The sequence below is a fragment of the Macaca thibetana genome, chromosome 5 (assembly GCF_024542745.1).
Source record: "Macaca thibetana thibetana isolate TM-01 chromosome 5, ASM2454274v1, whole genome shotgun sequence".
NCBI classification, from domain to species: Eukaryota; Metazoa; Chordata; class Mammalia; order Primates; family Cercopithecidae; genus Macaca; species Macaca thibetana.
In genome coordinates this window covers 84,478,933-85,605,393 of record NC_065582.1, presented here as the reverse complement: position 1 = coordinate 85,605,393, position 1,126,461 = coordinate 84,478,933, and the positions used below count along the sequence as shown (strand labels likewise).

The 1,126,461-nt window shown below is 35.7% G+C and overlaps 1 protein-coding gene, 1 long non-coding RNA gene, 2 other non-coding genes and 2 pseudogenes across 7 annotated transcripts; 5 read left to right on the top strand and 1 right to left on the bottom strand.

Moving 5' to 3' along the window:
• The first annotated feature begins 135,718 nt into the window (after positions 1 to 135,718).
• On the top strand, positions 135,719 to 163,625 carry LOC126954520 (uncharacterized). 3 transcript variants are annotated; one of them, XR_007725628.1, is made up of 3 exons: positions 135,719 to 136,341; positions 146,627 to 146,744; positions 163,422 to 163,625. It is a non-coding gene; the product is annotated as an uncharacterized LOC126954520 (long non-coding RNA). The 3 variants fall into 3 exon arrangements; XR_007725626.1 differs by lacking the exon at positions 163,422 to 163,625 and adding an exon at positions 149,106 to 150,171; XR_007725627.1 differs by lacking the exon at positions 163,422 to 163,625 and adding an exon at positions 147,222 to 148,252.
• Positions 163,626 to 196,982: 33,357 nt separating this feature from the next.
• Positions 196,983 to 197,050, top strand: LOC126955874 (small nucleolar RNA SNORD77). The gene has a single exon (XR_007726160.1). It is a non-coding gene; the product is annotated as a small nucleolar RNA SNORD77 (small nucleolar RNA).
• Positions 197,051 to 287,151: 90,101 nt separating this feature from the next.
• Positions 287,152 to 289,326, top strand: LOC126954411 (ATP-dependent RNA helicase DDX3X-like; annotated as a pseudogene).
• Positions 289,327 to 304,264: 14,938 nt separating this feature from the next.
• On the bottom strand, positions 304,265 to 409,616 carry TACR3 (tachykinin receptor 3). The gene is made up of 5 exons (XM_050791493.1): positions 408,859 to 409,616; positions 364,750 to 364,938; positions 362,766 to 362,916; positions 306,305 to 306,501; positions 304,265 to 304,808 (listed from the first exon to the last, which is right to left on the bottom strand). The coding sequence occupies exons 1-5, from the start codon at positions 409,404 to 409,406 to the stop codon at positions 304,502 to 304,504; spliced, it is 1,392 nt and encodes a 463-aa protein (XP_050647450.1). The 5' UTR covers positions 409,407 to 409,616; the 3' UTR covers positions 304,265 to 304,501.
• Positions 359,253 to 1,120,186, top strand: LOC126955192 (calponin-2-like; annotated as a pseudogene). Its single transcript, XR_007725830.1, has 2 exons — positions 359,253 to 360,436; positions 1,120,176 to 1,120,186. The product of XR_007725830.1 is annotated as a calponin-2-like (transcript).
• On the top strand, positions 634,690 to 634,796 carry LOC126955819 (U6 spliceosomal RNA). Its single transcript, XR_007726110.1, has one exon. It is a non-coding gene; the product is annotated as a U6 spliceosomal RNA (small nuclear RNA).
• Positions 1,120,187 to 1,126,461: the final 6,275 nt, after the last annotated feature.

Genomic DNA, 1,126,461 nt, shown 5'->3' with positions numbered 1-1,126,461 from the left:
TCTAAGACCAGTTAGAATGGCGATCATTAAAAAGTCAGGAAACAACAGATGCTGGAGAGGATGTGGAGAAATAGGAACGCTTTTACACAGTTAGTGGGAGTGTAAATTAGTTCAACCATTGTGGAAGACAGTGTGGTGATTCCTCAAGGATCCAGAACTAGAAATACCATTTGACCCAGCAATCCCATTACTGGGTATATACCCAAAGGATTATAAATCATGCCACTATAAAGACACAAGCACACATATGTTTATTGCAGCACTATTCACAATAGCAAAAACTTGGAACCGACCCAAATGTCCATCGATGATAGACTGAATTAAGAAAATGTGGCACATATAGATTACGGAATACTATAGAGCCATAAAAAAGGATGAGCCTATGTCCTTTGCAGGGACATGGATGCAGCTGGAAACCATCGTTCTCAGCAAACTGTCACAAGGACAGAAAACCAAACACCACATGTTTTCACTCATAGGTGGGAAATGAACAATGAGAACACTTGGACACAGGGCGGGGAACATCACACTCCAGGACCTGTCGTGGGGTGGAGGATGGGGGTGGGAAAACACTAGGAGAAATACCTAATGTAAATGATGAGTTAATGGGTGCAGCACACCAACATGGCACATGTATACCTATGTATCAAACCTGCACGTTGTGTACATCTACACTAGAACTTATAAGTATAATAAAAAATAAAATAAAATAGGAAAAAAAAAAAACCCGAAAACCAAAAAACAAACAAAAACCCTTTTAAGTTCAGGGGTACATATGTAGGTTTGTTACATAGGTAAACATGTCCCATGGGGGTTCGTTGTATAGATTATTTTGTCACAGAGGTATTAAGCCTAGTACCCATTAGTTATTTTCCCTGATCTTCTCCCTTCTCCCACCCTCCACCCACTTATGGGTCCTAGTGTGTGTTGTTCCCCTCTATGTATCTATGTGTTCTCATCATTTAGCTCCCACTTATAAGTGAGAACATGCGCTATTTGGTTTTATGTTCCTGCATTAGTTTGCTAAGGATAATGACCTCCAACTCCATCTATGTCCCTGTAAAGGACATAATCTCATTCTTTTTTATGGCTGCATAGTATTCCATGGTATATATGGACCTTGTTTTCTTTTCTTTTTGAAACGGAGTCTCGCTCTGTTGCCCAAGCTGGAGTGCAGTGGCACGATCTTGGCTCACTGCAAGCTCTGCCTCCTGGGTTCACATCATTCTCCTGCCTCAGCCTCCCGAGCAACTGGGACTACAGGCACCCACCACCACACCTGGCTAATTTTTTGTATTTTTAGTAGAGACGGGGTTTCACCGTGTTAGCCAGCATGGTCTGGATCTCCTGACCTTGTGATCCGGCCGCTTCAGCCTCCCAAAGTGCTGTGATTACAGGCGTGAGCCACCACCCCCGGCCTCGCACCACACTTTCTTTATCCAGTCTATCATTGATGGGCATTTAGGTTGATTCCATGTCTTTGCTATTGTGAATAGTGCTGCAGTGTGTCTTTATAATAGAATGATTTATATTCCTGTGGGTATATGCTCAGTAATGGGATTGCTGTTCAAATGGTATTTCTGTCTTTAGGTCTTTGAGGAATCACCACCCTGTCTTCCACAATAGTTGAACTAATTTACACTCCCACCAATAGTGTATAAGTGTTCCCGTTTCTCCACAACCTCGCTGGCATCTGTTATTTTTCGGTTTTAATAATAGCTGTTCTGATTGGTGTGAGGTGGTATCTCATTGTGGTTTTGATTTGCATTTCTCTAATGATCAGTGATGTTGAACTTTTTCCCACAGCTTGCATGTATATCCTCTTTTGAGGATTGCATGTTCATGTCCTTTGCCCCCTTTATTATCGGGTTGATTATTTTTTTCTTGTAAATTTATTTAAGTTCCTTATAGGTGTTGGATATGAGACCTTTGTCAGATGCATAGTTTGCAAGTTTTTTCACCATTTTGTAGGTTGTCTGTTTACTCTGTTGATAGTGTCTTCTGCTGTGCAGAAGCTCTTTAGTTTAATTAGATCCCATTTGTCAATTTTTGCTTTCATCGCAATAGCTTTTGGTGTTTTCTTCATGAAATATTTGACTGTGCATTTGTTTGTGTATGGTATAAAGAAGGGGTCCAGTTTCAATCTTCTGCATATGGCTAGCCGGTGATCACAGCACCATTTATTAAATAGGGAATCCTTTCCCCATTGCTTGTTTTTGCCCAGTTTGTCAAAGATCAGATAGTTGTAGGTGTGTGGTCTTATTTCTGGGTTCTCTATTCTGTTCCATTGGTCTATGTGTCTGCTTTTGTACCAGTACCATGCTGTTTTGATTACTGTAGCCCTATAGTGGAGTTTGAAGTCGGGTAGTGTGATGCCTCCAGCTTTGTTATTTTTGCTTATGATTGCCATGGCCATTGAGGCTCTTTTTTTGGTTCCATATGAATTTTAAAATAGTTTTCTCTAGTTCTTTGAAGAATGTCATTGGTAGTTTGGTAGGAATTGCTTTGAATCTGTAAACTGATTTGGGCAATATGGCCATTTTCATGAGTCTTCCTATCCATGAGCATGGAATGTTTTTCCATTTGTTTGTGTCCTCTCTCATTTCTTTGAGCAGTGGTTTGTGGTTCTCCTTATAAAGATCTTTCACATCCCTTGTTAGGTGTGATGCTAGGTATTTTATTCTTTTGTGGCAATTGTGAATGGGAATTCATATATAATTTGGCTCTCGGCTTGACTATTGTTGGTGTATAGGAATACTAGCAACTTTTGCACACTGACTTTGTATCCTGAGACTTTGCTGAAGTCACTTACCAGCTTAAGAAGCTTTTGAGCTGAGACAATGGGGTTTTCTACATATAGGATCATGTCACCTGCAGATGGGGATAGTTTGACTTCCTTTCTTCCTATTTGAATGTTCTTTATTTCTTTCTCTTGCCTGATTGCCCTGGCAAGAACTTGCAATATTGTGTTGAACAGAAGTGGTGAGAGATGGCATCCTTATCTTGTGCTGGTTTTCAAGGGGAATACTTCCAGCTTTTGCCCATTCAGTATGTTGGTAGTTGTGGGTTTGTCATAGATGGCTCTTATTATTTTGATGCACGTTCCTTCAATACTTAGATTATCGAGCATTTTTAACATGTAGGAATGTTGAATTTTCTTGGAAGCGTTTTCTACATCTGTTGAGAACATCATATGGTTTTTGTCTTTAGTTGACTGTTTATGTGATGAAACACATTTATTGATTTGTGTATATTGAACCAATCTTGCATCCTGGGGATGAAGCCTACTTGATCATGGTGGACAAGCTTTTTGATGTACAGCTCTTTCTTTTTACCTCCCTGAGGTTCTGGGCACAGATCTCAGCAGAACTGGAAAAAAACTGCATAAAGCACGTTTCTCAATTTGGCATTGTTGTATCTGAAGTTTGGGGTCTACAGATAGTGTTTAAGGTTTTCCTTAAAAAATGTTTATCTTTCTAACTTGGGTTTATTAGTATAGGCTATTACATATTGCATCTTGGTTTTTCTCTCAAACATCTGAATGATTTCTCCAAGTTCTATTCATCTGCACTTTTTAAGGCATATAGTAAATTTTTTTCATGCAAAATGTTGGTGAAAACATCAACATAATAATTTCTTGTGGTTAAATTTGATACATTAAGCAACACTCTCATTTCATGTAGGCATTAATTCACTCAGTTGTAAATTATCCAATTAATAAGTACATCATTAAAAACTTCAAATGCCTTGCTACAACCCAAATATAATCTTTATGTCAACCTGGCTATCAGAAAATAATATTAGGGCTGGGCATGGTGTCTCATGCTTGTAATCCCAGCACTTTAGCACTTTGGGAGACTGAGACAAGTGGATCATCTGAGGTCAGGAGTTTGAGACCAGCCTGGCCAACATGGTGAAACCCCGTCTCTGCTAAAATACAAAATTTAGCTGGGCATGGTGGCTCATGCCTCTAATCCCAGCTACTGAGGCAGAAGAATGACTTGAACTCGGGAGGCGGAGGTTGCAGTGAGCCAAGATCACGCCACTGCACTCCAGCCTGGCGACACAGCGAGACTCTGTCTCAAGAAAGATAAAATGATAATTAGGTTTTTGCATAATTTATTCTTTATAATGCAAGGTTGGCTGCTAGTGGTTAGTACTTATAAATGTTCACACACTCTGTTAATAATTTGTTCAAAATTTTTGCCAGTGATTGAAATATGCCTTGAAAGTCTGTAGTTTCTAGAATATACATTTGAAAAATGAAACGTGTCTGCTAATCTTCAGTCTTCTGCCAACTCCTTTATTCACTACAATGTCTTAAATACTGATATTTGTCCTGCATTATGCTTGAAAATCCTTTTAATATTAGGGATAAAATTTGTCGTGGTCCCAAGGAGTGGGTTTGTGCTTCTTTGTTTTGTTCTGACTATGTTGTTTATTACCCTTTCCCCAGAAACAAGCAAATTAACAAACAAACAAACAAACAAAAAACACAATAAACCAAGCCAAGATTAAAACCAAAAACCAAAACCTGACTGAAATAACTTCTTTTAATTGGAAGGTCTGGTCTTGGGTTGTGAAAGCCCAGAGAAGAGGATTGCTTCTAACCTGCCTTCTGAGGTTTCCATGGTGTTCAGCTATTCTTGTAGAGTTTACTTTGCTTTTTAAATATTTTTGCAGCTTTTAAATGTATTTAGATAACTTTTCAGTATACTACCACAATTTTTTTATGAGTTAGAAATGAAACAATAATTGCCAGAAGTGCCCAGAACTATAGAGATAATAGCAAGAATTCACAGACAGGTGTTCTCCTGAGTCTATTTGCCCAATATCAGTTTGATTTGATAATTTCACCACAGAATCTCTTACTCATCACAGTATTAGCTACTTCTTTTAAAACTTTACCCCCCAGCATTTGACTCTGTTTTTCTCCTCTCTGTTCAACACAACAAAATTCCAAGTCTTATTCATAAAGACTCTTCACTAGAACACTAGAACACTTGGTAGCTGTGGGTTTATATGCACACACGGGAAAAATGTATGCATATAAAGTTATTATTATGCTGTTTCATTTGTGTTGCTGTGGTGTATGTCTGTTCTAAGTATGGATCTTTGATCTGATAAATTGATTTTTGTGAGTAATTCCTTGTTATTATAAGCCAGTAGAGGTGTGCATTAATTCAAGATACTAAAACACAGTTGCTAAACAGAACTTGGTACTCCTTAAGGATTCTGCCTTGTGATATATACAATTATTATAAAGTACATTTTTCTTATCAAACTAAAGACAACTTAATAAAATTTTAACTATAAGAAAATCTTTTTGGTGAAGAATGATGTTTATTTATTGCTCATTTTTTGCTGAAGAAAGACAAAACGAACTGATATTGAACTGCACATAAGGGACTGAAATAAATTTTGAGAAAAATTTCCTAATAACAAGAATAAAATATTAGAAGAGAATTCTGTCTGCTTTTTGGGAAGTGAGGTGGGAAGAAAGAAGGTAGAAATGAGGCCACTGAGACATCATATTTGGGGTAGATGATTTTCAGATGGGCTTTCACAAGATGATAGATTAAAGAAAATTTAAATTAGAGTCTCTCTTGGCCAGGCACGGTGGCTCACGCCTATAATCCCAGAGCTTTGGGAGGCTGAGATGGGCAGATCATGAGGTCAGGAGATTGAGACCATCCTGCCTAATACATGAAACCCCTTCTCTACTAAAAATACAAATATTAGCCTGACGTGATGGTGCGCACCTCTAGTCCCAGCTACTCAGGAGGCTGAAGCAGGAGAATCACTTGAACCCGGGAAGTGGAGGTTGCAGTGAGCCGAGATCATGCCACTGCACTCCAGCCTGGGATACAGAGGGAGACTCCATCTCAAAAAACAAAACAAAACAAAAAAACAAAACAATCAGAGTCTCTCTGGAAGTACAAGGAGGATAATAGAGGGTGATTGTATAGCAAACAGTATTTTAAGATCTTGGTTAATATTATAGTTTTATGATTAGCCGTTTTTAACAATTCAGTTGCAAGTTTATTTTACATACATCACACTGTCTATAATTAAACCAAACAACACACATGTATTGAACATGGTCATATAGAGGGCTCTTCTAAGTTGGCTGCAATTTGTATTTTGCTAAGTGCAGGCATTAGTACTTAGGGGTAGAGATGCTTACTGTGAATACTCAGGTTGAGTTTAGATGATTCATGAAACTTCTACCCACCCAAACTCTCAAATTCCTATGGCTTCATTATTTTGTAGAAGTTTAAGGGTACTATGTGGGGGTGACTCTCCATGTATAGCGTATTTGGCAGTCTCATATGAGGCCAATGATGCATGTTGATCATGTATTATCTGAAATTCTCCAGGTCACACAGTAGCTACTAGGACCACCCTTAAATCCAGGTGAAGGAAGCCTCTTCCTCGGGTATTTTTATGAGCTGAATTGTGTCCTCCCCAAAGTTATATTGAAGTTCTAGCTCCCAGTACCTTAGAGACATGTTAAGACTTTTGACTGTAAGGCTAGGAATGGGGGCAGGAAGTAATCCAGAATTTACACCTGGGGAAGGAAGCATTGTTTACATATGCAGATCTCTGGGGTCAGATAATCTTTGGTGAATCATAACTTTAGCGTTTTTTGGACTGTGGCTGCATCAGTCCAGGTACTCTAGGAAGCAGATGCTAAGACAAAGTTAAAAGTGTAAGAAATTTATTGGGAGTATGCCCAGGGAAAGAAAAAAGGCAGGGCTAGCAGGAGCGAGCAGGGAAATCCTTCAGGAAATGCCGCTGTTCAGGGTTTCACTTTCTTCTTGTTTTAAACCTGAGAGGTTGTATGTTTTCAGGAACTTATCCATTTCTTCTAGGTTTTCTATTCTGTGTACCTGGAGGTGTTTGGATTATTCTCTGCGGGTTTTTTGTATTTCTTGTGGTCAGTGGTAATGTCCCCTTTGTCATTTCTGATTGTGTTTATTTGGATTTTCTCTCCTTTTCTTCTTTATTATTCTAGCTAATGGTGTCAATCTTATTCATCCTTAGAAAGAACCAAGTCCCACATTAGATCTTTCGTATGTTTTTTTGCATCTCAATTTCCTTCAGTTCAGTTCTGATTTTGGTTATTTCTTGTCTTCTGCTAGCTGTGAAGTCAGTTTGCCTTGTTTCTCTAGTTCCTTTAGGTGTGATGCTAGGTTGTTAATTTGATATCTTTCTAACTTTTTGATATGGACATATAGTGCTATAAATTCCTTCTTAATACTGCTTTAGATGTATCCCAGAGATTCTGGTATGTGGTATCTTTGTTATTAGTTTCAATAAATTTCTTAATTTCTGCCTTAATTTCACTGTTTACCTAAAAGTTGTTTAGGAGCAAGTTCTTTACTTTCCACATAATTGTATAGTTTTAAATGATTTTAAAGTATTTATATGTTTATTGCCTGTGGTCTAAGAGTGTGTTTGGTGTGATTTCAATGTTTTAAAAATTTGCTGAGGATTGTTTTATGGCCAATTGTGTGGTCAATTTTAGAGTATGTGCCATGTGCAAATGAGAAGGATGTGTATTCGGTTGCTTTTGGTTAGAGTGTTCTGTGGATGTCTTTAGGCCCATTTGGTTGTGTTGAGTTAGGTCCTGCATATCATATCTTTGTTAGTTTTCTGCCTCAATGATCTGTCTAATACTGTCAGTGGGGTGTTGAAATCTCTCACTACTATTGTGTGGTTGTCTAGGTGTCTTCATAGTTCTCTAAGAACTTGGTTTTTGGATCTGGGTGCCCCAGCCTTGAATGCATAAGCATTTAGGATAGTTAGTCTTCTTGTTGAATTGAATCCTTTACCATTATGTATTGGCCTTCTCTATCTTTTTTGATTGCTGTCAGTTTAAAGCAGGTCTGGTGGTAATGAATTCCTTTAGCATTTGCTTGTCTGAGAAGAGTAATTTTTTTTCTCCTTCACTTATGAAGCTTAGTTTGGCTGAATATGAAATTTTTGGTTGGATTTTCTTCTCTTTAAGAATGCTGAATAAAGGCCCTGAATCTCTTCTGCCTTGTAGGTTTCCTGCTGAAAGGTTCATGTTAGCCTGATGAGGTTCCTTTTGTAGGTGACCTGCCCCTTCTCTCTAGTTGCCTTTACTATGTTTTCTTTAACTTTGACCTTGGAGAATCTGAAGACTATGTCTCTTGGGGATAGTTATCTTGTATAGGATCTTGTAGAAGTTTTCTGCATCTCCTGAATTTGAATGTTGGCCACTCTAGCAAGGCTGGGGAAACTATTGTGAACAATTATCCACAAATATGACTTCCAAGTTGCTTGTTTTCTCTCCCTGTATTTCAAGGATACCAATGAGTCATAGATTTGCTCTCTTTACATAATTTCATATTTCTTGGAGGTTTTGTTCATTCTGTTTTATACTTTTTTATTTCTTTCTTTCTCAGTGAATTAGTTTGAATAACCAGCCTTGAGCTTTGAGATTCTTTCCTCAGCTTGGTCTATTCTGCTGTTAACAGCCTTACAGAATTTCCATCTAGTTCTTTCTTATTGTTTCAGTTTCGTTCTTCATATTCTCATTTTGTTCACACATCATTTTTGTGATCCTTTGGCTGCTTCTCTGTGTTTCTTGTAATTCATTGAGCTTCTTTAAGATGACTATTTCAAATTCTTTTTCAGTACTGATACATCTCTCTTTCTTTTAGAGTCATGCATTAGGTCTGCTTGGGATGCCTTAACTAAATATTACAGACTGGGTGGCTAAAACAACAAAAGTTTATTCCCTCACATTCTGGAGGCTGAGATATTTAATATTAAGGTGCCAGCCAATTTGGTTTCTACTGAGGTCCTCTTCCTGGCTTGTGAATATCCACCTCTTGCTGTGTCCTTACATGGGGTAGGGGAAAGAGAGAGAGAGAGAGAGAGAGAGCAAGAGAGAGAAGAAAGAAAGAAAAGAAGGAAAGGGAAAGAAAAAGAAAGAAAGAAAGAAAGAAAGAAAGAGAAAGAAAGAAAGAAGGAAGGAAGGAAGGAAGGAAGGAAAAGAAAGCAAAGAAAGAAAGAAAGAAAGAAAAAGAAAGAGAAAGAAAGAAAGACTCTCTGGTGTTTCTTCTTATAAGAACTCTAGTCCTATAGGAATAGGGTCCTATCCTTATGGACTCATTTAACTTTAATTTCCTTCTTATAGGCCCTATATCTGAGTACCATCACACTGGGTATTAGGGCTTCAACATATGAAGTTTGGGAAGACACAATTCAGTCTGTATCAGGTCAGTTTTTGGAGATGTACTTTGTTCCTTTGATTGGGCCATGATTATTTGTTTTTTTGTCTATCTTGTTATTTTAATGAATAATTGATTGATTGCTGGGAATTTTTTTTTTTTTTTTTTTTTTTTTTTTTTTTTTTTTTCATTTGAGAAGGAAGCCATCTCTGCAAATCTTTAAGGACTGGCTTTGTACAGGGAAAGGCCTTCACTGATCAGTCTGACTAGGATTCTGGGGTCCTTTCTTTCAAACCTTTTCTGGGTATATGTCTTCTTTGAGCTTGCACATATCATTTTTTTTTTTTTTTTTAAGGTGTTGAAAGGTCTCTCTATATATGAAACAGCCTTGGTTTGGTGCTATATCATTTATGAGACTGAAAATGAAATTATAGGACATAAAATACAAAAAACCTAATCCATATCATATAAGAAGGAAGCTTGGAAATTTAAAGGACTTCTGATGTGCTACACTTAACGCCACAAATATGGCATGTGGAGAGGAAATTAGAGTTCAAATTATGCTCAGGTCACCTTGTTCAAGGGTAACACTTCTTCCATCAGCTCAATTGTGAGGCCTGGCATCCAAGACAGGTATTGATTTCTGTGCCTTCCCCTGTTGCTCCTCCTTCTCCTTACTCTTTTTAATAGCAGGTAAGCTTACTGTAAAATGATCAGTTCTTTTATTATGTGAAACTTGTGAATGCTTTCTGATCTTAAACATGAGCAGTAAATTATTAAGAGACATTATGTCTGTGAAGACACGGAGGAGAAAATTTTGAGAGGTTTTCAGGAGTTTGTAATTTCTTGTTTCCTCTGGTGTCTGTCTTCAGTACTGCAGCTTCTCCAGTGCAGCAAATAACTGCCTGGCTCTCTTGCTCTCAGCGGTGTCAAGGCATTCAAGCTATGCTGGTTCCCTGCTAGTGCTTCAAGTTGAGCAAGACAAAAAATAGTCCCTCAGGTAGCCCCTGGGAAAGCTAAAACATTGCATGTATGTTTTACTTTTTTCTTTTCCTCTTTAGAAACAAGCCATAAGTTGGTCACTTTCTCCTGATTGAGCTGAGCTGTGCTAGCTTGGGGGAAGGGATATGGATGTTTTTGGCTTTGCACTCTTGCCTGTAGTACTGTAATTCCTTAACTTGTTTCTGAAGTTCTCTAAAGATTTTTAGACTCTATATTGTTAACTATGTCTGTTTTGGGGACTGAGATTTGTTGTTTCCTATTCTGCCATCTTACTGATATGACTCTTGATATGTACTTCTTTTAAGGATCCTTTTACAAAGCCCTACCCTACAACTTTTGCTTATATCCCATTTCCCAGGATACTGCCACATGATACCTACCTGCAATGGTGGCTACATAAAGTAATTTTTCAAAATCTGGGTTTGATAGTAATAGAAAAGTTAAGAACTTACATCTGGTAGTCTAGACTCCTTTGGCTACTCAATAAACATCCATATTCATTCTTCCTGCCTTACATGGAATACTCTCTCTCTTTAAGAGAGACAACTCCAAGGTCTCATTTGTTCACGTCATCAGCTAATTTAGTCTCATTTAGTCATTTCTTAAGCCATGGTATGCTGCCATGATTCTCAAGTCATGAGTATCAAATCCCTGAGGTATACATAGCAAACATTATCAGTCTACTAAGTTGTATTAATCAACTAATCAATTATGCTATAGTTAGTCCAAAAAGTCATACATATATGCACAAAAAATTAAATATAGGATGCTACAGTTGTGATAACTGAAATTTAAAAAAAATTTAAATGCAGTGGTGCAAGATTCTGATTAATGTAATGTCCTCTTCATTGGATCCTAATATGGCTTCTGTGGTTCAATATCCTATAAACCAAAAGGCAAGCTATCTGTCCCAAGCACCACATTCCGCACCATCCCCTAATTATATGAATGGAGAAAAAAGCCAAGATAATCACAGTAAAACCACTTATTATAGGGGAAAATTAGAAATGGCATAGTAGACATTGCCCATAATGATGCTTGAACGATGTTGGACAGGAACATCAAGGACTTACTGCCTTAGCTGAAGGTGAAAATTCTTGATTAGGTCACCTGGTAGACCATGATTCTGTTATCTGGGAGAAACTCTCGAGTATACTCTCCTCTCTTGTCCTCTGGTAGCTTTAAATCTTGTTTTTATTGAATTACATCATTACCAACAACATGTAATGAACATCATGTATCCTAATTAAAAATTATCAGATATTTGTCCTCTAATTTAGTTTATACCCAGTGATAGAATATTTTTGGAGTACCCCTTTTTAATATAAAGAACTTCATGGTTCCATATATTATGTAATTGTAGTTACAGTCCTTCTTGCTTAATATAATACATAATGACATCACTGCATTTAAAAATTTATAAATTTTAGTTATAACAGCAGCATCCTATATTTAATTTTTTGTGCATGTATATATAAGATGACTTTGTTGACTAATTATGACTTAATTGATTAATTATTACTAATATGACTTAGTAGGCTGATAATGCTTGGTATATATATACCTCAGGGATTTGATACTCATGACTTGGGAATCATGGAACTAGACCATGAGCTTATTTAGCTGCAGACTTATGCTTGGCCCTCTGCAGCATTTGGCACCAAGGTTTGCACATGGCTGGTCGTCTGGAAATGTTAGTTGGTTTGCATCCCTTTTTTGATCACTATCAATTGCCTAAAACTGGGGTTGCTTTCCTGTCAGATTCGCCATGGGAAAGAAATGTAGATTCTCACAATTCATCCTATCCTTTTGTTCCTAAAATGAGCCTTTTGGATGTTTTCTAAGGATCATTTTTGTTTTGATATCAACGACTATTGGGAAATAAGAAAATAAGAGAAAAATACCTTCACTTTTTGGCTGCCTCCAGTAATTGACATTAGGATTGGAAGTAGCATGGGTGAAAAAAAGCTAGGACAGGGATTGCTAATAGAGGAGTAATAGAAAGTGTTGAGAACTGAGTGGACTGTATGACAACTGCCATGTAAGAGTACAAGCCCATTTTTGCTACATCTTTCAGTTATTCAATAGCAGCCAGAAATGTAGACTTTATGGTGCATCCTATTACAATGATTAAAAATAAAGCATAGCACCCCCCCCCAAAAAAAATCAAGTCTCTAGGTTGTATTTGGTCAGTAACTTATAGGTTCATAACTTCTGTGCAAGGAAATCTTTATGCTTTGGCTTGTGTCTCATGCCTTTAAAGTTCTTGTTATTGTAAATAGCACACCAAATGTCAGGAACACTTTATAACAATATGATATCATATGAAGGCTTTTGCCTAGGGTGCAAAAGGGACTTCATTAGAGAAGCAGCCGAATGGTAGGCAATGCATTGTGAAAAAGCTTGCTAAGGCTTAGAGTTTAGTGAAACAAAAAGACTGTATTTTGACAATTTTTAGTAAATGTGTAGAGTTGTGTAGCCATCATCATAATCCAATTTTAAAACTTTTCTCATACTCCCCAAATATTCCTTGATCTCACTGGCAATTAATCCCAGTTCCACTCGCTTTACTCCTAGGCAACCATTGATCTCTTTTCTGTCTCTTTAAATTTGCTTTTTCTGGATATTTCATATATGGAATAATATAACATGTCATCTTTGGCTCTTTCACTTAGCATAATATTTTTGAGGTTCAGTAATTTTTATGAATAAACACTTCTTCGTTTGTTGGGTGCCTTTGTTGGATTTCCAGTGGGCTAAAATGATTGTGACAGTTTTGCTCAGCTTTATAGCTGTTTTTTGAGGACCGGGTTGCTGAGCTCTTCTATTGATGCTGGAAGTGAATCTCCTCTTTGGCAAGTCTTTTGATTTTATTGACAGAATTTTTTCCATCTCAAGAAATTTAACCTGAAAGTTTAAACAGAAAATTTCTGAAAGAAAATTCTGGCTGATTTCAGTCATTTGATGGTCTTTACCCCCTTATCCCTGTTTTTTTGAAATTTTCTATGCTCTTTATCATCCTCTAGTTCTTCTCATAGCCTGTAGCTGCATCCCTCAGGTCAGTTGGCTCTCCATGGCACGTTCGAACTGTTCTCAGTCATACAAGAACACATGTTCTTGCTTTCTAAGCCACAGCTTATGGGGATTCTTTGAGGTTTCCTCAATCTGCCTTTGTAGAAGCTTCATGTAGCCATCTCTAATACACTCTTGTATGGCCCTGTTTGTCTCACAGTGGAGACGCTCTAGAAATCTCATCCTTTCCCGGGTTCTACATTGAAGTAATGCACATATTTTTTTTCTGCCTTCAGAACCTTAGTTCTATTTAAGGGTTTGCTGTTACTCTTTACAAGTCTAAAATCATCCTTATGTGGGGTTGGGGTACAAGGCCCCTTCTAAGATAAACACTGTCTTACAAGGGACAAAGAGTTAAAGATTATTTTTTAGGTGATTTCTGATTTCTATATTCCCTCTATCCAAAGACTTTACCTACTTTGGCATGGAGTATTTTAACTATGTCTATTTTTTCCAAGTTTTTATATGTATTTCATGAATATTATGCCCTGAATCTGGTAGAATTTAGATTTTGATATTTGAAAGTTTCAATTTTGAACCTTGAAAGACTTTTTTTCTCAAAAGTGTTTTCTCTGCCATCAATTTTAGAAAGTTATGTTAAAACCCAAAAGCTATGAATTATTTTCCTTTTATTATTATCTGTGATTTAATCCCTTTCTTGAAGTAATAGGCATTCTGCTTGAGGCAGCGGAGAAACATGGGATAAAATGAATAAATGGGACTGAGAAATAAATTATTTGATATAGGTAAACATTATTTTACTACATACTACATATGTATTTTAAGAGTACAAAAAGTTTAGTGTTGAAAAATCTGGAGATTTTCTATTATTATGTAGTATATCTCATATTTTCAACTTCATTTTTATTCTTTCTTGTTTTCTATTTCCAAGGTATCAAAAATAAATAATTTATGGTAGTTAGACAATAAATATTGATAAGTAAAAGTGTGTGGAATGCCTACTATTACCAGATAATATTTACAGATTACAAAAATTTTTTGTATATAATGCTATACATAAAAAAGAGGATTTCATTGCATCTTTGGGAATAAGAGGATGTGGGGTGAGAGAAGGCAGAATAATAGCAGCCAGCAAAAAGTGTTTTGGTGCAGAGAGATTATCTTGTGATTTGCTCCACATTCTATCCCAACGTACTGCCTGACTCTTATTCTGCTGGCATAGGCCTACTTTATGCACACCTCTGAAGCCTCTTGTGTCTGTTATGACTAAATATACTTTTAAAATCCACATTTCAAAGATATCCCCTTTTATTTCTCTTTTCATTTATAAACTTCATTTAAAAGTTAATAAAATCCTCTCACCTTTTTCCTCACAATCAAACCTATCAATGGGAGAGATTGAAAACATTGTCAGCACAAAAACTATAATTCACATGTATAGAAACAGCTAATCTTTTGCAGGTGTATAATTCCTCTGTGGAAACACAAGCATACTCCAGAGATATTGTGGGTTCAGTTTCAGACTACTATAATAAAATGAATATCACAATAAAGCAAGTTGCCCAAAGTTTTCAGTTTCCGAGTGCAAGTAAAATTCATGTTTACATTATATTGTGGCCTATTAAGTGTGCAATGGCATTATGTTTAAGATACAATGTACTTAATTTAAAAATACCTTTTTGCTAAAAAATGCCAACAATCCCCTGAGCCTTCAACGAGTCATAATCTTTTTGCTGGTGGAAGGTGTTACCTCAATGTTGATGGCTGCTAACTGATCAGAGTGATGGTTGCTGAAGGTTGAGGTGGCTTTGTGTGGGAATTTCTTAAAATAAGACAACAACGAAGTTTATCACATTATTTGACTCTTCCTTTCAAGAATGATTTCTCTGTAGCATGTAATGTTGGTTGACAGCATTTTACCCAAGGTAGAACTTCTTTCCAAATTTGAGCAAATCCTCCCAAACCCTGCCATTGCTTTATCAAATAAGTTTATGTAATATTCTAACTCCTTTGTTGTCATTTTAACAATGTTTACAGAATCTTCACCAGGAGTAGATTCCATCTCAAGAAACCACTTTGTTCATTTGTTGAAGCAACTCCTCGTCTGTTCAAGTTTCGTCGTGAGCTTGTAGCAATTCAGTCACATCCTCAGTCTCCATTTTAAAATTCGAATTCTCTTGTTTTTGTTTTTTTTCCAACACATCCACAGTTACTTCCTCCACTGAAGTCTTGAACTCCTCAAAGTCACCCATCATGGTTGGAATCAACTTTCAAACTCTTTTTAATGTTGATATTTTGATCCCCTCCCCTGAATAATGACTGTTCTTAATGGTATCCAGAATGGTGAACACTTTCCGGAAGGCTTTCATTTTACTTTCCCTAGATCCATCAGAGGAGTCACTATCTGTGGCAGCTATAACCTTACAAAATGTATTTCTTGAATAATAAGACTCAAAAGTCAAAATTACTCTGGTCAATGAGATGCAGAATTGATGTTGTTAGCAGGTAGGAAAACACTGATCTCTTTGTATACCGTCATCAGAGCTCTTGGGTGACCAAATACATTGCCAGTGAGCAATAATATTTTGAAAAGAATCTTTTTTCTAGACAGTGGCTTAAACAGTGGGCTTAAAATATTCAGTTAACCATGCTGTAAACAGATGTGTTATCATCCAGGCTTTGTTCCATTTCTAGAGCACAGGCAGAGTAGATTTTGCATAATTTTCTAAAGGCCTTAGGATTTTCAGACTGGTAAATGAGCATTGGCTTCAAGTTAAAGTTATCATCTGCATTAGCTACTAATAAGATAGTCTGTCCTTTGAAGCTTTGAAGCTAGGCATTGACTTCTCTTCTGTAGCTATGTAAGTCCTAGATGGCATCTTCTTCTAATAGAAGGCTGTTTTTTCTACATTGAAAATCTCTTGTTTAGTGTAGCCATCTTCATCAATGATCTTAGTTAGATCTTCTGGATACCTTGCTGACGCTTATCCATCAACACTTGCTGTTTTATTTTGCACTTTTAGTTTCGGAAATGGTTTCTTTCATTAAACCCCATGTACCCACCTCTGCTAGATTCCAACTTTTGTTCTGCAGTTTCCTTCTCTCAGCCTTTGCGGAGTTAAAGAAAGTTAGGGCCTTGCTCTGGATTAGGCTTTGGCTGAAGGGAATGTTATGGTTGGTTGTGCCATCTATCCAGACCACTCAAACTTCCTTCATATCAGCAACAAGGTTGTTTTGCTTTCTTATCATTTGCATTTTCACTGGAGTAGTAGCACTTTTAATTTCCTTCATCTTCCTTTGTATTCAAAACTTGGCTGTTTGGTGCAAGAGGCCTGGAATTTGGCTTACCTTGACTTTCAACGTATCTTCCTTTCTAAGCTTAATAATTTCTAGCTTTTGATTAAAAGTGAGATACGTATGACTGTTTCACTTGAACACTTAGAGGCCATTGTGGCACTTTTAATTGGCCTAATTTCAATATTGTTGTGTCTCAGGGAATATGGGGACTCACAGAGAAGGGGAGATGTGAGAGAATGGCCAGTCAGTGGAGCAGTCCAAACGCATACATATTTATCAATTAAGTTCACCATCTTATGTGGGCATGGTTTGTGGTCCCCCAGAACAGTTATAATAGTAACATCAAAGATCACTAATCACAGATCATCATAACACATATAACAATAATGAAAAAGTTTGAAACATTTTAAGAATTACCAAAATGTGACACAGATACACAGAGTGAACATATGCAGTTGGAGAAATCGTGCCAATAGACTTGTTCAACTCAGAGTTCCCACAAACCTTTAATTTTTAAAAAACCCACAGTCTGTAAAGCATAATAAATCAAAGTACAATAAAATAAGCTTGCCTATAAATAGAATCTTCTATCAAGATTATCCATATTGTAGCACAAGAATGCAAAAAATGAAACTCCTCAAAATCTGAAGGAATGACTGGATTTAGAAAATATTTACATTTAGTATTTCAAAGAGAATTAGACCTATAAGAGATAACCTGTACTTTCTATCTCATTTACTACATTGTTGTATCTTCTCAGTAAGAGGTGGTACTTTAGATTCATTGAATGCATTCATTGTTTTGAATTTCCTGAGTACTAATGTAAAAATACATCTGACATATATATTATAAAATACAATGAATACTGTTATTTTCTAATTCACATAAATGGTAGAGCCTAGTTATTTTGCTTATGGTTTTACAAAGACTTCAACTTATTTAGAAATTGTCTTTCATAAAAAACTTGCAACTAAGTTTATTATCTTTCAGTGCAAAATATTCTCAAATAATTAAATAATTTATAATTTCAATGCTCTGTAAAAGATAATAGTGACTGCAAGGAAACAGTCTTGGCATAACAAAAATATGTAGAATTTTGGGGGGGGTATGGTCTTATTACTCCTTTCAGAATCAATTATATAACAATTTGGATAATTTAGATATTTTCAAACTTGATTTCTGAAACACTAGTTAATTGAAATAAAGTCATCTTTCTCATCAGTTTACCTTAACAGCTTTCGTTCTGTACCCAGGCTATGTCAGAGATACTTGTAATACTTATGTATACACAGAGTAGGTATTCAATAAATATTTGTTGAAGTGATGAATCAATACCTGTGCTTGCCAAATATTTATAGGGTAAAAATGATAAGTGAACACTAATGTCGCATTCCATTGCGTGAAATCAGCCCACACATCCTGTGGCCCAATGTTTGCTTTAAAAGGGAAGTCAAGGAAGTTAGAGTCCTATTAGTGCAACATTTGGAAGCTTAGCTTCACATGTGTTTTACTTTCTGGTGGGAGGCTTTGATCTACAGGGTGGTCCAGGGATGCAAGTACCCCTATTTTATTGCTTCATCAGCCCTGAAAGCAGTACTTCTCAAACTTCAAAGTGTGTACAGATACCCTGGAAATCTTGTTAAAATGCAAATTCTGTTATTTCTTAACATACTTTAGGCCTAATGCTATCTCTTTGCTTTGTTGGATACTTTATGTTTTGCTTTAATGCAGGATGAAAGCCTGCTGAAGTTTGTTAATTCAATTTATTTACTGAAAACATGAATAACCAATAAAGTACAAATAGCTACATTTATTCCTCCCAATGCATAGTTCAATCCTTGGGTTAATTATAAAGCATAAAATTGCCTTATTTGGATGCTGTGGGAATAATTGAATGCCATTAATGATTAGTGAATCTCGCTTGTTTGCTGTCCTTCTTCAAGGCTTGCTAAATAGACTTGTATACTATTTCAAATCCCCCTGTGTGATTTATTTATTAAACTGAATTGTTTTCTTACATAGCTCAAGGCATGGTATTTTGTGGGTATCTTTGAGTCCATAATAAACCTTTCATAGTCTGAGCTGACTGCTAAATTCATTGTTATTCCATATCCTCTGACGTAAACTGTTAGTGTATGCTAAATTTTGTATCTTCTCAGAGTAGAAAGAGAAGTTAAACATGAACCATAGTGCACTCGAACAAAATACATGCTACTGTCATAAATTGAGTGAATCAATACATACTGAAACATCTCCCAGTGTAGTCTATTAAGAGTCTTTGGTTTATTTGACTCCACATACTTTTGTTATGCCAACTCAGATTTTTTTAAAAAGGTAGAACTTCCACCATCAAAGGCATTTTTAACCAGATAAATATGTTGTAGTGGAAGAGTGACCACTGCACAGAGGTTTTAATAGCTGGCCATCTAGATGACAAGGTGACAATTGCCTTTAAGCAAATGATTGATTGTAATGCTATAGACTCATTTGTAAAGGTAAAAACTTGCAATTGGCTTCTATTGTAGGAACTCAATTATTGAATTTACAGAGATATCTTTTAGGCCTCTTTTACATTTCCTTATCTACAAAATGGGCTCCATGTGAGTTTATTACCTGAATATCCAGCTAGAATTAAAATGGGCCCTGGGGTGGTGGCCCATGCCTGTAATCTCGACACTTTGGGAGGCTGAGGCAGGTGGATTGCTTGAGCTCAGAGTTCAAAACCAGCCTGGGCAACATGGTGAAACCCTATCTCTGCCAAAAATACAAAGATTAGCTGGACATGGTAGTGTGTGCCTATAGTCCCAGCTACGCGGGAGGCTGAGGTGGGAGGGATGCTGTAACCAGGGAAGTTAAGGCTTCACTGAGTCATGATGGTGCCACTGCACTCCAGCCTGGGTGACAGAGTGAGACCCTGTCTCAAAAAATAAATAAAGAAGAATAAAAATAAAAATAGATTAAATACATACATAAATCAAATTAGACCATTATGTGAATATGATGAAATTCATGGAACTTCTTCAAGAAAAATGCACACATATAAATATGCTCAAGTTTTTTTTTTTTTTTTTTTTTTTTTTTGGCTGTATTTTATTTTAGGTTCTGGGGGTACATGTGCAGGTTTGATACATGGATATATTGTATAATGGTGACATTTTGCCTTCTAGTGTAACCATCACCCAAATAGTGAACATTGTTCCCAATAGGTAAGGTTTCAGTCTTCATTCTGCACCAGCCTCTCCCCTTTTCAAGATCCTTGTGTCTACTGTTTTGATCTTTATGTCCATGTGTACCCATTGTTCAGCTCCCAATTATGAGTGAGAACATGTGGTATTTGATTTTAAATTGATATTCTGATTCACTAGATCTGAGATGGAACCCAAGAATTTTTATATCTAAGAAGCTCTCAGATTATATTGGTGCTGCTGCTGTTCTCAGTACAAGCGGAGCAGCAAGATTCTAGAGTGGTATCTACTGACAAGTGAAAAAAAATTACCAATATATTCCTATATAGAAAAGACTATTCTAAAAGTTACATAAATTATCAACCATTTCTTTAAGATATATATAAAAGAAATATGTCATATTATATATTTACATATACAGGTATATAACATTTATATGCACAGTAAGTTGACACAAGCATAGTTTGTGTGCATGGCTGTCTCCTCAAATCTATTCTTCCTCTCCAACTTGGTTTTCATTTTGTATTCCTGATGCAGTTGAGAAATCTAAGAGCCTTGGAAGAAGTTGTCAATGCTCTTTCCTCTACTTTTTCTGGTTTGGTAAATATACATTTGAATCTGTCTTTTCCCTCTGGTAGGCAAGATCAATCAGGTTTTGGTCTGGATTGAAATTCAACTTCAGCAAACATTACAAAAGTGAAGGATATGCCTTAAAATACTGGCAGTGGCTGTGGTAAGGTGGTGTGGTTGGGAGTGTTTCCATTGAACTTGTATACACTTTTCCATTTTGGGGACAAAATATCACTTCTATAACATAAAATATCTTATTATCTCTGTATGAATATGGATTTTCTTATTGGAGGCAAATATTGCCTGATTTACTGAAAATTCTAAAAGTTGTGTAACCCTTGATTTGTTTCTGTATATGGTTACCTTTGTCTTTTCGTGTACTACCTTCCTCAATTAAAAACATGCCAAAAAATGATACTTTTCCCTCTAGTTAATAGCACCACATCAAATTTCCTCACTGTTAGGGGAGATGATGGACAACGGGGCCAGCTGGGTTACAGCTATGTACAGAATGAATGAGGGAATGATCACATCTTAGCTGATGGGTGGAGTACAGCTTGGCAGTCTGGAAGTGGGTGACACTTGAATATACAGGCTGGGAGACATTTGGTATCAAGAAGTAATTTGATACCATTGATTCTAATTTCTGGGCCAGAGGTCAGGATCAGAACTCTCATATGTGAGTAAGGCCCGAGAAAGAGTAAGTTTCAGGCTTCCTGTTTTGAAGATGTTATATTCTGGGTATTTTTGGAATTGGGGATTCCCATTCACTTACTATGTAGACCTTCCAAACAAGGTGAATCTTTTCAGTATCTAATTCCAGTGAAAATACTGTTATGAAGCAGTTACAGGGGCCAAAAAAGAAACAAGGGAATACTCTAGTAATTCAAAACTTCAGTTGTAAGATTGGGGCTGGACCGGAGTGAGGGTGATGGATACTGAGTCTTGAGTATTGGGTTGGTGTTTCTTAAGTTCCACCTGCTGGAGGTTGGATTTGGTTTTAGAATTTCCTGCTTGGGGTGAGGATGGTGGTGTGAGGTTTGTGTTTGCAGAAAGGAGGAAGTGTGAAGATACATGCAGGGACTGAAAATGAATTAGGTTTGTCTTTTTCAGTATAGTCCTAAAACCACCTTCATTTGAATCATTTTGATTGCTTACTAAAAATGCAGATTTTCAGACCCTCTAAGTGATTAAGTGTATGTCAAGGAATCTGCATGGTTGTGAAGTACTTCAACTGTGATAAGAACTACACATTTCACAGAGCAAAACCATGCCCTCAAGATGAGCCTCTGTCTCGAAATATCTTTTGCTTTCAAGTCTGCTGATACTCCCATCCTTTGTTATTCAGCTCAAATGCTATCCCTTTTGCAAAGCTATTCTCAGTCTTCCTAGATGAAATATATCAAGTAGTCATTGATGCTTTCATGGTACTTTACTGTGTTTTGAATAAGTAAATATGCTTAAAATACAGTTATTTTTATGTATGGCTCTACTTGTATTGGGGCAGTGCACTGTATCACAGTAGTCAGCCTGGATTTAAGGCTCAGATCCACCTTTCATCTACTGTATAATTTTCATCAGTTGCTTACTTTTAAAAAATGCTTTACTTTTTTAATCTGTAAAACAGAGGTAGTTATGAAAATTCAATGCATTAATGTAAGTAAAGCACTTAGTGTGTGGCACATTGTGTATTCTCAAGAAACTTTTGTTATTATTATCTTCTAGGGGAATATGACACATTATATTATTTTTTGTCAAGCACCCTGTGCAAAAGTAGGCACTTAAGAAAATTGGTTAAATTGAATGAAATTCATCTCACAAGACGTGTATAAGCCCAGAGAGGACAACATCCAAGGGGGAAAGACACACTTGTTTCTCTGGAAGAAATACGGGAAAATGCAAAATGTAATATTTATGGTTTTGAATTTGAGAGTGTGATGGTGAGGAGCTTTAATTTAAAGATACAAAGAGAAACCAGGGTGAGAGAATTGCCAGAGTTTTCAAAACACACCCTATAGTATATTTGATATGCTGCCATGTATATCTTATAGAAAATAATTGCTACTAGCTAAATGACCTATGCCCTTCCTGACTTTTTTAAAAGCAGAATGCTGGTTTAGAAGTGTACCATGAAAGTGAATTCAGAACTATCAGGCAATGTCTCACTTCCTATTTGGCTTTTAGGATTCTGGTACAGGGGAGCTCAATTTGCAAGTAACAGACATTTACTAATTAGTAATAAAAGTAGTAAAGAAAGTAAATATAGGCTATATGGGCTGTGTTTGATAATAAGATTTGTTAGTATATAAATTTGAGGAAAATTTTAATTATGTTTTCTACTTAATTACTTATATTTTTGCCTTTTTCCATAAAAGATTTATGGTCACTATTTAGTCATTTTGATAAAAAGCAGTTTTTTCCAATCTCTTAAAATTCAGAATCAAAAAAATTTCTATAAGTGGATTCGTTTATATCTTTCGTAATCCTACTACTCATAGCTTAGCAAAACTCCTTGCTTTAAAAAATTAGGTTTATTGCAACTTATCAAAGAGCTGAATATGAAATAAATCTCATATAATTTTATATTATATATCTAGACATATTTTTAGTAAAAAACAAAGGCTATTATTTTCTTTTTTTAAAACTTTTCAGTTCAAGGGTATATGTGCAGGTTTGTTATATAAGTAAACTTATGTAATGGGGGTTTGCTGCACAGATTATTTTATTACCCAGTTATTAAGCCTAGTACCCACTAGTTATTTTTACTGATCCTCTCCCTCCTCCCATCCTTCACCATCTGACAGGCCTAGTGTGTGTTGTTCCCCTCCATGTGTCCATGTGTTCTCATCATTTAGCTCCCACTTATAAGTGAGAATATGTGGTATTTGGTTTTCTGTGCCTGAGTTAGTTTGCTAAAGATAATGGCCTCCATCTCCATCCATGTCCCAGTGAGGAACATGATCTCATATTTTGATGGCTGCATAGTATTCCATGGTGTATATGTACCACATTTTCTTTATCCAGTCTATCTCGGATGGGCATTTATCATGGGTGGGCATTCCACATCTTTGCTATTGTGAATAGTGCTGCAATAAACATACTTGTGCATGTCTTTATAATAGAACAATTTATAGTCCTTTGTATATACTCATGGGATTGTTGGGTGGAATGGTATTTCTGTCTTTAGGTCTTGGAGGAATTGCCACACTATCTTCTACAATGGCTGAACTAATTTACACTTCCACCAACAGTGTATAAATGTTTCTCTTTCTCTACAACCTTGCCAGCATCTGTTATTTTTTAACATTTTAGTAATAGCCATTCTGACTGGTGTGAGATGGTATCTCATTGTGGTTTTGATTTGCATTTCTCTAATGATCAGTGATGTTGAGCTTTTTTTCATATGATTGTTGGCCGCATGTATGTCTTCTTTATTTTCAGTGATAAAAATACGTATGACTTTATTGATCAAGAGTCAGTGAACAGTTTCAAGGAACCATTGGATAATACTGCTTTGTTGGTGTGTAGTGTAAACTGGAGGAAATGATCATTTCAAAATTTGTACAAGATGTCTATGTTATTTAAAATATTCTTTTTGTGTCACTGCTGATACACTCTGTTTAACAAACGTTGAGAGTAAAAGCACTTGCATTCCTACAATAAAATATTATTTTCAGATTAAATGTTAAGACTTCAGGACACAAGTATAGTAAAATGGGCTAGTAAAACCATATTGAAGTTTGAGCCTATGCAGCAGTATGCAGGCACAGGTGGCCCTGGCTGGTAGCAGAGGCCCCACGTTGTATTTTCTCGGCCTGTTGCGTTTTCAGACAAATATCCCCAAAGGCAAAGGGTTTTCTTCAGCAAAATCTCAAAGCCATGTTTCAGTGTAAAACACTAGTATCTCTACTTCCAGTTTACAGTCATGATGGAGTAATAGGGACCAGGTTTACTCTCTTGCCTAAAACAATTTTAAAATAGACAAAAACAGAAGAACCATTTTCACCTTGGGCAGTTGGTAATGAAAGACTTATCTCTAATGGAAGGGAAACAAATAAGATGAGCTTTTGATTCTCCAGTTTACTGCCTGGAGAGAGTTTACAGGCTGCACAGCAGGAAAGGCAAGCTCATACTGAGCCTGGAGAGGTTTCTGAGTTGAGAAAACAGAGTTAAGAAGTTTCAGGATATAAAGGCAGCTAAAAGCCATGTGATGGAGTACTGGGGATGAGAGAGTTGCACAGAGGTATAATTCTAGCAATCTGCCAAAGATTCCTCCTTGAGTGTTCGGATGAGTACTGAACAGTGCTTATGCATGATGAAATTACCCATTACTGGAAAAGAATCACGGTGAAGAAGCCAGTAGAAGAATCCCTGATGGTTATAGAGTTGGGAATAGGTTGTATCTTATCAGCCACAGAAGAAAAATACATGGATATTAGTCATAATACTCAGAAGGGTGATGCTTCAGTAATGGGGCAAAATTAGCTCTACACCAGCGGCCAGAATCTTGACTAATAAAGCCTGAAAGAAAACCTCAAAGGTATGAAACATTCCAACTAATTTAACAATGTTATAGAACAAAACTCAAGAATATCAAAATATCCAGCACCCAAAAGGTAAAACTCATAATGTCTGACTTGCAAATAATCAGAAAAATAGGACTCATCACAAAGAGAAAAATCAAACAATTCAAAGAGATCTGTAAATGGCACAGATGATGGGACTAGTAGACAAGGACATTAAAACCCTATTACAACTCCACTCCATATGCTCAAGAAAGTAGAGGAAAGCATGAGTATGATGGTAAGGACATTAAAAGATGTGAAAAAAGACCCCAATAAATTTGTAGAGATGAAAAATACAAGGTTTGAAATGCATGCATTGAATTAACAGTTAATTAGATACTGCAGAAGAAAAGACTAATGAGTTTGAAGAAATTGCAATAGAAACAATGCAAAATGAAACATAGAAAAAGAGTGGGGAAAAAATGAAAAGAGTATCAGTAAGCCTTAGAAAAAAATTCAGGTGGCCTAATACATGGAAAATTAGAATCCTCAAAAGAGAGGTGAGAGGGACTAGGATGGAAAAAAATATTTGTAGAAATTATGGCTGAAAACTTCTTCAAAATTGATAAAAGCTAACCTACAGATCCAAGAAGCTTAATAAGTTCTACATGTAAGAAATATGAAGAATATTTACCCCAGGCACATCATAATCAAAATGCCTAATAGTAGTGATAAAGTAAAAATAGGAAAAATAGCTGGGTGGGACAGAATACATTACATATAGAGGAATAAAATAAAAAATAATAGTGACTTTTCTTCAGAAACAATGAAGGGAAGAAGATAATGAGTGTAGGGAATGACATATTTAAAGTACTGAAAGAAAAAATTTTTAAAAACCTGTCAACTTAAATATATAACCCAGCAAAAAATATTTTAAAAACAAGGTAAAAATAGAAACATTATTAGATGTATAAAAGCTGAAAAATTTTAACATCATCAGATTTACACTACATGAAATGTTGGAATGTTGCTTCACAGGCAAAAGGAAAAAAGTACCACAAGTAACTCTGAATCGACACAAAGAAACGAAGAGCTACTGAAATGGTAAATATGTGGGTAAATATAAAGGATAGAAGCAAAACTCTCAAATACTGCTATTGGAAATATAAAATAGTACAATAACTTTGGTAAAGAGTTTGGCAGTCATTTTGTTAAATTATACATCACTTACCATATATATAAACCATTCATTCTATTTCTGAGTGTTTACTCAATAGAAAAGAAGTAAGACTTTTAAATTGTTATAGTATTTTTATTCAAGATAACTGAAAACTAAAAATAACCCATACAACTATCAACAGGTAAAGGAAGAAACAAATTTTGTGATGTGTCCATATAATGAAATTAAATAATACTACAGTATAAGTATCAATATGTATCAAATAATACAACAATAATAAAAAGTAATGAAGTATTGATAAATACAATAAAATGGATGAATCTAAAAATTTGTTTTTGCCTAATATGGGCTAAATGGGATACATACTTTATGATCCTATTTATATAAAATTCTATAAAATGCGAACTAATCTATAATGACAAGAAGCAGATTAGTGTTTGAGGATTTGGAATTAAGAGAAAGGGCTGAATTACAACGGGATGAGAAGAAACTTTTGGGGTTGATATATGTATTGTATATATTCATTATCTTGATTGTGCAGATGGTTTAATAGTTATGTAAACATCAAAATTTGTTAAAGTGTACACTTTATAAGAAGTTTTATTGTGTAATAATCATACCTCAGAAAAGTTATAAAAATCTATATTAAATATATATCTACTTTTACCTTTTTCTGTCACACACAAGTTTATCAGTCACATAAGTACATGCTAGGATGACTAAAAGAGAGGTAATACCACTAACTATGATATGTGCAGTTCTGCTTCATCAAAGATCTCGGTATGCTTTTACATTCATTACTAAATGTAGTACATGCCTTAGCCAGAATGTGATTCAGATGTGTGGTGGCCACATTTGGCCAGTTGGCATGGTGGACCAATTATCATTGCATTCACATGAAGATTGAGAAGGATGTTGCAAAATTCGTCCTGAAGGAAGAAGGAACCAGACTTGATAAACTTGATTTAGCAAGAAAATCGTAACGAGTCTCTGAGAGTCAGGCACAATGAAGAAAACATATGCCAGGGTGTCTCATTCATGCCTGTATTATTCAGCACAGGCTGCTATAATAAAATATCAAATAATGTGTGGCTTAAACAACAGATATTTGTTTATTATGGTTTTGGAGGCTGGGAAGTTTAAGATCAAGGGGATAGCAAGGTAGATTTCATTCTGAAGCCTCTTCTCTTGGCTCGTAGGATACTGCCATCTCACTGTATGCTCACATGACCTTTTCTTTCTTTCTTTCTTTTTCTTTTTCGAGGTGAAGTCTCACTCTGTTGCTCAGGCTCGAGTGCAGTGGTGCGATCTCAGCTCACTGCAACCTCCGCTTCCTGCATTCAAGTGATCCTCCTGCCTCAGCCTCCTGAGTAGCTGGGACTACAGGCGCTTGCCACCATATTCAGCTAATTGTTTTGTATTAGTAGAAGACACAGGGTTTCACCATGTTGACCAGGCTGGTCTCGAACTCCTGACTCAAGTGATCTGCCCACCTCAGCCTCCCAAAGTGCGGGGATTACAGGCATAAGCCATTGCACCCAGTCTCACATGACCTTTTCTTTGTGTGTGTGGAAAGAAAGAGTGAGAGAGAGAGAGAGATCTCTAGTGTCTCTTCCTCTTCTTCTGAGGATATCAGTTCTATTGCATTGGGGCCCTACCCTACGACCTCATTTAATCTTAATGACCTCTTTGAAGGCCCTGTCTCCAAATACAGTTACATTGGGAGTTAGAGCTTCAACATATGAATTTGTGAAGGTCATGGGGGACACAGTGCAGTCCATAACACCTTCTGTAATTGGACTGCTACAGATAGAAGCAATTTGAATAGTATTCACATTCCTCCCTCCCTCCCTCCCTCCCTCCCTCCCTCCCTCCCTTCCTTCCTTCCTTCCTTCCTTCCTTCCTTCCTTCCTTCCTTCCTTCCTTCCTTCCTTCCGTTTTTCCTTCCCTCCTTCCCTCCCTCCCTCCCTCCCTCCCTTCTCCTTCCCTTCCTTCCTGCCCTCCTTCCTTTTCTTCTGACTTCATCATCACCATTGAAGGAATAATATATGTGAGAAACTCTTCCAAATGCTAAAGATAAAGAAGTAAATAACTTAAAGTCCTTGATCTCACTAAGCTTACAATGAGGGAGGACAAGAAAGAATATAAAAAAACCAACTGGGTGTGTAAAAGAAAGTCTTATAAGGATAAATGCCGGTAAGAAATGAAGCAGAGTGAAAGAATAGAGGGTGATGGGGCAGAACAGTATAGATATATAAGACTGGAATAATCAGTAAATGTCTCTTAGCTAATCTTTGAGGAGAACCCTCATAAAGGGAGGGAAGGAGTCAGGCCAAAGGGTGTGAGACTAATAGGTACTAAGGTCCTGAGGGTGTTTTATTGGTGTGTTTGAAGAACAACAAAGGGGCCAGTGAAGAGAGCAAATTGGAAAATAGTTGGAGAAACATGTGAAGACATGATAAGGTTCAGGTGATATAGAAATTATAAGAAATGTTAAGAATTTGGGATTTGTTTCCAATTATCATTAGAAATCATTAGCATTCTGCATAGAAAAAGGGCTCAAAGTGAGTCACATTTTAGAAAAATCATTCAGTCTTTTGTAGAGAACAAAGCAATGGCAGCAAAATTGGAAGTAATAAGACTAGTTAGAAGGCTATTAAAGTAATTTTAGACAAGACATAATGGCCAATTTTACTAGATGGGAGCCATGGGTATGGTGATAACTGAGATTTGGAATGTATTTTGATGGTAGAACCACCAGCCTTAATGATGGATACGATGTGTGTTATGAGGTAAAAATAATAGCAAAGGCAACTTTTAATTTTTGTTCTGAGCTACTGAGTGAATTGTGGTGTCATTTACTAAGGTGGGGGAACATTAAGAGAGAAACAAGCCTTACGAGAAAAACGAAGTCATGTTTGGAAGCTGTTAGGTTTTGGATATGTAATAGATATTAAAGCAGTCAGTTGGATATATGAGTCTGAAGCTCCGGAGTGATGAAGAAATTGGAGATATAAATTCGGGAGTTACAATGAAGAGATAGTATTTAATGTGATGAAACTTGATGGTATACAGTAAGGATCTAGTCAGGAAAACAGAAACAGGGTACTCAGCAGAGGATATTTAATTTAGGCAGCTGGTTGTACAAGTGTTAAAGGCTGAAAGAATAAAATGGGAACATCAAGGTACTCTATAGGTGATCACTGCAAGAAGCAGTTGCCAACTGATAGGAATGAGAGAAAAAAAGGGACAAATAGGGTTTTGGAGGAGAAACCCCTCAGAGATAATGTTCAAACCACCAAGAATGGAGTCCAGCCTGGCTGCTGTTACTACAACTAAAGGGCACAACAAGGCTAGTTGAGGGGATCCTGAAATAATCCGACACTCCAACATTTAAAGGTTGGGAAGAGGTAAATCTGCAAGATAATTAAGGATAAATAGCCTATGAGGTAGAAGGAAAGTAGGAGAGGGTAAAATCCTAGAAGCTAAGTGGGGGAAAAAAGACTTTCAAAAAGGAGGAATTATCGTGATGCCAGATACTGTTTAATGGTCACATAAAAGTTGGTCACATAAGTTGGAAACTGAAAATTCACTATTGGATTTGATAAAATGGAAGTTGTTGATTGCCTTGACAACAGTGGATGCATAAGGGTTATGGAGATAAAGTCTAGTTGAAGTGAATTCAAGTAAGAGTAGAAAATATGGCAGCATGTATGTGGAAATAAGTTTTTTCAGGGAATTTTGTAATAAGTTGGAGAAAGGAAGTAGGGCAATAGTAAAAAAAAGATGTGAGAGTAAGGTTTTTTGTTTTTCTTTTAATGTCAGATATGACAAATTCATTTGTTGTTGAAAAAATAATTGAGAGGGAAAAGGTTGATTACAAGAGAGAGAAAGGGGTAATTGCAAGAGCAAAATGCTTGAGTAAGTAAGAGATAAAGGATATAGTATACACGTTGAGGGACTGAGCATTCATTTACGTCAACAAGACAGAATTCAGGGACTATGGGTACAGACAATGGAGGGTAAGCTGATTTTGTGGTAGGATGATGAGGAAGTTCTTTTGATTATTTCTGTTTTCTCAGGGCATTACAATGTACTGCAGTCTTCTAAAAGTTAAGAAGAGGGGGTGAATGAGGTTTGAGAAGGGAGCAAAACTGTAAAATAGTAATTTTGAGATTGAGCTCACTTGAAGTTAGTAGTCCTATCTGTGGAAAAAGTTGAGATAGTGGAAGCTGTATCATTCTCGGTACAGAAAATTAGGCATAAACTGTATGTTAAAGTTTAAAAATAATAAACCAATTAAAACTTGGTCTGTTTTTTACTATCACTATGTGTAAGTATTCTAAACAATGTCAATGATAAAGTACTACTCCCTGAAAAGAATTTTTTATTGATCTAAATCCTAATATAAACAAGTGCTATGATTACTTTTGAGTTTTAATAGTACATATTTAAGTTCATTTTAGCACATGAAAATGTGCTGAATTGCTAGATGTATTTAATATTTAATAAATATTGTAGTTTATATGGAAGCTATTTTGGAAAACTCCTATTTTAAAAATTGGCCCCTGAGCTCCAACACAGGCAGACTTAGCTTCACTGGTTCCTTTAGTATTCTAAAATGGTACAGAATCATTCGAGCTTGCTTCAGGCAAGTTCACATCTATATGTATTCCTGTGTTTAGAAGATTGGAAATAAACAATAGCCTAGTGATTGTAAACACAACAGAACTTGAGTTATTTCAATTCTGTCACTCCCTGTGACCACTTGGAGTTTTTAGTAGTGCTTAAAATTTACAACAGTGGAACAGAGTTCAAATTGCAAGTTGTTTTAGTTTTGTTGAATAATTCAATTTTTAGTTCATCCATAAAATAGATTAATTCTCAGTCATAATTGTTACTGAACATAATTTTGTTATATGGAGGAAGAGAGTGTGGTAAAACGTGACCCATTCCTGGTGTCGATATGCCACGTGCAACATTGGTTGTCATGAATCTTAAGATCAACTAGCATATTTATATGTCTACTCTACTCCACAAAATGTTTAGCTGTGGAGTCATCCCACATCCTACCCACTACCATTCAGGGGCTTTGAGGTAGAGGACAACATGTAAAAGGCAGAGCGGAATATGAGAAATCAGTTCATAAACATATTTGAGACACTTTGAGGATTTAAAGGAAGTGGGGACCAAGATTCTATATAATGAATTTGGGAGAAGTGAGCAAATACGTTCCAAATTACTACTGTTAATTTGCTTTTGCTTGTACCCCCAGGCCAGTCAAGGTTGGAAAACTTGGGTTATATTTACTTGTGCCGTATACTATTTGTGCCATTATCCTATTTTTCTTTGAGGTGTACAATGGAGTAGGTAAAATGTTTAAATATATCTGATTAACAAATTTGATAAATGAGATTTTAACTCAGACTCACATATTTTCTATTTGGTGATTTATATATTAAAACAGGTCAAAATATATGGTATGCAGAAACTATGAAATAAACTTTTTTATTGTACTCAGTACTAATTAGATGCTCATTGCTATCGTCTGAATGTTCATATACTTCCAAAATTCATGTTGAAACTTAGTCTTCAATGTAATAGTGTTAAGAGTCATGGCCTTGAGAGGTGAGTTTAGTTATTTTTACCACAAAATTAAAACAACTATTAGTACCCAGGATTAGTTTCCTAAATTGATAAAAACGTTATTAAAGTTAGGTAGGAAACCCAAAGTTATACAGCAGTAGTAAAAAATAAAGGCAAAAATGGGATTCTATAGGTGAGCTAACAGACTTCAATAAGAATCAACTTTCCACTTTCGATGGGTTGGATGTGTAGACATTTTCTACTTTCTACTGTACTTCTAATCAAGGGCATTCATGGAGATAAGCCACGAGTTTGCCAGAGAGATCAGCCAGAAGCTACTCCAGGCAGCAACATGTAAGAAGATACCCTGTCAGAGATTAGTGAGACTGGTTCCACCTATAGGTTCTGATTGTAGCCAGCCATGTTGACTGACTTACCTTTTTGATTCTGCAGTAAAAATCTTATTTAAAATAATAGTCTTGCTTCTCCTATTCTCTAGGGAGACCTTGACAGAAAGTTCTATGTTTAGATTAGAGTGCTAATGGGAAGACAGTGACTGTTCCTCCTCCCTTCCAGCTGACCTCCCATTCTCCAGGAACACAGTCAAGGCAAGTTGGGTGGTAGTGCTAGTGGCCAGGGGAGCCCTATGAGCTGGTACTACAAGAAGTGACAAGCACAGGAAAATTCAGCAGGAAGACACCATACTGGGTCCTCTCTGAAGGATACTACACCATAGAGGAAATCTCCAAAGGGGTGTGAGTAGCTAGCTCTTAAGGAGATAGGGAAGTGATTACAAACATATAATTCCCCAAGCATATCTCAGACTAAAAGAAAATTGCAATGGTGGCATCATTTGGTTTGTGGGTGCAGCTATCATTTGCTAAATTGGAGACGTTTGACTCTGGCTCTTAAGAATTGTACTGCTGTTTTTAGAAACAAATCTTACATTTAAAAGTTAAAATAAAACAGATTGTGATCTTCTTTACATAATCCAATTTTCAGAAAACAGCAAATAACAACGTTTTTCCAATTTGAAATGTGAAGCATGTGTGTTGGTGAGCACCTGTTCTAGAAGCAGCATGTATCTACTTGACCTAATTTTATTCTGTATGTTGGCCTGCAATGCAATAGGAAGTCCATAGAGAAGATAAACAGAAAGCTTAGTGTGCAGTCTCCCTCTGCCACTAGGAAATAAATGACAAAAGAGTCAGTCAATCCTATAAGTTTCCACTGTTTTCCATTTTTTAGCTAGAAGGAAGGGGAGCAATGTAATCAAACAGAGACCAGATAACAAAAATAAAAAATAAAAAGAATGATCAAATACCTCAAATATCCAAAGCAATCTTGAGCACACACAACAAGACTAGAGGCAACACACTACCTATTCCTGAATATACTACAAAGCTGTAGTTATCAAAGCATCATGGTACTGGTGTTAAAAGCAGACACATAGACCAGTGTAACAGAATGAATGTGTAACAGAACCCAAAAATGAATGTGCACATTTATGGTCAATTGATTTTCTACAAAGATGCCAAGAATATAAAACAAGGAAAGGAAAGTCTCTTCAATTAATGATTCTGGGAAAACTGGATATCCATGTACATAAGAATAAAATTAGACCCTTATGCCACACAACATCATAAATCAGCTCAAAATGGATTAAAGGCTTAAACATAAGACCTGAAACTGTACTATTAGAAGAAAACATATGAGAGAAGTTTCATGAGATTGGTCTGGGCAATGATTTTTTGTTTAATATGACACCAAAAGCACAAGCAACAAAAGCAAAAATAAATGAACAGAATTACATCAAACTAAAAAGGTTCTGCACAGAAGAGGAAGCAATCAATAAAGTGACAACCTATGAAATGGGAGAAAATATTTGCGAGCCATATATCTGATAAAGGATTAATATCCAAAATATATAATAAATGCATACAACTAAACAGCAAGAAAACAACAACGAAAAAAAGTCACCAAGGATAGGGAGGAAAAATGGGTTACAAACAGAAAAAAATGAACATAACTGTATTTTGAATGAATAATATAACAACACCAAAGTGTTGGGATGATGGGAAGAAATAACCTAAACAACTTTTATACGCAGTATTTTGATTCTGTATCTTCAGGTGAGAGTAACAGCTATTGCACTCAAATTGGTAGATCTGTTCTTACCATGATATGGATTAGTAGTTTCTAAATTTGGGGAAGAAAATGTTTAGCAGCTGGTCTGTGATCAACTTATCTGTCATTACCAGGAAAGAAAGAAAGAAAGAAATAAGATCTAATCTCTTGGCAAACATGTTGATAACAGATGTATGGTTTATCTATGGAATCTCTGGAATGATTTAACAAGAAGTCCCAGTTAATGATTGCTTATGGGAAATAAATTTAGAATCTATAAATTTATGTGGCAGTGCTTCCTGAAAAATATTTAATCTATGTAAATATTTGAGTATAAAATGGCAATGTTTCATAACCAAAAATGCTCCCTGCTATGTAAGTTAGGAGACTATTCGTAGTTTCTAAATTATACTTTTTTCCAATAATGGATATTGAATTGATACATGTAATGGGAAAAATTCATTGGATTCTCAATGTAATTAAAACATTGGGTCATAAATAGATTCCTCGCCATGACCTATGCCAAAACTTGAGAAGCACTATTTTGCTGTCTTAAATTTAACAATGTTGATATGTTTTCTGTTTACCTTACAGCTGATTTTCTAGATAATATAACTTTGATATATAAGGCCCTGTAATTATAAAATTGTTAACTAAAAATGTAATGGTGTCTAAGATGTGAGTTGCCAGCTCACAGTTAAATATTCTACAGGAGAACTAAAGTCACAGATCTCCAACCTGTTACACATTAGAATTGCCTGAAACATTTTGGAAGCTATACTGATAACCAAAATTTCATATTATCTATTTCTGTATTAAAAATTATTCCAACACTTAGTGGTTTAAAACAATGCCAATTTATATCTTACAATTTTACAGGTACAGAATCAAGCAAAAATTGGCTAGGTGATTCTTCTGCTACACCTGGCTAGGCTTGGCCGAAGCTCAGGGACAGCTCCTCCCATGTGCCTGGTACCTTGAGGACATCTGGAAAACTGAATTCATCAAGGCCCCTTTCCCTCAGTATGTATTCTCAAACCTCTCTATAGTGTCTCTCTAGCAGGCTAATTTAAGCCTCTTAAATGGAGGTTCAGGGCTCCAAATGCTAGTGTTTCAAAAGTCCTAGAAAGTAGTAGAAGACTTTCTGTGACATAGCCACAGGTGTCCCAGATCATCACTCTGCCACCATCAAACAAATCACTAACGCTGGTCCAGATTCAAGGCGAGGACAGTTACATTCTATAGCACAAAAGGAGTAGCAAAGAATTTGCAACATCTTTCGTCTACTACATAGGCATCACCTGAGACCAATTAAATCAGAATCTCTAAGGATGGAATTTCGCATCAGTATCATTTTAAAGCTGCTTGATTCTAATGTGCACCTAAGGCTGAGAATTACTGAATTAAAGTAAATGGCACTAGTAATTTCCAAGTCATTATTCCATTTGTTAATTCTTTTTAAATGAACTTCTAAAAATAGTTTACTTCCTATTTTTGCAAAGCAGCCACCCTGATGAAAACGAATAATGTGTGCAACACTTGAGCTACATTAATTTTTATACACACAAAAAATGTTGCTAATCTATCCTCAGGAGACAGGACTATTTAAGATAATTTTTCACATTTATGAAAGATTTGTGTTGATTTATGCCGTCTTTGCTTTCCAGGTGTTTCTTATAAGGGATCTGACTCATTAGCAGTTTTCTAATCAGTTAAGATGTTTACAAATATATTAATCTCATCTGTAACCACCCTCCTTGAGGAACCAATCCATGTTGCCAAATTCTATAGCTTTTCAAAATCGCACCATTTACTTTTTCAATTCTATCCCCTTCGCTACTCGTTGAGCACTTTGCACTCCATTCACAATGAACTCTACACTATCTCTTTGCAAAGTTCAAATATCTCTATATATGCTTGATATATCCAATATTTGAATGCCCTCCACATCCAGCTTCTATAACCTCAACCTCTATACCAACCATCTTTTGATGCATGCTTTAAAAGCCAATTCCAGTGTTCTGTCCTTTGTGAATCCTTTCCAATCCCCCAGCCCTTCGCAAACTGGCAGGAAGAATTGTTTCTTATGTTCCCACAATTGAGTATGAAGAATTACTGTGTTGTAATACTTGTCTCATCATAGTCTAATAATCTTTCTTTTTACATGTCTTTTTTTTTTCATTCAGTGAACTCCAAAAGAGAAGAATTGAGCCACTAATTTCTATATTTTTATTACTTAGCAGAATGCATGATATATAACAGGTGCTCATTAAACATTTTGTTTCCTAGAACTTTAAAAAATATATAAAAATGTCAAAGAAGGCCGGGCGCGGTGGCTCAAGCCTGTAATCCCAGCACTTTGGGAGGCCGAGGCGGGCGGATCACGAGGTCAGGAGATCGAGACCATCCTGGCTAACACGGTGAAACCCCGTCTCTACTAAAAATACAAAAAGAAATTAGCTGGTGGCGGGCGCCTGTAACTCCGGAGGCTGAGGCAGGAGAATGGCGTGAACCCGGGAGGCGGAGCTTGCAGTGAGCCGAGATCGCGCCACTGCGCTCCAGTCTGGGCGACAGAGCGAGACTCCGTCTCAAAAAAAAAAAAAAAAAAAAAAAAAAAAAATGTCAAAGAACAGTGCAGTATAACTTGTAAACAATGATTAAATTTAATCAGTAGATACTGTGAAGGAAAGTTGACGGGATGTTTTAACTACCTGTGCCTATGGGTATCCCACTTAGTATTTTGTTTAGTCTAGTTTTTTCTGTGTTGTTCCAAAAAAGAATATAATACAGATATGATTTTGTACATATATATATATATATATTTTTTTTTTTTTTGAGGTGGGGTCTCACTCTGTCACCCAGACTGGAGTGCAGTGGCATGATCACAGCTTACTGAAGCCTCAACCTTACACACTCAAGTGATCCTCCCACCTGAGCCTCGTGAGTACCTTGGACTACAGGTGCATGCCACCACACCCAGCTAATTAAAACAATTTTTTTTTTTGTAGGAGATGAGGTCTCACTATGTTTTCCAAGTTAGTCTCAAACTTCTTGGCTCAAGAGATCCTCCCACTTCAGCCTCCCGAAGTGCTGGGATTACACCCATGAGCCACTGCACCCAGCCTGTATGATTTCATCTAATTCTTTAAACCACTGTAGCCAAACCCCTTACAATGCAGCGTGGTTTAGAAACAGTTGTCACTACTCCATGCTCTGAGCATATTGGTAACAGTTTCAGGCAGATGATCGTATGAAAGGCCTAGGGAGGTAGCCAGGTTATCAACTCTTACTTGCTTATTTTCCGATTCCGTAAGTGCCCAGTGATTCTCTTATCTGCCAAACCAGGACAGCAAGTTGGAACCAAACTTTGCCCTGTATTCCAGCAGCGCACCATATAGCAGAGTCTACTTTGTATATTATTTCTGTTAAGCCATGTATACATGGGGCTAGTCTCTGTGATCTAATTTGCCTGTTTTTCAGGTAGAATTTCTGAAATTATCTGGCATTAATTGATACAGATACTGTGTGCCATGTACTCAGCCAAGTTGAGATGCTCTTCCAGTCCCCATGCACCTGCCACTGTCTCTCCTCTCCTTACTCAACTGACAGTCTTTTAGAACTCAGTTGCCCGGCCCAACTTTTTCGTCTTCAGTCCCATTCTCTGATTTCTCTGTCCATGTTGCCCAGCCAATGAGCCCACTAGTTTACTGGTCATTGATTTCCTCCGAGCCCTGATTATACTCAATGGCATGACTAGAGCCAAGTAGGGCACAAATGAATCCCTAGTCGGGGTTAGGATATGGAACATAAAACTTAATTCATTCATCAAGGCATTGATCATTATTTTTTACGTAAAAGAGTGTGCCACAGGAAGATGAAAACTGTGGCAAACTGAAGTGGAATCCTAATACATAAAAATAAGACAAGAGAACCATTCTATTTCTTGCCATGTTAGATGGCTATTTTGCACACAAGATCCTCCCTCTATGCCCTATCCCTGGTTGACTCCTACTAGCCTTTTAATAGTTAAGAGTCATTTTTCCCTGGAAGCCTTCCCAGATTTGTACATTATTATACATACCCCCTTCTTTCTCATCTCACAAAGTATTCTAGGTGGCCCTCTCTAGAACCTTCATAGTATGAGGCACCCAGTGATGAGTTGCTTCTATCATTGGGTTGTAGCACTGTTTTATAGTGTTTATGAGTCCTGTACCCACTACTCACACATGACTGGGCATAAATCTAGTGTTAGTCATGCTTGTGTTGTCACTGTCATAATAGAGAGCCAAAAATATAATGTTTTCTTGACATATTTGATGAACAAATGAATATATTAATGAATGCACTATATGCATTGTTCTGTTATTTTCATTTAATGTCCTTGCATGAATTATTAATTTTAATTCCAGATATGGAATTGGAATGATTTAGTTCTGTCTCTCAAACAAATTTACCAGAATAATTCCAAAACATCTGTTGTCACTATATAACAAAAGAAATTAATTTCAAAATTAAGATCAACATATTTTAAATGTGTAATGCAAAATACTACACTGTCTTAGAAGAAACCAAATTAGTTTTTGAAGTCAGAGAATACTTCCTAAGTAATTGGTATTTAAGGTGAGTTCTGAGAGACAAGTGGTGATTTACCAGTCCTACAGAAAAAGAAGAAAAGTTTGACTATAACAGAGGCCAAAATATCAGCATCTTAAGACAAAAGTTTACTTCTCAGTCACATAGCAAACTAAGCATAAGCAATCCAAGACTGATCTGTTGGCTTCCTGAAACTTCATGAACACAGACTTCTTTTTGCTTGTTGCTGTGCTGTGTTCAACAAGTAGCTTTTATCTCATTGTCTATGATGACTCTTCCAGCCCCTAAGTCTTGTTTCAAGCCAGAGACAAGGAGAGAAGTCATACTCCTCTCTTTTTATGACTACCACCTGGAAATTGCACACCTCACTTCTACTTACATCCTATTGTCTAGAACCTAGTCACAAGGCCTTTTGTAATTCCCATACAAAAGATACTGGGAAATAAAGTATTTAGCTGGGAGGCCAGGTGCCCAGATAAAGCTCTAGAGTTCTATTTAATAAAGGGAGAAGCAGAGAGGGTCAACCAACAGAATGTGAAAAGTCTCTGACAAAAGAAAGAATATGGTGAATCATAGGAACTGAGAAAAATCCAGAAAGGGATCAATCACAGGGGTGATGACAATAGAGCAAGCAGCAACGGACAACAGAAGTCTCACAGAACTGATTCCAACTCTTGGTTTCTAACTTGTAAGTTTTCTGGTTTGAAATTTCAATTATCTTCCCGTCCTTAAGTCCAGGCTCGAATCCCAGTTACCTTCTCCAAGATAAATGTCCTGCCTCAATCCCAATCTGGCAAGTAAGCTTCATTTTATTGATAAATCACCAGTTATAACCCAATTGCGCCTCTAGCATCCCTGGACATCATTATTCTTACCTGGCCTCCCGATGCCACCTAATCCACCTGATTAGGAAAATTTTCGGAGAAGGAGCTGTGGCCTAGGAGAATATACTGAAAGTTGCCATCTACATATTACTCCGTTTGAGTTACATTGGTTATCCATAATTCAGGATAATGGATTTAGAGTTGTTAATAGACTAATTATCACCCACATTTTAATATCCCATTACATGAGATCAAGAATTAGCATAGAGAATTCCATCCCCCAGCTCATGCCTCTTTCCTAAAAATGTGCTGTAGGTGCTGCTTGACTTTTAGAACTAAAGATGGGTAATTCTAAGAAAACAATAATTACAGAAAGATCTTCCAGGTGATCAGATTGAAAGAATCATAAATAACATCCAGGTTTGGTTATATTTTGAAGAAAATTATCCATGATTCCTCAACATAGAAATAACCAGTATTTTGGTATATTTTCTTCTAACCTCTTTAGGTTAGAAGACATGCTTTTTTTACATAAGTAAAATCATGCCTCATGTATGTTTTTCTATACTGATTTTTTTCAAGCATTTTCTCATATCTTAAAAGATTCTGAGGGTATCTCTGAGGTGTACATAGTAATCATCTTTTTAATGTATTTTAACTTATTAGTCTGTTTCCTGGTTATTGGACACTGATGCAGTTTCAGTGCTTTTATTGAAATTCATACTCTAATAATCATTCATCTTTGGATATAAATCTGTATAAAACAATGTTCCTAATTGTTTGCTGGAATTGTTGGGTTTAATGAATAATAGATTTCATTTTTAAAGGTTTTATCAGTTTGTACCCATATGAAAAGTATATAAACTGAATTTTTCATTATGATTTCATCACTATTACTTTTGAAAATAATTTCTAAATAGATGGGTAAAAAATAAATATCCCATTGTCTTAATTTGCATAATTTATGTTGGTATTGAGATTAGGCTTTTGGGGGTTTTAATATATTTAAGGGTTATATGTGTGTTTGATCTATGAGCTGTATATTTGATACCCATCTTTTAGGCTGGACCTTGCAGGTGGTGGGGTTCTTTGAGAGCTATTTATTTTGTCATCTTTTGTTGCAAATATGTCTGAGTTTCTAATTTCCATTTGAATTGGGTTTGTGGGGCTTTTAATACTAAGAAATTGTTAACTACCGTATGTCCAAGCCTATGAATTTTGATCTTTGTGATTTTTTTTTCATTTCCTTTAGCAAATCTTTTTCCATTTGGAAATAAGTATTACTCATATATTATGTATAATTTAAAAAATTGTTTTCTTTTATTTTTAATTAATTTTTATTTATAATTGACACAAAATAATCGTACATATTTAGGGGGTATAGTGGGATGTTTCAATGCATGCATACATTGTATAATGATCAAATCAGGGTAATTACCATATCTATCATTTTAAACATTTATCATTTCTTCCTGGTAAAACAACATTCAAAATATTTTAGCTATATTGAAATAAATACTACACTGTTATTTGCTGTAGTCACCCTACTGTGTAATAGAACACCAGAACTTATTCTTCTTGTTTAATTGTGACTTTATACTCCTGTATACTCATTGACCAACCTCTCCCAGTCCCCTTTCCTCTCTACCTTCCCCAGTTTCTGGTAACCACCATTCTACTCTGTGCTTCTATGAAATCAACTTTTTTAGATTCCATATGACTGAGATCGTGTGATGTTTGTCTTTCTGTGCCTGGCTTATTTCACTTAACATAATGTCTTCCAGGTTAATCCATGTTGCCACAGATGAGAGAATTTCATTCTGTTTTATGGCTGAACAGTATTTGATTGTTTGTGTATACACACATCTACAGATAAATGGATAATGAAATGTTATGCACATACAACACACACACATATATAACATTTCTTTATCTGTAGATAGTCATTTAAGTTGATTTCATATCTTGGCTATTGTGAATAGCACTGCAGTAAACAGAGTGTGAATATCTCTTGGACATATGATTTCTTTTCCTTTGGACATATATCCAGTACTGAGATTGCCAGATCATATGATAGTTCTATTTTTAATTTTTTGAGGACCTTCCATGCTATTTTTCATTATGGCTGGAGTAATGTACAGTTTTACCAATAATGTATAAGAGTTCCCTTTTCTTCACATCCTCGCCAGTATTTGTTATTTTTTGTCTTTTTGATAATAAGCATTCTAATTTGGGTGACGTGGTATCTTATTGTGGTTTTGATTTGCATTTCGTTTTTAGCATTTAACTCTGATACAGCTGCAATTTACTTTTGGTGAATGTGGAAGTTGATTTTTTGCATCAATTCAGTTTTCAATTTCAACTTTCCCTTTGGCTAATGTAATTTTTAATGTACCCAAGCAGTAAGAAAATATTATTGCCTCAAAATTATAGAACTGATAAGGTAGACTTGGAAAACAATGACACAAGCTAAAGAAGAGTCAAAGACCTTGAAGATCTCTCAGGAAGGCTTAGCCATCACCAATAAAAAGTATTGGTTGGGGTTGTCGTTTGGGAAGTTTTAAAGTCCAGGCCTGGAGCATATTATGCTAAGTAGGATAAGCCAGACACAGAAGGATAACTACTGCAAGATCTCAATTATTTGTAGCATCTAAAAAGGTCAAATTCATAGAAGTCGAGAGTAGAATGGTAGTTACCAGGGCTGGGAGTGGAGGAAATGAGATGTTGATCAACGGTCACAAAGTTTTGTTATGTGGGATGAGTACGTTCAAGAGATCTAATGTACAGCATGGTTGACTATAGTTAATAATACCATGCTATATACTTGAAATTTGCTGAGACAGCAGATCTTTAGTATTCTTATCACACATACAAAAAGGTAACCAAGTAAGGAGATAGATATGTTAATTAGCTTGACTATAGTAATCATTACATCATGTTTATATATACCAAAACATCACATTGTATACTTTATATATACACAATTTTTATTTAAAAAAATAAAAATTAAATAAATGAATAAGTCCATCTATTTCCCAAGGGAATCACAAAACAGAGCTGCTTTATATGAAAACTACATGTTCTATTAATCTGAACTATTTTAGATATAGGAGTCTGAACTACATCACAAAGTTGCTTCAATTTTCTAATTCACTTAGTCTGTATAAATGCAGCTTCAGAACAGTCCCTGGCTATTAAGTGGCTTATGCTAGTGGCATGACAAGATAAAGATGATCTTTTATTGCTAGTACTTCCAGGCATGATTTCACAATAACAACTATGAAAGGAATAAAAATCAAACAGAAATAATTATTTCTCTCCCTATGCCCTATAAAAATTGTACCTATTGCAAAATGGATGCCTAAAATACATTCAGCGAAGAAACCACATGAATTATTCTTAACCCGGAAAGAAAGCTGTCCGTAAAGGGGAATATTCCCTTCTTTTTAACCTGTGTTACTTTGTGATAATAACCTCAAAATTCCAATTTTGTTTCTACTGGATTAAAAGATAAGTTTAAAAAAAGAGTCTCAAAAAGTATTCTTGTAAAAATAATTTATTGATGGAGGTCAAAAGGGGACTTCCTTAGCGGGCAGAAAAACTAAGCCAGGAGGTGGTCTCGGCTGGAGAGGAGCTTCAGTCTGATTCCACTGGGAGCTCAGGGGCGTGAATTTCACAACAGAACTGCTGCCACCTTGAGGTAAGGGAGTTAGTGATTGGCTGTGGGTTACGTAGCCCTTTAAACAGTCACCTACATGTGTAGGAGCCACAAAACGGGACTACAGCACCCCACTGCCACCACCACAGCCTCCTCGCCACACTCACTTTTCTCTGGGCCTGGAAAGTCCTCTCTTTCCTAACTCCCATGTTATCTACTAAGTGAAGTCTTTTCCAGCCTCCCACAAACATCCCCAACTCCCTTGCTCTCTTTGTGTGTGATCTCACTATCCTCTCTCCTTTCTTGTAATATTTATGACATCATATTGGAGCAATCTGTCTACATGTCTTTCCTTTCCTCCTGAGAATGCCCGAAAGAAAGCAATTATGACATTTATTTTCATGTGCCCAGTGCTCGGGAGAGTGCGGAATACATGACTGATGTTCAATAAATCTTGGTAATTCAAAACTTCTAAATACAAAACCAAAAGTTAAATTATAATGTGGCATCGCTGGGTATCCAATGATAAAATTTAGGCAGCAGCAAATGCAGCAGAATAGCCTTTGGGTGTCTTGAGTGCTTGAGTGTTAATGGTGGTCAGACTCCAGTACTTACCCTAGCTTAGTTCTTTCTCTGTTGTTAGATCCATAACTCAGTTATCTGTAAGAATTCTCAATCATCTCCTTAAAGCAATGGAGCAGCCACACTATATACCCCAAATAATATCTCTCACTGACAAACTAGAAAGTATTAGAAATACCTGCTGCTGCTCCATACCCCATGGCCCAATTCCCTATGCTCTTCATCTAAAAGTTTCGTGAGAAATTCAGGATACCAATTTATATCAGTTAGACATTACTGCAAAATAAATCATTTCAAGACTCAGTGGCTTAAAACAAAAATTAGTAATTCTCATGAACACATTTACAGATAAGCTAAAAGTCAGCTGATCTGGGCCAATTTTGGCTGAGAGTCTTTGCTTCCAGCTGCTGGTGTACCTATCTCAACTCCTTATTATGGGTCAATTTCATGTTCTTCTCCACTTGTGTTCCTTCTCATTTACTTTGTAAGTTGTTCAGCCCCCACCAACCCCCCCTCCAAACCTGTAAGTGTGATAAGGTCTACAAAGCAGTAGCATGTTCTAGAAAAATCTCTGCTAGTTATGGAGTCAGAAAATACTTTCCTAAGGAATTGGTATTTACGCTGAGGCCTGAGAGAAACTCCTAGCAAGACCAAAAATGAGGAAAGGGATTACTAGGCAAGAGAAATCTTATTTTAGTTGGGATATGGTTTAACCTCTGAAACAGAGACCAAAACAACAGTGGTTTACACAAGATTAAAGTTTATTTCTCAGTCAGGTAACCATCTGGGTAAAGCAGATCAAGGCTGTTAGGATCGCTCCATGGTGCCAGGAGTTTAAGCTTTTCCCATCTTTTTGCTCAGTCGTCTTCAACATGCAGCTTCATTCCATGGGCTAAGATGACGGCTTTGGTTGTGTCCATATTCCCACAAGGCTACACTTGTCCACATAAAGCTGGTAAATTCTGTGTCAGAACTGATATCATACTTACAGGAAATCCTTTATCTTATTGCTTCATGTTTAATATAATTTGAATATTTGTCCACCAAGTCTCATGTTGAATTGTAATTCCTAATGCTGGAGCTGGGGCCTGGTAGGACGTGTTTGAATCATGGGGGCAGATCCCTTATGGCTTGGTGCTGTCTTCCTAATAGTGAGTTCTCATGAGATCTGGTCATTTAAAAGTGTGTGGCACCTCCCCCGACACTCTCTCTTGCTTGCTCCTGCTTTCACCATGTGACGGGCCTTGTCTGCCTTCGCCTTCTGCTGTGAGTGAAAGCTTCCTTAGGTCTCCCTAGATTTCAAGGAGATACCAGCACCATGCTTCCTATAAAGCCTGTGGAACTGTGAGCCAATTAAACCTCTTTTCTCTATAAACTACCCAGTCTCAGGTATTTCTTTATAGCAATGCAAGAGTGGCCTAATACAGTGTTGCTCAATAATAAACTGCAAAGTACAAGTACAGAAACTTTCTGCTCCAACTACACAGACTTAATGCAGAAATCTATTGCATATTTCCTCTGCTTCTGCTATGTGTGCTCTTATTTATAATATCACAATGTGGAAAAGAGGGAATATTGAAAAAGTGTAGTTCCCCTGGAACATAAACATACTCCTAATTTCTAAATTCTATCATTCGAAATTCTTGGAGACTACATGGCTGCATATACCACATGTCATCTCTAGCCCAACTTATTGTAGTAGATATATCCTAAATAACTTCCTTTCCCCCAGGCAATCTTTATGCCATTATTCTGGTTCACTGCCTTCATTGCACTTATCACTATTTGAAACTATCATGTTTATTTACTGTATTCATTTGCTGCCGGAATATAATTTCCATAAAACACAAATTTTGCTTACCTTGTATCACTGTATATCAATTGCCTTGGATTATGCCAGGCATAAAATGCACATTTGACATTATTTGTTCAATGGATGGTATCCAGGGTTTATGCATATGGGGTATAATTGTCAGAGAATGAGTTATGAACTGGCAAGGTGCTCTAAAATTATTGTTAGTATAGTTGAGTTATACAAAGTAGATTTTCAAAATACAGAGCAATTGACTTAGAATTGTAAAGAGGATAAATAATGACCAACTACATCTTGTATCCAATCTCTTAATATAAAAATAATTAAAGTTTCATCTCTACCCCTGCATCTCTCTTCCAAAGATAAGTACTTGTTCCTTCCTAGCTTAGAACTAGAACTGACTGACTCAGAGGAAACAAGAAATAATTACAAAAAATAACTTCTCGGTGATCTATATTGGAAAATCAGAAATAACATTTAGGTTTTGAAAAAAACAGGAAATGTTCTATTTTCAATTTTTTTTTTTTTTGCTTCAGACATTCAAAATATTTACAGGCCTCTAAATCTAGAATAAAGCTTAGCTACCTTGACTCATGTAGCAGCACTTTCAATGTGGGCTTTTTCATTTTTTAAAATATATTTTCATTTTGATTAAAAATTATTATGTAAACTTTAAAAAACTCATTTAAATTTTCAAAATGTTTGTTTTGAGATTATTAAACACTGAAAAAGCAAATGAAATCATCCACAACCACCAAAAAAAGAGTTACCTGCTATTAACCTTAAGGCATATTTACTTCTAAGTCTTTCTCAAAATGTTACATAGAATCCTAACTTGATAGAATATTATTTACTAATTTTATAATTGTTCTCATGTCTTTAAATTATTTTAAGAATGACTTCAAAGTCTATGTAATATTTTATCACTTGAGTTTATCATAATTTACTGATTGTTGAATAATAACATTGTTTTGATGTTTTTGTATATAAATAACACTGCAACAATTACATTTGATATAAATTTCCCCCATATTGCTATAATTTTCTTTGTAGAAATGAATTATTAGGTAAATGATTATATAAATGGGTGTTTATATATTGATAAATAATTTTTCTTTAACAGTTCATTAATTGCTCAATTTTATATTGATACATAATGGTTTACATATTTATGGAGTACATACAATATGTATGTAATATGTAATGATCATATCAGGGTAATTGAGATATCTATTACCTCAAACATTTATTATTTCTTTGTGCTGGGAAAATCTCAAACCTTGTCTTCCAGTTATTTGGAAAAATACTATAAATTATTGTTAATTATAGTTGCCCTTATCAAAGGGCAATTATAGTTGTATTATCAAACACTAGAACTTATTCCTTCTAACTGTATTTTTGTACCCATTAACCAGCCTTTCCTTATCTCCCACTCTGCTTACCCTTCCCAGCCTCTGGTAACCATCATTCGACTCTCTACCTCCAGTACATCAACTTTTTTAGCTCCCACATGAGTGAGGATGTTTGATATTTGTCTTTCTGTGCCTGACTTACTTGACGTAAGTTCCTCCAGGTTTATCCATATTGCTGCAAATGACATGATTTCATTTTTTTAATGGCTGAATAATATTTCATTATGTGTATGTACCACATTTTCTTTCATCCATTAATGGGCACTTAGGTTGATTCCATATTTTGGCTATTGTGAGTAGTGCTGCAATAACCATTGGAGAGAAAACATCTCTTTGACTTATTAATTTCCTTTCTTTTAGATATATATCCAGTGGTGGGATTGTTGGATCATATGGTAGTTCCTTTTGTAGGTTTTTGAGGAATTTCCATATCGTTTTCCATAGTGGCTGGGCTAATTCGCATTCCCACAAACAACATATGAACGTTTCTCTTTCTCTGCACCCTTGCCAGTATCTATTTTCTGTCTTTTCAAACTTTTCATTTTTAATTATTATGTGTATATATTTAGAGGGTACATGTAATGATTTGATACAGGCATGCAATGTGTAATAATCACATCAGGGTAACTGGGGTATCCATCGCATCAAGCATTTCTCATTTCTCTGTGTTATATTCTGTCTTTTTTGTAATAGCCATTTTAACTGGAGAGATGATATCTTATTCTGGGTTTGATTTCCATTTCCCTGATGATTAGTGATGATGAACAGTTTTTCAGAAACCAGTAGTTATATGAGCAGTTTTCATATACTGGAATCAACAGGTATATGAAAAAGATGAAAAAAAGTGTTTCTTTTGAAAGAAAACATAGAAATATTTATTCAGATCTTTTGTCCTTTTAAAAATCAGATTATTTGTTTCACTTTTGAGATGTTACATTTCCTTATATATTCTTGTTATTAATCCCTTGTTGAATCAATAGTTTGCAAAAATTTTCTCCCATTCTGTAGGCTGTCTTTTCACTTTGTTGATTTAATTTCCCATTTTTTACCAGCAGTTTATGAGTATTTAATAGCAAACTAATTAGCATATTATTTTTCTTAAAATGTTTCCCAAACTGTTATGTGAAAATGACATTTCATTGTTTTAACTTGCAATGTTTACATAGATATTGAAGTTCAGTTTTTATATTTTTTTCACGTATTTGCTAACATTATTTTTCTGTGAGTGGTACACGTAGTGCTCATTTTAAGTTGTGTCTCAGAGGCTCTTTGTATTGCGTTTGTACATCTTTTTATTTAAAACTAAAATATAGATACACAAAAGAACCTACATGAAATGAAGGTAGAACTTAAATTATCATTGGGCAAAAACTCTTGCATAACTATGACCCAGGTGAAGAAACAGAACTCTCTAGTTCTTGTCACTCAGAAGTCACTCCGTGTCCTCCATCCCAGTCACAATCCCCTTCTGTCAAAAAGTGACCAATATCCTGTGCATGCCCAGGATCTAACTCTGCCATGCCTAACAGAAATTGCATGCTCCCAGGCTAAAAGATAAATGATTATATCAAAAGCTGTACCATGCTGGGAGATGTTGGAGCATCAGTCCAGCTAGTATGGAGAGACCACACCAAGTGTCTTGGACATTTAGTTGAGATGACAAAAAGGCCACAGTGTGAAAGTCAAAATTATGCCCTGGCATAAGAGTCATGTGTTAAGATTAAATAAAAAAGTACCCTCTCACCCTAACAAAGAAAAAATACCAAGCCTGACAAGACCCAGAATATGTGAAAATTTAACCACCAGAAATAAGGTGAATACCCTTTAAAAGAGAATGCATAATTCATACTCACAGCAATGTATCATATACAAAATGCACATTGTACAATCAGGAATTACTAGATATACCAAAAAAGATAAACACAGTGCATAAGAAAAACTGCCAGACAGTAAAGACATACCCCTTAAATTTACACAAATAAAGAAACAAAAGAGAAAGCACAAGTATGACCCAAATATTGAAATTATTGGTAAAATAAATTAAAGCACCTATTGCAAATATATTCTGATACCTAAAGGAAACTATGGTCATGCTGAAAACAGATAAATATTCTTAGCAAATAAAAGCAATTCATGAAAAAGAACTGAATGATAATTTTAGAACCAAGAGTATAATATCTGAAATAAAAATTTCACAGGATGGGTTTAAAAGATTTAATATAGTATATAAAAGGAACAGAAAATTTGAAGACAAATCAACAAAAAGCATCCAATCTAAAGAACAGATAGAAAAAAAGGAACAGAGCATCAGTGACTATTTAATCAATATCAAGCTCTCTAACAATTAAATTTTCAGAAGAAGAAAAGATGCAGAAAGGTCCATGTGGATAGCAACCAACAGCCAGTACAAACTTGCCTTCTATCTATGTGAGTGAGCCATCTTGAAAATGAATCCTCCAGTCCTAGTCAAGCCACATAAACAGACATGGTATGAGTAGAGACCGGCAGCCCCTGCTTGAGCTCTGCCAAAATTTCAGATTCTTAAGCAAAACAAATGATAGTTGTTGTGTAAAGCCAAAGAAGGAGGAGGAAGAGGAGGGAATGGAACAAAAAATGATAATTTTAAAGAAATAATGGCCAAAAAATTTCAAAATTTGTAAATAACATAGAGGCCAACATGTCAGCTAACCTTAAGCAGAATAAGTACAAAGAAAACAATGTCTAGCTATCATAGTCAAACTTTTGAAAATCAGACATTAAGAGAACATTTTGACAGAGGATAGTCACAGGTATATATGATTTAAATGATTACTGACTTCTAACTAGAAACAACAGGGACCAGAAGACAATGAGCCAACACTTTAAGGTAAGGAAAGAAAAAAAAGAGTCAACCCAGAATTCTATGTCCAAGGAAAATAGCCTTCATAAAATAATAATGAAATGAAGATATCTTCATATCAATTAAAACTCAGAATTTCTAGCAGAACTACACTACTTGACATGTAAAATAAAATTATTTATCCTGAAGAGAAATCTCCCTAGAGAGAAACTTAAATTTAGAGGAAAAAATAAATAGTTTCAGAAATAGTAAATCTGTGGTAAATATAAGGATTATGTAATTTTTTTACTTCTATTAATATCTTTAAAATACATATGACTGCTTAAAACACTAATTATAATACTGTACTTCAGGATGTATAACATGTATAGATGGGATGTAGATTAACATCATAGCCCAAAAGATAGAAAGCAAACAGAACTTTATTGTTGCAAGGTTTTTACTTTTAACACAAAATAGTAAAAGTTAATTCTAAATAGATGTGACAGGGTATGTATATTGTAATCCCTTGAGCAACTTATAAAAAATGCAAAGAAACCATAGATTAAACAGTCAACAAAAGAAAAAGAAACAAAAAAATATTTGACTAACCCAAAAGACATCAGGAAAGAAGGAACAGAGATTAAAACATATGGGATAAATACAAAACTAAAAGGAAATTGATACACTTAAATTTAAATAAACATATCAATAATTGTATTAAATTTTCACAGACTACACATAACAATTAAAAGACAGAGATTGCCAAACTGGGTAAATGAGCAAAATCCAACTATATGCAGTCTATAAGAGATGTTCTTTAAATATAAAGAAACCAATAAAGTAAAAGGATGAAAAATGATAGATCATGCATATAAGTTATATAAGCATAAAAAACTGAAATGAAGGCCGGGCGCGGTGGCTCAAGCCTGTAATCCCAGCACTTTGGGAGGCCGAGGCGGGCGGATCACAAGGTCAGGAGATCGAGACCACAGTGAAACCCCGTCTCTACTAAAAATACAAAAAATTAGCCGGGCGCGGTGGCGGGCGCCTGTAGTCCTAGCTACTCAGGAGGCTGAGGCAGGAGAATGGCGTGAACCCAGGAGGCGGAGCTTGCAGTGAGCCGAGATCGCGCCACTGCACTCCAGCCTGGGCAACAGCGTGAGACTCCGTCTCAAAAAAAAAAAAAAAAAAAAAAAAAAAAAAAAAAAAAAAAACTGAAATGAGGATATAAATAGCTGAAAAGATAGCCTTCAAGACAAGAAGTATTATCAGAAGTAAGGAGGAACCTTTCATTAACTTAAAAGAACCTACTCATCAAGGCAACAAAACAATCTTAAAACATGTAAACAACTAATAACAGAATTAGAAAATATAGGAAACAAAAATGACAGAACTAAATAGGGAAAATGTAAATATCCATAGCCATAATTGTAGTTTTTAATATTTTCTTACAGTAACTCATAGAATGACTAGACAAAAAATAAGAAGGGATATAGAAGATCTGAACATCACCGTCAACCTTACTGACTTGTCTTAGCCCATTTTGTGGTGGTGTAACGGAATGCCAGAACTCATTAAGAAAAGAAATTTATTTCTCACAGGTTTGGAGGGTGAGAAGTGCAATATCAAGCTGCTGGCCTCAGGTGAGGGCCTTTCTACTTCATCATCCCATGGCAGAAGATGAAAGGATCAGTGAGGGAGAGAAAGCAAGAGAGCAAGAGAGGGCAAAACTCACCCTCACAATAACAAACCCATTCCCTCAAAAGTGACATTAATCATTATAATCATGCCCTCATGGCCTAATCGCCTCTTAAAGATCCCACCTTTCAACACTATTGCATTGGGGACTGAGTTCCCAACACATGAACTTTGGGGAACATGTTCAATCCATAGCAGGACCCTGCCCTCCAAAAATACAGAGGTATTTTCAAGTGCACATAGAAAATGTATGGAGATAGACAACATGCTTCGCCATAAAACAGCAGCCTGTAGAAGCTGGGAAAGTCAAGAAAAAGGATTTTTCATTAGGACTCCTAGTATGAACACAGCCCTGCCAATGAGACCCATTATTGACTTCCAACCACCAGAACTGTAAATAATAAATTTGAGTTGTTTTAAGCTACTAAGGTTTGGTACTTCGTTTTAGCAACATAAAAAACACATGCTTAACCTCTAAAACTAGTATTAAATATAAAAATAGAGTTCTGGCTATAGCAGGGAGTGGGGAGGCAAAGTTTTCTGTCCAATCTCTGCAGTGGTTCGCTAAGAAACCTGGCAAAAGCTTAGAAAGGTTTTGTCAGTATGGTACATCTAGGCTCACAGTACCATAATCAGCCTTCCAGAAAGATTCCCCAAGCATTGCAACAAGTAAGCAGAAACATATGAAATAAAAATAGTCAAGCTAACAAAAAAAATGAGAGTATCCTTTTCTACATCTGAGTTTTTAAATTGAAATTCAGTAGATATTTCCTGATTTTATACCATCAATATTTTCTTATCATATAGTGGATACACACAGAAAAATTGCTGTAGATAATTCCTTACAGTATAAATCAGTTTTTGAAATAAAAATCACAATTTAAATGAATTAAAAAAAATTCCTTCACAAAATATCCCTAAATTGACTTTGGGATATAGACCACTAATTTTGCTTGAAGCAAGATGCAATCATGCTTCCAATGAGAAATCATTTTACAATGCTAGTTACATCTTAATTGTTTTCTCTAGATATTCCCAAATTCTGCACATCACACTAGCTGAGAAAATCAGAAATAAATGTTACTTTAATGAGTAATATATTTAATATTTAATGAGTGTCTTAGTCCATTTAGGCTGCTGTAACAACATACCTTTGACTGGTAATTTATAATCAGAATTTATTGCTTACACTTCAGGAGACTGGGAAGTCCAAGATCAAGGCACCAGCAGATGTGGTGTCCTGTAAGGGCCTGTTCCTTATAGATATCACTTTCTTTCTGCATCCTTACATGGCAGAAGAGGGGAAGCTCCCAAAGGCCTTTTTTATAAGACACTAATCCTGTTACCTGAATGGCTCCAGTATTGTAACTGATCATCTTTTCTCTCTTTCTGTCTCTAAAATAATAGACCCTTATTATTTTTATGGGTGTCAACAATATCGTTAAACATGGACTTTTTAAATTAAAACTTTAAACATAAGATTAAAATGTATTTTAATGTCTAATACTTAAATAAAACAAATTATGTTATTTTTAAACACCTTTATTTGAGGTACAACATATATACCAAAATATTTAACAATTTCAAGTGTACAATTTAGTGAATTTTAGTAATGCCACAGAGCTATGCAACTATCCTCACAATTTTAGGATATTTTAATTTCTCCAAAAGGATCCTCATGTCTGTTTTACTTGCCTGGGCATCCTTTTAGAAAATCACTTGAATGTAAATGTAAGGATTTATTTCTGAATTCCTGATTATAGTTCATTGATATATCTACCTTCAGGCAAATGCCACATGGTTTTACTTACAATAGCTTTGTAGTAAGCTTTGAAATCAGTGTGAGTTCTCCAACTTTATTCTTCATTTCAAGATTGTTTTAGCTATTTTGTGTCCCTTTGAAATTCCATGTGAATTTTCAGTTCAACTTGGCAATTTTTGCAAAAAAAAAAAAAAAAAAAAATGCAGCTGAGATTTTTGATGGGGATTGTATTGAATTTGTAGATCAATAGATCAATTTGGGAGTATCATCATCTTAACATTAAGTCTTCCAATTCATGAACTATAAATAATTGTTAATTCATTTAGATCTTACTCCAAATTCCAATTCTAAAAATTTCTGTTCCCTGTCCCTGCGCCCCAGTTGTGTCCTTACGAGTATTTCCTGGTAGACACAAGAAACTAATACTGGTTGTTGCTGCTAGGAAAACACCTAGGTGGCTTTGAGACAGATAGGGAAGAGGACTAATATAGTTTGAATTTGTGTCCCCACCCAAATCTCATGTCGAATTGTAATCCCCAATGGAGGAGGGGCCTGGTGGGAGGTGATTGAATCATGGGGGTGGACTTCCCCCTTGCTGTTCTCATAATAGTGAGTTCTCATGAGATCTCACTTAAAAGTTTAAAAGTGTGTGGCACATCCCTTTCCCTCCTCCTGCTCTGGCCATGTAAGATTTTCCTCCTTCCTCTTTGCCTTCTACCATAATTATAAGTTTCCTGAGGCCTCCCCAGCCAGGCTTCCTATAAAGCCTATAGAACGATGAGCCAATTATATCACTTTTCTTTATAAATTACTCAGTTTCAGGTTTTTCTTCACTGCAGTGTGACAATGGATTAATACAGAAAATTGGTACCAGGAGTAAGGTATCACTATAATGATACCTGAAAACATGGAAGCGGGTTTGCAACAGGGTAATAGGCAGAGGTTGGAACAGTTTGGAGGACTCAGAAAAAGACAGAAAGATGAAGGAAGTTTGGAACTTTCTAGAGACTTTTTGAATGGTTGTGACCAAAATTTAAAATTTAAAAGGGAAGCAGAGCATAAAAGTTTAGAAAATTGCAGCCTCTTCTTCAGGTGGAAGAAGAGAAAAATCCATTTTCTGGAGAGGAATTCAAACCAGTGGCAGAAATTTGCATAAGTAAAGAGGAGTGCAATGTTAATAGCCAAGACATTGGGGAAAACACATCAAAGGCATTTCAGAGACCTTCACAGCAGCCCCTCCCATTCACAGGCCTGGAGGCATAGGAGGAAAGAATGGTTTCATGGGCTGGGCCCAGGCCCCTGCTCCCCTGTGCAATCTCGGGACACTGATCTCTGCATCCCAGACATGTCAGCTCCAGCTGTGGCTAAAAGGGCCCCAGAAATGTCTCAGGCTGCTGCTTCAGATGGTGTAAGCCATAAACATTAGTGGCTTCCATGTGGTATTAAGCCTGTGTGTGCCCAGTGGGCAAGAGCTGAGGCTTTGGAACCTCTGCCTAAATTTCAGAGGATATGTGGAAATGCCTGGATATCCAGACAGAAGTCTGCTACAGGGGCAGAATGCTCATAGAGAACCTCTACTAAGGAAGCATGGAGGGGAAGTGTGGCATTGGAACCCCCACACAGAGTCTCCAGTGGGGCACTGCTTAGTGGAGCTGTGAGCAGAAGGCCACTGTCCTCCAGACCCCAGAATGGTAGATCCTCTGATGGCTTGCATAGTGCACCTGGAAAAGCCACAGGCACTCACTACCAGTTGTGAAAGCAGCTGCAGGGGCTGTGCTCTGCAGAGCCACAGGGGTGTAGTTGTCCAGGGTTTTGGAAGCCCACCCCTTGCATCAGTGTGGCCTGGATGTGAACATGAAGTCAAAGGAAATTATTTTGGACCTTTAAGATTTAATGACTGCCCTGCTGGGTTTTGGACTTGCATGGGGCCTGAAGCCCCTTTGTTTTGGCTAATTTTTCCCTTTTGGGACAGTAGTATTTAGCCAATGCCTGTACTCTCATTGTATCTTGGAAGTAACTAACTTGTTTTTTATTTTACAGGTTCATATGGAGAAGGGACTTGCCTTGTCTCAGATGAGACTTTGGATTGTGAACTTTTGAGTTAATGCTGGAATGAGTTAAGACTTAGGGGGTCACTGAGAAAGGTTGATTGTATTTTGCCATGTGAGAAGGACATGAGATTTGATAGGGGCCAGGGGCAGAATGATATGGTTTGAATCTGTGTGACTCCCCAAATCTCATGTCAAATTCTAATCCTCAGTGTTGGAGGAGGGGGCTGGTGGGAGGTTACTGGATCATGGGGGTGGACTTCCCCCTTGCTGTTCTTGTCATAGTGAGTTCTCATGAAATCTGGTTGTTTAAAAGTGTGTGGCACCTCCCCCGCCCTCTTTCTCCTGTTTCAGCCATGTAAGAGATGCCTCCTTCCTCTTCTGCCATGATCGTAACTTTCCTGAGGCCTCCCCAGCCACGTTTCCTGTACAGCCTGTGGAACCATGAGCCAATTAAACCTCTTTTCTTTATAAAATGCCCAGTTTCAGGTATTTCTTGATGGCAATGTGAGAATTGACTAATATAAGGACTTATATTTTACTTTCTACTCTTTTGCACCTTTTGGATTTTATACACTGTACATGTATAAGTTATTTAAAAATTAAATTTACTAAAATTTGCTCCCAGTTTTATGAGATGCAGTAAGATGCACAGACATGAATGTGTTAGATGGGTCATATTTGTGTAATTAATTCCTGTTCTGCCTTTAGACTTCTCTGAATATTGCCTCACGTTGTTAGTGAAAATCCCCAGTTCTTGTCAATTTGGGAGAAAGATTTCAGGCAAGAGATGATTTAAGGATAACAGAAAGCTTTATTGAAAGGAAATAGGGAGAAAAGAGCTTGTTGTGGGATGAAATAAGTATTCTCCCAGACAAGAGTGGGCTGATCCTGCAGGAAAACAGCTTCGAGGGTCCTGCTCTGTGAGTTTTAACACGTAGGGCTCCCTCTCAAGTTCCCACTTCTGTCTTAAGTAAGTCTCCGCTTTTTCCTTTGTCTACTTTTCCTTCTTCTGCTTTAAGTCTCCACTTTTTTTTCCCACCCATGCTGATGGGATTCTTCATTATGTTGGTTAATACCCATGCACAAGTTGGTGATCAATATAAATCTTGCTTAATGGCATTCCTGCTCATTACTGTCACTCCAGGAAGGTTGTATAGCAGTCAAATGTCTATCTGTTGCACCTGAATATTTCTTAGGAATGTCCTCCTTTGCTCTCATCTGTACTTGTGGCAGCAGTGTACCTCTTAGGAATGTCCCCTTTTGCCCTCTTTCTGTCCTTATCAGCATGTACCTAGTGACATTCTGACATTTTTACTGCAGAGTGAATGATTACTGGGGCATCTTAAAAGGAATTCTAGAGCATTTATTTCTGCCTAGGTACTTCATCTCCTTCTTGCCCACCCCCTCCAGCATTAGAGATGCTATTGCTATGAAAATTTTGGGTGGTCCTTTGGGTCTGAGACTTCCCAGACTTTTCTTTTCTCAAGTGGTCCCCCTCCTGCTCATGTCTGGCTATCTGCATACTCTAACAACATCAGGCTATCTCATATCTATTTCTTACCACCTCTCCAGTTTCTCTTCTTTATCCTGATGCACAATTTAATCTGTTTTTGGCTCTCATTCTTCTCCATATTTTAGTCAGCTATTGATCAGTTTGCTTTCTTCTGGATTAAACCAGGTAATTATAAGCAAGTATAGACTGCTCTCTCTTCCCTTTTCCTTTCCTGGCTACCTTCTACTTCCTGCTTCACCCTAATATAATCTATAGTACCACAATTTTATCTTACTTTTGTAGGGTAAGATTTTTTTTTTTACCTACTTTTGTAGGTATTTTACTTTTATCTTACTTTTGTACTCTTTCTTATCCTAGAAAGGCTGTATTTCAGATACTTTCTTACTCTCTTTGAACCATTAACTTAGATTTCCTAATTTCTTACCTATATGTCTTGAATCTTGTACTTATTTTTGCTAATATATATTTTTAAGTAGGTAGTCATACAATATACTCTCTGTAAAGTGGATTTTATTTCAAAACTTGTAAGTATTAAAACACAAAATAAAATAACCCATGTAGTAAATCAATATTTATTAACAAAATGATAGTGAGTTAAGATACAGTACCTATGAGAATAAAACACACAAAAATGCTTATTTTCAGTTATAAAGATAACTTTTTAAAACTTGAATAGATTTAGAGGTACGAGGGGCTTTTAGTTTCATGGATGGATTTGATAGCAGTGAAGTCTAGGCTTTTAGTGTACCCATCACCTGAATAGTGTACATTGTATCCAAATACGTAATTCAATTATAAAGATAATTTAAACAAAATATTTCAAGCAACATACCAAAGATAATTAAACAAACATTTAAAGAATGACTCTAATCATTCTTTTTAATAAAGTTATTATTTTTTATTACGATGTGATTTATATTTGTTGTGAACAAATCCTATCATTACAAAGCATATAAAAGTTAGTCCACTTGTTATCTCAATCTCTACAGGTCACTTTACATTTTTTTTCCTACAGATGTGTTAAAATGTATGTTAGAAGATGCTTCCTGCTGTAATTGAATATATGACTAATGGTGACTTAATGATTTAAAACCTTTTATTATTTCACATAATCAAGAAGCCTGAAGATCATTGATCCCAGGGTTGGTGGGATGGCTGAGAGCTGTAGGACCCAGCTCCCTTCCCCCTGCTACTCTTTAGCTGTTGGCTGTTTTCCCAGAAAGTTTCTTGTCTTGTGGTTATAAGATGGCTGCCACTTCCCCACGTGCCACATCCTCATACAAGGGTTTTGCAGGCAGTAGGAAGTGACTGCATAAAGAAAAGATACTTCCTTTCATCAAGGAGAAAAATGATTCCACAATCTTCTCTACCCCTCCATCAGACCTGACTCCTTTGGCAAATTTGTGCCAAGAAGGCTGAGAAAGTGAGTATGTGGCATATTGGAATGATGATGGAAATGACATGAATATAGTTGGCCAATTATGATTTTTTTCAGAGTTCTAGAGAAATTGTTTCTGCAAAATAATTGTGATTCTTTTTTATTATAAAACGAGGAGAAGGGATATTGAGTAGGCTGCTAGTAGCAACGGCCTACACACATTGTATCAGTGAATGTGTATAAAGACTTAGGTTTGCCTTTAAGTAATTCAGACCCACAATAGCACTCGTTTAAACAGAAAGATTGGCCTCTCCCCTGCAAAAGTTCAGAGCAGATAGGACAAAGAATCAGTTTCCTTCTAGATTTCCCCTTTGCCACCTAGAGAATGGGCTTTTTCTCCTTAATTCGAAACGGTGATCAGCACATGTAAATTCCAAGTGGTGGGATGAGAAAGGGACAAGGTCAAAAAGGGTCAAAAGGGCCTGCACTGGCTGTCATTTAAGTAAGGTTCCTTGAAGCTACTCTGAAACATTCTGCTTCTATTCCATTGTCTGATACTTAGTCATGTGGCCATGCCCAGCTGTGAGGGAGCTTGAGAAATGCTCCTTTTATGAACAATAGCTATGTGTTTAGGTAAAAATTAGTGCCTGTGAGAACAGGAGCCCTAAAGAATGAAAGTAAAATGGATTCCAGAGGATTGTTAGTAGTCTCTGCCATTTATGGGCATAAAGGATATTCAATGTTGCCATTATTGTAAAAAGATCATCATTCTGAAAGTATTTATTTGTATCTTCTTTTTATTTAAAGGAATATTTTTAGGTTAAGGCATGTGCAAGTTGTGGGGAGCCACACCTTTCAGTTGTTTGATTTATCCCTACATTTTTTCCAATCTAGTATTTTTATCAGGACTAAAGCAAACATTACTGAATGACACTGAATTTTCCTATTGTAGACATTTTGAAGAACATTTTTGGTAGATGTCTTTTTGGGCATGACTTGAAATCTTAAACATTTCCAAAAAGATATGAAGAACTGAAAGATTTCTCAAGGGTCTTAGTCAACACTATTCAGGTCTTTTATTCTATGTGTAAGATATTAAGCTGTGTAAGAAATCCCGTCACCACAGGGTAAACCATTAAATAGATGGTTCTTTTTCTTTTCTGAACTTTTCTTTCTGTATTTTTTCTGAATGTTTACCAGATACTAGATACTAGGATTTTATTGAACAGATTTGCGTGTGAAAAGAAAAGCCATAGTAATCTCTTTTATGTGTACTTTTTGAAATTGCTTCTGCACAGATTAAATCTTATATCCAAGCTTAGAAGTAAAAAGCAAGCTAGTCATATAATTGTTCTTCATCTGGCCTGGTTATAGCCTGCTGCAGGAATCTCATTCAAATATGGACACTTCAATATTTCTAGCACAAAATAAAAATCTATCCTTTTTGTTCACCTAAATAATACCATGTAAGTGTATTTTTATTAGTTCTGGCTTGTGAAATGAAGTTTCAAAATCTACTAAGTATTCTCTAATTCAAATAATTGCTCTAGTAGAAGGAAAGAAGACAACTGTTTTCTTACTCAAAGATCGTATAATCTGTTTTCAGTCTCTCTTTCATTGCTGCATTGGTGGAATGCTTGCGTTTAAGAGATAAAGGAATCCAATTTTATAACTTCTGTCTGCCAGTCATTCCTCACAGTGGTGCTGGTGACCAGCTGTCTGAGAATCTACTATTAAGGGTTGCATCCTGCATGCCACATGATGTCTTCTTCCTAATACCGTGTAGCTCTACAATATTCTTTATGAAGTCTCTTAATCACTCCATTATTCCATGTTGCTAAGCAGTCAAGCACCTGCTAGCTACTGAAAGGAGAATTTGCTTCACATATTTTGTACCACATTTAAGTAGGCTTAGATTTTTGTAATGTCACAGATGGTGTAGCATAAATAAGAAGGTTACAGGGACTGTGGTAATATTTGGTCTCTGCTTACAACTGAGATTTTTGGAGCTCTTCTGTGTGGCATTGTTTGATTTTGTTTGTTATTTTTTATTGAAGTTATTCTTCTATATTAGAATATTAATCATTTATATTTTATTATATACAGAACATTGTTCTGGGTGCTGTGAGAGATATAATACAATAAGATAGGATTTTTGCCCATTTATCCATGCAAACTCTTAAAGTAATTGTGTGGGGATATAGTAAACATTTCCCCTTTTTGCCTCACCCTAACCCCAATATTTGAAGCTTCTAGTAACTCAGGAGATTGCACCTACCTCTCACTAGAGAACCTCCCTTCTAAGCCTTCCTTGCGTCTGTATAGGCATGACCCTTGACTTAGCTCTGAAAAGCAGATGAAGCAGATTTATATCCTCAGATAAAGGAGGAACCATTCAAAATGCATTCTGGTGAAGCAAGGTGGTGGCCACTTCTGCATCCACTTTCCAGAAGCAACAGGCAACAGTAGTAAGGTGTGTAGCAGGAGCACCCAGTGGCTGGCATTGCAGCATTCGTGGAGGTTTTAAGGTGTCTGTATCCACAGGTGGTAGTCATGTTGTTTTCATGATACCAGTTTTGTGATACAAAGTTGGGCATTTCCCTGGTGGAGAAGTCTCTATGACTAATTGCTGGGCTTATCTGGAGATTCTATGAGTTACTTAAAGTTAATAGAATGAGAATTTTTACTGCTTGTAACTAAGCATACTGATTGATACAAGAAGCTAAAAGCTATTATACCATTAACAAGTAACAAGGAAAGGTAAAATAAAAATTTGGGGTTAGATATATTAATGTGATCTGATGGAGATAGATAAGGGCTCAAAAGATAGGAAAGAGTCACACAAGATGTGGATGTGGAGCTCTGTAGCCTTAATTGATTCAACAAATACTATGAGCTGCTAATGGACACCAGAAATGGTATTACATGCTTAAGATAAAAAAAAAAAAAATGAGCAAGAATGACACAGTCCTGCTTTCATGAAGCTTACAGTACAATGGGGAAGAAATGAACCAAGTTATTATAACAGTCCTGTCAATCACTCTGTTGGGAGAAGAAAGAGGATACAATGTAAACTTTTATCAGGGGTCCCTGTATCTAGAATAGTCAGGTGAGGCTTCCTTCCCAGAGTTACTTTAAGAAAAACTGACTATGCATGGATCATGCCTGTAATCCCAGCACTTTGGGAGACTGAGGCAGGAGGATCAGTTGGACCCCGCAGTTTAAGACCAGCTTGGGCAACATAGTGAGATCCTGTCTGTTAAAAAAAAAAAAAAAAAAGAAAGAAAAAGGAAAAGAAACATGAACAATGTGTAAATTAAAGGGAATTGAAGGAATGCGGTCACAGAATGTCCGAGGAAAGGCATCAGCATTTGAAAAAGACTTTGCAGTGAGAAAGAAAATGGCACATTTGAAAACTGAAAAATTTTCTATGTGGTTAAAATATAGAATGTGGAAATGGGGGGTGTCTAGGATGATCTGGAGAAGAGAACCAAATATATTTTCTTCTGTATTTAGTTGGTGATTAGTGAGAGTTTACTGAGTTAGTGTTTATGAAAGATAATGCCAATCCTGCAAATAATATGCAACGTTATGGTGATAGTATTATGATTTGTAAATAAAGATTGCTTTGCTGGTCCTTAAATGCACTTTATTAAGTCTTAATATCCTGCATAATCTTGAAATACAACTTGGCATGGGTTTACGCATGGGTAAAGAGTTGATATGATAATCTGAAGAAGACAAATCATTCTAAACAACTTTAATTGAGTCAAACTAGTACAGTGCTTGGCAATTATAGGATTTTTAATTCATGCTTTTAGAATTGATGGGAGGCTGTAACAAAATTCGGGAAATGTTGGTTTTCTTACTTTGTAATGGTTGAGTATCTCTACTTCATTGTGTGATAGTATACTGAATAGGAATAGGAATAGTAGCAATGTTCAAATGGATAAAGAGAGATAGACATATTTAAGGTATATCTAGGATATTTGGTCATTGACTAAAAGGATAAGTGAAATGAAGGAAGCAATGCAGTCAAAATGTTGATCCTTATTTGAAAGTCACAGACTTGTGGTTCCTAAGTGGTCTTTCTGTCTACCTGTGATTATTTAGTTAATATTAAATAAATCATGTAAAATTTATATTTATCCATCTTGTCATCTAATTTTGAAGGTGCAAATACCTTTAAAAAACATAATAGTAATGTCCCTAAATCTACTCCTCTTCTCCTTTGACTAGCAAGACTTTAGGTGGAAGATCCAGGATGTATCTATTTCACTCTAGTGGCTGAGGCAAAATTTGACATTTGCTTTAGATAATAATGAATTTGAATGACACTTAGGCATATATTCGAAGAGTTGTATATAATTTATTACATATAATTAATTATATAATTATAACAATAATAATTATTATGCAATAATTACAATTATGTGTTAAGTAAAATTATGCATATAATTATAACAAATAATAATTTTCCTTGACATAGCAAGTTGTATTTATTTTCAAACACATTTTCATTATTTTATTTTCTATTCACCAAAGCTCTGTGAAAGGCAAAATTATCCCTATTGTACATATGAGCACATACTAGCTTATAAAAATTTAATAGCTGTAAGTTTATCCAGACTGCAGGTAGCAGAACATGAACAGAAGCTTGGATTTTGAGCTCCTTGTTCAGAGATGTGAAAAGAGTTAAGCATTTTTTTTTTTTTTGAACACTGGGTGATTGTTTTCCAAAGGTCCAGGATGCATACTGCATTAAATGAAGACTTGAAGATTTATTAAAAATAGGAGATATATGAACTTCTAATTAGATAACCAATCACTTAATTATAATTTGGAGTGATGTGATTATGGTGCTTTTCCTTAATAAAAACACAAGCTATATTTATTCAATCAAAGTGAAATAGAGAGTTGATCAATTGTTTTTCAAACGTCACTCAGTAAAGAGCCATTAAATTCATCTAGTCATTATTTCATGTCTTATTCATTTGTGGGTTTTTTTTGTGTTTGTTTTATATTTTGGACTGCATTACTCCTTCAAGCTGGAATTAGTCCCTGTGCTCGAAAGTAAAGACATTATTTTCTCCTATTTGCACATTTTCCCCAAAATCTTGTGCAACCTCCAGTTAATTGCACTCAAAATTATTGATGCTTAGGAGCTCAAAAATGCCATTGCATTAAAAAAAGCCTTTCAAAACCCAGCTTGGCTTTAGAAGCTAACTTGCTGAAAAATGCCTATAGCAATGAAATATCATTATTCAGCTCTGTGAGGTGCTAGCTGGAAAGTTACAATGTCATTGTTTAAAGGGCTATATTTGTTTATCGATGGACAGTTACAAGTGACTCTGGGGGCTGAAGTTTTGTAAAATTATACACTTATGTAGGTCTCCTGTTGGCCCAGTTATATATCTACAAATAGGTTTTCTTGGCTTGAGGGCCACATAACTGACGATAAAATTGTGCCTGTTAAACAGGATATATAATTACCAATGACCATAGTCGGATTTGGTCAGGTTTTAATCGGTTTGCAGAATACATTAGTGGTGCTTGAAAATCTTATGAAATACAATTCCTTACACAAAGCCAATTAATTTATATTTTCTAAAGAACTAAATTAAATTAGAGTTTATCAAACATAGAATTTAAATATTATATATTAAAAACACAACCACACACACATACACGAACATACAGTGTACATCTGTGTATGTTTATTGTAAAGTTTCCAAATGATCTCTAAGGAGCCAAAGCCCTTCTGCATGTTACCAAGCTAAGAACCCTAACTTGACGGTATTCTATTAGTAAGTTTGAAAATGGCAGTGGAGGGCTGAAGGAGGTGGAAAGAAAATTGAAGTGCCAGACTTGGGCGTTAGTAGGGATAATTTGCTGTATTATTTCTTAATTGGATTAGAATGTTGAAGGCTTTGAGAGAGAATTTATTTAGAAGACAGTCTTATTTTCCTGAATAGGAAAGTTTAGAAACAGTGTTTGTTACCACTATGTTAATAGAAGTGTCATAGTAAGTACTATAGGATTTTTGCATCACTGAGATTCAAGGAAAAATTCCATAACTAGTGAATCAGAAGTCTTGGCTTTTACTGAAAAACGAGGAAAAAGATTGCCATCTAATTGGTTGTGTGGACTTATGTGGACATTATCTTGAAAGGCCATGATAGGAAACCTGAACTGCATGGTCAGACCTCAGAACTGTTTTGATCCCAAACTAATTTCCTCAAGTGAATAGTAAGAAATTGCTTTCTTATAACAATTTCAAAAGGAATGAAATAGGAGAAAGAAGTGGGTCATCAAATAAATGGCAAATGGTCTTATTAAAAAAAAAAGACCCACACACAAGACATTAGTCTCTCCAAACATGGTAAGAGAGGTTTGGGGAGGGGATAAGAAAGAGAAACACTTTAGTGATCCTCATTTTTGTCTTTCAATATTTATTTTTACATTGCTCCTGAAAAAGATGAATATCCACATCCATTTTTAAATGGAATAAATTGCTATATGGTGGAGGATGAGCTATTTTACAAAACATTGTAGAATAACCACCAAATGAAAACATAATTCAGTTTGGAGTCTTTTGTTTATTCATGAGGCATTTTTTCCTGATAAGCTTTGTTGCTTCACTCTAGAGGCTCTGATAAGATGCATCATCCAACCTAGGCTTAAAAAAATGCCTCAACTGAATATCTGATGAACAACATGAGATAACTCAAATAAGTTATAATGCCAGCATTCATTTACAATTGGTAGCCTTCATTACCATTTAGAGCATTTGTTGAGAAGATGAAGCTGTTATCCTTTGAGAGCAAATTGTCTGAGTATAAAGTGCCCTCTGAATATTCTGTAGGACATCCTGTTTCCTCCCTATTTCCTCACTTCATGTCCTGCAATGGTGACAGCTGTACCTACATTTAGTACCCAGGATTTTGACTTTTGTATCCAGCCTCTTCAATCATCTCTTAATTGCTGCTGTGCTTGAGTACTCTGCCAAAATACAGGAGGGCAGCGTTAGGCTGGGAGAGGACAGTTCCCCATGGATTCTGCTCAGCTTGCCCAGGCTCATGAACTCTCAGGGTTGCTGCTTTTGCAGCTGCTTTCCCAGTGAGGTTCCATTTAAAGCAGTTTTGAAAATATTGAGAGACACCAGAGTAACAATGAGATTTTCTTCCCTTTTTTTTTTTTTTACTTTAAGTTTTGGGATACAAGTGCAGAACTTGTAGATTTGTTATATACACCCTGTGCCATGGTGGTTTGCTGCACCTTTCAACCCACCATCTAGGTTTTAAGCCCCACATGCATTAGCTATTTGTCCTAATGCTCATAAAAATGATGTTTTCTGAAAACAGATACTACTAGTCTGTGTGGGATACTATTTCAGCATCTTATTAAAAGCAAAAGTTGTATAAGTCCCATTGCTTTTAATAGGTGGCACTTTTCTACTAAATCTGGGAGTATTGTAATCCAAAACTAAAAATTAACAGATTAGAATATTCTAAATATAGAAGATAAATATTTAAGATACTAGATGTGGAAGGTATTACTGATCTTACTCTGAATGCATTTCTTATTTCTGTTCTATACCCAGGTGCTGTCATCTCTCACCTGGTTTCTCTAATTCTTGTGTAAGTATTTTAGTGTGTGAATAGTTGTTCAAATGAATGATTCTGCAAGAGGATGTGCACTGGAAGGTTCTATTTCATGATCTTGACATTGTCACTGGAGCACCCTCCTGGATGCATTTCTGTAGTCTTCAAAAGACCTTGGTAAGGAATGCCGGTTAAAATGTTAATAAAGTCTCTGAGCAAAGTTGCCTATACATAAAATCCAAGCTACTTGAGAGGTTGATGCTGGAGGATCCTTGGAGCACAGGAGTTTGAGATTTCAGTGAGCTATGATCATGCCACTGCACTCCAACCTGGGTCACAAAGCGAGACTTCATCTCTAAAAAATAAATATAAAATGTCAATGAAATAATGATTAAATAATCTCTAATATGTGAATTTGAATGATGAGAAGGAACCAAGATGATATCCACATGCCAATGGGCTTTAGTTGCTGAATATTTAACAAACGTGGGGTGTCTGGAAATTATTATTCTTGGTGGTGTTAGAAACTTGGTAGATGTGTGCAGCAAGTCAATATGTCAAAATGCCAGGTTGCAGCAGAGAAAGAGGTGTAATCGTGGGGCCACTGAACAAAGAGAAAAGAAGAAACCTCAAATTCATTTCTCAATGGAGTTTGCGACTAAGGCTTTTAAGAGTTTCTGAGTGGACCTAAATGTGGAGATCATTGATTGGCTGAAGAGTGCAGGGTGAAGTCATGGGGCAGGGAGATGAAAAAACTATAGTCTTTTGCTGACTCAGGTCTATTGTGGGGGGTCTTTGAACTGGTTGGTGTCAGTTGTGCCACTGAAAGTCAGGATCTGCTTAAACAATTCTTAAACAAAGGTCTTATGATTGTAATATGGAGATCCTATCTATCTTAAACAAAAACCTTATGACTAATGTCAGAAATTTTATCTATAGGAACAATAGGGATGCAAATGGTCTGTATCTAGAGCTACATGACTTTCGGTTACATGGCAGTGAGTCAAAGTGCAGCCTGATTAATGCTTAAATATAACTCAATTTATGTCCACAATTCTTGTTAACCCTGGGAGGATGGCTTCTTCACGACCTGCTACCAGAATGCTTATTCTGGTCTCAGGCTACAAGGAAGCAGAGGACTTAGGGAATTTGGCCTGCATATGCTCAAGGAGATGGCTCCTTTTTCAGATAGACTTAAACACTCTTGCTCTGAAGAAGAAAGCCTCTGCTTTTATTCAGACGAGATACCCAAGTGAGGGCCTCAGTGAACATCTGACAAAAGCTTCTGTTAGCACAATTCATCTGGCTGACCCTGGCTGATACTTCCAAATTTGACTTAAACATATTTCACTGAGTCTAAGACACCAGTGGTTCTAAGACAGATCATTATTTACTATGTAAGAGAAAAAATGATGACATAAAGGTAAGATTCTAGTGTCTGTCATTCAGGGTTCTACAGAGAAACAGAACCAATAGGAGATAGAGAGATAGAAAGACAGAAGGATGAGAGGGGATTTATTAGGATAATTGGCTCACATGATTAGGGAGACCCAGAATTCCCACGACATGCCATTTGCAAGCTGGAGACCCTGGGACGCTGGTTGCATGGCTCATTCCAAGTCCAAAGGCCTTAGAACTAGGGGAGCTGATGGTGTCTTTGATAATCAGAGACTGAAGGTGTGACCACTCCAGGGGGCAGCTGGTATAAGTTCTTGATTCCAAAGGCTGGAGAGCCTGGAGTGCTGATGTCCAAGAGAAAGAGAAGAAGAGCATTCCAGCTGCAGGGGAGGAGGGGAGAGAGAGAGAGACAGAGAGAAAGAATTGCCTTTTCTCTGCCCTTTCTATTCTATTCGGGCCTCTAGTCAATTGGATGATGCTTGCCCACATCCATTCGTCTGGGGGCCCAGATAGAATAGAAGGGCAGATCTTTCCCACTCGGTCCACATACTCACACACCAATCTCCTCTGCCAACACCCTCCAAGACATACCCAGAAATAATGTTTTACCAGCTCTCTAGGTATTCCTTAATCCAGACAAGTTGACACCTGAAATTAATCATCACAGACTCTAAGATGCATCTCTAAAGTGTCTTAAGGGTCTGTGATGTGCGTATTAAGATGCACAGATTCTAAGATGCAGAGAAAACATGCATCTTAAAATAGAATAAATAATCTTCTCTCCACCTGAATCCAAGTCTTTCCTAGTTGGGGATGCCTAAACTTCAAAAACTTAAATAAGCCATCAGCTTATTCATTGTCTTGTGCTTTACACAGGGGTTTTATCTTTCTCTTTCCACTTTGCCCCAGCCCTCCGTCATATACTGTAGAAATTGCATAAAATCACGAGCTGTTACATTATGGGGGAGCCCCAGCTTTCTGTGTATCTGTGTATCATACTATCTGGCCTTGATAGTATGTGGATGTATGGGTGCAGATTATGACAATCTTTTTTTCTCCCTTGGATATTTTTGTCTGATAATAAAAATTGTTATGTTGGTAAGATGTAGTTAATCTTGGCAATTCTTCCCTTAGTGCCTCTTTAAGAGTTCTGTCTGGGAGAGAGTACCTACTTCTCTAGGTTTCCTGATTCAGTCTATGCTGAATGCTGAGTTGCAGTCCTCCCGGGTGACATCTTCTGCTTCTGAACAGTTAATAGAAAACTCCCTTCTTCCCTCCAGCCAATATCATTCATAACAATTGTGTTTTGAGCCCCTTCAATGTTTCAGGCACTATTATAGGCTCTATTGAATATAACATATTCGATAGCATTACTGATAGGAATGACAAGAGCCAACTGTATTTGAGCAAAGATATGAAGAATGTGAAGCAGTGGGCTATGTGGCTATCTAAAGGAAGAAAGTCCCTGGGAGGGAGTAGCAAAGGAACAGTTTCGTTGTGCATAGTAGAATGTGCATAGTGTGTTTAAGAAACAAGGCAACAAGGAATACGCCAGTGTGGCTGAAGTAGAATAGGACAGTAGTGGGAGAGATGAGCAGAGAGATGTTGAGGAGAGGGCAGACAAATGTAAAAGACTTTGATTTTTACTCTGAATGAGATGGGAAGGCACTGAAGGATTTTATACAAAGGATTTTATACTCTGACTTTATTTTAAATGCATATGTTAAGTCTATGTGAAGGGAGAACTTTAGCATGGAAGAGTGGAAACAATGAGACCAGACAGAAGGCTAGTACAATAATCAAAGATGCTAGCACCTGCAAGGGTTCCAGTTGAGGACTAAACTCTGATTTTTTTTATCTTGCCCAAATTCTTATCTAAGAAGGGATCTGGGGAGTCATGTCCTACAAATCATAAATTCTCATCAGATGCATTTTATTTAATCCTATATATCATGATTTACTTTCCAAACTGACTCTGGCATAACGTTATGAGACAAAGAAGAAAATCCAAATATTTTACACCAAAACATGTTTCTTTGCCATATTTTGAAATGATCCTGTAAAGCTATTCTTTGTGGGGGAAAATTTGCATCTGTGAAGAATCTCTATTAACATAGCTAGATCTTTTTCTTCCAGACCCTCCCAATCCTAAACAGATTAACTAAGATCTGAATAGGAAACATTTGTCACCTATAGCCTGTAAGGGCAGTCACTCTAAGACTTCAAAAGAATTTTGATCTCTACAATCTTTATCTTAACCTGAACATTCCATTGTTTCTATCTATCCCAGGTCTTTAGACAAACTCAGCCAATTGTCAACCACAAAATGTTTAAATTCACCTATAGCGTAGAAGCCCCCACTTTGAGTTGTTCCACCTTTCTGGACCAAACCAATGTGTTTCTTAAATGTATTTGATTGATGTCTCATGTCTCTCAAAATGTATAAAACCAAATTGTGTCTCGACCACCTTGGGCACACGTTCTGAGGACTTCCTGAGGGCTGTGTCATAGGCCATGGTCACTCATATTTGGCTTAGAATAAATCTCCTCAAATATTCACAGGGTTCGACTGTTTTCGTCGACACAGTGGTGGAGATGGTAGGAAGTATTCAGTTAGTCCTGGATATGTTTTGTATGGAAATCTGCCAGGTTAGATTGACTAAAGGGTAGGGAATGGAGTCCAGGATGACTCAGGGTGTTTGGCCTGAGTAGCCTGAACATTGAAGTTGCCATTGACTGAGATGGACAATCATGTGGGAAAAACGGTTTGAGGGGAAGAATTAGGAGATCAGTTTTGTGCATCGTGATGGTTAATACTGAATGTCAACTTGACTGGATTGAAGGATGCAAAGTATTGTGCCTGGGTGTGTCTGTGAGGGTGTTGCCAAAGGTGATTAACATTTGAGTCAGTTGGCCGGGCGCGGTGGCTCAAGCCTGTAATCCCAGCGCTTTGGGAGGCCAAGACGGGCGGATCACGAGGTCAGGAGATCGAGACCATTCTGGCTAACACGGTGAAACCTCGTCTCTACTAAAAAATACAAAAAAACTAGCCGGGCGAGGTTGCGGGCGCCTGTAGTCCCAGCTACTCGGGAGGCTGAGGCAGCAGAATGGCGTAAACCCGGGAGGCGGAGCTTGCAGTGAGCTGAGATCCGGCCACTGCACTCCAGCCTGGGCGACAGAGCGAGACTCCGTCTCAAAAAAAAAAAAACAAACAAAAAAAACCACATTTGAGTCAGTGGGCTGAGTGCCATGGCTGATGCCTGTTTTCCCAGGCTGAGGCGGGAGGATCACTTGAGGTCAGGAGTTCGAGACCAGCCTGACCAACATGGTGAAACCCCGTCTCTACTAAAAATACAAAAATTAGCCGGCCATGATGGCAGGTGCCTATAATCCCAGCTACTCAGGAGGCAGAGGCAGGAGAATCGCTTGAACTTGGGAGGCAGAGGTTATAGTGAGCCAAGACTGAGCCATTGCACTCCAGCCTGGACGACAAGAGCAAAACCCCATATCAAAAAACAAAACAAAACAACAACAAAAAAACATTTGAGTCAGTGCACTGAGAGAAGCAGATCCACCCTCAATGTGGGTGAGCACAGTCTAATCAGCTGCCAGCGTGGCTAGAATAAAGCAGGCAGAAAAATGTGGAAGAGGACTTGCTTAGTCTTCTGGCCTTCATCTTTCTCCCATACTAGACGCTTCCTGCTCTCAAACATCAGACTCCAAGTTCTCAGCTTTTGGACTCTTACACCAGTAATTGCCTGAGGCTCTCGGGCCTTCAGTCTCTGGCCACAGACGGAAAGCTGCACTGTTGACCTCCCTACTTTTGAGGTTTTGGAACTTGGACTGGCTTTCTTTCTTCTCAACTTGCAGATGGCCTATTGTGGGACTTCACCTTGTGATTGTGTGAGTCAGCTCTCTATAATAGCACCCCTTCATATATACATCTATCTTATTCTGTCCCTCTAGAGAACCCTGACTAATAAAGGCATGTTAAATTGGAGATGCCTGTTTAATATTCAAGTGGAGTTTTCTGCTGTTCAATACTATGTGAAGATTCTGCAGAATCACTAATATACAGAGTGAGGTTAATTACTCTTCTGTTTGTCATATGTCTTCCATTTGTCATATCTCCACATTTTTGGACTGCTCAAGAGGGCGAACATGATATTAGATACCTTCTATCGTGTACACAAGATTTAAGAGAGACTTCTCATGATGTCTTTGTGAACTGAAGTGAGTCATAAATACTGATTAGTTGTCTAACCTAACTATTAGTAATATGTATAATCTTGTCAATATGCTTTTCTGGTATTGTTATTCTTTCTATTTTTATCAACTATTCTAAATTATGATGATTGTTAGTTATTTAATTCTACTTAGATGTTTGTAAATCCCATTCATATTTAGCTATGTCAGTGCATATTAATAACTAATATGTTTTATATTACTTGAACTGCTTTATTTTTTAGAAAAGATAATGATTAATTGAATCATATGCTGTGATGTGTTCCTTTGTTACTCAGGCCTAAAGAGAGTCTTGGAACATTAAGTTGTCTCCTGAGAGCTTGCTTAGTGGGAGAATCTGACTTGCAGATAATGCCAAGGGGACAATACAAGTCTAGCCCAGACCTTTTAAGTAGAAGCAAATATTCTGCAGCAGACATAAAAATAATAAAATATTACTTTCATAATCAGGTAAAAATCTACATAAAAATGTTAGAGCTCATTCATATGTATAATTGCCACATACAAGAATAAGAAAGCAGAGAATATAATAATGATATAAAAATTCCTAAAGTCCTAATTATGAACCTGTAAACTTTTTAGGGTCACCTGTTAATCCTTAATTAAATTCTACTTTGACAACTGAGGTTACTTACTTCATTAGCATTCTTGAATTTGCATATAATTTGCATTTTAAAATTTGTTGTTTTCTCAAGATTCTCTTTACTAGTTCTATTTGTACTGAACGATGTCATTGCTGTTTATTTAATTCCCTTCTTAATATCTCTAACAATTCTCATTTGGTGAAGCAAAAATGTAAAAATTTAGGGAGCAAAATGACAAACATGAGTACTTTAAATGTGGAATATTAAATGGTACTAATAGTTCAGGCAGGTTTGGTCTTTGGCAATAAGGACTTTTTGTTGGAGTAGGAGTGGCAATTTCTTTTTTTTTTGAGATGGAGTCTGGCTCTGTCGCCCAAGCTGGAGTGCAGTGGCTCGATCTCGGCTCACTGCAAGCTCCGCCTCCGGGGTTCACGCCATTCTCCTGCCTCAGCCCCCACGCCTGGCTAATTTTTTTGTATTTTTAGTAGAGACAGAGTTTCACCGTGTTAGCCAGGATGGTCTTGGTCTCCTGACCTTGTGATCTGCCCGCCTCAGCCTCCCAAAGTGCTGGGATTACAGGCCTGAGCCACTGCGCCCGGCCGGCAATTTCTTTTTTTAAAGGACCAGATAGTAAATATTTCATACTTTCAGGGCATGTGGTTTCTGTGGCATATACTCAACTCTCCCTTTGTAGAACAAAAGAAGCCATAGAGAATCTGTAAACTAATGGGCTACATTTCAATAAAACTTTATTTACAAAAACAGGCATTGAAGTAGATTTGGCCATGGGTAGTAGTCTACAAACCCCTGTTGGAGCCCAGATGCTTCACTTTGACTTTCAAGTGTTTAGGATTCACTGAGAAAATCATCCTACTGTCAAATTTCCATCCATCTGCCTATTATCTATGCATTATTTATACTTTCTTCAAGTGACTTTTATTTTAATATGTATAACATCTTAGGGTAAAACATTCCATAATACATTCTTTCTGTGGAAGACTTTGGGACCTGTTTTTTTATTTTTTCTTTTTAAATTCACTTCAGATACCTATGGAGCATTTGAAATATGCCAGGCATGTAATACAAGCTAAATTATACAGCCATGAACATGCCAACCTGTGCCCTTATAGAGCCAACATTTTAGTGTTTCACACTAAAGTATTTACTGTCTAATGTAATGGTGTGATAATCGCCATGATGGAAGAAAAAGTGTTCAGGGATTAAATGAGGGTGTCAGGGAGGGCTTTCTAAGTGTTATCTAAGAGGGAAGTGATATCTAAGTGACATCTAAGCTAAGAGCCAAACGGTAGATAAGATTTATCTACATGAAGAAGTGTGGATAAATATTTTGCAGAAGGAGCAGTTAACAGTTTGTTTTTTAAACAAGAAAAAATAATATGAAAGCATACATTTTTAAAGCAGTGGAAGAAACAGTATCTAAAGTTATAATTTTATCTTAAAATTAAATGGATTAAAATATGCTCATGAAGAACATATAGGACATTTTAATTTATTTCAACTTTTATTTTAGATTCAGGGAGTACACGTGCAGTTTGTTACATGGGTAAATCATGTGTCACTGGGGTTTGGTGTACAAATGATCTCATCGCCCTGTTAGTGAGCATAGTACCTGAGAGCAATTCAACAAGCACAAACCAAACAAACCCATTTAAAAAATGGTCAAAAGACATGAACAGATACCTCTCAAAAGAAGACATATAGGTGGCCAACAAATATGTGAAAAATACTGAACAGCTTGCAGTTCTCTAAGTAAGAGGGAATATAGTGTTACCTGGGAGGTCCTTGCTCCCAGAGCTCCAAAGATGGTGGCAGGGCCCCTTCCAAAATGGCTACAGGCCACTTCCAAGATGGTGGCAAGACTCGTGTTCTCTGACACAGGGTTCTTGGCCTCACAGATTCCAAGGAATGGAATCTTGGGCCATGTGGTAAGTGTTATAGCTCTATTAGAAGCCATGGGTCACGGAAGAGAACTGTGGAACCCAGTGACTAGTGTTTAGCTCGATTAGGATGAACCCAGGCACTTAGCTATGCAGGAACAATGGCCAGCCTTTAGCCGGATAGGGAGTGGCAATGGGTGCCTTGCTGCATCCGGAGCACAGTGGACACCCTGCCAGATCCACAGGGATGGAAGTCAGCAGTGGGTCTGCCACAGCGGCAAACAGCAATGGTAGACTGCCAGCGAAAGCTCAGCTCCAGCCGTAACAAAACACGGACCAGAAGAGTGGGTTGCAAGATTTAATAGAGTGAAATAGAGTGAAAACAGAGCTCCTGTATTGCGGGGTGGGCGGGGAGGGGTGCTGTTGCCCTCTCCAATGCCTGGGTTTATATCCTGATCCTTGTCCCTTCTGCTGTGCTCTCAGGCAATAGATGATTGGCTATTTCTTTACCTCCTGTGTTTGCCTAATGAGCATTTTAGTGAGCTCTCTGACTGATCGGGTGTGGGCTAAGTTAGAAGTCCCGTGTTTAAAGGTGGATGCAGTCACCTTCCCAGCTACGCTTAGGGATTTTTAGTCGGCCTGGGAAATTCCAGCTAGTCGTGTCTTTCAGTAGGAGTTGACAGAATCGAAGGAAGCTTGTGCTTTATAGCAGTGCCTATTAACTGGAATGCTATGGCATACTGTGATATTCCAAACTCTTTGTAATTTTGATCTCTAAAGAAAAATTATTTTTTCAGAAAAATTATAGAAGTGAATTTAAGAGGAAAGACTGAACTCAACAAGCTATGGGTGTAAAGCAAGCCACAACTTGCTTTAAGAGTGAAATGTTAAGTGTAATATAAATGGAGTCAAGGAAAGATTTTGACTTAAAATAAGTGCTCAACATTATTAATCATCAGATAAATACAAATTAAAACCACAGTGAAACATCATCTTACACTAGTCAGAATGGATATCATTAAAAAGACAAAAAAGTAACGTATTGAGGAGGATGTGGAGAAAATGGAACTCCTAGAAACTGCTAGTGGGATTGTAACTTACTACAACCTCCATGGAAAACAATATGGGGATTTCTCAAAGACCTAAAAATAGAACTACCATTGACCCAGCAGTCCACTAATGTGTATCTATCCAAAGGAAAGAAATCATTACATTGAAAAGATACCTGTTTATCACAGCACTATTTGCAATAATAAAGATATGGAACCAACCTAAGTGTCCATCAATGGAAGACTAGATACAGAAAATGTAGTATATATACACAATGGAATACCGTTCAGCCATTAAAAAAGTGAAATCATGTCTGTTGCAACAACACAGATGACACTGGAGGCCATTAGATAAAAGAAGTCAAACACTGAAAGCCAAATATCGCATGCTGTCACTTATAAGTGGGAGCTAAATAATGTGTACACATGGACGTAGAGTGTGAGATAATAGACAATGGAGACTCAGAAGGATGAGGTGGGGGAGGGTGGTGGATGATGAGAGATTACTTAATGGGTACAATACATGTTATTTGGGTAATGGGTGCCTAAAAGCCCTGACTTACTGCAATGTAATCTATGCATGTAACAAAATTATACTTGTGCCTCATAAATCTATACAAATTTTTTAAAACATAAAAATAAAATGTTTGTACTTACTTATATTAAAATTATACATTCATAAAGTGTAAAGTGTCAAATAATTCTTTTTGTTGTTGTTGTTGTTGTTGAGACATAGTCTCGCTCTGTTGCCCAGGCTGGAGTGTAGTGGTGCAATCTCGGCTCACTGCCAGCTCTGCCTCCTGGGTTTATGCCATTCTCCCGCTTCAGCCTCCCGAGTATCTGGGACTACAGGTGCCCGCCACCACGCCCAGCTATTGTTTTTGTATTTTTGGTAGAGATGAGGTTTCACCATGTTAGCCAGGATGGTCTCCATCTCCTGACCTCGCGATCTGCCTTCCTTGGCCTCCCAAAGTGTTGGGATTACAGGCCTGAGCCACTGCGCCTGGCCTGAAGTGTCAAATAGTTCTATAAAACTTTTAACCAAACTGTAATTCTTGTTGCCCACTATTTTTAAATGTCTAAAATCAGTTAAACACTTTTAGCTGATATCTTTCATATTAATCATTGAACTTTTAAATAAAATGCTTATATGGCTACTATTTCATATTTTATTTTCATTTTTAAGCATTATCTATTATATTTTTATGGAAAATAAATATTTGGTCTCTCACCAACACACACACACACATACACAGCTCATGTTCTGCAGTCTCATATCTGAGCTTGAATTCTGCTTTGATATTTATTAATTATTATATTATGACTTGGCATTCAAGCTGGTTCTTGCATTCTTTCAACAAGTCCTGTTTACTTCATAAGCATTTCTTTACTTTGTGGCACACGGAATGGATGTTCCAGGCTCACCTTACACCTTCTGTGTCCTAGATATGAAATTGACCATTTCTCTGAGATCCAGTTTATTTTAGTTAGAAGTGGTATGTCAAAACCAAAATCTAGGCTGGGCATGGTGGCTCACACCTGTAATCCCAGCACTTTGGAAGGCTGAGGTGGCTGGATCGCTTGAGCTCAGGAGTTTGAGACCAGCCTGGGCAACATGACAAAACCCTGTCTCTACAAAAAATACAACAAAATTAGCCAGGTGTGGTGGTGCTCACCTGCTGCCCAAGCTACTAAGGAGGCTGAAGCAGGTGGATCGCTTGAACTTGGGTGGCGGAGGTTGCAAGGAGCTGAGATCATGACACGGCACTCCAGCTTGGATGACAGAGCAAGACCCTATCTCAAAAACAAAAACAAAACAAAAACAAGCCAAATTTGTGAGCACATTATTATGCTGTGCCATTCCAGTATCACAGCATTTTACTGTAGGTGCTGCAAGCTAGTTCTTATGTGTTTTAACATCTTCAAGGTCTACGTCCCTCTCATAATTCTTTCATTTTAGTGTTTTTCTAGATAATTTTACATGTACATTGCATTATTCCTATAAACTTTAGCATGAACATTCTAGCTACAAGAACTTTTTGTTATTTTTGCTGAGATTGAATTTAATTTATAAATTGTTTTAGAGAGAACTAACATTTTGATGATGTTTGTGGTTGTATGCAAGAATAAGAGATGTCCATTCATGTGTTTGTATTGCCCACTTTCGTGTCTTCCTGAAGGTTTTAGAGTGTTTTTTGTATAGGTATTAGTCAGTTTTCAAGTTTCTTCTCATTTTATGACTTTTGTTGTTACTTTATATTTTTACTTTCATTATATATTTTAACTGGTTATTATTGGTGTATAAGTAGTTCATTGATTTTGCATGTTAATTTCATATTTGGTTGCCTTACTAAATTATTTTTATCTTTTTTATGTTAGTTTTTCTAGTGTTTCCCAGGCAGAGTAACTGACAAAGCTACAGTTAGATAGGTGGAATATGTTCTGGTTGTCTATTGCATAGTAGAATGACTGCAGTTAATAATAATGTTTCATATATTTCAAAATAGAATAGAGGTTTTTGAATATTTTCATCACAAAGAAATGATAAATGTTAAAGGTGATGGGTATGGCAATTACCCTGATTTTATCAGTCACAAAATTTGTACATGTATCAAGATATCACATTGTACCCCATAAATATGTATAATTATTATGTTAATCATAATTAAAAATGTAAAAATATAAAAAAACAAAATTAGCCACCAAAATAAAAAAAAGAAATGAAAACATCAAATCATTGATCTAAGCTTCTATCTTGAAAACTGGAAAATAGATGATTAAAGCCAAAGCAAATATAAGAAAGAAAATAATAAAGGTAAGAGAAAATCAATGAGTTAAAAACAAATGATGAAACCAAAGAAATAAAAAGGAGGCTCTTGAAAAAGAGTAATAAAATCTATAAACCTCTAGCTAGACTGATTAAAAAATGGAGAGAAGAAACAGGCTACTTATATAAGGTATAAAGTAAGGGAGCTCACTACAGATCCTATAGATACTAAAAATAATAAGGGGATACTATAAACAACATTATCTTAATAAATTCAACAAAACAGATAAAACAGACAAATTCCTTTAAAGACATAAATTGATGAGATTCACCAAAAGAGAAGTAGAAAATGTAAATAGTCCTATTTTAAACAAACCAGAAATCTCATTTTAGATATTTACCGAAAAGAAAAACACATTGCCCACATAAAATCACTATGCATGAATGTACATAGCAACTTATTCATAATAATAAAAATCTAGATATTATACAAGTGTTTATCAACAGGTGAATGGACAAGCAAATGTCCATGCAATGGAATTCTACTCAACAATAAAAAGGAAGGATATACTGATACTTTCAACAATATTGATAAATATTGAAAGTATTATGCTGCGTGAAACAAGGCAGACACAATGAAAAACATTCTATATAATTCTAATCACATAAAATTCTAGGAAAGGCAAACTATCTATAGATTATTTTTTTCTTGACAGAGTCTCGCTCTGTCACCAGTGGCATGATCTCAGCTCACAGCAAGCTCCGCCTCCCGGGTTCACGCCATTCTCCTGCCTCAGCCTCCTGAGTAGCTGGGACTACAGGCACACACCACCACGCCCAGCTGATTTTTTTGTATTTTTAGTAGAGACGGGGTTTCACTGTGTTAGCCAGGATGGTCTTGATCCCCTGACCTCGTGATCCGCCCACCTCGGCCTCCCAAAGTGCTGGGATTACAGGCATATATTTATAGATTTTACATCAGTTGTTGCCTGGTATTGGAAGAGAAGATGTTGACTTCTAAAAGTTATGAGATATCTTTTTGTTATGATGGTTACATAGATATATAATTTTGTCAAAACACATCAAACAGTATGTTTATAAGGGCATTTTATTGCATGCAAATATAGTGAATGTAAATATATATTATGATATTAATTAAAAGGAAGCATGAAGGGAGAAGGCCAAGCAAGATGACCGAATAGAACCTTCCAGTGGTCATCCTCCAGTAAGAACATCAAATTAAAAAACAATTCACACAAGAAAGCACCTTCATAAGAACTAAAAATCAGGTGAGCCATCACAGTACCTGGTGTTAACATCACAGCAAGGAAAGAGCCACTGAAGAGGGCAGAAAATGACAGTCTTGGATTGCTGACACCACCCCTCCCACATTACCTGGCAGTGGTCACATGGTGCAGAGAGAGAATCTGTGTGCCTGGAGGAAGGAGAACACAGTGATTGTGGGACTTTGCATTGAAACTCAGTGCTGCCTGTCATAGCAGAAAGCAAAACAGGGCTGAATTTATCTGGTGCCCAAGTAGGCAGCTTTTAGATCAGCCCTTCCCAGAGGGGAATCACTCATCCCAGTGGTCACAATCTGAATTCCAGCTAACCCTCCGCCCCACCACAGGCTAAAGGGCTCTGGAGTTCTAAATAAACCTGAAAGGCAGTCTAGACCACAATGAATGAAATTCCTGGGCAAGTCCTAGTGCTACTGGGCTCACAGCCAATGAACTTGGGGTGCATGTGACCTAATGAGACACCAGCTGATGCAGATAAAGGAATGCTTGTGTCATCTCTCCCCTAACCCCAGCAAGCACAGCTTGAAGTTCCAGGAGACACTCCTACCTTCTGCTTGAGGAGAGGAGAGGAGAGAGTAAAGAGGACTTTGTCTTGCAACGTGGATGCTGGCTCAGTCACAGTAGAGTAGAGCACTGGGAAGAGTCCTGGGGCCCTGATTCCAGGCCCTACCTCCTGGTCAGCATTTCTAGACACACCCTGACCAAGAGGGGAAGCTTCTGCTTTGAAGGGAAGAACACAGTTCTGGCAGGATTCATTACCTGCTGACTCAAAAATGCTTGGGCCTTAAATAAACATCAGTGGTTTCCAGACAGTTCTCACAGCAGGCCTTAAGTGAGACCAAGGGATGTGTTGGTATCGAGTGTGACCCAGTGCATTCCCAGCTGTGCTGGCTATGGGGGGAGACTCCTGCTTGAAGAAAGAAGAGGGAAGAGTGAAGGAAACTTTGTCTTCTGGCTTGGGTACCAGCTCACCTTAGTGAGGTAGAGCACCAAGCAGGCGTCTAGGGTCCCCACTTCCAAGCCTTGGCTCGGGGATGGAATTTCTGGACTGCCTTGGGCCAGAGGAAAGCCCACTGCCCTGAATGGAGAGACCCAGGCCTTGCAGCATTTACCAAAAGTTGACTGATGAGCCCTTGGGCCTTGAGTGAACATTGACAGTAGCCACACAGTACTCACTATGGGCCTGCGGCAATGGTGGCCACAGGAAGAAACTCCTGCTTGAGGAAAGGAAAGTGAAGAGTGGGAAGGACTTTGTCTCATGGCTTGGTTACCAGCTCAGTTATGTGAAATAGAGCACCTAGGTAGATTTCTAATGTTTCTGCCTGGAGGCCCTGACTCCCAGATGGTGTTTCTGGACCTGTTGTAGGCCGGGGAGAGCTCACTATCTTGAAGGGAAGGACACAAGTCTTGTTGGATTGGTGGCTTGCTGACTGAAAAGCCCTTGGGCCTTGAGTTAACACATGGGCCTGGGTGAGACCAAGTGATGAGCTAGCTTCAGTTCTGACACAGCAGAGTCCCAGAGGTGGTGGCCACAGGGGTGCTCGTGCCACCCCTCTCCCAGCTCCAGGCAGCTTAGCAGAGAGAGAAAGACAACATTTGTTTGGGAGACAATAAGGGACAAGAACAAGAAACTCTGCTTGGTAATCCAGAGAATTATCTCAGATCTTAATCAAGACCAGCAAGGTGGTTCTGCAAGAGTTATATTATTACTGGGCTTGGGGTGCCTTCTATTGCAGATACAGCTGCAGGGACCAAAGACTTAGATCACAACACTCAATTCCCTTTTTAATACTTGGAAAGCCTTCTCAAGGAGGATGGGCATAAACAAGCCCAGACTGTGAAGACTACAATCAATGTCTAACTCTTCAATGCCCAGACATCAACAAACATCCACAAGCAGCAAAACCATCTAGGGAAACATGACCTCACCAAATAAACTAAATAATTCACCAGTGACCAATCCCAGAGTGACGGAGATATGTGACCTTTCAGACAGAGAATCCAAAATAGCTCTTTTGAGCAAGCTCAACAAAATTCGAGATAGCACAGTGAAGGAATTCAGACTCCTGTCACAGATTTGCAAGACAAAAAAAGAAAACAAAAAACATGAAAAGAAAAAAAATAAAACAAAGAAAGAAACAAACAGAATCCTATCAGATAAATTTAACAAAGACATTGAAACAATTTTTAAAAATCAAGCAGATGTTCTGGAGCTGAAAAATTCCATTGACATACTAAAAATGTATCACAGTATTTCAAAAGCAGAGTTGATCAAACGTAAGAAATAATTAGTGATCTTGAAGACACGTTTATTTGAAAATACACAGTCAGAAGAGACAAAATAAGAATAAAGCACACCTACAAGATAAAGGAAATAGACTCAAAAAGGCAAATCTAAGAGTCATTGGTCATATACAGGAGGTAGAAAGGGAGAGAGATTAGGGTAGAAAGTGTATCCGAGTGGCTAATAACAGAGAACTTTCCAAATCTAGAGAAATATTATCAATATTCACACATAAGAAGGTTATAGTACACAAAGCAGATTTAACCTAAGACTACATCAAGACATTTAATAATCAAACTTCCTAAGATCAAAGATAAATAAAGGATTTTAAAAGCAGCAAGAGAAAAAAACAAATTACATACATCTCAGTGGAAACCTTAAAGGCCGAGAGAGAGTGGCATAACATATTTAAAATGCTGAAGAGAAAACAATCCTTTTATCCTAATTTAGTAGACCAGACATGGTGGCTCATGCCTGAGATCTCAGCACTTTGGGAGGCCAAGGTGGGTGGATCATCTGAATTCAGGAGTTTGAGACCAGACTGGCCAACATGGTGAAACCCCATCTGTCCTAAAAATACAAAAAAATAGCCGAGTGTGGTGATGGGCACCTGTAATTCCAGCTACTCAGGAGACTGAGGCAGAAAATTGCTTGAACCCAGGAGGCAGAGGTTGCAGTAAGCCAAGACTGCACCACTGCACTGCAGTCTGGCTGACAGAGCGAGACCCTTTCAATGCTCCACCAAAAAAAGTACATCCAGCAAAAATATCCTTCAAACATGAAGGAGAAATAAAGCCTTACCCAGATAAACAAAAGCCGAGGGACTTCATCAACACCAGATCTCTCCTACAAGAAATGCTAAACAGAGTTCTTCAATCTGAAAGAAAAAACATGTTAATGAGCAATATGATATCTGAAGGTAAAAAGCCCACTGGTAATAGTACACATACACAAAGAATATTATAACACTATAACTGTAGTGTGTAATTACTCTTAAGTAGAAAGACTAAAAGATTAAGAGATGTATCAATAAAAAATAATAACTACAACAACTTTTCAAGACACAGAACAATAAAGATATAAATAGAAACAAGAAAAAGTTAAAAAGCAGGGAGGATAAAGTTAAAGTGTAGATTTTTATTAGTTTTCTCTTTGCTTGTTTGTTAGTTGATTTGTTTGTTTATGCAATAAGTGTTAAACTGTTATCAGTCTAACACAATTGATCATAAGATGTTAATTGTAAGCTTCATGATACTCTCAAGTCATAAATCCAAACACCTATAAGAGACACACACAAAATAAAAAGCAAGAAATTAAAACATACCACCTGAGAAAATCACCTTTACAAAAAGGAAGATAAGGAAGGAAAGAAGGAAGGAAACCACAAAACAACCAGGACACAACAAAATGGCAGTAGTAAGCCCTTACTTATCCATAACTACATTGAATGTAAATGGACTAAACTCTCCAATCAAAAGACAGTGGCTGAATGGATAAAAACAATAAGACTTAATGATCTGTTGCCTACAAGAAATACACTTCACCTATAAAGACATGCAAGACCAAAAATAAAAGGAAGGAAAAAGATATTCCATACAATGGAAACCAAAACCAGGCACGAGTAGCTATAGTTATGTCAGAAAAAATATATTTCAAGACAAAAACTATAAAAAGAGACAAAGGAGTAATACATGGTTAATTCAGCAAGAGGACATAACAATTGTAAATACATATACACCCAATGCTAGATCACCCTGACATATAAAGGAAATATTATTGAAGTAAGAGAGACAGAGACAGAGAAAGAGAAGGAGAGAGAGAGAGTTCATTCATTACTAGCTGGAGACTTCAACACCCCACTTTCAATATTGGACAGAAAATCAACAAAGAAACATCTGATTTAAGCTGAACTATAGACCAAATGGACTTAAGAGATATTTACAGTTCATTTCATGCAACAGCTGCAGAATACACATTCTTCTCCTCAATACATCAGTCATTCTCTAGGATGACCATATGTTAGGCCAAAATCAAGTATTAAAACATTCATAAAATTGAAATCATATTAAGTACCTTCTCTGACCACAATGAAAAAAAAAAACTGAAAATCAATAACAAGAGTAACTTTGGAAGTTTGAAACTTTAGGGATTTTGAAAATATATGAAAATTAAACAATATGCTTCTGAATGACTAGTGGGCCAATGAAGAAATTAAGAAAGAAATTAAAAAACTATTCTTGAAACAAATTAAAGTAGAAACATAATATACCAAAACCTATGGGATACAGCAAAAGCAATACTAAAAGCAATGTTTATAGCAATAAGCACCTACATCAAAGTAGAAAATCTTCAAATAAACAACCTAATGATGCATCTTAAAGAACTAGAAAAGCAAGAGCAAACTGAATTCAAAAATAGTAGAAGAAAAGAAATAAGAAATCAGAGCAGAAATACATAAGTTTGACACAAAAAAACAACACAAAAGTCAATGAAATGAAGAGCTGGTTATTTGAAATGGTAAACAAAATTGACAAACTTTTAGGCAGACTAAGAAGAAAACCAGAAGACTCAAAAAAAAAATTATAGAGGAATTCAAGACACAACTGATATTGCAAAAATTAAATGAATCATTAGAGATTACTAGGAGCAACTGTATGCCAATAAGCTTGAAAACCTAGAAAAAATGGATAAATTCCTAGACACATACAACTTACAAAGCTTGAACCATGAAGGAAATCTCAAACCTGAATAGACCACTAATAAGTAATGAGATCGAAGTCATGATAAAATGTCTCCAGGAAAGGAAAAACCTGGGACCCAATGGATTCACTGTTGAATTTTACCAGACACTTAAAGAAGAACTAGTGCCTATCACATTCAAACTATTCTGGAAAATAGAGGTGGAAGGAATACTTCCAAACTCATTCTACAAGGTCAATATTACCATGATACCAAAACCATATAAAGACACATTAAAAAAAGAAAACTATATGCCAATATCCTTGATGAAACTGATACAAAAATCCTCAACAAAATAGTAGCAAACTTAATTCAACAATACATTACAAAGATCATTCATCATGACCAAAGTGAGATATACCACAGAGATACCAGGATAGTTCAATTTACATGTATCAATCAACAAGATAGATCATACCAACAGAATGAAGGACAAAAACCATTGACCATATCAAATGATGCTGAAAAAGCATTTGATAAAATTCAACATCCCTTAATGATCAAAATCCTCAAGAAAGAGGGCATTGAAGGAACATACCTCAAAACAATAAAAGCTATATATGAAAGACCAACAACTAGTAGCATACTGAATAGGGAAAAAACTGAAAGTGTTTCCCAACAGTTCTGGAATGTAATAAGGATACCCACTTTTACCTCTATTATTTAACATAGTACTAGAAGTTCTGGCTAGAGTAATCAGACGAGAGAGAAATAAAGAATATCCAAATTAGAAAAGAAAGAGTCAAATTATCGTTGTTTGCAAATAATATGATCTTATATTTGGAGAAACCTAAAGGCTTCACAAAAAAGCTATTACAACTAATAAATGCAGTAAAGTTGCAGGATAAAAAAATTAACATACAAAAAAATCTTGGGAGGCTGAGGCAAGCAGATCATGAGGTCAGGAGATCAAGACCATTTGGGCTAAAATGGTGAAACCCCATCTTTACTCAAAATACACACGCGCGCACACACACACACACACACACACATAATTAGCCAGGCGAGGTGGCATGCGCCTGTAGTCCCAGCTACTCAGGATGCTGAGGCAGGAGAACTGCTTGAAACTGGGAGGTGAAGGTTAGCAAGCTGAGGTCATGCCACTGCACTCCAGCCTGGAAGACAGAGTGAGACTCTGTCACAAAAATAAAATAAAATAAAATAAAATAAAATAAAATAAAATAAAATAAAATAAAATTGGCAGCATTTATATATGCCAACAGCAAACAACCTGAAAAAGAAATCAAGAGATAGCTGGCAAGATGGCCGAATAGGAACAGCTCTGGTCTGTAGCTCCCAGTGAGATCAATGCAGAAGGTGGGTGATTTCTACATTTCCAACTGAGGTACCCCGTTCATCTCACTTGGACTGGTTAGACAGTGGGTGTAGCTCATGGAGGGTGAGCCGAAACAGGGTGTGGTGTTGCCTCACCCAGGAAGTGCAAGGGGTTGGGGAACTCCCTCCCCTAGTCGAGTGAAGCCTTGAGGGACTGTGCCATGAGGAATGACGCACTCAGGCCCAGATACTATACTTTTCCCATGTCTTTGCAACCTACCGACCAGGAGATTCCCTCCAGTGCCTACGCCACCCGGGCCCTGGGTTTCAAGCACAAAACTGGGTGGCAGTTTGGGCAGACATTGAGCTAGCTGCAGGAGTTTTTTTTTTTCATACCTCAGGGGTGCTTGGAATGCCAGTGAGACAGAACCGTTCACTCCCCTGGAAAAGGGGGCTGAAGCCAGGGAGCCAAGTGGTTTAGCTCAGAGGAGCCCATCCCCATGGAGCCCAGCAAGCTTAGATCTACTGGCTTGAAATTCTTTCTGCCAGCAAAGCAGTCTGAAGTCAACGTGGGATGCTAGAGTTTGGTGGGAAGAAGGACGTCCACTATTAATGAGACCTGAGTAGGTGGTTTTCACCTCACAGTGTAAACAAAGCTGCCAGGAAGTTCAAACTGGGTGGAGCCCACCACAGCTCAGCAAAGCTGCTGTAGCCAGACTGCCTTTCTAGTTTCCTCCTCTCTGGGTAGGGCATCTCTGAAAGAAAGTCAGCAGCCCCAGTCAGGGCCTTATAGATAAAGCCCCCGTCTCCCAAGAAGAGAGCACCTAGGGGAAGGGGCAGCTGTGGGCACAGCTTTAGCAGACATAAATATCCCTGCCTGATGGCTCTGAAGAAAGCAACGGCTCTCCCAGCACAATGTTCAAGCTCTGATAAGGGACAGACTGCCTCCTCAAGTGGGTCCCTGATCCCCATGTCTCCTGACTGGGAGACACCTCCAAGTAGGGACTGACAGACTCCACATACAGGAGAGCTCTTGCTGGCATCTGGTGGGTGCCTCTCTGGAACGAAGCTTCCAGAGGAAGGAACAGGCAGCAATCTTTGCTGTTCTGCAGCCTCTGCTGGTGATACCCAGGCAAACAGGGTTTGGAGTGGACCTCCAGCAAACTCCAGCAGACTCGCAGCAGAGGGTCCTGGCTGTTAGAAGGAAAACTAACAAACAGAAAGGAATAGCATCAACATCAACAAAAAGGATGTCCAGATACAGAAACCCAATCCGAAGGTCACCAACATCAAACACCAAAGGTAGATAAATCCATGAAGATGGGGAGAAACCAACACAAAAAGGCTGAAAATTCCAAAAACCAGAATGCCTCTTCTCCTCCAAAGGATTTCAACTCCTTGCCAGCAAGGGAACAAAACTGGAAGGAGAATGAGTTTCATGAATTAACAGAAGTAGGCTTTAGAAGGTGGGTAATAATGAACTCCTCCAATCTAAGGGAGCATGTTCTAACCCAATGAAAGGAAGCTAAGAACCTTGAAAAAGGGTTAGAGGAATTGCTGACTAGAATAACCAGTTTAGACAAGAACATAAATGACCTGATGGAGCTGAGAAACAAAGCACGAGAACTTCGTGAAGCATACACAAGTATCAACCACTGAATTGATCAAGCTGAAGAAAGGATATAAGAGATTAGAGATCTACTTAATGAAATAAAGTGTGAAGACAAGATTAGAGAAAAAAGAATGGAAAGGAACAAACAAAGTCTCCAAGAAATATGGGACTATGTGAAAAGACCAAATCTATGTTTGTCTGGTGTACCTGAAAGTGACAGGGAAAGTGGAACCATGTTGGAAAACACTCTTCAGGATATTACCCAGGAGAACTTCCCCAACCTAGCAAGACAGGCCAATATTCAAATTCAGGAAATACAGAGAATACCACAAAGATACTCCTTGAGAAGAGCAACCCCAAGACACATAGTCGTCAGATTCACCAAGGTTGAAATGAAGGAAAAAATGTTCAGGACAGCCAGAGAGAAAAGTCTTGTTACCCACAAAGGGAAACCCATCAGCATATCTCTCTGCAGAAACCCTTCAAGCCAGAAGAGAGTGGGGACCAATATTCAACATTCTTAAAAAAAAGAATTTTCAATCCAGAATTTCATATCCAGCCAAACTAAACTTCATAAGCAAAGGAGAAATAAAAACCTTTACAGACAAGCAAATGCTGAGAGATTTTGTCACCACCAGACCTGCCTTATAAGAGCTCCTGAAGGAAGCACTAAATATGGAAAGGAACAACTGGTACCAGCCACTGCAAAAACATACCGAACTGTAAAGACCATCGATGCGATGAAGAAACTGCGTCAACTAATGGGCAAAATAACCAGCTTGCATCATAATGACAGAATCAAATTCACATATAACAATATTAATTAACCCTTAATGTAAACAGGCTAAATGCCCCAATTAAAAGACACAGACTGGCAAATTGGATAAAGAGTAAAGACCATCGGTATGCTGTATTCAGGAGACCCATCTCATGTGCAGATACACACATAGGCTCAAAATAAAGGGATAGAGGAACATTTACCAAGCAAATAGAATGAAAGAAAAAAAAAAAAGCCTAGGTTGCAATCCTAGGCTCTGATAAAACAGAATTTAAGCCAACAAAGATCGAAAGGGACAAAGGAGGGCATTACATAATGGTAAAGGGATCAATGCAACAAGAAGAGCTAACTGTCCTAAATATATATGCACCCAACACAGAAGCACCCAGATTCATAAAGCAAATTCTTAGAGACCTACAGAGAGATTTAGACTCCCACACTACAATAGTGGGAGATTTTATATACCCCGCTGTCAATATTAGACAGATCAACAAGACAAAAAATTAACAAGGATATTCAGGACTTGAACTCAGGTCTGGACCAAGTGGACCTAATAGATGTCTACAGAACTCTCCATCCCAAATCAACAGAATATACATTCTTCTAAGCACCACATCGTGCTTATTCTAAAATTGACCACATAATTGGAAGTAAAACACTCCCCAACAAATGCAAAAGAACAGAAATCATAACAAACAGTCTCGGAACACAGTGCAATCAAATTAGAACTCAGGATTAAGAAACTCACTCAAATTTGCACAACTACATGGAAACTGAACAACCTGCTCCTGAATGACTACTGGGTAAATAAGGAAATTAAGGCAGAAATAAATAAGTGCTTTGAAACCAATGAGAACAAAGACACAACATACCAGAATCTCTGGAACACATTTAAAGCACTGTTTAGAGGGAAATTTATAGCACTAAATGCCCACAAGAGAAAGCAGGGAAGATCTAAAATTGACACTCTAACATAACAATTAAAAGAACTAGAGAAGCAAGAACAAACAAATGCAAAACTAGTACAAGGCAAGAAATAACTAAGATCAGACTGGAACTGAGCAAGATAGAGACTTGCCATTCTTCACAGAAACAGAAAAAGTAATCCTAAAATGTATATGAAAGCATAAAAGACCCAGAGTAGCCAAAGCCATCCTGAGCATAAAGAACAAAACTGGAGGAATCACATTACCTGATTTCAAATTGTACTACAGAGATATTGCTTCAAAAAATCAAAGAATCCAGGAGCTGTTTTTTGAAAAGATCAACAAAATAGGCTGCTAGCCAGACTAATAAAGAAGAAAAGAGAGAAGAATCAAATAGATGCAATAAAAAATGATAAAGGGGATATCACCACTGATCTCACAGAAATACAAACTACCATCAAAGAATACTATAAAATCCTCTATGCAAACAAACTAGAAAATCTAGAAGAAATGGATAAATTCCTGGACAGATAAACCCTCTCAAGTCTAAACCAGGAAGAAGTCGAATCCCTGATAGAACACTAACAAGTTCTAAAACTGATGGAGTAATTAATAGTTTACCAACCAAAAAAAGTCCAGAACCACACAAATTCACAGCCTAATTCTACCAGAGGTACAAAGAGGAGCTGATACCATTCCTTCTGAAACTATTCCAAGAAATAGAAAAAGAGGGAATCCTGCCTAACTCATTTTATGAGGCCAGCATCATTCTGATAAAAAAAAAAAAACCTGGCAGAGACACAAGAAAAAAAGAAAATTTGAGGCCAACATCCCTGACGAACATTGACACAAAAATCCTCAATAAAACACTGGCAAACCGAATGTAGCAGCACATCAAAAAGCTCATCCACCATGATCAGGTCATCTTCATCCCTGAGATGCAAGGCTGGTTCAACACATGCAAATCAATAAACATAATCCATCACATAAACAGAACCAATGACAAAAACCACATGATTTTCTCGATGCAGAAAAGGCCTTTGACAAAATTCAACATCACTTTATGCTAAAAACTCTCAATAGACTAGGTATTGATGGAACATATCTCAAAATAATAAGAGCTGTTTATGACAGACCCACAGCCAATATCATACTGAATGGGCAAAAACTGGAAACATTCCCTTTGAAAACCGGCACAAGACAAGGATGCCCTCTCACCACTCCTATTCAACATAGTATTGGAAGTTCTGGGAGGGCAATCAGGCAAGGGAAAGAAATAAAGGGTATTCAAATAGGAAGAGAGGAAGTCAAATTGTCTCTGTTTGCAGATGACATGATTGTGTATTTAGAAAACCCCATCGTCTCAGCCCAAAATCTCCTTAAGCTGATAAGCAACTTCAGCCAATTGTCAGGATACAAAATCAATGTGCAAAAATCACAAACATTCCTATACACCAATAATAGACAAACACAGAGCCAAATCATGAGCGAGCTCCCCTTCACAATTGCTACAAAGAGAACTAAATACCTAGAAATACAACTTACAAGGAATGTGAAGGACCTCTGCAAGGAGAACTACAAACCATTGCTCAAGGAAATAAGAGAGGACACAAGCAAATGGAAAAACATTCCATGCTCATGGATAGGAAGAAACAATATCATGAAAATGACCACACTGCCCAAATTATTTTATAGATTCAATGCTATCCCCATTAAGCTACCATTGACTTTCTTCACAGAATTGGAAAAAACTACTTTAAATTTCATATGGAACCAAAAAAGAGCTCACATAGCCAAGACAATCCTATGCAAAAAGAACAAAGCTGGAGACATCACACTACCTGACTTCAAACAATATTACAAGCCTACAGTAACCAAAACAGCATGGTACTGGTACCAAAATAGATATATAGACCAATGGAACAGAACAGAGGCCTTAGAAATAACACCACACATCTACAACCATCTGACCTTTGACAAACCTGACAAAAGCAAGCAATGGGGAAAGGATTCCCTATTTAATAAATGGTGTTGGGAAAATAGGCTAGTCCTATGCAGAAAACTGAAACTGGACCCTTTCCTTATACTTTATTCAAAAATTAACTCAAGGTGGATTAAAGACTTAGACATAAGACTTAAAACCATAAAAACCCTAGAAGAAAATCTAGGCAATTCAGGACATATGCATGGGCAAAGGCTTCATGACTAAAACACCAAAAGCAATGGCAACTAAAGCCAAAATTGATAAATAGGATCTGATTAAACCAAAGAGCTTCTCTACAGCTACAGAAACTATTGTCAGACTGAACAGGCAGCCTACAGAATGGGAGAAAATTTTTGCAATCTATCCATCTGACAAAGGGCTAATACCCAGAATCTACAAGGAAATTAAACCAATTTACAAGAAAGAAACAAACAACCCCATCAAAAAGTAGGTGAAGGATATGAACAGACACCTCTCAAAAGAAGACATTTATGTGGCTAACAAACATATGAAAAAAAGCTCATCATCACTGGTCATTAGAGAAATGCAAATCAAAACCACATGAGATACCATCTCATGCCAGTTAGAATGGCAATCATTAAAAAGTCAGGAAACAACAGATAGTGGAGAGGATGTGGAGAAATAGGAATGCTTTTACACTGTTAGTGGGAGTGTAAATTAGTTCAACCATTGTTTAAGACAGTGTAGCAATTCCTTAAGTATCTAGAACTAGAAATACCATTTGACCCAGCAATCCCATTACTGGGTATATACCCAAAGGATTATAAATCACTCTCCTATAAAGACACATGCACATGTATGTTTATTGCAGCACTGTTCACAATAGCAAAGACTTGGAACCAATCCAAATGCCCAACAATGATAGACTGGATAAAGAAAATGTGGAACATATACACCATGGAATACTATGCAGCCATAAGAAAGGATGAGTTCATGTCCTTTGCAGAGACTTGGATGAAGATGGAAACCATCCTTCTCAGCAAACTAACACAGGAACAGAAAACCAAACACTACGTGTTCTCACTCATAAGTGAAAGTTGAACAGTGAGAACATATGGACACAGGGAGGGGATCATCCCGTACCGGGGCCCGTCGGGGGGTGGGAGTCTAGGAGAGGGACAGCATTAGGAGAAATATCTAATGTAGATGTTGGGTTGATGGGTGCAGCAAACCACCATGGCACTTGTATACCTATGTAACAAGCCTGCACATTCTGCCATTATCCCAGAACTTAAAGTATTAAAAAAAAAAAAAAAAAGAAATCAAGAAGGTAACTGTATTTATAATTGCCTCAAATAATACACCTAGGAATAAACTTAACCAAAGAAATGAAAGATCTCTACAATGAAAACTATAAAACATTGATGCAAGAAATTAAGGAGGATACAAAAAAAGGGACTGTATTCCATGTTCATGGATTGTAAGAACCAATATTGTTAAACGTTCATAGTACCCAAAGCAATCTACAGAATCTATGCAATCCCTGTCAAAATACCAATGCCATTCTTCACAGAAATAGAAAAAATAATCCTAAAATTTTATGGAAGCGTAAAAGACCCAGAATAGCCAAAGCCATCCTGGGCGTAAAGAACAAAACTGGAGGAATCACATTACCTGATTTCAAATTGTACTACGGAGCTATTGCAATCAAAAAGCATAGTACTGGTTTGAAAACAAACATATAAACCAAGGGGACAGAATAGAGAATCCAGAAATCCATACATCTATAATAAATTCATTTAATATTTATAAAACTCAGCCTAGTATTTACATTGTTTAATTCATCCAAAACCGTAACAATTGAACTCATGGAGACAGAGAGTAGGATGGTTACTAGGGACTGGGAAGAGTAGTGGGGGTGGGGGGATAGGAGTGGGCATGGTTAATGGATACAAAAATATAGCTAGATAGAAAGAGTAAGATGTTGTATTTCGTAGCACAACAGTGTGATTCCAGTCAGCAATGACCGTTCCTTTAAAAAATAACTAAATGAGTATAATTGGATTGTTTATAACACAAAGAAAGGATAAATGCTTGAGGTGATGGATAACCCTCCTCTGAAAAAAGGAAGTATGAGAAAGACCTCACAATGAAAAGAGAAATTCATATATAATATAGAATATATAATATATATAATATATAAATCTAATATATAAGAAATTTAATATATAATATATAAATCTAATATATAAGATTCCCAAATTTCTAGTATGAATACTTCATCAATCTGATGTCTCTTCATTGAACCAGAGAGAAGTTGCTAGTACTTTTTGAGAACAGCAATAGAGCAACTGTCCTTCACATCTGAAAGTCCATATGATGGGCCGGGCGCGGTGGCTCAAACCTGTAATCCCAGCACTTTGGGAGGCCGAGACGGGCGGATCACGAGGTCAGGAGATCGAGACCATCCTGGCTAACACGGTGAAACCCCGTCTCTACTAAAAAATACAAAAAATTAGCCGGGCAATATTTGGCGGGCGCCTGTAGTCCCAGCTACTCGGGAGGCTGAGGCAGGAGAATGGCGTGAACCCGGGAGGCGGAGCTTGCAGTGAGCTGAGATCCGGCCACTGCACTCCAGCCTGGGCGGCAGAGCGAGACTCCGTCTCAAAAAAAAAAAAAAAAAAAAAAAATCCATATGATGGAGTTTATGCAAATTTATCTTCTTTTTGGAGATAACTAAATCTTTTAAATGTTTTATTTATTAGATCTTAGTTTTAAGGTAGAACCATGTGCAATTTACTAATTTTGTAATCCATTCATTGTGGGAACATATTTTTCACTATCCTTCAGTTTTCTCAACTGTGAAATGTAGATATTTATGTATATCTTATTCCATATTATTATATGCAAAGTAAGTGATTTAATATTTATAAACTCAGCCTAGCATTTACCTTAAATAATTCATCCAAAATTTTAGTAAGAAATATTGTCAATAAAGCTAGGAATAAGACAATTATTCCATCAGTATTATGATGTTCTAGTGAGCATAACTGTCTTCTTCCTATTAGAAACAAATGAAATTGGGAATCCTCACTTAACTAAGAGTAAAATAACAATACCACAATTACCTAGTTAATGAAATTGACCTAGAGAAAAAATGAGGAATAAAATGTGGAAATTAAGAAGGAAGGTAATTGTTATTTTTTAAATGCAGCATTTCCATCTTCAAATTTGTGTGCAGCATTTCCATCTTCAAATCAGCCCTTTTGCATCCATCCTGTGTCCTGCTTCAAATCTCTTGGACTTCCTCTTCTACTACCAGCTAGAGAAAACACTTTGCTTTTATAGGGCTCATGCAATTTGTTTAGGTCTATGCTCTCTCATCTCCATTTTGCCAGATTACTGTCAGACAACCAAAATAAGTGATTAAGTCATGTCTCAAATCATTGAGGTTTATTGAGACAGCTTGAGGGTGCAACTGGGAAAAAACTCCAGTCACAGAAGCATCTGTGGCCATTTTTTCTAAGGAGGTTCTCAGGAGATTTAGTATTTATACATTTCATTAAAGAGAGGCCAGGAAGGCCGGGGACGGTGGCTCAAGCCTGTAATCCCAGCACTTTGGGAGGCCGAGACGGGCGGATCACGAGGTCAGGAGATCGAGACCATCCTGGCTAACACGGTGAAACCCCGTCTCTACTAAAAAATACAAAAAAAAGGTTAGCCGGGAGAGGTGGCGGGCGCCTGTAGTCCCAGCTACTCGGGATTGAGGTTTATTGAGACAGGAGAATGGGTGCAACCCGGGAGGTGGAAAACTTGCAGTGAGCTGAGATCCGGCCACTGTACTCCAGCCTGGGCGACCGAGTGAGACTCTGCCTAAAAAAAAAAAAAAAAAAAAAAAGAGAGGCCAGGGGTGGCCGTGAGACAAATTGAGACAAATGATTATATACTTCTGAGACTTTAGTCAGTGCCCAGTAAATCTACATTTTATGTAAGATAAGGTGCATCTTGGGGATGGGTGAAGGAAGGATTAATTTTATTTTTGTTACCTACCTGGGAAGATAAGCTAGTGGTCTTTTGAAAGAACTGGTTTTTGTTTAGTCCTTAGGAAAGAAAACCTAATGACTCAGCTAGGAGGAGGGTATAATGAGGCGTGTCCAGTCTCCCATCCCATCATGGTCGTAAATTCAGCTTTCAAGGTTTCTCTGGGATTCCTTTGGCCAGGAGGGAGTCTGTTCAGTTAGTTGGGTGCTTGGAATTTTGGTTTTATTTTTCTGTTCCGATGTGGAATTTTGGGGAAGGAGCTAGAACTCCTGCACCCAGCATGGGGTGGGGTGTGAAATGGAATTCCCTATGGAAATGCAGAGCTAAGAATGTCAAGTAAAAGTCAAAGGTATTTACATTTAATTTTTATTTATTTATTTATTTATTTTGTGTGTGTGTGTGTTTTAATCACAATTAGCCTGCATACATTAGGCAAAAGCAGAAGGTAATAGGACTGTTGTGTTTATTTCTATCTACGTATGATGCTTTTTTACTCATTTGTTCTGTATTGGTTCTTCTGGTGTGCTAAGTTCCATCTGCTGTCTTGCCCTCTTGCTTGCTGCTCCAGTAGCAGCCTCTGCCTCTCTTGTACTAAAGCACCACTGACGACACCATGGAGACTCTAACTCCTTATATGACTTACAGACTCAGATGAAGCCCTGAATTCCAGAAACTCAGATCTGGCTTCCTCAGCAGCTGACTGGAGGCACTAGACAAGGATTAACATCCTTGGACAAGCTTTGATCAATGAGAGATACGAGACATGGGAAACCGGCAGATAAATTTCTTTTCCTTCTGTATTTGTCTGAGTTGTCCAGAGAAACAGAACCAATTAGGACCCCTCTCTCTATTTTTCATATCCTATAATAAGTATATATTTATTATGGGAATTGGCTCACACATTTATGAAAGTCAAGAAATTCTACGACATGCTGTCTGCAAAGTGGAGAACTGGGAAAGGCAAATTATTAATATGAGTTCAGTTTAAGTCCAAAGACCTAAGAACCAGGGGAGTGGATGGTGTAACTCCCAGTTTGAATCTGAAGACCTGGGAAGTCAGGGGTGGAGTATGGGGGTTTGGCAGATGGCGGTGAAGTCACAGGGTAGGCACTGGTGTGAGTCCCAGTGTTTGAAGTCCTGACAACCTGTAGCTTTGATGTCTAAGGGCAGGATAAGATGGATGTCCCAGCTGAAGAGACAGAGAACGAATTCTCCCTTCCTCTGCCTTTTTGTTTTATTCAAGTCTTAAATTAATTGGAGGATGCCCATCCCACCCACCTGGGAGAGGGCAAATCTTCTTTTCTCAGTCTATTGATCCAAATGCTAATCTCTTCAATTAACCCTCTCACAGACACACCCAGAAATAATGTTATACCAGCTGTCTGGGCTTAACCTAGTCATATTGACACAAAATTAACCATCACACGTTCTTTACCTGACAGACTCTTCCAAGGTACAGTGATTCTATGGAGGCAGTCTTGATTAGTCCTTCATGATAAGGAACAAATTTGTATTTTCTTTAAACCTATGGCCAGCTCAGTAATTGATACCTTGCGTTTATTTTCCACCTTTGTCTGTCTCACTTTTCTTTCTTCTACATTTTTAATGTCCTAGAATTGAATGATCCAATAAAATATTAGTGGATTAGCTTTGCCCAATTCTCTGTTTTCTGGGGAACTCAGGTAAGATTCCTTCATTTATTCAGCAACTATATTAAATAAATATTATTAAGTGAATATTATTGTTGGATGTCTACTCTGTACCACATAATGTTAAAGCGCTTGGGATGCATCAACGAACAAAGTAGACAAAAATCTTTGCTCTTTCTGAGTTACTTTCTAGGAGAGAGAAAGAGAGAGAGAGAGAATATTAAAAATAATGAACAAGTAGATTTTACAGTATATATGATAGAAAGTGATAAGAGAGCGCATAATCAGCTTCATTTTCCAGTTTTTCTTCTACCAATCTTCTTCTCTTCTCCTAAGTCCATCTCTCCCTTTTCTTTTCCTTTACACTCCAACAACATTGAGTTACTTATAGTTTCCTCTCCCTTTGAGGTCCCCCAATCCGCCATACTAGTTTCCATCTCCATGCCTTTGCTTTGCAGCTGCCATGGCTGGAATGACCTCCACATATTCCTTTTCTATCTAGCTATTCAGACTCACCTTAGGATCGTGTTTTCAGGAAATCTTACCTGATTTCGTTCTCTGCTTTCCCCAAGCTATTTTAGGGGTTAGCCTAGACTTCCATAATTCCCTTATAAATACCTTTATCATTATACACTCATGTTATTTTTAAAGCGTAATTATTTGTGTGTTTATGTCTTCTACTAATCTGGGATTTCACTGAGGACAGGGACTATGTCATATATACTGTTTTACTGCTAACACATAGGATGGTGTTCAGTAATATTATTTTAAATAAATGAGAAATGAGGTTCCAGAATTGTGAGCTATAGAAGTCTACTATTAAGGTCTCACTGGAAAGGTTAAAGAAGCAAGGCATTCGGAGACACAAAATAAGTCAAGTTAAAGAGAAGCAGCAGCAGATTTGGGGTTGGTTCGGTGCAGAGTGGGCTTCAATTTATGTGCTCTGAATTAAACTCTGTAGTAGACTAATTGCTCAAAACTACCACAATTCTCTCCCCCGATTATCCTATTGCAATGCTCGCATCTCTTCACTTCAAGGTGTAGAGTCTTTTTCCTTTATCTCTTAAATCTAGGCCGGACTTTTGACTTCCCTTTGTTAAAATAATTCATTGAAAATGTCTGTTTTGAACCTGGGCCTCAAGAGAAATTGCACTTTCACTTCCTTTGTAAACTCTTTCCTCTGTCATGAGAACAAACCTGGGCAGTCTGTTATCCTGGAACTAGGCTGAGTCATCCCAGCTGTGCTGGGTGCCAGCTGAACCACCAGCTGATGGAAGACACTTGAGCAAGTCCCATCAAGCTCAGCTAAATCTATTCAGATGAGCAGAACTACCCAGCTGACCCAGAGATTCATGAAGAAATCATAAATAGTTCCTGTTTAAAGCTACTAGATTTGGTGATGGTTTATTACACAACAATAACTATTAATTAAAGATATGGAACTTCAAGTGGAAAGTTTGTTCAGAGCACTCACTGTGGTACAAAGTGTTTTCTGATTTTTTAGAGAGTGACTTTATGGTGTTTGTAGAAATGATACATATTATAAAAAAGTTTAATCAATATAAGTATCACAAAAAAGTATAAAATTACACCATCTAGTTACATATTTACTTTATAGCTAAATATGCATATTTCAAACCATGTGAAATAATATATCTGTTTATAAATTTAAATGTTATTCTCTTACATTTTAAGAAATAACTTTACTCAAACCCTTTATTTGTATATTTGATATTAATAATTGTTTTTTATTATTAGAGCCACTTTTTGAGTTGTCTAACAGTTTTCCAGAGAATGTCATTTTGACTGCTAGGTCATTTGACATGTAGCATTATTTGAAGTCTATCTAATGCTGTCACTAAATGTTTTTTCTAAAGTGATAAGTATATGTTTCCATAATATAAGGGAAGTTGTTTCTTCATTTACCCTGTAGATGATCTCAAAAATGTTACTATTCACTATACTGATTTCAAATTTTTTTAAAGGCAAATATCAATTGAATAGTGAATAATTTTTATAAAAGATGTGTAATATGCTTAAAAGTTATGGTACAAAGAATACCTAGCTTCAGAAATAAAACATTATCATCCTCTTTTAACATTGTTCTGCTCTTCCTCCTCAGTCTTTTACCCCTTTCTTTGCCCTCAGAGATAACTATCATACTGAATTTAATTTTTTCCCCTTGCTGCTTCTTAAACTTATTTATTTACATCACGAGAACATTATGTTCCTGAGATTCACCATTGATATTGTGTATACCTATAATTCTTAACTCATGTGTATACACTGCTCTTTGGTATTCCAGTGTACATATAGTATGATCTATTTATTCATTTATGTTGGTTATGAAAGTAATGCTAAATTCTGTTACAATCTCAACATCACATTTGTTAAACATCATATCATATCATAGCTTTCATTTCACAGTCCAAAAGTGAATCAATTTTTGTGTAGGTGGGGTGGGGTGGAGGGTTCGTGGAGGGGTATGAGGAATGTTTCTGCTTCATGTAGTAATTCAGAAATCTAGATTCCTTTTATAATGAGGCTCCTCCGTATTCAATACATGGCTTTGAAGTTACACTGGCATCATACAGTTAGCAGAGAGAAAAGGATCATACAGAAGGCATGCTTAGATTTAACTGCTGTGCCCACTCTCTTTGATGCGAAATCGTTAAAGGCCTCATTTTGATGCAAGTGAGGATACTTGACAATATGGTTTATCGGTGTGCTCAAAGGATAATAAAATTGTTTGATGAATGCACAGCATTGTCATTTCTACAGTCTTCTAGTCACTAAATATCCATTTAACTTTTATTCTCATACTCACCTTCTTTCCAATACAGGCAATTGAAAGTCCAACCACAGCTAAAAATTCACATCCTTATTATGTCTTCACAAGGCTATATCTTAATGGACTTTGTTTCCTCAACAACTTTATGTCTTACTGTGTGGTTTCTAGCAGGGAATCAGATTTCCCATTCTTCGAGGCTCTACATTTCTTGCCCCTCTGATCCCTTTCAAATTCCATCCTGGCTTATTTATTTCCTAAAATAGTTATCTGCCCTCTAACCCTTCTACTCTCTGTAATCACCTTCCATTATGTACATGGCTTATTTTCCAACCTCTGATATCAGTTTCCTTGCCACCCAGCATCCGACTGCTCAGCTAATAACATCTATTTGAGGATCTGTTAAGCCAAATTATAAATTATTATGCTATTCAGAATAGACTAATTATTGCCAAAAATCAATATGAAAACCTCAGTGGCTTAATGTGTTATTTCTCACTCAAATCTCAGGCTTCTTAAATGGTTGGTGGGTGATCTTCCCTGTTGTAACTCAAAGGATCAGCATCTTACTTCTTAGGGCACTGCTATTTTCAACCTCTGGCACACGTAGAATGAGGAGAGAGTATGGGAGGTTGCATGTGGGCAATTTGTCATTTTTATAATTTCCAACCACAATGCCTATATTGTGCATTATAAAAAGTATAAAACAATATATATAAAGTGCTTCTGGGAGATGGCTTTATGAGTATTTAAAATTTTATTTCATGTTTGCTTCTTTGCTTGTTCCAGGATTCCTGGAGGAAACATTATATCCCTAAGTTAAAAATTATGATTGAATAACTTGCTTCAGAAATGAAGGTATGAATTTGACAACATGAGCTAAGCATTAAATACTAAACTAGTTAGACAGGTACATTTGGAAAAAGCTTTGAGTATTCAAATATTTCAGGGAACACTTGTTAATATAGTTTTTCACAATCAGAGATATTGATCTCTGATTTATCCCAGGCTTTGACTGATAGTTTGAAAAGGAAAACATTAGAAAATATTAATTATATTAATATCTTTTTATGGCTATTTTATGCCTTTGTAGATCAGACGCTTAACTATTTATTTGCTAGATGCGTTCTTGAAGGCTTTGTTTCTATGTTTCTTAGAGAAAAAGTTCAAACTTGATTCAAAAATGTCTTCATTTCAATTTAAAATATGACTTGCTGCCCATCATATGCTTATCACAGTGAGGTTAAAGTAGAAGCTTATGACATGTGTCTTCTCCTAAGTTCCTACCAAAAATGAACACTATTATGTTTGGGATGATGAGGAAGGAAAGAAACCAAGTATGAAAAATCATAATGGGCAAATTAGCATTTAGATGAAAAAATACAGGTGTGGAAGAATTCCCTCATTTTAGGATTTTAAAAAATGCGTCTTTATTTTCCTCTCTTAATTTGGCTTCTTGTCTTTCAAAAATTTTATTTTTATTAACATACTAGTGATTTTTGTACATTGATTTCGTATCCTGAAACTTTGTTGACAAAACTGTGTGACTCCACTCAGTTACATCGGAAGTCAGTTTATACTTTGGCAGGTACTGGGCAAATGTTGTTGTTCTTAGCATTGGTCAGAGGGGACACTGCCCCTATGGCTTGGTCCTCACTGCAGAGTGCAGCTGAAGCAGGAAATGGTCAGATGTATTTATTATGTTTTGTGTAAGAATATCGGAGGATGCAAGAGACCTTGGAAGTGTGATTAGAATATGCCCCCCGATTTCTTGTTTCATTTATTCTGAGGAAACTATTTGTCCTGTTATTTGGGTGAGACCTGGAGGGGACTGGACCCAAATCTAAACTCTGAATCAGAAAAGAAGATGCGGCTAAAAGAAAAAAGAAGTCCAGAATTGGTGGTTATATAATCCTTAATAAATAATTTTAGAGCTAATTCACACCTTTTAGAGCTAAGTCTAGTAGAAAATTTGCATATATTTATATGAATTTTGAGTAGAGATGAATGCTTACTTTAAAAATAATGTCATATCTGAATAAAAATAAGATCGAGACTAAGATAAACTGACAAACAGGAGACTAAAGAACAAGAAGTTCCATAATAAAGCATCTGACTATAAAATTAATTTAGCTATATGTTGGCCAAATCAGGCTTCTTGTATCTATAGTTATATGTAGTATAAATATCTCACCATAAGACTGGAAACATATGACAGGTAACTCTTATCTTGACAGCAGTTTCACGACAGGGTACCCATCTATTAACAAAATAATTCTACAGAGTATGACTACAATGCTGAGTTTTCAGCACACTCCATAGATATTTGTTTTACAGCTTTAGACTTTTTCATTTTTTTTTCTTTTTTTTTCCCCCCCTGAGACGGGGTCTGGCTCTGCTGCCCAGGCTCACTGCAACTTCCACCTCCTGGATTCAATTCAAGTGATTCTCCTGCCTCAGCCTTTCTAGTAGCTGGGATTACAGGCACCCGCCACCACTCGTGGCTAATTTTTGTATTTTTAATAGAGACAGGGTTTCAGCATGTTGGCCAGGCTGGTCTCAAACTCCTGATCTCTAGCAATGCACCAGTCTCGGCCTCCCAAAGTGCTGGGATTACAGGTTTAGGCCACCATGCCCAGCCTCACAGCTTTATAGTTTTTCATCAGCAATACAAAATGTTTTCAACACATACATTATATGTTTCTCTCTTTGATTTGTATTACTGAAGCCTATGAATATGTTTTTGGATCAAGAACCTTTTTGAAAATCTAGTGAAAGGCAATTCCTTCCCAGGAATAAGCATAGATTATTGTAGAAAATTTGTTGCAGACTCTACACCAAAAGTTCTTTTACAGACTCCAAGTTAGGAAACTCTACTCTCAATCACCATTTTTTTAAATGCCTTGGGAAGAAACTAGAAGTTAGCAGAGTCTCAATCCTGGTTTACCTTGTCGCTTTTTGGAAGGTCTGGGGAAATCTAAAGCCTTCAGTGTTGCCTAACTCTACTGAGGGCATTCCTCTTTGTGCCATCTATAGCAAACAATGTGATGATGGGAGAGAAGTACTGAATATGAGGCTGCATGTCTCTCTAGAGTAAGAATAGAACATTATTTATATATGCATCCATTAAACAAACATGTAATAGCCATTCATTATGTAGAAAGTGCTTTTGTAGGCACTGGGGGATAACTGATATATAAGATAATCAAACCACAAGAAGAAGCCCAGAAATGTTATTTATATTATTAGTTTATGTAAAAACTAGAGATTCTAAATATTAAAAAGATAGAATTATAGTATATTTATTTATATTGAATGGCATATTATATGCATAAATGCCTTGTAAATTGTAAAGTATCCTTTCAATGCTATTTTTATTTTTTACCTTGAGGTTGGGAAACTGAAACCAATGAAGATCACAGTGAGCAAAAGAGTCATGAGATTTTCATACAGAAAATAGAATTTAAAAACTCACAGAGACTCCAAAACAAACCTGATTTGAAGCAGAAAAAGAAATTGTTTATGGAACTGTTATCAACAAGACTTAACAGATACTTTCTGAATGGCAGTATAAATCGATATTTAGCAGACATCTTGTTTCAATATAGAGCTTGAAAAAGCCAGTTATAACAACATAGTTGAAAAATACAGTTTAGTAGCAGCATACAGGTGGGTCCATGGTCTCACAGGGTAATGATTTAATAAAAAATAATAATTCAGGAAAAAATAGGTCAAAACTCCCAGAAACTTTCACACATGGCAAAATGTATTATGGAAGATTTTCTAAGAATATTGTTAAAACCTGACCTCGATAACCACCAGGAAACCAACAGAAAGAACATTCAAATTAACTACAGGAAATATACATTTCTATATGTATTAGTTTCCTAGGGTTGTCATAACAAATTTCCACAAACTTGTTGGCTTAAAATGACAGAAATGTGTTCTCTCACAGTTCTGGAGGCTAGAAATCTGAAATCAAGGTGTTGGCAGGGCCGTGCTCCCTCTGAAGACTTGAGGGAAGAATCGTTCCTTGCTTCTTCCTGGATTCTGGTGGCTCCCTGCAGTTCTTGACAGTCCTTGGTTTGTAGCTGCATCACTCCAGTCTCTGCTTCTGTCTTCACATGACCTTCTTTCTGTCTCTGTCCTCTCTTTTTCTGTCTTTTATAAGTACACCTGTCACTGGGTGTAGGGTCCACCGTAATCCAGGATGATTTCATCTCTAGATCCTTACCTTAAAGCATCTGCAAAGACCCTTATTCCAAATAAGGTCACATTTTGAGGTGCTGTGTGAAAATACCTTTTGTGGGCCAGTATTCAACACACTCGACTATTCCACTGATTTAAAATAATTTTCCTAAACGTTGTATTATTTCACCTTTGGAAGAGAGGATATTTGTCTTACTATTACAAAACTCAGAAATTATTCCTATAAGCCACCAAATTCAAGGAGTATGTGAAAGTGAAATCACGTTTTTCTCTTGTAACATTTCAGAATCTTGTCATATAATAATTCATGCAGAAAGGCAAGGGATGCTTGCTAGATCTGACAGTGGCAAAATGTGTTTTATGATTACTGCAATAGAACCTTCCAGTTGAACACTACTATGCTGTAAAGAGATTATCTAATTTATATCATTAAGAACATCATATGACAATAGTGAATGAATCTTCAAAACAATCTTCAAGACTACAGTAAAAATGTGAATTCTGGTTTTGCTTAAGTGGGCTATATTGTATGATGAAGATATTGTTCTATTGCAAATGGCAGAAATGCAAATAAACCAGTTTTATAAAGGGAATTTATTGAATCAAGCACATAACTAAGAAGTCCAAGAGGATGGGAATGTCTTTAGAAATGCTATGGATTTAAAGAACGATGTTTTTTCTTGCTTTGTTTCTCCAGTTTATCTTTCCTCTTATATTTGGTTTCATTTCTACAGGTGTGTTTTCTTCCTATAACAGACAGGCTTTCTGTATGTAGTGAGGGAAATAGTAGCATAGCCACAGAAATATTCACCACTGTATCATCCCAGTTTTGTGATACATGCCTGAGAAAAGAAACAGTATTCATGAATACAATTTCACAGAATGGTTCTGGATTGGGTCAACTTCCAATTTGGGGGCCAACTATATAGTCAAGGGGTTGAGATGCTTTGTCAGAGTAGGCCTGCAGCATGTGCTACTGTGGTTGGGGTGTAGTGCGGGGTAGTCTGCCGTCATTGAACATAGTAAAGTTAATTTAGCCATGTTGGGATCAAACTCATGAAACTATTAACTATTAACTATTCACACTAAATAACACTAAACATTTTATATGTTGAATTTTTGTGGTTATTCTCAGAATATTGATAACAAACTTTCAAAATAGATGTCTAAATAACTATGCTACCTCTTTTTGAGGGACCCTGAAGTAAAATCATTATGCTTCCTCTAGCTTATGCATGACTTTTGGAGGTCTTCCTTCTAGCACTTTTAAAAGCATTGCTCTTAAGAGTAGATTAACTGTGACATTTGGAAATGTCAGAGGTAACTTTGGCCATGAGAGCACTGGCCAATGAATCTTACCTATACAAAATCCTATTTATTGAGGGCTTCGGTGTTCATGACATTGCTAGGCATCTTTTCTTTGTCTGTCCTGTTTCAGCAAATAGGTTTAGCAGGGAAGCAGTTCACTCCTTACAAAGCAATTATCATTAGAAAATGTCACTGCATAAATTGTAGGATAAAAAAGCAGAGATATCTGATTAGTGACTGATTTAGGAGAGAAGAGCTCATGCCAAGAGTAGTAGAGTACCAGGGATCAGGAACTCATACCCTGTTTTTCAAGTCTGTTGAGGTAACCTTATTAGAGGATTTCTTTAAATGATGGAATGGTTGGTAAGATTTTCCCCAATTCAAAAAATAGTAGGAAGAAAAACACTTATAATTTTTGTTTAAAAGTAGTCAATAGCTGGTATGTTTTTATGCAATTGATGCATTTCTGAACATAGATAAATTGAATTAATTAGTTAATCATATTTATTAACTACTTCAAGAAACCAAATTCTGTGCTGACACCTTTACAAATGTAGTATTATTAAAATCCTGTTAATAGCCCTATAATATATACAATACAATAATTCTAATTGTACAAATGTGAAACTCCGGGGCAACTTTTGTAAATTTTCCAAGGTCACCTTGCTGAAGTGAAAATGAGGTATGTAGCCAGATCTTTCTCAGTTTGTCATATATTAAGCAAGCTTGCTAAATTTTATACATCTCTATATGAGATTCTTTTGTAAGTCAGTCATGTTATCATTCATGTGCAGGTTTGATGGTCAATAAAATTAAATTGGACTGAAACTAATTGCTGATATAGGTCACATCTATAAATTTTGCCTCTGAATATAGTGCAAGATGTGTAATAGTAGCTGGACATCGGCTCATCCCTCTTTCTTCGAGCCTTACTCTTCTTTGACCCTAGCCTGCACATTTAAAAGAGAGGGCAGATGAGTTTTTAATGCTGCTCTGGAGATGTATTAAAATCCCATTTCGGTTAAGGTTGCAGATTTAGCAAATAAAAATTAGTTACATTCGAAATGTTGTTTATCTGAAATTTAAATTTAATTGGACATCTTTTATCTACAATATTAATTTGAGTTCCTCCAACTTGAATCTCTGTGAGGTTTGCTTTTGTTCCTCTTGAATTCTCTTTTCTATTACTGGTATTTTTTTTTTTTTCAGATCAGGTCTTCAATGAGATATTCCTTTTTATTTGAGGTTTCAAGCTTCAAAAGGTTGAGTTCATCATCAGCCAGCATCTCTTACCCTAATTTCTTATTTCAAGATTTATTCTCTGGCTCATACTATGACTTTAAGTTTCTCATGTAATGCATTTACTGTTTCACTGGACTTTGACAATCATCCACAATACGGAAATTAAAGCAGAAAAAGGGAAGGCAGAACAGGAAAGAGTAAGGCACATTGGCAGGAATTAAGTCTAGAGCTTCTTACAAGAGTAAAAGTTTTGTTGGATAAAATGGGATCAGATATTAGGACTAGCAAATAAAGGTCAGGCAGTTAAGAAACCTGGGAACACTGGAAAAACTGGGAGGTGGATGATGCAGAAGATAAGCCGGTCATGTAGAATGGCAGACGGATTCTCCTGGAGCAGAGGTTTGGATAATCAGAGATGGATCATGATTGGTCAGGACTTTCAGGAACTGCTTTGTCCAGAAACAGCCCCTCTTAGTCTTAAAGTTACAACATCCCCTAGAAAGACAAAGTGCTCTGCTAGAATACTGCACCGACAATTTAGAGAAGAGCTTTCCATTCCCACTCACAGATATGTATTTGGCTAAATATGGCTCTTGCTAATGAAGAGCCTGAAAACATATTTGAAGAAATATCTACTGAAATTGCATTATGATATGATATGTAGGCCATAATTTGGTTTGATGCACAAACACCTGCAAGCCCATCAAGAAAGAAAGAAGCTCCAGAGAAAGTTAATGTAGCATGGCCTCACCTGTAGGAGATGCCTTAAAATGAACATATGACCAGCACGATAGTGAGAATACAGGATTTGTATTCTCATTCTTACCTCTATGTCTTTGTGTGTTTTACACACACACACACGATCCACTTTTATCCATAAATACAAATCTTAAATACAAATTTAAATTTGAATTGTCCTGAATCTTCTCATTTACTGCTGACCAATTTCTATATTCATCTAGTTTCCAGTTTGGTAAATGACTTTGTCCTCACATTTGAATTCCCATTCTGGCTTTTCTGGATAGGCATATGCATCTGGTTTCTCTGATTTTAGATTCAGCTTCTTCCCCAAAGATTCCAAATACTGGATATTCATAAATCAAATTGTATAGAAAATTTAGGAGTATCATCTATAACAAGAAAGGTCATAAAATTAGAGTGTTGTAAGTCAAATTACCAGAGGATCAGCTACAATCCACCACTCCATAGGAACTCTGAGAATAAGAATTCCATAGTCGTCAGTGAATAAGATTATGATAACAACAAGGTATTATTTTCAAAAATCATGAAATCACCAAAATTCTATCTGCCAACCAAACACATTGCTGGTTCCATAATCTTTGTTGATAGGTCTCTAATTTTCGTACATGAGCATTCTGCAAAATGCTTTAAGAATAAGTAAACGTTATGCAATGTACTTTGGGAGTCAACCAGTAGCAAATTAAATAGAATTTAGTTTGACTAAGTCACTGTGACAGAATTTAATGCTTTAATTTTTTTTGTGAATTATGAGGAAATTTCATAGGGGGAAAGTGATGGAATACAAATACTCATAACCCTGTTAACTGCAGCTAGAACAGGTGGAATAGTGTCAAGTTGAGATCCCAGCGGTACAGAACAAATTGTAAATCATGGCTTCGTCCTATTAAACCTTGGATCTCCTTTAGGATAAAGTCCAAAATTCCTAACATGATCTTTAATGTCAGTCATAATGTGGTCCCATGTATTCTTTGTATCATCTCTCGCCACTTTCTCCGCAACCATGCTGATCTATTGATATACTTGCCATTTCCTGAATTTGAGGTATTCTTTCATCTTGGCTTTCATATAATCTATTTCTCTGATAAAACACCATTCCCCACTCTACTCAACACCTAGTTAACTTTCTGGATTCATTTTCTTTGTACTGCCTCTGTTCTTATCCCTGGATTAAGAATTATCTCACAATATGATGGTTGCTCTCTTACTTGCATATCTTCTATATTTATTTTTGAGTGTCTTTTGAAGAGAGTGCCTCTTTTGCTTCATTGTAAATCTAGGGCATAGGAAATTTCCCATTTGACAGCAGTCATTTAAAATATATTTTTTGAAATAATGAGGCAAGCAAACATGGACAGACTCAGCTGCTGCAGCTTGGAGGATGTCTAGTTGATAGAAAGACCATGAAATTCCAAGGGTACACAAATGTAATTCAAACATAATGGCTCCAATGGACAGCCTCTCATTTTTCTTTGTATAATCTTAAAAAAAGCTCCTAAGCAGCACTTTTATATTTTACACACACACACACACACACACACACACACACACACACACACACACACACCCCTCTCTTCTCTCTACATACAACCTTTTTGTCTCCTGCAAGTAGTTAGGGAGAGGAGATCACCTGACTGTGAAATAGGTGTAGGTGGAAATACAAATTTCTAATGGTCCCTCTGTAGGTATTTAGGGTCCGTTTTTCCACTCTGCTATTAACAGTTGCCTTTCATATCTCTGTTTTCCAGCTTACCAAATTTGGGTGACATATTTTTTCGGGTATGTGGTCCTCTCCCATTCTCTTTTTGCTTGTGGATTTAAAAAAAATAATTCCTTCATTATTTGTGGGAAACAATAGAAAAAATGTGATTTTATTTCACCAAGTTTAAATGGACCTTTTCTGCTTCAATATTTTCCTAATTTTTACTTTGACAAACATAGCTTTGCCCTCATACTTAAGAAGTTTTGAAATATGTGTGGCTGTCAATAAACTCTGCATCTGGTTGCCAGGGATGACCATATCATGTGTGGTATGCAGAAGCTAGCTTGCAAAAGCTGATTATAATTCAATTGTTAATTTTTCTCAAGCTTTGTGAGCCAGTTGTATACATAGCCATTATTAAAAATGTATATTACATAACCTTATTATTAAATGTATTTAAAGCAGAGTTAAGATATCCTTAAATCTCATCACTTCTTGTTTTACTATTTTCTATGTTTTTGAAATTATTTACATATATTACATCTATAAACTAAAAATACCAAATAATTGTGTATTATCATGTATTTCTGCAAAGTGTTATCATGTTGTTGGCTTATAAATTGGCCATAATGAGAGGATTAATGCCATACGAATCTGCAAATGCAAAAATGAAGCCATTTTTTAATTCGGTAGTCTCATTGTTAAACATTTCCCAGTATGCCATTGTTATGTATCCTCCAAAGTTGAGGAGTCAAAGCACTCCTCACCTGCACCCATCACCTTTTATTTAGATCTTTCCCATAGTCTTGAGGTTTTTGTCTCAATTTCCTTTATTTTCTTCCATTTCATTCCCTGTTTTCCTCAGTCCTACCTTTCTTCTGTCCTCCTGCTCTTCCTTTTCTTCCCTCCTTTCTTCAGAAGCTAACTCCATGTAATAGATTTAGCCAGTCATTGGCCAAGGTATGGCTACGTTTGAAATGCTTGTTCCCTGGCACCGTAAAGAAATAGCACTTGAACACAAATTTAATTTCCTCAGCAAGGCCATTTTTATACTTTCTGCAGAAAGGGTATATACTTGCCAGCAGTTTTGCCATGAGAGTAAACTGAACAAAGGAGACAGGTCATTTATAACCTGTCGCTTCCATACTACTGCTGTGTCCAGTTTCCATTGGCAGGAACAGGACCTCACATTCTGTATTTGTCCCGATTGGCTAGTAACTTAGAACTTTTTAAAAGAGTCAAAGGCAGAGGAGAACAAAGGAAGGAGGAAGTAACTTGTGGAACGCTGAGAAAGGTAAAAACACCTTCAAATAAGGTAGAGGAAGAGGCTATATGACTAATGCTTGCTTGAACCAGCATAAGCATGCCAGGGCAAATATTTAGGCTAAGTTTTGGGAGCTAAGAACATAAAGTGCATTGATTTCTTTATTATGGCTAGCAGATATTTAAGAATGTTAGCACAGGTGTTTGAATAAATTTTGCTTCTAAGAGATGTTACTATTTATTCCTAATTAGATGGGGAGGAAAGTCTTTGAAGAGGAACCTCTACTTTACTTTTTACAGCTAGAAATGGGCAGGTTTCTGGAACCAGAGAATCCCCAGGTCTTCCTCTACTGCTGCTTCCAACTTTTAGAACCAAGGAAGATCACCATAACCTTTGTACACTCTGCCTTGGATGTCATGGTTTTATTCTTCAAGGTTTCTCAGTGTGTTTGTGTCAGTTTTCATATACTCTGCATTCTCACCCTTCCTCACTGGCTTATGTTGCTTGGGTCTGAACCTTCTCCCATCAAAACCCAGAAAAAAATGAACGAGCATTTCATATATTCTTAGAAAAATTCTGCTTCAATTGCAGGACGGGATGGAAATAATGCTACATGTCTTTTAAAAGAGCTTTCCTCTGCAAAGTTGCACCTGATTAATTTACAACTTTCATTTAATAAAACAACTGGATTGTTGTTCCACGTGATTTGTCCCAAAGCTTGATCTATTATTGATGTAATTAATAATAATTTTGTCTGGGTAAAAACATTTTTCTCTTGTAAAGGGACACTGGTATAGGTGGATTACACCTTAGGCTTTACATTTAGATGAAGAGAAGTATCAATTATGCATTAGAGTTTGCAGAATTATAATTTTAAAGTATTTTTTTATTTCTAAAATACAAATCAATTCTGTAACATATATAGACTTTTAAATAATTCATAAACTAATAATAATAATATCAGTGAGATTAATGGGAATATAAACCCTGAAAGTTGGAAGGTACCTTAGTCATTGTTAGTTGTAGTAGACATTTTTGTCTTTTTTTTTTTTTTTTTTTTTTAGATGGAGTCTCGCTCTGTCACCCAGGCTGGAGTACAGTGGCGCGATCGCGGCTCCCTGCAAGCTCCGCCTCCCGTGTTCACGCCATTCTCCTGCCTCAGCCTCCTGAGTAGCTGGGACTACAGGTGCCCGCCACTATGCGCGGCTAATTTTTTTTTTTTTTTTTTTTTTTTTTGTATTTTTTAGTAGAGACGGGGTTTCACCGTGTTAGCCAGGATGGTCTCTATCTCCCGACCCAGTGATCCGCCCGCCTTGGCCTCCCAAAGCATTTTTGTCATTTCTTACTAGTTCTTTCCCCATTTCCCATTTCCAAATAGCATAGTGAATTTCTCAGCCAAGAGGATTTGCTGTAATTAACGCCATTGCCACTTGTTGGCACCTAAATGGTCTAAACCAATCAACTTAATCCTATCTTCCTTAATCATTAGGAAAAGATAAGCTCACATATCCTCTGGAAGTTAGGATATACAGATGTGATTCCTGAAAGTCCATGAAACCATTTTTTGGCCGTGACGGGGTGAAAGCTGACACAGAGAAGGCAGTACAAAGACAAGCGGAGCCACGTCTGTGATCAAATTACTCCTGAGGGCTGCCTCACATTTGGAATTTTCAGCTAAGGGAACAAATTCATTTCCATGTTTTAATTTAAATTTAAACCAGTTTTTTTTTTTTTTTTCAGTTTTACGTTACCTGAAGGTGAAAAAAAATCCTAAGAAATATCCTTTCCTAATGCTCTATTTTCCCAAATGAAAATTGATTCAGAACAATTTAGTATCTATTACTATCACATTCATGACTTCAACATTCTTTTGTTGAGCTCCTACTGTGTGCCAGATCCCGTGGCTGATTCTGTTTCTACAAAGATGCATAATATATTGCCCTAGAGGAACTTATATCTCATTAGGGGAACATACATTTATTAACTATATTATGGGGTGGAAAGTGCTTATAATAGACGCACAGGGTGATGTGGATGCAACAAGGACAAAAATAGCAGTTGTGTTTGAGGTAGTGGGAGGAGCAGAGATATCCTGAAGAAGGGATGGGACCTTCCAGGAAGAGACAGTTTGCTTAAAAAGAAGCTATAAAAATGCAGAGCATATGTGAGGGTTTTTTTTTTTTTTTTTTTTTTTTTGGTGTTTATATAGATCAAAATAAATCTGCTTGAAGGGAGTGAGCTGTTTTCTATGCAGATGAAGAATCAATGCCATTCTCTTTTTAGCAGCAAATTAAAAATACTTTTGAAGAAAAAATATAAAAAGAAAAAATTTTTAATTTTAGCTTGACAGTTAAGATCCTGCAAATAAAATAATGGTGCTAGTAGATTAATATTACAATGAAACAAGCATCAAACCCAAATTGTGCGTTCATTCCTTAGATCTGCTGTACAAACTTCAAAAGGTATTTATTCACTCTATATATTCGTTCCTTTATCTATAGAAATTGTCTTTTACTTTTGGAGATTCCCTTTGTTTCTGAAAAGGTGTTGTTTTAATCTCATGCATTTTTTGAAACATCAAATGTGGTTCCTGTTTACTTGATTTGGATTTTGCAAAAAAAAAAAAAAAAAATTTAACTTGCTCTTTGAATTATTTGTGTACTTGCTTAATTATAAATTATTAAGTAAGTGTTCAGGAAGGACTATGTATAGAGTAAAGAAAGATGACTGATATGGTTTGGCTGTGTCCTCACCCAAATCGCATCTTGAATTTCCATGTGTTGTGGGAGGGACCTGGTGGGAGGTAATTGAATCATGGGGCCAGGTCTTTCCTGTTCTGTTCGCATGATAGTGAATAAGTCTCATGAGATCCGATAGTTTTAAAAATGGCAATCTCCCTGTAAAAGCTTTCTTTGCCTGCTGCCATCCATGCAAGATGTCACTTGCTCCTCCTTGCCTTCCACGATGATTGTGAGGCCTCCTCACCCAGATGGAACTGTGAGTCCAATCAAACCTCTTTCTTTTGTAAATCGCCCAGTCTTAGATATGTCTTTATTAGCAGCATGAAAACGACTAGTACAGTAAACTGGCACCATTTGAGTGGGGCACTGCTGAAAAGATACCCGAAAATGTGAAAACAACTTTGGAACTGGGTAACAGGCAGAGGCTGGAACAGTTTGGAGGGCTCAGAAGAAGACAGGAAAATGTGGGAAAGTTTGGAACTTCCTAGAGAGTTGTTGAATGGCTTTAACAAAAATACTGAGAGTGATATGAACAATAAAGTCCAGGCTGAGGTGGTCTCAGATGGAGATGAGGAAATTGTTGGGAACTGGAGCAAAGGTGACCCTTATTATGTGTTAGCAAAGAGACTGGCGGCATTTTGCCCCTGCTCTAGAGATTTGTGGAGCTTTGAACTTGAGAGAGATGATTTAGGGTATCTGGCAGAAGAAATTTCTAAACGGCAAAGCATTCAAGAGGTGATTGGGTGCTGTTAAAGCCATTCAGTTTAAAGAGGAAAACAAAGCATAAAACTTTGGAAAATTTGCAGCCTGAAAATGCAATAGAAAAAAAAAATCACATTTTCTGAGGAGGAATTCAAGATGGCGGAATAAATTTGCATAAGCAAGGAGTCAAATGTTAATCACCAAGACAGAGGAAAATGTTGTCAGAGACCTTTGCTGGCAGCCCCTCCCATCACAGCCATGGAGGCCCCGGATGAAAAAGTGGTTTATGGGCTGGACCCAGGGTCCCCATGCTGTGTGCAGTCTAGGGACTTGGTGCCCTGCGTCCCACCAGCTTGAGTCATGGCTGAAAAAGGCCAATGTAGAACTTGGGATGTAGCTTCAGAGGGTGTGAGCCTCAAGCCTTGGCAGCTTCCACATGGTGTTGAGCCTGCAAGTGCACAGAAGTCAAGAATTGAGGTTTGGGAACTTCTGCCTAGATTTCAGAGGATGTATGGAAACACCTGGATGCTCAGGCAGAAGTTTGCTGTAGGGGTAGTGTCCTCAGGGGGAGACGCTCTGCTAGGGCAGTGCGGAAGGGAAATGTGGGGTCAGAGCCCCCAGACCCCAGAATGATAGATCCACTGACAGCTTGCACAATGCACCTGGAAAAGCTGCAGGCACTCAATGCCAGCTGGTGAAAGCAGCTGGGAGGGAGGCTGTACCCTGCAAAGCTGCAGGGGTGGAGCTGCCCAACACCATGAGAACTCCCCTCTTGCATTACCATGACCTGGGTGTGAGACATGGAGTTAAAGGAGATCATTTTGGAGCTTTAAGATTTGACTGCCCTGCTGGATTTCAGGCTTGCATGGAGCCTGTAGCCCCTTTGTTTTGGCCAATTTCTCCCATTTGGAATGACTGTATTTACCCAATGCCTGTACCACCATTGTATCTAGGAACTAACTAACTTATTTTGGATTTTACAGGCTCATAGGCGGAAGGGTCTTGCCTTGTGTTGGATGACATTTTGGACTGTGGACTTTTGGGTTAATGCTGCAAAGAGTTAAGACTTTGGGGGACTGTTGGGAAGGCATGATTGGTTTTGAAATGTGAGGACATGAGATTTGGGAGGGGCCGGGGGTGGAATAATATGGTTTGGCTGTGTCCCCACCCAAATCTCATCTTGAATTTCCATGTATTGTGGGAGGGACTTGGTGGGAGGTAATTGAATCATGGGGGCAGGTCTTTCCCATGCTGTTCTGATGATAGTCAATAAGTTTTATGAGATCTTGCTGGTGGAAGGGTTTATGGGGTGCCAGTTTAGTCAGTCATCCCTGTGGAGGACACCTATGGAACACCATAGGGGGCATCTGAGGAGAAACATCTCATTATTGCCATTGTGCCCCCAAGCCATGTGCCCCCCATGACCTACTCTGTGGCTTTACACAGAGTGATCTGGGCTGAAACACTCCCTTGAGGCATTGGAATGTGACCAGACATCCTGGCTCCTTGTAAAACCAACTCCCACCAACTGCAGCCTGATAAGTTAAAGATGATCATAGTAGTTAGACATACACTTTGAGCTTAAAGGAAATTCACCTAACCGCCACTGCTATACATCTTTTGAATGATGCACGCTCCCCCACCTTCACTGTTTCACCCCGTACCATCTGCCTCTTAGATCAAAAAGATTGTACTCAATAAATTGTCAGGAAATCAGTGCTCTGGGCCTTCTGCAGTCTTCACTCTAGCAGATGGCCTCCTGGACCTGCTTTTACTCTTAACTTGTCTTTTCTCATTCCGTTGTCACCACTGGACTTCGGGTACCCACAGCCGGGGGTTGGGACTGATCACCCCAACAGATCTGGTGGTTTTTTAAAACAGAAATATCCCCGCACAAGCTCTCTCTTTGCCTGCCATCATCCGTGTAAGATGTGACTTGCTTCTCCTTGCCTACCATCATGATTGTGAGGCCTTCCCAGCCATGTGGAACTGTGAGTCTAATTAAACCTCTTTCTTTTGTAATTGCCCAGTCTCGGGTATGTCTTTATCAGCAGCATGAAAACAGACTAATACAATGACTTAAGTATTAGTAGGCCCTTGATCTAGTGTTATTGTTAATATCCTTCCTTATACAAGAATGATGCTATTAACTTCTCAAAATAAGGCATATACTTTGACATATTGTAGTGTTTGGTTTAAACTGAGTGTTTCATTGGCCCCTATTTCTTTTACATGGCAGTAAAAGTCAGTGACCAGGGAACCAAATAAAAATAACGTATTGCTTTGCTCAGAATTGTTGTGGTGGAAAGACTTCTTCACTAGGGACACACTCAACATCCATTCTTCTCTTCTCTATCAAGAGACCTCTAATCCACTTTGGGAGACCAAGGCCGGTGGATCACGAGGTCAGGAGATCGAGACCATCCTGGTTAACATGGCGAAACCTCATCTCTACTTAAAAATACAAAAAATTAGCCGGGCATAGTGGCAGGTGCCTGTAGTCCCAGCTACTCAGGAGGCTGAGGCAGGAGAATGGCGTGAACCTGGGAGGTGGAGCTTGCAGTGAGCCGAGATCACGCCACTGCACTCCAGCCTGGGTGACAAAGTGAGACTCCATCTCAAAAAAAAAAAAAAAAAAAAAAAAAAAAAGAGCCCTTTAATCTTATTTGGAGCTACAATGAATTCAGTTAAAATTCAACATTTCCTAGGTTTGTTTTTTTTTCCCCAGCTAAATGTGGCCATATAATTAAATTTTAAACTCATAAAATATAAGTAGAAGTGATATATGGGATTTTCCCAAGTTTTCTTAAACAAGAGGTCACATACTTTTTCTTCTTTTTACCCTCCTGCTTGCTATGTGTAATGTGGTTCGACCTCGAACTACCATCTTAGATGAAGAGTAATGAGATAAGCATATCAAAGGTTCAATAGAAGAAATCTAGATTTCTGTACTACCTATCTCCAGACTTAAATGAAACAGAAATTAACTTCTATTTTGTTTAAGCCATTTTGGTTTTCTGTTAAATGAACCAGAATCGAAATCTTAAGAAACACTGTGGGAGATCAGTGCCAAATTCTCTCAGGTTTTTATCCTGTATTTCTTAAATCTGTCCTTTTCTCCCTGCTTTCCACTCTCATCCTTGTCATCATCACCACCACCATCATTACCTTTAGCCTGACACATTTACTGATCGCCTAGACTTTTGCAGTGGTTTTCTAACTGGTGTACACAATTCAGTCTAGACCTCTCCAATCTGTTTTCCACTTTGCTGTCTAACTAATGTTTTCAAAATGTAAATTTTGAAAACATTTTGAAGATCAGATTACTACCCACTCTTCTTCTAGGGTGAAACTTCAGATGTTTTCCAATTAGAATTAGGATAGAGGCTACAAGTTTTAACATGACTGTGTTGGTTAGCTAGGGTTGTCATAACAAACTACCACAGATTATGGCACAAAAACAGTAGACATTAATTTTCTTACAATTATGGAGACTGGACATCCAAGATCAAGGTGTCAGCAGGGTTGGTTTCTTTTGAGCCTCTCTGCTTGGTTTGTAGATCTTCATCTTTTCTATGTCTCTTTCCTTAGTTTGTATCTGTATCCTAATATCCTTGTCTAATAAGGACAGCAGTCATATTGGACTAAGACTCTCTCTAATTAACTCATTTCAACTTACTTATCTCTTTAATGAGTCCATCTCCAAATACAGTCATATTCTGAGGTACTAGGGGGTTAGAACTTCAACATACAAATTACGGGAAACACAGTTCAGCCATAACAATGGCCCATAATGTTTGATTCCTGATTCCATGAGTTTGTAAGCCTTTGAAGTTCCCATGCAACAGAACACTAGAAAAACTTGTTTATCCTATAAATTTCCTGGGCAAGGGAGAGCATCACCTTGGTAAAGTCTCAGTAGGAAGACTAAATTTTTCCTCAAAAGGGAGAAATTTGAAAAGAATACTTACAATGTGGTCTGGGCAGGAATTGGTTAACAAATTTATAAACTAGGCAAGTTGCTGGAGCAGTGTTTCTATTGTTGAAACATATGAATCCAGTGTGAGTTTGTGTTAAAAGTGTTAAAGTGACCTTATGTCTTCTGTGTTGTATACTGTGGTTAGTCTTGTAATGATGTTTAACTGTTTTGAGAGTCACAGTATAGTTTTACTGTTTCCTGTACTCTCCTGTTTATTTTCCAGTGTCCTTCCCTCCTTAGCCTAAGCTAAGGGAAAAGCCATTATCTCTGGATATGTGATTGAACTAGATGTATATTGGTATTCAATGGGTTGTGAGTCATTTTGATATCTAATAGTGTCAGGGCCGGGTTTCTTGGTCTTTTTGTTAGAATGCACATCTGTTATAATAGTGGTTGCACAACAGTGTTTAAGACATACTTGCATACTGCAACACCAAGATGAAGACAAGGATTACTATTAGAGTTTGCAAAGCAACTATGAAACCCTGATTGTAGACTTAGAATATCATAAAAACATGTTCCTAGTTTATTTGTATTTTTCTTATATAAGCAAGTAGCTTTCCCCTTAATTTAGATATTGATTTTTCAATTTTGTCAGTGTCTGAAGATTTAGTCCCAGATTTGGTTATTGTCAAGGAAAAGGGTCTTGGGAGTACCATGACTAAAGGTGGAGGTATCTATTAACAATTTAGAACCTTTAAGTAGCAGAGAGGAAAGAAGATAGCAAAGAGGATAAGCCTAGCTTTGTCCTTCACATGGATGTGTGCTAGGAAAATCACTGATTCTCTTTTATGGAGAAATGTCTGTTCTCACACTGCTATAAAGATACTACCTGGGGGCCAGTTGCAGTGGCTCATGCTTGTAATCCCAGCACTGTGGGAGGCTGAGGCAGGTGGATCACCCGAGGTCAGGTGTTTGAGACCAGCATGACCCATGTGGTGAAACCCCATCTCTACTAAATACAAAAAATTAGCCAGGAGTGATGGTGTGTGCCTGTAATCCCAGCTACTTGGGAGGCTGAGGCAGGAGAATTGCTTGAACCAAGGAAGTGGAGGTTGCAGTGAGCCAAGGCTGCACCATTGCACTCCAGCCTGGGTAACAAGAGCAAAACTCCATCTCAAAAAAAAAAAAAAAGAAAGAAAGATACTACCAGGGACTGGATAATTTATGAAGGAAGGGGTTTAATTAACTCACAGTTCTGCATGGATGAAGAGGCCTCAGGGAACTTACAATCATGGCAGAAGGGGAAGCAAGGCACATCTTACATGGCAGCAGGAGAGAAAGAGAGAGAGAAAGAGAGAGAGAGAGAGAGCAAGGATGGGGGAACTACCAAACTCTTTTAAACTATCAGAGCTTGTGAGAACTCACTATTCTGAAAACAGCATGGGGAAAACCACCCCCATAATCCAGTCACCTCCTGTAGGACCCTTCCTTAATATGTGGGGATTACAATTTGAAATGAGATTTGGCTGAGGACATAGAGCATAACCATATCATTCTACCACTGGCCCCTACCAAATCTCATGTTCCTTTCACATTTCAAAACCAATTATGCCTTCTGAACAGTTCCCCAAAGTCTTAACTCATTTCAGCATTAACTCAAAAGTGCAAGTCGAAAGTTTTATCTGAGACAAGGCAAGTCCCTTCTACCTATGAACCTGTAAAATAAAAAACAATTCAGTTACTTCCAAGATACAATGGCTGTATAGGCATTAGGTAAATGTTCCCATTCCAAATGGGAGAAATTGGCCAAAACAAAGGGGCCACCTGCCCCATGAAAGTCCAAATCCTGGCAAGGCACTCATTAAATCTATTTTTTTTTTTTTTTTTTTTTTTTTTTTGAGATGGAGTCTCACTCTGTCGCCTAGACTGGAGTGCAATGGTGTGATCTCGGCTCACTGCAACCTCCACCTCCTGGGGCAAAACAATTCTCCTGCCTCAGGCTCCTGAGTAGCCAGGATTACAGGCACCTGCCACCCTGCCCAGCTAATTTTTGCATTTTTAGTAGAGACAGGGTTTCACCATGTTGGCCAGGCTGGTCTTGAACTCCTGACTTCAGGTGATCCGCCTGCCTCAGCCTCCCAAAGTGCTGAGATGACAGGTGTGAGCCACTGCGCTGGGTCTCGTTAAATCTTAAAGCTCCAGAATCTCCTTTGACTCTATGTTTCACATCCAGGGCACACTGATGCAAGGGGTGGGCTCCCAAGGCCTTGGGCAGCTCCGTCCTTGTGGCTCTGCAGGGTTCAGCCCATACAGCTTCTTTCAAAGGCTGGCATTGAGTGTCTGCAGCTTTTCTAATTGCACAGTGCAAGTTGTCAGTGGATCTACCTTTTTGGGATCTGGAGGATGGTAGCCCTCTTCTTATAGCTCCACTAGGCAGTACTCCAGTGGAGACTCTGTGTGGGGGTCCCAACCCACATTTCCCCTCTGCATTGCCCTAGTAGAGGTTCTCCATGAGGGTTCCTCCCCTGAGGCAGATTTCTGCCTGGGAATCTGGGCATTTCCATACATCCTCTCAACTATAGGTGGAGGCTTCTAAAGCTCAACTTTTGTCTTTGGTGCACCTGCAGGCCCAACACCACATAGAAGCTGCCAAGGTTTGGGGCTTGCACCATCTGAAGCAACAGCCTGAGCTGTATCTTGGCCCCTTTTAGCCATGGCTGGAGCTGGAGTGGCTGGGATGCAGGGCACCAAGTTCTAAGGCTTCACAGAGTAACAGGGCCCTGGGTCCACAAAGCCATTTTTCCCTTCTAGGTCTCTGGGCCTGTGATGGGAGTGGCTGCTGTAAAAGTCTCTAACATGCCCTGGAGACATTTTTCCCATTGTCTTGACTATTAGCATTCAGCTCCTCATTGTTACCCCTCCGCGTGAAGAGACCACCGAACAGGCTTTGTGTGAGCAACAAGGCTGTTTGTTTCACCTGGGTGCAGGCGGACTGAGTCTGAAAAGAGTCAGTGAAGGGAGGTAGGGGTGGGGCCATTTTATAGGATTTGGGTAGGTAGTGGAAAATTACAGTCAAAGGAAGTTGTTCTCTAAAGGGCAGGGGTGGGGGGACACAAGGTACTCAGTGGGGGAGGTTTTGAACCAGGATGAGCCAGGAGAAGGAATTTCACAAGGTAATATCATCAGTTAAGGCAGGGACCGGCCATTTGCACTTCTTTGTTGGTGGAATGCCATCAGTTAAGGCAGGAACAGACCATTTAAATTTCACTTCTTTTGTGATTCTTCACTTACTTCAGGCCATCTGGATGTATGCATGCGGGTCACAGGGGATATGATGGCTTAGCTTGGGCTCAGAGGCCTGACATTCCTGTCTTCTTATATTAATAAGAAAAATAAAACAAAATAGTGTTGAAGTATTGGGGCAGTGAAAATTTTGGGGGGTGGTATGGAGAGATAATAGGCAATGTTTCTCAGGGCTGTTTCAAGTGGGATTTGGGTGGCATGGGAACCTAGAGTGAGAGAGATTAAGCTGAAGGAAGATTTTGTGGTAAGGGGTAATATTGTGGGGTTGTTAGAAGAAACACTTGTCATATAGAATTATTGGTGATGGCCTGGATACGGTTTTGTATGAATTGAAAAAAGAACAGAATAAGACAACGAGAAAAACAGGTATTAAAGGACTAAGAATTGGGAGGACCCAGGACATCCAATTAGAGAGTGCTTAAGGAGGTTCAGCATAGCCCTGCCAGCAAAGATTATTTACTTTAAGAGGGAGTTAAGTGTGGTGGTTTGGGGATAGCACCAGGAGATATCAGCTGGGATGGCTTGGAGAAACAGTGTAAACTGGTAGTATAAACAAGAGCAGGGCATTTATGAGTAGTTGAGAATGGTGAATAGCAGTATGACTAGACAGAAGATAGTAGGGATGACAAGTATTATGGGGCACAGTCCAGGTTGGTCTGGTGTCTGGAATGAGACTGGGGCCTAATAAAAAGGAACGTCTATACAGGAGCTTAAATGGTTGTACCCTGTAGCATTCTGAGGACAGGCCCGAATTCTGAGAAGGGCAAGTGGTAAAAGTATTGTCCAGTCCTTTTTAAGTTGGTGGCTGAGCTTGTGTTTTTAAAAGACCACTATTTCACTGAATACCAAGAGCCTGAGAAACTGCTTCGGTGATTTGACTAATAAAAGCTGGCCTATTATCAGACTGTATAGAGGTGGGAAGGCCAAACCGAGGAATTATATCTGACGGAAAGGAAGAAATGACCACGGTGGCCTTCTCAGACCCTGTGGGAAAGGCCTCTACCCATCCAGTGAAAGTGTCTACCTAGACCAAGAGATAGCTTAGTTTACTGACTCGAGGCATGTGAGTAAAGTCAATTTGCCAGTCCCGGGTGGGGGCAAATCCCCGAGCTGATGTGTAGGGAAGGGAGGGGGGCCTGAGAAATTCCTGAGGAGTAGTAGAACAGCAGATGGAACACTGAGAAGTGATTTCCTTGAGGATAGATTTCCATGATGGAAAGGAAATGAGAGGTTCTAAGAGGCAGACTAGTGGCTTGTAACCTACGTGGAAGAGGTTATGAAATGACTACAGAATAGAATAGGTCTGTGAGACTGGAAGGAGATATTTTCTTTGGTCTAAGAACCATTTGCCTTGTGTGGGAAGAGATAGGGGGAAGTTTCAATGAGGGAGTAGGTGGGAGTGGCCAGATGAGAAGGAGAGAGAAACTGCCATAAGGGATAGAAGTTGGAACCCTAGCTGCTTTTTCAGCTACCTTATCAGCATAAGCATTGTCCTGAGTGATGGGATCTGATGCCTTTTGATGGCCTTTGCAGTGAATGACTCCAGCTTCCTTTGGAAGTAAAGCGGCTCTGAGAAAAGTTTAAGAGGCATTAATAATAGAAGACCCTTGTGCAGTGAGGAAATTTCTTTCTGCCCATATAACAGCATGGTGGTGTAGGATATGGAGGGCATATTTAGAGTCAGTATAAATATTGATGTATAGTCCCTTTGCAAGAGTGTGGGCTTGAGTTAAGGCAATGAGTTCAGCTTGCTGAGAGGTAGTGGAGGTAGCAGAGTGGTAGCCTCAATGATAGGTGTGGAAGATACTATTGCATAGCATGCCTTTGCTGGTGAGTGGTGATTAGACCTGGTGGAACTGCCATCAATAAACCAAGTGTGTTCAGGGTGAGGAACAGGAAAGAAGGAAATATGGACTGAATGTCAGGTGGATCAGAGAGATACAGTCATGGGGGTCAGGTGTGGTATCAGGAATAATGTGGGAGGTCGGATTGAAGTCCGGGCCAGGAACAATGGTAATTGTGGGAGACTCAACAAAGAGTGAGTATAGCTGAAGGAGCTGGGGAGCAGAAAGTGTATGCATCAGGTGGGAGGAAGAAAACAGATGTTGGAAGTTATGAGAACTGTAGAGAGTGAGTTGAGCATAGTTTGTGATTTTGAGGGCCTCTGAAAGTATTAAAGTAGCGTCAGCTGCTGCACACAGACATGAGGGCTAGGCTAAAACAGTAAGGTCAAGTTGTTTGGACAGAAAGGCTACAGGGTATGGTCCTGGCTCTTGTGTAAGAATTCTGACCCCACTAATCATGCCTAGGAAGGAAAGGAGTTGTTGTTTCATAGAAGGGATTGGGGTTTGGGAGATTAGTCGGACATGATCAGCAGGCAGAGCACGTGTATTTTTATGAGAATTATGCTGAGATAGGTAACAGATGAGGAAGAAATTTGGGCTTGACTGAAGTAATGGGGACTGTCTGTGAAGCTTCATGGCAGTACAGCCCAGGTAATTTGCTGAGCCTGATGAGTGTTAGGGTCAGTCCAAGTGAAAGCAAAGAGAGGCTGGGATGAAGAATGCAAATGAATAGTAAAGAAAGCATGTTTGAGATCTAGAACAGAATAATGGGTTGTGGAGGGAGGTACTGAGGATAGGAGAGTATATGGGTTTGGCACCACGAGGTGCACAGGCAAAACAACTTGGTTGATAAGGTGCAGATCCTGAACTAACTTGTAAGACTTGTCTGGTTTCTGGACAGGTAAAATGGGGAAATTGTAAGGAGAGTTTATAGGTTTTAGAAACCCATGCTGTAGCAGGTGAGTGATAATAGGCTTTAATCCTTTTAAAGCGTGCTGTGTGATGGGATATTGGTGTTGAGTGGGGTAAGGGTGATTAGGTTTTAATGGGATGGTAAGGGCGTGTGATCGGTTGCCAGGGAGGGAGTAGAGGTATCCCATACTTGTGGGTTAAGGTGTAGGATATGAGAAGAAGATGCAAAGGCGGCTTTGGATTGGGAACAAGGGTGGCAACGAGATGTGGCTGTAGTCCAGGAATAACCAGGGAAGCAGATAATTTAGTTAGAATGCAGATAATTTGGTTAAAATGTCTCGGCCTAATAAGGGAGCTGGGCAGGTGGGGATAACTAAAAAAGAGTGCATAAAAGAATGTTGTCGGCCGGGCGCAGTGGCTCAAGCCTGTAATCCCAGCACTCGGGGAGGCTGAGGCGGGCGGATCACGAGGTCAGGAGATCGAGACCATCTGGCTAACACGGTGAAACCCTGTCTCTACTAAAAAAAATACAAAAAACTAGCCGGGCAAGGTGGCGGGCGCCTGTAGTCCCAGCTATTCGGGAGGCTGAGGCAGGAGAATGGCATAAACCCGGGAGGCGGAGCTTGCAGTGAGCTGAGATCCGGCCACTGCGCTCCAGCCCAGGCGACAGAGCGAGACTCTGTCTCAAAAAGAAAAAAAAAAGAATGTTGTTGTCCAAGTTGTCACCAGAGTGGGGGAGCTTTAAGGGGTTTTGAAGCTTGGCCGTCAATACCCACAACAGTTATGGAGGCAAGGGAAACAGGCTCTTGAAAAGAAGGTAATGTGGAGTGGGTAGCCTCCGTATTGATTAAGAAGCGGACAGACCTGCCCTCCACTGTAAGAGTTACCCAAAGCGTCTGTGATGGTCCTGTAGGTTTCCAAGGTGATCGGGCAGTGTCAGTCGTTAGCCACTAAGCCGAGAAGATCTGGGAAGGAGTCAGTCAGAGAGCCTTGGGCCAGAGTTCCAGGGGCTCTGGGAGTGGCTGCTGGGTGAGTTGAACAGTCCGATGTTCCGTGGGGTCCCGCACAGATGGGACACAGCTTAGGAGGAATCCTAGGCTGTGGACATTCCTTAGCCCAGTGGCCAGATTTCCAGCACTTGAAGCAAGTTCCTGGGGGAGATGGTCCTGGAGGAACGCCTGGCTGCTGCAGTTTAGGCGTTTGGAAGTTCTAGTGTACTGGAGGTGTGGCTGGGGTTTCTCTCACAGTGGAGGCAAGTAATTGTAACTTTTTCTGTTATTGTACACCTTGAAGGTGAGGTTAAATCCTGTTGTAGGGTTTGAGGGCCAGAATTTAATTTTTGGAGCTTTATTTAATGTCGGGAGTGGACTGGGTAATAAAATACATATTGAGAATAATAAGGCCTTCTGACCTTTCAGGGCGTAGGGCTGTAAAGCGTCTCAGGGTTGCTGCCAAACGAGCCATGAACTGGGCTGGGTTTTTCATATTTGATGAAAAAGAGCCTAAACGCTAACTAATTTGGAAAAGTGGGATAAAGAAAAAGGAGCATTAACCTTGATTATGCCTTTAGCTTCAGCCACCTTTTTAAGAGGAAATAGCTGGGCAGGTGGGGGAGGGCTAGTCACGGAATGAAACTGTAAGCCAGACCAGGTGTGAGGAGGGGAGGTTATAAAAGGATTATAGGATGGGGGAGCGGAGGCTGAGGAAAAATTGCGACCTAGCTCAGCCTGGGGAGGAGGGGAGAGGTCAGAGGGTCCGCAGATAAAGGAAGATTCAAAAGACTCAGACGCTTGGGGTTGGGACTGAAGGGACAAGTGGGAGGGAAAGAAGGAAGATTTGGGACAAGCTGCATTGGGAACAGAGACTAGGGAGGGACCAATGTGTAAAAGAATGCCTGGACATCAGGCACCTCAGATCGTTTGCCTATTTTACGGCAAGAATTATTTAGGTCTTGTAGGATGGAGAAATCAAAAGTGCCATTTTCTGGCCATTTGGAGCCATTATCAAGTTTGTATTGGGGTTAAGCGGCATTGCAGAAGAAAATAAGGCATTTACGTTTTAGGTCAGGTGTGAGTTGAAGAGGTTTTAAGTTCTTGAAAATATAGGCTAAGGGAGAAGGAGGAGGAATGGAGGGTGGAATGTTGCCTATAGTGAAGGAGGCAAGTCCAGAGAAAAGAGAGGGTAGAGACAGGGAGAGAAGGGGTCGAGGGTGCTTGCCCCCAGGAAAGTGGAGAAGGGTGGGTAGAGACATGGAGAGAAGGGGTTGGGGGGTGCTTGCCCCCCAGGAAAGTGGAGAGAAAAGAGTGGGTAGCGACACGGAGAGAAGGGGTTGGGTGAGCAGCCAAAGCAGGCATCCCTGCAATTGACTTGCCACCAAGGGAATGTGGGTGAATGACCAAGGGAGGCGTCCCCGCATGATCAGACACCTCTGAAATCGGGGTGAATAATCAGGCAGGCGTCCTCACTTGATTAAACACCAAGGGAAGACTGTTTTCCCGAGTCCGTGACTGGCGCAGGAGTTTTGGGTTCACGGATAAAATGCATCCCCTTTGTCTCTACCAGAAAAGGAAAGGAACTGAAATTAAGAGAAGGGAGAGAGAAAGATGGCACCAAGATTGAAAGGAGAAAGAGGTTGAGGGATAGTGAGAGAGGTTGGAGAAGAGAGTAAAAAACACCGCTTACCCAATTTAAAATTGTTGAAATGTTCCTTGGGCCAGTTGGTCTGAGGACCAGAGGTCGTAGGTGGGTCTCCTCACGGAGTGAGGGCGAGGACAGGGGACTGGTCTCCCGAAGGGTCCTCCTGTCCTGGGTCTTCAGCACCAATTGTCACGCGCGTCCGTGTGAAGAGACCACCAAACAGGCTTTGTGTGAGCAACAAGGCTGTTTGTTTCACCTGGGTGCAGGCGGACTGAGTCCGAAAAGAGTCAGTGAATGGAGGTAGGGGTGGGGCCGTTTTTATAGGGTTTGGGTAGGTAGTGGAAAATTACAGTCAAAGGGGGTTGTTCTCTGGTGGGCAGGGGTAGGGGACACAAGGTGCTCAGTGCGGAAGATTTGAACCAGGATGAGCCAGGAGAAGGAATTTCACAAGGTAATATCAGTTAAGGCAGGGACCATTTTCACTTCTTTGTTGGTGGAATGTCATCAGTTAAGGCAGGAACAGGCCATTTAAATTTCACTTCTTTTGTGATTCTTCACTTCAGGGCATCTGGATGTATAATGCAGGTCACAGGGGATATGATGGCTTAACTTGGGCTCAGAGGCCTGACACTCATTACTTATGCAAATTTCTGCAACTGGCTTGAATTCCTTCCCAGAAACTGGGTTTTTATTTTCTACTATGTGGTCAGGCTGCAAATTTTCCAAAACTTCATGCTCTCTTTCTCTTTTAAACATGAGTGTGTATGGTGGCCTGGCATTCAATCTGGGAGGTGAGAGTATGTTAGCAGGACCTCTTCTTTTTTCACTGAGAGTTTTTTAAAAAATAAATGCTGCTCTCCTCACTTTTCGATGTGTCTGCATACCTAATCTTTCCTGGTCACGGAACAAAGGCCTGATTTTAGCTGAACTAAGGAGCAAAAAATTCTGCATCAAAAGCTACCCCCAAGTAACTAAAAATTGACATAATTTCCCTAGGGTTTATCAAGGAGAAGAAAAATTGACATAATTTTCCTAGAGTTTATCAGGGTTTACCTTTCTCCGATAAACCATTTTGCACCTCTACCTCATTCAGCCCACAAGGCACATAAGAAAATGTCTGGAGGAGAAAGGGAGGATGCTGGAATATGGACTTCAGTAGGGAGTGCAGTGCTTGAGGTGATAGGTTGTTCCCATTCCTTTTGAGAGCAAAGAGAATGGGCTGTGGGTCCAAGAGAAATTGCTGATTGTAATTGGGAACGCATGTAAGAAAATCTGGTAGATAATCTGGCTGGATCTCATGCTTAGGGAATGGCCTGGTTGATCTGTTTTTGTAGCTATTGGATGAGGAAAAAGTATTAGAGAGAGAAGGGGGAAGGGACAAAGGCAGATTGGCAAAGATATATGAGATTCTTAGAAATTCCATGGATAGTGCAGATGGTAGTTAGGTGCAAGTTCACTTACCAGTACACCAAAGAGGGAAGACTGCCAGGGTATGGGTGGGTGGTGGGTGCAGAGCTGAGATAATGAAAGAAAATGATCTTTCACTTTAGGAAGCTCTGTAGTAGGAAGTCCCTGCAGGGAGGGCTCTTTTGAAGTACTCATACGCAACTCATGTGAGAGAGAGTGGAAACATGCCATACAGGAGGCACAAAAGCTGTCAGTGTCAGCCCAGAGCACTGATGAACTATAGGAAGAGTTACATGACCTCATGAAGCTAAGTACAAGATGTTTGAAATATTCCAGAATTCCTCTACCTACCCCAATAATGAGTCCATTCAAACCTAGAAATAAAAAAGAGAGTGAAGTGTTATACGAATAGGCTGCCCCTTCCTTTCTATATAGCACAGAAGGCCACAAGACCTATACTGGCAGAAGGAGAGAGGTAATTTGAATTTGGATATAAGTTTTAAGTTTTAAAATGTATTAGACTAAGTCTGGATGACCCAAAAGTACCTAGAGAGGTAGTTAATAGGAAATGTAGTTTAAAATCTAGTTAAAAATGAGGAAGAAAGGCTTGTCAAAGAATGTAAATCAGAAATTGGACAAAAGAAAATAATTTCATTGTGATATTTTAGAGTTTAAGGATCAATATATTAGCTGCATAAATCCCTTCTTGCTTTAGCTTGTGGAGTCAGCATGCCCTTCCTTAGCTCAACACTGCTCTGCAGGCCTGTCTCACAGCAAAAGTTGCAAACTATCCATCCAACAAGAGATTAATAACCAGAATATATAAGAAACTAAAATCAATAGCAAAAAATCAATCCATTTGTAAAATGGGTAGATAATCTGAATAGGCATTTCTCAAAAGAAGACACACAAATGGCCAAAAGGCATATGAAAAATGCTCAACATCACTAATCATTAGGGAAATACAACTCAAAACCACAATGACATCTCATCTCACCCCAGTAAAAATGGCTATTATCAAAAAGAGAAAAATAAATGCTGGCAAGGATGTAGAGAAAAGGGAACTTTGTACGAATGTAAATTAATATAGTCACTATGGAAAACAGTATTGGAGGTTCCTCAAAAAACTAAAAATAGAACTGTCATATGATCCAGCAATCCTGCTGCTGTGTATATATCCAAGAAAACTGAAATCACTATGTTGAAGAGTTATTTCTGTATCTATTGCAGCACTGTTCACAATAGCCAAGATATGGAACAAATTCATTAATGAATAAATGGATACAGCAAATGTGGTATAGATACACAATGGAATATTATTCCATTATAAAAAAATGAAATCCTATCACTTGCAGCAACATAGGTGGAACTGAAGGAAATTTTGTTAAGTGATATAAGCCAAGCACAGAGAGAAAAATATTGTTTGTTCGCACTCATATGTGGGGGCTAAAAAGTTGATCTCATGGAGGTTGGGATGGATAGGGGAAAGGGAGCATGTAGAGAGATTGGTTAATGGATATAAAAATATAGTTAGAATAAGTTCTAGCATTCAATAGCACAGTAGGGTGACTATAATTAACAATAATTATATATTTCAAAAGAGCTAGAAGAGAAGATTTGGAATTCTCTTAACACAAAAAATGATAAATATTTGATGCAATAGATATCTCATTACCCTGAGTTGATGATTATACATTATATGTGTCATGTGTGTCCGTGTGAAGAGACCACCAAACAGGCTTTGTGTGAGCAATAAAGCTTTTTAATCACCTGGGTGCAGGCGGGCTGAGTCCGAAAAGAGAGTCAGGGAAGGGAGATAAGGGTCGGGCCGTTTTATAGGATTTGAGTAGGTAAAGGAAAATTAGTCAAAGCGGGGGTTGTTCTCTGGCGGGCAGGAGTGGGGGTCACAAGGTGCTCAGTGGGGGAGTTTTTGAGCCAGGATGAGCCAAGAAAAGGAATCTCACACGGTAATGTCATCGCTTAAGGCAAGGACCGGCCATTTTCACTTCTTTTGTGGTGGAATGTTATCAGTTAAGGTGGGGCAGGGCACTTTCACTTCTTTTGTGATTCTTCACAGGGGTATACGTGCAAGTCACAGGGGATGCGGACATGCAAATCACGGGGGATGCGATAGCTTGGCTTAGGCCTAGAGGCCTAACATTTTGCATGTATTGAAATTTGACACCGGGCGCGGTGGCTCACGCCTGTAATCCCAGCATTTTGGGAGGCCGAGGCGGGCGGATCACAAGGTCAGGAGATCGAGACCACGGTGAAACCCCGTCTCTACTAAAAATACAAAAAATTAGCCAGGCGAGGTGGCGGGTGCCTGTAGTCCCAGCTACTCAGGAGGCTGAGGCAGGAGAATGGCGTGAACCCGGGAGGCAGAGCTTGCAGTGAGCCGAGATCGCGCCACTGCACTCCAGCCTGGGCGACAGAGCGAGACTCCGTCTCAAAAAAAAAAAAAAAAAAAAAAAAAAATTTGACTTATGCCCATAAAATGCATTATTAGTATAAATCCCCAGTTGACATGGGGTTGAAATGCCTTTTCACACTTAATGGTCACAAGCCATCATGTAGTTTCTATCTGTGTGTGTTCTGAGTTTAGGAAAAATGCTATAGCCCTATTCCACCTTACCTCTTTCAGGAACCCAGTTCACCACTATCTCTTTCAGAGGAATAATGAGAAAAACTGGCAGATGTATTTTATCTGACAACTGATTGATTTACCATTATGTTAGATTTTCCATTCAATGCTTGTTTTTGTCTTGGCATCACAATCAATCTATGCTCAATCTGTTTCTCTTCAGTTGTATATAAGGTATGCTACGTGACCAAAGAGCTAAGAGAGAGAAAGATTTCATGGTACTGTTTTCAATTTCTCTAAGTCCTGAACTGTAATTTGCCTAACCAGGATCCTAGCGCTTATTTTAGAGCGCTAAATGCTCTCTTGAATTTTTATTCTTGGCTTTGAGTTCTGCTTGCTAGTAGGTTTTATACTGTCAGTTTTGTGATCTTATTGACAGAGAAAAAAAGGATAAAGCTGAGATGATTTCCCACTGCCAACAAATGTCACGAGAGACCATTTGTTCTTAAAGCAGACCTATTCTTCCCTTGTTCTTTAGCCATTTCTAAGACTGTTAAAAAGCTTTGTTTTTGTGGTCTTGAGCTGTCTTCCCAATTAGCTCATAATGGATTTTACCTTCCTATCACCATTTTTGGAGCGTGATATTGTGCTTTAATATATCTTTGGTATAAGGACTTTTAAAAATCTAAATATATTAGAATTCTTCTTATGTAGCAACATTGTTTTTGTTTTTCTACTATGCCTAGCAAGCCAGTTTTTTGGTCAAGATTTTTTATTTATATGCCTGACCTTCTTGGACTGAATTCACCTTTAGAGTCTCAGACTTTCAAATTTGCCCTCTTTATCTGTTACGAACCTTAACAATGCCATTATTACTTTCTGACAAATTAGGATTTCTTATTGAAACAGGCTAGACTATGGGTTTTTAACAAACAAACATGCATAATGCAGTTTCACAAAATAGTTGGAACTCATCCAATTTATACAAATGTGTCACTGTCACCTTTTCCTGAGTCTTTTGGTCTTCATCTCCTATGCTCTGCTTCTCTTGGCTAAGAGGACACTCACACATACCCCTTTGGGTAGCATGGCTGCTACAAGCAAATCCATGCAGGAGACAAAAAAAGTTGTCAAAATTGAGGAATAGAGGGTAGACTACAGATACTTAAGCAGGAAAACAATATTATAAAAATTATATTTGAGGCAGTTTATATCAGCAGTTTGGAACATGATCAATTGTGAGTGGGAAGTGGAAAGACAATGGAGGCAGAGAAAGCAGCCACCTGGAAGAGGCCTTGGCAGCCAGAGCTGTGTGAGTTGAAGGAAGCTTGGCTGGAGACCTGGCAAGGACCCTTGGATTAAGGAAAAGGAGAGAGTGAGGCCATCTGAGACAGGGACAGAGCAGCAGACAGAAACAATTGTAGGAGACAAAGAGGAAAGAAAAGAAAATGCAATTACACAGTCTGGAAGGTCAGAAAGGTAAGGAAAATTGGGAAGGCATACTTATTTAAAGGGGATGATAAAGAGATAAGTAGAAATATTTAGTTTCACAGGCCAATAAGATATGCTTCTGATGTATCTGTTAGTATACATTTCACTGAAAGTCAAGAATTTTTATTCAATTCCTCTTCTTTAACTTACCCTGCTTTTGACTTCAGTAATACTAAATGTTAAAACATTTCATTCATTCTCCATCATGTGGAGAAAATTTTCTATTTTTTTAATTATGTGAAGTGCTTTACAATCATAACTAAATAGTTCACTTTAGACTCAATGATAAAAACTCATCAAATCACATAAAGTAAATGAAAAGGAAGAAGAGTAACTAAATAAAAGAAACAAAGACAAAATGATCTACCTATCATGCGCATCTCTGTGTGAAGAGACCACCAAACAGGCTTTGTGTGAGCAATAAAGCTTTTTAATCACCTGGGTGCAGGTGGGCTGAGTCCCAAAAGAGAGTCAGCGAAGGGAGATAAGGGTCGGGCCGTTTTATAGGATTTGAGTAGGTAAAGGAAAATTACAGTCAAAGGGGGGTTGTTCTCTAGCGGGCAGGAGTGGGGGTCACAAGGTGCTCAGTGGGGGAGCTTTTTGAGCCAGGATGAGCCAGGAAAAGGAATTTCACAAGGTAATATTGTTGCTTAAGGCAAGGACCAGCCATTTTCACTTCTTTTGTGGTGGAAAGTCATCAGTTAAGGCGGGGCAGGGCATTTTCACTTCTTTTGTGATTGTTCAGTTACTTCAGGCCATCTGGGCATATACGTGCAAGTCACAGGGGATGTGATGGCTTGGCTTGGACTCAGAGGCCTGACACTACCCTCAAAAATTCTACCACTTGGAAGACCGTTGAAGAAGATTGTGATCCAATGCTGTTATGGCAATTCTAATGTGAATTTTGAACTACAAACTTATCCGTGAAATAGTCTATATGCGAATGAATGCTAGAGAGACATGAATTAAATTATGATCTCGAATAGAAAGGATTAAAACATATTTTGCTCATGATAAAGTCAATTTAATATAACTAGCATTACAAACAAATATTGGTGAAGATCATAAATTTCAATAAGTATATAAGAATGTCGTAAAGTTTCTAAACTTTTTTATGACATTTATTATAGGTAACATCTTTCAAAAGTAGTAGGGTATGATAATAGAAACTCTGTGAAAACATCCTTACAGCAAAAAGAAACAAGCAAAAACTCTTTACACTTGATTATATACAGTCAACCCTTTATTTTTGGGTTCCACATCCATGAACTCAACCAACTGCAGATTGAAAACATTTAAAAAAATTTGCATATATACTGAACATGAACAGACTTCTTTTTTTTTATTATTCCTGAAACAATATTGTGTAACAGCTATTTACATAGTACTTACATTGTCCCAAGTATTACAAGTAATCTAGAGATGAGATAAAGTATATGAGAGGATGTGCATAGGCTATATGCAAATATTCAGCCATTTTATGTAAGAGACTTGAGTGCCTGTGAAATTTGGAATCCTCCAGAGGTCCTGGAGCCAATCCCCCATGGATACTGAGGGATGGCTGTACATCATATTTTCATTTATTTAAAATTATATGTATTAGGTTAGTGCAAAAGTAATTGCAGTGTTTGCCATTTTTTTTTAAGCTATGCAAAGACTGCAATTACTTTTGCACCAACCTAATATAAATCCTACATCACTTTTCATCAGCAATTGGTAAACCAAGAATCAGTGATCATCCTAGGCAAAGAGAACTGGAAAGATTGTTTTGCTCTTCAGAACAGTTGTTCAAATGATATATCCTGTTGATCTGATTCCATTATAATTTCTCAGGGTGCTTATTATATAAGCAGATTACTAGATTCTACCACAGACTCACTGAATCAGAATTTAGAGACTGAGGCGAGAAACCTGCATCCTTAATAAGTGCCTTCAATGACTCCTGTGGTTCCTGATGTTTTAGAACCTTTGTTCCGGAAATCCACACCATCTAACATGAGACAACGTAACATACATGAACAGGCCACAAAATAGCAAAATCATTTTACAGACTGTAAATCTTTTTTATTACATTTATGGCTTAGCCCAAGGATGAATGCATAGTAGATGCTTAATATTTGCAAGTAATAATGAGATAGTTTATATACTAGAACAACTGAATCATCATGGTGACCTAAGTATCTGGAATTTTTAACATGACATCTTCAGTTATTTTTGGTTTCAAAGAAAAGACCTACTCCTTTTTATTTTGAAAGGTGGCATAAACCTGTTTGATTTTCACAATTTTAAAATGATGGGGGAAAAAAATCGAAAGGCTTTGTGGGAGAAGAAGTACAAATAGGTCCATAAAATATGTCTAAGATTGACTTATTAAAAAATAGAGAATCCATAAGTGCCAAAAGTTTTTCTGTGCTTACTGACATATCTTTAATCTCACAAAATGCTCTACCCAGTGGAAAAAAGAGGGCAGCAGATATAATAATCTATTAATCATTTCTGTGAAACTCCGTTGATCCTAGAGTGACAAAATGAAATAAAGATTGATCCAATTTGTTAAGGACTATGCCTGTTAGGAATATATTCAGCTAGAAACAGAGGCTTAATAAAATGTAGTTTATTTTTTCTCACATAACAACTCTCTAGGCAGGTGAGGTGGGTGGTGTTAGCCTCCCTCTGGTGTCATCCAGAATCCATATCCTTGCTGTATGTCTGCTCCACCATCCTCATCTTGTAATTTTTAGTTTTAAGTTTATCATTTCATAGGCTTAAGGTGGCTGCTGCAATTCCTGGCTTTACGCACATGTTTAAGGCTGGAGGGAGCTAGGAAATGTGCCATTTTCTGGTTTTTTTTTTTTTTTTTTTTTTTTTTTGTCAAGAAATACATTTTTTCCTGGAAACTATAAACTGGTATTTGCTTTTCAACCTATGGCTCTAAGGTCAGAACTCTGTCACATGGCTACCCATGACTGTGAGTCTGGGAAAGTGAGTATCCAGCTTTCTGAATTCTAAAGTGGGCAGCAATGGATAAGGCAGTTGGAAAATGACTTCTGAGTTGGCTAAAGGACAATGTCTACCACAATATTCTCTCATTACCAATGACCTGGGGCTTGGACTCTAAGAACAGGAGAGCTGAGAGCTGAATTACTGAAAGGGGAGCTTGACTGCTATGTTAGGCTTGCTTCCTCACCTGAAAGTTCTTTCAGAATCTTGGTTGTGTGTTACCTGCTGTGCATTCTAGCCCTGCACATGATATTTGTCTCCTAGACTGACTGCCTCTTATTCTTTTTCCCTTTCTGGAAAGCAGTATAGTTTAGTGGTGGGGAGTACAGGCTCTGGAAGCAGAAAGCCTGGGTTTAAATCCTGGGTGGGTGGCTTATTAGCTGTGTGATCCTGAGCTAGTTATTTAACTTCTGTCAGTCTTTTTATCCTCATTTGTTAAGTATAAATAGCAGTGGTATCTATCCCGTAGATTTGTTATAAAAATGCAATGGCATCACCTCATAAAAGTATATCATGACCATGCTAAGCATGTTAAGTGTTTGGAAAATGTTAGTAATTATTAATTTTTTTCTTTTTCTTTCTTTTTTTTTTTTTTTTTTTTGAGATGGAGTCTCGCTCTGTCACCCAGGCTAGAGTGCAGTGGTATGATCTCGGCTCACTGCAACCTCTGCCTCCCGGGTTTAAGGGATTCTCTTGCCTCAGCCTCCCGAGTAGCTGGGACTACAGGTGCGTGCCACCACACCCGGCTAATTTTTTAGTTTTAGTAGAGACGGAGTTTCACCATCTTGGCCAGGCTGGTCTCCAACTCCTAATCTTGTGATCCACCGGCCTCGGCCTCCCAAAGTGCTGGGATTACAGGTGTGAGCCACCGCACCCGGCCAGTAATTATTAATTTCTTATTGTTTAGACTTATATCTAGATCTATTAATGTATGTAACCACAATGCTTGGCACATGGAACTCAGCTCCCTTTTTTGTGCGTAAAGATATGTAATTATGTAACTGTGTATGTGTGTGTTATGTTTGCATGATTTGTGAAGTTGTTATGCAGATATAATCCTTTTACAGAAATGCCCAAGGCCCCTGGATTTCTGCCTTTTTGAGAAAGATTACTCAAGTGGACTACATTTGCAAAAACAATTTTCTAAGAAACCAGATTTTTAAAAATAAATTTCTAAAATCCCCATGTTGTCTTTTATTAAAATTATATATTTCTCTTGACATTTAGTATACTGTACATAGACTATGTTATTTTGTTAGATTTACCCCAGTTATTTCTTTTTGGGGGAGCAGATATTGGTAAAAGATAAAATGGAACCCAATAATATTTTTCAAGAGCAAAATACATGGCTTAAGGAAAAGAATAACCTGTCTGAGGAATGGTAGGAAGGACATTTGGAAATGAGCATGCCTCAGTGGGGAGGAAGATGCTGACCAGAAAGGTGGAAGCAATCTGGAGACAAACTGTTGTTTTCTTTATAATTTTACTCCTGTTGAGTTCTGGTTTCATCTTTCCATTAATACATATTCACTTTATAATGTAGGGAGCACTCTTTCTTACCTTTGGGATTTAAGTAATTGAAGTTAATCTCTTTGAAAGAGATCTCAGTTGGATTGATCTAAGATAGAAAAAGTCATTAAGAGGAAATTAATAAAAGGGAACTCTTTAAGGTGGGTAACACAGGTATTATAGTCTTAGCCCCTGGAATATGACCCAGTAGGCAGAGTAAGCCCTGGCAAAGCAAGGCATACAGCCAAATGTTAGCTTTTCACATGCAAAAACAAGATTATGCAATAGTACAGACTTTGCTAGGCTATTATTTACAGAAGGAATTCAGCAACATTTGTTTACCTACTTCATTATTATACCAGCAATCCAGCCTGAAGGACGTAGCTCATAGATGTCTTCTGAAATGTGGAAGAAATACTTCTGTTTATCATAAAAGCTCAGCTGGAGATTGGAGTCTGGAAGAGGGAGGAGAGAAGAGGAGGACCTCAGGGAGGCAAGTTAAGCAGCCCAGCTTTTGCATCTTAATTTCTTTCTCTGTGCTTTTGTCTTTCAAGGAGTGGTGCTGGGCACAGGTATTTTAGATAAGTAAGTGGGATAGCAAGAGAAGGACCTTTTTACTGCTCACCCATTTATTGGGTGACAATCCAATGTGCTATCCAGAATGCAGCATTTTTGAGAGTAAAATCATACTGGGCCAGATCATAAAACCCAGCATTTTTTAGACAAACTGGTATAGTGTATATGGTTAACTTACTTTGTACCAAGAAGGTATAACAAACTCACTTTAGAGGACAGTGGTGTACAGTCTGATAGAGTGAGTACCCAGTTAACTCTCCGTATGTTGTGTCAGCTGGCTTTGTATCAGGAAGCTTCTGGTGAGTTTAGGTGACCCCATAGCAGAGGCAGGTGGAAAATTCCAGGCTAGGAGGCTGGATGGAGTAGATGGTAAACACTCAAGGGTCAGTGGTCAATGATGAGGACACAAGCCAAGAGCCAACCATGGGGATTCCAAGGGGAGCTTGGGTTATCAAAGGCCATTAGAGCTGCAGTGACCAGGACATTGCCCCAAGAAACTGTGTCTGCATGAAATAAGGGATATCCTTGCTTGTTTGTGACCCAAGGATATGTAAGTCATACATTTTTGCCTGTTAGAAACAGAAGAGAGGGTGGCTATATGGAATATTAAATATTTTTATTAATAAAAATATTAATAGAAATTGCATGACCTTTTAAGTTATGGTATGGGACTAAATTTAAACTACAAATGTAGTTGTTTCTGTTTTGTGGAGAGATTATTTATGAACAAAGTAAAGGAGTTACAACTCTTCATAAATAAGTCTATAAAATGTTGCGGCATTAGATAGTGAGATCTTTTCGCTCTGTATTTCTTTCCAAAAATCTTAACAATGTCACCATTTTATTAAATCATTTGATAGGATCAATACTTTATATGAGCTATCTAATCTGAGCAGCCCCAAGAAACCTGTAAAACAGGCATTATTGTCCTATTTTATAGATAAATTAGCCAAGGATAAGATAAATCAAAGGGCTTGATCAATTCATCTAGATAAGAAGTGGTAGAGCTTGGATTTAGAACCAAGCCAAAACACTCACATGGCTTACATATTACTTTTCATTCTAAGCTGCCTTATTTTATCACAAATAGATTGAGATCAATGCACTGAACCCTTGACATCTAGACCCTCTTCTATATGATTTTAAACTACTGTTTAAATTTAGTTAATTACTGAACATTTCATGTTCTTATATTTGTTCAACTAGATTCAAAATTCTTCAGTGCTTCCTTTTTTTCATCTCTGTGTTTATTGTATTATTGTTGTCTTCAGACATATTCATTGAAGAAGTATTTATTGAGTGCCTATTATTGCCAGGAACTGTCTCAAGTGTCTGATATATATATATTGATGTATATTCTATTGATGGAGGCAAAAATAAAATGAGTGAGTTAATTTTAAGATATAATAGAAGGTATTAAGTACAATGCACAAAAAAGTAAAGCAAAGTTAAGTGAAATTGAGAATAGGAATGGGTTACTATTTTAAGAAATATGATAAAGTAGGTCCATCGAGAAAATTCCATCCGAAAAATGCCCGAGGGAGTGTCTGTGCACATGTTCAGAGGAAGAGCAGTTTATGCAGAGGGAAACAGGCAGCGCAAGATGCTTTTGAGGTACATGTGGCCAGAATAGAATAAGTGAAATAAAGTCAGAGAAAGAACAATTTTGGGTGTTGTCTGAACAGACCTTATAGGAACTTAAAAGTCATTGCAAGAAATTTCGCAAGATTTCAATGAGATAAATAACTTCCTATTTCTTACTAATATCCAGTATAGCTATAAGAGTAGACGTTGCTATAAAAGTTTTTTAGTGACACATGTTGACATCCAGACATATTATGCTGACATTTTTATTGATGAACCACAGTCTGTCATAGATTATTAACACATTATTGGCTTATGTACTCAGACAGTGATTTTTATTTACCAGACCACTGGTAATCACAGAGTTTCTCCCTACCATCTTTGGTTAATTGATGTGTATCAACTGTTGTTGTTTTTTTTTTTTTTTCCATCACATACCTCAAGATCTGGTAACACCATGGGAAGACTGTATTTCAAGAGTTTTCTTTTTTTTCTTCCCTCTCTTAACATTATGCTAAGTAATCAGGAAGAAGGAGTTAAGGGAGCTTCTTTTCACGGACTAGACTCTAGGGAAAAAAGATTGATGATATTTGGTAGAAGGAAAAGCCTTATCTCTAAAATGCCCTCAGTATTATGTCAGGCTAAGCATTACCTATGGCAAACAAAACTAGGAAGACGAGCTTCAGGCTTGGAGAATGTCTCTTAAGCTATGAAATCCTCTGAGCCTCCCTTAGAGACCTCATCCCTTCTTAACACGAAGGGCATTCCAGACCCAACAAAGAAGGGCTTCAGGAGCCATTCTTGACATCCCAGTCCTTTCTCTGTTGTCTGATCCTTTTATTTGAAATTACTTAGTAGATTGTGATACTAGTTAAAGTCTCTGATTCATGTTAGTCTGATTTGACAATCTAATCCTGTGTTAGCCCAATGATAGAGGGAATCTTAAAATAATGTTACTTCTAAGAAAGGACCAAATTTGGCACAGATTCATAGACTGTTGTTTGTAAATTCAAGGGCTTAGACATCTTCTGAATAACAGTATTTTGGAAAAATTGTGCTCTAAATATTTGGAGTGGAGTCTGAAAATAAATGGTTCATCACTAAGAGGTAAGAAGATTAAATGTTAGCAGAGGAAAAAACCATACAGGTTGTCCCTTCAAACTTGATAATTGGGAAGTATTAACTCATTTAAGTGATTTTGCCATTGTTTGAAACTTCTGAAATTCCTCTTCTAAGATTTGTTTTGGAAACTGTATTTTAAACATGTCTTCCAATGTGGCATATCTTCACTCTTTGAAGGGGTATTTCATTTTTGAAACTACTTGGGAACTACTCCAAAAAAAAGGGTTATGATAACAGATATTTGAGAATAGCAGATAATTGAGGATTTTTTAAAAAATGTGTAAATATATAGTAATGTTACTTGTCGTCTTGAACATTTTGTAAACTAAATAATTCCCAAAGTGACATACAAAACTATCTCATCAAAAATTACTTCATCAGAATGACTTATACTTTCCCAAAATGACTGCTTTGAAGGACAACATGCATTTGACTACGTTTCTCCTGATCACCTACCCTGATCATCCTATTTAAAATATCTAGTTTGATCACTCTATTTAAAATAGCTGTTTCTAATCAAGATCTCTGTTCAGTGCATAATTCTCCTGTGTCATTTTTAATAATTGCTATTTATGAAGAACAGAACTGTCTTAATATTGTATATTTCAGTTTTCTCATAATAACAATGGCTATAGCTCAGAGCAAAAAGAATAATTTTCTCAGTGGGGACCTGTGGGAATAAATATATATTTTTTTATTATGAACCTAATGAAAATCTACTGCATCATATTTACCTACAAAAGTAAAAACAAAAACACAACAACAAAAACCTAAAAAATAGCTAGTGATTACAAGAAATAACACTCTGCAGACCTTCTTCTGTATAATGCAAGGTGTTTGCTTATTGTGTTTCCTTTATCCAGATCTGAACACTATGATCTAGTTTCCGTTGAGGTGACATAATTTCTTTCCCAATAAAAGCGTCATAAATTTAGGAGTAACTTACATAAAGGTTGAGATGAGTTAGATAGCCCTAAAAACCAAAAAGTACTCATTTTGCTTCACGCTCTACATGAGACTATGTGTAAATATGTATGTGTAAAAATATTATACACACATTTTTAACTCAAGTACTATAAGGTAAAATGTTAAATACTGGTGTGTGCATCAGTTGGGGTCCTTTGAAGGAGAAGATGCTGAGAGACAATTAGCAGTCCAAGAAGATTATTGGAGGTAATGCCCATGAAAGACAAAGGGAGGAGGAAGTCAATCTTACACCTGCAAAGGAAACCAGAGGAAGGGGAGCGAGATAGGGCAGGAAGAGCCTCAGGCTGTGATGCAGATGCGAGTCAGTATCTGACAAACCAACAGGGGGCTCTAGATCAAAGAGGCCTTCTGGGAGTCTGACATTGGGCAGAAATGAGTAGGTCCTGGTACCTGCAGCACACTCAATCACTGGCTGGGGGATGTGGGGGAAGAGCGTGGCCTCTGCTGGAAAGCTGAGGTAGACACTGAAGGCAGTAACATCTGGGAGCTGTATGTAACTGCATTTCTTGAAGCTGAAAAACAAGTTTTTTTCTTGAAGACAGATATGTGTAGCACATCTCCATGGCTGCCACAGTGTGTGTGTTTGTGTTTTGACACGACTATGATCAAAGTACAGTTGAAACAAAGTTCTCTATCATTGAAAGTCTACCCTCTTATAAGGTATTCTGACATTACAACACATATAAACAGATTACATAAGCTTGCCTGATTTTCTTTGATAAAACTATATGCAGTTGACTTGATTTGGGTAAATTTAAAGAGATTGACATTACTAAAATATTCCATACTCCTGACCAGTGGCAACAATCTTACCATTAGAATTAGGTAAACTTGGACAACCAGGACAGGTGAGAATGGGCACCCTGGAATCAAATCCTCAACACAGAGCAACTACAATTACCACTACCACATTCATTTTCCTCTTCATATTTGGGGATATGAAGAAGGGAAAATGAGATGGAGTTTGCAGAGGAACTCTAGAAAAGTTTATCTTTGTTTAGAAGTAGGAAAATAAAAATAAAACCTCTGAAAGAAGAACTGGATTAAGGTTTCCTTTGTTTCCCTGGTCGTTGACTTACCCACAAAGGTATGTCTAATATGTAAATGGAATCAGATATTAATCCTGGAAGACACATTGGTAGCATATATTACTAAATCTTATTAGTATTTTTATGTTAATTTTCTTAATATTTTGTGAAAAGTTTAGTATGTTAAAGACTCTGTTGTACCAATAATAGAATAAAGGATGGGTTAGAATAACAGAAAGGCTAGTAGGGAGTTTTGTAGGTCAGAAAAATGCTTTTAACTTCTTTTTAAACACCTCTGCTGATTTTTGCCTATGGAAAGAAAGTGAAAAAACATATGTAACACATTTTGATACGAAACACAGAAATATATTGGATTTACAGATTCTTTCCTTCATAAAATTTAGCATTTGTACCTTCTAGTTCTCATCAAAAGTATGTTGATATAATTTTGTACATCAGTTTTGAAATGTATAGCTAGTATATAGGTAAATAAATATTTCACATGGTTTATGGACCTACAATGTTTAGAACATCTTCTCAGTGATCAGATATTTATTTGGCACCTACAATATGACTCAAAATTTGGAATTGCATTGTGTGGCATACACAGGAAAAATAAGTCTTTAACAACTATGAATCTCTAATCTATTTGAAGAGGTGAGAAAAATGCACAAAATACAAAGATACAAAGAGGGACTGATATAAGGCAATATATACTTAAGGACTTAAATAAGAATAATAGTGACTTTGAGATGGGTGAGTTGATTGGACTGGTTCTAGAAAATTTGTGGAGAAAATTGGATTTAAGCTGGACATTGAAAATGAGTAGGTTTTGAATAGACAAAGAAGCAATAGCAGAAATCATGTAATTAAAATGAGAGCCATCAATTGGCATTAGTCTGGTGTACAGACATTACAAGAATGATTGGATTTGGTTGGATGACTTACGCTGAGAGAGGAGAGGGAAGTAATATAAAATAGTTGACCCTAGAGTCCTGATTATGGAGGCCTTGGGCTAGACAGGGCATAAGAGGCAATAACAATTGTCGTAATAATAAAATGTAGTTAGTGTAGGTTTTACTATTGTTAGCTCAAGCATAATTGTTTAGTATTTCTTTTCTATTCTACCCCTTCTCCAAGGACTCAACCCTTTGTTTTGGAAAGCTTATGAATGTTATAGACTGTTGAAAAATGTTAGTCTACACGGGAGAGTTTGGATGAAGCCCCGCAAATTCCTAGCTGTGGGAGGATATTTCGACCAACAGTTCTGTGGGAGACAGGCTGACTGCTGCTGATAGAAGGCCCCCACCAGGCAGCTACAAAGGCACAGCTAGCAGGGCTCCTTATCATAGGGATGGCTGGACAGTTGGCTTGCCTGGCTCCCTCCTGCCTAACCCTATTGCTGGTCTGACAATGCTTGGCAGGCTATAGCTGTGACTCCACTGCCCTCCCTGGAGTCCCCACGTCTTGTCTTTGCCATCTCATTCAAGCTCCACAGAAACCCTACAAATTCCTATTCCATTGAATTCTCCTTTCCCCTAAGTCCAGTTGATTCTCATATATCCTTGCCTGAGTAGGATAGTCAGGGTTTCTCTCCAGTCTTTTTAAAATCTATTTTTATGACATTGAACTCTGTGCTCTCATTCTTTCAAGATCTTCCTTTCTGATTCTCAGGAGTCTTTTCTTTCCTCAATAATCTTGGTTCCTGCACATTGAGAACATTGTTTTTGTTTTTTACGTGGGTTCAAGAATCTATTTTATAATTATAATTTTATTTTTTATTTTTGTAGAGATAGAGTCTAACTGTGTTGCCAGGGCTGGCCTAAAACTCCTGGGCACAAGTGATCCTCCTGCCTCGGCCTCTCAAAGTGCTGGGATTACAGACGTGAGCCACTGCACCTGGTCAAGAGTCTGTTTTGTTTTGGTTTTTTGAGATGGAGTCTGGCTCTGTTGCCCAGGCTGGAGTGCAGTGGCGCGATCTCGGCTCACTGCAAGCTCTGCCTCCCGGGTTCATGGCATTCTCCTGCCTCAGCCTCCCGAGTAGCTGGGACTACAGGCGCCCACCACCATGCCGGGCTAAGTTTTTGTATTTTTAGTAGAGACCGGGTTTCACCATGTTAGCCAGGATGGTCTTGATCGCCTGACCTCTTGATCGCCCGCCTCAGCGTCCCAAAGTGCTGGGATTACAGGCATGAGCCACCACGCACATGCGAGAGTTTATTTTAAGTCAAATAAACAGCAACGAGAACAATAATTGATCACTAGCAGTTTCTTTTAATTTTTATTCCTGCTTTATAATTCTGATTTCACGAAGGCAAAGCAGGTGCCTCTGACTGACTAGGGAATCACACATAAGGAATAAGAAAAAGAGCAACCTATTGTATCCCTACATAATAATAATAGCTTATATTTATTGACTACTTAGTCTGTGTCAGAACCTGGGGCAACACTCATAGATTATTTCATGTAATCAGCAGTGCAGTTTTAAGGGTTGTGCACCACTGCTCTTTGCGTTTTACAAGTGAAGAGAGTAGGAGTAGAACTCTGAGAGGTTAAATATCTTGCTATCCTTGTAGCACTAGCAAGTCAATGGTGAAACTAAGATTCAAACTCAGGAAATCTACCCCAAAGCCTGCACTCTTACTGGCTGTATTCTTAAATATTTTCTTTATCAAGGGATTAACATAATTATAGAAGTATTTTTGGAAGATTAGCCTGGCATCTGCAAGAGAGCCTAGAGAGAGGATTATTAGTTTGGAGGTTATTTTGGTCTTTCAAAATGCCAGGAGCTTCAGGCATAAACTACAGTTGAGGTCCTAGGTGTTCAGCCTAGTGAACCAGGGTAGTGTGAGAAACATGAAGAGGTAGAGAAATTAAAAATTAGCAATTTGAGAAATTAATAGAAAAATAGACAGTATACTCGAGAAGTATTTTTCAAACTTTTTTCATAATAAAATCACCCGGGACACTTGCTAAAAATATAGAATCCTGGTCCCAACCCAAGCAGCCTGTCAGGAGATTTTCTAAGGGAATCTCTATTTTAAATAAGAGTCCTAGGTGATTCTTGTGATCAGGTAAAGTACAGAAGTCATCCTAGAATGTATCTTTTAATTTTTCCTCTACAGAAGAATTGCTTAATTACAGTGGCTTTTCTTAACTCACAGACACAATTTTCTTGTTTACAATTAGGAGCTGATGTGTAGAGTGGTTAGCACATAAGGCCATGACTGTTAAAAGCTTTTAGTCTAACTAGTAAATCATCCAGGTAATTTGAGGTTTTATTGCCATTGCATTGTTTATGGCAGCAAATCATGTTGATTTGCTGCTACCAGACACAAGGTGTAAAGTCATACGCCATAATTAAACGATATGTGACTTCTGACCCAGATACCTTTTGAAGATCCCATTTTATCAGCCAAGTCAGCCAGTTTTAAAGCAGAGTGGGTTAATCACTGAGACCATTTTGTCAGCTGCTTCTGTGGAGAGTCAACCAAAATTTCTTATAGTTGGTGGGTTCAAGCTTCGTAAGTTTAGCTTTAGAATTCAATTGTAAAGCTGAGCTCAGATTTTAAACAATACATATTTTGGGCTGAAAATTCTCTTCAGTGTTTGTAATAGTCTGGGGAAATGAATGTAATAACCATTTTGACAGTAAATAGTAGCATATGCAATTTTTTTTTTACATACTAATTCCTTCATCAGTTTTGTATCTAATTACTAAGCACTTAGGAATAGAGGCTTCTAATTCAGAAATTGTCAAGTGAAGTATTAGGCATACTCAAGGCAGCTCACCAAAGGTGAGAAGTCCTCTTTTTTCACATATTTATAAAAAGGAAGTTAATTCTCTTTGTCTACTTCCCAGATACTCTTAGTAATATTTAAAGAATCTCAGAGAGGCTTGCAAGGATGTTCAAAGTCCAAAGTCCTTACCCTGAAAGAGCACACATTGCTCCTTAGGAGTCCAGTATTATCTCTAATGCAGCTCTATTCCAAACGACCAGTGTCCAATTTCACGAGCCTCTTGGTTGAGGAGTTCTCTGGCTTTAGCAGTATTTCATCTATCATTGAGAATGAGATGAGAATATCTCAATGATGGCAGGTAGGATTCTCCCTATTTTTCAGGTCTCTTGTAAAACAACATGAAGAAGCCAGAGGAGAGAAGAAATCCAGATTCTAGCATAGTTTGCATTTTAATTCTTGAATCAGGGCTGGGCTTTCTTCTTCTTAAGTTAAATTACGTACCGATCTCTTTATCCTAGAGGACAAATAGGTAGGGAAAATGGACCCGGGGTGATGTCAGAGACCATCCTTGAAAGTTTTAGAATCCATTAGTTTGCCCAGTTGTTGGTAATAGACTTTCATACCACTGATCCAATTCCAATCATTAGGGGACACCCAGGGATCTGTTTTTGCTCCAAATATACCAATTGAATTATATTTTCCTTATTTATTTACTCATTTATATGTATGACCATGGACACATGGATAAAATATTTTATACTTTGTAATATAATATTTTATTTTACATTATTTTACTGCTATAATTGCTTTAGCTTTAGCCACCGGATGTTCTTGCAGTATAGCTTCTTTGTCTTTTTCACATGTCCCCTCCTTTACTTTCTGGTACCCCAGGATGCTCTAGACTAATCTTGTATATTTTCTCAAAAATGGGAAGTCATCAGCAAGTAGAGGTTTGTTGAGGCTATCATACTATGAGAGTGTGTGGAAGTGCAGATTACAAAAAGAAGTGTGCTGAGAATGAAATCTAATGCCAAGATTTCATTTTCAGCACCCTCCTTTTTATAGTTCTTTAAAAAATGGTCACAGGAAAGATATTCTTAGAACAGATGGAGAAAAAAACTAGTAGAAAACAGAAATAATCAGAAGGAGATAGAAACAAATGTAGGATACTTCCAAAAGTAGGAGATAGAACTAATATGAATTAGTTATTTGTTGATTGCTGCAAGAAGGCTTCATGAAATTCTGGGAAATACATGAGTCAGTGACACATAGATAAGCTTATTGTAGGTGACGAATTGTGGGCTCTCAAAACTCTGTGGTTCCCCTCAGAGGGCTGTAAAAGTTAAAGCAATTTGATTGGTTTTATATTCAAGGAAAAATATTAAAGAGTTAACTAGTGAAAAATTAAGCCTGAAAAACAGAAAATAATGAATTTTCTACAAAATAAACAGTTGTATAAATCAATTTGTTGTATGATCAAAGGAGAGCATATCTGAGGGAAATGAACTGGGAAGAAGAATGTACTTGATGGGGTATAGAAGTGGGGGTGTGGGGTCCTGATAGCTGGATCATGAAGCATAGAACCTGAATCTATGACTTACCTTCTCTTGGGATTTCTCATTGATTACTCCCTAATTCTATCACTTTACTAACTACAAGGAGGTCTGTTTCTACTTTAAAATATGTTCAAATATAGGTAAATGTCACTTGGAATATCCCAGAACACAACCATACTGAGGAATACAGAGGATACTAGAGCTCTTAGTAATTTGGCTTTGAAGATGCTGCTACCTTTAGCTTCAAGTTCATAAGTTCTTGATTTCCCAGCCTCTCTCCCTAGGCCTGATGCCAATTTTAATACTCACTGCCCAAGACACTTCCCATATCCCTGTGTGCCAAGTGTCTAGAATAGTGCCTGAACTATATTAAGTAATCAAGAACTATTTGTTGAATGAATGAATGTGTGAATGAATTAATTATATCCTAAGTTACATTTCAATATTTTAGAAAGATGCCATCTTATAGCATCAGCATACTTGTCTTTGTTTACCATATTACAGCTCTTGGGGTTTTAGATGTTTGGTCTATTATTTTCCTGAACTTCACCCTCTCTCCTTTTTTCCTCCCTACTTACTTGTATATCTCTCCTACTCTTGATATTGCCCTAGATCTCCTTGTAAAATATTTTGCAAAATTGTTCAGGCTTCCTGCATAACTCTGACTTGAAACATTATGCTTTAAATTTTTTCATATTGCTTCTCAGTATCTTTTCTAAAATAGATCTGTGTGATAATTATTTTTGGAGGGGGTATGCTTTTCACCATAACAAGGAATAAGAAAATTTAAATGTGCTATAATTTTTTATCTCCACAGATTGTTTTGCTTATTGGTGTTGAATTTTAATTAAAAACCAAACAACTTTTCCTATTAACTTGATGCTACTTATTAATTCAAATGAAGAGACTGACTCTGGATATTGGGAAAATTTATCGTAAGTCTTTAATAATCTTTTCTCATGGTTTGTGAATTATTTACTGGAGAACATTTGTTACAGACTTGGGCTTCACATGGTTTTCCTTGAGTCTCACAAGTAGCTTCCTTTTGAATAGATTTAGATTCCCTAAACATTTGGTAAATGCCTAGCACATGCCAAACATGTAGGTAGATGTTAGGAACTTCATTTACTCAATGAGGAAACAGATGTAAAGTGACTCAGTGACTGTGATCCAGCAACTATCCAATAACGATGGTCCCATAGTCAGTGAGAGAGGTAGGGTTAAAGTCTACCTCTTGGGACTCAAGTCCAGTACCTTTTCCCATTATATACTTGGTAAAAGCTGATTTTTAAAGATATATATATATCTCTTTAAAATATATGAAATATATTGGAGAGTGTTCACTTTCTTCTGGGGTCCTCATAGCTTAAATGATACTTCATGGTTTTTATTTTGTGTTCCTTTTCTCTTAGTCTGGAATCGCAAATTGACCTCAAGATATATTTGATCAGGATGAATTCCAAACCTGAAATTAGTTGTTCTCTGAGCTCAGAGTTTTAGATTAAACATCTCTCTCTTGATATATATATCTAGGGTAAGTTATTTAAAATTATCCTTAATATCTGGAATAAGAGTTAAAATTAAGAAAAGTAAGTCCAATAATATTTGAAGTAAGCTTTAAATTGGACTTCGGTTATTTAGAAATGTTTTAATCACTAAACCACTGATTGAAATAAAGTATACGTGATGGACATAATATTAGACCATCAAAAGTCAGGGAACATGGCCTTGATGACAAACTTAAGAGAAGCATGGGAGGGTTTGCTGCTACTGAAGATTTTAAATTTTTAAAAAAGAAAATAGTGTGGTATTTGAGTGAATTCCTAAATATAAGAAGCTATAGTTTTTGTAAATATTTGAATTCCAGAAAATAAAATTCACGGCTATGTATGAGAAAGGACATTAAAAAAAATAAGATGTTTTTGACCAGTCGCAGTGGCTCAGGCCTGTAATCCCAGCACTTTGTGAGGCTGAGGTAGGAGGATGGCTTGAGCCCAGGAGATCAAGACTAGCCTGGGCAACATAGTGTGACCCCCTTCTCTACAAAAGATAAAAAAATTAGTCGGCACGGTGGCATGTGTCTATAGTCCCAGCTACCTAGGAGGCTGAGGTGGGAGGATTGCTTGAGCCAGAGAGGGAGATCAGAGCCTGAGAGACTGAGGCTGCAGTGAGCCATCATCACCCTGCTGCACTCCAGCATGGATGACAGAGTGAGACCCTGTCTCAAAAAAACGAAGAACAAAAACAACCAAATGTATTTGCTAACTTGCTACAAATATAAAATGATACTTCTTTTGTAGATTGTAAAAAATCAAGTGAAACTAAAACTTTGTGCTCTTTGATCATGATTTCCATTTTCCCTGTTCTTCCCACCTGCCTCCCCAGACCCTAGTAATCACCATTCCACTCTCTACTTCTATGAGTTTGACTAAGATTCCACATTTAAGTGACATCATATCATCATATGGTTTTATATATATATATATATATAAAATCACGTTTTCTTTTTCCATTCATCCATTGACACTTAGGTTTATTCCGTATCTTGACCTTCATAAATAATGCTACAATGACCATGGGAGTGCAGATATCTCTTCAACATACTGATTTCAATTCCTTTAGATGTACACCAAGAAGTAGGATTGCTGGGTTATATTAGATGATCCACTGCACAGCATGCAATAGTAATCTGCACAGCATGGTCACTACATAGTTAATAATAATGTATTATGTATTTCATATTATTAAAAGAGTAAATTTTAAATGTTCTCACCATAAAAAGTAAGTATGTGATGAATGTGGGATATGTTAATTACCGTGATTTAATCATTCCCCAATGTGTGCATGTATCAAAACATCACATTGTACCCCATAAATATATGTATATATAATTATTTTGTCAGTTAAAAATAAAATACAAATAAAATCACTTTAAAATAAAAAAATCAATTGAAAGCATTTCTAAGTATTTGAACATGTAATTGTTGATAAAACACACAATGATTTCACTAATTCCAGCTGAGCATTTTTCCACTGGGAGATAATATATTAAGGGAGTTTAGAAATATATTTTCAGAATTCTATATACCTACCTATCTCTATCTATCTGTATATCCATTTATCACGTTTTGAAATTTTTTTAAAGTAAAAAATAATAAAATGTCTCTTGTGTACCAAATCAGCAAATTAAATTGATATAAAATTCTCTCACATATGCTTGACTTAATGTAATAAATATCATAACATATAACTTAAAACTTATCTTTCATCCCTTTCCCTTTCCTCTTTCTCCACAGGTGACCATTATTCTGAGTTTTTTAAATGCTTTATTTTTTCTAATTGAAGAAATGAAAATAGCAGTCATTCAAAATCCTATCGTATTATCTTTTGATCATCATAATAACCAAATGCAAATAACTCTCCCTTGCTGAAACAATTAAATGATTTAAAAATATCAGTGTCAAAGCTGTTCCTTCTAAAATGTAAGGCAAATCTAATAGGTTCTAAATATAGATTACAAACTCAAACGCCCTCAGGTGCCAGGCAGGAGAGATTAGAGAGCCACCTGTCAGAATAGAGCCGTTAGATTTAGTTTATCCCCAATTTGTAAAAGATGGATGCTGGTTGTCTTTTCAGAATGGCAAGACATTGATAGACAATATTATCAAGTAGTCAGAATCTTGAAAGAAGGCAGAAATTTTAGCATCTTTATTTCTAATTTCTAAATGTTGACAAAGATTTAAAATTTAAAAAGTACTTTGTATTTTAAATTAACTCTGTTGGAAGTCCAGCATCAGCTGTTGGGACTGCTACTTTGCAATTACGGCAAAGTGGGACAGCTACAACCATCTTTCTGGTTGAGTGCACTGTCCTCTTTACCCTTGCGAATTCACTTATTTACTAAACTACATTTGCTGCTCAAGTTTGGGCTTCCTGGATGTGGTAAGTTCTCCATGACCTGGCATCACTCTGCCATCCTGCCTTCAACCCTGCTGCTCCCATCAAAGTGGCTTCCTTGCAGTCATCTGTCATATTCAACATTGTTTTTCCTCCACTGCTGAGCTCATGAAGTTGGTCTGTGAATGTATCATATAGTAGAAAGAAACTGGATTTGGACAAAATTCTATGCTGATAAAAAGGAGAATGAGGCCAATGCTGTGGATGTATTTATATATCTGCTGAATCTGTCATTTAGGAATTAGAAAATAGTTGCTGCATCCTTTGTTTTAAATACTGCATACTTGAAAAAAGATAAATATTTTTTCAACCTTTGGTTCTTCAATTGAAAAATTTCAGCTCACAGAATCTTTCCCAAGATAGAGAATTTCTAAACCTATAATTATTTTTGTAACTTGCCTGTAAACTCTCTTTATATTTTTTATTCTTTTTGTTTCAAGTCTATAATATTTCTCATTGTTCAGAATGAAGTTGATAATATTTTAATATAAAGTAGAGTTACTGCATTCATTGCTATGTTCTGATTCATTGTTTACAGTGATTGTTTTAACCGTTTCTGAATCTGAGTTTTTGATTTGCAATGATTTTGTGAATTATTGTGACACGTTGGCCACTGTATTATACCATCATATTGAAGAGATATTAAGTCATTATTAGTCCATATTCCCATTTAAAGTGTTAAAATAGTATAAATGGCATACACTCTTCTTAATATCCTGGAATACTGAAAATGCTTTCAACCAAACATATAAGAATTTTAGAAAGCTAGACTCTGACATGAGCAATAAAACACACTAGGTCATTCAGAATAGAGATTCACTTAGTTTAAAAGTAGTTTTTATTGCTACATAATATTGTGAAGCAAACTATTCATCAGTAGCCTTAAGCATGTACTACCTGCATGAAATACAGGGACATCTGAAAGACTGGAGGAATAGGTTGGATTTCTTAGCCTCTTGTGGTTTCCTTATACTTTTTTCTGATCTTCCCATTAATAATCCATAACACCTAGCACCGGCTATCAAATATACAGAAAAAGCTTGTTGAATAAATGAATCAGTGAAGAAATTCGTGATATCCTTTCAACAAATTCTTTATTTCTCTCTCCTATCTGTCGATTCCCATTGTATACATAATATCTACACATTACTAATGTATGGAATGTTATGTTCTTCCTTCAAATGAACACATGCCCTAATTCCTTAGTCTATTGAGATGCTTGACAGAATGTGACTTCTCTGGTCTAGACTTTTGTGGAAATATGTATTAGCTAGATGTGCAAAACATGACATGTTTTGAAGAGTGTGCTCAAAGTAAAGAAATGTTTCAAATTCCCAAAGCACAGCTTGAAGTATAGTTGTAATTGTGACTTGTTGGCAGAGGAAGGCAGAAGGAACAGTAGTTTGGCACCCAGAAAATAGAAATGCAGTGGACCATTTTCAGCTGGAAAGTCAAGGAAAGATTGGAAATCAAAGTGATCAAGTGGGTGAACTTAGAGCAAAATTTTAGGAGCATAAAGCTGGGAAGCAAAACATCTGATTTTGTATCTCTTTTATCACTTGCTATGGGAAAACTTCAGTTTTAAATTTTTAATCAATGTGGTAGTACTAATAGTACCTACTACTACCTAATAGTACCTAATAGCATGCTTTTTTTGAAGATTAAAGAGGCACATTATAAAATACATAATATAGTACCTGATACATACTAAGGATAATAATACTGTTTTTATTGTTAGAGAAGCTATAAATCAGAGAATTGTCACATTCTAAGATGTGTAAGTCTTTTCTGAGGAACTGACATATACAGAGCAAAATCATTAGAAGCATCTTTGTACATAATGCTGTCAAATGAATATGTTTTTCATTATAGCTTTCAAGATAACATAGCTATTAAGCCTTAGATAAATTATTGTTTTTTCCTCCCTTTACCTACCCCCTCCTTCATTTTCTCCCTTCTTACTTCCCTTCCTTCCTTCCTTCCCTCGCTCCTCCCCCCCCCCCTCCCCCCTCCCCCCTCCCTCCTTCCCTCTCCCCTTCCCCTCTTCCCCCTTCTCCCCTACCTACCTACCTACCTAACCTACCTACCTACCTACCTACCTACCAGTATTTACCACCTCACAACTATGTTCTAGAGTATCCTGGGCACTGGGAATACTATAAGCATATCTATTAATATATCTCTTTCTATATCTCTATATCTAAGTATCTATGTAGCTATCTGTATTATTTAACTACCTAGCTATGTATCTATCTACTTATCTCCAGCTTGGGCTTTATAACAAAATATCATTGACTAGATAGCTTAAAGAACAACAACAGCAACAAAAATTTCACTCAGTTCTAGAGGCTGGAAATCTAATATCAGGGTCCCAGCATGGTCAGGTTTTTATTGAGGGCCCTCTTCCCAGCTTGAAGTTGGCTACCTTCTTATACTGTATTCTCACATGACAGAGAGAGTAAGCTCTGATGTCTCCTCCTCATCTTATAAGAACACTAATCCCATTATTCAGGCCCTACCCTTATGACCTCATCTATACCTAATTACCTCCTAAAGACCCCGCTTCCTAATATACTGGGAGTTAGGGCTTCAACATGTGAATTTCAGGGGAACACAATTCAGTTCGCAATACTATGTCAATATATTTATGAAAAGGGAGTGGCTAATTCTAATTGAGTCATTGAAATTCTCATAAAAGAAAAATGTTTAAACTCAGCCTTGAGTATGTTCTCCAGGTGGTTGGATAGAATGGGGAGTAGAGAAAGAGAAAAAGGGTAGAAGATGTGGAATTACAAAACGGACAGAGATGAGAACTAACACAGTGGTATTTAGTGACATGGTTAGAAGAAAATAGCTTCACTAAAGATTCTGGACATTGCCGTGATGATCATTGTGTCTTCAGTGGGGGAGTGACACAATCAGGGTCACCGTCTGGCAGCAGCATGGAGAATGGATTAGAGATGGAATGAAGATTTTAGGAGACTACTCTGATAGTTCTAATGAAGTACACTGTGGGCAGAAGTAGTTCGGATGAAGAAGAGAGTAAATAAAAAATGACAAGATTTTATCTCCCATAAACCTACAATAATTATATATAGTCATATACTGCATATAATATATACATAATGTATAAAAATGTTTTGTTCAAAGACAGACTGCATGTGTGACAGTGGTACTGTAATATTATAGTGGAACTGAAAAATTCCTGTTGCCTAATGACATTGTAGCCTTGGTAACGTCCTAACACAAAGCATTACTCTTGTGTTTGTGATGATGCTGGTGTAAACAACCTACTGCACTGCCAGTTGTGTGAAAGTATAGCATATACAATTATGTACAGTACATAATATGTGATAATGATAATAAAAAACAAGTATGTTAATGATTTATTTACTAAACTGTAATTTTTAATTGTTATTTTATAGTGCACTTACTCCTACTTATTTTTTTAAAAAAGCTAACTTTAAAACGAACTCAGGCAGGCCAGGAGTGGTGGCTCACGCCTATCATCCCAGCACTTTGGGAAGCCGAGGCAAGTGGATCACCTGAGGTCAGGAGTTCGAGACCAGCCTGGCTAACATGGTGAAACCCTATCTCTAAAAATAAATAAAATAAAAATAAAAATAAAAAAAAACACACACAAAGCAGTCTCAGGGATGTACTTTAGGAGATACCCAGAAAAAGACATGGAAGAGGACAATGTTATCGCCCCTGAAGACCATCCAATGGGACAAGATATGGAGATGCAAGACAGTGATATTGATGATCCTGACCTTGAGTAGGCCTAGTCTTTTGTGTGTGCGTGTGTGTGTGTGTGTGTGTGTGTGTGTGTGTGTGTATGTGTATGTGTGCGTGTGTGTTTTGAGACAAGATCTTGTACTGTTGCGCAGGCTGGAGTGCAGTGGCATGATCTAGGCTCACTGCAACCTCCCTCTCCCGGGCTCAAGCAATCCTTCCATCTCAGCCTCCCATGTGGCTGGGGCTGCAGGCACATACCACCACTCCTGGCTAATTTTTTTTGTTTCTTTTAGAGATGGGTTTTGCATGTTGCCCAGGCTGGTCTTCAGCTCCTGGGCTCAAGCGATCTGCCCACCTCAACCTCCCAAAGTTCTGGGTTTACAGGCATGAACCACCATGCCTGGGCTAATGTCTGTGCTTATGTCTAGTTTTCAACAAGAAAGTTTAAAAAGTAAAAAAATACATAAATAAAAATCTTATAGGAGTACAAAGAAAGAGTAACTTTGTACAGCTGTACAATGTGTTTGCATTCTAAGTGTTATTACAAAAGAGTCAAAAAGTTAAAAAAATTAAAATGTTTATAAAGTACAAAAGTTATAGCAAGCTAAGCTTATTTTATTATGGAAGAAATAATTTTTTTAAAAAATGAATTCAGTGTAGCTTGCATGTACAGTGTTTATAAAGTCTATAGTAGTGTTACCAAGCAAAAGGGGCTTGCTGCCTGATACACTCGAAGCCAATAGTATGACACCGAGTTTTTTAGAAAAGAAAAGCTTTTTATTGCAAGACTGACACCAGAGTTTTTTAGAAAAGAAAAGCTTTTTATTGCAAGTTGACTGACAGAGACAGGAGTCCAGTTCAAATATGTCTCCGTGTGCTGACTTTAAGATAGTACTTTTATTAGAAAAGGTTTAAGGGATGAATTCTGGGATTGGTAGATTGGTGGAAAGAAAGGAGGTCTAAAACGTCCTAAGGAATGCAGTTATCTTTCATGCTACGTCATGGGTCACATGTGCAAATTCAGGGGGAGTTAGGATTAAACATGCAGTGGAAACTCAGGCTATAATGTTATCAAGCTTGTTCTGCGCAAACTCCTGTCAGCCATATTGGTTCCCATCCATTTCAGCTAGTTTTGTTATCTTCCAAGTGAAGGGAGTTTCAGGAGTTCAGCAAGTTGTTTCTTTTGTTATCTGCCATCTTTCAAACTCGAAGATTTCTGTTAGCTATTTAACTCCTTGGGGCACGATTTCAGTAGTAGATGATAATGTCCTAGGTAGTCACATTCTCTGACCGCTCACTCACCACAGAGCAATTTCCAGTCCTGCAAGCTCTATTCATGGTAAGTGCCCTGTACAGGTGTACCATTTTTTGTCTTTGATATTTTATTACTGTGCCTTTTCTATGTTGAGATATGCTGAGATACACAAATATTTACTGTTGTGTTACAATTACCTGCAGTACTCAGTACAGTAATATGCTGTATAGGATTGTAGCCTAGGAGCCATAGGGTATACCATATAGCCTAGCTGTCTTGTAGGTTATACCATCTAAGCTTGTGTAAGTATATTCCATGACTGCACAACAGCAAAATAACCTAATGACACTTTTCTCAGGATATATCCCCACTGTTAAGTGGCACGTGACTCTTGTTTTTCAGGCTGCATTTGCCAGTGGGATGCCAAGAGATTATTTCCGGGGGCATATGCTTGCCTATTTTTGGCTTGGAGGTTATTCATGATTTATGCCCTGCCGCCTCCACATGGTGCTGAGTACCTCCTTTCCACACTGTTGTTCCAATAAGTGTCACCAGTGCTGCTGGGATCTCATTTCTGGCTTTAGCTGCTCTTGCTCCTTCCCTTGGTTTCATTTTTGTGGCTATTTCTGCTGGTTCTAGTCCAACACCATCATCACAGTCATTGTTTTTGCTGGTTCCACTAACATCATGATCATGGGCAGACCCAAGACTTTTCAGGATTGCTATCTCTATTATGTTGGAAGGCTCCTGCCAGTCTGCAGCTGCTGTTGTAGCACGCTTTGCTCTTGTTTTACTATGAGCATGAAACATAGCTTGTGATGGTATGGCTTTCCAGCATTAAAGTTAAGATTTCATTCTTAACTCTGCCACTTACTAATTTTGTGACATTTTGGTTAAGTTACTCAAATTCTTTGAGTCTTAGTTTATTTATCCTTAACATTAGGATAATGCTACCTACCATAAAGTGTTGTTCTATGGATTCAATGACTTTGTATAATTAAAACACCTAACATGCTGATTCCACACCATGCAGCATAAAGTAACTACTTATTATTGTCACCTTAAACCCCATCATGAGCCCACCTGACTCCCATTGCCACTTTCACTCTCTTCTACTTCCCAAAGCTTACTGCTGTCTTGCATCTCAAAAACTCTTATGGATAACAGGTTAAAAATATCATTTACATAACCCCAAGTTAGAAGAATATATGGAACGTAATAGTTGCTTGATACATGCCAACTTATTTCCCATCCTTGTTCTTGGAAACTCCCATTGGGTTATTTTTCTTAGGGCCATTTCCCACAGTTTCCTTTCTTTTGTGCTGTAATCCATCTATGTGCATTCTTTTGTGGAAGCCTAAATCTTAGTGTACAAATTTACCTGGCCATGTAACTCAAATGACCAAATAGCCCAGGAGAGAGAGGGACAGAAGCCAGAAGAAGCAGAATTGGAGAAATTAAATGGGTTATATCTGCTGAACCTTGAAGCAATTAAAAAATTGTCCATTATACTATCCAAAGAGAGCAACAAGTTCAACTATGGTCTGGACATTTGTTTCAAGCAATAAAGTTAATATGCTGATTCTAGCCATAAGAAAAGTGCAGTAATGGCTGATGCTTTAAATAAAGCATTAAAGTTTTGAAGCAATATTATACTCACAGTAAAACTCTTAACTTGTGATAGCCAGCAAAGGAGCTTCATAGGGTATATTCCTCCCCATCTCAGGTGAGCGACACTTGTTCAGAGGAGATATGGCTTCTGACACCCAAATAGGCAAGAGTTCAGAGAAAAGTTCCATTTCTAATGGAGCATAGAGTAATGGTTAGAAGTATAGTCCCCCAGACCACATTCCCTGTCAGCTATACTGCTTACTAACTCTGTGACTTTGGGCAACTTATTTAACCTCTTGGTGCCTCATGTCCCCATCTGTAAGATGGGGGATGATAATGACATCAACTTCATAGGTTGTTGTGATAATTTAATAGGTAAAGAAATGTAAAATTCTACAAAAAATGCCTGGCATGTAGTTGACATTGAACAAATATTAGCTATGTTATTATTATTACCTTCATTGGATAGGGAAATCAAGACAAAACAGAGTTCCAAGAGTGGAGCTGATAGATTCATAGGTTGGAGGAAGAAGAAACTTCAGGGAAAATTTACATCCTGAAAACAACTACTGGGGACTTACGTCTGGCACAATGACATCAGGTTGTGACTGCACTTCTATTCCTGAATCAAGACTGGCTGAGGAATAGGGTGGATCTGATCCAGCAGACAAATCCTCAGTGATGCCCACTGGAGAGGCTGGAGGAGGCAGGAATTTAAACAGTGCAGAATTCTTGCTGTCATCTTGCTGGCCTCCTAGGGGACCGAGAGAGCACTTTTGTACCTCCATGCTACTGTGACTCCACGGCGCATCCTCCTGTAGGTGTACTCGAAGCTGTTCTGGATGATTAATCTGCTTGTATTGATTATTTCTAGCCTAAGTTTAAATGAAGAGCAAATATTTCTCTCAGGTTTATAGTGCTTTGTTTCTTAGGAATATTTTTGGACACTTGAACAACAAGTAAACGATATGCTCTACATAAAATGGTAATGGTAAATATGCTAAATTAGGTGATACTAAGTAAACTTCTTTAGTGTAGTCTCAATACAGAGATAATAGGTAAGTTCAAAAATTTTAAATTATTATGAGTACATTTGAGATTCTGGTGCTTCTGAACTACCAGTGATGATGTCATTAAGGTACAGAATTACTTTCTCAGGTGGTTTGACTATTAAAGTGTTTACATTAGATTGTAAGCTGGCAAATATTATCACACACATTGTTAAAATGTTTAATATTATCAAATGTCACAGAAGAACCTGGAACTGTGATGTCAAGCATTGTACCTTTTGGATTTAATTCTGTAGTTCTTCCTAACATTTACCTTGCTAACCTTTGGTGTTTATTTCATTTTTGAGGAGGGGGGTTGTTTTGCTCTACTCTGGGTAAAACTTTTAAAATTATTTTATTTTGTATAAAATTTATGTTTGTCTTTGAAGTGCAGAATTTCTATATTGGTTTCCCTATTTGACATGTGAATTAGATCACTGGGATTTTCAATCCTGAATTTATGAAGAATCATATCTGAAATAAATTCAATGGATTATGCTAGCTGATAGGGTTCGATGTTGTGATTTATATTTCTATATACATGTTACTATATTTTCAATTATCTTTTGAATATTTAAAAAAGGTGTCCAATAGACTATAAGAAAAATTTTAGTGTTTTTTGAAAAATAATTTTATATTTTTGCACTGTGTGCCCACTTTTTAACACAAGTTGTGTATGTTTTTTCGGAGAAATTTAAAAAATAAACTGAATATTTTGGGCTGTGGATTTTAACTTCCCTAGGAAGTGCTGTCCTCAAGGCATCTCTACTATTTTGAAATTACTATAATTTCTCTACTATTTTGAATGACTATATATTGGCTATAATTATGACTAAAATATTTAAACAGTAATAAATATTTTCAAATATAGATGTTGGCCATTGAAAAAATTATTGCATTATATATTTAATAAAATTTTCTCACTTTTAAAATTCATAATATTATTTTACATTTGTATATTACTCTATTTAGAGCCACAAGCCTAGCATAGAATTTGAACTCCACCACTGATGTAATCCATCTTGGAAATATTAACCTCTCGTGCCTCAGTTTCATATTGTAAGGTTAGGATAAAAACAGTACCTGCCTCACAATTTTGTTATGAGGATTATATGATTTAATATAGGTAAGGTGATTAAAACAGTGTTTGGATCCCAGTAAGGGATATAGAATTATTTACTTTGTTATTTTTAAAACTCATTTGGGGAATATAGGAAAACGTGATATAAATCATAAACCTGCAAAGGGGATTTTCTACACAGTAGTGTTATGATAATCTCCCCTTGAAAAAGGATACTAAGATTCTCACTGTCTATGCTTAGATTTAACATCAATACAATATGAATCAGAGAAAACTTTTTATTGATCAGCATAAGATGGTTAGAAGAATGCTTTAATATCCAAGTAATAGCCGTTATGTTGAACTCTGTTCTTTAAATAAGACAAAGTAGTTGAAACAGTTGTAATTCTCTGATACTCTCATCGGTAGGCGTAGGTAAAGTAAACCAATGAGAGCTAAGCTCCCGCTCTGCTGCAGCAGAGGGAGATGAACGGACTAGTAGGAAAGGGATTGCTCATGGAGGACATGGCTTGTGGTGTTAGAGAGCAAATAAGAAGTTGGGCTGTGGTCGGGGCTGGGACTGCTGCAGTACACAGTGCAATTGTGCTTTGAGACCTAACTTGCCCTTGATCACATCTATGAGAAATAGGCCCAGAAAGAGTTACTTATGGGCCAAAGGTAGCATTAACATTCTAAACACATCCAGTCATTTCCGTTCCAAGGAAGAATGCTCAGATAGATAGTTGTGAACATCTCTTATCTTGGGATCAATAATGGAAGAATAGAGGAGCCATTTGCTTCACTTCTCTTTTTTCTTTTTAAAATGCACTGTATCCAATGTGTCTGGCTTGAAGGCTATTAACTGGGTTGCATAATACTGGTGGGCTAGGGAGTTAGACAATACAGACTAGAAGTCATTGCTACAGGTTTTTTTTTCCTTTAATTTTATAAAGCATATGCTAATGTGATACACATTTATCTCAAACATGTATCCCAAAACCTACTCATTATTTTATCTCCCAAGATTATTTCCTTTGTTCTTGATTAATATTATCGCTATGCACTGCTTTTCAAGGTCATAAATCTCTGTATTCCATTCAACTTCATCCTTTTCTAACTCTTCACATAAAATTTATTAGTTTAGACTATTATGTGTCAGACACTATTCTGGGAACTAGTTGTATTTTAGTGAAAAGAAATCAACAATAAAAACATTATCTGTCCTCATGGTGTTGACAGGAGACAAGCTCACAAATAAACATATGATTTAGTGGAGGGTTATGATTTGTTATGTTTTGTCATTATTTTTATATCTTTTTATATAAAATGTGTTATATCATTTATATCATAAATAATTGTTTAGAAGTATCAGTAAAATATCTTGAATAGGAATGAAAAGATAACTTAAAATGAGTGGTATCATCAGAAAACATTATAGTGGACCAAGAAGGACCCAAAAAACCAAAAATATAATGTTGTTATTCATAGAAAATACCTTGAGCCTAGGAATATTTAATTAAGCAGACATTTTTCAGACATGCACTATGTATATTTTCATTAACTCCACAAATATTTCTTGCAAATCTTTTGGGCACTGGGACAAAATAGTAAACACCCTATATAAAGTCTTATGGAATGCCACACACCTACTTCCTAACTATTCTACTTCCTAGCTCTCCCAATCTGACCCCCATTCAATAAAACCTTTCTTACCAGTGCCCTGTTGTGGCCCTTTTCAACCACAGATTATTGTATCATCTGGTCTCCACTTCATCATCTGCATTGCCATAGTTATCCTTCTAAAGCATAGAGTTCATTGGAGCCCTCTGATACTAACCTTTTATGACTTCCTATCATCTTCCTTATGAGTTCATTTACATTCCAGCCCTGTGATTCTCCAATCCCATTTACTGCTTTATAACCTGAGCAATATATCCTCTTAGCTGCAATTTCAGCTTTTAGCTTAAGAATCGCTCGTACTTCATTGAGAAAATAGAAGCAACCACATAGGAGTGTTTTCATCTTCTTACCTCCATATTGTAACCCTATTTCCATAAAATAATATGTATCATATTCTTTTTTAGTCCTTTGCAGCCTGTCAATGGCAAATATTTCCACTTGTGCTTCCCTTAATTTTCAAGACCTTTGCACTTGAAGTAATTGTATCGTAAGTTTCTTCTTTTCTAGTGGGTTATTTCCACCTGTATACAATAAGCTCGTTCATTTAAAACATCTATTCCCTGATTTTCCATTATTTTCCATTTCCCTAAAAATATTACTCCATTTTTCATAATATTGTTGTCTTAACCTGCTCTCTCCATTCTTCACCTACTACTTACCAATCAACCCACTCTAATCTGGCTTCCATTTCTGCTATTCATGGAAACCTCAGTCCATCTTCTCTCTTTTCTTTTCTTCTCTCCTGCCTCACTTCCTTTCTTTGTTTTGCCAAAAGGATTATTGATGCCAAGGACATCAATAATAACCACATTACCAAATCTAATAAACCTTTCTGTACTCATCTTACCTCACTACTCAGGAGCATTCAGTATGAATCAGCCTGCATTCCTTGAAAACTTGACTGTCTAGACTACTTCTTCCTTTCCAGTCTCCTTGTTCTGGATGATCCTTCCCCTTTCACCTGAAATCATAATTATCCACACCCTCTCCCTGGGTGATTGCACTTAGTCACTGTGATTTAAATGTTAACAATTGAAAAACTAAAGAGCTCCAGACTTATACATCTACTGCTTATTGTAACTGTCCAGTTGAATGCCTAGTAGGCATTTTAAGCTTGAATTTTACAAACCAGAACTTTTGTTTTTTTTTTTTTTTTTTTTTTTTTTTTTTTTTTGAGACGGAGTCTCGCTCTGTCGCCCAGGCTGGAGTGCAGTGGAGTGATCTCGGCTCACTGCAAGCTCCGCCTCCCGGGTTCCCGCCATTCTCCTGCCTCAGCCTCCTGAGTATCTGGGACTACAGGCGCCCGCCACCGCGCCCGGCTAAGTATTTTTAGTAGAGACGGGGTTTCACTGTGGTCTCGATCTCCTGACCTTGTGATCCGCCCGCCTCGGCCTCCCAATGTGCTGGGATTACAGGCTTGAGCCACCGCGCCCGGCCACTTTTGTTTTTTTTTCCACTCCCTACTTGTTCTTCAAACAGTCTTCCCCATCCCAATAAGTGGTACCACCAAGCACCCAATTATGCAAACTCCAATACCTAGAAGTTATCCATGATTTCTTTATTTTTTCCCTCACCCTCCACCCCATAGCATCCATTAGCATGTTCGAAAAATATTTTGAATCTCTCTGCTTCTTTCCATTTATACTGTTACTACCTTGTTTTAAGTCACACTCATACCTTTCCTGGACAATTGTGGCAGCTTCTTAACTGCTATCTTTGCTTCCTCTCTTATTCACGCCCATATTGCAGCCAGAGTAATCTTTATTAAAATATGCATCAGATCCTGTCACCCCCTTACTTAAAACTCTTCAATGGTTTCCCATTTCGTTGAAAATAAAGTCCAGAAACTTTTCTGCCAAGGCCCTGCATGAGTTAGTTCCTGGATATCTCTTTGGAATTATTCCCTACTGTTCTTCCCTAACTGATTTCATTCTAGCCACACCATCCTCCTTTCTGTTCCTTGAATAAGTCAAACTCTTTTCTACTTCAGAACCTTTCAATCGATTCTCCTAACACTTGGAATCCTCTTTCTCTGGCTTTTTGCATAGGAGTTTTTCTTTGACTCTCAGCTCAAATGTCATTTCCTTAGAGAAGGTTTCTTTGCCTTTTATTCAAAACAGCGTATTGGTCTTGTGAGAATCTCTATAACAAAGGTTTTTTAGGGTCAAATACATTTTGATGGTTTTATATATATTATATTGCCTTTTTGGTATTCATATGCACAGTAGCACATTATAGCTTCATTAATTCATACATTCATTCATTTAGCTAACATTTATGAACACCTGCTATGTGCCCCAAATTATTCTAGGTGCTTGATATACATCAAATAGTAAAATAGACACAATTCTTAATTCATAAAGTTTACATTCTAGTGTATGAGACAAATAATAAACAATTAACATAATTCCAAACAAATTATGTAGTATAAAGAAGGTCATTCATACTACAGAAAAAGAGAGTTAGGTAAGTAGGATTGAGAGTGCCATGAGAGTTGGGGTATTCTGAGAATCATATTATGAAGAAACCAGCATCTGTCAAACTTATTAAACCATACAACACACATTATAACCTTGTGAAACTAATTTTGCAAGGAACACACTTTAGGAAATTATGATAAGCCTTCCTTTCATTCTCTCCTCCCCTATATTCATGTTATAAGTAGAAGCCTGAGTTCTAGAGAAGCCATCTAATTATCACTAAGTCACAAATCCTTTCTAGGAATTTAAGATATGATGTACGCTTTACAAAGTCGATTGTGAGGATTATGATAGAAACAATCAGTTGCATATCTAGCATATTTGGCACTTGAAGCAAATTGTCTATATGACAAAATTACTTCCAGTAATAGTCATGAAATAGGACAAAAAAAATAATGGTTAGAAAAATCAGCAGACTTTCAAATTTTTCTTCTATTGAATTTTGTGTGTGTAATAATACCAATAAGAAGAGTAAATAAATATTACAGTACAAAAATGAGAAAGGTAATGGGTTAATACTTTTAAGTTACAATAATATTTTCTTTTTAAAAACATGCCCAAATAGGTGGTCTGTTACATATAACAATTATTAGGGATTGAATGTGTCCCCATCTGCCTCCCAGCCCCCAATTCATATGCTGAAACTCTTAACTCCCATGTCACTATATTTAGAGTAAGAAAGTAATTAAGGTCAAATGAAGTCATAAGGATGGCGTTCTGATCTGATAGAATTTGTGTCTTTATAAGAAGAGACATCTTTTTTTTCCCTCTCTTTCCCCAAGGGCATATACAAAGGAAAGGCCATGTGGGGAAATAATGAGAGGACAGCCATCTGCAAGCCAAGAAGAGAATCATCACTAGAAACCAAATTGGTTGGAACCTTGATCTTGAACTTCTTGCTTCCAGAATTATGAGAAAATTGTTGTTTGAGCCACACAGTCTATTATATTTAGTTAGAGCAGTCTGAGGAGACTAATACATTGATAAACTGGTCTGTTACAATAATGAATATATTGTTTATACATTATATAAACAATTATAGTTTCTGTATCAGCCTTAGATTTCGCAAATTTGTCAATAGCTTTGTCAAAGTTGATTGTCTTTATATATTCCTATTTCATGGACTATATTAGCTAGATTTGTCAATCTATCCTACCCATAAAGACTGAAGAACACTTTTTAATTCAATTTAAAAGGTTTTTGTCACACAAAGCAACAAATATAAAACTAGAAAAAATTATAAATATGAATATAAATTTGAAGGAAATTACTAAAAATCCTGTTGTACTATATATTCCAGAAATTTTAAACACTGAGGAAAACTTCAACTTGCACCATGGAGTGAGAGAATCGAAGTAATTCAAGTGTTGTATTTCATCTTTTCCATCACTAGGTTGTCATTTATTTCAAGGTTTTTTTTTTTTTTTTTTTGTAATTTAACTTCTAAGTTCAGGGGTACATATGCAGGTTTGTTATATATGTAGACTTGTGTCATAGGGATTTGTTGTACAGATTACTTTATGACTCAGTTATTAAGTTCAATACCTATTAGTTATTTTTTTCTCATCCTCTCTTTCCTTGCACTCTCCACCTTCTGATAGGCCCAATTGTCTGTTGTTTCCCTCTGTGCTACTCATCATTTAGCACCCACTTGTAAGTGAGAACATACGATATTTGGTTTTCTGTTCCTGAATTGGTTTTCTAAGGATAATGGCCTCCAGCTCCATGATGCTTCTGCAAAGGGCATGATCTTATTCTTTCTTATGGCTACATAGTATTCCATGGTGTATATGTACCACATTTTTTTATTCAATCTATCATTGATGGGAATTTAGGTTGATTCCATGCCTTTGCATTGTGAATAGTACTGCAATGAACATACGCATGCATGTGTCTTTATGACAGAATGATTTATATTCCTTTGGGTATATCCCAAGTATTGGGATTGTGGGGTCTAATGATATTTCCATTTTTAGGTCTTTGAGGAATTGCCACACTGTTTTGCACAGTGGTTGAACTAATTTACATCCCCCAAAACAGTGCATAGGCATTCCTTTTTCTCTGTGACCTTGCTAGCACTTATTTATTCATTTTTGACTTTTTAATAATAGCTATTCTGAATGGTGAGAATCTTCTACTTAATTCAGGAATGTGTAGCTCCACAAGAGTAGTTCCCCAGCACCCAAAGAGAGCTTGAAGGATTCAAAACCATTATGAACTTCCTCTTAAAATAAACATATGTAGTTGTGTCTACATGCATCAGGGACTGACTAGATGACTGAGGATTCTTTGAATTAACTTTTATGAAAACTACAACATTTGTTAAAGAACAAATAATTCAAATGTGCTGATTTGTAACTTAAATAATATGTTATTGAAAAATAAATAGTAACCTGTGCAATTATTTAGAACTTAGACTAATAGAAGCCTTTAGAGACAGGACTATTAGTGACATTGCTTAGAATTACTGGAATACTTTGATAATAAAAAGGAGATTAATTTTAAATTAGTTTTATCATTGCTTTGAAATTTTCCACAGGCAATGCACCTCCTTATCCTATTGCTCTGCCCTAGGTAAGTCCCTGGAAATTGTAATAGTAGTTAATATTTGTTGAGTCATTCAGAGTTAATGCATGTTTAATCATTGTCATGAATAAATCAGCTAATCCCAAATGCCTTTCCAACATGTTTTATGGTGGCTTTTGTCCAAGGGTTTGTTTTTGTTTTTTTTTTTTTCTCTTGATTTAGAAGACTTGGGGTTGACTGTTCAATTCCATTGAAAATACTAGATCAAAGCGAAAAGAACAAAGCCAGAGGCATCACATTACCAGGCTTCAAACTATACTACAAAGCTACAGTAACCAAAACAGCATGGTGCAAAACAGACATTACAGACCAATGGAACAGAATAGATAACCCAGAAATAAAGCCACACACTTACAGTCATTTTATATTTGACTAAGTTGACAAAAATAAGCAATGGAGAAAGAACTCCCTATTCAATAAATGGTGCTGGGATAACTGGCTAGCCATGAGCATAATAAAGAAACTGAACACCTACCTTTTACTGTATACAAAAATTAACTCAAAATGGATTAAAGTTTCAAATGTAACGTCTCAAACTATAAGACTCTTAGGAGAAAATGTAGGAAACACAATTCTGGACAAAGACGTTGGGAAATAATTTAGGGCTAAGTCCTAAAAAGTAATTGCCACAAAAACAAAATTGACACGTGGAACCTAATTAAACTAAAGAACTTCTGCACAGCAAGAGAAACTAACAACAGAGTAGAAAGACAACCTAGAGAATGAGTAAAATATTCACAAACTTTGTATCTGACAAAGGTCTAATATGCAAAATCTATAAGGAAGTTAAGCAATTGAAAAAGTAAAATCAAATAACCTCATTAAAAAGTAGCCAAAGAATATGAACAGACAGTTCTCAAAAGAAGACATACAAGCAGCCAACAAGGAAATAATAAAATGCTCAACATTAGTAATCATCAGAAAAATGCAAATCAAAATCACAATGAGATACCATCTCACGCCATTCAGAATGGCTATTAATAAAAAGTCAAAAAACAGCCTGCTGGTGAGGCTGTGGAGAAAAGGGAATGTGTATACACTGTTGGTGGAAAAGTAAATTAGTTCAGTCACCGTGGAAAGCAGTCTGGAGATTTCTCAAAACATTTAAAACAAAAGTACCTTTTGACCCAACAATCTCATTACTAGGTATATATCCAAAGGAAAACAAATCTTTCTACCAAAAAGACACGCACACTCACATGTTCATTGCAGCACTATTCATAATATCAAAAACATGGAATCAACCTAGGTGCCCGTCAATGGTAGATTGGATAAAGACAATGTAGTACATGTAACACCAAGGAATACTACACAGCCATAAAAAGGAATAAAGTCATGTTCTTTGCAGCAACATGGATGCAGTTGGAGACCACAATCCTAAGTGAATTAATGCAGGGACAGAAAACCAACTACTTCATGTTCTTGCCTATAAGTGGGAGCTAAATGTGGGGTACTCATGGACATAAAGATGGCAACAAATGACAGTGGGGACTACTGGAAGGGAGGTTTTTCCCCTGGAGGGTGGCAAGAGTTGAAAAACTAACTGTTGAGTGCTATGCTCATTTCCTGGGTGATGGTTCAATCATACCCCAAACCTCAGCATCACATACTATACCCAGGTAACAAACTCGCGCATATACCCACCCTGAATCTAAAATAAAAGTTGAAATTATAAACTAACATAAAATATAAAAAAAAGTAGATCAACAAGTTGAGTTGGGATTGTATGTGATGGAAGGGAAGAACACATGGGGTAAAGGCAAGTCTTCCGGGCTTATTTCCTATTTCTCTGAGCATGGGTACTTGCAGCTCCATTCCACTCTCTTCATGATGGTTTCCTCCACTATTGAATGATAACATCAAAATATATAATATTGGTAAAGGCAATCACATTGTTTTCCTATATTCTTTACATTATCATTATGGAAATACACTTACCCCACATACTTTTTGTTTATTTACAGTCATTTGGGAGAATTTGTCTGCTGTGAAATAGAATGATAAAAATTGTTTTACTCTCAGTACAGATGCTAGAGGAAATTCTTTCACTTTTCTGGCCTTATTTTTATCATGAAAAGAGAAGATATTTAATCTTTTTTCTATATTTTATGTTATTTTAGTTGGTAAATATATAGATTTGGTAATTCAATTGTCCCTCATATCATATTACTGGAAGAAACCCTGACTGCAAGCATGCCAAAATGCCAATATCAGCCCATATTTTTCTAGCTTATTAACTGGTCTGTTCTACTCAGCTTCCTCTATCCTACAGGGCCCCATCTGCAGTTTTAACAGTATTGATGATTAATTTTACAAAGAGTAGTTTAAACTGCAAAGCAGAACCTGGAACTGAGCCCTAGAGGGCCCATATGCTCAGAGACTTCTCTAAAGCAGAGAAAGAAATGTTTTCTTGAAAATGTTTCTACTATCTTGGTGAAAGATAGTCTGGGAGCTCCTGCTCTAAGTGGTTTTGGAGGGCCATAGTAATAAGTCAGATGACTATAAACTTGCAATAAAAATGACCCAGTTTAGGCTCTCATAGTAACTGCATGTCAGATATCAGAAAAGTGGAGTGTTTCTCACACTCAAAAAGGGAGACCATTTTCCCTTCCATATAATTCCATATCATTTATATTTTTCATCTGGACCTCTTTTTTGTGCTGAATTTCTACTGTTACTGTATCACTATGCCTGGCAATAAGATATCTGCAATATCTTAGCAATATAGAAGAGCTCTGGATTTGAAATTTTTATTTATAACATTTATGAGTCATGATCTCAGAAATAGCTTATTTTTAGAAATTGTATTGTCTTCATTTGTAAAATCTGCCTTCTCAGGATGATTGTGAAGATGAAATAAGATGACATGTGTTAATGTATCTGGTGCAAAGCATCAAATCAATGTAGAATCAGAAAGCCAATGTTAGGTAACAAGCATTCCCTAAGTCTGTAGTGTATCTGTATTCATAGCTGCCTGACTTATCATTCTTGAATTATTTGATATTTAAAGGTCAAATGGGGAAAATGTACCTATATGAGATAAAAAAGAGGCATCCCAAGTGTAGATTAGCTTGTATAGTTTAAACTTTCAAACATATTTACTTACATTAGTTAAAAGAAGGTAATTATATTTTAGGTGTTTCTCAAATTAATATGGACAAAATTATTTAATGTTAAATTTATTAAACACATTTAGAAAGAATTTATGTCATTCTATTTGCCTAATTTGTCTATTATTTCTAATCAAATGCAACATAATTATTTTTAAGAATAGAAAAAAGTGAGATGAATTGATTATAGACAATAATTAAAAATAGGATATAATGTGAGCATTAGTGATTATATTCTCAATTCTCCCCCAAATAATTATCTCTTATTACTATTGTTTTTATTTATGACAACAGAGCATAAATAAAGAAGATATTACTACAAACTCCCACTGAATTCATTAATATGATTTTCATACTGTTTTAATTTAAAATATTTGTATATAAATTTGGAAGCAACCTAAGTGTCCATCAGCAGACAAATGGATAAAGGAAATATGGCACATATACGCAATGGAGTAATGTTCAGCGATGAAAAAGAAGAATATCCTGTCATGTGTAACAACATGGATAGAACTGGAGGTCATTATGTTAAGTAAAATAAACCAGGCACAGAAAAACAAACTTCACCTGTTGTCACTTATTTGTGGGAGCTAGAAATTAAAACAATTGAACTCATGGAGATAGAGAGTATAATGATGGTTACCGAAGGCTGTGAAGGATAGTGGTAATGGGGAAGGTGCATGATAAATGTGTACAAAAATATACAGAGTGAATGAGATCTAGTATTTGATAGCACAACAGGGTGACTACAGTCAACAATAATTTATTGTACATTTAAAAATAACTAAAACAGTATAATTGGTATGTTTGTAACACAAAGAAAGAATAAATGTTTGAGGTTATGGATATCCCATTTACCCTGATGTGGTTATTATGCATTGCATACCTGTATCAGAATATTTCATGTATCCCATAAACATATATATCTGCTATGTATCTGCAAAAATTAACAATAAAAAATAATTTTTTAAAATTACAAACTTATAACAATTACTGGTATTTGGTTATATTTAATAAACTATTTAATAAAACATTTTTAATTTCATGGTATTAAAACATTTTATTAGTTTCATGTTGGGAATAAAAAATTCGCCAATATTCTCAAACCCTTATCATTGAATCATGCAGTTTTATTTATCATTCCTTTTAGACATTTCACAACTCTAATCCCACTGCCACCATCATTGTCTGTCTGGTCTTCTCATTGGTATCTGACTGTGATAATTTAAATTGTAGTTTACCGTTTTCTCTTACTACAGTCTTTTCTGCTCCATTCCTTGCTCCACAATATAGTCAGTCATTTAAAAAAAAAAATGACATCATACTGATTCTCCCTTTAATACTGTTACATAGTTTTCTAGGGCCTAGAAGCAAAATCTAACACTTTTAATAATCACACCAACTTTTGTTGTTGACATGCCTCCAGCACCTAGTGCTTATTACAGATAAGACACTCATTATTAATAAATGAATAAATAAACCTCAGATTTCAGGCTTCTTCTCCTGCCTACCTGCCCTCTGCCCCATTTTCACACTCACATCTTGCTTTGTTTTGAACATGCTATACTATCTCTTTCTGTAGTGCCAAGTGCATTTAAGCCTGCAGAGATGACTTAAATAGAAGAGAGTAAAGAGATTTTTGTCTGTGAGACTCATAGGAAAGAGTTCAGGCTATAATCAAGAGTGGAAGATGGTTGACATAGTTACATATTACAAAACAAGGAACTCACATAGGCACCAATGAAAGTATTACAGTTTTTGTAACTAGAGCTTTATTTTAACCCTGTCCTTGTTGTTGATTAATTTTATGATTATAGAAGAGCAAACTTAGCAAATGAAGTAATACTGCTTCATAATGATGAACTTAAATTATACCTGTCGTAGGAGGAATTCCACAATGTTTTGGAAGCAATTATTTGGGGGAAAAGAGGAATGTAAAGGTATGGAGCAGTTTAAGAGGCAAGTGAGTTTTAGAAAAGCTGTAAGATCTGAGTAATACCGTATTACCTTCTGGGCAAGGTAATGGGATGGTATGAAATGTGGGAAGAGACCATTGAGAGTGAAAATGGAAAAGCATGCACAGCAAAGAGGAAAGAAGGGAGGATTAAGAACAAGAATAACCACTCAGGGCAGTCAACTGTGTGCCTGGCATTTTCTTGTGTAGTATATGTTATGGGGTCAAAGCAATTAAAGGCAATAAATGTAAAGGAAAGATGAGAATAATGACTGCACAGAGTATTTTGTTTTCCATTTCTACTCTAAGAAGGAGCTAGAATGGTTTTGTTCTCTGAACAATAGTCCAACAGTCAGTTGTTCCCTGACTATGAGACTACTAAAGATTAGTACCTCCTTTTTGTGTATCCCTCAGTATCTGTTGTATGATTCTAAAGAAAACTTTAACCAAAGCATCTCCATCTATTTTTTTCAGCACTTAAGAAATATTTATTAAGTAAATATTTTTTATTGTGGTAAGAACACAACATGAGATAGAGATTCTTAACAAAAATTTAAGGTACAATACAACACTCTTAACTATAAGTATAATGTTGCATAACAGATCTCTAGTACTTACTCATCTTGCAACTGAAATTTTCTATCTGTTGAACAGCAACTTCCCATTTCCTCCTCCCTTCAGCCCCTGAAAACCAGCATTCTACTTTCTGTTTCTGTAAATTTCTCTATTTTATATACTTCATATAAGTAGAATCATGAAGTACTTGAACTTCATGTTCAAGTACTATGAAGTTCACCACCTATGACCAGCTTATTTCACTCAGCATAATGTCCTCAAAGTTCATGCATGTTGTCATATATGTCAGGATTTCCTTCTTTTTTAAGGTTATTAATATTCCATTGTCTGTTCTATCTGTCAATCAACATTTAAATTTTTCCACATTTTGGATACTGTGAATAATGCTTTAATGAACAAAGCAATGCAAATAAGTCTTTGAGATCATGATTCCAATTCTTTTGGATAATCACTCAGAAATGAGATTGCTAGATGGTATGGTGGTTTTACTTTTAATTCTTTGAGAAACCTGCATACTTTCTCAGTAGCTGCACCATTTTACATTGTCACCAACAGTATTCAAGGGCTTCAATTTCTCAGTATCTTCATCAACACACTAATTTTTATGTTTTGAATAGAGCCATCCTAAACAGGTGTGAAGTGATATCGCCTTGTGTTTTGATTCACCTTTTTATGATTAGTAATGTCTAGTTTCATTTTACATATTAATACCCATTTGACCATAAGTAGGTCTTCTTAGGAGAAACATCTATTCAAGTCCTTTGTCTATTTTTAAAATCAATGTTTTTAAAAACTGAGTTGGAAGAATTCCTTATATACTATAGATATCAATCCCTTATTAGATACATAGCTTGTGAATATCATCTTCCATTCTGTAGATTGCCTTCCACTTTATTGAGATTTTTGCTGTTCAGAAACTTGTAAGTTTGATGTAATCACACTTGTCTATTTTTGCTCTTGTTGCCTATGATCTTGGTGTCATATTTAAGAAATTATTACCAAGAACAACACCATGAAGCTTTCATCCTGTGCTTTTTTAATATAAGGATTTTACAATTTCAAGTTTTACATTCAAGTCTTTAGTCAGAGATTCTGGGATCCTTTGTAGCCTAGACCACCATCTTTGTTCTCAGCAGCCCCTAGACATCTAATGTATGCCAGGTTCCATCAGTACTCTGAGATAGGTGGGATAGAAGGTAGTACCTCTGGCAGCTCGTGGAAAAGTTGCAATGTTAGGCATATGTCCCATCTTTCCCTCCCAGGGGAGAAGGTGGAGTCTGCATTTTTGCCCACTTGCTCTGCACACGGTGAGAGGCTATGGTGAGTGCTTATATGCTAGTTCCAACTACAATCTTTGTTCTCAGTGACCCCAAGCATCTAGAGTATGCTGCCTCCTATTAGTGCTTTGAGACAGAGGAGACAGAAGCCAGTCCCTTGGACAGCCCCGGGAAAAGTTGGAATGTTAGATGAATGGTCTAATTCTTTCCCTCCCCAGGGAGAGGCTGGCATCTGAAGGTTTCTTTTGAATCATAGGACCATGCATCGGACGAGGGTATTATGGTGAGGAGGTGTCTTGAATTCTTCTACTGGCTTTGATGTAGATGGTTTTGCACTTGCTTGGGGTGCAGAAGTCTCTCAAGTAATTTCTAGATTTTTCACAAGCAGAATTTGTTCTTATATTTTTGAATTGGTGGGTTTGCGGTGGGAAGGAGGGTGCCAGACTTTCTATTCCTTCATCTTACTGACATCACTCTTTGTATCTTCACCTATTTTAGTTTCCATCAGGTGATCCACATGTTTGAAAAGCATAGTGGATTGTATAGAATTATTGAGGTTAGAAATTGTCATCCGTTAATGTTATACCCTCTACTCAGTCATGAAACTAGGGGGTCTCACCAACCCACTACAAATGTCTTATTGAAATATGTTTCCAGCCACAAACAGATCCTTTCTAGGAATTCTGAAAGTTTTCTCCAAAAACTTTTTCTAATTATTTCAAAATGATTAAATCGGAAAGTCTTATTTTATAATAATGCAACAATAATTTTGAAGGAGACAACATATTAGGAAGGAAACTTAAAAAAAGTCTTAGAAAGTGATCTTAGTGTTGCCATTGTCGGAATTATATAAAGAATGAAGTAAAACAACACATGCAAGAGCTGATATAAGCTGCAAACCTCAATTTAATGTAGCACAGTGCTGAAATGACACAGGGGCCCATCTGGTAGGCACACATAGTTATGAGTGTTTCTGATTGTTAGAGATTGATTTGTCTAAAAACCACATGAAAGGTATACTATTTTATTTTTATTTTTGCTCAAATTGATATTTTAAAAAACATGTAAGAATTCCCTTAAAACTGAAAACTTAAGGGAGCTCAATTTTGGATTGAATTTCAACTAGTTAGTTTTATGTGATAAAGTGTTTAGAAATGGTCAGTTTTGATTATTTTTCACCTTCTCTGATATATTTAACGACTACAGAAGAATTAAAGTAGTTGTTAAAAATCTGATGTGTTTAGATAAATGCATCACTAATAACACATTTAGGGAAGCAAAATAATTAAAAATGTGCTTATGTGTCTTTGTTGTGATAAGCAGATCTTTCTGCTGGTGGAGGTTCTTGCCCAAGTTGATGACTGCTGACTGATCAGGGTTGTGGTTGCAGAAGGTTGGGGTGGCTGTTGCAATTTCTTAAAGTAGGAAAACAATGAAGTTTGCAGCACTGATTGACTCTTTCACAAAGGATTTCTATTTAGCATATGATATTGTTTGATAGCATTTTATTCACAGTAGAATTCCTTTCAAAACTGGAATCAATTTTCTCAACCCCTTGATGCTGCCTTATCACTAAGTTTATGTAACATTCCAAATTCCTTGTTGTCATTTCAACAATGTTCACAGCAACTTCACCAGGAATAGACTCTATCACAAGAAACTTTTGCTCATCCATAATAAACAACTCCTCAGATGTTCAAGTTTGAACATGAGATTGCAGCAATTAAGTCCCATGTTCAGGCTCCACTTTTCATTTTTTTTTTTTTTTTTTTGCTATTTGCAGTACATCTGAAGTTACTTCCTCCACGGAAGACTCGAACCCTCAAAGTCATCCATGAGGGCTGGAATTAACTTCTTCCAAACTTTTGTTAATATTGATATTTTGACCTCTTCTCATGAATCATGAATGTTCCTGATGGCATCTAGAATGGTGAGTCCTTTCTAGGGGTTTTCAGTTTACTTTTCCCAGATACATCAGAGGAATTACTATCTATGTCAGCTATAGCCTTATAAAACATATCTCTTAAATAATAAGACTTGAAAATTGAAATTAGGCTGAAAAATGCATGTTGTGTTAGCAGGCATAAAAACAACATGAACCTCCTTGTACATCTCTATCAGAGCTCTTGGGTGAGTAGGTGCATTGTCAATGAGCACTAATATTTGAAAAGGAATCTTATTTTCTGAGCAGTAGGTCTCAACAGTGGGCTTATATTATTCAGTAAACCAGTACTATTAGTAAACCAGTAAATGGATATGCTGTCGCCCAGCCTTTGTCATTCTCTTTATAGAACACAGACAGAAAAGACTTAGCATGATTCTTAAGGACCCTAGGATTCTCAGAATGGCAAATTATTGCTGGCTTCAATTTAAGTCACCAGCTGGATTAGCCCTAACAAGAGAGTCAACCTGTGCTTTGAAGCCAGGCATTCACTTCTCTCTAGCTATAAAAATCCTATATAGCATCTTCTAATATAAAGCTGTTTTGTATATTATATACATTAATGTAAATGTAATATATTAACAATAGATTGTTCAATGTAGTCACCTTCATTGATGATCTTAGATCTTTTGGATAAATTGCTACAGCTTCTCCATCAGCACTTGCTGTTTCATTTTATTCTGTTTTTTTGAAACCGTGTCTCACTCTGTTGCCCAGGCTGGAGTGCAATGGTGCGATCTTGGCTCACTGCAACTTCTGCCTCCCGGGTTCAAGTGATTCTTCTGCCTCAGCCTCCTGAGTAGCTGGAATTACAGGCATCTGCAATCATGCCTGGGTAATTTTTTGAATTTTTAGTAGAGACGGGGTTTTGCCATGTTGGCCAGGCTGGTCTTGAACTCCTGACCTCAGGTGATCCACCTGCCTCAGCCTCCCAAAGTACTGAGATTACAGACTTGAGCCACCGTGCCCGACCCACTTTATTCTTTTATGTTATGGAGATGGCCTCTTTCCTTAAATCTCATGAACCAACTTCTGCTAGTTTCCACTTTTTATTCTGAGGCTTCTTTACCTCCCTCAGCCTTCATAGAATTGAATACGGGGCTTTGTGCTGAATTAGCTTTTCACTTTAGGGAATGCTGTGGCTGCTTTGATCTTCTATTTAGATGACTCAAAATTTTTTTCATATCAGCAATGAGGCTGTTTTGCTTTCTTATCATTTGTGTGTTCACTGGAGTAGCACTTTTAATTTTCTCCAAAAAATTCCCCTTTGCATTCACTACTGGGTTGTTTGGTGCAAGAGACCTAGCTATCAACCTATCTTGACTTTCAACATGCCTTTTTCACTAAGCTTAATCATTTCTTGCTTTTGACTGAAAGTGAGAGATATGTGACTCTTACTTTTACTTGAATACTTAGAGGGCCTTGTAGGGTTATTAATTAGCCTAATTTCAATATCATTTATCTTAAGGAATAGGGAGGCTCAAAGAGAGGGAGGGAGATAGGGAAACAGTCAGTGGAGCAGTCAGAACACACACAACATTTATTAAGTTCATCGTATTATTTGGGCATGATTTATGGTGCCCCAAAACAATTATGATAGTAACATCAAAGATCACTGATCATAGATCACCATAACAAGTATAATCATAAAATGCCAGAGATATTGTAAGAATTACCAAAATGTTACACAAATACACAAAGTAAGCACATGCTGTTGGATAAGTGGTGCCAATAAGGCTTGTGTGATGCTGGGTTGCCAAAAACCTTCAATTTGTAAAAAACACACATTATCTATCAAGTACAATAAAATGAAGCAGAACAAAACAAAGTATGCCTGGATTGTTTTGCTCTATCTCTTTCTCTCCTTAGTTCACTGTCCTCACACCCCCTGCCTTTTTTTTTTTTTTTTTTTTTTTTTTTTTTTTTTTGAGTCAAGATGACTTGCCATCAAAGAAAGGGAAGGGTATAGAAAAAGACCAAATAATAGACCTTTTCCCTGGGTAAAATATCAAATTAAAGTGCTAAACATCTGAGACAGGATTAATCTTTAGGTAATATGGCATTCTATTTCTATTTAAAATCTTTAGAAGAATTGAGTGACTTATTTCTATAAAAATATGAAATTCCCTCTCTTCCCTTTTTAAAATATTTATCATGCAGTTCACTTTTTTTTTTTTTTTTTGATAAAATGTGTTTTCTGTCTCCTAGCTATTTTTTTGGTGCAATTTTCAGACAATTCTCCTGCATTTCCCTCTTGGAAAAGACATAACTAAATAACATTTTTAGGAGGTAGAGTTCTCAGAAAATGATATTCCTACAGATTGCACATCCACAGAGTTTGATATTAAAATTTTATTTAATAAGCATGATACAGCATTATTCTTTGACAACTTATCAAAGAATGTAATGACTTTAGTTTCAGACATTTTTTTTTCCTGAAATATATGAGCTTTCCCCAACAATCTAGTCTACTTTCCTACCTCAATATTCTACTTTTGCTCTTGGATTTGCTGATAGGGCACAGAGGACTTCCCATGGGGCTGTAAAGAGCTTATCCTTTCATGTGGGTTATGCACACCATGGGGCTGTCATTACTATTACCACCAGGAGACTCCTTAAACACTTAAGATATATGACAGTTTTCACTTGGTTCAAAAATCTGCCAGTTTCTCAGTAAGAGCTTTCTCACTATTAAGCTGTAACTCATGGATGGAATTCTAGTTTCTTTTGTCCATTAACTCTTCAGATGTTCTTGTTTCTACCTTGGCAGTGGAGTCCACTGAGATTACTTTTATGTTATGTACATGGCTGATAAGGGGGCTCTGGGTGCGGGGCTCTGGGTGCAGTTCTACATACCATTGTCACCTTTCCACCCTAAATATTTGCTCTGGGTGCAGTTGTAAATACCATTGCCACGTTTCCACCCTAAATATTTCATGAAGTAAACACATTGCATTTGTATTGATAGTATTACAATTTTCATTCATTTCCATTTTTAGACAATGTCTGAAATTACAAGATAGAAAATCAATCCTGAACCACAGGGCTTCTAGGAGATATTTAAAACAATATTTGCTTAGAGAAAAACTTACGACTTTCCTGAACTGCTTTTCAAGACAATGCATTCACTACTTTAACTAAAGTTTTGTCTTTTATGCTAGTTACTTAGAAAAAAACCCAGAGAACCTGAAGATATGTCTATTAGAAAATATGGTAGGTTTGGAAAATTGCTACATTTCCCTCAAAGAGCATCTACATCCACAGTCTTATGAACTAAGCATAAACATTAGTTGCTAATTATATCTGCTAATTAAACATGGACAATTTTTATTTTTTATGTGTACTGTCACTGCTTTCCAAATTTATTTCATCTTTGAATAAACATTTGAATTAGTGTCCATTTGTCAGTACTAGTAGCAAAATTACTCAGAGCCAGTACTGGACTAATAATGAGCTGGTAATTTAGAAGGCTAGCCATTTTTTAAAACTGAGATATAGCACATGTAAAGTACACATACCTCAGTGTACAGTTCAGTGAATTTTTAAAGAAAATATATAAAGAGAATATATATAAATTGACTAGGTCAATGAATTTTTAAAATATGTAATCATTAACCAAATCAAGATATGAAATATTTCTGATATCTTAGAGATCTCCTCATGCCACTTTTAAATCGATACAACTACTACAAAGAAACCACCTTTAGACTTTTCTTACTGTGGATCAGTTTTGCCAATCCTTGAATCTCAATTAAATGATGTCATACAGAATAAGCTCTTTCTGTCTGGTTTCTTTCACTAAACATGATTTACTCATGTTGCTACATGGAATGATATATTCATAATTTTTATTGCTCTATATTACAAATATACAATATTTATCCATGAGTGTACATTGTCCATCAAAAGACTTGTACAAGAATGTTGATAGCAGTTTTACTTAAGGAAGTATAGGCATATATTTAGTGTTATTTTAGTAGATTAAACTATTTAGCTTTAATAGACTGCCATAATTTTCAAGGTGGTTGTAAAAACTTACTGTACACAGTGTATCTCATCAGTGTATATGAGTGTTTCTGTTGCATTCTTGCCAACACTAAATATATTAGACATCTTAATTTTAGCAATTCTGTTGGCTTTGTGGTTGTATATCATTGTGGTTTTAATAAATATTTTTCTGATGACTAATGGTGTTGAGCATCATTTCACATGCATATTCGCCATGTAGATATCCTTATTTTAAAGTGTACAGGTCTATTCCCATTTTAATAGAGTCATTCTCCTATAATCTTCTACTGTATTCTTTCTATTGCATTTTGTCTTATTAATATATAAGAATTATTTATACATTCTAGAAACTACTTTTTTGTTTATTATGTATAGTCTTTTCTCAGTTTGTGGCTTCTTTTTTTCACTTTTATTATGCATCTTTTGAAAGCACTGAAATTTCACATTTAGTAAAATTGATTCAGTCTGCCTATTTTTGTGTTTTATATAAGAAATCTTGATCCCAAGTATATAAGGTAATAAGTGTGCAATTTCTTCCCTTTTCTTTTTTTAGTTTAGAGATAGGGTCTCACTCTTGCCCAGGCTGGAGTGCAGTGGTATGGTCATAGCTCACTGCAGCCTTGGTTTCCTGAGGTCAAGTGATCCTTGGCTTTTTTTTTTTTTTTTTTGGAAATAAGATCTTGCTATGTTGTCCAGACTGGTCTTGAACTCCTAGCCTCAAGAGATCCTTCCACCTCAGCCTCCCAAAGGGCTGGGATTATTGGCATGAGCTACTATGCCTTGCCTTAGTTCTACATTTTCTTTTAAACTTTTAAGTTTAGCTTTCATATTTAAGTCTTTAATTCACCTGAGACTCATTTTTATACATAGTATGAGGTAGAGACTAGCTAGACATTTTTTTTTTCACTAGAATACCAGTTGTTCCAGCATCATATATTGAATAAAGTATTCCTTATTCCTAGATATGCAATGCAAAGTCTATCAAATAACAGTTTTTAAAGAAAGGTTTCAGTATATCTCTAGGCTCTCTATTATCTTTTTTGCATCAAGATGAGGCTGGCTTAATAACTGCAGGTTCATTATAAGTCTTGGTATCTAGGGAAAAAGATCCTTGCTATTTTTCGCTCTTTGTTCTTCCTTATGAATTCTATAATCCATTTGTCAAGATCCATAAAATAATACAAATTTTGATTGGAATTATGTTGATTCTATTCCTAAATTTAAGAAAAATTGATGGTTCGTAATTTTTTGGTCTTCCAAACAATAAATTTATTATGTCTCTTTATGTATTTGGATGCCTTTAATGCCTTTCAATACAGTTTTATAATTTTTTATTAAGTTATTGTACATCTTTTATTAGATTTAATTTATTTATATTTTTGTTGCTATTTTTAATGAAAGACATTCCTGCATGGTTAAAGTTTGATATTTCATGTTCTAGTTAAAAGAATAGTTGGTAATCTTTTTTTCTTTCTAATCCATTGATTATTAATATATTAATGAAAGTTATCTGCAGGAACACCAATATGAGCAGCTATCCACATAAGAAAGTACCTTCATGAGAACCAAAATCCAGGTGAGCAATCACAGTACCTGGTTTTAACATCCTATTAAGGAAAGACACACTGAGGAGGGTAGGAAAGACAGTCTTGGATTGCTGACACTTCCCCCTTACCCTCCCATCCCCTGCAACAGCAACGTGGTGCAGAGTGAGAATCTGTATACTTGAGGGAAAAGAGAGTGCAGTGGCTGTAGGACTTCACATTGGAACTCAGGGCTGCTTATCAAAGTGGAAAGCAACAGAGGGAAGAAATTGTCTAGTGACCCTGCAGGGAGCATTTAGACCAGCACTAGCCAGAGCAAAATCACTCATCCCAGTGGTTGGAACCTGAGCTTCTGCAAGCCCCACCATCGCATGCTATTTAGGACTCCAGGCTATTTAGGACCCCAGAATGCTCTGTGGTTCTAAATCAATTTGAAAGTCTGTCTAAGCTACAAAGACAGCAATTCTTGGACAAGTTTTGGTGTTGTGCTGGGCTTGGAGTCAGTATACTTGGGGTACACATCACCTAGTGAGACACCAGCTGGGGCAGCCAAGGGAGTGGTCGTGCCACCCATTCTCCAACCCCAGCAGTGCAGCTTGCAGCTCCAGGAGAAATTTCTTCCTTCTGTTTGAGGAGAGGAGAGGGAAGAGTAGAGGATTTTGTCTTACAACTTGGATACCAGCTCAGCCATAGTAGGATAGGGCACTGGGCAGAGTCCTGAGGCCCCCATTTGAGGTCCTAACTCCCTGATGATATTTCAAGACACACCATGGGCCAGAAGGGAACCTGCTGCTTTGAAGGGAAGAACTCAGTTCTTGTAGGAGTCATCACTTCCTAACTAAAGAGCATTTGAGTTTTAATTAAACATCAGTGGTTGCCAGGCAGTTCTCACAGTGGGCCTTGGGTGAGACCCAGTGCTGTGCTGGCTTCAGGTGTGACACATTGCATTACAAGCTGTGGTAGCTATGGGGAGAGATTCCTTCTGCTTGAGGAAAGAAGAGGGAAGAGTAAAGGGAACTTTGGCTTTCAGCTTCGCCATGGTAGGGGAGAGCACCAAACAGTTTTCTGGGATCCCAGATTCCAGGCCTTGGCTGCTGGATAGCACTTTTGGACCCACTCTGGACCAGAGGTGCCCCACTTCCCTGAAGGGAGAGACCCAGCTGGTCTGCATTTACCACAAGTTGACTGAAGAGCTCTTGGACCTTGACTGAACAGCAGTGGGAGCCAGGCAGCATGAGCTGTGGGCCTGGCATGGTATGGCCACAGGGAGTAGTTCCTTCTGCTGAAGGAGAAGAGAGTGGAGAGCGGGAAGGATTTTGTCTTGTGGTTTGGCTGCCAGCTCAGCTGCAGTAGAATACAGCACCAAGTAGATTTCTGAGGTTCCCAACTCCAGGCCATGACCCTTGGATGGCGTTTCTGGATCCACCCTGAGGTGAAGGGGAGCTTTCTGCTGTGAAATGAAGGTCATAAGCCTGGCTAGATTAACCACCTGCCGACTGCAGAGCCCTTAGGCCTTGAGGGAACATTGGTGATAACCAGGGAGTGGTGATTGCAGGCCTTGGGGAGATCCAGTGCTGTGCTGGCTTCAGGGAAGACCTAGCAGAATCCCAGTGGTGGTGGCCACAGGGGTGCTTGTGTCACCCCTCCTCCAGCTCCAGCTAGGTCAGCATGGAGATAGAGAGACTATATTTGTGGGGGTAAAGTAAGGGAAGGCAACAAGAGTCTCTGCCTTGTAGTCCAGAGAATTCTCCCAGATCTTATCCAAGTCCACAAAGGTGGTATCTTTACAAGTCTAAAAGAGTCACCCCATTACTGCGCTTGGGGTAATGCAGATACAGCTGCTGTGAACTAAGACTTAATCCCCCTTGAATACTTGGAAAATCTTCCCAAGAAGGATTGGTACAAATAAGCCCATGTTATAGAAATCAATAGCAAGAGAAACTTTGGAAACTATACAAACATATGGAAATTAAACAGTATATTCCTGAATGACTAGTGGGTCAACAAAGAAATTAAGAAGGAAATGTTTAAAAATTCTTGAGACAAATGAAAATGAAAACACAACATACCAAAATTTGTGGGTTACAGCAAAAGCAATAGTAAGAGGAATGTTTATAGTAATAAGTACCTACATCAAAAAAGTAGAAAAACTTCAAATAAACAACCTGATTATGCATCTTAAAGAAATTTAAGAGCAAATCAAACCCAAAATTAATAGAAGAAAAAACAGAATCAGAGAAATAAATTAAATTGTCACAAATAATATAAAAAAGATTAACAAAACAAAAAGCGAGAGTTTTGAAATTACAAAAAATCCACAAAACCTTAGCCAGACTAAGAATAAAAGAGAGATCCAGATAAATAAAATCAGAAATAAAAAAGGAGACACTACAACTGATACTGTAAAAATTCAGATGTATTAGAGACTACTATAAGCAACTATATGCCAATAAATTGGAAAACCCAGACAAAAATGGATAAATTCCTAGACACATACAACCTACCAATAATGAACCATGAAAAAATCCAAAACCTTAATAGACGAATAAGTAATGCAATCAAAGCCATAATAGAAGTCTCCCAGCAAAGCAAAGCCCAGGGACCTGATGGGTTCACTGCTGAATTCTACCAAACATTAAGAAAACTAATAACAATGCTACTCAATACCAATCCTCTGTTTTAAAATATGGAGGGGAGGAAATACTTTCAAACTCAATTCTTGAGGCCAGTATTATCCTGATACCAAAATCAGAAGAAGATGCATCAAGTAAAGAAAACTACATGGCAATATCTCTGATGAACACAGATGCAAATATCCTCAATGAAAAACTAGTAAACCAAATTCAACAACATACTAAAAAGATCATTCATCATGGCCAAGTGGGACTTATCCCAGAAATGCAAGGATGGTTCAATATACACAAATCAATGTGATAAATATTAACAGAAAAAAAGATGAAAACCATATAATCCTTTCAATTGATGCTGAAAAAGCATTTGATAATTTAACCTCCCTTTATGATAATAACCATTAAAAAACTGGATGTAGGAGGAACATACCTCAACACAATAATGTATACAACAGAAGTCTAATTATTTTTGTTTGTGGATGATATGATATTTGGAAAACTGTAAAGACTCCACCAACAAACTTTTAGAATGGATAAACAAACTCAATATAGTTGCAAGATACAAAATAAATATACAAAATTCAGTGGCATTTGTATAGCCAACAGTGAACAGATTCAGAACAATCTGAAAAGGAAATCAAGAAAGTAACTCCGTTTACAATTGCTACAGATACAGTTAAATACATAGGATTAAACTTAACCAAAGAAGTGAAAGATCTCTACTATGAAATTATAAAACACTGATGCAAGAAATTGAAGAGGACACAAAAATGGAAAGATAGCTCATGTTCATGTTTATGGATTGTAAGAATCAATTTTGTCAAAATGTCCATACTATCTAAAGCAATTTACAGATCCAATGCAATCCTCATCAAAATGCTAAGAACATTCTTCACAGATATAGAAACAATAATCTAAAAATGAATACGAAACTACAAAAGACCCAGAATAGCCAATGCCATCCTGAGCAAAAGGAATAAAACTGGAAGAATTGTATTATCTAATTTACAATTGTACTACAGAGCTATTGTAACCAAAATAACATGTTACTGGCATAAATACACTCATATATATCTATGTAACTGAATCAAGAACCCAGAAACAAATCCATACATCTACAGTGAACTCATTGTTGACAAAGATGCTAAGAACATACACATCGGAGAAAGGACAGTCTCTTCAATAAATGGTGCTGGAAAAACTGGATACCCATATGAAGAATGAAACTAGACCACTATTTCTCATCATATACAAAACCCAAATGGATTAAAGACAGATCTAGACATAAAACTATGAAATAATAAAAAGACAACATTGGGGAAACTCTCTAGGACATTGCTTTGGGCAAAGATTTCTTGATTAATACCCCCCAAAACACAGTCAACCAAAGCAAAAATGGACAAATGAGATCACGTCAAGTTAAAAGGCTTCTGCACAGCAAAGGATATAATCAACAAAGTGAAGAGACAACCCACAGAATGGAAGAAAATATTTGCAAACTACCTATCTAACAAGGGATGAATAACACAAATATGTAAGGAACTCAAACAACTCAATGGGAAAAAACATCTAAGAATCTGATTAAAAAATGGACAAAACATGTGAATAGGCACTTTTGAAAAGAAGACATTCAAATGGCAAATAGGTGTACCAAAAGACCCTCAACATCATTAAGGAAATGCAAATCAATACTACATTTCATCCCACCCCAGTTAAAATCACTTTTATTCAAAAGTCATGGAATAATGAATGCTGGTGAGGACGTGGAGAAAAGGGAACCCTTGCACACCATTGGTGAGAAGGTAGATTGGCATAGTCACTCTGAAGAGGTGTGAAGTTTCCTCAGAAAACTAAAAATAGAACTACCATATGATCCAGCAACCCCACTGTGAGGTATATGTCCAAAAGAAAGGAGATCAGTATATTGTGGAGAAATCTGCACTCTCATGTTTGTTGCAGCACTATTCACAATGGCCAAGTTTGGAAGCAAGTGTTCATTAACAGATGAATGGATAAATAAAATGTCGTACATATACAAAATGGAGTACTATTCAGCCACAGAAAGAATGATATCGTGTCATTTGTAGCAACATGGATGAAACTAGAGGACATTATGTTAAGTGAAATAAGTCAGGAACAGAAAGAGAAACATCACATGTTCTCACTTACTTGTGGGAGCTGAAAATTAAAACAATTGGATTCATGGAGATAGAGAGTAGAATAATGGTTACCAGAGGCTGGGAAGGGTAGTGGTGGTGGGGAGGGGCGATGGTTACTGAGTACAAAGATATAGTTAGATAGAATGAATAAGCTATACTATTATATACGACAGAATGACTACAGTCAATGATAATTTCTTGTACATTTAAAAACAACTAAAATTTTAATTGGGATGTTTGTAACACAAAAAAATGATAAATGGGATATCTCATTTACCCTGATGTGATTATCATGCATGTATGCCTATATCAAATATCTCATGCACCCCATAAATATATATACCTACTATGTACCTATAAACATTAAAAATTAAAGTTAGAAAGCAGCCTACTGAAAGTTCAAAAATCTTTTGTTAAACTAAAATGTTACTAAAATAGATATTTATAATATTTAAAAAATCCTTAGATAAATTTTCATGACTCCAGTTAAAATCCTAAAAATAAACCTGGAAGTTAAGAGGTAAAACTTTTATTAAAATTTATTTCTTTATTATATAAGGTGTCAGAGGAAGTTACAGGTTTTCAGAGTTGTTTCAAAGTAATTTTCTTTTTACCTATTCCTTCCATTCCTCTTCATATTTTCAGAAATCCACATTTATTAAAAGGTACCCAACAAACTTAGAACTGGCCTTTTAACCTATGGACTAAGTATTAGTTGCATTGTTGATTTACTTTTATTTCTATTTCAATAGCACATTTAAAGAAGAGTTTGATTCTTTTATTTTTAGAATTCTATGTTCAACCTATCATTAGTTTTAGATTGATGTTTTTCTACTTCACATTAGCACAAAGATCTTGTCAGAAAGCAGTATGACCTTACATTATTATTTTCTTGCATTGTATTTCCAGATATCCATTTTATACTGAATTGGTCAAAGCCTGCTTTAAGTTTTCAACACTACAATTTCAGTTATAAACATTGTATGCATTGCTTCTCAGCCTTTTGATTAAGATCAGTTGGAGAATCACTGTACATTTTCTTTACCTAAGCCTAAATAATTCTTAGGGATAGAAACTAATGTTTCCAGATGAAGGATTTCAGCCATTCTGCAAGTGCTCTAGAATGCATATTATCAAGATCTGTTGATAGGAAAATACCTATCCTTTTAGCTATTCTGGCTTTGGTCTTAGGTTTCATAAAAATTCCATATTCTGATTATCTGATTGCAGTTGGCTTTTTATGAAAAACCCAAGATAAAATTACTTCTAAAGTCTATGACTTTTAGTGTTATTTATTATTAGCTCTTCCCTATGATTTTCTGGTACCATATACTAGAAATGATATTCAGTTTATTAAAAGAGAAAAATCAGAAATTGCTCCCAAAGAGTTTAGTGAGAGATGTTTATGAATGCAATGAGCAATAGCAGTTATTTTTCTTTGCCTATATTAAATTTTTAATAGTAATATATTTCCCCTGAAGAAATTAAAGCATTTTATTTTTAACATAATTCGATGTGCTATCAAAATTTACCCTTAGTAATAAACGGTATTTTAGTGAGCCAATGATATAGCTAGCAAGAAAGTCTTGTGTTAGTTGGACAATTTTAAATTAAAAATCATTCTGGAATAGATGTTGCATTAGAATCTAAACCATTATCAATTTTTAATATTCCACATTGCTATTCAAAACTAAAATAGCTAGAATGAATGAAAATTATTTCTTTTTAATTTTTATAATTGGCACATAATAATTATACATGCTTCTGGGTTATAGTGTGATGTTTCAGCATATATGTACATTGTATAATCAAATCAGGATAGTTAGCATTTCTATGACTATTTCTATGAAAATTTTATTACTTCTCTGTGGTAATAACTTTCAAGACCATTTTTTCTCTTTACCTTGAAATATATGTTATTATTAATTATAGTTACTGTATTATGTTATAGAACACCAGGACCAATTCTTCCTTTCTAACTATAATTTTGTACCCTGCAATCAACCTTTTCTCATCCATCACCCTGCTTCCCTCTCCTCCCCAGCTTCTAGTAACCATAATTCTAATTCTCTACTTCTGTGAGATCAACATTTTTAGATTCTACATATGTGTGAAATCATATGGTATTTGTTTTTCTGCGACTGGCTTATTTTACTTAACATAATGTGTTTTAGGCTCATTCAAATTTCCATAAGTAATAGGATTTCCTTTTTTATGGCTAAATAGTATCTCATAGTGTATATGTACCACATTTTCTTTATCCATTCATCTGTTGATGGACACGCAGGTTGATAACTACTCTTAACTATCGTGAATAGTGCTGCAATAACCATGGGGGTGCAGATACTGATTTTAATTTCTTCGAATATATATCCACTAGTGGAATTGATGGCTCATATGCTAGTTCTATCTTTAATTTTTTGAGGAATCTCCATACTGTTTTCCATAATGGCTGCACTAATTTACCTCCTCACTAATAGTGTTCAGGGTTCCTCTTTCTCTACATTCTCATCAATATGTTATCTGCTGTCTTTTTGGCAACATCATTTCCTTTTGTTATTAGATCTAAGACTCTTTATTATATCACATTGAATTTTCAAAAATACTTAAAACTTCTGCACATTCATAAGTTTAATACCACTAAATTAATTTAGTTAGTATAGGTGACAAGAGAACTCTCCATAATTAGTACTCAATGGTTTAGTAGAAAATTATCATAGTATATCCTGGGAGGGAGACCTATTTATAATTTTTAATTGACTATGGATCAGTGTTTTTGTAAAAGTGTATAGTCTTAGTTATGAAACTTTTGGTTCAGTTACAAGGATTTTGCCCCATCCTGCTCTGACTCATTAGCTAGGTCTATACTGCTAAAGAAAAATAAGTTATTTGACAAATTTTTATCAATCAACTGTATGCTGGAAACAACTTATAATGGAGCTGGTTTGCACATCTCTTGGCAACTCTGTATTTAGTGACATCGTATTGGTGACTTTGGATAAGCTATGATGGGAATATTTACACCCTAGAAATTGGTAAATGGTACAAATCATTTTTTTTAATTTCCAGAAAGCAGTTTGTTAAATATTTACTAGCACTCAAGTAATATTAATTCACATATTATCTAATTTCACTTTCACAACAGGCTAACAGTGGAGGTTGTCATCACCACTTTATAAATGAGAAAATTGGGATTTAGAGAGGATAAATACTTTTCTGAGGATTTCATACATAGTAGATTCAGGATTCAAAGCCAGGTTTACCTGATTTCTTGGTTAATTAACTTAAAATTCTATCCTGTTTTCTTGTTGACATAGGTTATTTAGAGCATATAGACTTTTTAATCCCACCTTGAAGTCCCACATTGAAGTAGTTACCAATTCCATATCATAGAACTGACTCTATACAGGATGTTGGGATGTTTAGAGTAGGCCTGGAGGGATGGGGAAACTAGAAGAGAAATACACTATAAAGTTTGTTTTGTAAATATATACAGAAAAAGATAGAGGAAGATATGAACAGGAAAGCATCGATCATATCTACAATATATTATAGAAACCTGATCGTTTGGACCACCATTACTGTTACTCTCAATATTTGGATAAATGATCTAGCAACCCCTAATTAAATAAGTTAGTATTAATATTTCACTACAACTACAATAAGTGCTGGCATCATTATCATTGCTATTACTACTTCTACCATGTTTTGTTATTATTATTATTGCTTTTATTATACTTTAAGTTCTGGGATATATGTGCAGAACATGCAGGTTTGTCACATAGTTATACACGTGCCATTATTTCTACCACGTTTTTAATGCTTACTATGGTTCAAGATTTGTGCAAAATGTCTTAAAGAGTAATATATTATTTGAATCAGTCATTCAGCATGTATTTAACAGCTGGCCTGTGCAAGGCATTGTTAAAATTGCAAAAACTTTACAAAGTAGGTATTGCTGTATAGTTGTAAAATGAGGATCCCTCCTAATATGTAAGAAAAACCAGCTTTAAAGAAGCTTCCTGATTTATGTAATATTGAAGTGCCCAAGCTTTCTTCTAATCTTATTTTGTTAATATATGATTTGCCAGACTTCGGGAATGTGCTGGCAATTTTCTCTAAGATAGTGTAACTGTACATGAATAATACGAAATATTGACTGAAAGTTCGGGAAGTGGTACCAGAGAGACAATCTTACCTACACTTAACTTTTGAGGGAAGAATTTTATGGTTTGTAAATGGCTGATCAAGGAGTGACATATAATAATGAAAAACCTACAACCTAGGTATATAAAGCCAAGATGTCAATAAAAATTTATATGGACAAAACCCACAGTTTTAAAATCTTAATTTATCCAGAGAATGGGGGACCAAAAGCACTTGCAGAAGAGGACCAGGAATTAACACAGAGGAAAAGATTAAACAGGTACTGATCACTTCTATTTCTAAAATATGTGATTAAAAATCAATAGCATACACATTGAGGAGAACAATAAGCATTTTCATTCCTAATTTTGATAGGATTTTGAATTGGACTCTTCCTTCCTCTGTCTAACACTTTAGAAAATGCATTTCATTCAGTGAAATTGCCCCCAATACTAGATTTTATTATTTTGATCTGATTTCTCATAATAGAATATCTGCATATATTTCAAAATGTCTGTTATAACCTTAGCCAATGCACTGTAAACTTGATATTTTTGAGCAATGTGGTGATGAAAAACAAGGCAATTTAATGGTCTGATGATTCAGACTTGAAGGAGTTGAGAGTGAACATTGTATGATACAATATTCTTAAACTAAAGACCATAATTAAATTGTCAATTGTAGATATATTTTCTTCCTCCAGATATATATCTCAGAAAAAATGTAACTTTGACTTTTATAGGAGATTTTATTGCTCTATATCTATCTGAAAGCATGAATTCTTTAGCATTACACAGCTCCATTGGAGATAAGGAAGAGCATGCAAGGCAGCAATTTGAGAAAAATAGACATAACCCAATAGGCTTGGTAGTACAATGTGCTTCAATTTGGATCATGAAAAGCATTGTAGAGATTATTGAGTTTAACCTCTACCTCCACCTTTTAAAGTTCTTTTCAATGTTTATAATAGATCTGCAGAAGCAAACTAGAATGATCAGAAAGAAAAAAACTGATAATTTTAACTCCCTTTTTGTTTCTTTGTAGTTAGTCAAAATATTAGGGCATATGAAACTGAAAATATACCTTGATAACGTCCCAGTTTTCAAATGTTACTTTTCTTCATGATTAATGATGGTAATCAGAATGATGCTTATTTTCCATATGCTTCTTTAAGCACACTATGTGAAGTTTCTGTTGTTATTAAGCAGAAAATGCCATAGATATTTCTGTAAGAATATTAATACTATGATCAAATCAGTAACATCTGAGTTGTTCCCACATACTAGATATTTTAAGTAAACATTTATTTATTCAACAAATACTGAGTCTCAGCTATGTAGCATGTGCTGTCTAAATTCTAGATAAATAAGAGAAACTAAATCTCTGTCCTCATGTCCATATATGCTTAAAGGTGTGGAAGGAAATAAGTATAGACTATAGTAGATAGCTATAAATGCTGTAACAGAAAATAAAATAGAATGAGAGGACAGTGAGTGATAGAAGATGTTATTTCAGATCAATTAATGAGGGAAGTTCTTTCTGAGATGCACCTTTTGAGTAGAGGTGTAAAGTAGAGAAGCAAGTCATGTGACTATTTGGGATAAAAGTATTCAGAGAAGAAGGCACAGCAGGTCCAAAGACTCAGAGATTGAAAAGTGCAAGGGAACCAGAATGGCAGGAGAGGTGTGGACAGGGAGACAGTGGTAGAAAATGAGGTCAGAGAGACAGCCAAGGGTCAACTGATCAAAGGCTTGTGGGTCAGGATCACAAGACACATACCGCTTAAACTGCCTTGGCCTCTTTTGTTTCTTGTTAACTTTTTAGAAAAGCACATTCTAGTTAAATTCAAATCTTTCCCTACTCAAAACCTGAACTGCGTTAACTTTAACTTGTAAGAAAATGGAAATATTATATTTACTAATCTCACTTTAAATTCATAACAAGTCCAGGTGAATGGAATGAAGAATTTTGTCATAGATCTGTAAATATGAGACACATTACAAATCCAGGTAAAGATGTAGAACTAGATAAAATGTAAGGAATGTGGGGTGGGAAATGTGGGCTGAAGGTAAGAATTAGGGATTCATTAATGTACAAATAGTATGTGAAGGAATAAGCATGGGTAGAAAGCAGTCCAAAAACTGAGCCATTGGGGATATCAACATTTACAGTGTGGACAGAAGGAAAGGATGCAGCAAAGGGGGCAAATAAAGAATGATGGGCGAGGTATGAAGAAAATCAGTGGGTCTGGGTATCCCAGAAGTCAAATGAAGACTTTTTCAAACAGAGTGCAGTGATTAACAATGCCAAATACTGCTAAGGGTTGAGTAAGAAGAGATTAATTATTACGTTCAGCAATGTGAAGGTGTTCAGTGGGGAAAGTCTAATTGGGATAGGTTCAAATAGATATGGGGAGTAAAAAGGTGAAGTTTGCAAATTTGAACAACTTTTTAAAGGAGTGTTATAAAAGTAATCAAAAATAGAGTGGTAGTTAGAATATATGGAATCTAGGGAGGTGTTATTTTTAACAGAAAATATTACAGCATGATTGTATCAGAATAGTAAAATCCAGTAGAGATTAAGGGAAAAAACTGATAATGAGAGAAAGGGTATAATTTCAAAAGTAAGTTCTTTGAGTAGGTAAGAGGAGGTGAAATTCAGCGCCCAAACTGAGAAGTTGGCAGTAGGTAGGCTCTCAAATAAGTTACCTTTACAATTGGAGAGAAAAATAGAATACAAATGAGTACAATGGGAGTAAGTAGAAAAGATAATAGAAGTTCATGGAAGTTCTGTTTGGATTGCTTCTCTTTTCTTTATGAAATATGTTGATGAAAAGAGTCAAACTCTGTAAAATATTTGAAGAGATTTATTCTGAGCCAAATATGAGTGACCAATGGCCAGTGACACAGTCCCAGGAGATCCTGTAAACATGTGCCCAATGTGGTTGGGTTCCAGATTGCTTTCATACATTTTAGGGAGACATAGGACATCAATTAATACACGTAAGATGTACATTAGTTTGGTCTGGTAATGGGGCACAACTGGAAACAGGGGCTTCCAGATCATAGGTGGATTCAAAGATTTTCTGATTGGCAATGGTTGAAAGAGTTATCATCTAAAGAACTGGAATCAGTAGAAAGGAATTTTGGGGTTAAGAAAAGGGCTTGCAGAGACCATGGTTTTACCATACAGATGAAGCCTCCAGGTAACAGGCTTCAGAGCCCTTATCAGACCAAAAGAGGTGCCAGGCTCTTAGTTAATTCTCTCCTGGACCAGGGAAAAGACCTGGAAAGGAATAGGTATTCTCTATATAATATAAATTTTTTTCTCCATAAAAGACAGTTTTGCAGAGCCATTTCAAAATATGTCAAAGAAATATATTTTAGGGTAAAATGCTTCAATGTCTTTCAGAGCTTTCTATCTGTCATGTAATGTTCTACTAGAGTCAGCCTGGAATTTGGTATCTTATTGCTACAGAAAGTCTGTTTTCTTCAGTCTTAATATCTCTGTTTTAATGTTTATGCTGATCAGCTGTGCCTGAATTCCAAAGAAAGGAGGATATAATGACGCATATCCTACCCCTGCTTCCATCATGACCTAAACTAGTTTTTTGGTTAATTTTGGAATGCCCTTGACTGAGGGGAGCATCCATCAGTTGGTTGGCGGGCTTAGAATTTTATTTTTGGTTTACAAATAAGAGAAAAGATGTTAAGTACCTGAGAGAAAGGAGAAAGGAAGGTATATTGGAGGTTTGAGCAGAAAGAAGGTATGAATAATCATCTGGCATCATGGGAAAATAAATGAAATAAGGAAATGCAGCATATTTGCCAGAGTTGTTTTGACTTATATTCATAACTTTAAAGTCAGAGTGTGAAAGGATTTGGAAGTGTGCATAATTAAGACATGAAATAGGAAGAATGATTCAACCAGATATTTGACAGCTGGTATTTTTTAGAAAAGCAAAATAAACAGTGGTCTACAAGTGGTGATATGGAGTAAGAAGGTAATCTACATCACCTCTAGGATCAGAGGCTTATGTGTTTTAGGAGACAAAATAGTCTACTTATGACAGGGCTGGAGAAGAACAAGTGAGAACATATTTTACAATTAAGATATAAATATCAGGCTATCACAAATGATGATATCCCACATTAGAACAAATTAAAAAATTGTATATGCATATCAAAATTTTTGCCTCATTAACCTAGAGTACAGGTGTCAAATGATAACAGAGTGTTTAGTTTTAATTTTTCATCCTGTTATTCTATCACTGACATTAAGATGGCAGCTTGATTTCCTATAATAGACATTTTTCTATCAAGAGATGAGACAGTGTTTTAATTTACTTGATCTTAAGGTTTTCTTATTGAATTCTTCCTCCCATCTCCTGGAGTGTTGAAATCAATATAATAGAGGTTTATTCAGGTGCCTAAATAGAACTCTCCAGCGATCGCCTTTTCTTCACCCTAGGAACACCAAATTGAACAACTCAACTGTCTATGCAAGAAAGCACCTTTGTAAGAACCCCAAAATCTACTTTTTCTTTCATTTTCGATGGTCAATGTAAGCTTCACAAATGTCAGAAACATATAGGGCATGCTCTTTTCTATAGTCTTTGCGTCTTCCAAAATGTTTGACTGATAGGAATTGCTATTATTTGCTAAATTAATGAATCAAGTTTGTATTATTCCCTATTACTTCATGTTCTTTCTTTAATGAGATTGTAAGGTTCTTAAGGAGACGGAGACGCTTTTATAATGTATATACATGTGTAAAATACATTACATATATGTGACTAAATAAATTAATGAGTTCTGTTGTCACTTCCCATGTCAAGTCATAAAAATCTTATCAAACAGAAGCACTAAGAATATTCCACAATTTTTGCTTGTTTTCCTTTAATCTGATATTACTAGTCACCCTTTCCTTTTAGGCATGACATATTTGTGCATGATGATGATGTTTTAAAAATAACAAACAAATAAAATATTTTATTGATCTGCTCTTTCCTTAAGTCATTACCGTAGTCTCTCTCCCTCTTCACTGACATTTTGAAAGAGCAAACTACATGACTGTCTCTAGTGTCTTAACTTCATCCTTCAATGTATAATAATCCACATCAATACTTACTGTTCTGAAATTGTTTTTGCTGAAAGCACTAATATCTCCTTAATTGCAAATCCAAAGTCCATTCTCAGTGTTATATATGTTTGCTTTCTCATCAGCCTTTCACACAGTAGAGCACTGCCTGTAGACTTCTTTCTTTCTAGACCAGGATTTTTCCTGGACCTCATTCGGCTTTAAAAACTTTCAAGCTGTTATTTCATCAAATTCTTCTCTATTTCTTTTAATTTGCTCATGTAATTCTAGGTGGTTTCCTTGATTAAATTAATCCACTTTCTTTTCAACTACCACCTTGCATTCTGAAGATTTATACCTATCACCTCCAGCTCCATATGTCCAAATATTGCTATTGAATAAGTGCATTAGACACACTACATGAACCTTCAGCTTGGCATGTCAGAATGAGAAGTTACTCTCACCACACAGATATCTATCTTGGCTGCTGGAGAGGGTATATATCTAGTTCCCCTATCTAGAAGCCTTCCCTCTCTCACACCCAACAATCAACATACTGTCAGGTGATGCTAATTTTACCTTAGAGGTATCTATAAATACAGGATTCCTTTTTCCACCTTTACTTCTGTTCTGTTGTCCACATCATCTCTTGCAATAATCTTCTAAATGATCTCCATCCCAGTAATTTCTGCCCACTCCAGTTCATCCTTTATTGTATCACCAGAATTACAATGCCAAAACCCAAGACAGAGTTGATTGCTTCCCTGAGTTAAACCTCTGTTCATCTCCATTATATAAGATATGAACTGATTCTGGAACACTAAGCCTTTTAATAGCATGTTTTCAAGCTATTCCTTTAGTCCTGTCTCTTGTTATTCTGGACTGACTTTCCAGTAGAACCCTATACTCCACTTGCATTGAATGTCTATTATATCCCAGACTTAGGCTCTTTTGAGAGTCTGAAATTGTTCATGCTTCCTTCTCCCCAAAGTAAGCATGTTATTTTCCTCATTTATTCATTGGTTGATTCAACACAAATATTATTGAATGACACTATGCAGTTATTATTCCTCGAAACGAATTTATGACATAGAAGGTGGGGGAGGAAGATATTGAACAATCACTGTAATGAATGCAAAATTTAAAACAGAGATAAGTACTTTGAAAGAAAATAATATGACACCATAAGAAAGTCTGTAAAAGGTTTTTGATCAATCCTGGGAGGAGGAGATGGTAGTCAGAAAGGATTAAAATAGGAGAAATAAATGGAAATTAACTAGGTAAGAAATGGAGGAATGGACATTCCTGAAAAAGGGAACAGAGGGAAAACTTGTGTGGATGGAACACAGAGATAAAGTGGGGAAGGTGGCGGGTACTGAAGTTGAACTTGTAGGCACAGGACAGGCATAGATACAGAGTACAGGTATCCAGGTTAAAAATACTGATATTAATCCTAACATCAGTGGATGCCCTCAAAGGGGATTAAGCACAGACGGGTACACATTACATAATCGGATTTGACTGTATTCTGGAGAATAGTTTAGAGAGGGATGAGTGAATTAATGCACTGAGAAACAGTAGTGTGCTGTTGCATTGGTCTGGTAGAGAGATAATGGTAACCTGAATGACAGTGGTCAGATTGGAGACGGTGAGAAGTGGAAGATTCCAAAAACGTGTAGGAGGTAAAAATCAAGGAGACTTCCTGATAGATTGGATATGAAAAATGAGGGAGAAGGAGAAAAATTCCTTCTTCCTTGTGTATCAAACTAGTTCTTATCTTTTAAGACTGTTCAGATATCACCTATGCAAGTTAGCATTTTCTAACTATCCCAGTAGCAATAAGAAGGGAGCTCATGTCTTTCAGGTTCCTTTGGCACAATATTCAGATCTCTGCACTTAAAGTAACTTCCCTGCTAAAATAACTGTCTGCTCAATGGAGAATGGGTTTCATGAAAGCAATGACCATGTTTCATTCTTTTTTTTAAATATTCCAATATCTGATATCATACCAGTCATATAATAGATGTTCAATGAAATTGTTTATTGACTGGCAGAATAAATTTAAATGCCATAGATAATTAAAGCCAGCATTCATAAAGAATGCACTATTTTCAATAAAATAAAATTTCAACAGAAAGTTAAGAGCTAATACAGATACACTTTTTTTGTAGACATATCAGTGGAGATAGGTTTACTCCATTCAAGGAACCATTAAATCTGAATTCTTAGAAAAACTATTTTTGTATCATGTGTGACTTTTGAAAATTAAGGAAGAGTCAGTACACTCTATTTAACATTGAAATTGTGAAGAGGCAGAAGGATTCGAAATCATATTAAGAAAAATTTTCACTCACAATTTTTAGTTTTTATTCATTATCTCATATTTTTTCCAGTTCTCTTCTAAGAGCTTTTTTGTTAATTGTGCAAATGATATATTAGCAATTATTCTAAAATAAATTAGAACTGTAACAGTATTCATTCCACTAAAAATGATACATTTAAAAGTATTTCAGGAATGCTTTTTGGAATACTATTAAAATATAAAAATGAAATAAATGAATGAAAGAATATTTTTAAGAGGCCTAATTTTTCAACAACGCTGCCTACTTCTTACAAGACAGTGCCCTCCTTTCCCAGCCATTCAAATTTTCTCATCCCTCAGTGAATCTCCAGGGGTGCTGCCTCTAACAGTCTTCATGTTCCTTTCCAAAATCAGGGAAGTGCTGGGATGCGTGTTGTTTTATTGAAATGAAAATTTCAGTTATATGTCACATAAGGATGTTTCAGCCAATAACCGACCATGTTTACCACAGCAGGTTCATGAGATTATAATACTGTATTTTTACTGAACCTTTTCTGTGTTTAGATATGTTTTGTTACACAGATACTACTCTATGTTACAATTTTGCCGATGGTATTCAGGACAGTAACATGCTGTACAGGTTTGTAGCCTAGGAGCAATAAGCTATACCGTATAGTCTAGGTGTGTAGTAGGCTATACTATCTAGGTTTGTTTAAGTACACAATGATGTTCACCCAATGATGAAATCACCTAACAACGCATTTCCAGAATACGTCCTCATTGATAAGCAATACATGACTGTATCCAGATACTGGCTGAAACAAATCAGGAATATGAATAGGAATGAAACATTTATGCAATAACTTTTATGCTTTCAACTATTTGAAATATAAATGCATATGGGCAAGGCCAAGATTATATCTGGGGAAAAAGGAAGTTGTTAAGTTAGAGATAATGTTTTTACTTTTCACAAATGATTTAATTTTTATTTTATTATTTTATTTATTTATTTTTTACAATAAAACAAACAATACTATGATGGTTGCATAGTTCAGCAGATTGAACCATGAAGAAATGTACCATGTGTCTTATGTATCTGGGGTGGCTGCAGTTTGCTGTTAGTAGTTAAGCAGTGTACCACCAATCTACCATTAAAATATTCTTAGTGACAATTTTGTATTAAAATTATAGAAAAAAACCAAGAATAGCTGAAAGATAAATAAGGAAACTAAAGTTTAAATAAATTCGTTTTTTAGAGAAAAAAATCACCTATATAAAATTCACTTGTATAAGTGAGAAGACAGAAAGGCAACTGAATATTTCTCAGTAAAATGTGATGCCTGTTTGTCATGAACTGTAAGAGCATAAATATGAAAAATCAAAAGGTTGTCTTAATACGTCATAGTTTCTTACAGGAATATTTAGAAAAATAAATATTTTGGAATGTATGCTTGTGAGTTCAATTTTATTTTGTAGTATTGTTTAGACTCAGAGTACATAGTATATAAATTTTGATTTCCAAAATGAGTTGCTATAGTAATATGTAAGAATCTTAAAAACAGTCTGTATGAGAGAAATACATTTGAGTTTTCTTTTAAAACATGTAAGCATTTTAATCAACAATGAATGAGAATTCTATCACTCTGCCTCTTCATCAGCAATGCGTACCACAGTCCCCCATTAAAGTCTTGAGGGATATGTTCCAAGGCCCCCAGTGGATGCTTGCAGCCTCAGATAGTATTGAACCCTTTTTATGTTTTTTCCTATACATACATACCTATGACAAAGTTTAATTTATAAATTGGGCACAGTAAGAGATTATAACAATAATACTAAAACAATTATATCAATATACTATAATTGAAGTTATGTGACTGCTGTCTCTCAAAATATCTTATTGTGCTGTAGCTCTTAGCAAATTCAGCACACAATATTTTTCCTTTGTTATTAAGCCCAAGTACTTAATGCTTTCATTTCAACAAAGCACATTATGGCTTCTCTTTGGCATATCTGAATTGCCAGTATCACTACTTTTGTGCCTTGGGGCCATTATTGAGTCAAATAAGGTTACTTGATCACATAAGCACTGTGATACTGTGACAGTCAATCTGAAAATCAAGATGGCAACTAAGTGATTAACAGGCAGATGGTTTACCCAGTGTGGATACAGTGGACAAAAGGATGATTAAGGTCACAGGAGGGCAGGTGCGAAATTTTATCATGCTACTCAGAATGGGATGCAATTTAAAACTTATAAATAGTTTATTTCGAGAATTTTTACCTTTAATATTTTCTGATCTCTGAAACAGTGAAAAGTGAAACCGTGGATAAGGAGGAACTACTGTATTGTCAATTTTTTCAATCATAGTTTTTCTTTGAGGTGTGCAGTGGTATCTCATTGTTTTAATTTGGATTGCCTACAGAAAAGTGATAGTGAGCATTTAAAAATCTGCTTATCTATCATATGCCTATCTTCTTGATGTCTCTGTTAAAATATTTTGCCTCTTTTTAAATTCAGTTGTTTCCTTATTGTTCAATTTTGTCTCTTTTTTGTATATTTTGGATATGAGAGTCATTTGTATATTTTGGATAGATGTCCTTTATTAGATACGTATTTTTAAAATATTTCCTCTCAGTCTGTTGTTTTATTATTCTCCTAAGTGTCTTCTGCAGAGCAGACTTTTTAAATTTAAAAGTCTAACATCAAGTTTTTCTTTCATGTTTTTGGTGTATGTAAAAACTCATCACCAAGCCTAAGGTCATGTGGGTTTTCTCTTATGTTTTCCTCTCAAAGCTCTACAGTTTTGCATTTTATATTTAAATCTGTTACCCATTTTGAGTTACTTTTTGTTTAAAGTGTAGACTTGTAAGTTTTTTACCTGAGTAACAACACAGAATAATAACATTTACTAAGATGGGAAAAAAAACGGTTTGGGGATTGGAGGTAGGAATACAGTTTAGATATGGACATGTTAATATTTGAAGATCCTACTTGACAAACACATGGTTAAGTAGGAAATTGGATACAAAGAGTTTAATTCTCATATTTCCACATACCAACACTATCAGAAGTCCAGGAGTCTGATTTATAACTTCACCAGCGCCTCGAACTCTCTATTTTCCCACCTCCCTTTCCTTCCCCTACAAGTTTTCAATCCCCATTTTATGTTTTCAGGAGTTTGTTATTACTTATAATACTTTTCAAAGTATGTGTAGGGTTGGAGTTCATCATGACTAAGTCCTATTTTGGTGCTTAGTCTGTGACAGAGATGCTTTGGCTGATGAAATTTGACCTTGGTGTGTCCTATTCAAAGTATAAAATAAGGCTGGACAGTAGTTCACATCTGTAATTCTAGCACGTTGGGAGGCCGAGGTGGGAGGATTGTTTGATGCCAGGAGTTGGAGGCTGCAGTGAGCTAAAATTGTACCACTGCACTTGCCAGGTGACTTGGAACTAAAATGTGTTCAACTCCAGTGAGACTTGCTGACATAAAAAGAGATAATATGCTTCAAGTACCTAGTGCTATGCATGGCACACAGTAGACACTCACTAAATGACTGGTTATTTCTCTTTCCCCATAGATGGGACACTGTGCACTAAACATCTGAAGACCAGTTGCTCAAGTGAAAAAGAATGACTTGATGTATTTCAGATCAATATTATGCATATAATAAAAACTATGAAATGCTAAAGCTTAGCTGCAAAGATAAAAGGCAAGAAGCTTGTTGGTGAGGTTGTGGTAGCAACTGAATATATGAGAATAGATTGGTACAATCACTGGATTCCTATAACTCAATTAAGAGTTGGAAGTAAAGTGTAATTCTGATGCTGTTCATGTTTTAAAGTAGAAGGATAATATGTTAAATTAATAAATTAATAATACATATTGGTATACTTATAGAAATGGATTGTCACAGTGTCTATCTTTGAGGGATTAATTGGAACAAAAAGGTATTTCATGAATTACGTAGCTCCAGAAATATCTATTAGTAGAAAAAGACTGAAAATGAAAACATAAATTTCTATTTACTACACAGTGAGATAAATGTTTTATGTTAAGAGCTCATCTCATGCATCCCCGTGACATCAGTTTTCTTCAGTATCTGCCACTCTCAGTTTTATTTCCAGCTGGAATCTCTTTTCTGAGTTCCACAACTAAATAACTGTACCAACTAGACATCTCTTTTTGAATTATTCACAGGCATCTTAAATTCAGTCTGTGTAAAACTGAACTGGTGAAATTGCTCTTTAGACCTGCTCCTCTAGTGTTTCCCATCTTAGCAAATTGCACAATCATTTCCATGCAATTGCTCCAGCTGGGAACATACAAGATATCACTGACTTTTCCCTCTTTTTTATTTCGATCAGTTACTTCAAATTCTTATTATGGTCTCCAAGGCTCTGCATAAAATTCCTCACTTTTACGATTACAGTAGACTGAACCATTATAACAAAGAAATCTCCCAAAAAGTAAGGGTTCAAATAGTAGAAAATTATTTCTTTATCTTATAAAAGTTTAGGGTAGATGTTTCAGATAAACAAGTACTTGGCTCCACACTGGGACACAAACTGATGAGATCTGCAATCGCTAATACTTAGTTTCCAAGGTCATTCTGAGCATGGCCCAACAATCATCCTGAAAGAGAAAGAGCATAAATAAGCACGCATGTGGATATGCTTCATGAGTGAAGCAAGGAAGTGGAACATATTTCTATTCTCACTACAATGGAAAGAACTTAGTTACAAGGCACACTTCATTGCAAGGAAGGCTGGGAAATGTAATGCATTTGGACAGCCATATTTCCAGCAACTATTAAGAGATGACAACCTGCTAGCCGCCCTCGCTCGCTCTTGGCGCCTCCTGGGCCTGGCAGTCCACTCTGGCCGTGCTTAAGGAGCCCTTCAGCCCACCGCTGCACTGTGGGAGCCCCTCCTTTGGCTGGCCAAGGCCAGAGCCGGGTCCCTCTGCTTGCGCGGAGCTGTGGAGAGGCACGAGCAGGAACAGGGGCTGCGCGTGGCGCTCACGGGCCAGCGGGAGTTCCAAGTGGGTGCAGGGTGTGCGGGGTCCGCGGGCCGCCACTTGGGAGCTACCAGCCAGCACTGCCGGCCCTGGGCAGTGAGGGACTGAGCACCTTGGCAGGGCTCAGGACCTGCAACCCGCTGCGCCCAAGGCCTGCCCCCCACAGCCCGCAGTGGGCTCCCACACAGTCCGAGCCTCCCCAACAGGCAGCACCCCCTGCTTCAGGGCGCCCCATCGCATCCACCACCCAAGGGCTGAGGAGTGTGGGTGCTGGCGTGGGACTGGCGGGCAGCTCTGCCCGCAGCCCCAGCGCTGGATCCACTAGGCAAAGGCAGCTGGGCTCCCAAGTAGGGTGGGGACTTAGAGAACTTTTATGTCTCACTGGTAGTGGATGCACCAATCAGCACTCTGAATCTAGCTAATCTAGTGGGGACTTGGAGAACTTTTATGTCTAGCTAAAGGATTGTAAATGCACCAATCAGTGCTCTGTGTCTAGTTCAAGGTTTGTAAATGCACCAATCAGCACCCTGTCAAAAAGGACCAATCAGCTCTCTGTAAAATGAACCAATCAGCTCTCTGTAAAATGGACCAATCAGCAGAATGTGGGTGGGGTCACATAAGGGAATAAAAGCAGGTTGCTGGAGCTAGTAGTGACAAGCTGCTGGGGTCCCCTTCCATGCTGTGAAAGGTTTGTTCTTTTGTGCAATAAATTTTGCTGGTGCTCTCTTTGTGTCCACACCGCTTTTATGAGTTGTAACACTGACAGCAAAGGTCTGCAGCTTCACTCCTGAAGCCAGTGAGACCACTAACCCACCAGAAGGAGTTTCCATGAACCCACCAGAAAGAAGAAACTCTGAACACATGGGAACTTAAGAAGGAACAAATTCTGGACACACCATCTTTAAGAACTGTTAACACTCACCGCGAGTGTCCGTGGCTTTATTCTTGAAGTCAGCAAGATCAAGAACCCACCAATTCTTGACATACTGTGGAAGATAAGGAAAAGAACTTTGGTGAATCGTTGGTAGTTTCAGCAACATTTGTCCTTTCCTTCTTTATTCTTTGTGATTCAGACACATTGGGTTTTAGTCTTTGATTGCTCATTACATCCCTAAGGACTTTGTACATGTCATTCTCTTGGTTCATATGCACTTCATCTCCTCCTTGATTCAGCTGACAATTATTATTCAGAATTAAAAATGTTTTATATTGCTGTGGAAAGTTGTTGTCTTCTTTGTAATACTTGGAAAAGCTGCAATAAATTATTCAATGACTGTTTGTTGTGCTAGATTGTAAGACTGAAGAGTAGAGGAACTCTCTGTTTTGTTCTTTATTATATTCCCAGTATCTGGCACATAGCAGGATGTTTAGTAAATATTTCTTGAACTCACAGAAGGATGGATGAATGGATGCCTGGATAAGTGCAAAAATAGATACGTTCATAGATGAATGGGAAATAAGCCGATGTAACCCCACTCTGAAGCCTTTAGTTTGTTAAATGATTATTTAATGATGCTTGTTAAGCACAATAAGGAAGTCTTTATTATAAACCATCATGGTAAGTATATGGACCTCTGAAATGGGATTTTGCAGTAGGGGAGGGAGATTGGGCTCAAGTCTTAATAAAGGATGGGCAAGTGGGAATTTATAGCCAAGTTGCAAGGTGGGGGTCTGTGAATAAAACATGACTAAGAGGAAGCATCAGGGGTACAGGGGGTTCTGGCTGAATCGACCTAGAAAGATTCTTGCTGGAGGTAGGCTATGGTGATCAAACATAACTTATGAGATGGTGGAGGATGAGGAACCCCAGTGGATACCAAGGATGAGCAGATATTGGGGGTAGGGGATTCTTGCTAAACATAGTTAGTGAGGTATTTGCTAAAACTGGATTTTACAAAGAAGTGCACAGATGAACCTAGGAGAAGGTTCAAGAGTCTGAATGAATTTTATCAATCAGATACTTTGTATCAGACTTTCTCCATGAAGGATTTGTGCAAAAGTAGGGTACGTGGTTGCAAAAAGAAAACTTGAGAAGATTGGTACAACTTTGAATAGCTATAAATAAAAACGATAAAGAGAGACAAATGAGAAAAAGAATAAGTATTGTTCAATAATGTGGAACACTCAATTGTGGTTGAAAACCACAGCTTTGTAGTGAAAACTAGCTATTATATTTTTCTCTTGCATTTAATTTCAGAGAAAATGCATTTTGGAAATAATAATGGTTGATAATGGATATAGCATAGCGATCCAGATATGAGCTTAGCATTTAAAATGCGGTTTTTCATGCATATTTTCATTTTTTAAAATTTTATAGATGAGAAAACTGAAGGTCAGAAAGTACAAATAAATGGCATAAGGAGTAAATGACATTACCAATCAGAGAAGCTGTGATTTGTACCCGTGTGTAATATCTCAAAAGATAGAGATTTATAAAGCAGGCCTTGAAGAAGTGTGAATAACAGGAAATTAGCCTGTGTTAATGTCCACAAAGGCTGGTTCCTAGGGTCAGTTTATTAAAGAATGTGTAATGTTCCATCAAGGTTTAGTGGGATGAGATAGTAGTAGACATGTAAAGAGAGAGGATTGTGCTGTGAGAATTATATTTTCAAATTTCGGGTGAGAAAATGAGTTTTGGAAGATGACAAGGCCTGGAATATAGACCTCAAAAGTGTTTTGTTCGAGGGGAGTGGGACAGAAGTTTCTCAGATGGCTGCCCACATGAACACTGTCTTTCAGAATAGTGACAGGAATTGGTCGAAGGAAAGATTACAATCCAGATACCAAAGCCCTCACTAAATGTGGCATAAAGGAGTAGAGGTGAGCTGACGACAGTGATGAAGATGAGCACAGAGTATAGTTCAGTTTTTAGGGACTTAAATATGGAGGACTTTTTGGATGAGTATCAAGTATAATGACAATGAAACTGCAGTGGGTAAACATGAGAAAGATGAACATACCTCCTCAAAAATACAGAGAATTAAAGCTTCTTTTGAGGGCTGTTTAAGCAAAATGGTATTATTAGAGGAGAAAAACGTAGTTAGCGTGAAGAAGTAAAGGGAAATAGTAAAGATGTTGCATATTATAAAGAAGTTTCTTTGAAATAGGATGGGTTTCTATGTAGTTACAGTAAAGAGGTAGAAGTAGAATTAGATACAGAATGATAAGTCTGAGAAGGGGAAGATATAAATTAGATGAAAGAGTTTGCAATCTGGGTTTTAGATCAAGGGCACTAGAAAGTCAAGGAATACAGAGAAAGATGGGAAGTACTTGAAAGAAACTAACTAGCCTCAGGGTTCCAGCTGGGGCTTTGATGGCAAGTTGTTTTGTTGCTGCTGCAAACTCAGACCAAAACATTCTGGGGAAACTTAAGAATAAGAGGTGAATTGCCAATTAATATCTAGGGCTGCAAGAGTGAGAAGAAATGACTAAAAATACAAATTGAAGCTCACATAAGTGGAACAAATTTTAAAGAGGAATGGGAATTTTGAGAAAAAAGTGAGGAAAATATATAACTCTTTATTTATAAATACATATTTTGTGTTATGCACTGGCTTTGTAGCAACCAAGACAGTCTTAACATGTCCCTTAGCTTGATTAAACTTCAGACAGTCTTCGTCTGGCCTTTAAGTTCTGATCTCCCTCTGACTCCCTACCCCTAAAGAATCTAGATGGCCAAATCACAGAGGTTCCTCTCCTCCCTTTTTAAAGAGTATTTATTTCAGATACCTTATAATTGCAAATTCTTCTTGTCTGCTACTTGAGATGTAAATTTTTAAGCATCTCTTATCAGTTTTACTACCCTCCAGGAGTATCTTTCCCAAGGACCTAGAGCCATTCCTTTGAAATGTTATCATTAGGGAAAATAGCGACCCTATCTCTCAGTCTCTGTGGGAGAGTGAGTGCTTCATTTCAATGGGCACCGGGCTCTAAGTTGTAAAACTGTCTCCTGTCATGAAGATAAGAGACATTTTGCTGTTTCTTTGTGAGGCCAATTAGCAGACACAGGTAGCCTATGTTCCCCCCTTTCACCTCAATGCTTAAAAATCCTCCCACCCTGTATTTCAGTAGAGTTGAGCACAGAGTGATTTCTGGCTCTCCCTCTTATTGCAATAGACTTGAGTAAAGTCTTCCTTACCTGTTTGACTTTGATGCAGCTTTTGCTTTGACAGTAGCTTATAACGAGTTTATTTTTCATTTCCCTGAAAACAAATGTTTCATCCTGACCTCCAGGGCACTACCTGGTGCTGGCTGATGGTGATGTGGCAGCTGGAGATGTAGCATAATGATACAAAATTGGGCCCTTTTAAAAAACCAAAAGCACATACTTCTAAAATAGAATCAATTACATATTTACTTATGTCTGCTTATTATACCCTAGATATAAACCCCAAGGAGGCAGCAGTATATCATGAATTAGAGCATAAGTTTTTCATCAAAGATCAAAACTGAGTTTTCATCTTTCTCTTGCTATTTATGCAACTTAGGTGGGTTATAGATCTCTTTAAGCTTCAGTTTACTCATTTGCAAAATATGAATATAATACACTATGATATTACATATAACACTTAACCTGATTATTGCACAAATTAAATAATATGTGTAAAGCACTTAGCACAGCATAACAGATAGTTGTCATAGTTTTTCTTTTTATAGGTAATATTGTTGTTATTACTATTATTTCTTTAAGGACAGGGTTCAAATCTGTCTAATAGTATCTACTCACATGCTCACAAATATTTAATGATTAAATTATTTTTCAAATAATACCTAGTACATATATACAATATCTAAATGGAAGCCAACATATGGGATGGAAATTAACGTCTGCTGTTGAAGATTGTCTTAGTAGCAGTTATGGTCTATAAAATATCTAAATCACAGCTTCAAGCATGTGTTCTGAGACAAAAATTCCAAGCAGAAGCTTCCTAATGACCACCTCTAGTCCCCACTGAGCACACCTTTAATATATTTTATAATATATGTTATGCCAACGTTTGCCTTTGTGAACACAGTAAAGACAGTCACAGTCAAGAATTGGCTAAAAGACTGATTTGTCATTTATGGAAAAATACAAAGGTAAGGGTGACTTTCAGAGGAAATAGGCATCATTAGTAGTGCCCTCTGGCAAATACAAGAGAATTTCTCAGAGACCCACTTGGAAGAAAGCTCAGTCATGGCATTAGATGACTCAGTGAAAGGTGGAAGGCCAATACTCGTAGTTCAAATGAAAACATCTACTGCTCTTAACTTTGTAAATATTCTGTTTCATTCTTAAAAGCCTAGGGAAATAATAATTCTATACCTACTTTTCCCGTTTTTCTGTGAAAATAGTTTCTATAAATTTTAATGGGCTTAGAAACTTTTCTCTGAATGATCAAATGTCCTAAGCTATTTCAAATCATTTTTACCCTGCCCTTCGACAGGCAACAGGTTACTTTGGAAAAATCGAGTCTTTAGGGAATTGACAGAAAAAACGTTTTTTCTTTTATGGGGGTAGATCCTGAGACTTCTGAGCATCTATAATTCCTTATGATAAATCTCCTATTATTTCTATTTCTCTAGAGAACTCAGACTGATACATATTCTAAGTATAAATCTTGGTTGATGATCTGTTCATTTCACTAGTCATGTATTTCTTTATTGCTCTGCTTGAAGCTGGCTTAAACAGCTAGTTTTTTCAAAAGTAATTTGTTATAATACATATTTACACAGAAAGAAAAGGTTTGAAAAATTATCAAGGGAGAGCTAAATCATTTCAGGAGCCACACTTATGATGACATGTGATATAATTACAGAAAATAAAATACTTGACTGAAGTACTTGATGTGGGGGTAGTATATTATCAACAATATCAAACTTTTCTTCACTTCTGATGAACATTAACCATATCTTGCTATATTTCTTGGTATTAGCTCTGAAATGAAAAGTCATTTGAAAAGGTATTGCAAATTCAAGTTAATGAAAAAGATATTGAAAATATAATTTATATGTGCATGAGCTGCTGATAATTAGATAAAATAACACCTTCTTACCAAACACATTCTTTTTTTCCCTTCTTACCAAACACATTCCTTTTTTTTCCACTAGCAGAAATTAAATCTAAAAATAAGTGCTTTCTTCTACTTTTATTTACTAAACTACTTCACAGTCTTCTGCCATGCTAATGTCACCTTGCCTGATGCTATTTCCCCTATATTATTACATTTGTCTTCTCCCAAGTGTGGCATCAGTACTGATTTGCTACCCAACAGCCACTCCGTGTCCTATTCTAATTGCTCATTTATATCAATATATTGAATATATTGCAGCCTCTTTTGAAGTTACCAGTGCTCAGGTGACCAGTTGGAGCCAAGGGATATAAGAAAAACTCTGCTATTGAACATCTGGCCAAGATTTTTTTTCTTCCTGATAAAGGAAAAGAAACAGAAACCAAGTTTTCTCTTTATACTTTGAGCTAACTCCATAATATAGCAACCAAAGGAGATGTGCCTAAGGATGAAAACCAACAGCTGCGGATAGAACCATAAAAAGAAAAAAGAAAAGAAACTGGACTCTTGATGACAATGTTGAACCTTCAAACCAACCTTAGGACCAGATACATATGGGTTTTCTTTATCTTGAAGCCGAATGCACTGAATCACAAGCACTTCTGTTTTTCCTTCCTGAGAGATCTGGGCATTATATAAAAATCTCTGACTCAAGAGATGCCTCTCTAGTGTTTGAAACATTGCTGTCCTCTCTGGATTCTCAGGACATGCTCTGATGAGGGCCAGCCATCCTCCTGACTCTGCACCCCAAGCATTTGGCAAGTGCTGCTCAGGAAGTACCCATGAATGATGGTTCAATGAAAGGATGTTCGAATGTTGACAACCAGCAGGATCCACTGGGCTCTTCCACCGGATGAAATAATAATAAATAACCCAAAGTGAGCAGCTCAGATGAGCTAGAACACTGCCTAAAATTATCCTAAAAACCCCTGAACTAGAAAGTGAAAACAAATTAGCTAGTGAAGAGAGCACGGGAGAGTCAAGTGAGCCCATGCACGTTGGGTCTGAGGACAAGGGGCGACAGAACAGCACACAGGGTGGAGAACACACACAGTCAAAAGACATGGGGAGGCTCTAAATTCTTAGGAAGCACGTTGCTTCTAAAGTCTCAGGGTGGCCAGTGGCTCTTGGTGATTTTAGTGTCCTGGTGACCATGACACCACAGCTCAGTGCTGTGTGGGAGTCGTGCCCTATGTGCCTAGTGTCTCCTTTATGCGATTGCATCCACACATCGGAGCTCCTCAGGGCTGAGGTGCTCCGTCTGACACCAAAATCACTGCCCAGAACAGCATCTGTTGTGGTAGTGAGAAGTGCATACTCGACAAATGGACAAAGATTTCTATTTGTTAAAAATTGCTCTTTGTTAAAAAAGATTTCTCTGGAATGAACGTGAGAAATTAACATTGGTGCTCATTTTCTTGGGCAGGGGAGGAAAACAGGGAACAGGGTTAAGGGCAGACCACGGTGCACCTTTTCAAACTGCAAAATTTTACAACATGAATACGATGCCCATTCAAAAGTAAGTGAGTTTGAAGTAACTGAAGTGGAAGCAACAGTGAGTGCCTGGGCAGGCAGTGCTGGTGTCTGGTGAGGAAGAAGGAGAGTACAGAGAGGTGAGCCCTCAGAGTCCCACGCAGTCTGGTGAGGAAGAAGGAGAGTACAGAGAGGTGAGCCCTCAGAATCCCATGCAGTCTGCTGTAGACCAAGCTCAGTAGCAGATCTGACCGGACCCACAGCTCACAGGGGAGCAGAATGGCCATGACCAACAACTGAGACTGGGGGAATACTCAGAATAAGCAAAAGGGAAAATGTGGAGGATGTGCCATGCCAGGTCCAAAACTGACATACAGAATGTTTTCAACTGTGAAATGAATTAATTCCAGAATATTTTGTTTCCTGATCACTCTCATTCTATTATTTGACTCACAATGAAACTTGGTAGTGCTTTAAACATAGATTTGTTAGTAACAATGAAAAAAGAGATAAGCAGCATGTGGTAATAAGAAAGATTATTTGGGTGTATCCAGACAATAGAGGAATTCAAAATAAACAACATAATCAGAGACTTCATCATTTCTAAGGAAACAAAGCTTTGATTTTTAAAATTATTTCTTTTGTTTAATCATTTGAATAGAAAAATATAGTGCTTGAAATTTCTAAAAATTTTAAATGTTCAATTAGTTACACTGAGGCAATATTTCTCTCATGCAATCTGTGAATGCTGCAAATCATCAAGCTAAAAAGCTTATAAATACTTATTCCTAAGAGGGCTTTGTATATTAATCCTCATCCTTGGAAAACAACCAGGGAAGGACCAGGCTCAGTAGAAAAGCAGGGGCCAGCACACCACCGCCCTCCTGCAGGGAGCACACAGAGAGAGCCTCCTGCAAGCTGGAGCTTGAGGTCTAGAGAGAGGCGGTGGCCAGCGTGACACACGCTGCCCACCATGGGGGCAGGGGCCATGCAAGCACTAAAGGTGGTGGGCCTGGAGCAGCTGAGTCCAACAGGGCACCTGGAGGCCTGTGGGAGGGTTCAGGCTTGCTCAGGTCATGAGATCAAGACCTTTTTCAATCCCTATGTCCTTCACTGGGAAGAGACCTGTGGAAGCATCTGGACCTGGCTGTACAGGGATGTGGGTGGCACAGTTAGGCTATCATACTAGCTCTAGCTCACAATTAGGCTATCATTCTAGTTCAAAAACACTAGAAACAAGTGAACCAGCACAGGCAGAGACGTGGCAGAAGACCACGCAGGGGACCTGGTCACCACTTCCTTTTTTTTTTTTTTTTTTTTTTTGAGACGGAGTCTCACTGTTGCCCAGCCTGGAGTGCAGTGGTGCGATCTCGGCTCACTGCAAGCTCTGCCTCCCGGGTTCATGCCATTCTCCTGCCTCAGCCTCCTGAGTAGCTGGGACTACAGGCGCCCACCACCACGCCTGGCTAATTTTTTTTGTATTTTTAGTAGAGATGGGATTTCACCGTGTTAGCCAGGATGGTCTCGATCTCCTGACCTCGTGATCTGCCTGCCTCGGCCTCCCAAAGTGCTGGGATTACAGGCGTGAACCACTTTCAAACTCTCCCAAGTGATCAAGAGATCACTTATTAGTACTTCACTGTTAAGAGTAAGAAGAGCTAATTTTATGAGAATAATTAGAAAAATCAGAAGTAAATAATGCTTAAACAGAACCTAAAACTGTAACAAGACCACTGGGCTTTTAGTGTGGCTTTTAGTCTTGACAAAAATTAAGGGAACGTTATTGCTTAGAGAACTCACGGGGGCCTCACTTGGCCTTCTGCAAGCAAATTCTTCTTGGAAAAAGTAGGCTTTTCCACAAATCTGTCTTTTAGTAATATTCTAACAAACTGCAGTAAAATTGCCTTGCACAAACTATCACAACTCCACAACAATGCAGCCTTACAATGGTCTGGCACTGCACATCAGTGCTTCAAAGATGTGTGTCCTTTTGATACGGCAATTATATCTAGGAATTTATCTGAGGAAGTAACCAGGGAAGCAAAAATATGCACGTTCACAGTGTCACTTTGAGGACCAAAGTGGAAACTGAAAACTGTAGGATAATTCAAGAGATGTTGCTTTAACGTCTCTACCTTACTTCTTCCCCTGGATTCCTTAAGAAACAGAAAAACAGCAATTTCTCATAAGAAAAATATATACACATACAAAAAACTTACTGATATGGGAAGATGCTCCCTTCATGTGAGGTGTGCACCGTAGTCTACCACAGTGTGCCATTATAGCTCCTTTTGTTATGAGCAAAATTAGTGTGGCTGGTCACAGTAAACATCTGGAAGAGCCCATACAGTTGGTGATGTGCTTATTATCTTTTGGTGGAAGGAAAACAAATCATCTTTATATTCTTTACATTTTCTACATTTTCAGAACTCATGCAAATAGTGTATATAACCCAGAAATGAATATAAACAAAATAAAACACAACAAGGTATGTATGTGCAAATGTGTTCTAAATGTTATGAGGTCCCAATTCCACTGATGAGGATTCCTAGCGTAAGAAAGCTCCTAGGGAGGGAGGGCTAGCAAGATGGCTGAATAGGAAGAGCTCCAGTCTGCAGCTCCCAGCGAGATCAATGCAGAATGTGGGTGATTTATACATTTCCAACTGAGGTACCCAGCTCATCTCACTGGGACTGGTTATAGAGTGGGTGCAGCCCACAGAGAGTGAGGCAAAGCAGGGTGGGGCATCACCTCACCCGGGAAGCACAAGGGGTTGGAGAACTCCTCCCCTAGCCAAGGGAAGCCATGAAGGACTGTGCAGTGAGGAATGGTGCATTCCGGCCCAGATACTATGCTTTTACCATGGTCTTTGCAACCCGTAGACCAGGAGATTCCCTGAGGTGCCTACACCACCAGGGCCCTGGCTTTCAAGTCTAAAACTAGGCGTCCATTTGAGCAGACACCAAACTAGCTGCAGGAGGTTTTTGTTTTGTTTTGTTTTTTAAATACCCCCATGGCTCCTAGAACACCAGTGAGACAGAACCGTTTTCTCCCCTGGAAAGGGGGCTTAAGCCAGGGAGCCAAGTGGTCTAGCTCAGTGGATCCCACCCTCATGGAGCCCAGCAAGCTAAGATCTACTGGCTGGAAATTCTCACTGCCAGCACAGCAGTCAGAAGTTGACCTGGGACGCTAGAGCTTGTTGACGGTGGTAGGGTGGGGGTGGGGGGGTGGTCTTCCACCATTACTGAGGCTTGAGTAGGCAGTTTTCCTCTCACAGTGTAAACAAAACCCCCGGGAAGTTTGAACTGGGGGGGAGCCCAACGCAGCTCGGCAAAGCTGCTATAGCCAGTCTTCCTCTCTAGAGTCCTCCTCTCTGGGCAGGGCATGTCTGAAAGAAAGGCAGCAGCCCCAGTCAGGGGCTTATAGATAAAACCCCCATCTCCCTGGACAGGGAACCTGGGGGAAGGGGCAGCTGTGGGCACAGCTTCAGCAGACTTAAACATTCCTGCCTGCCAGCTCTAAAGAGGGCAGCGGATCTCCCAGAACAGCACTCAAGCTCTGCTAAAAACAGACTGCCTCCTCAAGTAGGTCCCTGACCCGCGTGCTGCCTGACTGGGAGACATCTCCCAGCAGGGGTCGACAGACACCTCATACAGGAGAGCTCTGGCTGGCACATAGCAGGTGCCCCTCTGGGATGAAGCTTCCAGAGGAGGGAACAGGCAGCAATCCTTGCTGTTCTGCAGCTTCTGCTGGTGATACCCAGGAAAACAGGGTCTGGAGTGGACCTCCAGCAAACTCCAGCAGACCTGAAGCAGAGGGGAGTGACTGTTAGAACGAAAACTAACAAACAGAAAAGAATAGCATCAACATCAACAAAAACGACATCCACACAAAAAACCCATCTGAAGGTCACCAACATCAAAGAAGTTAGATAAATCCACGAAGATAAGGAAAAAACCAGCTCAAAAAGGCTGAAAATTCCAGAAACCAGAATGCCTCTTCTTCCCTCAAAGCATCACAACTCCTCATCAGTAACGGAACAAAACTGGACAAAGAATGAGTTTGATGAACTGATAGAAGTAGGCTTCAGAAGGTGGGTAATAACAAACTCCTTCGAGCTAAAGGAACATGTTCTAACCCAATGGAAGGAAGCTAAGAAACTTGAAAAAATTTAGAGGAATTGCTAACTAAAATAACCAGTTTGGAGAAGAACATAAATGACCTGATGGAGCTGAAAAACACAGCACGAGAACTTCATGAAGCATACACAAGTATCAATAGCCAAACTGATCAAGCAGAAGAAAGGATATCTGAAATTGAAGATCAACTTAATGAAATAAAGAGTGTAAACAAGATTAGAGAGCAAAAGAATGAAAAGGAACAAAAAAAATCTTCAAGAAATATGGGGCTATGTGAGAAGACCAAAGCTAGGTTTAACTGGTGTACCTGAAAGTGACAGGGAGAATGAAACCAAGTTGGAACACACTCTTCAGGATATCATCCAGGAAAACTTCCCCAACATAGCAAGACAGGCCAACATTCAAATTCAGGAAATACAGAGAACACCACAAAGATACTTCTCAAGAACAGCAACCCCAAAACATAATCATCAGATTCACCAAGGTTGAAATGAAGGAAAAAATGTTAAGGGCAGCCAGAGAGAAAGGTCGGGTTACTAACAAAGGGAAGTTCATCAGACTAACAGTGGATCTATCTGCAGAAACCCTACAAGTCAGAAGAGAGTGGAGGCCAATATTCAACATTCTTAAAGAAAGGAATTTTCAACCCAGAATTTCATAACCAGCCAAACTAATCTTCATAAGAGAAGGAGAAATAAAATCCTTTACAAACAAACAAATGCTGAGAGATTTTGTCACCACCAGGCCTGCCTTACAAGAGCACCTGAAGGAAATGCTAAATATGGAAAGGAAAAACGGGTAGCAGCCATGCACAAACATACCAAATTGTAAAGACTGCTGACACTATGAAGAAACTGCCTCAACTAATGGCAAAATAACCAGCTAGAGTCATAATGACAGGATCAAATTTACACATAACAATATTAACCTTAAATGTAAATGGGCTAAATGCCCCAATTAAAAGACACAGACTGGTAAATTGGATAAAGAGTCAAGACCATCAGTGTGCTTTATTCAAGAGACACATCTCATGTGCAGAGATACACATAGGCTCAATATAAAGGGATGGAGGAATATTTACCAAGTAAATAGAAAGAAAGAAAAAAAAAAAAAGCAGGGGTTGCAATCCTAGTCTCTGATAAAACAGACAACAAAGATCCAAAAAGACAAAGAAGGCCATTACATAATGGTAAAAGAATCAATGCAACAAGAACAGTTAACTATCCTAAATACATATGCACCCAATACAGGAGCACCCAGATTCATAAAGCAAGTTCTTAGAGACCTTCAAAGAGACTTAGACTCCCACACAATAATAGTAGGAGACTTGAACACCCCACTGTCAATATTAGATAGATCAATGAGACAGAAAATTAACAAGGATATTCAGGACTTGAACTCAGCTCTGGACCAAATGCACCTAATAAGACATCTACGGAACTCTCCATGCCAAATCAACAAAATATACATTCTTTTCAGCACCATATTACACTTATTTTTAAATTGACCACCTAATTGAAAGTGAAACACTGTTCAGCAATTGAGAAAGAATGGAAATCATAACAAACAGTCTCTCAGATCACAGTGCAATCAAATTAGAACTCAGGATTAAGACACTCACTCAAAACCGCATGATTATATGGAAACTGAACAATCTGCTCCTGAATAACTACTGGGTAAATAATGAAATGAAGACAGAAATAAATAAGTTATTTGAAGCCAATGAGAACAAAGACATAGTATACCAGAATCTCTGGGACATAGCTAAAGTGGTATTTAGAGGAAAATTTATAGCACTAAATGCCCACAGGAGAAAGAGGGAAAGATCTAAAATTGACACGCTAACATAACAATTAAAAGAACTAGAGAAGCAAGAGCAGATAAAATCAAAAGCTAGCAGAAAACAAGAAATAACTAAGATCAGAACAGAACTGAAGGAGATAGAGACATGAAAAACTCTTCAAAAAATCAATGAATCCAGGAACTGATTTTTTGAGAAGATTAACACAATATATAGACCACTAGCCATACTAATAAAGAAAAGAGAGAAGAATCAAATAGACACAATAAAAAATGTTAAAGGGGATACCACCTCTGATCTCACAGAAATACAAACTACCATCAGAGAATACTATAAACACCTCTATGCAAATAAACTAGAAAATCTAGAAGAAATGAATAAATTCCTGGACACATACACCCTCCCAAGACTAACCCAGGAAGAAGTCGAATCCCTGAATAGACCAATAACAAGTTCTGAAATGGAGGCGTTAATTAATAGCCTACCAACCAAAAAATGCCCAGCACCAGACGGATTCACAGCTGAATTCTACCAGAGGTACAAAGAGGGGCTGGTACAATTCCTTCTGAAACTATTCCAAACAATAGGAAAAGAGGGACTCCTCCCTAACTCATTTTATGAGGCCATCATCATCCTAATATCAAAACCTGGTGGAGACACAACAAAAAAAGAAAATTTCAGGCCAATATCCCTGATGAACATCAACGTGAAAATCCTTGATAAAATACTGGCAAACCAAATCCAACAGCACATCAAAAAGCTTATCCACCACGATCAAGTTGGCTTCATCCCTGGGATGCAAGGCTGGTTCAACATAGAAAAATCAATAAATGTAATTCATCACATAAACAGAACCAGTGACAAAAAACACATGATTATCTCAATAGATGCGGAAAAGGCCTTCGATAAAATTCAACATCCCTTCATGCTAAAAACTCTCAGTAAATTAGATATTGACGAAACGTATCTCAAAATAATAAAATAACATTTATGATGTTATTTATGACAAACCCATAGCCAGTATCATACTGAATGGGCAAAAGCTGGAAGCATTCCCTTTGAAAACCAGTACAAGACAAGGATGCCCTCTCTCACCACTCCTATTCAACACAGTATTGGAAGTTCTAGCCAGGGTAATCAGGCAAGAGAAAGAAATAAAAGGTATTCAAATAGGAAGTCAAATTATCTCTATTTGCAGACAACATGATTTTATATTTAGAAGACCCCATCGTCTCTGCCCAAAATCTCCTTAAACTGATAAGCAACTTCAGCAAAGTCTCAGGATACAAACTCAATGCACAAAAATCACAAGCATTCCTATATACCAATTATAGACAAACACAGAGCAAAATCATGAGTGAACTCCCACTCACAATTGCTACAAAGAGGATGAAATACCTAGGAATACAACTTACAAGGGATGAGAACGACCTCTTCAAGGAGAACTACAAACCACTGCTCAAGAAAATAAGAGAGGAGACAAACAGAAAAAAATTCCATGCTCATGGATAGGAAGAATCAATATCGTGAAAATAGCCATACTGCACAAGTAATTTATAGATTCAATGCTATCCCCATCAAGCTACCTTTGACTTTCTTTACCAAATTAGAAAAAACAATTTTAATTCATATGAAACCAAAAAGAGCCAATATAGCCAAGGCAATCCTAAGCAAAAGGAACAAAGCTGGAGGCATCATACTACCTGACTTCAAATTATACTACAAGGCTACACTAGCCAAAACAGCATGGCACTGGTACCAAAACAGATATATAGACCAATGGAACAGAACAGAGGCCTCAGAAATAGCACTACACATGTACAACCACCTGATCTTTGACAAAACTGACAAAAACAAGCAATGGAGAAAGGATTCTCTATTTAATAAATGGTATTGGGAAAACTGGCTGGCCATATGCAGGAAACAGAAGCTGGACCTTCTCCTTAGACCTTATAGAAAAATTAACTCAAGATGGATTAAAGACTTAAACGTAAGACCTAAAACCATAAAAAACCTAGAAGAAAACCTAGGCAATATCATTCAGGACATAGGCATGGGCAAAGACTTCATGACTAAAACACCAAAAGTGGTGGCAACAAAAGCCAAAAATGACAAATGAGATCTAGTTAAACTAAAGAGCTTCTGCACAGCAAAAGAAACTATCATCAGAGTTAACAGGCAACCTACAGAATGGAAGAAAATTTTTGCAACTATCTATCTGACGAAGGGCTAATATTGAGAATCTACAAGGAACTTATACAAATTTACAAGAATAAAACAAACAACCCCACCAAAAAGTGGGCAAGGGATATGAACAGACACTTCACAAAAGAAGATATTTATGTGGCCAACAAACATGTGAAAAAAAGCTCATCATCACTAGTAATTAGAGAAATGCAAATCAAAACCGCAATGGGATACCATCTCACACCAGTTAGAATGGCGATCATTAAAAAGTCAGGAAACAACAGATGCTGGATAGGATGTGGAGACATACGAATGCTTTTACACTGTTGGTGGGAATGTAAATTAGTTCAACTCTTGTGGAAGACACTGTAGTAATTGCTCAAGGATCTAGAACCAGAAATACCATGTGACTCAGCAATCCCATTACTGAGTACATACCCAAAGGGTTACACATTATTCTATAAAGACACATGCACATGTATGTTTATTGCGGCACTACTCACAACAGCAAAGACTTGGAACCAACCCAAATGTCCATCAGTGATAGACTGGATTAAGAAAATGTGGCACATATACACATGGAATACCATACAGCCATAAGAAAGGATGAGTTCTTGTCCTTTGCAGAGGCATGGATGAAGCTGGAATGTGTGACAAGAAGGGTGTGAAAGCACCTTCATAATCACCAGTTAGGCCACCTGTTACACAGAGCAAAGGCCAGCCAGCATGCCAGGCCGTGGAGGAAAGCAAGGTGCTTACATGAGGGCTCTGCAGTTTTCAGGTTTGGGCCTTGAGAGATCAGGTCTAGGTGCTTCCTAGGAAGTCTCTATCACACTGGCCTCAGCAGAGTTACAGGAACACAGGCTCTGCAATGCCCAGGAGCCTGTCACTGCACACTTGGGTCACACATGGGAGGCACTCTTAATGTCACCACATCTGATGTAGAACCAGCATGGAGAACTGATAAAAGTATGCTTTGGGCCAGGTGAAGTGACTCATGCCTATAATCCCAGCACTTTGGGAGGCCGAGGCGGGCAGATCATGAGGTCAGCAGATCGAGACCATCCTGGCTAACATGGTGAAACCTCGTCTTTACTGAAAATACAAAAAAATTCGCTGGGCGTGGTAGTGGGTGCCTGTAGTCCCAGCTACTCTGGAGGCTGAGGCAGGGGAATGGTGTGAACCTGGGAGGCAGAGCTTGCAGTGAACTGAGATTGTACCACTGCACTCCAGCCTGGGCGACAGAGTGAGACTCTGTCTCAAAAAAAAAAAAAAAGCAAAAAAACAAAAAAACAAAAGAAAAGTATGCTTTGGTGCAAAGATAACCATGGTGGGAACCTGTGTGACCAGTCACCAGCCATGGCCCAGAGGCCAAGAAGTAAAATTCTGTGCTGGGACCCATTAGTGTGTTCCACCTATGATAAGATCCAAGAGTTATTCATTACTAGAAGAGGATGCAAGACTCAAGCCAGTTGGGTAAGGCCAGGGTGGTAAGGCCAGGGAGGTGAGGCCTGATGGGTAAGGCCAGGGAAGATGAGGCCAGAAGGGTAAGGTGAGATGGATAAGGAATAGTGAGTAGGACCAAGTGAGTAAGGTCAGTTGGGTTAGGCCAAGAGGTTAGGTCATGTGGTCAAACGCAGGTGAATAAGGGCAGACAGATAAGGCTAGGTGGGTGAGGGAGGTGTGTAAAGCTAGGTGGGTGTGGCCATAAGGGCAATGCTGGGTGGAAGATAATGCCATCAGAATAAGGACAAAAGGAGAAGGCAAATAAGTTAACTACAATAAGTTAGGTTCAGTGAGGAAAGCCAGGAGGGAAAGGCCAGGAAGTTAGAGCTAGGTAGGTAAGGTGATTGAGTAATGCCAGGAGGCCCAGTTGGTAAAAGCAAGTGGTTAACATTAGATAGGTAAGACCAAGTGAATAAGCCAGGTATGTAAAGCCTCACAGATAGGACCAGGTTCCTGAATAAGGCCAGGAGATTACAGAAAGGAGGTGAAGGGCAGATGGTTAAGGTCAAGGGGAATTGCAAAGGGAGGTAAGGCCAGAGGGCAAAAAAAAAAAAAAAAAAAAAAAAAAGTGGGTAAGGGCAGCACCTAACAGCAATAAGTTAGCTTAAGCATACCCTGGGAATGACCCTGTGGTCTAAGAAGAATGTGTGTCCAGCGTTTCGAGCTAAGGAATCTGGGAGTGGCCAACCTGCAGATTCATTCCTTCTCTATGAGGAATATCGAAATCCCTGGCCTATTCCATGGAATGCAGGCCTTACAGAGGACTGAGGCCCTTTGTTCTGGGTTAAACGAAAGTTGCCAGAAAATGATATATAAACCATGTGCTTTTTACAAATGGTAATGGTTCTCCTGTTCAGCCCACCACAACTAGATTGTCCTGTATGTAAATCCTTTCAATAAACCCTATGTCTCATTCACTGGCTGCAGGTCTTTTCTTTGGCCTTTGAAACACCATGCCATTCCTTTTAAAGTCAATATGGGTCCAGCATGATGAGTGGGCAAACTCGTCTGCCAGGATAGGTGGGGAAAGTCTAGAGGTTAAGCCCAGGATGTGATATTTAGAAGTTAGAGGCATGAGATTACATACGACAGGGGATAAAAATCTCAGAGGTGAGGCCAGGTACTGGGACCCATGGAATATGGCCAGGAGTGTACAGTTAGGAAGCACAGTCTCCGAGGTAAGTCAGGTGGGAGGTTGAGGCTGGAAGGGCCAGACAGCTGAATGAAGCTAAGTGGTCAACACCAGGTGGATGAGGGCACATGATTAAGGTCATTAGGTAAGATCATGATTATGTCCTTCCAGCGTGGACATAATCTCATATAGGCCGGGTTGGTAAAGCTCAGGAGGTTAATTGCACATGGGTAAGACCAGTTGGGTAGGGCCATGTGGGTGAGGCCAGGAGGTGAAGTCTAGAGGGTTAAGACAAGGAGAGCAAGGCCAGCTGAATCAAGCAGGTGGTTTACATTAAGTAGTTTAGGCCAAAATGCTAGGTGGGTATGACCAGGTAGGTTACCCAGTGGCTAAGGATAGTGGCTAATGTTGGGAAGTTAAGGCCAGGTTGATAACACCATTAATTATGGTCATAAGTTTAAGGCCAGGTTTTTAATGGCTTGCAGTAAGAGCCAGGGGAATAACGCTGGGGTGGTACAACCAGAGACGTTAGGGCAAGATGAGTATGATCAAGGGGTTATGACAAGGTGGGGAGGGTTAGGGAGGAATGGCCAAGGGGATAAGGTCAGGTGATGAGTACAAGAGATTAAGGCCAGGAGTTTAGGACTATGTGGTCAAGGCTAGATGAATAAAGCTAAGTGGTCAAGACCAGTTTGGTAAAGCCAGGAGGCTAAATCTAGAAGGATATGGCCAGGTGGGTGATGCTGGAAGGTTAATATCATGTGGGTAAGGCCATGAGTTAAAGCATATGAAGTTAAGGCAATATGATTAAGTCCACATGGGTAAGGTTGGGGTGAGTTCAGGTGAATAAGTTCAGAAAGTGAAGCCCAGGTGGATAACCTGGAAAATAAGGCCAAGTGGGTAAACCAGGTGGGTAAGTACAGTTTGGTAAACCAGGTAATTAAGTTCAGAATGCCCAGACAAGTATTTAAAGTGAGGAATTTAGGGCTATAACTTTAAGGCCAGGTGTGTATGACCATGTGGATAAGACAGGTACAACTAAGCCCAAGAGTTTATGAGCAGTGGGTAAATGCTAGTCTACTAGCATTTGGCCTTACCCTGTATGCTTTAGCCATCTCAACTTAACCTTAAATGCTGGTCTAAGTCTACTGAAAGCTTAATGGTTAACATCAGATGGGTCAGGGGAGTAAACCAGGTGGGTAAGTACAAGAGGTTAACACTGGGAGGTTATGGCCAGGAGGTTGAGGTCAGGTGAATGAAGCTAGGTGATTAATACCAGATAGGTAAGAGCATGGCATTAAAGCCAGGTAGTAAGGTAAAGAAGTTAATTGTAGATAGTATTAAAGCTAGCTTAGTAAGGTAAAGATATTAATTGTAGATAGATAAGACCAGGTGAGTAAGGTCAGATGGGTGAGGTCAAGATGTTAAAGCGAGGAGGTCAAGGTTAGATGAATCAGGCTAGGTTGTTAACACCAGATTGGTAACAGCAGAAGTTAAAGCCAGGTAGGTAAGGCCAATTGCCTGAGGTCAGTTGGGTAAGAGCAGGAAGTTAAATTGGGTGTTTGAGGCCTGGTGGTTAATAAAACCATTAAATAAGCAGGATAGGTCCAGCAGTTAAGTGCCAGTTTGGTAAGACCAGCAGGGTAAGGATCAGTGTGTAAGGCCAGGTAGGTATTCCTAGTTGAATAAAGTTAGGTGGTTAACACCAAGTTAGTAAGTCCAAGAGGTTAAGGCCAGGATGGTGATATGTTATGGCTCTGTGTCCCCACCCAAATCTCACCTTGAATTGTAATAATCCCCACGTGCTGTGGGAGAAACACTGTGGGAGGTAATTGAATCATGGGGGTGGGTTTTTCCCATGCTGTTCTCCTGATGGTGAATAAGTCTCATGAGATCTGCTGATTATATAAAGGGGAGTTCCCCTGCACATACTCTCTTGCCTGCCGTCATGTAAGATGTGGCTTTGCTCTTCCTTCCCCTTCTGCCATAATTGTGAGGCATCCCCAGCCATGTGGAACTGGTTGAGTCTATTAAACCTCTTTCCTTTATAAATTACCCAGTCTTGAGTATGTCTTTATTAGCAGCATGAGAACAGACTAATACATATGGTAAGACCAAGTAGGTAACCTGGTGGGCAAATACAGGTTAAGGCCCATATGGCAAGACCAGTAGGTAACCTGGCATTAATATCATAGTCATAACCTTAGAGGGTAAGGATAGAATGTTCAGACTGGTGGTTATGACTGTAATAATGCCAGGTGGGTGACTTGGTATTTAAGGACAAGCAGGTAAGGCTAAGAGATTACAAAGAGAGATTATGGCCATAAGATTAAGACCAGGTGGGAAGGCCAGGTGGTGAGGTTTTGTGGGTAAAGCAAGGGGACTGGGATGAGGGGTATAAGGTCAAGGGGGCACATTCAGGAGTATAATCCTCATATATAAACCAAGTTGGTAAGGCTAGAAGGTTAATGGCAGATGTGTAAGGCCAGGTGGGTATAGCTGGGGTGAAGGCCTGGGGGTTACAGCTAGGAGCATAATGTCAGCATGGTATAGACAGGGGTATGTGCAATGGGAAGTATGATTAAAGGGGTACTTCCAGTGGGGTATGGCCAGGACAGAATGGTCAAGGGGGTGTCCTGGGCAAGGATGTATAGCCAGGTGGGTGGGTACAAGAGGTTAAGCCTAAGAGTTTAAAGCCTGGAAGTCCAGGCCAACTGAATAATGCTAGGTGGTTTACACCTGGTGGGAGAGGCCAGCAGGTTACATTCAGAAGGCTAAAGCTTACAGGGTAAGGACAAGTGGGTGAGACCAGAAGCTTAAGACTAAGTGAGAGAGGCCACAAGGTTAATAAGATCATGTGAATAAATCTAGGCTCCTACATCTAGATTAATGCCAGTTATGTAATGCTATTTGAGTTAGGACAGGTGGTTAAGGCCAAGTATGTGTGGCCAGGTGGGTAACGCCAGGAAGTTAAGACTGCGTGATATGGCCAGGTGGTTAATGTGGCCAAGTGGGTAAGGTAACGGTCTATCAAATAAAGCTATGGATTCATACAAGGTGGGCAGGGTCACATGGGTAGGGCCAGGAGATTGAGGCCAGGTGGGTAAAACCAGGTAAGTATGATTCCCAGGTTATGGCTGGGTAGGGGGGACCCAGAGGCTAAGTTTAGGAGGGTAGTACCAGGAAGTTAAGGTCAGATGGATAGACCTGGGGCTAAAGACCTTGGCCAGGTCCTGGCTGAGCCTAAGTCCCAGTTTTAGCAGTTACACCTGTGAGAATATAATGTTCCTCATTCGTCACTTTCTTCACAGGAAATGATAATAATCTTTGGGTTGTTGGTCTTGGGAAGCACTATGTGAAGTACAGGTGAAGCATGGCATATACCACTACTTCAAGTTAGTTCCCCTCTTGTGTCATCACCATCATGATTTAATGGACTAAATGAGACAAACTCATCCTCGCACTGGACAAACACCCACTGGAGGATGGCCACCTTCTCACTTGCTCATTTGCCCCATGTCAAGTCTATGCCAGCTCCTAGGGCCCCTGCAGATCATCCATGCACCATTCTTCCCTATGGCAAATCCTGTTTATTAACTTCATAGAAGGGTCACTCACAGAAGTTATTTTGCTACTGGCTTCCCTATTTATTAATCCTTCTTCACTACTACAACCAAGAAATGAAGAGATGTGTAAAATGTACAGGGTCAAGGACTGAAGGCAGGAGGTGGTGGCATTTGCTGCCTTTGGTAGGGAAATGGATTTCTGTTGATGGGTGCAGCCAGCTGGGACTGTTTCACTCCTGGCACCAGTAGAGCATATATAAGACACCACGAGAATGACATCTGTATACTGCCCACTGAGGAGTCTTGCCTTGATGGCAAGTCAGGCTCCATCATAAAGGGAAAACACCTGGGGATGAGGCACTCTCAAACACAGCCTACTGCAGCGATGGTGGTGATGCCAACTGTTGTGCTTGTGTTCATAAATCACATTATGCCTCTGCTCACAAAGATCAATTTCTAATATACACCAACACAGGCACTGCAAGGGAAATGCAAATCCCCTCCTGCCTGGTGGGAATCTCTGGCAGCAGAGCGGAGGCTGCAGCGTTTCCTCATCCCTAAAACTCATGCTTGTTCTGTCCAGCTACAGCCTCATCTGCGATGCCCACACCTACTGCAGCCTTTTCGTATCCTTAGTGCCTGTGGTAGCACTGTCCAGCTGTAGGGCCAGGTTGCCTCAGATGCAGCTCTGCCCCTACGTCTCAGTAGTCTGCCCCAACTATGACATGAACCCTGTAATCCCACAGCAATCCACTCCTAGGAAAACCAAAGTCCTAGAGAACAACCCCCACAACCCCCTCTCCCACCGCAAATCATTGTAGGAGGGGAGACATACAGATGTACTACTTGACTCACGGTGGTAGTACATGACTCATTTTGGGACACCAGGCTTGTTCCCAGGTACAGTCCCTTCTGAAAAGTGCTTCTTTCTCCTTATTTCAGCCATGTTGCTCTAGAGCAGCTGCTCTCTTGCGGCAGAGAGTTAGCTGGCCAAAAGTGGACCAGCAAGACCCTTACTAGAAGGGTAAGGTAAGACCATGACATTGAGGCCAGGTAGGTAAGTCAGTTTAGTAAGGCAAGGAAGTTATTAACAATTGTATTAAATAGATAAGGCCTACCTGAGATAGGATGAAGGGGTCAGGCTTTCTCCACAAGCCTCAAATTTATGACATAAAGCTAGAGTAACTGGAAGGTACAAAGACCAAGAAATAAGGGTAGCCAGTTCTGGTGGCAAGAGAAGAGACTGATGCCAACCCATAATGTGCCAGACTATTGACAGAAGTTTTAACATATATGGTTCTGGCTACATCTGCAAACAATCATTTTGTTACAGAAAAATGCTTAAAATAAATTGCTTTGTTTGTGCTCACTAAAATTGTAGAAGCTAAGAAAGAAAAGTTTCTGGCATTTTTAAAACCTACAGCCTTGATCTGCCAATTCCATTGACCATATGTCCAGCAGTCAGGTTAGTTACCTGATAAGCACTTGTACTTCATGTGCCCTCATCCTTCCTTTAGCTTTCTCCAGGGAGAACCAGCGAGGGAATGGGTGACAGAAGAGAGAGTAAAATCAACATCCAGAGCAGGCTCTCTGAGCTACAGCACTACTGACATTTGGGCCGGGATAACTCTTTGTTGGGGATCTTTCCTTCACTGCAGAGTGCTTAGCAGCATCCTTGGCCTCCACCCACTAGAGGCCAGTAGCACTCTCCAGTCCTGCAACCAACACCAACATTACAAAATCACCCTCAGTTGAGAAACACTGACTTAAATGCATGATATCTGGGGCTATGCTGACTCTAAAACAGATCTCTTCAAAGATGATACTTAAATAAGTGTACAGTTGGCTATATTTTCAACTCTAATTTTCAGTTAAAGGAGCATCACACCTAGAATACAGGAAATCTGACATAAAAGGAGCCAAGCAGTGGGTTTCTGTGGCTGCTTGTAAACACCCATCATGGCAGTACTAGTACTAGCTTACCCTGTAGTGAGTTTTACAAGCACAGAAACTTTTATAACACATTGTATGTCAAAATCTCAAAAGAAATGCAAGTTCTTTACTATAAAGGAAACTGGAAAACAAAAATACCACTTATAATTTTGTTCATCAATAATATGAAGAACAATAATACAAAATTTTCTATAAATCAATACTGGAGCTTGGTGACTTTCTGAGATATAACCTTGAATGGTAGACTTCTGTTATACCTGAACTGACACACACACACTTGATAGCTGAAAATGTGGCTGACAGGGTTGCCAGTCTCCAGGAGGGCAATTTGATGGTCTGAATGTTTTTGTGCCCCCCTCAAATTTACATGTTGAAATCCTAATCCCCAATATTATGGTATCAGGAAATGGGGCCTCAGGAGGTGTTTAGGGCCTGAGGGTAGAGCTCTCATAAATGAGTTTAGTGCCAGATAAAAGGAACCCCAGAGACCTTTTTGCCCCTTCCTCCACATAAGGGCACAGTAAGAAGGTGCTATCTATGATCCAGAAAGGAGGCCCTTACCAGATGCTGAATCTACAAGTGCTTTGATCTTGAACTTCCAGCCTCCAAAAATGGGAGAAATAAACTTCTGTTGTCTATAAGTCACCCAGTTTGTGTCATTTTTGTTATAGCAGCCCGAATGGGCTAAGACAGGGTGCCACCTTTTGATATTCGTGCCTATGTCATCCTCTTCTCACAGAATTTGCTTCTATAACCCATAGGAGATTGGAAATGACAGAATGTAACTTCTGAAGCTAGATGATTTCCTGTTCTCTTGGATCACTTGCTCTGGCGAAAGCTGGTGGCCATCTTGTGAGGATACTCAAGCAGCCCTCTGGAGAGTCCCTCTTGGTGATAAGCCAAAACCTCCTACCCATAGTTGTGAGGGTGAGACGTCTTGCAAGCAGTCTCTCTAGTCCCTGACAAGCCTTCCCATGGCTGTAGATAAGGGCAACATCTCAATTTCAACAATGTGAGAGACCTCAGAACAGAAGTGCCCAACCAAGCCACTTAAAAATTTCTGATCCACAGAAAGGGTGAGGGATAATTGTTCATTTCCATTTGAAGTCAATGAATTTGGGGGTTATTTGACAGCAATCAATACCTAATACAGTGGTGAAAGAGTTTTCTCTAGAACATAAAAAAATGTTTCTTTTCATCAACTGGGTAAGTCACTGAATATATTTTTGAAGGGATCTTGAACCCTCCATAAACTTAGTTCCATATGAAAAGGTCATTGGGATAGTCACCTACAAGAACTAGATTCCACCCTCCACACCCCAAACGGTGTAGCATAAGCCTTCTCATCACTGTGCTTGATTTCCTGAAACTCTGCGTCCTTTTTGGAAACTGGTCCTGAAGGAAAACTGAATAACCTAATAAAGACCTCGTTGACAATGGTGAAGTACAGCAAGAACCAACTAAGTATAGCATGGAATTATTTTAGTCTTCCTTGAAAAAGAAAATCACAGTGTTGCTGGTTCAATTTTAATTTGTGGTCAATGACAACACCACAATGAAGTTGCAAAGCTGAAATGCAGGTGATATTCAAGTGCAGAAGTAAGAAAACATGAAGTTAAAGGACCAAATAAAAGGATGAAAGAGTAGAGATTTAAAAATGACACAAAAACTTGAAAATGATGCCACAGAGCAAGAATGCTTACACCAATCTCACTTGTAGGTGTTTACAAGGCACACTGAAAGAGTCCACAATGACCAACTGGAGACAAAGCCACAAATATAATATCATGCGGAATCTGCATATATTATTGACTTCACTGCCTGATATGATTTGGCTGTGTCCTCATTCCAATCTCAATTTCAGTTGTGTCTCCCAGAATTCCCATGTATTGTGGGAGGGACCCAGGAGGAGGTAATCGAATCATGGGGTCTGGTCTTTTCATGCTATTCTCATGATAGTGAATAAGTCTCACAAGATCTGATGGGTTTATTAGCAATTTCCACTTTTGCTTCCTCCTCATTTTTCTTTTGCCACCATCATGTAAGAAGTGCCTTTCACCTCCCACCATGATTTGGAGGCCTCCCCAGCCATGTGGAACTGTAAGTCCAATTAAACCTCTTTTTCTTCCCAGTCTCAGGTATGTCTTTATCAGCAGCATGAAAACAGACTAGGAATCAGTAGAGTGGATTGTTGCTGAAAAGATACCTGAAAATGTGGAAGCAACTTTGGAACGGGCAGAGGTTGGAACAGCTTGGAGGGATCAGAAGAAGACAGGAAAATGTGGGAAAGTTGGAAACTTCCTAGAGATTTGTTGAATGGCCTTGCCCAAAATGCTGATAGCCACATGGACAATAAGATCCAGGCTGAGGTGGTCTCAGGTGGAGATGAGGGACTTGTTGGGAACTGGAGCAAAGCTGACTTTTGTTATGTTTTAGTAAAGAGACTGGTGGCATTTTACCCCTGCCCTGGAGATTTGTGGAACTTTGAACCTGAGAAAGATGACTTAGGTTATCTGGTGGAAGAAATTTCTAAGCAGTAAAGTATTCAAGAGGTGACGAGTACTGTTAAAAGCATTCAGGTTTAAAAGGGAAACAGAGCATAAGAATTCAGAAAATTTTCAGCCTGACAATGCAATAGAAAGAAAAACCAATTTTCGGGGGAGAAATTCAAGCCAGCTGCAGAAATTTGCATAAGTAGCAAGGAGCCTAATGTTAATCCCCAAGACCACATGGAAAATGTCTCCAGGGCATGTCAGAGATATTCACAGCAGCCCCTTCCATCACAGGCCCAGAGGCCCAGGAGAAAAAAGTGGTTTCGTGGGCCATGCCCTGGTCCCTGTGCTGTGTGCAGCCTAGGGACTTGGTGCCCTGTGTCTCAGCTGCTCCAGCCATGGCTGAAAGGGACCAATGTAGAGCTCGGGCTCTGGCTTCAGAGGGTGAAAGTCCAAAACCTTGGCAGCTTTAACCTGGTGTTGAGTCTGCGGGTGCACAGAAGTCAAGAATTGAGGTTTGGGAACCTCTGCCTAGATTTCCAAAGATGTATGGAAACACCTGGATGCCCAGGCAAAAGTTTGCTGCCAGGGTGGGGCTCTCATGGAGAACCTCTGCTAGGGCAGTGGAGAAGGGAAATGTGGCATCAGAGCCCCCATACAGAGTCCCTACTGGGGCACTGCCAAGTGGAGTTGTGAGAAGAGGGCCACCATCCTCCAGACCCCAGAATGGTAGATCCATCAACAGCTTGCACCATGTGCCTGGAAAAGCCACAGACACTCAACACCAGCCTGTGAAAGCCACTGGGAGGGAGGCTGTACCCTGCAAAGCCGCAGGGGCAGAGCTGCCCAAGACCATGGGAGCTCACCTCTTGGCATCAGCGTGACTTGGATGTGAGACCTGGAGTCAAAGGAGATCATTTTGGAGCTTTAAAATTTGACTGCCCTGCTGCATTTCATACTTGCATGGGCCCTGTAACCCCTTTGTTTTGGCCAATTTCTCCCATTTGGAACAGTTATATTTACCCAACACCTGTACTCCCATTGTATCTAGGAAGTAACTGGCTTGCTTTTGATTTCACAGACTCCTAAGCAGTAGGGACTTGCCTTATCTCAAATAAAACTTTGGACTGTGGACTTTTGGGTTAATGTTGAAATGAGTTTGGGGGACTGTTGGGAAGGCACGATTAGTTTTGAAATATGAGGACATGATATGTGGAGGCATCAGGGATGGAATGATATGGTTTGGCTATGTCCCCATTCAAATCTCATATTGAATTGTATCTCCCAGAATTCTCACGTGTTGTAGGAGGGACCCAGGGGGAGATAAATGAATCATGGAGGCTGATCTTTCCCGTGCTATTCTCCTGATAGTGAATAAGTCTCATGATATCTGGTGGGTTTATAAGGGGTTTTCACTTTTGCTTCCTCCTCATTTTTCTCTTACCGCTGCTTTCTGAGAAGTACCTTTCACCTCCTGCCGTGATTCTGAGGCCTCCGCAGTCATGTGAAACTGTAAATCCAATTAAACCTCTTTTTCTTCCCAGTCTCAGGTATGTCTTTATCAGCAGTGTGAAAACGGATGAATTCACTGCCTTAGGAACACACATAATGTGGTCAATGTCCATTTTGACTGAACAAAGTTTACACACGGTACACCTCAACTCCCCAGCCAGCATCGTGATTACTAGTTAAAGGTCAGAAGCACTCCTGTCTTATCCCACGTGTTTCCTGATGGTGCCTGCACCAATTAGAAAAGGTAAAAAATTATCGTTATTTGCCTTCATGAAAATCATTAAAAGAACTACTATTATAACAATAACTTTCCTTTATATTAGCAATAAACTCATAGAAAATATAAAAATTAAGCTTTTTTCACAGTAGCCATAAGAACTTAGAATACCCAGGAGCAATCAATATAAAAAGTATGCAGAACCAAAAAGAAAGCTACCTATCTTCCCTGAGGGATACAAATAATGATTGGAATAAATACATAACATGTTATAGGGCTGAAATATTAATATTACAAATCAAACTGCATGATGAACGCAATTTAAATAAAGAGCCCAAGTTTTGATCATGATCTTAAAGAGTTGCAAAACAGATTTTTGAAGAGGGCTGGAGAGGAGTCCAACCCTACAAACAGCCCCAATCAATGGGAACATGGTCCAAATGGCTTTATCATCTGGAACCCTAACCAGTTGGGAACCCATGGCCCTCCTGGCAACAGCCCTCAGATTCTGAGAATTCCCTGTCTACTTCATCAGGGCTTGTGGCTCCTGGGTACCCCTCTGTCAGACTCCAAAATGGACAAATACCATGGCTGAATGACACCTTTCTTTCACCTGGCCTTGGGATGAGCTCTAGACCCAGCCAGGTACAGCAAGACACACTTGGGGGATGAGCTTGTTCTGGATGCTGGACTGTGGAACTGCAGCCTGGAGTTGCCAATAGTCCTCTTGGCACTTGAAGGGAGAACATGCCTAGAAATGAATCCAATCCCTAGAGGTAAGGTAACCTCCAGGATGGCCTCAACCATCCTGCTTTTCAGAGTTAGACTTGTCTGATTACCCCCTCTTATGTGGCTGATCTGCTGACTTGCTTCTAACCCCCAGAATCAAAGGTGAGATTAAGTCTCAAGAGACTGTGACTTTCTTTCTCTTTCTTTCTCTTTCTCTCTCTCTCTCTAACTTGCTTTGAGGAAGCCAGCCATCATTACGTGAGTTGCCCCATACAGTGGTCTATGTGACAAGAAACTGAGAGCCACCTGCGGCCAATAGCCCTTGGGGGACTAGATCCCACCAGGAACCAGGCAAGTGAGCTCGAACTGGGTCCTGCCTAATAGCACTCAGGGCAACCACTCACTGTCCGACGTCATTTCTGTAGCCCCTCAGACTCTGGGCTTGGGACCTAGGCTCTTATCTGACAGAAACTGAGGTGATAAATGTTGTTTCAAGTCACTAAGTTGTGGGAGTAGAGAGATGTTAGGTGACCCCCTCAGCCTCTGCCCTTTTCAGCTGCGAAAGCCAACACAGCCCCCACTTTAGGGAAGACTTCACAGTGCTACTACAAAGCAATAGGATATGGCTGGAATATAAACAAATGAATTTATGCCAGGAGATTTGAGGTAGAGCTAAGGTTCATTGATAAATATATTCTAAGTAGATAAAAGAACAAAGTGGAAAAGATAAAGCTCACAGTGCTATATCTGAGAAAGGTAGAGTAGGGAGCTTCAGGTCAAGCCTGCTGCTGAAAACAATTACAAAATATTAATAAATTAAGAAATGTGTATGCATTTAAATCTGTGTGATAAAATCAGAGCACTTCCTTAGGCAGGGAGAAGTAAAGGGCCAGGATCCACACCCAGGAGGGAATGGAAACTCAGGGAAATGAGTCGACCACTTTTCCAGCCCTGGAGCACCCCTATCCCAGTCTGGCAACAGAGGGGCTGATGAACTGAAACTCATGGAGCTTGGAAACCCAACCTAGAGCTGAGGTCCCCCTACCCGCCGCCAAGATGAAGGGCTCCAGGCAAATATCTAACTCTGGGGCTGGGTGCCCCAACAGCCACACCTTGAGAAGAGAAACCTAGAAACTGGAAAGAAACTTGACTTTCACCGAGACCAAAGCCCAGACTCAGATCCCATGACCTCAGGATTCAGGAGTCTGACATCGCCACCATTCACAGACCAGCTGCTGAGAAAAGCAAAATATTCCCCTTTGAAGGAGGGCATCATTCATAGCCTCAGATTTTCTCTATAGCTTTTGATTAAAAAAAATGTCTAACAGACAATGAAAAAATGCCCAAACAGACAAGAAAGCAAGTCATGACCAAAAGACAGGATCACAGAATTAGGATAATGAAATCACCAGAAGTAAACTTTAAAACAACTGTGATTAATACATTGAAGAAATTAAAACTCAAAGAGTTAGAATTTCAGCACAGAACTAAAAACTATAAAAACGGAGTTCTAGAACTGAAAAATACAGTAAGTGTACATTAGCTACAACTAGACATAGCTCAAGCAATGCCCTATGATGCTGGAAAAAGCAGAGCCACCACCATACTTGAACCAACAATGCTAAACAGCTTGGTATCGTTTGACAAGTCAAAGAAATGAACCTCTACATGAATGATTCCTTATCCATTTATTTCCATCTTCCAAAATAAGATTTGGGCTTGTAGCTCCTCTGGGAGCTGCTTTTCCATTTGCTAAAGAAAGAAGAGGTTAAATCCATGTGAAGAAGTTGTCCCCAGTAGATCTTACTGCTGGTCTGAAAGAGATCTGCTAGTGCTGAAGTCTACAGACTAGGATTTCAAAGCTGTTTGGAGTTGCAAAACCCCATGAGATTGTTTAATTTTGTGACTTTCCTCCTATTCAAGCTTCCTGTGTGTTGGGAGAGAGGGTACGTTGGGTTATCACAAAATGAGGATGAAACTACCCCTGGTAATCTACAGCCACATCAACTTTTGGGCTACTTATTTGGACAATATTAAAGCAAACATTTTTATTTTATGTTGCATACTATTTCAAATAAGGTATCTAAATTAAAAAATGAAAGGTTTTCAAAAGAAGTTCTAAAATAATAACATCTAAGAATGAATAACTGGATTAATAAATATCTGGATTAATCTAAAAGTACACCAGACCAAAGATAGGTATGTCTTTATAACTGATCCCCAAACTCATCCGTGAAGACAAAGTTAGAGATTGACTTCACCATAACTATCTCCTTTTCATCCTTCTCCGCAAAATATGATTTAGGTTCTGTCGATAGAGATGTCATTAGATATTTTAATTCAAACCCTAATTTTTCTGAGAGGCAAAAGAAATAGCATAGTCTAAAAATAAGATCCATGCAAAGTACTCTAGTCATTAATTAACAAGGGAAGTAAACTATTATGCAATAGCTGAAAAGATCTGATGGGCTATTCCTTATGCTATGCTGTTATCATTTACCTGAGAAATTCCAAGAATATACAAACTACTGTTTTGAACTTAGGCCTCAGAGAATCTTGGTAATCGCAGTAAATAATGATGAACAAACACATACTAATGAATGAAATGAAGAAACACAATTTAACCTATCCAAAAATTCGCTTTATTTAATGTTAAAATTCAAGGTATGTTCTCTTAAGTGTATATTAAAATGAGCTTATATTTCCAACACTTGTTGAATCACAAAAGTTCACATTTTGCTATAAATGATGGACAAAGGTTTAATGTCTTTCATTGATAAAGGGTGGGTGCAAATCAACAGAAAAATACAGAAACATCTGAAAAGAAAAACGAGCACAGGATATGTTCATCTATTCACAAAGAAATATAATATTTTAAAATAAAAATATTCATTTCTAAATTAAAAATGCAAACTAAAAAATGCAATTTAAAATCTTACCCATCAAATTGAGCAAGTTTTGTGAGTTTTTAAATGTAAGAAGTGGGCTGCATTCCAGGCTATAACAAGCTGTAGGGGAGGCACTACTGTCACTGCATAAGGGTAGATTAGGTATCATGATGGACAGTCCCCTTGGCAAGAAAATTCTTGGCCAAGATGCCAATAGCAGGAGTTAATTATATTAAATTTCTAGAAGTAACCCAAAAAGCTGTTGCTAGGGGTTGCTTTAGGGTGTGATCAGACATGAGATTTCTATTACTTGGTCTGTATGCGCTTCTGTGTTGATTGACACTTGTTCTTTGCTTTCTGTCCACATAGTATATGAATAGAAGTGTTCCATTTGAATTTTTTTAACTTGATTATTTACCAATTTAATTCAAATAAATGAATTTTAAAGGTAAAAACCAAGCTCTGATTGCAGGGGCCAGGGACTGAATCTCTCCCATCTGTACTTTCCTGGCTAGGGCTGCACCAAAAGGGTTCTATAGGCTGCTTCAAGTTCTTTCTCCTCCTTTGTCTCTTCTTCCATCCCTTCCATCCATCTCCCCACTCAATCTGTGACACGAAGCACATTCCTAGTATCCTGCTAGAGTTTTAAATGTACTCTGACATGACTACAGCTAAAGAGAGAGAAGCATTTTTGAAATGAAATGTTAGCTGTTAATCACCAAGGAATTAACATATTTTCACACATTTCATACATGGCTGGAAAACATGTTGTTGTTGTTGTTGTTGTTTAAATAAAAGAGTTACAATGTCATATGAAATCAACCTAGGTGCCCATCAATGTTGGATTGGATACAAAAGTGTGGTACATATACACTATGGAATACTATACAGCCGTAAAAAAGTGTAATGTCTTGTGCACCAACATGGATGCAGTTGGAGGCTGTTATCCTAAGAAAATGAACATAGGAACAGAAAACCAAGTAACCCAAGTTCTCACCTATAAGTAGCAGGTAAACTCATGGACATAAAGATGACAACAATAGAAACTGGGGACTCTAGCAGGGAGGGGGAGGGGCAAGAATTGAAAAATTGACTACTAGGTACTATGCTCAGCGCTTGATTGACAGGATCAATCATACCTTAAACCTCAGCATCACACAATATACCCAGGTAATAAACCATCACATGTACCCCCTGAATCTAAAATAAAAGTTGAAATAAAAAAGAATTACAGTGTTTTGTGTAGATATCTTTTAAAAATACACAAATATTTAATTTATTTGTGTTTTAGAAACAAAAAAGGAAACATTGGATTTATGGTTGATGCCAGGGCTCACACACACTCCCACAGACATCAAGGCATCCTGAAAGCCAATTATCCCATAGTGATGATACTTATGGGTTTTTGAATAAACATGGAAATTGAAACTTCCAGGCTTAAAACTTGAAATTTACTTTTGTCTCATCTGAGTTCCACCTTCAGGAAACTTTCTCTCAGGCAAGGGATCGAAACTCACTAGATCATTGTATACAGACAATGAGATGTCAGACCATTCCTTCTGATTGCTTCTCAGATAGAAGATAAGAAGTCCCAGTATTTGTAGTTGGCAAGCTGGAGACCAGGAAAAACTGATGGTATAAATTCTAGCTCAGGTCTGAAGGCTAGTGACACAGGAGAGCTGATGGTGTAATTTCCAGTCTGAGTGTAAGTCCTAAGGAAAAGAAGACTGATGTCCCAGCTTGAAGACAGTCAAGCACAGAAAATGAATTCTCACTCCAGCATTTTTGTTCTATTCAGACCTTCAATGAAGTGGATAAGGCCCACTCATACTGGGGAGAACAATCTGCTTTGCTCAGTCTACTAATTCAAGCATTAATCTCATCTAGAAACACCCTCACAGATATATCCAAAATAATGCTTAACCAAATCTCTGGTCAAGCATTGGCCAGATCAAGTTAACGCACATCCACATTGCTGCTAAAGATATGGTTTTATTCCTTTTTATGGCTGCTTAGTATTCCCTGGTATATATGTGTCACATTTTCTTTATCCAGTCCACCACTTGTGGGTATTTAGGTTGACTTTATGTCTTTGCTATTGTGAATAGTGCTGCAATGAACATATATGGGCATGTACCTTTATGGTAGAAGGATTTATATTCCTTTGGGTATATACCCAGTAATGGGATTGCTGGGATGATTGGTAGACCTGTTTTAAGTTCTCCGAGAAATCTCAAAACTGCTTTCCACAGTGGCTGAACTAATTTACATTCCCACCAACGGTGTATAAACATAACCTTTCTCCATAACCTCACCAGCATCTTGTTATTTTTTGACAAAATAAGCAGACATTCTGACTGGAATGAGATAATATCTCATTGTGGTTCTGATTTGCATTTCTCTAGTGATGTTGAACATTTTTTTCATATGCTTGTTGGCTGTGTGTATGTCTTTTAAGACTGTCTGTTCATGTCCTTTGCCCACTTTTTAATAGAGTTGTTTTTTGCTTGTTAATTTATTTAAATTTCTTATAGGTTATGGATATTAGACATTTCCAGATGCATAGTTTGCAAATATTTTTTTCTCATTCTGTAGGGTATCTGTTTTCCCTGTTGATGGTTTCTTTTGCTGTGCATAAACTCTTTAGTTTGATTCAGTCCCATGTGTGAATTTTGTTTTTTTTTGCAATTGCTTTTGACACTATTGTCATGAAATCTTTGCCAGAGCCTGTGTCCAGAATGGTATTTCCTAAGGTATCTTCCAGAGTTCTTATACTTTTAGATTTTATATTTAAGTCTATAATCCATCTGCAGTTGATTTATGTGTATGGTGTAAGGAAGGGGTCTAGTTTCAATCTTCTTCATATGGCTAGCCAGTCATCTCAGCACCCTTTGTTGACTAGGGAATTCTTTCCTTATTGCTTGTTTTCATCCACTTTGTTGAAGATCAGACAGTTGTGGGTGAGCGGAATTATTTGTGGCCTTTCTATTTTGTTTCACTGTCTGTTTTTGTACCACTACCATGATGTTATGGTTACTGTAGCCTTATAGTGTAGTTCGAAGTTGCATAGTAGGATGCCTCTGACTTTGCTATTTTTGCTTAGGATTGCTTTGACTATTCCTCCTCTTTTTTGGTTCCATATGAATTTTAGAATAACTTTTTTAGTTCTGTAAAGAATGTCATTGGTATTTTGGTAGAAATAGCATTGAATCTGTAAATCGCTTTGGGCAGTATGGCCATTTTTACCATATTGATTCTTTCAATCCATGACTATGTAGTATTTTTGCCATTTATTGCGTCTCCATTAATTTCTTTCAGAAGTGTTTTGTTATTCTTATTGTAGAGACCTTTCACCTCTCTGATTAGCTGTACTCCTAGGTATTTTATAGTTTTTGGTTATTGTGAGTGGGATTGCATTCTCAATTTGGCTCTCAGCTTGGATGTTATTGGAGCATAGAAATGCTACTGATTTGTGTACATTGAATTTGTATCTTGAAAATTTACTGAAAGTATCAGTTCTAGGAGCCTTTGAACAGAGACTGTGAGGTTTCCTGGGTATATCATCTGCAAAGAGAGGTAGTTTGACTTCCTCTCTTCCTATTTGGGCGCCATTTATTTCTTTGTCTTTCTTAATTGCTCTGGCTAGGATTTCCAGTAATATGTTTAATAGGAGTGGTGAGAGTGGACATCCTTGTCTTGTTCCAGTTTTCAAGGGGAATGTTTTTGCCCACTCAGTATGTTGTTGACAGTGGTTTTGTAATAGATGGCTCTTAATATTTTGAGGTATGTTCCTTCAATGCCTAGTTCTTTGAGGGTTTTTAACATGAAGGGATGTTGAATTTTATTGAAAGCCCTTTCTGCCTCTTTGAGATGATCATGTAGTTTTTGTGTTTAGTTATGTTTATGTGATGGATCACTTTTATTGATTTGTGTACGTAAAGCCAATCTTGCATCCCAGGAATAAAGCCTACATGATCATGGTGGATTAGCTTTTTGATGTGATGCCGGATTCAATTTGCTAGAATTTTGTTGAGAATTTTTATGTCTATGTTCATCAATGATATTGGTCTGAATTTTTTGTTGTTGTTGTGTCTCTGCCAGATTTTGGAGATTTTGGTATCAGGATGATGCTGACCTCTTAGAATGAGTTGGAGAGGAGTTCCTCCTCTGCATTTTTTCTGGAATAGTGTCAGTAGCATTGGTACCAGCTCTTCTTTACACATCTAGTAGAGTTTGTCTGTAAATCACTCTGGTCCAGGGTTTATTCTGATTGGTAAGTATTTTTATTACTGATTCAATTTTGGAACTTGTTATTGGTCTGTTAAGGTGTTCGATTTCTTTCTGGTTTAATCTTGAGAGGTTGTAGGTTTCCAGGAATTTATACATTTCTTCTAGATTTTCCAGTTTGTATGCATAGAGATGTTCATAATAGTATATCAGGATTTTTTGTATTTGTTTGAAGTTAGATGTAAAGTCACCTTTGTCATTTCTGATTGTGTTTATTTGGATCTTCTGTCTTTTTTTCTTCATTAGTCTAGTTAGTGCTCTATCAATCTTATTAATTGCTTCTAGAAACAAACTTCTGGTTTCATTGATGTTTTGTGTGGATTTTCACTTATCAAATTCATTCAGCTCAGTTCTGATTTTTGTTATTTCTTTTCTCTCACTAGCCTTAAAGTTGTTTTGCTCTTCATTTTCTAGTTCCTTTGGATGGGATGTTTGATTGTTAATTTGAGATCTTTGTGACGTTTTTAGTACTATGGTTTTCTTCTTAACATTGCTTTAACAGTGTTCCAGAAATTTTGTTATATTGTATTTTTGTTTTTATTTGTTTCAAATAATTTATTGATTTCTTTCTTAATTTCTTCAGGAGCAGGTTGTTTAATTTCCATGTAATTGTGTGGTATTAAGAGATCTTCGTATTTGTTTCTACTTTTATTGTGCTGTGGTCTGGTTGGTATAATTTTTAAAAATTTGTTGAAAATTGCTTTATGGCCAAGCCTGGGGTTGATCACAGATTATGTGCTATGTGCAGATAAAAAAATTGCATATCCTGTTGTTTTTGGGTAGAGTATTCTGTAGATGTCTGTTACACATTTTGTTAGGTGTCAAATTTGAGTCCAAATCTTTGTTAGTTTGTGCCTCAGTGATCTAACACTGTCTGTGGGCTGTTGAAGTCTCCCACTATTATTATGTGTCATTTAAGTCTCTTTGTAGGTTTCAAATAACTTACTTTATGAATCTAGTGCTCCTGTGTTGGGTGAATTTATATTTAGGGTAGTTAAGTCTTGTTGAATTGAACACTTTATCATTATGTAATGCCCTTCTTTGTCCTTATTTACTATTATTGATTTAAAGTCTGTTTGGTTTGAAATTAGGATAGAGACCTCTGCTCTCTTTTGTTTTCCATTTGCTTTTTAGATCATTCTGCATGCCTTTACTTTGAGCCTATGGGTGCCTTTACATGTGAAATGGGTCTCTTGAAGACAGCATACATCACTCCTGTTTCTTTATTCAGATTTTCACTCTGTGCCTTTTAAGTGGGTGCATTTAGCCCCTTTACATTCAAGGTTAATATGGATATGTGCAGATTTCATACTGTCATCATATTGTTAGTTGGTTTCTAGGTAGACTTGATTATCTAGTTGTTTTATAGTGTCAGTAGGCTATGTACTTAAACAGGTTTTTTCATGGCAGGTAACAGACTTTTGTTTCCATGTTTAGTACTCCCTTATAGACCTTTTGTAAGGAAGGTCTGGTAGTAACAATCCCTTAGTATTTGCTTGTATGAGAAGCATTTCATTTCTCCTCCACTTATGAAGCTTAGTTTGACTGGATATGAAATTCTTAGTTGGAATTTCTTTTCTTTAAGGATGCTGAATATAGGCCCCCAATCCTCTTCTGGCATGTAGAGTTTCTGCTGAAAGTTCTGTTGTTAGCCTGATGGAGTTCCTTTTTATGTGATCTGCCCCTTCTCTCCACCTGCCTTTAACATTTTTTCTTTCATGTTGATCTTGGAGAATCTGATGCTATGTGTTTTGGGTATGTTCATCTCATATGGTATCTCACTAGGGATCACTGAAGTTCCTGAATTTGCATGTTCACCTCTCGTGAGCTTGAGGAAATTTTTCACGGAAAATATCTACAAATATGTTTTCTAGTTGCTTGCTCTCTTTTCCTCTCTGGGATACCAGTGAGTTGTAGGTTTGGTCTCTTTACATAATTTCATGTTTTTCAGTGGTTTTGTTCACTTTTTAAAATTCTCTTTTTATTTTTATTTTTGAGATGGAGTCTCACTCTGTCACCCAGGCTGGAGTGCAGTGGGATGATCTTGACTCACTGTAACCTCTACCTCCTGGGTTCAAGCAATTCTTCTCCCTCAGCTCCCAAGTAGCTAGGACTACAGGCATGCACCATCATGCCTGGGCAATTTTTTTTTTTTTTTTTTTGTATTTTCCGTAGAGACAGGGTTTCACTATGTTTGCCAGGCTGGTCTCGAACTTCTGACCTCTGGTGATCTGGCCACGTCAGCCTCCCAAACTGCTGGGATTACAGGCATGAGTCACCATGCCCAGCCTTCTTTATTCTTTTCTGACTGAGTTGATTCAAAGAACTGGTCTTCAAGCACTGAGAATCTCTCAGCTTGGTCTATTCTGGTGTTAATACTTCTGGTTATATTATGAAATTCTTGTAGTGAGTTTTTCAGCTCTAGAAGGTCAGTTTGGTTCTCAAAATGGCTATTTCATCTTTCAACTCTTGTATCATTTTGTTGGATTCTTTAGATTCCTTGTATTGGATTTCAACTTTCTGCTGAATCTTGATTATCTTTGTTGCTATCTGGATTCTTAGTTGTATATTTGTTATTTCAACCATTTTAGACCAATTAAGAACTGTTGGTGGGGAGCTAATGCAGTCATTTGGAGTTAAGAAGACTTCCTGGCTTTTAGAGTTGCTAGAGTGCTTGTGCTGGTTCTTTCTCATGTGTGTGGCCTGATGTTCTTTAAATCTTTAAAGTCTCTGTCCTTTGGATGGCGCTTTTTGCTTTCACATTCTTTGATGACCTTGAGGGGTTTGTTCACGTTATGAGTTGGGTTTTATTGATTGGATTCATTTCTGGATTATTTCAGGGGGCTTAGGTTCAGCTCAGCACTCCTGGGATTTGTGCTTTAACCCTGGGGGATGGGGGGCTGGGACCAGGCCCATGGCTTTTTTTTTCCTGGCCCCTTGAAATTAAGCACCTGCTGTACTAGAAGGGCAGAGGTGTTCCTGGTTAGCAGGCAACAAAATTCCAATAAGAAGTGCTAGCAAAATTGTTTCACCAGGGAGGTGGTGGGCTGCAGCGGTTCCCACATATGTGCTTGCACCAGTGGTGGTGGGCAGTTGTGAGTCCTGCATGTGCACATGAGCCATCAAAGCAGTGGAAGGAGGCTATGGGTGAGTGCAGACTGGAAGGGGAAGGCTGTGGGCGGGTGCATGCCCAAAGGGGCCTACATGCAGAAGCTCTCCAACTGTTAGGTAGGTTTTGCTGGCAAAAGACCTGTGGCATTAGTTGCTGGCAAACCCCGCAGCTAGGCAGCTGAGGCTGCACTGTAAGAGCTGGCAGCCAGGCTGGGATCCTGGGATAGGCCAGCAGGCACGGGGGACACCCAGATCATACTGTCCCTGACTCATGGGCAAGATAGCCCTACTCTGTCCTGGTCTGGCAGATAACAAAGGCTAAAGCCACCTAGAGGAGTACAGAGAACTTTGGGGCATGGGCACCCTTTACTCTGCCCTACTGCAGCCATTCCCATACCAAAATCTTTTGGATCCATGAAGGCTTAAATTCTGTCATTGCCAACTCTCTGGGACATTCCCCCTGCCAAGTCAAATGTCCATGATGGTCATGAGGTCTCCTGCAACTAGGATCCTGGAGGTCTGTTGTGAGAGTGGGCCACTCTATGCCTATTTCACTCATCCCTCTCCCAAGATCCCCTTGGGGCCAGGAATGAGTGCTGGTGCTAGGCAACCATGTGCATGGGGTCCCAGCTTTCTCCCTTTTCAGGCCAAGTTTGAATCTTCCCTTTGTCCACTCTTGGTGCCTTGTTTTCAAAAATCTGTTTGGACTATCCCAGACTACTTATGATCTGCCCTCTCTTGGTGGGAGAAGTTCTTCCTAGATAGTTGGCCACCTTGGCTCCAATAAATGCTTAACATTGTTTTTTTGATGGCGAATACCTGAAAGTTTTGGGAAGATTGGGACGATCTCAACTTCAGGAAAAGTAACATCATACTAATAGAATTTTGTCAAGTGGCCTTTGTTATCCAGATTAAAAAAACAAATCTGGATGATGGGATAGAAATATAATGCCAGGATATATAGTAATATATTGTTTCTGAAGACCTTATGGCAAAATGCTTAATTTTAATATTTCTCTGTATTATTTAATTTTATTTTAATCATTTTTCAAATATAGATTTCTCAAAAATAAGTATTACTGAGTAATTTCATTTGAAGTAAACTCTACACGATGAAGGAATATTCACTATAGTTTTTAAATTTTACTGTATGGATGCTATCATGACGTCTGTAACAATGAAAGAATACAATTTATGAAATAATCTTATTTCCAAATATTCTCTATACAAGATAAATTAATGTTTCTAAACAATGTGTTTGGTCATTTTGATCAAACTTGGTCAACTTGGCAACTTTTCCTACATCAGTAACTGAAATGATATCTCTGAGCATTAGTGTTTTCATTTTATGAATCTCTTTATTGAGTGGTACTTTCAGAAAGTGATGTATAAATATTTTTGCAGAAAAATCCTGCCACTAGATGGTACTATTTTCTTGAGAGGTCACTTGGATTAAGCAAGATATTAAAAATTTCAAGAAATTTGTCATCTCAGCCATTTGGCTAAGATTAAGTGAATAAATTTGTATATTATTTTATTTTGTAAAAGGAAGACATACTCTCTATTCAAATGTCAATGTGTTGTAAGCATCAACAGAATATAATAAAGCCAATGTAAAGAGAGACTTTTATATAATTTTCCCTTTAGAGGCTGGGTATGGTGGCTCACACCTCTAACCCCAGCACTTTGGAGAATAAACTTAACAGTTAGTTAGCCTAGAACAGTTATAAAAAATATGGACACTGCTGTCAAACAAACCTGGATTCTATTTGGTGCTTTTATTTACTTCCTGCCTTTACTTCAGCAAGGTATTCTAAACTATCACATACTCAGACATGCCATTATTCAGTAATGAAGGGCTACTATTGTAGCCCCTTCTTTCCCATTAATTTTTATGCCCTTTCCGTCCTCCCTCCTTAATTTTTTTTTTTTGATGAGGTTGATTTATTTCTACATGACATTTGGTGAATATATGTATATATGTGTATATCTTTATACCCACACACATATATGTACACTTAAACATACACACGCACACAAACAATATGCCCAGAATATGTAACAATGCCTGACACATAATATGTAATCAATAAATATTTGTTCAATCAATGCATTGTAAATTTAATTCACTCAAATTATCCCCATTCTATTTCATACCTTTCTACTACAATATATTTGATAAAGAATATTATAAATTATTGGCCACAATTCTGGTCCCAGAGGTTATGGGTAGCATCAACACCCACATATTGGGACCCTAGAGAAAGGATGGCCAAAGCAGGATCCCTACCAACAAAAATTATCTGACAAGTCCTCTCTCTAAGTATACCTTCACTATTCTTTTTCCCTATGCTTCTGCTTGATTATATGGTGTTTGTTTTTTAATAATTATTACAGAATGCTTATTATAGATCATTAGGAGATGTATAAGAATAAAATTAAACACACAAACAAAATCCCATCACTAGACACCTGCTTTTATAATTCAGTGTGGACCGTATTTCCTTCTAATTTTTTTTTTCTTTAAGATGGAGTCTCGCTCTGTCACCCAGGCTGGAGAGCAGTGGCGTGATCTCGGCTCACTGCAACCTCTGCCTCCTGGGTTCAAGCAATTCTTCTGCCTCAGCCACCCGAGTAGCTGGGATTGCAGCCACGTGCCACCACACCAGCTCATTTTTGCATTTTTAGTAGATACAGGGTTTTACTACATTGGCCAGAATGGTCTTGAACTCCCGACCTCAGGTGATCCATCCACCTCAGCCTCCCAAAGTTCTGGGATTACAGGTGTGAGCCACCATGCCCAGCCTCTTTCTAGTATTTTAAATACACATTTCCTGCCTCCCTCCCTTCCCCTTCCCTTTCCCCTTCTCCTTCCCCTTCCCCTTCTCCTTCTCTTTTCCCCTTCCCCTTCCCCTTCCCCTTTCCCTTTCCCTCCCCTCCGCTCCCCTCCCTTCCTCCACCTGACCTCCTTCCCTCCTCTCCTGCCTTCTCTGGTTTGGCTTCTTTATTGCTTTCCATAATTGATATCATGTTATACACTTTTATATTGTGTATGTGTACTTTTACCTTTAAAATAAATTTCCAGGAAAGTTTTCTCTTCTTTATTTCCATCAAAAGATTCCCATTTATCCAATCTCTATCTTACAGCAATATCACTTAAAAATGGTTGTTAATTCTTGCTAATGTGATAGATGGAAATAGAATGTTAATATTGTGTTACTCAAAAACATATTTAAGCATTTCAAAATTCTATGAAATTATTGTTTAGTTTTTATTTTTCTGTTTTTACAGTTTTAAAGTTTTTGCAGCTTTCTGCTGTAGATTCTTTAGAGTATTTTTTCTATGCACACCCATGACTTCTGCAAGTAATAATAATTACATTCTTTCTAATCTTTATAACTATTTGTGTCCTATTGCACTGACTAGGACCTTCAGAATAATGTCGAATTGAAGGTGACAAAGCAGATATTATTGGCTTAGTCCCACCATAGGGAGAAAGTGCTATCAACATCGAGCAGGATTCTAGCTGTAGGGTTTTATAGGTCACCTTATAATGTTGAAGAAGCTTCTTTCTATTTCTGCTTACTGAAAGTTGTTATTGTGAATGGTTGTTGAACTTTATAAAAACAATTAATGCTCCTATTAAAATTATCATATAGCTCTTTTTCTGTATTCTAATAATATAATAAAATGTGTTATTTGATATGTGGATGCTAACAATCTCCATTTCCAGGTAAACTGCACTTAGTCATTATGTATTATCCCTTATATATATTGTTGGGTTTGATTTGCTAAAATTCTTTTCAAGATTTTAGATCTATGTTTATGAGAGATACTTATCTGCAGTTCTCTGCTTTTATAATCTTTGTATGATTTTGATAGCAAGGTAATGCTGACCACATAAAATAAAATGGAATCTTCCTCTTCTATTTACTGAAAGGTTTTTGTATGAAATTCGTGGTATTTCTTCCTAAAATTTTTGATAGAATTTGAAGTGAAGCCATCTGGACCTGAAGTTTTCTTTGTTGGAAGATTTTAAGTGATAAAATTGATTTTTAAGGTTGATAAAAGATTATTCGTTCTTTTTTTCTTCTTGAATTAGTTTTGGTTCATCTATGTCTTTCAAGAAATATGTATATTTTATCCAGGTTGCAAAATTTATTTGCATTAAGTTGGTAAAAGTATTTCCTTATTATACTTTTTGTGTGTGAAGAGTCTGCAATTATGTCCCCTCCTTTGTTTCTAATATTATTAATTTGTATCTTCTCTTTTTTATTCATGATTATTCTGGGTAGAGACATATCAGTTTTATCAATATCTTCAATGAACCAGTTTTAGCTTTATTGATGTTTCACTGTTGCTCATTTGTATTTCATTGATTTTTATTCATGTCACTGTTTCCTTTATTTTAGTGAATATGGATTTATTTTGCCCTTCTCGACAACTTTCTTGGTGCTCAGATTATTGGTTTCATTTCTTAGCTTTTTTTTTTAGTGTTAGCATTTAGTGCTGTTAATTTCCCTCTAGGAACTGCTTTAGTTGCATTTTTAAAATTTTGGTATGTTAGATTTTATTATATTTAGTTAAAAATAATTTTTATTTTCATTGTGATTTCTTCTTTTATTTGTGAATTGTTTAAATATATGTTGTTTAATTTGCAAGTATTTGGTGGTTTCCTAATTGTCTTACTGCTATTGATTTCTAATTTAATTCCAATGTAGTTAAATCTTTTTAATTTTTTAATTCCTGTTTTATGTTTTATACTAGTAATGTACCATGTACATTTGAAAGAAATGTGAACTCTACTATCGTTGGGTATAATTTTTTGTAATTATCATCAGGATAGTTGATAATACTGTTCAATTTTTCTACATATTTGCTAATTTGTATATCTAGTTGTTCTAATCATTATTGAGAAAGAGGTGTCAGCATGCTCAACTATGACCGTTGAGTTATCCGTCTCTCGCTATAATTACGTCAATTTTTGGTCTGTTTTTAGATGCATACACATTATTGATTTTTATTCCTCATAAGTTGACATTTTATTATAATGAAATATTCCTCTTTCTGCTTATACATTTGCCTTATATTTTTTGTGATATAAATATAGCCACTTCAGCCTTTTTATGCTTATTGTTTGCATGTCATATTCTTTTTCATCCATTTACTTTTAGCATACCTGTGTCCTTAAAGTATACTTTTTTTTACAGCATGTAATTGTCTTTTCAAAAAATTTATTCCAACAATTTCACTCTTTTTTAGTTATTAATTTTGTTTGATTAGTCTATAGTATTTAACATAGTTATGTATACAACTGGATTTTGTCTATGTCTTAATTATTGTTTTTTCTACTTTCCTCTTCTGATTTTTTTTTTTCTGCTGGTTCTACATTCTTGACTTTTTTGGATTATTTAAGTGTGTTAAAATTTTTAAAAATTGTTTCGGTTATTTTAGATTGTATTTCATTTTAGTTAATTATTTTTTTAAAATGTTTGCTCAAGGGTTATAATAAACATTGTTAACATTTTATAGCCCAGTCAGTGTTAAACTTGTACAAATCCATGTAACATACAGGAATCTTACAAATGAACTGATTGTGTATATTATAGTTGTTACATGTACTACATGTCCATAATTTATATGGTAATATGGTTATTCAATGGTCATTTGGTCATTATTTCTTAAAATATTTTTTCTGTCTCATTCTTCCTCACCCTTCTTCTGAAATTGTCATTACCTATATGTTAGGCCATTTGATATCTAACAGATCCCCAAGGCTCTGTTTCCTTCTTTCAACATTCTTTAATCTGTATTTTAGTGTTGGATAATTTCTATTGAACCATCTTCATGTTTACCTACTTTTTTTATTGTGCTCTCTATAGGCTGTTCAAACCACAGCCACAGAAATTTTTAATGTCAGATCTAACATTTTATAGAACTACCTTTTTCTGTTCTAGAGTTTACATTTGTTCTTTTTTATTGGTTCTAGTCTGCTGAAATTTCCCATTTTCCATCTGTGAAAGCATATTGCATTTCCTGAGGATCATCACAATAGCCATTTAAAAATCCTTGCCTGTTAGTTTTAGTACTGACTTCAAATAATCCACAATAGCCGTTTAAAAATCCTTGCCTGTTAGTTTTAGTACTGACTTCATCTTATGTTTGGATTCAGTTGATTTTCTTTCTCTTAAGAAGTTGCTTATTTTCTTGATTCTTCATATATTAGATCATATTGGATTAAATTCTAGACAATATAAATATTAAATTGTAGAAATTCTGTATTCTTTTATTTTTGTACAGTGGGTGATGTTTTGTTTGTTTTAGAAAGTAATTATCTTGGCTGAGGTTGGATTACTAACTTTTTTGGGGGGATGGCATCTCCAGTCTAACTTTAGGCACTTTGTCTTAGTTGTTCTGAGTTTATTCAGGACATGCATGGCTCAGAAGTCAGCAAAATTGTAACTAATAGAATTTGTGGCACCCCATTCTAATTTTTTCTTTTCTTAATTCTTCCATTCTCTTTTGAAACTGTGGTTTCACTATCTAAAGAGACTGGATTTTTTTCTAGCATTGCTTTTGACACCAGTGTGCACTTAAAAAAATAAAAAAGGATAAAAGTTATGAAAATGGGGAAAGTATATTGTACAGCTCTCCTCCTCCTCTCTTTAAGCCTAAATTTTCACCAGAATCTGTTTGCTTTTCTTCACTCTCTAGTTCTTTCAGGGAGTTGCTTTTTGAATTCTTATTTTCCGTGATACAGTCGTCTAGAATGATCTTATTCTGTTGTAACTGAAATGGAAACAAATTGTATTATTTTAAAACTTCATTGTCTATTTATGTTTTTTTCTTTCCTGATACATACATGTAGAGAGAGAGATACAGAAAGTAGAATGGTGGTTGTTAGAGTGTGGGGCAGTTATATTTGTGTTACAAACATGCATATATATATATAAGTGTATATTGGTCTTTGTAAATCCTCTTATTGATTTCTATATATATCATTTCATTATACATATAATTTTCATTATATATATATTTCCTGAATATGTATACTGAAATTACACATATAAATGCATGTTGATCTTCGTAAATCCTCTTATTGATTTCGGGAGTTTTCCTGTAGTTTCTTTTGGAGTTTCTATTTTACACTATCTCTAATACAATGTCAACTAGAGTTGGTGATAGTGAGCATTCTTCATCTATTCTCAGTGTCAGAGCAAAAATATGCAATAACTGACCATTTAATATTTATTTTGAAATACTTTTTTATCCGATAAGGAGGTTTCTTTCTATTTATTGTTTGCAAAGTGTTTTATTATAAATAGATATTGAATTTTTATCATATTCCTTTCTGCATTTATTGAGGTGACTGAAAAATCATATAATTTTTCTTTTTTCTGTAAATATAATGAATTACACTGATTTTTAAAAAAAATTACATTTGTATTCTTAGATAAAGCCTAATGATTGCAATATACTATCCTTTTTATAAATTACTGCCTTCAAATTACTAACATTTTATTTAGGAGGTTTTCATCTATGTTCATAAGTTGGATAGGTATTTAATATTTTTCTTTTCATATTATCATCCAGTGTTAGAATCAAATTTATTTTTGTTCTCATAAAATAGGTGTTGAGAAATATTTTCCTTTCACTATTCTCTGAAAGTTGGCATAAGATTCATTTTATATAGATCTTAATAATTTAGAGTAATTTATTGGTTAAATCTCCTAGGCATTGAGTTTTTCTTACAGAATAGTTTAAATAATGAATCCAGTTAAAAATACATATAGGAGTATAATATTTAAATACTTCTTTTTTGTGGGGGGATAGTTTTTCCCCCATTTTAATCATTTGTAAATGTACAGTTCAGTGGCATTAAGTACATTTACATTGTCATTCAACTATCAACATCACACATACATGGAATGTTTTTCATTTGCAAAACTGAAACTTTGTATCTATTAAACAAACTCTCCTTTTCTGCTGTCCCATACTCTAACAACCACCATTCTACTTTCTGTCTATCAATTTGACTACTGCAAGGGTACCTCATGTAAACCTTATGTGGAATCAAACTATTTGTCCTTTGGGGACTGGCTTATTCACTTAGCATTATGACTTCAGATTCATTCATGTCACATGTCTGAATTATCTTCCTTTTTAAGGCTGAATAATATTTTGGTGTGTGTGTGTGTGTGTATATATATATATATGTTTTGTTCCTCCTCTTACCTGTCAATGAACACATAGGTTGGAATTCTTCCAACTTTTGGCAATTACAAATAACGTTGCTTTGAATATAGGTGCACAAAAATCTGTTCAAGTCCGTGCTTTCAATTCTTTTGGTATATACTCAGAAGTAGAATTACTTAATCACATGGTTATTCTAATTTTAGTTCCTTTTAGGAGTTGCCATACTTTTTCCCATGGTGGCTGCACCACTTTACCTTCCCACCAACAGTGTGTAAGAGTTACAGTTTCTCCACATCCTCAACAACACTTAATTTTCTTTCTTTCCTTCTTTTCTTTTCTTTTTCCTTTCCTCTCCTCTCCTTTCTTTCTCTTTCTTTCTTTCTTTTTCTTTTTTTTTCTTTCTTTCCTTCCTTCCTTCCTTGCTTCCTTCCTTCCTTCCTTCCCTTCCTTCCTCCCTCCCCTTCCTTCCTTCCTTCTCTCCTTCCTTCTTCCTTCCTTCCTTCCTTCCTTCCTGCCTTCCTTCCTTCCTGCCTTCCTGCCTTCCTGCCTTCCTGCCTTCCTGCCTTCCTGCCTTCCTGCCTTCCTGCCTTCCTGCCTTCCTGCCTGCCTTCCTTCCTTCCTTCCTTCCTTCCTTCCTTCCTTCCTTCCCTGACTTCCTGCCTTCCTTCCTTCCCTTCCTTCCTCCCTCCCTCCCCTTCCTTCCTTCCTTCCCTTCCTTCTTCCTTCCTTCCTTCCTTCCTTCCTTCCTTCCTTCCTTCCTTCCTTCCTTCCTTCCTTCCATCCGTCCATCCGTACTTCCTTCCGTCCTTCCTGTTGGTCTTGCTTTGATAGTTTTTCTCTCTCCCTTTTTCTTTTTCTTTCTTTTTAAATAGATATGATAATGGATGTGAGGTGGCATCTTACTGTGGTTTTGATTGTGCATTTAAGTGGTATCTTATTTTACATTTCCTTAATGACTAGTGATGTGGAGCATCCTTTTAGGTTCTCATTGGCATTTGCATATCTTCTCTGGAGATATGTCTATTCAAGTCTTTTGCCCATTTTAAAGTCAGGGTTTGTTGTTGTTGCTGAGCTATAGGAATTCTTTAATATTTTGAATATTAATTCCTATCAGATATGTGATTTGTAAATATTTTCTCTCATTTTATGAGTTGCCTTCTTATTCCATTGATAATGTCATTTGATGCACAAGTTTTTAATTTTGATGCAGTTCAATTTTTTTTACTTTTTCTGTTGTTGCCTGTGTCTTCAGTGTTTTAGCCAATAAATCATTGCCAATTCCAATCTTATGAAGCTTTTCCTTTATGTTTTTTTCTAAGAGTTTTGTAGTTTTAGCCCTTATGTGTAGATCTCTGATTCATTTTAAGTTACTTTTTGTATATGGTATAAGGGCATAATTTCATTCTTTTGCACAGATATCCAGTTTTCCTAACTTCATTTGTTGAAAAGATAAGTTTCTTTCCCATTAAGTGGTCTTTACACCCTTGCAAAAAATCATTTGTCCCTTTAAGTCAGAATTTATTTGCGGGCTATCTCTTTTATTCTACTGGTCTATCTGTTTATCCTTATGCCAGTACTACATTTTGACAAGTTGTGGTTCTAAGAATTTTCTATATTATGTAAATTGTCAACGTTAATGGCATAATATCCTATTATTTGTAAATGTCTAATGAATCTGTGATTATTCCCCATTTTTACTTTTTATTATTGATACTTTGAGTTTTTGCTGTTTTTCATTAGTCTTTTTGGAACTTATCAAGTTCATTAACTTTTGAAAAATCATCTTTTGGCTTTATTAAAGTTCACTTTTGTATGTTTGCTTTCTATTTCAGTGATTTCTATTTTTAATTGCTCTCATGTCTTCTCGATTCACTGTTACAAAATATTCTTCTATTTTACGTGGAAAGTTATTTTATAAGGTAACTACAGTTTTCAAATTTAATTATTTGTAATTTTGATCCTTGAATTTCTAAAATAAGTATGTAATTCTTAGAGAAACATGTGTGTTCATGAAAAATAAGTGTATAATAATTGACTTGAGTTGTGTAAATTATAAAGCAGTAAAGTATGTATTAATGACTAATACTAATTACACCAGGTCTATTTTCTACATATTTTTCATGCTTCAAATTTCTTCATAAGCACTCAGTGCAGAACCATCCTTTGTTTAGTGATTGCACATTCAGAGCTGTGACTGTGTTGAAAATATAAGAAAGAAAATTCAAAAAAGACCCATTAACCATAATCAAAGGCACATTTATGCCATACAATAGATTAGGTACTTAACTAGGTTAAATGTTGAATTTCAAAGGTGAGAAATGTCTTCTGCTTCTTACTATCTTTTTCAAAAAGGTGGCTAGGCCATTACACAGAAAGAGTAATTTCTTCTGAGATAGTGGAATTCTATTTACATTCTATTAAAATATAAATTTTACATCAGTCCAATGCTTGTATCCAGAAATTAAATTACTAGCCATTGTGCTCTGGGAAGTAATTAATTACTTGAAAATCTCATTAATTCTGAATTAATTTTTAATGCAGGTAGAATATTAAATGATCTATAAAGAGCAAAAAAATTCTCAAGACAGCCATAAACGGTCTTAGTATAGATACAAGACACTCTTTACTTTCTACAAAGTATTTGGGAGGGAAAAATAAATAACCCTGGCATTTATTTCATTATTTGATTTTATCAGTGACTCCAGGCATTCAACTCAGCTAAGATAAAATTCTAATCTAAAGATGTGTTTAGATTCTTTTCTCCTTGAAAGTCTGCTTAATAGGAACTAAAGAAGAATTTAGGCAAGTGAATGTCTTATAATTTGTCACCTTCTTAAAAAATGCATCTATTATGGAAAATGTATGATTTCAAACTTAGGATTACAAAAAAGGTAAAATCATTGATAGAAAATTCCAAAACCATTTATTTATTTATTTATTTATTTATTTATTTATTTATTTGATGGAGTCTCACTGTTGCCCAGGCTGGAGTGCAGTGGCATGATCTTGGCTCACTGCAAGTTCTGCCCCCCAGGTTCATGTCATTCTCCTGCCTCAGCCTCCCAAGCAGCTGGGACTACAGGTGCCTGCCACCACACCCGGATAATTTTTTTGTACTTTTAGTAGAGACAGGGTTTCACGGTGTTTGCCAGGATGGTCTCGATATCCTGACCTCGTGATCTGCCCACCTTGGCCTCCCAAAGTGCTGGGATTACAGGCGTGAGCCACCACACCCAGCCTCCAAAACTATTTAATTTTTAATGTATAATGTCAAGTTTAAGGAACTTCAGAAATGTATATCATGTCAGGGTGTATCAGTCCATTTGCATTATTAAGAAGGAGTACCTAAGACTGGGTAATTTATAAAGAAAAGAGGTTTATTTTGGCTCAAGGTTCTGCAGGCCATATTGGAAATGTGGTGCCAGCATTTGCTTCTGGTGCGGGCCTCAAGAAGCTTACAATCATGGCAGCTGGTATGGGGGAGAAGGCATATCACATAGCGAGAAAGAACAAGAGAAAGTGGGGAAGTGCCACACCTTTAAACAACCAGCTCTTGTTAACTGCCAGAATGAGAACTTACCATGGAGATGACATCAAGCCATTCATGAAGGATCTCACCCACGGTCCAAATATCTCTTACGAGACCCCGCCTTTGATATTGGGAATTATATTTCAACATGAGATTTGGAGGGGACACACATCCAAATTATATTACGGGCACTTTTGCCTTTTATTATTTTTTAATTTAGCAAATTCAGATTCATACTTTTTTGATGCTCATAATTTGATGGTCATAATTTTCCTTCAAAATGCTCAATCCTAATGTTTTCTGTTATGACTTTTAGTTGCAAACTTTCTAAAAATAACCCCATTCTTTCAAGTGGATTTACCCTGGTAACCAAATAATCCATACACTTTATCATTGCATGAGCATGCAGATGCATTGATAGGCAGATCCATATACTACTGTTAATGACAATCTTTTGTCTTGGTTGTCCAAAGTTGCCAAATTACTACTTGAGCAACGGTTTTGCTCTTAGCAAAGAATGTTACTCTTGGGAAAAAAAGAGTGAGGTTAAAATTTTTCCTACTGTTTCATTTAATATAACTTTTATGTAACATTTATCTTTCCTTGAACCTTTATTGGCCATTGACCTTTTCTTTGGGCTGATCTCTTCCTGAGTTGTTCAAGCTTCTACCTTAGTTCTCCACATATGCTTGTCTTTATCAAGGAAAACTGAGGTCCTCAATATTTCTGCTTTTCTAACCATGAAAATACTAACTTAAACTGTGTTCCATCATTTTAGATTCCTTTTGGGGACACTGATAATCTGTATTAACAGCTCTATTAAATTTATACTTCTCCAAAGGGGATACATTTTTAGTCCAAGTCTTAGATGTTTTTTAGTTCGTTCTAGGATCATTATTTCACCTCTTATTGAGGTGACCAATAGCACTTAATTTGAATACTACAAGTAATATTTAGATTTATGTATTGGGTCAAAAAGTGAGAAATATGAATCATCCATTTAAAATTAATATTGTGTGTTCATGTACATATATATAGACATACATAATACATATGCATGAATATATGTACATATATAACAATATGCATTGTTTGAATTTATATTTTCCAGTTATATTTTCTAGTTAGAACAAACACAGAAAATGTACTAATTTCAGTAATATTTTTAAAAAATCATAGTAAATTCATATTTTTATGGGATTTTGTACTTTTATGTGTCATATAAAAGTTTTTCACTTATTTGATGTAATGTGCTATGCAGCAATTCTGTAGAACCAGTCTGGTTGTGAGAGGGCTGGTGAGGAAACTTTAGTGTAAAAAAAAAGTTTTTTGGAAATCAAACATTTGTTTTGCATGGATTGCTGCACCATTTAGACAACATATTCTAGTTTCTGGTTTATATATAATCTGAGATTTTGTTCACTACAGTTAAGAAACTGAGGTGCGGACACAAAGAAATCAGCTGATTGACCTTTGGTTATTATAGTCATTTGTTTATTCATTTTAATGTTTTTAAACTAACAGTTACAATCTAATGGGAAAAATAATCTAGCAGCATACGCAACTGAAAGTCCTGTCATGAATTTGTACCCTAGCAAGAGCATGAAAACTAGTTTTTATTTTGAAGTACTTAAAATATTAGAGTAAATGAAAACATTTTAGCAACTACTTCTAATTCCTCAAAATATCAACATCTGTAAAGTTTTGCATCTAGCTTACTTAAATTCTTTATGCAAATTAGCATCCAATTATAATTATCAATATTCCAGTAATCGAATATAGTGATGGTATGCATAGCAGAACTAACATTTTAATCCTTTGTGTAGTTTCTTGAGTCTGTTGAACAGCACACATATAAAATGTCTTTATCCTACCTGGTGTTGAGCATACTGTGCTGCCCATAGCAGTTCATAGTAACCACAACCCCTGGCTTAAAAATATGGAGAAAACGCTCTTGACAGACCTCTGTTGTACTTTGTCAATGTAGTTTGTGATAGTCTGGGCTAATGCGTTACACCTTGATTTACTTCCTATCCTATTAAATTATTCATATCATGCCACATATGAACATGCCAATCCTTAATAAAATGAGCTGAAAATTAGCAGTTAGAGAAAAACAAGTTCAAGAATAAATACTCCCTGGAAACATAGTCTTGAAACAGTCAAATGACATCCATTACTTTCCTTTTCATTAAAGGTAAAATTGTGGGTTGTGGTTGTTCATATGATAATGCCCCTCACACACATATGAGATCTATGGATTTCTATACCACTAGGTTTCCTGGGAGGCCTACATTAGCCCTGAGGCAGCTGGCCAGCGTGAGCAGTACCTGCATTGTGAGAAGATGATCTTTATTATGTGTTTACAGTTGCCTGACTCAGTGTCTGTTCCTAAGCACACAGTGGACTGCCCACTTGTAGGCTCACCTAACTAAAGTTGTCTCTTACATATCTGGCTATGGAAAATTTAAATGATGATGTCCCTTACATGGCCTAAAGCATGTAAGATACCTAAAGAGTATATGATGTGTAGAAGATCTAAAGCACATGCCTGATATGCTTGGGTGAAAATCCTAGCTGTTACAACTTACTTAGAAAAGAGGTTTACTCATTTTTGTGATCAATTAAGCCAATCACAATAGGAATATTAAATACTTATTATATGCCGAACATGACAGTCATTGCTAGTATGAATTTAGCCAGTATTGACTTCTCTGATAATCTCAAAACAAGGTTAAAATATGTATAAACAACGATTTGTTCTCTTAGATGAAAAATATTTACAATAAGCAGAAAAAAGCACCATTCTTGTACTATGATTTGGTTAATTTGTTACCCATTATATGTAGTGTTTTTCTTTTTTAATAGAAGCACTTTAGCTCCATTGCTTGCAAGTAGTGCATATTGTTGCTTATACTTTTGTTGTTAACTTACAATTTTGAAATTAATTAAATTAATTTAATCACAGGGTGAAATTAAGATAAGATGACCTATAAATGTTCTAATTTTGACACATTATTGAAATTTTATTTGTGGTATTTTTATGATTGTTATGAATATTTAGAACTGAGAAGATGATATGGTTTATATTTGAAGGGTATACATTTTTACATATATATGAATTTATTTAACTCAGTCTCATTATTTAAAGTAATCTATGTCTTGTTAATTGGCCATTTCACATGTCACAGATAGATAGAGATATGGGAGCATTTCGTACTCTGATTGTTGCCATCAATTTCTTATTTTTTTTCTTTTTTTTCTGATTGTTGCCGCCCATCAATTTCTTATTTTTTTTGTATTTAAAAGACTTTGCTTATGTATGTGTGATTCGCCCCAAAGTTCATTTGATGAGCACAAAGTTAATACTTTGCTTATGTATGTGTTGGTATCAATTTTTATACCTACATTATGGACTAGAATTTTGAATTAACCCAATAATTGAGTCTATACTGATACTTTTTAAACATTAAAATTAAATTAAAATTAGGATGTTAACATTGCAAACTCATTTTTACCATCTTTCTTGCACAACTCACTCTAGAAGAAACTAACATTAACTTCACACTCACCCCTTACTCTATTCTCAATGCCCTCCTTGGACCCTATGACTCTTTCCCAAGGTCAGAACTGATTAAACACTAGTGCTACTGAGAGTTTTAGCTGAGAGATAGACTGATTTCTTATTTGCTATGTACTTTGAACAGAAAGGTGGTGCAAAGCTGGAGCTTAAGTGACTATGTTTGACTTTTGCGTGGGTGAAGCAAGAAAATATGGTGTTCAGAGAGAATGAAGATTGGAGTAGACACGCAGAGAGAAGCAGGGACCAAAGACCATACAATCCAGACAGCATGGAGGGCAGTGTTTCCCTGGTGCTAAAAATGGTTTGGTTGTTGGTTCCAGTCTTTGTAGATACTCAGCTGTTCTTTCTCCTCAGTTTATTTCCTATCAATTCCCTTGAGCATCTTAAGTAGCTTCTATTCTTTCAACTAAATGACTATTAGGATACTCATCCTCACTTTATTTGGTTAGCATTTGCCAAATGTGTCTACTCCTATTCTTTAACTTTTAATGCTTATCTCTCAAGATTTTGCTGGATTCTAAACAAACTTGTTTAGAGAATTTGTTAGGTGTTTCTGAGTAGGATGTGAGTTTCAATAGTCATACAAGATAAAGAATAACAAATTTGGTTAAAGTAGAAGAAAGTAAAAGACAGAAATTGTTATAGATTTTGCCCATACCTGATACAGTTTTAAAACATTAGATGAAGACATCATGAACCATTAACTAACAAGTGTGAAGTATTGAGCAGATAACCTACCATTTTTGAATCTCTCTCTCTCTCACTGTTTAATTTGTAATAGAGGAATCGCATTAGCTGTCTAAGCTATTTCACAGGGAACTTGTGAGGATCAAATGAAATAATATACGTGAATGTGTTTTTCAATGAATAAAGAAATGTTTACTGTTTTGTAATGCGAAAGGGTGTAAACCTACAGATACTTCCGATTCAAAAAGAACTAAGCACTTAAATATCTTTAGTCTATACAGATTTCAGATTTGTTGGCTGTGCCACTACTTCAGTATATCTGGATAATTCTGAGTAAGTTTCCTCCAGGCAGAAGTTAGGGTATGGGGTAAACTTTCTAAAACACTCAGCAACCTAAGCACTTGGTGTAATTTCATGCAGCAAATATCATGGAATGGGAAATTTTAAAGTGGAACAGATTCTTTTTGAATCATGAATTGCTCTAGAATCTCTAAAGTCACTTTAAAATACCAAGGTTTGGCGATAGAAGCATTTGGCTGCCCTAAACACGGTTGCCAGGCAAATAGCTATCCTGTGGGAATCCCCTGGGAAGTGAATTGCCCTTAAACCATGAGATTGGTGTACTTCTTCAGTGGCTCTTGCATTGTCAATGTACAGAGGAGTTGTGAAAAGTTGCCATTCCTTATCTGTAGCATCACACTGAATATTTTACAGGTTGCATAAACGTTAGTGGTGAGCAAACTACCTCTTTATTTGGACACACAAAATCTTATATTTGCACATAATTACATATAAAAATTATATCCAGTAAGGCCGGGCGCGGTGGCTCAGGCCTGTAATCCCAGCACTTTGGGAGGCCGAGGCGGGCGCATCACGAGGTTAGGAGATGGCGACCATCCTGGCTAACACGGTGAAACCCAGTCTCTACTGAAAATACAAAAAAATTAGCCAGGCATGGTGGTGGGCACCTGTAGTCCCAGCTACTCGGGAGGCTGAGGCAGGAGAATGGCGTGAACCCGGGAGGCGGAGCTTGCAGATCACACCACTGCACTCCAGCCTGGGCGACAGAGCGAGACTCTATCTCAAAAAAATAATAATAATAATAATAAAATAAATAAAATAAAATAAATAAATTATATCCAGCAAATTGCCAAAGGACATGCGATATAGTTTTGTAAGATACAAAAGCATAATAATGAAAAATGTAAGTTTTGCAGTTATACTACTTAGGTTCAAATTCTGGGTTTTTATTTAATTAACTGACTGCATGATTTGCTTACATTGGCCTTACTGAATCTCATTTCCCTCCTCTGTAAAATGATGTAGTAATAATACCATTATCATAGTGTATTTGTAAAGCTTAGAGAGAAAATACAGATAAAGCAAATATTGCAGTATTTGGACCCAGGTGCTCAGTAAATATTAGCTAATGCTATAATTTAATAACAAATACAATAAAATAAGACAAAATTTTGGTTTGAAATGGAAAGCAATGAGACTGCTGGTATTGCTATACCATCATTCACTAACATCACTGTTTTGTAATGAAAGGTGCAAAGTGTTAATCCAAGCATCCACATTTATTACAAATAAAATTATAATCTTAAAGCTATGTGAAAAGCTTCAATATAAACATTTTTCAACACTATCAGTCTCTTCCAATTTTGTGAAATGTTGACACTGGCACAAAGATTTTGATGGTTTTGTGATTCTTTACCATGACAAACATTTTTATCCATTTATAATGCACTTTAATTAGAAGTATAAAATCAGAGTTAAGCAGATTTTTGAAGAAATTAGTAGTTTCCTAAGCCCAACCGTATGAATAAGTTTCTAAGGGAAATCAAGGACAGGATTATTTTCAAGATTTTAGTCTTAAAAGAATGTGCAGAGAATTTCAATTCTAATTTATATAAGTCAGTCAGATAAATCAATTTATTTACCTGGATTTTAGCCTGTCATTTTCTATTTGAAAATGAAGAGAATTATTTTTTCATATTCTATGCATATTTATAAATCGGTATTTTTTTACATTTATTGTTACTACCTTACCATTTGTTATTACCAATTAAATAAGTCCAATCATTTTTTAAACTTTTTATTTTGAAATAATTTTATATGTATAGAAGACTTAGAAAGATAGCATAGAGCATTTTCATACACCCTTCAGCCAGCTTTTGTTAATGTTAACATCTTATGTTACTAGGCTACATTGATCACAATCAAGAAATTAATATTCATATAATACTATGAACTACAGACTTCATTTTAATTTCACCGGTTTTCATTCACTGTCTTTTGTTCTAGGAGCCAGTCCAAGATAGCACCAGTTATGTCTTCTTAGTTTCCTCTAGTCTGTGACAGTTTATCAGCTTTCCTTCTTTATCATGACCTTGACACTTTTGAAAAGTATTGACCAGGTATTTTGTATAATGTCCCTCAGTTTAGGTTGGTGTGATTTTTTTTTTCATGACCAGACTGAGATTATACATTTTGGGGAAGAATAACACAGAGGCAAAGTTCTCTCCTCATATCATATCAGTAATACATTTGTTCAATAGCTTCTTACTGATGATGTTAATCTTGATCACTTGGTTAAAGTTAATATTTTTCCTGTCATATAATCTATTTCTTAGAATCAAGTAACTAGACTCAGCCCATATTCAAGGGGTTTGGGAATGATTAAGCTCCATCTTCTGGAAGGGAGAGTATAAAAAGTTTGTGGGTGTAGACTAAAATCACCATAATAATTAATAAATATTTCAGGGAAGTATGAATACAGTAGTTAAACAATACTTTGGGAGAGATATATAAATATTAATTTTTCCTAAGAATTTCTTCCATTAATCTCAGCATTTGCCAGAGGATTTTGCTTGCAGCAATTATTGTGGTGTTCTAATGGTAACATTCCTTCATTTCTCCACATTTATTATTTGAAATTGCTTTGTAAAGTAGAGTTCTCCGTTTTTCCAGTTGTTTGCTTATTTATTTATGAAATTATTTATATATATCAGTATGGACTCATGAATGATTATTTCAATCTTTGGACTTAATTTATACTGTCATTATTTTGTTGCTCAGAGCGTTTCATCTTTGGCAATTGGGAGCTCTTTTAGGTTGGCTCCTGTATCTTTTCTGGAATGACAGTTCCTCCAGGCTCATCTTGAATTTTCCCTGCCCTCATCCGTACCATTAACCATTTCTCTGAGGGTACCTGGTTCACTTCATTAAAGCGTGGTATTTGGGAAAGAGAATCTGGGCACAGAGCATGCTCACTGCTATGGGAGTGTCACCGGCTCTAAAGCCTCTAATCCCGTCTGATAGGCCAATTTAGTCAGGAAATATTTGTATGTAAGAAGTCCATGTACATAGAAATATCTATATTTGTTTGTCTATTTATTAAAATGTTTGAGTATATACTGATATATCCAACTGAAAGCACCACAGAGTTTATTCTAGCCTTCTTTTTTTTTTAATTGTAATTTCTTTTTCTGACAGTAGGAACTCTGACTCCCATCATCTACAATTCATTTAATTAATGAATCGTTTATTTATTTATATGCATACCCTAGTATGCATCCAAAATGGTTTCTGAATAACTAAATTGTACTCTTGTGAGAATCAAATTTGCCATTGAGTACAGTGTTTGTGTACTATAATTTTAAAAAGAAAACTTTTGTCTTAAAATACCCAGTTAATACACTGTTTCCCAAAGTTACATAGATCAGATTATTTTCCCCCACCCTCTTCAGTGAAGTTTTACACAATACATTTGTAATACGATTAGATTCATTTTTTCATAGTCTGCTTTCAAAACTAGAAACAAATGGGTTTGGATCCCCCAAATCTAGTTAACTGTTAAAAGTTGGAATGTAGTAAAGTTTACTCTATGTGGTATACAATTCTTTGGGTTTTGACAGATGCATAAAGAAATGTATCCACCACCATAGTAACATGCAGAACAATTCCATCACCCTAAAATTTCCCTCATACAGTCTTTTTGTAGTAGGAATCTTCCCCCAAGTCATGACAATCACTAATCTGTTTCCCATTCCTATAGTTTTTGTGCCTTTTCCAAAATGTTATATAAATCGAATTGTATAATACATAAGGTTTGGGTATGGTTTCTTCTATTTGAAAGATGTATTTAAAATTTGTCCTTGTTGTTGCATGAATTCATAGTTCATTCTGTTTTATTGCTGAGAAGTGAATTCCATTGCACAGATGTATCACAGGGTTTTTACTCAGTCACCTGTTAAAAGGACATCTTGGTTATTTCCAGTTTGGGACAATTATGAATAAAACTGCTACAAATATTTACGTACAGGTTTTCGTGTCAATATAAATTTTCAATTCATTTGGGTAACTGTTTAGTAATGAAATTGTAAGTTGTGTGATAATGGTTTGTGTACCTCTCTAAGAAACTGTCAAATGGTTTTCCAGTGTGGTCAAATCAGTTTGCATTCCCATCAGGAATGAATGAGAATTCTTGTTGCTCCATATCTTTGTCAGCACTTGATATATTGGCCTTTAAGTGGTCCTAAATTTCTTTTATCTTAAAATGTCAACAGTCTCAAAATGACACTGAAGCGTAACTGGTATAATATTATTTGAAAATATTCTATTGCATGCTATTACATAACATATAGCAAGGTAAATTATCAGTATGTTTAAAGTTAAGGGAAAGGTAACTTTCATATTGTTGTATATCATTTACAGTTTTGCCCAGCTTTAAAATTTTTTTGGAGTGCATTCCTCACTTTTGAAGTCAATGAATGATTCATGAGAAAAAAATATAAGATCCTATTTGCAATTTTTTTACTTTTGTTGCAATTGCTTTAGGTGTTTTTGTCATGAAATCTTTGCCTTTGCCTACGTCCTGAATGGTATTGTCTAGATTTTCTTCTAGGGTTTTTATAGTTTTGGGTTTTACATTTAAGTCTTTAATACATCTTGAGTTAATTCTTATATGTGGTGTAAGGAAGGGGTCCAGTTTCAATTTTCTGCATATGGGTAGCCACTTCTCCCAGCACCATTTATTAAATAGGGAATCCATTCCTCATTGCTTCTTTTTGTCAGGTTTATGAAAGATCAGATGGTTCTAGGGGTGGGGTCTTACTTCTGAGTTCTCTATTCTGTTCCACTGATCTATGTGTCTGTTTTTGTACTAGTACCATGCTGTTTTGGTTACTGTAGCCTTATAGTATAGATTGAAGGTGGGTAGCATGATGTCTCCAGCTTTGTTCCTTTTGCTTAGGATTGTCTTGGATATACGGGCTCTTTTTTTGTTTCATATAAATTTTAAAATAGTTTTTTTCTAATTCTGTCAAGACTGTCAATGATAGTTTAATGGGAATAGCACTGAATCTATAAATTACTTTGGGTAGTATGGCCATTTTCACAATATTTATTCTTCATATCTATAAGCATGTAATGTTTTTCCATTTCTTTGTGTCCTTTCTGATTTCCTTGAGCAGCAGTTTGTAGTTCTCCTTGAAGAGGTCCTTCACTTCTCTTGTTAGCTGTATTCCTAGATATTTTATTCTTTTGTAGCAATTGTGAATGGGAGTTCATTCATGATTTGGCTCTCTATGTGCCTGTTGGTGTATAGGAAGGTTAGTGATTTTTGCACATTGATTTTTTTTTTTTTTTTTTTTTAATGCTGAGACTTTGCTGAAGTTGCTTATCAGCCTAAGAAGGTTTTGGGCTGAGATGATGGGGTTTTCTAGATATAAGATCAAGTCATCTGCAAACAAAGATAATTTGTCTTCCTATTTGAATACACTTTTTTCTTTCTCTTGCCTGATTGCCCTAGCCACAACTTCCAATACTATGTTGAATAGGAGTGGTGAGAGAGGGCATCATGGTCTTGGGCTTGTATTCAAGAGGAATGCTTCCAGCTTTTGCCCATTCAGTATGATATTGACTATGGGTTTGTCATAAATAGCTCCTATTATTTTGAGGTATGTTCCTTCAATACATGGTTTATTGAGAGTTTTTAATATGAAGGGATGTTGAATTTTACTGATGGTCTTTTCTGGATCTATTGAGATTATCATGCAGTTTTTGTCTTTAGTTCTGTTTATGTGATGAATTACATGTATTGATTTGCATATGTTGAACCAACCTTGCATCCTGGGGATGAACTGAACTTGATCGTGGTGGGCAAACTTTTTGATGTGCTTCCGGATTTGGTTTGCCAGTATTTTATGGACAATTTTCACATTTATTTTCTTCAGAGATATTGGCCTGAAGAGTTTTTAGTTGTTGTTGTATCAGAGTGAACAGAAAACCTACAGAATGGGAGAATATTTTTGCAATCTATCCATCTGACAAAGGTCTAATATCCAGTGTCTACAAGGAACTTAAACAAATTTACAAGAAAAAAACAAACAACCACATTAAAAAGTGGGCAAAGGACATGAACAGACACTTCTCAAAAGAAGACATTAATGCAGCCAACAAACATATGAAGAAAAGCTCAACATCACTGATCATTAGAGAAATGCCAGTCAAAACCACAATGAGATACTATCTCATACCAACCAGAATAGCAATTATTCTGAAACAACAGATGCTGGTGAGGTTGTGGAGAAACAGGAACACTTATACACTGTTGGTGTGAACATAAATTAGTTCAACCATTGTGGAAGAGTGTGGCAATTCCTCAAAATCTAGAAATATGGTTATAAGGTAGAAATACCTTAATACACAGTTGACATAAGATAAAATGTGGTTATAACATAGAAATACCATTTGACCCAACAATCCCATTACAGGGTATACATCATTCTATTATAAAGTTGCAGTACATGCATATGTGTGTTCAATGCAGTACTATTCACAATAGCAAAGAGATGGAATCAACCCATATGCCCATCAACGATAGACTGGATAAAGAAAATGTGGTACATATTCACCATGGAATACCATGCAGCCATAAAAAGAAATGAGATTATGTCCTTTGTGGGGACATGGATGAAGCTGGAAGCCATCGTCCTCAGCAAACTAACGCAGGAACAGAAAACCAAACGCTGCATGTTTTCACTTTTAAGTGGGAGCTGAATGATGAGAACACATGGGACACATGGCAGGGAACAACACATACTGTGGCCTGCAGGGGTGGGGTGGTGGTGAAGGAAGGGAGACCATCAGGAAGAATAGGTAATGAATGCTGGGCTTAACACCTAGGTGATGGGTTGATCCTTGTAGCAAATCACTATGGCACATGTTTACCTGTGTTAACAAACCTGCACATCCTGCACATGTACCCCAGAGCTTAAAATAAAATAGATGGAAAAAAATAAATATGCATTTTGAATTTTGGAATTACATATGTTAAAACACTAAGATAATAACAGCTCCATATAAAAATTAAAATATAGAAAACTTTCACCAAATTTACAAACATTTTTGAAAAACAAGATTGCTGCTTGTTTCTGTGTAGGCATAAAGAAATCACTGATATTTTAAAAATATGATTTATTGTATGACAATAAATTTATACAGATTATGGCAAATATAAGAAAAGGTACTTAGTAAAAACACAATAGAAGTACTGAGAAAAAATTGAGTTAATCTCTGAACATGCCCCCTTTTATACCCTAAACCTAAACCTCAGAAACTTCTAGAACATTACAGAATATACAATCATACTTTCCATTAGCTATCAGAGTGATAATATCATCACACATCATGTAACCTCTGGAAAACTACCAGACACTATTAGAGAATAAGAATGAAAAAGGCAAATAGTATTTTAGTTTATTTTAAAAATAGTCTTGTACCCACTGACAGAGTGTTGATGACCCCTAACACTGCAAGCACTGCTCTATTAGGCTGTGAGCAGGCACTGACAAACTGGATTGAAAGAGAAGTATAGGGAAACACAATGAAAGGTTCAGATACTTGGGAGTTTTAGTAATGGAACTTTACCAAAGTGAGGTATTTACTTGAGAGAGCATCTTAGTCTTTTAGTAAATAATTGAGAGGTAAGATCAAATCACCTTATATAACTTTAGTAATTTTTTGCTGATATAGTACATGAACATCTTGATAAATATTTAATATTAAAATATGGCTATAAGATAGAATCTTGTAATCAATGACCCAGAAAGCCATTTAATCCATCATCTAAAAAGGATCATATCAATAGTGAAAGGGCACTACTAATTATAATGCTGAGTCAATTGGTGTAACACAGGTTTGTCCCAGGGGATATAAGTTCACCCTATTTTGGAAATATATATTCTGAGAGCTCAGTAGATTTCTAAATTTGTGAATACTTTCATGGGTTATACATTTCTAACACAAGAGTCAGTAAAGTTTAGATTCCTGACAGTTACTAAAGGTTTGATGATAAATAGCAACAGTTGATGAGCTATGAATGCTGAAATTTTGGCTAGTTCACTCAGTAACTAAGTAACTCATTTCTGTATACCATCTTAAACATAATTAAATTTATTTTACACACAATGAAATTGAAAAGCATCATCTAGTCCTAAATTATGTATGGTTACTATGAATATGTTCTCCTGACTCTATATAGGTTTCACACCAATGGTCAAAGACATGAAAAACAGCTACACACCCTTTATAAAAACAAAAGTCTAATTGAGAATGAATCTTTAGCTCATCTCTTGTTATTCATGTTAGTTTCTTGCTTGTATGTATATGTGTTGTATTCAACACAAATATTGTGGATAGCTTTGTACTATGAAAAAATTTTAAGACTGTATCTGTGTAAAAATGTATTTGGTGACAGAGGTAGCCAAGGTAAAAAAAAAAAAAAAAAACTTGATAGTAAAAAAAACTTGATACTTTTTATCTCTTTTTTTACTAGTAGTCCAAGAACAATGCATATATCCTGAGTAGCGACAACAGAATAAAATATTTATGAGGAATTGAGCCTAAAGGATTGGCTTAGAAAAATCCTTGGAATGCAGATTTTTTTCCCCCAGCACTTTCATTTGGATTTCAGAATACTGAGTGATTGTTATTCATGATATTTGTTGCTTCTAAGAGGGCAGGAATCCTCACCATGCACACAAAAAGCTGGCAAATTAAAGAGCACAAAGCAGTAGTCTCAAACCTGCCACTGCCTTTTTATGGAACTGAGCTATCTCATTCACCTTTCCTTCAGGTCGCAAAGAATGGATTATGGGAATATTGAACTACTCCACAAAATCTACTGAAAGTAACAATCGATATAAATTATTACAAAGTAGTTTCTCTTTTATACGCTCCCCAGGTCTCCATTATCCAATTTCCAGGTTGTCCGGCATCTTCCCTTTGTCTTCTTTCTCATGCTGCTTATCTTTTTAGGAATTTCTCACTGAAATCACATTTTAAATGGAGAAAGAGAGAATTGGTTACCTCTTATTGCTTTTATTTTTCAGTCCTCTTAATAGCCAACATTTACTGAAAAATATTTAACTGTTTAAAAAAGACAATAGCCAGGCCGGGCGCGGTGGCTCAAGTCTGTAATCCCAGCACTTTGGGAGGCCGAGACGGGTGGATCACAAGGTCAGGAGATCGAGACCATCCTGGCTAACATGGTGAAACCCCGTCTCTACTGAAAAACATACAAAAAACTAGCCAGGCGAGGTGGCGGGCACCTGTAGCCCCAGCTACTCGGGAGGCTGAGGCAGGAGAATGGTGTAAACCCGGGAGGCGGAGCTTGCAGTGAGCTGAGATCCGGCCACTGCACTCCAGCCTGGGCGACAGAGCGAGACTCCGTCTCAAAAAAAAAAAAAAAAAAAAAAAAAAAGACAATAGCCCTTTTTTCTTATCTTCCTGAAAGACTGCATTTTCTAGCAATGCTCCTCCGAAGCTCCATTCACAAATCTACAACAACCCTCTGTAACACAGGTTTACCATATAACAAATCTGCACATGTACCCCAAACTTAAATAAAAGTCGTAAAAAAGGCAAAACAAAACAAAACAAAAACAAAAATGCACTTTGTTTAATTAAACTTTATATCAGGGAGTGCTGAGCTCAAACGGCACATTAAATCGTGATCTATCATATCTGAATTATTCTGAGTGTCACATTTAAAGTCTTTAAAAAAGGCTCTAGCTTTTTCTTTGTGTGATTGTAAAAAAGTAATAATCTGTCATAGATGATTATTTACATCAATATGTGGCCCTTAAATCTTTCCTGTAAAGTTTCATTAAGTTAGCTTAATCTCTACAGCTTGACTGATTCTTTGGAGCTTCAGTCTTTTTATGTACTGTTATTCCATTTGTTTTTCTTATTGCTTTTCCTCTAACCTTCTAAAGGTGTGATCTTTGGGAGACATTATCTTTACAATGAGGAAAAGTACCGTGATGGTTAGCATGTGAACTCTGGATCCAGACTGCCTATCTTCAAATAAAACCTTGTCAGGTTCTAACCTGAGCTGGGGTCTGAGAGGAGTTGGGGGATGGGTGGCAGGTAGCCAAAGGAACTCTTGAGAGATGGCAGGAAGCTGAGACATGGCTTTATTCTCTCTCTCCTACAGAGTCAGCAGTGCAGTTATATTATTCACAGGCAATGGTAGCTCAAAGCCAGGTAAGAGCTCACACAAATAGGTTACATTAAATGGCTACATAATGCATGGGGTTGTGCACCTGTGCTCCAAACCTGCTGTGTCATATTGTACTTTGTCTACTTCAGCCCACTCCTGACTGAAGCACAGCCATTTTTTTACACTCCATCCCTTAGGCTGAGAGAGTTCTTCTAGTGGGGAGACATGCCCATAGGGCAGAATCCTGGACCCAGAGGCCACAGCAGCAATACAGGAAGCAACACCCATGACTAATATTCCCGCTGTGCTGTTCATTATTATTAGGGTCCAGCATAGGCCGGAGCCCAGAGACACCCACCATGTCTGTAGGGATTCATGAGTAAGGCTCTCAACTGCCTTGATTTCCTGGGAAACTCCTTGGAAAGCTGCTGTTATGCTTTGTTGATTGTCAGGGATGAAGGTACAACACTGTGGTCCCAAAAGAGCAAAAGTGCCACCTTGGGCAAAAGTTAATATGTCTAGGGCCATACGGTTCTGCAGTACCACCTTCCTGGTTTGATCAACCTAATCTGTTAACAGAACGAGGGCAACTCAGGTGGTATTCAAGCAGTGTGCTCCGCAAGGGCCATAACTTACACTTCTACAGTTATGACACCCGCTTCAGGGATGGTTAATGCTAAGGGGTAGAACCACCAGGGGGCTCGTTGCATTGGCAAAAACCAGAAACATTTTGCCTTCCAGTTATGTGGGTGTCTAGGCAATGTGGGGATAACAGTGGCAGGCACATAATATCACTATGTAATGCATGGGGTTGTGCTCCTGGGCTCCAAACCTGCTGTGTCATACTGTACTGGATGTCTGCCTCGGCCTACTGACTGAAGCACAGCCATTTTCCTTACAGAACTCTTTCACAGGGAAATTATGAGTATTAAAAAAGTTAATTCAAGTAATTAATTAGTTCATGTAACTGCTTACAATTATGACGATATGAAAAAAAGATTTAATACTGTTAGTGGTGGCAGAGATCTAAGTTACCCCAAGTTACCAGTAGCAAATCTACATGCGTCTACAAGCAACTTTAACCCTTGCCCTCTCAGAAGAAAGAATTTGACTGAGGGACATGAAGCAGAAAACAAGACTGAGGCAAGTTTCAGAGCACGAGTGCAAGTTTATTTAAAACGGCCTTAGAACAGGAAAGAAAGGAAGGTGCACTTGAAAGACACCCAAGTGGACCCATGAAGGTTTAAGAGAGAAAGTCAAATGTCCCGTTCAACCATGATCCTTGGACTTTTATAGGTTCACCTCTTTCCCAAGATTCTTCCCTTATGATGGGCAGCCCACATGTGCAGAGCCCTCCATACCCTTGGGAAGTGAGCATGCGCAGTGTGTTTAGGAAGTGTACATAGGCCCATCTGAAGCTTTCTTCCTTTTTCCAGTTGAGGGTATGTGGAAGATCATACTTTGCCATTTTTATCTCTTAATGTGCATGCCTAGGAAGTTTCTTCTCTCTGGTGTCTGCCTTTAATAACACTTTAATGTTAACAAGTGTAGACCATAGAAGATTGTCTCTCCCCAGCTGCTGAATTATCATTTTTAGAGAGGCAGTGTGACAATTTTCGAAACATCACTGGACATTCCTAGTGGGTGGAGGGAGAGCCCTCTCCTGTCCCACTCATGCCTATCTATCTACCTATAACAATAAAATTTATTGAGGGCCTACCATAGTTTAGGGTCTGTGATAGACACTAGGTATATAGCTATAAAGATACTATATGCTTAAGAACTGAGTTTAGAAGGAGAAGTACACATTGAAACAAATATAGCTGTCCCTTGGTTTCCATGGGCAATTGGTTTCAGCACCCCTCATTGATACCAAAACCTGTGATGTTCAAGTGCTTTATATAAAAGGGCACAGTATTTGCATATAACCTACACACATCTTTCCATACACTTAAATCATCTTTAATTACTTATAATGCCAATATAATGTAAATACTATGTAAATAGTTGTTATACTGTATTGTTTAGGGAATAGTGACAAGAAAAAAGTCTACATGTTCAGTACAGACACAAACATTAATTTTTTCCCCAAATATTTTCATTTTACTCTGGGTCGAATCCATGTATGTGGAACCCACAGATAAGGAAGGCTGACTGTAAGTAAAATAGAACATAATATGCATTGTACTAATATTATACAGGTTATAGAGGTGGCATAAATCTGAAGGTTCTGCAAAGTCTTCCCAGAGGTGAAGTATTCAAGCTGATCTGGAACTCTGGCTGGATAATGGAGAAGAGCAATCTGGGCACTGTTGCCACTGGGCAGATGAGTTTCTGTAATGCTGTTCCTGGAGTCATTTCTCCAGGCCTGCCCAGGCACTAGTTCTCAAGGCATTTCAATAATTTGGAAAACCCAATTTATTAGATTACTTTTTGCTTAAACTATCTAGAGTAGTTTTATATCTTTGCACTGAAACCCTCTATTATCTTTCTTTCCCACAAGACTTACAAAAATCAGACCCTTGCTTGACAACTGTTTGCTTCTAATCTTAGAAAACTGTCCACCCCTACTATACATGTAAGACAGATACCATGCCTATATTTCTTAAATGCCAACTATTTTTCTGGGTCATATTTTTAAAAATGTATTTTAAATATTCAATACTATCCATTTGTACATTTGAAATAATTCAACCTTATGAACTCCAACTTGCTTAAATGTAAAATATGCAAATTAATATCTATGATAGATCATTGCTGTAAATAAACAAAATACTTTTTACAAAAATGTTTTGAAAACTATAATATACTACGTAAAGTTAGACACTAAAAGTTATTCTATGATCAAATCATAGGGACTTATTTTTCAATAAATGAAGTCCATAAGTGAGTGTTCTGAGGTCACATAATTAGCATTTAGAAACAGATGCAAATGCATGTGTATTAACCTGTGGTAAGGCTAACAAATGTCTGGTGACCTAAATAGGAATTAAATGTACATCTCTATTATAGTTTCATTTTTCTCTGTATGCTAATTTGAGAATGCATATTAAGAAAAGCATCATGGTGCAGTGTTTTTATTAATGATGTGATTTTAGGTTAAATGCCATCTTAACTCTGCCAAGTGAAGTGATGAGGAAATTATACAGCCATTTAAAGTCATTAAAATATTTTGCATTTGTTTTTTGGTTACTTTTAACATTTTATTTTGAATTGCTGAAGTAATTGCCTTGAATTAGGGTGATTTTTTTGCTTTTGTTTCTGATGTGTCAATTAGCTATTTTGTGGAGTGAGTTTTAAGAACATTTTTATGGCCTGAGTGATATCTTAAACTTATTTGGGTAGTTTCTTTAAGGTGCCTAATTGTTTTTGGCATTTTGTGATGGTGTAATCAGGACTGTATTTAAGTCCCTTGCTATTGAATATTGCAAATAATTTTAGGGCTGTAAGTACCTTAAAGAACTTTCTTAGTAAATCTAACAAGCAGTAAATGCAACTAATAGTTGAGTTCAGTCTTAGATTCAGAAACATCAGTGAGATCAATACCTTTTTATCTCATTTCCAACATTTTTATTTTTTTCTCTTCCTTTCTCTAATCTAGGTAAACACATATGCATCATTATTATCTGTGTTCATTATAATAGAAAACATACATGCACCAAGAATCAACTTTTAATGAAACTACTATTGTTTCAGCTCCCTGTCAAAACTCTCGTATTTAATCCCAAACTAACTCAAAATACTTAACTGGTTAAATGATGAGTTATATTGAGGAAAAGAGTCAAACTACATAAAATATTTGAAGATATTTATTCTGAGTCAAATATGAGTGACCATGGCCTGTGACAGCCTTCAGGAGATCCTCAGAACATGTACCCAAGTAATCAGAGCACAGTTTGGTTTTATGCATTTTAGGGAGACATGAGACATCAATCAAGTACATTTAAGATATATCTTGGTTCTGTCAAAAAAGGTGAAACAGCCGGGCGCAGTGGCTCACGCCTGTAATCCCAGCACCTTGGGAGGCCGAGGCGGGCGGATCACAAGGTCAGGAGATCGAGACCATGGTGAAACCCCGTCTCTACTAAAAATTACAAAAAATTAGCCGGGCGCGGTTGTGGGCGCCTGTAGTCCCAGCTACTCGGGAGGCTGAGGCAGGAGAATGGCGTGAACCCGGGAGGCGGAGCTTGCAGTGAGCCGAGATCGCGCCACTGCACTCCAGCCTGGGCTGGGCGACAGAGCGAGACTCCGTCTCAAAAAAAAAAAAAAAAAAAAAAAAAAAAAAAAAAAAAAAAAAAAAGGTGAAACAATTTGAGGTGTTGCAGGGTGGGAGTTGTGCTGCAAATTTAAGGAGGCAGCTTTAGGCTAAACTTGATTTAACATGGCAAAGACCAGATATTTCCTTTTAGCAGAAATGATTTCCTTAAAACATCAATAAAACAAAGATAAAGAATCACCACTTTATCTGTTAGTAAATGTTTGCTGCACAAAAATACACTTCCAAATAGCTCTAAAACTAGCTTAAGGTAACAATTTATTTAGTTTTTACTGCTGCTGAGTAGTTCTATTCTAGGCTGATCTTGGCTGGTCTCAGTTAGGCTTACTCATGCATCTGTGATCAGGTTGTGTGTGGACTAGGGCTGGCTGATCCTGGATGGCCTCAGTCCCGTGTCTGGTTATTGCCCAAGATGAAAGAGGAGCAACTGGGCCACACATGTCTCCACATGAGTTCTAAATGCAGAAATATGGCATGCTATTCTTCTTCTAAGCATTAGAACCAAAACAAATTCTTGGCAAGCCTCTGCTTGCATTGTGCTTATTAATGTTACATTCAGTGAAGCAAGTCACATGAATAATCAAGATTCAAGGCTGGATAAACAGACTCTCTCCTTTGTTGGGAAGGGAAGAATTGATAGTCATGTATGCAATCTATCCTAACATTATTCAAAACTCTTTTTGAAAAATAGAATTGCTCTTCAAATTTCTATAAAGTGGCATGCCCAAAGCTCCATGTTCAAAGTATCAGTAATCAAGTAGATGACCTTAGTGGTAGGAAGTGTTTTCCCACAAGGTTAAGTCAGGAGACTTGTAGAGAGGCTGCTGTTAAAATAAGTACATTAACATGCACATCCTGAGTCATAATCTAAAACTTCTTTCTAGAATTTTGGTCAAAAGTTGAGTTTTTGGAAGTTAGTGTAAGCTAGCCCACCCAACCCACTGAAAAAGAAATCATGAATTTGCCTCTTGAATTGCATTTTCTTCTAGGAGAGAGGTATACCTAAATCACATGTTGCATTGGAATATAGAGCTCTTTCTCTAATACATAATATAATTAAATTATAGAGCTCTTTCTCATATATATTTATTCAGTCTTTCTGTAACAATTCTTGAGATATTTCCTTACAGGTTTAAGTTGAAAATCAATACCATTCCAAATTATTCCAGTGTATGTTTGAACAAAGTGGTGACAAGAGCTTCCACAGCTGATTGTTTCATCTGCTTTCTGTCTTCCAACTGCCTCTGTTACTACTACAAAGGCAAGTATTTTATACATATGTGATCTGTGATCTGGTACTAGTCACAGTCGTAAAATGGATCATTCTGCCCTCTCAAACTTGGCAATATCTTTTTAAAAATATTAAATAAAATGACTTTTTGGGATGGGCATGGTGGCTTATGCCTGTAATCCCAGCACATTGGGAGGCTGAGGTGGGCGGATTGCCTGATGTCAAGAGTTTGTGACCAGCCTGGCTAACATGGTGAAACCCCGTCTCTACAAAAATACAAAAAATAGCTGGGCGTGGTGGCGCATGCCTGTAGTCCCAGCTACTCGGGAGGCTGAGGCAGGAGAATTGCTGGAACACAGGAGGCGGAGGTTGCAGAAAGCCAAGTTCACACCACTGCCCTCCTCCACTCCAGCTTGGGTTACAGAGCAAGACTGTCTCAAAAAAAAAAAAAAAACCAAAAAACAAAAAACAAGACTTTTTGCTGTATGATGAAGTTGCTGCCCATGTCAGTATTTCTCTGTAGTTAAAAACTTTCCTAGTTGCCCAGAACTAATAAAATCCCATTTCTTGGGATGATAATCATCTGTTCACCATTCATCTATTAATTAATTAATCAATAACAAGCTGTGATTATTTCCTCTAAGCTAAGTGCAGTGATGGATAGCAAAATTAAATGGTATATTCACTGGACTCAAGCTGCTTATAATCCTGTTGTATATAGAAGGTGTAAATATAAAAGGTAAGTAAAAAAACCAAAAATAGACAAAATAGACAATATATAGAAGGTGACTGCTCTTTACCCCATCACCTTCTTTGTTTTACTCTATCCCTCTCCAGAATGACATGGTGGCCATGCCCTCTTCATAATGTCTTGTTGTGATCTATCACTGGGACAGAAGGAAGGTAACCAATACTTTCTTTATAAATAATATATCATTGAATTCTCACAACACCTTTGTGAGGTAGATGTGTATTACAACATTTACCTCACGAGTAAGGAAAAATAAACCTGGATTCATTAAGTAGATTTCTGTAGATTACATGAATTTAGATACAGAACTTTTAGGATCTTAGGCCTACAACTTTCATAGATTATCAAGTCTTCCTAAAATTTTACATCAAAATACTTCAGAGGGCAATAACTTATTTTTTTGAGAGATTATGGAAGTATAGCCCAAAGCACTCAACCATGAGCCCTTTTTTATTCCAAATTTACATCTGAGTTTTGTTCAGCATTACTACTTCCCCTGTTCACAGGGAATTTCTGCACTTGTTCATGGGAAATGTCTGTTCAGAAAGAAAACTAACTTAGCTGGAGACGCTTCCAATAGTGTATTATATACTTAAAAATTGCTAAAAGAGTAGATTTTATATCCACTCACCACAAATAAATATTTGAGGTATTTCATATGTTAATTAGCTCAATATAGCTCTTAAAGTATACATATTTCAAAATATCATGTACACCCTTACGATATACCAACATTCCTTGACGTAAGATGGCTTGACCTACATTTTTCAACTTTACGATGATGTGAAAGCAATAAACATTAAGTAGAAACCATACTTTGATTTTTGAATAAAAATCCTTTCAAATAACTTCATTAGAAAATGGGCTGTGTATTAGATGATTTTGCCTAATTGTAGACTATTGTAAGTGTTCCAAGAACTTTTAATGTAGGCTAGGTTAAGCTATGATGTTTGGTAAGCTTGGTTTATTAAGTGCATTTTTGACTTACATTATTTTCAACCTACAATAGGTTTCTTGGGATGTATCCCCATTATAAATCAGGAAGCATATGTGTATACAATTTTTATTTGTTGATTAAAAACACAAATAATTTTTTTAAAAACACACAAAACAACCCAAAAACCTTGTACTTCAAATGAGGCAGGTCAGACTCTGATTCTGTTTTCATCATAAATATCTGTGTGACAGTGAAAACAACAAGAAAAACAACAACAAAAAAGAAATACCATGCATGACCACAATAGCACAAAAGCAGGAGTGGGGTAAATGTCCATTTGTGTGTGTGTATGTGTGTGTGTATGTTTTAAAATATAAGGCTTTATTAAGGATTTAAACTGTCAATTTGAGACAGGATAGAAATTTTACCATGAAGGTCTTAGGGTGGCTTGTGCAAGGCCACAGAGCAAATAAAAACCATGTACATCATATAAAACATCTGAATGGGGCACCACAAAAGTCACAGTTCAGAGTGTTAGTGATCTGTAACTCCTGGGCGCAGAGCAGTGTACCTAAGGGCCCCAATCCCTGTCCTTTGTAGGTGTTCAAGTCAGAGAGGAGTTCAGGTTCCTTGCAGTCAGATTTCTGCCTTTGTGGTTGCATCTGCTTCAGCAATCATCTGTGACTGTCAAGTTGAAATTTTGCTCTTCCTCAGCCATCAGAAGTGCCTGGGTTTCATCACCAAATTCAGCTTTGGGGTAAATGAAATTAAGATAAGATCTCTGTGTTCTCTAGAAATACTACATTAATAAGGATGAATATTGTAATTTTTAGGCTAACCATTAAAAGAACTGATGATAACCATATATATTATAAGTTAATGGACAATTAACTTAGTGGGTGAAATGTAATTGCAAGGGTCCTATACAGTACGTTCAATGATGACTATAACCCTGTCTTCTGAAATAGGAGCAAAACAATCATTCATTATCATTATAGTTGACTCTTGAACAATGTGGAGGTTGGGGCACCAACCCCTTGGACAGTTAAAAATTCATATATGACTTTTGACTCTCCAAAAACATAAACAGTAATAGCCTACTGTTGACCACAAGCTTTACTGGTAACATAAACAAGCAATTAACACATATTTTGTATGTTGTATGTACTGTAGTTCTATTCAGTATTTTGCTAGAATTTTTAGTGAAAAATAGCAAAAAAATTGTTTATTCTGAAAGGTTTTTTTGGTGGAGTGTTTAGGGTTTTCTGAATGTAAGATTATGTCATCTGCAAACAGGGCAATTTAACTTCTTCCTTTCCAATTTGGTCACCTTTTGTTTCTTTTTCTTGTCTCATTGCTCTAGGTAGGTCCTTCAGCATTGTGCTGAGTAGAAATGGTGAGAGTGGGAACCCTTGTTTTGTTCTCGATCTTAGAGGAAAAGCTTTTTTTTAGCTTTTCATCATTGAGTATGATATTAGCTGAGGGCTTGTCAAAAATGGCATTTACTATTTTGTGGCCCATTCCTTCTGTACCTAATTTATTGAGAGTTTTTTAAAATCATAAAATAATGTTGAAGTTTGTCAAATAATTTTTTCTGCATTTATCGAGATGATCATATGTTTTTTGTCTTTCATTCTGTCAATTGGTTTACTACACTTATTAATTTGTGATGTTGAACCATCCTTGCATATCACTTAATCATGGTGTGTGATCATTTAAGTATGCCATTGAATTTGCTTTGATAATGTTTTGTTGAGGGTCTTTTGCATTTATATTCATTAGGGATTTTGACCTGTAATTTCTTTTAATGTAGCATCTTAATCTGGTTTTGATATTCAGGATACAAAATTAACATAAAAAATCAGTTGCATAGCTACACACTAACAGTGAACTATTTGAAAAGGAAGTTAAGAAAATGATCTCATTTACAAACACATGAAAAAGAATAAAATACTTAAGAGTAAATTTAGTGAAGGAGCTGAAAGGTCTGTACACTGAAAGCTATAAGATATTGATACAAGAAATTTAAGAAGATACAAATAAATGGAAATATATTTAATCTTCATGAATAAGAAGAGTTAATATTATTAAAATGTCCATATTACCCAAGGTGATCTACAAATCAATGCAATTTTTATCAATATTCAAATGGCATTTTTCATAGAAATAGAAATACAATCCTTAAATCCACATGGAACCACAAAAGATTCCAAATAGCCAAAGAAATTTTATGAAAGACCAATAGTGGTCTTGCAAAGCCTGCAAAGCTGCAAGCATTACATTCCCAAATTTCAAACTACATTACTAAGCTGTAGTAATCAAAACAATGTTGTTTTGGCTTAAAAGCTGACACATAAACTAACGGAACAGAAAGGAGAGCTCAGAAATAACCCTATGCTTATATGGTCTACTAATCTTTAACAAGGGTGCCAAAAATCCACAACAAAGAAAGGAAACTCTCTTAAATAAAGGACACAGAAAAATCTGAATATCAACATACAAAAGAAAAATTGAACCTTTATCTTATAGCATATACAAAAATCAACTCAAAATGGATAAAAGATCTAAATGTAAGACCTGAAAGCAAAAAACTCCTAGAAGAAAATATGGAAAAAAGCCTTCTGGCATTGGTCTTATTAATCATTTTTTATATATAATATCCAAAATACAGATATCAAAAGCAAAAGTAAACTAGTGAGACTACATCAAAATAACAAGCTTCTGCATGACAAAGACAAAAATAAAATAACAAGGAAACTTATAGAATGGGAGAAAATATTTGCAAACCATGTATCTTATAAGCGATGAATCTCCAAAATGTATAAGGAACTCACACAACTCAAGAAAACAAACAACCTTATAAAAAATCAGCATAGGATAAATGAACAGATATTTTCCAAAGCATACAAATGGCCAACAGGTATACAAAAAGATGCTCAACATATTAATCGTCAGAAAAATTAAAATGAGAAACGCAATTAGATATCATCTTACACCTATTGGATGGCTAATATAAAAATGTCAGGAGATAACAAGTGTTGGCAAAGGTGTGCAGAAAAGGGAACCTTCATGTATTTGTGGTGGGAATGCAAATTAGTACAGCTGTTATGGAAAGCACTATGGAGGTTCCTTAAAAAATTAAAAATAGAACTACTATACGATTTAGAAATCCCACTTCTGAGTTTATATTGAAAATAAATCAGTATCTTGAAGATATATCTACACCCTCATGTTTATTACAGCCTTATGTACAATAGCTGATATATGGAAACAACCAGAGTGTTCATCATTGAATGTATGGATAAAGTAAATGTGGTATATACCATGGGATATTATTCAGCCTTAAAAAGGAAGAAAATTCTGCTATTTGTGACAACATAGATGAACCTGCAAGACATTGTGTTAAGTGAAATTAGCCAGGTACAGAAAGGCAAATTTTGAATGATTTCACTTATACGTGGAATCTATGAAATTCTAACTTGTAGAAACAGAGAGTGGCATGGTAGTTGTCTGGGGCTGGCAAGTGGGGAAAAGGGGAGAAGTTTATCAAAGGTACAAGCTTTTCATTATAAGATAATTAAGTTTGAGGGATCTCTTGTACAACATGAGTACTGGTGGATGCATTAATTTTATTGGGACAATGCATAATATATATGTGTATGAATTCATGTTGTACTACTTCAATATATACAATCTTTATTTGTCAATTGGATATTTTAAGATAAATAAATGAGACATGGAGAAAGAAAAAAAGCAAGAGAAAAATGAAATGTTACAGAATTGGAAAGAAAGAAATGAAACGGTCACAATTTGCAGATGACTGATGCTGTTTGTGGAATACCCTAAAGAATCTATGGACATATTTTCAGAACATATGAATGAAGAAGCAAGTCATCCAGATTCAAGATCAGCATACACATATCAATTGTGTTTCTATATACCAAAGGAGATAGGATAAAATTTAAAATTCATATCATCAATATAGCATCTGAAATGGAGTATTATGAATAATTTAATTACTTCTACACAGAAAACTTATCAGTCATTATTGTGGAAAATAGGAGAAAACCTAAGTAAATGGACACATATATAGTGTTTGTGAATTAAAAACTCAATATTGTTCAGATGTCAACTTTGCGCAAATTTATTCTTACATTCAATGCAATCTCGTTCAAAGTTGATTAGATTTTCTTGTTGCAAATGCAAAGCTAATTCAAAACTTTGTAGAACTTAGAATAGTCAAGACAGTCTTTACGAGGGAAAATAAAATAGTTGGAAGAGTTTCACTAACACATTAGTACTTTACTATACAATTACAGTAATCAAGATATTGTGATAATGAAACACAGACAGACCAATGTATTAAAACAGCATCCGGAAAAACACCTGCACATCTTCATACTGCCACCTGATTTAAAACAAAAATGCCACTTCAATTCAGTGGGAGAAAAGCTGGTCTTTTAAATAAATGATGTTCAAGCAATTAAATATGTGCAAAAAGTGAATCTTGATACCTATCTCGCATTATACACAGAGATTATTTTGTACAGAATGTAGATCTACATGTCAAAAGTAAAACAATGAATATTCTAAAAGAAATCCAAGGAGAATATCTTCATGGGTTTTGGGTAGGCAATTATTTATTTAGAGGACACAGTACTAACCATAAAGGAAAAGTCTGGTAAATTGTAGTACATTAAAATTGAGAACTATTGTTCATCAAAAGATATCACTCAATGTCAGAAAATTCAGGTGACATAGTAGGAAACTATACTTAAATTTAACTGATAAAGCATTCGTACTTAAAATATATAGAAAATATTCTGCATATCAATTAGAAGAAACAAATAATCCAATTTAAAAAATGAGCAAAAATCCTAAGTGCTCATAAAATAATAGCTCCAAATGGCTAATAAATATTTAAAAGGTGCTCAACTTTGATCATCAAATGCAATAGGTGTAATAAGTGTTTTAAAAGTGAGTAACCTTGTATAATAAGTGTTTTAAAAGGTGATCAACATTAAGGTACAATACTTGTTTTAAAAGGTGAGCATCTCTACAAGGTGCTCAGCTTTGGTCATCAGTAAAATACAAATTTAAACAAATATATAAATTTTTACATACCTGATAAGATGGCTAACATGGAAAATTACAGTATTTTTCAAATACAAAAGTAATTGAAGATGTGGAGCCACTGGAATTTCATATGGTATTAGTGGAAGTGTAAATTACTGCAACCACTTTTGAAAACTGGCAATACCTACTAAAGCTGAACATGCATATTTCCTATAACTCTATGACCTATGCATCTAAAACCTAGTATAAGACCAGTTCGTGGCATCACTGCTGGTTAGCCCCCATTAAAAACACCTCAATTCCCATCAACCATAGATAAAAGTATGGCATATACACATAGTGGAGTATTATATAGCATTAAACTAACATAAAAAATTTCAAATCTCACACAGAAAAGGAAGTTCAAAGCAGTTACTTTTAAATGTTACTTAAAGTCTTGAATCCAGTGTTGAATTTTATTTTTGATGATAAGTTGTTGGACTTGACATACTCTTATAACCTAAAATCATTGAGAACTTTCTATTGTCATATATTGTATGTTATACATTGGGGATAGTGTAAAGGGGAATAACTTTGGAGAAAATGCTCATTACCTATTTTTGATAAATGTTTTGTTTAAGTGTTATACACAAGTCCATGGAGAATATCATGTTTCATAATAAAGTTAATCTTCTTGTTAACAAAAGTTTATTAGATACATGTTACTGAATGTAAATGGGCTAAATGCCACAATTAAAAGGCACAGAGTAGCAAGCTGGATAAAGAACCAATACCCAATTGTATGCTGTCTTCAAAAGATCCAACTCACATGCAATGACACCCCTAGGCTTAAAATAAAGAGATGAAGGAAAATCGCCAAACAAATGGAAAACAGAAAAAAACAGGAGTCACAATCCTAATTTCAGAAAAAACAGGGTTTAAGCCAACGGAGATCAAAAAGGATAAAAAAGGGCATTACATAATGGTAACGGGTTCAACTGAACAAAAAGATCTAACTATCCTAAATATATGTGCACCCAACATAGGAGCATCCAGATTCTTAAAGCAAATTCTTAGAGACCTTCAAAGAGACTCAGACTCCCACGCAATACTAGTGAGAGACTTCAACACTCCACTGACTAGACAGATCGTCAAGGCAGAAAATTAACAAAGACATTCAGGACCTTAACTCAGCACTGGATCAAATGGACCTGATAGACACCTATAGAACTCTCCACTCCAAAACAACAGAACATACATTCTTCATTCATCAATATACATTCATCACCACATGGCACATACTCTAAAACTGACCACACAACCAGACACAGAACAATCCTCAGCAAATAAAAAAGAACTACTATCATACCAACCATTCTTTTGGATCACAGTGCAATAATAGAAATCAAGACTAAGAAAACTGCTCAAAACCATACAACTACATGGAAATTAAAAACCTGCTCCTGAATGACTTTTGGATAAATAATGAAATTAAGGCAGAAATCAAGAAGTTCCTTGAAACTAATGAGAACAAAGATAAAATGTACCAGAATCTCTGGGACACAGCTAAAACAGTGGTAAGAGGGAAATTTATAGCACTAAATGCCCACACCTAAAAGTTAGAAAGATCTCAATTTAACAACTTTACATCACAAATAAAAGAACTAGAGAACCAAGAGTAAACCAATCTCAAAGCTAGCAGGAGACAAGAAATAACCAAAATCAGAGCTGAACTGAAGGAGATTGAGACACGAAAAACCATTCAAAAGATCAATAAATTCAGGAGTTGGTTTTTTGAAAAAAATAATAAAATAGGCCACTAGCTAGACTGATAAAGAAGAAAAGAGATAAAATCCAAATAAACACAATTAGAAATGACAAAGGGGATGTTATCACTGACCCCACAGAAATACAACTAACAATCAGAGACTATTATTTTCCAATAATGTAAAATGGATAGCATTTGTATAACAGCTCAAAAGTGTAAGGCAAGTTAAATTCTGTTGCAGCTTTTTAAAATTGCTTATTAAGTTGCTTCACTGCAATTCCAAGCACCTTGACATGAGAAATGGTACTATGACTTTTGTATATTCTACACACTTGTAGTGAGCCTTAAGCCTAGTTTGAGAGATACACTTTTAAAAAGCCAGTAAGATTACAACTTAGGAAAATAAATTGTGAAGACTTTATCTCTTACATGCTTCTTATTTATAGATTTTTTTTGCTATTATTTAGCAAATAGATGACTAGAAGCTGAAAAGGAAGTTATACAATTTCTATTCAATCTTTGATTTTAAAAAAACTATCTAGAAATTAAGTGATCTGAGTGAATTGGAGTTTGATTCTAATTTTGCTTTTCTCTTCTGTGTTGTCTCCTGATTTTTTTGAGAAGCCAACTGAATTGTTTGATAGTAGTTTATATTATTATGTAGGTAGTATGTTCTAGGAGAGGTTTAGAAATGTAAAACTCATTATATCTAGTTTAATTCCTAATATCTCCATGAAATAGTTATTATTCCCATTAGACAAAAGAAAATTAAGATTCAGAGAGATCACATAGCTAATGGGATTTGAATAATGGCCTGTATAAATCATAAATTTATGTTTTAATAATTGCATTACTTTGTTTAATTCATTCATTTTTTCTTTTAACCATTATATATTAATTTCCCATTATGTGTCTAGCATGGCTGTAGATACTGAGATTGCAGTGGTGAATAAGCCAGTCAAGGCACTGACTCTCCCCAGTTTCCAGCCTGGTAGTGGACACAAATATCAAGTAAATGAGTAAGTAAATAAACAGAAAACAGATGGCAATAAATGTATGAAGAAGATTAAAAGGTGATATGATATAGATAAGGACATATAGCTAAGAGGAGCTCTCATTTTAACTGAGATCTGAATGATAATAATTAACTAGCCATAACAAGATAAGAAGAAGGCTCTTTTCAGGCAGAAAACACAGCTAGTGTAAAAAGCCAAAGACGAGAATCAGTTTATCCTGTTCTAGGGAAATGAGAAGTTGAATATGCTTGAAATGAGTGGGTGATGTGAAGCACAAGGCAAGATAAGTTAAGGAGGCAGGCAGAATTAAATCATTTAAGACTTTATAAGCCAGGGAAATAATTCTTCTCTTAAGTGTAATGGAAAACTGCTAGAGTTTTTAAAAATGTCTTTTATATAAACAGTGAATTGTTCTTGGTAAAAGTAAAGGCTGAGAGTTCAGCAAGGGTGTCCTTATAGTGATACTGATGAGAGATAACATTAGGTAAACATAGAAGGTAATGCAGATGGAGAGAAGCAGATAGTTTGGGATTATGTTTTTGAAGCAGAGTTGACAAGGCTTTCAGATTGATTAGATGTGGGTAAGAAAGAAAGATAAGAATCAAAGAGAATTTATCTGCTTAAACAGCTTATTGAATGATAGCACCATGTATTAAGATGAAGATCTGAGGAAAAGTTAGTTTTGGGGGTGTTATGACCACTTCCTATTCATCCAATTGGTGAAGGAAGAATTTTGTGCCTGAAATTGTAGGAGATGTTGAAACATACAACACCTGACACTGGACAGATGAGATCATCCAGTCACAACACACTGCATGCTGTGAAGGGCCACACTGGTGTTGCACTCGGGAGCTGAGTGAACCAGGCTGTGGGAGGCAGGCTTTGTTAGTAACGGGAGGGTGAGATGTCCCCTGGTTCCTGCAGAAGGATTGGATTGCCTTGCTTGAGTAATCGTATGGGTTGGCAGGGAGATGAAACCTGTTAGGTTGAGGACAGGGTAGAATGCAACAGCTGACAAAAGAACTAGCTGGGCAGAGAACCTTTCTTACTGAGTAAGGGTGTATCTGGCAACAGCAAGAGAACTCACAGATAGGTCTTTCAGGCCCTGTGAAGTTAAAAAATGTCAAGGTGGCCGGGCGCGGTGGCTCAAGCCTGTAATCCCAGCACTTTGGGAGGCCGAGATGGGCGGATCACGAGGTCAGGAGATCGAGACCATCTTGGCTAACACGGTGAAACCCCGTCTCTATTAAGAAATACAAAAAACTAGCCGGGCGAGGTGGCGGGTGCCTGTAGTCCCAGCTACTCGGGAGGCTGAGGCCGGAGAATGGCGTGAACCCGGGAGGCGGAGCTTGCAGTGAGCTGAGATCCGGCCACTGCACTCCAGCCTGGGCTACAAAGCGAGACTCCGTCTCAAAAAAAAAAAAAAAAAAAAAAAAAAAAAAAAAAAAAAAAAAAAAAATGTCAAGGTAGCACTTGAAAGTTTAGGTCTTACCCTACATCGGGGAAATTAAGGTCGCTTTGGCCATGTTACATTTGAGATGACTGTGTAAAGACTGCATCCAAGTGGAGACATCATGTTGTATATATAAGTCTGAAACTGTGAGAGGTCAGAACTAGAGGTAAAGATTTAGGAGATAAGGACATTTAACATATGGGACTGAGTGGAAGAATGTGTAGATAGAGAAGAGAAAAGGGTTGAGCTTTAGATGCATTTCAACATTGAGAGTTGGAGCAGAGGAAAGGGAGCATCAAGGAGACTTGGAAGAGGAGCTATTGAGGTAGGAAGAAAACCAGGAAGGCAAAGTGTTATGAGCCGAGAGAAGCATTTCAAGAAGGAAGTGATTATCTCTGACAAATGCTGCTGAGTTGTCATAGAAGATAAGTAATCATCAGACTTACAACATGATAACCTTGACAAGAGAGTCTCTGTAGAGTTGTGGGAAATTGGAGGTTCTTGGTAGGTACTTATTTATAGTTAGTTGAAACTAGTGGTGTCTGCTGGTCTGTAGCCTCTAGTTACTGTTTTGTTAATCGCACTATGTAAAAAATAGTCTCCTATGTAATCAAAGGCAAACTGATAAGCATGGAATTCCGTAGAAAATTGGCCTCATCTCCCTTTCACAGGGCAATGTAAGATTTTGTGAGCTGTTTTCTATCCAATAGTGCAATTGCTTACGGTTGTAGGCAGAAGTATAACAGGCACCCCGTGGCCTGCCTTTCTGTCATGGCACACTCCATGATTGGTCACACTGGGGCCTTGCTAACCTTTTAGTTTCACAAATAAGACAAGCTTCCACCTTAGAACACTGGCACATACTTTTCTCCCTGTCTAAAAACATAATCTCTTTCCTTCTGGATAATCTCAACCTTAGGATCACCTTAGGTTTCTTCTTAAATGTCACTTTCTCAGGAAAGTCTCCTGGTCTCATAAATTGGCTTATGCTTCTCTGCAATGCACTCATACTCTGATTTTTTCCTTTACAACTCTTCAATGCATCTTCATTCCATGTTCATGTAATTATCTGAGTACTGTCTCCTTTACTCGACTATAAATTCTATGAAGTCCTCTTCTCAGTATATTTTATTCTTCATGGTATTTCCGGTGCTTGGCACAAGCCTTAGTGTAAAGGGAGTGAACAATAAATAGTAAAAATAAAATAATAATAAATACCAGATGGTTTTTTTTGAGGGAGGTGGCAGATAATTTATTAATTCTTTTTTCTTCTTTTTTATTTTTATTTTTGTTACAGATGAAAAAATTTACTTTAGAATGTTTACTATTGTTCTATTCTATTTTTCCTTTGATTTTCTCTTCTTAGTCATAAGTGGAAATGGAAGGGATTCATTCAAAGGTAGGGATAAGGACAAAATCCATTTCAATTAAAAAAATTACACTATGTATAGGATAAGATTATTGAAATGGAAATTATTCTGTTTAAAGTATTAGTATTGCTTAACTCACTTGCTTCTGTGCTCAAATTCACTGTTTAAAAAACCTCATCGAACATCAAACTATAATATCTACATAAAAATATTTTATTTCAGGAAAGTTACACCAGTTTATATACAGTTTCATAGCAAAATTTTATCTACTTTTGTTACTTTTGCACTGCATATACTTTAAAAATATTAATGACTAACAAACATGGGAAGATATTTTGTTAATGGAATAATGCTTCAAAGTTCTTTTTGTCATTCCGTGGTCTTGAGTATCAGTAATTACTTACCAGCCCTAGACAATGTTCTGAGATAGGGGATTGTCTATACTCCATATACAATCTTCATTTCAACTGCGCAGCTCACTCTGAACTTGGTGTCACTCAGTTCTTGATCTTTATATCTTCACACCCTGTACCTCAAGCCCTTTATCTCTCCACTCATACTTGACCCTTATTATTTCCCACATTTCCCTCTCTGAACTGAAGTGGTAAGTCTCAGGCATGAAGTGAGCGCATTGCTTTAAAAATTGTGGTAATAAAACAAAGCTGAATATTTCATCAAAAGCCTTCCTGAAATAATAATGACTGCATTAGTATTGCTGGGTCAAAATGTTATGTACCCAATAGCTCCAATAACTTGTGTACATAGTGGAAATTAAAAAAAAATTTTTTTCGTTGCTAATAGTGGTTCAGGAAATACACTGCACACCAAGTTTGATCTGATGTGTTACAGTTAGGAAAGGCTTTGATCATTTGTAATCAGGTTAGTGTTCAGTCACATGACTTTGATGGTTGACTGAGAGAACCTGAGAAGAATGCAAGGAAGACATGAGAATGTCTTCATTTGTGCAAATCTAAATTGATATTATAAAAGGTAACTGGCTCTGCCTTGCAGAAGAAATTTATCCGTTGGCATTGTCAAATCTCAAGATAATTTTATTGGTGCCTAATGATATGCCATTAGCTTTCTTAACTTCGAAAGTAATTTAGCAGTTAGTGGAAAAAAATTGTGTATTGCTTAGGCTTCCTGGTTCCTGCATACTCTGTTCTCTGTGCTTGCCTTTTTTCTCCTCTTCTGAGAATTTGTATTTATTCTTTAGGATTCAGCTCAAGCATCTCTTTGTGAAAATTATTCCCCGTTTATCTCTTCTTTCCTCCCAATTCTTTGAGATAGGCAGAAGTCTTCTCCCCAACCTGCTCTCATGGCACTATATATACACACATACACACACACATATATATATGTATATATGCACACACACATATATATATTCTTTGATAATTTATTATATTGTAGTGAAATTATTTGTTCACAAATGTAACTGGAGGTTAATTTGCATTTTGATGGTTCAACAAGATAGATCATCAAGGATAGATGCAATATTAATCAAGTCTCTCAGGCATAGATTAGAATTTTTATCCAAGGAACAATATATATATAAAAAAAGAAAATGACTATACAATAATACTTATTCTTTCATATGTTCTCAAATTTGTCTTTCCATGTAGGAAGACAATATACTAGTTAATCAGTATTCTGATATTTTCTCCAGTTTCTTGGGAACTTTGTAATATTACTTAACTATCTTAATTTGGAATCAATACTGGACCCTAAGGCTTAGAATAAGAACCAGAACTGGGGTTAATTCATCATGGTAACCAGGCTTCATACAATGTCTAAGCATTCATCTGATAAGCCTCTTCTCTGAAAACACTATGTGCTTTAAAATACTTAGAGGTGGGCCAGGTGGTGGCTCACGCTTGTAATCCCAGCACTTTGGGAGGCCAAGGCAGGTGGATCACGAGGTCAGGAGATCAAGACTATCCTGGTTAACATGGTGAAACCGCGTCTCTACTAAAAATACAAAAAAATTAGCCAGGCATGGTGGCGGGTACCTGTAGTCCCAGCTACTCAGGAGGCTGAGGCAGGAGAATGGCATGAACCTGGGAGACAGAGCTTGCAATGAGCCGAGATCGTGCCACTGTACTCCAGCCTGGGCGACAGAGCGAGACTCCATCTCAAACAAAACAAAACAAAACAAAACAAAACACTTATAGGTAGTAGTTCATCTACTTCAAAACTACTACACGAAATGCATAACATCTACGCTTTAAAGAGTAAAACATCAGAACACGAAACAATTGTTTGTTTCCTAGGGTTGTTATGACAGTCATAGATGGATAAACATAGCATTTACTTCAAGTTCATGTGGCTGGATCTCAGAAACTACTAGTTAAAGCCATGGGTAGGCTCTAGAGTCAAACTACCTGGATGCAAAGCTTAGTTTCATGAGTAGCAAACTGTAGTTTGGGCAAGATGCTTAAAATTTCTGCTCTAATTTCTTCATTTATAAGATTGAGATAATACTCTAATTCATTAAGTTGTGTTTAATAAGCCATATATGACTTTCAAAATACTGACTAAATGCTTAAGTTGGTAACATGAGGTGTGAGGCTGATTAAAGATAATAAATTATATTTGACAAAATAAATGTTAACTTTTAACAACTCTTACTGAACTGAACATAGATTTTTTGTTTTCTTGCACATATTTTCTGTTAAAGATAAAATAGAGCCACAGTTCTTTCGTGAGAGGGCCTTCGTGGTAAACAAACATATTAGCTCAGCAGTGGAAGACTCCTGGATACTCTTCAGGGATGAGTCATGTGGTGATGGAAAATGTGCTTTGGCTGGAGCAGCAGTTTTCTGGCCTAGACCTTGCCTCTTCAGATAATCAGAATGGGGGAAGTACAGCCAGCAAAGGGCACTATATCCCTCTTTGTTAAGGAATAGAGCAGCCACTAAAGGATTCTACCATAAAGACAGTTTAGGGTGGTGTTCTAGCAAAGATAAGGATGCATAGAGCAGTTTTGAATCTCCTAATGATTCAAGTGCTAATTCTAGCTTCTTCAGTGATCATGGACGCGGATCGAGGGGAAGGTTTGATAATCATGGATGGAGTGATTATGATGGCACTGACAGCCATGGTGACAGAAGTGGTTTTGGCAATTTATAACATGGTGGGAACAGTCACTGGTGTGACAAATAAGATGAAGAGGATTGGTCAAAACCACTCCCCCCAAGTGAACGTTTGGAACAGGAACTCTTTTCTGGAGGCAACACTGGGATTAATTTTGAGAAATATGGTGACATTCTAGTTGAGGCAACAGGCAGCAATTGTCCTCCACATGTTGAAAGTTTCAGTGATGTTGAGATGGGAGAAACTATCATGGGAAACATGGAGGTTACTCATTATACTCACCTGACTCCAGTGCTAAAGCATGCTCTTACTATTATAAAAGAGAAAAGAGACTTGACGGCTTGTGCCCAAACAGAGTCTGGAAAACTGCAGCATTTCTCTTGCCCATCTTGAGTCAGATGTATTCAGATGGTCCAAAGGAGGCTTTGGGGGCCATGAAAGAAAATTAAAGGTGGGGACGCAGCAAACAATACCCAATCTTCTTGGTATTAGCACCAAGAAGAGAATTGGCAATACAGATCAATGATAAAGCAGGAAAATTTTCATACTGATCTGGAGTTCCTCCTTGCATGATTTATAGTGGTGCCGATATTGTTCAGCAGATTTGAGTCTTAGAAGGTGGATGGCACTTGTTAGTAGCCACTCCAGGATATCTAGTGGATATGATGGAAAGAGGAAAGATTGGATTAAACTTTTGCGAATACTTCGTGTTAGAAGAAGCTGATCAGATGTTGGATATGGGGTTTGAGCCTCAGATACATAGAAAAGTTGAACAAGATACTATGCCTTCAAAGGGTGTCCACCACACTATGATGTTTAGTGCTACTTTACCTAAGGAAATACAGATGCTGGCTCATGACTTCTTTGATGAATATATTAGTATCTTCTTGGCTCTATACAGGAGTTGGCTGTACCTCTGAGAACATCACAAAGAAAGTAGTTTGGGTGGAAGAATCAGACAAGCAGTTGTTTCTGCTTGACCTCCTAAGACATCCACTTGATCCTAGGCAAGTATGCACTAACCTTAGTGTTTGTGAAGACCAAAAAGGGTTTTTATTCTTTAGAGAATATCTTATACCATGAAGGATAGTCACGTACCAGTATCTATGGACACCATTCTCAGAGGGATAGGGAAGAGGCTCTTCACCAGTTACCCTCAGGAAAAAGCCCAATGCTAGTGGCTACAGCAGTAGCAGCAAGAGGACTGGACATTTCAAATGTGAAACATGTTATCAATTTTGATTTGCCAAATGATATTGAAGAATATGTATATGGCATTGGCCATACAAGACGTGTAGGAAACCTTGGCCTGGCCACCTCTTTCTTTAATGAGAGGAACATAAATATCACGAAGGATTTGTTGCATCTTCTTCTTGTTGAAACTAAACAAGAAGTGCCATCTTGGTTAGAAAACATGGTTTATGAACACCACTACCAGGGTAGTAATTGTGGACGTTCTAAGAGTAGCAGATTTAATGGAGAATTTGGTGCCAGACACTACTGACAAAATAGTGGTGCCAGCAGTTCCAGCTTCAGCAGCAGCCACACAAGCAGCAGAAGATTTGGTGGAGGTGGCTATGGAGGCTTTCGCAACACTAATAGATATGGAGGAAATTATAACTCCCAGGGGATTGACTGGTGGGTAACTGAGCCTGCTTTGTAGTAGGTCACCCTGCCAAACAAGTTAATATGGAAACCATATGTAACTTAGCCAGATGATACCTTGTATAGCTTGAAGAACTCACACTATATTACCAGCTGTGATTCTCCACTATTTTTTTTAAGGGAGCTCAAGGTTCTACAAGAAGAAATGAAAAGAACAATTAACAACCTTGTTCGGAAGGTGGTTTGAAGACTTAATTGCCATTGTTTGGATTAATTCCCCTCCTGCTTACCTCCATCCCAAATTGCAATTATAATTTTGTGACTGAGGATTATTTGTTTGTTAATGTTTTTAGATAATTTTTTATTTTGATGTCCTGTTGGTTCAATATATCAATTGTTTTGACAAAATTACTGAACTTGGGCTAAAGTCAAACCTTGGGACACAGGTGTGATACAACTTAACCGGAACCATCGATTCATACAAAAATACTTTAAGGATAAACCTATTTGGTAGCCTGCATTAGGACTTTTTGATACTTGAAAATTGGAGGAAAACAAACAACAAATGTTGTAGGGCATATTGATGAAATTAGTTTCCAGTGTGGCAAACTGTAGTAAGTTAAAGTTCTGATTTGCTCACTCTATCCTGGATAGGTATTTGTAACCTCACAGCCTTTAAACAAGCCATTCCAGTCATGATGAGGTGACGTATGAATACGTACATGCATTCAAACACTGTCTTCAAAGTTAATACAAGTAAGTACAGCAACTCCTCTTTCAGTGTTTAGGCAGATTATTAACTATGAGCTAGCCAAATGTGGGCATACTATTACAGGGAATGCTTAAAGGTCTGGCAACTTGAAATAAGGTTTTAGGAGAACTCATCTACTTAGACTTTTTAAATGCCTGCCATAAATGAAATTGAAATGGTAGATGGGGACCACAGCGATGACCAACCCTCATTAAGGTCCTGGATGATTTTTGGTCTAGTAACAGATGCTAGTGTTGATGTTTTTTGGTCAAGAGGGTAGGAACAGGAAGAATTACACAGCAGGCTTTACTTTAAATGCTGATTCACATGACTGTTCAAGCTGAGTTGAGATGCTCAACTGGCTTACTATAGACTTTGTAAAAATGGCTCCAGAAGAGTGAGTAACTGAAATCTTTAAGATCACACAGGTTGGAAATATGTACATAACTGCACAAGGTGTCAATTCTGCTCTACAGCGCAGTTTTAGTTGCATAGGTTTCCATTGTATTTATAGTCTGTTTAAGTTAAATCTGGCCAAAGATGAGCACTGTTCACCACTAAAATGCCTCTGCCACTTTGAATTCTGTTCTAATTTTGTGGCCAGAATGCGGTGATTAAAGTGCTCAATCTTTTTACAGTGGCATAGGAAGATGGCAAAAATTTCCTGAAGTGCAATAGATTTTCAAATGTATTGTGCCTTGTTCTAAAACTTTTATTAAGTAGGTACACTTGACAGGATTGAGGTCATTTGTCATGTTGTTACTTCAGTTAGTCTAAGTTTAGGCTCTTGTATATATTGCCCATAATTTGTACAAAGTACTTTATTGCACATTCAGATATATATATACACACACAAACACACATATATACACACACACACACATATATATACACACAAACATATGTATATATGTCTTGTCTTGTGTGCATGTCCTTAAACTTCCAACCTTATTTTGTCTCTTGGAGATTGTTGAACACAGCTTGTCTGGGAAGGGGATGGAAATAGATTCTAAAATTTATCTGGGACCATTGGGAAGAAAAGTATTTGCACACGACAGATTTCTAGATACTTTTTGCTGTTAGTTTTATGTAATATTTATTGAACATTTTGACAAATATTTATTTGTAAGCCTAAAAGTGATTCTTTGAAAGTTTAAAGAAACTTGACTAAAGACAGTACAAACACGATGGCACTTGAATGTTGAATGTCACCATATTCATGAAATTATTTATTTTGGGGTAGTGTGAGCTTTTAATGTTAAGTCATATTAAACTCTTAAGTCAAATTAAGCAGACCTGGCATGGTACGATAGCTATAACTTTCTGATGTTAGTAAAAACAGAATTGGCGACTTGAAATTAAATCGTGCCAAGGTTTTGATACACTTGTCTAAAGATATTAATGAAACGCTTCACAACACTGATATGAAGTGTCCAGATTCTCAGATGTTTGTTGTGTGAGTTTTGTTTAGTTTTGTGTATTTTTTTTTCAGTGGATGTCTGGCACATTGCAATCCTCAAACCTGTGGTTATCTTTAGTTGGCAATTTAGTTGGCATAATCAGTGACCTGTACATTCAGTGATAGCGTTTGAGCAAGTTTTATCAGCAGGCAATATTTTCAGTTAATAAGATTTCAAAATCACATAAGGTTTTAAACTTGCTGATATAAAGATTGCACCTCAAGTCACTATAGCTTTAGTAATTGCTTATTGTGTTAGTTCAGATGCTAACAATGCATGTGCTGTGAATATTCTGATTTTATTAAAATAAAATTGAACTACAAAAAATAGATAAAATGCATAAATTGAACGATCTCTAAGACTGCATGGAAAGGAAACTCTTTTGTTCTTGGTATAATATTATGGACCACTGTGAATGTTTTATGGACTTTGTATTCTAATATACTCTTGTTTTGTGAGAATTATCATAATGGTGGATTGAAATATCACAATGATCTCAACCCCATTCTTAGCAATGCAATTTCATGTGATAATTTAAGAGAATTTGCAATGCAATTATATAGTGCTTATTTTTAGTTGCGTTCACTCTTATCTATAAGGGATTGTCCTTAATAACCATAGTTCACAAGATTATGTGAGGTAGGTTACTATCATACAAGATAGATGAACTACATTGTGTATTGGACCATGAATTCCATGGATTTTGACAGGCATAAAATAGAAATGGCTGATTTGTGTTTGTGGAAGTTCATTCAATTCCTGAGAGAAATCAGGAGGTGAAATCTAAGAAATGTTAAGCCATCGAGAGGAGGCAGCTATCTTTTTGAACTTAAGATGGGATGACAGGTCTTTCAGCCTGAGAACAGCTAACATGTGTTCTTTAGTTGTCATACTCAGGGTCAAAAGAACTTTCAAAGTAGTTGCTTGATTGTATTTATTTATTTATTTTGAGACAGAGTTTCACTCTTGTTGCCCAGGCTGGGGTGCAGTGGCATGATCTCGGCTCATGACAACCTCCGCCTCCTGGGTTCAAGTGATTCTCCTGCCTCAGCCTCCCAAGTAGCTGGGATTACAGGTATGCACCACCACGCCCAGCTAATTTTGTGCTTTTACTATAGACGGCATTTCTTCATGTTGGTCAGGCTGGTCTTGCACTCCTGACCTCCGGTGATCCCCCGACCTCGGCTTCCCAAAGTGCTGGGATTACAGGGGTGAGCCACTGCACCCAGTCTGATTATATTTCACTATGAATTTGGAGCTCTAAGCCTAAAAGAAGGTTTCTCATAATTCATAGAAAAAAGAGGAAACTTTCTCTAAAATTTTAATTTCTTGTGTGCATATTTACAAAACCTAAACACAGACTTTTTTTCAGAAATATTTAAACATTCTATTTTAAAGAGTTTCATTTTCCAAGTTTATATAAGGCATGTTAAAATATTTGTAAACCTAAGATAATAGAGCAGCTTTCAGCATTTAAGTATAAGTGATTGAATGTTGAATTATGAACATTACAGACCAGAAGATTAAGAAAAATTTTGCATAGTGAAAAATAATTAGGATTTGACATCATTTTTCTGCTTATGTCCATATAAGGAACGTTTTTACTTATTTTATGTTTAAATATCCATTATCAGTAAGGGAAGCTAATGATATACATTTTTGCATCTTCATATATCTTTGCAATGCATGTGTTTACAGATATGACAGCCATTTAAAATCAGATATTGAAATACAGGAGAGGAAGTGCACACAATACTTAACCCCTAGAACTTTGTCATTGCTATAGACCAGTGCCTGCTGTGTGTTTTCCATTGTTCCCTTTTCTGAATTTGAGTTTGTAATTATGTTATCCTTTCTCCTCTATTGTATATTGGATGTAGAGCAGGACAGATGCCTTGGCATTTTAGATAATAGATTGTAGAACTATGAGTAGCCCCATTAAGGTCAGATGGAGAAGACCACACACCAGCTGGATATCTGAACTTTGAATAGGATGAAGTAACTGGAAGCTATTTGGGAATAGCAACAGCGGGATGCATCAGAGTATGTTCTGTCTTGGGCACTAATGGTCCTCATAGATACGTGGTAGCCAGGTAGGTAATCTGTAGCATAAGGCTACATTTTCACCAGTTATGCTGTCTCCCCCATAGTGCTAAGTTGTTGCTGGCAAGTAGCTGCCTAGTCAGGGTCCATATTTCTCTGGATCCCTTGCAATTAGGTGGTATCATATATCCAGTATTGTCAGTGGAATGCAGTTAGGAATTAGATGTATCTTTTCTAAGACTTTTTTTTTTCTCATGCCTTGATGCAAGAAAACACTTTGACTGTTGGATTTTGGCAGTACCAAAACCACAGGAGGGATAGAGTTCAATTCATTGACTCATAGCTTGGAGGAGAACAACATCCTCCAAAAGCAAAAATCTTATTTTGAAGCTTAGTGTGAAAAATAAACCATTTAAGGTGTTATACATTTTTAGTATCATACATTTAAATGATTATTACTATAACTATTGAAAAATATGTTTGGCATTTAAAAGTCAATTTCTTAAAATTAACTTTCATTTTTTGGTGGCTTTGAAGTGGCACTGCAGTTTTTGTCTTTAAATAGATGGCACATTTGATTTTTAAAATTATTTTTCATTTTTTATTGAGGTACTTAAACTGTCAACTTTAGTAGTTTCCTCACAGATCTGTGTTTTCTGTGCTCTCACCTTGATCTTTAAATTGCAGAGGACTAAGAAATTATTTGTCCCTCGTGTTCTTTTTAAAGCTTTTAATGAGCTTGCAGACAATTATCTCTTTGCTGTTCTTACTATTAATATTGCAGGCGCAACCCTGGGATAGTGTAAAGGTAGGGTAAAAGCAGAGCACTCACTTGACAAGGGGGGGCGTGGGATGGATAGGATGGGATAGATTAGATGCAACACAGAGTAATGAGGTAAGGTGACATGGAATAACTGTGTAGTAGTAACTCAAAAGTATCACAAATTTTTGGACCACATTAGCCTGGATGACTATTCTTAAGTAAATAAACAATGTTGAGAGGCCAAGACAGGCGAATCATGAGGTCAGGAGATTGAGACCATCCCGGCTAACATGGTGAAACCTTGTCTCTACTAAAAATACAAAAAAAATTAGCCAGGCGTGGTGGTGGGCCCCTGTAGTCCCAGCTACTCAGGAGGCTGAGGCAGGAGAATGGTGTGAACCCAGGAGGTGGAGCTTGCAGTGAGCCGAGATTGTGCCATTGCACTCCAGCCTAGGCAACAGAGGGAGACTCCGTCTCATCAAAAAAAAAAAAAAAAAAAAAAAAAAAAAAAAAAAAAGAAACAATGTTATTCTGGCCTGGCTTTGGATTAAAAGGCTGAAGTGTTGGCTAGGGAATTTACATTCTTTGTTTTCTCTCTTGTCTTTATTGTATAGGCAGAGAGAGTTTAATTTTAGCCAAATCCTTTTATTCTTTAATAACGAGCCATATTAGTCAAGATTTGCATTCTAGCACCCCTTCTTTCCATTTGTAAACAACTTTTAAGTATGCAAAATTTTCTTTGAGATGCCTGGGTTCTGCCACTAGTACCCAACATTTTGAGTTAGTTTTTCTTGCCTAAAGCCTACATACTACTCTTCACTGATCCAGTGTCCCCACTTAACCACCACTGGGCTGTTCTCCTTCCCTAGTTCAGGTTCTCAGTTTCTTCTTGGGAGCTCAGAATTTGCTGTTACCATGATTGCATATGCTGAAATCAATGAATTCAGTCATACATCCTTCCAATTCTCTCCTCTCACTACACTTGCATATCCAAGAATTCATGGTGCTCTGCTAAATAAAGGATTATGTTTGGGGGTCACTGCCTTTTAAGAGCACAAAACTGAAGCTTTAAACATTTTAGTGATTTCCATAGCTTCGTGTGTAAACACGTGCTCAGAGATGAATTCATTAAAATGCACTTGTCCTCTCAGGCCACTTAGGGTTGCCCACATACATCCACTCTCAGGCTATTTGAAAATAGGAGGAAGAGGGCACTCAACAATGGATATTTCTAGTACAGAGAGGATTTATGATTTAGAACGTGTAACAATATTCTAGTGACTTTGCATTCATGCACTGGTATCCTTTTCTATAGCCTTTCCAATACATTTTAGAATAAACTGTGGGCTTCTTGCTGCAACTGAGAAGAGCAAATCAATGAAAATAAAAGATATAGGTAATCAAAAGAGGTCTTCACTTTGTCCTCCTGAAAACTCAGACAAAGTGGAGGCTCAAGTCAGTTAGGGAAAGATTGGGCTGTTCATAATTGCCTATGTGACTTGTCAGTTCCTTTTTAACTCATACAAAACCTTTGTGAGTGTGACATTATATCTAGACAATAGTTATGTTAATTTCCCTAATTGTGATATTATCTGCCTATCAATAGCCACCTATTCTAAACTTTAAAACATGTAGCAATTATTTTTCATGCTCGAAACTCAAAGTAACAATAACGTTGGAAAAAAAGACATTTCCTGTGAATTCAGTTAAAATATAGAATGTTCACTTTTTCCTCAGAATAATGCTTTTTAAAAATTTTATTATGCAGTACATGCGTATTAAGGAAAATATGGTTAACACAGAAAAATGAAAGGAAAATTGTAAACTGTAATTTTACTAAACAAAGACATCTACATAACATTTAGGTATATTTTCTTTTCTCAAGGCATCTATAACAGATATTTGCCATTCTTGTTGAATTCTTAGTATGTGTGTGTGGGGAATTTCCAGCTTATGAAGCAGATCTTACTTCCCATTTTAGAAGCAGAAAACCCAAGGCTTATGTTCAGTTGGTCTTATAGCTAAGTGCAAGCACATTAACTTCGGCTATCCCAATTTGATATGTACACTCTGAGCTTTGAATTGAGAATTCCTGAGGCAAAGCTCAGAGACACAGGAGAATGTATTCTCATGGGGTGGAGAGGGAGTAGCACCAATATCCTATTTTCAGAGGGAGAAGAAGCAACAGTTTCAGCGTCAGCATCATTTACATGGTTTTGGTGATAAAACATTTTTGAGTGACAGTGACTATGCCCAGCAGTTCTTGTGGCAGTGTAGCTACTTTAATGGTTCTGAGGTGTGATTTGTGTGTTGCCAGTGACTGCCAGGCCCCACACTTGTTCTTCTAGCTCTCAAAGTTTGCAAGTTTCCTAATATAGTCATCATGCCTATAATCTTAGAACTCTGGGAGGCTGAGGCAGGAAGATCACTTGAGGCTAGGAGTTTGAGACTAGCCTGGGAAACATAACAAGACCCTGTCTCTACAAAAAAATAAAAATAAAAAAAATAAAGCCAGGTGTACTGGTGTATGCTTATAGTCCCAGCTATTTGGGAGGCTGAGGTGGGAGGATCACTCAAGCCCAGGAGTTTGAGGCTGCAGTGAGCTATGATCACATCACTACACTCAAGCCTGGGCGAGAGAGTGAACCCTCTTGTAAATGAACAAACAAATAAATTAATTAAAATTTATTTTTACTAAGATTATCTGAGTTAGTTTATACTGCTCACAACTAAAAATACCGAATCAGTGGATTATTTTTTATCGTGTGGTTCATTGAAATCCTATTTTACCATGTTTCTTAGTCTGGGGTAAATTCTACTTATGGACCGGAATTTTCTGAAGGAAATTTTTTTGTATGGTTTCAGAGTTATGTTCATAATTAAAGGAAATATTAATGAAAAATGCCAGTTCCATTTGCAAAGACAGAAACTGACTCTTTTACTATTTTGTAAGTTATTTTTTAAGATTTCTTCAACTGTTTTGCTTGGTGATTTGTTAATTTTTTTCCTTAGGTTTCCTTTAAAAGACATAGGTCATTGACTTTTGCTTAATAAAACTCCTATTTTAAAAATAGGTTTATTGATATATAATTTACACATGTTTAAATGTTCAATCCAGTAGTTTTCAGTATATTTACAGAGTTGTGCAGCCAACCAATAATCTAATTTTAAAACATTCTCATCATTCCAAAAAGAAATTGTGTGCCTCTTCACAATCATTATCCTTTTATACTCCTTCCTCTCCCCTTCAGCACTAGGCAACCAGGCAATTACAGAACTAATTTCTTTCTCGTTAGATTTACCTATTCTGTTTATTTCATAGAATTGGAATTGTACAGTATACTGTCTTTTGTAGCTGGCTTCTTTCGCTTAGCATAATGGTTTTGAGATTAGTCTATGTCATAATACAAATATACAAATCAGTATTTAATTTCTTATTATGGATTGCCAAATAAAATTTCATTTTATTGAAATTCCATGTTTTATTTATCCATTCATCAGTTGATAGGTAGTTAGGTTGCTTTCACTTTTTTTGCTTTATAAATACTGTTGCTATGAACATCTATGTATAAGCTGTGTGTGAATTTATGCTTTCATTTCTCTTGGGTAGATACCTAGAAGTAGAATATCTGGGGTCCAGTGGTAACTCTGTGTTTAACATATTGAGAAACTAATGAAGTGTTTGCCATGGTGGCTGCACCGTTTTACACTCATTTCCATTTCAATGTATCCACATTCAATGCATTCAGTTTCTCCACATTCTTGCCACAGTATGTTATTGTCTGTCTTTTTGATTATGGTTATCCTAGTAGGTGTGAAGTGGTACTTCATTGTGGTTTTGATTTCCAATTCCCTAATTGCTCAAACAATTATGGAGGCTGAAGAGTCTCATGATCTGCTATCCACAAGCTGGGGAACCAGAAAAGACAGTGGTGTACAGTAGTCCCTCTTTATTTGTGGTTTCACTTTCCATGGTTTCTATATGTGTATGTTATGACTAGTTGGTTCATAGTATTGTGTATGTTCTCTATTTTCTTATTAACTATCTCTCTAAATGTTCTGTCGATTATTGAAAGGAGAGGGTATTGGAGTCTTCAAGTATTATATTACTGTAGAACTGTTGTTCTCTTTATTTCTGTCAATATATGTTTTATACATTTTGGAGCTCTGTTGTTAGGTGCTTATGCATTTACAATTATTATATCTTCTTGATGAGTTGAGCCTTTTAGAGATATGTAATATCCTTCTTTGTCCCTTAAAATAGTTCTTCACTTGAGGTGTATTTTGTCTGTTGGTATAGCTAACTCAGTTCTTGTTTAGTTACTGTATTACATGAAATATATTTTATCCTATTTGTAGCTCTAGATCTAAAGTGAGTTTCTTGCAGAAAGCGTGTAGTTGGATCACATTTTGTTTTTCTATTCATTATGCCAGTTTTTGCCTTTTGGTTGGATAGTTTAAATCTGTTTACATTTAAAGCAGTTACTGAGAAGAAGGGGTCATTTCAATCACTTTGCAATTGTTTTCTGTATGCCTTAGGCCATTTTTGTTTTTAATTTCCTCTTTTATTGACTCTTTTTGTATTCAATTTATTTTTTGTATTTAAACCATTTTGTGTGCCCTTTCATTTCCTTTTTTGTGTTACTTCTTAAGGATATTTTATTTGCAGTTGCATGGAAATACTTTAACGTCTTAAGTTTATGACAATCTAGTTTTAATTGATATCAATTTAGCTTCGATAGCATAGAAAATTCTCTGCTCTAGGACAGTTCTGTTCCCACTTCTATGTTGTTATCATCAATTATATATTTATACATCATGTTCTTAACAACAGATCATAATTATTTTTATGCATTTGTCTTTCAAATTGTGTTGTAAATGGAAAGTGAAATTATGAATCAAAAATGCAACAACAATACAATAACATTGGATTTTATATTTGCACATGTAGTCACCAGAGAGCTTTATGTCTTCAATGACATTGAGTTACTGCCTAGTGTGCTTCAATATCAACCTTAAAAACATCCTTTAGCATTTTGTGTAGGGCAGGCCTATTGATAAGGGACTCTCTTGGTTTTTGTTTATTTGAGAACATCTTAATTTCTTCCTCATTTTTTGAAGGGTAGTTATGATGGATTAGAATTTTTTTTCCAGCACCTTAAGTATGTCATCACATTGCCTTCTGGCCTTCATAATTTCTGATAAGAAATCAATTATTTTAAAATTTATTTTCAGATTATTATTATTATTTTTAAATTCATTCATTCAATAACTATTAATGAGTCCAGACCCCAATAGAGCTTACATTTTAATTAAGGAGATATACAATAAATATAATGAATTAGTAAATTATGTAGTATTCTGGAAGATGATAAATGCTATGAAACAATAAACCTCAGGATGGAGGATAGGGAAAAATTGTGTGTGTTGTTGAGGGGGAGGAGATATGCAATTTTAAATAAGGTAATCAGGATTGGCCTTATTGGGAAAAGATTTGATGAAATGAAGAAGTTTGTCATGCTACTATCTTGGTGGCCAGCATTCTATAGAGAAGGAATAGTCAGTATGGGTCCTGAGGTTGTAGCATGGTTGGCAAAGTTACAGAACAATAAAGAAGCCAGTGTAGATGGATCCTAGAATCCTAATAAGCACAGGAAAGAACAGGTGAATATGGAGGAAGGGTAGAAAAGGCCACATCATAAAAGTGCTTCTAGGCCATTGTAAAAATTTTGGCTTTTCCTTTGAGTTAAATGGGAAGGCAGTAGAGGGTTTTGAGTAGAGGGACAAGATGATGTGATGCTGTTTTTAAATAATCTTTCTGGTTACTTTATTGAGAATCAACTGTATAAAGGAAATGGGGTGGAGACTATTGTAATAATTTTTTTGAACATTTGTTTTTTTGTTTGGCTTTGTCCTATTTATGCATTAGCTCATTTAATTCTCACATCAGTACTTTGAAGAAATTATTATTTTTCCCTTCTTCGCTGATGAATTAAGTGAAGCTCAGAGCAGAGAACCCCTTGCTTGAAGTCCTCTAGTAAACTGTTAGTGAAGATCGGATGTAACCCATGTCTGTTGATTGGACTATCCTGGTTGTCACAACTCTAAAATTCTATGCTTCATTACCCAGCTACATGCAGTTTTGGTCCTCCCTTCCAATTCACTGGCTCTCTAAGCAGAATTTCTTTTTATATTTTGAGAATTGTGTCCCCATAATTTTTTTTCTGAATCAATAACTTAGGAAAATTAGACATTTCTATGAGGAAAAATCAACAAGGAAACACAATGTAGTTTTTGAGGAATGGTTGGGTGAGTATGTTTAGAAAAGAGAGGACCCTCCATAACATATATTTTACTAGCCAATAGGAAAATAGTAAGACTTCTTTTAGTTTTAATATTAGTTTTAATGGTTTTAAAGAAAAAATAGAAATTAAATCTGTCACATTATCACATATGCAAAGGGTGTAAATATGTTAAACATATTCAGTATAATTACCACAACTTGAAAATACTTTATTCACTACAAACTGTATATACATTGACTTCTTATATAAACAGATTTTTCACCTCTCTATATATGTATTAAAACACAAAACTAATGACCTTGTGCAGCCCTACTGAACTTTATTCTTTATTCCTGCTTGGCCTTAAGGGAAATTATTCCAACCTTATTATTCTACATGGTCCCTGTCATTCTGGATTTCCTTAGCTTTTGACACATTATCAATGACAAGTAGGAAATTGTTACTGTTAGAAGTGTGAGAAATGTTTGTAATTCTCCTGCTTTTCTATTTGATGAAATAGTTTACCAGGTACTAATCAGAAAATTTTAGAGGAAACTTTTGCATATACAAAAACTAAATTCATATGTTGAGTTGGCCGCATTTATTTTTCACATTCATTTTGTATTTCATAGGCTTGATACCAAGCTTCTAGGTATTCTTTATGTGCTTTGTAAGGGTGGGATTCACTCTGAAATTGCTCAGTTCGCTGTTTCTAAGACATTGGCATGATCTGGAAAAGGACATGAATTCGGCTGTTGGGTCAGAAATGTCACCATCATAAAGTTAGAAGCGTGAATAATGCAACAGTATACTATACTTGGTAAAAAATAAAGAAGTGTGAGAGTGGATTCTGTAATAATTATGTCTGCTTTAATCTTTTCCCATACAGGTAATTTCAATATCTTGTACTTTGTCCAGATGCAAAATAGTAAGCAATGTTTATTTTTGATTTAATGTGTTTTGTTTAAAAGAGAATCCTTGCAATGATGTAAACCTTTTTGATTCTTTCATATTTCTTTAAAAAATATTTTGAAGTTTTCTGATACTGATCTAAATAAAAAAACCTGGGCTGTTTTAACCATCTGCCTAGTAGTCTGAGCCAGTGTTTGCCTCCAAACAATGGAAAGATTCACACTGAACTTTAGAAACAGAGGGTAGAGTAAATTTTGAAGGCAGATTCTTTCAAAGCTTAGCAAATATGAAAACACTGGCATGACTTTATTTAAAAATGAATCCCTGGGCCGGGCGCGGTGGCTCAAGCCTGTAATCCCAGCACTTTGGGAGGCCGAGACGGGCGGATCACTAGGTCAGGAGATCGAGACCATCCTGGCTAACACGGTGAAACCCCGTCTCTACTAAAAAATACAAAAAAAAAAAAAAAAAAACTAGCCGGGCGAGGTGGCGGGCGCCTGTAGTCCCAGCTACTCAGGAGGCTGAGACAGGAGAATGGCCCGAACCCGGGAGGCGGAGCTTGCAGTGAGCTGAGATCCGGCCACTGCACTCCAGCCTGGGCGACAGAGCGAGACTCCGTCTCAAAAAAAAAAAAATAAATAAATAAATAAATAAAATAAAATAAAAATGAATCCCACTGAATTTGATTTTGTGCATTATTCTGTAATTCTTACCGTCAACATTCAGACAGAAAGGTGAAAATCTTCTCTTTTGTATTTCACTCTTGTTTTATTATTACTGTTTAAATTTTTGAACTTAAAAAATTCTGCCTATAGGACTCAGTTTAAGGGCCATGAGCAGTGAGTGAATGATGCCAGCTTTTTTTCTGGAGAGCATTGAAAAAATACTGTCCGAACCTTGAGTATTTCTGTCACACTAGAATCGAGGTGCTCGGTAAGCAACACAGCAATCAGTATGTTCACAGAAGCCGAACCAAACCAACAATCCAACTGACGAGGCCAATATTTTTCCTTAGAAATAAATGTCTTAGAAAATTCTACTGAATTTCTCTAATATGTGAGGGCCAGGAGTTACATTTTTCAAATGTATGATACTTGGGTAGTGGCTGATGACCTTAAATTTGAGGGCTAAACTTTACATTCTTATTTTACAGCTGAATATGGTTCCGTATGTCTAAAACACTAATTAATGTTAGTACCATGTCATTTACAAATTTAAGAAAATGATAACTGTTTTTACATATTAGGCTTTTTCTTGACACTTTTACATTGTATGGTAAACATTCATATGTTTTAAGAATGCACATTCAAAAACATTATAGTCAAACAATTAGATACTACATAATAATCAATTTGCTTATTTAAAACATGCACACAAGCTTCACAGAATTTATTGAGCATATGGGAATGCTGTAATGACCACTTATTATTTCAGTATTCGATTTTAATTCTTTGAAGTTGTTGCATTCATTAAATGATTGAATGTGTAGGCACATTTGTATGTGTGTGTGTCTGTTTATTGGTATCATCAGAAGAAATTCAGCTGGAACACATATGTTTAGCTTGGTTAGACTTTGAACACTTTGTAACAATTGGGCATTTCTGGTTTTGGCTCCAAAATAGGGAAGAGGTTTGAGAAATAGACCATGATTTGCCATTGAATATTTGCTTTTATTCTGTTCTTCAAAAATATTTTGTTTTAATATTGGTGGAGGCACAACAACAAAGTGTTAGAGAATATTATTTTAGACAAATATCTGTAAAAATCAAACTGAATAGTTTAAAGGAGAAGTTTGTACTACACATTCACATTCTCAAAAAGTTTCTGCTTTCTTGAGCAGGACTGACCACATCCCTAATTCAAGGAAAGATGATCTATAAGCACTGAGGTCTGGATGTTACTTTTTACACTTAAAAGTATTTATTGTTATGTTATGAGTCTTAGAAATGTGCTAGTATATATCTTCTTGTAGTAAAATTGATGCTTTCTTAGGACTATTATCTCATTTCTTTCTGGTAAGACTTCTGAATAATCTAAGGAAATGAAAGGAAAGGTCTCTCTGTGGAAGGAGGTGTGTTAGACTCACCCTCTTGCTCAGCTGTGGAAGGAGGTGTGTTAGACTCACCCTCTTGCTCAGTTCACACATATCCGAACTATTGTGCAGGTTTGTTTTCCAAGAGGTAACTCACCTTTCCACACTTTGCCTGGTTTGCTCATATGTACCATATATTGGTATTTTTCAACCATATTTTCTTTTGTCACACTTATGACTTTTTTTCCCTAAGGAGTCGCCTTTGAAGATATTTTCTGATAATTTCTCCTAGTCCTTATTCTATATCCAGTGAGGGGAGAGGAAGAGAACACGAATAGTATTCCTCCCCTATTTATTGGAATATACCTTTACTGTTTTATAATCTAGCATTTAAAAAATCTGTGAAAAATAAAAAGAATGATAGGAATTTTCTTTATATTTTTTAAGGTCCTAACTTTGACTACTTTTTAGCTTGGCATTTAAAAATAAGTAATGGTCAAAAAGCATATAATTTTTAAAAATTTCACTCTCTCACAAAAAAAAAAAATCAAGAGAATGAAATATACATTTGCCTAATGATTTAACTAGATTTCCTTTTCAGTTAAATGCCATGGAAGAAATCTTTAAATCTTTAAACCTTTACATTCTACAAAATGAGTTTTCTTGAGCAAAGATTTTCAGTTCCTATTTCTTGAGGTTAATTTTCTGTTACTCTAGTGGGAAAATGAATCATTTAACTTTTTTTCCCATTTTATTTCTCTAGGCAAAAAAAGTCCATTTTATATAGATTTTGTTTCCCTTCACTTATGATATTATGTTTTAAAGATTCTTTAATCTCTTGGAAAAACTATATGTCATTTTAATGTCACAAATGTATATTGCAATTTGTAAATGAGATAGTTTTTTTCTGACATATTTTTGTTTGTTGCATATAATAATTTAGAGTTTTCAAAGAATAAATTTAAAGCCCATTTTATTTTGGGTGTAGGCTAACATTTTATTAGTGTTTTTGTCACATTTATATGCTACCTTTCTCAATTTGACCATATCTGCCTAAAAATTGCTTTCTGTTTCTAGAGAGTATATAGGACAGGACCGATAAATAAGAGAATGGGGGCCTAGATTGGCACCATGATAGACTCATACTAATCTTTTACCTCAGTAAATGAAATTAAGGCTATTCATCCACAGAGGTATAGGGTGAGCTTATGAAACTTGAAGTGGTGGAGGCAGATTTGGAATTCCTGCGGGAGCAGCCATTGAAACTTGGGTCTCTTGGCGTTGCTCTTTTCTTCCGACTGGACCTGGCGGTATCTGCATCGCTGGGGTCAAACATCACTGTCATGGACTCCATCCTGGTCACGGTGTACATACTGCTTTGCCGGGTTGGATGAAACCTGGTGGTCTTGAGCTCTAGCTCATCATAGCTGGAAACTTTGATGAAAGGACACCAGCGAAATGCTCTCTTGAAGCCAGCTCGAAATCTGAGGAAAAGCAGGCCATGGAAAGAAAAAGTTGTTTTTTTCAAGCAGATATGTCTTTCAGCTGCCACAGAAAATTCTACTTAAGGTAGTTATAACAACTCAGTTTTTGAGTTTGGTTTTTAGCCAAACTTAGAATTTGTGTCACAGTATTGTTGTTAGTCTTTTAGTTCTTGTTTGAATTGAATTGAATGGAAATTAATTTCCCATTAATGAGAAGCATTGATTCCCAGCAATGAAAAGCATCTCATTCCCACCAGTGAGAAGTCATCAATAGCAAACACATAGCATCAGGTAACCAATTTAGTAAAGAAACAGCATATTTTTCTAAAATAATTTTATACATTTACATAAATATAATTGAATTAGGCTGGCTAATTAAGGCACTTAAAAATGATATATTTCAAAATAGCTCCTTTCAGAAATGATTACACATTTATAAAGTCTCATTTAATGTTAGAATTAATTGCTAATCTTGATGGTTTTTATCTAATCATGTATGAAAGTACAAAATCCTTATCTTTGTAAACCTTTAAATGAAGTTGATTAAAAGTGGATGTAATGCTTGTGGGGTGGCGGGAATTGAGATATGGCTTATGCAATTAGTGAAAAAAAAAGGCAAGAATTAATTAAATATTTAACAAACTTAAGGCACAGTGTGGTAGAGCCCCAACTGGGAAGAGAGAGCTTAGGATTTAATTCATGCAGTTACTTACATAAAGTCCCAATTCTACTTGCAAAAAAACCACATTGACTTATTGCAGGACTTACCAACCCTATGAAATTTAACCCTACCCCTTCATGTGCTGACCAATAAAACCAACGTGATTTTATCTGGAAAGCAGATTTTATCATTTTTTTCTAGTTTTACATTTGACTATAAATATTCTCACTTTTCATTTTTTAACTTTATGAACATCTTTCCCTTGACCACCATGATTTCTTCACAAGCCATCTCCATGGAGGCTGCATGCTCTCTTACTTACCCCACCTCACCATGCAGGAAGGAGGATTGGAGCTCCCCTCGTTTTTACAAAACCTTCTACTTCAAAGTTTATTTATTTACAACGTATCCTTTTTAATAAAGTCTGCTCACATATGCCATCATCTCTCCATCTTACAGAAATTATTCAAGAATTTCTAGGAAGTATCTTCATTTCTTTGAAGATTTGAGTATATTTTCAGTTCTCCTTCAATCATGAGGGTACTTCTTTTTCTTTGGCAGGTAAAATTCTGAGCTTTTGGAGGAAGAAGTTGGCCCATAGAAGAATCATCCAGTTAGAACCCCAAGAACATTGTTTGGGGCATCTAATTATTAATGTAGGGTGCTTTATAAAGTGTGTATGGGGGTCTTAAAAGATAAAGCCTGTGCCTCTCTCAGAGAATTCTTAAATTTTCCCTTCCTTCTGCACTTTGAATTTGCACCAAGAAAATGGAACATTGTATGTTTCCAGCGAAGGCGGGTGTGACAAGCAACTTGCATTTCGTTTTGTTATTACCTTTTATTCAGACAGCAGTAGATGATGGGATTGTACATGGTTGAGCTCATTGCCAGCCAAAAGCTAGCCAGGTAGACCTGCTGGATGTATTTCCATCTATTTAGTTGTTGATAGATTGCAGTGAGAATGAAGTAAATATGATAGGGCAGCCAGCAGATAGCAAATGTCATGACAACAATAATCATCATTTTGACAACCTATAAAGAAAAAAAGTCATTTTTTACAAACATAATACTCATTGAATATAATAGTTCCAACAGCTTATTGCAAATCACGCTTTTCTGATAATACACATCATGCCTAGGGAACAGTCAATATATTAAAAAATGGTGAAGCAATATAGGGACAGTTGCCTAAGGTAAGTCTCAAGAAAGTATGCTATGTCACTATTCATTTCTACCTATCTAAGTGAATGGGTAGTGCTAACTCAAACACAGACAAATATATTTTGATTGGCTTGAAGAAAATAAGTGTTTACAAAAACCCAGAAAGCCTGGAACAGAGAGAGATAGGAACTAGGATGTGGCTGTGTAGCCTGCATTGTACAATAGTGGAGACATTATCTCCAGGAAATCAAGTAAGTCACTATGGAGTTTTACTAGGCTGCTAGGGCTGGGCTTGTTCAAGTTAGTACTCTTTTATAGCCTGACTATAGCTTAAGACTATTCAGATTTCTTTAATAGACTGCTCACTATGCAACCTTATGAATATTAATTTGGTTTCTCTTATAATCTGATATTGGGGAAGATTTCCCCAAATAGTGATTATATGTAAATATTCACATTAGTGTGAGGAAAATACTAACTTCAGATTTGCAAATAGGTTATTGGTTTATGCAACTGTTTTATGCATTAGCTTTTATGACTTTGGTAAGCATAGGCCATTTCCTTTGATTGTATACTTGTGAATGATAATATCCTGGACAGCTCTAATCAAAGTAGAATGTCAGCTATTACTTCTCTTCCACTAGGCCTAAAATTCCTGAAGACAGAATAGTCTTAACTGTCTTTTTACTCCCAGCATCTACCACAGTCCTTGGTATATAGCTGAGATAAATAGATACAGAACGAATGAATAATAAATAGCAATGTACAGTTTGTAGCAGGAGGTTGAAATGAAGGATGTTTTGTGTGTCTCTAAATAAAATAAAATCTATTCCATTGTCTGTGTTTATAAGAAAGGTAGAATCAAAGGTATTAAACACTGAGCAGCTTGGCTTTTCATTTAAAATAATATTCTCTGAGTATCTCATTTGATATTTCTCAGAATCAATCTATCTGCTAAATACGTTCATGTCTCTTTTGGGAATCTGGAAATAGTAAAAAGTTTAAAATAAGATACTTTAAGCTAAATAATTTTGAAGCTTACCTGCAGTCAGATTAAAACAAATCAGGGAAAGCTCTGACGTAAAGGGCCTATGAGGCACCTCAGAACTAGTAAGATACAGTATTTATAAAATGGACTTGTCATTTGACTGCAAATTAGGGATTCAGATGAAGGTTGGCAAGGTTTAGTCACGAGAGACATGATTTTAGAAACAGATAAAGCATGAAATGGATCAATGTGGAAGGTAACTCTTCCCTAAGGGCCAAACTACTGTACCATCCAGGTGACCAGCACTGAGCAGATGGAAACTGGTGATCAGAGATGAAAATCCAGGTCAACAGCTCACGAAATGTCATCACTGGCCACAACATATAACATCTTTTGATTTTCCCAGTGTTCTTCAAATTACATTGCTTTCTTCTGAGGAACTACTTTTGCATTTCTGCATTTTATTTCTCAGATTTCCTATTCATAATTCATATATTTGTGAAAAACAAGTGATGTAATTTAATTTACATTTATGCAATATTTTACATATTTAATTAATTAATTGTCTTTCAATTGCACATTAGCAAATTGAGGCAAAAACCCAAAGCTCTGACCACTGTGATTTGTGTAACTAAGAAAGATCTTTCTTTTCTTTTTACCCTCTGTTTACAGATAAAAACATCTGTCAAATACCTTGAGTCTAGAAAATAACATTGAGAAAAATAGTGGACCAATTCCTTATCCAGAAGTTTACAATATAATGAAAAAAAAAGAAAATGTACAATTTTAATAAAAATGCATGCATTGAAATGTTGAGTATGAACATGTGCAGATAAAATTTAAAATAGTATTTATGAGAATCTACTAGCTTATTTTAACAAAGACTGACTCAATACATGCCTACTAACTGTAGGTTCAAAGGATATTAGACTAAATGAAATGGGTCTATTGATGTTTTCATTGTTGAATTTGTGAGCATTCTACTATTCCTTGAACAGGGTAGTTAAGCTCCAGCCATAGATTATTTTCCTTGGCTCCTCTCTCTACCTCGAACACTCCTTTAACCATGATTCCCAGGGTTTAAGTACCTCGCCTCCTTCAAGTCATTGCACAATTGTCATTTTTTTTTGAGTGCTATTCTGACCAACTGATTTAAAATCGCAATCTGCCCTTTCAGCCCTTCCAGAACCTCTTAGCTTGCTCTTTCTCTTCAGTTTGTTATGTTTTTTCTTTATTTTGTGTCTCCTGATGCTGGACTGTAAAAGAGCAAGGATTTTCTGTTTGTTTTGTTCATTTGTATTTCTGGCACCTAGACTGGACTTCATACATAAAGGGTACTCAGAAATGTTTTAAATGAACAAGTGAAAGTGACTATAAAACAAAAGAAACTGAAAGACACAGTTAAGTAATGTCTAAGATTTTACTCAGTCATCAATTACTAGTATCATTTGTTTTTCATTTAAGATGACCATGTGTATGTAAAATGAGCATGGAATTTACTGCTATTTTTGCTTTCAAGGCAAACAAATTTAAAAAGAGAATGAGTCCAAAAATAATATAACTTTTTCTTTTTCTTTTTTTTTTTTTTTTTTTGAGATGGAGTTACTCTGTCACCTAGGATGGAGTGCAGTGGCACAATCTTGGCTCACTGCAACCTCCGCCTTCCGGGGTCAAGTAATTCTTCTGCCTCAGCCTCCCTAGTAGCTGGGATTACAGGAGTGCGCCACCACGCCTGGCTAATTTTTGTATTTTTAGTAGAGAAGGGGTGTCACCATAGTGGCCAGGCTGGTCTCAAACTCCTGACCTTGTGATCCACCCACCTCGGCCTCCCAAAGTTCTGGGATTACAGGTGTGAGCCACCACACCCGGCCTAATATAATTATTTTTATGGGGCACATGAAAGCATTAGATTTCACTCTAAGCAAATGTTAAGAGCAAGTAAAATATCTTTGAGAATGTTAACATAAATTGTATTTGAATCATTTTATATAGACTGACTACAAACTCCCTATGCACAAAATTGTTTTCTGACAATTGCTGAAAACCTGCTAAGGCTATCAGAGTCCTTTTAGATAAATTTCCATTTTCAAAGTGCCAAAAGTTCAGAAAAACATGCAAAAATTAAAATGCATGTGGAAAATGGAACAGAGACTTCAGATAGCTTCTAACTCACATACAGAGGGCCTTTAGGACTTGTTGTGAAAGATTTATAAACATATTTTAAAAATTTTAAGAAAAGTTTAAAATACCCTACAGCATTTTTTAAAAGTGAAACAGCAGCTATAATATATTTTCTGTACTTATTTCCATGTAATACTGTTACCTTGGCTCTCTGCTTACAAAATCTTGTAGTGTTATTTCAGACGATGAACTCTCTGGACCCTAGTTTTGATGTGAATGCAAACGTAGGCTCTTGGGTGGGAGAAATTGTCTGCTTTGTGAAATGCTGAAATCACAAAATTGAAATCACCCTCCTGATAAAATGCCAAAGAAAAGAACTCTTTGAAGCATGAAGCTTGAGCAATGATAGATGTGCAGGTACTATGAGCAATTACCACTCTATTGCATGGCTGAACAATGGTAACAGGGCAGACAGGCTATGAACTGTTAAAGAGAAAAAAGAATCAGGTGGTGAACTTTCAGAATCTTGAGATTTTTAGGCAAGATCAAGATGACAATCTGGGACAGAGAAAGTTCAAATCTCTCAGCATGTCTTAATAATGTTATTAAGTGGGTAGCCACCCATTATCCTTGGAAACTTGCAAGCAGGATGAAGGAGGAAAGTGGGGACATGTAATGTAGCCCTTACAAAGTTATAGTGCCTATTTTTAGCAGTTAAGAATCTAACTACATAGGCAGGATGGAATTGCATGTCCTCATATATTAGTGAGAATAAACTTTGGATACCTCTCCTTCATGTATCGAAGGGGAAAGAGCTTAGATTTTTGTATACCGTACAGATTAGACTGAAATGCCTACAGCTGTTCTTATCTATCACATTAAATTAGTGTAGGATGGATGATTTTGAGGTTTGGGTTTTAAAAGCAAAAATTAGTTTAGGAAATTAACTAAAATGCTGGCAACTATTTAGAAAACTCTAGGGGTCATATTCTTTGGTACAGGATTGATTCTTTCTAAATGCTTAGAATAAAAATGGTCAGCTTGGTGTGACAAAAAACAAAACAAAACAAAACTTCTTGTTTTGATTAGAATCTCCTTAGAGCATATGTTTTGAAGAATCATCCCATGGACCACACCCTACCACTTGTTCATATCTGTCCTCTGCACAAGTGTTCTCATATGAATCATTATTTTCCTTTAAGTAAAAATTTCAAGCCATTTTTTTTTCTAATCACAAATTGGCAGAGTAAAATAATATACTAAAGGGTAAGATGTTTTAAAAATTAATAAAAAGCATCAAAATTGAAAGTATTACTTCATAGGCTATTTAGGTTTGGCTTTTGGTGCTTCACTTTCAAAGACAAAAGAATTTCAGTATCACATGATATTTTGCAGAGTGCAGGATGGCTCGGAAGATAAATTTGGCCAGTAATTTCAGGACTGGGTGAGAATATAGGCATTTTCTGTGAGTGTCATCTAAGAAATTGGGCACTGTTGCCAAATCCAACTAACATGCACATTCAGTTAACATTAGCCTAGAGCAATGCCTATAAGAAATTATGTCAAGCCCAAGCAAATGAAAAAACCTGTGTGCATGTATATGCAATTATGGAAAATATATGTGTGTGTGTGTGTGTGCACGTGTGTGTGTGTTGTATTGTGTTGTGTTGTGCTTGCAATCTATTTCTTTACATTTCATTGGTCATGTTTCCTTTTTAAAGTAATTTTATGTTTTCAGTGTAAACTTGATCTTTGAGAGCACTATAAGATTTCAGGCCTATAGTGGTATGAAACCAAAGGAAAAGATGCAACCACAAAAAGGAAGACAAGATTGATGGCATTAGAAAAGTAAGTACATTAAATTAGAAAAAATAAAGATGGATTTTATGGCATCATGGTTAGAGATAAAAACTTATAGAGGCTTTTAATGGCCTGAATTGTGGCCCCCACAAAATTCATAAGTCAATGTTCTAATTCTTGGTACCTCGGTGTGTCTATACTTAGTGTCTTTAAAAAAGGAATTCAGTTAAAATTAGGTCATTAAGGTGAACCCTAATTTGATATGACTGGTGTCCTTCTAAGAAGAAGAGGTCAGGAAATAGACACAGAAACGGAAGATCATGTAAAGACAGGGAGAAAGACAGGCATCTGTATGCTAAGGAGAGATGTCTTTGAAGAAACAAACCCCACTGTCACTTTGATCTTGGACTTGTACCTTCTAGAATTGTGAGAAAGTAAACTTCTGTTCTTAAAGCCATCCAGTTTGTGGTATTTTCTTATGGAAGTCCTGGAAAACTAATACAGAATTTGGTAATGAGAGGCGAGGTGCTGCTGTAACAAATGCCTAAACATGGGAAAGAGGCTCTGAGACTGGGTAACTGGTACAGGCTGGAAAAATTCTGAGATGTAAGAAAAAGCCTAGATTGCTTTGAAGAGAATGCTGGTAGAAAGATGAACACTAAAGGCAATTCTAATGAAGTTTCAGAAGAAAAAGATGACAGCAATAGAGAAAGATTTTTATAGTCTCAGAGATATACAGATATCATCATGAATAGAATGTTGACAGAAATATGAACATTAAAGGTGCTTCTTGTGAAATCTCAAATGGAAATGAGAAATATGTTATTGGACCCTGAAAAAAAAGGCAGTTATTGTTATAAAGCAACAAAGAACTTGGCCAAATTGTGCTTTAATATTTTGCAGAAAGTAGAATTTTTAAGTGATGAACTTGGATATTTAGCCGAGAACTTTTCTAAGCAAAGTGTTGGAGGTATGTCCTTGTTTCTACTTGTAGCAAATTGTTAGAGGAAAGAAATAAGTTGAAAAGACATTTGTAAGCAAAAAGGAACCAGAACTTAAAGATCTGGAAAATTTTCAGCCGATCCACATTGTAAAAAATGAGAAAGCATGTTCTAGAGCAAACACTAAAGGTATGGGTGGAAAAGCATTTGATAAAGAGATTATAGGAATATGACCTATGGATCTAATCAGGTATCTCTGCAGAAGACAGGAAAAATTACGGGGTTATACTAGTAGAAATGCTGCCAGATTTTGACTGAAGGGGACAGATACAGGGTGAAATTAAGGAAGGCAGCCAGACTTCTGCGATTCTATCGGACAGGTCAGTAGAGCTACCCAGCTACAAACATGTATTATCCTTCAAGAAAAAAGGACAATGACCCTAAAGGTGAATCAGAGGTTGGCAGGGCTGCTGCTGCCACCACGGGTCCAGAGCACACAGGCTGTGAGGTAGGGGTGTCTCCTCTTTCAGGTCCAGAGTGGCTGGAGTGCTGCCCAGGACCAAGAGAGTAAGCTATTGTTCTCATGGTCCTGGAGGACATAACATTGAGCCAGCAAAGATTATTCTTTAGCATTAAAATATAATGCAATTTGTCCTGCCAGATTTCAGATTTGCTTGGAATCCATCACCCTTTTCCTCTTTCTGGTTTTTCTCTTTTGTAATAGGAAAGTCTATTCTATGACTTTCCCACTTTTCCATTTTGGAAGCAAGTAACTTTTCTGGTTTCACAGGTTCACAGCTGGAGATAAACTTTGCTTCAGGATGAATCATACCTTGAGTCTCACCCATATCTCAATTAGATGATAATATAAATAAGACTTGAATTTAGCTTTGATATTGGAATGGGTGAAGACTTTTGGGGCTTTTGGGATGAGGTGAATATATTTTGCACATGAGAAGGACAGAAATGTTAGGGGGTGAGTGGACAGAATGTTGTAGGTTGCATTGCAGCCTCCCCAAATTCCTATGTTGATGTCCCAATTCCCAGTAACTGAGAATGTGACTATATTTTGACACAGGATCTTTGAAAAGGTACTTAAGATGAAGTTATTATGGTGGGCACTAAACCAATATGACAGGTATGTTTAAAAGAAGTGATTAGTACAGACACACAGAAGGAAGAGCAAGGGAAGACATGAGGTTGCAGACATCTGCAAAACAAGGAAAGAGGTCTCAGAACAGGCCAGTTCTGTTGACACCTTGAGCTCACACTTCTAGGCTTTGGAATTGTGAATATGTTTTTGTTGTTTAAGCCACTTAGTCTATGGTATTTTGTTATGGCAACCTGAACAGACATCTCAAATACAATGTTTGAGATGCCGAGGACAGTACACAACGGGGCTTCATTCCAGCAAAGTAGGAAACATAATACTGTACAGAGTCCCAGTAAAAATGAAGATTTCCAGAATGGTTTGGATTGCGTGGAATTGCTTTCAGTAATGTAAGGGATAGATCAATATTAGTATTTCCTTTATTTGAGCCTTTCTTACATTATATATTGTCTTCCTCACAAGCACTGTTTTTCATGCTAATTCCTTTGCAGCAGAAAAAAATGACAAGCTCACAGAAAGTGTGCTTGCTGAGTGAAGTGATAGATTTGTCTTGGTTTTATACAGCTCAATAATCCAATTGAATCTGTCACTTGGACTTACAATGAAGAGTAGTCCCTTTGATTAAAACCAAAGCCTTCTCAGTTATCACACTTAGGTATTCACCTCTAAAGGAGCAGAGCTGATTATACTTGTTTATAGAAGAGAACTAAAACAGAAAATAGCCAGAAAATAACTTCCATGCTTTGGAAAAATAATAGATTATTTGGATACCCGAAATATCGGTTAAAAAAAGATTTATTTACCAGTATTTCAGGCATCAAAATAATCAAGACCAATTTCAAAAAGAATTTTTTTAAAGAAATTAAATGTGGTTTACCTTAAAGGTATACATCTAGCAAATTAACACAAAAATGTAATAAAAGTATACTATTCATAATGTAGAGACAAATATGTAAGAGGACTAATTCATAATGAACTACAAGAAAGTAGTAACGTAGTCTTTTAACAGGAATGGAATTTGGAATATTGTACCCTTGATCTTAGCCAAAAGGTTGAGAAGGGATGAGTCTGAAATTTTTTATTCAATGTCTTCTGCTCTTACACATGGAGGTGGGCTGGGTTGTTACACTGTAACTTGGCAACAATAGAGACATTGTTGTCAATGCTCTAGCCTCTGTATTTTAAGTTTCTGTCGTATAAATTCTACAAGGTATAACAATGTTTTCAAATTTTCCCTCCTGTACATTATTTAAAAATTTTTCTCACCCAACTTTTCAAACATCAATTTCTATATCTTTTTCTTTACTACCTTCCTGTCACCAATTTCTGTTGATACTGATTCTATCTTACAGAATACAATGTTCAGCACTTTGGAGTTCTACGCTGTATGCATTGGCCAGGTGGTTCTAATATCCATTTTGAGAATCATCAAAAGAAAATCACGTGGATAGTTACATTATTCTTTGAGAGAGGTAAAGTCAAAGGCATATTTGAGGGTAAGCACTGATAGATGAGTCAGTGGAGCCATGTCTATCATTGCTTTCAGTAAAAGTCTTGTGATATTTTTATATTCATTTAAAAACTTTAAAATACATGAGCTTATTTAATCTTTAAAACAAACTTTAGACTATATTAATATATTAATACTTTCTCCATTTTACAGATGAGGAACTTAACACCAAGGAGGTGCAGTGATTTCTCAAGATCCCGAAGGCAAGTTCAGTGCTAGGATGAGCAGATTTCTTAATTTCTGATTAGCTAAAACTCATTTTGTGTCCACTGTGCTTCTAAAGACTCTTAGAAGTAGTCCCTTCTTCTTTCTTCATTTTATACTTAAGGGATGTTTAAGTGAAAGGGCAGTCACAGAATCTTATTTCTCTAAAGAACAGCTCATTTAAGGTTTATGTGAGAAGAGAGGCTTTCCTACAGCAGAAAGGTGAAAGAGTAAGACAAGAAGTTGAAATGGTGGAGTGAGCATGGCAGCTTAAGGTTGAAGAGTCACTTATCTAACTCTACATGAATATCGAGAGATTTATCTGAACTGAAAACTGTGAAATAGGGACATGACACTTTTAATATTTTATGTGTCCATATGCTACAACCAACTTCCACATTCTTCACTTACGTGAAATACATTTAAAGACAAATGGATAATTAGTATAAATCATTGACAACCTCACATATTCATTAGATTATACTAGACTACACCAGAGGACATGAAAAGAGGGGAGGAAGGGGAGGAGGCAGGAGGGAGAAAATTAACCACAAACACCCCCTGCAAGAAGAAAACAACTTTTTTTTCCAGTAAGTAGGTAATGGTGTCACTCCTCCAAGCCTTACAATCTTAATAAAACTGATCTCCCTGCATGCAGTAATAAAGAACAGTCAAACAAAGCCACCCGGAATGAAGCAGGTCTGCTGAAAGGACTATGTTAGTCCTAACTCAGTAGCTAATTAATTTAAGATCCTTTGACATCCATGGAAAGGGAGAAAGTCAAGAGGACTTCTGCCTCAATTATCTTTTCTGGAGAAGAGGGTACAAATGAGAAAGCAGTTGCAAACTACTGCCAGCCTGCTGGCAACATGGCATAGGGTCACCTCATCCCTCTTATTCCTCTCCACCCAGGAGTTGCAGGGAGAGATCTTGTATTTTGAAAGTATGGCCTGGTAGAAAAGGCCAGGCTGACACCCTTTGTCAGACCAACAGATATGTTTAATATATGTTGACATAACTCATATTTTTATAACTCATAACTGTGTATTTATTTATTTACTTTTTGAGATGGAGTTTCGCTCTTGTTGCTTAGGCTGGAGTGCAATGGAGCAATCCGGCTCACTGCAACCTCCGCCTCACAGGTTCAAGCGATTCTCCTGCCTCAGCCTGCTAAGTAGCTGGGATTACAGGCATGCACTACCACACCTGGCTAATTTTGTATTTTTAGTAGAGATGGGGTTTCACCATGTTGATCAGGCTGGTCTTGAACTCCTGACCTCAGGTGATCTGCCCACCTTGGCCTCCCAAAGTGCTAGGATTACAGGCATGAGCCACCGAACCAGCCAACTCATCCTTTTAAAAATTCGGTGGTATTTATGTACTGTAGTATGAAATGTTGAATCTGCCGGAGTCTTAAGATTCCTTTGCATTTTTTAAAAAGAAACCTTAAATGCGTAAATACTTTATTTGCTCTTTGAAATAGCATAAATCTAGAATATCTGAAATTATACTTTTCTGTACTTACCTAGTAGCAAATTAGATAAATCACTAAGCATAGATATATTCTCTACAATATCTAGAAAACTAAGACAGCATGATGTATAAACAATGTCCTCATTTGTAGTTACAATGAAGTAAATCTATATGATTTGAATATACTTATCCCTTTGCCTGGAATGTCCTGATACCAGTTTTTTTTTTTTTTTTTTTTTTTTTTTTTTTTTTTTTTTTTTGCTTACAAAATACTCTATCCCTTCTTTGGGAGGTCAACTCAGGTTCACCTCTCTAAATAACTTCCTGAGGAGAGCAAAGATCACCTGGTGACCGGCCATCAAGCAGACTATGTGGAGGCAAAACTCCATCTGAGGAATTCCTTATTATCTAAAACTGGCATCTGGTGCAAGGGTTCATTCCCCACAATTTTTAAGTAGCTAGAATTTCCATACATCTCCAGAATGCATGTATGTTGAAACTCATTATACAACCCTTACTGACATCAAGGCACCAACATATCTGCAAATGTAATTATTTACCATGAACTATGTGACTATTGTGGTCCAAATGACCCGTAAGTTCTCTCTTTTAGGTTCATTAATACCCGTAAGGAAAATCTACCGCTGTGTGCTCAGTCCTTTCTTGCTGAAGTGCCCCTCTGCACTCCGCTGCAGCATTAGTTTCCATTTAATAAAACTTTCCTTTTCTAACCTAGACAGTTGGTAAATTCTTCTTATTACCTGGGAGCCAACTAGTTTCTGTTGCCGGGGCTCTGACATCACAACTGGCACTTCCCTTCATTTCTTCAGACAGGAAGTGTTAGATAATAATTCTTTTAATTATATATACTCTAAGTTCTGGGATACATGTGCAGAATGTGCAGGTGTTACATAGTTATACACGTGCCATGGTGGTTTGCTGCACACATCAACCCATCATCTAGTCCTCCCCTAGCCCCCCACCCACTGACAGGCCCCGGTGTGTGATGTTCCCCTTCCTTTGTCCATGAGTTCTCATTGTTCAACTCCCACTTATGAGTGAGAACACGTGGTGTTTGGTTTTCTGCTCCTTTGTTAGTTTGCTGAGAATGATGGTTTCCAGCTTCATCAGTCTCCCTGCAAACATCGTGAACTCATCCCTTTATATGGCTGCATAGCATTCCATGGTGTATATGTGCCACATTTTCTTTATCCAGTCTATCGTTGTTGGGCATTTGGATTGGTTCCAATACTTCGCTATTGTGAACAGTGGTGCAATAAACATATGTGTGCATGTCTTTATAGTAGAATGATTTATAATCCTTTGGGTATATACCCAGTAATGGGATTGCTGGGTCAAATGGAATTTCTTTGAGGAATTGCCACATTGTCTTCCACAATGGTTGGACTAATTTACACTCCCACCAACAGTGTAAAAGTGTTCCTATTTCTCCACATCTTCTCCAGCATCTGTTGTTTCCTGACTTTTTAATGATCATCAAATTACAAACCACTGCTTAAGGAAATAAGGGAGGACACAAACAGAAAAACATTCCATGCTCATAGATAGGAAAAATCAATATCTTGAAAATGGCCATACTGCCCAAAGTAATTTATAGATTAAATGCTATCCCCATTAAACTACCATTGACTTTCTTCACAGAATTGGAAAAACTACTTTAAATTTCGTATGGAACCAAAAAGGAGCCCATATCTCCAAGACAATCCTAAGGAAAAAGAACAAAGCCGGAGGTGTCAGGCTACCTGACTTCAAACTATACTACAAGGCTATATTAACCAAAACACCATGGTACTGGTACCAAAACAGATATATAAACCAATGCAACAGAACAGAGGCCTCAGAAATAACACCACACATCTACAACTGTTTGATCTTTGACAAACCTGACAAAACAAGCAATGGGGAAATGATTCCCTATTTAATAAATGGTGTTGGGAAAACTGGGTAGCCATATGCAGAAAACTGAAACTGGATCCCTTCTTTACACCTTATACAAAAATTAATTCAAGATGGATTAAATAATTAAACGTAAGACCTAAAACCATAAAAACCCCAGAAGAAAACCTAGGCAACACCATTCAGGACGTAGACATGGGCAAAGACTTCATGATTAAAACACCAAAAGCAACGGCAACAAAAGCCAAAATGGCAAATGGGATCTAATTAAACTAAAGAGCTTCTGCACAGCAAAAGAAACTATTATCAGAGTGAACAGGCAACTTACAGAACGGGAGAATTTTTTTGCAATCTATCCATCTGACAAAGGGCTAATATCTAGAATGTACAAAGAATTTAAACAAATTTACAAGAAAAAGACAACCCTATCAGTAAGTGGGCAAATGATGTGAACAGACACTTCTCAAAAGAGACATTTATGTGGCCAACAAACGTATGAAAAAAAGCTCATCACCACTGGTCATTAGAGAGGTAATAATTCTTAATTAGACTTAGCAAGTCATATCTATCTTTTGTAACACAGATATGTGGTATTTTAAAGCATGTTTCTGTTTCCTTTAGTCCATATCATGGCCTATGCATTATTTATCTTTGTGCCCCCAGAAATTAGCATAGGTCTTGATATTTGAATTTTGAAGGTATCTTTTGACTTTTGAAGGTATCTGATTTTCAGACCCAGTTTATGAACATTTTAATTGCAGGGAGCATTATGGATTTATTTTTATCTTACCAGTGTTTCGTGTTATTATGCTCATAATAAAAATTCAAAAATACTATTTAAAACAAATAAAACAAAAATACTTTAAAATATTTTACATTTAAATTAAAATAATCTTTATTCCTCTTAGTTTATGTCTCTAGCAGGATGGATGTTTGGAAACAATAGCTATTTGAGCCATGTGATAATAAAGGCTTAAGAAAGAAATACAATTGTTCTTGTTTACTTAATGTATTGTATACTTAGATTGTACATATAGAGAATATTGGCTTGAAACATACATTTTGAATGATATTTAATGCCACGGGAATGAATGAAATTACTCAGAGAATAAAGAGTGAGAAGTAGTCTAGATTAAGCCCCAAATAACTCAGACATTTTGAAGTCAGATAGAGACAAAGAGCTGGAAAGGATATGAGGAACACGCAGTGAAAGATTTGGCAAGAAAACTTCTATAACGTGGTCAAAAACATCACTAAAGGGTTTTCCTCTCCTTTAGGAGGGAGGATTGCCAGTCCTGTAGAATGTTGCTCAAAGTTTTAGTAAGATAAGAAATGACGGTTTCCATGGAGACTAGTGTTGAATTGAACCAGAGCACCTCTGGTGGAATTGTGGAGTCAAAATCTAAATGGAAAGGTTTAAAGTGTGAATGAAATATTATTGGATGCATACCTAAAAGAGAATAAATCATTCTATCAAAATGACACATGCACTCATATCTTCATTACCACCATGCTATTCACAATAGCAAAGGCATGGGATTAACCTAGGTGCCCATTAATGATAGATTGGATCAAGAAAATGTGGTTCATGTATACCATGGGAAACTACATAGCCATAAAAGAATAAAATCATGTCCTTTGCAGCAGCATGGATGCAGCTGGAGGCCACAATCCTAAATGAATTAAAACCGAAATAGAAAACCAGATACCACTCGTTCTCACTTATAAGTGGAAGCTAAACATTGAGCACACATGGACGTAAAAATAGGAACAATAGATACTGCAGACTACTAGAGGCAGGAGAAAGGGGAGCATAGGTGGGAAAACTACCTGTTGGGTCCTGTGCTCACTACCTGGGTGATAGAATCCAGACCCCAAATCTCAACATCACACAAGATACCCCTGGAACAAATTTGCACAGGTACCCCATGAATCTAAAATAAAAGTTGAAATAAGAAAAGAAATAAGGATGTTTTTGTTGATTGTAATGGAGGGACAGAGATTGGAAGCTGGGTGGAGGATCAAAAGATAATTTTCTAAAATTAAACATGCTGAAAGGTGTTTGAATGCTATTGGAATAAGCCTATAGGTCATCAAGTACAACTGAAGGCTTATGCTTTTTAACAGAGTATGAGCAAATGGATTCTGCAAACTTTGGGGAGGTGGACATTTCCTCATTGTAATAAAAAGATACGATTGTAGAGAGTATATCAAATGGATTTGTAAGTTACCTGGTCAGAAATCTAATTTCATCTATTGTCTCCTAGTTTCTTAATAACTAGTGCTCAGTGTGCCTACAAACAAGATAGCACATAAAACATGCTGAATAAATATTTGTAAGATCAATAAATTAATAAAGCCTGAGGCAATGTCATTAGCTAAATAGATGAGGAATTAATTTGATCAGAAAATAATGTATTCCTCCCTAAATCATATATATTTTATATAAAATTGAAAGTGCTCAGAAATTGGGCTGCTTCTAGGGTGACCAAAAATATGAAGTGTATAATAGGGAACTGCACAGTACAATGAATATCATAGCACAGGCTTCATTATGCTGTGGAATTATTAGTGATAAGCTACTAATAGAAAAATATAGATATTTGTTGGCCTTATTCACTGCATTCTATTTCAACAGTGGCCATAAAATTATTTCCATACACAAATGTTTTTATAGGATGTAATATTGCATCAGTGTAGATTTATATACACCCTAAAGCAAATATAATTCAAAATATATATTCTAGAAGCTCGTGCTGTCTTCCCTCAACATCAGCAATGCAAAAAAAAAAAAAAAAAAAAAAAAAGAAATTGCTTTTTGTTGTAAGAAATAACTCAAAAAGGAGCAACATAAAAGTACATTTGGTCTTTTATTTTTGTGTTTTATTTTGTTTATAATTAACAGATAATGGTTGTACATATTTGTGGGGTAGTGTGTTTCAATACATATATAATGAAATGATCAAATCAGGTAATCAGAATATTTATCTCAAACATTTGTCATTTCTTTGTAGTGACAACATTCAAAATCCTTTCTTTTAGCTATTTTGAAGTGTACGATACATTATTGTTGACTATAGACAACCTACTGTGCAATAGCATATGACAACTTATTCTTCCTATCAAACTGTAAATTTGGACCTGGTGACCAGCCCCTTCCCATCCCCTCTCCTGCCACTCTCCCCAGCCCCTGTTAACCACTATTCTACTAGTGATTAGTGAGAAGTAACCACTCACTACTTCTATAAGGTAAACTTTATAGATTCCACTTTTTATGACTGAAATCTTGTGGTATTTGTTCCTCTGTGGTTGGCTTAATATAATGTCCTCTAGGTTCACACATACTGTTATAAATCATAAAAAATATTTTTTAACTAGCATTGTATTACGTATATAACCATATTTTCTTTAACCATTCATCTCTTGGTGGACACTTAGATTGATTCCACTTCTTGGCTATTGTGATTAGTGCTGCAATGAATATAGGAGTGCAGGTATCTCTTCAACATGCTAATTTCATTGCTTTTGAGTATGTACCTTGTAATGGAATTGCTGGATCATGTGGTAGTTCTGTTTTTAGTTTTTTGAGGGACTTCCATATTATTATCCATAAAGGCTGTACTAGTTTACAGTCTGTCCCACCAATAGTGTACCAGAATTCTTTTTCCTGTGCATCTTTGCCAGCATTTGTTATTTTTTGTCTTTTTGATAATGGCCATTCTAACTGGGATGAGATTATATCTCATTGTGATTCTAATTTGTGTTTCTCGAATAATTAGTGATGTTGAGCATTTTTTTTTTTCATATACCTGTTGGCCCTTTGTATGTCTTCTTTTGAGAAATGTCTATTCAGATCCTTTACCCATTTTAAAATTTTATTATTAGTATTATTTTTGCTATTGAGTTGTTTGAGTTCCTTTATACTCTGGATATTAACTACTTGTCAGAGGCATAGTTTGCAAATATTTTCTCCGATTCTGTAGATTGTCCCTTCACTCTGTTGATTATTTCCTTTGCTGGACAAAAGTTTTTTAGTTTGACATCATCTTATTTGCCTGTTTTTGCTTTTATTTCTCTTGCTTTTGAGGTCTTATTCAAAATATCCTTGCCCAGATCAATGTCATAAAGCATTTTCCCATATATTTTTCTAGCAGTTTTGTACTTTTGGGTCTTACATTCGTATCTTTAGTCCATTTTGAGTTGATTTTTGTAAGTGTTGTAAAACAGAGGTCTAGTTTCATTTGTCTTCATATGCATAACCAGTTTTCCTAGCACCATTTATTAATGAGATTGTCCTTTCCCCAGTGTGCGTTCTTGGTGCATTTGTTAAAAATCAGTCGGGTGTAAAGTGTGGATTTATTTCTGGGTTCTCTAATCTGTTCCATCAGTATATGTGTCTGTTTTTATGCTAGTATCATGCGATTTCACTACTTTTGTTTTTAGTATATTTTAAGGTCGGGTAGTGTAATGCCTCCAGCTTTGTTCTTTTTGTTCAAGCTTGCTTTAGCTATTCAGGTTCTTTTATAGTTTCATGAAAATTTTAGGATTGTTTTTCCTATTTCTGTGAAAATTTTCATTGGTATTTTGATAGGGATTGAATTGAATTTGTAAATTGTTTTGAGTAGTAGGGATATTTTAAATATTCTTCCAATCCAAGAACATGGGATATTTTTCCACTTACTAGTGTCCTCTTTAATCGCTTTTATTAATATTTCATAGTTTTTATTGTAGAGATCGTCCATCTCCTTGGTTAAGTTTAGTCCTAGTTACTTTATTTTTTTGTAGCTATTGTAAGTGGGATGATTTCTTAATTTCTTTTTTAGAGAGTTTGCTGTTGGTGATAATTGATAACTAAATAACACCTTAAAGAGCAAAAGTAAGGTACACACAGTTGCCTCCTAAGGCAGAGGGGGAGTAAAATTTGTCAGAGACCTTTTATGTGCAAGGCTCTGTGCCACATGCATTACCTCTTTTGAACCTAATGCAATCTGTACATATTGGAGGTGCCAGCTGATTATGTTCCAATTACGGTTAAACTGTCTAGTAGATAAGCATTTCCTTTTTGAACATGAATATGTCATCAAGAAGTAGAGAATGATACTGGAGCAAAAGGCTAATAAAAAAGTTTATTTTTTCACCCCTCTAAAAGCTACATTCTTCTTGTGAACATCCACACCTCAGTAAGTGGCATCATCATCTATCTGACTGCCAGAGACAGACACTTACAAGTCATGGTTGTTTCTTTGCTTTTCCTTATTTTCACTGCCCCATTCAATCACTTGGCAAATCCTATTGACCAAGACGTCAAAATAAGTCTTATGTCTTTTAGTATCTTGTCATCTCTCCTACTATAGCCTCTGAGAAAGCATTGTTGTCCCTCTCCTAAACAAATGCGATAATCATCTAATTGGTCTTTGCCTCCAAATAGCAGATAAAGTAACTTTTTAGAAAACATAAAATAGATTACCCTCTACTTAAAGTAATTTTCTTGTTGTATCTGAAAAAAACTGAACATTCAAAGCTTCTGTTATATTTTGCTGCCGTGTTCTCCAGTCTTACCCATTACATACTCCCATTGGTTCTTTATGACCCAGCATCCTGACTTTTTTCTGATCCTTTAAAACATCAATCATTTTCCTACTTCAGGCATTGCTTATGTTGTTTTTCTTGCCTGGAGTGCTCTTCTCCTAATTCTTTGTGTGCTTTATTTGTTCTCATTGATAAGAACTCAGCTAGAATATCACTCCAACAGTCATTTCCTACCACCCTAGTTGAAGACAACTCTGATTGCAGTTATTCTCTTTCATGGCTTATTTTCTTCAGCTTTTCCAGTATACTTTGTTATTCTCTTGTTTATTTAGGGAGTATCTTTGCCCTGCTTAAATGCAAATCCCATGAAGTTCTTTTTTTTTTTTCTTTGCTGCTGTTTTTTGAGACAGTCTCACTCTGTCACCCAGGGTGGAGTACAGTGGCTCGCTCTTTACTCACTGCAACCTCCTCCTGATTCAAGTGATTCCCGTGCCTCAGCCTTCTGAGTACCTAGGACTACAGGTGTGTCCCACCACACCAGCTAATTTTTGTGTTTTTTAGTAGAGATTGGGATCTCGCCATGTTGGCCAGGTTTGTCTCAAACTCCTGACCTCAGGTGATCCGCCCACCTTGGCCTCCCAAAGTGCTAGGATTACAGGCATGAGCCACAGAGCCCGGCCTGGAAGTTGTGTTTTGCATCTCTCTCTCTCTCTAGTGCTTAGAAGAATACTCAGAGCACATGATAACCCTTTTTTGAATAAATGAATATATAAATACATGAATGGTCCAAAGTGAAAGACTGGGTTTCTCATATATGGTTTGGAGTTGTGATGCACTAGATAAAAAACAGCTTTAACATCACATGGGCTTCTGAGAGAGTGTTATAAAGTTTCCCTTTAGAGTCTCTTTCTATATTGCAAATCTAATTAATAATACATGGATAGTTTTGCATTGTGCAGAAATGGTCAATATACTAGTTATATTTTGGCAGTGATAGATAGTGCTGGTGAAAATGAGTCTTCATATAGGCAAAGTGCTTACTTTTTTGTATAATAACATAGGTGTTGTGATTAAAAAGAAGTACTAAGAGCCAGGTGATAAGAATTCTAGTCCCAACCTTGCTAGTAAATATCTGTGTGATAAAGCCTCAGCTTTCTCACATACATATAAAATGAGACTAACCTCATAAGGTTGTGTGAAAATTATTTAAAATAATGCTTTTAAGTATCACTTAGGGAAAACTGCCATCTCGGCTCACTGCAACCTCTGCCTCCCAGGTTCAAGTGATTCTCCTGCCTCAGCCTCCCAAGTAGCTGGGATTACAGGCGAGTGTTACCATGCCTGGCTAATTTTTTTTTTTTTTTTTGTATTATTGGTAGAAACGGGGTTTCGCTATATTGGCCAGGTTGGTTTTGAACTCCTGACCTCGTGATCGCCTGCCTTGGCCTCCGAAAGTGCTGAGATTATAGGTGTGAGCCACTGTGCAAGACTAATATTGTATTTTAATAACTGGTAATAAAATGAAAATTGTCTTAGCTTAGACTGTCTAACAAAATATAGATTGGGTGGCTTAAACAACAGACATTTATTTTCTCACAGTTCTTTAGGCTGCGAGTCTAAAGTCTAAGATCAGGGTGCCAGCATGGTCACGTTCTGGTGAAGGCTTTCTTCTTGGCTGGTAGGTGGCTACACTATGTGCTCACGTTACCTCTTTTTTTTTTTTTTTTTGGTACAGGAGGAGAGGGAGGGGAGAAGGGGAAGGAGAAAGAGAAAAAGACAGAGAGAAAGAGAGTGAGACAGAGAGAGAGAGAGAGACAGAGAGAATGAATGAGTGAGCACTCTGGCATCTCCTCTTACAAGGATACTCACTCTATTGTATAAGGATCCCATTTTTATGTCCTTATTTAACTTTAATTACTTTCTTATAGACCTCATTTACACACACAGTTATATTGGGTGTTATGGCTTTAACATATGAATTTTGGTGATGTACAATTTAGTCTTTAGCAAAAATAAATATAAGATATATTCTCAAATGTTCATTTATGAATGTGTTTAGTTCTATTACTTTCTAGACTTGCCCTTTGAGTTAATAATTATCTATTGATGTTTACCAGAAAGTAAAATTTTTCTTTCAATATTAGTTTTAATATATATGTTAAAACACCACAATCCAATCTTTGGCCTGGGATATTGGGAGAAAGACAAAATATACAACTTATTTAAGGTGGTGCTGACAGAATTTTTTTCCTTGATATTCTAAGGTCTAAGTTTTATTAACTTGGTTCCATTTAGTGTTGAAGCAAAGGCTTTAAACGAATCGTTAAATGGTTGAGCAGTGGTATATGTTTAAGCTCATGCTCTTCATGGAATGGTTACTGTCAAACCTTGCCATCTTCATTGCACAGTAGTGTACTGCAGTGCTAAGAGCATTAAAGTTACAAAATTTGATTTAAATCTAGACTCTGTTAGTATATTGGATATAGTAAGAATATTGATGTTCAGAAAGATTAAGTAATTTGTCCAAGGACACAACAGTCTTATTAGCGAAGAAGAGATGAGAACACCCATCACTCAGGGGATTATGAAGATTAAATGAAAATGTGAATGCCAAACTCATAACATACTCAGGGCTTGATATTCATTCAATATTCAATATTCAGTAAGATATTCATTTTTACTTCATTTTCATGATCTTGCTAATTTATAAGCATATTTTAAATTATTAGCACTGTAACATAAGTTGATTATGAATGTATTTATAAAGACAAGAGAAGACCATGACGGTGAGCTGAGGGACCATGGGTAACATGAAGACTGAGAACTGGAGAGCCAAATACTTCTGTCAAATTTCATAATAGCAAGTATGCAGTTAGTAGGAGTTAAAGCAGTTAAAGCAACTCTTCCTTTTACCATATTTCCTGCTATCGTGTGTGTGTGTTTGTGTGTGTGTGTGTGTGTGTGTGTGTGAGAGAGAGAGAGAGAGAGAGAGAAAGGAAAAGAGAAAGGGAAAGAAGGTAGAGAGAGAGGGAAAGGTTGGGTTGGTTTTGGAAAGTGGCATCAAATTCATGTTTCTCATTGCAACTTAAGAAATAGCAAGCCTAGTTGTTGGATAGTTATAATGGCTTTATTACTTCTCCAACATAGCACATTTCCACAAAATAACAAGATGATAGATATTCCTTGAATAGCTTTCCTATTAACAAACTATTATGATGATTACCAGAGAAAGAAAAAAACTAAATGTCTTGTTCTTGATATTTGTCTCAGTTGTACTGGAAAATTAGAAAAGTAAAACAATAAAATATGTTTCACAATGAAAAGACAATACATGTTCTTAAACAGTAAAAAAGTACACAGACTCTAATGGCAATTTAATTCTTAACTATAATATGTAGAGCACAAAATTAACCAAGGCATGAAATCTCAGTATATTTTTCTGTTTGTATTTAAGATTTCAATTTGTACTGGCTCATAAATTTCATCTGAGATAAAGGAAAACAACTTGTCTCTATGTGTACTCCTTTAGATCACAAATATTTTCTGAGAAAGAATAATATCCTCTGCTTTGACAATTCCAGAAATACATTTTAAAACTGCATTCAAGTGTTTCCCATAATATGTCAGAAAAACTGCAGGTGTTGTGGAAAATTAAATGTTATGGATTCATACAGGTCAGTAATGTCAGAAATTGATGACCTGTGCTAGAGGACAGAGAGAGAGAGAGAGAGAGAAAGAGAGAGAGAGAGGATATCCTAGACAGGAGAGTGAAGAATGCAAAGTTATAAGTGAAACATTAATACAAGTTTGTGGGTTACTACACAGCACAAAAGAGACAACCAAAGAAAAAAAAAAAGATAGGACATGTTACAAAGATGTTTCCAATATAAGACTTTTAGGGATTCTGGCTTCCAATAATAGCAGAGTACGTGTGTGTGTGTGTGTGTGTGTGTGTGTGTATGTGTGTGTGTGTGCGTGTGCATGTGTGTGTGTATCTACATATGTATATATAGAGCATATACATATATAATATATGGAGTATATAGTATATATGGTATAGTACATATGTAAAGAGTAGCTTGTGTATTTATCTCTCTGTAGACACACACATATACATTATACTTGTGTATATATATGTATGTGCTTGTATGTATACATTTGAGTCCCACCAAACTAGAGAAAAATCCTCAGTAAAAACTCAGTTTTCAGTAAAAACCCTGATTTTCCCAGGTGTATGCTTAAATGCTATGCCTAAGATTAAAAGATTAATCCTAAAACCAAGGGCAAAACTAAGATAGATTTCCCTAACAAAATATAAAACCAAATCTCAGCAGGGCTCAGCGGTTCATGCCTGTAATCCCAGACCTTCTGGAGGTCAAGGCAGATAGATCGCTTGAGCTAGGAGTTTGAGACCAGCCTGGCCACATGGTACAACCCTGTCTCTATCAAAAAATATAAAAATTAGCCAAGCATGGTGGCATATGCTTGTAGTCCCAGCTACTCGGGAGGCTGAGTTGGGCATGTTGATTAAGCCCAGGAGGTCCAGGTTGCAGTGAGCCATGATCGGGCCACTTTACTCCCGCCTGGTAAACAGAGCAAGACCTTATTTCAAGATAATATTAAATTAAAAAGAATTAAAAAACCCAAACCTCCACAAATCTGAGATGACCCACCAGTACTTTTAACTGACTTACAGGAGAAAGCATAGAATTTTTCAGATGAAGATAATATTATCCAGACTCTTAACGTGCTACTTCACAATGTCCACTAAGCAACAAAAAATTATGAGACATGTGAATAAATAGAAAAATGTAATCCATAGTCAAGAAACGAAATGAGCAAATATATTTCACAATTAGCAGGGGAAGACCTTTAAATAAGTATGATAAACATATTAAGGTATCTATAGAAAAAGTTCGTTATAACGAGTTAAAAAATAGAGAATTTTAGGAGAGATATAAAAAGTATTTAAAGAAAGAGAAGCAAATGGAAATCTTCGAGTAATATCTTAAATCAATACAAAATATTTCATTTTAATACTGATTATGTAAATACTTGATAAAAAGTACTTGATAAAAAGTACTTGATAATACTTGATTCATTTTGTTACTATCTCAAATCTTTTTCCAAGACTATAGCTCTAGAATAAAACGTTTCTTTTGTTTTCATCATTACTAGAAGAAAAATTAATTTTGGGGGACTTCTTAGCAAAATCATTCAAGTGTTAAGTTCCCATTAATTGCTGCTGTTTCTGGTCAGAGTCTATTCTTTTTAGCAACTCATAAACATGAGAATTGGTGTATGCTGCCTTATCAGAAGTGAAAACCAGACTTGGTATATCATTATATATATATATATAAAATAAATATATTTATTGTTTATTTGAGTCATGAATATTAGAAGATCATAATTCATTTGGGTCATGGTTTAAGAAAAACAAGCAAGAACATGTATAGCAAACTGATTTATTTTGAAATATTCTACCCTCCATATTAAATGTAAACTTTCATATATGATAATTATTTTTTAAATAATGACTCAAATAGAGGAATGAACTTAACTAATATCCTTTTGAAAGAATATGTGTTTATCAGGCACCCAGGGGAAGGTAATTAGGAGAGAGAAAAATATCCCCAGACGCCATGATGCTTGTAGACAGAGAAAATAAAATTGATGGGAGAAAAATCATAAAATATCCTAAAAAGTCAGTGTCTATGAGTTTAGGAAAAATAATTTTTCACTGTCTTTTACTCATCCTTTGAGGGCATTTGCCATCAGAAAAAATAATTCTATTTTTGTTTTTGTTGCAATTGCTTTTGGGAACTTAGCCATAAATTCTTTGCCAAGTTCGTTGTTGAGAAGAGTATTTCCTAGATTGTCTTCCACGATGTTTATAATTTGAGATCCTACATTGAAAGCTTTAATCCATTTTGAGTTAATTTTTGTATATGGTGAAAGGTAGGGGTTCAGTCTTCTGCATATGGCTGGCTAGTTATTCCAGTACCATTTGTTGAACAGGGAATCCTTTCTCCATGGCTTGTTTTTGTCAGTCTTGACAAAGTTCAGATGGTTGGTTGTAGGTGTGTGGCTTTATTTCTGAGTTTTCTATTCTGTTCCATTGGTCTAGGTGTCTGCTTTTATACCAGTACCAAGCTGTTTTGGTTACTGTGGCTTTATAGAATAGTTTGAAGTAGGGTAGTCTGGATTTTTTCTTTTTGCTTAGGATTGCTTTGGTGACTTGGGCTTTTTAAATTTTATTTTATTTTATTTATTTATTTTTTGGTTCCATATGAATTTTAGAGTAGTTTTTCTAGTTCTGTGAAGAATGACATGGGTAGTTTGATAGGAATACCACTGAGTCTGTAAATTACTTTGGGAAATCTGGCCATCTTTATGATATTGACTCCTCCAATCCATGAGCATGAGATGCTTTTTATTTGTGTCCTCTCTGATTTCTTTCAGCAGTGTTTCGTAGTTCTCCTTGTAGAGATCTTTTACCTCCTTGGTCAGTTGTATTTGTAAGCATTTTATTTTTTTGTGTGGCTATTGTAAGCAAGATGGTGCTTTTGATTTCTCTCTCAGCCTGGGTGTTGCTGGCATATAGAAATACTATTGATTTTTGTACGTTGATTTTGTATCCTGAGATTTTAACTAAAGTTGTTTATCAATTCTAGGAGTCTTTTGGCAGAGTCTTTAGGATATTTCGTGTATAGAATAATATCATCTGCAGAGAGATGTTTGACTTCTTTTCCTATTTGGATGCTTTTCATTTCTTTCTCTGAAAGTTGCTGAAAGTGTTTATCAATTTTAGGAGACTTTGAGCAGAAACTCTAGGGTTTTCCAGGTATACAATCATATCATCTGTGAAGAGAGATAGCATGACTTCCTCTCTTCCTATTTAGGTGCCTTTTTTTTTTTTTTTTTTTTTTCCCCAGAGTCTCACTCTGTCACCCAGGCTGGAGTTCAGTGGCGCGATCTCGACTCACTGCAAGCTCCACCTCCAGGGTTCAAGCAATTCTCCTGCCCCAGCCTCCCGAGTAGCTGGGATTGCAGGCACCTGCCACCACGCCTGGCTAATTTTTGTATTTTTAGTAGAGACAGGGTTTCACCATGTTGGCCAGGCTGGTCTTGAACTCCTGACCTCAAGTGATCTGCCCACCTTGGCCTCCCAAATTGCTGGGATTACAGGTATGAGCCACCACACCTGGCCACTATTTAAATGCCTTTTATTTCCTTCTTTTGCCTGACTGCTCTGGCTGAGACTTCCGGTACTATATTGAATAGGAGTGATGAGAGTGGGCATCCTTGTCTTGTTTCAGTTCTCAAGGGGAATGGTTTGAGTTTTTTCCCATTCAGTGTGATGTTGATTGTGGGTCTGTTATAGATGGCTCTTATTATTTTGAGGTGTATTCCTTTGGTGCCTAGTATGTTGAGGGTTTTTTTTTTGTTTTGTTTTGTTTTTTTTTTTGAGACAGAGTCTCGCTTAGTCGCCCAGGCTGGAGTGCAATGGCGCGATCTCGGCTCACTGCAAGCTCCGCCTCCCGGGTTCACGCCATTCTCCTGCCTCAGCCTCCCGAGTAGCTGGGACTACAGGCGCCCGCCGCCTCGCCCGGCTAATTTTTTGCATTTTTAGTAGAGACGGGGTTTCACCGTGTTAGCCAGGATGGTCTCGATCTCCTGACCTCGTGATCCGCCCGCCTCGGCCTCCCAAAGTGCTGGGATTACAGGCGTGAGCCACCGCGCCCGGCGAGGGTTTTTATCACGAAGAAATTTTGGATTTTTATGAAAAGCTTTTTCTGCATTAATTGACATGACCATATGATTTGTGCTATTGATTCTGATTGTGTGGTGAATCACATTTATCAACGTGCAGATATTGAAACAGCTTTATATTCCAGGAATGTTTCCAAAAGTAACAAAAACAAAAGTTGACAAGTGGGACCTAATTAAAGAGTTTCTGCACAGCAAACAAAAACAAAACCTATCAACAGAGCAAACAGACAACCTACAGAATGGAGGATATTCACAAATGTCTGATATCTAGAATCTATAGGGAACTTAAATCAACAAGCAAAAAAAAAAAAACTTATTTAAAAAATGGGCAAAGGACATGAATAGACATTTTTCAAAACAAGACATAGAAGTGGCCAAAAAACATATAAAAAATACTGAGTAGTATCACTAGTTGTCAGAGAAATGCAAATCAAAGCCACAATGAGATATCATCTTAAACCAGTCAGAATAACTTTTATTAAACAGTCAAAAAACAGCGGATGCTGATGAGGTTGTGGAGAAAAGGGAACACTGTTGGTGGGCTTAAACACTATTGGTGGGAACATAAATTTGTGTGACCACTGTGGGAGTCAGTCCGGAGATTTCTCAAAGAACTTAAAATAGAGCTGCCATTCAACCCAGCATTCCCACTACTGGGTATATACACCAAAGAAAATAAATCATTCTACCTAAAGACACATACGTTCATCACTGCACTATTCACAATAGCAAAGACATGTAATCAACCCAGGTATTCATCAATGATAGAGTAATTTAAAAAATGCCCATATACACCTCGAAATATCATGCAGCCATAAAAAAGAGGGAAATCATGTCCTTTGCAAGGACGTGGATGATCCTGGAGGTCGTTATCCTAAACAAACTAAATGCAGGAACAGAAAACCAAATACCATGTGTTCTTGAGTATAAGTAGGAGCTAAACATTGATCACACATGGATGTAAATATGGGAACAAGACACACTGTGGTCTACTGGAGGGTGGGGGATGGATTTTTAAAAGCTACCCATTGAGTACTATGCTCACACCTGGGGAATGGGGACCCATACTCCAAACCTCAACATCACACAATATTCCCATACAAGAAATCTACACATGTACTCCTGTCTCTAAAATAAAAGTTAAGCTTAAAAAAAATATTCCAAGGAAACAGATTCATTCATTAATCTTATAAGCATTTATACCATTCCTGAATTATGTTAGGTACCTTGTGAGCTGTTGAATATCTAATGCTAAGGCATAGACCCTGCTCTTCAGTTTGGTAAAGTTTCTTGGAACAGATAGCTAAGCAAATGAACATTACGTATAAAATGTTGTACACCACATGCTAGAGTTTTCCATTTGGTATTGTGGAAGCTCAATGTGAAACACTGAGGAAGTGGAGGTATTGAAGAGTCCTTCTAGAGGAATAGCTGTCTGTGAGGAGAGCAATTGAAAAGCGATGGGGGAAAGCAGGGACGAGTCTCCTGATCACAGAAAATAAGGTAACCAAAACTCATGCCTCCTTCTAGTACTACGAATAGTTTCACTGAGTGGGATGTACCATGTACTACAAGGTATGCTGATGAAGAAGCTGGAAGGTACAGATGGAGGTGAGAATAGAGAGGGCCAACATGTGTTTACAGGTCAGAGAAACCACTAAAGAATTTTAATAAGGGTGTTAATAAATTCAGATTTTAGAGAGATACTTTGAAGACAGTTTAGAATGGACGTCATTTGAGTAGAATATAAGAGAGGCAGAAAACATTTTAGAAATCCAGACAAAGAATTATGTAGTTCTAAACAAGAATGGAGAAAAGGCTTAGGAAAGAAGAAAATAACTATTTGAGAACATTTAGAGTTAATTTGAAGGTCCTTGTCATTGATTGAACATTGATTAAGGAAAGGGAGAAGTAATAGATTATTTCCAGATTATTTGTCTGGACCACTGTATGGATATTAAGAATATTCCATAAAATGGAAACAAGCATTTCAGAGCAAAAATTATTATTTAGGTTTTATCAGCTTATTTTGAAGTGTCTACTACACATAGATTTGGAGTGAGAGGTGGTTAATAAAATTTTAATCTCAAGCTCAGGGCCTAAACCTAGAGAAATCTAGATATGGGCATAATACAAATGTAGATTAGAAAGTAATTTTTAAGGGTGTTGATATCCTGGGAGATGAGATTATCCAAATGAGATCTTAAATGAAAGTATAAAAATATAAAGAATGGGACTTTGGGTAAAGAGTAGCAGTTAAATTGTTGTTAGAAGAAGAAAAGCCAAAAACGTTGACTGAAGAATGGTCTGCAGAGAGCAAAGACAGCAATGCCATGGACGGGGAGACTTCTCAAACGGGAAGTGACCAAAGGGTGTCTGTTCCTTCAATCTAGCCAAGGACTGGATACATCCAATGAATTTAGGAACAAAGAAGTCAAAAGTAACTTTGGCAAGGGTGGTTTCAGTGGAATGGTGTGTTGGAAGTCACAGAGAATTAATCAGAGGAGTAAAAGATTGATAAGAGAAGCAGCAAAGGGATGTGAGCATATTTACATTTTGAGAGAGAACATAGTGAAGTGAAACAGGTCATGGTTCAGAAGGTAGATGGTTTCATTGATGGAGGTCTACTCTTGAGAAGGAAGTGCCAAGGATACAGAATATTGGTAATGAATGGATGAAGGACGTGAAAAGATAGAAACCAGCGAAAGATGGCAGAGGCTTGATGAGGGGGTTCAAAGTGAGTCTAGTCAAAAATATGTGGCCAGTTGAATCTCCACCCCCCACATAAAAAATAATCCAAAATTCAATACTAGGAATTATTCAGGTACCAGAGAAGAACTGCATTGCTGTGGAGTTATGGAGCTCAGTAACAAGCAGCTATCAGACCCAGAGGAGACCAATGTCAAGGTAGTTGGAGAAGGGCATTCACCCAATTTTAAGAAACTACACTTCCAAAAATAAAATGAAATGCATGTTAAAGTTCTACTCAAAATGAATCGGAGGGCAAAATTTAAAAGATGAAAATGCCACGAGGTAATTTCCTGGATCTACCTGTCCTCCAACTGGAGTATACCTACCTAATGTATTTAAAATAATGTATCAATTTAAATAATAAAATATTTAAAATATGTATTTATTTTAAGTCCTCCTCCTCCCAGGAGGGCTTAAATAATACAATGTTTAAAATAATTTATTTATCTTAAATCCTCCTGTGAAGAAGATTTAAAATAAATACATAAATCCTTTATACTTATGTTTAAAATTTATACAAATGAAACTATAAACTTTTTTTCCACTCAATTATTGTAGTCTGGTACTTTAGTCGGATCAAATATATTTGCAAAGCTATACATTTCAGAAAGATGAGAATCAGATTTATGCTGTTAAATTATGCAAAGACAGATACCCTGGGATTTTCCTCTAATTTTTTTTTAATTAACAAATTCATATGCTGGAAAATAGTTTTCTTCTTATTTTATGGCAAAATTTATTTTGGCTTGTAATCATAGACTATAACAGCCACGCTTGTGCCTTATAAAAATTTGATAAGATGACTATAGCAAAATGCATCTGAACTATGTGACCCATTTTAGGTTATGGGACTTAAGGAGGGTGTGGGTTAAATCCTTTATTTTTGCATCACTTGCCCAAGACTGCCTAAATCCTAGGCAGTCTTATAGGAAGACCGGAGAGCAATAGAAACTGAATTTTAAGGCATAGCATTTCCCATTTAATGTATTACAGGTGATGCCTAAATAAATATAAGTTGATTTAGTTATTGCCTCATACTACTGGATTCAGAGGTCTCTATGCATAGTCCTTCTTGCAAAAATTTCTTGCTTGGCAATGAAATTTCCTAGGAGATGCTCCATGAAATCTCACAGCTAGAAGATAGACTTGTGTTGGGATGGTGGACACCTGGCTTATATTCTGAATAATGTAAATAAAACAGTGACTTCTAGTTCTCCAGGATTTCTTGTTTTAAAATAAAACACACTACGTTCTTCAAGCTAGGTTAACTGTGACATATCAACTTGTGACCATCACTCATCAGTTTTTAATTTCTAATGAGAAACTTTATATGAAGGAATTATTTCATACTTGATCTTCTGCCTTTTAATCCGCATGGGTAACATTTGAAGGACCCGTTGCTTATTCTAATTAATGTTTGAGTTCCTATTCCCTTTAGGTATGCAATTACTGTTTTCTATGTTGTTCTCATTTATGATGCTGTTTTTCTTGGCAGATTTAGTATATAAAGCATGTATGTTCCTTTAGGATGTTAGCAAAGATGATTTTCCTTGTCTGGGCTTAACGGTACAGCAAGAGGCTTTAGAAATTCCTATTTTAGAGATTTATATAAGGCTCCCACATCTTTCTGGAGAATGATGAAATAATGAGGCAGAAATAATCTGAAGATAATACCTGAGAATCAAAAGGGATAAAGTAATCACAATGCATTATTCCACTAGTTCTAAGTGTTTTCAAATAAAAGAATAGATCAAACACCGGTTTTAGAGGCATACAAATGATTTCGACAAAGCCATGAATTTGGAAATATACCGAGTAACGTATATAGGTATATAGAGAATCATAGTACTTTGGAACTTGCAACTTAAGCAAAGTAGTAGAAGAAAGTCTCCCTGAAATCTTTCTTGAAATGAAATAAAAATGAAAATAGTATTAGAAAGAAATCTGAAAAGATTTACAGCATGTAATTGGAATTACAGAAGTAAAGCATTTGTATAACACGATTTGTAAGACAAAACATTATTTTTCTACTTGTAATTCCCTTTTGACTTGAAGGAGAGTGAAATGTGGGTACATGGAGGATATTTTGTTTTCTGAGTAGGGTAACGGATGTGGGTAGGTATTTGGAAGTTTGGAATTGTTTGAGTTATAGGAACAAGGCTACAGTTTGAATTGTCAGAAAAATTATAAATTTGTCTTTAAAAATTGTGGGTGAATGATCTTTCTGGATCAGAGAAATGGATCAAGGGGGAGCAGCAAGACAGGGAAAGGTAGAGAGGGAGAAGAAAAGAGAGAAGGATATTAAAAAAGAGAGAAACACGCAATTGCCTCAGAACTGACTTCAGAAGAAATGTTGAAAGGAATTTTATGCTGCAAGAGACAAATTCTCCTTTTGGACTAATCTACAAAATCCTCAGTAAATTTACATTTTTCATTAAGGAAATATGAAAAAATTTAAAAAGTTATATACATGGAGGCTGCTAAAATCTGGTTTACATAGATAATGATAAATGAAAACAGAATATTACTGGGAATTGAATGGTATAAAACGTGTAAGGACTATGAAACATTTACAGAGTGCTCCCTTGGTGGGAGGTAGGCGTCGTGCTAGGCACATTAAAAACTTGGTCCCTTGTTACAAAGATTATGTACAAATGAAAAAGTGAAATAATTTGGTAATGAACTGTTTCCTCTAAGGTAAGGATAGACAAAGAGAAATAGAAATGCAAGGGAAAGTGGAAAACAAACTGCCAAGTAGGGATGAACAAAAGGAGTAAAATATTGAAGTCAGGCCAGCAGAAAAATACTTTCCTCAATTTTCTTTCAGCTAAAGAATAAACCTGTTAGAATGATGTGGGAGTTGGGGGGACGGGTTGTAATTCTACCTTCATTTAGAAGCACTCTCACTTGCCATGAAACCTGTATCTTCATATCAGAGCAGAATTCCTCCTTGGTGCCAGGAAGCTGCCAGAATCTATGAGGTGACTTAGATCAAAGAGATCAATATCTAAAGACTTTAAAAAACCTCTGTCTTACCTGCTGAACTGCATCCTCCTAAAAATTTTTTTTTGAAGTCCTAACTCCCAGTACCTTACACTGTGACTGAATTTGAAGATACGGCCTTTAAAGATGCAATTCAGGTAAAATGAGATCACATACTTGGGCTCTAATCCAAAAATAACTGTGCTTTTATCAGAAGAGATTAGGACACAGACCCGAAGGGAAGGCCACATGAAGATCCCAGAGGGATAGAGCCTTTTACAAGCCAAGGAGAGAGGCCTCGGGAAAAATCAACCTAGTCTATACTTTGATCTTGGACTTCTAGCCTCCAAGACAGTGGAAAAATAAATTTCTATAGTTTAAGCCACCCAGTCTGTGATACTTTGTTATGGCAGCTCTAACAAACTCTCCTTTTTACCTTTCCCTCCCTATCACCTCATTACCCTCTAAATCATATGGGACAGATATGAACTGACATTTGGATTGCTATTCAACCTAGGTAGATCCATGTTGAGTCATATACATGTGTACTTTACATAGGTGCTTCTGTGGCTGAAAGGACTAACTTAATCTGGTATCTTTTACCAATTACCTCCATCAGAGAGAGCCTTGTCATATGTTACCGCTGGATCTTAGCTGTCAACCAAAAGGACACTAAGACAAAAAAGCCTGTTCTTTATGTGGGCTTTTATTATTTTTTTAAAAAGAATTTTTGTGTTTAGGAAAAAGACGCATAGCTGGTGTAACCAGCTAAGGGCCTGGAGCAGAATGGGAGGCTTGTGGGAATATGTGTAGGCTAGCAAATATGCCATGGAGATATGCAACACTTAAACCTGCGTATACCCCTTGCTATTCATCATTCTGTTAACTGTACCTCTTTAGTAATTATTTTACATGGCCAGGTAATTTATATCTGATGTTGATAAATATAGTACTACAAAACATTGAAGTAGTTTTCTCCAGTATGAAAGAAAGCAGGCATTGTGTTTGTTGCTGTTTTCAGTATAGTCTAAGGTTAAGGGAATTTGTAACTTTATAATGAGTAATAAATGCATGGTATAATTTCTTTTTACTGAGTAGAATTTTTAGTTTACTTCATACTACATCAATAATCTATATAATAAAAAGTTTCCAAAGGTTTCTATGTATTATTTTACTTGTGGCGGGGCTGGGCGCGGTAGCTCATGCCTGTTATCCCAGCACTTTGGGAGACTGAGGTGGGCAGATCACGAGGTCAGGAGTTCGAAACCAGCCTGGCCAACATAGCAAAACCCCATCTCTACTAAAAATCCAAAAAAAAAAAAAAAGAGAAATAAATAAAATTAGCTGGGCGTGGTGGCGGGCGACTGTAGTCCTAGCTCCTTGGGAGGCTGAGGCAGGAGAATCACTTGAACCCAGGAGGCAGAGGTTGCAGTCAGCCGAGATCACGCCATTGCACTCCAGCTCGAGTGACAGTGTGAGATGCCATCTCAAAAAAGCCAAAACAAAACAAAAGCAAAAACAACAACAACAACACAACGTCTAGGTATTTCAGTTGTGCTAATCCTTCCTTGGTGCTTCACACCTGTAATCCCAGCACTTTGAGAGGCCAAGGTTGTTGATCACCTGAAGTCAGGAGTTCGAGACCAGTCTGGCCAACATGGCAAAACCCTGTCTCCACTAAAAATACAAAACAAAAACAAAACAAAAAACAACAAAAATCCCAACAACAACCGAATTAGCTGGGTGTGGTGGTGCACGCCTGTAATTGTAGCTACGCAGCAGGCTGAGGCATGAGAATCACTTGAACCTGGGCGATGGAGGTTGTAGTGATCCGAGATCATGCCACAGCACTCCAGCCTGAGCGATAGAGCGAGACTCGGTCTAATAAATAAATAAATAAATTAATTAATTAAAAAAAAAAGTTTTGGTAAAGGGATAAATTCACCAAGAAGAGCTAACTATACTAAATACATATGCACCCAATACAGAAGCAACCAGATTCATAAAGCAAGTCTTTAAAGACCTACAAAGAGACTTAGACTCCCACACAATAATAATGGGAGACTTTAACACCCCACTGTCAATATTAGATGGATCAATGAGACAGAAGGTTAACAAGGATATCCAGGACTTGAACTCAGCTCTGTACCAAGCAACCTAATAGACATCTACAGAACTCTCCACCCCAAATCAACAGAATATATATTCTTCCCAGCACCACATCGCACTTATTCTAAAATTGAACCACATAATTGGAAGTAAAGCACTCCTCAGCAAATGTAAAAGAACAGAAATCACAATGAACTGTTTCTCAGACCACGGTGCAATCAAACTAGAACTCAAGATTAGGAAAATCACTCAAAACCACACAACTACATGGAAACTGAACAACTTGTTCCTGAATGACTACTGGTTAAATAATGAAATGAAGGCAGAAAGAAAGATGTCTTTGAAACCAATGAGAACAAAGACACAAGATACCGGAATCTCTGGGACACGTTTGAAGCAGTGTGTAAAGGGAAGTTTATAGCACTAAATGCCCACGAGAGAAAGCAGGAAAGATCTAAAATCGACACCGTAACATCACAATTAAAAGAACTAGAGAAGCAAGAGCAAACACATTCAAAAGCTAGCAGAAGGCAAGAAATAACAAAGATCAGAGCAGAAATGAAGGAGATAGAGACACAAAAACCCCTTCAGAAAATCAAGGAATCCAGGAGCTGGTTTTTTGAAAAGATCAACAAAATTGACAGACTGCTAGCAAGACTGTTAAAGAAGAAAAGAGAGAAGAATCAAATAGATGCAATAAAAAATGATAAAGGGGATATCACCACCAATCCCACAGAAATACAAACTACCATTAGAGATACTATAAACACCTGTATGCAAATAAACTAGAAAATCTAGAAGAAATGGATAAATTCCTGGACATATACACCCTCCCAAGACTAAACCAGGAAGAAGCTGAATCTCTGAATAGACCAATAACAGGCTCTGAAATTGAGGCAATAATTAATAGCCTACCAACCAAAAGAAGTCCAGGACCAGATGGATTCACAGCCAAATTCTACCAGAGGTACAAAGAGGAACTGGTACCATTCCTTCCAAAACTATTCCAATGAATAGAAAAAGAGAGAATCCTCCTTAACTCATTTTATGAAGCCAGCGTCATCTTGATACCAAAGCCTGGCAGAGACACAACAAAAAAAGAGAATTTTAGGCCAATATCCTTGATGAACATCGATGTGAAAATCCTCAATAAAATACTGGCAAACCGAATCCAGCAGCACATCAAAAAGCATATCCACCACAATCAAGTCGGCTTCATCCCTGGGATGCAAGGCTGGTTCAACGTACACAAATCAATAAATGTAATCCATCACATACACAGAACCAATGACAAAAATCACATGATTATCTTAATAGATGCAGAAAAGACCTTTGACAAAATTCAACAGCCCTTCAGGCTAAAAACTCTCAATAAACTAGGTATTGATGGAATGTATCTCAAAATAATAAGAGCTATTTATGACAAACCCACAGCCAATATCATACTGAATGGGCAAAAACTGGAAGCATTCCCTTTTAAAACCAGCACAAGACAAGGATGCCCTCTCTCACCACTCCTATTCAACATAGTGTTAGAAGTTCTGGCCAGGGCAATCAGGCAGGAGAAAGAAACAAAGGGTATTCAATTAGGAAAAGAGGAAGTCAGATTGTCCCTGTTTGCAGATGACATGATTGTATATTCAGAAAACCCCATCGTCTCAGCCTCAAATCTCCTTAAGCTAATAAACAACTTCAGCAAAGTCTCAGGATACAAAATCAATGTGCAAAAATCACAAGCATTCCTATACACCAATAACAGACAGAGAGACAAATTGTAAGTGAACTTCCATTCACTATTGCTACAAAGAGAATAAAATACCTAGGAATCCAACTTACAAGAGATGTGAAGGACCTCTTCAAGGAGAACTACAAACCACTGCTCAACAAAATAAAAGAGGACACAAACAAATGGAAGAACATTCCATGCTCATGGATAGGAAGAATCAATATCATGAAAATGGCCATACTGCCCAAGGTAATTTATAGAATCAATGCCATCCCCATCAAGCTACCAATGACTTTCTTCACAGAATTGGAAAAAAGTACTTTAAAGTTCATATGGAACCAAAAAAGAGCCTGCATTGCCAAGACAACCCTAAACAAAAAGAACGAAGCTGGAGGCATCATGCTACCTGACTTCAAACTATACTACAAGGCTACAATAACCAAAACAGCATGGTACTGGTACCAAAACAGAGATATAGACCAATGGAACAGAACAGAGCCCTCAGAAATAATACCACACATCTACAACCATTTGATCTTTGACAAACCTGGCAAAAACAAGAAATGGAGAAAGGATTCCCTATTTAATAAATGGTGCTGGGAAAACTGGCTAGCCATACGTAGAAAACTGAAACTGGATCCCTTCCTTACACCTTATACAAAAATTAATTCAGATGGATTAAGGACTTAAATGTTAGACCTAAAACCATAAAATCCCTAGAAGAAAACCTAGGCAACACCATTCAGGTCATAGGCATGGGAAAGGACTTCATGACTAAAACACCAAAAGCAATGGCAACAAAAGCCAAAATAGACAAATGGGATCTACTTAAACTAAAGAACTTCTGCACAGCAGAAGAAACTACCATCAGAGTGAACAGGCAACCTACAGAGTGGGAAAACATTTTTGCACTCTACCCATCTAACAAAGGGCTATTATCCAGAATCTACAAAGAACTCAAATTTACAAGAAAAAAAAAAAAAAAAAAACACCCCTTCAAAAAGGGGGCAAAGGATATGAACAGACACTTCTCAAAAGAAGACATTTATGCAGCCAACAGACACAAGAAAAAATGCTCATCATCACTGGTCATCAGAGAAACGCAAATCACAACCACAATGAGATACCATCTCATGCCAGTTAGAACATACAATGTTTGGTTTTCCATTCATGAATTATTTCACTTAGAATGATAGTCTCTAACCTTATCCAGGTCATTGCAATTTAAATGAGCTGATTTCTAATTTCAGTTGAATCGTTTAAAAAATAGCTGGGTGTTTTCCTGAGCCCATTGTCTTGGGGTTTAATTCCTCCATAGGTTTGTTGCATTTGTTCTGTTTTATGACCACAAATATTCCCAACTTTAGTTAGTTCTTTTCTGTAAAAAAAGCAAGTCTTTCAAAATAGAAGCTGAAGAAAGTACATAAATATGAGTCAGAACCAATCGATCTATCACCATGTGAAATAAGCACCTAGAAATTCATCTTCTGCTCACGAAAGGTCAGAAGCTAAGAGATTACACATAGTTATAAATACAAGCTGGTTATACATATAATGCAAAACTAAATAGGACTAGAAGGCAGGTGGCATTTACCCTTTTACTTTTGAGAGCACAAAAGCCACTGCGTAAATTATTAGTCATTAATTTGTTTTTTTCCCAAAGGTTATTTTATTAATCTGTTATTAACTAGTAACCTCTAATGAAGAGGAACAATGATATCAATGGAATTTTCTGCATTGCTCAAAAATCTTTCTTTTACTGAATTAGAAATAAAAATTTCAAATGAGGTAAATGTAAATAGAAGCCAATAGTTCTGACAAAATGATTTTTCTCTGCTCCTCTGACTTGGCCTCCAGGAGGTTGGGGGAATGAGATTGGGAGGAAGAAACATAAACAGTGAGAAGAAAAAATGTGTGCTCACAATACCCAGAGGTGGTGCAGCTATGCTAGCTATTATTTTGCCATTTAAAGAGTGTAATAGAATGCTGTTCTCTTCATGAACATTTATAATCAGTACAGAATGCATTAATATGAATCTCTGTTCATAAATGGCCATCAGTTGTCATCTTCATCAGCATAAACTGTAAAGTACCTCTTGCTGCACATAAGCTATCTCACCTTGTTGGATTTTCCTAAAGTGAATTCACCTTCTTCAACAATTGCTGGATTTTTGCACAGAAATTGCTTTCTATTTTCTGTCAATAGTGTCCTCATTTTCTTAGCAATTCATCTTAAAACAGAACTTTTTCACTTCCAGTCTCTCAATATCCATAGCTAATAGTAACCCAACTCTGGTGATTATTTTAAAAGGTTTTCACATTTATCCCTTTCCATTTCACCTTTAGTTTCTCCAGCTTCATCTTCCTTATTTGCTTATGCATTCCTCAAGTAAGATAACACCTTTTCTATCTAATCCAGAGCATTGTTGGGAGTGTAAAATAATATAATATGTAGTCTGTGCTACAAAAGGTTTTAGAGTTGGGAATTTTTTAAATTGAAGATTCTGAGCTAGTTTCATTCTCCATTGTGACTTGCTTGCTTCACCATTTGACTGCTGGGTCTGCGCATACAAATATATTACATACATTATATATGCACATATATATGCATATTTATATGAGTAATGGAGACAAAACTACTACATATAAGCATGACATTGTACTATAAGTATGATTTAATACTCTCAGTATCAATGATTTATCTCCCACTAAAAGACTTGGCTAAATGTAGATCAAAGCACATATATATTTTCTTTCTGACAACTAGATAGGGCTAAGGGTGGAAGAGGAAGGAATGAGGTGGAGCAATGACTGAGATTGAAGAGAAAGAAGTATAGGGACTGGAGTCTTATCAACTGAAAGAAGAACTTCCATTTTTGAGGGGAGAGGTCTCCATGCTAAACTGAACTTAGGTGTGTATCTTCCCACTCCTACCCCTGCGCAAAACATAACTTGCCGACAACTCAGAGCCTGATCGTGAAGGATTCTTCTAAGCCTTCCCATGCTTAATATAAAGTGGGTGGCTTTGGTGACTTGCTTAACGTCAATGGTGTGACAGAAAACTTCGGCTCTAACCAAAATCAAGTGCACGGAACCCACTAAGAATTTTTTGTGAGCTTAGCCAACTAATATTTATGGCTTGAAATATAAACCCTTTTATAAGATTTAAATAAAATCACTTGTGCACAATGCCTGGTACACATTCGATGTTGAGTAAATATTTGATGAATCTCAATCATTGATGTCTATAATTGGAAGAGAACTTAGAGGTAGTTCTGTCTTATTATTTTACAAATAAGTTAATGAGCCTAGAGAAAAATGATGACCCTACCAACATATTACTGAATCAGTACCAGTCTAGCACCCAGCAGTCCTGAATTTCAATTCTCTTTCCATTATACTATAAACTTTTCCTTTCTTTTGCTTTGTATCATCACTCTCCTTCCTAACACAATCTCTCTCTCTTTCTCCCCCTCCCTCATCCTTCTTCCTCTCTCATATGCACACATAAAACTTTGTGCTCATTTGGCTTAAGAATCCAGATTTTCTCAAAAAATAAACAGTTAAATTTATGTGTGTTTACTAAGATTTAACAACAACAATGTATTTACTGTAGAGTTGTTTTCATTGCAATACAACCATTAATTACTCTCAGTATGATTTAGGTTAATTAACTGAGGAGAATTTGCTAAGGGGGTTTATGTACTGTTTTAATTTAGTATGTAGCAAAAGACCTGTTGAATGTTAGAAAACAAACCCATCTCAACTAAAAACCACAAAATACTATGTATTGAGCTGATTTACAATTTTTAATCAATCAAAACACAGATTTTACCTTAGTGCATCTCACTTTGGTAGGTATGTGCAGACCCAGCTTACTCATGAGTTTATTTCTGAGAATTAAGTTTTAAGTTGACGCTAGTACTTAGATGAATTTTGATTGCTGATATTGGAAAATATCATTTCTTTAGAAATGATGTTATACATTTTGGTTAGTTTACCACACAAAAAACTTTTTCTCAGAATATGTAAATAATACAATAATATAATTCAATGGTACTGGTAATTAAATACATAAAGAAATGCTTTATCTTATTTTTTGTTTCCTTCTTGAGTAAAGTACAGAAACAATCAGTGTAATACAGAGATAAAGACCACATTCTCTAGAATCAGAGTTTCTGGGTTCAAATCCTGACTCTATTGTTAAATAAAACAGGCAAGTTACTCAACTGTTCTAATTATTTCTTTATCTGTAAAATGAAAATAACAGTGATTTCTTCCTTATGCAGTTGTAAGGATTCAATGTCTAATCTATATAAACCTAAATAAGTTGTATGGCACATAATAAGTACCAATCAATGCTAGCTGTGTTTCTAGACCTATCATAAGCATTATTTTTTATTAATAATCATAATTAGGTTTATATTTGTTTCGTGAATATGGCATAGTAAGTGCAGATTGGATTTGCATATTTATGGACATTAGGAACCAGACACTTTGATATATATATTATCTAGATTAACCCTCATCAAAACATTGCAAGAAAAATATTATTTTAGTATTTTATAAATAAGAAAATGGAGGGTGAGATATTAAGATGTAGTAAACCAGTAACTGACAATGCAAGAATCAAACTATGCTGTCTGACCCTGTGGTTTATGTTTTTCCCCATTATAAAATATTGCAAAGATATGCACGTATATATGCTGTGTTATGTACAATGTCAGAAACGCAAGAAATTTTAAAAGGCTCTTTTTGGCAAAGGAAATCTTACTTGTGGCAAAATTCAGTTGAAATACTCCTAACCTTGTAATAAGAATAGAGAAAAATATGCACTTCCCTAATGATTAGTGATGTAGAGAGGTTTTTTTTCACATATTTATTGGCCATTTGCATACTTTCTTTTGAGAAATGTCTGTTCTTTTGCCCATTTTAAAATCAAGTTACTTGTTTTCTTGCTCTTTAGTTGTTTGACTTCCTTATGTATTTTGGATACTAACCTCTTATAAGATGTATGGTTTACAATTTTTTTCTCCTAATCCACTGGTTGTATCTTTACTCTATTGCAAGCTTGTCCAATCCGTGGCCCACAGGCCGCCATGTTGCCCAGGATGGCTTTGAATGTGGCCCAACACAAATTCATAAATTTTTGTAAAATGTTATGAGATTTTTTTTTTTTTGCAATTATTTTTTTCTTTTAGCTCATCAGCTATCATTAGTGTTGGTATATTTTATGTGTGGCCCAAGACAATTCTTTTTTTTCTAATGTGGCACAAGGAATCCAAAAGATCGGACACCCCTGCTCTATTGATTGTTTTCTTTGCTGTGCAGAAGCTTTTTAGTATGATGAAATCTTGTTTGTCTGTTTTTGCTTTTGTTGCCAGTGCTTTGAGGCTAAACCCCCAAAAAAATCATTACTCAGACAAATGTCATAAAGCTTTTCCCCTATTTTTTCTTCTAGTAGTTGTATAGTTTCAAGGCTTACATTTAAGTCTTTAATCCATTTTGAGTTGATTTTTATATACTATGAGATAAGGGTCCAATTTTATTCTTCTGCATGTGTATATCCAAGGTCCCCCATACCATTTATTGAAGAAACTGTTCTTTTTCAATTACGTGTTCTTGGTAATTTTGTTAAAATCAATTGATTGTAAATGTGTGAGTTCATTTCTGGGATCACTGTTCTGTTTCATTGGTCTATGTGTATTTTTTTTTTATTCCAGTACCATGCCATTTTGATTACTATAGTTTTGTAATATATTTTAAAATAAGATAGTGTGATGCCTTTAGATTATTCTTTTGATGTATGAAAAAATGTTCAACATTACTAATCATGAGGGAAATTCAAATTAAAACCTCAATGATATATTACCTCAAACCTGTTAGAATGCCTATTTAAAAAATGGAAGATAAGTACTGGGGAGAATGTGGAGAAAAGGGAACCCTTGCTTGTACACTGTTGTTGGGAATGTAAATTAGTACAGCCATTGTGTAAAGCAGTATGAAGGTTACTCAGAAAGCTAAAAATTAAACAAGTGTTATATGATTCAGCAATCTCACCTCTGTATACATACCCGAAGGAATTGAGATCAGTATATCAAAAGACATCTGCAATTCCCAGTTTATTGCAACATTATTCACAATAGCCAAGGTATGTAATCAACCCATGTATACATCAGTGGATGAATGGATAAAAAACGTAGCATATATACATAATGAAATACTATTCAGCCTTTAAAAAGAAGGAAATTCTACCATTTGCAATAACATGAATGAAACTGAAGGACATTATGCTAAGTTACATAAGCCAGGCACAGAAGGACAAATACTTCATAATCTCACTTACATGTGTAATCTAAAAATGTCAAACTAGTAGAAGCAGAGAGTAGAATGGTGGTTACCAGAGGTGATTCTGGGAGGGAATGGGAGATGATGATTGAAGGGTACAAAATTTCAGTTAGATACGTGATACAATAAGTTTTCAAGGTCTACTGAACAGCATGATGACTATATTATGTATTTTGAAATTGCTAAGACAATAAATTTCAAATGTTCTCACAACAAAAAATGATAAATATGTGAGGTGATGGATATGTTAATTAGCTTGATTCAATCATCCTAAAATATGGATATGCATATTTATATACGTAAATACATATATAATCACATTGTACCTCATAAGTGTATAAAATTATTCTTTGTCAATTTTAAAAAGGAATAGAGAATACAATTATTGTCAATTAAAAAATGAATAAAAATAGAAAAAGTGTTGCTTTTTAAACAAATTATTATTATTTGTCAGTTATAAAAAGGAAACATCAAATACTAAATAAAACGTGGTATATCTACAAGATAATATTGTTCAGCCATAAAAAAGAATGAAATCCTGCCATTTGCAGCAACATGGATGGAACTGGAGGACATTATGCTAAGAGAAATAAGCCAGGCACAGAAAGACAAATATTGCATGTACTCACCCATATGTGGGAGCTATGTGAAAACTGATCTCATGGAAGTACAGAGTAGAATGGTGATTACCAGAGGCTGGGAAGGGTAGGGTGGAGGGGGGTTAAGGAGAGGTTGATTAATGGATACATACATACAGGTAGATATAAGGAATAAATTCCAGTGTTTAATAACAGTAGGGTGACTAGGGTAAAATATGCAACAGTAATTTCTTGCACATTTTAGAATAGCTGTAAGAAAGATCTGGAATGCTCCCAACACAAAGGTATAATAATTTTTGAGCTGATGGATATACTAACTGATTAGATTACCATGCATTGTGTTCATGTATCAGAATATCACATGTACCCCAAAAATATATACAATAATTATGTATCAACACAAAATTTCAAAAAGGCAAGTGAATTTCTATGTTTGTTAAAATTAATGGCACTTTCTGATTGTATTCATGTTGTACTACATTATCACAATAAATGAGAGTAAACACTGGTTTTGTAATAACTACTGGATTTGTTTTATTGTTTTTATGCCTTTTTAGAGCAGTGCTGACCAATATGATAACCACTTCTACATGTGGCTATTTAAATTTAACCTTACATAACTGGAATAAAATAAAGTAAAATAAAATAAACTTAGTCCTTTGTGGTAGCCATACTTCAAGTGTTGAATAGCTACATGCGGCTAGCAGCTACTGTGTTGGATAGTTCAGATATGGAACATTTCTATCACTGAAAAACTTTTTATTGGACAGCATTTTTCTAGAGTACATCAGGATGTAGAATGGAATGATAAACAGGAAATTTCAGTAGAGGAGAGATTGCCAGTCTGGCGACAGAGTGAGACATTATGAGAGAGAGAGAAAGAGAGAGAGAGAGAGATTGCCTAAGGGTAGCTACCAATTCTTTGCAGTTCAAAGTAGTAGAGATAACAGTTGTTTTGCATTCTGTAGGAAGGAACTCTACTTGCACTACCTGTCAGTTTGGGCAACATTCACTTCCCAGAACTTCAGTTTCTTGATTTGTTAAATGAGGGATAACAATGTCTACCAGGCCTCACTTCTAGGATTTTTGTGAGGATGAGTCAAACAATATGTGTCAAAGCTCTATATAATGGTTGTATAAAATCTGTAATAATTGACATAAGTCTCAATTGTGTGTGTGCCTGTGTGTATGTTTCATAAAGTATTGATAATGATGGCAATTGTTACAGATTTCATATGCTGAGTTTCATTTTCCTGCTAGAAATTCATGATGCTTGAACCTGATTCCATCTCTCCCGAACTTGTACTTGAAGAATGAGTAGTATTAACAGATAATCCATAGAGAAAGTTTTTCAAATGATTGCCAAGCACTGAAATGCTTTAGCTATTTCATCCTAAATGTTTATATTTTCTTACCTTTTTAAAAAGGAATAATCATTTCCACTTCTTCAGTACTACTGGAAAACTACAAAAAAAAAATTTAAAAACTTTTCTAGGCTTTTCAAAATGTTTCACATTTACTGCCACACATAGAGAGCAGGAGGAATATTTAATCAAAGGGTTTAAGAAGTGGAATAATCATTTCCACTTCTTCAGTACTACTGGAAAACCACAAAAAAAATTTAAAAACTTTTCTAGGCTTTTCAAAATGTTTCACATTTACTGCCACATATAGAGAGCAGGAGGAATATTTAATCAAAGGGTTTAAAGCATGTGGTATTGGCAATCAATATACAACTCAGATGTAGAAGGCTCTCCTGACTGCAAGTTGTACTGTGAGATGGGGTAAAGTTACTAGAATTAGCAAAGAGCTATTAGTTTTCTTTAAGCTTCATTGTTTCAGTTAGAAACACTAGTTGAATTGTATATATGGTAATATTATACAAACCCATCAGAAGTTTTAGATGTTTTCTGACTTTGTTTTGTTTTTAGCTATTTTTCTTTTAAGCAAAAGCTTTTAAAGAACCAATTGCATACATTTTCTTCATGCGCTGCTGGGTTAAAATATTTATATAATTTCAGAATGATATGAGAGAGATATATTCTAATGATATTCATTGATTCATTAGTCAAAATAAAAACTTTTCTCAAAATATCTGAATGAAAAATAATTGGTAAATAATCATGGATTTCTATATACAATTCTTACAATATTTTTCTCTTTTGGGAAGATATTTCATAATACATAACAGAAATTTAAAATTTTTTTCTAGTTCTTGACTTTTATTTCCCTAGAAAACTTACTATTAAAACGTTAGTTTTATACCAAGATGATAACATGCCTTTTTAAAAGAAAGAATACATTAGTTTTTAAAAGGAGATATTATGGTTTTATGATTAATAATAATATGAATAACAATAATTATTATGACAAATTATTAAGGAATGACACATGGAAATAAGTGGAAATGTGACTTGAAAATGTAGAAATGAGAGAGGGACATAAAAATAGGTAAATCACAACTATATTATATATGAGCTTGAACACCTCCATGATGTATTAACATTGGAAGTCTAAGTCATATGGGTAATTTCAAGGTTTTTTTTAATTACAACAAAGTACATAAATATAAATAAATTGGTATGGAAAAAGAGTCAGACAAAAGTTCCAGTCTTTTCACAAAGCCAGCATTTTAGCAGTTTTTCAATTACCTTGAACATTTACTGCTGATACTGCACAGCCAGTTGTCTCTTAGAAAAATGTGAAAATGTGTACACATTGTGTTATATTGATCACTAAGCGGGGTAGTTAAGGAAGACAACTGTTAAGCAGAAGTTCAGATTAATAGCATAAAATATGATGTAAATACTAAAACACAGAGAAAGAAATGTGCTATCAAATTCTTGATTCAACTTGCTATAATGGATATTCTCCAAGAGTAAGAGATTTAGTTTACAGGCCTAATCTGAGAAAGAAAAATGGAAAATGACTCCATTTCCTCTGTGGCTGTTGCTGCTGTTGTCACTGTGGTGAATATAGCCACAGGAAATTTGACATTTATATTTCTTGTTACAATTAATGCACAGAAAACCACAGAAAACCTTAGGACACTTAGAAACTGATTTTATCTTTAATGTAATTATCTTGACTATAAATCTTGACAAAATCTACAGCCATCTGAACAAATTCTTAATTAAAAGAAAAAAAGAAGAATCAGACATTAATGTCTGGAAATGAGTTCTGCATCCAATTTGAGATTCTTTATATTGGAAAAGATATGCAGTGACAGGAGAAAAGGCAAATATCCACATGAACTAAATGCCCCTTGTGTGAAAGATACAGTGCTAGGCACTAGAACCACAATTTTAATTCCAAAAGTTCCCTACACACAACCTTATTTAAACCTCCACAATTTTCAGCAAACAGGGCATAATAAAGTTAAATATGTGTGACCAAGATTACTCCTAGACAGGGCAAGAACAGGAATACAAGGATCTTTCACATCCAAGACCCTGTTCTTTTTAGTTAGCTGTGGGGCCAAGGCATTGCATGCACAACCTGTCATGCACATGGCACAGAGCTCTTGGCTTTGCTAGTTCCTAATTCAGTCATTTAATAGTCTGTCTGTATCTACAGAATTACTTTCATAACCAAGAATTGATATTTTTGTTATTGATCAAATTTGAACATATTAGTACTGAGGGCAAAGCTTTGCAGCATGTTCTTAGAACCTTTCCTTCAGGTGGAGATAATTCTCTTTATCAACACATGCGGAGGTTTGGCATTGAACCAATACTAATGCAACTTGAAACCAGTTCATTTTTCTTTATCTGATTCACAATGCTAACAGAAGACTCGAAAACATCTTTCCTGAATTCAGATGAACTTTCTCTATTCCATTTCCACAGTAGGAATTTGTAATAAATTATCTTTGATGAATGAATGTGGATCTGATATAGTATAACTATTCACATTGTTTCCATTCCCTATATAGACACCACTTCTTTTTTCTTATTGATGCATTTTATAATTGTAATCATTTAAATATTATGTTTTATGTCCAATTCATATAACTCTTGATTAGTATAATTTATTCTCTTTCCATCTTGCTAATTAATCATTGGTCTTGTAGCATTTATGTTGTATAAGGCCTATGTTACACATAGTTACTCAAAGATGCCAGTAGGGATTCATTTGTTTCCCTCACACATGTATTTTGGGATGTATTTTGTCATTGCCAAGGATTTTAAAATTATTTATAGGAGAATGTGACTACATTTTCTTCCAACCTGAGATGGAAAGATGTAAGTAGTCTTTATTTATGAAAATACTATGTAGAAGAGATGGATAGCACATATTTTCTGTTTCCAAAGTGAATGAGTTCAAATTGTAGTCATATGGATTTAGTGAGCTATAAATAAGATGCTAACTCTAAGAAGCATTACAAATGACTTTGAGAAGATATCTATAGTTTTCTTACTTAGGAAACAGTATGATATTGGCAAGACTAAGACAATTAAATAGTCTATTTAATTTCTTTTACCAAATATCCTAAATATGAAATCTGTTAGCCCTTCTACTCATTTCCTCCTTACACAGTCTTTGATCTTAGTACAGAATAAGAGCAAGGCAAAGGATTCATTAAATTTTAGATTCTTATCAGATCTATCAATCTAGAATAGCTTTTTAAAGCTGTGAGTGTGTTTTAAGTCAGTTTGTGAGTTGAACACTAGATATTTAAAATTCAACTTTTCATATGCCAATGTATGGTGTATTAAGTAAAGACATAAAGTTTCAAATTTTGTTGTATAATTGTTATAATTTTAAACAGATAGTTTCAATAATGATTTTCATACATGGCATTTTAGCCAACGTTTTAAAAGGTAGCCAAAATCTTTGACTATCTACTAATAAGTAGAATAAAGTTGACTAGGTTCAGTTTCCTTTTCTAGATATTAAATTATTCTCAAATTGGAATGTAAGCATTAATATAACTTTCTCAGCAAACAGGATAATGTTAAGAAAGCATTCTCTCTTAAAATTTATAGAAGTATTGTAATTTCAATTTCCAACTTGAATATCATAGTAATGTATTGACTAGTACACATTTCTTGAAGGAGAGCTTTGACAAGATTAGTAACCAATTATCATTGAAAAAATTGAACTAAACTTAGCCTAGGCTTTCAAAATATTCTATATTTTGAAATTAGTTGAATATACTTTTCTTTAAAGTATAGGGATTCTTAAGTTAAATACTCAGCTACATTTAAGAGGTTCAACACTCTAATTTTAATGGTGAGGAAATATTTTTAAAAGTATTAACTTATTTCTCAAGGGTAATATTTAGTCTTTTTACCTAGTGCTAGTTAAAACCAGTGTTGTTATTTTTAAATTATTGCTACTTAGGCAGGGCATAATAAAAATTGAGTGGGAGTAGTTAATCCAAAATTATCTAAAGGTTTCATATTACTTCAAAGTTTAAATATGCTAGGTTCTATATAACATAAAAATGCGAGATATTTCTACTGGCTATATTTCAAAGAATATAATTCACAAGGCTTGAAATTGACCACAATTTCTAAAAATAGTGGGAGAAAGAGAAATGGAAGCAATGCTCTTCAATATTTACAAAGGTCTGCTGGTGACTAGCCTAAAATTTTTCCAACTCTTATGTATTCTTGTACACGAGTAATTGGGAGTTCAATCAGCATCTGCTAGTCTTTCATTATTATTTATTTGTGTGGGTACATAGTAGATGTATGCATTTATGAGTTACATGAGACATTTTGATACAGGCATGCAATGTATAATAATCATATCAGGATGGGGTATCCATCACTTCAAGCATTTATTCTTTGTATTACAATCTAATTATACTCTTTTAGTAATTTTAAATATACGATTAAATTATTGATGACTGTAGTCATTCCGTTGTGCTATATAATATGGGAACTTATTCATTCTTTGAACTATATTTTTGTGCCCAATAACACTCCTCACTTCACTCCCACTTTCCCACTACACTTCCAACCTCTGGAACCTTCCTTCTACTCTCTATCTCCATGAGCTCAATTATTTTCATTTCTAGCTCCCACACATAGGTGAGACCATACAAGCTTCATCTTTCTGTGCCTGGTTTATTTCACTTAACATAATGACCTCCAGTTCCATCCATGTTGTTGCAAGTGAAAGAATCTCATTCTTTTATGGCTGAAAAGTACTCCATTGTGTATATGTACCACATTTTCTTTATCCATTCGTCTGTTGATGGACATTTAGGTTGCTTCCAAGTCTTGGCTATTGTGAATAATGTTGCAATAAACATGGGAATGGATATGTCTCTTTGACATGCTGATTTCCTTCCTTTTGGTTATGTACCTAGGAGTGGGATTGCTGGATCATATGATAGTGCTATTTTTATTTTTATTTGAGAAACCTCCAAACTGTTATCCATAGTGTTTGTGTTAATTTACATTCTCATCAACTGTATGAGAGTTCCCTTTTCTCCACATCCTTGCCAGGATTTGTGATTGCCTGACTTTTGAATAAAGCCATTTTAGTTGGGGTAAAATGATATCTCATTGTAGTTTGGAATTGCATTTCTTTGATGATCAATGATGTTGAGCATCTTTTCTATGCTTGTTTGCCATTTGTATGTCTTATTTGAGAAATGTCTATTCAGATCCTTTGCCCATTTTTAATTGGAATATTAGAATTTTTTTCCTACAGAGTTGTTTGAGTTACTGATATATTCTGGTTATTAACTCCTTGTCAGATGGAGAGATTGCAAATATTTTCTCCCATTCTGTGGGTTATCTCTTCACTTTGCTGATTGCTTCCTTTACTGCACAGAAGCTTTTTAACTTGATGTGATCTCCTTTTGTCTATTTTGGTTTTGGTTGCCTGTGCTTGTGGGGTATTACTCAAGAACTCTTTGCCTAGTTCAATGTCCTGGATCATTTACCCAGTGTTTTTGTGTAGTAGTTGCATAGTTTAGATTTGATTTTTGTATAAATTACATAGCCCCTTTGAGGCTATTTTCTAGATGCTGTAGGTATGCTTCATTGTTTTTTATTTGTTTTTCTTTCTTTCTTTCTTTCTTTTTTTTCTTTTGAGACAGAGTCTTGCTCTGTCACTCAGGCTAGAGTGCAGTGGGGCCATCTTGGCTTACTGCTAGCTCTGCCTCCTGGGTTCATGCCATTCTCCTGCCTCAGCCTCCTGAGTAGCTGGGACTACAGGCGCCCACCACCACTCCCAGCTAATTTTTTGTATTTTTAGTAGAGATGGGGTTTCACCATGTTAGCCAGGATGGTCTCGATCTCCTGACCTCATGATCTGCCCACCTTGGCCTACCAAAGTTCTGGGATTACAGGCTTGAGCCACTGTGCCTGGCCTTGTTTTTCTTTTGTTTTCTCTTACTGTACATTTTCAAATAGCCTGCCTTCAAGCTCACTAATTCTTTCTTCTCTTTGATCAATTCTGCTATTAAAAGACTAATGCATTCCTTAGTATATAAATTCTATTTTTCAACTCCAGCAGCTTTTCTTGATTCTTTTTAATTATTTCAATCTCTTTGTTAAATTTATTTGATAGAATTCTGAATTCCTTCTTTGTGCCCTCTTGAATTTCTTTGAGTTTCCTTAAAACTGCAGTTTAGAATTCTCTATCTGAAAGGTCATATATCTTTGTTTCTCCAGAATTGGTCGTTGGTGCCTTGTTTAGTCCATTGCATGAGGTCATGTTTTCCTGGATGGTCTTGATGGTCACGGATGTTTGTCTGTGTCTGGGCATTGAAGAGTTTGTAATTTATTGTAGTCTTTGCAGTCTAGCCCCATTTGGACCCATCTTTCTTGGGAAGGATTTCTAGATATTCAAAAGGACTTGGGTATTGTGATCTAGGTCATATCTGCATTAGGGTGTACCACATACCTAGTAGGGCTGGGATTCTTGCAGACTCACAGAGATACTGCCTTGTTGGTCTTGGATAAGATCCAGAGGAATTCTCTGGATTTCTAGACAGAGACTCTTGTTCTCTTCCTTCACTTTCTTCCAAATATAGTCCCCTTTCCGGTTCTGAGCCACCTGGAGCTGGTTGAGGTGACACAAGCAGCCTGTGGTCACCACCACTGGAACTGCACTGGGTCACACATTAAGCAAACACAGCACTGGGGTTCACCCAAAGCCTGTTTTAATCACCACCTGGCTACCATCTATGCTTACAGGCTGGCCTATTACAATGAGCAGGTGTCGAAGCCAGCCAGGCTTATGTCCTTCCCTTCAGGGTGGTAAGCTCCAGAGGTAGATCCAGAGGTGTTCTGGTGGTTCCAGAGTTCCTCCTAGGTGGCTCCAGAGGTGCTGTCTGGGAGTCAGGGACTAGAGTAAAAAATCTGAGAAGTTTATTTTGTGTTCTATCGTACTGTGGATGAACTGACACTCAAACCACAAGAATCAGTTGTTTCCCTTCTTCCCTCTTCATTTCAAAGGCAGAGGACCCTTCCTGTGGCCACCACTGCCACAGGCCCAAAGGAGTACTGCCAGACCACCTATGTTCACTTAAGGCCCAGGTGTTTTAAGTCAGCTTGTGGTGAATGCTGCCTGGCCTGGGATTCACCCTTCAGGGCAGTGGGCTGCCATCTGGACCAGGTAGGTCCAAAAATGTTGTCCAAGTGTCAAGGTCTGTAATCGGAGACCCTAAGAGCCCACTTTGTGCTCTACCTCCTTGTGGCTGAGCTGTTACTTAACATGGAAGACAAAGTCCCCTTTACTTTTCCCTTAGCTTTTCTCAAGCAGAGGGTGTTTTTCCCTGTAGCCACCACAGCTAGGAATGTGCTGAGTCTCACTTGAAGCTAGCAAGTCTCAGGCTCACCCAAGGCCCATGGTGTACTACCTGGGTATTGCCACTGGTTATTCAAGCTCTCAAAGGCTTTTTAGTCAGCCAGCGATGGGTCTTGCTGTCACTGAGTCCTTCCCTTGAAGGCAGTGAGTTCCCTTCTAGTCCAGGTTGTGTCTAGAAATGTCATGCTGGACCTAGAATCTGGAAAGGGAGCCTCATAACTCTGACTGGTGCCCTATCTTATTGTGGCTGAGCTAGTATCCAAGATGCAAAGCAAAGTCTTCTTTACTCTTTCCTCTCCTTTCCCAAGTGGAAGGAGCCAGTCCCTTTTGAACCCATGAGTCCTGCTGCCTGGGATTGTGGGGAGGTGGTACGTGCACTCCCTTTGTCAGCCCCACTGATGTCTCAGTAGGTTGTGCACCACTCAAGTTCACTTGTTGTGAGTCCGGTGCAGCACTATGACTCAAGTAGGAGTTGCAGTCTTTGTGGCCTATACTGCATTTAAAGTTTATTTAGAGCCCCAGGGGACTTTAGCCCACTGTGGTGAGGCGTAGAGGAACTCAACTTCTGACCCATGGGATGGGTGACTCCCGTCTGGCTAGGGCTGGATTAAATATTCCCTCTATGCACAGGCATCAGCTAGATTCAGGTCAATTTTGCTTTCTCCTGTGACAGGGTAGCACTGAATTCCAAGCAATGTCTAACAATTGTTGTGTGCTCTCTCTCCCAAGGGCACAGATCCTCTCTCCATGCCACATGGCTGCTGCCGGGGATGGGATGGGGGTGTCACTGGCAATTCAAGACTGTCTTTACTACACTCTTCAGTGTCTCTTTCAGCTATATGACGTTAAAATTAGATACTGTGAGAGCTCTCGTGATTTTTGGTTCTTATGAAATGATTATTTTTTGTGTGTAGATAGTTGTTACATTGGTGTCCTTCTGGAGTGATGATCAGTGGAGGCTTCTATTTGACCATCCTGCTCCACCCCGTGTAGTCTTTTATAATTAAGAGTCTGGCTCAGAGTAGTGTATAGAATGGTTTTTCCCAATAGTCATGGTTAGTTTGCACTCATGTAGCCATGAGCCTTTTTTTTAATGTCTCATGTCCAATCTGTAATATCAAAGGTGTATTCTCTAGGAGACAACATATGAATAAACGGCCCATCCAGGGTAAAACTTCTGTGTTTTAAGTAATCATATGAAAAAATCCAAAATAACATGATTACTAGTAATAGCTGTATTGTAAACAATTCCAGACCAATATTTTGATTTTAGATAAAAAGAAAAAAATTAAGAGCCAGCTATATTTTAAAATTTTATTATTTTCAGCAATATGCATATTAGTGCCTAGATATCAACGGTCATACCAATAACTGACTGTAAAAAGAAATCCAAGGACAAAGAGATTTATCTGAGAAGTCCATGACATAAAGGGCCATTTCGTATTATTTTAGCCTGGAATACAAACCAAGAGGAAGACATATATACTGGAATTTTAAAATGTCTTACTTTTTTGAAGTATTCTAGAAGGGTTACACTCCCAGTCTGAATTAGTATTTCTACTTTGAAATTGTGGAGTAATGAAATCAAAAGGAAATGTTTTGCCTTACTCTCACCATTTATATAGAGACAAAATTAAAAAAAAAATCCCTCTTCCTTTGTGTTCCCTCTGGGACACTGAATTCAAAAATAAAAGAAACACTCAGATTACATTTTTATCTCTTTCTAGAAAAACATTACATGCATATGAAGAGAAACTATAATCTACAATTACTGAGTTTATTTTAATTTGTTTAGGAGTGCATAGTGAAATGTTTAAAAAAAATCTGAACTAATATGAAAGAAATAAAAGACAGAAACTAAGCAGGTACTATAGAGAAATTATTCTGAAATACACAGAACATAACACCAGTTATTTACTGTGATGATACCTAAGATATAGCGCTAAGAAATTATCCCAAGGCCCCGTCCCTTCTGGCCCCGTCCCGCCGCCCGCCAGCCAGCCATGAGCTCCACGCAGTTCAACAAGGGCCCCTCGTACGGGCTGTCGGCCGAGGTCAAGAACCGGCTCCTGTCCAAATATGACCCCTAGAAGGAGGCAGAGCTCCGCACCTGGATCGAGGGACTCACCGGCCTCTCCATCGGCCCCGACTTCCAGAAAGGCCTGAAGGACGGAACTATCTTATGCACACTCATGAACAAGCTACAGCCGGGCTCCGTCCCCAAGATCAACCGCTCCATGCAGAACTGGCACCAGCTAGAAAACCTGTCCAACTTCATCAAGGTCATGGTCAGTTACGGCATGAACCCCGTGGACCTGTTCGAGGCCAACGACCTGTTTGAGAGTGGGAACATGACACAGGTGCAGGTGTCTCTTCTCGCCCTGGCGGGGAAGGCCAAGACTAAGAGGCTGCAGAGCGGGTGGACATCGGCGTCAAGTACTCGGAGAAGCAGGAGCGGAATTTCGATGACACCACCATGAAGGCCGGCCAGTGTGTCATCGGGCTGCAAATGGGCACCAACAAATGCGCCAGCCAGTCGGGCATGACCGCGTACGGCACGAGGAGGCATCTCTATGACCCCAAGAACCATATCCTGCCCACCATGGACCACTTGACCATTAGCCTCCAGGTGGGAGAGCCAGGTGGGCATGACGGCTCCCGGGACGCGGCGGCACATCTATGACACCAAGCTGGGAACCGACAAGTGTGACAACTCCTCCATGTCCCTGCAGATGGGCTACACGCAGGGCGCCAACCAGAGCGGCCAGGTCTTCGGCCTGGGCCGACAGATATATGACCCCAAGTATTGCCCACAAGGCACAGTGGCCGATGGGGCTCCCTCAGGCGCCGGCGACTGCCCGGACCCAGGGGAGGTCCCTGAATATCCCCCTTACTACCAGGAGGAGGCCGGCTACTGAGGCTCCCAGCACGCTCTCTTCCCACATCATCTCCCCGTCTGGGTTTTTGGGTTTTTCTGCGTTTTCATCTTTGTTTTTTTTCTTAGCCGATTCAGTGCTGCCAATCAACCGAGGGTCTGTGAGTGGCAGTGTGGGATCAGGCAGCAGAGCTTTTTTCCCCTTTGCCTTGGGCCTTCGCAGGGCTGAGCCACCGGGCTGTCGGGGAGGGAGCTCAAGGCCATATCCCGATACGTGTAGGGCGTGTAGGGCGAGGGTCCCTGCTGGCACGTTCAGGCTGTGCTGGGGAGAAGAGACTAACTGGTTCCCAAAGGTTTCTGGTTGCCTCGCCTCTTCCCCCTTTTGTCAGCTGAGCAGTTTGTGGTTTCTCTGCAAGTTTCAGGAAGTATTCACAAAAGAAAAATACATTTTGCTTTTTATTCCTGAGGAATGGGGCAGGGACAGTGGAGAAGGTGCTGGGAAATCAGTCACCTGGGAAAGGGGGCCAGGCCATGATGCTAAATATCTCCAGCTCCCGAGTGACTGGATTTCTCCAGGACCAACAGACCTCAGACCCTCAGACCTGCCCCAGGGCCAGGTGGGGAAAGTGAAGGCTGTACGAGGAAGTGAAATTCTGAGTTGTTGGGCTAAGCCTGATCCCCTCTCCATGCTACCCGCCCCCCAACCCACTCTGGCCTCAGTAGGTTTTGTTTTAGTTGTGGCTGTCACCCAGGCTAGAGTGCAGTAGTGCAATCTCGGCTCACTGCACCTCCACCTCCCGGGCTCAAGCGATTCTCCAGCCTCAGCCTCCCGAGTAGCTGGGACTGCAGGTGCTCCACCATGCCCGGCTAATTTTTGTATTTTTAGTAGAGACGGGGTTTCTCTATGTTGGCCAGGCTGGTCTCGAACTCCTGGCCTCAGATGTGATCCACCCGCCTCGGCCTCCCCAAGTGCTGAGATTATAGGTGTGAGTCACCATGCCCGGCCCCTCAGTAGGTTTTAAGGAGCCCCCAACCCTCCTCCTTTCTGGTCTCAACAAGCTATACTGCTCCATCTTCCCCCGGCCACACGCCCCGCCAAGTACTGCACAGGGACCCCCACCCGGGGACCCTGCTCCATGAGATAATGTGAAATACGTTTGTGGACCAAACACAATAAAACCTCTGTTTGTAAGAAGAGAAAAAAAAAAAAAAGAAATTATCCCAAGAAGAGAGTATCTTTCAACATGAGCGAGGTGTTATATAAGGCAGGTTGAAATTACAAAGGGGAAAGAGATACTGTTCATGTAAGAGGGCCATGTTTTTGAAACTCTCCTCACTTTAGGATTCATTTGTAGGTGCCAGAGGCCATTTGGTTGTTCATGCACATTATTTTTAAGAAAAGCTTTTTGAAAGAAAAATAAAATTGAATGACATACATAGTAGATACATTTTTGTACAACCTGAAATGAGTAAATTGATCTGGAAAAGCTCATTCTTACTTTTTGTTTTCAAATACTAGAAATCATTATAAATGTTAACCAAACATAAATATGGTCTAGTAGTATTTGTCAATATCAGAGAAAACACACTATTAAAATGCAATCCATTTTGTAAATTTCATTTTTAAAACCTGATTGATCATTGTTAAGTGAGTTTTTGTAGCTAAGTGTTTTTAAGACTGTTGAGTGTTTTTTAAAGGAAATGTTCATGTGTTGCTAGTAGTACTATGTAAATAAATTAGTCATAAATGGAACAAATAATAATCATTGGCATAATCAATAGGACTCATTTATCTTTGATAAAACCTTTCCAAGATGCATTAGGTACATACCAACTGTGGAGAAAAGGATGGAATGTATTTCCTTTTAACTCCACATATTTATGAAAAATCTAACTTATTTAGTCGCATAATGGTAGTAGAAAAAATCTTAACAAAAATAATCATAGTAAAATATAGACATAATATTTTTAGAGATGTTTTTGTTTCATGTAAATTAGAAACAGCCTTTTTCATGTCACTCAATAAATTGTAGAATAGTATTAATACAATCCTTATCCTTTAATCATGCATATATATAAAATGTCTTATCAGGAGAAAGAACACACAGAGAAAGCGAGAGAAATAAAGAGAGACAAGAGGGGATGGAGGAAAGTTAGATATCTATTAGAAAATTATTGGACTTTCTAGAAGAGATGTCATTCCTGGAATAAAAGAAGCTTTGAGTAGATTATAGAATACATCAGAGGCATTCTTTTCAATAAATGACAAAGAAAGACAGAGTTGCAAAAATATAATCAACTGGAATAGTGAAATTTGGTAAAATTTTAGCAATTTCAGCAGAGTAAGAATACTTTACAAAAGATACTTTTTAAGAAGTATTTCTGTAATGAAGTAACTATTATATAGCAAACTGATGTAGTATGTAGACAGTGACTTATACAAAACCAAAAGAAAAAAAGAAAAGAAAAAAATTAAAACAAAGACATTAAAAATAGAAGTAGAGCATCAGATCATATTGTATTAACATGCCATGACTAGATTGTTTTTCTTTCTGATGTACCATAACCTATACAAATGCTAGGTAAACAACATGGACCAGTACCTTTCTTTTGGCCTTTAGCTGCTCATGATACTTGTCACAGGTATCTCCTGGGATTTCTCCTCCCCAGAGAGTAATTCCAACAATGGTGTATGTGATGCCCATGATGAGCAATGGGAAACAGTACACCAGTATAATGACGATAATGTGGTAACTACAAAAAAATAAGAAACACACATGCTGAAACCATATTGGAATGAAATAGTGGGGACTGCGTTTGCTTAGTTTTAAATCATAATTAAAACCACCAAGAGTTATTTCTACATTATTTCTATACATTCATCTCAAAATTCCATCAAAATATCATGCTATTGTCACTTATATTTATGTTTCAAATGCTGCCAGTTGACGTTTGTCAATCTTTACTTGGTATATGAAAACTATAGCTGGGTTGAAGGGCTCAGTTAAACACATGTTCTCCTTGCCTAGAGGTTGAGGATGAACCACTTTCCACTGCTTTGTATTCTGCTTGGTAATTGTTTAGCTAAACTAATTAAATGTGTCATTGGAGGAAAAGGGAAGGGATAGAATAAACAAATCAACTGGCATATATTTTCTCCTATATAGGACTATCTTATATATTGCTGCAACATCAGACATACGTAAATTGTTTTTCATTCAAATGGGAGGAAAAAAGTAAGTAGATAGTCTGAGCCATAATGAATCCACAAGTTACTACAATTTTTAAAAATCAGGTAAAGACATTTACATGCAATTTTCCAGAGCCATGGTCCATTTGATTGCATTATTAACTTGGTAAAAACAAAACAAAACAAAACATGTTGACATAGTAGTCAAACCAGAAGTATGCTGCTGTAAATTATCAAATTAAATTCTGGTATTTAGTAGCTTTCAATCAAAATTATAAGAATTCAATTAGAGAGGAAAAGGAGAGTAAACCATAGTACAATAGCCCAAATAGAATTTTACAATCTTTTGTGTGGATTTCACTGTCTTGGAAAGCTTTAAAGTAATTTAGAAGTTTGTTATAATAGTCTTCTCCATACCAGTGGTTTTTCTTTGTAAAGTGAATCTTAAATATCCTTGCCTTTCCGTTTCTCAGTAGATTACTAAGTATTGATTTAAAGTCAATGAGGAAGTAATTCAGTCAACAAATAATTTGAAGATGATAACATTATCATACAATTAAGATGTATTGATAAATAGTACTCAGTTGAATATGCGCTGCCTGATTTTCCTTAAATAAGTGCTTCCTAATATTTTTGTTCAAAAATCTGAACTTTGGGTAGAGCAAAGGTAGATAAAATGACTGCTTTAAAAGATAACCATTATTTGCACTATTTGCTATTTTTAAAGGGACAAATTGATGAGTAAAATAGAAAAATAAGCATTTTATTGAAATAAAATTTAAATGACTATAATTTAAAAATAAAATGCAAACAATTACACAATTACATTATTATTCCTTTTTGCTTGATTTGAGGTGGGTATAAAATATGAACCAAATTTTACCATATATTATAATATTAATATTTTCTTTTCAATCTAGTGTTGAGGGTTTTTAATGCTTTTTTTGCTTGTAAGCAAAAGAACATAAACCAAATCAAACCAAAATAAAATTAGATAACTTACTAGAGTGCTCCTTCCGTTCAGCTAAGCTCCCTAAAAGAGCAATCAACACATTTGGGCTTTGATTTCTTTCCTCTCACTCATTTCTCAATCAATAACACAATGCTCCTCTTTGCACATTGCTTTTATCTTTTATCACTTCCATCAGGAAACTCTCCAGTACCATCCCACACAGACATTCTCATATTTCCAATGAAAAACCTTAGTAACTTACACAAACTTATTGTCCACATACAAATAATACTATATTACAGTATTTTTATATATTTCCTTTTCCAAATAATGTATGAACCCTGGGGGAAATGTCTGTCTTATTTGTTTAATTGTTGCTCCTAATCTGTAGTTTCCTAAGTGTTTGATAAACTGAATTGAAAATCATAATAGAGAATTAACTTACGTGAAATGTTGTTTGGGACCTTCTGGCCATTGCACAAAGCAGAGAGTACGGCCGGGCATGACTTTGGTTTTGGAATAAAGACATTGAGGGAAGGCAAGTAGAAATGCTAGAATCCAAATACTTCCAATGACAATCTTGGTTGCTGTGGCAGACAGTCTGGGTTTCAGGGGATCAATAATAGCCATATACCTATGTAAAAAACAAACAAAACCATTTTGTTGGTTTTCTTTATAACAGTTTGAAATGGAGTTTCAAAGGTATTTCAAAGGTGTTTCAATAGTTACAGTCATTGCTCTTTTGGGAAACCAGTTGATAAGGACTGCTTGAGTAGAGGCAGCGTAGAATGGTAAGCATGGCGTAGTCTAGGAATCAGGCAGATCTAGGTTCAAATTCTATTCTGACACTTGTTTGAACTTTTTGAACCTCAGCTTTATTATTTTTAAAATCGAAATAAGAACACCCATCTCTTGAGGTATAAAGTGAGGATCAACAGATATAAGTCAGTGGTGCCCAGCCTTTTTGGTACCAAGGATCGGTTTTATGGAACATAGTTTTTTCCATGAACTGGCAGTGGGTGAAGAGCGATGGTTTGGGGATGATTCAAGGGCATTACATTTATTGCACACTTTATTTCTGTTGTGATTCCATTGTAATATATAATAAAATAATTATACAATTCACCATAATGTAGAATCAGTGGAAGCCCTGAGCTTGTTTTCCTGCAACTAGACGGTCCCATCTGGGGTTGATGGGAGACAGTGACAGGTCATCAGACATTAAGTTCTCATAAGGAACACTCAACTTAGATCCTTTGCACGTACAGTTCATAATAGGGTTTGCTCTCTATGAGAATCTAGTGCCGCTGACCTGACAGGAGGCAGAGCTCAGGCAGTAAGGCGAACTCTGGGGAATGGCAGTAAATATAGATGAAGCTCCCTAGCTCACCAGCCACCACTCACCTCCTGCTGTGCAGCCTGGTTCCTAACAGGCCAGAAACTGGTACTGGTCCCTGACCCGGGGAACTGGGGACCTCTGATGTAAGTGAAAGATATTAATGATTTGGTGTTGTGCCTAACACATTAGAATCCATAAATGTCTGTTGAATGGAATTGGAAAGGCACTTAACAAGTGCTTACAAATACTGGTTTCACAGCTCAAAACCTTCATGTCTCCTCTGTATGTTTAACTTTAAAAAATATAATTCTGGAGAAATAATATGGATTATACCACATACTTGACAAAGATGAGAAACTCCTATAAAAGATATGGTCCACAAACCCATTTAAGAGCAGCAAGAGACAAGTTCAGAATTTCCATGATTAACAAATCAAGTTTGATTGAGGTTATGCCTTCCTGTTATACCTCATAATGAATTCATACTGCATCATGAACGTCTTCATGGTGCCTATCTGTGTAACTACATATAATACTGTTGCAACAGAAAAATATATTTGAGCTTCTAAAAAGTATACTTAAAGCACACTTAAATATGACTTTTGGAGGGCAGCTTCTTGGAGAAGTTAGGAATTCTGTAAATATGGTAAGTAAAGTCATGCTTTATTAACTTAGTACAGGTAGTAACAATATAGCTGAAAGAAGCAACTTCCAATTTTGAACTGGAGATAGCATGGCTAATTGCCAAATTCTAGCTAACGTTCAGAGGCAAAAATAATATGTACCAAACAATTAGATTTCTGTATTTTAATAAAACACAATCTTTATATCGTTTCAATTCTACTTTTGGTCATTTTATGTTTATAAAATATATTTTGATTTATGACAAAGAACTCAAACAAATTTACAAGAAAAAAACAAACAGCCCCATCAAAAAGTGGGCAAAGGATATGAACAGACATTTCTCAAAAGAAGACATTCATACAGCCAACAGACACATGAAAAAATGCTCATCATCACTGGCCATCAGAGAAATGCAAAACAAAACCACAATGAGATACCATCTCACACCAGTTAGAATGGCAATCATTAAAAAGTCAGGAAACAACAGGTGCTGGAGAGGATGTGGAGAAATAGGAACACTTTTACACTGTTGGTGGGATTGTAAACTAGTTCAACCATTATGGAAAACAGTATGGCGATTCCTCAAGGATCTAGAACTAGATGTACCATATGACCCAGCCATCCCATTACTGGGTATATACCCAAAGGATTATAAATCATGCTGCTATAAAGACACATGCACACGTATGTTTATTGCAGCACTATTCACAATAGCAAAGACTTGGAATTAACCCAAATGTCCATCAGTGACAGACTGGATTAAGAAAATGTGGCACATATACACCATGGAATACTATGCAGCCATAAAAAAGGATGAGTTTGTGTCCTTTGTAGGGACATGGATGCAGCTGGAAACTATCATTCTTAGCAAACTATCACAAGAACAGAAAACCAAACACCGCATGTTCTCACTCATAGGTGGGAACTGAACAATGAGATCACTTGGACTCGGGAAGGGGAACATCACACACCAGGGCCTATCATTGGGGTGGGGGGAGGGAGGAGGGATTGCATTGGGAGTTATACCTGATGTAAATGACGAGTTGATGGGTGCTGACGAGTTGATGGATGCAGCACACCAACATGGCACAAGTATACATATATAACAAACCTGCACGTTATGCACATGTACCCTAGAACTTAAAGTATAATAATAAAAAAAAAAAAGAAAAATTTTCAGAGGTAATACTTTCATCAGAGAATGAATATCGCATAGGCCAAAAAATGTTAACCTTAAGAATAAATATTTTAAAATAAGGATATTTCATCAATATGTTTGTAACTCTTTGCTGTTATAACTACTGGGCAGAATTAAATCTTCAGAAGATTTTGTGAAAATTATCTATATAATATTCTTAATACTAACTATAGTCATTATTTACCTAAAGAAAATAGTCTTAATTCATTATGTATAACAGCTATTAGGTAAACATGAAACTTAGATTTAAAAATAATCACATTTGTCCTTTTGTGACTGGCTTAATTCACTGCATGATTCCAAATATATGTAGTATCTAAAAGAGTGAAACTTATGAAAGTATAGAACAGATGATGATTGCTGGGGGCTCAATGGGTATAAAGTTTTAATAATGCAAGATAAAGAAGTTCTAGATGTCTGCTGTATAACATAGTATCTATAGTTAACAATAAAGTATCATGAACTTGATTATGTTAAAAGGATAGATCTCATGTTAAGTGTTCTTAACACACACACACACACAACAAATACACACACCAAAGAATACAAGGACATTTTTCGAGGTGATTGATATGTTTAGTGCCTTGATTGTGGTGATATCACATTTGTCCAAACTCATCAAAATATATACATTAAATATGTGCATTTTTTGTATATCAAGTATACCTCAGTAAAGCTTACAGAAAGAGAAAAGAAAAAGTAATGATAAAAAAGTACCTAAGTTTAGGAAAACAATGTGAATTCTAAAAAGAAAAAAATGCGTATGTTTCAAATAGGAGACTTTAAAATTCATCTCTCATGCTTATGTTGGTGAAGATAATAATAAAAAAATTATTGATTATTAACTGTAACTAGGGTACATAATGTATGTAATAGGGTTACATACATCATATATACTTAATAGCCATAATAATCCAACCACTAGAATAATACTATTACCTCTATTTTACAGAAAAGAAAACTGACTTAAAAGATTATGGGAATTGCTCATAATGATCCAGATAATAAGAGAAAGAGCTAGAATTTTAAGCTAATTATGCCAGTCTTCAGAGACAATATAGATACAGATTATAGCTTTTGAATATAACTATTTATTTTAGTAGAGAAATAAATATGACCATTTATTTTAGAAGAGAAATATATATATTTCTCCTCCACAATATATATGTGTTAGATACTTATATATTGTATATGTGTGTGTGTTAGAGATACCTATCAAAGAATCAGAAGTAGAATTTTGCCATTTTGCATTTTTGAATCTCAAAGCCTTTATGTGTAACATTAAAACAAAAGTAAAATATATAAAGAAATTGTATGTGGGCATTTATGTTCCTGCTCATGTTGATTATAACTTACATAGCATTTATCTCAATATAGGAATTATTTTTGTATTGGTGTTTCAAAGCCAAGCACTTGTCAATAAATTTGTTGTATTGAACTGAATATCCCTCAAACCTCATTATAATCTTTTGCTTTGTTGCTTGCTCTGGCATCTAACGATTGCGATTTAGATATTTAATAGTTGAGTTTTTGTGACTAAAAGGAGAAGTGGAATAACACAAGCAGGCTTAAAGCCTTGTCCAACTCCTGTAGCACAGATAATTCAAAGTAAACTGCAAAGCACATTGATTCTTCTGGCTAGTCTAATTAGTCTAATGCTAGAGAAATTATTTTCTGAAATAATTTGTACCTGTTAGAAATTAATATTGTGTCATTTGAATTATATGGAAATAATCAATTTATGTTCTCACGAACATGTTAGTGATAGTAGAGATACTGAATCTTCTAGCATACCTTTTTGTCATAGCTGATCTGATCCATGATTCATTTATTCAATAAAACATTTATTGAATGCCTAGTATGGTATTCCAAATGCTAGTGATCCAACACCGGGCAAAAACGGTTTTCTGTGAAGTAGAAAAATACTTCCCAAATTGTGAAGTCTGTACCATTTGTGAGGCAGGAAAATATTAATCAAATAATCTCACCAGTAAATGTAAATTACAGATGTGACAACTGTTACGAAGGTAAGGCCAACAGTATACATGAACTGAGAAAAATATATTTAGATTGTACTTCAATTTTCCCTAAGAAAAGTCATTCTAGGTTGAAACTTGGAAGGATAACCAGGCAAGGTGGCAGAAGAGTGAAGGTTGCAAATACTTCTGGGAGAATGAACAGCAAGTGAAAAACTCCTGTGTTGATGGTGGTTTTTAAAATTATTTTATTTTATTTTATGTTATTTTATTTTTTTGAGACTGAGTCTCTCTCTGTCACACAGGCTGTAATTGCAGTGGCACAATCTTGACTCACTGCAACCTCCGCCTCCCAGGTTCAAGCAATTCTATTGTCTCACCTCCTGAGTAGCTGGGACTACAAGTGCCCGCCACCATGCCCGGCTTATTTTTGTATTTTTAGTAGAGATGGGGTTTCACCATATTTGTCAGGCTGGTCTAAAATTCCTGACCTCAAGTGATCCGCCTGCCTCAGCCTCCCAAAGTTCTGGGATTACAGGCGTGAGCCACCGCCCCAGGCTGATGGTGGGTTTTTATGGTTTGAATTGTGACCCTCCAAAAAAGATATATTGAGGACCCAACACCCAGTATCACAGACCTCATTTGGAAACAGAATCATTACATAGGTAATTGGGCTTAAATCAGGTCATTAGGGTGGTCTCTAACCCAATATGACTAGTGTCCTTGTTTAAAGGGAAAATTTGGAAACAGATACATAGGGAGAATGTTATGTGAAGACAGAAGATTGAAATGAGGCATCAACAAGCCAAGAAACAGCAAAGATGACCAGCAAATCACCAGAAGCTAGGTTAAGACAAGGAAAGAGTCCCATACAGGTTCTTGAGGGAGCATGTATCATGGAGCACTGATTTCAAACTTCCAGCTTCCAGAACAATAAGACTATAAATTACTGTTATTTAAAGGCACCCAAATGTGTGGTACATTGTTATAGCAGCCCTAACAAACTAAGATAGTGGGTACAGGTGGGAGAAGAATCATATTCTTCAGTAATTACAGGATACTGCAATTGATACACAGAAAGTAAAGAGGGAAGGTGGTTTAAGATGAAGTTATAGTACAAGTGGTAGATTTTTTTTTTTTTTCCTGTGGGATGTAATTGAAGCAATTTTATCAGAGAAGTAGAATAATCAGATTTCCTCCAGAAAAGAGCTTCGAGCTTCAATCTGGAGACTGGAAGAGGAAAAGAATGGAAGCAAAGATTGGGCATGGTGGCTCACACCTGTAACCCCAGCACTTTGGCAGCCCAAGGTGGGCGCATAACTTGAGGCCAGGAGTTTGAGACCAGCCTGGCCAACATGGAGAGACCTCATCTCTACTAGAAATACAAAAAGTAACCTGGTGTGGTGGACATGTCTGTAATCCCAGCTACTCAAGACGTTGAGGTATGAGCATCACTTGAGCCTGGGAGGTGGAGGCTGCAGTGAGCAGAGATCACATCACTGCCCTTCAGCCTGAGTGACAGAGCAAGACTCTGTCTCATAAAAAATAAAAAAATATATATATAAAAAGAATGGAAGCAGGGAAGTAAGTTATCTAACTTATGTTCTGATTTGGGTCAGAGACAATTGCTGGTTAGAAGAGGGCGTTACACTGGAGGCTGAATTAAATGAATGGTTTGAGGGAAGTAAAGAAATACCAAAATACTGTTGTAGAAAGGGACACTTCGTTGGCCAAAGAAATAGGGAGAATTGCCAGGCTCTGGTGAAAACTTATGTGAAATTGTTGATTTGGAATGCATTTGGGCACCAATATTTTCTATGCCGTAACTTTCTTCAGCAAAAATAATTTGCATGGAGAGAATGGATACTTAGGCTCACCTGAACAAACATTTTCTGGACCTTGAGAAGAAATAGTCAGATCTGAGATATAATTTCACCCAAATAATTGTCAGTACTTTATTCCTTTAAAAAATATTTTATGTGATCACATCAGCTTTTCCAAGGGTTTTTGCTGAGTTGCTCATCACCATTCTTCCTTCACCAGATTCTTAAAGACATTAGAATTGCCTTAGTAGGATTATTTCATAAGTAACAGCTAAGAGCTGATTCTTTACTCTTCATACTAGCATATCACCTAAACATGTTTTAAAGTCACTTTTTATTACCTTTTATAGAATCTGAAATTCTCAGAAGCATCTATTGAAAGCTAATAGTTTTAAAGCCACCTCTTAACAGTTTTCCTTTCCACTCTAATACCAGACCACTTTGCTTTACCACTTACTATTTTTCTGATATAATTGAGGTGGTCTTTTATGTTTACTTGTTGTCCTTTGAAAAGCAGATTATTTTGGATGTAACTTTTGTTTGCCTGCTGTCAATAAGAAAGCCTTTTCAATTTTGTAACTGTTATTTGTATCTATTATAATTCTTCCTTTTGTTGGCATTTTTATTAAGTTGTTTCTGGATTTCCATGTGCTTTTACATATTTTTTCAAGTTTTGCAGTAAAGACAGAGTGCAGCCTTCAGATATTTATTTGATTGTAGAAACTATGCAAAAAATAATTTGCCTAAAATGATATGAATTTTACTGCCTTCCAATCAATTTGCGCCTGGTCATAGTAGAATATGTTCTAGTCTGTTAAGTCGCAAACACAAAATGCGGTCTGGCACTCTCTGTGCAAAATAAAGATTAGTTGCAACAGCTGCTCATGACCCATAAAGTTTCAACTTCTGGCCTTCAGTGCTAGAGTATTTTCCACTTTGACAAATCATTTGAGAGATACATGACCTTTGTCAAAATTGCATTTTTTAGATACATTTCATTTTGTGATTTTTTTCATAACTGTCTTTTCTATTCTTTTGTTTGTTTGTTTGTTTGATGGGCCTCTTGCTCTGTTGCCAAGGCTGGTGTGTAGAGGTGTGATCACAGCTCACTGCAACCTCCAACTTTTGGCTCAAGCGATCTTTCTGCCTCAGCCCTCTGAGTAGCTGAGACTACAGGTGATTGCCTGGCTAGTTTTTTTTTTTTTTTTTTTTTTTTTTTTTTCTGTATTTCTTGTAGAGATGAGGATTCGCCATGTTGCCCAGGCTGGTCTTGAATTCTTGAGTTCAAGCGTTCTGTCCACCTTGGCCTCCCAAAGTGCTGGGATTACAGGCATGAACCACCAAACCTGGCCCATAACTATCTTAGACAAACTTAAGAGTAAATGAATCAATCAGGTGATTATAAATGTTGTCTTAATAAATTTCAAAGTGAGTGAGCTTTTATTAAAATAATCTATATTTGCTGACTCATATATCACTCATATATGAATATGACTATTCATATAGGTATATATGAATATATACATATAATAGGATATTATCTGTCAAGAAAAAAATCACTTGTTCATCTACTCAAATTCTTTGATTTTTATAAGTAAAATGTATATACCGATATTTGAGGGAAATTTATATTTAAAACAGCTTCAGAATAGTGAAAGTATTTGTTTCCATGTTATAGGTTTTCAATTTAAATTTAGAATTAGGTTTATCTACTCATTTATGTATTTATTTTAAACAACTTCTTGAATACCAACTATCTTCTGGGATTTTGTTATCTTCTTTGGCAATATTGGTGAACAAAATAGAAGTAGCTCCTGCCCTTGTGGAGTTCACAGTCTAATGCAGAAGAAACATATTACTCAAGTAGTCACAAAATACGTTAGAAATTATCACACAAATGTCCCTTGAAGTGACGTTGCCTCCTGGATATTTGGTTAAATGTCCCTTGGGGCTTTCATGTAATGGCCTGTGTGCTCAGTATCGTACCCCATGAGTTTCAAAGTTAATAGTCTGACTTTTAAACTTCCCTCTGTCATTATTCTTAATCCGTATAAAATATACATATGATTTCCAAAAGAAATTTAATTATATAAAACATTTCAGATTTCAAAATTATATTGAACTTAGAGGTCTATGAGAGAGGAGAATACACTGCCATTCTTTGTCCTGATGTTTGTCATTGAGTTTGTTCTCTTTGTAATGTTCACCCAATTATCTAAAACCCTACACACATCATGGGTGACTCTTCATTTACAACCTCTTGTGAAGTTTAACCCAGTCCCTCACTGCCTTGTTAAACCGGTAGGCCTAGCTCAACCTTTTGGAAATGCTGGTGAATAAAAATTTCCTCATTGTTTAGAGTGTGATATTATAAAGATACGTACAAGTAATTATGAAGCATAAAATAGGGAATTTGACCTCGTCTTGGTTAAAGACAACACAGTGGTAAAGACATTAGGTATAACTTCCACAAGAAAGCAACATTAAGATTAGAAAAATAAGTAGGGGCTTATTTAGGATGAAGGTGGGGATGAGAGAAGAAAGTTGAACAGCAAAGTCCTGAGGTAGGAGAAAGCAGAGTGCATTTGGGGAACTATGGAAGGCCAGCTCTACAGCATACAGGACAGGGAAAAAACAGGTGGTGCTGAATGAAGCTAGAGATGTAGGTATTAAACATGACCTATCGCAAGAACAGAAAACCAAACACCACATGTTCTCACTCATAGGTGGGAACTGAACAATGAGATCACTTGGACTTGGGAAGGGGAACATCATACACCGGGGCCTATTGCGGGGGGGAGGGGGGAGGGATTGCACTGGGAGTTATACCTGATGTAAATGACGAGTTGATGGGTGCTGACGAGTTGATGGGTGCAGCACGCCAACATGGCACAAGTATACATATGTAACAAACCTGCACGTTATGCACATGTACCCTAGAACTTAAAGTATAATAATAAAAAAAAAATTTAAATTGCCACCAGTGAAAGTTAAAAAGCAAACAAACAAACAAAAAAACATGACCTCATTAATATATTGATTATAAATATAAATTTTCTATTTTAACATTAAAAGTAATAATTGCTAACGTGTGAATGCTTAGGTACCATGCACTCTTCTAAGAACTTAATATATAACTGATTTAATACTAAAATTTTAATTTTTTATATAAATAGTAATTACAAAATGATTTGTATCAAAATGCTGCATCAGTAAAGAATATTACATGAAACAATGTCTACTCAAAATTTCAGATACAGATTTAGAAGTAGTACTCTGTAGTGGCAATATAAAACTTGCTAAATTTTTTGCTACTTATACTACTCTGTAATAAGTAGTTTTAAGATCAGAACATATTTATTTCACCTATGAGATATAAAATTCTAAATCACTCTTTTGAAGTCCAGTTTACTGACATTTTGTGTCACTTCTATATTGTCTCAAAAACCACTTCCATAAATAACTTCAAAAGAGCTGCTTCATAAAGTCACTTCAGTGTTATCAATTACATATTAAAAACTTTGAGTTCAGGCCCCGGCATAGTGGCTCATGCCTGTAATCCCAGCACTTCAGGAGGTTGAGGTGGGTGGATCACCTGAGGTCAGAAGTTCGAGATCAGCCTGGTCAACATGTTGAAACCCCTTCTCTACTAAAAATACAAAAATTAGCCAGGCGTGATGGCGCATGCCTGTAATCCCAGCTACTTGGGAGGCTGAGGCAGGAGAATCACTTGAACCCAGGAGGCGGAGGTTGCAGTGAGTCAAGATTGCGCCATTGCACTCCAGCTTGGACATAGAGTGAGACTTTGTCTCAAACAAACAAAACAAAAACCAAAAAACTTTGAGCTCAAATATTTTTAGCTCCCACATACGGGTACTAAAGAAGATAGGGTAAAGAAAGTACAGTTAATAAGTACAAAAATACGATTAGATAGAAGAAATAAGATCTAGTGTTCAGTATCACAATAGGGCAGCTATATTTCTAAATAACTGAATAATTAAAAGACTAGAATTAGAATGTTTCTAACACAAAAGAATGCTAACTGCTTGAGGTAATGGATACTCCAATAACTCTGATTTGATTATTACACATTATATGCTTTTATCAAAATATTACATGTGACCCATAAATACGTACACCTATTATGTATTTATAATAAGGTAAAAATACTGGTACACTAAAAGACCACACTTTACCACTTACCTTACATGAATGTAAGAAATCTGCACTTAAACCCCCTCAAAGTTGTACAATATTTGAAAGAAATAACAAAGATTAAAACAAATTTTATTAAAACAACTTTATTGAGGGTTTAATTCCTTATGAAAACACTTTTGAACTCTTAGCAGATTATCATTGTTTCTTTTGAGATGGGGTCTCTGTCACCCAGACTGGAGTGCAGTGGTGTGATCTTGGCTCACTGCAACCTCTGCCTCCTGGGCTCAAGTGATCTCCCACCTCAGTCTCCTGAGTAGCTGGGACCACAGGTGTGCACCAACACCCCTGGCTATTTTTTATATTTTTAGTAGAGATAGTGGGATTTCACCATGTTGTCCAGGCTGGCCTTGAACTCCTGAGCTCAAACGACGAGCCTGCCTCAGTTTCCCAAATTGGTGAACCAACACGCCTGGCCAGAAGATTATTTTTTTGAAAGCAATTCCTTCACTGACATACAGGAGTACCTTGGATATGTTGTAGGTCTGGTTCCAGACCACTACAATAAAGTGAACATTGCAGTAAAGCAAGTCACAGAAATTCTAGGTTTCCCAGCACATTTAAAGTTTGTGTTTCCACTGTACTGTAGTCTATCAGGTATGCAATAGCATTATATCTAAAAAATGTACATAACTTAATTAAAAATTACTTACTGATAAAAAATGCTAATGATCATCTGATCCTTCAGCAAGGTATAATCATTTGCTGGTGGAGATTCTTGCCTCAATGTCGGTAGCTGCTGACTGATTAGGGTGGTGGTTGCTGAAAGTTGAGGTGGCTTTTGCAATTTTTGTTAGTATGTAAGAATGCTTACTTTTTTTTTTTTTTTTGAGACGGAGTCTGGCTCTGTCGCCCAGGCTGGAGTGCAGTGGCCGGATCTCAACTCACTGCAAGCTCCGCCTCCCGGGTTCACGCCATTCTCCTGCCTCAGCCTCCCGAGTAGCTGGGACTACAGGCGCCCGCCACCTCGCCTGGCTGGCTTTTTGTATTTTTTAGTAGAGACGGGGTTTCATCATGTTAGCCAGGATGGTCTCATCTCCTGACCTTATGATCCGCCCGTCTCGGCCTCCCAAAGTGCTGGGATTACAGGTTTGAGCCACTGCGCCCAGCCGGAATGCTTACATTTTTAATTTTATTTTAATCTTTAATTTTTTTGAGTATTTAACAGTTGTTTCAGCCAGGTGTGGTGGCTCACACCTGTAATCCCAGCACTTTGGGAGGCCGAGGCGGGCAGATCACCTGAGGTCATGAGTTCAAGACCTACCTGGCCTACATGGTGAAACCCCGTCTCTACTAAAAATACAAAAAATTAGTCATGGTGGCATGCACCTGTAATCCCAGCTACTCGGGAGGCTGAGGCAGGAGAATTGCTTGAACTTGGGAAGCGGAGGGTGTAGCGAGCTGAGATTTTACCATTGCGTTCCAACCTAGGTGACAGAGCGAGACTCAAAAAAAGTCATATGTATTTATGAAGTATATGTGATATTTTGATACAATCATACGATGTGTAATGATCTGATCAAAATAATTAGGATATCCATCAGCTCAAGGATTTATCATTTGTGTTGGGAACATTCCAAATCCACTCCTCTAGTTATTTTGGAATGCACAATATAGTTTTTTAGCTCCAAGTATGAGTGAGAATATACAATATCTGTCTTTCTGTGCTTGGCTTATTTCACTTAACATAATTTCCTTCAGTTTTATTCATATTGTTGCAAATGACAGGATTTCATTTTTTCATGGCTGAATAGTATTCCATTGTGTATCTATTATTAAAAGTAATGGCAAAAACCACAATTACTTTTGCACCAATCTAATATACCACATTTTCTCTACCCATTCATCCATTGATGAACAGTAAAGTTGATTCCATATCATGGCTGTTGTGAATAGTGCTACAATAAACATGGGATTGTAGATATTCCTTCAATATACAGTTTCCTTTTTAAAAAATATATATCTAGCATTGGGCTTGCTGGATGATTCGATATTTCTATTTAGCTTTTTGAGGAACCTTCACACTGTTTTCTATAGTAGCTGTACTAATTTACATTCCAGCAGTTCATGAGCGTTCCCCTTTGTCTGCATCCTCATTAGCATCTATTACTTTTTGTCTTTTTGATAAAAGCTATTTTAACTGAGGTGACATGATATCTCATTGTGGCTTTAATTTACATTTCTTTGATGATTAGTGATGCTGAGCATTTTTTAAAGTATACTTGTTGATGATTTGTATGTTTACCATTGAGAAATGTCTGTTCAGGTCTTTTGACCATTAAAAAAATGGTATTATTTGTTTTTCTATTGAGGTGTTTGAGTTTCTTATATATTCTGGTTCCTAATTTCTTCTCAGTTGAATACTTTGAAAACATTTCCTCCTATTTTTGCCTTTGCTGTGCAGGAGTTTTTTTTTTCACTGGTGTGATCCCATTTACGGATTTTTTTCTTTGATTGCCTATGCTTTTGTAGCCTTATTCCAGAAATCTTTGATGAGACAAAAGTCCTTAAGTTTTTCCACAATGTTTTCTAGTGGTAGTTTCATAATTTAGGTCTTACATATAAGTCTTTAATTAATTTGTATTTGATTTTTGTATATGGTGAGAGATAGAGGTCTAGTTTCATTCTTCTGCATAATGGATATCCAGTTTCCCCAGAACCATTTATTAAATGGTCATTTCTTGTCAAACTTGTCATTTCCCCAATGTATGTTCCTGGCACCTTGGTTGAAAATGAATTGGTTGCAAATGTGTGGATTTATTTATTGCTTCTCTATTCCGTTCCATTGGTCTATGTGTCTGTTTTCATGCCAGCACAATACTTTTTGGTAACTATAAATTTGCAGTATAACTTGAAGTCAGATAATGTAATTCCTCAAGTTTTGTTCTTTTTGCTTGGAATTATTTTGGCTATTTGGGATCTTCTATAATTCCATACAACTTTTAGGACTTAAATTTTCTATGAAGAATATCATTAGTATTTTGATGGGAATTGCATGGAATCTGTAGATTGCTTGGGGTGGAATAGATATTTTAACAATGTTAATTCTTCTAGGCCATGAACATGAAGTATCTTCCCATTTTTGGTGTCCTCTTCAATTTCTTTCATCAATATAGAGCTCTTTTGCTTCTTTAGTTAAGTTCATTCCTGAGTATTTTATTTTATTTGTTGCTATTAGAAATAGGATTGCTCTCTTGATTTCCTTTTCAGATGTTTATTGTTGGCATATAGGAATGCTACTGATTTTTGTAAGTTGATTTTGTATTGTCCAACTTTATTGAACTTGTTTATCAGTTTTAACAGTTTTTTTGTTTTTGGTGGAGTCTTTATGTTTTCTAAATATAAGATCATATCATTTGCAAATGAGTAATTTGACTTCTTTCTTTCTAATTTGGATATGCTTTATTTCTTTCTGTGGTCTGACTACTCTGGCTATGACTTCCAGTACTATATTGAATAAAAATGGTGAAAATGGTCATCCTTGTCTTCTTTCAGATCTTACAGAAAAGGCTGTCAGTTTTTCCCATTCAGTATGATACTGTAGGTTTCTTATATATGGCCTTTATTGTACTGAGGTATATTTCTTTTATATTGAGTTTGATGACAGTTTTTAATCATGAAATGACATTAAGTTTTACCAAATGCTTTTTTAGCATCTGTTGAAATACTCATCTATTTTTTGTCCTTCATTCTGTTGATGTAATGTGTCACGTTTATTGATTTGATATGAATCCCACCTGATCATGATGAATGATCTTTTTAATGTGTTGTTGAATTTTGTTTGCTAGTATTTGTTGAGGATTATTTTCATCTATATTAAACAATTTAGGTCTGCAGTTTTTAATTTTTTGTCGTTGTTGTGTCTCTGTATGGTTTTGGTATCAGGGTAATGCTGGCCCTAGAGAATGAGTTTGAAAGCATTCCCTCTTCCCAATATTTTCAGAATAGAATGAGTAAGATTGGTGTTATCTTTTCTTTAAATGTTTGGTAGAATTAAGCATTGAAACCATCAAGTCCTGGACTCTTCTTTGATGGGATACTTTTTATTACTGGCTCTATACATTACATAATATTGGCCTATTTAGGTTTTCTATTCCTTTATGGTTCAATATTAGGAGGTTGTATGTATTCAAGAATTCATCCTTTTCTTCTAGGTTTTCCAATTTATTGGCTTGTAGTTGCACAATAGTAGTCTCTGATGATTCTTTACATTTTTGAACTATCAATTGTAATATCTCATTTTTCAATTCTGATTTTATTTATTTGTATTATCTTTCTTTTCTTCTTAGTCTGGCTAAAGGTTTGTCAATTCTGACTGTCTTTTCCAAAAAGCAACTTTTTGTTGTGTTGATCTTTTGATATAGGTTTTATTGTTATAAACTTCCCTCTTAGTCCTGCTTTTGCTGTATGCCACGAAAGTTTTTTTTTTTTTTTTTTTTTTTTGTTTTGTTTTGTTTTTTGTTTTTTTTTTTTTTTTTTTTTTTTTGAGATGGAGTCTCACTCTGTTGCCCAGGCTGGAGTGCAGTGGCTTGATCTCCGCTCACTGCAAGCTCCACCTCCCGGGTTCACACCATTATCCTGCCTCAGCCTCCCGAGTACCTGGGACTACAGGCGCCCACCACCACGCCCGGCTAATTTTTTGTATTTTTAGTAGAGACAGGATTTCACCGTGTTAGCCAGGATGGTCTTGATCTCCTGACCTCATGATCCACCCACTTTGGCCTCCCAAAGTGCTAGGATTACAGGTGTGAGCCACCATGCCTGGCCCAGAATATATACTTTTTAAGTACAAATTAGACATTTACCAAGATTACCCATATCCTAGAATAGAAAACAAAACTTTAAAAGTGTAAAAAATTAAAACAAATATATATATATATTTGTATATATATTATTAGATAATAATGGAATTAAACTAGAAATCAATAACAGGAAAGAGAAAAATTTCCAAACTTGGAAATTACACAAAGCACTCTTAAATAATTCATGTTTATTAGTCTTATTTGCTGTGTAATAACTTGTCATCAACTTAGTAGCTTAATACTTTTAAAATTTATTATTATTATTCACCCACTCTGATTCTCGTCTGTAAAACAACACCTTTTAAATTCTTGTCATTATTATTTTTGGAGATGGAATCTTTCTCTTGGCCAGGCGGTAGTGCATGGTGTAATCATGGCTCATTGCCACCTCAAACTCCTAGGTTCAAGTGATCCTTCCACCTTAGCCTCCCACGTAGCTGGGTGTATTAGTCTGTTCTCACACTGCTATAAAGAAACTACCCAAGACTGGGTAATTCAAAAACAAAGGAGATTTAATTGACTCACAGTTCCACATGGCTGGGGAGGACTCAGGAAACTTACAGTCATGGTGGAAGAGAAGCAGGCACATCTTACATGGCAGCAGGCAAGAGAGACTGAGCAAGAGTGGGGAAAACTGCCTCATAAAACCATCAGATCTCGTGAGAACTCACTTACTATTATGAGAACGGCATGGAGGAAGCCACCCCCATGATTCAATCACCTCCCACCTGGTCCCTCCCTCAACACATAGGGATTATGGGGATTACAATTTGAGATGAGATTTGGGTGGGGACACAGAGCCAGACTGTATCACTGGGACTACAGGTGTGAGCTATCACATCCTGCAACAACAGTTATTATCTGACAGTTTCTGAGTCAGAAATGAGGACAACTTAGCTGGGTCCTCTACTTAGGATCTCATAAGGTGCTGCCAAGATGTTGGCTGGGCTGTTTTCTCATCTGGAGGCTGGACTGGAGAAGGATCCACTTCCATCTCTCTAAGATTATTGGAGTCTGTTGTGTGTGTGGCTGTAGAATTCATGTTAACTTGAGTTTTTAAAGCCAGCAATGAAGAAAGAGAAAATCTAGAGCTATATAATAGTGAGATAGAACTTTGGATAACATAATTCAATCACCAAGGTGACATCTGATCACATATGCCACATTTTATTGGTTAGATGCAAATCATAGGTCCAGTCTTTGGAAGGCTCAATGGAAGGCTAATATAAAGGTAATGAAGATGAGGAGGCAGAGATCCCAAGGATCATCATAAAATTTGTCTACCACACAATGGATCAAATAAAAAGTCTATGAAAATCTAGAAAATATTTTGGACAGAATGAAAATGTAAATACAAAATTAAAAAACCTGTGAGATTCAACTAAAACAGTATTTAGATGTAAATTTACAGAATTAAATGCTTACATAAAATATTTAAAAGTCCTCAAATAAGTAATCTAAGTTTCCATCTGTGAAAACTAGAAAAAATAAGAACAAAATGCACCCAATGCAAGAAAAAGAAAGGAAATTAAATAAGAGAGGAAATCAATATAAGTCATAGTGGAGTGACACTAGAAAGAAAATCAATGAATCCAAAAGATGACTTTTTGGAAAGCTTGCTAAAACTGATAATGCACTAGGAAGACTGATCAAAAAAAAAAAAAAAAAAAAAAAAAGAGAGAGAGAGAGAGAAGACAAAAATCAGCAATATCTTTAAAAAATAAGTGATACTGCTACAGAGAAACAAGCATTCAAAAAAAAGTATAAGATAATACTACACACATATATAAATAGATAAAATGAACCAGTTTCTTAATATGTGCAAACTACAAAACTCTACCCAAAATGCATTATATATCTACTAAATTTCCAAAACATGAATCTCTATTACCTGATGGTTTCACAGGTGAATTATGTCACATATTTAAAGAAAAATAACACCAGTGCTACAAAATGCTACATAATTGAAAAGTAGAGAACACTTTATAATTCATGACAGGAAGTGGGGGAGGAGAGAGATGGGAAAGAGAGAGAAGGAGAAAAGGAGAGACAGAGAAATGAGGGGGGAGAGAGAGAGAGAGAGAGAGAGAGAGAGAGAGAAAGGAGAGACAGAGAGAAATACATTGTCCAAAATGGTATTTGTTTACATAATTTCAGATGGGTTTTAATATTAAAAATTCAATCAATTTAACCCCAAAACCAATTTAAACATATTAATTGATAACAGAAAAAACATTTGGTAAAGTTCAACATCAATTTATTATAAACTCTCAGCACATTCAAATAGAAGAGAATGTCCTAAATCTGATACAGAGAATCTACAAATAACCTAAAACTAACATTCTGTTGAAAGATGAAAAACTATGTACTTTTTTCCTGTGATCAGAATAATCAAGGATGTCCACTCTTACTACTTCTATTTAACATTGTGCTAAAAGTACAGGAAGTCATCAAAAAGAATGGATAGGCATACAGATTCAAAAGAAATTTAATAATGTCTCTATTCATACAATAGAAGATTGTCTATGTAGATGATCCCAATAAATCTCCAAAAATCCTCACGTGGAACTAGTAAATGAGTTTGACAAGGATGCAGAATACAAGTTTAACTGACAAAATCAATGGCAGTTTTATTTATCAACAATGAACAATTTGAAACTAAAATTTAAAAAGCTACCACTAATACTAGGTCAAAAATAAAATAGGCATGTAGCTCTCAAAACATGCAGAATCTACATAATGAACACTGCAGAATGCTGATTAAAAAAAATAAAGACCTAAATAGGTGATAAAAAGGCATCCTATGTTCACAGTTTGAAGGATTCAGCCTAGTAAAGATGTTGATAATCTCAAAACTGATCTACATATTTAATGCAATTACATTAAAAACTCTAGCAAGATATTTTTATAGATATATAAAAGCTCATTGTAAAATATATATTAAAGCTGGATGTGGTGGCTCATGCCTCTGTAATCCCAGCACTTTGGGAGGCCGAGGTGGGAGAGTCACTTGAGGCCAGGAGCTCAAGAGCAGCCTGGCCAACATAGCAAAAAACCTGTTTCTATGAAAATATAAAAAAGTAGCCTAGTGTGGTGGTGAACACCTGCAGTCCCAGGAGAATTACTTGAACCTGGGAGGCAGAGGCTGCAGTGAGCTGAGACTGGGCCGCTGTACTCCAGCCTGGGTGACAGAGCAAGGCTTCATCTCAAAAAAATAAAAAAATTTAAAAAAAATTTTAAAAAATAAATCAATAATAAAATAAAATGCATATTAAATAAGTTAAAAGTGGAACAGAAAAAGTAACTTTACAAAAGAAGATTGAAGTTGGGGGAATCACTCTATCACATTTGAGAGCTTCTGTGCAGCAGTAACAATACAGTATGGATTTGGTAAAGACATAGAACAATGAAACAGGATCTAGAGTCTAGAAACAGATGTATGCAAATATAGCCCACTGACTTTTGTCAAAGGTATAAAGGCAGTTAAATGAATAATTGATAGTCTTTTCAACAAATATTTTAAAACAATTGGATATGTGTATGCTAAAAATATTTTACATTGAGCTCAAGCTAAGACTTACAAAAATTAACTCAAAATGTATCATACATCTAAAAGTAAAACATTAACACAACAAAATATTTAGAAGAAAACCTAGGAGGAAATCTTTGTAACCTGGACATAGGCAAATAGTTCTTGGACATGACAACAAAAACACAGTTCATATGAGCAAAAATATTGATAAATTAATCTTTATCAAAATTAAAAAACTTTTGCTCTGCACAATACCTTGTGAAAAGAGTGGAAAAATAAGCCACAGTCTGGGAGATATTTGCAAATCACATACCTGACAAATCACGTACTCATATGCAGAATATATAAATAAGTCTAAACACTTCACAATAAAGTATACTCTCAGAATGATGGTGTGAGGAACTCCAAATATCTTCTCCCCCAAATCCAAAAAAGACAAAATGATCAAAATTAACTATTGAAAGTCTCTGAAAATTAAACAAAGGCCATATAAGTTAACAAGCATTCATTAAAGCTAATGAATCTCTGTAAGAGCAAGTAGATTCCATGTCTACCTCTCCTTCCCCAGGTCCACAGTGTGAAAGTTCTGCCCTGTGTGGGTGGGGACATCTGTGAGAAATACTGGCTCTGCTGCCCTGCTGGAGGGGGCTGACTTTGTTTAGTGAAAAGAATGGAAAAACTCTTACTTAGAGTTTTTGTTGAAAATAATAGAGATCTCATCTCAGTTGTTAAAACAATCAGTGGTTAAAATATAACACTGTTAGTTGGAGAAAGCAACAAATCTGCAGTCTACTTATAAATTTAACAGGATAATTCAGGGGAAGAGACAGTCAAGTAAGGCTTTGTTAGACTCCCTGCTGATCTGGAAGGTTGATGCATGCACAGGGCTGTGCCACTTAGGAAAGACAGAAAAAGTCTTCAGAGGTACTAGACCCTGGATGAATGTGAGGCAGACTTGTAAACTTTCTGAATTTTATAAGCATTCCCATGACACAGATCCAATGGCAAATAGTAGAGTCTTACTAGTTCAAGATATGTAATCACAATCTCTGACTAGTCATCGACTGGTTGAACAACCACTAACTAAGCTGACTCAGAGGTAAACCTTTAGAAACCAGACTTAAATATAAACACAAGAAAAAATCTGAGTAGTGGTACCATGGACCACAAACTGTCAAAGAAACACTCCATAAAATTAGTACACACAAGTCACTAAATAAATAACAAACAAAAAATAACAACAGTAAACCCCAAGGTGGAGTGGGAAAAATAGAATTCATAGTTGTTACATTATATTATATAAAATGTATAGTTTTTGATAGAAAATTATGGCACATGAAAGAGACAAAAAATATGACCCATATGCAGAGATAAATGCAGTCATTAGAAATTATTTTTGAGAGGGCCTAGAAGTTGGACTTAGCAGACAGATACTCCAATGCAGTTATCATTAATATGTTTAGAGAACTAAAGAAAAGCTTTTTAAAAATTAATAATAGACCAATAATGCAATGATTCATCAAATAGAGACTATTAAAGATATAGAAATTACAAAAAGAATTACAAGGAAATTCTGCAGTTGAAAAGTATAGCAATAACAACAACAAAACCTCTAAATATTTTTGATTTAGCAGAAGAAAATATCAAGGAATTTAAAGGTAGATCAATAGAGATTTTTCAATCTGAAAACAGGAAAAAAATTTACCAAGGAAAATTTAAAGAAAATTGAACAAAGCCTAAGAGACTTGTGAGACTCTATTAAATACACAAGCATATGCATGATGGGAGTCCCAGAAGAAGAGGAAAAAGAAAGGAACAAAAATATTTTTAGAAAATAATTACTGAAAACTCCCTATATTTGATGAAGAACAATAATCCACAAATTTCAAAAGCTCAACAAATTCAAATTATTATAAATGCAAAGATTCACTCCTAGACACATCACAATTGCAGTGTTGAAAGTGAAACAAAAAGTAAACAACACAAAACAAAACATCCTTGCAACTGACAAGAGAAAAGTAATTAATTGCTTGCAAGGGAGCCATAATGAAATTAACAAATGGCTTTTCATTGAAAACAATGAAAGCCAAAAGAAAAAGGCAATGAGATGGAATATTAAAAGTATAAAAGAGAAAATTGTCAAAATGTCTTTCGATAACAAGTTGAAATAAAGAATTCCAAGACAAATAAATGAGAAAATTTGTTATGATTAAACCTGTCTGTACTACACACTAAAAAGGATGTTCTTCAGGCAGAAAGAAAGCAACATCAAATGGTTTCTCAAATCCATATGAAGACATAAATTAATCTCCAAATACACAAGTATGTTGAATGTAAAACACACCATGCAAACATTAAATGAGAGTAAATGAGTAAAAATACAAGAAATGAAGTGGCTATGTTAATATCAGACAAAATAGACTTTAAGACAAAAAGTTACTAGAGACAAACTAGGAACTCATTAGAAAGATATACAGACACAAACATATATGCCTCTAACAAGAGACCTTCAATATACATCACTATGCATGAAGCAAAACTAGAACAAAAGGGAAATAGACAATTCAACAAGAATAGTTATACATGTCAATAAGCTACTTTTAATAATAGAACAATTAGAAAATCAGCAAGAGTGTAGGAGATGTGAACATTATTCACCTATTAGCCCTGTAATTTATAGAACACTCAACCTAACAGCACCAAAATACATATTCTAATCAAGGGAATATACAACATTCTCCAGGATAGGCATCTCTAGCCTATAAAATAAGTCTCAACGTTTTAAACAATCAAAGATGTATTTATTCTGAAGAGAAACTACAAAAATAACAACAATGTGAGGTAATGCATTTGTCTATTAGCTATATTTAACCATTCTACAGCTATATTTAACCATTCCACAGGGTATATAGAATTATGTCGCACACGATAGGTACATACAATTTTATAATGTCAACTAAAAAATTATGTCGCACACGATAGGTAGATACAATTTTATAACGTCAACTAAAAAGTAAATAAATTAGAAACTTTGACAGTATCAATTGACGGTTAGAATTTGGAACAAGCGCAACTCTCACACACTGCTGGTAATGAATACAAAATGGTAGTATAATTTCTTATAAAGTTAAATATATGTTTTCTATACAATCCAGCAATCTCACTCCTATATTCTTACCCAAGAGAAATGAAAACTTCTGTTCACACAAAAAACCCATACATGAACACATACAGCAACTCTATTCATTGCACAAAACTAGAAACAACCCAAATGTCATTTGTAAACAAACTGTGGGGCAGCCATACAATGGAATACCCTCAGGGATAGAAAGAAACAAACTCTTGATACACGAATTAACTTGGATAATCTGAGAGATGTTGTGGTCAGTGAAAGTAGCCAGTCTCAAAGGTTACATGTTGAATAATTATATTAATATAACACTTTCCCAAAAAGATCAGCCTGCAGTGGTAGCAGATAGATCAGTAATTCCCAGGTTTTAGGTCAGAATGAAGCTGTGAATACAAAGAAGAGCATAAAGGCTTTCCTTTGTTGTGATGAAATTGTTCTGTGTCCTGGCTGTGATGGTTGTTATATGAACTACCCATGCATTAAAAATCTTAAATCTTCCTGGACACTTATACTCTCCCAAGACTAAACCAGGAAGAAGTTGAATCCCTGAATAGACTAACAGTAGGCTCTGAAATTGAGGCAATAATTAATAGCCTACCAACCAAAAAAAGTCCAGTACTAGATGGATTCACAGCCGAATTCTACCAGAGGTACAAGGAGGAGCTGGTACCATTCCTTCTGAAACTATTCCAATCAATAGAAAAAGAGGGAATCCTCCCTAACTCATTTTACGAGGCCAACATCATCCTGATACCAAAGCCTGGCAGAGATACAATAAAAAAAGAGAATTTTAGACCAATATCCCTGATGAACATCGATGCAAAAATCCTCAATAAAATACTGGCAAACCAAATCCAGTAGCACATCAAAAAGTTATCCACCATGATCAAGTGGGCTTCATCCCTGGGATGCAAGGCTGGTTCAACATATGCAAATCAATAAATGTAATCCAGCATATAAACAGAAACAAAGACAAAAACCACATGATTATCTCAATAGATGCAGAAAAGGCCTTTGACAAAATTCAACAGCCCTTCATGCTAAAAACTCTCAATAAATTTGGTATTGATGGAATGTACCTCAAAATAATAAGAGCTATTTATAACAAACCCACAGCCAATATTATACTGAATGGGCAAAAACTGGAAGCATTCCCTTTGAAAACTGGCACAAGACAGGGATGCCCTCTCTCACCACTCCTATTCAACGTAGTGTTGGAAGTTCTGGCTAGGGCAATCAGGCAGGAGAAAGAAATCAAGGGTATTCAGTTAGGAAAAGAAAAAGTCAAATTGTCCCTGTTTGCAGATGACATGATTGTGTATTTAGAAAACCCCATTGTCAAAAAAAAAAAAAAAAAAAAAAAAAAGAAAGAAAACCCCATTGTCTCAGCCCAAAATCTCCTTAAGCTGATAAGCAACTTCAGCAAAGTCTCAGGATACAAAATCAATGTGCAAAAATCACAAGCATTCTTATACACCAATAACAGACAAACAGAGAGCCAAATCATGAATGAACTCCCATTCACAATAGCTTCAAAGAGAATAAAATACCTAGGAATCCAACTTGCAAGGGATGTAAAGGACTTCTTCAAGGAGAACTACAAACCACTGCTCAGTGAAAAAAAGAGGACACAAACAAATGGAAGAACATACCATGCTCATGGATAGGAAGAATCAATATCGTGAAAATGGCCATACTGCCCAAGGTAATTTATAGATTCAACGCCATCCCCATTAAGCTACCAATGACTTTCTTCACATAATTAGAAAAAACTACTTTAAGTTCATATGGAACCAAAAAAGACCCTGCATTGCCAAGACAATCCTAAGCCAAAAGAACAAAGCTGGAGGCATCGCGCTATCTGACTTCAAACTATACTACAAGGCTACAGTAACCAAAACAGCATGGTACTGGTACCAAAACAGAGATATAGACCAATGGAACAGAACAGAGCCCTCAGAAATAATGCCACACATCTACAGCCATCTGATCTTTGACAAACCTGACAAAAACAAGAAATGGGGAAAGGATTCCCTATTTAACAAATGATGCTGGGAAAACTGGCTAGCCATAAGTAGAAAGCTGAAACTGGATCCCTTCCCTACACCTTATACAAAAATTAATTCAAGATGCATTAGAGTCTTAAATGTTAGACTTAAAACCATAAAAACCCTAGAAGAAAACCTAGGCAATACCATTCAGGACATAGGCATGGGCAAGGACTTCATGTCTAAAACACCAAAAGCAATGGTAACAAAAGCCAAAATTGACCAATGGGGTCTAATTAAACTAAAGAGCTTCTGCACAGCAAAAGAAACTACCATCAGAGTGAACAGACAACCTACAGAATGGGAGAAATTTTTGCAATCTACTCATCTGACAAAGGGCTAATATCCAGAACCTACAAAGAACTCAAACAAATTTACAAGAAAAAACAAACAACCCCATCAAAAAGTGGATAAAGGATATGAACAGACACTTCTCAAAAGAAGACATTCATACAGCCAACAGACACATGAAAAAATGTTCATCATCACTCGCCATCAGAGAAATGCAAATCAAAACCAGAATAAGATACCATCTCACACCAGTTAGAATGGCAATCATTAAAAAATCAGGAAACAACAGGTGCTGGAGAGGATGTGGAGAAATAGGAAGACTTTTGCACTGTTGGTGGGACTGTAAACTAGTTCAACCATTGTGGAAAACAGTGTGGCAATTCCTCAAGGATCTAGAACTAGAAATACCATTTGACCCAGCCATCCCATTACTGGGTATATAACCAAAGGATTATAAATCATGCTGCTATAAAGACACATGCACACATATGTTTATTGCAGCACTATTCACAATAGCAAAGACTTGGAATCAACCCAAATGTTCATCAGTGACAGACTGGATTAAGAAAATGTGGCACATATACACCATGGAATACTATGCAGCCATAAAAAAGGATGAGTTCGTGTCCTTTGTAGCAACATGGATTCAGCTGGAAACCATCATTGTCAGCAAACTATCACAAGAACAGAAAACCAAACACTGCATGTTCTCACTCATAGGTGAGAATTGAACAATAAGATCACTTGGACACAGGAAGGGGAGCATCACACATTGGGGCCTATTGTGGGGAGCGGGGAGGAGGGAGGGATAGCATTAGGAGATATACCTAATGTAAATGACGAGTTAATAGGTGCAGCACACCAACATGGCACATGTATACGTATGTAACAAACCTGTAAGTTGTGCACATGTACCCTAGAGCTTAAAGTATATAATAATAATAAAAAATCTTAAATCTGTACATCAATCAAAATAAATTTTACTGTGTATGAATGTAAAAATAAAATTACATGATTGGAATTTACATGATTCATTACCATGAAATCAAATTTGTGATTTCTTATATTAGACGTTCTTGATATTAAAATGTTTATGTAAAAAGGTTTACCACATAAACGCTAATCAGAAGAGAAGATTTGCTATATACATATCATAAAGATTAGACTTCAAGGCATGTATTATTAAATATAAAGAAGGACATTTGATAATGATAAAAGGGATCAATTCACAGGAAGACATAACAATCCTAGATTTTAATTAACGTTGCTTCAAGATGTACAGTGCAAACTTGACAGAATTAAGATGAGAAGTAATCCACAATCATAGTTGCACTATAACATACCACTCTCAGTAGCCAGTAAAACAGGAAAGAAAAATAACAATAATAATGAAACTTTGTAAAGATAAAGAAGATTTGAACAACATGATTAACCAACTTGCTGTAATTAAGAGGAGAGTTTCATCACCATCAGATAATGGCAACAATTCTATTTATTTTGAAATGTTATGTGTACATGTGTTGCCAAAGTGTTTTTCCTTAAACATTAACAAATCCAATTAGTAGAGCCATATCCAGATAGCAAATAAATAGAAAATACTGTGTCATTAGATATGGTATATTACATAACTCCAGTGACTAACAGAAATGAATACATGTAGTGAGCCTCAGTGTGAGTTCTGAGGGGCCAGGTTACTGCTAAGGGAGAGCTATTGACCAGGCTTCTATGAGTAAATCACCAATAGAATAACATATTAATAAGAAATCATGTGAACATTCAGGTCATTGTACAAAATGCAACAGTGGATTACTCTCATCCTGCTTTACAAACAAGTTACATTTTCCTTCTCATTATTAAATGTATACTTTTGAAATACAGAAAAATATACATAAGAAAATACAAGTTCTCCATAATACTGCCACTAAAGGACAGCATTGCTAAACATCCTGGTTCATTTTTCATTTCCTTTCACTATTTTCTTTTGCATATGCAAATATTATGCGTATCATTATATCACTATATTTTTTATCTGTAATCTCTACAACTTTTTAAGTTAACATTTTACTGTATGTCTTTTTGCATATCAACATCCTGAAAACATTATTTTATATCACTGATTAATGTATATTCTAAAACATGTACATAGAAGTGTATTTTGAAACTGTATTGTTAAAAATTTGCAAACAATAAAATATTTCTTTGCATCTTTATTTTTTATGGGCAAACATCTTTATTTTTATTTTATTTGACACAGAGGTGAAGCTGCTGTGTCAAAAAGAATGAGTAATTTCAGTGAACTAATTGCCAAATAATTTCTCAAATGGTTGTTCTGATTTCTATTTCCTCCAGCAGAGAATTAGAATACTCACTTCTCTGACTTTCGTCATCGTTGCATTACCATAAAATATGGTTGCCTATTTTTAGGTAAATGTGCATTTCTTTAATTATTGTAAAAATGTTTTGTCTATGTGACCATTTTATTTTTCTAAAATTGTCATCTTTTGCATATTTCTATTGATATTTTCATATTGATTCATAAGAACTAACTATAAGTTAAAATATTAATTGTGTATTTCATTTAATCATAACTACTTAAAGATTTGCTTTATCATCTAATTATGCTTAATATAATGCTTTGGTTATATAGTTTAAATAGTCTGATTAATCAATGTTTTTCCCTGAATTCTGATGCTCTTATGTTTAGAGATTTTTTTCCTAGGTAAAATGAAGAGTTTAATGATAATATTTTTGTTTTTTATGATTTTTATCACTACAGTTTATTCTATGAGATATTTGTATTAGTGCTCAGTTAAAAGTAGGATTCTAACTTTATTTCCAATAATTAGCTAAATTCCAAATCTCATATTTTGGGAAATTATACTTTTCTTGTTTGTTTGTGGTACTTTCTTTGTAATTATCTCATACTGTAACCAAGCAGTTTAGGTTCAAAACACATTAAATTTTTTTTTTCCTTTCCTCCTAGTCTCAAGACTTGAGGCAAATTTCAGAAACCTATTTTTCCCTCCTTAGTCTTAAAATATAGCCTTGAAGTGTACTTTTTAAAACTCTACGTCCCTCCCTTTCCCACCATACACTTCCTTACACCATGCACATTTATTTAACTGTATGCTTGGGAAGCTTACACCATGCACACTTATCTAACTGTATGCTTGGGAAGCTTATATCATGCACATTTATCTAACTGTATGCTTGTGAAGCTTACACCATGCACACTTATCTGTGTGCTTACTTGGGAGTTCCAGGGGCTAATCTTGAGACACACCAAGCATGGAGACCCAGTTGCAAAATTCTGAAGATTACTTCATGATAGTTAGTCAACAACCCAGCCATTGTTGAGATAATGCCAGCCTGTGTTCCAGGTGGTCTGCAATTCAAGATAGCCACCGGAATAAGACACACAGACTTTGTACCCAGCACAACTCCCACATGCTTCCCATTCCAAGTTCCCTTTTTCAGCCCCTCTCCCCAACCTAAAGTTTGAAATGATTTCTTTAAGGCACTAGCCCTGGACATTTCCCTATGGATGACTCTAGATTAAGGTCACTTTCCTTCTGCTGCACTTCACCCTTGTTTACCAGCTTTATACATAGCAAGCAGCCAACCTTGCTTTTGATTATAATATATCAAAGAAGTTCATGTGTAATGAACTTGGTATTAAGATGTTTATGTAAAAAGGTGTTTAACATGTAAACACTAACCAGAAGAAAAGATTTGCTATATAAATACCATAAAAATTAGACTTTAAGGCATGTATTATTAAACATAGAGAGGGACATTTGATAATGATGAAAGGGATCAATTCACAGGAAGACATAATCCTAGATTTGAACTTCTTACATATTTACATATAATTATTGATATCAACAATCAATCTGACTGTGGATTCTTTTTCAAATTCCAAATGTTTTCATTTATTATAATTTTATAGTATTTTCCTATCTCATTGGACAATTTTCTTCATTATTATTTTTTATTAGTAGTAAACATTTCTTGGTTAATCTCAGTAGCTTATAATCAGAAAACTTTTAGACAATAATTTAAGTTCTATGAAACTTCTACTATGGTTTTACTGGAATTACAGTGAAACTAAAAATAACTGGTATACTTTTACCATTTAATCTTTTCAGTATGTGTTTTCTATTTTCTAGTATGTTTGACCTTTGAACAACATGAGTTTGAACCGCACAGGTCCACTTATACATGGATTGTTTTCAGTAAAATTACACTGAGTATGTCTGTCTCTCCTGCCTCTCCTTCCACCTCCTCCACTTCTCCCTTTGCTACCTCTCAGACAGCAAGATCAATCCCCTTTCTTCCTCCTCCTTCTTAGCCTTTTCAACAAGATGATGAAAATAAAGACCTGTATGATGACCCACTTTCACTTAATGAATCGTGTATTTTCTCTTCCTTATGATTTTCTTAATAATATGTTCTTTTCTCTAGCTTGCTTTATCATAAGAATACAATATGTGCTGACTGTTTATATTATTGGTAAGGCTTCCAGTGAAGTAAATGGTAAAGTGTCATGGGGCTCAAAATTATACACAATTTATTTTACTGTGCAGGGCTCAATGCCCCTAAATCCTGCATTGCTCAAAGGTCCACAGGATATAGATATGTCTGTCTCTCTCTCTCTCTCTCTGTGAGAGAGAACTATACTTCATATAGTTCTCACATATTATATCTGGAGATAAATATTGTTTATTATCTTAAGAAATACCGTATATTGTAGTTCGCCAAGAATTCTGTCAGGAATGGGTATTGAGTTATCACAAATTATTTCAGAATCCACTTAGATGATCCCATGCTTATTTTTTGAAATTATGTGTTAATAGTTTTCATTATTTAGCCATCCACACTCTCTAGGTTACCTTTTCTAGTAGCTGTTTTCTTTCTCCCTTGTTTTCTTTTTTACTCTATTTAGAAACCTATATAATCATATCTCTGACAGAGGTATTTTCAGTAAGTTACAATGTTTGGTAAATAGAATGATCTATATCAATGAGCTAAATGGTGTGGAAGTCTGAGAAAAGAGTATCTATTGATTACCAAACTTAGGCAATTAGGCTGTGATTTTTTTTTTACCTATAGGTAGTCTTTGCTTTGCAAAATGGTACTTGGAAATAAAAATGATCATATAAACTGAGACCGTGCAAAGTGATCTAAATAATTACTGGGAAAAAATATAATTTTCCTGTAATCTTTAAAATTTTTGTTAAAATATCAAAAACTCCCTTACTCTTAGTTATAAATACACAGAGAAATGAAAAACAGAAAAACATTTTTGTAGAATATAATTTTAAAACATTAGAAAAAATGAGAAATAAAATGTTTCATTTCTCTGTAAAAAAAATGTATCACAAATAGTTTGAACAGAATTTGCCGCCTTCTTGCCATATAAAATTATGCAGAGCAAGCATCATTTCTATGCTTTGGCAAAGCATTCTCCTTTTTTCTAAATTTGAATTATCTTCCAACATTTTATCCTTTGCACTTTCAAAGTGGTGAACTATCTTGAAGAGTTTTTTTTTTTTTTTTTATGTGAAGATTTTTGCTGATGCCACTTCCTCTATGACAGCTTCACCCGTTTGTTACTACCAGTTTCTTCTTTTAGGTTGATAAGTTCACCTTGCATAATTCCCTCAGTCTGCAAATCTAGAATCTGAAGGGTGAAAGTATCAGCATTCCCTCCATCAGTTATTCTTCCATAACTGCATTTACATTGGATTCAAATTTTACTTTCAGCATTATCACTTGTCAATTCTTTTAATTTCTTCACTCTACTTTCATCTTGCTGACCAGTCCCTCTTTCTTTAGCTATGATGATTATTATTATTGAGACAGGTTCTTGCTCTGTCACCCAGACTGGCATGCAGTGGTGCAGTCATAGTTCACTGTAACCTTACACCCCTGGTCTCAAGTGATCCTCCCATTTCTGCCTCCCAAAGCACTGGGATTACAGCAGTGAGCCACTGCTCCGGGCCTTGATGAGTCATTTTTAAAAATGGCATGTGAGTTTATCACTGGAAAGCACTTGGGCAATACAACTATGTGCTTTTCTGTTTGTGCATGAACTGAATGAACAGATCAGTAACCAATCGGTGACAGATTTTGAAAGAAGGAATGTGATTGCTCACTGATTATGATATTAATCTGTTATTTGTAGAGTGGTTCATAGACTGAAAAGCTAGCAGTTAAGTTTGTCTTTTATGCAAACACTCACAGTTAATGTGTGAGTTAATATGACATGGTAACTGAAATGTGAGCTATGTTGTTGGGGGCACTTGTGTTATTTATTTATTTTGAGATGGAGTCTTGCTCTGCCACCCAGACTGGAGTGCAGTGGCACGATCTCAGCTCACTGCAAGCTCGCCTCCTGGGTTCATGCCATTCTCCTGCCTCAGCTTCCCAAGTAGCTGGGACTACAGGCGCCTGCCACCATGCCCGGCTAACTTTTGTATTTTTAGTAGAGACAAGGTTTCACCATGTTAGCCAAAATGGTCTTGGTCTCCTGGACCTTGTGATCCACCCACTTCGGCCTCCCAAAGTTCTGGGATTATAGGTGTGAGCCACTGTGCCCGGCCGGCACTTGTGTTATTTAACTAAACGTTGGTAGCTCAAATTTATGTGCAGTGAGAAGTATATGTTTAAACTTGATAACTTTTAATACAAATAAGTATTTATTCTATCTTTAGTATAAGTATTCTATTTGTGAACTAAAATTTTAAAGCTAGTTATCTTTTTGTTTCAAAGGAGTCCTGTTTCACTCCTGCTCTTTCAAGGTTTCATCAGCAATTGCTCTGTGAATGGTGAACGGGGATTGCCAGTAATTTCCTATGTAGGAAAGATATTACATTCTGTTATTTTAAAAGATAATATTGAATTATACTACTATTGTTTGATTCTGAAATACTGCTGTCTTCAATATGAAACTAGATTGTGTAAACCTTTGTGGAAGATATATTTAACTTACAATTTTAACAAATAAAGCATTTTAAGCTAATGAAATCACAATTAGTAATTAAAGAAATTTGAATGTATTTTATATCATGTAGTTAGCTATTGGAAAAAAACTTTTACATATGCATTTATTTTGAAGGTATAAAAGTCAATACACATAGTACTATGACTTTTAAAAATTTAATTCATTTATACACCTGGGATTTGGATTAATAGTACTTATACATTATAAATATTCAATTTCATAAGTGCCTAGCATCTTTTGTTTGATTTCCTCAAAATTGCTATTTATGCTCATTTGAAAAGTCTCAAATCTTTTTCTCCATTGATGGTTCACCTTAATTTGAAGGTGATCATTATCCATGAGATTATGTAGAGTATTTATATGATTTTTAAAATTTAATATTAGCAACACTGACAATGTATCAGAGGATATTTTCTTTCCTTTCTTTTCTTTTTTTTTTTGTAAAATAAAGAACATTAAAAACACTTCTGGAACTGATGGACTTTATGTTAAGTGAAATAAGCCAGGCACAGAAAAGACAAATTTCATGTGTTCTTACTCATAAGTGAGAACTAAACATTTTTAATAATGAACTCATCTGGTCAAATGATGGTTACTAGAAGCTGAAAAACATAACAGTGTGACTATAGTTAGCAACAATCTATTGCATATTTTAAAATAAAATAAAAGATTGGAATTGAGATGTTTCTAACCAAATAAATGACAAAGAAATTGAGGTAATGAATACCCCAATTACCCTGACTTGATCATTGCACATTGTATGACTGTATAAAAAATCTCATGTACCCCCATAAATATGTATAATTATGTACCCATAAAATTAAAAATTAAAAATAAACAAAAACACTTTTACAACTTCTGTTTTTCTGTTCTAACACAATAAATACACTCTCCCTTGTTGTGTGTTCTCATAGTTATCATGCACTCTACTTATTATTCATTCATTTAGTTGATACACAAGTCAAGCCTTGTTTTCATGGAACTTCTAACACTATAGGGGAGAGAGGCAAAAGTATTACAGTAGTCCAATTACATAGCATTTTAGGAGGTGATACATGTTATAAAAATAAAGCAATTTTATATGATAGTCAGGGTCCAGAAGCAATATAGGTAATGAACAACATAGCTGTTTGGAGGAAGAATATTTCCTACAGAGTGCAAGGTCTTGAGGTGGAAACTTGCCTAGTATGCTGATAAAATGATAGAGAATGGTGATGGTGGAGCACAGTGGGGAAGTGGTAGTAATAGAAAAGATTACAGAGTAACAAAGGACCGGCTAGTCTAAATTCTTGTAAGTCAGTGTAAGGACTTCAGTTTCTACCCTGAGAGAGCTAAGGAGCTATTGAATGATTTTTAGAGGAGATATATTATAAGTCCATTGCTAATAGGTTCACTCTGGCTGTTGCATTGAGAACAAACTAAAGGGGAACAGGAGTAGGGGTAAGAAAACCAGTTAGGTGAGTATTGTAGTAATTTAGGTGAAAAATGATATTGGCTTTGACTAAGATGGCAGCAGTAGGAGTCTTAAGTGATTAGATTCAACATATAATTTGAAAGTAGACATGACTAGATTTGATGATGGATTGGATATGTATGAAAGATGAGATGAGCCAAGGATGTTTCCTGGAGTTTTGACCTGAGGCTCATATTTTGACCTCAGAAGACGGCAGTAGGAGTAAATTTTAGAGGAACATCAGGAACTCTGTTTTGGATGTGTAAATCTGAGATGACCCTCAGACACTCAGATGGAGATGTTGAGTAGGTTGTTGTATTAAAAATTCTGGATTACAGACAAGGGTTTTAAAGTAGAGGTATTAACTATTATACACAATTTCATGGAATTATGAGCCATATCTACTTTGTTTATTTCAGTGTGCCCCATACCTATACAACATCTAGTACTTACAAGGTACTTGAGAAATATCTGTTGAATGAGTGAATACACAAACAGTGAGTCACATGCTGTAAATGTTTTTAACCGCAGGTACTCCTGGATAAACAACAAAAAACACAACTCCTGATTGTAGTGTTTCCAGATTTCTGTGGTGTAAATACTTCTCCCACGACTTCAAGCTATCAAAGTAGTATCATCGAATACTACTTTGTATTCCAGTTGGGAAGAAATGTGCACAACTGGTTCCTTCTAGCTGGTTTAAACAGGCTCTAGAACACAACTGGGCCCACTGTTGCTTAGTGATATAATTATAGACATATTTTCCCTTACTTATAGGAGTGCATAACAGTTAATTTTAAATAGTCTTGATAGTTGGATAGGTGTGAAGGAAAAACATCTTATAGATGATAATACAAGCTCAAAATAGTGAACTTAAGCAAATATTAAAATCCTGCATCACATAGCACACTAAACACTACAAACACTGTGCTAATTTATCCCCGTAGCCTCCAGGCAGGCTTCTATTACTCCAAACAGGTGATGTCTCCTTATACGATTTTGGGGAATATTATTTTACTGCTTGCAACATATTATGATGTTACCAGGACTCTCTTGCCAGAACTGTCTTTACAATTTATGTCAGACATCAAATGTGTTTTTAAAATGTTGCTGTAAAACATATACCTCAAAAGTATTTAAACAAAGTTTAATCAAATTGTCCTATTTTGGAGTCCAAATTGTTTTGCATGTATCTGAGTCATCATATTTTAAAGGTGTTCATTTTAATTAATATTGTTTTTAAAATTTATTGTGGTAAAATATATATAACATAAAGTTTGCCATTTTAACCATTTTAAGTGTACAGTTCAATGACAATAAGTACATTTACACTATTGTACAACCACACCACCACTCATCTCAGAACTTTAATAATTATTTGACGTTATTTTGTTTTGTGTAAAAAGAACAGCATTTCGTTGTAGATGATTAAAAAAAGAAAACTATACAAGAAAATAAAGTTACCGAAAGTCTCAACATTCAGAGAAAATTCAATCCATATCCACCTTATGGCATATATAAAATTATATCGGACTGTTAAATCTATGGTCTAAAAATTTCTCACGTGTTAAAAATCCTGCTGAGTCTAGAATTAGATTAAGAATCTGACTATGTCTAATGAAGTGGTGGAGCTGCAAACCCCAGTTGTCTATTCTACAGTATTTATTTAATATATCAATAAGGAAACCTTAATAAAAATGATTTATGCTCAGAGTGATGAGGCATAGGGAAGAATGTGTATGCATAATTTCTCATGTTGGACATTTGATTTAGAACTGAACCCTATGAAGAGAGAATTGCAAGTAGAAGATGAAGGAACTTTGGGTATTAAGAAATTGCTAATACATGGCCGGGCGTAGTGGCTCATGCCTGTAATCCCAGCACTTTGGGAGGCCGAGGCGGGCGGATCATGAGGTCAGGAGATCGAGACCATCCCGGCTAACACGGTGAAACCCTGTCTCTACTACAAAATTAAAAAAAAAAAAAAAATTAACCAGGTGTGGTAGCGGGCGCCTGTAGTCCCAGCTACTTGGGAGGCTGAGGCAGTAGAAGGGCGTGGATCCGGGAGGCGGAGCTTGCAGTGAGCCGAGATCGCGCCACTGCACTCCAGCCTGGGCAACAGAGCGAGACTCTGTCTCAAAAAAAAAAAAAAAAAAAAAGGAAATTGGTAATACATTTAGCAAAATGTAGGGATGAGATATTTTTCCACATTCTATCTGGAATAAAACAAGCTTCACAAAAATGTCATGCTGAGGGCAAAGTTTGTAACCTGTGAATCTTGCAGATTTGGAAGCAATGTGTTAAAAACAGCAATATGGAAAAGGAGATGGTTTCCTATTCCAGTGAAATGGTCATACTCTTTATGGAAGTGTTGACATTGCTGTAAAAGTGCTGTACTAGTTTGTTTACACAAGGCTACAAAGATACTACCTGAGACTGGGTAATTTATAAACAAAGAAGGTTTAATTGACTCACAGTTCTGCATGGCCGGGGAGACCTCAGGAAACTTAGTCACAGCGGAAGAGAAAACAGGCACATCTTACATGGTTGCAGGTGAGACAGAGCAAGCAAGAGCAGGGAAAACTGTTTTATTAAATCATTAGATCGTATGAAAACTCACTCACTATCATAAAAACAGCATGGGAGAAACCAGCCCCATAATCCAATCACCTCATACCTCGTTCCTCTCTTGACACATGGGGATTATGGGAGTTACAATTCAAAATGAGATTTGGGTGGGGAAACAGAGCCAAACCATATCAAGTGCTAAAGAAGACTACTGATAAACTCTTATCATTATCCTCTGCCTGACTATCCTCACTAGGGACTCTGAAATAATTAGGACACTATAGCAAGAAATGGTTTATAAGTAAAAGTTATGAATCAAAGAAATTTAAATATTCATGTTAATGTTACCATATTTATACACAAGGGCACAGAGACTTGGGAGAATTGTGGTTATATTCAAATATGTAATTTTTTATTTCTACATAAAATTTCATTTTTGGATGCTCTGTATTTGTTAGATCATTTTCTTGGGAATTTTAGTTGTTTTCAGTTCTTGGCATTTTGGTTTGAAAACTATCTTTAAATATGAGTTTTTATTAAAAATCTATTATTATTTCCTAAAAATGAAATCCTGAGTAGAACAAATGACTCAAAGGATGTATGAATTGACAATTACCCTCCTAAGGGATTTTTACCAATTTATACCCAAATGTTAGGATAAACTATATAAAATAGTAATTGATAATTTTAAACTGTTAAAATTGCAATTTCATAAAAATATGTGTAAAAATGTCCATTTCATTGCATGATTACCAATCTCTTATCATTTTGCTTACATAAAAAGTGGTATTTCATTGCCTTTTCATTCATTTATTTACTTTTATAATTCATTTATTAACCAATCCAGAGTGCATCCTTACTATGTTCAAACCAGTATGACAGGCATAAGAATGCAAGGGGACTAAGAACATTGGGCCTGTCTTTATGGTACTTACAAGTCTCTTGGAGCAAATTATCAATCAAATAGTTTTAAAAAGAAACAAAATTTATATTTCATAAATAAATATAAATATGAAAATGTTATGATTGTCATGTGCTATGAGAATCTATAAGGAATCAGCTAATTTATATTGGGAGGATCATGGAAGGGGTCTCTGTAAAAGTGACATTTGAACAGTTATCTAAAAGAGGAGTACGTTTAGCTAATGCGGAATTGGAAGAAGAGAATTTGAAGGAGAAGGAAGACTGTGTATTCAAAGCTTTTATGGCAAAAAGATAAGATCATACATTTACGAACTTGAAAGAGGATCTGAGTGGTTGAAACAGAGATTTAGGCCAGTTGAATTATCTAATGAAATTGTACTGGATTAAGAATATTATTCTTCTCATAAGTGCAATGGAAACATTGTAGGATTCTAAATAGGCGTGTGGAAAATATTTTCTCATGTATGTTTTGAAAACCTAATTCTGTGTTGCCATATGAACACATTAGGGTAGGTTAAGCCTGGATGTGGGGAGACCAATTAGGCTATTTTAGTAGACCAGAAAAGATATGAGGATGGCTTGGAGTAGGGAAGTGGGAGTAAAGGCAGAAAAAATGTAATAGATTTGTGAGTTATTTGAACTGGATGAATGCTTGCCCTTTTTATTGAAACACTGAAAGAGGAAAATATCTGGAGGTAAGATGATGGGTTTTGTGGAATTTAAAGGGCCTTTCAGACATCCAAGTAGAAATGTCAAGGAGGTTATTGAGTATACATGACCACACATCAAAGAAGTGTTACCAATGGAATTTTATATTTGTGAATTATTTGCTTCTTTGAGTTTTAAGCCAAATACATGACTTATCTATTAAAAAATGGAACTAAATTTTATAGAATAAAACAAATCTCTACATCCTGATGCCAAAGTATATCTAAGATCTATAATTTGTCAAATAAATGTTTAATAACAGCGTGTTAATTTATATGACAAAATAATGTTATATTGTTTTAATAATTACAGAAAATATATCTGTATGTGTATGTGTATATATATATGCATATATATAATGTACTATACATGAGTGCATAGAGAGAGAAAGAAAGTATATATAATAAAAAGCCGGGGTAAGCATTGCAATGTGAATGTGACGGTCATAAGTTGGTGATATTTAGGGGGTAGGATAAATATGAGTAAGAGTTAAATTTAACTTTCTAATACTTATATATTTTTGTTTTTTCACTGTGAATGTGTGGCTTTTACAATGAATAAGAAAAAATATGTTTAAGTATGAGACTGGGAAGGAGGATGAATCAGGATCAGTGACTGGGGACTGAGATAAAATTGATTCCAAGAGCTTTTGCCATATATTACAACTTTGAGTTATCTGCTTCCCAAGCTATATCCAAATTTCAAATGAGAAAAAAAGATACTTCAGTAGAAAATATGCTTTATCCTTTCTTGCAGTTTTATCCTTGTATCAAACCAGACCATCTGGAAACTTTGCTCAGATACATGTTTAGTACCTGAAAATGTCATTCACTGAGTTCTGCTTTGGTACAATGCCTTTGGCCAACTCGGTGGAATGCTAAATAAAAATCCACAGGAAATCTGCTTTTGCATTTATGACAGTGTGCTTGAGGATATTGTTTTCTTTTCACTCATACAAATAATTCCTTGAAACTCAAGTATCAGAAATTCTTTAGCACTTAAGGAATGTATATGTACTGTCTTTACAGACAATATAAAGCATATTAAAAATTTTATTTCCTTTTTTTGTATAATTATCAAGAGACTCAGAGACATATTTGAAGTTTAACTTTTATAAGAAATCAAGACTGTTTGACCAGAATGTCTACTTTACGAATTTACTCTGGCATGACTTCATATATATAACAACCTGGTCTTATTTTATATTTATGTATTTTTTCTCCAATCTTAATTTTTTATTCATTTATATTTGTCTGTTCATTGTATAGATTCTTATGTGTCTGTAATCCAGAAGAAAATCAATTAGACAGAAAAAAAAAAATGGGAGCTCTTCAATCACAGTGGAAAATAAAATGATTCTGAATGAGATTGCTTGGGGAAACAGGAAGTAAAGAAGAAGAAAAACAGGCCCAGAATTTAGCATAAAGGAACTTTTGCATTTAATCATTATGTACAGGCAGAGATTCAGAAATATAGCCATAGAAGAGAGGCTGAGGAGGAAGGATATCAGAAAAGTTGGAAGCCAAGAGTGAGACTTCCATGCAGTAGCCACCTGTGAGGAATATTGCTCATGGGTCAAAGAAGTCAAGGACTGAAATGTCCACTGGATTTCTCAGAGTGGCTCTTTGAATAGTGTTGGGAAAAGTAATGAGATTTGAGTGGCTTGAAGAGCAAATAGCACATAAGGAAATGAAAATATGGGATATAAGCAAATGATAGTTTCATGCTTGTTAGCCTTTTTTTTTTTAAAGGGGATTTTGTTTAGGTCTTTTGTTATTTTTACTCTGGGGATGTACTTTTACCTTAATAAATAAGAATATGTTACATATTAAGGATGTTTATGCCTGTTAAATATGCTGTAAATTTTTGTTTGACATACACTTTTCTGTTGTGGTTAATGTAACCTTGATATCAGCCGGAGTTCAGCTAGTTACAAAAGAACGACCTCTGATTACATATGATTCTGTGATAATCTTATTACCCATTCAATTAATATATATTTATTGCTTTCGCTATTTGCTCACAATTTTATAAGATTTGGCATTATAATTTTAACTTAACTTTGACAACTCACTAGAGCAGTAATTTTAGTGGATGCAAATGGGATATTTTAAAATTCTTGAATGAGAATTACAAATTTTAGAAAAAGTCAAACAGTTATGATAAGTTTCCTGAAAGTTAATTTTACTATAGTTATAGTTACTATTTTATAAATAATTCAAAAATATGTAACAATTGATCTTAAGTTAAAAAGTTCATCATTTGAGGTAACTAGTGATAGTGAGTCAAGTATAACTATAACACTAATAAAGAGTATTAACTGCATGGACAGTGACTTTTCCTAGGGTGCAGAGGAAGGATATTGCACTGGGAACTCAAATTAAAGACTGAAAAATTATTTTTTAAAGATTTAGCAAAGAGTTTATATCAATAATGTTGATAATGATGCAAAATTTACCACAATACATTTAGATAACCTGTTACTAGATTAAGGCCGCAGTACTTCTCATGACTGTATATTTGTATTTGTTCAGAATAAATTTCAAAAGCTCTTCCTAGGGGATCTTTGAGTACTTTGCATAAATTAGGTTTATTAAAAAGTGAGATAGAAGATTACCAAATAAATTAAAAAAAACAAAGGGTAGCATAGAAGGCCAATTTGTATCTACTTGGCCATTACTATTCTTACGCAGTTTTCTTGAACACTCCTTTTTTGGTTTGTTTGTTTTTTAGACGGAGCCTCGCTCTGTCGCCCAGGCTGGAATGCAGTGGCGCCATCTCGGCTTGCTGCAAGCTCTGCCTCCCGGTGAACACTCCTTTTAATAATTATTCATGTAAGGTATGCCATTGGATTTCAATAACATCTTTTTTGCTATCTTTCTTAAAGCTTTTGAACAATTAGATAAAACAGTAATTACTCCTTGATATGGTTTAGATCTGTGTCCCCACTCAAATCTCATGTCCAGTTGTAATCCCCAATGTTGGAAGTGGGGCCTGGAGGGAGGTGATTGGATCATGGGTTGGATCCTTCATGAATGGTAAAGCACCATCCTCTTGGCGCTGTCTCCTGATAGAGTTCTTGTGGGATCTGGTTGTACAAATGTGTGTGGCACATTCCCCCTCTCACTCTTGGTCCTGTTCCTGCCTGCCATGTACGACTACTGCTCCTGCTTTGTCTTCTGCCATGATTGTAAGTTTCCTGAGGCCTCCCCAGAAGCAGAAGCCACTATGCTTCCTGTATAGCTGTCGGCCAATTAAACCTCTTTTCTTTATAAATTACCCAGTCTCAGGTATATCTTTATAGCAACGTGAGAACAGACTAACATATTCCCTTAAGGTTTACAAGAAACAGTGTATGTGATTTAAAAAAAAAAAATACTTAATTAAATACTCAGAAAAATACTGGATCATATGTGCTGAAATTTTCATTTCTATATGTTATAATAAAACTTCCTATAACTTCTAATCTAATCTCAAAGCATGTGCTTAGAAAATGAAAGAAAGTATGTAACTATTTTCTAATATGACCATACATCAAGTACTATATGCCATAAATGAATAGAAATCACAATATTTGTATTGTAATAACTGTTCTATTAATGATTTTCTAGCTTCTACTTTCTCAAGTAAAACATAGGATATATATATATATATTTGTAAGTTATGTTATATATACAGGTAAGGTATACAGTTTAAACAAGTACTAAATTCTGATTTGATTAACGATAATGACTTTGTCTAATCAAACCCTGCAGTCATCACAACTTGTTAGGTGTCATAATAGTGTAGAGGTGAAGAGAATCACTGGCCCTGGAGCAAAGTGCAGTGATTTGAATCTTGGCTCTACCGCATAATCTTGGACAAGCTTATCATCTTTGAGGCAAGTGTTATATTTTAATGTTATTTTTCAAAATGGCAAATTGGGGAAGGATGGTGGAGAGAAAATCAACTCTTCACAGACAAATAATTTCATCTTGTAAGTGTATGTGTGTGTGTGTGTGTGTGTGTGTGTGTGTGTGTGTGTGTGTGTGTTGGAGGTATAGGGGTGAGGAGACAGATACTGGTAGTGGTAAAGTAGACTTCCAGGGAAGAAGGAAATGTATAACTGGAAGATGAATTGCTGGCTAATTAGGAAACAGTTTTGCAGGACTTTGTAGCAAATCAGAAGTTAATGTGCTTCAGAATAAGACCAGAACTGGTGATCTCACACTCAAATCTAGTAAACTTACTAATATTATTTAAATCGTGAAAACAGAAAGTAAGTAATTTTTCCAGTACAAAATGAGTGCTGAACGCTTCAAGGAAAACTCAATGCCTTTTATTATAACAATTGTGTGACCATTAGCTTAAGGTTCTCCATTTGTAAGGTACGGGTGTTCACTGAGGGAATATCTGTCATTCTTTTCAGGTCTAATATCTCTCAGAGCAATAAGAGGCTGCAACCATTTTGCTACAGCTGAACAAAAGCCATAAGTGCCCAAGTCAAAGTTGCAATTATTTTCAGGATCATGGGTCTTTTGATTTTAGGCAGAGGAACAAAGTGAACTGAATATATTTTCCATTTAGGGTAGGTTGATATAATTCAGTTTATATTAAGTGGGGATAGAAAACACTCAAAATTAATTAATTGAAGTTTTCACACTTCAATTGTAGTCTAAATTGGGAAATATATATTGTTCAGTATATTCTAAGCTAAATGAGGCAGTAAGTCCATGAAGAAGGCAGCATGATTCAGTCAACCTCAGAAAGGTTTTCTTTAACTTATAAAATATATCCTATAAAATGATTGAAAATATCACGTCATTCAGGTGTCAACCTCAGAAGGGTTTTCTTTAACCTATAAAATGACTGAGAACAGCACAGGGTCAGTTTTTACAGTTCATGTTTGATAAGACACCAATGCAGAAAGATTGGTAAACTATTGGACTGGCAAACTATTGAGAGTTTTAATAATTGTTATATTTTGTATACTTTTTGATTTTAAAAACTATTTTAAACCAGCTTTTCTCTATTTCTGTATTTTTTGTCAACTGCTCAAATAAGAATGTTCTTTTAAATAATAGTTTTAAAAGAGATTTTCAGTACAAGAACTGAGTATGCTTCAGATTTTATAGCATATTGTATACTCTAAATTTAAGTTTTAATGATTAATGTTTTACATAAAGAAATAGTAAAGATTAACAGTATTCATTAATTCAAACCAATGACTGTAATAAGATAGCACTAAATGATTATTTAAAATAACTCCAAGACCATCCCATAAATGTTGGCAGGAAGAAATTGGAAAGAGAAAAATATAACCTTTTTTTTCCCCTTCACAATTGAAATACAGATTTCACATGCACTTACATTTTCTTCAAAGTTTATATTGCATCATTAACCTTCCAAGAAGATTGTAAGAATTTTATAACATTATATGCTAATACCTCTCCCCCAATCAAAACATCAAAAAATACTATAAGAAATAAAAAGAAAACAAACAAACAAACAAAGCAAAACAAGCAAGGAAGCTGCTCAAACAAAAGGAACACTTATTTCTATTTTGGTGTAATAAGATTAGAGGCAATTTCACTTATTTCCCAACTGGAGTCTGATTTTTTTTCATTCTTTGCACTCCTATACATACTAGAAATGAAGCGGTGCATATGTGTGGATAATCAGAGATAAACGAGAAAGGGAAGATTGACAATTTTAGAGGCTTTTTAAAACGTGTGATTTTGTGTTTATTCTAGTTAGTGGCTACTAACCTCTACTCCTTCAATTTAATCCTTTGGGCCTGGCACAAGAAAATATTTTCTAGAGATATATGTTACTAATACCTCAGTCCTCAGTATTTCAAAATAGTAAACACAGAGGATGAACTTAGATGAACTTATGGAGATAACCTGTTTTTTTTTCTTATTTTTTAAATTATAATGGCAGCTGAAATGTCATAAGAATTAATATCTATCTCCATTTTATTTTGATATAGGTTTGTTAATGTTTGAAAATAATCTTTGCATGAATAAGAGCATTGAGACTTCAAGTTAAAGTGAGATCACCCTCATGTATCCTCCATGCAATTGCCTTTCACAAAGCTGAGACTGAAATCAACTGCTGTGGTTCATTTTCACCACATAGTTGAATTAATGTGCAGCTAGCCTTCAGTAACAGGTAGGGATTCACCATTGTGTTTCCACAAATACCTATACTTCATAATGTTCAATATGAGAAGGCAAGTGCACACAGCTTTTAAAAATTTGGTTACACACTTGCAGACACAGGGTTTACTCAGTTCATAGCCTGTGCAGATTACTGGAAATCAAATCTAATCTGAGATGTGGTGGAAACTGCTAGTTTACAGTAGATTTTGGGGAGTGTGTGTGGCCTTTGCTAGTTCTCGGTGATTGGGAGACCAAACCAGTGCTGGCCTTGGGGCAAGACTAGGGAAAAGGGAAGGATGAGGATGAGGAACAGACAGAAGAAGGAAGGATGGAGAGGCGACTCATTTACCATTTCTCTGCCCAGAATAGTGACTGACAGAGAGAAGGCAGGCCAAAAAGTGCACTTTACAGATGACATAAATTTTGTTCAAAAGTCATTTGAGAAAGTTTGCTGGTACTTAAAGTTTTCGGGCTAAGTTTGCCCTACTTGGAATGGCATTTTAACCTCTCCCTCATTCACCTTCTTCAGTCCCTCTAGATATCCTTAGTAAGGCTCAATGATTTAGGGCTTGAGTGTCGGAAGCCACGGAAGCAGAAACTTGTTCAGTCACTCGAGGGCTACAAATGGGTTAGTGACATCCTTTCTGCAAAAATTCTTAGTCTCTTTACTTTTGTAGACCCCGTTACGTTACCATTTCCTTTGTAATCTTATCCCACCACCCAACTCTTTTCTTTCCCTTCTCCCTCTTTCCTCTCTGTCTGTCCCCTCCTCACCTGTCCACCGCAATGGCGGTCATGGAGTAGATGCTGGCGAAGACAGCTGTGATAGGAAAGAAGTTCTGGAAGCGGCAGTAGTTGGCGCCAAAGTACCACTCGCTATGAAGCGCGTAGATGAAATTGACCAACGTGTTGAAGGCGGCCATGGAGGCGTCGGAGAAAGCCAGGTTCACAAGGAAGTAGTTGGTGACAGTCCTCATGCGCTTGTGGGCCAGGATGATCCAGATGACGATGAGATTTCCAAAAACTGCCACTGCCACCACCACACCATACGCCAGGGACCAGAGCGCGATGCGCCAGGACGGCTGCACGAACTGGTTGGTGAGGTTGGCCCGGGGCTGGGAGGGCGCGGGGGAAGCCACAGGCAGTCCCAGCGCGGAGGGGGAGGAGGAGAGGTTGCCAGCTTGGTCCAGCAGTTGCAGCCACCCAGTCTCAACTGTCCCCGTGGCAGCCCCGGCAGCTAGCGAGGCAGTCAGGTTCACCGCGTCTGCACCCACGCCTCCACCCCCGTCTATCCAGGTTTCTGCTGCTGGGAGAGTGGCCATAGCCACCGATCTGCAGTCACGGACCTTCCCACTCACCCACGAGCAGCCCAAGACAAGACTCCTCTGAAGTTCTTCTCTGCCTCCTGGTCACTTTGGTGCCGGGATGTTCAGATAAGACTGGAAGCTGAAAGATACTGCAATCCCTGCTGGTTAGAGGATGCAGTAGGTGCTAGGGGGCAAGAGTCGCACTTTCTCAAAGGAATTTGCGGCTCTGGCAGGCAGAAAGGATGAGATCCTCCCGAGATTAAGGGTTATCGCGTCACACCACAACTAGCGAGGGCGCCAGCTGCCCGGCACAGACGGGAGAACTGAGCATCCTGAGCTGCAGGCGCGCTTTATACTCTCATGGAGTCCCACGCTTCGGTGACGTTGTGGGGTCCGCGGAGCTGACTATCCCCTTCGCTGGCTGTGATTGCACTCCCTCCCTCCATCCCGCCCTTTGCATTTCATTCATTCGCTACAAGCAGCTGGAGCTTGGCAAGCTGACCCGCGCAGGGGAGGGCTGCACTCCCTCAGCTGTAATCAAAATCTTTCCAAGATTGTTTTGCCTTCTTTTAACTTCAGGATATTTTGCTGAGGTCCCTGTTCTCAAACACATATTGGGGGCTGTTCCTTCCTGCACAAATTAACCATTCACCCATGAGGCAAGGGCAAGATCCTGCTGATTTTTCGGAGAGTGTGCATGAGTGTAGACTGCTGCAGGCTGTGGGCACAGTCAGCCGCAAACGTTTTTAGGTGTCCCTGAGTTTTGAATTTCATTCAACTTTCTGCTCTGGTGTTCATATTCTCTCATCTCAGATCCCTTTTCATCTTGCTCCCACTTTCCATATCCACCCATTTTCCCTCTTCCTGTATCTCTATCACTAGAAATCCGTCCCTTTGACCCCGTTCCCAGCAGGCAGTTGGAAACTCCGGATTCTCCTGGAGGATTCTGCTCAGGTTGGAATGTCATAGCACACTGAGGGTAAATCGCCAATCCCAAGGAGTACATTTTCTTGAAACACGACAACGAGACAGATCTCTACATTTCCCTGGGTTGAACGTATCCAATAAGCACTGTGAATACATGCTCTTGGTTACAGGGTTCTGAACATATGGTGCCTTAGTTTTCAGGGCTTGACCATGAGGATACACTGATGAGAATACTGTAACTGAATAAATACCTGGGTTTTCCCGGAAGACGGGCAGGACCTGATTTCTGAACTTTGCTTGAGAATAAGTAGCTAAAGTGCTCGGTAGAGTGCAAGCTGGAAGGACATAGTCTGTCCTTTGACCAATCTCAGGAAATTTATCAAGAGGTTGCAGAGTCGAAACTCTTTTTTTAGCATCCTGGGTGCTTGTGTATAAATTTAGGGTTAAACATACATTTAGCAACCTACTGAATATACTTAAACTGTTTGAACCTCTCTCTTGTCATTTAAAAATGAGTTTTTAAAGAAATCTCACAGTATAATTACAGGATAGTTTCTACAGGCTTCCCTCAACAACAGCAGGCCAGAGGAAACCCCCTTCCCTCTAGTTTTCGTTGTGTATTACATCTAAACATGTTTAGGTGAAAGGGATTTGATCAATAAGTTTAACAAGAGAAGGTAACTTGTGATTTGTACATTTTCTGCTTTTTTCTTTTCTTTTCTTTTTTTTTTTTCCTAGTTCTGTCACCCAGGCTGGAATGCAGTGGTGTATTCAAGGCTCACTGCAGCCTTCAACTCCTGGCTCAAGCGATCCTTCCCCTCCTCAGCTTCCTGAGTAGCTAGGTATCTAGGACTACAGGCATGTGCCACCAGTGCCACCACACCCAGCTAATTTAAATTTTTTGTTGTTGTTGTTGTGACATGGTCTCGCTATATTGCTTAGCCTGGTCTCCAACTCCTGGCCTTAAGGAATCTTCCCAGCTCAGCCTCCCAAAGGGCTGGACCTCCAAAAATGCTGGGATTACAGGCATGAGCCACTGTACCTGGCCTTTCTGCATTCTTTAGTTTTCTAGTTTAAAATATACTCTTCAAAGAACCTGCTGTGATGATTGGACAACTGGACTTAAGGTGCCTAGTGATGAATAAGGTTTTCCTTCTTAGAGTTATTATGACTAAGTGTCTAGTGTATAAAAATAATTTTAAGCAACCTGATAGTTATTATCACAGCCTCGACACAATCCTGCTTCAAAATAAATGCATGCTGACTGTGATAATTATCAAATGTTATTTCCCTTTTCTTCTGAGAGGCCTGTGAAAATATGTGATAAATCACAGGCAAAGTCAATAAGATTAGCACTTTCTGCTTACTAATTCCAGTTGTTTAACCATTTTCTTTTGAAAGATTACTTCATTGTTCTAATTCATCATCTAGAAATTACTTGAGTTACAAATGAAAGCCTCTTCCTTTCCCAATGCAATTAAAAACACATTAAAAAATATATCTCTATGACACACCTGCTTACTCAAGATTACAAAATAGGTTATGTGGTGATTTGGTAATTAAGCATGTTTTGATCAGATTTTTAAAGTTGAAAAATTACTTAGTTGTGTAGAAATACACTCATTTTACTGTTGCTTTCCTTATAATACTTACAACTAAGATTTTAATTTTTCAGTTTTGCCTTCATTGGGTTTGTACAAAGTAAAGGGGATATTATGAGAAAAAAAAGGATAATGATGGAATTAGAAATAGATTTAATGAAAGAAGTTTAAAAATTTATTCCTTTCAGAGGAAGGGAGGGATTCAGGGCATGGCTTTCCTTCTCAGTCTGCCTTACCTATGGAGAATCTTCCTTGACCCCAAGAGGGATCAGTGATAATTCATTGTCTATCATTTCTTAGCTATGTATTAGTATACTTCTTTCCAGGTGCTATGCCAGGTACTGGGAGCATAGCAATGAAGCAGTTATATATGAATTCTATTCTCATGAAGCCTAGAGTCTAGCAGTATTTTTTCACATTAAGGTAGGTACAGAAACAGAAATAGGAAGGTACAGAGAAAAATGGGAGTGTTTAACTGTGTAAGAGAATGTGGTGCCCAATGGATTCTGGATTGTGCCAACTTCTCTTGTAAATGTTTGAGATGGACATGCTAATTACCCTTATCTGATCACTATACATTGTACGTATCAAAATAGGTACATAGCAAAATATGTACCCCATGAATATGTAAAATTATTATTTGTTAATAAAAAATAAAATTTTGAAAATATTTTAAATAAATAAAAAGTAAAAGTATAGTCATCCCCAGTATCCAATTTAAAAAAATTGTGTGTGAAAATGGAATGAGATTTCAAAAAGAAAGACTTAGCAAAAGTGTACGCCTTAGAGAATGAGAAGGTTGAGGAGATCATACCTGAAGATGAGATTTTCTGACTAAGATAATTTGGTGGAATATCTGCTTGTTGTAGCCTAGGTTCTGAATCCTGCTCTTATCTGAACCTATTCAGTTGATTTCCTGATTATTCTTCACGCTTTTTCTCTTACTATAAGATATCCAAAATCTTAGCCTTAGAGTACTGAGGGAAGGAGCAGAGAGGGCAAAAGAAATGGTAGAACATCAGAAAATGACTGTTAGAGTAGTATCCTACATTCTGGCATTTAAAACTTGGCATTGGGTATGAGCATGCACTTATGCAAATGTATGAGGATGTAGGAGTCAAGCACAATATACAACTTGATAGAAGATGTTAACAGGTTTTAGATAACTACATAAGTATAATACAAATTATGATCATTTATATGCTTACTATTTATTCTTAATGCTAACTATTGCTTGCTATTTATTCCTAATGACCAATAAGTTTGTCTATTTCATTATGAAGTATTATATTTAGAAAATTATATTTCTTCTAAACCTTATTTCCTCCCCATATTTTGCTTAGAATACCTACTGGCAATATGCCTTAGTTATTTGTTAACTATTATAAAGAGAATGGATACTTGCCATGTGTTGATTATTTTTTTCTCTTTCCAGGGCACTTAGTGTAGTATATTTCATACTTGAATTTTTATTATAACAGGCCTCCCAAAGATAAGCATAATAGGGTAAAATTTCAGGTTGTGTTGCCGGCCAGTGGAGGAGTTATTTTGGGGAAGAAGAGCTTGTCAAAATTCCAGATTTCTGTCTCTGACAGCAATCTTCTACTTGACAGTTCTCTCACAGTTTTAGTGTTAGTATGTTCATTGTTTCCTACAATGTTGAGATACTTTTTTCTTCCTTGCCGATTTCAGATCATCATAGTCTAGCCCTTTGACCCTTGTATTATACTTCTTTCCTTTGTTATTTCATCAGTTTAGTTTTGCAATTTTATTCAGTCAATTCACCCTTTGAGTTTTGAGGTCCTACAATCAAGCTACTGAGCATTGCTGGCAATCAATCAATCAATGTATCTCCACTTAATTATGCTGACAGGTCCTCCTTAAAAATTCTTATACTTCACCAGACACTCTTTCCATGTGGAGTTGAAATCACTTCTTATTTCCAATATTCCCATCATGTCTTCAAATCTCTTTCTTCTACACCTTCCTTCTCATACTCAGCAAGTGATGTTGTCTCTAATGTATCTGCAAAATTAAAAATCATCAGCCAAGAATTTTGACATTTCTGTGCATTTTAGCCATCTTTTCATTGTTTTTGTCTCAATTACAGTGGGTTTTCCCATCCTAAAACCCGTTCTTTGATCTGTGCTACTTTTTCTTTCAGTCATTCCTCTTTTTCCCACTCTTCAACATCTCATTCTTTTTTCCCTTTTTCTTTAGTAATGAAACATATCTAAGAATCTACATTGAAAGAGCCTTTCTTGACCACATTCCCTTATAATTACCACTTTTACCTCCTATTACTTTCCTAGATGAGCTACTTTAACGACATATGTAAATTAAATATTTTCTTTCCTTTACTCAAAATGAAATTTTTAGGTATTAAATGTTATACTCTTCAGTTAATGTACTCTCCTATCAATTACCTGCATTATAAACCAGATAGTCACTTCCCCTCCTTAACTTTCTTGATCTTTCTGTAAGCAGTATAATTTGACATTTGCATTACTTTCCCAGATGTATCATAACAAAATACTACAAACCAAGTATTTTAAAACGAGAGAAATTTATTTTTCACCACTTGTGAGGCTAGAAGTCTGAAATCAAGTCATGGGCAAGATTAGTCCTTGTGGAGTCTCTGAGGGAGGAAATGTTCTATTCCCTTCTCCTAGCTTCTGTTGGTTGCTGGCAATCTTTGGGGTTCCTTAGTTTATAGATGCATCACTCCAACCTCTACCTCTGTTATTACGTGGTGTTTTCCCTGTGTCCTTCACATTATCATTCCTGTATATTTCTCTGTGTGTACATTTCTTCTTCTTTTAAGGACAGCAGACATGTGATTAGGGACAACTCCAAATCGAATTTCAACTTGATTTCTTATTCAAAATCCTATTTCCAAATATGGTCACATTCACAGGTACTGGACGCTAGTATTAGAACATAGTTTTGGGGGTAGGGGGAACACAATTCTTCCCACAACTGTCCACCCTCTGGCTCCTCAAAATTCATGTCTTTCCCATGTGCAAAGTATATTCACACTATCCAATATCCCCCAAAATCTTAACCCATTCTCCACTACAAACTCTAGGTCCAAAATTTTATTTAAATATCCACTCAAAAATTCCCCAGTCTCATCATCTAAATGAGATATGCATGAGACTCTGGGTATTGTCCATCCTTGGGCAAAATTGCTCTTTATGCACAGGCCTCTGAAACTAGGAAACAAGTTATCTTTTGCCAAAATAAGTGATGGAACAGGCACAAGATAGACATTCCTATTCCAAAAGGGAGATAATGAAAGGAATTAAGGGATCACTGGTCTAAAGCAAGTTTGCAACCCATGAGGAAAAAAATATTAATATCAAGGGCCTGAGAATTATCATTGGTGGCTTGATGCTTTGTCCTCTGGGTCTGTGGAGGTTTCACCCTGGCCTCAATTGCATAACAAATAAATTACTTTAATGTTTACAGACAGAAAACATAATTTAAAGATATTTAACTCCATTGATATATATCAGTGTTACCATTGTGTTCATGACTTTGATTTTTTTATCTGTACACATTTCTGTGTTTCTACATTTATATTGTTTATAAATCTTTTAAAGTGAAATACAAAAAAAAAAAAAATAAATAAATTGTAAAAAGAAAAATGGCCTGGCTTAGAAACTCCTTGGTGGTGAGAAAGAAGGGGACAAGTGGAAAATGTTTTTTGAATCTGAACGGCTAGTTGAAAGAAATACCCTTTTTACTATGGTTGAGAAGATGTGGTCTACAAAACAAAAATCACACATGAAGATTTATAATGCTTTGGTATTGTTTACTAACTGATTATTAGTCAGCTAGTAAACTGACTAGCTAATTGAATCTGATGACATATAAATGATATTACTGTAATAGCTCCAAAAATATCAAAAGACATTTTAACAAAATCAGACATTACATACTAATTATCAAATTAGTGTTCTACAGTTTAGTAAGTTGTGGCTTTGAGGAAGTGAATCAACCAATAAACATCTCATCTTTTATTATTTATTTTTGACTGCTCCTGGGAAACTGTGAGGAGCACAAGCTTTGGAAACTGATTGATTAAGGTTTACTGGAAACTCTCACTCTTTTTAATTTACTGACCCTATCTTCTCTTAGGCTCCATTTCATCCTCAGTAAAATTGTGATATTTATATTTAACCATATATCTTTTGTATAAAATGTTTACTAAATGGGAACTGAATTTATAATTTCTATATTAGTTTTAGTCCCTAAGTATAGAAAATGATTTTATAAAAATAATAGCAACTTGTATGTTCATAAAGCAACTTGTATGTTCTAGACTTCCAAGCATGTTCTTTACATTAATTAACCTATTTATATGTCCTAAGTGTCCTAAACAAATGATATTATTATTATTCTCATTTTTGGATTAGGAAATGAGGCAAAAGAGATTAAAGAAGTTATCTGAAGTCACACGTAATATCTAGGAAATAGTGGAAGGCACATTTGTACCCAGAATCTGGTACCAGAGTCTAGGATCTTAGTCACACTATCAAACAATCTTTCTAAGAAAACAAGCAAGCAAACCATGTAAAGGTTGGCAAACAAATCACATAAAAAGTTAGAACTACAACTAAATACAATTTAATACATTGTTCTTTTCTCAAATAGCTCTACCCCAATCAACTCATCTTCAAGAGAAAAACAAAACAAAACCAAACAAATGGAGCAAACAAAAAACTGTCAAATAGTAAAGCATGAACATTTTCTAGTTAAAATTGATGGTTCAAAGATGTCATCATTCTGCTTTTCTGTCTGAAACAAACAAATAAACAAACACAAAACAATAAAAATATGTACAAATACAAAAGAAAACTTCAGTGGAACCTGTGGGTAATTTCAACTCCAGATTACAATAAACAGAGCAGCACTGGCTCATCCAATCAAATTGAATTAATGCCAAGGGGGATAGCTGCCAAGTGGGAATAAATTGGTAGAGTTCATAGTTTTCCTAATAAATGGGATACTCAAAGGAGTTGAATCAATCATTTTCTGCTAAGTGTCTTAGTCTGTTTTATGTTGCCCTAACAGAATGCCCTAGACTAATTTATAAAGAAAAAAGATTTATTTAGCTCGCAATTCTCCAGGCTAAAACTTCAAGGGCATAGCCCTGGTTTCTGGCAAGTTTGTGCTGTGTCATAACATGGCAGAGAAGGTAAAAGGGGAAGTGGAAACATGCAGAGAAAGAAAATCCTAGGGGCTAAAGCCCTGGCTGTAGAATAACCACTCTTTGCAGGAACACTTCTATGAGAACTAATCCAGTTTTGGACAGCAAGAACCAACTCACTACCAAACCATTCATAAGATACCCATGCCCTTCACCCAAACACCTCCCACTAGGTCCCATCTCCCAATATCACTGCATTTGGGATCAAATTTCAATCTGAGTTTTGGTAGAGACGAACTCAAACCATAGCACTTAGACTCTAATTATATGATTGCTCCAAAGGACTGTGTGAACATTTGTGAGTCCTACATAACAACAAAAGGTGGCAAGAGAAGTAAAATTAAATGAAGACATTGGAATTGAAGCCATTTCACTAGAATAGATTCTGTGATGATTTAGAGTAAAGGTAAAATTTAGTTGTCAGTTTTGCAGTTGCTGATCTAGAGAGCCAAAGAAATTTGAGAGACAACTTATTACATAAAAATTAAAAGGTGGGAGCTTCATTATGAGGCATGAGAAGTTCACACGCCAGAGGAGACATTAATCAGAAAGTGTTCAGTGGTAACAGAACAACAGAACTATACCCGGACTCCTATCACCAAGACCAAAACTTAGGCTTTTGTTTTGGGAAATAGCTGGCCAGAAAGAACAATTTGCATCCACACACATTCAAAGATAAACAAAAATCAATTAAAAAAATCACTAAAACCTATGTAAAGATTTTATACAAAAGAAAAAAGAAAAGAGACATGATAAAGAAATGTCAGAAAAATAATAAGTACTTTAAAATGCCAATAAAATTAGTGAATGAAAACTAAAGAAATTTAAAGAAATAGTCAATTACATGAAACCCAAAGAATAAAAAATATTATAAAAATAAAATCATATTAGATGCAGAAATAAAAATTTCTATTATGTGAAACAGAACATGAAGGATAGGTCTGAAAGGAATCAAACAAAAAATGAAATAACAAGATTATAAAGGAAATTATAGCCATAGAATAAGTGATCCAACACATTCATAGAGTTTCTAGAAAGAATCAAATAAATGGAATGAGAAAAATTACACAAAAATACAATATAAGAGAGTCATGTCATCAAAAATGGAGTAGGGAATTCCAAAATTCTATCCCTTCACAAAAGCAATAAACTGACAAAAATTATCAGAATCAGCTTTTAGAATTCTGGAAACTAACAAAAAGCTTACAGCAACCAGAACAATACTTAATTAAAAAAACAGCTGACTTTCAATATATTAAAATACCGTGGCCCTATCCCCTACTCCCCAGCTCAATGGCGATATATGAATGAAAAGAAACTGTTCCTATAAAAGAAAAGCTAAATCTAGATTCAGAAAGATTAATAATGTTACAATCAAAATTTACTCAAAAGAATAAAGTCAATATATATTCAAACAAGGTTAGTAGGTCTTTGGATAAGGAAATAATTTTATAAGTAACAGGTTAAAAATATCAAATTACTCATAAGTTTAATAAATCAATATGGCCTTGGTTTTTTAAAACAACAATATCCATTGGAAGACAGTTGAGAAAGTCTTCAAACTTCTTAGGGAAATAATGTGTTGCAAGGAATTTTTATCCATTGATGAAACTTGTGTTCCAATGTAAAGATAACAGAAAGACATCTTCAAATATGCAAGGAATCAGGTCTTATAGCAGTGATGAATGTTTCCTAGAAGATAATAAAAAAATACTCCAACAAGCAAACAAACAAACAAACGTCAGATAATTTCTTTGGAATTAAAACCCAGCCAACAAAGGGAGAACTGGAGAAGCTATAATTTAAAGATGGAGCCCATGAGCAAGAGCTAGGTATGAGCCACTGTGCTGACTCCAAGGTGATTGATTGACATCCTGACCACATTGTTCTAAACACCAACACAAAACATAGTCACAAATTACATGGGGAGCATTTTGTATAGCCTCTGTGCAAGAGCACGTCATATCACAAAAGTTTCCCTTGAAAGTCCTTTATATCCACCATAAAATATAGTTTGTGCACATGGCATATTTCCTAAAGAATGAAATAGCTGGTCTTAAAACTTTGGAATGTATTGTTGCTTCTGCAGCTCAACTTAAGATAAAGATTATATTGTATTTTGAGTTCAGCTTGTATAAAAATGCACATTTAAAACACTAGAATCATGCTTATTTATGAAAAATCTTTACACTATGAGAGTGTAAAGATCTTTACACTATGAATGACCAATTGAGAGTTTTGTCTCCAATTTCCTCCTCTCTAGGACAAATCAAGGTAATGAGAAGGGAAATGAGAAGGGTATTATCTGTACAATGTAAATTATTTCTCTCTCTCCTGTCTTCCTTTTCTTTTGATCTCTCAACTCTTTTCTTTTCCTTGTTTCTCAAGTATATTCACTGAAATTTAAGAAAGTTAAATATGTGTGTGATGTAGAATCGTAGAGTGAGGTTGATGATTATTTTGCCATCTGCATTTTTACCCTCAAAATAATTTGGAGATAATTTTGCAAAGAAATAAAAACATATTTATATGAATTTGCCAAAAAAGAAGATAATTCCAGTAACTAGGTTTTATTTATTTATTTATTTATTTTATTTTATTTTTTTTGCTTTTTTCATAAGACACAATTCTGTTCAAGTAACTATAGGGTGGTAGTTGATTATATGCAAACAATAGGATTTTCCATATTGATTCAATAGGTACAGGAGATATAATTGAGAGAAAAATTAATTTTTCAAAACTCATTAAAGTATATAACACCAAATGTAAGAACTGCTGGTTTATGTAGGGGGAGGTTGGGGAATGGAATTATTCAGTTTGTTTTCATTCCTTGAAATAAGAGCTCCTCAGATGCTAATTAAATCAAGTTAATCCCTAAAATTGTAGGATTCTATGATTGGTGTATACTTTCGGTGCTACATATTAATTTGCTATCATTTGAAAGAAGAATTAGAAATTAGTGTGCACTGAAGGTGCTGATATCTTTACTTACATATGACTCATTTGTGGTTGGTATATTTTTTCATTTAAATATTATGATCATTGCATAAGTTCTAGAAGAGTAACATTATGTTAAATAGAAAATAGATAAAATTTAAGCTGGGCGTGATGGCTCACACCTGTAATCCCAACACTTTGGGAGGTTGAGGTGGGTGAGTTCAAGACCAACGTGGCCAACATGGTGAAACTCTGTCTCTGCTTAAAAAAAAAAAAAAAAAAAAAAAAAAATTGTAGAGATATATATATACACACACAAGTTTAACTAAAAAGATAACATCTGATACTGAAGCACCTATAGGTGCTAGTGCACCTGTGATTGAAAATTAGGGAATGATGACCTTTTTACTGGGAAGTTGGTGCATTTTTATTATCTGCTGAGGCTGTCTCCAATCATGCTAAACATCTCCCCAAGTACTAATCATAATTATTGTCAGTGCTCTTATCACTAAGTTGCATACATTTTGAGAGGTGTCCTTAATCCTATTTTCCCCATATGCCCCATTTTTAAAAATGACATATTAGAAATGCCTGTGCATAATTATTACTAATATTTCTTTTTTGTGAATGAGAAAACTGAATAACACAGAAGTAATTTGAACCTTAATTGGCAGAGCCAGGATTAAAATTTAGGTATTTCAACAGCAGGGGCTATAGTCTTAAACACCAGCTCACTGGCGTCAATTTAATTGAGAATTCACTGGAAGAGGCCAATGTGGTTTTTCTATGTTGAATCATCACACAGGGTAAAACAGGATGAAACAAACAAAAAAACCACCAACAGTTTCTAAAATATCAACAAAATGGAAAATAAAAGATAATACTTTTAAAAATTATTTCTATTTCAATGTATATTTAATTTACATTCCATACTAATTAGGTATTTTGAATATCATCACTGATTGTGAGGAAATGGGTTCTTATGTTCCATATTATAAACAAAACACCTATGAGGGTATTTCCTTTGATGGCTTCCTTAGTAACCCGAAAATCAGATTTCTAATAGGAATCAAATTGCTTAATGGAAAAAGATGAAAGATTTCTAGTAAACTATAGCCAAATACCTAATGGTAATATAGTCTAGGGTTTACATAATTATGTGATCAAGGGCAAGAATTCTCTTTCTCTTCTTTCTCCCTTGTCCTCCATCTCCCTCTCAACAGAAATTGCAGTCTTCATTTAATAGGTTTATTTTAAGAAAAATCTGTTTTCCAATCTATAGAGTAAATTGGTTTTCGTTTAGTAATGAGGTATGAGAGAATTGTATTACTTTTGAAACAGCCCTCATGACCTCATTATTTTTGAGGTTTTCTGTGGAAAAACTAAATTCCCGGGTTAGTTGAACCTCTAGATTTAAAATTATTTTGGGCTTCAAAAATGGTTTATGTAAAATAAAACCATATGAAACTTTGAAAATGCTGAAAAAATAAAATGTTAAAAGTCTACATGGATAGTTACATTTATAAAGCTTTTAAAACCTGGGAATTATTTCATCCAATTGAATATAAGTGAGTCTAACCTTAGCCTCTCCTCCTTATGACACTGGTCTCCAGTGACGTACAGATACTCCATGTAGTGCTGGAGAGGGGTCACTAGGATGTGGAAGAACATATTGGAACTCTTTCATTATTTTTATTATCTTCTACATGTTCTATATTACTGGTGCATATCTTAAAAATTTACATGATATATTAGTAAAGTAGAACAAATGTATAATTTATACCATAATAACCATATATGCATGTATGTGTGTACATACATTGATATTTGCACTGGTGAACTGTTATAAAAGATCTTTACGCTGTGCTTCACTGCCCTGTTTCCTTTCTGCTACTGCTACCACCATTCCCCAACCACAGAGAAGGTGGGCATGTTGCTTTCTGTCCCTAGCAGATTTTCCCCTGTTGGCATCAATTACCAGGACTACAATGATGCTGGGGTGACACAAAACTGCATCTACTCTTGTTTGTACCATCTTTCTGAGTTCCAGTGGTGGTGAGACAAGTGGGGTTTCATTTTATATATACTAACTATATATTACCTTGGACAATCATGCCTACAATTTCCACTTTACATCCAAGCTCATTGTCTTTTACTCCATCTAGCAGGTATTAATCCTTTATTCAGAGGTTTAAAATTATTCCGCTGGAAGTACTAGACTAATAGACTTATTGATATGTTAGGGGAGGGCAAGTAAAACTATTTTGGAGAAAAAAATCTTGAATAAATCATTATTAAAATAAAAATTTCTGATCCTAGTCTTTGCAATGTTTACCACTGGCCCTTTCTTGGTTGCTACATTTTGTTACCTGACCATTAAAAAATATCATCTGCTGTCCTGTAAACAAGACTGTCTTTCTGAAATCTTAGAGAAAAAACTGATAAAAAGATGCAGTTTATTTATAGAGCTAATGCTTCAGACAATGGTTTATAGAACTCTATTGATCTCCCTGAGCTTAGAAGAAACTAATTGCCTCATCTGCATAAATCATTTCTTTGGATGGCTGAAGAAATAAAATTAATGGAGAGAAAAAGTTAGCTAAAAGTATGCAGAAGTCTCCTTTTTGGAGAAACTGTAAAGATCACTTAATCCATATTTCTCAGAGACAGAGCAATAGAATCATTAAGAACTGACATGGAGTGATTTGCATTTGTATAGGTAAAATGGCCTGGGATTAGTGAAGACACTTAAATAGCACCGCTGGACACAGGTGCTCAATGTACTGTCCTACCTAAAATCGCTAAGAAAAAGTTAAAAAGTTATGTAATGAATCAGCAGGCTGTGGCAATTTGATTGTATTACGGCTTTCAGGTAAATGTATGGCTCAAGGTAGAAATTTATGAATGAAAGTTATAGTCATTGCCTCATGCTTACTAGAATATATTATTGAAATAAATGTGATATCCAAATGGAAAAAAGCTTCCCTTGCCCAAAGTTTTGGAAAAAGAATGTGCACATCTTTTTTTCATCCTGTTTTAATTGGGCATGCTAGATTGAAATCTTTACAATTACCTAAGCCCACTCAGTGGTTCATTTAAAACAATATAGAATATATGGAGGGCATACGGAAATTTCATTTTAATTGAAGGTCTGTCTATTTGATGCAGATTATCAGTACTCACCAATTCCTTGTTCAATATGAATGGTAAGAAAAGTTGATGGATTCTGGAGTTTATAGTTTATAGAAAACTGTAGTGATGTTTCACATAGCATTAGCTGTGCGCAATAGGATACCAACAATTCATGTTTGTGGAGCAAGGTACAGAAAATTGGTATTTGATTATCGATTTTAGGTAATGCTTTCCTTTCCATCTACATTTTAAAAAGAAGGCAAATTCAATTTTTATTCATGTGGAATGGCCTCTAGTGCACATTTATTATGCTCCACAAGAATATACAAATTCTTCTACTTATACCAAAATCTGTAAAGAAGAGACTTAGATTTGATTCAGTTGAAATAAAAAAACCCTGTTATCCATTATATTGATGCCATGTTGCTATCTCAATTTGAGACCAAGCTAGGAAGGAATTACAAATGTTTGATAATCATATGACCACCAGAGGATGATCAGCCTGACTGAAAGTACAATGCTTATAGCAAATAGAAGATATCCTAGGCCCCACTTGCACAGGAACAACTGGAGATGTTCTTCAGACAACAAAAAGTAAGTTATTGTCTCTGACAGATGCCAAAATAAAACAAAAGGCAGAGAGAGTGATTTTGTTTTTTAGTTTCTGGAGAAAACACATCACATCTGGGAATGTTACTACCCTGTATTTATAAAGTTACCAGGAAAAGCAATAATTTTGAACGGAGCTTTGAGCAGAATAGGCTTCCTTTGTGCTTCAAAACGCCAGAATGCAATCAAGCTTGTTATGGCCCCACAACCAGCAGAGTTAAATGATTTTGGAAGTGCCTGCATTGTGTAGCCACATTGACTGGAGTCTGGAAAAAGTCTGTTACTGACAACCAGCAGCAACTACTGGGATTTTGGACTAGGAAATAATGTGATATATCTTCAAGGTACACATCATTTGAAAGGTTAGCTGATTATTGGGTTTTAATTTAAAGTGTTTCTGTTGCTGAATGGCATACAGTTATTTTGAGGCCTGAAATGCTCATCATGGCTTGGGTTATATTATACTATCATTGCAACTGGGAGAGAAGTACTATACACCGGCTTTCCTCATTAAACGGAAATGGTATATTCAAGAATGTGCAACAATTCCTACTAATAAAGGTAGCAATAACAAGTGAACATGTAGTTGCTATGTCTTTGGGTCTTTCTTTGAGTCTTCCTGAGGATTTACCTAACAATCTGGCTAAACGGGATCCTTCCAATAATTAATTATTTGGGGACACTAAAAATACAACATCATTTACAGATGTTGTCTCAAGAGTGTAGCGGTGCTACTCAATCTCAAAAACATCAGTACTGTGACTAGTTGATGATTATATGTAAAAAAAAAAAAAAGGGAAATGATCAACTCACTTAATAGGCAAAAGTAAGGGGCATTCCTTATGGCATCAGATAAAACATAATTATAGAAATAATGATATGGTATGAGTTTTTACTATTTAAAGGCAATAGCCAATAAACTAGTAATATATTTAGAAAATGAGCTGGAGACAATTGGAAGATAAAAGGAACCTCAGTGTCAGGTGCTAGATTACAGACAAATTTAAGGATTTAAGAAAACAATATGAGGCATATTGATGCCCATCAAGAGAATCAAGACAACCCCATCCAAATGCAAAAGAGGGACTGAAACCAAGAAGTGAATGCTCATGTTGGCTCTTTGAAAGTGGTCTTTTGGATACACGAGATGAATGGCCATGGAGGCATGAAGCAATAAACTATTGACAGAAAAAAAATTGTTTCATACTGTCTCTCTCAGAAGCTCATGATATTACTAACAATTGCCTTGTTTGTCAACAGCACCATCAGAGATTGAGAAGTCTGGAGCAGATCCAGGCTGACTCATAGCTCGTAGGGGGATTACATTGACCCATTACCCATGATGCCAGGTGGACACCAAAGGGCCTTGATCAGGTTCAACACTCAATCTAGATTTGGATTTATGCACCCATGAACTGAAAAAGAAATGCCTCTAAAAAACCGTTAAATGCCTAGAGCAGAAAATAGTTCAAAATGAACCTTCAGCTTACATAGCATTTGATCAAGGAACACATTTTATTGCAGATGTAATGGGAATGGACTGAGAAACATCACACTTTATTACCCACAAAATAAAGGGAAAATAAAAAATTGAAATGGACAATTGAAGCAGCTGCTTCCTATAATGAGAGGTGATAAAGGACTAAAGGAATGGCTTGTGCAATTGAATAATGTGTTAAACCTTAATATATGTGAATATAAAGGGAGTTCATAATTGGACAGATTGTTGAGACACAGTGGGGAAAATAGAAAACAGAGCGTGAGGGATGGTGTAGAAACATACATGATTTTTTCCCCTATTTCTAACATTTCTTTTTCCTTTTTGTCCCTGATTCTTCATTATGGGAACTGGATCACATTTATGAGTTTCAAAGGGAGGAGTTATTGTGAAATATTACCCATGACAATATCTCTGAATGAAAATGAAGTTAAAAGTGATAAAAGAAAGAAATCTTTAAGAGAAAATTAGAAAAAGGAGACAGGCGAAGATGATCCAATACAATATGATTGCCCTCCCTGAAGTAAAAAACAATTAGATGAAATAGAACAAAGATTAACAATTACGATTTAAAGAAAATATTTCTGAAACAAAATGTTACTTAAACCTATGTATTGAAAGAGTACAACGTTATAAGGGAATTTCGACTAATATTGAGCAATGCTAAGGTGTAAACCATTGAAACTACTCTAGTCAAAGATTTTTAAAAAGTCATCCAGGGAAAAAATTAAGTTACTTATAAAGGGGAAAAGCAAATAGATACAAGGTTTCTTGAAAATAACATTTTATAATGGAATACAGTGGAGCAATTTATTTAAGATATTCAAGGAAAGAAAGATTTTATATCCTACCAAAGTATAAAGGCCACAGACATTTATGAACATAAATGATATTAAATAATATTGTTTCTGTCATCTATGCATAATCTTCTTAATAATTACTTTGGACACTTAAGCAATTATAAAAAACTGTTATTAGGTGTGGTTGTAAGCAAAAAGTATATTAAATTATGCAAACAAGCTAAATGTTTAAGATGACAATGAGAAAATTGTTTGTTCATGATTATTGTGGAACCTGGATTGCAAGTATGAGGTCCAAAGGAAGCAATTGTTAAACATGATCCAAAAGAACTCTGAATATGATAAAGAAAAATGTGTTTTTAATGCTAACGTTCCAGAACTTAATACATACCAAATTACTTGAGTTCTCAAACAAAGAAGTGCAATAAAAAGAGATGGTTGAGGGAGAGGGATGAGGAGACTAATAGAGAATAATAAAAATTTTAGAATCATAACAACTGTGTGCAATGTGTGGGCTTTCCTAAATATTTAGATAAATTAAGTTATATTTGAGACAATTGACTTGAATATGGGCTCTATAGTGGGTAATATTAAAGAGTTGTACATTTTACCAGGTATGATAGTGGCATGGTTGTGATATATAAAAAAGATTTATATCAGAAATATACACTGAAGAATCTACTAGTTAAATGACATAGTTTGTGATTTTGTGAATATTCCAGAGAAATTAGAAGGTTGGTAAATATTAAAACTGGTCCGTGGGAATTTGTGATACAATTATCTCTATTTTTGTATATATGAAACCATTTCCACAATAAAATGTTAATGAATAATTCTCATGTGTGTATTTATAAACCAGATCTAAAAACCTAACATGTTTATTTTAGCCAGTTAATTAGAATTTCAAATTTTGGCAGCAATAATGCTTAACAATGAAAATGCTATCTACATTTAGGAAAATAAACAATAAATTGTTTTAAATGATTACATAAAACAATTACATAAATATTTAAATGTCTATGAAAGTTATTGAATGATATTAGAAAAATTAACACACTTGTTTTGGCAGGGCTTTTCTTTAAACATCCTACAATTATATCTCTCTTTATCTCTCTTTTTGATTTTAGAGATGGGTCTTACTCTGTGACCCAGGCTGGAGTGCAGTGGCATGATCATAGCTCACTGTAGCCTTGAACTCTGGCCTCAAGTGATCTTCCCACCTCAGCCTCTCAAGTAGCTAGGACTGCAGGCAGGCACCATCACACCTGGCTAATTAAAACAAAACAAAACAACCCCTTTAAAATATATAAATACATACAAACCTTTTTTTTTTTTTTTTTTAAGACAATGTTTCACCGTGTTGCCCAGGCTGGTCTGGAACTCCTGGCTTCAAATGATTCGTCTCCCTCAGGTTCCCTAGTTGCTGGGACTATAGGTATGATCCAATATGCCCTGCAGCAGCTCTCTTTTAAAAAAGAGTTACAATTCCCCCTGGTTTTCATAGGTATAGCTTCCTTCTGCTTAAATATTCTCCAGAAAAAATATTTTGGAAGATTACTGAGCACAAATAGGCAATAACAAATGTTTTCTGCTACATTCGTGAAAGTAATATAAATGTTTGTATTGTAGAGCATAACATTTATGATTTTATTGTACCTGTTCTTGTTAAATATAAAACTAGTCTCTCCACATCACTTCACTAAAATGTGGCTAAAATAGATCAACAGTAGCTAACAGAAAAAAAAAATAGTCATTTAAAGGAACTTCCTCTTAAGTTATGACAGTTTTTTAAAGCTATATATATATATATATATATATAAAATCTCACATTGCCTATATTGTTGCTGAAGCTAATTCTTTACTCCTCTATATTATTGATTATATTAATACATTTCTTTGACTTTCTGATTTGTCAAATAATTTTTAAAAAATTTATCATCATATCAAATGTTCAGTTGGCTTAAGGAGACATGCATTTAGGAATATACATAAAACTACTTCAGTGAACTGTATCCTACTGAAGAAGGATAATAGGAAAAATAAAACATTTGATTAAACTTAGTGCCAAGTATATTATCACTTTTATGTATTCTATTTTTTTCTCTATTGTTTAATAGTTCCTTTAAATTTGTAAGAGGAAATCATGTCCGTAGTATTCCTGTCCCCCCATCTTGCCCATCTCACCATCTGTGAGATAATTTCACATCTTTCTGTATGTTCTTGCAATGAATTACAAATATATATTCACTTCTATAGTCTTCCCCATACATTTTAATTTTCCTGAAAAATGGGATCTATGCTGTATATTTCACTCTGTGATTTGCTGTTTTTCAATTAGAGAACCAGTATTTTTTAGTTTCTCACAAAAATTTAATATTCTTCTATTTATTGTGTGTAGAAATTTCCACAGTGCTATAGCTATATCATATGTATTTATTCTCCCATTGGTGGATGATATAATTATCTACTCAAATTTATACTATTTCTACTACTTATATATTTTTCAATAAAAAATTTAACTTTCAGGAAAAGATTCTTAGAATTGAGCTAAAATAAATCCACTTATTTAAATGAATGTAAGTTGCCAAGAAGTTTTCTACTTCTTCCCAAAAAGTTGAGTAAATATTTGTAAATATTGCTTTGCTTATGTTGTGCCAGAAACAATAGAGAAAAACAATATGAATACCTTCTTTCTAAGAGATACTTCCTTTGCCATCACTGTTTAGCTTGCAGATACTTATACAAGGAAAAACAGTGAGTACGTGCTTGATTATAAAACCTTAAATATAATCATTTGGGTATATACCCAGTAATGGGATTGCTGAGTCAAATGGTATTTCTGGTTCTAGATCCTTGAGGAATCGCCACACTGTCTTCCATAATGGTTGAACTAATTTATACTCCCACCGACGTGTAAAAGTGTTCCTATTTCTTCACATCCTCTACAGCATCTGTTGTTTCCTCACTTTTTAATGAGTGCCATTCTAACTGGCATGAGATGGTATCTCATTGTGTTTTTGATTTGCATTTCTCTAATGGCCAGTGATGATGAGCATTTTTTCATATGTTTGCTGGCCGCATAAATGTCTTCTTTTGAGAAGTGTCTGTTCATAAACTGAATAAGGAAACTGTGGCACATATACACCATGGAATACTATGTAGCTGTAAAAAAGGGTGAGTTCATGTCCTCTGCAGGACATGGATGAAGCTGGAAACCATTGTTCTCAGCAAGCTAACACAGGAACAGAAAACCAAACACTGTATATTCTCACTCATAAGTGGGACTTGAACAATGAGAACACAAGGACACAGGGAAGGGAACATCACACACTGGGTCCTGTCAGGGGCTGGGTGGCTAGGGGAGGGATAGCATTAGGAGAAATACCTAATGTAGATGATGGATTGATTGGTGCAGCAAACCACCATGGCATGCGTATACCTATGTAACAAACCTGCAAGTTCTGCACATGTATCCTAGAACTTAAAATAATTAAAAAAAAAAAACCTTAAATATTAAATTAACATGGTCTCACAAAGGAAAATTTTGTCATCATCATTCAGTCTTTTGTAACACTGGGCATTAGGTAGGAAAATAAGATTTAAAAAAATTTGTATAATTGTGTAGAAGAAAAGTAATAGATAAGGGCAGTGACCATCACTCTGAATTTGATACCAAAGCTAGCAAACACTTAGAGAATGAGATTCCTATTGCAGCTTGAATATTATAATAACTAAAAATGTTTGGTTTATAATAGCCACTTGGAAGCTGTTTTTAATGTAAGAGGTTATTTCACAGTTCACAGTTCAACAGACCACATCTCCTTACATATGAGAAATTTGTATCTATTTGAAATTTTCAATGACTGCATTTTTGGAATGGCAATAGACATAACATGGCTTAAATGCTAGGCTTTTATAAACACTATGTCCATCCAGACACACATATTCATTACTATTATTATTTTGTGTACTTAAGCGTGATTGAATAAAATTGTTTTTCTCTTCCATAAAGTAACTCCTCACATATACATGTGTACACAAAACTATATGTATGCATATTTTAAATAGATATAAATGTTATATAGTTATGTGATGCATGACAAATTATATATAATAGAATGCATATTATTGTGTTTAATGTGTATGTATTATTTATTATATGTTTCATTCTATGTATAATAATATTGCTGACTGAGTTGAAATTGGCCCAATCCTTTTTGGCCAGAGGTGTGTTTCTGCCTCTTTTTGTGCCTGCCGCTGAGGACCCCAGCAACATTCCTGATTGCCTTGGAAGAACATCTACATCTAGATAGGTGAGTGTCTTTCGTGAGCCCAGACAACAGGATCTGCTGTTCCCAAAAACTTGGGAAATTTTAAAGGAATTTCTGTTTGCAAGTTGAACAAGCCTAATGAACAGAGAGAGGAAGCATCCCGACCGTTTCAGTGTGGACACTCTCGGGGCTTGTTTGTTGCTTCAGCAGTTGGATTGCATTTTGTTGACTGTTTTTGTGTTTGTGTCAGCATAGTCGTGGCGGGTTGGACTTCTATCTGACAGTGCTGGCTGGGCTAGAAATCCAACCTATCTTCAGGGTTGATCTGAACGTAGCTTATTGCCATGGCTAGGCCATACCACCCCGAACAAATCCGGTGTCATCTAATCTTGGAAGGTCTTTGAATTGTAATACCGTCTTCATTTTGCTGTTGAATGGAAAAACAAGTTGGAGTTCCATGTGTCCAGATTATATGCTGCTGTTCTGAGCAGGGCCAGACCTGATTAGTAGGTGATGTTCTTCTGTGGTGCTGTTTGGCTCCAGTGTTCTTTGGAGTCTGGGGAGGTTTCGCCTTGAAAAAAGTCAAACTTCCATGGAAACAACTTTACCTAAAATTCTGGTTCACAGCCTTCATTAGATTATCTATCAAGGCAAACAAAGTTTAGCCAGGTGAACACTTTCATAAACCAGTGAGTTTGTATTAGTATCTCACGGCTAGAGTTTCAAGGTAAAATCTACTTGAGCTTTGTGTGCGTACGTACATATATGTTTGGGTGTTATATGTTGTTTTCACAAGGTACCAAATTGGCTTATAAATAAAAGAGTGCACATAGATTAAATATGCACAAGTATTTTTCAAGTTCGTATGAGTTAAGTATATCTTTAAACAAGCTGGCTTTAAGATAATTGGTAAAATAAAAATAGAATTGTCTTCAGAATTATCTGAATTTTTTTTTGTCTGGACTTTATATCTCTCTCTGTTGGATATTTTAAGGTGTCAGGGTTTGGCCCCAAAGGTTCTAAGACTGTAAACTCAGCCAGGAATAAAATGATCTTTGTGCTATCTTTTGACAAATAAGACTAATGTTGTTGATTTCATAGAAACAGCTGAATCTTCTGAGATATTGGTGAAAATACCTTTAACTTTAAGGTTGTTACTTGGGTGAACACCTGATATTCACAGGGTATAAAAATGGTTAACAAGGAAACAACTTGAAATGATGACTAGCTTTGTCTAATATCTGTTCTCAGAAGTAATCTAGATAAACTGTTAAAAAGTGAAAAATTGAGTACATGCAGAGGGGAAATGTTTGTACGTGAACTTTCATAATTTAAACTTGTAGTTATTTTTTGATGATTAGTGAATGTTTAGGTCATTTCCATTTAAGAAAGGATCGTGACATGGGGAAACATGTTTTCAAAAATTGTGCAATATTCTCATCTATAAAATGCTAATATGAGATTGACCGTTCAGAATTTCTCACTTCCCAGGTCTTCACTGAAATTTAAGGTCACTGAGACTAAGAATCATAGTTTATACATAATCCTGTAAATAAAATGTGCCAAAAAATGTGTTTTTATTGAAAGAATAACTTTGTCTCATTGAGAATTTACTAAAGGTTAATTTAAACAGTGGACTTTGAAAGCTTATTTGTGAAACAAGCTAGAAAGGAACCAGTAAGTAGGGGAGAGAGATAAAGAAAGTCATCGATATATGAAGATGTATTTTTGGTAAGGAAGGTTATAAAGAAAGGAGAATAATTTTGTAGGAGAAAGGATCTTGGTAAATTCTTATCCTAAAGAAAAATGAAGAGAAAATTCAGGACAGAACTGAAGGCCCAAACATGTTATAGATGGTCTGTATAAGTCATAAGTAGTTTTTTTTGTTTGTTTTTCTGTATGTTTTTCTTCATGCACATACAGGGAAATAAACCATTTAAAAAGTTAACAAAATATTGATAGAAAACTGGAGAAATTTGGCTAATATTATTTTTCATAGTTAAAAATGAAGGTGATGTAGACATTGTAAAGAAATACATTGGCAGTTTGGTAATTCTTTAAAATAGTTGAGCTTGAACCCAGATTTAGCATGGAGCCAAATTTCACAAATGCTTGCATTTCTTTGTTTCACGATATTCGCTATTCTACAAATAGTATTAACACTAAGGTACTTACTGGTTATGTGCCTAAAGTGATTATCTTAATTGTACAAAATGTATGATGGTGTTGGTAGACTTAAAGATACTAATCTTTAATCTTTAGTGTGTTTGTGTGTGTGTGTGTGTGCATGTGTGTGTATGTGTGTAAAGTTCTGGGTAACACTAGCTTCAAAGGTAAATTAAGGAGAAGAAAATTTAAGGTTGACTTTGTTTTTTGCTTTTAATTCACATTCATTTGCTCTTCTTTCAGTTTTACTTGCATATACATACATAAAGTAACTGTTTAGTTTCCAGTGGAAGGCTTTTATTTGGTTCTCTGAATAGTCATTTTGTTTCCTAATAATTTCTAACAATTCATTATTTTCTGTTCATTTAAAACATAAGCTACTTTTGTCAATAAATGATAGAGCGTACTAGCCACTTAAAAATGGATTGGTTTGGTTTACTTTTGGTAATATAGACAGCCATAAGAGCTTTAATGCTTCTGGCCAAAAATAAAAGCACAGTTCTGTTACTAGAATGCTAGCAATTGGACATAAGCAAAGAGTAACCTAACCACTTTAATACAGTGGTTTGATATGCTGCAGGCAATAACTACTAGATATGAAACTAGTGTTCAATTTGTGACATATTAGAATAACAGGACTTGCTGTAGTATTAGTAAACTGTACCACTAATTTCTAAACGTTATGTCTAAACATTCATTGAACATTGGCTTTGGTTCTTAGCATAAGTGCATATATTATACTTGATCATTTATATTGTAGATAGACTACTTTGCTGTAAGATAAGTTTCTACTCACACATTATCAATAGAGTGCTCTTTTACTATAATTTTATTTCTGTATTGCTCTTAAAGTCTTTTGATTATTACTTTGGTTAAATGAATATTATTTTATAATGACATGTGATTCTGTTTTGAGCAAATGTTTTGAGGCTTTCAACATCTTTGATAAACATCTTATCAACTAATTCTTGTGTTGTTATAGGATTTAATTCCTGGGTCTGAAAAATGGCACTAACTCCTGCTAAATCTCGAATACTGACACCAGCCAAAGCCTCTTCTTCAAGTCCAGGAGAAGATGACAATCAAACTACTTTCATGAGACACAGGGCCAGAAACTAAAACTTTTCAATCCCTCTAGGCCCATCGGAAGAGGTTATCATGGAAGATCTTAAGTGCTGATTTTGAGGGATAAAATTAGTTCAGACCCTCCAAATCAAGGATGGGCACACAAATGCCTAAACAGCTGACAAATTAGGGAAGTTTGCCTATCTAAGTTCCTTAACTCAAATGAGTCTAACAAAATGCTTATGTTTTCTATAGATAATTGCTACAAGTCAGTATCTAAGACCAGAATTCAATTCTGTACACTTACTTTTTGTATTATGTGTTTTGGCTTTTATGTTGCTTAAAAGGTTTTAAGGGTTAATAAGTACCTGCCCATCACCATTCTTGTCTGACCTAGGACATTTAATTGGGATAAGTCTTTTGGCCACAGTGGTTCTACTAAGAGACAGGATGGACCCGGGGGAGGTAGCCACACCACCTGGCAATGATATGGGACAAAATAAATGATGCTTAGTCATTGATGCCTCTGGCAAATCTTGGCCAAGAAAGGGAAATACAAAGTAAAAATAAAATCCTAAGTACCCCCTGCCACTGACTGAGTGGACCTATTTGTGGCCAAGGGAACCCCAGAAAAACCTTAAAACTGAGTTCCCAGCCATGATGGGATAAGAGGTCAAACATGCCTCATTATACCCCCTTTCTTTGGGATTAGATACAACAACTGACTGGACCTCCACAGGCCTGGTTGAGGCTTACCCTATCAGGACTGAATAAGCTACCGAAGCCATCAAAGTAAAGCCTTTAATGAAGGAGATAATTCCTGTCTCCAAGGTGACAATGGAGACACTTTTATAACTCAAGTAACTCCAGAATTATCATAGCTATTGAGTATTAATTAAAAACTACATTCATCTTGGAGATTTCAATCTTCTGGAAAGACTAAAAGAATGAATAAGGCATTAAAGAAATATTTCTAGAATACACCGAGAGACAAATCTTACATGTAAAAGTCTTGCCTCTTGCCCTGCTGAGAATGAGTAGCACCTGGAAGTGGGTTGGCTCTTAACCCCTTTAAAATGTTGTATGAGAGATCATTTCTCTGTCTCTTGGACTAGCTGTCACTTAAGGATTTTTCTTCCTCTGAAACAAGCTGGATTATATATAAAACAACTATGAAACACATTAATTGGTCTCTCTGAGTTTGCTTCCAAAAGACTCCAGTTCCCTATGGATGTGCCTCTTCACTCTGAAACCTGGGGACCAAGTCCTGCTGAAGACCTGGAAATGCACCAGGCTGAAGGTCATCTGCAATAACAGGGTCAGCCTTTTAGGTGCTGCTGACCACCAACTCGTCTGTCAAGTTAGGCAGTTTTAAGCCATGGATTCACCACTTGGGTAAAACCTGCTCCTCTGGGACTCCTCCAGGGGATAGCCATGGTCTTGTGAATCCTTGAATGGCCTTAAATTGATATTTAGAACTCAGACAAGGACACTAGGTAAGTCTCATTATCCCATGACACCCATCCTCAGCATGAAGCAGGCAAAAAAGTTAATGACCTTATTCGCCATGATAGAGAAATTGATAAATAAAAGGGGAGACTGAAAACAGCCCAATTTCAACCTTACATCTTTTTTCAGGAAACTGACCATCAGGCCTTCTGTATGATATCAAGGAGCTGAGGCTTTTAGATCACTACACTCAATGAGATGTGCCTGTAGTCTGTTTGACCAATTTCTCTTCCTTTCACCCTACTAATTCCTGTCTTACCACAAATGGTTGCAATAAGGTGCTTGACCCTACAATTGACCATCTGCTGCCTGTTGATCAACTCTTCACCCTGCTCCTCCTGTTTTCCTTCCCTGCTATAAAAACACCTAACTTGGTTGAAGAGTGGGGATGAATTTGAGGTTTGACTCCTGTCTCTTTGGCTTATGTCACTGGAAATATAATAAAACTTTATTTCTTAGCAATACGCATCATCTCAGTAATTGGCTTTCTCTGTGGTGAGCAAGGAGACTTACATTGAACCCCTGGTGTTTGGTGATACATATATGTGATCATCTTTCTGTCATCTGGGAAGCTATGTGGGGACTGGCACTGTCACTGGACTATAGGTGTGATGCAGTCTTTGTCTCGTCATTCTCTCCTTTCCACCCTCAGTATTAGATCTTTTATAATTTACTCTCCCCTCTTCAGCATCACTCCAAATTCTTGTTTGAGGTAGTTTAGTAATTTTTATCTTTTATTTAATCTAAATATCCCTGAAGAATAGCTGTTTGTTTTTTAAAAAATTCTTTTATTTTTAATTTTTGTGGATATGTGGTAGGTATGTGTATATGGGGTACATGAGATATTTTGATATAGGCATACAATGTATAATAAGTATATCATGGAGAATTGGGGTATCCATCTCCTCAAACATTTATCCTTTAAGTTACAAACTCAAAGTTACTTTAAAATGTGCATTGAAGTTACTATTGACTCTAGTAACCTTGTTGTGCTATAAAATAGTATGTCTTATTCATTCTAACTTTTTTGTACCCATTAACCATCTTCACCTCCCCCCAGCCTCAGCTCCCCACTATGCTTCCCAGCCGCTAGAAACCATCCTTCTATTCTCTATGTCCATGAGCTCAATAGTTCTGATTTTTGCATCCCACAAATAAGTGAGAATGTGTGGTATTTGTCATTCTTATTTCACTTACTTCACTTAACATAGTCTCTAGTTCCATCCATGTTGTTGCAAATCACTGGATCTCATTCCTTTTTATGGCTGAATAGTACTCCATTGTATATATGTACCACATTTTCTTTACCCAATCATCTGTTGCTGGACACTTAGGCATTCCTGTGTGTATTGCAGCACTGTTTACAATAGCTCTGTTTTAAGAAACATAATTTAGCAATTTTAGTGCACACTATTTATCTTTGAATATTTTGATCTAGCTTTACAAATATTGCAAAATTCTTTCACCACAATTTTATTTTCTCTCCATCTCCTCCATCTTATCTCATGTTTGCATTCTACATTCATAACAGTCTGTAGATGGTAGTCAGTTATCTATTTTAGCTGCCACTATGATAAGTAAAGAATACAAATGTCAATTTGATTTTTTTTTCTTTTGGTTAATTTTTTTGTGGATAAGATTTCTATTTCTGTTAACTTTTTTTTACAGTCAAAAATTTTTATAGCTAGAAATAACATAATTGGATATGACTTTTCTCATGAATTTAGTCCAAGTATTTTCAATCTGGAAGTCTATTTTCTCTATCTCAAGGAAATTTGTTATTCTTAATTTAATTTTCACTTCTCTGTATGTGTACCTCTTATTTTTATTAATGTTTATCTACTATTTGTACTTTAGATGTCATTAATGTATTATCCAAACTCTCATTTTTTTGTGTCTATTTCTTCATACTTTTGTTTTATGATACTGATATTTCTTCATCTTGATTTCCCAAGCTGCTAACTCAACTTTTAACTTTCCCATCTTCTAGATTAACTTGTACACTGAATTAACAGTTAAATTATGTCTTTTGGGTTTTTTATTTTGGATGGACTGACTTTTTTCAATCCATACATTTTTCTTAAATCTTTTTAAGTACACACATTTGCCTCCTACATCAGATCTATTTTGCTGAATATTCTTGTTTTTACTTACCTTTTTCTCCCTGTGGCAACTGGATTTCTCTGAGACACTAGGAAAAAGATTATTTCCTATTTTTCCATTCTGAGGAGCGGGAACATCACAATAACTCCTTCCAACTGCTAATTGGCTTCTTAGGGCTAGACTAGGCATAGTTGAGCTTCCTGATATGATTCTATTCCCAAGGACACCTGCAGATCTCAGACCATATTCATGTTCAGATAGCGAACTATGGCTTTGCCATGTATTTCTCTCCCAAAGTGGTCTCCAAATACAACCACCCCTTCCCATGGATTAGTATTGCACTTATTTTCAGTAGAAACTCTGAGAGACCCTAGCCTACCTGAACAAAGCACTCTGAAGGCCTCAGAAAGTGTGTGGTTCAGGAAAGAAAGACGACATGGAGAGAGCACAGAGAAGGGAGACCTACTTGTTATGATAGTTTCGCTCTCAGAATACCTTAACATCTACCTCAATAGTACATTTATAAATGAAGCATAAAATATAAGTTTAAGAATATGCTTATAATCTTTCTGAGGGTAGACAGTGAGCTCTATAACTTAATCTCTTCAGCATTAGGAATATAGGAGATAATCGTATACAGTATAAAAGCTAAATTAACCAGCACTTCAAAACAAAATCCTTGAATATTATTCTGTTTTATTTTTTTAATTGCTTATTAAGCCTCTGCTATCAGAACTTGAATTTCTTCCTCATATCATGTTTATCCCTTTTAATGTTGCCTTTCTTCTCTATGAGAGGTGGAACAAGTTCAAAGAAACCTATACATATAAATTATTTATACATTTATACATAGTTTATATTCTGATATTTTCCTTGAAAGCACAACAGAAAATATGTGGAAAAAGTGTGATTTAAATATATTTTGTGTGTTTAAATTGATATCTGAATGTGAATAAAAAGAAAGTTTTCAATATACTCTTCAATGAACTGAATATATAAAAATTTTATTCATTTGAATAATTTTTAAACACTAATTTTAAAATATTCTTTGATCCATAAAATTGGAACTAAATAGTATATTAAACAAGATCATATACATACTAATTTGCTAGAATAACTATACTGGAGGGACCCATCTGTCAAATTGTGAAGAAAAGAAATAACAATAAGTGTTCTTGAAATTAGAGTCTATGATCTCAGAATGCACATTATCCTTAGCATTAGTTATTGCCAACCTTATCTCTCCAATTTGCACGGTATTTTAAAAGATATTTTTGTGTTACAGCTCTTATTGTAGTTAGCACCTAGCAAAGAACCTGAATATAGCTTGTTAAAAATAGAGTATGAAAAATGTGTAGCAATGCCTTGTGAACTCCTTCTATTTCTAATTCCTTCTATTTATAGAAATAGAAGGAATTTCTGAATAAACATAGCATGAAACATAAATAACTCTTATGCTTTTACTTATATTTAGTTATATACTATATGCTTATATCAAATTACACTGAATTGACCAGGAAATGATTTTTGAATCGCATGTACCTATAACTGCTATTGGAGGATTTTGAGTAACAGGGAGATTCTCTTTGTGTGTGTTTCTAAGGTTAATTCAGGATTTGAGTATGGTGATATTTTTAATTGCCCTAAGCTGTTGGTTTTCTCACTGTACTCACCACCATTGAGATCCCATATAGAGTATCTCTGAAGCCCCAGAGGAAAAAAGAATGAGAAAGTAAATTGCAACCCTGTTTTCCCCCCTTAAATAAAATCAGATTTTATCTTTAAAAACTGTGTTTGGAGAAAAAAGAAAACATCATTCAAAAGTTTAGAAACAAGTTCTTGAAGCCCTGGTAGCCTAAAGTAATTGTCCTGATGACCATTTCTAGAAGGAGACTAAATTGGGCTACATAAGTAACAGAAACCACTGATTAGAAGTATACATTATTTTTTTCTGAATATATTAGAAAAACAAGTTATTAATTTTCATTTTTGAGAGTTGAAATAACTCAAATTGGATAAAATTTATTATTCCTGGGAATTGATTGAAAGATAGTGTCAACTAATTCTTCCAGGAGAATACTTAATAATATTATTTAGAAATGCTTTCTAAGATTATTACAAAATTGGGCCAGTATTTTTTGCACTAAATATTGAAATTATTTATTTCTAAAACCCATAAATAAAATAACAATTAAATTAGAGACCCCAGCATCCACTGAAGAAGAGCACAGAGGTAAGATGGAACCTTCAGCTATAGAAAGAACTTCAGCAAAATAAAACTGACTTCATTAACTGCAAAACAGCTGACTGTCTCTAATCAGAGATAAAAGTTTAGTAGATACTAATAGGCAGAACATACAGGAAACAGTACTTAAAGGCTTTATTTTGAGCAAGAATATAAGGAAATATTAAGATACTAGTATGCACTGTCCAGCACAGTATCACCAGTTACTATGGTCAGTTCAAACTGAGATGTGCATTAAATTTAAAATATACATTCAACTTTAAACATTTAATATGGAAAAATATCTCAATTTTATATTGATTACATGTAGAAATGATAGTTTTGGACATTTGGTAAAGGGTATTCTTTGTGTGTGAGACTAGAAAATTAAGACCCCACTGATAATTTTATATTCTCAAATAAACTGTATTAACTCAAACACTAGAATTTGGTTCAGACATTTTCAGATATTATGGTAATTTTTAGTCCCTTTCATAAAATAAGCCTTTCCGATATTGAACTGAATGAAACTTATTTGAGTATTAGAGTCAACATTTTTAGGCCTAAAATAGACTAAATAACATGAACAATTTACTCCCAGTTTTTGGCCCAAATGAGGCCCTTTTCTGTTTGCAAGTAGTCAAAGTTTTAATATCTAAAGCCAAGGCAATATGTAGGCATTTTTGCCCCTCAGGTGTTAATTACATTTAACAACTTTTATTAAAAACAATTATGCATATTGCACAGAATCTGTCCTTAAGGGAAATTAAACACTCTCAATGAATGCACAATGAATTCATCTTTACAATACAGTGTAGATGCTCCAAAATATGTGGGTGGCACTAGATTAGGATTTAGAAAATATATTAAAGGTGAAAATGTATTATATGCCAAGTAAGGTCACAATAGAAATCAGGAAGGGAAGATCACATGCATTTTGGTTGATTACTATGCTCTTTGTGACATTCATTAAGTAACTTCTATGTGTCAGGGACTATTATAAGGCTTTACATTTATTAACTTATTACAACAAGACTGTGAGTTAGGTACTTTTATCATTTTAAAGATAAAAAAATTCAGACTAAAAGAGGTTTAGTGTTATAACTGTAATTTCAGTGGGTAAAGAAGTATCCAAACACAGCAGTTTGACAATAACAAAGCCATGGAATCAATCTAAGTATCCATCAATGAATGATTGGATAAAGAAAATGTATATGTATACATGTATACACATAATATACATGTGTATGCTCACACATCCATGGAATACTATGCAGCCATAAGAAAGGAAATCATGTCTTGTGTAGCAACGTGAATGAAACTAGAGGCCATAATCATAAGTGAAATAATTCAAAGTCAGATACCACATTCTTGCTTATAAATGGGAGCTAAACAATAGGAACACTTGGACATACAGAGGGAAATAAGTCAAAGGAGACTCCAAAAAATGAGGGGTAATGGGAGGTGAGGGTTGAAAAACTACCTATTGGGTACAATGTCCACTGTTCAGGAGATGGATGCACTACAAGCCCAGACTTCACCACTATGCAATATATGTAACAGAACTGCACTGCCAACCTCTAAATCTATAAAAATAATCTTAAAAAGCATACTTATATTTGCCTTTTATAGCTAGACAGGTAAGTCCATGTAATATGATTCAATGGGGAAGGAAACATATTATATTAATGTATTCTCAATATTGCTCACAAAGGTGTTTCTCAAACTCTTGCATTCACTGAAATCAAACAGTTTATGATGCATCTTGAAGGATTCTTTCAAAAAATTTTAATACAAGTATTTTCACTGCATTTTAAAATTCGATGTTAAGTGGCCTGCAGTGAGTAGGGAGGGGTGTAACAAGATGAAGCAATTTTTCACAATAGTTTAGAGGTTCAATGCAAAGTCTATAAGATTCCTTAGTTATATATTGATTTTCTTTACTACTAGTTGTTTACTTGTAGGTAAATCACTTAATCTTTTGCTTCAATTTCTTAATCTGTATAAGGGAGACATTACTATTATTTGCACTTTAGGATTGTTGTGTTAAAGAAGACATATCATACCCCATACCCATTCTTGATTTAATAGAGCTAATAAATATGGGTTTCTGTTCTGCATCCTTGCTAGCAACTGGTATTCTAATATGTATGCGGTTGTTTATTTCAGAGAGTGAGGTCTGGAATCTGCGTAGCTGGGATAAATCTCTTGGGTGCTGTATACCTGCTTGATTGACTTCCAGTAAAAACCTGAAAAGACGACAAGGCTCAGATGAGATTCTTTGATGGGTCATACGTGTGTGTTCTCATATATCTTTGCTAGATAATTAAAAGCATCCCTATGTGACTCTGCTGGGGAAGATCACCTGGAAGCCTGTGCCTGTTTTCTTCTAGACTTTACCCCATGTGCCTTTTTATTTGCTAATTTCAATCTGCATTCAGTCACTGTAATAAACCTTAGTGTTGAGTATTAACAGCTTTTGCTGCATTAATACAGAAGTGGCTAGTTGGCCACCGACTCATTTGTGGCCAAGCCATGTGGCAAGACCTCTGGAGAATGGGCCATCAGAAAGAGGTAATTATTTATCATGTGGCAGGCCATATGCTTTTTTACAATCCCATCAAAGATCAGGCAAATGCCTTCGCCAAGATCCGATGGCTAGAGTCAACACCAAGCTGTGTCCCATGAGTCCTTGTAGGGAATCATTGAGCCTGAGGGTAATTTTGGGAACTCTATCACAAGTCCTTAACATATTAATGATAATTATTTCATATTCTTGTCCTGATAATTCCAACATATTTGTCATATCTGAGCCTAATTCAGATGATTGTGTTATCTTTTTAGTTTTTTCTTGCCTTTTTGCACAACTCATAATTTTTTATTGAGAGCAACACATGTTGTATTGAGTAATAGGAAATAAAGTAAATACACTTTAGTGTGAAGATTTATGTAAATCTGTCTTAGTTGGGCTGGATTTAATGTTTGTTGTAGCCATAGGTACTAGAGAGTTTAAATTCCACCAGTGTCCTTATTTTTGTCTTTTCTCTTGTTTGAGTGGCTTCTCTATGTATTACTCCTCAGAGATATTCTGTGCTTTACATCTCTGTAAGCTGTAATCACTGTTATGACATTGAAGATCTTTTGCTCTGATGGTAAGGTATGGGGGAGAGAGACCTTCTGCAATCTTTTGATGAATCTCAGTTTTTTAGAAGGGCTATGACTCAGGCTGTAGCCTTTACAAGTATTTCTTACCCTTTTCCAGTCTTCTAGCAATTTTCTAACCTTATTTCCTACTCCTTTTCCTGGATGCAGCATTTCCAATTTATTAAAGTTCTATCTTCTATTAACAATATTTTTCCCCTCAGGTGACACTAGAAGGTAGGAGGAGATTGCAGTAGATAGGAATCCCTTTCTTCCAGCTGAGACAGGGTTTCAGAATTGTGATCTGGCATAATTTTTTTCTCTTAAAAAGTAGGATTTTGTCTAGAGAAGACTTTGGAAGTATTTCATGAGAAGGTTACTCTTTTCCCTCATTCTGCCAGAAATGCCAAGAGATCTTTTTGGCTCCTCATAATGAAAACCTGGAAGGGTTCTTGGAAGGAGAGTCCATCAAAATATAGTTTCTTCTAAGACTACAGCCTCTTTCCCTTTGTAGTCCATACTCAGCCTCCATCAGTTATCAAAATTACTATGTTTCTTTAAGTTTTTGTTTCCATGGGTTTCTGCTCCAGGTAAGCAACTTTCAGTGGCTTTGTCTCTTTGGATGCCCCTCTCTCTCCAGATTTTGGAGCAGCATTTGGCCCATGACATTAGTTTTTTGATGGGCCTACACAAAGTCATCAGCTTTTTTATTGTAAGGATAGAAGTGAAGAATTCTAAGATCTTTACATGTTGGAGCTGAAACTAGAACAGCTCAAATAAATTTTTAGAATACGCTTCATGTATTTCTGCCATGTTTTTGTGTACTGTCAAAGTAATGCTGCTTGTTATGTATTGATTTTTAAGGAATGCATATATACATGTACACATGTGCCTTAATATTGAATAACAAAACATTGTAATATGCTAAAATGATTAAGTGAAATATTAACACATTTCAGGTAAGATTATTAAAATCAAGACAATTTTTTAAAGAAAGTTTATATTTAACTGTGTGTGCTTGAAATGGAAATAGAAAAGCCATGGTGTGTTTAAAACACTTTGTTATACCTTCCAGGCAAGGAAGGGAATAAGACAGTGTTGCTAAGTGAGAAATACATGGACAGTTTGCAGATGAGGGTACTCCAGAGGAAGCAAATGGAATTCTATTATTTGGATGACATTTTGACAAAAGACTGTGCTATTTGGAAGCGTGTAAGACATAATTGCATAAAGGAACAAAGAGGGTTAAGAGCAAAGCAAGGCCACATAAACAAAGATTATAAGGGTCAGGAAAAATAATATCAAGTAGTGATCGATGAACCCCAGCCCATTGATGAGGCAATGTTTCTAAAATGGTCCATTGTCTAAACTCTTTTATCTGTAGATCAGTGTGCTTCATATCCTTTGATGTATGCAGCAAGCAGACATACCTGTTCAATACTAAAATTATCCATTTATGATGCAAGGTATTTTTATGTCTTAAATTTCATGTAATATCAGGTATTTTATAAGTGAAACATATTACTACTGATTTACTAATTAATATCCTCTAGCCATTAGATTTAGTATATTCATATTTGTTCAGATAAGAGTTTTAACTATTTTCTTTATTATAAATTGTTTTTTTGACAGTAAATTAATCTTTTCTAGTTTTTCAGGGAAAGAGCAAAGGAGACAATAAGACAATATCTAAAACAATATTAAAAATAACCAATGAATTGAGACCTGTATTCCTAATGCAAGATAAGGCCATGGGGCCTGAGGCACCCCTAGACCCTGAGCCTTCACCATTTAAGGAAGGGAATCTCCCCATTCCCAATGGAGCATGGTACACAGATGAGTCTACCTCAGTGCTACTGCTGCCTGGACCACTGGTGCAGTCCAACCTACTATTGACACCATATGGTTTGAAACTGGGTGTGGACAAGGAGTCAATGGGCTGAACTTAGAGTAGTATGGATGGTGATCACCAAGGAGCTGACACCTTTGGTAATCTGTACTGATAGCTGGGCAGTCTGTTGAGGCTTAACCTTGTGGTTAATTACCTGGAAAATACAGAAGTGGCTAGTTAGCCACTGACTCATTTGTGGCCAAGCCATGTGGCAAGACCTCTGGAGAATGGGCCGTCAGAAAGAGGTAATTATTTATCGTGTGTCAGGCCATATGCTTTTTTACAATCCCAACAAAGTTAAGGCAAATGCCTTCGCCAAGGTCCGATGGCTAGAGTCAGCACCAACACGAGATGTGGCCTTGTGGCTACACCAGAAACTGGGACATATGGAAATTCAACTTATGCAACAGGTCAATAAGTGTTGGGATCTGTCCCTGCCCAAGCAAGACATTTAGGAGGCTTGTCAGAAATGCCCAGCATATGCTCAGGCATACCCTAAATGGAGGCAGTGGCCCGGTGTTACACAAGAAGTAACAATATGGTGAGTGCCCTTGACCAGGTGACAAGTAGACTACATCGGGCCACTGCTGAAGTCACAAGGGTATATATGTGTGTTAACAGCTGTAGACATGGCCACAGGCTTGTTCACCTACCCCTGCAGGGCGGCTGACCAACATCATACCATCCGGGTCCTACGACACTTATGTGCCCTGTACGGTTGCCCTCTGTCCATTGAGAGCGATAGTGGAACACATTTCACTGAACAACTGGTACAACAGTGGGCACAACAAGTGGACATAAAATGCCATACAACCCACAAGCTGCAGTTATGAATGGGCGATATTACAGGCTGTTGAAGAATGGGTTATACTTGCATGTCACTCCCCATCTTGGTGGGGCTGGAGTCCCAGGCTAGACCTGCTGCTCTAAACCTTGAATGAACAGCCACAGAAAGATGGGCCAGCCCCAGTGGAGGATTTGTTACACTAGGCCACCACCCCCATTCATTTGCAGATACATACCAGGGATGACCTCCTCCAACCAGGTATGGGGACAAATGGTAACCTGTTGTTGCCTGCCGCAACATCCCTGAAGAAAACCTGGCTGTGGCCATGGACCCTCCAGGCACCCCACTATTCTTGTTTGGCTATTGTAGCTCCCTGTGGGGAGGGCCTACAGTATGATTCACATGTCACTCTTTGGGTGTTCAATACATGGCCCCCACAGTTGACTGCTGATAGGGAAATGGGCCAGGGAAGAAACCCTCCTCTGAGGAACAAGTGTACTGTCTGTGTGGCCTATTATGAGCTCCCCTGTGACTTTGGCACAGATACAGGACTCAAAGGAACCACGGGGAGCTGAAAAGGTATGATACCATTGCCCAAGGCAAAAGCCTTTGGTGGCTGCATTGTTATCCAGAAATGAGAGGTGATATGGTTTGGCTGTGTCCCCACCCAAATCACAACTTGGAATGTATCTCCCAGAATTCCCACATGTTGTGAGAGGGACACAGTGGGAGGTAATTAAATCATGGGGTCCAGTCTTTCTTGTGCTATCCTTACGATAGTGAATAAGTCTCATGACATCTGATGGGTTTATCACGGGTTTCTACTTTTGCTTCTTCCTCATTTTCTCTTGCCACTGCCATGTAAGAAGTGCCTTTCACCTCCAGTCATGATTCTGAGACCTCCCCAGCCATGTGGAACTGTAAGTCCAATTAAGCCTCTTTTTCTTTCCAGTCTCAGGTATGTCTTTATCAGCAGCATGAAAAGGGACTAATACAAAAGGTTAGCCTTTATTTTGCCTGAAGGATGTGATTTACCTCTGTTAGTACCTGTGCTTGCTCCGTCATTTTGACTGTAAGTTAACATGTTCCAACTGCATTTGGACTGGGCCCAGAACTATGCTGAGGTGACCAATGTTTCCATCTGTTAGATCTGCCCTACCTTTCCAGTACCAACTGCAGAAGGCTTGCCTTGGCACATATATTCAGCATCTGCAGAGGACTGGACGTGGCTGGAGACTGGGGTCCATGGCCAATGCCTGGACGAGCTTTGGACAAAGGATGCTGCAAAACCCACAGTGTGCCTGCCCCATGGCTGGCCCATAGCATTTATGATGGATGGGGCTGGCTAGTGGGGGAACATGTAATACCCTCAGCTGATGAGCTGTGGTGCATAGAGCTACACTGGGGTAACACTCCTGTGAGATAGGTATCTGTCACAGCCTGTGTAAACATAACACATGTGATCACACTGAAGGTATGGTGAAACAAGCGGCCCCACCAAGGTCAGGCCCCAATGGATTTTGTGCCCCTGGGAGTTTATGGGTCTGTGAGGACACAGGGTGGCCTTACCTACCAGTGAACTGAACTGGACATTGTCCCTGGGGATGGCCTTGTGTATCTGCCACTGTTCTCCCTACATTGCCCAGACACTTGCGTAACTGGGAGGAGCTGTGCTCTTGGTTTTGCTGAAGGCAATGAGCCCTCTGGTGGTTCTACCCCTTGGCAATGACTATCCCTGGAGCGGGTGTCATAACTACAGAAGCACAAGTTACTACTCTTGCAGAGCACATTGCTTGGGTTCTGAATTATACTCAAGTGGCCCTTGTCCTGTTAACAGACGAGGTTGATCAGATCAGAAATGTTGTGTTGCAAAATTGAATGGCCTTAGACGTAATAACTGCTGCCCAAGGAGGCACCTGTACCCTTGTAGGAACACAATGTTATACCTTTATCCTTGACAATGGGCAGAACATAAAAGCAGCCCTACAAGGGATCTCATGGGAGATTAAGGTGGTTGAGAGCCTTACTGACAACTCCCTGCAGAGATTGTGGGCATCCCTAGGCTCCAGACTATGCTGGGCTCTAATAAGAGCAGAGCTGGGATCCTAGTAGTGAGCTGTTGCTCTCTTTATTATTGCTGTGGGTTATGGATTCAGGGCTTCACCCTATGGGCATGTGTCCCAGCCTGGAGAATGCCCTTGGCCTAGGGAATGGAGTGCAAGGGAAATGACTGCAGTTTAGCCAGGAGTAGGCCAAGGTGGCCTTCTGGCATAGCATGACTCAGTGGGTTTGGAGCACAGGTGCACAACTCTGCACATTATGTAACCATGTGAGGCACATTAGGTGATCATACACGTGAGCTCATGATTGGCTTGGAGTCACTATTGTCTGTAAGAGGTATAATTACCCTGCTAACACTATATATACAGCTTGTGCCTGGGCTTACACTCAGAGAGAGAGAGTAAAGCCATGTCAAAACTGTCTACAATTCCTCAAGTGTTTTTCCAGCTACCTGTCATCCCACCAGCTCCCCTTATACCTCAGTTAGAACCTGACAGTTCTATTTTCTTTTCTGCCTGCTTTAAATCTGTTTTTATTTTTTTATTACAATAAAAACCACTGTTTAGATTCAACAAGTTTTTTGTGCAAGCCAGTAAATTTGTAATTATCTCATGGTTGAAAGTCCTGAAGTAAAAGCTACAGAGTCTTTGTGTGTGTATATTTAAAAGCCTGTTATAATTTCTATAATTTTATGTTTAATTGTCAGTTAGATTCATTTTAATTTCCTTTTAGCACCCCAAACTTTTTCTCTCTACACCTTATAATTAAATTTTGCTACTTGATTTTCACCTGAGTTGTTTCCTTTAATGTACAAATTTAAGGATATTTAGCTGAAAACATCCTAGGGTTGTAAAACAGGTTATCAATAATCCAAAAGTCTAAGAAAAAAAAAGGGAGGGTCTTTATAAATCTATAAAATTTACTTCCATTGGCATGTCTGTCTTTAATATTTACTTGCGTGTTGGGTACAAAATGTTTCAGTACTAAAAATAGGCCGGGAGTGGTGGCTAACACCTATAATCCCAGCACTTTGGGAGGACAAGGTGGGTGGATCACCTGAGGTCAGGAGTTCAAGACCAGCCTGACTAACATGGTGAAACCCTGTCTCTATGAAAAATACAAAAATTAGCCGGGCATGGTCGCATATGCCTCTAATCTCAGCTACTCAGGAGACAGGGAGGAGATCTGCTTGAACCCAGGAGGCTGCAGTGAGCCGAGATTGCACCACTGCACTCCAGCCTAGGTGACAGGGTGAGACTTCATCTCAAATATATATATGTGTGTGTATATATATACTTATGTTATATATATTATACATATTTATTTTATATAATCAAGTCATCATATTATTTTTTGTATTTTTATATATAAAATATATATATAAAGAGCTATAATTGGCTTATATAAAATAAAAGTGCTTAAATCAGATAGTAGAAAAGGAAAGACTAGTCAAATCCTTTTTCAAGTTTATGTAACAAGTAAAATCTTTAATAAATAAGCTAGCTTTAAAATTATCAGTAAAGTAATATTAGAAATGTCTTATGAATCACCAGCATACATTTTTGTCTGCATTTATTAATCAACCAAATTTCATACTTATCCCTGGCAAATACCATAAGGTATCAAAATTTGGCATAGAGATTACAAAACTATAAACCCAGCTTACAACAGGATAATCTTTGCTTATGTAATTTTTAATAAATAAGACATTGATATGGATTTAATGAAAATAGCTGCATCTTGAATTTAGTAAGATTAACATAACTCTAAATCCTGTGACTTTAAGGCAGTTTGATCTACAGACAATAAGGAGATTTGTTTAGGGAAAGGACTGTTATCATTGTTTGAAAGCTAAAGTTCCTCCCAAAGTTAGTTCAGCCTATGCCCAGAAATGAACAAGGGTAGTCCAGAGATTAACAGCAAGATGGAGTCAGTAATGTCAAATCTTTTTTTCACTGTCTCAGTTATAATTTTGCAATGGTGGTTTCATAACTTTAAATCATGGCCATCAAAATTTTCATAAATAATCTAGGTAAACAAAATAAAATAATTAGGTAAATTTAATGGGATAAATACTTGTAGGCAAACTAGTTATAATTTAGAATATAAAGTTGTATTAAATTAAATAATAGATATTTCATGATTTGGATATTTTCCAGTAAATATATATTGTAGGAAAACATTCTTGCTAAAACAAAAAATACCTTTAAAAAAAATGGTGAAAAAGTTTTGTCTAATTTAAAGCTTATTTAAAAGTTACATATAAAATGAGGTAAAAGGAACTAGGAATAAACAAAAGATGTAAAGAAAGTATAAAAATACAGGAGTTTTCTTTTGAGGTGAAGAAAACATAAATAATTTTATATAGAAAAGAATATTGTATGGTAAATTTAGTCCTTAAATAAAATAACTGGTTGTTTAAAAGGAAGGGATGTTCAGGACAAACCAGAATGTCTGAGCATGTCATGAAAAGTATGTGGAAATCACAATAAGAAAATTTATACATTAAAAAAACCCAGGCTGGGAGCAGTGGTTCACGTCTATAATTCCAGCACTTTGAAAGGCCGAGGTGGTTGAAAGACCTGAGGTCAGGAGTTTGAGACCAGCCTGGCCAAAATGGTGAAACCCCATCTCTACTAAAAACACACAAAATTTAGCTGGGTGTGGTGGTGGGCCCCTGTAATTCCAGCTACTCGGGAGGCTGAGGCAGGAGAATCGCTTGCATATGGGAAGCGGAGGTTGCAGTGAGCCAAGAATGTGCCATTGCACTCCAGCCTGGGCTAAAAGAGCAAGACTCCATCTCAGGCCAAAAAAAAAACTTTTTAATAAACAAGTTGTCATATTATTATTGTTTTAGTTTGCCTAGAAAACATAACTGAGATAAAACTTTTTGTTTAATTTAGTTTAGCATATCCATATATCTTCCTGTATGTGGTTTTAAAGTCCTTGTAACATTGAGTTACAGGGCTTTTACTCAGGGTCTAAAAAGGACACCAAGTCCTGCTAATGCTCATTGACAGTAATTAAAGGCTCATCTTCAGGCCCCGTAAAAGATGCCAATCAAAATAAACTGCGTTCCTCAGACACAGAACAAGAAATTGAAGCTGTTTAACTCCTTAAGGCCCAGGGTGCATAAGAATGTAAGGGCCAATTCTGAAAGACAAAGTTAAGTTCAGTTTCTCTCTAAATTAATCATTAATTTCAAAGGCACACTAATGCAAAACCAGTATATGGACTCCTGTGTCAGATTAACAAGGTTGTCTTGAAGCACTAACCAACTCCTTAATAAAGGTTATAAAGGCTTATAGAATTTAAAATCAAGATTAAATTTAATACATTGTACAACATTTTAAAAAATAAATGTAATTGATTTCATGCTGTTTTTGTTAGGGCTTCTTGTTTAGAAAACTAAGTCTCCTCTCTCAAAGAATGAAGGTTTTCACTTTTTTTTGAAATAATTGAATTATCACTTTGGTTAAATAAATGACTTGACAATGACCTGTAATCCTATTTTGTAATATCAAGTGTTTTAAACCTTTTATATTTGATAAATTTTCTGAAATCAAAGTATAAATTATGTTTTTTTAACCTAATTAGTCCTTAAAAATATTAGAGTCTCTAAAGTCTTAAAAAGTCTAAAGTAAAAAAAAATGGTGTTCAGTTTTCTTTGGGCTGTATTTGTATAAATATGTTATTGGTATGTGTTCCAAAATTATGGGAAACTCCTGTAATTCTTATGTAACCTAGTGTACATTATCAGTAAAAATCATAATTGCTACATTAAAATTATTGTGTGCCAGAGAAGTAACAGATTTCCTTGTCAATTGTGTCCTTTGACTATGGCTGCCTTACTACATCTTTTTATTTCATCCATGGACAATTGTTGTCTTGTTTTGATCCTCTTTAGAAGGTGGTTTTATGATCAGCTACAAAACTCCAACAGGTGCTCTTAAATGTGGATTTCTGATAACTTTGGAGACTGTGACATCAGAATAGAGGAAAAACTTTCAGGACTCATAGGGAGCTAAAATGTTGATGAATATCAAGCAGAACAGGAATTAACACATGGACTGAACAAATCTTTTGGACTTTCTGCCTAAAATGTTTGCTAATCTTTTTTTTTTTTTTTTTTTTCAGAGTCTTACGACTTTTCTTTTGAGCTCTTGGCAGTTTTAACAATTTAGTATACTCCTATGAATAAAGACAGAGCATATTCGTTTCTCTCTGATTTCTCCAGAATCTGAAAGCTATTTGTGAGTATTCTTAACTTGTGGCAATACACTTATTTGCATAAGTGCAATAAGAATCTGTTTTCATTTGTAACAGGACACAATTGGAGAAATTGGTTATTTTACCAAAGTTTTGACTGGAATGGTGTGCTTTCCTTTAAGGAATCAAACTGGACTTATGGAGCCATGGGAGCCCTTGAAAAAAAATGGCCTTATATTTTGTGTACACAGTCTCTGTACAGGGTTTCTGACCTGTGGTAAGTAAAGAATATCAGTTTCTGATAGCTACAGAAGCCCCAGATTTAACTTGGAACCTCAAGAGGAGAGGAAATTTACCCAACTCATTGGTATTTGATGGCACAAATCCTTGGATGGGCTTGGCTTTAAAAAAGTCTTATCTGAGATTCCTCCTATGGAGCAAAGTTCCATAAAGGCCAATTGAAAAACCTATGTAAAAAATAATTATTCTTGCTGCACTGTATACAAATAATTAGACCAAGTATAATAAAGCAAAAAAGTCCTATCATGATTTGTCTTTAGTAAAAATGGCAAACTGGAGAGAAAAAAATATGTTTTGAATCTACAGTATACCAGTTGTTAGATTATAATCTTGCCTAATTTTTTTTCAATTTTTATTATTTTCTACAGTTTGAACCAAATTCTAAGTTTTCTTTGCTACAAGTCTTCAAAATAATATTTTCAATTTTTTCGTGTTTTTTCCTTCCATTTTTCCTAATTTAGAGTCACTAGTTACAGAAAACTAAGCTGTGCTTTCTTAAAATTCTGTGAACTAGAGCCAGACAACTTAAATTTCAGAAGGAAATTACAGTAACTTATTTATATACATAAACATACCTGCTTACTAATGTATGGACTCTAGAGTAATGTGGTCTGTGTCAACATTTCCTGGATTGTTGTTTTGTTTGTTGTTGTTTCTCTCTCTTCCTCCCCGCTATTTCCTCTTCTTAGGACATGAGATTTCACAATCTACTACCAATGAGCTTTTGGGACCTCATATCTAGGAATAAACTGTTCTAGCCGTGAGAGATCAGATGAAACCTGAGACCAGAGACTCAGTTTCTCATAAAATGCTTTCCCAAAATATTTTTAAAAAGAAAAGGGGGGAAATGTGAAAAGAAAATATCTTGGGCCCCTTTAAGCTGGGAATTGCTTAGGGCAAATCAGCCTCCCATTCTATTCAAAGTCATCTCTCTACTCACAGAGGTAGATGCATATTCTGATCCCCTCCTTTGGAAAGACTTACCAGAAACTCAAAAGAATGCAACTTTCTGTCTCTTACCTACCTGTGACTGGGAAACCCCGGCGGGGCAAGGGGGGGGGTGGGGGGTTTGTTTTCAGTTGTTTCCACTTTTCTGGACAGAGATAATGTACTTCTTACATATATTGATTGATGTCTCATATCTCCCTAAAATGTATAAAAGCAAGCTGTACCCCAACCACCTTGGGCACATGTCACCAGCACTTCCTGAGGCTGTGTCCTGGGCTTGGCCTCAACCTTGGCAAAATAAACTTTCTAAATTAACTGAGACCTGTCTCAGATTTTCTGAGTACACACATATATGGTCCTTTCATGGAACATGTGCCTTTTCCCTATTTTGTTGAAATGAGAATTAAAGAGTATGCTTCAACATATTGTATAGTGTTTGGACAATGGCAACAGATGATATAAAACTTGGCAAAATAGATGAGTGTAGGCTAAAAGCAGACTATTAGTGGAGTGTGAGCCCCAGATGATATACCTGACTGGTCTTCGTTTTGTTTTAGTCTACAAAGGGATAGCCCTCAAGTAGCTGAATTCCCATTTAGGACAGAGAAGATAAGAGTTAAGTAAGGGCAGAGACTATCAGACGCAGAAAACTGCATGATTCTAGTTGAGAAAGTGGTAATAACTTGTTCAAGGTCTATACTGAAATTATTACATGCTCATTTGGAGCAGAAAAAGTAGCTAAAACACCTGTAAAATGTTGCCTTCTCCCCTAATTCACTTTATTTTATTTAGTTTTAGTAATTACACTTATTTATGGGGTACAGTATGATGTTTCAATGCATGTATACAATGTATAATGATCAAAACAGGGTAATTTTAACAACTGTAATTTAAACATTTATCACTTTTTTGTGGTGACAACATTCAAGATCTTTTAGCTATTTTGAAATATATACTACATTGATATTTGCTCTAGTCACCCTACTGTGTAATACAATATGAAAAGTTATTATTTCTGTCTTATTGCAATTTTGACCAACCTCTCCCAGTATCCCCTCTCTCCACCTCTCCTCAACCTCTGGTAACCACTATTTTCTTTACTTCTATGAAATCAGCTTTTATAGGTTCCTTATATGAATGACATAACATGGTGTTTGTCTTTCTGTGCCTGGTTTATTTCATTTAATGTAATGTCCTCCAGGTTCATCCCTGTTGCTGCAAGTGACAATATTTTATTCTGTTTTATGGCTGAATAGTATTCCTGTATATATGTATATATACACACACCCCACACAAATTTTCTTTTCATCCATCCAATCTAAATGTAGATGGGCATTTAGGTTGATTCTTATCTTAGCTATCGTAAATAACGTTGTCAAAAATATAGGAGTGCAGATGTCTCTTCAACATGGTATTGATTTTATTCCCTTTGCATATATACCTATTAATGGTATTGCTGTATCATTTGGTTGACCTATTTTTAAATTTTTGAGGAACCTCTTTACAGTTTTTCATAATGGCTGTGCTAATTTATGTTCCCACTGACAGTATATAAGAGTTACTTTACAGGGTGTCTTTCTGCTTAATTATTTCTTATACACACACGTGCACATCTCCTAAATGAACAAAAATAGTTACACCTTACAATTGTTCTAAAAATGTATTAAAAGATAACTAGAATACTCCAGATTCTTGTACAAACAGTTCTAGCAATTACAGCAATTGTGTAATGAGAATTCACATCCACATTACTCATTCTAGTAATGCAAAAACCATTTTAATGTGTATTATTTATCTAGTATTTGCTGGACATTGTGCTTAATAGTGATTCAAAAAAATGTTATGGCTTTCTAATTAATGCTTACAGATATTGCACTGGTTGCTACAGAGAATGAATTCAGTTTGTGTTTTGTTTTCTTTAGGGAATGGTTTTTATTATGTTTCCTTTTCATCGCCCCCAGAAGTCATTTAGTTGAAACAAAGGCAATATCTTCATGAGTAATTTACTATACTCATTTTTTATTTCTGGTAGAAACAAAGTTTGGTGGTAACAAATAACTAGAAAAGAACAAACCTGGAGGAATAAAAATTTTCTTAAACCTTTCTTATGAACACAAAACTATATTTTTATTAATCTTGATGGTATGCTGCAACTTAAATAATACCAATTTATATGGAAGAAAGAAATACAACATAGGCAACACCTGACTCTTATGTGCCTCATAAATTTTCCAGGGTAAATAACTCTCAATGATTAACATTTGAGGAAATAATTCTTAATAAAATTAGGCTAGCAAAAATTAAAAAGCAAAGAAAAGAAACATTGATAATCATAGAAAACGAAAGACAACACTGATATACACAAATACTATATAATATCCTTCCATAAAGTTACAACTATTTAAAACATTCTATGTCTATACAATTTTCTGGTAGAAACCTGAGCAAGGGATCTCAGGAAACTCTCTTAGTAGATCGATTTTAGCATAAAAATACCAAAGTCATTTTCATTTAGTATATTACTGTTAAATGGTTCTTAGTTTTATATAAAAGAGTAAAGATTTTAGAATTATCTTTATGACACAAATCTGCTTTTCTGTTTTGAATCATTTTTTAGCTCATTAAGATCACAGTCCTTGTCAAACATTTTTATATTTGTTTCATGGACTATTCTAAATTTAACACTTGAACAGAGTTGTTGTCAAATTTGGGGGATGGAGAAACCCAAATTATTTTAATTCTAACAAAATCCATTAACACAGTTCCAGACTTGATAAAAAATTAAATGTTCTATTTATTGCAGTTAGTCATTAGTCATTTAAATATATATCCATTCAACGCCCATCTGTGCCTGGCATTTCTCTAGGGGCTAGAGATGTAAACATTATGAAGACCAGTGAGATTCCTGCTCACTTTGGAGCTTACAATAGTAAGAAATTACACACTGCAATATGTGTAACATAGGAAACAGACAATAGACCTATGTGGCAGAATAATGGAGGTGCTGGGAATGGTGGTGGGAAGGCAGAGCTGACCTTTTACCAGATAGGGTCATCAGAGAATGATTCTTTGAAGGACTGGCATTTATATTAGTGCCCTGTTTCTTCTGTAACAACCACAAATTTAGTGGCTTAAAACAATACATATTTTCTCACATTTGTGTAGTTCAGAAGTCCAAAAACATCTCAGTGAGCATCAAAGTGTCACCAGGGCTGTTTATCTCGTTGCTTTAGGTAAGAATCCATTTCCTCATATTTTCTAGCTCCTAGAGACTGCCCACATTCCTTGGTTCATGGCTGCCTTCTTCCACTTTCGACACCATTGAATATAGGTTGAGTTTTCACATTGAATCATTCAGACCTCTTATAATCAAATTCATCTCTATCTCCCTTTTCATCTATAAACATTCTTGTGGTTATATCAGGCTCATATAATATTCCAGGATAATCCCCTATCTCAAAAATCTTTAACTTAATTACATCTCCTAAGTCCCTTTTGCCATATAAAGTAACATATTTACAGCTTCTTAAGGTTAAGATGTGAACATTTGGGAGACCATACTTTGTCTATCATAACATTTAAGTTAAATCTCATGAAAATAATCAAGCTTGTAAAAAATGGGAGAAAATTCATTGTGTATACTGGCTCTGAGTCTGGAAAGCACTTGAAATATTACAGGAATTGAAATTATACTAGTGTGAATGTCTCATAGTGAACAACAGGGTGTCATGTGATGAAATTTTGTACCAAAAAATTTAGTTTACAAGCTGTGTTAGGCTATTCTTACATTGGTATAAAGAAATACCTCATATGACAATTTATAAGAAAAGAGGTTTAGTTGGCTCACAGTTCTTCAGGCTATACAGGAAGCATAGTACCAGCATCAGCCTCTGGGGAGGCCTTAGAAACCTTCCAATCATGTTAGAAGGCAAAGTGGGAGCAGGAGCGAGAGAGAGAGAGAGAGTTGGGGGTTAGCAAGCACAAGCTTAAACAACCAGATCTTGTGGGAATGCACTGTCTCTAGGACAGCACCAAGCCATGAGGGATCTGTCCCCATGACTGAAACACTACCCACCAGGTCCCATCTCCAACTTTGGGATTACAATTCAACATGAGATTTGGCAGGAACCTATATTCAAACTGCATCACAAACCATCAAATATAGAATGTGGTGAAACCTGATCTGGAAATGATGTTGGATCTGGGTACTAACCACCTCTGTTGTACTTTCTATTTCAGTTTTTCTTATGTTCTGAAGATTTTTCTTGTGTCTTCACCTAGAAGTAAAGCCTGTCTTAGTTTGGATTGTCATAAAAACAGACCCTGAGATAAGGTTTTGAGTGTAAGCAATTAATTGGAAAGTATGAGGATCCCTGACAGGAGCTGAGAAGGTAATATAAGGAGAGGAAGGCCATATGCTATCCAGTAGTTGATTGAAGCTTACTCTTATGGGGAAAATCTGGGAAAATGTCCAAATGTCCCAAGGCCCAAGAAAATTGCTCAATAATGCACCAGTTCTCAAGAGCTGTAGTTTGAGGGATGCCCCTGGAGAATGTTTTCTCAGTATTTCATGCTTTTTGTATAGGAAGAATAGGCAAATAATACCAGTTTCTGAAATCTCAGGAGAAAGAGTTATCAGCCAGAGGCATTTGAAGGTCTGGAAAGTGTACTAGGAGTTTTTCAGATACGGTGAGGTCCACTATAAGGCCCTTAAAAACATGATTGTCTTATTCTTCTAAATCCCAATTGTCTAAGGTAATGTAGAAAAGATACAAAAAGTTGTCAGTAGTGGTTATTGACATTCTCAGTACTGCCAATTTGGTTCTAAAGGGTACAGAGCACACTGTATATGGCAGAATTTGCTTTAGCATACCCGCACTTACGATTCATTGTCCTTGGCTTGGGATAGACCAGATAATAAAGAATGCTGTCACCCTGAAAAAGATGAAATTCCTTCCTTGTAATATTCTCAGGACCAACCCTATTAACTTGTCAACATGACAAGGCATTATATAATAAAATGCAGACAGTCTGTATTTACTTTGAATTCTGAATGGAATGTACAAATCCCTGATATACAAGAGATGTGGGGAAAAATAAATGGGATGTGCAACACTTTCCAATGATTTAATGCTGATTTTTTTCTGTTTAAGAAAAAAAATCCTTTCACTGTCTTGTTTTCTCTCTGATATGGGCACTTTATCTTAATAGAATTTTGTAAAACACTGACACTTTATAAAGAGGTGACATTTACTGCTCTACTATGGTTTTTCATGGAGAACTGTCAAAATATGTTTTATCGTTCCTTATTTTTCTTTTCACACTTCTTTCTCAGTAATGTTCTCTTAGAAACTTGGCCGAAATTGAATTTTACCTTCCTTTGTACTTAGCGAAGCACAGCCCAAAACAGTTCTGACACGTCTCTTTCTATTTCTGGTAACCGTAACTTTATGGCGCAGTTATGTAATAAAGCTTTTCTCAAGGGAAAATGGTGAAATATTTTTGTTGCGAACTAATATAGACTATCACATGGGAGCATCAAGGGTATATGATGTTTAAACCTCCCATCTCTGCTCCCGTTAAATGTAGTAATGAATGATTAATTTAGCAGACTGAAATGTTTCTAGTCAGTGCTATTTCCTACAATTAGTATGTTATCTGCACATCGTTCAACAAAGTAATCATTCTTTGTCAAAAAGTCCTATTTGAATATCAGGTTCTATTATGCTGTATAGTAACCCTTTAGCTCCAAGACAACATTTTTGTATAAGAAAAAAATAGTAATTTCTATTTTTAAGGATGTTATTCTCGACTTAGTTTCATTAACTCTGAAATAATCTATCAAGTCATTTGGATCAAGTCATGAAACTTAAAGAGATGAACAGACAATAAAATGTATCCCACCCTGTAATGTACAGAACAGTGGTCCTAAAGGTATGTTTATGTCTCAATCTCTAGAACCTGTAAATATGACTTTACATGGTATAAAAGTGAATATTACTCTATACGGCAAAATATGATTGTGTTTAAGATCATTGTGTATCCTTAAAGAGACAAAGTGACAGACACACAAGATGATGTGAAGACCAAGATAGACATTGGCATAATGTGGCCACAAATTCCAAGGAATCGCAACAGTCGTCAGAAGCTAAACAAGGCAAGACACAGTGTCCCCCTGAGGCTGCAGAGGAAATGGGATCTTGCCAACACCTTAACTTTGGACTTCTGGCCTCCAGAGCTGTGAGAATAAATTTTTGTTGTTTTAAGTGACGAAGTTTGTAGTAATTTGTTACAGTAGCCACAGAAAACCAACACACCCTCTTTCCATTGGCAGAGGATAATAATGGAAATCATGTTGTAGACTTCACAAGTTTGAGGCCCATTAAAAGAAAATATGTATATGCTATGCCTTTTGTTTGTTTTGGAACTTTCTATTTAATGTTGAGTAGATACAAAATAATTCTTATAAAATACACAAAAGGAAAAAGAATCACAATACAACAAACAGCTATGTACTCATCAGTCAATTAGGAAATGAACATCATCATTTACTTGGTACCCTTTACCAATCCCATCCATAGCTCTTCCTTTTCAGATTAATCATTTATCTAATTTTTCTGTTTATCACTATAATATTTTAAAAATAATTTTATTTGTATTTTTAAACAAGATACTGATTATTGGTGGATATTTTTGAATTTTGTATTGATGAAATCATCGTATACTTCTGAAAGTTGTATATTTCTACTCAACATAAAATTCTGGAAATTCACTTATGTTCCTCCACATAATTTATTCATTTTTTTCTACTGTATGATATTACAGTATCTCATTATTAGACTAATTATATGGTTTGGCTGTGTCCCCACCCAAATCTCATCTTGAATTGTAGTTCCCATAATCTCCACATGTCATGGGAGGGATGTGGTGGGAGGTAATAGAATCATGAAAATGCCTCATGATTCTCTCCTGCCACTGTGTGAAGAAGGACATGGTTGCTTCCCCTTCCACCATGACTGTAAGTTTCCTGAGGCTTCCCCAGCCATGCTGTGCTGTGATCAATTAAACCTCTTTCCGTTATAAATTACCCAGTCATGCGTATGTCTTTGTTAGCAGCATTAGAACGGACTAATACAACCCTAAGTTATTTCTGCATTATGTTGTTGATGGATTTGTGGTTTGTTTCTTGTATTTTGATATTAAAAAAAATTTGCTTCCCTATCTTGGTGAATTTGTATAAGAATTTGCTACCATATATATCTACAAGTAGAATTACTTGTCTCATTGAGTATAAATATTTCCAGGTAATTAGAATTTTTTTTAAAAGGTTGAATCAAACTTCCATAGAAGTAAACAATAGATACAATTTCTCCAAACATTTCTCAATAGTTTATATTATGAGACTTTTTAATGTGTGCCAAACGCTTGTTTGTGAAATGATACCACAATTTTTTTTGTTAATGCTTACATGCTATTATACATTTATTGGCCATTTGGGCATTATTTATCTTTGATAGTTTTATTAAAATCTCTTTATTAGTTTTTGTATTTGTGTTTGTTTATATTGATTTACAGGGACTCTTTATATTTTCTTAATTCTAATCCTTATTAGTTGCCTGTATTACAGATAACATCTCTCACCTGCTGTGTTCAGTTTTTACTTATTTTATAGTGTCTTTGTTTTAAAAGGTCTTATTTTAATGCGTAGAATAGTATAACTGTTCATTTGTAATTGTTCTTGGATCTTCTTTATGAAATTCTTTTTAAAAATGAGGTCTTGATTTCATCTTACAAATTTAGGTCTTTACTATATCAGGAATTTATTTTTATGTACTGTGTATGGTAAGATATCTAATTTCATTTTTATTCCATATATGATGACAATGATCCTGGGGGCATTTATTAATAGCGAAATAAGTAAGTAATTACTTTTACTTGTGATCTAATGTAACAGCTCTACAATAAATCAAAATGCAACAAATGTTGCATGGCTTAGTCATTAAACATCAAGAAACCATACAGGCCATTAAGTCAGTCCATATATAGTTAGTGCTTAGGTTTCTTTGGTTCAAGCTAATATTTGAAGGCAGTATTTTAAATTCATTTTTTCCCCTCTGGGATTTCAGAAAAATAACAAATTCATCTATTCTGTATGTGTGCTTCAAGAAAATAGTCATTTGTTTCTAGTAACTTGTGATTTACTCTTCCATTCAAATTCAAGCATTTATTTACCACCATCTATATCAAACACTATATTATACAGTTCAGATATTACAGTAAATAATATTCCTGACCCTGGATATCATTAGCCTTTGATTTAACAGGAAAAATGGCCACTGAATGAGTTGATATAATGGCAATGAAAATAGTGAAAAAGAGATGTACACAGTGCTACCAAAGTATATGTCAAAGTGGCATCAGTATTTTATATACTCGTAAGTGTGGGGAATTTGAGAAAACCTATCTTGGCCCTTTTAGAAAACCTTCCCAGTTGCCTGAATAACATGGCAATGTTGTACTAGACTGTGATTTCTCCTATAAGAAAAATATTACTGCTATAAATATACATGCTAATTTTCCCCCTTACCATAAAGCCATATTGTGAGGAAGTTGAGGCCTCATGCAGACGTCACATGTGAAAAATCTCAGCCGGCCACGTGAAACCCAACAACAGCCAGCATAAATTGCCAGACATGCGAGTGAGTAGACCTCCAGTTGATTCCAGTTCCAGGTTGTCAAGTCAATGTAGGCTTTTTGGTCTTTCTAGCCATATCTGCTAGGTATTGTCCAAATTCTTTATTCTCAAAATCCATGATAATAAAATAATTGTTTTAGACTACTAAATTTTGAAGTGTTTTGTTATACAGCAATTGTAATTTGAGTGATTCTAAATTATATAATGAGCTTTGGAGAGAAGGGGATATATATTGTAATTCTTTTATTCTTACATAGTCCACTAAAGCAAATAAGGGAGAAAAACTGCACTAAAATCTCATTAGTCCCTCTCTCAACCAAAGAGGAGCTCCATATCTTTGTTCATGGCTTTCTAATTCAGGAGCTCCAATGATTTACAACCATTGCCCAAACGGAGTCTTTAAATATGACCAATCCATAGTAACTCCTGCTTGATGGGAATAAAAAATTATAAACATCCCACCTTACTTTATCATCTACCCTCTTCAAAGTTATTAGACAAATTAATTTTCAAGATTCAAGTCAAGACCTAGAAGGGGGAGAAGTTCCTTAAATCCTCTAACTTAAGTCAATAGTCTAACCCATTTCCACATTATTTCTAAAATTAGAGTTTGATGCTCAAATCCAATTATACTGGAGTGTGTTTTGGTTTTATTTGGCACTCATTACCTTGTGCTTTCAATTCTCTTGAGGCCTCCTTTGAGGGAAGGAGGGTGAGTATTAGTTAAATGGGCCCTCATAGGTCCGTTAATCAAATGCAACTTACTATTTCTAACTTCACCACTATTTCAGAGTAAGCAGAGAGGACCCATTAACTTCTAATTGTAGACTTTATATAATACTAGTTAGTTGCTCATCAACTACCAAAGTTTATTATTTGGAAAAAGCTGGTAACTATAATTATGGTAAAGACAATAGCATCTAGAATTTATTGAGAACTTTCCATGTGCCAGCCTTTTTCAAAACCACCTTGCATATGTTCTGTCTTCTGATAGCTCCATCACAAGTATGAGGTAAACATGAGATAATACTTTAAAGAGCATATTTTTATTTTGGGGCATGAGAAAACTAAGAAACAGTAATTTGTTTTAGGACACACAGCTTGTGAGCAGCAGTACCAGAATAAATCTAAGCTATCTGATTAGAAGTAATTACTTCCTCACCTACATTCTCCTGAAACTGAAAGTATATTGGGAATTATTGATTTTGTTGCTGTTGTTCAAAGATTATTTCCATGTTCAAGCACATTCATGGTGACCAGTTTCTTACTCTGTTGGAGGATTAAATCTGGGTGTAAAAACTATTTTCATTTAGCAAGTACTTTTATTATTGAAAACTCAGCTTTAAGGTTTTCAGTACAAAGCATACACAGGGTTTGCTGAGGTCACATAAAGGATTTTGCTTGGCCAAATATAAAACCAATTTGTTTATTGTAAACTCAATTTTTTAGTTCTTTGGTTGATTATCTCTTGTAATGGATCAGCTGGTATTTCACTTCACGGATGTTTGGACTTTTGATTGATCCAGAAAAAAAGATTTAACCTCAGAATGAACATCATATTTATTCATAGAATAGAATTGATGGAATTTAGTCACAGAACACAAGTGAAGTGAATTACATGAGACAGGAGATAACTATATCAAATACATTGCCATTTCCTGCAATAATACTGTAAGTTCTATAGCGACAAAAAAACACATTGGATGATCACATTTTTTTTTCAACTGTAAATATTGCTGCATGCTGTTGACCACTGGTTAGACACACTGCTTTATGACATGTAGTTATTTTTTCTGTCTCACAGTTAATTTAAAGTTGTCTTTGGGAATTAAATAATGTTGTGTCAGAGACCTTGAGAAGGTTTAGCATTTTTCCCTGCTACATAGAAATATTTATAAGTTTTTCTGTCTTTTTTGATTATTTGTATTTATAATAAACTTATTTGTTAATGCATAATATGGATTCCAGAAAAATTTGAGAAATGATTATTCCATATACAATTAAATGAAGAGCAACTGTTAGTGGAATGTTTTCATTACAAATCATATAAATTTAAGGGCTTTGTAGACACTTCAAGAAACAAAATTTTAAAATTATGTAAAAATGTTCAAGTACAAAGTTTCAAAATAATATTGATATCTATTCTCATAACAGAAAGAAAGATTGCACAATTACATGTCTCTTAGATAGTGAGGAATTGGCTTGTATTATCTTCATTTTGAAGGCTACAACAATGTAAAAAGTTAGGATTCATAAATAGAATGATATTACTAATTTAAATACTACCAGAGATGCAATAAATGGAGATATTGAATGTTAATAATTGTGAAGTTTCAGCAAAAACATTTGATTAAATAACTAATTTTAACTAGGCTCCTCTGTTCCCATCTTCTCTTGAACTGATAATAAGGCTAGTATATGATGTTGAGTTCAAGCTGGGAGAAAGAGACAGAAATGATTGCATTCTTTGGCATATATGTAAAATTTGTCTTAGTTTTTAAATGGAAAGTTTTATTTGACTTCTATTTGGAAAATTAAAACAGACAAATGTCTTCCATCAGTCTTTTCCATTTTCTTCTGACTCCAATGCAACTATTTAAAAAATGTTCTCTGACCTATCTTTTTTTATCCACTTGCATTATTTCATGCCTTTCTTCTCTCACCCCACTTGTCTTCATAATGCATAACTTTACTGACTTTTGAAAGTAGTGCATTGTAATAACGTATTTCAAGTACTTTTTATATATGTTACTATAAAAAGGGGAGAGAATAATTATTTTTAGTATTGAATGTGGACCAATAGACCGAACGCAAAAAATAACTTTCAATCATTATAGATAACTGGTGGGGAAAAAAAGATTTCAGGGCAGTGAAAGGATTCTGAATTGTAGACTGGGTAATGTGTTTCTGGCCCTCTGGTATAAAAATATTGCTCTATAGTGAGTAAGAAAAATAATATACTGTTGTTATAATGAATCATAAGTTAAAGAACTTAAAGTTTTAATGATGGTCTGGTTAATTCTTCATTATAAATGGCTAAATTAGAAACTTTATCATTATTTCCAACTAAAAGGAAGTTACTGGCAAAATTACTCCCCTTTTACAGGTAGTGAAAACAATTTAAATAACTACAATGCTCTGACAGTGGAAGTTCTTTAAATTATACATTTTGTGATTGTCGAAACAAATAGCAAGATTTTATTTTTTTCAGAAGAGTCAAAATTCCAAATGACAATAATGGAGAAGTTAGCTTTGTGCAATTGGATTGGTCCAATTTGAGTCTCACATGCATTCATTCATTGAAGAATTGCATTCATTCAGCTGATATTCATTAAATATCTCCTGTGTCATATAGTGAAGATACAATGATGGACAAAACATAGCAATGTCTACACTTCTGAAATAATGAAGACCAGCACCAAGCAGGTTATCACAACTTTAGGATTATCACAATTATGCATGCAAAATTGAATGAGAGGGTAGTCTGACATCCATAGCACTTTAAAAAGAAGTTACATGGTATCGCAACTCTTGGCAAAGATTCTAGGGAATTATTCTAAAGCTTTTTTAAGAAAAGTACAGAATATTTTAAATTTTATGCTATTAAAGTGTTACAAGGAGTGTCAGAAATATACATAAAACATGAATTGACATTATCATAAACTTGTTAATACATACCGGCAAAAATTATTTCTAAAAGATACTTCATAAAATGTATTAGCAATTTTCAGTTGATTTCAAAATCATTCTGTTCATCCTAAAGAGGCTCTTGGATGCTAGAAAAGTTTCCATTTGTATTTTATTCCAAGGGTTTTACTTTGCTTCTATGCAATGGAGTTTATAAATTATGCCTTATAATATTTCACATTTGATAATTTGAGAGAGAGTTTATGTGGCAGATGGTAGTACACAGAGTTAGTCACTAAATTGTTTTTAAAAGTACCATTAGCCTAGGAGTTGAAAAGTCTAATAGATTAGTACTGTTCAAATTATGATGCACGATGTATTAATATCCTTGACATTTGTTAGAAAATGCTTTTTCGATAAAGGAAGTCACTAATAGCTGCCCACCCACCGTCAAATAAACCAACCTTTTTTAGTAACAGAAGAACATATTTTATTGCAGCAATAATATGATTAGCCAAAACTCATTTTCCGGCCTCACATAACCTAGAATAAGTTGTCAGTTCTGATCTGGTCAATAAAACCTTAGGGGAAGTCTTACGACTTCAGAAAAAGGCATTTCCTTATTCTTTTTGCTTGGAATTCAGATAGGAGGGGCTGACTAGCCAGTTTTTAAAATTATTTGTATAAATTTAAAAAGTACAAATGCACTTTTTGTTACATGGAGTGTAGTGGCGAAGTCTGGGCTTTTAATGTAACCATCATGTAAATAATGTACATTGTACCATTATAAGTAAAGATGATCATAAGAGCAGTGGAGCAGAATTTAGAATGAATCTAGGAAATTGATAATTTGTGAACCTATGAAAGTCGCTATAGATGGGACCTTTTGTTTCCAAACAATATTTATTAAGCCACTGTATTTGGGTATCTGTTGAATACAGCGGAACTCAAGCAATGACCAAATGAAGAGTTTTGTTACTGTAATAACCTAAAATATGTTAACCTTTAGTGGTTCTCAAAGAGACTTTTGGCCAAATAATCATTTTTTTTTAAGAATAATGATTAACATATTAATAGATGACAGTAAAACCAATTTCTAAAAACGTATGACATTATCATGATTTTGTTTGATTTCAATGCTTATGTTCTTCCTTTTTCAAAGGCTTTGTTAAAGAATAATTCATATTTTAAAAATTGCACATATTTAATGTGTACAGTTTGATGACTTTGGACATATCTGTGACACCATCACCACAACCAAGGTAATAGACATGTGCAACATCTCTCAAAGTTTCCTTGTGTCCATTTATTTATTTAGTTAGTTTGTTTTGGGTGTGTATGTGTGGGTGTATGTATGTAGTAAGAATACCTAAGATCTACCCTCTTAAATTTTGAAGTGGCCGATATCATATTGTTAACTATAGGCAGAATGTTATACAGGTCTTCAGAAATTACTCATCTAGCACAACTGAACTTTATGCCTATTGAACACTCCACTATTTCCTCCACTCTTAAACTATTGTTGACCACTGTTATATTTTTTGCTTCTGTAAGTTTGGCTACTATAGATATCACATATAAGTGGAATCATGCAGTATCTGTCCTTTTGTGACTGGTTTATTTCACTTATTATAATGTTCCTCAGGTCTATTCATGTTGTCATGTTTTTGAAGCTGAATATTATTTCATTGTGTGTGTATACCTCATTATCTTTATCCATTCACCTGTTGATAGACACTGGATTGTGTTTATGTCTTGACCATTGTGAATAATGTTGCAATGAACAAGGTAGTGTGAACTCTCTTGGAGATTTTTATTTCAATTATTTTGGATATATACCAAGAAGTAGGACTGCTGGATATTATGGTAATTCTATTTTTAATTTTATGAGGAGCCTCCATACTCTTTTCTAAAGCTACTGGAAGAGATTTTATTCCCATCAACAGGGTTCAAGAGTTCCAATTTCTCCACATCCTCACTGACACTGATTTTTTTGGTTTGTTAGTAGTTATCTTGACAGGTGTGAGGTGATACCTCATTGTAGTTTTGATTTGCATTTCCTTGATAATTAATGATGTTGGCCATATTTTCATATATATAGATATGAAATATCTTATATAATATATATCTATATATAGATCTCTCTCTCTCTCTCTCTCTATATATATATATATATCTGTTGGCTATTTGTACGTCTTCTTTGAAGGAAAGTCTGCTCAAGTTCTTCATCCATTGTTTAATGTTTTTTTTCTGTTATGTTATAGGTGTTCCTTATATATTTGGGGAGTTAACTCCTTATAAGTGGTTTGGTTTGCTTTAAGTTGATTTTCCATATGGTAAGAGATAGAGGATCAGTTTCATTCTTCACATGGCAGTTCAATTCTCCCAGCATCATTTATTGAATAGTAGGTCTTTACTCCAGTTTATATTTTTGTCGACTTTGTCAAAGATCATTTGGCTGTAGATATGTTGCTTGATTTCTGGGTTCTCTATTCTGTTCCATTAATCTCTATGTCTACTTTAATACCAATATTATGCTGTTTTGGTTACTATACCATTGTAGTATAGTTTGGATTCAGGTAATGTTATGCTTCCAGTTTTGTTATTTTTGCTTGAGATTGATTTGTTTATGTGTGGCCTTTTTTGGTTCCATATGAATTTTAGGGTTTTTTTTTCTAGTCTTTGAAAAATTCTTTGTATTTTTTATGAATTGCATTAAATCTGTAGATATGATGATCAGTTTGGTCACTTTAACAATATTGATTCTTCCAATCTATGAGCGTGGGATATTTTTCCATTGGCTTGTGTCATCTGCAATTTCTTCTGTGTTTTGTAGTTTTCCTTGTAGAGATCTTTCACCTCCTTGATACTATATATTCCTAGTATTTTATTTTTTGTAACTATTTTAAATGGAATTGAATTCTTGATTTGGTTCTCAGTTTGATTGTTATTGGTGTATAGAAATGTTAAATTTTGTAAATCAAGTAAACTTGAAAGTTTACTGAATTCATTTATGAAATATAGGAGTTTTTTGGAGGATTTGTTATGGTTTTCTAGGTATAAGATCATATCATCCTTGAACACAGATAATTTTACTCTTTCTTTTCCAATATGAATATCTTTTATTTGTTTAACCTGCCTGATTGCTCTGGCTGGGGCTTTCAGTACTATGTTGAATAGGAATGGTGAAGCTGAGCATTCTTGTCTTATTCCAATTTTTAGCGGCAATTTCTTCAATTATTCCTTATTCCCTACTGGCTGTGAGTTTGTTGTATATGACTTTTGTTATTTTGAGGTGTTTTCCTTCAGTGCCTAGTTTGTTGAGGGCTTTTATCATGAGAAGATGCCAAATGTTATCATTGACTTTTTCCATATCAATATGATCAATATGGTTTTTGTTTTTAATTATGTTATGAATCACATTTATTAATTTCCATGTGTTAAGCTATCTTTGCATGCCTGGAATAAAACCCACTGGTTTGTGGTGTATTATCTTTTTGATGTACTGTTGGGTTTGGTTTGCTAGTATTTCTTTGAGGATTTTTGCATCTGTGTTAATGGGGAATGCTGGTCTATAGTTTATAAATTTGTTTTGTCCTTGTCTAGCTTTAGTCTCAGGGTGATACGGGCTTTGTAGATTAAGTTAGAGAGGGTTCTTTCCTCCTCAGTTTTTTGGAATGATTGGTATCAATTCTTTCTTGTACATTGGTAGAATTTAACTGTGACTCCATCTAACCCTGTTTCGTCATTGTTGTTGTTGTTGGGAGGTTTTTTAAAATTATTGAGTCAATCACGCTACTCAATACTGGTCTGTTCAGAATTTCTATTTCTTCCTAGTTCAATCTTGGGAAGTTATATGTTTCCATGAATTTATCCATATCCTCTAGGTTTTCTGGTTTGTGAGTCTATAGTTGTTTTAGTAGTCTTTGATGTTTTTGTATTTTTGTGGTATCATCTGTAATGTCTCTTTTGTCATTTCTAATTGTGTTTTTTTGTGTCTTCCCTTTTTTCTTGGTTAGTCTAGTTAGCAGTTCATCAATTTTGCTTTTATTTTTAAAGAACCAACTTTTTATTTCATTGATACTTTGTATTATTCTTTTGTTCTCAATTTCATTTAGTTCTGCTCTGATCATTGTTATTATTTTTTTACAGATTTGAGTTTGGTCTTTTTTTTCTAGTTGGAGTGTCACATTAGGTTGCTAATCTGTGATCTTTCTATTATTTTGATGTAGGCATTTAACATTATAAACTTCCTTCTTAGCACTGCTTTTGCTGTACCCATTTGTATACCCAGTATACAAATCACTGTGTCAACATACCCAGTGATTTGGGTATGTTGTGTTTCCATTCTCATTCATTTCAAAAAATGTTTTAATTTCTATCTTAATTTCTTAATTGATCACTCTATGATCACTCAGGAGCATGTTGTTAATTTCCATGTATTTGTATAGTTTCTGAAGTCCCCTTGGAATTGATTTCTAGTTTTATTCTACTGAATTTGATTTATTATTATTTTTTTTTTATACTTTATGTTCTGGGGTACATGTGCACAACATGCAGGTTTGTTACATATGCATACATGTGCCATGTTGGTGTGCTGCACCCATTAAGTCATCATTTACATTAGGTGTATCTCCTAATGCTATCCCTCCTCCCTCCCCCAACCCCACAACAGGACCCAGTGTGTGATGTTCCCCTTCCTGTGTCCAAGTGATCTCATTGTTCAATTCCCACCTATGAGTGAGAACATGCAGTGTTTGGTTTTCTGTTCTTGTGATAGTTTGCTGAGAATGATGGCTTCCAGCTGCACCCATGTCCCTACAAAGGACATAAGCTCATCCTTTTTTATGGCTGTATAGTATTCCATGGTGTATATGTGCCACATTTTCTTAATCCAGTCTGTCATTGATAGACATTTGGGTTGGTTCCAAGTCTTTGCTATTGTGAATAGTGCCGCAATAAACATACATGTACATGTGTCTTTATAGCAGCATGATTTATAATCCTTTGGGTATATACCCAGTAATGGAATGGCTGGGTCAAATGGTATTTCTAGTTCTAGATCCTTGTGGAATCGCCACACTGTTTTCCACAATGGTTGAACTAGTTTACAGTCCCACCAACAGTGTAAAAGTGTTCCTATTTCTCCACATCCTCTCCAGCACCTGTTGTTTCCTGATTTTTTAATGATTGCCATTCTAACTGGGGTGAGATGGTATCTCATTGTGGTTTTGTTTTGCATTTCTCTGATGGCCAGTGATGATGAGCATTTTTTCATGTGTCTGTTGTCTGCATAAATGTCTTCTTTTGAGAAGTGTCTGTTCATATCTTTTGCCCACTTTTTGATGGGGTTCTTTGTTTTTTTTTTTTCTTGTAAATTTGTTTGAGTTCTTTGTAGGTTCTGGATATTAGCCCTTTGTCAGATAAGTAGATTGCAAAAACATTCTCCCATTCTGTAGGTTTCCTGTTCACTCTGAGGGTGGTTTCTTTTGCTGTGCAGAAGCTCTTTAGTTTAATTAGATCCCATTGGTCAATTTTGGCTTTTGTTGCCATTGCTTTTGGTGTTTTAGACATGAAGTCCTTGCCCATGCCTGTGTCCTGAATGGTATTGCCTAGGTTTTCTTCTAGGGTTTTTATGGTTTTAGGTCTAACATTTAAGTCTCTAATCCATCTTGAATTAATTTTTGTATAAGGTGTAAGGAAGGGATCCAGTTTCAGCTTTCTACTTATGGCTAGCCAGTTTTCCCAGCACCGTTTATTAAATAGGGAATCCTTTCCCCATTTCTTGTTTTTGCCAGGTTTGTAAAAAATCAGATGGTTGTAGATGTGTGGTATTATTTCTGAGGCCTCTGTTCTGTTCCCTTGGTCTATATCTCTGTTTTGGTACCAGTACCATGCTGTTTTGGTTACTGTAGCCTTTTACTATAGCTTGAAGTCAGGTAGTGTGATGCCTCCAGCTTTGTTCTTTTGGCTTTGGATGGTCTTGGCAATGCGGGGTCTTTTTTGGTTCCATATGAGCTTTAAAGTCGTTTTTTCCAATTCTGTGAAGAAAGTCATTGGTAGCTTAATGGGGATGGCGTTGAATCTACAAATTACCTTGGGCAGTATGGCCATTTTCACGATATTGATTCTTCCTATGAAGCATGGAATGTTCTTCCATTTGTTTCTGTCCTCTTTTATTTCATTGAGCAGTGGTTTGTAGTTCTCCTTGAAGAGGTCCTTCACATCTTTTTTAAAATTTGCTGAGACTTGTTTCGTGACCTTACATATGGTCTATCTAACACATCAATGTTTCATGTGCTGATGGACAAAAACATAAAATCTGTGGTTCCTGGGTGTGGTAGGTACTTATATTAGGGATATATATAGAGAAACATTAAATAAGATAATTTAAATTAGACTTGAAAGGGGAAATTCTTCCTAAAGAATGTGATATTAGAAGGATGAATAGTATTAATTAAGAGATGAGTGAGTGGAAAAGGTATTCCAGGGAAAGGAAACACTACATATGAAGTTATGAACTTCTTAGAAGGCTGAATGTGAAAGGTAAAAGCCAGAAAATGTAGGAAAGAATCAGATCATCGTATGTCTTGTGTGCTGAACTAAGGAGTTCAGAGCAATACAAATCACTGAAGACTTAAGAAAAAGAGTATCAAGATAAATGTTTAGTGACTGAATGGAGGATAACTAGAAAAGAATGAGCTTGAAGGAAGTTCCTGCTTAGTAGGCTAGTGCAGTGACTCATGTGAGAAGCTTTAAAGAACTGGTCCCAAGTCCTTAGTGCTTAATATTCTTGGGCCATCATGTCCTTTAAGAATCTAATAAATGATGTGTACTCTGGCACTGTATATCAGCATATATTTGTAATAAGATGAAAAATAATATTCCCCAGATTTCAGAGGTTACTCTTACGAGAAAAGATAAAATGCCAGTAATGAAAACACATGCATGTCTTTGCAGATTGCAGGCTAGTGAGGTATGTGTATAATGCAGTGTGTAGAAAGCTTATGGGTGCTAAGAAGTATGAAAATGGCATGACAAAAAGGACTATGTAGAGAATAAAATTCCTCCTACTGAAATAAACTTAAGGATTGAATTTAACAGAGAAAATGTCACAGGATTTAAAATGACCTACCTTAACCCAGAAAATGAAAGAATAAACATATCAATTACCAATTACTTAAAATATTTTAAAATGTAAAAAAAATCATATTGAATATATATCCACTCTTCCCTACTTCTCTTAAAATAAGAATGCCCAGAAAGCTTCACAGGGAAGTTTTATAAAACTATTAAAAACTCATAAGTAAAATGTAAATAAAATCCTTATAAAGCATAGCAAAAGAAAAAGAAAACTTTCGCATTATTTTCAATAGGAAGCATTTTATCAATACAGAAGACTGACAAGGTTAAAAAGTGACTACAGATTAGTCTCAATATGAACACTAATACAAAAATCCTAATGATGTCTTAGCAACATAATTCAATGTAATATAACTTGAACAAGAGATTTATTCTAGAAATGGTGATTTCATAAGTCATAATAAAATATATCTAAAGAGAAAAATTATACAATCATGTTCACATATGCCAAAAATTCATTTGATTGGATATCCATTTTAAAATAAACCTTCTTATTAAAATACTTGCTTTAATATATAAAAGGTATATATTTAAATTTAAATTCCCAAATTATGCTTAATCTGAAAAATATACATCATATTAATGTCAGAAAAGGCAAAGATATTCATGCTTGCCACCATTATTTCTTAATTTTAATAATCATTTAAATTTTCAACATGTCCCATATTTTTAACAGCATTGAACATTATTGATTTATAAAGAAAATTAAACATAGAGGAATTAATATTCTCTGATGTAGAATATTGATTCATTTATTTTATTTATTTTGGGGATATAACTTCCCTAGCAATGCAGCTTGCAATAATCAAAACAGCAAGCATTCCTATAGTGCTTACTATGTGTCAAACACCTCAAATGCTTTACCAATATTAACTCAGTTAATATTCACAACAATCTTGCGTCAGGTAAAATTTAGATACAGAGGAGTGCAGTAATTTGCCCAAGATCAGATAAGGAGCAAGTTGGAAGCCAGGATTCTGCGTGGTCTCTTCAACTATACATTTGGCTTCCTTGTAGTAGCAGATTCATGTTTACTTCTGGGAAGATACTCACTTGGTCTTATATTAAACTATTGCTAGTATTACTTTTTTTCTCAGTGAATGCAATTATTTCTGGAAATCCTTTTGAAACAGTATGTTCATTTTATACTAATATGCAGTTATTTTCTTTTAAAAATACTTTCAAAATGAGGTTATCTTTGATGATCCAAAAATGTGAACTTATTTTTCTTCTGAGTTGGAAACTACTTTCTTAATTGGTTGAATTCTTAGATCCCCCTACTTATTTTCCTAGTTAAAAACAAACTTGAATGGAAATTCAACATAGATATAAACATATTATGACTCAATATATACACCATGAGATTCTTGAACTGAAATATTGCCAATATATTGAACCCCGTTTTATGGACCTTCTATATTAGAATTTGTGTCCCTGCCCAAATCTCATGTTGAATTGTAATCCCCCGTGTTGGAGGAGGGGCCTGGTGGGAGATGATTGGATCATAGGGACAGATTATCCCTTTGCTGTTCTCATGATAGTGAGTTCCCATGAGAACCAGTTGTTTAAGTGTGTGGCATCTCCCCCTTCTCTCTTTTCTCTCTTTTCCTCCTTCTCTGGACATGTAACACATGCCTGCTACCCCTTTGCCCTGAATGTAAGTGTCCTGAGTCCTCCAAGCCATTTTTCCTGTACAGACTGTGGAACTGTGAGTCAATTAAACTTATTTTCTTTATAAATTACCCAGTCTTAGATATGTCATTATAGCAATAAGAGTTTATTATAGCAATGAGAGTTCACATTGCTCTAATGACTACCTAAGACTGGGTAATTTAGTGTGCTCATTCTCACAAAATGAGCACTTTTTTTTTTTTATTTACTCCACATCCTCACCAAATACTTGGTAATGAGACTTAAAATATGGTTCCAAATGTATTTTAACTGGTATTAAATTTCTAGATTGACAGATATTTTTTCTTTAAAGAGGATTTTTCCCTTATTTAACCTTCATTGTTTCTGAGAAGACAGCCATCATGTTTACTGCTACTGTTGTTTCATAAAATGATATCCATCTTATTTTTTCTGACCATTTTGAGATATTCTCTTTATGTTTGACTTTTAGCACTGCAATCATGATGTGAATGTGTATTTCCTGGTTTGGGTTTGCTGATCTTGAATCTGTGGGTTGCAGTGACTCATCAATTTTGGAAAATTCTAATTGACTACTTCTTTATTATTTCTTCTCTCCCATTCCTTTACTGGCATGTTAAGGCCTTTATCTGTTAATTTCATTATATGGGTTAGTTATAGGTTGGCTTCTATTTCTTTTTCCTAAACTATGAATTACATTTTTCTATTTCTTCATGTGTGTCATAATTATTGATTTTATGCTAAACATTTTTATTTTAAAGAATAGTAGAAAGTTAAGTAGGTAATATTACTCTTAGAAAAGGGCACCCCTCCTACTCCTTCATCTATCTGATGATAGCACAGTGGGCTGAGTCAATTTAATCCATAGTTGAAATGAGTGAGTTTTGTTGCAGTTTAATTATAAACAGTTCATGACTGGCTTTTCAGGGTTAGAAGGTAGGATTGGGACTTTCCTTTAACAGGGTTTGGATCATGATCACAGGCAGTCTTTGGAGATCTCTTAAGGCTTTAACTTCCAGTTTCTAGATTCACAGATGAAAGGAGATTTCCCTCTGCTTACATACCAGCTGCTGACATTTGGGTCACCCTTTGTTCTCCAGGTTTGCATCCAGACTTCCACATCTCAGGAGATTTTTCTCCACACTAATGCCTTCTCCATAGAGTTTGGCAAGTTTCTTCCTGGCCCTTTGCTTCCTCTCCCAATGCTTCCAAAGAGAAGCTCTCTTGTTCTTCCTTCTACGTCTGCAGACTTCAGTGTGCTTCCACCTTGTAATCAGTGAAGGCTCTATGCTAAACAATTAGTGGGCGTTTATAAACTCACTCAGTAACTGAAAGTCCAATGAATGAAAATAGTCATGTGTTTTCATGGGAAGGGCTTATACTTTTATGGAGTCCAATAAATTTAGATTTCTTTACATTCTCAGCCCTCTGATGGTGATAAAAGGAAAACTTCAGCCAAATTAAATTTAAAACAGATTAATTGAGCAATGAATGATTCACGAATTGGACAGTCTTCTGAGGCAGGGTAGGCTCAGAGACTCCAGTGCATCTATGTCATGGAAGAACATTCATGGACAGAAAAAGGAAACAGGTACAGAAAACAGAAGTGAGATACAGAAACAACTGGATTGGTCACAGCTTGGCGTTTGCCTTATTTGAACACAGTTCGAACATTTGATTGGCCAAAACTCCGTGATTGAATCAAGTGTTGTCTACAGTCTGTTTATACCTCCACTTGTTATAGTTCATGTCACAAAGAGTACCAAAAACTTCCAGGTACAGTCCCTAGAGTCCTTTCTTTACAGCAAAGACTGTACTTCATCTTTAGATTATATTCCACCAACGTATGTTTGAGGTGTATTTGTTTCTGAGATCCACATAAATGTTTATCGTGGGGTTTTTCATATATTGTTGGCAATGTCACTAAATCCGGGGTTTGTAACTGTTCACACTAAGTAAAAATAATCTAGTTATACATTTCCAAATAACATCAATAAGCTAGTACAAGGTAGCTCTCAGAGGGTTCTGAATTTTAAGCACCACAGTATGAATCACTAAGCAGCACATAATATCTTTATCTTGGCTAAGGGTCAGTTCCAGATTTCCAGTTATTCCTGGAGACAAGCTACCCCAGTCTAAATGCAAGTTCACTCTATCCTTACATAGTCCATCCTCCTGCCTCTTGATCAAGTCTTTTTAATTTCAAGTCACTGATTATCATTATATTTTATACTCTTCTCAAAACATTTCTAATACAAAAAGTGCAAAAGAAGAAACACCAAATCATTAGTTATTTTTATCATCTAATAACATCTAGGTGTTGCTTTAAATAAACATTTTAGTTTACCACATACCCTGACAAAACCTTATTTATAATCGTGCACAAGTTTGACATCTTCTTGACTTCTTTGTAACACCAAATTTTAAATTTTATGAAACTTAGTGACTGATTCAAAGTATCAACTGATTGATGATGAACTAAATCTAGTTCTTCCTCTGGTGTTTGCTTCTATCAGAATAACATCATGTAAGGGTTTTAATTCCATCTTCCAAAAACATTTAATCATAAATCATATTGTAACATTTATAGAGTTAATAATTTACTGAGTTGGTGAGAATCTGGAACAACAGATATCATCATCATACAGGCAGGTATAAAAACTGGTACAATTTCAATAGAGGAAAATTTGGCAATATTTTTAGAAAAACTTTCAAAGTTTAAAATGGACAAATGGACATAGCTCTCAATGCAGTGATTCTACTTTTAGCTTTGAATCCTACAGATACACTTTCATTTACATGGAATAAACTTAGGCAGCACGGTTTCTAACAGCAAAGTATTGGGAACCTCCAAAATATCTAAATAAAATTGGTTATATATTAAGTAAGGGCTCTACATAGTAAAATTTTTTACAGCCATTAAAAAGATTTAGATCCAAATATGCAACAATCCTCAAATAGATTTTGTTTTGAAAAGAAGCAGAATATGGCAAAGCACTTTAATATTAGTGAAAGAAAACTATATAGATAGAAGTTCTGAATATGTATACATACATATTAAGTGTATGTACTATTTTTGGAAGTTAATACACTGAACATGTATACAAACAACACATTTTGTCACGGCAAGTGACCTGTAGTATGAATGCCGCTGTTCAAGTCCTGGCTGAGCCACTTATTCATTGAATGACTTTGGTCAAGCTACTTAAATCTGGGCTTCACTTTCCTCATCTGTAAAATGGGGATAATTATAGTACCTATCACATAGTTTGTTGTGAGTGTTAAGAGTTAATACATGTCAATCATTAAGAATAGTTACCAGAACAAAGTAAGCATATTTGTTTAAAAAGTATATAAAATGTACATCAAAACTACTTGAAAGCAAACCAGGTAGTTAAATACTTTGCAAATAGTATGTGATAATTTACTGAAAGCATCATGTGTATTCAACTGTGCTTGTGGTTATTTTGAAACTAGAAATTGACATTTTAAAAAGCTATCTATTTTTTTGAATTTCTGCTACAACACATGATTAAGAGAATATTCTTAAATAACAGGACGTATCATTTCTATCCATGGATAAATTTCCACAGAAGACTAATGCTAAGGTTAGAAATTTCAAACTACTTGAGGCAATTTTTACTTTTCTTCTGGTAGATTACATGATAAAGTATATGTGTGTAAATAATCTACAATATTAAGATACTTTAAAATACAGTGGCTTCTAAAATCTGCTAATTAATTGGATTTAAATGATGAATTTGCCACAGTTCCATTGGATGATGAGATAGTGTGTAACAGGAAATGGATTTTCAGCCTACACCATGACTAATTTTTTGTAATTTTGACAGTGCTTATTATTTTTATTTTATTGGATTGCTGAGAGGATATCAACTTGTCAAAATCAATGCAATGGAACGCCTATCCAAATCTTCATAACTTCAGCATTATTGCTGTACTATATACCAATGTAAATTAAACAGGAAAAACAAAATAACAAGTGCTATTTGGTATTTCTAACTTTAAAAAATAAGTACAATTTGTTTGCAATGTATAGTTTGCCTGCAAATAACTATCAAAATCGTAAGTATTTTAGGGTCAATCATTTTCTATTCTTAACATATTCTAAGTTGGGTTTACATTTATTTAATATACTTAAAGTTGGGCCTTTGGCATTCTGGCAGTCACTTAAAGTTTCACATAAATGGGTGCCTACTCCTGGATCAAGGGATATAAAATGTCATCAAATTCTAGGCACAGAAAATTACAAGGCATAGGAGGCTACGCTTAGAGTCTGTCATGTGAGTCGTAGACACCAACGTGTCTCAGCATATCTCAGTTTTTACTGTAGGGAATTACTTTGATTTATAGTATTTTTAAAAAAGTATTTATTTCTTTAGGACAATTTTAGTTTCACCAGGAAATTGAGAAGGAGGCAGAGAAATTTTTCATATATCCTCTGCCCTCATACATGCATAGACTCCATCATTATCAACATCCTTACGAGAGTGGTACATTTGTTATAATTTGATTAAACCTACACTGAAGCATTATCATCACCTAAAGTCCATAGTTTACATTAAGGGTCATTCTGGGTATGTGCATTCTATGGGTTTGAACAAATGTATAATGGCATGTATCCACAATTATGATATCATATAGAGTATGTTCAATGCCTTAAAATCTTCTGTGTTCCAAATACTTATCTATCTCTCCCCTCTGATGCCTGGAAATCATTAATTTTTAATTATAGCAATGGTTTTGCCTTTTCCAGAAAGTCATATACAGTTTTGTTTTTGTTTTGTTTTGTTTTTGGAGACGAAGTCTTGCTCTGTCGCCCAGGCTGGAGTGCAGTGGCATGATCTCGGCTCACTGCAACTTCCGCCTCTTGCGTTCAAGTAATTCCTTGCCACAGCCTCCTGTGTAGCTGGGATTACAGGCACACACTGCCATACCTGGCTAATTTTTGTATTTTTAGTAGAAATGGGGTTTCACCATCCTGGCCAGGCCGGTCTTGAACTCCTGACCTCGTGATCCACCCGCCTCAGCCTCCCAAAGTGCTGGGATTGCAGGCATGAGCCATCATACCCGGCCTGTCATATACAGTTTTACTGTATATTCTGTCTAGGTATTACACTTTAATAAATTGAAAAAGAAAAAGGCCAGGCCCAGATAAGAAATGCCAATAGATTTATCTACAGTGTTTTCATTCACCTAGCCAAAAGCTCAAAGATGTTGGTTATTTGCAGCAGAAAAGAGGCCTGCCATCCTTCCACCTCATTCCATTCAGCTTCCCTTATTAGCTTGCTAATAGGGCCCAAGGAGATAGAGTCATGAAAAGAGACAAAATTTGCATAATAGAGGCAGTTACACTAGGTGTTTAGGGCCTTCTGGGTGAAGAGGGACAATTACTGGCTCCTTCACTTTAGGGGACTCGTGTTGGCTCTGTGGAGGCTCTCTTAGGTGGAGCTCTTCCATTGTGATTCCTGGTGATATGGAAAATGCATATCTTCTATCAGCAACTTTCCCTGATTTTCCCATTGTCTGCTTTGTAGCATACTCTAATGGAATATCTCAGCCCCATAAACACTCTCCTTAGGCAAAAATTAAAGTAGCTTTTAGCTACTTCTTGACCAAGTGCTTCATAATGGGTCTATGGGAAACAAGTTACTCAGCCTTTGTCATCAGATTGGAGTGCAGTTACTTTTTGGGTGTTGCCTACACCCAGCTGCCACAGACATGACACCCTCATTCGTTGACCCAAGAAATGTTGTGAGTGCAGGTCAATACCAGTCAGAGGCAAACTCTCCCTTGCCATCTCAGCCACGGTCATGCATGTTTACATGATTTAGTATACTAGACTAATCATCTCCTCAAATCAAATGCTGCTTGGTTCTTTTGAGGCTTCCTCATCTAACTTGAAGTAGATCAAGTAACATCATCCACCCAGGCCCCTTGGCAAAAGGCTTGGCATTCATATATGGCAGCAGCTCTCCAAAGGAATTTTGTCATTCAGACAGTGATAGGTTCAGTGTCATATTCTCTGTGGCTTAATACAATGTATGTAATTTTTTCTACCACATCTGATGCAAAACAGATAGTTCTTTTTGGCTCTACTATGATGACCTCGAATCCAGGCCTTTTCCATGATACCAGAATCCTGTAGTCTTCAAAATTATGGTAGAGGACAGGCTCACACTGTTTGTTTGTAAAGCCAGTGTCTACAAGTAGCTTAAATACCCTCCACCTCCATTAAATTAATTTTGCTAGCCAATACTCAGTCTTATGCCCCCTAACCTAATTTGGGAGGTTATACCTTACTCATATTCCTGGGGAACGGCATTATGCAGTGAATACACAGCATTGCTTCTGCCACAGAAACACCTTCACTCTTCATATCTCCTTATACTTTTTCAACAGAAGTTCTTAAAAGAGTAAATATCTCCTCTGACGTTGGTTTTTGGATACATCCTTTGAAAATATGCTTTTTAGTCTAGCTACTTGCTTTGATATCTGATATCCATTATCACCTTGAAGTCTCAGACAAAATAGAAAGAGGATTAGTCTTATTTTTAGTATTTCATTTAGATCTCTTAGGTGTTTTAACAAATATTGAGCACAGAACTGCTTCAGAGCTGGAGAATACGTATCTTCCAATTTATAAGACAATTCTGTCTGATAAATTTTGCTACATGAATGTTAAGAGTGTAGAAATCATCAATATATAAAAACATCTCAAAGGTACCTGAGTCATCTGTTCTCTATGTTTATTGTGTAGATTAAATATATCAGAGACTTCAATTTCAGTACAAAAAATATATAGAGGCATACCTCAGAAACATTGTAGGTTCAGTTCCAGACCACCACAATAAAGTAAATATTATGATAAAGTAATTCACACAAACCTTTGGTTTCCTAGTACATATAAAAGTTATGTTTATGCTATAGTATAAATACAGTATTGTTTGTATTTACTCTATAATAAATGTATGAATAATATACACAATACGTTTCATGTCATTCTTATAATATTGTTTGTAATGGTTTCCTAGTACATATAAAAGTTATGTTTATGCTATAGTATAAATACAGTATTGTTTGTATTTACTCTATAATAAATGTATGAATAATATACACAATACGTTTCATGTCATTCTTATAATATTGTTTGTAATGTCTATACAAAATACATTTAAAATTATTCTATTGCTAAAAAAATTCTAATCATCTGAGCTTTCAGTGAGTTGCAATCTTTTTGCTGGTGGGGAGTCTTGTCTCAGGGCTGATGGTTGCTGACCAGTCAGGGTTGTGGTTGTTGACAGTTGAGGTGGCTGTAGCAATTTCTTAAAATAATACAGTAATGAAATTTGCCACATTTATTGACTCTTCCTTTCATGAAAGGTTTTCTGGAGCATGTGAGGTTGTGTGATAGCATTTTACCCACAGTAGAATTTTCCAAATTGGAGTCAATCCTCTCAAATCTTGCCACTGCTGTAAAACTAAGTTTATGTAATGTGCTGAGTCCTTTATTGTCATTTCAACAATGTTCACAGCATTTTCACCAGGAGTAGATCCCATCTTAAGAAATAACTTTCTTTGTTCATCCTTAAGAAGCAAATCCTTATCATTAAAGTTTTATCATGAGTTGTGGCACTTGGGTCACATTGTCAGACTCTATTTCTCATTTTTGTTCTCTATTTCCACCACATCTACAGTTAATTTCCCCACAGCAGTCTTGAACCCCTTGTAATTATCCTTGAGAGGTGGAATCAACTTCTTTCAAACTCTTGTTAATGTTGATATTTTGACTTTCTCCCATGCACTATGAATGTTAATAGCATTAAGAATGGTGAATTCTTTCTAGAAAGTTTCCGATTTACTTTGCCCAGATCTATCAGAAGAATCAGTAGTTGTGGCAGCTATAGGCTTATGAAATATATTTTTTAAATAATAAGACTTGAAAGTCAAAATTTACTCCTTGATCCATGGACTGCAGAATGGATGTGTTAAAGGGCACAAAAACACTGTGAAGCTTTTTGTATATCTCCATCAGAGCTCTTGCGTCATTTTGGTGCATTGTCAGTGAGCAGTGATATTTTGAAAGCTATCTTCTCTCTAATCAGTAGTTCTCAACAGTGGCCTTAATATATTCATTAAATCATGGTGTAAACAGATGTGCTATCATCCAGGCTTTGTTGTTCCCATTATAGAGCATAGGCAGAGTAGATTTAGGAAAATTCTGAAGGCCTGGGATTTTTGGAATGGTAAATGAGCATTGGCTTCAAGTAAAAGTCATAAGCTGCATTAGCCCCTAACAAGAGAGTTCCTCTGTCTTGAAGTCAGGCATTAATTTTTCCTGTCTAGCTATGAAAGTCTTAGATGGTATCATCTTACAATGTAAGGTTGTTTTGTCTACATCAAAAATCTGTTGTTAATTTAGCTAATTTCATCAATTATCTGAGGTATATTTGCTAAGCAAGTTGCTGAAGTTTCATATCAGCCCTTGTTGCTTCATCTTGCACTTTTATGTTAATAGAGATAGCTTTTTTTATTCTTAAATCTCATAAACTAACCTCTCTTAGCTTCAAACTTGATGGGAGTTAGGTTCATGCTCTAAATTAGATTTTGGCTTAAGAGAATGTCATAGCTGATTTGATCTTTTATCTAGTGTATTCAAACTTTCTTTCTCCGTATCTGCAAAAGGGCTGTTCACATTCTTATCATTAGTGTGTTAACTGAAGTAGCATCTGGAATTTTCTCCAAAAACTTCCTTTGCTTCACTACTTGGGTAAGTGTTTGGTGCAAGAGGCCTAGCTTTTGGCCTATCTCAGCTTTCAACATGTTCTCATTAGACTTAATCTTTTCTAGCTTTTGATTTAAAGTGAGAGACCTGCAACACTTACTTTCACTTGAACATGTAGAGGCCACTGTAGGGTTATTAATTGTCCTAATTTCAACATTGTTGTGCCTCAGGGAACATGGAGGCCTAATGAGAGAAAGATAGATGGGGAAATTACCTGTCACTGGAGTAGTCGGGACATTCACATGAACAGAATACGTTTACTGTCTCACATGGGCATGACCCATGGTGCCTCTAAACAATTACAACAGTGACATTCAAAATCACTGATGACCATAACATAGAATAATAATAAAAAAGTTTGAAATATTGCAAGAATTACTCAAATGTGACACAGGGATACAAATTGAGCACATATTGGAAAAAATGATACCAACAGAAGAGCAGTGCAAGGTTACCACAAAGCTTCAATTTGTTAAAAAAAAAGAAAGAAAGAAAGAAAAAAAATTATCTGTGAAACACATTAAAGCAAAGCACAAGAAAATGGGGGTATTCCTGTAAATAGTTAGATTTTACTGATAAAAAATGAAGACATTTGAAAATGCTGTTGGAAAATTTTTCAATCTTACCTGAAAATGTAAAGTGAAAGAAAATATTACTCTAGAAATGTTTTTCAAATTATTAAAGCAGATAAAGGCAGAATGGAACAGTTGAAAGGTATATGTGTGGCTGTCTTGAGCCTACCCTTATATTTTTCTTGGTTCTAAAGTAATTTGAGCAAACTTAGAGCTCCAACAAAGCAGTTTGAGATATCCTGTTATTGTTGATTTTGAATACAAGTACATTAGTGTGATGAACTGGAAAATAAGAGTTAAGGTGTGTTTAGTGCTAATTATATGTACTAATTTTTTATTTTATTTTATTTTTATTTTTTTGAGACAAAGTCTTGCTCTGTCGCTCAGGCAGGAGTGCAGTGGCACAATCTCAGCTCACTGCAACCTCCGCCTCTCGGTTTCAAGTGATTCTCCTTCCTCAGCCTCCTGAGTAGCTGAGGCTATAGGCATGTATCACCACACCTGGCTAAATTTTTGTATTTTTATGGAGACTGAGTTTCACTGTATTAGCCTGGATGGTCTTGATCTCCTGACCTCCTGATCCTCCCACCTTGGCCTCCCAAAGTGCTAGGATTACAAGCATGAGCCACTGTGCCCGGCCTAAATTTTTATACATGGTAAAAATTACTAAATTTTTACCATGTACTAAATTTTTACACATGGTACCTTATTTAATCTACACCTCCATTAATTAAGTACTATAATTATATCATTGAAAAATTAATAAACCGAAGATGTGAGTAAATAAATTATTTGCCTTAGATGTGAACCCAGGCAGTCCAACTCCAAAGCCTACTTTTTAGCCATTTTGTTATGTGATATTTCTCTTAATTCATTTGACATTGATAATACTATAAATCTCAGAAAAATAACTATCTAAATAAAAATTTCATAGCCTCAAAGGGGAGAATCTTTATGTAATACTCTGTGGTTTATATTCTGCTTTTACATGCACATATCTTAGCTAATTTGAACCTCACAAGAATCCCATGAGATTGAATTTTTTATTTTCACCAGACCAACAAGATCTGATGGAAACACCAGAGCTTATCTAAAAGTAAATTTCTCTTACTTTGTGATTCTGCCTCCACAAACATTCACTCACCTGATAAAAAATAGAAGGGGAAAATATGATGTTATTCTCACTGCTAAAACATAAGCTTAGAAGGTAGAATTGCATAGCAGATTGATATAGATGGGATTCCAATAGGTTTTTTAATTTGAACCTTTTGAGTGCTGAGAGTCTGAGTTTCCCACATGTTTTATATTTTTTCTACTCCAACAGGCTGCTGATTTCCCAAAGTTAGAACTTTCTGCAATTCATTTATAAGGCCAGACTTTGATGATAGAAGACTGCTCTAGCCTTAGGTATATTGGCTGGCTGCTTCAGGAAAGTAGAAGTGTACAGGGTTATTCTGGAGATAAGAAGCCTTCTCATCACTGTAAACTTGTACAGAACAGAAAACAAAAGCTTATCTACCATCCAAATCATATACATCTAGTGAAATGCCAAGGCAAAACTTCACACTGAGCCTGATTACATCAAAGTTCCTGGTCAATCAAGTCCCTACTCTTTCCCCAGTTCACTAATCCATACTAACAATCAGAAAGCAAGGAATTGCACTCAGGATTTAATCTTTACTGGTACATAACTTTGAGTGAATGCTTGCCATTTTAAACATCACCTTGTTTATTTGTGAAATGGAAATAATTATCTTTACATCACAATGTTTCAGTCATCAATTTACGTATCATCTACTACCTTATTCAGTATATTTAATACTTATATAATGTTACACGATTACATAATCTCTCTCTGTGTGTGTACACATACATATCCTGCAATCACTGGCTTTGATATATGCACCAATTATCTCAATAAATTAGATATGTTACAGTAATTCTATTTCTGGAAAAAAGCTTACTTAACATGATCTTTCTATACCATAATTTCTATTATTCTAGTATAAACACAACCTTGTTAGAATGTTAGATTCTCCTGTGGAGCTTCAACCAAGACTTAATAAATCAACATTTTCACACTTAAAGTTCAGGTTTATATATTTTTATAAAGACTTATAGACAATTCATACATCCCAAAAGGACTGAGTATATCACCATTGTGCCAATGAGTGACATAGCTCTGGGTTCTGAGACAGGCTTCTCCACTTCACAAAGCAAGTAAAAATTTCTGGATTCAGTGTCTTTAGTTTTATTTTTTGTAGGTACATAGTAGGTTTATGTATTTATGAGGTAGGTGAAATATTTTGATTTAGGGATGTAATGTATAATAATCACATCATGGGAAATGGAATAGCCATCCTTTCAAGCATTTATTCTTTGCAACAATCACTTTTAGTGATTTTAAAATGTACAATTAAATTATTATTGACTGTAGACATCTGTTGTGCTATCAAATACTAGGTTTTATTTATTCTTTCTAATGATTTTTTTTGTAGCCATTAACCATCCCAATGATACAGGAGTTAAGAAGAAATCACTTGGACAGACAGTAAGTAAGGGTATAGGAACCCTTGGTAAGGCTTTTCTTTTTCATAAAAAGCAGCCCCAAATCATTTTCTAACAAAGAGCAGCCTGTAAAGTCAATCTTCAGACATATACAAACAAACTTGCACGTGTGAATGCTGGCAGGAACTAGGGATTAGACATGTTCAAGAAGGTGGCTCCATCTTCCCTTCTCTTTGTCAGCCACATGTACTGTAAGGAGCAGACAAGATGGCGCCAATCAACTGGAAAGTCCATTTGCATAATATTAGGGTGGGGCAACCAGCCTTCCCTGTGCACTATGTAAACATCATACCTGATCCAATCAACTGTGAGCATACACATACATAGGGTAAATCAGACACCACCTCTTCAAACTGGACTATAAAATCCGAGGCATTTGCCACCAGCTGGTCCTTGAGCGAGCTGTTTCTCTTTCTCTTCTCTTCTGCCTATTAAACCTCCACTCCTAACCTCCTCTTGTGTGTCTGTGTCTTAAATTTTCCTGGTGCATGACAATGAACCCCAGGTATATACCCCAGACAACATAGCTGTTTCATAATGGGGACCTCGTTCGGGATACCAAGGTACAACATTCATCAAAACAGTGAATAAAGGAGCAAACTCAAACTGTCCTTTCATTCTGAGGCTCTTGGCCTCCATTTTAGAACCAAATCAAACCAAATACTGGGTTCCCTTTAGCCATTTAAAAACGATTAGCATGACTGCCAGCCTTACAAGACTTGGGGGATAGACTTGCTGGGGAGAACATGGAGAATCCCCCAGCACCCATGGGTGGCTGGGCATATTGGCCATGTTTAAATGAACTTCCTTACACAAGGGACTTAGCTGTCATGTGGGGCTGGAAGAAGTCCTGGGACAACTGAGAATTTCTGGCTGGGGCTACCTCCCACTGTTATCCAAGAGCTTCTGGACTGACCCTAGCCTCTGACTGCCCTGATGGAATGTTGGCCACATGATCTCCAACTTTCCTATTGTAATTTCCTCCTTTCCTGTCTGTGACCATCCATATCTTTTAAACTCTCTGTTTATGCAATGTGTGGGAAGTTTTACAGGAAAATAATCTTGTTTGGCAAGATCAGGTAATATGGTAGTAACTGGGGATATAGCTCAAGGGAAGGTGGCTGTGATTTTCTAGGAATAGAGACCTCCCCACCCAACAGTGATTGTCTCTCTCTGCCCTGGAGATCACATGGCACTTTCAGGTCAATCTCTGCCCTTGGTGTGGAGATCACATGGGACTTCTAGGTCACTCTCTGCCCTTGGTCTGGAGAGCACATGGCATTTCCAGGTCTCTCTCTGCCCTTGGCCTGGAGAGCACATGGCATATCAAGGTCACTCTTACCTTGGTATAGTGAGCATATGGCATTTCAAGGTCAACAGTGCCACCTAGTGGAATAGGAATCCTCTCCGTGAGGCACATTGTAGGTCCTTCACTGAAACACCATAGTTTCCCAATTCTCGCCTCTTTTTGCACCTCTCTGTTAGAAACCAGGCTTCATGCTGCTTGTGTAAATGAGAAAATTTTGACTTCAACAATTAGGGGTAAAATGTCCTCCAAAGCCAAATTTTAGTCTTGATACTGTCCCATGAGCAGGAAAATGGCCATTGGGTCCCTATGTTCTTTTAAGGCACCTATTATGCCTTCAGTTAGAATGGTACTTAATTAGTAGGGGAATTTTAGGTTCAGAAGTTAACCAGAACCATTCTCTAAGGATAAATGCTTTAGCATGGGCTATAATAACAGATATAGAGCTCAAACCAGCACACTCCCTCCATTTAGGAGGGACGTGCAACATTTGCCCTAATGTAACTGTCACATGGTGTCTCCCAAGATCCATTCTTAGGGGAGCCAGGCAGGTCACACAAATCTAGAAAATCAATGGGAAATCACAGGCAGAGGTGATAGAGCCACTTGGGTGAGTGTGACTAATCCCGATCACATAGTTTCTCTGGTTCCATGGCTGGGATCACACCTGCTACCATGAGCAGCACGTTCAACAAGGTGCTGGGACCCAGGAACCACAGAGGGAAAACAGCAGGGGGTACGCCCCCACTGTCTTCCTTTCCATTGTGGGTCACACCAAAAGGAAGGAGACTAAAGGGACTTGGTTTTCTCACTTCTCTTTATCATCTTTGGCCTGTATTCCTCTGGAGTGCGTTCTGAAGCACAAAGATTCCTTTGACCCTGAAACTTCAATTTTAAAAGCGGCTCATTTTCTTCTGCTAAAGGGCATGGGCTTCTCACCGTTTTGAACCATCCAGGCCTGTGGAAGGGACCTATAATTTTAATATTATCCAACAATTAGATCTTTTCTGCAGACGGGTGGGTAAATGTTCTGAGGTACCTTATGTACAGGCTTCTGTTGCTCTGCAAGGCAACCCAGACCTTTCCAAGCATTGCACAATCAACCCAGTCCTTTTAGCAATCATATCGGCAGGCACAAAGGGAATGATTCCCTAAGACTAGAAAAGCAACTTCCAGGGGAACCATCTGAGGCAGCTTTTGAGTGTCCCAGCCCTTCCAGTCCTTCTTATCTGGGGCCACCTCCAACCACGCCTCCAGCTATTCCACCCCCACTATCTCCAAAATATCCCACTCCCCCACCTTTGCTCTTACCCCTACAGGAAATGCCCAATGAAGTTGATGCCACTAGGGTTCGAGTTTCCTTCTCATTGCAGGACCTTAGGCAAATAAAGGGAGACTTCGGCCAATTTTCTAATGTCCCTGATAGGTGTACAAAAGCTTTCCGAAATTTAACTCAGGTATTTGACCTCTCATGGAGGGCTGTTATGCTGCTCCTAAGCCAGACCCTAACTGCCACAGAAAAACAGGAACTCTGCAGGCAGCAGAGAATTTCAGAGATGAGCACTGTGTCTCCTATTGTAGGCCAAAAGCTGAGAGAGAAAATAGGGAAGGCAAAGAAATATGAGAAACACCATTTTCGATAGGAAAAGAGGCAGTACCTCTTGACAACCTTAACTGGAACACCCAGTATGTTCTATGGTGTTTTTCCTTTTTTTCACAGTTTAAAATGGCACTTTTATAATCTTCTTCCGACCTGGGAAAAGTTAATTTCCCTGAACCTTAAAATGGTTGGCTTTGGTGGGACATGGTGGCTCATGCCTATAATCCTAGTATTTTGGGAGGCCGATACTGGTGGATTGCTCAAAGCCAGAAGTTCAAAATTAGCCTGGCCAACATGGTGAAACCCTGTCTTTACTAAAAATACAAAAAAATTAGCTGGGCATGGTGGCAGGTGCCTGTAATCCCAGCTACTCGGAGACTGAGGCAGGAGAATCCCTTGAACTCGGGAGGCAAAGGTTGTAATGAGCTGAGACCATGCCACTGCACTCCAGCCTGGGCAACAAGAGCGAAACTCTGCCTCAAAAAATAAAAATAAAAAATAAAATGCTTGGCTTACAGTTGAGTTAGGGGTAAGGGAACTTAGAATCCTGACATGAGAGCAAAAGACTAAATTTTTTTTTAACCAGTCAAGCTTTTGACTTCTCTCTCTCGAACCTAGAAGCCTGACATGCCAGCAAAAGAGTGCAAGATTTTATTTTATTTTTTACCAGTCAAGTTTTGGCTTCTCTCTCTCTATGCAAACTGGCAAAAGGCATAAGGATCATTGTTTATATTCCCCGTAAAGTTTTAATTAACGAAAAAGATTGGTGAGGTTGGTCTTAAGCTGTAGCCAATATGGCATGCTTTGTGTGTCTTTCTGTATGATTTTGTCAAAAGAAAGGGTAACTTAGTTTGGAATGCAGGTTCACGACCCCATAAGCCTGCTGTTCAAGCTAGTGCAACAAAATGTTCAGTACCAACATGGCTACAGGACTCTATCTTGTTTCAGGTCCTTGCCAACATGACCTGTAACCCCCTGACAATATTTTGTTTCAGTCTCTGCCCTTTTACAATGGTGGCTGTCTCCTTGTGCTAAGTCAGTTCCTGGGTGGGGACCACAAAATCAGATGAGCCGGTTTATCAATCTGGGTGGTGCCAGCTGATCCATCAAGGGCAGGGTTTACGAAATATCTTAAGCACTGATCTTGAGAGCAGTTTAGGTAGGGTCAAAATCTTGTAGCTTCCAGCTGTGTGACTCCTAGGCCATGGCTTCTAATCTTGTGGCTAATTTCTTGGTCTGGTGCCCAGGCAAGAGGGAAGCATATATTAAGAAGGGGCTGTTACTATCTTTATTTTAGACTATTAACTGTAAACCACGCTCCTCCCAAAGTTGGTTCGGCCTACACCCATGGATAAGCAAGGACAGCTTTGGGGCTGGAAACAAAGTGGAGTTGTTTGGGTTAGATCCCTTTCACTTTCTCAGTCACAATTTTCCAATGACAGTTTCAAAAGCTGCTTATCATCCCTTTGAAAATACCTCATACATTCGCAGTTAAGTCATAACCTAACTAAGGCTTGGTGGTTTCACCTGTGAGGTTACTTTTTGTAGAATTCAAAAGCTGAGAATCTTAACTGCTTGGCATGGCTAACATCAAGTAACAAGGGATGTAAAAGGATTTTCTTAAAGAGTGCTCAGCTTAATTCGAAGTGGATATTCAAATTATAGGTGTATTTAAAAAGCCTTTATGTTTTTCTCTTCTTGGATCTTGTTTTTCCGAAAAAACATTTTTTTCCTTCTCAGTCAACTGAATTATTGTCTTGCCACTCTTAATGCACACATGAGAGGCCCTAAGATCTAAGATAACTTCTGGTAGCGTGGGACTCCTTGAGGAAGAACAGAGGAGGCACCATAGACATTGTTTTGGGGAAAAAAAACCCTCCGTTTTCCTCATGAAACCCCAAGAATTAAAAGCAAGATAATTTCCTCTTAAAATCAAAGGCTCTGTTCTATTTTACATTGTGTTATCTGACAGTTTTGAGTTGTGCGGGTATCAAATTCACATCAGGAGAGAGCGTGGTATGTAATAACTAGGTAGAAAATACACTTTAAGGGATGGCTAATAGTAATTATAAATCAGAGATGTACGCTCTTAGTCACCTGAAAGACATGAAAACATTCCCCACGCCCCACTGAGAGATAAGACTCCCACGGCAGATGGACTGATTACAAAATAAGGTGATTTTGGTTTCCTTGCAATGAAATGTGTGACAGAAGCACCATGCTGTCTTCTTCCATAGTATTTCCCTCCCTTTGAGGATCCAAAATTCAGTATAAAATGGCACCCTTAATTTTAGGGATCTGTCTTTGCCTTCAGCTGTGCCTGCTTATCAGGCCCTAAAAATGCATTCTACTGGCGCTGCTCCTCCAGAGGCTCCACCCTGAAGCCAATAATCCAATCAAGAAACTGGCAAATAAAAAATCTTATGAGTGATGAACCTTCTGTCTGTGTTGCTATATATGTGTTTTGTGTAATGTCTACAAAAAGATCTCTAATTGACTGGCTTAAAGAAAAATAAGCACTTAAATAAAATGTATTTTAGTACATGTGATTTTAATCTTTAAGGAATAAAAATAGCCTTAAGGATTATTGGTAAAATGCAATAAAAGTAAAGTGTCATCAAAATGCAAACAGATGGTCTAAATCATACAACTTAGATACTAGTTTGCTAAATGTTCCAAGGTTGTATATTGCCTGCTTTACAGATAGGTATGACCTGGGACACGTGGAGTTAGAAGCTGGGAAAAGTCAGACTTTATCTGCACTTCTGTCTGGTTCCTAGGCGCTACATCTGGTACATAATTAAAATTGCTTACTAATCAGGTTTTTCACCAAAAGTAAAAGTTGCTGAGTTAACAGTGCAACATGTATTTGAGATCACTAAACTGTTTTACATGCAAGGCTTATAAAAACAGTAAGATGTGTTTTTTAGTAAAAGATCATAAGAAAGCATGGAAATGTAAATTTTTCACAAGGATAAGGAATTATCTTAAATTTAATAAGATAAAGCTAAACACTTAGTTGTGGAAAGACTGTAAAAATTAATCTTGCAAAAATATGTAACATTAAATTCAAAAGAGTATTGTATGGTCTTTTCATAAACTGAGCATTGAAATAAAAGCACAGCAAGGTTGTCTTAAGATGCTAATCTGCCCTTTAGCAAAAGAGTTATAAAAGGTTTGCAAAGATTTTACCTCATGGTGAAATTGGTTAAGATTAGATGGAATCTTCTATAAGGTTTCATTTAAACAAATTGGGGTTAATATTAATAAACCGATGCAAAGGTAAATTTGACTTTGAACAGGATTTTCATGTAATAGTAAAGGCTAATAAAAGGTTTTTGCCTTTTGAGTCATTTTTGGCAAAATAAATAATTTATGGCAATTTGAAATTCTATTTCATAACATCAAGTATTTTAAACCTCTAATATTTAACAGGTGTCCCAAATTCAAGCGTCAAGTTTCAAAATTGTCTTTCCTAATGCCTGGTTTTCTGGATGCTTCACAGGACCCCTGAAACATTCAGAAAAGAGGTGAACCAGATTATCTGACATTTTTGGTCGCATAAGATTGCCAAAATGATGTCTAATCTTCTTTAAGTTACATTTTGGTGGATAATACTAATTTATGTTCCAAAACCGTATGAGATTTCTAAAATGTTAATGTCTGAATATATGCTATCAATCATAATCAAGGGTAAAGTTACTGTAAACCACAGAGATAACTAAACTTTGTCAGTTGTGGAAATTTTGTCACTAGATAATTGTTGTCTTCCTTTGTTCCTTCTCAGCAGATGGTTTATAATCAAGCTAGAAGACTTTAATACGTGTTCTCAAATGCAGGTTTCCAATAGCTTCCAAGATTGTAAATTGGAATAGAGAAAAAACACACAGGACTCATGAAGAACTGAAATGTTCATAAATGTCAAGCAAAACAAGATTTAACTAAATGGACAGCACTCAGAAAGTTAAAGCAAACTTTTTGACTTTTGCTTGGAATATTTCTGATCCTTGTTTTGTTTTTCAGGGTCAAGGAAACCTATTTTGAACTTTTTACAGCCTTTAATAGTTGATTAAGGTATATTCCTGTGAACAAAATTTGGAGCATGTTTATTTCTCTCTGCCTGGATCCTCTAGAATTTGGAAACTATCTGAGAGTACTCTTAACTTATGGCAATACAGTTGTTTGCACCAGTGCAATAAGAATCCATTTCACTTTTTCAACAGGATACAATTGGAAAAACTGTTATTTTATCAAGGCTTTGACCCGAAGGGTATATACTTCCTTCTAAGGAATCAATCTTGACTTGAAGAGCCAAGAAAAACCTATCAGGATAACTGACCTCATACCTTGTCTACACAGTCCCTGCACAGGGTTTCTAACCTGTGGTCAATAAAGAATGTCACTTTCTAACAGGTCCAGGAGCTCCAAATTCATCTTGGGACGTTAAGAGAAAAGGATCACCCAACTCACATGTATTTGAGGATATAAATCCACGGCTGGGCTTGTCTTTAAAAGGTTTTTGTCTGAGATTCCTTGAGGAACAGAATTCCATCAAAGACAATCCAAAAGACCTATGTGGAAATAATTATTCTTGCTGCACAGCAAAATAAACTATCATCAGAGTGAACAGAAAACCTACAGAATGGGAGAATTTTTTTGCAATCTATCCATCTGACAAAGGGCTAATATCCACAATCTACAATGAACTTCAACAGATTTTTCAAGATAAAAACAACCCTATTCGAAAAGTGGGCAAAGGATAGAAACAGACACTTCTCAAAAGAAGACATTTATGTGGTCAACAAACATATGAAAAAAAGCTCATCATTACTGGTCATTAGAGAAATGCAAATCAAAACCACAGTGAGATACCATTTCATGCTAGATAGAATGGCGATCATGAAAAAGTCAGGAAACAACAGATGCTGGAGAGGATGTGGAGAAATAGAAATGTTTTTATACTATTGGTGGGAGTATAAATTAGTTCAACCATTGTGGAAGACTGTGGCAATTCCTCAAGGGTCTACAACCAGAAATACCATTTGATGCAGCCATCCCATTACTGGGTATATACCCAAAAGATTATAAATAATTCTACTATAAAGACACATTCACATGTATGTTTATTGCAGGACTGTTCGTAATAGCAAAGACTTGGAACCAATCCAAATCCCCATCTATGATGGACTGGATAAAGCAAATGTGGCACATATACACCATGGAATACTATGCAGCCATAAAAAAGGATGAGTTTGTGTCCTTTGCAGGGTTATGGATGAAGGTGGAGACCATCATTCTCAGCAAACTAACACAGGAACAGAAAACCAAACACCACATGTTCTCACTCATAAGTGGGAGTTGAACAGTGAGAACACATGGACATAGGAGGGGAATATCACACACTAGGGCCTGTCAGGTTTGGGGGACCAGAGGAGGGATAGCATTAGGAGAAATACCTAATGTAGATGATGAATTGATGGGTGCAGCAAACCACCATGGCACGTGTATAATTATGTAACTAACCTGCGTGTTCTGCACGTGTATCCCAGAACTTAAAGTATAATTTGAGAAAACTGTGCAAATGACATGAATAAACATTTTTCAAAAGTAGATGTATACATACAGCCAACAAACATGAAAAAATGTTCAATATCACTAAACATCAGGGAAATGCAAATTAAAACCACAATGAGATACCACCTTAATCCTGCAAAATGGCCATAATAAATTAAAAAAAAAAAAAAAAAAAAAGAAGTTGGCTTGGATTTGGTGAAAAGAGAACACTTTTATACTGCTGGTGGGAATGTAAACTAGTACAACCACTATAGAAATGTGTCTGGAGATCCATTAAAGAACTAAAAGTAGAACTACAATTTGACCCAGCAATTCCACTATTAGGTATCTACCCAAAGAAAAATAAGTCATAATATGAAAAATACACATGCACATACATGTTTAGAGCAGCAGAATTTGCACTTGAGAAGATATAGATACAATTTAAGTGTCCATCAATCAATGAGTGGATAAAGAAAATGTGGTATATATACACCATGAAATACTATTCAGCCATAAAAGGAACTAAAAACTGTCTCTTGTAGCAACTTGGATAAAGCTGGAGGCCATTATTGTAAGTGAAGCAACTCAGGAATGGAAAACTAAATATCATAGGTTCTCACTTATAACTGGGAGCTAAGCTATGAGGGTGTAAAGGGACAGGAATGATATAGTGGACTTAGAGGACTCCTGGGGGAAGTTTAAGAGGTGGGTGAAGGATAAAATACTATATATCGGATAAAGTGTACATTTGTTGAGTAACAGTTGCACCAAAATCCCAGAAATCACCACTAAAGAACTTATCCATGTAACCAAAAACCACATGTATCCCCAAAAGTATTGAGAAGAAAAATTCAAGTTTTGTTACAAAGAAGTTCCCGGAATCTTTGTTCTGAAATATTTCTACAGATTTAGTTTGGTTGGTCCCATTCAAAAATTTGTTAACATTACAAATCATAATGTTTTCTTACATGTTTCCACACATACACATATGTTTTTTGTGTAATCCTATCTGGTTTATCTCATTCCCTTGTTTTATTCTTTTCATTATCAACTTAGTTAAAATTGAATACTTATTTTGCAGCTACTGAATGCTTATTTCTTCTATTGTAAATTATTTTGAGATGAATATATTTATATATAAACCCTTGTCTTTTTTCTTGTTCTTTCCTTAGATTGAACTATTATACACAGAATTCTGAGTCAGAGTTCTGAGGACTTCTGAGAATCTTGGTAAGAATTTTTAAATTGCTTTCCAGAAACCTTAACGATTTGTGTGCCTAACAGCCATGTGTTATAATGCCTGTTTCACTTTATTCTCAGCCATATATTTCATGAAATGTAACTTATTATTCATTCTTTAAGACCTCATGAGACTGTTACATGAAGTATGGAATATTTTTATGAACTCTCATGCAAACAAGTCAGGAACATGGTAGGAAACAGTAGAAATGTAAGTTACATATTGACATTCTTACTCTCCCCATAGCCGATAAATTTGGGGTCAAGATAAATGTGATTGGGTTAACCAAACTTCTAGCACTTCTGATATATCATGAATTAAGCTGCTGTTTGGTGTTCAGAATGACTAATTTAAAAATTAATATTTAGGCAACATAACCATTAGTTTATTGTTTCTTCTGCTGCTACTGGGTACAAATCCTGGCAGTGATTTCCAATAAACTGGAAGCAGAATAAGCAGAAAGTGGAAAATATTTAATGATAGATAAGCATATCAATAAACTGAGGGTGATAGTAGAAGCCTTTCCTGTAGCTTTTGTTTAAATGGTCTTTAGAGTTTTGTAGTAGAAAGTAAGTAGCTCCCTGGGCTGAGCAGTTTCCAGTTCTCAGTTCAGTCATAAACTTGCTCTGCGATTTCAGGCAAAAATGAAAGTATTGTCAGGTCTCAATTTCTTCTCTCTATAAGATTTCTGAAATTTATGTCAGTTTTAAAACATCGTGATCATATAATTCTTATAGATAAGTATGCTATGCAGTCAGACTTAATAAAAAATGAAGATTCACTCTAACCACATTCGTTGCTTGATATTTACATAATTTGTACTTTTTCATGATTACAAGTAATGCTAAGTACTCTTGTATACAGAATTGTATGGTAGATTGTATATATGTATATATAATATATGTGTCTGTTATATGTATATATAATATGTGTCTATTATATGTATATATAATATGTGTCTATTATATGTATATATAATATATGTGTCTATTATATGTATATCTAATATATGTGTCTATTATATGTATATATGTATATGTGTATGTATATCTAATATATGTACATATTATATATACTACATTGATTTGATGGGTCAGATATAATGCATAATTTGTAGGAATATTTTCAGTGAAACTTCCATCTAGAAAGGCTGCTATTTTATACTCTCAACAATAGTGCATTGGGGTACCCATTTTTTACAATTAAATGTTGGATATTATTGAACTTTAAATTTTTTCACCAATGTGATAAGTGAATAGTGCTATCACCTTGCTTTTTAATATTTGTATCATTACTATTTGTAAATGTAAAGCTGAACTTCTTATTTTTGGGACCCATTTGTATTTCTTTTTACAGTAAATTACCTGCTTTACAACCTTTATGCATTTATCTACTGATCTTTATGCAGTTAGGCAGTTGTCTTGTAATGTATATTTGTAGGAGTTTTTCATAGATTGTAAAAATATATATCACACATATTTTTCCATGTGTTTATTTGCATATTAACTTTGTACTTTGTTACAAAAAAATTTAATGCTCAAAAAATTTAAACTTTACTATCTTTTGATTAATTTGAATTTTATTTTAGGAAGGAATGTTCTGCCTTAAGCTATTTGCTTGAGTATTGTTACAGTTGTGTCTATATATATGTGTGTGTATGTGGGGGAGTGGTGGTTGTAGTCAGTCTGGAATGCAATAAATGCTTTCAGATAGAGATAAAATTTGTTCACCAAAAGGAGAGCCCTTTGTTCCATAACCATTTGTAAAATAGTCTGTTTTTACCCACATTATAAAAATAAATACCACTTATTTTAAATACACTTTTATTTTGTATTAAATTTATCCTCTGCCTTATTACTGTTCACTTTCTAAATACACTATTCTTCAGCATTTTTTTTTAAACTAACAGTAGAATTATTTTTTAAGTCCCCATAGGAATTCTTTGAGATTTGATTTGGAATTATCTGAATGCATAGACTGTTTTTGTGAGATATAAAATATTTACAACATCAAATTTGATGACTGAGTGTGGTGGCTCACACCTGTAATCCTAACACTTTGGGTGGCCTAGGTGGGGGGATCGTATGTGCCCAGGTGTTCAAGGCTATAGTGAGCTATGATCACACCACTGCACTTAGCCCAGGCAACAGAATAAGACTCTGTCTCACACATGAACACACACACACACACACACACACACACACACACACACACACACAGAGAGAAACAGAGACAGATAGATAATCCATAAAGAAACGTAAAAATAATTTACATTTATATGTGACTTGTTTTATTTAAGTAAAAGAAAGAGTTTTGTTAATTTTATTTTTTGGATAGTTGTTTGACCTTAACATTTTTAGTAAGCTTATTATGTTTAAGTGCTTTCGTGACTTTCTTTTTATAAAAATGAATATAATTTCACAATATTTTCAAGTTGGTCACTGCTGAGTATTAGGAAATCTATTTATTTTTTATTTCTTTGTATGTAGGGTTCTTAATAAACTTTCTCTTAGTTCTAACTTCCCCAAAACTTTTTTAAGAGACATTATTAGATTTACCTGTTATTTATTTTTGCTTAGATTTACCTTTCATTAAAATTATTTACCATTTTTATGGACATATAATAGTTGTACATATTTATGGAGTACATGTGATGTTTTGATACAAGAATACAATATGTTATAATAAAATCAGGGTAGTTGGGATAGCCATCATTTCAAATATTTATTGTTTCTTCATGTTGGGAACATTCCAAATTCAGTCCTCTAGATTTTGAAAAATAATATAAATTGTTCACTACAGTCACCATATTGTGCTGCTAAACACTCAAACTTATTTGTACTATAACAATTTAACTATATTTTGTTACTCATGAAACAACCCTTCTTTATTCCTTCCTTCCTAGTACCCTTCCCAGCCTCTCGTAACCATCATTCTACTACCTCCATGAGATAATTTTTTTTTTTTTTATAGTTCCCACATATGAGTGAGCAAATGCAATATACTTCTTTCTGTGTCTGGCTTATTTTACTCAAGATAATGTCCTCCAGTTCCATCTTTGTTGTTGAAAGTGACATGGTTGTATAATATTCTATTGTGTATATGTGCCACATATACTTAATCCATGAATCTGTTGATAGATACTTATGTTGATTCCATAGCTTGGCTATTGTGAAGAGTGCTACAACAAACATGGGAATGCAGATATTTCTTTAATTTACTAATTTTTTTTGGATACATACTTAGCAGTGGGGTTGCTGGATCATACGGTTGTTTTATTTACAGGTTTTTGAGGAACCTCCATACTGTTCTCCATAGCATCTGTACTAATTTTCTTTTCTTTTCATTTTTTTTTTTTTTTTTTTTTTTTTTTTTTTTTTTGTTGAGACAGAGTCTTGCTCTGTTGCCTAGGCTGGAGTTCAGTGGTTGCCATCTCAGCTCACCACAACCTCCGCCTCCTGAGTTCAAGCGATTCTCCTACCTCAGCCTCATGAGTAGCTGGGATTACAGGCACGTGCAACCATACCAGCTAATTTTTGTATTTTTAATAGAGATGGGGTTTCACCATGTTGGTAAAGCTGGTCTTGAACTCCTGACCTCGTGATCCACCCGCCTCGGCCTCCCAAAGTGCTGAGATTACAGGCGTGAGCCACCACACCTGGCCATCCGTACTAGTTTTCATTCCCGCCAACAGCGTGCAAGGGTTCTTTCTCCTTTCTCCATATCCTCATCAGCATCCATTATTATTTGTCTTTTTGACAAAATTAATTTTAACTGGAGTGAGGTGATATCTCATTGTGGTTTTTATTTGCATTTCTCTTGTGATTAGTGATGCTGAGCATTGTTTTATATACTCGTTAGCCATTTGTATGCCTTTTGCTGAAAAATGTCTATTCGGATAGTTTAACCATTTTATAATTGTGTTATAGGTTTTTGTTGTTGTTGTTTGCTATTGCATCATTGGCATTTCTTATGTCTCTTGGTTATTAATTACATGTCAGTTGAATAGTTTACATAAGTTCTCCCATTCTGTAGGTTGTATATTTATTTTTTGATTGTTTCTTGTGCTGTTCTGTAGGTATTTAGATTGATGATCCCATTTGTCAATTTTTGTTTTGGTTGCCTGTGTTATTGAGAAATCTTTGTCCAGACCAATGTCCTGAAGCATTCACTAAATGCTTCCTTCTAATAATTTCATACTTTCAAGTGTTGCATGTAGGAGTTAATCCATTTTGATTTTATTTTTGTATATAAGAGAAGTCTGGTTTTATTCTTCTGCATATGGATATCCAGTTTTTTTCAGCATTATTTGTTGAAAAGACTATCCTTTTCCTGATGTATGCTATTGGCATTTTTGTCAAACATGAGTTGACTGTAAGTGAATAAATTTATTTTTGGGTTTTCTATTCTGTTCCATTGTTCTATCCACCTGTGCTTATGCTAGCACCATGCTGTTTTGATCACTGTAGCTTTGTAGTATAATTTGAAATCAAGTAATGTAATGACTCTAGCTTTGTTCTTTTTGCTCAGAATTACTTTGACTATTAGAGTCTTTGTTGTTTCACATAGATTTTAGGATTATTTTTTCTACTTATGTGAAGAATATCATTGATATTTTGATAGAGATTACTTTGGATATGTAGATTTCTTTGGATAGTATGGACGTTTTAATGATAGTGAGTCTTACAATTCATGAGCATGCGATATCTTTCCATTTTTGTGTCCTCCTCAATGTTTTTCATTAATATTTTATAGTTTTAATTGTAGAGATCTTTCATTTCTTTGGTTAAACTTATTTTTAGGTACTTTATTTTTTGTCATAGCTATGATAAATGGGATTATTTTCTTGGGTTCTTTTTAGATTGTTTACTGTCAGCATATATAAATGCTACTGATTTTTGTAAGTTGATTTTATATCCTGCAACATTACTGAATTCATTCGTCAGTTCTAACAGGTTTTTGATGGACTTTTAAAGGATTTTCTAGATGTAAGATTATATTGTCTGCAAATAAGAATAATTTAACTTTTTTCTTTCCCATTTAAATGCCCTTATTTCTTCTTTTCATCTAATTGTTCTGAGTAGGACTTCCAGTACTATGTTGAATTAGAGCGGTGAAAAGTGAGCATCTTCGTTTTGTTCCATAGCTTAGAGGAAAGGCTTACAGTCTTCCTTCATTCAGTCTTATACTAGCTATGAATTAGTCATATATAGCCTTTATTGTATTGAGGTATCTTCCTTCTATTTCCAGTTTATTGAGAGTTTATTATGAAAATATGTTGAATTTTATCAAGTGATTTTTTGGTGTTTATTGAACTGGTCCTATGGTTTTTGTCCTTTATTCTGTTGATGTGGTGTATTATGTGTATTGATTTGCATATGTTGAATCATCCTTGTGTCCCTGGGATGAATACTACTTGATCATGATGAATGGTCTTGTTAACATTTTGTTGAATTCAGTTTGCTAGTATTTTGTTAAGGATATTTGCATTTTTGTTCATCTGAGATATTGGCCTGTGACTTTCCATGTGTATGTGTGTGTGTGTGTGTCATCTGTGTGTCTGTCTCGTATTGGTATCAGGGTAATGCTGGCCTTGTAGAATTAATTTGAAATTTCCTCTCCTTACTTTTTTGGAAAAGTTTGAGAAGGGTGCATATATATTTATATTTCTTATTTTTCTCTTACTGAATAGTTCCCTTTATCATTATAATATGACTTTCTTTGTATCTTTTTTCAGTTTTTAATCTTAAATTCTATTTTACCTGCTGTAAGTATAGCTACTCTTGCTCCTTTGGTTTTCATTAGAATAGAATATATTTTTTCCATTCCTGTCATTTTTAGTCTATGTATATCTTTATAGGTAAAGTGAGTTCCAGTTTTTTAGGTAGCATATAGTTGCATCTTGTTTTTATTTATTCTAGCACTCTATGTCTTTTGTTTGGAGAATTTAGTTTATTTATATTTAATGTTATTGTTGATTGGTCAGAACTTACTATTGCCATTAAAAATTGTTTTCTGGTTGTTTTGTTAGTTCTCTCTTCCTTTATTTTATTTTTTTCTTCATTTGTGTATAAGTTATCTTCTTTGATAGAATGTTTAAATTACCCTGTGGCTTGCAAAAAGCATCTTATAATCAATCATTTGTTAAGATGATAACAACTCTGATCACAAAGAAAGAAAAAAAGAAACAAGCAAAGAGAAAACTAAAAATCTCCCTGTTTGAACTCCATCCCCATCAGTTTTGGAATTTTTGTTGTCTCTATATTATTTATGTTATATCTCTCTTAACAAATTGTTATAGTTATTATTTTTGATAGGTTTGTCATTTAGTATTCATACTAAAGATATGAATGATGTACATATGGTGATTAGAGTATTCGAGTGTGTGTACTTGTTGATTTACTTACTTTTACATGAGTTATATGCCACCAAATGATTTCTTGTTTTACATTGTCATCCATTCTTTCAGACTGAAGTACTCTGTTTAGCATTTCTTATATGACAGGTTTGGTGTTGATGAAAGTCCTCATGTCTAAAAGTTTTAATATAGACTTTATCCCATGCCTGATGGAAGGAACAAGTTTTGAATTATGTTTGAATCAGAAATAAGCTAGAACTACCTCATTCTAAGGATCTTTGACTATTGGGGAGAAAGCAGATAAAATTTTCTTCCTTTTCTTATTCAGAAATGATAGGGAGGTTGTAGATATGTACAATGTAGCTATAGACAAAGGTGGAGATGTATTGTTTAGAAAAACAATGTAACTTAAAAATAATACATATTTATTTTGATTCTATTTAAATGTTATAGTTTGCTAGGGCCCCCATAACAAAGGATACTGAGTGGTTTAAACAATAGACATTTATTATCTCACAGGTCTGAAGACTTGAAGTCTAAGGTTGTTAAGGTGTTGGCAGGGACATAGCTACTGTGAAAGTAATAGAAAAAGATCTGTTTAAGGTCTTTCTCCTAGCTTCTGATTGTTTCTTGCCTTAGGGTAGCATAACTCCAATCTTCATATGGTATTCTCCGTGTTCATGTGTTTGTCATGTCGCATGGTGCCTTTTTTATAGGAGCACCAGTTATACTGTACTAAAGATTCACCCTGCTCCAATATGATTGAATTTTAACTATTACCTGTGCAGCAGCTTTATCCCCAAATAACATCGTATTTTGAGTTACTGAAGGCTAGAACATCAAAATACAAGCTGTAAGGAACACAATTAAATCTACAATAGTGAAGAATAACACAAATTTCATAAACTGGTACTATTTCCATTAAAATACTATATTTAATGGGAAAACAAAGGAGAATTCGTAAGTCTAAGCAATTCTCTCATGTGGAGAATGCAAATGTTATATTGCAGCAACTTAACACTTTTTATTTTAGAAATACAAAAGTAAAGCTTGTCAAACGAGAGTTTTTAATATCTTTACACTGAATTGACAAAAAGTATCATAAATGCAAGTTTGCCCTTTAGAGTTTTAAGGAAGACATTTTCATATTTGTTGAGAAATTGCATGAAGCTTATTTATCAACCAAACAAAGCTGTCTATGTAAATATGTTTTCCTTTTCTCAAAGTAAGATTGTAAATAGCACAGAATCTATATAAGCAAAGTATTAGTGGATCCATAAAGACAACTTTTTCTCTGGCAAAATTTGTCTTAAGTGTTTTTTTATATCAAAGTTGGTAAAATTAGATTATATATAGTTTTTTTTATATTTTCTCATACAAAGGAAGATAAATTTTAAATCCAGCACATATTAAAAATTGTATATATTGTTTTTCTCAATCTGCATTTTTTTTGGCTTAGAAATTACGAAGGGTAGTCAGAAAAAATAACAATGATAGTAGGCGTAATGGGCTAAATAATGACCCACCAAAGGAATTCATATTTTAATCTCCAGGATCTGTGAACATATGACTTGGCAAAAAAGAAAAAAAAAAAAAGTGCCAAAAAATCAAGGACACCTCCAGCAGTACCTGTGTACTTTGTCAGGGAAGTAATAGCCTTCCCACTGAAATTCCTCCTTGTGCAAAACTATGTCACACAGACAACCTTACATTTGAAAATGCTAAAACATCAGTTTTAGCTTTTTTAGCATTAGGATAGAGACAGGTCAAGAATAAAGGGGTTTTATAATAATTGCTGGGTCAACTGGTATATATTTGCAGCCAAATAAATCTGAGAGAAAATAAAAAAAAGAAGATGTTCATTGACTTGTGATTCATGATCACAAATGACATTTGTTTTCATTAGTTTAACTGTACCCATATTTTTAGTAGGTCAAATGACCACACAGAGACAGTTTTATGACATTTTTTGAGGAATCATAGATAAATAAATAACCTTTTTTAAAAAAGTGGAAGTAACATGGGCCATGATGAATAACTATTAGTACACAATTTCCACAATTTGTTCTTCTCTAGATTATGATTCATAATTGAGGCTGGAAAATATTTATACCTATTAAAAGTAAGCTGAATTATATGAGGGATAAAATAAAAGCACATATATAAATAATTTCAATGGATAATTAGGAGAATATTCTAATACAGAGTGATAATCAAAGCCCACAGAAATTAGAACAAATATTCAGGGTGTTTACTGTTTGAGAGGTAGTATCTTAGGTACAGTGGATACAATTTTTAATAGTATAGCTATGACTTCTGCTGTTTCTTAGCTTCTTGTTCAGTGGAACAATTAGAGCAATAGCACCATTTTAGAAAGTTATACAAAAAAATTGTAATGTAGGCATTATGTGTTTCATTTTTTTTTAAAGAAAAAAATGAGACTTAGGAGAAAAAGTGACTTAGAAAATGGCACAGAGTTTGAAAACAATCAAATATGAGTTAAATATGCCTCAACAACCATCTACTACATTGTTCTATATCACCAGCCAGCATTAAACTTATAGTAAAGCGTAGTTACATAAATTTTACCCCATTAAGAGGTTTTCAGCCCCTAGCATAGTACTGCACATATCAGCCAAATGGTCTAAAACTTATTTATTAACATCCCTGAATCTTGATTTTGTCATTTATAAAATAGGCAATCATGACTTTCTTGTGAAATTACTAGAAGGTCTTGATAAGAAAATACATATAATGAACTTTATTATATCCCCTAGCAGAAATGCATTTGTGTTGTAGTCCTGGATGTCAAAAGTCCAAAATGAATCTCAAATCAAGGTGTCGGTAGGGCTGAATTTCCTCTGGAAGTTCATTAATTATAGCTAGTTTGTGATTAACATTGAGATTATAAACTTTATGAAGGCAGGGGCTTGTTGTTAGTTTTCTTTAACATGAACATAGAGTCATGAATGCAACAAGGACTCTACACAAATGAGACTGGCCATTTTCTGTTTAAGAAAAGTAAACAAACATTTACATGAATATAAACAAATCACAGTTTTCATTTTATATTAAGATTCTATTATTAATAATCCAATACATATAGAATAAAGCAGTGATTACCAATTGTTTACTGATTATACAATTGGCCAAAAAGGAAAAAAAGAAAAACAGCTATTTTTATAAAGAATATATAAATGTTGGCACTCTTACTCTGATCATGGTATTGTTAATATGAGCATGATATGAAAAACTTTAAAAGGCGTATTTCTTTTTTGAACCCAACCACTAACAGTTTTAGGCATTTGCTCTAAGGAAATTATCGGAACTTCCATATCATAGTTTACATGTAAGAATGTTCTTTATAATAATATATAAATACTGATGTATTGGGAACTGCCTAAATACTCCGAACTATACTATTAAGCAGTGATTTTTTATTGTAAATAGATTGCCTTCTTGATTTGACTCTCAGCTTTACTGATAGAAAATACAATCAGTAAATAGTGATGATTATTCCATACAAAATACTACTATACAGCTATGAAGAGAAATTATCTCAATAAATAATTACAAGAACATTTTTCAAATAAGTGAAAAAGAGCACATGTATTCAGCTACACAGCCACTATGGAAATCATGGCTGTATTTGTAAAAGTCAAGAACTTTATCAACAAAAATCTGTAATGTTGAGAACCTGTATTAGTTTCTTATTGCTGCCATTACAAACTCCCATAAACAGAGTGGCTTAAAACAATGCAAATTTATTTGTGTTGTAGTTCTGGAGGTCAAAAGTCCAAAATGAGTCTTAAATCACAGTGTCAACAAGGACTGAATTTCTTCTGGAAATTCTAAGAGAGAATCTATTGCCTTCCCTTTTCCAGTTTCTAAAGACTACCCCTACTCCTTGGTTCATGGCTCTATTCTTTCATCTTAAAATCTAGTAACATCAGGTTGAATTATTTTGCCTCCCTCTTTCACTATTAATGACCCTTGAACTTATGTTGGGCCCATCCAGATAATCCAAGACAATCTCTTCACTTTAAGGTCATCTGAATTACATTTTAATTATATGTGCAACCCTAATTCTCCTTTGCCATGCAAGTTAACATGTTTGCAGTTTCTGTGGATAATAACATAATCAGCTTTGTGGAGGTCATTATTTTGCATAACACAGACCCCTAGATGACTTTAGCGTGATTACATGTGGAGCTAAATAAAACTCATGGAGGTCATAAGAGTGATGGCTAGAGGCTAAGGATGGTGAGGCATAACATTGTGAGGCTTGTATCGTAAGACAGAACTTGGTACAGAAGGGCCAAACTGCTTGGTATCAATGACATTGGTGTACCATGTTTATTGCAGTGCTTGTTGCTGGAGGTATATAGTGTCTGCCACTAGATGGCTGGACTCTGAGGTTTGAGAGGCCAACCCATACTTAAAAGTACTGGAATAAAGTGACGTCTCTGTATTACACTGTTGAACCTCTAGTTTTCCAAAACATAATAGCCAGAGTAGCAAAAATTTTAGAAAATAAGACCCTTACAATCCTTTAGTTTCCTTTGCTGATGATGTAATACAAATAATAGATTATTCCAGAACATTTGCAACGTTCCTGGTAGTATTCCAAATACTTTAAATAAACAAAATTGTTTAAGTTTTCAAGAACCATTGGAGGCAGAATAGTTAGAAACAGTAAGTTTGAATAACTTGTGTGATACTCTATTACAATTGTTTAAATCTATGTGTTTTTAAGAGTGTGAGTTCTCATCTCTACCCTTTCTCTCTTCAGGAATTCTTCCTTTACTATATGTGCTTTTTCAGAGTTTTGAATTGCTATAAGTAGATAACTTCCAGAAGGAAGAAATGGTACTTTCTGCCAATATTGGCATTTACAGATGTTAATATGTGTTGAGTAAACCATTATAGTAACATTGCTTATACAACAAACTGCTGAAGTGAGATACAACAATTACAGTTAGGTATCATATCATCTGGAAAGTCTTCCCTGCACTCTGCCATACATAATCTGGACATTTTTATTTAGTTATTTTCTCCCAGAGTGCTGTGGACAGTAAATTTCCAAGAATTTATAACAGTGTTATATTTACCTATTTACTTGGCTCTTTATAGTATGTGATTCTCAATCAAACCATATAATTTACAGTGTATTACCTCTTGTACATCTAGCATGTTCTATAGTGCCTGGAGTATAGTTGATACTAAAAAAAACTTCTTAGTGAAAGAATGTAAATGAGTAACTGATGGGTCCCAGGAAGTGTTTTTTATATAAGAATAATTTTTGGCCTCACAGGAGAAGATTGTGGCAGTGTTCACTTCTCTTCTGTTTTTTGAAAGATTTTGAATAGATTTGATGCCAATTCTTCCATATATTTTTGGTATAATTCAACAGTGAAGCAAACTGGGCATGTGCTTTTCTTACTTGGAGGCTTTCAAACATTGTATTCCATTTTATTTTATTGATATAGGGCTATGCCTGTTTCTTACTGAGTGATATTTGCGTCTTTTAAGGAATTTGTCTATTTTATTTGTCTTAAAATTTATTGGAATGAACTTATTGACAAGATTATCAAATATTTTACAGCATTGTCAAATTAAAATTTATGTATCACACAATTTGGTCATTTTTATTTTCTTTATAAATTTATACAACTGTTAGCGAAATCAATTTTAAAATATTTTCATCATTCTCAAAAGAAAACCTGTACCCCTTAACAGTTATTCTCCATTCCCCATCCAAACCCCTCAGCCCTAGACAGCTATAAATTTATTTTCTGTTTTGTAGATTTACCTATTCCAGACATACGTTAAAGATGGAATCACAGTATGTCATTTTCTGTGACTGCTTCTTTGAATGCTTCTAGCATAATGTTTTCCAGATCCACCTATATCATAGTATGTATCAATGCTTTACTCCATTTTATAGCTTGGATGATAGTCCATCAATGGATATATCAGTTCTCTTTTGACATTTGAGGTGTTTCCATGATTTGCTATTATACATAGTGCTGTTATGAAATTATGTGTACAAGTTTTGTGTGGACATATGTTTTTATTTCTTTGGGGTATGCACCGCAGAGTGAAATTGATGTATCATATGCTAAGTCTATATTTAACCATTTGAGGAACATCCAGAATGTTTTCCAAAGCAGCCTCACCATTTTACATTCCCACCACCAGTGTCTGAGGATTGCAATTTCTCCTCATTCTTGCCAATACTTATTATCTGTCTTTTTTATTTTAGTCATCATAATAAAAGTGAGATAGTATCTCATGTGGTTTTCGTTTGCATTTTACAGTTGCTGACATTGGGTATCTTTTCCTGTTTTTAATGGACTTTTGTAGTAATATACTTCATAGATAAATGTTTACAGATCCTCTGCCTACATTCTAAATTGTTTGTATTTGTGTGATTGAATTATAAGAGTTCTTTGCATATTCTAGATATAATTCTCTCATCAAATATGTTATTTGAAAATATTTCTCCTTTCCTGAGATTGTCTTTTAGCTTTCTTTATGATATATGTTTTGTTTCTAATGGTAAAAACTTCTGAGGCAAAAAGTTGTTAATTTTAGTGAAGTCTAATTAATCTATTATTTGTTAGTTGGTTGTACTTTTAGTGTCTTAGCCTTTACTCAAGCTAAGGTCATGAAGATTTATTCTCATATTTTCTTCTAAGAGTTTTATAGAGTTTTAGTTCTTATAGTTAGTTCTATGATCTATTTTTATTTAATTTGGTGTGTGGGATGACTCCCATCTTCATTCTTTTGCATGAGACTATCTGATTGCCTCAGAATGGTTAGTTGAAAAGAATAGTATTTGATCCTATCGAATTTTCCTGGCACCTAATCGAGAAGTAATGGGCTACAAATGTTAAGCATTGTTTCTGAACTCCCAGTTCTTTTCCATTGATCTTTATAACTATCCTTGTGCCAATAACATTCTGTCTTAATTACTGTAACTTTGTGGTGAATTTTGAAATTGGCAATTGTGGCTTCTTCAATTTTTTTCTTTTACAGGTTGGCTTGGCTATTCTGGCTCCCCTGAATTTCCATATAAGTTATAGGATCAGCTTGATAAATTCTGCAAGGAAAGTATTTGGGATTTTGATGGAAAATGCATTGACATTACATCAATTTCAGGATTTTTGCCATTTTAATAATAATATCTTGCAGTCCATTAATGTGATTAACATAAGATGGCTTTTCATTTACTTAGGTCTTCTTTATTTCAATTATTTCACACCCAAGTGTGCATGTGTATGTATGTGTATTTGTTTTCAGTGCCTTGTACTTCTTTTGTTAATTTCTAAATTTATTTTTATTCCAAGTTTTATCCTTTTTCATTGTTTTGCTAATGAGATTATTTTTGAAAATATCACTTTTAGATTATTCATTGCTATTGTGTGGGATATAATTGATTTTTAGATACTGATTTTGTATCCTGCAGTCTTGCTGAACTCATTTATTAATTGTATGGTTTTTAAAGTAGACTCTCTTTTTTATGCCTAAGATTATGTCATTTGGAATGTTGACAGCTTTATTTCTTTCTTTCCAATCTGGGTGCTTTTAATTTATTTTTCTGCCCTAATTGATCTGCCTAGAGCTTCTCAGGACAATATTAAACAGAACTGTGAAGAATATAGATCTATATATTTTTCCTGATCCTAATGAGAAAGTATTTTGCATTTCATGGTTAGGTAGAATGTTACCTGTAGAGTTTTCATATATGTCTTTTATAAAGTTGAGAAAAATCTCTTTATATTCCAAGTTCACTTAGTGTTTTGGATTTCTTTTTTTTTTTTTTTTTACACAATGTCTCACACTGTCACCCAGGCTGGAATGTAGTGGCACAATCATAGTTCACTGTAACCTCAAATTCCTGTGTGCTGAAGTTATCCTACTGCCTCAGCCTCCCAGATAGCTAGGACTAGAAGAGCATGCCACCATACTTAGTTAGTTTTTAACATTTTTTTGCAGAGAAGAGGTCTCACCATGTTGCCAAGCTGGTCTCAAATTCCTGGACTCAAGCAATCCTCCCACTTTGGCCTCCAAAGCACTTGGATTACATGTATAAGCCAGCATGCCAAGCCGGATTCTTTTTCAAATTATTTTTCTGCATTTAATAATATGACTGCGGTTTCTAACCTTTATTCTATTGATATAATGTGTTATATTAATATATTTTTACATGTTGAACCAATCCTACATTTCTGGGATGAATCTCAGTAGTCATAGTTTATAATCTTCTTTTATGTTTGTTGGAATTGATTTGCTTATGTTTTCTTGAGGATTTTTGTATGTATATTCATAGGAGATGTGTTCTATAGTTTCCTGTTATATTTTTGTCCAGTTTCCACATCAGGGTATTACTTGCTTCATAGAATGAGCTGGTTGTGTGTTCTCTTCTATTTTTGAAAGAGTTTATCAATAATTGACGTTAATTCTTAATTAAATGTTAGGTAGAATTTTCTAGTGAAGCCATTTGGGCTTGGACACTACTTTATGGTATGGCTTTTAAATTCAATCTCTCTATTTTTACAGGTCTGTTCAGATTTTAAATTCTCCTTGAGAAAATTTCAGAAGTTCGTTTCTTTTAAGAACATGGCTTATTTAATCTAGGTTACCTAATTTTATCACTACATACTTGTTCATAGTTTTCCCTAGTAATCCTTTGTGTTCCTTAAGGTGGTAGTGATGTCCCATCTTTCATTTTTGGTTTTAGAAAGTTAAGACTTCTCTTTCTTCTTAGTAAATGTAGCTAATAGATAATCAATTCTATTGACCTTTTTAAATAACTAACTTGGAGTTTCATTGGTTTTCTTTATTGATTTTCTATTCTGTTTTATTATTTTCTTAACTTTAATTAAATACTTAACTTAGTATTTCTTTCCTTTGAATGTTTTATGTTTTGTTTGCTCTTTTTGTCCAATGTTTTAAGGTGCAAGATTAAGTTATTGATTTGAGATTTTTTTCCATTAGTTTAGATATTTACAGCTACAAATTTTTCTTTATGCACTGATTAAGCCACACAAATAAATTTTAGTTTGTCACAATTTTCATTTTAATTCATCATAATATTGTTTCTCTAGCAATTTTCCATTTGATTTATTATTTGAAATGTTCATTAAGAGTATATTGTTTAATTTTTACATATGTATGAACTTCTAAATTTCTTTGTTATTGATTTCTAAGTTCATACCACTGTGATTGACAAACATGCTTCATCCCAATCCTCTTAAATTTATTCAGGCTTGTCTTACGGTCTATCCTAGATATGGTTTATTCTAGAAAATGTTCAGTATACACTGGGAAAGAACGTATATACTGTTGCTGTGTAGTAGATTGTTTTATACATATCTCTCATGGCTATTTGGTTTACAGTGTCTTCTTGGTCTTTACTTCTCCTGTTGATTAGTTGCCTACTTGCAACTTTTTCTATCCATTATTAAAAGTGAAGTGTTAGTATCTCCTACTAATGATTTTAATTGTGTATTTCTAACTTCAGTTGCCAGTTTTTGTTTCATGAACTTAGGGATTTTCTTGTTAGGTGCATGTAGACTCATGATTTTGAAATATTTCATATGGGTTAACTATTTTATAAATATAAAATGTCCCTTTTAACTGTAGTAACATTTTTTGCTTTATTTATTATTATTTCTTTATTATACTTTAAGTTCTAGGGTGCATGTGCACAACTTGCTGGTTTGATACATAGGTATACATGCGCCGTGTTGGTTTGCTGCACCCATCAACTCATTATTTACATTAGGTATTTCTACTAATGCTATTCCTCCTTCAGCCCCCCACCTCCTGACATGTCCCAGTGTGTGATGTTCCACGCCCTGTCTCCAAGTGATCTCATTTTTCAGTTCCCACCTATGAATGAGAACGTGCGGTATTTGCTTTTCTGTCCTTGCAATAGTTTGCTAAGAATGATGGTTTCCAGCTTCATTCATGTCCCTGCAAAGGACATGAACTCATCCTTTTTTATGGCTGCATAGTATTCCATGGTATGTATGTGCCACATATTCTTAATCCGGTCTATCATTGATGGACATTTCAGTTGGTTCCAAGTCTTTGCTATTGTAAATAGTGCTGCAATAAATGTGTGCATGTGTCTTTATAGTAGAATGATTTATAATCCTTTGGGTATATACCCAGTAATGAGATTGCTGAGTCAAATGGTATTTCTACTTCTAGATCCTTGAGGAATCGCCATACTGTCTTCCACAATGGTTGAACTAATTTACACTCCCACAAACAATGTAAAAGCATTCCTATTTCTCCACATCCTCTCCAGCATCTGTTGTTCCCTGACTTTTTAATGATTGCCATTCTGACTGGCTTGAGATGGTATCTCATTGTGGTTTTGATTTGCATTTCTCTAATGACCAGTGATGATGGGCATTTTTTCATGTGTCTGTTGGATGCATAGACGTCTTCTTTTGAGAAGTGTCTGTTCATATGTTTTGCCCACTTTTTGATTTTTTTTTTGTGGTAAATTTGTTTGAGTTCTTTGTAGATTCTGGATATTAGCCCTTTGTCAGATGGATAGATTGCAAAAATTTTCTCCCACACTTTAAGTTGTCTGTTCACTCTGATGGTAGTTTCTTTGGTTGTGCAGAAGCTTTTTTGTTTAATTAGATCCCATTTGTCTATTTTGGCTTTTGTTGCCATTGCTTTTGGTGTTTTAGTCATGAAGTCCTTGCCCATTCCATTGCCTAGGTTTTCTTCTCGGGCTTTTATGGTTGTAGGTCTAACATTTAAGTCTTTAATCCATCTTGAATTAATTTTTGTATAAGGTGTACGGAAGGGATCCAGTTTCAGCTTTCTACATATGGCTAGCCAATTTCCCCAGTACTGCTTATTAAATAGGGAATCCTTTCCCCCTTTCTTGTTTTTGTCAAGTTTGTCAAAGATCAGATGGTTCTAGATGTGTGGTGTTATTTCTGAGGACTCTGTCCTGTTCCATTGGTCTATATCTCTGTTTTGGTACCAGTACCATGCTATTTTGGTTACTGTAGCCTTGTAGTATCGTTTGAAGTCAGGTAGCATGATGCCTCCAGCTTTGTTCTTTTTGCTTAGGAATGTCTTAGCAATGCAGACTTGTTTTTGGTTCCATATGAACTTTAAAGTACTTTTTTCCAATTCTGTGAAGAAAGTTATTGGTAGCTTGATGGGGATGGCATTGAATCTATAAATTACTTTGGGCAGTGTGGCCATTTTCATGATATTGATTCTTCCTATCCATGAGCATGGAATATTCTTCCATTTGTTTGTGTCCTCTTTTATTTCATTGAGCAGTGGTTTGTAGTTCTCCTTGAAGAGGTCCTTCACATCCCTTGTACTTTGGATTCCTAGGTATTTTATTCTCTTTGTAGCAGTTGTGAATGGGAGTTACTCATGATTTGGCTCTCTGTTTGTCTGTTAACGGTGTATAGGAATGCTTGTGATTTTTGCACATTGATTTTGTATCCTGAGACTTGGCTGAAGTTGCTTATCAGCTTAAGGAGATTTTGGGCTGAGATGATGGGGTTTTCTAAATATACAATCATGTCATTTACAAACAGCAACAATTTGACTTCCCCATTTCCTAATCGAATACCCTTTATTTGTTTCTCTTCCCTGATTTCTCTGGCCAGGACTTCCAACACTATATTGAATAGGCATGGTGAGAGAGGGCATCCCTGTCTTGTACCAGTTTTCAAAGGGAAGGGAATGCCCATTCAATATGATATTGGCTGTGGGTTTGTCATAAATAGCTCTTATTATTTTGAGATACATTCCATCAATACCTAGGTTATTGAGAGTTTTTAGCATGAAGGTTGTTGAATTTTGTCAAAGGCCTTTTCTGCATCTATTGAGATAATCATGTGGTTTCCATCGTTGGTTCTGTTTATGTGATGAATTACATGTATTGATTTACATATGTTGAACCAGCCTTGCATCCCAGGGATGAAGCCCACTTGACCGTGGTAGATAAGGTTTTTGATGTGCTGCTGGATTCAGTTTGCCAGTATTTTATTGAGGATTTTTGCATCGATGTTCATCAGGGATATTGGTATAAAATTCTCTTTTTTTGTTGTGCCTCTGCCGGGCTTTGGTATCAGGATGATGTTGGCCTCGTAAAATGAGTTAGGGAGGATTCTCTCTTTTTCAATTGATTGGAATAGTTTCAGAAGGAATGGTACCAGCTTCTCTTTGTACCTGTGGTAAAATTTGGCTGTGAATCCATCTAGTCCTGGACTTTTTTTAGTTGGTAGGCTATTAATTATTGCCTCAACTGCAGAGTCTACTATTGGTCTATTCATAGATTCAACTTCTTCCTGGTTTAGTCTTGGTAGGGTGTATGTGTCCAGGAATTTATCAGTTTCTTCTAGATTTCCTAGCTTATTTGCATAGAGGTGTTTATAGTATTCTCTGATGGTAGTTTGTATTTCTGTGGGGTTGGTGGTGATATCCCCTTTATCATTTTTTATTGCATCTATTTGATTCTTCTTTCTTTTCTTCTGTGTTAGTCTTGCTGGCGGTCTATCAATTTTGTTGATCTTTTCAAAAAACTAGCTCCTAGATTCATTGATTTTTTGAAGGGTTTTTTGTGTCTCTATCTCTTTCAGTTCTGCTGTGATCTTTGTTATTTCTTGTCTTCTGCTAGCTTTTGAATTTGTTTGCTCTTGCTTCTCTAGTTCTTTTAAATGTGATGTTAGGGTGTCAATTTTAGATCTTTTCTGCTTTCTCTTGTGGGCATTTAGTGCTATAAATTTCCCTCTACACACTGCTTTAAATGTGTCTCATACATGATATGTTATGTCTTTGTTCTCATTGGTTTCAAAGAACATCTTTATTTCTGCCTTCATTTTGTTAGTCATTCAGGAACAAGTTGTTCAGTTCCATGTACTTGTGTGGTTTTGAGTGAGTTTCTTAATCCTGAATTCTAATTTGATTGCACTGTGGTCTGAGAGACAGTGTATTGTGATTTCTGTTCTTTCACATTTGCTGAGGAGTGCTTTACTTCCAATTATGTGGTCAATATTAGAATAAGTGTGATGTGGTACTGAGAAGAATATATATTCTGTTGATTTGGGGTGGAGAGTTCTGTAGATGTCTCTTAGGTCTGCTTGGTGTAGAGCTGAGTTCAATTCTTGGATATCCTTGTTAACTTTCTGTCTCGTTTATCTGTCTAATATTGACAGTGTGGTGTTAAAGTCTCCCATTATTATTGTGTGGGAGTCTAAGTCTCTTTGTAGGTCTCTAAGGACTTGCTTTATGAATCTGGGTGCTCCTCTATTGGGTGCATATATTTTAAGGTTAGCTCTTCTTATTGAATTATTCCCTTTACCATTATGTAATGGACTTTTTTGTCTCTTTTGATCTTTGATGGTTTAAAGTCTGTTTTATCAGAGACTAGGATTGTAACCCCTGCATTTTTTTTGCTTTCCATTTGCTTAGGAGATCTTCCTCCATCCCTTTATTTTGAGCCTATGTATGTCTTTGCATGTGAGATGGGTCTCCTGAATACAGCACACTGATGGGTCTTGACTCTTTATCCAATTTGACAGTCTGTGTCATTTAATGGGGGCAATTAGCCCATTTACATTTAAGGTTAATATTGTTATGTGTGAATTTGATCCTGTAGTTATGATGTTCTCTGGTTATTTTGTCCGTTAATTGATGCAGTTTCTTCGTAGCATCAATGATCTTTACAATTTGGCATGTTTTTGCGGTGGCTGGTACTGGTTGTTTCCATGTTTAGTGCTTCCTTCAGGAGCTCTTGTAAGCCAGTCCTGGTTGTGACAAAATCTCTCAGCATTTACTTGTCTGTAAAGGATTTTATTTCTCCTTCACTTATGAAGCTTAGTTTGGCTGGATATGAAATTCTGGGTTGAAAATTCTTTTCTTTAAGAATGTTGAATATTGACTCCCACTCTCTTCTGGCTTGTAAGGTTTCTGCTGAGAGATCTGCTGTTAGTCTGATGGGCTTCCCTTTGTGGGTAACTTGACCCTTCTCTCTGGCTGCCCTTAACACTTTTTCCTTCATTTTAACCTCTGTAAATCTGAAAATTTCATGTCTTGGGATTGCTCTTTGCGAGGAGTATCTTTGTGGTGTTCTCTGTATTTACTGAATTTGAATGTTGGCCTGCCTTGCTATGTTGGGGAAGTTCTCCTGGATAATATCCTGAAGAGTGTTTTCCAACGTGATTCCAGTCTCCCTATCACTTTCAGGTACACCAATCAAACGTAGATTTGATCATTTCACATAGTCCCATATTTCTCGGAGACTTTATTCATTTCTTTTTACTCTTTTTTCTCTAACACTGTTTTCTTGTTTTATTTCATTAATTTGATCTTCAATCACTGATACCCTTTCTTCCACTTGATAGAATCAGCTATTGAAGCTTGTGCATGGGTCACAAAGTTCTCGTGCCATGGTTTTTCAGTTCCATCAGGTCATTTAAGGTCTTCTCTACACTGTTTATTCTAGTCAGCCATTCGTCTTATCTTTTTTCAAGGTTTTTAGCTTGCTTGTGATGGGTTTGAACATCCTCCTTTAGCTCAGAGAAGTTTGTTATTATCGACCTTCTGAAGCCTACTTCTGTCAACTCCTCAAAGTCACTCTTCCAGTTTTGTTCTGTTGCTGGTGAGGAGCTGCAATCCTTTGGAGGAGCAGAGGCGCTCCAGTTTTTAGAATTTTCAGCTTTTCTGCTCTGGTTTCTCCCTATCTTTGTGGTTTTATCTACCTTTGGTTTTTGATGTTGTTGCCCTACAGATGGGGTTTTGGCCTACGTAGATGAGGTTTTTGTTGATGTTGATGCTATTCCTTTCTGTTTGTTAGTTTTCCTTCTAACAGTCAGGTCCCTCAGCTGCAGGTCTCTTGGAGTTTGCTGGAGTTCCACTCCAGACCGTTTTCCTCAGTATCACCAGCAGAGGGTGCAGAACAGCAAATATTGCTGCCTGATCCTTCCTCTGGAAGCTTCGTCCCAGAGAGGCAGCTGCCTATATGAGGTGTCTGTTAGCTCCTACTGGGAGGTGTCTCCCAGTTAGGCTACTCTCCCTTGTTGAGCTGTGGTGAGCTCTGATAATAGTATACCCACTCCAGTGTTCTTGTTGTTGCTTATATAAAATATATTTTACCATACTTTAATGTTCAAACTGTTTGTTTCTTTAAATCTAAAGTGTATCTCTGATTTTATTCATATTGTCAACAATGACAGAATTTCTTTCTTTTAAAGACTGTGTAGTATTCAATTGTGTATATTTACCACCTTTTCCTTATCCATTCATTCAGTGATGGACACTTAGTATGCTTCTGTGGGTTGTCTATTGTGAATAATACTGAAATGAACATGGGAATGCTGATATATTTTTGAAAGAACAATTTCAATTCCTTTGGCTATACCCATAAGTGGGATTGTTGGATCATATGGTAATTCCATTTTTATTTTTTGAGGAACCTCTATACTATTTTTCAAAATGACTGTACTAATTTATATTCTCACCAACAATATAACAGGATTTATTTTTCTCTACACCCTCACCAACACTTGCTATCACTTGTCTTGTAGTTAATAACAATTCTAACAGGTGTGAGATGATATTTCATTGTGTTTTTATGTGTATTTCCCTGATGATTAAAGATGTTGAGCATTTTTTCATATATCTGTGAGGCACAGAAAGATGAACAATGTAAGACTTCAATTATATGTAGAATCTAAAAATGTTAACATCATAGAAATAGAGAGTAGAAAATTATTTACCAGGGGCTGGGGGAGAGGAGGAGAGGTAAGAAAAAGGTAAGATATTGATCAAAGGGTACAAAGTCTCAGTTAGACTACAGGAATAGATTTCAGTGATCTATTGCATCAAAATTGCTAAAGAAATTGATGTTTAATGTTCTCACCACATACACAAAAAATAAGTTGAGGCAATAAATATGTTGTTAGCATGACTTAGTTTTTCTAGAATGTGCACATAAATCAGAACATTACATTGTGAGCCATAAATACACACATTGTTATTTGTCAACTGGAAATAAATAAATAAAATTTCTGGCATCAAAAATGAGGGGTTGGCAAACTGTGGCCCACAAGCCGAATCTGACCCACTGCTTGATTATATATTTTTTAATTATTGAAGAAAAAAATAAAAGAAGAACTGATAAAATTTATGTGAAATTAAAACTTCAGTGATGTAGAGTTTTATTAAGACACATAAAAATAAAGATGTGTTCTGCAGAGACATTGCAGCATATAGTTGAATCTTGAATTTTTAATAAATGTAGTCAAGATTAGCAGTAGTCACCTGTTAATCTTGTTGTGGCTACTTTGTACATAATACATTATTTTCTTTTGATTTAAAGAATTAAGATTTTCTTTTTAATAGTCTCTGATATTTAAATGGATTTCTCCATCCATTCGTATTTAATGTTATTAATATAGTTGAATTTACATCTTCCATTTTAGTTTTGTTTTCCATATACCTTCATCTTTTATTCTTTTTATCCTCCTTTACTACTTTCTTATGCATTACTTGGATATTTTCTAGTATAAGATTTTAATTACTTTAATGTAATTTAATTTACTTTAATGACTTTTGGAGTCGTTGTCATAGTGCTTTTTAGAGTGCTTAAAATGTGCATTTTAACTTATCAGAATCTAGTTTAGATTTATACTAAATTCCACTGAAAGATAGAAATATTACTCTTACATAGTTCTATTCCTATTTTTCATTTTGTGCTATTATTGCTATACATATTATATCTATATCTTACATGCTCACAGAATGTACTTACATAAATTTTCAAATATAGTAATAAATTTATCAAAAGTAAAAAAGCCTTTTAAAGAAGTGTAGCAAAGAAAAGAATGTATTTATAGTGTTTACTGTATTTCCATTCTTGTTTACTATTTCTGTTACTTTTCACATGGTGCTGGAGATTCAAGTTGCCATTTCTTGCCCAGTATAACTTAATATAGCTTTGTTTGCACCTGCCTCCATTGTGCTTTTATTGCCAAATATATTATATCACATGAGTATATATAATAGAACAGAGCATTCTTTCTCTTTCCTGTATGTGTATATAGAGGTGCTTTTGAGTCAATTAAAAGAAGAAAAACAAACATACAATTATATTATGTTTATAATTACCTACATAATTATCTTTACCAGTTTTTGTTTTCATGTGGATTCAAATACTTGCCCTGAGCCTGAAGAACATTCTTTAATATTTCTTGTAAAGCAGATTATCTTGTAACAAGTAATCTCAGTTTTGGTTTACCTCAAGATAGCTTCATTTTGCCTTCATTTTGGAAGTTAGTTTTGTTTGATACCAAATTCTTGGTTGTTTCTTTCAGCATTCTGAATACGTTTCCCTTTGTCTTGTCATCTTTGAGAAGTCACCTGTTAATCTTGTTGTGGCGATTTTGAACGTAACACATTATTTTCTTTTGATTTAAAGATTTAAGATTTTCCTTTTAATTTTGACTTTCAACATTTATATATGGCACATTGTGGAGAATGATCTCTTTCTATTTTTCCTATTTGGAGTTTATACTCATTGTTTTGACATCTCGATTAAGTTTGGGTATTAGTCAAGGTTTCCAGACAGAACCAAAATGATAGACAGACAGATAGATATAGATATGTGACAGCATGCTTATCAGTGGGATTTGCTCATGTGATTATGGACACTGTGAAGTCCCACGACAAGCTATCTGCTAGCTGGAGACACCAGGGTGTTAGTAGCAAGGCTCAGTCCAAGCCTGAAGGTCTCAGAACCAGAGAAGCTAATAATATAACTGTTAGTCTAAAGCCAAAGGCCTGAGAACTTGGGATGCTGCTGGTTTAAGTCTTGAAGTCCAAAGACTGAGGAGCCTGGAATTATTGTCCACGGACAGAATAGGAAAAGTGAATCCCAGCTCCAGTAGATAAATTGGCATATTTGCTTCTTTGTTTTTGTTCTCTCTGAGTCCCAAGCAGACTGGATGGTCATAGACATACACATGTAGATCTCAACTAAGTATTTGAATTGAAGAGTCAAATTAAAGGAGAGACTTCGAGGTTGGAGCTATACATTTGAGGGTCTTCAGCATATATAGACAGCGTTTAAGACTTTGGGGCTGATTATACGCAAGAAAGTAATTATAAATAAGCTATTTAAGGACTACCCTCTGAAACACTCTACCATTAGTAAGTCAAAAAGGAAAGAGAAATTATCAAGCAGAACTGAGGGGAAGCAGTAAAAAGGCACATACAATTTTCTGGAAGCCATGTGATGTGTATAAAGAAGGGGAAAAATCATCCAGGTCATATTCTGTTGACAGGTCATGAACAAGACATACAATAAACAGAAAAACACAAGGAAAAATTGAATATTGACCATTAGATTTAGCAATGTGAAGTGAGGTGATCTTGCTGTATAATTATGTATTCAGAGATAAGCAGATGTATATATAAATCGTATAAATATTGATAGATGTATAAATATCTATACAGCTTTACTTTGACTCTTATATTCAAATGCTTACTTGAGATCTACATTTATATTTCTATCAAGCATTTCAAAAGCAATCCCTTTAAACTTACATAAATATAGATATATGTATAAATATACCATTTATTAATATATCAGTATAAATATAGACAGGTATACCTTTGATATATAAATATATTACATGTAAAAATACAGTTGTTATAAGAATCTATTCTTATGCCACTGTAGTAGATATGGGGGTAGGGTAGACAGTTGGAAGAAGACGAATATGAAGTGGAGGAAGATAGTTCAGACCAACATCTTGCAAAGATCAGTTGAACTCACTTGGATCAACTAAAACCCACAATGCCTTTGATGCTTCTAGCCTCTAACTTCAATGCTATGGATATTCTTCAAGAAAAGCTGGCACTTCACAAAACTAAGCAAGTACCTGGCCAAGGAGTCAGAGAAAATGAAGGAGCATTCAGAGAGAGCTGGAGTTGCAGGAACGCTAAGAAGGTGAACAACTAGTGATTGACAATGTGTACAGGTTCCAAGGATACCTCACGCCTTGCTCTGACCTTTCTACCTTTCTACTATGCAAAATAAATATAACCACTATTTCTTTTCTGCTTTCCAGATATTGCCTAAAATGTTTATTGCAATGAATAACTCACAACCATGCAGGTAAGTATTTTTAGCTTAAGTAATTTGACACAGTATAAATATGTCATACTTCTCAAAAAATCAATGGAATGGTGTGAACGAATGACTCAAAAAAAACCACTTACATTTATGTGGTGAAAAGTGAGATTGATGAGATTGGTGATGGAATATAGGCAATTCTCTGAAATTGCCTACTTTAAAATTTTTGATTTCCTGTAGTTTACTCTGCTAAAAGGATCAGAGAAGTGGTGCAATGGCTGAAGGGAAAGTGATGCAGGAAAATACAAAGCAAAACAAAACATGTTTTAAAACTATGGGTGAAATAGGAGCACATTTATATGTCAATTATATTATCCAATAAAGAGGGCAAAGACAGAGGCTAGAAATGCTGGGTAAAGTGGGGAAATCCCTTTGAATTGGGAGGCAGGGATAAGATTTAGTTCACAAGTAAGTGGTTGGGCTTTCATAGATCTATAATAACAGAAGGGAAGCCAAAGTATATCTTGGCGGGTGGGTATGGTGAAGGTTCTCTTCTGATTGCTTTAATTTTCTCATGAAAATAACAAACCAACCATTGGATCAGAGAGGACTGAAGTAGTTGTTTTACTCTTCTCTCTGACAGAATGAAATACTTCAGAACAGTAGGAGAGTAAGTGAACTTGAAAAATATATTCTCATGATCAAGAAATATTGAAGGCCCTCTTGAGAATTAAGAACAACAATTTAAAATTAAACCAGTCAGCATGATTGTATTGTCTCTTAGCCATGTGCTATTGCTCAACAGCAGGCATAGTGAGGTCTGGATTCTACCCAACATGTTCATAAGAAAAAAGAATGATGATTCCTGTTACATGGGATATGAGTGACTTTAAATGAGGCAATATACATTACGATAAACATATTGTTTTTATCATTTTAGTAGTAAAAAAATTGCATCCTTTAAAATATAGTATCATGTGCTAATGGAAAGTACATGAAGCTTAGAATTTGATCTTGATTTGAATTTAAATTTTGTCAGTTGCCTTTGTGACCTTGGAGAATATGTTTATGTTCTCTAAATCTTAGGAATAAAAATACGACTTTGAAAGAAAACTAGCCTTAAATGAGACAACCTTTGGTCTGGTGTCTATGAGAAATTCAATAAACATTTTTTCCTTCCTGGAGAAAATAGAAATTTAATGAATACCTATTACAAAGTGAATAAGTATATATTAACAATAAAAGTTGGAGAGAGAAGGCAATATTTTTTCTCATTGGCTAAATTTAATTTAATAAGGTTATATCAGACTTCAGAATTTCTGTCAAATGAATCAATAATTTCACAGGAAATTATACTTTTCCGGATATCTTAGAATTCAAGTTTGTAATAATATTAAATATTGTGCAGGAGAATTTAAGGAAAGTACCAATGCCAAAATGATCTAAAATGTTCCTTGAAGAGGCAGACATGTATGTTTTGTGAATCTTCTTATATTGTAAATAACACTAAAAAAAATGAAATGTGTATCTAGTGCATGACACTGACTTTTTTTTTCTGCACTGAAAGAAGTATTTGTATGTGTTATTCTTTCTACAATTCAGAGATAGCATTTCATCACTTGGAGAAGGAAACTTTCATCAGAATAATTACAAACAATACATGGTATAGAGTTTGAGAGCTGCTCTTCCCATGCACCAAGGAAAAGGAGATCCTGCAGAAACTGATATTTAATTCGGGGGACTCCTGCAGAGAGACAAAACTCTTCTGGAAAGAGGGCCAGCAAAGTCAAAGAAGCAGTTTTCAATATTATAAGAAATACAGATACTTGTCTTTTCATCGCAAAAATAAGTAATTAGATAGAAAGGGTATTAAAGATTGGCCAAGCTCAAACTATATTTACCAATTTTGTTAACTTCTTTTAAAGTTAAATGTAATTATGTTGTGGAGGTTATGTCACTTTTTCCAGTATTCTTCTTGAAAGTAAAATATTTTCACAACTGTCTATTATTGTCCACCAAGAAACATATGAAGAAGCAAAATGAATTTTAATAATAGCATAAAGACTGAGAAAGACACATGTAAATATAGTATTTTAAGGTTCTTATATGAATAAAGTGATGTGTTCTTATTTAAACATGTATATATAATCCCTATATCAACCAACATGAAAGTTAAAAATAAATAATTACACTGCCCACTCAGTTTTAAAAGGGGGTAAGAATACAAGTTAAATAGTATAAAGATTAGTTAAAAATAAAATGGTGACATAACAAACTTAAAGTAGACAATTTCAATAATTATGTTAAATATAGACTAAGATACAAACTGTCAGATGGGATAAAAAAAAAAAACAAGACCCCACTATATGCCATCTACAAATCTTGTTTTCAATTAAAAGATACAAATTAAAAGTAAAATGATGGAGAAAGATACACTATGCTAAAATAGCTAGAGAAACAATATTAACGTGATCTACTTAATACATAAAAGACACTTGGCAACATCCTGCATTCATTTTATAAAAAATAATAAATTCACCCACTTCCTCAACTTGATAAAGGATATCTACAATATCCAGTACTTATTGCTTCAAGCCTCAGTGCTCTTCTCTTGATGTTAGAATCAAGGCAAGTATGTATATTCTCACCATTTCTATTCAACATTTTACTAGAGACCTGGCCTGTTCACTAAGGCAAGAAAAAGAAATAAAAGGTTTCTGCTAGAATTAATCAGCAAGTTTTGCCAGGAAATAATATACAAGATCAATATATAAAACTCAATTACACTTTTTATGCAAATAATGAAAAATCAGAAACTGAGATAAAAATAACGTTAAAATATCATCAAGTATAAAAAGCACCTCTAGAGCATTTGAGTAAGGACTTCTAAAAGTGGGTTCCTCAATAAAAGCAATGATAATAGGGCAAAACTTATCAAAATCAACTTTTTCAGAATTCTGGAATAATTGAGAAGGTCTGCAAAAAGTCAAGGGGCATTTATTCAAGAGAAATGGCTAAATACTAGGGAAAAATTTCCTGTTTTCCTTGGGAATGGCAGGGAGGGGGCAGGGAATGTCAGGATATTTTGTTATGCTGCTAATGACTCTGGGATCACAAAATATATAACAGGGGCATTGGCAAATAATGGTATTTTTTGATATATCAAGTAGTACATTACATTTTACATCTAATAGAAAACATTTCTAAAACATAATTTCATATTTTAGCTTCATCTTTTATAGGTTATAAATATACAAACCCAAATGTAACTTATGTTTAGTAATGCTAACTTATATTTACATAGATATAAAAACAATTGTTTAAATTTTTAAAATCATTAACAAGCTCAATTGTTTTGTTAATATAAAACTACAGCCCCTTGTATTTGTGAATTGTTGTTTTACATAGCTAAGGTATTTAAATACCTATTTATGAATTCATTTATATTAACTAAACTACTTTTTTATCATCAAGCAAGATAAACATTTACTGAAAATTATATATTTTATAGAACAGGTGAAACTTTTACCAATATATTGCTCTTTTACCATTTATTAAATTTTATTTTTGCCCTATGGTTGGTCTAGCTTGGAAGTTAAAAATTAAGTGGAATTATCAGATATCATAAGAATCTGCCTGATTTAGACTTTATGAATCTAAATGTTCTTATTACTTTTATTTTAAAATAGCTTCCTACGGGTTTGTAATTCAGACAAATTGTTTGAATTTCTGAAACAAATAAGCAAAATAGAGTCTTGATATTGTTTGCTCTCTGAATTTATTATTGCTAAGATCAAAAAAGCTGAGGAAGGATGGTCTTATGATATTGAATTTGTAACACATTACATTCTAGAAGATACAGACTTGGAATTAAAATTCAACTTGACATTTTAAAATGTTATTAAATTTACTATCAGTCAGAACATTCTTTAGAACAGAACATTTTCATTGAATCTATGGCAGACTATTTTGGTTTGGCATTTAGGACTCAATTACTTTGGAAGGACATTTGCCCATAGAAGCTGATTGATTCATTCATATTCTGTACCCAAAGATATCATAGTTTAAAAAGTGAACTGCATCCCCATTCCTTAATGTGTTGCTTATTAAATAGTCATCATTAAGCTTATGTTTCTGAAATAATAATTACCTTTGAGATTATTTTACCTTAAAAATATAGCAAATTCTAACATAATTAACAAAATATAAAATAGTGGTATCATCGGAGATTTCTTTTAGTGCTCACCAATACTTGGGTAGTATTCAAACATTTTTATTAAAATTATCCTGTTGCTTCCATGTGTTCTATCAGTAATTAGATTAGTTAATACACAGTGATTTCCATGGCAAGAATTTAGACTGATAAAAGCAAGAATTAGAGAGGCCCAAACACTAAATGCCTAGAGTATGTGATTAGTAACGTTTTTCTTTAGCTCAGTACTTTTTGAACAAGTCACTGACTTTTCTGAGCAGTATAACCTTTTAATTTTAATTTTCTTCAATGGAAGTCTAAAATTTTTGTGGTGACTCTTCTTCAAAAATAAATAACACTATTACAGAAATCAAACTTGGTGAAGAAAATGAGTTGATGTCAATACATATATATGTATATACTTATATACACATATATACACATGCACACATTTATACACATATATACTCTTTCTTGCTATGTGGAATGTCCAATCCTGTTCATCATTAACCTTTCTTAGATCACTTTCTTTTTCAGCTCTATCTAATATGCCACATATTCAAATGATCTCTTACCTGTGTTATTGTCTTACATAAAGTTCTATGCTGGCTCCTTGGAGTACTGCAAATCAAATTTGTTTTATCTCTTTAGGTTTGTGTCTCCAGTGTATCTCCTGGCTAATCTTTATATTCTCATTACTTTTCACATTAGTGCTCATAAAAGAATTTTTTTTTCTTTATTTCTTATCAAGAAAGTCCTCTTTTGGTGACATATACATCTCTGTATCAGAGATTTTTAACCTTTTCTTGTGCTATGGACAACTTTTGCAGGCTGGGAAGCCTGAGTCATTTTCCCAAGAATAATGTTTACTTTGGATTACAAGAGAAACTAATTATATTGAGATCCAATTGTTTAAATAATAAAGAATAACTTTATTATATAGTAATTTGCGTGCCTCTTTAAAATTATTAATATATTTCAGCATGTCTAAGAATTATGATTTTGAAATGGTGATGAGAGTAAACAAGATTTTGTGGTATCTATAATGATACCACATTATCATTATATGAAAATATATGTGTAATATGAAAATTTGCATAGTTTTTATTGGTGACAATGTCACAGACACTGGTAATACCTACTGCAGGTTTTTGCCTACATTTGTAATGGGATCACAAGACCCAAGAATGACGATTCTGCTTTATATAATTTTCTCTGCTGGTCTAGAACATTTCTCTCACCTGCAAAGAAAATTCCTGCCCATAGCAGTCATTTCCCATCCTTACCTCCAACCTTAGGGAACTACTGATCTGGCTTTTGTTTCTATAGATTTGTTTTTTGTTTTTTGGGGGTTTTTTTTTTTTTTTTAATACTTCATATAAATGAAACCATATGATATGTGGACTTTTGTGTCTATCTGTTTTCATTTAGCATAACATTTTGTCTGTTCGTTCATTTTGCAGCATGCAGCAGTAATTTGTTCCTCTTTATTACTGAAGAGTATTCCATTATATGGATATACTTTTGAGTAATGCCGCTATGAGCTTTTGTGCAAACATTTTGTGTAGCCAAATATTTTCATTTATTTTGGGTAGAGACCTAGGAGTAGAATTTATCAGTATTACAAACTTTAACAAATGTTAAAGTTTTAAGAAATTGTTAAAATCTTTTCCAAAATAGGTGCACCATTTTACATTCCCTCATCAATGAGGATTTCATCTTCTCTACACCTTCATTAACACGTGTTCATGTCTGACTTTTGATCTCAGCTATTCTTGTGTGTGTAAAACATGATCTTACTGTGATTTTACTTCATATTCCCTTGATGTCTAATGTTGTTAGCAACTTTTCATGTGCTCATTTGCCATTTGTATGTCCCCTTTGGTAAAATATCTATCCAAGATTTTTGCTTAGTTTTTAATTGGGTTATTTGTCAACATCTTATTAAATTGAATGAGTTACGTATTCTAGCTAAAGTCTCTTATCAGATATATTGCTCGCAAATATTTTCTTCTAGCCTGTAGCTTGTATTTATACTTTCCTAAGGGTATATTCTGAAACACAAAAGTTTTAAATTTTGATGGCAAACTTTGCCTAAACCAAGATCATGAGAATTTACTCCTGTTTTATTTTTTAAGTTTTATTTTTCCTTCTTATATTAGGTCTAATTTTATATTAGGTCATATATTAAGTCTAGTTAGGTACTAATTTATAAGGTCGATTTTGAGTGCACTCTGAGGTATGGGTCACATTCATTTTTTAATTATGAAGAATTGAAATTATTTAAGAAGAAATTTAAATTTCTTCTTTTGTCCTTTAATATATCAAAAGTCAGGCTTAGTAGTGTTCGTAAATAATATTGCAGGGATATCTGTCTAGAAAAATGAATGAAGAAACTATTAATTTATTCTTTAGTCCCTAAGGGAAGTGTGGAAACAAAAATAGAAGAGACAAAAATTTCTGAATTATACTCTGATTCTCTTTTCCATGGGCCTTGTCTTACCAAGGAGTATATTATATTAATGATCATAATTGAAGCTAGGAGCAGACACATGTTACTCATAATCACTGTTGGGAGGGTACATGCAGACTCCTCATTGGCTGCTCTGTACCAACTGGCATGCAGCTACATCAGAGTAAATTTGGCAGGACAGTATGAGTTGGGCAGCTTGAAAGAGATGGCTAGATTGAGTCTTCTTGAGCCATGTGAGTTCCACAAAACATAGACACAGCACCACTGGTGATTTTTTTAGCAGCATTCTTCATACACAGGGTAAGGCGGTCGTATAAGAGCCCCGCAGAATAACCTGGCTAAGTCAGCATTTAATAGGAGACATAACCATATTTGATTGGTCTCTGTCCAACTGACCTCAGACAGATTAAGCAAAGAGATGCTACTAGTTCTTTTTCTTTTTCCTTTTTCTTTTTTTAATGAGATGGTGTCTCGTTTATTGCCCAGGCTGGAGTACAATGGCGCGATCTTGGCTCCCCACAACCTCTGCCTCCCAGGTTCAAGCAATTCTCCTGCCTCAGCCTCCCGAGTAGCTGGGATTACAGGCATTCACCACCATGCCCGGGTAATTTTGTATTTTTAGTAGAGATGGGGTTTCACCACGTTGACCAAGCTGGTCTTGAACTCCTGACCTCAGGTGATGCACCCATCTTGACCACCTAAAGTGCTGGGATTACAGGGGTTAGCCACCATGCCCAGCACTACTGGTTCTTGTCTAAGTCAAAAGAGACAAGGTTATCAGTCACATCAGCTACAATATTCAGCTGAAAGGGCAGCAACACCCTAATGGACAAGAGACATCACTTCAAAGGGAGGTAAAAGCATTTACACCTGATAACTTAGACATTTTTTAACTGCCCTGAGTTTACTCAGGTCATGTGCACTTCTCAACTAAACCACACCCCAGTCCTCCCACTTGAAAAATGTCAGAGAAAAAGGAGCAAGGGAATGGGCAGGCCACAGGAGGATCTAAACATTTTGGTATCAGCTTGAACACTACCTAACCACGCTGACAAAATGATGAGAAAATAAATATTTAAATTGAATTGATCATTAAAAGAATTTTCCCAGTAAGTAGCAGGGGGTTAAAAATCATCAATTCGGTTATATACAAAATAAGTTTGGCAGGCAGCTCTGAAGAAACTCCCAATAATCTCCACTTCATCATATCCATGCTCCTGCATAATTCCCTTGCCTTGCATGTGGGAAGAACCTAATAGCTTGCTTTTAAGAAATAGAACATGGCTAAAGTGATGGGATGTCACTTTCGTGATTCTTTTCTACAGAAGACTTTGACTTCCATCACCTTTTCTCTTACTGACACCCTTGCCCTGGTTCCGATGAAGCCAGTTAACATATTGTGAGATGTTCTGGGAAAAGACCACATGGCAAGGAAACAAGGGAAGCCTCTGACCAACAGCGTGTGAAGAATTGAAACCTTAGTTACAAGTCAACTGGAACAGAATCTTACCAACCACTATATTAGTGAGTTAGGAAGTGGATCCTTCGGGTAAAGTTCTGAGATGAGGGCAGCATTGTGAAAATCTCAGGCCTGGAGGAGCCACCTAAACCACAACAGAAACTGTAAGATGATAACATTGCTGTTTTATGCTACTAAATTCTGGAGTAATTTACAATGCAGCAATAGAAAACTAATAATTTACATTATATATATATACACACACACACTCACTGCAGTTTACACACCCAGGCACTTCCCCCCAAATTTCTTTCAATCATTGCATACTAAAGATACTGTGGGGAGTAGGAAATCATGAAATTTAATTAAAACTTGAAAAGCATGATGTTTATTATGGAATATAAGGGGCTGACAAAATATACTTAAGATTGTTTAACTGTTGGTTTTGAATTAACATAGCCCAACAAGCTTTTTTGACAGGTGAATAACATTCATTTATTTTTTTCCTGGAAGAAAAGGGCATTCTTGAGAAATGATGGAAAGATTTAATTGCCAACTTTCCATGACTAAACCTCAGTACAAACCCAGAAGCTAAGAGTAGGGTGGAGAAGGCAATGCCAAGTTAATTATTAAATACAAAAATGGAAACTTACAAGAGCTTAGAGAAGTGGAGCTGAACCTAGTAGCAAAATCAGAATTATGCATAGGAGCCAAGATCAGGAAGGCACTCTGAAAGGATTAGGTAGCATGGAACTGAGATGCTAACAAGGAATAACTTAATTTTGCAAACAGTGTGATGCTCAAAGAGGCTTCATTTCAATGATGCTAGAGAGAATAAGTAAATTGTACCTTCCCAAATTCACATGCAACTACATGAAAAGGAAAACATTTTTAGACCCTTTGTAAGCTCTAGTCACCGTTACATTTTGTAGACCGAAAAACATTTATTTATTATCACCCTTTTCTAGATTTTTTTTTAAATTTTAAAATTAATTTCTTCCCTCACTCAGGTCTCAAATATACTGTTTAGACCTTTAGAAAGCTTGTAAAAACTGAAAGATCTTGTCAACTCTGAAAACAGTGTATAAGATAAAATATTTACTAACTACACAAATTTCAACTCTGACTGGCTATATTAAAACCATATCCCTGCCACTTATCAGATGTGTGACCTTGAACATGTCATTGAACTTATCTGAACCTGTCTCCCCATCTGAAAAAATGAATATGATAATATTAGTTACCAATATAGGATAATTGTGAACTTTAAATGAGTAAATATGTATAAAGAACTCACAATAATATCTGGCACCAAATAAGTTAAAGATAATTATGAATAGTATTAATCATATTATTTTTATAAAATTGCCCTGCTCATAGGTACCACCTTGAATCTATAAACAAATTATGTTGTTTCATTTTGTTTTGTTTTTTTGAGATGGAGTCTCGCTCTGTCACCAGGCTGGAGTGCAGTGCCGTGATCTCGGCTCACTGAAACCTCTGCCTCCTGGGTTCAAGCAATTCTCCTGCCTCAGCCTCCCATGTAGCTGGGACTACAGCTGTGCACTAACACGCCTAGTTAATTTTTGTATTTTTTGTAGAGATGGGGTTTCACCACGTTTGCCAGGATAGTCTCAATCTCTTGACCTCGTGATCTGCCCGCCTCAGCCTCCCAAAGTGCCGAGATTACAGGCGTGAGCCACTTTGCCCAGCCACAAATTACAATTTTTATGATTTTTATGTATTTTATTTTGTTTATTTTATGTTCCAGGGTACCTGTGCAGGATGTACTGATTTGTTACATAGGTAAATGTGTGCCCTGGTGGTTTGCTGCACAGATCAAACCATCACCTTGGTATTAAGTGCAGCATTCATTAGTTATTCTTCCTGATACTCTCCCTCCCCCATCCTTACCCCTAACAGGCCCCAGTGTGTGTTGTCCACCCCTCCATGTATCCATGTGTTCTCATCGTTTGGCTGCCACTTACAAGTGAGAACATGAAGTGTTTGGTTTTCTCTTTCTGCATTAGTTTGCTGAGGATAACAGCTTCCATCTCCATCCATGTACCTGGAAAGGACATGATCTTATTCCCTTTTATGGCTCCATAGTATTCCATGGTGTATATGTGTATCACATTTTCTTTATCCAGTCTATTACTGACGGGAATTTGGGTTGATTCCACGTCTTTGCTATTGTGAATAGTGCTACAGTGAACATACACATGCATGTATCTTTACAATAGAATGATTTATATTCCTTTGGGTATATACCAAGTAATGGGATTGCTGGGTTAAATAGTATTTCTGCCTCTAGATGTTTGAGGAATCACCACATTGCCTTACACAATGGTTGAACTAATGTACATTCCCACCAACAGTGTAAAAGCATTCCTTTTTCTGTGAAACTTCTCCAGCATTTGTTGTTTTGTGACTTTTTAATAATTGCCATTCTGACTGGCATAAGATGGTATCTCACTGTGGTTTTGATTTGCATTTCTCTAACGATCACTGATGTTGACCTTTTTAAAAAAAAATATGTGTCTATTGTCCACATGAATTTCTTCTTTTGAGAAATGTCTGTTCGTGTTCTTTGCCCCCTGTTTAATGCGGTTGTTTTTTTCTTGTAAATTTGTTTAAGTTCCTTGTAGACTCTGGACGTTAGACCTTTGTCAAATGGACAGATTGCAATTTTTTTCTCTCATTCTGTAGGTTATCTGTTCACTCTGATGATAGTTTCTCTTTCTGTGAAGAAGTTCTTTAGTTTAATTAGATCCCATTTGTCAATTTTTGCTTTTATTGCAATTTCTTTTGGCATTTTAGTCATGAAATCTTTGCCTGTGCTTATGTCCTGAATTGTATTGCCTAGATTTTCTTCTAGGGTTTTTATAGTTTTGGGTTTACATTTAAGTCTTTTATTCATTTTGAGTTAATTTTTGTATAGGGTATAAGGAAGGATTCAGTTTCAATTATCTGCATATGGCTAGCCAGTTCTCCCAGCACCATTTATTAAATAGGGAATTCTTTTCCTATTGCTTGTTTTTGTCAGTTTTGTCAAAGATCAGTTGGTTGTAGGTATGCAGTCTCATCCTTGAGTTCTCTATTCTGTCCCATTGGTCTATGTGGGTGTTTTTGTACCAGTACCATGCTATTTTGGTTACTGTAGCCTTGTAGTATAGTTTGAAGTTGGGTAGCATGATGCCTCCAGTTTTGTTCAAAAAGTTATGATTTTAGGATCATTGTGGCCAAATGCTTGGCTAAAAAACCTGCTTATGCCTTACAGCATTGGCTTTTTAGAGTGGATATATAATATTCCATTTCTATTTAGTTTGGAAATATACTCATATTTTGTTTTTGGATCTGTACAGATTTTCTATGACTAATTCTAGTATTTTAAACTGTTATTGGTAATTCCAAGAAATAGTTTACCCCACAGTAAATGACTTTGTTTCAGTAGACATCAACTGGAAATTCTACACCATCAGCAGGTTCCTACTTAAAAGCCCTCTTTTGGCACCTCACCATCTCCCTGGAATGATGACTACTGGCTGCTATAGATAGGAAACCTTTCACTCCCTGCTTCCCTACTAACTATAACAGAAATACGATAAAATTTGAAGACCTATCTTAACTAGTTAGCTATCTCACAAACTACATTATTGTGCTAAAGTAGAAGTTTCTATTTAAATTTAAAAAGTTGGACTGGGCTGGGCGCGATGGCTCATGTCTGTAATCCCAGCACTTTGGGAGGCTGAGGCGGGTGGATCACTTGAGGCCAGGAGTTCGAAACCAGCCTGGCCAACATGGTGAAACTCTCTCTACTAAAAATACAAAAATTAGCCAGGTGGGGTGGCATGTGCCTGTAATCCCAGCTACTCAGGAGGCTGAGGCAGGAGAATTGCTTGAACCCGGGAGGCAGAGGCTGCAGTGAGCCGAGATTCTGCCACTGAACTCCAGCCTGGGCAACAGCGTGACACTCTGTTTCCAAAAAAAAAAAAAAAAAAAGTCTGCCTGAACCTTTCACATCTTGAAGGAAATGTGTGGTTGAGTATCATTTCTGTATTACCGTAACAAAACTGAAACTGATCCAATGACAAATTCATGTATCTCCCTGATATCTTTGTTTTCTTCCACCTACTACGCTCCTTACCTTCTGGCATGATTTTTTTTTTTTTTAAGAGATGAACATAATGTCTAGAGAGGTATTTCTAGAAAGATGAAAATTTGTACCTGAATGAATGACAGAATTAAATAAATGAACCCAAATGTTGATTATCTATTCCTGTCAGTCTACACCCAGCCTTTTCACAATCAATCTTCTGTAGCTATCTTGGCCTCCTTTCTACTTAATGATTTCAGGCTTATTGATCACCCATGTGTAAATGTACTCATTTAGGGGTAAACTCAGCCATGGCTTGGACTACAGAAACTGTTTGAAATCTGAAACTGGAGGACCCATGAAATCCTAGAAAAATGGCACCTCTTTATTATCAAATTATTTTCTTCTTTTTGTCTTTCTCCAAAATACAAGAACCATGTCCTAAAACAAATTCTTTATATAACTAACTTTTACCAGTTTTTGTGTTGAACACTGTCAAATACCTTGAATGGATCACTCAATTTAATTCTCATAGTTACCTTATAAGATATATTGTCTTATTTTGCTTATAATTTCTGTTTATTTCACATATATTTGAAATATATACAGATTTTCTTTGCAGAAGTGTACGAAGAATTTTAATTTAACCTGTTATGTGTTCATTTTAGTTCCCAGTATGTTCCTATATCCATAAAATGTATCCTCTGCCTTCAGAAAAAGGACTGTTTAATTATCCCATGTATTTTTACCAGTTGGTTCCAGTTTGTCACATAGTTGATGGAGAGACTTAAATTTAATCTTGCTGAAAGCAAAGAAAGATGATTTAAAAATTTTCAGAAAGAAGAAACATTTTTGGAAAAAAGTTATTAATAGCAATTTACACATTGTAGAATACAGCAGAGTTGCATACAACTATTGCACAATTCATTTGTAGAGAAGATTTTATGGTTCAGTATATCATTTGAGCTTGTGGAAAAGTGATTTATATAATAGTTTAGCTTCTAATTTCTAATATTAAATATGCCATTTCAGATGATTTTTAAGAAATGAATTTACAAAATTTAGTATGCCCGAGGTGTTTATTCTCTCTACATCAGTTGCTTTGTGGCCTCAGGAAAGTTAGTACATCTTGATATGCCTCAGTTTCCCACTATGAAATGGATGAAATAATAATAATAACTTCTCATAAAATCATAAACTTTACTATCCATAAAGTATTAGAAGAATAATGTAAGAAGTACCACATATATTTTTACAGATTCATTGCTTTCAGGATACCTAATATGCATTATTTTAGAAACTGAGTTAAATTTATGAACTCTGTGCTTTTAAAATCATTTTCCACTTGAAGTAAAACACATTCAGAAAAGTTCCTAAAATATGTATGATTTTTACTTCAGTGAATTATCACAAATATCTATATTTCCTAGAACTCTTATGCCCGTCACCATCATGATCGCATCCCTTTTCCCAAAAGTAATGTCTATACTGACATGTAAAACTATATATTTATAGAGATATTCTATCTCTCTCTAGAAACTCTAACAATAAACTTGAATTTTGTAAGGGAGTTTCAGTTTCCACAAAGCTTAAAATATTGTGTGTGTGTGTGTGTGTGTGTGTGTCTACTTAAATGTTTTATTCTGGAAAATTTTGACTAATCAAAAAGTAGAGAAAATATTGCAATGAATTTTCATGTACCATTACCTAGCTACATAAATCATTCACACATGGCCAATCTTATTTAAATTATATCCCCACTTCACTGCTTCTATAATTTTTGAATCAAATCCAATACATCATATTATTTCATCATTAAATATATTCAATATATCTTTAAAAGATAAGGGATTTTTAATAAGTAAAACCAAATACTATATTATATCTAAAACATTATGTATTTTTAAATATCATATATATACAATCATACATTAATTTTTCCCACATGTACAGTGTGTGGCGGGGGGTGGTCTGTGATGCTGAGGTTTTTGTCATAAATTTGGAAACCAAGTCTATCCACTGCATTTGGATGACAGGTTTCCTATGTCATTTTTAATCTATAGATTCTTCCTTCTGTGATTAACTTTCCCCTGCAATTAATTTGTTGAAATAACTGCATTACTTATACTGTAGCTTTTCACATTCTCATTTTTACTGATTGCATTCCTGCAGTGAGAATCACATTTCTTATTATCATATGTCTCAAAATCCTCATGTAAAGTAAGAAAGAAATAATGCTGTAATATCTTCAATTAATTGCATAAGACCTGCTTACAGAGAAATAAGCTCCACTGTGTTATAGCTCAAAAGGGTCACATTCTCTTGTGGATACATAGAAGTTTTGTTTGCACATAAATAATGTATGGAAGTGCATATTGTTTGAAAAGACAAATGTGGAAATTAATAGTGCTTTGATTTCTGCCTACACAGAATGAGTTTATTTGAAATACTATTATGTTTACAATATGTTTATACTCTTTACTGCCATCAGTTGCTCTGGTGTTCAAAGGGCAATTCAGTTTCTGCTTTAGAAAATATTGGTGTTGGATTTTAAATGATTCTATACTGTTTTATGTCATTTAGGCCGTATGTACAATAGGATTTTAATTTGTTCTTATAAAATTCTCATAGAATCAGATCAAGATTTTTTTAAAAAAACTTCTCTCTCCACAGATTTAAGTCTTCATTCATATCCCCCACTCCTGGTCTGTAACTTAGTCTCTTGCTTTAGTGGAAGACTGACTTTTCTTTACTTGAACTCTTTGTATGTGAGAAGACAGATAAATTTCAGAGAGGTACGGAGCACAGTATGAGTGATTAAGTGCCTGGGAAATGTAGGTCAATGATCTGGGCTTGGAGGAAAGCTATACCACTTGCAAGCTATGTGACTTTAGATATATTACTAACACGGATTTATTTCCTTTTCTATGAAGTGGGTTTAAAATTGTATTTCATGTCATAAGGTTAATGTGAATATTAGCTGAAATATGTTTGCAAGGTGCCTGACCCCTTCTGGGAAAAAGTCTCACTAAACGTTAACGGTATGATGCTATGATGATAATAATCACAATTTTGTAAGTAGTGTGATCATCTATTTTTCAGTTCATCCAACACACCACTTGTAAATTAATTTCCCGGAGGTACATGTCTTATCACCAATTCGTTCCTTCACAAATGTTTTATCTCACAGGTACTTTACATGAGGTTTTGCTTTAAGAGCTGGAAACACAGAGATGAATAAGATATGTTTCTTTTATTGAGTGGTTTATGTGAGAAACAAACTTATGCATCCAAACACAAAGAATGGATTCAGAGACTTGGAGAATAGCGAAAGTGAGACTTTTAATGACGGTCCTGTGAGATTAGGTGTTTGATAGGCAAATACGCCCAGCACAGTTTAACAAGCAATTTAACCCCTAGTGTGCAGGTCCCTCCACCAGTCCCTCATAGGCTGAGTACTATGGGGTCACAATCTTCCTGGGCACCACCTCTTGATTGTTAGGTAGGGGATTTATGTCGTCATTTTAGGGTTGTCTTGCTGCATTTTGTTTCCACCCACAATGCATTGCAATTCTGGTTAGTTTAGGGGCTTTTCAAGTATTTGACTTATGACCTAAGTAGCCAGGCAGGCTGATAAGAACAGATAAAACGAGCTATTTTGCAGGCTAGTTAATGTTTATCTTAGACTAAAGGTTTTTGGTTCAGGTGAGGGCAACTAAGGAGCAGGGAGTGGGGAGAGAGAGACTGACAAACAGGCCTTGGCTATCCAAGCAGGGGCCTAGTACGTCCTGTTTCTTATGTGGTTTGCTGACCTAAGCCGATTCAAGGCACTTTTTCTTGGAAATGGACTACCGTATACATTATTTCCTTCAGTTTACAACCTACCTTTCATTTTATGAACTTTTCACTAACCCCTAATTGACTTAAGAATTGATTATAAAGCTCTTGTATTTAAGGTTGCCACAATATGCTTAATACCAGCAAATTGACTTCATTTCTTACCACTACTTTCATGAGGCACATGGACTTCTTATTCACCAAATGATCTTAATTCTCTCATCCTTATGTGTAGGTACACGTGTTATGCTTGTTCTGTCATCACTGCCTTAATTTCTACAGCTCATTCTTCAAGTGCTGTTTTACCCTTTACTGAATCCTATAACTAAATTTGAACTTTTTTCTCTGAACCCCCTTAGCCTCAGTGCACATTTTTTAACAGCACTTATTCAGCCTTCTGACTTGCTTATGTAAACATTTGTGTTTATTTTCTGCCTCCCAACACAACTTAGCCATTATTATAAACTCCTTGAGTGTCATAACTATAACATAAATATTTGGGAGCATTTTAGCACCTAGCAACATGCTTGTACATAGTAATAGAGCAGTACTTTTAAAATTGAATACAGGAAAATACATTCCATTACCATAGTAACATCATACTGATGTTATTCTCTATTTTAATATAATCCTATGAAGAAAAGGGTTAATTTTCCTCCTGCACGGTTAACATATTTTGTTCTTGATGGATGGCAGAATAAAGACTACTGCCTGCCCACTGATGTTCATTCTGGTCTTTTTTCTTAATGAAGTTTCTAGCTGAGTTACATGACTATGCAAATAAAGGCTAGACTTTTCCATTTCCCTTGCTGCCAGGTGTGTCAGCGTAATAGTGTTTGGGCCAATGAGATGGAAACAAAAGTGATATGTATAACTTCCGGGTCATGCCCTTCAAGAGAACACATGCACCTCCCTTCCCTCGGCTTCTTTTCCGCTGGCTGGAATGTAGATGTGAGGATGAGCTTTCTTGGAATGTGCACATGGGGGCGATACCTAGGGGACGGTTCAAATGGGAACAAGGGAAAAAGAGCCTGGGTTTTTAATCTCAGGGAGTCAGCGAACCAACCTGGACTTCTTATGACCAAACTGTTAAGTGAAATTAAAATTATCTCTTACTTTGATTTTTTGTTGTGATTTTCAGTTATAGTAACCTAGCCCCCATCTGAAATAAAATTAGTTGTTTATAAACTAACTTTTAAATTTACATAGTTGATGTATATTGTTTTAGAGTAGTGATAACTTTAGATAAACACATACATCAGCATCCTAATGCAGAAACTTGAGAATAAATGAACAGGTGTTTTCACATATATATATATATATGAAAGCACTTTAATTGCAAAAAGAAATAAAAACAAAAATTAGAATATATTCTTGTAGATAACTGTATTTTAAGTGTAAGTGAAAATATATTAATGATATGGTTTGGCTGTGTCCCCACCCAAACTCTCATCTTGAATTGTAATCCCCATAATCCCCACGTTTCAAGTGAGAGACCAGGTGGAGGTAACATTTCCCCCATGCTTTTCTCATTATAGTGAGTTCTCGTGAGATCTGATGGTTTTATAAGTGTTTGGTAGTTCCTCCTACTCTCATTCTCCTTCCTGCTGCCTTGTGAAGAAGTTGTCTTGCTTCTCCTTTGCCTTCTGCCATGATTGTAAGTTTCCTGAATCCTCCCCATCCATGCTGAACTGTGAGTCAATTAAACCTCTTTCCTTTATAAATTACCCAGTCTTGGTATTTCTTATAGCAACCTGAGAACAGAGTAATACAGTTAACATGCTGATGATATCCAAGATAGATGTTACATTTTTCCTAGTTATATTTATTTAATGTAGAATGATATAAATTATTACTAATGACACTAACATGAAGTTAAGGTCATTAATAGTGAAAATGTTTCGATTTTAAACCATGTCAAATTATGTCAATTTACAAATAACAAATATCAATGCATTATGCTTAATATGAAAATAACAAGGCAGCAGGGTGTGTGGCCCTTTAGTTCTATGGCTGACAGAATCATTTGAGGAGCTTCTGATACATCTTCCTACGATAACCTGAAGACTGGTTTATTTAAAATCTCTCAGGATGTCTTTGGGTTCCTGAGTCTTATTTGTATTTTAAAAATTCCAGGGGGTTCTGATGAACAGTAATTTAAGCACTATTGCTATGAAGTAGTTTTAGTGCTCCAGTCTAAATGTTAAAAATAAAAGCAGAAGGGAAGCTTGAAGAACTTTTTGAGTTAATGTGAAGAAATGTTTTTATTGATACATAATTGTTGTACATATGGAGTATTTGTGATATTTATACATGCATACAATATGGAATGATCAAATCAGAGTAATAGTGATATCCATCACCTCTATTATTTCTTTATTTTGGTAATACTTCAAATCTTCTCTTCTAGCTATTTTGAAATATGCAATACATTCTCATTAATTGTAGTCATCATACAGTAATGCTATCAAACACTAGAATGTAGGACAAAGGCAAGGAAGTAATTGAAAACAATAAACGATTAATCTTCAGAACAGTGTTCTGTACAGAAATTTCAATAGTAAAATAGTCTATGTTTGAAGAACTTTATAGGCACTATGCTTCTTTGGAATTTTTTTGATTTCTCAGTGCTTATGAAGATTTGTTTTCTGTTTTGCTTTGATTACTAACTTCTTTACTGGAAGTTTCTTTGATGTTTCATTTAAAAATGTGTGTAGCAGATGTATACAAATATCTGTAAGATAAAAGAATACAATTATTATAGCTGTTTTCAACAATCAGGTCTAATATATTGATAATGTTTCAGTGAAAATGTGCCCACATATATATCTATTAATTATGTAGCTTTTTAAAAAGTATGAATGATATGAAAAACTACTTATTAAAATAGGTTATACAGAAACATTTTTACCTTTAAAGCTACCAGTTTTAACAGTGTAATTTGCTTATTACTTTTATATTTGTGGGGAAAACTCAATAATCAATATCCTTACTATTAAAATAACTAATGATGAATTAAATAAAAAATCTTGCTGCCTTACACCATTTTAGGAAGTGAGAAATTACAAATTGATAAAATTTTAAAGATATCAATTATTTTCTTTTGCCTATGATAGAATAGGGCACATAATGAATGCTCAGTATTTGCTTACAATATATTTTAATCGAATCAAAGCAGACCAAATATTAAATTTCTGAGGGAAAAATGTCATACTACCAAATGTGTTTACCCCATTAGATTTATAAGTTTGCTAGGAGCGAAGATAATAACTGTTTAGATTTCTGCTATGACCCCAGTGTCTAGCAATGTGGCTGGTCAAACAACACCCACAGATAAGGTTGCTTGCTATTTTTATAATCCATAATTTAACTGGCGGAGAAGTCATATGCAAGACTGAAGATGAGGACTTTGACTATTTATTCCAACTACCTAAACTTATCAAATTATATTTCAACATACATTGAAGTAGTAATTATAAAGTAAAATGTCCCAAACTATCTGGTCAAGTGTATTTTATTCTAAGTATTCAATTGCTTCCTTTGATTAATAATGTTTTCTCCTTTCTTCAAGACAATTCTTTGGGGTGTCTTTTTACATCCCCCCAAAATTTTTTTTTGTTTATTTCAAATACAAATGACTTATACGCAGTAGAAATGAGATTCAACTAAACATCCAAGGCCACCGGTATCTAATTAGCTATTACCAAGGGACATCTTTGCACCTACACTCACTGTAAAGACCAAGATTGAATAGTGTGGCAAAAATAAACACATTTTTCTTTATTAACAATTTGGAATTTAACTTCTTTGGAGTCTTCTAGTAAAATTTCAAAATCTATCATTACAAAAAGCTTTCCAACTTTACTCTAGTTGTACTAAACTAGTAACCGATTACATTTACCTAGTACTTGATGACATTTTCTTCTACTTGGAGTAATTTGAATTGCAAATACACCTAGGAAGAAACTCCTCAAATGTTGAGACTTGTGGTTTACTCAGTGTATTTCTATATTCAAGCAAATATATAGTTGATGTTAGCACATATCCTGACCAACATTACCTGAGAATACTCATTTTAATAAATTCTTTTGTACGAAAAAGCACGTTGTTAAACCAGGAGTGTGCTGGGACCTGTTAACATTTTTCATTTTATGTTTATAGCCTCTACTCAGGAAATCGTTTTTCCTTCTGACCCAGGAAAGGCACAGGAGGTTTTTTTGTAAATCCATCTCATCTCCATTTGCTAGTTTTAATAATGAAGAAATGTCTTACTGGCAGATTGGTAGTTTTCCTTTACTAGAAGTTTTCCCTTATCAGGAAAGTTTTCCTTACCAGAAAGGAAACAAAGACTAAGAAATGATCGAGAAAAGGTGGTGATTCAAATCTCAGTTTACCCAGCAAACCTCGTTATACCTGCAGAGAATCAGATAAATTGCTGTTTCAAAGCCATTTAATCTCTGGAACTGAAAACAGATCGTTTTTTGATACTGGTTTTTTAAGAGCCTGGCCATTTTCAAAGTGTGTTCCATTATTATTTTTCCTGAAGAAGTATTCATCTTTTTCTGAAAAGTTATTCAATTGGCACTTGAATTATATATGATTATTATAACTTGAGCTCATTTAAAAACCACAAAGCACAGGCTATCAGAAAAAATATTTATTTGATGCATTAATGTAGGCTATATCTAAGACAAGTGGGGAAAAAAAGAATCTATAAACAAGTTGAATTTCAAGTTGAAGTGAATTATTGGTTAGAGGAGGAGGACAAATCATTAAAGGCATGGGAGAGGGTTGTGATATCTTTTGTATTGTCCAAGAAGGAAAGAGTTGAAAACCACACATGTGCCAGCACCATGCCTGGTACCACAAGTTAGAATAGAAGGAAGTAATTGAATGTGGTTGAACCAATACCAGCAGCACGAGGAAAAAGCTAGAGTTGATGAGCTGAAATATTATCTCAGGATGTAGTGTACAGTTTTATGTTCTTAAAGTCCTTCCTTGCTGGTTTCATCTGTCTTACCGAGTGAGAAATTCATGGAGCAAAGCAATTGTTTGTCTTAATGAGCATGCAGATAATATAGTGGAGAATATATTGTAATTCATGACTGTGAGTGAACATATTTTATTTTATAGAAGCACAATTAAGGATGGACATAATTTCATTATTTAAAAAACCTGAAACACATGCTAATATATTTTCAAATAATATTTTAAAATGGATTTAGGGTCTCTCCATTCTAGGGAAACAATTTTTATTTCTTTCTCTCCAGACTTAGTTATTTCAGAGACTTACCATAAGCATGAATTTCTGATGTAATACATTTAATTTCCTAAAAAAAGTTGCACAAAGAAAATTGATAGCAGTCAACCTTTATCTGATATTTTGTTATCATTACCAACACATTTTCTAATATTGAATTAAAATACTAGGTAAAGGAATGCTGATATAAAACTTTAGTTAACATATAGAAAAGTAAGAACGAACACAACAATAAAATAGAACATTTTATGTGGTACTTAAGAAAATGCCCTATTACTTGGCTATGATAACGTTTTGAATTCATTAGCAATAGAATAAGTAAATTCTTCTTCTATATAGTGATACATATTAGTAATACTGGTGATTACATGATATCTGCCCTGAAATAAGCAGATGTGAGAAAACTGGTTATCTAAAAGTTTTCAAATAATGCTTATGTAATTCACAATAATTCTAATTAGTAAAGTTGATCTCATGATACTAAATTTTAGGACCCTAGCCTTTGTGGAGTTCCTGCTGCAGAGGCATCATTGCCAATGAATGTTTCATAATGACAGCATTTCCTAATTTCAGCGCTAAATTTGATGTGGTCTCTTATCAGAAAATTGGTTATTTTGACATCAAGTTAAACTAATAATTCATTCTGCTCTTTTATTAATAGAGACGTACTCATTGAAAAATTGCCATCTGCTAAGTACTGAGGTAGGCTCTGGAATTTATAGATGAACTCACCACATTTTTTTACTCTCAAGTAAACTGAAATTTTATGGGAGAGAGAGGATGATCAACTTACAAGGACAGTGATTTCACAGGTTACTATGTACTTACTATGCACAATCATGGATGTCAGGAAATTCTTCCTGAATGAGGACTATCTGAGTACAAAAGTATAAGGAATTATCCCAGAGTTTGGGAGAGGGTGGACATAGGAGTGGGATGTAGGAAGGCAATAATAAGAGTGAGAGTGGATATGTTGGATTGTGTCATCTCATGTTGCACATAACGATTCTCAAATTCATGTTCATGCCAGCATTTATAAGAATTTCCATTATTCTACATTCATGCAAATGGTAATATCACTATTTTATTTACTTTTTAAATAATTTCAACTTTATTTAGGCGATACATGTGCAGGTTTGTTACATGGGTGTATCGTGTGATGCTGAGGTTTGCGTTATTAATGACCCCATCATCTAGACAGAGAAGTTTGGAAAACAGTTTGGTGTTATATATTAAAGTTAAACATACACAGAATCTATGACTTGACAATCCACTTATAAAGGCATATGCCAGTGGTGTTGTATTTATAGGAGAATGGTTCAAAATAGCCAAATTAGAAAACAAATGTCCACCCACAGAAGATTGGATAAATGAGTTGTGCTATATGCATTGAATGAAATAATATACACCAATAAAATGACCTATAAACAATTAGATGAAATAACATGGATAATCTTCACAAATACAAAGAACAGCAAAAGAAGCCAGATACAAAATTATACACTGTGTAAATCAATTGTGTAAAGTTCAAAAGCAAGAAAAACTATACTGTAGTATTAAAGGAAGTAGTGAAGGGAAACAGGACACAGGAAAAGGCCTTCTGTGCAGACAAAAATCTCCGTCTTAACCTAAGCACTGGTTACGCAGGTGTCCGCTTTGCAATGATTCACTGAACCTGCACATATATTTTTGCCCCCCTTAAGTGTGTTTACTTCCCATAAAAAGTTCAAATTTCATAATCTCCTTAAAATAAATTTATCTTTGAAAGAAATTTTACTTCTGGGAATTTTATTCTTTAGATATAATGTATCAGTATGTTAAAAATCAGGTTCAAGCATTTTTGGTGAAAGCAAAAGACTCAAAGCAACCTAAATACCTATCAGTAGATGACAGGTTCAGTATATTACAGCACATTCAGGAATACTACGGCAACTTTCACAAGAATGAGGCATCTCTATATGTGCTAATACAGGACAATCTCCAACATATTTTTAAGCAATCAGTGGGACGGTGGGTGTGATGGTTAATATTAGTTGTCAGTCTGATTGGATTGAAGGATGCCTAGATAGTTGGTAAAGTATTGTTTTGGGGTGTGTCTGTGAGGGTGTTGCAAGAGGAGATGGACATTTGAGTTGGTGGACTGGGAGAGGAAGACCCGCCCTCAGTGTGGGTGGGCACCATCCAATTGGCTGCCAGCCAAGCTAGAGCAAAGCAGCCAGCACGTCAGACTCCAGGTTTTCCAGCCTTTGAACTCTTTGACTTACACCAGTAGTTCTCCCGGGACTCTTGGGCCTTTGGCCACAGACTGAAGTCTGCATTTTCAGATTCCTTGCTTTTGAGGCTTTTAGACTTAGACTGAGCCACTACTGGATTCTTTTTTCCCCAGCTTGCAGATGGCCTATCGTGGGACTTCACCTTGTGATCATGTGAGCAAATTCTTTCTAATAAACTCTCTTTCACGTATGCATGTATCTTATTAGTTCTGTCCCTCTGGAGAACCCTAATACAGTGGGAGATATAAAACAGTGCAGGATATGCAAATGTGTGGTTTATCTTCTGGAAGGATAGGTGAAAAATAAAACTCAGTAATGGTGGCTGTCCCTGAAGTGGGAAACTGGAACACTAGAGGTCCTCAATGGAAGGGAAGCCTTTTTTTTTTTTTTTAAAAATACTGTTCTAGTTGACATCATATTAACTTAATCATGTATATATTATTTTTTCAAAATAACAAATAAGGTGATATATATTTTAAAAAAGAATTATGTCAGTGTTAGCTTTATTCACTGCAGTGAGCCATTTAAAAAATCTGTATGGAATTATAAGCTTTAATTATTTTTGTTTTAAGTTGACCGATTTGACCAGGGTGTGTCTTAATACTTTGAATCATGTCTATGTATTTTAACTTCTACAATTTTAGTTTTTTGCACTGTATTCTCCAGAGATCCTTTTTTGATCTTTCAAGGCACTAATTCAATTTTCATCTTTCTTCATTTTTCTAATCTTTCGTCTCTCTTCATCTTCTAATTAATACTTTAAGCAAATGTTTTGCAATCGTATTTTATTGTCCATAAATTCATGTTTCTCCATAAATTCAATCCTGTTTGGGAGGCTTGGCTAACATAAACTGGTCAATTACAACCCAGAAATTGTATATGAAGTGTCAAGCTATGTTTATATTTTGTGTGGATTTATATACTAATATTCTTATGAATTTCATGTGTTGTATGAAACGATTTTTTCCTTTTCTCAATGTTTTATCAGGATAATATGTTAGTGCAAGGTTTGGTTGAATACTCATGACAAAATAAAAGAGTTAAGATACTGCTAATGTACGATAGTGAAGGTACTGTTGCATACTGTTGTCTTTGCCAGTTGAAAATAGTCCATGTCTATATATTTTGTCAAATGAAGACAGATCGTCATCACTTTAATGGCTATATATTCTTTGCCGTGAGATGCTTGATTTGTTTCAGAAGAAAAACCACATGTAGAGCAGCAGCTGCAATTGCAGACACTGATTGATTAAAATGGATCAGGTAGTACAGGAAAGTGAAACTAATTTTAATTTCTGTATTTCGTTGACATTCTGCATAGTCCAAGCTGCCCAGTGAAAGATAAATATAATTTTAAAACCTTGTGTCTATCTGTTCTTAGGTGGGGTCACCAATCTTTCTGAAATCCCATAGTTAAGGTGGGGTTTTATAATTACTGTCATAATTTTGGTTGGGAATGGGAGATTATACGATTTACAGCTGAACCTCTTTACCACTATATTTTCTTTTCCATAAGTGAAGAAGTCAGCAAAAAGTTGCTGTAATTGTAAGAGGTAATTATTTAAGTATAGCCTCTATAACTTGAAGTGACACCTTGTAGGATTCAAAATTTCACAATCAGACATATCATGGTCTAATCGTTTTTTATCATCTGACACTTATTACCATGTATTGTGACTGTTGGACTGGAGTTGCATTGTGGATTCAAGAAACTAGAGTCATTATCAAATAAGCTGTAAAATATTTATGTAGTTCTCTTTCCTCTTATCTGGTTATCTGAATAAATGACATGGATAAATTTAAGAAGATTAGAGGGTAAGATCAATTTACATGTATGTACTATAGAAAGATTCTTCTTCAAGGGTATCGGTCAAGCTGTCACACAATAATACAACAGTTTTTCAATTGATGGGCTGCATTACATTACCTGACCTCAAATTATACTACAAATCTATAGTAAAACAGCATGGTACTGGTATTAAAATAGACACATAGATAAATGAAACAGAAGAGAATACCCCCAAAATAAAGCCACATATCTACAGCCAAATGATATTTGGCAAAGTAGAAAAAAATACACTGGGAAAGCTGCGCATGGTGGTGTATGCCTGTAATCCCAGCATTGTGGGAGGCCGAGATGGGTGGATTATGAGGTCAGGAGTTCAAGACCAGCCTGAGCAATATGGCGAAACCCCATCTCTACTAAAAATACAAAAATTAGCCAGGCCCAGTGGCAGGTGCCTGTAATCCCAGCTACTCAGGAGGCTGAGGCAGGAGAATCACTTGAACCTGGGCAGCGGAGGTTACAGTGAGCTGAGACTGCACCACTGCACTCCAGCCTGGGTGACAGAGTGAGACTCTGTTAAAAATAATAATAATAATAAACACTGAGAAGGCCGGGTGCAGTGGCTCATGCCTGTAATCCCAGCACTTTAGGAGGCTAAGGCAGGTGGATCATGAAGTCAAGAGTTTAAGACCAGCCTGACCAATATGGTGAAACCCCATCTCTACTAAAAATACAAAAATTAGCCGGGTGCAGTGGCAGGTGCCTGTAATGCCAGCTACTCAGGAGGCTGAGGCAGGAGAATCACTTGAATCTGGACAGCAGAAGTTTCAGTGAGCTGAGACTGAGCCACTATACTCCAGCCTGGGTGACAGAGTGAGACTCTGTCTCAGAAAACAAAACAAAACAAACTTTTAAAAAGCACTGGGAAAAAGACACCCTTTTTCTGGACTCCCTATCCTTTTCCTTTCACAAAAATCAACTCAAGATGGAATAAAGACTTAAGTGTAAGACCTGGAACTGTGAAAGTCCTAGAAGAAAACTGAGGCAACACTCTTCTGAATATTGGCCTAGGAAAAGAATTTATGACCAAGTCCTCAAAAATAAACACAATAAAAACAAAAGTAGGCAAATGAGACTTAATTAAACTACAAATCTTCTGTGCAGTGAAAGAAACAGTAAACAGGCAACATAAAGAATGGAAAATGTATTTGCAAACTGCATCTTACAAAGGGTTAATATTTACAATCTGTAAGAAACTCAAAAAACTCAAAAAACAACCCCAATAAAAAGTGGGAAAATGATATGAACAGACAGTTTTCAAAAGAAGACATAGAAGCGCCCAATAAACATGAAAAACTGCTCAACATCAGCAATCATCAGAGAAATGCAAATTAAAACTGCAATGAGAGGTCATGAGACTTTCTGTTTCTGAGTTGTTCACTAAAGATTTAGCCTCCAGTTCCATCCATGTTACTGAAAGACATTATTTCATTCTTTTTGTTTGTTTGTTTTGAGATGGAGTTTCGCTCTTGTTGCCCAGGCTGGAGTGCAACCTCTGCCTCCCAGAATCAAGCAATTCTCCTGCCTCAGCCTCCTGAGTAGCTGGGATTATAGGCACCCACCACCACACCCGGCTAATTTTTTGTATTTTTAGTACAGACGGGGTTTCACCATGTTGGCCAGGCTGGTTTCGAACTTCTGACCTCAGGTGATCCACCCACCTCGGCCTCCCAAAGTGCTGGGATTACAGGCATGAGCCACCATGCCCGGCCTGGCTAAAGAGTATTCCATCGTGTGTGTATGTGTTTACTGTAGAGAGATTATTTATTTCTTTGTATATACATACACAAACCCAAACACATATATGTACACACATCACCATATATATGTGCACATACCACCACCACAATATGTATACAAACCAAATATATATGCACACATATATGTATAGCATATATATAGTGCATATATATACACACACACCATATATATACACACAGACTTCACCTCTACTCAATATATCCTTGTATACAAAACTGCACTTGTATCCCTTAAATATATGCTAGTAAAAATAAATCAGGTCTGAGAAATGAATGCAGAGTAGTTTTATGGCTAAGTCTGTCTTCTCTCAATAGTACTGTTTTTTGGTTTTTGTTTTTTTGGTTTTAATTTCATTTTACTTTACTTTCAACTGTGGTATTACTTACAGTAGACTCAGCAAGATGATAAACACTACAAGATATCATTTCAAAGTTTACTTTGCCTAGCATTCTATTTAATTTTAGGGATTTATGAATTGTTAATCATAAGTAGAGGTCCATATTTTTTTTTGTTTTTATTTTATAATTTAAGTACAAATTTAATGGGCTTTATTTCTATCAACCTTATAATTTTTCAACTATAGATGAAGATTCATATTTAGGTCATATGCTTATTAGAATGCTAACTGCAAATGAATCCAGTTGGTTATTATGATACCCATCCCACTGTGTGCCTGGAGGCTACATACATACTTGTACTTGATGCATTCCCACTGAAATCAGGAAGTTAACATGTATTTGTAGTCACTTTCACCAATATCCCTGCTGAAGACAAAATAAGAAAGTTGTTTTAAAAACATTTAGTTGCTACTTTCCCCAATTTATTCCTCAAAATCTGGTATTTTGAGCTTTCTTGGAAACTATTTTTTTTTTTTTTTCTTTGAGATGGAGACTTGCTCTCTCACCCAGGCTGGAGTGCAGTGGCATGATCTTGGCTCACTGCAATCTCCGCCTCCCGGGTTCAAGCAATTCTCCTGCTTCAGCCTCCCGAGTAGCTGAGATTACAGGTGTCTGCCACCATGCCTGGCTAGTTTTTGTATTTTTAGTAGAGACAGGGTTTCACTATGTTGGCCAGGCTTGTCTCGAACTTCTGACCCCAGGTAATCTGCCTGCCTTGGCCTCCCTTACTAGAATGCACTTAAAATTCTAGTGGTTAGTGTAGTCATATTCAGGTCAACATAATAGTTTGAATGGTGCTATGGTTTGAATTTTTGTGTCCCCCCAAAGTTAATATGTTGAAGCCTAATTCCCAATAAGGGTATTACAAGGTGGGGTCTTTAGGAGGTGATTAGTTCATATATGTGGAGCCTTCGTTAATGGGTTTAGCACCCTGGTAAGGGGTTGAAGAGCTCAGAGATTTTCCCTTCTACCATATGCAAACATAGCAAGAAGGTATTATCTATGAACCAGAGTGACCCCATGGCAGCCACCTAATTTGCTGGCACTTTGATCCCAAGATTAAGACTTTCCAGTCTCCACAACTGTGAGAAATGCATTTCTGTTGTTTGTAAGCTGTCCAGTTTATGGTATTTTGTTGTAACAGCACTTACATTGGTCAGAGGCAGTAGGCATTATTTCGTTATCTGCCAATTTTAATATTCTCAATATCATTACAGATATTTTATCCTATGGTAAAGCATGATCACTAATTCGGAAGAAAAAAGAAAGAAAACTTTTTTTTTTTTTTTTTTTTGTCTGTCAGCCTTGGTACTAAGAAGGTTGGGTAGAAGAATTCAAAGGAACAACAATGAGAGGTCTCTCTCCTTCTTCGAGACGGCTTCCCTGATACGGTTTGGCTCTGTGCCCGCACCAAAATCTCATCTTGTACTTCCCATAATTCCCACATGTTGTGAGAGGGACCCTGTGGGAGATGATTGAATCACAGGGGCAGGTCCTTCTCGTGCTGTTCTCGTGATAGTGAATGGGTCTCATGAGATCTGTTGGTTTTTAAAATGGGAGTTTCTCTGCACAACCTCTCGTTTTGCCTGCTGACATCCACGTAAGTTGTGATTTGCTCCTCTTTGCCTTCTGCCATGATTTTGAGGCCTCTCCAGCCATGTGGAACTGTGAGTTCAATTAATCCTCTTTCTTTTGTAAATTGTCTGGTCTCGGGTATGCCTTTATCAGCAGTGTGAAAACTGACTAATACACCTGCCCTGAAACACCCTCCTCTGTAGTGATGTTGAGGAAATGGTAGACTATGAGAAGCACAACATGGAACAGAAGACTGTTCTGCAAGGCTGAAGGGAAAAGAAGGGAAGAAAAGAAAGAATGCCTAATGTCTAAGAGTGGTTTCCATAATTATGTGTCAAGCAATGTCTTCTGTTTGCAATATACATTCACATGAGAAGGACACAAATACATGTAAAAAGTTTCATATTCACATGAGAAGAACACAAATACATGTCTGAGTTTGAGACTGGCTAGAGTTCAGCAATGTCTAATAGGACTTTTTCTGCTGATGAGAATGTTCTATATCTATGATATAGAGCAATAGCCATTAGCCACATGAAGCTGTTTAACATGAAGTGTGGCTACTATGACTAGATTTTTAATTTTATTTCATTTTGATTACTTTTATTCATAATTGACATTAATAATTGTACATATTTACAGAGCACAATGTGATGTTTCAATGCAAATAGCCCTATGTGATGACTGGTTAATGTATAACACAAGTGACTGCTTTTTTTTTTTTTTTAAATACTTAAAGTTCTAGGGTACATGTGTATAACGTGCAGGTTTGTTACATATGTATACATGTGCCATGTTGGTGTGCTGCACCCATTAACTCGTCATTTACATTAGGTATATCTCCTAATGCTATCCCCCCCCAACAATAGGACCTGGTGTGTGATGATCCCCTTCCTGTGTCCAAATGATCTCATTGTTCAGTTCCCACCTATGAGTGAGAACATGTGGTATTTGGTTTTCTGTTCTTGTGATAGTTTGGTGAGAATGATGGTTTCCAGCTGCATCCATGTGCCTACAAAGGACACGAACTCATCCTTTATTATGGCTGCATACTATTCCATGGTATGTATGTGCCACATTTTCTTAATCCAGTCTGTCACCAATGGGCATTTGAGTTGATTCCTAGTCTTTGCTATTGTGAATAGTGCCACAATAGACATACTTGTGCATGTGTCTTTATAGCAGCATGACTTATAATCCTTTGGGAATATCCCCAGTAATGGGACGGCTGGGTCAAATGGTATTTCTAGTTCTAGATCCTTGAGGAATCGCCATACTGTTTTCCATAATGGTTGAACTAGTTTACAGTCCCACCAACAGTGTAAAAGTGTTCCTGTTTCTCCATATCCTCTCTAGCACCTGTTGTTTCCTGATTTTTATGATTGCCATTCTAACTGGTGTGAGATGGTATCTCATTGTGGTTTTGATTTGCATTTCTCTGATGGCGAGTGATGATCAGCATTTTTTCATGTGTCTGTTGGCTGTATGAATGTCTTCTTTTGAGAAGTGTCTGTTCATATCCTTTGCCTACTTTTTGATGAGATTGTTTTTTTCTTGTAAATTTGATTGAGTTCTTTATAGGTTCTGGATATTAGCCCTTTGTCAGATGAATAGATTGCAAAAACATTCTCCCATTCTGTAGGTTGCCTATTCACTCTGATGGTAGTTTCTTTTGCTGTGCAGAAGCTCTTTTGTTTAATTAGATCCCATTTATCAATTTTGGCTTTTGTTTCCATTGCTTTTGGTGTTTTAGACATGAAGTCCTTGCCCATGCCTATGTCCTGAATGGTATTGCCTAGGTTTTCTTCGAGGGTTTTTATGGTTTTAGGTCTAACATTTAAGTCTCTAATCCATCTTGAATTAATTTTCGTATAAGGAGTAAGGAAAGGATCCAGTTTCAGCTTTCTACTTATGGCTAGCCAGTTTTCCCAGCACTATTTATTAAATAGGGAATCTTTTCCCCATTTCTTGTTTTTGTCAGGTTTGTCAAAGATCAGATGGCTGTAGATGTGTGGTATTATTTCTGAGGGCTCTGTTCTGTTTCGTTGGTCTATATCTCTGTTTTGGTACCAGTACCATGCTGTTTTGGTTACTGTAGCCTTGTAGTATAGTTTGAAGTCAGGTAGCGTGATGCCTCCAGCTTTGTTCTTTTGACTAGGAGTGTCTTGGCAATGCAGGGTCTTTTTTGATTCCATATGAACTTTAAAGCAGTTTTTCCCAATTCTGTGAAGAAAGTCATTGGTAACCTAAGGGGCATGGCATTGAATCTATAAATTACCTTGGACAGTATGTCCATTTTCACAATATTGATTCTTCCTATCCATGAGCATGGAATGTTCTTCCATTTGTTTGTGTCTTCTTTTATTTCACTGAGCAGTGGTTTGTAGTTCTCCTTGAAGAGGTCCTTTTCATCCCTTGTAAGTTGGATTCCTAGGTATTTTATTCTCTTTGAAGCAATTGTGAATGGAAGTTCATTCATGATTTGGCTCTCTGTTTGTCTGTTACTGGTGTATAAGAATGCTTGTGATTTTTGCACATTAATTTTGTATCGTGAGACTTTGCTGAAGTTGCTTATCAGCTTGAGATTTTGCCTGAGACAGTGGGGTTTTCTAAATATACAATCATGTCGTCTGCAAAGAGGGACAATTTGACTTCTTCTTTTCCTAACTGAATACCCTTGATTTCTTTCTCTTGCCTGCTTGCCCTAGCCAGAACTTCCAACACTATGTTGAATAGGAGTGGTGTGAGAGGGCCTCCCTGTCTTGTGCCAGTTTTCAAAGGGAATTTTTCCAGTTTTTGCCCATTCAGAATGATATTGGCTGTGGGTTTGTCATAAGTAGCTCTTATTATTTTGAGATACATTCCATCAATACCAAATTTATTGAGAGCTTTTACCATGAAAGGCTGTTGAATTTTGTCAAAGGCCTTTTCTGCCTCTATCGAGATAATCATGTGGTTTTTGTCTTTGGTTCCATTTATATGCTGGATTATGTTTATTGATTTGTGTATGTTGAACCAACCTTGCATCCCAGGGATGATGCCCCTTGGTCATGGTGGGTAAGCTTTTTGATGTGCTGCTGGATTCAGTTTGCCAGTATTTTATTGAGGATTTTTGCATCGATGTTCATCAGGGATATTGGTCTAAAATTCTCTTTTTTTGTTGTCTCTCTCTCAGGCTTTGGTATCAGGATGATGTTGGCCTCATAAAATAAGTTAGGGAGGATTCCCTCTTTTTCAATTGATTGGAATAGTTTCAGAAGGAATGATACCAACTCCTTCTTGTACCTCTGGTAGAATTTGGCTGTGAATCAATCTGGTCCTGGACTTTTTTTGGTTGGTAGGCTATTAATTATTGCCTCAACTTCAGAGCCTGCTATTGGTCTATTCAGGAATTCAACTTCTTCCTGGTTTAGTCTTGGGAGAGTGTAAGTGTCCAGGAAATTATCCTTTTCTTCTGGGTTTTCTAGTTTATTTGTGTAGAGGTTATAGTATTTTCTGATGGTAGTTTGTATTTCTGTGGGGTCAGTGGTGATATCTCCTTTATCATTTTTTATTGCATCTATTTGATTCTTCTCTCTTTTCTTCTTTATTAGTCTTGCTAGTGGCCTATCAATTTTGTTCATCTTTTCAAAAAACCAGCTCCTGGATTCATTGATTTTTTAGAGGGTTTTTTGTGTCTCTATCTCCTTCAGTTCTGCTCTGATCTTAGTTATTTCTTGCCTTCTGCTAGCTTTTGAATGTGTTTGCTCTTGCTTCTCTAGTTCTTTTAATTGTGATGTTAGGGTGTCAATTTTAGATCTTTCCTGCTTTCTCTTGTGGGCATTTAGTGCTATAAATTTCCCTCTACACACTGCTTTAAATGTGTCCCAGAGATTCTGGTATGTTGTATCTTTGTTCTCGTTGATTTCAAAGAACATCTTTATTTCTGCCTTCATTTTGTATGTACCCAGTAGTCATTCAGGAGCAGGTTGTTCAGTTTCCATGTAGTTGAGCAGTTTTGATTGAGTTTCTTAGTCCTGAGTTCTAGTTTGATTGCACTGTGGTCTGAGAGACAGTTTGTTATAATTTCTGTTCTTTTACATTTGCTGAGGAGTGCTTTACTTCCAACTATGTTTTCAGTTTTGGAATAAGTGCGATGTGGTGCTGAGAAGAATGTATATTCTGTTGATTTGCGGTGAAGAGTTCTGTAGATGTCTATTAGGTCCACTTGGTGCAGAGTTGAGTTCAATTCCTGGATATCCTTGTTAACTTTCTGTCTCATTGATCTGTCTAATGTTGAGAGTGGGGTGTTGAAGTCTCCCATTATTATTGTATGGGAGTCTAAGTCTCTTTGTAATTCTCTAAGGACTTGCTTTATGAATCTAGGTGCTCCTGTTTTGGGTGCATATATATTTAGGATAGTTAGCTCTTCCTGATGAATTGATCCGTTTACCATTATGTAATGGCCTTCTTTGTCTCTTTTGATCTTTGATGGTTTAAAGTCTGTTTTATCAGAGACTAGGATTGCAACCCCTGCTTTTTTTTTGTTTTCCATTTACTTGGTAGATCTTCCTCCATCCCTTTATTTTGAGCCTATGTGTGTCTCTGCATGTGAGATGGGTCTCCTGAATACAGCAAACTGATGGGTCTTGACTCTTTATCCAATTTGCCAGTCTATGTCTTTTAATTGGATCATTTAGTCCATTTACATTTAAGGTTAATATTGTTAAGGGTGAACTTGATCCTGTCATGATATTAGCTGGTTATTTTGCTTGCTAGTTGATGCAGTTTCTTCCTAGCATCAATGGAGTTTACATTTTGACATGTTTTTGCAATGGCTGGTACTTGTTGTTCCTTTCCATGTTTAGTGCTTCCTTCAGGATCTCTTGTAGGGCAGGCCTGGTGGTGACAAAATCTCTAAGCATTTGCTTGTCTGTAAAGGATTTTATTTCTCCTTCACGTATGAAACTTGGTTTGGCAGGATATGAAATTCTGGGTTGTAAATTCTTTTCTTTGGCCCCCACTCTCTTCTGGCTTGGAGAGTTTCTGCCAAAAGATCTGCTGTTAGTCTGATAGGCTTCCCTTTGTATGTCTTGGTGACAATCCAATGCACCCAAGGACGGATAGGATCCCTATCAACTAGAGGTCCCCTGCTAGTACTGCCAACTGTGAACCCTGCTCCTGACCTAGTGGCAGACATGTGACCTGGTTCCAACCACAATCCTGAAGACAATCTCATCAGCCTAAGAACCTAACAGAAAAAGGCCTTAATCTGCAGAAAATGGTCTATATATACTGTAAAAGGTGTTTTTTCCTTCAAAACCACAGACACCATTGCAAGGCTAAACAGATAATAAAGAAATAGGCACACATGAAACCATCAAACGAAACTAATAAAGATCCAGCAACTGGTCCCAAAGGAATGGAGATCTATATATTGTCTGAAACAAAATTCAGAATAATCATCTTAAAGAAGCTCAATGAGATTAAAGAAACACAATTATATGAAATTTAAAAAGACAATGAATAAACAAAATTAGAAGTTTAATAAAACATAGAAACCATAAAAAAGAACCAAATTGAAATTCTGTAGGTGAAGAATACAATAGCAGAATGAAAATTTTAATAATGAGCTTTAATAGCAGACTTGATGCAGAAGAAAGGATTAGCAATCTCAAAGACAGGTAATTTGAAATTAGCCAATTAGGGAAACAAATCCACAATAGAATAAAAAAGAGTGAAGAAAGAACGAGGGACCTACAGGACAATATCAAGCATATTAGTACTCTAATTATGGGAGTTCCAGAAGTAGAAGACAAAGATAAAGGAGGAGAAGGTCATATGGTTTGGCCATGTCACCACTCAAATCTCATCTTGAATTGTAGTTCCCATAATCCCCATATGTTGTGAGAAGAACCTGGTGGGAAGTAATTGAACAATGGGGGTGGTTTCCCCCATGCTGTTGTTCTCATGATAGTAGGTGAGTTCTCATGAGATCTGATGGTTTTATGAGAAGCTTTCCCTCCCTCGCTCCGCAGTTCTCCTTCCTGCTGTCATGTGAAGGACATATTTGCTTCCCCTTCCACCATGATTGTAAGTTTCCTGAGGCCTCCCAGCTATGTGGAACTGTGAGTCAATTAAATCGCTTTCTTTATAAATTACCCACACTCAGGCAGTTCTTTATAGCAGCATGAGAATGGACTAATACAGACGGCTTCTTTAAAAAACACAATGGCTGAAAAATTTCCAAATCTTATGAGGGAAATAGACATCTAGAGTCATATTTCTCTAAGAATTCCAAGAAAGAGAAACTCAAATAAAATTACAGTCATCCCTCCATATCCATGGGTTCCACATTTGTGGATTCAATCAACTGCTGATCAAAAAATTTGAAAAAATAAATCCAGAAATGTTTTAGAAGCAAAATTTGAATTTGCCTTGCATCAAGTACTACATTGAACTCATGAGAAAGAAGTGATATTAAGGCATTGTATTAGGTACTATAAATAATCTAGAGAGGATTTAAAGTACACAGAATATGCATGGGCTATATGCAAATATGATGCCATTTTATATGAAGAACATGAGCATAAACAGATTTTGGTATCCACAGGGGGTCCTGGAAACAACCCCCCACACTTACAAAGAGAATACTGTTTTATGATACATATATAATCAAGCGTAATCCAGCATATAAACAGAACCAAAGACAAGAACCACATGATTATCTCAATAGATGCAGAAAAGGCTTTTGACAAAATTCAACAGCCCTTCAATTTGAAGAAGTCAAATTGTCCCTGTTTGCAGATGACATGATTGTATATTTGGAAAACCCCATTGTCTCAGCCCAAAATCTCCTTAAGCTGATAAGCAACTTCAGCAAAGTCTCACGATACAAAATTAATGTGCAAAAATCACAAGCATTCTTATACACCAGTAACAGACAAACAGAGAGCCAAATCATGAATGAACTTCCATTCACAATTGCTTCAAAGAGAATAAAATACCTAGGAATCCAACTTACAAGGGATGTAAAGGACCTCTTCAAGGAGAACTACAAACCACTGCTCAGTGAAATAAAAGAAGACACAAACAAATGGAAGAACATTCCATGCTCATGGATAGGAAGAATCAATATCGTGAAAATGGCCATACTGCCCAAGGTAATTTATAGATTCAATGCCATCCCCATCAAGCTACCAATGAGTTTCTTCACAGAATTGGGAAAAACTGCTTTAAAGTTCATATGGAACCAAAAAAGAGCCCGCATTGCCAAGACAATCCTAAGTCAAAAGAACAAAGCTGGAGGCATCACGCTACCTGACTTCAAACTATACTACAAGGCTACAGTAACCAAAACAGCATGGTACTGGTACCAAAACAGAGATATAGACCAATGGAACAGAACAGAGTCCTCAGAAATAATACCACACATCTACAGCCATCTGATCTTTGACAAACCTGAGAGAAACAAGAAATGGGGAAAGGATTCCCTATTTAATAAATAGTGCTGGGAAAACTGGCTAGCCATAAGTAGAAAGCTGAAACTGGATCCTTTCCTTACTCCTTATACAAAAATAATTCAAGATGGATTAGAGACTTAAATGTTAGACCTAATACCATAAAAACCCTAGAAGAAAACCTAGGTAGTACCATTCAGGACATAGGCATGGGCAAAGACTTCATGTCTAAAACACCAAAAGCAACGGCAGCAAAAGCCAAAATTGACAAATGGGATCTCATTAAACTAAAGACCTTCTGCACAGCAAAAGAAACTACCATCAGAGTGAACAGGCAACCTACAGAATGGGAGAAAATTTTTGCAATCTACTCATCTGACAAAGGGCTAATCTCCAGAACCTACAAAGAACTCAAACAAATTTACAAGAAAAAAAAAAACAACCCCATCAAAAAGTGGGCAAAGGATATGAACAGACATTTCTCAAAAGAAGACATTCATACAGCCAACAGACACATGAAAAAATGCTCATCATCACTGGCCATCAGAGAAATGCAAATCAAAACCACAATGAGATACCATCTCACACCAGTTAGAATGGCGATCATTAAAAAGTCAGGAAACAACAGGTGCTGGAGAGGATGTAGAGACATAGGAACACTTTTACACTGTTGGTGGGATTGTAAACTAGTTCAACCATTATGGAAAACAGTATGGCGATTCCTCAAAGATGTAGAACTAGATGTACCATATGACCCAGCCATCCCATTACTGGGGATATACCCAAAGGATTATAAATCATGCTGCTATAAAGACACATGCACACGTATGCTTATTGCGGCACTATTCACAATAGCAAAGACTTGGAATCAACCCAAATGTCCATCAGTGACAGACTGGATTAAGAAAATGTGGCACATATACACCATGGAATACTATGCAGCCATAAAAAAGGATGAGTTTGTGTCCTTTGTAGGGACATGGATGCAGCTGGAAACCATCATTCTTAGCAAACTATCACAAGAACAGAAAACCAAACACCGCATATTCTCACTCATAGGTGGGAACTGAACAATGAGATCACTTGGACTCGGGAAGGGGAACATCACACACCGGGGCCTATCATGGGGAGAGGGGAAGGGGGAGGGATGGCATTGGGAGTTATACCTGATGTAAATGATGAGTTGATGGGTGCTGACGAGTTGATGGGTGCAGCACAGCAACATGGCACAAGTATACATATGTAACAAACCTGCACGTTATGCACATGTACCCTAGAACTTAAAGTATAATAATAATTTTAAATAAAAAATAAATAAATAAATAAATGGAACATAACAGAAGCCTCAGAAATAACACCACATATCTACAACCATTTGATCTTTGATAAATCTGACAAAAACAAGCAATGGGGAAAAGATTCCCTATTTAATAAATGGAACTGGGAGAACTGGCTAGTCATATATAGAAAACTGAAACTGGACCACTTCCTTAAACGTTATACAAAAATTAAGTAAAGAAGCGTTAAAGACATAAAAGTGAAACCTAAAACCATAAAAACCCTAGAAGAAAACCTAGGCAATACCATTCAGGACATAGGCATGGGCAAAGACTTCATGACTAAAACACCAAAATCAATTGCAACAAAAGCCAAACTTGACAAATGGAATCTAATTAAACTAAAGAGTTTCTGCCCAGCAAAAGAAACTATTATCAGAGTGAACAGGTAACCTACAAAATGTCAGAAAAGTTTTGCAATCTATCAATCTGACAAAGGGCTAATATCCAGAACCTACAAGGAACTTATACAAATTTACAAGAATAAAACAAACAATCCCATCAAAAAGTGAGCAAAAGATATGAACAGACCCCTCTCAAAAGAAGACATTTATGCAGCCAACAAACATGAAAAAAAGCTCATTATCCCTGGTCAGTAGAGAAATGCAAATCAAAACCACAGTGAGATGTCATCTCATGCCAGTTAGAATGGTGATCATAAAGTGTCTGGAAACAACAGATGCTGATAAGGATGCGGAAAAATAGGAATATTTTTACAGTTGGTTGGAGTGTAAATTAGTTCAACCATTCTAGAAGACAGAAAACCAAAAATACCATTTGACCCAGCAATCCCATTACTGGGTATAGACCCAAAGGATTATAAATCATTCTACTATAAAGGCACATGCACACGTCTGTTTATTGCAGCACTATTTACAATAGCAGAGACTTGGAACTAACCCAAATGTCCATCACTGATAGACTGGATAAAGAAAATGTGGCACATGTACACAACTGAATACTATACATCCATACAAAAGAATGAGTTCATGCCTTATGCAGGGACATGGATGAACCTGGAAATCATAATCCTCAGCAAACTAACACAGGAATGGAAAACCAAACACCACAAGTTCTTACTGATAAGTCGGAGTTGAACAAAGCAAACACATGGACACAGGGAGGGGAAAATCACACACCAGGGCCTGTTGGTGGGTGGGGGACAAGGGGAGGTAGAGCATTAGGACAAATACCTAATGCATGAAGGGCTTAAAACCTAGATGACGGGTTGATAGGTACAGCAAACAACCATGGCAAATGTATAGCTATGTAATGAACCTGCACGTTCAGCACATGTGTCTCAGAACTTAAAGTAAAATAAAATAAAATAATTTCATCTCTGACTTATTTCTTGTATTGTATGTGGTGAGTGTTGAATTAAGTTTTGCTTTGCTTTGTTTTGTTCTGTTTTAGTATTGATCATCAGCCTTGAGTATTTGTGATTCAATTTTTTCTCAATAACATTATAAATTTTATATAATTTAATTATAAAATTATTTTATAAAGTTATAAATTGCAAATATCAACACATAAGGAAACCATACTATTATTTTTGTTGCAATTAATCTAAAACAATAATGTTAAAACCACAGATAACAAGTGATTACTGTAATCCATTCTACAGACATAAATTACTCTCTCTTCCCAATACTTCTTTCTTGCCCTCTGAATAGTATCATCCTCTTTTCAAGGCTATCCTTCTCCAGCTTTGTACCCCATCCCCATCTATGATTCAGTATTAGTTTCCTTTTTTTTTTTTTTTTTTTTAACATTACCTCCACCTCTGGTCAAAATGATTGTTGGAAAGAGTGTGCCGGTGAAACAATCCTGAGTCCTTCCTTGAGCATTAAAAAAAATAGAACTAAGGAGGCCCCTATTGAATCCTGATGAGGTTGACAAGGTGAGCTGGGAGTTACTAGTCAGCATAATTTCCACAATGGTAAATGGAATCAGTACACAAAAGAGAGAAAAAGAGAGGGGTAGAGAGAAATCCTGTTGGTTTAACCCCATACTCCAGAGGTCCTAAAAACTAGTTCCAAATCTTTTTGTTTAATTTTTACTAAAAAATTTACCTTCTATCTCTTGTTTATTACAGGTATTTCTATCTTCCAAGGCAGAAATTCAAATAATTCCTACTGTTGTTAGCAGATAGGAGTTAGGAGTTATCTATTTGTACTGTTTTTTATTTAAATATATGTAAATTATCATTTCATTATTTTTAATTGTTTATTATCATGGAACCAAATTTATTTAGACACAGTTAATTTTAAAGGTCACATCTCAAAATGATTGATTAATGTCTTTGTGATAATGTTATTTATAAATCTAAAAATGATCAATCCTTGGTAATTTTTATAACAATATAAAGATCACAAAAATAAAATTTTAACTTGACATATAATAAACACACCAAACAAACATAGGAATGTGAGCAATATGCAAAATTTTGGGGATCTAAAGATTAAATAGGTAGAATCCCTAAGCTGAAGTTTCCCAGTGTATTCCTAGAGGAAGAGAGATTGTCAGAGAATGCACAATAGTTAAACTATGAGTTTTTATAAAAGATCTAATTTTTGTAGAAATTACAATAAGCGTAAAGTTATCCATACATTATCATTCTCATGCACCAAGATTTATGTTAATGGGCAGAAAGAGGAGCTGAGCTAGACCTAGGACAACCAGAAAATATTCATAAGAAATGTAAGCATCTTCAGAATCAGAGAAGTCTGAATCTAAGAGACTGTTATTCAAGGGGGGAAATGTGGGCTCCTTTGCTTCCACCATCTGTTTAAATGTCGTTAGTCTTTCTCTCATTACTCTACCTGCTCTGCAAAATCTCATGATATTTAACATACTGATGATTCAGAAATGTATAGCTGCAAGACAAATCATTTTTCAGCTTAAGGTTTGTATATCCAACTGTTAAAATATTTTCAATCAGATGTCCTGCACACACCCAAACCCAACCTTATTCAAAACTATGCATACTATATTCCAAAGTAAATCTGTGTCTTCCGTGCTGTAGGCACTTCTATCTAAGGTCATCCAAACCAGAAATGTGTGAGTGGTCTCCCTAGCACTTACATCTAGCAACATACCATTCATTAATTAGTACTTTTAATGTGACTTGCCCTCATGTAACAGTTACACAGATTCTGATTGCTAAAGAAGACTCATAGAATCCAAAATGAAATGCTGACAAATACCCAGTTTATAGCAGGAAAAGGCAGAACATAGCCACAACATTAAAGTAAAGGTGTGAGTCACAGCCAGAGACAGCTTCACAGCACGGTATCTGGAAAGGCCAGGAGTGAACTACATTTGTCCCCCCTCTGTAAGGGTCATCTCGTAACACACTTTGTTTATTGAGCCAGTAACCATCAAGTGTAAGTGAAACATTTTAGAATAAGAGGGTTCAAACTTCAATCTCAATCAGAGGTTTTATAACTTGTTGCTCATGTAACCATATTCCTGATACATAATCCATGGATCTTAACAAGACAAGAAGCAAATCACAAATTTCACTGTTATCAGATATTTAGAAGCTGACACTTCCAAGACATATGGCCACTAAGCCATAGAAAATCAATTTGTATTTCAGCTAAACAACCCGGGATTCCTAGAATTAACCCTCACAGCACATGGCCCCATCTTTTATCAGACAAAGCTTAAATTTCTTAATATGTTATCAAGATCCACTGTGATTGCTGTTTACTCATCAGCACCATTACTCTCAGTCTTATTAGCTATGCTCTATCAACAATGAATTGCTTGCTACTCTCTGTGTACAGAATGCCATCATCAGTTCGTGCTCAGAGTCTCTCCTGGTGTCCACCAAAATAATGAGCGAATTGCTGCAACATGTGTTATTTGTCACAAGGAAAAAAACTTGCTTTTTAAAATTTTTGCAGACATTTGGGATTTTTGTTCCAGAGTATTTACCAGGTAACTTGGAACTGTCAGCTATGAGTTGTGCTTATTATTTAATATATGCTGTAATTTAAGCCTTCTGTCCTTATATAACAGCAGATCAAATGTTGTTCAAAGTATCTATGCTAGACAATGATATTGCAAAGACCCTATGGCAAGTCCTTGTGTACATCTTAGGCACATCTGTAGATTTCTGGAACAAAAATCCTGTGCACGTTTTAACTATAGTAGTTTTCCTTGGAGAAATTGCTCCTGGCTAAATAACATTTGATGAGACTGAACCCGATCTTGAAACACCAGAGAGTAACAATGCAACTCAAAACCACCCAATATTAACTTGATACGATTTTTTCCTGCTAGGTAGAAAGTTAGGCAAACCTGACAGCACCAAATAATAGTGTTACATTCAGTGCAAGCCTGAATAGACCCTGAGGTCACATGTAAATTGCCTGTGATAATTGTTCACAATCCTAGAAAGCCTAGTCCTACTAATTGTCATCTCTCTTTCAAAATGATGACCTATGGGATAATCCTTAAAATAACAGAGTGTAAAAACAATTACAGCCTAAGTTTTAGATGGCTCTGCCTGACATGATGCTAATACTAATAAAAGGTATAAATAAATTCTTCCAAAACATAGACCATTTTGTTTCCAGTTTTCATTGAATAGAAAGAAAAGGTAAAAACCTCCCCGATATGAGTTCAGGCCTCGCTGTCGAAACCTGCAAAGTTACAAGATGGGGATGTTTGTGATAAAGTCTGATAAATAGATATACAGAGGAACTTGTTGCAACAAGCCAAGAGCATGAAAAAATTGTGTTCATGCCTATCAACAGGACTACACAGAAGAATGGAAAGGATAACTCTCCCGTTAAATAAAAGCCAGGCTCCTGTACTGGCTATCACCTATTGTTACATGAAATCTCTTTTTCATAACCTTCCACGTTTTTTCTTATCACAAGAGTTAGAAAATGGAAATTTACATTTTTCATAGTCACTCAATTTTGGGCTATGAGTAAAAGTTTGGTTCTGACAGTGAGATGCACGTTTTTGACATTTGAAAGACAACATTAGGCAGAAGACATCAACCAATGGCTATGGTGTTGAAAACAACTTTTCACAAATAGGCAAGCTTGTGGTTGTAAGGCGCCATGTTCCGATGCCTAGTCAAAAGCCTCATGAATGTGTGGAAGTTGAATTGGAGGCAGCAGAGTAGAAGTAACAGCACTTCCAAATTGCAGGTGCAGCACTTTAGCCCTGAATCCAACAGTCAAATTAATGTCCCTGACTTCCATTCATCCATTTCTTTTTTCAACAAATTGATACATAGTAGTTGTATATATATACTGGGTACATGTGACATTTTGATACATGATATAATGTGTTTTGATCAAATTAGGATAATTACGATATGCATCACTTCAAACATCATTTCTCCTTTTCTTTGAATAATTTTATAAGAATCAATTTTCTTGTTTTAAATATCTTTCTCCTTCATATATGTAGTGTTGTTTCTTTCTCCTGTATTGATTTTTGACACATGCACTTTTTTTCCCCACCATTTCAGGACTTGGCCAATCTTATTATTCTGAAGAAAGTAGCCACATTTTTAGACTTTGAGGCTAAACATATGCTCAACATTGTGTCCCCTTCCTGTCAGAAGGTTTTCTGTTACCATCTCCACTGTTGAGTGCACAGTATTCCAGTGGCAATAGCTCAATCTTAGTCCACAAATAATTTCCTTGAGCAAAGCAGTTAACTGCCTGGCAGCATTTTGTTGCTTTTTAATGGATAGTCAAAAGTTGTCCTCATTTGGGGGCAAAAATAATTTAATTTCCTTTCCCTGTCTCTTGTGTTCTTTCTATATCATCATGTTTTAATCAAACACTGGAAAACCTTCACAAATTGAACTACTCAAAGTATATTAATTCTTTTTGGTTGGTACTTTTATCACTATTTACTTTTTCATCTGTATTCACTACAATATTAACATTTTCTTATCAGATGAGCTCTTCTGGGCGTGTGTGCGTGTGTGAATATGTGTTTGTGTATGTGTGCATGTGTGTGTATGTGTGCATGAGTGTGTGTGTGAGAGAGAGAGAAAGAGAGAAGCAGAAGAAGTATAATGGGGAGGAATTTTTCAAACAGGAAGAAAAATAGATAATGTGATCCCTCCTTTCAAATAACTTATTAAGAGCGTGCGCACACACACACACACGTGCGTGCACACACACACAACAAAGAAAGATCATCCATTAAATAAATACTAATAATATTGTAAATATTGAGAAAAAAATGAAACAAAATCCAAGCTGGTTTGGAGAATCAGAATTTTGGAGGTTTTTAGCCATTTTAAGAAAGTAAGAGAAAAATTGGCATATATGCAATACAGGGACATTGACCGCAGAACATTAAATTATTTCTTAATATTCAAATTTCATCACACTTTTAATTTAAAAGGGGCCACGAATCAAAAGGCAATTTCTGTCAGAAGCTGTATAATGCCAATTCATGATCATTCTACTTTAGTAATAACACAAATGAACCAAAAAACACAAATCATCTGCCTTGATAGTACATTTGTGTAGGTTGTTCTAATAGAGTATAATGATAGTAATAAAAATTCAGAATGAAATCATAGTAGTTTAAAATTTCTGCAGCGATAGACATTTTTATTATCTTCTTAATCCGGGAATACATGGCACTGAAGTTTCCAATCACAAGAGCTAAAATTAGTGCTATTTTTCACAAAATAACTGATGGTGCTGAGCAACGTGGAACACCTTGGACGTTAATTTTTCATTCTGTTGTTCAGTTTTGCTCCATAATTTTTATTAATTTAACTCATATCTTTCTGATATTAAAATTAATCTTTTTAAATATCCATAAAATATTTTATAAATAACTAAACAAACATAAGTCATTTGGAAGGGAAAATACTTTGAGAAAATTTTATCAAGTATTCTACCATATTTTCCTCTCATAAGCAGGAAAATAACAGTTTTTAAAACTTCCCCTATTATCTTTACTATCTAGTGGAAAGGTCTTTTATGAGAATGGCAGATAAATTGTCTCCCGGGCATGGTAATGAAAGGATGTTCTTCTATGCTTTGCTGAGCCAGAGAATGGGCTGAATTACGTTAAACAATGCAGTGTCAAGAAGAGTTTTGTATTATTTTAAGAGAAAAATACACATAATCAGGAAGTATAGCTTTGGGCAGGTTTCTAAAAAAATAAAAATAAATAGTATATATCATTAAATATTCCATCCACGCCACATTAAATGCCCAGACTTCCTTTCCCTCTTGTACTAAAAATACAGTATATCCACTACAGCTGGAGGCCAAAGACATGATCCCTTCTCCTTTTGTGAGGAGCTATATCAGTATGATTCAAACTATTATTTGATAGAAGCAAATTCTGATTTAGGGCATTTTAAATCGGAAACAGATACACTCAACAGTTCTTGTAGTATAAAGACTTTTTTTTTAAGGGTTTTCAAGGACATCTATTTTATCTTTCTCTTTCTACAAAACATTTCTGTTGTCTACCTACTCTGAATAAGTGTCATTTTAAGAATAAATTATTTCCATTTTTATAGGTCCCAATGATCTGAATTTTTTTTAAGACTCAGTTTTTTTTTATTTCATTCTTCACATGTGACAATCACCAATTCTGGCCTGCTTGGAAATTTCTCCACTTCCTTTTCCTATAATCCCATTGTAAACCAGTAGAAAAGCAGTAAGCCCTCTTGGAGAGAGCTGACTTCATTCTCCCATCTCTCCTCTCATTATTCAAATGTTACTTTCCCCAGGTCTAGCCCAAGCTTTCCATAGTAGGAAATTCTCCAATAAAATCAATCCATTCAATTTTTTCAAAATTTTTATTTACAGTGTTAGTCTCATATAAATTAACAAAATTATGTGATCTATTTATTGTTTTCTAATGTTTTCATGTGTAATTTTTGAATTACTAAATCATTATAAACTTCTTGAAGGCACAGTGAATCTTATATTTTCTGTTTATGTTTATGTTCATCCTTTCCTAGGAGCTCATATGATAAAAAAAGGTAATTGAATATTAATCTCTACCACACAATGATGCCTCAATCTTTTCCACAAATCTTACAAATTATAAAATTCCATAATATGTCTCAAAACCATCTGGATAAAAGTAATTGGCAGAATTCAGGTATTCTATAAGTATTTAATTATTTCAGATTGAATATAAATTAATATTCTTCATTTTCAAAATGGCAATTCATTAAGGTCTATGATTGGAAGTAATAAAATTTTTCACTCTTTGTGAAAAATTGCATTTCCTTTTATTAGAAAATTGAATTAAAATAATTGAATTTTAGGAGTAGGTCGAATTCCAAGTTCATAAAAAAGATATTCACCATCTTTCTATTTATACCTAAAACATTAATAGTTTCCAGATCTCTCTCTCTTTCTTTCTCCCCCTCTCTCTCTCTCTCTATATGTGTGTGTGGTGTGTATGTATGTATATATAATGTTCTTTTTTAATATCAATTTAAAATTTTGTAATGATTTTATATTCTAAAAGATATGTTTGTAAAAACTTTTGCCCATAACAGCACTGTGAAGTTCTAAAAGCAATCGAGTGTCAAATTCAGAAACAAAATACAGGTATTACTGTTAATTATTAATCCAGTCATTCATTCATTTTTTAATAAATTCAACAAATAATACATATGCCAGACAATTGGTATACAATTTTTAAAACTCCTATTATCTTTACCATTTAGTGGAAAGGCCTTTTATGTATTAAATATTCACTGAAACAATTGTTAAGTTAAAATATATTCTGAACAGTTATTGGATGACCCTTACTTAGCACATATTAAGAATTGTCAGGAAAGATATCCCGGAGAAAGATACTCTTAAGCTGAAACTAGGGGTAAAAAAACCACTGGTGGTGAAGTGAAAAAGCATGTTCCAGGGATAAGAAAGAGGAAGTAATTCCTTTTACCAAAGGGAGTAGGGTACTTACAACTGAATGAAATAATGTTGAAATATTTTGGGCAGAATGAAAGGAGTAGGAAGGAAGCTTATAGGAAGATGATGGAGAAAAATGCCCAAATTATGTAGGGTTTCATTGACTCTGTTAGGGAGGTTTTATGTTAATAAAAAGAAGGCATTTAAATGTATGTGTATGTGTGCTTATAACATAATCATGTTTCTATTTCAAAAGATTTTCCTCCCTTCATTAACTTCTTTGGGGTAAATAGACTGGAGCTAGGCAAGGAAATAGATGAATAGATTAGTTAGAACACTTGGCAGTAAGTAAGGTGCTTTGTAGCGAAGAGGTGTCAGAAATGATTAAGAGGAATGAATAGATTTGAGAGATATTTATGGTATAAAATTAATAGTGTAAACCAAAAACAAATTTCTAAGACCTCCGAGGCATCTAAATCAACCCCTCCTCTTGGCCAAGGGCATTCCAAAGTTAACCTGAAAAACTAGTTCAGGCCATGGGAAGTGGAAAGCAGACATGCCTCATTACACACTTCTTAATTTTGGAATCACTAAATCATTGATAGAAGAGACTCTTTAACTCTGATAAGAAACATTTACAATCTATTCTCTCTGAAGCCTGCTACCTAGAGGTTTCATCTGCATGATAAAACCTTGGTCTGCACAACCATAATTATAACCCAGATATTCCCTTTTACTGATAATAACTCTTAGAGGCAACTGCAAATCAGAAAATACTTAAATCTATCTATGACACAGAACCACCCCCCTAACTCCCTGCTTTGAGTTGTCCTGCCTTTCCAGACTGAATGAATGTACATCTTACACATATTCGTTGATGTCTCATTGTCTCCATAAAATGTATAAAACTGGTCAGGTGCAGTGACTCACGCCTGTAATCCCAGTGATTTGAAAGGCCAAGGCAGGAGGATTGCTTGAGCCCAGGAGTTAAAGATCAGCTTAGACAACATTACAAGACCCCATATCTACTAAAAATACAAAAATTAGCCAGGCATGGTGGTGTGGTCCTGTAGCCCCAGTTACTCAGGAGGCTGAGGTAGCAGGATCACTTGAGCCTGGGAGGTTGAGGCTGCAGTGAGCCAAGATCACGCCATTGCACTCTAACCTGGGTGACAGAACAAGACCCTGTTTCAAAAAAATAAATCTCTAAGACGAAGCTGTACCCTCACCACCTCAAGCACACGCAGTCAGGACCTCCTGAGGCTTTGTCATGGGTGTGACCTCAACCTTGGCCTAATACACTTTCTGAATTGATTGGGACTCATCTCAGATACTTTTGGTTAATGATATGATTTGGATCTGTGACCCCACAGATCTGTTTAGTAGTAATCCCCAATATTGGAAGTAGGGCCTAGGGGAGGTGATGGGATCATAGGGGTGGTTTTGCATTAGTGTTTAGCACCATCCCCTTTGTGCTGTTCTCATGATAGTGAGCATGTTATTATGAGATCTGGTTGTTTAAAAAGTGTGCAGCACCTCCCCTCCTTTATTGCTTCTACTTTCACCTTGTGATATGTCTGCTCTCCCTTCACTTTCTGCCATGATTGCAGGTTTCCTGAGGCCTCCCTAGAAGCTGAGCAGATGCCAGAATCATGCTTCTCGTACATCACACTTCCTGTACAGAATCATGAGCCAACTGAACCTCTTTTCTTTATAAATTACCCAGTCTCAGGTATTTCTTGATAGCAATGTGAGAACAGGCTAATACCGTGTACAATAGGAATGGGTTTTGGACTGGATATGAGGAGAATGAAAAGGGAGATAACAATGGCCGTGCATAGGTTTCTGATGTTCATAATAATATAAATGCTGCTACTGCTAAGTCAATGGAATGTGGAAAAGAACTGAGTTTTAAAAGAAGAGTTGGAAAAACCATGAGTTAACTTGTGCATATGTTGAGTTTGTGGGGTTTTTGCAAAACTTCACTAGATACGTAAAAGTTTAATAAGATTTTTGCATGTGAAGTTCATTCTTAAGCAAAACTTGTATTCACTGTTTGGAAAAACTTTCCTAGACTCATTGAGATTGACGACTCATTAAATACTTAATTACAAAATTTGATATATGTATACCTAATAGAATATATATGTATAGGTTTCCAAAAAAAAATGTACCATAAAGTTCAAAGCAAATGAGTGCCAAGGCCCTTCAAATTAAAGTGGATAAATAAATTATAATATATTTACACAATGGAACACTAAACAGCAATAGGAATAAGTGGTCCTTAAATCTAGAATTACAATTACTTATATAAAGTATTTTACTCTGCAGTTAAGTTTCTTAACATAAACAATAATCTAGAATAAATAGAGTGGAATTGCATCAAAGTTCATTTAATCACCCTCTTATACACACACAATAAAACTAAACGAAGATAAACGTAAGTGACAGCCATGAAAATAGAAGTTATTATTTGTATTTCTTGGATTTTCAACTCTAAGGGTTGAAGCATAATATTAGTGATTACAAAAATGATTCAAGGAAATGTTCGAGGATTAATTTTACCCCACTCAGTTTTCTGCCTTAGATTCTGTCTTTAGAATCTGTGGCTTATTTTAAATATTATTTTATTTTAGTCTTATTTTCATGCTTTATAAATGTATGGGAAAATTTAATAGAAGGTAATTAAGTGGCGTGATTCAATTTGTTTTTTGACAGTTTATTGAGATATAAAAAATATAGAAAGCACACATATTGTAAGTATACAGATTTGTAAATTTTTAAAAATTTAGCACCCATATTTTTTTAAAGAACATATTTGTACCCAAGAAGTTCCTCACCTCAGCTATTGTGAATAGTGCTGCAATGAACATGGGCATGCAGACATCTCTTTAAGATACTGATTTCATTTCCTTTGGATACATACCAAGAACTGGGTTTGTTGGTTCATATGGTAGTTCTATATTTAATTTTTTTGAGGAACCTCCAAGCTGCTTTCTCTAATGGCTATACTAATATACATTCCCTCTAACATGTCCAAAAGTTCCCTTTCTCCACTATTGTATTAGTCCATTCCCACATTGCTATAAAGAAATACCTGAGACTGAGTGATTTATAAAGAAAAGAGGTTTAATTGACTCACAGTTCTGCAGGCTTTACAGGAAGCATAGCAGCTTCTGCTTCTGGGAAGGCCTCAGGAAGTTTTACTCATCGCAGAAGGCAAACTTGCAAGCAGGTGTCTTACAAAGGGAGGGCAGGATCAAGAAGAGGAGGGATGTGCTACACACTTTTAAACAACCAAATTTTGTGAGAATTCACTCACTGTTGTGACACAATACCAAGCAGAAAACCTGCCCTCACGATCCAGTCACCTCCACTAGGGGATTGCTATTTGACATGAGATTTGGGTGGGATACAGATCAAAACTATACCAGCTATCTCTTGTTCTTTTGATAATTGCCATTCTAATAGGTATCCTCTGACTTTGTTTTTATCTATCAATATCGTGCTCACTACTCTGGGTCTTTTGTCTATCCATATATAGTTTAGAGTCAGTTTGTTAATATTTCCAAAGCAATTTGCTGAAATTTTGATTGAGTTTGTTTTGATTCTGTAGGTCAAGGTGGAAAGAATTAACATATTGACAATATTGAATCTTCATATCTATATACATGGTGGGGTTCTCAATTTGTTTAGATATTTGAAATTTGTCATCTGAGTTTATTGTTTTCTTTATATAGATCTTGTATTAATATATTTTGGTAAACTAATACTTAAGTATTTGATTTTGGGGGGTGCTAATATCAATGGTATCATGATTATTTTTTAATTTCAAACTTGACTTGTTCATTATTGGTGTACAGGAAAGCTATTCATTTTTGAATATCAATCTTGTATCCTGCATCTATGCTATAATCACTTATTAATTAGTCCTAGGAGTTTTTGTGTTTTGATTGGTAATTATTTAGGATTTCCTATAGAAACAACTGTGTCACTTGTAAATACAGACAGTCTTATTTATTCTTTCCCAATTTGTATATATTTCTTTTTTAAAAGTATTTTTTTCTTTTAACTTTTAAGTTCAAGGGTACAAGCTCAGGTTTGTTACATAGGTAAACTTGTGTCATGGGGGTTTGTTGTACAGATTATATCATCACCTAGGTATTAAGCCTAGTACTCATTAATTATTTTTGCTGATCCTCTCCCTCCTCCTATCTTCCACCCTCCAAAAGGTCCCAGTGTGTGTTGTTCCCCTCTATGTGTCCATGTGTTCTCATCCTTTAGGTCTCACTTACAAGAGAGAACATGCAGTATTTGGTTTTCTGTTCCTGTGTTAATTTGCTATGGATAATAGACTCAGCTCCATCCATGTTCCTGCAAAGGACATAATCTCATTTGTTTATGGCTTCCTAGTATTCCATGGTGTATATGTACCACATTTTCTTTATCCAGTCTATCATTGATGGGCATTTAGGTTGACTCCATGTCTTTGCTATTATGAATAGTACTGCAATGAACATTTGCATGCATGTGTCTTTTTGGCAGAATAATTTATATTCTTTGGATATGCCCAGTAATGGGGTTGCTGGGTCAAATGGTATTTCTGTCTGTAGGTCTTTAAGGAATTGACACACAGTCTTCCACAACGGTTGAACTAATTTACACTTCCACTAACAGTGTATAAACATTTCTTTTTCTCCAAAACCATGCCAGCATCCATATTTTTGACTTTTTAGTAATAGACATTCTAACTGCTATGAGATGGTATCTCATTGTGGTTTTAATTTGCATTTCTCTAAGAATGAGGGATGTTGAGCTTTTTTTCATATGATTGTTGGCTGCATGTATGTCTTCTTTTGAAAGTTTCTGCTCATGTCCTTTGCCCACTTTTTTATGGGGTTGTTTGGGTTTTCTTCTTGTAAATTTGTTTAAATTTCTTATCGATGCTAGATATTAGACTTCTGTCAGATGCATAATTTGCAAAATTTTCTCCCATTCTGTAGGTTGTCTGTTTACTCTGTTGATAGTTTCTTTTGCTGTGTGAAATATCTTTAATTAGATCCCATTTGTCCATTTTTACTTTTGCTGCAATCGCTTTTGGCATCTTTGTTATGAAATCTTTGCCCATGCCTATGTTCTGAATGATATTGCCTAGGTTGTCCTCTGGGGTTTTGATAGTTTTGGGGTTTACATTTAAGTATTTATTCCATCTTGAATTAATTTTTTATGGTGTAAGGAAGGGGTTCAGTTTCCATCTTCTGCATATGGCTAGCCAGTTATCCCAGTACCATTTATTGAATAGAGAATCCATTCCCCATTGCTTGTTTCTTGTCATTTTTGTCAAAGATCAGATAGTCGTAAGTGTGTGGTCTTATTTCTGGTTTCTCTATTCTGTTCCATTGGTCTATGTCTGTTCTTGTTCCAGTACCATGCTGTTTTGGTTATTGTAGCCCTGTAGTGTAGTTTGAAGGCAGGTAGCATGACATCCCCAGTTCTTTTTGCTTAGGATTGCCTCAGCTATTCAGGCTCTCTTTTGGTTTCATATACATTTTAAAATAGTTTTCTCTAGTTTTGTGAAGAATGCCAATGGTAGTTTAATAGGCATAGCATTGAATCTATAAATTCCTTTGGGCAGTATGGCCATTTTCACAATATTAATTCTTCCTATCCATGAGCATGGAATACTTTGCCATTTGTTTGTGTCTTCTCTAATTTTCTTGAGCAGAGGTTTATAGTTCTCCCTGTAGAGACCTGTCACCTGCCTAGCTAGTGTACTCCTAGGTATGTTTATCTTTTTATGTGGCAATTGTCAATAGGAGTTCGTCCTGATTTGGCTCAGCTTGACTGTTATTGGTATATAGGAATGCTAGTGATTTTTGCACATTAATTTTGCATCCTAGATTTTGTTGAAGCTGTTTATCAGCTGAAGAAGTTTTTGGGCTGAGACGATAGGGTTTTCTAGATATAGGATCATGTCATCTGTAAAATGGGATAGTTTGACTTACTCTCTTTCTTTTTGGATGCGCTTTATTTCTCTCTCTTGCCAGATTGCCCTGGCCAGAACTTACAATATTATGTTTAATAGGAGTGGTGAGGGAGAGCCTCCTTTTCTTGTGCTGGTTTTGAAGGGGAATGCTTCCAGCTTTTGCCCATTTAGTATGATGCTGGCTGTGAATTTGTCATATGTGACTCTTATTTTGAGGTATGTTTCTTCAATACCTAGTTTATTTAGAGTTTTTAACATAAATTGATGTTGAATTTTATCAAAAGCCCCTTCTGCATCTATTGAGTTATTAGGTGTTTCTGTCTTTATTTCTATTTACGTGATGCATCACATTTATTGATTTACATACGTTGAGCCAATCTTGCATCTGGGAATGAAGCCTCCTTGATCATGGTAGATAAGCTTTTTAAAGTGCAGCTGGATTTGGTTTGCCAGAATTTTGTTGAGGATTTTTGCATCAATGTTCATCAAGGAGATTGGCCTGAAACTTTCTTTTTTAGTTGTACTTCTGCCAGGTTTTGGTATCAAGATGATGCTGGCCTCATAGAATGAGTTATGAAGGAGCCTCTTCTCCTCAATTTTTTGGAATAGTTTCAGTAGGAATGCTACCAGCTCTTCTTTGTACATCTGGTAGAATTCAGTTATGAATTCATCTGGTCCTGGGTTTTTTAGATTGATGGGCTATTTGTTACTGACTCAATTTCAGAACACATTATTGTTGTGTTCAGTGATTCAGTTTCTTTCTGGCTCAGTCTTGGAAGGGTGGATGTGTCTAGGAATTCATCCATTTCTCCTAGATTTTCTAGTTTGTGTGCATAGAAGTATTCATACTATTCTCTGATGGTTGTTTGTGTTTCTATGGGGTCAGTGGTAATATCCCTCTTGTTATTTCTAATTGTATTTATTTTAATCTTCTCTCTTTTCCTCTTTATTATTCAAACAAGTAGTCTACCTAGCTTTTTTTTTTTTTTTTTTCTATCTTCTAGATTAGTTGATCTTTTGAATGGATTTTTGTGTCTCAATCTCCTTCAGTTCAGCTCTGATTTTGGTCATTTATTGCCTTCTGCTAGCTTTTGCACTTATTTGCTCTCAGTTCTCTAGTTCTTTTACTTGTGATGTTAGGTTGTTAACTTGAAATCTTTCTAACTTTTTGGTATGGGCTTTTAGTGCTATAATTCCCTCTTAACACTACCTTAGCTGTGTCCCAGAGATTTGGTATATTGTATCTTCATCCTCATTAGTTTCAAAGAACTACTTGATTTCTGCCTTAATTTCATTATTGACCCAAAAGTCATTCAGGAGTCATTCAATTTCCATGTAATTGTATGGTTTTAAGTGAATTTCTAAGTCTTAATTTCTAATTGAATTACACTGTGTTCTGAGAGACTGTTATGATTTCAGTTATTTTGCATTTGCTGAGGAGTGTTTTACTTCCAATTATGTGATCAATTTTAAAGTAAGTGCCATGTGCCAATGAGAAGAATGTATATTCTATTGTGTTTTTTTTTTTTTTTTGGTGGAGAGTTCTGTAGATACCTATCAGGTTCATTTGATCCAGTGCTGAGTTCAGGACCTGAATATCTTTGTTAATTTTCTGTCTCAATTCATCTAATATTTTCAGTGGGGTGTTAAAGTCTCCCACTATTATTGTGTGGGAGTCTAAGTCTGTTTGAAGGTCTCTAGGAATTTGCCTTATGAATTTGGGTACTCCTGTGTTGGGTTTATATATATTTAGGATAGTTAGATCTTCTTCTTGAATTGAACCCTTTAGCGTTATGTAATGACCTTCTTTGTCTTTTATAACTTTTGTTGGTTTAAAATATGTTTTGTCAGAAACTAGGATTGCAACCACTGTTTTTTTTTTTGTTTGTTTGTTTTTGTTTTCTGTTTTCCATTTGCTTGGTAGATTTTTCCTCCATCCCTTTATTTTGAGCCTAAGGTTGGAACTGCTAAGTCATCCAAACAGCAAAGATGGAGGCCTGCCTGTCGCTCTGGGAGCTCTGTGCATGGGACTTCTCCAACCTCTGTAGGCCAGAGAACACTGGTGGTGGTGGCTGGAGGCCCCCCTTGGGAGGTCTTGCCCAGGGCAGAATGGGATTGGGGACCTACTTAAAGAAGCAGCCGGGCCACACTTTCGTAGAGCAGCTGTGCTGTGCTGGGGTACTGCTTCTGCTCCGTTGACTTGGGCTTTTCAAAGTCCGCAGGCTGGAATGGCTAAATTGCCCAAACAGCAAAGATGATAGCTTGCCCCTCCCACAAGGAGCTCCATCCCAGGAAGGTGCAACACTGCTACTGCTACTGATGGCTGGCTGGAACTCCAAGCCAGGGTATCTTACCCTGTGAGGTGCCATGGAAGTAGAACCCACAGACTGTCACTGCTCAGCTCTCTGAATTTAGCAACTTTCCTAGGGGTACACACAGGGGTCTGACTTCTTGCTTTGTTTAAGTTGCAGTTACTTTTGCTGGGATGCCCAGAAATCCAGAGTATCTGAAGTTCCTGGGTCTCTGTGAGCATCTAAGCAGCTGCTTAGCGGAGACTCCACATAGCTTTGTGTGTCAAACTGAAGGCCCCAGTGGAGTGCCTTCATGAGGGGGATCTCCTGATCCGAGGTTTGCAAAGATCCATGGGAGAAGCATGGTTTCCTGGGGTCATGCATTCACTCACCACTTCCCTGGGTGGGAGAGGTTCCCTGGCTCCATGTGAGCCATCGTCCTGCCTTGCTTTCCTCAGTTCTCCATGGGTGGAGTTGTTTCCTTGATTAGTACCAATGTGAGTACTTGGACGTTTCTTTTGAAGGTGCTGTAGTTACTCACCCTTTTGCTTCCTCTCCATGAGAACCATGCACCTAAGCTGCTCCTAGTCAGCCATCTTGGCCATTCCCCACTTTTTAAGAATGCCAGATAACACATATGAATAATTTTAGAGGCTCCAGATGGTGTTGGCTTCACCCAGTGTTTACTCACCTTATCTTCTGATGGACAGGAGGCTTGATTAAGTATATGGAGTCAGAAAGTTATCAGACAAAAGGCTAGTTTGAAGTTTTCAACAGGGATGGCCTTCCTGTGTTTTCCCTCACTCCTGTGACCCTCCAGGACTTCCAGTGTAAATGATCAGGTACCTTCTAAGGTCCCTAATATTTGCAAGATCTTGAACCTCAATTTTTGTTTCCTCAATACCAGGAAGTGATTTTAAATGCCATTTTTAAAAGATTCTTTCTGTGTACCTTCTTAGTTTCTTACTATGAGCAGTTTAAGAATTTGGCACATACTTGGAGAGAAAAATTCTCTGAGTTTCTTCCCTTAATCTCTCTTTTCTTGGAGATTGTATCTCTACCAGTTTTGCTACCCTTAGGAACTCTGATTTTTAATTTATGTTTTTCAGGCCCATGAATTTGACAAAATCTCTGCTAGGTGTCTGGCCTTTATCAGCTTGCAGCCTTCATCTCTGCCTGACTTGGGCAATTTTCTGACTGTTACTTTTATCTTACTAAACATTCTCTATATACTCAAGTTCTGGCTACTTCAGAAATTCTTGAACTGTTTAAATCTTTTTTTAAAAAATCTTGCTTTCGAGTTCGTGAAGGAGTTTTGGTATGCTACAAGCTATTCTGTCAGAACTGCAAATGGAAGTCACCTCAATTTTTTAAAAGGAAAATGAGACAGTAGTGATTAACTTCAATTCAATGCATTTTTGTGTGCATCATATTTCACAATTGCTTTACATTGCATAATTGGGGATATTTGGGGGTACAGGTAGAGATAATTTGAATTAAGTGACAACCAAAAAGACATTTAGCTATGTCTTTAAGTGCCTGTCTTTTCTGCTGTATAATTAATTGACTTATCTACCTTCTAGATCACATTTTTGCTTTAAAATTTTGTTTATTTAAGGGAGATAGGGTGTAACTGCTGAATAAAATATTGTGACAATCGAACTATTATTGAAGTGCATGTTTTTAAAATATGTCATTCGACTGACATATTTGGTCAATATAAAAAATAAAAACAGTGTATGTCAGTCTTTTCTGTAACAACTCCTGGCTTTATGCTTTGATAGTTATTGTTTCCAAAAGTAGTATTTGTGAATATAATTATAATCAAAAGAGTTAAATCAGGAAGTTTGGAAAAATTTCTAGGTAATTTACTAATTACCTAAGTTTCCCTGGGAAGTAGGGATGGAAAAAGAGAAATTAAATCATTTCCCTCTAGATAATAAATAATATCAAGTATATATTGATTATTTAAAATTCAATTTTTCAGTTTTCTTTTTCTCTTTTTAAATTTCAGTTCCCTACTTTCAGGTCAATTCATATTTTACTTAAATCTATAATGGAAATTAAGGAAGCAGGAGTAATTAACTACAAAAAGCCAAAGGAGCTCTTTTTTTCAGGTGATTTTTAAAAGTTCTTGTAAAGCTTAGAATAAAAGATTGAGAATAATATAAGTGAGGATAATCATTTATGTTTTATTTCAGTTTAGCATTAATCTGTGTGTATCTTTTAAAATTATCTCTTCTGAAGGTGACAATTATTTTCAACTTGCATTCAACATGTGTAAATATAAATAATGTAATAAATGTATCTGCTTCAAGAAGGAAGTATTATATGTGAATGTGTATATCTATTTATCTCTTTATATAAAAATATATATGGACACATACATAGGTATAGATATAAAGAGAGACAGACAGAAGAGAGAGAAAGAGAGTGAGAGAGCTCTAGAAATATGTATTATTCAAAACAATGAACTTTAACTAGTATTTAATATAGACTGTTACCAAATTAATAAATTTTGATATATTTAAAAATATGTATTTCCCTCTATTTTTAAAACTATGTGTTTTGAGTTCATATGGTGACTTTTATTGAATAGACAAATCTTTGGCTCATTACTCAAAAGAGCTCTACAACTTCCCAACTTTGTAATTTTAGGATAGCAAAAGTCACTGCTGCTGTCATGGTTGCAGATTATCTTAATTTTAATTCAGTAAATGAACCCTTAAGTTTTATTTTACTGTGTTTTCATCTACTGACTGAAAAAAAAAGTGTATTCTGTGTTTTGTTGAAACTCATCTGGGAAATACCATGTTCATTACTTCATCAGAGACATTTGCTCTGAAAGTATATGTTCTATTATTTGAAGAAAATTAAGTTTTGAAAGGTTTTGCTAATCAAAATACAAGTGAATTATCTGTGCCCCCCCACCCCAAAACAGATGTACTTTTTGGCAACTCTACTTTCAAATATCTGTTCTTGTTTGTTTTATTTTGACCCAGTAGGCAAATATTAAAAATAAATGTTTTAAATAGCAAATGTAATCAATTAGAAAAAGGTAGCCAAATTTACCATTGTGATAAGGTAATATTGCATGATGTATTTTTAAAATATTTTAAATTTATAATGGCTACTGCAAATAGTTTCTTAATAGGATATAATCCTTGAAAATCATATGTAAAAATGTAATTAATATATGTATTATCGAAATGATTTCAACTTAAATTATGCTAGAAATTTTCTTTTATAAAATCAATTCCTTAAAAAATGTTTGTTAATTTATTGCTTATGAATCAGAAATAGAAATGTTTCATATGATGCAAATAGTAAACAATAAAGTGCCTACATGCAGAGATTTTAAATTCTAGTTGATAAAAAATAAACATAATACACAGAAAATTGTATTAAAAATTCAGCAAATGACCTACAGTATGAGGTGTATATTACTTTAAATAACTTGCTCCAGACAGGCCCTCAGAAGAGAAAAGTTAATCAGGATCTTGAAATAAAGAACGAAGGAAACCATGAAGATATCTAGAGAAGAGAGTGTCAGGTAGAGAAAATAGCACATGAAATGGTAATGTGACAGAAATGGCTGACAGAAGATGAAGAAATCCCAGGGTGAATAGAAAAATATTCCAGAGTATGTACTGTCTTTGATTATACTGTAAGAAGTTTGGATTTTATTCTCAGAGAGAGGAGAATCCATTCGAAGCATGAGCTTCATATAATCCATTTCTATATTAAATATAGCCCCTAGGCTTTTGGATTAAAAAATAGAGTGCATGACAAACATGAGGCAAACAGGTTTGGGGGTAATTAAATTATATCTGTGTCAGTAGCTGTGTTATTCTATTTATTCATAAAATTTCTCAGAGTTTTTTTTTTTTAATTATAGATTCAGGGATTACATGTGCAGATTTGTGGCATGGATATATTTTGTAATGGTGGGACTTGGCTTCGAATGTACCCATCACTTCGATAGTGAACACTGTACTCAATAGGTAATTTTCAACCGTCACTCCCCTCCCTTCCTTCCTCTCTCCTTCCCTTTCCATTTTTGGAGTCCCCAGTGTCTATTATTTTTATCTTCTTATACATGTGTACCCATTGTTTAGCTCCTGCTTATTTAAAACTCCTATTAGATCTCCAGGTGGAGAAGTTGAAAAGCAGTTGGAGAGTTGGAGAGAGAGTCTCTGCCTCAAAGAAAAAAAAAGAAAGAAAGGAAGCAGAAAAAAAAGAATGGAACACAAAAGAGGGCTCAGGGTGAAGATGTGGATGGACCAGATGAATGAGACTAGATAAGATTATTTAAAGAGTGAGCGTTGGTCGGGCGCGGTGGCTCAAGCCTGTAATCCCAGCACTTTGGGAGGCCGAGACGGGTGGATCACGAGGTCAGGAGATCGAGACCATCCTGGCTAACACGGTGAAACCCCATCTCTACTAAAAAATACAAAAATCTAGCTGGGCGAGGTGGCGGGCGCCTGTAGTCCCAGCTACTCAGGAGGCTGAGGCAGGAGAATGGCCTAAACCCGGGAGGTGGAGCTTGCAGTGAGCTGAGATCCGGCCACTGCACCCCAGCCTGGGCGACAGAGCAAGACTCCGTCTCAAAAAAAAAAAAAAAAAAAAAAAAAAAAGAGTGAGCATAGCGTAGAGTCAAAGAAGTCTGATGACTAAGCCATGGGGACACTGCAACATTTTAAAATATTTATGTTAAATTGATGCTAAAATGTAAATATCTAACTATTATTAATACATTTGAAAATGAGAAGTGAGACTAAAATTTAATAAGGTAGAAAAATAAAGATTATTCAACTTTCAGCCCCTCACCACCAAAGAGTATTTAAAAAGAACTATTTATGTAATGAAATTTCCATCATTCACGAACCTAGGGAAAAGATTTGAAAGAGAATCTTTGGTATACACCACATGCATTTGGGGGACACAATGAACTACCAAATTTAGCTGCTCTTAGAGCCCAGCAAAGGAAAGGTAAGCTGCAAATAATGTTTTAGGTGTGATTCCAGAGTTGGTTGAACAAGGGATATGCATGTGTTACATGCATCAGACACGACCTAAGAGAGTAATAGTGTTAGCAGATGGTCTGCAATATCTGTTTAAGAGGACGGCTCTTGGGATTACTGAACCTCAGCAAAAGGAGGCTGTAGGTACTGTTGCTAGGTAGCTCGAGAGTGAGGATGAAGTGAATGAAAACCTTGGACAGACTGAGGTTGACTCTTGCAGGTGAGAGATCCTTGATAAAAAAAGAACCCATAGGAGAAAAGTCAACATTATAAATCTTCAAGGCCAGAGAACTTGTCATTGGACAAGAGATAGTACACATCTGAACTTCTTTCTTTAATTCCTCAGTGCTTCAACTCTGCAGTCAAAAACAGCAGGTGGCAAGATGAGAGAGGAAGAGTAGAATAGCAAGTTGTAAAGTGCAGAAGTCAACCAGAATTTTCCTCTTTAACTGCAAGTTTCTAGCTTTTGCCAACCCTACAAGGAGAGAGAAAGAAGCCTTCACTGTTAATCAAGATTAAAGTTTCAATCTTTTAAGCCTTGTCAAATAAAGACATATTTTCTAGAACAGTAGGCATTCTGTACATAGTAAAACAACAAGCTAATGACTGCTTCACCAAAATGAATTTCTAGGTTCAGACAAACATAATGTATTTATCTTCTAGAATTCCTCTAATTCACTAGTTGTTTCTGTTTCCAATTTTGATAAAATTTAGACATGATTTGTAGCTGTGTTTAACTCTTTAAAGTGATTGTTATATTTCTGATGTCAATGTCAGTCCAGGCACCAAACACTATTTCAGAATTTGTGTCAGTGTCTGTGATTTTATGCTTTTGGAAATCCATCCAAAGATATGTTGAAACATCAATGTAATTTGATCACAATGGATGTAGTTTAGTAGTGACCCCTGTGTAAGTAGGGACAATAAAACCAAGACAGATTGGCCAGGCACAGTGGCTTACACCTGTAATCAAAGCACTTTGGGAGACCGAGTTGGGTGGATCACGAGGTCAAGAGATCAAGACCATCTTGGCCAACATGGTGAAACCCCGTCTCTACTAAATATACAAAAATTAGCCGGATGTGGTGTCACCCACCTGTAGTACCAGCTACTAGGGAGGCTGAGACAGGAGAATTGCTTGAACCTGGTAGGCAGAGGTTGCAGTAAGCAGAGATCACACCACTGCACTCCAGCCTGGTGACAGAGCGAGACTCTGTCTCAAACAACAACAACAACAAACTAAGACAGATTAGTAAAAAGCTTGAAAATCAACTAATTGAAGAACTAATCCCTCATATGGCTGAACAACAAATAAGTAAACAAATCCAGGGGATAGTCACATATATCATCAGGCAATAGTGACAGAAAACGGACCTTGGTTCAAAGAGGCCAATAACCATAACAGCTTAAACACCTTCCTGCAACTATAGAGATTTTCTGTTGTAAATATATATTTTTATGCTTATGATATTTTTCCTGCTTTTAGTTTAGGTTCAAGGGGTACACGTGTAGGTTTGTTACATGGGTGAATCGTGTATTGCTGAGGTTTGGCGTACAAATGATCCCATCACCAAGGTGGTGAGCATGGTCTAATAAATATAATGCATCTTCTTTTGAGGACAAAGAGTATTTTGTATTCCGAACAGTGAATGGGACCTCAAGTCTACTCCAAAAGAGAAAGTAAATATGTTGAATAGTAAACTCTCACATTACTTTTCCATTTATCATTTAATTCACTTTCTTAATATAACTGCAAACCTGAAAAATGTATGCCAAACTATGATAGGTACTTGGTGCTTGTTCTTTGAATTTAGAGAAATTCATAAAATTGATTGATGTACAAATAAGGCTTTCACTTGAAATGTTGATGCAAATGTATTGGCTGATATTTTCCAATTGAATAACAGTGTATATTTACCCTGAACTGTCAAATCAGGAGATCAATTACATAAGGAGTTGAAGGAATAATAGCAAAAGTGACTATATTGACATATATAGTTATATTTATAGTAAAGGCAACTCAATATCTATATATATGGAAGAGCAGATCATATATATATTGGAATGATAGCATTCACATGAAGTGCTCTATGCAGTATGGTGGGCAATAGCCATATGCAGCTTTCAAAATTAAGTGTACCCATCTGCTTGGGCTGCCATCATATATTATATACTGGGTGTCTTAAACAGTAGAAATTTATTTTCTTATAGTTCTGGAGACTAAAAGTCCAAGATCAAAGTTTTGGCTGATTTGGTTCTGGTGAGGCTCCTCTCCTGGCTTGCAGATGGCCACCCTCTTGCTGTGTTCTCCCATGGCCTTTCCCTGATGCACACAGGGGAAATCTCTCTCTTCCTCTTCTTAGAAGGCTACTAATCCTATTGGATTAGGGTTTCACCCTTATTACTTCATGTAAGCCTAATTATCTCCTAAAGTCCCTATCTCCAAATAAAGTCACATTGGGGGTTAGGGCTTCAACATATGAATTTTGGGGTAATGTAGTTGGTCTTGTAGCATTAAAATATAAAAAACTAACATTGAGCAAAATTTTAAAAACTTAGTTCCTCCATTACTCTAGTCAGATTTCAAGTGCTCAATAACCAAATATACTTATGCTTTTTATGTTGGACATTGCAGATATAGGACATTTCCACCATCACAGAAAATTTGGTTAGCATTGTTCTAGAACATAGCTTCTCATACTTCCAGTTCTTCTAATTCAATTTTAATAAATATAATCTTATAAACTGAAACCTCTAAATTACTAAAACTTGTTTTATCACTCAGCATATGGTTTATCTTGGTGATTATATCAAGTGTACTTAAAATAATGTGTAATCTGAACTTATTAGGTATAATATTTTATGAAAATAGGTAAGAAGGTTGACTGTTGTGTATATCTTCTGTGTTTTTACTGAAGATTTGTTTAATCGTTCTATCAATTGTTGAGAAAGGGTGATAAAATCTCCTAGTATTAGTAAGAAATTTTCTATTTCAACTTTAAATTCCAGAAATATTGTTCTAGCATTTGAAAACTCTATGAGGTGCATAAATATTTATGATTACTGTTTTCCTGATATTTTGACTTGTTTTCATCATTATGAAACACTTTTTGAATCTACTGTTACCCTTTTTAGTCCACATTACATAATATCATAATCTGCACAACTCTCACATTTTTAAATTTTTTTCAAGTTTTTTTCTTTATTGATACATCATAGTTGTTTATACTTTGGTGGTACGTGTGATATTTTGACACATGCATACAATCTTTAATGATCAAAGGTAATTGGGATAACCATCACCTTGAACATTTATCTTTTCTCTATGTTGGGAACATTCCAATTTGTATCTTCTAGCTATTTGAAATATACAATACATTATTGTTAACTAAAGTCACCCCACTGTACTACCACAAACTAAATCTTATTCCTTCTGTCTAACTGTATTTTTATCCCCATAAACCAGCCTCTGGTATACCTTTATTTCTCCATTTCCTTTTTACTGTGTATTTATATTAAAATGTAGTTATTGTAGATAGCTTATAGACAGTTATTGTTTTTTTAAACCATTCTTGAATCTGTGGATTTTGATTGGAGTGTTTAGTTAATTCATGATTTTTAAAAATTTATTTTTAATTTGCATGAGTAGAGAGTGGGTATATATATTTACATTATATATATATATATATATATGGAGTATGTAGATATTTTGACAAAGGCATACAAGGTATAATAATCACATCAGGGTAAACGGGGTATCGGTAAGTTCAAACATTTATCATTTCTTTGTGTTACAACATTCCAATTATACTCCTTTAGTTATTTTAAATAGTACTGTAAGTTATCATTGACTTTAATCACCCTGTTGGGCTATCAAATGGAACGTGTTATTCATCCGATCTAACTACATTTTTGTACCCATTAACCACTGCAACTTCCCCCACTCCCCGACTACCCATCTCAGCCACTGGTAACCATCATTCTACTCTCTATCTCCGTGAGTTCAACTGTTACAATTTTGAGCCCCCACAAATGAATGAGAACATGTGATGTTTGTCTTTCTGTGCCTGGCTTCAATAATGTACTGCAGTGAAAGAGTAATGTTTTCTAAGAAAGTAGTTATTATATTGATGACTCAGTGATGAGGAGATAATCATGCCTGCACTGAAAGAGAAAGAATTAAATATAGAGGGATTAAGTGTGTTTTGGTGAAGCTAAACTCTTTCTGCTACTTTATTACTTGCTAATCATGGAGCTACATTTCCCTTTTGCCTTTATTGCCAAATTTCTAGGAGGGTATTCACTGTCTTATTTGTCTACTATTCATTATACAAATTAATGAAATTTGACTTCTATAATTATCAATACTTTCATTGACCTTCTTCTTGTCAAATTCAGGTCACTATCTGATTTTATCTTTGTCAGGCATTTGGCATATCCTCCTACTGTGGCTTCTTCTTTAGCCATGTTTGGTGTTCTTTGTGGGCTCTTCTTTTTTTTTTTTTTTTCCCTTTCACAAAATATTGGTGTCCCTTTGTCCTATCTTTGAGCCCTTACATTTTGACATTCCCAATAACTTCTGTTATTTAAGTGTATTTCTTTTCATCTTCTTGCTATTTTATGACTTAGCAACCTAAAATCCTGGTTCCAAACTTATTGCTAACTCCCAGACAAATTTCTTCAGTTATTTACATAATGAGTATGAAAATGAACCCATGTTTCTAAAGAAACTTCAACTTGAATTTTCCATCTCCATGAATGGTGTGCCCATATTTACCTAGTTCACTGGATGTAATTTGGGGTTCCTTGGGCTTCACATTAAATCAATAAAAATTCCTATGTTTAAATTTTCTAAATATCCTTCATTGTCACACCTGTCTGAATGGTTCCAGTAGCCTCCATGCCATTCTCCTTGAAATAAACTTACTTTTCACAAAAATATCCATTACCCTATAGGCAGATGCTTTTCTATTGTTAGAAATTGTGTTTCTTGTTTGAAATTCTACATACTATTAAGGTTAACTCACTCAAAGTAGGTTTTTTACAACTTTTATACAGATCTTATATTTTGTGATGAACAATATTATTTACAATGTGTTTCTGGGTGCAAATCTGGGTAATTTCCATGGAGATAAAGAAATATAGTTGATTATTTATCTTGTGAAAATCCAAGCTAAATTCATGCTTCCTATTACAGTTCTACTCTCCATAGCAAAGAGATCATAAAAATGCAATAAGATTGCATCAACAACTGCCAGAGATGTCCAAAGTCTTTCCTTTGTATGTAGACTAAAATACAAACTTCTTGCCACAGTGGGAAAGTTCCTAGCCTGCCTGTCTTTCTACCTTTCTGACATTTTTCTCAACCCATTTTACCATCAATTTACTACAACTAAACCGGGCTGCTTTTTCTCCTACTCTTGGGGATCAGACAATATTTCAATAGCACCTTTTGTTTATTTCCATTATGGTATCTGTAATATTAAGTTGTAATTTGTTTTATTTATGTCTTCTAGAAATGTGACCAGTGGAAAAGAACAGAGGCCTCAGAAATAACACCACACATCTACAACCATCAGATCTTTGACAAACCTGACCAAAAAAACGCAATGGGGAAAAGTTTCCCTATTTAATAGTGTTGGGAAAACTGGATGGCCAGATGCAGAAAGCTGAAACTGGATCCCTTCCTTACGCCTTATACTAAAATTAACTCAACATGGATTAAAGACTTAAATGTAAGACCTAAAACCATAAAAACCCTAGAAGAAAACCCAGGTAATACTATTTAGGGCATAGGCATGGGAAAAGACTTCATGTCTAAAACACCAAAAGCAATGACAACAAAAACCAAAATAGAAAAATGGGTCTAATTAAACTAAAGAGTTCTGCACAGCAAAAGAAATTATCATCAGAGTGAACAGGCAACCTACAGAATGGGAGAAAATCTTTGCAATCCATCCATCTGACGAAGGGCTAATATCCAGAATCTACAAAGAACTCCATCAAATTTACAAGAAAAAAAAATACATCAAAAAGTGGGTGAAGGATATGAACAGGCACTTCTCAAAAGAAGACATTTATGCAGTCAACAAACATACGAAAAAAAGCTCATCATCACTGGTTATCAGAGAAATGCAAATCAAAACCACAGTGAGATATCATCTCACACCAGTTAGAATGACAATCATTAAAAAGTCAGGAAACAACAGAGCTGGGGAGGAAGTGGAAAAATAGGAACGCTTTTACACTGTTCGTGGGATTGTAAATTAGTTTAACCATTGTGGAAGACAGTGTGGTGATTTCTCAAGGATCTAGAACTAGACATACCATTTGACCCAGCAATCCCATTACTGGGTATATACCCAGTATAAACCCAAAGGATTATAAATCATTCTACTATAAAGACACCTGTACACATATGTTTATTGTGGCACTATTCACAATAGCAATGACTTGGAACCAACCCAAAAACCCATCAGTGATACACTGGATAAAGAAAATGTGGCACATATATACCATGGAATACTATGTAGCCACAAAAAGGATGAGTTCATGTCCTTTGCAGGGACATAGATGATGCTGGAAACCATCATTCTCAGTAAACTAACACAAGAACAGAAAACCAAACACTGCATGTTCTCACTCGTAAGTAGGAGTTGAACAATGAGAACACATGGATACAGGGAAGGGAACATCACACACCGGGGCCTGTCGGGGAACAGGGGCTAGGGGAGGAATAGCATTAGAAGAAATACCTAATGAAGATGATGGTTGGATGGGTGCAACAATCCACCATGGTACGTGTTTACCTATGTAACAAACCTGCACGTCCTGCACATGTATCCCAGAACTTAAAGTACAATTAAAAAAAAAAAGAAAGAAAGAAATGTGAAGCTAAATAATAGCAGGTGTTCCATAATAATTAACAAATAATAGATAGTGTTCCATAATAATTAACATAATAATAACAAATAGACGTAAAGTTGAGCAGATATAATAGAGAGAAGAAAGTAAATAGGTTTATCAAGCATAAAGGGGAGATGGATGCTTTATGCATTTTCAGTGATTTCTGGTAGGATTTTGAAGAGTGTGATACATATATTACAGAAGGAATGTTGTAATGAAAACATTGAAATTGTTGATTTTAGTGCCTCCAACTCATATTTGAAGGTATATAAAATTTAGATATTTAAATTTAGTAAAAGTTTTATAAATTGCTTTTTGTTCCTATGTTAAATGACTCTATTTGGAATTAAGGTAGCAAAATACATGTTGGTTTACAAATGTCTTTCTTGAGGGTTAAAATTTTTACATCTAATGGAAACAAGTATTTTTAATGTGAATTCTCTTATACATAAACATTTATTTTGTACTTGTAAAGCTGAGTGCTAAGTATTCAATCATGAAAGAAACTCAGTTTCTGCTCTGGGAGAAATTATTGTCTCATGGAGAAAATAAAACTTGTAAACAAATCAATTATGATGTATACAGTGTGTGATAGTACAGGCATGTTGAAAGTGCAGCAGAGGACATAAAAACTAACAAGATGAACAAATCATTATGGTATCACCAAGAAAAGAAAATGATGCCTTCAATTTCCAATCTTATTTGGGCTCATTAACTGAATTTTCCTTACCCTACTCATGTGTATGTTTTGACACTAAATATTTCTTTGTTTTTTCTTGTTTGAGATGGAGTCTTGCTCTGTTGCCCAGTCGGTAGTTCAGTGGCACACTCTTAGCTCACTGCAACCTCCGCCTCCTGGGTTCAAGAGATTCTGGTGCCTTAGTCTCCCAAGCACCTGGGACTACAGGCATGTGCCACCACACCCGGCTATTTTTTGTATTTTTAGTAAAGACAGTGTTTTGCCATGTTGGGCAGGCTGGTCTCAAACTCCTGGCCTCAAGTGAGCCGCCTGCCTTGGCTTCTCAAAGTGCTGGGATTACAGGAGTGAGTCACCGCGCGAGGCCAACAGTTAATATTTCTATGGAAACAAACATGTTTACAAGTCTTTCTTCTCCCTAAAGTAATGTTCTATTTCTGTTTTTCTCCTAGTAGATCACAGAGAGTATCACAGAATATTTAAGTAATCTTTTCCAAAATCAGAGTCCCCTGAATCTATATGTGACACTTATTAGCTTAATCTCTTTATGTTTTTTGCTTCCCCATTCCTTAAAATGGAAGTGAGAGTAATACTTAGAACACATACTTGGTATAGAAAAACAAATTAATTATTGCAGGGCAAGTTAGGAACAAGCATTCAGTGACTACCAATGGTCTTATCTTCATTGTTAGAATGAGAGTTGCTTGATGGAGGAAGCAGTGTCAAATTTTTGGTATATCCCTGGTGTAAATGTTCATGCCTATTCCCTACTAAAATGAATATCCTGAAATGTACTTACTTCAAATGATCTCAGGTTTTAGATAAACTGAAAAAAGGTGTTTGCATGTATATGTGTGTGTGTATATGTGTGTGTGTGTGTGCGCGTGTATGTATATGTGTGTGTGTGTGTGTAAACATCTTACCTTAAAATATCCTGGCATTTCCAATATTCAGTAATAAAGTTAAGTACCAATAGCTAGCTGTCTTCCTAAAAACAGTTTGAAAAAAATTAATAGGGCACAGGAGACAATGATGGAAGAGATGATGCTAAATGCCCTTTTCATGATGCAGACATCATTGTCCCTCAGGCAGAATACTTTCACTGTGTGGGTGCCCTTCCTCAAGGTGGATGTGACTGAAAACAATTATATTGGTCATAACATGTTTGGCTTGTAGCTTGGCTGCTATTGAGCCCTAGGCTTTACTTCTTTATTCCAGGGAAGTAGCTAAAGCATCTAATTTCAAAATAGCATCCTGGTAAGCAGGATATGAATCACAGAAGCCTATATTTAGCTATTTATTACAATGATTGTTCTTATTATTCTCTTTAGGTATACTTCCCTGAGTCATGTGGGGGTCAGGAGGCATTTTTCAGGGCTCTCTGTCATTCAAGATTGTGCAAGATAGTGCACATTTGTTGTTTAGAAGGCTAAAATCCACTTCTTAATATTTTGACAGTAATATTTTAATTTTGTGGGTGAAAGTATCCTGAGAGCTTCCAGTGAAACCTGTTCGATTCCTAAATTTACACACGTGCACACACACATACACACATCTTGTTGGTTCTATTTCTCTGGAGGACCCTTACTAATATACTAGATTTCTTTCATTTTTTAAATTCATTGGTTTTCAATGCTAAATTTGGTTGATTCATGAAGTAGAATTAAAGGATTGTCTTTTCTTGTTTTTCCAATTTGCTCTGATAAGTCATCCAGACTACATTAGTGAGATTTTGTATGCAAATCTCTAAACTTTTAATTCAAAGGTCTAACCTCTCCTCTCTATAAATAAATTATTGATTGGCTATTAGAAATAATCAATCAAAAATATAATAGTGTCTTGTATTATGTCTTAATAAAATATATTAAGTTTGATAGTAGAGCTAGAAATTTAAGAAGTTTATTAGAGTTAACATCATAAACTAGATACAAGAAGTAAAAATAACTATGTATTTTAAGCTTATTTTCTTCTAATTAGACTTGTATATTTTATCATTCTATATAACATTAAAATTGTTATTAATAAATGGAATTATGATTATCATTACCAAGTTCTAAAAAATGTGATTGTCATGTGATCTTATTTATAATCAATATTTTCCAAAAATAAAATACATTGTTCTGAACCTTTGAATATATTAGAAACACAACATACTTTAAAACTCATTTACTTTAAGAATTCTCTCAAGGCTTATACTTATTACTGTAAATATTAACATTCAAAATCTCTACTTTTGTTCAAACTATGAAAATGAGATTCAGTACTCAGGAATAAAAATTTTTATATTAATTGATATTATATTTTTTTCATATAAAATCAGACCAAACTATATTTCTACAGTTTGATTTTTTAAATTTTGTGGGTACATAGCAGATGTATAATATATGGGGTACACAAAATGTTTTGACAGATGTACAATATTTAATATTAGTAATTACATCATGGAAAATAGGGTATCCATTCCCTCAATCATTTATCCTTTGTGTTATAAACAATCCAGTTATACTCTTTAAAAAAGTTATTTTAAATGTACAATTAAATTATTATTGATTGTAGGCATCATGCTGTGCTGTAAAATACCATGCCTTATTCACTAATTCTAACTACTTTTTGTACCATCCCTACCTCCCTCTCCCCCATTAACCTTCCCAGCCTCTGGTAATCATCCTTCCACTCTCTATCTCCAGGGACTCGATTGTTTTGATTTTTAGATCCTACAAATAAATATGAAAAGATAAATGCAAATCAAAGCTACCATGAGATATCATCTTATTCCAGGTAAAATGGCTTTTATCCAAAAGACAGGTAACAGCAGATGTTGGCAAGGATGTGGAGAAAAGGGAATCCTTGTCAACTCTTGATGGGAATGTAAATTAGAACCACCACTATGGAGAACAGTTTGGAAGTTTCTCAAAAAACTGAAAATAGAGCTACCATACAATCCAGCAATTCCACTGCTGGGTATATACCCAAAAGAAAAGAAATCAGTATATCAGAGTAATATCTGTACTCTCATATTTGTTGCAGCTCTGTTCACAATAGCCAAAATTTGGAAGTAACCTAAGTGTCCATGAACGGATGAATGCATAAAGAAAATGTGGTACTTACACACAATTTTCAGCCATAGAATAGAATCAGATTTGGTCATTTGCAGTAACATATATGGAACTGGAGATCATTATGTTAAGTGAAATAAGTCAGGCACAGAAAGACAAACGATAATTTTTAATGGCACATTTATATTTATAAAAAATGTATGACAATGCTTTTATTTCTGGACCATTTATTACCATGCTCATTAAGACTTGCTAAGTTACTGGAGCTCCATCTCAATCAAATACTGTGATGATCCTGCCTATCGAATGACCTGTATTTCCCTATATCTCAACATCTCCAATAGCTTCTAAGTATGAATTTTAGGACACATTGTTTCAATTGTTTTGTTTTTAAGGATTGCTAGAGTAAGAGGTCACTTAGAAAAATCAGTGTTTGAAACAAAAAGGAAGGAATACGAACAAAAATCACTATAAAGATATCAAAGAAATTCATTAAAAAATCAAAAGTGAGTTCACATGGCTGATATTTCTGTTCTTGAAATCTGTGAGAAGTTTACTAGATATTTTGTTTGGTTTTGTGGATCAAAATAAAATATAATAATGTTATACTCTCATAGTTTGCATTTTTCAATATGGTATTTTTACCTTCTCTATAGACTAGCATTTACTGTGTTTTGCTTCCTAATGGGAGAAGTATGTATGCCTTGGTGTATGTGTTTATGTGTGTGTGTATATGTGTTTTGGGAACTTTGATATGTTGATATAAGAGAAGATTCTCTTCTTCATTGATTCAATTAAGTCCTAGGGTTGCCAAGGGTTGTTTCATTGCCATGAATATAACACTTACTTTGTAACAACAACTATCGTCACTTTTTTGAATAGCTTTGATCCTGGGGAGTCTAGCGTCAGGGTGTTCTTGTCTATCCTAAGAAATAATATGAGCTCTTTAATAAATTTATTTTATGTGCCTTTATTTACCTGTGACTTTCAAATTATGAAAGGGTTTTATCCTGTGCTGTTGTAGCCAAGCATGGGCCAAAACCAGAAAGGCAAGAAAAATGAGTCCTTACATAGTTCTGTGGAGAAAGCTAACCGCCTAGAACCAAATCTTACAAAAATCTCTCACTATAAAATTTACCGTATTTCAGGATGCATTTTATTTTATATAATGAAGAATTAAAACAGGATTGAGAAATGAATGCAATTATTTAATAAGAGAAATGCGTGCATTAAAAATAAAACAAAATGAAAGCAACTGATTTATTAAAGGAATTTAATAAATTCCAAAGTAAGCTAAGAATAGTCCAATGAGCATCTAGGAGAAAGCAGTAGGATGTTCTAAACATAATCTGCATAAATTAAAGAGGCTTAATAAATATGACGAGAGTAAGATAATTTGGAGGAAACAATATACTGGAACTTTTTGGAAAGCTGAATTCAAATTTTTAGGTCTTTTTCCAATAATTGATTCAACACCTTTCATATATAATAATTGTTTTGTTTTTTCTTGCAAACATTATTTTAATAAGAAATCAGAGAGGTTTGAAATAGGCATTTGACCTGATAGGAAATATTAATTTGCTATTGTAAGAATTCTTGTATTTGTACTATATGGTATAGAGATTTGATGAGCTAATTAATTGGCCTGTCTCTTTTCTTTTGGTACCTGTTGATATATCATAGTTGTACATATTTTTAGAGTACGTGTGATATTTTGATATTTGTATATGATGTATAATAATCAAAGTAGGGTATTTGGAATATCCATCACCTCAAACATCTATCTTTTCTCTGTATTGGAAACATAATATTTCTTCTAGCTATTTTGAAATATCAAATAAATTATTGTTAACTATAATTTTACTACTGTATTTTTAAATTCTAGAATGTATTATTTCTATCTAACAATATTTGTTTCTTAAAAATCTGTTTTTAAAATGAGTGTATCTTGACTTTGATTCCCTATTTATTTATTGTGGAATTCATATGAAAATTTCTTCTAGAATCAGGTTTTAACCCAAATTTCTATTAGTAAACTCTAGCTCCCTTAGAAAAGTGGTGCTAAGCTTTCTGGTAATATTTTGAAAGACTACTTGGTGAAGTCTACAACTTTTAAGAACAACAAAACTAGAAGCAAACATTCAAGTTTTTTCTTTTCAGACAAGTCTTATCTTCATGAACTAGTTATCTGTTTTTCAACATATTTTATCCACAATATTTATCACATAAAGCATTGCATTTCTTATCCAAGTCATAATGTAAATTCCAATTTCTGCTACAATGACATATTTTCATTTCTTAGAACTACTATTTTCAGCAAAATTACAAAGAAAGCCAGTAAATTTTTTGGTCAAAATAGGGTTAGGTACAGACTACTTCAAACCTAAACAATTCTATATAACCAGAGCACTAAAAATAATGTTAATAATACTACTAATAAAAATAATAAAATGAACTCTAATATAAACAAAGGACTTTAGGTGATTATGATGTGTCAATGCAGGTTTATCAATTGTAAAAAATGAACCACCCTGGTGGTGGATGTTTACTAAAGGGGAACCCATGCATATGTGAGGGCAAGGGATATATGTGAAATATTTGTAGTCTCTTCTCAATTTTTCTGTGAACCTAAAACTGCCTTAAAAAAATCTATTTTTTAAATATTAGCTTGGTTTAAAAGACATTTTAAATCACCAATAAGTAAACACTAACAATTATTTATTTTCTCTTTAAAGAAGGCAATGGAAGATTGTGTGAAAAAGGAGTTAAGGCTGCCCAACATAGACATAAAGGGAAATGCGCAAATAAATGCAGAGAACCAGGCAATGAACACTTCCAATACAGTGGCCAAGCAGAACCAAAGAAAGATTGTAGAGTACTGTAATCTCCCAGGTCTTACTTTATTTAGCTCTGTGAATGACAGAACTTCGTATTCAGCTATAGTCAGCATATGACATAAAACCTAACATGGAGAATATTGATGTCACTTCCATATTCCGTTGATACTGTTTCCCTCAACTGCCTGTTAGCCAGATCACATTACAGAAACATCTTTACCATAATAGATTATATATACTTACGCTCCCAATTATCATATTAATATAGAAATGCAACATAATTTAACTTTCTGACCTGTCCCTCTCCCTTTTCTCATGGAAGAATTCCAGGACTTACACATTTACTGAAGAAAAAAGACATTCATAATATTTGTTTATTATGATTTATTATGGTTTATATTGTGCAATTTCTCAGTTGGTATTGTTCATTTGTAGGTACATGTCTCAGCTTATATGTCCATTGTCCCCATGCCATGGCTATGAGAGACCACTTACTAGGCTACTGAGACCTAGTTGCTTAGTGTCCATCATTGATAGACACTCCAATCAAATCCTTCCATCATAAAGTTGCTGAGGAATTTTGTGTTCAGCCCAAGTAGGCATCCAAACCCACTTTGCTTCTTACATCTTTCTATGTGGAGATGTTGCTTTCATGACCTTGGGTCTTCAATACAATGTTTACTACTTTGCATTCTTCCTTCCCTAGCTAAGTGGACCCCAAAAATCTGAATTCAAAGCTCTCCTTCTTCAAACTTTTATTGTACCTCAGCTATTCTATTATACCTCTTCCTTTGAAATCTTAGATTTTGGACAGCAGTCTAGCTTTGTATTTGTGTTCAGTACCATCCATTTTTGCATGCCTGTATCTTTACACACACACACACACACACACACACACACACGTTTTTCACAGTATGTATCACACAGTGGTCATGAACAAAGCCATCTTATAAAAGTAAGACTATGATATGCTTTGACTGTGTTCCCACTCAAATCTCAAGGTGAAATGCAAAAAGGAAAAAAAAAAAAAAAGATGTATAAGGCAGGGGGAGAGTTTTACCTAAAGAAAAAATGGAATTATTCAGCCATGACCAGAAATTGCTGAGCGTTGGATGGTAGGGATTGGGCAAAAGTGCAAGGGTAAGAATTTTGTTTTGTTTGTTTTATAGACTTAATGGGGTGCATGTTCCAGTTTGTTTCATGGATGTATTTCACAGTGGTGAGGTCTAGGCTTCCAGTGTGTCCCCATCACCTGAAAAGTGAATATTGTACCTAACAAGTAATTTTTCAGCCCTGACTCCCTTCCCCGACCCCTTTTGAGGAAGTCTCTAATACATGCAATATTTTAAGACATGTGTACCATGTGCAATGATCAAATCAGGGTAATTAGGATAGCCATGATCTCAAACATTAAACTTTTCTTTGTTTCTAAAGCAATACGTTCTTCTAGTTATTTTAAAATATACAATAAATTATGGTTAACTATAATTTCACAACTCTTTTATCAAGTACTAGAATTTACTGTATGTATCTAACAATATTTGTTTCTCCCATGTGGATATGCTGCCTCTATTATTCCAAGCGACAACTATTCCCCTCTGCACATCCATGTATACCCACTGTTTAGCTCCCATTTAAAAGTGACAACATGTGGTATTTGATTTTCTGCATCTGAGAAATTTCACTCAGGATAACAGCTTCCAGCTGTTATATATCCCATGCATATACATAGTATCCCATGGTGACACAAAGGACTATCAGTTTATGACACAAAAGAAAGGTAAATTGGTATGGACAACCTGAAATGCTGTAATAGAAAATTTAATCTTAAATTAGTATGTAATTCATTTTTAAGGTTTTTGTTGTTGTTGTTGTTGTTTACTGTTAGATTCAGGAAGCTGCAGTTTTGAATATAGTTAATATGTTTTTTTTTTTTTTTTTTTTTTTTTTTTTTTTTTTGAGACGGAGTCTCGCTCTGTCGCCCAGGCTGGAGTGCAGTGGCGCGATCTCGGCTCACTGCAAGCTCCGCCTCCCGGGTTCACGCCATTCTCCTGCCTCAGCCTCCCGAGTAGCTGGGACTACAGGCGCCCACAACCGCGCCCGGCTAATTTTTTGTATTTTTAGTAGAGACGGGGTTTCACTGTGGTCTCGATCTCCTGACCTTGTGATCCGCCCGCCTCGGCCTCCCAAAGCGCTGGGATTACAGGCGTGAGCCACGGCGCCCGGCCTCAGGGCTCAAGTTTTCAAAATTTAAAATAAAATGAAAAACTGGGTGTTACTTATGTGTCTCTTTTAGCTCAAAATTTTATGAAATCATGAGATCCCATCTTTCACTACCGGGGGTGGGAGTGCTATTTCTAACAAGTGATAGATTTGAATTCAAAACATTATGTCATAGGTAACTGGTCTAAGAATACTTAAGTTGAGGAAAAACCTTTTTTATCAAAAGAAAAGATGTTTAAAATGACACTTTTTAGTTTATATAGTATATGCATTGCTGGAGGAAGTTTTCTCTTCCAGCCAATATTATACTCTGATGGTGTTAAAATTCTCTAAAATGATCTTTCACAGTATGTATCGCATAGTGGTTGTGAACAAAGCCATTTTATAAAAGTAAGGCTATGATATGGTTTGGCTGTGTTCCCACCCAAATCTCATCTTGAACTGTAGTTCCCATAATCCTCAATCCTGTTGTTGTGATAGTGAATTTGTTCTCACAAGATCTGATGGTTTTATAAGGGGCTTCCCCCTTCACTGGGCATCCATTCTTTGGACTAACACAGGCTGTTTCTTAGGATTTGACAGTCTTGCTCAAGTTTTCAACTTGGTAAATGTAAAAATTAAAGGTAATAATTCATGTGAAACATAGTGAGAGCAACACATAGTAATTCTACCAAATATTAGCTAATGATATTTTGACTAGATATGAATTCATTGCACTTTTAAAGCAAGAAACTAAAATTGGGGTGAATTAGGTATTGCTTCTAAGGTCCTGAATTGGCTAGGTTTAAAATCTATTACTGAGAAAAGCGAGTATATAAAGCATTACTCAGATACTAAAATCAGACAAATATATTACATGAAAAGAAAAAAAATGGGAGTGATATAGACATTATTTCTCATGGATATAGACATAAAAATCCATAACAAAATGAAAGTAAGTTGAATTCAATGGTATATAGAATCAATAATGCATTTTGAATAAGTGGCATTTATGCCAGGAATGCAAAGTGGGTTCTTCATTTGAAAACTAATTAACAGAATTTACAGATTAACAGCCAAAAATGAAAAAAAAATATAAAATATATACACACACATATTTTCAATAGATAGAGAAAAGTCATTTGACAAAATGCAGTGTAGCTTTATTTTAAAAATCTCTCAGAGAAATAAGAATAAAATAGATCTTGCTCAATCTGATAAAGTGTGTCTAATGAAATACATAATAATAAAATGCTGAATGCTTTCCTCTCTTCCAATTTTTGATGAAGCTTTAATTCTCACTGGAAGTAGTGAGAGTGTTGAGCTTTAGAAATGGGCTGTGGAATCAGATTTACCAGGGTATGAAGTCAGGTTCTACTGCATTTTACTTTTTGTTATTCTTTGACAAATCATTGAGTCTAAGTTTCAGAGTCTTTGTGCCTAAAACATAAATACTTCATTTATTTGTGTTTTTAAAATAAAATAAAATATATTATACACTAGTCAAGTCCCTGGTATGTCATTAGTGTTTGACATGTTATGTAAAAAAAAAAGGGGGGGGGGATTTTTACAGAGTATTATGTAGATTTGGGGAAAAAAGGAAAAGGGAGTCAAAGAAATCAATGTGTAAGAACCAAGCAAGTATCGAGGAGGTTTTACAATTATTTTTGGTTTGTTTATCAAAGAGTTAAATTATTAATAGTACATTTGCAATCATATTGCTTAACTGCAAAACCCCATTTAGAATTTCTACATATAGCAGGCAGCCTCCATGCCAGTGAATGAGATGTGTCTTGGCAAGCAAGCTATTTACTACCGCTCATAAGCCCACATAGGTTGCAAGTTATAATTCAGAAAACTGTATGGGAAACTAAGTGTTGTCAGTAGTGATATAACACATAGCATGAATATTCTGATTTGGAAAAGCTCATTTAGTCAGATGTGCATACATTCTGTATAATGAATTGTCATCCATAAGTAACCTCCCATATGTTGTCTATCCAAGTCACAGTCCAAATGAATGAAATCACTATTTTTTGCTTGTGCCTAAACATAATTGTAAATAAGAATATTTTACAGTAAAAGTAGTTTACCTGAAAGTTTCATTATTTTAAGAAACATTTTCTTGAACTTGTTTATTGAATAACTACATTACCTATCAGAACATTTCAAATTTCTTGATATTATTAAAGTGAAAGTCTGACCATTTTTATGCCTCAGTGATACATCTTGTGGCATTAGAAATACAGTTTGTTTACCTGCTTTATAAACTCAATGAGAATAAACACTGGTATTCTTTAATATTAGGTGTTTAACAAAATTTTATCCAAAACTAGAAAGTCATTTGCTTCATGTAGTCTGAGGAATTAATATCAAATCTGAATAAGGATTTCTTTGATTTTAGTCCAATTCAGTATCTCACTATAAAAATGGCTAAGGAAAATCAATAAAATAATTTTTATTTATCAAAAACAGATGCTATGATAAGAAATAACAGTGAAAATAACATTTTAAAGATCAATGCAAGTCTTAGTGTTGCTAGCTGACTTCTTTTTACTGAAAGAAGGAAACTAGTTAAAACAGCAAGCAGTAGCCTCTTATTTCTAATAATTTACTTTTGGAATAAATTAAAACAGTTCTCTAATGTGAGGTAGAATCTTGGGAGAATTGGACAAGTAAACGAAAGGCATCTTTTGATGGCAAGATAGAATGAGCAGGATGGAAAAGAAAGAAATATAAAATGTCAAAACTCTGAGGTCAGAACGCTGTTCCTGTTGTGTGTGAATGTTTTGAAACCAGACCTATTCTGTTGGCTTTTATGTTTCAAGAAACAACTAAAGACAGAACCAAAAGTAGTCAAGCCTTGTTCCAAGAGGTGCTATTAATACACACCCTGCACTATACACAGCCATCTCTACATGTAATGTGCCATGACAATGAGAATATTCTGTTTCCTTGGAACTGAGAAAAAGAAAAAAGTGATAAGTAGGCCAGGCACGGTGGCTCAAGTCTGTAATCCCAGCACTTTGGAGGCTGAGGCAGGTGGATCATTTGAGGTCAGGAGTTGGAGACCAGACTGGACAACATGGCAAAACCCTGTCTCTACTAAAAGTACAAAAATTATCCAGGTGTGGTAGCACTCACTGTAATCCCAGCTATTTGGGAGGCTGAGTCAGGAGAATCACTTGAATGCAGGAGGTGGAGGTTGCAGTGAGTCAAGACGGTGCCATTGCACTCCAGCCTGAGCAACAGAGAGAGACACTGTCTGAAAAACAAACAAACAAACAAACACACAAAAAAACAGCGATAAGTTAAATTTGCCAATTGAGCATGCACATTAAAAATGTCTGATGGGCCAGGGATGTGGTGGCTCACAGCTATAATCCTAGCACCTTGAAAGGCCAAGGAGAGAAGGTTGCTTGAACACTGGAGTTTGAGAACAGCCTGGGCAACATAATGAGACCTCATCTCTATAAAAAATTTAAAAAATTAGCCAACCATGATGGCATGTATCTGTAGTCCCAGCTACTCTGGTGGCTGAGGTGGGAAGATCGCTTAAGCTCAGCAGGTCAAGGCTGCAGTGAGCCATCATCATGCCACTGCCCTCCAGCACAGATGACAGAATGAGACCATGTCTCAAAAAAAGAAATATAAAATAAATTTTTAAAAATATAAAAAAAAATGTTTGATGAATGTGGTGAATGCATGAGGATGGATTAGAGAACATTACAGTGTTTTTTTTCCTTTGCCCCCAGTTATTTTCAGCTAATTCAGGGGCCACGTGGAACAGCATCTATTATAAATGATGTAAGTTTAGAAGCAGTCATTTCAAATGCCATAGACATTTGAATTAACATTTTCTCCAATACATAATTATTTAATTATTACCAATTAAGAGCATGGCATGAGCATATGGTGACTTCCCATCTGCTTATCTCTTCCTCTCAATTTATTATTGCCATTAGTTTAGTTGATGGTGACAGCGTTTAACCAAATCAAACTAATTAATAAAAATCTAGTGAGTCACAGCCTTTCTTTTTGCATCTCATGCTCATTCATCAGCAGCTGACTTCCACAATATGATCGCTCGGGTAGCATGCAACATTTTGGAGACATACAATTTTGGTGATAGATGTATTTGAAGGTTTTAAAATGTATGTTATTCCTAGTTCCTGAAAGTCATATTATTTTGATTATGCCAAATATTTGCATATTCTTTCCCTTGATGTTTTTTGGGTTTTATTTTATGCAAATAAAAATTATATATCCCTCTGTGTGTATATGTTACTTTTTTTTGGTCTTAAAAAGGACATAAATATTTTTTATAGTGCATTATACACTTGAGAAGAAATATTATCTTGAGTACTAGCTCTTCCCTGGTGAAAATCACTGCTAACTTTTTTCTCTAATAATGCGATGCTGCTTCTGGAAAAAAAAAACAAAAAACTCCTGTTGGACTATCTGCCGTGCATCAGTTATCAGTTTAGGTGGAGGTAAGTGGGTGGAGATACACACACACACACACACACACACACACAATCATACATGTACTGCACAACTATTTTATTATTTTAAATAAATGTTTAATTAAAGTAATCATGAAAATTAAAGTACTGATATTAGTTCTATCTATACACCAGTTCCTTAAATTTAGAAAACTGAAACTTAAAACTCAACTTCAAATGACTAGATGGATAATTGGACTAAGAAACTCCAACTTGTCTCCCAAGTTTTACCTTTTCTCAGGGTTCTCTTATACCAGATTTCTGGTGTGTATATATATGTGCATATGTATAATATGTCAACAGAGCTGTACCTGAATAAAGCCCTAAAAAATACAAGTTAATAATGCTTAATGAAATATGCTAACATTATTGACTATGAGCAATACTAAAGACATAGTTCCCATTCTCAAGTAGCTGATGATTTAAAAAAGAAAAAAATAGATACATAGATATCACAGTAGCCATGGTGTACAGATAAACTCTGTGACACTGGCCTAAAACTAATGAAAACAGGTGTAATTACTCATTGTTATTTTATTTCCAACATTCTGTTGTTAAACTGGTCAAACAATATTATCTTAGAGAAAAAACAGTGTACAGAGTCACTAGCACATTACAATTAAGTGATTTTAAAAGAATGTTGGTAATACATAGACTGAAAAATGAGGACCACAGGCCCAAGATTGCATGCATCTCTGGAATGTGGGAATAACATGTCAAATGCACTTTTAATGTTGAAATATATCAAAACAAGCAAACATAAAATGATACGATTGTGTGATTTTTAAAATGAATTGTAATGCTAGATAGGACAAGGCATTTCTCTTTATTCCATATTTGCTCAAATACTTTTTAAAATATTATCAGAAAAGTATAAATAGTATAGGTTTATGTATGCCAATTTTTGAATACTTATGTTACAGTCAACATATTAATGTATTGACAGAAGCCATTGATAATAAATGTGGCCTTTTTGAAAGAAATGACTGAATAGTGAAGAAATGGCCATACTTTATCATAGAAAGTGTGATCTTGTAAATGGCACAGAAGCATTTCAATACCAGTAACAATAAGGAGTGATGCTTAAATGAATTATTCAGGTTTTATCACAGTCTGAAAGCCAAGTCCAAAGAGAAAATCCTATTCATTCTTCATGATTTTGATTCAAAACCCATCTTACGAAGATGTTACATCTTCAGTACTTACATCTTCAGTAGTAGATGTAAGTGTTCTAGTCCTTGATAAGCTTTAGTCTGTATTATACTTTAATATAATGGCTTTACAGTTTCTGAGTCTTTTCTAACTAACCTTTTCTATACTAGATTTTTTATTTTAGTTTTGCTGTAGAGTTTCTGCTTAGGTTTCATTGTTTCCATTTTTAGACTTCTGTCCCATTCAGCTAGCAACTATATTTTTCATTTGACAATTCTGAAACCTGCTCTTTATTTTTAAAAAATTAATTTAAAAATTTTAAATGTTTTCCAAAAATAGTTGAGATTTAGAGCAACATATCTTAGAAAAAAATCAATTGAATTTCTATCCTAGATTTTGGCATAAACTCTAGCCCTTATTTTAGATGTTCGACCAGGAAATTTTTTATCATTGATAGAAAACAAATTTAACAGTATAGTGATATAGATTTTCCTTGAAAATATTCATTTTTGTAGGTGTGCATAGGTGTGGAAGAGGAGATAATTATAAGTGTGCAGTTTTATTTCTGGATTCTCTATTAGATCACTGGTCTAGAAACCTGTTTTTGTATCAGTGTCATGCTGTTTTGATTACTGTAGCCCTTTAGTATAGTTTGAAGTCTGGTAATGTGATGCCTCCAGATTTGTTCTTTTGTTCAGGACTGCCTTGGATATTCAGGCTCACTTTTGGTTCCATATCAATTTCAAAATAGTTTTTTTCTAGTTACATGAAGAATGTCATTGGTAGTTTAATAAGAATAACATTGAATCTGTAAATTGCTTTGGGCAATATGGCCATTTTAATGATATTGATTCTTCCTATCCCTGAGCATCAGCCATCTGATCTTTGACAAATCTGACAAAAACAAGCAATGAGGAAAAGACTCCCTATTCAATAGATGGTGCTGGGATAACTGGTTAGCCATATAAAGATGATTGAAACTGGACCTCTTTCTTACACCATCTACAAAAGTCAACTCAAGATGGATTACAGATTTAATGTAAAACCCAAAACTATAAAAACCCTGGAAGATAACCTAGGCAATACCATCTTGGATATAGGAACACGCAAATATTTTATGACAAAGATGCCAAAAGCAATTGAAACGAAAGCAAAAATTGACAAATTGGATCTATTTAAACTAAAGAGCTTCTGCATAGCAAAAAAAAAAATGAAAAATAAAAAATACTAGTAATGGAGTAAACAGACAGTCGACAGAATTAGAGAAAATGTTTGACAACTATGCATCTGACAAAGGTCTAATATCCAGCATCCTTAAGGAACTTAAATTTACAAGAGTAAGATAACCCCGTAAAAAAGTGGACAAAGGACATGAACATACACTTCTTAAAAGAAGACATATATGCGGCCAAAATGCATATAGAAAAAAAGCTCAACATCATTGCTCATTAGAGAAATGCAAATCAAAAGCACAATAAGATACCATCTCACGTCAGTCAGAATGGCCATTATTAAAAGGTCAAAAAATAACAGATACTGGCAAAGTTGCAGAGAAATGGAAACACTTACACACTATTGGTGGGAGTGTAAATTAGTCCAACCATGGTGGAAAGCAGTGTGATGATTCCTCAAACAGCTGAAAGTAGAACTACCATTTGAACCAGCAATCCCATTACTGGGTATATCAAGAGGAATATAAATTATTTCACCATGAAGATTCATACATACAAATGTTCGTTGCAGCACTATTTACAGTAGCAAAGACATGGAATCAACCTAAATGTCCGTCAGTGACAAATTGGATAAAGGAAATGTGATACATATACATCATGGAATACTATAAAACCATAAAAAATGAGATTATATCTTTTGAGGGAACATGGATGGAGCTGGAGGTTCTCATCCTTAGCAAAATGACACATGAACAGAAAACCAAATATCTCATGTTCTCACTTATAAATGGAAACTAAATGAAGAGAATTCATGACCATAAAGAAAAGAATAACAGATAGTGGGGTATCTATTTGAGGGTGGAGGGTGGATGAAGAGGTGTAGAAAAAATAACTATGGGGTACTAGGATTAGTACCTGGGTGATAAAATAATCTGTACAACAATCTCTTGTCACACAAATTTACTTATATAACAAACCTTCCTGTGTATCCCTGAACCTAAAATAAAAGTTAAAAATAAGTAAATAATTAAGATTATTCCAAAAGAAAAAAAAATATTTTCTTCTCATTTATAAGATAATAAAGCTGAACAATGTTAACATGTCTCTATTTTACTAGAACAGAATATAAATTTTAATGAAGTCAAATTCAATAAATTTCACTGATTACAGAAAATTATTTAATTTCTAATTTCAGATCCAGATTTTTCCACAGAAATTTAATTGATATAAATATTTTCTTATTAGTCATTTGTGTTTTATAGACAAGGTCTCACTATAGTGCTTAGGCTGGTCTGCAACTCCTGAGCTCAAGGGATTCCTCCCACCTTAACTTCCTGAGTACCTGGGACTAAACGCAAGCACCACTGCACCTGGCTTAATTTCTATATTAATACATATATAATAATACTTTATAGCATGGTTCACTGTGGTACATCTTGCATTTGAGAATATTTTGCAAAATTTCAAGTTATTTTCATATGCGCGTTGTATTTTATGCTTTCTATTCATAATGGCAGTAGTAATACACTCAAAGACTTTGATTGTGTGAAATCACACTGGGTACTCTTCATACTGTGGGCTCTGTGCCTGGATTCACAGAACTGCAACCCTGCATCCTGATCTGACTGCATTATGTGCAAATGTTGCCCAGTGACCCAGGACTAATAGCACCTTTCCACAGAAGTCTTAATTTGCTTATTTTCTTTCAAACATAATCAGAGTGTGGAATAGATAAAGCTGGGAACTAGCTTGAAGCCATTCAAAAGCATAGAATACCCTGGACATATTAAAGGGAAATAATTTAATTTGAACATTGCCATACAGAAACGATTGTTGTTTTTTTGTTTTGTTTTATTTTGTTTGTTTTTCCAAGGTGGCAAATTGGAGGCATTTTTAGCATGCCTCTTCCACTTGGAAAGATAAAATGGTGTGTAGAGATTCATGATGTATACTTTTTACCAAGAAGCAATGCAGGAACTTAGCAGATATCCTGAAAGAAACCACAGACATTTTGAAAGAGGTGGCAGGCTGCAGCCTACACTATGAGCCAGGTAGAAAATTGTAAGTCCCCAGAGTGTGAGGAGGGTAAACTGCCTCTGGGATGTACACTCCCATTGGGGAACCTAGCAATCCAGGCCATTAGGGAAGCCCTTAACCCTAGCTAGTGCTGAAGCTGATTTAGTCAGTGGCGGGGAATATATAAGAGCAGCATTGAGAGGCCCTTTGTGAGTGTTCCCAGTCTCCAGTGGGGTCAAGGGAATCCATTCCTTTTTTTTTTTTTTAACTTTTAAGTTCAAGAGTAGAAGTGCAGGTTTGTTACATAGGTAAACTTGTGTTATGGGGGTTTGTTGTACAGACTGTCTCATCACCCAGGTATTAAGACTAATACCTATTAGTAATTTTTCCTGATCCTCTCTCTCCTCCCACTCTCCACCCTCTGATAGACCCCAGTGCATGTTGTTCCTCTGTATGTGTCCATGTGTTCTCATCCTTTAGCTCCCACTTATAAGTGAAAACATGCAGTATTTGGTTTCTCTGTTCCTGTGTTAGTTCACTATAGATAATGGACTCCAGCTCTATCTATGTACCTGCAAAGGACATGGTCGCATTCTTTTTTATGGCTGCATAGTATTCCATGGTGTATATGCACCACATTTTCTTTATCTGGTCTATCATTAATGAGCATTGAGGTTGATTCCATGTCTTTGCTATTGTGAAGAGTGCTGGAAGGCAAGTGTGGCAATTCCTTAAAGACAGAAAAACCATTTGATCCAGCAATCCCATTACTAAGTATATACCCAAAGGAATATAAATCATTCTATTATAAAGGGAAATCATTCCGATCCTAGCTCATAGGGGACCTCCCAGAAGTCTGCCAGCCTACTGAGGCAGTGGTCACAGGTTGAGAGAAGCTCTAAACTGAGATTCACAGTATAATCTCGAATGGGAATGAACTCTCTTGGCCAGAACTGAGGGGCAAGTGGGAAGTGTGCTGCAGCCAAGAGCACAGGAGCTGGGTGCCACTGCTTCATGGGTAGACCGGGAGGGGCATGGCTTGAAAGCCTGGTTTCTGTTTCCTTGGGGAAGGCTTATGGCCTAAAGCAGTTTTTAGTTTTGAGTGCAGACTGCCTGGAACCTAGTTACCTGTTGCTAGTGGAACACTGTGTGTGTGAGACCTGACTTTCCAACTGCATGGGGGCTGGATTGGACTTATGGCCACCTGCTTCTTTCCACTCCCAGATGAGTGTGGACTCTTCTGTACAGCAAAGGCAGCTGTGCTCCTCCCTGGAACATTTCTCTAGTGGCCAGAGAATAGCCCTCAGATTCCCCACTGGGACTGCTACTTGTCCTGCACGTGGAGATTCAAAGTGCAGACTTGCCTGACCCGGCCCACACCTGGCATTACTCCTTCACTCACCCTGGTAGCTTAACACAAAGGATGGAAACTTTCGGGAGCTCTATGGCTCTGCACATTGCCTGAGACACCAGAGCACCTCTTCAGGGTAACATAAGGCAGACATAAATCCCATTGGTACCCTGCAGCTGCCACTCTTTTGCAAGTACCACGTCCTGGCTGGAGGGCAGCCAACACAGTCCATTACAGCATCTGCAGGAACACAGTTCATAATACCATCTGCAGATAGAATAACACAGTGCACAGTAAAGAGAAAATCTGTGCCTGACCTCTGCTGTCACCACTGCTCACATTATCCTGGCCAACCAGGAGGTCCTGAACCTGCCCATGTGACCAGTTCATTACTACTATAACCAGAATTTGAGAAAGCCAACATACTAAGGCTATTCATAACTAAGGAATCTCATAGAGCCTGCTTCCCTCCCCTGACACTCCTATCAGAGCTGGTTCTGGTACCCTTTGCTGGGAGACTTGAGGACAGGTCACATCACTGATCCCTTGCAGACATTCCCCAATACTAACCTGTTGTGTTGCAGTCTGGCTGGGTGGATAGACTCAGAGGAGCATCCGCATTCACAGTAGTCTGGGTCTCAGGGACTCCTACTCCTAGGGGAGGGAGGAGTATACCACATCAAGGGAGCAGCATGTGGGACAAGAGAATCCAGATGGTAGGCCTTGAGTCCCAGAACTTTCCACTCGTGGGAAGTTTCTTTCAGCAGAGGCACCAGTGTAGTGCTGGGATCAGCAGGGAAAGTCTTAAATTCTACCCAAACAATCAGGCAACCCTGGTGCTCATAAGGAGTCTTGGAGAAGGGGAGGGGACTTCTTTTCCCCCTTGTCCACCACTGCAGACATAGCTGGGGCTTCTCTCATGGGAGCTTGGTGTGGGTATACCTGCAGCTGGCCATTCTGGAACACTTCAGGGTGACTGTATCCCTGCAGAAGGTATGCCTTTCAGGATCAGGCTTGCACAAGGGGTAGAGTCACAATCCATCTCTATATGAAACATTAACATCCCTGAAGATGAAAAGCAGTACCTGTTTGATCTGAATAGCCAGAACACTGGGTCAGGAGTGTGACTGGGAGGTGGATCACTTTCCTGCTGGACTAGCAAAGGAGCTAATATGGCTCTCTCTCTCTTCTGCCCAAAAAGACCTCAGTATGTTTCACTGGCAGTCCCCAGCTGCTGCTGTTAAGGCTGGGAGCTCTGCCCAACATTGGGTATTACATTAACCCACCTGCTTTAGCTACAACCAGTATTTGCTGATAGACACCTCCCCTACTGGCCTGAAGCCTGAACCATTCAACCCAGTAAATAAAATACTGTGGAAAATATAAATAAATAAAAAGTACACACCATTGGGAGAATGAGATAAGCTTCAAGAGACCGCTGGCATTCCAACCCCATAGGACACGGTAAACCTGCTCACACACCAAACACATTCCTATTATTAAAACATCCAGCATCTGAGAAAGCCACCATACAAAGACCCACTATAACCAAGTAACTCATCCAGAGTTTTCATCCCTGACAGCATCAAGTATCAAATTAGGCTATGATAAACTATCAACATTAAAAATCACATCTTCAAGGGGGAGAAAAGAAAATAAAGAAGAATATAGTCAAATCAAAAAAAAATTCAAAAATAATTAGAAGAAATAATCTATGAAAAGAAACCAGAAAACAATTCTGTCAATATGACAAAACAGCATTTTATCACACCCCCAAAATATCACACTAGCCCAAAAAGGACACTAGCAATGGATCCAAACCAAGATGAAATCTTGGAATTACCACCCAAAAAATTCAAAAGGGTGATTATTAAGCTACCCAAGGAGATAATAGAGAAAGGTGAATACCAACGTAAAAAAACAAAAAATTTGTAAATCAGAATACAAATCAGAAATTTTCCAAAACATAGATATTTTAAAGAAAAATTAATCAGAACTTCTGGAAATGAAAGACACACTTAGGGAATTACAAAAATGCAGCACAATGTTTTAACAATAGACAAGATCAAGTAAAAGAAAGAATTGCAGAGCTTGAAGATGAGGCTTTTGCATTAACACAATCAAACAAAATTTTAAAAAAAGAATTAAAAGAAATGAATAAGATTTCCAAGAAATATGGAATTATGTGAAACTGACAAACCTAAGAATCATTGGTGTTTCTGAGGGAGAAGAGAAAGCAAAAAGCTTTGAAATTATTTGAGGGAATAATTGAAGAAAAGTTGCCTGGCCTTAAATATCCAAATGCAAGAAGCTGAAAGAATACCTAGGAGTTCACTGTAGAAAGGACAGCACCAAGGTATATAGTTATCAGGCTATCTAAAGTCAACATGAAGGAGAGAATTCTAAAAGCAGTGAGACAAAATCATCAGGTAACCTGTAAAGAAAAACCGCTCAGACGAACAGGAGATTTCTCAGCAGAAACTTTACAAGCCAGAATGGATCAGGGTCCTAACTTTAGCCTCCTTAAACAAAATAGCAGTCAGCCAAGAATTTTGTATCCAGCGAAACTAAGTTTTATAAATGAAGGAGAAATAATGCCTTTTTTACACAAGTAAATGCTGAGGGAATTTGTTACTACCAGACTAGCCGTACAAGAAATGCTAAAATGAGTTATAAACCTTGAAACAAAAGCTTGATATGCACCAGAACAGAATATCTTGAAAGCATAAAACTCACAGAGCCTATACAGCAATAACACAATGAAGAAAATAAAGTAGCCAGATTATAATCAACATGATGAATGGAATAGTACCTCACATCTTAATATTAACATTGAATGTAAATGGTCTAAATGCCCCATTTAAAAGACAGAGATTGTCATAATTGAGAAAAAAAATCACAAAACAAGTATCTGTTGTCTTTCACACTCAAGTTACACATAGAATTCTTAAATAATCAAGGTAAAGGAGTGGAAAAAGATATTCCATGCAAATGGAAACTAAAAGTTAGCAGGAGTATCTATTCTAATATAAGATAAAGCAGGCTTTAAAGCAACAGCAGTAAAATAGACAAAGAAGGTTGGTCAGGCGCAGTGGCTCATGCCTGTAATCCCAGCAATTTGGGAGGCCAAGGAGGGTGGATCACGAGGTCAGGAAATTGAGACCATCCTGGTTAACATGGTGAAAACCCATCTCTACTAAAAACAAAACAAAAAAACAGCCGGCGTGGTGGCGGACGCCTGTAGTCCCAGCTACTAGGGAGGGTGAGGCAGGAGAATGGCCTGAACCTGGGAGGTGGAGCCTGCAGTGAGCCGAGATCATGCCACTGCATTCCAGCCTGGGCGACAGAAAAAAAATTAAAATAATAATTATAATAATAACAAATAAAAAGACAAAGAAGGTCATTATATAATGATAAAAGAATCAATCTGACAAAGGATATTAAAATTCTACATATATATGTTCCTAACTTTGGAACTCCCAGATTCAAAAACAAGTACTATTATACCTATAGAAAAGAGGTAAACTGCAACACAATAATAGTGGGGGAAATCAACACGCCACTAACAGCACTAGACAAATCGTTGAGGCAGAAAGTTAACAAAGAAATATCGAACGTAAACTGCACTCTTGAACAAATGGACCTAAGAGATATTTACAGAAAAGTCTACCCAAGAGCTGCAGAATGTATATCCTTGTTATCAGCATATGGAATGTTTTCTAACATAGACCATATAATAGACCACAAAACAAGTCTAAATAAATTTTTAAAAATCAAAATCATATCAAGTATTTTCTCAGACCACAGTGTAGCAAAACTAGAAATCAACTCCATAGGGAACCCTCAAAACTATAGAAATACGTGGAAATTAATCAATCTTCCCCTGAATGGGTTTTGGGTTAACAGTGAAATCAAGATGGAAATTTAAAAATTATGTGAAATGAAGTGTAATAGTGGAAAGTAGTCAAAACCTCTGGGATACAGCAAAAGCAGTGCAGAAAAGAGAAATGTAATTGAAACAAAAAAATTGAAGATAAATGAAACAAAAAAATTGTTCCTTGAAAAGATAAACAAAATTAATAGATCATTAGCTAGATTAACAAAGATGAGAGAAGACTCAAATAATTTCAATTAGAAATGAAAATGAATACCTTACAACTGACATCATATAAATATGAAAGATTATTCAAGACTAATTAACAATTCTATGCACACAAACTAGAAAATCTAGAGAAAATGAATAAATTCCTGGAAATATACCTCTCTCCTAGATTAAATCATTAATACATAAAAATCCTGAGCAGTCCAATAATAAGCAGTGAGACGGAATCAATAATAAAAATATTGCCAACACAAAAGGCCCAGGGACAGATGGATTCACAGCCAAATTCTGACATTCAAATAATTGGTACTAATCCCAGTGAAGGTATTCCAACACATGGAGAAAGAGGGAATTCTCCTTAACTCATTCTATGAGGCCAGTATCAGCCTTATATCAAAATCAGGAAAGGATATAACAAAGAAAACTATAGAACACTATCCCTGATGAACATGGATGCAAAAATTCTCAACAAAATACTAGTAAGCTGAATCCAACAGCAAATCAGAAAGATAGTACATTATGATCAAGTGAGTTTCATCCCAGGAATGCAGGGATGGTTTAATATATGTAAATCAATAAATATGACACATTACATAAACAGAATTAAAAACAAAAATCATATAATCATCTCAACAGATGCAGAAAAGGCATTCAATATAATCCAGCATCTGCAGTTTATTATAAAAACCCTAAAAAAAAAACTAGGCATAAAAAGAACATCCCTCAAAATAGTAAAAGCCATATAAACAAATCCATAGCCAACATCATACCATATGGGGAAAAGTTGAAAGCATTTCCCCTAAGAAATGGAACAATACAAGGATGCTCACTTTCACCCCTTCTATTCAACATAATATTGGAAGTCCTAGCCATAGCAATCAGGTAAGAGAAATAAATTAAGGGCATCCGAAATTTAAGGGCATTGGAAAGGAGGAAGTCAAACTATGTCTGTTTGCCAATGATATAATTATATATCCAGAAAACCCTAAAGATTCCTTCAATTCCTTCAAAAAGACTCCTGGATTTGATAAATGAATTCAGTGAATATCAGATTAAAAATTCAATGTTCACAAATCTCTGACACTGCTATACATCAACAAAGGCCACAATGGGAATCAAATCAAGAGCCCAAACCCTTTTACAATAGCTAGAAAAAAACACCTAGGAAATTTAACCAAGGAGGTGAAGGTCTCTACAATGAAAACTATTAATAGAAAGCACTGCTGAAATAAATAATAGATAACAAAATAAATGGAAATACATCCCATGCTTGTGGATTGCAAGAATCAGTATCATGAAAATAACCATAGTACCCAAAACTATCTACAGATTCAATGCAATTCCTGTCAAAATACCAACATCATTTTTCACAGAATTAGAAAAAAAAATCCTAAAATTTTTATGGAACCAAAAAAGGGCACAAATAGTCAAAGCATTCCTAAGCAAAAAGTACAAATCTGGAAGCATCACATTACCTGTCTTCAAATTATATTATAAGCCAAAATATACCAAAACAGCATGGTACTATTATAAAAGCAGATACATAGACCAATGGAACAAAATAGAAAACCCAGAAATAAAGCCAAATAGTGGCAACCAACTGATCTTTGGCATAGCATTCAAAAACATAAACTGGGGAAAGGACACCCAATTCAATATATGGTGCTAGGAAAACTGGATAGCCACATGTAGAAGAATAAAACTGGATCTCTCTTTCTCACCATACATAAAAATCAACTCAAGAAGGATCAAAAACTTAAATCTAAGACCTGAAACCATTAAAATTCTAGACAAGAAACTCTTCTGGACATTGGCCTAGGCAAGTAATTTATGACAAAGACCCCAAAAGCAAATTCAACAACAACAACAGAATAAATCTATAGGACCTAATTAAACTAAAAACATCTTCATAGCAAAATAAATAATCAGCGGACTAAACAGATAACCCAAAGAATGAGAGAAAATATTTGCAAACTATGCATATAATAAAGAACCAGTGTCCTGAATCTACAACTCAAGCAGATCAGTAAGAAAAACTAATAATAGTAATTCCATCAAAAAATAGTCAAACAATATGATCAGACATTTTTCAAAAGCAGATATACAAATGGAAAACACAAAAAAATGTTCAACATCACTAATCATCAGGAAAATGCAAATTAAAACCACCATGATATATAACCTTATCCCAGCCAGAATGGCCATAATTAAAAAGTCAAAAACAATACATGTTGTCATGGATGTTGTATTAGTCCATTTTCATGCTTCTGATAAAGACATACCTGAGACTGGGCAATTTACAAAAGAAACAGGTTTGTTGCACTTACAATTCCACATGGCTGGGGAGGCCTCACAATCACGGCGGAAGGCATGAAGGAGCAAGTCACATTTTACGTGGATGGCAGTAGGCAAAGAGAGAGCTTGTGCAGGGAAACCCCCATTTTTAAAATCATCAGATCTTATGAGGCCCATTCAGTTCACGAGAACAGCACAGGAAAGACACACCCCCATGATTCAATCATCTCTCACTGGGTCCCTGCCACAACATGTGGGATTATGGGAGTTACAAAATGAGATTTGGGTGGGGACACAGAGTCAGACCATATCAGTTGTGGTGAAAAGGAAACACTTATACACTGCTGATGGGGATGTAAATTAGCACAACCTCTCCAGAAAACAGTATAGAGATTTCTTAAACAGCTAAAAGTAGACCTGTCTACCCAAAGGAAAAGAAGTCATTGTATATATATTAAAAAATTGTACCTGCACATGCCTGTTTATTGCAGCACAATCTACAGTTGCAAACATATGGAACCAACCTAAACGTCCATCAACTGATGAGTGGATAAAGAAAATGTAGTATGTATAATCATTGAATACTACTCAGCCATGAAAGGAAATAAAATAATGTTTTTTGCAGCAACTTGGATGGAGCTGGAGGCCATTATTCCAAGTGAAGTAATAGAGGAATGTGAAACCGAATACGTATGTTCTCACTTATAAGTGGGAGCTAAGCTATGGGTACACAAAAGCACACAATGTAATATAATGAACAGTAGAGACTGAGAAGTGAGAAGAGTGGGAGGTGATGAGAGATTAAGAAACTACATATTGGGAACAATGTATACTACTAGAGTGACAGGTGCACTAAAATCTCAGACTTCACCACTATACAATTCATCCATGTAATCAAAAACCACTTTTACCTTAAAAGCTATTGAAATTAAAAATAAACAAAAAGAAAAAGAAATTATTGCTGCTTCTAAATGCATTCTTGTCTCTTATAGAAATGGTTACATCTGGGGAACACATTCTTATGTCTTTAGAGAAATATAAGTGTTGTAACAAATACAAAAATATATATTTGACATTGGTACTGTGCTGAAGATACAGGAAAATGTTAGCATATAATGAATTTTAACTCAGATGGTGTTGATTATTCTGTTAACATTGTTTGGGTGTCTTTTCATTATATTTCTCATGTGGTAGTAACAGCTAATTAAATAATTTTTCATTAATTTAATCTGTATAAGCAATAAACTTTCACTGCTTTTTATCATATTTATATAGGACATGTTGTTATAAAAATAACTCTGATTATTTTGTTCTTCCATACTGTATTTATTCCATAAGCAAAAGAGATCAGTTACAGCTATTGGCATTAAAATAACTGTAAAATAATTGTTCACGAATATACATCCTCCATGTCTTTTAAAAAGTAGTTTCAAGACCGGGCGTGGTGGCTCACACCTGCAATCCCAGCACTATGAGAGAACGACGCAGGCAGATCATGATGTCAAGAGATCCAGATCATCAAGGTCAACATGGTGAAACCGTCTCTACTAAAAATATAAAAATTTGCTGGACGTGGTGGCATGCACCTGTAGTCCCAGCTACTTGGGAGGCTGAGGCAGGAGAAGTGCTTGAACCCAGGAAGCAGAGGTTGCAGTGACCTGTGCACTCCAGCTTGATGACAGAGCGAGACTCCATCTCTCTCTCTATATATAGTTTCAAGAAACTATAATGAACTTTAAGTTGACTTTAATTTATTTTATACTTTCATTTGATACAGAGTTTTTGAAAAAGTTAGGTATCTAAAACTCAGTCTAGGGATATGCAAACATATTTCAAGACTCAAAAATAAATCAAAGATAGTTGGGAAGGTATGCTTTGGCAATGATGAAATATTAATCAGTTGTAATTCCTTCTGACAGAACATGCCTGATATTTAAAAACTAACATAAAATCAAGACATTTGTATAGGAAAATCTAGCATTATTAGCCAGTTATAAGAATTGACTCTCTCAATAACAAATACTGATTTTGCTTTAGTCTTCATTTTTCAAGTAAACACTTATTTTTTTCTTTTTTTTTTTCAAGGCAGAAGTTCATGATGATCTTATAGAAAAAGAACAGATGGTTATACATTCTTTCCCTGTGAATCAGTACATTTTAATTTGGCACATGAATCAGTGAGCCTGACATCATGGTGCATTCTTGATGATATATTGGTATCATGCAGTGGATTGAAACATCCATATGAATCATACTTTAATTGTTATTTTAACCAGATAAAAAAGTAATTTTTTCCAGTTATTTTCTTTCCCACCCAACCCCAACATTGCTCTTTATAATTAATGAAAATAACACAATGATAATGCAAAAATCATGCCAGCATAATAATCAGTTGATGTAAATAAACTTGTTGGAGATTTATATTCACCGTGTGTTTTTTTCTAGTAGCAGGCATCTAGGTGGAAATTCTATATCCATCATCCAGGTTATGGATAAATAATTACTAAATGAAGAGTAGTGACAAACCAGACATACACACAGTATAAATAATAGATCTTATATACCCAAAGGATTATAAATCATTCTGCTATAAAGACACATGCACACATATGTTTATTGTGGCATTATTCACAATAGCAAAGTCTTGAAACCAACCTAAATGTCTATCACTAACAGACTGGACTAAGAAAATGTGGCACATATACACCACGGAATACTATGCAGCCATAAAAAGGATGAGTTCATGTCTTTTGTAGGGACATGGATGAAGCTGGAAACCATCATTCTGAGCAAACTATCGCAAGAACAGAAAACCAAACACCACATGTTCTCACTCACAGGTGGGAATTGAACAATGAGATCACTTGGACACGGGATGGGGAACATCACACACTGGGGCCTGGCATATGGTGGGGGGAGGGGAGAGGGATAGCATTAGGAGATATACCTAATGTAAATGACAAGTTAATGGGTGCAGCACACCAACATGGCACATATATACATATGTTACAAACCTGCACGTTGTGCACATGTACCCTAGAACTTAAAGTATAATTAAAAAAAGGAATATTGAGTAAAAGCTAAAACAGATTACTACAAATATACATATAAAACTTATATAATTAGTACAGCATATACTTATAATTGGCCCAAAATTACCTTATATATTTTTCTGAAGATAAACATTTACCTTAGGACTCTTATTAAATCCATACAGTAGTGTTTATATAGAAGAAGGAATGGATGCTTAAATGAAGAATGAAGGGGAAACAATAATACAACAAAACTAATTGCACTGTTCACAACATGTCAGGATAATTGTTATGAATTAACGAAAAAGTATAACACAATATTGTACTTCTGAGTTTAAAAAATAAAAATTTTAGAAATAAAATATTTCACAGCTGAAAATCCAAAGGCTGAGGTAAGACTCTACCTTCCTTACCATAACTGCTTAGGAAGACTTAACTACCTAGCAGGCTGGAGAGAATTTCAGGGAATCTCAAGCCAGGATATGTAGGCAAAAGAGAAAACAGAGTAGTTGTGAGGCATTCAGGAGCTGGGGAGAGACAGAGAATAAAAGAGTCAGTGTCAGAGAACTGCATATTGGCTATCTATTTCTATAACAATGACTAGTCTTCTCTTGCTTGTCCTGTAAGTGCCACTCAAATGGACTTTGGCACAAGAAGAATGGTCCGCTTAAGGTACCTTTTCCTGTGTGGTGCCAAATGGTGGTACACATCTCTGAAGAACAGACTAAAGTGGTGGACTGAAATAATGCCATTCAAAACCCAATCTCTCTCTTTTTTTAATGAAATAATGAAAATAGCATGGAGGAGCAAAATAAGCAGAGTGATTATATAACAACATGTTCTATATAAATATGATAAAAAGCAGTGAAAGTTTATCCTTCAGTAGATATCTACTATTAATAGTACTGCTATTTTACTAGATATCTATTATTAATAGATACCTTTTGCATCTACAGAGGACCAGGAACAAAGATATTTCTTTGACTACCCCATAGCAGAAAGTCAATTTTCATCTTTTGCCATTGAGGAACAGGAACAGACCCTTCTACCTTGTATTCTACCACCTACAAGCTTAATCTATCCAAGTGATTTCATCTTCCTGAAGATTTCTGAAGAATAACATCCACTTACATAAAAAGTTAAAGAAAAAAATCTTCATTTTAGAGAACTCAACAATTTGATAGATCTACACAATTGAAAAATAGGAATAGATAATCCTATTGAGGTAGGTCAATGGAAAATAAAGAAAATATAGGCTGGGTGCGGTGGCTCACCCCTGTAATCCCACCACTTTGGGAGGCCGAGGCCGGTGGATCACGAGGTCAGGAGATCGAGACCATCCTGGCTAACACGGTGAAACCCCGTCTCTACTAAAAATACCAAAAAAAAAAAAAAAAAAAAAAAAAAAAAAAAAAAAGCCAGGCATGTGGCAGGCGTCTGTAGTACCAGCTACTTGGGAGGCCAAGGCAGGAGAATGGCGTGAACCCAGGAGGCGGAGCTTGCAGTGAGCCGAGATCGCGCCACTCCACTCCAGCCTGGGTGACACAGCGAGACTCCATCTCAAAAAAAAAAAAAAAAAAAAAAAAAAAAGAAAAAACAATAATTATACAAGTAATGAAAAATTTTAAGAAAAAAAACAACAAAAGTTATTTATAGAATTCAAAAACATGATTTGCAAATTAAAACATACAACTTTTTTTATTTTTTACTTTTTGAGACAGAGTCTCGCTCTGTTGCCTAGGCTGGAGCGCCGAGGCGAGATCCGGACCCGCTGCAAGCTCCGCCTCCCGGGTTCACGCCATTCTCCTGCGTCAGCCTCCCGAGTAGCTGGTACTACAGACGCCCGCCACCACGTCAGGCTAGTTTTTTTTGTTTTTGCATTTTTTAGTAGAGACGGGGTTTCACTGTCTTAGCCAGGATGGTCTCCATCTCCTGACTTCGTGATCCACCCGCCTCGGCCTCCCAAAGTGGTGGGATTATAGGCGTGAGCCACCGCGCCGGCCACAACTGACATTTTTTGAAGATATATCATTGCCAATAACCAAGTTATCATTGCCAATAACCAATAACACATTCATTTGGGAAAATGTATCAACAAATATTAAAAAAAAATTCACACAAAATATGAACAATAATATGAGAGAAAGAGAGAAAGATTAACACCTTTTCACCCAGAACAGTGTAATTGAAAGGTATCAGTTGCAGGAAAGTTCCTAAAGAAATTTTTGAATCCCAATGATGCAGAATTAGTGGATTACTTGTTATAATAAAAAAAAAACAGACTAGTATTGAACCTTCCATCTGGAAATTAGGGAGATAGAAAATAAAAACAGTTTTACAAGGGCTTCAAAATAGAAGATCTGTGATTGAAGCATCTCATACCTAACAAGATATTATTATCATAGGAGATGAGGAAGAAAAAACACCCTGTTCTTTCTTATATGATTGTTCATGTTTAAATTTGTATTATTCAAAAAGAAAATTTGAAGATTTAATGTGGATATTGAGAAGCAGCAACAGACAGTGCAAAAATCAAAAACAATTATTTAAATTTCTTAAAAATAAGAATTAAAGCTGGAATTAATGATAAAGCAAATAAAATGATATTAATAATAAAAAAAACAAGTAACCAAAACAAAAGTTGATTCATGGAATGAAGAATACGTGATCAAAACTGACAATTCCTTTGCTGGTTATTTAATATTTATCTTTTAAATTGTATTATTTTGTCCCAAATGTATAGACAGGTGCTGTCAATCAAAGACGGGCTTTTTCTTACTTGCTTGATAGTAAATTATGAGCATATCGGCTTCCCTTACGCCACACCTATCTGTGGGTCAACACAATAAAAGCCAGATAGAAAAATCTCCTACCTCTTGAGCAGCTGACACGTCATATGTGAGGGACGGAGAACAATGAATTTTCCCCATTTATATACAGTAGACAGACAGTCATACTCCTGGCCTCTGGTTGAAGCTTGTGTGGGTTGTTCAAATCAAAGTTTAGTTCTCAGAGGCTTTCGTAGGTTTGATTTTGGTCCCACATATGTATGGTTTGGGAATTAGGCTGTGACACATGGGTACATTTGCAAAACAAAGGATCCCCTTCCCTGACTTCTCTACTTCTGGATTTCCTGCTCACACTCCAGTCTGCCTGGGCTTCTTTCAACGTTTTTATTTGTTTGTTTTTCTGGCCATGAACAGGGCAGTGAGTCTACCATGTTCTACCAACTGACATCACTGTGATTAGAGCCCAAGACTGAAGTCCAACTACAGCTAGGAAAGAACAAAATCCAAACCAGAAAACAGAAAAGGCCACCTGGTGAGAGTTGCTTCTCAAAGTTTCACTCTCTTCCACAATTCACCTTCTTTAATTTTCAGATTTTTCAGATAGCTTTTAATAAACATTCATTTAGCCAAATTTTAGTTGTGATCAGTGGAAGAGATGTGCTCCAAGGGCTTACACTGCTGTAGTGAAACCTGAACCCCTCCTATCTACTAAGCTTTAAATTGATATGACTTTAAGTTTCTGTTATTGAGTTTTTATCTTCAGAAACACTAACTGGTACTTTCTAAAATCTTCAGTGACACTTTCTGTAATTTCTTTCAGAAATGTTCAAAATTTTCCTTTATTTTACATGCAGTTACTATGGTTTTATTTTTTTAAATAATATACATTCATTCATTTCAGTATTTGAAGTGTTCACATATATATTTCTCCTGACTGGCATTTCAGTTTCTACACAGGCATTATTCCTTGTTTTCTAGTGTACCATATATCATTGAGCCTGTGTTAGTCATTTCAAAATCTATTTGTAGAGAGTTTGCCAAACCACCTCTGCTGTACTCGCAAAGGTGTTTGCAGTCTAGAACTGCTTTAAAACAATGTGATGGCTTGAGCTTCCTTGAGTTTTTGAGAACATACAAACACAGGCTGTAAATCTGCATGATAACTGTTTTAATTCTGGTTCTTGCTTCCATTGAGGTGTATAATTTTGGATTTCTCCCTCGTCGTATGATGAGTTGAATCCTCAGCATGGACTCTGGAATTTGATTTACATCCCGTTCATCTTAGGCGCTCATCAGAACCAGAGTTCCAACTTGCTGAGATTTACAAATGCCTCTTAGAAAAAAAACGAAAAGGAGAAGAGTTTCAGTGTTCAGTTGGGTTCCATTTCCTTTTTAGTTGACTTTAGTATAGTTTGATCTCAGTATTTATTTTAGTCTTTTGGTGCTAAGATATTTTAATAGTTTATCCAGCATGTTTAATTTTTTTCATTACTAAAATTGTTCTAATAATTGTGACACCCATTAGCAGACATAAGAAGCCTATGTAGCTTTAAACTTAGATTTTTAACCTTTCTGGGATTTATTCTTTCTATTTTATGATGTCTGTTTATGATACTTTTTCTAAAATGAATAGCCAGTTATCTCAATATTATTCTCTTTTGTTTTTCCATTTTTTTTTTTACACAACATATGCCTATGTATACAAAAGTCTTTTTCTGAACTTCTACTCTGTTAAATTGCTATATTTTAGATTTCTATATCAGGACTGTTATCTTTAAATTACTACCACTTTATAGTATTTTAATATGTATTTAGTCAAGATCCTCTCCTAATTTTTATCTGTTAAATTTTACTTGGCTTTAATTCTTCTTAATAAATTTTAGAAGTAAGTTTTAGAGTTTCCTAAATATAGAGTTGAATTTAAATTAGGACTTTTAGATTTAGAGAGACATACTATCTTTGCAATATCGAGTGTTCCATATATAAATATATCAGCATTATCTAGCTTTATTTTAGTTTTTACATGGTTGTTGTTCCATCACTTTAAGGTTATTAAAAGTAATAAATGCTATCAGCAATTTCGTTCATGTCTTTGGGGAAATGTATTTATGAATATAAATTTTTCACATGTATAAATAGACATGGACTTGCTGAATTACTTGTTACATACAAAACTTTAGCAGATACTACCAAACTGTTTTCCAAAGAGGTTAAATAAATGTACACCACATCAGTATATTTTAAGTTTCAATTGTGTCACATTTCACTGACACTGGTATTGTCTGCCTTTTCCATTGTAGCTGTTCTGGTGGGTGTGTAGTTGTTTGTATTTTCATTTGTATTTCTATGTTGACTAATAATGTTGAGCACCTTTTCACATGCCTACTTACCATTTGAGTATCATTTTGTGTGAAATGTCTGGTAAAGATTTTTATCAATTGGGGTAAGGAGGTTACATCTTTTCTTTACCAACTTTTATGCATTTTGGGAAAAAAGTCAGACGTGTATATCTTACTCTTTGGAAATTTTTCACGCCATTTATACTGTCACTTCTAAAAATAAAATTTATTACTATATCTAATTTTCATTTTACTTTTACTAAAAGAGATTTTGGTGTAATGTTTAAGAATGTTTTACCTACCTCAAGATAATTATTACCCTCTTGTTTCTTCTAGAAGCATTAATTAATTTACCTATCACATATGTATAATCCATTAGAAGTTTATTATTTTCCATATAAATAACCAATTTACCTGGCACCATTTATCGAATAGATGCTAGGTTTCTACAGTCCTAAATCAGATGCAGGTATATGTGTGTGTGTTTCTTTCTTTGCTTTCTATTATGTTCCATCGATATGCCTTGTGCCTTGTTTTCTCTTGATAAGTTTTATATTGATAATTTTTACAATCTAAACACTCATGTTTCCCAGAAACTTTAGTGAGAGTGTACTGAATTTATCAAGGGCTATGGTCTAAGTATGTCCGCCAAAATTCATGTGATGGAAACTCCATTCCCAATGCAACAGTCTTGGAAGTCAGGGCCTTTGAAAATTATTTAGATCGTAAGGTCCCAACCCCCATGGGTGGATTAATGCCATGATAAAAGGGCTTGATGGAGAAAGTTTGGTCCTTTTGAACCCCTTCTGTCTCCTCTACCATGTGAGGACACAGCATTCTTTCCTTTCAGAGGATACAGCAATAAGGTGTCATCTTGGAAGCAATTAATAGCCCTCTCCAGACAACCAACCTGCTGACGCCTTGATCTTGGATTTTCTACCCTGCAGAACAGTGAGAACATAAATTTCTGTTGTTTATAAGTTACTGTTTCCAGTATTTTGTTATAGCAGTACAAATGGACTATGACATCACTCAATTTGAGAAAATAAACATTTTTTATGATATTGAGACTATCCATGAAAAGGCATCACTTTATCACTTTAAATTTATTTAAGTATCTAATTGTACTAAATATTATTTTATAGGTTTTAGTGTAAATGTTTTGAAGATGTTTTGTTAGATTTATAATTAACTTTTTTATTTTATTTTATTTATTTATTTATTTTTTTAAGACAGAGTTTAACTCTGTTGCCCAAGTGGGAGTGCAGTGGTTCTCTTGCAGCTCACTGCAACCTCCACCTCCCAGGCTCAAGTGAGTCTCCTGCCTCAGCCTCCCGAGTAGCTGGGATTGCAGGCGCCCAACACCACACCTGGCTAGTTTTTGTATTTTCAGTAGAGACAGGGTTTCAGCATGTTGGCCAGGCTGGTCTCGAACTCCTGACCTCAAGTGATCCACCCACCTTGGCCTCCGAAAGTGCTTGTATTAGAGGTGTGAGCCACCACCATGCCTGGCCCAACATTTTTTTATGTGTGAGATAAATACTACCTTTTTTCTCTGTTTAGAGTTTTCCATTTGTTGCTTCTATATAGAACCATAATTTAGTTTTGCATTCAGTTGGATCATTTAATCTGTATCATCTATATCTATATCATCTATACTTATATCTATACTATTCTCTTTTTCAAATACCATTCTGTTCATTATCTATCTATATCTGTCTCCTCATTCATTCATTCAATTCTTTATTTTGGCTTTTTGCACTAAAACCTCTACTAAAGTGCTGAATAGAAATGATTTCAGGCATCATCTTCCTATTTCTTATCTCTGGAGGACACATTTCAATACTTCATCATTAATGATGATGTTCATTAAAGACACAGCAAATACTTTTTTCACATGAGAAATCATGTATCAGAATGTTATAGTTATTCAGAATGTTCAGAATGTTATAGTTATTTGAAATGTCTTATCTTCTTAATACTAGTCAGGATATTTTCTTATCTTAGACATTGAAGGTTTTGAACATATAGAATACAGTTATTTAATATTGCCTGTTAATTATGAATCCATGTAAGCCTAGTTAGTTCAAAACTGTTGATTTTTCATCTCATTTTGGGTTGTGTCTCCGAATCTTCATAAACCTTGTAATTATTTTTCTTTTTTTCTTTTTTTTTTGAGACAGAGTTTTGCTCTTCTTGCCCAGGCTGGAGTGCAATGGGAGATCTTGGCTCACCGTAACCTCCGCCTCCTGGGTTCAAGCGATTCTCCTGCCTCAGCCTCCTGAGTAGCTGGGATTACAGGCATGAGCCACTACACCCGGCTAATTTTGTATTTTTAGTAGAGACAGGTTTCACCATATTGGTCAGGCTGGTCTCAAACTCCTGACCTCAGGTGATCCGCCCGCCTCAGCCTCCCAAAGTGCTGGGATTACAAGCGTGAGCCACTGTGCCTGGCCTACCTTGTAATTTTTTACTGGATGTCAGACATTGTTAATTTTACCTTATTTAATGGAAAGTGTATGCGTGTGTGTGTGTGTGTGTGTGTGTGTGTGTATGTGTGTATTTTTCAGCCTTGTTCTGAGATCCAGTTATTTGGAAACACTTTATTCCTTCAAGACTTGCTTTTGAGATCTGTTAGATAAGACAATCACAGTGTTCAGTGTGTTCAATCCAGGAATACTTTCATTCTCCGCAATTTAGGCAAGATCTTCTTAGCACTTTACAGAGTCCCTCTTGAATTATGAGATTTTCACTCTGGCTGATGGGAACAGGCACTATTTCCCAGCTCTAGCTGAGTGCTGGGCACAGTTTCCTCTAAGTATTTTGTATAGTTTCTGCCCCAGCTTAGGTTAGTTTCCTCACACACATAGTGAGTGGTACCCTGAGGAATACTCCTGGGGAATCTTTGGAATGTCTTTGGAGTTCCCTCTGTATGGATCTCTCTCCTCCCTGATACTGCATCTCCTTAGTTTCCCAGGACTCTTAGCTCCATCCTAAACTCAGAGAACCCCGTATGCCCCACCTGAAATCCTCTTCATACAATACAGATTGGAACTCCTCTTCATGCAGTAAGCCTGTTAATCTTAGGGCTCACTTCATTTCTTTTTCCTTTTCTTCAGCGACCCTGTCATTCATGTGCTGATGTTCATTCTTGAAAATTGTTATTTTGTAAATATTGTCTAGTTTTTTTGGGTTGTTACAGGTACAGTATTAAATCTGGTCTCTGTTACTCTGTCTTGGTCAAAGGTTTGATTCTTCGTCTCTTATTATCTTTTGTTATTTTCATTTATAGCTTATTTCAACCATTGCAGTGAATGATTGCATGCAGGGATCTAATTCTTTTGAAGCTGTGTCTACGCCACCATATTATGTTTGGGTAAATGCTTCAACTTCACTTGAAAGTTGTGCATTCTGTCACAACTGGGTAAATTGATATTTAAATATTGGTTGGTTCAAGTTTATTAAACATTTTTAGCTTTGCCATATCCTACTAATTTTTGTTGATTTTTCTATTTGCTATTGAAAAGAGGTATGTTAAAGTATGTCACCATGATTGTCAATTTTCTATTTCATCTTTATTCCTTCAGTTTTTAAATTCTCATTAACCTATGCTATTAGGTGTACATTTAAGATATATAATTGTAGTATCTTCCTGATGGAAAACCCCTTAAACTTTATGAAATATACCTTTTACCTTTAATAAAGCATATTGCCTAGATATCTACTTTTTCTAATGTTAATGTTAGAAAAGTACATTAGCTTGCTTTTGGCTATTTTTGCATGGTTTTTGGGTTTTACTCTCATTATGGATAGATGACATGGGCGTTTCTGCAACAGAACTGGAAGTCAGAAGTGAACACAAGTGACATGTGCCCTCTAGTGGACAGAAGACGGTAAAACCCAAACCAAACCAAATCCAAACCAAACCAAACCAAACCAAACCAAACCAAACGAAACCAAACCAAACCAAACCAAACCAAACCAAAACTACAGTTTGCCCTCCATAACTGTGAGTTCCTCATCTGGGGATTCAACTAACTGTGAATCAAAAATATTTTTAAAAGTAAAAAATAAAAAAATGCAATAATAAAAATAATGCAAATAAAAAAATACAGAATAACAACTATTTACATAGTATTTACGTTGTCTTCGGTTTTTGCTTTGAAGACAGGTTCTCACTCTGCAGCCCAAGTTGGAGTGCAGTGTTGCAGTCACGGCTCACTGTATCCTCCATCTCCCAGGCTCAAGCGATCCTCCCACCTTAGCCTACTGAGTAGCTGAGATTACAGACAGAAAACACTGTGCCTGGCTATTTTTGTTTTTTAATTTTTGTAGAGATGAGATCTTGCTATGTTGCTTAGACCGTTCTTGAACTCCTGGGCTCAAACGATCCTCCTGCCTTCAGCCTCACAAAGTTCTGGGATTATAGGCATAAGCCACTGCACCCGGCCTGTATTAATTATAAGTAATCTAGAGATGATTTAAACTATATGTGAGGATGTGCATAGATTATGTGCAAATATTACACCATTTTATATAAGGGAATTGAACATGCAGGGGGTCTTGGAACCAGTCCCACTCATGGATACCAAGGGAAAAGGATTACTATATTTAAATAAAAGGTTATGTGAATAGTAATTAAGCCCACACCTAATTATTTTCTCACCAAATTGCAATTTGCATTCAGAGACTGATTTGTCATATGTGTATGTCTCCCAGAAGAGATGTTATAGTAATTAAATGGGATAATTATAAACCCAAATTCTCTAGGCCTTTTAGGTTTTTGATACTGTCACATTAACAGTCACTCACATTTTACTTTTCTTATTTCCTTTTCCCTATTCTCCTCTATAATTAACTTGTTTGAAAGTTTTTTATGAAACCCCAGAGGCTCTTCCTGTGCATTCACAAACAAGTCTGATCCTGCTATGAGTGTCACCATGCCATTTCTAGAGTAACTGTCCACCATTTCTCACCAAGATTCGTGACTTTTGCCAATAACCAGACACCATAACTGATTTATCAGATTTTATCAGACTTCACAGTGACATCAGAACTTCAATAAGTGAAAATAATGCATATCTCCATATTACATGCCATATATTGTCTCTAAATAAACGGTAATTGAACCTGTACCTAACATAACACTTATGCTTCTGATTACAGTCTCTCTCTACTGGGATCCATCAGTAGGCTCAGCCAGAGACCAGCTTCTTGTTTCTATGGCTTGTAATCTTTGTCTTCTCCCCCAAACCAATCATCTAGGTACTAAACTTTCTCTTTATCTCAAAGCAAAAGTATACATGAAATATACCTCTCTTTGAAATAACTTATGATCTTACCAGGTATATTTAAGTTGGTCTGGGCAAAGAGAAGGATTCCTACAATACCATCTATGTAAAGTATCTACCACAATGTGTGAACAAAATAATGCTAATTGCATCTGTATTAATTTTGTAGGACTGCTGTTGGCAAATGATTACAAACATGGTGGCTGAAAATAGCAGAAATTTATTTTCTCACAGTTCTAAGGCCAGAAGTTCAAAATGAAGGTGTCAGCACTCCCTAAGAAGGCTCTAGAGGAAAACCCTCTTCCAGCTTCTGGTGGTTCCAGGCTTTGCTTGATTTGTGGCTGCTTAACTCCAGTCTAACTTGATCTTCCCATGACCTTCTCTTTTCCTCGTGTGAATCACCTCTGTATGTCTCCTATAAAGACATTTGTCATTGTATTTAGGGCTCATCTCAATATTTCATGATGATCTCATCTTGAGACCCTTAACTTAATTATGTCTGCAAAGACCTTTTTTTCAAATAAAGCTACATTCACAGGTTCTGGTCATTAGGTCTTGGACATAAACATATCTTTTTGGAGGCCATGATTCAACTCACTATCCCATTCATTCTCTCTCTCTCTCTCTCTCTCTCTCTCTCAGTCATCTATCATATCATCATCTACCTATCTAATATCTGTTCATTTCTCTCTATCTCTCTCCTCCCTGCCTATCCTTTCCGCTAGCAATTGTCATCATATGCTAAAATGTTAAATGTATTTACCTCTGGTTGCTGGAATTGTGAGTGATTTCTTCTCCAGTTTCTATATAGTGCTGTCTCCACTTTGTAAAACAAATATGCACTACGTTCACAATAAACAAAAGAAATTCAATAAATACAAAGTACCATAATCTTTTAAGCAGTAAGATATATCTTCAAAAGCTTCAATATAAACAGTATTAGCTGTTTAACCCAGAAAAGTTTCGCAAGTTTTGCTTGTTTGTGATAGCAAATACAAAAGCGAATAGTTGAGGGTTTGTGGTCTCACTCTAATGATCCGCAGGCAAAGTGTTTCTTTATTTATTCTCTCAATAAAGAAAGCAAAGCATCTGGTCATAATTTCAGCTTCAGATGACTAAATATTAATTATTTTGCTCATCCCAAACAGATACTACTCATTTTATTTTCTTAATTAAATACTATAATTATTAGATTTTAGAGAAAAGATGTCTAAAGAAAATAATCATAATTTATGATTTTTTAAAAAATCTATAGTATTGGACAATGGTAGAATATTTATGCATTTTCTTAGCTGGAGATAATGTTCACTGGAGCTCTCTTTTGATCTAGCCACAATGTATTTTTTTTAATACTGTCTGAGTATAGATATAAGTAAGGTTAATATTACTATAGGGACTTTAGTAAGCTATTGAAATACCATTTGTTTAAAACTTAAATATGTACACCTACAGTTTAAAAACAAACAAAAAGCTGAAATTTGATTCAAAAGTAAATTTATTCAATAGAACTATCAATTGTGACTGGATATTAGAAACAAACAATTTTCTGCTGGCATTTGACCAGCCCATTCTTCTTTTATGTCTTCCACGCATTCAGCTTGAAAGATTCAAGAGCTGTGTTTTCACTAAATAATTCTCCTTTGAGACATATTTGATTGGAGAAGGACCAGACAATCACATTAAGCCATTTTGTAACTATCTTTGGCAAGTGTTCAGATTCATGGTACAAGGATGATAGTCAGTGTTTACTGTTCACTTACAGTAATATGAAAATTTGAAAGCTATAGGGTCACAATGTTCTGCCCTGTAAATAGAAAAAAATATAATATCTATGAGTTGGAGAACATTTCAGTCACTTTCAATATATATTAATATTTAATTTGATGCCTGCCATTTAGTCTTTCATGTAACCTGGCTGCCACTGTTATCTTTTGTACTGTGTTTGCAGTTTAGATTATTTTTACCATGTATATGCATTAGTTTTGCAAAATACATATGTAATATTGTTAAATAAATTTTTTAATAAAACATATTTTTATCTTCATTTGATTCTCTTTTCATGATTTACTTTGGTTTGTTAATTTGCTATCTTTTAAAATATTTTAAATATTTATGCCTAAAAGTTCACTCACAATTCCAGCAATCAGAGGTAAATATTTAAATATTTACTAAGAACCAAGTACTATAGGTTGGTGCAAAATAATTGAGGTTTTTGCCGTTACTTTTAAAACCTCAATTACTAGTATTTTAGGCCTGCAGAGTCCCACTGTGAACAACTAAGCTCCTTGGTCTAGCGAAGTTTGTTTTCTAGAGAAAAACAAAGACAACATAATTTTGAAAATTGACATCATACTGAGTGCTAGGGAGAAAATAAATCAGAGTCAGGTGGATGCCTCTCAAAGTAACAAGCGAGCAGACGCTTAGTGAGAAAATGAGCCACGTGTATATTATTGAACCTCATGGGGCAAGATAAATCATGTAGGTTTTACTCTAAGTGAGAAAGTGGACCAGTGCAAAAGTAAGCAATATAGTCTGAAATATATTATAAAGCCATCATGCTTTACATACTGAGGGACAGTAGACTATAGAAGGCAAAAGTAGAAGTAGCAAGGTTGAGAGACCTGTCAAGAGATTCTTGCAGAAGTCCAGATGAGAAAAGGTGGCTTGAACTGTCAGGGTAGAAGTGGAATAGTGCAAGTTGCTTGTTTTTAGTATTTATCTTGAAAATAATTTTTAAATTTAGTATGCAGTGTTTTATAGACTAAATGTGCCCATTCCAAATTCATATGCTGAAATCTAATCCCCTGTGTGAGGGTATTTGGAGGCAGGTCATTTTGAAGGTCATTAGGTCATGTGGGCCATCCATTCATGAATGAAATAGTTCTCTTATGAAAGAGGCCCCAAAGAGATCCTTTCCTCTCTGCCTCGTGAAGACAGAATAAAAACATGACCATCTATGAACCAGGAAGCAGGCTCTCACCAGATGTTAAATCTGCTGGTACTTTGATCTTGGACTTCCCCAACCACAGAAGTATGAAAAATAAATTTCTGTTATTTATAAGCTATTCAGCCTATGGAGTTTGTTATAGCAGCCCAGATAGACTAAGACACGGTGTGAAAGAAATAGAGGAGTCAGAGTTGACATCGGAGTTGATGTTGAAGGTGGAGTAGATTTCAAGATGAGGAAACATATGAGGAACATATAAATATCTTACTTTCTGGTGTTGTCATATATTTGTGACTTACAAGTACCACAATCAGACCTCTTTCACATTGCAGGATTAGATTCTTATATAATTTAGCATGTATTGATATAGCAATTTAAATAGATGCACCAGAAGACCATTGCTCCATTCTTGAAGCTAGGTGCTCAAGAGTCCCATTTGTACTTTGTAATTCACATTTTCCCAGTCCCACTTTATGTGTTTACTCACTGCCTTATATTATTTTTGTGTGATTTCCTTATCAATAATATCTATCTCTATCTTCTATTAATGTATAAAGGTTAGAGCATATTATTGGAGTCAGTTCATATTGCTTAAATAAATTAATATATTTTCAATTAAATTCCTGATACATTAATATTATTTTAAAATTTCCATTTGTTTGGACAGATTATCATTTAGTTTTTGCTATTTTTTTCTCAGTATAACATGAAAACTTGTTATGTGTTTGCCTTTTAATATTTAATGAGTGTAATTGAGTTTTGTAATTGATATGTATGTTCTTGTAAATGAAATATATACTCATCTGTCTATTATTTGATTTTCTTTAGATATTTTCCAAGTTTACTATATTTGTTACTTTATCCAAGGAATATTTTATTAATGTGTGTATATAGTAGGTATATATATTTATGGGTTACATGAGATATTTTGATACAGGCATGCAATGCATGATAATCACATTAGGGTAAATGGGATATCTATTCCCCTCAAATATTTAACCTTTGTGTTATAAACAATCTTGTTATACTCTTTTAGTTATTTTTAAATGTAAAATTAAATTATTTTTTGACCATAATCACCCTATTGTGCTAGGAAATACTGAGTATTATTCATTCTTTCTAACTATTTTTTGTACTCATTATCCATACCCACTTTCCTCCACACCCAACCACTACACTTTCCAGCCATTGGTAATCATACTTCTACTCTCTATATCCATTACTTCTATTATTTTAATTTTAGCTCCCACAAATAATTGAAAACATGTTATGTTTGTCTTTTTGTACCTGGCTTATTTCACTTAATATGATTGCCTCAAGTATCACCCATCTCTTGTTGCAAATGACAGGATCCCATTCTTTCTTGTGGCTGAACAAGTACTCCATTGTGTATATGTACCACATTTTCTTTATTCACTCATCCATTGATGAACACTTAAGTTGCTTACAAATCTTGCCTATTGTGAATAGTGCTGCAGTAAACATGGGAGTACAGATCTCTCTTCGATATACTGGTTTCCTTTTTTTTGGGTATATACCTAGTAGTGAGATTGCTGAATTGTATGGTAGCTCTATTTTTAGGTTTTTGAGGAATGTCCTAACTGTTTTCCTTAGTGGTTGTACTAATTTGCATTCCCAAGAACAGTACACAAGGGTTCTCTTTTCTCTACATCCTCACCAGCATTTGTTACTGCCTGACATTTGGATAAAAGCCATTTTGACTGGAGTGAGATGATATCTCATTGTAGATTCGATTTGCATTTCTCTAATGATCAATAATGTTGAGCAGCTTCTTAAATAAAAAGAGAAAATTGTTTCAACTAATGTAACTTTTATTATGAAAAAATTTCAAACAGATACAAATGAAGAGAATGGTATAATCACCAGCTCACCTCTCCCAGGTACCAATGATCTAGATTAAACAGCTATCCACATTTGCCTTTCAGATTTCATCTCCCCTATCCTCTCTTTTTGTTGTTGTTGGAATATTTAAAACCACATCCCAGGTATCACTTTATCTCATCTGAAAACACTTCAGTATAAAACTCTAGGCCAGCCGCCATGGCTCACGCCACAACTTTGGGATATCAATGTGGTGGATCACTTGAGGTCAGGAGTTCAAGACCAGCCTGACCAACGTGTTGAAGCCCCGTCTCTACAAAAAATTAGCTGGGCATGGTGGTGGGCACCTGTAATCCCAGTTACTCAGGAGGCTGAGGCAGGAGAATCTCTTGAACCTGGGAGGTGGAGGTTGTGGTGAGCCGAGACCATGCCACTGCACTCTAGCTTGGGCAAAAAAGCGAGACTTCATCTCAAAACAAACAAACAAACAAACACAAACAAACAAACACCTCTGAGAGATATGACTTAAAAGGAATAACCATAATACTGTTATCACTTTCAGTACGTTTAAAATAATTTCTCAGTACTATCTAGCATTCAGTTCATGTTCAGTTTTCTTCATTTGCCTCGAAAGTGTCTTTTTACTTTTGGTCCATTTGAATCAAGATCAAAACAAAGTTTTCAATTGATTGGTATGTCTTTAAAGTCTTCTTGAAGGTGTAACATAAATATAACTTTTAAAATGTATATTACTTAAAATTATACTCTGCCTATTTTAAAAAATCTCTCTGTTGAGATATAATTCACATACTGTTGCAGGCTGAAAAATGATCCTTCTTCTCCCCAAGATATCAGAACCAAATTCCTGAGACAAGTACAAAAAGGCAAGAAATCAACCAGTAAAAGATGAAGCTTGAAGATGTTACCAAGTGTCTAATCTAGATTGAATCAAAGTCTTTTGCAACCATTGCTTAAAAATACTTTTTCTTCTCATTGCATATCACATTTATTGCAAGTAGACAATATGTTATTTTGAAAATCCATCTTCTCTGAGCCAAAAGATTTCGAGATTGATTATCTTTACTTAATGGTCTGTTAAAATATAGATTATTTAGTGTCTGATCTTCATGACATTAAAATATTCTTAAAGTTTTTATAACAATAAATAGTATTTTTGTTCTGTAATTTTAAAACTATGCTTGAATGTACTAATTTAGTTTTAAAGATTTTTAAAGTTTATTTTAGCTTAGGAAAGTCATTTAAATATCTCCACCTTTGTTTTAGTATCCTTTCTTTGGACCACTCTGATGAACTTTAGAGCCCCTTGATCATTGGTTGTTTTTAAATGCGTAAGTCTCAGATGTCTCTGTTGCAACAACAACAACAAAATGGAAAATTATGCCAGAAGACAGTTATTGGCAAACTACTACATGACTTTATGGTTTAAAACTGATAAATGGATACATGAGAACATTGAATAAGAATAATACCTATAACTAATAAGAAACTTGATTATAAGGCCCTGGAGGTGTTACTAAAATGAAAATCTTTTAAATTCTTAACTAAGTTGCTATGGTAGCTTCTTTTAGTCGTAGTGTATTTGGTTTAACCATTTTAACATCTCTACTCAGCAGTTTTAATCAATATTTTAGTTATATATGTAAACACAAATTTCTGCAAAATGTGGATAGATTTTTATTTTTTTGTCAAGAGTACATAAAAATTTTTTATAAATATGAGTTTATAAAATGCAGGTAGGATATACTTATAACTAGCTGTTAGGAAATAGCATATAGAAAAGATGGAGGAATATAAGTTTTAAACTAAAACTGTGATTAATTGAATATCTAGCAGGCAAAACCAGTCTTGATTATGCTATCATGTAATTTTACTTCTCAACTTGCCTATAAATTGGAACTCTAAATAATGTAGTGCAAAATGAAAACTGAAAATAATAATTCCCAAATTATTTAGAACAGTAATTTTGTCTTCATTCTCTGCATTGCTTATATGGTTTTGTTTCTAAATCCACTCTGAAGCTAAGAGTTAGCCTGTTGAAATTCCTTGTGACAATGAATCATTCTCAATTGATAGCAAAGAGATAATTTTGGAACATTTGTGTTTAGCACATGCATTAAAGACAAAAATCATAATGAGTGATAGCCAAAAATGAGAACCAAGAAATAACTTTTTTCCTTTTCTGCTTACCTTACTTTATTTCCCTACGTGCTATACATTTTATACATATTTTAATTGTTTGCCACTAAAATATAACTTCCCTGGAGACTGGGTATTTGCTGTGTTCCCTTTTTTATTCCAAGTGACAAAACAGTGCCTAGAATATGATTTTTAAAATCTCACATATCTGAAATACTAGGTGTCAAGTTGTGAGTTTAAAATAATATTTCCTCCCCAAACAATTAAATCATTTCCCATAAATGTGGATTCACACTTTTGTCCAGCATTTTAAAACTGATATTTCTAAATTCTGTATAAACTTGGCTTGAGAAAAACGAAAATGTCCAGCACTTTAAAACTGATTTTTCTAAATTCTGTATAAACTTGACTTGAGGAAAAGATGAAAGAGTTACGTATTGGGAGACAACCTGCTTAGTGTTTCTTAAACCAAGTTCCAATAGCTTCCTCTATCCCCTCATATTTTTTTACTTCCATCTCAAAATCTATCCTATTTTATACCTGCCAACATTGAAGCTAGGGTGCCTTTTTGGTTCTGGCTGACACACCTTCTCCTTCCTACAGTGTTTTTTTTTTTTTTTTTTTTTTTTTTCTCTCTCTGTCTCTTCTGTATTCCCACGTGTCTCTTAATCTGTTTGCTCCATTCACAAGTTTCTGATCTCATTTCTATTTCACAGAAATAGAAGTGGTTCTTCCATCAATGGCAAACTCCAGGTCATATAATCATTACCTATTACTTGTTTGTTTTAACCCATCCTTTAACTTGGGAATCCAAAAAACATAACAGTGTTCACTTTGGAATCACATAGACTAAAACTGAAGCGATACAGTGAAGATTAGAATATCTATCCCCTGTGCAAGAATGACAAATTTGTAAAACATTTTCTATTTTTCAAATAATCATATAAAGAGATGTTAAACACCATACATCATTAAAGAATTGCAGATTAAAGCAATGAGATATCACTGCACACTCATTAGAATAACTAACAACCAAAACACTAACAGCACTAAATATTGGCAAACTTGTGGAACAATAGACGCTCTCTTTAGTTGCTGGTGGGAATCTAAATGGTACAGCACCTTTGGAAGACACTTTGACAATTTCTTATAACACTAAACATACTCTTACCACACGATCCAGCAATGGTACGCTTTGATATTTGCCCAACTGGATTGAAAATTACATCCACAAAAAAATCAGCACACATATGTTGATGGAAGTTTTATTCATAATTGTCAAAATTTGGATGCAAGCAAGATGCTCTTTAATAGGTGAATGGATACATAAACTCTGGTGTATTCTATAATGGAATATATTCAGTACTAAAAAGAAATGAGCAACCAAGCCATAAAAAGATATAAACAAAACTTAAATGCATATTACTATGTGAAAGAAGCCAATCTGGAAAAGCTACATACTGCATAATTACATCAATATGACATTCTAAAAAAGACAAAAGTATAGAGACCAAAAGGATCAGTGGTTGCCTGGGGAGGGAGCAGGGAGGAATGAATAGGTGGAGCCCAGTGGACTTTAAAGGTAGTGAAACTCTTCTGTATGATACTATAATTGTGGATACCTGTCATTATATATTTCTCAATATCCATGAAATACACAACAAGAGTGCATCCTAATGTAAACTATGGAGTTTGAGTGATAATGCCGTGTCAGTGTTGGTTCAATGCTTGTAACTAATATATTACCCTGGTGTGAGGTATTGATGGCAGAGGAAGCTGTATGTGTCAGGGAGAGATATAGGAGAACTCTCTGTACTTTCCATTCAGTTTTGCTGTGAAGATAAAACTTTAAAAAATCTATTTTTTAGAAGAAAAGACAGAGAAGGTACTTTTCTCTATTGACATTTTGAACCAGACACAATTTGATGACAGGACTTTAATCATTGCTTTGTTTAAAAGAATCCTCTCTCCTTCTAACTTAAATCTATGATTAAAGTAGTTGAACTATTTTTTTTATTATACTTTAAGTTTTAAGGTACTTGCGAACAACGTGCAGGTTTGTTACATATGTATACATGTGCCATGTTGGTGTGCGAACTATGTTTCTTAAAGGAACAATTTGTGTGTTAATTATAACCAGACAGACAACGTGGACTGAACAAATGTGCAATTTCAAATCAACCTGTGCATGACATGGAAGATTTTTTTAGCTGTCACAAATAAACTATGCTAAAGTTTTAGGATACCACAACCTCTGCACCTAAAATGAGAAAGTCATTATAAGTGAGGAATATTAAAATGTTACAAATGATATCTAAACTACAAAAAATCATCGAAAAATTTTATCACACATTAACCATGATCTATGCCAAAAATGGTGATTCACAGACAAAATTCAGTTTACATATTTATTAATTTATGTATTTATTTATGATTTACACTGGATGTAGTATTTTTAACTGGATATGAAATTCTTTACAATGAAAGTATTCTGAAGCTCATCAATGATCTTCTCACTTCCTATTTTCTCCCTCCTTTCATCCTGCCTCACACATTAACAAATCACCTGGTACTTGAAAGCATCTGAATGACAACTATCCCCTGATCTAATCTTCCTTATAACAATTGCATTCTAAACTATTGAAAAGTTAATGTTTTAACAAATCATTGATAACCAAAATCAACTAAAAATAAAAGCAATGAAAACTTCTGTAAGCGACATCAGTAAAAGTGATAGAGTAGGAAACTCCAAAATCTTGTTACTCCACAAAATGAGTAAAGAAACTGGGAAAAACTTTCAGAATTGACTGTACCAGAACTCTTCAGATTCATAGAAGTTTCCAACAACGAGGTGAATGCTTAATCAAGGTGGAGAAAATAATCTGAATAAGAGAGTTTTATAATATATTATCTTACTCTGATCCAAAACTACTCTTGAGTTCAGAAGTAGTTTTGCAGACAACAACCCACTTCTACTATACTTTTCTAACGCCAAATAAAGCAAAACAGACTATATTCTTAAAGAATTGTAATTGTTTCTTTTGATCTGTCTGAGAACTCTTCAAAGGACCTGTATTTATCCCACTTGGAACTCTACTAGTGATGAAGCAGCTAGTGAGACAGTATTTGTCAAATATATGTAAAAGAAAAGGTATTAGCTACTGCTGCCTGTGGAAAGGAATAAAAGTTGAAGAAAAAATAGACAAACCAAAAGCCTGGAATGAAAGACTTGAGAATGAATGATTTGAGGTAAAATATATATTTTTCTCTATATATATTTATATATATAATATATGTGTGTATATACACACACACGTATTATTTATATACATATATACATATATTTATATATATGCATACATATATATAAATGATCTTCCATATATCCCAAGAATCTAAAAGGCCATGACATGCCAAGGGCTGGGTGCACGCTCAAAAAAACTTAAAAAGCCTTAAAAAAACTTAAAAATATCTCTCCTCTGTTAAACCTTCAGATTCTGCACAAGCAAGAAGAGAAGGCTAACACAAAATTATAGACTGCTTGTCTGAGAGTTGAAAGCATACCTCAACTCACCCACAGAACCCATATACAATGACTGGAAGATTTTGTGTGGTTTTGAGTATTTTAGAAAACCTCTGTTGAATCACTTGTTGATCACTAAGCTAATGGAACATAGATTTTAGTGGCTGCATACAACAAATAATACAAACTATAGAAACTAAGTTCAAAAAAGTCACCAATGGCCAGGCATGGTGGCTCACACCTGTAATCCCAGTATTTTGGGAGGCCGAGGCAGGCAGATCACTTGAGGTCAGGAGTTCTAGACCAACCTAGCCAACATAGTGAGACTCCGGCTCTACTGAAAATACAAAAATTAGCCAGGTGTGGTAACATGTGCCTGACTCAGGAGGCTTAGGCAAAAGAATTGCTTGACCTGGGAGGCTGAGGTTGCAGTGAGCTGAGATTGTGCCACTGCCCTCCAACCATTCAGCCTGGGGAATAGAGCAAGATTCCATCTCAAAAAAAGAAAAAAAGTCACCAATGAACAAGAACACAAGCAGCAGCAACCACAAACCCTGAAGAGGAAGAAGAATCTGATTTCCAAAGCTGCCAAATTATAATATTTAAAAGGTCCAGTTATTAAGACAAAATATGAGGTATAGAAATAAACAAAAATGTATTGTCTACACATAGGATAAAAAGAGTTTAAATGAACTACATTAAATCTGCTTAATAAGCTCAAGGAGCATGTACAAAGAACTAAATAAAACCATAAGAATGATGTTTAACCAAGTAGAATGCCAGTTTGTCTCTGTCCCCAGCCAAATCTCGTTTTGAGTTATACTCCCCATAATCCTCATGTGTTTTGGAGGGACGCAGTAGGAGGGAATTGGATCATGGGGGTGGTTTCCCCCTACTGTTCTTGTGATAGTGAGTTCTTACAAGATCTGATGGTTTTTTGTTTGGCATTTTCCCTGCAGGTACTCTTCTCTTCTGCCACCATGTGAAGAAGGATGTGTTTGCTTCTTCTGCCATGACTGTAAGTTTCGTGAGGACCCTCCAGTCATGCAGTACTGGATCAAGTAAACCTCTTTCCTTTATAAATTACCCAATCTCAGGCAGTTCTCTGTAGCAGTGTGAGAATGGACTAATACATAGAGAATTTTAATAAAGATTTTGTAAGTAGAAATTATAGAAAGAAACCTAATAAATGTAGAACCAAATGGAAATTGTAATTAAAAGTAAAATAACTAAAATGAAGAATTTAATCAAGGGATTCAACAACATATTTGAGGAAGTGAAAGTATGAATCAGTGAGCGTGGAAATAAGTTAATTGTGACCATCTGCCTGCGGAATAGAAACAAACAAAAATAGAAAAATAAACAGAGACTAAGAGATCTGTGGGACACCCCATCATGTGTACCAACATGCACATAATTGAAGTAGCACAGGAGGAGAGACAGAGAACAAATAAAGCAGAAAGAATATTTGAAGAAATAATGCCTGAAAACTTTCCTTGTGAAGACATGAATCTGAAAAGCTAAATGTATCTTTAATAGAATAAACACAAAACGATCTACACCAAGACACATTATAGTCAAACTGCTGAAAGTCAAAAACAAAGATAGAATCCAGGAAGAATTAAGAAGCAACTCTCCAAGGATAAGTAATCCTGGATAAAATTCACAGCTCATATCTCATCAAAAGCAATGAACACCAGAAGGTTGTGGGATGATATACCTACGAGGTTGAATCCCAGCACAGACCAATAAAGAGTTCCAAAATTGAATCAATAATGAAAAGCCTACCAACCAGAAATAGCCCAGGACCAGATGGATTCACAAATTCTACCAGATGTATAAGGAAGATCTGGTATCATTCCTACTGAAACTATTCCAAAAAATTGAGGAGGAAGGATTCGTTCCTAATTCATTTCATGAGTCCAGGATCATCCAGAATCCAAAACCTGGCAGAGACACAACAAAAAACAAAAACTTCAGGACAATATCCTTGATTAACATAGATGTAAAAATTCTCAACAAAATACCAGCAAATTAAATCCAGCAGCACATCAAAAAGCTAATCCACTACAACCAAGTATGTTTCATCCCTTGGATGCAAGGTTGGTTCAGCACACATGCAAATCAGTAAATGTTATTTACCACATAGACAGAACTAAAAACAAAAGCGCAAGATGATTTCAATAGATTCAGAAAAGGCTTTCAACAAAACTCAACATCCCTTCATGTTAAAAACCCTTAACAATCTAGGTATTAAAGAAATATACCTCAAAATAGTAAGAGCCATATATGAAGAACTCACAGCCGACATCATACTGGACAATAGAATAAATTTGGAAGGGCTCTCTCCTTCAACTTTTCAAAAGAGTTTGAGAATAATTGGTACTAATACTATTATAAAAAATGTTTGATAGAATACACCTATAAAGTCATCTGGATCTGAGCTTTTCATTGACAGAATTGTTTTAACTGATATAATCTTACTAGTTATTGGTCTATCTAGATTTTCTATTTCTTTTTCTATTTATTTATTTATTTGTTTATTTATTTATTTATTTATTTATTGTTGGAGTCTTGCTCTGTCACCCAGGCTGGAGCACAGTGGCATGATCTTGGCTCACTGCAACCTCCTCGTCCCTGGTTCAAGCAATTCCCCTGCCTCAGCCTCCCGAGTGGCTGGGATTACAGGTGCATACCACCATACCCGGCTAATATTTTTTTGGATTTTTAGTAGAGATGGGGTTTCACCATGTTGGCCAGACTGATCTCGAACTCCTGACCTCAGGCAATCCGCCCGCCTCAGCCTCCCAAAGTGTTAGGATTACAGGCATGAGCCACCGCGCCCAGCCATTAGATTTTCTATTTCATTGTGATTCAGTCTTTTCAGTTTTGTATGTTTCTAGGAATTTATCCATTTTTTCTAGGTTATCCAATTTCTTAGTGTATAATTGCTCATAGTAATCTCTTGTAACGCTTTGTATTTTGCAGTATCATAATGTCAATTTTATCACTTCTTATTTATTTGAGTAATCTTACCTTTTCATTAGTTTAACTAAAGATTCCTTATTTTTGTTTATCTTTTTAAGAAACCACTTTTAGTTTGGTTGATCTTTTCCATCATTATTCTGTCTTTATTTATTTCTGCTCATATCTCTGTTATTTTTCTCCTGCTAACCTTGGACTTACTTTATTCTTCTTTAACTAGTCCCTTGAGGTATAAAGTTAGATGTTTGAGATATGTATTTTTTCCTTCTTGTAGGCATTTATACCATTAACTTCCCTCTTAGAAATGCTTCCCATAAGCAGTATCCCATAAGTTTAGGTATGATGTTTTCATTTTCATTTATCTCAAGATATATTTCAATTGCTCCTTTGATATCTACTTAAGACCCATTGATCACTTTCCAGTATTGGGTGGGACGTGGTGGCTCTTATTCTGGGGGAGGCCCCAGCAGTGTAGTCTCCATGCAGCTCCATTAGCAGAGGTCAGCATCAATAAAGATTCCATGGGTCCTCAAGGGCCATGGCCATGATTGTCCATAGCAGTGATGAAGGTTTTTGGGATTTTTAATGGTCAGGGCTGCTATGGACATCCTGATGTCTTTTTTTTCCCCTCACAGAAGAAAATGTGGCACCAGGTCTGGCTCGTGGGCATCCTCATTGTGGTGGTGGCACTGTTGTCTAATGTACAAAATGCTACTGGAGTTCTTTACATAGCAGGTCACTGAGGCCTGCGATGGCACTCACTACATGACTAATACAGATAGGCTTTGTCCTTCTTTGCTCCCAGCCATCTCCAGATCTCCCTGATAAGCCAACCTCCCTAGCGATCCTTTCTGTGCAGCTATTCTCTCTCTCATTTTCTTCCCCACTGTGTTGTTGTAGGTCCTAATTGAACTTTGAGCTTAGTTTAGTTAATAGCTTTGTTCCAGTATTTTTATATTTTACTAATTTTTATCTAATTATTATATCCATTATTGAGAAAGAGATGTTGAAAACTCCGAATACTGTATTTTGCGTTAATTGATTTATCCTGTTATTGCTTCATATCAGTCTTTGCTTCATGTACTTTGAATCCCTGTTACTAGTACATCAAAGTATAATGTTATGTTTTCTTGATGAATTGATGCCTTTATCCTTGTAAAATGATCCATTTTCTCTCAAATTTTTTTTTTCCTAAAATTTACTTTGCCTGATGTCTATATAGCCACTGCAGACTTCTTTTTGCTGCATCCCTACTGAATGAATTCTAACTAGTATGGGATCCAGGCTCTCACTTGTGGTCTTTTGACAGTGCTTTACTACAAGGGAAACCCTTGAGACACCAAATAGAGATCCTTTCTATTTCTGTTCTGTGATGCATTGAGGCAATTTTCAGGGAGCAAAAAGAATATGCATGCTTTCAGAAAGACAAACCAAACACTGTCTAAACATTAGGACAATATATTTGAATCTGAGTCCTAAATTTTCTACTAAGAAAAATGAAATAACTTTGAATTAGTTAGACATGCAATTTTCATCAGATGCCAAGAAGTACATATATCCATCTTAAATTAAATACCCAGAAAGTTATTGCACACAGTCTGCTTCTTTCTTCTTTGCTTGGGCTAAACGGATTGTTATTTACATTAAAACTGAACCACTGTTTTCTCTAATTTCAACTCCCAAGTACCAACATTTAAAACAAAGTGTTGCTTTTCACTTTGTCAGCCATTCATTGAAATCTGCTTATTTATTTTCATTTTTATGAGAATTATGTCTCAAACAAACAGAAAACCAATGATTTTTAAAATAACTTAAAATGTATTCAAAGTTGACTATTTTACTCATCTATAAAAAGCTTAATAATATCCTCAGATTTGGCTTCATTAAGGGGACATTAAAATAAGCCTTTTGTCTGTGAAAAAATGCAGAAAGAGACCTCCAGGAACATATGAGTAAAGGGTACTTCGGCCTCCAGCAGTCTAGAATGGGGCCCCTCTGCCTGTCTGGAAGCTCATTCCAGTCTGGAAACCCAAAAATCTTCTGTGATCACCTACTAAGGGAACCTGAAACTACCAGGTCTTTCTGTGTGGCTCATAGGTTAGTCTAGATTCCAAGCAGTGTGAGTTTCATATATTCCAAGCTCTCTGAATTGTAGGAATGTGGCCCAATGTACTTGACTTGCTCTTATATAATCTTGCTGTTCCTTCTGTAAACCAGTAAGTATGGCTGGACTGAGCCATGTCCTCAATCTGATGTTTGTCATAAGAAAGCCTAGAGAGCTCAGTTTGGTTTCAAATGCACCCCAGACGACTGGATTCATCACCACTATGGCCGCTGCTCATATCCATGGCTGGATATACTTACAGAGCTTTTACTCTCTTTCTGTCATCAGAAACAGAGGACTATTTCACGTGACTTTTTGACTTCTAGGTGGAGAGCAACATGTCTGCTTAGCACAACTTCTTCTTTTGGAATCAAAACATTGTGTACATAAAATATTTGATATGTGTAACTTATTCCATTTTATCTCTAGTTAAGATTATTTTTAAAAACTCTATATACTGTTTCCATGTATCATTAAAACTCTTTGAGGAGTCAAGTATTGTCAATTTTTGTATGCTCAGGTCCTAGCAGCATGTTTATTATATAATTCATAAATATAACAGATTCATTAATTGATCTTGTGAGCATAAAAATATAAAGATAGGACTTTAATAATAAACTTAATAACATCTACCCAATAGTTCAAGAGTCACTAAGGGCTTTAAATTAGATTATTTAAAACTGTGTGCCTAATTAGATTACTTAAAAATTGCTGCCTATAGAAAACCTGAGAGGAGGTATTACCAACTCTAGCATCCAGAAAACAAATTCTGCCACTTACACCATATGTCACTTGTATGTTGGTCTCCAATATATCACAGCCTAGATCTTCATGTTTCATAAGGGTAAATGATTAAGAATATCCTCAGCCTCAATTTCAGCTCTAAATTGGAAATAATTGCAGCATCTATGTCATAGGATTAAAATTAGTATTAACCTACACTTACAGTGCTAGTCATATGGGAAAGATTCATAAATATTAGCTAATGAGAAATGGACAAATAAAATTGAAAAGCAAATATTAAACAGATATTATCATTAACTGTCTCCAGGAATAAATTCTAATTTAAAAGTGCATTTTAAAAAAGATCAGCTGTTACACTATTTTCAGTTCAGCTTGTATTATTAAAATCATATATAAGCACACCAACTTCCCAGCAATAAACAAAGTATAAACTTAGTAAATAATAGGTTTAAAGTGGGAGAAATAGATAATATAGTAGGACTGGGGCAGGATTTGTAGAACAACACAGGAGGTCCTAAGTGGTTAGTGGTCAGTAACAGGCACACTGTCATTTAAGCTCTTAAGAAGGAGGCTATATCACATTTATATTTCTATCATCTCTATCTCTATCATCTCTATATCTATCTCTATCATCTCTCTATTGATCTATCTGAGAACCTCTAAGTATAGAGATAATAGTGATGACTTGAAGCGTTATTTCTTGATTAAACATAAATGAATGTCAGGTCAAGGAGTACAAAGTCAGAGAATGCAGCCAATTTCGAGAAGAGGAGGATTTTAAGGCTGCCTAAACAAAATAATGATCTCATAGGGATTTCATGGGAAGCAGATCTTTGGATCACTAAAAGTTACAGGCATCACACAAAACCACAAAGGCAAATGTAGAATTAAGTAAGATCAGAGGTGAACTTGTTATTTACTGATAGGATAACTATAAGGGAACTGTTGGTCAAATATCTGTTTTGTCTATAAGGAATTATAACTTTTAATCACTAGTCAAACCCTGCCCTCTAGTGGCAGACCTTCACTTTAGCATTGCAAATAGTGAACATTTGATCCACTAGATCTCACTTCTCACACCACAATTTGTTTTAATTTTTTCTTAGGTAGAAAATCTATGTAGACATAGTATGTATGTATTTCCTTATGTCTATGCATGTATGTCTAACCATTCTTCATAAGATATTTCATTTTACTTCTGTGATATCTGGAGAAAATATTGAAAATGAAGAATGACACGTAGCAGAAACCATAATTAAGAATTTCAACTATCAATTATTTCAATACCAAATATATTTTTTATTTTAAAAGATTTAATTTGCCTTATTAAGCAGATTTATATAATTTAAGTATTCTATTTTCCAATATAAATGTAAAGACAGAAATAAATATACTTCTTTTCTCTCTTATTCACCAGCCAGAGGCTGAGGAGGTTAGTGGAAGTAGGGAGGGAGTACCAGGAGAGGTTGGTCATTGGGTACAAGTTGCAGTTAAACAGAAATAATAAGTTTTGGTGTTTTATAACACAACAGGGTGGCTATAGCAAATAACAATGTAGTGTATATTTTAAGACAGCTAGAAGAGATTTTGAATATTGCCACCACAAAGCACTGGTAAATCTTTAAAGTAATGGGTATGATAATTACCCCAGTTTGATTATTGCACTATTTATACATGCATTGAAAGGTCACAATGTACTCCATAAATATACACAATTCTGTGTCAATTATAAATTTTGAAACTAAACAAAGAAATCTCACCATTTGACATCCAGGGAAGAAAAATGAGTCCTAATTTTTCTGCGACTTTAGCCAGAGTAAGGAAAAAAAAAAAGAACATGTTCCTTTTCCCTTTGCCAAGATGTGAGATCTTTGTGTGTTTCAAAAGTGAGCTTGAGCTGATTTGAGAGTCTAGGTTTCCTGGTGGTGGAACCAGCTCTTAAGAAAACATAGAGCTTGCTCCACCTGTAATGGAGACCCCCACTAGCAGGTAGCCTTAAGCAGGAGTATTTTTATAGTTCTACCATTAAACAACCTCCAGGCATTAAACAACCTCCGCGCATAAACAGTATGATGATCCAGTCTTACTCAATATTAATTTATTTTTACTATTAGAGGCTTGAAATATATGTTACCCCAAATACAGTTATATTATAACACACAATATATCAAGTTTTAAGAAAGTTCTAAAGAGAGAATGAGAAGAAAGAGCAAGAGAAAGAGTGAAAGCAAGAGAAAGAGAGAGAAAGTGGGTACACACTAACAAAGACACAATACGTTACAGAAAAACAACTCTTCCAAAACCTCAAATAAATTTGGTATTATTGTATTTAAAAATTTTATGCTAATGAGTAAAGAGATCAATTAAACTGAAATACACTTAAAAAGCAAAAACACTGGGGTTGGTTTGTTCTTTTTTTCTGGTAACTTTAGGTGCAAAGTTAAATTAATAATTTGAGATCCTTCTAATTTTCTGATGAAGACATTTAGAGATACAAACTTTCTTCTTAATACTATTTTAGCTGCAAACAAGAGATTTCAGTAAGTGTTGTCCTTATTTTCATTAGTTTTGATAACTTTTTGATTTCTGCCTTAATTTTGATGTTTATCCAGAAGTGACTCTGGAGCAAGTTGTTTAATTTCTATGTATTTGTGTAGTTTTGAGAGATTTTCTTGATACTTATTTCTATTTTTGTTGCATGGTGGTCTGAGAGTGTGCTTGGTATTACTTCAACTTAAACAATGCAACAAACAAAAACCAAATAATCTCACTAAAAAAATGGTCAAAGGACATGGACAACACGTCTCGAAAGAAGACATACATATGAAACAACAAAAACAGCAAACACATGAAAAATGTTCGTCATCAATAATCATCAGAGAAATACAAATCAGAACCACAATGAGATGTCATCACACACCACTCAGAATGGCTCCTACTAAAAAGTCAGGAGATGGTGGAGCAAGATGGCGAATAAGAAGCTCCACCAATCAACCCCCACACAAAGACACCAAGTTAACAGCTATCTACACAGCAAAACGCCTTTATAAGAACCAAAAGTCAGGTGAGCACCCATAGTACCTGGTTTTATCTTTATACCATTGAAAAAGGTACTGAAGATATTTTCTTCAAAAGTCCTGAATCTCTGCCACCACCCCTCCCTCAACCCCAGCAACAGCAGCATGGTGCAGAGAGCATCTCTGGGTGCTGGGGGAATGAGAAGACAGCAGTTGTGAGGCAATGACCTCAGTGCTGCCCTATAATATCAGACAGAAAAACTGGACCACACTCGGCTAATGCTACTCATGAAGGGAACATTTAAGCCGACCCTAGCCAGAGGCAAATCACCAATTCCAGCAGTCCTAACTTGAACACCTGCAAACCTGTCACTAAGGGCTACAGCACTGTGTGTCTCCAAGTAAACTTGAAAGGCAGTATAGGCTGTAAGGACTGCAAATCTTACATGTGTCCTAGTGCTGAGTTAGGCCCAGAGACAGTTATCTCTGTGAGGGGTGGGGAGCAGGTGATATAATGAGACACCAGCTGGACAGCCAAGGGAGTGCTGGCATCACCCCTCTCTGAAGCCCAGACTGCTCTCCTAAAGAGATCCCTTCCTTTTGCTTAAGGAGAGGATAGAAGAGGAGAGGAGAGGAGAGGAGAGGAGAGGAGAGGAGAGGAGAGGAGAGGAGAGAGAGAAGGGAGGAGAGGGGAGGAGAGGGGAGGAGAGGAGAGGAGAAGAGAAGAGAAGAGAAGAGAGAAGGGAGTAGAGGAGAAGAGAGAAGGGAGGAGAGGAGAAGAGAGAAGGGAGGAGAGGAGAGGAGAGGGAAGAGTGGGGAGGACTGTGTCATACATCATGGATACCATCCCAGCCACAGCAAAATAGGGCATCTTTCAGAGACATGAGGTCACCATTCCAGGTCCTAGCTCCCATATGACATTTCTAGACACATCCTGGGCCAGAAGAGAACTAATTGCCTTGAAGGAAAGGACCCCATCCTGCCAACATTCATCATCTGCTAACTGAATAACAAGCAGCGATACCCAGGTACTATATCGAGGGCCTTGGGTGAGACTCTGAGAATTGGTGGCTTCAGGTGAGACTCAGCATATTACCAGGTATGGTAAATACAGAGCAAAACTCTTTCTGCTTGAGAAAAGGAGAGGGAAAAGTAAAGGGGACTTTGTTTTGCAGCTTAGATATGAGCACATCTACAGAGAGATAGAGCACCAAGTGGGGACTCGGGGTTCCCAGTTTTAGGATTTGACTCTTGGGTGGCATTTCTGTCAGTGCCCTTGGATAGAGGGGAGCCCACTCCCTTGAAAGAGGAGTCCCAGGCCAGGCAGCATTCACCACAAGCCGAGTTAAGAGCCCTTAACGCTTAAGGGAACACAAGTGGTTGTCTGGCAGCACTACTCATGGTGTGGCATGGCAGTGGCTATGGGGAGAGGCTTCTCTGCCTTTGGAAAGAGGAAGGAAGAGTGGAAAGAACTGCATCATGTGGTTTGAGTGCCAGCTCAACTGTAATACAATTGAATACCAGGTAGACATCTAAGGCTTTTGACTCTAGACCCTCACTTCCAGATGGCACTTCTGTACCCACCCAGGGCTTGAAAGACCTTGCCAACCTAAAGGGAAAGAAACAGTCTTGACTGGCTTTGCCACTTTTGGATTGTAGAGCCCCGGGGCCTTGAGCAAACATAAAGAGTAGCCAAGGTGTTGTTACAGCAGGTTTTGGGTGAGACCCAGTGCGGGGCTGGCTTCAGGTCTGATTCAATGCAGTCATAGTGGTGGTGGCCACAGGGATGCTTGTGTCATTCCACTCCCGGCTTTAGAAGTGGCTCAGAATGGAGAGAGGAGAGAGATAGAGCCTGTGTTTGTGAGAAAGCAAGAGAAGGGAACAAGAGTCTCTGCCTGGTAATCTGGAGAATTCTCCATGATCTTATCCAAGACCATCAACATGGTACCTCTATGAGACTGCAAGACCATAGTGTTACTGGATTTGGGGTGCCCCCCAAAAACAGATGCAGCCTACAACACAACACCCAAATCCTTTCAAATATCTAAAAATCCTCCCCCAAAAGGATGGCTACAAATAAGCCCAGACAGCGAATGCTATAATAAATATCTAACCTTTCAATGTTCGGACACTGAAGAATATCTGCTAGCATCAACATCATCCAGGTAAACATGCCCTCATCAAATGAACTAAGACATGGGGAACACATTCTGGAGAAACAAAGTTGTGTGACCTTTCAGAAAGAGGAAGAATTCAAAATAGCTGTTGTCATGCGCGTCCGTGTGAAGAGACCACCAAACAGGCTTTGTGCGAGCAATAAAGCTTTTTAGTCACCTGGGTGCAGGTGGGCTGAGTCCAAAAACAGAGTCAGCTAGGTTTCCTTTTGTGAGTTTATATAATGGTTTTCTTAGGATGGCAAAACCAGGTATCCAAAGGCGAAACTATCCAATCATTCCCAGGAAAGAAAGGAATTGTTCTTTTGTAGAAGGGGTTGGGGTTACTTGGCTGATAAGGCACAGATCCTGAACTAATCTGTAAGACTTGTCCGGTTTTTGGACAGGTAAAATGAGGGAATTGTACGGAGAGTTTATAGGTTTTACAAGGCCATGCTGTAGCAGGAGAGTGATAACAGGCTTTAATCCTTTTAAAGTGTGCTGTGGGATGGGATATTGGCATTGAGTGGGGTAAGGGTGATTAGGTTTTAATGGGATGCTAAGGGGTGCATGATCAGTCACCAAGGAGGGAGTAGAGGTATCCTATACTTGTGGGTTAAGGTCGGGGGATATGAGAGGAGGATGCAAAGGAGGCTTTGAACTGGGGAAAAGGGTGACAAAGATATGTGGCTGTAGCCCGGGAATAGTCAGGGAAGCAGATAATTTAGTTAAAATGTGTTGACCTAATAAGGGAGCTAAGTAGGTGAGGATAATTAAAAAGAAGTGCATAAAAGAATGTTGTCCAAGTTGGCACCAGAGTTGGGGAGTTTTAAGAGGTTTAGCAGCCTGGCCGTCAATACCCACAACAGTTATGGAGGCAAGGGAAACGGGCCTTTGAAAAAAAGGTAATGTGGAGTGGATAGCCTCCGTATTGATTAAGAAGGGGATGGACTTACCCTCCACTGTAAGAGTTACCCAAAGTGTCTGTGATGGTCCAGGAGGCTTCCGAGGTGATCGGGCAGTGTTAGTCTTCAGCTGCTAAGATGAGAAAGTCTGGGAAGGAATCAGTCAGAGAGCCTTGGGCCTCTGAGCCCAAGCCAAGCCATTGCATGCCCTGTAACTTGCACCTATATACCCAGATTGCCTGAAGTAACTGAAGAATCACAAAAGAAGTGAAAATGCCCTGCCCTGCCTTAATTGATGACATTCCACCACAAAAGAAGTGAAAATGGCTGGTCCTAGCCTTCAGTGATGACATTACCTTGTGAAAGTCCTTTTCCTGGTTCATCCTGGCTCAAAAAACTCCCCCACTGAGCACCTTGCGACCCCTACTCCTGCCCGCCAGAGAACAACCACACTTTGACTGTAATTTTCCTTTACCTACTCAAATCCTATAAAACAGCCCCACCCTTATCTCCCTTCACTGACTCTCTTTTCGGACTCAGCCCGCCTGCACCCAGGTGATTAAAAAGCTTTATGGCTCACAGAAAGCCTGTTTGGTGGTCTCTTCACATGGACGCGCATGAAAATTTGGTGCCGTGACTCGGATCGGGAGACCTCCCTTGGGAGATCAATCCCCTGTCCTCCTGCTCTTTGCTTCATGAGAAAGATCCACCTATGACCTCAGGTCCTCAGAGCTACCAGCCCAATGAACATCTCACCAATTTTAAATCAGGTAAGCGGCATGTTTTTACTCTCTTCTCCAACCTCTCTCACTATTCCTTAACCTCTTTCTCCTTTAAATCTTGGTGCCAACCTTTAATCTCTCCCTTCTCTTAATTTCAATTCCTTTCATTTTCTGGTAGAGACAAAGGAGACACGTTTTTATCTGTGGACCCTAAACTCTGGCGCCGGTCATGGACTCGGGAAGGCAGCCTTCCCTGGTGTTTAATCATTGTGGGGACCCATGTTTCAGAGGTGTCTGACCACGCAGGGATGCCTGCCTTGGTCCTTCACCCTTAGTGGCAAGTCCCACTTTTCTGGGAGAGGGGCAAGAAGCCCAATCCCTTCTCTCCCTGTCTCTAACCCTTCTCTGCTTTTCTGGGGGGCAAGAACCTCCTAACCCCTTATTTCCATGCCCCGACCTCTTATCTCTGTACCCCAACCCCTTATTTCTGTACCCTGACCTCTTATCTCTGTGCCTCAACCCGTTATTTCCCATGCCCCGACCCCTTTCCCACTTTTCTGGAGGGTAAGAACCCTCAAACCCCTTCTCTCCATGTCGCTACTCTCTCTTTCCTCTGGGCTTGCCTCCTTCACTATGGGCATCCTTCCACCCTCCATTCCTCCTTCTTCTGCCTTAGCCTGTGTTCTCAAGAACTTAAAACGTCTTCTACTCACACCTGGCCTAAAACCTAAATACCTTATTTTCTTCTACAATGCCTCTTGACCCCAATGCAAACTCGATAGTAGTTCCAAATAGCCAGAAAATGGCACTTTTGATTTTTCCATCCTATAAGATCTAAATAATTCTTGTCGTAAAATAGGCAAATGGTCTGAGGTGCCTGACATCCAGGCATTCTTTTACACATTGGTCCCTCCCTAGTCTCTGTTCCCAATGCAACTCCTCCCAAATCTTCCTTCTTTCCCTCCTGCCTATCTCCTCAGTCCCAACCCCAAGCGTCGCTGAGTCTTTCTAATCTTCCTTTCTACAGACCCATCTGACCTCTCCCCTCCTCACCAGGCCAAGCTAGGTCCCAGTTTTTCCTCAGTCTCCGCTCACCTACCCTATAATCCTTTTATCACCTCCCCTCCTCACACCCAGTCTGGCTTACAGTTTCGTTCCACAACTAGCCCTCTCCCACCTGCCCAGCAATTTCCTCTTAAAAAGGTGGCTGGAGCTAAAGGCATAGTCAAGGTTAATGCTCCTTTTTCTTTATCCAACCTCTCCCAAATCAGTTAGCGTTTAGGCTCTTTTTCATCAAATATGAAAAATCCAGCCCAGTTCATGGCCCATTTGGCAGCAACCCTGAGAGGCTTTACAGCCCTGGACCCTAAAAGGTCAAAAGGCCGTCTTATTCTCAATATACAGTTTATTACCCAATCCGCTCCCGACATTAAATAAAACCCCCAAAATTAAATTCCGGCCCTCAAACCCCACAACAGGACTTAATTAACCTCACCTTCAAGGTGTACAATAATAAAATAGAGGCAGCCAAGCAGCAACTTATTTCTGAGTTGCAATTCCTTGCCTCCACTGTGAGACAAACTCCAGCCACATCTCCAGCACACAAGATCTTCCAAATGCCTGAACCACAGCTGTCAGGGGTTCCTCCAGAACCTCCTCCCCCAGGAGCTTGTTACAAGTGCTGGAAATCTGGGCATTGGGCCAAGGAATGCCTGCAGCCCAGGATTCCTCCTAAGCCACGTCCCATCTGTGTGGGACCCCACTGGAAATCGGACTGTCCAACTCGCCCACTCCCAGAGCCCCTGGAACTCTGGCCCAAGGCTCTCTGACTGACTCCTTCTCAGAACTTCTTGGCTTAGAGGTTGAAGACTGACGCTGCCCCATTGCCTTGGAAGCCTCCTGGACCATCACAGATGCTTTGGGTAACTCTTACAGTGGGGGGTAAGTCTGTCCCCTTCTTAATCAATACGGAGGCTACCAACCCCACATTACCTTCTTTTCAAGGGCCTGTTTCCCTTGTCTCCATAACCGTTGTGGGTATTGATGGCCAGGCTGCTGAACCTCTTAAAACTCCCCAACTCTGGTGCCAACTGAGATAACATTCTTTTATGAACTCCTTTTTAGTTATCCCCACCTGCCCAGCTCCCTTATTAGGTTGTGACATTTTAACTAAATTATCTGCTTCCCTGACTATTCCTGGGCTACAGCCACACATCTTTGTCACCCTTTTCCCCAGTTCAAAGCCTCCTTTGCATCCTCCTCTGTAGAGGACTACGTGCTCGCAAACTAGACGTTCCTGATAAGTCCTGCTCTTGCAAACGAAGCAGGGCATTCCTTCCCTGCAAACAGGGAGGACAAAGGAGCCAGCTGCAAACAGCAGGCCCTGGGGACTGGCTAATCTGTAAACATCTTGAGAAACCAGAAAGTCAGGAAAAGGTCAGAAAAACAACACATGACTTGTGACTTGGCAACATTCCATAACCGATTGTATAAAACAAAGCAGAGCGTGCCATTTGGGGTGGCCACCATGTTTGTCTCATCCTGTGTTGTCTTGTGTGTTCATTCCTTGGTTTAGGAAACATGCGGACTCCAACACTCCTCTCATATCCCCCCACCTTAACCCACAAGTATAGGATACCTCTACTCCCTCCTTGGTGACTGATCATGCACCCCCTACCATCCCATTAAAACCTAATCACCCTTACCCCACTCAGTGACAATATCCCATCCCACAGAACACTTTGAAAGGATTAAAGCCTGTTATCACTCACCTGCTACAGCATGGTCTTTTAAAGCCTGTAAACTCTCCTTTCGATTCCCTCATTTTACTTGTCCTAAAACCAGACAAGGCTTACAAGTTCAAGATCTGCACCTTATCAACCAAATTGTTTTGCCTCTCCACCCTGTAGTGCCAAAGCCATATACTCTCCTATCCTCAATGCCTCCCTCCACAACCCATTATTCTGTTCTGGATCGCAAGCATAATTTCTATACTATTCCTTTACATGCTTCATCCCAGCCTCTCTTTGTTTTCACCTGGACTGACCCTGACACCCATCAGTCCCAGCAGCTTACCTGGGCTGTGCTGCTGCAAGGTTTCAGGGACAGCCCTCATTACTTCAGCCAAGCTCTTTCTCATGATTGACTTTCTTTCCACCCCTCTGCTTCTCACCTTGTTCAGTATATTGATGACCTTCTTCTTTGTAGCCCCTCCTTTGAATCTTCTCAAGAAGACACACTTCTGCTCCTTCAGCATTTATTCTCCAAAGGATATCGGGTATCTCCCTCCAAAGCTCAAATTTCTTCTCCATCCATTACCTACCTCGGCATAATTCTTCATAAAAACACATTTGCTCTCCCTGCCGATCATGTCCGACTGATCTCTCAAACCCCAACCCCTTCTACAAAACAACAACTTCTTTCCTTTCTAGGCAAGGTTAGTGGGGTCAGAATTCTTACACAAGAGCTGGGACTGCGTCCTGTAGCCTTTCTGTCCAAATAGCTTGACCTTACTGTTTTAGCCTACCCCTCGTGTCTGCGTGCAGCAGTTGCTGCTGCTTTAATACTTTCAGAGGCCCTAAAAATCACAAAGTATGCTCAACTCACTCTCTACAGTTTCCATAACTTCCAACATCTGTTTTCTTCCTCTCACCTGATGCATACACTTTCTGCTCCCCTGCTCCTTCAGCTATACTCACTCTTTGTTGAGTCTCCCACAATTACCATTGTTCCTGGCCTGGACTTCAGTCCGGCCTCCCACATTATTCCTGATACCACACCACACCCTCATGACTGTATTTCTCTGATCCACCTGACATTCACTCCATTTCCCCATATTTCCTTCTTCCCTGTTCCTCACCCTGATCACATTTAGTTTATTGATGGCAGTTCCACCAGGCCTAATCACCACCCACCAGCAAAGGCAGGCTATGCAATAGTATCTTCCACATCTATCATTGAGGCTACTGCTCTGTCACCCTCCACTATCTCTCAGCAAGCTAAACTAGTTGCCTTAACTCAGACCCTCACTCTTTCAAAATGACTACACATTAATATTTATACTGACTCTAAATATGCCTTCCATATTCTGCACCACCATGCTGTTATATAGGCTGAAAGAGATTTCCACACTATGCAAAAGTCCTCCCTCATTAATGCCTCTTTAATAAAAACACTTCTCAAAGCCACTTTACTTCCAAAGGAAGCTGGAGTCATTCACTGCAAGCAGTCATCAAACGACATCAGATCCCATCACTCAGGACAATGCTTATGCTGATAAGTTACCTAAAAAAGCAGCTAGTATTCCAATTTCTGTCCCACATGTAGTTTTCCTCCTTCACATTGACCACTCCCACCTACTCCCCCACTGAAACTTCCACCTATCAATCTCTTCCTACACAAGGTAAATGGTTCTTAGACCAAGGAAAATATCTCCTTCCAGCCTCACAGGCCCATTCTATTCTGTTGTCATTTCATAACCTCTTCCATCTAGGTTACAAGCCTAGCCTGTCTCTTAGAACCTCTCATTTCCTTTCCATCCTAGAAATCTGTCCTCAAGAAAGTCACTTCTCAGTGTTCTGTCTGCTATTCTACTACTCCTCAGGAGTTTCTCAGGCCCCCTCCCTTCCCTCCCTACACATCAAGCTCAGGGATTAGCCCCTGCCTAGGACTGGCAAATTGACTTTACTCACATGCCTCCAGTCAGAAAACTAAAATACCTCTTGGTCTAGGTAGACACTTTCACTGGATGGGTAGAGGCCTTTCCCACAGGGTCTGAGAAGGCCACTGCAGTCATTTCTTCCCTTCTGTCAGACATAATTCCTCGGTTTGGCCTTCCCACCTCTGTACAGTCCAATAACGGACAAGCCTTTATTAGTCAAATCACCCAAGCAGTTTTTCAGACTCTTGGTATTCAGTGAAACCTTTATATCCTTTACCATCCTCAATCTTCAGGAAAGGTAGAACGGATTAATGGTCTTTTAAAAACACACCTCACCAAGCTCATTCACCAACTTAAAAAGGACTAAACAATACTTTTACCACTTTTCTTCTCAGAATTCAGGCCTGTGCTCGGAATGCTAGAGGGTACAGCCCATTTGAGCTCCTGTGTAGACACTCCTTTTTATTAGGTCCCAGTATCATTCCAGACACCAGAACAACTTGAACTGCATCCCAAAATCTTAGATAAACCTAAAAACTCACCAACCAAGCAAGTAACGACACTGAACCCCCTTAGGGTCTCTAATTAGATGTCCTAGGTCCTCCCAATTCTTAGTCCTTTAATACCTGTTTTTTCTCCTCTTATACAAACCTTGTGCCTTCCGTTTAGTTTTTCAATTCATACAAAACCGCATCCAGGCCATCATCAATCATTCTATATGACAAATGCTCCTTCTAACAACCCCACAATATCACCTCTTACCACAAAATCTTCCTTCAGCTCAATCTCTCCCACTCTAGGTTCCCACGCCACCCCTAGTCCTGCTTGAAGCAGCCCTGAGAAACATCACCCATTATCTCTCCATACCACCCCCCAAACATTTTCGCAGCCCCAACACTTCAATACTATTTTATTTTATTTTTTGTATTAATATAAGAAGGCAGGAATGTCAGGCCTCTGAGCCCAAGCCAAGCCATTGCATCCCCTATGACTTGCACCTATACGCCCAGATGGCCTGAAGTAACTGAAGCATCACAAAATAAGTGAAAATGCCCTGCCCTGCCTTAATTGATGACATTCCACCACAAAAGAAGTGAAAATGGCTGGTCCTTGCCTTAAGTGATGACATTACCTTGTGAAAGTCCTTTTCCTGGCTCATCCTGGCTCAAAAAGCTCCCCCACTGAGCACCTTGTGACCCCCACTCCTGCCCACCAGAGAACAACCCTCCTTTGACTGTAATTTTCCTTTACCTACCCAAATCCTATAAAATGGCCCCACCCTTTTCTCCTTTCACTGATTCTCTTTTCAGACTCAGCGCACCTGCCCCCAGGTGATTAAAAAGCTTTATTGCTCACACAAAGCCTGTTTAGTAGTCTCTTCACAGGGACGCACATGACAGCTGTGTTTAGGAAACTCAAAGAAATTCAAGATAACACAGAAAATGAATTTACAATTCTATCAGATACATTTAACAAAGAGATTGAAATAATTAAAAAGAATCAAGCAGAAATTCTGTAGCTGAAAAATGCAATTGGCATACTGAATAATGAGTCCTTTAATGGTAGAATAGACCAAGCAGAAGAAAGAATGAGTGGGCTTGAAGACAAGCTATTTGAAAATACAGTCAGAGAAGATAAAGAAAAAAGAAAAGGAAAAAAACTTTCCTAAAGTATTTCAAAAATAGCCCCAAGATGGCAAATTTAAGAGTTATTGGTCTTAAAGAGGAGGTAGAGAAAGAGATAGGGGTAGAAAGTTCATTCAAAGGGATAATAACAGAGAACTTCCCAAACCTAGAGAAAGGTATGAATATGCCAACACAAGAAGGTTATAGAACACCAAGCAGATTTAACTCAAATAAGACTACCTCAAGGCATTTAATAATCAACTTCCCAAACGTTAAGAATAAAGAAATGATTATAAAAACAGCAAGAGAAAAGAAACAACTAACAAAACTGAGGTGTAATAATAGTTTGACAGTAGACTTACCAGTGGAAATCTTACATGTAAGGAGAGAGTGGCGTGACATACTTAAAGTGCTGAAGCATAAAAACTTTTACCCTAGAATACTATATCCAGTGAAAATGTGCTTCAGACATGAAGAATAAGTAAAGACTTTCTGAGGCAAACAAAAGCTAAGGGATTTCATCAATACCAGACCTGTCCTGCAAGAAATACTAAAAGGGTACCTCAATTAGAAAGAAAATGACGTTAATAATCAATGAATAATCGACTTAAGGTACAAAACTCTCTGGTAATAGTAAGTACACAGAAAAACAGAATAATATAACACTGTGTGAAAGAAAAATACCTTGGGTCCCCAGCACCACCAGACCTTTTCTCGCTGTATTTTATGATGTAAATTTTGTTATTTGATTTCCATCTGAGTTGTTTCCTTTAATGTGCAAATTTAAGGCTATTTAGCTGACAATTGTTTAGGGTTGTGAAACAGGTTATCAAGCATCTGAAAGTCAAAGTGGAAAAAAAAGGAGGGGGAGGGACTTTAGAAATCTATGAAATGTACTGTGACTGCTCAGTGGGTTCACTTTGCCCACTACCTAGACAGATGGATTTATCAAGACAGAGGAAATGCAATGGAGACAATGTAACTCATGAAGAGCAGGTGATACAGGAGACTGGAGATTTATTTTTACTCAAATAGGTCTCTCCAAGCATTCCAAATTCAGAGTTTTTAAAGATAATTTGGTGTGTAGGGGCTTGGGAAGTGGGGAGTGCTGATTGGTTAGGTTGGAAATGGAATCATAGCGGGGCAAAGTGAGATCTTCTTGCTGTCTTCTTTTCCTGGGTGCAATGGCAGAACTGGTTGGGCCAGATTACTGGCCTGGGCAGTGTCAGCTGGTCCATCAAGTACAGGGTATGCAACATATCTCAAGCACTGATTTTAGGTTTTACAGAAGTGATGTTACCACCAGGAGAAATTTGGGGATATTTGGACTTTTGTTGCCAAAGTCTGCATGACCCCTAAACTGTAATTTCTAATTTTGTAGCTAATTTGTTAATCCTGCAAAGGCAGACTGGTACCCAGGCAAGAAGGGGGTCTTTTCAGAAAAGAGTGATATTCAATTTTGTTTCAGAGTCAAACCATGAACTGAATTCCCTTCCAAAGTTAGTTCAGCCTATACCCCGGAATGAACAAGGAGAGCTTAAAGGTTATAAGGAAGATGGTAGCAGTTAGGTCAAATCGATTTTTCACTGTCTTAGTTATAATTTTGCAATGGTGGTTTCATAACTTTAAATCATGACCACCACAGGTTTAATAAATACTCTAGGTAAACAAAATAAAATAATTAAGTAAATGTAATGGGATAAGTACTTGTATATAAACTGGTTATAATTAAGAATATAAAGTTATATTAAATGAAATAATAGATATTTCATTATTTAGGTATTTTCTAATAAATGTCTATTTTAGGAAAACATTCTTGCTACAAATAAGTGTTTTTTTGTTTGTTTGTTTGTTTTTTGAGATGGAGTCTCGCTCTGTCACCCTGGCTGGAGTGCAGTGGTGCAAGCTTGGCTCACTGCAAGCTCCGCCTCCCAGGTTCACGCATTCTCCTCCCTCAGCCTGAGTAGCTGGGACTACAGGCATCTGCCACCACGCCTGGCTAATTTCTTGTATTTTTTAGTAGAGATGGGGTTTAATCATATTAGCCAGGATGGTCTTGATCTCCTGACCTTGTGATCCACCCGCCTTCACCTCCCAAAGTGGTGGGATTACAGGCATGAGCCAGGGTGCCCAGCCAAATATATGTCTCTTTTAAAAAAGAAGGTGAAGAAATTTTGTCTAATTCAAAGTTTATTTAAAGGTTATTTATAAAACAAGGTAAAAGGGACCAGGAAATTTTAAAAATATGCAAAGAAAGTTACAAAAATAAAGAGGTTTACTTTTTGAGGTAAAAAACTTTAAAGAGAAATAGCATCATATGAGAAAGAATCTTGTGTGGTAAGTTTAGTTCTAAAATAAAATAGCTGGTTGTTTAAAATGGAGGGATATTCAGAACAAATCAGAAAGTCTGACCCTGACATAAACAGTCAATGTAAGTCAAAGTAAGAGGATTCACGTATTTAAAAATTCCAAAAACTTTTATATAATCAAGTTGTCATATTATTATTTTAAGTTTGCTTAGGAAAAATAAACTGATATTTTTTTTTAATTAAGGTTATTACATCCATGTATCTTCCTGTATATACTTTTAAAATCCTTGTTACATTGAGTTACAGGGCTTTTAACTCCTAGGTCTAAAAAGGACACCAAATTCTGCTAAATCTTAAACGCTGATAGCAATTAAAGCCTCATCTTCAGGTCCTGTAGAAGATGCCAATCAAAATAAACTGCATTCCTGAGACACAAGGGAAGAAATTAAAGCTATTCAGTTCCTCAAAGTCCAGACACTATCATGGAAGAGGTGGGCATTTTAGATTTTAAGGACCAAATTTGAAGGATAAAGTAAGTTCAGTTTTTCTGTAAATTAATTATTAATGTCAAAGGCACACTAATCCAAAACCAGCATATGGACCCCTGTGTCAGATTAACAAGATTTTCTTGAGGCATTAGCCAACCCCTTAATAGAAGTTATAAAGGTTTTAAAAGTCTTATGGAAATTATATTTTATAATCAAGATTAAATTTTATAGATTGTGTACAAAATTTTGAAAAAAAAATGTAATTGGCTTCATGCTGTTTTTATTAGGGCTACTCATTTAGAAAATTAAGTCTCCTCTCTCAAAGAATAGAGGTTTTCACTTTTTGAAATCCTTGAGTTATCATTTTGGTTAAATAAATGACTTTGAAATAACCTGTAATCCTATTTTGTAATATCAAGTGTTTTTATATTTGAGAAACTTTCTAAAATCAAATTATAAATTGTGTCTGTTTCTAACCTAAATAATCCTTTAAGCCCAAAATGACAAAGCTTGGCTTATTTGGTATAAAAATTATACATGATACATTATCAATTATGAAATGATGTTTGTTTTCCATTGCACTGTATTTGTATAAATATGTTATTGGTATGTGTTCCAAAATTATGGGAAACTCCTGTAATTTTGATATAACATAGTGTACATTATCAGTAACAATAGTAATTTTCATGTTAAAATTATCGTGTGCCATAGAGGTAACAAATTTTCTTTTCAGTTGTGTCTTTTAACTATTGCTTCCTTAAAACATTTTTTAAAAAAATCAACAGACAATTGTCTTATTTTGTCTTGTTTTTAACCCTCTTTAAAAGGTGGGTTTATAATCAGACATAAAACTCTACCAAGTGCTAATGCAGGTTTTCTGATAACATTGGAAATTGTAACATTGAAATAAAGGGAAAAATTTCAGAACTCTAATGGAGAGCTGAAATGTTCATGACTATCAAACAGAACAGGAGTTAACTGAATTAATTGAACAAATAGAAAACCGAAGTAATCTTTCTGATCTTTTGCTTAAAATGTTGCTGATATTTTGTTGTTTTTCAGAGTTAAGAAAACTTTTCTGTTAAGTTACTTACAGCTCTTAACAATTGAGTAAACTATACTCCTTTGAACAAAATTTGGAGGAAAATTTTGAACAAAAATCTCTGCCTGATTTCTCCAGAATTTTGAAACTATTTCTGAGTATTCTTAATTTATAGCAATACAGTTATTTGCATGAGTGCAATAAGAATCTATTTTATTTTGCAATAAGACACAACTGGCAACTGTTTATTTGACCAAGGCTTTGATTGGAATGTTGTGCTTTCCTTTAAGGAATCAAACTTGACTTTTAAGTGATCATACTTGACTTACAGAGCCAAAGAAACCCTTGGAAAAACTGGCCTCATATTTTGTATACACAGTCCTTGTAAATGTGATACCTAACCTTGTTTAACATGAATATACTCTCATTTAGATACTTAACCTTGTTTTAATATGAATAGACTCCCCTTAGCTGGGAAAGCCGGACAGACTCCATTTGGCTTCTTCATTTGCAAGACATCAAGGGCTCCTTACCCACCCCCTTCCTCAAAGACTTAACTTGTGCAAGCTGACTCTCAGCATATCAAATCATGCAATTAACTGATAAGGTACTGTGGCAAGCTATGTCCATAGTTCCCAGGAATTCACTTGGGACATAGTACCCTAAAGTCCCCGCAATTGTGTCTGACAGATAACACCCAGAGTCTCCACACCTATCAACTTGTGATGAATTTAATGCCCCTGCACCTGGAACTGTTTGTTTTCCTGTAACCATTTGTCTTTTAACTTTTTTGGCCTGTTTTACTTCTGTAAGATTGCCACAGCTAGGGTCCTCCTCTGCTCTCAAAACCAAAGTATAAAAGAAAATACAGCCCCTTCTTTGGGGTTGAGAGAATTCCAAGTGTTAGCCATCTCTCAGTCACCGGCTAATAAAGGACTCCTGAATTCATTTCAAAGTGTGGCATTTCTCTCTAACTTACTCAGTTACAACATTTACAAGGTTACAAGTGAAAGGAATGAGACACATCCCCCATATATCTCCCAACTTCCTGAGCCCAGCACAAACACATTCCTCCATATTTCTTTCAAACTTCAGAAAAACACCACCTGGGAAATCTCCAGTAAGGATGCAGGGGGAACCAATAAAAAATGCTAAATGTATAATATTAACCAATTGTAATGCTGTAACCGAGAGAATTACCTTGTTCCCCTGTAACTTTACATATCCTGTTTACATCCGGGCTATAAAAAGCAAGCACTCGCATTGTTCGGGGCCCTCTTGTATGCTGTGGAATGGAGGGACCAAGTTCGAACTTGTAGTAAAGATCCTTGCCGCTTGGCTTTGACTCTGGACTCTGGTGGTCTTCTTTGGGGAACAAACGGTCTGGGCATAACACAAGGTTATCTGACCTGTGGTAAGTACAGAATGTCGCTTTCTGACAGACACAGAAGCCCCAGGTTTATCTTAGAAACTCAAGAGGAGAGGAAATTCACCCAACTCATAGGTATTTGATGGCACAAATCCATGGCTGTGTTCGGCTTTAAAAAAGTTTTATCTGAGATTCCTCCTATGGAGCAAAGTTACATTAAAGTCAATTTAAAGTCTATGAAAAATAATAACTCTTGCTTAACTGTATACAAATAATTAGGCCAGGTATATTAAAGCAAACTAGTCCTAGCCCTAGCATGATTTGAATTTAGTGAAAATGGTAAAATAGAGAGAGAAAAAATTATGAATGAAAACTACTGTAAACCTGTTGTTAGAGTATAGTATTGCCTAACTTTTTTTTCAATTTTTATTATTTTCTACAGTTTGGAACAAAATTCTAGGTTTTCTTGCCTACAAGTCTTCCAAATCATGTTTTCAATTACCTTTCCTTCTTTTTTTCCGAGTTTTTCTAATTTGTAGTCACCGAAAACTAAGCTGTGCTTCTTAAAGTCCTGAAAACTGAAGCCAGACAACTTAAACTTCAGAAGAAAATAACAGCAACCTACGTACATACATAAGCCACTTTCATACCTGCAGACTACTGTATGGACTTCAGAGTAATGTGGTCTGTCAGGCCTCTGAGCCCAAGCCAAGCCATCACATCCCCTGTGACTTGCATGTATATGTCCAGATAGCCTGAAGTAACTGAAGAATCACAAAAGAAGTGAAAATGCCCTGCCCTGCCTTAATTGATGACATTCCACCACAAAAGAAGTGAAAATGGCTGGTCCTTGCCTTAAGTGATGACATTACCTTGTGAAAGTCCTTTTCCTGGCTCATTCTGGCTCAAAAAGCTCCCCCACTGAGCACCTTGCAATGCCCACTCCTGCCCACCAGAGAACAACCACACTTTGACTGTAATTTTCCTTTACCTACCCAAATCCTATAAAACAGCCCCACCCTTATCTCCCTTCACTGACTCTCTTTTCAGACTCAGCTCACCTGCACCCAGGTGATTAAAAAGCTTTGTTGCTCACAAAAAGCCTGTTTGGTGGTCTCTTCACATGGAAGTGCATGACATGGTCTATATTGATTTTTCCAGGATTGTTCTTTTGTTTGTTGATGTTTTTTCTTTCTCCCTCTCCCTGCCCCCATTTTATCTTCACAGGACATGAGACTCACAACCTGGTAAAAATGAGCTTTTGGGACCTACCTATATAGAAATAAGTCATCCTAGTCCTGAGAAATCAGATGAAACCTGAGACCAGAGACTCATTTTCCTATAAAATGTTTCTCCAAAAGATTTTTTAAAAGAAAGGAGGAGAAATGTGAAAGAAAAACATCTTGGGCCCCCAAAATCACTAAGGAAAACTCAAGCTAGAAACTGCTTAGGGAAAACCTGCCTCTTATTCTAATCAAAGTCACCCCTCTGCTCACTGAGATAGATGCATATATGATTGCCTCCTTTGGAAATGCTCATCAGGAACTCAAAAGAATGTAACCCTTTGTGTATTACCTATCTGTGACTTGAAAGCTCCCTCCCTGCCTTCAGTCTTCCTGCTTATGCTTCAAGTTGTCCTGCCTTTCCAGACTGAACCAATGTACTTCTTACATATATTGATTGATGCCTCATGACTCCCTAAAATGTATAAAACCAAGCTATGCCTTGGCCACCTTGGGCACATGTTGTCGGGATTTCCTGAGGCTGTATCATGGGTGTGTCCTCAACCTTGGTAAAATAAACTTTCTAAATTAACTGAAACCTGTCTCAGATTTTCTCCATTCACAACTGTAACTGAAGTGTGTAAATTACCCTTATCCTGAGTAGAAAGACTAAACAATGAACTAATAAAAATAATAACTACAAGAAATTTTAAAGACATAGTCAATATAATAAGATAATTTTTTTTTTAAAAAGATAAAAAGCATGTGGATGGAGGTAGGGTATAGAATTTTTATTAGTTTTCTTTTGGATTATTTGTTTATGCAAATAGTGTTAAGTTGTTATCAGGTTAAAATAATAGGTTATTTGACAGTATTTGCAAGCTTTATGGTAACTCCAAGCCAAAAAAAAAAAAAATAATAAAATAAAATAAAATGGATACACAACAATAAGAAGAAAGAAATTAATCATATCACTTGAAAATATAATCATGAAGATTACAGGAAGACAGGACTGAAGGAAAGAAGGAAAAGAAGACCACAAAGCAACCAGAAAACAAATAACAAAATGACAGGAGTAAGTTCTTATGTATTGATAATAACATTGAATGCAAATGGAGTAAACTCTCCAATCAAAAGACACAGAGTTGCTAAATAGATTTTAAAAAATTAGGCCAGGCACTGGCAAGACAGATGGATCACCTGAGGCCAGGAGTTTGAGACCAGCCTGGCAAATACGGTGAAACACTGTCTCTCTTAAAAAATAAAAAAAAGAAAAAGAAAAGAAAAAGAAGTCATGACCCAATGTTCTCCTGTCTACAAGAAACACACTTCACCTACAAATACACACAGAGACTGAAAGTAATGGGATGGAAAAAACATGTCATGTCAATGGAGACCATAAAAAAACAGGAGTAGCTATGCTTAGACAAAGTAGATTTCAAAACAAAAAGTATAAGAAGGGTCAAAGATGGTCATCATATAATGGTAAAGGGGTCAATTCAGCAAGAGGATAAAACAATTTTAAATGTATATGCACCCAATACTGGAGCACCCAGGTATTTAAAGCAAATATTATTTGAGCTAAAGAGAGAGATAGGTCCCAATACAATAATAGCTGGAGGCTTCAACACCCACCTTCAGCAGTGTATAGAACTTCCAGATAGAAAGTCAAAAAAGTGACATCAGACTTAATCTGCACTATAGACCAAATGGATCTAGTATATATATCACAGAAAATTTCATTAAAGAGTTACAGAATACATATTGTTTTCCTCAGCGTACGGATTATTCTCAAGGATAGACCATATGTTATGTCATAAAACAAGTCTTCATTCAAAAAAATTGAAATAATATCAGCACCTTTTCTGACCACAATGGAATCAAAGTAGAAATTACTAAGAAGAGGAATTTTGGAAACTATACAAATACAAGGAAATTAAACAAACAATATGCTCCTGAATGACTAATGGGTCAATTAAGAATTGAGAAGGAAATTAAAAAATCTCTTGAAACAAATGATAATGGAAACACACTATACCAAAACCTGTAGAACACAGCAAAAGCAATACTCATAGAGAAGTTTATAGCTGTAAAATATCAAAAAAGAGAAAAAAACTTCAAATAAATAATCCAATGATGAATCTTAAATAATTAGAAAAGTAAGAGCAAACAAACCCCAAATTAGTAGAAAAAAAGAAATAATAAAAATCAGAGAAGAAATAAATGAAATTGAAATGAAAATAAAAAATACGGAAGATCAATGAAACAAAAAGTTGGTTTTTTAAAAAGTTAAACAAAATTGACAAAACTTTAGCCAGACTAAGAAAAAAAGAGATAGAAACCAAATAAATAAAATCAGAAATGGAAAAGAAGACATTACAACTAATATTGCAGAAATTTGAAGGATCACCAGTGGCAACTATGAGCATATATGCCAATAAACTAGAAAAGCTGGAAGAAATGGACAAATTATTACATACATACAAACTACCAAGATTGAATCAAGAAGGAATCTAAAACTTAAACAGACCAACGAGTAATGAGATTGAAGTCTCCCAGTAAAGAAAAGCCCAGGACCCAATAGCTTTACTGATGAATTCTATGAAACTTTTAAAGAACTAATACTAATCCTATTCAAAGTATTCCAAAATATGTAGTAGTAGGGAATACTTCCAAACTCATTCTATGAGGCCAGTATTACCCTGACACCAAAACCAGAAAAAGATACACACACACACACACACACACACACACACACACACACTACAGGCCAATGTCTCTGATGAATTGATGCAAAAACCCTTAACCAAATATTAGCAAACTGAATTCAACAATATATTAAAAGATCATTCATCATGATCAAGTGGGGTTTATCTCTGGGATGCAAGAATGATTCAACATATGCAAATCAATCAGTGTGATATATCATATCAATAGAATGAGGAATAAAACCATATAATCATTTAAATTGATACTGAAAAAGCATTGATAAAATTTGATATCCCTTCATGATAAACCCTCAAAACTGGGTATAGAAGGAACATACAAAAATCAGTAACATTTCTACATGCCAACAGTGAATAATGCAAAAAAGAAAAAAAAAGTAATCTATTTTACAATAGCAACACATACAACTGAATACATAGAATTAACCAAATAAGTGAAAAATCTCTATAATGAAAAGCATAAAACACTGATGAAAGAAATTGAAGAGGACACCAAGAAATGGAAAAAAAAGTTTTGTGTTCATGGATTGGGATAATCGATATTGTGAAAATGTCAATAGTACTCATGAAATCTACAGATTAAAGGCAATCCCTATCAAAGTACCAATGACATTCTTCAAACAAATAGCAAAAAAAAAAAAAAAAAAAAAAAAAAAAAAAAAATCATAAAATGTATGTAGAACAACAAAAGACCCAGAACAGCCAAAGCTATCCTAAGCAGAAAGAACAAAACTGGAGGAATTACATTACCTCACTTCAAATTATACTACAGAGTTATAGTAAAAAAAAAAAAATACTATCGTCATAAAAACAGACACATAGACCAATAGAACAGGATATAGAACCCAGAAACAAATCTATACAACTACACTGTACTCATTTTTTGAGAAAGTTGCCAAGACTGGAAAAAAGACAGTCTCTTCATTAACTGCTGCTGAGAAAACTGGATATCCATATTAAAAAGAATGAATCTAGACTGCTATGTCTCACTATGTATAAAAATTAAATAAAGGATTGAAAACTTAAATCTATGACCTCAAACCATAAAACTCTCTACAAGAAAATACTGGGGAAAATCTCCAGGACATTGGTCTGAGCAAAAATTTCTTGAGCCATAGCCCACAAACACAGGCAATCAAAGCAAACATGGACAAAGGGGATTACATCAAGTTAAAAAGCTTATGCACAGCAAAGGATGTAATCAACAAAGTGAAGACGCAACCCACAGAAAGAGAGACAATATTTGCAAACTAGCCCTCTGTGTTAGTCCATTTTCACACTGCTAGGAAAAAATACCTGAGACTAGGTAATTTACAAAGTTAAAGAGGTTTAATGGACTCACAATTCCACATGGATGGAGAGGCCTCACAATCCTAGCAGAAACTGAAGGAGGAGCAAAGGCATGTGTTACATGGTGGTAGGCAAGACAGCATGTGCAAGGGAACTGTCCCTGTAAAACCATCAAATCTTGTGAGACTTATTTACTATCGCAAGAACTCACCCCCATAATTCAATTACCTCCCACTAGATCTGTCACACGACATGTTGTGATTATGGGAGCTACAATTCAAGATGAGATTTGGGTGGGGACACAGTCAAATCATATCACCCTTTAAGAAGGGATTAATAAACAGATTATATAAGTAGCACAAACTACTCTATAAGAAAAAAAGTCTAATAATCCAATCAAAAGACAGTCAAAAGATTTGAATAGATATTTCTCAAAAGAAGTCATATAAATGGTAAACAGGCATATGAAAATGTGCTCAATATTATTATCATTAGAGAAATGCAAATCAAAACTACAATGAGCTACCATCTCACCCCAGTTAAAATGGCTTTTATTCAAAAGACAAGAAATAATGAATGATGGTGAGAATGTGGAGAAAAAGGGAACCCTTGTACACTGTTGGTGGGAATGTAAACTAGTACAGCTACTATGGGGAAGAGTTTGGAGGTTCTTCAAAAAACTGAAAATTGAGCTACCATATCATTCAGCAATCTCACTGCTGGGTGTATACCTATAAGAAAGGAAATCAGTATATTAAAGAGATATCTGCATTCCTGTTTGTTGCAGCACTGCTTACACTAGCTATGTTTTGGAAGCAACCCAAGTGCCCATCAGCAGACAAATGAATAAAGAAAACGTGGTACATATACACAATGAAGTACTATTCAGCTATGAAAAGAAATTAGATCCAGTCATTTGCAACAACATGGCTGGAAATGGAGGTCATTATGTTAAGTGAAATAAGCCAGGCACAGAAAGACAAACATCGCATGTTCTCACTTACCTGTGGGATCTAACAATCAAAACAATTGAACTCATGGGTGTAGAGAGTAGAAGGATGGTTACCAGAGGCTGGGAAGGGTAGTGAGGTGTTGGGGTTGTGGGATGGTTAATGTGTATTAAAAATAGAATAAATAAGACCTACTATTTGATAGCACAATAGGGCGACTATAGTAATAATAACTTAATGGTATATTTTAAAATCAATTAAATAATGTAATTGAATAGTTTGTAACTCAAATGATAAATGCTTGACAGGATGGCTACCCCATTCTTTATCATGTACTTATTTCACATTAAAAAGATCAGTGGTTGTCAATAGTTACATCAGAGAGAATGGTGAATACGCAAGCACGGAGGGTTTTTAGGGCACTGAAACTATTCTGTACAATATTGTAGTGTTGGGTGTTGGAGACATGTCATTATATATCTTTCAAAACCCATAGAAAATACAACAAGTGTGAACCCTACGTAAAGCATGGGCTTTGGGTGATTATGATATGTCAATATAGGTTCATTGATTGTAACAAATGTACCACTGTGGTGGGGGATGTTGATAATGGAGGAGGCTATGTGTGTGCGTGGGAAGGGTATATGGGAAATCTCTCTACCTTCCTCTTAATTTTACTGTGAACCTAAAACTGCTCTAAAAATAAAGCATATTTTTGGAAAGAAAAAAATTAAAAAATCAAAACAACAGATGCTGGTGAGGCTATGGAGAAAAGGGAATGCTTACACACAGTCAGTGGGAATGTAAATTAGTTCAGCCACTATAGAAAGCAGTTTGGAGATTTCTCAAATAACTTAAAACAGAGCTTCTATTTGAGCCAGTAATCCCGTTACTGGGTATGTACATAAAGGAAACTAGATCATTATGCCAAAAAGACACATGCACATGTATGCTCATTGCCACACTGTTCACAATAGCAAAAACATGGAATCAACATAGATGCCCATCAATGGTGGATTGGATTTTAAAAATGTGGTACATATACACTATGGAATACTACATAGCCATGAAAATGAATGAAATCAAGCTCTTTGCAGCAACGCAAATGGAATTAGAGGCAATAATCCTAAGCAAATTAATGCAGGGAGAGAAAACCAAATACTGCATGTTCTTACTTATAAGTGGGAACTATTCATTGCACACACATGGGCATAAACATGGGAACAATAGACACTACAGACTACTAGAGGTGAGGAAGGATGGGGATGTAGGTTGAAAAACTACCTGTTGGGCACTATGTTCACTATCTATGTGCAATACACTCATGTAATATCTAAAATAAAAACTGAAAAAAAAAGTAATCAGGGTGAGGTAGGTGGGGAGTTGGTGGAGGTGATATGTTCTCAAATTCTTTCCTAATATTTTCCAAAAGTAAGAATAAATACGCTGAAATGCTTGTGAAAAGATTTAGTCTTATCATATTTTTATAATATATTCTCCAATGGATGTGACAGATTCAGTCAATTGGACCCTAAAATCATCAAACACTAACATCACATTATTTACTTGTCTTTGGCTAGTTTCTGGCTTATCAAATGATCTAATAATTTGGTTTTCGTGGTTTCTCTTAAATAAGAAACTTAAAAACTTAAAATGTATTAGCTATTATTAAAATAACACATCTGATGATTACATTTCTTTAAAAATTAACAAATTAAGATTCTGATTAATATATCAATATGTGTTAGGTCTAACTACACTCATTCAGCATTCCTGAGGCTGATCAAGCCAAAATATCTGTCCTCCAAAATTAAGAGCACAAAGATAGAGCGAGTAAATGTTAGTTACCTAAAGTCACCCTATGAAATTCGTTGATTGGCAGTTAGCAACCTCTTTCATGCTGATGGCAGTATTCATGGGGCACCATTATCACCTGCCCTCCCTTGCAAAAAATGTTATAATAACTAAAATCTTAATGTCTACATTTTATGTTTTATTTCCATTCTGTACAACTTAGAACAAAATTAGCTGAGTGCATTCATTTATAATTAAAGGACATTCTACTCAGAGGTTTAAATATTTGTATGGAACTAGATGATGAATCTGAAAACTAAATAAAATATGTCCCCAAAGAAGTTATCATTTAACTTATAAGAAATACAGTTTTCTTCATGCCCCTCCTTTTTTGTGGAATTAACTGGGAAATGTGCTATACAAAATAAGGACAATTTTGTTGCATATAGTTGCATATAATCTTTAAGAGAAAGTTACTCGTAGAGGCAAGGTACTATCAGCAAATGATAAACAGAGTCAGTAAAATTTTTTCAATATGGATTTTAATGCTTCAAAATACTTTCTAAAACTTGGTAAAATATTGTCTTATAAGTCATTCAGTCTATAGATGTATCAATTGTGTGAACAAGGGAAATCTGAATTCCTAAAACTCTCATAATGTGACACAATTGAAGTCTTCAATTTGAGACATTGATATTCATAAACATGAAGAAAACACCAGATATTTCAATAATGAGTCTCTTAGTTTACCATATTGGATTGAGCCTAATGTATCACTTGTTTTATAAAATTCAGCATGTTGTATATAAAGATGATAAAAATGTGATGTAGCACTCTCAGAAAATACTTTATTTGCAGACCTTTTAGAGTCAATGTTTTAATCTTTTCAAATTAAAAGGATTATGTATGCAGTTGATTGTTTTAAATAATAAGCTTTATTTTGAGGGGGCAGTTTTAGGTTTATAGCAAAATTGAGTGGAAAGTACAGAGAATTGCCATATATACTGTCCCTACCCACCCACAACCTCTCTCACTATGACACCTCACCACACTGGTAGATTTGTTACAATCTATGAACCTACACTGACACATCATAATCTTCCCAAGTCCATAGTTTACATTAAGGAAGACTCTTGAGGTTGTATATTCTATGGATTGTACAAATGTATAATGACAGGTATTCACCATTGTAGTATTATGCAGAATAGATTCACTGCCTTAAAAAGTCCCTGGATCCTGCTTATTCATCACTTACTCCCATCTAACTTCTTGTAACCATTCTTCCTTTCTCTTTTTTCCCAGTTTTGACTTTTTTAGAATGTTACCTAGTTGAAATCATGCAATATGTAGCTTTCTTGACTTTGCTTCTTTCACTTAGTAATATGTATTTAAGTTTCCTCCACGCCTTCTTTTATGGCTTGATAGCACTTTTTTTTTTTTAATGGTAATTTTCCATTGTCTGAATGTACCACAGTTTATTTATCCATGTACCTACATTCTAGTTGCTTCCAGGTTTGGTCAGTTATGTAAAAAGTCGCTTTAAATATTGTGTGCAGGGTTTCTTTTTATGTGGATATAAGTTTTAAACTCATTTGGGTAAATCTTAAGGAGCATAATTCCTGGATCATATGGTAAGAGCATGTTTAGTTTTGTAAGAAACTGTCAAACTGTCTTAAAAGATAACTGTACCATTTTGCATTTCTACCAGCAATGAATGAGAGTTCCTGTGCTCTGCATCCTCACCAGCATGTTGTGTTGGCAGTGTTCTAGATTGTGGTAGTAGTAATAGATGTCTCTTACTATTGTCTAAATGCTCTCTCATTATTGTTTTAATTTGAAACTTCCTAATGATGTACGTTGATGACCATCTTTTCATATGCTTATTTGCCACCTATATTTCTTCTTTAGTGACATGTGTGCTCAGGACTTTTGCTTATTTTTAATCAGATGGTTTATTTTCCTATTGTAGAGTTTTGAGTTCTTTGTGTAGATAACAGTTCTTTATCAGTTGTATGTTTTGGAAATATTTTGTTCCAATCCATGACTTGTTTTCTCATTCTCTTGACAGTGTCATTCCCAGAGTAAAAGGTTTTAATTTTAACAAAACCAAGCTTATTAATTGTTTCTTTCATGATTTGTACCTTTGACATTTTATCTAAGAAGTCATGGCCATATCTGAGGTCATCTTGTCCTATTATCTTCTAAGAATTTTATAATTTTGTATACCACATTATGTCTAGAATTCATTTTGAGATTTTTTGTGAGTGGTGTCATGTCTGTGTCATGTCTATTTTTTTGAAGGTGATTTTCCAGTTTTCCCTGCACTCTTTATTGAAGGCTATCTTCTCTTCATTGTATTACCTTTGCTCTTTTGTCAAAGATCAGTTTACTATATTTATGTGGGTCAATTTCTGAGTTCTGTATTCTATTCCATCGATCAATTTGTCTATATATATTTTTTCACCAGAACCACACTGTCTTGATTAATGCAGCTTTATAATAAGTCATGAAGTTGGATAGTGTCAGTCCTTTGTCTTTTCTTCTCCAGTATTTATTATATATTCTGGGTCTTTTGCCTTTTCATATAAACTTTAGAATCAGTTTGCTAATACACACAAGAAAACTTTCTGAGACTGTACTGGAATTGTACTGAATCTACAGATCAATTTGGAAATAACTAACATTTTAGCAATACTGCATCTTCCTACTCGTGAACATGAACTATGACTCAACTTATTTATTTTTTCTTTGCTATCTTTCAATCAAATGTTGTAGTTTTCCTAACATATATCTTGCAGATATTTTGTTAGATTTATACCTATATATTTCATTTTTGGGGTGCAAATATAAATGGCAATGTGTTTTTAGTTTTACATTCCACTTGTTAATTGTTGTTATATACATAAAAGATTGACTTTTGCATGTTGACATTGTATGCTGTACCATTGCTACTATTGCTTATTAGTTCCAGGAGTTTTTGTTTTTGTTTGGCCAGTTCTTTCAGATTTTCTATATAGATTATCATAGTATCTACAAACAAGACAGTTTTATTTCTTCCTTCCCAATCTGTATCACTTTTCTTGTCTTATTGCATTACCTAGGCCATCTAGTACAATATTGAAAAGCAGTGGCAAGAGAACATTCTTGCCTTGTTTCTGATCTTAGCAGGAAAGCTTTGAGTTTCTCACTATTTAAGTATAATGTTAGCTGTAGGTTTTTGTTTGTTTTTGTAGATATTTTTTATCAAGTTGAGGGAATTCCCCTTTATTTCTAGTTTTTAAAGAGTTTTTAACATGAGTAGGTGTTGGATTTTGGTCAAATACTTTTTCTGCATTTATTTACACAATCGTGTGATATTTTCATTAGGTTTGTAGGTGTGATAAATTACACTGATTGAATTTCAAATGCTGGACCAACCTTGCATACATGAGATAAATTCCACTTAGCCAAGGTGTATAGAATTTTACACATTATTAGATTGTATATGATATATTTTGTGAAGATTTCTGCACCTATGATTATACAATATATTGGTCTGTAGTTTTCTTGTAATGTCTTTGACTTTGGTATAGGGTGACGCTGGCCTCATAGTATGAATTAGGAAGTATTTCCTCTGCTTCTATTTTGTGAAAGACAACTGGTAGGCATATATACATATATTCTGTGCTTTCTGCTTTGAAAGATTACTTTTTGAAATAATTTCAACTTTTATTTTAGATTCAGATAGTACATATGCAAGTTTGTCACATGAGTATATTGCATGATGAGAGGTTTGGGGTACAATAAATCCCATCACCAAGGCAGTGAGCATAGTACCCAATAGTTACTTTCTAAACTCTTGCATTCCCTTTTCCTCTAGTAGTCACTAGCATTGATTATTGCCATTTTTATGCCAATGAATACCCAATGTTTAGTTTTTACTTACAAATGAGAACATGTGGTATTTGGTTTTCTGCTCCTGTGTTTATTCACTTAGGTTAATGGTCTGCAGCTACATCCATTTTGCTGCAAACGACATAATTTCATTCTTTTGGCTGTGTAGTATTCCATTGTGCATATGTATCAAGTTTTCTTTATGCAGTTCAGTATTGATGGGCACCTAGGTTAATTCCATGTCTTTGCTACTGTGAATAATGCTGTGATTATCATACAAGTGCAAGTATCTTTTCAGAAGAATTATTTCTTTTATTTTAGATATATAATTATTGTTTCAATTCATTTAATTGATATAGGTTAATTCATATTGTTTATTTCCTTTTGTGTGAAACTTGGCACACTGGCTTTCAAGGAATTGGTCCATTTTATATGTTATCAAATTTATGAGCATATAGTTGTTCATTATAATCCTTTATAATATTTTAAATGCCAGTGGGATCTTTAGGAATATCCCTTCTTTTCTTTTTGATATCAGTAATTTGTGTCTTTTTGTTTTTTCTTGGCTAGACTAGTTAGAGGCTTATCAATTCTATTGATTGTTTTGAAGAATGAGCGTTGGTTTTGATTTTCCTCAACTAATTTCTTGCTTTCAGTTTCACTGATTTCTGCTCTATTTGTTTTTGTTATTTCTTTTTTTTTCTGCTTTGTATTTAATTTGTTCTTTATTTTCTAGTTTCTTAAGGTGAAAGCTTAGACTATTGATTTTAGAGCTTTCTTCTATCCTAATATATGCATTCAATGCTATGATTTCCTTCTAAGTACTTCTTTTAATGCATCCCACAGGTTTTGATAAGTTGTATTTTTATATTAATTTAATTTAAAATATTTTTAACAGTTTCTTGAGATTTCCTCTTGATCTCTGTGTTTTTTAGAATAATGTTGCTTAATATCAAATATTTTGGGATTTTCCAGTTATCTTCCTGTAATTGATTTCTAGTTTGATTCTATTATTTTAAAAGCATACACTGTTTAATTATTATTCTTTTAAATGTATTATGACATGTTTTATGACCTAGATTTTTGTTTATCTTGGTGAATGTTCTATGTGAGCTTGAGATGAAAGTACAGTCTGCTGTTTTTTGATGAGGTAGTTCATAGATGCCAATTATATACAATTGATCGATGGTGATGCTAAATTCAATGATGTCCTTACTGATTTTCTGTCAACTAGATTAGTCCATTTTAATACAGGTGTGTTAAAGTCTCCAACTATAATAAGGGGTTCATCTATTTGGCCTTGCAATACTATCAGGTTTTGCCTCATGTATTTTGATGCTCTATTGTTAGGTACATACATTATTTATCAATACTTAATGCTTTCACCTATTCCTCAAAACTTTCCTCACTCTGAAGTCTTCTCTGCCTGAAATTAGTATACATACTCTTGCTGTCTTTTGATTGTTAGTATCATATATCTTTTTTCTATAGCTTTACTTTTAATGTATGTGTTTTTATACTTAAAATGGGTTTGTTGTAACAACATATGGTTTTGTCTTTTTTTAAAATAAACTCTGGCACTTTCCTTTAATTAGCTCATTTTGACAATTAATGTTTAAAGTGATGTATTAACATAGTTAGATAAATATCCAGTATATTTGTTCCTGTTTTCTATTTGTTGCTCTTGTTCTTTGTTTCTATTTTTGTCTCTATGTTTTCTGCTTATTGTGGTCTAATTAAGCATCTTATATATTCAATTTTTGCTCATTTTCAAGCTTATTAGTTTTTCTTCTCTTTTTAATTTTGCTAGTGGTTGTCCCAGAGTGTGCAATACACATTTACAACAAATCCAAGTGCACTTTCACCTAACACTATGCTGCTTAAGGGGTAGCACAAGTACATTGTAAAAATAAAATATTCCTAATTCCTCCTATTTCTTCTATTGTTGCTGTCATTCACTACACGTAAGCATTCATAAGCATTATGTATGTATATATTATATATCTATAATCAAATACATTACTGCTATTACTATTTTGAACAAACTGTTATCTGTTAGATCAATTAAGAATAAGAAATAGAAGTTTTTGTTTTATCTTCATCTACTTCTCTAAGCTGTTGGCTTATTTACATCTGAATTTCTGAGCTGTATCATTTTCCTTCTCTCTGAGGAACTTTTTTTAAAATACTTCCTGCAAGGCAGGTCTTCTGGCAACAAATTTCAGCAATTCCTGTTTAAGAATGTCTTTGTTTTGCCTTCACTACTTCCTCTTCTTCTTCTTCTCCTCCTCCTTCTCTTTTTTTTTTTTTTTTTGGGACAAGGTCTCACTCTGTCACCCAGGCTGGAGTGCAGTGGCATCATAATGGCTCAATGCAGCCTCAACCACCCAGGCTAAAGTGATTCTCTTACCTCAGCCTCCTGAGTAGCTAGGACTACATGTGCACACCACCAAGCCTGGGTGATTTTTTGTAGAGATGGGGCTTCACCATGTTGCCCAGGCTAGTCTCGACTTCCTAGGTTCAAGCAATCTACCTGCCTTTGTGTCTGGAATTAGTGGGTTCCTGGTCTCGCTGACTTCAAGAATGAAACCATGGACCCTTGCAGTGGGTGTTACAGTTCTTAAAGATGGTGTGTCTGGAGTTCGTTCATCCCTCCCGGTGGGTTTGTCTTCTCGCTGGCTTCAGGAGTGAAGCTGCAGACCTTCACAGTGAGTGTTACAGCTCATAAAGGCAACGGTGGACCCAAAGAGTGAGCAGCAGCAAGATTTATTGCCAACAGCAAAAGAACAAAGCTTCCACAGCCTGGAAGGGGACCCCAGCGCTTTGTCACTGCTGGCTCAGGCAACCTGCTTTTATTCCCTTATCTAACCCCACCCACATCCTGCTGATGCATACATTTTACAGAGAACTGATTGGTCGGTTTTACAGAGAGCTGATTGGTCCATTTTGACAGGGTGCTGATTGGTACATTTACAATACCTGAGCTAGACACAGAGTGCTGATTGGTGTATTTACAATCCTTTAGCTAGACATAAAGGTTCTCCAAGTTCCTACTAGATTAACTAGACACAGAGCACTGATTGTTGCATTTACAAACCTTGAGCTAGACACAGAGTGCTGATTGATGTGTTTACAAACCTTGAGCTAGAGTGCTGACTAGTGCATATACAATCCTCTGGCTGGACATAAAAGTTCTCCAAGTCCCCACCTGACTCAGGAGCCCAGCTGGCTTCGCCTAGTGGATCCCGTGCTGGGTCAGGGGCAGAGCTGCCCACCAGTCCTGTGCCATATGCCCACACTCCTCAGCCCTTGGGTGTTCGATGGGACCTGGCACTGCGGAGCAGGGTGCAGTGCCCATCGTGGAGGCTGAGCCCTGTCTTGCAGGGAGGTGGCTGAGGCCCAGTGAGAATTCAGGTGCCGCAGGTGGGCCTGCAGTGCTGGGGACCCAGCACCCACTCTGCAGCTGCTGGCCTGGGTGCTAAGCCCCTCACTGCCTGGGGTGGGTGGTGCCGGCCAGCCACTCCAAGTGCAGGGCCGTGGAGCCCATGCCCACCTGGAACTTGCGCTGGCCCGTGAGCACCACACACAGCCCCAGTTCCCACCCCTGCCTCTCCGTCCACACCTGCCTGCAAGGAGAGGGAGCAGGCTCCAGCCTCTGCCAGCCCAGAGAGGGGCTCCCACAGTGCAGTACGGGCTGAAGTGCTCCTCAAGCACGGTCAGAGCAGACGCTGAGGCCAAGGAGGTGCTGAGAGTGAGCAAGGGCTGCTAGCATGTTGTCACCTCTCACATTGACCTCCCAAAGTGCTAGATTTACAGGCACGAGGCTCCATGCCTGGCCGTCTCTTTTGCTTAAAAAATTTTGTAGCATTTCTTTCTGTCTTCTCCTGTTATTTTCACTAAACATGTTATATCTTTTGTGGTTGTCCTACAGTTCTTGACCACTCTGTTACCTTTTTTTTATTTTAAGTCTTCTTTCTCTCCCTCTCTCTCTCTCTTTTTTTTTTTTTTTTTCATATTTGGAAGTTTCTACTATCATATTGTCAAGCTTTGAGACTCTTTCTTCAGCTGCATCCAGTCTACTCAATGAGCAGATCAAACATATTCTTTATTTCTGTTACAGTGTTTTTGATCTCTAGTATCTGTTTGTAATTGTTTCTTAGAATTTTTATCTCTCTGCTTACATTGTTCATCGTTTTTACATGTGTTCTAATTTTCCTATTAATACCATTAACATATTAATAGTAGTTATTTTTATTTTCTGATCTGATAATTCCAACATTCCTGTCACTTTTAACTGTAACACTTGTTCAGCCTCTTCAAACTCATTTTTTTTCTTTTGTTATGCTTTATAATTTTGTATTGCAAGATAGACATGATGTACTGGGTAAAAGGAACTCTGGTAAATAGGCCTTTAGTGATTTGAAGGCCAGGTGTAGGGGAGCGGAATCATTATGTAGTTGCATGATTTGGCCTCGGTCTTTTGGTAAGCATGTACCTCTAGGTTGTGAACTTTACCCGTGTTTCTTGATCTCAACTCTCATTCCACTCCTGGCCATTAGGTGTGAAGTAGAAATATCTGAAGCAATAATGAGTGAGGATTTTCTCCAAATTAATTTCAGACACCAATCCACATATCCAGGAAGTTGAGAGAAAAACAAGCAGTATAAATCACACATACGCACATGCACACACACACACACACACACACACAACTCTGAATCTAGGCATATTATATTCAAATTTCAGAAAGTCAAAGATAAGGTGGGATCCAATGGTCAAAAGGGGCTAGAGTTTGGGTATTTTCCTTTCCCCAGGCAAGTTAGTCTCTGACAAAACCTCAACACTTTGGGCTCTGGTAAAACAGTTTCTACTGAGAGTAGACCTTGTTAAGTAGAACAGAATGTTCTGACATATTCCAAAATATCCCCCTCCCCCCCCCCCTTTTTTTTTTTTTTTGGTGCTGAAGGCATGAGAGGATTTTTCTTTGATATTCCTTGTGAGGACCTGGTAGAGCTCCTAGAGGTAAAACTCACCAAGTGTGAGGGCCCCATATGACTGGGTTTCTGTATAGTTTTTGACTATCAGAATTATCGACAGTAAAAATTCATCAATTACCAGTTACGTTTTTCTACCTTGGGACTGGCTCCTGCATGGAGCCACACTCTATGGTTTCTGCTTTGGTAAATTGGAATCCTCTTAACTTATCAAAAGTATTTACATGTCTGTCTTTCACATTTGGGAAGTAATATTTTGTCCTGTGACCTCACTTCTCTGCCAGATCTAAGAAGAGCTGTTGATTTTTTAGTTTTTTCAGCTTTTTACTTTTTGTTTTGTTTTTACTTGTTGTTAAGAAAGAATGGTGACTTCCAAGCTCTTTAAATGCTGAACTAGAAACCAAAAACCTTAATTTGTAAATATATACAACATTGGAAACTTTACACTCTTGCATCTGAATTCCAATTATATTTTTGTTATGTACAACTGTATTTACATGTAAATAATGGTTTTAATTCAGTTGTCTCTTTATATGGATCACAATTAAGAAAATCTGTGGTTACTATAGTTTAATTACTATCTATAATGTAAATTTATTATTTTTGAAATATTCTAGAATTTCTGGTTGAATTTCATAGAGAAATGAAAAACCTTTCAAAAATTATGTGTCAGAAAAGGTGATAATAAACCTCAAAAACTGAAAATAAAAAAGGTGGAGGTGATACTGGGAATGGAGTTGTGGGACATAGATAAACTATTTGGTTACCGACTAAGAATAGTGCAGAGATTCCAGAGAAAAGAGAAAAAATAATGAGTGTTGTTCTGAGATGTTTTTATTACTGTAAATAGAAAATATGAAAGAAAATTGATAAGAGAAATAGACAGAAAATATTAGGATTACGAAAATAATCAGTGTGGCTTTTTCTTCCTTCCTTCCTTCCTTCCTTTCCCTTCCTCCCTTCCTCCCTTCCTTCCTTCCTTCCTTCCTTCCTTCCTTCCTTCCTTCCTTCCTTCCTTTCCCTTCCTCCCTTCCTCCCTTCCTTCCTTCCTCTCTCCCTCTCTCTCTTCCTTCCTTCCTTCCTTCCTTTTATTTCTGAGACAGAGTCTCACTCTGTCACCCAGGCTGGAGTGCAATGGTGCGAGCTGGGCTCACTGCAACCTCCACCTCTTGGGTTCAAGTGATTCTCCTTCCTTAGCCTCCCAAGTAGCTGGGACTACAGGTGCCCACCACCATGCCCAGCTATTTTTTTATTATTATTTTTATTAGAGACAGGATTTTGTCATGTTGGCTAGGCTGGTCTCAAACTCCTAACCTCTGGTGATCCACCTCCCTCAGTCTCCCAAACTACTGGGATTACAGGCGTGAGCCACTGCACCAGGCCAGTGTGGCTTTTTCATTGTGTGAAGATTTTTAAAATATAAGGACAGACTCTAACTTCAAGATCCAAGATTTGATTAAGTCCTTGGGCAGTATTTAAAAGTGCCAAGTTGTCCCATTCTGAGTAGGACATCTCCCAGGGTGCCCAGAGAACAGTTGGTTTCATCCCATATATTCGTCAGTCCATCTAGGCAAGACGGTATGTTCTTACAGCTCTCTAGCTCTGAAGCCCTTCATTCTATAGTTAAGATGTTTTTTGTTAGTAACTGAGAAGTGTTTTTGTACATATGTTGCAGGAAAGGCTTCATTTTTATTTTAGTACACATTTATTTATTCTCTGCACAGGATTTTTTTTTGTGGTATGAGACTATCCTAAGTGGTAGCCTTCTAAGTAACAGTAGGAGTTGACATTCAACAGGTTTAACTATCCAGGATACCTTTTATACTAGACTTTGAAATCTCAGTCTAAAGTAACACACCCCCAAAAAGGTAATTTGATATTTTATACTCTTTATGTACTATATCAGAAAAAGTATGTTGGAGTTTGTTAGTTTGTTATGGGCATCTCTTCACTTCATAATAGAATGCCTAGTCTCTCTGACCTCTTGTTGAAAAATTATATTCATGTGACTTAAAAATTTATATTTTTATGTTCTCTCAAATGTGTTTCTTATATAACATAATCTAAAAATGAAATTGTCATTAAAATGAAAAATGAAATCTCAGTTAAATGAAAATCTAATTAAATTAAAATCTTAAATTAAAATGAAAAATGAAAAATGTCACTAAAAATGAAATCCTCATTAGCAAGAAATTTGTCTGTTCCAGTATACTCCCACTTTGACCAAGTCATTTACGTGTCAAATTTACCTTTTCTGCCTTAAGAATGAATGTCCTGTGCAAAATATTGGATGCAGGATAAAGTTATCCAAGTCAGTGACTTCAGCTTCAGATTCACACACACACACACACACACACATATATACACATGTACAAATATATGCATATATGTGTGTGTGTGTATATATAGTTAGTTTTGAAGTTATTTACATTTATGTAAACTTTTAGATTGGATTGTTTGCTATTGCTCTGTGTGAAACACATATCTTTCAGTAAACTATAGTTTTAACTTTTCTAAACAATATATTCTAAGTTCTAGAGTTGCACACCAAATGTGGATGCATAAGAATTGAGTGAAGATTTTTTTTTTTTTAAAAGACAAATAGCAAATGCTAATAGGAAGTAAAGGAATAATAAATATTGCAAAAGCCTGTTTACAAGTACCAGGAGGAAAGAAATGAACTTGCTATGATGACTACAGGGGGGAAAATAACTTGGTATAGTATTACAGAAACAAAGTAAGGTGAATTATATCCTAACTTATACAGTCAACTTGTTAATATTGATCAGTTTACTTGTTGTGACAGAGACAGATAAAATACAAGACAAAGCGAGGCAGGAGAATAGGGTCTAAAGGCAGGGAACCTAAGGCCAATTCACACTGACTTTCTAGAGCTAAATCAAAAGGAAAACCCCAACTTTCCATGCCCAAGTAGCAAAAGAACAGAGGTTGCTCCCTTTGCAACTGCCCCCTCCCCATTTTCTGTGTTGTAGATGAAAAATGAAAGTACCTTTGAATGGTCCCCTCCTGCAACCAGGACTGATGGCAGGCCAAGTCTTCATGTGTAACTTTGTAACTTCAATTCAACTTCTGATTGGGTTGTGGGAGACAATCAGACTTGTTGTGGGCCACTACTTCATTTACATAGGGTGTAAACCAAGTAACCAATAGGAAACCTCTAGAGGGTATTTAAAGCTTAAAAAATTCTGTAACCAGTGCTCTTGAGCCGCTTGCTCAAGCCCACTTCCATTCTGTGAAGTGCACTGTCATTTCAGTACATCTGTGCTTTACTTGCTTCATTTGTTCATTGCTTTGTTTGTGCATTTTGCCAAATCTTTGTGTCTTTGTGTAAAATGCCAAGAACCTGGACAACTTGTAGTCAAGACTATGCACCAGTAACATATTTTGGTGAGCCAGCCAGGAGGTAAGCCCCAAGTTTGGGATTATTTTTTTTCTCTCTGTTTTTTTTTTTTTCCTTTTCTTCTTTGCTCTATAGAGAGGAACCCTGTTCTCTCTCTCTCTCTCTCTCTCTCTCTCTCTCTCTCTCTTTTTCCCTTTCCGACTCGGGATCCTTGGCAGACAGCACCTAAGCATGGAGGCAGCTGCAGGTATTTGGCAGAGGCCACTCTCGGGTGAAACTGAAAGTTTTCCATGGGTTAGCATCTGACCACCACTGCCTGGTTTGGGTGAGAGACTTGAGTCCTGGTAATTGAGGATGACTGTTGTGGGCCACTCCCTGGTGTTACCTGAAGACCAAGGAGTGAATGGGGATGGCTGTCCTGCCCATAAGGGGAAGGACTCTCTTTTGTATTTTCTGGTTTTAGTCCCTGATCTCTATATGTAATGAAATTGGTAGCGGCAGGTCGTCCAGGGCAAACTCACACATGTTTCAGGTGATTTGCAAAATTTTCCTATAGAGTTAACCTGTAAGGGCAAAATATAATGTCCCTTAGGCGTTTTGACCTCCCTTCTCCTAATCAATCTATTTGACTGGCTGAGGACCTTTGGAACCTGTAAACTTTAGAATACTTCTATATCTTGGACCTCTAGTAAGGGGACTCCACAGCTTGATGGGCATTGCTTACACATCCATTTGCTTACCTCAAACCCCACAGAAATTCCCAACCACAGTCTTCAATTTACCCCAAACCCTTCCTTAGAACACCCCACCAACCTTGGTACTGTTAACACTGCAATGTTTGGGAATCCCCTTAGTCCTATGAGGAATACAGGAAGATATGGCCCATCTAAATTGGTGGTATGCTAAAAGTTGGGGACTACACACCCAGGAACAAAAGGAAAGCTCATAGTAGGCCACTGCCTCTGGAGGAAGAGCATACAAAGTGGCACCAGTGCCCACCTAAGGTCAGAGGCATCCGATACTCTAAGATTGGACCCTAAAGCGGGATCCTTTAGGGGATCCAACTCCAGACCTTAACCTCTCCGAATAGGATGTACTAGGCAGAGATTCTGAGGTCCAGTACTAAGCTCTGGACTTTTCTGTCTTTCAGATAATTATGGGAAACACACCATCTATTCCATCTGACTTCCCACTTGGCTGCATCCTCAACCGTTAAAATCAATTTGACCCTGATAATCCAATTTGACCCTGATATTCAAAGGAGGAAATGCTTGATATTCTTTTGCAATACTGTTTGGCCTCACTATTGTTTGGAATCTGAAGTTTGCTACTGAATGGGAAAGTGGAAGGGAGTTGCATGTATCCAGGATTTTGTGCTTCTGTTCTAAGCTGGTTAAGATATGATGCTCTCTTTTGGTGCTGTATGGCCCCAGTGTTCTTCAGAATTTAAAAATCAAACTGCCATGGAAACTGCTTTACCTAAAATTTTGGTTCACAACTTTCATTGGATTACCTACTGGGGCAAACACAACGTCACCACGTAAAACCAGTGAGCTTGTATTGCTATCTCATGGCTAGAGTTCCAAGGTAAAAGCTATTGAATTGTTATTTGCGTGTGTATACATTTCTAGGTGTGTTTATGTGTATATACATTTATTACGTTATATGCTGTGTCTACCAAATTGATTTATAAATAAAGGAGCACTCATAAATTAAGTAAATACGTCCCAGCAATTTTCAAGGTAATGTGACTTAAGTAAATCTTTATTAAACAAGCTGACTTTAAAATTATTGGTGAAATAAAAATAGAAATGTCTTTTAATTGTCAGCATACAATTTTGTCTGGGTTTAATATTTGTCTTTACTGGATGTTTTGGGTGTCAGTGTTTGGCGTAGCAGGTTCTAAAGCTATTAACCCAGCCAAAACAAAATGGTCTTGGTTCGTGTGTCTTCTTTGACAAATGACACTAATTTAAGGTTGTTAGCTGAATCTTCTGAGTTATTGGCAAAAATGCTTATGTATTTAACTTTGAGGCTGTTGTTTGGATAAGCGTGTGATGATCGCTGGCTAATAAAAAAATGGTTAACAAAGAAATAACTAACTTTAAATTATGGTGTCTAATATCTCAGTTTTCAAAAGTCCTAAGTTTAGAGAGTTAAAGGGTTGAAGTGAGATAGGAAAAATCTAAGAGTTTGGACACATTGTGGAAGGTTTATGAAAAAATAATTGTAAAAGGGATTTTGTGTGTGAACATATTGGCTAAAGTTAAAGGGGAAGACCGGCAATTAGACTTCACCCATATGCCAGCTTGTAAAGGATACAAGTTTTTACTAGTATCAATTGACTCCTTTACTGGCTGGGTTGAACTTTACCCTACCAGAACAGAGAAGGCTAATGAAGTTATACAGGTTCTTTTAAAGGAAAGAATCCCTTGGTTTGGTTTACCCCAAAGCATCCAAACTGATAATGACCAAATTTTTGTCTCCCAAATAATTCAAGGGGTTGCTAAGGCTTTTGGAATCAAATACTATTTACACTCAGTATGAAGATCTCAATCCTCTGGGAAAGTAGAAAGTGCTAATCAAACTATAAAAAAGGCATTGGTTGAGCTACGTCAGGAAACATCAGAAACTTGGCTTAGCTTACTGCCCATAGTCCTCTTAAGGATCTGTAATTTCCCTAGAGCAAAAATTAATATGAGCCCATACAAAATGTTATATGGAAGGACATTTTTAGCTAATGATCTAATTCCTGATCCAGAAACTGCCAGTTTAGCAAAACACCTAGTTGACCTGGGACAATTTCAGCAGGCTATACAAAAGTTTGGAATGCAAAGCCTCCACAAACCAATAACTAACTCGCAACCTAAAATCAGGCTAAGGGAAAGGCACATGGAAGGAGGGATTACCTGCTCAGCAATTACAATCCAAATGGAAGGAACCATATTCAATGGTACTGGCCATGCCTTCTGCAGTCAAAGTACTAGGATTAGATAGTTGGGTACATCTTTCCAGGGTCAAGCCTGTGATACCTGAAGCCCTGGACCTGGGACCTGAAGCTCCCATCAGCCACCACACCTGTGAACCTGACCTGAAGTATCTGTTCAAAAGAGAGCCAAATGATAAATGCCTGCCGACTTTCCTTGGGGTCTTTGTTACATAGTTAGTGTAAGCTAGATAATAACAGTCATTTTTTATTTTTACAATTTAATTGCCTTTTTCCAAACAGATGGAATCACTTCCTTCATAATAATTAAGCGAAATGTTTTACTTCATTTTTGTAACAAGCATTCCTGACAGCCTAAGTATCCATGCCCTGAAGTTCCCATTCTATAGAACAAAATAACAAATAAGCAAATTTTTCGTTCCATAAGATCACCCACAGCCTGTGTATACTGGGACCATGCATAGTGGGAATCAGGTTAATTTTACAACAGACTTTCACTTTACCCCTCAGGCAATTAATGGTTTCTGAATATTTATTAAGAACTTTAAATTTAATGCAAAGATTGTTAAATACCACCAGCTCAGCTCTGGCAAAGGACTATTGGCTTTGTTTATCTCCATCATCATCCAAATACATTGCCATCCCAATCCAAATCTGATTTTGGTCCCTTGAAAAAAATGACCTACAATGACAGGATGAGCAGTAAACCTTCTCCAGTCCTACCAGAGCAACCTTTCTGGGGTTGCATCCACAAAGAAACTCATTTTGGGCCCAATATCAACATACACAGAGCTAAAATTCCAGGTGCTACATTGTATTAAGAGAAGCCAAAATTCTGTTTATGTCTTGGGAACCTTGAAAAGTCATCAACGTATCTACACCTTAGAGATGTAAGCTATGCAGTTACCCAAAGAAAACCTATACATTTTTCATGGAAGCCATCTGTAGATAAGGGCACTTTGAAGGATACACAGTCTAAGTACTGTCAAGGTAGGCCCACTAGCTGTGTTCACATTTTTGGCCACCTGATATGGTTTGGCTCTGTGTCCACACCCAAATCCCATCTTGAATTGTACTTCCATAATTCCCACATATTGTGGGAGGGACCCAGTGGAAGATAGTTTGAATCATGGGGTCAGTTATCCCCATACTGTTATCATGGTAGTGAATAATTTCATGAGATTTGATGGGTTTCTCAGGGGTTTCCACTATTGTACCTTCTCATTTTCCCTTGCCTCTGCCATGTAAGAAGTTCCTTTCATCTCCTGCCATGATTCTAAGGCCACCCCAACCATATGGAACTATAAGTCCATTACACCTCTTTTTCTTCCCAGTCTCAGGTATGTCTTTATCAGCAGCATGAAAATAGACTAATGCAGTAAATCGGTACCAGTAGAATGGGGTGTTGCTGAAAAGATAACCAAAAACGTGGAAGCAACTTTGGAACTGGGTAACAGGCAGAGGTTGAAACAGTTTGGAGGGCTCAGAAGAGGACAGGAAAATGTGGGAAAGTTTGGAACCTCTTAGAGATTTGTTGAATGGCTTTGACAAAAATGCTGATAGTGATATGAATAATAAGGTCCAGGCTGAGGTCATTTCAGATGGAGATGAGGAACTTGTTGGGAACTGCAGCAAAGGTGACTCTTGCTATGTTTTAGCAAAGAGACTGGCAGGATTTTGCCCCTACCCTAGAGATTTGTGGAACTTTGAACTTGAGAGAGATGAATTAGGGTAACTGGTGAAGAAATTTTTAAGCAGCAAAATGTTCAAGAAGTGACTTGAATGCTGTTAAAAGCATTCAATATTAAAAGGGAAACAGAACATAAAAGTTCAGAAAATTTGCAGCCTGATGGTGCAGTAGAAAAGAAAATCTCATTTTTTTTTAGAAGAAATTCAGGTTGGCTGCAGATATTTGCATAGTAACAAGGAGCTGAATGTTAATCCCCAAGACAATGGAGAAAATGTCTCCATGGCATGTCATAGTTCTTCCAGGCAGGCCCTCTCATCATAGACCCAGAAGTCTAGGAGGAAAAAGTGGTTTCCTGGGCCAGGCCCAGAGTCCCCATGCTATGTGCAGCCTAGGAACTTGGTGCCCAGTGTCCCAGCTGCTCCAGCCATTGCTAAAAGGGGCCAAGATACAGCTTGGCCTATGGTTTCAGACAGTGCAAGCCCCAAACCTTGGCAGCTTCCACTTGATGTTGAGCCGCAGGTGCACAGAAGTCAAGAATTGAGGTTTGGGAACCTCTACCTAGATTATTAGAAGATGCGTGGAAACACCTGGATGCCCAGGCAAAAGTTTGCTGCAGGGGCGAGGCTCTCATGGATAACCTCTGCTAGAGCAGTGCAGAAGGGAAACGTGGGGTCAGAACCTCCACACAGAGTCCCTACTGGGGCATCACCTAGTGTAGGTGTGAGAAGAGGTCCACTGTGCTCCAGACCCCAGAATGACAGATGCACCAACAGCTTGCACTGTGCATCTGGAAAAGCTGAAGACACTCTATGTCAGCCTGTGAAAGCAGCCGGGGGGTGGGTGATGGGGGGGTTATACCCTGCAAAACCACAGGAGTGCAACCACCCAAGACCATGGAAACCTACCACTTGCATCAGTGTGACCTGGATGTGAGACACAGAGTCAAAGAAGATCATTTTGGAGTTTTAAAATTTGACTGCCCTGCTGCATTTCGGACTTGCATGGGCCCTGTAACCCCTTTGTTTTGGCCAATTTCTCCCATTTGTAAAAGCTGTATTACCCAATACCTGAACCTCCACTGTATCTAGGAAATAACTAGCTTGGTTTTGATCTTACAGGCTTATAGGTGGAAGGGACCTGCCTTGTCTCAGATGATACTTTTGACTGTGGACTTCTGGGTTAATGCTGAAATGAATTAAGACTTTGGGGGATTGTTGGGAAAGCATGATTTGTTTTGAAATATGAGGACATGAGATTCGCAGGGGCTAGGAGTGGAAGGGTGGAATGATACGATTTGGCTCGGTATCCCCATCCAAATTCCATCTTGAATTGTATTCCCATAATTCCCATGTATTGTGGGAGGGACCTGGCGGGAGATAATTTGAATCATGGAGGTGATATCCCCCATACTCTTCTCGTGGTATAAGTCTCACAAGATCAGATGGTTTTATCAGGGGTTTTCACTTTTGCATCTTACTCATTTTCTTTTGTCTCTGCTATGTAAGAAGTGCCTTTTCACTTCCTGCCATGATTCTGAGGCCTCCCCAACCATGTGGAACATGTGGAACTTTAAGTCCAATTAAATCTCTTTTTCTTCCCAGTCTCTGGTGTGTCTTCATCAACAGCATGAAAATGGACTAATACACCACCTCAGTGGGGACCTTAACCACTTGGAAAAGTGCAAACAACATTCTAACCCATATGCTCACCATAGAGAAATATTTTTGGCTTGAAAAGTAAGTAGCCTTTTTCCTGTGTGGAACTAGTTCCTACGTAGTTTTACAGCCAATTGGACTGGAACCTGTACACTTGTTTATTTATCCCCCGAAATCAATACAGCTGCCAATAACCAGTCTCTCATTATACCTTTAACTTCAACCACCAGACACAAATGAGCTGTCCAACTCATACCACTTTTGGTAGGGTTAGGAATAACAGCAGGTGTAGGAATAGGAGTTAGTGGGCTTGCAACTTCCCTATCCTATTAACAGTGCATGTCCAAGGATTTTTATGGAAAGTTACGATGGCATTGCCCAGACTATTGTTACTTAAAAAAATCAGATAGACTCATTGGCAGCAGTCACGTTAATAAATGGAAGAGGACTGGATCTCCTAACTGCTCAAAAAGTTGGTTTATGTCTTTTTCTAGAGGAATAGTGCTGTTTTTGTGTCAACCAATCAGGATGAGCAAGAGATGCCACCCAAAAACTAGCTAATTGGTTCTCTAAGATATGACAACAGCTGTCCAAGTCATGGGGTTCATGGTCAAAACTGCTAACTTGGGGTTCATGGCTCCTTCCGTTGGCCAGCCCATCATTAATTATTACATTTGCCTTGGTTTTGGACCATGTTTGTTAACTCTTTTAACCAAATTCATTTCCTTTCACCTAGAGACAATCAAATTTCAGATAATCATGCAATAAGGTTTCTAGCCAGTTCCAGGTGAAGACACCACTCCCAGCCATCAAGAAACTACCCTGTTTCCACTAGACAGAGCAGGGCAAGGGTTCTGTGATCCTCAATAGGTATGGACTGTGCACCAAGTCAGCATAAAGTAGTTACAGAAGAAAGACTTTTGGTCCCTCTGCCTCCCATAAAGATTTATGGGAATCACATCTCTCAGGGGGAAATGAGGCAGAAGAATGGGGTGTGGAGGCAGGGAACCTAAGGCCAATTCATACTGACTTCCTAGAACTAAATAAAAATAAAACCCCAATTTTCCATGCCCAAGTAACAAAAGAACACAAGTTGCTCCCTTTGCAACTAACCCTGCTGATCCCCCATTTCTGCATTGCAGATAAAAAATGAAAGTACCTCTAATTGGCCCCCTCCCACAACCAATCAGACTGGTGACAGGCCAAGTCTTCATGTGTAACTTAGTAATTTCAGTTCAGCCTCTGATTTGTTGCCTCTCACAGCCAATCAGACTGGTTTCAATCTACTACCTCATTTATATATGGTGTAAACCACATAACCAATGGGAAACCTCTAGGTATTTAAACCCCAGAAAATTCTGTAACCAGGGCTCTTGAGCCATTTGCTCAAGCCTGCTTCCACTCTGTGGAGTGCACTTTTGTTTCAATACATCTGTGCTTTCCTTGCTTCATTCTTTAATGCTTTGTTTATGCATTTTGCCAGTTTTTTGTTCAAAACACCAAAAACATGGACAACTCATAGACAAAACCCTCTATGGTAACAAAGGTAACATTATGTATCAAAAACTTTAGTTCAAATCAGAAATCTACATAGCCCAAACTATCAACAATCACATTTCTAAGTGGACAGTTAATATAGATTTTATGGCTATATATGCTCTAGTCATGAAAGTTACATTGATTAATTTCAGATGTTAGATTTACAGCTCAGTATTCAAAGAGCTTATCACAATTTTTATTTACCATCTTAGGGCATAAAATATAGAATAAGGGTGAATAAGAGGCATTTGTTGAAAAGTGACAGTTGTTTTAATTCCAGAGTTTAAGAATAAGAAAACATGTAAATACTAAAAAATATGTTTGAAAAATATGCAAAATGTATTACTATAGAGTAAATACAGGTTGGAAAATTAACTTCATATTCTTAATACTCACCAAAAATATTGTCCTTTTTACTCAGAGAAATGTAATTATTGAATATCTCCTGAGGAAGGGGTATTTCTTCTCTGAATGTGTTTTACTGAAATACACTAAAACTACATTACTTTTCTAAACAGGTGTGCATTAATATATGTGTCTGTGGGTGCATACTTTTATATATAGCCCATGATTCACTTTTACATAAATCTTAGAGAGCTAAGAAATTGATACAGCTTTTTCTGAGACTAGATTTGCATAAATAGTCCCCTTGCCAATGATTATAGTGCTCAAACTATCTGGATTTTATGGATTAGTTCAAACAAATTGTGATCCTATTTTAGTAAAAAATGTTCAAAGGTCAGGTTTGAACATGTACACTCACACACACAAAATTTTTATGTATTTACTTGATGGGATCATAGATCATTACAATCTCTATAGAGACTTAATTGGTTTATAAAGTCTCAGATCTCAGATCCCTAGAAATACAAGTAGTGTGTCAGAGAGACTTAAAATGATCACCCAGAAAAAAAGTGATGGGTTATTTTTCAACATGACAGTTGTTACACACCAACACAATGTAGACGACTATATTCATGGCCACTTTGTAAATTATACCAAGATGAATTGTTTGTTAGTTGTATAGTCATTCATTAAACTAACAGCTTTTAAATCCTACCTATGAGATAAGCCCTCTTTTAGGTGATGTTGTTACACAGGTGAAGACATAGTTCTCACTGTAGGATGTTCTCTGCCTCCTAGAGATGTATGTATAAATACACTTGCAATTCTTTTTGGTGAGTGCCGTAATAGAGGGATCTGAAGGACACAACACCGCACAAGGTAGAATGTGCTTAATGTTGCTTGAAGGGTGAGAGAATATGAAAGAATGTCACAGCAAAGGAATGCTTCATCTAAAGTGTAAAGCAAACATCGAACACTTATCAGGGACTAAAAGGATGGAGATGTTGGGGAGGACTTTCATGACAAAACGAGCACATTTCCATGTCTATGGAGCTCCATTGTGGCATGAAAGATGAGAGACCCAAACGTACTTTGGATTACTTTTATTGATTTGCCAAATTTGGAGAAAGAGTGTAAGATCTGAGATACGTGTGGGTACCAGATTACCAAGAATCTCATATACTTATTTTAAAGAGTTTAGATGATATCCATTAGATGCTGGGATGTGAACACAATGTTTTAGTTATGTAAATGTTAGGAGATTCAAGGGTTTTACCACAAACAGGAAATCATAGCTACATTTTAGAAAAACTATTCCCACCACAATTTGCAAGATTTAATAGAAGGGATGAAATGTAGGCAAGAAGACAAATTAGGATACCATTATAATAAGTCAAGTAATTTGAACAGGGCACTAATAGTGGAAGTCAATATGAGAGTAAAGTCTAGACATATTTAAGTAGTAGCACCTATAGATCTTGGTGTTCAGTTCAAGCCCTGGCTTCTTGATTATTTTTACTCCCTCATTCTTTTCAGTTTAACTTGTAGACTGGGAAGATGATGGGACACTAACTAGTAGGGAGAAGGAGAGAAAAGGGCATTTGAAGGGCATATGGACATTTTAAGATAGAACTACCCACAACATATTTCAATGTTCAATTTGCAGGTTAACATTCTGGCTAGTATTTGAGGTGAATACACTGTGGACAAAAAATTTTAAGAAATTGGCATGTTTTACACATTATTCCAGAAGCAGGGGGACCATAGAAATTCTGAGTTGTATTTTCAATTTTTTTTATATCTCTCTCATTATACCTTTTTTTCTATTACTTCCACATACAATCATTTAACTTAGTCCTTTTGATTTCACCTTCCAAACATTTCTCAAATCTACCCTCTCATGTCTGACTATGTTAATACCCTTGTTCAGATTCTTAAAATAGCTAGGTTTAACTTTAATAATTATCTGATTACAGTAGTTTATCCTCATTAAGATTTTCTGCTCTAATCTATTGTTCATAATAACTTTTGACCACATGATCTGTTTAAAAGGAAAATAACAATAGTAGTCACAGCTTAGAAATCTTATGTGTTACACAACACCCTTCAAAGGTCTAGAATCACCAAAAATACCAGCTGCATTTTAAGTCTTTCTCTGCCTTATACTTTACACTGGTTATGCAAATGCTTGGCCTTCTCTTATACCTTACTGCTTCACATTTTCATGTCTTCGTATCTGCTGTTTGTTCTGTTTTAAAAACATTTCACACCCTGACTGACAAATTCTATCCAACCTTAAAGAATTGGCTTAGACAATATCTCTCATAAAAAGTATGTCCTCATGTTTCCACTATCCAAAGACTATGTACCACAGCTTATAAAAACACCTTAGACATACTTCTATCATGCTGCTCAATTACATACCTCCCTCACCAGAGTTTATTTCTTATTCCATGGGGTTATGTATTATGTATATTTTTATCACCCTAGGACCAATATATGTTCGCTGACTGATTTTTTTGTAGGCAGTAACATTTATGAGACAGGCTGGTGAGTGCAGAATTAGAGAATCTGACACACGAGACTGAAAATGATAAGTCAGAAATGTATGAGACTGCTACCAAAAACATGATAAAGTGAAGATGAAAATAATTATCCTATATACCTCATAAAATGTATAATTATAAGATAGATGCATTTCTTGAATGCCTAAAATACACAGCATATGTCATACTGAATAGCATTAACTGATAACTCTCCTGGGCATGGAAGTTGTCTGACTTCCTAACTCAATCCTGAAGCTTTCTTCAGCTGACATCGTACTCTGCCAGAGGGAAAACTAATGGCACAGGCCCAGCTATAAGAAGTTCAAATTCTTGTGGAGGAATCTATGCCATTTTCTAGCCCCTTTGGAACTGCCCAAGGCACTAGCTTCATGGGCTTTGGCCCCAGTGGAACAACATAATTTTAACTGGGTTAAAATACATATCGAAATTCACATAATTTGTATTTTGTTTGTTTACATATCCATAAGGGCATATGTAGTTAATAACAACCACGTCAGTATTTTATACTACTCTACTGAGCAGCAAAGCCACAAAGGCCACGATAATGGGGCTAATAACACAGTAAGTCAAAGAGAAAAATGAAAATAAACTATCTTCAAATAGAAAAGGGCAAATCCCAAGTTTATTACATTTTATCAAATTAAAATTCTAGTTTATAGTAGAAATATTATTTTTTAAATCTAGATTCTCAATAATTTTCTCAAAAAATAGTTTTACAGTTTTGTTAGTAAGCTTACAAAAAAAAGGTCAGTTGATTAACATTTTCAACAATTTTTATAATTTTAGTCTTAATAATACTATAGTCCCCAAAAGTATAGTTATTAATTATCATGTAAAACACTATTAGCATCTTGACAAGGATAATTAGCCCTATCACTGTAAGTTCATTGCATTGAAACATAAATGAAAATATAGGCAAAGTGAGTTAGCATTATGTATCTGAATGTAATTATACATAATCTTTCACTAGCTGTCCTGTCTCTGATAATTTACATGGAGAAAAATGATCAAACATTTAAAAATATTTATTGTTGTTGATTATATTTATTTTTATAATGACAAAATATAGAAACAATTGAAATGCTCATCATTAGGAATGATCATTTTAGTTAGTTCACATAATGAAATATTATTTGTCACTAAAGCAGATGGATCAAATCTATATCAATTGTGCTAAAACATGTCTATAACTCATATTGTTAGATGCATTGGTGTTCTCCCCAAATCCCCTTTATCTATGGTACACCTTCCCCACTATGGTCACTTGAAAACATGATGGTGGTACTTGCAAGCTAACCCAGAATTTCCTCTCATCTCTTGACCTTTCCACCTTTCCAATGACATGGAGCCTAAGGTAGCAAATAATAAAGGCTGATATATTTGAATCTTCAGGTATACATGTATCTCTTGATCTCCAGGCAGAATAAGAATAATTCTGAGCCCTGTGTCTTACTATTTCATTTGTTTGTGTGTTTGTTTTTTGGTAGTCATTCTATATAAGATTGCACAAAGTTTCACATTATAGTATCTGATGAGGGTGGTGAAATCCAAATTATTAGTCATTTATTTGCATGAGGTAATTCATCATAAGATTAGAATTTGCTTAGGAGAAACCTGCATTTAGTAACTGGAATTCATAAAAAATGAAAACCAAAACCAAAAACAAACCTGTGTGACCATGGCATTTATCCCCAATTCAATTGTAATTATTAGCACTACACTTTGCAGAGAAAAGAGTGATGGTAGTTTACATGATTGGAGATGGATGGGGAAGAGGGTCAGGAACATAGCCCAGACTTTGAGTGATGAGTTTTTGCTTCAGAGTGTAGGTGATGGTGTGTTACAAAGGAAAGAAGAGATAATTCTCCTGATTTCTGTAAACTGATGAATGCCATTTCAGTTGGTCATTTGGTATCTCACACACCTGCAGCTTTGGGGAACATCAGAAAGCAAAACCTAAGCAAAGAATTCACATTCTCATTTATGACATCGGGAAGTACATGAGATGAGTGATGGTGAAATCACATGGAGTTCACTAAATTTCCCAAAAACATTTGAGGGAGATCTAGAGGTCTGCTGGAACACAAAAGAAAGAATCAATCAGAGGGATCCAATATGTTCCAGTTAATGAGACTTTTACTTACACCGTAGATATAAGGTTTGGGGAAAGTCAGTTAAAGTTTGTCTATGTGCCTTTACTTTATGGACAATTAAAGAGCTTTTGTTAAATCCCCAGGACTTAGCACCATACCTACCATGGAATATGTGTGCTGCAAATTTTCACTGAATTGGATTGTGAGCATTGGTGCATTAGAGGTCAAGATTATTGTAACTCAGAATCTTTATGTTTAGATCTCTGTAAGGGTGGGAGATACATGGATGATGAGAGGTAGGTAAAATAAATGAACTGCTTTTTTCTCCATGATTATTCATTGTCCGCTTTATCCTCTCGATTCCTTTTTTCTTCTCCTCTTCCTTCTTTCTCTTCTTTTTATCTGCTGAAAATGCTTCCCTTGCCTAGACTTTCTAGCTATTGCCTACATTATCTGCCCTTTCCTACCAAATGAAGACATATCTTTGACTGGATTATGAGGTCTCTGTAAAATCAGAGACCTAGACATGGAAAATCAGAGGAGAGTGTGAAGGCCTGATTTCGAATATAAAAATAAACTGTTTTTTTTTTTTGTATAATCTTTGTCAATCCTAGGTCGCCTGTGCAAGTCAGGTTGGCCAGTAGGTAACAGATGTACTCTAACACTCTTTCAGAACAGCAGTATTTTTGTGTTAGGTGTTTGTCAGACTACATAAAGTTATCCCAAATGTTGATCAAAGGAGGGTTCAGTGTTATTGTGGAATATCAGAACACAGATCCAGAATTTTAAATAAGACTACTGTATACTAAAATTTTCAGGAGGGAACTGGTCAATAAACAAAAACTTGGTGTGTCTCACACTCAATTATTTAATGCTTAAACCTTTTAGATTTTCTTTTTACAAAGACAGAAGTGAAGATTCTCTTTGAGAGCTGCTTTGGTATTGGCAAGGAAAGAGAGTTCCCTTGACACTCATAGGTGAGGGAAGACATAATGATAGGTAGCAAGGGAGAGGAGGGCACTCTGTAGATAAAAGTTAGTAAACCTTAGAAGGCTATTTGAAAATGACAACTGATATCATATAGTTTTCAAAGATATCAGTGTTTGTCCATTTAAATACAATGGAGCTAACAATGTGTTGAGCTTAAAACTTTCTCAAATTATTGAAATGTGGTGCTGTTTTATTATGTAAGGATTAATTTCTTCATCAGTACTCAAATAACTCAGATAACGTTTTCTTAAATGACGTTAAAACAGCTTTTTGAGTACAGGTTCTCCTATGGGTTCTTGGTATTGTTGATCACTAAGAAAGGTCTAGAACATATGGGATTTATCAATTTTGTTGAAACGTCAAACATTTTTAAAGAGAAATGTCTATAAATGTATCCTAAGACTAATATTTTGCTGAACATGGTTAGAAAAATGTAGATTTAGACAGCTTTTGATTAGGACACTTTAGTTTCTTTGAACTTTGGAAATAATTTTTCAGACTTTAATAAATCTTTGAGATGTAGAATCTATGTTGAGGATAGATCTTAGTGAGGTTAGACAGCAAAGACATTGTGTAAGTCTGAATTGACCACATAACATTTTGCTAATAACCCTAAAGCGTGACTCACTTAACATATAAATGACCTGTTTCTCCTCAATATGTGCATTTTAAGTCAGGCAGTGTAGTCATAGTGTGGGCTATAGAGCTGCTATCAATTAAAATGTAATTGATAACTATGTCAGAAGAAATGCAATAGTTCGTGAAGGTCTCAAATTGATAATTGAATATTCTGACCCAGAAGTGCCAGCATACCTTTCACTCTCAACTCAGAGATGAGAGTTAGACTCAGAATGCCAATCAACTGCTAGTGGGCAGAAAGTACAATCATTTTATTGTGTGTGGGCAACAGACAATATTTGTTTTGTCAGAACTAATGATTATCACACTCAGCTCATCTGGTCAGCAAATATTTATTTCTTCTTTTCTACACTGAAATATACTCATTTCGTCCTCAAATAATAGATACCTGAAAGTTACATTTGAAATGAAATTCTGAAATCTGTGGGTGATTTTAAATAATCTCTACCTCAGAGGTGATGTGGCTCCTCTTGACCCAGAGCTTCATTATCAAAATTGTAAATTATCTGCCCCCTAAGCAACTGATGTAGGCAATTTACTAGCCTGCTTCTTTTCCATAAAATGTTGGGAATTCATGAGTATTTTAAAATCCCGAGAAGCCAAAAACTGTTTTAGATGGGCACAATAGTTTCTTTGGCAGTTGTAACTCTACAGAAAGTTAGTTGGTTTCTCATTATTTCAGTCGAGTCTCCTACAAGAGCCACTTCAAGCCATATCCACAGTTTTCATAGTTTCTGTCTTTCTTTCTCTCTCATTTCACAGGTGATAAACTGAGGGCAGATAGATTAAATGATTTGCCTAGTTTCATAGAGCTTACTCTATCAAGGAGATTGAGATGATGGCAAGGAAGGCTGGATACCCAGAGGTGGAACTGAGTTTGAAAGGGATGCTATAGTAATGACCCACAATTCTAACATACAGGATGACCTTACAGTAAGTTTGAGAGAGACATTAAGATATTTGTCCTGAATTCTTTTTAAAAAAATTCTTTTCTTGGAAATAAGCATGTAGAATTATTCAGGTTGTTGTTTAAATCATATCTCTGCCCCTTACTAGTTTAAAGCTTATTGTTTAATGGTGGGGTTTGAAGAATCTCCCACTTCCCTTTCCAAGTTTAAAACCAATTGGGAATAAGTGATGTAGCTGATGTTCAAGAACATTATTTCACAGACGGGTGATGATTTGACTCCTATTATTGCCTCCTTGAAATACACATATTTATCTAGTTGGTCACTGTCATTGGTATCCCATGGGATGATGTCTTGTAAAATTTAAGGCAAAGAGAAGGAGAAGCAGAACAAAAGTGTGTGCTGTCTTCAGTGAGGACCCTGGCAAGAATGGTTAATTTATCTGCCTTTATCTATCTTTCAAGAATGATTCCAATTCTTTTTCAAAATTATACCATCTTGAGAAGTTATTGATCTCCCTTGAAAGAATTTGAAAGTGAGCAGGTAAGTCAAGAAGAGTTTTTAAGGAAATTTCCTCCTCATGGAAAACAGAAGAGTAGGGGATAACCATCTGTCTCTAATGCTTTGGCAAGATTTTAGTTCTTCAGTTTAATAACGATGTCATAAGTCATTGTTTGTGTTCTAAGTTATGTTCCATGATCTACTATCTGTGAACTGGAGACCCAAGAAAGATGGTGTAATTCAGTCTGGTTCAGAAGGCCTGAGAACAAGGGAAGCCAATGGTAGAAATCCCAGCATGAGGAAAGAAAATGAGATGAGATGTCTAGGCTTAAGCAGTAAAATAGAGAAAAAAGGGGGTAAATTCCCCATTCCTATGCCTTTTGTACTTTTCAGACCCTCAGCAAATTGGATGATGCCTTTCCTCATTAGAGAAGGCAATCTACTTCCTTTAGTCCACTGATTCAAGTCCTAACATAATCCAGAAAAACACTCACCAACTCTCTCAGAATTAATATTTAATCTTGACACTGCAAGACCCATGAGATTGTTCCATCAAATTCACTATCACAGTAAAAAAAAAAAAAAATATATATATATATATATAGAGAGAGAGAGAGAACTTCAAAAGTCTTAACAGATTCCAGCCTCAATTTTAAAACCTAAATCCAATATCTCCTTTAGATATCATATATCATATCATATACCATGGATGAGTTTCAATGTATAATTCAATCCAAGGCAAATGACTCTCCAGATGTGAACCTGTTACATCAAACATATTCTGTGCTTCTAAAATACAATGAAGGGACAAGCATAGAATGGATATTCCTATTCCAAAAAGAAGTAGGAAAGAAGAAAGCAGTAAGAGATCCTGAGCAAGTACAAACCCATAAGGTTTGAGAATAATCTGCTTGGACTTGATGCCCTATCTTCCATGCCCACTGGGACAAAGGTCCTTCCTTCAGGACCCAGTGAGGCAATGGTCCCACCTGTGAAGTGTTGCCTGGCACCTGTCTTTGGGAAGCCCAACCCCAATGGCTTTGCTGGGTGCAGCTTATGCCACAGTTTTCATGGAGTCACATGCTGGTGGCTCTTCTGGTCTGAGTTTTCAGAGTCACCCCTGTCCCTATGGCCCTGTTGGGCATTGCGTTAGTGGAGATTTTTGTGGTGGCACTTCCCTTGTGGTGATTCCCAGTCTGGGCCCCACAGCTCCCCAGTGCATCCTTTGAAATGTAGTGGAGGCAGCCATGTTCCCACAGTTTTGCTGAATGCAGTGCACGCCACATGAAGTCCTGCCAGAACTGCACTTGGGGCAGCCAAGCAGAATGGTGCCAGAGTGCAGGATATGGATCCTATAATGCAAGGCAGTTCTGGGCAGCAGTGTCTCTTTTGAAATCATCTACCTTGTAGGCTGTAGCATTCTGGGGCTCTGATAGGAGGGACAGTCCTGATGATCTCCAAAATGTTTTTGTGTCATTCTTCCATTGTCTTGAACATTAGATCCTTGTTTCTATTTAGATGCTGACAAGTCTTCCCATATCTGGATGAATAACACCTGGCTTCCATTGAGATGGTCAATCCATACTAAATTGATTATCGTAATGTCACTTGGCCTCACCCCTATTGTCTCCCAAACAGGCTTTCTTATTTTTTTCCAGCAGGTAGAGGTTGAGCATTTTTCTCAGTTTTTAAGTTCTGCTTCTCTTCTGATAAATGATTTCATCTTTAATTCGTTTCTCTCTTGCATTTTACTATAAGCAGTTAAGAGGAACAGAGCCTCACCTTCAGTGAAGTAAATCTTTGATTCTGTGAAGGAACACAGAATATGATGTATTGATTGTCTGGGAATCTTCTTCGTACTCCTCAAGGCTGTGAACCTTATAGGACTATAGGGTTATAGGACTCTATGGGGGTAATAAACTTGTTCTTCTGAAATGTCTGCCTGCAAATTCCATTTTAAATGAAAATCTTCCATTCATTGGGAGAACACCCAATATAATGCACCATTCAGTAGAAGAAGAAGGAAACTTCTTCTTACTACTCAGGACTGTTTACCTTTAATGGTATATGGGATCCCATGAAGGTAAGACATTTCTTTTGCCAGGTTCTTCTCAATGTTTGCATAAAAGCCTATTTTTTTTTCTGCTAAAATCTTTCCTTCTGTGAGAGAACCAAGAATATGATAAACCATTTACCTAGAAAGCTTCTTCTTACTACTCAGGGCTGTTTATCTTGAATGACCAATAGGAGTATATCTATTTGCTTAGACAATTCCTCAACCATGTATCCAATTTTATCACTCACAATTTCTAGCTTCTACAAAACACTAAGACATGAATGAAATTCAGCCAAGTTCTTTGCTATTTTATAATAAGGATGCCATTTCGTCCATTGTATGATAACGTCCTGATTTCCACCTGAGACCTCATCAGAATGGCCTTTTCTATCCAAATTTCTATCTATATTCTGTTATGACTACTTTGGTGTACTCTGAAACGAATAAGACTTTCTCTACATCACCCTGTTTTCTTCTGTGACTTCAACAGAATTTCCTTTAATGTGCTGTTAACATCAATGTAGGCTTCTTCCTAGTAAAATTCTCCAGTTTATATCCATTACTACCCAGTTTGAAAGCATGTAAGAAATTCCTATAACTCAATGGCAAAAACAAAACAAGACAAATAACTGATTAAAAATGGGCAAAGAATTGGAACAGACATTTTTCCAAAAAAAAACCCAACACATGGCCAAGATGTGTATGAAAATATATTCAACAACACTAAGCATCAGGGAAATGAAAATCAAAACTAAAGCCATAATTAGATGTCACGTCCCATCTGTTAGGATGACTATTAAAAACAAAAAGATAAGTGTTGGTGAGAATTTGGAAAAACTGAAACCCTTGTACACTGTTTTTGTGAATGGTAAATGCAATATGGAAATTCAATAAAAAGTTACAAGTAAAACTATACAATACAATCTAGAAATCTCATTTCTGGGTATTTATCAAAAAATTTGAAATCAATATTTCAAAAAAATTTGCACTTTTACACTTGTTGCAGCATATTCACAGTATCAAAGATATGGAAACACCCTAATTGTCAATGGATGAATTAATGGATAAGGAAAATAGTTTCTACTCTAATAGGTCCATTGCCCAATGTGCACCTCAAGTTGATACTCCAAGACACTGGATTGCAGCAAAGAAAGAGATTTAATTACAACCAAAATAAGAAAATTGGAGGAAACCTCAAATCCGTCTTCCTGAAGAGTTTGGGATAAGGATAGTTAAGAGCTTTGGAGTGGACCAAAGTGTGGAGGTTGTTCATCGGCACAAGAGTGCAGAGCGAAGTCTTGGAACAAAGAGCTCAAAAAACTTTATTCTCATACTGATTTTCTTCCTCTGTAGAAGTCTTCAAACTGTTTTATGTCAGCTGTTTTGCTGGAACTGGGGATCTGAAAAACGTCTTAAGCAATTTTTAAATAAAAGCCTTATGATTCTACAGTCAGACATCCTATCTTAAAAAAAGTCGTATGATTCTAAGGTCAGAAATCCTATCTATAGGAAAAATGGAGATATAAATGGTCAATATCTAGTGTCACGTGCCTAGAACAAAGAGCATTAAAGTACAGCCTGGTTAATGCTTAATTATAATTATATTTACATCCGTAACTTGTTAACCCCATGAAAATTGGTTTGTAGTGGTTGTCAGGGCCTAGAGGGTGGAGAAAATAAGAGTTGCTATTTAATGAATATAAAATTTTAGTTACACAAAATGGGTAAGTTCTAGAGATCTAATGTATAACGTAATGCTTATAGATAACAATACTATATTGTACACCTAAGATTTTGTTAATAATGGAGATATTATGTTAAGTGTTCTTACCACTATTTAGAAAAACTATAGATCTCAATTTTGTAGTTAATGAAATTATCTTTCAAAAATCAAGAAACTATAAAGTGCTCAAAAATAAAAGTTGAAGATTTTTTTGGCAGCAGAGATGAACTCCAAGAAATGAATAAGGGCATTCATCAAGCTAAAGAGCAACATTATCATATGGAATACTGATGTGCAAGAAAAATAGGATAAAAAATATTAAATGTCTTAGTAAACATAAGAGATTATATTTTCTCCTTAATTTCTTTATGATAATATGGAATACATTGTGTGCTTATGTCTTTATTTTTAATCTTTATGGATATATAGTGTGTGTATAACTTTATGGGGTACATGAGATGTTTTAATATAGTCATACAATGTATAGTAATCACATCATGGTAAATGAGGTATTCATTTCCTCAAGCATTTATCTTTTCTTTATGTTACAAACATTTTAACTATACTTTTTTAGTTATTTAAAAATGTAAAATAAATTATTGGTGACGGGAATCACCCTGTTGTGCTATCAAATGCTAGACTTTATTCATTCTAACTAATTATATTTTTGTACTCAGTAACCATTCCCACTTCCCTCACTACTCTTCCAAGTTCCTAGTAACCGTCAGTGTACTCTCTATCTCCATGAGTTCAATTGTTTTAATTTTTAACTCTCACAAATGAGGGAGAAGATGCAAAGTTTGTCTTTGTCTGCCTGGCTTTTTTCACACAGTATTATATCCCCCAGTTTCATCCATGTTGTTAAAAATGACAGAATCTCATTCTTTTTTATGCATGAATAGTACTCTGGTTCGTATATGTACCAAATGCTTTTATCCATTCTTCTGAGAATGGACACATAGGTTGCTTCCAAATCCTGGCTATTGTGAGTAGTAGTGCAATAAACATGGAAGTGCAGATATCTATTTGATTTACTGATTTTTTTTTTTTTTTTTGTAGCACATACCTAGCAGTGGGATTGCTGGATCATATTTTAGCTCTATTTTTAGTTTTTTTTAAAGAAAATTCATAATGTTCTCCATAGTGGTTGTCCTCATCTATGTTCCCACCAACAGTGTACAAGAGATCCCTTTTCTCTGCATCTTCATTGGCATTTGTTATTGCTTGTCTTTGGACAAAAGCTATTTTAAGTGGGGTGAGATGATACCTCATTGCACTTTGGGTTTGCATTTCTCTGATAATCAGTGATGTTGAGGAGTATGCCTGCTTGCCATTTGTATGTCTTCTTATAATAAATGTCTATTCTGATCTTTTGCCCATTTTTAAATTGGATTATTAGAAATTTTCCTGTTGAGTTTATTGAGATCTTTATGTATTCTGGTTATTAACATCTTGTCAGATGGGTAGTTAGAAAATATTTTTTTTCTGTTCCATGGATTGTCTCGTCACTTTATTGATGGTTTCCTTTGCTTGGCAGAAGCTTTTTAATCCCGTTTGTCCATTTTTGCTTTAGTTGTCTGTGCTTTTGAGTTTTGCTCAAGAAATCTTTGCTAGGTCCAATGTCCCAGAGAGGTTTTCTAGTTTTTTTTTTTATTTTTAAAAAATTTTTTTGCAGTTTCATGGTTTAGGTATTATATTTAAGTCCTTAACCCATTTTGATTTTATTTTTTAGATGGAGTGAGACAGGGGTCTAGTTTTATTCTTTTGCATATGGATATCCAATTTTCCCAGCACCATTTATTGAAGAGACTGTCTTATCCCCAGTGCATATTGCTGGAAAATTTGTCAAAAATGAGTTCACTGTAGGTGCGTGGATTTGTTTCTTGGCTCTCTTTTCTGTTCCACTCGTTTATTGTCTGCTTTTATGCCAGTATCATGCTGTTTTGGTTACAATAACTCTGTAGTATAATATGAAGTTAGGTAATGTGATTCCTCCAATTTTGGTTTTTGCCCAGGATGGCTTTGGCTATTCTGGATCTTTTGTAATTCCATACAAATTTGTGAATTATTTTTTCTATATCCCTGAAGAATGTCGTTAGCATTTTGATAGGGAGGGATTACATTGAATCTGTCAATTGCTTTGGGTAGTATGGATATTTAATAACATTGATTCTTTCAGTAAAGTAACATGGAATATCTTTCAACTTTGTGTTCTCTTCAATTTATTACAACAATGTTTTATAGTTTTCATTTTAGAGATCTTTCACTCTTTTGGTTAAATTTATTCCTAGGTATTTTATTTCATTTGTAGGTATTGTAGATGGGATTGTTTTCTTATAACATTTTCAGATAGTTTGCTATTGGTATATAGAAATGCTACTGAGTTTTATATGTATATTTTGTATTCTGCAACTTTACTGAATTTGTTTATCAGTTCTAATAGATTTTTGGTGGGGTTATATTTGGTGTTTCCAAATGTAAGATCATATCATTTTCAGACAAAAATGATTTGACTTATTCCTTTCTAATTTGAATGCCATTTTTTTTCCCTCTTTTTTGATTGCTCTGGCCAGGACTTCCAATTCTATGTTGAAAACAGAGGTGAACGTGAGCACTCTTCCGTTTTTCCAGATCTCAGATGAAAGGCTTTCAGTTTTTCTCCATTCAGTATAGTAGCTGTGGGTCAGTTATATGTGGCTTTTATTGTGTTAAGGTATATTCATTCTATACCCAGTCCCAGTTTTTTGAGAATTTTTATCATAAAGAGATGTTGAATTTTGTCACACACTTTTTTGCCATCGATTGAAATGATCAGATAGTTTTTGTTCATCATTTCATTGAAATTACTTATCACACTGATTGATTTGCATTGGTTGAACCATCCTTGCATTCCTGAGATAAGTCCTTCTTGGTCATGATGAATGATCTACTTAATGTGTTGTTGAATTTAGTTTGCTAGTATTTTGTTGAGGATTTTTGCATCAATATTCATCAGGGATATTGGTCTGTAGTTTCCTTTTTTATTTTTTTTAAGTGTTCATGTGGTTTTGCTAGCAAGGTAATACTGGCCTCTGGCCTCACTGAATGAATTTGGAAGTATTCCCTCCTCTAAAGTTTTGGAATAGTTTGGGTAGGACTGATAGTAGTTCTTTAAATGTTTGGTAAAATTTAGCAGTGAAGCCAGTGGATCTTGGGCTTTTCTTTGCCAGGAGACATTTTATTATGAATTCAATTTCATTACTTGTTATTGGCCTGCTCAGATACTGGATTTCTTTATCATTCAAACTTGATAGGTTGTATGTGTCTAGGAATTTGTTCATTTCTTCTAGGATTTCCAATTTATTGGCAGACAGTTGCTCATGGGAGTCTCTAATGATCTTTTGAATTTCTGTGGTATCAGTTGTAATTTCTCTTTTTACATCTCTGAGTTCATTTATTTGGGTCTTCTCTGTTTTCCTCTTAGTCTGGCTAGAGGCTTGTTGATTTTGTTAATCTTTTAAAAAAACAACTTTTCATTTTGTTGATCTTTTGTACTGTTTTTCCATTTCAATTTTATTTATTAATGCTCTGATTTTTTATTACTTCTTTTCTTCTACAAACTTTGGGGTTTGCTCTTGCTTTTCTAGTTCTTTAGGATGTATCATTAGGTTGTTCATTTTAGGTTTTTTGACTTTTTTGATGTAGTCACCTATTTCTATAAACTTTCCTCTTAATATTGCTTTTGCTGTCTTTCATAGGATTTGGAATATTGTTTTACTTTTTTGTTTGTTTCAATAAATTTTTCAATTTTCTTCTTAATTTATTGATGCACTTGTTATTCAGGAGCATGTTCTTTAATTTCTATGTGTTTGTATAGATTCCAAAGTTCCTCCTGTTATTGATTTATAGGGGACTTAGGTCTTATATAATTATAAATTATGCAAAAATAACAGTGCAAATGATAGAAGTGTCTTATACTGTTTGTTGCAGAATTATGATATTTTTGTCAATGTGGTGTATTAATTCTTATTATACTGTGATATGTTAAGGATGCATATTGTAATCCTTAGAACAACCAGAAAAATGTACACAAAAGTGTATATATATATATATTTAAATGGATAATTAAAATACCAGAGAAATCTTTTATTTAATTAATCCAACATAAGGTCAAAGAGATAAAAAAAGAAAACAGACAAGACAAATAGAAAACAAATAGCAAAATGCTATGCTTAGCATATAACCATATAATTTACTAAATATTCAACATAAAAGTCAGAGATTAACAGACTGGGTAAAATATCAAGACACATATATAGATATATGCATTTGTATATGGGTCTTGATTTATGTATGCATATATCTATATATCTTCTGTATCTGTCTATATCTGTATCTAACCACTATCAAGAGAGAGGCAGAGAGAGAGAATTCCTTAGAGAATGTCCTAAAGACTTTCTTCAGTCAAACTGTGTATTGTAGTAGTTAATCTTAGAACCCAGAATTCAGACAGAAAATTTTCTGGATATGAAGAAAGTTTCACAAGAATTAAAAAAGCAATTTAAATGGAAGACAAAATAATATTAAATATTAATGCACCAAACATAAGAGCTTCAAAATACATGATATGATTATGAAAGAAAGGGAAACAGAGGCAATTCAACACCACCCTTGTATTAGATAACAAGACAACAGGAAAAGATAAAACCACTATCACCAAAGTTGACTTAATTTTATTCATAGATTCCTATACCAAACAGCTGAAGAATATACAACTTTTCTTTCATTTTTCAAGGTTTTGGATAACTTTAGATGATAATTAACTTAATGCTCAGATCACATATGTGTATATATATGTGTATTTATACGGACATATTTATATATTCATATACCTGTTTGTATAATTTGTATCTGTATCTCTATTAATCTCAAGAGAGAGACACAGAGACAGAGAATTCCCTGGAAAATATCCTAAACACTTTCTTTGGGCAACTGTTTACTGTGGTAGTTAGTTAGTTTTGGAACCTAGTCATAGCTTTTCTTTTGTTCTTAATCAGATAAGAAAAACAAATAAATTCAGGTAAATTACATCATTCTCAAATCCTTATTTCAATATGAAACCATGGAAAAGGATGGTAATATTTTAAAAAATAAAGCAACTTAATGTCTTGAGCTACCACTGAAGTAATACAAAAGTAGTATATATTTTCAGTATTTATTTGATATTATAAAACATCAACAATTATACATTTATCATGAAGTATGCTAGAAGGCTCTATAATGAATGATACACTATAATCCTTTGTTTTTATTTATTTGAAGAAATATCCAATTGCTTGGTCTAGTTAAAGTTTGCTATCTTTTGCGGGAGATGAGTGCCCTCTTCTGGTTCTGTAATAAAACTGATAATAATTCTATCTCCAACGGATTGATTTACCTGTTATTTACTACCAAATTTTCCTTTGCAGTCAGAAATATTTAATAAAATTATGTCCATTTTGCTGCTTTATCCTTTGCCACCAGAACATGGCAGATAGTCGTTACTTCTAAGCAATTTTCACATCTTGTTCTTAGTCTTGATAATCTTTCTCTAAGCCACAGTGTGAAAAGTTGTCTCTTTAATGTTTTTATTCCTTAAAATAGGAAAATATATTTCAAGTATCATATTCTGAGCAAGAATGTAATATTTTCTAATTATTGTGAAAGAAAAAAGGAAGGATGACGAAGGAGATAAGATTGCAAAACTTAACAACTTAAGGCGGTTTTAATTATTTGTATGATATAATTGGGAAGATACTTACAATATAACTTTTCCCCACATTACACACACACCTATCAGGTGCTTGAAAAAATAATTATTTTTGACTAATGATTTGTTCATTTATTTTGCCCTGTAAGACCATAGTTTCTATTCCTCAGTGTACTCCCCTCAGTGTGGCACTTACACACACACAAGCAAAAAGCAAACAAACAAAAAAATAGCCTGTGAGATAATAATTCATAAGAAAATAAGGAGGTCTTTCATTTCTCTCATCATTTTTAGAATAACCATTATTTTTTGCAATCGATCAACAGTCATGAATCACAGCCAGTTTTTTTTCTTTTTCTTTTTCTTTTTTTTTGAGACGGAGTCTTGCTTTGTTGATTGTCGCCCAGGCTGGAGGGCAGTGGCGCGAACCCCACTCACTGCAAGCTCCGCCTCCGCGGTTCATGCCATTCTCCTGCTTCAGCCTCCTGAGTAGCTGGGACTACAGGAGTCCGCCGTCATGCCAGGCTAATTTTTTTTGTATTTTTAGTAGAGACGGGGTTTCACTGTGTTAGTCAGGATGGTCTCGATTTCCTGACCTCGTGATCCGCCCACCTCGGCCTCCCGAAGTGCTCGGATTACAGGTGTGGACCACTGTGCATGGCCAATCACAGCCAGTTTTGACGTGATGAGAATATCCTGTCAAAACATTGCCAAGTGGGAGTCAAGAATGACAACTTTAGCAAAATATCTTTTTAACACATGCATTTAACATGGGAGGCACACTTTGTTTTAATGTTTAACTTACAGAATAAGCCAGAATTTCCATGACCTGTTGTTAGAAGTTAGAATTTAGATTATTTAATCAGTGTTACCTTTGTCTATGTAAATAAAATTACCTTTATAATTCAGAATAGAAAATATTGTCAGATTAAGGTGGGGTGGGATTTCTTGCCCAGCAGAATTGTTACCTATAGCAATCAAAGATATCAGATAGTTATTCATTTCCACTTTTCCCTTTGCTCATATAAATGAAATATTAGTACTAACAAACTTTTTTGCAGACAAGAAGGGAGAGAGAATAATTTGGAATAGAAGTTTAGATACTATGAGATAAAATTACATTTTTACTGAAAAATAAGAAATTACAACTTCTACATTTTTCCCCACCAATATTCTTAGATGCTTGGGCAGATCTAATGTTGATGAGACCATTAAATATTGATGGAGTCACTCAGATTAAATAATTGAGATAATTATGTTGATAACTCAGACTTAAAAGGAGGGTTTTAAAGAAAACAAAACAAACCAAAAGAGAACCGGAATGACTTAGCCTTAGGTCCAGTACAAACTTAGATCATATGTGTGCATTTTCCTTCATTTTATTTAGCAGAAAAATATTGCTAAAAGTCACTTCATATGAGATGAGAATTTAATTGGCTCTGTGTTTACTTTAATCAATCATTTAAGACTTAAAAAATAGTCCTGATTGCTGAACCTTTAATGAAAACTTGGCCGTGGAAGTTAGAAATAAAAGCAGCAATAGATGGCACCAGAAGATCATAAGTCTCAGATGAAAATCCATTAGTCCCATTTCCTCATCTAATCCCCATTAAACATTTGACGGGGGGGATAGCCAGGGAGTTGGAGGAGAGGGATGGAGAGGCAACCCCTGTTAAAGGGGCAGATACTAATTCCTTTGTCTACTTGTCCTGAAAGGCATCCCAGAATGTGTTGGGGGAATGTGTAGCCAATTTACTACAAAGATCCTGCTCAAGGGACAACACTAACTGTCCCATTTAGTTTGAATAAAAAATAGATAAAGGGTGTTCTACCCTGACTTTTATCAGGCATTTCTGCTGTTTCATTTGCTGCTACTGATAATTGAGGTCTTGCTGCTTAGAAAAAACTCGATGAATTTATTTGCCATTAAAATAATCACTACGTTTCCTTTCCCCATTGGCAATAACCCAAATTATTTAGAAATACAGATTTTTCTGTTTCTTTCTAACAAAGCAGACACAAAGACATTAAAGCATTTTAAAATTTAAGCCTTCAATAGCCTGCATTTCATAGCAACAGACTTATTTTATTTATTTTTTATTGTGTAAATCCTTCAAGGCTGAGCGCTGCCTGCACAACACTCCTCTTGTCTCAGCTTGACTGGCCCCACAGCCATGACTCATCTTTTACAGTTGCAGCTTTTGAAGCACATTCCAGACCTGCTTGTTCCCACAGCTCTCCTAATCCTCTTTCACATGACCATGAAGACAGCGTTTAAATTCAACAGAAGATGTTTCTGACATTTTTTTCAAGCTATAAAAACTATTTCTAGGTCCAGGTTGGGGAATGATACGTGGATGTTTGGAGAAAATCAGTGGTTACCATTTTTCCTCCCTGCTAGCCACTAAGAAGCGTCTTAAAAAAAAATCTCAGCATTCTATAAAAATTTATCCAAATAAGTATTGTCTTTGCAGTGCTATATTCTCAATAGTAAGAAATTATTTTAAAATCAGCAGTTTCTGAAGACAAGTTTTTATTAAACCTGAAATCAGAGACATTTTAAAAGATGTTTAATGGTTCATAGAAATAGTGCAGAAAATTTCAGCTTCATTTTCTCACTAATAGGACTGATTTGTTTCTCTTATTTTATCATTTTTCTCTTTCTTTATTGGTAAATAAAATAGAACTGGCCTACCTAAATATAAAATTTATTCATATGTGTTATGTTAAATAATTTCTACTATTAGGCATCATGGGTCTACTACAGAAATCATATATATATATATATATATATAAAATTGAAAATATATTTCTTTCTCTCTTTTCTTCTTCCTTTCCTCCTCCCTTCCTTCCATCTTTATCCCCCATCCCTTCCCCATCATCCTTTTTTTTGCTTTTATCTTCTTTCTCCTTTTCTTCCATTCTTATATACATTCCATAAGCATTTCTGAATTCTTTTTTTTTGCTATTAAATTTTATACACACATTGTTTTTGTTTTTCTAAATTAGCTAGCAAATTGTAGGTATCCATTGACTTTAAACAAAGAAAAGTTGTACACACACACACACACACACACACACACGGAGAGGGAAAGCAGGGAAATGAGAATACTTTCTATTTTCAAAATTGGTTAGTTCAAGGCCAAGTATATATGGACAGTATTATATAAAACATTATCAATGAGATGAATATATTCTCCACTGCACAAAGAATGAAATTAATTATGAACCAATCTATTAAGAAATTAAGTGAAACTAAAAAGTTGATTTAGGCCATTATTCCTATGGCAATTTTAGTAGTCTGGAATTTTATTGCGCATTTCAGCATTATCTGAGATTTTCTCCACAGATGGATGCAGGGACTAGATATTCTGTTGAGAATATTTCTAGTCTGATGACTATGGAATTTAATGTACTTACTAGTCTTTTTTCCACACAATTCAAATTCAAAACTGTGTGGAAAGAATACTAGTAAGAATTGAACTAGTAGCTATTGTAAAAGTGAGCTGTCCAAAAAAAATGTAGAGACCACTCCTTATGGAATGGAGAAAGGTGGGTATGATAATCCCTTTCCTTGTCTATAATAAAATTCTGACATTTTCCCTCCTAGGTTACTCCAGGAAAATAACTTTTTAAAATAGCAGTAGCAAGAGGCTTCTTATTATAATTTAGTAAGCCTGAAAGACAACTTCTCCTTGCATTCAATTATATCATAGCTTCCACTAAAAATACCTCCAGCATTAGAAGAAATTTTAGTTGAATCTTAGCCCATGGCTTGAAGGAGTCAGAAAGATTACTAAAAAGATTTATAAGCTCAGGTCCTAAAAATTTTAAAAACACTATAATAAAAATCTATCCCAGGACAGACTTCGTGGTTTATATCCATGATTGTCAGGATTTGTACCCCTTTCTTATAAAAACTTATTTTTGAGATTGTACAATGTACTTTATCTTACTCATCCTGAATAAATATTATAAGCAAGTATAATTATGGGCACCCTCCTGTTACTTAAAGAATTTTAATGTATCTATCAAGAAAAATCTATAAAACCTCAATTCCAATTCTGCCCCTCTCTACCTATAAAACACACTCTTTCACATATATGTCTCAGAAAAATACAAAGACAAAATGTTTACCTGGTTCTAGGTATGAATCCTTGAAGTGGAAAGGAAAGGGCATGAATTTTGGAAGCAGAGAAGAAGAAGAAATGACAGCAACTAGATGTCATAATTTGCAGCAGCAAATGTGAAGCAAGTTTTTGGATTATTATCATGGAAAGAAAGCATGCCAGAGAGCTAACGGGAGGCAAGAGTAGTGTGAGATGTGGATGGCTGGAGGGCAGGTGATAGATTATGCAGGTCCTCATAAAGCATGCGTAGGAGTTCTATATTTATGTAAAGACTGATGAGAATCTACCAAGGGATTTTAATCATGGGATTGCAATAATTTCACTGAAATTTAAATTATTATTTTTGGATTATAGCATGGTAATTGTAAAGGGACAAAGTAATTTCATGGAGGGCAGTTGGGGTTATTGCAGAAATCCAGGTAAGTATCTGTGATTGGGCTTGATTAGTGGTTGCAAAGATTGAAACAGTAAAGTTATTGAAAAATATAAAATCTATGAGACATTGTGGAGTGAAGGAGATCATGACATGGAACAAACTGTGATGTGGTATATGTTCAGTGTTGAGCTAAATGCAAAGCATCTAGGTAAAGAAGTTGAATTAGTTACTGGATATCTTGGCTCATGCATTAGCAGAGAAGACTGAACTCAGAATAAAAACTTTAAAGACAATGGACAAAGTAATGTGGTAATTTAAGTCACTAGCATTTATGACAATATTGAATGAAATAATTATGTTTAAGGCCATGTGGTAAGAAAAGACAATAAGGATTTTGGTATACAATTTACCTGAAGAGTTTAATGACACAAGATCAATGGATTAACATTTCAACAGAGGGTAAAATGTGAAGCAGATGCACCAGAATATGCTTTAATGTAGCCATGCTTGCAGTGGATTTATACTGAGTCCTATGGAAGTGAATTGAAAAACATGTGTCACTCAAGAACTGTAATTTCAAAAGCCTAGACCAACTTTGGCCTTTATTTCACATGGATGTGCATTATATTTAATAGGTGGCATCTTCTCTGCATGCTACGGAGCCCATAAAATCATCAACTAAATCTCAGAGCATTAGAAGCTGCTCTCAATCCAATGTTAAAATTGAATTTCGGTAAGTTAACAACTGTGGCAAATGGAAAATTTCTCAGGAGTTCCCAGATAACTCTACCTAAATATCAAGGTAAGAGTAAATAAGATCCTTGTGCTGGATAAGTATTCATAGGGATATTATCCAAGACATTTTCAGTTGCAAGTTGACAAACTTAAATCAAGCAAGTTAATCAAAACATGGAATGTATTCATATATGTAACTGTCTGTGGCTCTCTGATATACAATGTGGTTGGACCCTAAGTCTTGAATATTATCAAATTTAAATGTCTCTGATGGTTTTGTTCTTCATGTAGAATAAAGGAAGTATTTTTCCCATAATAACTCTTTAATATAAATCTTAAAAATGCCTGAGATTAACTTGGTTTAGAAAACATATCCATCCTCCACTAATGGCTATGGCTAGGGAATAAGACAAGGCTTGTACAGGTCTGAGTCAGGTGCATATTGTTTTTAACCTGGGGAGAGAAGTCAGCTTCATAGGGAAGAAGCATTCTGATACTAGAAGAGAATAGAAAGGTTTTTTGGACAGATAGGAATAAAATAATGTTTATCAAACTGGGACTCTTACTATAGCCTACAAAAACCATACATAAACCCACCCCCAAGTGCTCAACATTATTTTCCACCTTTCTTCTCTTCTATGGCTCTCCAACCTTCTTGCTGTTTTTTGAATACACTAAGGTTATTCCATGTCAAGACCTTCAGACTGCTGTTGCTTTGACCAGAAAGCTCTTTCCCAGATCCTCTCATAGGTGAATTTCTATCATATTTGAAGCCTAACCATCTATGATTGCTATAATTTTAAAAAGCCACCTAGTTACCTGATATCCTATTGTTTTCTGTAATTTTTATGAATTGACACTTGTCAAGTTGTTGTTTATTTATTTATTGGTATATTGTCTGTCTTCCTGAAAAATGTTTAACTCATGAAAAATAGGAGCTAACTTGGCTGGGTGTGGTGTCTCACGCCTGTAATCCCAGCACTTTGGGAGGCTGAGGTGGGTGGATCACGAGGTCAGGAGATAGACACCATCCTGGCTACCATGGTGAAACCCCATCTCTACTAAAAATACAAAAATTAGCTGGGCATCTGTAGTCCCTGTTACTCGGGAGGCTGAGGCAGGAGAATGGTGTGAACGCGGGAGGTGGGGCTTGAAGTGATCCCAGATGGTGCCACCGCACTCCAGCCTGGGTGACAGACTGAGCGAGGCTCTTATCTCAAAAAAAAAAAAAAAAAAAAAAAAAAAAAGAGAAAAGAGCAATAAGAGCTAACTCATTTAATTCTGTATCGAGCAACTTCACTGTGTCTATCACAAGTTAATGTTTATTAAATTAATGAATCTGAATGATTCATAGAAAACATTCATTTACTTTTAGCACCTCTATTCTCACTCCTAAAGACTTTAAGACAGTTGGCTTAACTTTTTATTGCACTTTACTTGGATGTCCATATTATTGTAATCCCATTTACCATGCTTAATTCTGAAGCCAATCTACATGGATATCTGCAATGATATTGGCTCTTTATCCTTAATCTGTTCTTGTAGAGCATTCATTGTAAAGGCAAACTACTTCTTCAGCTATTCTCAGAGTAGTCAGAAATTTCAGGAAAATATAAAATAAAATCTCAATAAATATTTCACATTCTCTTGTCACAAAAACTTTTTCTAGAAGTACATTAGGAAGATGACAAAACTAGTATCTTGAAAATGACCTTTTTTGCACAGGAAATTCCAAAAGTCAGAATGACTCTTGTCCTCCAAATGAACACGTCTCCAGCAAGAGTGCAAAATGGACAGAGATTGAGATTGACGAATTGACAGAAGTAGGCTTCAGAAAGTGGGTAATAACAAACTCCTCTGAGCTAAAGGATCATGTTCTAACCCAAGGCAAAGAAGCTAAGAACCTTAATAAAATGTTACATGAACTGATAACTAGAATAATCAGTTTAGAGAGGAATATAAATGACCCGAAGCTGAAATGGAGCTGAAAAATACCTAGGAATACAACTTACAAGAGACATGAAGGACCTCTTCAAGGAGAACTACAAACCCCTGCTCAAGGAAACCACAGGACACAAACAAATGGAAAACAGTCCATGCTCATGGATAGGAAGAATCAATATCGTGAAAATGACCATACCGCCCAAAGTAATTGATAGATTCAATCCTGTTCCCATCAAATCACCAATGACATTCTTCACATAATTGGAAAAAACTACTTTAAAGTTCATATGGAACCAAAAAGGAGCCTATATAGCCATGACAATCGTAAGCAAAAACAGCAAAGCTGGAGGCATTACACTATCTGGCTTCAAACTATACTATAAGGCTACAGTAACCAAAATAGCATGGTACTGGTGCCAAAACAGATATATAGACAAATGGAACAGAACAGAGGCCTCAGAAATACCAGGATCTAGAACCAGAAATATCATTTGACCCAGCAATCTCATTACTGGGTATATACCCAAAGGAATATGAATTATTCTACTATAAACATACACGCACATGTATGTTTATTGCAGCAGTAGTTACAATAGAAAAGATATAGAACTAACCCAAATGTCCAACATTGATAGACTGGATAAAGAAAATGTGGTAAATATACACTATGGAATACTATGTAACCATAAAAAAGAATGAGATCATATCCTTTGCAGGGACATGGATGAAGCTGGAAGCCATCATGCTCAGCAAACTAACACAGGAACAGAAAACCAAACACGACATGTTCTCACTTCTAAGTGGGAGTTGAATGATAAGAACACATGAACACAGGGAGGGGAACAACACACACCAGGGCCTGTTGGGGGTTGGGGGTAAAGGAGAGGGAGAGCATGAGGACAAATATCTAATGAACGCAGATCTTAAAACCTAGACGACGAGTTGAAAGATGCAGAAAACCACTATGGCACTTGTATACCTGTGTAACAAAGCTGTGTGTTCAGCACATGTATCCCAGACCTTAAAAGTAAAATGAAATAAAATGTAATAATTAATTCACAGAAATGGAAGTAGAAACGTTGTTTCCAGAGGATAGGAGGTGGGTAGGAGAAATGGAGATACGGTGGTCACTGGGTACACATTTTCAGTTATAAGATGAATAATTTCTGGAAACGTAATGTAAAACATTTGAACTATAATTAATTATATGGTATTGTGTTAAAAAAAAAAAAAGAAAGAAAATGACCTGCTTAGATTTTATAATGAAAATGCCACATAGTTTACTCTACATAACTTGCAAGTAGAGTAAAATCTCAAACCCATTATCATTGTTGGCATTTATTTATAATATCAGCTTCCAGTCCCTGCTTGCTAATGAAGTGTTGGTAGGTTTCACTGGAGATATAGTCATTGATGTGGTCACTGATTTCCATTCTATATCCCTCTTGGTATGTTTTATTTCATTCTTGGCCCATTCAAATATATGTATGTTTGTCTACTCTAGCTTTAGGGACCTAACTCTTTAAGCACTGATTTTATTTTATAAACAGCTTTACCATATTTTATATCTGTCTATCCAAGTATACATGACATATGACACCCATTGTCTTATACGGATGGTGATGTTGGCAGTGATGGCAAACCTTCTGGCCTGGTGATACACACTATGAACTCTGAAAATGGCAGGAATTTCAAAACCTATTTTCTCAGAGAATGTCTTTTCTAATTTGTAGCATAGTTGAAATAGATTACCCCTTTGCATATAAATCCATTAAATTTTCCTCATGAAATGACATTTTAAATTTTTACAGTTTTATCATTTAATGCCCAACATTGGGTAAATTATAGTTGCATCTCTCATTGTCTCTTTCTACCATTTTATCAATAGACATCCAGATGTTCTGTTCATAGTGTTTGATATTATTTTTATTTTTGTTGATGCAGTTATTTTTTTCCTTTTCAAATATCCCTATCAAACTAAGATACATATATGTAATTTCTAATGTAGTATCCCTCCTCTACAGACTTCTCGTAACCAGTTTCATAATAGATAAGCAAAGTCTAATTAATAGAGAAGCATGGTTGCATATGAGGGTGGTGAGGATGGCAGTGACAGGCTATTATTTAAATTCATGTCTTCTCGAACTGTCACCCAACACTGTTTATCATTTTGCAAATATCAAAAATTATCATTGTTTAATATTATTTGATGATTATCCATATTAAATACAAGTGAATACTTTATAGGCAGTTCTTTTCTGTTTTCTTCTTCTCTTGAAGAAGATACAGGATTCATTCCCTATGACTTTCTTTTTATATCTATGAATTAGTTAACATATTTTGGTTAACAATAAACAAACCATGGTATTTCTGCTGAACAACACTGATGTCAGATGTGTATACCTTTAAATCAATTTACTTTTGTGGTACCTACTTCCTCTCCAAGTGGAATGACAGCCAATCTTCAAAAATCAAGTGGGTCATTGAAGAGTCAATATGGTTTAATTGTTAAGACAACAGAAATAAGTGACCATGTCTGCCTCAATGAATAAATCAAATAAAAACTATAGCAATTTGATTAATATTTGGAATTCAGCAACTGTAGGAAGAGTGAGAAAAATCACTTCAAAAATAATTACCCAGAAAAGGATTGCTTGTATATGTTGGAAATTCTGGTTATCTGAAAGACCAGGTAATGGTAACTTCCCCAGACTCAGTCCAATGAATCACACTGTCTAGTTGGCAATATGGCCCACACAATAAACAATATGTGTTTCTGCCATGTATTAAAGTTTTCCAAAATTAAACTTTTTTTCAAATATATTAAGGTACCACTTGTACAAGGTAAAATTAAATTTTTTAGTATGTAATATCATTTTTATAAAGAATATGGTTATTTAACAATTACTGCAAGCAAGATTTCAGCAACCTCAAAGAATTTCATAATTTTTTTTTTTTTACTGATAATACCTTCCCCTATGCTCAGCTTCTGCAATAACTGTTTTGTTTTCTGTCTTAATATAATTTTTTTAAAAATTTCCTTATAAACAATTTCTTTCTTTAATATAGTTGTTATTCATCTATTTTGTTGCATGTAGCAATAGTTTGTTCCTTTTTAATACTAAATAATAGTCAATGGTATGGCTGTATGTACCACACAGCTTGTTTATGGATTTTGGGGAATATTTTTTTCACATTGTTATCCTGGTTTTCTGGCTTCGCTTGGTGAAAAGACTTTTTTTTCCTCCATTTTATTGCCTAAGAACCATTGCTGAAATTCTGTTGACCATATAAGTGAAGATCAATTTCTTTTCACTCTATTCTGTTATTTGTATTCATCTAAATATCTTCTTTAGCCAGTTGCACAATGTCATGATGACTGAAAATTTATAGTGAGTCTAGAAATCAGGCAGTGTACATTCTCTTTCATGTTGTTTTTCAGGATCTGTATAGGTATTCTAAGCATTTCCATATACATTTTAGAATCAACTCATCACTTTCTACACAAAAGCCTGTTGGAGTTTTGACTGGGATTTCTTTTTATATATAGATAAGTTTTTGGAAAATGGACAGCTTTACAATATTGTGTCTTCTAATCATTAAACATAGTTTATGGATAACTTAGAATATCTTTAATTTCCCTTGAAAATATCTGTACTTTTCTACTAGAACTTCGCACATATTGTGATAAAGTATCTCCAAATATTTTAAGTTTTTCTCAAGATTGTAAGTGGTGTTAGTATTATAATGTAACTAGTTACTGGCAATGTAAAACGTGTATACACATTTTGAAGGGTTATGTCTTCTTGCTCAAATGATCTTTCATAATTATGAAATGTTTCTCATGTCTGTAAGATTATGAGGCTCTTTGTCCAATAGTATATAGTTCATCTGAAACTAATACAGCTATTTCAGTTTTCTTGAGATGAGTGTTTGCATTACATATTTTTTCCATACTTTTACTTTCATAAATAAATATAAGTCTCATGTATAACATACAGTTGTGATTTGCTTTTTTATGAAGCGGGATAATCTCTGTATTCAATTTGGAAAAATAAGTTCATTCAAATTTGATATGATTGATTTGATACCTATTATTTCATGATTTTGTTCTATTTTTCGTTTTCTTTTTTTTCCCAAGTTTCTTCTTTCTTGTGTACTTTGAAGAAGGGTGTTATGTTGTTATTATATTTGCTTTAAACAGCCAATTGTATATTTATAAATTTAAAAATAGAGAAAAATTGTATATATTTATGTATAGATTTTCATTTTTAGTGTTCTATCTTTGGTAATTTTATTTACTTGTTTTGTTTTTTTAATATGGGGTCATTTCTTTCTCCAGCATGAAGAACATCCTTTAACATTTCCTAGAGTGCAAATCTTCTGGCTTATATTCTTTTAGCTTTGTTTATTTGAGAATGTACATATTTTGTATTCCTTTGTAAATATTTCACTGAATATATAATTTTTTAACGACTTTTTTCTTTCAACAGTTTATAGATGCCTTTTAATTTTTATCTCACTTGAATTTTCTCTGATGAAAAGTTAGTAGTTATTTTTATTATTGTTCCCTCATATATGTGTGCCATTTTTCTTCATATTCTTTTAATATTGTTTCCTCTTGCTTTGATTGTAGTAATTTAACTATCATTTGTCTTCACCTGGGTTTGTTTGGGTTTAACATACTGTCTAGTTGATGTCTGATTAACTAGATGTCTAGTTTGATTTTTTTAAATATTTGGAAAATTCTCAGCCATTAGTTCTTCAAATACTATTTATTCTACTCTGCTTACTTCTGAGATTACACACACATACACACATAGGACAACACAATTAGGAAAGTGTTAACAGTTTCATATTGTTGATGAGAAGATTGCTAGTATGAGAACAGTGCAAGGTAAGATTCAGACAGTGGCAGAGGACAGAATCATGGAACTTGTTACATGTCAGAAAAAGGATCCTGAATTTCATTCTATTAAAATGGGAACCATTAAAGTTGTTAAGATGGAAAGTAGCATGGTCAATTTGTTTCTTGTAAAACTGAAAAGAATGAATTGGAGGTAGAAGTGACTGGAGAAGAAGAAATCAATGAAGTCCTGAAAATAACTCAATAGCAGCAGGGTGAGAAGGTAGCATGAATAAGAGAAGCTAATTATGCTAACAAGTGTAAGTAACTACCTAAAACTATGAAGTGGGGAGTGGGAAGAAGCTGGGATAGTGTCAGGGTTTTTGCCAAGGTTATATTATAGCACAGAAGTTAAAAACACCTTTGCTTCTCCTTGTAAATGCTTATGTACTCCAGTAATATACTTTTCATAAGGAAAGTTTATTATTTTGTCTCTGAACAAGACAAAGCTCAAAAATCTATATTGGCATGGTATGATAAGTGCACCAAGCATGTATTTGCAGGTTCAAATTTTAATATCTAGTCTCTGCATTACATTTGGCCTCTTAGGTGATTCTGGGACAATCTATCATTTCATTAACAGAAGTCTGTAGTTCTTTACTTGTAAAATGAGAAAGCTAAGATTAAAATATTGTCTTTATGTTCTTTTTTTAGTGAAGCAGTTACTACAAGCTCAAATACAAGATTTAGAGCTTGAGGTTATTGGATCTAATGAATGTTTGTGAATCACTATGTATCTCTATTCTCAGTGTATGTGTTTATAACTGAAAATTTTATTTAGGGAGATATTTAGGAACATGGCTTATAATGGCAGATGTTCCAGCTGCCAGGATATTTGATGCCTTCCTAGTAGCATGCATTAGTTTACTAGGGTTTCCATAATAAAATATTATGGACTTGTGGCTTAAACAACAGAAATTAGTGTTCTAATTCTGGAGGGTAGAAGACTAAGGTCAAAGTGTCAGCATGGCTCTCTTTCTTTGGCTGGTAGATGGCTGTCTTCCCTCTGTCATAGTCTTTTCTCTGTGCCTGTCTGTGTCTTAATCTCCACTTCCCATACGGAAACCAGTTATACTGAATTTAGGGTGAACCCTGATGACCTCATTTAACCTTAATTACCTGTTTAAAAACCCTATCTCTAAATACAGACATATTCTGAGGTAGTGGAGATTGTGACTTCAACATACAAATTTTGGGTATTACAATTCAGCCCATAGCACAGTGAACCATAGACTAAGGTCTCAGATCAAATGTAACCTCCTCAGAAAGGCATCTTCATGTGATTTTTCAAAATCAAAGCACCCTGTTTTAGTTTTCTCACAGCACTAAAATTTATCTGGTGTATTTCTATTTTGCTTATTTATTGTGCCTCCTCTTCAAGAGGACAGAGGCCCTGGTCGACTGGTCCATTCCTGTACTTCCAGCACCTGTGTTTACAATGATGGCATATAGTAGGCATTCAATAAATAATTGTCAAAATAGATTGTTGTAAGACAAGGATTCAAAACATTTATATTGACTATAATAAAAATTCTTGCAACTTTGAACAGATATTTTGACAAATATTATTTCTGTTCAAAATTGCAAGAAATTTTATTACATTCAATATAAATGTACAACACACATTAAAAACAAGGCTTTGTTTAAATGTTTATTCATGATATGAAAGTCTTTAAAATGTTCTATACAAATTCTGAAATATAGATGGAAAGAAAGCCATATTTTAAAAGTAATAAAGTATGAAGTAATTCAGTTAATTTTAGTATACATGGATTAGTAAATAACTGCTATAGGAAGCTTGCATCTGATTTCACAGCAGGCCAGGGCTTAATTAAAATTTATAACAAGACTCATTTTTCTTAGTAATCACACAAAGATAATTTAATCATCACTATATATCTCTATTTTACAAATTGTCTTTTTAAGCCTTGCATGAATTTTACTCACATGAATTTTACAACCATACGAAAGAAGAAACATTTTCTGAAAATGGACATCCATCAAAGAATCGTTTAAGAACAGACAGAAGGCATGACTTCTCAGCAATACTGTGCCTTTCATTTTCGTTATTACAGATTTGAAATGTCAAGTAGTGCAAATTCAAGAGGTTGGCCCATAGTAACCTAAATGGCAGTGGTATCATTAGAAGTAGTATCCAGATTTCTAGATTTTAGCTGAAGCTATCGTTACTCAATCACCTTGTATCAAGTATTTTGTGCCTGTAATGATTGAATGCTGCTACCTAGGTAGCACTCTGAACCAACAGATAAAATATTTTACCTTGTTTTGGCCAATATATGGTTTCTAGAATTCAAATTTTGTGTTGTTTAGGGGTTGAAAATAATGTGAGTAGCTTCACTTCTCTTTCTCTCTCTCTGCCTATATATATATTTTTTTCTTTTGCTTTTTGAGATGGGGTCTTACTCTGTTGCCCAGGCTGGAGTTCAGTGGCACAATCATGGCTCACTGTAGCCTCAACCTTGAGGGCTCAGGTGATCCTCCCATCTCAGCCTCCCAAGTAGCTGAGACCACAGTTAAACACCAGCATACCTGGCTTATTTTTAATTTTTTTTCTGTAGAGGTGTGGTCTGTCTATGTTGCTGAGGCTTTTCTCGAACTCCTGGGCTCAAGCTATTATCTCACCTAGGCTTTTCAAAATAATGGGATTATAGGTGTGAGCCACTGCACTTTTCATATTTCTTCCTCTCTAGCCCATTCTACCCCTTAAACAACCTCAAGAGGTTGGTCTTTGTCAGGAATCCTTTGGCCACAAGTGGTAGATACCCAACTCAAAATAGCTAAAGCAAAGGAGAATATAATTAGATTATTTATATGGCAGGGACAAGAATGACTGAAACCAGAAACTCAAATGATGCAAGTGGTAACTGTTCTTGATCTCTCTCCCAGCTCTGCTTTTTACTGTTGGTAAACATTCCAAGGCTCTAAGTGGCAACTCCCAGAAGCTCCAGATTTATGTCATCATACTGCTTGTACTTTTAGTGAGAAGAGGTTCTCTTCCCAATATTTCTACACAATTTCTATGATCGAGGAACCCTTAACATTTCTATAGCTCTTACTATTTCCTGAATCTCTCTTATTCTAGAAGGCATATACTTTCTATCCATATGTCTCAGGGTGGGGAAATTATCGAAAATGAAGAGGAAATATTTACCTTTCCTATCTCAGCATTCTTCAACATTCCTAAGATATAGGACAAGGTAATAGTTGTACTAACTTGGCTTTTCCTTGCAGAGAAACAATACTTGTTTTTATCAAAATATTGATTACCTCTTCATATATATAACATATATATATATAAGCTATATATCTATAAGAGATATATGTTTTTTTAAATATATATATATATATATATTTTTTTTTTTTTTTTGAGTCTCGCTCTGTCACCCAGGCTGGAGTGCAGTGGCATGATCTTGGCTCACTGCAACCTCTGCCTATAGCATTCAAGCAATTCTCGTGTCTCAGCCTCCCATGTAGCTGGGACCTACATGTGTGGGCCACCATGCCTAGCTAATTTTCATATTTTTAGTAGAGATGGGGTTTCATCATGTTGGCCAAACTGGTCTCGAACTCCTGGCCTCAAGTGATCCACTAGCCTCTGCTCACACAGTGCTGGGATTATAGGCGTGAACCACCACGCCCGGCGGTTACCTCTTCTAAATATAATGTGCCTACTTTTCTGTGGAGATCGTTCCATTCTCTGTTGGATGTAATCTTAATGAGACATTCAACCAAGAACTTTTTTTTTTCCCCCTGAGGAAAGAGTGGGCACCTGACCCAAACTAGTCTAACAATGTGCAATTTCTGAAAGTGATTCAAGGTTTGAAAATAACCAAAGGTAATTTATTTTAATGAGAAAATAGCCTATTTATAATTTCCTTGTATTTATGTGTTAGGAAATGCTCTGGCTCATGTCCTTTCAGAAACTTGATGTCTCAACTTCTATGCCTCCCCCATATCAGTCATAAATAAAATTATCGAGAAATATTTTCCAATCACTGTAAATTTTTCACCCATTCTACTTATTATTCCTTTTCTTCTTTATCTCATACTTTAAAGCTTAGTGCAAAAGATGAATTGTAAGAAAACTTCTCAACTCTGGTTTTATCCAGAAGAATATATTACTTCCTAAATCTCTGCCCTTGTGTCATTTAAAAATATATTTCCTTTGTAGTTCCCATGGTATTTAATTGTGGCTAATTGAGCATATGACTCTTGCTGGATGACGAGTTTCTTTTAGGGTAGTTAGTGGATTCTTGTAATTTTTGTATCTTCCCTAAATGTCGTTGAGCTGTGTATATAGGAAAACACACAAGGATTCTGTATTTTTTGTGTGGAATGAATATGTGAATAGTGTATCTTCAGTGCCAGGTGGCTATTTTCTCAGACTATTCCTTCAACTGAAATCAGAAATTAATCTGAAGTAAACATATCATAGTTTTATCACCGTTATAGACAACATTTCATTTGGCTTTCACAAAGTTGCATGTATTATCTGAATCATAACATCTGAAAAATAAATAAGCACTGGCTCAGGAAAGAGTGGAAGATGCTTAAATTATTTAGCTTCCCATGTGGGTGGCTACTATTTTTCCGAGTTCTACAGATGCCAAAGAGTCAAAGGTATGAGACTTCAGTTGGCCTCATTCCATCTTGTGATAACTTCTTTATAACATATACTCTGTCTACTTCCAGAAAATGAATGTTGAGGTTCCCTTAAAATAAAAGCACATCCAAGAGAACTGAATTAAACCTGAAAGTAAAATCACAAACTGCTAGAAATGGGGAAATAGTTTTTCTAATAATTTAACTTCAAACTTCTTACAGAACAAAAAATGAAAATATGATGATTTATAAAATTTAATTTAATCAAAAAAGTATATAGCTTTGAATTAACTTATGAATGTTTGGCCCTGCTGTAGTCCATTTAATGTTGCCTTAACAGAACACCTGAGGCTAGGTAATTTATAAAGAAAGGAGGTTTATTTGGCTTACAATTCTGGTGACTGGAAAGTTGAAGTTTGGGCAGCTTTATCTGGTGAGGCTCTCATGGTGCTTCAACTCATGACAGAAAGAAGGAAGAGTGTGAGCATATTTAAAGACATCACATAGTGAGAGAGGATGCAAGGAAGAAAAACTGAGGGTGTGACTGTTTTCTACAATGCACTTTCCTGGAACATAATCCATGCAGAACTCACTCACCTGATGGGAGGGCATTAATCTATTCATAAATAATCCAAACACTATAACTCAAACACCTCCTAGAAGGTGCTAGCTTTCAAAGCTACCACATTGGGAATCAAATTTCCACGAGAGGTTTAGCAGGGAAAACCACATACAAACCATAAAAGGGTCTCAATTCTTCAGAGATCATTGCCAAAGTATCTTTTAATAATGAGGTCTGGAGTGAAACAAAAGATATATTTGTGGCTTCTAATTATGCAATTTAAAATTTAGTTACAAGTATAGTAAACCAAACCCAAACCCAGCAGAGTAAAAGAAATAACAAAGATCACAGCAGAACTAAATGAACATAGATGAACAAAACACTAGCCAACTGAATCAAACAGTGTATCAAAAAATAATCCACCATGATCAAGTGGGTTTCACACCAGGAATAAAGGGATGGTTTAACATATACAAGTAAAAAAAATACAAAAATAAATACAACTAGAAGCTGTTTTATTTTTTTTTAAAGATAAATACAATTGATAGATCATGAGTGAGATTTACCAAGAAAAGAAGAGGGACAATTCAAATAAGCTCAATTAGAAATGAAACAGGTAATATTACAACTGATACCACAAGAATACAAAAGATCATTCAAGGCTACTATAATCACCTTTACAGACATCATCTAGAAAACCTGGAGGAGATGTTTAAGTTCTTGGAAATTTAGATTAAATTTAGATTAAACCAGAAGGAAATAGAGACTCTGAACAGACCAATAAAAAACAATGAGATTGAAATGATAATAAAAATATTGCCAACCAAAAAAGTCCAGGACCAGATGGATTCACAGATGAATTCTATCAGACATTCAAGAATTGGTCCCAATCCTATTCATTGAATCCCAAAGGACAGAGGAAGATGGACCTCTCCCTAAATCATTCTATGAAGCCACTATCACCCTAATACCAAAACCTGAAAAGGGCATAACAACAACAACAACAACAACAACAACAACAACAACAAATAACTATGGACCAATATCCCTGATGAACGTAGATGAAAAAATTCTCACAAACTGCTAGCTAACTGAATCCAATAGCATATCAAAAAAATAATCCACCGTGATCAAGTGGGTTTCATACCAGGGATGCAGGGTTGGTTTAACACAAACAAGTCAATACACGTGATACACCATATAGACAGAATTAAAAACAAAAAATCACATGATCATCTCAATAGAAGCAGAAAAAGCATTTAACAAAATTGAACATCTCCTTATGATTAAAATCCTCGCACAATTGGCATAGAAGGAACAACATAGAAGTTGAAAAATGGCTTTTCTTTTTTTTTTAAATTATTATTTTTATTATACTTTAAGTTCTAGGGTACATGTACATAACGTGCAGGTTTGTTACATATGTATACTTGTGCCATGTTGCTGTGCTGCACCCATCAACTCGTCAGCACCCATCAACTCGTCATTTACATTAAGAAAATGTCGCACATATACACCATTGAATACTATGCAGCCATAAAAAAGGATGAGTTTGTGTCCTTTGTAGGGACATGGATGCAGCTGGAAACTATCATTCTTAGCAAACTATCACTAGAACAGAAAACCAAACACCGCATGTTCTCACTCATAGGTGGGAACTGAACGATGAGATCACTTGGACTCGGGAAGGGGAACATCACACACCAGGGCCTATCATGGGGAGGGGGGAGGCGGGAGGGGGGAGGGAGGAGGGAAAAATGGCTTTTCAACATAAATGTCAAAAGCCATTTATGACAAACCTGCCGCCAACATTATACTGAACAGGGAAATGATGAAAGCATTCCCCATGAGAACTAGAACAAGGCAAGGATTCCCACTTTCACCACTTCTATTCAACATAGTACTGGGAGTCCTAGTCAGAGCAATCAGGCAAGAGAAAGAAACGAAGGGCATCCAGATTGGTAAAGAGGAAGACAAACTCTTGCTGTTTGCTGATGATATGATCACATACCTAGAAAACCATAAAGACTCATACAAAAAAGCTCCTGGAACTGATAAACGAATTCAGCAAAGTTTCAGAATACAAAATTAATGTACACAAATCAGTAGCAGTGGTATATACCAACAGCAACCAAGTTGAGAATCAAATCAAGAACTCAACCCCTTTTACAATAGCTGTAAAATAAATAAATAAGTAAATAAATAAAATATTTAGGAATGTGCCTAACGAAGGAGGTAAATGACCACTACAAGGAAAACTACAAAAAATTGCTGAAATAAATCATAGACAACACATACAAATGGAAACATATCCCATGCTGATGGATGGGTAGAATCAATATTGTGAAAATGACCATACAGCCAAAAGCAATCTACAATTTCAATGCAATTCCCATCAAAATACCACCATCATTCTTCACATAACAAAAAAGAGTCCTAAAATTCATATGCTACCCAGAAAGAGCCCAAATAACCAAAGAAAGACTAAGCAAAAAGAACAAATCTGGAGGTATTACACTACAAAATTCCAAATTATACTATAAGACCATAGTCACCAAAACAGCATGGTACTGATATGAAAATAGGCACATTGACCAATGTAACAGAATAGAGAACTCAGAAATAAAGCCAAATAATTTCAGTCAACCGCTCTTCAACAAACCAGACAAAAACATAAAGTAGGGAAAGGACACTGTATTCAACAAATGCTGCTGGGGTAACTGGCAAGCCACATGTAGAAGAATGAAACCAGATCTTCATCTCTTACCTTATACAAAAATCAACTCAAGATGGATCAAAGTCTTAAATCTAAGACCTGAAACCATAAAAATTCTAGAAGATAACATCAGAAAACTCTTCTAGACATTGGCTTAGGCAAAGACTCCATGACAAACCAAGAACCCAAAAGCAAATGCAACAAAAGCAAAGATAAATAGGAATTAATTAAACTTAAAAGCTTCTGCACAGCAAAAGAAACAATCAGCAGGGTAAACAGATCACCCACATAATGGGAGAAAATCTTCACAATCTCTCTATATAATAAAGGATTAATATCCATAATCTACAAGGAACTCAAACAAATCAATAAGAAAAGGCCAACAGTCCCACCAAAAAGTGGACTAATAGCATGAATAGAAAATTCTCAAAAGAAGATATACAAATGACCAAAAACCAAATGAAAAACTGCTCAACATCACTAATGATCAGGAGAATACAAATCAAAACCACGATGTGGTACCACCTTACTCCTAAAAGAATTGCCATAAGTAAAAAATAAAACAATAATAGATGTTGGCATGGATGTGGTGAAAAGGGAACACATTTTACACCGCTTTTGGGAATGTAAACTAGTACAACCACTGTGGAAAACAGTGTGAAGATTTCTTTTTTTTTTTTTTTTTTTTTTTTTTTTTTTTTTTTTTGAGACGGAGTCTTGCTCTGTCACCCAGGCTGGAGTGCAGTGGCCGGATCTCAGCTCACTGCAAGCTCCACCTCCCGGGTTTACGCCATTCTCCTGCCTCAGCCTCCCGAGTAGCTGGGACTACAGGCGCCCGCCACCGCGCCCGGCTAGTTTTTTGTATTTTTAGTAGAGACGGGGTTTCACCGTGTTAGCCAGGATGGTCTCGATCTCCTGACCTCGTGATCCGCCCGCCTCGGCCTCCCAAAGTGCTGGGATTACAGGCTTGAGCCACCGCGCCCGGCGAAGATTTCTTAAATAAGTAAAAGTAGATACACTTTTGATCCAGCAATCCCACTACTGGGTATCTACCCAGAGGAAAAGAAGTCATTATATGGAAAAGAAGCCATTATACAAAAAAGAAACTTGTTTATAAACGCATGTTTATAGCAGCACAATTAACAATTGCAAAAACATGGAACCAGTCCAAATGCCCATAAATCAACTAGTGGATAAAGAAAATGTGTTTTGTATGAGTGTATACACACACACACACACACACACACCAGGCAATACACACATATACATACCAGGGAATATTACTCAGCCACAAAAAGGAACAAAATCATGGCATTGTTAGCAACCTGGATAGAATTGGAGACCATCATTCTAAGTGAAATAACTCTGGAATGGAAAACCAAACATCATATGTTCTCACTTGTAAGTGGGAGCTAAGCTATGAGGATGCAAAGGCAGGAGAATGATACAATAGACTTTGGGGGTGGAAGAGGTATGAGAGATAAAAGACTGTATATTGGGTGGTGTACACTTCTTGGGTGATGGGTGCACCACAATCTCAGAAATCACCACTAAAGGGACTTATTCATGTAACTAGACACCACCTATTCCTCCAACACTTATTGAAATAAAAATAAATAAACAGAATAGTAGCAAAATTGAATCATGTTCTAAGGTTTTTATCTTGTCTTGTTTTCTCTTTCTCACAAGTATCCCCACAGAACAGAATGAAAAGAAATGTATAAATCTAGCCAACAAATACAACAATCCTAATTTAATAAGGATTAATAATTTTGTTAAAGTGAGAGCCAGGTGATAAAATTAATTTTAAAGACAAAAACCGCAATTACATTTGCACCAATCTAATGTTACAACATAATTTAAACAGTGGAAATTCCCGCTAGACCGCTTATATACACATCAGGCATTTGCTGTGTATATATTGTGAATAAATTAAAATAAAATTATAAGGTTAACTACATAGAGTTTAATGTTAATATATTCAAAATATATAATTCTATAAAGTATGTGTGCATACATTCGTTTGTGCTAGTAGGTGATTTAGAGAGCTCGAGCCAGATTCTTTTCACTGGGCCACTGCCTTCATCCCACAGGTACGTTGAATATGCTTCAAAGGGATTATGTCTCCAGAGAAATGACATTGGGCTGAATATGCTTGGGAGATTACACCTCTCCACCCATAACAACAATGAGTGACACATGGGCCACAGGTAGCAGAAAAGCCCCGCTCCTTTCTCTCAAAGCAGGGTATCATTGCTGGGCAAATCACAATGTGTTCAGGGCTCTCTATCCCTGAAATGGATCAGGACAAGTCTAAACTTTATGTGGGACTACATCATTGCTCAGCCCTTTCCCTATCCTCTGTAATTCTTCATAGGTTTCTCCTCCAGAGTCCTTCTATAAGCTATAACGCACCTGAGTCTCTGGCTTAGGCTCTGCCTCTAAAGAACCTGTTTGAGGACTCTTTTGGATAATACGCTACTATTATGTGTTTTTATGTTGAGAATTTCGCTGAAATCCAAAAGCTCCAAAGCCAGTGCTTCAGTCACCATATTTTTGCAGTCCAGGTGGACTGAAAGCAGGAAAATTTCATCAGACTTGGTATCAGGTATATACTGACTGCTGTGTAATGGTACCATCTAAGAAAGAATGTAAGAAAAAAAATCTAGGGTAGTTTATGCATAGTCATCAAAATCACATCTAACTGTAAAATCACATCACGCTCTCCTATATCAAGTATTTCTTTGCTAATAAAATGAAAATTTCACCCTTCAATCTGAATGGCCATTATTTTTTTTTAAAAGAACCTATATACGTTATGAGTAAATGACACATGATTTTGCCAAACTCTTAACTAGCACTATCTATCCAAAATTGCTACATGCATACCAAGATGAGCACTGTTTGACTACAAATATCCTTTCATCCAGATCTGATGAAATATTTTAACTGTGGATATTTAGAAGCTTAGTCTTATCCTAAGTAGTCATCATTTTCCCCTGATGATCCTTAGAATAAATCTAAATACAAAAGTAATTTTTCAGTTTCAGATTCAGATTCAAATGTGCTAAATATTCTAAAATTCTAATTTTTGTTATTGTTATTCTAAGAAGTCTGTTTACTTTAGTAAATTTCAGACATTGCTTTGTTGCATCTCTTTCCCTCTTTGCACAACCTGGTATTTCTGTGCATTCTGCTCTTACTGCACTGAAAATACTTATCTGATTCTGTTTGCAGAAATAAATGGTGGCTTAGTCTTTTGTACTCCCTTATTAAGCTGTGCCCCAGTGTTTGCTTCTCAAAACCGTACCCTAGCAGACCACCTGACTGTGGCATCCTTGTTTCTTAATGGACTCTACTTTAGAAACACAATTACCATATCGGTAGCTTCACTGATCCTTTCTAGTCTTGTTGACCATTTCTTTTAGATTAACCAATAGCCCAAGGCCAATGTTAACCACCCTAACCATGACAAATCATCCATCTCCCTTGTCCCTTAGGCTTAAATAATCCCTCTATGCATAACAGGAAGCACTACTTATTCTTTTATCAAAAGAGTTTTGAAGGGGAGACTATGTACTTGGCAGCCAAAAACATTTTTCCCCATAGTCTTTTTTAATCTCTGCTTTCCCACAACTGTACAAAAAGAAGAGAAAATGTAAACTTGAGTCTCATTCAAACTGATGAACGGCTAGAAAATTTAACTTACATTTAAGTACATATTTAAAAGAAATTTTCAATTACTATAGGATCTGCTATGTGCTAGACACTAGGCTAGGCATAGAAATATGAGAATATACATCACAATATTACTACCTTTAAGAGTTTAAATAGGAACATCCATATTAATAATATTTATAAAATAATGGCTCATGTTTAGCAGAAGTAGGAAGAGCTACATAAAGAGGATGTCCCAATACTGACAAGGAATTTCGAGATAGCTTCACTAAGGAAGTAGTATAAATAGAGCCTTAAAAAACAAGAATTTTTTTATCAAATAGATAAAATAATGAGGATAAAATAATTAAATTAAGGATTCACATGATCAAAGGCACAGAAGAATAATAGAACATAGATTGGTTAAATATTAGGAGTCTGCAATACATGGGCATATAGTAAGAAATCAGGAAGGTAATTTGGCAAGATGAAACCGGGAAAGTAGATTGATTTTTAATTATTTTTGATGAATCAATAATAACTTTGGACTTATTTTTAGGATTTAATGTTAGGCAACTTTTGTTCAAGTGGGCAAAGTCAGAAAACAGCAAAATATCTATGAGTCACATTTTTAAGATTCAAACAGAACAAAGCTTTGAGTCCTATAGGAGAGTGACTACATGTACTATGTGTGTGTGCATGTGTGTGTGTGTGTGTGTGTGTATCCTTGCAAGCTATGTTATTTATTTTACTGGATAAAAGAATATCAGTAAGATAATTAGAGTTCGATTTTAGTCACTAAAAGATTAATATGTGAGGACATTTGTGACTTAGCAGTACCAAACAGCTTTCCAGTGCTATATTTTACCTTTGTATAGTGCTTTGAAATACAATGAGGATCCTCGTGCATTACTTCACTTCTTTCTCATAACCACTCCAAGAAATAGGTATTACAGTCGTCTTCATCTAACAGAAAAAGTGAGACTCAGAGAAGTGAATTGCCTTACCCAAAATCATACAATGTTTTAATAGCAGAATGCATGTGTGTCAACAACACAGAGCATTGAGAAATCCAAGAGACATAGCCCATTGCTCTCAGCCAACCTGCCCACTGTCCCCATAGTTAAAATAATCTTTTTTAAAATTTTTTTATATTAAAAAAAAGAAGAAAAGAAAAAAGGAAAAAAAATAATCTTTATCTTCAAGGCCCATAAAAGTCACATCTTAACCATAGGCACTTTTCAATTATCAACGCAGAGCAGCACCATCCTCACGCATGCCCTAGTGTGCTACGCTGCACTACTCTGGAGAGATCTGAGCACCACCATCTTGAGATGCAGCCCTAGTTGTGTTGAAGTGCAGTTCTGCCCCTCCCATGAGGCAATTCCTCCTCCAATGTCCAGCACCCACCACTGCCTTAATCACTGGGCAAGATGTTCTTGCTTTGGAATAAGGTGTGTGTGTGTGTGTGTGTGTGTGTGTGTGTGTGTGTGTGTGTGTGTTTTAAGACTCTTTTTGACTCCAAGGTGTATGTTTTCTGTGAAGTCCTTCTTTCCTTATTCCTGTGCCTTGGACAAGCTAGGAGAACAGGCGGGCTGCATGTAGACTGCAAGGACGGTTGTCTGCATCCTTATAGGCAATGTAAGGATATTGAAAGCCCTGCATTTCTGTTTTAGGAAGATACTCGGTGATTGTTATCTCTTCTGCCTCAGAATCTCACTCACCAAAAAGAAAAATTTCATAGGTTTAATTTCTTGATTTCAGACATGGTCCAGGACATATTTGAAGGTGGCAACTCTTAGAAAATATTTCTCCTTTAAATATGTAAATGTAACCTGAGAGACAAATTCTCCTGGGGGATCCTATCTCCCTTCTTTCTCTCCTCTTGGTGTGCATGTTGTGGTGGCTTCAGAAGCCCATTGCAATCAAACAATAAAGATTTGAAGTAAGTTTAGTGCCATTTAGATGAATGAATAAAAGAGATTTATTAACCTATATGGTTGAAACATAAGTTGTGAATGAAATCTATAGAGAAGAATGGGAATAGAGAGTAGACAGTAAAGAATTACATGAAGAAAAATGTTGACAGCAAAGAAATAAAACTGTTTCAGAATTGATATTAACTGGGTGATTTGGGTATTAATTAGGCAATTTGGATATTAATTAGATAATCTGTTTCTTTTGCAGAGTCCTATGAACTAGAAATGAACCTGCAAGGATGGTTGTATGTGTGTGTGTGTGTGTGCAAGTAAAATCCTGGGAATGGTGCCAAATTGAAGTTCTTGGAAAATTGAAGTCCTCAATTTTCCTGGAGAACAGGTTCAGTAGTATTAGCAGAAGCTTCAGCAGCAACATCAATGAATTATATTTAGGATGACTAAGGCAAACATCTTCAAGGCTGGAATGTTTGTTCTGTCCTTCATATTGAAGGAAGAGTCATTCATTACTGCTTCAAGGAAAGCCTACTCAAAAAAAAAAAAAAAAATCCCTGGTAACGGAGATTTATCATTTCCATGGAATACTACAATTTGAGAAGATCACTGGAATTAGAGCCAGTCAAATCTTGGCCCTTATGGGCCAAGAATCCTCAGAAGTACATTTTAGCACTATTTATTCAATTTGGTGGACATCGGCTGACAAAACAATGAGCTAGTATTTTCCATAATAGAGATTCAAGAATTATTGTTTTTCTCTCTAGAAACCAAATCGAAAAAAAGTAGAATCTACTATAACATATGAAACTTTTTAGCTCAGTTTACTCCACTCTTAAAAAAATAAGATTTAGCATGTTAAACACCTGACTATCTAAAATATTAGTTCTGTAAGAGTAAGAAAGGTGTCGTGTCCCTAATGTTTACAACCTTGCTTTAGACATAGCAGACCATCAATCAATATTGGTGAATAAATAAATGATGCATGCAATAGAGTTATAGCTACCTACTGTTGTAGCCCCTTACCACTATTAAACGTGTTTAAAGTTATGAAGTTAAATTACTGCGATTGAAAATATTAAATGTGAAAGATTACCAATTAATGTGGACAAGGGAAAATAATGCTTCCCTTTTCTAATCAACTCCCTGAGTCCCTTAAGTACCATTGAGGTGGCTTTAGTTGAGTTTGGATGTGTAAAGGTTGCCTGTTTGCCACTTGCCAGCAGATGGCCTAATTATTCCATCATTCACTAAGCATTGGACCTATTCTTTATAAAGAAAAGCAATTGATGAGAAATAACTTTCCTCTTGATTTTTTTTTTTTTTTAGCAGAGACAACATTTCAGTATATTTCACATTATTTTTCATTGGATTAAATAATTGATTAGATATGCTAATTTTAACAGAGCCTATTGTAATCAATAAGGAAAGAGTACAGTTTTTTTTTTTTTAAATATATGCCAAATCATGTAGGACGATCTATAGAGGTGACATACTAATATCATTGCCTCAGAGATAAATTGATTAATCAGCATCTATGAGTAAATGAGACTCTTTATTTTCCTCTAGACAGTCCTTACAAGTCATTTAAAGTATTGTTCACATATAGATAACTTTATAAATTTTTCTGAAATTCAGTGAAAAGAACTGTGATGTCCAGACTCATTTTATCTGTAACAAATTTGCTCATGTTTCTGAGGTTATTTACAGATTTATAACTTAATTGTAAGGGAAAAGTGTTTTATCATCTGTTAAACATAGCAAATTCCTTATTTATGAGTGAATATGAAAGAGATAATATGTAAAAAATAGGAGAAAGAGCAAGAGGTGGAGGGAGGAATTATTAATTAATTTAAGTATACTCTTTTTGATATCCTACTTTATTAACTCTACTAATATAAAAATATATCATTCTATTATTTACTTTCTTTTGCATCTTGTCTACCTCTTTAGGGGCATTAAATATTCAATTGTTGTGCCCTTTTTAAATGTCAGCAGTATAAGAATGGGGCTCCATCTGTCTCATTTATTACTGTTTACATGCTGACCACCTGCAACAGTGCCTGGCATATGGAAATAATTCATTTAATATTTATGGACTGCATCAGTTTTATTTTGAGCACCTTTTCTAAGGTAAACTATTAAGAAAGAAAAATAAAGTTTGGCATAATGATTGGGTATCTTAATCTTGGGCCGTTCAGAAATTAAAATAATCTAGCAAGTTATTTCTCGAAAACTTGCTCTATCATACCTACTTGTATCTTGAAACATATAGCTCCCTCTTTTTGATGTATTACTTGTTGCAAAAGTTACCTAGGAAATAAAGATTCTTCTTGAGGGAAATCAATTATCTGTCCCCCATCCTAAGATGTCATCATAAAAAAATGAAATGAAAATAGAAAGAAATTCCAGAAATAGCATCAACAATGCTATGCTGGTGCACTTTGAAAATTAGGAACTGCGTTCATGGTGCTTGGTTTATTTATTGTAATTAATATGTATATTAAGTCCTTTTAGAAATACTAAATATTACATCCTAAAATGTTTTTTTAAAAGAAAATAGAAAGGCTATAAAAAGGCATTTTAACCATTTTTATCCCTGAAACTCCATTTCCTTTCATTTGTGTCTTAACCAGGATTTTGAAGGAAGAAAAGTAGGCTGTTCTGTGCCCATCATGGCATCAGTCTGATTAGCCTTTTAAATACATTTGATATTGTACAGATATTGCTTCAGTATTTAGAGAAGAAAGACACTTTTGTTTCCCAGTGGAACTGTGATTTGCTTTCTTCTTTGACAGTTTACAATATTGTTTTGTTTTTTGCTAAGCAAATCATTGGAAAATTATTTTTTGTTAAACATGAATGTGGTATTTAATATTTATGATTGTGTCATTTTTAATCCACATTTTAAAAATAAAACCCACAGGAAAAGAGCATATCCTCACTAAATACATACCACAACTGATTTACTGACATAAATATATATATATTTGTAGTTAAAAATAATAATGTTTAAACATAAATTTAAAAACCTAGATCTTTCAATAGAGTTCAAAATCCTAGAAAATTCACGATAGCCTAAATATGGCATCAACTAAATATCCATCAGTGGATATATCAATAATAAAAATGTAGTATATATATACAATGGAATACTATGTAGCAATAAAAAGGAAAGCCATACTGTCATTCACAACAACATGGATGAGCCTGGAGGACATTTAAAAATGAAATATGCCCAGCATAGAAAGATAAATACCACATGTTCTCACTCATATGTGGAGGCTAAAAAAAAAAAAAAAAATGAGCTCATAGAAATAGAGAAAGTTGTGGTTATTTGAGGCTGCGCAGGGTGGGAAAGAGGGGTTGGTTAGCCAATACAAAGTTAGAGTTAGATGGACGGAGTAAGTTCTATTGTTCTGCAGCACTGTAGGATGGATATGGTTCACACTAATTTAGTGTGGACTTTCAAAAAGCTAGAAGGAAGGATTTTGAATCTTTACAACACAAAGAAATGATAAACATTCATGGTGGTAGATATGCTAATTACCCTGATTTGATCAATACACTTTGTATACATGGACGGAAATGTCACTCCATACCCCTTAAATATGTACAATTATTACCTGTCAACTACAAATAAAAGGAAATAAAAAAATAAGCAGGGGATGGGAGACAATCTCAGAAGGTTCTGGAAGGATGTTTGGTGTTGTAAAGTTGATTTTTAAGAATGACATGAAACTTATGACTCAACTTCAGAGTTCTATTTCCCTTATCCAATACTTTCAGTGTGTAAAAAATAAAAGATGTCTGCACAAGCTTATTTATTTTTAAAATGATTTTAGGAAGTTTCTCAAATGTGCTCAAGAGGCTTTGGATATTAGTATCGGTAAACAGAAAAATGTTAACACTTTTATATTCTTAATGTAAAGATAATCGTTGCTTTCAAGATTTTGCTTATATTTTGGAGAATTAACATATTTATGCTACATTCCTTACTATCAACAAAGAAATTGATTTAGATTCTTCACAATGTATCATTATTTTATCTAATTCTGGTTTTTAAAATAATTCAAAAAAGCATGCGGTAAGCAACACCTGGAATTTGAACTCTGCTAAGTAATGATAAAATCATGATTTGAATCATTTCTTTTTTTATATAAAAGGATATTTTGATTGTAAATTTCATGTTGTACCCTTTTCTTATTGATTGGTTGGTTGACTCAGGGACAGATATATTATTAGAGGTAAGCATTATTTGAGACAAAACGATGAACAAAAACAGATTAAAATCTCTGCCCTTAAAAATTTACCTTTTAGTGGCAAATAACAACATATGTAATTAAATATGTATTATGTCACAAAATGGTAAGCAAGAAAGGGAAAAAAGGAATACATCCTGGCTCTATTGTTTACCAGCTAGGTGACTTTGTCAAGAAACTTTCTCTAATGTCCAATTTTCTGCGTTTAAAATGGGCCTAATGCTTGCTACAAATGGATGTCATAAAAAGTAAATGAGATAGTAAATATCAACCGCTTGACTAAGTGCTTGGTGTATAGTTACATCTCGATTAAAGTCATAATAAGTCATTTTAATTAGCAGTATCTAAAAACTTTCATTTAATTGGGGAGCAACAATATGAATTTTCAAACAATGATTGATAGAAATGGATAGATAGGGAGTGTTAAAGGAGAAAAAGAAGTCAGGAATAATGTCATTTAGATGGATTCATGGATGTTATCGGTTTTAAACTGGATTTTACACAATTTTGGGGGAATGACTTGTTTTTTAGAGAAATCATGGGTGAAGGGGAATTATATACATGAAAAGGTGGTGTGAGCAAAGATTTTCTTAAAAAAATAAAAAACCTTTATGAAATAGGCACCATGGGAAAGAACAGTTAGGCGACATTCAGTACTAAGCCCTAGACAGATTCTTGATATTTTTTGCTGAGAGAAAAAGGCACTTTCACTAAATAAGTGTTTTACCCCCAAAGATGTTAAAATAGAAATTGGTAACAGAGATATCCTAATTAGAAAAAAAACCTGAAAGACAAAATCTATGATAAAGTGAGGATATACAACTCTCTGTATATGGGAAGAAGAATCAGTGTTAGGGTTACCAGAGAAGGTTGAGTTCACAAATCCCAGTAGACCTCGGATATCTCTACTCCAGTTAATCAGGACATGGACAGAGACTCTTCTCGAATACCTGACAGCAGTTCAACAAGGGCAATACTGACCTTCAGTAGTGGAAGGTGACTACTGTATTCAGAAAGTCACAAAAGCAGGGAGTCTGCTTAAACAGTAAATAAAAACGTTGTGTAATAAAGTTCAGTATTAAGAAGAATAGTACAGAGAATGCAAGGTAAAGAATGGAGGAGCAGAATGAGAATGAGGCAAAGGTGGGAATTCAGAAATAAGGCTAGTTTATTTTTCATAATTGAAGACTTGATTTACTTCAAAGTTTATGAGGATCATTTTTATTTTATTTATTTATTTAAGACAGAGTCTTGCTCTGTCGCCCAGGTTAGAGTGTAGCAGCGTGATCTCAGCTCACTGCAACCTCCGCCTCCAAGGTTCAAGCGATTCTTCTGCCTCAGCCTCCCGAGTAGCTGGTATTACAGGCGCCCACCACCACGCCTGGCTAATTTTTTTGTATTTTTTAGTAGAGACAGGGTTTCACCATGTTGGCCAGGCTGGTCTCAAACTCCTGACCTTGGGTGATCCGCCTGCCTCAGCCTCCCAAAGTGCTGGGATTACAGGCATGAGCCACCACACCCGGCTGTTTCTGAGAATTATTTAAGGGGGATTTGATCTGTTTTTCTACAATTATTTCTGAGGAGTTAAATCATTAGGTTGAGAGCCAGTAATTCTGTGAAAAGGAGGGAAGAAGAGGCAGAGAAAATATTGGAATAACAAAAAGCTTTTGGACAGCAGAAAGAACATGCAGTGAAAGCATACATTCTCAGGCTAATTGAATATGTGAGGGTAACTAATTCAAAGAATATATTCCCTAAATGAATAAGCTGGCCTAATAATTTTAAAATCTTGACTTTATTCTCTATAAATATAAAAGAGGACAACAGGCAAACCATAAGACATTTTTGTCATCGCTCTTCCATATTCACAAATGTCTGCTTTTCATCTTTAGAGGACATCCATTGAGTGGCATCAGAGATCCATGGAATAAAAAACAAATTCTGTCTTAAAATATTAGAATATAATATTTTATTATATTCTAAAATGTCAACAGTTTCTTTTCAATCTAGGAAGAGGATATAAAAGTTAACTATTTTAGACAATATGTTTTTTAGGGTATTTCATGGCATTAATTATCTACATTCTATGATAAATGAATATGAGAAATACTGTTAGATGCTTGTGGCCACAGCCACTGTCTCATCCCTTGTCAATGATATATACATTCATCTTTGATAATTAATTAAGGAATAAAGCAATTTTAGTGTTTAAGTAATTTGAAATTTTCTTAATGTAGGGATTTTTAAATACACCATAAACAGACATAGTTTGAATCCACTATCAGGTATTTGTTGAAAACTACTTTGGCTAGCATTAGGGGGAAACACAAAAAAGCATAAAGTACAATAAGGTTTGGTTTTTGCCCTTGGGAATCTTGAAGCCTCTTGAGGAAAAAGATATATCACAGATACATGTATGTACACATACACACATGTAAATGAAAAACAATATGTAATTTAATGTTATAGGGATCCAAAAAAATGAATGACTAACTTCACAGAAAAGAAGTATTCTTTAAACACAAAAATTTATAAACACACATATATAAATGTGTATATCTTAATTTCTATTTTGTTGCCTTTTGCTTCTGGAACTTCACCTCACTATTCTGAAATTAAGAGCAACAGACATGGAGTGCCAGGCATCAGAGGATACAGGGAGTGACAAGAAGAGAAAGCCAGGAACCATACCCATACATAGACACAAGCTCACATACATGCACACAAACAAAATAAAGAATACCCACTAAATAGAAATGGTTAATAGATACCAGAATACTTAAATATGTGTGCAACTAAAAGCACTCTTACATTATTGCAAAAATAAACACAAAACACACATGCACACACCCAATCATATATACAACACACTGAGAAACTGAATATATAAACAGACAAAGGCCAAATCATATATAAAAGTGGAAGTTTGAGTAGCTGGGCACCGTGAGTACAGCTGTCCCAGCTACTCTGGAGGTGGACACCTGCTGTCCCAGCTATTCTGGAGGCTGTGACAGGAGGATTAAGTGAGCCTCGGAGTTTGAGTCAGGCTTGGGCAACATAGCAAGACCCCCCTCTCTAAAAAAATAAAAATGAAACTGAGACCAACAACCTGCAACAAACTGCCTAGGAAACTAACCTTTCATTCACAATAAACAAACCAGGAAACCAACCTGTTCTAGGTCAGACTTGCAGGAATCTCTCTGGTGACAATTCAAAAAGCTAAACAATAACTTCTGTAACAATCAGCTCAAAATGTCCGAGGCTTGATTAATAACTGACAGCTTCCCTTATTTTTGTCCCCAACTTGAACTTGGGGCCAGTCAGAGAAAGCCAAATATGTACTCCTAACCAATCACATAGGATTCCCTGGTTCTAGTTATCCTGCCTACAGTTTCCCAAGATCAACAGCCTACAATCAGGATATACCCAAAGACTTTTTTCTTTTCCACTATAAAGCTTTCCCACTCCTCTGTCTGCCTTTGAGTGCCTGCCAAAATGAGAGTGACAGTGGCAGACTCCCTTGCTATAGCAAGGAAAGAATAAATAGCCTTTCCTTTTCTCATTTCGTTGGTTTTCATTTCTTCCCACAACACATTCACACACACATGCAAACTATGCAATACATGGTGTAAGTGCTCAGACAGTCAAATTAAACTAGTATATATTCATTTGATGTTTATGCTTATTATGTCTGCAAATACTCTGTATAATTTAGAAGATATACACATGAATTTATACAGAATTTGTTTCATTAAATTACATATAAATTTCATGTTAATTACATATATGTATTATGCTACAAAAAGCAACATATGGGGTGTTAGTCTATCAAAAGTGATATTACATTCTTTGCCCAAAATATTTAGTTAGCATTTCTCAAGATACCAAACACACATACACACATACACATACACGCCGACACAAATTCTTGAAAGTTTTTTCTTCCTTATTAAACCTCGGCCATTTGCCCTAGTCTTTCACATTCGCTAGGCCTCAACAAAGGCACTAAGTGCTTTCCAGAACATAGATTTAAATGAGGTCCCTGCCCAGAGGGCTTACAACCTAATTAGACAGAGACAGTTGACCAACATATGCCCACAGACTACAGTTGGCCACTTATTTATTCTCTAATTAACATAAAGCAGCAGGACAACAACTCTGCCTGTGCTCGTTGAGCAGAGAACGTCTGCGTATGCTGTGGAACTCTGTGGGAAATGAGGCTGCTGCTTTCCGTGGGGGTTTTCAGCACACATTCTCTCGTTTCTTGCTTGTCTTCATAATTAATATTCCACTGCGTATCTTGCTGAGACTATATATGGCCAAGCAAACAGACCCCTATGGCACAGCAGAACCGTCTACCTCAGCTGTCTTGATGATCAATACAGGCCACTAGATGGTTGATTTGACTGTTGCATATGCAACTCTATTGATATGACAGGCCACGGTAAACCAAAATAGTTATACTCTGCTTTAATTGAGCAGTTTCAGCCACACAAGAAAAGGTTTCACCTGATAGTGCTAGATTGTGAAGGTCTGGTGACTTTTTACCTTTCCACTGTCCTTCCTAAATATTACTGAAAACTCTTTCATGTTGGAAATTTTTCTCTATCTAGGTGTTTTTTACGTGATTCTCAGAAGCATTTGAAGTGACATAAAACACAAACAGTGCCACATTACCTTAAAAAATTAAGTATGTGAGCATATTATGATGTAAGGAATGTAAGTATGGGAACAGATAAGGTTTGATAAAAAATTTGTACCTGAAATGCATGTGGAGAGCTCACAAGTATTTACTAGATGAAGTCCCACCGTGAGAATGGTGAATTATTTTACTACTTATTAAGTGTTGACCCAGAGAGAATAATGCAAACAAGAAAATAATATATATTTTTCTAACTCCAGGAATATAGCCAATGGTGAAAAAGTGTAAAGTGAATTTGTTTTCAAGTTTTGGATATTAAGTATTGCAAGTTACTAATCGTCTAGTACCTCCTTTAAAATTCTGTTTAATGCTGTAGTAACACTAGTTTATATCTTCTAGGAATAAGAGCCATGAGTTTTTCATCCTGTGGTTTTTAATTTGCTATTAGAAATTGTGGTATGCTTCTTTTTTTCTTTTTGATATTGTTTCTCCCACTATTCTATATTATTTCTTAAAAAATAGTATAGGCATTGAAGAATGTGATTTCTTATATTATTCTTTCTTTGTTAAATTTTAATATATTAAAACACACACACAATTGCCATTGGAAAATAATTGCATTATTTTAAGTGTTTCTTAAATGAACTTGAAAATAATAGAGTAGATAATTGAACTGTAAACTCCTACAGCAGACTTATGTACAAATATATTTTTCTATGAATTATAAATTTGTGGACTTACTGCTTAGTTGCTGAACTAAAGAAATAGGCAGTCTCATTCAAAGTGTAGTTTAGGGGGGCGGAGCAAGATGGCCGAATAGGAACAGCTCCAGTCTCCAACTCCCAACGCGAGCGACACAGAAGACCGGTGATTTCTGCATTTTCAACTGAGGTACTGGGTTCATCTCACTGGGGAGTGCCGGACGATCGGTGCTGGTCTGCTGCTGCAGCCCGACCAGCGAGAGCTGAAGCAGGGCGAGGCATTGCCTCACCTGGGAAGCGCAAGGGGGAAGGGAATCCCTTTTCCTAGCCAGGGGAACTGAGACACACAACACCTGGAAAATCGGGTAACTCCCACCCCAATACTGCGCTTTAAGCAAACAGGCATACCAGGAGATCATATCCCACGCCTGCCCGGGAGGGTCCCACACCCACGGAGCCTCCCTCATTGCTAGCACAGCAGTCTGTGATCTACCGGCAAGGCAGCAGCGAGGCTGGGGGAGGGGCGCCTGCCATTGCCGAGGCTTAAGTAGGTAAACATAGCCGCTGGGAAGCTCGAACTGGGTGGAGCTCATAGCAGTTCAAGGAAACCTGCCTGTCTCTGTAGACTCCACCTCTGGGGACAGGGCACAACTATACAACAACAAAAGCAGCAGAAAACTCTGCAGACGCAAACGACTCTGTCTGACAGCTTTGAAGAGAGCAGTGGATCTCCCAACACGGAGGTTGAGATCTGAGAAGGGACAGACTCCCTGCTCAAGTGGGTCCCTGACCCCTGAGCAGCCTAACTGGGAGACATCCCCCACTAGGGGCAGTCTGATACCCCACACCTCACAGGGTGGAGTACACCCCTGAGAGGAAGCTTCCAAAGCAAGAATCAGACAGGTACACTCGCTGTTCAGAAATATTCTATCTTCTGCAGCCTCTGCTGCTGATACCCAGGCAAACAGGGTCTGGAGTAGACCTCAAACAATCTCCAACAGACCTACAGCTGAGGGTCCTGACTGTTAGAAGGAAAACTATCAAACAGGAAGGACACCTACACCAAAACCCCCATCAGTACATCACCATCATCAAAGACCAGAGGCAGATAAAACCACAAAGATGGGGAAAAAGCAGGGCAGAAAAGCTGGAAATTCAAAAAATAAGAGCGCATCTCCCCCGGCAAAGGAGCGCAGCTCATCGCGCAACGGATCAAAGCTGGACGGAGAATGACTTTGACGAGATGAGAGAAGAAGGCTTCAGTCCATCAAATTTCTCAGAGCTAAAGGAGGAATTGCGTACCCAGCGCAAAGAAACTAAAAATCTTGAAAAAAAAGTGGAAGAATTGATGGCTAGAGTAATTAATGCAGAGAAGGTCATAAACGAAATGAAAGAGATGAAAACCATGACACGAGAAATACGTGACAAATGCACAAGCTTCAGTAACCGACTCGATCAACTGGAAGAAAGAGTATCAGCGATTGAGGATCAAATGAATGAAATGAAGCAAGAAGAGAAACCAAAAGAAAAAAGAAGAAAAAGAAATGAACAAAGCCTGCAAGAAGTATGGGATTATGTAAAAAGACCAAATCTACGTCTGATTGGGGTGCCTGAAAGTGAGGGGGAAAATGGAACCAAGTTGGAAAACACTCTTCAGGATATCATCCAGGAGAACTTCCCCAACCTAGTAGGGCAGGCCAACGTTCAAATCCAGGAAATACAGAGAACGCCACAAAGATACTCCTCGAGAAGAGCAACTCCAAGACACATAATTGCCAGATTCACCAAAGTTGAAATGAAGGAAAAAATCTTAAGGGCAGCCAGAGAGAAAGGTCGGGTTACCCACAAAGGGAAGCCCATCAGACTAACAGCAGATCTCTCGGCAGAAACTCTCCAAGCCAGAAGAGAGTGGGGGCCAATATTCAACATTCTTAAAGAAAAGAATTTTAAACCCAGAATTTCATATCCAGCCAAACTAAGTTTCATGAGTGAAGGAGAAATAAAATCCTTTACAGATAAGCAAATGCTTAGAGATTTTGTCACCACTAGGCCTGCCTTACAAGAGATCCTGAAGGAAGCACTAAGCATGGAAAGGAACAACCGGTACCAGCCATTGCAAAAACATGCCAAAATGTAAAGACCATCGAGGCTAGGAAGAAACTGCATCAACTAACGAGCAAAATAACCAGTTAATATCATAATGGCAGGATCAAGTTCACACATAACAATCTTAACCTTAAATGTAAATGGACTAAATGCTCCAATTAAAAGACACAGACTGCCAAACTGGATAAAGAGTCAAGACCCATCAGTCTGCTGTATTCAGGAGACCCATCTCACACGCAGAGACATACATAGGCTCAAAATAAAGGGATGGAGGAAGATTTACCAAGCAAATGGAGAACAAAAAAAAGCGGGGGTTGCAATACTAGTCTCTGATAAAACAGACTTTAAACCATCAAAGATCAAAAGAGACAAAGAAGGCCATTACATAATGGTAAAGGGATCAATTCAACAGGAAGAGCTAACTATCCTAAATATATATGCACCCAATACAGGAGCACCCAGATTCATCAAGCAAGTCCTTAGAGACTTACAAAGAGACTTAGATTCCCATACAATAATAATGGGAGACTTCAACACTCCACTGTCAACATTAGACAGATCAACGAGACAGAAAGTTAACAAGGATATCCAGGAATTGAACTCAACTCTGCACCAAGTGGACCTAATAGACATCTACAGAACTCTCCACCCCAAATCAACAGAATATACATTCTTCTCAGCACCACATCGTACTTACTCCAAAATTGACCATGTAATTGGAAGTAAAGCACTCCTCAGCAAATGTACAAGAACAGAAATTATAACAAACTGTCTCTCAGACCACAGTGCAATCAAACTAGAACTCAGGACTAAGAAACTCAATCAAAACCGCTCAACTACATGGAAACTGAACAACCTGCTCCTGAATGACTACTGGGTACATAACGAAATGAAGGCAGAAATGAAGATGTTCTTTGAAACCAATGAGAACAAAGATACAACATACCAGAATCTCTGGGACACATTTAAAGCAGTGTGTAGAGGGAAATTTATAGCACTAAATGCCCACAAGAGAAAGCAGGAAAGATCTAAAATTGACACTCTAACATCGCAATTAAAAGAGCTAGAGAAGCAAGAGCAAACACATTCGAAAGCTAGCAGAAGGCAAGAAATAACTAAGATCAGAGCAGAACTGAAGGAGATAGAGACACAAAAAACACTCCAAAAAATCAATGAATCTAGGAGTTGGTTTTTTGAAAAGATCAACAAAATTGACAGACCACTAGCCAGACTAATAAAGAAGAAAAGAGAGAAGAATCACATCGACGCAATTAAAAATGATAAAGGGGATATCACCACCGACCCCACAGAAGATACAAACTACCATCTGATGGTAGATACAAACTACCATCAGAGAATACTATAAACACCTCTATGCAAATAAACTGGAAAATCTAGAAGAAATGGATAATTTCCTGGACACTTACACTCTTCCAAGACTAAACCAGGAAGAAGTTGAATCCCTGAATAGACCAATAGTAGGCTCTGAAATTGAGGCAATAATTAATAGCCTACCAACCAAAAAAAGTCCAGGACCAGATGGATTCACAGCTGAATTCTACCAGAGGTACAAGGAGGAGTTGGTACCATTCCTTCTTCTGAAACTATTCCAATCAATAGAAAAAGAGGGAATCCTCCCTAACTCATTTTATGAGGCCAACATCATTCTGATACCAAAGCCTGGCAGAGACACAACAAAAAAAGAGAATTTTAGACCAATATCCCTGATGAACATCGATGCAAAAATCCTCAATAAAATACTGGCAAACCGGGTTCAGCAACACATCAAAAAGCTTATCCACCATGATCAAGTGGGCTTCATCCCTGGGATGCAAGGCTGGTTCAACATTTGCAAATCAATAAACATAACCCAGCATATAAACAGAACCAAAGACAAGAACCACATGATTATCTCAATAGATGCAGAAAAGGCTTTTGACAAAATTCAACAGCTCTTCATGCTAAAAACGCTCAATAAATTCGGTATTGATGGAACGTACCTCAAAATAATAAGAGCTATCTATGACAAACCCACAGCCAATATCATACTGAATGGGCAAAAACTGGAAAAATTCCCTTTGAAAACTGGCACAAGACAGGGATGCCCTCTCTCACCACTCCTATTCAACATAGTGTTGGAAGTTCTGGCTAGGGCAATCAGGCAAGAGAAAGAAATCAAGGGTATTCAGTTAGGAAAAGAAGAAGTCAAATTGTCCCTGTTTGCAGATGACATGATTGTATATTTAGAAAACCCCATTGTCTCAGCCCAAAATCTCCTTAAGCTGATAAGCAATTTCAGCAAAGTCTCAGGATACAAAATTAATGTGCAAAAATCACAAGCATTCTTATACACCAGTAACAGACAAACAGAGAGCCAAATCAGGAATGAACTTCCATTCACAATTGCTTCAAAGAGAATAAAATACCTAGGAATCCAACTTACAAGGGATGTAAAGGACCTCTTCAAGGAGAACTACAAACCACTGCTCAGTGAAATAAAAGAGGACACAAACAAATGGAAGAACATACCATGCTCATGGATAGGAAGAATCAATATCGTGAAAATGGCCATACTGCCCAAGGTAATTTATAGATTCAATGCCATCCCCATCAAGCTACCAACGAGTTTCTTCACAGAATTGGAAAAAAACTGCTTTAAAGTTCATATGGAACCAAAAAAGAGCCCGCATCTCCAAGACAATCCTAAGTCAAAAGAACAAAGCTGGAGGCATCACGCTACCTGACTTCAAACTATACTACAAAGCTACAGTAACCAAAACAGCATGGTACTGGTACCAAAACAGAGATATAGACCAATGGAACAGAACAGAGTCCTCAGAAATAATACCACACATCTACAGCCATCTGATCTTTGACAAACCTGAGAGAAACAAGAAATGGGGAAAGGATTCCCTATTTAATAAATGGTGCTGGGAAAATTGGCTAGCCGTAAGTAGAAAGCTGAAACTGGATCCTTTCCTTACTCCTTATACGAAAATTAATTCAAGATGGATTAGAGACTTAAATGTTAGACCTAATACCATAAAAATCCTAGAGGAAAACCTAGGTAGTACCATTCAGGACATAGGCATGGGCAAAGACTTCATGTCTAAAACACCAAAAGCAACGGCAGCAAAAGCCAAAATTGACAAATGGGATCTCATTAAACTAAAGAGCTTCTGCACAGCAAAAGAAACTACCATCAGAGTGAACAGGCAACCTACAGAATGGGAGAAAATTTTTGCAATCTACTCATCTGACAAAGGGCTAATATCCAGAACCTACAAAGAACTCAAACAAATTTACAAGAAAAAAACAAACAACCCCATCAAAAAGTGGGCAAAGGATATGAACAGACATTTCTCAAAAGAAGACATTCATACAGCCAACAGACACATGAAAAAATGCTCATCATCACTGGCCATCAGAGAAATGCAAATCAAAACCACAATGAGATACCCTCTCACACCAGTTAGAATGGCGATCATTAAAAAGTCAGGAAACAACAGGTGCTGGAGAGGATGTGGAGAAATAGGAACACTTTTACACTGTTGGTGGGATTGTAAACTAGTTCAACCATTATGGAAAACAGTATGGCGATTCCTCAAGGATCTAGAACTAGATGTACCATATGACCCAGCCATCCCATTACTGGGTATATACCCAAAGGATTATAAATTATGCTGCTATAAAGACACATGCACACGTATGTTTATTGCGGCACTATTCACAATAGCAAAGACTTGGAATCAACCCAAATGTCCATCAGTGACAGACTGGATTAAGAAAATGTGGCACATATACACCATGGAATACTATGCAGCCATCAAAAAGGATGAGTTTGTGTCCTTTGTAGGGACATGGATGCAGCTGGAAACCATCATTCTTAGCAAACTATCACAAGAACAGAAAACCAAACACCGCATGTTCTCACTCATAGGTGGGAACTGAACAATGAGATCACTCGGACTCAGGAAGGGGAACATCACACACCGGGGCCTATCATGGGGAGGGGGGAGGGGGGAGGGGGGAGGGATTGCATTGGGAGTTATACCTGATGTAAATGACGAGTTGATGGGTGCAGCACACCAACAAGGCACAAGTATACATATGTAACAAACCTGCATGTTATGCACATGTACCCTACAACTTAAAGTATAATAATAATAAATAAATTAAAAAAAAAAAAAAAAAAAAAAGTGTAGTTTAAAGAAACTTTCAGATTGAATGATACAAAGAAGGGCCTATCTTCACAAGACAAGTGAACAGAAGGCCTATGTCAAAATATAAAAATATTTTAACTCTCTATACAGTATAGCTTTTATTATAATTCTTTCTAAATAGAGACCCAGATACACTAGCATTATTGTTTTTACATGATAAATTGAAGTGGTATTATCAGACTAGCCACATTTCAGAATCTAGGTATTTTAGTAAATGTCTTTGATCTCAAACACTTTGCACTTTAGAAATAAATGGTCATTTTAGTCTGTTTGAATCAGATTGTTGGCTTCAATTTTTTCTTTTTCTATGCACCTGTGAACATGCTCACTACAGTGAAAATAAAATCCAAATTGAGACACATATCCAAAGTTAATGGAGTTTCACTTATTTCTATTCTTTATATCTGGAAATTGAAGCCATTTAGTTTTTGTTTGCTTTTATTCTTTTTCCCCTCTCTTCTCTCCCATCTTCCATTTACATCATGGAAATTTCATGCAGCAAAACATGAAATTCTATCTGGGTTGATATAACCTCAGAGCCTCCTCAAAGCATGCTGGAGAATCAGTGCTCTGTCACCTCTGAGAATACAATTTATTTTGGATTTTTGTATTACCTGCCTCTGGTAGTTGGATCCTTATTTGCCAACCGGCTGACTTACTTTAACTTTAGTATGATATAATTGTCCTTTATTGCAGGTTTGACTTCAGTACTTTTCAAATCATGACTAAGCTGATATAGGTCAAGATATGGTGCACCCCTCCCACTTAGTGAAGTACTTAACTCAAAATTTCAGTGTAAAATTTATGAATCAAAACTAGGAAATGCAGTTTAAAAAGAAATGATAGCAACTCTATTCTTAACATTCAAGTTCTAAAATTTTGTCATTGATCCAAAAACATGTCCTTAAGAAATAGTTATTTTCATATAATTGTAACAATCAGCAAATCAGCATAATAAAAATCTAATAGTTTTGTCAGCATCTGTAAGATTTAGTTGTTTGGATAGTACTTAATAAATAGAACTAGCATTTCTGGGTGCCTGCCAGTTGACCATCTGTCTAGGTTGTCCATGGAGAATCAGAACAACTGAACATTTTGGCACATCCAATTACATGGAGCAACTACCAAATCTGTTACAGGTTACAACAGAAGAGAATATTACCAAAAGATTGAATTAATTGATTTAATGTTGAGAATTTGGGGGACCTGCAGATACTCATGGGAACATCTCTGTGAGTCAGTAAGTTGAATAAAAATGTAAATGAATTAAATAAAGGTCATCTTTCTTAAAGGTGTTTTTCTAGGCATTTTGAGACATGCAATGATAACATAATCCTTGCCCGCTATTGCATGTGAAATAACACATGAAATAAGATTTTCACTGCAAATATCTCTAAATGATATTGGTATTTTTGTTGTTAGAATGTTGAAATGGGAAAACTACTTCCATGTGGGGGTTAGGTTAGCACATGTGTTAAGTCTCAAATATGGGCATGCCTTTAAGAAAATGAAATTAGGGTTGAAGAAATACCAAGCAGAGAGAAAGGTTGACAAGTAACAAGGAGGTGAGTTAGGGAATTAGAGAAAGCTATAATTGATTAATGAATCAGACTAGGGCCAAATCAAATTGAGTCATTAGTATCATCTTTAGAAATCTAGACTTAAGCCACAGAGAGCCAGTAAGGAATTTTAAGCAATGGAGGCCATAACATTTTGGTAGATTATAATACATGAGAGAAAGTATAGTTAGAAGAATCTAGAAGGAAACTCTTAGAATAATACAGCTTCAAAGAAATAGTACCTTCACTAGGGCAAATGGAGAGAGAAAGAGACAAGGCTAAGACAGAAGTGAAATAATTCATCTGGATTTAGGTAAAGGTAAAATGAGAAAAGATCAAGATGAATCTGATGTTTCTTAAAAGAAGGACATCGGCAACTACTTCTACTTTCTTTTTAGTGATATGTCAAGATTCACCTACAAACATAGGTGTGTCAAAAATCTATGTAAACATGGCAGTTGCATAGCAAAGACATATCTATTTTCTTCTAAAACATTACTAAAACGACAATAAGACAATCAAATTGTGCCAGGCTACTATGACAAACACTGGCACAAGTGAAACAGTAGGTTGGAAGAGAGGAAAGCAGTGATACAGACCCATCCAAGAGGCAGAAGTTAGAGTATTTGTGCTTACATGGAAGCTTATCAACAAGAAGTGTCCAATCTGCTTCACAGATCCATGGGTAGTCTAAGGCTTAAGGAACTCAAGTGGAAGGGATGAGGATATAATTAAAGGTTTATGTAGTTAACATTATGGTTTGCCGGGCGCGGCGGCTCACGCCTGTAATCCCAGCACTTTGGGAGGCCGAGGCGGGAGGATCATGAGGTCAGGAGTTCGAGGTCAGCCTGACCAACATGATGAAACCCCGTCTCAACTAAAAATACAAAAATTAGCCAGACGTGGTGACACGTGCCTGTAATTTGTAATCCCAGCTACTCAGGAGGCTGAGGCAGGAGAATCGCTTGAACCAGGGAGGTGGAAGTTGCAGTGAGCTGAGATCGTACCACTGCACTCCAGCCTGGGTGACAGAGTGAGACTCCATCTCAAAACAAACAAACAAACAAACAAACAAACAAACAAAAAAACCATATGGTTTGGTCAAATAGTTCCCTCTCTTTTTTATCTGGGCACAGGTAGGCTTGTACTTCCTGAAATCTCCTGTGGGTGGGTGGGACCAGAAGATTCATCCTGGCTAATTAGATGTGGGATGAAGTAACTTACTTAGGTCACTTCAAGTTAGAGGAAACACCAGCCAATGTGAGGCCCTCCAGAGACCTCCCTTCTCTACAGAATGGTTCCTAGCCAAATTTAAGATGATTGATGTTCCATCTTCATGAGTCCTTGAATGAGATGAAGAGAAATGAAACTCAACATGTAATAGGCATATGGTATGGTTAAGAAATTATTATTTTTTCTGAAAGTTGAAGATTTTGGGTTCTTTTTCACCACAGCAAAACTTATTCAAGCTTGACTGACACAATCTAAGTGCAGAACGAATAAATGTCCCTCACTTTGCACAATAGGAAATGACCCCCAACTCCAGGTTTATCTCTGGAGAAACTGAACTTAAAAGGTTCTAGCTTTGGAGTTATCAAATCTGCAGAGAGTTAGTAATAAGTTAAAAGACTGAAATGAAGGACTTATATGAAATATACTACACTGAATCAAGATGCCTTCTGCCACTACCCAGCAATAGAAAAACTGAGACATACAAATGTGTATTTGCCAGTGAAGATTATGAAGAATTCTCTGCAGTAACTGACCAGCCTGAAAGAAAGGCCTATGAATACTGATATTAAAAATTGCTTTAATGAAAAGACCTGCTCACAGCTTTATCATGTTATAGCAGGGCATTTCCTGCTCCCTCCACAAACGCCAACATGTGGTCAAATCAATAATAAAGAAAGAAATAACTTAAATTAGAAAGAAAAATAAAAAGGTTATAAAATATCAAAATGCATGGTAAGTGTAAGGTTAGAATTTTTTTTTTTTTTTTTTTTTTTTTTGAGAGAGTCTCACTCTGTTGCCAGGCTGGAGTACAGTGGTGTGATCTCGTCTCACTGAAACCTTTGCCTCCCAGGTTCAAGTGATTCTTCTGTCTCAGCCTCCCAAGTAGCTGGGACTACAGGAACGTGCCACCATACCTAGCTAAGTTTTGTATTTTTAGTAGAGATGGGGTTTCACCTTGTTGGCCAGGATGAACTCCATCTCTTGACCTCGTGATCTGCCCACCTCAGCCTCCCAAAGTGCTTGAATTACAGGTGTGAGCCACTGCGCCCAGCCAGATGTTGTTTTATGAAAGTTTTTTTTTTTTTTAGTATAGTTATATGTGTCCTTGTGTATATGTGATGTGTGTGTAAGAATAAGATAAAAAATGTACTTATTATTGAGGTTTCTAAGTTTATCAAATAAAAATCCAGGACGCTGAGGTAGATCTAACTTAGAATATATGTTTTAGAAATTAAAAAGATGATATCTCAAATTAAAAACAAATCAGTAGAAAAGTTCCAAGATTTAATGGAACAAACTCTGAAAGTAAAATAGAACAAAATAAGAGTAGAAAAAAAATCCAAAATATACAGGAAATTAAAATGACAATCCAGGGTAGGAAGTATCACATATTTTCTAAGATCTGAAAGATAGAAAATTCTCAAAGAAATAACACAACATCATTTCCAGAACTAAAACCATGAAACTTCAGATAGTGTCCCAAATTATAAAAGATATATCACCAATGTTAAATTATATTACTGTGAATTTTGTGAACATCAGAGATAAAATAAAGGACCTCCAAATAAAAGACTTGTGTGAGAGAAAAGTTTAAGTATCTAAAAGAAAAAAAAAATTCTTAACTTTGCTAGAAAATATTAGAGCAATGCCTACATATTTGGCAGTCAAAATATTTTAAAATCTAGAATTCTACACCCAAACTCTTTATCATTTGTGAGTTTGGTCAAAGAAATTAAAAAAATATATAAAGGTGTTAAAACATACTCACCTGTGATACAAGAACACACTAAAACTTAGGAACCCAGGAAATAGATACCTAAGCTACGAAAGTGGTGACAAGAAACACCAGGTTGATGGCTTTGAGGCAGCAGATAATCTAGATTGAAACAGGAATAAAAAAGGTTGCAGAAAAAAAGATGTTTAGTGGGGCAAATAAAACTGATCTATGCAAAATAATAATGTTCTCATTAAAATACTGCCATGTATAGGGACATTGTTTCTGACAGACCAGATGACAAAGCCTGTAGAACTGACAAAACAGTCAAGGCATTTGAAAATATGAAGTGTGTTCAACAGGTATTTGAAAAGTCTGCTGGAGTAGGAAGCAAATATATGAATAAGTGGATGAAACATAAGCATTTAGTAGCTCCCTGGGAAAAAAAAAATGTTCTCAAATGAAAATAACATAAAATACTACTTGATTTAATGGTGAACAACATTTACATAGTCATAACAATATAAAATCTAGATATTGAGTTTATTAAACATTGTTGGGCAACAGTATAGAGGGAAAGTGAGGGGAGGCTCAATGTAAACAAATTAAATTCTTCTCTAAACAGGAAGCCAACTGATATTATTATGGTAAATCAATAAATAACACTACAAATGTGCTGTTCTAAAGAGGGACAGACATACTAGAGTGAAAAACTAAAAGAACTGAAAGTGTTGGCCTCTGAAATGCAGAAATAGGGATAGAGATGATTGGTATTAAAACTGTCAATATCCTCTAACATATTTAAATTACATACCATGTAGTAACTGATGAGTTTCTCAAGGTATTTGTTTTTTAATATAGCTTTTTTCCAAAATACATTCAAATGCAGTTTAGCAGGTGAATTTCCATAATTCTGCTCTTCTGTGTAGATACTCTTGAATAACGTGTAAATAGATATATAGATAATATATGAAGTCTTATTTTTCTGCAAAATTTTAGTATTATATCTGCATTATTCAGTACTATATGGATATTATAATACCATTGTACTATATATGTGTGTATATGATTTATTGTATCCTTTGTTACTTATTTTCCGCATCTATAGAATGGTTGACTTCAGAATAAGTTAGAATGTCATTTTATCCTATGTAATGGGTAAGATATGTTTAAAATAATTCAAATAATATTTTAGTCTGAATTTTGTATTATATTAATTTTAAGCTTCCTGATTAATTTTGCTATTCTGTTCATATCTCAAATGAGTAGTGGTAATCATCTCTAATGACCTGTGTCTATCCTCAACATACAATGTCACATCCTGTAGTTGTTAGTCTTTGAACTGACAATCATCATATATCAAAGTTGATCATTTACATTATTTACATTACATTGGACAAACAATTCACATCAAATCAGACAAATGATATTTTATTTGCAAATTTAGGTATATAAGCATGTCATTGCTATAAGGTTTGTGTTAAGATCTTTCATATTGAATATATCCATTTAAATAGATTGTTATATTATTACTGCTCTCACACACATATTATCTCTTGACTTCAATAACATCTTTGGCATCTCTTCAATTGTCACAAAGATTATCATGTTCACCTGCTGGCAACCTAGAGATTTCTAGCTTTTCCTTTGCATTAAATCTATAGCGTTGACTTTTACTGACAAGTAAACTATATGTGACAGGATATATTCTTTTATGTGTGCTATCTAAAATCTTAATTATACTAAACTTCATTTGCCCTTCACAAGTCATGGTTTGTGTATATATTAAAACCCATAGTAGTGTACGAAACATCACAATGTCCTGTGAAAATAGTTACCTATATCTCTGAAATCTGTTCCTTTTACTCCATCCTACAACCACCATCCAGCCATCATCCCTTATTTGGACTACTGCAATAGTTCTACCAGCACTTAGAAACAGCTTTCACACATCCTGTTTCCTGCGGTCAGAAACTCATTTTTTTTTTTCCACCTAATCAAGTTCAACTCACTGCTGTCATCTCAACAAAAGGATCATTTCCTGTCTCCTTGAACTGGTGAAATGCCTCTACTGTATGTTCTTGTAGTACTCTTTACCTTTTTTTGCAATATACTTGTTCCTAAAATATTTTGTTATAATTTGATTAACAGTCTTTTAACTATGTATGTAGGGATTAGTGTTTACTCACCATATAAAGTGAATGTATATTCATTGAATCAATCAACGGATAGTATGGTGAATATGTATGTTGGTTCTTAACCTTCTTATGACAAAGTGAAAATTAAAGTGGGTAGTGTTTTGACTTATTGTTGTCGGCAAATAAGTTTACTTGTTTTCCTAATATCTGGACAAAATAAGTATATATCACAATCTAATCTGTGAATTTCCTTTATTTTTGTCATCACCATGAATATCCCACACTGTGTGATATTCGTTAAAACCAGTCTTTGTGTTTAAGTGCTAAGCATCCTGAAAACATAACTTGAATAGATCAAGTTTAATTTGAAAGAGCATCAAACTGTGATCCTGAAAATCTTTCAAAGCCTTAGCCTTCTCTAGATTTGAGCATGCTGCCATCAATGAGAAGGTGGGGTTTATTTATATAGTGGGCAAAAAAAGAATAGCTGGTTGAATGATTGCCATTCATCAAAGAGTGATTAAACACTCCACTATCTCTTGTGGGGATGAAGAAATGAATCTAACAGTTATCTTCTCAATAAACTTAAAAATTTTACAGAAGAAACAAGAATGATTCATAAAAGTTAAAATATGGAGTAGCAAGTGATATAAGTGCTCTAGTATTTGAGTACATAATATTGCCAGTTTTATTCAGTGTTTTCAAAAATATTCTTTTAGCAAAAATTACATTCTTGATTTTGAATGTTCAGGGGCTCCTCCAGACTAGAAATCAGATCTAATGTAGGGCTCCCATAAATTCTGTCCCATCTTTTACATTCTGGAATATTGTCAGTCTTCTCCATGTCTTTACATTTCTCTATCTTTAAAATAAAATTGATTGCTTTCATGGAATGGAGTCTGCCCACTGCTTCACATAATACGTGCATGATATATTGTTTTAATTGAGTTTGCTGATCTGAATTTTATGGAATGCTCTCTCTTCCCTTCATAATTCTTTTTTGTATGTTTTCAGGGTAAATGCTGGAGGGGCTGCAATTTGGAAGTGTTAAATTATCAAGTGAAATCATAAGAGCAATTTATAAAAGAGATAGCTTGAAATTAAACTACAAAAACTGCTTAAGGTAAAATATGTGAGGGAACTCTCTTGTTGCCATTGTGAGACCCTGGAGAACAGATGGAACCAACTCTCCAGCTTCTGCTTGGGTACCTGCTGTTTAATTATACCCTAATTAATTAAAGGAAAGACTCCTGCGTGGTTTCGGTAGTAGTGAGCAGGAGGGCAGTCAGAAAGAGATGCTTGAATTCAAAAGACTTCCAAATTAAGACTAATAAGCTCAGGAAAGGAGTTACTACTTACTTATTGTTGTCATTTTCCAAAAGCAGCTATCACAACAACCAACCTTGGCCTTCTGACACCCCACAAATTACTAAGTATATCTTCTTTTCAATGATCAAGTTCCAACAATATTTTATTAGAGTTCTAAGAAACACTACTAAATATCTAGAAAACATATGAACACTTTCGCGACCATAGTAACACACATAAAATTAAATATCAATACTATTTCCAGGTTGAGGTTTTATCAAGTTAATTTCTCACCTGAGAAAACTTTCAATAAAAATAGCTAAATAATGTATACACATGGACATATAGAGTGTGAAATAACAGATACTGGAGATTCAGGGAGATGGGCGTGTGGGAGGGGGTGAGCGATGAGAAATTACCTTATGGGTACATTTTTTGGGTGATGGTTACACAAAAAGCACAGACATCACCACTAGGCAATATATCCATGTAACAAACTGCCCTTGTACTCTTTAAATTTATGCAGATTTAAAAAATCAGGTAAATACAAGCAGAACAGATGAAGGGAATGGTAGTGTAGCAGCATTGTACTAATTATGCATTCAGTAACAATTCGTGGACTTGCCATTCAGATTCTGTGTGTATGCATGTGTGTGTTTGCACATATGTACACACTTATTCTCTGGCTCTCTGAATTTTGCTTAACGTTATTGTCATCGGAGAGTTACAAACAGTTTTTTTAGCTGTATGACAAAAGACAGAATGGCACATTTTGTAGAAAACCAATCAACAGGTTAAAAACATGTTCATAATATGCATTGGGTGGGGCTATGTAAACATTTATGCATCTGTTTGAAATGACTTCAATGAGCATGGCAGTCTACAAGCCCAAGAGACATCTGCTAAAATGAAACTTGTGTCCATCAACTGTAGTTTACATGGACAGTTTATTGGGAAACTTTAAATAACATTTTTATTTGTTTTATTGTTTTCTTATTTATTAAAGAGACTTCACAGAGCAGTGAAAAATCGACTCTCACACATCTTTCAATGTAGCTGTAGGGCCTAAGTCAATTTAGTAAGCCAGATAAAAGCACATACACCAGAACTGGCTCAATAGTAGATATGCATGCAATAGATTTTAGTTTCCTTTGTTACTCATAGGTTTATATTTGGGGTTTGTAGAAGATAAATATTATAGAGAATGGAGTATGATTGTCACTTGAAAAAGATTGAGATTATTCATTCATACTAATGTAAGTTACTGAGAGTGTTGATTTAAATAGATGGAGTTTCAAGAGTTCTTCCTCTTCTGTTCCATAAAATAACACAAAAAGAATTTAAGTTTTATATTAATGTAGACTTAAAACATTCAATAAAAAATCTCTTATTGTAAAAAATATTAATCAGGAGTTACTTCTACTGCATATGGATGTATTACACACAGAGTATTACTCAGAATCCCAGAATAGTGGCTCACAAATCAATCAATTATATCCATGTTTGGACATAATCTTGGTTGACCACTATCTGAAGCATTATCTGATATACAGAGCTATAGAAAGAAGAGATTACTAGGCCAATTACTTAACTATTAACATTTCAATGAATTCTTAACTCCCTAAAAGACTGACATTATTTTACGCCTTGCTCTTCATAAGTGAAAATGAGAAATAATGTATGTTGGAAAATCACGAATGACAGAAAATTGTATATAATTAAATGCTGATTTACCTGTAAAAAGTGACATGAGTGTGCTCAGATAACTAATCAGGAAATTCTTTGTCTCATAGAATATTGTCAATGATTTTGGATTGTCTCTTTTGTAAACACTAATGGAATTCCAAACGGGAAATATATCGTGACCTAGAAGGAGTTCAGATTGACAACTGTTGGAATAAATACATTGTTGATGCAGGAATAATAAATAAGCAGAAAAAAATTGGGCAACTTTGTTCTATTCCCCTCTTTTAGGCAAAATCCACTATGATCTAGAGTTTTGAGGACATATGTGATTAATAATTTTAACATAAAGATATTTATATATTCTAATTAGATGTTTCCCTTTTCTTGAGAACCCCTAGAATTTAACATCCTAATGAGATATCTAGGTATGTGCCCAGTCTCAGATGCTGAAGGAAATTAGTTTGCCTGATTTCCAATGACAGCTTTGCACCAGCTAAAACTGCCAATCATGCTTTTCTGAGGCTGTGTTGCTGTGGGCAGAACCTCTGATGGTTTCATAGTATGAAGATGCCAGCGGAAATGTGGTCAAGATCTTTGTGTATTTTTTCCATATCCATTCACTGGTTTGTCAGTTTGCTTGATAGTTCATTTCTCTTTGAAAAAAAGATCAATTTCTAGAGGAAGTCGGATAATTGATTTGAAGAATTTACAAGAAGGCTTTTTATAGTTTTTGCAGCTCAAAACTATTGTATTCTTGGGTACCAGTAAACCTGATTTTTCTCATAAATTTGTATAGGTAATAATTTTTAAATACTTTTTCCAAAATCAGGGATTATCCCCTATATTAGAGATAATATTCTAAGAACTCTAGTTATAGGAGGGAGGTGGGGGAAAGAGAAAAAGAGAGACAGAGAGAGACAGAGACAGAGAGAAACAACTCAGAGAACTACAGAGAAACAGATGAAGAAATTATCTTCAAGCTTCCTTAAATCCTGTTCTAAACAACATTTCTCTTATATCTGGTATTAACTAAAGTCAAAGTATCTTAAATACCTTTCATGATCAGCTCCGCATGGGTTGCTCTACTGTGGTTTGAGGTATTACATGATTTCTGAGCATAAACTAAGCACTTTACTCGAGTCAGCCTCCAATGGATTTTTTTCATTTCATTTTTCTTTAGAAGATCATCAACATCTTTGCTGTTAGATCATAAGGGAGACTATATTGGAAGCTAGTTGTCAATGGCTTTATTTCCTTTTTTTGTTTGTTTTTGTTTTTGAGACGGAGTCTCGCTCCGTCGCCCAGGCTGGAGGGCAGTGGCGCAATCTCCACTCACTGCAAGCTCCGCCTCCCGGGTTTACGCCATTCTCCTGCCTCAGCCTCCCAGTAGCTGGGACTACAGGCGCCCGCCGCCTCGCCCGGCTAATTTTTTGTATTTTTAGTAGAGACGGGGTTTCACCGTGTTAGCCAGGATGGTCTAAATCTCCTAACCTCGTGATCCGCCCGCCCTGGCCTCCCAAAGTGCTGGGATTACAGGCATGAGTCACCGCGCCCGGCCTAGTTCCCATTTTTATGTTCAAAATGCATCCTCATAATATATTCAAGTATTTCAGATTAAATCAAATGTCTCGTTTTGTAGTAATGAGACGTGTTAAAATATATTCGCATAGAAACCATGCAAATTTACATGGGAGCTGGTGGCTTTAGGGGGAAATGTTTTGCAAATTAAGAAATTTTTTATTATATTCTAACATGGGTGTGGTGGAGAGTGTACTCACTTGGCAATCTCGTTCTTTCAAATAAATCTTTTTTCCTGCCATGCTGACTCTTTGAATCATATCACCAGTTGACTTCAGCTAATGGGGATCACTAGCAAGAGATTGGAAGGTGGGAAGAGAAAGAGATTTGGAGATTTCTTATCCACTTTTGTTGTTGTTGTTGTTGTTGTTGTTGTTGTTGTTGTTGACTTTGGAGACTCGCTTCTGGCAGTATCTGCATTCTTTCACGACTGCAGGTCTTGCCAGCCAGCCCCTCTCCCAGGTTGCAGCCCTTACTGGGTTTCAGGAACATCATTTTCTCCTCTTTCCCATTCAAAACTAGAAGAAGCGTTTCTCTATGCTTGCTGATCTCTGCTTGCTACAGTAGCTCCTGTTGACTTCCTGAATTCTGCCAAAACCTCTGTAAATTGCCCTTTGTGAATGTCTCTTAATTTGAATTACCTGATTTGAATTCGTTTTCTGTTAGGTCCCTGACTAATGATAATAACAATAATATTAACACTAATAGGCAGGGTTTATAAAATGCATACAACATATTAGACGCTGTGCTAAATGTTTTATATGTGCTAGTTAATTGAAACTTTGAAAATTCTTAGGCGATGGATATCATTATCTCTATTTTATAGAGATTAAATTGAGGTTCAGAAAGGGCATCATTGCCCAAGTTCTCTCCAGCTAATTAGGGAATATCAGGACTCAACCTAAAATGTCTGACTCTGAAGCTTGTACTTTTAACCCCTCTGCAATGCTGCTCAATATGTGAGACTTTCGAGATTGTGCTCTGGTTTACTACTGGCAAATCTAAATCTCTGAAGGGTGTGCTGTAACCAGATAAACAAGAAAAAAGTAGCATTTTGTTTAATTACACAAATATTTACTAAATCATTATTGTATGTTCAGCATTATTCTAGGGCTTAAAAATATGAAGACAAAAATGTTCTGCTTCCAGATACATTTATAGTTTGATAGGAGCATTAGACACCATAAACACATACATTCAATAATGTTTTACAAGTAAAATATAAGTATTTACAAGTTACAGAGTAAGAATATTGGAGCAGAATGGTGTGTCTCTGTTAACTCTTCAGGATTTCATATTTGGTTAGTCAAACCATGTGTATTGACCATGCAATTCCAGCACATTGAGCTTACACTGTACTTACTCCATGCATTCGTAGTGTTTCACATTCTCTTGTTCGAGGAAACAGTCATGTGATTACCTTTGTCAACCAAATGCTCATTTTTCTGTCTCTCACCAAATTCTTTATTTATAGACCAGCATTTTTTGTGGATTCAAATATTAGAATTTATAGACTTATAAAATTCAACTTGGCCAACCTCCCAATTACACTTAGAGATAATAAAAAATAGAATAACAGATAATAGTCTATTTTTTTTCTTCTGGATTCATTTTCCTCTGTGCTGATGTTAAAGTACTAACAGTTTAGTAGATTACAAGTATCAAATTTTGTCTAATACAAAATTCATAGATTATAAGTTGTACCAGTATTTACATATCCCTAAGAAAGAAATGATGTTGACAGTAATGTTTAACACAGTGCTTTCGTATTACCTAAAACTTGCGTTTTTGTATTTATTGAAATAGTAATTTTAGGATTAAACATTTTTACAAAAGTAACAGCTGTTTACTATAGTAACAGCTATATATATATATATATGGAAAATATAAACAAAATAATATGGTTATATATGGAAAATATAAACAAAATAATTTGGTTAAGGTATTTATAATTTCTTCCCATTAAGAGACTGGGCTTTGTGAATTTCCTTGTTTACTGAGTCATCACTGTCCTTATTTCACCACAGAACTTTTGAAGTTTGAACTTACTTTTCTTATTTCTAAAATAGTGATAATAATAGCATCATCTCCCGTGCAGTTGCTGGAAGTGTTAGGTGAAATGAGACATGCAAAGTGGTTAGCATAGTGCTTGGTACATATAAACAATACTATCAGTTATTAATTTGTTCTTGTTTTCTTATTATATTCTCTTCAAGTCAGCGCTTGATAAATGGTGAAAACAAAATAAAAGTGGGGAAGACAAAAGTCTGTTAGTAGGCAGGTAGTCATTTTGTCTCACTATTCCCACCTGCTTGTTCTAGATTATAAACTGTTTTGTCTTGAGAGCTGCAACTAAGATCAGGCCAGCTGTTTGATTCTGGTTAAGTCCATAACTTCTCTAAGTCTGAAATTGCTCCTTTGTAAAAAATCAGGATAATAAACACTATCCCAACTAATCATCTATTATAAATATTAATTTCATAAATATTTGTTGAGTGTGTCTTAAGTCTCTTTTGAAAGAGAACACAGAAATATTTATTTCCCAGAAAAACCATAAATTGTTTCCTGGAGCCTCAAAATAAAGACTTGTTAAGGAAAATAACAGGATTTTAATGTCTTGTTTTCCTGCACTCTGTAGTTGGGTGCCAAGCCTTTAGCATGTCAAAAGTCATTTTCCTTGTGTAACCTCTGTGATCATGAGGCAGTGCCTGTGGTAAAAAACACATTCTAAGATGCAAATCACAAGGTTCTAAGCAACAGCAAACAGTATTCAGATAAGCTTTTGCATTGGTTCTCCCAGTGCAGAGGATCTGAGGGTTGCTGTTGTGCCTCCTGATGCAGTCAGTTACCTGAAGGTGTGAAGTTAATATTTTGCCCTGGTGCCCCTCAGCAATGATGATGAGTCATGCACTAATCGTTCCCCAAATCTTACATGTTCAAAGTTCACTTGAATACAGGAGGTTGGCATGTATGAGCTCTGAATTGATTTTTCTCATGTTTAGACTAGGAAAATGATTTTTCAGCAAAATTGACTCCACTTTCCAATTTTCCCTTCCATAATTTACAGTGCTTTTATTTTTTCCATTAAGAATAAGTAATTTCATTTTCTCCTTCTTTGATTGCTTTAAAAAAATAGTGAGCTGTTACTTAAAAATTAGTGCAAATTTGGAAAAGCCATCTCTTCCCTTTTTATATTCATCCACCCACATTTCTTCCATTTTGCATTACCTTTAGGCAGACAATTAAACAAATACATAAGTAAAAATCCTCTACCCTGATAACAGTTATTTGACAAATATTTTACCAGGAACATTTTCATTCATAGGTAAATACATAAAGATAAAAACAATGTGTAATATGTATTTTAGTTTCATCTCCTTATTTTCTAAATTTAGAGCACATTATTTATTTTAGGCCACAAAAGTCCAGTATTTCTGTCATGACTAGTGTATTGTCTTGCCTTGGAATGGGTATCTAAAAGCAGCTATTTCTTATAATGAATGGTTATCAACAGAAATAACTAAGGGCTTTTAAAGGATTACTGATAGAAATGAAGTGAATGCATGTGTACATATCACATAGAAGTAACTAAACATTTTCCTATCATCTGAGTGAAATAAAATTTCAAGGAAATCTCAAGTCATTTTAGAGATGCTGTCAGAATTTTTTTTTTTTGTCTTTTATTCAGTATATAGCAATATAAAATTCTCTCCATTGAACTTTTTTACTTTTGAAGTGTGAACATCAGTATATTTCCATTGAGGATAAAAAGAACTTAAACATTTTCAATTGGGCCTTGCTTTAGAGCCTGTCTTCTATATAAACTCACAAGTCAGGAGTATAATACTTATTTATATTAACTGACAGGGAGTGTTTGATTTAACAAATATAAATTATTATTCTTTTAATATCAGCACTTGCTGTACATAAGCATTGTTTAAAAGTAATTTATATTTCTATGAAAGTACCAGGATGGAGACATAATGGGGCAGATAAATCTGAAACTAAAATTTTAGGAGTAACTGATGTTTTAAAATCAATCAGAAATACTCATAAGGTTTCATGCATAAAATAAGTCAACATTAGCTACTGTAATTTAATTTACAAAAATAATCTGCAGTCATGTTTAGTCAGTTAATCTACTTGATATAAAAATATGCCACTAACTGAATTATACAAATAACTCATTCATATAACCCCTGGATGAAATCATTTATCAGGTATACCCAACTTACTCTCCTATAATAAGATTACCACACTTTTTCTGTTGTGTTTTTTAAGATTTTTTATTTCATAGAATCCTCCTACTTTGATTTTCTGCACTGATCTGTTTTTGTTCTCTATAATATTCTTCATTTTATATTTATCTGACTTCTAATTTTAGCCCATAGTTTCTTTAAACTGGTAGAGAGTGATATCCAGAGACTTTATTATATTTAAGATAAATTTGGGGGATGAATATGTTCTAAAGGTGGTTATGAGTATTTCCTACTACCTGAATTTATAAGACATATACATCAAACTTAGAAATTGTTTTAATCTTCCATTGTAAATGCCCTCATCAGTATTTCACCCTAATGATTTTTAACTTCAGACATTTTAAAAACAATCATTTCATTGGGGTCTACAAATGATTATTTTCTAATCCAAAGTTTTCCTTGTAATTTTTAGGAAGAATTATTTTTTTGCAGCTACTTTCGGCTCTAAAATGAGGGTGTCCAAGCAAGCTGTCATCTCTACACCCCACAGAAAACCAAAACAAATATATAGCACTGAGATTTTACTAGAAACAACCTATAACTCAAATATGAGAATGGGGCCAGGGCCACAGAGAAGTAAAAGAAAGAAAAAAAAAAAACTCCACGGAAGTTAGGAGAATCTGGCTTCACATCCACAATTTCACGCAACAAGCTTGTGGAAAATTTTTCCAACTCATGGTTTCTATGCTGGAAAAAGTGAGTTTGAGGGGTTCAACCAGCTTTCCTATCATCTTAGGTTCCCCAGCAGACTTGTCCCATACATACTTTGATGGCCTCTTTCTTTCAGAATATCATTAAACCATTCAATTAAGATATACTTCCATTGGACATGATGAGAAGGAAAGAGCATCTTTTCTAGACACATTAATAATATATATGTGTGCCATAGGGAAGGAGATGAATGACACAGAAATTGTGGTCTGCTGCTACAGTGAAATTTCTATAGTCCAAGTATCTGGGGCATGTTGAGATATGACTTCCAGATATAGTTGATGTATCTGGAAATGGGTTTATACTTATGGAATTTATTGATTTCTCATGCTCTGCATCACCCTATAGAGACAGCATGACACAACAGCAAAAAGGCCTTTAGAAGACTGAATTATTGGGCCAGCTGCCTGCATCACCTGGTGGGGCTGGAACAATGTTCCCTAGGATGCAGTACATGTTGTAAATCAGTTAACTATATTTGGCTTTGTTTCTCCAATAGCAAATACTCATAACTCAGGAAAAAGGGGCTAAAGTTGAGGGCTATTCACTCACTCTCATCCCTAGTAAATGAATATCATTGAAACTTGCACTTTCTGTCCTCATGTCTTTGGGCTCTGCTGCTTGATGAGTCTTAGTTCCCTCCCAAGGGATGACTACTTCCACCAGGGAGCATGATAATTGTTTCATTAAACTTGAAGTTGAGATTGCCATTTGGCCACTTTAAGATTCTCATGACAGTAAAGCCACTGGCGAAGAGGGTTACTGTACTCTCTTGGAAAATTGACCCTGACTCTTAAGGAGAAATTAAGTTGCTACTATAGAATAAGGAGACATATGCCTGGAATGAAGTAGATACCCTGGATGTTCTCATGTTCTCTATACAGCGAATGGATACATACAACTCAATTAAAGCAGGACTGCTAAACACCAGACCTTTCGGCCGGGCGCGGTGGCTCAAGCCTGTAATCCCAGCACTTTGGGAGGCCGAGACGGGCGGATCACGAGCTCAGCAGATCGAGACCATACTGGCTAACATGGTGAAACCCCGTCTTTACTTAAAAAATACAAAAAAAAAAAAAAAAAAAAAAAAAAAAAAACACTAGCCGGGCGAGGTGGCGGGCGCCTGTAGTCCCAGCTACTCGGGAGGCTGAGGCAGGAGAATGGCGTAAACCCGGGAGGCGGAGCTTGCAGTGAGCTGAGATCCGGCCACTGCACGCCATCCTGGGCCACAGAGCGAGACTCCGTCTCAAAAAAAAAAAAAAAAAAAAAAAAAAAAAAAGACCAGACCTTTCAAAAATGAAGATTTGTGTCATCCTCCTAGGCAAGAAACCATGACCTACTAAGGAGCTGGCTGAGAATACAGAAAATATGGAAGTGTCAAATTATACACATTGGCTATGCCTTAGTTCCTATTTCTTCCTCATTTTAATATGAATATGTATACGTGAGTCACCAATTTCTTTTTTAAAATCCTGTACTCCTGCAATAAGTATAGCATATATACTGTTGACAGTACTTAACCTTTTTCAACATTTAAAGTGTCCCTCACATAGATGTGGACATTCAAAAGTATTAAAGAGTCCAACCAACATTACCAGAGCTGCCTACCTGAGGCATTGCTGGCCGTAGATATAAGAATAAACTCAACAGAACTCAAAAGAGCCACCTGATACATAGACTTCTGAGTGCTAAAAACTGGTTGTTCTTTTAAGTCACTCAGTGTTGAAGTGGTTTATTCATCCCAATAGCTAACTGGTAAGAAATCCAGCAATGGACAGTGTTAAGGAGGAGTGTATACAGAGGAGGGTGATTGACTGATTGACCTGGCAAGAGGTCCAGAAATCAAGCTGTATAGAATAGATTGAAAGGATAAGTACATTTGTCATAGAAAGAGGGAATTTTAGGAAGGACATACTGGCTTTCTCAACATAATTGATGAGCTGTCAGTAAAACGGGGCTATATTCACCCAGCATAAATTCAGAAGGCAAAATGGTAAACACTAGTAGATATTAGATGACGGGAGATACTGGAATAGAACTATATAAATTGCAGAACTAGCTCAAATTTATATATCAAGGATCGTGCTTTACAATGCAGTCAGTTTTTTGCCACTGGAAATGTTCACACATAGAAGGGATGACCTTTCAACAGGGGTGTTTTGAAAGGAAATTTCTAATTTGGTTTAGAGTTTTGACTAGGTGACATATGAGATGGCTTCTAACTTCAAAATCTTATGTTTGATGAGAATTTATCTTAGCCTTTTTAAATTAAATATATCTTTCATAATTATCAGTATTCAAAAAATGTATATTACTTAAATATCAAGTATATAATTGTTTGGTCCTTTATTTATTTGATTTGAATTGATGACATTGCCCACACTCTGAGTAAAATAGCTTGAAAAGCTATCCACTGCCTTACCAGCAATATAGCTCTTTGAGAAAATGTGTTGTGTTCCAAAAATTTTACTTTAAAAGAAACTTCTGAAATAATCGATTTAGAAACCTATGGCAATTACACTTCATGAACAGATAAGGATAATAAGATAAATTTATTATTTTTATTTTATTGAAAAAGTATCTACTGATTTTCTATTTGTTGGGTCCTGTTCTAAGTACCAAAGATGTTTAAGTAAACAAGTGAAAGCTTATCTTCCAAAGAGGAGGAAAACAATCAACAAATATTAATGCCATGTAATATAAGAGAGTGATGGTGCTAAACAGAAAAATAAAGCAGGGTAAAGGGAGATAGATTAATCTCCTAGGTTTATAATTAGGGAAATGCTCTGGGGGAAATTCTCTGTGTTGATATTAAATGCCATATAAACAACAGGAGAGATGGTTTACTAGACAGATGAAAAATCTCTTGGGAAAGAAGCTTTACTAGGTATGTTCAAAGAAAGCAAGAAAGACAATGTGGTGTAATTAAATAAGGAAAATAAAAGAAAACATTATAGTAGGCAGTGGCTAGATCACACAAAGATTATAGTTCATGGTAAGGACTTTGTGTTGTATTTAGAGTATGCTGTAAAGCCGCTGGAAAGTTGAAACTAGGTGCTTGGCATGGTGTGTAGCATATTTCACAATACCTACTGTTTTGTCTTTGGGGACAATAAGCTATGGCAGGAATAGAGTAAGGGAGTGGAGCTCATTGGCCTTGACCCTATTGCTCTCATGTACATTTCTCTCCTTTCCCAAGTTCTATTTTCTATCATTAGAGGAAGATGAACCTTTAGTACTGCATTTCCCAGCCTCTCTTATGAAATAGCTGCGTGAAATAGTGGCATAAAACTGACAGGTGGATGGAAGAGAGAAGCCAGGCCATGTTTTATCTTATTTATTTCTGTCTTTTCATTGATTCTGAGCCTGAGAGACTTAAACTGTGGCTCTGCTTTCACTGGACATCAGCATCAAGTATGGTTCTGGGCTCTGGTTGTTTCCTGTCTTTAAACTTCCAGTTTATGAGTGAGGAATTCTCTAGAGTGATTTCTGTTGGTCTAGTTGGAGCCTGACCAAAACAGGGGTCAAAAGCAGAAGCAGGGATATTGTCACGGGTCCATGGCAGTAATCTAAACGACAGAAGAGGGTAATTGGACAAGTTACCATAACAGCAATGGGCAAGGTAAAAAGCGATACTACTTGGGGTCTCCTGGATGAAAAACCAACAGGGCATGTTAAAGGATTTGATGAGTGTTGTGATAGAAGAAAATAAATGAAAAGTTTTTAAGATTTAGTTTAAAAAATTAGATTAATGGCAATACCATTGGTAGAAGATAAAGGAAAGTTAAGTATACAAATGCAGAGTTTAGGGGAGCACTTCATTTAGAGACATATTGGATGGGTGAGTAGGATTATTGGTAGTAAAGTTATAGAATTTGGAGAGATTACTTGGGAACTGACTATAGAGAAGAAGCAGTATCTGAAGACTAAGCCCTAATGCATTCCAATATTTAGAAATTGGAGAGAGAGAGAGAAAGAGAGAGAGAGAGAGAGAAACTATCACATAAACTAAAAAGGCACAACCATGAAGTAAGAGGGAAAAGAAAAGAGTAGTTTTTAGAAGTCAAGTGAAGAAAGCTTTTCAAGATGTGATATCCAGTGCATTCATGTGTCATTTATGTCATGTCATTTCATCCGCCATTCCTTCTTTCCTTCCTTTCTTTCCTCTCTTCCTTCTTGCTGCCCTCCTTCCCTTCCTGACTCTCTCTCTCCCTTCCTTTCTTGTTGTTTTCCTTGTTTCATTCAGTCATTTAACCAATATTTATTGAAAGGCTGATAGGGATACTATACTAGTTAATTCTAGTCTTAGATATAGAAAGCCTTCAATAAAATCTCTCTCTCTCTCTTTTTTTTCTTGAGAGGCAGTTTCACTCTTGTTGCCCAGGCTGGAGTCCAACGGCATGATCTTGGCTCACTACAACCTCCGCCTCCTGGGTTCAAGTGATTCTCCTGCCTCAGCCTCCACAGTAGCCGGGATTACAGGCATGTGCCACCACACCTGGCTAATTTTGTATTTTTAGTAGAGACAGGGTTTCTCCATGTTGGTCAGGCTAGTCTCCACCTCAGGTGATCCACTCACCTCGGCCTCCCGAAGTGCTGGGATTACAGATGTGAGCCACCGCACCTAAGATCTCTTAATAGTAGCCCATTGGAAAAGACCCAATTTTCCCAGACTGTTCCTTTTTATAAAGAATCATAAAGTTCATGTTTAGAAAACAAAGCATGTTAACCTGGAAAACAAATCCATTATTCTACATTTTAGTAAAATAATGAGTTTTACACTTTATTTCAAACTTTATGTACACTTACACAAACAAGTAATAAGCATATATGCATAAATATGTTGCATTCAATTTTACCATATTTATTTAAAATATTTTACAATGAGAATTTTAAAAATATGTTTTCTCATGTAGCAATTTGTCATTTTATTTTTCTGCTTGAAAGTGGCAAATGCAATAAAATCTTTAGAGCCTCTTATTTCTTTCTGCATGTAAATACATTCCAAAGGTTAAATTTAAAAAATTAGCTCCTTGCCGTTGGTTTAGAATAATGCTAAACCTATACCCTCCATACATTTCTTTCACAGACTGTTTTGCTTTTCCCTCTTTTAGGACCGAACATGTGGTCTGCATTTTTCTCATTCACAGCCAAGATTCACCACTAAAGTAGAAATATATCCAGAATATGAGTTGAGGCTAATTCTTCTTAAATTCAAAGATAGTTAAGCTGCAAGGTTAAAATTGGTAAGCTCAAGAAATCCTAAGTGTAAACATCACCTTTCAATCACCTACAAATCATCTCACGCTCCTTTTTCTCTGAAATGCAGGATTGCAGCCTCACTGCAATTTTTCTTTCTAAATTAAGCAGCACATTTCAGGTATCTAAGAAGCAGCTGAGTGAGGCAAGGGATTTTAAACTGGATTCCACTCAAATTTGCTACCGGTTTATCATTACATTTTCACAAGTAGGGGTGAGAATTTCAGAGTTTAATGAAGGTCATGAAAACAAGAAACTGTAGCAGCAAAGTAGAACTTTAGGTTTTGGAGTAAAAATGAGAAGAATTAAAAAATAAAATATACTATTAAAATTCTATATTTTAAATTTCTATTTTCCTCAGCATAATTATAAACTTTAATTGTCAAATGAGATATAAGAAGCAGACTGAGTTCTGTAATATAATTGTATTTAACTACACAGCTTAATATAGACTTTTCATCTTCAACCTTATTCTAACCTTTAAAAGCTTATATTTGTAATTTTATACTCTGTAGTCACTAGGATTTGGATTTTAAAGCAGCAGAAAAGACAAGAATCTGGCCCTAGTATTAACCTACAATTAGTTCATAGGAACAGCCAAACCTCCTGAATAAAATACTAAATGTATATTTTAGGATTTCATTTCGTTTTTACTTTTTCTGTGGACTAAATTATGACATGTATTTTAGTCTTTTAATAACAATAATTTCTACTGTGGCTAAATGTATTTCTACAGTATGTGTACCTAGATTGTGGGTAGAAAAATTCAATCTGTAGAATATTTTAGTCACCTCAGATTAAAAAACAAAAACAAAAATTGTGATGGCTATATTTAGCTAGGTTGAAAAAAAAAATCAGCCAAAAAATGAATCTTCCCCCTAATTCCTTTATTAAATATCATATCTACCAGAAAACAAGAAGATGTTTTGTAAGGCTTTCCATCTGCTTAATTTACCAAGGTAGTAATGATTTATGTTAAATGACCTCTAATGAAGTTCAAAGAGCAAAGAATCAAGATTAAGCTATGATGGAGGGAAAACAAGGAGGGCAAGGAATAGAAAACACAAAGTCTCATAAATACCTGGAAAAATGAGATAAACACATTCATATTGCTACCATATATTAAGAAATTAATGCATTCTGAGATGACATGGATATGCCTATTCAGTATGCTCTGAGGTTTGAAATCCAGCCACAATGTGAGAGTTACCTATCTTCTACCCTCGGAACCCGGTGGTTTTTACCCACTCATTATGCCCAAACACTGGAGAAGAAAATTAGCTGCTTTCAGATGTTTAAGGGGAAAGGGAAACATACATGTTAGCACTTAGTGTCTAACTGGGCACACTCAAAGATGGCTCCCAGTATCCTGCTTCCTTTGATTCACGCCTTTGTGTAATCATTTGCCTTGAGGTGGCAGGATTTGGTGACTGACTTCTAGTGAATTGAACACAGCAGAGGTGATGGGATGTCAATTCAATGACCATGTCCTGCAATAGATTCTGCTTCTGTGTTGGTTTTTTTCTCTCCAAATTCACTCTGTGGGGGAAGCCAACTACCATGAGGCGAGTAGCCCTATGAAGAAGGCCTCAATGCAAAGAGCTGAAATCCCCAGCCATCAGCTAGTGAGTACCTGAGACCTGCGAACAGCCACCTGAGTGAACTTCAAAGTGGATTCCCCTCCAGTTGAGAATTAAGATGACTGCAGTCACAGGTAACACCATGATCAAAGCCTCGTAAGAGACTCTAAGAAGAAAACACTCATCTAAGCCACACCTGGATTCTTGACTCGCAGAATTTGTAGCTGCTTGTTTTCAGGTAATTTTTTACACAGCAATGCATAATAACTTTAATGTCTTTTCAGATTCTCCATATAGAATTTCCCATCCTACTCTTATTTGATAAAATGTGGTATCTACCTCCATTAACCCACAATTTATGTAAGATAATTATTATCTTACATAAATGTTGTTTATGAATTATTGCTTACTTGAAACAGTAACTCATTCATTTCTTAGGCACTTTTTAAAAACTTTCTGTTAAAGAACTCTATGAAAACAAGTATTTGTTTATGATTTCTGGGTCCCATTTTCTTCCTTTTAAATCTACCTAATCGAGCAATCCAGGGAAGTCATTGAATTCAACTGTCAAGTAACATATATTTGTGTTTTTTTTAAAGTTGAAATCTGATTTCTTTATTAGCAATGGGAGTTCATGATGAAAATATTTTTCCATTAAAGTAAGGAAATGTGATACAAAATGTGATGAAATGATCTCAGGTAAAGATATTAGAATATTTTTGAATAGAATACGCCTCAGCAAATATAGTTCTTCCTTCTTTATTTTTTAAATCTATGATATTATTTGTTACTTATTTGGGATATTACTATTTATCTCAGAAAGAGATATTCCTTAGATACTTAAGCCGAATTTCCTGGTGACAGAAAACTTTGATTAGTGTGATAGAAAATGAGGATTATTTTCTAACTTCAATTGTGTAGATGTAAAAATCTTTTCAATGGAAGAGGATAATTATTCATTATGGTGGCAAATTTGCTCAGATGAGAAAATATTTTATCAGCAGACAAACTGGCTCATGGCATAATCCTCTAACTACAGGGTACCCCAGAGGGGAGGATAGAGGCACGTTACATCAGAATTTGGCATCCAACTATATAATGGCTGTATATCACCTCTCTATTATTTTTAGTTTCCTCATCCTATGGCTTTTCCTTAATCTTTTTAAATTGAAAATTATTCCTATGTTAAAAAAACAAAATGTTCCATAATACAGGAAGGAAAATATATTACTGAATTAGACAATAAATGGCAGTTTTAACTACAATCTAAGTAACTCGGATTTATTGAGCAGCTACAGACAGACACAATGTATTAAGCCATTCAGTCCTACAACATTCGGAGGCTTTAACAGGTAAAGCGCTTTGTCAATACTACACAGTTATAAAATATAAGAGTCAGTATTCAATTCTGGTGGATTTGGCAAAATCTAAATCTAGATTGTTTGGTGAAATCTAAATCCTATATTCTTTCCAGAATACAATATTTCATATTTTGCCTTGTGTGTACTTTAAACATTTACTCTAAAAATCTTTCAACCAATATTATCAGGGTCTTTTTAGTAAAAGAGATATTCGTTTTGCTCTAAAACTATTTTTGCTAAGGGATAGAAATATGGAGTTTAGTAAGGTCTAGAATAAAATAGTAACATTACCAAATTATCTGAGTTTTTCCACAATATTTTACCAGATATTTAAAATAGCTGTATAATTAAACTAGAGACTTCTCAGCTCATGAAATAATTTTTTTTTCTGAATAACCATGGTCCTTAATTGAATAATATGATAAATGAAAATTGATACTCTGAATTTTATATAGTTGTACTATCATCCCTACATCTTTGCCCTCCAGACACTTGGTCTCCTAAGATAGCCAGCTAATTACCAGGTCTCCTTGTGGTGCCTTATCCAGCCTAGTCTTCCTTGAAAATTACCTCTTCCTCTCAACCTTTCCCATGCTCTATGCAATAGTGTTCTCTGGACAATTTCTGCAACTGCAACATGATCTGAGAGACAAACTTTTGGTTCGATATTAATATGTAACCCCTGATTAATTGAGAAGTGTATTATTCTCCTGAGAATATTGGCATTTGAGCAGAGAATACTGAGGATACAATGTGCAATCTAAGAATGGCTGTCTAATTAGGCAACCTATAAGAAGTTTCTTTCTTTTCTTGCAGAAAGACCTTTTTTGCACCTGTACCGCAAATCAAATAATGTAGAATGTTTAAAAGTAAAGATAAAATGATCCTTTTATATTATTTAGTTCAATTCTCTTAGTGCACAAAGGGGAAAATATGTCCAAAGTCCCACACTTAGTGATCATTCCAGCACTTGAGTTTTGATTAGAAACTCTGTGTTTTTCCCAGTACAAAACTTCCCCTGTATCTTGTTCCATTTATTTGTAATGCCGATCCACATTTCAATTTCTGCTAATTGCTGGTCCTTCTTTGAGACTGGTTTCCAGAGATTTTTAAAATAGATCTGGTAGTATATGATTATAATACTTCTAGGAAAATGAGTAAGTAACACAATGTAACCCTGACAATCAAGAAAATGCTACTCTAATTGATCACTACCCTCTTTCTACCAACTTTGTTCAATGTATTTTGTCGTCAATCTTCCCACATATAAAAGGGTGGATTAATGGTTCCTTATTATGATTTGGAAGTCTAATAGCCTTGCCCACTTCAGCCTCTGTATACCTCTGTCTCTGGCAGCTGGACTGACCTAATCTATACCTACAGGGAGCTTAACAAAGACCCGGGGACCAGCCTTGACCCCAGGTTATGAGAAGGGAGAAATGTAATTTAAGGGTGCTTATGTCAGCAGATAGATGCTGAATTATCCAGCCAATCTTGTTATGATTTTGCTCTAAATTTGAACCCCTTTGGCCAAGTTTTCTGCCTTAATCAAAAATCATCAGATGATGGGTCTTCAACCTACTTGCATACAGGCAAGTGGTCCAGCATTGTGATTGTTCACAAAATCCTGCCCAATCTTTAAATATGTGGTATTAAGTTGTTTCTTGAAAGGGAAGTGACCGCTCTGTGTCAACCTGAAGCAAAAAAATTAGTATACTAAATTTTCCCCAAATCTATTATTTAGAACTCTTATCCCACAACATGCTCTATGGGAGATATATTTCTTGTTCAAAATATTTGGGGTAATACCTGCTTTTTTCCTTTCCTACCTTTGGAGATTCCTAATATATATTAAACTCTCAAAGAAGTCTTGAAATAATAAAATGTGCATAAATGTTTTATCCTAATGTGTGTTTTTGTTTTGTTTGATTTATCCGAGAACACAATAATATTGTCATATAACAATGGTGAATTGTTACTCTTGAGGAAGCAGCACTGCTGGATTTATCTATGGGAGAATTTGCATAGTTGGTATAGGACATGAGTAGCACATACACCAGATTTGGCCCTTGGCCCTAAACCTCCCTGGGCAACCTACCAGCACTGAGTATTCTGTCCATAGGTCTTTTTATTTCTCTGACCTCAAGATAGAAAGTTCAGTTTCATTCATATTTTTATATCTGATTTAGAAATTAAAGGGAAAATGCCCACTTATTTTATACATAGTTTATGCCCGATACTATGCTAAAGGCTTGTCATATATAATCTTTTAAAAATAAAATTTTGTTAGTAAAAAGCAAGTAACACAGGGTAAAAAGTTTTGTTTTTTTTCTAATAGAAATCAGACTTCAAACACTAACTCTACCAGCTAAAAACTAAAACATAAGTCAGTCACTTTATCTTCTTGAGGTTTTGATTTTCCAAAACCTCAAATTTTTTGTCTTAGTTTTTTTTTTGTCTTAAATTTTTATTTTAAATTTATGTGTGTGTGTGTAAGAGAGATACAAAAAAAAAAAAAAAAAAAAAGGTAGGGGCTGACAGATAGTGGGTATACCAGGCTTCCATTCATGTCAAAACTTGAGTATAAGTACTACTTGTATATACCAAAATTTTCTAAGCTCTCAAAGAAAGTAACATAGTGTTCTCTATACTTATCATTTTATAGCTGGTGTTACATAACTCAGCTCACCTATAGATGAAGTATATGCTCCATTTGAATTAGTTGAGCTTAAAGTTTATGAAGAGATAAGCAGCCTGATGATGTAATTGTGCCTTCCTTCCTCCAATTCCACCTCCTGTGGTACAGACAGGTGTTCCATCTAGAGTGCTGCCATTCATACTTAGTCAGATTCAATTCCTTTTAACCATTTTCTCAATGAAACAAACCTGTAATGACTGTTCAAATATCTTAACCAGCAATATTGTTATTCCTCCTATGAATGTTGGTCATATTTTCTTTCCTTCATTTCTCTTTCTTGAATCCTTTTGATCCCATTTAATCTCAGAAGTTATACACATTAATTCTTAGATCTTAATGTCTCTTCTACTTTCTCTTGTGGGCAGCTTTCAGGTTAACATAATAGCCAAGATTTTTGATGCAATGAAGAATAAGAAATTCTAAAAATATACTGGATATGTTTTCTAACATCAGATGACCTGAGGAGTCAATAGGAAAAATGGTTGGCTGTTCAATTATCCAATATTATTATCACTATAGATTTTATTTATCATATTCTGTGAGGTAATATAGCTTAACCATTAAGTTAAGTAAGTATGGATTTGTGTTCCATTTTATTACTCATTGTGTGATATTGAATAACTTAGCAAGTCTCTCTAACCCTTAGTTTTCTCATGCAAAAAATGTACACGGTTGTCGTGAGAACTGAAAACCCATTACTACACCCATTTTCTACATTACTTTTTCCAAAGTATTTATCTAAATTACTGTATGTTTTTCTCATTTGAGTACTATCCACAGTTAATATTTCATCAGAATAGTTATTTTTGTTTGTTTATCCTCTATACTCCAGAATCTAGGACAATGCCTAACAAATAGAAAGAACTTCGTAAAGAGTTGTAAATGAATGAATAAAATATATGAATGTAGTTTTAATACACAAATTCAGGATATTATCGTTAGCATGAAAATAATTAACAATCCTCCCCAAAACCTTATTATTCTCATGTTAGTAATAAGGAAACTGAGGCTCAGAGAGGTCACATGGCAAGAACTGGTAGAATAATGACTCATTTCATCCCTTGCTTAGTTCAGACACCAATGCATACCTATATTTTTAAATTTGGTAAATAAACATCTGTAGAGAAGGGCCTTAGGTCAGCTGCCTGAGAGGTGCTGCCTGAGAGGTAGAGCCTGAGATACGTAATTTTGTACAAGCACTCCTGGAGTGCTCTCAGTGAAAACCTTTAAGGAAGTAAATCGAAGTGAGATGAGGCAGGCCAAGGAGCTAAGCAAAAATATGGTTTCACTGAATCTAGAGAAGTGTGATCCCATGAAGAGCTCTGGAGTGTGAATGGCACCACAGAGTTGACCTGGCTTGAAGTGAGAGGCTTGGGGGCTGGGATATCTTATCCTGAATCAGTCAGTGATTGCTAGATTTTGCCTTCTCCAGAGAGTGTTTAAATTCTCATGCATCTTCTGGTGAGATAACTTCTGTAAGCCAAGGGCAATTTTCCACAGAGGGGTGTAATTGTACCTATTTACAACTGATACTCATAACCAATAGGTGATAGGTGCATTGGCTTCATAAAGGGAATCCAGGCAAAGCACCAACAGCCACTATCAAAAGGGAACTGGTAAACCTGAGTCGAATCATGATTTTTCTCCTGGCTACCATACATTCATTTTAGTCTAGCAGCTTACATCCTTACTTCCTTATTATCCTAAGGTAAACTTATACATCAGATTTTCATTTTGAGCAGTGGTGAATTAAATAAGAGAAGTGAAGGGAAATTAAGGAAACATTGTGACAGTAGCCACTTTGTCATCAACAGTAATATTTTACTGTTGAACATATGTCATAGTCACCAGTCACTGGACTTAAGCCCCTCTCCTATTATTATACGGTAACTGATAACCAGAATTATCCCATGTTTTGGACTTGTTGGTTCTCCAATTCAAGTCTGCTCTATGATTGTCCACCTGTATCTTTTTGTTTAGAACTTTTACTGAACATCTACACTGTGGAACTTACCCAGTTGTGCTTACAACTTTGAACTATTTCCTCTGTTTGGAATGCTTCTCTCCCTGACCATGATAATGTATCGCCTCTAGTCTCAGAGACATCATCCAATTCTTCAGATCAGCCTGACTTTAAGTGCAAGCTCCCTAAGTCCTGTGGCCAGTAGCTCCCAGTGATGACAACATATTTCTTTCCAGAATCCTGATCACAGTGGCTTTCTTATGGAAAAGATACTAATTTACATTTTTCAAATAATCATAAAATATTCTGCAATGGAAAGTATGTAATTATACAAAGGAGGTTAATGCTAAAATTGTAAACCCCTTAGGGACTTTTTTTCCTGCCCATTGCAACCCTCCTAAATGTCAATAAAATCACAATCTGTAAATTAGAAAGTGAGAAACCACCTTCGAAGATAGCTGAGGTTTGGATGAACCACAAGGAAATGACTTTTGCCTGGAGGCCAAGTAATCTTGGTTAAAGGGCAGGGAACTCTGGTGAGCATTATTTTGATTTGTTGAAAGGGATCATGGGTTTCATAGATATAAATCTTTTACTTTCTAATATACTGTACTGAAGACACTGGTGTTACTTATATTTGAAAAATTTCAATGTAAACTTGCATTTGGATTTTCTGACAGAGAATAGTAATAACAACAGCAATGAGACAATAACAGTAACAACAAAATCTAGTTGTAATAATAATAATATGGTGAAGAAGAAGATGGAGGAGGGGAAGGTGAAGGAAAAGAAGAAATTACTGCTGCTGCTATCACCACCAGATAAACTTTTCTTGAAATAGATGACCAAAATAAATAAATGAATAACAATGACAATAATACAAACAAACCAGGAGGAGAAGAAGGAGAAATAAGAGAATGAGGAAGAAAAAGAGGAGGCGAGGAAAATAAACAGTAGATAGCATAACTTCCTGTCATCTGTTGGAATCTTTTAACCTATGAATTTAACCTGGGAGTGCCAGTGCACTCCTATGTGAAAAGAGCCTACTGTGTGTTAACTAATGTTCTATATACTGGAATCATGCATAGAAAAAATTAATGAGACATTTTTCCTGCTACTATTGGGCTTTGAGTTAATATGGGGAGGTGAAACGTGAAAAATTACCTGTTATCCTGTTATAAAGGGTTACATGTGTTATATTTTAGCCCCCCATAGCAGAATAGAGTGAAAACATGAAGACAAGAATTCTACGTGTTTCAAGGTAGGGAAAGTTTTCATTGAACAGGTATTTCAAGGTGAATCTTGAATCTCTTTCTTCCTGTTCACTCAGATTTTGATTATGTAAAGTAATTAATGATTGCTACGGTTACCTTTCTCTGTTGACCCCTGAGAGAAGAAATACAAGTAAGTCCTGTCTAGAGTTAAAACAAAAAAAAGTAAAAGACAAGGCATAACAATGGATAAATATGATATGAGGGTGGTGGCAGTGTTTCAGGAGGTGGAACAAAATGTAGAGTTTTTGAGAGGAGATGAAGTATCATCTCACAAATTGTATATCAGGGAAGGCATAAGAATGCTCTCCCTCAGCAAGATGGCAGGGTCGCTGACTAGAAGAAGATATTCCTAAAGTTGTTAGTCTTGATAATAGCAGTGCAATTAGGACCAAAATACAAAATTGCTAATTAGTTTTCTTTTCAAAGTTATTCAAAAATATATTACTGTCTATAATACATATAGGAAAATAACCCATTATGGCCTAAGAAGAGTATGGACTTTTTAAAAAGCTGAACCAACACTTTCATGAGACTGATAAAGTCCCTTTTGTTCAGAGTTTACTATGAACTCCACAGTAAAGGAGACACAATTAAAAATTATACAAACATATATTCACACAGATATGCCTATATGAGTTGTCTGTTGACATATGACTTATGCTTAAACTCATAAAGAATATCTTAATGGAGACATTATCATGTGTGTAGAACAGCCATATTCTGTGTAGACTATAAAAAATAAATTAGAAATAGATTCCACTCCGTAAGATACATTGGTTCAATAAGAACAATAGGGCATCTAACTAAGAAATAATAATTTACATGTATAGATGTTAAGTGCCATAAGAATGTAGATTATTCTGCAGTAAGATTCCTGAAGATAAACAGATTACATTTTGGTGAAAGGAGTTATCCACCCTGATGAAGAAATTGACAAACTATTGAAATTTTGAATGGAAGTTCATAGTTTGGATATATGCATAATGGCATGCATATAAAAGGCAAGGGGTGAATAGGCAGTGTTATATTGCTGGCACTGCCATAACAAAACTCTACAGATTGAGTGGCTTATCCAATAGAAGTTACTTTCTCACAGTTCTGGGGGTTAGAATTTTGATATGAAGGTGTTGGCTGGATTGGTTCCTTCTGAAGGCCATGAGGTACAGATCTATTCCAGGCCTCTCTTTGGTTTGTAAAAGGTTGTCTTCACATTGTCTTCTCTTCGTATATGCCTGTGTCCACATTTTTACTCTTCTAATAGGAACAGCAATCATCTTGGATTAGAGCAAACTCACATGGCCTTGTTTTAACTTAATTATATTTGTCTCCAAATATGTTCGCATTGTGGGATACAAGGGGTTAGCATGTCAACATAAGAGTGAGTGGACCACAAGTCAGCACATAACAGACAGTGAGACAGAGGCAGAGAATTTTAATAGATATATAAAAAGAATTGTAAATTTTAGTTTGACTAGAATTTAGCTACATTAACATAGAAAACAGCCTGGACAAAAGACTGAAGCCAGATTGTATAGATCTTGAATGTCAAAATGGAGAGTTTGGATTTTATTTCTCAAGTATTAGGAAACCAGAAATGAATCTGAGAAGAGGAGCAACATAATACATTCAAAATTATTGTATTCATACAGTGTGCCAGAAACCATGCCAAATGGTATACCTCAACATCTAATTCTATCATCATATCATTTTAATCTTTGCAGCAATATATTTAACTATGACTTATTAGTCCTCTTTTACAGAGAAGCAAACTAAGGTTTAAAAAAGTTGTTATAGCTTATGAATATTAGAGCAGAAAATCTAATTTAAGTCTTCAAAATCTGGCATCACATCAAGTGTATTTCTCATTCCAGACATTGTAGACAGCTCTTAAATTTCTATTTGGTTTTTTTTTGTTATATCTTCAATGTCAATGTCTCTACTTCAATTTTTGAACATATGGGATAGAGTTATAATAAGTTTTTATGTCTTTGTGTGATACTTTTCATATCTGTGTTAGTTCTAGGACAGTTTCAATTGATTGATTTTTCTTCTTATCATGGCTCTTATATTCCTTTTTCTTTGTATGCACAATAATCCTTGATTGAACAGCAGACATTGTCGATTTTTCTTGTAAGATACTGGATAAGTTTTATTTTTATAAATATTCTTGACCTTTGTTCTAGAATGCATTCATATTACTTAGAAACAATGCAATCATTTTTTGAGTCTTGGTTTTTTGCTTTGGTAGATGAGAGTGGAGCAGAGCTCAGACTGGTTCTATTCTCCACTTCTGAGACAAGATCCTCTGTATCTTGCCTCATCTATTTTAAAATTTTCCAATCAGACCAATGGCAGCAGGCACTATTCCCCTCTCTGTGTGTGAGTTGGGCACAGTTACATCTGATAATCTCTGGTGGTTCTTTCCCTAAACTGAGGTAGTGTCCTTAAATGTATGTGCTGATCAGTATACTGCTGACTAGTCAATGGGCCCCTCTACAGATCTCTGGATTTCTTTCTGTTTGCAGTTTTTTGTTTTTGTTTTTGTTTTGTTTGTTTGTTTGCTTTCCAGTATTGCATCCTACAAACTCTAAGCACTTTGTTCTTTTGAAATCTTAAGTCTGTCTCCTCAACTCAAGGTGTGCTCTGGACTTCACCTCAATTCCTCCCCCTTGTGCCATGGTCTGGAAACTCTCTAAGACATTAAGCTGACACACTTGTATGTCTCAGATCATTTGTTTCTAATACCTCAGGAATCACCATCTTTCATTTTCTGATGTCCAATGCATTGAAAACTATGAATTATATATTTTGCATGGGTTTTGGCTGTTTCAGACAGGTAAATTTATTTCCTTTCATTAGATCATGATCTGAAATAAATGTCAACCTAGGTATTTTAATATTAAAACATTGTTTTCCACATCTATTTAGAATGGAATGTAGAAGAGTTAAGTGGGTAGTGAAGTCCTAAAATTTAAACATGTTTAAGACAAACCCACAGGATAAATGTGATGTTATGCAATTAGTGTGACTAATAGTGGAACTAGTTAGGAAGACAGACTTTCATGATCTCTTCTCTCAGGAAGCGGAGAATGAAGCAAAGGGCTACCTTGCTATTATTGCTGGTGAATAATGAGACTTACCTTGCTGGTATTGATGGTGAACAGTGAGACTTCTAGGACATTGGGAATCCCATTCTGCTCTAGAACTCGCCCTCCAAGGAGGAACCCTTCTTTCTTTTTCTACCTTTTTCTTCCCTTCCCTATCAGAGCACAGGTTGGTCTGATTACTGTGCCATCCTCATCTTCTCCCTCTTCTTTGTAGTGCAAACACCATTCATAATGGGCAGGGCATCCAGTATTATGCTAATGGCTATTTAATGATACTCCATATCATCATCTTCCTGTTGTTAATGTGCTAAAATGAATTTAAGTATCTCTTTGATATGTACTAGAGACCAACTTGTGAATACAATACTTGTTGAGTGCCATCACAGAAATTTGGTGAGGATATTCTTAACATGGTTGAAGAATGAACTTCACAGACACAGTCCTAAAGAATGACACGTAAATCTTTTTAAAAAATTGAATTATATTTTTAATATATTAGCTTATTATTTTTAAATATCATTTCAACATTTGATTATGTATAGTGAATGTATCTGACCTCACTTTGAAGAAAGTTACCTTTGTGTATTTTAGTGTTTCTTGTCTGTCTGCCCCTCCCCCAACCCAAAATGTGTACTGTATTTTTTATAGTAATTTTTATAATAAAGTTAGATTCATCTAGGTGAAACTGCCTACCTCTCTATCTGATATAATCTATAAACATTCTAATGGGAACAATTATTTGAATTATAACTAACATTCTGGACTGGATTTTGTTTTACTTTTTAATTGAGTGATGCCATATTGAATGAGAACTCCATCTTGTTCAACCACATGATAATAATTTCTGAGAGCATGTCACATGTAAATCGTGTAAACACACAAAGGTACCAACTTGATAGCCCAAATAATGAAATGTGGGAATAACATTTTATTTTACTTGGGGGAAGTTTTCATCCCACTCATCAGATACAGAATTAATTGATTTCTAAAATATACAGCTATTAAAGAGCAGAACTAGTTGAGTTATAAGATATAGAGTTATTAATATATAATTGATAGATACTTATAAAATATATTTGAATTTACTTTATATATTTAATCTTTATTGTGTTAATAGGAGAGTTTTGATAGATATCAATATTTGAGTGATTAAAATAAACACTATTGGACTTTATACAATCTTCCTCCATCATTGATTTTTTTGTATTCTGCCCTATTAATAGAATTTCTGAAGTCTTTGGAATTTTGTTTTGTTTTCATTTCATTTTCTAGAGATGAGCTTTTGCTTTGTTGCCCAGCTGGCCTCAAACTCCTAGGTTCAAGTGATGTTCCCATGTCTGCCTCCAGTTTAACTTAGACTACATCACCATGCCACTGCACCTGGTTTAGGCTACTATTTTATAACAATGCTTCTTTTACATAATATGAAAAGTTTTGGTGTCTTGCTTTAGTGTATATATTATACTTGAAATTGGACAAACAAGTCTTGTTCACACAAATGATATCAAATGTTAAAAAAATTTTCCTGTCGGATTATATATGTTTATGTTTCTGAAGGCCAGGTTAACTGTGGTATGTTGACAAAATAAAAGCTTACAATAAAAGCTTTATTCTTTTGTTATCAATGTTTTCAAATGCTATGCCCCAGACAAAGATGTGTGTTATGAAAGTAATCCTGTGTGTACTCTCCTAAATAGAAACTGAAGCAAGTGTACTCTGCTTGCTTATGTGTTCATTCTTCCCTTGCCTGACTTGTCTGTCCTTCTTGAAAATGAATGATTGAATAGAATGGCCTAGACATAGGGTCCATTTCTCTTTGTGCACTGTTCAATGTGAAGATCCTACAGCCTGAAGCAATATCTCCTTTAGAAAACAGGGACTTATTTAGAGAGTGCATGCATCCTGTGATTGCAAGGGACGATTCCAGGGTTTTGTAAAGGCAAAAATAATGCTTTCAAATCCACATAGATGCCATTCAAGGCACAAAGCTAAGTGAGGAAGAAAAAAGAAAGCAGCCAGGACTTTTAGATTCTGGGCTGAAAGATGCTATATAGGATGAAATTTGCATTTTCATTACCTAGTTAATAGTCATTCAAACTAATAAAATATAGCATATAAAAGAGTAAAAAAAGTAGATGTGATTTTTATTCCTACTAATTAATAGCTGAGACAGAAGAAAGCTGCAAAAATGTGAATAATTCTATAAAGCTAAAATATTAACTTGTGCCTATTTAGGGAATAGGAAATCCATTGATTTTTCATCATCAAACTTTCTTTCTTCAGTCCATGTTTTCATTTCATATTACCGAATTTTTGAAACGCCATCATTAAACTAGTAAATTTTGCTATGGCTTTAACGGTTCATTCTATTTCCTTAAGTTAAATGTAAGGTTTCCTAGGCCTTGAATGTATACAAACATATCATAATTGAAAAACTGATTTAGTAGAACTGTTTCAAATAGGGAAATAGCATATTTCCTACAGATTTGGGAAGCAGGTATGAGGTATGAGAATTATATGCTATATAACATTCAGTCACAGTCTTAGTATACTGGCACTAAAAGCTATTTACATTTATAGGCATTAGGAAAACCACTCCAGGCAAGAAGAAGTTGTTTTATTACAAAACCAGAGGGTAATTAGGCTAGATCGCTAAAGAGAAAAAGAAATTGAAGTTAGAAAGGAGAAATGTTGGGGGAAGTATGGAAAAGAAAATGTCAAAGAGGAAGGGTAAGGGGATGGATTGGAAAAATAACTCTTTCCAAAGAAATCATCCTGAAGATCAGTAGTTTCTTTAAATATTGATGTTTATAAAAAGAAAAGTGCATAATGAATGATTCAAACTGTACTTGAAACTCAGGTACATATTTTAAAATCAGGCAGGAAAAAAAGGTAGAATCTTGAGCATGGAAAACATTTTTATATAAAAAAAATAAGGTTTGTCCATGAGGCAGATTTCTTTAAGCTCTCCGAGTTCACTGCACATCCTCAGCAATTTAGTGGGCTATGCTGCAGAATCATCATAAATCAATGAGAGGATGTCTTGAGCTGTGGGGAATTAGCTGACTCGCTTATGTATGATGCGATTCACAGCACTTCCATTCGGAAACCTTTTATGAGACCACATGCTTGCTTGGCTCAGACACACCTATGTCTAGGCAGGGATAGCTTTGGCTACATCATATTTGTTTTCCTGTGTTTTCTTCTGCCTGAGGGAAGGAAACATTTTTTTCCAGCCAAATCCTGTGTCCTCTTTGGGTGGGGACTTCCAAATTAATTCTTAGTTGTCTGGACCAGAATCAGTATTATAGATTAAAATTAATATTATCAGCCTCAGAAACACACAAGAATTCAAATTTGACAAACATCAGGGAGTGGAAGAGAAGATCTATTTTGGAAATAATAGACATAATCAGAAATTCTCTGCTGGAATCCACCAGGGGGCAGACCCCTCCTGATACGCTCCCAGTATTGGCCTCAGAGCCTGCAGCCTGTCAGAAGTGTTCTGAGAGACAACCCCTGTTCCTGTCATGCTTCAATCCAATCTAACCCATCAGAAATCCTGCCTCCAATTCTTGTATTATGCAGCATCACATGTACCAGTGGAAAATCTAAAAGGAAAGTAAATGGGAATCTTAGAAGAATTTTATTATTAAGAAACATAGTGTTTTTAAAAGGCCAACCAAATGCTTAGTTATTTAAAACACAAACCAAAGAAGTAGACTCTTTTGCTAGATATTTTTTGTTTGTTTTATTTCTCAAAAAGAACTAACATTGCTAAGCAAGTGAAGCGCTTCAAAGGCAAGTTACAATGGAAATAAACAAAAACCTGGAAAAGGAGACTTTTTACCTGAAGGTTAGTTGTCACAAAAAGAACAGTGACTGTCTCACATGCTACTAAATATTTCTCATTTAGCAATAGATAACTTAAAAGTTTGCTGGAATAATGCACTAAAAGGGAAAGAGAGTAGTGAAAGGAATTGTAGACTGCACCATTATAAGAAATCAGAAAGCCAAAACAGAAGCAAAATAACTAGTTTTATATCTAAATACTTTAACAATACCCCTTATATTTATGCTATAATTTATTTTATAGTAATAAATCACATTACACTATTTCATACCAACTATGCTTCTACATCTGATGTATAATGACAGTGAATAAAACTTGCTCTTCCATTAAGAAACTTATGCATCCTGAAAAGGCCTTTAAAATACACCCTTCATTGTCTGCAACTCCTGTGCTGTCAAAAGTTCTTACTTTGTAAATGTACAAATACATGGTACAAATTCTCAGCAAGCTGTTGAGAGGGATATAAGAGAGGATGGGGTGAAGAAATGCCTGAAAGTTTCTTCAAATTAACAAAATTTTAGTCAGTACTGTCTGATATCATTAATGAGTGGCAAACATTTTTGGACAAGCATAAAAATTATTTTTGTCATATCACTTCTATTTTACAAAGTAATAATTATATTTAGCACATATCTCAGTTACCAGAGCTTTAGCCTGAAACAAACTGTTGACAAATCTGATTCTAAAATGCTACTGACACTTACTAGGCTACTGAGGAAAAAACACAAGAATGACCATGCTCAAACATCCTAAAAACTTTATGAGAAATCACATTCTTCACAGTATTAAAATTAAGGAGTTCTTATCTTTTCCAGAGTATCTTCATCAAAAGTTACATTAGGATGTAGTGTAAGCCACAGTAGCAAGGTATCCTAAAGTGTATTGACTGAAACAAGATTAACATTAATTTCTTTGTGATGAAACTCTTCTGGCAGGTGGTTTAGGGTTGGTAAGTTGCCCTAGAGGGGTCAGGGACACAAAACACTTTCATTCCTTTTGTTCTGCCATCTCTAGGCTCTTACTTCATCAGCTTGCTTGAAATTAGTTAGTATCTACCTTACAGCCTGTGGGAAGGGTAAAACAAGAAGAAAATACTTTGTATGCTCCTTTTGAGGGCAAGATTCGGAGGTTGCACACTTCAACTTTTCTCATATACCATTGGCCAGAATTGGTCATGTGACCCTACCTGGCAAGAATAGTGACTGGAAATTTCATGATTTGTTGCCATACATTCAATTATAATGCCTATTTTTTAATAGAAGAAACGGGTAATGAATATTGGTAAGGCAATTAGCAATCTCTGCCACAAAAGTGTACACAGATTGAAAGTATACAAATATTAAGCAGACATAGCATTTCTAAGGTTTTCTTTCAATAACTGCATTATTCTAATTTATTTTATAAATTTATGGTTTTTCAATTTATAATTTATTTGTAATCAATTATATTAACTTCATTATTTTTATAATACTAAGAATTTGAAACCAATTTATGGAACAAATATTGGGGAATTATTATAACCAACTATATGTTCAATAATAATAATAGAGAAAAGAATTACATCTCATCAAATGTACTTGTAAAACCAGACAGGTTTTTGAGTACTAGTTCTTTGAAAATTTCATCATGCTAAGTGAAATAATCCAGGAACAGAAGAACAAATACCATATGATTAAGTGGAATCTAAAACTATCGAAGTCAGAAGCAGAGAATAGACTGATGGTTACCAGAGGCTAGGAGGTGGGGAAATGGCAAGATGTTGGTATAAAGTTTCAGTTAGGAGGGATAAGTTTTTTGACATCTATTCCACAGCTTGGTGATCACAGTTAGTAATAATGTATAGTATACTTCAAATGGCTAAAAGATAAGTTTAAAATTTTCTCACCACAAAAATGACAACTATTTGAAATGATGAATATGTTAATTGGCTTGATTTATTCCTTCCACACTGTATACATATATCATAACATCACCACGTACCCCATATATATACAACTATAATTTGTCAGTTTATAATTAAAAAATGCTCAAACACTGAACAATACTAATGCTGTATAAACTATTGCAAAGTATACAAAAAGAAGAAAATCTCAAATAGATGCCAGATTTGTTTTACAAAACAAGTTCCTCACACATGTCTTGTTCCTTTTGTATATCCTATCCTTCTTGTCTTAAATATAAACTTCATAAGTTTTTCTATCAACTATATTTAAGACAAGAAGGATAGGAGTATACAAAAGGAACAAGACATGTGTGAGGAACTGATGTAAATGACGAGTTGATGGGTGCTGACGAGTTGATGGGTGCAGCACACCAACATGGCACAAGTATACATATGTAACAAACCTGCACGTTATGCACATGTACCCTAGAACTTAAAGTATAATAATAATAATAAATAAATAAATAAAAATTAAAAAACTTCAATGATCTGAATGCCATTGATCATGTTAATAACTTTTTTGTTCATACTTTAAAAATTATTTTCAAAATCAAAAAGGAGAGGGCTGCTACATTTTTTCTATCCAAATGTTTATTTTATTGATAAATAATAGTTATACATACTTATAGGGCATATGTGATATTTTGATATACTCATACAATGTGTAATGATTAAATCAGGGAAATTCAGATATATATCACCTGAAACATTTATCATTTATTTGTGCTAGGAACATTCCAAAGTATCTCTGATAATTATTTTGAAATATACAATGCATAATAATTAACAGTAGTTGCTCTACAATGCTATCAAATGCTAGGACATATTTCTTCTATGTAACTATACCCTCTTATTTACTGAGAAACAACCCCAACCTAGTGATTCAGAATCAAACAACTATTTACAGTCCAAAAATTACTGTTTAGGCTTTATACAGTCAAAATTAATTTCCAAGGAGATAAAGATGTTTATCATTTTATCAATGACAAACTTATAATTAACTAATATTAAAACAAAACACAAGAGAAAATCTATAGAAGAAGTAGATTGTTCCTACTTATAAGATTTCTAATAAGTTTATATTCTTATACAGTCAATGTCCCATTGAAACATCTGTGCTTAAACCTGGCTTCTACTCACTACTCTGCTAAGAGCCACAATGTTCTAATCTAACCCTGATCTACCTTATCCTGATTAGCAGAACATTCTGTCTACTTTATCAAAAACCAACTGAGTAGGCCATGTCTCTGAAACAAATACTTCTTTTAGTTATTAGATATTTTTCAGTCTACCATCTTTGAGCTTAATTTGGGGATTAGAGTTTTCTGTCTGGTAATCATGAGAATTAATATTCTCTTATTAGTTAGAGTAAATCTCCCATTTGTCTTACTTTGACTCAGGGTGTTCTTCATCTGAAATCATGTTAGTATTCCTCAGCTAATGTTACTTCTTTTATAGTTTATTCGAGGACTCATAATTTCTTTTTAAAGAAATAAAATGAATTAATTATTAACTCACACAAGCTTAATACAACATTTTATGAGAAGAAAATCCATTTAAAATTAATGTATATTTATTTTATATTTCTTATAACTTCTTTTTTTTATTATACTTTAATGTCTGGGATACATGTACAGAATGTGCAGGTTTGTTACACAAGTATACATGTGCCATGGTGGTTTGCTGCACCCATCAACCCGTCATCTACGTTAGGTATTTCTCCTAATGCTATCCCTTCCCTTGTGCCCCACCCCCTGACAGGCCCCAATGTGTGATATTCCCCTCCCTGTGCCCATAGGTTCTCTTTGTTCAACTCCCACTTATAAGTGAGAACATGCAGTGTCTGGTTTTCTGTTCCTGTGTTAGTTTGCTGAGAATGATGGTTTCCAGTGTAATCTATGTCCCTGTAAAGCACATGAACTCATCCTTTTTTATGGCTGCATAGTATTCCATGGTGTATATGTGCCACATATTCTTTATGCAGTCTATCACTGATGGGCATTGGGGTTGGTTCCAAGTCTTTGCTATTGTGAATAGTGTCGCAATAAACATATGCGTGCGTATGTCTTTATAGTAGAATGATTTATAAACCTTTGGGCATACAAAGTAATGGGACTGCTCGGTCAAATAATATTCTAGTTCTAGATCCTTGAGGAATCACCACACTGTCTTCAACAGTGGTTGAACTAATTTACACTCCTACCAACAGTGTAAAAGCATTCCTGTCTCTCCACATCCTATCCAGCATCTTTTGTTTCCTAACTTTTTAATGATCACCATTCTAACTGGCATGAGATGGTATCTCATTGTGGTTTTGATTTGCATTTTGCTAATGACTACTGTGATGAGCTTTTCTTGATATGTTTGTTGGCCACATAAATATCTTCTTTTGAGAATTGTCTGTTCATATCCTTTGCCCACTTTTTGATGGGGTTCTTTGTTTTTTTCTTGTAAAGTTGTTTAAGTTCCTTATAGATTCTCCATATTAGCCCTTTGTCAAATACAGATTGCAAAAATTTTCTCCCATTCTGTAGGTTGCCTGTTCACTCTGGTGCTAGTTTCTTTTGCTGTGCAGAAGCTCTTTAGTTTAATTAGATCCCATTTGTCTATTTTGACTTTTGTTGCCATCACTTTTGGTGTTTTAGTCATGAAGTATTTGCCCATGCCTATGTCCTGAATGGTATTGTCTAGGGTTTCTTCTAGGATTTTTATGGTTTCAGGTCTTACATTTAAGTCTTTAATCTATCCTGAGATTTTTGTATAAGGTGTCAGGAAGGGGCCCAGTTTCCGTTTTCTGCATATGGCTAGCAAGTTTTCCCAAAAGCATTTATTAAATAGGGAATCCTTTCCCCATTTCTTGTTTTTGTCAGGTTTATCAAAGATCAGATGGTTGTAGATGTGTGGTGCTATTTCTGAGGCCTCTGTTTTGTGCCCAGTACCATGCTGTTTTGGTTACTGTAGCCTTGTAGCATAGTTTGAAGTCAGGTAGTGTGATGCCTCCAGCTTTGTCCTTTTTGCTTAGGATTGTCTTTGCTATATAGGCTCTTTTTTGGTTCCATATGAAATTTAAAGTAGTTTTTTTCTAATTCTGTGAAAAAGTCAATCATAGCTTGATGGGAATAGCAGTGAATCTATCTTTGGGCAGTACGGGCATTTTCACAATATTGATTCTTCCTATTCATGAGCATGTAATGTTTTACCATTTGTTTGTGTCCTCTCTTATTTCCTTGAGCAGTGGTTTGTAGTTCTCCTTGAAGAGGTCCTTCACATCCCTTGTAAGTTGGATTCCTAGGTATTTTATTCTCTTTATAGCAATTGTGAATAGGGATTCACTCATGATTTGGCTCTCTATTATTGGTGTATAGGAATGCGTGTGATTTTTGCACATTGATTTTGTATCCTGAGATTTTGCTGAAGTTTTTTTATCAATTTAAGGAGTTTTTGGGCTGGGACGATGGGATTTTCTAAATATACAACCATGTCATCTGCAAACAGAGACAATTTGACTTCCTCTCTTCCTATTGTTCCTATTTGAATACCCTTTATTTCTTTCTCAGATAAAACCCTTTCAATGATCTATATTATTATTCTCTTATAACAACAATAACAACATAAGAAAGCAGGCAAAGAAAATATGTATTGCTCTTTCTTTGGAAATAAAGTATTTGAGGCACAACAAATTTAATAACAGGGCCAAGATTCCTGAATAATTAAAGAAAGTACTGCTATTAGAACATAGGTATTCATGCTGTAAGAACTAAATATCTAATTCAGTCTTTATCCTTAACATATGCGTATTTACTTATTTAAAACTTATATGCAGGCACAATTACTTACGTTAAGTCAGTATATGCATTTTGTTTAAAAATAAAATAAATGCGAAGAATAAGATAAAAGTAAAAAAAAAAAAACTTTCAAATTTTTAAAAATATATACCAGTGGGTCATAAACTCTTCCTTCTAGGTAATCTCCTTCAATGTCATTTGCAGTCTTGTCTTCTCTCTCATGTTGATATAAGACATTTCAAATATAAACTACTCATACAGTTTACTGATATCGGAAATAGCAGATAAGAAAGTGAATATCCATTATTATGAAAATATATTTTTCCTTTGTTTGCCTCTCTTTGGCACCTCTTCATTTATTTCTTCATTTTCATTATAATAGGATATAGTCATATATTTCCATAGGCATTGAGAGTAACAAATACCTAAGAAACAGCTGGAAAATGTGTTCTCATGGCCCATTTCCTAATGCTTTTTCCTCCAACTCACCTTGCTCTGAAATATCTTGTTGATGTTTCTGATTCTCTGAGATCAAAAAAGGGAGTGCTTTTCTTTGCCCAGAAGTCGCGGAGTGGGGAGTTCATCTAATGATAAGTGAATATCTCAGCACAGCAGAAGGACAACTGAGCATTAGGCAGCTGCTATTGCACTGTGCAGCCTCCTCACTTTCAAGCAAAAGTGCTTACATGAACAACTGTCCAAAGTGCTGGATGAGGCCATTAGCGGCTAGCTTGTGTAGTATGAAATGAATGTATTTCACTGCATTTAAGCCAAGAAAGGTTTGGAGCTTCTGTGATGTAAATTGGGCTCCATTATCACTTAGCAGTTCTTTGGGAATTCCATATCCAGTGAATAGTCTTTTAGTTCAGACTGGATAGAGAGAATTTTATAATCGCCTGCGGCCATTTACAGGAGATAATAAGAGTACTAATGACTACATATATAGTTTAGGAAAAACCACTTTTCATCCCTCTGATATTTGTTTAGTTAATTTAGAGTTTTAAATATATTTATGTAATATCTATACTATAGTAGAAAATATTATTTAGTGGATATTATGTAGAAATCAGTCCTGATGTAATTATAGCTCTAAGCAATTGTGTATGTTTTTTTTTCTTAGATCTCTCAATAATCTTTTGTAAGCCTGTCAAACTATCACCCTCACACTCTTCACTGGATAGTTAGCATGATTCAAATAATATCAAATATTCTATACAAATGTCTGTCATATTTGGTGTGAAAGGTAATATAACACTTAAGTTTTCTAATTACCTCTATGCATTATATTACAGAATCATAATGGTAAAGAAAATCCTCCAAAGTCATATTTTTAGATTTTTCTACATGCAAATTCAAGTATAACTAAACAAGAACGTTCTCTTCACTTCGGAATGTATCATTTCCAAAACCTCTACATAAGATCTCAAATATTTTATTAAACAATTCTAAATTTTTATGCATATCAACATGTATTTCCCTTGAGAAACTAAAAAAGTCAAACAGTAAATTTATATCAGGTAACTTCCAAGAAATACAATAAACAATATTTTTTTTCTTGGAAAGATTCTGTCATTGGTTTTCAAAACATATATACACATCATTACTAGTGGCATATTGAGTATAATTTCCACATTTCATCTTTCTTTGCCCTTTAGTTCCCATTTCCTATAATCTCTTACTGATCTTTATAATACCCTTGTGTTCTAATGAATAAATTTCGATTTTTATGAGTACTTGCAATCTTCAATATTTTCTTGCACGTAAGTTATCTGGATTCAATCCTTTAACCTTTAGGTTTTACTCTCAAGTTTTCTGTCTCTTCCATGATATTCCTTTTATACAACAAGATGTTGCTTTCCATTATGTCATACATTTTCAGCAAAGTTTACATGCACATTAATTTTATGAGGTGGACATCTAAAATTTAAAGTACATCTCTGCATTGGACATGTTGGAACAAAAAAATATGTACTACTCTATAAAAATAATTCCATATTTCTTCACAGCTACAAATTTCCTCCATGAAGAGATATTTAGATTATTTGTTGCTTTTGTCCATTTTGTTGGAACACATATACATGTTTAAAGTCACATAAGACCTCTTGCTATGACTGGGGAGACTGACAAATACTCTCCCTAAAAAGCAATTATACACTGAAGAAAAACTGACTGAAAATACCACTGCATTGCTCTGCAATTTAAGCAAGGCATAGAAAAACTGGAAAAGTCTTTATACCTGAAAAAATCCTGAACTTCAGAAAAAAGCAGCGTGAGTCTTCATCATTCTGGCTGGGGCTGCTCCTATTCTTCCCCAGGTCAGAACTCAAAAGATGGAGAATCAGTAACCTTTGTATGTGGAGTGTTGGGTAATATCCACACCCATCAGTATTACTGGTGGAAATGGCTTCCTGAAGTCAGGCAAACAGGTTAGACCTGGCTGCTTGGCTCTATGAGCCTTAGGTAGTGGATGTGATTAGGACAAACATTTCTGGCTGAGGTTATGCTTGCATCCAAGAGACACTAACGAAGGCCAAAGATATTCAAACATTCCTGGTTGACCCTGACTACATGTATATTCATAGGAAACTTAAAAGAGAGCATAGGAAAGTTAATTTGGTGCATCTTGGAAAGGACCTGAACATTGAATGCGTTAAATGTGTTTTCCTTCTCCCCCAGTACATGCGGGCGCGCGCACACACACACACACACACACACACACACAAAACTTTTCTGCAGAAGACAGAAATCTGACTGGCTTAAAGTTTTGAGCACAACCCATGTGTAATCACTGGATGGACACTAAGTTACGCAGATGCAGAAGTATTTCCTAGGAAACCAAGCTAAAAATAAATAAATAAAAAATAAAGAATTTTAACAATCTGAGCACAGACATGACTGGTCATGAGCCACAGTGGAGACTGATGTCACAAGTTATATCCAGGCAACTTACAAAACCAAGAATAAAGAAAGAAACAAACACCTGACAAGCATCATCAGGATCAAAATATCAAGATAAAGAGTTGATACCAAATATTATAAAAAATGTCCAGTTTTTCAATAAAATGTCTGAAAGATAAAAAGAGACTGGAAGTTTTAATACATTGCCAGAAAAAAACACAGTCAATAGATAGAAACTGTCCTTAGGTATCCACCAACTTTGGATTTAGCAGAAAAAAAGACTCAAGTGTGCTTTTTAAAATATGTTAAAAGAAATATGGGAATCAGGTTAAAAATGAAAGGAAAGTATGATGACAAAGAATCAACAAATAAAATTATCAATATAATATAGGAGTTACAAAAAATGATCAAATAACAATTCTGGAATTGAATAGTATAACCACTGAAGTTAAAATGGCAGTGTAGCTACTCAACAGTGTATTCCAGATGACAGAAAAAAGAATCAGTGAAAAAAGTACAGCCAAGACTTCTCAAACATGATGGAAAATATTAATAAACAAATATAAATAGGACAAATATTAAAATAGGCATACTTAGGCACATTATGATCTATCTGTTAAAGGCCAAATACAAAGAGGAAGTATTGAAAGCAACAAGACAAAAATGACTTATCCAATAGAGTTTAGAAGGCAGTGGAATGGAATATTAAAAGTGCTAAAACAGGAAACAAAATATAAACCAAATACAAACTGTGAATTAAGAATTCTATATCTAGCAGCATTATTCTTTCAGATGTGGCAGCATAAAGATATTCCAGTAAAGTAAAAACAGGGAATTTGTTGCTAACATGCCGCTTTACAGTAAATTCTGAAGGAAGTTCTTCAGGCTGAAAAGAAATGACACCTAAGGTTAAGTAGAATCCACAGGACGAAATAGAGACTGTTAATGGTAACTGTTAACTAATATAAAATATCTTATAAATACATGTTTATCAGTGTTTTCTTAATTTTAAAAGAACATCATATTATATAAAGCAATACTAATAGCTCTGTATTTTGTTTACAACATATATAGATCTAATACTTGACAATAATGGTGCGAATAAGGGGATGGATCCACACTGTGGCAAATTGTGTATAATTTACTAGAATTATGCTAGTATTAATCTGAAGTAGAATGTATAAATTAGAAAGTGTATTGTAATCCCCAGAGCAACTACTAAGAAAATATATATATATATGAAAAAAATCAAAGGAAGAATTAAAATGATACACAAAGGTATTTATTTAGCACTAAAGAAACTAGTGTGAGAGAAACAGAGGAACAAAAGACAGGATATATACAGAAAACAAAAAATAAAATGTTAAATAAAAATATAATTACATAAGCATTAAATTAAATATAAATAGCCTAAAACCAGAGATTATAGACTGTATATAAAAGTAAAATTTCAACTATATGTTTTCTAAATATGTATATAATTTTATTGAATTATTGAACAAATGTGTGTTTTGTGATTACTCTATACATATGAATAACATTTAGAATAGTAAGCATAAAACCCACTATATATAGCATATATATTATTGTATAATAATGTCTATACCATATATATATACACACTATATAAACAAAATGTTTGTATGGTCTATATGTGTGTGTGTATTATTATAACATTGAAACTAGAGTGCTTATATTAATATCAGGCAAAACATATATTAGATATGTATATATATATCATAGAAACAAAAACCATAATGAAACTGGAGTGCTTATATTAATATCTGGCAAAATATATATTGGAACGATACATTTTTCTAAGATAAACAGGTATACTTCATAATAATAAAAGGGTTAGGAAACCAGAATGGTGTAACAATTGTAAATGTGTATATACCTAACAGAGTCCAAAAATGCATGACACAAAACCTTACAGAATTGACGAAAGAAATAAACAAGAAAACAATAATAATTTGGTAATGTAGTACTTCATTCTCAATAACTGATAGATCAATAGACAGAAAAGTAGCAGGGTATATCACACTTGACATATACAGAACATTCCCAATCTAAGACTGCAGAAAACACATTTTTTCAAATGCATGTAAGCATTCTCAAGGAAAGAATACATGGCAGCTTACAAAAGGCCATGAAACATTATTTATCAAAGTAAAAAATATTGAAATCATATAAACTTTGTTCTCTGACTACAGCAGAATTAAATTAGAAATCAAAAACAGAAATAAATCTGGAAAATTCCCATCCTCAAATACCTGGAACTTAAACAATGCATGTCTAAATAACCCTTAAGTAACAGAAGAAACCTCAAGGGAAAATAGAACACATTTGAAAGAAATAAAAACAGAAGTAAAACCTATGCAAATTATGAGATGCAACTTAAGTAGTTTTAGAAGAAAATGCATGTATTTAAATGCCTATACCACAAAACACCAAAACTATACCTAATCCTGTACCTTTAAAAATTAGGAAAAAAAAACTAAAGCTGAATAATTGAATAAAAAGTAATAAAGTTTAGAGCAACAAACAAGAAAATAATAGAAAAAATTACAGCACAAGATACCTTTAGAAAGAACGTGAGAAAATAAGAAAACTAGCAATGAACAACCTGAAAATGATGGTTTCTTTTGCTGTGCAGAAGCTTTTTAGTTTAATTCAGTCCCATCTATTCATCTTTGTTTTTGTTGCATTTGCTTTTGGGTTCTTGGTCATGAAGTCTTTGCCTAAGCCAATGCCTAAAAGGGTTTTTCCGATGTTATCTTCTAGAGCCTTCATGGTTTCAGGTCTTAGATTTAAGTCTTTGATTCATCTTGAGTTGATTTTTGTATAAGGTGAGAGATGAGGATCCAGTTTCATTCTCTGACATGTGGCTAGCCAATTATCCCAGCACCATTTGTTGATAGGGCATCCTTTCCCAACTTTATGTTTTTGTTTGCTTTGTCAAATATCAGATGGCTGTAAGTACTTGGCTGTATTTCTGGGTTCTTTATTCTGTTTCATTGGTCTATGTGCCTATTTTTATGCCAGTACCAGGTTGTTTTGGTGACCATGGTCTTATAGTACAGTTTGAAGTCAGGTAATGTGATGCCTCCAGATGTGTTCTTTTTGCTTAGTCTTGCCTTGGCTATGTGGGCTCTTTTTTTGGTTCCATATTAATTTTAGAATTGTTTTTTTCTAGAAATAATCATCAGAGTTAACAGACAACCCACATAGTGGGAGAAAATCTTCACAATCTATACATCCAACAAAGGATTAATATACAGAATCTACAAATAACTCAAATCAGTAAGACAAATAAATCCCATCAAAAAGTGGGCAAAAGACATGAATAGACAAATCTTAAAAGAGAATATACAAATGACCAACAAACATATGAAAAAATGCTCAACATCACTAATGATCAGAGAAATGCAAATCAAAACCACAATGCATATTGCCTTGTTCCTGCAAAAATACCCATAACCAAAAAATCAAAAAAGAATAGATGGTTTGTGTGGATGTGGTGAAAAGGGAACACTTTCACACTGCTGGTAGGAATGTAAACAAGTACAATCACTGTGGAAAACAGCGGGGAGATTCCTTAAAGAACTAAAAGTAGATCTACCACTTGATCCGCAATCCCACTACTAAGTATCTACCCAGAGGAAAAGAAGTCATTATTTGAAAAAGATACTTGCACACACATATGTCTAGCAGCACAATTTGCAAAGGAAAAATATGGAACCGGTCCAAATGCCAATCAATCAACGAGTGGATAAGGAAATGTAATATATATATATACACACATACACACAAATCACATATATACATAAATGGAATTTATGTATAAATATATATAATCACATAATCACATGTAGATATGTAAATATATACATAATACATATATTTAGATATGTAAATATATATACATAAATCACATTTAGATATATAAGTATATATATACACATACATATACACACCATTGAATACTACTCAGACATTAGATATATAAGTATATAGATATATACACATATACACACTGTTAAATATTACTCAGCCATTAAAAGGAACAAAATAATGGCATTCGCACCAACCTTGATTGAATTAGAGACTATTATTCTAAGTGAAGTAACTCAGGGATGAAAAACCAAACATCGTATGTTCTCACTTACATGTGGGAGCTAAGTTTTGAGGACACAAAGGTGTAAGAATGATACATTAGACATTGGGGACTTCGGAGAAAGGGTGGGGGCATGTGGCAAAGGATAAAAGACTACACATTGAGTACCATGTACACTGCTTGGGTGATGGGTAGACCAAAATCACCACTAAAGAGCTTATTTATGTAACCACACACTACCTGTTCCCCAAAAACCTATTGAAATAAAAAAATTAAAAAAGAAAAAAGAAAAGAAATTAAACAATTATATTTAAAAATAAATATAAAAATAACACAGAAATAAATTTAACAAAGTAGTTAAACACTTGTGCACTGACAGCTACAAATATTGCTTGGGAAATCAAAGAAGTTTTAATTAAATGGAGAGAGAGCATGTGTTCATGTATTAAAATAGTCAATATTGCCAAGAGGTCAATTCCCACAAAATTAATCTATAGATACCTTGTAATTTCTATCAAAAGCTCTACAGGCACTTTGTAAAATTAGTAGCTGATCCTAAAATGTACACATGAAAATATAAAAAAGCTAATATAGTCAAAACAATTTTGAAAAAGAAAGACACATTTGGAGGACTTACCACTACTCAATTTCAAAATGTACTATATGGCCACAATAATCATTGTGGTATTAGTGCAAAGATAAGTACATGAGTCAATAGAATAGAACTGAGATTCCATAAGTGAATCCTATTGATTGTCAATTAATTTTTGACAAAGGTGCTAAGACAACTTATTGAAAAGTACAGTGCATGCAAAAAATGGTGCTGAAACAATTGGCTAATTTTTGTCACTATGTATAATTTTATTAAATTATTGAACAAATCCTTATTTAGTGTTTACCATTCTAAATGTTTCAAAAAATATTAATGCATTTTTTCTTAAGCAATAATCCCATGAATTCCATGCTATTATTATTCTCCTTTACAAATGAGGAAACTGAGGCACAATCAAGCTAAGTAACTTGTCCAAAGCCACACAGCTAAGTGGCAGACCTAAGGCTTGAACACTGTTCTCTTGACCCTTAGCCTCTGTACAATAATTCACTGGGTGAATTGGTTCCCTCTCTTGGCATCTGTTCCCTCACCTGTATAAGAACAGAGAGGACTTCAAGATTTTAAATATCTACACTTTGAGTGTTTAATATGTGCTGAGCACTTTCACATATTTTCTCATCACAACAAAAATAATCTGGAGAGGAAAGCTTAGCCTCATTTTACATTGGAACAAACTAAGGCTTTGACAAGTAAGTTACATGCCCAAGTTTATACAGCTACAACATGAAGAAACCAGGAGGATTTGAACCCAGTCTGTCCCACTCCAGTGAACCACTCTACGTTTCTACCTTCTCTCAAAGATCTCTTTTAATGCTAATTTTGTATAAGTTGATTACTTCATTTATGAAACACATATTCTGCCTTCTCTCTGTACCAGGACCTGACTGAGTGCTGACGGGCTATAGAATGAACTAGACTAAATACTTCTATTAAGAATAATATTATTTGCAAACATGTCTCATCTCCCCCTGATTTCATTCATTTAGATAGAGTGAAATACAACATGTGAGCAGTTCAGTGACAAGGAAAGGTTCAGACCATAGTGATGGAGCTCAAAAGGACTATCTTCCTGGTGGGAAGTTGAGGGAAGACATCCCTGAGAAAGCAGTACTCCCTACTGGTTATTAAATGCAAAGAAAACAAATGAACTTAGTTCATTTATTACAACACATCATACAGCAAAATTAACTCAAAATGAGTCAAAGAACTAAATGTAAGGCCTACAAATATATAACTTCTAGCAGAAAACATACAGGAAAACCTTTATTGACCTTGAATTGAGCAAAGTGTTTTAAGATACAAGACCAAAAGCATGGTTCGTAAAAATAAATTAAAAGGAAACCTGATATATTGGATTTGATTAAAATTTAATACTTTTGAACTTAGAAAAATATTATTAAGGAAATAAAAAGATAAGCCATAGACTGGAAGGAAATTTTTCAGACTGTATATCTAGTAAAGGGCTTATATCCAGAATATATTAATAACTTACAATGTAACAATAAACAGAATAAAATGACCAATTAAATGGTACTTCTCCAAATATATACAAATGACTAATAAGCATGGGAAAAGATATTCAACCTATTAGTTATTAGGGAAATTGAAATTCTAATCACAATAGGATATTACTTTCCACTCACAAGAATAGCTATTACTAAAAAAAAAAAAAAAAAAAAAAAAAAAAAAAAAAAAAAAAAAAAAGACAATGCCTAGTGTTTATGAGAATGTGGAGAAACTGGAACCCTCCTGCATTGCTTTTGAGATTCTAAAATGATACACTTTCTCTGGAAAATTTTTGCCAGTTTCTTAAAAAGTTACACATCTACTTATCATATGATGCAACAATTCTAGGAACCCTTGAAATGATGATTATTTTAGGAATAAGAATATGTGTGCTCGCAAATACATGCACACAAATGTTCACAGCAACATTATTCAAATAACACAAAACTTCAAATAATCTTGATGTCCATCACCTGGCAAATGGGTAGACAAAATATGAAACATCCTTACAATTAAATATTATTCAGCCATGAAAAGACACAAAATACTAACACGTTACTACAAATATGAAACCTAAAAAGCATTATAAGTGAAAGAGATGGATGAGCCTGGAAGACATTATTTTAAGTGAAATAAGTTAGACATGAAAAGACAAATATCACATGTTCTAACTTATATGTGGGAGCTAAAAATGTTGATCTCATTGAGGTAGAGAATAGAATGGTGGCTACTAAACCTTGGGACTAATAGGAAAAAATAAGGGCTGAAGAGAGGTTGGTTAATGTATACAAAAATATGATTAGATGGAAAGAATAAGTTCTAATGTTTGATAGCACAGTAGGGTAATATTTCAAAAAGAGAAAATTTTGAAATATTCCCAAGACAAAGAAATGATACATATTTGAGGTGATGGGAATCCCTGTTGTCCTGGTTAGGTCATTACCCATGTATGCATGTATCAAAATATTATATGTATGCCATAAATATGTACAACTATTATGTATCAATAAAAAAGAGAGGAACCAAAAACAAAAAACCACACAGGATACGATTTATACATATGAAAAGTCCAGAAAAGGCAAATTCATAGAAGCAGAAAGTAAATCATGGCTACTTGCTTGAGAGGATAGATCCACCACATAATTCAGCAATTCTACTGCTGGGTATATATACAAAAGAAAGAAAATCAGTATAACAAAAATATATCTGCCCTCCCATATTTATTGCAGCACTATTAACAGTAGCCAGGATATAGAATAAACCTATGTCCATCAACAGATGAATGGATAAAGAAAATGTGGTATATTTATACAATGGAATATTATTCAGATATAAAAAAAGAATAAAGTGCTGTCATTTGTGGCAAGATAGATGGAACTGGAGGTCATTAAGTGAAATAAACCAGGCACAGAAAGACAAATATCACATATTCTCATTCATATGTGGAAGCTAAGAAAGTTGATCTTATGGAGATAGAATTGCCTGATAGTTATCAAAGGCTTGGAAAAGCAGGAAGAGTGAAAGACATAAAGAAAGGTTGGGGCCGAGGCGGGCGGATCACGAGGCCAGGAGATCGAGACCATCCTGCCTAACATGGTGAAACTCCGTCTCTACTAAAAATACAAAAAATTAGCCAGGTGTGGTGGTGTGCACCTGTAGTCCCAGCTACTTGGAGGCTGAGGCAAGAGAATGGCGTGAACCAGGGAGGCGGAGCTTGCAGTGAACCGAGATCGTGCCACTGCACTCCAGCCAGGCCGACAAAGTGAGGCTCCGTCTCGAAAAAAAGAAAGGTTGGTTAATAGTTACAAAATATAATTAGAAGAAATAAGACTGAGTGTTCAATAGTATAGTAGGGTAACTATAGTTTGCAATAATTTATGTATAGTTCAAAATAGCTGAAGAAAATGAATTGAAATGTTCCCAACCTAAAGAAGGGGTAAATATTTGGCTTGATGTATGTCTCAATTGTCCTGGATCATTACACCTTGTATCCATGTGTCAAAATAAGACATGTGACTCCCAAATATGTATAACTATTATGTATCGATAAAAAATAAGAGTTAGTTTAATCGGGAATGGACACAAGAGAAAATTTTGGGTGTGTAACAAATATTCTAAGTTTAGATTGTGCTGATATTAACTAAAATAATTGAATACTTAAAATGTGTGAATTTAATGTAATGTAAATTTTACTTCCGTACACGTTTTCTAAAAGTCAGTTAAATAAAACTATGCACGATGGTCACATGAAACGATGCATAGTTTAATATGTATTTTCTCTGTCTAGTACTGCAATAGTCACCTATCTTTATATTTGCTTCTCTTATTTTTTTAAATAATTTTCTTCATCTCCAATATTTACATAAGGATTTTCCAATTTACTTTCTTGATAATTATAGTAATTTATAATCTTGTTAATAATAAAATATTGAAAATTAAGGCTGTGGCATTTTTGTTAGAAATAGAAAAATGTAATTCTCATGTAAGATATTTATCTGATACCTTTTATATTTTAAAAATAAAACTATGACAAATATAAAATTATTTTATATAAAATATACAGGCGAAATAATTTGATATTTTAATTACAATATTTGAAACCTTAAGGTCTCTAGGATTCAGTTGCTGGTTAATAACAGTTTGGATAATACACATCTAAGGAGAGGGTCAATATTTTGTAGATGCCTTCCATATTTTGAATACAAACTTTGTTTTGATATAGTTGAACATATTAATTAATTTATGTTCTTAGGTGTATACATACTCTTATTGCTATATGTTGGGTGACTAGATTTAAAAGGATTTACAAAAAGTTTAAGTTTGATAGGGTATATTTTCCATTGATGAGTTCTTTAAGTTTTCAGTTATAGAAATAGTGAGAGTAACAAAGCTACATAGCAATATATTGGCAAAATTGTTGTTGCACATTTATTGTAATCTATACAGCAAACCTTGCATAATTTTGATAAACAACTTAAATTTTAGGTTTTCATATGTGATTTTCCAATTAATAACATTTTTGTTGATCGATTTTGCTTGTTAATTTTTAAGTAATTGTAATAATGTAAAGTAATTCTTCAAATTATGTTAATAGAACACTAGAAATTTATTATTTTCTTTCTGTACTCTTAACCTTTGTTTTAAATTGGTAATATAAAATATGGAAATATAAAATTAATTTGTGATTATAGATGATCTATGAGATTTGCAGTTGATACAAGTCTTCTTAAATCTTGTTTTCCACAATAAATAATTGATATCAACATCAAGAAACTGAAAAAAAAAATTGGCACTAATAATGTGTATTTAAAAGTTTTTAAACTTTTCAATAATACTTCATTTTTAGGTTTGTAAGAAAATGGAGCAGAAAGTACAGGGAGTTTCCATATGACCCTCTGCTCATTCTATACAGTTTCCTTTAATATTAACATCTTGCATTATTAGGGTACATTTGTTATGAGTGACCAGCCAATATTGATACGCTGTTATTAACGTATGCCCCTAGTTTGCCTTAATGTTCTCTCTGTGTCATATAATTCTGTGAGGTTTTTAATTTTTTAATTTTTAATTTTTTTAAAATTTTATTTTATTTTTATTTTTTCTTCTTGAGATGGAGTTTTGCTCTTGTCTTCCAGGCTAGAGTGCAACGGCAAGATCTCGGCTCATTGCAAACTCCTCCTCCCAAGTTCAAGCGATTCTCCTGCCTCATCCTCTTGAGTAGTTGGGATTACAGGGGCCCACCACCACGCCTAGCTAATTTCTTTTGTATTTTTAGTAGAGATGGGGCTGCTCCAAGTTGGCCAGGCTTACCTCGAACTCCTGACCTCAAGTGATTAGCCCACCTCAGCCTCCCAAAGTGCTGGGATTAGAGGCATGAGTCACACCATGCCTGGCCAATTCTTTTGAGTTTTGATCAGTACATAATGCCATGTATCCACCATTACAGTATCATATAGAATAATTTAATTGCACTAAAAATCTCATATGTCCCCAAAATTCACCCCTTTCCCCTCCCCTTGAACCGCTGGCAACCAGTGATATTTTCATTATCTTCATAATTTTTTTTCATAATGTTGTGTCCTTGGAATTATATAGTATGTACCCCTTTCAGACTGGCTTCTTTCACTTTGCAATATGCATTTAAGTTTCCTCCCATCCTTTTATTTGTAACAATATTTTATTGTTTGGATGTACCACAGTTTGTTTATCCATATGCCTACCTATTGAAGAACATCTTGATTGTTTTCAAGTGTTGGCAATTATGAATAAAGCAACTCTAAACAGTTGTGTGCAGATTTGGGGGATGGTGGCAGACATTCTCAATTCATTCAGATAAATACCAAGGAGTGTGATCACTGGATCTTATGGTAAGACTGTGTTTGCTTTGTAAGAACAAAGATGGAGGCATCATGCTACCTGGCTTCAAACTATATTACAAGGCTACAGTAACCAAAACAGCATGGTACTGATGCCAAAACAGGGATCTAGACCAATGGAACAAAACAGAGGCCTCAGAAACACCACCACACATCTACAACCATCTGATCTTTGACAAATCTGACAAAGGCAAGAAATGGGGAAAGGATTCCCTATTTCATACATGGTCCTGGGAAAACTGGCTAGCCATATGTAGAAAGCTGAAACCAATCACTTCCTTACATCTTACACAACAATTGGCTCAAGATGGATTAAAGACTTAAATGTAAAACCTAAAATGATAAAAACTGTAGAAGAAAACCTAGGCAATACCATTGAGGACGTAGTCATGGGCAAAGACTTTATGACTAAAACACAAAAAAACAAAAGCCAAAATAGACAAATGGGATCTAATTAAACTAAAGAGCTTCTGCACAGCAAAAGAAACTATCATCAGAGTGAACAGGCAACCTCCAGAATGGGAGAAAATTTTTGCAATTTACGTATATGAGAAAGGGCTACTATCCAGAATCTAAAAAGAACTTAAACAAATTTACAAGAAAAAAACAAACAACACCATCAAAAATTGGGCAAAGTATATGAACAGACACTTCTCAAAAGAAGAAGTGCAGCCAACAGATATATGAAAAAATGTTCATCATCACTGGTCATCAGAAAAATGCAAATCAAAGCCACAATGAGATAACATCTCATGCCAGTTAGAATGGCAATCATTAAAAAGTCAGGAAACAACAGATGCTGGAGAGGATGTGGAGAAATAGGAGCACTTTTACACTGTTGGTGGGAGTGTAAATTAGTTCAACCATTGTGGAAGACAGTGTGGTGATTCCTCATGGATCTAGAATGAGAAATACCATTTGACCCAGCAATCCCATTACTGGGTATATACCCAAAGGATTATAAATCACGCTGCTATCAAGACACATGCACACTTATGTTTATTCCAGCACTATTCACAATTGGAACCAACCCAAATGTCCATCAATAATAGACGGAATAAAGAAAATGTGGCACAGATATGCCATGGAATACTATGCAGCCATAAAAAAGGATGAGTTCATGTCCTTTGCAGGGACATGGATGAAGCTGGAAACCATCATTCTCAACAAAATACCACAAGGACAGAAAACTAAACACCGCATGTTCTCACTCATAAGTAGGAGTTGAACAATGAGAACACATGGACATAGGGAGGGGACTATCACACACCAGGGCCTGTTGCAGAGTGGGGGACTGGGGGAGGGACAGCGTTAGGAGAAATACCTAATGTAAATGACGAGTTGATGGGTGCAGCAAACCAACATGGCACATGTATACCTATGTAACAAACCTGCACGTTGTGCACATGTACCCTAGAACTAGGAGAGGGAGAGGGAGAGGGAGAGGGAGAGGGAGAGGGAGAGGGAGAGGGAGAGGGAGAAGAAGGAGAAGGAGGAGGAGGAGGAGGAGGAGGAGGAGGAGGAGGAGAGGAGAAGAAGAAGAAGAAGAAGAAGAAGAAGAAGAAGAAGAAGAAGAAGAAGAAGAAGAAGAAGAAGAAGAAGAAGAAGAAGAAGAAGAAGAAGAAGAAGAAGAAGAAGAAGAAGAAGGAAGAGAAGAAGGAGAGAGAAGAAGGAGGGAGAAGAAGGAGGGAGAAGAAGGAGGGAGAAGAAGGAGGGAGAAGAAGGAGGGAGAAGAAGAGAAGAAGAAGAAAGAAGAAAGAAGAAAGAAGAAAGAAGAAAGAAAAAAGAAAGAAGAAAGAAGAAAGAAGAAAGAAGAAAGAAGAAAGAAGAAAGAAGAAGAAGAAGAAAACTTCCAGGCTGTCTTTCAAAGTGGCTGTACCATTCTGAATTCCGAACAGCAACAGGTGAGCGTTACTTTTGCTCCACATCTCACTAGCGTCTGGAGTTTACAGTGGTTGGAATTTATTCATTTTAAATATGTGCAGTGGTATCTTATCTTTTTTAAAAACTTGCATTTCCCTAATGACGGATGATGTTGAGCATCTTTTCAAATGTAACTTGCCATCTCTTTGCCATCTTTGGTGATAATAGTGTATGTTTAATAACCAATTTTGTTTACTTTTCTTCAAAGGATTTCTTAATCTCCTCAAAAGTTTGATAGCTTGAATTTTAGGTTTTAACTTCTTTTACAAAACAGGTTTTTCTTAAAATATTGTAAGAATTAGTACTGAGTGAATAAATTTAAAAGTGAATATTTGCAAACATACATTGCTTTGTACTCTAGAATAAAATCTCTTTCTTCTACAATAAAACATAGTAATTCATGTTATAAAGACTTTCTAAAACAACAGTGTATACTGCCTTAAATTGAGTTTTAGTAATGATATAATCAAGTTGATTTTCCCATTGACTTGAAGACAAACAGTAGTTAGTTACCTCCAGTAACATAAAAATTTTGTTGCCAAAACAGATTCCTGCCACACCATTCACTACTATCTTTATAATATGTAACAAACTGTAATCCCAGCACTTTGGGAGGCTGAGGAGGGCAGATCACAAGGTCAGGAGATTGAGACCATCCTGGCTAACACGGTGAAACCCCATCTCTACTAAAAAATGCACACACACACACACAAAATTAGCCAGGCATGGTGGCAGGTGCCTATAGTTCCAGCTACTCGGGAGGCTGAGGCAGGAAAATGGCATGAACCCAGGAGGCAGAGTTTGCAGTAAGCCAGGATTGCACTACTGCACTCCACCCTGGGTGAGAAAGCGAGACTCAGTCTCAAAAAAAAAAAAAAAAAGAAAAAAAGTAACAAATAATGATACCAGTAAATTTTAACCATAGTTAATTTTTGAATGTCCAAAAATTCCATAAAAAGTAATCACATAATTGTTGTGATATAATTTGTGGTTCATTGAAAAGTGAAATTTAATTATTTTCAGGTAATATTGACTCTGGAAATTATCAATGATAATAATATAATTATGAATGTAATAATCAATGGTAAAAGTAATTTGTGTCATAAGATAACCTGGAACATAACACTACCATTCTGGTAGAGCAAACTAAGTTAACCATTACTTGAAAATCTATGAAAGTTTGTTTTTGTTCTTCTTTTAAAAATACCTTTATATTAAACCATATACTAATATAAAAAAGCACTTTCTTGTTTAAAAATATAAGTCTATTTATTATTCACATATCAATTTTTTGACTAACAAGTTATTTTATTAATTTTTTGTTATAGCAGTGAGGTATACATCTATTCAATTTAAAACAAGACACTTTTTTTCAACTGCAGAAAATTTGTCCTAATAAATATACAAACCATCCATCTTTAGATTAAGAAAATTAAAGATAAATCAAAATAATGAAGATATCTCATAGACATACAATACCCAACTTGCACATTCTTACTCAGCAGTTGCGTTAATATCTAATTTAATTCCTATATATGTTAATTAAGCATGTATATCTTCTACCTTATATAAAAGAGAAAAGCTTGAGAAGAGTTTGTGTATTACAAAACAATTCTTGATATCACACCTTTCTTTTTCTCTTATATATTGTCATATGGCCGTGGGTAAAACCATCTTCTTGGAAAACTTTTTAATGATTTTTCTTTATTTCTTTCTTTTATTCTTACCTTATTTTATTTATTTTATTTTTTCTTTGCTGTAATTACTTGAAAGAAAATGAGGCAAGACCTACTTTTTATAGATTTAATTCAAGGTTAAAAAAATTATTTCAAGTTCTACATATATTATGAGCACAACCCAAAAAGAATTATAAGACGTGTTTCTTTGGTTGTAACTTCACGAGTATTTTATTAAATTGTTTTTGGATTCTGTCAGTTTGTTTTAAGTGTTCCATGTGGATTCAGGAAGACCTGAGCCTGTTTTTTAGTTTTACAACCTTTTTGCTAACTGAACTTCATTATACAGTAATTCAAGCTCTTTGGTTTCATTGATTCCCGTATTTGTAAAATAATAATAATACTGCCAATTTCACAAAGTGACTTGGGTTTTTACACACACACACACATTTACGACAGCAGTGTCTGGTATTCAGTAAGTGCTCAATAAATTAGTTTTCTTCTTTTCTTCTTTCTGAGAGTAATTTGTTCTCTCTCAGGCAGAGTTCCAACAGTAAGGAAAAGAGAAAACTATTCAGCTTTTTACTTGCTGCTCAACAGTTTCAGGTCTGCTCAGGATGTGGGTAAAAATATGCAATATATCTTGAGTTTTTTTTTTAATTTAGGTTTTTAGCAAAAATAGGTTTAGATGCTCAAAGACTGCAATGTTTTGAATTGCTCATTATAGAATATAAAGAACTAGTCAAAAACTTTTAAAAACAACAGATTCATACATAAAAATAAATTTAAATATAAGATTTTTGTAAGAAATAGACTGATTTGAAAGAAAAAAACTCCTAGAAATATATATATATATATATTTATGTAGTTATTGTCTTTCAACTACATATGTTTCCCCTCAGTTTTACTAAGTTGTAATTGATAAATAAAAGTTGCATACATTCAAGATGTATAGAATAATGTTTTGATATCTTATCCATTGTGAAATTATTACTACAATCAAGTTAATTAACATATCCATTGCCTGACGGTTAGCATTTGTGTATGTGTGGTGAGAACATTTCAGACATACTGCTCACAAAATTTCAAGTATACAATGCATAATTATTAACTTAAGTCACCATACTGTACAGTAGATCTCCAGATCTTATTTACCTTGTAACTGAAAATTTGTACCTTCTAACCAAGATTGCGCCATTCCCTGCCACCCCCAGCCCCTGGCAACCACTCTCTGTTTCTTTGAGTTTTACTTCTTTAGATTCCACATATAAGTGAGATTATACAGTATTTATCTTTCTATGTCTGGCTTATTTCACTTAGCAAATGTCCTCTAGGTTCAGTATTTTTAAATCAGAATACATTGTCTCCAATGCTAAAGAAAATCCTTATTAAAGAAAGAAAAAAGGCATGCAATTAGAAAAACTATTTTTCTGATCAAATATGCTGCAGAAATTTTCATTTTACATATCTAAATTTAGATTTTTTATGAATTTTTTGTACAAATTCATCTTCTTATAGTTGCGATGTTATTACAAAAGTTTGGATATCTTAAAAATCCCTAATGTTTTAGAGTTTCATATTTATTGACCTGAAACAAATATCTTTATTGATCATTTTGTTAAGATGGATTCCCTGTTACGTCTCCCCACTCCCCAACACCACCAACTGTTTCTGTAGCAAAACACACATGGAGACTAGTGCTGTATAGTGATGTCAGGATCTCTAGAAGCTAAACTTACCAACTACTTGAAGCATAATATATAGTGAGATAGATTTTTCTTTAGGATTCCAATCTCCATTTGAATATGTTTTTAACCATCCTCCAGTCTGAAAGAAAAGGTAGAATTACTTGACCTTGATGATGTTGACTTAGAGAACATTGTGTAAACTATTTTCTTTGTTGCTAGTCTAATACAATCACTCAGCCTAAGAAAAATAGATAACGAGTAAGTACTGCACCCTGGGAAAAGTCATCACTTCAAAATTTTAAGCTGCAAGCAGGAGAGCAAAGGCAGGTTATGCAGTTTCTCTGAATATCTGTTTTCAGGGTTATAGGAAGCAAGTGATGGGGAAAATAACATCACCTTATTTCAAGTCTCCTTTTCTCTGATTTTAATTTAGAAGAAATGGATAACATTTATAATAAGGAGAGGTGCAGGAATCCATATTGTCAAAATGTTCATACTGGGTCAACTTTACTGTAAGAGCTGAAATTTCTTCCAGTGCAAGAAGCAGTTTAAATGTTAAAGACACTATAAGAGACTTCAAGGTATCATGGGAATGGCATAGCTGTACTAATCCATATAATAAATTCAAATCACAAGATTTATCACTATTGTGAACCTGGGCACATCACTTGCTGATCTGGGGTACAAGTTTCTTCACCTATAAGAATGAGACTAACGTAATCCACTTTGTATGGATATTGTGAGAATTAGGTGATACAGTTAGGCAACACACACTGGATTGGAGTTGTCACAGGTAGTGCTGACTTAACTGATGTAAATATACAATTGACTTTCACACCAGAGAGAAAAATTAAACCATCCATTTCTGAGGCTAAAAAAATTGTATTTTGCCAACTCTAGAAAATGATTGTGAATAGCTATCATAACCAGTAGCAGAGTGACTTCAGTTAGGAGAAAAGGTATTTATACTATAAATATTGTGGAATATTGTTGCAACATATAAGTGTGCATGTATGTGTGTATATACATGTGTATGCACGTGTGTGTGTGCATGTGTGTGTATCACTTATGTAACTAGGGCTGGCTACATATTATACAGGGCCCAGTTCAAAAATCAGGGGGAAAAAGTACTAAAACATAAGCCTTTTCCTTTAGAGATATTCTATTACTTATGTAATAAGAGCAATAGCAACACATGAGCAACAGAATAAAATCATATATTGTGAGAAATGTTATTTTTGTGTCAGAATTTTATGTAGTACAGTAAATAAAATACTTTATTAACATGATAACTTCAGTAATTGTAAGAGTTTTCTGGTTCGCTTATCTGAAAATGTATTTATTAGGTCATACACATTTATACTTTGAGCAACTTTATTTTTTATTTTTATTTTTTGTGAAAGAATATCGCTCTGCTGCCCAGACTGGAGTGCAGTGGCGTGATCCAGGCTCACTGCAACCTCAACACCCTGGGCTCAAATGATCCTCCCAACTCAGGCTCCCAAGTAGCTGGGACTACAGGTGCATGCCACCATGGCCACTAATTTTTGTATTTTTTTTTGTAGAGACAGGGTTTTGCTGTGTTGCCTAGGCTGGTATGGAACTGCTGAGCTCAAACAATTCTCCCGTCTCAGCCTCCCAAAGTGCTGAGATACAGGCGTGAGCCCCTGAGCCTGGCCAAGCAGTTCTATTTTTAATCAATATAATTGGAAATGCCATTATAAGCTCTTGGTAAATGCAAATCACAAATAATTTTTGATAATTTTTAATTTTGAAAAAGAATTCTGCTGTTGTCACTGTTACTGTAGCTGTTAAGAGTGCTTGCATTCTTTATTAAAACAATAGGATAATATCTGATATTATTTCAAAATATAAATGTTAGTACCTCTTGAGCTGATGATTCTCACAGAATCATTTTTCTAAAAAGATTTAACTCTTTCTGAAAATTAGTTTCAGGTAATTCCGAATTCAGTTTATATAATGGCCTTTTAATATTTCCTCTGACATTTCTTATAACCATTGGATGCTGTACAGGACATCAAAAGTGGCTTTGTGATTTATATATAATTCAAAATGCCTTGGTATTTATCCTATTGCTGTATCTTTAATTGAAAAAATTAATTTTGAAATTATTTTCCTCATAAATAATTAGTTCATTTGAAGTTTCATATGAAGATAGTACTCTTTTTCATCTTATATAAAGATCTTTAAATTTAACTTTTATTTTGAAGCCTTTCAATATTGCTTTGCAGTGTTGCACAGTTTTCAAACCGAGACTGTAAATGCTTTTAAAAATTCTTTAACTCTTTAACATATGCTTTTGCAATATCCATATTAAGCTTTTATTTTGTAATAGTTTGTTGAACGTTTACTGCCTGAGCATTGGCAGTTGCTGTGCTTTTGATGAGACTGTAGCGTTGATATTTGTGCAGAAGCTGCAAAGACAGGGCTTAAGGAAAGATGGGAAAATCACACTAGGTTTCAGCACTTCCCTGTGCAATGCCTCTTCATTTTTGTGTGATGGCTACAGCTGCTGCTTCTGCTGCTACTGCCATCATTGCTAACAGCAGTCTGGGCCCAGGTCTTGATGTGGCATCCTTAGGGTCTTATCATTACCCAACTGCACTAAGCATGCACTTGCATGATGAACAATCAGGGTAATTGCTCAGCACCTGCCCTGCCATCTGATTAAATGTCACATGCAAGACCTACTGTCCTATTACAGTTCACTTGTAAAACAAGTTCCAGGATAAAATTATTTAAAAATTTTAAGATAGCAACAGTAGAGCATTAAATCAAGAATGGGACCTTTTTAATAATAGAGCCTTACTCCATCATCAGAAATATCAGAAATAGTTAATACGCAATTCTTTCTCCTGCCCCTTGAGTATGAGCTAGTTTTAGTGACTTGCTTCAAAATACTAGAATATGGAAGGGGAGGAATAATAATAAATTTATAGTGGATAATCCGGGCAAATACTACCTTGACCACAATAGTGATAAGTCAAGCTTACAGTATGTATCTTTGCTATAATGTGATTAAAATTACACATTACCTCTGTGGTCTTCTTTCTGCAAACATATAGCTTAATTTAATCATAAAAAATAAGACAAACCCAAATCAGGTATTCTAACAAATGCCTAATCAACATTTCTCAATCTATCATGGTCTTGATAAACAGGGAAAGATTGAGAAAATATAGACTAGACAACCCTGGGGAAACATGCAAACTAAGTGCAATTTGGCACCTTGGACTGGATTGTGAAGCAGAAAAATGACATTAATGAGAAAAATGTTAAAACCCAAATAAAGTCTGGAGTTTAAATAGCAGTAACTTATCAATGTTGGTTTCTTAGTTTTTTTCAAATGTCCCATGATAATGTAATATATTGACAACAAAGGAAACCGAGCAAAGAATATACAGGGATTATATACAATCTTTATAACTTTTTAGAAATTAAACTTATTCCAAAATAAAAATGATATTAAAAAGATTTTAGTGCACCAACGAGGTTTTGTTTATGTGCATTATATCTATTGAGAATTTTTTGGGGGTGGCCAAGACAGCCAGCTAGAAACAGCTAGTGTGCCTGGCTCTTATAGAGAGGAACAAAAGGGGAGAGTAAATACAGCACCTTCAACTGAAACATCCAGGTACTTGCCTTGGGACTAATCAAGTAAACAACTTAACCCATGAAAAATGAAGAAAAGCAAAACAGGACAACAGCCCACCCGGGCATGACATGGAGCCAGGGGAACCTCCCCCACCCAGGGAAGTGATAAGTGAATGTGCAAACCTGGGAACTCACACTTCTCTCATAGATCTTTGCAATTCTTAGGTCAGACAATCTCTTTGTGAACCCACTCCACCAGGGCCTTCAGTCTAACAGACAGAACTTAAGTATTATCTCCACAGAGCAGCCACTCAGGCACTTGTGGAGTCCCAGGAGCCTTAAAGTAGCTGGGCTTTGTGGCCAAAGTAACTGTAACTCTGGCAAAGTGGTAGGTTAGATCCCTGTACATACCTTTAGGAAAGGGGCTAAATCCAGGGGACTGAGAAGTGATACCCTGCAGGCCCCACTTCCATGGCACCTTGCAGGATAAGGCCCACTGGCTTGGAATTCCAGTCAGCGACCCACAGTAGTGCTATTTCACCTCCCTGAGATGAAGGGGTAGGTGGCTTCTTTGGGGGAGGGCTGAGCAGCCATCTTATCTTTACCATTTGGGCAACTTTACAGCTCCAGCTTTTAGGTTTTGGAGTTGAAGCTGACTGGAGGCAGAGGGGATCCCCCAGCACAGCATAGCTGCTCTACCCAAATGTGGCCATGCTGCTTTTATAAGTGGATCCCAATGCCATACCCACTCACTGGGCAGGACCTCACAACCGGGGTCTCAAACCACCTCCTACAGGTGTGTTTATGCTAGTAAGAGGCCCGTACCTCTCTGAGATAAAGCTCCCAGAGAGATGGGCAGGTGGTCATCTTTGCTGTTTTGCAGCATTCACTGATGATATCTCCAGGTACTGGAAAATCAAAGGTGACTAGAAACTGGAGCAGGACCCCAGCACACCAGCCCTACAAAAAAGTAACCAGTCTGTTACATGGGTGTCTGTTCTGATATCTACTCACTGGGCAGGTCCTCCAGGCCTGGGCATCCAGCCACCCCTTGCCAGAGTTGTCGAGCCAACAGCAACTGACCAGTCTACCAACTGACCAATAAGCCTAAGTGTCACCTTGTATATCAAACCCCAAAGCTTCAACACCAAAAATACCTCACTAACATATCCCCCTCTAAAACCAGAGACAAGGCAGCTGCAAATAAAGACCCTGCAGAAAGCCCCAGCACAGTGAAAACATTCATAAAAGAAGTCTATTGACTGTACTCAATCTACACTGAAGTAAAAGGAACACCTTCACATAGAGATGAGAAAGAACCGACAAAAGAACTCCAGTAACTCAAATGGCCAGAGTGTTGTATGTCCTCCAGATGACTGTACCAGTTCTCCAACAAGTGTTCTTAACCAGGTTGAACTGTCTAGAATGACAGGAATAGAATTTAGAATTCAGGAACAAAGACCGCCAAGATTCAGGAGATGGCAAAACCCAACCCAAGGAAAATAAGGATCCAATAAATCTGTACAAGAGCTGAAGGATGAAATAGCTCATATAAAAAAGAACCTAAAGTGTCTGACAAAGCTGAATAACACAATATAAGAATTTCACAATGCAATCACAAGTATTAACAGCAGAAAAAAACAAGCTTAGGAAAGGATCTGAGAACTTGAACACTGGCTGCTGAAATAAGACAGTCAGACAAAAAATACAATAAAAAGGAATGGTAATGAACAAAACCTCTGAGGATGGGATTATGTAAAGAGGACAAATTTGTAAATCACTGGGATTCCTAAAAGGCAGAGGGAGAAAGCAAACAACTTATTTCAGGATGTTATCTATGAAAACTTTCCAACTTTGCTAGAGTGGCCAACAGTCAAATTAAGGAAATACAGAAAACTCCGGCAAGATTCTATACAAGAGGATCATCCCCAAGACACATAATTGTCAGACTTTCTAAGGGCAAAATAAAATAAAAAGTGTTAAAGGCAGCTAGAGAGAAAGGAAAAATTACCTACATGAGAACCCCCTCAGGCTAACAGTGAATTTCTCAGCTGAAACACTACAAGCCAGAAGAGATTGGGAGCTTATATTCAACATTCTTAAAGAAAATAATTTCCGACCAAGAATTTCATATCCAGCCAAACTAACCTTACTAAGTGAAATAGAAATAAGATCCTTTTCAGATAAGCAAATGTTGAGGAAATGCATTACCTTCAGATCATCCTTACAAAAGATCTTGAAAGGAGAACTAAATGTAGAAAGGAAAGACTGCTACCAGCTAATAGAGAAACACAATCAAACATACAGAACAGTGTCACTGGAAAGCAATCACACAAAGTCAACATAATAACCAGCTAACAGCATAATGACAGTATCAAATCTACACATCAATACTAACTTTGAATGTAAAAGGCTAAATGTCCCACTTAAAAGGCACATAGTGGCAAGCTAGATAAAAAAGCAAGACCCAATGATATGATGTCTTCAAGAGACCCATCTCACATGTAATGACACTCATAGGCTGAAAATAAAGAGATGGCGGAAAATCTAGCAAGCAAATGGAAAACAGGAAAAAGCAGGGGTTGTAATCCTAACTTCAGACAAAAGAGATTTCAAACCAAATAAAAAAAGACAAAGAAGGGCATTATATTCTAGTCTAATGGTTCAATTCAACAAGAAGATCTAACTATCCTAAATATATATGCAACCAACACAGGAGCATCCACATTCATAAAGCAAGTTCTTAGAGACTTGCGAAGAGACATCAACTCTCACACAATAATAGTGGGAGATGTCAACACTCTATTGACACTATTAGACAATCATTGAGGTAGAAAATTAACAGAGTTTTCAGGACCTAAACTCAACATTGAACCAAATGAATCTGATTGAACTTTACAGAACTCTCCATCCGAAAACAACAGAATATACACTCTTTTCATTGCCACATGGTATGTACTCTAAAATTGACCACATAACCACAATCCTCAACAAATGTGTAAGAACCAAAATCATACCAAACACACTCTTGGACTACGGCACAATAAAAATGGAAGCCAAGACTTTGAAAACTACTGAAAACCATACAATTACATGGAAATTAAACAATATGCTCCCGAATGACTTTTGGGTAAATAATAAAATTAAGGCAGAATTCAAGAACTTCTTTGAAAATAATGAGAACAATGATACAACATACTGGAATCTCTGGTACACATCTAAGGCAGCATGAAGAGGAAAATTTATAGCACTAAATGCCCACATCAAAATGTTAGAAAATCTCAAATTAACATTCAAAATTCACAAATGAAAGAATTAAATAATCAGGAACAAATCAACCCCAAAGCTGGCAGAAGACAAGAAATAACAAAAATCAGAGCTGACCTGAAGGAGATCAAGACATGAAAATCATTCAAAAGATCAAAGACTCCAGGAACTTGTTTTTTGAAAAAGTTAATAAATTAGGCCACTAGTTAGACTAATAAAGTAGAAAAGAAAGAAGATCCAAAAAACACAATGAGAATTGACAAAGGAATTTTTCCTACTTACCACACAGAAATAAAAACAACCATCAGAAACTACTATAAGCATCTCTAACCACACAAACTAGAAGGCCTAGAAGAGATGGATAAATTCCTGTATGTATACATCCTCCCAAGACTGAGCCAGGAAGAAATTTTTTTCCTGTACAGACCAATAACAAGCTTCAAAATTGAATCAGTAATAAATAATCTACCAACTGAAAAGTGCCTGGGACCTGATGGATTCACAGCCAAATTCTACCAGATATACAAAGAAGAGTGGGTAGCATTCCTACTGCAACTATTCCAAAAAGTAGAGGAGAAGGGATGCCTCCCCATCTCATTCTCTGAGGCCAGCATCATCTTGATACCAAAAACCTGGCAGAGACACATCAAATAAAGAAAACTTCAAGTCAATAACTTTGATAAAAATTGAAGCAAAAATTCTCAGCAAAATGCTTGCAAACCAAATTCAGCATGACATCAAAAAGCGAATCCACCATGATCAAGTAGGCTTCATCCTGGGATGCAAAGTTGCTTCAACGTATGCAAAAAAGTAAATATGCTTTATTACACAAACAGAACTAAAGACAAAAATACATGAATATCTCAATAGATGCAGAAAAGGCTTTTGATGAAATTCAATATTGTCTCATGTTTAAAAATTCTCAATAAAGTAAGCTGAAGGAACATACCTCAGGATAATAACAGCCATCTACAACAAACTCACAGCCAATATTATACTGAATAGGCAAGAGCTGGAAGCCTTCCCCTTGAAAACTGGCAGAAGATAAGACTGCCCACTCTCACCACTTGTATTCAACATAGTATTGGAAATCCTAGCCAGTGCAATTAGGCAAGAGAAAGAAAGGGCGTCCAGATAGGAAGAGAGAAAGTCAAATTATTTCTGTTTGCAGATGACATGATTCTATACCTAGAAAAACCCATAGTCTCCACCCAAAAGCTACTTCAGCTGATAAACAGCTTCAGCAAATCTGCAGGATACAAAATTAATGTACAAAAATTACTACCATTCCTATATGCCAAAAAGAGCAAAACAAAGAGCCAAGTCAGAAAGGTAATCCTATTCAAAATTGCCACAAAAGGATAAAATACCTAGAAATACCTAGAAAGAGCTCTACAATGAGAATAACAAAACACTGCTCAAATAAATCAGAGAAGATACAAACAAATGGAAAAACATCTCATGCTCATGGATAGGAAAAGTCAATATCAATAAAATGGCTATACTGCCCAAAGCAGTTAACAGATTCAATGCCATTATTATCAAACTACCAATCACATTGTTCACAGAACTGGAAAGTGTATTTTAAAATTCATACGAAACAAAAAGACCCAAATAACCAAGGCAATCCTAAACAAGAAGAACAAAGCTAGGAGCATTATATTACTCAACTTCAAACTATACTACAAGGCTACAGTAACCAAAACAACATGGTATGGTACAAAAACAGGCACATAGACCAACAGTATAGAAATCCACAAAATAAGGCCACACATGTACAACCATCTGATTTTCAAGAAAGTTGACAAAAGCAATGGGGAAAGGACTTTCTATCCAGTAAATGGTTTAGGGATAATGGGTTAGCCATGTGCAGAGGATTTAAGCTGGACTCCATTCTTAGGCCATACACAAAAATCAACTCAAGATAGATTAAAGAGTTAAGTGTAAAATCCAAAACTGTAAACACTCCTGAAGACAACCTAGGCAACACAGTCCTTGACATAGCAACAGGCAAAGACTTTATGATAAAGACGCCAAAAGCAATGGCAGCAAAAGCAAACATTGATAGGTGGAATCTAATTAAATTTAAGAGTTTCTGCACAGCAGAAGAAACTACCAATAAACAGTCAACCTACAAAATAGGAGAAAATTTTTGCAAACTATACATTTGACAAAGGTCTAATATTCAGCATCTATGAAGAACTTAAACAAATTTACAAGAGAAAAACAGCCTCATTAAAAGGTGGGCAAAGAATATGAACAGACACATTTCAAAAGGAGACATACATGCAGCCAACAACCACATGAAAAAAAGCTCAACATCACTAATCATTAGAAAAATGCAAATCAAAACCACACTGAGATGCCACCTCACACCAGTCAGAATGGCTATATTAAAAAGTATAAACTAAAAAATGCTGGTAAGGTTGAAGAAAAAAGGGAACACTTATACTCTGTTGATGTGAGTGCAAATTAGTTCAGCCATTGTGGAAAACAGTATGGCGATTGATATAGTTGGCTGGGTCCGTACCTAAATCTTGAATTATAGCTCCTATAATCCCCATGTGTTTTTGGAGGGATCCAGTAGAAGGTAATTGAATCATGGGGGCAGGTCTTTCCCATGTTATTCTTGTTACAGTGAATAAGTCTCACAAGATTTGATGGTTGTATAAATGGGAGTATCCCTGCACATGCTCTCTCTTGCCCACTGTCATGTAAGATGTGACTTTGCTCTCTTACTTGTTTTCTGCCATGATTTTGAGGCCTCCTCAGCCATGTGGAACTGTCAACTAAGTAAACCCCTTTTCTTAATAAATTACACAGTCTCAGGTATGTCTTTATTAGCCTCCTGAGAACAGATTAATACAGTAAATTGGTACTGGTAGAGTGGGGTGCTGCTGTAAAGATACAATGTGGAAGTGACTTTGGAATCGGGTAACAGCCAGAGATTGGAACAGTTTGGAGGGCTCAGTAGAAGTAGAAATATGTGGGAAAGTTTGGAACTTCCTAGAGACTCGAGAATGAATGACTTTGACCAAAATGCTAATAGTGATATGGACAATAAAGTCCAGGTTAAGGTGGAGATGAGGAACATGTTGGGAAGTGGAAATAAGGTGACTCTTGCTATTTTTTTTTCAACAAAGAGAATGGTGGTATCTTGCCCATCCTAGAGATTTGGGAACTTTGAACTTGAGAGAGATGATTTAGGGCATCTGGCATAAGAAATTTCTAAGCAGCAAAGCATTCAAGAGGCGACTTACATACCATTAAAAGCAGTCAGTTTTATGTACTCACAAAGACATGGTTTGGAATTTGAACTTACGTTTCAAAGGAAAGAGGAACATAAAGGTTATGACAATATGCAGTCTCACAATGAGATAGAAAAGAAAAACTCATTTTCTGAGATGAAATTCAAGCCTGCTGCAGAAATTTGCATAAGTAACAAGGAGCCAAATGTTAATCTCCAAGACAATGGAGAAAATGTCTCCAGGGCATGTCAGAGATCTTTGTGGTAGCCCCTCCCATCATAGGCCTGCAGGCTTAGGAGGAAAAAATGGTTTCCTGAGCTAAGCCCAGGGACCCCCTGCTGCACGCAGCCTAGGAACTTGATGCCCTGCTTCCCTTATGTGGTGTGGAGCCTGTGGTTGCACAGAAGTCAAGAATTAAGGTTTGGGAACTTCTGCTTAGATTTCAGAGGATGTATGGAAATGCCTGGATATCCATGCAAAAGTTTGCTGCAGGGATGAGCTGTCATGGAGAACCTCAGCTAGGGTAGTGAAGAAGGGAAATGTGAAGTGTGAGCCCCCACACAGAGTCCACACTGGGGTGCTGCCTAGTGGAGATGTGAAAAGAGGGCCACCATCCTCCAGATCCCAGAATGGTAGATCCACCGACAGCTTGCACTGTTCACCTGGAAAAGCTGCAGGCACTCAACACAAGCCCATGAAAGCAGCCCAGAGGGATGCTGTATCCTGCAAATCCACAGGGCCAGGGATGCCCAAGATGATGGGAACCCACATATTACATTAGTATCACATGGATGTGAGACATAGAGTCAAAGGAGATCATTTTGGAGCTTTAAGGTTTGAGTGCCCTGCTGGATTTTGGACTCGCTTGGGGCCTGTAGCCCCTTCATTTTGGCCAATTTCTTCCATTTGGAATGGGTGTATTTACCCAATGCCTATTTACCCACTGTATCTTTTGCTTTTGATTTTTACAGACTCATAGGTGAAAGGAACTTGCCTTGCCTCAGATGAGAGTTTGGACTATGAACTTTTGAGTTAATCCTGAAATGAGTTAAGTTTTTGGGGGACTGGCTGGGTGTGGTGGCTCATGCCTGTAATCCAAGCACTTTGGGAGGCTGAAGTGGACAGATCACTTGAGGTCAGGAGTTCAAGACCAGTCAGGCCAACATGCAAAACCCCATTTCTACTAATAATACAAAAACTAGCCTAGTGTGTTGGTGCATGCCTGCAATCTCAGCTATTTTAAAGGCTGAGGCCCGAGAATTACTTGAAGTTGGGAGGTGAAGATTGCAGTGAACTTAGATCATGCCACTGCACTCCAGCCTCAGCAACAGAGTAAAACTGTCTCCAAAAAAAAAAAAAAGGCTTTGGGGGACTGTTGGGAAGGCATGGTTGGTTTTGAAATGTGAGGACATGATATTTGGGAGGAGCCAGAGGTAGAATAACATGGTTTAGCTGTGACCCCACATACATCTCAGGTTGTAGCTCCCATAATTCTCACCTCTCTTGGAAGGGACCTGGTGGGAGCTAATTGAATCATGGGGATGAGTCTTTCCTGTGCTGTTCTCATGATAGTGAATAAGTCCAATGAGATCTGGTTTTGTACAGGGTATTTTCCCTGCACATGCTGTCTCTTGCCTGCCACCATGTGAAACATAACTTTGCTCTGCATCCCCATTCTGCTATGATTGTGAGGCATTCTCAACTGTGTGGAACTGTGAGTCAATTACAGCTATTTCCTTATAATTTACCCAGTCTCAATTATATCTTTACCCGCAGCAAGAGAACAGATTAATACAGCAATTCTTAAAGAGCTAAAAGCAGAACTCCCACTTGACCCAGCAGTCCCATTGCTGGGTATATACCCAAAAGAATATAAATTATTCAACAATAAAGACACATGCACATGAGTGTTCATTGCAGCACTGTTTACAATAGCAAAAACATGGAATCAACCTAAATGCCCAGAAATGCCAGACTGCATAAAGAAAATATAGTAAATATGTACCATAGACTACTATGTAGCCATAGTATATATAATATGCTATATACTATATACTATAACATACAATACTAGGTAAAAAAGAATGAGATCATGTCTTTTGCAGGAACATGGATGGAGCTGGAGACCCTTATCCTTAGCAAACTAATGCAGGAACAGAAAACCAAATATCACATGTTCTCATTTATAAGTGGGAGCTAAATAAGTAAGAACTTATGAATACAAAGAAGAAAATGACAGACAGTGGAGTCTACCTGAAGGGGGAGAATGGGAGGGAGGAGAGAAGTAGAAATGATAACTATTGAGTACTGGGTTGAATACATAGGTGATGAAATAATTTATGCAACAAACCCCCATGACACGAGTTTACCCATGTAACAAACTTGCATGTGTACCCTGAATCGAAAATAAAATTTAAAGGAAAGAAAAACACTGGAGAAATATATACTTATCAGAGACATTATCTTGTATCTCCCCCTTACTGTGTCCTGTCTCAAGATAATCACCCAACTGATTTATAAATATTCTCCAAATCTCTTTATGTGGGCTCATTTATATTTTAAAACATGACATATGTATATCCTTATCAAAATATATATTCTTCAAAAATCAGTTCACATTGATGTCTCAATGTTTTTGATTAGATTTCTTTAGTTTTTGGTGTGGTTAAGCAATTTTACATGTGTTGACTGCCATTTTTTAAATTACTTATTTGTACATATGTACACAACTCTTTTAGCTAGTTAGATTTTCTTTTATATTAGGTATATTAATTGTGTCTGTAAATTATAATGCAAATGTGTTGTTTCCAATGCAGACTCTCCCTGTGGTTTCCTACTGTATGGATGCTGTCCTGGAAATGAGTGGTTTGTTATCCATGCTAGACTTATCATTGCTGAGCTAAACGGTCTCTTCTGCCTTCAGGGAGGTGACATACACTGACACTCACTGCTTATTCCTGAGGTCCTGGCCACTGCCCTAGGAGTATTATATCTTATATACATTGCAGCCTCTTTGCTCTGACCCTGGGCAGTTTTCTCTCCCTGCTCTTTCAGCACAGAGTTATAGCCACCTAAAAATGGTAACAATATGAATTATATATTTTAAATTTAGAAAGATGAAACTAGCCATTTCAATATAATGGTATTTATTATTTATCAAAAAGATTTCATAATCAGTATTTGAAAATAGCATTTTTGAGGTTTATTCATTTTGCCAAATTAATACATCAAGATATTAAGAATGGCCTACTGACACTCTCACCACAAGAAGAAGATATTCATTATAAATAATTTGATGTATATCCTCTTGATTTTTGAATGTCTTAATGAAATGCACAGATATTTTAGGAAAAATAAAATTTTTTGTTAGCTATTTATATTTGAAAACTATGTATAATAATTGATTTAAACATGATACAATTACTATATTTTAACATAAATAACATTTGATTAGGAATAATTATAATTTAAATATAAAAAATAGAAGAGGGACATTTGTTTACTTATTTTTTTTTACTAGGATAAACAGAAAAGGCCTCTTTTAGAAATGACATTAAAGCTAAGTTCTGAGAAAAAAAGAGAAGTGGTCTTAGCATGTAAAAATAAAAATGCATATTACAGGGGTGCCATAAACATAAATACAGAGAATGGATAATTAAGCTATAAATTATAAAAAATTAAATATAAGCTATTTTACTAAAAAATCTGAAATATTATCTGAATATCAATTTTAAAGTGTATTAATTACTGAAAAACATTAAAAACACAAAATTACACACAATTCTAGTTCTAACTTTTTCAATTTAATAGATTAAAAAAAGGAAAAATACCCAAGTATCTAAAATGAGACAATTTACTTACAAATCTACAAAACGCAAAAGGCTTCTGTCAGACTTTACACATAAAAATTGATTTTATATAGAATTATTTTTAAATAGGATTAAGGAAGGACTGTGAAGACAAAATTCTAAACCTAGCCAAATTGTCATTAATAACTATATGTAACTTACAGAAAGGTATTGGAAAATATGGCAAAGCACAGAATATATAGTCCTTGTGTTTTTTTAATAAAATATTAAAGGATATACCTACAAATGATCAATAAAAATTAAGAACTCATGATAGCAGGGGCATTGTAGAATAAGAATTAGTGTTGAGTGCTAATGCTAGTTAACCACTTTGACATGTAAAAATTATTGCTGTACTTCAGCAATTATTAAAATTACATGCAAAAGCCTGAAGTAATTATGTAAATACATATATCTCTTAGATTTTACTAATATCATCATAACAATAATTTAGATTTGCTTTCCAGAGCAAGTTAAGAAAGCCTGAAAATCCGGGAGTAGTGAGTTTTAATTATTCCTTTTCCATAGTAAAGAGTGAGGAAAGCTTAAAGTTACTTTTCAAAATACAACAAAATATCTTTGCACTCCCACTAGTCCAGGAGATTTAAAATTGTTATTCAATACCAAGTGGCATGGTTCCAGATAAAAAATATTATATAATTTTTCCCAAATATCTCTTCAGACCACAGTGGAATAAAACCAGAAATCAACTCCAAAAGAAAGGCCCCAAACTATATAAATACATGGAAATTAAATAATCTGCTCCTGAATTATTTTTGAGTACATGAAATCAAGATGGAAATTAAAGTTCTTCATAGTTAATAATAATGCTGACACAAATTATTCAAACCTGTGGGATACAGCTAAAGCAGTTATAAGAGGAAAATTTGCAGCATTAAATGCCTTCATCCAAAAGTTGAAAGATCACAAATTGAAAACTTAACATCACAAATCAAGGAACTAAAGAAACAAGAAAAAATCAAACCCAAAGCTAGCAGAAGAAAAGAAATATCAAAGATCAGAGCAAAACTAAATGAAATTGAAACAAAAAATACAAAAGATCAATAAAACAAAGAGTTGATTTTTTGAAAATGAATAAGAAATAGACCAATAGCTAGACTGACAAAGAAAAGAAGAGATATTTGAATAAGCTCAATTAGACATGAAAATGGAAACATTACAACCAACACCACAGATATATAAAAGATCATTCAAGGCTACTATGAATACTTCTATGCACACAAACTAGAAAATCTAGGGGAAATGCATAAATTCCTTGAAACATACAACCCTCCTATCTAGATTAGGAAGAAATAGAAACTCTGAACAGATCAATTACAAGAGAGACATTGAATCAGTACTTTAAAAATTGCCAACAACAACAAAAAAAGCCTAGGCCCAGATGAAATCAAAGCCAGATTCCACCACACAAAGAATTGGTATCAATCCTATTAAAACTATTTTAAAAGACCGGGAAAGAGGGAATCCTCCCAAACTCATTTTATGAAGCCAGTATCACTCTAATACCAAAGCCTGGAAAGAACATAACAAAAAAAGAAAGCTACAAGCCAATGTCCCTGATGAACATATATGGAAAAATCCTCAACAACAACAAAAATGCTATCAAACTGAAACCAACAGCACATAAAAAAAAAAAAAAAAAAAAAAAAAAAAAAATCACCACGATCAAATGGGTTTCATCCCAGGGATGGAAGAATGGTTTAATATATGCAAGTCAACAAATGTGGTTCACCACATAAACAGACTCAAAAACAAAAACCATGATTGCCTAAATAAACACAGAAAAAAACATTTGATAAAATCCAACATCTCTTCATGATAAAAACCCTCAACAAAATAGGCAGAGAAAAAACATACCTCAAAATAATAAAAGCCATTTTGCCAAACCAATGGCCAGAATAATATTAAATGAGGAAAAATTGAAATCATTCCCCCTAAGAACTGGAACAACACAAAGATACCCATTTTCGCCACTTCTATTCAACAAAATACTGAAGGTGCTAGTAAGAGTGATCAGGCAAGAGAAAAAAATGAACAGCATCCAAAAAAAGAGGAAGTCAAACTATCTCTTTGCCAATTATACGATTATATACCTAGAGAACCTAAATACTCCTTCCAAAAGACTCCCAGATTTGATAAATTAATTCAATAATGTTTTCAGGTTACAAAATCAATGTACCAAATCAGTAGCAGAATATACACCAACAATAACCAAGATGAGAATCAAATCAAGAACTCAATCTCTTTTACAATAGCTGCAAACCACTAAAATACCTACAAATATTCTTAATGAAGGAGGTGATTAAGTTCTCTACAAAAAGAACTATAAGACACTACTTAAAGAAAACACAGATGACTTAAACAATTGGAAATACATCTCATGCTCATGGTTTGAAAGATTTAATATTATCAAAATGACCGTACTACCAGATGTGGTTTGGCAATGTGTCCTCACCCAAATGTCATGTCAAATTGTAATTCCCAGTGTTGGGGGAAGGACCTGGTGGAAAGTAACTGGATAATATGGACGGATATCCCCTTCTCTGTTCTCATGATACTGAGTGAGTTCTCAAAGGATCTGGTTGTTTAAAAGTATGTGGCACTTTCTCCTTTGCTCTCTCTCCTGCCTGGCCACATGAATATGTCCTTGCTTGTCCTTCACCTTCTGCCGTAATTGTGAGTTTCCTGAGGCCTCCTAGCTATGCTTCCTGTATGCCTGTGGAACTATGAATCAATTAAATCTCCTTTCTTCATAAATAACCCAGTCTCGAGTAGTTCTTTATAGCAGTGTGAGAACAGAATAATACAGAAAATTGGTACTAGAGAAGTGGGGCATTGCTATGAAAGATATCTGAAAATGTAAAAGTGACTTTGGAACTGGGTAATGAGTAGAGGTTGGAAGTTTGAAGGTATCAGAAGAAGACAAGAGGATAAGGGAAAGTTTGGAACTTCCTAGAGAATTGTGGAATGGTTGTGATCAAAATGCACATACTGATATGGACAGAAAAGTCCATGCTGAGGTGGTCTCAGATGGAGATGAGGACCTTACTGGGAACTAGAGTAAAGGTCACGCTTGCTGTGGTATAGCAAAGATACTGGCAGCATTGTGTCCCACTCTAGAGATCTGGAGAACTTTGAGGTTTATTCCACACACTGGTAAGTGTTTAGTGGTACTTTGGGTAATGCAGGTCCAAAAGTATGAACAATTTTAGCTATCAGAGCTCTTTTATAATCTATTATTCCCATATATGTTAAAAATATCAAACACAAGCTTTGTGTTTTAATCACTTACAGGTAAATTTTGGATTATGATATTTAGACAGCAAGACTTCACTTACTTGTGGGACACTGGGTGGGCATATCAATGAGTTAATTTCTAATTTACGGATTGCTTTGAATGTAAAACTTATCCAAATGCTACATAATGAAAATTACCCTGAAAATACTCATTCTAACAACCGTGAAAATACTTTCTAAACTCCCTGACAATGAAGCCTGCTAAAAAGGATGCTTTTCTCTCAAGAATGGCAAAAATAAAATAAAATGGAAGCTAAACATAAATAAAATAGCTAGAAATGCTACCACCCATAGTGAAGAGTCTTCTTTTCCAAAATGTGTAGCTAGAATCATAAAGCCCTACAAAATTGCACAGCAATTCTGTCACTGTATTGACAAAAAAGTGAAAAAAGCAAACCAACAATTGTGGTGCACAGCTACGGTAAGAGATGGAAAAAAATCTGAGATAATTGCAAAACGATATCTGGTTTATGATTTCAAGGTCTCTGCTGAAAAGTGCTCCAAGTTATGATAGCTACAAAATTCAGAATAACCCTGAAAACTAGAAAAAAAATTCACAAGTACAGAAATTCGAAGGGCTGAATCCACCTAAATAGATTCTATAACATCCTATGTTAATGTCACCAGTACCTCCCATTCCTTGAAGCAAATATTATGGGTTCCATCCTTTCCTTAGTGGTCAACAAGCTTTGCTTTCTCTATACCTAATACATGAGAGTAATAATTTCCACAAACATTTTGGTCATATTATAGAATTATAGCAGTCAGGGGAAAATGCGGAGTAATCTCAAATCATGAGATTCCAGAACTATATAGATTGGGCAATTGCCTTGATCCATTTCTTGAGAAATGCTAGCAGAAAAAAATAAATGCAAATTCCATCATGACAGGGGTGAAGTTAGGGATGGGGATGTGAGGATTCAACTGGTATATGGATATCCATGTAATATTTTTGTGTGTGAGGAAATTACCATATCTTTGGGTGTGTATTTTAAAGACTATGGACTGGCATCAAGAGTCTGGGTGCCTAATGCTCCTGTATTCTTTAGGACCTGTGTGATCTACTTTATAAGATGTAAAAGAAAGATATAGAAATAATTGGAGAAAGGGCTGCTATTTATAATATACAAATAGTGCAAGTTTCCCCTCACCTAATTCCATTTATTTAAAGTAACTTTGAACTGCAAAAAACTCTTGCCAAGATGCTTTAGGATTGAAGGAGAAAAAGGTCTTATTGAGAAACATCTAATAATAAAACAGCAAAAATTTATTTTTAAATATTCTTTTATTATAAAGTTTTCTTTTTGTAAAGATAGGTCAGAAAAACAAGCAAGACAAAGTTAGCATATGTAGAAAAAAATCGAATTTCCTAGAAACCAACTTTACCATTTATTCTATCAAGTTCACTGCATATTTTAAAATGTAAATTAGGAAAATCCACGAATTTGCTTCTTTGAAAAGAATCAGTCCCAAATACTTTTATCCTTTGGAGAAAATACACATGGCAGCTGGTTTGATGTGTATTTAGTGAATCTACCAGACACCTTCCGTTCACTGTAGTATGGAAGGTCTTTAGGGTTCTGGTCAACCTAAAACAGGTTTTTTTGTTTTTTGTTTTTTTTGTTTTTGTTTTTTTCTTGAAACAGGGTCTCATTTTCATTGCCCAGGCTGGCTCACTGCAGCCTTGACTTCCTGAGCTCAGATGATCCTCCTGCTTCAGCCTCCTGAGTTGCTGGAACTTCAGGCGCATGCCACCATGCATGGCTAATTTTTCATATATATATATATTTGTGTGTGTGTGTGTGGAGACGGGGTTTTCCTGTGTTGTCCAGGTTGATCTTGAACTGCTGGGCTCAAGTGATCCACCCTCTGCAGCCTCCCAAAGTGCTGGGATTACAGGTGCCTTGTACTCCTAGCAGGGGCGTATTGGTTGTAATCCAGGAGCCATTGCTCCCTGCAGGGTTTCATTCTTACCAGATCATACACTCAATGGACTTTAAAAAAATTCTTAAATCTCTTTTGAATAGACCTCAGATCCAAGCCCTCTGTCACATTTCAAATCCCTGTAGTACCATGTGCCCACACATAATAATTTACTTTAAAATAATAATTTCCCCAATTTTTTCGGTCTATCTTTTAAAAAAACTTTAGAAGCCTTAATGTGGATAGCTTCAGCTCAACAAGTTTCTCAGTGCCACTTCCACATAGTATATATGTCCAATTTTCTAACTTTCAGCACGATCTCTTCTTCCTTTTTAAAAATAATCTTAAATTTCACTTCATCCACATGACTTTCTTCTGTCTTGAAAGTTGCCTACCTTTATTATTGCTTGCCATCAGTTTATTTCTTTCTAAACTAAATGTAAACATTGTTCTTATCTCTTCAATGAACTGGATTTTTATTTCTTTATTTTAAGGTAAAGCAATTTTAGGCAGTCATCTTACCAAGAAAGAATTATGCCTGTGATGGGTGAGGAAAACTTTGCTTATTAAGCCAATTTTCATAGTCATGACAAAAACATAGACATTTTAAACATTTATCTCCTTAAAAAAATCATGTCAAATTTTTTAATCATATCGATGAGCAAGAATGTGTTGGTGTATCCTTGTAGCTGCAGTTAATGATTATTCTTTGCTATTTTCTCTGTTCAAACCATCAAGCATACTACAGAAAGCATATTGCCTCATTTCTATAGACCACAAGTCTATCATAGGCATTGCACTTATCATTTACACACACTAGCTGAAATTTCTGCAGCTGCCCTCTTGGGCACCTTCAATGAGGATATTAGGATGCCCAGGAAATGTTATAATATGCTGTTTTCAAAAATCAGTTTTCTCCAGCTGTATTACTCAGAATTCTTTAGAGGGACAGAACTAATAACATAGATGTATATGTGAAGGGGAGTTTATTAAGGACTATTGATTGATTCACATGATCATAAGGTGAAGTCCCACAATAGACCATCTGCAAGCTGAGGAGCAAGGAAGCCAGTCTGAATCCCAAAACCTCAAAAGTAAGAAAGCCAACGGTGCAGCGTCTGTGGCTGAAGGCCCGAGGGCCCGTGGAAAGGCACTGGGGTGTATGTCCAAGAGTCCAAAAATCTGATGTTTTAGAGCAGGAAGCATCCAGCATGAAAAAAAAGATGAAGGCCTGAAGACTCAGCAAGTCTGCTCTTTCTACCTTCTTCTCCCTGCTTTATTCTAACCTTACTGGCAGCTGATTAGATGGTGTCCACCCAGATTGAAGGTGGGTCTGCCTCTTCCAGTCCACTGACTCAAATGTTAATCTCCTTTGGCAACACCCTCACAGACACACCCAGAAACAATAATTTGCATCATTCGATCCAATCAAATTGACACATATATTAGTCCATTCTCATGTTGCTAATAAAGACAGACCTGAGACTGGGTAATTTATAAGGAAGAGACGTTTAATGAACTCACAGTTCCATATGGTTGGGAGGCCTCACAATCATGGCAGAAGGCAAATAAGAAGCAAAGGCACATTTTACATGGCAGCAGGCAAGAGAGCTTGTGCAGGGGAACTCCCGCTTATAAAACCATCATATCTTGTGAGAGTTATTCACTATCATGAGAGCAGTATGGGAGAAAATGCCCCCATGATTCAATTAGCTCCACCTGGCCTCGCCCTGGACACATGGGGATTTTTACAATTTAAGGTGAGATTTAGGTAGGGACATAGAGCCAAATAATATAATTTCACCCCGGGCCACTCCCAAATCTCATATCCTCATATTTCAAAACACAATCATGCCCTTCCAACAGTCTCCCAAAGTCTTAATTCATTCCATCATTAATCCAAAAGTCCAAGTCCAAAGTCTCATCTGAGACAAGGCAAGTCCATTCCACCTATGAATCTGTAAAATCAAAAGCAAGTTAGTTATTTCCTAGATACAATGGGGGTACAGGCATTGGGTAAATACACCCATTCCAAATGGGAGAAATTGGCCAAAAACGAAGGGGCTACAGGTCCCACGCATGTCCAAAATTCAGTGGGGCAGGCACATCTTAAAGCTCCAAAACGATCTCCTTTGACTCCATGCCTCACATCCCAGTCGCGATGGTGCAAGAGGTGGGTTCCTATGGTCTTGGGCAGCTTTACTCCTGTGACTTTGCACGGTATATCCTGTCTCCAACCTGTTTTCATGGGCTGACATTGAGTGTCTACAGCTTTTCCTGGCACATGGTGCAAGCTGTCAGTTGATCTACCATTCTGGGGTCTGGAGGATGGTGGCCCTCTTCTCACACCTCCACTAGGCAGTGCCGCACTGGGGACTCTGTGTGGGGGGTCACACCCCACATTTCCCTTCCCCACTGCCCTAGCAGAGGTTATCCACGAGGGCTTTGCCCTGCAGCAAACTTTTGCTTTGTGTCCAGATGTTTTCATACCTCCTCTGAAACCTAGGCGGAGGTTCCTAAACCTCAATTCTTGACTTCTCTACAACCACAGGGTCAACACCATATGAAGCTACCAAGACTTGGGACTTGCTCTCTCTGAGGCCACAGTCTGAGCTGAACCTTGGCACCTTTAAGCCGTGACTGGAGCAGCTGGGACACAGGGTACAAAGTCCAGAGGCTGCACTGAGCAGGGTCAGCCTGAGCTTGGCCCAGGGAAAACCATTTTTTTCCTCCTAGGCCTTGGGACCTGGTTATGAGAAGGGCAGCTGCTCTAACTTGCCCTGGAGACATTTTCCCCATTGTCTTCGTGATTAACATTCCCCTTGTTGTTACTTATACAAATTTCTGCAGCATGCTTGAATTTCTCCTAAGAAAATGAGTTTTTCTTTTCTATTGCATCATCAAGCTCTGCAAATTTTCTGAAATTTTATGGTCTTCTTCCCTTTGAATACTTTATTGCTTAGAGATTTCTTCCAGCAGATACCCTAAAATATCTCTCTTAGATTCAAAGTTCCACAGATATCTAGGTCAGGGGCAAAATGCTGCCAGTCTCTTTTTACAGCAAGATTGACCTTTACTCCAGTTCCTAACAAGTTCCTCATCTCCATCTGAGATCACCTCAGCCTGCACCTTATTGTCCGTATTACTATCAGTATTTTGGTCAAAACAATTCAACAAGTCTCTAGGAAGTTCCAAACTTTCCCACATTTTCCTATCTTCTTCTGAGCCCTCCAAACTATTCCAGCCTCTGCCTGCTACTGAGTTCCAAAGTCACTTCCACATTTTTGGGTATCTTTACAGCAATGCCTTACTATCTGGTACCAATTCACTGTATTAGACCATTCTCAAGCTGCTAATAAAGACAGACCCAAGACTGGGTAATTTATAAAGGAAAGAGTTTTAATGGACTCATATTTCCACAGGGCTGGGGAGGCCTCACAATCATGGTGGAAGGCAAAGAAAAATCAAAGGCACATCATACATGATGGCAAGCAAGAGAGCTTGTACAGAAGAACTCCCATTTATAAAACCATCAGATCTCGTGAGACTTATTCACTCTCATGAGAACAGTATGGAAAAAAACACCCCTATGGTTCAATTGTCTTCACCTGGCCCCACTCTTGACATGTGAGATTATTACAATTCAGGGTGGGATTTGGGTGGGAATACAGAACTAAGCCATATCAACACTCAATATTAACCATCACACTGGTCTTCATAATAATTTTGTCTTGATCATTTTACCTCTCTATTGTATAGTGGAAGAAAACTCAACTGGAAATTAGGGAACATACATTCCAAACTTGACTGTACAAACTAATTCTACAACTTTAAAAAAGTCTCTTATCACATAATTATTTTCAAAAATTGAAAGAAGTTGGACACCTTTCTTGTCCATGAATCTATTCTTGGTTTTCTCTCTCCCAAAGGGTAGGCAGATTCTCATGATCCTGTATTTAATTCACACGGTCACAGCTTTTTAAATGTCTCCTTGTTGTGTCTCAATTTGTTAATTCAGATTATGATAGCTCTAGAACAAATTATTTTTATTACTATTTAGACTCCTATCCAAGTGCCACATGAATTAAAACCATCTTTAAAAAATTTTGGAATCAGGATTCCAATTGGTCAAAATGAGTTAATAAACAGTGATGTAAACTACACATCAATAAAAATTAACTTTGAACATTTGTACATCCATAACAAAAAAAGATAGCATTGGAGATATTGGGACAGATTTGATCTCAGTCTCTGCATTTGGTCCCTTCACTTCTGTATGATACCTATTTCCTACATGTTAGAGGTAATTCCACAAAAATTTATAAGCTTAAAACTGTCATATCTCATAATCTCATGGAAAATTATGTTTTTTAAATAGTAACATTAATGGTTGCCTGTAGTTGACTTGTGTTCTCTGTTTGTAGCAGCAGACAGAAAAGCTTTGGTTAAGATGAGAAGTTTTAGATTAATGACTCCAAAACTCTAAGTGACATTACATATAAAAGAAAGAATTCCAAAGCTTCATTTAAAAATGAAAGTGGAATTTCACTTTAATACACAGCAAGACTTTACCAGCTGGCTGCAGTGCATATACTTGGCTGCTGGTTGCTAAGTTTATTAGATATTTTATAGTCCGGGAAACTAAAGATTATGGAGCCAGTTCCCACATGCTACATCAACAGGAATTGGGAGTCAGTCAAACTAGAGATATAAGAAGAAGTGAATGAATAAGCCAGTGCACTGAGGATAAAATGAATTAACCTGAAGCTATTAAAGAAGCTTTGTCAGGTACTTAGTATGGTCATGTTTCAATTCCTTATGCCTATTCTCCTCAGTTGCAATTCTCTTTCGAAAAATTTATAAAGAAATTTTTTCACTTTGGATTATTTTTCCTATACCAATTGGTCAAATTCATATTGGCCTTTATCCACTCCCATCCAATCTCCGCTTTAATAATTAGGAAATAGACTACTACAAATTTTCACATTATTTTTATCCCAAACACCATTTACTACTTCATCAAAATATTAGGTTATACAATATTGATTATAACTTTTAGATCGTAAATAGTTAAGGGATTTCATACGGTTCAACCTCTTATTAGGGTACTCCCACAATATTGTGTATCTAATAAGCCTGTAAAATGGACAATAACAACATATACTGTATAGCAATCAAAGAGCTTTTAGAGTATCAATAACATGCATTTATAAATGCTGCTTCTGATCTGGTAAGTAATCTATAGGAATTATCTAATATTATCTAATGCATGGTCCATATTCATACCCCCAAATACTTACAACAACATTTGCACTACTCCAAACTGTATACTAACGGTGACCAACAGAGCCTAGAAACATTCCTACGACCAGTTTGGGTATTCTCTAGGAGTATGTTTCGGGGTAAAACTCTGTAGCCTCTTCATTAGATTTCTTCCTCTGTAAGATTGGGTGATTGGAAAATAGTTATTATACATGAGCATTAATATTTTTAAATATTTTCTGTCACAGCTAACATATGATTTCTAGTGAAATATCACCTTGAATATTTGAGGATGCAGTCACAAGAATAATAGAAACAACGTTAAAATCACTAAATCAATCCCCAAATTTTTAAGTTGGATGATATGAGGCCTTAAATCCATCTCAACATTTTTATGTTGGATACTCTGGGGCCTGTTTGTGCCACTGTGCAAGAAAAATGGCTTAGTTTGGCATGTGGGATGAGGGGGAGAAAAGCATCCAAGAAGAGAAATTGGATAAAGTTAGATGTTTTGTGATTGTAGCTACTGAACATGTTTTAGACTGGCAGAATATGCTCTATGATATTGGAATATCATCAAAATTCATTTAAATCATGCCAGAGAAATGTTAAATGGTGATGAGAAGGCTGAGATTTAAGCTGATAAATGTAGTAAAGACCTACCCACATTGACAAATTTGATGAGGGGTTCTGACCTAGCAGATCACTCAAGGAATGGAAGTCCTTATGCGATTCACAAGGGTGGGAAAAAGCTATTCCCATCCCTACCTCCAACTCATTTGCTGGAATATTTTATAGTCCAATTACATCCAAAGGAAGAACCAATCTGATTTATAACCCATAGGACACATGGAGATAATTGTATATATTTGTGTGATTACTAATGGAAATGTTGGCTTTTGTATTTAGGTGATGAATATTTTGTCTCCAAAAATATAATAGTAAATAATTTACCAGAAGTATTTTTTTTTCTCTTTTTGTAAACTTAATGAATAAGGCAGAGAGGGGATACGTGGGAAAGAAGAGAGAAAGAAGAAGAAGTGAAGATAGAAGAATAAAGTCATAAAGTGAGACATGGTGAAAAAGGATGAAGTAAGTAACGAGAGTAGAAAAAAAGGAGACAGAAGAAACCCTTCACCTAATTAAAAAAAGAAGGAAAGACAGAAAGAAGAGAGTAGCCAATGAAGGTGGAAGACAAGCAGGCAAACTAGCTTTCAGTTCTATATGTAAACATAATGCTACATTATGGAAAATTATCAGGAGGCCAAATGAAGGTGATTATTAAAAAAAAAAAAACACCAAACTGTCTGCAATTATATGCACTTTCTAAAAGGAATATCATAGTTTAGATTACTGAAAATTCTCATAATGCTTTCTTCTTTTTATTTTATTTCCAATGGAAATAGGTGGCCCAATTTAGATCAGTGAAAATTCTCATAATGCTTTCTTCTTTTTATTTAATTTTATTTCCAGTGAAAATAGGTGGCCCATATATAGTGGAGCCAACTCCACTACATGGATTTGGAAAGACAAGGCACAAAATGAAGTATGTGATAGGAAAATCAAAATGTTCTATACAAGTCAATGGACTAGGAGGACTGGCCAACATAGTAAAAGACTGACGTGCAAACTGTGAAAAATGGTCTAGGATTTTTTTTTTCTTTCTTATATTAGGGTTGTCTCTGATTTTAACTGGTTTGTAGTACTGTGGCAAATATTTATTTGCTCAGAATTTCAGTAAGCCTATTAGTTGAAGCTATATGTGTGAGTGCTTTATGGAGTCAAGGAAAGTGCTTGAGAAACATGTAGTTTAGTGCAGTTTAATGAGTGACAACATATTTAAGTTAGTGAAATTGTATATGTCAAATGAACAAACTCAATGGAATCCAGCAGAACTTAGGAGGTGAAATTCAGACAAAATTAGTAAAAACTGGAGGACAGTCACAAAATACTAAGTAGAGCCTTAAAGTACTCTAATAGATCTCTAGGAACAGAGACCCAGTTAATTTTGAATCCTACTTTAAAGTTTTGTTCAGGATTATCTAAACTCTGGAACAATACCCAGATGCAGCTTGAATTAAATCGATCCCCCCCCACATCAGCCAGGAATCATTCCCAGCCTGACTCCCAAATAATTGATTGATAGAGCAAGAAACATGACAGTGTAAATTGCTCTGGGTTGTCTATGATGGCACTGAAAACATCTCCTCATAATAGGAAAAAAATTTTAGAAACCACTCAGAAACAGATCCTAAGACCATTCAAAGCTTCAGCAAATGAGACTGGGTGATCCATCCAGAAATTCAGATGTGTGTAATATTGTAAATTTACTAGTATTCCCTCATAAAGTATCAAAAAAGGTATAACTCAGTCACAATAGATATAGTAAAATATTTAATAAAATTTAACATCCCTTCATGACAAAAACTGTAAACAAGGTATAGAAGAAACATATCTCAATGCAATAAAGGCCATATAATACAGCTAAAATCATACGGAACAGGGAACAGTTGAAATATTTTTTCTTTAAGATCTGGAATGAGACAAAGATGATCCCTTTCTACCACTTTCACTCAACGTAGTTCTGGAAGTCCTAGCCTAAGTATTTAAGCAAGACAAAGAAATAAAGTATATGCAAATTGAAAAGAAGAAAGTCAAATTGTCCCTGTTTGTAGATGTCATGACTTTACATCATTTTGATACAGAAAACTCTATACACTGTACTGTTGGAACTAATGAACAAATTCAGTCAAGTTGCAGAATTACAAAATAGACATACAATAATAGGTAGCATTTCTTTATGCCAACAGCAAAATATTTTTTTTTAAAAAAAGAAGGCAAGCCCATTTACAATAGCTACCAAGAAAAAAAAAAAAAAAACCAGAAGTAAATTTAACCAAGGAGGTCAAATATTTCTATAATGAAAACTGTAAAACATTGATGAAAGAAATTATGGACAACAATAAATGAAAACATATCTCATGTTCATGGATTGGAAGAATATTGTTAAAATGTCCATACAACCCAAAGCGATCTATACGTTCAATGAAATCCCTATAAAATCACCAATGAAATTCTTCACAGAAATGAAAAAAAGTCAGTCCTGAAATTTGTACGGAACCACAAAATACTTGAAGTACCAAAACAATCATGAACAAAATATAAAAAAGAAAACAGAGCAAAAACCAAAACTGGAGGCATCACAATGCCTGACTTTAGAAAGCAATAATAACCAAAACAGCATGGTTCTGGCATAAAAACAGATATGTAGACCAATGGAAAAGAACAGAGAACCTAGGTATAATTTAATGCATTCACGCCCAACTGATTTTCGTTAAAGGTGCCAAGAATGCACATTGAAGGAAGGACTGTCTCATCAATAAAACTTTCTGGAAAAACGAGATATCCATATGCAGAAACATGAAACAAGACCCCTATCTCTCACCAGTTACAAAAATCAACTCAAAATGGATGAAAGACTTAAATATAAGACCTGAAACTATGAAATTACTAGAAATTACTAGAACTAGGTGAAATATTTTATGACATTGATCCAGGCAAGGATTTTTGTTTGTTTGTTTTTGTTTGTGTTACTTTGTTATTGTTATACAATAGATGTTATTTTGTACCTTAGAAAAGCATAGCATAATATCTGCCTTGTAGATTTGGCAATCATTACTAAGTGGGCAAGTATTTTTTGGATAAGTCCTCAAAAGCACAAGTAACAAAAGCAAAATAGATAAATGGGATTACATAAAACTAAAACTTCTGCCCAGAAAAGACAACAATCAACAGAGTAAAGGAACAACCTACAGTTTGGGAGACAAAATTCACAAACTTTGCATCTGACAAGGAATTAATCCCAAGAATATGTAAGGAACTCAATTCAAAACAACAAACCAAATAAGCCAATTTAAAAATGAGCAAAGGATTTGAATAGACCCTTATCAGAGAAAGACAAATGGCTAAGAAGCATATGAGAAAATGCTCAATATCACTAATCATCAGGGAACACAAATTAAAAACAATGAAATACCACCTCATCCCTCATAGAATGGATACTATCAAAAAGATAAAAATATAATAAATGCTGGTGAGGTTGTGGAGAAAGAGGAGCTCATATAAAAATAGAATTATCATTTGATTGACAATTCCACTACTGAGAATATACCCAAAGAAAATGAAATCAATATGTTGAACAGATATGTGCATACTATGTTCATTGCAGCACTATTCACAACAGGCAAAACATGAAATCAACCTAAGTGTCCATCAATAGATGAATAAAGTTAAAATGTTATATATATACACACATACACATAGAATAGAATACTATTTAATCATAAAAATAAATGAAATTCTGTCATTAGTGACCCCTTGGAGGGACCTAGAGGACATTATGTTAAATGAAATAAGCCAAGTACAAAAGAAAAAATACTGCATGATCTCACTCATATGTGAAATCTAGAAAACTTGATCTAATAGAAATAAAAAGTAGAATAGTGGTTACCAGAGGCTGAGGAGAATAGGGGGTGTGGAGGATGATAAGATGTTAGTCAATGAGTATAAAGTTGCAGTTAGATTGAAGGAACAAGTCCTAGTGTTCTACAGCACAGTATGGTGACTATAGTTAGCAACAATGTACTTTATGTTACAAAACAGCTAGAAGAGAGGATTTTGCATGTTCTCAAAACAAAGAAATGACAAATGTTTGAGGTGATAGATTTGTTATTTACAAGTAACAAATTTGATCAAAATACAATGTATACATGGATCAAAACATCACACTGTATTCTATAAATACGTACAATTATAATCCATCAAATAAAACCAAAATAAAAGCGAAAAGTGACAACACTGGAAATTATGAGTGAATCCAGGGCTGGATTCTGTTATGGAAGAGAAATTACAGTAAGAGATACACGTTTGGAATAGTCGATAGCTTTTGCCTTATTTTTGGGGGGCCTCTAATACAGTAGAAATGTACTCAGTGGGGGCAGTGCCAGAAACAAGAGGAAGAGATTTATGAATTTTACTAGGAAGATGCCCATGAAATTTTATGGGAAAATAAGATCTCAGAAAAAAAGAAAGAGGCTTAGAAATTATATGAGTATTAGGAGTTATATGTATTTTCTTTTTTTAGCTTTTATTTTAAGTTCAGGGGTACATGTGCAGGTTTGTTATATAGGCAATGTGTGTCCATCCATTCCTTGCAAAGGACATGATCTCTTTTTTTTTATGATTGCATGCTATCCTATGGTATATATGTACCACATTTGTCTTTAATCAGTCTGTCATTGATAGGCATTTAGGTTGATTCTATGGCTTTGCTATTGCGAATAGTGCTGCAATGAACATATGCATTCATGTTTCTTTATAACAGAATGATTTACATTCCTTTGGGTATATACACAGTAATGGGATTGCTGGGTCAAAAGGTATTTCTGTCTTTAGGTCTTTGAGGAATTGCCACACTGTCTTCCACAATGGTTGAACTAATTTGCACTCCCATCAAGAGTGTATAAGCATTCCTTTTTCTCCACAATCTCACCAGCATCTGTTATTTCTTGACTTGTTAATAATAGCCATTCTGATTTGTGTAAGGCAGTATCTCATTGTGGTTTTGATTTGCATTTCTCTAATGATCAGTGAAAAACACTCCTCCACAAATGCAAAAGAATTGAATCATAATAAACAGTCTCTCAGACCACGGCACAATCAAATTAGAACTCAAGACTAAGAAATTCACTTAAAACCATATGATTACATGGAAATCGAATAACCTGCCCCCGAATGGCTTTTGGGTAAATAATGAAATTAAGGCAGAAATCAAGAAGTTCTTTGAAACTAATAAGAACTAGATACAACATACCTGAATCTCTTGGACACAGCAAAGGCCATTCTATGAGGGAGATTATAGCTCTAAATGCCCACAGTTATAAAGATCTCAAGTTAATAACCTAGCATTATAGCTAAAAGAACTAGAGAACCGAGAGCAAACAAAACCAAAAACTAGAAGAAGACAAGAAATAATCAAAATCAGAGCTAAAATGGATGAGGTAGAGACACGAAAAATCACTTGAAAGTTCAATAAATTCAGACTTTTTTTGGTAAAAAATTATAAAATAGATTAGACCACTAGCCAGACTAATAAATAAAAGAGGGAATATTTAAATAAACACAATCAGAAATGAGAAGGGGGATTTTACCACTGATGCCACAGAAATGCAAACAACCATCAGAGAATAATATAAATATTTTTATGCACATGAACTAGAAAATCTAGAAGAAACTGATACATTTCTGGACACATAAACCCTCCCAAGACTGAACCAGGAAAAAGTTGAATCCCTGAACAGACCAATAATGAGTTCTGAAATTGAGGGAGTAATAAATAGCCTACCAACCAAAAAAAGCCCAGGACCAGATGGATTCACAGCTGAATTCTACCAGCTGTACAAAGAAGAGCTGATGCCATTCCTAATGAAACTATTCCAAAAAATCAAAAAGGAGGGACTCCTCCCTAACTCATTCTATGAGGCTAGCATCATCCTAATTTCAAAACCTGAGCGAGACACAACAAACAAGAAAACTTCAGGCTGATATTCTTGATTAAAATGAATGCAAAAATCCTCAATGAATACTGGAAATATTGGAAAATGAAATCCAGCACCACATCAAAAATCCTATCCACCGAGATCAAGCAGGCTTCATGCCCAGGATGCAAGGTTGGTTCAACATACACAAATCAATAAATGCGATTCATCACATAAAGAGAATCAAAGACAAAAACAACTTGATTATCTCAATAGAGGCAGAAAAGGCTTTTGACAAAATTCAACATTCCTTCACCTTAAAAACTCTCAATAAACTGTATATTAAAGGAACATACCTCAAAATAATAAGAGCCATATTTGACAAACCCACAGCCAACATCATACTGAATGGGAAAAGCTGGAAACATTCTCCTTGAAAATTGGCACAAGACAAGGATGCTTTCCCTCACCACTCCTACTCAACATACAATTTCAAAAGCCACAAGTGATTCAATGTGTATATCTAGCTTTTGAATTGATAAATAGTGAAGGTAAGTTGGGAAGAATAAATAAATTTTTTTATATTTGAGAAGATAGAAGTATTTCAGGATTTGCAATGTTTTTTTCAAAGAAGAGTATAGAAAGACATTCTTGATAAAGTTACACTGGACTACAAGTTATTAGTCATGGTCTCTATAGTGAAATTTATCTGAAAAGAAAATGCCCTGCTGGGAAATAACAAATGGTGATGAGGATGTAGAGAAAAGGAAACCCTTGTACACTGTGGGAATGTAAATTAGTACAACCACTATGGAGAACGGCTTCGAGTTTCTCAAAAAACTAAAACATGAGCTATAATATGATCCAAATATCCCACTGCTGGACATATACTCAAAAGAAAGGAAATCAGTATACAGAGATATTTGCATGCCTATGTTTGTTGCAGCACTGTTTACAATAGTTAAGATTTGGAAGCAACCTAAGTGTCCATCCACAGATGAATGAATAAAAACAATGTGATACATATACACAATGGAGTACTATTGAGCCATAAAAAGAATGAGATCCAGTCATTTGCAACAGCATAGATGGAACTGGAGATCATCACGTTAGGTGAAATAAGCCAGGAACAGAAAGACAAATATCGCATGTTCTCACTTATTTGTGGGATCTAAAAATCAAAACAATTGAACTCAGACATGGAGAATAGAAGGATGGTTACCAGGGGCTGATAAGAGTGGGGGTTGTGGGGGAGTTGTGGTTAATGAGTGAAGAAAGTAGAAAAAATGAATAAGGCCTACTATTTGATAGCACAACAGGATGACTGTAGTCAAAATCACTTAATTTTACATTTTAAAGGAACTTAAAGAATGTAATTGGATTGTTTGTAACTCAAAGGATAAATGCTTGAGGGGATGGATACCTCATTTTTCATGATGTTCTTATTTTACATTACATGCCTGTAAGAAAACATCTCATGTACTCCATTAATATATACACCTAATGTGTACCAACAAGAAGTTTAATACATAATAAAAAATTAAGAAAAAGAAATAGCCTGCTGAAGGAAACTGAATAGTTTATCAAACTGTTCTTGTTAGTAAATGTAACTTGAAGAAATAATAGAGCAAGCTAACATTATTTGTTCTTAGGAATCAAGACAGAACAGCAAAGTAGAGCAGAAATAAGACTGGAAATTTTGGGTAAAATTTGAAGAGTGGTCTCAAACAAATTTTTTTGAAGAGTGGGAATAGAGTTGAGTATGATTCCAATATGTAAGTTGAAGTCTTTACCAACTCAAAATCCTAGGAAATTGGGATAAGCCAGTCTCATCCATTTGCTCCTGGTACATATAAAATGACTATTATAGAATACATGTGACCCATCTATCAATTAAACCACAGTGATTGAGAAAAACTGCAGTTTTTAGGGGTTGTCTGGTAAAATAAAACTGTACTGTAGACATTCATGTCTCCAGGGATACAGGAACATGGAGCATAGAAAAGATACCTAAGGATTCCCTTTAAAATGGAAGAAGTGCTTCCCTGCTCTCAATGAAACTATAGGGCAGAATCACAGACTCTATTAAAACACTAATGGCTGTTCTATTGCATTATGATCATTGGTAGAGTATTTTAAACAGACATACCTTGTTAGAATCTGACTTTCTTGGGTAGAGACTAGGTCAACGAACATAAAGCCAAACTCAGTAAACCACTCTGAGCCCTTGGGAAAATAAATTCACACCATTTTTTCTCTTCCTTGTAAGAGGTCAAGATTTTAGAGAGAGAAGCTGGAGGCAACCTGATCTCCTCCCAAAGATTCTGCTCTAATGTGTGGGGCTCAGAAACCCATAAAGAGCCACACATCTAAAGGGCAAGAGAACATGGCCAGGATGTAAGCTAATTTCTTGTCCATATTAAACTTTTATATTGTACATTTGAGGCAAGGGTTGTTGTGTCCCACTCAAATTTCAGAGATGAGAGAGACTCAGAATAGAAAGGTGGCAGGTTGGAGGAGAGGACAAGGAGTAATTAATTGTTTCAAGTTATCTAGTTAATAGAACAGAACTGGGAAGAATTTCTGCAAACAGAAATTGAGACACTAAAGAATTTTGTAAAATGCAAATGGTACTGAGAAGTCAGTTGAAGAAAATAGGATCAACTAAAAATGGGAGACAAAGACTTCGTCCTTCAAGATGATAATCTAAATGCAAGACCTTGTGAACCATGTAGTCAATCCAAAGAGGTGCTAAAATAACCAAATACTGCAATACTATCAGAGATGTAAAAAAATTTGAAGTTTCTAGAAGACAAGGACAAAAACAGTCATTTACGCCAGTTATAATAATAAATGTAAGTGACTAGACTCTAGGGAAAGGCAGTGTTTGTCAGACTGCATGCAATTTATTACTAGGAAGAGAAAATCTTTGTCACAGTTGATATGTTCTCTAATATAGAAAACCCCAAAGAAGAAACTGAGTAATTATTAGAATCTTAAAGGGTGTTGTGTGTTTGCTGGATATAAGATGAATGTGTGAACATAAATTGTGTTTTTATGTGTTCTTCAAAAATTATAAAATATGCTCTAAGTTATTTTTAATTAAAACAAAAAAATGCCTAGGAATAAATCTGGCAAAATATGTGAAGATCTTCATGTAGAAAATATTTTAAACTATTAAAACGAATTAAATAAGACCTATGTAAATGGGGGGATTGAGTTTGGTCATGGATAAGATTTGATGCCGTAAGATACGCAATTATTCCCAAACTGATATATTGATTCAATGAATTGTAATAAAAATCCAAATAAACTTTTTGTCCTTAAGACTTGGCATGCTGATTTTAAGATCTATATGGAATATCAAAAAGTTATGAGTAGCTAAAAATTCGTAAGAAAAAATAGAGATGTGAGAAGGCTTACTCTAGATATCAAGAATTATAAGGTGAAAGCGATTAAGATGTCAATGTTATGGCACAAGAATGTAAAATATGATCAATGAAACACAACCAGGGGCCTAAAACCATATCATCCATATACTGACATTTAAAATATTATACATTTTTGTTCAATTGTTTGTTTGTTTTGGAAGTTAAATAGAGAAAAGTTGCAGAATTTAATTAATAGTATTGACGAAATAAATTTACTATATGAAAAAAAAATAGAGGAAGGAATTCCCTAAATTATCTATTTACAAAAAAACAATTAATGAGATCACACATCATAGCACATACAGCTATTATTCCCAGATTAAGTTTCCATGAGTTTGAGACTAGACCCATGGAACCTGGGACAGTTAATTTTATGAGTCCACTTTACTAGGCCACAGGGTCCGAGATAGTTCCTCAAAGTAGTCTGGGTATTTCTGTGAGGGCGTTTTTGATGAGATTAACATTTAAAGTTATAGACTGAGTAAAGAAGATTGCCCATAATGTGTGTAGGCCCCGTCCAATCACTTGAAAGCCTAAATAGAGCAAAAAGCTGACCATTCTCCAAGTAAGAGAATTCTCCTGCCTGACAGCCTTCAAACTGCAGCACTGGCTCTTCCTGGTTCTACGGAAGCTACTAGTTTTGCAGCTAGAACTGAGACATTGACTGTGTGGATCTTGGACTTGCTAATCTCCACAATTACGTGAACCAATTCCTTATAATAAATATCTTTATCATCTGTATCTATAGCTCCTATTAGTTCTGTATCTAGGGAGAATTATGAATACTATAAGAGCTTATATAATGCTTTCAAAAGATTTAAACCTAAGCTTAACATAGGAAATTGATTTGATGTTTTAATGATTGCCATCAAAATTGTCCCAGTTACAAAGCATGGATTCTAGTAAAAAGAGTGTGTAAGCAAGAATTTAGTGTTTGTGGTATTGATAAGATTCCATGCATGGTTTACAATTGGAAGGAATCCAAAAGTTTTCTATGAAATACTCTTCATGCGTCTTCAGGTCAGTCTACAAACCGAGTCCTACTGCTTTGTGTTCATGAGCCATGTATTCAAGAACACAGGGAAAAACAACATTGTACCACAGTGTTGACATTAAAGGGCTTAAGTATATCTGCTACTAAGAAGTATTAAATGAACACCCTACAGACATAAAAATGAGGGAAGAATTCTCCCTTTGGGTAATACTCCTTCAGTTTCAATTAGGACATTTTGGGAGAATCTGCATTGTTAATAATACTTTGCTGATGATTTTAACATATAGTAAAGAATGACTAGCCCAAGGGGGAAAAGCTAAAATCTAACTTAAGACAACTGATCCAAAAGGCAAACAACTGTGGAGGATGGGAAGAAAGGGCGTAAATATCCCACAGTGTTATGACTAAGGGTTAGTGAGTGTTTCTGTGCTCCTGTGGGTACTGAGAGCCTGTAACAGCTGGGGGAGGAATTAATCATTAACTTTCACCAGACTAAAATAGGTTAAAAATGAAGGGAAAAACCTCAGCATAAACTGAGAGTCTGGGAAAAGGCCAAAGGCTGAAAAAGCATTGCTGTATTTTAGAATATGCTTTTCAAATTAAAAAGTGGATGAAGAAATACAAGAATCATTAAATAGGGGAAAGGTCAGAGAAAGCAAACTGATAACAGAGTTGGGCAAGATTAATTAATTTCCAACTTGCTTCCTTTCAAAAAGGACAACAATCTGTATATGAAAATGATGGAAAAAAAAGTGTCGTCATAGAAGAAAAGAGCTGAATAGGAGATAATAAAAGTTCACTTCAAGATCACTGAAGAGGTTCCTGCCTGCCACTCCATGCACATATACGCCTGGGACAGCAGCACTGTGCCATTGCAAGGCATGAAATCACCCATGCTCCTTCACACCTCTTTGACAAGCTGGAAAACTAAGGCCATATTTCTACCAAGAACTAGCCTTTACATCTTGCAAACTCCACTTTTTCTGCTAGATCAATATTTTCTTTTGCTGAATAAAGATTTTGCTGAAGCACCACCACCTCTAAAAACCCCCACATTGTGTTGAGATAATTTTCTACCAATTGCCTTATACCATATGTATATCTGTATTATTGTACATACTCATTTTGTAATATTTCTATTGTTAGTTTATCTCTACCTTGAACCTTAAATTCCTAGAACATAAAAGTAATGTCTCTCTTTTTTATATCCTAGGTCAACAGAAGAGTGCAGGGAATGAAACACATGTTAAATATACATATAAACATATAAACACACACACACACACACACACACACACACACACACTGAATTAGTTTTCTAGGATCGCCATAACAAAATACCATATACAAGGTCATCAGAATTTTAAGCATCAGAATTTTATTTTCTCATAGTACTGGAAACTAGAATTCCAAGATAAAGTAGGTTTGGCTTCTTCTGAGGCCTCTCTTCTTGGTGTGCAGATGGTCGCCTTCTCACTTTGTCCTCATAGGGTCTTCTGTGCACACACATCCTTGATGTCTCTTTGTGTGTTCTAGCTTCCTTTTCTTGTAAGAACACCAATGAATTGGATTAGGATCCACCCTCAAGACCTCATTTTAACTTAACAACCAATCTGAGGATCCATCTTCAAATACAGTCACATTTTGAGGTACTGGAGATGAGGACTTCAACATAGGTTTTGGAGAAACAATTCAACTCGTGATAAGTAGGTAGGTAGACAGACAGACAGAGAGGGATAGATGATAGTATCAAATGAAGCAACAAATTAATTGGTTATATTCCAATTCAATAACTTGTGACTGTGACAAAAGTTAATAATTAATAAAAAATGAATTTGTAAGTATGCTTGTGATGTGCAAATGTGCCAATAATGTTCTAAACTTGTGGGGCAAGGAAGGTTGATTATGACAGCTGTAGATGGAAAAACTACAAGGGTTTGCACAGTGCTTCATGTTGTGACTCAGTTTGTCATTTCAGCCTCTTATTTTCCCTACCTGTATACTCTCTTCACTCCAACTATACCAAACATTCTCATTCTGGTTATAGTTCATATTTCCTTTGCTTGTGTTTTTTCAAATGTTACTTTATTTCTACTAAACTCTCTTCCTCCCCAGTGAAGTTATCCTTCACAACTTTGCTTGAATATTTACTTTTACTTTTTCTATGACATATTCGTTAAGTCATTGTCCCCTCACACACAAACAGTCTGGGTTACATACATCATGAAATTTTGTCTGCAATTGGACTTATTACATTATAATTGTCTTCTTGTCAGTCATACCAACCAGACTCATAACTCTAGAAAAGAAGCTGTGTTTTCCTTGTTTGAACATTTTTTTCTCATGACATGGTAAAATACATAAAATACAGCAGTTATCAATTAATATTTGTAAAACAAATAAACCTAAAATGTAGATAGGAAAATGGAAGGGTTGACACTAGAACCAATAAAGGTGCACAGAGAACAAATCATGTGGAAGTAACTTCATTTCTGTTTTCACAGGAGTAGATGGCTAGTGGAACATGAAGGGTGTTTTCAGCAATTTGAAAGGCAAAATATCCATTTATTTACACTTGTGTTAAAGGTATAGAAATACCAGATGGTAGCGCAATTATCTGATGTTATGACAAGTTTAGAGATTAAGAGTTATGTCAATCTAAAGACAGCACCATTTGTAATAAGTCACAGAGTTTCTTTCATTAAACTCTGTGGAATGTTTCTAACAATTAAGGTATAGAAAATGTGCTTGTTACATAGGAATGGTTAATCTATCAGATAACAAATTCAATGCTAATAATGATTTTAGGAAAATGAAAGAGTTGTCATCGTTTGGCAATTATAAGATTGAAATGCTAAGGATTGAATTTAGTATAAAATCAGTTGTATAAGCAAAATATGAAAAAGATCTCTATGTACCTGGAAACTAAACATAGAAAGCCATATAATATAGCTGTACATTTTACTTGAATCTAGGCAAATAATTAATTCATTTTAGAAACAATAATAATAGGTTGTGGCTTTTAAATATATTTATACAACAGTACTATAATAGGTGTTTTATATATATTATATGATTTAATTTACTCAATAACTCTAAAAGTAAGTTTTATAGCTATTAATATTTCAACACTCAGAAATCTGTGGTTTAAAAGTATAATTTATTCATTCAAAGTTACACAGGTAAGATGTTGTAGAAATAATTGAATGGGCAAAAACTGGAAGCATTCCCTTTGAAAACTGGCACAAGACAGGGATGCCCTCTCTCACCACTCCTATTCAACATAGTGTTGGAAGTTCTGGCTAGGGCAATCAGGCAAGAGAAAGAAATCAAGGGTATTCAGTTAGGAAAAGAAGAAGTCAAATTGTCTCTGTTTGCAGATGACATGGTTGTATATTTAGAAAACCCCATCATCTCAGCCCCAAATCTCCTTAAGCTGATAAGCAACTTCAGCAAAGTCTCAGGATACAAAATTAACCAGCAAAAATCACAAGCATTCTTATATACCACTGACAGACAGAGAACCAAATCATGAATGAACTTCCATTCACAACTGCTTCAAAGAGAATAAAATACCTAGGAATCTAACTTACAAGGGATGTAAAGGACCTCTTCAAGGAGAACTACAAACCACTGCTCAGTGAAATAAAAGAGGACACAAACAAATGGAAGAACATTCCATGCCAATGGAAAGGAAGAATAAATATCGTGAAAATGGCCATACTGCCCAAGGTAATTTATAGATTCAATGCCATCCCCATCAAGCTACCAATGACTTTCTTCACAGAATTGGAAAAAACTGTTTTAAAGTTCATATAGAACCAAAAAAGAGCCCGCATTGCCAAGACAGTCCTAAGTCAAAAGAACAAAGCTGGAGGGATCATGCTACCTGACTTCAAACTATACTACAAGGCTACAGTAACCAAAACAGCATGATACTGGTACCAAAACAGAGATATAGAACAATGGAACAGAACAGAGTCCTCAGAAATAATACTACACATCTACAGCCATCCGATCTTTGACAAACCTGAGAAAAACAAGAAATGGGGAAAGGATTCCCTATTGAATAAATGGTGCTGGGAAAACTGGCCAGCCATAAGTAGAAAGCTGAAACTGGATCCTTTCCTTACTCCTTATACAAAAATTAATTCAAGATGGATTAGAGACTTAAATGTTAGACCTAATATCATAAAAACCCTAGAAGAAAACCTAGGCAATACCATTCAGGACATAGTCATGGGCAAGAACTTCATGACTCAAACACCAAAAGCAACGGCAACAAAAGCCAAAATAAACAAATGGGATCTAATTAAACTGAAGAACTTCTGCACAGCAAAAGAAACTACCATCAGAGTGGGCAGGTAACCTACAGAATGGGAGAAAATTTTTGCAATCTACTCATCTGACAAAGAGCTAATATCCAGAACCTACAAAGAACTCAAACAAATTTACAAGAATAAAACAAACAACCTTATCAAAAAGTGGGCAAAGGATATGAACAGACATTTCTCAAAAGAAGACATTCATACAGCCAACAGACACATGAAAAAATGCTCATCATCACTGGCCATCAGAGAAATGCAAATCAAAACCACAATGAGATACCATCTCACACCAGTTAGAATGGCGATCATTTAAAAGTTAGGAAACAACAGGTGCTGGAGAGGTTGTGGAGAAATAGGAACAATTTTACACTGTTGGTGGGACTTTAAACTACTTCGATCATTGTGGAAAACAGTGAGGCGATTCCTCAACGATCTAGAACTACAAATACCATTTGACCCAGCCATCTCATTATTGGGTATATATCCAAAGGATTATAAATCATGCTGCTATAAAGACACATGCTACAAAGACTGCTGTCATCCATGCCATAATAAACACTGACATTTAACAATATTCCATTACTAAGTGAAAGAAAAAGATTTTAAATACATAGTTGAGTTGAACCACAATTACAAGTTTATTCGCTGCTTAAGTCTTCTTTGAAATTAATACAGACAAGAATAACAACAGCACTTTCTGAAAGCGTGAGATTCACAAAATCAACATAATTTTTTCATTAACAAAACATAGCTTAAAATTTAAGGGGCAGGTTAATTTCCTGGCATTAATGAGTAGTCTTTGTAGGATGCAAATTAGAATGCCATGCTGTCAATATATACAAACAGCATGGATGATGTTTCTCTACCATAAGTGACTAATTTAAAAGAATTTTGAAAACTATTTTTTTTAGGTTTATACTGAACTACAATTCAAAACTCTTTATTCTGTTTTAAGGTATAAAACAATGGAATTTAAATGGTGATGTGTGTCACTTCCAGTCTAACGGATATATAGTGTAATTTACTTTCTTTTTAGAATTCCCAACACTCAAAATGCCAACTATTTCAGCAATCCAAATTTTGGCCACAATGGTGTAAATATCAATTAAAATTCAAAATTAAATTTGCAAAGGCAATCTCTTTTGCTGTTTTTGTTTCCAGTGCTAGCCAAATTGTACATGTGTATTTTGGGGTGCTTACCCATAAATTGGTTGGAAAGAAATAAGTATTTAATTGAGAAGAAATGTGTTAAAAGGGATAAATAGAATCATTAGAATCAAGTTGGAAAATTATTATATGAATCCAAGTAAAGGGAATAAGTCCAGAAGAAAGTGCTGCATTTCTCTTTAGCAAAATGTATAGCCCTTAGTCCAAAATTACAAAGATAATCAGGACAATGAGTTTGCCTTCTTTGTACTTTTAAAGTTTTTATTTATCAATTTATTTTATCTTACTATAATTATTTTGTTTACTGACTTGATTTTTTGTTTTGTTTGGGGTAGTGAATTTAGTGACTAAATGGCTCAATTAAGTTGATATATTAGGTCAGTGATAATTGAGAATTACCAAGTCAATCTTTGTTGCTGAATCCATATTAGATAAAAAGGATTTCAGTTAACTCTCTAGGTATCTTGGAAGCATGCAGGGCTGAACGCTAAAAGATCAGGAAAGAAGAATGTGAGAGGAAAAAGAGATGGTCCCTGATGTTTGTTGACAGTGTGCATAGTTACAGGATAATGGTGAGTTATGGGAGAACTGAGGATTTCAGAAAACTTAGAGATAATGGAAGATTGTACAATTTAGCTTTATGGTAGAGTATAAGATAGAAAATTTAATTATTAAATTGATTTTAGTCATACCTATTTTTATTTATAATTTTATATTGTTTTTAGTTTTATTATATTTGAGTAACAGAAATTTCCTCCTTTGGTGAAATGAGAATCCAAAGATAGAAATTAAATAAATTAGATTAAAAATAATTTATTAAAACAGTAGGAAATATTTATTTACATTTATACAATTATAGGTATTTTGAACCCAATTAAAACTACTATTCCTAAAACTAGAATATTCTTACCATGTTACAAGTGTTTTCATATATGAGACTGTATCTTCTAGGCTCAGTGAGGGTGCAGCTGGTTAACTGCTTTAGAAAAAATAAAAACAAAATGAAAATGAACAGCAACAAGGCAGCAGAATGAGTTTTTAGTCTGCTTAAAAACATACAAACTAGTTATTGCTTTGGCATTCAAAATTTGGAAGTACAATGTGTTTACCACACTCACTCTTCTGCCTTTAAAGAAACAGACCTCTGGAAACAAAGAAAATATTTCTAAATGTGCTAAAATATTTAAGAAATTAGCTGTTAAATGAAGTCATAATCATGTTTCTTCAGATTACAGCATCCCAAATTCCAGCTGAGAAAAATTGAGGGTGCTTATAATAGAAATCTGCCTTGGATTCCAGAGCAATAAACTAGAACGTATAGTGTGTGTATTTAGTTGTGAAATTAAACTGTATTTAAAATTATGGAGTATTTAAAATTGTGAAGTTAAGAAACAGAAAGGCATAAATTCAGAATTCTTTTTTTTTTCTTTTTTTATTATACTTTAAGTTCTAGGGTACATGTGCACAACGTGCAGGTTTGTTACATATGTATACTCGTGCCATGTTGGTGTGCTGCACCCATCAACTCGTCAGCACCCATCAACTCATCATTTACATCAGGTATAACTCCCAGTGCCATCCCTTCCTCCTCACCCCTCCCCATAATAGGCCCCAGTGTGTGATGTTCCCCTTCCCGAGTCCAAGTGATCTCATTGTTCAGTTCCCACCTATGAGTGAGAATATGCGGTGTTTGGTTTTCTGTTCTTGGCGATAGTTTGCTGAGAATGATGGTTTCCAGCTGCATCCATGTCCCTACAAAGGACACAAACTCATCCGTTTTATGGCTGCGAAGTAGTCCATGGTGTATATGTGCCACATTTTCTTAATACAGTCTGTCACTGATGGACATTTGGGTTGGTTCCAAGTCTTTGCTATTGTGAATAGTGCCACAATAAACATATGTGTGCATGTGTCTTTATAACAGCATGATTTATAATCCTTTGGGTATATACCCAGTAATGGGATGGCTGGGTCATATGGTATTTCTAGTTCTAGATCCTTGAAGAATTGCCATACTGTTTTCCACAATGGTTGAACTAGTTTACAATCCCACCAATGGTGTAAAAGTGTTCCTATTCCTCCACATCCCCTCTAGCACCTGTTGTTTCCTGACTTTTTAATGATTGCCATTCTAACTGGTGTGAGATGGTATCTCATTGTGGTTTTGATTTGCATTTCTCTGATGGCCAGTGATGATGAGCATTTTTTCGTGTGTCTGTTGGCTGTATGAATGTCTTCTTTTGAGAAATGTCTGTTCATATCCTTTGCCCACTTTTTGATAAGGTTGTTTGTTTTATTCTTGTAAATTTGTTTGAGTTCTTTGTAGGTTCTGGATATTAGCCCTTTGTCAGATGAGTAGATTGCAAAAATTTTCTCCCATTCTGTAGGTTGCCGGTTCACTCTGATGGTATTTTCTCTTGCTGTGCAGAAGGTCTTTATTTTAATTAGATCCTATTTGTCAATTTTGGCTTTTGTTGCCGTTGCTTTTGGTGTTTTAGACACGAAGTCCTTGCCATGCAATGCTTCCAGTTTTTGCCCATTCAGTATGATATTGGCTGTGGATTTGTCATAAATAGCTCTTATTATTTTGAGATACGTCCAATCAATACTGAATTTATTGAGAGTTTTTAGCATGAAGGGCTACTGAATTTTGTCAATGGACTTTTCTGCATCTATTGAAATAATCATTTGTTTTTTGTCTTTGGTTCTGTTTATATGCTGGATTACGTTTATTGATTTGTGTATTGTTGAACCAGTCTTGCATCCCAGGGATGAAGCCAACTTGATCATGATGGTTAAGCTTTGTAATGTGCTGCTGGATTTGGTTTGCCAGTATTTTGTTGAGCATCAATGTTCATCAGGGATATTGGTCTAAAATTCTCTTTTTTTGTTGTTGTGTCTCTGCCAGCCTTTGGTATCAGGATGATGTTGGCCTCATAAAACGAGTTAGGGAGGATTCTCTCTTTTTCTATTGATTGGAATAGCTTCAGAAGGAATGGTACAAACTCCTCTTTGAACCTCTAGTAGAATTTGGCTGTGAATCCATCTGGTCCTGGACTTTTTTTGGTTGGTAGGCTATTAATAATTGCCTCAATTTCAGAGCCTGCTATTGGTCTATTCAGGGATTCAACTTCTTCCTGGTCTAGTCTTTGGAGTGTGTATGTGTTCAGGAATTTATTCATTTCTTCTAGATTTTCTAGTTTATTTGCATAGAGGTGTTTATAGTATTGTCTGATGGTAGTTTGTATTTCTGTGGGATCAGTGGTGATATACCCTTTATCACATTTTATTGCGTCGATTTGGTTCTTCTCTTTTCTTCTTTATTAGTCTTGCTGGAGGTCTATCAATTTTGTTGATCTTTTCAAAAAACCAGCTCTTGAATTCATTGATTTTTTGAAGGGTTTTTTTGTTTCCCTATCTCCTTCAGTTCTGCTCTGATCTTGATTATTTCTTGCCTTCTGCTAGCTTTTGAACGTGTTTGCTCTTGCTTTTCTAGTTCTTTTAATTGTGATGTTAGGGTGTCAATTTTAGATTTTTCCTGCTTTCCCTTATAGGCATTTAGTGCTATAAGTTTCCTTCTACACATTGCTTTAAATGTTTCCCAGAGATTCTTGTATGTGGTGTCTTTGTTCTCATTGGTTTCAAAGAACATCTTTATTTCTGCCTTCATTTTGTTATGTACCCAGTAGTCATTCAGGAGCAGGTTGTTCAGTTTCCATATAGTTGAGTGGTTTTGAGTGAGTTGCTTTTATTATTATTATTATTATTATACTTTAAGTTCTAGGGTACATGTGCATAACGTGCAGGTTTGTTACATATGTATACTTGTGCCATGTTGGCGTGCTGCACCCATCAACTCGTCAGCACCCATCAACTCGTCATTTACATCAGGTATAACTCCTAATGCAATCCCTCCCCCCACCCCCTCCCCATGATAGTAAAGACTTGGAACCAACCCAAATGTCCATCAGTGACAGACTGTATTAAGAAAATGTGGCACATATACACCATGGAATACTACGCAGCCATAAAAAAGGATTAGTTTGTGTCCTTTGTAGGGACATGGATGCAGCTGGAAACCATCATTCTCAGCAAACTATTGCAAGAACAGAAAACCAAACACCGCATGTTCTCACTCACAGGTGGGAACTGAACAATGAGATCACTTGGACTCGGGAAGGGGAACATCTTACACTGGGGCCTACCATTATGGAAAACAGTATGGCGATTCCTCGAGGATCTAGAACTAGAAGTACCATATGACCCAGCCATCCCATTACTGGGTATATACCCAAAGGATTGAGTGAGTTTCTTAATCCTGAGTTGTAGTTTGATTGCACTGTGGTCTGAGAGACAGTTTGTTATAAGTTCTGTTCTTTTACATTTGCTGAGGAGTGGTTTACTTCCAACTATGTGGTCAATTTTGGAATAAGTGTGATGTGGTGCAGAGAAGAATGTATATTCTGTTGATTTGGGGTGGAGAGTTCTGTAGATGTCTATTAGGTCTGCTTGGTGCAGAGCTGAGTTCAATTCTTGGATATCCTTGTTAACTTTCTGTCTCGTTGATCTGTTTAATGTTGACAGTGGGGTGTTAAAGTCTCCCATTATTATTTTGTGGAAGTCTAAGTCTCTTTGTAGGTCTCTAAGGACTTGCTTTATGTATCTGGGTGCTCCTGTATTGGGTGCATATATATTTAGGATAGCTTGCAAATGACGAGTTAAGGGGTTCAGCACACCAACATGGCACATGTATACATATGTAACAAACCTGCACATTGTGCACATGTACCCTAGAAGTTAAAGTATAATTAAAAAAAGAAATATATAATATTTATCCATTTTGAATTAAAGCATCTAAGTTTATTTCTATCAAGCTTTAAAGTTCTTACATAAGGGTATAAGAACAGTTTTCTCACATAGTATCTTGATTGCTGTAAAAGATTTCTAACCTTTGAAGCAAACTGTGGTTATACTAAACTTTCATAGGAAAATTATATAATTTAAAATATGTTATTTCATTAAAACCAATGCTTTTATTGGCTAAGAAATGATTTATCTTGTATCGCCAACACTAGAGAAACTCCATATCACCAACTAATGAAACTTCAGAGAAATATAAATGTGGTATTTATAAAGGTAATGGCAATACCTCAAGCCTATAACCAACATAACTCTGCTATGCTCATGAAGTACCAGAGTCACTTAGAGTAAGGGAAAGATGTGTTTGTTTACAGCGGGCAGTCATGAATACCTTGCTGTGGCTGATTACCATTCTGACTACTAGAAAATGGAACTGTTACACACAACAGCATCTGCTGTGCTGGAATACAGTAATGCCCAGATTGCCTATTACAAAATTCCAGAGACTATTTGCCAGCAATAGACTTCATTTTGCCAATGGGCAATTTGCAATTTGCTGTGTCATCAGAATCTGAACATGTAGCATCTTTCCCTCATCACGGCCAATCCAATGGCAAAGTGCTATTAAAGCAGCTGTCAATAATGAAACAAACAAACAAACAAACAAACAAAAATCTATACAGGAAGAACAAAGTGACAGCAGACTCCATGCAAATCAGCAGTGGACACAAAATATGCACTCACAGAAGCAATAATGTATAGATCTATGTAGTTCCTGACACTGTATAATGTGGAAACAATACTATTCTGCAGTAGATGAAATTTCACAGGTAGAGAAATAAAAGACTCTGTGAAGAATGAGGAAGAGGTTGTAAAGAGAAACAGTAAAATTTGGAACATTGAAAGTTATATTGTAAAATATAATCTGTACACTGAATGGAAATCACAAAACATATTTTGGTAATTACTTTAGGAAAAAAACAACAGAAAATGTGTGTGCCACGTCTAAAATTTATAATTGTTCATCATTATAAGAACGTTTTATTAATTAGATGATGTAGATAGTGCTAAATGTTAGTCAAAATGTGAATGTAATTCCTGAATACTCATGAACTAAAACTAAAGGATAATGATAATACCTCAAGCCTACAGACAACAGAACTCTGCCATGCTCATGAGTCACTAGAATCATTTGGCATAAGGGAGGATCTGTTTGTTTACAGTGGGCAGTCATGAACATGACATCAAATGATTTATTGTCTATACATTTCTGTTATTTGAAATTTACCTTAATTTTTTCATATAAATTATTGAAATATAAATACTACCCAGTATAATTGCTAAATTATAAAACTTTAAATTGTCGGAAACTTAAGAAGTTAGATTTTTACAAGAATCTGTTCCTCACGGAAAAAGCCCTTTATAACATCTTTAGCAAATGGTCATTTGCCATCCTTGTGGACATTTGAGTAGTGAAGAATTCAGTCTCTTGAGGCTACTCAAGAGGCAGTGAGTCTTTTGGCAGCACTTATAATCAGCCAATATCGTAAGTTAAGCCAAAATATTCTAGCCTATGACTTTTATGTGCTGGTCACAGAGACAAGACGTCTCCGGTGTTTCTTTTACACTCTTCATTCTCACTTATCCCCCAAGTCCAACCAGTCCTATCAGTTCTACCTCTAATAATTGTGTTTGCACCTGTTCGCTGATTCTCTCCTTTCTTATGCCACTTCCTTAATTTTACACTTCCCAGCTCTGTTAGAATTAGTTTAATACCTTCCTTAGTAGTTTCCCTACTTTTAGCTAATTGTCTCAACAGTCTGACCCTGACATCAGAGCCAGCCTTCTTCTGCAATACTGTTTGAGTTTGTTTCCTGTAAGGCATTCAGTAGACTATCAGAATAAAGTTGAAATTGCTTTTATTACTAGGTAGGGTAACCAAGAACACAGGCTTCCATCTTTTGGCAGTATCTTCTGCTAGGAGTTCAGAATCCTTTTCTCTTTGGCCAAGAACTGGGAAAAATATGGTAAAGAAAGCTTTTATTTTGGTGACCATGCTAGACTGGAAGTGACACACATCACCCTTCAAATTCCATTGTTAAGAACCAGTCATATGGCCTCACTTAGATGCAAACTGGTCAAAAAAAATAAAGTCTCTGCTTTAGCAGCTACTTACCCAAGTCAATCCTGTAACATGGAATGAGACTGAAAATGTTTGTGAACAATTGGCATACATTTCTGACAACTAAGAAAATCCTACATTTAAAAAACCCATAACTATGTCTTCTCAATCTCACATTTCAGCTTCAATTTACCCTCCATCATTCACAGTCATTAAACTCCATTCACCACATTACCTATTTTCCCCTTAAGAAACACCAAAAGCAACGGCAGCAAAAGCCAAAATTGACAATTGGATCTAATTAAACTAAAGAGCTTCTGCACAGCAAAAGAAACTACCATCAGAGTGAACAGGCAACCTACAGAATGGGAGAAAATTTTTGCAATCTACTCATCTGACAAAGGGCTAATATCCAGAACCTACAAAGAACTCAAACAAATTTACAAGAATAAAACAAACAACCTTATCAAAAAGTGGGCAAAGGATATGAACAGACATTTCTCAAAAGAAGACATTCATACAGCCAACAGACACATGAAAAAATGCTCATCATCACTGGCCATCAGAGAAATGCAAATCAAAACCACAATGAGATACCATCTCACACCAGTTAGAATGGCGATCATTAAAAAGTCAGGAAACAACAGGTGCTGGAGAGGATGTGGAGAAATAGGAACACTTTTACACTGTTGGTGGGATTGTAAACTAGTCCAACCATTATGGAAAACAGTATGGCGATTCCTCAAGGATCTAGAACTAGATGTACCATATGACCCAGTCATCCAATTACTGGGTATTTACCCAGAGGATTATAAATCATGCTGCTATAAAGACACATGCACACGTATGTTTATTGCAGCACTATTCACAATAGCAAAGACTTGGAATCAACCCAAATGTTCATCAGTGACAGACTGGATTAAGAAAATGTGGCACATATACACCATGGAATACTATGCAGCCATCAAAAAGGATGAGTTTGTGTCCTTTGTAGGGACATGGATGCAGCTGGAAACCATCATTCTTAGCAAACTATCACAAGAACAGAAAACCAAACACCACATATTCTCACTCACAGGTGGGAACTGAACAATGAGATCACTTGGACTCTGGAAGGGGAACATCACACACTGGGGCCTATGATGGGGAAGGGGAGGGGGGAGGGATTGCATTGGGAGTTATACCTGATGTAAATGACGAGTTGATGGGTGCTGACGAGTTGATGGGTGCAGCACACCAACATGGCACAAGTATACATATGTAACAAACCTGCACGTTGTGCACATGTACCCTAGAATTTAAAGTATTAAAAAAAAAAAAAAAAGAATATCTTTCACTGAGATAGCCCTGTCTTGTCTTGGAAAGTTTTCTTTTATTCACCTCACTTCTATCAACTATTGAATCCCTATTCAAATTTCAAGTTTTAGGTCAAACTATGTTCTTCTCTAAAATCTTTGTTAAAAATCCCACGGGAATGAGCTCCTTTCAAATTATTCGTCTTCAGTTTCTTTCATCAGTGTTTTACAGTTCTCTTTAAAAGATTTTTCTTCTTTAGTTCAGTTAATTCCTTGGCATTTAGTTTTATGTGTGGCTATTGTAAATGGGATTACTTTTTGATTTTTTTTCAGATCTTTCACTGTTGGCATATAGAAATGCTACTTATTTTTGTATGTTGACTTTGTATCTTGCAACTTTGCTGAATTTGTTTATCAGTTCTAATTTTAGTGGAGTCTTTGGGTTTTTCAGAATATAAGAATATATTGTCTGCAAACAAGGATACTTCAATTTCTTCCTTTCCAATTTGGATGTCCTTTGTTTTTTTCTCTTGTCTGTTTGCTCTAGCTAGGACTTTCAGCATTATGTTGAATAACAGTGGTGAAAATGGGCATCCTTGTCATGTTCCAGATCTTAGAGGAAAGACTTTCAGCTTTTACCCACTCAGTATAATACAAATTGTGGGTCTGTCATATATGGCTTTTATTATGTTGAAGTATATTGCTTCAATACCCAGTTTTTTGAGGATTTTATCATGAAAGAATGTTAAATATTATTACATGTTTTTCCATCATCAATTGAAATGGTCATATGGCTTTTGTCCTTCATTCTGTTGATATGATGCCTCAAATTTATTGATTTGTATATGATGGATCATCCTTGAATCCCAGGAATAAGTCCCACTTGGTCACAATGAATTATCTTTTAAATGTATTGTTGAATTCAATTTGCTAGCATTTTGTTGAGAATTTTTGCAGCAATATTAATCAGAGATGTTGGCCTATCATTTTCTTTCCTTTGTTGTGTCTCTCTCTGGTTTTGGCATCAGGGTAATACAGGTGTCATATAATGAGTTTGGAAGAATTGCGTCCTCCTCTATTTTGTGGATTCATTTAAGTAAGAATGGAGTTAGTTCTTGTTTAAATGTCTGACATAATTCATCAGTGAATTATGCCAGTGAATTCTTCAGCTCCTAGGCTTTTCTTTACTGGGGAGACTTTTTATTGTGGCTTTGATCTCATTACTTGCTATTGGTCTATTCAGGTTTTAGATTTCTTCATGGTTCAATTTTGGTAGGTTGTATTTGTCTAGAAATTTGTCCATTTCTTCTAGATTTTCGAATTTATTGGCATATAGTTTTGTGTAGTAGCCACTAATAATCTTTGAATTTCTGTGGTATCACTTGTAATGTCTCTTTTTTCATCTGTGATTTATTTGAATTTTCTCTTTTTTTTTCTTAGTCTGGCTAAAGGTTTGTCAATTTCGTTTAATTATTCATAAAACCAACTTTTTGTTTCATTGATCTTCTCTATTGTTTGCTTAATTTTAATTTCATTTATTTCTCCCATGATCTAATTTTGGGTTTGGCTTGCTCTTCCTTTTCAAGGGCTTTGTTGTGGTTGCTGTTGTTGTTTTGTTGTTTTTGAGACAGGGTCTCACTCTGTCACCCAGGCTGGAGTGCAGCTGCATGATCTTGGCTCACTGCAACCTCTGCCTCCCGGGTTCAAGCAATTCTCATGCCTCAGCTTCCTGAGTAGTTGGGATTACAGGCTCATGCCACCACACCTGGCTAATTTCTGTATTTTTAGTAGAGATAGGGTTTCACCATGTTGCCCAGGTTGGTCTTGAACTCTTGGCCTCAAGTGATCCGCTCACTTCAGCCTCCCAAAGTGCTGGAATTACAGGTGTGAGCCGCCACCCTGGGCTCTTTTTCAAGTTCTTTAAGATGCATCATTAGGTTGCTTACTGGAAGTTTTTTCTTCTTTATTGATGTAGGTACTTATAGCTATAAACTTCCCTCTTAGTACTTAGTACTGCCTTTGCTGTATCCATAGGTTTAGGTATGTTGTGTTTCCATTATCATTTGTTTCAATTTCCTTCTTAATTTCTTTATGAACCCACTGGTCACTCAGAAACCTATTGTTCAATTTCCATGTATTTGCATAGTTTCCAAAATGACTCTTGTTATTGATTTATAACTTTATTCCATTGTGGTGAGAGAAGATGCTTTATATTATTTCAATTTTTTGAATGTTTTGAGACTTGTTTTGTGACATAGCATATGGTCTATCTTTGGGAGTGATCCATATGCTGAGATAAAGAAAATGTATTCTGCAGCCATTGGACAACATGTTCTGTAAGTATCTATTAGCTCCATTTGGTCTATAGTGTAGATAAAGTTCAAAGTTTCTTTGTTGATTTTCTGCCTGGAAGATCTGTTCATTGCTGAAAGCAGGGTGTTGAAATCTTCACCTGTTATAGTATTTGAATCTATTTCTCTCTCTAGCTCTAATAATATTTGCCTTTTTATCTGAGTGCTCCAATGTTGGGTGCATATATTTTTTAAATTATCATATTCTCTTGCTGAATTGACCCTCTTATTATTATGTATTGACCTTCTTTGTCTCTTCTTATAGTTCTTGTCTTGAAATATATTTTGTCTGATATAAATATAGTAACTCCTGCTCTTTTTTGGTTTCCATTGGCATGGGGTATCTTTTTCCATCCTTTATTTTCAGTCAATTGTCTTTACAGGTGAAGTGTGTTTCTTACAGGCAACAGATGATTCAGTGTTTATTTATTCATTAAGCAACTGTTTGTTGATTGGAGAGTTTAGTCTATTTACATTCCATGTTATTATTAATAAGTAAGGACTTACTACCTTACTTATTAAGTAAGGTATTTTGTTATTTGTTTTCTGTTTGTTTTGTGGTCCTCTCTTCCTTCCTTCTTTCCTTCCTGCCTTCCTTTTAGAGAGGGTGATTTTCTCTGGTGATATGCTTTAGTATCTTCCTTTTTGTTTTTTTGTGTATCCATTATATGTTTTTGGGTATGAGGTTATCATGAGGCTTGTAAATATCATCTTATAACCCACTATTTTAACCTGATAACAACTTAACATGGTTTGCATATAAAACAAACTAATCAACAAACAAAAATAACGAATAAAAACTCTACACTGTAGCTTCATCCCCATGCTTTTCAATTGTTTGTTGTTTCTATTTACACTTTTTCTTTTCTTTTCTTTTTTTATTTTTTCCTTCCTTCCTTCCTTCTCCTTCTCCTTCTCCTTCTCCTTCTTTTTCTTTTGCTCTGTCACCCAGGCTGGAATGTAGTGGCAGGATCTCACCTCACTGCAACCTCCACCTCCTGGGTTCAAGTGATTCTCCTGCCTCAATCTCCTGAGTAGCTAGGACTATAGGCACGTGCCACCATGCCCAGCTATTTTTTTTTTTTTTAATCAGAATTGGGGTTTCACCATGTTGGCCAGGCTGGTCTTGAGCTCCTGACCTCAAGTGATCTGCCTGCCTCCACCTCTCAAAGTGTTAAGATTATAGGTGTGAGCCATCATGCCTGGTCTGTTTCTAATTTATATCATATTTTACTATGTCTTGAAAAATTACTGTAGTTATAATTTTTTATTGGTTTTAGCTATTCTAGAGCCTGTGCCTTTGCAGTGCAGAATAAGCTAGTCTACAAAGTAACTGTACTGTGATTTAGATAAAATTGCCATAAAGGAATTAGATAAATTTAGGATAATTGACATCTTTATTACATTCAATCTTTTCAATATAAACACACTATCTCTATTTAGTTTTAAAAATTCCGTCATTAGCATTTTCTGATTTTGAGCATATAATTCCTATATATGATTTGTTAAGTGTACACATAAATATTTCATTTTTTGGAGCAATAGTAAATGGAATTATGTTTTTAATTTTGGTTTGCATATGTTCCTTTTTAGTAGCTAGATATTAGGTTATTTTTTACCTGTTGATCTTCTATCATTTGACCTTGATGAACTTAACTCTTCCATTCTTGGTGGGTTTTTTTTTTCTTAAATCCCAAAAGGTTTCTTGGGATTTACTGTGTAGACAATCATGTCATCTGCAAATACTGACTATTTTTTCCTACTTTTAGTCTGTATTATTTTATATTTTTTACTGCTTTATTTTACTAGCTAGAACTACTATGTTGAATAAAACTGGTGGGTGAACAGATTTATCCTATTCCAAATCTTAGGGAAACACATTCAATCTTTTGCTATTAAATAAGATGTTAGCTGAGAGCACATTAAATGAATCAAGTTGTGGAGATTCCCCTCACTTTTAACTTTTTGATCATTTTTATCATAAATATATTTTGGAATTTTTAAACACTTTTTTTGCAGTAATCATTATAACCATACAATTTTTTTTCAGTTTATTAATATGGTAATATAATAACTTTATTTTTAGTAATTTTTATTAAACTATTAAACTTTTGTAGATTCCAAAGGTACACATGCAGTTCTGTTAGATGATTTTGTCATATAATAGTGAGGTTTGAGTTTCAAATGTGCTTATCACTGGGATAGTGAACATTGTATAGAATAGGTAACTTTTCAACCCTCACCTCCCTTTTGAAGTCCCCAGTGTCTATTATTTTCTTCTGTATGTCCATGTGTACCCATTGCTTAACTCCTACTTGTAAGTGAGAATATGGGGTTTGGGACTTTCTGTTTCTAAGTTATTTTACTTATGATATGGAGTCCAGTTCCATTCATGTTTCTGCAAAAGACACTTTTTTATGGCTGCATAGTATTCCATGGTATATATACCACATTTTCTTTATTCAGTCATCCTTTAATGGATACTTCAGTTGATTCCTTGACTTTGTTATTCTAAATAGTGAGTAATAAGCATACTACTGCACAGGTATTTTTGCTGTAATTCTATATTTTCCTCTGGGTACATACCCAGTAGTGGGATTCTTGGGTTTAATGGCAGTTCTCTTTTTAGTCCTTTAAGAAATCTCCATACTGTTTTCCATAGAGGTTGTACTAATTTGCATCTCCACCAATAATATATAAGCATTCTCTTTTATCTGCATCCTTGTCAACATCTGTTGTTTTTTGCTTTTAGTAATAGCTATTCTAACTAGTGTGAGATGGTATTTCCTTGTGGTTTTAATTTTCATTTTTCTTGTGATTAGTGATAACTGAACTTTTTTTAATGTTTATTGGCTGCTTGTACGTCTTCTTTTGGGAAATATCTGTTCATGTCCTTTCCCTATGTTTTAATGGAATTATCTTTTTTTTTTTCTTGTGTTAAGTTACTTATAGGTTCTGAAGATTAGTCATCTGTCAGATGCAGGGTTTGCAAATGTTTTCTCACGTTCTGTAGGTTGTCTGTTTGCTCTGTTTATTGTTTCTTTTGCTGTGCAGATACTCTTTAATTTAGTTAAGTCCCATGTGTCTATTTTTGTTTTTGTTGTATTTGCTTTTAAGGTCTTAGTCATAATTTCTTTGCCTAAGCCAATATACAGAAGATTTTTCCCTAGGTTTCCTTCTGGGATTTTAATAGTTTGAGTTCTTACATTTAAGTCTTTAATCCACCTTGAGATAATTTTTGTATATGGTGAGGGATAGGGGCACAGTTTCATTCTTATGTATTTGACTATCCAATTTTCCCAGCACCATTTATTGAATAGGGGGTCCTTTCCCAACTGCATACTTTTGTCAACTTTGTCAGTGATCAGTTGTTTGTAGGTATATAACTTTAATTTTGCATTATTCATTATGTTTTATTTACCTATGTGTCTATTTTTGCACCAGCACTATGCAATTTTTGGTTACTATAGCCTTGTGGCATAATTTCAAGTCAGGTAATGTGATACCTCCAGCTTTGTTATTTTTGCTCAGTATTGCTTTGACCCACTGTCACCACTCCTATTCAACATAGTATCAGAAGTCCTAGCCAGAGTAATCAGGCAAAATAAAGAAATAAAAAGTGACTAAATTGGAAAAGAGGAAGTCAGTTTTTCTCTGTTCATAGATGACATGATCTTATATCTAGAAAACCTTAAAGACTACTCCAAAGACTCTTACTTCAAAGACTCCTAGACCTGATAAATAACTTCAGTAAAGTTTCAGGATACAAAATCAATGTACAAAATTTAGTAGCATTTCTATAAACCAATAATGTTCAAGCTGAGAATCAAATCAAGGACTCAATCCCATTTACAGTAGCCACAAAACAATAAAATACTTAAGAGTACATTTAATCAAACAGATGAAAGATATCTTCAAGGAAAACTACAAAACACGGATGAAAGAAATCATAGATGACACAAACAAATGGAAATAAAATCTCATGCTCTTGGGTTGGAAGAATCAATATCATTAAAATGACCGTACTGCCCAAAGCAATATACAGATTTAATGCAATTTCTATCAAATTATCAATGACACTTTTCATAGAATTAGAAAAATATCCTAAAATTCATATGGAATGAAAAAAGAGCCTGAATAGTCCATTTAAACATAGTAATTCTAAAGAAAAGGTTTTATTTTTTGGAGAAGTTTATGTTCACAGCAAAATTGAGCAGAGAGTACAGAGATTTCCCAGGTACCTGCCCCACCTCCAGCCCTGAATGCATAGCCTCCTCATTATTAACAATCCCCACCAGAGTGATACATTTGTTGTAACTGATAATTCTACATTGATATATCACTATCACCCAAAGTCCATGGTTTACATTAGAATTTACTCTAACTCCTCCCTAATCCTTGGTAATCACTTATCTATTTCCTGTTTTTATAGTTTTGCCTTTCCCAGAATGTCATATACTGGGAATGATCCAGTATATAGCCTTTTCAGATTGGCTTCACTCACTTAGTAATATGGCTTTAAGGTTCCTCCTTGTCTTTTCATGGCTTACTACCTCGTTTCTTTTTATCACTCAATACTATTCCATTGTCTAGATTACAACAGTTTATTCAACTACTGAAAGACATCTTGGTTATTTGCAAATTTTGGCAATTATGCATTAAGCTGCCATAAATATACATGTGCCTGATTTTGTGTGTGGACATCAATTTTGAACTCATTTGGGTAAATACCAAGGTTTACAATTACTGGATCACATAGTAAGTTATGTTTAGTTTTGTAAAAACACTAACAAGCTGATTCAATGTGGGTGTACCATTTTGCATTCCATCAGTAATGTATGAGAGATCCTGCTGTTTCATATTCATATTCTACCCAACATTTAGGGTTGTCAGTGTTCTGGATTTTGGCAGATTTATTTTAATATATTTCATAACTAGTGAAAATTCCACTAGGTTATAGAACATAATTCGCTTTACATAATGTTGGATTCAGTTTGCAAATATGTTGAGAAATTTGCATCTAAGTTCATGAGATATAATGTTCAGTAGTTATCTTCTTACTGTACTCTCTTTGTTAGATTTTTGATATCAGAGTGATAACAGGCTCATAAATTGAATCGGAACATATTCCCTTTTATTATGAAAGAAATTATATAAAATTGATGTTAATCTTTAAATGTTTGGTAGAATTTTCTAATGAAATTATTTGGGCCTGGAAATTTATCTTTCAGAGGTGTTTAATAATGAGTCAATTTCTCTATAATTATAGTTCTATTTGATTATCAATTCCATCTTGGTTAAGCTTTGGCTGTTTGTATTTTTTGGGGAAATGCTTAAGTTAGTTAAGTTGTCAAAGTTCTTAGTATAAAGCTGTTCATAATATTTCCTTATTATTTTTTTAGTGGCTGCAGTCTTCAGTGAAATCTTCTGTTACATTCCTTCCATTGGTGATTTGTGTCTTCTCTCTTTTTTCAATTTGTGTCTTGGTAGTGTTTTATCAATTTTATTTTATTTTTTCAGAGAACAAACTTTTTGTATCACTGACTGTTGTCTAATGTTTTCTGTTTTCATTTTTATTGATTATTGCACTTGTTTTCAATATCTCTTTTCTTCTTCTTACTCTAGCTTTATTTTACTCTCATTATTTTTGTTGCATGAGATAGAAATTGAGGTTATTAGTTTGATATCTCTCATATTTTCCCATAAAAGCATTTAGTGTCATGTATTTCCATTTAAACACTACTTTGACTTCATCTCACATATTTAAATATGTTGTATTATCAATTTAGTTCAATTCTATTTATGTTTTTATTATCTTCAAGTTTTTCTCTTGGATCCGTAGGTATATAGAAGTGTGTTATCTGATTTTTACATGTTTCAATATTATCCTGTTGTCTCTTATAGATTTCTAGTTTAATTTTATTACAGTCTGAGAACCCACTCTGTATGGTTTCAATTATTTCAAATTTGTTGAGGTTTATTTTATGTCACAGAATAAAATTGACTTTGGTGTCTGTTTTGGTGTTCATTTTTTCAGTCAAGAAAACCATTGTCATTCAAAGTGTCATCCCTATATAGGTACTGGTTTCCCATCACTTTCTGCTTTTAAGATGCTTCGTTTTAGTTTTAGAAGTTTAATTATGATGTGTATTGGCATATAGTCTTGGGGGTTCATTGTATTTGAAATTCTCAGTATATTGGATTTGTATGTGAATATCTTGGAATCCTGTTATTTTCTTTTTTCTGTAACTCAGAAAATAACAAATATTGTCTTTGTTAGTACCCAACAGGTCCCTTAGTTGTGCTAATTTTTAAAGATAATTTTCTTTCTGTTTTTTTTATTTTATTAAATATATAAATATATTCTCAATTTTCTTTATTGTACTCCCTGTCATCACCACACTACTATTGAACCTATCTGGTGAGTTTTTAAATGGATCTCACTGTATAATCTCAGTTTTATTATTTCCATTGGTTCTACTTTACAACTTCTAATCTTTTGCAGAATTTTCTAGTGCTTCATCTATTACAAGAAAATTTGTAGCTGATTTCTGAAGCATTTTTATGACTATGGCTTTAAAATCCCAACAGTTAATTACAACATTTGAATCATCTAAGTATCAACATCAATGGATTGTTTTTTCTTATTCAAGTTATGACTTTCTGGATTTTGGTACAATAGTGATGTTTTATTGTATCCTGGATATTTTTTCAGTTATGTTAGGTCCTCTGATTCCTGTTTCAAATTTTCTTTTAGAAGGCAAACCACCTTATTTAGATTTAGCATATAGGAACTGACCTACATTTTTAGGATCTGGTTCCAGGGTCAGTTTAACTTTCAATGTCTTGGTAGTGAGATAAACACACAGCTGCTGTGCTGTTTGTGTTGTTTTAGCTTTGAGGTTTCAAACCAGCTCACCTTCTTCTTACTATTGATTAGAGTTCTCCTTTGGTTAGCTCTTGGATTATTTTCAGAATATGTTACTGTGTTTGGGGAAGAGCAGGGGGAAAGAGGCCTACACCATCTTCTCTGCATGGGAAATCCAGTCATAGTTGCCTTTTAAGTCACTTTGTATTGCAAATGTTCAGCAATATGGGATCAATTAAATTGTTTCTTTAATTTATTCTGTTATATTATAATAAATATTTACAATCTATTGCAAGCAGAAACAGATATTATAAGTAATATGTATATTATAATCTCAAATTTCTAAATATGCATATCTAAATATGTACAGAAAATGTAAATATGTGTTAAGACTCGTTATTTCTAGATGGAGAATAATGAATAGCTTTTAATTCTCTCCTCTCTTATAACTTCTAAATTTTCTGTAGTGAATATATGCTTATATTTACATTATTATCTGAAAACAAGTAGGAAACAGGACAATTAAAAAAACAAAACAAAACAAAAAAACAAAAAAACACACTCTTGTTAAGGAGGGGATAGAATGTTCATGAGGGAGGATGGCCAGTGCTGTTAGGAATATCTTACAAAAACTTCTGTTTTCAGGCCAGGCACGGTGGCTCATACCTCTAATCCCAGCACTTTGGGAGGCCGAGGTGGGTGGATCATAAGGTCAGGAGTTTGAGACCAGGCTGGACAACATGGAGAAACCCCGTCTCTACTAAAAATACAAAAAATTAGCCAGGTGTGGTTGCAGGCCCCTGTAATCCCAGCTACTTGAGAGGTTGAGGCAGGAGAATCGCTTGAACCTGAGAGGTGGAGGTTGCAGTGAGCAGAGACCATGCCACTGCACTCCAGCCTGGGCAACAGAGTGAGGCTTTGTCTCAAAAGCAAAACAAAACAACACCAAAAAACAAAACAAATAAATAAAAAACTTCGGTTTTCAGATGTTACTCTGCCAAAAAAGAAAAGGAGTGTATGTAATTGTTTCCTTTACTGGAGTGTTAGGATAACTTGAAGGAGGATAAAGAAGTGAAAAAAAAAAAGAAAAAGAAAAAAAAATTCAAAATAAAATAATAAAAGAAGCTCACTAATTTAAAGAGCATAGTTGCTGAAGGATTGCATCTAAGGCAGCTGGTAAGCTCCATCAGGGTATCAATCCTGGGGAAACTTAGCTTTTGCTTTTAAAATTTTCTGTCTCAAATGCATGTGTAAGTCACCATTGATAAAACAGACAAAAATGCCTGAGAATAACTGCAGACATTTCTTCAGAAAATTTTCTCATTCCTTTATTATTTTACAGTCTCCCTGACTTCCCCTAAATAATAATAGATATATCTCAATAATATAGATAAGCATCCTCCATTGCATTCTAATCTGTTAATATGGTAATCTGTAAGATTAATCTATAAGAAATTAGGACACGGCTATTGAAATACTAGGATCAACTTATCCAATATCTTAAACCTCAATATTAACATCAACACCAGAAACAGAATATGCTAGTATTCTTGCATGTATCAGATGTAAATTTGTGTTGGATTACACCTGAAAGGCAACTTAATAGTAATATAAGGATGAAGAATACCCTTGATTTCTTTCTCTTGCCTGATTGCCCTAGCCAGAACTTCCAACACTATGTTGAATAGGAGTGGTGAGAGAGGGCATCCCTGTCTTGTGCCAGTTTTCAAAGGGAATTTTTCCAGTTTTTGCCCATTCAGTATGATATTGGCTGTGGGTTTGTCATAAATAGCTCTTATGATTTTGAGGTACGTTCCATCAATACCGAATTTATTGAGCGTTTTTAGCATGAAGGGCTGTTGAATTTTGTCAAAAGCCTTTTCTGCATCTATTGAGATAATCATGTGGTTCTTGTCTTTGGTTCTGTTTATATGCTGGATTATGTTTATTGATTTGCGAATGTTGAACCAGCCTTGCATCCCAGGGATGAAGCCCACTTGATCATGGTGGATAAGCTTTTTGATGTGTTGCTGAATCCGGTTTGCCAGTATTTTATTGAGGATTTTTGCATCGATGTTCATCAGGGATATTGGTCTAAAATTCTCTTTTTTTGTTGTGTCTCTGCCAGGCTTTGGTATCAGGATGATGTTGGCCTCATCAAATGAGTTAGGGAGGATTCCCTCTTTTTCTATTGATTGGAATAGTTTCAGAAGGAATGGTACCAACTCCTCCTTGTACCTCTGGTAGAATTCAGCTGTGAATCCATCTGGTCCTGGACTTTTTTTGGTTGGTAGGCTATTAATTATTGCCTCAATTTCAGAGCCTGCTATTGGTCTATTCAGGGATTCAACTTCTTCCTGGTTTAGTCTTGGAAGAGTGTAAGTGTCCAGGAAATTATCCATTTCTTCTAGATTTTCCAGTTTATTTGCGTAGAGGTGTTTATGGTATTCTCTGATGGTAGTTTGTATTTCTGTGGGGTCGGTGGTGATATCCCCTTTATCATTTTTAATTGCGTCGATTTGATTCTTCTCTCTTTTCTTCTTTATTAGTCTTGCTAGTGGTCTGTCAATTTTGTTGATCTTTTCAAAAAACCAACTCCTGGATTCATTGATTTTTGGAGAGTTTTTTGTGTCTCTATGTCCTTCAGTTCTGCTCTGATCTTAGTTATTTCTTGCCTTCTGCTAGCTTTCGAATGTGTTTGCTCTTGCTTCTCTAGTTCTTTTAATTGCGATCAGTTAGGAAAAGAAGAAGTCAAATTGTCCCTCTTTGCAGATGACATGATTGTATATTTAGAAAACCCCATTGTCTCAGCCCAAAATCTCCTTAAGCTGATAAGCAACTTCAGCAAAGTCTCAGGATACAAAATTAATGTGCAAAAATCACAAGCATTCTTATACACCAGTAACAGACAAACAGAGAGCCAAATCAGGAATGAACTTCCATTCACAATTGCTTCAAAGAGAATAAAATACCTAGGAATCCAACTTACAAGGGATGTAAAGGGCCTCTTCAAGGAGAACTACAAACCACTGCTCAGTGAAATAAAAGAGGACACAAACAAATGGAAGAACATACCATGCTCATGGATAGGAAGAATCAATATCGTGAAAATGGCCATACTGCCCAAGGTAATTTATAGATTCAATGCCATCCCCATCAAGCTACCAATGACTTTCTTCACAGAATTGGAAAAAACTGCTTTAAAGTTCATATGGAACCAAAAAAGAGCCCGCATCTCCAAGACAATCCTAAGTCAAAAGAACAAAGCTGGAGGCATCACGCTACCTGACTTCAAACTATACTACAAGGCTACAGTAACCAAAACAGCATGGTACTGGTACCAAAACAGAGATATAGACCAATGGAACAGAACAGAGTCCTCAGAAATAATACCACACATCTACAGCCATCTGATCTTTGACAAACCTGAGAGAAACAAGAAATGGGGAAAGGATTCCCTATTTAATAAATGGTGCTGGGAAAATTGGCTAGCCATAAGTAGAAAGCTGAAACTGGATCCTTTCCTTACTCCTTATACAAAAATTAATTCAAGATGGATTAGAGACCTAAATGTTAGACCTAATACCATAAAAATCCTAGAGGAAAACCTAGGTAGTACCATTCAGGACATAGGCATGGGCAAAGACTTCATGTCTCAAACACCAAAAGCAATGGCAGCAGAAGCCAAAATTGACAAATGGGATCTCATTAAACTAAAGAGCTTCTGCACAGCAAAAGAAACTACCATCAGAGTGAACAGGCAACCTACAGAATGGGAGAAAGTTTTTACAATCTACTCATCTGACAAAGGGCTAATATCCAGAACCTACAAAGAACTCAAACAAATTTACAAGAAAAAAACAAACAACCCCATCAAAAAGTGGGCAAAGGATATGAACAGACATTTCTCAAAAGAAGACATTCATACAGCCAACAGACACATGAAAAAATGCTCATCATCACTGGCCATCAGAGAAATGCAAATCAAAACCACAATGAGGTACCATCTCACACCAATTAGAATGGCAATCATTAAAAAGTCAGGAAACAACAGGTGCTGGAGAGGATGTGGAGAAATAGGAACACTTTTACACTGTGGGTGGGATTGTAAACTAGTCCAACCATTATGGAAAACAGTATGGCGATTCCTCAAGGATCTAGAACTAGATGTACCATATGACCCAGCCATCCCATTACTGGGTATATACCCAAAGGATTATAAATTATGCTGCTATAAAGACACATGCACACGTATGTTTATTGCAGCACTATTCACAATAGCAAAGACTTGGAATCAACCCAAATGTCCATCAGTGACAGATTGGATTAAGAAAATGTGGCACATATACACCATGGAATACTATGCAGCCATCACAAAGGATGAGTTTGTGTCCTTTGTAGGGACATGGATGCAGCTGGAAACCATCATTCTTAGCAAACTATCACAAGAACAGAAAACCAAACACCGCATGTTCTCACTCATAGGTGGGAACTGACCAATGAGATCACTTGGACTCAGGAAGGGGAACATCACACACCGGTGCCTATCATGGGGAGGGGGGAGGGGGGACGGATTGCATTGGGAGTTATACCTGATGTAAATGACGAGTTGATGGGTGCAGCACACCAACATGGCACAAGTATACATATGTAACAAACCTGCACGTTATGCACATATACCCTACAACTTAAAGTATAATAATAATAAATAAATTAAAAATATATATATAAGGATGAAAAAATAATTCACAGAGTTCACAGAACAGATGAACGATTAAAGCTGAATAAGAACTAGAAATAGTGAAACATTAATAATGTCAGCTAGCAAGAGATGGAACTTATCTCAAGTCCTCTGACAAACTTCTCTGTCTTTGTCTCTCAGTTTAAATACCTGGGGCTAATGGTGGTGATAGGTACAGACAAAGAAAGAGAGGATAAATTTAATTATGACAGTTTATGTTCATTATGCAACTCTGGTCTAGTGAACAAGTAAAAACATGACTGGTTAGGACATATTTTGTTGGATATGTTGGGAAGTTTTAATTACTCCACAAAACATTTCATCTTAGTTGCTCCATCTACATATACTTTTATACATAATTTAAAAGCTTTCTCCACCTGACATACATTTATTAGCACATATATAACTATAAATGCACTCAAAACCTCCCCAAATAGAGACAACTGGAAGTCACACCCAACTTTTACATTCAGAAATGTCACAGGGCCACTATCTTAGTTCAAGATTTCAATATATTTCTAATAGGTCTTTATTTCCAGTTATTCCACCAATAGACTGAGCATACCAACCACTATAAACCTTATCTATTTTCCACAGTGAGGTAAAGAGAAGAGGAAATGATGTGTGTGTGTGTGTGTGTGTGTGTGTGTGTGTATGTATTAGAAATGATGTACACACCAGTAGTAGAAAACAGGGAATATCATTGGAGATAACAACCTTCAACTCTGAACTGATCACAAGATTACAAATTACATTTATGACTTCCCTTTTCTACTTGATAGACAATTTTTCTATCTTTGACCAGCATTTGCAACAGTAGATACTGGTAGAACCCAAGAACCTGTGATTGATTTTCCTATGAGTAACATGACTTAGTTTCTAACTCGTAGTTTTATGTATAAAAAGAGGTCCAATTGGACAAACTAGAGACAGCTGCCAACTCTTACGTACATATTACCAGAAAGCTGGGAATACAGGAATAAAATATGATCACAGCTTAACCAAAAATCTATGTGGATAGAAAGGATGATTACCAGGGAAAAAGAACTGGAAAGAAGCATCTATATGTGTTTAGTAGAAATACCAAGAAAAGAGAAAAAAAATGTTTTTATCACATATATGAAAGAAATGAAACTGATTTAAAAGCCAACATATTAATAGACATGCATTTTTCATAATGAAGGCTTTTATGGTAGTATATTAGTAAAAGCTCAGATTTATGGAATAGGTATTTTGTAAAATTACTGAAGTCAACTGAAGGTTGAGTTATAGACAAGTATTTATAGAAAGCCCCAAACTAAAATAGCTGCCCGAACTATTAACTGAGATCAAAATTGAGATCCATGTTTACAGCATATAACCAAGTATCCGAGTATAGAGGAGGCAGGTGAAGATTACACAGAGCAGGCACTCACTAAATATCAAAATAATTGGAGCCTTTACGTCTTTTATCAGGAAAGTCTGATAGCGGGTATTAAGTAAAGAAATGAAAGTAATATTAATAATTAACATTTATTGAGAATGTTATGTGCCATAAATTTTTTAGATACTACATGTTTTATCCCATTGCATTTCTCACAATGATATTTTGGGATAGATACTATTCTTATCTTCATTTTATAGCTACAAAGAAAACAAAGAAAAACACATGGAGGTAAATATCTTGCTTTTCCCAACGCTTTTTTTTTTTTTTTTAGGCAGAGTTTCGTTCTTATAGCCTAGGCTGGAATGATCTCGGCTCACTGCAACCTCCACCTCCTGGGTTCAAATGATTCTCCTGCCTCAGCCTCCTGAGTAGCTGAGATTACAGGCACCCACCAACACACCCAGCTATTTTTTTTTATTTTTAGTAGAGATGGGGTTTTGCCATGTTTGCCAGGCTGGTCTTGAACTTCTGACCTCAGGTGATCTGCCCGCCTTGGCATCCCAAACTGCTGGGATTACAGGCGTGAGTCATCGCACCCAGCATCCCAGCACTATTAAATTGTACAACAAGGATCTGAACACAGGTAGTTTAACTCCAGGGCCTTTATCAGTTAAAGGTGAAAACATTTGTCATAGAACTAAATCATAAATAATTATGTCTTTCATTTTCCTATCATAGAATCATTTTATACTAATTCTTTGCATTATAGCATGTTGATTCTTACAAGCTTTCTTAACTAAACTATAAACTTCATTAAATAATAGGTAGAATTTTTGATGAGCTAACATCCAGAAGGCAAACTAAACTAACAGTGTTTATTAAATATTTGCTAAAAGAAAAGGAATTGAATAACAGAAAGAGACAAGAAGCGAGAATGAACAGGAATGAGGATGGTATAAGTCCTAGAATCTTGCTTCTGAATCTAATTCTCACTTAATAAGGACTTTTAGAACAATACATGGAGGTTTTAGATGGAAAGAAGTGAGAGCAGTAGTAGCAACAGCAGCTTCTAATGAGCTTTGGTTATGAGATTTCTTATATTTCCCCCAATGAAGACAAAAATTGTTTACACAATGGACAATACACTAACACCTATACATAGGGGTACAATAAATTGTATTGTAATATCAAAAGGATTAAGGATTAAAACTATGGGTCAATTATGCCCGTGAACCATTTAAATACAGTCATGCACCACATGACATTTTGGTCAATGACATATCGCATATGTTGCAGTGGTCCCTTAACATTATAACGAAAATGAAAAATTGTTATCACCTAGTGACATTGTAGCTATCTGATACAGTTTGGCTCTGTGTCCTCATCCAAATCTCATATTGAATTTTAATCCCTAATGTTGGGGGAGGGACATGGTGGGAGTTGATTGGATCACGGGGGCAGATTTCCGCCCTTGCTGTTCTGATAGTGAGTTCTCATGAGATTTGGTTATTTGGAATTGTGTAGCACTTCACACTTCTCTCTCTCTCTCCTGCTCTGCCATATGAAGAAGGTGCTTGTTTTCCCTTCGTTCTCTGCCATTACTGTAAGTTGCCTGAGGCTTTCCCAACCATGCTTCCTGTACAGCCTGTGGAACTGTGAGTCAATTAAACCTCTTTTCTTCATAAGTTCCCCACTCTCAGGCAGTTCTTTATAGCAGTGTGTGAACGGATTAATACAGCATCATAACAATCAGCACAAAATGCATTACTCAGATGATTGTGGTGATGTTGACGTAAGCAAGCCTACTGCACTGACAGTGGCATAAAAGTATAGCATATACAAATTATGTGCAGTGCATAATACTTGATAATGATAATGAATTACAATGCTCCGGTTTATATATTTAATATACATTTTATTGTTATTTTAGAGTATACTCCTTCTAATGATAAAGAAAATAATTGAAAATAGCTTTAGGCAAATCTTTTAGGAAGTATTTCAGAAAAACTATTATCATAAGAGATAACAGTAACGTGTGTTACTGCCACTGAAAAACTTTCAGTGGAACAAGATTTGGAGGTGAAAGAAAATGATATTGATGACTTGAACACTGTGCAGGTCTAGGCTAATGTGTTATCCTCGTTAATGTGTTTAAAAGGTTATAACATTAAAAATACAAAAAAATTCCATAATATATGAATTTAAAGAAAAAAAGTATTTTAGTGCAAGTGTACAATATGTTTGTGTTTTAACCTGCTATTACAATGTGTCAAAGTGTTTTAAATTTAAAAAGTGTATAAAGTAAAATCTTACGGCAAGCTAAGATTAATTTATTATCACAAATATAGTTTTTACAAATTTAGTATACCCTAGGTTTGGAGTGTTCATGAATTCTACAGTAGGGTACAGTAATGTTCTAGGCCTTCACATTCACTCTTCATTCACTCAGTGACTCACCCAGAGAAACTTTTGGTTTACAAACTTTCGGTCTACAAACAAACTACTAAAAGTACTAATATGTAAGTTTAGCAAGATGGCAGGATTTAAGGTAAACATAGAAAAATCACTTGTATTCTGTGTGGGTATAGATAAAGGGAGGGAGAGAAAGAAAGAGAGAGAATTTGACACCATACACTATATTTATACCAATATCCTTAAAATAAACTATAGAAATTTAAATAAAGTAGAAATACCATTGAATATATTATCAAAATTATTTAAAGATGTCAACTGATTTCCAGACCTAATATTAAGCTACAGCAATTAAAACAGAAAATATTGGCATCAAGACAAATAATGTAGCAGTGATGTAGAGAGTTTATAATATATCCACACATACACAGTCAATTAATTTTCAACATTACCAAGTTAATCAACACAATGTCTAAATGTAAAATCTAAAACTATAAAACTTTAACACAATCAGTCCTTAGATACATGAAAATTAAAACCACCATATTATCTAATTTATACTATTCACAATTAGGCAGCTTAATTTAAAACCAATAAAACATAGGAATATCTTTGTTACTTTGAGTTAAGCACAGACTTCCTACCTATACACCATAACCATAATCCAAAGAAATTTCTAAAAGAGTAGATGTTAAAAGTTGTTACCACAAAAATGGTAAGTAGGTGAGGTCATAGATGGATTAATAAGCATGATTTAAACATTTCTCAATGTGTTCCTATCCAAAACATCCATTGTACCCATAAATATATACAATTATTTTTAATTAAAAGTAAAATATAAAACAAACAATAAAAACACTTCATCAAAATTATGGTCTGCTCTTTGAAAAAATGATTTTATTTGTAGTAGTTCAAAACTAAAACCAATTTAATCGTCCATTGACAACTGCATGCATAAATAAAATGTAATATATTTGTACAATAGAATACTTATCAAAAATAAAAATAATTAATCATCAGCACACACAACTACATGAAAGAATTTCAAAGTAATTATTCTGAGTGACAGAAGCTGGGGATCGGAATGTACTCCACTTACCACAAAAATCAGGATAAGAGGATTTCAAAAAAAGAAGTTATGGCCAGCAACATCATATGTAATAGATAATTTAATGAGAATCAAAACAAAAAATTATTTACTATGCTTGACAATGAGGCAATCCTAAAAGGGAATTATAACATTCAATGACAAGTGAGTTGAACGAATGAGGAGTAATTGTGAAATAAAAAAGTTAAAAAAAAGACTATTTTTACTGTTAGTATTTTTATTAATCATTTTTAGCACTTTATAGAATATAAGTTTTTCACATATTTTATTCATTGATTCTCAAAGAAATTATTTGAAGTGGCATTCTTATAATTGGTTCCCCTTTGCCAAACTGAAAATAATGCTTGCATTTTTTTCTTCCTCATCCATAGTTGATCAAGAATCATCAATAGATAGAAGGGCCTAAAAGTTTTACAGATTTCAGATATCAATGCAATCAAGTGACATAGCCAAAATATCTGTAAGTGGGATGGAAACTGTTCTTGCTAAATTTAGGGATTTCTGTTACTTGATTAAGAATTTTCAAACAGAAGATTGTATTTGTAGAAAAGTAGTTTTTAAGCTATAGGCTTAGCATAAGATGATTCTTTCTTTTTTATTCTGACCTCCCCATGCCCCAGTATATGCCCAAGCCTAAATAGTCATCCTAAGCCTACCAAGCTGAATGGCATGTTAATCAAGCTGCTCAGATCACATTCAGAATATATCGGTGAAAATAAAATAGTTACATGATAAATTAAAGATCAGAAGTTTACACCTTGCAGAATAGTCTTGCTGATATTAGTATTGAGAAGGCCAAATTAACATTAATGCCGCTCAATATATTTAAATATGGCAGTTTTTGACTGATAATTTCTTTTTCAGTTTGGAGCTTCAGTCTAGGTTACACTCATTTGAATTTGCAACCTAAAGAAACTTTATCCTGTTTTCTTAAATACTTTCATGGAATCAGGGAAATGACAGCCATAGGGTAAATTGGAAAACAAAGGATAATTCATTTTAGAGTTGCCAAATTAAATTTTATTGATAATAAATAAATGAAGCAGCTCAAAACATTTGAATGCATGAAGAGGTTACATGATGTTAAATAATAAGTTGTGTTAGTCTGTTTTCAAACTGCTATAAATATACTACCCAAAACTGGGTAATTTATAAAGGAATGAGGTTTAATTGACTCACAGTACTGCATGGCTGGGGAGGCCCTAGGAGACTTACAATCATGGTGGAAGGGGAAGCAGACACTCTTACATGGCAACAGGTCAGAGAGAAAGAAAGAGTGTGTGCATATAGGAGGAACTGTCAAACATGTAATAAAACCATCAGATCTCGTGAGAATTTCCACATTATCACGAGAACAGCATGGGGGAAACCGTCCCTAGGATCCAATCACCTCCCTTTCTCCACACTTGGGGATTACAGGTGCCTGCATCCACATGTGGGGATTACAATTCAAGATGAGATTTGGGTGGGGACACAGAGCCAAACCATATTATAGGATAATAAAAATTCAAATTCATAGTACAGAATCAAAATATATAGGTGCCAAAAAATATCAGAACATCGCAAAGGACAAAGAGTTCTAAAATTTCAAAGAATCAAACGCAGATTACCATGACCTAAATTCATGCAAAACTCTCCTAACTAGTATCCCGATGTCCACACTTGCCCTACTAAAGTATTTGATTCATGAAATTAGAGTGATTTTTAAAAAATATAAACCTGACCATATCATACCCTATTTATGTAAGGGAGAGAGGCATTTCAAAATGGAGAGTAAATCATAAGGTTAAAAAGAAAAAATTACAAAATTGAAATTATAAAAGTAGGGAGTAGATTGGTAGTTGGCAGGGGCTGGAAGTTGGAAAATGAGATGTTGGTCAAAGGGTAGAAGGTTTCAGTTATGAAGGATGAATAAGTTTGGAAGATCTAAATACAGCGTAGTAATTATAGTTAATGATACTGTACTCTATGTGTGAAACTGGCTATGAGAGTAGATGAGAAACATTCTTATCACAAAAAAAGATAAAATGTGATGTGATGGATATGTTAATTAAATTTATTGTAGTAATAATTTCACAATGTATATCTCTATATTAAAGCATCATGTTGTACATGGAAAATATATTTGATTTTTATTTATCAATTATACCTCAATAAAGTTGGAAAAATTAAGTAAAACCTAAAAAAGTTAAATGAAAAGCAAAGGTTACCTATGAATGTAGAAAAGATAAAATAGATTATACAGTGGTAGAAGCTAAGCTTTAATACATTTTTTAAGTTTAACTATCAGACCATGTATTTTGTATATTAACATAACAATTTTACATATTTAAATGTCCCAAAATAAAATTAAAAAATAAAAATTTGTTATTTTGAAAAGATAATAACCAAAAAATCATTAGCTGAAACAACTATGAAAAAAAGAGAGAAGACTCAAGTAAACAAAATCAGAAATGAAAATGGAGACATTGCAACTGATACCATAGAAATACAAAATATCATTAGAGACTATTATGAAATACTATATGCCAACAAATTGAAAAAGCTAAGAGAAATGTATAAATAAGTTCCCAGACACATGCAACTCACCAATATTTCATGTTTTATTCATTTTATTTATTTTATTTATATTCTTTCTTTTATTTCTTCCAGAAATAAAAAACCTGAACAGACCAATAATGAGTAAAGAGATTGAAGCAGTAATAAAAATCTCAACAAAGCAAAGCCCAGGACCTGATGGCTTCACTGCTGAATTCTACCAAATCATTTGTAAAAGGTTAACAATAATTATTCTAAAACTATTCTAAAAAATTGAAGATGCGGGAATTCTTGCAAATTAATTCCACAAGGCCAGTATTACCCTGATACCAAAACCAGACAAGAACACAATAACAACAGAAACTACAAGACAACATTCCTAATGAACATAAAGGCAAAACTACTGAACAAAAACTAGCAAACTGCATCCAACAGCACATCAAAAAATTAGACACCATAATAAAGGGGAATTTATCCCACAGATGCAAAATAATTCAACATATGCACATCAGTAAATGTAATACATTACATAAAAAGAAAGATAAAATCTATATGGATCATCTTGATAAGTGTGAAAGAAGTATTCAATAAAATTCAACATCTCTTCATGATAAAAAAAAAACAAAAAACTTTCAACACTTTAAGTATAAAGGAACATACCTCAACAACACAATAAAGGTCATGATAACAAGCCCACAGCCAACATGACGACGAATGGGGAAATGTTGAAAGTTTTTCCTCTAAGAACTGAAACAAGACAAGTAGGCTCACTTTTGTCATGTCTAAGCAACATAGTACTCTTATTCAACAATCTTATTCAACATAAATTCTAGACAGAGCAATTCAGCAAGAGAAAGCAATAAAGGGCATTCAAATTGAAAAGGAGGAAGATAAATTGTGCCTATTTGCCTACAACATGGTATTATATATAGAAAAACTTTAAAAGTGCACCAAAAATATTTTTAGAAGAGATAAATTCAGTAAAGTTTCAGGATGCAAAATCAGTAGCATTTCTATACACCAATAATGAACTATCTGAATAAGAAATCAAGGAAACAATCCATTTATGAAAGCCACAAACAAAAATAACTAGAAATAAGTTTAACAAAGTAGGCCATAAATCTCTATAATGAAAATTATAAGCTACATATATGTAAAAGAAATAATAGGATTAGAATACAACATTTTGCAACTCTACTGAATTAAATTAATGGATGTAAGTAATATTGTCAGGAGCTGATTATATCAAAACAAACAAACAAACAAACAAATAAAAAACAAGGAATCAGCAGACATTATGTAATTCCCAAATAAAGGCTACACAGAACCAGCTACGAAAAAGAAGATGATGATGAAGAAGAAGGAAAGAAGAGTAGAAGGGGGAGAAGATAAAGAATAAGAAAAAGAATATGAAGAAGTCTATAGATCTAAAGCAATATAGAAATAACTTAATAAAAAAGTAAACATTTAATGTATTTCAAGATGATATACTCAGCAAACTGCAGACTCTGGCAAATTCTATAAGATTATGTGGTTTATTCAACAACCAAGAGAAAAAAGAGAAGAGAGAGAGAAAGAGCAAGAAAGAGAGAGGGAGAAGAGGGAAAATACAGACTAAGAGTCTTAACAGAAATATCAACAAATCAAAATATACTGACTCTCTCCGAGTTTGTTTTACATAAACTTAAATACATGTTTTACTATTGTGAATAGTGCCACAATAAACATACGTGTGCATGTGTCTTTATAGCAGCATAATTTATAATCCTTTGGGTATATACCCAGTAATGGGATGGCTGGGTCATATGGTACATCTAGTTCTAGATCCTTGAGGAATCGCCATACTGTTTTCCATAATGGTTGGACTAGTTTACAATCCCACCAACAGTGTAAAAGTGTTCCTATTTCTCAACATCCTCTCCAGCACCTGTTGTTTCCTGACTTTTTAATGATCGCCATTCTAACTGGTGTGAGATGGTATCTCATTGTGGTTTTGATTTGCATTTCTCTGATGGGCAGTGATGATGAGCATTTTTTCATGTGTCTGTTGGCTGTATGAATGTCTTCTTTTGAGAAATGTCTGTTCATATCCTTTGCCCACTTTTTGATGGGGTTGTTTGTTTTTTTCTTGTAAATTTGTTTGAGTTCTTTGTAGGTTCTGGATATTAGCCCTTTGTCAGATGAGTAGATTGCAAAAATTTTCTCCCATTCTGTAGGTTGCCTGTTCACTCTGATGGTAGTTTCTTTTGCTGTGCAGAAGCTCTTTAGTTTAATGAGATCCCATTTGTCAATTTTGGCTTTTGCTGCCATTGCTTTTGGTGTTTTAGACATGAAGTCTTTGCCCATGCCTATGTCCTGAATGGTACTACCTAGGTTTTCCTCTAGGATTTTTATGCGGCACTATTCACAATAGCAAAGACTTGGAATCAACCCAAATGTCCATCAGTGACAGACTGGATTAAGAGAATGTGGCACATATACACCATGGAATACTATGCAGCCATAAAAAAGGATGAGTTTGTGTCCTTTGTAGGGACATGGATGCAGCTGGAAACCATCATTCTTAGCAAACTATCCCAAGAACAGAAAACCAAACACTGCATGTTCTCACTCATAGGTGGGAACTGAACAATGAGACCACTTGGACTCGGGAAGGGGAACATCACACACCGGGGCCTATCATGGGGAGGGGAGAGGGGGGAGGGATTGCATTGGGAGTTATACCTGACGTAAATGACGAGTTGATGGGTGCTGACGAGTTGATGGGTGCAGCACACCAACATGGCACAAGTATACATATGTAACAAACCTGCACGTTATGCACATGTACCCTAGAACTTAAAGTATAATAATAATAAGTAAGGTAAAAAAAAAGAACTAAAAAAAATACATGTTTTAAATTAACAATCAAGAAAAAGTGAATACTGGCTAAATAATAACACTAAGAAATAATTGTTCATTTTCTTTTTTTTTTTTCTTTTTTATTAAAATTTATTATTATTATACTTTAAGTTGTAGGGTACATGTGCCTAATGTGCAGGTTTGTTACATATGTATACTTGTGCCATATTGGTGTGCCGCACCCATCAACTCGTCATTTACATCAGGTATAACTCCCAGTGCAATCCCTCCCCCCTCGCCCCTCCCCATGATAGGCCCCTGTGTGTGATGTTCCCCTCCCTGAGTCCCAGTGATCTCATTGTTCAGTTCCCACCTATGAGTGAGAACATGCGGTGTTTGGTTTTCTGTTCTTGTGATAGTTTGCTAAGAATGATGGTTTCCAGCTGCATCCATGTCCCTACAAAGGACACAAACTCATCCTTTGTGATGGCTGCATAGTATTCCATGGTGTATATGTGCCACATTTTCTTAATCCAATCTGTCACTGATGGACATTTGGGTTGATTCCAAGTCTTTGCTATTGTGAATAGTGCTGCAATAAACATACGTGTGCATGTGTCTTTATAGCAGCATAATTTATAATCCTTTGGGTATATACCCAGTAATGGGATGGCTGGGTCATATGGTACATCTAGTTCTAGATCCTTGAGGAATCGCCATACTGTTTTCCATAATGGTTGGACTAGTTTACAATCCCACCCACAGTGTAAAAGTGTTCCTATTTCTCCACATCCTCTCCAGCACCTGTTGTTTCCTGACTTTTTAATGATCGCCATTCTAACTGGTGTGAGATGGTATCTCATTGTGGTTTTGATTTGCATTTCTCTGATGGGCAGTGATGATGAGCATTTTTTCATGTGTCTGTTGGCTGTATGAATGTCTTCTTTTGAGAAATGTCTGTTCATATCCTTTGCCCACTTTTTGATGGGGTTGTTTGTTTTTTTTTCTTGTAAATTTGTTTGAGTTCTTTGTAGGTTCTGGATATTAGCCCTTTGTCAGATGAGTAGATTGCAAAAATTTTCTCCCATTCTGTAGGTTGCCTGTTCACTCTGATGGTAGTTTCTTTTGCTGTGCAGAAGCTCTTTAGTTTAATGAGATCCCATTTGTCAATTTTGGCTTTTGCTGCCATTGCTTTTGGTGTTTTAGACATGAAGTCTTTGCCCATGCCTATGTCCTGAATGGTACTACCTAGGTTTTCCTCTAGGATTTTTATGGTATTAGGTCTAACATTTAGGTCTCTAATCCATCTTGAATTAATTTTCGTATAAGGAGTAAGGAAAGGATCCAGTTTCAGCTTTCTACTTATGGCTAGCCAATTTTCCCAGCACCATTTATTAAATAGGGAATCCTTTCCCCATTTCTTGTTTCTCTCAGGTTTGTCAAAGATCAGATGGCTGTAGATGTGTGGTATTATTTCTGAGGACTCTGTTCTGTTCCATTGGTCTATATCTCTGTTTTGGTACCAGTACCATGCTGTTTTGGTTACTGTAGCCTTGTAGTATAGTTTGAAGTCAGGTAGCGTGATGCCTCCAGCTTTGTTCTTTTGACTTAGGATTGTTTTGGAGATGCGGGCTCTTTTTTGGTTCCACATGAACTTTAAAGCAGTTTTTTCCAATTCTGTGAAGAAACTCATTGGTAGCTTGATGGGGATGGCATTGAATCTATAAATTACCTTGGGCAGTATGGCCATTTTCACGATATTGATTCTTCCTATCCATGAGCATGGTATGTTCTTCCATTTGTTTGTGTCCTCTTTTATTTCACTGAGCAGTGATTTGTAGTTCTCCTTGAAGAGTTCCTTTACATCCCTTGTAAGTTGGATTTCTAGGTATTTTATTCTCTTTGAAGCAATTGTGAATGGAAGTTCATTCCTGATTTGGCTCTCTGTTTGTCTGTTGCTGGTGTATAAGAATGCTTGTGATTTTTGCACATTAATTTTGTATCCTGAGACTTTGCTGAAGTTGCTTATCAGCTTAAGGAGATTTTGGGCTGAGACAATGGGGTTTTCTAAATATACAATCATGTCATCTGCTAACATGGAAATTCAAAGAATAAGAGCGCATCTCCCCCGGCAAAGGAGCGCAGCTCATCGCCAGCAATGGATCAAAGCTGGACGGAGAATGACTTTGACAAGATGAGAGAAGAAGGCTTCAGTCCATCAAATTTCTCGGAGCTAAAGGAGGAATTACATACCCAGCGCAAAGAAACTAAAAATCTTGAAAAAAAAGTGGAAGAATTGATGGCTAGAGTAATTAATGCAGAGAAGGTCATAAACGAAATGAAAGAGATGAAAACCATGACACGAGAAATACATGACAAATGCACAAGCTTCAGTAACCGACTCGATCAACTGGAAGAAAGAGTATCTGCGATTGAGGATCAAATGAATGAAATGAAGTGAGAAGAGAAACCAAAAGAAAAAAGAAGAAAAAGAAATGAACAAAGCCTGCAAGAAGTATGGGATTATGTAAAAAGACCAAATCTACATCTGATTGGGGTGCCTGAAAGTGAGGGGGAAAATGGAACCAAGTTGGAAAACACTCTTCAGGATATCATCCAGGAGAACTTCCCCAACCTAGTAGGGCAGGCCAACATTCAAATCCAGCAAATACAGAGATCGCCACAAAGATACTCCTCGAGAAGAGCAACTCCAAGACACATAATTGCCAGATTCACCAAAGTTGAAATGAAGGAAAAAATCTTAAGGGCAGCCAGAGAGAAAGGTCGGGTTACCCACAAAGGGAAGCCCATCAGACTAACAGCAGATCTCTCGGCAGAAACTCTCCAAGCCAGAAGAGAGTGGGGGCCAATATTCAACATTCTTAAAGAAAAGAATTTTAAACCCAGAATTTCATATCCAGCCAAACTAAGTTTCATAAGTGAAGGAGAAATAAAATCCTTTACAGATAAGCAAATGCTTAGAGATTTTGTCACCACTAGGCCTGCCTTACAAGAGACCCTGAAGGAAGCACTAAACATGGAAAGGAACAACCGGTACCAGCCATTGCAAAAACATGCCAAAATGTAAAGACCATCGAGGCTAGGAAGAAACTGCATCAACTAACGAGCAAAATAACCAGTTAATATCATAATGGCAGGATCAAGTTCACACATAACAATCTTAACCTTAAATGTAAATGGACTAAATGCTCCAATTAAAAGACACAGACTGGCAAACTGGATAAAGAGTCAAGACCCCTCAGTCTGCTGTATTCAGGAGACCCATCTCACATGCAGAGACATACATAGGCTCAAAATAAAGGGATGGAGGAAGATTTACCAAGCAAATGGAGAAGAAAAAAAAAGCGGGGGTTGCAATCCTAGTCTCTGATAAAACAGACTTTAAACCATCAAAGATCAAAAGAGACAAAGAAGGCCATTACATAATGGTAAAGGGATCAATTCAACAGGAAGAGCTAATTGTTCATTTTCATTTTTTAAAAGTTGATGTTATTTATAAAATAGATACATAAATAATGTACTTGAAATATATGAAATCTTGGATTTGCTTAAAAGTAAACCAGAGCTGGGGAAATGGACAGTATATTAATTAAACAAGATAGACTATGTGTTGTTAATCATTGAAGCTGGAAATGTATCTGTGGGGTTCATTACACAATTCTCTCCACTTTTGTTTAAGAATTTCCATAACAGCTTCTCAAAAGAAGACGTTTATGCAGCCAACAGACACATGAAAAAATAGTCATCATCACTGGCCATCAGAGAAGTGCAAATCAAAACCACAATGAGATACTACCTCACTCCAGTTAGAATGGTGATCATTAAAAAGTCAGGAAATAACAGGTGCTGGAGAGGATTTGGAGAAATAGGAACACTTTTACACTGTTGGTTGGACTGTAAACCCATCAATCAGTGTGGAAGACAGTGTGGTGATTCCTCAAGGATCTAGAACTAGAAGTACCATTTGACCCAGCCATCCCATTACTGGATATATACCCAAAGGATTATAAATCATGCTGTTATAAAGACACATGCACACATATATTTATTGCGGCACTATTCACAATAGCAAAGACTTGGAACCAACCCAAATGTCCATCAATGATAGACTGGATTAAGAAAATGTGACACATATACCCATGGAATACTATGCAGCCATAAAATGGATGAGTTCGTGTCCTTTGTAGGGACATGGATGAACCTGGAAACCATCATTCTCAGCAAACTATCGCAAGGACAAAAAAACAAACACTGCGTGTTCTCACTCATTGGTGGAAATTGAACAACAAGAACACCGGACACAGAAAGGGGAACATCCCACACCAGTGCCTGTCATGGGGTGGGGGGAGGGGTGGAGGGATAGCATTAGGAGATATACCTAATGTAAATGACGAGTTAATGGATGCGGCACACAAACATGGCACATGTATGCATGTATGCATATGTAACAACCTTGCACGTTGTGCACATGTACCCTAGAATTTAAAGTGTATATATATATATATGAATTTCCATAATAAAATGGCATAAATCTTTTGAAGTAACAAAACACACAAATAAAAAAATATAAAAATTGGTGTCACTGTAGCTCTTTTAATCTATACATCATTAATATGTGACAAACCTTTAAATCTTTCCTATTTTGTATATATACTTGTTAACAGCAGAATATGACATTAGAAATTGGGTATATGGACTGTTAGGATATTCTTAATCCAAATAGATTATAGAAGAGGGTAATGAAAAAAGTATGTAATTACTATTTAATGACCTCACCTGTTCTACTTTTTCCATCTAAAACAAAGAATGCATCACCCTAGAAAGAGTCCCATGAGAACAGAGACCATCACTAAGAAACCAAATGAGGCTGCAATCTGTTTAATTAGGCAACAAACTCATGGAAAGAGTTTGTGCCTCTATCTGTCTGTCTGTCTATCTATCTATCTATCTATCTATCTATCTGTCTGTCTGTCTGTCTCTCTATCATATATTTTAATTCAGAACATAGTTGGTAGTCATAGAAATGCATATTAAAATAGTCATTTAATTGGAGAATAAAATTAGGCTTTTTCTAATGGAACGTAAATCTCATTCAGTTAATTGCATGTATAGTAAAAGTTGGCCTTTCTAATCAATTTGTATTCTATACTTTGAGTTAAATAGGTAGTTCATGGTGTTAATATAAATATATGTGAAACATGGCATAATATAAATTTAGTTTGTTTAAAAACTGTATTGACAAAGGTATAGTGGAGTTCATAACATTTAAATTTTCCCAAACTTTTCTGATCATACCAGATTAAATAAGATATCTCTACTTAAAAAAAATAACAAGCATCAATAATCATTGATGAACTTCTCAAAAGCATTTAAAATACACTCTTCAGAAACTGAGCTAGTAAATGACCCTAGTGACTAACACATCCTCTTACTGTTTAGATTCCTTTAATTCTTTGCTTTCAGTAGACCCAAAGGAGCATTCAGGTTAATAAAAATAGTTTTTGTTGATAAACCACTGTATGATTTCAGCTATGCAACTAAATTAAATTAAAAATAATGTGTTAGCAAAAAGCTAACCTCTTTCATTCCCATGTATATCTTATAAGAAAAAAACCTTAAATTTAGCATACATTAAAACAAACTAAATATAGAACTCATGGTGAACACTGCTTCATTTTAGCAATAAATATCTATACATATAAAAATAATTTTAAATGTTCAACCTATCAGATTGTTAGGTATTCCAATTTTTTAAATAATTATCAAAATTGGTAATATATTTTTGATCAATTGCTTACCAAAATAACCATCATCATTTTAATTTAAATTTCCAGGACTCAGAGAATTAAAAACAAACATATGCATATACAAACTTCAGAGAAATGTGATCTGTGGTGAATAAATCTTTCAAGCACATTACATTAATTAGGATAAACTATGTGGGAAAAGTGGAATAGAAATACACAAATATAAAACATATAGTGTCTGACTATAATATAATATTTTACTATGATTTAATTTTAATGGACTGATATATAAATTGAATGCTATGGTCTTTAGTGGTATACATTTAAAAAGTAGCATAACTGTGAGTTTAAAATAACAATTTTTATAATACATAAAAATTATGTCATTCAAAAAATTAAATTTATGACAAACTTTTCAGTGTTACCTTAAGATTATGTAGGGTTAATGTATCTCTTAAAAGCCATTTTAAGTTGTTGAAAGACAAACTTTAGATGAATTAAATTTAATACAGTTTATTTGAGCAACAAACTATTCATGAATTGGGCAACACTCAGAACAAGGAGAGGTTCAGAGAGTTCTACCCAGCAACATGAGCAGGCAGTATTTATAGAGAGGAAAAGGAATGAAAAGAGAAGCAGACTGATTGGTTACAGCCAGGCATTTGCCTTATTTGGACATAGTTTGATCAATTGGCAGCCTATGATTGACTGAAACACAGCTGCCATGATTAGCTGACACTTTGTTATTTGTAGCAAGAGTATACCCTTAAATAAGATTGCAGTTTGTTTACATACTAAATTAGGTTGCAGATTGTTATGTATGGAGGCAGCTTTAGGCCAGATTTAATTTAATTTTAGAAAGGGTATTATAGCAAAATAATTGGAAAGCTGCTGTTGTATAACTCAAACCCACATTAAGTGAGTAAATTGAAAAGAGTTCAAAATTCAGAGCTTAAAGTTTTTCTACCCATAAAACTCCATTGGAAATGCTTGCATTGGTCATCCCAATAAATGTCTTCACATTTCAGAAACAGTCCTGGGTTCTTCCCTCGGGAGCAATTTTGTTGCCTTCTTTCAATGAATACATTGACTAGGCTCTCATTACAAGAAAGAAAATTGTTTTTGTCTAGATCTAAAAAACAAAATAAAAGAAACAAAAATCAAAAATCAAAACCACCAGCAGGAAACAAATATCATCAGCATTGCTGAAATTATGAAAGATATGTAATTAAGGTCACTGGAGATGGTTCCATCACATCTTTTGCTACTTCCTGTTCCAACTCTCCTCTATGGTCTTTTCTTGCAATACAGGCTTGTTTTTTTTATGACCCGTGATTTCCTGCCACTTAGGAAAACTTTGACCATACTAACAAATGCTTTTCTGTCCAACAGAGATTTCACAATGTTCTTTCTCTGTGTATCTCAATTAGGTTTCATCTTGATACTTAAGTTTACTCTTGCTTGACTCAGTTGAGGCTATAAAATCTACTACAAATGATAATTTCTGACTTCTTTACCGTTTTCTGAATTACTTTGGGGTCATTCTAATAATTGGGATTTGGATTCATTAAGGTCATGGTTAACCCAATAACTTAAAAGCCCAAATAGGTGAACAGTAATAGCTTCTTACTGCTAATGTGGCCAAAGCAAGGTCCAAATAATTGGTAATTAGGGCAAGAAAAAGGTTTTTTCACTGGAAAAGCTTTACTTATAGAATCTAAGTATCCTCATCAAGCTGTACTCCCTTCCATTTTTGCTTTATCTACAATAATATTCAAAATACATTTCCAAGCAATACCTATGTTTTATTATTCAACAAAGGATAGTCCAATCAGGGTCAGATCAGACAATATGATGTATAGTACAATAGAAAGCAAATGAAAGTTTTCTAATAGAAGAATCTGAAAAGTTGCTGGCAATGAAGCCAGGCAGTGTGTGAGCAAGAATGTTCAAGGAAATATTTTATTTTTATTTATGTTGGCTATGAAATAAATATTGCATAGTTGAATCAGTGGATTTTATGTGTCAGGCTCTATTTCCTGCTGCACCCAATCACTGCAGAGCTGTCAAAAGCAAAGTGCGCATTTGAAGAGGCCACCCTCTCTGAACGGAAGGAGAGAAAAACCAGGAGGGTTGAAAAAATGCATTCTGATGAGTGTCTCTCCCTCTCTTTTTAAAGCTATTTGAGTTTATTCCAATTTTAGCAGACATGAACTCTGAATGAAAAGTAGCTTGAAGGCAACAGCTTCTAAAGGATGTAGAGAAAGAAGAGGGAAGACTTACATTTTTCTAAGCAGATGACATTTCACAAATGTAATGTATGTCCAAAGAATATAAGATAGAATGGTTCCATTACAGATTAGACACTCCCTCCCCCTACTCAATAACAAAATGCATAGAATGTGATGAGATGGGCATTTTATATTGTGGGCATCTTGTCACTGACCTGAATGTTACTGCCACATCAGTGTGAATGAGCATCAGCAACAGGCAAATGAGAATGCCCAGAAACTGCAAATGTCAGGAGACCACAGGCAGGAAAGCAACAATCATTCAGCACATGCCCCTATATGGAATTTGATTGGAATTACATGGCAGAAGGATGGCTTATAATAAGGCAAGGGAAGGCAGAGTACACAGACCTGAGATTTGGGCTAGGCTGTTAAAAAATGCTTTCTTGGGAGGGTCTCTTTGTATTCCTAGTTCCCTCTGCCTCATTTCTGAGAGTCAGAGCTCTGGAGACTGAAACATTGGCTTTTGGTTGTTTACTAATTGCCACATATGTTTACTGTTGTTATGTGACTCAAAAGCCTTAAGTTACGAATAATTAAAACCTTACCTTCCGTGGGCATAAGCTATAATTTAATAATGACAGTCTCTTCAGAATATACCTAAATATTGTATAGATACTGAAATTATACTCGCTTTTCTCACACAAACATTCTCACTAACTTACTCAACTCCTTCATTTTTAATCACCTTAGTTGTTACAAATGCTATTTAAAAACTTATCACTAATTTCTGTGTTCTAAAGAATCTCTTTGTACACTGTAATAAAATAGGGATAATACTACATAATTAAACTTGTATTACTTGTGCACCTTTGATAATATAATAATGTCATAATAATGGATGTTCTCTTTCATCTAGTTGATATCAGATAAATGCTTTATCTTAAATGGGCTAACTAAATAATTTTGAGAGCTGCAAGTTTTCACAATGGGCAGTAATATTTCCCTTTGCCTAGTATTCAGCCACATCAGAGATTCCCAGGTCTAATCAAGCATTCGTGTATTTTCTATTTCCTGTGCCTCAGCTCACTCATGGCCTCAGCTAGGTGAAAGGAGTCAATTTCTAATGGTGAAATTATAGGCATTTTGACAGGCCAATGCAGAGATATTTTGAGGGTAGAGAGATTCCCAGCATCGTTCAAATTAAATGACAACAAACAGTAGGCTTTAATTTCTTCAGTCCGGGTTTTAGCAGGATTCTTGTCAGTCACAGAACACCTGCCCTGTATAAAATATTTCTCACATACTAATTCTCTGTCTGACACTTGACAGTTTTTATGAAGAAAGATGGGAAGCTGAGTATTTTCTCTGTAGGATGAAAATTTGATTCATAGCAATTTAGTTATGTAGGATGAAATTTTATGTGACAAAACTGTTCTTTCTTATGGATTTTTATTGTACAGAAATTTTGAATGCACCTCAATTTGTGCCAGTTTCTTAATCTTCATAAAGGAGGATGTTTGTTATTCAGGTTTGTTTGTTTGTTTGTTTTAAAGACAGGGTCCCTCTCTGTCACTCAGGCTGGTCTCAAACTCCTAGCCTCAAGTGATCCTCTCACCTTGGCTTCTTAAAGTGCGGGAATTATAGGTGTGAGCCACCACGCCCTGATATTTAGTCACTTAAGCTTATCTGAGTAGGCTTTTAAGAGAAATTCATGAGTATAGGCTATTGTTGAAAACTGCTATAACCGATTCTAACCTTCTCTGTGTAGAAAAATGGGGAAGACAAGAGGCTAAATCACTAGGAACACACCATTTGCATTTTTTACAACCTGCATTCTAGCTAAGTGGAAATAAAGCCCATATCTCTTTTGTATTTCTTGGGGCCTCTTTGTGGTAGGATTTTTCTTTCCTTAGTTAACTTCAGGTATTTTTTTTTTTCTCTCATGAAATGGTTCTTGCTACTGGGAAATCTGTAGATTAGTTGCATTCTCTCCAAATAGGTTTGAGTCTACAAGTTGCCAAATTGGAAATAATTCACTACTAAAAACTGGAGTAAGAACCCTTAGGATCGTGTAGCTGCAACAGTTTCATTGATTTCCTGAGTCAGTATCTTATTATACAAAAATGAAAAAAGGAAATATGACCCTTTTAGATACTATAAAGGTAATAAAATATTAATACAAACAATACATTTAAGTTCTAGAATAGAACAGAATAAATGTGAGATAATCCTATAAACATTTTTTAACCATGCTTTTATGCTTTTATGCTTTAATTTTTGTCACTAAGACACTAAGACACTTATTTGAAAGGGAAGACTAATTTCTATGTAATATAATGCTTTAAAAGAAAACAGTCCAGGCATGGCGGCTTGTGTCTGTAAATCCCAGAACATTGGGAGGCCAAGGTGGGAGGGTCACCTGAAGGCCGGAGTTTGTGATCAGCCTGGCCAACATGGTGACACCCCGTCTCTCCCAAAAATACAAAAGTTAGCTGGGCGTGGTGGCAAGTGCCTGCAATCACAACTACTCCGGAGGCTGAGGTAGGAGAATTATTTGGACCCGGGAGGTGGAGGTTGCAGTAAGCTAAGATCACCCCATTTCACTCCAGTCTGGGAGACGGAGCGAGATTGTGTCTCAAAAAACAAAAAGCAACATTATTAAGGTATAACTTACACACAATATTTAAAGTGTATAGTCTGAACGACTGTGTCCGTGATTCCCCAAATTTGTCCCATGACCCCACTTCATAACCTCTCCTCCATCCCCCAGACAACTGGTCTGCTTTTGTCTTTATATTTTTGCATACATTTTCTAGATTTCATACTAAATGGAATCATTCAATATCTGTTTATTTTTGGAGAGGGAGAAGTCATTCTTCTTTCACCCAGAATAATTATTTGAAAAATTTACTCATGTTGCTGTGAGTACCAATAGTCCATTTCTTTTTACTCCTGTGTAGTATTCCTTGGTCTAGGTATGCCTTGATTTAGTTATCTATTCACCTGTTGATGGATATCAGGGTTGTATCTAATTTTAGTTAATCAAAAGTAAGTCTGTTGTGAACATTTGTGTACAAGTCTTTATATGGACATCTGTTTTTCTTTTTCTTGAATAACTACTTAGAAGTAGAATAGGTATATCTTCCATGTTTTTGAAAAAACATCAAAACATATTATAGAGTGAAAGTTTGTTCACTCCCAAAGTCCATATGTTGAAGCTTGAATCTCCAATGGATTTGGAGGTGACACCTTTGGGAGGTAATTAGGTAATTACAGTAGAGCCTTCATGAATGGGATTAGTGTCCCTACAAGCAATAAGGAGTCTAGAGCTCTCTCCTTCCACTATGTGAGGATATAATGGGAAAGTGACTGTCTGCTACCAATAAGAGGGCCCTCACATGGACCCAACCACGCTAGACCCTGACCTTGGACTTTTGGCCTCTAGATCTGTGAAAAATAAATTTTTGTTTTTTAATAAGCCCCCTAGTCTATGGTACTTTGTTATAGCAGCTCAAACTGACCAAGACACTAACACATCTTTTTCCAAATTGGTGGTACCATTTTACATTCCTACCTGAATGTAAAAATTTTAGGGGCTCCATATCCTCACCAACACATTGTATGATAAGTCTTGTTAAAATTTTAGCCATTTGAATAGTTGTGAAGTTGCATCTCATTGTAGCTTTATTGTGTTTTTTTAATTTCCTTATGTTAATTTGTCTAGAAGCTGAAACTTTGGGTGATGAATAACAGGAAAAAAATCCCTCTAGTTTCTCAGGCCTCTCCATCACCACAGGAAACTCAAAGTGGAAAAAATTATTTGTGTTCTCCTTATTCTTGCTACATCTTAATCACATTTATTTATTCATTATTCACCATTATAATAATTTGACATGATATTTGGGAAAGCTACATAAAAAGAATAAGTATTCATAACTTTTCACCTTGTCATATTTACTGTTCACATTTTGGTCTACTTTATCCTATTTTCTCCATCATAATAAAATTGTGAACATTTATTAAAGACTCACAATGACCCAGGCTTAAAGTATATAGACTCACACAGCTCATAGAAATTTTTTCAACAATTTTATAATATCGTTTCTTCATTATGTAAATTTTAAAAAGAAGAGACTAGAGAAGGCCCATAACATTATGCTAGCAACTAACACAGCCAAGACTTGCTTCAATATATTTCTGACTCCAGAGAATATTCTTTCAGCTTCTTCAAGACAGTCTCTTGAGTTAGGCTGCTAAAATAGTCTGATTAAAAACGGAAAACAATATAACTGAGTTTTAAAGATATTGAGAGAATGTTTTCATTGCAGGTAAGGAAAACAACTTAACAGGTATACTTAGACAAATGGGTTGAACAGACTCAGAATAACCAGCATGGCATACTGATTTAAGGTTCCAGAGACACAGTTCTTATACCCTCCTATAGAACAGCTTGGTTGAATTATTTAGTTTCTCTAGTTTCGTTTACCATCTCAGATGGTACATTTCTTAGATGAGACCATTTTAGAAGAACTCTAAGAAAAACAACACTTCTAAAATGTTTAACTCTACTTCAGATGGAAAAGCAGTGAAATGGGTTGAATGACCTTTAAATTCTCAGTTCTCAGTGTCATTTGATGCTGACAGAGATAAATCACAGGAGTATATTAGGAGATTATCTGACTGGTCAAAATATGGCAGAAGCACATTGGATCTGCAAGTGTCAGGTCTATTTAGAGAAAAGGACCAATTTTGCTGAAGCAAGCAATATTCACCACACTGAAAAATCTTATTTTTGTTTATTGTAGCTATAGGCAATAAAATAAGGTTATGTATGTTCTAGAAAAAAAGTCAATTAAGGAGTTAGAGATACTATTTGCATTTTTGTAAGAAAAATATTTAAAAATATTCTTAAAGGTAAAAAATAAAAATTGATAGTTTCTATAAGTTGAAAATTAATTAAAAGTATAGATACAGGAAAGAAAACTTGTTCCCTAAATCTTTAGAGTTTAGAACAAAATGTTGATTTTAGGACAAAAAAATAAACTCTGTTTTCTACTATAGACTACAATGTAGAGGGCTCATTATCACTTTATGTGGTATAAAATAAATAGAATATCCTAATATGTGCAACAGAATTTGTGAGAGAGTTGGACATTCTGGACCAATAAAAGTATTACTTAGCCAATATTTCTAAATGTTGCAGTGAACACTGCACAATAGTTCGTTTCCCTCGGAATCACTGTTGTCAGCAGTATAAAGACCTTTACAGTATTGTTAGTTCAAATTTCTCATTTTAAACTTGAAGAAATTGAGTCTCTGAGACGTGCATAAAGTTCGTCACATTGTGAAAGACAGCCAGCATTTCAACAAAACAATTCTTATGGATACTCTCTGGCACAGAATGAGTTGTGTGACTTTTATATGGTACCTAGCTTCTCTAAGAATCCATTTTTCTTCATGTGCAAACTGAGACTAATAACATGTGTAACTAGAATTTTGAGATATAATTTAAATAACTTACTATATTTCATCAAATCTAATACATTATTCTAATAGTCACTTGTATTTTTTGTATGACTAAACAAAAATAAACAAATTTTCTTTTACTTAGAGTATTTTTAACATATGTGAAAAAATTTCACTTATTTCACTATTTAAATGAAAATATAAAAAACATGTTGGTGTCTGTGTTACCAAAACTTATCATATTCAGAGCCTTACTTTTTAAAGTTGCTTTTAAACTAAAATTGTCACTGTCGATATTGTTTCTCTTTTTCTCTTGAATTGTAATATTATTCTCTGCTGTCAAAAGCATGGGTGGTAGCACTTCTTAGAGAGTGCTCTTCTATTATCTCTGGGATTTTCTCCCACATTGTTAACACTCATTCTGTAAGTGTTGATTCTAGTAATTTCCTATTTATCTAAACACAAACTTTTACTTTGTTTTCTCATTTAAATCTCAATGCCGGAAATGCAGCAACTTATGTTTAAAGTCAATAAAGTTTCTGACACATTGATGCTCAATATCTTTTTTAAACTTTTATTTTAGGTTTGTGGGTATATGTGAGGGTTTGTTACATAGGTAAACATGTGTCACAAGGGTTTGTTGTACATATTATTTCCTCACCCAGGTATTAAGCCCAGTACCCAACAGTTATCTTTCCTGTTTCTCTCCCTCTTTCCACTTTCCCTACTCAAGGAGACCTCAATGTCTGTTGTTTTCTTCTTTGTGTTTATTAGTTCTTATCATTTAGCTCCCAATTATAAGGAAGAACATGTGGCATTTGGTTTTCTATTCCTGCATTAGTTTGCTAAGGATAAGAGCCTCCAGCTCCATACATGTTTCCAAAAGAGACATTATCTTGCTCTTTTTTATGGCTGCGTAGTATTCCGTGCTGTACCTGTATCACATTTTCTTTGTCCAATCTGTCCTTTATGGGCTTTAGGTTGATTACATGTCTTTGCTACTGTGAAAAGTGCTGCAATGAACATTTGCATATATGTTTCACTAGGGTAGGATTATTTATATTCCTCTGTGTGTATACCCAGTAATGGGATTGCTCAGTTGAATGGCAAACTACCAACAACATTCTTCACAGAACTAGAAAAAAACTTTTTAAGTTCATATGAAACCAATCAAGAACCTGAATAGCCAAGGCAATCCTAACCACAAAAAAAAAAAAAACAAAAAACAAAAAAAAGAAAGAAAAGAAAAGAAAGAAAGAAAAGAAAGAAAGATAGAAAGATGAAAGAAAGAAAGGAAGGAAGGAAGGAAGGAAGGAAGGAAGGAAGGAAAGAAAGAAAGAAAGAAAGAAAGAAAGAAAGAAAGAAAGAAAGAAAGAAAGAAAGAAAGAAAGAAAGAAAGAAAGAAAGAAAGAAAGAAAGAAAGAAAGAGAAAGAAAGAAAGAAAGAAAGAAACCGAAGTTGGAGGCACCACAGTACCCAACTTCAAACTATACTACAAGGCTACGGTAACCAAGACAGCATAGTACTGGTAATAAAACAGGCACATAGACCAACAGAACAGAATAGAGAGCCCAGACACAAGGCTTCACAACTATGACAAAGCTGACAAAAACAAATAATGGAGAAAAGAGTCCTTATTCAATAAATGGTGCTAGGATAACAGGCTAGCCATATGCAGAAGACTGAAGCTGGATCCCTTTCTTACACCATACACAAACATCAACTCAAGACATATCAAGGACTTAGTAAAACCCCAGACTATAAAACCCGCAAAGACAACCTAGGCAATACCATCCTGGACATAGGAATGGGCAAATATTTCATGACAAAGACACCAAAAGCAATTACAACAAAAGCAAAAATTGACAATTGGGATCTAATTTAACTTAAGAGCTTCTGCACAGCAAAATAAACTACCAACAGAGTATAAAACAACCTCCACAATGGGATAAAATGTTTGCAAACTATGCAGCTGACAAAGGTCTAATATCCAGCTTCTGTAAAGAACTTAAACAAATTTACAAGAGAAAAACAACCCCATTCAAAAGTGGGCAAAGGAAATGAACAGGTGTTTCTCAAAAGAAGACATACATGTGGCCAAAAACCATATGGAAAAAGCTCAATATCACTGATTATTAGAGAAATGCAAATCAAAACCACAATAGGATGCCACCTCACATCAGTTAAAATGGCTATTATTAAAAAGTCAAAAAATAACACATGCTGGTGAGGTTGTGGAGAAAAGGGAACAGTTATGCACTGTTGGTGGGAGTATAAATTAGTTCAGCCATTGTGGAGAGGAATGTAGCAATTCCTCAAAGAGCTAAAAGATGTCCAATGTCTTAATATGCTCTTTCTCTGTGGAAAATTCAATCATATCTGTCCCTGGTTTCTTCCAAGTTTCTTTCTGATATTTTAAGATAACTAGTAGTATTCCTGACTTTAGTTATAGGGCTTTTTTCATGATAGGTAAACCTTTCTCACATAGCACAGAAACAATATATGAAATAGAATATTGCAATCATGGGTATCTTCTCTTTGATTCTGAGGGGACTTGTTGTAGCTTTTCAAGAAAATATGGAATTATGATAATATCTCTGATGAATTTTGCATTCATTATCAAATTTAGGTTCCAGGTTTAACTGCACGCATTGTTTTGTTTCTGTGTCATTTTACATATGGAATTCCTTTCAATAACTCAACACAATGCAACATTTTGAATTCACTTTAAACACCAGTTAAGATTAACTTGCATAGTACAAATGGATTTAAATGAGAAAAATATTAAGCAGCAACGACAAAATTTGCACAAGTTCAGGCGATGTAAAATGGATAATAATTCTTGTCTTGCATATAATGATTGCAAGATGTCATCTGTTTTAAGAAGAATATTTTAGCAGGTATTAAAATACACAAATATGACCATTTGAAAATTAACAAAATGTAGTATATTAAACATTTAACAATGTCTGGCTTATCAAAGTTTAATACATGATAGACTTTCCTGTCATTATTATTTTGTCATTAATATTATTGTCTAACAAGATATTTTGACATTCTCATTTTTCTAACAGTGCACAGCTTACTCCTAGGACAATGATATTAGAGACTAAATGGACATAATTTTTGTTGAAAATGTAGATACCCTGTATCTGTCCTGTCTTAATAAATCAGATCTTGATTATTCCCAGAATTAAACTTTCTTCATACTTATTATACACAACAATAATCTACTGCTCCCTCAGGATATTTATAGAATCCAAAGAATATATTATCTGGTCACAGAATCATTTATAAACACATTTTTAAGATGAAGAATATACTCATTTTGACCCAGTGATTAAAGAATTTTTATCCATTTGTGAGTTTTGAAATATTAATAATGGCAAAGCTTCTTATTGCTTAATCAATTTTAGATCCTATGACTTTAATGATCTTGCATGTTTTCAAATACTTGAACAGTCAAGCATAGTTTCAACATTCATATCCATTGAAGTCACTTATCATGAAACCATTTCCCCCCCTCATATATCTTCTCTGTAAATTATCATTTATTTTAGCAGGCCAAATATTAATATAGAGGGATATGTATTAGACATGTGACACACATAGATAACTGTGAAACAGTTATTTATTTTATTGCTTATGTAGGCCAGAAAGGAAAAAAACGTGACTCAATTATTAGAGTGTGTAGGTGTCAACACTTTTTAACAATAAACTTACAAAGAAATAGGGCTCATAAGATCTAAAAGGAAAGCCTACCTATTTTGAAAATAGTGATCACATAGGTAGGTAGCATATGTTTGGTTAATCTGGAAATTAATCTTGAAAGATATGGCTTTGTGGGTGAAGTCATAGTTCACAAGTTCTCAAGAGTAAGGTTTGCTACATAGGACAAAAAAGAGTGATCCTTCTGCAAATTAAATAAATAGATAAATAAATCATTTTGAAATATTTAGATCCTTAACAAACTACATCTATAGGTGACAGTTTTTCACTTTCTCCTTTTGAAATAACTGCTCTCACTATCATTATACCTGTTTTGTCCACTGGAAAAGCTATTCTCCACCTCTTTCACAAGCTCTAAAATCATGTTTTCCTATCATTCTTCAATACTTTGTTCAAGAGCTTTTTTCTTTTCCAAATGAACTCTACATATTTTTATTCAATTTCAAGGTAGACCCTTAAGAGTTAAAAAGCTTAGACTCTGAACTCAGATAGTGGAAAGGATCACTTCTCCCTATAAAAAGTTATTTAATCTTGATCAAGTCACTATACCTTTGATATAGTTAGGCTTTGTGTACCCAACCACATCTCATCTTGAACTGCAATCGCCATAATCACCATGTGTCAAGGTAGAGACCAGGTGGAGGCAATTGAATCATGGGGACAGCCTCCCCCATGCTGTTCTCCTGATAATGAGTTCTTTTTTTTTTTTTTCTTTATTATTATACTTTAAGTTCTAGGGTACATGTGCATAACGTGCAGGTTTGTTACATATGTATACTTGTGCCATGTTGGTGTGCTGCACCCATCAACTCGTCAGCACCCATCAACTCGTCATTTATATCAGGCATAACTCCCAATGCAATCCCTACCCCCTCCCCCCTCCCCATGATAGGCCCCGGTGTGTGATGTTCCCCTTCCCGAGTCCAGGTGATCTCATTGTTCAGTTCCCACCTATGAGTGAGAACATGCGGTGTTTGGTTTTCTGTGCTTGTGATAGTTTGCTAAGAATGATGGTTTCCAGCTGCATCCATGTCCCTACAAAGGACACAAACTCATCCTTTTTTATGGCTGCATAGTATTCCATGGTGTATATGTGCCACATTTTCTTAATCCAGTCTGTCACTAATGGACATTTGGGTTGATTCCAAGTCTTTGCTATTGTGAATAGTGCCTCAATAAACATACGTGTGCATGTGTCTTTATAGCAGCATGATTTATAATCCTTTGGGTATATACCCAGTAATGGGATGGCTGGGTCATATGGTACATCTAGTTCTAGATCCTTGAGGAATCGCCATACTGTTTTCCATAATGGTTGAACTAGTTTACAATCCCACCAACAGTGTAAAAGTGTTCCTATTTCTCCACATCCTCTCTAGCACCTGTTGTTTCCTTACTTTTTAATGATCGCCCTTCTAACTGGTGTGAGATGGTATCTCATTGTGGTTTTGATTTGCATTTCTCCGATGGCCAGTGATGATGAGCATTTTTCTGATGGTTTTATAAGGGGCTCTTCCCCCTTTCACCTGGCAATTCTCCTTCAACCTTGTGAAGAAGGTGCCTGGCTTCTTTTTCACCTTCTACCATGATTATAAGTTTCCTGAGGCTTCCCCAGTCATGGCGAACTGTGGGTCAGTTAAACCTCTTTCCTTTAAAAATTACCCAATCTTGGGCAGTTCTTTATAGTAGTATGAAACTGGACTAACATAACCTTCAACAGCCCCTGTAATGTTCACCTAAAATTAGTTTCTACCTTAAGGGGCTGTTGGAAAGATTAAGTAAAGAGTGTATATAAATGAATCTGGAACACAATAAACATTCAATTATGTTTTTTAAATTTTTATTTTATTTTTCAATTAATTACACATTTTAAAATATTTATATAGCTGTCATTAAATCCCATTTTTACCTAATAGGCTATGTAGATGAGTATATTATTGGCCCAAAGCCTTTACTCCTCTGTGAACAAAGGTCCTTAACCATGTGACTTTAATTTCTCAATTAAAGTGGTAAAATAGATTTCCGTGCTGCTACCTATAAGTTCAGCCATGTGACTCTTGGTCAATAGAAATGAAGGAAAGTGTGTCTTAACAAATCTTGCACATTTTTTCCTTGCTGTATTAGGGTTGTAATATTTAATTTTAAAAATGCACGGAGGCGTGGCTCACGCCTGTAATCCCAGCACTTTGGGAGGCCGAGACGCGCGGATCACGAGGTCAGGAGATCGAGACCATCCTGGCTAACACGGTGAAACCCCGTCTCTACTAAAAATACAAAAATTAGCCGGGCGTGGTGGTGGGCGTCTGTAGTCCCAGCTACACGGGCGGCTGAGGCAGGAGAATGGCGTGAACCTGGGCGGCGGAGCTTGCAGTGAGTGGAGATCGCGCCACTGCACTCCAGCCTGGGCGACAGAGCGAGACTCTGTCTCAAAAAAAAAAAAAAAAAAAAAAAAAAATGCACGGAGGCATACTAATACTATGCATAGGACATACTTATGCTAATTTATTCATTGTTTATCTGAAATTCAACAAAATATTTACGAATAATTGGAAAACATGGTTTTAGAGCTTGTTAAAAAGGTGGTAAACAGCTTTCCCAGTGGACAAAACCGGTATAATGATAGTGAGAGTAGTTATGTCAAAAGGAGAAAGTGAAAACCTGTCAGCTATAGATTCAGTGTGTCAAATATCTAAATATTTCAAAATGATTTATCTATCTGTATTTTATTCGGCAATATTATCTCTTATGCCTCTGCCATTTTTATGAGAACACACCAGATAGCACTCTGGTCCTGAGAAGATGAGAAACAGGTAGAACACAGGTTCCCCAGCTGAAATGCAGCATGAGAGATGCCAAAACAAACACATCCGTAATTATTCAAGTATTCATACATAGGTAACATAATTATGTACAAAAGTCAAAGATAATCTACCACCTACTAAAATAAAGAAGCAACTTTAGCAAAATTGCTAGGTAAAATTAAATATACAAAAAGTATTTCCATATGCTAGCAATAAACACAAAACAATTAAAATATGATACTATTTCAATAAAATTAAATGGTGCTAATACTTTGGAAAAAAATTAACAAAAGCATGCAGAACTTCATATGAGAGAATACAAAATTTCTGGAGAAAATATAAAGACTTAAATTGAGAGATACAGCATGTTTGTGGATTAGAAAGTTTTCTATATGAAAAATTTCAGACCTTTCCAAATTAATCTTTAGATTCAACATATTTCTAACAAAAATCGTAGCAGTTTTATTTTTTCTGTGGAAGTAGTACATTATTTACAAAAAGGTTTTGGAAAACTTAAAGACCCAAGAACAGCCACGGCAATCTTGAAGAAAAATTTGGAGAATCTACAATACCACATTTAAAAAGACTTGGTATAAAGATACAGTAATTAAGGATACAAACACTAATCAATGGACAGAATTCTCTGAATTCAAAGGAAAATCCAAATATACAGAGTTACCTCATACATGAAAAAGCTACCACTGCATCACAGTGGAAAATTTCTGATCTTAACAATTGAAGCTTTTTTTATTTGGAAAAAAAATCTTCACCCTTATGTCACATATCACAAAAATAAATCATTATAAATTGCAAATATGAATATGAACATAACAATAAAGTTTTTTAATACAAATAGTCATGATCTTGGAGTAGGAATAAATTCTTAAAGAAGGAAAAGGATTGTAAATTTAAAAGAAAAAACATATTGAACTATAATAAAACTTTAAAACTTCTGTTCACCAAAAGACATGATTAAAAAGTAAAAAGACAACTCACAATTTTGGAAAAGGTACTCATTGTACATATATCTGAAAAAGGTCTTATATCCACAGTATGGAAAAAAAAAATCCTATAAGCTACTCAAAGGTGGACATATAGTAAGAAATGGGCAAAATTCTCAACAATATACTTTATAGAAGAGGGTATTCAATTCATCTTCAAATACATGAAAAATTCTCAACCTCATCAGGGGAATTCCAATTAAAATCACTAGTATGGCATGAAATAATTTTTAAAAATACCAGTGTGTGTGAAAATATGGAGCAATTAGGCTCTCATGTACTGCATGCAAATAGGTAAATATGTATGACCATGTTACAAAACAGTACTTACTCAAGATGAATATATGCATACGTTGAATGAGAAATCCCACTCTTAAGTCTGTTGCTAACAGAAACGGGCACATATGTTAATCAAAACACAATAATAAACATGTAGGCAAAAACTACAAATTATTCAAATTTTTATCAACAGTAAAATGGATAAAGACGTTGTGGCAGATTCACAGAATGGAAAATAATGTAGACATGCAAATAATTTATCACTACACACAAGCATAGAAAATCTCAAAAATTAAATATTAATGAAAAGAAACTTACGAAAAATGAGGTGATATTCTAAATTTGCTTAAACTACAAAGATTGAAAAAACTAACGTATTATATTTCAATCAGGCCAGTGCTGACACTTGGCATGGAATGGTGGCAGGAAGGGACAGTGGAGGTTGTTCTAGGATTCTAGTAATGGTTGGTTTATTGATCTGGATGCTGGTGACTGACTTCATCTGTTAAGTTTGTAAAAATCCATCAAGCTTTATTAATGTTTGTACATGTGTGTGTTGTCTTTTCACATATTACACTTCAATAACAAATTATAAAAGAGAATAGTGTAATAGATGCCAGAAAAAAGCACATGCTGTCCAACAGAAGCAGTAATGATTGCCCAAATCAAGGCTTGAATTTAATTGAGTGAATGTAATTTGAAAAACTTACATTGCTCTTCTGACAACAAATTTTGTTTTCCAAAAAAAAAAAAAAAGATAAACATGACACTTGTTACTCAAATTTTATAAGATGTTGTAAAAATACAAATTAATCATTTAATTTTGATTTCATTAATGGCCAGCTATATAGTTTAAACCAACTTTCTCATTAAAGATAACTAAAAATATTGGAAGAAATGTTGAAATATTTTTTCTTAAAATATAAAAAAATACAAAAAATATCAACAACAAAAAAGAAGAAAAATGTTACATAAACAACTTAACAGTATACTTTAAAGGACTAGAAAGAAGAGCAAACTAAGCCCAAGTATGAGTGAGTAGAAAGAAGGAAACAATAATAATCAGAATAGAAATAGATGAAATGGAGACAGTAAAACAATAGAAAGATTAATAGAGCTAAGAGGTAGTTTTTTAAAAAAGATATAATTGATAAATCTTAAGCTATGAATTAAGAAAAAAGAGAAAAACTCAAAGAAAATAAGAATTGAAAGATGAGACATTACAACAAATGCCACAGAAATACCAAATTCATGAGACAACCATGAGCAATTAATTATATATCAACAAATTAGTAGGTCTGAAGAAATTTATTATGTTCTAGACACATTAACCTACCAAGACTAAATCATTAATAGAAAATCTAAACAGACAGTAATATGTAACGAGATTTAATCAGTAATAAGTCTCCCATCAAGGAAAAGTCCAGGATCTAATGACCTCACTGCTGAATTCTATCAAACATTTAAAGAAGAAATAATACAAATCTTTCTTAAACTCTTCCAAAAAATGAAGAAGAGGGAGTATATTCAACTCATTTTACGACCCTAGCATACCCTGATACCAAAGTCTAAGAAAGACACTACAAAAAAAGAAAATTATAGGCCAATACTCCTATTGAATGTAGATGCAAAAATTCTTGGCAAAATACTAGCAAACTAAATTTAATAGCCCATTAGAAAGATCATTCACCATGGTCAAGTGGGACTTAACCTAGGGATGCAAGAATAATTCAACATATACGAATCAATAAATGTGATATATCACAATAACAGAATGAAGGACTAAAGCCATATGATCATCTCAATAGTCGCAGACACATATTTTACAAATTTCAAAAACCTTTCATGACAGAAACTCTAAACAAACTAGCTATATAAGGAGTGCACCTCAACACAATAAAGGTTATGTGTGACAGTTCCAGGGCTAACATCATAATGGTGAAAAGTTGAAAGCTTTTTCTATAAGATTAAAAAGATAATAATGTCCACTGTATTAGTCCATTTTCATCCTGCTGTGAAGAAATACCCAAGGCTGGGTAATTTATAAAGAAAAAGAAGTTTAATTGACTCACAGTTCCACATGGCTGTGGAGGCCTCACAATCGTGACTGAAGGTGAAGGAGGAAGAAAGGCATGTTACATAGCGGCAGGCAAGAGAGTGTGCTCAGGGGACGTGCCCTTTATAAAACCAGCAGATCTCATGAGACTTATTCACTATCTTGAGAACAGTACAGGAAAACCTGCCCCCATGATTCAATTACTTCCCACCAGGTATCTCCCATGACAGATGGGGATTATGGGACTACAATTCAAGATGAGATTTGGGTGGAGACACAGACAAGCCATATCACCCACTCTCACCACTTTTATTCAACATAGTAGTGGAAGTCCTAGCCAGTAATAGGTCAAGAGAAAAAAAAGTAAAAGGCATTCAAATTGGAAAGCAAGAAATTAAACTGTCATTATTTGCAGAAGACATAATCTTGTATAGAGAAATCCCAAAATACTCCACCAAAAATCTGTTAGAACTAACACTCAAATTCTGTAGTGTTTCAGGAAAAAAAAACTAACATACAAAATCAGATTTTTTTTCTATATACTAACAATAAACTATCTGAAAAACAAATCAAGTAAACAATGCTAGTTACAATAGTATCAAAAAGAATAAATTTAGAAATAAACTCAGCCAAAGAGGTGAAACATCTGTACATGGAAAATGATAAAATATTGATAAAATAAATTGAAGCAAACACAAATAAATAGAAAAAATACCCTATGTTTATTGACTGGAGGAATTAATATTGTTAAATGCACATACTACCCAAAGCAATCTATAGGTTCAATGCACTCCCTATCAAAATTCCAGTACATATTTCACAGAAATAAAGACTTCTACAATTCATATAGAACCACAAAAGTCCCTAATAGCCAAGGTAACCTTGAGAAAAAAGAACAATACTATAGGAATTATGCTATCTGGCTTCAAAATATACTGAAAGCTTTAATAAAACAGCATAGTGAAATATTGGTACTGGAATAAAAACAGGTACATTGAGAAACAAAGCAGAATTGAAAGCCCAGAAATAAAACTGCACATTTATGGGCAATTGATTTTCAACAAAGGTGCCAAGAGCACACATGGGACAAGGACAGTATCTTCAATAAATGATGCTAAAACAAATGGATATTCACATGCAGAAGAATGAAATTAGACCCTTATCCCTCACAATATATAAAAATTCTATCAAAACGGATTACAGATTTGAATGTAAGTAGAACCTGAAACTATAAAACCACTAGAAGAAAACATAGGAGAAGGGGTCCATGACATTGATCTAGACAATAATTTTTAACATGGCCCTGAAGCACAATAGAAAAATAGGCAAGTGGAATTACATTATCCTAAAAATTCTTCTGCACAACAAAAGAAACACTTAACAAAACAAAAGGCAACTTTCAGAATACAAGAAAATATTTGCAAATCATACAGTTGACGAAGGGTAATATCCATAATATATTAGAAACTTTAACGACTCAATAGCAAGACAACAAATCATCCAATTAAAAAATAGACAAGGAATCCAAATAGACATTTCTCAAAAGAGGACGTATAACTAGCCAATAGGTATATGAAAAAATGCTCAACATCAGTAATCATCAGAAAAATGCAAATCAAAACCACAATGAGATCACCTCACACTTGTGAGAATGGCCAATATAAAAGAGCCAAAAGATAACAAATGTTGGTGGGGGTGTGGAGAAGAGGGAACCTTTGCACACTGTTCACCAGAGTGTAAATTAGTACAACCATTATAGAAAACAATATGGACGTTCCTCAAAAAACTGAAAATAGAATCACCATATGATCCAGCAATTCAACTTCTGGGTATACATCCAAAAGAATTGAAATCAGTACGTCAAAAAGATGTCTATACTCCCATGTTCATTGCAGCATTATTCACAATAGCCAAGATGTGGAATTAACCTAAGTATCCACAAACAAATAGAGGAATAAATAAAATGTAGCATATAAACACAATGAAATAAAATGCAGCCTTAGAAATGAAGGAAATTCAGTCATTTGCAACAACATCAATGAACCCAGGTGACATCATATTAAGTAAAACAAGCCAAGTATAGAAAGACAGATACAGGCATATTTCATTTTATTATGCTTTTCTTTATTGTGTTTTGCAGATACTGTGGGTTTTTTTTTTCAAATTGTAGGTTTGTGGTGACCTTTCATCAGCAACACTATCAGCAAGATTTTTCCAACAGCTTGTGCTCACTTTGTGTCTCTGTGTCACATTTTGGCAATTCTCACAGTATTTCAAACTTTATTATTATTATTACTATTATTTAAGTTATGGTGGTCTATGATCAGTCATCTTTGATATTACTATTGGAACTGTCTTGGGACACCATGAACGATGACCATATGAGACGGTAAACTTACTTGATAAATGTTGTCTGTGTTTTGTCTGCTCTACCCGCAAGCTGACTCCATTTCTCTCCTGCTCCTTAGGTCTCCCTATTCCCTAAAACAGAGCATTATTGAAATGTGAGCAATATAATAACCCCACAACGGCATCTAAGTGTTTAATGTAAGAAAGAGTAGCCTGACTCTAAATAAAAAGCTAGAAATGATTAAGCTTAGTTAGGAAGGCATGTAAAAAATCAAGATATGCCAAAAGATAAGCCTTCTGTGCCAAACATTGGCCAAGTTGTAAATGCAAAGGAAAAGTTCTTGAAGGAAATTAAAAATGCTACTTCAGTGAACACAAAAATGATAAGAAAACAAAACAGTCTAACAGCTGCTAGGGAGAAAGTTTTACTGATGTGGATAGATGATCAAAGCAGCAACAACATTCCCTTAAACCAAAGCCTACTCTAGAGAAAGACCCTAATTTTCTTCAATTTCATGAAGGCTGAGAGAGGTGAGGAAGCTGTAGAAGAAAAGTTGGAATTTGGCACAGGTTGGTTAGTGAGGTTTAAGGAAAGAAGCCATTTCTGTGACATAAAAGTACAAGTTGAAGCAGAAAGTTCTAGTGTCTTTTATTTTCTTCTTTTGAGTATTATGGGTTAGAAAAGTGCAATATTAAATGTTTTTTCCAAATAAAATGATCTTTTAATATGCATTTATAGAATTTATTTTTATCAAACATAAGGAAGGTGCAACAATACATATTTTAAAACTCTTGTACTTTCCAAAAGATTATTTACTGTATCAAAATAATTGTGTAGATAAGGTAATATAGACAGCTTATTTCCTTTGATGTAATTAATTTTGATTAATTCAAGTCATGCCTATAACAGGCAAATATAGAAATAAACTAATTAAAGCCAAAGAGGGGATTCTGCCAAAACCTTGAATCTAATGAAATTTAATCCTTCTTGGACTCAGTTTTGGGAAGGATTAAGCCTGGGCTTCGGTTTCTGCTTCTGTTGCCACACCCACTAACAGTGCTCTTAAATCTTAACATCCTGCTCTGGACTGAACTTAATACTCCTCATATCTTAGGTATCATTTATAAATTATATATATTTATAAATATATGTATAAGTCACATATATTTACAGAATATATATATATCTCTATATAAAACATAATTAAGCTTGACTTAAATTTCTCTGTAAGATCTAACATAGCCAAATTAACATAAATTTGTTTTCAACATATGGTAACTTTTATCGGATTAAAGGTTTTAAGAGTGAATTTCTGGCATATACACCTTACTTTGAATTTTGTTTATTTACTCAGCATATGTAAGTGTGCAAGGTATTTTGCTCAGCAGTACTATTCAAGACTGCTGAAATTATTAATACATAGATCTACTATCATAGAGATCAAGAGAGATAGGACAGAACTTGTACACAAATTACTACAATACAGAGAATTATTAAATGTGCCATGTGACTAGCAGGAATTGCTGAGGGAGCTCCAGGGAAGCTGGGATCATCAGGGTCATGTTAAAGGAAAAGATGCATTTTACCTGGATGGCATGAACCAAGTAAACTTTACTAGATGGAAAAAATAGCTAAAATTGTGTTGTTTTAATATGTGCTAAGCACTATTCTATATTCTTTACAGGTTTTAAACAATTTAATTTTTACTTAATATTTATTTAATATGATATATGCTACTATAACACTAAATTTATAGATGAGAAAAATGAAATGCAGAATTGTTCTATTTCACAGAAGAAATAAGTGTGAACTTGTGTGTGTGCATGTGTATGTATACATATACATATATATTTATATTTACCTCAACCTTCTCATCATCTATTCTTCTTCTAGGAAATTTTCTTTCCAGAAGAAAGGTTTTCTTCCTAACTTATTCTAGTTATGTGAACTTCTCCTAGAAGAAAAATAGATGTATATGTAATATAAAAATTGATGTCTAGACATATTAATATATAAATATATATCTACATATATACATATACACATATATGTATATGCATCAGTTATATTGACTTATATAAACATAATAAATTATAATTATATCAATTATAAACTTGACATATTATAATTGACTTATAATACGTCAAACAAATTGCAAAGTACTCATTTAAACCCATTAAATAACAGAAGTAATCTACAACACAAGATCATTTTCCAAGATGGAGAAATCTTCACTTTTTGAAAGTTTCATAAGATGTGTTTTCTGTTTGGTAATATTAATTAAATAAATCGTGATAAATATTCATCTGTTGCATTCAAATGTTGCTTTCTAATTAATGATGTGGAAATCAATAAATGTATCAAGAGGAACTAAAAGAAGCCCACAAATGTGACCCCTTCAAAAACAGTGAAAATAAGTTGTTAACCACATGACTTTAAATTCCTCTTGACGGCTGAAATTTAAGAGATGAAGAGAATGTTGAAATCCCTTATATTTAATCATCTAAGAAATTTGCATGTATACAGCACATCAAAATTATCACTCATATGGCAAACAATATTCATTTCTCTATTATTTAATGAGAATGGAAATTTTCTCATAAAAAGTTTAGGCATCTTTTCCCATAATCCACACTGGAATGGTTGTCCTGAAACTAAAATGTAAGGCTATTCACTCTGTGAAGCCCACTCACAAGTCAAATGGTGTTTAACCCCAGGGTTTCCATGTCTTAAAAAAAACAGATGCTTATAAAATGCCTGCTGAGTTCAGAAAGAGCTGCACAGCTGGAGCAACATACTGATTCATGAAATATGATGAGAAACCTATCAGCGCCTCATCCATCGAGATGATTATTACACTAGCATTTATTAAGTGGTAGATTTTTTTCTACTTTGTAGAATTGTCTCATTTTTATCTCTGATATTGACACCTTGTCTTACACGAGAAAATGAATACCAGTTACATACTAAACGCATATTCATAACACTATATAATGTGAATTCCCACTTAAAAGATGCAAAAATAATACTGTGATGTCATGTATTGGCAGCATTTTTTATGTGTGTGTGTATATGTAGCCAGTTAAGGTTATCTTATCAGAAAGCATTCACTTTCTATTGCTCTCTGAATCCATGCAATTAGATGCCTAGCACTAATCTCTTCATTCTTTCTGAAATTGAAAGAGCTTCTGCTCACACAAGGGGAGGTATATACTGGGCTTTCGGAAGATGATATAAACTGAACGCTTGAAAAGAAAAATCATTGTGACACACTGGGCTGCAATGGTGGAGGAACATATAGAGAAAAGAAACTCACATAAATGGAGAAGAAACAACAAAAAAAGCACAGATGCTATATAGGAAACAAACACGATAATAAGAATTAACACTTGTTAAGTTCCTGGTATGTGGCAGGTGCATCACATCTATTACCTTGAAGCTATACAATAGTTCCACACTATATGTGATAATGTATTCAATGTACAAATGTGGAAGCTTCAAAGAGGATGACTGTGCTCAGGAACTCATAACATCAGTGGTGGCTCCAGAATTCTGTATTGTAAGTGTCAAGCTAGTTGGAAGATGGGGCTTGCAACCACAGAGTATATAATTCTCTAGATAATATTAAAGAATGAGAGAATGGTGAATGCTGTTATCTATGGGGTCAACCTAAAGCTACCTTATGTCCTCTTGAGACTGCTATAACAGTTAATCTGAGCAGCGCTGGAGCTCACACCCATTTCTGTTTGACTCCAGTACTGTATTTGTTGTTCACTGTATCACATTCCTTTTTAAATTATCAAATTTAACATCACATTAGAGTGGAACTTGAGGTGATTTCTAAATAGTAAAACTGAACTATAAAAACATCTCCCCCCAAAAAGAAGATGGTTATCAAAGGGTTTCTTTAGTCTGAAAAGTCTCTGTTGCTCTCTCCAAAGCTGAAGACTATCCCGTCCTCTGCCTCCTCATGATCTTTTAGAGCTGCCCTCATGGTTCTGAGCCAATGGTCACACTGAGCCCACAGTACTATAGGAAGCACACGGTCAGTGCAGCATCCCTGTGGCCTACTGTGGATATAACCCCAAGCTTCCCAATGGTCTTCTCCAGTGGAATTTGCACAGCTGTCATTCCAAAACCCCTTTCGATAGCGTAGTGACCATAGTGTCATGATCTGCCTCATGCTCCAATTCAGGGAGACATGATGAGCAGCCTGAACAAATCACAAAAAGGGAGAAAAATATTTTCATATACCACAATGATACTTTTGCAGTTATTCCTACATAGGGTTGCCAAATTAAATACAATTAAATTTGAATTTTAGTAAGCAATAAATATTTTTAGTATGACTAGAAAAATATAAGTATTGGTTTCAATATTAGTGTAATATATAAGTATATCCATGTAATGTTTTAGATCTATATATATTAAAAATTAGTATTATTTAACTTCAAATTTAGCTGGGCATCCTGTATACTGAATTTCTAAATCTGCAGTCCTACCTAGGTGCCTAGCATAAAACCCAGTCCATTGCCTCAAGGAGCTTAGTCTGGGTGTGTCAGATACATAAACCTGAATTTAAAAATAAAAATGACAAGTTCTTCTTAGGGGTATTATAAAGTACTTTAGAATCTCCGACAAGGAAGTGCCTAGTTGGGAATGGGGTGAATGAAGACACAGGCTTTATATCAATGTCTTTCTATTTTACAACTGAAATTGTCCTTAGACAAATGGGTGTATGCAAGACACAAGGAGCTTGTTACAGAGTCAGGAACCACAGCATAAAAACAGTCCAAACCAGCAAACCATGCAAGATACTAATACAAGTAACATCCACAAAATAGTCTATGATCAGTTGCCAAATAGTCTGTACACGAATATTATCTAAGAGAGCTTCATTTCTTGCTCCTTCACTGCTCAATGAGGATAGATTTGATTTATATAATCAGAGGATAATCTTTCCCCCAAACCCTGGGTAGAATCAAGTGTTCACTTTTGTCGCCCCAAACACTTTATGCATACTTTTATCATGGTACTTCTCAGATCTTCTGTCAATATTTCTGTGTCCTCTTTTAGACTATAAGTTGCTACTGGGTGGGGTCTTTGTATCCTTTCTTAGATATTCTTCTTCACATCTTAAGAGCCTCATCAACATGTGGTACAATGTAGGTGTTCAGCAAATATTGAACTGTCACTGTTGGAATTAATGTGAAACAAAACTCCCTCAAGACAAATAAACTAAAGTGCTGAAAATCTAAATGATAATGTGCACATGCTTTGGTGTGTGTTTGTGTGTTCACATGCATGCTTTTTGACAGTGTGTCATGACCAACGACATACCACATAGGTCTGCAGCTATAACATCACTTATTGTAATGGCAATAATGATGATGATGAAGAAACAAAGGAAATATTAGTAATAGGAACAGAATTCTCACAGCAGAAATATGACAGCAGAGGAGAGATTTCACTTATGTTACACCGTTTTGCTGTGCCTTTTAAATCATTTTAATCCCTTTTCCTTCCAATTTTTATCACTCCAATCACTTTCTCTCATACATGTTACCTAAACTCTTGAATAAATTATCACCCCTTAATCTTGTCATTTTAAATTCCGTTTGTTCTTCTACATTGCACTACTTTTTTCTAACACAAAATGAAATATTATATATGCATACACATACACACAGAGTCCCATGGAAGCGTGGGGAATTAATTTATATTAATTTGATTAGAGTTGTTTACAGAGAAGCAGATTTTCTGTACTCCTTCCTCTCATATCTCCCAACTACAGCTACTTTATGCTATTGGCTTTCTCAGTTCAAATTACCTATACTTTCTACCATTTATTTTTGCGTTTTCTATATAAAGGCAAAAATATATGTGTGTTTGTGTGTGTGTGTGTGTGTGTGTGTGTTGTGGGTGTGTATTACAGACGGGCTGAAGCATACATCAGGAGGTAATATTCTTAAATGTATCTCTGAATATACATATATACATATGTATGTATATATCAATACATAAAAATGTATGGTGTGTATATATACATAGGTATATGACAGAGAGAAACTTAAGTATGGAGCATGAGGTGATATTTTAAGAAATCTCGGTGTATACATGATTATGCTTGAAATCAAAGTTTGAAAATAGGAAGTGGTGGATTCATCCGTGTTTTATAGAACACCAGGTACACTGTGGGTGCTTAATAAATGTTAAATAATAGTAATCTGCTCCTATCCATTTATCCTTTATCTGAAATTAAGCAATGGGGTGCCAAATTATGTATCAAGCAGTTTTTATTAGGTTATATTTTTCTAGACAGCAGGTGGAGGATTTACAACGTGTTATGCATCACAGATCTTCCCCAGAGTGACTTACCATGCAGTTTAAATAGATAAAATTCTGACCCATACCCTGCCGATAAATTGTCAAGGCTAAAAACAGCGTTCAGCTGACCCCGTTTTGCTTTCTTTCTCTCTTCCTCTACCTCAATCTCATCACTTCTTTTGAAATAAATAAAGGCTTCTGCATTTTTAGTAAATTATTTTTGCACTTGAAACTGGTAAAAATTCCCCATGACCATTTTAAGTTTTTATATCTGTAACACTTTGGTGACTTTTTTTTTCTGTGTGTGTATATTTGAGCTGCTTTTTTGTTAACATATTTCTTTTTTAATTTGGACTAAAGTATACATTATGATTTGATTGCAAATGATAAAAGATATTCTCTATCTAAAGTAGAGTGACAGAGGGAGAGTAATTATTTTTTTTTGAAAGAGACATGGCAGAAACATGAGGCATTGGCACAAATTAATCATAAAATCTCAGAGTATAACTTGTGTCTTCTAATATGACTCTCTAAGGAACCCCTCCCCTCTTTGTCCCTGTAATGAACTTTATGAAATTTGCTATACTCATAATTATGAGAAAGTCACCTCCTTACAAGCCAGATCTTCTATTTTTATTTCTAAAAGTGTCTAATTACAATTGAGCTATATATTTTTTATTCCTTGGTTATTTCCTCTAGAACCACACAAAAAGCGGTTTAGAATATTTTATTAGATAATTCACTCATTAATATAGTTATTGTTTGTGTCTGTATCATATTTTGGGGGTCACCAATGACCCTGATTTTGTGAAAACCAGTGGCCAATGTTTAGTTTTTCTTTTACTTAACCTATCAATAGCATTTGACTAAATTAATTACTCTTTCTTAGATTATTATTTTGTTTTGTATGGTGTATCACACATTGTTGGTTTTCTTTCTATTTGACCAGCTACTCTTTCTCAGTCTCTTTTGCAAAGTCCTCCTCTTTTCAATCTCTTCTTATAGACATGTGCCTGATGTCACACTCCTTGGACCAATTTTTTTCAAATTATTCTCACACCTCTGGTGATATTTTTTTTTCATATCTTATTGCTTTATAAATTCTGTTAATGGATATTTGTCCCAAAATTAATACAACTAGTCCCAGCAACTCTTAAATTCTGATCTCTACTTAAATAGCTAATAGAATGTCAGGATAACATATCCCAAATGGAAATCTTTTTTTTTCTCTTTACTTCCAAAACGTACTTCTCTAGGGTTATACATTTAAGTAAATTATATGTCACAACAATTAACTATTTATAAGGCTTAAATTGCCAAATTCTTTTAATGCATTTTTGCTAATTTATTATTTCCCACCAAGCACACTCATCAATGGGCTCTGTAGTTTCTTCCTTGAAAATCTATCTCTATTTTTATTTTTATGAGATGAAGTCTCGCTCTTGTCACCCAGGCTGGAGTGCAATGGTGCTGTCTCGGCTCACTGCAACCTCTGCCTCCCAGGTTCAGATGATTCTCCTGCCTCAGCCTCCAGAGTAGCTGGGATTATAGGCACCTGCCACCACACCTGGCTAATTTTTGTATTTTTAGGAGAGATGGGTTTTCACTATGTTGGCCAGGCTGGTCTTGAACTCCTGACCTCAGGTGATCCGCCTGCCTTGGCCTACCAAACTGCTGGGATTACAGGCATGAGTCACCGCGACTAACCTTTATTATTATTATTATTTTATTTTTTTTTGAGAAAGAGTCTCACTCTGCTGCCCAGGCTGGAGTGCAGTGGTGAGATCTCAGCTCACTGCAACCTCCGCCTCCCAGGTTCAGGTGATTCTGGTGCCTCAGCCTCCCAAGTAGCTGGGATTACAGGCACACACCATCATGCCTGGCTAATTTTTTGTATTTTTAATAGAGACGGGGTTTCACCACGTTGCCCAGGCTGGTCTGGAACTCCTGAACTCAGGCAGTCAGTCCACCTCAGCCTCCCAAAGTGCTAGCATTAAAGGCTTAAGCCACTGCACCCGCCCAAAAATCTAGCCCTGTTCCAATCACTCCTTACTTCCTCACTACCACCTTTGTCCTAGCCACCATTAATTCTTGACTGGACTCTTGCAATAGTCTCCTGTAATCTCCTATAGCAGACTTGTTAGATACTATGCATAGTTTACGAAATATACATTGTCTCCTTCTTTATTACCAAAAGAATATTACACTTATTTAGTATGAAAATGTATCCAGATACAATTATCATCTCTACAACTTCAGCTGCAGCCACAGGGAGCCATGTGATCCAGTTCAAATCAATAAAATGTGAGAGGAAGTTGTCATGTAGGGTAACAGAAAATTGTTGTAAAAGATAATACCCTTTTCACACATCATTCTTTGGTTTATTTTTTCTTTACCCTTTCGTATCTTTATTTTTCCTGCCTTGAAAAGAAATGTAAAGTTGAAAAAGGAGTAGCTATTTTGTGACCATGAGGAGTTATCTTCATCTGTTTGGGCTGTTGTAACAAACTACCACAAATTGGGTGGCTTAAACATTTATTTCTCAGAGTTCTGGAGGTTGAGAAGGTCAAGACCAAGGAATTTGCAGATTCAGTGTACAATGAGGGCACGCTTCCTGGGTCTTAGCCACTCTCTTTTAGTATCCTCACATGGCAGAAGGGACAAGGCTCTCTAGTCTCTTTTGTAGGGTCAGTAATCCCATTCATAAGTTCTCCACCCTTATGATGTAATCGACTCCAAAGTGTCCTGCCTTATAATACCATCGCATAGGGAGTTAGGATTTGAACATATGAACTTTAGATATATATAATCACACACTTCGTAACAGGAGGCAAACACGAGGACAAAAGCTACACATTAGTGATGGCAGAGTGGAAAGATAGAAGAAACTGGAGACACATGTTAAATTCAAATTGCTGGCCAGGCGCAGTGACTCAGGCCTGTAATCCCAGCACTTTGGGAGGCTGAGGCGGGCAGATTATGAGGTCAGGAGATGGAGACCATCCTAGCTAATACGGTGAAACCCCGTCTCTACCAAAAACACACAAAAAATTAGCCAGGCCTAGTGGCGGGTGCCTATAGTCCCAGCTACTCGGGAGGGTGAGGCAGGAGAATGGCGTGAACCCAGGAGGCGGAGCTTGCAAAGTGAGCCTAGATCACACCACTGCACTCCAGCCTGGGTGACTGAGGGAGACTCTGTCTCCAAAAAAAAAAAAAAAAAGAAAGAAAGAAAGAAAGAAATTCGGTATTGATGGAACGTATCTCAAAATAATAAGAGCTATTTATGACAAACCCACAGCCAATATCATACTGAATGGGCAAAAACTGGAAAAATTCCCTTTGAAAACTGGCACAAGACAGGGATGCCCTCTCTCACCACTCCTATTCAACATAGTGTTGGAAGTTCTGGCTAGGGCAATCAGGCAAGAGAAAGAAATCAAGGGTATTCAGTTAGGAAAAGAAGAAGTCAAAATGTCTCTGTTTGCAGATGACATGATTGTGTATTTAGAAAACCCCATCGTCTCAGCCCCAAATCTCCTTAAGCTGATAAGCAACTTCAGCAAAGTCTCAGGATACAAAATTAATGTGCAAAAATCACAAGCATTCTTATACACCAGTAACAGACAAACAGAGAGCCAAATCAGGAATGAACTTCCATTCACAATTGCTTCAAAGAGAATAAAATACCTAGGAATCCAACTTACAAGGGATGTAAAGGACCTCTTCAAGGAGAACTACAAACCACTGCTCAGTGAAATCAAAGAGGACACAAACAAATGGAAGAACATACCATGCTCATGGATAGGAAGAATCAATATCGTGAAAATGGCCATACTGCCCAAGGTAATTTATAGATTCAATGCCATCCCCATCAAGCTACCAATGACTTTCTTCACAGAATTGGAAAAAACTGCTTTAAAGTTCATATGGAACCAAAAAAGAGCCCACATCTCCAAGACAATCCTAAGTCAAAAGAACAAAGCTGGAGGCATCACACTACCTGACTTCAAACTATACTACAAGGCTACAGTAACCAAAACAGCATGGTACTGGTACCAAAACAGAAATATAGACCAATGGAACAGAACAGAGTCCTCAGAAATAATACCACACATCTACAGCCATCTGATCTTTGACAAACCTGAGAGAAACAAGAAATGGAGAAAGGATTCCCTATTTAATAAATGGTGCTGGGAAAATTGGCTAGCCATAAGTAGAAAGCTGAAACTGGATCCTTTCCTTACTCCTTAAACGAAAATTAATTTAAGATGGATTAGAGACTTAAATGTTAGAACTAATACTATAAAAACCCTAGAGGAAAACCTAGGTAGTACCTAGGCATGGGCAAAGACTTCATGTCTAAAACACCAAAAGCAACGGCAGCAAAAGCCAAAATTGACAAATGGGATCTCATTAAACTAAAGAGCTTCTGCACAGCAAAAGAAACTACCGTCAGAGTGAACAGGCAACCTACAGAATGGGAGAAAATTTTTGCAATCTACTCATCTGACAAAGGGCTAATATCCAGAACCTACAAAGAACTCAAACAAATTTACAAGAAAAAAACAAACAACCCCATCAAAAAGTGGGCAAAGGATATGAACAGACATTTCTCAAAAGAAGACATTCATACAGCCAACAGACACATGAAAAAATGCTCATCATCACTGCCCATCAGAGAAATGCAAATCAAAACCACAATGAGATACCATCTCACACCAGTTAGAATGGCGATCCTTAAAAAGTCAGGAAACAACAGGTGCTAGAGAGGATGTGGAGAAATAGGAACACTTTTACACTGTTGGTGGGATTGTAAACTAGTTCAACCATTATGGAAAACAGTATGGCGATTCCTCAAGGATCTAGAACTAGATGTACCATATGACCCAGCCATCCCATTACTGGGTATTTACCCAAAGGATTATAAATCATGCTGCTATAAAGATACATGCACACGTATGTTTATTGCGGCACTATTCACAATAGCAAAGACTTGGAATCAACCCAAATGTCCATCAGTGACAGACTGGATTAAGAAAATGTGGCACATATACACCATGGAATACTATGCAGCCATCAAAAAGGATGAGTTTGTGTCCTTTGTAGGGACATGGATGCAGCTGGAAACCATCATTCTTAGCAAACTATCACAAGCACAGAAAACCAAACACCGCATGTTCTCACTCATAGGTGGGAACTGAACAATGAGATCACTTGGACTCGGGAAGGGGAACATCACACATCGGGGCCTATCATGGGGAGGGGGGAGGAGGGAGGGATTGCATTGGGAGTTATACCTGATGTAAATGACGAGTTGATGGGTGCTGAGGAGTTGATGGGTGCAGCACACCAACATGGCACAAGTATACATATGTAACAAACCTGCACGTTATGCACATGTACCCTAGAACTTAAAGTATAATAATAATAATAAATAAATAAATTTTTTAAAAAAAGAAAATTCAAATTGCTACATCAGTCTTCAACAGTGTAAGTCTGCATAAGAAAGTCACACCCCTACTTTTATACGTCCGGGTCGTCAGATTTCTGTGACAGCTAAGTGCAAGATCATTGTGATATAATACAGTAAAATATGCACACACATATATACAGCCATCTAATAGCCTTTACTGATATTTAAAATAAAATCTAAAGTTCTTTGCCTAGTCTGAATGGGCTGTAAGATCTGTACCCTGCCTAAATGGTAGATTACTTCAGCCATTTTTTCTTCCCTTGCTCAGTCAGTTGTAGCCAAATAAGCTTCCTTTCTATTTTTAGAGCATTCTAAGAACACTTCTACTTCAGGGACTTTCCATTTGTAGTTTTCTCTGCTCGAAACTGTCTTTCCACAAACATCTGTATATGCTGTGCAATCTCTTTCTGTAGAGTTATATTCAATTATCACATCACCAGAGGCACTACCTGCCTACTATATTTATTTATTTATTGTACATAAATTTATGGGGTACAAGTGCAATTTTGTTACATGTGTAATGGTCAAGTCAGGACTTTCAAGGATATCCATCACTTGAATAATGTGCATAGCATCCATTAAGTAATTTCTCATCCTCCAACCCCCTCACCCTTCTGCGTCTCCATTGTCTGATAAAGACAGTCTCTACATCCATGTGTACACCTTTTGTAACACCTATTTATGGTGAGAACATGCAATATTTGTCTTTCCACGTCTAGCTTGTTTCACTTAATTTCCTCCAGTCCCATTCATGTTGCTGCAAAAAACCCACAAAACACCCCCCCCCAAAAAAAAAAACCCATGATTTTACTATTTTTATAACTGGGTAGTATTCTATTGCATATGTGTGTGTGTGTGTGTGTGCATATATATATATATATATATATATATGCCTATGTTCATATATATATACACACACACACACACACAGATACTGATGTTGATGTGTATGCACACACATCAACATCTGTTGATGGACACTTAAATTGATTCCATATCTCTGCTATTGTTAATAGTGCTGCAATATACATTTGAGTGCAGGTATCTTTTTGATATATTGATTTCCTTTCATTTGGGCAGATATCTAGTAGAGGGACTGCTGGATGGAATGATAGATCTATTTTTAGCTCCTTGAGAACTAAACACTATTTTCCATAGAGGTTGTACTAATTTACGTTCCTCCCAGCAGTTTATAAGTGTTCCCCTTTCTCTGTATTCTGACATCTGTTATTTTTAAAAAATCTTTTTAATAATCACTATTCTGACTGAGATAAGGTTATATCTCATATTGTTTTAATTTGCACTTCTCTGATTATTAATGATGTTGAAAATTTTTTCATATGCCTTTTGGCAATTTGTGTGTTTTCTTTAGAAAAAAATGTCTATTCATGTCTATTCATGTTTTTGCTCAATTTTTAATGATATTATTATATTTTTTCCTGTTAAGTAGTTAGAGTTCCCTGTATGTTCTGGATATTAGTTCCTCGTTGAATGAAGAGTTTGAAAATATTTTCTCCCATTTTGCGAGTTGTCTGTTTACACTCCTGATTATTTATTTAGCTGTGCAGAAACATTTTAGTTTATTTAAGTCATTTTTATCTATTTTTGTTTTGTTGTCTGTGATTTTGAGGTCTTAGCCATAAATTATTTTCCAAGATGAATGTTCAATAGAGTTTTTCCTAGGTTTTCTTCTAGTATTTTTATAGGTTTGGGTATAATGTTTAAGTCTTTAATCCACCTTGAGGTGATTTTTTTTTTTTTTTTTGTATATGGTGACAGCTAAGGGTCTGGTTTCATTTCTCTGCATGTGGCAATCCAATTATCCCAGAAGCATTTGTTGAAATGGGTGTCCTTCCCCCAATGTATGTTCTTGTCAGCTTTGCCAAAAATCAGTTGTCTGTAAATATTTGACTTTATTTCTAGGTTCTCTATTCTGTTCCACTGATCTTGGTGTCTATTTTTATACCAGTGTCATTCTGTTTTTATTATTATGAGCCTGTGAATTATAATCTGAAGTCAAGTAATGTAATGGCTCAAGTTTAGTTCTTTTTGCTTAGGATTGCTTTGGCTATTCAGGCCCTTGTTTGGTTCCATATAAATTTTTGGATGATTTTCTCTAATTCTGTTAAAAACAACACTGATATTTCGATAGGGATTGTATTAAATCTATAGATTGCTTTTGGTAGTGTGGTCATTTTAATAATATTAATGTTTTTCAATGTGTGAGCCTGTTTTTTTTTTTTCCATTTGTTTGTGTCATCTACAATTTTTTTCATCAGTGTTTGATAGTTTTCCATGAAGAGATCTTCCACCTCCTTAGTTAAATGTATTCCTAGATATTTAATTTTTTGGATTTATTATAAATAAGACTGACTTCTTGATTTCATTCTCACCTAGATCAATATTGGTATATAGAAATGATAAATGATAATAATTTTTATTCATTCATTTTTTTATCCTGCAACTTTGCTAAATTCATGTATCAAATCTAAGAGTTTTATGGTGGAATCTTTAGGTTTTTTTCTAAATATAAGACCACATTATTAACAAACAGAGGTAACTTTACTTATTTTACTTTGTTTTTCTTTTTCTTTTTTATTTTAATTTTTATTTTAAGTTCTGGAATGCATGTGCAGGATGTACAGGTTTATTACCTAGGTAAATATGTGCCATGGTGGTTTGCTGCACCTATCAACCCATCACCTAGGTATTAAGCCCAGCATGCATTAGCTATTTTTCCTAACGCTCTCCATCTTCCAACCCCACCTCTTGACAGGCCCCAATGTGTATTGTTCCCCTCCCTGTGCCCACGTGTTCTCATTATTCAGCTCCCATTATAAGTGAGAACATGCAGTGTTTGGTTTTCTGTTTCCTGCCTTAGTTTGCTGAAGATAATGGCTTACAGCTCCATCCATGTCACAAACAGACACATAGACCAATGGAACAGAATAGAGAATTCAGAAATAAGACTGCACAACTACAACACATCTGAACTTATTTGTCAATATGGATGTCTTTTCTTTTTTGCTCTTTCCTGATTGCTCTGGCTAGGATTTCCAGTACTATGATCAGGATTGGTGAAATTGGGAATCTTTAAACATGCTCCTGAATGATCAGTGGGTCAGTGATGAAATTAAGATGGAAATGTAAAATAATTAAAATAAATGAAAACTGAAATACAACATACCAAAGCCTGTGGAAAACAGCAAAAGTATTGCTAACTGGGAAGTTTACAGCACTAAATGTCTACATAAAAAAAGTAGAAAGGTTACAATTTAACAACCAAATGGTGTACCTCTAGGAACTAGAAAAAGCAAGAGCAAACTAAACCCAAAATTACAGAAAACAAGAAATGACAAAGATCAGAAAAAAACTAACCAAGAAGAGAGAAGACCCAAATAAACAAAATCAGAAATGAAAAAGGAGACATTACAACTGACCCCATAGAAATACAAAAGATCATCAGAGACTATCCTGAACAAATATATGATGAAAAACTACAAGACCTAGAGAAAATGAATAAATTCCTGGCAACATTCAACCTTCCAAGACTGAACCAGAAAGAAATAGAAAGCCTGAAGAGAACAATAGCAAGTAGTGAGATTGTATTAGTAATTAAAAAAAAAAAAAAAAAAAAATCCCGGGCAGGTGTGGTGGCTCATGCCTGTAATCCCAGCACTTTGGGAGGCCAAGGCGGGTGGATCGCGAGGTCAGGAGATCGAGACCAGCCTGACTAACATGGTGAAACCCTGTATCTACTAAAATACAAACAAAATTAGCCAGGCGTGGTGGCGGGCCCCTGTAATCCCAGCTACTCAGGAGACTGAGGCAGGAGAATCGCTTGAACCCGGGAAGCAGAAATTGCAGTGAGCCGAGATTACACCACTGCACTCCAGCCTGGGTGACAGAGCATGACTCTGTCTCAAAGTAAAATAAAATAAAATAAAATAAAATAAAATAAAATAAAATAAATCCCAACACAGCAAAGCCCAGGACCAGACAGATTCATAGCCAACATCTACCAGCCATACAAAAAAGAACTAATATTAATCCTCCTGAAACTGTTTCAAACAATTAAGGAGGGATTTTTGCCTCATCATCCTGTGAAGCCAGTATCACACTGATACCAAAACCAGACAAGTATGATACAAAGAAAACTAGAGACCAATATCCCTGATGAAAATAGACATCAAAATCATCAACAAAATACTACTTAACAGAATCCAACACACATCAAAAAGATAATGCACCATGATCAAGTGGATTTTATAGTAGGGATGCAAGGACGGTTCAACATATGCAAAGCAATAAATGTGATACAGCACATTAATAGAATAAAGAAAAAAATCACATGATCATTTCAGTAGATGATGAAAAAGTATTGGACAAAATTTAGCATTGCTTCATGATAAAAATCCTCAAAAAACTAGGCATAGAAGGAATATACCTCAAAACAATAAATACTGCATACAACAAACCCACAGCGAACCTCATACTGAAGAGAGAAACAGTCATACTGAACTGACTGCTATATTTAATGAACACTCCATCACCTTGCTCTTCTTTCAGCCGCATATGGACTCATTATTACCTGACTTTATGCTTGGCGTCTTCTTTATTTTGTGTCTCTATCCTCCTTTAAAATTTTAGTTAGACTTCATTTGTTTTATTTTTATAAATATTTTGCCTGGAGCATTCCCTGACACACTGTTAAGAGCAAATACACATTTGTTGTTTGAATGTGTGAATAAATGGCTTCTCAAATTCTTCATCATTTCGGTTACATATCTGTTATTGATTTCTGTTTTGTTCATGTTTTTGTTAAAATATGGCACATAAAACTCAGACTTGATCTCTAGATATGGTTAAATTTTTTTTAAAAAGTCTCCCTGTTTCTTTCAAGAAAGCTATTAACACTAGGGATTTTTTAATTAGTCATGTAACCTACTTGTTTTATATTAATCAGGTATTTAGAATCCATATTTTTCCAGCTCATGGACTATTGTTAAACCATATCTCCCCAATCCTTTATTTACACAGTGCATTATTATTTTATATATTTGAAGTCATATAAGTTACTGGTTTGCTTTTATCAACAGCTAGTATAATATTTTAAGTTAGTTTGTCTCATTCTATTTGTTCATTGGGATTTTTAGATAAACTATGATCAATAAATAAAATCTATAAGAAACTTATGTGCCATATTATAAGATTTTTATTATTTCGTATATTTACTTTCCCTTCTTTTCTCATATATATACTTTTTTATTTCAATAAGTTTGAGGGAACAGGTGATGTTTAATTACATGAACAACTTCTTTAATAGTTATTTCTGAGATTTTGTTGCATCCATCCCCTGAGCAGTGTACACTGTACCCAGTGTGCAGTCTTTTATCCCTCACCACCCTCTGACCCTTTTCCCGAGTCCCCAAAATCCATTATATCATTCTTATACTTTGCATCTTCATAGCTTAGCTCCCACATGTGAGTGAGAACATGCGATGGTTGGTTTTCCATTCCTGAGTTACTTCACTTAAAATAATGGTCTCCAATTCTATCCAGGTTGCTGCAAATGCCATTATTGCATTCCTTTTTGTGACTGAGTAGCATTCCATGGTATTTATGTACCACATTTTCTTAATCCATTCAATTGATGGGTATTTGGGCTGGTTCCATATTTTTGTAATTGCAAATTGAGCTGCTATAAACATGTATGTGCAAGTATCTTTTTTTGTATAATGACTTCTTTCCCTCTGGGTAGATGCCCAGGAGTGGAATCACTGGATTGAACAGTAGATCTATTTTTAGTTCTTTAAGGAATTTCCACACAGTTTTCCATAGTGGTTTACTAGTTTACATTTCTACCAACAGTGTAAAAGTGTTCCCTTTTCACAATATCCTCGCCAACATCTATTATATTTTGATTTTTTTGTTGTGGCCACTCTTGCAGGAATAAGGTGGTATTGCATTGTGTTCTTGGTTTGCATTTCCCTGACCATTAGTGATATTGAGCATTTTTTCATATGTTCATTGGCCATCTATACATCGTCTTTTGAGAATTGTCTATTCGTGTCCTTAATGCACTTTTTGATGTGATTGTTTGTTTTTGTTGTTGATTTGTCTGAGTTCCCTGTCGATTCTGGATATTAGTCTTTTGTCAGATGTATAGATTGTTTTTTCTCCCACTCTGTGGGTTGTCTGTTAACTCTGCTGATTATTTCTTTTGCTGTGCAAAAGCCTTTTAGTTTGATTAAGTCCCATCTATTTATCTTTGTTTTTGTTGCATTTGTTTTTGGGTTCTTGGTCATGAAGAGGTTTTCTGATGTTATCCTCTAGAATTTTTGTGGTTTCAGATCTTAGACTTAAGTCTTTGCTCCAACTTGAATTGATTTTTGTATAAGGTGAGAGACGTGGATCTGGTTTTATTCTTCTACATGTGGCTTGCCAATTAACTCAGCACCATCTGTTGAACAGGGTGTCCTTTCCCCACTTCATGTGTTTGCTTTGTTGAAGATCAGTTGACTGTAAGTATTTGGGTTTCTTTATGGGTTCCCTATTCTGTTCCATTGGTGTATGTGACTATTTTTATATCAGTGCCATTCTGTTTTGGTGACTATGGCCTTATAGCATAGTTTGAATTCAGGTAATGTAATGCCTCCAGATTTTTTCTTTTTGCTTAGGCTTGCTTTGGCTATGCGGGCTCATTTTGGTTCCATATGATTTTTAGGATTGCTTTTTCTTCAGTTCTGTGAAGAATGATGGTGGTATTTTGATAGGAATTGCATTGAATTTGTAGATTGCTTTCGGCAGTACAGTCATTTTCACAGTATTGATTCTGCCCATCCAAAAGCATAGGATGTGCTTACATATGTTTGTGTTATCTATGACTTCTTTCAGCAGTGTTTTGTAGTTTTCCTTGTAGAGGTCTTTCCACTCCTTGGTTCAGTATATTCCTAAGTATTTTGTTTTATTTTTTGCAGCTACTGTGAAAGGGGTTGAATTCTTGACTTGATTCTCAGCTTGGCCACTGGTGGTGTATAGCAGTGCTACTGATTTGTGCACATGAATTTTGTATCCTGAAACTTTGCTGAATAAATTTACCAGTTCTGGGGGCTTTGGGGATGAGTCTTTAGGGTTTTCTAGGTATACAATCTTGTCATCAGCAAACAACAACAGTTTGACTTCCTCTTTACCAATTTGGATGCCCTTTATTTCTTTCTCTTGTCTGACTGCCTGGGCTAGGACTTCCAGTACCATCTTGAATAGAAGTGATGAAAGTGGGCATCCTTGTCTTGTCTCAGATCTCAGGGGGAATGCTTTCAACTTTCCCCCATTCAGTATAATGGCTGTGGGTTTGTCATAGATGGCTTTTATTACCTAAGGTATTTCCTTTGTATGATGATTTTGCTGAGGGTTTTAATCCTAAAGCTGATATTGGATTTTATCGAATGCTTTTTCTGCATCTATTGAGATGATTATGTGAGTTTTATTTTTAATTCTGTTTATGTGGGATATCACACTTACTGCCTTACATATGTTAAACCCTCCCTGGATCCCTGGTATGAAACCCACTTGATCAAGGTGGATTATCTTTTTGATATGCTGTTGGATTCAGTTAGTTACAATTTTGTTGAGGATTTTTGCATCTATGTTCATCACCATTATTGGAGAATAGCACTATTTGATTGAATGGAGAGGGCCCTGGCATTATGGTCACTTTGCAACGTATGAGCAGCCTGCCCAATGAAGAAATGTTACATTCCTTATGACTTTAAAATGCTCCATAGGGCATATCTGTAGAAAAGTTCCTGTTCAAAGCCTGCAAGAAGTATGGGATTATGTAAAAAGACCAAATCTACGTCTGATTGGGGTGCCTGAAAGTGAGGGGGAAAATGGAACCAAGTTGGAAAACACTCTTCAGGATATCATCCAGGAGAACTTCCCCAACCTAGTAGGGCAGGCCAACATTCAAATCCAGGAAATACAGAGAACGCCACAAAGATACTCCTCGAGAAGAGCAACTCCAAGACACATAATTGCCAGATTCACCAAAGTTGAAATGAAGGAAAAAATCTTAAGGGCAGCCAGAGAGAAAGGTCGGGTTACCCACAAAGGGAAGCCCATCAGACTAACAGCAGATCTCTCGGCAGAAACTCTCCAAGCCAGAAGAGAGTGGGGGCCAATATTCAACATTCTTAAAGAAAAGAATTTTAAACCCAGAATTTCATATCCAGCCAAACTAAGTTTCATAAGTGAAGGAGAAATAAAATCCTTTACAGATAAGCAAATGCTTAGAGATTTTGTCACCACTAGGCCTGCCTTACAAGAGACCCTGAAGGAAGCACTAAACATGGAAAGGAACAACCGGTACCAGCCATTGCAAAAACATGCCAAAATGTAAAGACCATCGAGGCTAGGAAGAAACTGCATCAACTAACGACCAAAATAACCAGTTAATATCATTATGGCAGGATCAAGTTCGCACATAACAATCTTAACCTTAAATGTAAATGGACTAAATGGTCCAATTAAAAGACATAGACTGGCAAACTGGATAAAGAGTCAAGATCCATCGGTCTGCTGTATTCAGGAGACCCATCTCACATGCAGAGACATACATAGGCTCAAAATAAAGGGATGGAGGAAGATTTACCAAGCAAATGGAGAACAAAAGAAAGCAGGGGTTGCAATACTAGTCTCTGATAAAATAGACTTTAAACCATCAAAGATCAAAAGAGACAAAGAAGGCCATTACATAATGGTAAAGGGATCAATTCAACAGGAAGAACTAACTATCCTAAATATATATGCACCCAATACAGGAGCACCCAGATTCATAAAGCAAGTCCTTAGAGACTTACAAAGAGACTTAGACTCCCATACAATAATAATGGGAGACTTCAACACTCCACTGTCAACATTAGACAGATCAACGAGACAGAAAGTTAACAAGGATATCCAGGAATTGAACTCATCTCTGCAGCAAGCAGACCGAATAGACATCTATAGAACTCTCCACCCCAAATAAACAGAATATACATTCTTCTCAGCACCACATCGCACTTATTCCAAAATTGACCACATAATTGGAAGTAAAGCACTCCTCAGCAAATGTACAAGAACAGAAATTATAACAAACTGTCTCTCAGACCACAGTGCAATTAAACTAGAACTCAGGACTAAGAAACTCAATCAAAACTGCTCAACTACATGGAAACTGAACAACCTGCTCCTGAATGACTACTGGGTACATAACAAATGAAGACAGAAATAAAGATGTTCTTTGAAACCAATGAGAACAAAGATACTACATACCAGAATCTCTGGGACACATTTAAAGCAGTGTGTAGAGGAAAATTTATAGCACTAAATGCCCACAAGAGAAAGCAGGAAAGATCTAAAATTGACACCCTAACATCACAATTAAAAGAACTAGAGAAGCAAGAGCAAACACATTCAAAAGCTAGCAGAAGGCAAGAAATAACTAAGATCAGAGAAGAACTGAAGGAGATAGAGACACAAAAATCCCTCCAAAAAATCAATGAATCCAGGAGTTGGTTTTTTGAAAAGATCAACAAAATTGACAGACCGCTAGCAAGACTAATAAAGAAGAAAAGAGAGAAGAATCAAATAGATGCAATAAACAATGATAAAGGGGATATCACCACCGACCCCACAGAAATACAAACTACCATCAGAGAATACTATAAACACCTCTACGCAAATAAACTAGAAAATCTAAAAGAAATGGATAATTTCCTGGACACTTACACTCTTCCAAGACTAAACCAGGAAGAAGTTGAATCCCTGAATAGACCAATAGAAGGCTCTGAAATTGAGGCAATAATTAATAGCCTACCAACCAAAAAAAGTCCAGGACCAGATGGATTCACAGCTGAATTCTACCAGAGGTACAAGGAGGAGCTGGTACCACTCCTTCTGAAACTATTCCAATCAATAGAAAAAGAGGGATTCCTCCCTAACTCATTTTATGAGGCCAACATCATCCTGATACCAAAACCTGGCAGAGTCACAACAAAAAAAGAGAATTTTAGACCAATATCCCTGATGAACATCGATGCAAAAATCCTCAATAAAATACTGGCAAACCAGATTCAGCAGCACATCAAACAGCTTATCCACCATGATCAAGTGGGCTTCATCCCTGGGATGCAAGGCTGGTTCAACATTTGCAAATCAATAAACATCATCCAGCATATAAAGAGAACCAAAGACAAGAACCCCATGATTATCTCAATAGATGCAGAAAAGGCTTTTGACAAAATTCAACAGCCCTTCATGCTAAAAACTCTCAATAAATTCGGTATTGATGGAACGTATCTCAAAATCATAAGAGCTATTTATGACAAACCCACAGCCAATATCATACTGAATGGGCAAAAACTGGAAAAATTCCCTTTGAAAATTGGCACAAGACAGGGATGCCCTCTCTCACCACTCCTATTCAACATAGTGTTGGAAGTTCTGGCTAGGGCAATCAGGCAAGAGAAAGAAATCAAGGATATTCAGTTAGGAAAAGAAGAAGTCAAATTGTCTCTGTTTGCAGATGACATGGTTGTATATTTAGAAAACCCCATCATCTCAGCCCCAAATCTCCTTAAGCTGATAAGCAACTTCAGCAAAGTCTCAGGATACAAAATTAATGTGCAAAAATCACAAGCATTCTTATACACCAGTAACAGACAAACAGAGAGCCAAATCAGGAATGAACTTCCATTCACAATTGCTTCAAAGAGAATAAAATACCTAGGAATCCAACTTACAAGGGATGTAAAGGACCTCTTCAAGGAGAACTACAAACCACTGCTCAGTGAAATCAAAGAGGACACAAACAAATGGAAGAACATACTATGCTCATGGATAGGAAGAATCAATATCGTGAAAATGGCCATACTGCCCAAGGTAATTTATAGATTCAATGCCATCCCCATCAAGCTACCAATGAGTTTCTTCGCAGAATTGGAAAGAACTGCTTTAAAGTTCATATGGAACCAAAAAAGAGCCCGCATCTCCAAGACAATCCTAAGTCAAAAGAACAAAGCTGGAGGCATCACACTACCTGACTTCAAACTATACTACAAGGCTACAGTAACCAAAACAGCATGGTACTGGTACCAAAACAGAGATATAGACCAATGGAACAGAACAGAGTCCTCAGAAATAATACCACACATCTACAGCCATCTGATCTTTGACAAACCTGAGAGAAACAAGAAATGGGGAAAGGATTGCCTATTTAATAAACGGTGCTGGGAAAATTGGCTAGCCATAAGTAGAAAGCTGAAACTCGATCCTTTCCTTACTCCTTATACGAAAATTAATTCAAGATGGATTAGAGACTTAAATGTTAGACTTAATACCATAAAAACCCTAGAGGAAAACCTAGGTAGTACCATTCAGGACATAGGCATGGGCAAAGACTTCATGTCTAAAACACCAAAAGCAACGGCAGCAAAAGCCAAAATTGACAAATGGGATCTCATTAAACTAAAAAGCTTCTGCACAGCAAAAGAAACTACCATCAGAGTGAACAGGCAACCTACAGAATGGGAGAAAATTTTTGCAATCTACTCATCTGACAAAGGGCTAATATCCAGAACCTACAAAGAACTCAAACAAATTTACAAGAAAAAAACAAACAACCCCATCAAAAAGTGGGCAAAGGATATGAACAGACATTTCTCAAAAGAAGACATTCATACAGCCAACAGACACATGAAAAAATGCTCATCATCACTGCCCATCAGAGAAATGCAAATCAAAACCACAATGAGATACCATCTCACACCAGTTAGAATGGCGATCCTTAAAAAGTCAGGAAACAACAGGTGCTAGAGAGGATGTGGAGAAATAGGAACACTTTTACACTGTTGGTGGGATTGTAAACTAGTTCAACCATTATGGAAAACAGTATGGCGATTCCTCAAGGATCTAGAACTAGATGTACCATATGACCCAGCCATCCCATTACTGGGGATATACCCAAAGGATTATAAATCATGCTGCTATAAAGACACATGCACATGTATGTTCATTGCGGCACTATTCACAATAGCAAAGACTTGGAATCAACCCAAATGTCCATCAGTGACAGACTGGATTAAGAAAATGTGGCACATATACACCATGGAATACTATGCAGCCATCAAAAAGGATGAGTTTGTGTCCTTTGTAGGGACATGGATGCAGCTGGAAACCATCATTCTTAGCAAACTATCACAAGCACAGAAAACCAAACACCGCATGTTCTCACTCATAGGTGGGAACTGAACAATGAGATCACTTGGACTCGGGAAGGGGGACATCACACACTGGGGCCTATTATGGGGAGGGGGGAGAGGGGAGGGATTGCATTGGGAGTTATACCTGATGTAAATGATGAGTAGTTGGGTGCTGACGAGTTGGTGGGTGCAGCACAGCAACATGGCACAAGTATACATATGTAACAAACCTGCACGTTATGCACATGTACCCTAGAACTTAAAGTATAATAATAAAAAATAAATAAATAAGTAAATAAAAAGAAAAATTCCTGTTCATATGTATCTGAGCCTAGAAGTCTGTCTTAACCAAGAACCTAACGCCATTTTACATATAAACTAAATGTATCTTTGGCATGGATTTAACAGTTATTTAATTTTATAGGAATGGCAGTGACTTATAAATCAAGGGAAACATACTTTTCTTAATATCACTAACACTTATTCGCCATTTGGGAAAACCACATTACTGTCGATAAGACATTTCCTCTTGTAGGTGTTTCACACTGTTAATCTCAACATTACCTTTCAAAAGCAGTATTTTGTAATTATTCCATTATTGTGAATTAGCATTTATAGGGAATATGACATATCTTCACACATAATATTAAATTTCAGCATAAGGTTTTTCAGTTTACAACAAGTGTGATGTACTTAAAATTTTTAAAGGATAATATGGCTGAACAACAACAATCAGTGAGATAGAGAAATTATTTTCAAAAACGAAGCAGATGTTAGATTGTTTAACGCTTCCTGCACTGTAGGTAGGAGTTAGTGGATTTTATTTTTAAATAATATAAAGCTACGGGAAAGTTATAAGTAGAAATGTGTCAATATTTATTTATTCAAAATATATTAAGTGACAACCATGTGCCATATTTAGATCTAATATGAGGGGAAAAAAAAGCAGAAAAAATTCTCTTCCATACAGCATATATTTTAGCAGAGAAATACAAAGAGCAAATAATAAGCATGGCTTTCTGCATCTATTGATATAATCGTGTGGTTTTTGTCATTGGTTCTCTTTATGTGATGTATTACGTTTATTGATTTGCATATGTTGAACCAGCCTTGCATCCCAGGGATGAAGCCAACTTGATCCTGGTGGATAAGCTTTTTGATGTGCTACAGATTTGGTTTGCCAGTATTTTATTGAGGATTTTTGCATTGATGTTCATCAGGGATACTGGCCTGAAATTTTCGTTTTTTTGTTGTGTCTCTGCCAGGTTTTGGTATCAGGATGATGCTAGCCGTGTAAAATGAGTTAGGGAGGATTCTCTCTTTTCTATTGATTGGAATAGTTTCAGAAGGAATGGTACCAGTTCCTCTTTGTCCTTCTGGTGGAATTCAGCTGTGAATTCGTCTGGCCCTGGACTTTTTTTGGTTGGTAGGCTACTAATTACTGCCTCAATTTCATAACTTGTTATTGATCTATTCAGGGATTCAACTTCTTGGTTTAGTCTTGGGAGGGTGTATGTGTCCAGGAACTTATCCATTTCTTCTAGATTTTCTAATTTATTTGGGTAGAGGTGTTTACAGTATTCTCTCATGGTAATTTGTATTTCTCTGGGATCATTGGTGATATCCCCTTTATCATTTTTATTGTGTTTATTTGATTCTTCTCTCTTTTCTTCTATATTATTCTGGCTAGTGATCTATCTATTTTGTTGATCTTTTCAAAAAATTCAACTCCTGGATTTATTGATTTTTTTGAAGGGTTTTTAGTATCCCTGTCTCCTTTAGTTCTACTCTGATCTTAGTTATTTCTTGTCTTCTGTTATCTTTTGAATATGTTTCTCTTGCTTCTCTAATTCTTTTAATTGTGATGTTAGGGTGTCGATTTTAGATCTTTCCTACTTTCTCTTGTGGGCATTTAGTGCTATCAATTTCCCTCTACACACTGTTTTAAATGTGTCCCAGAGACTCTGGTACATTGTCTCTTTGTTCTTATTGATTTCAAAGAACATCTTTATTTCTGACTTAATTTCGTTATTTACCCAGTAGTCATTCAGGAGCAGGTTGTTCAGTTTCCATGTAGTTGTGCAGTTTTGAGTGAGTTTCTTTATCCTGAGTTCCAATTTGATTGCCCTGTGGTCTGAGAGACTGTTTGTTATGATTTCCGTTCTTTTGCATTTGCTGAGGAGTGTTTTACTTTCAATTTTGTGGTCAATTTTAGAATAAGTGCAATGTGGTGCTGAGAAGAATGCATATTCTGTTGATTTGGGGTGGAGAGTACTGTAGATGTCTATTAAGTCCTATTGGTTCAGAGCTGAATTCAAGTCCTGAATATCCTTGTTAATTTTCTCTCTCATTGATCTTTCTAATATTGACAGTTCGGTGTTAAAGTCTCCCACTACTATTGTGTGGGAGTCTAAGTCTCTTTGTAGGTCTCTAAGAACTTGCTTTATGAATCTGGGTGCTCTTGTATTGGGTGCATATACATTTAGGATAGTAAGCTCTTCTTGTTGCATTGGTCCACTTATCATTATGTAATGCCCTTCTCTGTGTCTTTTGATCTTTGTTGGTTTAAAGTCTATTTTATCAGAGACTAGGATTGCAACTCCTGCTTTTTTTTTTCGTTTTCCATTTGCTTGGTAAATATTCCTCCATCCCTTTATTTTGAGCCTACGCGTGTCTTTGCACGTGAGATGGGTCTCCTGAACACAGTACACTGATGGTTCTTGACTCTTTATGCAATGTGCCCATCGTGTCTTTTAATTGGTGCAGTTAGCCTGTTTACATTTAAGGTTAATATTATTACGTGTGAATTTGTTCCTGCCACTATGATGCTACCCGGTTATTTTGCCTGTTTGTTGATACAGTTTCTTCATAGTGTCAATGATCTTTGCATTTTGCTATGTTTTTACAGCGGCTGGTACCGCTTGTTCCTTTACATATTTCGTGCTTCCTTAAGGAGCTCTTGTAAGGCAGACCTGGTGGTGACAAAATCTCTCAGCATTTGTTTGTCTGTAATGAATCATATTTCTCCTTTGCTTATGAAGCTTAGTTTGGCTGGATATGAAATTCTGGGTTGAAAATTCTTTTCTTTAAGAATGTCGAATATTGGCCCCTACTCTCTTCTGACTTGTAAGGATTCTCTCAAGAGATCTGCTGGTAGTCTGTGTGTAACCTGATCTTTCTCTCTGGCTGCCTTAACATCTTTTCCTTCATTTTAACCTTGGTGAATCTGATGATTATGTCTCTTGGGGTTGTTCCTCTCGAGGAGTATCTTCGTGGTGTTCTTTGTATTTCCTGAATTTGAATGCTAGCATGCCTTGCTAGGTTGGGGAATTTCTCCTGCATAATATCCTGAAGAGTGTTTTTCAACTTGTTTCCTTTCTTCCCCTCACTTTCAAGTACAACAATCAAATGTAGCATTTTTAATTCATTTTTTATTTTATTTTATTTTTATTTTTTTGACGTCTCTCTCTGTCACCCAGGCTAGAGTACAGTGGCACAATCTCGGCTCATTGCAACTTCTGCCTCCCAGGTTCAAGTGAGTCTTCTGACTCAGCCTCCTGAGTAGCTGGGACTACAGGCATGCTCCACCAAGCCCGGCTAATTTTTGTATTTCTTTTTTTTTTAGTAGAAATGGAGTTTCACCATATTGGCCAGGCTGGTCTCCAACTCCTGACCTCATGATCCACCCGCCTCAGCCTCCCAAAGTGCTGGGATTACAGGCATGAGCCACCATACCCAGCTGATTTAATCTTTTCACATAGTCTCATAATTCTTCGAGGCTTTGTTCATTTCTTTTCTTTCTTCTTTCTCTAATCTTGTCTTCTTGCCTTATAACATTGGTTGATATTCAGTCTCTTATATCCTTTCTTCCACTTGATTGATTCAGCTATTGATACTTGTGTATGCTTCGTGAAGTTCTTATGCTGTGTATTTCAGCTCCATCAGGTCATTTATATTCTTCTCTAAACTGATTATTCTAGTTAGCATTTAATCTAACCTTTTTTCAAGGTTCTTACCTTCCTTGCATTGCATTAGAACATGCTCCTTTATCTTGGAGGATTTTGTTATTCAACAGCCCTTCATGCTAAAAACTCTCAATAAACTAGGTATTGATGGAACGTATCTTAAATAATAGGAGCTATTTATGACAAACCCACAGCCAATATATTACTGAATGGGTAAAAATTGGAAGCATTCCCTTTGAAAACTGACACAAGACAAGGATGCCCTCTCTCACCACTCCTATTCAACATAATATTGGAAGTTCTGATCCGGACAATCGGGCAAGAGAAAGCAATAAAGTGTATTCAAATAGGAAGAGAGGAAGTCAAATTGTCCCTCTTTGCAGATGACATGATTGTATATTTAGAAAATCCCATAGTCTCAGCCCAATATCTCCTTAAGCTGATAAGCAACTTCAGCAAAGTCTCAGGATACAAAATCAATGTGCAAAAATATGAGCATTCCTATACAGCAATAACAGACAAACAGAAAGCCAAATCATGAGTGAACTCTCATTCACAATTGCTACAAGGAGAATAAAATACCTAGGAATCCAACTTACAAGGGATGTGAAGGACCTCTTCAAGGAGAACTACAAAGCACTGCTCAAGAAAACAAGAGAGAACACAAAAAAATGAAAAAAAAATCCATGCTAATAGGTAGGAAGAATCAATATCTTAAAATGGTCATACGCCCAAAGTAATTTATAGGTTCAATGCTATTCTCTCCAGGCTACCACTGACCTTCTTCACAGAATTGGAAAAACTAGTTTAAATTTCATATGGAAGCCAAAAAGAGCCCGCATAGCCAAGACAATCCTAAGCAAAAAGAACAAAGCTGGAGGAATCATGTTACCTGACTTTAAACTATACTATAAGGCTACAGTAACCAAAAGAGCACGGTACTGCCACCAAACCAATATATAGACCAATGGAACAGAACGGACGCCTCAGAAATAATAACACATATAGAAAACCATCTGATCTTTGACAAAACTGACAAAAACAAGTAATGGGGAATGGATTCCCTATTTAATAAATGGTGTTGGGAAAACTGGCTAGCAATATGCAGACAGTTGAAACTGGATCTCTTCTTTATACCTTATACCAAAATTAACTCAAGATGAATTAAAGGCTTAATGAAAACCATAAAAATCCTAGAAGAAAACCCGGCAATACCTTTCAGGACATAGGTATAAGCAAAGACTTCATGACTAAAACACCAAAAGCAATGGCAACCAAAGCCAAAATTGGCAAATGGGATCTAATTAAACTAAAGAGCTTCTGCAGAGCAAAAGAAACTAGCATCAGAGTAAACAGGCAACCTACAGAATGCGAGAAAATTTTTGCAGTCTATCCATCTGACAAAGGGCAAATATCCAGAATCTTCAAGAAACTTAAACAAATTTACAAGAAAGAAATAAACATCTCCATCAAAAAGTGAGTGAAGTATATGAACAGACACTTTTAAAAAGAAGACATCTATGTGGCCAACAAACATATGAAAAAAAGCTCATCATCACTGGTCATTAGAGAAATGCAAATCAAAGCCACAATGAGATACCATCTCATGCCGGTTAGAATGGCGATCATTAAAAAGTCAGGAAACAACAGATGTTGGGGAGGATGTGGAGAAATAGGAACACCTTTACACTGTTGGTGGGAGTGTAAATTAATTCAACCATTGTGGAAGACAGTGTGGTAATTCCTCAAGAATCTAGAAGTAGAAATACCATTTGACCCAGCAATCCCATTACTGGGTATATATTCAAAGGATTATAAATCATTCTACTATAAAGACATATGCACACATATGTTTATTGTGGCACTATTCACAATAGCAAAGACTTGGAACCAACCCAAATGCCCATCAATGTTAGACTAGATAAAAAAATGTGTCATATATACATCATGGAATACTATCCAGCTATAAGAAAGAATGAGTTCACGTCCTTTGCAGGGACATGGATGACACTGGAAACCATCATTCTCATAAAACTAACACAGGAACAGAAAACAAAACACCGCATGTTCTCACTTATAAGTGGGAGTTGAACAATGAGAATATATGGGCACAGGCAGTGGAACATCGCACACTGGGGCCTGCCAGGGGATGGGGGGAAGGGGAGTGGTAGCATTAGGAGAAATACCTAATGTTGATGACTGGTTGATGGGTGCAGCAAACCACCATGGCACATGTATACCTATGTAACAAACCTGCACGTTCTGCACATGTATCCCAGAATGTAAAGCACAATAAAAAAGAATAGTAATAATAATAATAATAAGCATGGTTTTCTCTATTAAAATGTAAGCTTCATGAAGAATGTCATTTGTTTCTTTTTATATATGTATAAGAACATGTATTTGTGATAGTCAATTCCTTGCATTGTTGAGATCTATTCATGTTGTGCATTAAACCTATTTTGTTGCTGACACTTCAAGATTATGACTGGTCCAAATCTCTATAAAAAGAAAAAAAAAGACATATGACAGGAAGATTAGTCAGTAAAGGTATAGTCTTATTATGGTAACTGGTTCTGAGGCCATAATTGACACTTATTACCGAACTCCCTCTACCATACAATCAGATTTCCCACTTAGCCAGCCCTTCAACTAGGCTAGCTTGCTTATAGTGTGGTAAACTATATCTTCATCCCTGAAGGTCTGAGCCTGCGTGCTTGCCATGCCCTTATCCAGCCATGATTTCTATAATTGTCCTTCCTGTGTTAATTGCTGGGCACAAAAGCAACAAGAGAGGCGCCAGTGAATCTCCACAGTCCAGACACACTCTTCTCTGCAATTATTATACAGCAGGAATCTTAGCTTTCTGTGATTATGAGGCTCAATCGCAGGTGCTGATGAATACAGGATGACCAGGCAATGCATGGAGCTTTAGGTTCCGAGGAATCTTACTATGATTCTTGGTGGGAGAATCTCCCACTTCCCTTCAAGAACCAGCAAAACCTTGAGGGAAAATTATCCTACTTACTACATCATGTATTATAAAATATATCTTGATCTTAACCTCGAAGTTGTTTGGGAGAAAGTTAATTTTAATTTTCATAAGCAATAAACTCTGTAAGATTGTCCAAGTTATAAGGTTGCACTAGTACTTCATGGTATTCATTTTTAAGTATTGCTTGACTAATACAAGTTGTTAACTGCAGCTCCACTAAAGTATTCTTTTCATGAGTATATGTTGCAGTATGTTTTCATGTATTCTTTAATGATATTAATTTATAAAGGTCTACTAAACTTTATTTGAAAGAATAATTTTATTGCTTACCAACATTTATCTAAACTTTGAATTGTTTTATTCATATTAGTGTCCTTAAGTGTTTAAAAAATTAAAAATTATTTTTACTGTGATTCGAATAGCTCTATACATAGTAAAATCATATGCAGAACTACTCATTTTGTATATTCAACAAACATGTATCTTTTGTGGATTCAGGTGCTGATAATACAAACCTAAATTAGATGTAATTAAGATATGATGAAGCTACTCTTTTCTAAATTTCCTTTGACAGAATATATAAAGTTTAGGGAGATTTATTTTTTAAATAAGCAGATACCAAGATCTGTCAGAATAGACTGGTTGCAGCATGAAATGAGTAAAGATTAGAGCCATGCAAAATTTTGGTAATGATAACTGAAACCTGGCTCGTTTACATTTTTATTAGAAATCAGAATTTATCTTATGCTCACTTAGAAGTTCATTACCTTTCCAGACAAATCTAATCTACATTTTTATGTCATTTTCCACCCTTTCCATTCATGCTCACTAAGATCTAATGGGATGTTGGCTCAGGAAAATGATATTTTCCCATTTTCATGCAATTAACATCCTTGATTGAGCACATAGGTTATGGGCTTAAGGGCTTTAAAATATAGAAGAAGATATTGGGCAGGCACATTCATTCTCCATTGGTGTGAGGGTATGAGGTTTAAAGTTTGGGGGAAATATGTATCTGTAACATTTAGAACTTTGTCAGAGAAACAGACAAAGAAACAAAAAAGAGAACACTATAGCATCTAGTTAATTTGTCACTTCAACAGTGATACATAAGTGGGGTTCCTTCTGTTACCAAGCAATAAATGGGCTTGTTGCCTAATGTGTATAGAAGCCAATACAATGGCATTGGCTTTTGAGAAAACAAATAGCTTTATTTCAGATCAACTGGCAAAGAGATAGGAGAAAACACTCAAATCTGTCTTTCAAACCTGGAGTCTAGGGCAGGTTTTATACACAGAGGATGATGAGGCATGATCTGATTGGATCTTGTCATGAAGGGTTGCCAGGAGACTTGATCTGCCTGGATCCTTTCATGGGATGATGCCAGCTGGATTCTGCCATTTGGTGTTCAGTTTTTAATTTAGTCCCAGCTTCTCGGTCTAAGGATTTAGGTTCCACCTGTGGTTGCACACTTGATTCATCTGGGAGTGCTTATGAGGTTATGTAACCTTCATCCTGGGGGTTCATGGCAACTGAAAATCAACTTACAATTTTGTTACATAAAAGTTAAACCAGATTGGTTTGGTGCAGTTAAGTATCTCTTAGAGAGCTCACAGTCTAGAGTTTGTAACAAGATTTTGTCCATAATTTTCATTGTTCATATGTAAGTTTTTTTTTTGAGAAAAGTTAGTTGACAATTACAAACTTCAATACCCTTTGCATTGTCCCTAACAACACTGTAAGTTTTATATAGCACCAAGTAACCCTAAGTCCCATGCCTTCTCCCCATGTTTGACTAGTTCTAGTACTTTAACAGAACACAAATGTACAAACCTCTGTTCCTGAACAGCCCATGACCTATCTGAAAAAATCCCGCTTACTCTATATTTTAAGGCCAATTTTGATTTTATCTCCCTAACCAGAACAATATTTTACATCCTAATGTAAGGCACAATTTTTCCCAAATTATTATGTTATAAACAGGGAAATCATGTGATACTAAAATCCTTACAAAGTCTTTGGTATTACAGGGCATGTTCTTATTTACTTTATTTTGAAAATAAAGTCTTATTTACTGAAGACAACTTAGTTGAAAAGTTGAACAATCAATAAGAGTGTCGGATGCTTATAGAACCACTTTCTCCTGCCTCCATACCCTATGGAATACATGACAAATAGGAAGCAATGAAATTTAATATAAATTTAGTTGTTTTTCCTTTTATCTTAAGATATGATGTAAAATTGCAAGATTTGGATACCTTTTTGTAAAACCATGAAATAAATGATGCAATAAGTTATATGGTTGAGGAAATCATAAGTATATATCTATAGGAAAATTAGAAAGCAAACTTCCATAAAGCAAGGAGAATGGTTGCCTGTGGCCTATGATAAAGTTTTTAGCAACAAAAATTCAGGCAAATTCAAAGATTGTCCAAGCAAATTAGAAGCAGAAGCAAAGTGTTCTGAATAATCTATTAGATTAGATGCCAAACATAACTTTGATGATGGCTATAGTTTGAATATTTTTGTCCCTTCCAAAAACTCTTATTAAAACTTAATCCTAAAAGCAACAGTTTGGGATGTAGAAGTTTTGGGGATGTGTTTAGGTTATAAGGGCTTCATCTGCATGAATGGATGAATGCCTTAATGCTACCGTAAAAGAGCTTGACCAAGGGAGTTCATTCTCTTTTGCCCCTCTGTCTTCTATTATGTGAGGGCACAGTGTTCCTATCCATTGTAGGATGCAGTGCTCAAGGTGCCATCTTGGAAGTAGAGATGGTGCCTTAACTGGACACCAAAATTGGCAGTGCCATGATCTCAGACTCTCAGCCTCAAGAACTGTGAGAAGATAAATTTCTGTTCTTTGTAAGTTACCTAGTATTAAGCATTTGGTTATAGGACCATAACACATACTACCACAGAGATTTTTTAAAAGATACTAATATTGGAGATAATTGTGAATGGGTAAATAAGCTTGTTTCATAAAATATAAGTGGAAAAAGCAGTATTTGTAAATAAAGATGTTATTTTTGTGGTTTAAGAATCTTTAAATCTCTCTCTCTATGTAAATAGCTCTAAAAGTTGATAAAGTTGTGCCTTAAAAATTGTGCTTAGGTTTTCTCAATGGTCACTTGGGAGGAGATCATCTGATGGATGTGATAGCAAACACTATTAGTTTGCCTGCATACTAATAATGAACATTGTGGCTACCTATGAGAATTAATATTATTTATGTATATATCAACAATATACAAAACTTTTATTTTTGAAAATGCTAGTAAATGCTTAATGTTTGTCCCTACTGTCGGCAAATGCTATGTAATCAGGCATTACGTCCTGTGTGGTGCTGTCTGTGTACCAGGAAATTTCCTAAGTACTAGGGATATAGTACTAAATTGCCCGATTGAAGTTCAAAGTACAGCATTCCATTATAAATTCTTATATAGAACTCTCTCTCTTTACTTCTAATGAATATTAATAGAATTATATTATAGATGACTCCTTCATAGGTCTCCTGTTTCCTCCTACACTCAACATTGTGAATTTCTTAAAAACAGAGACCATGTCTGATATTTCACACATACCATAGTGCCTGACACACATATGATATTTAAAAACAAACAAACAAAAATGATTTTCTGGATTAAGGAATAGTAATATTTAAGCTATTTCAAAAATATATATAATTCAAATAAAGTACGCCCCATTTATAAAATATATTACTTAAAGACAGAATTTGGAGCAATGAATGTTAGACTTGGGAAGAAAAAAGTAGTATATTTTACAAAATTTGACTGCAATATGTTCTTCTAAGGAAAAAGAGCCCCAGAACAATATTAAATAAAAATCCAGAACCTGTAACCCGGTTTTAAATAACCACCTTATGTTTCCCAGGTGCAGAGACTATGTATTTACGAATTCCTTCCAGTAGCCATCTATCATACCACTCAAAGATAATAAAATAATAAAAAATTCTGATTAAAGATTATACAATGTTTGACCTATCAAATTATCAAAGATTCATAATGATATTATATAATCCTGGCAAGTGTACTCTTTATGATTGGCACCTTCTTCCCTCCTAGTAGCTGTGTAAATTTTCACAGAGCTTTTGGAAAGCAATTTGGCAGTATATGCTAACTTTTAAAATCTTCATCTATTTTGACTCACAAATTTCAATCTTAGGAAAAACATACTGAATTAGTATTTAGAGATATAGTCCAAACAGCTTATACATTTATATTATTTCTATTAATTGCAAAACTAGATTTCATATGCAAATACAGGAGAGTATGTAAACACGTTTCAGTAAATCCATTTGAATTTTGTACAGATATTAAAAACATTTTAGAGAATTTTTAAACGTGTAAAATTTTCATTGCATAATGTTAAGTGAAAGTAATCAGGATATAAGCCTAAGAACGGTATGAATGCACATAAATTCTACTACAAACACTAGTCTAGAAAAGAGCACAAAAATAATTTAAATAGTTTGATGATGTCACTTTTGCCAGATATGGTTCTAATTTTTAAGATACAGTTCATAATCTGTATTCAACCTGGTCTTTACATGAAATGGCAGCAGACCATAAATTTAATGTGTATAGCTACTTAGACATTTACAGAAAATATAATTATTTTATTTGTTGTCAATAACTAATCTGTTTTTCATTCCAATTCTCCCCCCAGATTACTGTTTAGCAAGGGAGATAATTAAACTAAATATCTAAACTGAAGCTGCTGATTTAAACAATCCTTCAAATAATGTCTCAGATTTATGTCTTTGTTACTTCTTACCCTAAAAGATACCGTGCTGACTGAAATGAGAGAAACCCTTATGTGAGTTTGTGGCACAGGGCAGAAGCATCTCTTTCCCAAAGTCAGCATGCTTTTCTTTAGGTATATGTCGGCAGGAGGCAATGGACCCTCCTCACTGGAGAGACAGGCTGCTCTATTGCCATTTGTTATTGAAGCTTATAACTGTATACTTTGTGTGCTGATTTTCCTTGGCTTCAATCATGCTTTCTCCGGCTCTCCTTAGCATCATGTTGACACCAGGTAGCCCTGTAGATCTCCTTCTGATCAAAAGGCTTGTTTCCCTTGGCTCCATTTTTTCCCTTGACTTTTGTAGTCCCTTCAGTAGTCCCTATTATACAGGTACACTTCATTCCATTACTGCACATTTGACAAGCATACCAGACTCTGAGCCGTCTCTGGGTCTTATATATGACACATAGTCATATATCATAGTAAATTAGGAGAGCTAATTTCAGTGCTTTTTTTCTCCTTGACCTCACTCTTACACCAAGTTTATTTTAATGTGCAACCACCCAAGCCCATATTGCCTCTGAACTATCAAGAGGTAGGTAGAAAATTCTTGTGCTTCTTTTACACATTATTATTATTATTATTATTATTATTATTATTATTATTTTGAGATGGAGTCTCACTTTTTCTCCCAGGCTGGAGTGCAGTGGTACGGTCTTGGCTCACTGCAACCTCTGCCTCCCAAGTTCAAACGATTCTACTGCCTCAGTCTCCCGAGTAGCTGGGATTACAGACACACACCACCACACCCAGCTAATTTTTGTATTTTTAGTAGATAATGGGGTTTCGCCATGTTGGCCAGGCTGGTCTCAAATTCCTGACTGTAGGTGATCCACCCGCCTGGGCCTCCGAAAGTGCTGAGATTACAGGCGTGAGCCACCGTGCCTGGCCACCTTATTATTTTTTAATTCCTGACTTGATCTTGCTTTTATGGCCTATAAGTGTAACTTCAAATCCATACAGGAGAATTCTAATCAATAAACCCACAAAGCTTGTAGCTGGTATGCTAATGAATAATGTTAAAATGAATTTACAGTATTGTTGATAAAAACAATCATGGTTGCTTCTGGTAGAGGAAAAATATTGACTGGAAAGTTGCAAAAAGGATTTTTTAATATAAATATTTAACATAAATACATATTTTGATCGGAGAGATGGAGAGCAGATATATGTTTGCCAACATTTGTCAAACTGTTCACTTAAAATGTTATACCAAAATAAGAGTACACATGAGAAAGATAATTCAAAATCCTCTAAGGCAAGCGTTACCTTTCCTTATGGCATTGTCTTACTGAATAATTTTATGTTGCATGTGAAAGGCCAAACCATTTAATGGCATTAATTACATTCGCAGTGTTGTGTAATCATCACCACTATTTCGTTTTTTCCACTCCAGACAGAAAATCTGTATTCATTAATCAGTAACTTCTCTTTCACACCTCCCCTCAATCTCTGGCAACCTCTAATCTACTCTCTATCCCTATCAATTTTCCTATTTAGATATTGTATTTAAGTGGAATTATATAATAGTCATCTTTTTTTCAATTAGTGTAAGGTTTTCAAGGCTTATCCATGCTGTAGCCTTTATCAGAACTTCAATTCTTTATTATTATTATTATTTTAGGGCAGTTCTATATTCAGAGCAAAATTGAATGAAAATATGGAGATTTTCAATATACAACTCCCCACTATATACCCACAGCCTCCCTCACTATCAACATCCTGTATCACAGGGGTACATTTGTTACAACTGATAAACTTTTATTAACATATCACCATCATTCTAAGTTCATACCATATACTGTATTAGGGGCCACTCTTGGTGGTGTACATTATATGGGTTTGCACAATTGTATAATGGCATGTACCTACCACTCATAAATAATAGTTTCACTACCCTAAAAATTATCTGAAGTCTACTTATTTATCCTTCTCCCCCTCAACCTCTGGAAACAGCTGATCTTATTTGGGAATACATTTTTTAATTTACATGTAATAACTACATGTTTGTGGGAAATAACTGTCTCAATAGTTTTGCCTTTCCAGAAATTATATAGATGGAATCATACACTATGTAACCTTTGGAGACTGGCTCTTTTAACATAGTCATAAACATTAAAGGCTCCTGCATGTATTTTCATGGCTTGACACCACATTTTTTTTCTGATTTCAATTTCTGTCTTTATTTTTTTTTTTAAAGCTTTTATTTTAAGTTTGGAAGTACAAGTGCAGATTTGTTACATAGGAAAACTTGTGTCATAGGGGGTTTTTGTACAAATTGTTTCATCACCCAGGTGTTAAGCCTACTACCAATTAGTTATTTTTCCTGATCTTTTCCTTCCTTCCACCCTCCACCCTCTGATAGGCCCCAGTGTGTGTTGTTCCCTTGCATGTGCCCAGGTGTTGTCATCATTTAGCTTCCACTCATAAGTGAGAACATGTAGTATTTGTTTCTCTGTTCCTGAATTAGCCTGTTAAGGATAATGGCATCCTGCAAAGGACATGATCTCATTCTTTTTTATGGCTGCATAGTATTCCATGATGTATATGTGTCACATTTTCTTTATCTGATCTATCATTGATGGGCATTTAAGTTGATGCCATGTCTTTGCTATTGTAAAAAGGATAGTACATTTCTTTTTATCACTGAATAACATTTTATGTCATGGATGGACCACAGTTCACTTCTACATCTACTTACTGACAAATATCTTGGTTACTCCAATTTTGACAATTACAAATGAGGCTGCTATAAACATCTGTATGCAGGCTTTTGTGTGAGCATACGTTTTCAATTCATTTGAATAGCAAATAATATAATTGGCGGATTATATGGTAAGAATATGTTTAGTTTTGTTAGGAAACTGCTAAACCATTCTCTAAAATGGCTGTGCCTTTCTGTATTACTACCAGCAATAAATGATTATTTCTGTTGCTCCTTATCCTCACTAGCATATGGTGTTATTAGTGCTTTGGATTTTGATCATTTTAACAGGTGTGTTGTGGCATCTTATTGTTTCAGTTTGCAGTTCTTTAATGATATGTGATACCGAGCATCTTTTCATATGGTTGTTTGACATCTGTAAATCTTTGTTTGTTGAAGCTTTTATTCCAACCATTCACCCTGTTAAAATCAGGTTGTTTTCATATTGTTGAGTTTTCAGAGTACTTTGTATATTTTGGATAACAATCTTTTGTAATATATAACTTTTACAAACATATTCTCCAAGTCTCTACTGCAAATATGTGGAAAAAGAGGTGTAATAAAATATTGAGAATGGCAGTCATTGATGATTGCATTAGAGCTTATTCTCATCTCCTTTTCATTTTGTTCATTCTATAAATTTCTACGTTGAGCCTGTACTGCTTGTCTACTGAATAAAAATAAAAATCCTTTAGTCATGTCAAATTCAATTTCTCCAACTTTCACCTAAAATGGCAATGATATTTAAACAAAGTTGAAAATAACTTATAACCCAGCAAACTAGGATCTATAAATGACTGTCAACACATTGTCAGAATCTGGGAGAAAGTTCCTTTTTAGTAACTGTAAGGTAAATAGGCTGATATAAATTAGCTCTCCCATTTACAAAGATAATACTAAAATAATTTTTTTCCTGCTTTCACACGAAGTCATATTATGAGTAATAATTCAAACAGTGTTGGTTCCTGTGTCTACATACTGCGTTGTTCCAATCTTTTCAAAGTGGTTCCAAGTTATGAACTGAGGACTCAGATATCTGTTCAGGATTAAGCTCACATACCTTGGCATGACCACTAATCATATTGAATGTGGTGGTTTGTGCCAGATACTACTCCTACTTCCTGTGACTTCCACAGTTACTTCATCTGGCTCTGCAGTTGGGATTGCTGGTTCACCATGAATTAATGTCCCCACCAAATACTAACTCTTTCTTGTGCTTCAGCATCCAGTTGCCACAGCTTCTTAGAATTGCAGCAGAGGATGTTGCTACTTAGCATCAATGATGCAGGATAAATGACCCTTATTGTGTTGAAGCTGTGTGGTAGTCCATAGCAAAGAAAAATGATTACTATGTTTGCCTCTTGAGTTTATTAATTTTAAAATGTATTCCACTAATTTTAATTAAACCCATAAAGTAAATAATAAAACAATATATAAGTAAACATCTTAGTCCTAATTCATGCCTCCACAGAACTTACATATTTTAGGAGAGAAATAAAGAAATTAGAGAATTTTATGGCAGGGCAAATAATCTAAGCTGAGGAATTGGAGAAAAGAATGGCATTTAAACAGAGGTCAACAGAATACAGAGTCATAGAAAAACCTCTAGGACAGTCTTACTTTTAACATATGGAACAGTCTATAAAGGCCCTGACACCAGAGAACAGTTTTTCTGAATTCTAGTAACCAAATGAGGTCCAGTGTAACTGGAGACTGATGAATATAAAAGGTAAATAAGCTCCAGATTATAAATGGTATTATAAATCATGGTAAATATTTACATCTTCATTCCAAGGAGGTTGAATGCCACTGAGAGGTTGAAGTGATAGGATGTTTGAGAGAACTTTTTGGATATAGTGTGCAGAATAATTTGACAGGGGGGTCAAGATTGAACAGAGAAAGCATAGGTCAGCAGCTATGGCAAAAATAGAAGCAGAAGCAGAAGAAAAAGAAGAGCAGGAGGAAGAAGAGGGGGAGGAAAAAGAAGAAGAAGAAGGAGAAGATGATTCAGGTGAGAGATGACTGAAGCTTTTCACGAGTGAGAAAAAAAAAAGTAGGGATAGAAAAAAAATTGAAAGACTTTTTGAAAATAGGAATATTCAACAGGACATGGTGGCTGAATATATGGCTAAAGAGAGGAGAATCAAGTGTGACTCCCATATTTTAGCTGAGTTCTAGTAAAGGAATAAAATAAGTAGAGCTAGTGGCATCAACAGTTTTGTCAGTTTCATAGAAACCACTTTTTAAATTGTTTCGTTGCAGTCCTTACTTTCTTAGGTTTTAAGACAATTGAACCAAGAGGCTAGGGGAATTGATTCAAGTAACAGGCATCATTCTACTCTTTGGATACCTCCTCCAGTTCTCCCCTGCTCTTTCTTCTCTTAGGAAAAAATCCTTTCATGACTAAGGGAAATTTGCTAGAATCGTTCTGTTTGATTATGCTACCAGTGTCTCAGTTATTCCCAAGAGTGGAAAAAGCTTCGATTATTTTTAATATTCTTTTTAGCTCCCATAAAACTACATTTCTTTATTTTCAATACTTTAAAAATAATACTGACTTTACAAAGATACAAACAAAAATTTTAAACACAATGCAAGGAACCACCCAGCACAAACTATTTGAGAATAAGTTGTTGACTTGATGCCCTGTGTCCCAAAATTTCTTAACCACTTATGTTTTATAAAAACATTCTACTACATAATCAAAACAAATTCTTCCAAATTAGAAAATTTCTCTCACTTTGTCACAACAAAATATTCTATATTTATTTTCTACTTATCTGTTCAAGCACTGAAATCAGCTACGTCTAAGTGTTCTTGATTCCTTTTAAAGAGAAAGAGAAATGATATGTTGAAGCCAGCATCTAGGCAGTATATATGCCCCTAAGCATATCTCTCAGTAGACAGAAGTTGGAAAATAAGTGTGAGTGTGTATACACACACACACATTTACATCTTTTATTTTTATCTTTCTATCTATATGTTCATCTAGCTCCTATCTACCCATCCATAGACACCATGGGAACTAATACCATCATATTTTCATTTCCTATATACTAGCAAAAGCTTCATTTTGATTTTCTCCCTTTAGATATTTGTTCACATTTTTTTGATACTGAGAGAATTTATTCCATTTCTAGTTATTTACTTGGTCAGTTCTCCAGCATGTAATCAATCTCTCATGTTAGCCACTGCCTCCTTCCCTGTGTGGATACCCTCCTCATACAATTTGGGGTTTGATACTCTTCTTTAGGCTATTGTGTCTGCCCCCTTCAGCCCCCACCACCCACTTGCTCACTTAATGGCTTTAGACCTGAATTGTTTAGAAAGTGAAGGAAATACTAATTTATACTCCCATTAACAGCGAAATTAGTCTAACTGTTGTGGAAGACAGTGTGGCGATTCCTCAAGGATCTAGAACTAGAAAACTAGAAATACCATTTGACCCAGCGATCCTATTACTGGGTATATACCCAAAGGATTATAAATCATTCTACTATAAAGACACATGCACACGTATGTTTATTGCGGCACCGTTCACAACAGTAAACACTTGGAACCAACCCAAATGTCCATCGATGATAGAATGGATAAAGAAAATGTGGCACATATGCACCATGGAATACTATGCAGCCAAGGATGAGTTCATGTCCTTTGCAGGGACATGGATGACACTGGAAACCATCATTCTCAGCAAACTAACACAAGAACAGAAAACCAAACACCACATGTTCTATGAGTGAGAATGGGAGTTGATCAATGAGAACACATGGACACAGAGAGGGTAACATCACACACTAGGGCCTGTCAGGGGGTGGGAGGCTAAGGGAGGGATAGCATTAGGAGAAATACCTAATGTAGGTGACGGGTTGACGAGTGCAGCAAACCACCCCGGCACATGTATACCTATGTAACAAACCTGCACATTTTGAACATGTACCCCATAATTTAAAAGTATAATTTAAAGAAATACAAAGAAAGAAAGTGAAGGAAATAGAAAAAGAAAAAAACCAAAGGGAGAGAGAAAACATACCTTTGTAAGGCTTTTACCATCCGTTTGTCTGCTAAGCGTACCCAGCAATGATTAAAATCAATTGGTGGATATGGTTCAGGATTAAACTTCCATTACTTAAATTTGTGGTATAAATGTCATTATAAAAACATTTAGTTCCTCACTATATGTTCTTAATTCACACAGAACTGTAACTAGCAAAAATGATGGCCATAGTTCCCTTACTAACCAAGGGCTGTGATATTGAGGAACTCATGTCGCTAATTCTCTCACTTCTCCATCCTCAACTTTATATTACATATCTTTGACCTATTATCAGATGTGTCACTCCCATAAATAAATGAAGAGATAGTTAAGGCATGTGGGTAGAATGAGAATTCTAGCGAGCTCCTTACAAGTTGAGAAATAAATGTTCAATATGCAGTGTACTAAAGGTAAGTGTATGAGCGTCTGTTACTTACATTACTCTTTCGGGTAAAAACACATGGTTTCCCTTGGGACCACAGCCATGCATTCTTAGTCCATGAATTTCAATGTAGTTTACTTTAAGTGTATATATATCCAAGCAATTGAAGGCAGTGTTGCATATCTTTGACACAGTGAGTGTTTCAGAGATGGGCACAAAATTCAAGACAGAGCAATCAGAGTCTGAGACTTAATTTCTAGACTTTCCTTGGAGAAACAGTAAGTAATATTTCTTTTTATTTTATTTTTTCTTTTTCCTCATCCTGAAAAATAGTACATAAGGCTAGAGATGATTGTAATAATTTTGTGATCATGAAAGTGACAGGTGCTACTTGAGAAAAGAGCCAATAGCAAAGTGATAATGCAGACTGGATAACATTATTTAAATTTTGGAGATCCATAGATAGATAGATACATAGATAGATAGATAGAGATGTAGCTATATTCCCTAAGTCACTTATATTTTGTAAGAAAAAATATACATTACTGAAAAAATATAAACCTGAATTACACAACACAGACATGAGTCAGTGGTGAGACAAAGCTTTATTTTAGCCTGACAATAATTGGAAAGCTCATTTTATGGAAATTTAATAAAGAAAATGATCTATAGATATATGACTTTGCACCACGGATTTACACATCTAAAAGGTCTCCAGAAACCAATATTTTCCCCATGTAGCAATCAAAAGGTTTTTGCTTTCAAGAATAGAGGTAAAACTACTAATACAATTTTCTTCTCAACACATTGTTATTATTAAAAAGCTATCCCAATATAGAAAATGCTATGTGATTATAAATAGAAAAATTACAAGTCAATGATAAATTCATTAGCCTAAGCTGCCGTAGAGCTACTTGTAGTAATCTAGTTACTGTAGAAGAAGCTACTTTGTTTTGGGGTAGGAATAAAGAGTTCAGTTTTGAACACTTCCAGTTTGATATGCCTTCCCAAATGGAGATATATGAGCAAGATCTATGAGGCATAATTTTCAAGGTTTAAATAAAGCCTCTTCCACACTCAATCTGTGTGACTTTGGTAAAATACTTTAATTTTTTGTGGCTCCATTTTCTCATCCATAAAATGGTGATGAAAATAAGGGCAAATACTTCATAGGTTTGTTATGAGAATTAAGTACAACTCATGTAATAAAACAGTGAGACAAGTACCTACAAGTGCCTAATAAATACTATTATTACTAGACTAGTAAGAGTAGATGGTGAGAAATTGTAATATTGAGACTATATTTTTAAAGTAGTTGACAAGATTGCCTAGCAGATTGGATAAAGAATTGAGGAAAAGGGAGGGTGCAAAGACAACTCCAAGAATTTTGTCTTAATCATCTGGGAAATGGAGTTACTATTTAATGAGGTGCTAGAAACTAGTGGAGAAACAGTTTGAAATAAGTGAGGAGAGAATAAACACTAATCAATAGACAATTAAGTTGAGAATGACTATTAGATATCCATGTGGCGATGTCAACAAGGAGTTGAATATAAAAGTCTAGAATTTTGATCACAGACCCTAGCTAAAATATAAATTCAGGAGTTCTCAAAATATAATTATATTTCACATCATGGGGATGCACAAGACTGCCAAAAAAGTAAGTATTTATTAAAAGGAATAGATTCTTGATGCAAGGAACTAAAATGTTTAAAGGTTTGATAGGTATAAGAGAACCAGCAAAAAGAGACTGAAGAGTAACATAAGGTAAGAGGAAACCCAAGAGAAAGTTGTAATCTGGAAGCCAAGTCCAGAAAGTATTAAGTAGCTGTGTCAAATGAGTACAGTTTATGCAATAAAAGGACTGAGTTTTGACCATTAGGTTTGCCATTGTAGAAGTCATTGACCCTGACAAGAATATTTTTAGTGAAATTGCAGGGCTAAAAGCTCAGATTTGGAGTAAGTTCAAAAGAGAATGAAAGAAGAGAAATTGGGGACTGACCATTACTGTTAACAATTCTCTTAAGAATTTTCTGTAGAGTGGAGCAGTAGCTGAAACAGAATATTTGGTTAAGGAGCTTTGTTTTCTTTTGTTATTTTAATATGGGAAATAATATGTGTATGTGTGCTAATTGGAAAGATTCATCAGAATGGGAATATCTGATGATTCAGAAGAGAGAGAGGACACATATAGAAGTAAAGTCCTTAAATACTGGAAAGAAGCTCTAGTGCCCAAAGGAGAATGTGGCCTTATATGCAAGCATAGACAAATCACCAGGGAAACTGACAGAAATTTAGATCATATGCATTCAGATGAAGGTTGGTGTTATATTTGGTAATGGGAGCATGTGAAATTTCTTTCTTGGTTGTTTCTAAGCAGTCAGGGAACTAAGAAGTCCTTAGCTGAGAATGAAGAACAGGAAATTTTGCTGGGAGTTTGAGGAGAGAGGAGAAGATGTAAATAATATTCACCTAGGAGAGTGACAGAGACTTTCCCTTTTTTTTTTTTTAGAGAATTGTAATGGAATGGTCCAGGAGCATCATGGGCCCACCTGAAGTTTGTGGTGATGAATTTAATACGAGACAAGTCAGCATGGATGAGTGTTTTCATTTGGTCACATGTAGGTGTTCATGTTTTCTATTCAATGTTACTAACCTATGCCAACAGCTTCTTCACCAGCATGGACGCTGTTGCTGTTCTCACATGTGTAACTGTGTCACTTGTGATATTTAACTGTATTTGGTAAGGGATGCCCAGAGTGCTGGCAAAACATTATTTCAGAGTATGTCTGTGAGGGTACTTCGTGAAGAGCTTAGCATTTGTACCAGTAGATTGAGTCAAGAGTCCCCCTCACCAATGTGGATGGGCATCAACCAAGCCGTTGCGGGGCCAGATCAGACAAACAGGCAGAGGAATGAAGAAGTCTCTCTATATATATCTATCTGTCTCCTTGAACTGGGACAACCACCTTCTTTTGCCCTGGACATCTTGGTTCTTAGAGCTTTGAACCACAAGAGTTACACCATTAGTTCTTCTGAGTTTCAGGTCTTAAGACTCAGACTGAAATAGACCACTGACTTTCCTGGTTCTCCAGTTTGTAGATGGCAAATCGTGGGACTTTTCAGCCTCCATAATTGTATGAACCAATTCTTATAATAAATATCATTACACATACACACACACACACACACCCCCTATTGGTTCTGTTTATCTGAAGAGCCATGACTAGCATACCACTTGTTCTCCCTGCTCATCCACACTGACAAAGATGTGTCTATTTACTAGAAGGTCACACTCTAAACACTGAGAAAACTAAATAAATAAAATGTAGTTTTAGAAGCTCTAATAAAAATATTCATTCTACAAAACGTCTCCTTACTTGACCCCCTATGATATTTGTATTTTCACTATTGAATATTATTATTCATTAAAGTTAAAGCACAGCTTTTTCAGAAGCCTCCAAATAAAAAAAAGTAACTGCAGAGAGATTAAACACACACACACACACACACACACACACACACACACACACACACACACACAGAAAATCGGAAAATGTTATCTGGATAAGAGTGTGTATTTGCCAGTTACATAGGAAGGTTTTCAATCCCCTTAATATTTTAATCTATTTAAATTGTTTGAATTCTTCCAATTCCTCAGACACTACTCAGTTTTGTTCATTGTGGCTATATGATAGAATTCCCTTTATCTACCAGCTTCTCCCAGTATCACTTTTCTTTTCCCTTCTTTATCTTCCTCGAAAAGAATAGGATAGAATCCGGGAGGACATTTTGAATGGGAATACACATTTTACACCAGATTAACAGGCAACTCAAAAATTTGAATTTTTCATAGTTTTATCTTTGTTTTCATTTACAACAAAACTATGGTTCCTTTGAGCATCCTATGAGCATTTCCTCTTCATTTTTAAGTCTCAAGAACGTGAGGGATTCAAAAGGAGATAATCATATCATAGTGACTTGAAAGACAATGCAAAATAAAAGTAACCCTCCCTTCAAGAAAACCATATATCTACATTTTATACTTGAGGAAACAAAGCAGAAAAACAATTATTCTTGGAAAATATCTGATCTTTATTATTTAATAATTTTCTCTCTACTTAAGGAGTGAATTTGAAAAGGCAATAGAAAAAAAGACAATTGTCTAAAAGGACAAATGAGATTTTTTAAGAAAAATGATTCTCAGAGAAAAAAAAAATTTAGTAAAGACATTCAGGGGACATATAAAACAGCCAAGCTATAATGGGTTACCATCAGCAAATGATATAAAAGGAAGCATGTCACAGATTACAAGCGATTAGGAAATCGAAGCACTCAGTGGCAAGGTGGGCTCACTACTTTTCAGGGACAGGAGAAAAAGTAATATTTGACAAGGTGAGGGTTGAAACTCCTAATAGCTACTTTACTTGAGTCATCGACAATTATAATAGAAAAAGAATGATCAAGGCAATAAGAGTTAATGAGAAAAACATGTAACTGGGCAGAATTTGAACCATATTTAGTTGAAAAAATATCTCAGTAACTTGGAATGTATTCAAATCAGCAGAGTATATAATATTCGTTGTAGAATATTAATTTTTAGAAAGGCAAATCTAGCAATAGAATCATTACAACACATCCTGGAAAACTACAGTTAATTTTTAAACTGTTCTTTTTTTTATTTTTAAATCAGAAAACTCTTACATAAGCCTTATAAGAATATAGTAAAAAATAAAAACTCTCTTTTATCACTGTCTACTCCTCAGGTAGCCGTTATTGACAGTTTGGTGGGTATACTTCTTCATCTTTTTTTTGGACGAAGTTTTTCTCTTGTTCCCCAGACTGGAGTACAGTGGTGCAATCTTGGCTCACTGCAGCCTCCACCTCCTGGGTTCAAGTGATTCTCCTGCCTCAGCCTCCCGAGTAGCTGGGATTATAGGTGCCCACCACCAAGCTCAGCTAATTTTGTATTTTTAGTAGAGAAAGGGTTTCACCATGTTGGACAGACTGGTCTCAAACTCCCGACCTCTGGTGATCTGTCTGCCTCGGCCTCCCAAAGTGCTGGGATTACAGGCATGAGCCACTGTGCCCAGCCTGGTTGGTATACTTCTGACCTTTTTTAGAGTCTTTAGGCACATACCACAAAAATATACATATATTACATATAAATCTCCATTTGCAAATTCAGGTCTATAAGAAAATTAACTTTAATTTTTCTATCACAAATGTCAAACTTACATAATGTCCCAATTAGAAACCTAATCTCCATTTGTTGTGGGTTTCATACCCCTTTCTCTAGGGTTATGTTTTAGGTCTAGGAAACTTGTCAATGTATCAGGAGTGGCACCTGAATGCTGTCATCTAAGCTAACCCAGAAGTGGACCCAGATTTCCATCCAGTCTTTGACCTTCATTTCATTGAGGTTATTACCATGTCTTTCCTCATTTTCAATTCCAAGATCTCTTTATTTCCACTTGTTCTCTATGTCATATCCCTGCTCTTTTGGAGGAAGCATCTCACGTAAATAATTGCGATAATCTCTTAGCCATTCTCCCGTTACTTCTATTTCTCATACAGTCTGTTTCACATGTCAGTCACAGTGATCTAAAACATGAGCCAAATTATGTCAATCTTCCCCTTAAAGCCCTCTAGTAGATTCCTGTCTCACCTAAGTACAGCCCAAGTGCTTTTAATGACCTGCAAGGCCCTGTAATCTGGTCTCTTTACCTATATGACTAATCTTCTGCCACTTTCTGCTTCTTACTCTGCTTTACCCCACTAGTCTCCTGCCAGTTCATGCTTCCACCATAAGGGCAGCCATTCTACTGTCCTTTTGTTCCTTCTGCCTACCATGATCTTCACACAAATGTCTTTCAGGTGTTTATTTAAAAGTCATTTTATCAATAAGGCTTTCCATAGTTGGTCTATCTGAAGCTTTTGTTCTTCTTCTCCCAATATTTTATATATTCCTTAGAAATTTTCACTAATATCATGTGTATTTTATTCTTATTGTTTTTGCTGTCCATTTCAAAGACTGCAATTTAAGTTCCATGAAGGTAATTTTATTCATTACTATTTTCTCAAGTTCCTGTAATACATCTAGAATATAGGTAGTAGGCCTTCAAGAAATATACTATGAATGAATTAATGAGTGAGTGAATAAATGAATGAGTAATGAGAAACTTACTACTGATCCTATCTCATGTTAAGGTCAGAAGAAATGCTTCAAGACTATCCTAGGCCTATTTTTACTCAATAGTTTATTTGTTTTTCTACCATGTTATACATGAGAAGCTGATAGAGATTTTGCTTTTTTGGGATCCTGCCTGGAAATGGCTAATAGATCATTTCCATCCTAAGATTTGCAAAACATGCCTAGAAATTTCATCAGATAGAAAACGTTGCAGCCACAGAACCCTATTTCAGGAACCTATCACCAATCAAATTCTCCTTAGCTTTAATCCTTTCCTAGTTCTTGGAATACTTTCATAGAAGGAACATGTTGAAAACTTGATGTATTTTGGCTTATTTAAAGGTAAACTCATTTGATAAACACCTATATCAAGAAATAAAATAGCTAGTATCCCTTTGCCTTCCTCCCATGCCCCTAAAGGTAACTGCCATCTTGGTATTTGTAATAATTATTTTATACTTATAATTGTATTTATATTTTATCTTAATATAAATATAATCATTCATTTGTTTTCTTTTGTAACCTTCTGTTTTCACTCAGATTGGTTGGTAAGATTCCTCCATGTCATGGTATTTAATCACAACTTAGCCATTTTTGTTGCATAGCATAGCATGCTCCATACTGTGACTGATTTTAGCTATTCTATGTTGATGGCTGAGGGATTTTGCACTTTCTTTTCTTCTATTATAAAATATGTTAAATTGAATAATATTGTGTATGTATCCAGGTGAACAGGGGCAAATATTTTTCTGAGTCATATCTATGAGAAAATTGCCTAGACATAGAGAATGCAGATTTTCATATTTTTATACAATAATAAGCAACTCTTCTGGAATTGGAATCAATTTTGAAATATTCCTATTACTCTATGCTCCTTAATACTTGGTAATGTTAGACACTGTTTGTATGTAATTTTTATAATTCTAAAATAAATTCTACATGTAGTCTTAACTAGCATTTTCTGAATTCCTAATGAGATTGAATGATCACCTTTTTCTATATTCACTAAGTATTCAAACATTTTCTGTAAATATTTACTAATATATTTGGCCCAATTTTCCATTATTGTCTTTCTTCCTAGAATTGTGGATACTAGTCCTGTGTCAATTATACGTGTCTTAAATATCTTCTTCTACATTTAGCTTGTCTTTCATCACTCTGTACAGTACGTATTTATTTAAAAAAATCTTCATCTGGAACTTTTTGTGCTTATTTTTAAGAAAACATACCTAGGCAGAGGTTATTAATATATTATCCCATGTCATCTTCTGAAAGGTGAGTAATTTTGACTTTCATATTAAGACTAATTTACCTTGACTTGCCTTTAAGGTATGGTCTAATGCAGTACCAAATTGCATAATACCAAATTAATGGTCTAATTTCAATACCAATAATTTGCATATCAGTTTTCAATTTTGTCAATAGTATTTACTGAACAGCCTACTCTTTCTCACTGATCTTGCAATAAGCCTTCTGTTGTATATGGGTTTTCCATAACTGTGTGAGAGGATGTTTATAGTTAATATTTCATTTCATCAATCTACTTCCAAATATAACACTACCTTAGTAACTATAGCTTATATTATGTCATATGTTGATATATTTCATCTTGTCCTATTTCTTTAATAGTGTTTTGGCCTTTGACCTTATTTGACCTCTGCACATATTTTAGAAATCTAAATATGAATTTAGGAAGAGCTGAAATCTTTGTAAGATTGAATTCTTCAATTTATGATTATGGTGCATATCTCCATTTATTTAGTTCTTCTTAAATTTTACTCAATAAAACTTTATGATTTTGTAACAATAATTCTGTGAAGAATGGAATACTTTGAACATTCAAATACTGCCATTGAGAACAAGAAGAATGGTTAAAACACTTTTTTAAAAAGTGGTTTCACTGATAATTGAAGACATCAGAGAGCTACTAAGGAAACCAAGAATTAAGGAGAAAAAGTCTGAGGAAGGAAGAACTGTACGTTGACACAAGTCACTCTTTTATGAGAAATCCATATAAACAGCTAATTTAAAATGACAAAGGAATGAATAGTAGGTAGTAAGTCTCATGGAACCAGAAGTGAGGAATATGGACATAAGAGATTACAAGTTGGAAAGCTGACTCCAATTAATGTGCAGGTTTATCTTCATAACATGTACTATAGTCAGAAGCTTAGTATGTAAGGTAGACAAGATGCCAGTCCAAACACCTCAGAAAATCATAGTGGATTATTTGCATTCTTGTGCAGGTGATAAGTTTTATACTTCTTTGGCACCTTATACGCTCTATTAATTTTTGGCCTTGACATATCTAATAAGAAGTTTTCATTCAGTTTAATCACTGCTTCCTTGTATGTAATGGGTCATTTTTTGTCTGGGTACTATCAAATTCATTCTTTATTTTTGGCTTTCAATAGTTTGATATGATGAGCTAAAGTGATATTTGAGTTTATGCTGTCTTGGATTCACTAAGTTTCTTGAACGTGTTCATTTCAGTCTGTCATCACATTTGGGAAGATTTCTGGTTTTGTAATTAGTTCTTCAAATATTAATTCTGAGTTTTTATATCGTTTCTTCTTGTTCTGTGGTTCCACTTAAGTACCTTTTGATAAAATTATTTCTCAATCCCTGAGGTTCTATTCATATTTTAAGATGTTTCTTCCCTCTTTTTATGTTAAATAATGTATTTGAATCTATCATAGATTTCCCTGACTATTGCATAATCTGCATCATTCTATTAGTTTTATCTAGTGGATTTTTTATTTCAGATATTATATTTTTTTAAAATTTACATTTTAAAATATTCCACTTCATTACTGGTATGGCTTATCTTTTGGTTTATTACACATATGTTCTTTAACTTTACTGAGCACAGATATATTAACTGTTTTAAAATCATTTTATTATCATTCTAATATTTAGATTACCTTGGGATTGTTACCTGTTATTTTTTCAGTGAAGAATGGTTTACGTCTTCCTTTTTTCATGTTGGATAATTTTGAATTGATAATGTGAATGTTATGTTTCACAGACTCTGGATTTTTGTACTATTCTTCCAGTGAGTGCTGATAATTTCATGCTTGCTTTGGTGGTTGCACATATTTCATTTAAGAATGCTTTCAGTCTGCTCTACCCATGCATGGCCCAGGAGTCAGTGAGAGACATAAGCAATCTTCATACACAGAATGTGGTATCCCTCTTTATGGCTTTGCCTTTCCAGTATTATCTTCATCGTATGATAATTTCACTAGATCTTCCACCCAGAAATACGTATTCTATTGGAGTTTAGCTTGACTCTACCATCACCACAATTATAACTACTGCATGGGAAACCCACAGAAATAAATAACTCACTCTCTATTATTCATTTCATCTAATCTGTCTTCTAATGTTTTTTTCAAAGTCTACAGCCTTCGATAACTTTTCCAGAGCCCTCCAGTAATGGATTTGTGTTTTGCCAGAAGTTAAAGAAAGGTCAGGTTTTCAGGAAATAATTGCCCTACAAAAGAAACAAAACTCCATCCCTCTTTCATCACTTCTAAAGTATCTCTGCTCGAATTTCTAATCTATTTAAACATTTCATTCAATGTTTTACTAGTTCCTTTAACATATATGTCTTAGTTATATTAAAGTCTTTGTCTATTTATTCCAATATCTAGGGCTCTCTGGTTGTCTTTCTATTAACTCTTTCTTTTATCTTAAATTGAGGCCATATATTCTTGCCTCTTTGCATGCACCATAATTTGATATTATGCTAGACAATGTGTAGAAAACAAGAGTGAAGAAAATATCGGCTATCCCAGAAAAGGATATGGCAGAAAAGGACATGGCCCTTATCCTGACACATTGCTAGTACCAGGGGGCTGAGTCTATATAAGCTGCTTTTGAGCTGGGTCTGAGCTTTGACAGAGATTTAGTTAGAACCAATTCACCACATGCTTCAAATACTTTGAGGGCACAATGAGAATGTTATTTTCAGTAGAGCTTTGATTCTCAGCACTTGCACGACTTTGCATATCTCTTTGTACTTACAGATCAGCTACCAACTTTCATACTGGTAGGACACATTTCTCTGCAGGCTACCCATCAGTTTTTGTGTTTTTGTTTGTTTGTTTGTTTATTTGTTCTACTGGGGAATTATCTTTGCTCCCGTGACCTCTCCTGGGCTTTATTTATTTATTGTCACGGAAGGACTCTCTTCACTCTGTCACCCTTCCCCTAGGCTTTGGAGAACCATTTCTGTGTTCTCGGTGAAGGCTCAGTGGCTTCAGAGGAATTTTTCTCAGCGCTCCTGATGAGTCCCCAGCCTGTAAAGGTATGTTACATTTTATTCAGTGCCATGTATCCCAGAGAGATTTTCCTTATCTCTTGACCTGTCCCATGCATGTACTTGAAAAACACCAGGACAAAGGGCTTTATTTAGACTCTCCTTCCTCCCCGCCCTGGCTTAAATGCACTATCCTTTGTTCATCCAATAAACATCTGTGGGAAATTGTTGGTGGGTGAATGCAGACTTATATTACCAGGATCTTCCAAATGCTAATCCTTCATGCTAGGCTTCGTGCATTGCTAAAAGTGTGGCTAGTTTTTTCTTCACCCATCTGTAGAGAATTCCTTTTCTTCCTGCCTGAAAGCAGTCATGGGCTTCTCCTCTTATAGGAAAGATTCAGAACTTTCTGCATCTTCTAGGATGTAGCTTTTTTAATGTCTTTGCTTATTGTGCTCAGTTATGCTAAAGCAAAACAAAAATCAAACAGAAAGATAAAAAGCCAAATAATTTTATCTTCTGTATCTTGCTATCATTCTTAGGATAGAAACAACAGTAGTATGTTGTTGTTATTATTATTATTTTTACACACTAACTGGAAGCAGAATTGGGTTTACAGGTATTCAGTTTTCCTAAATAGTTGTTTTGTTTTTTATGAAAATATATAAAGAAATTAAAATTTAATATTTCACAATATTCCCAACATTTCTACTAATTTTCTATTCTTTAATTTTTTTTTAAATTTTACATTAAAAATTACTTCCATAGGCTTTGGGGAATAGGTGGTATTTAGTTACATGAGTAAGTTCTTTCACGGTGATTTGTGGTATTTTGATGAACCAATTTATTTTTTCTTTTTTAATATTTTAACTTTTATTTTAGGTTCAGGGGTACATGTATAGGTTTGGGATATAGGTAAACTTGTGACTCAGGGGTTTGGTCTATGAATTATTTCATTACTCAGGTATTAAGCATAGTACTTGACAGTTTTTTTTTTTCCTGAACCTCTCCCTCCTACCCCATCTCTACCCTCAAGTAGTCCCCAGTGTCTGTTTTCTTTTCTTTCTGTCCATGTGTCCTCATTATTTAGCTCTCACTTATAAGTAAGAATATGCAGTATTTTGTTTTCTGTTCCTGTGTTAGTTTGCTAAGGATAATAGCCTTCAGTTTCATTAATGTTCCTGCAAAGGACACAATCTCATTCTTTTTTATGGCTGCGTAGTATTCCATGGTGTATATGTGCCACATTTTCTTTATCAAGTCTACTGGTGATAGGCATTTAGGTTGAGTCCATGTTTTTGCTATTGTGAATAATGCTGCAATGAACATATGTCTTTGTGTTAGAAAAATTTATATTCTTTTGGGCATATGCTCAGTAGTGGGATTGTTGGGATTTTTATATACAAAAAATTTAACTTTTTATTTGTTCATATTTATTATAAATTTTTAGACAAGCATAAAAAGTCTCAATTGAAAACATGAATAACAGCTATATTTCAACATTAAATGTGGCAAATTAATTTTTACATTATTTTGAGATTTTAGGAAGTTTCTATTAAAGATTAATTTGAAAATTACATATTGAGATTTCATTTGAAATAATTTACTATATGTACTTATTGTATTCCCATAAGGACGTAAATAATATGTACTTATTTGTTCCTTTTATATTTTAAAAACACTAAAAAACTTATAGAAAATCAAAACATGCAAAGAAGAAAGGAAACAAAAGAAAATATATAAACTAAAGGTAGAAATACAGCAAATATAATGCAGTACATGCTAAAATTTGATAAATAATATTAATATTTGATAAATTTTAGATATATAGTAATAACTAATATAGTTTAATGTTTTCTAAGCTTTGTACTTTTCATTATTCTGTTTTCTTTTCCATATCTTAAGAAATAGCCAACAGATTGAGAGTCGAGCATTTGAATGGTGTCTCATTTATTAATCTTTTTTCTTTCTACTCTAAATTCACTCTTCATTGTCTACTTGTGATATTAGAACATTTACCTCTCACCAGCTGGCATGATGGAAACTTCATCATGAGTAGGTACTCTATTGTATGATTTTTCTTAGCAAATTTCCAAACATTCCTGTGGACAGCTTCTCCTGCCATTCCACAGAGTAGTTTCCCAGTGAGTTCCACTCCCAGTGGTACCTTCCCGTGGATGGCTTCCCCCAGCATCTCACGGGATGAGTTCGCAATGAGTCCTGAACTGTGACACTTCCCCATGGGTAGCTTTCCAGTGAATCTAAAGATGTAGCACTTCAGTAACTTCTCCACCATCAAGAAGACCCTCTATAAAGAGGTCTAGACCTCAGCCCTGGATGTCATGCCTCTTCCAGACATGTTCTTACTTGGGTGCTCTGCAGCAGCCCTAGGGGTAGCGGTTACTCCGTATACCTTCTATTGCTGTATTCTTTAGAATATGCTTAGTGTATACTTTAACTACTCCAATTTGCTGTTCAAATCAATGGATAATTCCTCTCCCTTGCTAGGAACCTAATAGATGGAAGCACTACCAAAGAAATAGGACAGGCTCTATTTGTTGTTTATTCTGGTTTATACAACCCAGAAGAAAGAATAATAAGTTAATAAACAACATTAGTAGAATGCTGTGGAAATCTAGAATGGCAATATTGAAGAGCTGTAAAAATTAAGAGAGCTATCACAAACTTAATCTGAAGATGGAGAATCTAAAATCAGTTTATACTCAGGGATATAGGTAAGCAAATTTAGAGAATTATTTTAATGGTAATTAGGAATCAAAGATTAGATATTAAATACAGAATCATTCTCAGGCGCTAAGAAAAGGCAATATTCCATTATTAGCATTACTAAAGCATTAGTCTAGTTATCAAGATATATCAAAGCACAAGAAACAAGTGTGGGCATAATTTCCAGAATAACAGGTGATTTTAATTTTCTATTTATATATTTGCATATATTTTATGATTTTTTATGATTAACATGCATTATGATAAAATCAGGAAAACATACATTTAAGAACATTTTAAACAAATGTCATGGAATATAAATATTTAGTTATGTCTCAAAGCAAGGCAAAAGTCCAATGATTGGCACTAATCTTCACAGCTGTAGGGAACAACAAGCAAGAATGCCTTAATGCTCACAGTAGTGCTGATTTAGGCTATTAAAATATTTCTACAAAATTTAAGAACTATGACAAATTGTGACAAATCAGGATGGTACATAGAGATATCAAGTTTTTCCAGAGTTGGGGTAAAGGGGGAGTATTCTGTGGAAACTGAAAAATAACTAGATATCATAACTGAAACTTTCTTTTTTATCACTAATTCTTATAACAATCTGGTATGAATAAAATGCAAATATATATATACACACATACACAAACATATCTTGTGTGTATATATACCTATTATATATATGTATATATAATGTATATATGCATATTATATATGTTTCCTGTGCATATGTTTATATATATACATATACATATATGTTAATAAATATTCATTCTTAAATGTATGTTTTCCTGATTAAAACATCTTCTTTATATCAGTGATGAATCCAAGAATATGAATCAATGTTTCTTATAGTACCTAGTACTGAAGAAAAAGAAACAAAAAAGACATCCATTTTCCCATCCTGCCAATTCCATTTATTTTTCCAACTTTTGGATGTCTTAGACATCCTAGATCTATTTTACTGCAGCCTTTTACTCCTAAATATTTTGAAAGTACTATATTAAAACAGAACCATAAATATTTTCTATGGCAAGCCTGAAACTTTCAATTGGCAATAAATTGACACAGAAAATTATTAATGCATTCAACAACCATTTTTCTTGCACGTCTGTATGTGCTAGAACTTAGACATATTAGGCAAAGAACACAATGATGTCTACTCCTTAAGAATGTATGATCTTTTGGATTTTAGTTCTTAAATGTGGAATTTAATCCAGACTTAAAAATGAAACTATCCTAAGATAGTGTAACATTACTAAAGTATATGCTTACTTCATAGCATTTGATTATAGTTTGAAAATTGTTCATTTAATTAATAATCTAAAAAATTATCTAACAGAATTCACGAAATGAGCAATAGGCATTAGAATTTACTTCCTATCATTTAACTCATTCGTTATTTTGCAGATGTTTCTGTATCCCAATGGTTGGGTATGTGAGAAAATTGCCAGAATTCTATGTACTCTCAAAATTGAAGCCTTTAGCTTTTGTGAAGCCAAAAACTGTCTCATTAAAATTAAAATGATTCTCTCATAATAAATATATATTTTCCCGGTAAGTTCAACTCTCTACAGAACAATTTTTAAATGGCCATTTGTTTTTTACTAAAACTAAAATAAATCTTGTACTCTTACCTTTACATTTGACAAATAAGTAGATAAATTAGAAGAAATCAGGCATTTTGGGAAAATATTTTAGGAGAATGCAATCCAATCTTTACATGAATATCTTGCTCCAGGGAACAGCATATTCTGTTGTATCAGAGTACACGAATAGATAATAATCTAACTAAATCAGCTTATAAATTTAGGAAAATGTCTTGGAAATTGAGAAAATGGGACATTATATTGATCCATTTTTTTACCCAGCTGGTTTGTTGACTGAATTGACCAAATTGACTGTTTTGATTTTCATCTTAAAAACAAAGGTAACAAATTACATAAAATCATAAAGTAACTTTCACAGGACAAAACCAATGAAATTAAAAGTAATAAGGACAAGAATTATAAGGCTTAGCAACACACTTAAATATATATCAATATCTAGCCTCAATATGGGATATATAAACATTATCCTTATTAAATCCTGAATGAGCCAAACATTAAATCAAGTTCTGTTATGCCTGGTTTATTGTACTTGGATAAGAAAAAGATATGTACTATTTTAGTTTTCTCTTAAGACAAATGTAATAACAGCCACATTTTATTCATACTCCCTATTTAGCCACAATTTTGAAGCCATATATTAAGCTAAAAAAGACACCATGTGAATATCTTTGAAAGACCTCTGAAGGCATTGTATCATTCTAGTTACTTTGTCTCAGGGCATTGATACTTTCACTGGTTGGAATCCAGCCCAGTAAAATGGATCTTAAAGTAATTCTCTCTAAAACATTGATATTTTAAATGGGACTTGAAGATCAGCGCATTGTTATCACCTACAAACCTCTTAGAAACGCAGAATTTCAGGCCCTTCCCAGACCTGCTTGATTATAACCTGTATTTTGGCAAAATCCCTGGGTTTTATGTATGCACATTAATTTTATAGTATGGATTTCCCTTCTTATCCCATACTCCCTCAAAAACCAGTTTTCTTTTGACAGATATAACTACCAGGCATAAATTACAGAGCGCACACTAGACTATAAAGGCATGCTAAATCATGTGACTCTAAACGCACTGCCCTAAATCTATAGAAAGACTGAACTATGTGCCCCCAAATGAGATTTAGTCTTTTAATTGTAGTGGAAGTACATAATTACTAATAGCTTCCAAAGTTCTACTACCTTTTTCAACTGATTCTCTTCAGATACAACTGAGAAAATGTTTATTTGGAATTTTAGCATTGGCAATCTAATCCTCTAATACTCTGACAGGAATGTAATGTCATGGTAATGATGAGAAACAAGTTTTTATAACAGAAAAATAAATTGTGAGAGTCAGGTGACAAGGATTCGGATTCTGGTTCTGGAACTTCAACTAACTAGCTGTTGAAGGGTAAGACATACCTTATATTTGATTTTGTATTTCTTATGCTAAGATCCTCCACTGAAACTTAGGAGGCATATGATTACATTTTTGTTAAATCAATTAAATAATAAATCAATCTTAAAAGTCAATCTTAATCAACTCACTTTACCTCTCTGGGTTTAAAGTCCTATTAAATGTTTACTAAGAAGGTAATTTTAAGACTTCTTTCAGAATTCTGTGAATTATGCTATTGTTTCATACACTGACACTTGGGGAAAATTGTCATTGTATCAAATTGTGAGTTTTTAAAAGTCTACCTCTAAGTGATATACATAGCCAGCTGAAAAGTATAAACTTAAACATTTTTGCCTTTTAAAAAATAATATAGTGTTTTGTTTTGTTTTGTTTTACCGATTTCCTCCTGTGGTTTATTTTTAAGGTTCTTTGATCCTGTGTAGATAAAGGCAGAACTAAAAAGTATGTTAAAAGTGAGTGATAATTACGACCTTTAATCTATTGAGCATTTTATTTTGTTACTGTTTATTGCTGATATTGGTAGTGGAAGGGCAGTTGGTTATTTAAAAGAATTCAGTTTCAGCTTTCTACATATGGCCAGCCATGGGGTGGGGGGAAGGGGGAGAGGGGAGGGATAGCAGGGTGGGGAGAGTGTGGAGGGGAGGAGGCATGGATAGCATTAGGAGATATACCTAAAGTTAATGGGTGCAGCACACCAAAATGGCACATGTATACATATGTAACAAACCTGCACGTTGTGCACATGTACCCTAGAACTTAAAGCATAATAAAGTAAAATAAAATAAAAATAAAAGAATCCAAGTTTAGAGAAGCTTGAGTTTGTCATTAATGACCTCTTCAAGAAACCATGGAAGCAAATGCTAACAGATTTGCTATTACCTGAGCTTATGCATTTAGCAGGACCTTGGTGAGATTCTACTTACATACATTGGATTTCTGCTAGTTCTACTAAATGGCAGTAAAGAAGTTAATGTAAGTTTCATGCAGAGCAGCAAAAAGCTATTTTTCTGCTCTCCCCTCTGTGGTTTTGGCCTCCAGTGAAATCCTGCATTTAGGCTGTAGCATCACATTTCAAAAAAGACATAGACATAATAGAGAGAGTTCAGAGGAGAGCCACAAAGATGATAAAGGGCTTAGGAAATAAGACCTATGTGGAAAGGTTAAGGCAAGTGGGCATGTTCTGTCTGGAGAAAACAAGACTGGGGAGAGACATAACTGTCTGCAAATTCGTTAAGGGATGTTATAAAGAGCAGAGGGACCAATTCTCATTAGTCAATGAGGACAGAACAAGAAGTAATAGGCTTCAATTCCAGAAGGGAAAATTCAAGTTAAATATAAGGACTAACTTTATAACAATATGAATAGTTGGGAATGGCACCAGCTGCCAGGGGAGACTGTGGAATTGTCATCATTGGAGAGATTCAAGGCTGAATCCTCATACCCATTGATCAGGAATGACTTACTTAGTAATAATAAAATCAATCCTGCTGTGATTCACAGGGATAGATTAGTGCCCCAGCATAGGTCCTTCCAACCCCAATGATTATATGATTAAGATACCAGTACCCAGGGGGAATTGATCTGTGTATAAGGGAGGGAAGAGAAACTCTTTACAAGCTACAGCTGTAAATCTGAAAATTAAGTAATTCAGGATGTTTAGCTAAAGGAGAGGCTGAATCTGCTTAGGAGATATGTAGGGATACTGAATTAGAGAGCTCAGCCTTTTTCTAAAATATTAATCTGACTTTTGTCAATATTTCAAATAAAACATTAAGACCCATACAATTATTAATTTTCCTTATTAGTGTTCATCTCAAATGCTACAAAAATATTTAATTTATTAACAAAAAAATCAGGAGAGAATGTTCTCAAGGTCTGAAAAATAAAAACTAAGATGAAGATAATTTTAGAAAGATAATTTTCCCATGTCAGATTCAGGGTCTTCCCTTTCATTTAAAAATGTGTTTAAATGATATTTTTACTTCAGATGTTCCCGAGGGTTTTACTTGATGGGCATGCGACTCTAATTAACATCCAAGATCCACATAATTCAATCAGAGTGTGGGTCAAAATTACCAATTCAATTTTTTAATCTTAAAATTGATTTCTATGTCTGTGATGCTCAGACTGAATTTCAGCATTATCCAAAGCTTTCTATTTTACCATGCTCTCTGCCTTATCATACTGGCCTTTGCTAACACTACAGTAGTTATTTTTGAATCTTTGAAAAGTCAGTGTTTAATTTTTTAGTTTACTTTTCCCCTTTCTACCTTTCCAGTTTACCTTTAAGAAAAAAAACACACTGCCGTTTTTTTCCCCTGAGGAGGCTGTGTTATTACTACCGTCCACATCATCAGGGTTACAGCACTTGCAGTAGTAGATCATCCCTGTGCTGTCATGGTGATGATATATGATGGAAAAAGCCATCTATCTGAAAATCCAAGGCACAAAGACTGAAGCAATAATGAGGTAGCCCAGCACAAACCCGGCATGCACAGCACTCGGCATTTCCCCCCAAATAAAAGTGGACTACCCTGTAAATTGAAAATCTTTAGATAGGGAAACTCTCGAAGATGATTTTTTTTCTTTTTTCTTTCTCTCTCTCTCTCTTTTTTTTTTTTTTTTTTTTGTGCTTAGAGGCTTTTTATGTCCCCCAAAACATTAAAAAATAATGAGTTTCTGAATTAAAAACCTTTCAAAGCTTCTCACTTCCATTTCTCTTTTATTTTTTCCCTGTCTCTCATGTCTATTTTTCTCTTCCTATTCCCATTTCCAGTACCCTAAACTTACCCTTTGAGTATCATTCTCCTGGACAATTAAAGTCATCTGGATCTCTCTACTTTCTCTGTTCTCTTTGTGCTCTAATTCTCTTTTCATAACTGGCTAGGCTAATCCTAGTACATGCTACATTTATTATATCACTCTTCTAATTAGAGATTTTGTAATTCATCCCATGAGCTATCAAATACAGTTCAATTCCATAGCTTTGCATTCAAAGCCCTCAAAAATTTGGCTTTAGTTTATTTTTCCAGCTGTAAAGAACACTGCCTTTTTATCTGTACTCTACATTGCCAAATAAGAATACTGGTCTTTCAGAATATGACTTGAACTTTTTGTATCTTTGTGCTTTGGTGGACCCTCCACCTGAGATGCAAAACAAATAATGGGCAAGCTTTATTCTAAGACATACCTGAATTCAAATGTACTTCCTGTGACCTCAGACAAGTTGCTTTACCTCTCTGGCCCTCAATTTTTTCAACAGTAAAATGGGGATAACAATCCCATTTCAAAGAATTCTTATGAAGCATGAACGGTGAAATGCATACAAAACTCTTAGCATAGAGGCAGGGGCATGATAGTCAACAAAGTCAGCTCCTCTTATATGGTTTGGACATTATTATTAATTTTTCAGTGCATTCTTTAATGGTGATTCTGATGCCACTCACTCAGTGAGACTTCTCTATTTCATTTTTCATTTCTATTGAGCTTTCCTTCTTGTGATCTAGTAAAACATTTTTATATTGCATCTGCTATATCCTGCCATCTTTTATATTTTGCATATAGGAAACGTAAGTCTTCCCAAAATGTCTTAGGGGTGGAAACTGTCATATATATATATATAGAGCCAACTAGAAATAATCAACACATAGAAGGTACTCAGCACATTTTCAACAAATCAGTGTTTTAATATGTATCTTTTTGCCCAGTGCCAAGCCTAAAAGGGTTTTGGATTTACTTAAAATAAACCATGATGGAATAAAACTTCTAGCACATTTTCGTTGGCAGGACAGATTAATGCAATTTGAACCAGTTGTTGTATACTCTCAGGACAAAAGTAAAGTTAAAGCTAGTTTTTGTGGTAAGATTTGTTTTTACCTTCAACACTTAAATATTCTTTAATGAAAAAAAAATCCACTAAAATCTTAAAGCCTACTGGTGCATCCTAATTTAAATAACTATATTTCTTTAAGCTGCTCTTCACTTAATACTATTTATAAACCTTAGCAACTGGTATGCTGGCAAACTTGTACTCATTTCAGAAGGTTTTATCCCTCTAATTTTAACCCCTTTTGTTATAAGAAATATGTCTACAACTTTACCAGTTGAAAAGTATATCATTTTCTAGGTCCCTTCAAGTACTTTATATAAATTGACCCCTTCAAAAACATAATAAAGTTAGCATCTAAATTTTCTTCTTTGGTTCCAAATTCAATCCTAGTATGATCAACAGTAAAATAGAAATGGAATCTAAAAGGACAATAATTTTTCCTTACAGTCAATGGAAGAATAATAGAGTACTTTTGCTTCTAAGATAATCAGGAGGGTCTTTAACTCAAAGATTAACTTTTTTCTACTTTTGGATTACTAATAACTCTATCTGATTATTGCATAGTGCTACCTGCCCACCAGTTTCTTCCCTTGTCACTTTCTCCCTTGCTTTGTGTGCTCCAGCATCGCTGACCTCTTTCGATCCCTGCTAGACTTCCTCACCATTGCATGTACTATTTTCTCAGACTCTGCTCCTCCCATTTTTGGCACTTAGATACTTCGTAGTTTGCACTGAATATTCCTTCCTTAGAAAAGCCTTGTATTACACCCCATCCCACTGATCAGTCTAGATAAGTCTCTACTGACATCAAAAACATCTTGTACTTCTCCTTTATACTATGTACAATAATGTAATAAAGATGGTAAATTTGTATACACATTTGCTTAAAATATTTTTGCTGCTTAGAATGTAAGCTCAATAAATGAAAGAAATATGTTGACTGTATTCATCTCTGTGTCTCCCAAGCCTATAATTCAAAAGGTCCTCAAGAAAAATCTCTTGAATTGAATGGAGAAAGTATGTTACTAAACCAGCCATTTTCCATTGAAAAATCAGGTAATGGGATATCCATTTCTCCATCATCATCTGCTTAAAAACTACCCAAAAAGCCTCTTCTTTTGGAAAAGACAACCTCATAATCTTATTGTGATTTATGTTTACTATGCTAAAATAAAACAGATAAATCTAATATAAAGGAAAAATATCTTCCTTTGATTTTTTAAAATAGTTTGCTTTTACAGATTTAAAATGAATAAATGAGTCATTACATAAGTGGTCCTAAACATTTTGTAAGTAATATAATTTTGAGCCAGGCAACACGGTGAAAACAGATAATTTTTCTTATTTATAAGAGACATTTGTGTCTGCCAAGGTCTTTCTGGCTGGTAAGTGTTTAATAGCTTGATCTTCCCAGGAAAATGATGTAAGGGTTATCTAAACTCAGATTCAACCAGTTTGAGCCATTGGTTTAGCAGTTGTAAATTTCATCATCTATACAGAACTTTGATCACTTCCAGTTACCAGAAACATTCTGATCTGACGTATGAGCGTCAAATACCCATGTAAAACAACTTTGCTATGTGCTTCAGTTGTCTGAATCTAACTACTGTTATTTCTCCCATTTTAGGGAGGCTTGGGAGTTTGGTACCAGATAACCAGTGGGGATGTGCATCTCTATATAGGAATTATTTCAATGGCCACATGATAAAATTTTCTACCTGGACTTTTTGAAGTAAACATTTTTAGTGTAGTCAATAACAAGTATTTGCTCAGGACACATCCAATGACTAAATCATTAAATTTACTGAATAGAGAGCATTATCTGAAACTAAATTCTATATGGCTTTACTGTCATCCTTCCTGGCACCTCCTTAGAGAGCCACTTCCACTCTTTTTGGAAGAGGATGGTTATTGGTGAATAATGGCAAGTTGGAGTTGACAAACATTCTTTAGTTAGAGACAGACAGGGCTCTGGGTAAGTCTTCCTGTCTGGATTAGTTTTATACTTTTCTCCCCTGTAACTTACTTTCTCTCTCTCTCTCTCTCTCTCTCTCTCTCTCTCTCTCTGTGTGTGTGTGTGTGTGTGTGTGTGTGTGTGTATGTGATGCAGTTCATGTGTAGTAGTATGAACACTTGTTCTGGAGTCTGAGTGCCATGGTTTGATTCTAGGTCTACCTTTTATACAAGCTGGTTGGCAGTGGGAAGATTGCCACTACGCATTTTGTTTTCCGTATTTGATCACTGTTAGTATCTACTTATAGAATTAAATAATCTATTTGGAGTCCTTAACACAGTGTCTTGCATATATTAAATCCTAAGGATTAGCAATGATCAGTGCACATGCTATGAATTCTGGATTTTTGTCCCTATCACCAAGTACTCATACAATTAATCTCTCTTTTCGTCACATTATTTTACACACACACACACACACACACACACACACACATATATATATATATTTAAATTCTCCTACAATTTATCTGTCCGGTTATTCCAACTCCAATTATACTGTGTCCGGGCACTGCTGCTGCTTTTCTTCACACCAACTGTCTTCCAAACTTCTCCCATTTCATTTGGTTTATCCATTACAATGTCATGTATAGGTTCACTGTGCTCATTGTTCCTCGCTCCTTCACTGCCATTTCTCAACCAAGGCTGTGTGCTCCACAGTCACCTATGGCCCTTCAGCAGCCCATCCCCCAGAAGCTGCTATCTTGTCTCTTCTGGGCTCTTACACCTAAATTTCCCACCCTTAAATGTTTCTCTCTCTCTCTGAAATGTGGGAAGAACTAATTATTTCTTACATAAAATCCCACAGTTCTGATGTACTGGAAGAAACGTAATTACTCTTTGGAATGTGCATATATATAATTTCTGCTCTGAAAGCATCTCAACGTAACTATGAGGTGAAGTCAAAGAACTTGTTTCTCGCATCATCCCTGTTACTGTTTGAGACACCAGAGAGGTATTTTCATTTTAAAATTTTCTATTATATATTTTGTTTGTTAAATAGGCATAGTCCATATAGCTGCAATCTACCCGTCCTCTCAATTATTCCAAAATATTTGAAGACCTACATTATAGGGTTTCTATGATGATTAAGTTAACACATAAATGGTAATTATTACAGAGCCTGAAAGACAGAAATCATGTAGACTGCATTGTTATTACCGGTAGTAGGGAGCAGTGGATTTGGTGGTGTTGGTGGTGCTTATAGTGGTGGTAGTGGTGATGGTTTTGTTGGTATTAAAAAAAGAAAATCAAGGAAACATTTTTTGACTAGAGATTCATTAGAAAAGTATACATAGCTCCGCTTACAGCAACTCATTCAATCCAGATGCATGGTGACATAAAAAAGAAAATAAAAGCCACAATTAGTTGATATTTACATACTAATTAGTAAACATATTTTCCCAAGAGTTATTTCCATACTAACCTCTAGATTTTTGGGGCTTATGGAAAATTTTAAATGTTTATGGAATAGACATGACTTCAATAGTATTCCTTTAGTGTCGCTTACCAACCATGGTTTCACTGTAGAAACCAGAAGTAATCTAAAGAATATTGAAGTTGAAAAAGTACAAGCAAGATTTGAGTATAAACCACCATATCCTAATTGAATTTTATTTTTATTTCCTTTTCATTGTGTTCCTAGATCAGCAGATCCTGCTTATTCATTTCTTAGTGTTACATTTCACCTCATTCACTAGCTGTACTTCTTGAAGATTTTGTTCATTGATAAAATCATTTCTGATAGTATTAAGAGGGAATATTCCTTTCCTCAAAATCTACACTTGACACTGAGTAGACCGAATGAAAATTGACTTTTGCATTATAGAAAATAATATCATTTGATAAAATATATAGTACACACTTTCAAATAACTCATTTTCCTCCTAGATTGCCAGGAAATTAGAAATCGGATTTTTGTAGTAGACATATACTAGATAAAAGTTCAACCAGACTAATTCATATCTCCACCATAGTGCCTCATGTTACCCATCTAGAATTTCTCTCAAAAACAAACAAAAGTTAAATTATTATTTTTCTAGAAAAGTAAGGGAATTTCGGGTGGAACTGATGAAGTGACTTTCATTATGAATAATCCAACCTCATTTAATGAGAGACATATAAAAATAATAATGTATATTTAAAATTATATTGGGTAAAGGTGCACAATACAAAACTCATTTTAGTTTTGCCTTAGACCCATCAACTCTAAAATCGGTAATACCTAAATTAACTTTTATCCTGATGTACGCAGTCTATGGAGTGATTAACAATGTACCAAACAACAACAGTCACTCTCATATTGAGAATTTATGTTTGCAGATATTGTAGAGGGACAGGAAAGAGGCCAACTATGCTGTCCTATTATCTTACCAAGCCAGATAATTCAATTTCTGCTGGAGAAACCGTATCTAGGCATAAAAATTTGCCTTACACATTCTGATGCTAAACCCAGCTAAAAGTTCCCAAATGAATGATTCTCAAAGGTAAGAGATTCCCCCAAAGAACAGTGTAGAAATGCAATCATAGCCATACCAACATATGCTGAAATTTCCTAAAACCACAAGCTGATGGACATGATGAAAGCTGAATCTCTCAATAATTACATGGGGGAAATGTCTGCACAAATGTAGCTGAATGCTTGGGCACAGCAAAGTATGTGATTTATGATTTTATTCCTTTTGAATCTAGGAAATTAGTATGAAATTCATAAAGTGCCATAAACTATAACACAAAATAGTAGAATTCACTTTCATTAGTATAAATGTTTGCTCACCCATTTCTTGAAGAAAATTATCAATATTTTGAGGAAAAAATTCAGAGTACAATGAAATGGAATTACAATCTTGCTCAAGCACCTCCAATAAATTAACAAACAACTGAACTAATAAAGCAAATATCTTTAGCTGATGAAAGTATTTGTTATCACATTCATCAGTTAGCCTCACATACTTAAATAACTATGAAATGTTTAAATATTTGGAAACAGAATTCACAGTTGGAGACTGATTTGAATAATTGTTAGATTTGCTAAATAAGTAAATAAATACAAAGAACACTAAGAACAGACCAAAGAATAAAATAGAGAAAGAATTATAAAACAAAAGAAAGGAAAACGGAAAAGAAAAAACAAAGTTATTAGCATTAAAAGGAGAGTTTTAAAATGTGTGTTTCACTGGGACATAAAGCACAAGATAACAAATTTATTTTTTTTTAGACTTTCAGGTTCAAGGGTACATATGCAGGTTTGTTATGTAGGTAAATTGTGTTTCACAGGGGTTTGTTGTACACATTATTTTGTAATCCGGGTAATAAGTGTAGTACCCAATAGGCCATCTTTTTGATCCTCAAGACTGCTCCTACCCTCCATCCTCAGGTAGGCCTGAGTGTCTATTGTTCCTTTCTTTATGTCCATGTGTACTCAATGTTTGGCTCCTACTTGTAACCAAGAGCATGCACTATTTGGTTTTCTGTTCCTGCATTAATTTGCTTAGGATAAAGGCCTTCAGCTCTATTCATGTTACTACAAAGGACACGAGAACTCATTCTATTTTTATGGCTTCATAGTATTCCATGATGAAGATGTACTGTATTTTCTTCATACAGTCTACTGTTGATGACCATTTAATTTGCTTCCATATCTTTGCTGCTGTGAATGAAAGAGCAATGAACATAGGCATGCATGTGTCTTTATGGTAGAATGATTTATATTTCTTTGGGTAAATACCTGGTAATGGAATTGCTGGATTGAATGCTAGTTCTGTTTTATGTTCTTTGAGAAATTACCAAACTGCTTTCCACAGTGATTGAACTAATTTACATTCCTATCAACAGTGTATACGCATTCCGTTTTCTCTGCAACCTCACCAACAACTGTTACTTTTTAACTTTTTAGTAATAGTCATTCTGACTGGTATAACACGGTATCTCGTTGCAGGTTTGATTTGCATTTTTCTCTGATGATTAGTGATGTCGATAATTTTTTCATATTCTTGTTGGCTTCAGTATATATTCCTCTGAAAAGCATCTGTGGATGTTCTTGGCCCAATTTTAATGGGATTGTTTTTTGTTAATTTAAGTTGCTTATAAATTCTGGTATTAGATCTTTGTTTGATGCATACGTTACAATTTTTTTTTCCATTCTGTAGGTTTTCTGTTTACTCTGTTGATAGTTGCTTCCGTTTTGCAGAAGCTTAGTTTATTAGGTCTCATTCGTCAATTTTTGTTTTTCTTACACTTTCTTTTGGTGTCTTTGTCATGAAATCTTTGCCCATTCAAAATGGTATTTCTTCAGTTTTCTTCAGTGTTCTTACAGTTTAGGTTTTACAATTAAGTATTTAATCCATCTTGAGATCATTTTTTATATAGTGTAAAGAAATGTTCTAGTTTCAATCTTCTGCATATGGTTAGCCAGTTATCCCAGCACCATCTTTGAAAAGGGAGTCCTTTTTCTATTGCTTTTGCCAACTTTGTAGAACATTAGGTGGTTCTAGGTGTGGGACTTCATTTCTGGACTCTCTATTCCATTTCATTGGTCTATATGTCTATTTTTGTACCAGTATTATGCTATTTTGGCTACTGTAGACTTACGGTATAGTTTGAAGTCAGGTAATATGAAACCTCCATGTTTGTTCTCTTTTTCTTTTTGCTTAGAATTGCTTTGCTTTGGTTATTAGGTTTTATTTTTCTCTGTATGAAATTTAGAATAGGTTTTTCTAATTCTGCAAAAAATGACATTGATACTTTTATAGAAAGAGCATTAAATCTGTAAATTACTTTCAGCAGTATGGCCATTTTAACAGTATTGATTCTTCCTATCCATGAGCATGGAATGATTTTCCGTTTGTTTATGTCATCCCTGATTTCTTTCAGCAGTGTTTTGTAATTCTCATTGTAGAGATGTGTCACATCCCTGGTTAGCTATATTCCTAGGTGTGTTTTTTTTTTTCTTTATGATTATTATAAGTGGGATGGGATTCTTGAGTTAGTTGTAAGCTTGGATGTTGTTGGTGCATAAAAATGCTACTGATTTTTGTACATAAATTTTATGTCCTGAAACATTGCTAAGAGTCTTTGCAGATCTAGGAGCTTTGGGGAAGAAACTCTGGTGTTTTCTCAGAATAAAATCGTATTCTCTGCAAAGAAAGATAGCTTTATTTCCTCTCTTCCTATTTGGATGCCCTTTATTTCCTTTTCTTGCCTGATTTCTCTGGCCGAGAGTTCCAGTATTACATTGAATAGGAGTGCTGAGAGTGGACATCCTTGACTTGTTCCAGTTCTCCGGGTGAATGCTTCTAGCTTTTGCCCACTTAGTAAGATATTGGCTGTGGGTTTGTCATAGATGGCTCTTATTATTTTAAAGTATGTTCTTTCAATATCCAGTTTGCTGAGGGTTTTTAACATAAAGGGATATTAAATTTTATGGAAAGCCTTTTCTGCTCTATTGAGGTACTCATTTGGCTTTTGTTTTCAGTTCTATTCATGTGATGAATCACAATTATTTATTTTTGCATGTTGAACCAACCTTGCATCCCAGGATAAATCCTACTTGATCGTGGTGGATTAGCTTTTTGATGTGCTGCTGAAGTTGGTTTGCCAGTATTTTGTTGAGGATTTTTGCATCTCTGTTCATCAAGGATATTGGTCAGTGTTTTCTTTTTTCCATTGTATCTCTGGCAAGATTTAGTATCAGAATGATGCTTACCTTACAGAAAGATATAGAGAGAGTCACTTCTCCTCAGTTGTTTGGAATAATTTCAGCAGGATTGCTACCAGCTCTTCTTTATACGTGTGGTATAAATTGGCTGTGAAACTATCTGGTCTACAGGTTTTTCTGGCTGGTAGGCTTTTTATTACTGATTCAATTTCAGAACTTGTTATTGGTCTGTTCAGGGTTTGAATTACTTCCTGGTTCAATCATCAGAGTTTGTATGTTTCCGAGAATTTATCACTTTCTTCTTAGCTTTTCTAGTTTGTCTGCATAGATGTGTTCATAATAATCTAAGAATTTCTGCATTTCTGTGAGGTTGGTTGTAATGTACTCTTTGCCATTTCTGATTATGTTTATTTGGATCCTTTCTCCTTTTTTCTTTACTAGTCTAGGTGGCAATCTATGAATCTTACTTATCCTTTCAAGTAACTAATTCTAGTTTCATTGATTTTTTGTATTTTTTTAATGTTTCTATTTCCTTCAGTTCCATGCTGATTTTGCTTATTTCTTATCTTCTCCTTCCTTTGGGGTTGGTTTCCTCTTGAATTTCCAGTTTCTTTGGGTTTGAAGTTAGACTACTAATTTGAGATCTAACTTTTGATGTAGGCATTTAGGGCCATAAACTTTCTTCTTACTACTGTTTTAGGTGTGTTCCAGAGATTCTAGTATGTAGTATCTTTGATCTTATTAGTTTCAAAGACTGTCTTGATTTCTGCCTTCATTTTATTATTTACTCAAACGTCTTTCAGGAGCATGTTGCTTAATTTCCGTGTAATCGTATAGTATTGAGTGATCTTAGTATTAATTTCCACTTTTATTTCACCGTGCTCTGAAAGTGTGCTTGGTATTTTTTTTTAATTTGCTAAGGATTGTCTTATGACCAACTGTGTAGTCAATTTTAGAGTAAGTGCCATGTGCAAGTAGGAAGAATGTATATTCTGTTGTTTTTGAATGCAGAGTTCTATAGATGTCTGTTAGGTACATTTGGTCAAATGTTGAGTTCAAGTCCTAAATATACTTGTTAGTTTTCAGCCTTGGTTTTCTGTCTTATACTGTCTGTGGGGGTGTTGAGATCTCCCATTATTACTGTCTGTTTATCTAAGACTCTTTATAGATCCCAAGAACTTCTTTTATGAATCTGGTGCTCCTGTGTTGGATACATATATATTTGGGATAGTTAAGTCTTCCTGTTGAAATTAAAGTTTTATCATTATGTAATGCCTTTGTTTTTTGTTTTTTGGTTTTTTTGTTTGTTTGTTTGTTTGTTTTGATGATTGTTGCTATAAAGTTTGTTTTGTCTGAAAATTGTCTGAAAGCAACCTCTGAATTTTTTGCTGTTTTTCATTTGCTTGGTAGATTCTTCTCCATCTCTTTACTTCGAGCCTATGGGTGTCACAGGCTGTGAGATGGGTCTCTTGAAGACAGCATATTTTTGGTTCTTTTTTTATTATCCAACTTTTGTGCCTTTTAAGTGGGGGCATTTAGCCCATTTACGTTCAAGGTTAATATTGATACCTGCACATTTGATTTTTGTCATTATGATGTTAGCTGGTTATTATGCAAATTTGATTGTATAGTTGCTTATAGTGTGATTGGTATGTGTTTAAGTGTGTTTTCTTGGTGGCCTGTAATGGGATTTTGTTTCCATATTTAGCACTCCCTTAAAGACCTCTTGTAAGGCAAGTCTGATAATAATAAATTCACTTAGCATTTGCTTTTCTGAAAAGGATCTTATTTCTCTTTTGCTGATGAAACTTAGATTGGCTGTATATAAAATTCTTGGTTGGAATTTTTTTCCTTTAAGGATACTGTTTATAGGGTCCCAATCTTTTCTGGCTTGTGGGATTTCTGCTAAAAGGTCTGCTGTTAGCCTTATGGGGTTCCCTTTGTAGGTGACCTGCCCCTTCTCTCTAGGTGCCTTTAATATTTTTGTTGACATGTTTATCTTCAATAATCTGATGACTGTGTATCTTGGGGATGGTCATCTTGTGTAGTATCTCACAGGAGTTCTCTGCAGTTCCTGAATTTGAATGTTGGCAGGGTTGGGGAAATTGTCGTGGAAAATATCTACACAAATGTTTTCCAGGTTGCTTGTTTCTTCTAGGTTTCTCTGAGGGATGCCAATAAGTCATACTTTTGGTTTCGTTACATGGCCCACATTTCTCAGAGGTTTTGTTCATTCTTTTTTCTTTCTTTTTGTCTGACTGAGTTGATTCGAAGAAACGGTCTTCAAGCTCTGAGATTCTTTCTTCAGCTTGGTCTACTGTAAGTTCTTGCAAGTGTATTATAAAATTCTTGTAGTGAGTTTTTCAGTTCAATTTGGTTCTTTCTTAAAATGTCTATTTCTGTCTTTCATCTCTTGTATCATTTTATTTTATTACTTAGGTTCCCTAAATTGACTTTCAAGTTTCTCCTAGATATCAATGATCTTTGTCTCTAGCCATATTCTAAATTGTATTTGTGTCACTGAAGCTGTTTTATTCTAGTTAAGAACCATTGTTGGGGAACTAGTATGAGCCTTTTGAGGTAAGAAGGCACTCTGGCTTTTTGCTTGTCAGAGTTCTTACATTGGTTCTCATCTGTGTGGGCTGATGTTTCTTAAGTCTTTGAACTTGTTGTCTTTGGATGGTTTTGTTTTGCCTTCATATTCTTTGATGCCTTTTATGGTTTCATTGGGGTATAAAATGGGTTCAGTTGACTGGCTTTGTTTCTGGAAGACTTCTGGGGGTCAAGGCTTATTAGCTTATCCCTCCTGGGCTGTGTGCTCTAGCACCAGGAGGCTGGTCCTGGGTCCCTAGCTTTGTTCTCTGGCTTCTCAATGTAAGAAACCTGCCACACTGGGAGGGCTGAGATGTTCCCAGGTCTTTGGCAACAACTCTGATGGAGAGTGCCAGCCACAATGCTACACTGGGGCTGTGGCAGTGGGGTCCATGCCTGTTCTCATGCATCAGCAGGAATAGCTCTGCAGCAGGGTTCATGTGAGTTGACAGGGGTGGGACACCAAGGGAGGTAGAGTGCTATTGTCCATGCATGTTCTTGTGCTGGCAGCTGTATAACACAATTCCTGTGTAGCAGTGGGGGTGGGGCACTGGCAAGGGCAGGTTGCTGGTAGGGGCGGAGCAATGTTGTTTGTGTATGGGTAAACTGCTGGGGGAGGAGAGGCAAGGTGCACCTGCATACATGTGTCAGCACACAATGGGTAAGAGTGGCTCCCATGTGGAGTGCATGCTGCAAAGTTATGAGAAGAGGCTGCAGTGGGAGGATACTGCAGCTTGGTGGCTGCACATTGGTTGGGGACAGGAGTTATGACGATGACCCCCGCATCCAAGGCTTCTCTGCAACCAGTAACAGAAGGCTGAGGCCCCAGGAGATGCTGGTGGACAGGGAGGCACCAAGATCAGACAGACCCCACCCAAAAGGTAAGGCTACTCTGTTCTGTCCAGGTCCAGCAGTCACCAAATGCCAATGCCACTTAGAGGAGCATGGTGAGCCTTTGTGATGGGTGGGTGTCCCTGACCATGTTCCCCTGATCATGTTCCACTGAAGCAATTCCCATGCCAAACCCTCTGGGGTCTGCAGAAGCTGTAGTCCTGCTCCTGTTACATATCTAAACAGCTCTCCTTGTCAGCTCAGGTGCTCCTGGGGACCACAGGGTCTCCTGTAGCTAGGATTCTGGGAGGCTGTGGTGAGAGTGGGCCACTCCTTCCCTGTTCAAGTCACCTCTTCTGCAGGAGCTGCTGGGGACCAGGAGCAAAGCCTACTGCTTGGCAGCTCTGTGAAGTGTTCCCAGCTTCCTCTATTCAGCTTAGGATCTGTGTCCTCTTTCCATCCATTCTAAATGTCTTCTCTCCAAAGATCTGCTTGGGGTGTGCCAGTCTTCCCAATGGCCTGGTTTGATCTTGATCCGTAGAAGCTGTTCTTCCTAGTTGTGTCTAGTCAGCCATCTTGCACAAATTTTTTTAAAAATAGAAATTATATGTCTGCTCTCAGACCACAATGGAATTAAATTGGAAATCAATAACATGAAGATAGGTAGAAAAAGTCCAAAACTTAGAGGTTAAACAATGCATTTCTAAATAACATGTGGATCAAAGAAGAAATTGCACAAAAAATTTTTAAGAAATTTTGAACTAAATGAAAATAAGAATATACCCTGTCCAAATCTGTAATACAGCAAAATCAGTGCTTACTGAGAAATTTATAGTATTGAATTTATATAGGAAAAGAAGGAAGATCCAGAATAAAAAATTTAAGCTTCTACCTTAAGAAATAGAAAAGCAAGACTCAATGAAATTCAAACTAAAGGAGAAAATAAACAATACAAATAAAAACAAATTACAAAACCAGAAATGCAAGAGAGGACATTATTATGAATCTCATCGGCATGGAAAGAATAATGAAGCAATACTATGAGCACTATATGCACACAAATTTGATAACTTAGATGAAATGGACCAATTCCTTGAAAGATACAATCCACCAAAACTCACACAAGAAGAAATAAACAATCTGAACTGAATTATGGCTTAAATAAATGGAAATAATAATTTTAGAACTTCCAAAAAGAGAAACAAATAGACTCAGATGAGTTTACTGGTGAATTCTACCAAGCATTTGAGAAATAAACTATGCTAGTTCTTGAAGACAAAAGCAAAAGTAATGATTTCTAATTCTATGAGTTCGGTAATACTTTAATAACAAAAGCAAACAAGATACTTTAAAAAACTACAAACCAATCTCCATCATAAGCATAGGTGCAAAAATTCTCATACAAAGCAAACCAAATGTAACTGTCTATAAAAAAAAAATGCACCAAGGCCACTTGGAATTTATCCAGATATTCAAGGTTGGGTCAACATTTAAAAAGTAACTAATACAATTCATCACACAAAAGGCTGAAGAAAAAAACATAATCGTATCAGTAGATGCACAAAAGGCATTTGAAACAATCTAACATTTACCCATGATACAAACTCTCAGCAAACTAAGGATAGAGGAGAACATCTCAACTTGATAAAGAATATCTACAAAAAACCTATAGCTAGCAATATGTAATGATAAGAAACTAGAAGATATCCTACTAAGATTAGAACAAAGACTCCGTATGTTTGGGAGAAAATAAGGGAAGAGAACAAGAGTCTCTGCCTGGTGATCCAAAGAATTCTCTTGGATTTTGTACAAGACCAACAAGATGATAACTCTGTGAGTCAGCAAGAACTACTCCTTATTGGACTTGGGGTGTACCCTTAAGCAGATACAGCCTGGATTAAAAATATCCAAGTCCTTTCAAATATTTGGAAAAACTTCTAAAGAAAAATGGCTATAAATAAGCGCAAATAGATCACAGATAAAGATCACAAAATACCTGACTCTTAAATTCCCACACACCTAAGTACATCTATTAGCATCAGCACCATCCAGGAAAACATGAACTTGCCAAATGAACTCAACCAGTTACCAGGGACCAATCCTGAGAAACAGATAAGTAAGCTTTCAGACAGATAATTCAAAATAGCTGGGTTGAGGAAACGAAAGAAGATTCAAAATAACACAGAGAAGGTATTCATAATTCTATCAGATAAATCTAAAAAAGACATTAATATAATTCAAAAGAATAAAGCTGAAATTCTGGAGCTGAAAAATGCAATTCGAACACCAAAGAATGTATCAGAGTCCTTTATAGCAGAATAGATCAAGCAGAAGAAAGAATTGTTGAGATTGAAGACAGGCTATTTGAAAATACATAGTCAGAGGGTATGAAAGAAAAAAGGATAAAAAACAATGAAGCATGCCTACAGCATACAGAAAACAGCATCAGAAGTTCAAATCTAAGAGATTTTGTCCTTAAAGATGAGGTAAATGGAGATATAGGAGGCCGGGTGTGGTGGCTCATGCCTGTAATCCCAACACTTTGGGAGGCTGAGGCAGGTAGATCACAATGTCAGGAGTTCGAGACCAGCCTGACCAACAGGGTGAAGTTCTGTTTCTACTAAAAATACAAAAATTAGCTGAGCATGGTGGTGGGCACCTGTAATCCCAGCTACTTGGGAGGCTGAGGCAGGAGAATCGCTTGAACGTGGGAGGTGGAGGTTGCAGTAAGCTGAGATTGTGCCACTGCACTCCAGCCTGGGTGACAGAGTGAGACTCCATCTCAAAAAAACAAAAACAACAACAAAAGGATTAGAAAGTTTATTCTAAAGGATAATAACAGAGAATTTTCCAACCCTAGAGAAAGATATCAATATTCCAAGTACAAGAGAGTTATAGGACACCAAGCAAATTTAACCCAAAGAAAACTACATCAAGACATTTAAGAATGAAACTACTAAAGGCCAAGGATAAGGAAAGAATCCTAAAAACAGCAAGAGAAAAGAAACAACAAACAATGGAGCTCCACTACATCTGGCAGCAGATTTTTCAGTGGAAACCTTACAGGCAGCCAGGAGAAAGTGTCATGACATATATAAAGTGCTGAAGAAAATATATATATATTACCCTAGAAAAGTGTATTTCACGAAAATATCCTTCAAGTATGAAGAAAAAATAAGGACATTTCCAGACAAAAAAAAAAAAAAAAACTGAGGGACTGCATCAATACCAGAATACTCCTACAAGAAATACTAAAGGTAGTAACTCAGTCATCAAGAAAGTGACATTAATGAGCAATAAACAATCACCTGAAGGTACAAAACTCACTGTTAATAGTAAGTACACAGAAAAATACAGAATATTATAACACTGTAACTGTGTTGTAAAAACTACTGTTATCCTAAGTAGGAAGACTAAATAATGAACAAATAAAAAATAGTAACTATAAGAATTTTTCAAGACATAGTCAGTGCAACAAGATGTAAATAGATACAACAAAATGTTAAAAAGCAGGACAAAATTGAAGTGACTTTTTATTAGTTTTTTTTTTTTTTTTTGCTTATTTGTTTGTTATGCAAATAGAGTTCAGTTGTTACTAGGTTAAAATAATGGGTTATAAGATAGTATTTGCAAGCCTCATGACAATCTTAAACCAAAAAATATACAATGCATACACAAAAATTAAAAAAATATATTTTAAAAGAAGTTATGTCATGTCACCAGACAAAATTATCATCACTGGAAGAAGACAATAATAAAAGAAAGAAAGCAGAAAGAGAATAACACAAAACAACCAGAAAACAAATAACAAAATGGCAAGAGTAAGACCTTACTTGTCAACAATAATATTGCATGTGAATGGACTAAACTCTCTAATCAAAAGATATAGATTAGCTGAGATGAAAAAGCAAGGCTCATTGACCTGTGGCCCAAAGAAACACAACTCACCTGTAAAGACACAAATACACTGAAAATAAAGGATGGAAAAAGATATCCCATGCCAATGAAAACCAGAAAAAAGCAGAAGTTGCTATACATATATCTGACATAATAGATTTCAAGACGAAAACTAAAAGAAAAGACAAAGAAAGTCACTATATAATGATAGAGGAGTTGATTCAGTAAGAAATAATTTTATTAATATAATGCATTAATATCACAATATAATTTTAAATATATACGCACCCAACAAGAGGATATAATTTTGTTAATATATTCAAATTGTAATAGAATTTTAAATATATATGTACCCCAAACTGTAGCATCCAGATATATAAAGGAAATATTATTAGACCTAAAGAGAGAAACAGGCACAAATACAATAATATCTGCAGATTTCAAGCACTGGACAGCTTTCAGCATTGGCCAGCTCTACCAGACAGAAAATCAACAAAGGAACATGACACTTAATCTACACTATAGACCAAATGGATCTAGTATATATTTATAAAACATTTCATCTAAGAGCTGCAGAGAAACATATTCTTTTCCTCAGCACATGAATTATTCACAAGAATAAACCATATGTTAAGTCACAAAAAATGTCTTAAACCATTCAAAAAGTTGAGATAATATCAAGAATCTTCCTTGACCTTAATGGAATATAACTAAAAATTAGTAAGAAGAGAAATTGTGTCAAAATAGAAGATGGCCGAATAGGAACAGCTCCAGTCTCCAACTCCCAGCGCGAGCGCACAGAAGACCGGTGATTTCTGCATTTTCAACTGAGGTACTGGGTTCATCTCACTGGGGAGTGCCGGACGGTCGGTGCTGGTCAGCTGCTGCAGCCCGACCAGCGAGAGCTGAAGCAGGGCGAGGCACCGCCTCACCTGGGAAGCGCAAGGGGGAAGGGAGTCCCTTTTCCTAGCCAGGGGAACTGAGACACACAACACCTGGAAAATCGGGTAACTCCCACCCCAATACTGCGCTTTAAGCAAACAGGCACACCAGGAGATCATATCCCACACCTGGCCGGGAGGGTCCCACACCCACGGAGCCTCCCTCATTGCTAGCACAGCAGTCTGTGATCTACCAGCAAGGCAGCAGCGAGGCTGGGGGATGGGCGCCCGCCATTGCTGAGGCTTAAGTAGGTAAACAAAGCTGCTGGGAAGCTCGAACTGGGTGGAGCTCACAGCAGCTCAAGGAAACCTGCCTGTCTCTGTAGACTCCACCTCTGGGGACAGGGCACAGTAAACTAAACAAACGCAGAAGACACCTCTGCAGACGCAAACGACTCTGTCTGACAGCTTTGAAGAGAGCAGTGGATCTCCCAACACGGAGGTTGAGATCTGAGAAGGGACAGACTGCCTGCTCAAGTGGGTCCCTGACCCCTGAGTAGCCTAACTGGGAGACATCCCCCACTAGGGGCAGTCTGACACCCCACACCTCACAGGGTGGAGTACACCCCTGAGAGGAAGCTTCCAAAGCAAGAATCAGACAGGGACACTCGCTGTTCAGAAATATTCTATCTTCTGCAGCCTCTGCTGCTGATACCCAGGCAAACAGGGTCTGGAGTAGACCTCAAGCAATCTCCAACAGACCTACAGCTGAGGGTCCTGACTGTTAGAAGGAAAACTATCAAACAGGAAGGACACCTACACCAAAACCCCATCAGTACATCACCATCATCAAAGACCAGAGGCAGATAAAACCACAAAGATGGAGAAAAAGCAGGGCAGAAAAGCTGGAAATTCAAAAAACAAGAGCGCATCTCCCCCGGCAAAGGAGCGCAGCTCATCGCCAGCAACGGATCAAAGCTGGACGGAGAATGACTTTGACGAGATGAGAGAAGAAGGCTTCAGTCCATCAAATTTCTCAGAGCTAAAGGAGGAATTACGTACCCAGCGCAAAGAAACTAAAAATCTTGAAAAAAAAGTGGAAGAATTGATGGCTAGAGTAATTAATGCAGAGAAAGTAATAAACGAAATGAAAGAGATGAAAACCATGACACGAGAAATACGTGACAAATGCACAAGCTTCAGTAACCGACTCGATCAACTGGAAGAAAGAGTATCAGCGATTGAGGATCAAATGAATGAAATGAAGCGAGAAGAGAAACCAAAAGAAAAAAGAAGAAAAAGAAATGAACAAAGCCTGCAAGAAGTATGGGATTATGTAAAAAGACCATATCTACGTCTGATTGAGGTGCCTGAAAGTGAGGGGGAAAATGGAACCAAGTTGGAAAACACTCTTCAGGTTATCATCCAGGAGAACTTCCCCAACCTAGTAGGGCAGGCCAACATTCAAATCCAGGAAATACAGAGAATGCCAAAAAGGTACTCCTCGAGAAGAGCAACTCCAAGACAAATAATTGCCAGATTCACCAAAGTTGAAATGAAGGAAAAAATCTTAAGGGCAGCCAGAGAGAAAGGTCGGGTTACCCACAAAGGGAAGCCCATCAGACTAACAGCAGATCTCTCGGCAGAAACTCTCCAAGCCAGAAGAGAGTGGGGGCCAATATTCAACATTCTTAAAGAAAAGAATTTTAAACCCAGAATTTCATATCCAGCCAAACTAAGTTTCATAAGTGAAGGAGAAATAAAATCCTTTACAGATAAGCAAATGCTTGAGATTTTGTCACCACTAGGCCTGCATTACAAGAGACCCTGAAGGAAGCACTAAACATGGAAAGGAACAACCGGTACCAGCCATTGCAAAAACATGCCAAAATGTAAAGACCATCGAGGCTAGGAAGAAACTGCATCAACTAACGAGCAAAATAACCAGTTAATATCATAATGGCAGGATCAAGTTCACACATAACAATCTTAACCTTAAATGTAAATGGACTAAATGCTCCAATTAAAAGACACAGACTGACTGGCAAACTGGATAAAGAGTCAAGACCCATCAGTCTGCTGTATTCAGGAGACCCATCTCACATGCAGAGACATACATAGGCTCAAAATAAAGGGATGGAGGAAGATTTACCAAGCAAATGGAGAACAAAAAAAAGCAGGGGTTGCAATACTGGTCTCTGATAAAACAGACTTTAAACCATCAAAGATCAAAAGAGACAAAGAAGGCCATTACATAATGGTAAAGGGATCAATTCAACAGGAAGAGCTAACTATCCTAAATATATATGCACCCAATACAGGAGCACCCAGATTCATAAAGCAAGTCCTTAGAGACTTACAAAGAGACTTAGACTCCCATACAATAATAATGGGAGACTTCAACACTCCACTGTCAACGTTAGACAGAACAACGAGACAGAAAGTTAACAAGGATATCCAGGAATTGAACTCATCTCTGCAGCAAGCAGACCTAATAGACATCTATAGAACTCTCCACCCCAAATCAACAGAATATACATTCTTCTCAGCACCACATCGTACTTACTCCAAAATTGACCATGTAATTGGAAGTAAAGCACTCCTCAGCAAATATACAAGAACAGAAATTATAACAAACTGTCTCTCAGACCACAGTGCAATCAAACTAGAACTCAGGACTAAGAAACTCAATCAAAACCGCTCAACTACATGGAAACTGAACAACCTGCTCCTGAATGACTACTGGGTACATAACGAAATGAAGGCAGAAATAAAGATGTTCTTTGAAACCAATGAGAACAAAGATACTACATACCAGAATCTCTGGGACACATTTAAAGCAGTGTGTAGAGGGAAATTTATAGCACTAAATGCCCACAAGAGAAAGCAGGAAAGATCTAAAATTGACACTCTAACATCGCACTTAAAAGAACTAGAGAAGCAAGAGCAAACACATTCGAAAGCTAGCAGCAGGCAAGAAATAACTAAGATCAGAGCAGAACTGAAGGAGATAGAGACACAAAAAACCCTCCAAAAAATCAATGAATCCAGGAGTTGGTTTTTTGAAAAGATCAACAAAATTGACAGACCGCTAGCAAGACTAATAAAGAAGAAAAGAGAGAAGAATCAAATCGATGCAATTAAAAATGATAAAGGGGATATCACCACCGACCCCACAGAAATACAAACTACCATCAGAGAATACTATAAACACCTCTACGCAAATAAACTGGAAAATCTAGAAGAAATGGATAATTTCCTGGACACTTACACTCTTCCAAGACTAAACCAGGAAGAAGTTGAATCCCTGAATAGACCAATAGCAGGCTCTGAAATTGAGGCAATAATCAATAGTCTACCAACCAAAAAAAGTCCAGGACCAGATGGATTCACAGCTGAATTCTACCAGAGGTACAAGGAGGAGTTGGTACCATTCCTTCTGAAACTATTCCAATCAATAGAAAAAGAGGGAATCCTTCCTAACTCATTTTATGAGGCCAACATCATCCTGATACCAAAGCCTGGCAGAGACACAACAAAAAAAGAGAATTTTAGACCAATATCCGTGATGAACATCGATGCAAAAATCCTCAATAAAATACTGGCAAACCGGATTCAGCAACACATCAAAAAGCTTATCCACCATGATCAAGTGGGCTTCATCCCTGGGATGCAAGGCTGGTTCAACATTCGCAAATCAATAAACATAATCCAGCATATAAACAGAACCAAAGACAAGAACCACATGATTATCTCAATAGATGCAGAAAAGGCTTTTGACAAAATTCAACAGCCTTCATGCTAAAACGCTCAATAAATTTGGTATTGATGGAACGTACTTCAAAATAATAAGAGCTATTTATGACAAACCCACAGCCAATATCATACTGAATGGGCAAAAACTGGAAAAATTCCCTTTGAAAACTGGCACAAGACAGGGATGCCCTCTCTCACCACTCCTCTTCAACATAGTGTTGGAAGTTCTGGCTAGGGCAATTAGGCAAGAGAAAGAAATCAAGGGTATTCAGTTAGGAAAAGAAGAAGTCAAACTGTCCCTGTTTGCAGATGACATGATTGTATATTTAGAAAACCCCATTGTCTCAGCCCAAAATCTCCTTAAGCTGATAAGCAACTTCAGCAAAGTCTCAGGATACAAAATTAATGTGCAAAAATCACAAGCATTCTTATACACCAGTAACAGACAAACAGAGAGCCAAATCATGAATGAACTTCCATTCACAATTGCTTCAAAGAGAATAAAATACCTAGGAATGCAACTTACAAGGGATGTAAAGGACCTCTTCAAGGAGGACTACAAACCACTGCTCAGTGAAATAAAAGAGGACACAAACAAATGGAAGAACATACCATGCTCATGGATAGGAAGAATCAATGTCGTGAAAATGGCCATACTGCCCAAGGTTATTTATAGATTCAATGCCATCCCCATCAAGCTACCAATGAGTTTCTTCACAGAATTGGAAAAAACTGCTTTAAAGTTCATATGGAACCAAAAAAGAGCCCGCATTCCCAAGACAATCCTAAGTCAAAAGAACAAAGCTGGAGGCATCACGCTACCTGACTTCAAACTATACTACAAGGCTACAGTAACCAAAACAGCATGGTACTGGTACCAAAACAGAGATATAGACCAATGGAACAGAACAGAGTCCTCAGAAATAATACCACACATCTACAGCCATCTGATCTTAAAGTATAATAATAATAAATAAATTTAAAAAAAATTATGACAATAAAAAAAAAAGAAATTGTGGAAACTATAAAACTACATGGAAATTAAACAATATGCTCCCGAATGACCAGTGGGTCAATGAAGAAATTAAGATAAAAATTGAAAAATGTCTCGAATCAAATGATAATAAAAACACAACATACCAAAACCTATGGGATACAGCAAAAGTAGTAGATGTGCCTACATCAAAAAAAGAGGGAAAACTTTAAATAAGCAATCTTATGATTCATCTTAAAGGACAAGAAAAGCAAGAGCAAACCAGACCCAAAATTAGTAGAAGAAAAGAAATAATAAAGATCAGAGCAGAAATAAATAAATTTGAAATGAATAATACAATCCAACGTCAATGAAACAAAAAGTGTGTTTTTTGGAAGTTAAATAAAACTGACAAACTTTTAACCAGATTAAGAAAAATAGAGACGATCCAAATAAAGAAAATTAGAAATAAGAAAGGAGACATTACAACTGACACTGCAGAAATTCAAGAGATAATTAGTGGCTACTCTGAGCAATTACATGCCAATAAACATACCAAAATCAGCAACCTTTCTATATGCCACCAATGAATAATGTGAAGGAGAAATTAAGAAGTAATCCCATTTACAATAGCCACACATAAAGTTAAATACCTAGCAATTAACAAAGTAAGTGAAAGATCTCTACAGTGAAAACTATAAAACACTGCTGAAAGAAATTGAAGAGGACACCAACAAATGGAAAAATATTTCATATTCACAGATTGCAAGAGTCAATATTGTTAAAATGTCCATACTACCCAGAGCAATCTACAGATTCAATGCAGTCTTACAAAATATCAATGGTATTCTTCACAGAAATAGAAAAAAAAATCTTCACATTTATATGATACTACAAAAACTCAAAATAACCAAAGTTTTCCTGAACAAAAAGAGAAAAAATGAAGCAAAAACATTACCAGACTTCAAATTATACTACAGAGTTACAGTAACAAAAACAGCATGGTACTTGCATAGAAACAGACACATAGACCAATGAAACAAAATCGAGAACCTAGAAGAAAATCCACACACTTACAGTGAACTGGTTTTCAACAAATGTGCCAAGAACATACACTAGGAAAAAGACAGTCTCTTCAATAAATGGTACTGGGAACACTGGATATTCATATGCAGAAGAATAAAACTAGATCTCTATTTCTCAGCATACCAAAAATCAAATAAAAATCAATTAAAGACTTAAATCTAAGATCTCCAACTATGAAGCTACTAAAATATTGAGGCAATCCTCCAGGACATTGTTCTGGGCAAAAGTTTTTTGAGAAATACCCTACAACCACAGGCAACCAAAGTAAAATTGAACAAACTGGATCACATCAAGTTAAAAAGCTTCTGCACAGCAAAGGATACATTCAACAAATCAAAGAGAAAACCCACAAAATGGGAAAAAATATTTGCAAACTACCCATCTGACAAGGGATTAATAACCAGAATATATAAGGAGCTCAAACAGCTCTCTAGGAAAACCTAATAATTCATTCAAAAGATGGGCAAAAGATTTGAATACACATTTCTCATAAGAAGACATACAAGGGGCAAAAAGGCATATGAAAAGGTGCTCAACTCTGCTAAGGGACAGACTGCCTCCTCAAGTGGGTCCCTGACACCCACGCCTCCTAACTGGGAGACACCTCCCAGCAGGGGTCCACAGATACCTCATAGAGGAGAGCTCCAGCTGGCATCTGGGGGGTGCCCTCTGGAACGAAGTTTCCAGAGGAAGGAGCAGGCAGCAATCTTTGCTCTTCTGCAGCCTCTGCTGGTGATACCCAGGCAAACAGGATCTGGGGTAGAACGCCAGAAAACTCCAGCAGACCTACAGAAGAGGTCCCCAACTGTTAGAAGGAAAACTAACAAATGGAAAGCAATAACATCGACATCAACAAAAAGGATGCTGACACAAAAACCCCATGGAAAGGTCATCAGCATCAAAGACCAAAGGTAGATAAATCCATGAAGATGAGGAAAAACCGGCACAAAAATGCTGAAAATTCCAAAAACCAGAATGCCTCTTCTCCTCCAAAGGATCACAACTCCTTGCCACCAAGGAACAAAACTGGACAGAAAATGAGTTTGATGAACTGACAGAAGTAGGTTTCAGAAGGTGGGTAATAACAAACTCCTCTGAGCTAAAGGAACATGTTCTAATTCAGTGCAAGGAAGCTAAGAACCTTGATGAAAGGTTACAGGAACTGGTAACTAGAATAACCTGTTTAGAGAAGAACATAAATGACCTGATGGAGTTAAAAAACACAGCATGAGAACTTTGTGAAATATACACAAGTATCAATAGCCAAATCAATCAAGTGGAAGAAATGACATCAGAGACTGAAGATCAACTTAATGAAATAAAGCATGAAGACAAGTTTATAGTAAAAAGAGTGAAAAGGAATGAGCAAAGTCTCCAAGAAATATGGGACTATGTGAAAAGACAAAATCTACATTTGCTTGGTGTACCTGAACGTGATGGGGAGAATGGAAATAAGTTGGAAAACACACTTCAGGATATTATCCAGCAGAACTTCCTCAACCTAGAAAGACAGGTCTACATTCAAATTCAGGAAATACAGAGAAAATGACTATGATACTTCTCAAGGAGAGCAACCCCAAGACACATAATCATCAAATTCACCAAGGCTGAAATGAGGAAAAAATATTAAGGGCAGCCAGAAAGAAAGGTCAGGTTACCCACAAAGGGAAGCCCATCAGACTAACAGCGGAACTCTCTGCAGAAACCCTACAAGGCAGAAGAGAGTAGGAGCCAATATTCAACATGCTTAAAGAATTTTCAACCCAGAATTTCATATTCAGCCAAACTAAGTTTCATAAGTGAAGGAGAAATAAAATCCTTTATGGATAAGCAAATGCCAAGAGATTTTGTCACCGCTAGGCCTGCCTTACAAGAGCTCCTGAAGGAAGCACTGAATATGGAAAGGAAAAACTGGTACCAGCCACTACAAAAACATACCAAAATGTAAAGACCATTGACACTGCATTAACTATGTGCAAAATAACCAGCTAGCATCATAATGACAAGATCAAATTCACATGTAACAATGTTCACCTTAAATGTAAATGTGCTAAATGCCTCAATTAAAGACACAGAATGGCAAATTGGATGTAGTAAAGACCCATTGGTGTGCTGTATTCAGGAGACCCATCTTACGTGCAAAGACACATATAGACTCAAAATAAAGGGAAGGAGGAATATTTACTAAGTAAATGGAAAGGAAAAAAGCAGGGGTTATAATCCTAGTCTCTGATAAGACAGACTTTAAACCAACAAAGATCAAAAAAGACAAAGAAAGGCATTATGAAATGGTAAAGGGATCAATGCAACAGGAAGAAGTAACTAGCATAAATATATATTCACCCAATACAGAAGCACCCAGATTCATAAAGCAAGTTCTTAGAGACCTACAAAGAGTCTTAGACTCCCACACAATAGTAGTGGGAGACTTTAACACACCATTGTCAATATTAGATCAATGAAACAGAACATTAACAAGGGTATTCAGGATTTGAACTCAGCTCTGGATCAAGCGGACCTAGCAGACATCTACAGAACACTCCACCCCAAATCAATAGACTACACATTCTAGTAAGCAATCAACAGACTATACATTCTAGTAAGCACCACATAGCACTTATTCTAATATTGACAAGATAATTAGAAGTAAAACAATCCTCAGCAAATGCAAAGAACTGAAATCATAACAGTCTCTCAGACCACAGTGCAAACACTTTAGAACTGAGGATTAAGGAACTCACTCCAAACCAAACAACTACATGGAAACTGAACAAGCTGCTCCTGAATGACTACTGGGTAAATAACCAAATTAAGGCAGAAATAAATAAATTTTTCGAAACCAATGAGAACAAAGACACAATGTACCAGAATCTCTGGGACACAGCTAAAGCAGTATTTAGAGGGAAATCTGTAGCACTAAATACCCACATGAGAAAGCAGAAAAGATCTAAAATAGACACACTAACATCACAATTAAAATAAATAGAGAAGCAAGAACAAACAAATTCAAAAGCTAGCAGAAGACAAGAAATAACTAAGATCAGAGCAGAACTGAAGGAGATAGAGACACAAAAAATCCTTCAAAAAATAAATTGATCCAGGAGCTGGTTTTTTGAAAAGATCAACGAAATAGGCAGACCACTAATCAGACTAATAAGAAAAGACAGAAGAATCAAATAGACACAATTAAAAATGATAAAGGGGATATCACCATTGATCCCACAGAAATACAAACTACCATCAGAGAATACTATAAACACCTCTACTCAAATAAACCAGAAAATCTAGAAGAAATTGATAACTTCCTGGACACATACGCCCTCCTAAGACTAAACCAGGAAGAAGTTGAATCTGTGAATAGAATAATAAGTTCTGAAATTCAGGCAGTAATTAATATCCTACCAACCAAAAACAGTCCAGGACCAGATAGATTCACAGCCAAATTCTACTAGAGTTACAAAGAGCTGGAATCATTACTTGTGAAACTATTTCAAACAATAGAAAAAGAGAAACCTCTCCCTAACTAATTTTATGAGGCCAGCATCATCATGACACCAAAACCCGGCAGAGACACAACAAAAAAAGAAAATTTCAGGCCAATATCCCTGATGAACATGGAAGCAAAAATTCTCAATAAAATACTGGCAAGCCAAATCCAGCAGCACATCAAAAAGCTTATCCACCACAATCAAGTTGGCTTCATCCCTGGGATCCAAGGCTGTTTCAACATATGCAATCAAGAAAGATAATCCATCACATAAACAGTACCAATAACAAAAACCACATGATTATCTCAATAGATGCAGATAAGTCCTTCGATAAAATTCAACACCCCTTAATGCTAAAAACACTTGATAAACTAGGTATTGATGGAATATATATCAAAATAATAAGAGTTATTTATGACAAACCCAAAGCCAATATCATACTGAATCGGCAAAAGCTGGATTCCCTTTGAAAACTGACACAAGAAAGGAATACCCTCTCTCATCATTCCTATTCAACGTAGTATTGGAAGTTCTGGCCACGGCAATCAGGCAAGAGAAAGAAACAATGGGTATTCAAATAGGAAGAGAGGCAGTTAAATTATCTCTCTGTGCAGATGACATGATTCTATATTTAGAAAACCCCATTGTCTCAGCCCAAAATCTCCTTAAGCAGATAAACAACTTCAGCAAAGTCTCAGCATACAAAATCAACGTGAAAAAATCACAGGCATTCCTGTACACAAATAATAGACCAACTGAGAGCCATATCATGAGTGAACTCCCATTCACAACTGCTGCTAAGAGAATAAAATACCTAGGAATACAATTTACAGGGGATGTGAAGGACCTCTTCAAGGAGAACTACAAACCACTGCTCAAGGAAATAAGAGAGGACATAAACAATGGAAAAACATTCCATGCTCATGGATAGGAAGAATCAGTATCATGAAAATGGCCATACTTTCCAAAGTAATTTATAGATTCAATGCTATTCCCATCAAGCTTCCATTGACTTTCTTCACAGAATTAGAAAAATATTACTTCAAATTTCATATGGGACCAAAAAAGAGTCCGTATAGGCAAGACAATCCTATGCAAAAAGAACAAAGCTGGAGGCATCACACTACCTGATTTCAAACTATACTACAAGGTTACAGTAATTAAAACAGCATGGTACCGGTACCAAAACAGATATATAGACCAGTAGAACAGAACAGAGGCCTCAGAAGTAACATCACACATATACGAACATCTGATCTTTGACAAACCTGACAAAAACAAGCAATTGAGAAAGGATTCCCTATTTAATAATTCCCTATTTAATAAATTCCCTATTTAATAAACGGGAAAACTGGCTAGCCATATGCAGAAAAGAAACTGGAACCGTTCCTTACACCTTATTCACAAATTAACTGAAGATGGACAAAAGACTTAAACATAAGACCTAAAGCCATAAAAATCCTAGAAGAAAACCTAAGCAATACCATTCAGGACATAGGCAAGAGAAAATACTTCGAAATTAAACACCAAAAACAATTGCAACAAAACCCAAAATTGACAAATGGGATCTAATTAAACTAAAGAGATTCTGCACAACAAAATAAACTATCATCAGAGTGAACAGGCAACCTACAGAATGCGAGAAAATTTTTGCAATCTATCCATCTGACAAAGGGCTAATATCCAGAATATACAACGAACTTAAAGAAATTTACAAGAAAAAAAAAAAACCATCAAAAAGTGGGCAAAGGATATGACAAAACACTTCTCAAAATAACTGCCCATTTTTAAATAAGAAGTGTATTTGGGTTGTTTTCAACTCGATGGATAAATGTCTAAGGGAATGGATACCCCATTCTTCATGATGTGCTTATTTCACATTACATGACTGTACCAAAACATATGCCATATGTATGTACAACTAGTTAGCACCCATGAAAATTTAAAAAAAAAATTTTTAAAAAGAAGAGACAATGTATACAGATTGGAAAGGAAAAGTAAAACTGCCTTTCCTCACAGTTGACATAATGCAGGATATTCAGAATAATTGACAGATACTCCTGGAAATAATAAATAATTACATAAAGGTTGCAGGATATGAGGTTAATATACAAAATTCAATCTCTTTGTTACATACCAGCAATAAGTAATTGGAATCTTAAGTTTAAAACACAATACAATTTATATTAACACCCCCCAAAATTAAATACTTGCAGGTAAAATGAAAATAAATATGAAGAGAATCTATATGAAAAAAACTACAAACCTGTGATGAAAGAAATCAGACAAGAAGACACAATATTGTCACAATGTCACTTCTTCACTTGGCCTATAGATTCAACATAATCCCCATCAAAATGTCAGCAAGTTATTATTTGAATATCAACAAATGGATTCCAATGTTTATAGGCAGAGGCAAAAGAGTCACAATAATGAACACAATAATGAAGCTAAAACGCACAGTTGAAGGATCGACACTACTCAACATCAAGACTTACTATATATCCACAGTATTAAAGGCAGTGTAATATTGCTGAAAAGAAAAACAGACAAATAGATTAATGGAACAGAATAGATAGCCCCAAAAAAGACCCACACAGATATAGTCAACTGATTTTGCCAAAACTGCTCTTTTGGCAAAAGAGCAATGATAATATAATGGCAAAAAGAGTCTTTTTAAAAATAATATTGTAAACTGGAACTTCTCATTGCAAAAAAAGTGAATCTAGACAGAGACCTTACACCTTTCACAAAAATTAACTCAAAATGAATTACAGACATAGGTGTAAAATGCAGAACTGTAAAACTTGTTGAAGATAACATAGAATATCAAGATGACATTGAATATGGTAATGACTTTTTAGATACAACTCTAGTGTCACAATCCATGAAAGTACGAATGGACAAGCTGAACTTTATTGAAAGTAAAACCTTCCACTCTGATAAGCCACTGTTAAGAGAAAAAGAAGACAAGCCACAGACTGGAAAGAAATATTTGCAGAAATTATATCTGATAAAGGATTCTCATTTAAAATATACAAAGAACTCTTAAAACTCAACAGTATGAAACAAACAACCTGCTTTAAAAATGGAAAAAAGAATACAAACAGACACCTTACCAAAGAAAACATACAGATAGCAAATAAGCATATGAAAAGATGCTCAACATCATCTGTCATTAGGGTAGTGCAGATTAAAGTAACAATGAGATACTACTACGTACCATTAGAGTGGTCAAAATTCAAACACTGACAAAACCAGATGCTAATGAGGATGTACAGCAACAGGAAGTCTCATTCATTGCTGGTGAGAATCCAAAATGGTACAGCCACTTTGGAGGACAGTTTTCAGGTGTTGACAAAAATAAACTCTTCGCAATAATTCAGCCATTGTGTTCCTTGGTATTTACTTAGATGTGCTGAAAACATTTGTCCACCCAAAAACTTGCACGCTTATAGCACTTTTATTTGCAATTGCCAAAACTTGAAAGCAGCCAAGATTTCCTTTAATAGGCAAATAAACACATAAACTGTGGAACATCCTCACAATGGAATTTTAATCAGTGGTGAAAAGAAATGAGCTTTTAAGGCATGACAAGACATGGAGGAAACTCACTCATTACTAAGTGAAAGAAGTCAAATTGAAAAGGCTAAATAATATATGATTCCAACTACATCTGAGAAAGACAAATCTGTGAGGACAGAAAAGATATCAGTGATTGCCAGGGCTTGTGGGGGAGGGAAGTGTGACTAGGCAGAACACAGAGGATTTTGGGGGCAGAACGAAGCTACTCTGTATAATATTATAATGGAGGAACATGTCATTACACATTTGTCAAAACCCATAGACTGGAAAACACCAAGAGTGAATCCCTTAATGTAAACTGTGGACTTTGAGTGATAATGATGTATCAGTGTAGGTTCATCAATTGTAACAAATGTATACCACTCTAGTACAGGATGTTGATAGCAGGATCAGAGGGTACAGAGGAACTCTATGGTTTCTGCTCTATCAACTTTGGTGTGAAGGTAAAACTGTTCTTAAAAAAATGTGTGTGCGTGTGTGTGTGTAAATATACATAAATGTATGTGTATATACATACTATCATCTAAATATATTATGTTCAAATACATATGTTTATAGCATCATCATATATATCATAAATATGACTATATATATTCAGATGATAGTATATCCTGCCTATAATATTCATAAAACACATTTTAAAATTATTTAGATTTCAACCAGTCATGAAAAGAAGTTATTTTAAAATAAACTGAAATCAAGAATTTATATACCACCACTATCCAATTAGAAAATACAGGAGAAATGCATTTTATTCATGCATTTTGACAATAAAGAAATACAAGACATCCGGTAATAAACATCAAAAATATGCAGAAATAATATGATATGCCTATAAAATTTATTAAAATATACAAAATAAAAGAGCTACCCTAATGTGTGCAGTCATAAATTAACAAGATGAGGTATGAGAATAATTTAAAATAATTTACTTGTTCCTTAATTCATTCTTAAAATGAAATAACCAAATTTCATTAAGAAACAAATTGATTCATTTGAACACTTTGAGAAAAATAATGATTGAAAGATATTTTTCTCAAATATTTAAATATAACATAAATTTAAATATTTTATAATGAATGCAGGAATAAATATGGAATCAACAGAAATTTCTGAGGTCAGTTTAATTATTGGTATTAATAGGATACACAATAAAATATTATTTAAACCAGCAAGGGAAGGAAAGGATACTCTATTAATCTGGAAATACGTATTGAAGGCAAAAAGCAGAATCATCTTACTCTATTTTATCTAGCATCAGAAGAAAGTAGAGATAAATATTAATAGAATAGCTATATATTCATATGCAGAAATGGCAAATTAACAGTTACGGCTGTAGAAGAATATAAAATTCTTGTACAATGTGTCATAAATATAATCAAAATAAACAAAAATGGGAAATATAAGCTTATAATTATTAATATTCTTAAAAACAGGATGTCTATATAGAAGGAAAAAGTTAAACATCCAGATTTTAAAAGTAGCAAAATAAGATGAACTGGCAATTTGGAAAAAAGAAATACAATGATTAACAAACTTATGAAAAAGTGTTAAAACTGCAAGTGATCAAAAGTGCAAAAATTTAATAACTAGTGAGATTCTTCTTTTTATATAGTGATAATATTAAAGGTTAAATAAATATATATATGTGTATATATGTGTTTTCCATTGTTTATTTGGGGTAAATTATACTGTCATAAACTGATAATCAGTGTATAAAATAATGAAATTTTTTCTGGAAAATAATTTGGCAGTATCAATCAAAATACTTAAAGTTCATTTACTTTGAACCAGCAAAAAATAAATAATCATACATCTCTAGAGTTATGCTGGTGAAAACTATAGACCACCAAAATGCTCAAAAACAAATTTGGCAAAATAAATTCTAGTATATTAATATGGTATATAGGCTTCAAAAATATTTAATTTCATAGAAAATTATTCATGAAGAACTGTTATCCAAAGGATGTTATAGAATAGTACATATAGCAGAATCCAAACTTTATACATACAAACTAGCAAAAACCACATAAATGATTGTATATGGGCAGATATATATATACATACAGTAATAGTTGTTCTATATTTTAAGATCACAAGTCGTTTTGTGTTTTTTGTAAAGTTTTCTACTTTGGAAACATAATGATTCAAACAATAAAATTTGAATTTTGACCTTGATTAAAAATAAAAAGACTTGGCCTGGCATGGTGGTGTACACCTGTAATTTCAGCACTTTGGGAGGCTGAGGCGGGCAGATCACCTTAGGTCAGGAGTTCAAGATCAGCCTGTCCAATATGTTGAAACCCTGTCTTTACTAAAAATACAAAAATTAGCTGGGCATGGTGTCAGATGCCTGTAATCCCAGCTACTCGGGAGCGTGAGACAGGGAGAATCACTTGAACCCAGGAGGTGGAGGTTGCAGTGAGCTGAGATCATGCCACTGCACTCCAGCCTGAGCAACTGGGCAAAAAATAATAAATAAATAAATAAATAAATAAATAAATAAATAAATAAATAAAGACTTAATCTGCTACACTGATTGGACAAAAGGGGTAGCGTAATCCAATTAACAGTAAAATGTGAAACAAAGTTTAACATTCAATGACATGTTTTTTTAAAAAATGTTGATGCATTTAGAATGAACTGTTAAAAATAGTAACTTTACTGATACCACTTTATATAACAGTATACAAAATTGGCACTATTAAGCCCCCTTCCCCCCAAAATGTAATTATTGCTAACTTTCAAATTATTTTGGTTTGAATTCAGAAATTCTGAGAACGATATTCTAGGGCACTCACTAAAAAGCACAAATGATTGATTATCTTGATTATGATTATGGAGGACATTATTTCCCAAACCAGAATTATCCTAGCTCCTATGTTTCAGAGGCTGATACTTCAGATGAAGGTGAAAGAACACACAGGCATCTATAAATGTCAGCATAAAAGTGCTGAATAACAACATTTGTGTCCATCATTGTACTTCCCTGAAGGTGGGTGTTTATGAAAAGTGTCCAGAGGACAAAAGCAAGGCGTGGAATTGAACAACCCCCCATTGGTAACTTACATCCTGAAACAAGAGATGTGATTACCCTTATCATTATCCGCTTGCTGAAAAGAGCTCCCAAAGCTATTAGTGGTCCTAAAATTACCCAGCTGTTTTTTAAATTCAACCATCGTATTTGACTCAGTGACCTCTTCGGTCAATGAATTTCACAGGTTGACTATACACATTCATAAGGCATTATTTACCTCAATTTGTTCTGAATTTACTGCTCCTTATTTTTATCAAGTATCTCCTTGTCTTCATCTTATTATGGAACAAGGTTAAAAAAAAGTGTCCTTTGTAATTTTCAATGCTTCAGTCAAGGATTTTTCTAAAATACACCAGATTTTGAAATTGTTTCTTAGGAAAATGAAAAATCTAGCTACAATCCATCTATTCTCTATTGGTATTTTATTCTCACTATGATTTCTTATTACTTGGTTTTGAATTCAATACTCATTATACTTCAGCATTCTATTTCTTTCATATTATTAACAACACAAGAATGACAACATAAACATACAATTTTTTTTCCCGATAAGTAAATCCAAGTTCATAATGACATCAAAAGATTAAACTCACTAATACTGTGATTTTATCTCAAATGAAGCATCAGTCTTGGTAAAACTGATACATTCAAAATACTTAAATTTCAAGTCAAGTGGAACAGAGCTGACTACTATACTATTCAAAAACGGTATTTTTGGCATTATCTTTTAGAGGAGATTCTTTCTGCTAGATTATTCAGGAATGACTTAGATCCACAAAAATCAGATGAATGGATAAGCTGATCATTTAGTCATGCAATCCTATTGTAATTCATCTAAACAAATGATCTCATGTTTTGCCACAAAGTTGTTTTCATAAACTGGATGGATCTTTCTTACCACAACATTCAGAGATACACTAAATGCTCATAGAAGTAATTTCTATATAGGGAACACATATTTTCCCAATATTTTTTGTAGTTACAAATAATTATGCTGAATTTAAATTAGCAATTTTCAATTGAATAGGTAGGTATAGTTTTCTTTTACACTGTGCATTCTTTCATAGTTGAAAATGTTTACAAACCCTGTTGTGTGTCATCATGTATTCATTCAAGACTTCCTCATTCATGTAGTCAAGTTGTATTAAATTACTTTAGAAATAAAATGTGATACGATGCAATCATACAATTAATACACAGGCAGCAAAAGAGTAGTCCTCCCTTGTTATTTAGCCTCCCTTAAGATGTAGTCCAGAGGACATCTGCTTGACAAAAACAAGTCTCTGGATTTCGCCCGAGACCTACTAAATAAAATTCTCTGTGAGGCAGAAGTCAGGAGCCAGCCTTTTAAATTAAATCCTTATCTGTGCTCTTTACAATTCTCTTTAGGCCTCTTTTGAGTTTTAACTCTCTCCCTGAGAAAGCTCCTCTCCACCTATGCTTCAGCTATATACCAGTGCCTCCTAATGTATCTCCAGCATGGGGCTCATGTTTGAGCACCAGATACTACCTTCTGGTTTGTTTCAGAGATATTTTATACTCAAACTGAAGTTATGACATCCTCGCGAAAACTTTCATTCATCTAGTTTCATCTATTTTCTTCACAGTGAACGGTAACACCACTTAAGTGCCCACATCAGAAACTGGTATCTTCTCTTCTTCCCTCCTCTCTTTAATTCTTTTAGTAGTAAAATCTGCTGTATTACCCATTAACGGATTTCTCTTGGGATTTATGTTTAGAAAATGTGCTCATGGATGAGAACAGATAAACCATGCTTCTGATTAAATGATGGAGCATAATTGCTAAATTGTGGGTCAGGGATAGAGATCAAGGATGACATCATGAAGCTGAAGAGTATCTGATAAATAAAATTTATCAGTTATGTTTCATTATGGAGAAAGATGCCCAAGACTTTTGCCAGCTGCATGGTTACATAATTGAAATCATAATATCAACAGAGATTTAACTGAGAACTTACTGAACACAAGAATAAGACACTAAAAATAAATCTATGCTAGAGAACTATAAGAGTCTATGAATGAAAAATAAGAAAAAAATACATAGAAGTCTATGTTGTTCAATCTTTTTACAACGGTTAAATCTTAGTATTGTTCACAGTTTTCCATTTATAAAAGTTTGGCTTAATTTTTTTGGAATAAAACAACATCTACATTTATCTTTTTCTTACAGTTGAATTAGAATTAAGTGACGTTCAGACATATTTTCAGAGAAAATAATTATAATATACTAGAGGCCAAAACATTCCATTTTGAAAGCCCTCATTCACTGTGCTCTTCTGAAATGGAGCTATTGCAAAAGCATATTCCATTTTAATAGTATTACGAAGATTCCTCTCTTCCACTTGCCCAAGTTGTTTTCTTATCGATTCGATAAGTATTAATTACCAGGACATTTGTCTCAGAAGGAAATATATGAGGCAGGAATATATCGATATGAATTTAAAATTGTATTATTGTTACAGATTAAATTTTCTTTTCAAAACAATACAGAAAGGCAGTTCATATTTTTATCACAAATTTAGAATTAAAGAAGTAACGTGTGCTGTTTGTATAATAGTTAATAATTTACTCTCTATTAGATCACTTTATGTTTGTCTTTATGTGTAGATTTAGTGAGTACTCTAAAATGGCTTTAATTATGTAACGTTTGATACAGATTGAAGTGGGTTATATTACAGAGTTCCTCAACCCCCAGGCCACAGACTGGTAATGGTCTATGGCCTCTTAGGAACTGGGCCGCACTGCAGCAGATGAGCAGTGGGTGAGTCAACGTTACCACCTGAGCTCTACCTGCTGTCAGATTAGCCTCAGCATTAAATTCTTCTATAAGCGTGAACCCTACTGTGAACTGAGTGTATGAGGGATCTAGGCTGTATGCTCCTTATGAGAACCTAATGCCTGATGATCAGGATGAAACAGTTTCCTGCTGAAAACATCCCCCGACCAATCTGTGGAAAAACTGTCTTCCATGAAACCAGTCCCTGGTGCTAAAAAGGTTGGGAACGACTGGGTTATAAGGCATAAAGAAAGAAAAAACACTTACAGTCCCACCAATCTGCTTATGAAATAGAGCATAACCATTGGTGTGGCTTCAGTGGGTATGTGTCTCCTCAGTCCCACTCTTCTGTCTTTCCAACATAAGTAACACTCCCCTGACGTTTATATTAACCTTTTTTTTTTTACTTTAAAAAACAGTTTGATGACATATCACTCAGCAGCATTTTTAAATGCATTCATGTGGTTTCAAATGGCTGTAATTTAATTTCACTGTGATCTAACATTCCATTCTAAGATTATTCTACATTTTATCAATTCTCCTGTTGATAAATGTTACAGTTGTTTAAAGTTATTGTGTTTAAGAGCAAGGTACAGTGAATATTTTTGTGCAGATCTTGTGGTACACATTTATAAAAATTCTCTGATATATACTTAGAAGTGGAACTGCTGTGTTATAGAGAATGAGAATGTTCAGGCATAAAATATAATGCCAAACTATTTTCTAAAAGGATTGTAATAATTCACACTCCTGATAGCAGTATACAGAGGTTCTCATTAACCCATATGCTCACCAAAATTTTATGTTTATTTATTGTCAGTCCACATTTCATCAGTCTGGCCAATATAAATAACTTGGTATATCATTGCAGCATTAATTACTGATTATTTGATTACTTAAAAGAGTGAGCCTGTTTTTACATATTTGTTTACCATTTGGTTTTTATAAGCATTGCCTATTTATATTATTTGGCCATTTTTATATTGGATTATCTATTTCTTATTGACTTGTAAATTTTCTTTATACATTCTGTACAGTTATTTTTCTCAGTTGCATATGTTTCAAATACTTTCTGCAGTGCATAGTTTGTTATCTTGCTATATAGTGCCTATTGATGCGTAGGATGTCTTAATATCAATATGGTCAATTAATTTTTAAACACTTTGTGCCTACTTTAAACATTCTTTAATGTGATATCTGTATGTTCCATATTTTAAACCTAAAATTATAATTTAAAAAATTTTAAATATTCAATGCGATGTGAATTTGTTTTTATATATAGAATTTGATAACGAGTTTGTTACACAGAAGAAACCAATAATCCCAGAATAATTCATGGAACAGTTACATCTTTCTCCCACTTATTAGCAGTGCCACATATGGCAGAGTATGCAAAATCCATTAAGGAAATATTTCATGAGCATTTACTATATGTCAATTACACTTTAGGTGGTAGAAATAGCGCAGTGAGAAAAATTTCTGCATTCATAATTGGGCTGGTTTTGGATCTCTCTAGTCTGTTGCATTTGTAAATATTTTTAACTCTGAATCAATTTTATAATACCTTATTTATTATATATGTATAGCAAGATTTAATGTCTCATAGAAAAAGTTCTGCTTTGAACTATTTTATTTAGTATTGATCACTTGCTCTTGTACTCTTCCATAAAAATGTTAGAATTAGCTTGTCAAGTTAGACACACACACACACACACACACACACCCCTGTAGGAAGGATGAAAAAATTGCATTCAATATATGCATCAATTAAGGGAGAAAGAATATCTTGATAATATTATTTCTTCACCATGGACATGATATATCTCTCCTTTTATTTAAGGCTTTAAAAAAAATCTCTTTCAAGAAGGTCTTATAAAAGTTTCCATATTCTCTTTGGACATTTAATTAGGTATGTTCACAGATGTTTTCTATTATTATTATTTCTTATTAGTAGTTGGCAGTATATAAAAATATAAGACTGAATCTTTTTTTTGCATTTATTCTATCTCCTACCATTTAGCTAAACTCTTTTTTTTCTAACAACCTATCTGTAGATACTCTGGTTTTCTGCATATACGGTAATCAATTCAATTTTTCATGTCTTTGTTTTAGTCTTTTGGAGTACAGAAGGATACTTTATACATTTTGTATATAAGAGGTGATGACATGATAATAGAAACCTTCATATAGCTCTTTATATAAAAGGTAATACTTTTGATGCTTCACCAGTACACCAATAGTTTCTGTAGGTTTACGCCAAATATAATTTATCCTAAGAGAAACTTCCCCAATATTTGTATTTTCTAAATAGTTTTTTATTAGGGGACTTTGTATTATATAAAATGCATTTTTTATAAGATCTAATAAGATAATCATATTTTCTTCATTCTGTAACATAGTAAAATAAAGTTATCAATTTACTAATGTTATATCTGTTAAATTTCTAGAATAGGTCCATCTTGGTCATGATATATCAATTTATGGAAATTACTGGATGCTGTTTGCTAATATTTTTATTATATTTGTATCCAGTATCATGAGTTAATGAGGCCTCAGATTTTCCATTCTTGTACTGTCTTTGTCTTGTTATCAAAGTTAAAATAAACACATAAGAAGAATGAAGAATTATTTCTCTTTCATATACTTTGGAAGGGTTCTTGTAATAGTGAAATGATCTGGTTTTGTGAGACTATCCTGTAAAATAGCAAAGAATTAGTGTTTTCTTTGGGGTAAGACAATATACTCAGATATAATGTCTTTTGAGATTCTTGAACTTACGAAGCAAGTTCTTGATGCACTAGTCCCCATCTCAGCACACTGCATCTTGGTCTGCACTTTTATTTCTTGCCTGAGTCCAGTGAGACAGAACACTTATACACACAACAAGTTACGTGCAGTGGACTTGTTATTTACAGATAGGCAGCAAGGGACAACAGAAGCTAGAGATTCATGGCAAGCCCATCTCCCAAGGGTCTGGAAAACCACCCAAGGTGGCTGGAATAATATCTATGCATACACAATTTACACCACAGCTGACGGACTGCAAAAATCAACCCACCCTAGATTTTATACCCCAAGTGCCGTAGGGTAAAAATCACTAAGGACATCCTGTTTCTAGGGTGACAAGAACAGGGTCTGGGCTATTCCAGTCAACTCCCCCTTATCTCAGGATGTTGCCTTCCTAGCACACTTTACAGTTATTCTTTGAAATTCCTGTATGTGACTAGAAGACCAGATAACAAGTGAGAAAGAGAGAACTGGATTGGTCAAAGACTGTCTGGAAAACGGTCCTGTAGTTTTCATCCAGATGATGTTCGTTACATTTTACTAGGAGTTTATTTAATTTGTCCAGGTTTTTACATTTATTCTTAATACAAAATTTTCCATATTATACTTTTACAATTGTTATTATTAAAATTCAAGTTATATCTTTAATTTTAGTTTTCATTTTTGTTGTATTTCTTTTTCTTGATTTATATTTTATTTGTATAATTTAGTTAAATAAATTATTTTTCATAATTTTAGCTCTTTACTATCTCATTCTGATTTCTTTGGGTTATTCTCTTTTTTCTAACATTTTTAGATGGTTGCTGTGCCCATTAATTAATGCTTAATCTTTCTTATAAGAACATGTACTGATTTAAATTTTCTTCAATTTGTCATTTTTGTTGCTTCACAAATTTGAATATGTGGCATTTTTGTTATTTTTTTAGTTCTAATTCTTTCTAATCTTTGATGTGCTTTTTTAGGTCAAAAATCACTTAACAGTAATCTTTTAAAATCTACCAATTTAGAGAATTTTAGTATAGCTTTCTGCCAACTTTTAATTTTATTTTATTGTGCTAGACAACATAATTTCCAAGATACCAATTCTCAGAAATTCGTTGAGACTTTCTTTTGGCCTATTATATGACCAATATTGGTAAATCGTCCATATGTGCCATATTATCAACTTTATATTTTCAAATTGTAGGACTCAGAGTTCTAATATAATGTATTTATCAAATTTCTTGTTCCAACTTTTACGTCCATTTTTTCTTGAACATAAATGGAAAAAGTTACATTAAATTTTCCCATCATAATAGACTTGAGCATTTATCTTTATAGTTTTATTAAGACTTGTTTGATATATGATAAGCCAATTTTATTGGTACGCAAAAGATTAGAAATATATATATATATATCCAGAATAATTTGAGCCTTATTATCAATGTATGAAAATTGCATTGCTTTTAATTCTATTTATCCTAATGTTAATATGACTCTCTCCTTTTCTTTTATTAAAACTTGTACAATATAAAGTTTTCCAGATTTTAACTTTTATTAATCTATACCCTGAAGTTTTAAGTATTTTTGTATTTTAATATTATAAAAAGTAGAAGGAGTAGTGTTTTAGTCAAATATGACTTATATTACAACTATGTCAATTAAACTCATGATTATTTGGATTTATATTATATTTAGCCTTGTTCCAGTATTTAACTGTCAATTTGTCCCACTTTTTTAATGCATTTTTTTCTTGTTTTGTTTTTGATTGATGTTTAGGTTTTGTTTTATACTTTGTATTATTCTATTTTTCCCTATTGAAAAGATAGAAATATTTGTATTTTTATTATATAGTTTTAAACTTTTGGGGGTTTAGTTGCAAAACTATTTTTTTTAGCCTATAAAAAATTATTTTAATCTATATCTGAATTCTCTTTCTAAACCATTCAGGGACCCTTACCACTGACAATAATCCTCACAATTTGAACTCCTCTGTTATTAGTATATAGTGCTTTGTGTCTCTCTTTTTTATATATACATATACTTTAAGTTCTAGGGTACATGTGCACAATGTGCAGGTTTGTAACATATGTATACATGTGCCGTGCTGGTGTGCTGCACCCATTAACTCGTCATTTACATTAGGTATATCTCCTAATGCTATCCCTGCCCCCTCACCCCACCCCACAACAGACCCGGGGGTGTGATATTCCCCATCCTGTGTCCAAGTGTTTTCACTGTTCAATTCCCACCTATGAGTGAGAACATGCGGTGTTTGATTTCCTGTCCTTGCCATAGTTTCTTTTTTTTTTTGGATGGAGTTTCGCCCTTGTTGCCCAGGCTAGAGTGCAATGGCGCGATCTCGGCTCACTGCAACCTCTGCCTCCCAGGTTCAAGCGATTCTCCTATCTCAGCCTCCGGAGTAGCTGGGATTACAGGCATGTGCCACCACGCCTGGCTAATTTTGTATTTTTAGTAGAGACGGGGTTTCTCCATGTTTGTCAGGCTGGTCTCGAATTCCCGACCTCAGGTGATCCGCCCATCTCAGCGTCCCAAAGTGTTGGGATTAAAGGCGTGAGCCACCACGCCCGGCCTCAATTGTGTCTCTTTTTAAGACACTCATTATTACAATTATTCGTTTAAACAGATGTTTATTTGACATCCTATTTATATATGTGTTTGTTATTCCTCTCTTTTTACATATCAGACATTCCTTTGGAACCTTCCTTCTTGATTTATTCTGTATACATTCTTGTAGAAATGCTGTATTGGTAAACTCTCTCCGTTTTTAAAATGTTTTAATTCATTCCCATTTATTGAAATATCATTGTTATATAATTCTAAGTCGGTTATTTCCTCTCTATAGAACAATGATTTTAGACCATACTCTCTGGTTTCCAATATTGCTGTGAGTAACAGGTTCTCAGCCCAGTTTCCTTTCCTTTGTTAGAGATACAATTTTTCAATTTGAATGTGATTTTGATCTTCATGTTGTACTTGTTGTTCCAAAGTTTCCCTGAGATATGAATAAGCATGGAGTTAATTAGTTTATGATATCCTAATATATGTTGTGCTGCCTCTATTCATGGATTAATAGCTTCTTTAACTTTTGGCACATTCTCAACTATAACTAAATATCATTTATCTTCTATTTGCTCTACTGCCTCCTTTTGAATGCCAGTTCAAAAAGTTAGGTATAATTTTTATAGTTGTACTTTTCTTTTTGATTTTGTGATTTTATCATTATATTTATTTCACCATTTTACACTTTTTTGTTTTTATTGTGTATTATCTAGTAATTCCAATGTCTGAAATTCTTGGATTTTAGTGTCTTGTTTGTTTTTATATGTGTTTATGATCCTTGATTGGAAGTTTAATTTGATTGGTCATAACTGAAAAAAATCTTGAAGGTGAAATTACACAGTCATTCTTCAAATAAAAGGATTTAGATTTGTTTATTCGAAGAGTCAAAAGATACAATCAATCTGCGGTATATTTAGCTTCTTCCTAAATATTGGAGTTTTAGTTCGCATATTGAGCAAAAGGACCAAGGCTTATTAGCAGGTATAAGCTTTGGTACCATTCAAGTGTGCCCAAGATGCAGGACTTCTACACAGATAACAGCTCAAATATTGTTGTTTTATTAAGTTGTTTCTTTATTTGTTCATTAATTTGGGAGATTATTCTTATTTATCACCCCCACAATCCATTAGAAAGCAAGTTTTTTACAGAATCTTTTTTTTTTTCTCCAATGGGTAGGATTTTTAGAGTTTATAGTTCCCCCGACTTCTGGAAATAAGAGGTTATATTCTCACTGTAAAGCTCTCTATACAGTCTATTAAATCATACAAATTTGACATACGCATGTGAAATAAACTCTGTCTCAAAAAAATCCCATTTTAATTACAGTAGCTTTGTAATCTATATTATTAAAAATGAGAAGAAAAATAAATAAAAACACTAACTGTGGTTTTAGTTAATATTTTAAAAAACTTCTTTAAGTAAACCTTTAAAATAATGAAGAGATGATAACCCTCATTAATTTCCCCTAATCATGAGATACTAATAAGCAAAATAAAACAAATACAATTAAATAAAATTTTAAAAATCATGAGAATTGGAATTGAATAGAAGACTGTTTAGTAAGTCAAATGTTTTGTTAATTTAAAACTGTGTAATGGCCTTCTGATTCACCAAATTTGATATATCTGATATCTTAACAGTACAGAATTCCTCTCCCAATCTATAATTAAAACCATAGAAATTTCAGGGTATATAGCCTAGAGATAACTGGATATACTGTATGATTTGGGCATGAGGAATGGCATGAGCCCCGGATATTGTGTGTATGTGTGTTTTTATGTGCATGTTTCACAGTAGTATCCAGGGCTTCTTCTGATCAAGATAGTGGTGAGAAGCTATTTTGACTAAATAATAAGGTATATTATACCTGGTCCATTGAACAGATTATACAAATTAGCAATATAATCATGTATGCACCATGTAGATAGTGAAGAATTAGACAGAGAGATTATGATAGTCTTATCTTTCCAGTAGGTGAAATTCAATTTATAGGAGCTTTAAGTTTACATTAATAATGTTATCGAGAAATATACCAAAATTATTTAAAAAAAGGATTCACAGTTATAATTTATGGTGTTATTTTAGTTCTAATAAAATATTCTTTGGGAGATACAATTCATAATAAAATGTTTAGGAATTTAAAAATTATAAACAGCATAGAGTGATAGCTTAATTAATTATACTGTAATTATATGTATATATTTGATGGGGTGTATTAGTCCATTTTTGCATAGCTGTAAAGAAATACCCAAGACTGGGTATTTTGTAAAGAAAACAGGTTTAATTAGCTGATGGTTCCCCAGACTGTACAGAAAGCGTGGCAGCATCTTCTACTGGGGAGGCCTCAAGGAGCTTTTAATCATGGCAGAAGGCAAAGGAGGAGTGAGGAATCTTACATGGCAAAAGCAGGAGGAAGAGAGAGAGAAGGGGGAGGTGCTACACAGTTTTAAACAACCATATCTCATGATAACACACTCATCATCAAAAAAACCAGTACTAATGGGATGAAGATAAACCATTAATGAGAAACCATCCTTATGATCCAATCACCTCCAACCAGGCCCACCTCCAACACTGGGGATTAAAATTGGACATGAGATTTGGACAGGAACACAAATCCAAACCATATCATGGGGTGAAAAACTCCATAATGAAATAACATAAATTTTGCATATGAAGTACATTACTTGATTGCAATGATTTTACTCTATATGTTACCAAAAAACTCATTATTCAATAATCTTGATATAATTTTAAATTTAAAAACATGTTCATTCAAAATCATTGCACAATGAGGAGGTAGCAAAATGTAGTGAAGTCATGTAGTAACTTAAGGTTTTAATCATAGACATTCAGAGTATGTTTACATAATACTTAAACAAGTAAAATCTGTAAAATTATTAAATCTATTGTCAACCTCAAGAAAAAAGTAAGCACTACAAATTATTCAGTCTTAGCAACTGCCTTATTGAATGCTAGAGATGAGAGCAACGTTTGTAGCTCTCTTTTCTCCAAGTTAGAGCATTACAGAAATTACTGTTGCCAAATACTGGCTGTTTTGCAAGTCAAAAAAAAAAGTGGGTGTGCCATCATTTTCAAGCCATATTATTTTGGAAAATACTGCTTGGATTTCAAGAGTTGGAAATTATTTATTTTTGCCCAATTATATATACAGCTTCATTCTAACATTTTGTGTTGGTCCTTCACTGCAATATTCTTGTTTTATTTTAAATGATTATTCTGTGCAGGCACTTCCTTTCCAACAGACAGCTCTTCTCCAGGAATAGTCGCTATGCTCTGAGCCCATCAAGACAATTACACATTTGTAAAAAGGCAAACTTTAGGGAGAAAAATAATTTGATTTTCTGACAACTTCTTTCAAGCCTTTTTCTTTCTTGTATCTGCTATTTCTTTCAGGTCTTTACAAGTCCTTTCCTTTGTTCCCTTTTTTAATCTTTTAATTCAAGACTGGTTTTACAAGTTCCTAGGAAAGAGAGTTAATGTGGAGTTGTTGCAGGGGCAGCATTACGCAAACAAAGAACTAAACAAAATCACAGATGGTTTGATCAGCTTGCCCAGGTCATATACGCATCAAGTATTGGGGCTGTGATTCATTGAGGAATATCTAAGTCCCCTATGTGCCACACTGACTTCATCGCAGCACTGATGAGCATCCCGCTAGCCAGGGGACAGTCAGGACTGCCTAGCTTTATGAGGAGGCCTTAGTATCCATCGGAGAAAATCTAGGTTCACTCTGCTAGGTTTCTGCCATGAGGTTGTGGAAATGTCTTCCAATTATAGCTCAAAACTTTCTCTAATCCACTGGGATCTCAGTATACTCAGGATATTTAAATCTCAGAAGTGTTTGTGAAGGAGTACAGAAAATTGAGAATAGGAAATAAAATATTGGCTTTTAATGGATACAGAAAAAGGAATCTAAGTCATTTGGTCTTAAATTGTTAAACTCCTTTCAGAAAAATCTAGTGAACAGTACAAATCCTTCCTTTTATGGTAGGGACTGGAACAGAACATTCTGCCTTTGTCCCTGGGAAGTGTTTAAATGACAACATTTAGAAAGGCTTCAGAAAATATACTGAATTGCTAAAATTTTTTCAAGAAGAAATGCCCAAAGAAGGGGAAAAAAATCAGAAGTGGGAAAGAGGGGAGAGCGAGATAATACCATGATTCATATAGAATGCTTAAAACACTAAAACAAGCTAGTATTATAAAAATAGAGATCGTGCCACTGCACTCTAGCCTGGGTGACAGAGCGAGACTCCATCTCAAATAATAATAATAATAATAATAGTAATAATAATAATAACAAAAAATTGATCTTTAAAGTTTCCTTTCATTAAAGCATCACAAAAACTCTATTTTGAGAAGGAGAAGAAGGAGGAGAAAAAGAAGGGATATTAACTTAGGAGTCCAAAATAAATTGGAATTTTAATTTGTAAATATTTTTAAATAACACATAATTTGTTTAAACTCTGAACTATATAATGCAAACATGTATCAACTTGGTTAGGAAGATGACTCTGAGCATTAATATTTATATATGTGATTATATTAATGCTCTTGTTTAAGAAAGAAGAGAAAATTTTTCTCATTAGTTGAGTTCATTTTTTTTAAAAAAAGTGATGCTTGATTGGTTGCCACACACACATCAAAAGCCACCAGATTTTTTTTTCCGTTAGTTCTAGAGATGTCTTTTTCTATGGCTAGCAGGCAATCTACAGCATTATTTTTAAAGTCTGGTAGACACAGATGAATTATTTATTATTTGCTCTTATGTCTCAGACATCATTTTGAGTGCCTTAGAAATTTTAAGTCATCTTATGCTCGTAAAATCTCTGTCATAATTACTCTGGCAAATTGTACGAGACACAGATTGATTAGCTAACCTGCCAAATTACCCATTGAGGAGAAAACCCAGAATGTAACCTCTGGGCTCCGAATGTAGGCTCGTCTAGGCTCTAAACCACTACACTATGCCATTAAAAGAGAATCTATATTTGTTTTTAAAATTTTACTTCAAATTCTTCTAAACTGAAAATTATCATAAAAAGTAAAACAACAACAACCAAATTTGTTTGTCATACTTAGCAGCACCTAACAAATAATCTAGCATTAGACCTTATAATGATTATACAAGTTTGAATGACCTAAACTTTATATCAACATTCCAAAACAAGTATGATACAGGTTAGTGCTGAATTCTTTAAAACAAGAGCTCCTACATTCATTGTAAATGGGTGTTGGGTCCCCACATTTCCTTTATGAAAATTAATCTGAGGGAATTGAATCCATTTTCTGTTACTTACTTCATTATGTTTTGATGTCTCAAAGAGATGAACTTTCAGAAAAGAGAGATGAATTTATTTAAGATCAGTTAATTTCTAACTTGGACCCAGAATTAGCTTACCTCAACCAAAAATAAATATAGAGAAAGAAGAACATTCTATAAAATTTTCAAACTACCCAGATGGGTGAAGATAAAGATTCTTTGAGGAAAAAGGATAGGAATGCTTTCACCTCTTTCCAGTCCTACAGTTATATAAGCAATTCCTCTTAGAATTTAACTCCAGGTGTGGTGGCTCATGCCTGTAATCCCAGTACTTTAGCAGGCTGAGGAAAGTGGATCTCTTGATGCCAGAATTTCAAGACCAGCCTGGGCAACATGATAAGACCCTGTCTCTATAAAAAAATTAAAAAATTAGCAAGACATGATTCATACCACTGCACTCCAGTCTAGGCAAGAGGGTGAGATCCTGTCTCTAAAACTAAAGCAAAAATAAAAATAAAAACTTGTTGCCCTCTCTCTCAATCACGTTCAACACTCTTCTGCTTACTATTCCCAAACTTCTCTCTTAATTTTTGCAGGTTGAAACCATGTTAATTTTTGCAGTTTGAAACCATGTTACTTCTTTGTCAGAGGCCTCTTTAAATTTCCTATTCAAATCACGTCAAAACATTTATTCTTTCAGTAAAATCTTTCTGTGAATAACTTATGTCTTTTTATTATGAATGTTTGCTGCTGCCCACATTTTATATTTATTTTACTAATATGCATTTAATGTTTCCTTGTAGTTTGTTTAGCCTTTTCGTAGATCATTTTTATAACATAGGCCTGAAAAGTCACTATTTGTGTGTAAGCAAGACTTTTTAGTAAAAACGATTCATAAATTAATGATAAAATTCATAAGATCAGTGAAGATAACCCAAAGATATTCTTTCTCACTGTCTCTTTTTCTCAACACAGACACACAAATATACACAGAAATATTCCGACATTTTTAGGAAACATCAAATAATGTACTAAGTTTTGTTCATTTGTTGTATTAATTTTGGATATAATAGTGTAATATATAATGTGATAATCCGTTTTCTTTCACTGCTTAATTCAACAACTTTCTATTGACAGCCTATGGGTTAGTAGGCATTGATTTAGGCTCTCTAAATAGAGTGGAAAACAAAATAAAGTTAGCTTAGGAAAAGTGGTAGTCAGGAATAAAAACGTAAAACTGGATTCTTACTACTATTCTCATGGCAAAATAGTTAAAACAAATTAAATTTCTAAATTTAAAAATGAAAGCTCAAAAGTGCTTAAAGGATGAGTTAAAATATAGTGTCTGGAGGAAACACATTTTTAGCCAGAACCAATGAAGAAAATTAATAAATCAGAACATATTTGTACATATGATTTGCAATTAAAAAGCCTGTACAATCTATACAATTTTATGATGAAATATAATTTGGAATTACTATATTATATATGCCAAATTAATTTGATTACTATATATAGTAATCAAAATAATAATTATAAACAAGTTTGTAATATACACATATATCTTAATATTGTGTAAGAAAGAGTCAAATAATTCAGAATTAGCAGAGCATATAAATAGAAGATTCAACAAAATTCAAAAAGCAAAGATTGATTTATAAATATGAATTGAGAACAAAAGCAAATGAGACCTCAACAAAATACTAGCAAATCAAATCCATAAACATATAAAAAGGATTATATACTATAACCAATTGAGATTTATCCCACGAATCCAAGGTTGGTCTAACATCTAAAAATTAATTAATATGCAACACTGTGTCAATTGAAAAAAAGATATTATACATAAGTATCTCAATAGATACATAAGAAGCTTTTTAAGAAATACAACACTGTGTTATGAAAAAAGTATTCAGCAAACTAGGACTAGAAGAGAATTTCCAAAATTTGACATTGGCATCTACAAAAACCAAAAACAAAACAACCAGGAGTTAATATACTTAGTGGTGAAAAACTGAATGCTATATCCTAAGGTCAGGAGAAGACAAAGATGTGTACGCTTGCCAATTCTATTCAACTTTGGAGAATCTAGCCAGTGTGGAAAAAGGAAGGAAGGAAGGAAGGAAGGAAGGAAGGAAGGAAGGAAGGAAGGAAGGAAGGAAGGAAGGAAGGAAGGAAGGAAGGAAGGAAGGAAAGGAGGGAAGGAAGGAGGGAAGGAAGGAGGGAAGGAAGGAGGGAAGGAGGGAGGGAAGGAGGGAGGGAAGGAGGGAGGGAAGGAGGGAGGGAAGGAGGGAGGGAAGGAGGGGGAGGGAAGGAGGGAGGGAAGGAGGGAAGGAGGGAGGGAAGGAGGGAGGGAAGGAAGGAGGGAAGGAAGGAGGGAAGGAAGGAGGGAAGGAAGGAAGGAAGGAAGGAAGGAAGGAAGGAAGGAAGGAAGGAAGGAAGGAAGGAAGGAAGGAAGGAAGGAAGGAATACAGGGAGGGAGGGAAGGGAGGTGAGGGGAGGGAGGGAGCGAGGAGGGGAGGGGAGGGAGGGAGCAGGGAGAGGAGGGGAGGGGAGGGGAGGGAGGGAGGAAGGAAGGGAGAAAGGAAAGAAAGAAAAGAAAAAATGAAATAAAAGTTATTCAGATAAGAAAGGAAGAAGTAATACTAATTGCATATAGAAAACCAAAAGAAATCCATACCATAAAACCTATTAGAACTAATAAGCAAGTACAGCAACGTTTCAGGGTATAAGATCAATATATAAAATAAATTATATTTTCATACATCAATGATTAACAGCTTCAAGACAAAATTAGAAAAATAATTGAATTTTTAATAGTATTAAAATAATACAACTTCAGCAAGAAAAAAAGACAACCTTTAGAAGAAAATATTTGCAAATCATATAAATTGCATCTAGAATATGTAACTAACTCCAGTAAGTCAATAACACAAAAAAATACTAAATGGGCAAAGGTTTTAGACATTCTCCAAAAATATACAAGTGACCAACAAGCACATGTAAAGATGCTTAACACTATTAGTGATCAAGATTAAGGAGCTGCAAATCAAAACTACAATGATGTACTTCATAGTTACTAGAATGGCTATTATCAGAAACAGAAAATAGCATGTTTCACAATGATGTGCAGAAATTGGAAACCTCATACATTGCTGTTGGGAATGTAAATTCATGCATCTGCTTTAGATAACAGTTTGGCAGTTCTTCAAAATGTTAAACATAGAATTGTCATAGAACACAGTCATTCCACTCCTAGTTATCTATTAAGTTGATGCAAAAGTAACTGTAGTTCTTTGTCATCATTTTCAATGGCAAAAACCACAATTACTTTTGCACCAACCTAATACTAAAGAGAAATGAAAACCTTTGTCAACACACAAAAAACTTACACATAAATGTTCTTAGCAGCATTATACATAACATCCCAAATGTGAAAACCATCTAAACATCCATCAATTGATGAATGGATAAATAAATGTGGTATATCCTTACAATGAAATATGTTCAGCCATAAAAATAAACCAAATAATGACACTTGCTACACCATGGAGGAACCTTGAGAACATCATTTGAACTGAAATAAGCCAGTCACAAAAGGCCACATATTGTACTATTCAATTTGTACGTACAATATAAGAAAATCTATACAGACAGAAAGTGCATTAGTAATTTTTTAGGCAATGGGGAACAAATGGGTTGCAACTGCTAGTGGGAATAAGATTTTATTTTAAGACGATAAAAGGTTCTGAAACTGATTATGGCAATTGGATGAACAAATCTGGGAATATATTAAATGGAATTGTGTACTTTAAATTGGTGAATTGTAGGTTACTTAATCATATCCCCATAAACCTGCTTTTTAAAAAAAGAAATGAGACTTTTTAAAATATATATGGTTGGCAAAGATGTATTTATTATAGAAAATATTTAGATGCTATGAAAAGATGCTGTGAGCTCAGCAATATTCAAAAAACTTTTGAGAGATCAGTTGGAAAAAGATTTCCAAAATTTAAAGAAGTATATTTTGAATTAGCAATTTTTATGATTCTTTTTAATCGGGTACTGGCTACACAGATTGTTATATATTTATACAAAGTTTTCTGCGCAGCCATTGAAAAAGAAGGGGAGGCTTCTTGAGACTAATTTTGTCATTATATAATTACCATAAATTACCCCAGTTTGTAAGAGCCAGTTACATACTTTGTGTGACTCCCGTATATTTCTTGAATATCTTAAGACAGAGCACTCTATTTCCTTTCCCTTCCTTCCTATTCTCACCTTTTTCTCCCTCCTTTTCTCTCTCCAATACTTCTTCTATCATAATTCTTAATAATTTCAATATCCACAGTGATGTCTCTTCATGTAACCCTCTTTTTATCTTATTTTTATCTCATAAACTTTAGGCCTACATTTCTAACAATCTTATAACCCTTTGTAGTAACAATTTCAGGCTTCTCATTTGCAAATTTCTAGATCAATTCCTAAATTCCGTCATTTCAAAAATTTATCCACATCACTGGGATTGCCCTGCAATTGACCTGCTATATTTTTCTGCCCTTCACCCATTTCATGTGCTTCTTTCCATCATTTTCCAGCTTAGACTTTATGATCCATCATTAGAATTGCCCCTTTGCTTTTCACCCTATTCCCTTGGCACTTTCTTCAGTGCATATAGCTGCAAAAACCTCAAATCTAGATGAATTCAATTATTTGTTCATTCAGCATCTACAACCTGCAATGTAACTGAAGCAGAATTCAAAACCATACTAACTTACACCATAGTTTGTATTTTTTATCACAAACCTCAGGTGGTCTGTTAGTGCTGTCAAGTAATCCCTGCATACTTTTTTTTTCCCAGACCCCAATAACTATATCTACTCTCTCCTCACTTCCCAAACTTCTAATAATACTTTCTCTCTCATTTTATTTTTGTTTTTAGATGATACCCTTGTTTTTTATTTTGCTTTAAAAAGTAATAATTTTAAGAAGACTTCTAAACATTATCACACAAATATCTACAAAGCGTCCGTGTGCTTATTTTACTTTTTCCGTGGACTTTGTTCCCTTATTATGCCAAAACCTTCGTTTACACAATGGATTACATTGTCTTTAGTCACTAAAAGACAATTGTCCTCTTTTCTGTATTCTGCATCTCAATTTTTCCATTCAAACCAAATAATTCCCATCATGCCCTATTATACTCAATCTTCTTGTAAAAAATTCAGGCACTTCATTGCTCTACAGCAACCTTTTTATTTTTTTTTTCACTTTTTTTTTTTTTTTAACAGTAAAACACCGAAAATATTTGTCAATACTTTGTGCCTCCACTTCTTTTCATCCTTTGCCTTCCTGAATTCATTCCAGTCAGACTTGTCTTCACCTTTTCACTGAAACTCCACATCACAAGATCACCCATGGGCTTCACTTTAACCAATGCATGGTCAATTCTCTGTCTGGATTTTATTCAACTTTTCAATGGCATTTGATTTTTTTTTTATCGCTTCCTTCTTTTTGAACACTTGCTTACCATATTTTGCTGGGTTTCTACCCCATCTAAATGGATTCTACTTCTTTGTCTACTTTTTAACTAACTTCTAATATTGATGTTTCTCTGAATTCAATCTTTGGACAACTTCCTTTTTTATCTCTGCTTATTGCCTAGGGAATCTCATCATACAATTCTTAAATTGATTTCTCCAGTTCAAATCCCCTATACTCCAGGCTCATATATTCTAAACATCTCAAAATTAATATTTCAAAAATTGACTTTTTGATTGCCACTCACTGTTTGCACAAATTTATCTCCTCTCCCCATCTTTTCCTATTCAATAAATGGCAGCTCCATTCTTCTAATATTTGAGATATTATCTTAGAAGTCAGAATCTTCTCTTTTTATCTTAACCTCCAGTCAATCCATCCAAATCTTCTCACAACTTCCTTTAAAACATGTCCAGAATTAAATCTCTTTTCAACACTGTCACCATATTCTCTTGCCATTTCCATGGCAATTACTTCCCAAATGGTTTCTGTATTGTATGCGGTTCTCTGATCTATTTTCTTTACAGATGCCCAGGTATTGTTTTTAACATTTAAATTATATCTTTTCGGTCCTCTACTGAAAGTACTTCAGGAATTCCCATAACCTATAGTAACTTCCACAACCTTTGTGACTTCAACTCATCACTTTCTATAGCAGCATTAGCTTTACTCCAGTACCCTAAGCATATTCAACCTAGAGACTTTGCAATGACCATTCTAAACGCACTTCCCCTTGATGAGGATCATTCTGGTCCACTCTGAAATAATATTTTCCTAGGTCTGATAATCGAAGTTCATTGAAACGAGTGGGTTTTTTTCATATTTGTTTTTTCCACTACAGTAAACCCAACTGGGCTGGAACCACATGAAATAAATTATAGGCTATATAAACAAAGTGTAACAGGCAGATAATTTTATAATAAGTAAAAATTAAGTGCACAAAAATACCCAATACACAACATGTTATATCTAGATAGACAAGTGTATACATGGATGGAAATTTTCTGGAACAATGTACAGGAAAATGTTGTGACAATTTACCATTTAGTAATATAGCTATAACTAAATTAATTAGAAGTAATTTTGAATGACAGTGGCAAAATCCAACTCAAACTAAGGTAAATTAAAAGAGGAATATTGTTTCCATTAATACACAAATTTATCACTAGAAAGAGCAAGTGTGTATTAGCCCCAGTAAATCCTAGAAACTTAAATAAATGGAGAATTTCCTCCTTCTGCCTCTTAAAAAAATCTGGTTCTTCTTCACATATTAACATCATTATATCAAATCAAGTTTATCCCCAAAGCAGGGTAATATTAGCACCTGAAGATCTGGATTTACTTTCTTATAGCCTCATGACCACTGGCTAATGTCATGCAAAATCCAATTATTGGGACCCATGTGCTCAGTTCCTGAGCTAGTCATTGTGAAGAAGAAAGCTAAAGTAATACATTTGACTTTGTGCCATATGCCCACAAATATGGCCATTGAGGAAAGGTCTGTTTATCAGAAGATGGATAATGATTATATATAAACTAAAGATAGCTGAAAGAGAAAAATGTAACCCTAGATGCACTAGTTTAGAGTTTCCCATATGTCCACATACTACCTATATTCAAAAATAAAATAAAAGCAGCATATAAGAGGTAGAAACTGATAAATATTTCCCATCTAAAAGGGTAGACTATGGATCCAACCCTCTTGCTACCCTTTTTTAAAAATAAATTTCAGTATAAAATGGCAAAAAGTGCACGACTTCCTTGGGTATTACTTTCTGTGACAAATTTATTGTTGTCACACAAAGGGTTGACACTGCCAGTTGCCTCCCAGTGTCTGTTTTGTTCCATTTCTCTAAGAAAAAAAATCAAGGAAAGCTTATCCACATGGTTCTCTCCATCAAGTCCAAATGTGTTTCCTATTGATGTGGTGCCTTATGAATTAATAACACAAGTTATGTGTTCTTCTAAAAGCATTCAAAATTTAAAAAAATGATAGCACAAGCTTGCAACCATAATAAAACTCTTATCCAGGAAATATGACAATGGGAGATACATAGCAAACACTGTGAAGGCCCCTACCCAGGGAATGCGAGAAATTTGTGTTCATTGGTTCATAATTCTGCTTTTTGCTAGGAACTCTTAAATTCACATTTTTCTTTAGCTCCTGGATTCTCTTCCCAAAAGTTTCTTCCCTTTCTATTATCACTATTTTAAAAGTGAGAGTTAGTGAATATCCACTTTTTGGTGGATGCACAGCTTTCTAAGTTGAATTTCAGCTTGAGAGTGATCCAAAGTTCAACGGTGCTGTTTTAGGTCTTAAATCCTCAAAGATATTTTATTGATACTTCATCTCAGGTTCTAATCTATTTTTCTTCCAGTCAGTTCAATGTATCAATAACCATTTACAAAGAAGTTCTTTCTGAGACAACTGTTTCAGATCTTTCTTATTTAATTATTTATTTTTACGTGCTTACCCTCATACCCTCCACCTCTTTCATGATCGGTACACTGAGGCTATCAGGCTTGAAAGAAAAGACTGTGCCCTTAATTGGGTTCTTGTTCTGCATTTAAAAAGTTTATTGGGACTTTATTGCTCACACGTTTTATCCCATATCTAGAAACATTTTCCAATTGATCAAACCTCTAAATTGAGGGATTCTGTTTTTCTATTTTTGCTTATGACTTGGTTAATTGTTTCCTAATTGTATTTCTATATTATTAATCTGCCGAACATGACCAACAGTAGTCAACACACAAACAGCCTGCTGCCCACATTATATCAGGCAACAATATTACTGCTTGGCCTGGATGTAATATGGGTTACCAATTTTTGAGCTTCTAATTGGTATCTCCAGTGCTTTAACCAACTGCTACACCAACACCGTATTAAGAATAAAAGTAAGGCAACACTTAACTTTAAGTTAGCAAGGATAGAGTATGCTATTCTGCAACAAGAAATAAACTTTAAAATCTTACTAGCTTGGTAGAAAAACATATTTTTACTCTCTCACCTCAGAGTTTAATGTAAGTCAGAAGTCTTCTTTCATCTTATGGCTGTGCAATCTGGAATATGAAAGCTCCAAGGTCACCACAGCAGAGATGAGTCAAGCAAGACCTAGAACAATAAAGGTGGTACATCAGATTTTCACTTCCTCTGTGTAGAAATGATATTCTTTACTCTTGCTCACCTTTCCTTGCCACAACTAGTCAAATGATTCTTATACAGAAACATAGCATATTTGATGATTACTAAAGTTTATTTTATAGTTCTAATAATAAGAAACTTTCTAGAAAAGTTCAACTCTATTTCTTCCCATGTGTTTACCTATTCTATTTTACGTTTTACTGGATCAATTCTGTTCTCACTGTTCCTATGAAACAGCATCCCTTGTCTAATCATAACTCCATACTCAGAAGTTTCTTTCTACAAGGGTGCTGAGAACATGGAATGAAACAACAAATTGCAACTGACTTCTCATTCTGCACCATCCACTTTTTTCTCTAGAAATCAGTTATGACCAGTTATGACCAAAGCAGTCCTCTCTGGAATTCTGACTCTATTTCATTCCTATTGATTTGTGCACTGATCTAAGTAAAATCTTCAAGGAGTCATCTGTGATGTCAGGAAAGACCATGGGATTTGACGTGAGAAAACTAAATATGTAGCTCACTAGATCGTTAACACTGGACAAATAATTAAATTTCTCTTAACCTTAAAATCTTCCTCCTTAAAATGATACTTCCCTAAAATGAGATTTCAGTAATAGGTCTATTGTGAGTTTAAGAAAGATAATGTGTATAAAAGAGCTATGTATTCTATAAAACACTGTATGAAAGACTATTTAAAAAATAAATAATAGTATTAAACCTGGATAATCTAGTTGGCAAATTAAAGACCAAATTAAATAATTACCTGCATACACCCAAAGTTCCAAAATTGTATTGAGACACAATTTGCCAACCATAAAATTTACCCTTTTTCCTGTACATTTCAGTCATTTTGTTTTTAGTATATTCATAGAGTTGTGCAACCATCCCTAATATCTAATTTTAGAGCATTTTAATCTACCCCAAAAGAAATTTCTTGCTCATTAGCAATCATTCCCCATCACCCCGGGCAACTGCTAGTTTAACTTCTGTCTCCACAGATTTACCTATTCTAGACAGCTTATAAAAATGGAATTATGCAATATGTGCTCTTTTGTGACTATTATCTTTCAATGGGCCTTATGTTTTCAAGATTCATACATGTTGGACCTTCCTATGACACTTAATTACCAGCAGGAGGTTCCAGAAACAAGAGTAGATCACTGTATGAATCAGGGATAAAAATTTATCTTTGGGCTATAATATTTGTTCTGTGTCTTGAAAATCATTCCGCCTATTACAATTTTTTAAGGAAACCATAGCTTCTTAAGTTTTTCTTCATGTGGAATTGGGAATGAGACAACTAATTCTATGGAACTAACTGCTGTATAATCTCCAGCAATTATATTCTAACATTTTTAGTCTGGACTTCAAAAAAAGTTCAATTTATATTACTTATTTCAAGATACACAGTTATTGGTCATTTACATTTGAATTTATTTTTAAAATTTTTGAAAATTTAAGAAGGAAATGAATATTTTCCATTTTATAAATCAAAAAATAATAATGAATAGCTACATAAGTAGGAGGTTGAAATGTGTAAAGAAACTGAAAACTCAAGGTTGTGATTTTCTAGTGCTTACAAAATAAAATAAATCTGTTTTTTTTATTTTGATATCTGGCTAACACCGTCTATTAATTTATGCATAAAGCAGATGATTTTTCTTTTGCCAATTCTATTTTACTTGCCACCAAGAAGGGCAGAGACAGCGCCAAGGAGGTAAAATATTTATACACTGGAAACTATAAAATTTTGAACAGAGCTATTAATAGTTTATAACAATGGTTTTGGGAAATTAATATTTTTAATATATGAAGCATTATAATCCAAAGAAATTGCTAAATTATAATTCTTAGAAACAAGATGCCATATATATCTTTTTATAAAATGTATGTATTTGTTTTAATTGACAAATAATAATTGTGTATATTTGTAGGGTACAATGTAATTTTTTATCTCTACATACACTGTAGAAAGATTCAATCAATCTTATTAACATATCCATCATCTCACCAATGTATCACTTTTTTGTAGATTGTGAATAGTCTATTATTCTAGCAATTTTGCAATATATGATATATTATTATTATTAACCATGGTCACCATGCAGTGCAAACGATCATGAAAACTTATTTCTCCCATCTAAGATTTTATATCCTTTTATCTACATCTTCCCTTTCCACAACCCTTCCCCCCAATTTCAGGAATCATTTTTCTACTCTCTATTTGTAGGAGATTGACTTTTTAGATTCCACACATAAGTGAGATCTTACAATATTTATCCTTCTGTGCCTAACTTATTTCGCTTAGCATAACATCCTCCAGTTTTATCCGTGTTGTCACAAATGACAGAAATTCCTTTTTAAGGCTGTGGAGTATTCCACTGTGTTTGTGTGTATGTGTGTGTGTGTATATATACATATATATACACACATATATTTCATATATATATGAAAATTTAATTTGTAAGAGTATAAAAAACATTAAATACTTAATGTAAATTTTACCAAGGAGGTAAAATATTTATACACTGGAAACTGAAATATTGATGAAAGAAACTGAATACAGACCAAGTAAATGGAAAGATATTCCATGTTTATGGATTTTAAAAATTAATATTGTTAAAATGTCTATACTAGCCAAAGTGATCTGTATATTCAACGCAATTCCTTTAAAACTTTCATTGTCATTTTTCACAAAATAGGAAAACAGTCCTAATTTTTCATTAAACTAGAAAAGAACATGAATAGTCAAAGCCATCTCGAGCAAAAATAACAAAGCTGGAGGCATCATATTCTCTGATTTCAAAATATATGATGAAGCTATTGTAATGAAAAGAGTATGGCACTGGCATAAAAAAAGATACACAGACCCACGGAACAGGATAGACAGTCTAGAAATAAAACCAAGGTTTCAGTCAATTGATTTTCAACAAAGGCACGAAGAAAATACAATGCGAAAAGGACACTCACTTTAATAAATGGTGCTGCAAAAACTGGATATCCACATGCATAAAAATGAAAGTGGACCCTTTTTTCACATCATACATAAAGATCAACTCAAAATAGACAAAAGACATCAATGTAAGGCCTGAAACTGTAAAATCCTCTATATATTTTACATATTATATGTCTTCTTTATGCTTATGACACCTAAATGTAAATTTAGATATCTGACCTCTTTCTAGATAATAACTCCTTACCATCTATATGTGCTCAATAAACATTTATTGGAAATTCATGGGTAAATAAATTACTGAATAATTAATAAATGTATTTGAGGTGAAAAACAAGTTAAGGGCTGTGTTTATTGGCATGATTGCCAGTAAATCACTATCAATTCTTTGCGGTCTCTCAGTCTATTCTCAGTTGACTTTAGTTGGGTTCCTGTTCCTGTGACTTCACTGAAATTTTCGTCAAGATCCCTAATGACCTCTATGCAATGGTTTTATCTCATCTTATTAACTTCTCAGCAGTATTTGAGACCATATTCTTCTAGAAACACTCGGTGTCATGTAACTCTTATTGTCTTCCTATGTCCCTGACCACTCTTTCTAGGTATTTCGCTTTCTTGTCTTGCCTTTTACTGTTAATTTTTGAAGTGTCCCATGGCTATGAACTGCATCTCCTCCTTTTCTCTTGAAAAATATTCTTCCTTGGTGTCTGAATCTAGACCTACGGCTTTTAAAACATCTGCATACTTATGATTCTCAAAGGTACTTCCTAAACTCGCCCTTGCACTTTCTTCTTCACTTCTATAAAATCTACCAAAATGTGGAATGTTAAAATGTATGCATTTTTCTGGATGGTTATTTTTATTTCACCCCCCAAATGCAATCAATGAACAAGTTATCTCAATTCTAATTCCAAATTATATCCCAAACCCATCCACTTCTCTTTATGGGTTTTCTGAATATTCTTGTTCGACTTGTCCATTTTACACTTGAACTACAGTAGATAACTCATAACTGGCCTCCTTGCTCTTGTTGTTTTTGTACCAAAATCCACTGCCCATATAGTAAGCACAAGAAGGAGTTTCAAAACCATATGCAGATATTGCAATCCTCTTGCTTGTTAACAGTATTAATTTATTACTGCTGTAACAAATTACCACAAAATCAGTAGATTGAAGCAACACAAATTTATCTTACAGTACTAGATGAGAAGTTTAACCTAGGTCTCCCGAACCTAAGTTAAGCTGCCAGCAAAGCTTTGTTCTATTCCAGAGGCTCTAAGGGACATCCTCATTTCCTTCTCTTTTCTAGCTTCTAGTGATCAGCCATAGTCCTGGCTCATGGCCCTTTCTCCACCTTGACATCCAGCAACATTACACCTCTCTGTGCCCTTCTTTCATAGTCATATTTTCCATTGACCCTCTCTTTTTGCTTCCTTCTTCATTTTTAAAGATGCTTGTGATTACATTGGGCCCGCACAAATAATCCAGCGTAATCTATTTTGAGATCATCAGGTTAAACTTTAACTAAACAGTTAAACTTTAACTCGCCTTTGCCATGTAATGTTTCATATTTACAGGTTACAGGGATTAAGGTGTGTACCTCTTTGGGGGCTCATTATTCTGCCTCAAATAGATCCCAGTTAAAATAAGATACAAACTACTTATTCTGACTTCTAAAACTCTTTTTGAACTAGAATGTTCCTACTACCCAACTACATTTCTCTTTACTCCCTCTCCTACCCAATATCTTCCAGTCGCCTTGTCTTTATTCCTATTCTTCAGACAAAGCAAAATAAATCCACCACAGGCCCTTTGCACTAGCTGTTCTCTCTGACTTTTAATGCCATATTCTGTATCTTCAAATAACTGGCTTCTTCTTATCATTTAAATATCTCCTGAAATTCTTCTTTTACAAGGATAGTTTACTAAAGCAAAACATTTAAATAAATCACCCATATATTATCACTTCACCAAATATATGTTCTACACCAATCTATGCCATTTTCCTTATATATAAATTTATTGGTACATTTATTATCTTCTCTCTGTTTCTCACATACACACACACACACACACACACACACACTCAAACACACACAATTCTATGCTCTAATAGATGTGATTCTTTTGTTTATTCTAATTTCAACATTGAAACACCATTGCCTGAAATACATTCACAAACTCCATGAACTGACATGTAAGGAATGATTTTACACCCTACTTGCTCCCCAAAATGTATTTATCTTTTCTTCCTTCTAAATTCCAGAAGCATTAAACATCTTGTAACTTCCTACACTTACCCTGCCATTTTTAGCCTATGTGGCAATATCTGTCCTCTCTTCCTAAAATAGCCACCGCTTTTACCACTACCACTTCACCTGGTCAACATCACTTTATTGTGAAACTTAATTTAGAGGTCACCCCTGGCCAAGATTCATTCTCTCCTTGACTAAACTTTGATCAGGCTCCTCTGAGCTGTCTAGGTCTCAACCTTGGCATCTGTCCCTACTGGGCCTGCACCACCCACTTTAGGCAAGAATCTTGCTAAGTTGGTTTAGAAAGAATCCCCATCTCTTGATATCTGATCACCTTCAATTACTGACCTGATACTTCCTCTTAGTAATTTTCCATACTCTGACTCCCATTCTGCTCATTGTCTATAAATTCCTCCTTGTGCCTGCTGTATTTATGAATGAGCTCAGTTCTCTACCAGAGATTTTCCCTTATTTCAATAGTTTTTAATGATAAAATGTATCCACACTCCTTTAATTTCTGTGTGGTCCTGGTTTTGTTTAATACCCTTTTCATGAAGTCTCCTCTGACTCTCCTAGATGTTAAGGTATGTTTCCTCTATGCCAATTCACTATTAGTGTTTTAGCCATTCCTTTTATAGTTCATCAGAAATTTTTGATTATAGGTTTAACTCATGTAATAGCCTGCAAAAAACATTCAGAATATGAATGTTATCTTACTTATTTTTTGTGTCTCTGAAACCTAGCCTATTCCCAGTACCTAGTAGATATTCAGTAAATGTCTGTTAGTTGAATGATTATGGGCTTGTTCTTTGAGCCATGTTTCCTTTGTTCTTCTCCAGTGGAGAATTGGCATGTATTCATGTCACTAGGAAAAGGGATTGTATCAACCACTTTTTATAGTTATCTATTTGCTTTTCAAATTGTTTGATTTCAACCCACATGTATAAATATATACCATTTAACACTCCTCATTGAAGTTACCATCTGACTAAAAGAGAACTTTAAGATAAGAATGTGAGGGAAGAGAAAACAACTTAGTCAAGGAAGAGAACAGAACCTGTAAATGGGTTTGTTTTCAAACTAGCTTACCACTGAAGAGTGAAACTTATTTCTACTGGAGAAATCTTGCAAGCCAAGATAAGTTACTCCCACTGAAGGGGTGAGGGAGCTGGTCTCTCACTGTTTAAGAGTTTTAGGGAGAAGAAGGGCACTAATTTTCCAGCACATCCATCCTACCTTACAGGTACCAAAGCACGCTCCAGAAGCTGGGAAAAAAACCTCAAACAAATAATGTGCAAAAGATGGCAGTTAAAAGTTAAAAGGAAAAGGCTAGTAACTGGTAAGGGTAAAGAAGTGGGACAGGACACTGCAGGGTCTGCTACAGTAGATTGCAATTATAACACTCTAGCCTCACATTTCTTTTTCTTTTTATTTTTTGATGTCCTGAGTTTTGCTTACCTTTACCTGCACCCTGCATCAGTCATCAATAATTATACCTACAAGTTCGTCTTTGTCATTGACCATCTGTTTTCTGCTTTTGAGTTAAATATTTCAGTATTTCATTTCTGAAAGTAATTTCTTATCCTTCTGATATTGTCGTTCATTTCTATGAGATACAGCCCTAGCTTCATAGTGATCTGCAGTCCTTGATGTCCACTTTAACCAGCTGTCTTGCAGCTTTGATTCTATCACTATGACACTGGCAACTTATGCAGCATCATTTCGGCTACTATTTATTGGCAACAACCTCCTTCCTTTACCGCATTGCTCTTTGACTTTGATGCCCAATCATGGGTAATTTTAAACATATTTCTCAGAAACTATGTCTTGCTGCTGAATGGTGCAAAAGAAAATCTCCTAACATTGCAGAGTTGTGTCATCAGAGATTTACGATTTACTCATAACTGTGCCCTCCATACTATTCTGCAATCTTATTACATATATTTAATGATTAACATTTCCCATTACCCTCAAAAGATATTTGAAACTTATATTTCCTTGAGCTCTAAATAATTCCTATTTTCTGTCTTTTTCTCAGCTATTAAGCTGACTTTATTATTTTCTTTTTCTACATGAAAAGTCAAGACAATTATCTGACTCTTTTGGCTGCTTATTAACCTTTTAACACATCTCTTTACTTCTATCTTTACCTTCTCCTGATAGTTTCAGACAAAAATGTGTTTCTTCTGCTGTCTTAGGAAAACTTGGTTATAGCTATTTTCCCCATTCTCTGTTTTGAGAACTTTATCATTTCCCCTAATTTTGTGGAACATTTGATTTATTCTTATGTATTGACTTATTCTAACCATTTACACATGCACAGTACTTTTCTATTTTATAGAATCTAATAAGCCAAGAATTAAATTCTTTGACAATATTACAAGTTATAATAACTCAGTTCTCTTTTTCTTTGTTTTAAAATACTGCACTCTTACCACCTTTACTTTCTTATATCTTATTCACTATCACCATTTGGCTTTTCCTTTTATTGTACTAAATTAAGGTGTTTCATGACTTCTTAATTCTAAGTTCATGAGTACTTTCATCAGATTAACTTACTATTTTGTGGCATTTACCTTTGTTGCTGACTTCTTTAATCTTTCAAATATTCTCACCTTTGACTCTTATTATTTTCTTCGAAATTGTTTCTTTCATTTTTGGCTATCCCTCAGATCTTTCTATGTAGAATTCAGTTTCATTGTAGCCCTTTAGAGGTAGGTATTCTCCTTATACTCCTGTTTTTTTTTTTTTTTTTTTTTTTTTTTTTCCACATGTCTCGCTCTGTTACCCAGGCTGGAGTGCAGTGGCGCAATCTCTCCTCCCTGCAAATTTCCGCTCACTGCAACCTCCGCCTCCCAGGTTCAAGCAATTCTCCTGTCTCAGCTTCATGAGTAGCTGGGATTACAGGTGCCTGCCACCAAGCCCTGCTAATTTTTGTATTTTTAGGAGAGATGGGTTTTCACCATGTTAGCCAGGCTGGTCTCAAACTCCTGACCTCAAGTGATCCACCTGCCTTGGCCTCACAATGTGCTGGGATTACAGGCATGAGCCACCATGCCCAGCCATTCCTGGTACTTTTTACTCATGTATTTGAATTTTACTCACTGACTCCCTCAATGCATGTGACTGTTATGCTACTGACTCCAAAATTTACAACTCCAGCCCAGATCCTATAAAACACTCAAGCTACCTTAAAGAGAATTTAAACTTATTATATACAATATGAAGATTATAACTTTTTTTCTTTTGGACAATTTCTTTCCTAGTGAATGAATAACTTAATATCTCAGTTTATACATAAAGGTTCTTGAGGATGACATTTGACTTTTAGTCATCCACTATCTATTCCTTTTTTGGAATTAGTAATTTATTTTTCAATAGCTTTTTACTTTATTGTGATGCTTCTACTATGTAAAACTCTATTGTACAGCTCCTATTACGTGCTTCTAGATGTTGATGGTATAGATGAAAACAAGGCCTCTATTCTCTAAGAACATGCATTGGCAACCATGGCCTATGGGCCAAATTTGACCCACAACCTGTTTTTCTAATATAACGTTGTTGAAACATAGCCACACTCATTTCTTTATATATTGTCTATGTATAGTTTATACTATAATGGCAGAGTTTAGTACTTATGGCAGAGTCCATATGGCCCAAAGCCTAAAATACATATTATCTGTTCCTTTACTGAAGAGGATACAATTAGGTTGGGGGACAGATGTACCATTTCTTGGAGGATATATTGGAGACATGTCTGAGACTGTTTAAAGGAGAAAAGTGAAGAGGTTCTCACTAGAGGCCAAGTGGAAGATAAGGAGAACCTGAATTACTGCAGTGAGAATAGCACTGGAAAGTACATATAGTCTAGAAATATTTGCTAATTAAAATTTATTGGATTTTATCACTAATTGGTTATAGTAGTGAGGCTGGAAAAAGTAGGAACTAAGCACATACCTGAAGTTTCTTATTTTGGTGATTATGTAGAAAGTGATTCCAACAACTAAAAAGGTAAACACAGCAAACATAGTGAGGTATAGTACCACAACTAATATTTATTTGGAGGAGCTATTGCAGTATCATTTATACAAGTTTTAGTATTAAGGACACTGAGCAAAGCTCATACTAAAGGCGTTGATGGAATTTTTGAGTATACAAGCTTTTTCATTGACAAAAACTTTTAGTTACTAAATATATCAGTCATACGCACTTGCTTTACCATTTTTGTCTTTCTGTATATGATAGATTTCAACTAGTTCTGTGTGGTTGATAGAAATTTACTGCATAATTATAATCATGACAAATAATGAGGATTCACAGGGGCAGTATGCTTGAGGAAGGAAAATAGACTTGATAGAATAATACATGGAGTACTCTTCAGGCTTTGACATTCACTTAATACATAATCTTTGGCATGAAAAATGGGTCTTGGTCCCCTCTCATGAGCAGAAGAATGATAGCAATAATATCAGTGGAAGTGAAGATCGTATGAAATACTATACGGAAAGTGCTTTGAAAATCATAAACTGGGCCGGGCGCGGTGGCTCACGCCTGTAATCCCAGCACTTTGGGAGGCCGAGGCGGGCGGATCACAAGGTCAGGAGATCGAGACCACGGTGAAACCCCGTCTCTACTAAAAATACAAAAAATTAGCCGGGCGCGGTGGCGGGCGCCTGTAGTCCCAGCTACTCAGGAGGCTGAGGCAGGAGAATGGCGTAAACCCAGGAGGCGGAGCTTGCAGTGAGCCGAGATCGCGCCACTGCACTCCAGCCTGGGCGACAGAGCGAGACTCCATCTCAAAAAACAAAAACAAAAACAAAAAAACAAAAAAAAAAAAAAAGAAAATCATAAACTGCTATGAGAATGTAAATTATCATTATTATACCCAAGTTAATTTACAAAGACTATGACTAAAATATATCAAAACTGTTGATTTTGATAACTCATTTGCACATATATGAAAATATATATGTGCAAAATCTGAAAAAAAATAATTTTTCATCTTGCACTTCTAATGCATTTGTACGCATTTGTTTTCATTTCTCTGTGGTTCATTTATTCAAAAAGCTATTTATTTATTTTGTTTTCTTAACTTTTACTTTCAGTTCAGGGGTACATGTACAGGTTTGTTATATAGGTAAACCCGTGACATGGGGGTTTGTTGTACAGAATTTTTTGTCACCCAGCTATTAAGCCTAGTATTCATCATCATTATTATTCTTGATCCTCTCCCACCTCCCATCCTCCAGCATCTGGTAGGCCCCAGGGTCTGTTTTTCCCCTCTATGTGTCCGTGTGTTCTTATCATTTATCTACCACTTATAAGTGAGAACATGCAGTATTTGGTTTTCTGTCCCTGTGTTAGTTTGCTAAGGATTATGGCTTCCAGTTCCATCCATGTTCCTGCAAAGGACATGATATCATCCTTTTTATGACTGCATAGTATTCCATGGTGCATACATACCACATTTAGATTGGCATTCAGATTGATGGGCATTTAGATTGATTCCATGTATTTGCTACTGTGAATGGTGTTTCAGTGAACATATATGTTCATGTGTCTTCACAACAGAATGATTTATATTCCTTTGATTTGCTGGGTTTAAATGACAATTCTGTTTTTAGCTCTTTGAGAAGTCACCACACTGCTTTCCACAGTGGTTCATCTAAATTACACTCCAACCAATAGTGTATAAACTTTCCTTTTTCTCTGCAACCTCACCAGCATCTGTTATTTTTTGCCTTTTTAATAGTAAATATTCTGACAGGTGTGAGATGGTATCTCATTGTGATTTTTATATCCATTTCTCTAGTGATCAGTGGTGCTGAGCTTTTTTGAGTATGCTTGTTGGCCACATATATGCCTTCTTTTTTAAAAAGTATCTGTTCATGTTCTTTGCCCAGTTGTTAATGGGGTGGGTTGCTTTTCCTTGTAAATTTATTTAAGTTCCTTATAGAGAGTGGATATTAGTCCTTTTTCAGATGCACTGTTTGCAAAAATTTTCTCCCGCTTTCTAAGTTGTCTGGTTACTCTATTGATAGTATCTTTTGCTGTACAGAGTTCTTTAGCTTAATTAGATCTCATGGTCAATTTTTCCTTTTGTTGCAATTGCAAAAAGATATTTAATGAGCGCCTATGAATGCACTGTATTTGGTGAAATAAATATAGAAGTAAACACAACATTTTTAAAAAATTCCCTCCTTTTGGCGAGCTTACAGCATACTTCATTAAGAAATGTACTAAATAAAATAAAATATATGCTATTTATATGATAAGTTATTATGAAGAAAAATTAAACCATTGCCATCATAATTAAACATTTTGGAGGCTGGGGAGCCTTGGCAACTTTAAATAATGTAAAGAGGGTAATCTTCAAAGAGAAAGCAAAGTGATGGTGACATTTGTACAACTACTGGAAGAAGAAATCCAGATGGAAACCAGAAGTAAGCTCAAAATATTTGAGGAGGACAATGTTTGGAATATTTGAAAAATGTCAACTGAGCCACTATGGCTGGGCTATGATGAGTAAGGATAAAAATAACAGGATATGAGGTCTTAGACATCATGTAAGCTATCTTAAAACCATGGGTTTAGACTGAATGAGATTAGACACCACTGAACAACTTTCGAGATGAAGAGCAACATGATCTTGTTTACATTTAACAGGAAAACTAGCATTTGTGCAGAGGAGAGGGTAGGAAAGGGAGACACAAAACTACTATAAAGAGCTGTTAGAGAAAGAGAAATAGAAGTGAATTGTGTTTTGAAACTGGGATGGCAATTGCGGTATTAAAAAACACTGAGTCTGTGTATATACTTAAGGAAATAAAATGATTTTATGATAGATTAGAATGCAAAAAGAATGAGTTAGTCATGACTTCAGGTTTTAGGATTATCTGTGTTTTGAGAGGAAGGGCCATATATAATTTTGGAAATTTAAATTTTAAGGTAATTATCAAATATCCAAGTAATATATTAGGTGAGGTTGAGATGGAAATACAAATTTGGAAATTGTTATTGAATGAATGGAAACAGCAAGAGACTAGGTACAGACTAAAACATGTGGAAGGACTAAACCTTTTAGGGTTAGGAGGTTGAGAGACGTTAAGAGAAAAGAAAAGAAAATAGACAAGCATGGATCAATGAGGCAAAAAGAAAATCAAGAAAATGAGGTATTCTGAAAGCCAGATTGTGAAAGTATTTCTAGGAAGAGAAAGAGATCAATTCCATCAAATAATGGTGATAAATCAAAACAATTCAAAAATTAACAATTTTGCAAGTTAAAAATCTTTGGTCACTTTGACAAGAACACTTTCAGATTAATGGTGGAAACAATAATCTGGTGGTAGTAGATTATGAGGGAAGACTTCATGACAAGAGAGCAATAAAATTCTATATTTGAATTTTGTGGTAAAACAAAACTCAAGAAGTAAATGATCAGGGAGAGACACTTAGAGAACAAAGTAGAATCAAGAAAAGGTGTTTTTTTTTTAAATTAATATAAGGAAGCAACATATGATTGAATTTATGCTAATGATAATTTGTTTGGTAGAAAGAGGAAAAGAGATGATGCAGGGACAAACATAAAATTGCTGGAGTCATTACGTAGTTCTGAAGGAATGGTAACCTGTGCATAAAGAGAGGTTTTGACCTTTTCTAGAAGCAATAAAGTTTGTCCATATCAGTGAGAGAGAAGGCATAGTATGTAGGCACAGATGGGGGTAAGTGATTACATGTTGTGGAGGGAACCTCATGAAAATCCTCCTTATATTGCTGCAACTAAAAAGAAAAAGAAGACATGGCAGCTTTGAGGGATGAGGCTAGGTAAAGAAAGCACTAAGTTTTTATTCAGGAGTATCAGAGAGTGAATGGACTGGAGGAAATATAATGGGTAATATTAGAACCATTTGAAAGTATTAGTAATGCATTAAAAATGAGATAAGGTAACAGAATTACATGTTAATGTCTGAACGTATTTGACTCAACATGAATTGAACATGAATTGCTGCATCAAGTAGGCAGAGTTGGATTCAAGAAGAATTGAGGTTGCCCAAATGAGCATAAAATAATGGGTCTAAGGTATTCATGGTTTATGCTTAAGAGTGATTATAATAGCTGTCTCTCTATGGAATTAAAGCTGTATAAGACAAAACATGCAAATATGAAGGGGTAAAAGTTAAAGTAAAGGTCATAGGAGTAAACGATTATGGGTCTAAAAAGGCATGAAGAATTTCTAGTTTCAACTATAATATATAAAACAATTGAAAGTCATCATTCCCGTCATTATGAGAAAATACTGGAGAAACGTGAAATAAATGACTTTTGTTGGATCAAAGAACTGAGGTTGCAGTCCTAAAAAACAAACAAACAAACAAACAAACAAACAAATAAAAACTACCACATCAAAATATTTAGAGACAGGTTTATGTTTAAACCACAGAAGAGATTTGCCTACCTAGACAGAAACCTTGGAGTCATAAACTTTTGCAATAAAATAACAGAAACTTCAAAGTAAGCCAAAAGACAAAAACAGTCACAATAGAAAAAGAAAGTCACAAAAACAAAACTCAGATACAGTGCAGATATTACAGTTATCAGAAACAGAATAAAAAATAACAATAAATAATGTCAAGTGATGTAATAGAAGGGTAGACAACGTGGAAAACCAGAAGGATGATGTAAACAGAGAGATGAAAAGTCTAATAGTTAAAAGGAAATGCTAGAAAACAAAACAAAAAATGATAATACTATAAAAGAAATGAAGAACACCTTCAATGAGTTATTCAGTAAACTTGGCATAGCTAAGGAAAGACTCAGTGAATATGATGATTTATTGATAGGCACACTGAAACTGAACGGTAAAGAGGAAAAAGAAGAAAAGAGAAAACACACACACGCACACACACACACAACAGAAGACTAAAAAACTGTGAGACAATTTCAAAAGATATAATGTATTCATTATTGAATACCAGAAGGAAAAGAGAGATGGAAGTAGAAACATTTAAGGCAATGACAGCCAAGGACTTTTCAAAAAATGACAAACCAAAAACACAAATTAAGAAAAGGATCATCAGACTGGATAAATACCAATCAACCAGCAAACAAAAAACAAACCATGCAAACATATGCACACACCAAGGCATAGCAAATTCAAACTGTAGGAATCCAAAGACAAAGAGAAAATCTTAAAAGAAGCCAGAGGAAAAAATAACACCATACCTATAGAGGAAAAGGGACAAAAATTATGCAGATTTCTCCAAAGAAAACATGTGAGGAAAAAAAAAAGTGAAGTAATTTATACAACTTAATTAAAAATAAGCCAATTAAAAAAATGGGCAATGGATATGAATAGACATTTTTTCAAAAGAAGACATACAGATGGCCGAAAGGTATATGAAAAAAATGCTCAGCATCAATAATCATCAGGTAAATACAAATCAAAACCACAATAAGATATCACCTCACATGTATTTCGATGGCTATTTTCAAAATGTCAAATGATAACAAGTGTTGGTGAAGGTGTGGAAAAATGGAGCCCTTACTCATTGTTGGTAGGAATGTAAATTGGTATAGCCATTATAGAAACAGTATGAAGATTCCTCAAAGAATTAAAAATATAGCTAGTGTGTGATCAAGCAATTTCATTTCTGGTATATATTAAAAAATAAATATGATTACTAACTCAAAGAGATATCTGCATTATCACATTCATTGCAGCATTATTTATAATAGCCAACATATGACATATGGACACGAACTAAGTCCCAATGAATGAATGGATAAAGAAAATGTTGTGTGTGTGTGTGTGTGTGTGTGTGTGTGTGTGTGTGTGTGTGTGTGTGTGATGGAATATAATTTTTCCTTAAATAGAAGAAAATCCTGATAATTGCAACAACATGAATACACCTGATGGACATTATGTTAAGTGAAATAAACCAGGCACATAAAAACAGATACTGCATGATCTCACTTATATGTGAAACATTCAAAAGTCAAACTCATAGAATGAGAGAGTAGAAAAGTAATTATCAGGAGTAAGGGGGTGAAGAGAATAGTGAGATGTTGGCCATATGGTACAAATTTACAGTTATAAGATAAATAAGTTCTGGAGACCTAGTGTATAAGTATGGTAACTATAATTAATGATAATGAATACTTGAAATTTGCTAATAGAGTAGATCTTAAGTATTCTCACAATTATAAAAAAGGAAACTCTATGAGATGATAAATATGTTAACCAGCTTGATTTTAGTAATTATTCCACAACATATACATATATCACAACATCACACTGTACATCTTAAATATATAAAATTGTATTTGTCATTTATACCTCAATAAATCTGGGGAAAACCAGAATATGTTACCTTCTGAAGAATATTTGTGAGCTTAAGAATTAAAAGTGAAGTGAAATATGTATTGTTGGAAGAAGAATCTACCAAGTCATAATTCCATATCGACTAAATTGTTCCTCAAAAGTAAAAGAGAAATTAAAATTTTCTCAGAGAAACAAAAACTGAGGGAATTTAACAGCAGGCTTGCTCTGCAAAAAAAAGAAAGATAAACATTTTTTTAACAGAAAATAAGAATTTTTAATGTCATGATATAAATATGAAAGTTAACAGAGAAAAGCTTAAAATATTTTCTAAAGGAAGAAAATGATTAATATGCACCACAAACATGCCTAAAGAATGGACTAGTATTCAGGATGGAATAAATGAAGGTAAAACAAAATATTTTATGGTGCTATTTTAAAATAGATAAGCTAAAATATATGGAATATATAAATTATATTATAACCATTAAAATATTTATAAAATGAGTGTAGTTGATAAACTAAAAGATAACATAAAGTGGGATTATATAAAAGGTTTTATTACATTTGGAGAAAGAATGAAAATAAGTAAGTAAATAAATAAGTAAAACCTCTAGTAATGAATAGAAAACATAAACATTGTTAGCATTGCTTCATACGTATCAACAATCCCTTTAAATATGAATTGTCTAAAAATATCAATAAAATGACAAAGATTGTCAGAGTGGATTAAAAAACAAGACTCAACTATATGTTATTTACCACAACCCCACTTTTAACATACAGACTCTGGTAGACTAAAGGTAAAGAGCTGGAGAAAGACATAGCAAGTTGAAACTAATTTTTAAAATGCTTGAGTAGCGTGAACGCTGAAAGAGACAGTCCCTCAATGCCTCAAGAGGTATTCTGAGTGGTTAACTGGGTCTGAAATCAAATGACAGGCAAATGACCATTTGTTGACAAGATGTTACACACATGCTCTGAGTTCCCGAAGAACCTACATGCCTCCTTACCTTTGAGACTTTCTTAGCTAGCTGTTTCTATTTATGCCACCTGAACCAACCAAAAAGCTATGACCTACACTGACTAATCAGAATTCGGCACACATCAACAAATCAGAGCTCCGACTATCAACCAATCAGAAAAAAGCAAATTTGAATCTTTTATTTGCGTATGGAAACCTACACTCCTGCTTTCTGTATAAAAGACAAACTCTCCCTTTGTTCACTGGAACACACTTTTGTTTTACACCAAAAGCTTTGTCTCTCTGGTTTGCAAACTGTCTACTGAAATCAAGTCTCTTTTCTCTAAATTCCTTTTCAGAGAACTTTTGTTCATAGTCAAAATGCATGTACACTAGACACAGATCCTCAAAATATGTGAAACAAAATCTTACAGAGCTAAAGAAAAAAAGACGAAAAAGAAAAAAGAAAAACCCACAATTATAACTGAATACTTTAACTCTTTCCTCTCCACAATTGATAGACCAAGAGCAAGAAAATAAATAGGGGTATAGTTGACCTGAAGAGCTCTCAAATCAACTGGATCCAATTAATATTTATAGAATATTTTATGTAACAACAACGTTACATGTATGCTTCTTAAGCTCAGACCATTTGCCCAAAATAGGCTTCATTCTGGGCCATGAAGCACACATTAACAGAAATAGAAATCTCACAAACCAAGGTGTCTAATCTCATGGATATGAAAAGAATAATAGAGTATTATGAAAAACTCTATGCCCATTATTTGATTATTCAGATGAAATGGACCAATTACTCAAAAGACATGATTACCAAAAATCACACAAGGGGAAACAGATAACCTAGATAGTGTTATGTATATCTACTAAAGAAATTAAGTCAATAATTAGCAACTTTCCAAAAAAATCACACAAGGGTTAAATAGTTTCATCTGATAAACTGTATCAGATAAATAAAGAAGAAAGTATGTCAAATTATGCAAAAAATAAAGAACACTTTCTAACTCATTCATTGAAGTTATTACTCTAATATCAAAACACTACAAGAATGAAAACAACATACCAATATCTCTCATGATGATAGATGCAAAATCATCAACAAAATATTACTAAACTTGACCCTTTACATTATAAAAATAATTATACACCATGATACACAATAAAGTTGGATTTATTCCAGGTATGCAAGGCTGGGACCCTTTGAAAATCAAACAATGTAATCCACCAAATCAATGGACTAAAGAAGAAAAATTATACGATCCTATCAATTGATTAAAAAAATTAAAAATCCAACACTCCCTCATGATTAAAAAAAAAAACAACTCCCAGCAAACTAGTAGCAGAAGGCAACTTCCTAAACTTGATAGATAAAACTTACACAATATCTACTTCTAAAATCATACTTAATGGTGGAAAAATAGACACTTTCCCAAGGACATTGGGAACAAGGAAAAAATATAAAAATATTCTCTCTCACAATTGTTATTTAACATCATACTGTCAGTCTTGGCTAATACACAAAAACAGTAAGATGAGACACACATTTATATATGGATTAAGATGGAAAAAGTAAAATTGTCTCTATTCACAGATGACACAATTTTCTATGTAGAAAATTCTAAATCACTGAAAAAAAAAATCTCCTGAAACTAATAATCAAGTAGAGTAAGGCTATAGGATATAAAATCAATATACAAAAGTGAATTTATATTCTATAAGCCAGCAATAAACACTTGGCACTTGATGTTAATACTATTTAAAATAATACCAAAAGTAAAGAAATACTTAGCGATAAGTATAACAAAATATACACAAAATGTGAGTGCAAAAAACCTCCAACGTCTAATGAAAGAAATCAAAGATTGTAAGCAAATGAAGAGATATTGTTTGTTCATAGATTGAAAGACTTAATGTTGTTAAGATGTCAATTCTTTCTAGTTTGTAATATATAATTAACACAATTCCATCCAAAATGCTGGCAAGCTATTTTGTAGGTATCAACATACCAATTCTAAATTTAAAATAAAATGGCGAAAGACCTAAAATAGCCAATACCATGTAGTAGAAAAAGACAAAGTTGGAGATCTTATGCAACCAATTTTAAGACTTACTATAAGGTTACAATAATGAAGACGTTCTGGAACTGATGAAAGAATAGACACGTTGGTCAGTGGCATAGAGTAGAATAACCGTAAATATGCCAACACAAGTATAATCAACTGCTCTGTGACAATTAAGTAGTGGCACTGATTTCAGTGAAAAAAGAATAGTCTTTTTAACAAAGATTGTTAAAACCAATGGTTGTATATTAAAAAAAAAAAAAAACTGGACACAAACCTTTACATTTTATACAAAAATTAATTCAGAATGTATTATAGTCCTATATGTAAAATGCAAAACTAACAAAATTTATAAAGAAAACATACTAGAAAAATCTATGTGACCTTGAGATTGTTGATAAGCTTTTAAAGTAAAATTCCAATAGCATGATTCATAAAAGAAACAAATATTTGTTAGGTTAAATTTTATTAAAATTAAGAAGTTTTGCTTTGCAAAAGACAGTGTTAGTAAAAAGACAAGCACAGATTGGAATAAAATATTTGCAAAACACATATGTAACAAAGAATGTGTAAATAAAATACAAATAAACTCATAAAACTCAACAGTAATAAATAAAAGAAAACTGCATGCAAATTTAGAGCACCCTTATTCATAGTTACCAACAAACTAGAAGCAATCAAGATGTACTTCAATAAGTGAATGATTAAGCAAAATGTGGCAAATCATACAGTGGAATATTGTTTTAAAATAAAAAGAAATAAAGTAACATACAGATATGGATAACAGGTTTAGGGGGGAACAGGTGGCGTTTGGTTACATGAACAAGTTCTTTAGTGGAAATTTCTGAAATTTTGCACCTGAAGTGCAGCATACACTGTACCCAGTGTGTAGACTTTTATCCCTGATCACCTTCCCACCCTTTCCACTGAGTTTCCAAAGTCCATTGTATTATTCTTATGCCTTTGCATCCTCATAGCTTAGCTCCCACTTACAAGTGAGAACATAAGATGTTTGGTTTTTTATTCCTAAATTACCTCACTTAAAATAATGGTCTCCAGTTCCATCCAGGTTGTGGTGAATGCCATTATTTCATTATTTTCCATGACTGAGTAGTATTCCCTGGTGTATATATGTACCACATTTTCTTTATTTACTTATTGATTGATGGACATTTGTGCTGGTTTCATAATTTTGCAAATAGAAATTGTGCTGCTATAAACATGCATGTGCAAGTATCTTTTTTATATGACTTCTTTTCCTCTGGATAGATACCCAGGAGTAGGATTGCTGGATCAAATGATAGATCTACTTTTAGTTCTTAAAGGAATCTCTATAATTTTTTCCATAGTGGTGGTATTGGTTTACATTCCATCAGCAGTGTAGTGGTGTTCCCTTTTCAGCACATCCATGCCAACAACTGTTTTATTTTCTTCTCTTATTATGGCCATTCTTGCAGGAGTGAGTTGGTATCACATTGTGGTTTTGATTCCCTGATAGTGATGTTAAGCATTTTTTCATGTTTGTTGGCTATTTGTATATCTTCTTTCGAGAATTGTTTATTCATGTCCTCAACTCACTTTTTCATGAGATTGTTTGTTTTTATTCTTGCTGATTTGTTTGAGTTCCTTACAGATTTTGAATAGTAGTCCTTTGTTTGTATATACAGATTAAAAAGACTTTATCTCACTCTGTGGGTTGTCTGTTTACTCTGCTGATATTTATTTTGTTGTGCAGAAGCTATGGATAATTTTTAATTGTATATATTAAGTGCAAGAAAAAAAGCCTGAAGATGCTAAATATTTTATGATTTCAATAATATGACATGCTGGAAAAGACAATAGTGTATAGATGGAAAAAATTGTGGCCGCCAGTTTCAGGGGAAGGGGAGTGGTTGAATAGTTGAAGTACAGGGGAGCTTCTTACAGTAGTGAAACTATTCTCTATGGTATCGATATGGTAAATTTAAAACTTTAATTATTTGGCAAATCTCGTATACATAACATAAAGAACATAGTTTAATTTATGAAAATTAAAAATTATTTAGGAGATTTGGAAAATCTCAAATGGGATGTAGAATGTGACAAGAAAATCTAAATGGATGACAAAGTTATTAAATAACTCACTGAAGGAGGTAGAGAAATCAGGTTCTGACCTAAGTAACTTGGAAAAGAGTTTAATCTGCAAAACTAAATTCAAAAGGAACTGTATATAAGGACTGTACTCCAGTTGATTAACATTGTTTCCCATGTGGTGTGGGTAGACAACTCTGAAACCACAATATAAGTTTACTGAAATCGAGCAATTTAGAAAATGTACAAAAAATGGTGGGAGCCAGTTTTCTCACTGTTGGATTTAGAGGTTACAGACACACAAAGAGAGAAAGCTAGAATATCTAGGTGGTAATAAATTAGGGTTGATTGTATCAAAATGAACTCATTTTTAGTTTAATACAGGTGCAGATGGTAACATGCAGAAATATTTACACTATATATATTATATATGTGCTTGATACTACTAGGGTGTTGTCGCTTCTAGATCTCTCAACACATTGAGGGGATAAGATGTATTAATACTAACCCATATATATGGGATATATATATGTGTATATATGTATGTATATATATTATATATATGTAATATATATGTACACACACAACAGATCCATTACAAATAGAACATATGTATTTAAAATATATAAATTAGATGGCAGAGCAAAGAAGTCCAAGGGTCTGTCTTTACACAGAAAGATGAAAAATTGAAGCAGAAACTGTCAGAATCAACTTTGCCAGAACTATAGTAAATAATGTATAGCAATCAAGAGAATGCTTAATCAAGAAAAATGCAACTTAAAAACTTTAGGAAAGAATTGTGGAATTTTTACTTGCACATGTATATATGTTAGTATTCACACATATTATCCACTGAATGTATTAAGAGATCTAGAAGCAACAACACTCTAGTAGTATCAAGCACAACCAGTACCCAGATCTTAGGTTTTGTTTGTTTTGTTTTGTTTTGTTTTTTATTATTATACTTTAAGTTCTAGGGTACATGTGCATAACGTGCAGGTTTGTTACATATGTATACTTGTGCCATGTTGGTGTGCTGCACCAATCAACTCGTCAGCACCCATCAACTCGTCATTTACATCAGGTATAACTCCCAATGCAATCCCTCCCCCCTCCCCCCTCCCCATGATAGGCCCCGGTGTGTGATGTTCCCCTTCCCGAGTCCAAGTGATCTCATTGTTCAGTTCCCACCTATGAGTGAGAATATGTGGTGTTTGGTTTTCTGTTCTTGTGATAGTTTGCTAAGAATGATGGTTTCCAGCTGCATCCATGTCCCTACAAAGGACACAAACTCATCCTTTTTTATGGCTGCATAGTATTCTATGGTGTATATGTGCCACATTTTCTTAATCCAGTCTGTCACTGATGGACATTTGGGTTGATTCCAAGTCTTTGCTATTGTGAATAGTGCTGCAATAAACATACATGTGCATGTGTCTTTATAGCAGCATGATTTATAATCCTTTGGGTATATCCCCAGTAATGGGATGGCTGGGTCATATGGTACATCTAGTTCTAGATCCTTGAGGAATCGCCATACTGTTTTCCATAATGGTTGAACTAGTTTACAATCCCACCAACAGTGTAAAAGTGTTCCTATTTTTCCACATCCTCTCCAGCACCTGTTGTTTCCTGACTTTTTAATGATTGCCATTCTAACTGGTGTGAGATGGTATCTCATTGTGGTTTTGATTTGCATTTTTCTGATGGCCAGTGATGATGAGCATTTTTTCATGTGTCTGTTGGCTGTATGAATGTCTTCTTTTGAGAAATGTCTGTTCATATCCTTTGCCCACTTTTTGATGGGGTTGTTTGTTTTTTTCTTGTAAATTTGTTTGAGTTCTTTGTAGGTTCTGGATATTAGCCCTTTGTCAGATGAGTAGATTGCAAAAATTTTCTCCCATTCTGTAGGTTGCCTGTTCACTCTGATGGTAGTTTCTTTTGCTGTGCAGAAGCTCTTTAGTTTAATTAGGTCCCATTTGTCAATTTTGGCTTTTGCTGCCATTGCAGAATTTTAGACCAATATCCCTGATGAACATCGATGCAAAAATCCTCAATAAAATACTGGCAAACTGGATTCAGCAGCACATCAAAAAGCTTATCCACCATGATCAAGTGGGCTTCATCCCTGGGATGCAAGGCTGGTTCAACATTCGCAAATCAATAAACATAATCCAGCATATAAACAGAACCAAAGACAAGAACCACATGATTATCTCAATAGATGCAGAAAAGGCTTTTGACAAAATTCAACAGCCCTTCACGCTAAAAACGCTCAATAAATTTGGTACTGATGGAACGTACCTCAAAATAATAAGAGCTATTTATGACAAACCCACAGCCAATATCATACTGAATGGGCAAAAACTGGAAAAATTCCCTTTGAAAACTGGCACAAGACAGGGATGCCCTCTCTCACCACTCCTCTTCAACATAGTGTTGGAAGTTCTGGCTAGGGCAATCAGGCAAGAGAAAGAAATCAAGGGTATTCAGTTAGGAAAAGAAGAAGTCAAATTGTCCCTCTTTGCAGATGACATGATTGTATATTCAGATCTTAGTTTTTAATAGCATACTTCATTGAAAGGAACTATTGTTCCTTGGAGAAATGAACTGTGAGAGGAAATGTACAAGGTGAGTCTGGAGAATCTTATAATTCCAGAGAGTGAGAAAGTACTTTTAAGAAAAGACCAACACAATAACAACCACAATGATGGGTAGGCAAAGAAATACGTAATCTAATTTCCAGTTGAAATAATCCCAATGGCTAAAGCTGGAAAAATTTGAGTCACAGAACAACTTAGTACCATATCATAACTCAAAGTATCGATTCTATACCCTTGAGTTCATGGTTATACAAAAATAATTATATTAATAAGTGCAGAGAGAATTGACAACTGTCTCATGAAGAATTCCAAATAATTCATGTAGATCTTCCACATTGGCCACATAGCCTTTTTCTCATTATGTGTGAGTTGCTAGAGTGATTTCCTTCCAAAGAACACAATATGGAAAAAGAGAAACAAAGTAAGTTTACTATAGGGAAACCTGCCAAATGCTACCTCAAGCAAGATGATCAGAGTTAACATCAACAGTGATATGTCATGTTCATAGTATATACCCTTTATATGGTATGAAGAGACTGGCACTTTAGCTCTGTGGTCTTCCTTCTAAAACCACATAACCTCCATCTAATCATGACAGAAACATCAGACAAACCCCAACTGAAAGACATTCTACAAAATACCTGCCCAGAACTCCTGAAAACGTTCAATGTCTTCAAAAATAAGGAGTCTTAGAAACTATCACAGACAAGAGGAGCCTGAGACATAATGCCTAAATGAAAAGTGGCATCTATGATGGGATCCTAGAACAGAAAAGACCATAGGAAGAAGCTGTCGAATTCTGAATAAAATATAGACTTTAGTTAATAATAGTGTATCCATATTGGGTTCATTAGTTTTGAAACATATACCATACTAATACTATACATTAATAGGTAAAACTGGTGGTACGGTATGTGGTAATTCTCTTGTACTACCTTCACATTTTTTCCATAAGTTTAAAACCATTATAAAATGAAAAGATTGTTTTCAAAGATGACATAAGCTTTTTGGAGTTTGGTGTATTTGCAGGAATTTGCTGGAAAAACCAGAGATCTCTCTGTGTTTGGAGAGAGAAAAAATGTTACAGAACTTATAATAACAAAATCTAGGCTATATAACAGGATATGTGTATTAGCTCATTCTCACATTGCTATAAAGAAATACCTGAGACCGAGTAATTTATAAAGCAAAGAGATTTAATTGGCTCAGAATTCTTCAGACTTGTACAAGAAACTTAGCAGCTTGTCCTTCTAGGGAAGCCTCAGGAAGCTTCCACTAATAACAAAAGGTGAAAGGAGAGCAAGGTGTCTCACAGATTGGGAGCAGGAGCAAGCAGGGAGCTGCTACACACTTTCAAACAACCAGATCTCTCAAGAACTCACTATCATGAGAACAGCATGTATCCATTATCACTGAAAAAATTTGAAATAAATGTATAAAGAATATATACAGGTAAATCTCTCTGATTTTCAACAAAGGAAAATGTAAGTAATATAAATAACAAAACTTGATAGCTAGCCTAAAAGATTTTTGTTAAAACATTCAATTTTGTAAGAAGTTAGAAAAATAGTTGATAATGGCCAGATGCAAAGAGGAATGCAAAATGTGCAAATTAACATGAACGGAATTTATTTTCCTCAGGTATTCTAATGTAATGTTTGAATGCAAGTACTGCTTTATCTCATATGTGCCAGGAAATAGCATCTGAGACTTCGTTTTGGTATAAAAGTTGTTGGAAGTGAACAATATCCATAAAAGGATAAGAAAAGCTCAGCAATCCCATGAGAATTTGAAAGTATGGTATATTCTCAATTTTCCTGGATTTCTGGATTGTCAGATGTCTTGGCAAAAGGGTCAAGTTTTTGTTTGTTTTTACTGATCAATCATTAAATATGAGCACCCCCCAGTGAGGTATAAACTTAAGATAGATATTGTACTTCAGTTGAGAGAAATTCTGAGGAAGGAATTTAGGTCTGACTCGTCTGCAGTAAACACTTTGACATCTGAGAAGTGCCATGGTTTTGGTGGGAGCATTTGTGTAACAAACCACAGATCCACTATAAATAGAACATATGTATTTAAAATACTTAAATCAGATGTCAGCAAAAATGGCCGAGTAAAGAAGTCCAAGAGTTCATCTTTCCACAGAAAGATGAAAAATTGAAGCAAAAACTGTCAGAATCAACTTTGCTGGAACTATGGTAAATAATATATAGCAACCAAGAGAATGCTTAATCAAGAAAAATGCAACTTGAAAACATTAGGAAAGAGTTGTGGCATTTTTACTTGCCCTTGTCTACCCCCGCCCCACAACATCTTCTGACACAATGACAGTCATGAAGATGGTAACCTGTGTCCCTGGTATAAGATACCGGTACCTGGTTCCAGAAGGAGCAGAGCAGACTTTATTCTCAAAGAACTATGCTTATCTGATCTTAACTGTCAGGGATACTTGAAGGACTGCTGCAAGCACTCACCTTGTGCTAGCTAAGTTCAAACTCACTAAGGGCAGAAAAGTGGGAGGTATTCCTCAAAACCAATATAAGACAAAGAAATATCCACCAGCTGCCTATGGCAAAATATTACAATGTGTCAAACAACAGGGCAATGAAATACTGAAGGATAAGCTATGGAGAGACTTTTCTTTGAGAAATTAGGTTATTCAAAAAGTGCCTACATATACGGAGGAAGTTAGAGAGCGACGCACCTGCCTAACACAAAATGAATGCTCAGAAAAGCCCTGAGAAGACCCTGAGATTTCCCTCTGACTTTCTGTAGACTCAAAAGAAATTGAAAATGAGGGCAAATGCTAATTTTTAAACAACCTAGTTAAGCATTGAAGAAGTAATCCAGCAGAAATTCAACCTGCAACATGCAAAGAATTGGATAATTTTATTTTTTTCTTTATTTTATTCTTTGTTCGTTCTCTCTCTCTCTCTCTCTCTCTCTCTCTCTCTCTCTCTCTCTCTCCCCCCCCCCCATCTCTATTTTCTCTCTTTTTCTTCTCCAATTTCTTTGGGGAAGAGGGGCTTTTGAAGGTCAAGCCAATCTCTGAAATCAAAAGCATTGTACAACCCAAAGAAACAAAAACTTCAGAGGTCATACATAAAAACAAACAAACAAACAAACACAAAAAACTTGGCTTCACCAAAATACATTAAACAAACAGCGATAGCACACATGAAGCAACAAAATACATCCTGGGTAAGGAGAAGGATCTAACTTTTAGATATACCCTCTATAATACTCAATATGTTCAGTTTTCAAACACACAAAAAAATTAAGTGTGCAAATTAAAAAGAAAGAATAGTCTATGCACAAATGACTGTCTCTGAGAAATTATAGACATTGGACTTACTACATAAAAACTACAATCAACTATATTAAATATGCTCAGAGTAATGGAAACCACAGATAAACTAAAATAGAAGAATGATATAAAAACAATGAATAGTAGCAAAGAAAATAGTTGTGAAAAGGAATCAAATGAAAATTCTGATACTAAAAGGAGCAATAACTGAAATGTAAAACAATAGAAATTTTAAGCAGGCAGAAAAACAAATCAGAAAACTTGGAAAATAGGTCATTTGAAATTATTCACTCTGAAAACCTGCAAAAAATGGGTAAAAAAATGAGGGGTATAGATGGTGGAATAGAAGGTTCCACTTATTATTCCCCCTGCAAGGACACCAATTTAACAACAACTATCTACACAGAAAATGCATCTTCATAAGAATGAAAAATCAGGTGAGTATTCACAGTACCTGGTTTTCACTTCATATCACCGAAAGAGGCACTGAAGAGGTAGGAAAAAAAATTTTAAATCGCAGATTCGTGCCTTGTCCCATCATCTGGCAGTGGTGGCATGGCACACAGAGCCTTTCTTTGCACTTGGGAGAGGGAGAGCGCAGCAAGTAAGAAGCATTGAACTCAGTGCTGCTCTCTTATAACAGAAAACAAAACTAGACCAGACTCAGCTGATGCTTGTTCAGAGAGGGAGCATTTAAACCAGCCCTAGCCACAGGAGAATCACTGATTTCAGTCACTGGAACCTGGGTTCTCACAAACCTCACTGCTGTGGGCTACAGTGTTCTGGGGCTCTAACTAAACGTGAATGGTAGTCTAGGCCACAAAGACTACAACTGCTAGATGAGTCCGAGTGCTGAATTTGGTCCAGGTCCAGTGCCAGTGCACTGGTGGTGGGGAGGGGAGTAAGGGGAATAGGAACATATGACCTACTGGGGACACCAGCCAGGGTAGCTAAGGAAGTGCTGGCATCACCCCCACCCTAACATCAGACTGCACAGTTCACATCTTCAAATGAGACCCCATCCTTCTTCCTGGGGAGTGGAGAGGGAAGAGTGGAAAGGACTTTGTATTGCACCTTGGAGACCAGCTCAGCTACTGCGGGATAGGACACCAGTCAGAGCCATGAGAACCTTTCTAGGTCCTAGCTCCCAGATGCTATATAACGGTAAATGGGCCAATTCAGCAAGAGGATATAACCATTTTAAGTATATATGCATCCAACACTGGAGCATCCAGATATATAAAGCAAATATTATTAGAGCTAAAGAGAGAGACTCTAATATAACAATAGCTAGAGACTTCGACATCTTACTTTCAGCATTAAACAGATCTTCCAGGCAGAAAATCAACAAAGAAACAGAGTACTAAATCTGCACTATAAACTAAATGGCTCTAATAGGTATTTAGAACATTTCATCTAATGAGAAAAGAATACACATTCTTTTCCTCAGCACATGGATCATTCTCAAGGATAGATCATACATTAAGTCATAAAATAAGTCTTAAAATATTTAAATAATGTCAAGGATCTTCTCTAACCACAATGAAATAAAGGTAGAAATCAATAATGAAAGGAATTTTGGAGATGACTTAAACACAAGGAAATTAAACCATATGTTCCTGATTGACCAATGGGTTAATAAAGAAATTAAGAGGAAATTGTAAAATTTCTTGAAACAAATGATTTTGAAAACACAATATACCTAAATCTATGAGATACAGAAAAAGCAGCACTAAGAGGGAGGTTTATAGCTATAAGTGCCTACATCAAAAATGAAGAAAAACTTCAAATGAACATGCAAAAGTTTGAAACTAGACCCTTATCTCTCACCATATACAAAAATCAAATCAAAATGAATTAAAGACATAAATCTAAGACCTCAAACTATGCAACTACTACAAGAAAACATTGAAGAATTTCTCCAGGACATTGGACTGGAAAAAAATTTCTTGGGTAATAACCCACATGCACAGACAATCAAAGCAAAAATGGACAATGGGATCACATCAAGTTAAAAAAAGTTTTGCACAGCGCAGGATACAATAAACAGTGACAGAAAATACTTGCAAACTATCTATCTGACAAGAGTTGAATAACCAGAATAAAAGGAGCTCAGACAACTCTATAGGAAAAGAACCTAATAATCTGGTTTAAAAATGGACAAAAGATTTGAATACATATTTCTCAAAATAATACATACAAATGGCATATGGTATATGAAAACGTGCTTAACATCATTAATCATTAGGGAAATGCAAATCAAAACTGCAATAAGATATCTCATCTTAAAATGGCTTATATCCAAAAGACAGGAAATAACAAATGCTGTCAAGGATATGGAGAAAAGGGAACCCTTGTACGCTGTTGTTGGAAATGTAGATTAATACAACCACTATGGAGAACAGTTTGGGGATTCCAGAAAAAAAACTAAAAATAGAGCTACCATGTAATCCATCAGTCCCACTTCTGGGAATATACCCAAAAGAAAGAAAATCAGTTTATTAAAGAGATATGTGCATCCTCATGGTTTTTTCAGCACATGGATGAAGCTAGAAATCCTTATGTTTGCTGAAATAAGCCAAGCACAGAAAGAAGAAAGCCATATATCACATATTCTCATTTATTTATGGAATCTAAAAATCAAAACAATTGAATTTATGGAGATAAGAAGTGGAAGGATGGTTACCAGAGGCTGAAAAGCATAGTGGCGGGTTGGGGAAAAGGTGGGGATGGTTGTTGGGTACAAAAAAATAAAAATTAGAAAGAATGAAAAAAACCTACTATATAATAGCACAACAGAGTGACACTTGTCAATAATTTACTTGTATTTTTTAAATAACTAGAAGAGCATAACTGAATTGTTTGTAATACTAAGGATAAATGCTTGAGGGAATGGATACCCCATTCTCCATAATCTGATTATTATGCATTACATGCCTGTATCAAAGCATCTTATGTACCCCATAAATATATACACCTACTATGCACCCACAAAAATTAAAAAATAATTTAGAGAGAATAAATGAATGAAATTAGTATTTGAAGAAATAAAAGCAAAATTTTTACAAATTTGATAAAAGAAGGCCGGGCGCGGTGGCTCACGCCTGTAATCCCAGCACTTTGGGAGGCCGAGGTAGGCAGATCACGAGGTCAGTTGATCGAGACCATCCTGGCCAACATGGTGAAACCCCATCTCTACTAAAAATACAAAAATTTAGCTGGGCATGGTGGCGGATGCCTGTAGTCCCAGCTACTTGGGAGTCTGAGGCAGGAGAATGGTATGAACGTGGGAGGCGGAGCTTGCAGTAAGCCGAGACCGCGCCACTGCACTCCAGCCTGGGAGACAGAGAGAGACTCTGTCTCAAAAAAAAAAAAAAAAAAAATTTGATAAAAGATACAAATCTACACATCCATGGAGCTTTACAAGCTCCAAAATAAAATAATAAAATAAAATAAAATAAAAACACTAATTTTCACATTGAGACACATTATTTCCAAAGTGTCAAAGGCAAAATTGAAAGAATTATGGAAGCAACAAGATACAAGCAACTTATCATACTCAAAGTATATTCAACTGCAAGATAAAAATATATTTCTCATTATAAACAACAGAGACCAGGAAGGAAGGGGTAATGTTTTAAAAGAACTGAAAAGAAAAAAAACTATCAGGATTTCTATATCCAGCAAAACTATCTTTCAAAAATGTAAGAGCAAGATATTTTTGAGATAATTTGTTGCTTATAAAATCTATTGGATGAAAAATGCTAAAGGGAGCTCTTCAGGTTGAAGTAAAAGGACACTAGGTAGTAACTTAAAGCCACATAAAGAAATAGAGAACTTCAGTAAGGCAAAAGTTGAAGTAGACATTAAGACCAGAATTATTGTATTTTTGGTGTATAACTCCTGTCTAAAATTTTTATGATTTCAAAGAAAATCACAAAATGTATTTCAATCTATGTTAATCATAAAATAACATATAAAAACATCATGAGTAATAACAACATAAAGGGTAGCAACGGAGCATAGTTTGTCCATGCAATTTCAGCTAAGTTGTATCAATTTAAATTAGGTTGCTATGAATTTAGAATGTTAATTATAATAAATATTAGCAAGTAAAAAAATCTCAAAAATGTACAGAAGAAGAAATTAGAAGGAAATTAAAACAGAACACTGCATAAACTCAATTATCACACCCATATTTACGGCAGCACCATTCATGATACCCTAGTGGCTATAAGCAACACAAATGTTTATGGATGGATAAACAGATAAACAAAATGTAGTACATACAAATGCTCCTCAACTTACTATGGGTTATCACCCAACAAGTCTATCATTTTGAGGGCATTGTAAGTCAAAAATACATATGATATATCTAACATTTTGAAAATCATACCTTAGCCTGGCCTACCTTAAATCTGCTCAGAAAACTTATAAAAATGGAGACAAGCCTACATTTCAGCAAAATAATCTAACACAAAGCCTATCTTATGATAAGATGTTGAATACCTCATGTAATTTTGTTGAATACTATACTGAAATTGAAAAACAGAATGGTCATATGGATACTCAAAGTATAGTGTCTATAAAATGTATATCACTTTTGCACCATTATATTATAATGTCAAAAAATGTAAGTTGGGGACTGTACATAAAAAAAATTCATTTTTTTAAAATGAAGGATTTTTTTCACATACTATTACATGAATGAACCTTGAGAGCATTATGCTAAATGAAATAAGTCAAACAGTAAAATACATATAAAGTATGGCTCCACTTTATATGATGTGTCTAAGTCGAGTTTGTGGAGACAAAAGCAGAATAGTGGTTATTGGGTTTGGGAGGAGGGAGAGAAAGGGAGTTGTTGTTTAATGGATTTAGAGTTTTAAATTTGCAAGATAAAAAAGTTCAGGAGATCTGTTTTACAGCAACGTAAATATACTTATTTGCAAGGAACTCAAAGAATTCCACAAGAAGAAAACAAATAACCCTAATAAAAAGTGGACAAACAAATTAGCAAGAAGAAAACAATCCCATCAGAAAGAGGACTAAGGATATGAACAGACAATTCTCAAAAGAAGATATACCCAATGGCCAACAAACATGAAAAAATGCTCAACATAACTAATAATTGGGGAAATGCAAATCAAAACCACAATGTGATACCACCTTACTCCTGCAAGAATTGCTGTAATCAAAAAAAATTTAAAAATAATAAACGTTGGTGTGGAAAAGAGAGCACTTCTACACTGTCAGTGGGAATGTAAACTAGTACAACCGTTACGGAAAACAGTGTGGATATTCCTTAAAGAGCTAAAAGTAGAATTACCGTTTGATCCAGTCATCCCAGTACTGGGTATCTACCCAGAAGAAATTAAGTCGTTGTACAAAAAAGATACTTGTGCATGCATATTTATGGCAGCACGATTTGCAATTGCAAAAATATAGGACCAGCCCAAATGCCCATCAATCAATGAGTGGATAAAGAAATTGTGCTGTGTATATAGGATAGAATACTACTCAGCCATAAAAAGAATGAATTAATGGCATTAGCAGCAAACCGGATGGGAGACTATTATTCTAAGTGAAGTAACTCAGGAATTGAAAACCAAACATTGTATGTTCACTCATAAGTGAGACCTCAACTATAAGGATGCAAAGGCATAAGAATGATACAATGGACTTTGGGGATTCAGGGGAAAGGGTGGGTGGGGGTTGAGGGATAAAAGACTACAAATTGCATTCAGTGTACACTACTGGGCAATGGGTGAGGCAAAACCTCACAAATCACCACTTAACTTACTTATGGAGCCAAATATCACCTGTTCCCCCAAACCCACCTGTTCCTCATCACCTCCCACTCTCCTCACTTCTCAGTCATTACTGTACTTTATATTACACTGTATGCTTTTGTTTACCCATTGCTTAGTTCCAACTTATTTATTTATTTATTGAGACTGAGTCTCGCTCTCTCACCCAGGCTGGAGTGCAGTAGTGCAATCTCGCCTCACTGCAAGCTCTGCCTCCCGGATTCACTCCATTCTCCTGCCTCAGCCTCCCGAGTAGCTGGGACTACAGGCGCCTGCTACCGCACCCGGCTAATTTTTTGTATTTTTAGTAGAGACGGGGTTTCACCGTGGTCTCGATCTCCTGACCTCGTGATCTGCCCGCCTCGGCCTTCCAAAGTGCTGGGCTTACAGGCGTGAGCCACCACGCCCAGCCACTTCCAACTTATAAGTGAGAACGTATATACTTGGTTACCCCATTCCTGTGTTATTTCACTTGGAATAATGGCCTCCGGCTCCAGTCAGATTGCTGTAAAAAAACATTATTTCATTTCTTTTCATGGCTGAGTAGTATTCAATGACGTATATGTACTACATTTTCTTTATTCACTCATCTGCTGATGGACACTTAGGTTTATTCCATATCTTTTCAACTGTGGATTGTGCTGCAATAAACATGCATGTGCAGGTAGAATTTTTTAAATATATATACAATGACTTCCTTTGGGTAGATAGGTCTACTTTTAGTTCTTTAAGAAATCTCCATGCTGTTTTCTGTAGAGGTTGTACTAATTTACTTTCCCATCAGCAGTGTGTAAGTGTTCCCTTTTCACCACATCTGATATGGATTGACTCTGTGTCCCCACCCAAATCTCATCTTCTAGCTCCCATATTCCCGAATGTGTTGTGGGAGGGACCTAGTGGGAGATGATTGAATCCTGGGGGTGTGTCTTTCCCCTACTGTTCTCCTGATAGTGAATGGGCCTCATGAGATCTGATGGTTTTAAAAATGGGAATTTCAAGCTCTCTCTACATATTGGGTACAATGTACACTGCTAGGGTAACAGGTGCACTAAAATCTCAGACTTCACTACCATACAATTGATCCATGTAATAAAAAACACTTGTACCCCAAAAAGTCGTTGAAGTAAAAAACAAAGAAATAAAAATAAAGAAACTATTGCTGCTTCTAAACGCATTCTTGCCTCTTAAAGAATCTGTTACATCTGTGGAATACATATTTATCTGTTTAGAGAAATATATCTAAGTGCTGTAATAAATACAAAAATATATATTTTGCATGGGTACTATGCTGAAAATACAGGCAATGTTAGTGTACAATGAATTTTAACTTAAATGGAGCTGATTATTCTCCTTCTTAACATTGTCTGGGTGTCCTGACATTATATTTCCCACCTGGTAGTAACAGCTAATTAAATAATTGTTCATTAATTTAATATGTATAAGCAATAAACTTTCACTGCTTTTTTCATACTTATTTAGGACATGTTGTTATATAATCACTCTGATTATTTTGATCTTCCATGCTGTTTTTATTCCATAAACAAAAGAAATTGGTTATAGCTATTGGCATTAAAACAGTCATAAAATAATTGTTCCCAAATGTACATCACCCATGTCTTTAAAAAAGTGTTTCAAGTAACTATAATGAACTTTAAGTTGAATTTAATTTGTTTTACACTTTCATTCAATATAGAGTTTTTGAAAAAGCTATGTACCTAAAACTCAGTCTATGTATATGCAAACATATTTCAAGACTCAAAAATAAGTCAAAGAGTTGGCAAGGTATGCTTTGGCAATAAGGAAATATTAACCAGTTATAATTTCTTCTGATGGAACATTCCTGATATTTTGAAACTAACATAAAATCAGTGCATTTGTATAGTGAAAATGTAGTATTATTATTATTTTTGTCAATTTTATCTCAATAAAGCTAGGGAAAATAGATATCTATCTTCTGTTTTAAATTATTCTGACAATGAGTTATACAGATGTGTACTGGTTAATATCCAGACAGCTTGTGTTTTCCAGTTATTATTAATATAATACTCTCTCATGTAATTATACTACATTTGGATTCCACATAATCTTGGTACTTTCCTAGGCAGTGAGGTTATTTGTGGACACTAGGTAATGTTGAAGAAGACTTGTATCATATCTACAATTCAGCTTTAAAAAAGTATAAAGTTGAAAGATTCAAGATGCTTTCTTAAGCTTCTGCAAATTATTATTTGATATTGGGAGTAGACATATAGCCTTTTGAAAATTCTCCTTTATGGAGTGATTTTATTGCTAGGTTGATGATGATGGTGATAATGTGATGATGATGTTTTCCTTAGTTGTATAACGTGATGATTAAGCACAGACAGGCAGTCTTTTCCTTCATGATATAAAGGGGTAGCAGATAGCAAGCCCTCAATATAACCTTCAGTGAGTCATACTCCTCTTATTTCTAGGGAACAAATTAATTCAAATTTATTCATTTAGCATTTGTTTACAGATATTAATTTTACACTGTGAAAAGTTCTGACGAAAAGTAAAATGGACTTTGAATCATTCTTTAAAATTATAAAACCAGGTCGTTTTTCCTCCTCATCAAAGTTCAGCTAAAATGATTTGCTTGAACTTACCCACTAGTTTGCACTTGTCTGTTCACTAAACTATTTCCTAAAATCCAGCAGATATTAGATAGATTTAGGAATACAGAATCAATTCATGTAACTCTCATATTTCACAGAGTGAGTGTAACCTGCTAAAAGTTGAAGAGGGAAATTATTTTGTTTTATTAACTATTTTTTTTTCTTTATAGTTTGCTAAATTAATTTACATGTAGTCATAAAAAATAGTACTATTTTGAGTTGATATTTTTACCTGTTTAAATTAAAAGTATGCATAAGGGTAAACAATAGTATCCAGATATATCTTTTGTTCATAATGTAATAATACATTTAACACCATTTCTTACTCCAAGGAAACATATGGTTCTTGTGCAATATTCATGACAATGCAATTTTTTGATAAATATTATCAAGAGGTCTTTTCTAGAAAATGTTTAGATTGATTTCGAATCCAAAGTTTTTGAATAGAGTTGGACAAGATTACAAAGATAATTTCATTGTACTCTTGGGAATCATAGAACTATATCTTGTTTTTAAAAATCACTAGTAAAATTCATGCTAAAATAGAAAATAAAATCTGCTAAAAGACTATGTCCCTTTAGTTACACGCACTTGAGATAAGCAAAAAAAAAAAAAAAAAGCAACCTACCACATGCACATATATATTTTCTAAATAAAGTCTGATGGCCTTAGGCAGTTGTGTAAGACATCGTGATACACATGCCTGATTAATGCTAGCAATATAATCAGCCACACTTTGAAAGAAGTCATTGCCTAAGGACTCTTGCCCATGTGTTTCTTGCTGAAATAGCTAACTTTTAAATTTCCAGAAGTAATTCATTTAAGTCTTTGATGATTGTTTTATTTTTTCTTTTAGATATGACCAATGTTTAAAAAAAAAAAAAACTTATAAAATTACATGACCTACAAAGTTACTGAGTAAATATGCTAATTTTCATATCTTAAAAAAAAATGCACACAGACTTGCAAATAGATCCCAATATATCTTATTCCACAAAATTTCATTTAGCCTGCCAAATTGTTCTTGGTTCAGCCCACATTCCTCAATGTCTCAAATGCTATGTTTAAGTTATTACCCTTTGTTCTCTTCATTACATAAACAGACTAGTGTCAATTATCTAGTTTTCCAAGGTTCCATTTTTCTTTTAATATTACAGGGAGTTGAATTTCAACAGCACAACAGATTGGTCTGAAATATTTTTAGATGGTATATTGTCTTGAATCCATCAAGTTTATATTAATTTATCAATGTATTTATTTATTCATTGATCCAATATAAGTTTTCAGACGGCTTCAGAACATTGATATCAGGATCTGACTGGTCTCGTTCAAATGTCAGCTTTGCCATTCAGTAACTCTGTGATTTTAGACTACTTATACTCTCTAAACTTCAGTCTCCTCCTAACAATGCCCCATTTCATCTTATAAAATATGTTTACATTTTAATTTTTGAAATCAAGGTGCATCTAACAGTGATGTCAACTGAATGTTGAAACACATCTATCAGAGTAGGTGACACTTGACATTTTGTCCAAATTTTGCTGGTACTGGCTATTGCTCATACGTGTGCAAACAACCATAGAAAATACCTGTTCATCCAACTGCTATTTCATTTTACTTATTTACACTGATATCAGCATATGTCATCAAAACAAGTTTTACTTAAATTTAAATTCCTAATTATTATTTTAAATATTTCAGAATGATAACACAATAATTTAGCACTGAAATGGGAGGTCCTTGTGTGTGTTTTGAGTAATGCATATTACATACCAAGTAGTATAATTAGAGCAAAAATGGGCAGAACACTTAAAATCTATCATATAATTTTCTAACATAAGAGAGGTCGTTGTGGTTGATTTAAGCATTACAAGAAACTATCACTGAGTTGTTGCATATCTGTTCAAGTTTCCTGCTAACTCTTTAGATGCACTGATTAAATTTTAGGAAAACATAATTTTAATTAAGGAATATCTTGTATTAATCTCACAATACAGTAGAAATCCCCTATATTTTAGATGGATTTTGAGTTTTGGTGATAATTTGAATCCAAATCAGTCGAAGTCATAAGGCTGAATTATGAATATAAGTGTATAGTGATGATTTCTAAGAGGTGAACATATTCAGACGATTCCTTCTACTGACCATAGAGAAGCATTAAATGTAAAAAAAAAAAAAAAGGTGAAATAAAGTACATATCTTATGTGCTTATAAGGATTATGTGCTATGATATGTTATGTAATTGTTTCACTCTCATCTCTAATAGCTGTTATAAATTGATAAATCATTACATAATCAGTGGGTTTTAGCATCATTGAAATACAGTATTACCTATCTCAAGAATTGTTATGAAGAATTATAGATCATGATGCCTAAGCCATAGCAAGTCCCAATAAATGTTAGCTAGATATGAATTATTCCATGGAAAAAATTGGAAATTGTCTTTTCCTTCCAATAACAGGGTCTAATGGTAAAGACAGACATATGGCTAAGATCAATTTCTTTAGACTACCTTAGTTTTGTATGCACCAGATTTCTCAGATAATGCTCTTGTTAGAACTACGAAGCAGCATTGTGCAGAAGGTGACACTGAACTATAGTATAGTGTAGTTGCAAGAGCAAACTCAGTTAATCCCCTAGGGAGTTCTGAAGCTTGGATGCCCCTTCAGAGTTATACCCAATTGGAGCCAATGGGCTAGGCCTTTGTACTTCTGCATCAAACAGTTATTGGATGTAGGATTCCCTCGGGGAGAGGGCAAGGCAGTTTCTTTCAGCTGAAAGCAATTCTCAGAGAGGGACACAGTTGCAAGTTGTCAACAAGCAAATATTCCTGCAACTGTGAGAATGAATATCTCAGTCCTAAAGGGGTACTAGGGTAGTGCACCACAGCATCCATTGCACACATTTAAAAAATAACATCAATTATGATACCGACTAACATAGCGGTGTGAGCAAAGTACTTACTGTGAAAACTCAGAGGAAACAGGAGATATTAGAGTACAAAGTTTTGGGTTTTCAAGGTGAGTAAAATCCGAGTGATCTACTGTACAGTACATAAATTGTCTACAGTTAATAATACTACAATGTATACTTAAAATTTTGCTAAAACAGTACATCTTATGGTAAGTGATTTTGTAACACAAACAATAAAAATGGAAGGAGAAAACTTCTGGAGATTATGAATGTGATTATGGTATAGCTAGGGATGATGTTTTAATGGGTGCATACTTATGTCCAAACACAGAAAATTATATAAATTTTGTATGTCAATTAAACCTCATTCAAGTGGTTAAAAAAAGAGAATGGCTGAATCTATTGAATGGAAAAGGAAAGGCTTAGTGAAGGGGAAGCTGATTTGCGGTTGATTTTAAGTCCAAGGATGGGAAAGGGGTTCCAGTCAGCAAGATTAGGGCAAATGTTCAAAGATGCAAATGCCTAAGTATTTAATGGATATTTAAATATTGTTTCTTCTTCCTAAAGAACACAATGCCTAAATATTCTCACTGCTGAATCTCACATGTACTTAGACAATTAAGGTATTTTCCAAATTTCCTATTTCTGTAAAAACATTTATGGCCAACCTATAATTTCATCATTAGAAACATATTTTAAGCTCAGAAATCCAAAAGTGTATTTAATTTATTTTCAAAATGTTATAAAAATTCTCTATTTATCTTAAGATTATCCATTAACTCCTCAATACAAACAAAAATTAGTTCATTTTTTTATTTTGATGGTTGATTTACCTGCTTGCCTCATGTTTTCCTCTTTTAAATATCTTTCACTGTTTTTTAACAGTTTGTCATCATTTTTAAGTCCACATATTCTGAAGCTGTACTTTCTGCGTTCAAATCCTTGCTTAACCGTTGGTATAGTTTGGATATCTGTCTTCTCCAAATCTCACGCTGAAATGTGGTCCCCAATGTTGGAGGTGGACCCTGCTAGGAGATGTTTGGGTCTTAGGAACAGATCCATCATGAATGGTTCAGTGCTCTCCCATGGTACTGAGTTCTCGCTCTATTAGTTACGGCAAGACCTGATTGTCAAAAAGAACTACTACCTCCTCCTCTCTATCTTGTTCCCTCTCTTGTCACGTGATATGCTGACTCCCCTTTGCCTTCCACAAAAAAGTAGAAAAAGTAAAAGCTTACTGAGGTCTCAACAGAGGCAGATGCTAGTGCCATGCTTCTTGTATAGCCTTCAGAACTGTGAGCTAAATAAATATCTTTTTAAAAAATAAATTATCCAGTCTCAGGTATTCCTTTAAAGCAATGCAAAATGGACTATCCAGCCATTTATTAGCTGTATGTATGACTTTGGACAATTTCCTTAGTGTCTCTGTGCTAGAGTTTTTGTGGTGTTTAAAATGAGAATAAAAATACTCACATTTATAGATTGCTGTTAGACTTAAGGGAGTCAATACGCATAGTATATTTGGAATAGTGACTGACATATAGCAGTATAATAAATGAGCTAATTATTATTACCTTCCCTTTTTTTCTACTGTATTTTTGGTGCTGCTTCTGTCTTTTAAATCAGATAAAAGCCCTTCACATGTCCCATGTTAGAAGTCTTATATACCTACCACAGAGTCTCTACGTGAATAATACCCTTCCACAGGTAACTAGTCTTATACCAGGTTATTTACCTATATACACAGAATCATAGTTTCCTCACCTATTAAACACTACATTAAAGAATTTTGTGTCACTAAGAAAGTCACTTGTCTTATTTGTGCTGAATGATGTGTGGTCCATTTGCCTCTACTGCTTCTGACGAAAGCTGAGTGCTGCAAGTTTCGGTTAGAGTCAGCTAAGAGAGCAATTCACATGGGACATAAAAGGCAGTAGGAGAGCATTTACAGTAGTTTTCACACTAGGGCCAATTTAGTTTTCCTGCTAAGAATGTACATTTCAGAGGTGTATACTGAATGCTTCAGGTGTTCATTGAAGACTTCTCATTCTGGCTGGTTGTAGCTCAGACATTCCAAGCTCTGTGTATTACCAAATCTTTGGGTAATGTTCAGTTTCCAGCTCTCTGACAATTCTTTACTATGACAAGAGACATTCCATGCTACTTATGTATGTTTTTTTATTCAGTGACAGATTCAATCCTTTATAAATTTCTCTATGTCTTTCCCCGGGTAGCATCTTCCTCTCTGGTATCTGTCCACAGTTCCAACTGCCTCTGCATTTCTGGATTCCAATCTATCTCAACTCTGCTTGAATTTCCCCTCCTCTCACTTGTGTCTGAAAAGGGAGGACTTTAAGGCAGAAAGCCAGTAGAAGAATAGGGTTCACTTAGTTTACTTCCCTTTTTAAGGAACTACAGTCCTCTGATAACTGTTATTCAATGTTTGAAAAGAATTATTTTATACATTTTATCCAGATTTTTAGTAGTTTATGGACTTAAGTACCGTAAGCCCCCTCAGATTATTCCATTGTGGCCAAAATTAAAGGGCTTTGATCATTTCTTGAACCAACTCTGTGACCTAAGTGTTAAATCTCTGGCCTCATTACATTCCACTCATCCACTATTTTTGGCAAAGTTGCTGTATCTCAACTTTTTGAAATACTTCACTTGGCCTCTTGGATATCATGTCCTCAGTTTTCCTGCTGCTTTACTGGTCACACATTCTAAACTTTTTTAGTTGAATATTGCTAATTTTTTGAGCTTCAAACGTTAGAGTGTCCAGGGTTTAGTTCTTGCATCACTTTTGGGGAGACATCATCCAGTCTCACGACCTGAAATCATTGGTGGTCGTGATAGTGCCCAGGTATTTGGTTAAACATTAAACATTATTCTAAATGTGTCTGTGAGGATGTTTTTGGGTGATACTAATATTTGAATTGGTAGACTGTATATAAGTAAATTGCCCTTTCTAATATAGGCAACCCTCATTCAATCGATTGAAAACCTGAATAGAACAAAAAGATTAAATAAGTAGAAACTCATTCTGCCTGATTCTTTGATCTGAAATATTGGTGTTTTCTAGCCTTCAAACTTGGACTGAAACATTAGTTCTTCTTGTATCTTCAGCTTACTGGTTTTTGGATTGGATTTTAGACCATTGGCTCTTCTGGTTCTCAGATGTTTGGACTCAGAATGAAATTACATATCATTGGCTCTCCTGAGTCTCCAGTTTGCCACTGCAGATCTGAGGGCTTTTTAGCCTCCATAATCATGTTAACTAATTCTTTTTCATACCTACATATTATAATATATAAATCTATAAATACAAATATGTATTTGTATTTGTATGTGCGTATACACACATCCTATTGGTTTTGTGTCTCTTGAGAACCCTTACTAACATAGTGACGTTATCCTTCAAAACTTACTTTAAGTCTGGACTGATCACCAAACTCAAAACTTATATATATCCACTGCTAACTTTCCACATAGAATATGTAATATGTATTCCCAAATTAGCATGATTAAATCTCTTTTCCCAAATTCAACCTGCTCCTCTTTCAATCTTCTTCAATAGACAACAACTTCATTTTTCCATTCATTATTGGCAAAAAGTTTGAAATGTTCTTTGATTTATTTATTAGAAGCCTCAGTTTAATTTATTGATAAATCCTATCTGCTCTATATTTTTCTAGAGAAAGCACATAAAGCTTTAATAGTAAAATATTTGCATTACACCTTACTTGTGCTCAAGTAATAACAAAACATTTGTTGTTTTATTATCTCATGCTTTCTCTCCTCAGGTGTGGCCCATCTCCTGTATGCTTAGAGTGAACTTTGGCTACCTAGCTGGCCTTATTTCACTACTCTGGATGGTGTACATTTTTAAAGGTATTTGTTTTAATTACAATGCAACACATACAGTATATTAAATATGTCTGACTTGTAACAATCAATATGTCTTTTACAAATGTATACACCTATGTAACCACAACCCAGAACCACATATGTCTGAGAATCCTTTATGATTCCCTTCCTATCAGTAACCCCCATCATGTTAACCATTATTTTGACCCCCATTACCATAGATTAGTTCTGCCTTCATATAAAGAGAATTATACCGTATGCACTATTTTGTTTCCAACTCAATTTATTCAACATTTTGTCTGCATGATTAGGTCACATTGTTACTCATTTTAGTAGCATGTTCTTCATTGTTTTATCATAACCCACTGTATGAATAAACCAAAAAAAGTTATGCATTTTTAAATATTTTTCTCATTTTTGGTTATTATTAATAAAGATAATTATTTCTGTATGTGTATTTTTATGGTTATAAACACTTATTTTGTTGACTTTTATATTAAGTAGTGGAACTGCTTAGTTATAAGGCATATGCATGTTTACTTTTAGTAGGAAGTTTTGAAACATTTTCTAAGTTGTTTTATAAATTTATCCTCAAACTAACAGCAGAATATATAGTTCCAGTTACATCCTTCTTAAGATTTAGTATCGTCAGTCTTTTTCATTTTAGTCTCTTTGGTCTGTGTTTACTGTTTAACATCCATTCATGTTAAGAGCTATAAATAAACTAGTTATTGAAGGAATATACCTCAAAATAATAAGAGACATATATGACAAACCCACAGCCATCATACTGAATGGGCAAAAACCTGAAGACTTCCCCTTGAAAACTGGCACAAGACAAGGAGACCCTCTCTTACCACTCCTATTCAACATAGTATTGGAAATTCTAGCCAGGGCCATCAGGCAAGAGAAAGAAATAAAGAGCTCAAAATAGGAAAAGAGGAAGTCAAACTATCCCTGTTTTCAGACAACATGATCCTGTATCTAGAAAACCCCATTGTCTCAACCCCAAAGCTTCTTAATTTGATAAAGAGCTTTAGCAAAGTCTCAGGATACAAAATCAATGTGTAAAATTACTAGCATTCCTATACACCAGCAACAGTCAAGCAGAGAGCCGAATCATGAATGAATTACCTTTCACAGTTGCCACAAAAAGAATAAAATACCTAGGAATACAGCTAACTAGGGAGGTGAAAGATGTCTACAAGGAGAACTACAAATCACTGTTCAAATAAATCAGAGATGACAGAAGCAAATAAAAAAGTCCATGCTCATGAATAGGAAGAATCAATATCAGTAAAATGCCATACTGCACATAGCAATTTATAGATTTAATGCTAATTATATCAAACTACCATTGACATTCTTCACAAAACTAGAGAAAACTGTTTTAAAATTCATATGGAACTAACAAAGAGCCGGAATAGATGAGGCAATCTTAACCAAAATAAACAAAGCTAAAAGCATCACGTTACCTGACTGCAAACTATACTGCAGTGCTATGATAACCAAAATAGCATGGTACTGGTACAAAAACAGGCATATAGACCAGAGGAACAGAATAGAGAATCCCAAAATAAGACTGCACACCTAAAACTATCTAATCTTTGACAAACCTGACAAAAACAAGCAACGGGGAAAGGATTCCTTATTCAATGAGTGTTTCTGGAATAACTGGCTAGCCATATGGAGAAGACTGAAATTGGACTGCTTCCTTCCACCGTATATAAAAATTAACTCAAGATGGAGTAAAGACTTAAATGTAAAACCCAAAACTATAAAAACTTTGAAAGACAACCTAGGCAATACTATTCAAGACATAGGCACTGGCAATGATTTCATGATGAAGACACCAAAAGCAATTGCAGGAAAAGTAAATAATTTACAAATAAGATCTTATCAAACTAAAAAAATTCTCAATTAAATAGCAATTATTTTTATTTTATTGTTTAATTTGTCTTTTCCTATCTCAAATACTTCTAGAAGTTTTTGTTTAGCTTTTAATTTTAGATCAATGATTCATCTGAAATTTATCTTATACATGCATAGAATCAATATTTATTTCTTCTCTTATAGACATCTAATTGACCCAGTGCCATTTAGCAAAAGTTCTCCTTTCCCCATTCAACTGCAGTGGACTCTGTAATACACAAGATGAGTGATAATCTTTGGGTCTGTTTAACGACTGTCTCTCATGTTGCGTTTCATAACTCCTATTTTTGCATTATTACTATGCTGATATTAATTACTCTCATCATTGTTTTAAATAAGTCTTGGTATCTGGTAGTGTTGGTTCTCCAACTTTATGTTCTTCTTGATTATTACCTTACCTATTTTACATTATCTGAGCTTAACTGCATGAGGCAACTTCCATTTAAACATTTCCTCTTATAAAGCTATATATATCTTACTGGTTCAGTTTCTCTGGAGAACACTAACTAATAAACCTATTTATGATACATATTTTAAAGAAAATAGTGAAAAGAGAAAACCATTACAAAAACTTACAGCAAGTGTTAATGTTGCTGTAGGTCATAAGCACAGTATCCAATGGATAATTATTCAATCCTCACAGTTCTCCCAACTTTCACTCTTAAGTAGACCACAGTGTCTATTGTTTCCTTCCTTATATCCATATATACACAATGTTAGCTCCCACTTGTAAATGAGAACATACAGTATTTGATTTTCTGTTCCTGTGTTAATTTGTTTAGGATAATGGCCTCCATCCATGTTGCTGCAAAGGACATGATCTCATTTTTTAATGGCTGTGTAGTATTCCATGGTGTATATGTACCACATTTTCCAGTACACCATTGGCAGGCATTTAGGTTAATTCCATGTCTTTGCTATTGTGAATAGTGTTGCAATGAACATATCTGTGCGTGCATTTTTATGGTAGAATAATTTATATTTCTTTAAATCCCTTTGGGTATATACCCAGTAATGAGATTGCTGGGTTAAATAATAGCTCTAAGTTCTTTGATAAATTCTTAAACTGCTTTCCACAGTTGATGAACTAATTTACATTCTCACCAGCAGTGTATAAGCATTCGCTCTTCTCTGCAATCTCACAAGCATCTGTCAGTTTTTGACTTTTTAATGGTAGACATTCTGATGGGTATGAGATAATATCTCATTGTGGTTTTGATTTGCATTTCTCTATCGATTAATGATGTAGAGCATTTATTCATATGCTTCTTGGCTGCATATATGTATTCTTTTGAGAAGTGTCTGTTCATGCCCTTTGCCCATTTTTAATGGTGTTGTTTCTTGCTTGTTGATTTCTTTAAGTTCCTTGTGGATTCTGGAATTTAGGCCTCTATTGGATGCATAGTTTGTGAGTATTTTCTCCCATTCTGTAGGTTGTCTGTTTACTATGTTGATAGTTTATTTTGCTGTGCAGAAGCTTTTTGTTTAATTAGGACCCACTTGTAAATTTTTATTTTTGCTACAGTTGCTTTTGGTGACTTCATCATGAGATCTGTGGCAAGGCCTATGTCCAGAATAGTTTGTCCTAGGTTGTCTTTTGGGGTTTTTACAGTTTGATGTCTTACATTTAAGTCTTTAATCCACATGAGTTGATTTTTGTATATGGTGAAAGGGGCCCAGTTTCAATCTTCTGCATATGGCGATCCAGTTACTCCAGCACCAATTATTGAATAGGGAGTCCATTCCCCATTGCTGTTTTTTGATCAAATTTGTTGAAAATCAAATGATTATAGGTGTGTGGCTTTATTTCTGGGTTCTCTAACCCGTTATATTGTCCCATGTATTTGTTTTTATGCCAGTATCATGCTGTTTTGGTTACTGTAGCCTTGTAGTTTGAAATCAGGTAATGTGACTTTGTTCTCTTTGCTTAGGATTGCTTTGGTCACTCAGGCTTTCTTTTGGTTTCACATGAATTTTAGGAGAATTTTTTTTCTTAATTCTGTTTCAAAAATGTTGTTGGTAGTTTGACAGGCGTAGCATTGAATCTGTAAATTGCTTTGGGCAGTACGGTTGCTTTAATGATATTGACTCTTCCTATCTATGAGCATAGGATGTGTTTTCCACTTGTTTGTGTCCTCTTTTATTTATTTCAGCAGTGTTTTTATAATTTTCATTGTAGAAATATTTTACTTCCATTGTTAGCTGTATTTCTAGGGATTTTATTTTCCTGGGTATTGTAAATGGGGTTGCATTCTTGATTTGGCTTTCAGCTTGGATGTTGTTGGTGTATAGAAATGCTACTGGTTTTTCTACATTGATTTTGTACCCTAAAACTTTACTGAAGTTGTTTACCAGATCTAGGAGCTTTGGGGTAGAGACTATGGAGTTTTTTAGATACAAAGTCATATCATCAGTGAATATCAGTAGTTTGACTTCTCTTTCTATTTGGAAGCCTTTTATTTATCTTGTCTTATTGCTCTGGTTAGGACTTTCAGTACCATGGTGAATAGGAGTGGTGTGAGTGGGCATCCTTAACTTGTTCTGGTTCTCAAGGAGAATGCTTCCAGCTTTTGCCATTCAGTATAATGTTGGCTATGGGTTTGTTATAGATGACTCATTATTTTGAGGTATGTTCCATTAATGCATAGATTGTTGGGAGATTTTAAATATGAAGAAATATTAAGTTACCTCAAAGCCTTTTCTGTGTCTATTGAGATGACAATGGAGTTTTTGTTGTTAGTTCTGTTTATGTTATGAATCACATTTATTGATATGCCTATGTTGAACCAACTTTGCATCCCAGGAATAAATCCTACTTGACTGTGGTGGATTAGCTTTATGATGTACTGCTGGGTTTGGTTTGCTAGTATTTTGTTGAAGATTTTGCATCAATGTTCATCAGGGATATTGGCCTGTGTCTGCCAGGTTTTGGTATCAGAATGATGCTGACCTTACAGAATGAGATAGCAAAGAATACCTTCTTCTAAACTTTTTGGAATAACTTTGGTAGAATTGGTACGAGCTCTTTTTAATACACCTGGTAGAATTCAGCTTTGAATTCAGCTGGTTCAGGGCTTTTTTTTTTTTTCTATTTGGTAGGTTTTTCATTACTGATTCAATTTTGGAAATTGTTATTGGTCTGTTTATGGTTTCAATTTCTTCCTGATTCAGTCTTGAGAGGTTGTATATTTCCAGGAATTTATTCATTTCTTCAAGGTTTTCTACTTTTTTTGTGCATAAAGGTGTTCATAATATTCTCTGATGGTTTTCTTGTATTTCTGTGAAGTCAGTGGTAATGTTTTAGATGGTTTCCAATTTCTGAGATTATACTAAAAGTGTGCAAACTGTAGTCATGAGAATAATTTTTAAAGGGTACCAAGAAACTCTCTACACTATTTTGCAAAGCCCGGTGCATGTATAATTTGTAAAGTTTAAAAAAATAAAGCATTATCATTGATATATTCATAATATTTTTCTATTTTAATAGAGTGGGCTATATCTCACCAGGTATGACTTAAATATTGAGAAGAAACACTTCTTTAGACAGAGGAAGAAAATCCGAAATAAAATTATGGAAATAAAGGTCACAATGAAGAACAATGGAAATGGTATACACATAGACAGCATACATGAATTGTAATTTTCTTGTGGAATTTTAAAATCAAATATAAAATTAAAATTCTTGCTATTGTAATGCATACATTACAGAGAGGAATTTAATTGTAATTAAAGTATTATAAAATTTTAGCATTATTTAGATATGATAAAGGTAATAATTTCTATTAGACCAGAAGAACTTGGAAATGCTATTGTAATCTCTAATGTTCCCGCTAAAAAAGAGGAGTATTACTACTCTTCCGATGAAAATTAAAATATATCTGATTAGTCCTAATGGCAAAAGAAAAAAATGACTAAAATCAAATAATAACCCTCTCAATAATTACACTAAATGTAAATGAACTAAATGTTATTCAGGAAAGAAAAATTTAGTGAGCACACCTTTTGTTTCATCTTCTTTATATGTGTTAAAAAAAGATGATATTATAAGAGATATCATTTACCATAAATAAGAAAGCTTTTTTGCTTCTTCCCCATCATCTGCCTAACACTTTCATATTGTATTGAACAGTTGCCATAATCTGAAAAGTGAAATGTGAAAAATAAATCCAATAAATTGTGGGGAAAATAATATAGAACTATACACAACAATCTACATTATCATCAGCCTTCTAATTCTGATATTGTATTATAGTCATATAAATTGTGGATTATATAGATTCATTTATCCCATTCACTTTACAGATTATGGGGAGATGGAACATATTAATACAATAGAAGGAGAAGCCTCTGGGGAGAACTTGCTAAATTAATCACACTCAAAATCACAATAGAAATATTGCACTGTACCCTTTGATTCAGTGTGCAAATGCAACTGTAAGGTTAATTATGAGCTATGAAAATTAAAATAACAAATCCCACGGTGAAGGACGTTTTTCTTTAGAAACTCCAAAGGAGCAATTACATTGAATGACATGCTATTAATTTGGAGTTACAAAGGATAGAAAATCTAACTTACACAATTTATCTCTCTCATTTTCTTTAATATATTTATTTCAATATTTTCAACATAAAATAAAAAAATCACATCATTCTTTTGGTTCAGTACATTTGAAACATTTATTATTTCAGGGACCAGTAACTGCTTTGCTCACCTTTGAACACCCCATTATTTTTATTTACTACCATTAGGTGAAATGCTGAACCAAATTACTGGAGTAATTTAGTATGTACTAAAAAGGCATCAATAGCTAAGAGATGTTAAAAATTTGAGAAATATCTGATTTCTACTGCCATAAAATAGCATTTATGTTCATTGATACTTAAAAATTATTATTTACTGCTTTCATATATTTCAATCACTTGTAATTTTAAAAATTATAATTTTATGGATTAATAGTTATTTATAAATATAGTTATCATATCCATTATTTAATTATATATACATATATAGTTATTAATGCCCAAAATATATAAACTTAGTCAACTAGATGAAACATGCTAATTACTATACTAAAGACTAATAAAAACTCCAACTTCACTTATGTTTTTCTATTGAATTACTTTTAGAACAGCATAAGGGAAAGTATGGTATGTGTGCATGTGTGTTCTCTTTTTCTCTCTTTTTTTTCTTTTCAGAAATGGAGACTTGCTATGTTGACTAGGCTAGAGTGTAGTGGCTATTCACAGGAGTGATCATAACATAGTACATCCTCAAACTTCTGACCTCAAGCAATTCTCCAGCCTCAACCTCCTAAGTAGCTGGGACTACAGACATGTACCACTTCACTGGCCTTGTGTGAGTTGGAGAATGGCGTTAGCAAAAAGAAGTGCGAAGGTATATATAGGAATTAAATCTGAAAAAAAAAATAAAAAAACTTGAATGGATATTTTGATAAACTTTTCAAGTCCTTCAGACTTGGAAGAGTAAATGAAAGGTGTTGTGGAAGGAGAGAGAAGACATAGTCTCCACTTGTTACACATTATTACTCCTTCTTCTAACCACCTCATTACATCTCCCCACATTTGCCTCCTTGTTCCTCTGCTTGCTTTTCTCCTTTCTTCTTTGTTGTGTTGACTGCTTCTTCACCTTCATATACTGTATTCTAAATAGGAATAAAACTAGCTGTTACAGGAGAGTTTTACTCGTGATTAAGTTATTTTGGAAAAAAAAAATATTCTTTTATGTAGGGTTCCTAAACACAGGAAAAAAAATACATAAGACTTCTGTTAATCAATTTAAATGCAGCCCTATGAACTTTTATAAGTCTTTTCCTTTTTGTATTTTTTCTCTAACATTTGTTGACACCAGTTGCTTGGTGATGGCCTATGATCACTTACTTCCTCTTGTATTCTCACACACTAAACATTCTCAAGCTTCGTTCAATTTTGCACAAAGCATTTTTCTTATGTTACCTCACTTACTTTTTTCTGAAACCCCATGTAGTAGGTGTTATTATCTTAATTACAAATTGCTACAGATCATTAACTTACAGAGGATAGGATTAAGCAGGAATGCCAAAAAGCGTTCTAATTATAGATCATTTTATCATGGTAGAAGAATCGTATCTATATAAGATAAGTACTCTGAAGTTGTGCTGATTATTTTTCTTAATTGCTTTTAATACACTGCTTCTATAAAAATTTAGACTGAAAAATCCTATCAAGTATATGAAAGGTGAAAGTCTAAGTCACTGATGGTTAATCACTGCAAATGTTGATCTTGAAATGTTTCAAAGTGATGAAGTCGATTTTTTCAAACTAAAAGTTAAAACTTGGGCAATAACAATAAATATAAAACTTACTGTAGTACAGGGATTTATATCACTTCTGAGCCATATGCATTTACATTATCTCATTTGAATCTCACAGGAATCTTTACAGTAGGGATCATTAGAACCCTTCTTTCACAGATGAAGAAAATTATAGAACAAATAAAACCACTCAGCTAGTAGCAAGGAGTCAAGTTGGGTCTTGAGTAATATTTTTCTGACTCCAAGTTTTATATGATTGCTTTATTGTCTACATATAAACAGATTAATTTTAGAAGAGCAGGGGCTATTGAACTGGTTCTATTCTTTGAGCCCCTAACCATAACAGTATGCTCTGATAGTCTGGGTCACTAAAAAATAAACATATTTCATCCTGACAAGTTGAGACTATATAATTACTAGATGAATAACAATAAATAACATCATCTTTAAATTGATCATCTCTAAGCTTCCAGACTTCTGAAACTGGTTAAGGGCTCTATTGTGCTGTTAAAAAGTAATATGTATACCCATGCATTGTTCCCTGGAATCGAGTGCTTCTCTTGTGTAAATGTGATGTTATTCTCACAAGTCAAAGGAAAAATAAAAATAGCTAGATATGTTCAGATATCTATTGAGACAGCTCACAGTAAATACTGATTTATAACTATTTGATCAATTGAAATATGATATTATAATTCCTAGTTCTAGTTTACTGTTTTACTGGACAAACAAATAGTATCTTGGTCACTAGTATTGATCACAAAAATAATTTGAATTTTTGCAGACAACAGACTCACTACAAGTACGAAGATCTACAGCAGAGCTGAAATGCTGGACAACAGTGCATTCTGAATAATGCATTTCAGTCTGTGTTATTAAAAATGCAGTATGTGTCAGTCACACAAAACCCAGTTTTCATGGAGGGATCCTTTTCCACTCTTCATTGTGACTTAGAAAAAGCAAAGAGATTTTTCACAAATTAAAACTGAAATCTATGATATTCCCCAAGTTATCTTTCCAAATTCCTGACAAATGTTTAAATTAAGTATTTACTTGTAGTCAATTAATAAAGGATGTCTAAAATACTTTTACAAGTTGAAATGTGAATGTGTGTGTATCTGTGTACGTGCATGTTTATGTGTGTGGGTTGAATACAAAAATAGGTTAGTATCAGTAGGAGAAAGCAGAAGAAAGGAAACAACTAGTTAATTTATATAAACATGCTTTGCTTTCTCATGGCCTTGATAATACTTAGTAACACTTAGTCTTAGTAGTAAAGATTAGAAATAAAAGCATTATTGCATACATTTCTTCAAAAGACTGACATTTAGAAAAAAGGAATCATGTAAATGGTGGAAATTCTCGCTTATATCATTTCTATCTTTTTCTCTTGAAAAGTCATGCAAGGAAATCAGAACGAAATTGTGGAAAGCAGTAGTAGATTCACACATATTCACTTATGATTTGCTGCAGGAATATTCATTTCACTAAAGGCTATTCCTACAGTCTGGTATTTTCCTATCATTTAACTGAGTCCAGAAATTCTCCCCTGCCTCATTGTATTCCAAGGCTTGCTGAACCCTTATTCTGCAACTCTCTGGCTTTCTGAACACCTTGCCAGACCATTCTTGCTCAGCAATTAGTGACCTCCTCTTTTCTGCTAGATATATTTCTCCACTACGCTTCCCTACTCTGTGCTAGCAACCAGCTTCTTTCCACTTAATAATATTTAAGAAATGTATCATAAAAATTTTTCTTGAATGTTTCTTTGGGCCTAGAAAAGTGAAGTAAACAAAACAAAGAAAATAAAAGATTTTCTAAAAAAAGAGAGATCTGGTAGATTAAATTCATCATATATCTCTCTCCTGCCTTTTAATAGTTAAAGAGTAGTATTTTGGTAGGACTTTGGACCTAACTATGTTTGGTTGTTGCCACCAACCTCTTCTTATTAAAAGGAAAATTTTTCTGTGTACCTATATGGAATTAGCTCTAAGAAATCTTTCACCTTACCACATTTTTCCAGTCCTCTTAGATAACACTTTGTTATTTTTGATGATCAGTGAAAGTGTCACTTAAGTCATACAAAATTTCTTAACTTTCCCATGCAGAACTTTGAGACTTTCCATTTTAAATCTCCTACACTTGGACTCAGGAAGGGGAACATCACACACCGGGGCCTATCATGGGGAGGGGGGGGGGAGGGATTGCATTGGGAGTTATACCTGATGTAAATGACGAGTTGATGGGTGCAGCACACCAACATGGCACAAGTATACATATGTAACAAACCTGCACATCATGCACATGTACCCTACAACTTAAAGTATAATAATAAATAAATAAATAAATAAATAAATAAATAATAAAATAAATAAATAAATCTCCTACTACACTTCATTCATGGATTTATCATATTTACAATAGTCATCTTTGTTATATATATGACGGATCAAATTATATTGTAAGCTTCTTATTGACAGAAAAATTATTTGATTCCTCTCTTTATACCTAGAGCCAATAGCACTGCCTGACACCTAGATAATGCTCAATAAATGTTTGTAGTATAAAGAATGATGACAAGAAATAATACTTAAAAATTGGGGTGAGAAAATACACAGAAAAATTCTTAGAAAAGTGAAGAGATGTAGAAAAGACTAATGGGTAAGGAAAATTAAAGAAAGAGTAAAAGCGCAGTTAACACTTGTGATGGTGGTGGGGGCCCAACTGGAGCAGCCACTGCAAGGACATCAGCTGCGATGGGAGAGGCAGTCAGGGCTTCACACTCCACAGGGCCAGGAGGGGCCAGCAACAGGTGCTCCCAGCAAGATCCCCACTCTCTACTGAGTTGGTGAGGCAGGAGCCCATGCTCCTGGGTGCAGCTGCATCTGCCCAGCCATGGCTGCAGGCCCAGGCATCCCTATGCCCTCAGGGGCCTGGGAAGCCCCCTGCCCTGCAGGCTCGGGAGTGCCTGCTCCTGCTCCTGGCATGTGCTCCAGTGCAGAGCAAAGTTGTGGCCAAACCCAGGTGCTATCACAACCTAGCCAGGTGTGCATGTGCTCAGGGCAGTGTTGATATGCCAGCCCCCTGCTACCTTGGCTCTCTCTAGATTTTGGATGCTGATGCGTGCAGGAGGGAGACTGGGGGTGCTGAGAGTGGCTCGGCCTGGGCCTGCAAGTGTCCCTTGGCACGGAGAGCCTGGGCACCATGTATGGCACATTGATGGCACTGGGAGGAAGACAGGTTCCTGGGGGGAAGGGGAAGGTCCCCAGTGAAACTCCACCTTCAGGCCAGGGGAGGCCTGAAGCCTGGGGACCGGATTGCCAGTTCCAGGTGGAGTCCAAGACCCGGAGTGAGAACTTCCTTGATGCCTTTTGGCCAATCAGATGGTGCTTTCTCCAGGCCCACCCATGGCCACCCCCCATGAACCAATCAGCATGGACTGTCTCCCTTCCGAGCCCATAAAATCCCCAGACTCAGCCAGACTCAGTAACTTGTTGGTACTAATTGCCTGCAGGTAGGAGCTACCCTCTTCAGGTCTCATCTACACTTGTGGGGACCAACCTGCCTGTAAATAGGAGCTACCCACATTGGGTCTCCTCTAGACGTGTCAAGATGACCTGCCTGTAGATAGGACCTACCCACCTCAGGTCTCCTCACTGCTGAGAGCTGCCTGTCACTCAGTAAATCTCCTCTCCACTTTGCTCACCCTCCAGTTGTCCATGTAACCTCATTCTTCCCAGATGCGGGACAAGAACTCAGGATTCACAGACTGGTGGGAGCGAAAGGAGCTGTAATGTGTTCTTGGCTGGCTCAGCTGTAGGCAGTGACATGCTCTCAGACTGTGGAAGTGAACAGTGCAACCTTTCTGGGGGCTCAGGCCTCAGGATTCCCTGAGCCAGAGCTGCTGTAACATCATAGCCCTCCTACCTTCTGTAGGGGCCAGGTAGCTGCCTTATGTGAAAGGAAGCAGTGGTAGAGCCAGGCCAGCCCAGGAGCCACAGGCTGGAGTGAGGCAGTGGGACTGTAAGAGTGTAACTCAAACAGGCTGAAAAACGCGCCCAGGAACATGCCACAAATCCTGCTTGCCATGCTGGGGTGACAAGAAGGAGAAAACAGCTGCAGCCTTTCTGGGAACCCAGACCTCAGGGCTGCCCGACCCAGGGCTGTGACACCCTCTTTGGGGGTCTGCAGTTCCTGATATCTCTGAGCTCTTGGGCACCACCTTATTCCCCTTGTCCAGAGGCTGGTGCTTACAGCGAAAGCCTCTTGTGGTATGTCTGGTCCAGCCACAGCCTTGCATGGAGCTGGTGCCTGTGCCTGTCCCTGGAGCTGCCCACCCTGCCATAGCAGCCAGTGTTCCCGGCTATGCATAGTGGGTGACTCCTGAGCTCGGGTGCTCACGTACACCTCTCTGCTCTGCGCCTGGCTTGCCCTTGGCAGGTGTCGGATCCAGTCTGGTAGCATAAGCCAAGTGTAGCCTGCTGGGTCTAGTGTATGAAACGAGCCCAGCAGTGGTGAACAAAACACAAGCTGAGGCACCACCAGTCACAGAGGTTTCCAGCTGGTGAAGCAACACCCTAAGGATCCTGTGACACTTGCATACTTTCTTGTTCACTATTAATGCTCAAAAATTAGGTATGCTGGACAGAAATGTTGATTACTACAGCATTTCTCTCAGCTTTAAGGGCATGAAATAGTAGCAAAAATGATGATGACCACCTTAACTTATTGTTTTCCAGTAAGTAAATCCAACTGATTATTGACAAATCATAGTGCAGGTCCTTTGTTTTCAACATAAGTGATACATTTATGTTTATAACTTTCAAAGTTGTTGGTTCCTTCATGTGACCTGTGACATGTGTGGAAGAGGTGTAGATATGTGATTTCAGATTGAACTGACTGGTGCCTCTATAAACAAACTCGAGAATTTGGCTGGATCAGTGATAAACTTAAATAACTGAATACATCTCTAGCAATAACTATTTGAAAGGTGTAAAGCATACATTATTACTTAGACTGATCTTTCTCAAACTGTCTCTTTTCAATGACCAGTATTTATCTCCCCAACACAATTTTGCATAGACTAATACAAGTTTATTCTATGCACACCTATCACACATCTTGTGCCAGTCAGTGAATCAGCATAATTTTGCCATCAGCACAACTAGTCTATTCCCTGCTCAACAAGATTGGACATTCTTGACTATCTCTGCCACTTCAAATTGCTGTACAAGTTCCTAAACACTCCATATCTGTTTATCGTTGTTTTTGTTTTTGTTCTGAGATGGAGTATCACTCTGTCTTGCTATGTCTCCCAGGCTGGCGTGCAGTGTCATGATGTCGGCTCACTGTAAACTCCGTCTCCCAGTTCAAGCAATTCTCCTGCCTCAGCCTACTGAGTAGCTGGGATTACAAGTGTCCACCACCACACCTGGTTAATTTTTGTATTTTTAGTAGAGACAGGGTTTCACCCTGTTGACCAGGCTGGCCTCAGACTCCTGATCTCAAGCGATCTGCCCATCTCAGCCTCCCAAAGTTCTGGGATTACAGGCATGAGCCACTGTGCCTGATCATATCTGTATTATTTTGTTTTAACAGACACTAATAAATAGTTCATGGACAAACATTGTTCCACAGTCCACACTTTGAATAGCATTGGTTTAGACAGCCGAATATAAGCCAAAGCAAGGTCTAGTGGACTCTAACCCGAGAGAAAATAAAAACCCAACTATGATGTGGCCCATTAATACATACTTTTAAAAATTTCAAATGAAAGCCCTAACAATACAATTGCCACAATTTACCATTGATAATGATTTATGGGTAAAATTTTAGAAAAATGATGCAGTTGTGTGAAGAAACAGTATTGTAATATAGATGTCACAAAAATCTATGTTGAAGCCCAACAGAAATTGATGGTGAGATGAAAGGAGATACTTGCATTTCTAGAAACATAGTTGACTAGATATCCTGAAATCTCCCTGTGTACAAAAAATCTGATACAAAACCAAATTAGCTGAAAAAAAATACACACACACAAATATTATACATTTAATATATATAATTATGTATCGTATGTAAAAGACATATATATGTGTGTATGTATATGTGTGTGTGTGTGTGTATATATACATATATATATATATATATATCTCAAATTCTTCTAATCTGTCTAAGCTGTCAAGAAAATAAAGAATATTCACAGGAAAGAAATACGAAATGAAAGCTTAAATCTACATCTAACAGAAGGTGCTAAAGCTGCTAACTACCGAAAGGGAGTTTGCCAGTCCCTACAATTCAGAGGCTTAGGTCGTAAAGACACACATGGACATGAACACATGGCATTGAACCCATGTAATAAGAGGAGTTGGAAGAAAGATTTCCACAAAAGTCAACAATTTTTTACGTGAAAGGGTGGACCAGAAAATTATCTGCCCCACAAAAGTATATAGCGAAGAAAACTGACTAGCTCAGCCTGCATTTTAGTGGAGGGCTTTAACATACACATACATATCTCCTGAGTATTAGGAGTGTGGGTTTCAAATTATCACAGGTCACGTGACCTAGAAAAGCTCATCTAAGATTTTAAATGGTCTCGGAATGAAGTCACCTCAACACCAACCATAAGAATATCATGCTGGGAAGAGCACATTTAAAACCTAGTAATCATAGAATTCCATAATATCGTTAATGAGTTCACAATAAACAAAACAGAAAACAGTAGAGGAAGCAAGAATTGTGGAGAGGAAAGAATGAATGTGAACTAAATAACAAATTATGTGTCTAGAGTCTGCAGGGAAAACTTGCCAGTGAGAAATTACCTGTGATTCACATACAAAAGATTTTTAAGGAAAAATATACTGTTATTTAATATTAAGGAATTTGAATTTTTATGACTAAAGTCCCTCTGCAAACTTTCAATGAGCTCTGCTACATACACAACTGCCTTGAGTGAATAATTTTTGGAGAGAAAATCTAGGGAAAAAGGCTTAGATCTAAATATGGTTCACTGTTAAAAAGGATATGGCAACAGTAATGGGAGGTCAGTTCCAGTGAGGGCACTGCACAGAAGCAGGTGTTCAGATCAGTGATTCTACGGGTTCAATCTCTCCAAAGTTTCCCAAAGCTTATTATCTATTTTTAGTGTTGATTTGTTTGCAATTAGTCTGTAACTTCTATTACTTGTTTAATAGAATATTTATTTCAATTTGTAGGCTCTATCAGGGAAAAAGTCAAAAACGAGAAGCAAAGACCTTTGGAGAAATTGATCTCTCAGGGTCCTCCCTCTCTACAACGATAAGACGCCGTGTTTCCATGACATGATACACGGACTGCTTTGAAAGTATCTTTAGAGTTTATGCTAATATACCAAGCTTTGAGTGTTTTAAATAAGCGTAAAACACATATATTATATTTTATATGTGTAAATTATAATCAAATATTCTATAATTTACCTCAATAACTTCTAAAGCCTCGGTTTTTACTCAGATGTTGGGATGGTGAAACTAAATCCTGCTTTTAAAGAAGACACTTTGTCTTTTCTGTTTGAAAATGGTCTCAGAAAGACAAAAGCAAGGGAAAAAAAACTATGATTCTTTCTAAAACTATCAGTTCACAGTGTTTTCTAGTCCCACATCTCCCACCCTAAACATCAAGGGCTAATTTCCTGGATGGGTTTTGTATTTTCCTGGCATGAGGGAAGATTTATATTCACTAGTCTCTGCTTGAAACGTCTTTCTTGCTCTGGTTAGTCTCAGCCTTTTGGTTGGCTGGAGTAATGAAAATTCTCTTGTCTCCTTACATTAATGTCATGCATTGCCTCTGTTCCCAGAAGCTTCAGACAATTTTACGTATTACACTAATAACCTCTTAACATCCAACTATCTACTTACCCAGATTTGATCCTTTGCATCCTCACCCCTAAGCATTATAAATCTCTGCATTCATGCAAAGAATACATACTCTCATAGGTGTCCTTCCACTTCCAAGCAAGTAGCTATTTGGATATCTAATACAAGAATTTTGTTTTGTGTAGGCCTTTTATTTCTTCACAATATTTCTATTGCCTTACTTATCCTAAGGCTCTCTACCTACTAGTTTAATCACATTTATTTTGTTAGGAAGAAGACAGAGATGGCATAGAAAAGAGGGTCAAAAAACAGTCAAAAATACAGGAAGGAAATAAACACGTTATGGGTTGTTAAGGAAGTAGAAAATAACTATGTAGTGTGTAAGGCTACGGTAAAAAACACTGCTGAAGTCAGTGAGAAAGGACCTGGTGCTTTAGTTCCTATAAACTTAAGTATCAGAGAAAGAATAAGATGATAGAAATCTCAAATAAATTGAGGAAAAAATAAAAGCAGAGAGAGCTTACGATGCTCTACTGGTCTAGAAATCTGGAAAGAAATGCATTATAGGTTGTTGCTTGCCAAATGGAGAAGACAAAGTAGCATGATATATTTAGGCAAAGAAATGCCAGGCAAGCATTGTGGTTCATGCCTGTAATTCCAACACTGAGGCAGCCAAGGCGGCAGGATTACTTGAGCCCAGGAGTTCAAGACCAGCCTAGGCAGTATAGTAAGACCTCATCTGTACAAAATAACTTCAAAAATTTGCCAGGCATGGGCCTGTAGTCTCAGCTACTTGGTAGGCTGAGGTGAGAGGACTGCTTGAAGCTAGAAGGTAGAGGCTGCAGTGGGTCGTGATTACACCACTGTACTCCAACCTAGGTAACAAAGTGAGATACCATCTCTCTTTTAAAAAAAATAATAATAAGGGAAACACTTGAGCCATACTTTCCATATGTCACACTCCAGACTTCCTCATAGTAATCAGGAGACAATAGGAAATATCTGGAATTTTCAGAAAGATTCTATGAAGGATTTGAAAGGGCTGAGAGTGCTGGTGGAAGACATGAGAGGGAGTGTGGTTTCAGGACAAGGAAAGCATAGTGTGCTTCTTGCAGGCAGAGACGATGACAAAAACTGAGGACATTAACACAGAATTCCAGCAAACACTGTTGGACTAGAAGGAGACCAGCTCTTTGTTTTGGAGGTCAGCAAGTATTTAACTGACAACATAGTGGAAATAAACGGGACAGAGATATCTGCTCCAAAATCCTCTGTAAAACCTTTTCCATCACCCCACACTTAGATGGAGAACAGTGAAGAAAAAAGAGTAAATAGGAGGTTCAAGATGGTTGACCAGATGCAGGTAAGACATACTTCTTCCATGAAGAGAAACCAAAACATTAAGCAAATATTCACACGTTAAACGGATCTCCTGAGAGAAAACACTAAAATTCAATCGAGAGGCAACAGAAGACAACATGGGTAAAGGAACAGGAAATGGGGCTGCCTCTTTGGAGTTGCCAAGTGCCAAGAGTAGCCCACAGACCCAGACATTGAGCCAAGGAAGGGGTAAGTGAAAGGACCCTAAGGCTCTACATTCCACATGAGGACATCCGCAATCCTAGTTACAGGAGATAGACCTGCAGACGTTCAGACTGGCAAAAGGAGGTGCCTGGTGACCAAGATGTCCTGCTAGAACTCATGTGAAGCCTCTCAGGCTTCTGTGCCCTGGGAAGCTGTAACAAAGCACCATTCTGGGCATCCATCCCTAAGGTTCTGTGTCCTGCCCTGATATGCTGCTGCTGCTGCTGCTGCTGCTGCTGCTGCTGCTGCTGCTGCTGCTGCTGCTGCTGCTACTACTGTCAGCTGAGCCAGGGAGTAAGCAGGGGCCTAAATGCTCTCACATGCTTCAAAGATAGGTTTCACTCCCATAGCTTCAGGACCAAGATGCACTCAAACCATATACCCCATACTGCCAGTCCCTCCCAAGACTGCCTTCATGGCCATTCCTGCTGAAGAAGCCGCACATTTCCCAGTGTCAGGCTCATAGCATAGCCACCATTGCCCTGACTGTTTTGTCTGCAACCTGGAAGGAGTTCATCCCTCCTTATCACAGCCAGTGCTTGAGCTCAAGGGGCCAGAGAACAAGTCCAGTGGCCTATACCTGTTTGCCCAGGACTGGAGCACACCTTCCAGGAGTATGGTGATGAGATCTGTAAACTGTTATCAAGCAGGGAGAAACATGCTTCTCCCCCATCTCTGCCTCTTCTTTCCCTCTCTGTATTCCAACAGAATACAGAGAAGAGTGTGGTGCAGGTTTGTACTGTGGTGAGGGAGATAGGTGTCCTTCCCTTAACAAAACTAGACCACAAAGAATGTGGGCTGGTAGCTGAAGTTTTTGCTCTAGACAGGGAGTCTCCTGGCCTGGAATGGCTCGGTGATTAGACATAGATTGCTTGGGACTAGCCTAAACTTTCTGGCCTGCTGCTGGCAGCTTCATGCTAGAAAGTGACCCATGAGTTGAGGGTGTGGGAGCTGAGTAGGTTCCACTGCCACTTGCTAGGCTGAGGACTCTAGGCCACCCCACTTCCCCTGTGTAAACTCTGTCACACAAGAGAGAAACATCCACCCTTCCCTGGAGGGTTACCCCAGTGGCCTGAGAGCTGCCCGTAGACCGCCACAAAGGTTGGCACAAGAGCTGCATTGGAGAGCCTGTTCATATACTTGTCCAACTTTGCTTCCTCCGGATGCCACTGTGGCAAGGCATGGAACAGGAATCCCTGTGAGCTCCACAGCCCCACCTATCACCTGGGACACCCCCAGTAGCTCTGATGAACAAGGGCCAAGTAGAAATCCCACTGCTACCATCACAGCTGTCTCTCTCCTGCAAGCGCCACCTACTGGCTGAGAGGTCAACCTACATGACCCATTACAACATCTGCTGATACCATTGTACAGCATTTGGCTGGCTCTTACTTGCAAGTGCCACCTACAGGCCTATAGGTTGAACTTCAGGAGGCTTCTAACAGAAGTGCACAGTGCTGGGGAAGTAGGTAAGCCTCCAGACACCACTACCTTCCCTCTCTGTCTCTTCAGGAGACAAAAAGGCTGTTCATATACACAGTACACTGCTACTACAACATACAAGCAAACAACATTTGAGAAAAACATTACACTAAGGCTATCTATAACCAAGGAATTCATACACAGCTTTGGCCCCTAAAAATACAAAGAAGAAAAGATGAAGGACCCTACTTAACACATGCAACAGTTACACCCTCAAAGGAGGACAAAAAATAAAAAATAAAAAAAATAACTCCCATCTGAACTAACTCAAAAATAAAAAACTGACAGCTTCTCCAGATAAAAAGGAAACCAGCATAAGAACTCTAGCACCATGAAAAAACAAACAGCATTGTGACACTCCCTAAGAATCACACTAGTTCTCTAGCAATGTATTCCAACCAAAATGAAAATTTTTAAATGACAGATAAAGAATTCAAATATGGGTTGTAAGCAAGTTCAATGATATCGAAAAGAAAGTTGCAAACCAATACAAAAATATCAAAACAATTCAAGATATGAATACAAATTTACTAAAGAGATAGATATTTTAAAAAGAACTTTTAGAAATGGATAATTTACTGAAGAAATTACAAAATAGAACTGAAAGCTTTAACAATAGACTAGACCAAGCAGAGGAAAGAATTTCAGAGCTTGAAGACTGCTCTTTTGAATTAACCGAGTCAGATCAAAATAAACAAAAAAATTTTTAAATAAATAAAACTTCAAGAAATATAGAATAACATTCTATATTTACAACTGAACCTATGAGTTGTAAGCATACCTGAAAGAGAAAAAGCAAAAACTTTGGAAAACATATTTGAAGAAATAATTTAGGAAAATTACACTGGTCTTGGTAGAGATGTAGATATACATATACAAAAAACTCAGAAGTACTTGTAAGACACATCACAAAATGAACATCATCAAGGCATATACTCATCAGACCATCCAAAGTCAACTTAAAGAAAACACTCTAAAAGCAAGAGAGGTACATCAAACCACCTCTGAAGAATATTCCATAAGACTAACAGTGTACTTCTCAGCAGAAGCCTTACAAGCCAAAAGTGACTAGGGCCCTATTTGTATTCTTCCTAAAGAAATGAATACCCAAGAATACTGTATCCTTCTAAACTAAACTTCATAAATGAAGGAGAAATAAAGTATTTCCTAGACAAGCAAACATGAAGGGAATTTATCACTACTAAACCAGCCCTATAATAAATTATCAAAGGAGTTGTAAACATGTGAACAAAAGGACAATACCTACAATCATAAAAACACATGAATGTATATAACTCACAGATCTTATAAAGTAAACATACAGTTGAGACTACAAAAAAACTAGATAGCCATTAACATCATGACAGGAACAAAGCAATATAAATATCAACCTTGAAAATTAATGCACTAAATGCTGCATTTAAATGATATAGACTGAGGAGAGTATATTTTTAAAAAATAAGATTCATTCATATGCTATCTCCAAGAAACCCACCTAATGGTTAAAGACATTCATAGATCCAAAGTAAAGGAGTGGACAAAGATATTCCATGCAAATGAAAAACAAAAGTGAGCAGAAGTAGCTATATTTATGTCTTATAAAACAAACATTAAGTCAACATAAATTTTAAAATGCATTTTTGAGGTGTAAAACCCATATTTATACCACGATGTCGTAAAAATATATGACATATGAAAATATAAAAATCTGTATTTATATTACAATGACATAACAGCACAGCCCACCAGCTGTACAGGTGGATGGGGACCCCTTTTTCCCTCCAGCATGCACCTGCCTCACCTGCACCAGGCCCTGATGTCACCCCAGACTCTCTCACAGACCCTGCCCTAGTGCCCTAGACATGGGCCCAGAACCACCCTGCTGGCCAGAAGTCAGAGTCCTCTTTGAAGGAAGTAGGGAGGCGGTCTCAGGTTCACTGACACAGAGAGAGGTAAGGTGTAAGGGAGCCTGCCACACCCCACAGACGGCATGGGTTGGGCAGACAGCAGGGCAGGGCCCCCAGGGCCACAGAAGCATACTTATATCAGGAAAAAAGTAGATTTCAATATACATTTTGAGAAAAGACAAGGGAGGTCATTATATAATGACAAAGGGTCAATCTAACAAGCGAATATAACAATTGTCAATATATATGCACTCAATACTGGAATATCCATATACTAAAGCAAGTATTATTAGAGCCAAAGACAGATAGATCCCAGTACAATAATAACTGGAGGCTTCAGATCCCAAATTTCATAATTAGACAGAGCATCCAGACATAAAATAAACAAAGAAACACTGGTCTTATTCTACATTATAGACCAAATGAACTCAATAGGTATTGAAGGAACATTTCATCTAACAGCTTTAAAATACATTGTTCTGCTCAGCACATGGATCATTCTTAATAGTATATCATAGGTTACATCACAAAGCAACTCTTAAAACATTCTAAAAACCTGAAACAATGTCAAGCATCTTCTCTGACAAGAGTAGAACAAAACTGGAACTCAAAAAGAAGAGGAGCTGGGCGCACTGACTCATGCCTGTAATCCCAGCACTTTGAGAGGCTGAGGCAGGTGGACCATGAGGCCAGGAGTTCACAACCAGCCTGGCCAAGATGGTGAAATCCCCTCTCTACTAAAAATACAAAACTTAGCCAGGCGTGGTGGCAGGTGCTTATAATCCCAGCTACTCGGGAGGCTGAGGCAGGAGAATTATTTGAACCCAGGGGGCGGAGGTTGCAGTGTGCCGAGATCATGCCACTGCACTCCAGCCTGGGCAATAGAGTGGCACTCCATCTTGAAAAAAAAGGAGGAATTTTGGAAACTACAGACACATGAAAATTACACAATATACTTCTGAATGACCTGTGGGTCAATAAAGAAATTAAGAAAGAAATTGAAAAAAATTCTTGAAATAAATGATAATGGAAACACAACATACCAAAACCTGTGGAAGAAAGCAAAAGCAGTACAAAGAAGGAATTTGTACTGCAAAAGCAGTACAAAGAAGCACTTATAGGAATTACCTATAAGTGCTTACATCAAAAAAGTTAGAGAAGCATCAAATAAACAACTTAGTGATGCACCTTAAAAAACCAGGCTGGGCGTGGTTGTTCATGCCTGTAATCCCAGCACAATGAGAGGCTGAAGTGAGAGGATTACTTGAGCCCATGAGTCAAGACAAGCCTGGGCAACATAGTGAGAACTTGGAAAAAAAAATAAAAGTTAAGAAAAGCGAAGAAAAAAATGAAAAGAAAAACAAGACCAAACAAAACTTCTTAATAGGAGAAAGAAAATAATGAGTATCAGTGAATAAATAAATGAAATAGATATGTAGAAAGCTATACAAAAGATCAACAAAATGAAAAGTTGTTTTCTGAAAAGATAACTAAAATTGACATATTTTAGGTAGATTAAAGAAAAGCAGAGAGAGAACTCAAATAAAATCAGAGATGAAAAGGGAGATATTACAAATGATACCAAAGAAATTCAAAAAATCACTAGAGGCTACTATCATCAACTATATGCCAATCAGTTAAAAAATCTAGAAGAAACAAATAAATTCATAGACACATACAACCTACCAAGATTGAACCATTAAGAAATAAAAAATCTGAACAAATAAATAACAAGTAATGAAGTCGAACCCATAATAAAAAGTCTCACAGCAAAGAAAAGCTCAGGACTTGTGATGGTTCATATTGAGTGTCAACTTGACTGGATTGAAGGACACAAAGTATTGATTCTAAGTGTGTCTGTGACAGTGTTGCCAAAGGAGAGTAACATTTAAGTCAGTGGGCTGGGAAAGGCAGACTCACCCTTAATCTGAGTGTGTGCCATTTAATCACCTGCAAGCACAGCTAGAATATAAGCAGGCATAAAAATGTGAAAAGGGAGAGACTGGTCTAGCCTCCTAGCCTACATCTTTGTCCTATGCTGCATGTTGCCTGCCCTCAAACACAAGGCTCCAAGTTCTTCAGTTTTGGAACTTGGACTGGCTCTCCTTGCTTCTTAACCTGCAGACCTCCAGTTGTGGGGCCTTGTGATAGTGTGAATTAATGCTTAATAAACTCATATTATATATATGTGTGTGTGTGTGTGTGTGTATTGTATTTATATATTTATATATATCATTGTGCTGGGATTACAGGCATGAGCAACTACGCCCAGCCTTGCTTTTCAAGGGGCATCATTAAGTTGTTTATTTAATGTTTTTCTACCTTTTTTGATGTAAGCACTTATAGTTATAAAATTTCCTCTTAGTATTGCTTTTGCTTTATCCCACAGGTTTTGGTATGTTGTATTTCCATTATCAGTTATTTCAAGAAATATATATATATTCCATTGGTTCTGTCCCTCTAGAGAACCTTAATACAGGATTCAATGGATTCACTGCTGAATTCTACCATTTAAAGAACTAATACCAATCCTACTCAAACTATTCTGAAAAATAGAAGAGAAGGGAAAACTTCCAAACTTCTTCTACGAAGCCAATATTATTCTGATACCAAGCCAGACAAAAACACATAAAAAACAATACTACAGGTCAATATCCCTGATGAATATTGATGCAAAAATCCTCAACAAAATAGCAAAAAACTGAAATCGACAACACATTAAAAAGATCAATCATTATGAACAAGTGGTATTTATCTCAGGGATGCAAGGATGGTTCAACAAATGCAAATCAATCAGTGTGATGCATCATATCAATAGAATGAAGGATAAAATCCATATGATCATTTCAATTGATGCCCAAAATTCATTTGATAAAATTCAACATTTCTTTGAGATAAAAACTGTCAAAAAACTAAAAGGAACATACCTCAATATAGTCAAAGCTTTATACCAGAGACCTACTGCAATCATACTGAATGGGGAAAAACGGAAATCCCTTTCTCTAAGATCTGAAACACAACAAGGATGCCTGCTTTCAATACTGTTATTTAACATAATATTAGAAGTTCTAGCTAGAGCGATCTGACAAGAGAAGGAAATAAAAGACGTCCAAATGTTAAGAGAAGTCAAATTATCCTTTTTTGCAGATGATATAATTTCATATTTGGAAAATCCTAAAGACCCCACCAAAAAACTATTAGAACTGGTCAACCAATTTAGTAAAGTTTAGGATACAAAATTAACCACAAAAATACAGTGAGATTTCTATATACCAACAATGATCAATCTTAAAAGGACATCAAGAAAGTTATCCCATTTATAATAATTAAAAAATAAAATTAAATACCTAGGAAGAAATTAACCAAAGAAATGAACAACCTCTACAATAAAAATCTATAAATTTTTGATGCAAGAAATTGAAGAGGACACCAAAAAATAAAAATGAAGAAGACACCAGTAGATGGAAAGATATCCATATTCATGGATTAGAATAATCAATATTTTTGAAAAATCCTTATTACCCACAGAAATCTACAGATTAAATTCAATCCTTATCAAAATACCAATGACATTCTTCACAGAAATAGAAAAAAACAATTTTGCACTTTATATGGAGCCACAAAACACCCAGAAAAGCCAAAGTTATTTTGAGCAAAAAGAACAAAACTGGAGGAATTACATTACCTGACATCAAATTATACAACAAAAATATAGTAACTAAAACAGCAGGAAACTGGCATAAAAATGAACAGATAGACCAATGAGACAGAATAGAAAACCCAGAAACACATCCATACATCTACATCCATACATCTACATTGAACTCATTTTTGACAAAGGTGCCAAGAACATACATTAAGGAAAGGACAGTATCTTCAATAAATGGTGCTGGGAAAACTGGATATCAACATGCAGAAGAATGAAACTAGATCTCTATTTCTCACCATATAAAAAATCAAAATGGATTACACATTTAAATCTAAGTCCTCAAACTATGAAACTACCAAAAGAAAACTTTGGGGAAAATTTCCAGGACATTAGACTGGGCAAAGATTTCTTTAGTAATACCCCACAAGCACAGGCAAGCAGAGAAAAAATGGACAAATGGTATCACATCAAGTTAAAAAGCTTTTACATAGAAAAGAACACCATCACTAAAGTAAAGAGACAACTCCCAGAATGGGAGAAAATATTTGCAAACTACCCATTGAACAAGGAATTTTTAATCAGAATATTTAAGGAGGTCAAACAACTCTCTAAGAAAAGGTTTAATAATCTGATTTTAAAATGGGCACAAGATCTGAATAGACATTTCTCAAAGGAAGATATAGAAATGGAAAACAGATATTTGAAAAGGTGCACAACATTATTGGTCATCAGAAAAATGCAAATAAAAACTACAGTGAGATATCATCTCTCCCCTTTTAAAATAGCTTTTATCCAAAAGACAGGCAATAACAAATATTGGTGAGGATATGGAGAAAAGTGAACTCTAGTACACTGTTGGTAGAAATGCAAATTAGCACAACAACTTTGAGGAACTGTTTACAGGTTCCTCAAAAAGCAAAAATTGAGCTCCCATATGATCTGGCAATCCCACGGCTAGATGAGAAGAAAGGAAATCAGTATATTGAAGAGATATCTGCATTCCCACTTTTATTGTAGCCTTAATCGTAATAGCCAAGATGAGGAAGCAAACTGAGTGTCCATCGATAGATAAATGGATAAGGAAAATTTGATATATATATATACACAGTGGAGTATTATTTAGCCATAAAAAGAATGAGATCATGTCATTTGTTACAACATGGATGGAACTGGAGATCATTATTTTAAGTGAAATAATCTAGGCACAGAAAAACAAACTTTGAATGTTCTCACTTACTTGTGGGAGCTAAAAAATTAAATCATTTGAACTCATGGAGATAGAGTGGAGGGATGGTTACCAGAGGCTGGGGAGAGTAATGGTGGGAGTTGGAGGGAAGTGGGATTGGTTAATGGGTGAAAGAAAAGAGAAAGAATGAGTAAGATCTAGTGTTGAATAGCACAACAGAGTGACTATAATCAATAATACGTTGTAGATTTTAAAGTAACTAAGAGTATAATTGGATCCTTCATAACACAAAGAAAAAATGCTCGAGGTGATGGCTACCCCAATTACCCTGATGTAATTACCATACATTGCATGTCTAAATCAAAATATCTCATGTACCTTAGAAATATACACACTTACTGTGTAATCACAAAAATTAAATATTTAAAACTTCACTAATAAAAAAGACAATAGGGCCCGGCGCTATGGCTCATGCCTGTAGTCCCAGTATTTTGGCAGGCTGAGGTGGGCAGATCACTTGAGGTCAGGAGTTTGAGACCAGCCTGGCCAACATAGTGAAACCCTATCTCTATTAAAAAATAATAAATAAATAAATAAATAAATAAATAAATTAGCTGGGTGTGGTGGTGGGCACCTATAATCCCAGCTACTCAAGGAGGCTGAGGCAGAAGAATCACTTGAACCCGGGAGGTGGAGGTTGCAGTGAGCCGAGATCATGACAGAGTAAGACTGTCTTAATAATAATAAAAAAAAAAAAAGCAAATGGAAATTTCTGGTCTAAAATGATACAACAAATCTTGGCGTGAATAACGAAAGGATCATAATAAGAACTGCAAATAAAGTTTTCATGTTTGTCAATTATTTTCCAATTTAATGCATACCTTTTATGTGACTCTAGATACCATGCTACTAATCCACTCACTTGATGTATTATAGCCTCCAAGTGAATAAATATATCTACACATAAAAAAAACACAATGAGATCCATCTTACACCAGTCAGAATGGCTATTAGTAAAAAGTCAAAAAAAAAAAAACAGATATAGGTGATGAAGTGGAGGAAGGCGAACACTTACACAACGTTGGTGGAATGTAAGTTAGTACAATGTTTATACAAAACTTAAAACAGAAATGCCATTTGATCCAGCAATCTCATTACCAGGTATATACCCAAAGGGAAAGAAATCATTACATCAAAAAGATACCTGTGCTAGTATGTTTATTGCTGCAGTATTCACAATTGCAAAGGTATGGAATCAACCTAAGTGTCAATGGTTGACTGGATAAAAAAGTGTGGTATATATATGCCATGGAATATTACTCAGCTATAAAAAATAATGAAAGCATGTCTTTTGCAGGAATATGGATGGAATTGGAGGCCATTATCCTATGCAAAAATACTCAGAAACAGAAAGGCAAAGCTGCATGCTTTTAATTATAAGTGTAACCTAAATATCTGTATACATGGACATACAGAGTGGAGTAATAGACATTGGAGACTACAAAAGTGAGAGAGTGGGAGTCAGGTGAGAGTTGAAAAATTGACTATTGGGTACAATGTTCACTATCTGGGTAATGGCTAAAAAGCCCAGACTTCACCACTATGCAATATATGTATGTAAGAAATCTGCTCTTGTGCACCCAAATCTATTTTTACAAAAGGTAGATGCAGGAAACACTTAATTTTCTAAATTAATTTAAGATAGATTAGCTTTTGAGCTGGGTAGTGACTAAGTTCTGAATTTCTAAATATTAAATCATAATGGGAGATTTCATCCACAAGTTGTATTTGGATAAATAAAAAAATTCATAATTTTGCACTTCCATGTTATATTGTATATTCAAATCCATACAGATTTGTTTCCATAAACATAGAATTTTACCTGTATTTATGCACCTAAAATTAAAAAGAAATGCTGGTGTGATTTTGATTAAAATCTCTATAGCTAAAGAAAAAAGAAAAAAACCTCTATGTCCTAAAATTTTTTAATAATTGTGCAACATTTAACTTAATGCTTCCCAGGTAGATATGACCCAAACAGACTACCTTGACAGCTTTCACATCAAAAAGTGTCAACGTATTCTTTATACAATGACTATCTGACCAAATAAGACAGTGCCATAAGGGAACTAAACCGTGAGGCATTGCCTTTTTTCTAGAGGTGAATAGCATTAGAGATTTCCAGCATGTTCTCTCACTATTAAATTAATGCCACAAGCACTCTAAAGTCTGACCTGAACAAGAGAGACACATAACCTGTGCAAAAAATCCTTGTTCAGAAAGAGCAATGCAGAACATGAGGAATAAGACAAATTGTCTTTTTACCATGGAATATTAGCCTTTGTGAGCCCTATAACATCTGCCTATGTTCTTTCCAAACAGGAAAATTCTTGAAAATTGCATCTGTCCATCATTGTCTTTGAGCGTCCTTAGCCTTGACCACTTTGCCTTTTTTGTAGTTGACAAGAATTTAAAGCTCTTTTTTACTGTATGAGGCAGACGCTATAGTTTATTATCACACAAATATACACAATAGAGTAGTAGCTGATTTAATTAATGCATAATAATATGGAATAAGGGAAATGTGATGTTAGTCTCTGAATCTTTCTTTATATTTCTGTGAGATATTAAAATAACCATATCTATATATCTAACCACCTATGAATTAGGTAGTTTAACCTAGCATAACGCATACTAAATCTATCATGTTTAGTACCTTGATCACCACTAAGTACATGTGGCAGTTGACCAACTGAAATGTGAAACTGGAGACAGATCAACTGATTTATTAATTTTATTTTATTAATTTTAATTTACATTTTAAAATGAAAGCAGTGCAAAATATTTTAACATTAAACACAGCTTTTCTATTTTGGTTGGACTATTCTTCACATACTGTAAGATGATATTGTTGTATAGTAATAAATGCTAAGTGCATGTGTAATTTCTGGTATCAAATATAACCAAATATTTCTGGTATTACACATACATAGATACTCTATCTAGTTGGTATCAACTGACTGATTCAATTCAAATGATTATTTATGTACATCAATTTCACATTGTAATTTGTTTATTTGAATATGTTATGTAGATAGTATGCATTATAGTGATACTTATGTAAATGTAAACCATTGTATTAGGCCTCTATTGCTATATAACAAGTTATTCCCAAAGTTAGTGGGTTATAAATAGTCATTCCTCTTCTTAGAATGCATAAGATTTTTTTTAAGAACAGGGTCTTGCTATGTTGCCCAGATTGGCTTACAACTCCTAGGCTGAAGGGATCCTCCTTCCTCAGTTTCTCCAGTAGCTGGGACTATAGGCACATATTACTACACCAGGCATCAGGACCATAACTATTCTTGACTGGGGGAAGAACCACTTTTTCTAAGTTCACTCACATAACTATGGTCAGGCCTCAATTACTCACTGACTCTTTGCCAGAGACAACAAATCCTTGCCATCAATGGAAATGAGCTTGATTCTTCCAGGACAAAGGAGAGAAGCAAGAGAGGGGGAGAGAGGTTGAATGATACAGAGAGAGAAAGAAAGGCAGAGAAAGAGGCATACATACCTTGTATAATAGTATTTAAAATATGAACTAAACAAAATTGTGATAAAAAGTGTACAAGAGCTATACATTTAACCTACAAACAATTACTAAGATAAACTATAGAAGACCTAAATAAATTGAGAGGTACATTGTGTTTATGGCTTGAAGGACTCAATATTTTTAAGGTACTAATATTCTCTAAATTGATCTATAGATTCAATATAATCCCAATCAAAATCCCAGTGAACTTTTCTATGCATATTTATCAACTACTTCTTAAATTCATATGAAAATGCAAAGAACTTGGAATAGCCACAACTGTAGAAAAAAATTGAGTCTAATTTATGCTACAGCTATAGTAATCAAGATAGTATGGTATTGACATAAAGATAGACAAATAGATCAATGGAAGAGAAAATTGATTACGGAAATTGACCTACACATATAAGGACAACTGATTTTCAACAAACATGCAAATGCTATTGAGTGAAGAATCTGTATGTGAATATCCATATGTAAGTAAATTAACTCAAGATGTAGCATAAACTTAAATGTATAACCTAAAACTATAAAAACTCTAGAAGAAAATATAGAAGACAATCTTTGTGACCTTGAATTAGACAAATATTTCTCAGATATGAAAGCAAAGGGGACATCCATAAAAGGACATGTGGATAAATTGATTTTGTCAAAATTTAAAACTTCTGCTCTTTGGAAGACACAATTAAAATAAATAAAAGACAAGCCACAAAAACAACCTCTGAGTGAAAAAGTCCAGACTAAAAGATGAGAACGTATTTCATGATTCCGTTTACAAACTTTTTATAAATTAAAATCTACAGCAGGGCTTGGCAAACTCTGTCCCAGAGAGCCAAATCTGTGTGGCTACCTTATTTTGTAAATAAAATTTTTATTAGAACATAATATGTTTATTAATTTATGTACTTTCTATGGCTGCTTTTATGTTACAGTTGCAGAGTTGAGTAGCATATGCACTCCACAGCACAAAATATTTACTATAGAGAAATTGTTAGCTCTATAGAGATAAAACTTGTTGCTGGTTTTCTGAGTTTTTTGACAAAAAGCAAATCAATGGTTACCTAGGAATGGAAGTGGGAAATGACATGGGAAGAAAAAATATTTAATTGGTTCTAGTTCTCAAAGACTAGTTCTTTGAATTAACTCAGGCAGACAAAAATTAACAGAAAGAAAATGCTGAGAGTACATATAGATATAATGCAGACACTGAGGATGAAAGAGAAAGCTGGAAACTCTGCCCGGGGTACCTGAATGGCAGGACTAGTCCCCAGCCCTGAACAGCTCCTGGGTGAAGGAGTCAGTGAATGGATTGTAGGACTGCTCACCCTCACACAGACCTCTAGGATCCTAGCTACAGGATAACCCATATGATATGATTTGGCTCTGTGTCCCCACCCAAATCTCATGTTGAATTTTGATGCCAGGTGTTGGAGGTGGGGCCTGGTGGAAGGTGATTGGATCATGGGGGTGGTTTCTAATGGTTTAGCACCATTCTCCTTGTGCTGCCTGATAATAGAGTTCTCATAAGATCTCATTGTTTACAAGTGTGTAGCTCCTCCCTCCTTTCTTTCCCTCTCTGCCATGTGAAGAAGGTGCTTGCTTCCCCTTCAGCCTTCAGCCATGATTGTAAGTTTCCTGAGGCCTCCCCAGCCATGCTTTCCATACGGCTTGTGAAACTTGAATCAATTAAACCTATTTTCTTTATAAGTTAACCAGTCTTTAGAGCAATGTGAGAATAGACTAATACACCATATCTCCCATGAATGTTTGAGATGGCAGGGGAATCTGCCTGGTAAATAGGCAGAGACAGGGCTTTAGCCAATGGGGAGCCAAGACTCATCTGTCTGCAGGCCCTCTTGCTTGCCAGCTCCTCCCAGAGCCCCTGACTTGCCATTCAGAAAGAACACGTGCACAGTGCAGTCTCCTCTTCTTAGTCTGGGTGCTTTGCTCTACTTCTGCACATTCCTGGCAGCCTGAGAGTACTTTAGGTCTCCTAACTCACCTGGAACCCAAGCTTAAGGGTATGGAGGATGGGACCAGCAGCCAGTCCAGACAACCCAAGGCTGTGGCATGGAACTCAGGAGTGCTGAGCTGAGATATGTGGCTAACACACAAGCAACGGAGGAGCCCACACTCTCAGAGCACTGAGAGGGGGGAGGTGCATGGGTTTGTAGGCCAGCATGGGGGAAGGGTGTGTCTCCTTCTGCAGGGCTACATGCTGGAAAGCGTGTAGCCTATCTCCCCGTGGAGGCGTCTGCCTAAGGGAGCCCCATAGCCTTGAACAACTAACAAAAGAAATGCACTTGCAGTGCCAGTGATTGGAGGGGACTTCTCAGAGGCCCATGAGTGGACCTGGTGAGGGGATCACCTCTCTCTCCCCCACATCACAGAATATTGTTGTAAATGTGAGGAAATACAAAGGAGCTGCCAGCTAAGAGCCTCTCTGCCAGCCATTACTCTTAAGTGTCATCTACTGGATCACAGCCTGCACTAGAACACCAAAAATACTTTGCTAATATACCCCTCTGTGAAACCAAGGGCAATAATTCAACAAAAATAAAGACCGTGTACATAGCCTTGGCCCTCTGAAAACATCTAGAAACAAAGCCAACTGATTAGTTCCACTTACACCACAATTAAAGGAGCAGCCTACCAGATGAGAAAGAATCAGTGCAAGAACTCTGGCAATTCAAAAGACCAGAATGTGTCCTTACCTCCAGACAAGTCCGCTAGCTCCCCAACAGTGATTCTTAACCAATTTGAAATGACTGAAATCACAAAGAGTTTATCATCTGAATGGTAAGGAAGCTCACTGAGATTCAAGAGAAATTTCAAAGTCAATCTAAGGAATCCAGTAAAATGATTCGAGGGCTGAAAGATGAAATAATTATTTTAAGAAATAACTAAATCTCTAGAGCTAAAAATTCAATACAAGAATTTAATAATACAACCAGAAGTATTAATAGGAAACTAGAACAAGCTGAGAAAATAACCTCAGACCTCAAAGACTAGGTCTTTGAATTAACTCAGGCAAACAAAAATAAACAAAAAAAGAATTTTTAAAGATGAGAAATATAGGATCATGTAAAGATACCAAATATATCACTTATTGGCATTTCTGAGAAAAAAAGAAAGAGCATAAGCAAGTTGAAAAATATATTTGGGGATATAGTCCACAAAAATTTCCCCAATCTCACTAGAGGATGACATGGAAATTCAAAACATACAGAGAACCTCAGCCAGATAATATACAAGACAACTATCCCCAAGATGTGTACTCCTCAGATTCATGCAGGTCAGTGCAAAAGAAAAAAAAAATTATAAAGGCAACAAGAGAGAAGGGTCAGGTCATGTACAGAGGGAAACCCATCAGGCTAGCAGTGGACCTTTCAGCAGAAAACCTCTCAGGCTGGAAGAGATTGGGGACCTATTTTAAGCATCCTTAAATAAAAGAAATTTTGATCAAGGATTTCGGATCCTGCAAAACTAAGCTTTATAAGTGAAGGAGAAATAAAAATATATCAAAATTTAAATGTAAGACATCAATCTAGAAAAATCCTAGAGGAAGACTTAGAAAATATCCTTTTTTACAGTGACCACAGAAAAGAATTTTTGGCTACATCCCAAAAAGCAATTGCAACAAAGAAATAGTAACAAGTGGGATCTAATTAAACTAAAGAGTTCAACAGAGTAAGAGGACAACCTACAGAATGGTAGAAAAGATTTGCAAGCTATGCATCCAGCAAAGGTGAAATATCCAGAATCTATAATAAATGTGATACAACAATAAAAAATAAATGACCTCATTAAAAATGGCCAAGAACATGAACAGACACTTTTCAAAAAAAAGACATACAGGTGGCCAACAAACATGAAAAAATGTTCAACGTCACTAAACATTAGAGAAATGAAAATCCAAACCACAATGAGATGCTATCTCACACCAGTCAGAATGGATACTATTAAAAAGTCAAGAAACAACAGATGCTGGTAAAGTTGCAGAGAAAAGCGAATGTTTATACACTACTGGTACAAATGTAAATTAGTTCAGTCACTGTGGAAAGCAGTTTGGCGATTTTTCAAAGAACTTAAAATAGAAGTACCATTTTACTCAGCAATCCTATTATTGGGGATATACCCAAAGGAATGTAAATCATTCCCCTGTAAAGACACATGCATGCATATGTTCATCACAGCACCATTCACAATAGCAAAGACATGGAATCAACCGAAATGTCCATCAATGTTAGTCTGGATAAAGAAAATATGCTAGGTGAGAGGTTGATAGGTGCAGGAAACCACTATGGCACTATGTAATGAACATGCACGTCCTGCGCATGTACCCCAGAATTTAAATAAAAATTAAAATTAAAAAGAAAAAAAGTGTAATGCATGTACACTATGGAATACTATGCAGCCATAAAAAAGAATGAGATCACATTCTTTGCAGCAACATGGATAGAGCTGGAGGCCATGATCCTAAGCCACCTGATGGAGGAACAGAAATCCAAATACTGCATGTTCTCACTTATAAGGGGGAGTGTAGCAGAATACATATGGACACAAGGAAGAAAAAAACAGTCACCAGGGCCTACTTAAGGGTGGAGGGTGGGAGGAGGGTAAAGACTGAAAAGCTACCTATCAGGTACTATGCTTACTACCTGGATGCTAAATAATCTGTACACCAAACCCCTGTCACATGCAATTTACCTATGTAACAAATATGGGTAACAAAACTGCACATGTACTGCTGAACCTAAAATAAAAGCTAAGAAAAAGAAAGAATAATAAAAAGTACAGTTCTTAGCTTACATGATTATGTGACACTGCCCAATTTATATTTTGATATATTTTATCCATATTTATAGTTAAATGTTATCAGCTCATAACCTAAAATACTGAAAAGAAACTGAGTTTTTCATATACATTTTAGTTATTGGAAAATTTTCCGATATGTTTGGTACAATTTAGTTAATGGAACCTAACTTTTTAAATGTAAAGGTTATAAAATCTAGATACAGATCAAATTTTTCTGACAAAAATTATTATCCAAATTGAGGTTTCCTGTAAGTGTAGAATACACATTTGGCTTTAGATATTTATTATAAAGATATTTAAAATATATTATTAATAAATTTAATACTGATTACATATTGAAATCATAAATTTTATGCATGCACTGAAACAAAATGTATTAAGTTTGTTCTACATGTTTTCACTATTTTTAATGTGGCTGCTAGAAAACTTAAAATTACGTGTACGGCTTGTAATATATTTCCATTGGATAGTCCCTAGGTCATGGAAACGAGTGAGTAATCTAATTTCTAAAACCTGCTTTGGGGTTTCCTACAGAAACTCATCTTACATTAGACTACTTTTACCTGAAGTTTCAGGGAAAAACAACAGTGAAACCATATGAATTCTTACAGAGTGAGGCAACATGAGAACATTGCAGAGGCAACCTAGAAGGGCAAACATAATCAATTTCCAAACATGGATTATGCCTCACGGGACCCTATTTAATAACCTCTATGTCTTCCATACCCATGCTGAAATTTTATGGAGTCAAGACAAATGGTGGGAAGTTGGGAAACGGTTATCTGACAGAGATGAGGAATATTGGAATTTTGGGTAGGGGTCTGAGAAGAGAGGGGCAGGCCGAGAAGATATAAACATGGCACCCAGAAGACAGCATCCCAGGCTGAAGAAGTAGTTGTGAAAAAGGTTCAGCAAATTGTCAACTGACAGGTCACTCATACTGCTCATGTCGTAAGAAAGTCCTGAAGGGTGGCAAGATGCAGAACCCGAAGATCTTAAGATCTTCCCTGATGTGCCTGTGTGCAAAACCAGGGTTAATTTATTAGATCATCTACTCTAAATCTCTTGTGAGCTGCTGAATGTGGCAGTCCTGACTGCTGGGAATAAGGACCAATGGGGTATATTAATGACTCCCTGCTTAAGAAATGTCAACAAGCCCCCAGAAACTGTGTTGCGAGGTTGTACCTCACAGTGAAATTGACCTTACTACTTGTATTATAGAATAGGGCACATAAATTCCCTCAATATACCATATCTCAAAAAGGTGTGTGCATAAATGTGCTGTCCAAGATAAGAATAGAACTCTTTACTTTTTTCCAACATAAACAAGCTTTTCAATTATTAAATGTCTAATTGTTGTTGAACTGTCAAGTGACACATAGAGCAAAACAGCAGAATGATCTTAAAAATATAACAGTAGTAAGCTTCATTGTTCCTATGCCTTTCTTAAGATTTAGACATAAGACTAAGTCAAAGGTAAATGCCCATTAATGAAATAGGAATAACAAAAGGAAATGTTACATATCTGTTGATAGTACTTTCATCATTGGATCTGATTGAATTAGCTAAATGTTAAAAAATAAATGTATCAGCAATGATGTAATGGACAATATAATAAGCAATAATATAATATTTGGTTCTGGAATGATATTCGCTTTCTATACAAGTAATACTAAAATGATTATGCTTCTATTTAATTCTATCTTCCATAGACTGATTCTCACATACTTAAATTTTTTCTTTTTCTACATGCCAGAATTGAACATTTTATATAACATTAAAAAGAAATAAAATTGGAGAAATAAGGTAAAATTAATATTGTAGATTTTATATAAAATTTTGGATTTGGTACCTCACTAACTGAAATTACCAGGTAATGAAATGTGAGCATTCCTCCCGGAGCAGGGCTGCAACCTCTATGGCTTATCCCTGACCTCCATTATTTGAAAAAATACACTTAGCCCTGCGTTCTAAAGTTGGATTAAAAAAAAAAAAAAAAAGACATCGATGCATGAATGTGTGGTGAAATTTTAAAAAATATGCAATGACTCTTTTAAATATACTCTCTCTGCTAGAAAGAAGAAGAAAGAGAGAGTATGAGAGAGGATATGCCAAAAATTGTTTTGTTTTTTTTTTCCTGTGAGTTGTCCATGCCACAGCAGAGTCTTAGCAATGTTTCCTATGACAATGCCTTAGCTGGTTTCCATTTTTAAAGCCCTACTATGCCTCTGAAGCAAGGCTAACTGCTTCATCTGTAGGAATATTTGTATTACCTCTTTCCTACCTCCTGAGTATCTGTGGTAAATAAGCTTTTGACAAAGTTTTTAAACATTATCATTTTCTTAGTTATAATTATATAAAATTCAGTCACTACTACCAAACAAGGGGGTGCGGGGAATATCATTAAAAGAAAAAAATGTCAAAGGCAAATTCTCTTTCCAACCAGTGTGTTTCTTTAAACACAGACTGCATTGAGTAGTCCTTACTTTTAGCCATGGATATTTTCATATTGCTAGGGGACTTTCTCTCTAAAGTCATATTTTCTTCCCCATTCTAAAATGCCTAGTCACAATCATGTGAACCCCTTGTACTAGAAAAATAATAACCCACCCTGCCTGAACAAACACTGTGGGATTTTTACATAATGATAGGCTTTTAGAATAAACTGTTATCTTGGGACTCTACAGACAGGTTTTGTTTTGTTCACACAGTATTGCTTTGATTGTTAAATTTGATGAATATTTTACAAAACCAGGTAATTTAATATGAAAATCTACATTTCTAGTTGCTCCCCCAAAACTGAAAAATCGCATAATCACAAATCAGAATTTCTACCTGGTAATCATCGACTAGAGCTGAGAAGGCGCCTCCTCTTTATATGACTCTTAAGTTTGTCTGTCCTCTTTCATGAAGTAGCTCTATTCATTACATTCTTGACCTGACTCCTATAAGCTTTGTTTTTGGAATCTCTGGTCAGAATCTCCAGAATAATGAGGAATTAGGCACCATGTGCATATTACCTTCCTTAACTTGTGACCCACTGAAAAATAAAATCCAGAAACAAAGTATCAAAAGATGAGCATCAACTGTAATATAAAAATGATTAGACTGTGGCTTTAAATCTGTGCCCAAATGTGTTTTCGTATGTTCCCATCTGTAAGCCTAGACCATAAGATATCTCACTCAAGGTGTGAAGAACAGACTCACACAAGATCCTTGCCTCATACTGATCACAAGCACAGAGGAGAGAAATGAAAGTTAATCTCACAGGTTTTTATTTTATTTTTAGATTACCTCTATCCAAGAAAAGAAACCTTGATAATGAATATCATACTTTGTCAACCACCAATTAGCAATTTATTGTTCCTTACCTGAACAGTGGGAATGGTGTAAACAGAGGTCTTGTAAAGAAAGCTCACCACATGGAAGGCCAGGAGAATGAATTCTGTCCTCGAATTACATTTCCTAGTAAAGCAATAAATGGGGATCTGAATCTTCATAAAGAAACGCTAAAATGGGGTAGTAAATAAAATAAACTTAAAAGGGTAATGGTAGCTAATTGAAAAGGTAGTGGCAGAGACATCTGGTTGCTTAGCAAATATTATCTAACACACACACACATATATATATATTTTTTTTTTTTTTTTTTTTTTTTTTGAGACGAAGTCTCGCTCTGTCGCCAAGGCTGGAGTGCAGTGGCGTGATTTCGGCTCACTGCAAGCTCCGCCTCACGGGTTCACGCCATTCTCCTGCCTCAGCCTCCCGAGCAGCTGGGACTACAGGCAGCCGCCACCGCGCCCAGCTAATTTTTTGTATCTTTTAGTAGAGACGGGGTTTCACCGTGTTAGCCAGGATGGTCTCGATCTCCTGACCTCGTGATCCGCCTGCCTCGGCCTCCCAAAGTGCTGGGATTACAGGCTTGACCCACCACGCCCGGCCACAATTAATATAATTTTTATTTTAGCTGAGCACATTGCCACACAAGTAAAGAAACAACTTCTGTTTCAACTAGGTGTGGTCATGTGAGTAAGTCTGGTCACTGAGGTACAGGTGGATAAGTGATAGAGAACTTCCAAGAAGTCTTCTTGCAAAGATGGAGGCATACCCTTTGTCTTGGTCCATTGGTGCTGCTACAAAGGAATACCTGGGCCTGGGAATCTATAAAGAAAAGAGATTTATGTGGCTCATGGTTCTGTAGGCTGTACAAGAAGCAAGACACCAGCATCTGCCTCTGGTGAAGGCCTCAGGCTGCTTCCATTCATGGCAGAAGGGGAAGGGAAGCCAGTGTGGGCAGACATACATGGTGAGAGAAAAGGCAAGAGAGAATGGAGGAGGGCACCCATCTCTTTATAACCACCTTTTCATGAAGGAACTAATAGAATGAGAACTCACTCATTACTGTGAGGACAGCACCAATGACCCAGACATCTCCCATTAAGACCCACCTCCAACACTGGAGATCAAATGAAATTTGGGGGAGTTAGATATCCAAGGTATAGCACCCTTTTACAATCCTTGTTTAATTTTCTGTTACTTGAAACACAGATGCAATGACTGAAGCTTTAACAGTCGTTTGGGACCATGATGGCAATGCCGTGTGTTAGAAAGAATCCCAGGCTCCCAGTGCCCATAAAACCATCAGTCCAGTGCTATAATAATCTACAGAATTATTTCACATTAGGGAGAAATGTACATGTATATTATTTAAGTCATTCTTGCTTAAGATTCTATTTTGTAAAGCTGAACTTAAACCTAAATTATAAGAGTTCAGTATGAAACAAATTATTCCAAAGAGATAAATCATAAATTGGCATGATAAAGAAGCTCTACATAATTTCTCTGTGTAGACTACAAATTATTGGAGCACTTAGAGTGTTTGTTTAAAAAATAAATATTCAGTTACATAGTTAATATCATGGAACAACATTTACATCCCACAGAAAGCATATTATATACTCTTATTAACCTCCCTGTCTGCAAACTTTTTGCCCTGTTCTGCCTTCTTCCCCCTTTCTGTTCTCTGCAAAGTCTAAAGCAATTCTGTAACAAGAATTCTAATCATATCACTCTCTTGCTTAAAACATGTTAATAACAAGTCTATGTCTCAGGTAAGGGAAAAAATATTTACTATGCCATACAGTCCCCTTTATAATGTGATCCTCAATGACCTCTTTGCCCTCATCCTGTACCCCTCCTTATCTCGTCTTATGCTATATGTGCCATGCTGTCTCTTAACAATGTGTATTTGTACTTGCTTTTCCTTCCATCTGAAGTACTTTCCACTTTAACACTTCCGTTTCAGAGGCTTTCTATTCACTCCATAAATTCCATTTCCTTTTCCTTATAAATATTTCACAGGCTCCCTTGGATGAGGATAGAATCGTGTAAGTAGTCTGGATAAAAAATTGTGCTCAAAATGATGTACGAAACCTTCAGAGTTAGGTGAAAACATATTGTTCCATCTGCCAAGCTTACTCTCCCTCATTTGTACATCTGGACTAAAAGGAATCTGAGATGATGAAGCCAAGATGATGGACCTTGAAGGAACCAAGACTCTTGAAAGGGTAGTTACCCTGAAGAGCCATCATTCTGCATCATAATGTAGCATGAGAAAGAAGTACACCTTTAGGGTCCTGGTCCACTTTATTTATACCACAGCACAGCCTAACCTAACCTGAGTAATGAAATATGCCTAATATTTCTAATGCTTCAGTATTTAAATTCAGCATCTCTTCCTCATAGAAGCTTTCCCTGACATACCTCCAACTTCTCAGTTCATGTTATATCTCACACCTGAATGTTTCTGAAGACTTCTGTAGTCTTCAGTAATTATTGAATGGAGATGAATGAGATAAAGAACTTTTTTCTTTTTTCTTTTTTCTTTTTTTCTTTTTTGAGACAGAGTCTCGCTCTGTCTGCAACACTGGAGTGCAGTGACACGATCTCGGCTCACTGCAACCTCCACCTCCCAGGTTCAAGTGATTCTCCTGCCTCAGCCTCCCGAGCAGCTGGGACTACAGACACATGCCACCACGCCCGGCTAATTTTTGTGTTTTTAGTAGAGACAGGGTTTCACCATGTTGATCAGGCTGGTCTCAAACTCCTGACCTCATGATCTGCCCGCTTCAGCCTCCCAAAGTGCTAGGATTACAGGTGTGAGCCACAGCACCTGGCCAGAATGTTTTTTAGAAACATTTTTGGAAACAATATATTACCTTATACAAACAACATAAAACAATGCTGCTGACCATGAATTATATTATTAATACAAAAGATTGAAAAACAATTACTTTATGATGAAGTGATTTTTAAAATATCACATTTCAAGCATATGGGACTTGAAGTTCAGGTTAAATGTTTGCAGAAAGAAGGCACAAGATCTTATGAAAACTGGTGTTGTTTGGTTGTTAAAAGGAGCAGACTCTGACAGGAAATTTAGCCTGCAGAATAATCGCTAAAGAATGTCCTTGGGGTTGACAATGATGGAAGGAATGGGAGGGGAGTAGGACTGGGCAGAGGGAGGAATCAAGCTAAGAGGCAGGCTCAATGGCAGCTTTTGCTCACTCCATGGTGCTTCACAAATGTCCTGAGTTGGGTATAAAGGTGGACAAACCTTCAAAGTCATCCATTAATCAGTCATTGGATATAGGCTTTCCAAGGAAAGGATTTGGCCTTGGGCAAATAGTTTCCCACAGATGAAGCAATCCCTAAAGTGGCTGACAGCTGTAGGCTCTCTGCTGGCAGCACTTTCAGAAACTGGATAAGGGAGTTTAGGGTTGCAATACCATAGTTCCTACTACAGTGGTCCTTTTCTCTCAGTTCCACACATGTACCATTGCTCTGGCACCACAATACTTTTGCACATGTTTCAGTTTTGTTCTATTTGACATCTGAGGTGTAAAGATAATAAGGGATTAATACTGTATGACAAAGAACAGCATACTTTGCAGCACACATATAAAAGAAAATATTTAATTCAATTGTCTACAGTTTTAATAAAACTAGTAAATAAAATGAAGTATGCAAAGCAACCATATAATGAAATTATCTTAGAGACTTACGGAAAAGATAGATTATTTTTGTTTTTGTTTTTTTGATTTTTGTTTTTCTATACTAGTCAAGTAAAGGAACATAGATAGGAAATGAACATTATATCTTTGGCTGTTTCTGTATCTCCACGCTTCCCCTTCCCTCACAATTTCTGAATAAGAACTTGTAAAACAGTAAGTATTTATCAATGCAGATTGAGTAAATAAGAAAAAACTGTAAGACTAAAAAGGAGAAAGTTTAATAATTAATGAGTAAAGGTATGTAATGGGAAGGAAAAAATCAAGAGAAAGAGAGCAATATTTTGCTGATCTCAATATTGACCATCCAAACAACAAAGACTACGCACTATTCTGGGTCAAAAGATGTGTATTTCTGAAGGTGATTGCAAAAAGTTGATGTTGAAATGCAGGAATCAAAATAAATAAACACTGGACCCAGAAAATGTTACTGTTGGAAATAATTCATGCTATACCTGTTGAAGGAGTCTCCAAGAACGACTATTTGTTATCCTTAAGATTTTGCAAGTTTTTCAGCAAAACAACTTTTATGTTTTAATTTAGAGGGTTTTCTTTACTGTGCATTGGATGCAGATGTGATTTCAAGATCCCTTAAAATATTTGAGCACCAATATTTTCCATGAAAGCTCTATGAATTGGGGATTTGTCTGTTAAAATTAAAAGCCCACTCTAACAGAACATCTATTCTACTGGGGATAATCAGACAATAAATAAGATAAATCAGTAAAAAATAATAACTGCAATGAAGAAAACTAAAACAGAAGGGAAACTGGGAAGGTGGGGCAGAATATTCAATAGGTTTCACAGAACATCTGTGAGAATGTGACATTTGAATAAAGACCTAATGCAGATGAGGGAGAAAGTCATGTAGATACTTGGGGAAAAAGGAAATGGCAAGTGTCTGCTGGATCCAAAGTACATTAGGGAAACCAGTACAAATAAAATGCCAGAGCACCTGGAAATGCAGTAGATAAGATCAGAGAGGTAAAGGATGGCTAGAGAGTATACTGTATTATAAGGCTGTCAGAAAAATGTAAGCAATTTGGCTTTTATACTAAGTGAAATGAATAGGTTTTGAAAAAAATAAACCCAGAGTAATAAAAGAAATACTGAAATCATGAAATAGGAACAGAAGGTTATTTAAAAAGTAAAATTCAGAAACAAGAAAATAATTACTGAAAATTTAAAACATGAATGAAACAATAAAAACTACATGAAAAAGGAAACCATCAACAGAGTAAAGAGACAACTTACAGAATGGAAGAAGATATTTACACCTGATAAGGGGTTAATATTCAAAATATATTTAAAAAAAACCTCAATAGCAAAAACATAAGTAATTTGATTTAAAAATGGGCAAAGAACCAGCATAGACATTTCTCAAAGGAAGAAATACAAAAGACTAACAGGTATATGAAAAAATGCTCAACATCGCTGATCATCAGGCAATTGCAATTAAAACCATAATACCTGTTATAATGGCTCTTATCAAAAGACGAAGTGTTGGCAAGAATGTAGAGAAAAGGGAAGCTTTGTATACTGTTGGTAGGAATGTAAATTAATACAGCCATTTTGGTGAACAGTACAGGGGTTCCTAAAAAAACAAACAAAAATAGAATTACCATATGATCTAGCAATCCTACTTGTGGGTATGTACCCCAAAGATTTGAAATCAGTATGTTGAAGAGATGTCTGAACTGTCACATTAATTGCAATACTATTTACGATAGCCAAGATATGGAATTAACCTAAGTATACAAGAAACATACATAGTAAAATACTATTCGGTTATTAAAGAAAAAAGAACAAAATCCTTTCATTTGTGAAAACATGAACAATATGAGTCCAAAAGTTGAACTCATAGAGGCAGAAAGTAAAATGTGGTCACCAGGGGCTTGGGGAAGCAGGGGAATGAGGATGCATGGATCAAGGGATACAAGATTTCAGGTAGGAAAGAAAAACTTCAAGAGATCTTTTGTACATCTTTTGATGACTGTAGTTAAAAACAATGTATTGCATATACAAAAACTGTTGAGAGATTTTAATTACATATGCTGATTAGCTGGATTTAGCCATTCTACCATGTATACTTATTTCAAAACAACTTGTTGCATACCATAAATATATATGATTTTGTCATTAAAAAGTAATAATTATACAAATAAATGCAATTTTAAAAGTAGAACTTAAATCTGATCAATTTGAAGACATCTCCCTGAATGTAGAACTACAAAGCAAAGAGATATAATATTGGAAAGAAAAGATAAACAAACATCATTCTAGAGTCTATTACCTATGTGAAACAAACCAGTTAATAAAAAAGCACAAGAATTGAAGGACATGTGTCTTCAAATCGAAATGACCTACAGATTGCCCAGCGTAAGAAATAAAAATATATACACACTCACGTGTGTGTATATATGTGTTTATATATATATATATATGTCTACACATACACACATAAATATATCCATATATATGGAACCAACGGACAAAATGAAAACTAGTTAGGTGATACACAAAGGATCAGGCAATGGAATAGCATTAGGTGTCTTAGCAGCATATCTTGGAGCTAGAAAACAATGGAACATGTGTATTAGTGAGCACAAACTGATTTCTGTAACATGCAATTTTCAAATCCCAGTGGCTCAACAAATGAGTTTTAATTATTGCGCATGACTCAGACCTATCTGTGATAGTACTTGAGGAGCCTAGGTCTTCTCATATAGTACTTCTGCTGTCACCTATGGCCTTAGAGTTCACTAATCACAATTAGGCTGCAATTTAACGAAAGAGGGCAATTTCTGTGGAGGTTTTAAGGACCAGAGCTGGAAATTGCATACATCACTAGCGCTCAGGCAGGTGTTCCCTACTAGTAAGGAAGGTCAATAGAAAAATGAAGCAGTATATGTTTTGCCATACAACAAAGTGTATATCTTTGCCATATAATATCTTCACAACTCTAGGGAAATACGATTTCCAACCTGGGAACTAGGAACTGTAAATCAAGTCTGAAGGTAACGAGTTCAGCTATGCCAAATCTCAAACTTACCCTCCTTGTGAATTTCTCAGTAAACTTATGAAAATAATCTAGCAATGAGAAAACTCATCAAGATATAAAAATCAGAGTATTCAAGAAAGAAGAATGCAATAAGCCCTAGACTCATAAGGAAGGGAGATCTCAAGAAGACAGTGGTATGTGAGGTTTAGCGAGCAACTAGTAAATACAGGAGGACAGGCAGTTTAGGGAGGGATATATCTGAATAAGAAAATGAAATTGAAGATTGGTAAAAAGTATTTAAACTTATTGATGGAAGGTATTTTATTCCTATGGGCAAAATGTTTGGGTCTATATTAGTAATATTTTCATGAAAAACTAAGCAAACCAAACAGAGGATCAATATTAACTGTATGAGAAACAAAGACATGTAAAAAAGATGTGCAATTATGGTAAAAAAAATATGGCCTAGTTATGAATAAAAATTATGCACTCATAAAAGTTAAATGCTCAGCATTGGTATAAGCACATACATTGGTATAAAAACAGTGTGAGGGATGGAGAAGGGAATATGTATGCATGAGAAGGTGTTCAATAGAGCTTCATTCTCAAAATCTACAAACAAATCTAAGTAAAAACATATTATTTAAATACAGAGATAAATATCAGAAGAAACACTTAAAAGTGCTGAACTTTGTGACATCTGAGGAGTAGGATGTGGGTTTGTTGAGTAGGGAAGAGACCACTGGATTTTCTTAGGTGCTTTATAAAACTGTAGTTGTAGGGAGAGACATGCATCCCTTATTGCCAAGTATATGCCATCCCTGCTTTAGAGTTATATGATTTAGGATAAACACCCAAAAGAATTAATATTACAAGTAAAGTGGGGAAAAATACTTGGAAGAAAATTATTTTACTTCAGGAGATTTTATTTAAAACCGAATGAGTTAAAGTCAATACACAACTCATAAAAGCAAGGAGTGAGAAGTACTTACTTCCTTTAACAGATTACTACACTTTATTACTGGGATTACTAAACAGAGCTCAAAACCATATACAGGTTACACATACATATACCTAGAAAAATTGCAAGTAGAAACATTCACAGATGAATTATGAGGCATCAGGAGAAATGCAGCAAAGTTCAAGGAACTAGTGAAAGAGCTATGCATAGGAAAGTCAATGTAACAAGAAGGAGAACAAAGATAGTCATAATGAAGTGTTCTTAGTAGATATGGTAAAATATTTTAAAAACTTGAAAGTGAAAGTGATTTAAGGAGAGAAAGAGGAGCAAAGTAGAGCTAGAATGTCATTCCTAAAAGGCAGCAGTCACTCAGGAGAGGATTTGGTCTATTGTGAGTCTAAGTGTGACTTGTGTGTGTCAAGTTTAAAATATTTTCTTCTCTTGACGTTATATCTCAATGCAAATTTCACTAATGTTCTGTTAAAAAAAAAAAAAAACTGTGATTATCAGCCAGACTGATTTTTTTTCCAATTTATCACTACAATAGTCCTCCCTTATCCTCTAGAGATACTTTTTAAGACCCCTAGTGGATGCCTGAAATGGTGGATAGTGCTGAGCCCTATATATACTATGTTTTTGCTTATACATGCATACTTATAATAAAATGTATACATTAGGCACAGTACAAGATTGACAAAAGTAATAATAAAATAGAATTATAACAATATGCCAGCATCACTGCTTTTGTGTTTTGGAGCCACTGTTAAGTAAAATAAGAGTTATTGAAAACAGGTACTGCAATACCTCAACAGTTGAACTGATAACTGAGATGGCTACCAAATGACTGACTGGCTGGTAGCTTATACAAAGTGAATATGCTGAACGAAGGGATGATTCACATCCCGGGAGGAACAGAGCGGGATGATGTGACTATTTCACCATATTACTGAGAACGTGACTCTGTTCCTCAATTCCAAGAACTCACACCTATGTGCTTGGCCTGTGACTTTAGTTCCACCTACACTTTATTTCAATTCTCTTATCTCAATTCAGGCCTAGAAAACAAAGTGCATGAAGAGCCTGTGCTTTCAAAGATACTAGTTCATTCTTGACATCAATGTTTCAACTTGTATTAGTCCATTTTCACACTGCTATAAAGAACTCCTTGAGACTGGGTAATTTATAAAAGAAAGTGGTTTAATTGACTCACAGTTCAGCATGGCTGTGGAAACCTCAGGAAACTTACATTCATGGCAGAAGGTAAAGAGGAAACCAGGCACCTTCTTCACAAAAACGGCAGGAAGGAGAAGTGCTGGGTAAAGGAGGGAAGAACCCCTTATAAAAGCATCAGATCTCGTGAGAACTCTCTCACTACCACAAGAACAGCATGGAGAAAACCACCCCCATCATTCAATTACTTCCACCCGGTCTCTCCTTTGGCAGGTGGGGATAATGGGGATTGTAATTCAAGATGAGATTTGGATGGAGACACAAAGCCTAAGGATGTCAAGTTGGTTTCTCATTCCATGGCACAGACTTTGGCCAAGGTTCTGACCCCTCTAACCCAATCTTTTCATCCATGGGTTCTGAGATAATAACCAAGCCCTTCTTGTCTAAGTTCTGGTCCTTATTAGCCAATATTTCTTTGTCTGCCTCTGTCGCCCATTGGTAATAATATATGTTTATAGAATACAGTACATTTTTCACAGCTACTGTAAGAACATAATCACAGTGATTATGTCAAAAGATAACAATTCTTAGGAAAAAAATAGATGCGAAACATTAATTTTTACAATCAATAAAAATATCAAGGTTAGAGTGAATAAGAAATAAAGAAAACATGATGTGAATGAAAAAGACGGCTATTATATTTTATGTAATATGTGTGAAGAATGATTTATAAACTAAACTTGCAAAATAAAACTAGTGTGCTTATTAATGAACATTCTTATTAGGATGCTCAATAAATGTTTGTTGATGATGATTTAAAACAGAAAATTTTAGGAGATTGCTTAGAACCAGACAATTCCATTAAGCAACTTTAATCCTTTGTCTTTTATAAGTTAATTCTGTTTACTTGCTACCAACTTGATGTGGAATATCTTTGTGTAGAGAGTATTTTATTGCTTTATGGAACAGTAAGCCCAAACAATTGAAAGGCAGCAATTGAAATCATTGTGGAGAATATTCAATCTTGTAGCAGGGATTGTCAATGCTGCTCAAAAAAGAGATGATGTTTCAGGGTAAAACCTTACCAAAGGTCAAAATGTGGGGGAATAGAGGACAGACACAAAATCACGTCATAAGAGATTGTTGCTCAAGGGTGAGAGGTTTGGTGAATCAATGTATAAAAAATATTGAAAATCTATAGTTTCAAATGGCAGAGTGTAAGGAAAGGATTTAAAATTAGTAACAGAGGATGAAGAATGAGCTGTGAGCAATAAGGTAGTAATCAATTAAGACTCTTTAGAATAGCCACACTGATTATTTTAAAACCAGGGTTAACACTACAGTGAGGAAAATGCCAGAAAAAGTAAAATATACCATCAAGACAACAAATTAACTTTGAAATAACTAGGGAGAAAACCATGCTACATTTACAATTACTCTTTAACTCTGGCTTTGAAATGAAATGTTCAAAAGAAAGAATAGCAGATAACTGATCAAAATATAGATGAGTTGAGACTGCTAATGTAGAAGCAGAATGAAACGAGTATTTTAAAGAATAGTTTTATGTTTTTATATACTGCATTAAATAATATGATAATAAAATATGTAATCAGATACAATGAGTTAAATTATGTAAAGTGCTTTAGAAAGGAAAGTACACAATGCAAATGCAAAGCACTCTATTATCACTTCGAAGTCTTGTATTTCAAGACTCAGGTGTACACATAAAAAACCAATGCTTGCTTTTAGTAGCTTTATCTTTCTCTTTTTTTTTGTAGAGGGGGATGGTATTTAAGAGAATTAAACTGAGGGGTATAATTACAGTCCATATCTGAGTATATATTCTTGAGAAACAGTCCAAATTGGCTAAACAGAGGCAAGAACAACTTAGAAGAGAGTAAAAACCTAAAAAAGAAAAAAAAATCAGTGAACGAAAGTATGTTAGAAAGATTTGCAATATTTGATACCCACTATAGAGTTAAAATCTAAATGTATTGATTATTATAGATTATAGAATTTCCTAGAAATCTGTGGAAATAAATTTTTCAATAATTTATAATCATATACACTAATTCCATTATACAGTACCTGGATTATATACCTGGATCTCAGGTTGGACTAGAGAAAACTGTATATCATATAACAATAGGAACACATATTACTGTTCAATTATGATTGAAATTTTATATCCAAAGACCATCTTAAGTTTAGTTATTAATTCCTGTAGATTCTTTGAGATTTTCTACAGGCACAGAGTATACTTGTACGCATAACTGCAAGAGGTCTAATGTGGCTTCCTCTAAAGCCAGTGATTCCACCAGATTATGGCCCCATGCTCATGAGTTTAATCTTAGTTACCTCCCAAAGGCCCCACCATCTCCAAATACAATCACAAGGGGGTAAAGGCTTTAACATATGAATTTGAAGGGACACAATTCAGTCTGCAGCATGAGCTGAAGGAGAGAGAGAGAGAGATGATACATTCACAGATTGGTGAACCTTACAAAGTGGACAAACTAGTAAAAACTGCTTGGTCAAGAAATAAAATATTACCAAAATCCCAGAAGCTCCAATATGCCTTTTTCAGTCACAGCTAGACTGTCTATCCAAAGACAATCATTACCCCAGTATCTAACACTGTTAGTTTTGCTTGTTTTAAAAATTTGTATAATGAAATTATATAATACATATTATTTTGTGTCTAGCTTTTCTTCACTCATAGTAATAGCCTGATATTCATTCATGTTGCTGGTGTAACAATATTTAATTTATTTTCATAGCTGTATAGTAGTCCATTGTGTGAAATTGCACATTTATTTACCTATTTTATTTTTGGTGGTCAATCATTTTCCAACTTTTTTTAAACTTTCATTTTAAGTTCAGGGTTACAAATGCAGATTTGTTAAATAGGTAAACTTGAGTCATGGGTGTTGGTTGTATAGATTATTTCATCACCCAGATATTAAGTCTAGGACCTGTTAGTCTTTTTTCTTGATACTCTCCCTCCTCCCAACCTCCACCGTTCGAAAGGCCCCAGTGTATGTTATTCCCCTCTATGTGTCCACGTGTTCTCATCATTTATTTCCCACTTATAAAAGAGAGCATGCAATATTTGGTTTACTATTGCACACAATGTAACTTATGAACATTCTTGTATATATGTTTTGGGGAACAGACATATGCAGTTCTGACAAGTGTATGCATATCAGTAGAATTACCTAGAATATGCATTTTCACATTTGTAGATACCACTGCAGTTTTTCAAAATAATGCTAAATATTTAAACCCTGTCAGCAGTGTATGAGTTCCAATTATGCTACCTCTTTGTCAATATATGGTATTGTTAGTATAATTTTCGCCATTCTAGTATGTGTGGTGGTGTATCTCATTGTGATTTTAGCTTGCATTTCCCTGAAAACTGATGAAGTTAAGTACTTTTTAATGTATTTATTGCCAGCTTTCATATTTGGTTAGCTCTTTTTCATCTTTAATGGTTTTTAGAAGCTTTTTTTTTTTTTTTTTTGAGACAGTTTTGCTCTTGTTGCCCAGGTTGGAGTGCAATGGCGCGATCTCCGCTCACTGCAACCTCCTGGGTTTAAGTGATTCTCCAGCCTCAGCCTCCTGAGTAGCTGGGATTACAGGCATGTGCCACCATGCCCAGCTAATTTTGTATGTTTACTAGAGATGGGGTTTCACTATGTTGATCAGGCTGGTCTCGAACTCCTGACCTCAGGTGATCCGCCTGCCTCAGCCTCCCAAAGTGTTAGGATTACAGGCATGAGCCCCCACGCCCGGCAGAAGTGCTTTATATATTCTGCGTACATGTACTTTATCAGTTATATATGTTAAATATTCTCCTGCCCTGTGACTTATTTTTCACTCTGTATATTAAAATAGCATATTTTAATAAACATGATATCTTAATTTTATTACACATAAATTATCAATATTTTCCTTTATGATTCGGAAAAACTGTTTTCTGTTTAATAAATATTTACATATACCAGGGTCAAAACTCTTCTATATGTCATTTTCTAAAAACTTTATGCTTCATCTTTTATACATTATTCTGTAATCCACATGGAATTGATTTTCCTCCTGATGTGAGGAAGAGTTAACATTTATTGTTTTCCCAAAAAGATGTCTCAGTGACCCAACATCATTTATTGAATAGACAGTTGCTTTCCTATCACTTGAAGGCATCACCTTGTTATCAGTCCAGTGTCTTTATACTTGTCGGTCTATTTCTAGACACCCTATTCTATGACAGTGGCCATTTATCTATGCTTCCATTAAGGGTCCCCTCATTTTTTAAACTACGGTGGCTTTACACCAATTCCTAATATCTCATAGTGTAAATCTTAAAATTTTGTTCTACTTCAAGCATGTCTAATGTGTCTTGATTCTCCTCTGGCTGTTTGAACTTCTGTATACATTTTGGAATCTTATCAGTCTCTGTAAAACAAAACTTTTGGAATTTTTATTGGGATTACATTGACTCTCTGGATCAATTTGGGGAAAACTGACATTTTCTTTCATGGGCATAATATGCCCTTCTTTATATTTAGGCTTTCTTTAATCTCTCAAAAATACTTTGTAGTTTTTTGTGTGGAGAGTTTGTATAAATTTTGTGAGATTTATTCTTATTCAATGACATTTGGTGCTCTTGCAATTAATAATAATTTTCTCGATTTTACTTTATAACTGTTCATTGTTGGTATATAGACATAAAATTAATTTTATTTACTAATTTTATATTTAAAGACCATGTTAAATTTAGATATTAATTCTAATTGATTCTTTGGAATTTTCTACATGCTTTCAACATTATCTTAAGAAGACATTTTTATTTCTTCATTTTGAATTCCTATACCATTCTTTTTCGTGATATGTTGCACTGACTACATCTCAAGTACATATTTGAATTGAAGTGATGATGGTGGATATATTTATCTCATTCTTGATTTAGATGGAAAGCTTACTGTAATTTTTTGTATGCTCCTAAAGAAAATTTCTACTTCTAGTTTACTAATAGTTTCATGGTAGCTGTCTTTCTCTGCATCTTTTGAGATAAACACATGATATTTCTCTTTTGCTCTGTTAGTCTGATGCACTACGTTGATGGGTTAACAATTGTCCAACTTTGCATTCACATAAACAAAAATCCTAGTTGGTTTTTTTAAGAACTTTTTTTAAAAAAACTCTTTTTAAGAATTTTGTTTAAAGAGATTGGTATATACATTTTTCCCCATTCTTATAAAAGATTGTTGACTTTATAAAATAAATTGGGGATTGCTCCTTCTTTGCTTTTCTTTGGAATATTTCATATAGGATCACATTACTTTTTCTGAATGATTTGTAGAATTCATTGTTGAATGGAACATATTCTATAGCTTTAATAGGAAGAAGGTTCTCATTTAGAGATCTGACAAATTTAACAGATATAGGGCCATCGCTTTTCTTTTGTAGATCTTGTGTCAGTTTTAATATATTGTGAAGACCTTTTATTACTGGAAAATATGTGAATTTCATATAAATTTTTCATTTTTTGAGTAAGTTGTTTTCAACATATTCTTATTATTATTACAAATCTTTAGTTAGAATCTTAGTTTTAATATCTATATAGGCTTAGTGGTGTGTTCTTTATCATTCATGATAGGCTAGTTTGTTCCCTTTCCCCTCCTCCTTTCTGGTCAGGCTAAACAGGTTTATCAGTTTTATTGATATTTCATAGAACCAATTTAGACTTTCCTCATCTCTGTGTTGTTTTCCTTATTAATTTTTAGTGTTATCTTTATTTCCTCCTACTAACTTCTTGAGATGAATAATTTTAGTAGCCTCTTGGTAATATAAGTAGTGTTTTTAAAATATGATCATTTTATAATTATAAAATGTGCCATATGCTTTTACCAAGTATGCTCTTTATTTGCATCTCACTAGTTTTGATATGCCATTTTTTATATTCAATCAGCTCAAACTATTTTCTAATTTACATTTTAACTTCATTGGCCCATGGGTTATGTACAAGTTTGTTGCTTAATTTCAAAATATTTGTACATTTTATTATTGATTTTAATGTTAATTCTACTATGGATAGGGCACATTATGTATGATTTCCTATTTTGATTATTTTTGAGACTTGCTTTATTGCACAATGTATATTACATTTTGATAAACACCCCATAAGCCCTTGAAAACAATATATATTTTGTATATTATGTGGTTGAGTGAGTTTGACAGAAAGATAGCTCGAAGGATGGATGAATGGGTGGACAAACAGATAGCAGACATCAATTAAGTAGTTTTTAATTGTGTGGTTCAAACATTCACATCCTTATTTATGGATAGACAGGTTTGTTCTGTCAGTTAATGAAAGAAGTGTTAAAATACTTATTTATAAATATCCCCTTTTCCTTCTACCAGTTTTAGCTTTATGTACATGGAGCTATGCTAGTAGGTGCATAAAAATGTATAACTATTATTTCCTCTTCCAGTTTTTCTTCTTAATAATTATGAAATATCCCTTTTTATATTAACTGATGCTTTTTTATTTTAAAATAAATTCCACTAGTTTTCTTCTGGTGTTTATGTGATATGCTTTTTTAAATATTTTTTCTTTCAAAATTTCTATGTACTTATATTCATATAGTATATAACACACATATTTACATTTGTATATCTTGTATTTGTTTACTTATTTATAGTAATTTAAGTGGTATAGAAAATTTCCCTTTCTTTTATTTTGATAATCTGGGTTTTTAGAGCAAGGATTGGGATTTTTTTAAATAAAAGGCCAGATTATCTTTTATTTTGTGGGTCACATCTATTATGTGTCACAGCCACTCAACTCTGCCATTGTAGTTCAAAAGCAGCCACAGACAGAAATAAATGAGTGTGACTGTGTTTCAATAAAACTTTATCCATATTTTTAAAAAACAGATTAAAGCTATAGTTTCCCAAACCTTTCAAAAGTATTAATCTATACTAATTGCATTAGTTTTTATTTTGAGGTTTAAATCTGCCATCTTCTTATTTGTTTTTGTTGATTCTGCTTATTATATATTTCTTTTTCTCTTTTCTTTTTTGATTAAGCATTTTTTATCATCTAGTTTTAGCACTATACATTCTTTTTGAAATCTTTAAATTATTTTTTAAAAATTATACATCTTCATGATGTTCTAGGATTTTAAGTAAATTAGTTCTCTGTTACTTTCTGGAGGATCTTAGAATGCTCTTTATTCACTTCCTGCCTCTTCCTGCCTCCTACCTTGTAAACAAATGCACCCAGGGACCCAACCTCTAAAATATAGCAATTTGGAAGTAGACTATTAAAAAGCTCTACAAATTATTGTGATGCACGTTCTTACTCAAGAAATACTGCTTTAGCCATTGAAGGATGATATTACTTTTATGTGTTTTTTCTTCATAGGTCATTATTATTTTTATGTCTTCATAATTCATATTTAATCAACTATTATTTTATCCCTTATCTTTTCTCTACATTACTTTATAAAGTTCCATGCTTTCATACAGGAAAAATTTTAGTTGGCTTACATAACTTCCTTTAGTTTTGGTGCAAGTAACTGGAAGGGTGAGGGAAGAAGTGGCATAGGATATTGATAAATTTTATTTTTATTTTAATTGAAAAATGAAACTCAAAAAAATGAAAATCATGGAACCTTCCATTTTCTTTTTTATCTATACCTCTAACATTCTGGTTAATGATGGCTTCAATTTTTTTTTTTAAATTTTGCTCAAATTTTATACTTTTTTGTGGTAAAGTTGATCTGCATCAAGCAAATATGGCATAACCCAAGTAATTTTTTTTTGTTTTTGTTTTTCCTTTGTATTTCCATATCATCTATTTTTGCCCATTAAATGCTGATGGAGAAAAGGAGATTGACAACAGTATATTCTCTCGTATATTCTAAAAACACTAAAATTAGTGGAAGTAACATGCATTGTAGGTTATTTTTTTGCTGATTTTTTGATAGTAGGATCCTGGCTTCCTATTTATGTTCAGGTCTTGTAGTTTTTATGTAAGCTCTCCTGATTTTCTCCCATTATACTCTTTTAAATTGATATGCTTTAAAGTTTTCTACCAGAGTCACACTCATCCAAACACATAGGCACTTTGACTATATATAGTCTTAATGGGTTATTAGATTGCTTATTTGGCCACTTAGTCATAATTTCAAATGCCTGTAACTCCATTTTGCAAAGCAGATCAAATTGTTTCAACCATGATTTATCAGCGTAAGTTCATATATTCTGCTAGGAAGTCTTTAAATTACAAAACATTAAGAAATAAGTCTTTTCTTCATCTCATGTTTTCTATAAATTATCTTGATTTTTAAAAATTTAATATAAACATTTTATAACTAAGATTCTTGTTTTCTAGCCATGCTGTTTTTATTTTACTTGATAATTGCAAAATATGTCATATAAATTTCTTTTGTGTAAAATAAAAATAGTAATTTTTTTCATAATTTTTCTTTCATTAAATACAGGTTTAGAGTCATTTATTCTCAATTTCATCTAATAAAATACAATAAAAATAGGACATTACACTAATCTTTCATATGAATATTCCAAAGTCCTTTACCATGCTTCTATAGGAAATATATAGAAGCACAGGTAAAGTGATTTAACTTTCTTAGGACTGTGTAGGCCAAGCAACATAATACAGTTTAATTTGCATATCAGTCAGCTCATTCATTAATCAATGTGCACTGTGTCCCATGTTGGTTAAGACAGTGGCTCTTAACCAGAAGAAAGCACCAAATTTTCTTGGGATGGCTTTTAAACCAGTACACCCAGGGACTTAAACGCTAAGATACCTTGTAAACAAATGCACCCAGGGACCCAACCTCTAAAATATAGCAATTTGGAAGTAGACTATTAAAAAGCTCTACAAATTATTGTGATGCACGTTCTTACTCAAGAAATACTGCTTTAGCCATTGAAGGATAAAAAGGAAACAGACTTTGACCCAACAAAATTGAAAAAAACAAATATTTTAAAAATATATAAAATAATATGTAATAAAATGTGAAATTTTCTGGTTCTATGTGGGATAGAAATACTTCATTAGAAAGATTAGACTTAATCTGTACTTTTAAAAATAGGTTGGAGTCAGGCGTGGTGGCTCACACCTGTAATCCCAGCACTTTGGGAGGCTGAAATGGGCGGATCATTTGAGGTCTGGAGTTGGAGACCAGCCTGAATAACATGATGAAACCCCGTTTCTACTAAAAAAAAAAAAAAAAAAAAAAAAAAAAATGCCCGGCGTGGTGGCACATGCCTATAGTCCCAGCTACACCAGAGGCTGAGACAGGAGAATCGCTTGAACCCCGGAGGCGGAGGGTTGCAGCGAGCCAAGATCACACCACTGCACTCCAACTTGGGCGACAGAGTGAGACTCTGTCTCAGGAAAAAAAAAAAGGAGTATGCTGGCTTTTCAGAGCTGGCAGATATATGTGGAAAGAGAAAAACTATATAATACGAGCAAGAGCACAGAGGCAAACATAATTATTGTGTGGGAATCAGCAAAGAACAAACTGGTCACCTGAAAGTACGTTCCATGACTCTAGAAATGGTTTCTGCCTTACTGACTGCTTTATATACGTTACTATTACCTGTCCAACAAATGCGAATAAATGAATAAACCAATCAATCCGTCAATAATGAGCATGGCATGTTCTTACAATAGAGTGGTGGGAAATAGGTATATACACATTTAGAACAAAATCAAATTATGGAAGATTTTAAGAGCCAGTAAAGAAGGTAAGGCAGGGACCCCTAAAATGAAGAGAATATTTGAGCTAGATTCATGAGGGGATCGTAACAACGTTCATTAGAGAGGTTCTGCATTTGAAAGAAGAGAAGCCAGTTGAAAATGTGTTTCAGTAATACAGGTATGTAATAATCAAGGTTTTACATTATTTCCATAAAATTATGCATAGTGCTAAAAATAATCCCTAATAGGAGAGTTCAAATATTATATAACTTTTTGACTCTTCATGTTTAATACAGCATTTTAGCTAATTTGATGATTTGTTGTCCTCAAGTTGCCCTTGTTTTTATTTCCTTTTCTACTGTCTTCTTCATTGTCTCATCTCTCTTCCTTTACTCTTGAACTTTTATATTTTCTCTGTCAATGTAGCTTAAAAATTAAATACTAGAAAATTCTAGTTGCTGAGATTGTGATTATAATTGGTTACATTCTAGTTGCACAACTTCAATAAGCTTAATTTGGACTTTAATAATATTTTATAATTGATTTACCCTAGAATAATGTTAGAAGAATAAAAATGAAACTTAACAAAAAGTTGTTTTTGATCAGCACGAGACTTTAATATTCTTAGATATTGTCTTGGTATATAATGTTTATATTATAGTTAAAGTAGTGTCAGTAAATGCCAGAAATTTATCATCTGTTATTTGAAAGTTAAAAAAAAAAAAGCCTAGACAATATTTCACAACTTTGCTCATATTTTATAGACTGTTACTTTCTTCACTCATGCCTTATTAACTTCCCATTAAAACTCTTAGGAATATGATTTAATATACATCTGTAGAAATACAGGTATTCCACAAGTTAAGAATATGTGAAGTAATGATCAGGCAGTTATACAGCATCTGACAGTATGTAGAATTAAAGCTGATTCGGAAGCCAAAACACATAATTAGAAGAATTGCTGGGATTACAAAAAATAGGAAAGAAATCTAAGCCACAGATTAGCTTCAGTCCCACAATTACCTGAAACAAGACTGATGAAATTATGAGGAGAAAATAAAATATAAATCCATTTTCATGGATAATTTGATATTCAAAGTAGTCACTTTCACTCTTTCAGGCCATTGGGAGAATGATGCAACCAATTTAATGAATTACCACCCACGTTAACAGCCTAAAGGGGTGGGGGAGGATACATTTCCTCTGTTTCATATTACCAGGAAGTTTTAGCTACAATGAAAATCTATGTAGCAGGAGAACAGAAAACATATTTTTATGGTTTAGGTAGGCTGGAAGCAACAAGAACTTTTTCTGAAGAAAGCAAGAAAAAAATATTGATGCCATATGCAGAAATTATTGCTGGATTTTAATGGGCTGAGATAGCCTTAGGAAGGAGAAAAAAATGACTATTAACTGTTTCTAATGGTTCAAAACAACAGCTACCGCTATAAAAATTTGTACTCTACCAGTGCTCACTAAATACGCTCCTCACCATCACCACTCCCCATCATGCTTGTGTTGACAACATCCATGAATTAAACAATTGACCTTTTAAAAAACCCATGGTTACTTGGAAGCTGAGGTTTCTGTCTTACTATGCCAATGTTCCTAGTTTTGGATGAGATGAAGAAAAATACAGTTGTGCATATAAAAGCTACGTTCGCTTGAATGTTTGCATATTTACATTTGAGTGCCGGCATCTATCAAGGATGCAAACCAAAGAGAAGCAAGAAGAGTATTTAAATCACGCGTGGATCTTAGAGACAGAGAGAGACATCTACTGGTCCATTTACTACCAATCCCAAGCGCCTCCCCCTCCACTGTAATTAACGTAACATTTTCTCTCTTTACAGCTGACAGCCAAGAGCATAATTAGAGTCTAATAAAACACGGAAAAGTCACAAATGCAAAGTGGAATAAACAGTAAACACTGAGCGAAGTGAAGATCCCGGAGTGTGATGGCTGGGTAATGTCTTAGATAAACTGTG

Excerpts from the sequence above, each read along its gene's own strand:
- TACR3 (XM_050791493.1), bottom strand. The coding sequence starts at position 409,406 with ATGGCCACTCTCCCAGCAGCAGAAACCTGGATAGACGGGGGTGGAGGC. Across the intron at positions 364,939-408,858 it reads ACCGCCATTGCGGTGGACAG|GTATATGGCTATTATTGATC; the intron begins GTGAGGAGGGGA and ends TTTTTTACATAG. Across the intron at positions 362,917-364,749 it reads GGTCCCAAACAACATTTCAC|TTACCACATTATCGTCATTA; the intron begins GTAAGTTAATTC and ends ATTTTTTTGTAG.